General features: G+C 33.2%; 6 protein-coding genes and 1 long non-coding RNA gene across 20 annotated transcripts; 3 read left to right on the top strand and 4 right to left on the bottom strand.

Annotated features, from left to right (window-relative positions):
- Positions 1 to 4,717: 4,717 nt before the first annotated feature.
- On the bottom strand, positions 4,718 to 24,099 carry LOC146996953 (uncharacterized). Its single transcript, XR_015041851.1, has 2 exons — positions 23,919 to 24,099; positions 4,718 to 4,870 (listed from the first exon to the last, which is right to left on the bottom strand). It is a non-coding gene; the product is annotated as an uncharacterized LOC146996953 (long non-coding RNA).
- A 35,296-nt stretch (positions 24,100 to 59,395) lies between these two features.
- Positions 59,396 to 142,475, top strand: LOC118186194 (PDZ and LIM domain protein 3-like). Its single transcript, XM_035356264.2, has 6 exons — positions 59,396 to 59,973; positions 99,729 to 99,880; positions 113,265 to 113,478; positions 130,774 to 130,926; positions 132,153 to 132,346; positions 138,229 to 142,475. The coding sequence occupies exons 1-6, from the start codon at positions 59,863 to 59,865 to the stop codon at positions 138,467 to 138,469; spliced, it is 1,065 nt and encodes a 354-aa protein (XP_035212155.1). The 5' UTR covers positions 59,396 to 59,862; the 3' UTR covers positions 138,470 to 142,475.
- Positions 142,476 to 146,186: 3,711 nt separating this feature from the next.
- On the bottom strand, positions 146,187 to 185,086 carry LOC118186193 (isovaleryl-CoA dehydrogenase, mitochondrial). Its single transcript, XM_085819406.1, has 14 exons — positions 184,875 to 185,086; positions 184,589 to 184,678; positions 184,457 to 184,508; positions 182,102 to 182,271; positions 174,790 to 174,883; positions 167,378 to 167,514; positions 163,066 to 163,162; positions 160,298 to 160,391; positions 152,840 to 152,921; positions 152,628 to 152,732; positions 150,670 to 150,742; positions 150,340 to 150,488; positions 149,959 to 150,009; positions 146,187 to 146,321 (listed from the first exon to the last, which is right to left on the bottom strand). The coding sequence occupies exons 1-12, from the start codon at positions 185,010 to 185,012 to the stop codon at positions 150,355 to 150,357; spliced, it is 1,266 nt and encodes a 421-aa protein (XP_085675532.1). The 5' UTR covers positions 185,013 to 185,086; the 3' UTR covers positions 146,187 to 146,321; positions 149,959 to 150,009; positions 150,340 to 150,354.
- Positions 185,087 to 201,266: 16,180 nt separating this feature from the next.
- On the bottom strand, positions 201,267 to 217,699 carry Prosalpha3 (proteasome alpha3 subunit). 2 transcript variants are annotated; one of them, XM_035358908.2, is made up of 8 exons: positions 217,596 to 217,699; positions 216,702 to 216,744; positions 215,062 to 215,224; positions 208,755 to 208,832; positions 203,922 to 204,010; positions 202,047 to 202,177; positions 201,698 to 201,821; positions 201,267 to 201,477 (listed from the first exon to the last, which is right to left on the bottom strand). In XM_035358908.2, exons 1-8 carry the CDS (start codon positions 217,596 to 217,598, stop codon positions 201,323 to 201,325), a joined length of 786 nt encoding a protein of 261 aa, XP_035214799.2. In that variant the 5' UTR covers positions 217,599 to 217,699; the 3' UTR covers positions 201,267 to 201,322. The 2 variants fall into 2 exon arrangements, with proteins under 2 accessions (XP_035214799.2, XP_085675534.1); XM_085819408.1 differs by lacking the exons at positions 216,702 to 216,744; positions 217,596 to 217,699 and adding an exon at positions 215,547 to 215,598.
- Positions 217,700 to 217,780: 81 nt separating this feature from the next.
- LSm7 (U6 snRNA-associated Sm-like protein LSm7) lies at positions 217,781 to 246,239 on the top strand. The gene is made up of 5 exons (XM_035358909.2): positions 217,781 to 217,800; positions 217,916 to 217,968; positions 239,193 to 239,310; positions 242,357 to 242,428; positions 246,056 to 246,239. Exons 2-5 carry the CDS (start codon positions 217,960 to 217,962, stop codon positions 246,193 to 246,195), a joined length of 339 nt encoding a protein of 112 aa, XP_035214800.1. The 5' UTR covers positions 217,781 to 217,800; positions 217,916 to 217,959; the 3' UTR covers positions 246,196 to 246,239.
- Positions 246,240 to 248,188: 1,949 nt separating this feature from the next.
- Positions 248,189 to 248,593, bottom strand: LOC118188476 (protein GVQW3-like). Its single transcript, XM_035358907.1, has one exon. It carries the CDS (start codon positions 248,591 to 248,593, stop codon positions 248,189 to 248,191), a length of 405 nt encoding a protein of 134 aa, XP_035214798.1.
- A 39,215-nt stretch (positions 248,594 to 287,808) lies between these two features.
- On the top strand, positions 287,809 to 853,795 carry LOC118190859 (rho guanine nucleotide exchange factor 28-like). 13 transcript variants are annotated; one of them, XM_085819410.1, is made up of 47 exons: positions 287,809 to 287,975; positions 292,628 to 292,684; positions 295,647 to 295,800; positions 543,427 to 543,708; positions 582,009 to 582,192; positions 584,162 to 584,274; positions 601,553 to 601,657; positions 613,003 to 613,131; positions 691,042 to 691,124; positions 781,586 to 781,649; positions 783,117 to 783,507; positions 784,855 to 785,012; positions 787,315 to 787,406; positions 788,347 to 788,488; positions 788,650 to 788,677; positions 791,197 to 791,316; positions 791,443 to 791,536; positions 796,212 to 796,335; positions 797,851 to 797,924; positions 798,059 to 798,128; positions 798,802 to 798,873; positions 803,007 to 803,068; positions 806,944 to 806,993; positions 807,073 to 807,126; positions 813,758 to 813,801; positions 814,354 to 814,445; positions 814,547 to 814,598; positions 818,427 to 818,479; positions 820,382 to 820,555; positions 820,687 to 820,812; positions 821,680 to 821,797; positions 821,884 to 821,933; positions 825,192 to 825,311; positions 825,419 to 825,500; positions 828,893 to 828,978; positions 832,060 to 832,246; positions 834,833 to 834,910; positions 836,041 to 836,114; positions 837,073 to 837,108; positions 837,213 to 837,288; positions 839,104 to 839,274; positions 839,355 to 839,488; positions 843,286 to 843,348; positions 844,063 to 844,242; positions 844,703 to 844,737; positions 844,833 to 845,052; positions 849,051 to 853,795. In XM_085819410.1, exons 2-47 carry the CDS (start codon positions 292,652 to 292,654, stop codon positions 849,888 to 849,890), a joined length of 5,769 nt encoding a protein of 1,922 aa, XP_085675536.1. In that variant the 5' UTR covers positions 287,809 to 287,975; positions 292,628 to 292,651; the 3' UTR covers positions 849,891 to 853,795. The 13 variants fall into 13 exon arrangements, with proteins under 13 accessions (XP_085675536.1, XP_085675538.1, XP_085675540.1 ...); XM_085819412.1 differs by having other exon boundaries at positions 839,370 to 839,488; XM_085819414.1 differs by having other exon boundaries at positions 784,924 to 785,012.
- Positions 853,796 to 1,137,622: the final 283,827 nt, after the last annotated feature.

A 1,137,622-nucleotide genomic window follows, 5' to 3' on the forward strand; every position in this document is an offset into this window, starting at 1 on the left:
CGTTTGGACGTAATATAAACTCTGACAGCTACTTTACTTCTACTACTTCTGACATTACGCATTTTTTTTTTCCTTTCGCAGTTTTCTTGTCAAGACAAAAAATTCAGAAGTGCCCCAAAATATGTGTTTATAATAAAATTAAGTAACAGTTTACTCACTGAAAGAAACTAATTAAAAAATGTGCTTGGCATAGGTTTTGAATAAAATAAATTAGGCATTACCTAAAATCTATAAAAAAATAAATTTTTTCGGTTGGTTTTTTTAGGCGAAAACATTGTAGGGAAACATGAATATTTAAGAGAGCTTACAGCATTTCAGATCATCTTTATTTCTATTTGAAAAGTACTATGGAAAGCAGCAGAATCACCTTAACAGTATTCATAGTTCCTTAGGCTTGGCTTTGTGTAGTATACAGAGACACTTATCTACACCAGGTTTCTAAAAAAATAACAATATATTTTATGACATATGGGCTCTCCGGGAAATGGCCATATGTTAAGATCTCACTGGCAGGCAGCTCCTTTTTACAAAATTATCAAAGACCTATCTGTTTTATTCAGTTAAGAGTCGGAATTCTAAAATTCCTAAATTCAAAATACTTCATTTTTCCTATTTAATGTCGTCTCTTTTCAGCAAGTTAAAAATTTAAAAGGCAACAAAAAGTTACGCAGCTTCCTACTAAAAGAAAGTGAAGCTGGAAAGATTTAATGTGCAAGTACTTTTAAGTATGCGATAGAATAATTTCATTAGAAATAAGAATACCAGACACCCGAGATTTTCCCGGACAGTTCTGGATTCTTAATTACGTCCGGGGCTGTATCTTAGATTGAAAAATTGAATTTTTATATGAGGGGTTGCAGAAGTTTTCTTTTTTTCTTTTTCTATTTAATGGCTGGGCGCTTTATTTAACAACCACTAGCCTTGCACCACTACAAGAGCCGGAAGTGGTGGCCATTTCATCATGAAAGCACCTAATAGGTTGCCACCGTTGGCATAATTCACAAGTGCATATCAGTATCGCCACTGAGGGAGGGGTTGCAATAATGGACCAATGAGCTTCTATTGCTGTTGTGACGTATAAATGCTGCTATTATTCTAAAGGAAAATCTCATAGTGCTTTCATTTTATAATTTTATTTAATCGTCAACATTTCACTTTCGTGAAACTTATCATGCACTGATATTCCGATCAACATTCGTGGTATATTATTGCTCTTTATGTCGAGAAAACAATTCAAGATGAAACTAGTCTCGAATATTATTCGTTTAATAACACCTGTGTATTAATAAAATTCAATTGTACAATTTTTTTACTCAGCTCAGAATAATTGGAAGTGTTACAATGAATCAGTATGTTCTTAGTATCTTAATGCTCGCATTCCTTTGATCTTGAAAGTGTAAGTTTCAAAATATATATTCTAAATCTTATTATACCTACTGCTAACATTAAAAGTTACATATGAATAAATTAAAAATAGTCGTTTTGAATAAGATACATCCATTCTGTTTGAACATCATTTCTTGCGCAGGCAATACATTTACAGTGAACTGTTATTAATGTGAAAGTTAATGCGCTAAATATGTAGGGATGCAAATTAGGAAAATTCACTTTGAATAAAACTGAACTGTGTATTGGCTATTATTATTATAGAACATCTTTTTCGTATAGACTGTAATAAAAATTCCTAAAACTTCTGTTACTTACATATATAATTATGCTTATATTTGAGCTAACTTCGCTCTGAAAATTTTCATAAGAAATCTGCAATACATTAATTATTTTTTACAGGAAATTGAGTGGCAAACATTTTCAACCATCTTGCTTAAAGCATGGCGAAGCAGCCTATTGGTCCGTTCGAGAAGCCACTCCCTCTGTGACTATACAGATGTGCACTTATGAAATATGCCCACCTTTGCCTCCCATGAAAGGACGGACAGGTACAACCCTGCTTTCTCCGGAATTCGAACCCGCGCCCATCACTACGGCAGTTAGGGTCACAAACCATTATATCGGCTGGGCGGCAGAATGGACTGCAGAAATTTAAGAAATTATTCTTTAATAACTCTGTACATTAAATTATTAATTTATAGAATTGGAGGGAAATCCCTTAAAATTTTAGTAATGCTTTCAATGGCGTATAGATGTCTTCGGATAAAATCAGACAATTTTCGAAATGTCGGTGAATAGTTTCAAAAAAAGCATACCTTTATCGTATCATCTTCACTCACATCATCGTATCATTCGACTTCCTTTAGAATACATATAAATAATGTAACATTTTGTATTTTGATGGTGGATCTCCTTGCATTATCATGTTCTTCAAATCAACATCCACTTCTCTTGTAGGCAGCAAAATTTTATAACTTTTGAATTTTAGATATTTATAACATTTAAATTAATTTTTTATAAAATGTCTTATAGTATTTCTTAAAACATGGTAGTCCTAATCAGAATGCTACATCTATACAAAAGTCCTACTATTTTGCGAATCAGGTGAAGATTCCAATAATTAAGCGTCCAATTAAAGACATATACAGGAAATCTAGTACTTAGGTTTATACACTTCTTATAATAACAAGCATTTTCGATTTTTTTTTTTTTTTTTTACAGTTTAAAAGATTTTGTTATAAAGCGTCAAAAGCATGCTGAAAACTGCATACCTACCAGAGAGCTTATAAATCAATACTCACAACTGTTACTAAGAAGAAACGGTATATTACGAGGTAACATTTTCACGAAGTTCCATGCATGCATTCATGCACTGCTTGAACCAATAACATGAATACAGAAGTATCAGAAAAAGGAATTATAGAGAGGGATAAAATTTAATTTTATAATTTGAGACATTGCTATATGGTTATTATCCCAGAGAGGTGACTTAATACCAAGTCAAAAGAAAGCACTAAATATATTTTTGAGGGTTTGAAATAGAGCAAGACTGTAAAGTGTAACAAATGCATATATGAAGCATATTATGGTTGATCTCTTTGAGTTACAGCTTTAAGCTTACATAACATCGCGATACCTCTTGAAGCATCAACCGTGCTGCTACATTCCTAAAACTTGGAGTTTATTTCATCAAAATTTCATGCCATCAACCGCGTCAGATGAGTATTAAATGCTGGTTTATTTATGGCAAAATATGTGTAGAACGTGCAATCCTTTCTTTCCAAAAGGAATTGGCTTTTTTTTATATTAAACAGAATAGCAACCAATGTGTTCCGCTGTCGAGAATCGAACTTTCAATGCAATTAACGTCAGCTTTAAAGGCCACGGGCGCTTACTTGCAACTGAACATACTCAGAAAAATTTCGGCTTCGATTGTAATTTCGAAATGATTGTTTCATTTAACTGCATTTGAACTGATTCGAGCCGAGGATCCAACAGAATTGCCAAATTCTCAGTTCGGGCTAATTCAAACATTGTCACACTTTATATGACCATAATGTACACGTACACCTTGCACATCAAAAAAAAAAAAAAAAAAAAAAAAAAACCTGAAAGCTTTCAGATTTTATATTATGACCAAAGGAACTTTTTTTTCATTTACACGCATATACATTTGGAGAGCATTTGAACTAATCTTCCTTTGGGCTAAAAATATTTAAAAACAGCATACCTTTAGAATTTCCGATAGACAGTCTCGCACGTAGGAGATAAAAATGTTTTATTCCCTATAGTGTTGCCAATACTCGCTTTGAAACTGTTGAGTTTTTTAGTCACAAATTCGTTAAAGTTCTACAAAAGGTGGAGGACTACGTTATTCAAAATTTGATGACTCTAGGTACCGTTATTTTTTCACAACGCGAGAAACATACATACATACATTCATGTAGATTCTTCATTATTTAGTTTCTTTAAATATAATACAGGGCAATAATTTTGGTGGCAACAATTTGAAAAGTGATTTGGACATTTAAAATGATTCGACGCAAAATTTCATTTTGTGGCTAACAGCCCATTTGGGCTAATAAAGGTGACAAAAACTTTTGAAGTTTAAAAAAAAAATACTAGAAAAACAGACCATTAAAAATGTTTACTTTAGTAAAAGACAAACATAAATCTTTCCATTTCTTACGCAATTTTTATCGTATTTTTTCCTCACTACTATCTTTTGAGATAAAAGTACGAAGAATCTTTTCAATTACCAGTTCATTACACTATTTACTGGCCGTACTAAGAGCTGTCAAACGCATCCACTCTCCTTTATTGTTTATGATTTCTTGTGTTTACAACTAGGACAGCTTTCATTCAGAAATTACAGAACGGTCTCGTATATAGATTTGGCCTGAACCTTAGTCTTCCAATTAAGATACGGGCGTGCGGAGACAAGTTCATATAACGAGTTGAAAAAGGGCAAGGACTTCGCGCGCAGTCTCCAGTAGTAGCTAATTAACTCTCAAGGCGCAAGACGGGAGATAGATGGATTACTGTAAAAGTTACTTTATCGTCTTGAATAGGTGCAAGGTCATTTAACAATATGATTCGCATTCCCGTTTGCCACTCTGAGAAAATGAATTATAAGTTTTCCATATGAAGGTCGCTGAAAGTTTGGAAAACCAGTTGAATAATTGCAACGATTTGCTTGATAGTAGAAAATTAATACAGAAAAGAGAAAGCTTTTATTTTATTTTTTAAATGAAAATCTATTTTTAATTCTTTATAAAAACAGTAACTTTTTAAAAAATGTGCACACTACACACTTTCAGCTTCCCACTTACTTTCTGATAATGATTTCAACGGCATTTCCCGATTGCGTTACCAGATGGCGGGCTTTCTCGACAGTCATTGCCTTAGTGCTGCGACCCGCTATCTGTAGAACTGCGTCGCCGGGAGATATATAGTAGCTGGAAATAGTCCCTCGCTTTACCTGAAATACGAAGACTTGAAAATAATCTCGGGAAAACACATTAAATACAGAAATATATAAACACTTTTTTCAACTTCAATGAATTTGAATTTTGCTCGGATATCAAATAATAAAATGGTACTTACGTATTATACCGTCGACTATGAAATTCTCGAAGCATCGCAATATAATGCCTATTGTGGACAAGTGTGATGTCCCAAGACACTAACAACATCTGCATTTTCGTTTGTTTAGTCATTTAATGCGGTAAAACACTCAAAAGCAATCTAAGGGAAGTCTCTGTGGACAAAACTTTGTGGTGTTTGGAAACATTCTAAACAAAACTGACTCGTATTCATGTTATAAGTGAGGAAAACCATGAAAGATAACAATACAGCCAGCCCGTTTTTGCCTAAGTTTCGAACCAAAAACAAACTACAGCATTCAGCAATCTTTAACTGTTCGGCCACTTCTTTCGTTTGATGTAACCCCTACTGATTGTTGACAAACCACTTTTTTTAAACAAAGATATGTTGATGTATTTTCTCCTTGCATTCGGAAAAGTATTTATTACAATTTGAGACATGCCTTCTACAGATCAGCGGGCAGTGAATTGTTTTCAAAACTATGAGATGGTACCATCAAAAAAGTGTGTATTAAAGGATATAATATGGTACTTTATTTGAAAACAATGACGGATGCAACGGGAAAAAAAGTGTGACAAGAGAATATCTATTCGTAAAGCAATGAGGTTTATGAAATGTAGAATTATTTTTGTGACTGCACTCCGGTTCATTTACTGCTGGTCGAAAGAATGAACATCTGTTGAATGAGGAGGAAACAGCTGTAGATGGCCGACAAAGCAGTAATAGATTGGAAAAATAACCTGAAATTTGTACTCGGTACCATTCTAAACACGGCTTCCAGTAAAATTTGACGCCATCTTTAATAAATTCTTTATCAGTTAATCCACAAGCGTGAATTAATATTTATATATTTTGAACTATATTTGTAATTTTTATCTGTGGATTCTATAAATAAAAAGTGATTATTTATAAAATAAAAATATCTGATGTGTACACCACATGACTTCCTTGTACGGAATATTAAGTTATACGCATTTTTTCTTGCATTTCATTTAAACTTATTGGAGTGAATTAAAGCTACTTCGTCGAAAGCGCATAAACCACAATAGAATAAATGCACTCTTTAAAATCCACTATATTTGTTTACCATAGCGTTATATTTCGTTCATATTATAATTCAGAATGCACAAAATTAATTAATATCAATTGAATAATTATCTAATCGTTGCCACATGTTCTATTCAAATGCTATAATAAGTATAAAACGATGTATAAAAGAAATTAATCACACAAAACAAAAAAGAAACGGTTTTTCACAGACGATTGAGTATTTCTCATTCAATTAATTCAGTTCTCCCTTCGCGACAAGGCAAAAATACATAAAAATTCAAATTATCTATATTAAAAATTACGAAGTAAATCTTAAACACTCATATCCTCGAAAAAATTCCAGAAAGGATTAAGCATAATTTAATTGGCAATAATAAATGAAGGCGTTATCTTTGTTGTTGCGAAGCTTAGTCTCTCTAGATTGGCAACCAATCTACTATTCTGCTGTTTCAAATGTAAACAAATATGTCCGCCATGTTAATTAAAAATTAGGCTTAACCGCACTTAAACTTATTAACTTATTAAATTGTTAAATTTAAATTGTTGATAACTGTACAAATATTGCTTGCAGATTTACTAAAGGCATAAAACCCTTAACCGGAAGATAAGAACAACGTAATTCAATCATTTTTAAAGCAAAAAATGAACAATTTACAAAAATATAAGAGTAAGGAAACTGAGATCATTGAGCTGTGTTAATAGAGTATATTTATATACGTTTGGTGCGGTCGATTGCAACCAAAACACGAGGTGCACATCTACATGATATAGCAGTCCTATATACAAAATTTCAACGTTCTGAGGCTACTCGTTTTTGAGTTATGCGAAATACGTACAGACGCCACGAAACATTCTCTTCAGAATTCATTTTAAAGCAGTTTTATAATTTTTTTGGAGGAAAAGAGTCTTTCATTCTGTCCTGACATAGAGATGTCACGCAAATACATCGCTAAATAGCATTCGATAGCGTTCAAAATGGATATTTTCGTTGAAATATGCTGTCTGAAACTTTTCGCGATTACAATACTTCCTTTTTACTTCGTACAAGGAAGTAAAAAGCGTCAGTTCCTTTAGAATTCCGCAGGAATGATAGCAGGATGATAGCAAAAATGATAGCAGGATCTCTTCTAACTTTCACTGTTCGATGGTAGCCAACCTTCACCGTCGACGAGAATATACGTAAGTATCAATAAAAGTTAGTTGAGTAGATTTACTTTTTATTAAAAAAAGTGAATCTACTGCCACTAACTTTTATGAATTATTAGCTTATTTATGAAAAATAAACGAAATGGGTTATCACTGCAACATATCATAACGCTATTTTTATACTTACAACATGCATTAGATTAAAACATCAAAATTCTTTTGTCATTATTAATGAAACATTTTTCCTTTTTGCTAACATTTAGCATTTTAAATCGATTTATAACTTCCTACACCTCAATAGCTATTTCATTCGAACTAAGACTTCATTTCACATCTATTCTCTCTAAAAACATTAAATCAAAGGAAATCCTGTCTCAGTTAATGTAAATAATTTCAAGATCAGAAGAACGATTTTTTTAACACTAAGCAACAGAAAGAAAAACTTTCAGCACTGAAATTTGGCGAAAGATTGTAGCATGTATATTTTGAAAATTTCTGTACCAGTTACATAACTTATTACAATAGGAGCATCTTTTATGAATTACAACAAACCTGCAAAACTTCCACGAAAATTATCTATTGCATCTATAATAAATTAAATGCATTTTAACTGATATTAATTAGATGCATTATTGCAAATAAAATAAATATTTAAATTATTAAAAAGTGCATTTATCGTTTTAATCGTTCAGTTTGTTGATCAGTAAATAGACTGATTAAATTTAAACGATAAATTAAATATCCTACTCTTTGCTGAATAATAATATTTTGAGAATTGACTATATGCGAGGGCTCATGGAAGTTAAAGGCTTCAATTTCGACCGGCAGCAAATCTTTTCAAGAGTTGATAAGTTCTTTCTGCTAGGCTGTTCTTCAGTTTCCGAGATATGAATCGTATCAACGGATTTTATTTTGCCAGGACAGTGTATTTTACGTTACGTGAAAGTCATATACTTCCTTCGAGGTGTGAAAATAAATAATTAGTGATAAATTGAAAAATAAATTGTGTTCCATTATTTAAATTACGGCAAAGCACACGAGGGATGCCTGCCTAAGAGGAGGGAGACATTCGTAGACGACTGTCTTAAGGGAGCCTCGCTGGTACCCAAGTTTCAGATGAGCAAAACCACGAAAGCTGCAGTGCAGCCAATCCGAACGCCCAGATTTCAACCCAGATTTTTGCTAGAAATATTTACTCAATATCCTAACATCAGATGTTTGATTTATATTATGATTATGAATCGGAGGTTAATCATTGGCAAACCTGTGGCCTTTCCAGAAACTATGAATGTTTAATTATTGCTATGTATAAATTTATCAGTTAATTATTATTGTCATTTCAGTTAGTTTCACGTATTTTGTTTTGAGAAGCTATTTTATATTTTAGCCATTTTGTGTAACAATCCAAATATACATTTATGAGTTCCTTGACTCTCTTAATTATTGTCAATTATAAAATTTAATTTTTGTAAATAAAAAAAAACTCCTGCCTTATTATTTTTTAGACTAATTTTTCAAAACGAAACTCAACAACAACGCAGCTTTTGCATCTGTAACTAAATCCCTGCCGCGCCACACCACAGAAAACTCTTTTTTGTTGGCCTTGATGTTTTTTTACCGTAACCACTCAGTTGAAGCCTCAGATATTTAATAACATTTAACTAAAAGTAATAAAATTCTTGCAGTGAAAGAAATTTTTGCTAATTTGCGTACTCTGTAACCCTGTCTACGTCCAGCAGCAACTGTCTTCTCATCCAGCGACCGAATTGAATTGCTACTAGAATTTCAAACGCTGACAGTTGTAGAATTTAAAAAAAAAAGTTTTGTGCTATTATGTCACTGGAGTTAAAATGCATGTGGCGTATAATTTAATGAGCTTATTTTCGCTTGTCATTTTTTATCAAGATATTTCTTTTTCTTTTCTAGTAAACTAGATTTAAATTATGGCAGAATATTTTGTTGTAATTTCACCAAGATATTCCTTAAAATTGATTAGTATTAGATCATTTTATTAAGGTAAAACACACATTTTGAGGTGCATGTTGTGAGGAGGTGAGCTTTCAAAGAGGACTTTTTTAAGTGTCCCTATTTAAGAAAAAAAGAAAATTTGATACAGCTAGCTTCATCAGCGGTCGGATGAAAACAAGGGACGAAGTAACAGCTTTCAATGGTTTTAATCACTCGATCATTTAAGATCTCATCATTTAAGAATTCTGATCTTGCATTAAACCGGATGTCACGAGCTAAGACTGAGATATGCAGTTGAATATATTTGCGCAATAATGTTGATCGTTTAAAAGCACTTAAATTTTTAACTACTAAACGATATATATATATATATATATATATATATATATATCGTATATATATATATATATATATATATATATATATATTTAAATCGAAACTATATTTTATCCACAAAAAGATCACTGCATTGAAATGGATTATTTGATGGTTTAGTTTATGCGATTACGACAAAGCACACGAAGGAGAGTGAGAGGAGGGATGCCTTCGTGAGGACTTTCTAAGGAAAACTGGTTCGTATACACATTATATATGAGGGAAAACCACGGAAACTCCCATACAGCCAGCCCGTTCGCGGGATTTGAACATCGACTTAACTACCAGTGTTCAACGACCAGCATTCACCGCTCGGCTGCTCGTGGTCCGGATTATTGGATGGCATGGTACACTTTAAAGTTTCTGCCTATGGGAAGATATGCTTTTATGGGAAACTTTCTGAACACAATTGGTATATATTTATTTTTCGGGCAAGGAAAATCATTACCTCTGAATACTGCAAAGCACTCAAGGCAATCTCGAGAAGAGATGACTTCGCGGAAGATATTTTAAAAGAAAGTGGCTTACGTGTGCGTTAAACTTGAAGAAAATTGTGAATACATTCATGTAGCCTATCCATTGGACGAATTTCAGTCCAGGTCGAATTACTAATAATCAGAAGTTTTAAGATTTGGCATTGGTTGGCTAGAGAAATCGTGAATGTCTCAAGCAGCTATCCCATTCAGTCGTTAGAAATAGAACATGGGTGGACGTAGTAATCTTTCGATGCTTTGATTACTTGGTAATTATAAAAAAAAAGATCTTCAAAACTTGTTTTCTCATTTTTCTCATGAACAAGGATGTTCTTCATTCATCAGTTTTAAAGTGTAGAAATATTTATAATCATTCATTCGCTAAAAATTTAGTAAATACTTTGTAAATGAAGTCTTTTATTATAGTTGATAAATTTTATCGCAGTTTTACATTTATGAATGATGTGATTTATTCCTTGTTTTGATGCATAAGATCAAATATCATGAAATTAAATAAAATAATTTCACCCTTCCTGATTATATTTTAAACTATTTTCTTTTTATATTCCTCTTCTTGTAATCAGTCCGAGATTGCTGCTTCTTATGCTAAAACGTTCAGTTTCTAATAAAAAATTTTAATTTAACGACCTAACTTCCTTCGTGTACTGCCAAGAGTACAGCCAGTTTTGTACCATCCTCAGCACTTCATAGAAACTGCTCGGTTCATTTCGAGACCCATAAAAGATTAACGTTAATTTTATCTCAAGATAACTGGAACAACTCAGCTTTGTAATAAGACACGATACAGACAGTAAAAATCAGTAACCGGCTTACATAACCACGGCCGGCGCCAGGGCAGCAAACACCCAAGATCAAGGGTTGAGATGGAGAAAGATTTAATTTTAGACCGCGCTGAAGAAAGTCCGTATTTTGTTGGAGTTTTGATGATCGTAGGCAACATCTTGCGTCCACGGAAGAAAGCAGAGCCGCGTGGGCGGGAGCGGAAGAGAGTCAAAAGTTAATGATCGAGTTAATTGGTTAAATTTAACTCACTGTCTGTGCGGGAAAGGCTTATAAATGAGATATTTAAATAAGCTCAACTTCCCGCAACAAAAGCATAAACCTCATTAACAAACGGAAGAAACTGAAAGGCTGCATTCATTAGCTTGCTCTTGATTCAATATCCATTCATAGTTGCATAATATAGGATACAGTTAATACCCCAATAAAGCCATTTGAAACTCGCGTTTCTAGTTATATGCGAATTCCCTTCATCTATTAAATATGTTGGTAAATACATATTTTGTATTATTTGGGTCGCTTTCAAGGACTCACCGACAAAACGCCTGTCCTAGAAACAGAGAACAAATTAAGAACAATCTAGGTACGTCACGACTGTTTAAAATATATGTAGAAACTGGTCTATTTAATCATTTATTAACATAAAATATGCTAGTATAAAACATTTTCATGGTTTCGACTCAAGTTCGTTCCCAGAACAATCAACTCATATGAACTCATTTAATTAACAAATCAACTTATTTGGACATAAAAAGAACAGCTGGCATGTACGAGAAAAGCAAAACTTACCCGATTGACATAAGTATCACACAGTGGTGCCGTGCATGATTATTGTATACAATGATGCCGTACATACCTCCGTACAACACTTATATATGACTTAAGTATTATAAAGTGGTGTAATGTATGGCCGTTGCTACGATGTACTGGTGCCACTACTAAACGAGCGAAATCAGTCCAGCCTTATAACTGGAACTTAGCTTGAAATGAAATTAAAAGCATTATTTTTGAGTCATTTGGCGATTGTTCTGCCTCTGTGTAGTGAATGTTATGTATATAAGAAAGAACAGATTTTGCATTAACACTTAAAATCAAACAAAATGCCTCCCGATTAGCTAAACGTTTCATATCTTAAAAAATGTTTTTCTGAGGTTCAAAGTTCTATTTTAGTGGATAATGCAAAAGTTGTTCAAGATTTGTTTAAAGCATCTGTAGTAACTATTTTCATCATCATTCATTTCATCTTGAAAAAACTTGAAAACTAACCCTCTACAACCAGTCATTTCTATTCGAGCATTGATCCAGAGGTAATGAAAAATAACTACTACAAAATTGTGGTGCCGAAACCCAGGAGCTATTACTTCCTAACATCCTTCGTTTACTATTAGCTTAACATCTTCGTTCGTCCAACAAACGAAAGTTATCGAATAACATCAGAGACAAGACGCTCGCAATGCCACATAACGGCGGGAGCTATCAATTCGTAACAGCATCTGAGTAAATGCTTAAAACAATTTTAGATAGAAGGGGATAGAATGGATAACTAGATTACTGCTTGAGTAGTTAATTAATTGCTAAAAGCAAAGTACGGGAGACTATCTACCTTAGGAAACTTATGCTTTCATGAGGGACTTTCTAAAACAAGCTCGTATTCGTGTTATGTATGGCGTAAATCACGAAAACCGTTTCTAACTTGTCTTTCGGAAATCGAACCCTAATCGACTCATTCTTCTTATTTGCTGCACCATTGGTAGGCGGGTCCACTAACGGCCGAGCGGTAAAATCGCTGAACAGTGGTAATTCCGACCTGGTATCCATTCCAGGCGAACAGGCTGGCTACATGAGCGTATTCGTGGTCTTCCCCATGTGTGACGTGTGTGCGAAACAGTTTCTCTTAGAAAACCCTCCACGAAAGCATCCCTCCCTTTAGACAGGTAGCCCTAGTGTGCTTTGCTAAATCAACTAAGCCAAATCAAGCCATTGGTAGGCCTAACAGAAAATTTGCCTTGAATTACTCATTTTATGCAAAGCGCCTGTGGGTAGTCTGTGTAAGCTCTGATCAACAGTATATAAAAGAATGAAATCTGAAGGTTACATTTCCTTTTTCTTCTACAACCAGTCGGTTAAGCGGACTTGCGGACTAATACACAATAAATTCTTTCATTTCATCCATTCTCTCGCGTCTTGTCCCGAATTCGAATCTAGGGCCCGACAAATATGTGCAGTTAATATCCATTCATAACACTCGGAACGGCTGGAAAAAATGGAAATTATAAAAATATACAGATATTAACTGTTTTTTAATTAATTTTGCGCAGCATGAGGTGTTAACTGCCTACCTCTCAGATTTTCAAACAATAGAGATGACAGAACCTCGTATCAACACTATATCATCAAGCAAAATGTACACATCACAAAAATTAAGGGTATCCTGAATGTCCTGACAGCGCACGGGCTGGATGTGTGTGACGTCACTTAATTTCTCCTTTTAAGCAGTCACACTGTGCATCCACACAATAATATGCAGTTTTTTTTTCATCACTCCCACTATTCATCCTTGGCATTCCCACTATTACTCCACAGCGTGAAGAGGATTCTAGCATAGCGGGGAGTATGAGAGTATACCTGTCTAACTGCCCAATATAACGGCAAAGTACTGGTGTCCCCATCTTCCGTTACTTGCCTAAGAGAAGAAATGCTTCGTGGAGTACTTTGTAAACGAAAGTGCCTCGTATTCACCTTAACCATTAAGGAATACAGGAAAAGCTCTCCCAACCCGTTCCGCGGAAATTCGAACCCGAGTATATTTTGACAAGCACTGAAATTGGGAAATTAAATATGCACACTTATATGAAGATAAATGTTGTATCTACGTAAAATTTAAAAATCAAAACTATACAGGCCATAAATTTGGCAGAAATAAACTGAAGATAATTGCAATACCTGCTGTGAGTACAGTGTTAACATATATTGCAATTTGATTCTCAGTTTCTCTTTCCAAGCAAATGTGCCTGAAAAGAGCATACCACAAAATATTTCGCGGTTTACTTTCCATTTCTGTCATCCTCAGCTTTTGCAAGAAGTGCTGTTTGGGCAAATGTTGCGTCTGGTTGAGGAAAACGGATTACTTCCCCTTTTCCCTCGAATTCTGTTAAAAATAATATTCCAGGCCTCACCCCACGATTAAACGTCAAATGGGAACAGACTCTTTGCACCCGAAAGCAAGGGATCCTCTATTTATTTAAGAAGATAATAACGTTGTAAGGGGATCCCAAAATTCCGAATGAAGTTAAGTTTTCCTTTTATGCAGTGTCAGTTTCAATACTGAATTACAAGCTTTAATTAGTTCAAAGGGGCAATTTGCCCTGAAGGACTATTAATTCCGGTTTGGCATTTTGAGTCGAAAACATTAAAAAGCTGTATCACTTTTCAGATCGTTGCCACCATATATTATCGCCCTGTATTATAGTTAAAGAAATTAAATAATGAAGAATCTGCATAAATGTATGTATGCTTCTCGCATTGTGATCAAACAACGGTACCTAGAGCCGTCAAAATTTTGATAACGTAATCTTTCATAGAATATGGGCATGCGGAAGCCCTAATTTGGAATTTGTTTTATTATCTATTTCATGTTTTGTAACACTTTTCTACAGTCAGTTTTCGAATTTGTGATTGACAAATTCAACGATTTCAAAGCGAGCAATGGCAACACTGTATGAAATTTTTTTATTATTATTATTTCCAGCGCGCGAGACTGTGTTTCGAAAATTTAGACTTTGTAACACTTCAACGAATTTTTATTAAAATCACTAAACGATTTCAAAGCGAGCAATGGTAACACTGTACGAAAAAAAAAAAAACATTTTTGTCTCCAGCGCGCGAGACTCTGTATCGGAAATTCTAAAGATATGCTCATTTTAAAATTAATTTGCGATATTGCTGTTGAACTGAATTTTATAGTTTGGTACGTAGAACATGATATTTAATAAATAAAGGTAACACACAAAACGTTAAAAAAAGCCCCTTTGGGCGTAATTTAAAATCTGAAACCTTTCAGATTTTTTTATTATTATTATTGCTTGTATCTTCGGCGCAAAATACATTTTTATTCAATTAGTGGAATATAAGGGTTATCTGCCTAAGGGAAGAGATGTCTTCGTGGCGAGTTCCCTAAGGAAAACTGGCTCGTATACAAATTTCACACGGGTAAAGCCAAGAAAACTCCCATTCAGCGAGTCCGTTCGTCTGGAATCGAAACCACGTCGAATAAAGTCGCCAATGTTTACTTCTAAATTCGTTACAGTATTAATTTTTTTAAGAAAAAGTAGAAGAATGCAAATTCCAAAGATGTAACCGGTCACTTGTGTTTTTATTATTTTTTTATTTACCATTTTAAAATTTGGACTTGCCTAATGATGAATATCTTCCATACAATTTCTTCGGGAACGAGGAATTACTCAGTCTGAAAAAAAAAGTGCATGGAAAACGATAAAATGATTTTTTTCTCCCTGATTCTTTGGCAAGTTGTTAATAACCATTTCGGTACTATTCCGTTTTGAGGACCGTAAAAAATCGCCAAACTATTGTTGATGTAAAGTTTTACAAAATAGACAATAAAACAAACTTTAAACTCCCCAAAATAATTCCGGCAATCTTAACGCAAGAAAGGAAGTATAATAGTGAATAACTATCTAAGATTATTGTTTTAATTTAGATGAAAGGAATTTCATGTAATACTTTTTTGTTATTATAATTTATACAAAAAAGGCTAAACATAACTGAATAGATTCCTGCCTCGCTATTTCGCTACCGAGTTACCGCTAAAGCATAATTTCATTTCGTTGGTTATTCAAACATAATTTTATGTAATGAATGATGCCTTTTCTTTGAAAAAATTCTATTGCAGACTTTTCGTCATGGACAATTCCCAAATTGTTGAATCCATAGAATATGAAAAAAGGATTTAAAAATTAAACTAGTATTTCAATGCCGTCTTAAGAAATGTAGAACTATCTAAACTAACGCAATTTGAAATCAGCTCGTACGTTAGATTTGCGCGCTGTTAAATGGGCGCGTTTGCTAGATTTGGCGCTTTTGCGCGTACAATTTCACTGCAAATTTTTTACGGTCCTCAAAACGGAATAGTACCAAAATTTCTAATTTTACGAATATCTATTGTTATCCTTCCCTTGGATTTTTCTTCAACTTGACCATATTTAAATACTATTTTAGCGAATATTTTTATGCTTCGAAATTTTCGCCAGATCGTAAGCTTTTGGCGATATCTGAATCCGGTCCCTATAACAGAACACTACCGGAAAGTGTGAAAGAATGTATATTATTTGTAACAAGAAAAAAACGGCTTGCTTTTCTTGTCCACAGTATCAGTGTCTGATATTATTTCACGAACGAATTAAGTGTATTTTATTTCGAATATTGTCTGGTTTCTATGCAATATAATTTTTACGTAAAGAGGCAATCAAACATAATGAACCTGGCTATCTGCCATAACGTTGAGAACAAATGAGTCGCATTCTTAAAAGGTTTATTAAATGTTGAAAATCTTCAAAAAGGGGAAATAACGAAAATTCGAAACTTTCTTACGAGAACTTTAATATTTACTTTAATATTATAAATTAAAAGTATTTTATTAACGACAGAAAATTTGAATAAGAATAGGGAGAGTGTGAGTTAATAGTAGGAATTTAAAAAATAAAATACATGAAAATAATAAAAGCTTTCAGATCTTATATTACGCCCAAACGGACGTTTTTATTTCATTTACAGACACATTTCCGGAGCATTTGGGGTAACGCCACATTGTGCTAAAAATATTTCAAAACAGCGCATGTTTAGAATTTCCGATAGAAAGTCTCGCGCGCTGGAGATAAAAAGATTTTATTCCCTACAGTGTTGTCACTGCTTGCTTTGAAATTGTTGAGTTTTTTAATCAAAAATTCGTTAAAGTTATACAAAATAGACAATAAAGCAAACTTTAAATTCCTAATTCGGGCTTCCAGATGCCCATATTGGGGTGAAAGATTATTTTATTCAAAATTTGATGACTCTAGGTACCGTTGCTTCATCATACTGCGAGAACAGGATATGTAACGTGCATAGAAGGGAGCTTCCCTTAGAGAGTCCTCTACGAATACTCTCCTTATAGACAGATAGCCTTCGAGTGCTTTGCCATAATCGAATAAACCAAACTTGAATATTTTGCTAAAATTGTATATAATGTATATAATCGACTTCGGGCAAGCGGAAACTAAAACGAATGAAGGAAGGTTTCAAGTAACCGGAAATTTGCGTTAAAAAGGCATCGTCTTAAGAAATACCTAAAATGATCTGCGAATATGCGTATAAAAGTATTTTATAAAGAAAGATAAAAATTATTTGTTTTGGAATAAATGTTGAAAGTATTTAAATTCAAGAAGTTCAAATTTAATTGTATATTTACATCAGAAATATTCTGCATAAAGTTTTAGTAGCATTAAAAAAAATTTCTGGTGATAAATGAGACAGCAATAAACTTAAAAGTGATAATGAAAGGTCAATGAAATGTAATCTTCGCAGTAGATAGCAGTTCTTTTTCTTTCAACAGCGGAGGTATTACGTGAAAACTTTAATGTAAACACAGCGACAAAATGCACTGCATAAGGAATCAAAAGGCTACCTTTTAATTTTTGGAAAGAAAAAATTTTTTACACGTTTCATACATGCAAGATAAAACTGCAAAAAGAGAAAACACTCCAGTTTTGCCTTATACTGAATAAAAATGCATAACCCATTTCTAAAATAAATTTCGATAAAATGAACCTTTAATGAACATTTTTAAAAATAAGAACGCTTGCTTGTGGTAGGAAGTGAATGACCCACCAAACTGTAGGACAGCCAATTACTTTGTTTTTACCGATTGTAACAAAAGGGTTTTGAAAAATGACACTATGGTTTAAGAACAATATGTGTCTTTATTAAGGAAAGAAAGGGAAGAAAATAATTTCACTTCTATTAAAAAAATGGCGGGAAGGGGTTCTATTAATAAAACATTTTGAGTTAAAATAATTCTACATGTCGAAAAAATAATTAATTTTTAATAATCTCATGCATTAAAAATGGCTAACATCGTTCTCCTCTGTGGAATGGTGCTTGCTACACCAGGGTGTCTGAGCCTAGGCTTTACCCCCTGTAGAATATTTTTGTAGCTTCGAAGTTTGATGAAAATAACTTTAGCAATTAAGCATTAATTAGCTCCTAGCATTGATAATTATATTTTATATCATTATATTTTTTCATTATTAATATTTTAAATTTTACTATTTTGAAATATTTAGATTAATAATATGCTACTGTACTAATGTAAATTACTAAAGTAATTAATTTTTCAATAGGTAGTAATGGGAAAACAAGCTGTAAGAAGGGTTAGCACAGAAGCAGGTGAATTGGTGACGCTGTTATATACACATGGTAAATATGCATACATAAATGGATAATATAATGCGTAAAACTTCAGTGCTTCGCTGTAGTTATATGTCACGTTACGAATGAATTCAATGCATAAAACATTCCATTTGACTTGCGAAAAATTTCGAAATATACGAATAACAGAAATTCTGCTACAGTTTGCTTCACTCTTTGCAATAGCTGGTGAAGTTTTTAATACTACCGGAAACATTTAAAGCATTTCACAAAGAATGCGCAAGCACAGTTTTCTGGCTGCATGATTAAGCAGCAATAAAATAAAAAATTAAAAAGCTGCTGTAGTTTTACGGTATTTTACGTTTTAGAATACTTCTGTTTAATAGCAAATGATTAAAAAATATAACAAAATAAAATATGAAAGGTTTTGGTTTGGTTTATTTAATTATGGCAAAGCACACTAGAGCTATCTGCCTGAGGGATGCCTTCGTGGAGGACTTTTTAAGGGAAACTGGCTCGTATACACGGGGAAGACCACGAAAATGCCCATGCAGCCAGCCTGTTCGCGGGATTTGAACCTCGGATCGAACTACCAGTGTTCAGTGACTTTACCGCTCGGCCGCTGGTGGGCCTAAAATCTGAAAGGTTTCAGGTTTAACGGTCGCCCAAAAGAGTTTGTTAAGGTTTCTTACTCTCTGGCTGAGCTCAGAGTTTACCAGTCTGCTGTTACAATCACTCCTGCCTAATCCATTTCTTTTTGTCTTTTTAGTTTTGTTATTAAGCATCCTTTTTTTCGCTATTACGCCATAGACACTTCAACAGAAAAGTTACAAAAATTTTAAAATCAGCTTGTATTTAGAATTCCCGGTGAAGTGTTAAATATTGACATACGTTTTTCTGTTTTATTTTCTATGTATCTATATCAGTGTACAGTTTTCTTAGTAAGATGGCTCCCAAAATTTTTTTTTTGTCTTTTTATTATTAATGTTCTGTATCTTAAATTTATTAATTAATATCCTGTTCTTCAGACTTACGCCACATAAAATTCAATTGAATAGCAAAGTCAAAAAATATTTAAAAACAGCGTATTTTTGGAATTTCCGATATACAGTCTAGCTCGTTGAAGATAACAATCTTTAATCCGTACAGTGATGCCACCGCTCGCTTTCAAATCGTTGAGTTTGTTGTAAATTCATTAAAGATTTACTAAATATGAAATATAGAATTCTGAATTCCAAATTCCGGATTCCAGGTGCATACGTATGTTCAGATGGAGGACTACGTTATTGAAAATTTGATGGCCCTAGGTACCATCGTTTTATTCACAGTGGGAGAATACATTCATACAGATTCATACATTTCACATTCATAAAGATTCTTCATTATTTAATTTCTTTGAAAGTTATACAGGGAGATAATATTTTGTGGCAACAGTTTGGAAAGTGATTCAGATATTTACGAAACTGCTGTAAAATACTGTTTACTCTTCCCTTCATATAAATTTAAAATTGCGCATTTATCAGATTATAGCTAAGCAAATTAGATTATGGTTATCTGCCAAAGGAAAATGAAGCCTTCATGAAGAATTTCCCGGTAGAAATTGGCTTACATTACACATGGAGAAAACATAAAAATCCCACACGGCTTGCTCGTTCGCCGAAATTTGAACTCTAGTCGAACTTTCAGTGTTCGTCGGTCTTAGGTTGCTCATAAAGTATTTTATAATCATTTACAGAATATTATTAAATTTTACTGTTTCATGTTATATTATATTCTCTTATTATTATTTGTTTTCAATACAAATAGATTAGTAACGTTTTGTTAATTTATTTATAATTGTAAAAAAAGTACAAGAAAAAATTGTAAAGTACCCACTAGTAATTCTTAAGATTATTTTGGAGACATTTGAGGGCAGTTGGGTCCTGCAATACGATAAATTTAACTTCAAACATTTTTCAGATATATAGCCAATTAGTCAAAGAAACGAGTCGCAGCCCAAAACAGCATCTGGAAGCCCGAATTTGGAATTTATTATGTGTTTCCATATTTTGTAAAACTTCAAAGAATTTTTTAATAACAAACTCAACGATTTCACAGCAACCAATGGCAACACTGTACGGGGGGGGGGACATTTTTATCTCCAGCGCGCCAGACTGTGTATCGAAAATTGTAGATATGCTCTTTTTAAATTATTTTGCGATATTGTTGTTGAATTGAATTTTATGGTTTAAGTGCGAAGAATATGATATTTAATAAATAAAGGTAAAACAAAATACGTTAAAAAAAACACCCCTTTGGGCGTAATATAAAATCTCAAATCTTTCAGATTTTGTTTTGTTTTGTTTTATTCTGAGGTCAATATTTTCAGTGTGCAGAAGGAAGATACTAAGAGGAAATATTTTCAGGTAAATAAAAAATGAATTTGAGTGAGACATAAAGCTGTGTGAGAAATTTCTTGGAACTCATACAAAAGCCAGGCCACCGATCTCTTGTTATATTCTGGAGCCCTTAATTTTCACTCAAAAGTGGTAATAATTTTTTTAAAATATGAGCACAGGCAACATTCTTACGTTAAGATAACATTGACCCATACCATACCAGTTACATGTTAACATTATATTTCGGGTTGTAAAAAATTGCACCTCAGATAACATTATACTTAAATTCTTATTTATGGAGTGGCTACCAAAAGTGTTCGTACTACTTTAAGAAGTTGTAGAAAAAGCGCTGTAACCCGGAACCGAATTCGAATATAAAGCCTAATATTTTGTTTTAGTATCATCTCCATCCGATTTTGAATAAAACTAAACTTTTTTTCAATATTGACTTATTTTCCGTTTCTAAAATTGCAATCTGTAAGGAGGCTTAGATAAAACACGCCGCAAAAATGATCGTGCAACTATCTTATATTTTCGTAAAATTTCATAAATAAAATTATTGTCTGACACTTTTTTTATTTTTGAATTTTGATAGAGTTTAAAAATTCGCATACCATTATTTTTTGCTTGCTTATCTCGTTATATTTTATTAGATATTTAAAAATGGATCATAATCGTAAAGAAACTACAAATATCATTCGAAAATTGATAATTTTTAAGGGTGGAAAACGATCCCGAATGTCGCTAATTTAGTAATATCCCATTCTATGGTGAAGTATGTGATAAAACGCTTTAAAGAAAAAATTCGGATCGAAAATCGAGTAAGAAGAGGTCGTCCAGTCAAGTTAACGTGATGAGAGATTTAAAGTTAGAAAATTTTGAAAAATTCACTTTTAAGTGTTGTAAAGATTTCTGCAGAATTTAGTAAAACATTTTTCTTTCAATTTCACCTGAAACTGTTCCACGAATACTAAAATTAGCTGGATTACATGGGCGCTCTGCTCAAAGAAATTTTTTGCAAATGTTAAAAAAATAGAAAGCTTATTCTTTCTTTCGCAAAATCAATGGTAAATAAGCCTAAAGCGTACCACGTCTTATTTGTAGATGAAAGCAAATTTAACATTTTTGGTTCCGATCAACATATAACTGTATGGAAAAACCTTAATCTCAAGAACTTGATTGGAACAGTAAAGCATGGCGGTGGAGGTGTCCTTGTGTGAGTGTGCATGACAGCATCGGGATTAAGTAATTTTGTATTCATTGATGGCATAATGAACCATGCTCTTTATTTAAATATTTTAAAATATAATTTAAAATTATCCACCAAAAATGTGGGTGTTGGTATCAACTTAATTTTCTACATTGATAACGAGCTCAAGCAGACGGCCCTCAATGTTCGCCTTTTGTTGTGTCTGTAATTGCCCACAAATTCTGAAAACGCCAAAGCAGTTACTAAATTAAGAGCCGATAGAACGCATTTCGAAAGAAGTAGAGGTCAGAGTCCGGAGACACAACATAAAAACGAAAATCGGACTAAAAGCAGGAACATTGATCCAGATATTATAATAAAACATTGTTTAATTCTATACATAGACGTTTGAAAGCTGTTGCAAATGCTGCAAAATATCCTACAAATACTGACTAACAGAAATATTACAATACTACTAAACTGTACGAAGACATTTGGGAGGTAACTTTTCTGTTTACTTTTTATTACTGATTTTCAAAAAATAAAATAAAAATCTGAAAGGTTTCAGATTTTAAATTACATCCAAAGGGGCGTTTTTAACATTTTATCTGCTGCCTTTATTTATTAAATATCACGTTCTTCGCACTTAAACCATAAATTTCAGTTTAAGAGCAATATCACAAAATAGTTTTAAATTGAGCATATCCCCTTTAGAATTTTCGATACAGAGTCTTGCGCGCTGGAGATAAAAATGTTTTTCTGTGCAGCGTTGCCATTGCTCTCTTTGAAATCCTTGAGTTTGTTAATCAAAAATTCGTTAAAGTTTTACAAAATATGAAATCGATAATAAAATAAATTCCAAATTTGGGCTTCCACATGCCCATATTCGCAGTAGGATTATGTCGTTCAAAATTCGATGACTCTATGTACCGTTATTTTATCACAATGCGAGAATAGACATACATTTATGCAGATTTTTCATTACTTAATTTCTTCAAATACAATGGAGAAATCTAACTTTGGTGGCAACAGTTTGAAAAGTGAAACAAACATGTATAGTGAACCAACTCAAAATCGCAAAACGAAAACAGGGACAAAGATCCTTTGGACTAAAAATGAAAAGAAAAAAACTTGTACCATGTTCATAAAATAACTAAGGTTATTTTGCTATGAGAAATTTATAGATTTTTTTAATTCACATTCTCAAATATTAATTTTTATAAATGAATAAATCAGCATTTCACTAAAACTCGTAAGTATACGAACACTTTTGGGAGCCAATGTAAGTTCTCAAAATCTTCCTTTTCCATTTATTTTCTATTAATATTTCTTTCCATTTTGCATTACTTACTAAATTATTTTAAAAAATGGGAAAATTTTTTCGCATTTATTTCATTATGAAAGAGCAGTGCATTCAGAAAATAGACACTGATAACTTCAAGAGAGCTTGCCCTTTCTTGAAATGTATTCATGCAAGGCCAGATAGAAAGAAAATGTTTTTCACTTATAAAAGCTGCCTGCCATCGCTTGCATTCGTTACAAAGTCTTCTATTCAATATTGCAGTACTTTCTTTAACTGAAATTTAGAATTAAAATTGGTGTTTGACTTTGCAATAAAATATGCACTTCCCTACTAATATAAAACTTTTCGTGAATTAGTGACATTTTATGCTGTTAATTAAGTGAAATTTCATGAATTAACAACATAAAATGTCCCTGATTCATGAAAAGTTTTATGTTACGTTTTAGTGTTATGTTATGCACTCTCTGCTAACATAAAATTTTTATGAATCAGTGACGTATTATGTATTTAATTTATGGTATTTAATTTATATGACGTATTTAATTTATGGTTATAATTAAATTCAGTGACAAGTGATTCAGTGATTCTTTTTTACAAGCATTTAAATCAGTGAATCTATTTTCTATTACATATTAAAAATTAAAAATATCTGATTTCCTTTTAAAAAATACAAAATACAGCTTAGCTCGAAAAATTTGATAATCGATTCAATTAAACAAATTCTAACTTTAAAGATCGCGAAATATTAACCATCAAAATAAAAACAAACGATTAAGAAAATATATTTTAAAGTACAAAAAGTTAAAAATATAACTCACCTTGTCGATGATCATTTGATTTTCGAACATGCCAAGATTGAAGCCCCACTCCATCTTGCTATCATTTCTTTGTAAAAGAATACTGACCAAATTATCCATAACTATTATTTGAAGAAAGAAGCTTCATACAGGTGAGCAGTGGAACCTCGTTTTCGTTTCTGTTCGTAGAACTCTGTTTGAATGCTTCGCGGTTTGACATCATTTTCAGAGGCATCACTGGGCCTGGGTTACTACCTCAATTTTGTTAACTTTTGGCAATTATTCGCTACATTTGGCGAGATTCGAAATCATTTGGGATGACATTTGATTGTTGCAAGTATTATTTTTTGTAAATAATTACATATATTATTATTTTTTTATCATATATAACTGGAAATTTTCAAGTTAAATTCAGCCTAAAACTGTAATTAATATTGATTATATTTCGTAGTAAATATATGGCAATAACTAACGGAAAATAAGCCATTATTTGCTCAGAGTAACTAAAATATTACTGGGCATAAGAAACATTCAAGTGATCAGTGATAAAAATTCAGCTATTATTAGAATACTAAATAATTCTTATTATTTTTTATACTAAACTAAATTACTATCTTTATTTCTCTTATTACTTTCCATACTAAACTGAATTAAACTCTTTCTCAATACTTTTTGTTCTTTTCATGTCTAAATACCATATTAAATCTATTATGAGAAATAAAGTTAGATAACTCTTATAAATAAACGAGAGATTTTGAATATTTTGTCTATAAATACAAAATTAGGATAAAAAATGTATCAGGTCACTGCAAAAAAAACACAATAAAGTCCTAAAGCCCCTTTAAGAAAGTTTTTAACCTGGAAAGGATAAAAATTCGAGGTTGATAAGCTACTTTGTTAACACATATCTAAAACATTTTGAGATTTATTTGGCTTGAAAAAATTTATTTCGAATCATGGAAAATGTGAGAAAGACGCAAGTGAACTATTTTGAGTGCAATCAAATCTATTTTTAGTAATACGATTTCTAAATGCATATGAAAACAATTTTTTTGGTTTATGTGATTACGGCATAGCCTCGTAGGTTACCTGCCTTTGTCGAGGACTAAGGGAAACTGGTTCGTATATACGTTACACATGGGGAAAACCAGGAACAGGCTCATGTAGCCAGCCCTTTAGCCTGGAATGGAACCTACGTCAGAACTACCAGTGCTCAGCGATTTTACCGCTCGGCCGCTAGTGGATCCGAATATCAAATGAAGAATGAGTCGACCAGGGTTCTATTTCCGAAAGACAATCTGGAAATGGTTTTTATGATTTAGGGCATAGATAACTTGAATACGAGCTTGTTTCCTTTAGAAAGTCCCTCATGAAAGCATAAGTTTCCTAAGGTAGATAATCTTCCGTAATTTGCTTTATCAATTATCTAAAAAACCACTCAAGCAGTAATCTAGTTATCCATTCTATTCCCTTCTATCTAAAATTGTTTTAAGCATTTACTCAGATGCTGTTACGAATTGATAGCTCCCGCCGTTATGTGGCGTTGTGAGCGTCTTGTCTTTGACGTTATTCGGTAACTTTAGTTTATTGGAAGAACGAAGATGTTAAGCTAATAGTAAAAGAAGGATGTTAGGAAGTGAGAGCTCCCGGGTTTCGGCACCAGAATTTTGTAGCAATTATTTTTCATTACCTATGGATCAATGCTCGAACAGAAATGATCAAATAAACGTTGATGAAAATAGTTACCACAGATGCCTTAAACAAATCTTGAACAACTCTTGCAGAACTTTGAACTTCAGAAAAACATTTTTTAAGATACGAAACTTTTAGCTAATCGCGAGACATTTTGTCTGATTTTGAGTGTTAATGCAAAATGTATTCTTTCTAAAATACATACCATTTTCTATTACATACACAGAGGCTGAACAATCACCAAATGACTCATGCTGAATACTTGTAATTTCATTTTAAGCTAAATACCAGTAATCATCTGAACTGATTTCGCTGGTCTAGTAGCGGCAGCACTGCATCGTGGCAGTGAGCATACATTACACCACTTTATAATACTTATGTAATGTAATAAGTGTTGTACGATGCGCGGAACCTTGTATACTGTACCATACCTAAGGGGAGGGTGCCTTCGTTGAGGACTTTCTAAGGGAACTTTCTCGTATACACAGTACATATCGGGAAAACCATGCAAACGCCCATGCAGCTAGGCCGTTCGCGGGAATTGGGCCGTGGACCGAACTACCAGCGTTCAGCGACTTTACCGTTCGGCCGCTGTTGAGCCCAAATTTGTTTGAAAAACAAACGATGTAAACGAGGAAAGATCTATAGTTAGAAATATTAGTTCTAATCCTGGAAATCAGTGCATGCCAAATGATCTAGGACTTGCAACGTTACAAATCTATATATTATTAATCGCAAAGTTAATAAATTTACATCTTTAAATATCTAAAAAAAAAAAAAAACTTGAAAAAGAACTAAAAAATGAGAATACCCTTTATCAGCATTATGATTTTAATTCCAAGCATGATAATTTTATACGCAAGCTGTGGATTCCATATAATTGATTTCATAAAAGCAAAACACCTTCAGATAGACCAGAATCCTACTGGGCATATTAGGATCATACGCAAGATATAATTAATAAATTTAAAATTTCTATCAGAAATGGACTTACAAATAGATTCACCACAGAATGAGAAAAAAATGGAAGCTTGTTTCTGTCAAAAATTTCTGAAATTCATTAATTTGGAAACCTGTCTACACCAAGATCTGTTCATTGGGTTCAAATTTCGGCGGACGGACTGGCTGCATAGAAGTTTCCGTAGTTTTCTCCTTGTGTAACATGTATACCAGCCAGTTTCTCTTCAAAAGTCCTCTACGGAGGCATCCCTCCCAGTAGGTATATAGCCCTCGCGTGCTTCACCGTAATCAATGAAACCGAAAGAAATCAATCTTTCATAGATATGAACATTGGTAGTTAGGCCTGGATTCAATCCTTGGGAAATGAGCTGACTGCAATGAATAATTATATTAATGACACTCGCGGATCAAGTGACAAGGAAACGAGTCTTTTAAGTTACAGTGGTACGAATATAATCCAGAAGTTCACAGATTATTCAAAACTAGACTTTTATACTTGTGGGTCAAGTGACAAGGAAACGAATCTATTATATTATTATGGTATAAATATAATCCAGAAATCCACAGATTATAGACAACTGGACTTTTGACACTTGCGGATCAAGTGACATGGAAACGAGTCTTTTAAGTCATAATGGTACTAATATCCAGAAGTCCACAGATTATAGATAACTAGACTTTTATTGTTGTGTTCTTGCAAGAGACTCTCAAAGTTCCGTATAAACATAATTTATAATTAAAAAAACGTAATTGTTAAATCAAGAACTAATGTCTTCTGCCCCTATACACTGACTACCAATAAGCATTTGGACACCTATGCAAATGACGATATCTGCGGCCCTAAGGTACGTCACAGATTCCGCCGGTATATACCGTGTAGGAAACAGCATCGGCTTTTGTGGTATGCAAGATACCTCGCAGTTTGGAGCTCTCTGATTTCGAGAAAGGTATAATTATCGGGTATCACAAATGTGGCCGATCCATAAGGGACATATCTAGTGATATGGAGTACCCAAAATCGACAGTAGCCTATGTGATTAAGAAGTGGAAGGTGAGCGGTGACTGTCGGAATGTGCCTCGAGTCGTCAGACCAACGAAACTGGGAGATAGAGACCGACGAGTGCTGTCCAGAGAAATTCGGAAGAACCGCACCCAACCGATGGCCCCCATCCGCGAGGAGTTTCAACAGGCATCCGGGAGTATTGTTTCAATGAATACCATCCATAAGGAAGCACATCTGCTTGGTTTTCATGGTCGTGCTGCTGCCCATAAGCCTTTGATCACAAAGTCCAACCGCGCTGCTCGGTTAATATGGTGCAAAGCACATCGAAATTGGACCGTATATCAGTGGAAACGGGTTCTTTGGAGTAACGAATCAAAGTTCACCCTTTACCGTTCGGATGGAAGGGTCTGGGTCTGGCGTCTACCTGGAGAACGTCTCCTGCCAGAATGCATTGTGCCAACAGTCAAGTTCGGCGGAGGTGGAATTATGGTCTGGGGGTGTTTCTCCTGGTATGGGCTCGGACAACTTGGTCCCCATTCATGGTAAGCTCAACTCCGATGCCTACTGCACTATTTTGGATGACAATGTGCTTCCTACGTTGTGGCAGTTTTACGGGTTGGACCCTTGTTACGTTCAGAACGACAATGCCAGTTGTCATGTTTCGACGTTAACCAAGGATTGATATGGTGCCAATGGAGTTCATCGAATGGACTGGCCTGCCCAGATTCCAGACCTGAACCCTATCGAGAACCTCTGGGACGAGTTGCATCGCTGAATTCAGGGGTGCACTACACGTGCAAAATCGGTGAAGGAACTTCTATGTCTTCTCTAAGCCGAGTGGAAGAAAATACCACTAGCTGTCATACAAAGACCTGTGGAAAATATGCCCTAGAGGGTCCACACTGTAATTACCTCTCGTGGAGGCTCTACCAACTATTGATTTTGAATAAAGTTAGTTTTTCTTTTCTATCACAGGTGTCCAAATACTTATTGGTAGTCAGTGTAAAACACCTATATGGCGTAAGCTGTTCGCTGGAGCAGAAAGTTTTGGCTAACTACATGTCTCATTTTTCATATTTTTGTTTTAATTTTTTCTATTCAGTATTTTCGAATGTATGTTTATTCTCATGGTCATCTTGCGAAATGATTCAAATTCTGATTCTCCAGCACCGACTCCATCCATTTCAGCATCATTGTTATCATCGTCTTCATCGTGCCGGCTTATCTATTTTTAGCTTCAAATATATTCCTTCTGATATGTAAATACATTGAGGCACATAAAGCTCTGTGGCGTTAGAAACGTCATTAGCTAAAATTTTCCAAAACTTTTGCTCAGTTTCATTACGTTACGCTACAATGCATTTACCACCAAGCTACATGACAAACAGAGTGAAATGTAAGATGATTATCATCCACACGGCATCCCAAATGGCAGTATTCAAAGTATTGCCATTTAACAAAGCATAAGATTGTTAATTTATCTTTCTAAGTTTGCTGTGCAGTCTGTAATTGCAAAACTAATTGAGTAATTTATATCTAATAAAGGTAAATTACGGTACTTAAAATGTTTTATTTTGTTTTTGCTGTTGTATTAACTAATGTAATTTAAGTTGTATTTGTAATATATTGTAACGTTTTTATATTTATTTAACTATTTTACTAACTCCATATGTTTCGGACCCACCAGCAGCTGAATGCTGGTAGTTCGGTCCGAGGTTCGAATCCCGCGAAAGGGCCGTCTGCATGGGTGCTTTCGTGGTTTGACATGTTTCCCCTATGTGCAACGTGAATACGAGCCAGTTTTCCTTAGAAAGTCCTCCGCGAAAGCATCCCTTCCCTTAGGCAGATAGTTCTTGAGGCTTTGCCGTAATCACATAAACCAAATCAAACAATATGTTTCGTAACTTTTGCGCAGAAACATTTTTCAATAGTGTTAGGAGAATTTTATTTCTAGTCCCCTATCTAATTTTGTTTCCAATAACTTAGTTTTATAGTTTGTTTAAATATAAAGCAGGAATACTATAATTTCTGTAGTCTATTATTATATTTCCATGAACATCTCTTCGCTTGTGGGATTCGTTCATATCCGTCGTCTTCCAAGACATTTTTGTAAACATTTTGAACAGTTTCATAAACTTCAAAGTTTTCTCTAATTGAATAATAGTTAAGACGCGTGGATAGATTTGCTTGAAACTCCCTTCTGAACTGACTTTGGCCTTCAGCGAAATTTTCCAACTTCTAATATAACTCATAGCATACCGTAGCTGCCATCTCTTTTGGTTTTACCGACCACCAGCGAGTGATCGGTAAAAGCCACTGAACACTTGTAGTTCGGTCCGAGACTCGAGTTCCGGCAAAAAGGTGTCCAGATAGTTTGGTGGGCTTTTTCTGAAGTTACTGTCAGATAAGTGAGATAAGTTACAATAATTACAGGCTTAAAATCCTTACCCAGCCTTTATTTTTGCAATTGTTGGTCGTAATCCTATCCTTCCAATTACAGAAGTATTGTAAGTGACGAAAATATTCATGTTTTCTCAATGTCATTTTTTTAATTAATTTTGGACAAACAACAAACTCTAACTTTCTAATGCGGTCTCCTAGTTCCTATATTTATATTTAGGAAAGTTTTATACTCGTTGTGAAACAATAAAAACACAATAAGTTTGACTCACGTGCGAAAAAAATTTACAGGAATACTTAGTTTTAAAATTTGCAATTTTTTATGTCACTTTCAACTTACCTTGAGGTTTCAGTTAATTAAGCTTGAATATTTCGAGAAAAGAAGTTTAAATGAAGTGCAGAAAAAAACGTATATAATTTAAGCGACCGTACAAGGTAATCATATTGTATTTAATTCAGATATGTTTTCTTAAGTCAACCTCCCATTATACAAAGAAACTTAATTTTCATATAGTGAATATTCGTTTCATAATATATTTAAATTGTAATGTAAATTTTGGAAACTTAATGTATAGTAAAATCTATGATTTTGTAGTATTTTCTTTACTCTTCTAATAATCTGCCAAAAAGCGTACCTGGAGATTTAGCGAGCTTGGAAGCGTATCTGGAGATTTAGCGAGTCGACCGCAATAAAACGGATACCACAGCTAAAAGAATCATACGAATTTCTTAGTTTCTCATCATTTTCTCTAAGCACCATGTGGAATTTCTGAATGCATGATATAAGTCACGTTTACAATATATACCGTCGTCTTTACAATAAGAGCTGTTTTACTTTCTTAGGATTTAAGTGCTGAATGGAGTAGCAGCTTTAATTTCTTTGGAGGAAATATTGTTTGACTTTCACAGTTGGGTTAATTCGTTTAAACTAAGAAGGCTTTTTTCCAGTCTGTTACAATTCTACACATATCTTAAGTTTGTTATTTACAGATTTTAGTTTTTAGAAGAGTAAGTCAAAGAAGAGGGAGTTTAAAGAAGAATAGGAATTAGAAAAGCGTAAGAAAACTTTCAAACTACAATAAAATAATTTATCAAATTAAATAAATAATAATAACAAAATAGAAATCTGAAAGGTTTCAGATTTTAAAGGTCGCCCAAAAGGGTTTGTTACTGTTTCTTACGCTCTCGCTGAACTTGCAGTCTACCAGTTCCCTGTTACACTCACTCCTACTAACCACGTATTTTGTCTTTTTAGCTTTATTATTAAGCCTCATTTTCTTCACACTTACGCCGTATACAATTCAACAGCAAAATTAAAAAAATTTGAAAAGCTACACAAGTATTGGCATATTTTTTTTAAGTCTTGTTCTCATCAGTTTACTAAGATCGCTTTACAAAATCTTTTTTTGTCTTTTTATAATTAACGTTTTGTGTGTTTATTTGATTTACTAAATATAATGTTCTTGGCGCTAACTCCACATTAAATTCGATTCAACTGCAAAATCACAAAATATTTAAAAACAGCATATTTTTGGAATTTCCGACAGACAGTCTCGGCGCTGGAGATAAAAGTGTCTTTTTTCGCACAGTGTTGCCACTGCTCGCTTTGAAATCGGTGAACTTGTTAATCGAAAATTCGTTAAAGTTTTACAGAATATGAAATAGATTATAAAAAAAATTCGAAATTCAATTCGGACTTCCAGTTGCCCATGTGGGGGGAGGAGAATTACGTATTCAAAAGTGGATGGCTCTAGATACCGTCATTTTTAACATTGCAAGAAGCATGAGTATCTTCATGCAGATTCTTCATCATTTAATTTCTTTAAATGTAATACAGAACGATAACATTTTGTGGCAACAATCTGAAAAGTGGTACGTCGTTTATAGTAATTCAATGCAAAATGCCGTTACGAGACTGATATCGCATTCGGGGTATTTGGCTAAAAAGAAGTCTGCCAGAACTGCAATAAAACAATGAAAGTACATTGCTTCAGATTGGCCTCATCACCGTCATCATATACATCTTTTTCCTTCCATCTGTCATTTTTTTTGTTCGTGTCTTTTACTGTTATATCTCCGTTATTGTAAATTAAATTATGAGAAAATTTGTTGAATTCTTGATATAGAAATGCAGCTTTAATCCACCATACCGCTGAGAATTACTCTTCCAGGAAACCTACATAACATTGACAGTGTCCTGTCTTTGCTCTTTACGCCTGTTTAGACACGCATTCAACCATGACGTCATCATTATCTTACCTAGCACCATTACGGTCTAAACTTAAACGCATATTTTTCTATCGGCGGAGTATTCGAAAGTCATTTCAGCGCGGATGATTACCTCAACATCAATTTGAATTGAGACAAACGATTCGAAGAGTAGGTCCAACAGAGCACATATTTTATTTAGAATATCGAGAGGAATTATAAATTCAGCACAGTCAAGAAACTAAACTCTTCATGACTAGAATAATTCAAGTGGTTAAGCATGATGCTTTTGAAAAATGATCGAATAACGACGAATACTCGAATCTAGTAAACTAAGCACAGCACTTGGGGGAATACCAACACGAAATTTTAGGCATTACTTTTGATATTTATAACTCTAACTTTGCAAACACATTTGGTAATGTTTCTCAGTTAGAGTACCTTCTACATAATATATCAGTCCACATCATTTTGGGCCATTATTTTAAAGCACTTATTATGATTTCTTTGAGAGTTTCCTACGCTTCTTCTCTTACATTTTAAGACATCTGGGAAGAGAAACCTTTTTTGTTTGTTTATTCCTTTTTTCTTGAACGTTCCGTCTAAAAAATTAATCTCTTGGTCCAGCACCATTCATAAAGGTTTATGAATTAAATATTTTATTCCATGAGTAATTTCAGTTATATGTAAAGGTGTAGAATATAGATAGAATATTCCCTATTCTTGGTATATTCTGTGAAAATAATATTTCACAGATAATAAAGGAATTTCTGTGTATAATATTCCGTATCAATTTTATCCGTTGACAGGGTAAAAATGGATTTAATTACTCTACTTATAAAAATACTTCTCCAAACTATAAAACCCATATAATGAGCAATTGAAATTTATATAAAAATTTTTCCTCCGCCCAATCCGTACAGTGGTTAGTGGCTCTGATTGCTCTACTGAAAGACCTGGTTTCGAATCCTGGAGAAGTCGTAATCCATGGATGTTCGTAAATGTGTAGTGTCCGTGCGGCATGGGAGCACTCTAAATATGTGGAGAGCAGAAAGTCTTCTCGTTGGTGGTAGAGAAAAAGGGGTGGGAAACCCTCGGATCCGTACTCCCGAAGTGTTTTCCTTCAAAATTGGGGGGGGGTGAATAAAATCGTACTGTCACCTGTATGGAGCTCAGGGATGTTGTCAACGACAGGCGCAATCTTGCATTCCTTACCACGATGAATTTCGTAGGCGTGTTCTGATGTTACTATCAGACAAGTGAGATATGTCATTTTAACAACAGCACAAAATCTTCCCTGTGTCGGCCACGACTAATATACGAATTCTTAATTTGGCTTAAAAGACTGATCCAAGTTTCTCCGTGGCCATGAACTCAGGCCCTGTAGGTTCTCAGAAAAACCTATACTATAATTTCTGCGTCCTTATTTTATATATTTATAGCTCAAATGAGGTATTTCGGTGCTTTAAGGCTTTTTTGTTTCAATGCATGTTTTAGATGTCTGTGATTTTCCCGGTATTTATCAACTTCTGCTATACTCGCATGCGTTGCAGAATTCGGGTTTGATGCATTTTCTGAACGACCGCAGCATATGCTTATCCACCTATTCTTTTTCTAGGGACTGTCACCATTTTTTAAACTCAGTTTCGAATTTTCTACTGTAATAATTTTCAGCCATCTCTTATTGTTATTGTGAGGTGCTTGAGAAGCCATAGAATGCTAATCATCTCTGTCAGAGCAGTTCATTAGATACAAAAACTAAGCATTGCAGTAAGATGTGATCTTTCGTGATACCTGGTTCGTTTTCATCAAAATTATGATAATGCTGAGAGCCTTAAATAACAGAAGATCCTCAACGAAGAGCCTCTAGTTATGTTACAGTTGCTTCTAAATTACTTACTACAAATCTGTGGCAATGACTTAACTCAATTTTTAGAACGTAACGCATTCAAAACTATTGCATTTTACGGAAATGGAGTAGCCGTTTTAGTTAACTGGAATGGAGCAGACGTTTTAGTGTTCCAGAGGTATTTGTTTCTCAACGCCTCTAAGCTATCTAGACTTTGTGACACCTTTTCAGATTCTATGCCGAAGTCAATGTTTTGGTGAAAAGTGTAACTAAAAGATTAGACCCGATAGCTCCTCAAAGAAGAGTGCAAAATTGTTCGGATGAATGCAAATGTATTTAAAGGAGTATGTCACAAGGGTTACTGTAACGCTCTATTGTAGGCCGAATAAGAATTCCTCAAGTAAAATATATCGTAAAATATTTTGCTGATTCCTAAAAATTAAACAGCTTGGTGTAAATCGAAGCCAAGAACACCGCATTTTATATAACGTAATCTTATGAAACGCAATCTGATTTCATAAGATTTTATCAATATGTAACATAAAATTGTAATTCTACCATAATGTATCTGATTGGCTGAAATATAGATCGGCTGTTGATTCTATGAAATAATATTCCTTTTTCAGATGGTAAGAGAATACACATTGCCGTGGGTCATCCACATAATCGCATACGCGAAGGCTGATTGCACTCGGATCCATGAGTATGAAATTTTGTTTTTCTTTTTTTTGAACGCCGGGCACTATTTTGTCTTTTTTTCGACATTGGCCACTCTTAAGGCCGAAAGTGGTGGCCATTTTATTGAAAAGGCACCTAATAGGCGGCCACCGTTGCCTCCTATGAAGGGACGGACAGTTACAACAATGCCTTCTCGGGGATTCGAACCCGGGCCCTTCGGTATCGTAGTCGGTAACATGTTTTAGCCTAAACATACTGTTGCGGAAATGACCAGCTGCGGTAAGATAGCTTTTGTGTCTTGATTCTTTATCAAGTGTTGTTATCAGTCACTCCAAATCCGCGAACCACAAACAACACGAAACTTAAATTTTTTTTGTAGTTTCTTTCAGAGAAAAAGTGCCAGTATTAAAAATACTCTCATAGTTGAATTAGCTAAATAAAAAGAAATGTCTATCCTTATCCGAAAAAAACTACCCCAGACACGATTAATTAAAATTTTGGAGGCCTATATACAAATCTTGTTAAACACAGCTGAGCGTGTTAATTTTCAAAAAATGCTGTTAATATAAAAACAAATATTCTCATTTTTAGAAATGCTAAAATAGAAATTTTTTCTGGTGTTATTCAATTCTTTTGAAGACATCAAAAAGCAATTGAGTTTATATAATTGATATTTTGTCGTTATATATAATTCATATTTTCATCGTCCCTTTCTTCTTGAGGACAGCATACTCTAAGTCAGTGCTCCGCAACCTTTTTTCACCTGCGACGCACAAAAAATCTTTCTGGAATTTCGTGGCACACCAAAGAGTTCCGATTTATCAAGGAAGTGCCGAAAAAATTCAAATGCTGACACACTTACAATCACACACACAACCACACAACAGTGAAATATATAAAAACATTTAAAATAGACATTATTAAGGAAAAAAATTTGTCATTGTGTATTAAATACATGATAAAAAATTGCAAAATGTCAAATACATGTATTTGATTGCGGCACACCTATATCCTACTCATGGCACACCGGTTGCGAAGCACTGCTCTAAGTTATATAACTTTGGAAAACTTCAGGTCAGCTTTACTCATTACAGAACCAGATAAAAGAAAGGCTTACCAGAACAAAGAACAACTTATTAATTCTTCGAAAAGGGGCTCATATAGAAATTTAATTGTCATATACTTTTATTAAAAAGTCACCAAAATTGTTGCAACCTGAAAACCTACATTATTTCATTAATTTTTTAAATCCACCATAGGGTTTGCGATTAAAAATTCAAGAGATATCAAATCGTGCGATCTTTCAGGAAGATCGCACGGTGAGGAAGATCGCACGGTGTATATTCTCTAATAAAGAGAACAGAATCAGATAACTTGATCTTGTTGTTTGGGGACTTTTCTTACTTTTCTGAAAGCAAAATCATAAACAAGCCCACGAAATTCATCGTGGCTGGGAGAGCAAGATTGCGCCTGTCGTTAGCAAGAGTCTTGAGCTCTATACAAGTGACAGAACAACTTTGCTTAGTTCCGACCTCAATTTTGATAGAGAGCAATTCGAGAGGAAGCGACCGAGGGTCTCCCACCCCTCTTTCCCTACCATAACCTCTCGAGAGGACTTTCAGCTCGCCGCATATTTAGAGTGTCCTCATGGCGCATACACATTTTACATTTATAAATATCTATGAACTCTCTAGGATTCGAACCCAGGCCCTTCGGTATGCCACTCAGAGTCACTAGCCCCTATTCAGGTTGGACGACAACCTGATCTTTAGTTAGCAAAAGCTGACGATGACGCTGCTATTATAAAAGATTTCAGGGCAATTTAATAAATTCTGATACAAGTCTCTCTATTTAAGAGAAAACATTTGTTCAGAATTCCTTTTGTTATTCAGTGGTTTGTTAAGCATATAAATTTTTTATAGAGAAAAAGGAAATGAATCCTTTTTCTGGATTCACTACAAACAGTTTAAAGGATAGTGCAATGAGTTACATTTACGCAGGGAAAGCATACGTACATACATACATTCATCCAATATAACTATTTAAATGCTTCTTAGGTATATTCTACAGCATAAAAGTAGCATATTTCTTTTTCAAATGCAATAGTAAATTTTACATTACATATTCTAGTCACAAAGATTTTACTTTTTTTAATTTCTAGAACGTTAACCTAATTTTATCTTAGTTTGCAACAGTATGGAAATCAACATCTTTTAAATTATTGACACAAATATAAATAATTGAACGCTAAAGTAACACGCGAAAAGTGTATTTTAATTAAACGATTAACAACCGTAATTTGCACGCTAGTGATGACATAAATTACAAGTGACATCTGAATAGCGTTTTATAGAGCGTGATGCTATTATCAGGTTCAATGTTCCGTCTTACACGTTAGTAAAACTTAAGATCCTTACACTATCTGTTCTACTATTCAGTTTCTACTGTATGTAACATTGCTTCATTGCAGGTTCTAATACCAAAGAGGGCAACTTGGATTTCATTCATCACACTACTCTTAAGAGTGATGCAGCCAAAAAAAAAAAAAAAGTGATGCTTATCAAAAAAAAAAAAAAAAAAAATTCTCAATGAAATTTCAAAAGGCACCAAGCTCTTCATCGCCTATAACACAAGCAGTTTACATTTTTTGGATCTTGTTTCTATTCTTATCTTTTAAAATAGCTGTTTATTCAATTGTTCATTCTCACTGTTCTTAATTACTCCAATAAAAGAAATTGCTGTGACTGTTCCCATCATTTGTTCGAATAAATTTTATAGTAGCTCTTTAATCTGCAAGGAAAAGGAAGAACAAAAATCTTCCAGCGAAGGTTTATGCTATGAATTCAAATGCAGTCTGCTTAAGCAAAACCCGGCTTCATTCAAACACCGAAATGTAAGCAGTTTAATAAATAAATATTCATTAGAATGTAAACAATTATTTTGTGCTGAGTAACATAACGTATGATGTTAGAAATTTTTTTATTAATTATAATAATGATAAAAAAATGATTATTAATTAGAAATATTATAAATCACAGATTTTATGAATTACATTTATTACAAACTAGCGGCTACGCAGCCAGCCTTCGTCTGACTTTGAAATATACCGGTAAAATGCCTAAAAGGAAACCAAACATTAAATTTAAAAACTAAACAGAATTTTATTCTGCAGAACAAATTTATCAACAAAATAACTAAAAAGACACCCCACAAATTTCAATAAAAGTGTATTACATATAAAAAATTACAATGAAATAAGCAATTTCCCTTAATACAAATATTAATTACCGTAATAAATAAGTTAATCAACTTCCCGTTGCCTTTTCTCGACAAAGACTTTCTTTTGGATACTCGTCCAGTATCCAAAAGAAACATTAAATTTAAAAACTGCACAGAATTATTGCCCTCATTTTTCCGAGTGGCAACAATGCTTATATCAGCAAAAATGGCAGCAGTGATATGTGAGAGAAGTATCGATTTGATGCGATTTCATCAAAAAGCATAAAATAAAATAAATTTAAATTTTGAAAAAAATCGCTTCGAGGTGACTGGCTCTTGTCTAGATGCACCTATGTACCAAATTTCGTAGCCCTGGGTCTATTAGTTTACGCGCAGCACGAACGAAAAGCATACACACACAAACAGACTCTTATATAGTTAACATCAATTACATATATTATTAATATTAAAATAATAACATAAGTCTTGATATATATGTATATCGCTTTTAAATTGTTTAGTTAATTAGTAATATGTAATTTTAATTTTAAAGGTAAATTAACTACTTTATGTTACTTTAAGAGTGCATTCAGAAGTGGGATTCGTCTGATAAGATGAACGTTAAGCCATTTAATGGGTCCATGTGTGTCCTATAGAGCACCACTACAACTGCAGACGCTTTTACTGTTGAGTAATGTTAGCCATACAAACAATTACCTTCAAGATGATGTTAACAACAGTACATGCAGTCACTTGCTGTGTTACACATCGTACATTCTGTCCCATAGTGTAAGTGAGATGGCTGTACGTCTCGTACGGTATACTTGCATAAGATGTCTCTCCTCTAGGCAGTGTCCGTTGAGGTCGTTGTGAGCTTGCATATCAGGCCGTCCATCCCTCTTAGACCCATCGATTCCAAAATTCATATGACAGTGGTCGTATTTCGACCAACAGAAATAAGGCGACATGATAATCTGCAGTTCACAGTGCTAGGTTATCCTCTTGCAGCAAAATTCGTTACACGTTAATGTGTGTTTCGTTACCTTACTCGAAATATTTCAAGCCAATCAAAGGAGAAAGCATGATTCCCCTACTGAAAACTCATCTTTTCTTCTACACTTTTACACTGATTTTAGGTGGCGTTTCAATGGCATATACTTTCATATGCGCTGTATTGATAATATTTTCCATGTTTTACCCTGTTCTAAATAATTTCATGTTGATCCGCTGCTTCCTTTATAGTTTGGTAAAATATTCTGAAGCACCTTTCTGGATTAAAAAAAAAACATTATATCGGCATACTGTTATACTTTTCATTACTCCGCCGGCAAGATAGCCGAGTGTCTCAAGCTTAGGAAAGGGTCTTGTCAGCCTGTTACGATCATAACACCTTACATCAAGTTCCCCAAAACCTGTCTTTGCAAGAGGAAACAAATGAACGAATTAAAAATTGGAAAGTGAACTACAAAGGGAACAACAGTTTGGAGAGGGAATGGAGCAATGTGCTGGCAATGAAGCATTATGTGGAAATTAGCTTTTTTGTTGGTTGAATATGTAGGCTATTTTAGGCTTCCGTTTTTAATAAAGTAAAATAAATAGTTTCAAAGTAATGGCCAGTTTTTACATATAAATATGCAAGATAAAAGATATCTAAAACAAAAGTAAAAACTTCCATCTTAGCAATCGATTCCTGCTTGGTAAAACAGTTTTAAACGTGTCTTTACATATGCCCCACAGCTAGGCCAATATCTTTCTCAACTGTTTGTAAAACACGCCAAGTCTTCAAAAATTAATACCATCGTATAATCCCTAAAGCACCTTAGTTTGTGAGAAATTACAAGCTCACGGGGACATAAAAGTCCATTCTATCCACTAATATATACTAACTGCCTCTTGCACTATCTTTCTTAAAATGAAGAGCTCTGATTTCAGAGAATTTCAAAGCATTCTTAATTATGATGAATTTTTGAATCACCCTATAAAAACATCCAAAATATTTTTCACAGTTCTATATTTGTTGCTTCTTTCTGTTCTTGGTCCTGACAATCGACGTCCAGTTTTTACCATCAACAACACACACCTACTAAACCTGCCGGCTGGATTTGTCCCAGACATTATCATCTTGGAGCACATATTAATACACGAGAAAAGGAAACTATGTTACTGTGCCATAATACAGTATGAATGTACTCTAAGCAAGTATCAATCATGAATCATGATTCATATTTAGAGTGCAGCACCATAATAGACGTATCCATGTGTGTCTAACCACCAAGGAGAACGAACGTTGCTACGTTGCATTCGTTATCGCCATGCGTGCCAAGCACCCGGCATGCTAACATGGAGTTCTTCTTCTGGGTACACATGTGCCGATCTCTTCTTGTTGGCATAGCCAGTAATATGGATAGCCGCCGTTACATATCTGATGTAGCAAAGCCCGTGGATGTGCCTTATCTTCGATACCTGCATGACACCATCTTTCAACAAGATAATATGCGACCGCCTATAATCCGTGCTATTTTCACCTTTCTCGATACAGGGGGTGCTCTACAGTTGACCTGGTCAGCATGTACTTCAGATCCCTCAGTCGTTGAAGACATTTGGTCATAGGTTAGCCGAAAGACTAGCACACCACCATTTGCCAGTCACTACGATTGATGAACTCTGGCATAGAGCTGAAGCCGCATGGAATGAACCACCCGTATCTGACATCCAGACTTAGTTCGACTTGATGCCCAGCAAGACTGCAGGCGTTGTAGCTGCCAGAGATGGTAGCTCTCTGCACTGAATTCTGCACGCTGTGTACCACAAGCTAAATGGTCTTACAGTTTAGTACAGGGTTTGCATCGGAAAAAAATTGTGTTTATTCTTTTTCAAAAAATTTTTATACAAATTTAATATTCAGCATAATCTAGGTATTTTTATTATAACAGATAATTGCTTTCTAAACTTAAATTTTCTTTAATTCGCTATATTTATGCAAGGGAGATCATTACGAGAGTTTCTTGCTGTTTGGAAATATCGTACTTTCTTTGTCCTAAATTAAAACCAGATAAATAATGCAGGAAACAAATGATGATCGTGTAAACTAGAATATTTTAACAGCTGCCATTTCACCTCTTAGGTTTCAACATAACTCTAATTTATCACAGTTTTCGTAATTCATCGTTTTTCATCATAATTTAATTTTCACTTTTACTATTCCTACAGTTGATACCCTTTTGTTGTGTGGTTGATACACTTTTAATATTTGTACAATTGATGCTTTGTTTATACACATTACATTTTGTTCCTACATGTTAATACATCAATGGTATTCTTACAAATGATGTATCTAAAATAAAACTCAGACTATCACTTTTATCTTTTTTTAGCATAAAACGCGGGAACATGTCTTATGCAAGGGTATGAAAAAAATAATAATTTGGCCGCCACATATCAAGTCACGTAACATTCATCGTTATCATCATTACGATCATCGGCTCTGCCAGTTAAATGAATTTCGACCTCAACAGGGCATGATTATGCTGAGAGAAAACGTTTTCACCCACTGGCCCGGTTTTCCGACGGCAAATCCCGTACCATTTTCTGAGGGTTAAATAAATACAAGAGTATAGATGAATCGAAGAGTTCTCGCGTGATGATGTGATTGACACATGCCTTCGTTAGATGAATGCCTTTACAGTCATTCAGGGGCAAAAATACCAATTCGGAACAAAATTAATTATTTTGTTCGTTGATCTCTGTGTGGGAGGATAGAATTGTTTCGTCGTTTGCCGTGCTTCGCATTCGTAAGTTGAAAGTAATTTTATTTTTAAATGAATTACAAATACTCGGACGTTCTTTCAGTATGAAACGTTGATACAATACCAGATTTCATTGATACTCATGTGTTTCTTTTTCCATTAAATCTGGTTTGAAATGAAGTGGGTACCGTATTTATAAGATTCATATTAACGTTAATATAAACGCCTTATAAATGTTATATAAACATTAATATGAGCCCCTTATAAACGTCAATATGAATATATAGAATAATTTCAATATGAAATGTTGATAAATACCATATTTCTATGATTCTCATGTTTTCCTTTTTCCATTGAATGTGACTGGAAATGAAATGCATCTTAGAACAGATTTCTTTTGTAACTGCTAACGATTCACATACAATATTTTTAATATTAATTTATAAATGTGAGTTATTGCTGTTAATAAATAAAGTTGATTGATTATGATATTTGATAGATTTATTTGAGCATTTATTTTTTTTAATCAAAAACCTTTCCTATGAGTGTATTAAAATTAATAAGTGCCTCTTAGAATCGAAGAAATAAGATTCTTTTTCAGTTTATTCATACTTATATTTTTAATCGTTTATCTTCCTGTGTTTAAAGTTAAAAGTACTTATAAAAATATTATTTGAATTTATTAGATTTTATGTACTATTTTATTTACGTAGTACATTATTGTTTGCAGAACTTATTTTTAAAATACCATGTTAATTTGAATTTCAGCCGCACATTTCGTTCAGATTTTTAAGATATAAAATTAGTGTAAGGTTTAAATTTAAAGCGAATATTTTAACATATTAATTATGCAAATCTTCCAGTCCCCAACGACCGGCACTTTGCTTTTAAGCTTTACATGTGCACATAATTTTAAGACTGTTGATCGAATTAAGATTGCATAGTATTATAATCGTCCACTAATTTCAATTTCTTGCTGGGCTTAAACTCGAGAACGACTATTTTATGTAATTTTACTTCCCTGTACGAAGTAGAGGAAGTATCGTGATCGCGAAAAGTTTCAGGTGTCATATTTCAACGAAAATATTCATTTCGACCGCTCTCGAAACCATCTGAACGATGTTTTTACGTTATATCTGTGCGTACGATCAGAATAAAGGTTGCCAAAACGAATTGTAAAATGTATTCAGAAGAGATTTTTTTTTTCCTTGACGTCTGTACGTACGTATGTACCTCGTATAACTCAAGAACAATTAGCCGCAGAACGTTGAAATTTTGTATATGAGACTGCTATGACATATAGTTGTGCGCCTCCCTTTTTCGTTGCAATCGGCTGCACCAATCCTATATATATTCCCATTCTGCTACAAGACTCGGTGAGCTTAAATTTTTATTCTTATTTGTTGGTGAACTGTGCAATTTTTGCTTTAAAAGTTATTGAATTACATAGTTTTTATGTTCCGTTATCTAGTTTTATATATTGATGTTATATAGTTTTTATGTTCCGTTATACAGTTTTATATAGTTATGCTATATAGTTTTTATGTTATAGTTATTGTATGTTTTTATGTTTATTTTATTTTAATGATTTTATGCCTTTAGTTAATCTTCATACAATAGTTGTAGAATAATCAATAATTTAAAAGTATAAGTGGCGAGTTAAGCCTAAAAAACCGCCGTTTGTTTACATTTGAAACTCAGTAGAATAGTGATTTAAGTCAGCTTCTGCACCTTCAGTGTCTTTTTGCCCAATGAGACCTAAAGTAAACTTTCAGTTTTGTGCACAGAAAAATCTGCCTTCTTGCACGCTGGCCGAATTGCTTGTTTTTGCCTGGAAACTATAATTTTTTTAAAATTGTTTTAACTGTATTTGAGGCTTTATGTTTTTCTGTATTTTGCAGTTTTTAACGAAACTATGTATTTTTGCTTTTCTGTGAAGTAAGAATTAATTGAACCAGAAATATATCTCTATTGAAATTCGAGAAAATAAGTTTAAATGAAATGTAGCAAGAAATGTCCATAATTTAATAAGCAGTATTAGAAAGTAATGTGGTGGCCACATCATATTTTGTTTTTCTAATTTTCTAATTTTACAATTGGTGATAATGTTTTCAGAGGAAAAATAATACATTATTTTTATTTATTTATTTCCTCTAGATTCTATAGAACTATTTCTGATTTTTTTTTAATGTCTTGACATGGAATTTACCGAAGTCCAGCAGTAATAATTAAGTTAAAAATTAAAACTAAACCTTGGTAACTGTTTACGTGCATTCTTAGGAAAAGGATTTATGAATATGCAGCCTAAATGAATTTATTAATGAACAAGTATATGAGCCAGATGCAAATATTTCTAAATTGTAGCTTTTTAATAAATACTATATAAAACTACATAAAATGTATCTAATTAGATGCTAATGGAATGTGAAATAAAAATTAAAAATTATTAAAATTCTAAATGAAATTCAGTTCACAGAGAAAATATCTAATGCAGTTAGACTTTTAAAATATTTTAATCAGAAATATAATCGGTATGTGTATAAGGTATATCTCTCACCTTCGTAGCATGCCTTCGTAGTGTAGTGGTCAGCACGCTGGGCGCGCATTCCAGAGGTCTGTGGTTCGATTTCCGGCGAAGGCGTTTCTCCTCTTTCATATCTCCAGCTTCGTAATAAGCTAAAGTCCATGTGTTGCATAAATATCTTATTCTATTCGAACTGCGCAGTAAACTGTAACCAATAAATTTTACTTTTATGTTTGGTTTAACTTGTAGAAGAGAAATTATTTCATAGTACGTGTAAGCGAATGATGCGCTGATTTTATTCATCGTGTTTTAAAAACAATGAAATTTAATATGTAATTTCAGAGCAGATCGTAATTATGAGCACAGGAGAATGTTTAATTTCTGGCTAATAAAACAAGCATTTCTCAAATTTTATACATTTTGAAATCTGTGAAATAATATTCATATCCCAAACACCATCAAATTATTATTCATCATTATTAAAAGTTTTTTTCTGTTTTGTGAATTTCAATTTCTTAGAGAAAACATGATAAATGTTTCGTATTAGTATAAAATAATTTACTTTTTTCCAGGTTTACAGAGAGAAAAAGTTACAAGCTGAAATTTCTACTCCTCAAGAAAGAGTTTGTAGGGTTCCTTTAGTTCAATTAACCAATTATTCAAATTTTTGTTATCTTTTCTGAACTCCTCAGTTTCTCCTCGCATTTCCTCGCCAGGATGTAAATTTAAAGTAAAGTTAACAGAAGTAAGTATTTAATCGGGTAATCTTGGAATTTATCTTAGTGTGTTTTCGCTAGCCAGGGCACGTTTTACCAGTTTGTCATTGCTGTCGCGGGGAGTTGCTGATATTCCTTCTTGCTTATTTAAATAATTATCGCGCCGGTTAAGTTTTTGAGTCACCCTAGTTACCCTAAACTTAAAAGTGTTAGTCCAGCACTACAATTTAGCTTCGAATTTATTGTGTAACGACTCTTAAGTTTCAGTGCAAGTTGTCGGTGTTTTCGTAGGCACGAAATACGTGCCTTTTCTGTTCACAGTTTGAATAATATTGTTACGAAATATACAGGTACGGTAAGATATCTTCCCCGCAAAGCAGGTTTAGGGTTGCCATAAAATAGCAAGGGAACGCAGAATTGCCACATTTGGCGAGAAATCGTCCATTTGACGACGATTGACGACAAAATTGGCGATATGCCATGGACAGATGGGGAACAAATTCTTACTGATTTAGCCTATAATGTTCTCGAACATAAGCCAAAAACGCGGAGAGTCAGTGCAAGATAGTCAGTGTCTCGAATTAGTCAGTCCGTGCGGAGTCGATCCAGTTGACAGCCGGGCAGCGAGTGCCGAGTGGGTGGTTGAGGGCAACGAAATAGCCTCTTAGTGTATCGCGGTTAGTGCATTATCGAGAGACTGTGTTGTGCTCCTGGAACGACTGAACCGAAGAGTCGGGAGCTGTGCTCTGTGTGTCGTCGAGTGCATCGCGAGTTGTAGCGTGGAGAGTCTCGAACGTACGTGGAATTCCGAGAACGAACAAGCAGAGTTGGAAGCTGTACTCTGGTGCTTTGCAGTGAAGCTGCCTCCACCGTTATAGCCTGATAACCTGAAGGCTGTGTCGCTGATTGTTCCAGCGAGTGTATCGTAGATCTTCGACGACTGTAAAACGTGACTTTGGAGCTGTCCCGATTAATATTGGCTAAATAAAGTGTGTTTCGATACTTCATCAAATGTCGTCGTTATTCACTCCAAATCTACGAACCCCGTACGAACGTGAAAAGAAGAAAATAACGTAACAATAATTAAAAGGGTATTTTTACCCTTCTTCTGTGTTGGTTTCCTTTACCGCCTGTAAAAGTCTCCAGGTTCTTTAGTAGGAAATAGCAGAGTTTATGTGGTCAAAGATAACACGATCCTACAAGTTTAATATTTAATTTTTAGAAAATTAAAAGACTGTTAAGCAGTTGGCATATGTAAAACATTAAAAAAAGGATTCTGTACAAATTACATGAACCTTTGTGCTAATTCACGAATTTATCAATTACAGCAAACTCACAAGCAAATGCTCATACAAACTATCTGTTGGATGCATTATAAATTAGGTATATTTTTATTTAAACGAATAAACTGCATTGTTAAAAAATCTGATGTGGACATCACGTTACTTCCTTGCACAGCCTATTAAATTGTACACAATTTTTGCAGCACTTTATTTTTATTTCCTCGAACTGTTCTAACTTAATAAACCTATCCCTAAAGGCAGGTGGAAAATAATATCAAAAATTGCAAATTTTTAAATTAAATACCCCCGGCTAATTTTTGTCGTACGGGAGTCAATCTTCTTGTAATTTTATTATTTCTTAAAATGTATAAAAATTTCCCAGATATAAGTATAGGAAGCGGGAGACCGCTTTGAAAGTTAGATTTCATTATTCGTTCCAAATAAATTTGTTTTCAAATATGACGCTGCCAATTTTCGTCATTTAAACATTTCCGTATTTCTTCTGCACTTCAGTTAAATTTTGCTTCCCCGAATTATTCTAATCTAACCAATCCCACCAGGCATATTAAAAATGATATCAAAAACTGCAAATTTTTTTAAGTACATATCCCGATCAGTTTCATCGTTTAAAACACTTCTGCATCAGTATCTCATGTTTTATCTAATGACAACATCCTGAGAATCCGCTATACGCAATTGCGCGCTGAAGGTAAATTAAAGGATTTTAAATTTTGCGCGGGGGCAACAACAGTTATTAAGAGTTGTTTATCTGTTTCTCTAAATCGCCAATTTTGCTAAGATAGGGTTGTAGGCAACTTACAACGTACAGATGTCACGCAAAACAGTCTTTCAAATGGATTCAAAATCGATCAAAATGAATATTTTCGCTTAAATATGACACCCGAAATTTTTCGCAATTACAATAATTCCTTTACTTTGTACAAGAAAGTAAAAATAATTATTCAATCTTCTTATATTTTAATTTTTCATATTTTATTTATTTCTTTTTATTTATAGTTTTTATTTACAGTTTTTTTCCTTTTTTGTACTTTATAAGGTAGTTTCTCCCTCCTTCCAGCTTGCCTTCGTGGTGTAACGGTTACCACACTCGGCGCATATTCCAGAAGTCCAGGGTTCGAGTCCCAGTGAAGGCATTGCACAATTCTTTAGTTTCCTAACATCGAAAAATTCTAATAACCCTACAGTAGCAATTGAATTAAAAGGTGGTAGAGGATGATTCTTCACACCAGGATTTGGTGATTGGGTCCCCTAATCCCCACTCGCCCTTTAAAAGGGGGTATATAAGGTATTTTCTCCCTCCTTCCAGCATGCCTTCGTGGTGTGAAAGTTAGCACATTTGGCGCGTATTCCAGAGGTCCAGGTTCGAGTCCCGGCGAGGGCATTGCGCATTTTCCACATAACCTACTTCAAATTAACCTAATAACTCTAAAACTTATGTAATTCATATTTTATTTAAAGAAATCTGTATTCCGGCACACTTTTTATTCCTTTATTCGAAGTAAAAAGAAAGTATTGTAATCACGAAGAATTTAAACGTCGAAATTTCGTATATGGGACTGCGATAACATGTAGTCGTGCACATCCTTCTTGGCACCAAAAGTATGTATACATTCAGTCTGTTACTCGCCTCCGTAAGGCTCAGTTTCTTTTTTTTTTTTTTTTCTTTCTTTTTTTTTTTTTCCCTCTTCTTCTTTATTCTTATATGTTTGTAAATTGTGGATTTTTTTGCTTTAAAAAAGATTGAATTATGTCATTCTCATATTCCGGTTAAGACTTTTGCCTTTAGTTAATCAGCATGCAATAGTTGTAGAATAGTCTACAATTTAAAAGTTGTTTAAGTGCTACTAAACCTAACGAAACCTCCATTTGTTTAGATTTGAAGAGTAGAATAGTGGATTAAATCAGTTTCTGCACTTAAATCAGTGTCGTTTTGCCGAGTGAGACCAAAAGTAAACTTTCAATTTTGTGCCCCCAAAAAATCTGCCTTCTTGTTCGCTGGCCAAATTGCTTGTTTTTGCGTAGAAACTACAATTTTAATTGCAAATTTTTTCCAATTGTTTTAACTGTATTTGGTGTGTTATGTTTTTCTGTGTTTTACAATATTTAATGAAGATATTTTAGAGTTTTATGTATTTTTGCCTTGCCACGAAGTGAAAACGGAATTAATTGAATGAAAAATTTATCTCTAATGAAATTCGAGGAAATATGTTTAATGTAATAAAAAACGTGTATAATTTAATAGGCCGGACAAGGATATCATGTGGTGTCCACATAAGATTTTTTTAAGATAAAAATAGGAGCCATCAAAATTTATGCGAAATAATTTACTTTCTCATTAACTTTAATATATCAAGATTTGTTATAAACCTAGGTATTTTAAACTGAAAATTATTTATAAGGATACTTTCTAACTGCAAATTATTTACATAATATTTAAACTGCAAATTATTTATAAGGATACTTTATATTATACTTATAGAAACTTGATTTATTTTATTGTCATTAAACACTTTATGGAAGTGTGTTTTAACTAAAGAAACAATGAGTTCCTAAGCTAATGTTGCTACGTATTTATCTGTATTACCATTTACTGTTATCAAAAGCTACAGTTTATTTTACATATATCAATAAGGTTGTATTACTTTATTTAACAAGGTTGTGTACTGATGTTTTTATTGGATAGGATGCATTAGATAAGAAGAAAAAAGTATTATTTATAAATCGTTTATCCATAATATGTTAAATTAGACAAGCTGAGGAATGTTTTACTACAGTTCAACGAAACATTTCTAGGCAAAGAGCAATCTTGTATTAAGACTGATTGGTTTAACTATGGCAAAGTACTCAGGGATTAGCTGCCCAAGAGGAGGGATACCTTGGACGTTTTAAGGGAAACTGACTCGTATACGCGTTACAATGAGGAAAACCACAAAAGCGCACAAGATTCCGGCCCTTTCGCCGGGATTCGAACTGGGAAGTATACTACTAGTAGTACGGATTCTGCCGAACGGTACTAGTAGTTCGGATCCTGCCGAACTAGAATACTAGTAGTTCGGATCCTGCCGAACTAGAACACTAGTAGTTCGGATCCTGCCGAACGGGCAGACTACATTGGCGTTTTCGTAATTTCTCTCCATCTGTATACGAGCCAATTAGAAAGTCATCGACGAAGGCATCCCTCCCTTAGGCAGATAGTCTTCTGGAGAGTTTTACGCGTTTGCTTCTTCGATTCATTCGAGAATCAGAACTTAAAAGTTTAACAAGAACCTCATAGAAAAAAATTTATGAACAAGAAAATAAATTAAAAAAATACGGCATTGTTATTATGTACTCTGTAATTTACAAGAATTAGTTAGACTAAGAGTAAAAAGAATCATAAAAACTCTGTTCGCTAGAGAACTGCAGAACACTAGAAATTTTATCAGGTTAGATTTAAGTTGACAAACAAACACAACGATATTTAATTAGAGGTTGTATTTACATGTAATAATATTGCTAAAAGGGAAGCTAAAGTATAAGGGAACTGTAATGAGAATTTATATAGCGAGGAATGATTTAGAATGAGGTTGATTAATTAAACGTTTGCCCGTCCAAATCGTATTTTCTTTTTAAACCATCAGTGGACGCCCTGGCTAATGGCATGAGTGTTTTCGTGATCTTCGCCTTGTATAACGTGAATACGAGCCAGTTTCTCTAAAAAATTTCTGTTTGAAGGAATTTGATTTTTTAGGCACACAGCCCTCGTGTGCTTTGCCATGCTGAAATAATTAAACCAAATGTTTTAGTCTTAAGTTCGAATATATTTTAAATCACGATAGTTAACGTTAATGTAACATACAGTGAACTTCTGGTGATAACCATTTTAGGCAACCAGTTCTGAAAGTAATAAGTATCTCCAACAACATTAATAAACATCAGTATTAAAGCATCAACTCTAAAATCGACATCTCCACCAAAGACCCAAATCGTCTGGAAACGTAGGTAGCCAGTCATTCTAAAGGTTCAGTGTATGTTCTGTTTTGAAATGCAATAATCTTCCATTATATGGCTCTGAACTGACAAATCATTGGAAATGATAAACAAATATTCTTTGATTTTTTAAATGCACAGTTTAAGAGTATAGCTGCAAGGTATGGTAATATAGCTTCGTATTATATTACGTAGATCTTAATAAATCTTTGGTATATAAGAAACAACCATATAGCAGGGAGGAAGCTCGTGACTACTCATGCAGCGAACCAATTTACATCAGTTTAAACCAAAAAGCATTTGGTACTAATTTCACGATTCGATTCTGATTGACGAACTGAGCCAGCGTATCACGTCTAATGGAGATTCTGATTTACGTCACACTGAATTTCATATGATATCTTCACCAAACATTCAAAACGAACTTCAAAATGAACAGATTGTTAAGAGTGCAAAAGCTTTTCGTAATTTGATCAAACGGTTTAATCATTGATTATACCGTTTCTACAGTTAAATCTTATTTTTTCAGCAGTAAAATGTGGAGAGCAGGTTCATCACATATCCATCTACCATTAGCAGCGAAATTAGATTTTATTTGGTGCTGCCATCTATTGGTGTTTAATAGTACTGTTAGTTCGAAACACAAATGAGTAGATTAAAGAGCTTAAAAAATATATTTACTGACTCTCCTAAAAGACTACCTCGATGTGAATGTTACTACCATTATAAATGCAGTAGATTTCACAATCAGTATCCTTAAACATTGAAAATATTGTATTCCTGGTAATATTAATAATAGTTGCTTTCTGTGGAATAAACTAATTTCTCTTGATGCTCATCACATATCGGTGCGACGTTTCAGTATTTTTAAGCGGACATAAGAACATCCTTTTTACTCGGTAAAGATCCATAAAAAATCATAAAACCTCAGTACAACTAAAAAAAACAAGAAACATACTTGGAATAAATGCCAAATTTTTGCATACTAAATTTTAACTACGAGACGAACAAAGAATGGGTTGATACATATGGCTTTATTAAAAGATCAATACAAACATATAAAACAGCTGAAGTATCACAGAAGAACAATGATAAATAATAAAAAAGATCAAGCGTTTACAAAGTAAGAATCAGAATAAATGAACATGGGAACAAAAGTAAAAAGTTAAAAATTTAAGGAAAGGAACATACGAGATGTAGTCTTTACAAGGAGCCCATGAAAGCTCTGGCATTCCAGTATAGTTTACTTATCTCACCACGTTTCTGAGACTCTTCATCCAGTTCTGGGCATACACGAAGATGCTCTGCATTCATGATGTCCGAATTGCAAATTTGGCATATACTAGGTGGAAGGATGCCAATTTTATTAAGATGATGTGCCATGCAATCGTGATCTGTTTGCAGTCTGAAGTTTGCCACAGCCTCTTTACGGAGTTTTCTACAAAACGGGTGTCTTGAATGTTAGCCCTTTACGGGGTGTCTTGAATGTTAGCCCTGGATTTGCCTGTTGATTTTGCTGCCTGGTCAGATTTAAGAGCATCCATTAATTTCTCAAAAATAGGCTTTTTAAGTGATTCTGGAGGAAGTGGTTTGCTGTCTTGCGGCGCAAGTGTTCCTCTCTTGGCCAGTGAGTCTGCCTTCTCGTTACCGTCGATACCTACATGTGAAGGAACCATTGAAAAACGATTGTTTTGTTGTGCTCATAAAGAAAGTTCAAGGCTTGTCTTATATCTGAGAAAATCTGGGTATCTGTGTCATCATTTATAACTACATCCTGGATGGCCGCTTTGGAATCGGCTAGAATAACTGCTTTAGAGAAACAATCGATCTTTATCTTGAGGTTTTCCAGAGCCAGTGAGATTGCAAAGAATTAATATTCGATATGAAGTGTCCTACAGAAAAATTGCTAAAAAGGTTTACTGTATACATTGGGAAAAAACGTTTACTGTATACACCAGCCCGTGTTGTCTTGTATTTTAGAGCCATCAGTGTATACTCTAGTCTAGGGGTCTTCAACCAGTGGTCCGTCATTTCAGTTTGAAGAAACATTGAAGAATTTTAAAAAATTTTGATTTCAAGAAAAATTGCATTGTCAGATTTTTGTCGTAAAAAAATTCATTTTCTCTTATTCTTGATATTTAAAACATTTTATTGACATTCCTGATATTATTTGAGATAAAATTTTCTAAAAATGATGAGTTTTTTTTTTTAATTTCACTTTACATTATGTAATTTTTGGATTTTTGCCTTTATATAATATGAATATGAAACAGTTCACTTCAGATATCTTACACGAAAGTATCCCGTCTAAAGTAGGTTTACCATAAATGATTAATCAATGAATTAGTGGCTACTGTTCGCACACCTTTTATCAGTAAAATGAATATTTATTGCAAGAAAGCTATATTTGAGATTAAACAGAACTTTATGTCAGCTGACTCTAAATTAAAGGTGGCCAATAATGCATCGATTGTCAGGTAGTAATTTTTACAAGCTGTCATTATTATCATATAGTTACAATATAAACACAGTTTAAAAAAATCTGATGCGGAAACCACATGACTTCCTGGTACCGCCAATCAAATTATATGCATTTTTGTTGCATTTCATTTAAACGTATTTCCTAGAATTTCATTAGGGATATATTTCTGATTCAATTAATTCAGTTCTTCATTCGCAGCAAGGAAAAAATACATAAAAACTCAAAATATCATTAAAATTGATATAATTGAAAAATATAGACAAACGAAAAACACCAAATACAGTTAAAACAATTAAAAGAATAAATTTTGCAATTCAAATTAGAGTTTGTTCGTAAAAACAAGCAATTCGGCCAGCGGGTAAGAAAGCAAATTTTTCGATGCATATAACTTTACTTTTGGTCTTACTTACCTTTGTTCCCACTCGGCAAAAAGACACTGAATGCGCAGAAACTGACTTCACTATTTTGCTAAGTTTCAAATGTAAGCAAATGTGGCTAAGCCCGCACTTGAATAACTTTTAAATTATTGATAATTCTAGAAATACTGCATGCAGATTAATTAAAGTCATAAAAGCCTCAACTGGAAGATAAGAACAACATAATTCAATCATTTTTAAAGCAAAAAATGCACAATTTACCAACATATAAGAATAATAAAACTGAGTTGACCGAGGTGAGTAACAAAGTGGGTTTATATATATGTATAGATATTTATATACTTTTGGTGTAACAGATTGCAACCAAAAAGGAAGGTGTACAATTACATATTATCGCAGTCTCATATACAAAATTTCAACGTTCCCAGGCTACTCGTTTCTTAATTATGTGAAATACATACATACGTACTTCTAGACGTATGTATGCATAAGACATCATGAAAAAAATTCTGTTTTGAATCCCTTTTAAATCCATTTTACAATTCTTTTTGGCAAAAACAGTCTTTTATTCTGTTCGTATGTACAGATGCTACGCAGAAATATCGTTGAAATGGGTCAACCCGGGGCTTCTGCAAGCCCTGGGTTTTTCTTTTTTTTTTTTCCCCAGTCGAGACGGTATAGTGGTTTGCCGAAGCCTATTGTGGTACCGAAGAGTTCTGATTTGAATCTCGGAGGAGGCATGGATGTTTTTAAATACAAAATGTCTTTTCAGCACGGGGCTCTCTAAATATATGGCGAGTCGAAAGTCCTCTTGTGTAGTTTGGTGGAAGGGGAGGGCCTCGAACCTTCCCCCCCAGGTGCTATCTCTCAAAACTGGGATGGAAGTAGAAGGCTCTGGTAACCATTCTTTCATGAAATTCATGGACAAGACATCAACAACAGCACATGTATTCATGTATTGTAGTGTATTCATGTATTTATGCACAATTAAATGAATTATAACTACGATAGTTATGGGGTCATTTACTGTGAATGTCAAGAGAAAGGAAGAAAGAAGATAAGTATTTAAACCTATAAGATAAGTATTTAAAATACTTTTGCCAGGACAGGAACTGGAATTATAATCATGCTGAGAGGTGCTGATGAAATTAAGTACCTTCAGGAACTCTAGCATACTAACTGAAGGAAACGCTTTGGATAATTTCAGTAGGAGAAAACACTAAAAGTAGTCAAACGGTCTACAACTGATAACAGTAAAGATTTTATTAAACCCTTTCTTACTCTAAGATTTGTTTCCTTTAACACTAAATATTAGAGCTTTCTTAGTTGGACCGATGTATTTTAAGCCATATGAAAAAACAATATAATAATAATTCTTCAATAATAAAAAGGAGGAGCATATAAGGTATTTCTCCCACCTTTTTGGCATGCCTTCGTGGTGCGGTGGTCTGCACACTGGGCGCGTATTCCAGAGGTCCTCGGTTCGATTCTCGGCGAAGGCGTTGCTAATTTTTCATCTCTCCTTCCGAAACAAACCTAATGACTCTACAGTGGCGTCCTAACTAAAAGGGTGTTGGATGATGAATCTCCACGCCCAGGATTTGGCGATTGGGTCCCCTAAAAAACCTCAGTCGCCCTTCAAAAGAAGGAGTATATAAAGTATTTCTCCCGCCTTCTTAGCGTGCCTTTGTAGTTGGTGGTCTTCACGCTGGGCGTGTATTTCAGATGTCCGTGGTTCGATTCTCGGCGAAGACATTGCTCATTTTTCCTCTCTCCGGCCTCGAAATAACCTAATGTCTCTAAAATACTCTTTACAAAATAAAACGCGACGCACCAAGGAGTCACTCGAACAGAATGAAATTTTCTACGCCCATACCTTACAATATAATATGCAAATTATTAACTTTTGACAGCCAATGACTGATTAGCAGGAGCTCCAGCGCATTGCAAGGGAGCATCCGGATGGTGCATAAAATAGAGGATATTTCAATGCTAAAGCAAATCTCCCATACGAATGTGATTCCGCCGATCCACGTGGACTGTACCATTGCCTCCAGACGAGTTCGCGAACAGTATTAGCAGGTGCCACCATTTGAGAGATGGACGTGCATTTGGACTAAAGGGAAGCAGGTTGGTCAAATCGCAGGATCGCTAGACACTTGGGTCGGAGCGATGCTACCATTAGACAATGTTGATGATAATGCGTGAATCATGGGCCCATACCTTACGCCAGAAATAACCAAACAGAGCATCAAGGAAATAGCGGTCGACTGAAAGGAACGTCAGTACTCAAGGACAGAATGATCCACCGATCGATGCTCATAGCCTTTTATGCATCCTTATCGACGGTCAGATGCGTAACCGAGACACTAATGCCTGCAATGACCATTGATAGGCGACTAAAATCGGGCTGAGACTATAAACACGGAAGCCCTGCCCCTTACGTTCCACACCGCCAGGCACGTTTGCAATGGTACCGGGCTAATTCTATTCGGGATCTCACGGATTGGAGTAGAATTGTTTTCAGCAATGAGTCCCGCTTCGAAATGAGCCCTGATGACTAGCAAAGACGTGTCTGAAGACATCCGGGATAGTGGCGGGGATTATGCACGTGATTGTCGTCTGTCATGCAGCCCGACAGACAGGAGGGTATGGGGGGGCATTTCATTTAATAGTCGGACCCCTTTGGTTGTCATCCGCGGTACCCTTACATCACAGCATTATGAGATTCTACGTGCTGTAGTGTTGCACTTCCTTTCTCGGATCCCTGGACTTACGGTTCAACAGGATAATGTTACTGCTTGAGTTCGTGCTTCTGCAACACTTCCCTAGCTGGCGTGATCGCCAGATCTCTTCCCTTTGGGCTCTGATTAGCAGGCATTTTTGACCGCTCCTAGATCGTGCAGATCTAACTCGCCAAATGGAACTAAACATTCAGTTCTTAAGATAAGGGTTAGAGTTTCATTTTCAGTGCATGTGTGTCATATCTACCGATTTTTGTTTCATTCGGATAATTCCTTGATGCATCGCTTTTTATGCTGTAAGCGTGTACATAGAATTAATTACATTTTTATTACTAGTTTTTAAAAATTTTTTCCACATTTTTCTGAATTCCTAATTTTTAGGCACAGAAGTTGAGCTGATAGAATTATCCTGTAGTTCTGGCCACTTCATGGCTATTTTTAAGTCTCTAAAAGCAAATAAGTCTGAATCATTAACCAATATTCTTCGGTTTCTTGTGCTATTAAGAAAACGGTCTCATCACCATATGGAATCAGGTATCCAGAATCATTTCCATCTACATTTAGTAATTAATCTCAATTTTATAACAGTTTTGGTTTCTTCCAATATCTTTCCATTCATTTAATTTTTATTTCTGGCATTAATTACATTCAATTGTTGAGTTTCATTACTGTTTTCCTTTTTTATATAAGATAGAATATTTTTTGCTAGATTTAAAAGAGTTTGCTAATCGTTTTAATTCGTTGTTTAACCTTGAAAATGGAGTTTCGAACAACTTAAAATCGGATAAAATGCGTTCTGCTATAACTGAGTTCCTGAGTATAAGAAAATTATGAAGAATAATCATTAAATGCTCAAAGAATGAAAGTAGAATGATAGAGCTTAGCAAAAGAAGAAAGTAGACCTGAAAATGTTTTCTATTACAATGTAACGCTAAAATTAAATTTATTGCATGTTAAGGAATGCCAAGAGAAATGGGATTGAAAAGATTTGGTTTCAGCAGTGAACAAATTTAAAATCTGTAGCTGAGCGAAAGGACTAATAGAAATTTAAAAATGATAGGATATTTATTAAATTACCTTTATTGTCCCTCCGTCCCACGTTTCCTCCCAAAAAATTAAGAAAATATCACCAAGATTAGGAATTTGAAACGGGGGAAATCTGTTTTTAAAATAGTTTTGTTTTAAACAATGCACCGGTTAGAAAAGTATCATTCCTTAATAAATTTTAGTTAATGATTTTAATTCCATTTCAGGTCTTTCAAAAAATATCTTAAAGCCTTATCTTATAATTTTGTGTTGCTTTGCTTAATTTGAATTAATATAGATGGTGTGGCAGGATTTTTGTGTTTCTTATGTATTTTTTTTATTAAATTCCTACTATTAGCTCACACTCTCTCTATACCTTGTTCAAATTTTCAGTCGTTAATAAAAGACTCTTTATTCCTCCACTCAAGTTCGAATACATTTTTTTAAACTTGTAGTGGAAGACACTTGATGTTAATACAGTTTTTTCACATATTAAAGTCAATTCCTACTTATTTATTCCTGTTTATCGGAACTAAAGATATGCTGTCTTCATAATGCAAGAGCGAGAGTTTATGAATTCAAAAATATAATTTTTCTTTGTTGACCTAAGTAGGAATTTATTTATTTTTTTATTTATTTATTTATTTTATTTATTTTTTTTTTCATATTGCTTGTTTCCATTTATATTACGAAAACAAATTGACGAAATAGGGCAAAAAACTTTATTTCTTTAAGGACAGAGACTTATTCAGTATATTTTGAAATGAAAAATATTCAGTTAGCTCTGATAAACGATCAAGTAAATAATGTGAGGAGTGTGGTACTGAATTCATGCATTATGAAAATACCTAAACTTTTTTAATTCAGCAATTTGCATGTCTGTATTTCATTTATCATAAGACAGTAAAAAATTGAATGTTAATCGTAATGAAGATAATAGTCCTTGCCTTTAATTAATATGAAATAATTATTATTTAGGGATGGAATTATTATTTAAATTCTAAAATACCATGCATTTTTAAAATGGACTCTAGAACTCAAATCTTCACATACGCACTTTAAAATCCTGTGAACCGTTTTAACGCAAATTTTTGTAAAGATTTGTTTAATTAGCTTCGAAGCAATCATAAAAATAGCGAATTATTAAAATTTCAGTTGACCTAGATCATTAGTACTACAGCAACGCGCGGTTCTAACGCCTACAGTCTTATTTCTAAAGAGATTTTCCATGTTGAGTGTTCTGTGATAGCTTTTGAAATTACTCTTTCTTTCTCTTCTATAATTATTTTGACTTAAAATTTGCTTGGAAAAATACAAAAAATTTTAATTTTTACTTAAATGTATTTTATTACATTATTTGATAATTCTTTTCCCAGTGGCGGCTATTAGCTACTATAGGTATTGGTCGGAAATGGTGGTCACTTTATTATGGGGGTACCTAACAGGTGGGCCACCATTGCCTCCTAAGGGGCAGATGATTTCCATCCATGCCTTCTCCGGGATTCGAACCCAGGCCCTTCGGCTGTCAGAGTAACTAACCACTTTCCCTTCTGAGAGGCTTATTTGACAAAATAAGCTTGAATATTCAAGAGTTTTAATACAGCAGAACTCCAATTATCTGAAATAACAGGTACCGGACCCCATTCAGATAATTAAAAATTCGGATAATAGGATTTTTTCCAAAGAAAGGGTCTATGTACACTTTAATTAATTAATGTACGTTGAAATTGGAAGAAAAAAAAACTATTTTAAAATAAAAAGTGGTTTTAATTATTTAAAATGAAAAGGCAACACTTTTACGTACATGTTATATAGCGTACTGTACAAGAGTTGAAAGTCATTGCTTGCTGAACATCTCGGTCAAAGAAAGCTGTTTAACTTCTTCATCCGTTTTCGGGCAGTCAAGTCGCACATCCGCTTGACAATGAGAAGTTGCATGTGGCCACCCTCTTAATTTTTTTTATTCTTAATTTTTTGCTTAAATTCTAAAAATTGATTCGGATAGTCAGAGTTGTGCTGTACTTCGTTTTCCAAATTTCATATCTTCTTAATAAATATAGCTATTTTTAAAGTTGCATGTGGCCACACTCTTAATTTTTTATTCTTAATTTTGTGGTTGAATTCTGAAAGTAATTCGGATAGTCAGAGTTTGGATAATTCGAGTTGCACTGTATTTCTTTTTCCAAATTTCATACCTTCTTAATAAATACAGATATTTTTAAAAACTATGTTTTTAAATTCGTTTTACTTTAAATGTATATTTCGAAGCCTCTTTTAATTTAGAATTTTATATATTTAGTAAAAGTTTTTTTTCTTGTTTTTATGCGAAAAATTCCAGGAATCCCAAATTCCAAAGTTTTCTGAAGTTCAAGAAACTTTTAGAAGATTGATTCGAGAAAACATAGGGTTCGTCTTATCTCTATTTGTATTTCTGATATAATTTAATGAGAGTAATTGTTTTATAAATATTAATAAAGTAATGATATTTAAGCTAAAAAAACATATCTTTTCCCATATTCGAATGCATTTGATTGAATAAAAAACAATGGATTGAAATATATTTTTATTCTTATTTCCAGGTTTTATTTTAGACAAGCATTGCACCAGTCTCCGTTAGGTAATAATGTGAATTTAAATCAACAGAATTTGGAAAATGTCAGATTAATCCTTTCCTCAATAAAAACACAAATTAGAAATTTGACTTTACGACAAGCAAGCACCTAAGATTTTCCCAGCAAGCTTTTAACATAACGTGACAAACAGATGCAAGACAGTGGTACGAAACTTTAAAGAAATACAAGAGAGCGAGATAAAGAAAATAACGAAACAAACTGTGGAAAACAACAACACCCCATAAAGAACCAAAGTAAAAGCTTGCTGGAAACTCTGGTTACGACTACTATTTATAAAGCGTCTTCTCTTTCTCCTTGTATATTGTCTTGGAGGAAACGCAAAGCAACGAATTGGGTTCTGTTTGCTGGCAGCCTGACCTTCGCTTCGGCAGAAACTGAAGATCCGCACATTCATTTGCACGAGCCGCTGTTTCTCCAATGATCCTCTGAGCAGCTATGGCTTATCAACAGGTGCCTTTAGAGTTAATTAGAGATGGACAGTGTACTCCTTGGGGATTCCGGATGACCGGAGGAGCCGATATTGGTGCCCCATTGGTGATACAAAAGGTAAGCTCATTCATTCATTTGTCCTATTTATTAATAATTCTAGCTCAACGCTCAATTTTATTTGCGTTATCGAAAAGAAAATAGATTTAAAACTATTTGAGTGATTTTTTTATGTACTGCGCTCTAACTTCAGACACCGCAATAAAATGAATCACTCTTTTCTTTTCCACCACATATAAAAGATTATGCTTACACTATGCATACTGAAGTTTATTTAAATGAATAAATATTTTGCTGTTTCATTATCAATTATGTGTTCTCTATGTTAACCGTTATAATTTTTGTATAATAATTTTTTAGAATATCAAATTTACACCTTAACTAGCTGCTTGACGCGAGAAGGTTAGTTCTTCTACGTGTGAGATGTTTGAAATAACTTCCTTGTATGTGATTGATCACATCTAGTTTTTGATTCGCGGGTGACATGTGAAATTTTTCTTGGTTGAGCAGTAACCGATAGCTTAGTTTCTGTCTAATATTACTCAAAAATTTTGATATATTGCTAGAATTAACATATTAAGAAACTAAATGCAGGGGCAGGGAATGTATAGAATTATTTATAAAATTAAATTTCATAATTTAAAAAAATTATATAATAGATATAGTTTTGTCACAGAGAATTTAGATTACTCTCAATATTTAACCTTATTTCAAAACAGTAATAATGAAAAAAAATCTAAATATTGTGAAAATTATTTTAAATGTAACACAAAAACACCAACTAATAAATGCAACAGGCAAAATAGCTTATCTAATGTTTTCTTTTCTTTTTTTTTTTTTTTTTTTTTTTTTTTTTTCTTTTTTTTAGTTTAGAAGGGGTATTACTTTCGTTTTGGCATTTTGCGTTGAAACCTTTAAATCTCGGTTCACTTTTCAAACTATTGCCACAAAATATTACAGCCTTTATTATATTTAAAAAAATTAAATAATGAGGAATCTGCATAAATGTATGTATGTTTCTCGCACTGTGATGAAACGACGGTACCCAGAGCCATCCAATTTTGAATAACGTACGTTTCCATCCGAATATGGGCATCTGAAGGCTTAAATTTGGAATTTGTATTATCTATTTCATATTTTGTAAAATTTTAACAAATTTTTGATTAACAAACTCAACGATTTCAAAGCGAGCAATGGTGACACTGTACGGGGGAAAAAACATTTTTATCTCCAGCGAGCGAGACTGTGTATCGGAAATTCTAAAAATATGCTCAGTTTAAATTACTTTGCGATTTTGCTGTTGAAGTGAATTTAAATGCGAGAAACATAATATTTAATAAATAAAGGGAACACACAAAACGTTCAAAAAACGAATAAAGGGAATAAAAAACGAATAAAGGGAACACACAAAACGGTTTTTTAATGTTTTGTGTGTTCCCTTTATTCGTTTTGTTGTGTGTTAACTTTGGGTTTAATGTAAAATCAGAAAGCTTTCAGATTTTTTTAGCATTTTTGGGGTGGTATAAACTTTTCATTATTTAAAAAATAATCAGTACCTAATAAAGGAAATAAAACGAAATATACCTGTATTGCGAATGTAAATATATTGTCTCTGACTATACTATCATACTTGCAAAACATAGTGTAAAATATTATATTTTCAAAAAGAATCTTTCATTTGTATTTCATTTACATATAATATGCTATGCATACCATCAACAGAATGCAGCATTTATTGTTACACATGCATTATTCCAAAAAATAACACCTTAAAATTACGGTTTTTTTTTAACCAAACCCTAACTAAACCGTTTTTTAACCAAACCGTAGTTGTAATCTGTTTGGGAAATCTTTATGTCCGCACAAACATTAATATCGTTATTGATGCGAAAAAATTTCATTATATTTTATTGTAATATAATTAAATAAATTTGTAATAAAAATGTGTACATATGGCTTCTTTCTACAAAAACAAAAACAAAACAAAAATAAATAAATAAATAAATTATTAGCCTAAAGGGTCAATTTGCCCAGAAGGGCTGTTAATTCGTTTGGTCATTTTGCGTTGGTTCGCTAGAAACGGCATTTCACTTTTCAAATTGTTGCCACCAAATATTAGAGCCCTTCCTTACATTTAAAGAAATTAAATAATGAAGAATCTGCATGGATGTATGTATGTTTCTCGCACTTTTATTATCTATTTCATATTTTGTAAAACTTTAACGATTTTTTTATTAAGAAACTCAATGATTTCAAAGCGAAAAATGGCAACACTGTACAAAAAAAAAAAAAAAAAAAAATTATCCCCAGCGCGAGAGACTGTGTATCGGAAATTCTAAAGGTATGCTTTTTTTAAATTATTTTGTGATATTGCCCTTGAATTGAATTTTATGATTTAAAGGCGAAGAATATAATATTTAATAAATAAAGATAAGATACAAAACATTAAAAAAACGCCCTTTTGGGCACAATATAAAGTCTGAAAGCTTTCAGATTTTTTTCACTTATTTTTAAACAACGAGTGTCTCATATATTCATATACTTATGAATATATTTTAGTTTTAGTAGAAAGACAATATCACGACAAGCTTTGAAATTATTGATAGCAGTTTTTGGGTAAAATATAAATTCTCTCAATTAATTAATTATTATATATTATATTATTATTATGTTTTCAAGGTTTTATTTATCTTATTTTATACTCGTTTTATTGCAATTATATAATAATAATTATTATTATTATATTAATTAAATTTACAATTTTTATACGTTATAAAGACTTTTACATTAATGTTTACTAAGAACTTAACATTATAACCAGAAAAAGGTGTACATGCTAAATAATGAAGACAAGGAAGAAATTGGGCATGAAAAAGCATAATATATAGTGCTACTTACAACGAATTTTTTTATTGCTGTTACCCTGACATTATTGGAAAACTCTTCTAAGAGATTTGATTTATTCAATTTAAATAAATGCTGAGTGCACACTTCCGGTCACATATGCATGATAGCATGACATTAATGCATATTATGTACAAGTTTGTGAATAATAAATTTAAACAATGTGCTTTAAAAAAGCTTTTTAGAGGGGAAGGGGAGAGAAGAGGTTTTTTTTTTATGCTCACCAACATTGCGCAGCTAACTGCATTTTGTACTCACTGAAATAAATTAAGTAATGTTCTTGATTTTTGTACGTACATACGTACTAACAGGAATACTGTCATATATTTGTTTTTAAAATGCATGTAAAGAAAAATAGCAATTTTTTTATAAATAAACATAGAGTTTTTCTTGCCAGTAAAGAGGGAATCCCCCCTTTCTTTTTATAAAATCAGCTTTTAAAGTACCTGCGAGAAAAATTAAAATATACGAAAGGGGAAGAATGAGTTGATCTTAAGTAAAACATTTTTCAATCAGAACGAATGCAAGGAAATATGTCTGTGAGAATTTCTGTAAGAAATACTTTATCTCTGATATTTTAAATACATTTTCTGTGATATCTGTATGTTTCTCAAGTCATTCTACATTAGGTTTGCAATTTCCTATTCTGCAAATTGTGAAGAATTTTCTTCTTTATGGTGCAACTGGAAGCACGTTCGACTAGCAGCTGGGATGTAAGAAGTTCGAATCCCGGCGAAGGCATCACTCATTCTTCATGTATCCTGTTCTAAAAAAATTGAATGATATTACACGTGGTGCAGGACGGTAATTCGTCACCTCCTGGATTTAGCGATTGAGCCCCCCCCCGCCTCATTTCCAAGTTGCATTTTAAGTGAGGAAGAATGCAAAGAATTTTCTCCTTTCTTGCCTATTCCTATTATGATATTAATTACTCTTTATTATAAATCATTAATTATTCGTTTTAATCCATATAATCATAGGTGATAATACACTAATTAATAATAATTAATCATGTCTAATTAATAATTATAATAAAGCACCCAAACGGGTGTTGCAGTTTTCTCTACGTTAGCGATTTCATCTAAATGAATAACTTTAAGTATAATATGTCAAGTTTTACTGAAACTTAGACAGACACGAAGCCATATTTTAAATGTGGATTACATCTATAGAGGCAGTGTTATTTATTAACTATATTTTCAGTTGCAATCATTTTATTAATAATTTGCTTTAATTTAGTTAGAAAATAACTTCAAAGAAAATCTTCTTTTCAGTTTGAGATCTTAAAATTTTTTTAAAAAAAGAAAGAAAGATAGAGAGAGAAAATTAATTGCAGACTATAGTTTCGAAAACTTCAAAATCGCAGTACTTTTAAAGTAATATATTTATTTTATAACTTTGAGGTGCATTTTCAGAAATTATACAGAGTCCTCAAAATATTTTACAGTTTAATTGTGTTTCAAATTGATTGTGAGAAATTCCATTTATTTAATTAATTCATACTGTAAAAGCTTCAGATGTTTCAAAACGCTCTTTTTAAAAATATTCAATTACGTTATTAAGCATTTTAAAACTACTGGACATCTCCTCAAACAAAATGCCCTCTTTTTAATCTGCTCATTGCATTTAACTTATCTTACTTCCGATATACTTATACATGCTAGCTTTTATCATTTTATTTTTTAAATTGTACATACAGTAATATATATTGCAAAGCTTTTAATAATTTTGTAGCGGTACTAAGCTTGATATCTCTCATTGCATTGAAATGCATTGAAAATGCGATGAATTTTTTTAAATTTTTGTGCAAAGATTTTGCCCTTAAAACGTCAACCATGAAGGCATCTTTTGGAAAATAGTCCGTGTATATGTATTTGACATAACCGATTAAAACAAAAGAAACAAACAAAAATTTCTTAATCTGTGGAATGCAAACATAAATATTTTATTACATACATTATTTTAAAGTTATAAATAAAAGCACTGTGTTTATTTGATACATCTATAAAATTTCAAACGGTACAGTTAAGGTTTTTTTTATTTTGGGTTGGGATAGAATGTCACTAAAAATTTGGAGGTCTTTTAAGAGTCATGTAGAAGTTGCAGCATTTGAAAAGTCTTTTGTAATTGAGGTCATTCTTCTATGTGTAACGCGTGTACGAGCCTATCCCTTAGGAAGTCTTGCACAAAGACATCCCTTCACTACCCTTCACTAAGGCAAATAGCCCTGATGTGCTTTGCTATAAGCAAATAAATTGAAACCGTATTCCTTCTTTTTGGGATGATGAAAGCGAAAGTTTGGTTTCAACTTTACATATTTTCTTGTTCAGGTATCGAAAATTTTCGTAATTACTTTTTTCAAATCTGCACTAAAGACTTTATAGAAACCCAGGAGCCCCTGTACGTATCATTGCCATTTCTTTGTGAATTTAAATCAAAACCGATTTTCTAGTGGGAAATTTCGAAGCACATACATGTTCGAATTTTAAGTTATAACTTTCCGATGATTTCGGACAAAAGTGTTGCAATTTATCATTGTTGTTGTTTTTATTATTATGATTACTAGGAGGAAGAAGAGGAGGAGTACTGAAAAACTAGGAGAACTATGTAGTTTTGAAGGACTATACTGAAGAAATATTTTAAGTTTATATTAAATATTTGAATGAGGGTTTTCCTCACAGATTAAAGCAATTTCTCGACTGTAAACAGAAATATAACGCTAAAGTTTCAAAAGATTAAATATGTCCTCAAGGAAAGCCCCTTATGCGAGACATCTTGTATTATCACTAAACACTCTGGCATTTTCTACCTAGGATCATTTTTCAGCGGACGCTCGAGGTAATGATATTTAGACTATGTTTTAAGTTCTAGAGACATTAGGTGTTTTTTGGAAGCAGGAAAGATGAAAAATTTACAACGCCTTCGCCGGACCTCTGGATACCGGCACAGCGTGCAGAACCACTACACCACGAAGGCAGAAGAAATACCTTATATACTCCCCCTTTTAAAGGGCGAATGGGGTTTTTAGAGGACCCAATCGCCAAATCCTGGATGAGGAGAATCATCGCCTAACACCTTTTTAGTTCGGGCGCTATTTTAGAGACATTAGGTTAATTGAAAAAGCCATAGAGATGAAAAATATGCAACGCCTTCGCCGGGAATCGAACCGCGGACTTCTGGATGCCGGCACAGCGTGCAGAACCACTACACCACGAAGGCCTGCTAGGAAGCCGGGAGAAATACCTTTAAAGTGACTACGTCTTCTTTATATTAAACTAGCAACTACGCTGCCAGCCTTCGTCTGGCTTTTAAATGTACCGGAAAAATGCCTGATTTAAAAACTGCGCAGAATTTTGCTTTGCAGAACTACTTCATAAAAAATTATTACATATAACAAAATTACAAATAAATAAGTAATATCCCTTAATACAAATATTAATTATTCTAATAAATAAATTAACCAACTTCCCGTTGCCTTCCCTCAACAAACTTCGAGTATCCAAGAGAAACATTAAATTTAAAAACTGCACAGAATTATCGCCCTCATTTTTCCAAGTGGCAACAGTTCTGATTTTCAACAGTCCAGTATATAACTGAATGAAAAACTGTTGCCAAAACCCCATTTCTGAAAGAATGAAACTATTCAAAATCATGCGATAAAATCGAAAAGATAAAATTAAAAAATATCTGATTAGAATTTTGAAAAAATCGCTTCGAGGTGCACTGGCTCCTATATACCAAAATTCGTAGCCCTGGGTCTATTAGCTTACGCGCAGCACGAACGAACGACACACAGACTCTTTCTTTTATTATATGTACAGATATATTTACATTGAAAAATTTTATGAGAGTTTAAAAAGAAATTTATACATATTTTAAGGTAAAACAAATGTGTAATGGCTCTTACCTACTTTTTTCCCCATCAGTTCATATGCGTAACATTTTCTTAACATGATTTTTTAAATGCACAGTTAAGTACACATTTGTACAAAACTAATAAAAGTTTTACTTTGAAATTGGACAGGACAGAATACAGGACATTCTCTAATTTAGTGAACACATTTTAATTTATATTACTAATAACTAAAAATATAAAAAAATTATAAGCTTTATTCAGAGTTAACTCATGCATTTTTAAACTGTAATTTACAATTTTAAAGTACGGTAAGTCCCAAACAAATACACATGTAGGTTCACTGAAGGGACAGTCACTAATTTTATACAATCTGTATGCATAATGAAATTTCATGCATGCACATGTCATAGCTTTTCTTCAAAAGGTAGCAAAAGTTGAAAAGATAACATTTTGAGAGAAACGAAACCAGTTTCATCACTCATGTATATTTTAAGTGTATTTAAGATTTACTAGTCCATACGAAACGTTGTCCTAACGTTTTACCATTCTCTATTTTTTTAATTTTGCTTTGAATCCAAGCCTCTTATGACAGCTTTTGAACTCTTCAATTCTATTTAAAAAAATTGCTTCTAAATGCTACTCCCATGTTACTATAGCATGTAATATCTTTTACCATTACACAAAACTTTGGTTAAAAAAGAAACTATTTTGGTTACCAGTTTTGATATACTAAAACTGAAAGTAGTTCTTGGAATGAAGTAAATTTTTGTATATAGGAGGAATAAAATAATAACAGCATCCATTACGCCAATTATCAGAGCTTTAATGCTCATAGTTTTTTGGGATTTTTTAGTCTCTGTTTATCTCAAGCAAATATTTTTTGCTAAACATTTCCTCTAAGGCCTCTGAAAACTGATATTTAATAGACATTTGCGTTTATTTACATTTGTAAATGAACTTTAATCCCTTTTTATTGAGACGAAAGATGCATAAATTATCGTATTTTTACAAATAGGAATCGATTCGTGTATAAGCCCAGAGGTAAGATTTTGTTGTGTTCAAGAAAGTTCAAGAAAAACTGAAAATCCATGTATAAAGCAAATTTGAAATTGTGCTGCAAATCCAGCTATATTTCGCCAAAAGTCCGGATAAATGATCGTCTAACTTAACTAAAGTGAAGGTGAGTGCCAAGTCCTCATACATTCCAAATTAATCCAGAAACGATCCTTCAAATCAATCCTTCAGTCACCCTGAGTATGTGTGGGACGCTCTCGGGAGGCGTGTTGCTGGCCTTCCACCATCTCACCAAACTCTGGATGGGCTTAATACCTGCTTTACGAAAAAACTGGGCATTGCCACCTAAGCAGTTCGCCATAAAAAGCATTAGATATCGCTGCCAGGCTAGTAATACTGTTCGATTTAATGATACCCACAATTGAGAAGTATTTTTGTATTTAATTTGTATGTCCGAATTGAGGAGATTTTATGTTCCTGATGATATCACAAAATGCAAATATTCTGTGTAACATTTTCTTGTGATTTTAGTTACAAGTGGTATAATAATTAATATCACCAACTTTCGTCCAATTTGCTTGCATATTTTTTGAATTATCATCAGTTCTCCGTTTGTTGCTTAAATTTTGGATATTAGTGTGCTTTTGTAATCGTTGAGTTTTGTAATATGTTCCATTTTTTAAACTTAAAAAGGAAGAAGCGATTTTTTTGGAAGGGATTTATGTCCCACTTCCCTTAAGAACGCTTTCACTTTTAAAGAATACTTCTTTGTTAATCTCCTGAACTTGGTTTTATTTGATTTTAGTATAGATTTTATGAACAAAACATATATAAACTTAAGTTTCATTTCCTCGACTGACAGGACAATTTCACCTGGGGATGCTTTTCTTCAACACGCGCTCATCAAACGTCCTTGAAATGCCAAAAAAAAGGGATAAAATTTAACTTTGTAAGCAATTCGGATGCAGGTATTTTACATACCGTGAAATCCCTCTTTCTAGTTAGCAAATAAGACAATGAAGTGATTGAGCAACAAGAGCTTCTCTGTCAAAAGATAACGCGAATATCTGGAAAAGTGCCACGTTTCGAAATCCTTACGGTGGTTCCTTTCACAGTTTTAGATAGGAGTTTATGATCTTGAAAATGTTGTCGTTCATTACTTGTATGAGCTAGTGAAAGAAAATATTTGCATTTGTGCATAGTGTGCTTGCGGGGAAAAGGAAAGTAGCCAAGAACTACAGTGCAGTATTAAGTCAAAACTCTGAAGGATAAAATTCATAAATTTTAAAATTTGCATTGTCATGTATGCATAAATTCATTTTCAGTGTGAAAAGTTCAAAAATAAAATACAGGGTGACACAGAATAACGGGAAATTTTTTAATGCGTAGTGGCAGCCATGAGCAGGTGGCAGTACTGCGGGACAGTGACCTTGAGCAAATAAATACTCAGCCATTTTAGTAATCATGGATTAGTGGAATAGGCAACAGACACAAATCCTAATGAAGTTCCTGAACGCCCTCTACACGCTAGTAAGGTGTGCTGTTTCATACATGGGATCATCGGACCTTAGTTTTTTAAATTCCTACTATTAGCTCACACTCGCCCTATATCTTGTTCAAATTTTCAATCGTTAATAAAATACTTCTTATTCATCCACTCAAGTTCAAATTCATTTTTTTAACTTGTAGTGAATGACACTTGATGTTAATACAGTTTTTTCACATATTAAAGTCAATTCCTACTTATTTATTCCTGTTTATCGCAACTAAAGATATTCTGTTTTTATATATATATAAGACTTACAAATAATGACCGGTTATTTGGAATTCTCATGTGCTGTAAAAATTTATTTATAACAACTTATAAATAATAATACAAGACTCTGATAAATGGGATTGCAATATTTAACAAAAATAAGTGGCGACAGTAAGACGGAGTTCTAAAGATTTTTAAAGTGTATGGTATTAAAGAATTGTAGCTTTATAGAGTGGAAAGCATATGTCGCCTTGAGTCATGTGAAATCATTAAATGGAATAATTAATTGAAGAACTGGACTGCTCGAAACTCACTGGAAAGGTTCCTTGCAATAATGAAGCATTGCAAGAAATGGACAAAATGAGAAATTATAGACCACCATCAGCTTCATAAATTAGAAACAAAAAAAAGGTTAATAATGTTAATAAAAAGTAACTAAAATAAAACTTTTCTTTGTTGACCTAAGTAGAAATTGACTTTAAAAAAAAATTATATTACTTGTTGAAAATGAACAGGGGATCACAGTAACTGTCAATGCAGACCGTTTTGTGGAGATGTTACAAGCTTTCGTTACAACTGAATTGAACAATTTTCCACTCCTTCAAGAAACCTGGTTTCAACAAGATGGAGCCACATCACACACTGCACGGCAATCAATGGAAGCTGTGCGAGAATTGTTAGGTAGCCGTGTGATCTCAAGATTCGGTAATGTTCCCTGGCCCCCTAGATGTCCAGATTTGTCAGTTTGTGATTTTTTTCTCGTGGGGCTATCTCAAAGAGTAAAGTGTGCACGAGTCGACCAAGAACTCTGGATGAGTTGAAACAGAGAATTCGGGATGAAATTCCAGCTGAGATATTGCAGTGGTCAATGAGGAAGCTCAACAGCAGATTTCAAGAATGCATTCGTACAGGTGAACGTAATTTATTTTTAAAATGATAAATTCCATCAATTTTTCTTAAATGGCAAGTTTTAAGGTTGCAATTATCATGAATAAAATGTTTTTCTTCCAGCATTCTTGGTTTTATTGGATTGTTAAAAAGTTCTCGTTTTTTTGTGTCACCCTGTATATGCCAGTAAGGTACTACTCATTACTAATCTCATTAACCTGAAAGGTCATACTTTTATGTTGTCGACGATTTGTCTTCCACAGAAAAATTTACGAGCGGAAGGTGTATAAGCAACTGAAATTAACTGAACATTTTATTAAACGTTATAATATATAGAATAAGGCAGAACTAAATGGCAATTTAAAGGCTCCGTTTCGATTTGAGATGTTAAAATACAAATTAGAAATTCTGTAATAGGAACTCAGATACAATTGAACCAGTTCACAGTGCACAAAAATAAAAGTTCTCAATGATTAGGTGTTATATGTTTACAAATGCGTTGTCAACTCCTACGTTTAGCTCTTAATTAAGTCCTCTGAAACAGTGAGCTCAAATCCTGATAATTGCAGGAAAAATTTTTTTCTCTTACGCTATTAACCGTTTGTATGGCTATATCTGATACCTATTATGTCTCCTTAAATATAACCTATATTTTCCTATTTATGGAATAGCGTTGAATCACCCTTTAAATATATGGCCTACTGGAAAACTCTGTCCGTTTGGGAAGAAAAATTTGGTTTGATTTATTTAATTATGACAACACACACGATGGGCTATCTGCCTAAGGGAAGGGATGCCTTCAGGGCAGGACATTCTAAAGGAGAGCGGTTGGTATACACGTTAGATACGGGGAAAACCACAAAAACGCCCATAGAGCCAACACGTTCACCGAGATTCGAACCCCGGACCGAATTGCCAGTGTTCAGCGACTTATCTCTAGGCCGCTGGTAGGTTATGGAAAGTGAAAAAAACAGTGCATTTCTCAAACCTTTAATAATATTTACTGTACAATATAATTTCCGTCTTTACCCGGAGCCTTTTTCCAGTTCGTTGTTAATATAAAAATAATATTTTTAAAATATGCATATTGTTCTTACAGGCGATAATCCCAAACATTGCTTGGCTAACATCTGCTTCAGCTTTGAATTTTTCCCCCCTTCGAATTTTGCAACGAGTGATACAAGTGATAATCGGAGGGTAATAGGTCTGAGAAGTATGGTTGATGCGGCATAATTTCCCAGCTTTAGCTCTACAATTTTCTGACGAGTCGCCAAAGCAACATGTGGTCTTGCATTATCAGGATACAGTGTGATAAGCTTCCTATTGCCCGCCTCTTTTCTTTGACTACGTTTCTTAAATCATCCATTTGCTGAAAGTATCTCTTCGAATTGAGATTTTCATTAGATTTCAAAAGCTCTATTATATTGATCCTTGGATATTTCACCATATACACAGCAGTCTGTTCAGGGTCGGTTTCGAAGAGGGCGAGTATGTTGTACATAGTACATACCTTTTTCGTAGTTTATTTACTTGGTGACTGAAGCTCATATTAAGTAAATGGAAGTGTTGTTGCCACATAAACAAAATTAAAACTGTTTAAAAGAATTTTCTTTGTAATAGCATGATATAACGGGCTCTTTGTAAGACGATCACTCACAATTCCGGATGATTTTGATCTTCTGTAGAGGTGATCGTCTTAGAGAAATGATACTTACTATCTATGTTCTTATAAATAGCGATCATTTTCAGAAACGGATGTAATAGGGAGGTGGTTTCAACGAAAGATTTCATCTTATTTGTAAAATTTTTAGAAATTTTTTAACTGGTGATTTAAATTTCTGGAAATCAGTGCAATTTTGGATATATTTCATTCGAAATTTAATTTGTTTCTAGAATTCCCCTCATTTTAATATTAAAGTGAAAGTTTATGCAGCTTATATTGTCTTTTATTTTGATTACTGATTATTTAAGGGAAACTGTACAAGAGAAAGGTATTTTATTGCAGAATTCTATTATTTATCTTATAAGCTATTTTCTCGCTCCTTCCAGCATGCCTTCGTGGTGCCTTCCAGCCAGCATGCCTTCCAGCACACTCGGAACATATTCAAGAGGTCCAGGTTCGAGTTCCGGCGTGGGTATTACACATTTTTCTCATCTCCTTCTTAAAAGTAATCTAATCAATCTACAGTGGCGCTCCAACTAAAAAGGTGGTGGATGATGATTTTTCACCACCAGGATTTGGCGTTTGGGTCCCCTAATCCCCAGTTGCCCTTTAAAAGGGGTAGTATATAAGGTTTTTTCTCCCTCCTTCCAGCATGTCTTCGTGATGTAACGATTAGCACATTCGGCGCGTATTCCAGAGGTCCAGGTTCGAGTCCCGGTGAAGGCATTGTTCATTTTTTATGTTTCTTATTTCAGAAATCCTAATGACTCTACAATCTATAAAAATGTAACCAAGATTAGATTTGATCGTGAGAATATTAAGAATTTTTGTGTGAAACAAGAAGAAATCTCTGAAGCAGTTTTTTGGAACTATAAGCTATATTTTAGGCTATATTATAAGCTATCTAGATATATCTGTTATCCCCCCAATTGGAGTCCTTAAGCCCTATAACTTACAACATATGAAAAAGAAAGTCTGACCATTTATGCTATTGAAGAAAGTTCTTTCGCATTATTGTAAAGAATTTTCATGATTAAAATGAACAACATAATCGCTATACCCTCCCATTTTTTTCTTTTTATGAATCACAATACTGCTCAGATCCTCCACTATTTATTCCAGATTATTTTGTTCCGTCGTTCGATCCTTGCACACCCTATTTCATTACTAAATTCATTCTTAAGAAAGCATTAAAATTTCGCATAGAAGAACATAAATCTATATCAGTAATTGCTGACTAGGAGGATCGGAACTGTGCCCTTATAATAATAATCAGTAAATAAATTAGTACTACATAAATCTTTCATTGCTAATCGTTGTTGGTCTCATAATTACTAACTTTACTAACGCTAAAGGTTTTCGAAACTCTACTTTAGTTTCAATACTAGATTTTTCTCAGACTTCCACAATCACCGCATTTTAACGATATATGTTAATGATTTTAATTCTGAAGTAGTTTGTCCCGAGGTATTTTAAATTCCTTATTCCCTAACTTTTTAATAAAAGAATTAAAAAGTTAGCAAATAAGGAATTAGCCCAAAGAGGCAATTTCCAGAAGGGCTATTAATTTCGTTTTGGCATTTTGCGTTGGTTCACTATAAATGGCGTTTCACTTTTCAAATTGTTGCCACCAAATATTAGAGCCCTGCATTACATTTAAAGAAATTTAATAATGAAGAATCTGCATGAAATTATGTATGTTTCTCACACTGTGAAAAAACAACTGCACCTAGAGACATCAAATTTTGAATAGCGTAGTCCTCCACTCGAATATCAGCATCTGGAAGCCTAAATTTGGAATTTGGAATTTGTTTTCTTATCTATTTTTTAGTTTGTAAAACTTTCAGGAATTTTTGATTAACAAACTCAACGATTTCGAAGCCAGCAATGGCAACACTGTACGGGAAAAAAATATTTTTGTCTCCAGCGAGCGAGTCTGTGTATCTGAAATTCTAAAGATATGCTCTTTTACTATTTTGTGATATTGCTGCTGAATTGCATTTTATGGTTTAAATGCTAAGAACATGATATTTAATGAATAAAGGTATAAGGTATTTCTCCCGCCTTCCTAGCGTGCCTTCGTGGTGTAGTGGTTCTGCAGGCTGGGCCCGTATTCCAGAGGTCCGTGGTTCGATTCCCGGGGAAGGCGTTGCTAATTTTTCATCTTTCCAGCTTCCAAAAAATACTAATGTCTCTACAAAGGTAACATACAAAATGTTAAAAAAACGCCCCTTTGGGCGTAATATAAAATCTGAAATCTTTCAGATTATTATTTTTATTTTATCCAAATGACGGTGCTACAGTTGTTGTATCCTATATTACTACGTATTCACTTTATTTCCTTTTGGTATACTTCTGAATAATGACGCAGGGCATTTTTATCTTCGTGAAGTTAAATGACCCATGTCAATCATCTCGAAATCCTTAAGAGGGTCACTAAACATCGTCCTTAATAGAGTGTGTCTTAGCTTTAAATCAATAATGAATACACACAAAAACTTTATGACGGACATCCAGCAAGAGAAATTCAATATTTTTTTTATGATAGTAATAAAGACATAGTCTGTTAGTAAATTAATTTTACTAATGATAAACTGGTTGTTTCAGCTTTACCATTAATTATCAAAATGGATTAAGTCTTTTATTTCGTAATTTTATCATTTTTGCTTGGACATACATAAAGCAATGGTCTTCTTAATATTAATTAAATCGTAAAGCTACAAGTAAAAATGTGCATTTGAAATATCTTCATAGTTTTCGACTAGATTAAAAAAAAAAAAAAAAAAGCCTCCTCTTAACTCGCTTAGATGAGCGGAGATCAGCCAGTATGCTGGCATTTCTGCGCTTGATTGTTAATTTTGGCTGGGATTCAAATGTATTTTTACGCATTAGGAAGTGAGAAAAAATCTATCAGATCTTAATGGATGGGTTTCCCGTTTCTATCTCAGTTGCAGTTTAATAAATACCAGAAGTCATTTCATTTCAGTTTAAGTTGGAGAATAATGCGAATCTGAAGCAGAAATTGTTTGGAAAGATTTTAGTTCGATGATAAAAAATTATGCTACGCAACGTAGTCTTGTCTTACTTAGGTACCGAATAAGAAAGTGTGTATCTTATTAACTTTTCTAATTTACTTGAAATATTTTACGAACATTTAAATATTGAAAATACTAGTAGAAGGGCACGGATGTTTGTAAATGTATAGTGTCCGTGCGGCATGGGGGCACTTTAAATATGCGGCAAGCCGAAAGTCCTCGCGAGAGGTTGGTGGTAGGGGAAGAGGGGTGGGAGACCCTCGGTTCCCCCCCTGGGGGAGTGCTCTCCATTAAAACTGGAGGCGGAACTGAGATAAATCGCACTGTCACCTGTAAGGTGCTCAAGGCTGTTGCCAACGACAGGCGTAAACTTCTGCTCCTTGCCACGAAGAATTTCGTAGGACGATACGTCAGACAAGTGAGCATTAACAACAACAACAACTACTACATACATTTATGCTGTAAAAAGAATACATTGATACATTGAAAATATTTCGAATTTTTCAACACACGCTTTTTATCGGCGCAAATTTACAAGCGCTTATGAAAACCATAAATGGCGTTAGAACGAATTGTGCATGATAAAAATTATCGGCGTAAGACATTTGTAAAGAAGAACATTGGAAAAAACTTGACGAGCGTATCATTGCAGGAGAATCTGTATAACTTCATGTTTTATTGCATCATTCAATTCTGATAAATCTTGTAGATTTGGTGTGTGAATACTTTAGATTTCAGATAACTCCAGAACCAGAAATCCATCGGAGTGATGTCGGAGGATAGCGGTGGCCACGAAACTGCAAAATTACAGGAGATGACTGTATCTTGAAATGCCATTGAAAACTCTAAATTTCAAGAAAGGTTTCTTCCCTGTCATCTCTCGTGTTGTCATGGGTTCTTTACAGTGCTCTGCTTTGCAAATGTTTTAATCCGGCAATTTTTGTCGTACGTGTATTGTTTCAGCGCCATTAACGGGTTTTTAATGCATTCATCAATTTGCGCAGGAAAGAAGTGGGTGTTGTCGTTCAGAATTTTGAAATTTTTTCACTAGAGCTGTGTTGTTTTAAATCGCCACAATTTCAAACGCATACCTTCAAATAACAATAACAATATCGGAATTTTCATTTAGATTGGCTTAGCGGATAGGCACGCCCGCACCGACAATAATAGGTGCAATGTCGGACGCCGCCGGGTAATCATTAAAACAAGCAGTTCGTCTCGCTGCCTGTCTGAACAGGAAATTTGTCTTATTTGAATGCCTCTCCGGCGGTCGACTCAGGTAAAACCTGGAAAGCTACTGATTAGGATCTGTACCTAGGCAATCTCGGCCACGGGTGTTTAAAATCAGTCTCCACAAGACTGGAGTCATCGCTAGCGATGGCTGTTTCAGGCTCGGCAGGGACCGTATGGAGTTCTCGTCCGTTCCGTTGTATGTGGTTGAACTTATATAGTCAGATATTCGTGGTTGTCCGGGGCTATACACCTCCGTCGGTAGAGTTGGCGAATTCATCGAGCCTTTAAAGTGCTTGAGGTTTCCAGTGGGCGCCTGGAGCCTCAAAACTGCCTATTCATATCTTTCCTTGATTTCCGCCTGGGGCCATCTGTATACCATGACGTAGTGTTAGCAGGCCCGACTGGTGGCCCGGTCTGTATGACAGTGTTTAAGTGATTTCGTTCTGCTCTCCGGGGTTGGAGCCTTTGTTGATGGCAGATGTTTTTACAAACCTTCCATAACGGGGACGTGGAATGTGAGTTGCTAAGTATTCCTGTCGACTCGGTCTTCGATCGATAGCCTAGCGGCCTCTTGGATCGCCTCTAGGAATTAGGGCGTTTAACTGTGTTAATTTTCTTCTCGAAAGATAATAATTTTTAGTTTAATAAACAAATGGTTCATGTTAAAAAACATTTTTCGGCTAATTATGTTCAAATTGTCGCTTTTCTGAATTAAAAAGCTAACCTAAGTTTAACATAATATGTAACCGCACTTACCGTTTTCATGTAGAATAACAATAACTGCAAGTATTCACCAAAACAAATCACAAAAAAGATAAATTTTGCGCAAATTATTACCTTTGCAACAGTAGTACACAAAATAAGGACTAAGGAATTTGTCGATCGCGTCTATGGCGCCGGCCTGTACCCTTACATACGCATCGGCATCACGTATTTTCGTTCACCTAGCTCAACTTATGTCAAAAACTGCAAATAGCATTAACTGATAAAAATCAAAACGATATAAATAGTACGGATCTTATGCATGAATTGCAGTTTTTGCAAGCTTTTGGAGGAAATGTAGCATCGCCGGTTAAAACTCTAAGCTATATCGTTTTCAACAACATAGCGGTGTGCAAAAACGAATTTTGGATATATCCCTAGATTATCAGCCTTATAGCAATTTTGTGCACTTTTGTAATCACAGTTTGAACCTTGTCGTAAACTATGCTGCGAACAATTTATTCTGCGCAAAGTTATTATCTAAACTAATGTGTTTTTAATTTTAAGATAATAGATAGTGTTCAGTAATATATTTTCAGTCTGCAGTCAACAACGCTAAACACTATACCGGTTGGGTGGTTTTTTATAACATAACTGTATGTATAATTCTTCAATAAATATGTTTGAGTGTGGGTTTTAACGAAGCACAAAATGTTTGCCTATTTAGACAAATTAAAAGATCAAATGTAATTTTTGGGGTTTATCATATTATTATGTTAATAATGTTTCATTTTAAATGTTAACCTTTAATATAGTCACTGCATAATGGCGCTCGCTAGACATTTGCACGACGACGCCGATTAGGCTTGGCGCGGTCCTACGGACAGGCCGCCAGGGGTTCATATATCAGAGAAATTTTTTATGGCCGATGTGACACATGCAAACTAAGCAAAATAAGTAAGTTATAATATAGCCTTCAAAATGTTAACGATATCGCTATTTGCTACTTTTCTAAATTAGATTAATTTGGTCTTGTAGAAAAGACTACCCATAATAATTTGTGTTTTATTAATATCAATTTTATGATTAAATATTACATTACAGCTAAATAAATTTTAAGAGTTCTAGAATACAAAAGTTAAATCTGCGTAATATAAAGAATCTGAAGAGTAGATATATCATTTCTATTTGTCATTGTTTTTAAAAAGGCGTGTAAAGCGGAGTAACGCTTTATTACCTTTTTGAGTTTTAAAGTGAAATGCTTAAAGATATGATGAGTGGATGATAAACTGAGGTTACTGGTAAGACAGCAAATCTTCAAAAACTGAACAATAAATTACTCATTTTTACAGATAAGATCCAAAAGAAACGACAGTGAATGCGTAAAATAGAACATTAGGCTTCATTTTATTTTAAATATATACTAGACCGTTCCCCACCTGTTAACCGGCAGAGATCATCAACTCCGGTAGCTAGCTGCTTCGATAGTTACTGGTAGCTTTTGGTTTAATTTTATTTAAACTCTTTACCTGACGATTTACAAACAATTGACTTCGATTCATTGTTCGGTTCACAAAACTAACAGTTTCCTTTTGGTCCCACTCGGCAAAAAGACACTGAAGGTGCCGAAAGAATTAATTCGCTATTCTGCTAAGTTTCAAAGGTAAACACATATGGCTGCTAGTAAAAAACTTAGGCGCACTTAAACAACCTTTAAATTGTCGATCATCTACAATTATTGCATACAGATTAACTAAAGCATAAAAACCTTAACCGGAAGATAAGAACAACATAATGCAATCATTTTTAAAGCAAAAAATGCACAATTTATCAACATATAAGAATAAAAAAAAACTGAGCTCACTGAGCCGAGTAACAGAGTGTGTATATATCTATGTATACTTTCGGTGCTGCCGATGGGAACCAAAAGATTAGGTGCACAACCAACATGTAGCACTCCTATATACTCAGTTTTGAGTTATGCGAGTTATGCGTTCTGATGCTACTCAGTTTTGAGTTATGCGAGATACATACAAGCATACGTAAGTACGTACACAGACGCCACGAAAAAAATCTCTTTTGAATGCATTATAAATCAGTTTTATAATATTTTGGGGGTAAAAAGTCCTTTATTCTGTCTTTACGTACATATATCACGCAAGGGCACCGTTAAATTGCATTCGATAGCGGTCAGAATGGATATTTTCATTGAAATATGACACCCAGAATTTTTCGTGATTACAGTACTTCCTTTACTTCTTACAAGGAAGTAAAAATGAAACCCCCTTACTTAAATTATAATAAATATATATTCTATGTAATGAAAAAAAAACCGTAATTATTCGGATTCTGGAGATCCGAATGTTCTAATCCTGTAATTGACACAGATGTTTGGATTTTTATTCTATTAATATTCTCTCTTACGCTTCTTAACGAATTTAAAGAATCTGATGTGGAGAAAAAAGTATTTCATAAAGCAATTTATACATAATGAAAAAGACATTTACAATATTTAGTATGTAACAAGTAAGCAATTCTTATACCTTATTTCGACGGCAACATAAAATTTTGTTGCTCATTATCTTAATACATAATTTTAACTCGTTCCGTGGAATCAGTTGCATCACTTAAACTTTAAAGCATTCAGGATATGTTTTCGGTTCACTTTCACAAGCTGTCATTCCTGTTATTACCCAAAAAACTTTACCCTCATTCGCAATTCGCATTTAAAAATACCTCCGCCGAAACCACCCCATGCCAAAACTAACAACGCAGAACCGGAACTGTCAAAGAAGGTTGTCGTTAGAATTGATAGAATGCTAGCGGCTGCCGGAAGTTACTTTTAGTTTATGGAAAGAGGAATACAGATTTTGGATTTGCATGAACAATTCCATATCTTCACCGAAACAACTTCGTTGTTAAGTAATCTTTTTTTGGCTTTTTGCATCGGTTCACTATAAATGTCGGTTCACTTTTCAAATTGTTGCCCCCAAGTATTTTAAATAATGCAGAATCTGCATGAATGTATGTATGTTTCTCGCACTGTGAAAAAACAACGGTACATAGAGACGTCATATTTTGAATAACGTAGTCCTCCATTCGAATATGGGCATCTGGAAGCCCAAATTTGGAATCTATTTTATTATATATTTTGTCAAACATTAAAGAATTTTTTTATTAAAAACTTGTCGATTTCAAAGCGAGCAATGGCAGCACTGTTCGGAAAAAAAATTTTTTTTAATCTTCAGCGCGCGAGACTGTATCGGAAACTCTAAAGATATGCTCTTTTAAATATTTTGGGATATTGCTGCTGAATTTAATTTTATGGTTTAAGTGCGAAGGTAACAAACAAAACGTTAAAAAACGCCTTTGGGGGGGGGGGTAATATAAAATCTGAAAGCTTTCAGATTTTTATTTTGTTTAGTTTTTTCAGCTTTATTTTTTTCTTTTTATACATCTGTTTTCTTCGCGTAAAATGCTTAACTTAACTGCAACAGCTTTTTCTTGTCATGAAGTCGCTTTGTTTACTGTAAGAAATATACTATTAAATTTTTAAAACGAAGAGAATGGCCACCACTTGTAAAACGCACGATGAGTAGTTGAGTAAACGAGCGACCAATGGTGTGATAGTTTATTTTATTGTAACACAAAGCTGCGGCAAAGTTGCCGAAATATTGTGTAATCTACAATATTTCTTACAACTTTAAGTTGCTATTTTTAATCAGTAGTTCGAAGATGGACAACAAGCAGAAAGTGCAGTCCTTTATTACTCGTACTGGCACAGGAAGAGATCTCCAGTTCCCCTATTTTGCTTCTAATCGGCTAAAACGGCTGTCGACTATTAGAAGCAAATTGCAGCTTTTCTAAAAACGCGCAGTCGCCGAAAAGCACACTAAAGGTTAAATTTGCAGATGTACTTCAAGACCCAAAATTTTGTTGGTAGCATATGTTGTGCTTATTATATCACATCGAAAACAAGAAAATGTAGGTTTCTAAAAATGTAGCAGTATACACAGTGTTATGGCATTTTTAACATGATTATGATAACGAGTGACGAAAGAGCTTGGATTGGGTTATTTTTACTAAAGAAACGCACACGGAGATTTTTTAAGGAAAAGGATGTCTTTGTAGAGGATATTTGAAGGCAATCGGGCTCGTATTCATGCTACACACGAAAGAACAACGGAGCCAATACATTTTCCAGAATTTTAACCCCACTGAACTACTAACGTTCAACGGTCTTTTGCCACTAGTGGATTTGCGATGCAAGAACTGGAAAGACTTCGCTATCGTACGGGCATTCCCATTATTTTTTTTTTTATTTTATTTCTATTGGGGTGTTACGTAGAAAGTAGTTACGTATCAGAATTTGGCACTCCAAAGAGAATATTGTATGTAAGTGAATAAAAAAAGATTTTAATTGGTCTTTCCGTAGACTTAACAGGATAGATGAACAATGCATGTCGACCTATGGCATATGCAAAAAGCAAGATGTGATTAGCCAAGTCATGACATTTTCATAACAGCTTCTACTTCGTATCTTCTGGTCTGCTTGGCATTATATCCGTCATTGGATACTTGACTACGAGTCGTTCGTTGGTAAATAATAGATGCTGGTCGGAGCTTGAATCTCACACTCTGCTGGACTCTTACTCCGTTCCTATCTTCGACAACGACAGTCACATTCAAAACATCTCAACATCGCACCACAATGGAGAGAATCACAGCTATAACCAGGACGAAATCTAGGATGATGACCCCATGCGGTAGGCCACAAGGGCAATATCCAAGATGATGCATAGCTCTGGCTTCTTCACAGGATTAGGCCCACCAGCGGCCAAGACGACTGTAGTTCTGAACACGACTAGTAGTTCTGTATACAACTGGTAGTTCGGTTCCAAGGTTTGAATCCCGCAAACGTGTTGGCTGCATGGGCGTTTTCGTGATTTTCCGCATGTGTAACGTGTATACGAACAAGTTTCTCTTAAAAAGACCTGCACGAGGGCATCCTTTCCCTTAGCCAGATAGCCCTCGAGTGCTTTGCCATAATCAAATAAACGAAACCAGTCTTCCGCGGGCTTAAAAACTGTTGCACTTTTCTTCGTTTTCAGTACTGTGCAGGAACAAGGGAAAATGCATATTTTCTAACAGTTTTCTAACATCAAAAAAAGAAACGATAGCATCACAAATAGGTGAATCGTTAGTTATTTCGTTTTTGATAAGTCACATAATATTACTCTTAAAAGAAAGTAATTTGCAACTGCTTATGTTCCTCAAATGCCTTCGCACAAAAATAAAGTAAATAAATGAAAACAACTAGATGGCATCAAAGCATTTTACGTGGCCAGATTTTTTAGTCGTCTAGCATAATTTTTAAACTGGTGTCTATCCTAAAAATTAATTCTTTTATTGGAAAACAACCAGTTATTTTACCTAGTTAAAATTAGGCAATACAGCAATCTTGTGTTTGGCTTAGATATTAAAGAATTTCTTTGCTCTTGATGAAGCTGGGTCTATGCCTCTTCTTCCTCGGAATTTACCTAGTTTTAAATTTTACATTTTAGAATTTCTCTTCATTTTTTAATACTCTGACGGAATTTCCGTAATGATTTTTTTAACTAAAGTCATTCCTGATTTTGAAATGCAGTTGTTATACTTCAGATACACTTTCCAAACGTGCTAAAATTGCTTTAAGTAGCACATGATGTTCACATAAAAAGGTCCGTTCATTCTAAACATTTACTGTGTTTTACCATATCCCATGTAATCCAATCCAATCATTTCAGACATATTCTTCTAAAATTTCAGAAGAGAAAATACAAAAATTTGAAAAACATAATTTCAAAGCTACGGATAAGAAGAGCTTTTAAAACAAAATCTAATCTTTCTATATAGCTCCCACAGAGTAAAAATATTAATTAATGAAATATTATTTTTGGTATATTCGTTGAAAATGAGATGTTTTCATTATTTTACCTGCAAAAATTGCTGAGATACTAAACATTTTAAAGAAATAAACTACAAATTTAATGAAAAAAATTGTTTTACCTAGATGAAACTAAAATCACTGAAACAAGCCGTTTTTATTTTGTGGCCGTTCCCTATACTTGTTTTATTTATCTCCCAACTTATCTAATATCTCCTTCAGTGGAAGAATAAATTTTTATGATGGCGCAAAAGAGCTTCTTGAATTCAGTCAAAACGTCTTGAATTTGAAATTGCTTAAATTCTTTTTGTGGTATCTCCATGAACAATTAAAAATACTTGGAACATAATCAATAGAAAATACGTAAAAAGTATTTTACTTTACAAAATTTTAAAAATTAATTTTTTTAATTTCAAAGATAAAAATTTAAAAAATATATATGTTGTTTTTTAAAAAAATAATAGAACATATGCTGTTTGTTTTCTCATTTTCTAATAATAACACGATGGCGATAAAATGGCCCTCATTTCCTCTTTTAACATTAGAACTTCTCTCTCAGTTACGGTCGCAGCTACAAAAGATCTCACACCCTTGTTGACAATAGAACAGTCTTGCTCTTATTTCGCTCTAATATATTTATTAGCCAACATTGAAAATTCATGTTTTTCTCATATTCGTTTTGCTGAGATTACATATTTGACTTTCTTAGAAAGATATTCAGCCATTCATTTTTAATCTTAAAAGCATTTCTCCATAATTGTCAAGGAACTCATAGTAATACTATTTATAGACTGTAATTTATGCATTTAATATTGTTGCTTTGTAATTTTAACTAGAATGTCAGAACTTTTTAAAAAGATCCTCTCGAGACTGTAATAAAATTTATACCTAGAAAGTCAGTTTGTTCTGTTCAAACTTTAATTAGATTCACAACTTATCATATTCTCCAATCATGAATTATGAAAAATGCTTAAGATAAGCAGGTATAAACTGAAACAACTGTAAAGGTTCTTATCTATAGGCAAAATAAAATACCAAGTTTAATTTTTAATAATTTGTCCATCCTAAAAACAGTAATCTTTTTAATAAATCTTTCTCAAATGCTCCGTTTCAAAATTTATCCACATCTATGATTCTGATATAACGCAAATGGCACTTGTACTGATGTACTTACGAAAGGTGAAACTGAAGACTTTTATCCATAAGTAATGAAACACTTGGAAATCTGAACTTTTAAGCAGCCAATAGGAACAATGCGGAACAATTTCGCTGTTCGTTTTTATCTGTTGCCAATATCGTAATCTTCGCACTCTTCTCCCACTTAACGTCAGTTGCTAAAGATGTTGTCCACCACCTCTCTTCCATCGCTAATTAAAGTTCTGTGAGTGTGTGAAAAGTAAGCTAATATTTATGGAATATCGGGCACACTGAGTTTAGCATTTTTTATCACTGTGAAAATTCCATGCTTTGGTACTCTGAATACTCGCCTATTTACATTTGTTTCTTTTAGCGGTTGTTTGGATTTTCTCCAGGCCCTTATTAATTTTTCATTTACATTCATTTTCTTTCAGCAGCTCTGTTTCCATTCTCTTCAGCATATTTAATAATCTTCAGTTTAAATCCCGCCATGTAAGTATTATTCTTTCTAAACTTTCCCACATTCAAGCAGACTAGTTTTGAGTCGAATACACGTTCCGCCATGCTAGGTGCCGGCACTACGTGCCCAATCCACCATCAGAACAAGGCCCACCGTCCCCGCATATTGGAGAGGATTTACACCAGCCGCCATACGGCGACGCTGGTCGTCTGTTTGCTACCTGCTATTCGCTTGGGCTGCCCGTCGCAGAGGGACATTACCCGGGACGCTACCCCCGGGCTACTAGAGCTCTAAGCTCTAGGACTTGACAGACCCATGGGGTCCGGCCAATAAGTGACCATTCTGGGACCTCCAGAACCACTAAGCTCGTACTTTGTATACCCCCTTGGCTGAGATTGATTAGGTACAGATCCTAGCCAGCAGCTTCGCAGAGTTCTCTACGTATATTCGGGGGGGGGGGGGATATTGAATCAAAGCAAAAGACTTCCAAAGCATACCACCAAGAAATTCACCTAAGAATAAAATATCGGCAAAGATTCTTTTTCCGTAACTTTAGATACGTGCAGCCCATAAATTTAGAAGCACATGCATACTATCTTTAACGAAGAACAAGTTGAAAAGAAGGGAGTATGAGGAGGAATAAGATATCCTGCCCCAGGTAGTTCCTCCATCCTTCCAGGGGAAGCAGACAATTCTTTATCTCACTATGGAGCGCCATTGGGAATGTCAATAGGAGTGACAGAAAAGATGAGCCCATTAATGAGTACTAGTTCTGGGAAAAGTACAGCTGATATTTTTCTGTTTTCTAGATGAAGATCAAATAGGCGAGTGCGACGTTTATGCAGGGAAAATATTTTGAATATTTTGACGAGTAAACACGGTATTTCATATTAGCTTATCGCGTTTGTAAGGAAGCCATTTTTTCCATGGAAATTGTCAAATAGAAATTCCGAAGCAAAGTAACTGATACTAATATTGTCAAATATTTTTTTAATTCCATCAGTAAAAATGAAGATTAATTTCATATTGTTAGTACAATTTTCGGAAAGCTTCTCTGTCGTTAAAAATCAGAGCAAACACTTTTATAATATTTTGTAACTCGAATTTTTTTTTCATTTAACACGCTTCAAACTAACATCTTGATATCTGGCACCGAATTATAATCATCTGAAATCCGCATATGTTATATTAGAAAGGCGAAGAGTAAAATATTGTGTGGGGCGTGTCAGCTGATCTTACAAAGAGAAAAACCTCCTCTCTTCTGTCCTCTCGCAGCGTGAAAGTGCAGCCAAATTATCCTCTATCTGCATGCAGTGCGCTTTTGATATAGGTGGAAGTGCATTCTTTAGTATTAAATTCTGCACAATTTACTATTGCATTTTAGGCATTGTTAACAATGTTTTTATTCGTAACATTGCATTCAGTAAAGTTTTTTGATTAATTTCATGAGCTGACTTATTTTATTAACTTTACTGCTCATGGTCACACAAAGATTGAGTTATGTTGTAAAATAAAGCAATAAAATAATTTATCTATATGTGTTTAATCATCATTTAATATTATTATTAGCCCAAAGGGCGTTAGCCCAGAAGGCCTATTAATTTCAAATTGGCATTTTGCGTCGATTCACTTTTCAAACTGTTGCCCCCAAAAATTATCGCCATGTATTATATTTAAAGAAACTAAATAATGAAGAACCTGCATGATGTATGAATGTTTCTTGCATTATGAAGAAACAACGGTACCTAGAGCCATCAAATTTTGAATAGCGTAGTCCTCCAACCGAACATGGGCATTTGGAAGCCCGAATTTTGAATTTCGAATTATTTATTATTATTACTTAAAATTTTGTAAAACTTTACGAATATTTGAATAAAAAACTCAGTGATTTCAAAGCGAGCAATGGCAACACTGTTCGGGAAAAAAAAATTATCTCCAGCGTTGCGATACTGTGCAGCGGAAATTCTAAAGCTATGCTGTTTTGTTGCTTTTAAATGTTTTGTGATATTGCTGTTGAATTGAATTCTATGTTTTAAGTGCGAAGAACATGATATAACTTTAAAATTGTATTTTCTTTCGACTTTTCAATTCTCTCATTCTCATTTCCAAGTAATTCGAGTTTCACGTTTACATTTATTTTATGCGTTAGAGAACAGGGAGAGGGGCTTACTTTTTTAAAGAAGCTTTTAAGTCTACTTCCAATTGAGAGCTCGATAAAAAATTATGATGTCTTATTAAACAGGTCCTATTTTTATTAGATAATGCTTCTAAATCTATATTATTAAAATCTGTTCACGTCTGTCTGTCTCTTTGTTTATTTGTAACATAATCTCTTCCTGAACGGCGGAGAGTTGAGTTTCGAGATCGGTAATCCCGGATTCCAAAAAAATTCGTAGAAAGCCATTTCTACCATTCTCATTTTCGTACGACTTTAATCTTCCGGGATATTAATTAAAAAAAATGAAATCGCTTAATTTCGCACTCATTTTTCCGAGTGGCAACGGTCTCGCGCGCTGGAGATAAAAATGCTGTATTTCGAAAAGTGTTGCCACTGCTCTCTTTCAAATTGTAGAATTTGTTAATCAAAAATTTGTAAGTTTTACAAATATGAAATAGAAATAGCATTGCCAAACATTAAACATATTATTATTCTATAAGGTAATATTCTAAAATTGAAGAAAGCACGTGGTTCCATGTGACGCCACTGATCTCGAAAATTTTTCTTAAATGTCAGCATCTTAAATAAATAGTTGCTGTTGGCAACTTTTTTGTTTCAGATTAAGATACTTAACACGGTATGTTATTGCCAGGTTTATTCTTTTACTAATATTGATAAAACTATGTTATACTACATTAAATTTAAATCATTACATCATGCATATACGTATTAATCTGAAGTGTCAAAAGTTTTTGTTACCTGATTTGGCAACAAAAAAACTACTTCCGAATTGGATGTTGCTTGGAAAAAAATGAACCGATTTCATTCATATTGAAATGTTTTTCAGCATTTTCTTCTCAGGTATACATAGACCTGATAAATTTTGGTTTGGCCGCAGCCCTCTAGTTTATATACAATTACAGAAATTTCATTGAACGTACCTATTTATATAATTTGAGAAGTACTGAATAATTATTGAAATCATCCAAATGGTGAGCTTGTTCGAAATACATCCGGAAGTAATAAAAACCTATGCCGTCAAAAATATTTCTGTAAAAATAATAAACAATACCACTTTTTAGCATCTTTGAAAGCATTTTATGTGTATTCGGAAATAGAATATTTTCCCATTGTCATTGGCAAAGACTTCAGCTGCCTCAGCACACGACGCCTAAAGGTCCTCACAACAATGATCCGAGAAATGAGATCCAAAATATTTTGGCTGTTTTCCCGCTTGGCAGATGTGAATTTTTTTTAACCCATTCATTTTTGGGGAACCTTTTTTACACCATGCCAGAGTGTACAACTCAGAGGTAAAGGCTTAACAGTGTTTTGTATTTTGATTGGTGGAGAAGCTCTGAGTGGTATGATGTTGTCATTTTAAAATAAGGGCTTTGTCAATCAAGGGCGTATTTATATGAGAAGGTGTGTCAACAAATACTTGTCTTCTAGACGTTCATGATTCATAAAGCTAGAAGTTTCTCTTCCTTCATTATTTTCTTTTAGTTTCTTTCTCTGACACATGACATTTTACTTTTCCCACAACATTAAAATTAAATAAATAAAGTAAATTAAAACATTTCTTCATATATTTTGAAATATTTCTACCTATTACATAAACAACTTTAGCTCAAATGGACTTGGAGGTCCAAAATTCCATAAATATTTCAAAATCTATAAAAATATAATAATTGATTTTAATAATGGAGTTAAGTTTGCACAAAAGTAAAACGCAAAGAGCGGGAATTTTTTTTTTTTTTTTTTTTTTTTTTTTTTTTTTTTTTTTTTTTTTTTTTAAGAATAAATATTTAGTTTAACTTTTCACAGTTAGAGGGCGTTAGACCATATAAAGAGTAACGATCGCAATCAAAGTAGTATTGGGAACTACTTAGCCAGATGTAGGAAACCTATTAAAACTCATAATCGTACTTTTTCAGAGTATGCGTTTACAGAAGAAACTGTTCAGTATAATTTGTTTTAACCAAATGGCCGTCCGGAAGATATTACGCCATTATTGAAGAATTGCTCTAAATCAGTCCTTCAATATGGCAGAACCCACTGGTCATTTAGCCTTCTCATTACCAAGAACGTTGCCCATAATACAGCAGAGAAAGTAAATCTATTTTGCACCCACCAGAAGAGGAGAAGGACACAGACAAACAAACAAGTCTTACACGGAAATCGAACCACCGCCCAGATGGCATAGTATTTAGGGTAGCCTACTGGGATACCGAAGGGCCTGGGTTCGAATATCGGAGAAGCACGGATGTTTGTATAGAGTCTTTGCGGTATGGGGGCACCCTAAATACATGGCGAGCCGAAAGACCTCTCGAGAGATTGGTGGTAGAAGAAGAGAGGTGAGAGACCGTCCTCCCGGGGTGCTCTCTATCCAAATTGAGGGTGGAAGTTGTACTGTCACCCGTATGGTGCTCAAGGCTCTAGCCAACGACAGGCGCAATTTTGGTCTTTTTGCCGCGATGAATTTCGCCGACTTGTTCTCATGTTACTGTTAACAAGTGAGACAAGTCACAACACACAGCAAGCAACACACTATACCTTCCAAGACAACTGTTGAATGTAATTTTCAATGCTTTTCTGACTGTGATTGACCCTCTCTAGCAGTGAAACGTTGAAAGTCATTTCTTAATTCTATAAATTTTTTTTAATCTACGGATTTCTGTACCATCCTGTGTATTTTTATGCTTTTATTGGTACATACAATATCAATAGTCTTATTGTTATTGACCGCACACTGTTTTATTCTATTCATAGTTCCAGCCAACATTCAGTGTAGCAAAAATGTGAGGCGAGTGAAAACAATGGGCTTTGGTATGTCTTGGATCATAAGACCTGTATTGTTAAGTCGCCGAAATTTGTAATTCTTAGCGCTTAGTCAAATCAAATGAATAATATTTTAGCTGTGTAAGCTTCTTCCGTTTTTTTTCGCAATCAGTTTCTTTAAATGTCTCTGCTGATGCGCAATTTCTTGATCCCACGCAATCAGCATTTGTCAACTTTGCGGCAGTTTCTGAAAACATGTTATTTTAATAAACTTTGCGTCTCTCAAATCAAAAGTATGAAAATCTTATTTATAGATATTTTTAAGTCAGATTTTATTTATTGAAAGCAAAATACCTTTTTTTAATCTAAACATTTCTTCGTTGGTCCTTAAAGATACTAATTAGCAGAGAATACTATCTGTGGATATCTGAACAATAAGCTTGCATTTTTCACCATCCTGAAGTCTGTCCATCCACCTGAAAGTAGGGTATCTGAAAGCGCATATTTAACCTTTGTCACACTGGTCTCCTTGATATATGTTATTTTTCCAACAACAAGCGTCTTACCAAGAAAGAATCTTTTTAAATCATCTCCATAACGAATAATGCCTCATAATGATGTTCAGCCACTGTCTGGATTTTAAACCTGTTAAGAACATTCGTCTTTGTTTCCCAGGTCATTTCACATGACTAAATGCCCAGAATCAAGCATCCTTCTATAACGTGAAGTGACAGGTACATAAAATACTGATTATTTACAGTGGAGATCGTCTTCATGAAACCTTTTTTACTCAAATACAGCTGATATAATTCTTAAGGTATCTATTATGGAACAAGATCGTAATCGTGTTTTAATAGGCATTTTGCTTCACAGGATGACGTTAACATGCATATATTAGTCTTGGATAGGTGTCACAAATCTAACTTTTCTTTTGGGATAAGAAAACCGCTCATAGAATGTGATTCCCCAGCGTATGAAGATCTCATATGAAGTCATCATGATGTTTCTAAATAACTTGAGTATATTTTGACTATATGATAATTCTTTTTCTTAGTCGGTTAGATAATCGATGTACAGAAGTCTTTCTAAGAAAGATTATTTCGAATACTTTTTTTATATTGGTACATGAAATAATGACCCACTCTCAAATATCTGCTTTTATACTAGCATTTGGTTATAAAACTTGACGCTATGTAGACTAATTTTCATATGACAGGACATGCCTTTACCTGATACATGACAAAATCTGGTAAATATCGCACTATAGTTAGGAAAATTATCGCGAATTTTCTATCTGTTCTTTAATTATTATTACTTTGGTTTTGAAGGAAAGTTATTTTAAATTTCTCTGATGACAGAAATGTAGCTATTTGCCTAAAGGAAAGGATGCCTTATGGAAGAACCTTCTAACGAAAAACTGCTCATAAAAACGCTCAAGCAGATAGCCTGGTGTTTCAGGATTCGATCCTGGGTCGATTTTACAAAAGTGGAGTTACGAGCTCAGTCCAATACACTATCTTATTGCGAAAGATTTCAACGCAATCATTTCCATATAGGGAACATCTAATGTAAACTCTAGAGGTGTTGTTATGATAAAACACATTGCCTCGAAGAGATTTCTGATTGTTCTTAATGATCTAGATAACTCCCCCACTTTCAGCAACTGGTCAGATTTGACTCTAAAATCCGTTACTGAATTCAATATATAAGAGTACTGTAGTACGGCAGAGTGCTAGATATTCCCTTGTTAAGCTATCACAGAGTCATTGCTAACAGTCTAGCATCTGCATAACCACAATATAATAGGAGGTGATATCAGACGAGGTTTGGAGGAGTAACTGAAATGAAATGTGAGTTCCCATTTTTGATTGTCTTAATTGTAAGGAGGCTTAATCTCAATTGATCTCAATTGTAAGAGAGATTCTTCTGAGTCATTAAGAAAAATATCTCATGTCGACAGCACATGTGTGCGCCCTATTAAATTATAAAATTTTTTTGCAGCACTTCATTTCGACATATTTCCTCCAGTTTCATAAGAGATGTATTTCTCATTTAATCAATTCAGTTCTCACTACGCAGTAACGCAAAATATATATATATGTACTCAAAACATCTTCATTAAAAATTGTAAAATCCTGAAAATCATAATACACCAAATTCAATTAAAACATTTTTTACAATTAAAATTATAGTATCTACGCAAAACCCAAGAAGGAAAACAATTTTTCGGTGCAGACAGCCGAAAAAAACATCAGCAAAAAGACAGATTTTACCGGCCACAAAATTGAAAGTTTACTCGGCAAAAAGACACTGAAGTTGGTGCACAAACATATTTAATTTGCTATTCTACTAAGAGTTTCAAATGTAAACAAATGGCGCCTTCTTTAGGCTTAGTACCTCTTAAACGGTTTTTAAATTGTTGATAACTCTACAACTATTGCATGCAAATTGACTAAAGACATAAAAATCTTAACCGAAACGTAAGAACAACATAATTCAGTCGTTTTTAAACCAAAGAATATGCACAGTTTATCAGCATAAAAGTATAAAAAAAACCGAGTTCACCGAGCTAAGTAACGGAGTGGGTGTATATATATATATATAGGTTTGGTGGTGGCGATTGCAACCATAAAGGGAGTTACATAACTACATGTTATAGAAGTCAGAAGTCCCGTATAGAAAGTTTCAATGTTCTACGGATACTCGTTTTTGAGTTATGCAAGATACATACATAGGTACGTAGAGACGTCATGAAAAACGTCTCTCCTTAGTCCATTTCACGATTCGTTTTGGAAAAAAAAAGAGTCCTTTATTCTGCTCGTACGTATAGATGTCATGCAAAAATTTCGTACAAATGGGTTTGTGAGAGGTAAAAATGGATATTTTCATTGAAATTATGATAACCGAAATTTTTCACAATTGCGATGCTTCCTTTACTTCGTACAAGGAGGTAAAAATGAACAGAATATATTAATGCATCTAATGTGAAAAGGAAAAATTGTTTTTACTCGATCTTCAGTTGCCAGGTTTGTCGCCTGCGGATTGTTCTCTGTTTAACTATGAAGACATCCAACTATGAGGCTTTTAAGAACATGTAAAGAAATCTATAACATAGTCGAAATAGTTTATTCAAAAGTTTAAAAAAGAGTAAAGTTCTTTTCTTTAAAGATATATTTTGTGAATTCAGTAAAATCAGTCTGTTGACTATGTTGCAAAAAATACGGTCTTAGTGATATACACGCTCTTCTGTAATATAACTGCACAAATAAAACTTTTTAGGTCTTTTACATTGTTCATTTATCATGTGTATGTTCAAAGCTGGCAACATTTAAATTTGCGTAAGTAAAACAATATGTTATATAATTGCATAAATATTCTGTATTTCGATGCATTGTGCATCCTAAAGTAAACTTTTTAAATGCTGATTGGAGACAGTACGTGGCTTGGATATTTGCCGAATGCAGTGTCATCAAACTTGTGAAGGGTTACTGAATAAGTCAACCTGAAAATGGATCAGTCAGTGCGCATTCTTTGAGCGTATCATTTGCGTGAATGTGCAACGGAAGCACCGACGAAGAGTGCATTTTATTTAAACACAACACATTTTATTTATTTATTTATTTATTTATTTTTATATATATATATATTTTATATATATATATTTTTTCCCCTAAGACTTTATTTTTAAGTTCCAAAAATCTGTCAATAATCTTATAATTAGATTCTGAAGTCAAAGTGGGGGAACATGAAAATGATTCTATACGTCACATTTCGTTAAAAACTACAAAACAAATTATACAATTTTATTAAGTTTTCAATAGTTTTCAGTTTTTCTCTCTTTTCATAGTGAAGGTAGTACTTATTTTCCCCTTTACTGTATTTGTACACATGGCATCGTAAACACTGGAAAGAATAATAACGTGAGTTCGTTCATAAAAATGCCAAGCGTCCATGACTACTTTGGGTTTCTTCTAATAACGTCTATCAATGGAGTCATTAGTAAATTTCAGAATGGAAATATATTATATGATATATGAAATTAAGCAAAACTGTAGAGACATTAGTTTAATTGAAAGCTGGAGAGATGAAAAATGAGCAACGCCTTCGCCGGGAATCGAACTGCGAACCTCTGGATTATGCGCCCAGCATGCAGACCACTACACCACGAAGGCACGCTAAGAAGGCGGGAGAAATGCCTTATATACTCCCCTTTTTAAAGGGCGACTCGGGTTTTAGGGGACCCAATCGCTAAATCCTGGGTGTGGAGAATCATCATCCACCACTCTTTTAGTTCGGGGGCCACTTGTAGAGACATTAGGATTTTTAGGAAGTAGGAAAGATGAAAAAGGAGCAACATTTTCTTCGGGAATCGAACCACGGACCTCTGGAATATGCGCCCAGAGTGCAGACCACTACACCACGAAGGCGTGCTAAGAAGGCGGGAGAAATACTTTACATACTTCCCCTTTTAAAGGGCGACTGGGGTTTCTTAGGGGATCCAATCGCCAAATCCTGGGTGTGGAGAATCATCATCCTCCGCCCTTTTAGTTCGGACGCTACTGTTGAGATATTAGGTATTTTTGAAGCAAGAGAAATGAAAAATAAGCACCGCCCTCGCCGAGCATCGAACCATGGACCTCTGGAATACACGAACAACATGCAGACGACTACACCACGGAGGCACGCTAAGAAGGCGGGCGAAATACCTTATAAGGCAAGAACATTATTCTGGTGTAAATTTTGAATAAAACTCTACTGACTTCTTCAGAAGAAAAAATATTGTCAGATTTTTTGTCTTCTGAATATTTCACGGATTTTTTATCTTTTTTATCTTTTTATTTTAAAATTTTTATCTCAAAAATTTATTCAGACTTCATTTTCCGAATTTATATCTAAAACTGCGTTGAAGTAACGTATTGCGGAATTTTATACTCAACCTTTCAATTGGATTTTTTGAGACGTTGTAGGGTTCCTCACTCCTTTTGTCCAAGATGAACGTTCAGGTACCTAGTGAACTATATCGAGACGGGTTAAAATACTCTTTATTTCACTCAAAGTAAAAATAACAGTCGGCCCCCTTTCGAGCTTTAACTCAGAAATAAGAAAGGGAAACAAGAATTGATAGAAAAGTGCTTTAAAATTAAAATAACTATTATAAAATTAAATATGCTTTACAGCATGTAAGAAATAAAATTTGCAATATATTGCTTATAGGCGTTAGAAGAACTCTTTTGTAGCATATTAACAAGTTTCTCCTTGAGTTGTCCGTACTACGAAATCCTTCCAAAAAAGATTCAAAAGCAAATATCTACAAGATGAATGGGGAAAATAGGCACTGACAAGTCTCCATATGAGGCGATGACGTAGAAAACCGTATGGATCTTAGACCTGTGGCGATGACTAGTTGAACAATCAGTACTACTGATAAAGTAGACCTCTGCGTATAAAGGTGGCAAACACCAAAAGCAGGGCCAAAAGGGCTAGATGATACTGAGACTTACTATAGACTATGGCAAAATTAGACTTAAGACTTACATTTCGGTTTTTCAAGCCGAATTGGCTGTTATAATATTTGCTCTTAAATGGATTGATAAAAATATGACTGTAAAAACATGTATTAATATATATACAGAATCATTATCTTGTTTGGAAGCACTGTCAAATGCTGATAACACTAATATTTGCGGCTCACATATACAAGATCTTCTCGTAAAAATTGACTTCACTTTCAAAGAGAGCCAACATACTGGCTAAAGCGGCACCTATGGGTAATCCTAAAGATGTGTTTGGTATTCAGGCATCAAAAATAATTGTTATTGGTAAAATCAAGGATTTTTATTACAATTGCTGGAAAGAGAAATGGAACAAATCGGGAAAAAAGGAAAATTATTTTATTGCACTTTGAAGTTTCTTAAATATTAGAATGATATGTGATTTTGGACTGGACACACAAATAATTACTGGACACGAACGCTTCCCGGCGTAGCTTAAAAGCTTTAATTTGCAAAATAATACTCTTTGTGGATTTTGTAGTGCTGAAGGCAATGCAAAATATGTTAGGGAAAAACATGGTAACATAGGGGAATTCTATTGCCGCAGGAAAGAGCTCAGATTTGAAAGGGATTTGATGAACTTTATAAATGGTAACAGAACATTACTGGGAATTTTGGTTTGATGTTTTTAACTGCAATTTTGTTTTAATCTGTGTTGGATGTGCTGCGTTAACTATGAGGCCAATTATTATCGGCCAGGGGGGTTGCAGCACATTCGTATATTACATTATTTACTGAGAATTGCTGTATACCATATCTTTGCTTATAGCATGATCTTGCTTAAATGTTTGATAAACGAAATAATCACACATTTTAAACTTGCTACACTTTGCTAACGGCATGTATTATTTTGTTACGTACAGAAGTTTTTAGTGGCGTAAGAGCAATAACTGCACTGGCGATATGGCTTAATTTTATTCTTCTTCAGTCCACTCACAGGAGTGCAAGATTGGCTTTTCCTAAACTATTAAAAAAATCACAATAATTTTCTTTTTCAGACGCGTTAACTCAAATAATTCATATGATGTTTTTTTTTTTTTTTCAAACTCTTTACTACAATAAAATCATTCAAATAAAAATCACACATATTTTTTTATAATATTCCACCACAAGATATCTCTCTCCATAAAAACAACTTTGCCTCTCAAGGAGAAGTCCTTGTATCATGATTTCATTATTCCAATAGATAGTGATCTTTCAATATAATAGTAGTTCTTAGGTGACCTTATACTTTCCAAAAATAATAATAAATAAATAAATAAATAAATAAATCCCTTTTATACCTACCCTCCAATTAGTTTTATAAAAAATATGTGTATCTGTAAATAAGCGATTGCAACTGAATATTCCCAGTCTTTCATCTTCTATTCTTTCAGTAGATCAGTTTTTCCATTTATGGAATCTGTTAATTCCGCACAGCTAAAATCTTTGAGACATTTTAACAGTATCTGAATACTTACTAACACTTAAATTTTTTATTAGGTTTAACCTGTTATCAGGACCCTCCATTGACAGAGTGGATAAGACCTCTGAATACTGGAAGTTTAGCCCGAATTCGATCTCAGGCGAATAGGCTGGCTGTGGTTGGTTTTAGTGGTTCTTCCCATGTGTAACGTGAATGCGAACCAGTTTTCCTTAGAAAGATCTCCCCGAAGCCCTTCTTTTATTTACTTTGAGTACGAATGCATGTAGGGAAAAAAATCTGAGTATTTGAGACCCATTAGAAATGTGTTTTAAAATGAAGTTTTAGTAATGAAAAGCGGTTTGAAATCTGAAACGGTTCAGAGAAAGGAAACATGTATTCGGAAAACTTCAATCAACTTGGTTTAAGGCTTCAAAAACACTTTTCCCTTGACAAGCTCTGTTTGAAGCGTTAAATAGCGGAGACAAATAAACAATTTTTTTTTTGGTATTGTTTTGTTATGTATCATGTTCTGTATTTTTAAAAAATTTTCTTTTTTCGTTTTAATTTTCATTTAACGATTGTATTTTTGGAAGCTTCTTTAATTTGCATTTTTTCAGTCTGGTAACTTTAACCCGATGGAGAGAAAAAGTTTTCATTCATTTTTGTTCCGACCTTTACTTTTGAATTTATATATATATATATATATGTATGAATGTGTGTGTGTGTGTGTGTGTGTGTGTAAGCATTTAAAAAGCGAACAAGTATTTCTAGAATAGATTTGTGTGCCCACAAATGTTTTATTGCCCCATCAGTATCTGAAATTCCTGCTTCCATTCGTGACTTTGATTCTAAGTAGATATCCACGCTTCTTGAATCGTTCAAACCATCCAACACTAGTTTTAAATGCACTCTCCGTTTTTGTGATGCCTGCCTTCTCTTCAAAGTTTTTATATATAAACACCTAGCCTTCTCTTGGGTGGTCAAAAAACTTAACAATAACCGCTTCTGTGTCATATCGTCGCTCTAGCGAGATTCCCGATACATACGTTTCAGTTTAAATGTTGAGACTTTTGTGCGGTTATGTAAAGCCTACGAATTTACGTAAGTCGCGTTATACGGAAGTCGAGGGATTACTGTATGGACTAAAACTCTAATATCTGATTTTATCCAGATCTCTGATGCTAAAAAGTTCGTGCAGTTCGCTTTATTGCTACATTCAGTTTAGCAGTGGGTTAGAATTGAATCAATAACATCCTAAAACATGCTAGCATCAAGTAAAGAAACCTGCCCAGTCAAGAAACCTTCCATGAAAAAGATTCATTACGGACTATTTTCCTCCACATAAAAAGAATGGACTAATTTCAGACTCAACAAATTCCCATTTCCGAAGCATATATCCTTGCGCTTGATCATCAGATCGAGCCATCCAAATAAAAGTCCCACAAATGGGTTTCTGTAAACAATAATGTTCTCCAGACGCTTCGTAAGTATCTGTAAACAAATATGTTCTCCAGACGCTCCATAAATGAGCGACGAAAAGTGCAAACAATATCTTTTTAATGAGTCGAATGCTTTCGCCGTCACTTATTCCCATGTAGTGGTTAGGTGATTAGAAGAACAAAGAACTCTTGAGTCTAGACCGATGGGAATTCAATATGGCGGAAAGAGGACGGACGTTATGTGAATACGTCCATTGTTATTCATCGCCAAGGCAACGAATTTCCTGTGATAATTTCTCATTTCAAATTTCGTATTATCTAATTCAGATTTTAAAAAATGATATTAATCTAATATATTATCTAAACTAGGTTGATGCCATGATGCGTACTTATTTGCATGAGTGTATTGTGTTATACGCAGCTCTTCTATATATTTTTAAGAATTAATTCATAAAGTTTCACAAAGAAAACTCTTTAGTTTTCTACATTCTACGCTCCTTCTAACACTCTGTATCTCTCATTATTTTAATGAAACTTCGTGGACAAGAGCTGTTGGAAAGCTCGTTCATTCTTTTATTACAATTTTATTAATTTCCTTAATGTTGTCAAAATTATGTCTTTTAATATGAGATTTCTCACTAGGGAACAGAAAGAAGAGTGCAGGGTGCCAAAACGAGTGAATAAGGAATAATGATAAAAATAACTTTTTTAAAAACCAAAACCTTAACGATCATTACATTAGCAATAGAGATATATTACTGGCAACAAAGATATATTTACTGATCGAGCCTTTTCTGAAAAACCGCAACGATTTCTCTCCAAAATTGGGTCTATTGCTTCTGAGGAGACAGAAATTCCTTGTAAATTATTGCATATCGTTCAAAAAAACCATCAACATAGCTCTTTACTTAAAGCTTCTAAAAGGGAAGTGGCCCACCAGCGTCCGAACCGTAAAGTCGCTGAACACCGGTAGTTCGGTCGCGCTGGTTGCATGGGCATTTTTATGACTTTCCTCATGTGTAACGCGTATACGGGCCAGTTTCCCTTAAAAGTCTGGTATCAAAGAGCCCGGGTTCGAATCCCGGGTCAGACATGGATATTGGTAAATGTATAGTGTCCGTACGGCATGGGAGAACTTTAAATAAGCGATGAGCCGAACGTCCTCTTGTGTTGTTTGATGGAAGATAGAGGTCAGAGACCACCGAATCCCCTCCGGAGTGCTGACCCTCAAAACTGGGGTGGAAAAACAGAAGTCTAACTTCTCTTTGGAGTAGGCTCTGGAATCCATTCTTCCATGTAATATGGACACAACAATGTTTACTTACCTAGACGGAACCATTTGAGATAACTGCTAAATATACAGCAGATTTGAAATCCGTCCTCTTAAAGGACGTATTTTTTCTAATTGTTATGCTACTAAATGGTACAGGCAAAACTTATTACAGTTACTTAACTGTTAAGACTGCTGAAGGTATCGTATAATATATTTTTCTATAAGTTAACATAAGCAAATGAACAAAAACATCTTCGTACTAGTAGTTTGTCCTGTAGACAATTTCTCAAAGTAAAGGTTGACCACATAAAGTCTTCCGGGGAAATGTAAATATAAACTCTCCTATACGCAAGACAGCTACGCCTTAAACCTATAGGCTCTGCATGTTTTGCTATAATTAATTAATAAGAATAAATTTAATCTGTTATGAAAAGTAATATTTTGATCACTTTTTTAAGTCGCATGAAATATTATTTTGTTCAATATTTGATTTTATAATTTATAATCTGTAATATCTCATTCCAAATTGCCATGATTTCGGAATTCTCTATGTCCAAGCTAATAAAGTTGTTCTTGATAAATATGTCATCCTTACATCTGAGATCATTTCATATTTCTCCTTTCTGGTTCTAGGTGAGTTTTGGTAGTCCTGCAGCAGATGGACAACTCCAGAAGGGAGACATTATATTATGCATAAGAGATCAAGATGCCACTAAGATTTCACACCAGAAGGCAACGGATTTGATTGCCAAAGCTGGAAGCACTCTCAAACTAATCGTCGCTCGGTAAGTGAAAACATGTTTAATTTAGAAAATGCAAATTCATATGTATTCAGCATGCAGACTGAATTCCCAATTTTGCACCGTTAGATTTTCTTCAGAATTATCCTTAAATTACTCAGGATGTCGTATTCAGGGTCCATCCATCATATAAAAGTCAAATACAGTAAGACCCCGCTTAACGCTGTTTCGTTTAGCGCTGTTTCGGTTTAGCGCTCTTTTATTTCAACCCGGGGATTCCACGAAATCGCTCGCAGCATACGGGGATTCCCCGAAATATTATGCAGCGATAGGTTTCAAATACATATCCGAAAGAGTGTACTTGCATTTCTTGTTTGGTGCGGTATTGTACAGACATAGTTTGAAGGGGTAAATGTGGAAGATGTCGAAGAAATAATTCAAGAAGCAGCGGCTAGTCTTTCTAATGATGAGCTCAAGGAATTAACTGAACAAGAAGAAAACAAAAATGTTGACAGCAGTGATTCAGAATAAGAGCAAAAAGAACTTTCGATGGCGTTTGTAAAAAGGAGTTTGTCTACCATAACTGAAATAATGGATCAATTCATTGAAAATGATCCGAATTTTGACAGGAGCTCAAAAGTAAGGCGTGGTGTTAGAGATACTCTATCCGTTTATGAAGAACTTTTAAGAGAACAACGCAAAAGAAAAAGGCAAACAACATTAGATGCTTTTGTCACAAAAAGGCAGAACACTGAAAACGCGGAAGGCTAACTAAATATGACTGACTGAGAATTTTATTTGTTTTTTTTTAAGAATATTCGTTTTGTTATTTATATTTTGTTTTTATTTTTGCAAGAAATAATAATGTGGTATTAATTTGGGCTTTAAGAAATAAATGTTTGGTTTTATTTTTATTAAAAAACATACTTTTTAAATTTAATACCTAACCAATTTCCTAGCCATCTTCCCCTAACCCCAATATTTACATGTAAAGATAGCCTCGTTTAGCGCTGTTTCGCATTACGCTCTACTTTGATGGAACGTATCCCCCGCGTTAAGCGGGGTCTTACTGTACTCTCTACATAAATTGTAATTATTTCAAACTGTAATTTCTTTTTTTTCTTTTGGTACAAATAAGAAAGTTTTTACTAATTCAGAAGTTAAACAACAAAAATCAGCGTTATATTTTCGAAATTTTCACAGGACTAGATTCGATGGTTTTACCGAACCACCATCCTCAGCTGCAAAACCTTAAATGAACAAGATAGGAAATAATGAAGTTTTTATTATCCTAAATATTCATATGTAATTGTAATATGTCAAATTTCTCTAAAAAAATCAAAATCGTTTTTAATTTGTTTAATTTTCCCTTAAATGTTTACGGTATTATGCGAAAACAAATAATTAATGACACCTTCATTAATGCCTAACTGGTATATGCTATCATAGAGACAAGTTGTCAGCCAAATTATATCAATAGTAATATTTTGGAAAGAATCTTCGGGTTCTTTTACGTGAAATGATACAGCTACATTCAAAAAACTTAGTATCACACCTGTTGGCAGAAAAGTATGTTTTCCCGAATACAGGCACTGGGGCACATAAAAATAAGTAATTATGCTGCACTTTCTTTTTTCTCCTCCCCATCAATTTTTAGAAAAAAAAAACTTTGAATTTTTTTTTATTAATATGTATATAGTAATTAAAAACATATATAAAAAATTAAAAATCTGAAAGCTTTCAAATTTTATATTATGCCCGAAATGGCATTTTTTTTTTTATTTGTACTCATAAACGTTTCGACAGCAGTTAATGCCCTTTGAGCTAAAAATATTTAAAAACAGCATATCTTTAGAACTTCTAGACAGTCTCGCTCATAATATTCGTCACGCGCTGCATTGCACGGGAAATAAAATAATTTACAATTACGCAAGGAACCAATAAACTATCGGCGACAAACACTTAAGCCGCATATATATAAGATTTGATTTTGTGTTTGTTTCTTTGTTTCGTCAAATATTGAAATTAATTTTTCAGATATATATTTTTTAGATATATATATTAGATATATATAGTTTCTCAGGTATATATATATATTTGGGATGAATATATAATAGTTTTCTAAAAAAACTAAAAATAATTTTTCTTTTTTTCAGCCCAAAGAGCGACTGGGCTATTAATTTCGTTTTCGTCGATTCACTATAAACGGCGAAACACTTTTCAAACTGCTGCCACCAAAAATTATCTCCCTGTGTTACATTTAAAGAAGCTAAATAATGAAGCATCTGTATAAATATATGTATCTTTCTCGTATTATGATAAAACAATGGTACCTAGAGCCATCAAATTTTGAATGACGTAATCCTACTGCGAATATGGGCATCTGGAAGCCCTAATTTGGAATTGTAATTGGTTTTTTTATCGATTTCATATTTTGTAACACTTTAACTAATTTTTCATGAACAAACTCAAAGGTTTCAAACTGAGTAATGGCAGCATTTTTTTCCGTTCCACTTTTCCACTAAATATTATCGCACTGTATTATATTTAAAGGAATTAAATAATGAAGAATCTGCATGAATGTATGCATATGTACTTCTCGCATTCTGAAAAAAACAACAGTACCTAGAGTCATCAAACTTTCAATGACCACCAAATATGGGCACCTGAAAACCGGAATTTGGAATTTGTTTTATTACTTATTTTATATTTTGTGAAACGTTAAAGAATTTTTGATTAACAAACTCAACTATTTCAAAGCGAGCAATGGCAACACTGTACGGAAAAAAAATTTTATCTCCAGCACGCAAGAACGTCTATTGGAAATTCAGAAGCTATGCTGTTTTTAAATATTTTTAGCCCAAAGGGGCATTAACCCAAATGCTCTCGAAACGTGTATGGGTGCATAAGTTTAAAAATGCCTCTTTGTGCGTAATATGCTTGTATCTTTACACCATTAGATAGCCAAAAAAATTTCAAAGTTCTTTTTACGGAATTTTAGCTTTTTCTTTTTTTTCCAAATATAGTTCTATTTTTTAGCTATCGTGTAAATGATAAAAATGATGGATTTTAAGCCAAAAACTGAATTCTTCATTTTTAGTAGCTCCATGATCTTTGATGATAAGATCGTATTGTTAAATTAAATAATAATTTGAGTGAATGAACTGTAAATTTTACAATACGATAAATTCAAATACTTTAACAAAAAATGACGCCACGCATATTTCGTTGTTATGTTGATTAGAAAGAATATTTTTCTTGCATTCAGAGGCAATGATTTTTTTTGGGGGGGAGGGAGGTACTTTTTTGCAATCTGTGAACCAAACGTATAAAGCAAAATATATTAAGAAAAAGTTTTAAATTACACGATTAAGTAAACATTTTAGCTACTGCTACTTTTTTGACTATATGTAATTTAAAAAAAAAAAAAAAAACTGAAAGGTTTCAGATTTTAAATTACGTCCAAATTGGCGTTTTTTAACGTTTTGTGTGTTACCTTTATTTATTAAATATCATGTTCTTTGCACTTAAACCATAAAATTCAGTTCTATAGCAATGTCGCAAAATAATTTTAAAATGAGCCTATCTTTAGAACTTCCGATACACAGTTCCGCGCGCTGGAGATAAAGAGGTCTTTTTTCACCCGTAGAGTGTTGCCATTGCTCGCTTAAAATCGTTGAGCATGTTACTCAAAAATTTTAGTTTTAGAAAATATGAAATCGATCATAAAACAATTTCCAAATTTCAAATTTGGTCTTCCACATGCCCATATTCGGTGGAGGATTATATTATTCAAAATTTGATGGCTCTAGGTACCGTTGTTTTATCATAACACGAGAAGTATACATATATTTATGCAGATTCTTCAATATTTAACTTCTTTAAATATAATTCCGGACTCTAACATTTGGTGGCAGCAGTTTGAAAAGTGAAACGGACATTTATTCAACGCAAAACGAAAACAATGGTCCTTCAGGGACAAAGCCCCTTGGACTAAAAATAAAATCGTGAAAAGAACTGTGTTAGGGCAGTGATAGAATTTCTAGGAAAAAGAGAAATAACGATATTTAGGAATGGCATATATAAGCATTAAAACATGCAATTCTTTTAAATTTCTCGTTGACAATTTTGACTTAAAATCCTTCATTGTTGGTAGCTCCGTGGCTTTATATTTAATCACAATGTAATCAAGATTTTTATGAAAACTAAATTATAATTCTTTGCATTTTAACTAAAATCGAGTATTTAATTATTAAATCCCTTTTTATTCTAAAATGTGTTATGAAGAAAGAATATCGGGTGTAGCTACGCCGAGAACCTAAAAAAGCTGAAATGTACTAATGGGCTGTAAAGAACGTGGGATGGGAACTGACATGAGAATGAAAAGAATTTGGAGCCTGACGTGAATGAATAGATTGTTAGGATTCATGGAAGGAAAAAAATGAATGAATAAATAAAGTTAGAAACTAGAAATGAATATACCTGCCAAGTTTGATAAAAATCAGAATTTAAAAACTGAGTTAAACTGGAAACTCTTTCCATTACTTTTGTGTCAGGAACAGCTGTTGTGTGTGTTATCATTGTAAAAATAGTTGGAACACATTTTTTATATTTGAGAACGTAGAAAAATATATATATATTGATTCTGATGAATAACTATTAACCCTTTGTTGCATACAAATAATCTAGAGAAGTTAAACGAAAATGTTTGTATTTTTCTACTTAAAATAACCTTAGTAATAATTAAAAAAATTAATTTTATTCAAATTTCGTTTTAAATAATTCCTACAGTTTGTTCACTATAGTGGACGGCATCCATACACGTACATGCATACAAATCTTTTCCCAACGATTTACGGTCATTACATTTGAAATCATTTCCTGCCTTGTTTGCAGTGATCATTACCATTTTCTAAATGGTAAATCTACAACTGACACGTACATACAGATCCTCCAAAATACCTTCATTTCGTAGATTGTGATTGAATTTATTTTGCTACGATTTTGTAACCTGTAACTGGTGGATTCAAATGTCAAATGTTCTAGAAATTCCTTGCCAAACATAAACATTTCCAGTCGTGTTTTGGCTTCATAAGCAGTACATTTGGTTATTGGGTTATTGGGTTTGGTTATTGGGTTATTGGGTTTGGTTATTGGGTTTGAATTCACTCTTTTCGGTAGATCTTTATCTACTCACTCTACAATTTTCTCAAACTGACATTTAAAATAAAATGCCTAAAATTACTAATTATGAATAAAAAATGGCAAGTATAAAAAAAATGTAAGCAATATTATATAATGTTTACTATGAGAAATTGTACTAACTTGGAAACAGAAGTAGCAGCCATTCTCCAAATAGCAATGCTTTACTTAGTGATGCTGTACAGCCATCTATGATCGACAGTTGAAAGTTCTAATATTATAGAATGCATAAACCCAGGAATGGAATCTGTTAAGGCATTTACAGAAGAATAAACAAATTTAAACTTTTGTCTACTAGAGTGAACATGATGCAACAAAGGGTTAATGAACTGAATTTCTTTAAACATCGTCTCATCCACAATGCCTCTTGTACTCGGCAACGATGCTGGATGTACTATTGATGTTACACGGACATTGCTTAAAATAACAAGTACACAAAATAACCCCAGCTCGTTTATTTAGTCTATCCCAGCAAAGGATATGATGACTATATGCCTAAGGAGCAGGATAGCTTCGCGGAGGGTTTTCTAAAGAAAAGTGATTGGTATTTATTATACTGTCTCGAAATAGCATACTAAAGAAACAGGAATTCTTTAAGCTTTAGAGTCTTTTCCTACAAACAAGCATTTTCAAAATAATTCATATAGGCATCTATAATCTGACAGTATTAAAAGGAAACCCAATCTAGGAGACCTTCATAATTATCTGTGACTCAAAATTAAATTTTACCGAAAAATATGAATAACAAATGACAGCTGAAATTTTTGGAATACATTTTAAAACATAAATTTTACAAAACATATTTGCATATGTCAAGTAGGTATAAACTAAATATCTGTACATGTAAAATAAACAAAATAGGCTTTAGATTTACAGTTAAAAGACTTTAGATGCGTAAGATGCCATACATTTACTCTTTGTATTTTATTCAATGCATTTTACTTTTTACTTCCTTGTAAGAAATAAAGAATGTATAATCTAGAAAAATTTCAGGTGTCATATTTCAACGAAAATATCCACCGTTCTCGAATCCATTAGGAAGATTTTTTGCGTGGAATCTGCGTGTACGGACAGAATAAAGCAACTCTTTTTTCCAAAACGGATTGTAAAATGGATTTAAAAGGGATTTTTTGTGACTTCTGCACGTACGTTCGTATGTATATATCTCTCATAACTCAAAAATGATTAGCTGCAGAACGTTGAAATTTGATATATGGGACTGATATAACAACTAGTTGTGCACCTCACTTTTTTGTTACTGTCTGACGCCCCTAACATGTATATATATATATACATATATATAATTACAAAATAATATTTTTGAAAACAAAACACAAACATGCCTAGTTATTTTCACGCATTAAGCTGCAGAAAAATTATCATTAAAGACATAAAGTAAAATTTTAGAACTAATATTTCACAAAAGCCAGAAATTGAAATTCATAATTAATAAATTTCAAATAATCATAGAAATGCAATAATAAATTAAAAAATTTTTAAAACCAAAACATTTCAAACAAGCAAAATCCCTTTTCAAAAGTTATGAAATTAAAAGAAAAATGAACAAAAATTGAAGAGGAATTCAATCAATCTCAATGTCACTTCATCAGGGGGGAAGGAACCGTGAAATTAATTGAAATCTCTCTTCTACAAAAATCCTTGCTTTTACACCTTCTTATCCGGCCCAGTGAGCTCTGTTTTATTATTATTATATATTGGTAATTTGTGCATTTATTGCTTTAAAAGTGAAGGAATTATATTGTTCTTGTAGAGTCTCACTCTCTTCGGTAGCATAAAATGTAGACTCTAAGTAGAAGACGAAGTAGCGAATATTCGCTATGTATGTGAAGAATACCGCAGAAGAAGAAAGTTTTAAATAACCTGTAGAGTTATTAGGTCATTTCGAATCAAGAGACTTGAAAAATGAGCAAAAATGAAACGATTACACCACGAAGGCATGCTAAGAAGCCGGGGGAAAATACCTTATACACTCCCCCTTTTAAAGGGCGACTGGGGATTAGGGGACCCAATCGTAGTTCGGGCGCCGCTGTACAGACATTAGTTATTTAAAGGCAGGAGAGAAGAAAAATAAACAATGCCTTCGCCGAAAATCGAACCACGGACCTCTGGAATACGTGCCCAACTTGCAGACCACTACACCACGAAGGAACGCCAAGAAGGCGGAAGAAATACCTTATAGTGTTTCCAGAATTCCTTTATCCAATAACACAATTATGTTGAATTCGGCCACGTCTATCTGGCCTTTAAATTTATTTAAATTAAATTTTATTTAAACTAAATGAAACAGATGCACGCACTTAGTACTCATAATTCACCAGCACATCTGGCTAAGTAAATTAACAAAAAATAAAAATGTTAAATGCACGTTAAATTAAGATGGTTAACTACTGGTTCTTTAGCGTAATTAAACGCTAAATCGGCTGCACACAGGAAAGCCGAGCCTAGAAATGCCAGTGTAAATTGAAAAGTGTCTAACACTGACTAGAGAGCTGAATTCAAACACGCAGCATAAACTCGGAACTAACTCCGCTACTACTCTTTTTCGAATTCTTAAAACGCATCTTAAATACTGCTTCTGAAACACGTTTAGATTAACATACTACGTCATTTAAAATTTACATTCCGGCAGGAAACTGAAATCAGGAAGAAAAGGAAAATAAAACTAAAAATAACTGGTTAGAATAAAATAAAGTCCTTGCATTCTTACGGTCCGGTGAAGATTTTTATGCTCTTAGTTTATCTGCATGCAATAGTTGTAGAATTATCAACAGTTCAAAAGTGAAAGCGTCGCTAGGCCTAACTTGGCAGCTATTTGTTAATATTTGAAACTCTTAGTAGTCTAGTGAATAAAGTCGATTTGTGCACCAATTTAAGTATCATTTTGAGTAATGGAACCAGAAGTTTACTTTAAATTCATGCGTACCGAAAATTCTACCTTTGTGCCCGTTGGTCAAACTGCTTGTTTTCCAGTAGAAACTTCAGTTTTAATTACAGAAATTATTTTTAATTGCTTTGGTGTTTTAGGTTTTTCTATAATTTACAATTTTAATGAAGATATTTTGAGTTTTTAGCATACCGCGAAGTGAAAACTGAATTGATTGAATGAGAAACATATCTATATTGAAATTCGACGAAATATTTTTAAATAAAGTACAGCAAAAAAATGTGTGTAATTTAACAGGTCGTCAGGGAAGTCATGTGACGACCACATCAGATTTTTTCTCATATAGGTCATTGACTGAAATGTATAAAATAAACTTTTACAAAAAAATTAAAGTTATTGAAATGGATAAAAATGGCTCTGATACGTACAAAACAAGCCTACATATTTATTGCTTAACTTTATACGTAAATAAATATGTTTACAGAGCGTACAGGATTTGATTTTGATTTTTATAAGAACACGTATGCGTACAAGCACCTGAAATTATTTCTGTATTTAACCTATCATGAATTTTTATATTTTCTTTGTTATTTTTAATTGCGTCATTTATAAACTAAAATCCTTATGTTCAATATCAATATATATGTAAATAATTTTTATGCTGTATAATTTTATTACCCTCCCCCATTAAGGATTGACTTCGAGCATAAAGTGGGTGGTCTTACATGTAAATGCGAGTTTAATTCTGACCCCATCCTCATGACATTACATTGAAGAAAAACTGTACTTACGTATTTACGTAACCAACCTTGATGCTATTTGGTGATTTTTTCAGTTATTTAAAACTTAACTGATTAACTGCTTTACTGCATTTTCTATTTTAATACATGCAGTATGCAAATGCATCGCCACTTATTATGGGTCACAAAGTATTCTTTCGAAAGAAATGCAATTCAAATAAATAAAATAAAATTCTCTAAGTATATTAATAAATATACTTAAAGCAAACTGTTCGAATGAATAAATGGAAATTTTAAAAATATGTAATTTTACCATGCAACTCAATTAAAAATGAAATTATGAAAAGAAAAATAATATGTAAAAATAGCAACTGTGATTAAAACGTATAGCATAAAGACGAATATTTGCAGAAAAGGAAAAATGACGCCATTTTTCCGCTCGTGTAGAATGAAAGGGAAAGTGAAATACTAGTATAGTAGATTACCATAAACTGAGAAGTTCGCCAAGTGCATTATTCTTGGCACAAAGTAAAAAAAGAGCACTAAGCTAAATTCACGATTTTTTTCCATAAGTTTCTCGCAGAAATCTGGTATTTAGGCATAATTTGATAGCAGAATCGAATGACAGAAAAAAAATGGTACGCCATTTCAAAGAAGTTGGATTTTGTGCCCAAATACCTATGTTAGAACAATGTTTATATCCTAAAAATTCATCAATCAGCCCAGTAGAACAAAGATAAGATTTTTTGTTTGACTCGCTGTCTTTTTTTTGTTTGTTTCCCTCGCTGTCTCCCCCCCCCACTTTTTTTTTTTTTTTTTTTTTTTTTGACTCGCTGTTCCTGTCAGTATCATTACGGCACCGACATGTGTATGAAAATGATTACGTATTTGCTATCAGTCCTATTTGTATTATTTGATCCTATATTTTTCAATCTGAGTTAAGAAATTCGAAAAATCATTTTTATTTTCTTATTTTTGAACAATCTTAAATCAATAATAGTACATGTTTTTAACCGAATTTTTTGGGCACTTTTAATGTAAACATATGTAACATTCTTTTATTTACTTATCTTTTATTATATAATTTGCTGAATTCAACAAATATACTCTTAAAGATATGATCTTTCTTTAATTCTCAGAAGTGAAAGTTGGATTAAGTTTTCGAAGTAAGGGTCTATTTGTTCGCCTTTGGCTTGCTGCCATTACTCAATGAATCACCTTCACTTGAATTTTCTGGATTCTGTTTAGATTCCCCTTTCTGATTTTAAAATAGGTCATTCAAAGAAAAAAGTCTTCGTTGTCTAAAATCGAGTTCTTTGTCAACGCAAAACGTTTCATTGCGTCTAAAATTCTTTATTTAGATCGCCTGAGCTTTTCTTGCGACTGCGAAAAATTTAAATTTTATGTAAATTTTTAATTTATGTTAAAGGAAATGCTGCCAATATAATTATTTTTTCTTTTATGTAGCAATTAAAAACAAAATACTTCAATGATATATAAATTTTTGGCCTCATTTTCCATTCTTCTTACTTTTAACTTTTATAGCTTGTAGTGGCAGTGTTCCTTTCACAGAAACAATGCATCAATGAAAATAATGACATAGTGATGAAAAGAATGTGCTGACTTCCACTGTACTTGGTTCACTTTGAGATAAATTCCGAACAAAGATGGGGGCGGTATAAAAATTGCAAAATTTAATATAGTTCTTCACTTCTGAATTCCTTCATTGCAAAGCAACAAGAGCAGAAAATTCAGTTTAAATTTCAATAATTCTTCGCTTTAAATATCGCAAGCTAAATGACGTTCCCAACACTTTAATTAAATAGTTTATGGAACCCCAAAAATAGCTATTTGATGTTGCAGTTGTACTATAAATGACCTCAGTTTATCAATTAATACTGACGCAACTTGTATTACTGCAAACTTTACAAAAATTCCCTGTTTGCCTCCTTGTACGAAGTAAAGGAAGTATCTTTTTAAGTTGTGACACATTTTAACTGATCTGTCACACCATCAGTTCAGACACATTTTAACTGCTTCCATTGCAAATTGTTAACGTTTTCTCAACTTCATTAAAAATACTTCGCCTGTAGTTGTTCTATTTGCACTATTCATAAGCTAATTCTTCAGTCATTGCAAACTGAACAGTAACCCCTCGAATAAACAATAGCAATTGGGCAGTTTGTTAAGTCTTTTCTTAGTACAATGTCGACTTTAAAAATATAGAAGTCTTCTAGTAAATATAGAAGTCTTCTAGTCTTGTGAAACAAAACAAAAGTCAGAAGAAGGGTGTATATAAGACGCTTTTATTTGAATACACAGGACTAACAATGATCCAACTTGGATTTACGCAAGCCAAATTAACCTGCTTAACTTATATACGTAATGTTGAACTAAATCAGATGCAATAAATTAGCCTAATAGCTCACAGGATAAAGTAACACGCAGAAAAGGCTCTGGTTTGTAGAAAACTGGCGAGACAAGCTTTATGGCAAGAAGTAATCAACGCTACAGAATCAAATCACTAATAAGTCACGGTACAACGTGCCCTCGAGTAGGCAGAACACGCTCTAAAATTAAAATTAACTAAAAATTAACTATTAGTTAAAATAAATAGATAACTCACTCCTGAACTCACTCCAGACAGATTGGAAGATAAAGTGAAAAAATCTGATGTGTACACCACATGTCCTTGTACTTAATATTAAATTATACGCATTTTTTCTTGCATTTTATTTAAACTTATTAAATTGAATTAAACCTACTTCGCCGACAGCGCATAAACCACAATAGAATAAATGCATTCTTTAAAATTCACTTTGTTTACCATAGCGACACTCTGCCGCTAGGTTCACTTAACATATTATATTTCATTCATATTATAACTCAGAATGCACAAAATGTATATCATTTAAAGATTTTTCTAATCGTTGCCACATGTTCTATTCAAATACTATAATAAAGCTAGAATTATGTATAAAAGAAATTAAGCAAACAAAACAAAAAAAGAAACAGTTTTTCACAGACGATTGAGTATTTCTTATTCAATTAATTCAGTTCTCACTTCGCGAGAAGGCAAAAATACATAAAAACTCAAAATATCTATATTAAAAATTACGAAGTAAATCGCAAACGCTTATTTCCTCGAAAAAATTCCAGAAAGAATTAAGCATGATTTAATTGGCAATAATAAATGAATGCGTTATCTTTGTTGTTCCGAAGCTAAGTTTCTCTAGATTGGCAACAAATCCACTAGTCTCCTGTTTCAAATGTAAACATTAATGACCGCCATTAAAAACAGGCTTAGCGGCAATTAAACAACTTTAAAATTGCTGATAATTCTAAAAATATTGCACACAGATTTACTAAAGGCATAAAATCCTTAACCGGAAGATAAAAACAACATAATTCAATCATTTTTAAAGCAAAAAATGTACAATTTACAAACATATAAGAGTAAAGAAACTGAGATCATTGAACCGTGTTAATAGAATGGATACATCTATAAATATATTTATATACGTTTGGTGCGGCCGATTGCAACCAAAACACGAGGTGCACATCTACATGATATAGCAGTCCTATATACAAAATTTCCACGTTCTGAGGCTACTCGTTTTTGAGTTATGCGAGATACGTACGTACGCACGCACGTACGTACATACGTTCGTACAGACGCCACGAAAAATTCTCTTCAGAATTAATTTTAAAGCAGTTTTATACTTTTTTGAAGGAAGAGAGTATTTTATTCTGTCCTTACGTACAGATATCACGCAAAAACTTCGTTAAGTTGCATTCGATAGCGGTCAAAATGGATATTTTCGTTGAAATATGCTGCCTGAAACTTTTCGCGATTACAATACTTCCTTTTTACTTCGTACAAGGAAGTAGAAACTGTGTGTGCCGCAAATGAAAGCAGTTGGTGCAATGATAAAAGTAAATGGATCAGCCCGTTTCCTGAATGACAAAAATTATAATTCAGTATTTGATACTTCAAAAAACCGTAGAAAATTAATCACAGAAGTTTGTCTTTATCAGTCCAACCCCTGCAGACTGGAGTGGGTATATTAAAATTGTTAAAAGAACTGAAATTGTAAGAAAACAGCTTCAAAAACCTTAAATTGTTAAAAATTAAAAATTAAAAGAATTTTTTGTCAGGCAGATTAAACCGAAACTGCAAACTAATCCTTCAATACACATGTAAACGAGCACACGAAATACCTGCCACAATAAATATAAGATACTTGTACAATAAACATAGAAAAAGGGGGTAAAAGTTAGTTCTTGAAACTGCTAATTACAGTTTATGTGATTGTGAAGAGAGCAATTATTGTTTTGCAAATGAAAGTTTTAAGAAATATAAATTAATTTCATAAAATAAGCAGTATTTCGAGCATAAATTAAAAACAGAAGAAAAATATAAAAGAAAAAAAAATCTGGTGTTCCGAAGCAACTGAGAGTAGTTAATCTTAACGTGTGCTTTGCAGTAAGATCAGAATATAAACTTAACTCAGTTTTAATAAGTGATAGCAAGTTGGTTTTTCAATGAATAAAAGCTTATACGAATTTTCTTTCCTTGTAGAAGCGCTACTAATTCTTCTCCAGTTGCATCAACTCCTAGTACACCAGTTGGCACTCCTCTGCGCCCTCTTCTCACACTCTCCGATGGCAATCAAAACATCTTCAAGCCCCTGCCCACCACTAATTTTGGAACGCAGCGCCAAAGACGGTCATCCACTGAGTCATTTACTAGTACAACCAGCAGCGACACAGAGAAAGATCTAATAGTTAATCAAGTAAGTATACAACGATGTGTTAGTATTCTTACGACTGAAATTATTAAGCTTGTAAATAAGTATGCTAATTGGGATCTCAGTAAGCCGCAAAATTACTATACTAACCGAAGTTTAAGATGATGTGATAAGGTCACATAAAAGAAGAAGAGACTGAAGATTAATATGGACAAGGATGTCTCGTGAGAATAAGCTGAAAATTATTATTTTTTAACTTACAAACACGTTTTCAATAGTTGTTAAAATAGTCTTTATTAAAATAATTAAATCTTTGGCAATGTTAAAAACGCAAGCTCGAGAGCCACGAATTGCTCTCGCACGTAAAATGTATAGAATTTGATTTTTTGAAATAGATAGGTTTTTCTCTGCAGAATTGTATGTAGCCATTTTTTTTTTTTTTCGTTCAATAAAATTTTATGCTGTGTTTTGTTTTGAACCTCATGTCACAACCCAGGGTTAGCATAGCGGTTTCGGCCACTACACCACAGCAGGAAATATTAAAAGTTGGTGGCAGCTTTTAGGGATTGTTCCTGAGAGTAAATTTAGGAACGGACTTTTTCGCCTGTGAACTTGAGTTTTATATAAACAGTCAAGACTTTCTTCTCTTCAAGAACGATCTAATTTTGCGTGCAAGGACAGTTCGCGTGGTGAAGCCTCTTCAGTGACAAGTGACAGTGTGTCAGAAGGGAACGCCGGAGGAAGCGTGATCTAGTGCCGCAAAATAGTGAAATTTCCCGGAAGAATATCCAAGTAGTGCCAGGAGAGTCAATCGAAGGCGTCTTCAAAGTTGGTGAGTACCATTTTTGTGATTTTGGAGAGGATATGCCAGTTATTCGAGACTAGGCTTATTTTGGATATAGAGCAGGAAAAGGTTGCCTCTTAATTAGCATTTTTTATATCGCTTTGTTTGTAGGCATAGGTATTATCATTAAGTGTTGTAAGGCAATTTGTGCTCAGAATTGTTAGGGAATTATTCAGTTTTGGAGAGATAGACCTGTTGTTGTTGTTTTTGTGTTATTGTATCCCGGGTAGGTTATTTTTCTTTAATTTTCCATAATGGGTGAGTTTATGAGGAAATTTACTAAAGCTCTGCTATTGGAGTTAGCGGAGGAGTTTGAAACAAATGTGTCTCAGGCAAATAGAGTAAGAGAAATTAGGTAGGCTATTCTAAATGCCGAAGACTATGAAGAAGAAGCTGCGAAAGAATACGCGGCGAGAATTTGGGCTGCGGTTGAGCAGAGAAAAGCAGAAGAAATAGCCGAACAAGAGAGAGCAGAACGGGAACGTGAACAAGAGAGAGCAGAACGGGAACGGGAGCGGGAGCGAGTTTTTGAATTGGAAAGGTTAAAACTGATGAATGTGGTTCAGACTAATAGCCTAGCTTCCACGGTTTCGAAAGTTGAATAATCTAGAGAAAAAAAGGTTAATTTGAAAGATCTAGTACCGCGTTTTGAACCGAGTAATATAGATATTTCATTATTCTTTATGCTATTTGAGAAACAAGCTCAAAAAGAGAACGTTAATGAGATTGATTCTGTCTTACAATTAATTCCTTTATTACCTTACGATGTAGCCCAGTTAATAGTGAAAGAACCAGCGGATAAAGGGGATGATTATCAGCATGTTAAGAAATTACTCATGCAAAGATTCAAGCTTAGTTCTTGGGCACTAAAAACAAAATTTGAAGAACATTCTAGAAAAAATGGAATGTTATGGGTGCATTTAGTGTATGAATTGAGAGTGTATTTAGAGAATTGGTTGGATTCAGTAGAAGTTCAAGATTTTGAAAGTCTTAAGGAACTTATGCTCACTGAGCAAATTAAGCGGAGAGTCCCTCTAGAAATAAGAGAGCACTACTTAGACAATTGGGAAGAATTTAAAACAGCTTCCATTTTATCAGAGAAATGCGATAAGTATGAGGCTTTGCGAAGAGAAACGAGGAAGTTAGAACAGAGAGCGGGGTTAAAGAAACCATTTGAGAAAGATAGAGAGCGGTATGTAAATTCTAACTGTAGTTATAATCAGAAAAGTAGTGGTCATCAAAGAATTAAATCAGAGCAGCATAGAAAAGTGGAGGCTCCTAAAAAAAGCAAGTTTTCAATGAAGCAGGTTTCCAGAAACAGCGGAAAATAAGGTGTTACCAATGTGGAAAGGACGGACATATCCGACCTAACTGTCCATCGCTGAAAAAGAATAAGGCTAATCTGGTGAATAATCTAGGAACGGAGAGTTTAGGAAAATGTTTTGAGCCGTATTTCAAGAAAGCAGTAATTAATGGGATAGAGAGAGAATATCTGAGAGATACTGGAGCTGGTATAGATCTGTGTAATAGTACTTGGATTAATACTAGTGACTTATTAGGGGAAACTGTATGGGTGAAACAGCCTTTGGACACAGAATGTAAATGTTTACCTTTGGCGAAAGTCACCATTGAAGGTGATTTTGGTGTGGTCACCACAAAGGCAGCTATTACTCCGGTAGAGTTAGATAAAGAGTACTATTTGTTAGGGAATAAAACTGCACAGTTGATTGAGGAAATTAGGGAACGACCGGTTCTCTTGAATGCTGTGGAGACTCGTAGTCAGGCGCATGCGCGCAGGAGTTTAGAGAGAGCGAGTGCAAAAGACTTAGATTCCAGATCGGAAGAAAAGAAAGAGATAGAAAGTGAAAGGGCCATCAATAATGAGCATTCAGAAGAAAGGAAGTTAACCAGTAATACGGAGGAGGACATTAAAATTCCAGACATCAGTTTAGAGGAAAGGGCTATCCTTGCGGATGTTCTGCCAGCAGAATTCTCGGAAGCACAAGCAACAGAAACTCATGATAATGTTCAACACCAAACAAAATTTATTATATCGCATACTGAAGGAACACAAGATCTGCAGAATTCGATATTCGAAAAAACCCACTTCTATCAAGACGTTTTCTTCTGAGAAAGTGCTTCCAAATAACCTTGCTGTAAAAATGATGTTCAATTATAATGCTGAATCAAATGCATATGCTATATGGCGTGCAATGTATAAGGAGACATTACCAGCCATTGGTGAGTTTTCTTTGGATGAACTGACAAATCATAAAGTCCGGAAAAAGAAATTGGGACCTCATTCAAATATAGTTGTAAATAGACTAGAAGAGAAACACGCTAATGTGACAATCAAAATCGTAAAAAACAACCTTATATTTAGCGTAGGTATAATGAAACACTCAATCGATTTCGAGGGCAGCTAAAGGTCCCTCCTCATCAGGAGAAAGAAATACATAGAAAGAAGAAAATAGGAATCACAGAAACACGTGGTGCTTATCAGCACTGCACGTGGTTATAACTAGATTTTTAATCAGAGTTGCACTGGCCGCCTGCTTTTACTGAGCCAGGCTGTCTGATCAAGCATAAAGAAATATTAGCGAAGTTAAAATAGGGAGCGAGGGGCAAATGCACATTACGCTCAAAATCTGAACTTCAAATAATGGAAAGCAACCACTGAACGGATTTTTATACCCTCTGGTAGTACCAAGTGCGAGGAGGTAACGCCATCTATCGGCAAAAATAATTGAATTAAGACAGTAGAATTTTAAAGGCATTAGGAAGGACTGGATAAAATTCACCCTTCGATTCTAAAAGATTGCGTTTCTGTCTTGAATTCTTGGGGAATTTATAGTATATCATGTCAGTGTGGTTTAAGATATATTGGCCAAACAAAAAGAGCGTTGAAGTTTCGTATCAAGGAACATGAATCTTATGTCAAAAAAGGGGAAATTAACAAGTCTTCAATAGCGTATCATAGCTGGACTTTTAACCATAATTTTGATTTTGGGTCTGCAAAAATCATGCAAAAGGCTTCTTCCATAGGCGAATTGGATTTTCTTGAGGCTTTTCACATTCACAAAGATTTAGAAAGTTTAGTTAATGATTTGAAGTCCAATCCAGTCCTTCCTAATGCCTTTAAAATTCTACTGTCTTAATTCAATTATTTTTGCCGATAGATGGCGTTACCTCCTCGCACTTGGTACTACCAGAGGGTATAAAAATCCGTTCAGTGGTTGCTTTCCATTATTTGAAGTTCAGATTTTGAGCGTAATGTGCATTTGCCCCTCGCTCCCTATTTTAACTTCGCTAATATTTCTTTATGCTTGATCAGACAGCCTGGCTCAGTAAAAGCAGGCGGCCAGTGCAACTCTGATTAAAAATCTAGTTATAACCACGTGCAGTGCTGATAAGCACCACGTGTTTCTGTGATTCCTATTTTCTTCTTTCTATGTATTTCTTTCTCCTGATGAGGAGGGACCTTTAGCTGCCCTCGAAATCGATTGAGTGTTTCATTATACCTACGCTAAATATAAGGTTGTTTTTTACGATTTTGATAGTTGTAAATGTTGAAGAGTGTCCTATCTCAGTGATTGATTATTCGAGATCAGATCTATGGACAGCAGGAACTTTAGCATATGAAGTATATGGAGGAGCCAGTCCTTTTTGTTCTGTAAACTGTTGTTTGAAAAATGATTTTTGTAGCGTTTTGGAATTATATTTTTGTAGATTTAAATTTGTTTGCATAGTGTGTTTCATTTTCAAAATGGTTAGAATCAAATGTTTAAGTATTAGCATTTTGTAAACTGAAAAGGTACTTTGTGTAGATTCAAAATTGTTTGCATTGTGTGTTTCATTTTCAAAAAAAAATTGTTAGAATTAAATGTTTTGTCTTAAGTATTAACATTGTATAAAATTTGAGGAATATGCTTTGTATAAGGATGACATTAGGAGTAGTTTAAATTATTTTTGTTGTATTTTTGCATATATGTTAGCTAAAAATAAGTGCAGGGTAATGTAACTGGCTTCTCTATTATCACTTAAATGGTTACCACTTGTGTTTTGAAAGCAGTGAAATGTATTTAGAATTTTTCCTTGCATAGTCAAGAAAAATTTCTTTATGAGGGGAGGAATTGTGATAAGGTCACATAAAAGAAGAAGAGACTGAAGATTAATATGGACAAGGATGTCTCGTGAGAATAAGCTGAAAATTATTATTTTTTAACTTACAAACACGTTTTCAATAGTTGTAAAATAGTCTTTATTAAAATAATTAAATCTTTGGCAATGTTAAAAACGCAAGCTCGAGAGCCACGAATTGCTCTCGCACGTAAAATGTATAGAATTTGATTTTTTGAAATAGATAGGTTTTTCTCTGCAGAATTGTATGTAGCTATTTTTTTTTTTTTTTTTTCGTTCAATAAAATTTTATGCTGTGTTTTGTTTTGAACCTGATGTCACAACCCAGGGTTAGCATAGCGGTTTCGGCCACTACACCACAGTGATTTTTTTCTCTTTTTAAAATGGACGTCTGAAAAATCTTATTTATTTTATGTAGCACATATTGTATCTACCAATTTTAAATAAGGACAGGGGAAAGGGAAGGGGACACCAGGTATTCGCCATGGTCAAAGCAGGTATTGTCCCCCCACCATTACCTATCTTGAGTTACCCCTCTGGAATCGAGTGAAACATGCTCGTACGTACGTGCAGGTCCGGCGCAGGCAACATTGCCTTGGTTCTTGCTCGTCCAATATCCTTGACGTTCGTTGGATCTTTAAGTAAAAATATATATAAAATACGTACGCGGTGCTCACAGGCGCGGTAATTTGAAGTATGATTCAAGGGTTTCGGATGCTTGTTACATATATTATACTTGAAACATTATTTTGGTTTTCTATACACAATTCATTGTGCTTTTATACATTTGACGTACAGCCGCCCAGACAGTATAGTGGTTAGGGAAGCCGTCTGCGATAACAAAAGGCGCGGGTTCGAATCCCGGAGAAGGCATGGTTGTAACTGTCTGTCCCTTCATAGGAGGCAAAGGTTGCCCACCTAATAAATAAAGTGGTATAATAAAGTGATACCTCCATAATAAAGTGGCCACCACTTCTGGCCTTAGTAGTGGCCAAGCCGAAGTCGGCTGAGAGCCCGCCAATGGTTTAAAAAAAATGACATACATGGAATATATTCATTGCAGAGTACATAATACATAGAACAATGCATTACATAGTACAGTTCCAGTTGCCGCTATCGCCGAGTCTAGCTTGCTAAGTAATGCAAGCTGCATACTGGCTATCGTAATATAGGTGCTTCAAGGAGCGATGTAAGTAAAAAATGTTTGAGTGGATCCAAAGAACCGGATGAACGTTGCTGACTCTTTGTCACGTGAATAATGTGAAAAACACATTTTACAGAATTAGACAGTACATAAAACATAAAATACATATTTTCTCCAGAAAATAGACCACTATTTACATAATATTTACAAGTATATGCCATGCTGAAATAGCAGAAAGTCGTACAAAAATTAGGAAAAAGACTTAAAATGCTCGCACAATATGGAGTTGTAATAACAATTTTAAATCTTATGTAGGAAAATTTTGGTTTTCATTTAATATGAAAGCTACGAAAGGGCGCAACTGCCGATCTTCTTGCAGAATGTCATAGCTGCAGAGATTGAAATTATTCATAATGTTGCAATCTTATGCGTCCTGATAGAATTGCTTATTAATTTTTCGTAAGAACTTCGCTAGGGGTTCTACTTTGAGGTCATCATGAAGGCACTTACTCCTTACAAAATAGTGGGCATCTATGATGATACTCAAGGTATCTGTTCTGCACCACTTGTAATTTATTAAATTCCTGGTCAGTAATTGTCGTTTACTAAGACCGGTGAAGCGTAGGTCATTATTGGCCTAATAACAGAAAGATAAATTAGTCTCCTCTTATCCAAATCTAGTGAAGATTATTTTATGATGATGGGATAAAGATATTTAATGATATTTAGAGCCCTGTCTCGTACGTTACTAACGTGCTCAATCCATATGAGGCGATCGTTAAACAATATTCCAAGATATTTTGCTTAAAAGACGACAGAAACAGGTTCATTGAAAAACGCATGTCCTTTTTTGAGCGGAACTTTCCTTTTTTGTTTCCGAATGATCAGAAGTTGTGATTTGGACGCGTTGCTTTGAACTTTCTACTGTGCATTCCATTTATCAATGTGGAGAATGAAGTTTTTAAGTTTGCCGACAGCATTATTCACATTTGCGGATTTCACCACTAAGGTCGTGTCATCCGCATAGCAGGGTAAAATAGAATTATTTTGATGAATTTGCGGTAAATCCGCGACATAAAATAGATACAAAATTGTTCCTATAGCCGAGCCCCGTGGAATATCACTTAAAATAAATTTTTCGAAGAAGTTTGCACCGTTAACACAAACACTGAGTGTTCTGTTAGTGATAAAAGTGTGAGGTTTACCACTGTGTGTTTTCAGTCAAAAGTGAGTAACCTTAAGAGTTAGTTAGCGAATAATAGCATAAGTTCGTGTGACAAGAAACAACAAGATGGAAGGGTAACTAACCCTTTATTATTCCAATAAGATTTAACAAAACTCCGTCTTGGAGTGTATAATAAAAGCCGACACTTGGGCTTGAACTTAAGAGACTAAAAAATAAACTAAAACTAAGATTAACTAAAGAGATAAAGCCGAAGCTATGAAGATTCTAATCGAGTTGGCCCCTTAACTCTATTTGACTACGAAGCTTATCAAGGGCCTGAATACGGCTGAGCGTAATAACAGCTTTCAGAGAGAGTAGCCAAAAGGCAGACGCGCGTAAATCAGAAACTCTGATTCTCTTTAACTCATCAAGTAGACTTCGCGGTTAAAATATCGCTCCTCCTCATTAAGTATTCAGAATCATTCAAAAACTACGTTCTGGCCGGAAGTAGTAAGTTGAAATTAAGAATTTGACAGGAAAGGAACTTAAAATTTAACTGTTAATAAAATTAACATAATCCTTACAAATAATCCTTGTAATCCTTACAAACGAGTGAATCGTAAGAAGTAGTTCTCTGTCAAAACGACATGAGATGAGTTTAGAAATCAGCCCCTCAGGCCAGACACGGTCGAAAGCTTCATTACATAGTACACTTTTATGTCCTAGCTTTCATAATTGTTGCATTAATAGAAGAGCGGTGTATACTTGTAGTAACTTTCTGTGGTTGTGAAACCATACACTAGGCATTTAATACAGTATTTAATATGGACAATGTGAACCTTGCAAATAATGTCTTCTAAATGTCTTCCTTCTGCTTGGTTCGAAGCGATGTAAGATTTCCAGAATTCGTTTCGACAAGTCTTATGAAACAGCAGGTATTTGACTGCTTGAAGGCAGTTTTCAATTCGTCAATCGGCCTTGATGGTACGCAAATTCTTTCCTTCAAGTAACCCTAGAGGAACTAGTGGGAAGCTGTTAAATTTGGGAAGCGAAATAGCCAAGTCAAACCAGCAAAGCGAAAGATCAAATCGTTTAGAAATGTCCGTCTGAGTACAGCCATATTTTTGCTTGCGATTGCGCTGTCCTGTTTGAACCAAATTGTATCCACCATTTTCCCCACAATTCTGGCGATCTTTGCTATTCCTTCGCAATGCCATTGGAAAGTCTAATTACACAAACTGTTTGAATGAAGGCTTGCTTAGCTGTAATCCCTAGTTGTTTCGGGTAGAGGTTCGTGGCTTGTAATTGAGTGATTTCTAGTTCTTCATAGATGTAAATTTGCCACACATCTTATGTGCATTCTCGCAGAGTTGCCAACTCAATCTGGTAGATACAATATGTGCCACCCTATATTCGCAGCCTAACATTTAAGAAACATATTAAAACAATTTATCATTTATTTCTCAAGCATTAAAGAAAAGCATACTTATTTGTTTAATTTTTATTTTAAGAATTAATATTCAGACCATTTAATTATTTTTCTTGCATAATCCTTTTTAAAATTTCGTATTTGTTAAGTTTTTTTTTTTTTTTTTTTTTTTTTTTTTTTTTTTGTGCAGACCTCCCCTTCTTGTAAAGCAATTTCATGTAAAGCTTCATATAATTCATTATAGGTTTAAGCGTGGTCTAATACGGTAAATAATGGAAGCAAGTAAAGCACCCTCAAAGTTTACTTATGACTTTTAAAGGTGTCTAATTATTTAACGCATTGAACCTAACGGCTGCCTTTGGAAATTACTTACCTAGTTGGTAAATGATCGGCTCCCATTTAGGTTTGGTACAAGCCGCCCAGACGGTATAGTGGTTAGGGAAACCGACTGCGATACCGAAGGGCCCGGATTCAAATTCCGGAGAAGACATTGATGTAAATGGTCACCACTTCCGGTTTAGTGGTGACCAATGCTGAAAAGGCAAGTGCCAGCCATTCAATAAATAATGTTTGATATAAACATAGAATACAATCAAAAAGTAAAGGTTATCATAAAATTTTATTCCTCTGGATTTATGGGAATTACAGTAAAAAGACCTAGTAATTAATCAAGTAAGTATAGCGGAAATAATACAAAACAATTCATTCAACTTGGCTTCAACAATGGCTTCAACAATGGCATTTCAACAATGGCTGTCAATAAATATTATTGACAGCCATTCGCTATTTAAGCAAAGATCTGTACCGCTTGCTTACAGTCTCACCCCACCTATACTGTCCTCCCGGACCCAGCTCCAGCATTCATTCTATCTGAAGCGCCTCCAGTGGCATGAAAAAAAAAAAAAAAAAAAAAAAAAAGAAATTAGCATAAAGCTTGTAGAGATATTAGGATTTCTGAAGTAGGAAACATGAAAAATGAACAATGCCTTCGCCGGGACTCGAATCTGGACCTCTGGAATACGCATCGAGTGTCCTAACCAAGGCATGCAGAAAAGAGATGCCTTATAAGCTAGTTAGTAAAATTTAAATAAAATGAAGCATACTAGTCATTTGTCAGAAATTAACAGCCCAAAATAAATGACACGCCAACAATGAGAATCACACTTTCAAAAGTGAATTGCTCTGATGTCATTCAAAACAAACTAGCAGGCAGAGTTTTTATATGAGTAGTTGAAATTTATCTTTGATAGCTAATTTTTTAATAAGTATAATTCATATAGAGTTACAGAGTCAGCTTACTGAGACATTTTTAAATCCTGAGCCATGTAAGCTGATCACTCGAGTTTACTATAAGTTAAAAAGAAATCCCAATTCGATTCCAGATATTCAAGCGTGGAAAAGGTTTTTTTTTTTTTAATTCTGACACTTGGTGCTGTTAGAACGTCAATGCTTTATTTGTTTGAGAAGTTATATATATCACGAGTTCGAAAATGAAAACAGTTAAAAATAGGATTCTTAGGCTGACAGCCAAACAAAGTAGCTTTGTTCTAATTCAAAGGTATATATTTCTCACTGAAATCTGAAACTATCGATTTATCAATTCAGAAATGATTATTGTTAAAACAACCGTCTTATTTCTGAATATTATATGAATAAATTATTTGAATTAAAACGTTTCGGGAAGTTATCAAGGCAAAGGTTTGATTGCCATCTTTAATACATTGAAAAATCTAGTTTTCTTTATGCATTTATTTAACCCTTTCGCTGTCCTCTCTTGTCCGCGAAATTTTCCCTTCCCCCCCAGCGGCCGTCTGTTTTTCGTAGCGTGTAATGTTGTTTTCTCTGTACACCATAACTTTCCATACATGACTTTCGTAGTGGATGAATATCAATTAATACTAGGTAAAATTATAAGGAAATAAAGTATAATGGAAAAATAATATCTCTGCTTATTTCTAACAGCAGGATAATTTGATAACATCTGTTCCAGGCGGTCCACTCCTCCCATTTTGTTGTAATCTTTTACAATTTTTTTTCCCCTGCTGAGTAGACGTTGAAGCCATCTCTCACTGTCTTGTATCTTATGCAAAATGGCGCGAATATTCATAAAACCCGGGGCAAATTCAATTAGAAAATAGAATGCCTGATTAGTGCTACCTTATTAAAACAAACAAAAATAAAAACTCCAACAAGTAAACATTTAGAAAGCGTTTTAAAAGTTTAAAAGTTTTAAAATGTAGAAGAACGCTTGAGGCACGTTACGACCGCCCTGCGGAAGTTTCACTTGAACGCGCTAGACGCGTTACGGACGGCGAAGAGGTTAATATCTTATTTCAGAAGTAAATAAATTACAAAATATAGTTTTCTTTATGCATTTATTTAATATCTTATTTCAGAAGTAAAACTATTTTTCGTAAAATCTTTATGTTACGACATCTACAGGTGTTGCGACCAGCCGAAAGAGGGCGCTGCTGTTATTCATAAAACACTAAACATTTGTTCTTTTAAATAACGAAGTTTCTATGATTTTGTTTCAAAGATATGGCAACGTGTCATTTTCTTTAATTCTTTTTTTCTCACGAATCTGTGTTCAAAAGATGTAATGTCCAGCTGTGTTTGCACTTTTGTGTGTTGGAGCAAAGTAAAATTAAGTGTACATTTACACTCTTTTGCGAAAAAAATCGAAGCGCCAAGAAGGACTTTTGCAATCGTGACGAAATTTGGTACGCAAAAACATCTTGATCGAACATGGAAATGATCAACGTTTCAAGGCAAATGAAAAGGAATTGTGATCATAGCGCGCATTTCTAGTGCGCAATTCGCAAAGTATAAAACCAGTAATAGAGGCGGAAAATTTAGCTTTTTTTGTTGCTGCCATTGTAATTCCGTAAAGAAGCAACTAAAGATACCATTACGACGATATCGAAAACCTCACAGACAACTAAACGACGTCGAACGTGGTCGCATTGTAGGGTTGCGGGAAGCTGGGTGGTCATACTGAGCAATAGACAGCCACCTGCAGCGTACAGACACTGCTGTGCAAAGATGTTGGCAGCAATGTTTGCTACAAGAAAATTGCGACGAAATGAAGGCTTTGGATGGCCAAGGAGCACAAATGCGAGGCAAGATAGGATGATTGTTCGCCAGGTCCGAACCGCCCCATTATCGCCAGTATCATTGTCGACTATTTCAACGCACTACAGCCGTATCTATATCTCCCGTGGTACCGTCCACCATCTCACGGCGCTTGTTTGAGGCAAGGTTACGCTCACAGAAGCCTTTAAGACGTTTACCTTTTGACTCCACGACATCGGCGGAGTCGTCTAAGTTTAATAAATTTGCTATTGTTGGCAAAATAAAAATTAAATGATTATACTTCTATTCTGATTTTCGCAATTGGATCTGTCGGTGAAAATGTGCTTTAGCCCACTGCTTGGCGATTTTTTTTGCGAAAGCGGAGCTAAGTGACGTCCTTAAATGGGTTTGACTAAAATTGTGACGTCACAATGTATTCTCTATAGATATAGAAATAAGTATAATAAATTCTTGTTTCATAAGAATAAATTGAATTTCATTTAAAAAATTAAATTTAAATACAAATTTAAATAAATATTCTTTGCGCCATTTCTGCAAGGAATGAAATTTAAATTTAAACAAATTTAAATTTAAACAAATTTAAATTTAAATTTTAACAAACACGTATATAAAAGTAAAAAAGCAAATTTAAAACCCAAAAAAAGAAAAAAAGCCAAAATAATTTTTTTTTTTAAATTTTAAAAAAATGTGCAAACATATAAAAGATTTAATTCTCGAACTAATCTACAATATCATTTAAATTCAGAAGCATAAGAAATCAAGTGCAAAACCAATCCATGAAAATAAATTCACTTAGCAAATTAAAATTAAACTAAACAATTTTTTTTTTAAATGCATAAGTGAATGACTGTTGAGTAGGCAGGAGACAGACTTATCAAGGGGAAGTTGCCTCCAATCATTCAATTCGTGTTTCGTCATTCATGCAGGCAAGGGTAAAAGTCAAAACCAAAAGTAAAAAGAAATACATTAAAGTGGTACCCTTAGAAATTAACATTTAAGAATTAAATTTAAGAATAAAGTTCTAAAAGGAAAATACTAATGAAGTCTTTTGAGAAACAAGTAAAGTCAAGTATTAAATTAAACTTTTTTTAAAAAAATTAAATTTTTTAAAAAATTAATTTTTTATAAAAAATAAAAAATAATCTAGAAACCAATGTATTTTAGAAACCCTTGTCTACAGAAACCTCCCCGACACGAATATGCATATCAATAAAAAGAAATTAAAAAAGAACTAGACATAATCCATATAAACCAATAAGAAATAAAAACAACTAATTCACAATTTTTTTAAAAAAAACAAATATATATTTAAAAATATAATTTCATATTTAGAAAATACTTAAATACTACATAAAAATTTTTAAAAATACTTAAAGCAAGTAAATAGTAAGTTTTAATTCTAACTTACCTACTATATGAGTGTTGGGGTCTGCAAAAGTGTTGTTAAAGAGAAGTAAGTGTGTTCTTCAAATTATATAGATGGCGCTTATGTAGGTAAAGTTGAGTGTCAAGCTGCTTTGTTATATTAAAAATTTTTGTAAACATTAATATTAAAAAAATTAAATTAAAAATTAAAAATCCTAAAGGTAGTAATTATCAATTATTTAGGGAGTTAAGTAGCTGAGTCAATCAAGAGATGTAAGTTTGCTTGAAGGAAAATAAAGTTAAGTGGAATTGTGAATAAAAAATGTAAACTGTTTGTAATGTGAAATGTGTGTTCTGTAGAAAAATTGTGTAAAAATTGTAAAAAACGTTAAGTGAAAAATTTTTTTGTGTGAAAATTGCAAATAATTAAAGTAATTAAGAAAAAATGAAATGTTTTAAAATTAAAGTTTTAAAGTAAAATTTCCCAAAATTTTTTGAAACGAAGTCCTTAAAAAACCTCTAAAAAAATTCCCAGAAATTTCCCAAAAATTCCTTTAGGAAGTTAATTAAAAGTTATGTTTAATGAAAGAAAATATTAAAAGTTTAATGAACTTGATTTCAATTGGTATATTAAAACTTAACTAAATACTGGCTAAAGTATGCAAAATTAGAAGAAGAAGATTAAAAATCTTCACTCAATTCGGGCTATAATTGAGACTTTTGAGAAGAGTTGGCCCTTTATTAGTAAAAGAAAAGAATCCAGTATTGATTAAATATACATACTATTTACAAAATATTTACAATAAAAATTTACAAGATAATTTCTTTACTCTTCTATATCCTTCATTACCCTCCAGCTAAGGTTTAAGGTAATGTTATCATATCCAAAAGAGCCAAAAAATTATAAAGTAAAGTCAATGCCTGCCTTTTTAATATATAAATTAATAAATTTTGGTGGTACTTGATTATCAACTTGAACATTAATTAGCTTTATTATTTCTTCCTTTAAATCGTCTATTTCAGTACATATATTTTTTATTTTGATTATTTGGCTATGAAACGTGTTTTCTATTACTTTTCTAGAGATATTAGAGTTCCAATTAATTAGTTTAATAGTATGAAAATGGAAATTCCTTCTTTTATCAAATAATTTAATTTTGCTGTGTTTAATAATTTGCAGGTCTAGGAATTCAATAGTATCTTGATTCGTATTCGTTTTTTTGTATTTAATACAACTTCAGTATTTTCAAAGGTTTCTAAGCTTTAGAATTTATACAAATAAAAAAAAGATTTTTAATAAATTTATTGCGGCAACTATATCAGAATGTTGCAAATTATTGCGTGTCTTTTAAATAAAATAGTATATACTCCAATTTGTGTTAAATCTATTAATATAAGGGCTTAATAAATTTCACGACTTACCCCCCCCCCTTTGATGATTTTCTTGATGCTGGATTATATTCCGGATAGCTGCTAGAAAAATACTGATGTCTTCTTTTGTTAATGATTCATAACGTAAAATAAATCATACAGATGATTTTGCTTTTTCTTGGTTTTCTATTGACATATTATTATTTACATTTTTAATTTAAAAGGACAATCATTTAAAGAACAATTACAGCCGATTCAAAAACTACCAAAAATCGAGTTCAAGTTCTGAAAAAATGCTAGTTATACGGTTTTCGTCTGGTTTCTCTCTGTTGCCAATACGCTTGAATCAATAACTATCTCCCTCTTCTGTCTCTCTCTTTTTTTTTTTTTTTTTTTTTTTTTACCGGAGTAGTTGCCAACAAATTTAAATTCATATTTTCGAACATTTTAGTTTTATCATTTTTACAAATTACCTTGTTGCTACGTAACGACACAATCCTTTAGGTACTAGTAAGTAGACAATCTTCATTATTTCCTAAAAATTTTAAACTTTACATTAATAAAAAAGAAAAATATTTTTATTGCATATCAACATCATACGCAGCTTTCATATCACTGTTTCGTAAATTCTTAAATCACGTTATATTCTATATTCATACTAGAATTCTACACATTGTACAAATAAAAAAAAATCTAATTTCTCACAATGAAAGAAAATAAACACTACAAATCTGGAACACTAAGCAATGCTTCACACACACATTATCAATGAACTCATATTATCAAGTGCAATTGCGATAGCAAATACTACGTATTAAAATAAAAAAGTAAAAGTTATTTATAGGGTCAAAGTTTACAGTTTTGCTACTATTGAGTAGATCGTCGGATTATCGATATTTTTCGGAAACCATTATCAACGTATCAAAACCAAACAATTAAAAATACAATAAAAAAAAGATGTCTAAAGTATAACTTGCAATTAAAACAACAATGCAAATTTAAAATACACAAAAAATACATTAAACAATGCATATAAAATACGTTACATTACTGCTCAGTATAACATACAGCCTCGCTATGCCCATGTGCACAACGATCTGTATTCACTCGAAAAACTTCAAAGAATTGCAAAAACGTGGTGTCGATGTACCCATCCATCTATTCCACTCAAACAAAAAAAAAAAAAAAAAATCAGAGAATTGCACAAACTCGGCATTGCGCACTGCGTTGGCTTTGCCCATGTACATATCGATCTATTTTCACTTAAAAAACATCAGAGAATTGCACAACCTCAGCTTTTCCAATCTTCTAGGAGTGAGCTGAAAAGAAAAACAAAATAATAAAAATAAGCAACTTTAAAACGAAGCATACAAGAAAAAATTTTTCACTTACCCTTTTCAGAAAAAATGTAAAAAGTCTTTTTGAGGGGCTTTATATATGTATATATATATATATTGAATTTATCTCAAGAGGAAACCCTTTTGGACCCCTTCCCTCATCTTTAAATAAATTTACTAACGCTTTATACGCCGTTTTCGTAATATATGCAGAAAAATGGCAAAAACCCACAGGGGGAAAAAACACTCGATTAAGAACCACCACATAAGAACATTCAAACCGCAACAGAATTAACTGCTCAAATTAACAAGTAAAAATTTCCAAAAAAAAAAAATGAAATCTTTCAGATTTTACATTACGCCCAAAGGGGCGTTTTTTTAACGTTTTGTGTGTTACCTTTCTTTATCAAATATCATGTTCTTCTCACTTAAACCATAAAATTCAGTTCAACAGCAATATCGCAAAATAATTTTAAAATGAGCATAGTTTTAAATTTCCGATAAACAGATTCACGCTCTGCAGATAAAAATGTTTTTTGCCCCGTACTGTGTTGCCGTTGCTCGCTTTGAAATCTTCGAGTTTGTTAATCAAAAATTCGTTAAAGTTTTACAAAATATGAACCAGATGATAAAAAAAATTCCAAATTCCAAGTTTGGGCTTCCAAATATCCATATTCGGTTGGAAACGTGCGTTATTCAAAATTTGATGGCTCTAGGTACCCTTGTTTTATCACAATACGAGAAACATTTTTGCAGATTTTTCTATATTTAATTTCTTTAAATATAACACAGAGCGATAACATTTAGTGGCAACAGAATAACAACACAGCTTCAAAATATCGGGTGGTTTTCCCCATGTGTAACGTGTATACGAGCCTGTTTCCCTTAGAAAGTCCTCCACGAAGGCATCCCTCCCTTTAGGCAGATAGCCCTCGTGTGCTTTGCCATAATTGAATAATGCAATCAAAATATCGGGTTAGCCATGTTGGCGCGTTTATTGCCCATTGAAAAAAATCGCCAAGCAGAGGGCTAAACCGCATTTCAAACGGATCTGCAATGTACATAAATGTAATTATTCTATATATCGAAATATTGTTGAATTTGTATTGAAAAGCTGTATTCAACAATGATTTCAACTATTCGGTAAATCCCAGTTTCTGCTAAACTTCACATAAATGTGTCGAAATTTTGAAAGATTTGATTCGGGTTCTTCAAGTAACAAGCTGAGGATCGACTCCAAATAATTGATAAAATACGGCCGTCAACTTGAGGGGGGGGGAGAAAAAAAAGAGAACCTCAGTGCCAATCAGAAGGAAAATTTAGACGCTAATTTGTAAACTTTCAGCAAGAGTGACTATCCTTTTTATCTAGTCAGTATAATTCTGTCAGCATAACTATACCATTTTTTTTAATTCAAAAGTTTTTTTTTCTTTCCATTTATCTCTTTAGCCTTACCGATCTACTCCTTTAATTCTACCGTCAGCTAAACCTTCCAAAGATATTCCAGTTGGTTCATATCTCAGATTCGACCCATTAAACAGGAGAACAAGTACGCCACCAAACTTAGGCCCACGTTTCGACGATCCCTTCATGCTTACGAAGGTATGTATTTCTTTTTTCTTTTTTTTCTTCCGTTTAAGTATTGTTAGAAACTATTTTTCTTAATCCTATAGTTTCCTAACTACCACATAAAAGTATGTTAAGCACAAAATTTTCATAACTTACACTGGTTGTAGAAATCGCCACCATCAAAATCAATATTTGTCAGTTAAAATACGAAATGCGAATAATTTGAACGAAAGTTCTCTAGCTTCTTATCTGCAGTCTGACTAATTTATCTTGTATGTTATAACGTTATTGTAACAGCTTAAGGACATAACCCGAGTTAAATCGTTATACTAATTTATGCAGTTTCCTTTATCACGAGAAAACACGCACTGATTTATATCAATCTCGTCGAACCCATTTATGTTAGGGCAAAGATATTGTACATTTTAGATATTGTACATATTTATTGTACATAACCGAGTATACACGAGAATAATTCGCAGTGTTTCGTCTTTTACTCAAGTAAGAATTATGCCAAACTGGTATTAGGTAAGTTAAGCAAAGTAGGTAGATTATAAATGAGATGAATTTAAGTTAATGTACTATTTAGAATTCATTATGAAAATGACAGTTCCGTCAAGTTTTAATTTTTTTTAATATCGTGAGATATTATTGTTAGAGTGAGTAGCAGTATTATTATTTTTGTTACTTGAGCAAAGAGTTCCTCGACACTATCGCTTTCAAATATATATATACGCTTTCAAATATATATATATATATATATATATATATATAAACATAAAGCATCTAAAGTAAACTGGAGTCAACGCAAGGCCATTCTTCAACAATATTAATAATTGCAACCGTGTATAAGAGGTTTAAGACAATCAAAAAACAATTCAAAATTAAAATAAGAATTTATAGTGGTACAAACTCTAAAAGTAAAACTGAAAATGCAAAAGGGAAAAAATATACAAGATAATAAAAATATAAATATATAAATTAATCTCCCTTTAATATAATTTAATTTATAACATTAACTATATATATATAGTTAATGTTAAAAATTTCATTTTTAAAATGTATGTATATTCTTTCTGATAACAGTTAGTAATACTTGATAATTTCATAACAAGAATAAAATTTCAAAGCAGAATTCACTGTTCTTTATTTTTTAGTTTGTTTGTTTTCCGCAATAATGCAAATTTCGGAGTGATTAAAAAATGCCCAAATTCGGGAATTCCTAAATCTAAATTATTCATATAGATCTTTTCCTTCAGGTGCAAGAAGCAATATTAGAAGCAGCCCATTCATCTGGTGCACCAAGTCCTCGTAGAACCCCAACACCTGACATCGGTCTCCACAACGGGTCGCATATCTACCACCGCCAGTATAATTCTCCAATAAATATGTACTCTAATCAAGCTATTGTTGAAGCTATAGCAGCACAAACAGTGATGACGAAGAAACCTCCGTAAGTATATACACTCGTGTTAAAAAAATAAGCAATAAATGCTAACAAAAAAGGTACGAATGTAAAGAGGGGAATTAAAACACACAATTTCGTATGAGGTAAAGATTGCATCACCGAATGCAAACGACAATCATAATGAGTATAAAACGCAATCCCGCAATCACATCACAACGCGTTAAAAAAGGGCAGTTCGCAAGCAGCGTTGGTTTCGTGTAATCCAAGACAGCCAAAGCGGAAAGCATGAGCCAAAGACACCATTTGATTGATGAAATGCGTTGGAGGACTGATGGCATGTTGAAAGCTGGTGCAAGATCGATTCACTGTTGCAAGGGAGCTAAGTGTGCATTCTATTGTAATCACTGGGGGGGATTCGTTACCAGAGAGATCAAAACCCCTGTAGAAGACGTAGATCTGGACACCGGTGGATTGCCACAACGGCAGACCATCGCTTCCTGTTGCTGTCTGCAAGACGCCGTAGATCACTATCAGCACAACAGCTGGCGTCGCATCTCCTTACGGCCGGACGGCCCATATCCCGCCAAACAGTGTCACGTCGACTATATGAAGGTGGACTGTACGCCTGACGACCTGTGGTTTGTATTCCTTTGTCCCCCCATCGCATGTCAGAGCGCGCTTGAATGTCAGAGCGCGCTTGTCAGAGCGCAGAGCAGTGCGGCCATATACTTCAAAACGACAGCTCAGTTTTGAAGGAGAATTGTCGGTAAGACGGATCAAAAGGTCTCTTTTCTATGTCGCAAAGCTATTTATAAACATTAGTTACACTTAGAAACATTTGTGCCTTTTCTGGGATTCTAAACTGGGCTCATCAGTATGACACACGTGACCTTCAAAACATGAGGAAGGTTACTGTTTACGTAAGATTTCAAAAAACTGCACCACGGCGTCCACAGTCCACAGATTTTAAATTACAGCATTGCGCTCACGACACCTATATTGCGTACATATCACTATTCTTAGGTTCAGGTCCCCGTTGTTGCGTTCTCGCTATCATTTCCTACAAAAATCGTTAGATAGCGCCGTGTTTATTTACTCATTAGAGCAGTATAGAACCTTTAAACGAAATTTAAGTGCCCGCTGTTTCAGCTTTTCACGAATATTTCGAAAGTTGAAGACATGACCAAATTCGTGAATAAATTGACCAAAGTAAATTGTTATTTTCTGAAAGATTATTTCCGGGAAAGACATAAAGGATAACAAAACAAAACTCAATTCTTCAAACAATCGATTGGCAGACTGATGTTAATTCTTAATGATATGACAAGCTTATCCAAAAAATGCTTTCCGCCAACTTTGTTACCTTTTCCTCAATTTCAAGCAATGGATACAGAGCAAGTTGTGCATTACCCGTCAGAATTTTTAAATCCTCTTGATTCCGTAGGAATACCACCACACAGTCTTACTTTACATAAAGTTCCCACTGTCATATTATTGTGCAACGTAAACATGCCAGAGATGTACTGTAGAACAAAGCTCACAGTGAATCTTTGCCGAACTTAAAAGAAGCCCCTATTATTACGGGGCATGCCGCAGTTGAAGATGTATTCATTCATTGCATTCCGTTGATACCCAAAGATTTAAATACACCCTTCGATTTCAAGCAACTGCAGTTTCCTATCCAGCTTGAATTTGCTGTGGGTGTCAACAAGACGCAAAAGGTTATTTAAAATTTGAAATATATTAATTTGAAAGCACCATGTAACTTGTAAACACCCTATTTTACACATAGCCAGTTATATGTGGCTTGCTAAATAATCGTAATGCTGGATATTTTGTTTATTTGTATATGGTCCAGACGAACGAACGAAAAGCATTGTGTAACCTCAAGCTTTGAGATAAGTGGTGCGAAAGAAATAATATTTTTTGTCTATCTATATAAATTATACAGTTTTATTCGAGCTTGGTAAAATTTTGCACAATTCACCTTGAACCAAAATAAGGAGAAAATCACTTGCGTAAAGCGAACACCTTCTAGACAGTTCTAGTAGAACCCGGGTGACGCCAAGTTCTACCAACTAGTCTGTACAAATAAAGAAGAGTGTGCGTATGTCTGTCTTTCATACAAATCTACAGTTTTACTCCGATCTTGATAAAATTTAGCACACTTTCATAAGAAGATGAAGATTACTGGCTTCTTAAGATTTCGAAAACCACCCCACCTGGTCCACACTCTTGGTATTTATATTAGAATGGTGCACTCACAGCACCTATCTTGCGTAGACATTAGATTCACGTAGCTGTTGTTGCATTCCTCTATCAGTTGCAGTAATAATTGCTAAGCAATGAATTTATCGCAAAATTTACTATGGCATCTGTATATAGGTAGCTCAAATTCTTACTTTATTAAATTTTAATGTAAAAGCAGCATGTGCAGGGGAGGGACGATATGGTCGGATGGACACTGCAAAGCGTCAAGAAAGCGAATGCTATGTTTCATGGGAAAGGAAGGTGAAACCCCACCAGTAAATGAAATTTCAAAGAATGAAATTATTCGAAATTGAAATTGTGGCTAACTTATATCAAGAGCAACAAGATAATCGATTCTGGAACCATGTCTCGACAAAGACTTGCAAATAGCGAAATATATGCTGCACTAATTGTTATATTTTGTCTGAAGACTGATTTAAATTTTAAGATTTCAAAAAAGCTTTTTGCGCTTCGATACATCTATTACTCCAGTTTTCAGTTAAAGTCAAACTAAATGCGAATTTGCAGATGACATGTATAATGCAAAGCTTCCCAAAAATGCCCGTAATATCATTTTGAAAAATATATATTTCAGAACAACTTTTTTTCGTATAAAAAATACAGGAAATGTAAATTAAGAGTAACATTTCAGACAAGCATGTCGCAATAACTATCTAACTTCTAAAATATTCAAGTAAGACCTGCTTATTGTCAAACCTAACTGTCTACCTCAAACAGTTGGCAAGTTGGTTCTGAATCACAAGACAAATTCAAGACTTGTGGCAATACAACTAAAAGTTAATAATAAATAAAATGATGTGGCTTCTCGTTGCCTATCAGTTACACTAGCTTACTACTAAGCTACAGTAACGACATGATTACGGTTTCAGAACCTATTCAGAGTTATGAGCCCGATTGGATCGGATGAAAAAAAAATAATAACTACTAACTTTGTAAACCTTCGGGCGTCCAACTTTCCATTCTGTGAGCAGATTGTATACATTAGCATGCAAAACTTAAGCACAAACCTATTTTTGAAGAAGAACGTTATAAAATTCGGAAAAGGGGCTTGCAGCGATTAAAACATCTATTTCAATAGAAAGGTACTTAACATGCAACTAACAGAAATAAGATATCTTAGGTCACGTGAGAGCACATATACAGCCTGCAATAGACTCAGCAACGCTTGATGATAAGCTAAAGGAGGATGAAAGTAATTATTATTAAAAATGTTTGCTGCTCATGTCTAAGTGAGTTGTAAGTGTAACATGATTAAAAGGAACCATGTAAACAACTTCAGAAGGGCAGCATTGCTCAACAACGGCGTATGGTAAAAAGGATGTCAATGTCGTTCTTTACTGTGGCCATTCTTCTTCATAAAAATGGCTTACTTCCTAATAATACAGAGCGTTGCATCCTACTGATGACCACCCATTTCTGGCGCCATTTAGATTGATGTAAAGAGCACAAAAATCATTCATTCGTTTTTATGGATCATAAAGCCTAAATACATTAGACTTTTGCTGCGGAGAAATTGCTATAAACTGAAGATATCATTGGAATGGATTGGTCAGCATGCTCCTTTGATTTAAATCCTATAATATAATGTATGTGGGATGCTTTGGGAAGACGTCTTTCTGCACGAGAACATCCACCGGCAAACACCAACAAAAACAGATGCTCTTGGAAAAATAATCATTCTTACTTCAAAAAATGTTTGATTATCTGGTTAAGTATGGAGAGATGATACCACACAAGCATTGTAGTTAAGAGAGATCATATATCTTATTAAAGAACATCTGTTTGTTGTTCCCCTTCACTGATATGCAAATTTTTGTACCAACACTAATCTTCCTATAAAGTTTTTTTTTTTTTTTTTTTTTTTTTTTTTTTTTTGCTATATTCAAAACTATGAACATCATACACATTTTTACACTAGTTTGCGTTTCTTCATCCTTTAAATACTTTCTTTCGAAACCAATTTTTCTGCACTGATGTCTTTCAGATGTAAAAGATAGCTTTTAGAAGTTCCCATTCGAAAAACTTAACATACTTTTTAAGTATCTCTTAATTCTTTCTTCGCAATCAAGATCCCTGACCTGAGATCTAGACCTCGGGGCACGGACTCTCCTACGAGTACGAGCTAGACCATCATTCCACCAAGTGACCAAAGATTTATTTTTCTTCTCAGATTTTAAAAGTGTTTTCATATTTGAAGTCAAAAACTCTTGCAGATCAAAAACAAAGTTATTTAAGTCTTTTTCAGAGTCAGTGTTTCCAAGAAGATATTCGAATTTCCTAATTTCTTTCTTTAACTTTATTACAAAAGGAACGAATTCGCTTGCTATCAGCCGAAATAACATAGTCATCAGAACTCAAAATTTCAATTTGTCTAATATTAATCAAAATAAAACGATGGCCGCTGTGTGATTCTTCATCAAGAATATCAAGCTGAATGTCAAACTGATTCAAGGAGGAGGATCTGATTACAAAATCAGTCCATTTTGCCCAACCGAGGAAACAAATGTAGGAAGGGAATCCGGCTCATTAAAAAGAATAAGATTCATTTGAGTTATAAAATTAGAAATCCAAGGGAATCGTTCAGTCCAGCCCCGTATAAAATCACCACAAATTATAAAATTCTCAAAAAGACTAACAATCCTTTCAGTTTTTATAAGTGTGGTTAAGGTCCTCGGTAGGCGAGAAGTAGACCGAAATTATACCAAAATCAACCCCCTCTTCGTAAATATGCACTGCCACTACAGTATTCTTTACATGAACTACCAAAACGTTAATAGAACTATTCGGAAAAAGTTTAAAAATTTTATTAAATGATATTTCGCTTCATTATTTTTTTTTTCCTTTTCCTAGTTCCGCAATGAAAGCAAATTCCTCAATGATACTTTTTTCCTACTGGTTCCAGGCCCACCAGCGGCCGAGCGGTAAAGTCGCTGAACACTGGTAGTTCGGTCCGAGGTTTGAATCCCGCGAACGGGCTGGCTGCATGGGTGTTTTCGTGGTTTTCCCCATGTGTAACGTGTATACGAGCCAGTTTCCCTTAGAAAGTCCTCCACGAAAGGCATCCCTCCCCTTTGGCAGATAGCCCTAGTGTGCTTTGCCGTAATTAAATACACCACACCACCACCACCACACCTACTGGTTCCAAGTTTTATTCATTTTGATTAAATAGTCATGTCACAAAATATCATACTGGAATCGGAGTGGATTTTTTTATTGATTTTCTTTAGTGTGTCTTTCATCAGTTATTCAAGAGATATTTGATTATTAAATCTTGAAATATACTGCGTAGTTATGCATATTTCTTACTAAAATAATAAGTACATATACAGAAATAATTAACTATCCATTTGCATTTATAAAACTGAATTTCGATCTTTATTTGAAAGCAATTAGCATGAAAACATCGGAAGACAGCCTGTTATGACTATGTAAAAAGGCAGCATAAAAAAACATTATCTTCTATTAATAAATTCGAATTCTTTTTCTGAGGTAATATTTTGAAGGCAATTCAGATAAATATTTCTACAAAAAAGAACTTCAGTATAATTAAATATTGCTGTAAAATTTCGTGCAAATTTTAGCCATTCAAATTCTTATCATATATTTATCTTTAAAATATTTTTCAGTATATCTGATATTCATCTTCTACATTTCAGACTCCAGGAAGCTGACGCTCTTCTGGACAATAAGAAGCTATTGAATATAAAACAGTCTCCAACCTATCAATTGATACACGATGAAGAATGGAAGAAAGCTAAACTTGTAGAACATGAACCACTTAAAGAACATGTTTACAACGTAGTGCCACGTGATAGCGATCACTATAAATCTGAAATTCATCAGTCTGATAGTTTCAAAGCGATAATGCACGATTTAAAAGGCATTTCAGATTTCTGAAATTCCATCACAAAACTGAAACTTTCCCTTTCAAACACGATCTAATGTTTCGTAAAATTGGCAGCACCAAAATTCCCATTAGGAATTTGGAAAAAAATAATTTTCTCTTTCTCTCTTTCTATACGTATGTTACTGGCAAAGTGTGAAATCTAATGCTGTATATAAAACCTGAGTCTCATTACAATGCCAGTAATATGTTTATATATAAAGTTATTAAGTCACCTATAATTATATTAAAACATATAAGCATTTCATTTGAAATTTATTTAAAATTTCATCGGAACATCTTTCTTATTTGAATATGGTTCTTTAAACTCACATTTTACATCTTCACAAGCGTAAAATCATTAAAAAGTTTATCTCTTCATTTCATCAGACAATAGATTCTGTATATCGAACATCATACCTGCTTAATCACACAAAATTTGTTATTCTATAGAATTTGTGAAGAAATACTGCTGTTATACATCATATTGTGAAAGCGGATTTGAAAACATGGAATTGTTTATTTCAAACGAACTGCATGCATAAATAAAAAAAATATATGTACAAATTTTTGCTGTAGAACAAATTAGTGTATACAATGATTTAACTGCGTATGATCACTCTTTTATTTTACAGCAGTAAACAGTTATTTTCATATTACTTTAAAGTATTGAAAATAAAAGCATAGTATTGTAGTCCAGAATTCCAAAAAGCTTTGCCGTAGAGCATCTGAAGTTGCTAGTGGTGTTTCACAGACTCGAAATAAACCTTTCAGTTTGCTCTATAACTTAACAAGAGACAAAATGTGGAAACAAGGGAAATAAGCACTGTCGTCTCTGAATGAACTCTGCGCCTACAGCCCGGCTGTCTGAGTCAGATTCTGGAAAGAGAAGTCACTCCAATCTTGTTTAATGTTTTTCTAACCAGATGTCTACTAAAAAATGGCATGATGTGGCCAATATCACGTCGAAAAACGGGATCATTTAGAGTGAAGAAAATCTTTGTAGGATTGACACATAAACCCACAGGATGTCTGCGTAACTTAAACCAGTGACAAAGGTTCCCGTGAATACAAAGTATTCCAGTAAATCCATGTAAATTATTTCTCCATTATCTCCAGTTTAGTAATACCAATCTATACCTCTTTGATATCTATACTTTATACATACACTTTTCCTAGTGTAAATGGATTTGAAATCACGATTCATTACTGCTACTACTAGTACACTTTTGCGAAGTGAAACTTGATCAGCTGTATCTTGCATTGTCTGAGACACGACGTAAACATCGGTTGCCATAACTTGCTCTTGCATACAGACTAATGGAGCGGGCTAGTTAAATTATTATGACTTTTTGCAAAGTAGCTTTTTCTAAACCTTGTATGATTTCTACAATGGTACAGGGCATTTTGCTTTCACTTTGAGAATAATGCAAAAATTATACCCTTTTTCGGAAGTTGTATCGTATTTCGAGAAGATGCGAAAATTAAGTGAAATACGGTACCTAAATTTCTAAATATCTAAACTTCGGTTGTGCCTTCATGACATCTAATACATGTGCCAATCAAACACGCAAATTATATGGCCGTCTTAACAAAATCATGGCCCCAAGGTTTCTGATATGTTCTGAGCCTCTTATCTATACCAATTGTCCAAAATATGGGCCTATTTTAAAACCGGGTTGGGCAGTGGCATAAATTAAGGTAGAACAGCCTACTTTATTTGAATACACCGATATAATTCCCACATACCATAATTATACCAATATATTTTCAGTACACAGAGACCTGCGTTTTTATACAAATCATTAGTTTTTGTGGGCCACAGATAGTGATTTTCATATTATTCTCAAGCTATATTTAATAATTTGTCCCTTCAGGTTATATCAGCGATTATTAATTAAATATTTGCTCAATTTAAAAACAAGGCGAAACAAAATGTTGCAGATCCCATCAGTATCATTTTCCATTTTCTTTGCTAAATAGGAACTCCAGCGGAAAAATTAAGCTACCTAAAGATACAAAGCTGTTGAAGATCTGTTGTACAAAAAGTGGGCAGAACAAAATCCTTATCTGCTATAATCGCCTACCGTGAGTTAATACGGAAAAATTATTTTCACCTCTCCCCTTCCATAATAATAATAAGAATTTATTATAGTACATTACATACAAACTCCAATTCTACGGACTTTATAAAGCATAAAATACTTTTCATTTACGACAGGTAGTAAACAATATTTTTATCATCTTTCAAATCACTACTTTTTCAATTCCTAAATGCACTGAGCTCGATTAATGTGAACATTTTTTAAAAGTTTCTCGATTGTAATATTTCCAAAATTGTTATTATCACATTCGTAAAATCTTACAAAAACATAGTTTGCAAACTAAACACTGAAATCTTGGATCTAAATTTCTCAGCCATTTATAATTAAACATTATGCTGTGTTTGCAGTCATAATTTAACAGTTATCAAAAAAAAAATGTAGTGCTTCAATATATAGTTTTCTTCTTTTGCAAATACAACAAATGATGATAATATTGAAAATACAAGACCGGCTCCAATAGATACTAACTTTTACAAACATACTTTCACATCATTAAATCTAACCCCAGAGTTTTTAAATTTAAAACACCTTTTCAGCCTCACTATGAGTATTGCCATTTATTTATAGTACAGTCAAAGATGTCGAGTCTCTTCTCTCGATGTTAGGAAAATAGCCCTCCAATAATTCTGTTGTTGCTTATTTGATGGAGTCAGCCCAAGCCCCCGAAATTCCTCGTGGCAAGGAGAGCTAGATTATGCCTGCCGTTGGCAACAGCCTTGAGCACCATTCAGGTGACAGTGCGATTTAGCTCTATTACGCCCCCCATTTTGATGGAGAGCATCCCGGGCGAGACGGGATGACCCCTCTCCCCTTCCACCAAACCACACGAGAAGACTTTCCGCTTGCCGAATATTTAGAGTGCCGCCCGCATGATTCGAGCCCAGGCCCTTCAGCACGGCAGTCAGCGACGCTAACCACTATACCGGTTGGGCGGCCCAATAACTCTATATTAATGTATTATATTATATTAATTTTAAGATCTAATCCTCAAATCATTTCATTTAACAACTTTTACCTAAATTCAAATATCTTAATAAGGAAGGAATGCGTTTTCGAAACTCTAGAATTCTTTTTCTGGTAAAACTGTTCCCCTCAATCCATTTTTCAAAAGAAATTTATGCATTTTGCGTTTACTTTTATATTAATTTCCTGATGCGAATTTTCATCAATGCATTTTCTCCAGTAATTTTATGCATACAGTATTATATTTTTGAATTGACTCATTAGCTATCCAATATACTTTAGATATTATAGAAAAGAATTTTATTCCCGCGTATTTTTTAAAGAAAAGCGCGTTTTCGTTTTTCTCCTCCTTCCCTTAGATAAGATCTCAAAATCTGATTTTACTTAATCAAGGGAAAATATTTTCCGATTAGAATACTAATTATGAATAAGTCTACAAATTTGAATGATCACAGATATTAAATATCATAATCATTGATAAACTTGAAAAGGCTATTTTTCATAAAACTTATCAAGAAATCAATCTGCATTTACTTTCAACCATTTTAATTGAGTTCAACTGTATTTATCGCTCATATTTTCTTAGTTTCAATAAAAATGTTCCAAACCATTCAACTGATCACTGCAATAATTTATTCAGCATCCTTTTTTATAATTATAATCCTACATTCAAGTTTTGTTAATATGCATAAAATTCTTGAATGTTACTCAGAATATAAACTTCTTTCATTCCCAACATTCTGATAAAAAAATGGTGATCTTAACAATAGTTTGGGACATTTTCTTTGAAGTAATTTGAATATTACTTTTCATTACTTTTGTTAGCAATATTTTGATTATCATATTCATGGTTGCCAAGTGTATAGTGTGTAAGTATTGTGGTGCATGGGTTGTTATCTATGAATCACTTTTCTGTACAGTAATTTATTTCAATAAATAACAACGAAAATTCCTTTTCTACTGCGTAAATTCATTACTTGAAATCATTACATAATTCAAGCATTCCCAACGGGGCTGGTATTGACCTTCTGGGAGTCGATGATCAAGAGGTTGATTGGGTTCGATACAGTCGAATATACAACGGCAACTAATCGACATAATTAAGATACCACTGAATCCAAAAAAAAAAAAAAAAAAAAAAAAAAATCTGAAAGCTTTCAGATTTTATATTAGGCTTAAAGGGGCTTTTTTTAACGTTTTATGTGTCATATTTATTTATTAAATATTCTTCGCACTAAAACCATAAAATTCCGTTCAACGGCAATATCACAAAATATTCCAAACAGCATATCTTTATAATTTCCGATACACAGTCTCGCGCACTAGAGATAAAAATGTTTTATTTTTTCGCACAGTGTTGCGATCGCTCGCTTTGAAATCGTTGAGTTTCTTAATCAAAAACTCATAAATGCTTTACAAAATATGAAATAGATAATAAAACAAATTCCAAATTTGGGCTTCCAGATGTCCATATTTAGAATTTACACTTGTACTTTAGGAAATCGCCTTATCCTCATTCATTTTAAATGAATTTCACTTACCTGAAGTTGCTCTAAATCCATGTATCATTTTCAAGGTAATAAGATAACTAACCGCTACTGAAACTCTATAATTTTGATGCAAGATTGCAGTTCTGTAATCATTTCATGCATCTACCTTTTCTATGCGCATAAAATGACCAAACAGTGATGATCATCAACATTTCATTCTTTTGCTTTGCTCCAGGAAACGAGAAAACTGATTTTCTAGCCAAAGATGGCCGCAGAATGAAACCTTTTTAACCAAGCTTACCCTCGGATAACAAAGTCGAAGCACAAATTTGTCAAAGCTCAGCGTGTTAGGAATTACGCTCAAAAGATTTAAAACGGCATGCTCTCTTCTCCCCTCATTGTGCCTTCCTGATGCTGCTTTTATCGCTAATTTTAAACTCTGTACTGGAGAGGACTTTCTGCAAAATAATCTGCATCAAACTAATATTCCTTTACTTTTCTTTATAGAAATCCGGAGAATCAACGAATCTTACCAATTTGATAACGTGCACTACTTTGCTTAATGTTTATGATTGGGTTTAGTTCAGGAGATCTGGCTGCCAAATTATGCAGCGAATATCCTCACTGAATCTTGACCCATCTTTAAAAAGCACGCTGCACCACTGAAGTCTGGTCCAAGGCGCCTCCAACGCCTACCGACCGATAACCTATTAATCGGCTTTTTATCGCCAACGCCTACCGACCGATAGCCTATCAATCGGCCTTTTTATCGCCAACGCCTACCGACCGATAGGCTTTTTTTCACCAACGCCTACCGACCTATAGCCTATTCATCGGCCTTTTTTTTCGCCAACGCCTACCGACCTATAGCCTATTAATCAGCTCTTTTTCGCCAACGTTTACAGACCGATAACCTATTAATCGGCTTTTTTTCCCCAACGCCTATTAATTGCTTTTTTCTCGAGGTTACCTAAAAATAGCCTATTAATCGCTTTTTTCTAGGGGCTACCCAAAAATAGCCTATCAATCGGTAGCCATGGCGATAAACAATTCCCATCTGCATTTTATTAGTCGTATTGAGGTACATTGCTTACTTGCGTTAAGTGCGCTGCTTCATAAACTCCCACATTTTCACACCATTTGTAAAAAATTTACCATTCACGATGAGCGAAAAAAATGGTACTGGAGAGTTTTATTTAGACGATTTATCAGATTGTCCTGACAGCTATTCAAAGCAGAGAGAATCTGCAGCTGAGCGGCCGGTCGGACGTGCATATGCTGTTGAAACGCTAGCGGTCGGTAAAGTGTTAAAAAGTTTATTTGTGTAAAATATAAGAAATATTGCTATTAAATTTATCATGCTGAATTTCTGAAATTAAAACTTCATTTGTTTACATTAAAAAGTAAGCGTAAATTAAAAAACATTCATAGATTAAGGGGTTGCAGATTATCGGACTTTATACATAAGAATCTGCAGCCATCTGCAATAAATAAAAGCAAAATACGGTGCCATCAGCAAAGAAAGTTATAGAAAACAAAAAAGCAGAAGGAGCAATGAATTGGATATACTGCAAAGCTGATTCCGAGCCAATATCATCAATCTCCATAATTCTTCGAAACACAAAACATATACAACTGAGCCCGTGAACTTCATTTATGAACTTTCGACTAAAAGTTGATAAAAGTTTCGACTTGAGATCTATACAGTTTTGCCTGCAACAAACATCATAACATAACAAGAACCAAACATTTCAGTATAGTAAAATCAAGCCCCATATGTTGATCTACTTACATAAAAATGTAAAAATTCAAAGATCTCTAAAGTATCAACTCTATTGTATTTATGCAATCCAACACTGTCATAATGTATATATTGTAATGCCTATATTCAATAGCTTGTGTTACATAACTGTCTAATTTTATGTTAACATCTGCTTATGTTTAAATATAACAATTCCAATGTTTCTTTAGAGAAAAATTATACAGTTGATTCAAATCTTTCAATCAAAAATTTTACCCTTCGATCCCTCTGGTCTAACCGTGCGCCCGCAGTTTAATCTCATCCAATTAGGCGCAATAAGCTAATAACATCCATCACTACCAAATTTTTTGCGACTTCATGGGGTCGTCAAATTCAATCTGGTTAGTGTATTAGGCAATATCTGTTTGATTCTGAAGTAAAGTCCCTGGTGCCCCACTTTTACGTGTTTACCTGTTTTTTTTTAACCTGTCGACCTGTAAAGAAAATTATAGCAATAGTCTTTTGGGACCATTTTGGACATGCTGCTGTTTGATTTCCTCGCCAGGGAAGCAAAAGTGAATATTGCCAGTTATTATGACACTGCTGTGCAAGGCATCCACAGACATCTCACCACAAAAGATGTGATGCTGCCTGACAAAGCTAAACTGCATGCAGCCATCATTATGCATGATTTATTATGGCACTTCTGCTAGAAAATACTGGATCTCTCTTTTTTTTTTTTTTTTTTTTAAGGTAATATTTACGATTGCCTTGCTACTGTATATCTGCTTGTGAATAAAATTTATCTCTTAAAAGGTCTGTTATGTTATCTTTTGAATTGTCCTCATATATAGACTAAATTTAGAGTATACTACTGAATAATTTTCGTGCACATAGAAGTGAAATTTAGCCATCTGCAAATTAACAAATTTGATAATATAAGAATTTTAAAAAAATACATTTTTAAGCTTCTAGTGTATATAGAATATATTCTGTTAATTACTAAATTTATACACAAAACTTTTAAAACTGAAGAATTATAAATAAAATTTTAAATTTTTTATAAAATATTACTTTTGGTAATATAAAACTTTACTTTTCAAAACTTAAGTATGGCAAAGATAAATTAATTTAAAAAAAGCTATTATACAGACAAGAATGTAGTTTGTTCCTAAACAGATAATAATCAAAAAAGTGAAGATCCATCTGACTTAAAGGAATACTTTGTAAAGAACTTCCATAGGAAAACTGGCTCAGTCATCAAATAGTAAAGGAATATCTGCTTAAGATGGCAAGTTTTTGTAAAGATTTTTTTTACTCATATTAATATTAAAAAATTACTTGTTTTATTGAACCAATTAAGAGAATCCTATCTAAGTCATAAGAAATGATAATCCTAGAGGCAAATAATTATAATCAAAAGAATACTGAATTCAGCATAAAAATTTTGACAGTTTAATTACAAACAGTTTAATACAAAAATAGCTATAGAAATTCTATATAAAGTAGCCAGGTTCTGCACAAATATATGGAGCATCTTTGCTTGAAAGCCCTTTTCCTTAATGGCCTGCAAGAAAAAAAGAAGCAGAAATTTCATTGCATATATATTCACATGCATGTAGAAAGTATGCATATACATACACTTATAGGATGTTTGGAAAAAGTGACTACATGCTTTATTTCAATAAAATTTAAACTATGTATATAGTTCCAAAAGTAAAGATTCTTAAAGTTGATGTAAAGAACTTTTTAAGAAAGTTTCAACTCTGTGAGGAAAAAGGTTGTTTAAAAAAAAAAAAACACCTTTATTTAGTTTTATGCAACAAAATTTCAAACTGGTAATATACATTACTGTTTCTTAATGTATTAAACAATTACATGCCCTTTTTTAAAGGTTTCTAATATTCTAGAACAAATTTATTGACATATCTTTTCTCCATACCCATTACCAACAAAACTAAAGACCAAAAATCAATTTTCAGCAGTACCTATTATGAAAAAAAGTTTCCTTTTGCAAATTAACAGTTTCATTTTGTGTAAAGCAGAATTCACTATTAAATTAACAGCTGAACTTTTAAAAATATTTACTAAACATATATCTGTAAATACAAAAACACAGAGCCTTTTGTTTTCAAACTATAAATGCATAATAATAAAATGAACATATTTAACTAACAGAAATTTTTTATCTGTGAGGACTATATATAAATAAGTTAGATTTTATTTTTAAAGAGCCCTTATCATGTTGCGGAAATTGAATATATAGTACAAAGTCCGAGATCTAGAATTGTTTGGATTTCACATTTAAATTTAGTAAGCTTACAAATAGAAACTATAAAATTAAAAATACAATAGGTTGTTTGTGAAATAATGAAGCATAAGGGAACCAAAATTTACAAGAAAAAAAAAAGGGGGAAGGTATTAATTTTAATCAAGGACAATTTTAATGTTTGTTTTATTAAAATTTCTTTTCAACATTAATTGTTTAAGCAATTTTGCTTTATGCACTAATATTTTCTCTTTAATTTTATAGACAGATATGCAGCATTTCTAAAAATATTTCAGACTTGTCCTCTTATTACCTTGCAGTGTTTCATATTACAGATTTTACATTAAAATATGTCACGAATTCTAGTCTTACTACTGTATCAATTTTTAAAATGCTGCTTTATATCTGGACTTCAGTGAAGGTTTAATTCCAATATTCATAGCTTATTTAATGCATATAATGTTTAAAAGGAAAAATAAAATGAAAATGTTTTCTTTCGCTTCATAATTTTGATAAGGTAACAATAATAGTAATAATAGCAAAGTGAACAAAATAATATGTTGGATCAAATCAGAAAGTTAAAATCGCCTTATTTGCCGACGATACCACTATCCTATCTCAAGCTTCAACCATCAGTACTGTACAAATTTTTCTACAAAACTATTTGGAGCTTCTTGAAAACTGGATGACGCTGTGGAGAATTGCCATTAACACTGGCAAAACCAAAGCTGTTATTTTCAGAAAAGGACAAACAAACTTCCTTCCACCTAATCCCATCTTCTTTGACGATGAAATTCAGTGGACGGATCAAGTGAAGTATCTCGGAGTCACACTGGACAAAAAACTAACTTTTCGGCAACATTTACACAAAACTGTCAGGAAATTCAATATCTCAATAGCTACTATGCGTCCTCTCCTCAGCAGACATAGCAATCTGACTATCAACAATAAGCTTATTTTATACAAGTCCATCCTTAGACCTACTTTACTTTATGCCAGTCCGGTATGGGGACACGCCGCTAAAACCCACATAAAAAAGATCCAAGTTATTCAAAATAAAACCCTTTGTGAAATTATTAATGCACCCTGGTTCATCCCAAATTCATATATTCACAGAGATCTTCAAATTGATACTATACAAAATTATATCAAAAAACTTGCAACAAATTTTTTCCTTTCTGTACTATTACATCCAAACAGCTGTATCAGCTCTTTGCGATGCTCACCTTTTCCCAGAGTGAAACACAAATGTCCTTCGGATATTCTAACTTAACAGTTTGTTAATTATTTGAAGTACCTATTACCTTACTGATCCAACATTTGCCCCCCCCCCCACAGTGCTGGTCTATTTTCATTCATTTCATCTTTCTTCGCTGACTGATGGCGGCTAAGTGAAATATCTCATTCTACCATCTTGATTCCTCATATTTTCCTTTTGTTGTTCCAGACATTCTTTTATCTGACACAAAGTCAAAGCGCGCTATCGCGTGCTGTCACTCTCTTTTCATTCGACACAAGCAGGAAAAGCACTATTCCTAGTGCTAGCTGAGTTTAAGTTAATCTTAAATAATCAGGTTATAATTATTTATCCCCTCCTCTGCTTAAGCAAACAAAAAGAATCCAGTATGGGCAGCATTTCACTCGAAACAAACATTAATCTTCAGGTTTCTCTTATTGAGCATAGGGCTAGATAAAATAGAAAAATGCTGTTCCCTCCCTACAACCATTGAAGAATGAATTCCTTAGCTGGCAGGTGTTTAAACCCGATACAATATACAGGTTTCATTATTATCATGAATAATGATATTGGGAGGAGGGGAGAAATGTCTGATTGGAGGAAACAAATAGATCTATGGCACATTTACTTTTGCATTCTTATGCACATTTCCTTAAGCATCATATTATTCCTTCCCAAAGTATGCAGATCACTATGAAAAGTACAGATAAATATAAATGCACCCACACCAAAGGGAGATCTTATTCACAGAATCTTAAAGAACTCATGTTTCAGGAAACACTGGCAGGAACATAGCCAACTGGTAATATTATGTGCATTAATTAAAAATAAAAAATATTTGTAACTTATGTTTTTTATTACTAGATTATTTCCAAATTATATATAAAAGTAATAAAACTAAATGAGAATATTCATAATATATTTTTATACTTTGAAAACTTATAAATTACTTGTCAAAAAATTCTTTTGGCATACTCAGAGTAGAAAAATTATAAATAAAGATACTAGTAAATTATAAAAGAAAACCATTGAATGACTTTTAACAGGAAAAAAATTAACTTATTTATTTTTTAACTGACTTAAGCAAATTCAAAATGTCAAATACTGCAAATTTTAAAATTAATTATCTTGATCAATTTTTGCCATAAGGAGTCAGACTTTCTGTGTTTAAATTTTTTTAATGCATACAAACGTTCCTAAATAAATATAAGTATGGGGACTACAGAAATGTGCAAAATGTTTGATTTTATATTTTAAATAAATTTTTGTTAATTTAAAAAAAAATGAAAACATTTTTTGCATTATTTAAAACTTTTTTTTTTTTTTTTTTTTTTTTTGTGTGTGTGTCCCCCAAAGAAAGTACGACCAAAATGTCTACGACCAATGTTTGGGAAAGTAAAAGTCACGTAAAGGTTTTTATGGATATGGTGCATATTATTTATGTACGCTTTTTAAGAAATCAATACTTTTTAACAATAAAACAAACATATTGAAGATAAGCTATTATTATAACATTTAATTCGCAAATACACTTCCCCTCAGTAACTAGTCTTTCCTTGCCCGAAAGAAAAATTTGTTATAAATAGCAAATACTTACATTTTGTTATGATCATGTTTAGATTTTGCTTTAAATAGATTAATATAACTATGCAACTGACAAGCAGAGATATGATTTTGCATTGAATTAACAACACTTACACATTTTATTGAGCTTCCACAGATCGTTTCTTTCACTTCCAATATTTACAACTGAAATAATAATATTTATAAATAAAAAGGAAGTATACTAGAAACTATAGTATTAAAAAATTACATATTTTGATACTAGTATTAAAAAATTACATATTTTGATACTAGTTGACTTTCCATTTTTGTGCAACACAGTAAATAAATTCTTGTACAGAATAAGAAAAGCTTTTATACTGAATATTTTTCACTTAAATACACTTAAAACAATACTTTAAGAAGACAAGACAATGAAGCATATTTTGGATAACAAAAATACATTTCAAATTGAAGAAACGTGATCAGACATAACACTAGAATTTTGTAAATATCTACTTCAAGTAAACGTCTTACCCATGGTACAAAATACTATTGATATTCTTTATTCAAAGATCTACCAATAACCAGTCGTCTGATTTCACTTGTTCCAGCACCAATTTCATATAATTTAGCATCTCTTAATAAGCGGCCAGTAGGATAATCATTAATATATCCATTTCCTCCTATAAAGAAATTATCTTTATTTAATAAAAAATAGAAGAAAAGTATTTACATACTAGTTATTTGGCCTACAGTTTGAGTAAAACTTGTAAACGAAATACATAAATAAATTACACATGACTAAGTTTCTATAAATAATTCACAAACTACAAAAAAATATTAAAGGATTTAGTAAAATTTTACCTAAGCACTGTATAGCATCTAAAGCCATCTGAGTTGCCTTTTCAGCACAATACAAGATCACACCAGCACAGTCCTAATGATAAAGGATTAGAAAAGCATATTTACTCTTACAGCTTAACAAAATATTTTAATTGTTGAGAAATAATTATTTACTCATCAAAATATAAATTCTGCTAATACTTTTAAATAACACACATACATAAATATATTTGGTTTGGGGACAGGGAATAATGTCAAAGCATTCAATGTCAAACTTCATGGTAACTTTTCTGAAAAAAACATTGAATTTATTTTACTGTTAATATAAAATACCTTACAGATAGCCTGTTGGACTGATGTATTGAGCCTGGAATACCGCTGTAACTACTCAACAATCCTGATTATCTATTAAGTTAAAACTTTCTGACAACTTTGATGTAGAAATTATATCAGTTAAATCTGTTAAAGTAATTCCTTTGTGGAATGTTGCAAACTGCTATTAAAATATGTTCAAAATAAAATGGCACTACTATATAAATCCACAATTACTACTACAGAAAAATAACATAATGAATAAATTTATTTCAAATAAACAAAAACACAATATAAAAAATAATACAAAATGGAAGCATGGAATCCTGAAAGAAAAACTTATAAGAAAATTTATGAAACACTACATTAATATTTAATATTTTGAATCAAATTAATATGCAAAAATAATTGTTTGCAAATGATAGGAAGAAACCACATAGTTATTAAAAAATATGGAATGCAAAATCAGTAACAAAGATATTAAAGAAAAATTGTGCATTCAATCAGTGAAATATTAGTTTGAAATCATTTCTACAGTCAGTTTCAAAATATCAGTACTAATTATATTGCAATGCTGAAAATAGATTTAAGATATTGCAAATTTAAAAAATAACATTCCTTGATATCATAGATCAAGCATTTGCAATTCTATAAATATGTGAGTGTCTACAATGTGTTAATACAGTGTGTTTCAATTCAGGCTAAAGTGGAAAATCTACATCAGATGATCATAATAACAGTACCAAAATTACAAACACTGAATGGGAAAACCAGACAATAATACAAAAACAGTATTTTTTAAAATAATTTTATTTAATAAAATACTTGCACAAAGAAATTTAAACATACCTTATATAAAGAAAGAAACTTAAAAAAATACCTTATATAAAGGAAGAAACTTTAAAAAAAATATATGAGGCACTGAAAATTTAAAATATATTAAAATGAAACCTTTCTTGAGGTTCATGACCTCAGAAAGTCATCATTATTTTGTAAACATAAATTCACATCAATTAGTATTAATAATGATATTATTATCTAAGACAACCACTCCCTAATACCCAACCAATGTCATTAGATATGTATAAAAATGACCAGAAAAATATTTAATTTTGCTGTCAAATTAAAATTTTGAAATTTTTTTTCCTTTGAATTTGAAATTTTTTAATGTAATACCCATTATCCTATAAAATGTTCTGTAACATAGCACAGAACAAAAGATATCTATTCCCATTAAATTTGCCTTTGATACTATATCCTTGAAATGTATTATTTTTATTCAAATGTCTCATTCTCAAAATTAACAAACAATATCTTAAAAACTGTTTTCAACATAAGTTATTATATGCTAAAACTAATACAGCTATGAAAAAAACAGCAAATTGTCAATTTTGTCATTCAACAGTAGCATTAGTCAGAAATCATGAAAGACAACATTTGTACTCTTCAGCTAGAATCTTGGTAATTCTAGATGAAAAGCTCGGGCCTGAATTTTGAAATATGATTGATTTCCACTACATATTTTGTACACATTCTGGTGAAAGCAATATTAAAATTATTTTAAGAAGAAAATATTCTAACTGGTATTATAGTGAATTTGCATTCACTATATGGTCAACAAAAAGAAATTTTGTTTTTACTAGTTTCAAATAAAACAACTACATTACCTTGGAACTTGCATGTCCTTTGTCAGTTGCTTTTGCAGTATTATACAAATATGATCTACATGCATTTAAAGTAGTATACATATCAGCCAGCTTTCCTTGTATCAACTATGCAAGAAATGAAATGTTTATTAGAAAGTTTTAAATTATTTCTTTTAATTTAAAAAATACACATATATATATAGAAAGACTATAACTAAACCACTCTCACAAACCTGAAATTCACCAATTCTTTGCCCAAACTGTTTTCGCTGGTGCACATAATCAAACGTTACATCACAACATGCTTGCATTATTCTAGAATAAAAAATTTTAAATATTAAAATAGATTTCTAATAATGAATTGAAATATTCTGAAAAATTCCTATTTATTTGTATTAAGAGCTAATAACTAATTCACTAGTAGTAAACTAATTTGTATAATTTATATGAGTGTTACTTCCAAGCTTATTTATTTGTTATCCTTTTTGGATATTCCTTTTTAAAACATATATTTTTTTGCTCGTACATCAATTTACACATAACAATTACAGGTTGTAACCAAAATTTGTTTAATTATAAAAGAAGGTAAATTTACAAAATTTGTACACTTGCATATTTTTCAGTTAACACATCACATGCATAAATATTATAAGGATGGCAGAAAAAGATCATTTTTATGTGCAAACTTGTAACAACATAAAAATTTTCATTCAACTACATTTATTTTTTAACTGCATTTATTTAAGTAAAATAGTTGATCAAATAATAGATGCAATGTGGAATACTTTCCATTTGGACTCATAACTTAATTTGAAATTTTAGCTGTCATATTTTTATAGTAGAGTATGATTTTAGAACTATTTACCAGCTTTTTAAAAATAAAAAGAAACTTCCAATAAATTACCCAGCAATTATTAAATACTAATAAGAAGTTTTGGCTCATAGCTATTAATCTAAAGACTCACAGATAGTTCCAAAAAATGATACTTACAATCACTATACCAACCCAAAACAGAAATGTCCATTTTTAAATATATTAATCACTTTCTTGTGAAATTTCAGCAAGTATTTCTTTTCATTGTATCAATAAATATCTTATAAACTATAATACAGTGAAACCTCCTAAAGATGACTCAGTTTGCAAATATGGGTTCCCATGTAGATGTACCATACAAGTGTAATGACAATGGAACAGCGTATCCACACAGAAATGATGAAGATTTTTCAGTCAATGTTTGTCTACCATAAAAAAGTTCACAGATTTTTCAGTCTATTGTGTGGTGAAGAAGTTGCACAGAGTTGTGGAAAGTTTTAATAATAAGATGAGGTGTGATAAGCATTTATTGTCAGCATAGATGAGATATAGCAGAGACCCAGGCAATGCATATCTTGTCCAAGGCTCATCTGTATAAGGAGGAGTGGAATGACAAAGTCATCAGTTAGAGTTTCAGTCACATGACTGCCACTGCTGGGCTGATATGCTGTGAGGAGACAAGCAGGTAACTAGTCAGAGCAGTGTAATTTAGAAGGCAAGTCACTGGTGCAAGAATTTGGAATGTAAAGAAAGGGGAAATCTCAGCTCAAAGCCATACTAATTTAAAATAGGAACAAGTAAAAATATATGGTAGATGAAGAATAAAAACAAAATAAGATACAACTAAACAAATCAGATACAAATCCCAAAAGCAATTAAAAAACAGAAAATTAATGCCACAATGTTGAATAAGGCCTTCTCCTAAATCTGGTGTGATTGTAATCGTAATTCACAATTGAAATAGGGCAATTTTTCACTTTATGAATTTTTCTATAACATGTTTTATCAATATGTTTCATGAAAACTTTGATATTTGAAATTTCGATATTGCATTTGAAATTTCGATGCAGAGCCTCATTTTGAATAAACCACCTGCAGCATGTGGCCTATCAAAAAAGGTATTTTGGTGAACTTAGAAGAGTAATTTAATATAAATAGATAAAACATTGTTCCGAGCAATTAAAGAGCAAAGTGTAGCTTTGCTCGCTCAGTACTTGGATATAATATGTGAAACACGGGGCTTCCATGAGAGGTAGTATTCTAATATAACACCTAAATATGAGACTTGCTTAGATCAGAGAACTGAGTGTTGTATATATAAATCTGAAGGTCAACTTCATTTTCTCTCTTCTTGATACATGGAATAGCATCAGATTTATCGGCACTGATCTAAATTTTCCAAGCTTGAAACCAAGACTCTGGTGCATGGACGTTTGTTTGCAGTGTTTGTTTGAGTGAGCTAAGAGATACTGAGAACTGTTTGTCATCTGCACACACAGCAAGCGCTAATTATGGAAAAGATGTTATTCATGCACAGATAAAATAAAATTCGACCAAGTAACGATCCTTATGGTACACTGGCCAGAATTAGGTGGCATGTAGAATAAGTGTTATTCGCATGAATGAAAAAGTGTGTATTTTGCAGATGATGTTTGTGATGTATTCTGAGATCTCCATAATGATTAGATTGGTTATGAGACCCTCCAGCCAGCCATGATCAAAAGCTTTAGCAGCATCTGAGAATATGACCAGAATTGTGAGTTTGCAGTCTGTAGGAAATCACCTCAGTGTCCTTATATAACTAATGACTAATTGAATGCTTCTTGTAAAACTGAAACTGTTCAGATATTAGGATTTTCTTTGACAAATTACAGCAGGCAGTTGAGGATCATGTGTTCAAGCATTTTACTTAATGCTGACAGTAAACTGATATTTCGATAGAAAACTGGGTCACTGAGAATTTTACAGGCTTGAGTTATAGTTAAATAATTGCAGTCTTCCAGGCTGATGGGAAATAACCAGTCTTGAGTATAAGAATTGTAATTTAAACCAATTTGAATATCATAACTATTCTCATGTTTGTAACCATTTTATTTTTATAACATCTATTTTTATAGCATTCTATTTATATAGCATCAATTCAAGACTCTTTTTTATATCTTCAATTTAATGAAGTGAATAAGAACTTCAATTGGCCAGGCTGATGGAATGTTAATCAAAATCGTAAAAAACGACCTTATATTTAGCGTAGGTATAATGAAACACTCAATCGATTTCGAGGGCAGCTAAAGGTCCCTCCTCATCAGGAGAAAGAAATACATAGAAAGAAGAAAATAGGAGAAGGAGTCACAGAAACACGTGGTCCTTATCAGCACTGCACGTGGTTATAACTAGATTTTTAATCAGAGTTTCGCTTACTAAAGTTTCTATTAGTCAAACCCACTTTGTTTTCCAAAATGCATATTTTCGTCAAGTTGAAGGATTGGCTATGGGTAATCCTCTCAGTCCGGTACTTGCTGACATTTATATGCACTATTTTGAGATGAAATTATTTGATAAATTATCTTTTCGTCTTTGGATTCGGTATGTTGACGACACTTTCGCACTTTTTGATGGTTATAAAGAGGATTTATCCAAGATTCTATCTATTATGAATTCAATTGATCCAGCCATCCAATTCACTCTTGAAATTGAATCCAACAATTCCCTCCCCTTCCTCAATATTCTTATAATCCGCAATGAAACCGATTTTAGCTTCACTGTGTACCGTAAACCCTCTGCAGTTTGTTTATCACCCCATGCCAAGTCATGCCACCCTGTTAAGCAAAAACTGGCTTCTTTTTACTATTATGTTTTCCGCGCGCTTAAAGTTTGTTAATCTGAATCTTTGCTTACCAATGAACTTAATTATTTGAGAGCAGTTGCGATTGACCATGGATTTTCTCCCGTGATTATTGATAAAGCCGTTAAAAAATTTTCAGATTCCCATCAAAGAAGACATTCCACTGTTAGAAATAATATTAATGACCTTGTCGTGCTTCCATTTTATCCTTCTGTTGGCTATAAAATTGCACAGATTCTCCAGAAATTCAATTTTCAAGTCGGTTTCTCCCCTATTAATAAAATTCACCCTTCAATTCTAAAAGATTGCGTTTCTGTCTTGAATTCTTGGGGAATTTATAGTATATCGTGTCAGTGTGGTTTAAGATATATTGGCCAAACAAAAAGAGCGTTGAAGTTTCGTATCAAGGAACATGAATCTTATGTCAAAAAAGGCGAAATTAACAAGTCTTCAATAGCGTATCATAGTTGGACTTTTAACCATAATTTTGGTTTTGGGTCTGCAAAAATCATCCAAAAGGCTTCTTCCACAGGTGAATTGGATTTTCTTGAGGCTTTTCACATTCACAAAGATTTAGCAAGTTTAGTTAATGATTTGAAGTCCAATCCAGTCCTTCCTAATGCCTTTAAAATTCTACTATCTTAATTCAGTTATTTTTGCCGATAGATGGCGTTACCTCCTCGCGTTTGGTACTACTAGAGGGTATAAAAATGCGTTCAGTGGTTGCTTTCCATTATTTGAAGTTCAGATTTTGAGCGTAAGGTGCATTTGCCCCTCGCTCCTTATTTTAACTTCGCTAATATTTCTTTATGCTTGATCAGATAGCCTGGCTCAGTAAAAGTAGGCGGCCAGTGAAACAAGATCAAAATTAAAAATCTAGTTATAACCACGTGCAGTGCTGATAAGGACGTGTTTCTGTGACTCCTTCTCCTATTTTCTTCTTCTTTCTATGTATTTCTTTCTCCTGATGAGGAGGGACCTTTAGCTGCCCTTGAAATCGATTGAGTGTTTCATTATACCTACGCTAAATACAAGGTTGTTTTTTACGATTTTGATTGTCACATTAGCGTGTTTCTCTTCTAGTTTTGATGGAATGTTAATCGTGTTATTATTGTAAATAAAATTTGTAATCATATCAGCAACCCCAGATGGAGTTATCTTTTAGGGAAAGTGAATCCAGGTAACTAGGCCAGTCATTCTGCACTTGTTTACAGGTAAGAATCCTGACTTCATGATTTAACTTATTTAACATCATTTTGTTGGCAGGATATTTTTATTGCCATTCCTTCCAGGCAACATTTCTTTTCTTAATCAGATTCTGGATCTCAGAATTTCTACACTTAGTTCTGTCAGTGACAGGCTTTCTATTTTTCTCAATAGCAAATTTCATTTAAGTGATGAGATCAGTAAGCACCTAACTCATTCCCATCTTGAACTGGTCATGTTGAGTTCTGTACATTGTTTTCGGCTTTGGTACATGCAGACCTGTTTGTAATAAAGACCCTTTTGTGTCATGTGTTATGGCATGCAAGATCAAAATTAATAACCACAGGTTTGAGATTAGAGGATAATATCCAATATCTCAACATCAGAGTGGGTCACATAATATGTAAGAAACAAGACGATGACTGAAGCTGAACTATCGCCATAATATGTCAGTGTTTGTGCAGCCATATTTGCAATTCTGGCTAATAAGGCAAATAGGTGAATTATATTACCAAGGTATGTGCTGTTAACACAGTTCGACTATCAGTGAAGTGCATTAAAGTCTCTACCTAGAATAATTCAGTAGTCAAGCTGGGACAAACCAGCTTGAAAATCAGAGGCTACATCCTTATGTGCTCTTCTGTTATGTGGAATATAGGTAGAAACAATCATGATTGGTTGAGAAGTGTGTAGTACAATCCTAATAGCTAGAGTTTTGACTGTTAAAAACTGTGTTATTGTTATATGGTTATAGAAGATGTAGTGCTTAATTAAGATAAGGTATCTTGTAACATATATATGAACCAGTAGATAAAGAATATAATTGAAAATGCTAAATTTAATGTTTGGGCCCAGCATGTGTTCTTGAATAAGAATAACATTGGAACTACATTCATCTATGAACTCCTACAATTCATGATGCATGTGGAAGATGGCTTTTTTGTTTCATATTACAATTTTAAAATGACTAGGCATGAATTTTCTTACTATTAATTAACCCATTAATCTCTTCTGAGACTTTTATCTATTTTTTGATTAAAATCAGTGAAATTTTCCATATCAGGAAGTTTGCTTTTAATACATGAAAAACTTGATTTTGTAATTATTTTAATTAGTTCTAGAAGATTGGAAAAGTCATTAGTATTAAATTTTGCATAAAAAAGTTGGGGAGAATTTGTAATGTAAAAGAAGAGCAAAGGGGGATTATAATATATAAATCTTGCATTTTGTCAAACCAGTTATATCACTTTCCTAATACATTAGCTAATGATTACAAAGGCTCGGTAGTTTAACATAATCCTGATCCCATTACATGGAGTCTTGCATTATATCTGAAGTCTCTGAAGTGCGAGAAGAATTTTAGTGCAATGAAGAACATTTGCATTCAGATTATTTTCAACTTTCATGACAAGCAGAAAATATTTTAAATTAATCATTCTTTTACTCATCTGACAAAAACTCTGTCTGAAATGTAGTGAGTCAAAGGATCATAATTTAGATATTTCAGAATAAAATTTCTTTAATTTGCATAAGATATTTTAAATTTCAGTATCTTAAACCATCTATTATATAGCATATAATATGTGTTCATCAATAAATTTAGAATTACATTGACAAAATGCTAATTATAAATGAAAGATAAAATGATTAACCTTTATACAAATAATCTAGAATTAAAAAAAATGAAAATAAATAAGAATTGCAGAAAATCAGAAAAATGTATTATACTACAGATAGTTTAGGTTGTATGACAAGGTAGCTTATGTAGTATAAATATGATACACCGTATCAAAAAGGAGAGAAGATAAATAAATGAAAATTAATTTTGGCAATAAATAAAAATTAATTTTGGCATATTCTCTGTAATAAAACAATATGCACTTATTCTTGCATCAAGTAGCATCCTGATCACAAAGCTTGTAAAATAAAGGAAATAAAAGCTATTCACAAGCAATATACTAGTTAATAGAATTTAGAAAAGTGTTAATTCTAAGCCTACTCACTTTGCATTATCATTTTTTGACACTGCTTTTTGATTTATAATTAGTTGTTGACAGTCACATAAAGGCATTCATCAAAATTGCTGATGCATAAGACAAATATACAAGTGACAAAAATACAGACAGAGCTTACCTGACAAAAAGTGACAGAAAAGAATAATAGTTAAAACAGCCAAAAAATCATAATCTATCTTAGTCCATAGGTAAACTGAAGCAATAAAGAATGAATAACAGAGAAAACATGAATATACCAAATCATACAAGATACATGTATATCTTCACAACAGCTTTGTAACCATATCAAAGACTGATTGGATAAACATACATCTAATGATAGAAAAAAAAAGTTGAACACTGAAAATGACTTAATTGTCCTTTTTCCCCTAAATAATTATTTTTTTTTTTCAATATTCTATTACTAAATGAACAAAGAAAAAAGAAATTTAAAACTAACTATTCATGTTAGAATTTGAGCAGCTTATTTTTTTCCTACCTTGCATATAACATGCACCCAAAAATATCTTAAAAACTATTATTATTTAAAAATATTCATTTTTTACTTAAAACAGCATATGAATAACTTGACTGCAACTGAACTTTTTTTTAATCTGATGCCTTTCTGATTTTAGTAGATAAGAATTAGCAAATTAAAAGAAAAGAAAACAAAATCATCCAGTTTACAGACATTTCTAATTTCAGCCTTCCCAGTATCAATTTTATGAATTAATGAAAGAAGATAAAATAATAACAGACCTTCAAGTGAATACAAACACAAACAGATCAATCTGAACTCACTTCAATAAAGTTATAACTAATGCAAACATTTTACCCAACAGGTCCTGCAGCTAGAACTAATCTTTCATAATCTAATCCACTCATTAAAACATAAACTCCTTTGTTTTCAGCAGAAACTAAGTTTTCAGCTATGCAGTGAAAAAAAGAAAAATATTCAAACCGATTGTCAACCCAAAATTCAAGTTATACTTTATAATAACAGGAATGATTCATATATTTAATTGCAAAGTTGTTAAAGTAATAAAAATTCAACTTGATACTCAGCTGGACTTAACAGAATACTTTTGAGGCCTTTTCCTTATGCAAGCTCTGAATATTCAAGTTGAATTTTATAAAAATACATATGTTTGTTCTCTGAACCAATTCATGCTATTAAAATACACATTGCAGAGTATGTGTTAGTCAGAAATAGCTAATTTATATTAAATAAAATCTCAAAACATAATATCAAAAAAAAAAAACTTCTAAGCAACACTATAAAAATAATACACATTCTGAAATACAGTTTTGGGGATTTGTCATAATCAATTTTCTTTTTTTTTTTTCCAACCTTAATTTCAAAATTAAGTTCAGAATTGTGATCTAAATACAATTCTGGTTGATAAAATACTCAAAACCTTTTTTGACATCGCTTATGACTGTGAATTTTTCCTACTTAAAAATCTGTTCTAAAGAAATATCTATAAGCAAAATTCTTTCCAGCATATGCATAAACTCAAGATCAGAAACACTATCTATCACGCTTTTTAATGTGTTTCATGTCCCTCCTACCATTCATCAACATATTTATAAAAACAATTTGAAATACATTCAGCATGAACTTCGAAACTAATTTTTTTTAATTATACAACCAAATAAAAACAAGATGACAAAATACATATTTCAAACATAAAAAAATATTAGGCAATTACTACACTAATAATAAATTAAAATTTTATATAAAAATAAGTTACATTTACACTTTCAACTGATGACTAAAACTGATACTTTTTTAATTATAGTAATTTATGAATGAAATTTATTGCACCAATAAGGAAGGCATATTTTATATTAAAACAAGAAATGTCATAATAAAGCTAATTCTAAGCAATTTTCTTCACTTACGAAATAATTCACTTAAAATTATAAGTTGAATTGGAAAAAAAAAACTACTTTCAGTCAGTTAAGTACAGGAAAATCTTGACTACCTGGAAGGCTCAGAAAATGCTGAATTCTGGATATGTAAAAATTACATATAGTTTAGCATATAAAAAATGGAATTCACATTAGAAAAGCCAAATCAATAGAAAAATTTCAACTCTAAATGGGAACAACCATCTTATTTGTTACCAACAGGAATATCAAAAGCTTACATTTAAAATTATAAATAACAGACAATGTATGCCATAGATCTCAAACATTAAAGTAAAATATCTGATTTGAAATATTTGATTCTGATTTTGCCTAAGAAAGCTGGGGAAGATATCGTAAATAATTCCAGCAAAATTTAAAATAAACAAATGGCTCTTTATTTCATTAGATAATAAAGAGAGAGACAAATTGTGAATATAGGATATAAAAATCTTAAATTGCTTATCATAATTTTTTGTCCCTATTGTTTATCCTTTTATAAAATTAAATATCATGGCTTTTTTACATGTCCAAATCTCATAACTTCAAAAATACTCCAGCTCATGCAGTCTCAAATATTAATCATTTTTTCAAATGTACAGAAAAAAAGAGAAATTATATCCTTCTTTACAAGAATTAAATCAGTTATTGAGAAATAACAAATTTGCATTAAACCAAAACAAACTTCTTATCATTGTGTTGGGATGTCATGTTCATCCATTACTGGCACTAAATCACACTGTTTGATGACAATGTACACATGTTGTAGTATTACAAGCTCTTTAATGTATTACAAATCTCTCATTTACTAATTTTTTTTGGGGGGGGAAGAATTTTTTTCTAAAGTTCTAAAATATTCCAGTTAGTTGAATGCCAGAGAGTGAAACTTTTATTGTGGCTATAAAAATGTCTTCGCTTTTAATTGTCATGGAAATTAAACAACGCTTTTAGATTTAGCACATTCAAAGAAATGCAAAATTTGAGGAAAAAAAATTTCAAAACAAATTACAGGATTCTACTTGAGAAATTCTCATATGTAATAAATAGTAATGAAATTGAAAAATAATGAATGGTGTATATAGTGAAATTATACTTAGAAATTTAAATACACTATAATAAAAAGGGAAAACTGCTCAAATAACTCCATATTTAGCTCAAAGTATAAATAATAAAAATTAGATTTTTGAAAACTGAACTATTTTTATTCCCTGCGACACCAATTAGGTCTTTTTAAATTACTAATTATGAATTAATTAATTTTGCAGCTAATTAATTAATTTTACAAATTAATAAATTGAATGGTTAATTAATTTTGCAGCATTTGACATACAAAAAAAAAAAAAAAAAAAGAAAATACATAGGCCTGATTATCTTCCACATAATGTCAAAAAAGTATAAAATGTTTCAACATTAGAGAAAAAAGATTTATTTTAAAATTCTGGAAATAAATTATACAAAAATACAAAACTAAAATATAACAAAAACAAAATTAAGCAATAAACTATTTAACAAATCATAACAAATAGGGTACAAAAATGCAACAAAAATATAGTAAATCATTATTAAATGTACAGATTGTTTTTGATAAAGCAGTTAAATATAAGAAAAAAAATTTTTAAATCTGTTTAAAACTATTTAACAAAATAAAAGATGTTCATTTATTGCTTTAAACAGATGAAACTAATTATTTACCTGGCACTTTGCAGTCTTCAAAGATTAATTCAGCAGTTGGTGATCCCCGCATGCCAAGTTTATCAAGTGCTTTACCAACTTTAAAACCTGGCATACCCTAAAAATATAGCATTGGTTAATTTAAAACCATGTATACCTGAAAAATTATATTCAACTTTTAACAGTTCAATTCAATATTTCTTTACAAAAGCTGTTTAAAAAATGACTCAGTTTAAAAAAAACTAATCTTCTGATTCTAGCTTAACGAAAAATTTATTATACAAACTGCTACACAAGTCGTTTCAAATGTGCAAGCCTATAAAAAATATCAAAGCATATTTTATAAATAACCAAAAAAATAATCAAACATCAAAAAGTTAATCACATATATACATGATACAAAAATTATAAAAATATCATATTTTATACTCTAAGATCTGAATTTCTTTGAAACAAAAATCACCAGTTTTGCTTCTCATTTTAAACATAAATAATGACCATTGGCTTCCAGTAAAAATAAATTTTTAACATTTTATTAAAAATTAAAAGAAAGAAAAATACAGAAAAATAACCTATATGTTACATCACTTTTTTATTATTTTCACTAGCTTTCATTTTTTTAATGCACACAACACAGAAATTTTGCAGTTCATGTTCATACTGTACTCTTACTGTTCAATACTGTTAAAAGCACACCATGCAATTTTCTTGCACCATATTGGTACACTTTGCTTAAATACTAGAAATTTCATTTCCCCTAAGCTTCTTCATTTTATTTTTTTAATTTTTCTTTCCTTATTACTAAATTTCTGTTGGTCATTTTTTTTTTAATGATTTAACATAGCAGAGAACATTTCTACTTTGGAATGCATGTTCAAAGCACATACAATCAATTGAATTAAAATATTCTAACAAGCACCTCAGGTGTTTACTGAGCCACTTTGCACTACTCAGTGCTCAACAGATTGAGTACAGCACCAAACATTCCAGAGTTCGTAGCCACATTTTAGTTAAAAAAATAAGCACCTATGAGAACTTTAAAGCACATTTTAAGAAAAAAAAATAAGCACCTGTCTAATTACATCATACTGCATAACCTTACAGGAAAAATTAGACTTGTAATTTAAAATATGAGAAATTCAGTATTTATTAAGAGAGAATGAGCATTATTCATCCATGGAAAACAATAACATTCTTTTTTTAAATTTTAAGTAACAATTCAATTTACAGAACTAGTTTACAATGACAGAAAAAAAAACTATGCAGAACTAAATTATATTACAAGATTTAATGATGAAATTTCAATTCAAAATAGAAAAAATAAATAATAATAACCCATATTTAATATATGAAATCAGAAGACGGCAAATTGCTTCATGCAGTCATCCTTTAACAGTAAAAGCTTAACTAACTGGCATACTCGGAAATTGCCAAATATCTGAAATTCCGGATAGCAGAGTGTAAGTGGTAAAAGTGGAAGGGGGGTAGATTATAACCATTCTTTAGATTTTGCAGCTAAATAATGCTTTTGTCATTCCAATATGTGCATTATATAAAAAATAGGCCAATGGAACTGAAAAATAATCTGCTTAGCAAGCACAGTAAAACTCTTTTATCTCTGGGAAATATCGCAAACGTTAATGTGCAATACGTGTGCCTTAATTCTTCCTCACGTGATATTATGCAATCGGAATCAACAGGTGTCAGTATTCGGAGAATAAATAATTTAAATAAAGGAAAACGTCCCTTTGCTTCGTCCGCTTTTCACCGTCAGGTGCCCATGTGGCATATTCATCATTGAGCAGGACACGTTGCGCTATATCCCTGCCATAGTCGTATTGATTAATAAAGAGATTTACCAATCTGGGATGTTTTTCATTTTAATTTTGAACAGACTGCGTTAAATTTCTGGAATAGAATCATTCTTTGCTTGGGTTGGTAGACCACAGAACTTTTAGTCCTATTCAATCCAGATAGAAAGTTACAACCCCCAAGAAAGTCCATTGCTTGCTTTGCTGTGAGCTGTAATTCTTTCAATATTCGAGATTTTGCGGAGAAAGGGAAGAACCTCCAACTTCCGTACTGTATAATGCATTGGCCAAAAAAATAATAATAATAAATTTAAAAAAAGACTATTCGATTACTTTATTTATGCCATTCCGAATATTATTCCTTACAAAACTAATCTGTGTTAAAACACACCCATTTTTGAAGTTTATCTATACTTCAGTTACTGCAAATATATTATTATAAATATTCATACATGTGCTCATAATATAAGCTGATCATAATAAACGCGAATATGAACTGACCACGCAGAACGAGAATGTAAATTATTAAAATCTTGATAGAAATTCAAACGTGTGTAGTATTGGGCGAGACCAAAAGAATATGGAATGCATCGGAATTTCCTACAGCTTTCGCAATTCTTTGACCAATAGAACGACATGCACCTGTCTATACTCGCATGCACCAAAAGCAAAGAATATACAGTGTATAGTAATTTTGTAAATATAACGCTGATTTTTGTTGTTTGACTTCTGAATTAGTGTTTATTCGGCGTGTTATTGTGTCTTAAATATACAGTGTGTTTCACAGATCATGGGACAAACTTGGAGGGGTGGTGGAGTGTACTAAAACATGCATTGTTCTATAGGAATGTAGGGCCTAAAGTGACGGGTTAAGGCAGGAACGCATAAAAAACAACACGAGAGAGAAACATGTTTATGTACAAAATCAATCTATATTGTTCATACATAGACATTGTTGAATACATAGACGTTCTTTGCCAAAGGTTATGTTAATGCAAAGAAAGGAGCGAAAAGCTATTTCAGGGAGTATGATTCACCATCTGATGTTCCATATAAGGAAGATAAGTCGTTTAGTTTCGGCTTTGGTACGGGGGGAAAATGTGCGTTCGTTAAAAAAAAAGCACTCAAAGCAAAAAATAAGCACTAAAAACAAAAAAACAAGTGCTTTAGAGAAAAAGTAAGCACCTATAAGGGCTTTTATATCTTATTTTCAAATATAAGGACTTATAAGCACTTGTAAGGACCGCTACGAATCCTGCATTCGTATCGAAAAAATTATGAAAAACGTATACCATGAGATATTCCAAATCTCAAACAGTAAATTTACTGGGGATAAAGTACTACAGTATAAATTCAAAGATCCAGACTTGTCAGGACTTTGGCAATTCTGCATTATAGATTTTTCTGTATATGAGATCATCATTTTAAATCTACACTTATCAAAAATAAAATTGCAATACCATGAAGGAACACACATAGCAATGGGAAAATAACAAGATCGTTAGAGGTAAGATACACATGCAGATGATTGAAGAAACAAACAAAGATATAAAAAAGTTAAACAGTTTATTCAGTATCTAATGTAGCCATCATGGACATCTATATGGGCCCCTAAATGGCAAGATATACTGTTTATAAGGCTATGTCTGGTCTCCTGATATATTTCTTTCCAAGCCAAGTCCACTTCAGCTCTCAGTTCCTCTACAGTATACACTTGCAGTGTTCTTTGCACCACACGTCCAATGGCAGCCCACAAATGCTCAATGGGAGAGAGATCGGATGAGAATGCTGTCCAGTTAAAGATGTAAATTCCATTGAGGCTGTTCACAGTGTGATGTGCGACATAAGGTCTGGCATTGCTATGCTGGAATAACATGGTGGGGCTTGGGCTGCACAAGTGGCTGAACCACATACATAACAACTTGTGTTACATATACTGGCCTGATATTAAACTGCCAGTAATGTGCACAAGGGTTGTCCACTATTCAAACATGAAGCCCTGGAAGGAGGCCACACTGGTGATCGACGATATGGGCTGTCTGGTAACGTTCTCTGGGAAGCAGCCAAGATTTGTCTGAAAACAACAACCGATGCCATTCGTTCCACCATTGTGCCGAGTGATTAAAGGAACCCCAGTGTCTGGCTCACATGTGCACTGTCATGAAAGCTCAAAATTATTTGGTAACTTTGCTTTAGTTTATAAAAAACCAAGTACAGTGAGTGGTCTTGGGACAGTTTCACTGCTGTATTTATTAATAACATGCTCTTCCCATGCCTAGAATTATATTGCTATAACTTAAAAGATAATAAGGCATACAGATTGGCAACAAATTTTATGGCTTCAGATGGACCATTTACATTTCAATATATTGTACATGTCATAAAAGCAATGTATCATCCAGATGTTGTAAAAAAATGAGCTTGTTTTCATATTAGGAAATCCTCCAATACGCTACAATTAATAAACAAGAGCAAATAACCTAAAACTAGCTATTAATACTTAAAACCCAGATAATTCTTACCTTTTCTACAATAAAAGTACTGATTCCGTGTTGGGGTTTATCAGATGCTGTGTTTGTTTTAGCATACACTAAAATAACATCAGCAACAACTGAATTTGTTATCCAGAATTTTGAGCCATTCAAAACATAATAATCACCTACAAATGATGTTAAAATTAACAATTCATTTTAAAAAAGAATAAATGATAGTTTCAGACATAATGTTTACAAGAAGTAACATTACATTTCGTTTTACACATGTTAGAATTATTTTAGTTTATAAATAACTAAGTACAGCACATTTATTCTGATGTAATATAGCTATATAGTTATTAAAAATTTAAAGTTAATACTTGAAAAACATTAAGTCATTAAATTGTAAAAGATTCAACATTCAAACAAGAAAATTACTAGATTTAGATCAAATTTTAAAGCAGATATGAAAATGACAAATAAAACTGCATATAAAATGAAATATAAAAAAACATTGAAAACATTCTTGCTAACATATTCATATATTTATTTATCAGTGAAATCTTTTAACTATCTTACAGTCATTGATGAATTATACTAAGGAAAGAAAACATGTATCTTTTTCTTGTCACTGTTCCATGTGATATCCAGTGATTAATTTATGTGATGGTTTGTGATTGATCCATGTGATGATCTGAAATTGATTATCATAATTAACTTGCTGTAAACATCTAATTCCATAACTTGACAATATTGGCTGTCAAGATATGGAATTAGGTGTTTGTAGCAAGTTAATTATTAGTTGATTCACAATGTGTTCATAAGTTGAATCATGGCTTTTTGCTTTTTAATGAGTCCATTAAGATTTTTAGACTATTTCTTAATGAGAATATATTACATGACTTTTTTTCATGGCATCTCATTTCAGTGGACTCAACAATATGTTGTGGTGAAAATAGGAAAATTATACATGAAAATCTAGATAGACTTCATTTAAAAGCATAAAATCAAGACAGCATAAATTCTTCTGCTGGAACAGTATGAATCAACCAAGACACCTTGAAAAGTTAAGGATGGATTCCTCATATTTTCTGCTGTCCTTCTTTTGACAGATCAATTTCTCTGTGTTATTCAGAAAGAATTTGGGGCTATTATTTGGAGAAAACGTAAGATGAAATGCTATTGAACAAATGAATAATGCAAAGTAATTTTCTACAAAATTCAATATTCACATAATATTTATCTTAAGAATCAAATAAACCTAATTTCATACTATGTTATGACTGATGGGGGGAAGTAAAGTCCAAGGAATGACTTATCAAAACAAAGTGCCCAGATTATTTCAGCTATGATTTTGTGAAATTTTAAGAACATCGGTGCTGTTCAAATTTATAGAGGACAAAGACATGATAATGCAGCTATAATATTGGGTTAATATACAGGAATTCACAATTCATTAGCTAATTAATGAAAATGCCAAAATTTTCATACATATGAATAATTTGCTGAACTTGGTAGGTGTTCATACAGCTTGTGTTACTGCGAAGAATGTTACCTTTAAAAAAACTTCATGTTTCTTTTCTCTTCATCCCATCAATGGGATATTTTAATTCAGTTCTGATAGGCATTCTGATTCAGGTCTAGAGAGACATCTAGTGGAAATACAGCCCAGCACACTGGAAAATTTGAGAGTCACAAAAGCTTCTGCAAAAATATTTAGTACTGTAAAACATTTACTAGTGAAGATGAAAATAAAACGCTGGCATACTGCTTGTTGTGTTTTTCTTCTTGGTCTTTCTTAGCCTACAAGAGCAAAAATCGATATACGTTTATCTCCAAACCATGTATACATGTAGGTCTATCTCCAAACCAGAAGTGTAAAGACATGAGAATGTCATGTAAATCTCAGGAATTTTAAAATATTTTTCACGGAAAATATGAAGGAATTAGTTAACAATTCAGAAACCTACACAAGACAAATTTATGGTAATGTGGAAGAGTCATGATCTCTGAGCAAATAAAGAAACTGATGGCAAGTGAATATTACTGTTTGTTGCATATTTTTTTAGGAGTACAGGAGCCCATACTTCCAGACATGAATGACATGCAGGTCTATTTCCAAACCCAACATTTAAATACATGAGAATATCACATAAATCTTAGGGCTATAAAAATATTAAAATAACATTTTCCACAGAAAATGCGAAGGATTTAGTTGACACTTTAGGAACAAACAAAATCAAGTTGTGGCTATCTGGAGAAGTTATGAATCTCTGGACAAAAGAAACTGATGCCAAATGAATACTCTGGAGATAGTACTAACATTTTATACAAAACTGAGTTGAAGAAAGAAATTTCTTTTTCACTGCATAGAGTGACACAAAAAAGAATCATCAGATTTCAAGAGCAGCTTATTCTTTCTATGCCTTCCTTATTCAATGAACCATTTGAATGATAAATACTAATGCCAACTAAATCATGATTCTTCGTGATTAAATTCACATACAAATTAGAAAAAGAGTTTATTTCTGATGTTGCTAAAAAAATTAAATAGAGATGTTGAAAGACAGTCTCTAGAAATTAAGTTCCAAATATTGTAGTACAACTGCAAATTTTCCTCACAATTGCTGAAAATATTATTACTTCTGAGAAGAGTTATTTAAGTAGAAAGAAATTAAGAATTGCTTATAATCTACAACCTTGTGTAATTATGTAATGTAGATTGTAATGTTGATTATAGGCAATAAAAGCAGTCATAATCAATACTGAGATATTGCATTACTATACTATACTACGAGGGCTATCCAGAAAGTAGATTACGTTTTGGAATAAAAAAATAAACAAAGTATAGGAAACAAATTTTATTATATACAGATGAAAGCCACACTCAAATACTACTTTTCTACATAGTCACCATACAAATTAAGGCATTTATCGTAGCGATGCACGAGCTTGGAAATTCCTTCGTCGAAAAATTCGGCCGCCTGCGCCTTCAACCACTTCGTTACCTCTTCTTGCAGCTTGGTTACCACAAAACTTGTGGTAACCAAGCTTTTCGCTGATGATTTCGTGCAACAAACTTCGCGAAATTTGTGGAAAACTCAAAGAAAGTTCCGTTATTGTGAAATTTCGATTTTCACGGACTTTAGCATCGACTTTTTCGAGAAGTTCGGCGGTCACTATGCTGGGTCTCCCACTTCGATCTTCGTCGTGAACATTGGTTCGGCCATTTTGAAACCTTATGACCCACTGACGCACTCCACCTTCAGTGATAATGTTGTCCCCATACACTTCACGAAGCTGCCGATAGATTTCTATCGGTTTACAGTTTTTTGCAGTCAGAAACCTTATTACTGAGCGCACCTCGCAGCTCGCGGGATTTTCAATTAACGCAGACATTTCAAACCGTCACAGTATCTGAACGGAGCACAGCACGAACCTCTCACTAGCACGGCTAGATGCAGACTGAGCTGCGCAACGCTCTGACCCCAAGATGGCCGCGCTAGCCCCGCCCCTAGCGGACACAGACGGAAACGTAATCTACTTCCTGGATGGCCCTCGTATATACAGAACAATAAAGGAGTAATGAAAGAGACTTGATAACATCACTGATGATTTTTATGACAAGTAAAACAAGAAAAATAATATTTTAGACTATTAAACTCAACTTTTACTGCAAACATACTTTTAACTTATTTTCCCACACATTCTTTTGACATTTTGCAACATTCTTGGTGAGTATTGTGAAAGGTGTCAAACTGAGAAATTGACTACCTCAAAGACAAAAAGTGCAGGCTAAGCTACTGACATTTTTTATCACAGTTCTTTGCAAGTAATTTAAACATCAAACTGTATGTTCTTTCAAAATTAAGATCATTCTTTTAAGGCAGTCATTGCATAAGACAATCAAATCATGTTATTTTGGCTTCTGCTACTTTTTAAAAAATTGAGAATCTTTTTTCTAGTTTTTTTCAGGAAATGAAAAAAAAACACTATAAATGTATGTATTTTCACAGGAAAATGAAATTTTTCAAAGTGAAGAAAAAATATAACAATTTGTATAAGAGAAAGGTGGTGGAAAATTTTCAGAAAAAGTGAAGACAATCTTATGATATTATTTTGACCATAGAAAAAAGAACTCAAGTCAAATTTCCAGTATTCTTCATCTGAAAGTGGTTGGTAATTGCTTCATGACAATTGCCTCCAGAGATTCCTAAGGAAAACAGGTTCATGTTTACATTACACATGGCATATCCACAAAAATATCCATACAGGGTGTCATGTATCTGGCAGCGGTGAGCCAACAGCTGCCTGGCAGAGCCCAGCAAGTGAGAGAGGCCAGTTGCATGTTAGCCTCAGAGGAGGCAGATTGTAGGTTAATTATGTTGTAGGAGCGAGGTAGTGCTCCGAGTTTGCCTTTATTCTTTAAATGTTAATTTTTTTTTTCATTATTCTTTGAAAGTTAATTTTTAATAAATGTTGGTGTCGTTTTCCTTATGGTGCCTTATTAATCCGCAAGGTCATTACAGCACGCTCTCTTTCGAGAACCAGAGCTAACGAAACCGACTGGATTTTGAGAAAAGGTGAGAAATTTTTGTTGTAACTTTAAGGAAAATTTCTTCTAAATATGTTTAAAAGAGTAGTTAGAAGTGATTTGATTTCAGTGTTGAAGGAACTAGGTGAAGAAGCCAATTCTAGTTTAAAAGTTGTAGAATTAAAAGATAAGCTTTTAAGTTCTAAAGAATATTTGAAAGATAAAGATTTTGTTATTGAATTTCTTAATACTACGGTTGAAGAAAGGAAAAAGTCAGAAGAAATTGTGAAATTGCGTTTAATGCAAATCGAAAGTAGCAACGAATCTAGTAATAACGTAGAAAATACACTTTCATTAGATAAGCTTTTGAAAGCTGTACAGGCATTATCGATTTCTGTACCTAAAAAGGGTGAAGCATGGAACTTATTTTTTGATTCCATAGAAAGGGCTTTTAAGCATAAGAATGTACAAAATGAGTTTAAGTCTGAAATTTTACTTAAACTGATAGGTGATAAATCTTCTAATATTCTAGTATATATTAAAGATGATGATTTGAAAGATTATGAAAAAATTAAATCTTTAATTCTTAAGGAATATGAACCATCGCCAATTATATGTTTAGAAAATTTTCGCCAAGCTCAAAGGTTGACGGGAGAAACTCATTTGCAGTTCGCCTCTCGTTTAAGATCATGTTGGATCCATTATTGTAAAAGTAGAAACGTCAATGATTTTGAGTCTTTAATTAACTTAATAATTTCTGACAAACTTTTTCAAACATTGGATAGTGATTTAGCGTGCCATGTTGCAGTTCGACAAGGTGAAAGTTGGCTACGTCCAGAAGAACTAGCGCAGGAATGCGACACTTATTTCATCGCAAAAGGTAAATCTTTTGATAACATAAGAGGTGAAAAACGCGCTAATTTTCGTGATTCATACAACAAAAACTCTAAATATATTCCACCAGCGCTAAGAAAAGATTTAGTGGTAAATGAACAGAAACATTCGTTTAAACCGCGAGAATGTTATGTGTGTAGTAGCAGTTTACATTTGGCTAAGGATTGCCCGAACAGGCGAAATAAATTTGAGAGAATTCCATGGACTGATGTTGAGAAATCAGAATTTAAAGAACTGAAACGTCGACTGTGTGAAGCACCAAAACTGTACACTCCAGAACCAGAAAAACCTTACACCATACAGTGTGATGCTAGTTCATATGGTGTTGGTGCTTGCTTGTCACAACGAAACAGCAAAGGCAGTTTGCATCCTATCAGCTTTGCCAGTCAAAAACTTTCGAAAACTCAGCAGAACTGGTCAACTATTGAACGCGAGGCTTATGCCATTGTTTGGTCATTAAAAAAAGTTCGAGTGTTGGGTGTTTGGATCGAATATCGAGCTGATCACAGACCATAATCCATTATTATATTTGTATAAGTCGGCACCGCATTCAGCCAAATTACAGAGGTGGGCAATGGCACTTCAGCGCTATAATATTCATATTTCTCATTGCCCTGGTGCACAATTAAAAAATGCAGATGGTCTTTCAAGACTAGTGGGTGAATGAAATAGGTGTGAACTAAGTATGAACTAATATGTTTTAAAACTTTGCATTAGTTACTTTCTTTTGTTCCGGAATTGTACGAGAGCTACTTTCCATCTGTTTTGAAAATCAAATTACTGGTTTCCATTTAATATTGCATTATAATAGTGTGTTTTGAAATAGTATTGCATATATGTTTTATTACAGAACTCCGGTATTGTATCAAGCCATCTGTTCATCTGTTGTGAGATGAATGCTTATTGCATTTATTTCAAAGTATGTTATTACATCATGTATACATGTTCATATATTTTGAATTAATTTGGTATGTGGAGTATACAATTTAAGTTTGTATTTGCTGGTTCAGTTTTCAGATTCTGCTTCGCTTTGGCGTAGCACAATCTTACCGGGGTGGTGTCATGTATCTGGCAGCGGTGAGCCAATCAGCTGCCTGGCAGAGCCCAGCAAGTGAGAGAGGCCAGTTGCATGTTAGCCTCAGAGGAGGCAGGTTGTAGGTTAATTATGTTGTAGGAGCGAGGTAGTGCTCCGAGTTTGCCTTTATTCTTTAAATGTTAATTTTTTTTTCATTATTCTTTGAAAGTTAATTTTTAATAAATGTTGGTGTCGTTTTCCTTATGGTGCCTTATTAATCCGCGAGGTCATTACACAGGGCATACAAGCATCTCATAAAAAAAGGTCTCCCATTTCATGTGCAAATTGAAAATGTTAAAACTTTAATAAATATGCAAACATTTTACATTATATCAATGAAGTCCTCACAATAGCAGTTTTAACTATTGCTATACGACCAGTACATAAACTCGTATACATGGCCAAAACCAAAAATATAAATCAAAAATCAAAGATTTTCATAATACCTAAAAAGCAAAATATATAAACATGCTTTGTAAAGAAAACTGTAATACGACCACTGCAAGATATATTCCAGAGACTAAAATATATTCTATGTCTCATTCATTACATAACACATCCTGCATCTTCCCATGGGTCCTGAATGCAACCGTTGTTCTGAGCTGCTTAAGTATGGGCTTATTAACCCAAAAGACCACATTCAAACCCAGCTTATGGCTACAACTGCAACACATCAACATCCATTGATGTGACTTGAGTACTGTCGTTGAATAATGCAGCCATATATAAAAAACTAGAAAATGGAAAATTAGGCTGTTTACTAGTCATGATTTTATTTCATATTTTTATGAAACATGAAAAATAATTATTATAATTTACACAATGAATCCCATTTTTCAAAAAATATGTAATTAAATTCATTAAAAAAAATTTGAAAAACCATGAAATTTACAAAAATATTTACTCATTTTTATTTACATTCCTTATACACATAAATACACAACAATAACATTTTACCTGTTTTTTCAGCTTTTGTTTTCATAGATACAACATCAGATCCAGATCCAACTTCACTCATTGCTAGTGCACCAATATGTTCTCCACTTATGAGCTAAAAGGAAATATTACTCATCTTCGTATTTTTAAATCAAATAATGAGCACTACCACCAATTTTTAAAAAAATATTTTACTTATACATAAATAAAAATAAGACTAAACATTAGAAATAACCCATGCATTATAGTATCACTGATTTATAAGCAATAAATTTGACGAAACAATGTCTAAAAATATGCTACCTTTTTACATACAGTTTGAATGGAAAATACTTTTGAACGTTAAAAGTAATTAAAGAAAATTGCATAATTCACTGCATGCCAGTTATACACAATAATTAATTCAATTTCAAGCTCAAGGACCAAACATTCTCATAATCTGAATTATAAAGGATAGTGATATAGTAGCAAATATAGGCTAAAGAATTTAAGAAACATTAATTTAAATTTTAATGGGAAAAAGTCCATTTAAAGCAACGTGAAATGAAATATGGGAAAACAGAGAGCTTTCTTTCTGAATATAAAAATTAGATAAAGATAAATAAACCTTTTCTCCGAACCTCACACAATCCAGCTTTGGTTAAGCTGGATTCACTACATACCAGTTTTTAAAATTTTAAACCATATTAAATAGCAACTCAGCAAAATAAAAATAAATTCTATTGTATACAAAAAATATTTTTAGTACACAAATTATTAGTCCCCCCCCTTTATACAATCACATAATTTTTTTTTTCACCAAGTACATCTTTCATTCAATTAATGAATCAAGGAGTTATTGGGACATTTAAAACTGTCTGCCATACCTTCCTGTGAGCTTTAAACCTATAACAGAAAAAAAAAAAAAAATGCAGCGATTTTAACGGAAGTCTAGAATACTCACGATCATGGGTGTAACCAGGATCTAAGCTGGGCGGATGTAAATCACTTTAGATTCAGATACTGACTGGACTGGAATTGAGTGGAAAGACAGCTAAATACTAGTAATCTGGTCCAAGAATTTGAAGCTTGGAGAACCATCCAGAGGCATGAGCTTTTTTGGGATTTTTTGCAAGTAACCATATAAAACAAATACGCAACAATTTCTGTTAGAAAGGTCTTTCACAAAGATATTCCTTCCCTTAGGTGGAAAGCAGTAATAGAATAATCGCGTGTATTGTCCTAATCAAATAAAAAGTTAATGACTAATACATGAATAACCAGACTGTTGAAGTGGTACTATTCCGTTTTGAGGACCGTAAAAATCGCCAAACTATTGTTGATGCCTGTGCTGCCAAAAGTAATTACGGCAACCCTAACACAAGAAAGGAAGTATAATAGTGAATAACTATCTAAGATTATTGTTTTAATTTAGATGAAAGGTTAATTTCATATAATACTTTTTTATTATTATAATTTATATAAAAAATGCTATACATAACTGAATGGTAGCATAAGAGTAAATAACTATTTCAGATCATTATTATAATTTATATAAAAAAAAGGCTAAACATAACTGAATGGATTCCTGCATCGCTATTTCACTACCGAGTTATTGCTAAAGCTTAATTTCATCTCGTTGGTTGTTCAAACATAATTTTCTATAATGAATGATGCCTTTTCTTTGAAAAAATTCTATTGCAGACTTTTAGTCATGGGCAATTTTTAAATTGTTAAATCTGTAGGATATCAAAAAAGGATTTAATAATTAAACTAGTATTTCAATGGCATCTTAATATATAGGATATCAAAAAGTATTTAATAATTAAACTAGCATTTTAATGATGTCTTAAGATATAGGATATCAAAAAAGGATTTAATAATTAAACTAGTATTTCAATGGCATTTTAAAATATATAGAACTATCTAAACTTAGGCAATTTGAAATCATTGTATGCACTAGATTTGGCTCGTTTGCTAGATTTGGCACTTTTGTGCATACATTTTCGCTGCAATTTTTTATGATCCTCAAAACGGAATAGAACCGTTGAAATTTGGAGTATTGGAATAATGAGATTCTTGAAATTTTTCCCACGGATTACCCACATACCCACCAAAAATGGAGGATTATCTTTATTTGAATACAGTATAAGTCTTTAATCCAAACATCCATAATCAGGAATGATCTATAATCCGGAATTCAATGCTACAAACTTTCTTCGCATGCGTAAATGCATAATACCTTTATGCATGTGCATAATATGTTTACGCATGTGCGTTTAATGTATAACGGACGGTATAAGCTAGGCTAAAATTATCTATTTACCTATTTCAGTTACTGTTGCAGATTGTGTTGTTCCTTAATCTTCTAACTGGATCCGGCTTATTATTTTTTGCAGATTATTAGAGCAATTTTATAAAAAGTAAGCTTGAACTTTCGATTATGTCAAAAAAAGTTTTCAATTCTGGAGCTGCCGAAGGATCTACAAAGTTAAAATATGTTTCGATGTGCATTAAACAAAAAGTGGAATTCCTGCAAAAAATGGATAAAGGCATGAAGAAAGTGACAGACAGGTGATTTGTTTCTCTAACCATTCCGAAATCTGTTTATCAATTTCATGCTGCTCTGCGGGGGGGGGGGGGGCATTGTGGCACGCAATGAACTGGAAGTTGATCTGTCAGCACTATCCTCATCTTCAGGGCAGAGGTTTTTATTTTATTTGGCTTATAATGCCTTATTGAATGTAGTGTTTCATCTCGATGTACTCCGATATGATTTAAATCAATTTCCTCCTCATTATAAATATCACGAATACACATCAAATAGTTTTCTGGTTGCAATTTTCTAATTTCGACTATGTGAAAGAAATGTTTAATAAAGTAAAAAAAATAATTAAGCTTTTTTTTTGTAAATTTTGATACCCTTTAGATCATAATTACTCTTTATTTCATAAATTATGGTTTCATATTTTTAATTGTATAATTTCTGCATGCCATCTTACCAAATTTAAATTGATGATCTATAATCTGGAAAAACCTCTAATCCGGAATCGCTGAAGTCCCGACGAGTCCGGATTAAAGACTTTGTACTGTAATGTCTATTTCATCAATGCATCCAGCACCACCTTTTCTCTTTCTTTTTTTTTTTTTTTTTAAACATTCTTCATTTTTCACACATTCTTTTTTAACTTATAACACACATCATAAAAGTATGCAAAATAATTTTAAGATATCTAAGAATAACGAATGTGGTAAGTTGCTGCACTGAACTTACAGAAAAAGGTGCTTTTCTGTTTCACTGGCACAAATCTCGCCAAGCAGACTTTATTGCCGACAACACACAGAATAAACATAAAAAATGGTAACAAATGTTAGTTCTAAGAATTTTTTATTTTGAAGGCATAAACATTTTATTATCATTTAAGATTTTGTAAAAAGACAATAAATTTGTAAAAAGACCTTAATTTAAGAATTTACTATACTTTCAAGATACAGCATCCTGATTCGCTGGTTCATATCACGTGATCCCAAGTGATCTCATCTCCCGTAAACTACTCTACAAAAATCTAATTCTCTCAGTAATCATCTACATTAATTTCAAGTTAAATCTTAATTTGGAATAGAAATTTAAATGCAAGAATCATTTTAATTTGCACGAATAGCTTACTCGGAAATTATGTAAAACCACAGTGCTTTACTTCGCTAGTACATTCTCATTAGAATTGATGAATTTAACTCTTGACTTTCTATATTTTTTCCTTTGCGTTTTCTATATTTTCTTCTTCGGGTGAGCTGTGTGTTTGCATCCTAATTGACTTAATTATCGCGGATGGCCTTAGGGCATAAAATTGAACTATCTGTTAAAAATTCTATGTAATTTTATGCCAGTATTGAAAGAAACAATCGGTTAATCTTTGGATTATGGTAACTTCGCGATTTTTTGGCGAAAATTTGGCGACCAACCCTGCTACAGCAACCTGCTAATTTTTGTTTGGACGCCATTTTGTTTTCACAAAGTAAAGGCACTCTTTTTTTTTTTTTTTTTCCCCTTCTTCAACATTTTTTTTTTTTTTTTTCAACAATCTGCTAGCCAAATTACGCTTATACTAGATACTAGAACTTTTATGTAACAAAAATGCTTAATCATGACCAAGGTTAGGTGCGAAATTAGGAGAAAGTGTAGAATCGCAAACTCCTTGCCGCGTTAAGAATCGCACATACACGTTATCCATGTACACGTCGACCTATTTTCACTTAAAAAAAATCCCAGAATTGCACAAAAATGGCATTGCGCACACTCTTGACTTTATCTATGTACACATCGACCTATTTTCACATAAAAAGGTCAAAGAAAATTGACAAAAATCCAATTCTTCTTACTCTTGTATAAAGCTCCAAAAAAATAAGTGGGCGATTCTGCACTTTAGCAGCGAAATTGTTTCTAAGTGCTTATTAGCTAAAATCACGATCGGAATTTTCCGGAAAATGTCACGCGACATGTCTCATGATCTCTCATTTCTCCGAGACAAAATAATCTGTGATTTGAACTGTGTACTTCTGAAATTATTGCTAAAGTCCTAGCTAGTAACCTTTATCGCCTTACCAAAATGTCGCCAAACTACCTGTTACCATATTCTAAAGATTAGCCAAACAATCAATCTGATAAGAAATAGCTGTGACTTGTTTTGAAATTGAGGTGTAAAAGGTTACCAGCAAAGATATTCCGTTTGGCATCAGTTGTATCATTTTTGGCGACTTGATCACCTGCACTGGCAAAATGGAACAATACCCAGAAAAATCCTATTTTTTTAGAACGTTACAGCTGCAGCTATAGGAGAAAGCAAGAATGAAATCCTCATACTTAAAAATGTGCATAACCAAAACTATTACAGTCAAAAGTTGTTAATCCGGACACCCATAATCCAGAATGATCTATAATCCTGACCTCAAAGCTACAAACTTTCTGAGCATGCATCAACGCATAATGCCTTCACGCATGTACATAATACTTTTATGCATGTGCATATGCGTGTGCGCATGCCCATTTAATGTATAACGGACAGTACAAGCTAAGCTAAAATTATCTAATTATCTATTTCAGTTAATGTTGCAGATTGCATTGTTCCTTAATCTTCGAATTGGATCCGGGTTATTATTTTTTGCAGACTGTTAGAGCAATTTTATAAAAGTAAGCTTGAACTTTCGATTATGTCAAATAGAATTCCTGATGCTGGAGCTGCCAAAGGATCTACAAAGCGAAAGTATGTTTCGATGTCCATCAAACAAAAAGAGGAATTGCTGCAAAAAATGGATAAAGGCATATCCTTTGTTTCTCTAACCATTCAAAAATCTGTTTATCAATTTCACGCTGCTCCGCGGGGGGGGGGGGATTTCGCGGCGCACGATGAACTGGAAGTTGATCTGTCAGCACTATCCTTATCTTCAGAGCAGATGTTTTTATTTCATTCAGTTTATAATTCCGGTTGATCTTTACATTATGGTAACTTAGCGTTTTTTTGGTGAAAATTTGGCGACCAACTCTCCTACAGCAACCCTCTATTTTTTTTTCCCCGCCGCCATTTTGTCTTCACGAAGTAAAGACATGTTTCTTTTCTTTTTATCTACTGAACACTTCTTCCAACAATCTACTAGCCGAATTACACTTATGCTAGAAATTTTATCAAACAAAACTGCTTAATCATGACAAATATTCACTGCAAAATTGGGAAAAAGTGCACAATACCATACTCCTTACGCGTTTTTCAAAATAACACATACACATAAACCATGTACACGGCGACTTATTTTTACTTAAAAAAACATCCCAGAATTGCACAAAAATGGCATTGCGCACACTCTTCACTATATCCATGTACACTGCTTTTTTCTCATAAATTAGAAAAATTTCACGAAAATACATGACAATTTTCTCAATCTTTAAACCCGGTAAAAAGAACATATATGAAATTACCTGATCGCAAAAAAGTATTTACCCTTTACAAATATGAACATTTCCACATATAAAATAAATAAAATATCCAAAACCTTTTACCTCTAAATCATCTATTACATTATACACGTCACCAACGAATTCATACCGCAAGCATTACAAATACTTAATATCAAATATTTAAATTATTTCCATGCACGTTTATTTCAACTTAAACGTATACCAAATTCCTACAAACATATAATTCACAAAATAACTATCATTTCATTAAAATATAATTAAATTCAAAAACACTACTTAAAATATAAATGAGCACATACATTAAATTAATAAAAATTACCTTACAATCCTAATTACTTTAAACTAAATCATTGCTAATAACAATTTTCCCAATAATACAAAATTCCTTTCCACCTTACATTTAGAACAATGCATAAAAATAATATCCTCAAATAATTAAAAATACTAACTTACCTAATCTTCTTCAGAATCTTGATTACGTGTCCGATAAACTTTTCTTGAGTTACGGCCATGGGATCCAAAAATTCACGAACACTGTTTCACACAACACAGAATAAACCAAATACAAAATTTCTAGATTTGTTCCAGATTTCCCCCCTTTTCCGATTCAAGAACCGTAATTCGTCCATTAATATCACATGACATATCCCATGATCTCTCATTTCCCTCACACAAAATAATGCGTAATCGGAACTGAGTACTGCTCACATTATTACCAAAGTCCCAGGTAGTAACCTTTATCGCCTCCAAAATGTCGCTAAACTACCAGTTACCGTATTGTAAAGATCAACCATAATTCCTTACTAAAAGTAGTATTTCATCTCGAAGTATTCCGTCTTTGATATGATTTAAATCAAATTCCTCATCATTATAAATATCACGAGTACACATCAAATAGTTTTCTGGTTGCAATTTTCTAATTTGGACTATGTGTAATGTATGCTTTACACATGCGCGCGTTGAAAGAAATGTTTAATAAAGTAAACAAATAATTTTTTTATTTATTTATTTATTTTTTTTTTTATTTTGATACCTTTTAGATCATAATTTCTCTTTATTTCATAAATTACGGTTCCATATTTTTAATTTTATAATTTCTGCATGCCATCTTACCAGATTTTAACTGATGATCTATAATCCAGAAAAATCGATAATCTGGAATCGCCGAAATCCCGACGAGTCCGGATTAAAGACTTTTGACTGTATATGAAGAAATATTTGTAATATTTGGAAGCAATTTTGTTCCTGTTTTAATAAGGATACTGAATGAGCAAGTTTTGATTCGTTGCTATGTCAATATTTATGAACATATAAATCATATTTGGTAATTTATCACTTGTTATACATACAAATACTGAAATATGTTTATATGCAATTTCTTACTTTAGGCAAATACTTTGCTTTCTGTTTCTCATTTCCATTTCTTGCAATTTGATTAACACACAAATTCGAATGAGCACCATAACTCAGAGCTATAGCTGCAGATGCACGTGATAATTCTTCCATCACCACACAGTGTTCCAGGTATCCAACTTCTGCACCTCCATCTTTAGCTGAATGAAAGATAAATATAGAAATTAGAGTTATTAAGTAAATACAAAGTCATAAATGATTTTTTGAAAATTATTTTAGGTACTTTCTGGTTATCCACACCTTCTCTGAAAAGTCACAAACTTGTTGCCGACTAATTTTTTTAACCAAGCCATTTTGAAATGAAAGTCAACCACCATGAAAGTCAACAGCCATTTTGAAAATGGCAGTGCACTAAAAAATCCACTCAAGAACATCAGTAAATAAAATTTAAAAGGCAAGCTATGTTGGTAATAAAAACCTTATCTTTTTTCAATAAATCCATTTTGCACTGTTATTCTTGTTTCTGCTTTTACAAAAATCACCAAATTGCACAAATCTGGCATCCATACAACTTCAGTATCGTACTGTAGCCAAAACAGACATGTGCTACATGCATACCTGAGTTGCCACAATACTTTTTGGCAATATTGTGGGTTGCCATATGACTATTTTGGCAACATACTACTTTGCCTCATAAACATTTTTTCTAGACATTAAGTAGGGGTGCAAATAATCAAAAGGTACCTCATTTTATAATGAAAACTGATGGTAATTTCTGATTACCCAGATATCCAAAAGAAATGGAGCAATATCTTTATTTGAATATCTATTTCAACAATGCATCCAGTACCACCTTCTTTTCTCTTTCCCCCCCGTGTCAGCATTTTGCACAGCTAATCTTTCTATGTATACAATAGTGTGTTTTCACTAAAAAAATCAGAAATTTGCAAACCTCACCATTGCACACTACATTGACACCAAAATTTCTAAAATTAGAAGGGAAAAGAATTGTGCAATGCCTCTACATGAGCCACATTATGCTCTATGCAAGCTATACAACTCTATGCAGAATGCCTAGCTCAATATTTTGCCGATGATAACAAAAACTATAATATGCAGACCACCACTAAGCCAAACTACTTAAATTCCTATAGAAGGTATCATAATCTGCAACCACAATGAAGGAAATGACTGAAGAAATGGAAAGCTATCTGAGGGGATGCTACGAGTATGCTACCTGGGTGTCTATATAAATACTTTTTGGAGACATGGTACTTTTTTCAGCTCTTTGATGGGGATGCAGATAAACAGAAAGTACCAAAATCAGTATCGGTGATGAAAAATAATTTAATTAAAAAATATATATATAAGCATTTTTATAACATAACAACTGCAGATTTTCCACAGACTTAAAAAGAAAGATTTAAATATGCATAATGTAAAAGAAAAAATTACTATAAAAATGAATTTACCAACAAAATTTTCTCACTTTTAATAAAATATCATTAAATTTTAGACAGGATTTCAATAATAATTCAACCTGATATAAAAAACATAATATAGATCTAATGTATTTTATTTTATTCACAAGAGTAGCATTAAATCTGTGTTTATATGAAATTTTAAAAAAAATGTTTTAATTTAAAAAATCACAATGCTATTTGAATTACTATTATTTGAAGTCTATTTTACAATATTTATAAACCACTGAGTCAGTTGTCAAAACATGTTATTTCACTTGCAACTTTTAATTTGTACCTCCAATTGCTTTCACGGATAAATAATTTTAATAAATGGCCATTTTCATATTTTTAAGTGCAAAGTAAAATTAACCTTTCTTGAGAGAAATAAGCAGAATCTTCCTCAATTCTTGACAATTAAAAAAAAATTTAACATATTTTCTTAAAAGAAAATACATTAATATGTGAAATACTTAAGAGGCTTCTCCTGATGACAGGATCGTGAGTGATTATGAATTTTTAACATTTATATGAAGGGAAAAAAAGGATAAGATGTGGTTTACTCAAGCTCTTGTCACAAGCAAACTAATACAAGCACAAATTGATATCATTAGAGCTTCTGAGACAGATAATGAGGAAGTATCAATTTCATTAAATTTTGAACACAATTTCAATATTTCAGCTTAATATGACAAGTACAGTATAGTTTAATATATTTTGTTTGATGCAATTCAAAAGTGTAACACAATCTGTGTTAATATGCAATTTGGAAAAAAAAAAAAAAAATTAATCAGGTGCGGGTTTTTTTTTTTTTTTTTTTTTTTTCCCCCATGTACTTTCTTAAAGTCAATTCTTAAAGTCTCATTTTTTATTAATAACAACTTCTATTATACTCACTTGATATTAAAAATAACAGTGAGCTCACCTGGTACAGTCAAACCCATAAGTCCCATGTCACCAAGTTTCTTAAAAAACTCCTGTAGGAAATAATACCAAACATACATATTTGCATAATAATATTAAAATGAGAAACAGTATGTAATATAACATATATCACCTTCATCTGAGGGAATTCATTCTTTTTATCAATATCCTGGGCAAATGGAGCAAGTTCTTTTTGAGCAAACTGGAATACTGTTTCTCGTAACTAAAAATACACATAGACTAAAATTAATTATTTTATATAAATGTACGACAAAATGCGCTAATAAACATATTACAATATATACTCAAAGCTGCATCCTATAAATTAATTAATTTTTACTCCATATTTAAACTGGCATTCAAAATTATTTCTCATTAAACCAAAGCTGTGTTTGATCATAATATGCTCGATTAAACACCTGCTTTTGCTCTTCATTTAGACCGCTTATGTTGTCATCAACTGGATAATGGGATAAAAGTCGCTTGTTACATAAAGTATGCCGCTTAACAACATTACTTCTTTGAAAAAAACGGAAACCAAACTTAAAAAAACTCATTGTTTACAAAATCTATACCAAATTCTGCACTAGCAGACGTAACTATGAGATTACGCAATATGCAACTCAGATGTAAACAAAACTATATTTGCCACTTACAGAGCTGCAAAACTTAAATGCTCCCTTTTCGGATTTATCTGATTGGTTATCTAACAAGTGATGATATAAGTGATTGTGTTAAGAATGTATTAAATAATAAATATACTTTTACTCATGATTTAAAAGAAAATCAAGTCACTTCTGATTACAGTTAATAAAATCATTCAATTATTCGAATAATTTTTGAATGTTTAAAGAACAGCCTTGGTGGCGGCTCTTTGACTCCCTTAATTAACTAGCTAAATTAGTATTTTTAAGTTACATTTTCGAATTCATCATCAACCTTTTTCTTGGCTTATTGCTTTTTCGCTATCTGAATAATATTTATACACAGATGTCTAAAATTATACTTGCATGCATAAGTACAACGATGTTTTAAAAAGTAAGCGGTTTCACCCATCGTGTAATTCACACAAAAAATTATTGAACATTGTTACCGTCAAAATTCTCATACAGGAAGCCAAATTTATAGTTAAATCATACGCGAAAAATAGTGTATCTTTAAAGATGCAAAAATACACACCAGCGGCCAAGCGATAAAGTTGCTGAATAATGGTAGTTCAAGCTGGGGTTCGAATCTCGAAGAACGAGCTAGCTGCACAGGACTTTGTTTTTTTCCTATGTGTAACATGGGTCCGAGGCATTTTATCTTAAACGACATACACAGGGCATCATTTCCTTTGGAGGATACGACTGTGTACTTTGCTGTAATCAATTTTAAAAAAAAGATTGGAAAACAATTCGAAATGTACTGAAATATTGTATCAAATATCAGCGACTGATGTCTCAATCATTAACGGTAAATCTAGCAACCAGACTAGCCTGCATCTGTGTTTGAGATTGCGGGAATAAATTTAGCAGATCTTTTACATGTAAAGCGTAGTGACAAAGTATAAACTGCTTTGTTCACATGGCCCCCTACACCGAGCTATGTACTTAAAATGTAGTTTCATCCCTGTCAACTGATGCATTTCTCCTTTCATTTAGATGTTTTACAGCCAACGGAGGACGACATAGAATATTGTATTGCTATAACGGCACAAATTTTAGAAATACTTAGAATTACCTAACAGGAATAAATTGTAGAAAAATAAATCCATTAGCTGAGGTACAGAGTATTACTTAGAAGTTTCTTCTTCCCACGATATCCTGGTGAGAAAGGCTTATTAGAATGATTAAAGAACTCCTTAGCATTAGTATAAGCTATTATATTTTATGAAGAATCAGTGAAAATAATATATCATTTTTAAAAATTCTCGATTTTCAGCATGCCTGTCAGAAGACGTGAAATATCTGTTCCGTCATGTTTTTAATCAACCGATCAAATTCCGAAGTAATTGGAGGCGATAAGACTAATACAAAAATTTACGAAAACAAAAAGTGCAGTTAATTGAAGATTTAAGTTTAAGCTTTAGAAAGGAATATTTAGGATGGCTTATCCAACGGCATTGGCAAAATCTTAACATTTTCTTATATTTCAGAAAACGTTTAAAATGGGTTCATTTTAATTACTGAATTAATTTCAGTAATTCAGTAAGCGTTACTGAATTAATTTCGGGTAAAGACGGGGAGGTGAGACTTTTAATACTAAAAATGCAATCTAATGTACTAATTCTGTTTCTCAACTAACTTTTGGTTTAGAGATTCGCATCACAAACTTGCAAATTTCTGGTCATCAAATCTTCAAAATCTAGATGGACAACCTTGGAGATGTCTCCATCGACTATGCGTTATGTTCCTTATGCTGTAAAGATATCGGATAAACGGAATTTGGATTTTTAAGAAACTGTTTTGAGAAGCTATCCACCAGCTTAAAAGAAAGGAAGAAATGTTGAGAATCACTACTCGCCAGTCACCGTGATTCAAAGACTGATATCAAGAGATAAGCTATTAGCCTTTTTTTTTTTTTTTAAATTGACGGTCATCGCCAATGACGTAGCTAGGGTGGGGCAAAGGGAGACATCCACGGGCGCAGCATCCAAGGGGCGCCAAACTTATGTTACGAAATTTTAGAATGAAATGTTTCCCATTCTTGGCACACAGAAAAGGGCGCAAAATCTTCAGTTTTCCCTGGGCTCTGAAAACCCTAGCTACACCTCTTGTAATCGCCATGTAAATTTGTTGTGTATAGTGCTTCGTAAATGTCTGTAAGATGTGTTCACTTCCTTTTGCAGTTAAATTAATTGCTCGTAAAATGGTTGTAAAAGACAAACATTTATTTAAAGATAAATCTTAATAACCTTCACGTAACGTATTCGTAAACGTACATAACATAACAAACGTACTTACTGCATCGTACCATTAAACATTTCAAGCGTACATCATCTCAGTATCTCTTAAAAAATTATATAGAACGACATCCAGAAATTAGCTGTTGCCATTTTCTCAATACGTATTTTGTCTAATAACAATTAAATAATTTACAATCGTGCTTACAGATGTATATGAGGCTTTTCATTTAATTGAGCAGTATTTTAGTTTCCAGATGTCTTTACATTGTTAATTTTTAAGATTTGTCGAAATTAATATCTGATAGATGTTATCTTGACTGAACTGTACATTTTCTTAGCAAACCTTTATCATGACAAACGTTAAAGTTATCGGTTTATTTTTAAAATGCAAGTGATTCACGTAAGCGTATATCTTTGGGAGCGCTGACTGCACCAATTTTAATTAATGTCGTTATTTCTCGTCTAGAAAGACGGATTAGAGAATTCTATAAGCCAAACAAAATATTAATGCTAAAGTTTGGAGAAGGTTTTCCCAGCATCCAATTCCTCACTGAAAGTGTGTTTCTCTAAATTAGGTTTCCAAAGTTATATCCCAAGATCTTCTAATTAAACATCCCCTCCCGAAAAAAATGGCCGAGCGATAAAAAAAAAATGCTGAATAGTGGTCTTTCGTCTTGGGTTCAAACCCAAGCGAACGTGCTGACTGTAGAGTTGGTTTTCGTGATTCTCCTCATGTGTAACATGAATATAAGGCCGCTTTCTTCATAATTTCTAAAAGTTATATTTTCTAGGCAACATCTACTTCAAAGAGGAACAGTAAAAATAAATGGAAGGGGGTGGAAAATCTTAATACTCTTTAATAATGCCAGATACATTAACTTAGTCGTCTACAATCAAGAAAGGCATTAAATCTCTCAAATATTAAGACTCAAAATTATTCTTTTATAAATAAATAACAAAGGTATTTTGGGGGGCTAAATGACTATTTTAATTACACAGTTACGTCTAGTACTTTAAAAGTTAATCTTTCAATTTTACACTGGTTGGATATTTTATTAAAATGCCTGTTTCTTGATTTATAGAATACTAATATTGCGAAATAATTTGATTCCTTTCATATTCATCTTTCATAAAGAAATATTTTCGGTTGGTGTGCCTTGAACTACTACTTTTTTTTGTCCAATCTATTAATACTCGACCGGCAGTTTTAATATCTATTGGTTTGTCAATTAGATCATCTTGACCAGGGTCTGCAAGTAAATAAATGTGCACTGCGAGAAAAAAAAAAAAAAAAAAGTTTTATATTTTTTGTTCTAATGGAAAAATTTGGCATGTAATTTCAGCAAAAGTCCAATTTTGTGTCAAAATGCCTATATTACAATAATGCTATATATAAATCTAATATATATCCTAAGTCGCGTTTTCGAGGTATGAAAAACGCAATTTTCAATCGGCTCAGTAGAACGGGAGATATAGAGCTGCCCCAATTTTTAGCCCATAGGGGCAATTTGCCCAGAAGGCTTATTAATTTCGTTTTCACATTTTGCAGTGGTTCAGTTTTCAAATTGTTGTCACCAAATATTAGAGCCCTATATTACATTTAAAGGAATTAAATAACGAAGAATCTGCATAAATGTATTTATATTTCTCACATTGTGATAAAACGACGGTACATAGAGCCATCGAATTTTGAATGACGTCGAATTCAAAATTTCTGATTCTCCATTGAATATGGGCATCTGGAAGCCTTAATTTGGAATTTGTGTCATGATTGGTTTCATGTTTTTTAAAACTTTAACGAATTTTTGATTAACAAACTCAACGATTTCAAAGCTAGCAATAGCAACAATGTACGGGAAAAAAAATTATATCCAGCGTGCGAGACTTTGTCTCGGAATTTCTAAAGATATGCCCATTTAAAAATTATTTTGCGATATTGTCGAACTGAATTTTATGTTTTAAGTGCGAAGAACATTGTATTTAATAAATAAAAGTAACACATAAAACGTTAAAAAAACGCCCCTTTAGTCGTAATGTAAAATCTGAAAGCTTTCAGTTCCCCCCCCCCGCAGTGTACCAATCAATTTCACATACACATTTGCATAACAAAAGTTCTGCTTCCACTGTAGACATAGCAAGTATTCTTTGTTTGTTGCAGAGTCGTAGCTAGGGTTTTCAGAGCCCAGGGACAACTGAAGATTTCGCGGCCCCCTAGGAGCGTAGCTAGAGGGGGCAAGGGGGCATCTGTACCCGGGCGCAGAATCCAAGGGGCGCCAAACTGATGTTACGACATTTTAGAATTATACGTTTTCCATCCTTGGCAAGCAGTAGGGGGCGCGAAATCTTCAGTTGTCCCTGGGTGCTGAAAACCCTAGCTTGTTGCAGTTTAAACATAGGAAATGTTTACCTAATAAAATAACCCTCAAATGATTTTCTATCTTCAGTAGTACACCAACTTTCATTTGAAGTAAGCATTTAATTTTTCGTTGTTTGGTGTATATAATATTAAATATATATTTGGGTTCCTTTTTAATGTACTTAAATTGTCTATTCACTGCTTTCCCATGTTTTTCTCTAGGATCTCTATTATATCTTGACAAAGTTACTAACGGAGAAAGCCGAGTCTGGCTTTTTGTTTGTTGCTAAGTTCATCAATGAACCTAATGTTTCTAGATATTTTTTGATACTGGTAGAGAAGACGCTACATCATCAAGATTTTTATCCAATATTTTTGGAGACCTAACATGTTTACATTCATTCCTTACAAAGTTCTTAAAAGTTATAATTGCATAGTTTTTTAACTGAGAATGTTTTTCCAATTTTTGTCTATACTACTGGCCTTCACATATACTGCTAGATAAGAAAGTTAAACTTATTTTTATAAATGCAAATGCAGATCTGATTCTAATCTTGTTAAATTCTTTTTTTTTTTTTTTACAAAATTTACATAATTCTTCACACCAAAATCTTCGTAATTGCGTTAACCCATATATTTTTTTTCACAAGATATACTTTGTTGATATCCGAGAGAAATCCAGGTGGTTGTTCTATGTAAAATGGTTTACCAAAGTTTCCATTTAAATATGCAGTTTTTGCATCAAAAAAATTTTATTTTGTAATTTTTGTAAATAGCAGTCAAAAATAATTTTTCATAAAGCTTACAAGTCTCATTACTGGGCTAAATCCATTTTTATAGTCAATTATGTTTCTTTGGTTAAATCCGGTGTCTTCTTGCTTTGTAAATTGTTCCTAAATTACCCTTTCTTCCTTTTTAGTGAATAATCAAAGGCTTTTAATAAGTCTCTTATCAGTGGGTGGTTCAACAAATTCCTAGACGTTATTAGCCACCACTGAACTCAATTCTTCTATCAGTGTTTGCAGCCAAAATTGACTTTCAGCAGATTCCACAGCTTTATCATATGTCTTTGGTAATTCTTCATTTGTACCACATACTTCATAATCTTTAAACTTTTCTGATGGCTTCATTGCTCTGGCTGGTTTCTTTTGTACAGAATTTTCATGACTATAATTTCCCCGGTCTTCAGTGATTTGAGGGAACTCTGATAAATGAACTATTTTTGTTGTGTTCATTATCTAGGTCTGATGTTATAAAGTCTTTTCTTTTTATCTCTGTCAGTTATTCCTAAATTGTTTACATTGCCATTAGTTTGTTTATTGTAGAAAATAATAAATTCTTCTAAGAGATTTTTATTGAATTACTAAATTTGAAATGATTTCTTTTCAGTATAGTTGACACGAGTTTTTTGCTCATAGTATATTACATCTCTCACTTCTTAAATTTTATTGGTAAAAATATATTGCTGGCCAATCGCCAAAAAGCCAAAATAACAAGTCAAAGAATTGTGTCAAACTCGGTGTCCATGTACACATCCACCTATTTTCAGTTAAAAAACATCAGAGAATTGCACAAACTCGGCATTATGCACTCACTCCCTTGACTTTGTCCATGTTCACATTGATGTATTTTCGCTTAAAAATCGAAGAGCACCCAATTCTACACTGGAGTCAAACAAAAATATATAATTTCAATAAACTACATTTTAAAGCAAACAATGAAATAATATAAAAAAGAAAATACATCTTATTGCATCTATGCACTACACAAAGGAAATATCCACTTACCTTACTTAGAAATTTCTGTGTCTTCAGTCTGTGGAACGCAAAATTCCTTAACATCCAAAATCTTCCTAAAATAATCTGAACTAGAATCTGTATACTGGTGTCGCCACATAAATTCACAAAAATAAGCATAAAAAATATCATCTGCAGTGACAGACTGTTGGTGGCATTTCTTACATGAACCTTTTATGCGACAAACCCATTCAACGCCATCTGAATGATGTTTATGTTCGACCATACCCGTTTCCTTCGTACAAACAGGACATTATAATAGCTACTAAGTAAACCTTCATTTACACACGTCAATTAATGCTTTTTTACCCCTTTCATCACAAATCATAAAAAAACCTTCAAATTAATCTTACCACACTCAGCCATTTTATCATGTAAACCACAAAACAAGCAACGTACTTCCTAACCAATATCCAATACACAAACAAGTCTTTACAACTCTTTTCCCATCAGTCAAACTCACCACAATCACACAACCAATACGTCATATTAGGGTTTCTCTAATATTCAACTACTCAGGTTACCATAAATGAAACAACAACTTGGCGATAATCCAAGAGGCACCCTTAAATACAGGCTAACCATTTTATTTACTTAAGGAATATAAATTTTGCATGCTTTTCTTATCATTGCTATAAGTTATCATAATTCCTTTTTGAGCATTTTAAATCAATCTTTCTATTTTTGTTTTCGTATTATATGAGCATATGCTTCCCATTCAAATCTTTTACCATTAGTCGAACTCACCACAATCACGCAACCAATTACGTCATAATAGGGTTTGCATAATATTCAACTACTCAGTTTACCATAAATAAAACAACAACTTGGCGATAATCCAAGAACCACCCTTAAATACAGGCTAACTATTTTATTTACTTAAGGAATATAAATTTTGCATGCTTTTCTTATCATTGCTATAGATTATCATAATTCCTTTTTGAGTATTTTTATCAATCTTTCTATTTTTGTTTTCGTATTATATGAGCATATGCTTCACATTCAAATCTTTATAGATAAGTAATATTAGGCTTACATCCTGTATATAGTTCACAAGATATTAACTTTTTGTGACTCATGTTATACACATGTACAGCTACTTTAATACTTCCACTCCAAAATTTTATTGGTCAAATCTGCATCAATCAACATATTTCTAGCAGTTTCGATTATGGCATGAATGAAGTGTTCGGCTTTTTCATTACTCTCCAGAAAGTTAAGTCATTGTAAATTCATGGTTAACTCTAATTTTTTCAAAAAATTTATTTATTTTTTTAGCTAAGAATTCACTGCAAATTTTTTAAAGTTTTATCTTTCTTTTTTAATGGTAAGTTTAGTAAAAGATTATATCTTTTTCAGAATTGTAATCACAAACATGAAGTTACTGTACCACTGTTAAAAAGCGACTTCCCTCTGTTGACTTCTCGATCAGTCCAACTATATGCCATGATTCGAAAAACATCTCCAAACTCCTTGAATTTCACACTTTTATAAGAAGTTCACATCATTTTTTCTAATGTGCATGGTTTACAGATGTATTTGGAAATTTTTACATTTTTTAATGGAGTAACTGATTAGTTTTTCTTCATTTCTATCAATCTTTGATATTAGGTTGTCCAAAAAATAATGCAGGTTTTTAACCTATATCTTTAGAGTATCATAACTCCACTCAAAAACAATTTTATTAATCAAAATAAGCCCCAGCCGAATCAATGCATTTTTGCCAACGAGATATAAGTTTATTTATGTTGGTAGGATAAAATTCTAGAGTTCTAGACGCAATAAAGTTGTCAAAGGCGTTTTTGACCTCGTCTTCTGAAGCATTTCTTCTGCAGAATATTATCCAGATGTTTTAAAAAGTGGTAATCGGTCAGCAAGAGATCAGGCGAATATGGGGGAAGAGGGAGAATCTTGTATCCCAATTCGTCCAATTTCTGTAGGGCAGTTGCACGACGTGCGACCGACCATCGTCATGAAGAAGACCTGGCCACTTTTTGTTGACCAATACCGAGCACATGCGCTGCAATTTTTGGTGCATTTTGTTGATTTGCTGACAGTACTTATCTGCTATAATCATTTCGCCCAGATTTAGGAAGCTGTGGTGGACAAGACCGGTCTCAGACCACCAAACAGTCCCCATAATTTTCTTTTGGTACAAATTTGGCTTTGGAAAGTGTTGTGGTGTCTGATCACGGTCCAACCACTGAGCTGAATGTCGCCAGTTGTCAGAGAGAATCCACTTTTCATTGCACGTAACAATTCGATCAAGAAAAAGGTCGTTTTTGTTGCGGAGAAGAAAAGCAGACGACACTTCAAAATGGCGATTTTTTAAAATTTTTGCTCAATTCGTGAAGCACCCACTTATCGAGCTTCTTTGACTTTCCTATACGATTCAAGTGATCAGAAATCATTGTTTTGCTTACGCCAAGCTTTCGAACAGTTATGCACAGGTTTGTTTCAACTAAAGTTTTCAAATCCTCGTCATCAACAGCTGAAGAGCATCCACGATGCTCTTGATCTTCCAGGTCAAATTCTCCACAACGAAACTTTTGGTATCACAGTTAAACTGTAGATTCATTAACACTGTTCTCACCCCATACTTTGTTGACATTTCGAGCAGTTTGTGCTGCGCTGTGGCCTAGCTTATACTCATAAAAGTAAATTTGCAGAAAATCCCATTTTGACATTTAAACAAAAACACCTAACAAATATTTTTTTAATAATTTTGGAACAAAATTATAGAAATATAGAGCAAAAATAGAGCTTCAAAATGATATATAAACCAATGTAATCCAAAATATGTTTGTTGCTAAAAATGCACAGGAAAGATAAACAATTGCAAAAACCTGCATTATCTTCCGGACAACCTGATAGTTTAGGTGACCTACTATCTGATGCCATAGTACATCATTAATATTACTAATTATAGTTCCTATTATATTTCTTTCAATTTCAAATTTGTTTCCATGAGCTATATACAGGATTTTCCATGTTTCCATTAGCTATATACAGGATTTTCCATATACAGAATTTTCCATGTTTACTGATCATTTCTGCTTTAGTTTTTATAAAAATTGCTTTTAAATCACGATCTACAATTTTTGGTACTAACAATCAATTTTCATTTAAATTCGGTACTTGCAGAATATTTTCTTCTTCAAAATGTTCTTATTTCTATTTTCTTATATACTTCTCATAACTATGTAACTGATTCATATTCTCTTTCCTTGCTTGTTGTTCTAGGAGTTTTATTTGTCAAATCTCTTGGCTTTCTGTGTGCTTGTTTGGTTTCTCTTCCACATTCAATTGATCTTTTGCCTTATTTTCCACAATTAAAGCATCTTTCATGATATTTAGGTATTGTCCGTTTTTCTTTTGCCTCTTCTGTTTATTTTTTCTTCAATTTCTTTTAATGCTTGTCTAATTGCAGCTATATCCTTTTCTCAGATGTTTTTAAGAGCTTTGACATCAATTTCATTCCGAAAGTCCTTTTAATACGAAGTAAATTAATTCTTTAGCTTTCATTTCATCCTCCACTTGAATACTTTTACTTTTTAGAATTACAGCTGTATTCATACAATCATCTGCTGATTCATCTAGTTTCATTTTCAATTGAGCTTAATTAATTCTATTCCATACTTGATTTGAATATCTTCTATTTTGGGTGCTATTTCATTTTTTCCTATAGATTCTTTGCATTCTTTTCACTGGCATATTTTTACACATGTCATAATTTCATTCATTATACTATTCCGTGCTACTGCATTATCATCCCACATCTCCCAATTTTCCTATTACTTTCATAATTAACATCATCTCTTTTATATAGTTTTGGTGATTCATCAACTTCTATGACACTTCTCCATATTTTTAGACTTGTAACAGGGTTCGTAGCCACATTTTAGTTAAAAAAATAAGTACCTATAAGCACTTTTCAAGCACATTTTAAGGAAAAAATAAGCACCTGTCTAATTACATTATATACAACTGCATAACCTTAAAAGAAAAATTAGACTTGTAATTTAAAATATGAGCAATCCAATATTTATTAAGAGAATGAGTATTGAAATTTCAGTTCAAAATATAGAAAAAAAATAATAATAAGCCATATTAATTGTATTTGTTTAGCACCTAATAATAAATACAATTTACTTTTTTAAATAATTTAACTTAAATCAAAATTTTGAACATTTTCTAAATTTTCATTGCATAACAGTTTTCCCTTAACATATATTCCAAGTAAAGTAATTTAAGTAAAAAAGAGGCACATTTCTGAAATCAGAAGACGGGAAATTGCTTCATGCAGCCATCCTTTAACAATAAAAGCTTAACTAACCCGCATACTCGGAAATTGCCAAATATTCTGGATAGTAACTGGAAAAAGAGGAGTGGGGGAGATTGTAGCCGTTCTTTAGATTTCTCAGCTAAATAAATGATTTAGACATTTCGATATGTGCATCATATAAAAATAGACCAACGGAACTGAGAGATATTCTGCTTAGAAAGCACAGTAAAACTCTTTTAAGTGTGCATAAACAAATCTCAGACTGAACATCAAAATTAATTATCTCTGCAAAATACCGCAAACGTTATTGCGCAAAACGTGCGGCGTAATTCTTATGATATTACGCAATCGGAATCAACAGCTGCCGGTATTCGGAGAATAAAGAACTAAATAAAGGAAAAGAAAGAGGCTGGGTGTTCTGGGGTGTTTCTGATTCTAATTTTCAACAGACTGCGTTGAATTTCCGGAATATAATCAATCTTCGCTTAGGTTGGGTAGACCGCAAAAATTTTTAGTCCTATTCAATCCAGATTGGACAGTGACAAAAAAAAAAAAAAAAAAAAAAGTCTCCTGCTTTAATATTAGAGATTTTGCGGAGAAAGGGAAGAACCTCCCAACATCGGTACTGTATAATGTATTGGGGGGGAAATGACTATTTGGTTACATTTCTTTTATTTAAGCCATTCCGAATATTATTCCTTATAAAGCTAATCTGTGTAAAAACACACCCATTTTTGGAAGTTTATCTGTACTTCAGCAGTTACTGCAATTATATTATTATAAATATTCATTCATATGCTCATAATACAGTCAAAAGTCGTTAATTCGGACACCCATAATTCGGAATGATCTATAATCCGGACCTCAAAACTAAAAACTTTCTGCGCATGCGCCGCGTTGACACATGCGCATAGGCGTTTACGTGTGCACGTAAGACCTTTTACGACTGCGCATATGAGTGTGCGCAAGTGCAGAATACGTTTTCGCGTGCGCGTTTTATGTATAATGGACGTATAAGCTAAAATTATCTAATTCAGTTAATGTTGATGATTGCGTGGTTCCTTAATTTTCGAATTGGATCCGGCTTATTATTTTTTGCAGACTGTAAGAGCAATTTTATAAAAGTAAGCTTAAACTTTCGATTATATCAAATAGAATTTCCGATATATATTTGTTAATATGTAAAGGATCTAAAGCGAAAGTATGTTTTGAAATCCGAAATCTGTTTATCAATTTCACGCTGCTCGGCGGGGGGGGGGGGGATCGCCGCGGCGGGCGCGTAATGAATTGGAAGTTGACGCCGCAGCGGGCGCGTAATGAATTGGAAGTTGATCTGTCAACACTATCCTTATCTTCAGCGCAGATGTTTTTATTTTATTTGGCTTATAATTCCTTACCAAATGTAGTATTTCATCTCGATATGCTCCGTCTTTGATATGATTTAAAACAAGTTCCTCGTCATTATAATTCGCTTTCGATAGCGAAGAAAGTGACAGAGGTTATTGAAAACGAAAAAATTTCGATTGCCAAATTAATCGGTGTTCTAGACACAGCAATTATAGGACTTGAACAGCGGAACTTTGTAACTGAACAAGAAATTATGTCTGTTTAATAGAATTAAAGAGAAATTATTATCACATGAAACGAAGCAAAACTTAAACAACTTACATTGAAAGAAATGTTTAATAAAGTAAACAAATAAATATTAAGCTTTTTCTTTTTGCAAATTTTGATACCCTTTAGATCATAATTGTTCTTTATTTCATAAATTATGTTTTCATATTTTTAATTTTAGAATTTCTGCATGCCATCTTACGAGATTTAAACTGATGATTTATAATCCGGAAAAATCGATAATCCGGAATCGCCGAAGTCCCGACGAGTCCGGATTAACGACTTTTGACTGTATAAGCACAACGATCATAATAAACATGAATATGAACTGACCACGCGGAACGAGAATGCAAATTATTAAAATCTTGATAGAAATTCAAATGTGTGTAGTATTTGGGTGGGAGGAAAAAAATACCGAATGTAAAGGAATTTTCTACCGTTTTCGCAATTCTTTGACCATTAGAACGACGTGCACCTGTCTGTACTCTCGCGCGCACCATAGGTTACGTTAATGCAGAGAAAGGGGGGGAAAGCAATTTCTGGGAGTATGATTCACCATCTGACGTTGCATATAAGGAAGAAAAGTTGTTTATTTAGTTTTGGCTTTGGTACGAGGAAAATATGCGAGTTCATTAAAAAAAAGCACTAAAAGCAAAAAATAAGCACTAAAAACAAAAAAAAAAATAAGGGCTTTAAAGAAAAAGTAAGCACCTATAAGGGCCTTTATATTTTATTTTCAAATATAAGGACTTATAAGCACTTGTATGGACCGCTACAAACCCTGTGTAACTTCACTTTTGATTCTATTTGCCCATATAAGGTAATTATCCGCAATTAATTTTTCTATGTGCATCAAATTTATATTATATGCCACATTATTTTTCTTTTCTAATTTATATTTTCAATTTATTATATAAATAAGCTTTACATCTAAAAAAATCAACAATGTTCTTAAATCTAAACAACATAAATGTCATATATGAAATCAGATATATGTCATCAGCAGAGACGACAACCTTCCTCTCTACTACCAACTGCTGATGAAATTATATTTTTTAAGCTATATCTATGTCAAAAAAAAGCACTGAAAATTAATGCAAGAAAGCTTTATTAAAGGAAGAAATGGCACAATTTCCAAGAACATAACATTCTTTATAATGGCAGTTACATTAATTCAAACTTTTACAATCCAGAAAAACATTAATATTGCCAAATATTAAGACTTATATTCTTTTATAAAGAAATACTATCAAGTTCCTCTTAGAAAATCGTCCAGTCTTTCTTTTGGCAAATACACCATGTGTGCTTCATATATTCAAATAATATAACCAAGAACTTTTATACTTTTAGTTTAATTTAATTTTAAAGTTTCCATTTGTTTGTTCTACATTTATGCATGTTAAATCTAGTTTCAGGTAAAATAAATTTTACTCCAATATAAATTTTCAAAACAGTGTATTCATCACACAGTTCGGAAATCAAATGGTGAACATAACTGAGAATTTAAAACACAAGTAGATATAATATGATATTTTGTAATTGCTGCTAATAGAAATGAAGATGATCTGGCTCCTGAAATTAGTCTCCTTCAGCTCAGAATTCTTATTTTAATATTCATTCCCTTTACCCATCACTTAAAAACACACTGCATCTATGCTCCAATGTTATCGCAATCTGAAGAAAGGCTTTCTTTATATAGATGTTGACAGTAAACAGCTTCTAAACTGCAGCAGAAATGCTGGAACATTTTGATTTAAATTCGGACCAGGATTTAGACAATGATTTACAGATAATGCATTCTCAGCATATATAGATGTATAAAAAACTACTCTTAGTTTTGACATCAACTTGTTTTCGTGTGCTGCAGCATGGTATGACATTTTTTGTTTATACTACTCACATCTTCCTCTGATTCCCCACAGTTTCAACACCATCTTCGAAAATCTGACTCAATATCATAGAATTGGAGTGCTTATAAAAGTTTCTGTCTTCTCAGAATTTCGACAAATGAAATTCCACAATGTCACAACTGTTATCTAAATTCTCTGAATAGTCATTCCAAAGAAGTTTAAATCTGTATGGCCAGGAGTCTTCTAATGTTACAATCAACAATTTAAAATAAAATACCATATTTTTATTGCACTACACTGTGTAAATAAATCTAGTTCAAAACTGAATACACTTAACACCTTTATAAAAGAAAGCATTCCAGACACATTTTGCATATAAAGGAAGTATATCTAAAAATCTCCTTCTCTAGTTATGTTAAGATTCTTCTTAAGATCATAAAGTATCACTTTATATATCACAGTAGGAAGACTAGAATATGGAGATATTCTTAATGCAGCTAGAAGACAAAGGAAACCTAATCAGAATATCAACTGAAATAAAGTGAATCATACCTTGAGACATGATTTCTAGCAAACACTAGAAATCATGTCTCTTAATTCAATGAACTTATCTACAAGTTTCAATATGTTCTTAGTAACCTTATGAAGATCCCTTCCCCAATATGTACTCTAAATGGCACCAATGATGGACATTTTCAGCTCCAGTCACATAGCTGTTGACCTTGAAATCATAAAAGTTGAGAGGATTTCACATTGCGTAGGAATACCAATTCAAAGGAGCTCTGTTAAACCAAATAGAATTCAATTAAGTTTAATTGCATAATTCATGTTACTCAAATATGTGTATCATAATTCTGAAGTAAAATACATTAGTATTTAATTAGGTAATCTAAATTTTAAGATTTTTGGCTAACTTAATTAAAAGATTTTCTTATACTTTTACATGGAGAAAATTCCACTCAGTGAAGGAAAGCTTATATTTATCAAAGTACTGGTAAATAAAATGAAAATAAAATTAATAATTAATGTACACAATATTTGTATGGATAAACTTAGTAATGTACTACATATTAAAGTAAACAAAATTAAATATAAATATTAACTGCTTAAACAGTGCTTGAATCTTCAAATAATAACCTACAAATGTCTACATTAGATTAAAATAACTCAGATTAAATAAAATTTCATAAGATAAAGAAAATAAAATGTAATAAGAAAAATTATTCTGAAAATCATTAGAAGCAGGAGGAATGGAATTTGCCCAACTTAAATTTCACTTACACTGAAAAACATTTTCTTTAATAAGGCTAAAAATTAGAATAGCTGGTGATAAGGTGACCTCCAGGAGATTGGGAGATGTGATGAAAACTCGTGAGAGTTAGCAGTTCATACATATTGTTTATAAAATTTAAAAATCATCACAAGAAGTACTCTAACCAATAAGTGATGGAGATATGGGAAGGTCTTAGGCTTTAGATGCAATTCTGTCACCCAAAACCTCCACCTTTACGGTGAAATTTGCCATGCAACATGTTGCACCATTTTGCTCTATCGAAATTTGTTGATGGCTCTTCTGCAGCAAGGCAATAAACAGTCAAAGAGTACCTTGGTTAGTTAGTACCAGCATCCATGTATATATTTCAAAAAACAAAGGCCTGATAATTCATTGCCTAAGCATGGCATGCTACAAATAGACATAGATGTTCAGAGTTCAGCACTCAATTATGTGAACCACAGATATATTCACTTAGGTGAAATCATGTCTCTGAGAGACATCTGATCTAATATGAAAATGCTGTCACTTATGTTATTTTTGTGAAATATAATGTCAGCCCCTTCCTGATAGCAAAAAATTCTAATTTGATTTATCAACTGCTTGCATGTAATAGAACAATACAGGATTAGAGAATCACTAAATAAAATATTTTACAAAATTATGCAAACTTAAATGTCTGGTCCACTTCAAAATTGAACATCCTGCACAGGTAATGGAGATCAATTAACAAATGAACTTACAAATAAACACATTATAAAAAAAATTATTTATTAGTATTAAAGTGAACATCTTTAATTTAATGTTTAGCTTTTTGACTTCTCTCTTTCCTTTTCTTTCTTTGCAGCTTCACTTTTTGCTTCTTCTTCTTCATGTTTTCTGATCAACACTTCAACTTCAGCAGTAGGCATAATCCTAATTAATGTCTTATTTTTTTCACGAGTAAGAGTTGCCATTTCCACTAAAACAGAACAGAATAATCAATAATTAGAAATGCAATATTAAGCACTAAAATATTACTTTTACTTTTTAAATACTGAATTAAAAAGATTGTGACAAAGCAGCTTATTAATAAGAAATTAATAAGAAATTCATTTAATAAAATATTAAATGAAGACATGTTATATATTTTTTTTTTCAAAATAATAATATTAAAAAGAACATACATAGGACAGACTTACATTTATCAGCAGTCAACTTAGTCATATCCAAAGTTTTACTAAGTACTTTAATTGCCAGAGCTAATGCATCACTAAGAGAAGTTTCGTTTTCTTTGTATTCTTGTTTCAGTATAGACACAGCTGCCTATAAAACAATGAACTTATCTACAAGTTTCAATAATAAATAATTCATTACTACAAAAAAAAAAAAAAAAAAAAAAACTAAATAAATTACGTATTTCTTGAGCATGAGAGAAATAAGTTTAGGAAGTTCTACTAATTTGTATCTTTAAAGAAAAAAATTAACACTAGATTATTCCAATGGTTTGATTACATCAAAGTATTAATAAATGTCATGGAAATTACGTACAGCACTGTTGTTACCAATGCAAGTTGCCTTCCATCCACCATAGTTTCCACTAGGATCAGACTGGTAGAGCTGAAAGCCATAATGTTTATCCCAGCCCATATATAAAATGGAAACGCCAAATGGTCTTTTGCCTGGAGGAGGGAGAAAAAAACACAAATTTTATTTAACATAAATATTTATGAAAAGTACTTTAGCATCTTGAATCTTATGTAAACCTCATCATTTACTAAAAAGTCTCTATTACTGAAAAATGAAAGATGTGAGTTTGTTGCATTACAAAGACCTTAGTCTTTTTACTAGAACAAAGGAACCTTGAAATCCGCATATTGATTTTTTTTTAATATTTTAAAACGATTCATAAAATTAATCCCTATATAATTTTGAAATGTGTCTTTTCTGACTTCAAATATGAGATATTATAATCTGGAAATATCATATTAAGATTTGGAAGTTTAGAACAAAAATAAACTTAACCTTTTAACTGTCAAGTTATTTTAATAATTTGGGTGCATAAATTGTCAATTCTTTTTATTCCAAAAATGAAATGTTTGCCTTGCAATCAAAAAATCCAAAAAATGCCGTGCACTTTGAACTTTAACCTCTATCCTTTGAAACCTTCAGTAAAATGCTGCCATCTGTTGAATTCAAGCTGAAATAAACTTCTCACGATATATATTCGGGTATAACAATATGATGCACTCAAAAAAAAATTAGCCTGAGTAATATTCGGGCGTGACATTTTGGAATACCAGTGCTGTGCCCGAGATTATTTCAGTCATGACAAGTTAAAAGGTTAAAGATTTTACTGTGGATTTTTTTGGTGAATAAAATACGTACTATAGTCTTTTTATTTGAATAGCAAACATTAAAAAAATTACTAGCCACTTATATGACCAACTTTCAGTCTGTCATGCATAATTTATAACAGATATAACAGGGGTGGCCAAACTTCCCGTCAGTGACAGCTGGATGCTGGAATTCAAGAAAGTTCAAGAGATGCAACTAGATTTTTCAAAACCACAAGATTCATAATTTCATAATTTTAAAAGTAGTAAAAAAAGGTTTGAAATGAAAACAAACATTCAATAACTGTAAAATAAATAAATTAATCACTTTCTTTTGGACATCACGAGTTTTAATTTACCATATTCCATATATATATATAATTTGCATAACAGTCACATACACTAACCTGTGGGAGCCATAAGCGGCTCACAAGCTGTGCTATGGCCACCCAAGATATAACGTGCATTACCTCTAAATGAAAATTCTGAACAAAGAAACATGCATAAAATTTACTGTCTGCTCAATGAAAACCAATTCCTGTAATTTAGTTTCATAAAATAGCAACATACATATTTAAATAATTTTATAATAATTGTGTTATTTAATTAATAAAATTGTTATGCCTTATTTTTATCTGCATTTCACGTGTAACACACTTTAAGATACACTATCACAATATTAGTTTGTCAGAAAATAAGAACAAAAAATATTACATGCTTCATCATTAAAAGCCCATTATTTTATTAATGAAATTAATCGCTTAAAGAATGCTACAATATGTTACATAACCTTTAAATATTAATCTTTAATGTGAATTTCTATCAGCTGATATTTCCAAGATTCATTTTCTTAGCTAACTGAAATAATATGTATTGTATGCAAAAATATTTTAAAATAATATTTAAAAATAATTGCTAAACTTCAAATAATATAACATATTTAACTCAGATAAAAAATATTAATTTTTCTTAAACACCAAAATCTAGAGAAAAAGCAAGCATAAATTCAACTCAAATAACCAGAAAATTACATAATTTTTTTTTAAATCTTTAAAAATATTTCCCTGAAATTTATAGAAATGAAACATACCTCCATATTGAGTATAAGCTTGTTTTAAATCACATAACCAACTCACTAAGCGTTCACACGGTATAGATTCCCCATACTGAAGTAAATACCTACATTTAAAAAGATACTCATTTTAGAAAAGCATATACATACAACAAATTAAATATGAGACTAACTTTTTTTTTCCCCATAAATAAAGTAACATTTCGCATGTATGCCACTAAACAGAAAAGCAATTCGTATAAAGCTTTCAGATTTAGATTAAAATGTAAATTATGATGCACAATATAAAATTAACACAATAGATTTTTTTCATTTTAATCTAAATCACATAACAAACAACTGAAACAGCTACAAAAACATATGTTGAATATGTGAATACATAATCTATTCATCAGTCCTGCATTGCAGGTGAGAGTCATCTAAAAAAATGCCACAGACTGACAGCTTATAATTATATAATTTTTTATTAATAATTATAGATCTCTAAAGAAATAATTTAAAAAATACAATAAAAAGATTTTAAAAATATAATATAACATAAATATTTTCACTGTGAAACTAAGCATCAAATGTAACAGGAATAGAATCTTTTCAACATTACTTCTTCCACATGAAACATTATCAAAATTATCTGGAATGCTGGGTGTTAACCTTAGAAAAGTGTAACTGTATTTAAAAATTGGTGATGCTTATTACATTTAAATCCATGATTTTATATATAATTTCTTAAAAATACAGAATTTATTAGTTCATTGCACAACTGTTAAACTGTAATGTAAAATTAACAAATTTTTCTGTTTTTAAAATTTTAAGCATTAACACCCACTTTCCCCCAAAAAAGAACTGTAATCAAGCAGATTAGACTACTGATTGAAAAAAGCACATAAGGATTCTGCCTGAGGAAACGAATGCCTTTATCTACGATCTTCCATGGGACACGAATCCCCATTTATATTATACATGGGTAAATCAGGAGAACTGTTGATCCTATGAAGCTCTTTGCTGTGATTTAAACTGAAGTCGAACTACTAGAGTTTAGCAGGTTATCCACTCAGTCACTGGTAGGTGTTAGGAATAATAAATAACTGCGAATACTTAAGTTTGTCAAGAGATTAAAATGTGCATCTAATTTAGATTGAAATCAGTTACAATAATAATTAAGTGCGGTCATTAAAATTAAGGTACCTGAACTATGCATATCAACAAAATTAAGGTAAATGATTATCAATTATTAAAATATTCCAAATTTGTTAATAATTCACATGCTAAAAAACTGTAAATGAATTATCAAACCATGACTTTTGAAGATGAATAGTGAAGTATATTTAGAAGATGAGATTCATGACAGAGGAGATAATTTCACAAAATGTAGGCTGTTAAAATTTATCAAAAACCTTACACATGTACAAAACAGATTTGAAATAATGAAATATCTTGAGAAATGAACTTAAAAATCAATATAATCTGCTTTAAAAATCAAACTATACTGTTTTTAAATACAAAGTATATTTGAAAAAAAAAAAAAAAGATGAAGTTCTAATTAAATATGTTGCATCATTTCCTAAATCTGTTTGTTAATTCCAATTACGGGAATTGGTACTATTCCGTTTTGAGGACCGTAAAAAAAACTGCAGCAAAAATGTATCCGCAAAAGCGCCAAATCTAGCAAACGCGCCCATTTTACAGCACGCCAAATCTAGCGTGCGCGCTGATTTCAGATTGTTTAATGCGTAAGTTTATATAGTTCTATATTTCTTAAGACACCATTGAAATACTAGTTTAACTTTTAATTCTTTTTTGATATCTTATATATATATTATATATTATAGATTTAACAATTTGGGAATTGCCCATGAAGAAAAGCCTGCAATAGAATTTTGGGTAAAGTGCAGAATCACCCACTGCTTGACGCGTTTTTAAGAATTGCACATACTCGGTATCCATGTACACATTGACCTATTTTCACTTAAAATAAAAAATCCCAGAATTGCTTGACTTTATCTATGTACACAACCACCTGTTTTCACTTAAAAAGTAAAAAAAAAAAAAAAAAAAAAAAATTTAAATTGTTTTTATCCCTGTACAAAGCGGCAAACAAACAAGTGGGCGATTCTGCACTTTAGAAAATTATATTTGAACAACCAACGAGATGAAATTATGCTTTAGAGATAACTCGGTAGCGAAATAGCGATGCAGGCATCTATTCAGGTATGTTTAGCAATTTTTATATACATTCTAAAAATGATCTGAAATAGTTATTTACTTTTATGCTTCCATTCAGTCATGTTTAGCCTTTTTTATATAAATTATAATAATAAAAAAGTACTATATGAAATTAACTTTTCATCTAAATTAAAACATCAATCTTAGATAGTTATTTACTATTATACTTCCTTTCTTGTGTTAGGGTTGTCGCAATTATTTTTGGCAGCACTGGCATCAATAATAGTTTGGCGATTTTTTACGGCCCTCAAAACCAAATAGTACCCGGAAATTTTTGTGGAAGAATCCCACTGCAATGCTGTTACTTTTTTTTTTTAGTCAACAGCCAATATACCATTTTACAAATTTTAATTAATATAATAAAGGTACAAAGTTTTTGTTTATTCTGAAAGTTGCTAAATACCATTCAAGGTTCTCTGGCTGCTCCCTTGATGCAAGCAAAATGGTATTAAGGGTATTTCAGCAAACTTCCAGGAGCGATAGAAAACACATACATGATAAAAAAAAACCACATAACAATGCACATTCAGAAATGCTTTTCTGGTGCAGTAGTGACAACACAAATCACAAGAAAGGATGGGTACTAATGGGGTGAGAAAACATGTTAATTATGCTTAGTATAGCAGAAACCAAGAACAAAAACAGACAACAATCATCATCAAAAAAGGTGTTCGAAATTATGACCGCGGACCATGATGCAGGAACTGTGCATTGTGCATCTTTCATGCACTCGAGATGGCGAGGCCTGCATTATGGTCCGGGATCATAATTTTGAACAACTTCTTTAATGATGATCAGTCTATTTTTGTTATTATTTCTTGATTTCTGATGTATTAAGCATAATAAACATACTTCTCATCCTGTTCTTCCTTTCTTGTGTTGTCTCTAAGGCACCAGAAAAGCCTTTTCGATCATGCACTGCTGTGTGATTTTCCATTGCCTAGGTGTACTCTATCTGTCCTGAAAGTTTTGACTAATTTTTTGAAAGACCCTTTATATATAATAATAAATTCAGGCATTTACACTGTTAAAATTTTGATTGATTGGTGTGTTTTGTTTCAAATTTAACCTTAATCTACAGCCCTTTTCTACTACAAATAAAGAAAATATTTATTAGAGTATATAGTATAGTCCAAAAGTTTTAAAATGGTATTTTGCAAACTATACACTTTTATCCAAATGCCACTTACAAGACTTACATAAATATTTTGTCATATATTTTATTTTTGTGCCAAATTGAAGGATTGATTTTTCAATGCAGCAAAAGTACAACAGCATGTTTTCTCAGATATTCTTTATTCACAATCACTTCAGAACTGCTTAATCATTTATTTTCTATAATTACTTCTAAACATTTTATGATTATCAGTCAAAGAACTACTATTAAGTACTGTTGTGCTGTGATTTAAAATGGGATTGCCAAATAATATCTATCAGAAACAAAAAACCAGTTTTACTTATCTGTTGATATCAAAAATATATTTTACAGAACTATTTAATGTACAAACACAGTAAAAATTTCCGTTTAATAATAAATTTCCCTTAAATCCTAGTTAATTTTAATAATGCATTTGGTTTGGCTTAGGTTTTCATTTTTTTACCTTTATTTGGGCAATGCAAGCTCTCAAAGATTCTTTAAGCTTCTCAAAGATTATTTTGATTCCTCATGATTTTATCCATCGTATCTAGTTTTAAGAAAACTTCGTGACATGGAGTAAGCCTGACATAAATATGCTTTGGTTTCCTTCAAACCAATTTCCTAGTCTCACTGATATCATTTACTGCATTTGAAAAATGCCAGTTGATGAATTAGATTTTCTGGAGGATTTAACAATAACCATTCTCTTGGTTCTGTTTAAAAATCCAAAGACTAACGTCTTTTTACACCTTCAAAGAATTAAAACTTTTAATTGTTTTATGCTCACTTTTTCATCAATAGATAGCATTAGGTAATTTGTGTCCATCATTTAGCAGGAAATTTCTTTGATTTTTATCCTTTACGTTCTCACACGGGCATATTTCTTCCTTTTTTTTACATTTTTAAATTCACAGTTGAAGAGGCAGGCTTTTTCTATTTGATTTCTGAAATCATATAATGACAAGCATACTAATGTCATATGAAATTCGTCACGCTATTTGTTAACTTCTTTTACACACAAATGGCCTATTCTGAATTACTTCTTGTTCATTATCCTAATTCCTACAGTAAAACTATTGATTGGTAAGTCTGAATGCTGATGACTTGTGCTATCATCTGAAATTAATAAATAATACCATTAATAAAAATTCATTAATAATACAATATTTATGTTTTTGGAGGATTTTAAATAGCTTGATGCTATATGAGTCTCTACTTTGAATATTATGAAAAAGATGTGACATAATGGCATAGGCTGTCATTATAATATAAAAACTATAATTAGTTTGCTTTGAAGATGACATTTACAAAGAATTTTTTTAAAAGGCCCTTCTTTCTTGATATGAAGCAGAAAGATTACCAGATTAAAACTATGCATTTTACAACTCATTTAATCAAAAGTGGAACATTTGCTCTGGAAAAAAAAAAAAAAAAAAATTTTTTTTTACACATCTAATTTGTATTTTTACTATACGATAAAAACTGTTTACCTTTGTGCTATTTGTCGCAGTTCATTAGTCAGTACATTAGCATCAGAAGTAATACCAGCAACACTGCATGCCATATCACTAAAAATGAAAAATTATTAAAGAATTACCCAACAATGAATAAAAGGTCCAAAATATAACAATTTTAAACAGAGAATGATAGTTTACTAAATAAAAATACCAGTGTTCTGAAAATATGGCTTCATGCTAACTACTTGATATTATACATTAAGCAATTGTGACATATTTTGTTTTTTTAATGACACAGATTCCGCACAAAAAATTCTTGTAACATTTTGAAAATGGCCCTCATAGTTGCTAAATTTTTTTAAAAATAAACTAAGGAGCTAGAAAGTATAAATTAAGTTTCTACTTCCAAAATTTGACAAATTTTTAAAGCCTGTTTTCAATATAGAAAAGATAATGATTTCTTTTATTAGCAAGAAAAACAGATTTAATGAATTTTAGCCATCACACATATAGTTTTAAATATACACGCTTTGAAATTAATAAGTGCTACACTGTTTTCTAGAAATAGCAATAAAAGTGGATTAATGCTTAATTTATATTGATATGGGATGAAAGGAGCTCAGCAATGGAATAATGGCAATTTCTTTTACGGTTTATATTCTGTCAATAAAGCAAGTTGACTACATCATTGTTGCTTTTATGATTCTTTCTATACCTAACATAAACCAATTTTACTTATTTAAGTTTTCAACACAGGCTTTCATTCATCAGATTTCTTCCATGCTCTGTCATGCTGCAAATGACCAATAACCATAGACTTAAGAAATAATGGAGTGGGCATTGTGTCCCAAATCAGAGACCAGAAGAGGGTTAGTTTTCACTCCCCCACTTTCTTTTACCAACTTTCATTAAATTCCTCATTACAATGAGATGATAAAGGCATCAATAATACTCTCAACAATATTTTCGATACGTTTTTAATTTAAAGTGACATAATGGTTTGTTCTTCTGTTGTTGCATGTTCAGAATGAACTGATGTATCAAAAAATAAAAAATTAAGCTTCCATGGGTATGCTGTCTTCATATATAAAGGGTAATTTATATTTTCTTTTCCATTCAGATTGTTCCCGCTTTCTTACGAGTCTGGACCCACTAGCAGGAAAACAGTAAAATTGCTGAACACTGGTAGTTTGGTCCAAGGTTTGAATCCTGAAGAACAAGCTGGCTTTCAAGGATTTTCCCATAAGCAACATGTATCTGAGCCATTTTTCCTTTAGAAAGTCATTCATGAATGCATACCTTCCCCCAGGCAGATAGCAATATTCAAATAAATCAAATACCAAATCAAACTTTGAGCGTAAGAATTCCCCAGGCATGGTTTACATAGCAGACAAGACAGTGTTAGATATAATGACTATGGTGTCATTTCTTAACCCATTCAGAGCATTTCAAAAGTATACATATGCATGGGACTGAGTGATTTTCCAAATTAAGTCTAGTTGAATTTAAAATCATTACTCTAATTAAATACACAATTTATTATCATTAGCCATTTCGTGTCAACTGTCTCTCATATCTGCCAGCAAGAAATGTACTCCTTTCACAGTCAGCACACTGGCGTGCCGGAGTTGTTAACTCGTTCGCCCCCCAGCTGTCACACATTTGTGCCCATAACTTAGAAGATAAGGGCTAGTTCATAAAAGCTTTTCCCCCTGAAACAGGAAGTGGGAGTGACGATGTAGTCAGTTTGACAGTCATATTGACTTAACTCAGTCTTTAAAAAACACCTGAAGAAAGAAACTGGATAAGGTTAAATCTGGTGAACAGAGTGGACAGCGGAGAAAGTTGTCAGCTGTTGCAGCAGTTCAATCCAGCATTAATGAAGAACATGATTAAGAAGCTTTCATAGATTCCTGTGAAAATGGAGTAGAGCACCGTCCAGTTACCAATTGTAATCATCATAATTGGTATTCAGCTAGGGTTAACAACTAGGTTTTCAACATATCTAGCAATTAGTCACAGATCACAGTTTCTGGTTTGAAGAAAAATGGGCCTTGCACTTTCTCGCAAAAAACATGCAGCCACAGATCTGGACACCTCAATACGGAATACACAAAAAGCATTTTCCTGTTGCGGCACCATCTTGGAAACTGATACTTCGGCTGCACAGAAAGCATGACAAAGAGGCAGCACACGAGAAACTCGACAGTTGCCAAAGCTTCGATGTAGGTTTCACAAGGGTAAGGCTTCGATCAGATTTGACACAGGTAAGGCCAAAGCTTCGAGGTAGGTTTCATAATTAATTTTTAAAACCACACCATTCATTTATAAACACCCCATATATATATACATACATATATGCTTTGTTTTGTGTTTTTCATTTTTGTTCTTAATAAATATATTTCATGTTACAATTTGAGATTTTTCTTGGTTCATTGTATCTCTGTCTGATGACAAAGAAATGTGGCAACCCTAACTGTATCACCCAAATTTTGGAAATATTCTTCCAATATCAGCAGATATTATATTAGCTGTAATGTGTTTTATATGTAAAGCTATTTCAAAATGGAAACATATCTGTGACTATTGAAATGATTATACTCACAGACTTGCCAACCTCAGACACTCAAAAACCAGGAGATTTTCCTCAACGACGAAAAGACTTTTTAATGATAAAAATATATTTTTTAATAATGAATTAACTTTAAACAAATATCTGAAAGTTCAGTTACTAATTCTTAAACACAAACAGTACAAAAATACTTACTTGTAAATAACATTTTTATTATTTGCATCTTTTAGCGAAAAATAATACTTTAATCAGTTTTCATGTGAATACTATTAGCAGTGACAGATTTTAGAACTCCTTTTAAGATAATAATAAATATCAACAATGTGTTCGTTGACATTTATTGGTAAAGAAGCTGTACCTTTTTATGCAAGTGCCAAGCAATTATTCAGAGGAATCACATTTTCGTTTAAAATTTTAATAATTAGCTGTGTTATATTAAAGCCTGTCAAATGTCCTTCTAAGTTGGGAACAGAAAGTAAACTACACTCAATTTCTGAAGAAATTGGATTAAAATAAGAAACAACAATTGGATATAAATTTGAATTGGTATTATTGCTTTCATCCATAGAGATGCAAAATGGAGCTGTTTTAATGCAGTCAATAACTGAAGATTTATTTCTGATACCCATTTCTTTAACAATTGCAGGCGTTTTGGTCCTTGTACTTGAATATTTCTTAGTGATTTCGCTGTCGGGAAACATTTTTCTAAATAAAGCTGCAGCATGATTCGATGCATTCAGTGCCAAGTTGGGCTCAAGTAAAAATGCAGAGAACAGGCAGTCGACATTAATAACTTTTCGATCCTTTGTTCCCACAGTAAAATCTAATTTTTTGCTTTTTTAACAGATTTCTGTTGTCTTCGTGTTTTTACATATGCACGTGTTTGAGAACATCGGCCTTCACCATGCCAAATCAAAAAATTGCAGTGACAAACAGTACACACTGCAAATGTGTTACATTTCCTTGGGGAAATAATAGAAAGAAAGTCATCTGTGTACGATTTTTGAAAATTTTTGAAAGCATGAGATAACTGGAATACTTAATCCTACCATTAATGTCATCACCACAAGAATGAGGAACATTAAAACACCTGCTTTCTGGGTGAATTCAGGGTGGCTTTTAGTAATTCAGGATTTGCTATTCCTAATTCTAATCTTAATATTTAAAATTCTAAAAGCCCCCAACCCACGTACGTCAAACTCTCAGCTCATGACTTATCCTGACAAAATGAGAGAAAGTATATAACTATAATAATAAAACTTTACAAAAGCACTTTTTCAATGAACTTTGAGAAAGTGTCAACCCACTGACAGATGGATGACAGAAATTCAGTACGACTCAATTTTAAAAGAAAATAAAATGTAAATTTTATAAATATTTGCCTGTTGTTATCAGAAAGCCACAAATTTGTAATGTACATGATTTCCATATTTGGTACTATGTATCAGAGTGAACAACTTAATTTACTCATGGAAAGGAGCAAGACCCCCCAACGAGATTTATGTTAACAGACAGTCAGCTGACCTTTATTCTGAAAATCATTAGTACAAGTAGCATGCCTTAAGATATTTGAAAAGCTGCTTACAGAAAAATGCAACCATGTGTTGTGACTTGCACTATTATAATGATGACCAGGGCTGTGGAGTCGAGCAGATTTTGGGGCAAAAAGAGTTGCTAAAAACAGGTCAACCCCGACTCCAGTTTTCGTTGGACAGTTTGAATTTGAAATGAAATTCAAATGAATTTAAAAAAATTAATGACAAGCTGAGTTATTATTTTTATTTATGAACTGCATACATTAATATATAGTTATTTTCTATTTTTTTGACCTGTTACTAAATAAATATAGGGGAGGAGAATGGATGTGATATTTACCATTAATGATTAAACTGATTCATTTAGTTAATCTCACTGGTAAATTTAGGTAAGCAGCAACAGCAGCAAGGACTCCTAAATTTGATGTCATTCTTAACAAGTGAACAGGAAAAGGAGCAATTATTGATCAAGCAATGCAATAAGGAAGTGCATATTTGATGTTAAAGAGGTTTTTAGAATGAAGAACTTTTTTAGGAGAGGTAGATAAACCCTAATGTTTCACTAACGGTTGCTATGCCATCAATTTTTTTTCTGTAGCATCTATTACTTCTTTTATATTAAAAAAATTAGCTGCAATCCATGTGTATATGCTTACATATATGAGGGAGTCGGAGTCATTAAAATTCCAGGAGTCGGACATTTTCCCTACTGACTCCACAGCTCTGCTGATGACAATCTGGTCCATTTGAGGTAAGGAGTGACATGCCATTGCTTATTTCAAATTAAATAAAAATTTGACTCATCACTAATATTTAAAAGATAAAGCACATTGTAAGATCACAAAGCTGACTAAACATAGACCTATGTCTCCAATGTTGTTTGTTATACAACTTATTCCAAATTTTGAATTCACAAAAATATATGACCTTTAAGATCTCCTTCAATTTTCCTTTAAAACATACAAATAAGCTCCAAAAATGAGAAAAAACGTCGTATTTTGCCAATCATTTACTTCTCAGAAAGCTACAAATCTATTATCTCCAAAAAGCTAAAATCAAAGAACCAATTTGCTATAAATACAGATGACTTGGACTATAAGTTTCATTCTCTGGTTGTTCAAAATTTTCTCATAAGCCCAACAAAAACTAATACTGTTCAACCAGATATCAGCTTCTTGCAAGCACTTAGCCTGGAGAAAACACCATGCAATAATTAATTCCTGTGGATATTAATAATACTCTACATGGTCACAAATCACAAGTCAAAATCAACCAAAAAAATAGTCCTATCATATCCCCCAAATCTAGAGATTTATTTTTTATTCCAACTTATTTAGCCACAATGGGTTAAAAAATAGTTACTATACTAATGTCTTAAATAAATTCATACCTGCACCTACCATGAGTAACTCCATAACCAGAAAATTCCATGAATTTTGAAAATGTTTGCTGAAATTAAATGACTAATAGAACCAATTAGTAATCTGCTCAGTAACTGAATTTATTTGTCAGTTTCAAATTTCTTTACTACTACTTCGCTCCAAAAGTAACTTTCCTTCCATGTCCTCTCTTTTGCTTAAGCTTAACTTCCAAATTACATCTATTTCTTACAGAGTCCTCCTCATCCCTTTCTCTGCAAAGCCTGATACATCAGATGCTAGTATTCTCTGCAACAATAAAGCTCCCTTAATCTCTTCAACTACTCTTTTGCTCCTCTGCCTGAAAAGACAGCTTTTCTGGCCATGTAAGCTATGACTTAATTAGATACAAACTTTTACAAGTTACTGGATATTCAGTAACTTGTAAAAGTTTGTTCAATAGCTTTGCTCAGGAACACTTTCCTTGTGCCCAATGGCCACATGATATATATATTACACCAATCATTCAATTTTTATAACTTGCACTTATTCTCCTTCAGAAACAATCATTACTTTCAAAGCAGAAAATGTCTTTAAAAAAAAAAAGAAAAATGAAAATATTTATAATTAAATAATTTACATTACAAACTCAAAATTCTTGTATACATACAAACACAGCTCTAACTTCTTTCCTTCAGAATGATTGGGAAGTATATGCATCCATAAGGAATTTTTTTTAACAATTATGTTTTAACACATCATCCAAAAATGTTTTTTTCATTTATATTATCACAAAAGTACAAACATATGCAAGTGCAAAGAAGCATTATAGATTATTCATTTCTGTAAAATATTATGAAAAATAAAATACTTACTTATGAAGCTTGTAAATTTTTTCAGAATTAAAAACTTCATCCAAAAGTTTATTAGTATTTCTACGCTCAGCAGCTAATACTATTCCATCATTGGCAAGAATTCCTAGACATGTTCCAGCATGACCAATAGCTTCCATGGCATATTCCACTTGATATAATCTCCCTGAAAATATTCATAATATAAATGTTTAAACCATTAGTTTAATACTTGTTCATAAATTAAAACGTTTTTCAACCTCGACAGAAACATTATTTATCAGCTGATTAAATAATTTTTTAATGATACTAACGTTTCAAAATATGCATAATTTCCATACAATTTAAAAATCCAAAAGCAAGAAAGAGTAGATTAATACTTTCACATCGGTGAAGGCCAAAATCTGTTTCACTCAAACATCTTAAATGCTCATATATATGTATTTTTGTTGGAATGGATTTCTTTCTTCCATGTCAAGTAGAATGTGACAGCACTAATAATAACTTACTAAAGGAAAGCGAAAACTTCTCTCTTGGGATTTTCATGAGGTTTCACTACTAGGTGCTGTTTTCCCTCAGGACAGGATTGCAACTTTGGGTACCAATAGCTAAACATTGACACTAGGCAGAGAAAGAACGCACATTCAAATAACAGAACTGCTTTTAGTCGAGTGAAAAGAATGACTGGCATGTCATTTAACAACACCCAAAAGCAATGAGCCATGCATAATGTGGTTAATCTTTCATAATTGGGGTGAGCGTGATACTTGGTGAGAGTTTTTAATTTGGCGCGATTCCAATTTGGTTGTGGTTACTGGCTGTATGTTTTCCTGTGCCTAGAGCTTTATTTCGGTGATTGACAAGCCAAAAGTTTTTTTTTTTTTTTATTTAATTTTGAAATACTGTGTTTGTTTTTAAAAGTTTTACTTCTTAATATTTACAGGAGGTTAAGCTGCTGTTAAAGAGAAAATGTTGGATTTCAGATGACGTGATGCTAATGCTTTCATTTAATTTTATTTAGTTAACGTAAGTTTTGTTTCTTGCATTTGGTAATCGAAAGATGAGGAATGTTTAAAATTTTGAACGAAAGTTGTTTAGTGTGTCAAATTTCCCAACCATAGTAACTTGTATATTTTAGTGCGTTTCTGATGTATCTGTTGTTAGTGAATTTGAATACATTTACTTAGTTGACAGTTTTGGAGTCCAAGGAAAGTGTTATACAATTTGTTATTTTATTATACTATTTTATCATGAATTATATAGATAGGCTATATTTTTACTTGCGGAGCTTGTGCACTTTGTTTTACTCATATAGTATTTTACCATCTCATTTTACTATTTTGTTTACATAAAATAACGGCATTTTACTAGTGCAAAACTTAAAAGTTACTATTCTATTTATGTTTAAAAATCACATCCTAGTGCTCTCATTGCTGCAAAAAAAATTTGCCAAATTTTGAAGGCCAAAATAGTTTGGCACCAACTTACCCAACTTATGGAAGATTAGCACATAATGTGAAAGGAGAAAGCACCAGGTAGAAAATAATTCAGGTGTTCGGGCGACCTGCCGATGTCTGAATGGTCTGGCGTTTTGGGCGACTTCATTGCAAAAGAGTTAATGAATGTAGGTTCAAAGGGGAAGGCCATAGATAAAATTAACTTACCTTCTGGGGAGAAAATTGTTGTCCTCGAATCATATCGCCTTGCCTTGAGTTGGAAAAAAATAAATAAAAATTTAATGAGATTGGTTAAAAATACTTCAAGGTGATTTATTTTTATGATTACTTAACAATCTAACAAAAAAATTAGCATGAATTTCAAGCATTTATTATTAAACTCGAATGAATGAGACAAACAGACTGAAATCATTTACTAAAATGCATGTAAATGTTACCCAAAACAAATATATATAAAAGCACATCTGCAACACATCACCAACATGTCACTTAATTCTTTAAGAATTAGCTAAAATGAAACATTATCCAGATACAGAATAACAGAAAGAAAATGAATAGGAAGAAGAGACTTTAAGAGAAAAACTCACTTTAAGAGAAGAGTAATCATTAACAGAATTTTTCATTCATTATTCTGATTCTTTCACAAAAAAAGAATACAATAAAATAATAAATGCATGTAGCCTTGTAATTAAATCAAGTAATTCTCCTTGGCGTGCACAAGCTTTTGTAGGTAATCAGACCAATAAATATTTGAAAATATTCAAAAATACTCTTTTAAAAAAATGATTAAAAGTGAAAAATTCTAGTTTGAATTAGTAGTAATGGTTTAATTTAGTTTATACAGAATATCATTATTTCATATTTTAAAACTGCTCGTAAATTTTCCCTAGTTGCATTTATAAATTATCCTTGAATAATGTGCTTATATACCTAATCCTTTAGATTGTCAATGATTGACAATGTGTGATGTTAGTAATAAAACTATTTTTGGTGGGTAAAATTCGATAAATATGTATTATTCAAAAGTTTAACGAATTAGCTAAACCTACATATAATGATCACTAACGACAATTTCTCATCGAAAAAATTAAGAATATTTACCATTTCCGATCGCAAAGTTTAGAAACGAAGAACAGCTTTGTAATGCTCAGTTACGGTTCCGGTCTACTACACTATCAGCCGGTAAAGAAGCAATGTTTTTGTTTGCAGCCAGGGAGTATAAAGACAATTTATTCTCCTTGTTCGCAACTGTTTAGTAACAAATATGTTACTATTGTATTGCGCACGTCTTACTTCTATATTAAAAGTGAATCATACAATATTTGCAATGTCACAGAATAATCTCATATTATCACTTTATTTTATTATGAACATAATTGTATTTTTATGAGCAACTGTAACTTTTACTACTTTTTTCCTAGGTTTGAAACTGGTGTTTTGACAAGTTTCTAATAACAAATACAATATGTATAATGTAAGTGGATTTCAAAGTGAATATTTAAAATTACTACATTTCCGAAATTTTAATATTTTTCATGTAGCTGTAAAATTTATTAGTTATGTTCTGCATTTTGTTAATTAAGGTGTAGAATTTTTTGTGGTAACTTTAAGGTTCCTAAGGCGCTTGACTTTGTATTATAATAATATATTCACCAAAAATTTGAAATTAGGGTTTACGTGTATTGAAAGTTATACATTGTAAGAATAGTATTCGAAATAAACTACATTATGTGGCCTGATAATGTTATATACCTATGCATTAATTCTAATTGTTGTATCCCCATTCTAAACTTTCAGATGATATGGAGACCGCATTTTAGATACAACAGCTCATGGCTGATCTTTAGAATATGGTAACTGGTAGTTTGGCGACATTTTGGAGGCGATAAAGGTTACTACTTGGGACTTTGGTAATAATGTGAGCAGTACTCAGTTCCGATTACGCATTATTTTGTGTGAGGGAAATGAGAGATCATGGGATATGTCATGTGATATTAATGGACGAATTACGGTTCTTTAATCGGAAAAGGGGGGAAATCGGGAAAAAATCTGGAAATTTTGTATTTGGCTTTATTCTGTGTTGTGTGAAACAGTGTTCGTTAATTTTTGGATCCCATGGCCCTAACTAAAGTGAATTCGAAATGGGTATTTAGTGGGATTGAAAGGGGTAGTAATAAGTGTATTTTTAAGGTTGTGCGAGATAAAAGTAAAGATGTTTTATTAAGTTATTTATTTTACCTGGTACCTTGCTGTGAACTGTAAGTATGATTTTAAAGATCCTGAAACAGAAATAAGAAAAGTTTATCGGACACGTAATCAAGATTCTGAAGAAGATTAGGTAAGTTAGTATTTTTAATTATTTGAGGATATTATTTTTATGCATTGTTCTAAATGTAAGGTGGAAGTAAAGTAATTTGCGTAAACGTGCATGGAAATAATTTAAATATTTGACACTAAGTATTTGTAACCATTTGTAATGTTTGCGGTATGAATTAGTTAGTGACGTTTGTAATATAATAGATAATGTAGAGGTAAAAGTTTTTGAATATTTTATTTATTTTATAGGGGGAAATGTTCATATTTGGAAAGGGTATATACTTTTTCGCGATCTGGTAATTTCATATATGTTCTTTTTATCGGGTTTAAAGATTCAGAAAATTGTTATGCATTTTCGTGAAATTCTTCTAATTTATGAGAAAAAAGCAGTGTATATGGATATAGTGAAGAGTGTGCGCAATGCCATTTTTGTGCAATTCTGGGATTTTTTTTAAGTAAAAATAAGTCGACGTGTGTATGGTTTAGTGATATTTTAATTAAATGATAGTTATTTTGTGAATTTTAGGTTTGTAGGAATTTGGTATACAATTTAGTTGAAGTAAATGTGCATGGAAATAATTTAAATATTTGACACTAAGTATTTGTAATGTTTGCGGTATGAATTCGTTGGTGACATTTATAATATAATAGATAATTGAGAGGTAAAAGTTTTTGGATATTTTATTTATTTTATACATGGAAATGTTCATATTTGGAAAGGGTATATACTTTTTCGCAATCAGGTAATTTCATATATGTTCTTTTTACCGGGTTTAAAGATTCAAAAAATTGTCATGTATTTTCGTGAAATTTTTCTAATTTATGAGAAAAAGGCAGTGTACATGGATATAGTGAACAGTGTGCGCAATGCCATTTTTTTGCAATTCTGGGATGTTTTTTTAAGTAAAAATAAGTCGACGTGTACATGGTTTATGTGTATGTATTATTTTGAAAAACGCGTAAGGAGTATGGTATTGTGCACGTTTTCCCAATTTTGCAGTGAATATTTGTCATGATTAAGCAGTTTTGTTAGATAAAATTTCTAGGATAAGTGTAATTCGGCTAGTAGATTGTTGGAAGAAGTGTTCAGTAGATAAAAAGAAAAGAAACATGTCTTTTGAAGACAAAATGGCGGCGGGAAAAAAAAATAGAGGGTTGCTGTAAGAGAGTTGGTCGCCAAAAAATCGCCAAGTTACCATAATCTAAAGATCAACCAAAATTTAACTTTCGGGTCATTTAATTATCAATAAAATTCAGAGTTCCATTCTTAAGGATCCCATTCTGGATATGAATTTTTGGGCTCTTTACAGGATTCCTTGCGAGTGTGGTTTAATTTACATTGGTTAAACTAAGAGAGCCTTAAAATTTCGTATTAAAGAAATGAGGCATATGTTAGGAAAAAGGAAACACAGGAGTCCTCTGTTGACCAGCACTATCGGTCCGAAATTCACACTTTCCATTTTTCTGCAGCAAAAATTATTCAAAAAACATCTTCCATTGGTGAATTAGATTTTCTAGAGGTGTTTCACATTCAAAAAAATCTTTCTGTTCTAGTTAACGACCCTAATTCCAAACCATGTTTGAAGTTGAACATTCTGTTCCATGTTCTTCAGTTTTTAAGGAAGTTATGTTTTTGTTTACAATTATAATGCTGATTTGGTACTACTCTTATGTGTACCCTCAGGTCACCAAATGGGGCAAAAGTGTTGTGCACTGGTTTTTGGCACAATTGTGTGTTCTGCGATGGTTTTGGGGGCGATGTTGGTTTCTTTGGCAACATTTTTTTGTGTGGAAACTTTGATTTTAATATAGTGGTTTCAGTTGCTAGTTGGTTCATGTAGTTTGTGGTTTTTAAGTGATTTATGATGCAATGAAAGACGTGTTGGCAAAATTTTAGTAGCGTGCCTGGTACAATTATTTTTCAGGGTGGCTGGAAATTCTACAAGTATTTAGAAGAAGGTTTTGAACATTTATTTGTGAAAGATAGTGCAGTCAAAAGTCGTTAATCCGGACTCGTCGGGACTTCGGCGATTCCGGATTATCGATTTTTCTGGATTATAGATCATCAGTTTAAATCTCGTAAGATGGCATGCAGAAATTCTAAAATTAAAAATATGAAACCGTAATTTATGAAATAAAGAACAATTATGATTAATTTATGAAATAAAGAACAATTATGATCTAAAGGGTATCAAAATTTACAAAAAAAAAAAAAGCTTAATATTTATTTGTTTACTTTATTAAACATTTCTTTCAATGTAACTTGTTTAAGTTGCTTCGTTTTATGTGATAATAATTTCTCTTTAATTCTATAAACAGACATAATTTCTTGTTCAGTTACAAAGTTCCGCTGTTCAAGTCCCGTTAATTGCTGTGCCGAGAATACCGACTAACTTGTCAATCGAAATTTTTTCATTTTTACTAACCTCTCTGTCACATTCTTCATGTCTTTATCCATTTTTTGCAGCAATTCCACTTTTTGTTTGATGGACATCGAAACATACTTTCGTTTTGTACGATCCTTTGGGAGCTCCAGAATCGGAAATTCCTTTTGACATAATCAAAAGTTCAAGTTTACTTTTATAGTATTGCTCTTACAGTCTGCAAAAAATAATAAGCCGGATCCAATTCGAAAATTAAGGAACAACGCAATCATTAACATTAACTGAAATAGATAATTAGATAATTTTAGCTTATACCGTCCGTTATACATAAAACGCGCATGCGAAAACGTATTCTGCACTTGCACACACGCATATGCGCAGACTTAAAGGTCTTACGCGCACTCGTGAACGCCTGTGCGCATGTGTCAACGCGGCGCTTGCGCAGAAAGTTTTTAGTTTTGAGGTCCGGATTATGGGTGTCCGAATTAACGACTTTTGACTGTATCAGTTTTGTAGATAGTGAGTCTGGCTGTCATATAAATACGATAGAGATTATGTGATGGCATGTTAAAGCTACGTTGCCTACTTATAATCGAAAATGCAATTTTGTGTTTTATTTGGGGGTTCCTATATTTTTCCATCGTTGTTCTGAAACGGGAGAAGATGCTTTTAACAAATTTGTGGTGAAATTGTTTTGGTGATGTTTGGTATTTCTGCTGTTCGAAGAAGCATTCATTCATTTTAAGTGCATTTTATTTTATTCTTATTTTGTAGAATGTTGTGTTCATTGTTTTTTTAGTATGAATTTCTGTCATTACTATTTTTTTTAATTGTTTTAAATTCATTTTAGTTATTTTAGTTTTTTTGTTGATTAGTGTGCAATGCCTAGATTGTGCAATTCGTAGATGTTTTTTAAAGTTTAAACAGAACGCTGTGTACATGGTATTCTTTGAAATTTATTGTGGTTATGTTAATTTATTTAAGGTAGGTGTGCATAATTTGTAGGTTCCTTCGCTGCATAGATTGTGCAATTCTGTGATGTTTTTTTAAGTTAAAACATATCACTGTGTACATGGATTCTTGTCAAATATTTTTGGTTAGAAACCTTATATTTTTTCTATCTAAATATTTTGTTTTGAATTTTAAGCTTAAATTGTGTGTTCAAAACTGCATTTTTTGGAGACATTTTAGGCTTAATTTTGCTAATTTAATTTGGCAAGAAATTTGTCACCAAGCGAGAGCGTATATAAGAGTTGTTCCGCTGATTTTTTATTGTTTGACTTCTAAATTAATATTTGTTCAGCATGTTATTTTATTTGTTTATACACCGGTTATTTTTATCATGCAATTTTTCAACTTTCAGAAATTGTATCATACTTAATGATTAACATTAGTAACATGCTGAATAAACTGAATTTAGTACAACTTATCTTTAGTAAGAATTATATTTTTGAAATTTTTTTATTTTGTATAAATTAGTACTTCCTTATATGTGTGGTACCTGCTTTGTAAATGGCATCAAGATTATTAATAAATTGCCAGCACAAACCGTAATCAAGTGTGCGGCAATTCTAATCATGATCATTTATAGTTTGCTGAGATGAGAACTCTGAATAAATCACGTTAGCACATTTTCTTTTTTCATGTAAATGTTAACAATTCACGATCATTCCTAATTCTTTTGTCAGCAGAAAAGTTGTCTTGAATATTTCACATGTTAATGTATTTCTTTAAGAAAAGTTTTAAGTGTCAGATTTACTGAGAAATGAGGAAGAATGCCATATTTATCTTTTAAGAAAGATGCATTTTACTTTGAATTTGAATATGCAGAAATAGCCATTAAATAAAACTACATGTTGGAGATGCAATATAAAAAGTTGCTAGTGAAGGAAAAGCATATATTTTGGCAGCTGGTTCAGTGGTTTCAGAATACAATGTTTGTAAGAATACAGCAATTTATTTAACATTGAGTGGAGGAATTTGTTTATAATGCCTTACTTATTTTGTTAGTATAATTTAGCTACTTCTGTATGGCAACAATAGGCGATATTCAAGTTTGAGAACGATGTAACAACGTGAGAAGCTTCATTGTTTCTTTCGTGAAAATAAAGTTTGTTTTCGTTGAAACTGATTCTATTGTGTAAATAATCACCGCAGTTATAGTGTTTTAATGATAGAGATTACCTTTAAATCTACAGGGGTGTTTGTGCTCCGGGGAAACCACGGAATTCTGGGGATTTTGAACTTCGATACCCAGAAATTCCGGGGATTGTCATTCAAAAGGAAGTAGGAGTAATAATGAATTATGGTACTTTTCCGTTTCGCCGGCGCAAATCTCGCCAAGCAGACTTTATTGGCGGCAGCACACAGTATACACATAAAAAATGTTAACAAATGTTAGTTCAAAGAAGTTTTTATTTTTAAGGCATAAACATTTTAATATCGTTTAAAATTTTGTAAAAAGACTATATTTGTAAAAATACATTAATTTAAGAATTTCCTATGCTTTCATGGTATAAACATCCTGATTCATCGTTTCATATCACGTGATCTCATCTCACGTAAACTGCTACAAAAATCTAATTCTCTCAGGAATTATCTACATTAATTTTAAGTTAAATCTTAATTTGGAATACAAGTTTAAGTGCAAGAATTATTTCAATTCGTATGAATAGCTTACTCAGAAATTATGTAAAACCGCAGTGCTTTACTTCGTTAGTGCATTTGCATTAGAATTGATGAATTTAACCCTTGACTTTCCCTTTTTTATACTTTAGTGTAATTGCATCCTAATTGACTTAATTACCGCGAATGGCCTTAGGCCATAAAATTGAACTATCTGGTAAAAATTATATGTAAATTGTACGCAAGTATTGAAAGAAACAATCTGATAAGAAATGGCTGCGACTTGTTTTGAAACCGAGGCGTAAAAGGTTACCAGCGAGAATATTCCGTTTGGCATCGGTTGTACTATTTTTGGTGACTTTATTGCTTGCGCCGGCAAAATGGAAAAGTACCGAATTATTTATTTTGATCTGGGTAATTTTGTTTGCTTTGAAAGCAGAAAACGCAAGGTCAGTATGTGTGGTGAAAACTTTTCCTTTCTTTCTCCAAAGGCAGTGATAATGCGTGAAAAGGGGAAAAAAAACTTCATTTTTGTTCTTTCCTTATTGCGAGTTATGACTCATTCCCCCGGTTCTCGGACATTCTCTTCTGGATTCTTTTTGGCAAATAGGCGCGGCAGAAAAAAAAGGGAGAGACTTCGTTCGACCAGATGTGCGATCACGTGACTCTGGGTCTTTCCTTGTGTGGCGCCAATAAGTAGAGCAGGGGGATTTTTTGCGGTATTAGCTATTTGTCATTGATCGCTTCTCAACTTTTTTTTCTCCGCTGCGTAAAATTTTCGTTTCAGTTATTGATGCATGTGTAAATTTTCCGTTTTGTTTATTGAAATATTTTTTTATTTATGTACGCAAGAGAATTTCACTATGAAATTTCTCGATATAAATAGTGATATTATGCAATTAGAAGAAGGTGTCTTAAATGCATTTAGGTGGAATTGGATTGAACGGAGAGATGGTAATGGGGATACCATCGGCACATGGTGCAAGAAAATTAATGTTGCTGGACAAGCATATTGTGTTTTTTGTAACTCACTGCTGAAGTATGGTGGGGAAGGATTCAAGGCTTTCACAAATCATTCTAAAACTGTGACGCACATAAAATATTCAAAGTGCATTAGACATTCAATGACTTTAAGTAATTATGCTGATTCAAAAAATACTGATGACTTACTGGAGACTGATGCTCGGCCATTGGATATAGTGACAAGAAAAGCATGCCAAGAGGTATTAATAACTTCGTTTATCGCCGAGAATTCTCTTTCTTTCAATGTAGCTCCCAATTTAATTGAACTCTGCAAACAGTTGAGCTGCGATCAGACGGCACTAAACTCGTTGGAAATGTCCAGGACTACTGCATGTTATAAGATGAAATATGGGCTCGCAAAAACTATTAAGGAAAATATCATTAAAACTTTAAAGGAGACTCCATTTTCTCTAAATTTGGATGAAAGTACTAGCAATGCTCAAGAAAGTATACTGGCAATATTGGTGCAGTTTTATGACAACAATCAAAATGAAGTTGTAGTTCATCATTTTGCATCTCTAAAGATGGAATCTTGCAATTCAGAAGCTGTTTTTAAAGCAGTTGTTAATACTATTGAAGATAATAATATTCCATGGGCAAACTTAATTAGTGTATTAATGGACTCGTGTAACACCATGCGTGGAAAAAAAAAAGGGTGTTGAAACCAGACTACGATCAAACAAAGCACCCCACTTATTAGATATTGATGGTGACACATGTCACACAGCTAATAACTGTGCAAAAAAATTTGCTTCATGTTTTGATAGATACTTATAAGATTTGTTTGATGACATCTATTTTGATATGAAAAGCTGCAGTAAAAGAGAAAATTTTTTCAAAATCTATGAATCCCTTGCCATTAAAAAACTTAAGCCCTTAAAGAGACCAGACCATAGGTGGGTGTACATTTTATGTGTTTTAGAAAGAATCAAAGATCTGTGGGATGCTCTTATTGCATTTTATTTTCACTACTTGGATAAAACTGATAAAGGGGATTCTTATGTTGAAACTGTATACAATAAAAGAAATATTTCTGCAGCTCAGAAAAAAATTTTTGAAGGGGTGTATTCTTGCTTGCATTCCCAACAACTCACAAAGGATGCTTTAGCTCGGAAAAAATGAATACTAAATGGGTTATTTGTTATGCAAAACAAAACTTTATTGCATATGACATTATATTCAGCAGTATTACCAGAGTTCAACACATATATTAAATTATTTGAAACAAAAAAAAAACCAATGCTTCATTTAATACATTCCAGTATTTATAAATTGATGGCAAAATTTTTCTCTTTTTTTTTATGAAGCCAGAAAATATAGAGTGCACATCTTATAATGATTTATTAAAGGTTGATATCACAAATCCAGAATTTCATCTACCTAGCAAAGTAATATTTACTGGTGCAGAAGCTTCCACTCTCCTGAAGAAATTATCAAAAAATCATCCAATAACAAAAGAATTCCAAATTTCTCTGATGAAAGCTTATACTAATACAGCACAGCATATGAAACAGAAATTACCCCTTAAAAATTCATATCTAATTAGTTTTACAGCATTAGATCCAGAGCTAAGAGGTAAAACCAGTACAATATTAGCTTTTGAAAAATTATCATCTTTTATGTCCCATATTTTTAGTGATAATGAAAAGTCAAAAGTAGAAGCTGAAATAAGGTTATACCAGAGTGATATTGATATCACCAAAGAAATGCTCTACACATCTGATGAAAGTGGAAATCAAGTCAAGTGTACAATTGATAAATATTGGTCTAAAGTTTTTAATTTAAAAGATGATTTCACAAATGATTATAAGTATCCTACATTGGCTAAATTGGTCAAAGCCTGCCTTAGCTGCCTCCATGGCCCATTAGTGGAAAGTGCATTCAACTTAATGGATACACTTGTCACTGACTATAGAACCTCTCTTAAGATCGATTCCCTAGATGCAGTGCAGTCTATTAAATATGATTTAATGGCTTCTAAAGAAACCTCATGTGAAAAATATGGCTCAAAAATTCCAATGACTGATCCAATTCACAAAGATCTCTTACTGAATATGAACAGAAGTTGGAAAATATATCAAGAGGACTTAAAAACATGTATTTCAGATGAGTCACCTATAAAAGTCTCTGAAAAACCTTCTACATTAGCAGAAAAGCAAACTGCTTCTACCTCTGCATGTGCAGTTCTCGAGGAAATTTCTTCAACTGTAAATGAGGAAAATAAAAGTCAACCTTCCTGCAATTATGAAGTTCACCACAAGAGAAAGACAAGCCCACAAACATCAGAAAATAAAAAAAAAAAAGCAGCAGAAATTAGATAATTTTTTTTTAAAGAATTAATTCAGGTAATTTAAAATATTTACATAAAATGTAGTGGTTTATATGTTTGAAAATTTATGGTTATTAATTTTGCAAAAAAAGTAATTCATTGAACTTTTATAATTAGGTCATTCAATACTTCATAATTGTAAGTTTTCATCTCTCTCCCCCCCCCCTTTCTCGAAACTCCAAAATGTCGGTAGTAAGTCCGTAAAAGTTTTAGGGGATTTTTTGGGGTCCCACAAACACCCCTGAATCTATGATGCGAGTCTTTAATTAAAGGCTACTTCATGCTGAAGTGTAATTTATGATTTTAAGTACTGAAAGCTGAAAAAGTCGGTGATACTTTTTTCTTGTAAGCTTTAACATTTGTGGCCTAGAGTTACAGGACTATTTACATATTTAAAGATGTTTCAAGTGATAAAATGTTTTAAAAAAGAAGCTTTGAAACAAGTTGGGGAAGAAATCGGTGAATGTTTACCAACAACCATTACAATAGTAGGTTTAAAAGAAGTTATTTTAAACAGTGCAGAATACAAAAAGGATCCTGAATTTGTTCAGGATTTACTTGCAACTGCTATTTTGGATCAAAGACAAATTGAAAAGGATAAGCTGGACTATGAGATTCGAAAATTGAGAATAAAGCAAGAACTTCAAAAAACAAAAATGGATTATGACCTGGAGTTGGCAAGAATCCAAGCACAGACTCAAAGTGAGTCATTTCCATCTATTTCTGTTTCTGATGTAAATAGTTCGAAACGAAAGTTTACTTTGCCTAGGTTAGAATTTAGACGATTTGGGGATGATATTAAAGATTTGCTACCTTTCTGGAGTCAATTTGAGCAAATTCATAAAGATAATGATATTGCCCCTGAGGATAAATACCAGTATTTAATTCAAGCTGCTGTTCCCGCGCTAGAGAAGTTGTCGAGAGTTTTCCGCCTATCGGTGCTAATTACGAAAAGGCGGTGGAAAGTTTAAAATCCCATTTTGGTAGGGAAGATATTTTAGTCGAAGTATAAGTTAGAGAATTATTGAAATTAATCGTAACTGTTCAAACTAAGGAAAAGTTTTCATTAACTTCTTTGTACGATAAATTTGAATCTTTTTTAAGTGCTTTGGAAACATTAGATGTGACAACTGATAAATGTGCTTCTATATTATATCCAATGGTTGAGTCCTGCTTTCCAGCAGATTTTTTAAAAGCATGGAATCGTAGTGATTCTTCCGATTCTAAAACGGAAGCGAAGGAACCATTGAACAATTTAATGCAGTTTTTGAGATCTGAAGTAGAGGGAGAGGAAAGAATATGCTTTGCTGTAGCTTGTTTTGGTTTAGGGAAGTATCAAGATAATAATAATAAGCCAGTAAAAAAGAAACATTCTAGTGCAGAATGTTTACGGTCCTAATTTGATCGAACTTATTCCAGACGTCCTACTACGATTCAGAGAGCGGCGATATGGGCTCATAGCGGACATTAAAAAGCCTTTCTACAAATAAGTATTCGAAAAGAGGATAGAGACTTCCTGTGATTTTTATGGTGGGAAAACATGGAAGAGAAAAAACTCAGAGTTTTTTGACATGCCAGGCTTGTTTTCGGTGCAAAATGTAGCCCTTTCCTTCTGGCCTCGGTTATTGAGCACTACATTGAAAACAGTGAAGATTATGAAGTTGCTTTTAGGAGGAGACTGTTGCAAAGTTTTTATGTCGACAATGTCGCTACTAGTGTTGACACTGAACAACAATTGGAAAAGTTTGTTTCCGATTCTAAGATATTGATGTTTAAAGGCGGTTTTGACTTATGAGGATGGGAATATTCTGGTGAGTTCAACGGAATCAACGATAAGAAAGAAACACAGGTATTAGGTCTGCTTTGGAATAAAGAACTGGTCACTCTGAAAATCAATTTGGTATGGTTAAATGACTTTAATTTGGAAAAGATAACAAAATGAAGCATGTTATCTGCCGTTTATAAGGTATTCGATCCTTTTGGTTTTTTTTCTCTCCCGTTATGCTCTGTCAAAAAATAATGTTACAAGAGGCATGGAAGAAAAGTGTCAGTTGGGACGAGGAGTTGACTGGCGAACTTCGTAAAGATTTCTTACAATGGCTTGAAGATTTAAAATGCATAAGTGAGATTGAAATTTCCAGATTTATTCAATTCACTTCAGAAAATTTAAGTAGTTGTGGTGCTTTTCACACTTTTGTTGATGGAAGTAAAGACACTTATGCAGTGGTTACATTTCTAAGGATTGAGAACAACGATCGAGTTGAACTGTTCCTTCTTGCTGCAAAATCTCGAGTTGCTCCTTTAAGAGGAGCCACTATCCCAAGAATGGAGCTTTTGGCAGCTGTAATTGGTGCCAGATTGACAGATTCAGTAACCAAAGCCCTCGGATTCAGTAACCAAAGCGTTAACAAATATTACTGGAGTGATTCCACAACAGTGCCCGCATGGATTAAAAGAGATGAAAACTGGTCTGTTTTTGTGCGAAACCGTGTTAAGGAGATCAGAGAACTCGGTAAGCCTTCAGCTTGGAAGCACGTTCCTGGAGAAAGAAATCCTGCTGATCTGCCATCCAGACGTTGCAAGGCAAAATATCTAATTACATCAAGATGGTGGGAGGGACCATACTGGATGAAAGATCCCACCGAATTCCTTAATTACATGTACTCCTGTAACCACCATAGCTGGAATGAAGAAGAGATTCAAAGGGAAAAGTTGAAAACTACTAGCACAATGATGAATAATGAAACCATTTGTGATAATAATTGGTACTACAGGCATTTTTCTAATTATGAGAGAATCGTACGTATGGTCGCCTGGATTCTTCGTTTTAAACATAATTGTACAAATACCGAAAGCAGGAGATACGGAGAATTGAATGCAACAGAATTTTGTGAAGCAGAGTTAAAGATATTACGTATGATTCAAAAGGAATCCCTTGATTTGGAACATGATAGACTCAAAACACTTCAGGTATTTAAAGATGATTGTGGCATTTATTGTGTAAAAACTCAGATTATTTACAGGAAGGATAGTGAAGATTTTCTGAAACTGGTCGTCTGTTCTTCAAACCACAAAGTTGTGAAATGACTTATTTTCTCTGTTCATGTGAAGAATTGTCACGCATGTGGTCAGATACTTTTGAATCTACTTAGAGAAAAATATTATTAGATTCTTAACGGAAGAAAGATTGTGAAAAACATTGTGGCTAATTGCACAATCTGTAAAAGATATAGTTCAAGGAACATGGAAACGATATGCACACCCCTTCCTGAAAATCGTGTTAAAGATGCTGCGGTATTTCAAATTACAGGGGTTAACATGGCTCGCCCTCTGTTTCTAAAAGAAAGTAGAAAGAGTTGGGTGTTAATATTCACTTGCACAGTGTACAGAGCAGTACATTTTGAGCTAAGTACTGCAGCTTCCACAGACGCCTTTTTAATGGCATTTAGAAGATTTATAACTCGCAGAGGAAGATGTACTATTGTATACTGTGACAATGTATCTAATTTTGTTGAAGCAGCCAATTCATTAAAACAACTACATTGGAATCATATACAGAAACATGGAGTCGTCAATTCGATTGATTGGAAGTTTAACTCACCGACTGCCACATGCTGGGAGCGGCTAATAACAATATTGAAAGATCTCTTAAAAAGAGTGTTAGGCAAGGCACATCTCAATTATGAAGAAATGGCAACTGCTGTGGCAGACTGTGATAAAAAACTAAGACTCCCAGTGGCTGTGGGTGAAATTGTTCTAGTGGGAGCTGATAACAAAAAGAGAACTAACCTTTATGTCGTATTAGTGAGCTTGTTCCAGGTAAAGACGGTAATGTACAGCTTGTGAAAGTGCAGACTTTACACCAAGAACTTGTTCGTTTTATTCAGAGAATATATCCTCTTGAAATAGCATCTCCTACTGACTGTCCTAATCCTGCAGAATCCAATAGTTTGACCAAGTTCTTTGACAACAAGCCAAATTTTAGTAGGATTGGTAGAAAAATTAAGATTAAAAAAAAACTGGACTTATAATTTAAATAAGTGCTTTAGTGAAATACATTTTTATTGGTTGCTATTATTATTTTTTATGCTTGAATGTATTTCTGTGTTTTATTTATTTAATATATTTAATGGTAATTTTATGTTTTGATTATGGTTTATAATCAAAAGGTGGGAGGATGTTAATAATGCCTTTCTTATTTTGTTAGTATAATTTAGCTACTTGTGTATGGCAACAGTAGGAGATATTCAAGTTTGAGAAGGATGTAACAACGCGAGGAGCGTCATTGTTTCTTTCATTAAAATAAAGTTTGTTTTCATTGAAACTGATTCTATTGTGTAAATAATCACTGCAGTTATAGTGTTTTAATGATAGAGACTATCTTTAAATCTATGATGTGAGTCTTTAATTAAAGACTACTTCGTGCTGAAGTGTGATTTATGATTTTAAGTACTGAAAGCTGAAAAAGTCAGTGATACTTTTTTCTTGTAAGCTTTAACAGAATTGACTTTAATTAATGGAGTATCACTTCTAGCAGGGTGTGATGTTAAAAAAACTTTCCTGAAAAACAAATTTTCCCTCATTATTGGTTTAATAGAAGGATTCAAAACATTCCCACTTGAAGCTATGTTCTGGCTATGTATGCTCTGTTTTGTGTAGGTGGCCAGAGAAGTGGTTTTTATGTAAATCAACCACATAGATATCCTGGAGGCCGAGATTTCCAGAAATGTTTCTTTGAATTTTTTTTTCAACTAATGGTGGGAGAAACAACTCAGCCTTTATGAAATTGTAACAATTGACTGGAACAGTTTTATAAGAGAGGTGTTTTCTCTACATATAATAGGACAACCAAATAAAGGAATAGGTGTTATAAATAAAAATCTGTTCTTATGGAGGAATAAACAAAGCTGGCAGGATTCCTCTATAATGTTGGTCATTTTGTGGATTATTCTGAGAAGCTGGTGAATTCTTTCAGTAAAGATCCAAACAGAGAGGCAGCCACTGACCATGTAGATGAGGAATCGACAATTTATTCAGACTGTTGGCAAGCTATATAACAAAGGAATGGGAAATGCAGGTGAGTGAAAGTTCATCGTGAACTGTTAATTTAATTGGTTAGTCTGTATTTGAGGGTGCCCCTTGGATTATCGCTAGGTTATTGTTTCATTCATCTCCAAATTGTTGTTTCATTTATGGTAACCTGAGTAGTTGAATGTTATGGAAACTCTTATGATATGATTGGTTTGCGTGATTACGGTGAATTTGACTGATGGGAAAATATTTGTAAGGGCTTATTTCTGCATTGGATGTCAGTTAGGATGTACATTACTTATTTTGTGCATTACGTTGTAAAATTGCTAATTGACTGGTGTGTAAATGAAGGTTTACTTAGTAGTCATTATAAGTATCCTGTTTGTATGAAGGAAATAGGTATGATCGAATGTAAAGGTCGTTCAGATGGCTTTGAATGGGTTTGTCATGAGAAAAGTTCATGTAAGAAATGCCATGGATAGTCCGGCACCTATGGAGGATATTTTTTACTCTTATTTTTTTTTTTTTTTAATTTATCTGGTGATGCCAGTATACAGATTCTACTACAGATAATTTTAGAAAGTGTTTGGATGTTGTTAGGAATTTTGTATGCCACAGACTGAAGACACAGAAATATCTAAGTAAGGTTAAGTGGATGCAATATGATGTATTTCCTTTTTTATTTTATTTACTTGTTTGATTTAAAATGCAGTTTATTGAGATTATATCTATTTTGGGTACTTTTTTTTAGCCGGGCTTAAATGTCACTAATTGTGAAGCAAGTGCAAGCCAAGTTGCCAAGCAAAATGAATGACAAAACAATCAACAAAGTCTATAAACAGCTATAAACAAATATTTATTAATAATAAGCAAAACAAGTTTAACTATAAACAAATATTAATGAATTGTAAACAAAACAGTTGTACCCAAAAAGAAAGCTGATAATTCTTGGTTTTTCCAAAATACGGTGATTTCCTTGAGAATTTGCTCAAATGGATCTTTTACTTCTCGTCTCCACATAAATTCAGCGAGGTATGACTCCAAATGGTGGCAAGAAGTTCTCTGATGTTTTTTATTTTTCCATTTGGTACTGCCCCAAAGTTGTTCGATTTTCTGAGTGTTTACATCAGTGTCAGGATCAACAAAATTGTACGTGTGATTGACTTTGAAATGCTGTAGACCAGCTTCTTCCATTTTAGTTGTGCAGTAGGACTTCCAGGAATCAGAATAAATGATTGGCCCTTCTTCGATGTGATTTGTTATTGCATGTAACAGTACTGGTAAAGAACGGTTTGGAACTTTTAACTAGAAAGCAATTGTCTGTTTCGCAGCAAACGCCACCAAATATCCACTGTTGTGGAAGAATTCTGTCGGCATTGTTCTTTCATTTTGTAAATAAACTCTTGTCTATCTCCACTATTTTTTCAGGACCACCGATTTTTTTTTCTCACGTTCTGCTAATACTTCTACACAAACTTCTTTTAAGTAGTTGTTCTGATATACAACTGTATTATGATTCATATCCAGTTTTTCACATCATTTGACTGATGTCATCTCTTCGCTTCAACAGTAAATAAATCTCAAAGATGTTAGAAAACTCAATCTGGATGATTCGAACCACATACCATTGCGAATGGTATGTGGTCTTCTTGCGAATGGAATGGTCTTCTTTGTGCAGCATGTTAGAAGATTGCACCACCAAAGTACTCCGTCACAAAAAGACAGTTTCATTTCATGATTCTGATAGCGTGTTGCATTCTTTGCCAATATACCTTTCTCTTGAAAAAAAGAGACTGCATCTTCTTCAGTTGTAGCTAAATCCCAAATTTTCATCATTTTTTAAAATAAAAATTAAGATGAGAACAACAAAGCTTTGTTTTTAATGCTTAATGCTTTGTTTTGAGTGAACTCAGAGAATAGAGCACATGACCCTAAACGAACATACCTCTTATGATTGTAAGAAATTTTCCGGAATTCTGCATTATATGGCGATTTTTCGCTTGCGCCCGACTAATGGAAAAGTACCATTTTTTGTTTGGCAGTAGTGTAGAATTGGGTGCTGCTTCTATTTTTAAGTGAAAGTAGATTGGTGTGTACATGGACAAAGGGAGTGTGCAATGCTGAATTTGTGCAATTCTGTGATTTTTTTATTTTTTTTTAAAGTGAAAATAGATCGATGTGTATTTGGACCCCGAGTTTGTGTAATTCTTTGATTTGTTATTTTGCTTTTGTGTAACGACCATCTTGAAGTTGTGCCTTGCTGGCCAATCACCAATTTTCGCCAAGGACCACCCTGAAATATATTTTCACCATTTAATGTTATTGATCCAGTACGAGCTGTTCGTGTATAAAATGCGATAAATGGTGGAGTAAAAATCATCAAAGCATGGTTCACAATCATCTTGATTCTTACCTCATTAGATTCATGTAGTGAAAAAATGCTTCTGATGCATTATCGAAAACTACTGGGGAGATATGGCAACAACAAAGTGTATTTGAGAAGTAATCATGAACTTGGTGATAATCCTGGCATCAGTTTGATATTTAAAAATAAAGGTCGTTATAATAATCCCTATACATATAAAGTAACCTATAGATGTTCTTCTATACTAGCAGAATGACTCCATTAATGATGTTCAAGTGTAAAAGGATTTATTTTTGCAATTTAAAAAACTGCTTAGCATATAATGTAAATATTGAGCAATTATAATAAAAATATTTTACCGTAATATGAAGGGATTTTGTACATGATAGTATTAAAAAATTGCTGCATTTAAATAATTTTTATAAAGGGTATTTCTTTGAATAAATATATTGAAGCACTACAAATACTTGTAATTTAGTATAGGTTTTTCAAATTCACATTATTTGTGAAAATAGAGATAGTGGATGGCACATTAACTATACAAAGATTATAATATTGATAGAAGATTAAGAAAAGCATAGTTTCAGTTTCATTTTAGTTCTATTGGTTAATTAGAAGGTACGTTTGTTTTGGTTTATTTAATTATGGCAAAACAGTCAGGAGTTACCTGTGAAGTGGAGGGATGCCTTCATAGAGGACTTTGTAAGGGAAATTTACTCATATAAAAAAATTACACATCTGGAAAATCGTGCAGATGCCCATACAGCTAGCCTATTTGCTTGGAATTGAATCTAGATTCAATAATAGTAGTTCAGCCTGGTTGTTTACCGTTCAGTTGCTGGTGGGTCAGTTGATTAGAAGTAATTTTGTCTTAAAAGTAAGTGATTTTTGTGCTAATTTACTGATATTTATATGTAGTATTATTATGTGAATGTATGCTATTGCAATACTTGCAATATTATAAGGAGAGGCAATCTATCATTATCTTATCTGTATGCTGTTAAAAGTAAATTTGCCAGGTTAGCCTGTTTTTCAAACTTTTCTTTGGAACCTTGAAAATAATGTAAATTTCAATTCTTTTTATTTGGATATGCTTTTGACAGATATTCTGCGAGTTTTGGAAGGCTTCATACCGTCATTTGAAAAAACATTTTGAAATTAGACACATTGGTAACATTTTATTTAAATGAAACTGAATAAACCCGTATTTCAAATAATCACTGTACATCCTGCATTTTTTCCGTTAGATTCAGATGTGATGATAGATGAATTAAAAAAAAAGAACGAGGATAAGAACCAAAACTCTTTCCCCCCTTCCAGTTTGAGAACATTCAAATCAAAAGTGTAAAGTATAATTAAAGTAAATAAGTTTTCCAAAAGAATATTTGTAATTTTTTAGTGTTTGAATATTCAATTGAATATTGTTTCAAAATTGTAAAAAGAATTAATAGCATTTATCTTTTTAAATTACCATTTTTAATAAGCAAGTTAATTTTTTCAGCTAAAATCAGAAGAAATATTTTTAACTCTTTATATTACAAAACATATATAAATTAATAATAAATTTACATGAACCAAAGTAACATGAGTCAAGATAGTGTTTGAAGTTTGGGCGACCAACTTCAGTGCATGGCTGACATCTATGGTGCATGGAATTTTGAATATTCTGGAATATTCCAGGCATATCTCAAATTCCCCCTGCAGCTACTATGATTCGGGTACGAACATTATGGCTGAAATATGCAGGGACCCCATTGTATGTCACACCAATTTTGTTCATCATCTAAAAGTTATGGCATGACTTGTTGCAGAAAGATCAAGTATTTACAACCTGTTTGACAAAAAGGCAACAGGTAAGGTTGGATGAGGTTTTCTTCCACAATTCCGACCCAAACATTAACCGACTCAGCGCTGCACGATGTTGTGTTGCATGAGGGTTCTCTACCAGAGATGGGCATTATGTGCATTGAATATTCCTTCCCTTGTGAAGGATGCCTGATTGGTGAGCAGCATATTAGCATGGAAATGGTGATCTGTACCACACCTTTCAAGGTAACCATTGTGCAAAAGCAATATGAGGTGCATAATCACCTGGTATTTAATTGCCTGGATATGTTGCACGTGATACGGATGCGTTTCGTTTTCTCTGAGATTTTCTCAGATGCTGGAATGGGTAACCCCAACTGCATGTGCTATACTTTGCACACTCAATTTTGGAGTACCTGTACCTGATGTAGCACATTCTATTTGATGTCCAGAATCCGTATTGATCATGCCCGATTCATGGCAGCTATTTGAAAGGCACCTTTTTCAGTTAAACTCCAGTGCAGCTTTGCGAAGATATTATGGCTGGGTGGTTATAAGATGTCATTCCGTGTACAAGCACTGCACGGTTGGCCCATTACAATCTGCAGTCCCATATGCCAAATGCATATCGGCTAACTCCGTGTTCATATAATTATTCATTCTAGTAACTCTACTCCTTGAATGAAATGAGTTCCCTGCAAGAACTCTCGGAACTTTTGCTCGACACCATCTACCACATTAGAAAAGCATTTTAGACCCTGCATTGCTGTATGATTCGGAGTTATGGGGGTGCACCCTAATCTTAGAATTTCTGAAATGTGGTACTGAGACATCCTGTATATATGTGTGGAATAGATTCTGTAGTAGAACACAGGTTTTTGAATCCATAATGGAGAGCAAGAATTTTCATGTGGTAGAATGCTGAAACTTCGATCCACAATGAATCAGAGATTTGGCAAGCAAGGTACATTTAATTCAACTTTTTTTTATTTCAGTAAACATGTTGGGCCACAATCAAGTTGGCACATTAATTGTGGCTATTCCAAAAAGTTTATATTTTAGATAAGTTTGCAGTAAGATATAAGAAGCAGACAGACTGCAGTCCAGCTAGGCCAAAGTGTAGAAAGCAAATGCTTTATACAGTACAAAGTCTGTAATAAGGACGTCCATTGACCTCAAAGCCACAAACTTACATATGTGCGTTATGCGTTTAATGTTATGCTTGTGCGTGTAATGTTTATGCATGCATGCGCGTTTAATGTTACACATGTGCGTTTAGTGTTTACGCATGCGTGTTTAGCACAAAAAAACGAAGCAACTTAAACAACTTACATTGAAAGAAATGTTTAATAAAGTAAAAAAATAAATATTAAACTTTTTTTTTTTTTTTTTTAAATTTTGATACCCTTTAGATCATAATTGCGTTGTATTTCATAAAACACGGTTTCATATTTTTAATTGTATAATTTCTGCATGCCATCGTACCAGATTTAAACTGATGATATATAATCCGGAAAAACCCTTAATCCGGAATCGCCCCATGAATTCCCGATGAATCCGGATTATGGACTGTATATCTTAATTCAGACTGAAATCTTAATTCAATGTGAAATCTTAATCCATACCGAGTTAGTTTAGGTTTTCAATGCATTTTGATTGAATAAAAATTACTATTGTCTGTTTTAGTTCCATTTACATCACCAGAATTAAGTAATTCATATGACATGGATTAATCTCAAAATGACGCAGTGCAGAGAAATTACTATATTTAGAATAGAGAAGGAAAATTAATTTATGCTGCTAATGTAATCTTTGCATATTGCTTATTTTTCATACACACACACGTATATATATGCACACTAACATGTTTGCTACTACTGATTGCAATAAAAAGGGAAGGTGCACAACTAGGTATAACAGCAGTCCGGTATACAAAATTTCAACATTCTACTGCTAATCATTTTTGAGTTATGCAAGACACATGTAAGTACTCATGTACATGTGTACATGTCAGACACATGCAAGTACTCATGTCATGAGAAAAATCCCTTTTGAATCCATTTTACAATCTGTTTGGGGGAAAAAGGAGGTCCTTTATTCTGTGTGCAGGCGTATCACCTGAATGAATTTGAGAGCAGTCAAAATGGATGTTTCCATCAAAATATGACACCTGGAATTTTTTGCAATTTCAGTACTTCATACAAGAAAGTAAAAATCATCTTTTCATAGAACAGTAGTTTAGTTTACTTTATTGCTTTTCTTGAAACATCATTAATTTGAGAAATGTACAGTAATGCTTTAACACCCATCCTATTTCCATGTGACATTTCATTTTCAGCATCTGAATCTGTACTGAGAGAATCCACTTTTCCGTCAGTAACTAATCTATAGTAGGATTGCTTCAGAGCTCTATTATAGAATTAGAAGTAGATAAAATACATGGTTCCATTGTAGGTTATAGAGAAATTATTATAAATAAATGGTAAATTGGTAAATTATTATATATTTTAAAAGAGAGTGTTTTATATGTTTTCAGACCCTAAACATCTGAGTAGCGTGGCTTTTTAGTGATAAAGACTTGTGTTCAGTTAAATCTGTATAATTAGTTATTATAACTTTGGTCTTCATAAGCATAATTCATTAGAACAATAGTGCGATCATTAAAAAATAAGGACCCAAAATATTATAAATAATATATACCTAATAAAAATTAATCTCATAACCAGATAAAGGTAGTCATGCAGCTCAGAAGTTATTATTGATAATTTTCACATTGAGATATTTCTGTATTACATACTTCTGTATTGATTGTACTGCAGGCAGGTGGAGGTGACCGAGCTGGTGGTGACAAGGAAAAGAAAAGGAAGGAAAGTATTGTAGACCTGTCAAAGTATTTAGAAAAGCCTATTCGTGTAAAATTTCAAGGAGGAAGAGAGGGTAATTTAGATTTTGATGCAAATTGAAACTTAAATTTGGCATTGCACTTACAAATTAAATTCTGAGAATGCATATATTTTGTGTGTATGTTTAATGTATGTAATGATGTATTAATGGTGTATGTAATGAACATAATGAATTTATTTGTGCTTGAAAGTTACCATATAATGTTAATCTGGCAAGTGATTTTTCAGAAGACTTTATTTTATGTCATATATTGATTGCACTAGATACAGCTCTTTAACCTGCAATGTATTCATTACTAATATTTAAAAAAAAAATTAAAAACTGTTTAAGACTTATATCATATGTAATTTTTTTTTTTTTTTTTTTTTTTTTGTCAGCTGTAAAAATATGTGTTCTTTTTCAATTCTGTATATATCCTCAATGTATCCAGTCTTCATCTACAAGAAATATTATGCATTATTATCAGTCTGTTCAAAATTATTTTCACATCTATTACTATAGATTAAATTTTACCACAGATATTCCCCGTGTTTATCATAACGCTGCTAGTTTAAGATTTAACAATTATGTGACTTAGGAGCCTGCTAATCTTAAACTCTATAATATTCTCTTTTATGTTATGTTTATTTTAAAAGTTTTAAAATATTTTTAAAAATGTCTAAAATGTGAAATCCAGAAATATCTGTATACTTCCCTATTTCAGTGTTGGTGTGTTAGACTCGAGATTACAAGGTCCGAGGATTGAATCTCACTAATTGCTATTAATTTTTGGAAGCTTTTAATATAATTATCTTATTAAAAGATAATTTAATAGTGTTATGAAATGTCCAGCCGCGGTAAGACAGCTTCCGCACAAAGCATTTTTAGGGTTGCCATATATGACAAGAAATTGTCCATTTGGCAACAAAACTGGCAATATGCCATATAGGAATGGAGAACCTTCTGGAACAAATTCTCAAGCACAAGCCAAAAGCTATATAAACCCTGCTGGTACACAGACAGTCAGTCAGTGAGTGAGAGTCAGTTAGTCAATGCCTAGTCCATCGAGTTGGTCGTCGGCTGTATCATGAGTTGGTACATCGAGAGTTTGCATCGTTGAGACTGTTGAGTGTATTATGTATAGATACTTGTTGCAGCAAGTAATTTAGTATCTTCATTAGAGTAAAGCAAAAAGAATTATGATGAGAGTATTAAAACTTTGAAGGAAAGATTTGGGAAAAAAGAAGTGATAATTAGTCAATTCATGAACAAGTGATTAAATGTGGTACCAATAAAGAATGCTAGTCTTAAAGCTTTCAGTGAAATCACAACTGTAGTTTGGAATTTGAAACTGCAAGGTGTTATGAAAGGTTCATTTGGTCAGCTATTAATACCTGTGTTATTAAAAATCTATCTTAGAAAAGTTCATATATGAATTTAAACAAAGGGGGGAAAATCAAACAAAGAAATTACTGCATCAGATTTGTGTATTTCATAAAACTTGAAATTGAATGTTGTGAGGCATCAAATTTGCAAGAGGAAAAAAATGCTTTGCCTCTATGTTTTAAACATGCTAAATTTGATTGTAAGAAATTTCCAAAAATGCATGCATGTGGCACAGAATATTGCATTCTATGCTTTTGCATTATATTTTCATTCTGAAATAATTTGTATGCAATGTAACAATCCTATTACGATGCACTTAGTACTATTTTTAAATGTGTGAATATAATTTACAGTTCAACTCGACCAGTATTGTGATTTTATAATTGCAGTGTACAGAAAATTTTATACATTACATTAAAGATAATGAAGGGATTGCGACTAGTGTTTCTTTATGCATTTGAATTAAATTTTCGTGACCCCCAACACTTCACTTTGCGACCTCATTTGGGGTTGCGACACACTGTTTAAGAAATGTCGTTTTAGAATAAAGTATTAACACAAATGTGAGCAGCCAAATTTTAACATTATTTTACTAATTAAAAGAAAAACATGCCAATGTAGAATTTAAATTAAGTTTAATTCTTCCCCATCCCCCCCCAAAAAAAGAGCTTAGTTTGGTGCAGATCTTAAATAAAATTCAAATTTGTAAAACAGCTGTAGAGAAATATGATGTCATAAGGCGATAGCAGTGCCCTCACCGGAAGTAAAAGCTAGTTAGGTTTGTAGAATTTTCCATGTGTTGACTAATTAACTGTACAACAGCTACTCAAATTTGAGTTTTATCCAAAATCTATTGTAATCTAAGGTTGATTTTTGTCTAATTTTTAATTATGTTAAACTCTTTGTTGGCAGAATGCAAGGTTAAAGTATTATTATTATGCCTGAATCTTCATATTATTTTTATTTTTTATTTATTTATTTATTTATTTATTTTATGTCTCACAAGCAGAGGATTTGGTGGATGATTAGCAAGGTTGTCATTTTCTGTATTTGGGAGCAGGTACTTACATATAGTACGTAGTCCAAAATCTGAATGTCAAATATCCAGAAGGATCTAGTCTCTGGACCACCAGTCGAAAATATATATATATATAAAAAAATTTTGAATGGAGACTATTGATTAAAAGCCTGCTTTTTCAGCAAAAGCTATGCGGTGAATGCGATTTTTCTCCCAGTTAACCGATTTTCCTGCCTGTCACAGTCAAACACCTGTTGGTTTAGGAAGTAGCACTGTGGTCAGTGACAATATATTGATTGATATTGGTCAAGGTCACACATTCAGCCCTTAAGCAGTTTCAGGAGGTAGCATTTTTCTGTCAGACCTAAACAATAAAAGAAGCCCCAGTGTTGCTATGTCTGCATGTCATCTTACTAGATTTTAATTGATAATCTAAAATACAAAAATATCCAAAATCACCAAAGTCGTGATGATTCTGGATCTCAGACGTTATTCCGTATTGTTTTTAGAAAATGAAGTCATAGCTATTGAAAGTATATTGTATCACATTTTTGGAGATTTGTCGTATGTTAACTCTGCAGGCATACTAAATAGTTAAATTGCAAGATGTTTGTACAAAGTTGATATTGTGCAATTAATTGAACTTTAGCAGTGCTTTCGTTTTGATGCTTAATGTTGTGCTGTTATTTGATTTAGCTTCTGGAATTTTGAAAGGATATGATCCACTGTTGAATCTTGTGCTTGATAATACAACAGAATTCCTTAGGGGTAAGTTTTATATTTTTTTGACTTACTATACATATGCATGACTGTACTTACTCTACATATACGTGAATATGAATACAATTTTTTAAATTATATTCATATTCACACATATATTAAATATTGCTATGAATTTTGTTTGTATGTAAATAATTTTAGTGAAATTGTATTTTTTGTATAATATGAAATGCTTTAAAGAGACAAAGCTTTGCCAGAGAAATGAGATTACAGTGCAATTAAAGTAAATGACTAGTTTGCTAAATTTGCAAGGTATCACCAAGTTTTCTATGGTTTTGGTGTCTGATTTTTGCTCCAGATTTGGTTAGAAATCACCAAAAGTCACCAAACTTGGTGATAGTTTGGTCTGATCCCTGTGCACTATAATGCTTTGCAAATGAATAACTGTAATTGATCCCTAATATGTAAATGTATCCGGCCCCCATATTAAACTTTCCAGTAATTTCAAGAAGGTACTAGAGATTTCTTAGCTGCCGGGGGGTCTATACAATGGCGGCAAGAACATCAGTTTCTCATTTCTTAAATCAGATCTGACTTGAGTACTGAAAGTATTGTGAGCTTCGTTGTTTAAATGCACTTTGTTTAATGTTCTTAGTAGTTTGAAATGTGTACTGTGTAATACTGAGAAGAGCTGCGCAAGTATTTTTTGTGAAATGTTCAAGAACTATTAAGTGTTTCTTTTAGTAAAACAAGTTTTATCAAGCTGTCATTGATTCTGTGTGTATTCAAACCATTAAGAACGTATGCACACAATGCCTTTTGGTGTCAGAAGCAGGGCTATGGAGTCGGAGTCAGGCTGATTTAGAGGTAAAAGGAGTCGGAGCTGGAATCGCTAAAACACGTCCACTCATTCCGACTCTAGTTTTTGTTGGACAGTTTGAATTTGAAATGAAATTAAAGTGAATTAAAAAAAATTAATGACAAACTGAGTTAATATTTTTATTTATGGCCTAGGTATAATAAATAGTTATTTTTATTTTATTGACATATTAATAAACAAATATAAGGGAGGAGGATGGATGTGATATTTGCCATTATTGATTAAACTGGTTCATTTAGTTACAAATCTCATTGGCAAATTATAGTAAGCAGCAAGAACTCCCGAAACTGATGCCATTCTTAGGAAGCGAGCAGGAAAAGGAGCAATTATTGATAAAGCAGCGCGATGGGAAAGTACATATTTGATAATAGAGGTTGTTAGAATTAACAACTCTTTATAAGATGTAGATAACCCTAATGTTTCACTAACAGAAAGACTGTGAAATGATCTTGCAGAATTGGAAACTCTTCTTTCTACACCGTATATAGCCACAAAAAAGCTACAATCTGAAGAACTAATAGGAGGTAAGAATGTTAGAATGTGATGTTTGTTTTTTCTGAAATGGAGGGTTTATTGCATAAGGAATCATTTCTCCAATGAAGAAAAGAGACACTACTTTGCTAGACAAGGAGATCTTGCTGGGTTCAATATATGTAGATCCAAAACACCGAATTTTGTTCGATGACAAAGAGATTAAAAAGGCGTAGAAAGCCATCTATGAACTCTTATTAAGAATGAAATTATTCTCAGAACAATTGGAGTATTCAAAATCAGTACATTCAAACTGCAGACATTGCAACTGAGGCTGTATCATCCTCTTCCAGTGTTGAAATAGATTTTGAGAAATATTTGGATAATATTGAAAAGGCTAAGGCAAAGCAAATGAAAATAAAGAATCAAGAGCCTTTAGATATAAAAACGAAAAAATACAAACAAGATTTCTGCACTGCCTTTGAAGAAATAGAGAAGTATGATTTCTCTTGCAAGATACCATTTTTAGAACTTATAAAAATCTATCCTGAAAAGCTAAAAGAAGTAGCCCTAACAGTAACAGCTCTTCCTCCTGCTTAAGTCAGTGTGGAAAGACTCTTCTTAATTCTGAAGTTTATTAAATTGGATCTATGGTCCTCTAACAAAGAAGATCATGCCGAAGTTATACTTTTTCTTAGAAGTTACTAATGCCAGTTTTTCCACTTCATAATAAATGCTAATTAATATAAATAATTTGCTATGCCATCAATTTTTTTTCTGTAGCTTCTGTTACTTTTTTATATTAAAAAAATAAGCTGTAACTCATGTGTATATGTTTACATATATATGAGGGAGTCAGAGTTATTGAAATTCCAGGAGTCGGATTTGGTCATTTTCCCTACCGACTCCATAGCCCTGGTCAGAAGTGGTATTGAATGCTTGTGACAAGAGCAATGGAGGAGCAATTAAGGCAGCTGCTGGCTGCTTTGCTGTATCCAAAATCCAAAGAAGAAATGAAACCTAGCCAAGAAATAATTTAAGCGGGTCGAGAGGAAATGAAAAGAAAAATTACTGCTATAATAGAAAACATATATGAGGCTGTGGAAGGCAGAACAGACACAGTTAAAGATACAGCTCGAAAAATTCAAGAAAGAGTTTCTGCTGTCAAACAACAAGTTGTTAGAGATGAGTCTGAGCAGGTGCATTGTGGAGAAATTTTAGAATCTATGTATATTATTTAGAAGAGAAAAAAAATATTGTAGAATATATCTGATCTACTTTAATTGTAGTTAAGAATAATTCATTTAATGTTGTACAGTCAAAAGTCTTTAATCCGTACTCATCGGGACTTCAGCAATTTCAGATTATCGATTTTTCCGGATTATAGATCATCAGTTTAAATCTGGTAAAATGGCATGCAGAAATTATAAAATTCAAAATATGAAACCATAATTTATGAAATAAAGAGCAATTATGATCTAAAGGATATCAAAATTAACAAAAAAAAAAGCTTAATATTTATTTGCTTACTTTATTAAACATTTCTTTCAACGCGCATGCGTAAAGCATATGTTACGCATAGTCGAAATTAGAAAATTGCAACCAGAAAACTATTTGATTTGTATTCGTGATATTTATAATGACGAGGAATTTGATTTAAATCATATCAAAGACGGAGTATATCGAGATGAAATACTACATTTAGTAAGGAATTATAAGCCGAATAAAATAAAAACATCTGCCCTGAAGATAAGGATAGTGCTGACAGATCAACTTGCAGTTCATTGCGCGCCGCAACGTCCCCCCCCCACCCGCAGAGCAGCGTGATATTGATAAACAGATTTCAGAATGGTTAGAGAAACAAAGGATATGCCTTTATCCATTTTTTGCAGCAATTCCACTTTTTGTTTTATGGACATCGAAACTGCTTTCCCTTTGTAGATCCATCATCGGAAATTCTATTTGACATAATCGAAAGTTCCAACTTATATAAAATTGCTTGCTCTAACAGTCTGCAAAAAATAATAAGCCGGTTCCAATTCGAAGATTAAGGAACAACGCAATCTGCAACATTAACTGAAATAGATAATTTTAGCATAGCTTATACCATCCGTTATACATTAAACGCACATGCATAAACATATTATGCGCATGCATAAATGCATATGTACATGCGTAAATTATTACGCGCATGCGTGAAGGTATTATGCGTTGACGCATGCACAGATAGTTTGTAGCTTTGAGGTCCGGATTAACGACTTTTGACTGTATATTGAAATCATTCACTGTGAAATAAATTTCTGAATCTTTTTTATTATCTTTAGATCCTGATGATGCTTATAAATTAACAGACGACAGGCGGTCTCTTGGATTGGTTGTGTGTCGAGGAACTGCAGTTGTTGTGATTTGTCCAACAGAGGGCATGGAGTCTATTCCTAATCCTTTTATTTCAAATGAAAGTTAATAAACTGTGTATCATTTTGTGTTTTTATAAAGAATTGTAAATTATGATTGTACTTTTTTTCCTAAATCATATCTTTATTTTTGTTAATAAACTATAGAATGTTTAATGTAGACAGCAACTGATACTGAATGTAATATGAATAATGATACAACTGATACTGAACGTAAAATGAAAGTAATTTTTAATAAGCTTCTTTGCTTTCTCTAACTATTTCTAGCAAATGCCTGTTAACTAATTGATGAAGCCAGTTCAAAAATACCTGCTATCAAAATGATCATAAAGTATTAATTTTATTGTTAAAAACCATTGTGAAGTATTCATGTGTGTGTGTGAGTATTGGAACCATAGCTAAAAATAAATTCAGGAAATTTGTTAATAATTCATCCCATTGAGAAATTAGTGATAGTATACCAGGAAGAATTATAGATACCAAACTAATATACAGAATAACTTGCACAAATATATCTTCATTATAACTGTTTAAACAACAACAGTAATAATAATAATGATAAAGATTAATATTAAATAATACAAGATAGGATTTAAAAATTCCTGGACTGAGTCTATAATATAAAAAATATTAGGAAATAAATTGCAGAAATGCATCCTCCTTTGAAATAAGACCCTTGTGCAACAATAAACTTTTGCCAGCACCTGTAAAGTTCATTGAAGCATGTATGGAATCCATTTTTGGCCATGTCCTTTAATTCAGCCTGCAATGCACATTTAACTTCATCTGAAGATTGAAATCGAGATCAGGTGAGTAAGGAGTAGGAGGCAAAACAAATGTTTTCGTTTTTCTAAGAAAGCCATTGACGAGTAGGAATATGTGAGCAGGAGCGTTGTCATGCAACAGCACCCATGACTGCTCAACCCATATTTTTGGTCTCTTCTTCCAGATCGACTCGCGCAAACGATGTAGAGTTCTTTGTTCACAGTGCGTCGTTCCGGGATAAATTTCAGATGCACAATGCCCTGGATATTGAATAATACAGTCAAATACCGAAAATCCGCTTTGCCTCTCAAAATATAAATATTCAGTTTATAGGTTCCGGAAACGCAACATTGAATGCAAAATATCAAAGAAAAAATACTTACCGAATAATGACATCATAATTACCGAATAATAATGTGTCATAATGGAAATACCAAATTATTGACATCATGATAAAAGGTTTTTTCCCCTCTAATCTGCTTCGAGGTAAGAAAGCAGACTATTCACTCAACTCTTCTTTCAAGTTCACAATTCACGTTGTTGTATTTTCTGAGCTTTGTTATTTCACGAGATTATTTAGTGCTGCCTTTTTTTTATCTGGATATTTTGTTAATAAATTAAGAATATGAATATTTTAAATTTCAGCCCTTTTTAATACAACTGCAAATAAGAAACGCACTCATGATTTTACTGCTTGCAAAGTTAAGAAATGTAAATATGTTGCATTGACGGTAATGCAAAAAGTGCAAATTCTGCAAAAGATGAGACAGGTGCATTTTATAGCAGAATCGTATGGAATTGCAATATGATTGTGTATGATATACGGAAAACTAAAGAAAAGCTGTTGAAATTTTACAGCAACAGTGATTCTAACACTGAAATCTGAAACTGGAAATCTTTGCATGAGGCAAAATCGGCAAACCTCGATCCTGTGTATATATAATACTATGAATAATATAATCAATTTATATATGTTATAATAATTTAGCACATATATTAAGATATTGCAATAATGTATATAATAATTTAATTAAATGTATCTAATACGCCTTATTTATTTTGCACTTTTAGTCTGAATATTATGATTTATCTTTTCTGTCCTGAAATCCTAAAATCCACACAATCTCTGGTCTCAAGTTTTGCAGATTTCTGGACTTCTACTGTACTTCTATCATGACCTTTCCTTTGGAGCGATCTTAGCGGAATTTCTGCTTCCTTAGAGACTGGTGATTTCCACATTACCGATGCTCTCATGGTTTGCGGGTCATACAAAGCACATCATTTCTCGTCTCCAGTAACAATTCTGCCAAGAAAGGAAGGATCTTTGTCAACAGTCGAGATTAAGTCTCCTGGCATTTCCATTCGAATTCCCTTTTGGTCTACGTTTAACATGTGGGGAATGACGTGTTGACACACCCTATGCATGTTAAGATCTTTAGTCAGTATCCGGTGATGTGTGGCTTCTGATATCCCAACTGATTCTGCTATTTGGCAAATTGTTTGCTGCCTGCTCACACGTACTGCCACGGACACGTTTTTGATGTTTTCATTGGTGCGTGAAGTCATGGGATGGCCACCGCATTCGTCGTCTTTGGCACATTCCCTGCCTTTTCTGAAACGATGATGCCACTCAAAAGCTTGCACTCTCGATAACATTTCACTTCCGTACACATGCTTCAACATTTCAAAAGTCTCTATAGTGCTCTTTCCCAAGCGAACACAAAATTGGATATTGATTCTTGGCTCAACTGACATAATTTTTTTCTATCACAGGTTACTAAATGCACCTGCCTACAAAAAACGCTGTCACCACGAACTTTCGACCACAAATTTGGGACAAACCACTTTTAGAAAAGGGAGAAAACGTAGTAACACAAAAATGTTGTTCTCATAGTCGCACTACTAAAAAAAAAAAAAATGTGTTATAGACTCAGTCCGGGAACTTTAGAATCCTACAACATATTAGTATGATTATACTATTTTTTTCAATGATTAATTGACTGATGGCATTTGAGAGAAATGCAGATATCCATGCATCATGATAGATCGTACAGCATAATGAAAAGGAATTTTATAACATCTCAGCAGCATACAGTGAATTATCCAAATTATGACAGTAGTACTTTATGTAAGTTGTGGTATTACTGCATTGCACATTCAGGCAATTAATTTTATATGAAATCTGAGTGTCCTATTTTTCAAAATGATCTAATATTTAGACATTCACATCATCAGGAATTTTTTCTTCCCGTACAAAATCTAGATCAGGAATTTTTTCTTCCCATACAAAATCTAGGAAGGGATGGTATAGTACTCGACAAGTAGAAAGTCTGCCATGAATGTAATTTTTTTTCTGAACTAACTGGAATTCCTGCATGTCACTTTCAAACACCTGCTAAATAGGGAATTGTACCCTGGCATATGACAATACATTGAATAGTATTATATTGATGTTGGCCACACTCACAATTTTTTTTTTTTTTTTTTTTTTTTTTTTTTTTTGAGTCGCTGGGGTAGGTTAGCAATTTTTTATCTGACTAAACCATAAATGAAACCCTAAGACATATTTGTTTTGAATGAAGTAAAGGTTTTCTTTTGTTGCCGTAGCAGTGGAAAGGGAAAAAGATTCTGAAGAACTTTATTTCAACTGACAAACAAATTGTGCTATTTCTTAATTTTCTTGTTTGACCCAACATATTATTTTTTGCAGGCAATTATAATTATGGTCACCTTATCAAAAATTAAAGTTTGAATTTTTGATAAATGTCAAAAAGAGTGTCTAATTCTGAAGCTGCATCAGAATATGCGTAGCAAAAGCATGTTTTGATGGTAGTCAAGCAGAAAGTGGATGTGGAATTGGTGAAAACGAAGGGATAAAGAATATCTCAAAATTATGTGAGAAATGTGGCATCAGAAGTCAAAAGTATATGATATGAAGAATTTTTTGTGGATTTCGACACCCCACTTGCAGTGAATAACAGAAAAAAATCATTTGTTTGGCTGAAAAGGAAAATTGTGACATCGAGAGTGTGTCATTGACAGATTCAGTGTTAATAGCTCCAGCCAAAACATTTCATGAAGAAAAGGGCTTAAAATAGTCTGTACCCATATTAGGATGTACATTTACTAAAATCACAATAATACTAAGCAGTTAAAATTCCAGGTGATAAAAGTTTCAACTGATACATAGCAATATGCACATGTCTTCATTGAGCTCGTTAATAGCAAAACATTATCTCCATAACAATAATGCTAATGAAACTAGTCTTTTCTGGCTAATATGCCCCCAAATGTCTGGGCAACATCTGCGGACAAGACCTGAACTGGTAATAGAGACTCCAAAGCAATGCTAACAATTTAGGCATGTGCAAACGTTAAAAAACTTTTACTTAAAAAATAAAAAAAGGTAAGTGTAAATAACATTCACTATTTGTTTAATGAATGTCTCAGAAAAAGCATGACGTGAATAATTAAGGAGCAGATTATTTAGGACAGTTTTTCAGAATGCTAAAGTGTGATAGAAAAGGAACAATTAAAATAAAAACGGTCCATCAATCTGAGCAATAAGACATACTGCTTTAATTTGGATCTTTTGAATCAGTCAGATGAGACAATCTTTGACAGATTCAGACACTGTAGACATAATGACCTGGTAGAAGTAAAAGATGATGATAAATTGATGAATGTCTATAGACTTTCTTTCCTACATTGTTCTTGTGTTTCTTATTACTAAAATGTCTAATACACAATGCCACTGTAGCAATCTTTAAGTCCTCTTGCATTCACTTCCCATACCTTTCTATTAACTTAAGATTCTTTTATGACAATGTTCCCTGGTCAAACTCGTACGAGTACCTAGGAGTTGTACTTGATTCCAAATTATGTTGGCATCTTCATATTGACTCTTCACTCAATAAGTAAACTATGTCAGAACCCAGCTTGATCTCTTTTTAACTCGAGAGAGCCATCTGTCAGTTAAAAACAAAACTGTTCTGTACACTGTCATTATAAGACCAATATTTATGTGTGCGTGTACCATATGGGATACCGCTTCAAAAACTTATATAAACAAATTCAAGCCTTTCAAAGTAAGACACTTCAATTAGTCCTTAATGCAGCCTGGTACATCCATAGTGATGTGATTCATTTGAATCTGAACATTAAAAACCTTGGTGAACATTTTTTTCACAAAATTGAACAGATTGATAACCGTGCATTAGAACAACTTCCTGCTATTTGCAGTTTCCAAAAGTGACCTTGCATCATCATTGACCAAGACCGTGGCATCTTTCTGCCTGCAAAAAGGCATACACATGGCTTCACTTCTTGAGTTCCAGTAGCCGCACCTTGAAGGGCAGACGTCTCGCATGCCACTCTGCCATAAAATTGCTTCTTATCTCAACTACTACTGATCATGAACAGAGGCCTCATCTGCATTGTTATCAGTCTGTTCGCTAAAGAGTCACATCTTTCCCACAGATTTTATTTCTGCACTGGATATTTCCATGTGTTTCCATTACTTAATTGCATTATGATTTAGCACCATTGACCAAAGAACCTATTAATCATTAATATCTTTCCTATCCACTTTTTGTTTTAGTGTTGTACTGTGTATAAAAGTACCAAAAAATGAGTAAAACCTTTAAAAACAAAAACAAAAAATCAAAACTTATGATTTAAAGGATTTTTTTTCCTATACCTACTCTCAGAGCTGTAGCTAGTGTTTTTAGTGGCACCCCATGGATGCTGTGCCCAGGAAAAGATGTCCCTCTTGCCCCACCCTAGCTATGCCACTACCTACTCTTTCTTGAGCCATGTAGCTCCCTCTCTCTAATTTTTTGCTTTCTTACTAGTTTTATGTAATTTTCCTTTTTCTGCTTTCTAACTAGTATATTCTGATGTGGAGGTAAATAGTTTTAAACCATAGTACTCTCTGTAAAACATAATTCTTGGTCCTTTGATAGATTCATTGCCTTTCCTATCTTGTGAAGTTATATAGTATATAAATTGTTTTTGATTTAGGAAGACTATCACAACTGTAATTATATGTATGAAAAATTAGTTTGGTGTCAGTATTCTACAAAAATTTTCACTTAAGATTACTTGAAAAGAGATATTTTTTTTACTAGAACCATATTTAACATTCTAAAGTAACGTTTGATTGCATTACAAGTATGAATAAAATACTGTCATTATCCTTCCTCCAAAAAAAGGCATGTTAAATGAAAAAAGAAGTGCAAATCATTAATTAGTAACAAAGATACGAGTACAATAAATGCAAATAATTTTGATTCAGTTCACTGTAAGAATTTACAAATAAGTTCATTTTTAATATTTACTGAAGATTTTTCTTTTTAGTCCAATTACAAAATATTCACAAATTTTAGCATTTGAATAAGCATGTTTTCACGGTTTTCGTTGTAAATATAGCTGTTGTGTTTTGCATTTCTTCAATCTCATATTTATTTACTTTTGTCAACACAAAATAGCATAGCTGTTGCTGAATGTCTGCTATTTCTTACCCTTGGTCATTTCAGCTTCTGCTGAAACCATGTGGAAAATTGTAAGACCAGATGTAAGTAAAATGGTTTAAAATTTTAAACCATTTTACATGGTTAAAATTTTAAACCATTTTACATGGTTTAAAATTTTAAACCATTTACGAATTTTAAACCATTTTACATGTAAGTAAAATGGTTTAAAATTCGTTGCCTTTACAGCAGATAAGTTTTTAGAGAAAGGGGGTTTCTTTGGAAAAGTTTGACTCAATCAAGCGGAGCACTTGTCACGATCGCACATGTACAACAATACTATAAATACCCTAGAGTCCTCCTGCTTAACAAACTTGAGTCAAGAATTTTACATCTAACTAACAATTTTAACTGGCCCTGACATAGAAATTAAGATTTTGTAAAATTTGGTTTGTCTCAGTTCTGTAATATTTACACTTTTCTAAATTCATCTAGTTATATAGTGTACTTTCGAAATTTTAAATAATACACAGTTTAGGTACTAAATTGGCATTACAACTGTCTTTAATAATTTGTAGCATTAAGCATTTTTATATGACAGTTCTGAACACTTCATTAAAACAATTGAGTCTAGACTCTTTTTTTTAATGATGCAATTGATCATTTTCTTCATACTACCCCTGACTCCTGCTTTGCACAGATGAAGGTGCCGCCACCGAAACACACTACAGCTCTTCACTCCATTACTTCAAAGACTGACCACTGACTTTACAATCATGGAATTCTTAGCGTTTTTCTTCTGAAAAGCTTACTTTCTACAAACTTTGAATTTTAAATCACTATCAATAGCTGCGCTATTCTTCATTCTATCGAAGACTAGACATTTATTTATGCATTGGATAGGGATATGGCGTTCAGCTGAGGAATTTAACTGGAACTAATTAGTATATGGAACTGATTATTTTATGCTACCTGTGTGTGGCTAAGTGCATTTGCATTTTTATTTTATGTTCCTAAGTTCGATCTTATTCTCAAACGGTTGGCTATATAGATACCCTTTGATTTGCATCTGAAGGAGAATTTAGCCACGCGAGAGTTTGATGATCCGTTTGGATACTAAAGGCCTTATCCGTTTGGATCACTGGTGAGTAAAACGTCAATTATTTCAGAGCAATATGTTGGCCGCATACTCGTTCATTTATGCTATATTGTCTCTCTGCAGGACTAAATTTCTTACTAAAATAAAGCATGGGGTGCTCTTCGTAACGCAACTGGTTTGTTGCCATAGGACAACTCCTAAAGCTCATCCAGTGTGTCACATTGCACTACAGAATATACACTGATTATCATAAATTAAGGAAAAATCACGATTACTGAAAAAGTTACATCTAGAATTTAATGAACTTACCCACAATATACAACACATGGTAAGGTATCAAATAACATAAAAAGAAATTACCAGACAAATATGGTAGTATAGAAATTAACACCACATATAAAATGAACAAATCGAAGGTGTCAGTTTGCTATAGGAAAAGTACCTTCAATATGGAATATGATAGCCTCTAGAAGCAATACAGCACATACGAAGATGTGTGATGCTTTTAATTATGCGGTCTATCAGTTCCATAGGAAGCAAGAGCCATTGCTTTTGCAAAGCAGTTGCAAGCTCCTGAGGGAGCGGATTGAGAGCAGCTAGACGTCTCCCTAAAGCATCCCAAACGTGCTCGATAAGATTCAAGTTCGGAGATCGAGCTGGCCACTCCATACGCATAATTGTTTCCTGTTGAAGATAATCATCTACGATGCGAGCCTTGTGTGGTCTTACGTTGTCGTCCTGTAGCAGGAAAGCATCTCCAATTGCCCCGACATATGGGCGCACGTAAACATCAAAGATGTCATCTCTGTAAACTTGAGCATTCGGTTCCCCTTGGAACGACATGGAGATCTATGCTTCCAGCCAAAGAGAGGCCACCCTAAGCACAGACACTGCCTCTTCTGTATGCATCTCTTTCACGTATGATAACGGGTTCCAGACTGTCTCCATATCAAATAACGCTTTCTTGACTAAACCTGGACTCATCCGTAAAGAGAACAGCCCTCCATTGATCAGGTGTCCAGTGGACATGTTGTCGTGCCCACTGCAAACGGTCCCTCCTGACGTAAAAGGCACACAAATGGCTTGTCGGCTGCATACAGACCACCTTCTTGAAGCCTTCTATGTACAGTTGACGTTGACACCTTCCAGTGGCTGCAGCAAGGGAGGATCTAAGAAGAATCGGAATAACGGTTCTATTCCTGCGTGCACATAATGTCAAATATCGATCATCGACGCTCATAGTAGCAGTTGGCCGTCCTTGGCTGAACCTCCTAGATACCGAATCTGTGGTTTGAAATTGCCACCAAAGTCTGTGAACCACAGAAGGACTCACATTTAGCCATCCGGTCACCTCTGTTTGACTTTGTCCTGCCTCTAGTCTCCCAATGGCTCTCCAACGTAGTTCTGCAGGCAAATGATGCCTGGAGGTCATTGTAACGAATTGGCTATCTCAGATTTCTGATGTCACTATCACAGTGAAATATGTGGGCTTGCTCTCAAACATGGACTTTTATGCTCCTCGCAGATGACTTATTCCGAGTGCAGTGCCGCTAATTTGCATATTGGAGTTTTACTCAGCTACTCTTACTTGGCAATATATTCAAATTTCACACGGTTTGGCTTATTTTTCAGGTAGTTATCGCTATTTTTGTGATTTTTTCCTTAATTTATGATAACCAGTGTATCTCAAAATCAAGCGCATGCAGCACTGGTTAATTCATTAACTTCCCTCTTAACTCGATGCATGCCCTTTCGCAGTTTTCGTGCTAAGAAATGTCACCCTTCTTACCCTTTCCCTGCAAGGTATTTGTTAGGGTGCGGTTATTTTGGAGTAATCTTTAACGTAATAGCTGTAATAGCCGGCGAAGTTAAGGAACGCGTCATTTCGCTCTCAGAAGTGTTGCATGCAACTCACTTTCACTTTGAAGTGGGGTTAGGGATATAATTCCACTCCTAACCCCACTTCATGCCCAAGATGGCGTACGCCATTTTGCACGAACTTGAGCTTTCGGGGTTCAATTTTTAATTGCGAAATCTCTAAAACATCGTCAAGTATTTATCAAAGTTTGATTAAAAATGCGCGACAATTTCAAGATAAAGGAAGCATAATTTTCACATCCATTTAATTATTAAATCATCTATTTACTAAAAAAAGAAAACTGCGTTTTTCAATCCGAAAACCATCCGAAGCGGCCGATAGCTCCCAAAGGATGTTACAAAAGTATGTATTCATTGAGCCCTTTTATGTAACGAATTTGCCAATATCCGTTCGCTAGATCTAGCACCATTATACGAGGTATTATAGCTCGTACTTGGCGGAGGCTGTGTACCCGTTCCTCAACATTCTGCAGAGGAAAAAATTCCGTCTGAATAACTGAGTTCAACTTCGATAATCATTCATCCAGGGGTTTCTAGAACGATCATGAGGAAAGCGTAATCTGATTCTCTTATCTTGATCAGCTTTAAGGCTCGTTTCCACTACTGCGTACGAACGCGTTGCGTCAATTGAAGACACGTCTACGGCATCCGTTCAAGCGTTTCCACTGCTGCGTATCCGTAAAATATTTTCATTTTCCGCCGCTAGGTGTCACTGTAATATTTTGACGCCAAACAAGCAGTTCGCGAGTTACGACGCTGAACATCTGAATTTTTCCCGCTTAAGCCATTATTGTTTGTTTTGGATTTGATATAGATCCTGACGTAAAACGCAGAAAAGTTTTGTTTACTAAATTCCATGTTATTGGAAATTTTTATTTCTGCTTATGAACTGCGAAAGTAAAGTACGCTAGCAATTTTTAGATAAGTAAGGTTATAATGCATATTATGAACATTACTAATTCCATAGAATCTGAAGTAAATATAAAAATTTTTTTTTGTCTTTCTAGAAGCCTTAAGTATTATGAAATAATATATATATTATTAAAACTAAAATGTATTGTTAGTGAAAAAATAAACAAATAAATAAATAAAATAAAAAAAGTTAAAGGAATTAAAAAATAGTTGGTACTTTAAAAGTACAGAGCAACTGTAAAGAAAGGTTCACAATATTTACACAAAATTTGCTATGCTTGTATACCGCTGACTTCAGGGTCATAGCTGGATAATTTATTAGAAATCTCGTTTGTTTTGAAATGCACTATGAACAGTTATATTTTATGCATAATCCATAAAATATTATTTTTAATTTTCATTCCAATTAACATGAGACATGATTTAAATAACATGATTTAAACATTTTTAATTCATATCTCTTTTTATAAAACAAGTTATAAAAATAAGATTTTTCTCTTTATATATACACACATTAGGTAAAGAAAATGGAAATATTTAATTAATTAATTCCTTCGCTTCTGCTGGGGAGGACTCAATTTAAAAGCAATTATTATAGTAATTTTTTGTTAAAAAATGTTTAGGGCATTAATACTGTCTCATGTTAATTAGAATGAAAATTTAGAGTCGTAAACATCCCAAAGTCTGAGCACATGTATATACATTCACATAAAAGTGAAACGAAAATATATATATATATCTGCAGGGTTTCAAAATAAATTAAATTTAAATAATTCTCTTGCGCCATTGCTGCAAGGAATGAAATTTGAATTTAACAAACATTTTCTATTCGTAAAAAGCAAATTTAAAGTTAATTAAATTTAAATGAAATTTAATGCAAACAAATAAATGAATGAGAGCATATGTAAATCAAGTGCAAGTATCAAAATCCATGAATAAATATATAATTCCAAAAATTTATTTATCTTATTATTCACTTATGCATTTTTATAAATTTTTTAGGATTAAATCTATCCTATTATTCATTTATGCATTTTTATAAATTTTTTAGGATTAATAAGCTATCCTATTATTCACTTATGCATTTTTATAATTTTTTTTAGGATTAATAATATATCCTATTATTCACTTATGCATTTTTATAATTTTTTTAGGATTAATAATCTATCCTATTATTCACTTATGCATTTTTATAAATTTTTTAGGATTAATAAATTTTTGGAATTATATATGTATTCATGGATTTTGATACTTGCACTTGATTTACATATGCTCTCAGAATTTAAATGATATTGCAGATTAGTTCGCAGCAATAATTAATCATTTCTTTGTTTGCATTAAATTTCATTTAAATTTAATTAACTTTAAATTTGCTTTTTACGAATAGAGAATGTTTCTTAAATTCAAATATATATGTACAGGGTATGCTTTAAATTAGTATTATATAATTTTCAAACTTTTTTGCGGGAGGAAATTTAAATAAATAAGAGCATAAATAAAACAATATATTTAACGCATATAATAATAGAAATAAATTATAAAACACGAATATAGATCAAATTGGAACAAAAAGCTGAGAAAGTTGCAGACAGGGTGCAAAGAGCATATATGATTCGAACTCATTACCCCCAAAACTAAACATTATTACCGTCAGCTTTACCACTAAGCCGTAGATATATGCATATTTTGGCTTATATACATCATCAAGTAAATCAATTCTTAAAACTAAATTTTTTGGTCCTATTTCAGTGCTATCGTCTGAAAAATTCACCAGAGTTTGTTTTTCAGCTTCTAGTACATGTTTTACAAAAAACATTATCTTTTAAAGTGGCGTTCCGATTGAAGTTAAACGGGCTGCTAAAAATATATTTCATGTGCTTACAAATATATGTTGGCCAAAAAGATTTATTTATAAAGGGAAATACAAATTTAACATACTCTTTAATGCAGTGGAATATTTAAAAGGCTATCAAATTTAATTTATAATTAACGTTTTTTGTTTTTACCTGTTTCAAAAGAAAAAAATAAAAAATCTTTTAATCATATTTAATTTCCTATAGCAGTTTGATATAGTCAGACATTCATTTTCCTTAAAGGTAAATGAGTATGCAGATCTACGAAATAATTTTCAGGACAAGTTTTGCTGTTTCATGGACTTGGAAATATAATTTTTGCCGATGATTTTCGTGAACTGAATTTCTTGAACGCCTGATTTTATCTGCGAACAAGTACTGTAGTTGCAGTTATCTTATTTTTCTTATCTTTTTTGAACTAAATTCAGCTGATTGCTGTCTTTTTCAGCACGCAGATTTCTCGCTATAATGTTAATTCAGAAATAAGTATTTTTTAGCAAAACATTCTTTTCCTATTAGCGAGAGTTCATCGCTACTTCTACCGCCATTAATTTTTAGTGACTGCACCTGATTGCTCATTTTTCAACACGTGACCCCAACGCATCCGCGGACATACGGATAAAGGCTCGTTTCCACTACTGCGTACGAACGCGTTGCGTCAATTGAAGACACGCCTACGGCATCCGTACAAGCGTTTCCACTGCCGCGTATGCGTAAAATATTTTCATTTTCCGACGCTAGGTGTCACTGTAATATTTTGGCGCCAAACAAGCAGTTCGCGAATTACGACGCTGAACATCTGAATTTTTCCCGCTTAAGCGAGTATTGTTTGTTTTGGATTTGATATGGAATTTTAGATAAGTAAGGTTATAATGCATATTATGAACATCACGAATTCCATAGAAGCTGAAATAAATTTAAAAAAAAATTTTTTGTTTCTAGAAGCCTTAAATATTATGAAATAATATATATATTATTAAAACTAAAATGTACTGTTAGTGAAAAAGTAAACAAATAAATAACATAAAATAAAAAAGTTAAAGGGATTAAAAAATAGTTGGTGTTTTAAAAGTACAGAGCAACTGTAAGGAAAGGTTCACAATATTTACGCAAAATTTGCTATGCTTGTATACCGCTGACTTCAGGGTCAGAGCTGGATAATTTATTAGAAATCTCGTTTGTTTTAAAATGGACTATGGGCAGTTATATTTTATACATAATCCATAAAATATTATTTTTAATTTAAACATTTTTAATTCATATCTCTTTTTATGAAAGAAGTTATAAAAATAAGATTTTTCTCTTTATATATACACACATTAGGTAAAGAAAATGGAAATATTTAATTAATTAATTCCTGCGCTTCTGCAGGAGAGGACTGAATTTAAAAGCAATTATTATAGTAATTTTTTGTTAAAAAAATGTTTAGGGCATTAATACTGTCTCATGTTAATTGGAATGAAAGTTTAGAGTCGTAAACATCCCAAAGTCTGAGCACATGTATATACATTCACATAAAAGTGAAACGAAAATATATATATGTCATAATAAAAGCACAAAGGAAAATGACGGAGCAGTGTAGATGCGTGATTAGACCCATATTGAAGAAGAATTTGATTGCGTAGTATGCTAGTAATGCTAACTTGGTAATATCTAAAGAACTTGGCAGTCGAGGCAGTTTTAATTCCAAGAACTTGGCAGTCGAGGCAGTTTTAATTCCATTTTTATTTCCAATTGATATTTGTGGCCACAATCACTTGGCACTCTAGTCGTGCCTTTCGTGAAGATTTACATTTTTGATATTGTTGGGATAGAAAGCAAGCCAGCGAAATCACATCTTAGCACAGTAGCGAGCAAAAGCTGAAGTGCGTAGTTATGAAGGATGGAAGCATGCGAAGAGGAAAGTTTTTGTTTGTTATTTGGTGATTCGTCAGGAGGCATCTGCATTAGCGGTTACGTAAGATCGCATGATAAATTTGAATGGCGCAGTTTAGACTTAAGCGCTATTTTTAGGACAGATAGAGGAAGTTCTCAAATGAAATAGAAAATAATGGAAGTTATAGTGAATTAAGTTTAGAAGTTTGCTTTCATATTTTTTATCTTACATATATATATCTGCAGGGTTTCAAAATAAATTAAATTTAAATAATTCTCTTGCGCCATTGCTGCAAGGAATGAAATTTGAATTTAACAAACATTTTCTATTCGTAAAAATTAAAAGTTAATTAAATTTAAATGAAATTTAATGCAAACAAATAAAGGATTAATTATTGCTGCGAACTAATATACAATATCATTTAAATTCTGAGAGCATATGTAAATCAAGTGCAAGTATCAAAATCCATGAATAAATATATAATTCCAAAAATTTATTTATCCTATTATTCACTTATGCATTTTTATAAGTTTTTTAGGATTAAATCTATCCTATTATTCATTTATGCATTTTTATAAATTTTTTAGGATTAATAAGCTATCCTATTATTCACTTACGCATTTTTATAATTTTTTAGGATTAATAATCTATCCTATTATTCACTTATGCATTTTTAGAATTTTTTTAGGATTAATAATCTATCCCATTATTCACTTATGCATTTTTATAAATTTTTTAAGGATTAATAAATTTTTGGAATTATATATTTATTCATGGATTTTGATACTTGCACAGCAATAATTAATCATTTCTTTGTTTGCATTAAATTTTATTTAAATTTAATTCACTTTAAATTTGCTTTTTACGAATAGAGAATGTTTGTTAAATTCAAATATATATGTACAGGATATGCTTTAAATTAGTATTATATAATTTTCAAACTTTTTTGCGGGAAAAATTTAAATAAATAAGAGCATAAATAAAACAATATATTTAATGCATATAATAATAGAAATTAATTATAAAACACGAATATAGATCAAATTGGAATAAAAAGGTAAGAAAGTTGCAGACATGGTGCAAAAAGCGTATGGGATTCGAACTCACGACTCCAAAAAGTGGACATCGTTACCATCAGCTTTACCACCAAGCTAGGATTACACGTGAGTCGCATGCATATTTTGGGTTATATACATCGTCAAGTAAACCAATTCTTAAAACTTAAGTTTTTTGGTCCTATTTCAGTGTGCTATTGTCTGAAAAATTAACCAGAGTTTGTTCTTCAGCTTCTAGTACATTTTTTGGAAAAATCATTATCTTTTAAAGTGGCGTTCCGATTGAAGTTAAACGGGTTGCTAAAAATATATTTCATGTGCTTACAAATATATGTTATCCAAAAATATATATTTATAAAGGGAAATACAAAATTAACATACTCTTCAATGAACTGGTGGGGAATTTAAAAGGCTATCAAATTTAATTTATAATTAACGTTCTTAGTTTTTACCTGTTTTAAAAGAAAAAATAGCAAATCTTTTAATCATATCTAATTTGCTATAGCAGTTTGATATAGTCAGACATTCATTTTTATTAAAGCTAAATGAGTATGCAGAACTAAAAAATGATTATCAGAACAAATTTTGCTATGTCATGGACTTGGAATTATAATTTTTGCTGCTGATTTTCTTGAACTGAATTTTTTGAACGAACAAGTACTGTAGTTGCAGTTATCTTGTTTTTCTTATCTTTTTTTAACTAAATTCAGCTGATTGCTATCTTTTTCAGCACGCAGATTTCTCGCTATAATGTTAATTCAGAAATAAGTATTTTTTAGCAAAACGTTCTTCTAAGCGAGCGTTCATCGCTCTTCTGCCGCCATTAATTTTTAGTGACTACACATCATTGCTCCTTTTTCACCACGTGACCCCAACGCAACCGCAGACATACGGATAGAAGTTGAACATTGTTGAACTCCATCCGTATGTCATCCGTCACCGCACACCGACCGGATTGCAGATGTCAATCAAAGTGAATTCGCTCGCTGATTGGAGAAACGCATACGCACCGCAACGCATACGCAGCAGTGGAAACGGGCCTTTAGCCTGAGCATATTCTCTATTTCATTTTTAGGATCTCGTTTTACCACTGAGATGCCCTATGCAGTTTAGCTTCAGGGCTAAACCGCATAGGGCAGAGTTCTACTAGGTGGTAAGTCCAGGGGTAGTGGAGAATACCACCTTTATAATGTCTTAATAACGCACTAAACTGATTTATCTCGGCTTTCGACAACTTCTTCTCCAAAACTTCTCAACAATTTCCTCAATATGGAAGGCTTATTTTCCAGTGACGGAGCATCCCAATCTGGATCTTTCTTTTGTTCTTTATGAACCTCCAATATTAGATTTTCAGACTTGTGCCTTTGGTGGTAGGGCTTTCACATGTTAAAAAAATAAACCTGAAATCGCTTTCTTCTCTCATCTACTCTCATGGTTCAATTAATCTCTAATAACTTGGATTCTATGGTACTCGGGCCCTTCCGTACACTGCGAATTTATTGTGAAAATTAAGCTAGTACCATATCACCTGGCTTAAATTCACTTAACTGCACCACAGTCATACCGACCTTGAATTTTTTTTTCCATTTCTACCAATAAATCCTGTGAAATTCTTATGGTCAAACATGCATGATTATAATATTCTCTTCATCTGGCAGTTGAGTCCGATGCTCATCAGAACTTCGGGAATCCTCAAATTTCTACACAACACAAACTCCGCTGGGGAAAACCTGATGGAACCGTGCGTTATGGTTTTGAACGCCATCAAACACGCTGCAAGTGGTGTTCCCAAATCTATGCGTAGTATCCGTAATAGTCTTTTGATAGTCCTATGAAACTTCCCTACCGGATTTGAATGGGGATGCGACACTGAGCTGCTACTTACTTTAATGCCAAAAAGCTCTGAAGTCGCGACTGGTGAATAACTTCCTCACGTTACACTAAACTTCTTTCGAAAAACCGATGCACGTAAATATTTTTAACTGTGCGTCCGTTACTGCTGCCGATTCTATATGAATGGTAGATATGGTTTTTGAGTATTTCGAGGCAAAACAGACAGCCGTTATTATGTATTTATTCCCCCTTCTCATTACCGTGAAGGGATCATAACCGACTGTATCAATTTTGAGAAAACCTCTGATAATTGGTAGAAGTTTTAATGGACCTTTATCTTTTTCTTAGATTTTCCCGTCCTCTGACATGCATCGCAGCATCTTATAAGTTTGTATAACAGTTCGGGCACTAATATGATTCATTCGGGCACCTGATTATGACTATTCGCTAACCTATCCCTACACTAACCTATCCCTGATTTTCGTCACACTATGATGGCTCGCCCACACATGATAAAATTGTAGAATCTTATTCCTATAAATTTTTGGCACTACTACCAATTTATGCGGTTCTCCATTTAATCCACCTGCCTTTTTATATAGAATCCCCTCGTCAATGCTATATTCTAATACTACTATCATCTCTGTTTTCTACCTTTTCCCAAACTGATTAAACGTTTCACACGCTGAGCAGTTTTGAATTCTTTTGAAGAATATTCAGTCCCCAGCCCTTTCTCTGAAACTACCATTTCCTTACTTAGTGACCAACTCAAGGTCCAGTTCTAAAATTTTATTCTTCTCTCCTATTGCCTTCAAATGCCGGTTTATCCTCCTTCTTTCGGGAAATCTGCCCATCCGACTCCATTTCTGATTCTCTTACTCGGGGAAAATCGTTCCTTGTCTGGAATAGCGTAATGGCATTTACTCTTTCAGGGAGAATTTTACTATTTTAGGAGGATTTAATGAGCTTAAACTTTCAGTTTCCTAAAATGTAACGTCCTGGGCCAAAGGACTGCTGCCTACGTAAAGATGCCCCCAAAATCATCTTCAGATTTTACTATAAACTGACATAATTTTCTCTGACATAATTGTGGCAGTGGAAAAATTTCTCTAATAAATAACTCTGTCTTTCTTTTAGCCTTTAACAGGACACCTGATTCATATTTTGGAGACTAGGATTCTCTTTTGACGTATTTCGTCGCTTCTCAAATTCTTTCTCTTTATCCTTATCATCTGTTTCATGTTGGTTATTCAATAACTTCTTAGGAGACCGTTGGTTCTCACAAATTAAATATCTCTTTTAGAAGCGAATACACTTTTATTGAAATCCTGCCTCACAGATATCTAGTTTCTCTGCTAATATCGAGTGAGAATTTAATTTTTTAACACTCATTCTATGTATTTCTGTTGAGCTTCGGTACTCACGTGGCTTTACTTTTGGTCTGCGACTATCAGTTCTTTCATCTCCGCAAAAGTATTAACTTATAACTTTTTACTCATCCATCAAAATAAATCTGCAATTCACAGATAAAACCTTTTCACCTGTTATTTTTCTTTCTTCTGTGACTTATAAATTTTTGCCTAAAAGTTCTAATCTGTAGTTAGAAATTGTTGCCAAAGTCTACGAACCACAAAAAGGCTCACATTTAGCCATCTGGCCACTTCTGTTTGACTTTCTTGCCTCTGGTCTCCCAGTAGCTCTACATCGCAGTTCTTTAGGCAAATAATGCCTGAAGGTCATTGTTACAAATTGGGTATCCCAGATTTATCCCGATATTACAGCGAAATTTCCAGGCTCTCTCTGAAACATGTCATTTTATGTTCCTCTCAGCTGATGTATTTAGATTGCAACGCAATTTGCATACTGCAGTTTTTCTCAGCAATTCTTATTTGGGAACAAATTAAAATTTTATACGAATTGGCTTATTTTTGAACAAATTATAAGGTATTTCTCCCGCCTTCGTGATGTAGTGGTCAGCACGCTCGACGCGAATTTGAGAGGCCTGTGGTTTGAGTCCCGGCGAAGACGTTGCTCATTTTTCATCTCTCCTGCTTCAAAATAACCTAATGTCTCTACAAAGTTATCGCTTTTTTTGTGTGTGATTTTTCCTTAGTTTTTGGAAACTAGTGTAGTTAATAAGTTGAAAAGAATCAAACCTAAAGTTGAATATTGAGAGCCCGCTAGGAAACGAAAGTAGGAAATCTTAGATTCGGTCACTCGCGAATTACTCACAATTGTCTACTAAAAGCGAAAAGTGAATCGGTTTGCCCAAAATTTAATGCTATAATATCAGTTAATCATTTTCATTAAAACCATTAAAACATTTTATCAAATGTGACTTTCCTCTTGACCACGTTTTCAAAAAGAGGTAAATACTAATTTGTTTCAATACCTGAAAGAGACGGGAGTTTATTATTTAATTTGATTTGATTTTGATATTGTATCTAGATGTTTTATTAATATGTATATCTCATGCTAATCGGTTTTAGCCTTCTTCTGCGCCTAAGATCATTTTCTTTGTTTTAAGTAGTTGTTTATTTTCGGAATTCATCATTTATCAGTTCTTTTAATTTTATGGCTTTCAAGTGGTTTTAATTTTTTTTGGTTATCTCTCTATAACTTGCGTTTATACCTAGCTTGAAGTCTGAAAGTGTCTGATGTGTGTTTCGGCGTATATAACCTTTAAGATTTTGCGCTAGAAATCTCGCAACCAATCAACCAACTCTCAAGGCAACTTGAAAAAGGCATCAAAAATTGCAAATTTTGAAATAAAATATCCCGATCAATTTTTGTCATGCGGGAGTCAAACTTCTTGTAATTTTATTTTTTAGCAACTTGCATAAAACTTTGCCAAATATAAGCATAGGAACCGTGACACCGCATTAAAAGTTAGATTCGTTACTTGTCCAATTTCTTCTTCTTTTTTTTTTTTTTTTTTAATTTGATTTTGTAAAAGCATGAATATTTTCCTCATTAAAAATACTTCTGTATTTTTGCTGCACTTTATTTAAACTTATTCACTCGAATTATTCTTACTTAATTAACCGATCCCTTAAAACAAGCCGGAAATGACATAAAAAATTACAAATTTAGAAATTAAATTTCTTTATCAATTTTTGTCGAGTCAAACTTCTTATAATTTTATTTTTATAATTACGAGTATAAAACTATCCGAAATATAAATATAGGAAACAGGACATGGCATTAAAAATTAGATTTCATTATTTGTCGATTTTTTTTTTTAAATTTGACACTGCCAAAATTTGAATATTTCGCCATTTAAAACACTTCTGCAATTCGGTGTATATGACGATCAAAGTTTGCGAAAATAAAGGCCGCTAAAGACTTCTAAGCCGGATAAGGGTGTGGGTATATACATATACATACGTTTGGTATCGCCGATGCGAGATATACATAGCTACGAACGTACGTACAGGCGTCACGGAAAAAAGTCTCATTTGAATCAGTTTTAAATCTATTTTGCAATTCTTTTTTGGAAAAAAGAGTCCTTTATTCTGTTCGTACGTGTAGACATCACGCACAAAAATAGTTCCAATGGATTCGGGAACGGTCAAAAAGGATTCCGCCGAAATATGATACTCGAAAATTTTGGGGATTACAATACTTCCTTTACTTATTTCAAGGAAGTAAAAACAAATGGTATAAGCAAATAAGCTAGAATTGCAAATTATGATGATCACCTTTCAGACAAATTAGAGAAATTTATATTAGTAGTATGTGCAAAGTCGAAAACATGTGATTTGAATTATTTTCACAGTGGCTACGTCAATTTCACTTACAGTTCATGTTATATGTAGGCCATGTTTCATGTTATATCTAGACCATTCACCTGCTATCAAAATGAGTTAAAAGTCTATTAAAACCCAGAAAATTCCTATACTAGGATATTCCTGAAATACGATTTTTGTCGAATAAAGTACTATAGCTAAACTACGCTTCATATTAAAATTTTACTTAAAAGCAAAATTGTATTAATAAAAGGCTAAGGAAGGAATTAAGTTTCAGCGTATTAAAAATTAAAACCATGCTATGATATAAATTTAGAAAAAATTAATACATAAATAAAAAAAATATATTAAAAATAAAAAAAAAAACATTCGCGCGGCTGAAAGATACCAAGGTCTATAAAATGGAAAAATTTTGATGAAAAGAGAGATGAAGATATTCAAGAATCATTTTTTAAAGACATATCATTTCACTAAAAGAAGAGCAAATGCTTATATACATGTTACGAATTTATTAGAAATCCATTAAGTACACGCAGACAAACACAATAGCATATTCCTTTTTTAGAAAAAAGCTGATGTGGACAGCACATGCCGACCTTGTATGGCCTATTAAATTATGCACTTTTTTTTTTTTTTTTTTTTCCTCCTGCAGTTTCTCATTCAATCAATTCTATGCGCACATCGCATCAAAGGAAAAATGCATAAAAATTCGAAGCATCTTCATTAAAATTTGAAAATTACAGAAAAAGATAAAACACCAAATGCACTTAAAGTAGTTTAAAAAACGATTTTTACAATCAAAATTAGAGTTTCTACCCAAAAATAAGCAATTAGGCTAACGGGCAGGTAGGCAGATTTATCGGTGCACAAAACTTTGGAAGCTTACTTTTGAATCTCCCACTCGGCAAAACGACACTGAAGGTGAATTAATTCACTATTAAATTAAACAAAATTCTACTAAGAGTTTCAAATATAAACAAATAGCGGATTCGTTAGGCTTAGTAGCACTTAAATAACAGTTAAATTATCGATAATTCTACAACTATTACAGGCAGAATAACTAAAGACATTAAAAACTTTCACCAGGAGCATAACAACAACATAAATCAATCACTTTTTAAAGCAAAAAATGTACAATTTACAAACATATAAGAATAAAAAACCTGAGCTCACCGAGCTGGAACAGAATGGCTATAAAAATAAAAAAAAACCTTAGCTCACCAAGCTGGGTATCAGATTGGGTATATACTTTTGGTGCAGCCGACTGCAACCACAAAGAAGGTTTACAACTACATGTTATAGCAGTTCCATAGACATAATTTCAACGTTCTGAGACTACTCGTTTTACATACATATGTACGTACAGACGTCATGAAAAAAAAACCTCTTCCCAAACCATTTTAAATCCATTTTTTAATTCGTTTTGGAAAAAGGGTCCTTTTACTTTGTCTGTACGTACAAATGTCACCCAAAAACATAGTCAGATGGATTCCAAATTGATCCAAATGGATATTTTCGTTGAAATGTGATACCCGAAATTGTTCGCGATTACGATATTTCCTTAGGAAGCTGCCGAGGAGAAAGCTTAGAAGGTGAGATGCAGAAAAGTAAACATTATCAGTATATGGGGCTTAAATAATAAAGGACATAGCTGCAGTGGTAACGATGAAGAAAATAATAATGGTTGCTGGAAGACTTCTGACTAATTTAAATGCATTTAATAAGCGACAGTTACAAAAAGGAAAAAAATAATAATAATGACACAAAAAAGAAATAAATAATGTGTTTCCTACTTTTCTAATCTTTTTAATAACACGACTTAGCATTACATGGTATTTTTTAGGATAGTACTGATCGTGTTATTGCTTAGATCTACATTTAGTATGATATAAGGTTTCATAATGTTAATCAACCAGTTATTTTATGTTTCGGATCTTTACTGTCACTTCTCTCTTCCGTTTTATTCCCAGAATGCAAATTTGTTCGCATATGTTAAAGAGAAGTTTTTAGATTGTAAGAACAGAGCGTGTTCTGTCTCTCTAAACCACGTTACTATGTTGTTAGATAAGACAAGATCTGCAGTCTTTGGCATTGCATTATAATTTCCGATGTTTAATATCCACACCCTTTAAATTTTGAGCCAACTTCGTGTTGACTAGCCTGTTTAGTCTTCCGCTAATGATTTATTTGAATTTAAATTTTACGTTTGAACTTACTTTTGCTGTTAAGTTATTACGCCACGAGTGGTTGGCTGAGTTGTAAGCACAAAGTGTGCCTTCTACTCTTATTTAGTTTTAAACAAAGGGTCTTTTACACTCTTCACAAATTTCAGTTACTTAACGAGAATTCGCTTAACCTCTTTGTCTGGGAACTTGGAGGAATGCAATATAGTCCAGACGTTACAATTATTATTAACCCGAAGGGCTATTAATTTCGTTTTGGCATTTTGCGTTGATTCACTATAACCTGCGAATCACTTTTTAAATTGTTGCCACCAAATATTAGAGCCTTGTATTATATTTAAAGAAATTAAGTAATGAAGAATCTGCTTAAATGTATGCATGTTTCTCGCACTGTGATAAAACAACGGTACCTAGAGCAATCGAATTTTGAATAACGTAATCTTCCACCGAATATTGGCATCTAGAAGCCCTAATTTGGAATTTGAAATTTGTTGAATTATCGGTTTCATATTTCGTAACAGTTCAACGTATTTTTTATTAACAAACTCGAGGAAATAGTTGAGTTTCTTAATAAAAAAGTCATAAATGCTTTACAAAATATGAAATAGATAATAAAGCAAATTCCAAATTCCAAATCTGTGCTTCCAAATGCCCATATTCGGGTGGAGACGTATGTTATTCAAAATTCGATGGCTCTAGGTACCGTTATTTTATCACAGTGTGAGAAATATATATATGTTTATGCAGATTCTTCATTAGTTAATTTCTTTGAATATAATACAGGGCTGTAATATTTGGTGGCAACAATTTAAAGCGAGCAATTGCCAAACTATACGGGGGAAAAAACATTTTTTTTTCTTCCAGCGCGAGAGACTGTGTATCGGAAATTCTAAAGGTATGCTTATTTTAAAATTATTTTGCGATATTGCTGTTGAATTGAATTTTATGGTTTAGGTGCAAAGAACATTTAATAAATAAAGGTAACACATAAAAGGTAAAAAAAAGGTCCCTTTGAGCGTAATGTAAAATGTGAAAGCTTTCAGACTTTTTTCCCCCCTTCAATTATTACATTTTTCTTTTCCTTATGTTTTAAAATGTATTTTATTTTGACATTTCACAATAGCGAAAAAGTTTTGTAATTCGTGATACACCATAAATTTGCAGTGGTTCTTAATTTAAGTGTTCAAGGTCTTCCTCGCAAAGATCGGGTCGATTTTCATTAGTATGATTAGGAAATTCCTGCTACTTTCTCAGTTAACCGCTATTTTTATCAGACTCAAGATGTTGCATCATTAGACGACCAAAATTAGCGACCACTGGAATGGCAAACGAAAGGGAAAAGATTACGAAATCGAATTATAGCTTTCTAAACCTTCTCGGATAATTTCCTTCATTCGAAATTGCAGTTCAAGGGAACCAAATTACTCTTTTGATGTCTTGATTAAGCACTGATGGTTTGATCCTCAGACGTAAAATGGGATGAAATTTTAGCCGAATACTTTTTTCCCCTTTAATGAGTTTCTGCACTTGTTATATCTGAACCTAACAAATTTCATGCCGTTGTAGAGAAATCTCCTTAAGACTGCACTCATATTTTCAGACGATTTTCATTTTCGAAGATGTGGTCGCCTAAGAGAACATAAGTGATTCTGTTAATTTCACTAGCCATATGTTTATTTAATTTACACCTATTCTATTTGCCTCATTTCATCGCGAAGTTCGTTGATTTCAGAATTTGCGTAAATTTGAGTGGCAAGCAAGTTTAATTTGAAATTCTTAGAACTTCCCATGTAGCTGCATGTGAGAATTTTGGCTTCATTTTTCTGTTGGTGATTTCACTGCATAAGGTATTTCTCCCGCCTTCTTAGCATGCCTTCGTGGTGTAGTGGTCAGCACCCTCGACGCGTATTCGAGAGGTCCGTGGTTCGAGTGCCGGCGAAAGCAGTGCACATTTTTCATGTCTTCTGCTTCAAAACTCCTAATGTCTCTATAACTACTAGTCTTGAACTAAATAGAATGGCGCTAAGATGGATTTGGCTTGATCAGTTAGAAGTTTGAATCACTATTGCGGTCTTAGGTGAATCATGTAGTATCATAAATTGGTTTGTTTAATTAAGGCATAGCACTCTAGGCCTATCTGCCTAAGGTCAGGGATGCCTTCGAGGAGGATTTTCTAAAGGAAACTGTCCCCTGTCTAAGGGGAAATGTCTGTATGCACGTTGCACATGGGGAAAACCACGAAAACGCCCATGCAGCCAGCACGCACGCCGAGATTCGAATCCTGGTTAGGATAAATTCGATTGTTCGAATTTATAATTGTTTGTGTTTCAGCCAGATCCAAATAACTGGTAATTTTGTCTTTGCCATTTTAACTCTCTTAAGTGATGTAGAAGAAATCTACATTACTTAAGAGGGTTAAGATATTTTTATGTTTGTTTTAAGAGTTTAGAAATTCTAGTAATTACACCCACAGAATCTGCTTAACAACTTAGTTACATTGCAAGTGAAAGTATGCAGGTTTAGTTGGTGTGAGTAAGTTGATTAGTTAAAGGGCACGTAAGTTTAGTTGAAACCAAGGAAGGTGCTAGAATCCAAGATAATTTACTTGATAAACTGGAAGCGATACTTTACTCAAAGCTCTGAACAGATTTAAATAAAATAATCCAAAATTTCTTGAATTTGGTATTTAATGTAAGTATGTTATTGAGAACAACATATTATAATTATAAGCATTAAATTTATTCTTGAAATTTTGCTAAAGGGAACGAAAGTAAGCTCATTATAAAATATGAGCCCTCGTTATGCAGCAGCTAAATGTCCTGAATCCTGAATCCTTCAATCCTGAATTTTGTGTTCTTTTCACTTTTGTGTCGAATCACTTTTCAAATAAAAAGATGCTGCCACTGAAAGTTATTGCTGCGTATTATTTTTAACGAAATGATAAAGCAAATATAAATTATGCGAATGTAAAGAAAAGCGTATGGCAGCAATTAACACTCTGTTGGGAATTCTAAACACATGCTAATTTTAAAAATTCTGTGATTTTTTTTGGGGGGGAGGTTGAATTTTATGTGTTGTAAGTGCGAAGAAAGCAATGTTTACTAAATAAAGCTAAAATAACAAAAGAGTTGGTCAGTTGGTCGTCTTAATTAAGAAAACAGAATATTAACATTATAGAAAAAGTTTTGTTTAGATTATTAAATTACGGCAAAGCACTCCAAGGCTATCTCCCCAAGGGAAGGGACTCCTTCATGATGCACTTTCTACTGGAAACTGGCTTGTAAGCACGTTATGCATGGGAAAAACCACGAAACCGCCCATGCAGCTAGCCCATTCGGCGGGAGCATTATTCACAAGTGCACATCAGTATCTCCACTCAGGGAGGGGTTTCACAAATCGACCAATGAGCTTCTATTGCTGTTGAGAACATGAATATTTGAAACTGTGCAGATGAGCGCATGTTGTTGTTTTGGTTTTATTTTGCATCTGTTTCGAAGTCATAAAAATATGGCGTATAAATGCTGCTATTATTTTAGTAGAAAATCTCGTATTGTTTTTATTTTATAAGTTGATTGAATCATCAATATTTCAAGTTCGCGAAACTTACCACTCACTGGAAATTCGGATTAATGTTCGTGGCATATTATCGCTCTTTATATGGAGAAAATAACTACGCTACAATTAGCCCTCGAACATTATGCATTTATGCGTGTGTGTGTGTATTTAATTATGGCAAAGCACACTAGGGCTATCTGCCTAAGGGGAGGGATGCCTTTCGTGGAGGACTTTCTAAGGGAAACTGGCTCGTATACACGTTACACATGGGGAAAACCACGAAAACGCCCATGCAGCCAGCCCGTTCGCGGGATTCGAACCTCGGACCGAACTACCAGTGTTCAGCGTCTTTACCGCTCGGCCGCTGGTGGGCCATGCATTTATGCGTACTAACACCTGTGGATTAAGAAATTTTTAGGTGCATGTATTTTTTTTTTTTTAATTTTATTGAGCTGAGAATAACTGAAAGTAATATAATGAATCTAGTATTTTCTTATCTCAATGCTTGCATTCCTTTTTTGAAACTGTAACATTCAAAATATGTACTGTGAATGATCTCATTATACCTACTGTTAACATTAAAAGTTACACATGAATAACTTAAAAATATATTCGTTGTGAATAAGATAAATTTATTCTGTTTGAAAAGTATTTCTTGTGCAAACAATAAATTTAAGAAGGAGCAGTTATTAATGTGAAATTTAACACACTAAATCTGTAGAAATTCAAATCAGGAGAGCTCACTTTGAATAAAACTGTGCACTGGATATTTTTACAGAACATCCTTTTGATGTAGACTGCAGCAAAAAATGCTAAGACTTTTAATATTTAAGTATATATTTATGTTTATATTTGATCTAACCACGCACAGAAAATTTTCACAAGAAATGCACGATGCTTTAATTATTTGGTACAGAAAATTGCGTTGCAAAATATTTTCAGCCATCTTGCTTAAAGCGCAGCTAAGGTCATGTGAAATGACAGAAATATTACTGGAAGCCCATTTGTACATTCTAGAAGCCATTTCCTCGGTGGCGATACATATGTCCACTTACATAATGTGCTAACGACACTTATGTTATGAGAGGTGTCTATAATGGTTTCAAACAAAATACCTGGTTGTAATGAAAGTTTTTCGCCAAAAAACGTTCTTAATAAAGTTAGGAAAAAAAAAGGTCTTTAGTGCGGGTAGTAATCACCAACTTAATCTATGGCAGTTTTTCAAAGACTTCTGGCCAGAATCTTGATGGCCGAGAGTCTAAAAGCAGATTAACCTAATTTCGAACGTCTTGTGCAGAATGAAAGATAGCACCAGTAAGATTCAGTTGCAGATGTGAAAAAAGTAGACGTCGGAAGGAGACATGTCGGGGCTATGTAGTGGGTGTTGCAAAAGATCCCATTAGAGTCCGTACAGACGGCAGACAGTGAATGCAGACACATGTAGTCTTGCATTATCTTGATGGAACATTACCTTTTTGTACCGGAACTCAGTTCGACATTTTTCCTGGATAGCACCATCAGCACGGTCTAGCATCTCGCTGTACACCGTACTGTCGAGGATTTTACCTTTTTTACAGGCACTTTTTGTGGATAATAGCACGGCAGTTTCACTAGATAGAAAGCATGATGTTGCATCAGGTTCTTCTATTTACAATAAAATTAATGTAAAATTCCTTACCTGCTGCATCTTCAGTGTTCACGACGCCAGGCTTCTAATAATCACGTTTTCAGTAAGAGTTTCTATTACTGCTAACAAGCCATCTTGTCTTTTAATTATTTATTGAAATAAAAAGCTAATATACACTATTTACAAGGTAGGTGATAATTATTTTAAGACAGTACATTTTAATTCTGAGTCTTTACGCTCCTCAGAGCGGTTCCAATCTCGAGTGGTTCTCGGAACTTAATTACAGCAAAAGTAAAGGAAGAGATGCCCGCCACCTAGTGGCAAGAATGTGACACATGATCTTTAGTCAAATTGCGCTTTGCGACGCACCGGGCGCAGACTAAGCCCCTTTCCGGCGTATGTTGTTTAAGTAATTCCGCTTTTCATCACAAGTGACGATCTGGTCCAGAATTTTGTCCTTGCGTTGATATTCGAGCAGATTAGTGCGGGCCCGAAGACATCTAGCCTTATCTGCTTAAATCAGCTCATGCGGCATCCAGCGATTGAACTTGTACGTCAAGTTTATACGATGCATAGGCCGACTAATGAACATGGCACTAACGTCTAACTTAGCACGTCCAGCAAGTTCTCGAGTGGTTGCATATCGATCTTCTTCCACAGGTTCTTGCAGGCGGGCCTCATCAACATCTTATATGTTTATTCTATCCAAAAAATATAAACGAAGGGTTTTGTTAACAAATTTTATAGCTGAATCAAAACTATCTTTCTAAAAACTTTAACCCGACTAGTTAGTTAGTTAGGTATTTTTAACTAAAATACGCTTTAAAAGCAACAAAAAAGAGAGATGGAAAAAAGAACTGCAGATTAAAAAAAGAAAACAGTAAATTTTGAATTTATTGTTATTTGTATATTTATGCATAAAACATTAAATGCAATAAATTACGTAATAAGGTATTCCTCCCGCCTTCTTGGCATGCCTTCGTGGTGTGATGGTCAGCACGCTGGGGGCTTATTCCGGAGGTCCGTGGTTCGATTCCCAGCTAAAGCGTTGCTAATTTTTCATCTTTCCGGCCTCGAAATAACCTAATGTCTCTACAGTGGCGCCCAAAGTAAAAGGGTGGTGGATGATGATTCTCCAGGATTTGGCGATTTCGTTCTCTAAAAACCCCAGTCGCCCTCTAAAAGAGGGAGTACGTAAAGTATTTCTCCCGCCTTCCTAGCGTGCCTTCGTGGTGTAGTGGTCAGCACACTGAGCCGGTATTTCAGAGGTCTGTGTTTCGATTCCCGGCGAAGGCGTTGCTCATTTCACAATCTCTATTGCTTCCGAAATAACCTAATGTCTCTACAACGCCTCAAAAACCGCACAGAAATTTAATACTTGACTAGATGACATTTCGCGTTGTTTAAATAACGCTTGCATAAATCCATAAATGAATTTACTTTAGCAGAATCGAAACAAATAATCCCAAAATGGGATATTTCTTCTGAATTTCTAAACCAAGAGTAAAAATAAAATAAAATATCATTTTGATAAGCTTTCGACACATCATACATTTCAATCACAGGAAGAGTATTTTAAAGAGCATGTATTTTTCTGCGTTTTAGACATTATTTTAGCGGAAATATATTACCCATTTATTGGCATGACAAATGTGAGAGATCGATTTGGTTTCCTGGAACTTCGTTATATACTAAACCATGCTAAGAAAACTGAATAAATACAAAAATATGACGATGTAGTAGGTATTTGTTCTGAAATATTGCCATCAGAACTTACTTCACAATATAGAGACGCTCTACAGTTGTGTAAAGAAAATATGACCATTCAAGAATTTGGCAAGACCATTCACTGGAAAGTGACTTCTGTGAAATGTACAAGGTGTATACCGTAAATGTTGCGATAAACTTCTAGTATGAAAAGACAAATAAAATGGACACATCATAAGAATTAAGAATTGCATAGGAACCTATACCCGGAATTGCCAGGGTAGCAGAGGTAGGAGATGGGAAACGAAACAAAAGAGTGATTAATTTTAAACATTTATTGGACATGAATACAAATGGTGTTTCGACAGCTTGAATGTTACAATAGATGCTCGAAGTTTGCCCCATCAGACGCTAAACATGCCTGACATCGACGGATCATTTGTTGCCGAACATGTTCAAACACACCGGAAGTTTCTTTGATTGTAGCAGATGGGCAGACGAGTCTTGCCACGAGATCCATTTCAGACACAACAGGATCGTGATACGCGACACTTTTGATGGCTTCTCACAAAAAGAAACCAAAACTGGATAAATCCGTTGAGTGTGGAGGTCAGGGAACTGGTCCACCACGCCCAATCCATCGATACGGGAATGAGCTCTTCAAATGGCTACAAACATCCAGTCCAAAATGAGTCCATTTCTTTAATGACCCGTAGTCGCAATATTTTGATGCAGAAGTGCAAACAAACTGTGGTGTGGTTGATGTCTGTCGGGGAAGCGTTTTCAATAAATGCGTGCAGCGGCTCGTCAATTATCTTCAGCTATTTCATACGCTAAGTACATGTCTTCAAGCTCTCCGTTCGTACAGCGTTTCATGCTCTTCGTATGATAACTACCACTCGAATGAGGCAATCATCACTTTCACTAGCACTCTCTTGTAGCAACACATCCTGGCAACCTACAGAGACGTATCTGGGCATGGGTTCCTATGCAATTCTTAATCCGTATGATGTGCCCTACATCCCCTAGAAGTTTCTCGCAACATTTATGGTACACCCTGTATACAATTTCCATTCATGTAACTTTTGCTACAGTAGAAAAAATCGTTTTCAAAGCTAAAAGTCATTAAAGCTTACAGAAGAAATATGACTTGACAAAATCGATTAAACTATCATTCGCTTCTTGCCATACAGTATGAAAAGACAAATAAAATGGACCTTGAAGAATATCATGATTATATTTCCTCAACACGCAGACGATCTCTCTGATTAAGTATTTTGTAAACCCATTTATTACTGAAAATGTAAATTGATTAGTATTTTAATCTTTTTTAGTTAGTTTTGTTTATTAAGACAGTTCCTGGGCGGTTTTATTTTTAATAAATTTTTTTTGTTATTAAAATAGTCTTGAATTGCTTAAACGTATTCAATAAAACTCAATTTCGTCTAAGGGCCAAAATTTTTAGCTACGCTACTTCAGGAAGCACAAATTTGTGAGAATACAAGAGATTTCCCCTTCTTAGGCTAAAATTTCAATGTATACCATAACAATCGTGTCTTAAACTTTTTCATTCCCTAGAATTATCCATCATTTCCAAATTCATTCCATCATTTCCAAATTTAATCAGCCCTAATTAATAATAACACATTAAGCTTTATACGCATTTTTAGCTTTGTTTATTTACAGATGCAGTGCACTTGAAATATAATGCATTGTAACTTGATAATGCCATACCTGTCTGCAAGTTCTAGTCTTCTTTGTCACCAAACAGCTGACTGCCAAGCAGCTTAATTTTCTATTGCATTTTTATTTACAAGGCAACTGTCGGACCTTCTGAGATAATCATCAGGAAACTTTATTAGTGCACAAATAATCTAACAAGATAAGCTAGTATAGCATGTGATATTTCGCAATCACCGTAGATCTTTGAATAGAACGCGCACTGATAATGATTGCGGTCATATTGTATCTGTGCAGTTTGGAGTATTTCTTTCTGAAAGAAATCGCATAACAATATAAAAATGCTCGTAATGTATAAATACGTCGATCCACAATACGGCAATGTAGTCCTTATTCAAAAACTAGTTATTTGTAGATAATATAACATCTATGAACATCAGATCCTTGCATTTAATAGCATTTTAACATCCTTGTAAGTTTATGCATTTACACATGAAGTGAGTGATTTAATTTTTCTTCACGGGTTTTATTCTCTTTTATTTTTCATTATTATAGTATAAGGTATTTGTCCCACTATCCTAGCGTGCCTTCGTGGTGTAGTGGTTCTGCACGCAGGGCCGGTATCCATAGGTCCGTGGTTCGATTCCCGGCGAAGGCGTTGCTAATTTTTCATCTCTCCGGCCTCCAAAAAGTACCTAATGTTTCTATAAAATATTATAAAAATTCAATAGTTTCTACATTTCAGGACGAGCCCCCTACTGCTCAGACTTACGCTGATAGAGTCATCACCAAAAGCAGCATAGATCCGTTCTACCGGCAGGAAGCTACCACAGTGAGCAAAATCTCTGAAGTAAAGGAAGTTTGGTGAACCCTAACCTCCCTCCTTTTCATGCTCAAAGATTTTGGCATCAGAATCTAGGCACAAGCCGACAATAAACTATTAAAAAAATCTACTGCATCAGTCAGCCAAAACAAACATCATGAATAACAAGCTACATGCAACGTTTTCACCATGCACAGTCATGCTATAGAACAAATGTAACCTTCATTTAAAATCAGCAAGATGCCATAATTTTATGGTCAGTCAAAACGTAAATACCGCAATCATCACTGAAACCTATGCAACGCCGCAGTATAGCTTTCGGCTTGGAAATTACTTCACATGTAGGTGCGATAGTCTAAGCTATCGTGCAGGAGGAGTTATCATAGACATAAACGTTCTTTTAACTCGTACATACTCAATACGGATAATACGAAAGGTTACGAAGTAGTGAAAGTGTGCGTGTATATTTCAAAGTATGAAAAGATTATGTCTGTGGACACATAATCCGCCAGATAATGTGCTATTCGATGCCATTCTAAGCGAATGACTGCATCACCAGTACCCCACTTACGCCGGCGGAAAGCATGAGGATTTAATGATTAATGGAAAAAATGAGGATTGGCGCTGCCGAAACACAAACAGAAATGTCAGTATTATTCATAACTTCATTCTAAATAATCCTATTTATCTCCACGTACCGGACGGGAAAACTTGCAGGCCAAATATCATCAACAGTAGACATTGACATGCTGAATTTTTTTCTTAAGTATCATCAACATTCCAAATGCTAATAGACGCGAAGATTACCCTTCATTCCACCATGCACCAGTAATTCCTCAAAATGAGTATTACTAAGACGAAAGATTCTCCGGTCAAAAGAGCCATGGTCTGATATCTATTTTGAAATGAAGCCTACACCACTCCATTAAAAATTAACAGCCTGAAAACAACGAGTGATATCGATGGCGAAATCAGCAGCTTCACTAGCAATGTTCAAGATTTCCAGAAATATTCCACGAAAACTGTCAAGACCGACAAAAATCATAGAAAACTTCCTATTTACATCAGGAATCTCATCCAGAAGAGAAACAAGCTAAGGGAATACTTTAATCGGACTTTAGGATCATGACACAAAGCCTTAAATTAAAAGACTTAAGAATTAAAACTCTAATTTGTGAGTATAAATCAGAAATGTGGCAACACAAGGTGGATAATATCAATCTCAAAGACGATTCTTTCTGGAACTATGTTAGGAAAATTGAAACGAACAAACAGGTTCAGGTTCAGGTGGAAATGCAGTGGGACACCCAATGTTTACTATAAGTAATGTAGGTATAGTCCCACTACACTTCGGTTCATTTTTAAAATTAATATTCAGAATAGTACATAATATAATATAACACATAATATAACAGTATAAATAGTATATCGATATTTTGATTGATATCATATCTATTAGATATAATTATAGAAGTTATAATAGGTATAATAATAGTAGGCTAACAGTCATAATTTATAACAGTTCATAATAGTTCCTTGAGATAAAGTTTATTATATGAATCTGTATCTTCTTCCTCTTCTTTTTCCTTTTTTTTACTATATCATAATTATTGCAAGGGTTTGTTTTTAAGCTAATTAGATAATAAATGTTTTATATGAATTGCAGCTTCAAAAATGAGTTTTGACATTAATTACTTTAGTGCTCACATAAATGTTTGCCTATTGAAGATAGATATTTCATTGTATTTTCTATTTTATTTTTTAAATGTTTGTTGGTAATTGCAAAACGAAGGAAGGCATTGATATTTGAATTAGGTAATACGAGTTGACTTTGTTAAGGGACATTGAGTAATATAATGGATTGGATCAGCTTTATTTCCACATACACATTGCTCAGAGTTTGAGATGTTGAATCTGAAGAAGTATGTGGGAAATGGCTCATGTCCAGTTAAAAAGCGGTTTATATAACCATTGACCATTGTACATGTATCATTTACATGAGGTGCTATTTGATGTAATTGTCTTCTTATATTTATTGTTGTCCATTCTTCTTCCCACATTTGGAGGCTGATTTTATGTAGATATTTCTTGAGGTATGATTTCAGCCAGGAGATTTTTTTTGAAGGGATATTATTGTTGGTAGTAGCTGATTTGGCTGCTGAATCGGCTTCTTCGTTACCAAGAACTCCGACGTGAGCCTTTATCCAATAAATGTTTGCTGATATTTGAGGATACTAGATAATTTTGTTAAAAATATCTTGAATTATTTCAGATGTGTGTTTGGGATTTTGTAGAGCTAGTATTGCTGATTGACTGGTATTCTTGAAAGTACACATAGGGCAGCATTTGATGTTGTTTTATAACATTTTGTGATCCGGAGAAGGAATTGACGTTGTATGGCTTGCAGTTGTTTTTGTTTCCGAACAGTCATAGGCTGCGCCCAAATTTCTGCACCATACAATACTATTTTTGTTATTACTGTATTGCATAATACTTTTTGAGTATGAGGATTTAGTCCCCAATTTAGTCCTTGGACATAACGTAAGTTGTTTGCTATTTTTTGTGTTTTAGTTCTGATATATTTGAGATGTTCAGTCTAGTCGAGGTTTTTGTCAATGATTATGCCCAGAAATTTAAGTTTTGGAACTATTTTTATTCTATTATTTTCTATTGAAATTTTTGGTAGTCGAGTGATTTTTTTGAGATTTTTTATGGAAAATTGTGGCTTTTGATTTTTCTTCTCTTATTGTCAGTTTCAATTTATTGCATTCAGTTTTAAAAAGATGAAGAGTTTCATTTACATTATTTTCCAGAATATTTCTTGTTCTACCACTGATCACAAAAGCTGCGTCGTCAGCAAAAGCAACACTTTGTGCATGGTTTGGCCATTTGAAAGATGTTATTGAGTTAAACGTAAGGTTCCAAAGGTCAGCACTAAGGCAGGAACCTTGTGGACAACGTCTTTGTTGAGCATATTCTATGATCTTATTGTTGTACATTATAAAACTTTTTCTTTTACATAGATAATCTTGAAGTAAGTTAAATATATTTTTTGAACAATTTGCTTTTCTTAATCCTTCAAGTACAGATGGCCACCATAATGAGTCAGCTTTGGTTAGATCCAGGCAAATAAAAACAGAATGCATATTATTGGAGTTATTGGTATGAATTTGGTTTAAAGCTGAATCTATGGCATTCGTTGTCGATTTATTCGGGATGAATCCAAATTGATCATTGCTGATAAATTCTATTTTTGTTAGATGATGTCGTAGGCGATTTGCTATTATTCTTTCTAAGACTTTTCCTATTGCCGGTAATAAGTTGATTGGTCTGTATGATTTTGGAGTATTTGCATCTGTGCTTGCTAAACAAAATGACTTGACCAATTTTGAAATGAGTAGGAAATGTGCTTTATTGTAGGCACTTATTACTGAGATCTAAGAAAATAGTACGATCAATAGAATGAATAAGTTGGACTATTTGGTTAGGTATTCCATCTGGTCCTGGTGCCTTATTTCTTGCTAAATTTTTTTATTATATTAGAGATTTCCTTTAATGTAAAGGGAAAGTCATCTATTGTATCTGGAGCTGTATTATTATTACTGATGTACTATTGTTCAGCAGTATCTTCTTGAGAGGAGTCTTGTAGAAAAACTTGTTCCATGATATTAGAAATATTAGAAAGAGTTATTAAAGTTGTATCTTGATCTTGATGTTGAGATTGATTGAGGTTTGAAGTGATGGAGATTTGGGTTGGTTTAAAAACTTTGTTCATACAGATCTTGTAAATATTTCCATATCTTTCTGTGTTTTGGGTACAATAATCTCTCCAGCATTTATTTTTAGCTGATAGTATAATTTTTTTATACATTGCTTTTTTTTGTGAGTATATAATGTAAAATTTATCTTTCAGTTCTTGAAGGGAGGCTTTTTTCATTTTCCTATAGAATGCTCTTGTTTTGTTTCTCTGTATCCTTAACTCTTTAGTCCACCAGTTTAAGTTAAGTTTATTATTTGGTTCTTGGGTTATAAATGATTGTTTGCAGCAGTGCTGTATGAATATTGTAAGGTTTTCTATTGATTTATTAAGTATGATTTTATCAGATGAATTATTGATTTCCCTATGGATCTTGAAGAGATCTTGTTTCATGAGCTAATTAAAAGTCTTAATAGATCTTGGATTAATTTTAAATCGATGAGTTAAGGTTATTTCAAAATTAAGATCTATTCTGAATGAGATTATTTTATGGTCAGATAGCGATATGGTGTCTAAAACTTCCCATGATAAAATTTTGTTAGCTATTTGATATGAGGTTATAGTTAAGTCAGGCCATCCACGTCCATGTATTGTTTCATACGTAGGTAGGCAGTTATCATTATTATGAAGAATTAAATTATGTTCTTCGATAAAATCTTCGACATGCTCACCTCTTGTATCAATATTATTATATCCCCATATTGTATGGTGCGCATTATGTGCTGATATTTTGAATGTTTCCTTATTATTAAAGAAAGGCTTATAATGTTATTTTCTAAATTTTCTAATGGCGATGCATAGAAGGAGGTGATGATAAGTTGATTTTCTTTATTATTTAATAATATGGAAACTATATCTTTACTTGTAAAGATTATTATTGGAGATAAGTATTTGTTATTGATGATGATAACTGATCTGACTGAAGATTTATCTGAAGATTCATATTGAATACAATTCCAACAGTTCCGCTAACTTTTCCATTGACACAGTAGAATTCTTGTATGAGGATTATGTCTGGATTGAGGTCGGTTGAAATTTGAACCAGGTTTGTCATAGAAGAGTGAGTGGGCTCTTTGAAGGTTAATTTGTTCTATTTTGAGAGTCGAAAATTCTTTATTTTTAACTAGTATTGGTGACATATTAATTATATTGTTTTGGTGAATTAAAGTGAAGAAGTGGTATTAACTTATTAATGGTAAAGATGAAATTAATCTAAGATGTCATATTCGGTTCTTGTAATTACTTTGGTCACTTCTTTTTGATATATTGGGCAGTTTGGTGCATAAGCAGGGTGATATGTATTAAGGTCCGTATTATTGGCATCATTATGTAATTTGCAGTTTATACATAAGGGACTTTCTGCTTGGCATTCTTTAATATTGTGATTGCCGCCACAGAATGCACAATAGTTTCTATGTTTGCAATTTCTGACCGAATGTGAAAAGTCTTGACATATGAAACATCGACGTAATCCAAAAAATTCTGCGATTTTGCGACTTTTCCAGCCGTAGTTAATAATATTTTGTTTCATTAGTATTTTGAAAGCTAGAGGAGAGCATTCAATTATCCATTTTATTCCATTGTTTCTTTTGTCATTTGTTTTAAAAGAGGGTATGAATTCATTTTCATCCAAATCAGCTGCTTGTTTAATTATTTCAGTAACATCTTCTGGACCAGTATTGTTAGGTAGATTGTTTATTGTGCATTTAGGTTTTCTTTTGGAAGGTATTTTGAAAGAAACTAAATTATTGTTATTTTTATTGCTTTCCAATATGGAATTAATCTTGAGTATTTCTTCTTCGGTATTGCATGAAACCGCAATACTACCTTTTCGGATATGTGAAATCTTTTGAATTTTTATAGCAATTTTGGAAATTGGATTGTATTTTTCTAAATTAGCTTGCAATTCACGATTTGTCATTTGTGCCTTTGGGGTAATAAGAAGTGTTGGAATCTGTCTTTTAGTTGGATCTTTATTTATTTTGGTTACTTCTGCATAAGATCTGGATCTTTCCTTTTGTATTTGGTCATGAGATATAGGAGATATAAATGCGCTATTGATATTTTGATGATAAATAAAACTTTCTTCATTTCGTGGTAAAATCTGCATGTCGTTGTAACCTATGGGTGGATTATTGTTTGCATCCTGGATATAATTTTGTTGCAGAGAAGGACTTTGATTTGATGTTGAAATCCTTTGCTTGTGTGAAGATATATTTTGTAAACTGGTTTCGTATTCATAGTTAGAACTGATTGGTGAGAGAGCTGCGTCATCATAGAATTTTCTTGTTTGACAGCTAATAGGTGAAGTTGCTGAATCCAGATATCTCTTAGAATTGATATGATGACTAATATCATTAGAACTCTTTATTTCATTATCTTCACATGAGAGTGAAGATGAATGCGAGTTTTTTGCAGCAAGTTTTGAATCTTTTATAAAATCAATCAAAGATTTGATTTTTAGATATAAGTTCTTAGAGACACCTCTTTTGCCAGATATTCGAGTTTGTAGTAATGAAATGCATTCCTCATAAGCGTTTTGAATTTTTTTATCCATATTATCAGTATTATTAATTGTGCTTTGTGAATTAGCATCAGTATTGCAAATCCTTGAAAGTTTAAAACGCTGAAGAACAGCCGTTGGATCAGTCGAATGATAGGTAACAAGTGATGTTACAGTTGAAGATCGAGAGTTTTGCATTATAGGGTTGCAAGCAGTAAATCAATGTAAATCTTATTTATTTTATTTTAGATACTTTCTGAGTTCAGTTGAGAAATATTTTATTATTATTATTTTTTATTTATTTAATAAGACTATTTATGTATCTACTTTATATTAATACATATTAAATAAACAGTTGATATTAAATACCGAAAGTTTCAGTTGTTTTAAAAAAAATATAAGGATTAAAGATATTAAATTAATATTTATTTTTAATGTTTATGTTACATTAAATTACATGAGTAAAGTTGAGTTCTCTATATCCTTGTTATGTTATACTATTATTATAAGAAAGATAACGTGAAATATTTTAATAAACAGTTTTTCAATTATATGTAATACAAATCTTATAAAGGAATTATTGCATGACCTATATTAAAACTGATATGTCAACAATGGTTTTCTATGAATTTTAAAAATAAATATTAGTGAAAATTCAATATTTTAGTCAATATATTAAAAAAAATATCACATAAATTTATATAAAAATTATATATCCTAAAAGAGAAAAATTTGCTCTATCTGGTACTGTAATTCTTGATAAAATATGTTGAGTTTCACAGAGATATAAGCTATTTAAAAGATTTGGCTCCAGTCGTTGTAATATTAGTTTAACATTGAGTATTGTTAAATTCTAATAACTTACGAACTTGATAGCGTTGAATGACAATATCTTTTCAGTCCTTGGCGATACATTCCTAAAGATTATATCCTCTTATGTATCTTTTTTATGGCTTTAAAATGATATAAAAATTTTTTACCTCGGACACCTATTTACGCAATTCAATTTTCTCGCTTTAGGAGCTCCTAAAAATACGTTCAACACAGTTCAATATACTTAAACTAAACGAACAGACAGTATAGCCAGCAAGAAGCGACATATGGCCTGTACTAACCAGGAGAGAGCTGATGTTTTCGCTGAATTTCTTAAAACGCAGTTTCGGCCTAACGAATTCCCGCGCAACAAGGATACGAATGAAGAAATTATAGTTTCCGTAAATATTTGGCTCAACTCACCGTGCCCCAGGAATGTCATTAAATTCACATCTCCTGCTGAAACAAGTTATGTCATCAAGACCTTCGTCCAGAAAAACCCCCAGCTTAGATTGAATTGTAAACAAAATGCTGAAAAATCGGCCTAATATAGCTTCCTTCAACTATACTTTTAGTGCATGTCTGTGGAATTCGTATTTTCCGGACGCCTGGAAACAAACATCAGTTTTCCTAATCGTAAAGCCTCTGACGCAGCCTGATTCTCTCTGCAGCTAGAGACCAAATAGTCTCCTATCTATGCTTGTAAAGCTGCTGGAGAAAATTGTTAACAACAGAATGAAGCTCTATCTACAAAATATCTCGAATGTTCAGCATGGATTTCGAAAGGATTTATCTACCACGAAATAGCTTGTAAGAACATATGAATATATTGGATCGGCTATTTACAACAAGCTAAGTATGGCTATCCTCCTGTTAACGTGGCCAAAGCTATTAACCGTGTTTGGAAAGAGGAGCTTATTTACAAGTTAATCAAAATAAATCTTCTCTGTGAAATCATTTCGCTAATTAAATCCTTCCTGGAAGATAAGTCTTTTGTGGTTAGACAAGGAGATAAAATCTCCGGACGTATTCAGAATAACGCCAGGGGTCTCAAAGGGATCAGTACTATGTCCTATTCTTTATATAATTTTTGTAAACGACTTTTCTCAAGTTTACTGATAATCACAACATGCTACTTGCATGCTATACGGATTGCACGCAGTTCTGGCAAAATTTAGAAAATCAAATCATGCTGTTAAGACACTGTAAAATATTATAAATTGGTGTTGCAGGTGGAAGACCTAAATCAACGCGAATAAATCTGAAGGCTTAAAAAAAGTTCAAGAAACTTGAAAAAAAAAAAAAAAAAAAAATCAGAAACCAACGTCAATCTTTTCAGCTCCTAAGTTCCTCTTGTCACCAGAGTGAAATACCTTGGATTCATCCTGAATAGCTCCTTCATCTGGAAAAATCATGTTGAGCAGATAAAAGGCAAGTCCCTCAATATTACCTTCGAGCTTAACCAGATCCTTTCAAGTATTTCGGTCATAAACGTTACCTGGGAAAGGAAAATCTATGCTTCCATCATTAGGCCGATTTCGCCTTTCCTGCATGAACAAATGCTACCGTTAATGATATTAACCAACTGCAAGCTATCCAAATAAGTTCTTGAGAATGATTACGGCGACAATTCTCTTCATAGGAAAATTCGCTTCATCGTGACATGAAAATTGAAACCTTAAGTGAATATTTCAACAAAATTAACCAAAACTTCTTCCTCAGTGGAACAAGGTGCTCTGTTGTGAGCTTTGCAGAAACTATGGAAGCTTTCCACATTAGACCATCTGTAGCTCACAAAATTAAGCAAGACAATTAAACCTCTAGTTATTGTTGTTTCATTTTCTAGGAGTCGCCCAACTCTCTTCTGTGGACTTGCACATATTTCCTTAAATCTTTATTTGTGTACACAGCGTATTTTATTTTCTACTAAATGAATGCATTAGCTTTACTGAATTTTGCTTATCACACGAGCGCTGTAAATATATACATATAGTAATCCCTCCTGGACACCCCCTTCGACAGTTGAGGAAATGCTTCGTTTCTTCTTCTTCTTTTTTTTTTTTTTTAATTTCAGGAATGATATTAAAAAGAGAGTGCAAATAAGAGAGTGCCTTGACAGTGCAAATAAGAACTCATCACTTTCGTCATTTCTCACACTCCGACTATCTGAGGTTACAGGAAAGAGTTATTAAGTAGCTGGTGCTTATATAAAAACTGAATATCCGAGTGGTCATTAGTTTCTAAATTTTATTTTCTAGCTAGTACTTTATATCCACGAATTCTGAAATTTCGTTTCAACAAGCGAGGTTGGAAAAACGTATTTACTTGTTTTAGATACTTTACAGCAGATTATGACTATATATGTTTCAATAATGTCTTAGAACTTGTAAACTTAAAAAGTTTTTAAACTTCACTTTAAGCCGAAAGTTTAACCAATCAGAAGTGAAGGTGTATGACGTCGAGGTAAACAGTAAACTTCAACATAACAGGTGTTTCCCATTGGTTGATTTCACATTCCACTATGGCTTGTGTTTGATGGTGAATGTGCGGTCAGGTGAATTCTGCAGGTTGTTTGAATTGATCAGTTACCTTTTTCTGGAGGGCATTAATAGCATATTTATTTTTTGGCGCCTTTGTAGAAATAGGAACATTTATTAGAAATATGACAGAACATTTTTGAATCATATGCTGGTAAATAATATAATTTTTTTCCTCCAAAAAAAATTATGTGATGCGATTATGAAAAGGAAAATGTATGTAAACAATGCGACAGCATTTTTAAAAATCGTAATCTAGCGTAGAGTATTGTAAAAATTAAACCATAATATCATTTATTTCTTTTTTCAACATTCCTGAATATTTTTTACGATTACTGATTATCTTCTTTAATTGTGAAAAAAAAAAATTCAGTACTAAAATTTTTGTACACTTACAAAAAATTTCTGTAGATAATATATCCAAAAGTTAAAACTAGATCCTGCATTATCATATCATATAGTCATGCATATTATTTAGAAATCTTTCAAATTTTGATGCAGTTACTGTTACATTAATTTAGGTTAAGTGATCTTTTTATAGCCAACATATGTGTTTTTAATTGTGAGTAATGATTCTTAATTTAGTTTTTAACTTTTTTAAAATTATATCCCAAGTATTATGATTACCAAAAAATTTTCTGTAAACATCCTTTCTGTTTTAAAACACCACAAGCTTTTTGTGAAGTATAATTTCAATGAATGAATAATGTTGGTTGAATAAAATTACTAAACAAAACTTTTCCAACTTTTTCAAACAAGTATTTTTTTATATATATATAGCAAATCACACATTTGATTGCATTTGTAGTATTCTTTCAAAGAGTATAATTAATTATAAGGAAATATTTTTTGTAGGCTTTTAGAATAAGCTGTGTAAAAAGCAATTTATAAATGTTTCAACTCAGTGTTATTGATTTAATAATTTTAACAAATGAAAGTTTTCATTATGATTAAATAACATAAAAATTAAGAAACTGATATATGGCTTATTTTTCCTTTTTAAACTTTCAGTGGTGAAAAGAATAATTTTATGTTAACCATTTTTGGAAACATATTTCATATTTGTAGTTAACTTGAGAAAGCTGCAATAATTCTTGTTTCCTGACATTTTAGTCATTGCAAGCATAACTTTTGAATAAATTGCAAGTGTTCACTGCAGTTTCGAATGGTTTATGTTTTTTGAGAAATTATAGAGGCAAATAATGGAATAAGTTAAGTCAAATAAATATACAGATTATACGCACGTTCAGAAAATTGAAATTTTAAATAACCTTAGCAAGTGGATGTAATTTAACTTTTATACAACTATTTGGTAATATTAATTTTATGTTGCACTTTTTTTTTAACATTTCACATAGTTATAGTACTTGATGAATACTGACTAATTTAAAAAAAAAAAAAAAAACTGGAGTATATCACTTTTAAAGTAGTAATGATATTTGTTTTTGAGGAAAATTGTAGGTAGTTATTCAAACCAATGCATCTGCATGCAAAGGTATTTTGATTAGAGTACAAGATAGATATTGTGTTTGTAAATAAACTCATGCAAAATGATTATATTAATAATTTAATGATGGTGTATGCCAATTGGCATTCTAAATTAAAAATTTAAGCTATTGACAGCCAGCATTTTGCCAGTCAGCATTTTACATTAACAGAAGATATTTTCTAAATATGGGAAAAAAGGTGTGTTTATTGTTTTTAAGCATAGTTGCTACTGAACTAAGTAAGGTGTTGATTTAAATTCATAGTATGACCTTTTTTGGGACAAAAGCCAAACCACTTTCACTTTATGTATTAAAATGTCATCATTTCATATAAAATGTCAACTAGCATCCCTGGTAGGTAACCTAAGCTTTATGTGGGATACCAGGTAACACGCATTTTCATTAAAATGCTTGATCATTAAGTGATCAGTGAAGTAAATTAGTTTAAGCTTGAATTTGTTGTATGGTTTTATTTTTATATGCTTAGAGTTTAGGAAACATTTTTATCAAATCAATAAATTGATTGTTATTCTATTTTAATTATTTCTGTTTGTGCAGAAGTTTTTACAATTTTTTGTTATAATATGTTTAAATCTCTCAGTATTTACTTGAATGATAAACAAATAAAATGCTTTGCTTTAGGATTGACTTGTATTGGATTATTTGGTTACTAAAAGCATACTAGCATACGTCATAATTTTCTAAGTCTTCCATTGAAAAAACTTGCACAGTAGGGTGCATCAATTAATTATTTTTCCCTTGATTACTTTTCAGTAATTAGCATGATCTGTCATTTTATAAAAAAACAAAATTATAGAGCAGTGCAGTATCTTTGTTTTTTAAAGTTATTTTAATAACACTCATTATAAAGATATATTTATTTTATGCTCAGTATTTTAAAATACTGTTAGGGGAATAATGTTTTAAAATATGAGAAACAGGTCTGCATGTAAAGAAGAAGGAAAAAAAAAAAAATGTTTATGTTAAAAATTTTAGTAATTTCAAGTTTACTCTTTATTTATACTATATAATCTGCATACTTGATTTCCTCCTTTGGTCAATCAGTCCTTTGATAAAAGAATATGAACTTGATTAATAAAATAACTTTTTTTATTGTTTCCTAAATTATAAATAAATTGTTTAATTAAGAATTAAAACTTATGCAAATTTATAAGTTTTTGTATGATACTAAAAATATTTCTTGTTTATTAATGTATGTTAAAATTTACCTGTTTGATTTTCTTTTTCAAAAATCAATTATTTTTCTAAATAATAATCAAATAGTTTTCATTTATTTATTGAAATGGCTTTATTAAAGAGAACTATCAGAATCTAGAATTTCACTCCTCTTTTTTAAAAGCTGAGCCATTTACATGGATGTCATGAATGCTTTTCTACCAATCAGGATCAGCTTAATTACCTTTGTCATTACTAAAGTTTGTGCTCATTCTGTTTCATTTTCATCTTTAGCCGTTCTTTCATCATCAGAATGCCTACAACTAATGCAATTTTTTAGAAACATTTCTTTTATTATATTTCCATCCAAACTGTTCCATGCAGTTCTTAGATGATTGACTACATCAGCCTAGGAAATTTCCTGAGTTAGTTCATATATGTTTTGTAGTGCATTTATAAATGTTACTAGAATAGTCACTATGCAGTGCTCATATTCAAATCTAAATTCAATTCAGTGATTTGAAAATCAGAAGGGGGTGATAAAAGGTAGTTGTATTAGCAGAAGCAACATAACAATAATTCAGATTTATTTAGTGTTATTTTTGAGTGACAAGAAACATTGAGTATTGATGTAGTATACGATCTACTGCTTTTTATTAGTTATTTCTTAGATGGCCAAGCATGGCAAATGGATAGAAGGACCATAGGTATTTGACATTATATATTTCCATATATAACTTAAAGCTATAAATTTAAAGCTTTCATCACTGAATGAAAAGATGCAGTAACATTATTACCCATATGCCCATGACAGCTATTGAGGAAAAAAGAGATGGAATGAATAGGTTAGGGTGTTGGCAGTATGCATCTAATGCCAGGCACCGTGACTGTGATTTAGAATTTCTTGTTGATTTAAGCAGCTGTTTAAATAATTTCAACAAACAGCCTCAAATGAATAAACTTGTATTTTTGTACTGACTCTTTTGTTTTGCTTGAAGTTAAATTTAAATTATGAGAAACACAAGTAGAGAAAACGAAATTCCTAAATTTCCTAGATCTTAAATAATGCCCTGTTATTTCAGATGAAAAATGTGAAGAATAGTCAAGAAAAATACAACAAGAATTTGAGGAAAGGTGAATTAGAATTATTATTACAAGAATTAGAGGGAAGGTATACAGATTTTTAATGAATTGGAGTATGATTTTACATTATTTTCATCACCATTAAAAATGAATTTAAATAACACACCCAAAATTCTACAAAGGGGCTAATTAATATATAGCGTGATATAAATATTTTCCAAAGATTTAAAGATGAAGATGTGATTAACTTTAATTTGTATTTTTCAAAAGATCAGAATTTTGCAATAAAAATGAGCACTTTATTAGGCAGACATATATATATGAACAGACATTTTTTGCAGTATAATTAAAATTAGTAAGTTGATAGATTAAAAATTAATAAGGAAAAAAACTTTGATTGAACAATGAGCATCTGCAATCTATGATGAAGATAATTTTTATTAATTTTATTCAAGTCTGAAAATTTTATCATAACTAAAATGCCATCAAGTATTAAGTTGTAAGAAGTAAAGTATATATTTATTTACATACAAGCATATATATTTTTGATGTTAGTGTTGAAGAAACATTTAATAAATAAAAGAAAGGCACTAGGTTGTTATTATTTTCTAATGATTTTCTGAAAACATGTTAAGTTTTCAAAGTATACTTATTTTTATTTAAAAGCATTTAGTGATTAATTCGCTATAGTACAGTCATCTGAAATAAATGTCTGGCCGAAAATTTAATATTTAGCTGTCAATATATTTGACTTGTAAAGTGTAACCACCAAAAATTTCTTACAAATACCAACCTTTAGAATTGAGATTGAAAATAAATATAAATTTGAATATTTTTCCTTTGTGTTTTTATTTATTTTTTTTTTTTTTTATGTTTCAATAAATGTAAGTGAAATTTAAAATTTAGTTAGATTTCTTTTTTTTCGCTTTTGTTAAAAAAAAAGATCTGGATCACCATCTATTTTTAGATTGAGCATTATGTGCGTGCAATTTGAGTTTGAGACTGCTTTATATCATGCATAATGTGTATACTTATTTTATGTATATTATATTCTTTTAAGGTATGACTGTGATGTCTCAGCACAATGAATGTTATGCCAAAAGAAGCTCCAATTTATGTAAGCTAAATATTAAAACTTGTTTCTTTTAATCACATGCTTGCCAAATTCAGTTGCAGTTAAATCTTCAATAATTTGTTTGTGTATTTTCTGTTATTTCACTATGCAGTTTGAGGGAAAAAATATAACTAATATAAAATAATTTATGTGGCTGTTATTGACATGGTCTCATTTAAAAACATCCTCATCTAGTTAACACATTTTTTTTTTTCATTAATGAATCTGCTTATACTAAATCTAACCTACAAAAGTTCAAATTTTTACTTTATTTGAATATTTTTTTCTATTTAAATTTTTGCTGAAATTTTTTTAAAAATCAGTTCCACCTGAGTAGAACTCTGAAATAATTGAGTTATAATATAACATATAAATAAGGAGTATTTATTTATATATTGTCTTAATGATTTTTTGTGTTATTTTTAATATTTTGTTTATTAGAATTTATTTCTGGTGGAACACACAAAGAAGAATTACTTAAACCAGTTTTTTTGGGGGTGTGTAAAAGGGTTAGGGAAAGGTTGTTGCTTCAAAAACATTTCTTTGGTAAGATTCCAATCATAAATGTGCATGTTAAAATGTACTTTTAATTAAAATATGCTTAAAGAATCAAAATCTGCTTAGTGAACATTATAACACAATCATTATAGAGCTCAATACAAAATATTAAAAAAAAATCAGGCTTCTTGCTTAATGTCTGATGATTTGTATTATTTAACATTTTTAGTTGATTTATGTAAGGCATTTTTTTTTTCTTTAAATAGCATAACATTTTTTTTGCTTCTGTATGCAATAATTTTTTCTGTATCTGTAATAAATGTTATTTAGGCTTGAATAACAACTAATTATAAGCCTTCCTACATCATTTAACCCAGATCTATAAAGCAATATCAGCTATTTGTTGTGAAGTAACAGCAGTTGATATTAGTATTATTATTGTTGTACATTCCTAACAAAATAAGTCACAATAAGTAAGCAAAAAACTGCTTTGATTGGCTAATGTTTGTTTTCATTGAAGTGTTTTAAAGCATGCAGAATATTTTATATATAAAATCAGAGCAAAATTAATTAAAGTTTATATTTCAAATATTGGATCATGTGAAAAGTTCTGCAACATTTTAAGTCAAAGCATGCTTTTTTCTAATTATTTTGTTACTTCTGATAAGGAGTCACTTTGATCAAAACAAATGTTTAAATACTCTATTTGCTGATCACACTGTGTAATTCTAGCATGTATCATGGCATAATTTTTGCTTCAGAAAGAATGGAAAACCCAGAAGCTTATTTTCATCACTTTTATTTTTTAAAAAAGAGAAAAAAAAAAGTACTAGTCAAACTGCTCTTAAAATTTTTATTATGTATGGAAAAGGTGCTGTGTTTGATGACAAACTTCAAAAGTGGTTTGGGAAGTTTGAGCATGGAAATTTCAGCTTCGAAAATGATGCCCACTCAGGATGATCATCTTCTATGAATAAGGACCTATTAAAAGAAACTGTTGCTGAAAATTAAATATTCCAAAAGAATGAGTGTGTAAGCTGTTACAATGTATAGATGCTCCATACTTTAACAGAGCAGAATATCCTTGTTTGAATTTTGACATGTGATATTTTGCTGAAAAGAAATAAAGAAGCGCTTTTTGAAAAAGCTCAGTACTAAAGAAGTGGGTGCTTCCAAGAAAAAAGATCATGAGGTAAGCCAAAAAGATACCTTCTTTAATAATGCTACTGGTAATGTATGAAAGCAGGCACTGCATAGAATGCCAAAAATTAGACATCAGTGTATGAAATGATTAATATTTCACTATTTTTTTTATTCAGTCTTTGTTTGGAAATGACAAAATACATTATTCTTAATTTGTTCAACAAAGATTCTAAACCATGCTGTATGAGAATGGAAGAGAAAGGTGTAGTGTTTGAGAAGGAATCGTGGCATGCTGATATGCAATGAGATTCTGTGATGAACTAGCTGAAATTTGAGACAATGTTGCAGAAACAGTGCTTTACTAATTGAAAGTGCTTACCAGAAGTTAGTGGCCAACTCAACTACTAAGAATGAAATACGGGATTATTGGTTGCTGTATTGCTATGGTACATTGTTAGTGGAAAGCAAAAGTAAACTGAATTTAGTTAAAGAAGGCATTAGTGCTCGAGTTCTACATCACTTCTTTTCAAGATTTTTTTTAATACTTTGCCTAAATCACATATGCCATTCTTTATCATGCCAGATAAAAGATAATATTAAAATAATTTGGATATTTAATGCTTTGCCTGAAAAGGCCAAGCGTTGTGTACATTGTAAAGAAATTCTATAGAATGCCTATTTTTCATACATTGCTGGTAACAATAACATCAAGAGGGGGGGGGACTTCTCCCAAAAGTGAATGCACCATGTATGCTAAGATTCCAAAGGAAGTACACAGTGTGCCGATCGAAGTGTTGTCTTCTTTTATGGTAATGCATGGTCTCACGTTTTGATGAATGCAGAACGTCTTGCATATGGCTGAGATGTTTAGTATCACCCCTATATTCAGTACACCTTGTCCTCTTGGATTTTCATTTCTATCCTGGAATTTATTTCTTTGGAGACTTTTAGTATTAACTTCTTTATGAATAAACCTTATGACTTTTTTTTTTTATAAAGGGAATTTTCCATTTGACTGGGAGATGGCAAAAAGTCAGAAACCAAAATGGTACTTAAGTGATTAATTGCATTTTCCTATGTTTTTGTACTGCTACATTTGTATTTGTTATAAAAAAACTGCATAACTTCTCAGATGACCCAATAATAAAAGTATTTAGGTTTTTGTGCATTAAAAATGAATTATTATCAAACTTGAAAGCTAAATTTAAGCAAAGAGAAGCAATAAAATGTACTAGGTTACCAAATTATCAGTCCATAAATGAGAAAGAACTAGTTGATTTGTGAATTATGTAATTTTTTTTAACATATTTGTTTCTACTTACAGGGAGGTGGAAAAATAATTGCAGAAGTACATAATCAATCTCCAGAACAGAATCTAAGTTATTATTTAGTATTTAAAGGCTCACAAAAAAGACATACTGTTCCTGCTACTACTGTGTGCAGTAACAATGTACTCCAACTTATTGCTACCATACCAAGTAAGTGGTTTTGCATTTATTTTATATATACATTTTATTTATCTCCATCAAGTATAGAATTAATTATACATAAAACTGTGTTTGATTGCTGAACTATGTAAATAATAAGCAACATATAGGAACAAGAATTTTATAAACAGTTGAGGAACATAAGAGGAATTTTATAAAAATCAAGCATTCATTATGTTTTTGCTTTAAAAATTTTTCAGTGAAAGACAGGTCATTCATGAATTATATGTATATATGCACACAGTTTTTTCGGATACAAAGTAGAAGAAATTAAAAATCGGGGGGGGGGTCATTTTTTCTAATTGCATTCATATTATTACTGTTGTGCATAGCATGCATATAATTTAAGAAGTAGTTTGTGTCACACAGTGTGGAAGCAGAAAGTTCTAAAAATTTGATACATTCTTTCTCCACAGGTATTATGTTTGCATATTTAAGTATTTTTTTAAAATTGAGGTCTCAGTTAGTTAAGCATAATGTAAAAACACTTTTTCCTCTATAGATTTTATGTGCATATCCTCTCCTGAAGCTGAAACTAATCACTTGATTTTGATCAATCTACAAGTGGATATTCTGAATTTATCTGAATCTCTAATGCAATTTATGAGTTTTGAGTTCCCCCCCTTGATCATTATCTGTCCAATATTTCAAAATTATAGCATAGAAAAATCTGTTATGTATATTTGATTTTGAGGGGAGAAAAAAGGTTATTAGTCATTGCTTCCCAGAAAATGACAATTTACTAAACCATAACTATAAATGGTATCAGAAATAGTGTTTGTATATGTAATTGCTGTTGAAGGGAAAAGAAATAGAATGAACAGATTTATGATGTCAGTTAAATGAAAAAAAATATAGACTTTATATGCTTGTGTGCCAGGTTGCATGACTGGGCTAAAGGGGGATGTCCGTACAATAAAAAATTTATCTGCTTGTCAACTGTAGGTAGAATTTTTATATCCTGTTTTGTACCTCCTGCACTAATAAGTTGGTATTTTTACTTTCCGCGAGTCAGTCAGTAGTTTGTAAGGTGGATAAAAATATCCAATTAATATTGCTAAATAGATGGAGACCAACGTACAGCTTAACCTGTTATTTGTGCTTGTCGTTAGATGTACTTAATATCAGTACTAAACATCTGAAATAATGCAAAAAGTTTAAGTGTTGCTTTGATATGAAAATTCATCTTGTTGAATTAAAAGCTGTTAACAGAATTATAATTGTGATTTTTAATTAAGAGATTAAATTACTGTAACAAAAGGTAAAAGAAAAGTGACAGAAGGAGGGCATGTTCTTTAAGATAAAAGAGAAACTCTGTACTTTTGTGATGGTGTACTCAATAAAATTCTATGTTTTATTTGTAATAAGGGAAAATCAATTCTAAAAGAATGCAATTACAATACGAATCATATAGAAAAATTTTATATGTTGGGAAGGTAAACTGATGGTATAAAAGTTTGGGGAAGAAAGCCAATTTTAAAAAAATGTGGCTTACAACAACAACAAAATGTTTTTATGGAAGAAAATAAATCCAGTGAAGCAGCAGTTCATGCAAGTTTTACTGTCGCACACATCATATCACAAAGATCAAAATCATTAAGTGATGGTGAATTCATTGAAGATTCTTTTATTAAATTGAGTTTCTTTATTCTGATGAACATGATTATTCAAAAATATTGATTTGTCAGCCAACACCACAGTGGATTGTATTAATGAAATTGCTACTGATTTATTATGTTGTGATGTTTCAGTTGAATGAAAAACATATAGATATTGCAGTATTCTAAATAGTAGTTGATGTGAGTACTGAGATCAGATATAACATAGCTGCCATTTTCATAGGAGGTGTTCCTGATGAATTTGAAGTAATGGAAAAATTACAGAAATAATTCATATGAAAGGAAAAACTGTTGCACAGAATATTTTTTCTGATATAAAAACTGTAATAAACAGGGATTAATTTCTAAAATTAAAAGTGGCGGAGTGCTATGGAAAACTGTCAAAGAACGGGAAGCATCAAGAATAAATTGTAAATAAGTTAAATGACTAATAAATAATTAATAATTAAATAATTAATTATTAAAATACAGTACAAGGTCCGTAATCCGGATTTGGCGATTCTGGATTATAGATCATCAATTTAAATCTTGTAAGATGGCATGCATAAATTATACAATCAAAAATATGAAACCGTAATTTATGAATTTCAAAATTTATAAAATTTCAAAAAGTCTTAAATAGTATTGCCATTGTTCAAGAAATTTAACATAGATTTAAAAAATGCTACTTTATAGTTGCATTTCAGCATGTGCACTATTCCCATATTCATAGGCTGAATGATAGACGTACAATTTTGGAGGGAAGAATAATATGGATACATTATCTTTCACTAAAACTTTAAGTGAAGTGTGCACCAATCAGTTGTCCACATCAGGACTATTTTTGAGTCATCAGGTAAACCAACCGAATTCAAATGTCGCTGAGCCTCGGGTATAAAATGAGTTTCAAACCAATCATTCATCAGCACTTGTGTCATCCATGCTCTTTTATTTGCGCCATATATAACGGGGAAATGCTTGAGGTCGTGCATGGTTTCCAGTTACGAAAAGTTTGCACTTGTGCATTCCTGCAGCATTTGCTCATGCTAAAATTGTTAGTCTTGCTTTGGAATCTTTGACACCAGTTGGAGCCTTTTCTGTAGAGGTTGCTAAGGTGTTTTGCGGTACATATTGCCAGAAAAGACCAGTTTCATCAGCCTTGTAAATTTGCTTTCGAGATAATTGTTCACTAGTAAGGAGTTCAATGAATTCATCTGCAAATTGTTCAGCAGCTTCAGTATCAGCTGAAGCTTTTTCACCTGAAATTTTTAATTGTCTTATACCATGGCAATCTTTAAATTTGGTTAACCAACCTGTCGAATATGTGCACTCAGTTTTTAAGTTTATTTCTTCATGAAATATTTTGGTTTGAGCCATTAGCATTGGACGCATCAATGGCACGCCCTTGCTGCGATGCTGTCTGACCCATTCAGTCATCACTTTGTCATGATCATCACTTTTAGCATAACGAACCCTTTCTCTGTTATTCATTGCAAGTAGGGTGTCGGAATCCACAAAAAATTCAAAAAGTTCTTTTTTCTTTTTGCTTAAGTCACATACAGTTGACTTTCCAATGTCATACACCTCACATAATTTTAAGATGGATATGCCTTTATCCAGTTTTTGCAGCAATTCCACTTTTTGTTTGATGGACATCAAACAGTTTGCAAAAAATAATAAACTGGATCCAATTAGAAAATTAAGGAACAGCATAATCTGCAACATTAACTGAAATGCCTTAGAATCTGTAAAGATAATTTTAGCCTAGCTTATACCGTCCATTATACATTAAATGCACATGCATAAAGCATACAAAAAAAGTTTGGGGCTTTGAGGTCCGGATTATAGATCATTCCGGATAATGGACGTCTGCTTTGTACTGTACTTATATAATAAATAATTAATGATTAGAATAACTTAATAACTAAAATTAATTAAAATCTAATCAAATATAATGAGGTAAATAAAAATGTAATCAATTATTAAATAAATGGTAAATAGTTAAATAAAAAATAAAATTCTGAACCCTGACTTAATTAGCATTCCAGCTGGAATTTAAATTTTACACAAAAACAATGAAATAGCTCAACCGGTCTGTGGTGAAAATTTATCTCTGAATATAGTGTATTACTGCAAGGTATAATAGAAATTAAAGACCATATTTTTTCTAGCGCACCAATAAAAAACATTAAAATAATTAATGCTTTGCTAATGAGACTAGAGAGAATACTATAAAAAGTAACGGAATGTACAGAATATTTTAATCTATAAACAAAAAGGTATAAAAACAGGTATAAAAACAAAAAGAAAATAGTCTAATATTTTCTGACCACGATCCGCTCTCAATATAAGTCTAGCTGTCACACAGAATATGACAAGGAAACAAATTTTATCTGAATCTGAGGGTTAGGTGAGAAAAAAGCAACAAGTGACAATTTTCATTCCCCGTCTTTGGTTACATTTTTCCAAAAAGTTTGCAGGTGCTACTTTTCCACGGGAAGATGTAGCATTCAAACAAAAAATTTACCTGTTGTCATAAATTCACTGTACTTTCTGAAGAATAGGCTTTTAATATATGGGTGGAGGCTTTCTTTCCTTACAAGACTTGACCTTTTCAAGAGTTTGTTTCCCAAGGAAAGAGAGGCATGCATTCAGAAGTTAGAATCGATTTTCATTTAATTTTATTATTAAAAGTAAAATTTTTGAGATCAAACTTCTGCTGAATTTGTTGTTCATTTACATAAACGAAATGCTGGAGGTTTCTCATTTAGGGCTGCAGTATGCTCCGTCTAGAATTATGATTTATATCCAAAAACAAGGAAGTACCGGAGCCAGTACAATTTAAGCTCCAGTGATATATAAATTCAATTGGAAAAAATAGTTGGATTTGCAAGTACTGGTGCAGCTGATATGATTCGTAAAACGTGGAGTAGCTATGAAAGTAAGAAATATAGTGAAAGAAGAAAATTTGCAGAGTGTATTTTGCATTATACACTGCAAAACAAACATAATCAGTTTGTTTGGGAGTGCATTCATCAAAAAGCACTTTGTGCAATAATTTTGAAAATAGTTTATGCTTATGGAAACAGATATTAAACAGTAAACTTTATCCTTGTATGCCCTCTGAATCATGCGGAATTTGTTGTATTGCTTAAAGAAATTAAAAATGAGTATGGAGAAATGATTTATTTTAACGAGGGGATGGGGTTGTCAAGAAGCTGTATTAAAATGATATTTGGATTTAATAAACGAAATCAAAATTTTCATGAAGCAAAAAAATAAAACCATTAGCAAACTATGTAATGATACATGGATAACAGATTTAGCATTTCTTGTTGATTCGACCAGCCATGTATATATTCTCAATAAAGAGCTCCAAGGAAAGGATAAAATTATCATTGACATATATGATTCTATTAAAGCTTTTAACATCAATTTTCAAACATGGGAAACACAACTGAAGTTAAAAAAAAAATTCTATGTTTTAAATTGCATTAAAAAAATTGCACATTTTCTGTGTTTTTAAATTCCACTTCCTTATTCCAAATAAAAGAAATCTGAAGAAAATGCTAAAAAAATAGCATTATTACAACAAGAATTTGAAGGCAGAATGAAGGAATTTAATGATTTGGAGTCCAGTTTTAAATTATTTCCATTATCATTAAAAACAAACAGGAATAACATACAAGGAAATCTGATTAACTTTTATTCATAATTGTGAAAAGGTAAATATCTTCAGTTTTGAATTTTCGCAATAAGTATAATCAGTTTGTTTGGGAGTACATTTACAAGTGAACAGCCTTTTTTTTTTTTTCAGTTAAAAATCCATGAACAAAAGGGTCCGATTGACTGATGAGCATCTATAACCCATGATGAAAATACTTTCCAATAATCTTTCTTCAAGGCTATAAACATTATCAAACTCAAAGTGCCATTAAGAATTAAGCTGTAGTAAAAAATAGAGAAATATCTATTTATGTACATGCAATCATATGGACACTTTCCGCATGTGTCGAAAAAATTAATACGTAGTTGAAAGATAATAGGTTGTTGTTATTTACTTAACAAATTTTATGCCACTGGGGAATTTTTTTTTATGAAATTTTTTTAATAATCTGTGTATTTTAAGTGTATGTTAAAAGTAAGTTATCAAGTAGTTAATTTAGCATTTAGAATTATCTGAAATAAATGTAGAATTTGACTTGATTCACAGCATGAGATCACGAAGTAATATTTAAATGGTTTATTTAATAGAAAGAAATAAAAGTAAATAAAAAAAGTATATAAAGATGAAGTTAACGGTATGCAGGATTAACATAATGCTGTAAAGGCATAACATCGAAAGCACAATTAAAGTTCATAAACTCTTGAAGACGTGTGAGCCGTCTGCTCACGTCTGCCTTCCACTCTCGACCAGGTCTCAGCGCTGTCTGGGATGATTCTTACTGCGCTGGGTGATGCTATACTGATGACGTCATAATCCTGGTATTCTAATTCAGCATTGGACGTTGATGACTCCCACAGCTTCGGCCAGCCTGAAGAGGCATCGTCCTCGATGTCTGTTGAATGGACATCACCATCATGTACCTGCAAAGATAATAAAAAAAACAAAAAAAGAAAAAAAGAGTATCAGGTCCTTAGGTTTTGAGCTGATACAAACATCAAATCAATTTGACCATGGCTTCATATGGTCAGCCGCAGTAGATGTCAAATTTGGTCCTTCATGGCATCCTACTTTTTCGACTTCATATCTGTCATTTGATCGAACAGTTATGATTTTATACGGTCCATGAAACTTAGGTCGTAGTTTCAAACCAGTCCCATATTGAGTTCTCTGAATGGCTACCAAGTCGCCAATCTTGTACAGTTTCGGTTTCTTACGTTTCTTGTTGAATTGTTTACGATTCTCTTCTTGTATCTTCAAAATGTTGTTTTTCGCATCTTCTCTCATTTCATCACGTTCTTGCATCAATTGTTTTAGATATTCTTCATTCAATATCTCACTAATTCTCAAATCTTCTTTATTCTTCATTTTCGTGCCTATGAGAAGCTCAAACGATGAATATTTTGTACTTCTCGTAGTTGTACTGTTGATTATCCTCTGGACATCTGAAACATACTTAAACCATTTCGTTGAATCTTCATGTGATAATTTTGACAAAACAGGAATCAAAATTCTATGAATTCGCTCAATTTGTCCGTTACCTCTTGGAATACCGGTAGTAATTTTGACATGTTCTATTCCTTCTTCAGTACAATAAGCTGAAAATTCTTTCGATGTAAAGGCACTACCTCGATCTGAAATAATTCTGGCTGGATTTCCAAATACAGTCTGTTGTTGCTTCAATTTTGAAATAACTTCTTGTGTAGTTGGTGATTTCACTGGATAGAACCAAGTAAATTTCGTAAAAGCGTCGACAACAGTTAGAATGTGTTGGTATCTCTTGTTCGTCGATGGAAGAGGTCCAATAAAGTCGATATGATACGTACTCAAGGGAACGTTTTCTTTTGGTACAGGATGAAGAAATCCTTCTGATTTTCCTTGCTTCTTGTTGTACAGTATACATTCTATACAGTTAGCAATTACTTTTTCAACTTTGCATTTCAGTCTGGGAATATAGAATTCTTGCTCTACAGCATTCACAGTTTTATCTACAGCAAAGTGACCTTTTGTATGTACCTTCTGTATGATTTCATTCTGTAGGGATTCTGGCACTACTAGCAGATCTTTACCATTTTCAAATTTGTACAAAATATTATTTCTCACGAAGAATCCATTTTCTTCTCCCTTCTCAACTAAATTCTTGATCAGTTTCACATGTTCACCTTCATTCTGTTGTTGTGCTAACCGAATCTTCTCAGTTACATCGGATGTGTATGATGTTAAAATTAAAGAATTTCTACTTAAAGCATCAGCATGTTTCATTTGGCTTCCTGAACGATGTACAATTTCGTAATCGAATTCTTCAATAAACATTGCCCATCTCGCAATTTTAGGAGTTAAATCTTTCTTATCTAAAGTTTTCTGAAAAGCACTACAATCAGTTACAATTTTGAATTTAGTCCCTAACAAATAGTTTCGAAATTTCTTCAGAGCTTCTATTACTGCAAGGGCTTCTAATTCATAACTACAGAGTTTCTCTTGCTGCGGTGAAGTCTTCTTACTCATATACTGGATTGGGTGATAATTACCATCATCAGACAATTGGAGTAATACCGCACCAAAGCCTTGACTACTAGCATCAGTATGAAGTTCTAATGGATATCCTTGCCTAAATATGAGTAGAACAGGTGCCTGAGAGAGAATTTCTTTTAATCTGCAAAAAGCTTCCTGTTGTTCGGAATCGAACTTAAAACCAATACCTTTTCTAAGTAAGTCACTAAGAGGTTTAGCTATTTTAGCATACTGAGGAATGAATTTACGAAAATATCCCGTTAGTCCTAAAAAGCTTTGTAGTTGTTTACAGTTACGCGGTTGTGGAAAGTTTCGAACAGCAGCAGTTTTGGAAGGTGATGGTCGAATAGTTCCGTTTTCAATTACATGTCCCAAAAATTCAATTTTACGTTTTAAGAATTGGCACTTTTTAAAATTTATTTGTAATCCATACTCCGAAGCAGTTTTGAATACTCTTTCTAATTTGTCTAAACATTCAGCTTCATCATTAGCCGGTATGACTATATCATCCATATAAATAATTAGTACACCTTCATTTAGCAAGTCACGAAATACTCAATAAATATACCTTTGAAAAACATTTGGACTAATACATAAACCAAAAGGAGCTTTAAGAAATTCGTAGATACCATTATGTGTTACAAACGCGGTATATTTGGTGCAATTTTCGTCTACGTCTACATGGAAAAAGCCATTTTTCAAATCTAGTGTCATGAAGACTTTTGACTGTTCTAAGCGATCAAGTACTTCCGGAATTAAAGGCAGTGGAAATTTGTCTTTAATAATCTTCTTATTCAATTTCCGATAATCTATACATAAACGTTTTGAATTATTACGCTTGTTACACAAAATAATAGGCGCCGAATAATTAGAATTGCTAGGCTTTATTATGCCCTCTTTTAACCATTCCTTAATTTGATCGTCAACAATTTTTTGTTCCACGAAAGACATGTATCTTCTATTTTGACAGACAGGAATATCATCGCATAAATTTATTTGCATCTTGAAGTCAGATTGTCTATTTTTCCGAGGCTGGTAAGAATTAATTAAATTACACAGTCTTTCTTTATGTTCTACATTCGAAATATGCGATAAATCAATCTCGTTGACAGAAATAGCATTCACCAGATGTGAAAGGTAATTAAACGTCGATCCACTTCCGCTTTCGGGACTTTTGTTTACATTAACAGAGACGCCAGACGATCGCGAAGGATCATAAGCATTCTTCAATGAGATAGCAATATTCAAATTTCCCATAACGCAACGAACGTTAGAATTTCGAGATGACTCAGCAGTTATCAAGTTTACATTACTTTTATTCCGATGAGAAATTATTTGAAGGCCATTCTCGGTAAAAGAGAAGTTAAACTGACTCAATACATCCAAACCTAATACAATTTGATTACATAATGACTTAACAACATAAATTTTCGTACGAAGTAAAAAACTATCAATTGAAATATCAGAAATGAAAAAGCCGATGGGGTACGTTTGCTTTGATTCAATTCCGTTTAATGTGATATCGCTACAATTTAAATTAGGAGAACCAATCTGCTTGTGTAACTCTACGCTGCATATCGTTACATCTGAACCAGTGTCAACTAAACTATTAACTAAATGATTATTTATTTCTACAGTCTTCATAATTCTATCCTTGTCGGAAATTCGTTGTAATAAAGCTGCTTGTTGTGTCTCGGGGGTCTGCTCTGGACAGTTTGTTGAATAATGCCCGAACTTCTTACATTTTACACCCTTTGATTTGTTTACACAATGCTTAGAATAATGCCCAAATTCCTGGCAATTAAAACATTTGACCTTATTAACGTTAGATTGATTTCGGTAAGATGACGAAAGCTTACTTCTATCTTTAACTTGAGTGTCTACTTTCGGTTTCGGATTTTTAAACTTATCATTGTCCGATCTCATTTTATCATAAATTTTAAGCCTTTGTTTAAATTCAGATATTGTTTTGCAACCATATAGTATAGTTTTCCTAACCACAGAATCGGGAATACCATCAATAACATATTTAATTAATGAAGCATCTTCAATGTTACCTCGCGAACACATTTCTTTCATTTTCAAAAAATACTCATCTAAAGATTCATTAGGCATTAATTTACGTTTACATAACATTTCATGCAACTCAGCAGAATTAAAAGCTTTACCATATTCAGATTTCAAAAGCTTTTTTAACTTACACCAGTCATTAACTTTAGGTTCACTCTGAATAAATAGTTTCGCTTTACCTTTTAATGATCTTTTAGCAAAAACTAATTTATGCAAGTCACTCAATTTTAAAGAATTTATAACATCTTCAAATTCATCAATCCATTTATCAACATTTTCATATGCATTACCAGAAAAAGGATTAACAATACTTTCAATATCAGAAAAACTAAGATGAGGTTTAAAATGATCTTGAATTGGAAGCTGCATACTGTTATTTACTTGAGATTCGTTAAAACCAGGATTGTCTCTTTGATTATCATCAAGCATTACTTCAGAAAATTTATTAATAGTTTCATCTTCAATATCACTATTTTCTTCATGCAAAACATTTTCAAATAATACAGATAGATCACATAGGAAAGAGACAATTCGGGTTACGACTTCCGTTTTTGAACCTTCTGAATTTATGCACAGTACATTGCAAATTTTAATTAACTCATTCAAAGTAAAACTATTCTGCACTGCATCTATTTTCTTATTATATTCTTCAGAATCTGGTTTAAATACAAAGCCAGAAAATTCACGTAATCTTTTCCGGTTATTTCGATCTCCATCAGTATTAAAAATAAGCTTATGCAAACTTTTGATTTCAGAACTTTTACTGTTCTTTAAAGCTGCTTCCAATTCTGGAATTTCTACTAACTTCATATTGGAAAGAAAGTTTTGTACTCACCCGACAGATGATCGTCGTCAATTGGGTAATCACACTTTATACGAGTAATCCAATAAATCGAATAACTTGTGACAACAGTTCACTCAGTTCACAGTTCAAAGCACAGTTCTACTACTCGAACATTTTGGAATTCGAGGCCGCACGGTTGGTCGCCATATTTTTTTGTAGAATTTGACTTGATTCACAGCATGAGATCACGAAGTAATATTTAAATGGTTTATTTAATAGAAAGAAATAAAAGTAAATAAAAAAAGTATATAAAGATGAAGTTAACGGTATGCAGGATTAACATAATGCTGTAAAGGCATAACATCGAAAGCACAATTAAAGTTCATAAACTCTTGAAGACGTGTGAGCCGTCTGCTCACGTCTGCCTTCCACTCTCGACCAGGTCTCAGCGCTGTCTGGGATGATTCTTACTGCGCTGGGTGATGCTATACTGATGACGTCATAATCCTGGTATTCTAATTCAGCATTGGACGTTGATGACTCCCACATAAATATGTATTAAAATTGAATATTTAGCCGCTAGTAAATTTGAATTTGGAAATGTGATCAATAGAAATTTGTTACAAATCGATAATAAGCATGATAAATTTGTATTTTTTTCATTGCGTTATTATTATTGTTTATGTATGCTTTGATTTATTTGAAATTAATTTATCTGAAAGATTAATTTAGTTTCAAAGTGAAATTTGAAATTAAATTAAAATTTAGTTATTTATTTGATATTTAGTTTGAAATTTTGTTAAAAATATATCGGTTGCTGTCATGTCGTACATGCAGCCTGTCAGTTACTTTCAGGTCTCCACATGCAATTTGAGTTTGAGACTTCTAGCATAAAGTATCATGCTATCATTCCATTGTCTTTCCATCTCCTTCATTAGTATTGTAACTTTCATGTAAATGCTTCATGTTGCATCTGTACATCATATACTTTTTTTTCTTCCTTTCTAACTGAATTGCTTAATTTCAGTTATTTACACATTTTCCAAGTTCAGTTTAAAAAGTTATCATTCAAGAAATATGGCTGTTTTTTTGTTAAACTTCTCTTGATTATTACTTTTCCATCCCAGTCCATGGCTTCTGGTTTGAAATATACTCATTGTATGCATGAATTCAACAATTTCTCAAAAACTGTGACTATAATTTTATGAATTTGTGTGGAATAATACATAGTGTCATAACACGAAAATACAAATGAAAAAAAAAAAAATTAAGAGTATTGTGCATGATGTACAACTGTAGCATGGAACAATATGTTACAAAAAGAGTTCACACACACACGTGTGCACCAAAAAAAATAATAATAAGGCTTATGAATTTAATATAGAATGTGATCTGTCCTGTCTTGTACACACGTCACAATGTGTTTATGCTGGCAGTAATATTACTAGCCAGTATTTAAGGAATTAAGTTCCACTCCTCTAACAATGTTGTCTTGAAGGCATTTACATCTCTAGGAGAAGGCTATCGCCTTGCAACTCCTTTTCTAAGGTCATCTTTCTAAGTTCTTTATCATGTTAAGATTAAAAGATTTTGCTGGCCATAATATTCTCTGAATGACTTCCCTTTCAAGGAATTCATGAATGAGGTTTCCTTGTTGTGGACAAACATTATCATCTTTGAATGAAAAGTTGAATCCATATACAACTCTGAAAAGTCTTACAGAAGACTTTAGATCTCATCTCTGGCTGTTCACAAATCTGTCATTGAAAACATATGGGGCATATGTTTATTGATCGGTATTCCTCTCCGTACCATTACACTTGCATTACTGAAATACTCGCACTCCATAATGTTTAAAGGAAGATTTTGCATTCCTAACTTTCACTAGGTGTAAATATGTTTATTCAGACACTGAACTAAACTTCGACTCATCAGTAAAGATAACATGGGACCATTAGTGTTCACTCCATTTCTGATGTTCTTTGCACCTATTAAAGCAATTCCTTCTTTGGTTGTGAAGACACTGACACAGTGTTGGCTTTCCGGTATAAAGGCCTTTTCCATTAAGACTTCTGTATGTAGTTTGCCGTGATACAACAGTTCCAGTGGCAGCTGCAGGCTCTGAGTGTAACTTATGAGCTGCAGACTTCCTCTTGCGATGTGCAGTTACTGTGAGTTGTCGATCTTGAGAAACAGTTGTTATTTATTTATGACCTTGTCCAAGCTCCCTTACAAATCCTGATTCCATAGCATACAGATTGTTGATCTTAAAATATCCACACATCTCACTGCTTCCATAATTGTCTGCCTTGCATTCAAATGGCCGATGATTTACCACTTCACAGATTCTTCCATGTGGTTATAAGGTATCTCTCCCGACTTCTTAGCATGCCTTCGTGGTGTAGTGGTCAGCATGGTCGATGCATAATGGAGAGGTATGTGGTTTGAGTCCTGGCAAAGGCATTGCTCATTTTTTATCTTTCATGCACCCAAAAAAATTCTAATGGCTCTACAGTGGCGCCCGAACTAAAAAAGGTGGTGAATGATGATTCTTCACCACCATGATTTGGTGACTGATTCTCCTAAAATGCCAGTTGCCCTTTAAAAGAGGGAGTATATAAGGTATTTCTCCCACCTTCTTAGCATGCCTTCGTGGTGTAGTGGTCAGCATGCTCAATGCGTAATCGAGAGGTCATTGATTCGAGTTTTGACAAGGGCATTGCTCATTTTTCACATCATTTGCTTCCAAAAAAATCCACAATGACTCTAAATAGTACTTTGGAGTCATGACAAACTGTATTCAGTCTTTATACGCTGACATCAAGTGCTGTATTGCAAAAATTCACTCAGATGTTCATTTTGTGCAAAGCATTTCCAATAATGATCGGATGACACAATGATTTGATTTGCATATCAGAAACCATTTGGCCATATTTGATTGGGTAATTCTAAATAGACTCATCTTTCACACATTTTCTGCAAAAATGAATTATATCCATTGGATAGTTCATAGAATATAAAATTTTTAAAGATAAATTTGGATATGAGTGTAGATTTTACCCTTCACAGAAGCTAAGGTAACATAATATGGGCTTGTAATATGTAAATCATGAATGTTTATTGTTACATCTAACATTTTAAATAAAATAAGCATAAAGAATTTTGTGTAGAGAGAGCAAAATCAGGAATTCAGCAAAGATGCAATAAGTTCTTTTCATTCTAAAATTTATGTGCTGTTATCATTGTTAATTAAAATATTTAAGTTAAAAACAAATAGCAGAGCAAAAATAAGAAATTTAATAAAATAACTTTATCCTTGAACTTTACAACACTGCAAAGCACGAGCAAAGGAACCTCTGATAGGCAACAAAAACATTGTTTTGCCAAAACCTAAAAACTAAATTATATGTGATTTATTTGTAATATAACATACTTTAACACTTCCCCTCATCAATAAAATAATAATTAGGATTAAAATTGTAAGAGCCCCTTATTCGGGTGGGGGGGGGAGGAAAGAAGGGAAAAAGAGAAGAAAATCAATCTGGGTATAAATAGTGGAATTGAAAATTAACTTCTGGTTGAACTGGACAAGAAGGCACTGAAGTTGATGCACCAACTGACTTAATTCACTCTTCAACAAAGAGTTTCAAACATAACAGATGGCAGTCTAATTAGGCCTACTGCCACCTAAACTTTTAAACTGTTGATAAATCTACAGCTATTGCATGCAGGTTAACTAAAGGCATAAAAACCTTAATTGGAATGTAAGAACAACATAATTCAATCCTTTTAAAGCAAAAATATGGGTAGGAGAATGGGTATATATATATGCATTTGGTGCAACTGATTATAGCAAAGAAGGAAGATGCACAACTGGATGTTATAGTAATCCCACATACAAAATTTCAACGTTCTATGGCTAGTAATTTTTGAATTATGCAAGATACATACATACGTACAGATGCCATGAGAATAATCCCTTCTGAATCCACTTTAAATCAATTTTACAATCCATTTTGAAAAAAAGAGTTCTTTATTTTGTCCATGCATAGAGATATCATGCAAAAACATCGTTCAAATGGAGTCGAGAGCAGTCAAAATAGATATTGTTGTTGAAATATGATACCCGAAAGTTTTGGTGAGTATTTTATTCTAATACTTTTCTTTATAGACAGATGCCGAACAGCGGCTGAGCAGTAAAGTCGCTGTACACTTATATTTCAGTCCAAGGTTCAAATCCCATGAACAGGCTGGCTGCATGGTTTTTTTTTTTTTTTTTTGTGGTTTACCGCATGTGTAATGTGTATATAAGCCAGTTTCTTTTGAAAGTTCTCCACAAAGGCATCTCTCCCTTAGGCAGATAGCCATAAACCCTTAGCCTTTGCCATAAACCAACCTTACTTCACAGAAGGAAGTAAAAGGGGAGATGATGATTGGTTTTAGACTCATTGTTGAGGTGTTATTTTTAAGTACCATTTCGGTTTAAAGGAGTGGGGTTAACTGTATGCCACTGCTATCTGTGCATGTATATAGAGATGTTATATTATCATTTATAGTATATTTGATGAACCATCATTTTATAAAAAGTATGACATTTGCTAACACTGAAAGCCTTCGCAGAAACTTTTTGGTTTTGGTTTCTAAAATTAATTTTGGCTTTCATCATATCTATTTTATTCTACTTCATATGCATACACTTTTAATTACTGAAGTTAGAAGATAAACGAAGCATAGTGAGTGAAATGTGTGAAAAATATAGAATTCATCTCAAATATAGTTGTTTTATGTTTTCCCTCGTAATGAAACTTTGGTTTGTCCTCAGATTTTTTGGTGGTAGATTATACAGAAAATTAGCATTAGTTCATGTCATATTCTCGTTCATAGTCACATTATTTCAATCATTTTATAAGTACTGTTATGAGAGCTTAAAGACCATTAGAGGGGATAGTATAAACTATCAACCTCTTCCCTATCTTGCAATTTCTCGTTTTAGACCTTTCTGCATGTATGAGCTTCATGCATGATCTTGCATGTGTACCGTGATTGTTTTATGCTGTGCAGTATATATACTATATATATATATATCATACAGCATAAAATAATCGTATACAGTGTATATAAAGTACAAAGTCCTAGATCCGGACGTCCAGTATCCAGAACAATCTAAAATCCGGACCTCAAAACCATCACCAACTTTTTTTAATTTAATTTTTTTGTATACTTTACGGATGCGCATTTTCTTTTCCCCCTTCACGCATAATAATACATAGAGAGAGTCTCGATTCTTAAAATTTCACTTCAGCACTACCTCGATAATACCTTGTTATGGAAGAAATAATCATTTAAGCATAAATTGTATGATCTATAATTTCGCTTCTGTGCTGCATATCTGCTTGGCATACATCTCACACCGAAACATTCTACTTAGATACATCATTGATTTTATACCTATTAATATTTTATATCTCTGATGCCAACCTAGCGAATCACTATTAATTATATTTTGCTTTCATCACCACATGTTTATCAACACCTGACAACTTGAATAATGACTCATGTAGCGATGCCTAAATTATTTTTTTATGTTAGTAATTGAATAATAAAGGAGTATGGTAACATTTTATGTTGACATTACGCTTGGCGATGATTACAGATTTAAGTTGAATGTGCTAAGAAATGTTGACGAGGAAAAATTTAATAAAAATATCTTTCCATAGCCAAAAAGTATATTTTGTTAATGATACTCACAGGCCAAAAGATTACATTTAATGCTATTTGAATTAAGAATAACTGATTTGTTATTCATAGTAACCCATAACCAACACCAGGGCTCGTATGGCCACACCCGATGGCAGAATTTAGGGAAGACAAAGGATGGTGCTTTGTAGCAGAATTTAGGACCTCAAGCGATTGCATCAGGTGATAAGATATCTAATGTCTGTTTTCAATAAGCCTTGAGTTATATGTGAAAATTTATTTTTTCAGGACTCATATAAGCCTTAAGCATATACTTATACAATTCAGGCATAATTGTCTCAGTGCGCTATAAAAGCAAGATAAAATTTAGCGGAACAACTTGTTGTTAGTCGCCAATCCAATCTCATGATAGCCAAATATGTATTGTGAATGGCAGCTTAAATTTTATGATGATACCCGTGAATTTTAAAGGTCTTCAGATATCATAAACCAAAGGTGAAATTTTCCAGTTAACGGATTTTGTAAAGAAATGTGGAGAAGCGGTAATAAATGAAGATGATATATGAGATTTTCATTGCGATAACAATGTTCCTCAATCATCAGTCAATTAATGGATGGCGAAATCTGTAATATAGTTCTAGATGCAGAAAATACTGCTACCGATGGTGAAGAAAGTGACAGAGAGGTTACTGAAAACAAAAAAATTTCGATTGACAAGTTAGTCGGAATTCTAGACACAGCAATTACAGGACTTCAACAGTATTAAATGAACAAGAAATTATGTCTGTCTACAGAATTAAAGAGAAAGTATTAGTACAAAAATCGAAGCAACTTAAACAACTTACATTGAAAGAAATGTTTAATAAAGTAAACAAATAAATATTAAGCTTTTTTTTTTATAAATTTTGATACCTTCTAGATCATAAATACTTCATTATTTCACAAATCACGATTTTATATTTTTTATTTTATAATTTCTACATGCCATCTTACTAGATTTAAACTGATAATCTAATATTCGGAAAAATTCCCAATCTGGAATCCTGGAAGTCCCGACGAGTCCGGATCTCAGACTTTGTATTATTATAGAAGGCCTAGCTATTAATTTCCAGGACTGACGTAACTGTAGGAGAACGAAAAGTCGGAAGATGGCGCTAATGATTGCATATTGAAGAGCGTTTTCTTGCGCATGTGCAGTGCAATCGGCGCCATTCTGAAGTAAGTGGTTCTCGTGGAAAGGCGCATGAAAAAGTAGCTCTTAAATTCCTATTGTCGAAGTGAAAATGGAGCAAAGAATTAACATTAAATTTTGCTTCAAATTGGGCAAGACAGCTGCGGAAACCTACTAAATGTTAAAAGAAGTTTGCGGCGAGGAAGCATTAACCCGCTCAAAAACTTTTGAATGGTTTAAACACTTTTGGGACGGGCGTCGAAGATGATCCACACACAGGTCGGCCGCAGACCGTACGCACGCCGGAAGCAATTGAAGAAGTTCGCGATATGGTGAAATGTGATTGTCGATTGCCTATTCGAGTACTCGTCAATGAATTCAACATGGGCAAAGAGACGGTTCGGCGAATTTTGACACAAGACCTAGGGAAACGCAAGATTTGTTCCAGATTCGTTCCTCACCATTTAAGGGACAAACAAAAGCAATTGGGACTGGACGCATGTGGCGAACTTATCGACAAAGCTGATGATGACCCTGCGTTCCAGGATAGGATAGTCACGGGAGACGAGTCTTGGTGTTATCAATATGACCCTGAAACCAAGCGTCAAAGCTCCAAATAGCGGTGTCCAAGTTCACCAAGGCAGAAAAAATTTCAATTTGAAAAGTCCAAAATCAAGGTCATGTTAACCGCTTTCTTCAATTGCGATGGACTCATTCATCATGAATTTCTTCCTCCTAACATGACTATCAGTGGACAGTTCTACACCGAAGTTCTTGACCGACTTCGAAAACGAATTCGTAGAGTGAGGCATCATTTTCAACAAAATGGGAGTTGGCTGCTGCTACATGACAATGCCCGCCCACACATTGCGTTGCCTGTGAGGCGATTATTAGCCCAGCATGGTGTCGTTGAAATGCAGCATCCACTATACTCTCCAGACCTAGCACCAGACTTTTTTCTGTTTTCTAAGCTGAAAAATTCTCTGAAAGGAACAAGATTTCAGGATGTCGAAGCCATCAAGAAAACTGTAACGTCACTATTAAAGATCGTTCCAAAAGAGGACTTTAAATCTTCTTTCAGAAATTTGTACAGTTAAGCACAGACGTGCATTACGGCTGATGGGGATTACTTTGAATCATATTAAATGGCTATGTGTTTAACCTTTTTTTCTTATGAGTTATTCCAGGAGTCCTGGAAATTAATAGCCGGACCTAGTATATATAAATAGGCTAAAAATTCGAATAAAATTTTTTTGTAAACCCGTTCTGTGCTATAGCTGCAGGATTGACGTAGAATAAACTTAAAGCATCTAAATAAAAACAAGGCAATTCCTCTATAATATAGTAATTGCAGCCATGTATAAGAGGTTTAACACAATGTCAAAGCTGATTTAGTTAAAGAGAGAATTCATAGTAGAACAATCTCGAAAAATAAAATTGCGAAAGGGAAAATATACAAAATTATACAAATAGAAATTAATCTCCTCTTATTCAAACTCCAATTCAGAACATTTGGTATGCCGAAAGGATAAGTTTCCAAAATCTAAAAATACGTTATTAATATTCTCAATTAAGGTTTAGTTTAAAATCATGCTAAAAATCGGATTGAAATACGAGTATTTTTCATTTTTAATTAATACAACAATATTAGAGTTGTAATTCAGAAGTCAAACAACAAAAATCAGCGTTATATTTAAAAAATTTTCACACGACTAGTTTCGATGGTTTTACCGAACCATCATCTTCAGCTGCAAAACCGCAAATGGAATTTGCGGTTTTTTAATATCAAATATCTCGGTTAATTTTTGTGTTAAGAGAGTACATCGTACATTTGCGGTTTTGCAGCTGAAGATGATGGTTCGGTAAAACCATCGAAACTAGTCCTGTGAAAATTTTTTAAATATAACGCTGATTTTTGTTGTTTGACTTCTGAATTAGTATTTATTCGGCGTGTTATTGTGTCTTAATTAATATTAGAGTTGGTTACGTGCCAATACTGAAACCTGCCAGTGTTTCCCAGCACGTGGAATTCTATAAAATATTGTGAATTAAGATTTCTTTCTTTTTTAAAAAAAATTTCTATTGATCTCTATATTTCACAATATTCTGCATAGAAATGCTCGTCACGTAATCTCTTATTATCAAAAACTTTTTCTAAGCGATATTTTATTTTTAGTTTACAAATGTAAATATTTCGTTTTTCAATTTGTGTACGGCTCTGATTATGATCCGTTTTTTTAATATCAAATATCTCGGTTAATTTTTGTGTTAAGAGAGTACATCGTTTTGCGTTTTATTTTTTATAACGAGTGCAAAGTTTTCCTAATGTAAGGACGGAGGAACGTATAAAAAGTTATATTTCGTAATTTTTACAAAATTGATTTCTTTTTAAAATTAAAAATGCCAATATATGAATATTGACATTTAAAACATTTTTGTAATTGGAAGTACATGTCTACGACTAACGGTTTCGAAAATAAAGGCCGGATAAGGACCTTTTATAGACACGGTATAACGTGAACCGTCTCAAAAGCGACTGCCTGCTGTTTCAGACGAATTTGGTTTCCCTGGGAAGTAGTCACTATAGACGGGTGATGTTTCGTGCGCTTGTGCTTATTTGCCCACTTTTAAAAATGGTTGTCATGAGAGGGTTAATTATTTCTGCAGTCTTTTCTTGTACTAGTTAAGATCTGTACTCAGAGCCGGATTTAGACTTGATAAGGCCCTAAGATATTTGAGACATGGGACCCGTTATAAGTCTGTTATACTACATTTTAATTTTTTGGGAGGTCCCTAGAAAGTGGGGTCCCTAAGCTATAAGTTTGTGTAGCTTATACGTAAATCCGTCACTGTCTGTACTCTGACAATCTCGGCTCTTGGAGAAGAAAAGTGCGAACCTGGGGTTCCAGGAACCTGTGGGATAAAGGTCAGTCTTGTAGTACTTCTAGTACAACGGTTGTCCACAGGCCAATGGATGCCAAAGCCCGGTATTGGCAGGTGCAATTTGATGACCAGATTTCTTCTCCAGATCAACTGGCTCCAATCCACACCCTTCATGACTTGTCTGAGAGGTGCAAATGTCCGCCGCTCTGTTTGGTGAACCAGGGCATTGTGGCAAATGGGACAAAATGAATATCTTTCAGAGGAGCCTGCTCCTCCCGCATAAGACGGAGTTCGCAAAGGAAGTGAACCATGTAGTGCGAAAGGGATTCGAATAGCGGAACACGTACAAATTTACTTACGTAATACAGTGGTCTCTTGGTATATGCCATTAAAACGTCCCAGATCTTTGGACTTATACAAAAATGGACGTATACTGAACAAACGTTTTCAGTAAGAAATAAAGGGAAAAAGTCCTGTTGCTATTATTATAACACTGTTACTAAAATATAAATGTAAAAGGTGAAATATATTCTGTACATAAATTTAACAGATTTATTTATCTCATTTTCGTCTCTTTTCTTGTGTCAGGTCTCTACTTGGACCTAGGTGAGGATCACCAGGTTAGACCTTTACTAAAAATCTGTCCAAAGAACTTTGCTTCCGCTTTCTCCTGTGTTTGGGAAATGTAATAATTTTAGGTCATTTCAGACAGTGCTGTAACGGCTTGTTTAGATTTGTTAGGGTAGTTCTTCTCTGCGAAGTTTTGGCATTAGAGATTGCCGTGCATTTATTATTTTGTTTATATGCAAAATTGGTCGTAGCATTGTGTCGAAAGATGTAAACAAAGGTAGTGCGTGCAGGGGGGGCGCTAATCGAACTTGATTTGTAGTAATACCAAACAAAAATTTTCTTATCGCACTGTCACCTGTTAGGTGCTCAAGGCTGTTGCAAACGACAGGCCTAATCTAGCGCTCTTGCCACGAGAATTTTGTGAGCTTGGGTTGACTACGCCAGACAAGTGAGCATAAGCAACAACAACACAAATTTTCGCGTCTAAACTGGATGTATACGAGGCTGAACTTATTCTAAAACAGACTTATACCGAGGTACCATTGTATAATGAATTTCTGTCGTGACTTTCGTTTGCCTTGTGATCTCTTGTTTGGTCGCACTCCGGAGACCCGATACGACACAACACAAGAGCTACAGGACATCGATTCAACGAAGGTGACAAGGTGTGGTTATCGAATCCGATTCGAAGGAAAGGATTCTTTGCTAAACTACAGGCATCTTTGCTTCCGTTATCTTCTCTGTGTGTTCCTTACACAGGCCTATCTAAATCTAAAATCGTTCATTACGACAGGCAAGCCCTTACTATGGCCATAGTACGTAGTCTGTATAGTGTAAATAGTATACTAAGACCATGGTTTTATTTGTATATGAATATGTAAATTTATGCATTTATTTATTGGTTTAGCATTTGATTTCTTTTATGTCATTTATTGCAATTACTGTTCAAGTATTGCATTGAATTGCCTTTGTTGTAAGTATGGCTTCCTGTCCAGGGATGGTACTGCCTAGGACGTGCAGTTCTGGGGGAGGCAATGTTACGGAATTTTTACATAGATAAATGATTTTAGTCCAGTTATATGTGCAACTTTTGCACTTTTCTGTATAAGGGAACTTGAATATCTAAAGGGGCGAAGCTTTTCCGGAAAAATAAGAATACAGGGGAAGGGAAGTCTATTTAACATTGAGCAAATGGCTATCTCGCTAAACTGGCGAGATAGCCATTATTATATATATTGAGTATATTATGCTTTCAGTTTTCAAGAAAATGCACGCACCATGCCTACTGAAATCTTCCTGTTATTCTTCTTTTGATATTGAACCCTCAGCTGATAATTGAATTTTAATTTTAATTTCACTGATTATTTATAAATTTAGTATCCCATTTTGTTTGTTGTCTGTTTTTTGGTGTGTTACCTTTCAAAATGGAGACGGAGGTTTCAAATTTAAATATAGCTTAACACAGTTCGTTCTTCTCGGATTGTTGCTGATACGAGAACAATTTATTTTTCTCTTGCATTGTTTCAGACGTCAGAACTGATAGTAGGCGAAAAAGAAAGAACAAAACATTAGTTTAAAAGCAAGTAAGTGCAGCTTTCACGGGAAATCTGTCGTTTTAGATTTGTGGGTCAAAACGTGTTGTTTTCTGTTTAGGTGAAAGTAGGTCATGCGAAAAGTTATTGTCGCTTTTACTCGTTTTTAAACGCGCCTTTTTTTGTCAATGTTTCCGCCACATTAGTATTTACTGCCTATTTCATTTAAATGTTGACGCTCGGAGTTCCCTTTCGCTATCTGTTGTCATAAAGATCACGGCGCGGTATGTATTTGATATTGCGTTGCTTTTCCCAGGAACTCGCTTTATTTCGTAAACCTTTTGTAGCATATTATGTGGTACTTCAACTTTTTTGCTGATTCGGGATTAAAAAGTGTAATGTATGTCGAATGTATGTGCTAAACCTTTATACATTGTTGCATACTGTTTGCAAGTTGAATTTCCAAAAATTAAGATTTTGCTGGTTTCGAGTAATACTTTTGATGAAACAAAAGAATGTTTGAGATTTTCCATGCTGAGCTTTTTTTTTTTTTTTTTGAAGGGGGGGGTAAAGAAAGAGAGGATGAATTTTTTAAAAATTTTATTTTTTATTTTTTTTAAATGAAGATGCATCCTTCTATGCACTACAAACTACAAATGCTGCCTTTATAGGGTAAGTAAGGTTTACAGGTTCATCATTTATCGGAAAAATCTTGGAGTCTTAAAATTTGAAGATAAAAAAAGAATTAGTGTTCCATTAAATGGTATTATTTATAACTTTTATTTTCCATTGACAAACTGGATTTCTTTTAAGCCTTCAAGGTCCTTTAGCATTTCCCCATTTTGATAAACAATTGTAATTTTGTAGTCGTTAAACATCTTAAGTTATTGGTATTATTTCTGTTCTCTTTTGACCTCCGTATATTGTGCATTATAATTTTTTCTCCCTTTTTCCTCACTAGATGGTGTTGTGTGTCACGCTAATATTTTCCAGGCTTTCAGTGTTACACATTTTTTTACTTAGTTCGATGTCCCAGGAGCAGACGTTAGCTTTACGGTGATGGATTGAATTCCTGACCAGGTTAGGATGTTTATGACTGTATTGACAATATGCAGCTAGGAAGGGGCTCTTAAAATCTGATCATTTCGGAAGTCCTCTCGAGAAATTGTTATTAGGAGATGAGGGATATAAGGCTGTTTGAGGTGCACTGAATCTTAAGTGGCATGAAGCAAGGCAAATAATCCTCGTTTTGTTACCCTAATTAAAGAATCTTTGTTGCGTTTTTGTTTTAAAGAAAGGTATGGTGGTTTCTTCCTCGAAAATCACTCAGCAACTGTTTTGTCAGTTTTATATATAGTGGCTCAAACAATTGAGAATACGCCTGTCGTTTACATGATAAATCTGTCTTTCAGTATAAATAACACGTTACCAAGAAGCGGAAACATGCTTTTATTTTTACATATAACAATTGATTTAATTTAAAGTAAAAATGAAGAACAATTAACGAAAAAATCCTGAAATGAAAAATTTCAGAAGCATTTTAAATAAAACATATGCAGACTTTTGCCTAAAAAATTGTGAATACACTGGAAAATATGTTTAACGACCATTATATATTTTCTGTGTGGCTTTTATTTTAATCTAATGTTGCGTAATCTTATCTTAAACCTTTTCACTTTTGTGGTGAAATTTCTTATAGGAATTTATAGCCATACTTTTAAATAGAAAGTGCCTCTTTGAGGAGAAACCAATATTGACGCAAGGAAATTCGCACCAAGATTTTTTTAAAAAGGAAAATCTTATGGTGAAGTGTCTAAAATTGTTGGTAGAAGTCACACATGTGTACAGAAAATTGTTGGAAAGTTTAAAAGTGATGGATTGATTGAAAATAAAAGTGGAAGAGGAAAGAAAGGAATTCTGAGTGATGTCACAAAAAGGAAAATTTTGAAAGATATTAAGATTGATCCTAAAGTAAGGGAAGTCAATCTTGCTGGAGAAACTTCTCAAATCATTGGCAGAAGTGTAAGTGTTGAAACCGTGCGAAATGTAATTAGACAAGCTGGATATAAAAGTAGAGTTGGTTAGAAAGAAACCATTCATCAACTTGCAAAATCAGAAAAAGCGCTTGGAATTTGCGAAAACTCATACGAATACGCTTTGGAAAGACGAATACGCTTTGGATCCATTAAATTTACATCCTACAGTTAAACACGGTGGTGGCTTCGTTATGGTTTGGGGTTGTATCGTTTCAGCTTGGATAAGAAATTTAGTTTTTGCAGATAGCATTATGAATCATATCGTTTACTTGGATATATATTCCACAGTAATCTAAAAGAAAGTGCTAAAAAGTTAGGTTTAGATGGAAATTTCATGTTCTAGCATAACAATGACCCCAACTCGCGGCACATAACATCACAATGTGGTGTCTTTTCATTGTAAACAGCAGTTACGCACACACCACCACAGTCCCCAGATATCGATGTCATAGAAAATCTGTGGGCCACACCCGAAATAGCGGTCCAAAAACACATAATTAAAAACAAAGCGCATTTAAAACAAGTGTTGCAAGAAGAATGGAATAAAATATTTTCAGATACGACCAAAAGGTTGGTCGAATCGGTGCCAAGACGTTTGGAAGAGATCAAAAAAGCCAAAGGACATGCAACAAAATACTGACACTTTCTTTGTGTGTGTGAGATATCACAAAAATTTCTTTGGTGTATTCTTCATTTTTTGAGGCAAAAATTTGCATATGTTTATTTAAAATGCTTCTGAATTTTTTTGATTTTAGAATTTTTGATTGATTGTTATACCATTTGTTATGTGTAAAAATAAAAACGTTTTTGTTCTTGGTAATCTGTTATTTATAATGAAAGTTAGGTTTTATCAAGAAAAAGTAAGGTGTATTCTTAATTGTGAGTCACTGTTGTATATTATGCTAGCTCTTTTTCAAATTGTCTGCTTACAAAGTTGCTGAAAAGTTCTTCGAACACGACATCTTTGTGAGGAATGAATTTAACGTTTAGGTTGGGAGTAATTATTTTATTATGAATGAATTTTTATAGGGTAAAAAGGTATAAAACTTGTCATAGATTTTGACTTTTTTTTATGCTGTCCGGTGTGTGTGTGATTTTGTTTGAATGATTTTTTTTTTTTTTTTTTTTTTTTTTTTTATCTCGCTGCTGTTAAGTAATGCAAAAGTCGAGGCGCTGCAAATCGGGTTTTTCTCAGAACTATACTTCACAGTATGTATGTATATGTGTGCTAAAAATATATGCAGTTTTCGTGAAAAATGATCGAAAAGAGCGCACCAGGTATTTATGCAAAGTGTGTGGTTTGAAATGACCGGCTGACTTCAGGTTCGGATTGGAATTGCGTTGGCTACGCGCCAAACCACGAAATCTTTCTTATTTTTTAGTGATTTCCGATGATGACTCATAATCCGCTGAAGCTAAGGGATTCAATTTGTATAAACGCACGTGCGTTTTATTTTCTATGAAGTTCGCATTCCTGTTTTCTCAATAAAACTTATTTATTGGAAACTTTCTTTGAAAAATTACTTATGTTTCCCGTCTTTGCGTTTCATATTCGGATTGTTTCTAGCCATTTTATTTATAAGAAAGAGATTTTGTCTTTAATGGATTTGAATGTTTGAAACTTGCAAAATATCAGGTGCTAATAACAGGCCTTACGAAAGGTTCCCTAGTATATCTTTTGAAATCTTTCGTAAGCCGAAATGGTGCAAACTTGGTTAGTTACCTTTCGATGATGAGGGAAATTTTGTTAGTGTTCCCAAACCTTTTCTTTTTAACTATCAAAAGCATTCAAGAACTAAGTAACACCAAAAATAAGAATAGTCTGATAAATAACGTAACGGTTATAAATAAAAGCATACTTATACAGTGTAGTTTCAGTCTCGGGATCAGGGCCGGATTTAGACTTAATATTATAAGATCCTACGCTATTTGAGATATGGGGCCCTTTATAAGTCCATATATTATTAGTCAGTGTCGAATATGATTTTTGTATACCTAGACGGGTGTTTGGCTGGCCCCCAAGAATATGGAGGCCCTAAGCTATAGCTTGTGTAACTTATACATAAATCCTACATTACTCGGGATGACGAGAAGCACACTAGCTGGCTTAGAGATGGCGGCAATCACAAAAGGGCATTAATCTGAGTCGTTGGACATCCGGCAGTGGGAAATCGAAGACACTGTATATGCGTAGGAGAAAGAGGATTATCCTTTGCTATAAACAGAGAATGTGCTGGACGTCTTGCTATTATGTGTACATTTTTAATCCCTGCCTACTCCTATTTGAAAAGTTGAGGTTTGTTGTCTGTTCCAGTTAATGCGAAAGGCTTGTAGTTTGAGGATACGGTAAATAACCTAATAATTTAGTTTCATTCTTTTCTTCTTCGGCAAAAGCGAATAGTGGAGGACTTTTTAAGGAAATTTGGCAGATATACACGTTACACGTGGAGGAAAAACATGAAAACGCCCATGCAGCCAGCCCGGAATCGAACCCAGGTCGGAACTACCAGTGTTTTTACCGCTCGAATCGCTGTGAGACAGAAGAAGTAAATCTTTAAGCATTTAATATAGGACTTTTGTAATTGTGAAGTGGTATAAAACGGGACAACGAAGGATACCTACAATAGGGTCCATTTTTCTTGCATGAAACTTCACTTCTCTCATTTGTATTACAAAATTACTTTTATGAAAGAGAGACTTATTGTCTTACTTCTACAATGCATTACACTCAGACATGAGAAGCAGTTTTAAGGTCGTCAGAAATTTATTTCTTGTTCATATACAGGACGAATATATTATCATGGGATATATCTCGATAAATTCTTTGTTGCATTTGTAAATATTTGAGATCAGTTTGAGGGTTTTTTTTTTTTTTTTTTTTTTTTAAACTATGAAAATCGATGACGTATTCTTTTATCATTAGAAATGTCGTAGTCTTTTTATTTATTGGTTACAAAAATATGCTTTCTTTGCGGAATTGAGCTTTAGTGTATTTGTTTAAATCATTATAATTTCAAAATATGTTTCATTTAAATAGAAATAGCATTTCCTACATAATTCTAACTATATCTATGCTCTGTTTTTGAAATATTTTATTCTGAGTTGGAATATTTTCAACCTACTGGTGTCTTTATGGATTAGGTCTAAAGAATGTGTTGAAGATAGCCGTTGTGTTATAATACGTATAACAATATATGAGTAAAAAGGTAATTATGAAATTAGTTGCTACCTGCTTGCTAAAAAATGTGATAACTGAATGTATTGTTTTAGCAATTGCGAAAATTTACGTGTAATATTTTGGAAGTGATCTCATTGGATAAAAATGTGAAAAAGTATACTATATGTTCATTGAAATATTAAATTCAGATATCGGGTGCTTGTTTGATTGTAGAGCAAGATAAGAGTTATTTTTCGTATATTGATTAGAAAGAGTCCTCTTTTGCATAAGAAAGAGGAATCACATTTCCAGCATTGATTACATAGAGTTCTCTTTTGCATAAGAAAACACAATAATAGATGTAAAATCAGACAAAATTCAGTTTTAGATTTGCTGTTAGCTCTGTTCTCCAAAAAACAAAAATTTGTCTTTTGAATTACCACTTAAAGAAAGTAGTTATCTCTCAAATTCATATTTGAATTTAACTAATTTTCAGAGTCATCATTGTGCTTAATATTAATATTCAGATGATTCACAAAGTTTTTTGATAGCCAGTCGCGTATTCATCCATCAAGTAATCTATCATTGTATGTGTGGCACTATGCCGCCAGCTGACTGCGATTCCGAAGGGCCTGGGTTCGAATCCCGGAGAAGGCAGGTTGTAACTGTCCGTCCCTTCATAGGAAAAGAGATGGTGCCTCCATAATAAAGAGACCACCACATCCGGCCTTGTATAGATTAACGGACTGGGTTACATTTGTAATTGTTCACAATCTGCCATTGGGGGAAAAAGAAATGTGTGGTAGTATTCGAGTTGAAAGCGTTATGTACTTTTTGGGGAAAAGTAAGTAACTAAAAGGTATTTTCTCTGTCCTTTCCGCGTGCGTTGGTGGATGTAGCTGGAAGCACATTCGACGCATATTCGAGAGGTCCAGGATTCGAGTTCCGGCGAAGGCACTGCACATTTTTCACCTCTCCTGCTTCAAAAAGAGTTAATGGATCTAGTAATAGAGCCCAAACTAAAAGGTAGTGGGCAATAATTCGTCACCACCAGGATTTGTTGATTGGGTTTCCTAATCCTTTGTCACCCTCAGTTGAGAATAGGGTCAGTGTGAATGCCCAGCAGGCATCAGACCACCATGGAGTATATAAGGTGTTTTCTACCTTCTTCCAGCATGCCTTCGCGGTGTGATTGGAAGCACACTCATTCGAGATTATTCGAGAGGTCCAGGTTTGAGTTCGGACGAAGGTACTGCATATTTTCCCTGTCTCCTGCTTCAAAATAACCTAATGACTCTACATAGCGATTCATTTTTTCAAAATTGGCATGTAACTTTTGCATTTTTGGGAGTAAATAAAACATCAGACTTTCGGCGGCAGCTGTCTCAGGGCTTGGTTCCAAAACTGAAGCATTAATTATTAACCTTAATGCATTAAGTTTTTATGAAGTAGGAATAGATTGCCTTTAACGCTGAAACGTATTTTACGAAAGGTCTTGCCTTAACGCAAATATTTCTTTTAATATATAAAATCGATATTTGTATGTAATCAGAAACGGTAAATTGCTCTTGTTTTGCTTTGTTAATTACTTTTCAATACATTTCCGATAAAAAAAATTTTTTTCCCGTTTTAATTAGGGCTGAGAAGGAACGGAAACGAATTCTTTGCTTGTCCAAGTGATTACTTAACTTGCCCAACTGATAATGAAGTATTAGCTCATTGATTATTGTCGTGTAATTAGGAAGATTTAACAGTTTACTAGATTAAGCAAGAAAATACTTTTATGGTAGGAATACCGGATAATTTCCCGGTCCAGCATTTTCGGCGCTTCGTTAGTTAAGCATTAATATTTTAAACCCTAAAATACCTTTATTAATTTAGAGTACGCCATTTACAATACTTGCAATCAATTATAAATTCAACTTAATTTAAATTTTAAAGCTACGTGTCTTTCGAAAAACGTATGGCGATAGATATATTATCGCCATACGTATATATATATATTTGAATGATTGGAGAGTTAGGTTTGGAGGCAACTTCCCCTTGATAAGTCTGTCTCCTGCCTACTCAACAGTCATTCACTTATGCATTTTTAAAAAAAATTGTTTGGATTAATTTTAATTTGCTAAATTAGTGAATTTATTTTCATGGATTGGTTTTGCACTTGATTTGCTTATGCTTCTGAATTTAAATGATATTGTAGATTAGTTCGAGAATTAAATCTTTTATATGTTTGCACATTTTTTTTTAAAATTTTTTTAAAAATTATTTTGGCTTTTTTTCTTTATTTTGGCTTTAAACTTGCTTTTTTACTTTTATACGTGTTTGTTAAAATTTAAATTTAAATTTGTTTAAATTAAAATTTCATTTCTTGTAGCAATAGCACAAAGAATATTTAATTAAATTTGTATTTAAATTAAATTTATTTAATTAAATTCAATTTATTCTTATGAAACTGCATGAATGACGAAACACGAATTGAATGATTGGAGAGTTAGGTTTGGAAGCAACATCCCTTTGATAAGTCTGTCTCCTGCCTACTCAACAGTCATTCACTTATGCATTTTTTAAAAAATTGTTTGGATTAATTTTAATTTGCTAAATTAATGAATTTATTTTGGCTTTTTTTCTTTATTTTGGCTTTAAATTTGCTTTTTTACTTATATATATATGTGTGTGTGTGTAATAAAACTGTTCCATTATTGTAATAAAGCTGTGCGATTATTGTAATAAGATGACTTGGTGAAAGAAGTTGCAACGGATTGGCGATTGTTCTCTGCGTTACACTGAAGTGGCAAAAGTCATGGGATAGCAATATGCAAATATACAGATGGCAGTAGTATCGCGTAGAAAATGTATAAATTTGAAGTACTTTGACAGGGCTTTCATTTGTGTTTAAGTTATTCATGTGAAGAGGCTTTGACGTGATTATGGCCGCACAACGAAAATTAATAGACTTTGAATGCGGAATGGTAGTTGGAGCTAGACGCATGGGTCTTTCCATTTCGGATATCGTTAGGGAATTCAACATTCCGAGATCCACAGTGTCAAGAGTGTGCCGAGAGTATCTAATTTCAGGCATAACATCCCACCATGGACAGCACAGTGGCCGACCACCTGCACTTAACGACCGAGACCAGCGACGTCTGCGTAGAGTTGTCAATGTTCACAGACAAGCAACACTGCGTCAAATAACCGCAGAAATCAATGTGGGACGTACGAGGGACGTGTCCGATAGGACAGTGCGGCGAAATTTGTCTTCCTTGAGCTATGCAAGCAGAAGACCGACTCGAGTGCATTTACTGACAGATCGACATCGCCTGCTGCGACTCTCGTGGACTCGTGAGCATATCGGTTGGTCCCTAAACGAATGGAAAACCGTAGCTTGGTCAGATGAGTCACGATTTCAGTTGGTAAGAGCTTATGGTAGGGTTCGAGTGTGGCTCAGACCCCACGAAGCCATGGACCCAAGTTGTCAACAAAGCACTATTCAAGCTGGTGGTGGTTCCATAATGGTCTGGGCTGTTTTTACATGGCATGGACTCGTTCCTCTGGTGCAACTGAACCGATCATTGACTGGAAATGGATACCTTCAGCTACTTGGAGATCACTTACAGCCATTCATGGACTTCACGTACTCAAACAACGATGGGATTTTTATGGATGACAATGCGACATGTAACCGGGCCACAATTGTTCGCGATTGGTTAGAAGAACATTCTGGACAATTCTAGCGAATGATCTGGCCACCTAGAGAATCCCATCGAACATTTATGGGACATCATCGAGAGATCAGTTCGTGCCCAAAACCCTGCACCGTCAACACTTTCACAATTATGGACGTCTATAGAGGCAGCATGGCTCAATATTCCTGCAGGGGACTTCCAACGACTTGTTGAGTCCATGCCACGTCGAGTTGCTGCACTTCGTCGGGCAAAAGGAGGACCGACAAAATATTGGGAGGTATCCCATGACTTTTGTCACTTCAGTGTATAACTTGAAGGCAACTTGATTGCGTAGTTAGAACGATGAGGCATAAACCAAAAAAAAAAAAAAAACTTGCAGACATGGCCTAAATCAGTGGTGGCGAAAGTTCTGGGGGCCACGTGCCCGAAATGGAATGACCGTGTGCCATTCCGTTTAAGATATTAAATTAGAATTTTTCATCAGTTACCTCAAAATGCTTAGATCTGAAAACTGTAATATATTTAACTATGAAAGTATAAAAACTCAACTGCAGTCTGCAATAAATTTGAATTCGTTTAGCAAACATTAGCTGCGTCAACTTTGGCGTATTCTTTGCCATGTAACAAGTAAGTAATGTGATTGGCCCAAACAATTGAAACGTCATAAATTGGGTCAATAAATATGTATACCATTTCTATGGTGATATCTGAAAATCTTATATCTAGGCTCAGGCCCTATGTCAGCGGCATTCTGCGATAAGTAAGTAAGTGAAACGTTCGAGAACAGACTAAAACACTTATTTAAATTACACTAATTATTTTAACTGGAATTTAGTATTCGTTTTGATTTCATTGTGATTATTGATTAAGGAAGTAATATTTTAGTCGCGTGGCGGCTGATGAGGCTCTGCGTGCGTGCCGACTATGGCACGCGTGGCATAGGCTCTCCATCACTAGCCTAAATTCCACACATTTTATTTCTGGATAATGCACGTTATCACTGTGCCCCCTCCCCAATTGTCATCGTTCACACTGATGCACAATTTTCATTCTCAGTGTATCACTTCCGTCACGTATAGGTGTGTATGTATCATTTTTATTGATGTGTGCATAGCCCAATAGAATAATGCATAATTATGTGTTTTCATTTATCGCCATCATTCGTATTACTGTGCATGTGTCGTTGTCAGAATTTCATTGCTATTAATGAATAAGTGTTTATGCATATCATTTCTAGTAGTTTATGTATAGTCATACAGGATGGCACACGATTACGTGTATTCATTAACTGTCATCTTCTGCATTAATGCGCCAGTTGCATTATCAGTGTATCATTTCTTTTAATGTATAAGTGTTTATTGTTTGCCTATCTCATTAACCACTTAGACCAATATATATATATATGTATCCAAAGTACCAATGTATGAAACAAGGGTGTATGCATATATGCTTCAGTATACAATTAAAAAATTTTTCATACATAGCCAATGTACCTATGTATGAAACATTTTATTAATTGTATACTGAAGCATATATGCATACGCCCTTGTTTGGCCACGTCAAAACCTCATATTTTCCATTAACATATTGCCGATGCACCTGTCACCTGTGCCCCACCCCCAATTTTGTACATATTACATCTTCTTAAAGTACGAAAATTAGTAAAGTACATTCTGCATGGATAGTGAGTGGCAAGGCCACACAAGTGTCTGGAAGCAGAAGGGAATACAGAAGAGAGAGAGAGAGTTGGGACGCAGTTAAGCTCTTATACCGCAATCCATTTCAGATCACATGGCAGTTTAATGTACAGGTGTTGGGTTCAGACTTCATCGATAAGTGCGCAACACAGATTAGATGACGGATCTGTTTCATTTAGTTAAAAAAAATTATTGCTTTGTTATTTTTAGAATGAAGACAGGAGTTAAAGGCCTATTATTAATTTATTATTTGATGGACAGATACTTTATATTTTACATATACGTATATGGGTGATAAAAGCAAAATTTAGAAGTATTGAAGTGAGAACACTGAGACGTAGAAACGCAGAAATATTGATGGCGTAGATACTTGATATTTAGAACGTAGAATTCGTGATGACTAAGAAACTTGGCAGACGAGGCGGTTTTAATTCCATTTTTATTTAAATTCACATAGCCACAATTCACTTTGGCACTCTATTCGTGCCTATTTCAGAACATTTACATTTTTGAATACTATTGCGATAGGAATAGAACACAGCGAAGTGAAATGGCGTCCAAGAAGCAACAGAGATACAACCGTAGTACGTCTTTATCAAATATAGCAGCTCACTAAAGAAGGAAGGTTTTGGTGCACGTTAGAAAGGTTTCAGTTGTCAGAGTTTAGATTCCCAATTAACTACGTCATCAGCGTTACGCAAGCTTTGTGGCTTAGATTAATCTAGAAGTGGCTCAGTATAGAAATATTATTAGTTCTTTTTTAGAAAAAAAGAGAAAATACAGAGATTAAAAATGGCGAATTAAGAGGCTATTATTAAATTAAATTGTAAAGCTGATTTAAATATTTTACACACACACACACACACACACACACACACATATATCCTGTAAGTATCCTGTAAATAGTTACATATGAATGTAGAATTTTTCCGGGGCGGGGGGGGTCCACCATCCCGAAACAAGCAGGTTAGATGAAAAATAATTGGCGCCTATGTTGCCCTTTTTAAATTTTTTTAAATTAATAATATAAAAAGATGTTGTTTAAGCTCTTTCCTTTTATGTTTTTAAATCCCTGGGTGTCCACAAAATTGACATTCTCTGTTTAAAGATATCGATCTATAGATAAAAAAGAAAGCTTATGTAGTTGATTATGAATTATCGATCTTGTCATGTATACCTTATTTTTATCTAGAGTAGGTGATAAAAGCCATTATTTTTTTTGGGGGGGAGGGGGGGAGTTAAAATGCGAAAATTTGACATGAGTGTAAAGTGGTGTAGTTTTTTCGATCAATGATATTAACTTGTTGTGTACATTGTTGGTGTTGGATTCCGTTCCTCCACGAGTTGGGTCACGTATTTAATCTTTTGTGTAGAGCATAATAACATAGATTAAAATCTCTTAAAGATAAGCTGAAATAAGTTTGAAACTGATAAGAATAAATGAACTAAAATTAATGAAAATATGCTTGAAGTAGAAAGTGAAGATAAAATTGAAGAACCTCGATTGTGAAATTGTATGCTACTTCTTTCTCTTTAAAATCTGTTATCACAATATTGTTTTACGTTTGTTTTAAAATGTATGTGTACGTATATTATCACAATTTACTTACGCACAGGGTAAGATTGCTCATAATGAACCAAAATTTGCAAAAAAAAAAAAAAAAAAAAAAAAAAAATACTATAACCTTTCCTAAAATTGAGCTAACTCTTTGTGATTTTCCCGTAAGATTTAATAGGCATTTCGGAACGTAACACTAACTATATGTGGTGTTACATGGAATATAAACAAAATTATGAACAAAAGTACGTTTGGTTGCAAATGTTCCAGTTTAGGAAACAAGTTTCCCCAAATTGAACTATTAAATAAAACATAATGTTCTGATACCTTACAATAGGATTATAAAAGTAAAGTATGCTACTCAAGTATTTAGTATTTTTTTTTTTTAAGGAACACCATAAAATAATAATAATAAAAAAAGTTAATGGTGTGATAAAGGTTAAACCCCTTAATGCGACTGAGCGAGGTACACTTTGTTTGGCGCAGCGACATATATTTATTTCTGCGGATAAATTAATAATACGCTTTCTTACCAGCTAGCTTTTGCTTTTTATCAAATTGATGCAGTATGTCATTTTTCCCAGCAAGATCGAAGGCCACTTTTCGAATATCTTGAACAGTTAGTGCAAAAAAGTAATTTGAAAACTGAATTATGTGCTCACAAAGCAATGTTTCTATTTCATGGTCAAACATTGGGTTTCTGCCTAAGATTTCTGCGGGATCCCGTAGCGATTTTATTAGTATTTCTCATATACCGAAGAAATGTTGACTTTAAAATGCTGTAGTCACGGCTCCATTGATTTCAACTCTTTTCTTTGCTGTGGTAAGCTCTTAAAGCCATCTCCATATCTTCTGAGGGCCACCGTCCATAATTTCCTCGTTTGGCCATCTGTTAGAAAAGACTTAAATTACTACAAAAAATAAAATAATCAATTCAGTCACGGTTTCCCAGACTGAACCACAGTTCAATTTAGGATACCCTCAATGATTCAGTTTAGGCAAATCACTCTAGTTGAAAATGATAAAAACCTAAAATCCAGAAAACATCAAAAGATAAAACATTCCTAATGATATCTTAAAATATTTCACCTTATTTTATAAACTACGCATTTCTGTTCTTGCCTCAGTGTCGTATTTTGATTTTACTTAAGGAAAAACAAAAAAATATTACAATTCAAACCAGTGTAAAACTTCTTGCAACGACAACACAAGTAACTAGAATGCTTTTTGAGTGGGCATTGGTTAAATAATGTTTGTTGGGCGTGCTCTTTCAAGAACAGTTTAATAGATGGCATCAGCTATTTTATAACATCACAAAAAATGTGCGGTTCATATTAGGAGACGGTTCAATATGGGCAACCTTATCCTATATTATTTTAAAGTAAATTTTACTGATTCTTTTTCCTCCAACGGTTGAACATTTGCTGATTAAGCATTTGTCGGGAGTTACGGCAGAACCCCCCCCCGGTCATTTAAGCGTTTGACCTCTGAGAACGTGGCCCAAGGTACATCACAAAAAGGGAATGATATTATTACGAAATGTCCAGGCGCGGTGGGATAGCTTCCCCGCAAAGTAGGTTTAGGGTTGTCATAAATAGCAGGGAGAGGCATTTGGCGGGCGAGAAATTGCCCATTTGGCGACAAAATTGGCGATGTGCCATGGATGGATCGAGAACCATCTGGAATGAATTCTTACCGGTTAGCTCAGAATGTTCTCGAACACAAGCCAAAAGCTATATAAAACCTGCTGGTACGCGGAGAGTTAGTGCCTCGTCTAGCGAGTTGATAGTCAATCATTGAGCGAGTATCTCGAAGTCTAGCGCCGAGTTGGTCGTCGGTGCATCGAGAGCATCTTTTTAGTTTATCACAAGTTAGTGCATCATCGAATTTTGTCTTAAAGTGTGCTGAGCTCCGGGAACGACTGAACCGAGTCGAGAGCTGTACTCTTGTGTATCGTCGGGTGCATCGCGAGTTGTAGCATGGAGGTCTCGAGAGTACGTAGAGTTCCGAGAACGACCGAGCAAAGTCGGGAACTGTACTCTGGTGCTTTGCCGTGAAGCTGTCTTCGCGTTATAGCCTGATTGCCTGAAGGTTGTGTCGCTGATTGTTACAGCGTGTCTATTGTAGCTTTTCGACGACTGTAAAAATGTGTTTTGGATCTGTCCTGAGAATACTGGCCAATAAAGTGTGTTTTGATACTTCGTCAAGAAGTGTCGTCATTATTCACTCCAAATCTGCGCGAACCCCGTACGTACGTAACGTAAAGGAAGAGAGAGAGAGAGAAAAAAAAAAAAAAAGTAACAATATCTTACTCGTAGCTTGAAGGATGAACATGCATAAAGTCAAGACTTAAGGAGAGTCCACAGCTCTAGTTTCGGGTTAGCAATCAGTCTTCGCTAACCTCCAAACCCTCCAGGAAGGCATTTCACAAAACTGTGAAGTTGGATGTATTTGGTGAAACCAACTCCTAGTCAAAATCAATGACACATGAGCTGTAATTATTCCCCAACTATATAACATTCATTAAATGTGTGTTGCAGACTACCATGGTTGGGACAAATTTAAAATTGAGCGCATACGATTATTCAACATAAAACGATCGACATGTTATTTACTATTTTGCAACGGAACGAGGAACATGCATACATACATGCAGGCTCTTCATTATTAATTTTTTTTTTTTTTAAATAACACAGGGCGGTTATATTTAGTGGCAACAACTTGAAAAGCTATACAGCCATTTATATTGGACGACGCAGAATTCCGTTTCGAGATTAAAAGCTCATTCGGGCTAACACCCTTTTGACCTAAAAATAAAATTCTCGTATTTTAAACAATCCGAAATCGATGTGTGAAAATGAAATGTGAAACGAAGAAGACCAGAAAAAGATTTTTTAAGGTATGTCCCGAAGAAAAAAATTAAGTGTTTTGTATGGCATTATAACATTAAACACAAAGTAGCAGAAGTATTTTTAATTTGAAAAAATGAAACAGAAATCGGCTCCTGCAGTAACTTTTACTGCACCACATTGAAGTGGCAGCTGTACGCCTTTGACACCAGCTCAGGAGAGTAAAGTTGACTGCATGTAAGACAACACCGAATATGTTTTTTTTTTTTTTCTCAGAAAGCCGGAAAAGGAGGACGTATCCTCTCTTTGAATACCGTGTAGTATGTTTGGCAAATAGTTATAAAATTTCTATTTGTCTGCATACGATTCAACAATCTCATATACATTAAAAATATTCAAAAATTAAACACATTAAAAAAATTGGTCAATAAATAATGGATGTATTTTATTAAAAACTGTGATATTAAGTAGCTTCACTTAATTTTCGCGAGTTTTGGAAGCATTATACTTTAAAAATCAGGTGTAATAACAGCCTAGACCCTAAAAATTCTCATTTTTCGCTTTCATTTAAAGAGTAAAATTTTCAAAATATTTTAGCGAATATTTTTTAGAAATTGACATAGTCATATGTCAAGATAACAGTAACACTGAATAGTATTCAAGTAAAAGGTTTTCATGTTTACTTTATCGGATCTCACGTGCAATGATATAAATATTGCTTCTAAACATTGTCTGAACATGAAGTTTAAGCGATAGAACGTCACTGCAGCTGCATTCATTCATATTTCACGGTCATCTATGTTCATTCTATCACATTTTCAGATTTAGCGTTGACCTTGAAAGGAAAGGCTAAAATGGAAATTTCTCTTAACTGTCTATTGAGAGAGGCTGAATGGAACAAAAAATTTCTCATCTCGAAAAACCTCAAGTGGAACATAACTGAATATATACAGGATGTGAGGAGAATTTACTGAGTTGCTGGTTCCCCCCCCCCAAGTATGTGGGTTTTGTGTGTGTAATATTTTTATAAATGCATTGTTTTGGAACAAGGTGACTTATTTTACAGTATCCCTGGCATAATACACTTTCTCATGGGTGGTTAGAAATATTACACTTGAAATTAATATCAGGTTGCGGAACTTATTATATTATGCTTGTCTTTTAAATTTGAAATAATATCAGGAAAATAAACGAAAAGGTTTGGATGTTTATTTAAAACGTGTCTCGACAATTATGTGTGTGTATATATATGTATGTGTGTGTGTTTAAAATTTTTTGTCTTTTAACAAAATGCTTCGTTTATTTTCATATATTGTTTCGTTCTACGAGTTCGTGGATTTGGAGTGATTAATGGCAACATTTGATGAAGAATGAAAACACAATTTATTCGTCAATATTACACAAGACAGTTCCAAAAACACGTTTACAGTCGTCGCAAAACTACGACAAACACGCTGAAACAATCAGCAACACAGCCTTCATGCTATAACGGTGAAGTCAGCTTCACGGCAAAGCACTAAAGTACAGCTCCCGACTCGGTCGATCGCTCTCTAGCTAATCTGTGAACTCAAAACACTACCGAACTCAAGATACTCTGCGCACAGACAGCTTTTGACCTGCCTTCGAGAACATTCACGGAAAACCGGTAAGAATTCGTTCTAGAATGTTCTCGTTTCGCCTATGGTATGTCGCCAAACGGGCGATTTCGAGCCGGATATGGCAACCTTGCCTTACCTTCCCACTTTCTGGCAACCCTAAAAATGCATTGGGGAAAGCTGTCTTACCTCAGGTGGGCATTTCGCAACAATATATATATATATATATATTAGGAATTCGCTATAATTTTTTTTAGAATCACCGTTAATATATAAAGGTAATAGGCAAACATATTTATTTATGTGAATGCGCTATTATCATTACGCTGCTTGTAAAATTGCAGATATATGTCGAAATATAGAACTTGAAGATAAATTTCGCTATACTGCAAGGGAAAGAAAAAAAAAAAAGCTTTCAGATTTTATATTGCGAACAATGAGGCTTTTTTTTTAACGTTTTGTGTGTGCCCTTTATTTATTAAATATAATGGAACACAACTCCCTTTCTGCTTTTCCATGTTCTTTGCACGTAAACCATAAAATTCAGTTCAACAGCGCTATAACAAAATATTTAAAAGAGCATATCTTAAGAATTTCCGAAATTTTGATAAAATTGCTTCCGGATGCCCATATTCGGGTGGAAACGTACGTTATTCAAAATTTGATGGCTGTAGGTATTGTGTTATCACAATGGGAGAAACATGCATACATTTATGTAGATTGTTCATCATTTAATTTCTTTAAATATAATATAGGGCTCTAATATTTAGTGACAACAATTTAAAAAGTGATTCGCCGTTTATAGCGAATCAACACAAAATGCTAAAACGAAATTAATAGCCCTTCTGGGCTAAAAAGTAGTAATGGGGGAAAATGTTATAAGGTATTTCTCCCGCCTTCTTGGTATGCTTTCGTAGTGTGGTGGTCTGCACGCTGGGCTCGTATTTCAGAGGTCTGCGATTCGATTCCCGCGAAGGCGTTTGCTAATTTTTTATCTTACCTGCTTCCAAAAATGTCTATGTCTCTACAAGCTAACTCATTAAAAAATTGTTGATGAGGAATGCTATACCTCCTGTGGAACAGTGTCAGAACATCTGGGTGCCTGTGCCGAAGGCCCTACCCCAGATCGAGAAATTTGAGCTGTTCTAAATTATGCAGACATAATAGTTCACATTAAGGTGCAAAGGATTGAGTGAAGAATCTAGCAGAGTTAGCAATATGTAAAACTATGAAGAAATAAGTACTTAATGAATGAATGTTGTGCATCTGGAAAAACATTCAAACTGGTGACTTGAAAGGTCGAACAAAATTCATTACAGTAGATTAAAAACGTGGTAAGCTGCAAAACTTATGGTGACAGAAAATTTAATTGAAAAGACGGAATGAGCATGACTACCAGAACCGAGGATATATAAATATTTCATAAATAGGGGTACATGACACATTTTTTTAAATATAAATATGAAAGCTGAACATACTCATTAAAAAGCTTAATATTTTGATCGGGCTAATAGTGGCTTCAGCGTTCTCGTTGTTGCTGATATCGAAACAATAGTAACGAAAATATGCGCGAAAAGGCTGGCTGCGTTGTCGTTTTCGTGGTTTTCCCTACGTGTAACGTGTATACGATCCATTTCCCTTATAAAGTCCTTCACGAAGGCATCCCTTCCCTTAGTCAGATAGCCCTTGAGTGCTTTGGCAAACTCAAATAAACCAAACCAAACCAAAAAGGGGGAATGCAAGTATATATACTGGTAGTATGTCCTTCCATTTTCACCAACCTGAAATTAGTCACTGAACTTGTAACCTTGCGTTTATTCAATATCGAAAGCAGAAAGAATTGCGCCACGTTCTTTTAACGCATTTCTCTTCCATTTCAAATCCTCCAAAATCTCGAAATGTGACAGGACTGCAAACATGTCTCGATATTGGAGGCTCGAACTCAGGTTCACCTTCGCAGCTAATCCTGCACTGGTGGAAAAGTGTTCCATGTCCTCTTTCAGAGCACACCAGACACAAAAGAAAAACATCCCGAATCGGGGTGTGCCTTCTTATTTGAAGAATAAAATATTCTTGTGTTATTCCCCTTGGCAACAAGCGAAGTAATAAGCCATCGTTGAGAACTGTCGCCCTTGCCGGGTTGAAAGGTGGGGCCTGGTCCAAGGAGAGGAAGCACACAGAATTGAGCACTGGCGGAACCAGATAGCAGGATAAATACTCTTGCGGGGGTGGTAGAACTGAGATCGCGGGTCACGCGTGCAGTCCCCCCCCCCCCCAATTGCGCTTTCTTTTCTGTCGACACGGCCTTTTACCCAGAAGATGAAAATGAAATTATGGAATAATTTTGCGCATTTCAGTTTACTGGGTTTGTCGTAGTTATCCAGCGGAACGCTTGACTGACATTCATTTCCAGTTCGTGTTTTTTGATCACAACGATGTCTTATGCTCCTTCCAATATATCTCTCTTATCAAACATGAAGGATGTGGAAGGTGTCAGGGAACGCAAGTTGACTGACTGTAATTAGTTTGAAGTGCAACACATGTCACAATTACAGTTAACAATTTTCTGTATTTTTGATACTGTATTGGCCATGCTTTCGTGTAGGTTTCAAAATAAAAACAACGTAAATGAAATTGTTATTCAAAGAGATGATGCCATATAATAATAGAAGAGCGATATTATACAAGAATACGTCAAAGTATTACGAGTTTTGATTCTGTTCCACAGTAATAAAGTGGAAACTTAAGGAGGTACGTGAAATTTTTGTTTATCTCTCGCATGTAAAAGTTCTGTTCGTCCGTCAAAAGGCTTAACCCTACCTTTATTTTCGAAACCGTTGCTCCTAGACGTGTACTTCCAGTTACGAAACTATTTTAAAATGAAGCACATATTCATATTTTGACATTTTAAAATTTTAATTTTGTAAAAAATTACGAACTTCAACTTTTTATACGTTCTCCCAGCCCCTATACGTATATTTAGGGAACTTTTGTACGCGTTATAAAAAATAAAATACAAAATGCGTGAGTCACATACGACAAAAATATGCCGAGATATTTGATATTAAAGTTTTCATATCAAATTCAGGGGTGGTACGCAAATAGAAGAGCGAAATGTTTGCATTTATACGTAACTAAAAGTAAGGTATCGGTTAAAAGAAAAGGAATTTGTTGTGTTAATAGATTTAGTTATGAGCATTTCTGCTCAGATTTTCCTAAAAAATATTCATCAATGTGTAGACACATTAGGATATTTTGAAAGCAGAAGACGTGAAAAATGAGCAATGCTCTCGTCGGGAATCGAACCACGGACCTCTCGAATACGCGTCGAGCGTGCTGACCACTTCACTACGAAGGCACGCTAAGAAGGCGGCAGAAATAACTTATAACTATAATTGCTTTTCAAAATGAAGATTTTATTCAGAGAATCTCGCTGGTTAGGAAACGCTAGAAGGCTTCAATATTAGTACAAAGCCAATTAATAACATAATTTGCCTTAATTAAAAATATTTCTAGTTTAATGATTTTTTTGCATGGTTATTAGATTATGATTCTAAAGAATATGGCTACATAAAAATACTAATAACATATTTTTAGCTTTAAAATGATTTATAAATTACTTGTCTGCAAATTCTTTCGGCATACCAAATGTTAATACAGTTATAAATTAAAGGTATTAGTAAATCGTAAAAGAATATCATTTAACTGCATTTAAGGGTAAAGCCAATCTTGAATTATTCTACTTTATTTATAAACTCACTCCTCAAGACGAATTCAAAATGGCATCAAAAAAAGAAAATTTTGCTGTTTTGTTGCATGTTGATATAGGTATATATACAATCTGTCAATTTCAAATGGGAAAAAAATGAATCTTTTTACCATTTAAAAAAATTTTGTAATTGGATGTATACGTTTACGACCAACGGTTGCGAAAATAACGTCGGGTGAAGACTTTTTGAACACAGTATATATTCTATATTCCAAAAGAATTAAGCTTTTTCTTTTACTTATCATTTACGTTTTCTTTGGAACAGAGGTTACATTTTCTTCAAGATGTTTTCCTTTGCTTCCCAGCTTGATTAATTACCGTATTTGGCGGCTTTTTCTCTTTGAAAATAGGTCTGAAAAAGAGTGCGTCTTATAACGCTGATACTGCGTCGTATACGTCGATACGTTGTTTGTGAAAATGGCTCAAAATTTCATGAGATGCTGTGAGAATAGAGAAAGTGGTTAAATCATTTAAGAAGGGTGGCATTAGTAATGCACTGGATGGTACAGAGGACAATTTGTTCATTTAAGAACTCAGATGTTGATTTAGAAGAGATTGCAGGTGACTCTTCATTTAGCTCTGGAGGTGAGTGTCTGTGTTCTTTCCCAGATAGATTGGGTATTTGCAGAAAGTATTACTTTGCATTTGTACTACTTTATATTTAAAAATATTGTAAATTCATTATAATGATCAATATTAAAGTTTTATCCTTCAAAAATGTGTATAAAAAAGGGGATGCGTTTTATACTCCGGCAAATACGGTAATTACTGGATCAGTTTCCTGCCGTTCTTGACGTTCGAAGTGTCTTTTTCTTTAAGATTAAATCATTTTTATTTAAGTCGTTATGGACGATATGGTGGTTACCGGAGGCTGACTGCTAGTACGAAACCAAAGTGTGGGTTCTGTTTCCGTATAAAGCTGGCTGTATAATGTGTTAAGTTTGGTTGTCTATCAGCTGCTTCATTGCGGGTACAGTAACTGATCGTCCCTTGTAGCACGCCTTATACGCAACATATTCGGTTGTGAGGTGACGAAAGGATGTATGGATTCTAGCATCATTCTCGACCAGTTTTGTGTTTGCCCTTTGAAGAAAGAAAAACGTTTTTGATTTAAAATGAGAGATGTGCCACTGTCATTCGAAGCAGCTGTACAATCATTTTACTTTTAACCCTTTGCACTCGCGGCCTTTTTCTCTCGGACGAATCAGCGATTCCAGACGATTTTCTGCATATTTAGTGAATTTCTTACAGCTTGTTTAAAATGATTTCTCACGCTATTAGAAGAAATATAATGATTCTTTTTTATCTGAAGATACTTTCAATGTTGTGTATTGAAATATTGTGTCGCTTTCATTCATCGCTTTCATTGTGTCGCTTTCAATATTGTGTCGCTTTCATTTTCACTGTTCTATTACATCCACTTTTCGCCTTCTCACACCTTTCACTTCATAGCTATGTTCATCACTGCTTTTCTTCTCTTTATCGTTTAGTCTATGCATATAGGTAATTTCATTCTTCATCAACGAAAAATCGAATTAATATTCACTTACAGTGATTTCTTCATCATATTCCATACTTATTGGGCTCCGTAATTTTGCAAATAATATTCCTATTGCCACGACTGTCGAGTTCGAACTAATATCGAAGACGCATGTATAACAATAAACCTAAAAAAGCCTATTTAAAAAGAAAGGATTGGCATTTATGTTATACGCATATATTGGTGAATACAGTCACGAAAAGATATTGCCCAAACCAAACCTAAATAAATATCATTACCGCCGAATTATCGCATTAAACCGAGTGGTCAGTGAGAGTCACCTCTCGAGTTATCGCATCAAATCAAGTGGTGGTCACCTTTCGAGTGCAAAGTGTTAATTATATTTCAGTACTCATGTGTTCAAAATGTTCGCGTAAAATTTTCGTGAAGCAGAGGCAGCTTTGTTTTAAATGTTTAAAAAAAAAAAAAAATTCTTCGAAACATTCATCAGAACACCTTGTTCATCTTGCCTTACATTCATAGACGCACGCATTGGTTAATGCTTCTTTCGGTGTCTGTCAAAGACTCACCTTCGCCTTGAATAGCTTGAAAGTGTGTTAATGTTGACCCCTACCATTCTTTAGTGTAAATACACTCATGTCCATAAATTAAGGATAATTCGGAGTCACGCGGAAATCGAACTCTAAAATAAATACATCACCTGTAAAATCACTACACACATCTTCAAGAACCATATGCAAATTTCAGGAAGTAACCAGATGACACCGATGGTACGTCACAATGACGAAAGTGTAAAAGAGTGATATATAAGGAATACAGGCAAAAAAGTAAAATTGTTCGCAGGCGCTTTATAAGCATTTCAGTGCAATAACCGAATAGTTATGACACAAAGGACGCATTTGGATGATTTTTTACGTGGTAGAATTATCGGCCGTCTGGAATGTGGGCGTACCCAACTGGAAGTATCAGACGAACTTGGAATTGAACAGTGTCATCTCCAGGCTTTGGCAACGATTCCAAGATGATGGTAATGTGAGTAGACGTTACAGCACAGGTCGCCCCAAGCCTGGAGTAGAGAGCATGCATTATGGACACCGCAACAGTGGGCTTGTGTGATGTTTTCCGACGAGCCAGGTTTAGCTTGCAGTCTGATACTCGCCGGACTTTCATATGGAGAACTCCAGGTACCACCAAGAAAACATCATTGAACGACACCGTTACGGTGGTGCAGGAGTGCTCGTTTGGGGTGGAATTATTCTGGGTTCCAGAACTGACCTGCATGTTCAAATTGGAACCATGAAAAGCCAAATCTATCGGGACGTCATTCTGGAACAACATGTACGTTTGTTTCGGGGCGCCTGGGTGCACAATTTGTGTTTATGGATGACAACGCCCGTCCTCACCGTGCAAACATCGTAAGCGAATGTCTTCAATCGGAGGATATCACCCGTATGGACTGGCCAACATTCTCACCGGACTTGAATCCAGTAGAGCACGGGTGGGATATGCTTGGCCGACGAGTTGCAGCCTGTCAACCTCCTCCTACATGTCTACAGGAACTTCGGAGAGCATTGCTTTTTGAGTGGTGTAATATCCCCCAAGATCAGATTGATAATTTGATACTCAACATGCCTAGGCGTTGTACGGACTGTATTGCATCGTCTGGGAGACATACAATGTATTAACAATCATACCAGCCATGTAATATTGATTTTTTGTAAATAGTTTTTTTTTTTTTTTTTTTTTTTTTTTTTTTTTGTAATTTGCTCCAGGGAGAAAAATCGCTAATTTTTTTAATAATATCAAACATATAGCATCTTTTTTTGCTTTTTACCTTTTGTTTAATAAATAAGTTTTACAAATAAGTCAAATTTGTTTTGGTTCTAACTCTTCCTTTGCCTGATTTAGCATTATCCTTAATTTATGGACATGAGTGCACATTAGATATCAACGAGAAAGTCTGAAATAGTGTGACTTCAAGCTAATGTGACACAGACACATCAACTGAGCAATGCGGTTGGCAAAAGAGCTGCGACTACTGTATGTCAGATTGCCACAAAACTTCGATTTGTAAAAAAGCACATTCTTCGTAATGTAACAAATCTGGATATGCGTATATTTAAAACTGATTAAGTAAACTTCATTCGAAAAAGGTGTATTCTAATATGGAGGAATATATTTATTAGTATGGTATTTAGTTTTAATAATTTATGCAGTAATTTTTAGTTTTAAAATGTAATCGAAGAGTAGCCATTTTTTCTGAAAGCTTTATTTTCTTAATTAATGTATAGAAGAGTTAATGATTTTTTAACCTTTTATGACTTACATAATTAACTGTTTGCCTTCCGTCAAAACACGGTAATTTTATCTTGTTAATATAAAACTGGGTCGAACTATCGAACTAGTTAACTCAAATCAAGCTATTTTGAAGTGCATAATGGTCGGTCAACAGCAACATCATAATTAATTTCAAATTAATGCGTTTTTTCGGTTTTACTTCTCCGACGCATATTTCAGAGAGCCTTTCGCGATCTTTTAAAAGTCGTTTTTCGTGGTTTTTTATTGTTTTGTTTAATTGTTGGCTGACCCATTCTTTAGACAATGCTTTAGAATTTTAAAGCGCTTTATCCGCTAAAGCATTTTAAACCATTCTTCATCTGTAGATGATTTATTAATTTACTAGGTACGCTATTCGGTTTCATATTGCCAGTGAAAAGAATAGGACAGCGGTTCTTGAATTCAAGTTCATTTAGTTCATGGTGACATTTTGAAAATTCGAGGAGCTTTCATTGCTCAGATTTGGATAGATTATTATGGCAAAAATTAAAAAAAAAAAAAAAAAAAAAAAAAAAAAAAGGATATACCTGTCGAATTTTTAGACGCTTTCCACAATAATAGTATAATTCTAATGAAAACAATATTCTACAAGGCGCCAAAAAGTACTGCATTTAAATGCATTTATAATTTCGATATTTGGGAAAAAAATCTAAAAAATTATGTTGATTTTTGTGTGATTAATTAAACATCTAAATAGTTTTTTTTTTTTTTGCTTTTGCTTTTCCTTTCAAATTTCTTTTTATGACAAAAATAACAACAACTTATTACCACCCGTAATGACATGATATGATATCACGTTAATTTCCTTTATTTAGGGTAGAGAAGGACACTGAAACATGCTAAATTAGCGGTTATGTCTGTCAGTGCTAAACATGTAAATTTTAATTCCACGTTTTGAAAAATGGTGGGTTTCCATTAACACCAAAACTAGCAGTTTTTTATTATTCGTGCGAAGCACATTAAAACATCACCCAAGAAAACTTGTTTCTGTTTAACGAAGTGATTCCAAAAGTATGTAAGGCCAGATACCTGGGTATCATTTTAAATGATAAGTTAAGCTGGAAAAACCATATTGACAACATTAGGAAAAAAGCAGCCATTAATTGTATGTTACCTATAATTTGTAAGTATTCTATTTTAGATTTGAGAAAGAAATGCCTCATTTATAGTTTTTGCCTTCTACGGGTTCGTGTATTTGGAATGATTGATGACAACACTTGATGAAGAATCAAAACACTATTTATTCGCCAGAGTATTGCACAGGAGAGTTCCTAAGACACGTTTACTGTCGTCGAAAAGCTATGATAACCACGCTGAAACAATCAGCAACACATCCTTCAAGCTGTAACGATGAAGACAGCTTCACGGCAAAGTACTCCCGGTCGATCGCTCTCAAGCTAATATCTTGAACTCAGGACACTACTACTGAACTCAAGATACTCTCCTATTCCGCGTACGAGCAAGGTATATACTGCCTTCGAGAACATTCTCGGGAAAATCGGTAAAACTTCGTTGTAGAATGTGGGGAAGCTGTATTACCGCAGCTAGGCATTTCGTAACAATATTTCCGTAGTGCGGCCTATTCTCGCTAATCAATCGCCAGCATGGACAGCCGCTACCAAAACTGATTTGTTTAAATTTCAGAAAATACAAAATAAATACCTGCGAGTAGTTACGAATCCACATATCTTCCTAAACCAAGGCTTCATGAAGATTTAAAAATTGAAATTATTCATAAGATTTTTAATGAAATTAATAAAAAGAATCTGAACTTTAATCACCTAAGAGAATTCAACTTAATTGGATGCGGCCTAATATATGAAGAAAAACACCTGCGTCCCTTTGCAGTTCCTGGATGCATACTGGATGCGTATTCGAGTGGTCCAGAGTCTCGGTAAGGACACTGCACATTTTTCACGTCTCCTGCATCAAAACAACCTAATGAGTCTGCTAGGTGGTTCTAGTCCCTGTTTAGCCTCCTAATGGTTGACAGAAATATAGCCGCATGAGAATGCAAGAACCAGGGGAATATATTGTGCATCTGTTTGAACTTTCTTAATTCAGTGATTACAGACTGGTCTTTCATAGATACAAAATGAGTGCAGACATTTTGCTAAATCAGTCATTTTCTTCACATGATAAATTTGTTTTGACGGTCGAATGGCATTTCCTGAGGTTTTTCTTCATTGCTAGGGATTCGAGTTATTCGAGTGTGGCTTGTTCTAAATGCATAACTGATTATTCATTCTTTCCATCGTTCTTTACCTTGATAATGAGTGAATCCAGCGTTAGTTGCGTCCATGAAACTTCGTAAATAGGTTTATATGTAATATAAGTTCCTAGAATATTGATTATAGCAGCCTTGTGAGTGAATGCTTTGCATTCTTTTTTAATTAGTTATGAAATTGTGTTCATACGATTTTTATGTTTCATGAATAGTCTTGCTGTGTAAGTAGTCTTTTTTTTTTTCATTATATACAATCATATGTATACTTTTTCTTTCTCTTTAATCGTCGGAAATAAATTCCAAGAGTTTTCTGAAATAGCTGCTGCCTTCTTAATTTAGACATGTATTATTTAATCGATTTTTGCTTCTTTGAACAAAGTAAAGGAAGTATTGTAATCATGAAAAATTCGGGTATTGTATTTCAACGAAAATATCCATCTGAACGATATTTTTGCGTGACATCTGTGCGTATGGACAGAATAAAGGATTCTTATTTCCAAAACGGATAGTAAAATGGATTTAAAATAGATTCAGAAGAGATTTTTTTCGTAATGTCTGTACGTACCTTACGTAACTCAAATGCTTAGCCGTAAAATGTTGAAATTTTGTGTATGGGCCTGCTGTAACATATAGTTATGTACCTCTCTTTTTTGTTACAATCGGCCTACCAAACATACATATTTTGCTTTAAAAGTGACTGAATTATGTTGTTCTTATGTTCTGGTTAAGGTTTTACGTCTTGAGTTAATCTGCATGCAATAGTCGTAGAATTATGAACAATTTAAATGTTTAAGCGGAGCTAAGCCTAACGAGGCCGCCATTTGTTTGCATTTGAAATTGAGTCAGTTGGTGTACCAACTGCAGTGCCTTTCTGCATAGGTTGACCAAAATTTAACTTTCAGTTTTGTGCACCGAAGTTTTGTTTCAGTTTTGTCTTCCTGCCGGCTGGTCGAATTGCTTGTTGCGGCAGTTCGAATCTATGCCCATTCAGGAATTCAACCAAAGCTTTTTCCCATTTTATACCGCTCTATTTTAATTTATATAATATAGCAAAAATTACTTTGACTCTATTTTCAATTTTTAATTTTCTTTAAAAAAAATCAGTTTACTCAATTTATAAATTGCAGTACCATTAATTTGATCAATTAATATTTTATTGTTTATTTACTTGTTTTCCTTTTGCCTGTTTAATTCTAATTTAACTTAATCTGTATACATATTATGTAAAAGGATGACTTGGAGAAAGCTGCAACGATTTGGCGATAGTTCTCTCCACATCCCATGGCTTTGCTCCACACTGAAGTTTTCGCTAAAAGTGATGGCCAAAGAAGAGTGGCAGAGACAATGGGATCAAGGAGCGCAAGGCAGAAGGACGCATTCACTTCTCCCACGTGTCGATACTGAGCGCACCATTTATAATTATTATTTTTCTCAATATCATGGACCGTACCCAAAGTACTTCTATGAACAAAACCTTTCAGAGACTGAAATGTGTTTTTGTGGCAATCTGGGTGATCCAGATCATTATTTATTCCAATGCCCAATAACAGCAGACTATCATATCCGCCATCCACAGCACCAGGAACAGACTTCAAACGCTTCCTGATAAAGCACCGGAAAATCCACATTAGTATCAAAAAAAAAAAAAAATAAATAAATAAATAAATAAATAAATAAATATTGACACACTGCATCGTCACGGCTTGGAACTGTGTGCACCATAACTGTTATAAGTGCTTCTTCTTCTCTGGTACGAACGACAGTTTTCCCAATGGGGGTGTCTTTATAGTGATGATTGCAATAGTTTATCTTAGTGTATCAAGGTCAGTACTCATTTAGCACCTAGACAATACGACCACAGCTATGCACATCAAAAATGGCATAACTGGAACTGGTGAACTGTACTGTATGTATGAACTCTGACGCAATCTATGAACTTTTCATGAACTGTAAACCGTCTATGAACTGCTACACTGTTCCAAAAACATCACATTAATATCACAATAACTTAGCCAAGATAATAATGTTTAATGTTTTTCCATTCAATTCTATTTGTTTATTTGTGTACATATATTTATAATTTCACCATCAACTGTAATGTATGGTATTATATTGTAATATTGTCATCAGGAACTGTATCTCCCGTCCATGCTCTGTACCACAAGTTCTCTATGCCCTAATGATTAACGTTTCATTTAACACCGATGTGTGGCGTAAGTGCGCCATGTGGAGGTGTTCATCTCAAGACGGTTAGTGTGAAGGAGCGACACCAGTTCTGCCAATGGTGATGTGTTGGTGCTTCCCACACTTAGTCCTATCCTGTTGCGTAGAAACACAATCTTGATTGTAGAAATTGTTTTTTTTTTAAACTAATTTTAATTGTATTTGGTGTTTTAGGTTTTTCTGTATTTTATAAATTTATTGAAGATTGGCTCTTTATGTCCTTTTACCTTGCCGCGAAATGAGAACTGAATTGATTGAATGAGAAATATATCTCTAATGAAATTTGAGGAAATAAAGTTTAAATGAAGTGTGGCAAAAAATATGTATAATTTAATAGGCCGTACAAGGAAGGTGGTGTCCACGTCAGAGTCTTTCGTAATGTATTGAGTACAAATTAAGAAAGAATAGATGTGCTTAGAAATATCAATGTACATTCTTATTGCATTATGTTACAAATTATCCATTCTTTAATAGCAAGTAGTAAATCTAATGCGTATTTTTTAGGTAATCTTGTTTTGTTAGGTTGTTATAACTATTCAATTTTTTTTTTTTTTTTTTTTTTGTATGCTTCAAGAACCGATATGACAAGGCCAAAATGTAAGTCATTCGAGTCTTGTTTTCTTCTCTCGGTCAGTTAACAGCGGTAAAATAAATCTGTATCATCTGTCAAGGAGTTTGATATCCTCTTTTAATTGCGTCTGAGGACTAGCAAATGAGTGTCAGACATCGCAAAATACTTTTCTCGTAGATATAGTGTAGGAATATTTTTACCCATTATTTATGCTTTAGTTGGGCATAATTTTTCTCTTTCTTGACACGGGAGAAGAACGTGGCTTGGTTGTTATTACAATGTAGTTTGACGTTATCGGACATAGATTTATAAGAGATTGACAGGGGATTTCCTTTTATCTAGCACCGTTAATGTATTTTCCGCTCTTTTGCGACATTTCGCCAAGATATTTTTCTGCTCTATTGAAAGTACTTATTCAGTCACTTCTTAGATAAAGCTTAAAGAAGCCTTTCTGGCAATCAGGTATAAGCCTAAAGAATGAAGCAATGGTTTCGTATCTTGTTGGCTTAGTATATAAATGGTCACAGTATTTAAATTATTGCAATTTTTGATGATAATATTAATTGAAATAAATGAAGCCCAATCAGAGGACAATCTGAGATATACCGAGTAAATAACTTTATCGTTCCTGACAATAATTATATTTTCTTGATTCAGCTTCTGAATTTTTAATAACTTGTAAAAATGATATTAAAAAATGGGATATTCAATGCTCACTATTAATGATAGCTGAAATAAAGATTAAGATCTTAGTAAGGTTTCAACCTTTACATAACATACCTGATTAAGCTGGTTGACTGTATTTTGCAGTGATGAGGGCAAATTATTATCATATTTCGAACTTAAATACGAACAAGTAAAGCAGTTGCAAATAGAAGTGACCAACTCTATCTTTACAGTAAACAAAAATTGAGCAACAACTTAAGGTTCCAAAGTAGAGTAGTTAACAAAATTTTGCCATTTAGGAAAGCTTATGATCTATAAATCCCTCCCCCCCCAATTTCCAATAAGGTACAGCGTTAAACGAGGTCGTCTTAGCACGTATATAACGTAGTATGAGGCAGATTAGCACGTATTTAATAAGTGAAACAGAAGAGCAAATAAAATTTACCATTATACATTTACTGTTAAATATTCTTTTATTACATTGATTATAGACTTATTTATTGCAAATATCGATTTTTATTCATAAAATAGACATGTTTTTTTGAAGTTCTAATAAAAAACAGTTATGTTTATGAATTTTTTAGCCCAAAGGGGCGTTAGACCCAAAGGGTAGTCTCAAAATGGTATTTTGCGTCGTTTCACTTTTTGCATTGATAAACTTTTCAAACTGTTGCCACCAAATAATATCGCCGTATTATATTTAAAGAAACTAAATAATGAAGAATCTGTATGAATGTTTCTCGCATTGTGAAAAAAGAACGGTACTCTGAGCCATCACATCCTCCAATGGAACATGTGCAATTGAAAACCCAAATTTTGAATTTGTTTTATTATCTATTTCGAATTTTGTAAAACTTTAACGAATTTTTGATTAACAAACTCAGCGTTTTCAAAGCGAGCAATGGCAACACTGTACGGAAGAAAATATTTTTATCTCCAGAGCGCTGGACTGTGTATCGGAAATTCTAAAGATATGCTGTTATTACTGTTGAATTGAATTTGATGCGGTTTAAGTGCGAAGAACATGATTAAATAAAGATAACACACAAAACGTTGAAAAAACACCCTTTTGGGCGTATTATATAACTTGAAGGCTTTCAGATTTTCTTTTTACTATGAAGACATTGCATCAGGTAACTTACATTTGAACTGCTATCAAAACTTAAATAATTTTGTGTAAACTCATCCATAATTTTCATAATGGTGGCTAGTTTTCTTTTAGAAAATCCATTGAAACTTTCTTTTTCACTTCATCTTCAGAAAAGCTAATTTCTTCATCTTCGTGCGTTAGTTGTTTGACTAACTGTTTAAGAACTTTGTCGGAAAGACTGTAATTGTAAGCTTGAAATAATTCTTCAATATCTTGCTCATTTATACTATCCAACCCTGCTTTATTGGCTAGCTTGACGATTTCGTCGGCAACAGCAGTGAATTCTCTTGTGTTAACATCCTTACTTAGCTCTGCCAATTCATTCTTCCATGCTTCTTTCTTTCAAAGATAACTCGGTCACCTTATTGCAGGAAAGATTGATATTGTCTACAACAATCCATAATTGTAATCCAGTATTGTTACGAATTTGTACTTAGATGATTTTAGTGAAATTATTGTATTTTTTCTGTGCAATGTAACGCAAAAAAAGTTTAAAGAGAGAAGCTATGCCGGAAAAATAAAAATAGAGGGCTGGTTTTGGCAACTTTTTTTTGTTGCCAAATGTCGTCAAACTTGACGACCATTTGGCGATATTTTGGTCCGGTTCTTGTATCGCTAATAGGTACTGTAACTGATCGCTGTATTAGCTGTAAAGTACACTCATGTCCAAAATTATCTTTACATACCCCAAAATGATGATATTCAATGAAATATCGAATCAATGTGATCTGTATTTGCAGGGAATGTGTGAAAACCAAGCCTAATTAGCATTATCCAATCAAAAGTAATCAAACGGTTTGTGATATGCAAATCTAGGCGTTATGTTATCCAAGGGTGAATCAAGCGCTTTGCGCAAACTGAATATTTGAGTGAATTTCTGCAACATAGTGTTTGATTTCAGTGTGTAGGGACTCAAAGCGGTTTGTTATGGCTTCGAAGTATCATTTGGAAGAATCTGTAAAGTGGCGAATTATCGGCCGTTTAGAAGCAGGGCAGTCAATCATGGAAACAGCCACATGTCTGAATATTTCAAGACAGACAGTCTCTAAGCTATGGAAACAGTTTCAAAATGATGGAAGTGTTGTAAGGAGGCCTGGACAAGGTCGGAAACGAATGACAACTGCTTCTGAAGATCGGTATCTGGCATTAACTGCCCGTCGTAACAGAAAGGCTACTGCTCGCCAGTAAAGTTCAGAGCTTGCAGCCGCCACTGGAACTGTTGCATCACGGCAAACAATATACAGAAGGTTCAATGAAAAAGGCCTTTATACCAGAAAGCCAAGGGTATGTGTTTTACTGTCTTCACAGAAAAAGAGGGATCGCTTTAATTGGTGTAAAGAACATCAAAACTGGACTGAACATCAATGGTCCCATGTTCTCTTTACTGATGAGTCGCGGTTTAGTTTAACTGGTGATTCTAAACGTGTTTACATCTGGAGGGAGTCAGGAACACGAAATGATACCTCGAACATTGTGGAACGTGACCGTTTCGGTAGTGGAGGTGTGATGGTATGGGATGGAATAATGATCGATGGACGTACGCCCCTACACGTGTTAAGCAGCGGATCTGTGACAGGTCAGATATATCGAGATGAGGTCTTAGATCCTAATGTAAGACTTTTCAGGGGTGCATATGGATCTGACTTTTTATTTATGGAGGATAATGCCCGTCCACATCGAGCAAACCTCGTTGATGAATTCCTTGAAAGTGAAGACATTAAGCGAATACCTTGGCCACCAAACTCTCCTGACCTTAACCCGATAGAGAACTTATGGGACTACCTTGGAAGAGCAATTGCACGTATACATCCTCCTCCTAGAGATGTAAATGTTCTGAAGACGGCATTGCTGGAAGAGTGGAGATTAATTTCCCAAACTGTGGTTAACAACGTTATTTCCAGCCTTAAAACATGTTGTGATATGTGTGTACAAGTTAGGGGAGATCATATTCCATATTAAATTCGTAAGACTTAATTATTTTTCTGAATCATTCCTTTTTTTCTTAACTCTCTTTGTCACACTTTATTACCATTTTTATTGTTTCATGCTACAATTTTATATCATATGAGGTGATCTTCAATTTTTTCTTTTGCATTTATGTGTCATCATGTTATGTATGATTCCACGAAATTCCATTAAATTATAAGTCATAGTCTCTGAGAAATCCGTGAATTTATGCATGTAAACATAATTTTGGACATGAGTGTAATTCGACCCTCATATTGCCTTCCAGTAAATTCAAGAAGCAGAAAGTATTAGAAATATATCGGCGGCCGGGTGAAAACTATATGATGCCGGTTAGAGCATCTGCTCTCAATTATAGTTGCTAATAGCTGTTAGCTCGGCGTGGGATCGAAGTACTGAAGTATCTTCGGATAGCTTTCTCTTTAGCTACGCTTTGTATTGCGTTGTGTTTAACGCTCATAGTAGTTTGAAATGTAACTACTGATGTACTCTATGTATTGTGAAGAGTTGCACCACTATCTTTGTGGAACGTTCCGGAACTCTGAAGTGTTTCTTTCGATAAAATAAATTTTATTAAACTATTGTCGGACCTGTGTGCATTGAATCTACTACAAATCCTTATGGACGCAACAATATTGTAACTTTTCCAGAAATCTGTAATAGGTTGTTTTATCTATCATTTGTCGAATATCCGCCTCAGATAATAAGTTTTGAAATTTGAAGTTACTTCTGGACCCATTAGTTGGGTTAATGAAGTTATGCTTGGCGGCAAAATAACCTCTTCTGTTGTAATGCATGCTGTTAAGTCGATGCGTTGGATGGCTTGAAGCATTAACTATTAGAAATAAAGTCTGGGGTTCTAGTTCTGTTAATTCGCAGTAACCTTTAATAGATGGGGAAAAAAATGTTCGGTGAACTAATTCTCGAAAACTTGTATAGTGATTCAAGACTTTTTATTAGATTCATAAATTAGTGGTAAAGATCATATTAAAATTCTCTTCAATGCTCTTAGAGTTTTGAAATTATAAAGAAACAGTGGTTTAAATTTCTGTAAATAAGGTCTCCATTAGCGTTGCCACCTATAGAAATGTTAAATGACTTTTTGCAGCTTTAATAAATCTTTTACCATTCACCAGTATCAATACTGCGGGCGGTTTCGGAAAAATTCTAGTACTGTAGGGTCCTGTTTAGTTTTACTAAAGTTATTTTAATTTGTGAACCTTTCCTGAATTCTCTTTTTTCTCTTCGCATTTCCTCGCCAGGATGCAAATGAAGTAAGAGTGAACGTGAGTATTTAAATTGTTGGAACGAAAAGGTTAGACTGAGCGTAATTTCGCTAGTGAAAGCGCACGTTTTCTAGTTTGTTCACCAGCTGTTAATCTTAGTAGCGGCTACGCACTCTGGCCGCCTAGTTAGTATATGGCAGGTGTAGGTTTCTGAGTCAGCCTCTTAGATTAAATTAAATTGGTAGTCTAATATTACATCTTTAGTTAAAATTTATTGTTACATTATCGTTTAAATTCTCACCGTAAGTAAATGGTGTTTGGGTTGCAAGCACCTAAGTCTGTGACATCTTTTAACTAGTTTGAGATAAATGGAAGAACTTTTATACCCTTTTCCTGCTGTGTTCATCTTCACGCCTGTGCGAAAATTCTCAAGGTACAACCTTTAGATCTAATTGCATTTCATAATAGCAAAACATACTAGATCTCACATTACTACTGCGTAATACTGCAGCGTTAAGCGAAGCGTCGTTAAACGGGGTCTCACTGTATCTTTCATATTTAATCGTTTTGTAAGTGCGTAAAAATACCGGGCGATTTAAAAGCAATAAATATTGATAACTTTATTTTTCTTTAATATTGTATGTAATTCTTATAATTTAACATACCCGCATATATATATTCAAATTATATAATCTTCATGAACACCTGTAATACTTTTGTAATCGATAAAAAAAAGTATTTTTCTGTGTAATGTAGCGCGAGACAAACTTTAAGAGAAAGCTAAAAGCTGAAAAAGTAAGAATACAAGGGTAAGTGCCGATAACATTGAGTAAGTGGGTGTCTGGGTATTTGGCGAAATATCGCCAAGCTAATAGCAATTTTGGCGACAGATTGTTGAAACTTGCCAAATTTTGGTCCGGTTCCTGTTTTACCGTAATAAGTATTGTAACTGAATAAATGTAATTGTTGACTATGTTAGCTGTAACCATAAATTCCACCCTCGTATTGACCAGTAATTTTGAGAAGCGGAAAGTACTAGAAATACATCTCGCGGGCAGTTGAAAACTATTTAAGGCAAAAGAGAGAGCATCTGCTCTCAGTTGCTTAGGTATTGTTGTTGCGGGTTGTAGTTCCGCGTGAACTGATATAAATGAGAGTTAGCTTTCTCTTTAGATGCTCTTTACATTGCGTTGTATTTAACGTTCTTAGTAGTTTGAAGTGTAACTACTCATTATATTGTATGATACTGTGAATACTTGTACGAATATTTCTGCGGAACATTCCAGAGTTGTGAAATATTTCTTTTGATAAAAATAAATTTTATTAACCTATTATCGGAGTTGTACATTCAATGTATTACGAACTCGTAGGCACACAACAATATTATTGTATAACATTTCGAAAAAGAAAAATGAGTTTTTGTAGTTTTAGCAACTAAGTATCTGAGAACTGTAGTCTGATCTTCGTATATGTGAGTATCGAAACCCTCAGAAGTATTGAATACGAAGAATACTCCATTAATTCTGGAGGCAGAACTTAAATTGAACAATTCCTTATCACTTGGTACAAGAATGTAAATGAGCATGCACGGAGATTAGAAATTCAATCAGGAAGTCCCGTAACTATTAAGTTAACTATATCCTTGGAATTGCCAAATTAACCTTTAGAAATATTTGCTTGTTTTTAGCTTGTTAGAAATTTAATTACAGTCGTTTTTATTAATTTTTATGACTTTTAGGTGCTTATTACAAAACAATTTAGAGCATTAATTAGAAAAATTAATAAAGTTATTTCACCTATGCTCCATTATGCTTTTTTTTTTTTTAATCGGTGTTTACTAATGTTCCAGTCGAAGGAGCTTTACAGTGTCTTGAACCTAGGCTTCAAGAATTCCATTTCACACTACTGAAATTGAAGAGTTAATTTCTTTTATTAAAGACTCTTTGAGTCAAATACACTTTGTTTTCCAAGATAAATATTATCGTTAAATTAAAGGATTAGCTATGGGTAATCCACTCAGTGCTGTACTTGCTCATATTTGCTCACATTTATTTAGAGGTAAAATTATTTGAGAAACTATTTTTTTTTCGTCTCTGGATTCGCTACGGGGATGAAACTTTCCACCTTTTAATAAAGAAGATTTATCCCAGATTTTTAGCCCAAAAGGCGCAATTTGCCCAGAAGGGCTATTAATTTCGTTTTGGCATTTTGCGTTGATTCACTATAAACGACGAATCACTTTTTAAAATTGTTCGCCACCAAATATTAGAGAACTGTATTATACTATTGAAAGAAATTTTCTGGCATTGTGATAAAACAACGGTACCTAGAGCCATCAAATTCTGAATAGCGTACGTCTCCACCCGAATATGGGCATTTGGAAGGCCAAATTTGTTTTATTATCTACTAGCTGTACCCGCCCGGCGTTGCCCGTGCATTTAGAAAATGCAGATAAGTGTGAAAATGCAGGAATAGTAGTGTAGGACATGTAGACTGTCTCTCTCTCTTCCCCCCCCCCACAAGCTACAAAAAAGAAATGAATTGTAATTAATCGATTTAATGTATCGTCAAAACAGCAAACTAACGCTAGAATAAAGAAATCAATTGTTACAATCGAACGTTATTTGAAAACAAATAATAATATCAGTGAGTCAAAAAAACCGTGATTAATTAATTATAAATAATTTTAAAAAAATTTTTCTAATTCAAAAATCGAAAATCGGGCTTCGAGGTCTGGTGGCCAGCCCCTTTGTGCTTCCGTATAAAAAATTCCAGGTCCCTGCGTGCGATAGATTTGGCTGGAGAGCTCGGTCAGACAGACACATTACACTTGCTTTTATTATTATATATAGATTTCATTTTTTGTAAAGCATTTATGAGTTTTGATTAAGAAACTGAACGATTTCAAAGCGAGCAATGGCAATACTGTACAAGGGAGGGGAATTTTTTTTTTTAATTATTATTATTATTATTATTATTATTATTATTATTATTATTATTATTATTATTTTCAGCGCGCGAGACTGTGTATCGGAAATTCTAAAGGTTTCTGGTTAAAATATTCTGTGATATTGCTGTAGAATTGCATTTTATGGCTTAGGTGCGAAGAACATGATATTTAATAAGTAAAGCTAACACACAAAACGTTAAAAACGCCACTTTGGGCGTAATAAGTTTTTAGATTTTTTTATTATGTTTATATATATATATATATATTTCTTTAAAGCGAATATGATGCCTGGCGTACCGAAAATCTGTTGTTGGGCATTATTGAAACTAAGCTTCCTAAAGTTTTGATTTTAAATATTTAACGTACTTTCAGGAAAGGATTCAAAAGGCTTATACGGCAAAAAATGCTTGAAGTTTCGATCTCTTTCGAGGTTCGCGAGATTCGAGGATTCAAATTTCTCATAATTAAAAATTATTTACTAAATTAAGTTTTATTAATAAATTATGTATGGCGATACATTATTAGATTATTATTATCATTATTTTTTTATTAAATTAAGCAGCAATAATTTTTTTACGTTAAATTTTGTGTTTACAGTGTGCTGTGTCTCTGTTTTGTGAATATGAAAGTAAACACGACAAATTTTGCTAGATTCTCAAAGGATGTAACAATAAAAATATTCTACCTCTGCTGTATAGTATAATATACTGTTTAAAAGAAAAATTAAAAATCTTGCGTTATATATATAACAAAGCGCTGCATAAACAATAAAGAATTTGTATTATATGGCCTTTATAATAGCAAATTGTCTGTAATAGCGTTCTTCTGTTAATAATCGTTCTTCATGGGCATATATTTTAAAGCTTGTAATATTTATTTAGATCCTCGCCTCAACTGAGATTTGCGTTTCAATCTTTTGCTTGAATTTGACGTACACATATATGTAAATATAGGACTTCTTTGTTTGTTTATTTATTCATTTTTTATTTCGTAACTGCAAGAAACTAGAAAACTGTCGGCTCGACAAGTCTTCTGCCGCCTTGTTCTGGTTTCAGGAGTAAGTAAATTACATTTATATTTTTATAAAGTTTTTATTTACTATGAACCTTAATCGAATATAATTCTAAGGAATAGAATTTATGAGGCGTGATCTCTTATAATTCTTGACCTATTTGCGTGAACTTTTTAAATGTTCATATAGTCGAAAATATCTTTTAAATATTAAAAGACTGCATTCATATTTTAAAGAACATATGAGGGAATTTTTCATTGAAAGCCATTTTATTTCTTTTGAGTTTGTTGTTATTTTACTTATGCGATTCAGTATCGTATTTATTTTTCATGCGCAATACTTTTTTGACTTTCCCAAAGTGATCCATTTATTTGAATTCAGAGCATGTCATAAGCAATATCCGATTGTACCAGATCCACCCCCATTCATGCAAAAACTAATCCCATTGTTTCTGTTGTCCAGGTGCAAGATTTGACACGTTGATGTCTTAATTTATCATGCACATCCCACAGCCTTCAGCTTGCTGAAAAAATCGTTTTGAAATCCTCTTTATTATTTCTCCTATGCTCTTTCCTTTCTGCCACTCCTATAAACTGAATGTGATTAAACAAACTTTGCGACGAATTGGTGGGTGAATGGTCTTTGCAATACAAGGTATGCTTTATCAAAGAAAGATTTCATACCAAATTTATATGTATCTATGATGAGAGGAGGGTTTATACTCTTGTAATGTGCTATTACAGATACGCTGTATAACTTTGCATAGGATCAATAACTTTGCGTATCATTTGTCTACCAGTCAAGTCAGACTACGCGATGGTAGGGTGAATAATAAGAATAAACCATTATTATGAACAATATATCAGGCTAGTAGATTCTAATTAACTACGACAATAGCTCGTTCAGATATTCTAGATTTTCCGATAACTGAGCTGTTTGTTGTAGTACTGAATTTAATTGGAAATGAGAAAATTTCTCATCCCCCCCGTTATGGTATTTTATTTCGACTAGCATGTCCTCTTGTGGACTAGAAGCCGAGTTAAAAGAAACAATTTTAATGCCAAAGCGAAGAATATTGATAAAAAATATTTATCTTTATTTTATCCTAGTATTATGCTTACTCGTCTTTTTCTAAACCAGTAAACAGACTGTACTAGTTTGTTTACTCGTAAGTAATTGACTCGTCTTCCATTAGTTTTATTATTTCACTTAATTTTATGGATTTTTAGGGAAGCCCAAAGAATAATAGCCCAGCTTTGAGAATAATAGCCCTTAATCACATTTTAAATTGTTACCACCAAATATTATCGCATTATATTATATTTAAAGAAATTAAGTAATGAAGAATCTATATGAATGTATCTGTTTCTCGCATTGTGAAAAAACGATGGTACCTAGAGCCATCAAATTCTGAATCAGGTTTTTCTCCTCCACCCGAACATGGGCACTTGGACGCCCGAAATTTGAATTTCAAATTTGTTTTATTATCAGTTTCATATTTTGTAAAACTTAACGAATTTTTTATTAACAAACTCAACGATTTCAAAGTGAGCAGTGGCGACCCTGTACGAAAAAAGCATTTTTACGTACTGCGCGCGAGACTGTTTATCCGAAATTCTAAAAATATATTTTTTTGTGTGAATTTTAAAAAGCGTATTTATTCTATTGTGGTTTATGCGCTATCGGCGAAATAGATTTAATTCAATTCAATAAGTTTAAATGAAATGAGGAAAAAATGCGTCTAATTTAATATTCCGTACAAGGAAGTCATGTGGTGTACATATCAGATTTTTTACTTACACTCTACTGATTATTAAATTATATTAATCACTGAATAAATATGATTATGTTCCAACAGTTGCCAATCTTTTATTTACAATCTGCTTACAATTATTGTGTGAAATTATTTATAATTTTGTGGAATAAAAGTGTAATATGTTTTGCATTTAGTAATATATGTAATATTACTGAATTGTTTAGGTATCAATTTAATCGCACAAAAACATTGCTACTATTCGAGCAACGATCTTATTTTCACTGTGACAACCGGCTTTTAGATCATGTGCAGATTACCTAGGTAATGTACAGGTTAAATGCGTAATGTCAAAAGTGAAACTGTAAGGGATATACCAATGGTTTCTGGTGTAATTGATATGCAAATGGTTAATGGTTTTAATGGTAATACCAAACTTGTAATGCATCGACGTAGTTAATCTACAGATTGACAGTCTGCAATTACCCGATTTTCTCAGTTTACGCTTAGGTAACGCTTTAAAGATATTGTTTCACAAGACAAGAACTGCAACTTGGAAACCTTGATCAGACTTCTGGTTTCATAAACAGTACAAGTTACATAAAATTGATAAATATAAATAAGAGAAGGAAAAAAGGTGTGCGATAAGGTGGACATTTCTTATTTTTTAGAATGGTATAAATGGCAGTTTAAAAATTTGTATGAATGCCATAAAAAGGAAACGCTGATTTCTGAGTTCACCTTAATCAAAAAGCATAGTCAACCTGTACATAAGGAAGAATTTTTTTAAACCCTCAGATGGAATAATTATTGAAAAATGTGAAAATAGATAATTGTATTTGAGACTGGTAAATAAACTTAACATTGGTCCTGGGAATTTTTGAGTTGAAGATTATCTTTTATTCCTCAGAGAGATTAGAAAATAAATTTGTACTTGAATTTATATTTTGTATTAAAACCAACTGTATAAGAATGAAATTTGTAAGGTATTTATTTAAATTAACCAATTATTTTATGTTCAGAATCTGTACTGTCGTTTATACCATTCCGTTTTCCTGCCTTGCTTAGATAGAGCATGTTCCACCTGCTGAAGGCCACGTTACTTGTTGAAATTTTACGATAGCATTCTGTCAACGGCATTGGTGCTGTCACACCGGTGTAGATTTAAGCTGACTTGCACGTTAATTAATTCTATGTAATGGACTACTTAAGATTTAGATTTAATTTCAGTTTGAATTCCGTAATTTTGATTTATGCCATAAATGCTGGCTGGTTTTGTAAGCATCATAAGTGCCTTCTGTTCAACTATACCAAGTTCTTAATAGAAGAGTCTTTTAAACCCTTCTAAATTTTGTGTTTGATTAACTAAACATAGCGATAATTTGCTTAGTTCTAATTGTAGTCCTGATTTAACGTATGTTACCAGAAAGAGCGAGGCCCTACAAACTTAACAAATAATTTGGTAATTTTATTAGCATCGACCAAAGTTGATTTACATCAGTTTTTAAGACGAATCAATAGATAATTAACCGATTAAGAACATAATGTTATCTGCATAAACGAAACAAAACTGAATTATAATTCTCCTATGTAAATTATTTGGAAATATTTACTGAAAGAATTCCAAATTCAGATATTAAAATCTTCATTACGTAGATTTTGTTAAATAGTAATTTTCTTAAATTTGCGGAATTGTGTTGAATAGCGAATAGTACATAATTTTATATATGCTATCCACTATTCCACAAAATGAATAGACAAATACTATAAGCAACTTTTGAATACCTGTAATGCTAAATTGCATTCATTAATAAAATTTTTAGCCCAAAAAGGCAGTTTGACGGGAAGGGCTATTAATTTCGTTTTGGCATTTTGCGTTGATTCTCTATAAACAGCGAATCATTTTATAAATTGTTACCACCAAATATTGGAGCCCTGTATAATATTTAAAGAAATTCAAGAATGATTGCATGAATGTATGTATGTTTCTCGCATTGTGATAAAACAACGGTACCTAGAGCCATCGAATTCTGAATAACTTTCGTCTCCACCCGAATATGGGCATTTGAATTTCTTTTATTATTAATTTCATATTTTGAGTTTTTGATTAAGAAACTCAACGATTTCAAAGCGAGCAATGACAACACTGTACGGGGGGGATTATCTCCAGCGCTCGAGACTTTGTATCGGAAATTCTAAAGATATACTCTTTTTAAATATTTTATGATATTGTTGTTGAATTGAATTTTATGGTTTAAGTGCGAAGAACATGGTATTTAATAAGTAAAAGTAACACACAAAACGTTAAAAAAGACACCCATGTGAGCATAATTATAAAATCTGAAAGCTTTCAGATTTTTAAAAATATTTGATATTAAGCAGCATGCTCTGTATGGAAACTCTTAATACGTGTTGTACTGGCACGTATCCTGTAGCTGTTGTGCGCCTTTGCTATTTGTTATTGTACAAGACACCACATCCTCTTTCTTAATGCCACGTTCTTTTCTTGGATGCAAAGGAGATGAAAATAGTCTGGTTGACATTTTTGTCTTGTCGACTTTCAGCGACCAGTAAGTGACTCTGTTCCCTTCTTCAAAACATAAGAATAAACGCGTGGGAAAATTTTCCGCATGCCGTTTCAATTTGATGCTCCGAGTCCTTGATCGCTTACCGCTTTCGTGCTTCAGTTTGTGGGAACTTTCTTAGTTGCGAAAGAGTAAGTTCCATGCAATCAGAGCAACAGGCGCATTTCTGATAAACCCTGAGAAAGCTTTGCTGGTGGTGGTATGCTAATTGCATTTAAAGCGGAATTCTTATGTTAAGGTGAGGACTATCATGCGTGTTTAACGGTGCCTTTGCTGAATTACTGGCACGAAGACCCTTTAATCGTTTCTGGTTTCATTAAACTCTTGAATATTCCTTAGTCTAAATTTAAAGTCCCAAAAGTTGAGATACACGAACCGGATTGAATTAATGAATTGGAGGTGCTGTCTGACGTACCAGTATAGAAAGAAACCTGATTTGTGAAATTACGTTGAGAGTAAACATTTATTGTGAATATGCTCCATTCATAACAGAGATTACATATAGGAAACATCACTAAAGGCATTAGAAGTTTAAAATCTGTTTATTTATACGTATGTAAAGTAATAAAAAAAATCTGAAAGGTTTCAGATTTTAACGGTTGCCCAGAAGGGTTTGTTAAGGTTTTTCTACGCTCTCGCTGAGCTCGACGCCTACCAGTCTGCTGTTACACTCATTTTTACTGCTGTTACCATTTTTTGTCTTTTTAGCTTTATTACTAAGCATCATTTTCTATCCACTTACGCTATATACAATTCAACAGCGAAATTACAAAAATTTTAAAAGCAGCATAGCAGTACGAGTTTTGAATTCCCGATGCAGCATTAAGTGTTGGGATACATTCGTCTGTTTTTTTCTCAGTCTTTTCTCAATTCATCATATAAATGTGCAATTTTCTTGCTAAGATGTGTGCTTACTTTATTTATTAAATATTACGCCTCATAAAATTCCATTCAACAGCAAATTCACAAAATATATAAGAACAGGCTATCTTCAGAATTTTTGATAGATAGTCTCCCGCGCTGGGGATTAAAAAAATTTTTTTTTTCCTTCCCCGTACCGTGTTGCCACTGCTGGCTTTGAAATCGTTATTCGGGTGGAGGGCTACGTTATTCAAAATTGGGTGGCTTTAGGTACCGTTGTTTTTTCTCAATGCGAGCAACATACTTACATTCATACAGATTCTTCATTATTTAATTTCTTTAAAGAGGTAATATTTGGTGGCAACAATTTGAAAAGTCATTCACCGGTTTTAGTCATTTGATTGACCATTGCAACAAACAGCAAGTATGAGCGAAATGAAAGCTTATAACATTATCAAAATTATTATGGTGCGGACAAACAATTATCAATGTTTGTGCGCATCATTTTTGATTTATCATTTGCACACCGCAAACAATTATCAAAAATGGGGCGCAAAAACGAGTCTGAGCTTAGTTTATCTGCAGTGGCTCATTCTTCATTAGTTCGAATAAAAATGATTCTTCTGCGCTCCAAGTAAATTATTTTTTTAAAAAAATATAATTTTATCTTTTTTCACTAAACAACAGTAAATGTTAAAGAAGATAAAAGTAAGTGATTTAGTTCATTGATTTTGAATTAGATCTTAAATCTCTTTTTTTCTTCGTCGGATATACAAAGTGCTGAGTAAACAATGGGATTTAAAATTTATATTGCTTTTAGTTCCAAGTGATTTGCTTTATTTTCTGTTTTTCCAGCAGAAATAGAGCTAGTGGGAGTTGTAGGATTTTTTTCTTTATGATTTCCTTTAAAAATATTTCTCTTTCTGTGATAATCCGTAGCTTTTTAGCCCGTCTAGACTAAAACGAAATGGAATAGGCTTTAAATTTTCTTATAAGCATAAATTCTGGAATATATAGTAGCTCTTTCACCTTGTCTTTGCTTATTTATTTTTAAATTTCAAGGTTATACGTCTAAATGTTTTGTCATAAAAGTATGAATTTTTTTAAAATTTAAATTTTTGGAAGAATGGTAGCCGTGCATTAATAATTTGTCCTTTTTACTTCCTTGTAGGAAGTAAAGGAAGTATTGCAATCGCGAAATTTTTGGATACCATATTTTTTCGAAAATATCCATTTCAACCGCTCTTGAGATCCCACCAGCGGCCGAGCGGTAAAGACGCTGAATACTGGTAGTTCGGTCCGAGGTTCGAATTCCGCGAACGGAGTGGCTGCATGGGCGTTTTCGAGGTTTTCCCCATGTGTAACGTGTATACGAGCCAGTTTCCCTTAGAAAGTCCTCCACGAAAGCGTCCCTCTCTATAGGCAGCTAGCCCTTGTGTGCTTTGTCATAATTGAATAATCCAATCCAACCGCTCTTGAAACCATTTTAATGATGTTTTTACGTGACATCTGCACGTGCGGACAGAATAAAGGACTATGTTTGCCTGAAAGGATTGTAAATTAGATTTAAAAGGAATTCAGAAGAGATTTTTTTTTCTTGACGTCTTTACCTACAGTGGCTTACAAAAATGATCGGGCACTTTGATTTTTCTGTATTTTTTATTAAACATAAAAAAAACGAGTGAATTAAAACAAAAAGAAGGCTTTTATTTTAATTATATATAAATTCTGCATTTTTTATAGTAAATACATTTTCGAAAAGATGAAAATTAAATTCAAAAATCAATATCATTTGTTTAATGAGAAAAAATATTCTTACAAGTAATCGAACACTTTTAGTAACAGCCAAACATGACAAAAACTTACATTGCTTTTGCTTCTTAAGATCGTGTAGGATAATCTTAACACTTGTTCACTTCATTTAATCTTTCGGGCATTAACTCCACCAGTTTTTGTTTGTTTGCTATTTCTGGACTTATTTTACGCCACTCGTCTTGAATCATTGCTATCAGTTGCTGCTGCGAAGATATGCTCTGTTTTCAAATTTTCGATTCTAGTTCCTGCTAAGTATGTTCAATAGGATTAAGATATGGCAATTGGGGTGGTGCCTTAATTACTTCTGAAGGCTTATATAACAGTCAGAGTCTGACACTGTGTGCAGTATGTTTTGGATCATTGTCCTGGTAGAATTTAAAACTTATTTTGTGTATGAAGTGTTTGTGCTGACGATGCCGAATTTCGCTCCAAGATGTCAAGGTATTTGTACTGATCCATTGCATCATATACAAATTCTATATTATCAACACCGGAATGTTCCATAGATCCCCATAAAATAACTTCCATACCATTTTTAACACTTAACAGTTTTGCTTCCGAAACGCCTCTTATGGTTTTCTTCACACTAACACTCCAACCAACCATCTGAGCCGAAAGATGTTAAATTTGCTTTTATCAGTAAACAACGCTTTTTTCCAGTAGTCGGGTGTCTTTTGTTTCATCGATTTTGCGAAAGCGAGGCGAAGTTTGCAGATTTTTTTTACTGACATGAAATTTTCTGCGTGCTACTCGGGCATTATCCTGCAGATTGCGTTACTTTCCTTACAGTTTCTGCATTTACACATAATCCATATAATTCACGAAGTTCCGCCACAAGTTTAGGAGCCTTCAGTCTTGGATTCTTTTTAATATGCCTTAGAATAAAGCGTTTCATTCCATGAGATAACTTAGATGGTCTTCCAGGTCTTCTTTTGTTTTGAATACGATTCTGTGTCTTATAACACTTAATAATACCAAAAACTGTAGAATCATTTAAATTAAGTAAATAGTTTTTTTTTTCTAATAGGTTTCCCTTCCTTTTGATGTAAATCAGTAACTAATCTGCGGGTTTCTAACAATGTTCCCTTTCGTGACCGAGCCATTGCAAGAAAACATTAAAAATAACGAATATTTTCTAAAAAGAAAATTCAAACTATAAAAGCAAACAATTTTTAGAGTTTGGCCGAGCTTCTTTATCCAAACTAATTCCATAAAATTTCGTTTTTTATTTATTGCAAATGATTAAAATTAGAAATTATGAAAATGTCCGATTATTTGTTTATTTATTTTTTTGTCTACCATTTTGTTAAATTTACCATTTCGTGTTTTCAAATTTATCGAATACAAAGAGATAGCTAAGAAAATATGTATTCAAAGGGAAAATATTCTTTATTAGTTTGGTGCAAAGATTTTCTCTTATTACTTAAAAAGGTAAAATATTGTGCCCGATCATTTTTGTGAGACACTGTACATATGTATGTACCTCGCATATTTCAAGAACGAGTAGCCATAGAACGTTGACGCTTGGTATGCGGGACTTCTATAGTATGTAGTTGTGCGCCTCCCTCTTTCTTTACAGTCTGCTGCACCAATCGTGTGTGTATATATATATCATTTATTTACTAATGGATTATTAAGTATATTATCTCCTTAGATATAGGTAGTAGAAATGCAGTTGAATGAAGTAACTTAGCATTTAAAATTGAATCTTGAAGCATTTTTTTTAAAAAGAAACTTCAATTTCAATAATGATATATATATATATATATATTCCTACTCTGTAACCTGAATCGGTGAGCTTAGTTTTTTTATCTTATATGTTGGTAAATTGTGCATTTTTTCTTTAAAAGTGATTGGATTATGTGGTTTTTTATGTTTTGGTTAAGGTTTTTATGCTTTTAGTTAATCTGCATGCAACAGTCATAGAATTAGCAACAAGTGAAAGTTTAAGTGGCGAGTTAATTCTAATGATCCGCCATTTGTTTACATTTGAAACTCAGTAGAATAGTGAATTCCATAGAGGTTAGAATAGATGGAATAAGCCTTCTCCGTATATCCCGTTTAGTGAAAATGAAGCTCTGAAACGTCACGGTGTGACGTCACGTCTTATAATGGCCGCTGTCATAAGCGGATTTTGTTTACATTCTAATCGGCGATGTTTGCATGTTAGCTATTCATCACTGAACGTTTGTAAGTCTCCCGTTCTAATTTTAATACTTAACTTAAAGATTTTCTACTTAGTATATAGAAAAATCACAAGAAGTTTAAATTGCTTTTCAAATTTATTAAAATCTAGGTACATGAAAATTTGTAAACGTTAACTATAACACAAATCTATACACGGTAAAATCTTGAAGATCGTTGGAAGTTTCAATGGTATTTTATGCAAATTATGCTTAAAAACACTTTTCTGAGCCTGCGGACGTTGGTATTTTCTTTCAAATTCAGTGTAATTTTATTTAACAATATGTTTTGTAGTCTTACCTGTACGCTGTATGGCGGCCATAATAAGACTTACGTCACGTTGCTAACAACATAGACCTTTCTTATAAGGTCCATGGCTAACAATTCCTTGGCTTCAATTTTGTTACATCATTGCTTACTCCATCTGTTCTAACCTCCACCGTGAATTCACTTTCTGCAACTGCAATGTCTTTTTGCCGAGCGAGATCAAAAGCAAACTTTCACTTTTGTGCACCAAAAATCTGCCTTTTTGCCCGCTGGCCGAATTGTTTGTTTTTGCGTAGAAACTCTAATTTTAGTGGAAAAAAGAATTTTTTTTATCAATTTTAACCGTATTTGGTGTTTTATGTTTTTTTGTCTTTTATAATTCTTAATGAAGATGTTTTTATGTATTTTTGCTTTGCCGCGAAGGGATCATTGAATTAATTGAAAGAAAAATATATCTTTAACGAAATTCGAGGAAATAAGTTTAAATGAAATGCAGCAAAAATGTGTATAATTTAATAGGCCATACAAGAAAGTCATGTGGTGCCCACATCAGATTTTTTTATTCTTATTTGTTGGTAAATTGTGCGTCAGATTTTTTAAGCATAAGAAGATATAAATTAATTTGTTTTATTTAGCGAACCACTGAAAAAAAAAAAAAAAAAAAAAACTGGGTTATGTTTTAATTAATTATAAAAGGCCAAGGTGAAGTGTGTTGCATCGCAAATGTGGTCATCGTCGAGTTATTAAAAAAAGTATCAAAATACTTACTTTTGTTTATATTTATTAAAAATATGCCTGTTTCTAGAAAATTAATTCGCATATTTTCATAACATGTTGCTTGTGCGTTAAATGTAGTCTGCGTGTCGTACGGTATTCAAAAATAAATCGGATCGGCAGAAAACATTTTTAATTAGAGAAGCAGAAAATTTTGACGATGTAATGAGATAAGACAGGACTACCAGGTATTAAGTATTTTCGTAATATTTGCGTTAAATCTGTAATTGTATTAATATGCAATTTACGTAGCGAATGTATAAACTGTGTAAACCTGTTTGAAATAATTCGGTACAATTGTAATTTTTTTCCTTATTTGCACAAATCATGGAATTGAAATTACATGAGTTGTAGATATTTAATAAAGCTTCAAATGAAGAATGTTACACCACTTGTTCTGCATTCTGTTTTTACAGCTGAATTGAAATTTAGGGGCAAATTTTGAAAATTTTGTTGTTTATACAGTGTCTCACAAAAGTGATGGGACACTTGTGCTTTACAAAAGGAAACTGTAATAAAATAAATTAAAAATACATATAAAAATTTTTTGCGGGTGTGTTTCATATTTAAATTTAGTAACAATTATTACATAACATACATTTTCTCAAAATATTAAAATATTAATTTAAAAAAAATACATTTGTTTAGAACGGAGCAAAAAATGGCTCACATAAGTGATGGGACAATATTAGATACTACTACATACTACAATAAAAATATTTTGGGGTATTTTTATTTTTACTCAAAAGCAATTGGCAATAATTTATAAAATCGTCTTCAGTCTTTCTCTCCAGTTTGTTTTGGAATTTTCGTGTTTTTTAGCTTTGTGCAGCCATGAATGCTAAACGAAAAGAAACTTTGCCTGAAATTCGAAAATTAGTTATTAATTTGCATATTGAACGTGGAAAATCTATTAGAGAAACTGCTGAAACAGTTAACTTGAGTCATTCAACAGTTTTCAATATCCTTAAACGATATAAAAAGAATCATATGATTCAGGACAAAGAAGACTTGGCCGACCATCAAAGCTATCCAATGGAATAAAGCGAATTATCGTTCGAAATATTAAAAAAAAATCCAAGAATGAGTGCTCCTAAAGTTGCTGCTGATTTACAAGCATTATATAGAGTCATTGTTAATCCTGAGACTATTAGAAGAGTAATTCGATCTGCTGGATATCACGGTACAGCAACCAGGAAAAAATTCTTCGTAAGTGAAAAGAATAGAAAACTCAGACTGGCTTTCGCAAAATCCAACATAAATAAGAATTCTGATTACTGGAATGAAGTTATATTTGCTGATGAGAGTAAATTTAATATATTTGGTTCTGACGGTAGAATCTTGGTGTGGAGAAAACCCAGGGAAGAATTTCGCAAACAGAACTTGGTGCCAACAGTAAAAGATGTGGAGGAGGAGTTATGGTATGGGGGTGTATTTCGTCCGTTGGAGTTGGTGATCTTGATTTTATTGACAGTATAATGGATCAGTACAAGTATATTAACATTTTAAATCAAAATTTGAAATCTTCAGCACGAAAATTGAACCTTCATAACGATTTTGAATTCTACCAGGACAATGACCCCAAGCACACTGCTTTGAACGTTAGACTCTGGCTGCTGTATAACTGCATTGAAATCATAAAAACACCACCTCAATCTCGAGACTTAAATCCCATAGAGAATATTTGGAAAGAATTGGAATCAAGAATTTGCAAACACACCATTTCTTCAAAACAACAATTAAAATCGGTGCTTCAAGAAGAATGGGGTAAAATCACTCCAGAAATCACAAAAAAATTAGTCGAATCCATCCCGAGAAGATTAAATCATGTTTTAAAAGTAAAAGGAAATCCAATAAAATATTAAAACCTTTTAAAAAGTAAAATGTTTGGATAAATATTTGATGGAAAAGTAAGTGTCCCATCACTTATGTGAGCCATTTTTTGCTCCGTTCTAAACAATTATATTTTTATTAAATTAATATTTTAATATTTTGAAAAAATGTATGTTATGTAATAATTGTTACTAAATTTAAGTGTGAAACACACCCACAAAAATTTTTTATATGTTTTTTTAATTTATTTTACTGCAGTTTTCTTTTGAAAAGCACAAGTGTCCCATCACTTTTGTGAGACACTGTATAAGGCGTGTGGAAATACTTTTCTGTGAAATTCTGGGAAAATTAAAATAACGAGTAATACTTCTAATTACGAGTACATCAATAACAATACAATCAGGTTTGCTTGACAAAATCGCATATTTAAAAGTTACGTATACAGTGGTATGAAAGTACAATAATGATTTTTTAATCTATATTTTTTGTTGTTATTTTAATGCGAAAAGAGGTGATAGTGTTTTCACTTCATATGGAATAAATAAAACGAAAAGCTTTTAGTTTAGCTGTTTCTTTAGTTTATTGCCACATTTATCTTCGAAATTTTACCAGTATGTTGCTCATCAGTGTAACAGTCTCGTTTAGAGGCAGTATGTAATGTTTTTAATGGCATTGTCAAATTTTGGAGGAAAACGGAGTTTTGTTAGCATTTATAACATTAGCATTGTAAAGAAAAGACATTTCTAATTTATTCTATTAAGCTTTTTTATTTTCTTGTACAAAGGAGGCATATTGTAATCGCGAAAAATTTCGGGTATCATATTCAACGAAATTATCCATTTTGACTGCTATCAAATCTAATTTAACGATGTTTTTGCCTGACATCTCTACGTTAGAACAGAGTAAAGTACTCTTTTTCCAAAAATGGTTTGCGAAACGAATTTAAAATAGATTCAAAAGAGATTTTTTTCGTGACATCTGTATGTACGCAAAAAGGGAGATGCAGTTCTAAGTCTTTTCATTATAGCCGTCTTATATATAAAATTTCAACATTCTGAGGCTATTCGTTTTTGAGTCTGAAAAAATACGTACAAACGGACGGAATGCTATAGCATGTAGTTGTGCACCTCCCTTTTTGGTTGCAAATGGCTGCAGCAAAAGTATATAACTATATATATATATATAGCCTCTCTGTTACTCGGATACGTGAACTCAGTTTTCTTATATGTTGGTAAATTGTGCATTTTTTGCTTTAAAAATGATTGAGCTATGTTGTTATTATCTTCCGGTTAAGGTTTTTATGCCTCTAAGTTATCTGCATGCAAACGTTATAGAATTGTCAATAATTTAAAAGTTGTTCAAGTGCGGCTAAGCATAACTTAGCAGCCATATTTGTTTACATTTGAAACTGAACAGAATAGTGAATTAAGTCAGTTTCTGCACCTTCAGTGTCTTTTTTGCCGAATGGAACAAAAGTAAACTTTCAGTTTTGTGCATTAAAAAATCTGCCTTCTTGCCCGCTTGTCGAGTTACTTGGTTTTACGTAAAAACTCTAATTTTAAATATAAAAATTATTTTAAAATTGTTTTAATTGCATTTGATGTTTTATGTTTTCCGATATTTTTCAAATTTTAGTGAATATATTTTGAGGTTTTATGTACTGTTGCTTTGCCGCGAAGTGAGAGCTGAATTAATTGAATGAGAAATATATCCCTATAAAGAAATTCGAGGAATTATGTTTAAATATAATGAAGCAAAAAACGCGTAAAATTTGATAGGCGGTACAAGGAAGTCATGTGGTGTCCGCATCATATATATAAATTTAAACAAATTAAATTTAAATTTTAACAAACACGTATAAAAGTAAAAAAGCAAATTTAAAGCCAAAATTAAAAAAAGCAAATTTAAAGGGGGAAAAAAAATTAAAATCTGAAATGTTTCAGATTTTAAATTACGTTCAAAGGGGCGTTTTTTAACATTTTGTGTGTTACCTTTCTTTATTAAATATCATGTTCCTCGCACTTAAACCATAAGATCCAGTGCAACAGCAATATCGCAAAATAGTTTTAAAACGAGCATATCTTTAGAATTTCCGATACAGAGACTCACGCGCTGGAGATAAAAATGTTTTTTCTGCACAACGTTGCCATTGCTCGCTTTGAAATACTTGAGTTTGTTAATCAAAAATTCGTCAAAGTTTTAAAAAAATAGGAAATCGATCATAAAACAAATTTCAAATTTCAAATTTGGTCTTCCACATGCTCATATTCGTTGGAGGATTACGTTATTCAAAATTCGATGACTCTATGTACCGTTGTTTTATCACAATACGAGAAATATACATACATTTATGCAGATTTTTCATTATTTAATTTCTTCAAATATAATGCAGGACTCTAACATTTTGTGGCAACAGTTTGAAAAGTGAACCGACATTTATGAGTCCGACGCAAAATGCCAAAACGAAACTAATAGTCCTTCGGGATTCAAATCCCTTTGGACTAAAAAAAATTATTTAAAAAAATGTGTAAACATATAAAAGATTTAAAAGATTTAATTCTCGAACTAATCTACAATATCATTTAAATTCAGAAGCATAAGCAAATCAAGTGCAAAAACAATTCATGAAAATAAATTCACTAATTTAGCAAATTAAAGTTAATCCAAACAATTTTTTTAAAAATGCATAAGTGAATGACTGTTGAGCAGGCAGGAGACAGACTTATCAAGGGGAAGTTGCCTCCAAACCTAACTCTCCAATCATTCAATTCGTGTTTCGTCATTCATGAAGACAAGGATAAAAGTCAAAACCAAAAGTAAAACGTGAAGAATGTCCAAAAAGAAATAGCAATAAAGTGGTACCCTTAGAAATTAGCATTTAAGAATTAAAGTTTTAAAAATTTTAAAAGGAAAATGCTAATGAAATCTTTTGAGAAACAAGCAAGTAAAGTCAAGTATTAAATTGAACTTTTTTTAAAAAAATTAAATTAAAAAAAATTAATTTTTTATAAAAATAATCTAGAAACTAATGTATTTTAGAAACTCTTGTCTACAGAAACCTCCCCGACACGAATATGCATATCAATAAAAGGAAACTTAAACAGAACTAGACATAATCCATATAAACCAATAAGAAACATAAAGAATTAATTCACAATTTAAAAAGTATATATATATACTTAAAAATATAATTTCATATCTAGAAAATACTTAAATACTACATAAAAAAATTAAAAAAAAATACTTAAAGCAAGTAAATTTACTTTCTCGGAATTCTTAAAATCGTCCCACTTTTATCCGTGAATACATCTTCACGCACAATCATATCTTCGCGAAGATTGTACTTTTTGCACTGTATGCGGTAAAATGTTTCATATAATGTCACCATATTAATTCAAATAAATTCGTCCTTATTTCAAAAATAATAAATAATGTCATATTTCAATACCGAAATAATAGCTAACATGTGATTTGTATTGATTTCGGAAAAATGATTTTTTAAAATATGCAAAATGCATAACTTAATAACTTACTTTATAGCTTAGTTTCATTTTTTTAATATTTTGCTATAATATTTATAAAAAAATTTTAAGTATTAATTATTTTAACAAAATTTTAAACAATTATTTAGCACGTATTTTTAGTACTAATTAAATTTTATAAATCAAAATGTCTCATTAGATGGATCTACCTTAGATTAATATATTTAGATGAAATAAAGTAAAAATAAAGTAATGAAACCTTGCAAAGTAAATCTTGTGCGGACTTCAGATTCTTGAAAAGGCAGATTTAGTCTCTTTTCATTCTAAAAGTAACGCTGATAAACTATGGAAAAAAAAAAAAAAAAAAAAAGCTAAAACAACCACGTCTAAAAGCGGTCATATCATGAAGTTTCAGCGACGTCGACAAATTGCCAAGATGCAACGGCAAATATTTTGCATCTTCGCAACGTTGTAAAGACGTCGTAAAAGTTACCACGACCACTTTGCAACCTCTCGGATCAGTTTGCAACGTCGTGTGCTACTTGGGTAGTACATTCCACAGTCGGTAGTTATACCTAACAAGGAACAACTTGTTCAGCGATTTTTATGAGCTTCATTACATGAAGCCGATTGTTGTAGATTTGTTTTGAAGCTCAGTAATGAAAAAGAGAAATAATTGTGAATGTCACCATGCAACAATCTATATTGAGGAGGCCATTGGGAAGTGCCTTGGGTGCGAAATATTTAATTTTTTGTGAAAAATTTTTTTGTATCGAACAGTGAGTTAAATACACCTATGAAATTCATTGCATGTATTCTTGTTGATCGTCTACCTTCCATAATGGGTGTTTTAAAATTATTCCTTTCCCTCTTTTTTATTTTGTAACATGCTTTTTATTTATTTTTCTTCTTTTCTATTTTGCATTCTTATTTTTAATTTTTTTTTTCTTGCTTAATCCAGTCTTCCCTACTTTATAAATCCTTCTTTTTGTTAAGCTTGTGATATAATATTTACGTAAGAGAGACCTTTGACTTTTGATCTTTTCACATTAAGTGGCAGAACTTCAGACTTGAATCCTTAAAGCATATTTACACAACGACGGTACCATATAGAATCCTTCCAAAAATTAAATCATCTTTTCATCAAAGTTTATTTGTCTACGGTAAAATCTTTGACGGGAGTCATTAAACTTTTGGCGTTTGTTTAAACTTTCCGCTAAAGGCAACAGTTCTGAAACTGATCAGCTAGATTACTGCGGCATTTTATCTTTACCTTCTTACAAGTGTCTTCATACACACTGACCAAACTTTGGTAACCAGCGTATTCCATTTAATTTCTTCTAATGGGGATCCTTCATATGTACTTAAGTACTTAGTGCTTGTCGTCGATTCAATTTTTCGGGTGAAACACGCCAGCTTTTTTTCACGAAATGTTTAATGCCAGTGTATCCGAGATGTGTTCTGCATTACGCAATGTGTAATAACAGAGTTTTCTAATTTTTTCCCCTCTCTGGTTGCTGCAGACAGACTTCGGTAAATTTGTTTAATGAATGTTCGTATTTCATGAATTTTTTTTGTTGTTGTTAATTAATCAAAAAAATAAACCTTATTTTTGAGTAGATTTTGAATAAAATTTTTGTTTCTGTAAAAAAGGGAGCCTGTCTTTGATAGCTTTCGAAACTGATAGTTTTATTAAGAATCTAAGCCATTTGAACTTTAGCCTAGTTTCCATTTTAGTTCTTAAATCGTACATAATTATATCGTCGTAATAATAACATCGTATTCATCTTCTTATTAGATAATTTTTTTTTTTTTTTTTTTTTTTACCTAAAGGAGCGTTAGCCGAGAAGGGTTATTAGTCTCCAAACGGAATTATGCGTTGAATCACTAAAAGTGTTCTATCACTTTTCAGATTATTGTCGCCAAATAATATCGCCCTGTATTATATTTAAAGAAATTAAATAATGAAGAATTTGCATGAATGTATATATGTTTTTCGCACTGTGAAAAAACAAGGATACCTAGAGCCATCAAATTTTGAATAACATAGTCTTCTGCCCGAGTATGAGCACCTGGAAGCCGGAATTTGTTTCATTATCTAGTTCATATTTTGTAAAGCTTAAAGAATTTTCGATTAACCAATTCAGCGATTTCCAAGCAAGCAATAACAATATTGTACGGGGGGGAGGAAACGTTTTTATCTTCAGCGCGCGTGACTGTCTATTGGAAGTTCTAAAGCTATGCTGTTTTTTTTTAAATATTCTTAGTTCAGAAGGACATTAACCCAAATGCTCTCGAAACGTGTATGTATGAAAAAAAAAGTTATGGGGGGGGAATCCTTTGGGCGTAATGTAAAATCTGAAAGCTTTCAGTTTTTTTGGGGGGAGGGGTTGGTCCACTGACGACGGTCTGACGCATGTGAGATCGTGTACTATGTATCGAAGGTTACGGAATATTGCGATTGAAAAATTGTTTAGGGACCAGTGATCGGATGCCGTTCCTTTGATTTTTTAGTGATCACGTACTCAGCCTGGTGAATCAAAAAAAGTTTCTTAAAACTGAAAAATTTGTTTGAAAGCTAATGTCAGTTTGGAGTCTAGTTTTAAAGAGTCCATCTTAACATTTCCAAGGTTTCATAAACTCTAATCATTGCAGGGCAGATATGCTGCTTTATTCTAATTCGAAACCAACATTTGTTTATTTATTATTTTAATACATATAAGGAAAATATTTACTGCTAATACATATTAGATATTAGACTACAAATTTTACTAGCTCAGCTCTGCTGGAAGATAAACGTACATGAAATCATAAGATTAGATAAATAGATATGAAATCGTTTGCTGAATAGAGATGGACAAAACCGCGCTTTTAAGGGATTCGATCTGAAACGTTCCTCCACTGAATAGATTTTTTTTTTTTTATGACTCACCACTCACTAACAATTACCCTGTTGAAAAAGATCGGGAACAGTGATGAAACAGATCGGAAATCAAGAACGGTTAGCGCGGATGGAGCGAAGAGCAGAAAGAATAGAACGAACAATGGGATCGGGAACGGTTAGTGAGGATGGAAGAAAACGATCGGGATTGGTATCCGAAGAATCGACTCAGTCAAAATAGCAAATTTGCTGGACTGATATCTTTCACCTGTAATTTTGTGATCCCCTAAAATCATTTTTTTTTTCTAAACAGCACTAACAATAAAATTCTAGAATAAATGTTTTTTCAAAAAGTTGAGAAATGGTAAAAATTAAGCTTGTTTTCAGCATCGGATAATAAACATTCTTTCTTCCGTAAAGTGCGAACCTTCCTGGGTCGTTTCGAAAAAGAATTGTCGGTGGGTGAACTCTAAAAAAAACTGCCAACCCCCCCCTTTTTTTTTTCTTTTAAAAGGAATCAGTGTTCACTTTCTCAGTAAACCGAATCGGTTTTTTGAATCAATTCGTAAGAGTTATCCGTGAGATATTTGATTTATCGTCCATTTATGCATTAGGCGTTTCACTAGCTATAGAAATTAAAAATGAAGAAAAAAATGCTAATGAAATTTACCAGTTAAGATATTTAGTGATCTTTTGTTAATCATACTTCATTATTAGGTTCTAACTCTCCTGATTCAGATGAAAGACTTAAATCTTTCGACAGTCCTTTAGTTGCAGATGCTAAATTGCAGTCAAAATTTTGCAGTTTACGGTTAGAAAACTTGAATAAAATTGTAAAACCGCAATGGTCGACATTTAATGGAGTTTAATTGGAAGACTGAAAGGGAGGCTGATGACATTTTAAAATACTGTTTAAATGATGTAGGCAAATGCCGCCCAGACGGTATAGTGGTAGGGGAGTATACCGCTAAGTTGGCTTCCGACCCAGGTATAGATATATTCATGCAGAATTGGTTACCAATCAGCGGGAATTAACAACTAACTGCCAGGCCGCAGCATTGGGCAGCCCAGCCTGAGCAGACGACATTTATAAAATGCAAAAAAGAAATATACATGTGCATACAAGGCACTTGAAGAAGAGTACAATCAAAATATATGTATGTACATAAATAAAAATACCAACTCAGATACAGATATATACACAATTACATACATATATATTCCAAAACAAATAAAAGAATACATACTCTCACTCATATTCATATATACATTTATGCGTTATATGATAGTTATATATGCGTTATCATGATTGTTAAAGTTTACATTAAGCATGCTATTGAGGTACGTGTGATCCTTAGTATAAATTAGGTACCATTAATAAAAGATATAAACATGTACAGATATAGTACAGCATTCAGATACAGTACAAACTTTGTGTATGAAAACCTGGCACAGTATAAATACAAAATTACATATTGAACATACATATCGCACACTCTGTTGCTGACATATTGAACTAGCTTATATAGTTCTAACGTGCATTCTGTTCTAACTCTTGCTTTGGAGAGCAAGATCTGCCTTCAGGTTAATAAATGTGCCAGTTCATGAAGAGTTAATGCCATACTGAAGACATAGTAGTAGGGGGACTATGTATGGACATGCGTAGTGGTAGGGAAGCCGACTGTGATACCAAAGGGCCCAGGTTCGAATCCCGGAAAAAGCGTGGTTGTAATTGTCCGTTCCTTCATAGGAGGCAAAGGTTGCCCACCTATTAGGTGCCTTCATATAATGTGACTACCACTTCTGGCCTTAGAAGTGGCCAAGCCGAAGCCAGCTGAGGACCCGCCATTGGGGGGGGGGGAACGTGTGAGCTATTCTGATAACTCCATAGCATTGCAGAGTGCTCGAAGATTTTCGGTGTTGGTATTGAAACAAAGACTACGCTTAGTTTTAGTGAAAATACATTAAATTTTATTAGTAAAATTAGATCTTCTGGACTTGGTCAAAATTCAGAAAGATTTATTATAAGTATTTTATATTTTTAGACTAGAAAAGGAATAAAACTATTTTAACTGCGAAAACTGATGAATTGATATACTTTAAAAATATTTAAAAATGTGTCAGTTGGCCAGTTTTTTTTTTTTTTTTTTTATTTTTCTTAAATGCAACTGTCGTTTTATAACACTTTACTCCCAGTTGTTTATAATTTTATTTATGTATTTTGTTTTATCTTTTCAGGTAAGTCTTTCGTATTTTGCAATTGCCTCTACTAGTTGGTGAGTTTTTATTATCTTTTTATATACTGCGCTACCTTTTTCTCAACCCCTTTAATGTTTAAAATATTTTAATTTACATCAATTTGGTACGTAATTACAATATAAAATAAACGCTTAACTTATAAGGTATTTTATACATACCCTTATTTTATATATACCTTACACTTATAAGGTATAAGGTTTAAGTTATAAGGTATTAACGAAAGAAAATTAATTCAAGCATTCTTATACCGGCAAGGTGGTATATGTACGGCCTGGAATATTTTTTGTGATATGTGAACAAACGTATATTTACGTGCATCTTAAAATATGCTCGAGAAATTAAGGCAATGTATTAAAAGAACATAAATCCAGATATAAAGTACAAGGAGCAATATGACATTAAATTCAAGAAAAAATTCTTTCTCTTGGTAATTTTGCGAAATTTGTGCTTTTTTAGCGAAACCCTGGCCGGTCAGAGGGTTAAATCTCCCTTCAAGTACTGGAAAATTTCGTACATTCAACTTACTTCATCCAAAACAGACCTTTTTAAAATGGTCCATGGAAGTGTTTTAGGAGAGTCGAGGCCATTTTTTCATTAAATAAAATAGCAGTAGGTGTAATATGAAGGTATTAATATACGATATGGGACACGTGAAAACTATAAAAATTATTATGTTTGAAAATAAAAATATTAAGCAGCAGAAGAATTAGATAAACTAAATTAATTTTTTTCCATATAAATGAAATCTTATAATAAATTAAATTATAAAGCTGGTTGCAAATTTTACTCTGTGCTTAATATTTTAGCTCAGAAACTAAATTAGATAAGTATCCTATGCAGAGTTTAAATTATTTTATAAAATCCATATAACTTTCTTAATTAAACTTCATTTTTGTTCTTACTTTGGATTCTGTTATGTATGCAAAATAAATACAAAAATAAAATAATAATAATTAAAAAAAATAAATAAAATAATAATTTAAAAAAAAAAAAAAAACCTGAAAGGTTTCAGATTTTAAAGGTCGCCCAAAAGGCTTCGTTAATGGTTTTTACGTTCTCGCTGACTCGCAGTCTACCAGTTTGCTGTTACACTCACTCCTACTAACCACAGCTGACTGTTATAGAGTTGGCTGTGCTACTAACCCATATTTTTTTGTCTTTTTTACTTCCTTCTACGAAGTAAAAAGGAAGTATTGTAATCGTGAAACGTTTCAGGCATCGTATTTCAATGCAAATATCCATTATCAACGATGATTTTGCGTGACATCTGTACGTAAGAACAGGATAAAGGACTCTTTACCCCCCCCAAAAAAAAAATTGTAAAACTAATTTAAAATGGATTTTGAAGACAATTTTTCGTGGCGTCTGTGCATACGTAGGTATGTATCTCGCAGAACTCAAAAACGAGTAGCCTCAGAACGTTGAAATTTTGTATGTAGGACTGCTATAACATGTAGATGTGCACCTCGTATTTGGGTTGAAATCGGCCGCATCAAAAGTATATAAATATATGTATATATGTATTCACTCTGTTACTCGGCTCAGTGATTTCAGTTTTATTATTCTTATATGTTTGTAAATTGTGCATTTTTGCTTTAAAATGATTGAATTATGTTGTTCTTATCTTCCGGTTAAGGTTTTCATGCCTTTAGTAAATCTATATGCAATATTTTTAGAATTATCAACAATTTAAAAGTTGTTTAAGTGCCGCTAAGCCTAATAATTTTTTCCATGGCGGCCATTGCTTGTTTAAATTTGAAACAGTAGAATAGTAGATTGGTTGCCATTCTAGAGAAAGTAAGCTTCGCAATCACAAAGATAACGCTTTCTATTGTTATTGCGAATTAAATCATGCTTAATCCATTCTGCAATTTATTCGAGGAAATAAGTGTTTAACTTCATAATTTTCAATACAGATATCTTGAGTTTTAATGTATTTTTGCCTTGTCGCGAAGTGAGAACTGAAATAATTGAATGAAAAATACTGAATCGTGTGTGAAAAACTGTTTCTTTCCTTTTTTTTTTTTCGTTGTTATCTTTGCTTAAGTTCTTTTATACATCGTTTTAGATACATCGTTTTATACATCGTTTTACATTTATTATAGTATTTGCATAGAACATGTGGCAACGATTAGATAATTCTTAAGATGATATAAATTTTGTGCATTCTGAGTTAAAAAATCATTTCAATGTACTGCAAATTGTGTTTTTCATCATTTTACTTACCAATTATTGCTTATCAGAAGAATAATTTTTATGAAATTTTAAAAATGTCTTACAATACACCCTGCAAGAGATGGCTCCACCAGAGCTCTAGTCAACGAAAATGCTTTTCATCCCTACTAATAGATGGCGTCACACGAGCGCCTGATTTGTTCAAAGTTTACTTATTCTCGGACGGCGGCACAGGAGCCTCCGTCGCTAGTAATCTCTGAGTTCTAGCACAGCATGTGCACAAATACTTACATATTATTGGATACAACTTACTCGATTCGTCACGTATTTAAAAGTCAAGTATACTATATTGGTAAAGGCTGTTAATGGTCGATTGCCTCTTACTAAGTGATAAGACATAGACATAGTTAAAAAATGATAGAAATGTAGCGCTGTTAAAGGGAAGCTATAGGGCCAGAGTGTCGCTATTGTAAACAAATATAGTGTATTTTAAAGAGTGCATTTATTCTATTGTGGTTTATGCGCTATCGACGAAGTAGATTTAATTCAATCCAATAAGTTTAAATGAAATGCAAGAAAAAAATGCGTATAATTTACTATTCCGTGCAAAGAAGTCATGTGGTGCACACATCAGATTTTTTATCTTTATTATTAAGCATAATTTTCTTTCCACTTACGCCATATGCAATACAACAGCAAAATTTCAAAAACAGCATAACAATATATGTTTAGAATTCTTGATACAAAGTTACGTGTTGACATACATTTTTCTATTTTTATCAGTCTTTCTCAGTTTATCATATCAATGTTCAGTTCTTTTTCTTGCTCAGATGGGTTTACAAAACTTTTTTTCCCTCTTTTTATTATTAACGTTTTGTGTATTACTTTTAAATATCACGCTCTTGGTAATTACGCCCCATAAAACTCGATTGAAAAACAAAATCACAAAATATTTGAAAACAGCATATCTTTAGAATATCCCATAGGCAGTCTGAGATAAAAATTAATGGAGATAAAGACTTCCCCCCTCCAGTTTTGCCACTGCTCTCTTTTAAATCCTTGAGTTTGTTAATCAAAAATTCATTAAAGTTTTACAAAATATGAAATAGATAATAAAACAAATTCAAAAATTGTGCTCCGAGGTGCCTATGTTCGGGTGGCGGACTACGTTATTCAGAACTGGTGATTCTAGGTACCTTTTTTTCCTCACAGTGCGAGAAACATCCAGATTCTTCATTATTTAATTTCTTTAAATATAACACAGGGCGATAATATTTGGTGACAACAATTTGAAAAGTGTCACATCACATTTAAGTTATTCAATGCAAAATGCAGTTTCGAGACTAATTCCCATTCGGGACTGACGTCCGTTTTGGGAAAATACTCTAAAAAAATAAAGACTAGCTTTATGTTTAGTTAGAAGATAACGTTTTCTGTTGTCTATGACTAAATGTAAACTAGTAGAGCAACTAATAATGACGGATTATTTTAAAATCAAAATTATCGAACAGAAATCTAGTTGAACTGAACAAAATCATCCCTAGGTTTGTAATCAGTACATTGACATCTCTGTTATTTCTCGAAATTCTATAAATGTCTCAGTATGATTCTCATGCAGACGTCGCACTTCTTATTTTTAGTCATATTTAGATATTCCTCAGACGTTTCTACAGCGTTTCCATGAAGAATACTCGTCATAAAAAGACATGAATGAAAAACAAAAATGAAATTATCCTTAAGTTAAGAATTAGTAGTATTTTTTTTTCATTGTTCAAGTTAATGGACTGTTGTACTGGTATGTATTTCCTAGAAGAAAATTTATTTATATGAATGTATATGCAAAGCAAGCAGCAAGTTTTTAAGTGTCGTATGGAGTTCTTTTTCACTTTCTAAGGTTTAACTTCGGAAATCGTTAATTTCAATCATTTTGTAAGCCCGACATTTTGCCAAAGGAATTTCTTTAGCCTAGAGTTACCTAAATAAGTTTATTATTCTGCAATTTTGGAATTTCTCACTTTCTTAGTATCATTAACAAAATAATTGTAATATATTAGTTTCATTTCCTTAAAATTTCTAACAATGTTTTTAATATGTTCATAATTGAAGTAAGTTAGGGTTGTCGACAGCATAGTATCTTCCTGTCGATCAGTTTGGGCGATCAGAGGATCAAAGTGTTTTCTACTGCTTAATAGCAAGAGGTTTTTTTTTTTTTTTTTTTTTTTTTTTTTTTGTAAGGTTTCCAAGTAGTCTGTTGCACTTGACGAATTGACGAAGGATGTATAGATGAACCGGTGAAATGACATTACTTGTTGACTTCGACAAGATTAGCTCAAGCTTTGATTTACTTCTGCGAAGTAGATGGCGGGATTGATTTCCGGATAACTCGCAAGTGATGCTTGGCTCACAATAGGGTTACCATTCTGATAAAAACTAAACTCAGTCGCCCAAGTGCTCTAGTGGACCACGGCGTGCAGGGCCTTAAAATCTGCTTTCCTGACCTTGGCCCCGGAGTGAATCAGCATATGCCCTGGGCAAGTGGTCAGCTTGTCGCAGGACCCTCGGTTCCATGCGAACGTGGTACTCGTTTAATCGCCCCATTCAAAGGGTGAAAGGCTGAGTCAACCTTGCTTAGCCTAGAGATCGAATCCCGGACCTGTGGTGCAGCTGCGCGATGCGCTAGCCACTTTGCTACCGGGCGGTCACATTCTGATAAACTTAACGTAAATTTCCAAAATTTTAAGTCGGAACATGCGTCTGATGCATAGTGCATAGGAGACTACCAGCGTGCGTCTTAGCAAAATCATTTAAGTAAAGCCTGTTTTGTGATTAATGTTGAATGATGTAATTTTCCGAATATTGCACTAAAAGTGGAAAACATTGTCACTGTATGGAATCGAATCGCCAATGCAGACTGTTAACAATACGCCGGTTTGAAAGAAAATGTGAAGTATTGAACTTAATCCTGGATGGCAGGATGCTATAATGATAAAGCCATCAGTTAGTCTTTCTTCCGACGAGATTCGAGGACAGTTCTGAAAAGACCCTGAGATATCGACATTTATTGAGAACCTCAGCAGACATGGAGTTGCTTTACAAGTGTTCTTAAGTTTTGACTGTACAGTTTGCAGTTGAGAACCTTCTTGCATCTGACCATCAACATTCCATTCCGATATGTTTCGCACATGGTGTCGTACTGCATATTACTGATCCGGGGTAAAAAGTACATTTTCCTTGGTCTAAAATGAAAAATCTTGTGTCGGGGACCACATGGATTTTGAAATTCGAAGAAGAGATTTATGTAGACTATCCAGAAGGTAAGTTTTGGTGGACTGCCAGGAAACAAGCGTGTGTTAAAGTACGTATGCGTGCGTATGTATAATTGGATGGGATTCAGTAATTCGCAGTCGAAATTTTTCTTTTATCCGGAATCGCAGGATGCAGTTACTATAGGATTTCTTATGTTCATTCTGGAGCCATGTTACAAGAAGTCTACCAGATCTAGCAGATATGCTTTCTTGTGTCAGTGCAGATGATTTTTTGAGCGGAAAATATCTGCTGCACTTTCATTGCTTGACTTTTGGTCTTTTCAATTAATTGAAGTATGCCGTTATTCCATAAAATGTTTTTTGGATTTATATTTGCATGCGACAACCAGGTTCTTGTTCCCATGAAAAGTACAGCTTAAAAAACTACTGCCTTCTTCATGGTATGATATCAAAAAGTCCAACGCGGTGCCCAGCTATTTCAGTTTCTGTTATTCTATTAGAAACTTCGTCACTAGACTAAAGTTTCCGATAATTGAGTTTCTGCGACGCAGTTCCGTGAAGAAATGAGACGAGTTTTGTTTTCATCAAATCAATCCGTTATTAAAAACGTTTGCTGTCTTCGCCCATCATCGTACAATCTTTTCTACCTTGATCGAAAAGGCTTATCTATCTTCGTATAACTGAATCATTTGCTGAATGCTTCAATGAATATTTCCAACGAACTTGTAAGCTTTATTATTTAAATTAGCCATTAATTTATAAATTCAACATTTTCTGTAACTTGTCCTTTCTCTTTTCTCTCCAGAAATGTAAATGCGTTAGAAAGTATTTAAGTTAGAGGTTTTTGGATTGTAAGACAGAACGTGTTCTGCCTCTCGTAGCCACGTTATATTAGTTCTGCCAGCTGTGATCAAGAGTACAAGTCTTTGGCTTTGCGTTTTTGCTGCCGGTGTTTAAATCTGATACGCCGGTTACAGTTTTGAGTCAGCTTAGACTTAAATTTTAATTTTGTAGTTTTAAATTTGTATATTTTAAATTTGATGAACAATTTCAGAGCATAATAATTTCGCTGAAATCAAGGAGAAAATCAAGATTATTATCATCATTATTTTGACATTTCAGTTTATCTTCATAAAAATCAAACAGTCATTGTTTTATAATTATTTCTTTGCTTTCCTTTCAAAATTTTTAGCCAAATGTGTTTTTCTCTTTCTACTCAGAATACTCTGAATTCCCTTACTATTCCTTCAAATGCAGTTCTGTGCCATTTCTCTTTTGAAAAACATGAGTGGATACATCTGCTTGGAATGTTCTTCTTCCTTTTGTGTGTTACACCTAACAACCTGAAGACTCGGATTACCATATCTAGAAACTCATTCATCCCTGAAAATGTCCTTCGATTCCGTGGAGACAAAGCAAAGGGGGGGGAATAGTGCGACGTTCGAGATATACAGAACTATTTTTTTTATTCATTGAGAAAGTGCACGTTTAAAATGAAATGACTTACGTCTCGCACCATTCAATATCGCAGGATTTAGAAGAGAGAGAGGGGGGATTGGGATGAAGGAAAATTCGAGTTATTTGCCTTCTGGCATTCATTCGATCCATTGCCTCCTCTCCCTTTCCTCAGTTATTGTGAACAGTCATACTATTTTTATGTCAGCTCTGGTTTCCCTGGAGAGGATATTCATTACGGTTCTATTTATGGTGACGAATATTTCACAGATTGCTTCAGAAAGTCTTTTTTATTTATTCATTAAAAAATTATGTTAGTTCGTACATTTACTGTTTGATTTGCATATTTCCAAAACGGATTGGGCCATACACGATATGCTCGACTGTGAGGTGCTCTTCACCAAGTGTGTAAATATCGGGTACCTTAGCTGCGTGTAAATGTAAATTTCATTCAACACGTTTCTTTTCGGGGCGGCGGCCTAGCCGTAAAGTCGCTGAACGCTAGTAGTTCGGTCCGGGGTTCTAATCCCTGCGAACGGGCTGCATGGGTCTTTTCGTGCTTTTTCCCATGTTTAACTTGTAAAGGAGCCAGTTACTCTTAGAAAGGTCTTCCACGACGGGATCTCTCCGCTTAGGCAGATAGCCGTGGAGTGCTTTGCCATAATCATATAACCCTTCTAGTCCATTTTCGGGCAGGGCGAGGGAATTCGTATTCTGTTTGTAAAGAGTTTATTCTTATCTAATGTGATTACAATGATATCTTTGTAAAAATTTCTCTATTTTTTTTTTCCAATACAAATAAACGTATGCCAAACAACTTTATGCCGAAGGACATAGGCGCTAACGTTGTCAACTGGCATACATTAAATTTCATGTTTTTAATCTATTATAAGTGTTCTTGTTTTCAAATTAACTATTACCATTAAAAAAATAAATAAAATGTGCCTTTTTGTTTTGTTCTATATTTATTAAAACAACTAACCCAAGAAATATATTTATTATGTTAAAAAAATTTTACCATAATGAAATGAGATTAGGACAGAAGTGTTTTGCTTGCTGGAAATAACAGTTTGACTCAGGTATCTTCGCAGAGAAAATTATTTCGTCTGATTATAACAGAAAAGATTCATCTGAATTAAATTATGAAATGATATTCCTATGGTAGATCAACTATTAAAATTTCTACCTACTATTATTTATACTACTAAAATTTATACCTCTATTTTAACTCAACATTTTCAAAATTTGTCTTTAAAAATTTGCTAGATGCATATTTTAGGAAGATTCTTAGAATAAAAGTTTCCTTGATATGACTATATAACAAGTTTGATGCGTTTTATTCTATTATATCAACAAAAATTTATTCTTTCAGTATCGAAACTTCTAAACTTTTTTCAGTACCGAAACCTCTAATCTCTTGCATTTCAAATGCATTACAACAATTTAACGAAACTGTTTTAATTAGGACATTTGACTCTTGACTAAGAGGATTTCAGTTGCATAGTTTCATTTATTCACGGATTGTTTTCAATAAAATAGTCGGAATTTTTAGTCCAAATGGGCGTTAGCCCGGAAGAGTTACTAGTCTCGAAATCGCATTTCTAGTCGAATCACTTCAGATGTCCGAATCACTTTTCAGATTGTTGCCACCAACTATTATTGCCCTGCCTTATATTTAAAGAAACTAAATAATGAAAAATCTGCATGAATGTATTCGTGTTCCTCGCACTGTGAAAAAACAACCGTACCTAGGATCATCAGATTTTGAATAACGTTCCTCCATCCGAACATGGGCATCTGGAAGCTCGAATTTTGAATTTGTTTTATTGTCTATTTCATATTTTGTAAAACTTCAATGAATTTTTGATAAAAAACTCAAAAATATATAATACAAATAAATAAATTTGAAAGCTTTCAGATATTTTAACGTTTTGTGGGTTACCTTTATTTATTAAGTATCATATTATTCGCACTTAAACCATGAAATTCAATTCAAAAGCAGTGTCACAAGGTAAATTAAAAAGAGCATTTCTTTAGAATTTCCGATGCACAGTCTCGCGCACTGGATTTCTTCTGGAAAATGTTTTTCTTTCTGTACAGCGTTGCCACTGTTCGCTTTGAAATCGTTGAGTTTCTTAATCAAAAACTCGTAAATGCTTTGCAAAATATGAAACAGATAATAAAACAAATTCCAAATTTCAGATGCCCATGCGGGTGGAATCGTACGCTATTCAAAATTTGATGGCTCTCGGTTCCGTTGTTTTATCGCAATGCGAGAAACATGTATTTATGCAGATTCTTCATTATTTAGTTTAATAGAACACACGGCAATAATATTTGGGGGCAACAATTTGAAAAGTGAAACGGATATTTAAAGTTTTCCACCCAAAATGCAAAAGCGAAATTAATAGCCCTTCTGCGCTTAACGCCCTTTGGGCTAAAAAGAAATTCCAAATCTGGCCTTTCAGATGCCATATTCGACTGGAGGACTATTATTGAGAATTTGATGTCTCTAGGTACGGTTGTTTTTTCACAGTGTCAAAAACATACATACATTCATGCAGATTCTTCATTATTTGATTTCTTTAAATATAATGCAGGGCTGTAATATTTGGTGGTAACAATTTGAAAAGTGAAATGCTTTTTATAATGAGCCAACGCAAAATCCCATAATGACATTAATCGTCCTTTTGGGCTAATAATTTGAAAGCGAGGAGTTGCAACATTGTAGAGAAAAAAACATTTTTATCTCCAGCGCGCGAAATTGTCTATTGGAAATTCTAAAAATATGCTGTTTTTAAATATTTTTAGCACATTTTGACAAATACTCTCGAAACGTGTATGTATCTGTAAATGGGTGGGGGGGGACGCTGGTTTAAGAGTTATAAAAAATCTGAAAGCTTTCAGATCAATTTTATTCTTCTGTCAATCTTATATATATTTTTATTTCTTACTTTTTTGATAATCTATCCTAAAGAGTGCAGATTTCGTCTTTTAAGGTACGATTTGATCACACAAGGGAATCTCTAAAATTTTAATCTATTTAAACTGTTTGCTGTTTAGTATGTGCATAACAATTTGAAAACTGCGTCCAACAACCGCTTGCGTGTAAAAAGTAGCATGTTTGTATCTAATTTCAATATGAGAGAGAGGGAATCGTATAATCCTTTGCATATTTCATAAATTTTCTTATAAGTCTGGTGCATCAAGAATGGCATGTTAGGTGGCATTATTCTAGTTTTCCCACACTGTTCTTCTATGTCTTCGCCTGACTGTCCGAGTGCTTTATTTTCTGTATTCGCCGTTTCCTCTCTTCCCATCACAACTTCCTACCTTTACCTTCTTCCTTGCCCGTGACGCTATTTCCTGTTTCGGTTGTCTTTTCTTTATTTTGTTGAATCTAATTTTCATCCACTAGTGAAGATACGACATCGTCTTCGTGCGGGGGACGAATCAAGAATAACATAATGTTTTCTTCGACCGCTTTCGTCGCTGACTAATACGATTTGATTCCTTGCGCCATTTGATGCCTACGTTAACTTTCCTAGAACTGTATTGCCTTTGTTTTCAGAAATGTGCTATTTAAAGTATGAATTAATCATAATTCTAAGTGAGTTACGAATCATATGATTTATTTGTGGTTGTCATATTTGAAAGAATCCCTTAGACAGTCTTTACATAGGAGCAGAATGTCCAGGCCGTACTTGATCTTTTATCAAACGGACTGCATCCAATATTATGTTTTTTGCAGACAGGGTAAAATGATCGTATGAAACTTTGGTAAACATTAATGGCGTACAGCGAACAAGAAATTATAAATTTATATGAAACATTTAAAGCGTTACCTTGTAGAGACATTAGGTTATTTCGAAGCAAGTGATGTGAAAAACGTGCAGTGCCCTCACCGGGATTCGAACCACACACCTGTCGAATACGCGCAGAGTGTGCTGACCACTACACTCCGAATGCATGCTAAGAAGGTGGAAGAAATACTTTATAACCAAATGTATTGAAAATTGTATTTGGTATTCTATCACTAAAAAAACTAAAATAACACTAAAAGAAAGAATTGTGTGAGATGTTTAAAGCTTTTATAAACATAAACAGATATGTCACTGTAGTTCTTTCGTCACTGTGGAAGAGCATAAGAAGGATTAAACATTGCGACAGTGAGAATGGCTCTTAATATGTCAGCGGAAATATTTTTCGTGCATGAGGTATGAGAGTAAACTCTAAGGAAGAAAAATGGGAGATCATCTCTTTCATTGTCAAAGTATTAAATATTTAATAAAAACAGCGAAACCTCTCGCGACGATTAACTTGTGATGCCTATCACTGGAAGCGACCAGTAATTTTGAGAACAAATGAAAATTAGTGAACATCTGAAAATGAATAATAGTGAAATGAAAAAGAATGAAAAATAGTGAACATTATTAACAATTATATTTTCTATAAGGCGATTATTTCCACAGAAGACACAAAACGGATAGATACCCGCGAGGTGGGCTTATGGAGATTTTATTCTATATAAGCATCGCCGACCTGATCGATATAACAAGTCAGTGACGCTGCCTGCCGTGCCGGAATCCTGGAGATGGCATAGAAGTGTGTAGGCGTATAATGTTTTTACTGCCTGGGAGCGTTCAGAATTGTAGCGAATCGAAAGCCCTCTCTAGTGATTTGATGATATAGGTGAGAGAACCTAGGATCATCCCCTGGGGTGTTCTCCATCAAAATGGAGACGGAGTTGCACAGTTAGTGCGGTAGGACTATACCTGCACAACCAAGTGGTCAAATTCTTGTATCTCTACCACTTATACCTGTATCTAAGCGTCAAAGAAGTCAGTTAACAATAATAATTAAATTAAATTTACAGTTTTTACCTTCCCTCCAAATAAAAAAGATCTCAAAAAGCGCCAGTTGGTTGCCTTTTTTATACAAAATTTTAAGTAGAATTTAGTTTGAATTATTTTGCTTCCTCCGTATATAAACTTTAGCTTACTCTTAAGCACGTCATATAGAAGCTGGAGCACTTTGAATTTTGTGTGATGTCAGTAAATACGAACCCGAGCCTGTACAAAACACCTAGAGAACCACCATTGACCAATATTTCTGAGAACGTAATTGAAGAATGGTACTGAACATCAAGACAACCAACTTTATAGAAGACCAAAGTCGTGTGGAATTGTGGATAATCATCTTAAAGAATTTTCATAATGTTCCTCGTCGTTTACATCCGTAAGGCTACTAAACATGTAATTTTTAATCAGTTTCATTTAAATGTCAGCGTAAAATATGTCAGCATATTCAGTTGTAATTCATAATAGAATATATAATATATCTAATATGAGATCATTATTTCGAAGAGGGCGAAATTTTGTAGTTGTGCCGCAAGAAAGACGAAAATAAAAAGAAATGTAAAATAATATACATGAATTGAAAATGTACCCAATAAAGTGTGCTAGGGGGCGGAGGCAAATGGCTGGGATTGACACTTTTTTTCCCCATCAGTAAATAAACGTCATGATGACACAGGATATTCTCGAACTATAGTTATACTTTTCTTCATTCTTTGCCTAAAAAAAAAATTCTTGACATTTTCTTTTTTTGCAAAAACGAAAAGCATTTTCGGATTTCCTGCGCTAACGGAAAATGCATTAATGTAGATTTTTAGTAAAAAGAAACTGGTGTGAAACAATCTTTCATGAAGCAGGCATGCTTATATATTGAATCACAACTTTTACGCGTATTTTGCTTGGATATTTGGTGCATAATAGCTGTTTTTTAAATAGGATTTGTCAGTTCGAAATTCTTAAGACTGCACGTTAGCGATCTTTTTGCGAAGTTATTATGAATACATACACACTACGCCGCTAATAATACGGAAGAACCAGCCGTAACCGCATAAACCATGTGACCACCTGGAAGTTCTGCCACCTTGGTTGTGAAATGCATACAACGTATGATCATCTGAGTCTGTTATAACAGCAGCTTTTTTCTTTGTTGTAATTACTTCTGCACTTACTTCTATGTAAAAATAGAATTTATTCAATTTATATATTTTTATAATATTTTTAAATAATAATTTGATGTAACCCCCCCAAAAAAGAACGGGATAAATGATTTATCTATTATTACTTTTCCCTGTTCACTCGGTAATGTTGACAGCACTGCGATTTCTCGAGGTAAGTTAGGAGATAAAATTTATTTTTTTAAGTGTAGTATCTATTTTACAGCGTTTTGTAGGTAATTTTATTCTGTGTTTTAAACTGTATAGTTTTTATATGAAGGAACTCGAGCAATCTGAAAATCCGAATTTCTTCGAAGACAATACTGCTCACTAATTTTCGCTGTTTTTTTTTTTTTTTTTTTTTTTTTTTTAAAGACCAAAAGGGACGTTGGTCCCGAACGAAATATTAGTTTCAAAACGGCGTTTTGCGTGGAAACACTTAAATGCGTTACAACACTCTTCAGATTTTGGCCACCAAATATAATCGCTCTGTGTTATATTTAAAAAATATCTGATGTGTACACTACGTGACTTCCTTGTACGGAATATTAAATTATACGAATTTTTTCTTGCATTTCATTTAAACTTATTAGATTGAACTAAATCTTATTAGATTGAATTAATTTCTTCATAGCGCATAAACCACAATAAAATAAATGCACTCGTTAAAATTCACTATATTTGTTTACCATAAAGACACTCCGGCGCTAGGTTCACTTAACAGCGTTATATTTCGTTCATATTATAACTCAGAATGCACAAAATTTATATTATTTGAAGAATTATATAATCATTGCCACATGTTCTATCCAAATACTATAATAAATCTAAAACGATGTATAAAAGAAATTAAGCAAACAAAACAAAAAAAAAAAAAAAAAAAAAAAAAAAAGAAAGAAAGAAAAAAGAAACAGTTTTTCACAGACGATTGAGTATTTCTCATTCAACTAACTCAGTTCTCACTTCGCGACAAGGCAAAAATACATAAAAACTTAAAATATCTATATTAAAAATCTGATGTGTACACCTCATGACTTCCTTGTGCGGAATATTAAATTATACGCATTTACGCATTTTTTCTTGAATTTCATTTAAATTGATTGGATTGAATTAAATCTACTTCGTCGACAGCGCATAAGCCACAATAGAATAAATGCATTCTTTAAAATTCACTATATTTGTTTACTATAACGACACTCTGAATGCACAAAAGTTATATCATTCGAAGAATTATCGTTGCCACATGTTCTAATCAAATACTATAATAAAGCTAAAACCATGTATGAAAGAAATTAAGCAAACAAAACAGAAAAGAAACAGTTTTTCACAGACGATTTAGTATTTCTCATTCAATTAATTCAGCTCTCACTTCGCGACAAGGCAAAAATACATAAAAACTCAAAATATCTGCATTAAAAATTTCGAAGTAAATCTTAAACACTTATTTCCTCGAAAAAAAATCCAGAAGCATGATTTAATTCGCAATAATAAATGAAGGCGTTATTTTTGTGTTGCGAAGCTTAGTCTCTCTAGATAGGCAACAAATCTAGAATTCTGCTGTTTCAAATGTAAACAAATATGTCCGCCATGTTATTTAAAACTTAACCGCACTTAAACAGCTTTTAAATTGTTGATAATTGTACAAATATTGCTTCCAGAATTACGAAAGGCATAAAAACCTTAACCGGAAGATAAAAACAACATAATTCAATCATTTTTAAAGCAAAAAATGTACAATTTACAAACATATAAGAGTAAAGATACTGAGATCACTGAGCCGGGTAACAGAGTGGATATATATATAAATATATTTATATACGTTTGGTGCGGCCGATTGCAACCAAAATACGAGGTGCACATCTACATGTTATAGCAGTCCTATATACAAAATTTCAACGTTCTGAGGCTACTCGTTTTTGAGTTATGCGAGATACGTACGTACGTGTACGTACGGTACATACGTTCGTACAGACGCCACGAAAAATTCTCTTCAGAATTAATTTTAAAGCAATTTTATAATTTTTTTTGGAGGAAAGGTGTCTTTTATTCTGTCCTTACGCACAGATATCACGCAAAAACATCGTTAAATTGCATTCGATAGCGGTCAGAATGGATATTTTCGTTGAAATATGTTGTCTGAAACTTTTCGAGATTACAATACTTCCTTTTTACTTCGTGCAAGGAAGTAAAAATTATGAAGTAAATCCTAAACACATATTTCCTCGAAAAAATTCCAGAAAGGATTAAGCATGATTTAATTCGCAATAATAAATAAAGGCGTTATCTTTGTTGTTGCGAAGCTTAGTCTCTCTAGATCCAAACTACTATTCTGCTGTTTCAAATGTAAACAAATATGTCCGCCATGTTATTAAAAATTAGGCTTAACCGCATATAAATAGCTTTTAAATTGTTGATAATTGTACAAATATTGCTTGGATAAATGGCTATTAAAATAATTTGATATGTGTGAAAATATAGATTGGTGATTCGTCAAAATCCTGTTTTTGTTAGTTTCGTCTATATACCTTCACCCTCAGCCATGACGACTGTTGAAAGTACCTGTGTCTTCTACGCAATTAAAATATTACACACACACACACACACACACACACACACATATATATATATATAATCTGTTTAGACAGCACAAGTACTCAAGAATGTAATGTATATTTGTCTTCGTAATGTTAGCCATCAAATAATATCGCAATCTCTCAAAAGTTTCGCTAGAATCTTCTTCTTATTTAATTGCAAATTCCTTGAAATCTTTTCGTTTCCACAATTCTGTGAAGTCTCTTTTTAAACAGAGAATCGTATTAAATAATCTTTCATCATCTCAGACAGTTTTGCCTGTTTAACTAAACTTCAAAGCTGAGCAAGCATTTGCTACTCAATACCGGGTTTGGTAACTGAGAGAGAGAGATCTGGGAACTCAACGTGCGCTAATTTTGTTTATTCGCAAATGATGCGAAGAATACGATGGACGTTTATAATAATTTAAATCTATGTTATTGCTGATGTTGCTTTTACTTTTAAATAGCGACTGGGTAACAACAGCTTTTCAGCCGTAGTAATTTTCTCAGAGGTCAGCACCACGGCCGGAGGAATAAGTTTCTCATCATTTTCATGTGATTCTTCTTCCTAACAAAGTCGTTAAATTTTCTATTTGATGATGATATATGAAGATTAAGCTTTGCCTCGAAGACAATATAAACTCTAATTCATTTGCAATGGTATTATTGCTTATGCTATAAATTTAATGACTAAATGATACTCGAATTTTCATATCTCGTATCAGATTTTTCATCTACACTGACGTATTTATACATATTGTTTACGGGCAATATAATGCTGCGTGATATCAAACTTTTGCTGATTATATCTAGAATTTCTGGTATAGTGAGTACATGCTTTGTGGCAAGTGGAAGAATTTATGGATTTTCAAATGTTTCCATTAATGGACTTCTTTTATGCTTGGCGCGATTTCATGGGAATCGCAAATTTTCTTGAACATCTTTTGGCCATTATGTAAGATGACATAGATTAGGTTAGGAAATTTATGGATTCATTCCAAAAAATATTCTTTGAAACTGTGCTGTCTGAATTAGAATTTACCACTTTTTGAGTGACGGCTAAAGCTAGCTTATTCTAATTTGCCCAGAAGGGCTATTAATTTCTTTTTGACATTTTGCGTTGATTCACTATGAACTACATTTCACTTTTCAGATTGTTGCCACCAAATATTAGAGACCTGCATTATATTTAAAGAAATTAAATAATGATAAATGTGCATGAATGTGTGTATGTTTCTCGCACTGCAAAAAAAAAAAAAAGAAAAAAGAAAAAACGGTTACTTAGACACATCAAATTTTGAATAACGTACGTTTCCACCCGAATATGGGCATCTGGAAGTCCGAATTTGGAATTTGTTTTATTGTCTACTTCACATTTTCTAAAACTTTAACGAATTTTTGATTAATAAACTCAACAATTTCAAAGCGTGCAGTGGCAACACTATATGGGGGGGGGATATCTTCAGCGTGCGAGACTGTGTATGGGAAACTCTAAAGATATGCTCTTTTTAACTTATTTTGTGATATTGCTGTTGAGTTGAATTTTATGGTTTAAGTGCGAAGAACATGACACTTAATAAATAAAGGTAACGCACAAAACGTTTAAAAAAAAAAAAAAAAAAAAAAAAAAAGCCTCTTTGGCAGTAGTATAAAATCGGAAAGCTTTGAGATATATTTTTTATTATTATTATAGTGTTTTTTTTTTTTTTTTTTTTTAAATTCTGGTCCCAATCCTTGCTTTGTAATAAAGAACATTGTACGCCTAGGTAGCCAATACAAATTTAATGTCATCTCACATCTTATCAATAGTGCTTTCATCTTCCTGAAATCGAAGCTACTACGATGCTTCGATTTCAGGATATAAATTTCAGGATATTTTGCTCATAAATGCATTTTATATATTTAGGATTGGCAGCGACCATTTATTTTAAATTACACCACGCTTTAGAAAGAAACAGGGATTCCTCTAAAATTTTTTTCGTGAGAAAATTTATTGTTACGGAAATTTAGTTCGGCATAACTGATAAAGATGGGAAATCTGAATAATATTCCTCTCAGAAGTTAAGGTACAGATGTTCGTCTGTGTAAGTAAATATTTTTTCCCATACTTGCACCTGCTATATATAAAGCGTAATTAAAATATTCACAGTAATCTTTTATTTTTAGCTGTGCGCATAGAGCGAGATACAACATCACGTTTCATGTTTACGTAATAAGTGACGTAGTTTTGCGCACGTTATGATGGGAAGTTTGAAAACAATCATCATTGTCACGCTTTATTGAGCGTGTGTGATATATAACCTCGAAATACCGATCTTTTTATTGATTGGCCTAAAAGAGATATTTGACCAGTACTTGATGCTCACGAGAGCTGTATAACATCAGCTTACAATTTAACGTGGTATATCTATAAATATTTCTTCTTTTTCTGCTATCCTTGCAGAGCTTTCAAGCATTGTATAGAATATAGACATTTCATATCTACATAATATCGATTGCCATTCAAAAGTAAAGGGAGGAGGTAGGCCAATATGTGCTGAAGCATAGGCGTAGATTTTGTTGTAATTCATTAGTTTCTGTCTTCTTCATATTTTTTTGGTTGTACTTTCTTGTGTTCTCGCGTTTTACTTTCTTATATTATATTTATTAAAAAAATGAAAATTACAGAAACTCAAGCAACGCACTTTTGTCTCTATGATCGGTTTAGTGGTTAACGACGCTAGCTGCAGTAGCGATGCTCCCGGGTTCGAATAACGGAGAAGACATGGATGTAAGTGGATAGTATCTGCGCGGCACGATAGCACTGAAAATACTGGCAAGCGGAAAGTCATGTCGAGTGTTTTTTCTGGCAGGGAAAGAAGGGTGAGAGAGGCTAGGACCGTGTTCTCCGTCAAAATTCTGGTGGAGTAGCAGAGTTAGTGCGGTAGGACTGTACCTGTGTGACCTTGTATGAAATTATGGTGTTTCACCCACTTCTACCTGTACCTGAGTCTATTCCGCTTATTGCATAAAATACGTGTATAGTATGTAAAACAAAATATTTTTGATTTAAAAAATATCTTGTATTTTCTCCTTATATTTATTTAACTTCTTCCCTACCACAGGATGTAGCTTTCTGTCAGTAAGCAATGAATTATTATTATTATTATTTTAACTCATTGGGATCTATCTTGATTATGTCGATCAGTTGTCAGTGCTTATTCGGTTGTTGACCTTCATTTGACACCTTGATCATCATTAATCCTTGTTAAAATTTTATTGACCCCCAGCGAATCAATACCGACTCCGTTAGGAACTCCTGATGATCTTTTCATTTTTCGCGGTTTGAAGTACGACCCGTTGCGTAATAGGTGATCAAAATTTATTGTTGTACTTGCTGTTATGACTTCCTGGTGCACATACTATGGGACTTCATTAAGTAAGACAAGCATCCGTTATTCCAGAAAAATAAGTACTCTGTGAAAATAGTCACCTTAGAGAACTTATCAATAATGTTTACTGTCATTTTTCTCAGAGACAATGGTCACTTTCGGTAATAATCATCTTAAGTTTTGATTCTCCGGGAGATATTTCATTGCATTTTCATGCTGATCATAAGGAACATCTTCAAGGTCACAGAAAACTAACTGATTTGGTAAACTTGTATTTTCTATGTAATGCATATAGGTTCAAATTTCGAGTTATGCCGTCTGAAAACTTGGGCATCCTTAGAGCTTAATTACAAAATGCTGTTTTACCGAAGACGAGACTATTAATCATTAAAACAGGTAGCAATTGTTTTGTAGCTATAAAAGTCTATTTTTGTATTTTTGTGGATAGTTTGATTGTGATTGATACTTATGCTGTGGTAGATGGTACTAGATTGACTGTAGGTGAATGAGGAAATAGAATGACGATTTCAAACTTTGTAATATTTTTTCTGCGTGGACAAAGTGAATAAAGATCATGGTTCTGCAGCTAGAAGATACCGAGAGTCGTTCGATTTCACTTTTCCGAACCTTCAGTGAGACGCTGTCAATATATATAGCGCAGTATTATCCTTGTAGAACAGAGGTTCTCAGTCAGAGGGAAATTCCTCCTTGAGGGGGGATTTTATAGTTTCAGAGGGGAATGTGGTCTGCCTTTTATTTACTTGTTAAGTGGTTTAAGTGAACGAATATATATATATATAAAACTACTTTTATTCAAGTTTTGGTATTTGTTTATCAACATTTTCTAAATTTTTTTTGCTTCATTTATAAAATACATTAAAAATAATCTAAATTAAAATAAATATATTTTTCGAATGTTGGAGAGGAGGGGGAGAAAGAATCGTGTAAGAGTAATAAAAGGAGTGCATGGGGGAAAAAAAGGTTGAGAACCGCTGATCTAGAACCAGATTACCAGAAGTTTCTCGTATCACGCAATGGACATGAACCTGTATGCTTAGCTAAATTTTTCAGAATGACTAGTGCTTAATACGCTGGAACTGATCAAGGTGATTTAGGTGAATAAAATACTGGCGACAGTTATACTAATAGTGTTGGTGAATAATAAAATACTTTTGATGAATAAAATACAGTTACTGATGACACAAGTAAGCCTGATGACTTTATTTAGATTATGAAGCAGGGAAGGAATTCGCAAGGCCTGATGCAAATAAGAGGAAATCTCTGTTGTTCTTATAGGGTATATAAAGTTGCTGTTGTAGAAGTTAGACATCTTATGGCTTAGTATTCATGAACTGCTCGGGCTCACCAGCGGCCGAGCGGTAAAGTCGCTGAGCACTGGTTCGGGCTTCGAATCGTGGCGAACGGGCTAGCTGCATGGGCGCTTTTGTACACTGGTTATCATAAATTAAGGAAAAATCACAAAAAATCACGATTACTGAAAAAGTTACATGTAGAATTTTATAAAACTTACCCACAATATACAGCACATAGTAAGGTATCAAATAACATAAAAAGAAATTACCAGACAATTATGGTAGTATAGAAATTAGCACATGTATAAAATGAATAAATCGAAGATGTCAGTTTGCTATAGTAAAAGTACCTTCAATATGGAATATAATCGCCTCTAGAAGCAATACAGCACATTCAGCGATGTGTGATGCTTTCAATAATGCAATCTATCAGTTCCATAGGAAGCGAGAGCCATCGTACTTGCAAAGCAGTTGCAAGCGCGGCAAGGGTCTAAGGAGGCGGATTGAGAGCATTTAGACGTCTCCCTAAAGCATCCCAAACGTGCTCAATAGGATTCAAGTCCAGGGATCGAGCTGGCCACTCCATGCGCATAATTGTTTCCTGTTGAAAATAATCATATACGATGCGAGCCATGTGTGGTCTTGCATTGTCGTCCTGTAACAGGAAAGCATCACCTATTGCCCCGGCATATGGATGCACATAAGCATCAAGGATGCCATCTCTATAAACATGAGCATTCACGGTTCCCCTTGGAAAAACATGGAGGTCTGTAATTCCACCCAAAGAGATGCCACCCCAAACACAGACACTGCCTCTTCCGTATGCATCTCTTTCACGGATATTTCACGGATGTTTGACGGACGATAACGGGTTCCAGGTTCTCTCCATATCAAATATCCTATTATCGCTTTCTAGGCTAAACCTGGACTCATTCGTAAAGAGAATATCCTTCCATTGCTCAGGCGTCCAGTGGACATGTTGTCGTGCCCACTGCAAACGGTCCCTCCTATGGCGTGACTTGAGCGGCACGCAAATGGTTGTTCGCCTCGCATACAAACCACCTTCGTGAAGCCTTCTGCGCACAGTTGACGCTAACACCAACCTCCCGGTGGCTGCAGCAAGGGAGTATCTAAGAAGAGTCGGAGTAGCGGTTCTATTCCTGAGTGCACATAATGTCAAATATCGGTCATCGGCGCTCGTCGTAGCAGTTGGCCGTCCTTGGCTGAACGTCCTAGGTGCCGAATCTGTGATTAGAAATTGCCTCCAAAGTCTATGAACCACAGAAGGACTCACATTTAACCATCTGGCCACTTCTGTTTGACTTTGTACTGCCTCTAATCTCCCAATGGCTCTCCATCGTAGTTCTGCAGTCAAATGATGCCTGGAGGTCATTGTTACGAATTGGCTATCTCAGATTTCTGATGTCACTATCACAGTGAAATATGTGGGCTTGCTCTCAAACATGGACTTTCATGCTCCTCGTAGATGATGTATTCCGAGCGCAGCGCTACTAATTTGCATATTGGAGTTTTACTCAGCTACTCTTACTTGGCAACATATTCAAATTTTACACGGTTTGGCTTACTTTTGAGGGAGTTATCGCTATTTTTGTGATTTTTTCTTAATTTATGATAACCATTGTAGTTTCCCCATCTATAACGTGCATACAAGCCAGTTTCTCTTAGAAAGTTCACCACGGTGGTTTAGCTCTCGTCAGGGAGATAGCTGATCTAATGCTTTGCCAAAATTAAGGAAACCAAACCATAAACTCCTCGATCCGGTTCTTCTGCAAGCTAAAAAATTATTGATCCATTGAAATGGAAACTTTGAGGGTGCAGCTTCTTGTTAACTTTGCATCCCCCCCCCCGCCAGAAATTGCTTTAAATCAGAAGTCAAGCATACATTTTCTGTATGTTAAGGAGGAAGAGACTTGAACTTGTTATATTATTTGTCGCCAATTTCACAAATGACAGTGGTCGAGATTAGGATTTTCTAACTGATTCGCCCTTGTGTTTTCTTTCCGTGTTTGGAATATTAAATGGGACTTGCAAAAAGCAAAGCGTTTCTAAAGATCATCTTTTTCAAAGTTTGTTTTCTTAAAGTTTTGGTCTTTTTAAACTATATATTTAAAAAAAAAAAATAAATAAAACTGGAATAATGTAAGTCTTGAATGTAACTTAGCGATTAATTTCATAGCAAGAAACTCCTTTTTTCTACGTAAACGGAATGAAGTTTTGTCATTGCAATATAAAGTGTAACTTTGTTAACCTTTGTAGATTACTGATGTATTTCTTGGAAAAATATCCCTGATCCTTTTCTTATTCGCCCCCCCCCCCAAAAAAAAATTAAACTGATCCATGCGTACTGTAAGAGTTAGACGGAATGGAAGTGTTTTGGTAACAGAGTGCTATGCGTGTTTTACTGCATATTACGATTACAAAATTTCTGATCATGCTTCTTTTTTAATTTTAAAACTACATTTACGTTTTCTCTAATCAGTTTTCTCAAACAGTTATAATTACTTTTTAAGTCTGAAAGTGCAGATATACGGCTATATTATCTATTCTCTCAGTTTATAAATCCAACAACAGACAGTCCGGATTGAATTGTCTAAGCCACATTGTAGATGAGATATATTTTTCCAAGGAAACACAGCAATAATTTTCAACGAAAAATAAAATAATTTTATTATTATTATTTTTTTGATAATAATCAATGGTAAAATGTATTCAACACGCAAGTTTGAAGCCTGACATTTAATCAGAACACGCTGTGACGTAATTTTTGACATCTTGAAATAGTCTCTCAAGCGTCATCAGATCATCGATCATAAGCAGCTAGAATGTCGTGCATTTAGAAATCGTTACAATTGTTGTACGATTAAACAGATAAGCTATTTGTCATTCGTTGAATCCTATTATAGTCTTACAGAAGTCTTTGACTTTATTAACATAGTATCTATGGTTTCCGTCTTAACGTCGACGCGAGTATAGGTTTAACTTTTTTCTTTTGAAATGCAAAGAAAAGCGAAATTTATTGATAGTCCATTCATGCGTGTTATTGAAGTTACAGAGATTTGAATAATGTAAATACAACGTTACGCGGAAGCACAATCGTTATTTAAATGTGCGAACTTGAACCCAAAGATACACGTTGCGTATGATTGCAGTACTAACAATGAATTCGTGTATGTTCATGCATGTGAAAGGTAAGTTTGACACATTACTTAGGAAACCTAAAACAACGCCTAAGAATTCATTATCATAAATAAATGTTAAGTGGATGATTTAAATCGGTAATGGTTCAGGAACTAGTATTCTGAAGTATTTAGTGAGGATAGGTTTTTCTTGGATCCTTCATTCCTCTGTGTTTTGAGTCCATTTCTCATATAAAATCAACGTGGAACCTGAGCTGAGATTTGAATGAAATTCAGTCTGATTTGCTTTTTAAAATCAAAACACGTTGTCGTGAACTTATAGTAACCATGGAATTTTTCTCCATGACCAGTCACGTATGTTAATTAAGACTTTAATATTATTTTTTTAAGAATAAAATTTTTATGGAAATATTAATTATGTGTCTGGATATTAAATTAACAGAACTTGTAGTAAAATAGAATTCTGTATATATTATGCTCTTTTAACCTTAACATAATTTTTGTAAGTTTCACCGATCTGAAGGTATAAAATACGCTCTTTACAGTTTATTGCCTGCGTTTGGTAACATTCTGAAAATGAATAAAAGCCCTTAAAAAGTCCGCATATCTACCACATATCTTTTTAGGGTTAAGCATATCTCCGCCCCCTTCCGATTAAAATTGAGCTTCTCTATAATGCTTTGCGAAGGTCTAGAATGGTCTTCATATATAATCCCATGTAATAACATGTCACGTGCAATGACGTTGTGAATATTGGCAGTTCCACCAAGTTGTAATTTTTTGAAGTTTTCAATTTTTGACTCTATTTTTGAAACGGGTCAGTGTAAGCTGTCGCACTATGCTCCTCGGTAAGATTTCCAGGTATTCATGATTTGTCAGACCTTCTCAGAGCACGGGTTCTCAACCTTTTTCATATCCTCACACCCCTAAAAAATTTTAACTATATTTTCGCACCGTCTAAAGGCGTTTAAAAAAGCTGAACTAAGTTGTATAAATAAATATTAAAGAAATGATCGTTTGCATAAATCTTTCAAAAAAAAAATTAATGACATTTTTCTTCCTGTTTATTGCATAAGAATTTTTCAAGTCGTGCCATTTTGTTGTTAATAGAAATTCGCATATCTGCTTATGCATCCAGGCGATTTCTTAATTTGTTTTGATTAAGAAAAATCCAGATTCGCATGCCGTCGCAAATGGAATGAGTACAGTTAGTGCCGTTTCAGGAAGTTTTGGGAACATATTTTCACTGCCGAAAACCAATATTGTTCGAAAATATATTGCATCCAAACTGAATTTTAAGAACACGATATGTGCGCAATTCTAAAAGATCTTCCTTCAGTTCTTTATCATCCGACGTTTTATCCAAATTGAAAGAGTATGGGTTCATAATCCATGTTTCCGAAGTTTCAATTCTGTCCTTTAAAATGTCCATCAAATGACTTTGATAATATTTTCCAATGATCCTCAATTTCTTCACATATACTTGGAGTTAGAGACTTATCGTTTTTTGATCAAATGACTTTTAATAATATTTCCCAAGATCCCCAATTTCTTCACGTACATTTGGAATTAGAGACTTATTCTTATCAACACTTTCTTCGAGTGATCGGAAATTAGATATATTCCCATTTCTAATTCATTCAGTCCAAATATGTAATGTTTTTCGAAACCATTTATCTTCTTGCAGCATTTAAATATATTCACATTTTCCATTTAGAAATGTGAACATTCAATGTGATCAAAATACATTCAGGTCATTTATTCGAGTGAAAATATCACTCAAATAGGCTAACATTTGGTTGAATTCTTGTGATTCCATTTATCCAACCAGTTCGTGGTCTCATTTTTTTAGAAAATTTTGACATTTTCTCGCATGTCAAAAAAAGTGCGTTAAAGTATTTCCACGTTATAGACAGTGACCTTCTGGATAGTGAACTAAAATCGAATGTTCACTTCCAAATTGCTCACAAAACAACTTTAATGTGGCGGTGGTTTTGAGTGCGACCCCTAATGCAGTTGATAGTCCTCACAAATTTCAAGGACTTTTTTCATGTTTGGAGTTTACGTTTCCTATGCCTCAGAGCACGTCGATGAAGAAAAGAGTGGATACTATGTAAGGGCGGAATCTCTTCTTTCATTGGTGAAAAAAACTTTATTTTCATAGCATAGCAGGGACATCATCAGTACACGCTGAACCTGTAATTTGGATATTTAAGTCATAATTTGCAAAGAAGTCCTTCGCTTACTGGAAGCTGTCTTTTCCTTTTGTGCTTGTTTTCGTCTTTAGAACAGGAATTCTTCCATTATGGCATCATCTTAGACATACTCTGCTAGTGCAATGAGTTGAATGCAGTTTGCAACATCAATTGTTTTGTCCATCTGCAGAGTTCTTTTTAAAAGACTATCTCTAATATCACCGATAACTGGATCCGGAATGTCGAAACTCAAATCACCATTTCGGTTTTGAATAAGATTATTTGATAACGGCGGTAATCTTAGCTTGTTTGAGGCTTTTTTTTCCAGAATAATTGATGCCATTTCTAATGCACGCGGTTTTATCAACCCTTCTGCAATTGCACGGGACTTCTTCCATTTGGAAGAAGCTTATTATACGCTTAAAAAATGTGCACCACCATGCCAGATGTTAAAATATTCCAGCATTTCAGGCAGCTTAAAACTTGCGTTTGAAAAGGCAGCTCCACAAAGTATGCACTGGCGCTTTTGCACATCGTCGGTTGTTCCTGTGCAAGTGAAACCAAACTTTCCATAATCATTCTTCCATTTTTTTGCTCTTTGACATCTTAAAAATGCACCCTAAAATATGGATCACGTTGATTGGAAGAAAAATAATAATAGGTAAATTGTATAAATATACTTACTGTTTATTAGAGACTGAAAAGGAATGAATAGGTTGCGAACATAGAATCACTACAGAATGTACTTAGAATCATTACAGAATGTACTTAGAATTAAATAGTATGTATTACGTTGCAAAAGAATGCTGGCGGCGCGGTAAACCTCTTATTAATGCAGGAAGTATGTTTTGCACGCGCGCGAATGTTTAATTTTTTAAACAATTATTTAATTTATTTTAAACAAAATCTCCCACTCTATAATTTTAATACTATATAATCTCAAAGCTATCCAGCCATACACAGTTACCGTCATCGGCAATATACGGGAGAATATCACAATGGATCCACAGCGCTTTTCTTTGTTGTAGTGAAGGCTGTATTTGATCTAAAATCTTTACAAATATATACTTGCATGTCTCTGGATATGACGGTTATTCTCAGATAATGGTTTGTGCAACTTTACTGAGTATTAATACCAAATGTGGTCTTTTTATTACTAAAGAGTGAGAGCTAGTGAAGATGCAGATGTATGTTCTGTTATCACTTTTTCTTTTTCTTTCTTTTACGGATTTTACTTTGCTGCGGGTTATTCCCTACTAGTCGAATGAATACTATCCTTTATTGGAATGGAATTTGTTGTTTTAAATTTAAGTTGTTAAGACGTTACATGTTGTGTAAAACGACTGCCACAAATATTGTTGCATACTTACGGGTTCGTAGTACATTAAATGCATAGAGAACCAATGGTAGCTTGATAAAATTTATTTTACCAAAAGGAACACCTTTACTGTTCTGGAAACTGCCACAAAAATACTCAGACAGCTCTTCTCATCTTGATATAGTACAACCAATAGTTACACTTCAAACTATTAAGAGCGTTAAATACAGCGTAATGCAAAGTACACTGCTCCCCGCCTTTCCCCAAAAAGGACAATTCTATATTCTGTATCTCCCGTTTTACGGGGACCGATTGACGAAATTCAACTTGCGCTTTTCATATCTCGAAAGCGCGACTTATGATATGTATTAGATTTATATATAGCGTTGTTCTAATATAGGTATTTTGACACAAAATCGCACTTTTTTTGAAATGACATGCCAATTTTTTTTCCATATTTTGATTCCACGACTCAAAGACGAAGCTCATATGGAGATCTCTCAGTACTCCGTAATGAACGCTGAATTAAACAACTGAGAAACTGATGCTTTTCCTGATCTTATATAGTTTTTTCCCCCGGCTTCCGAGAAATCTCTAGTACCTTCTACTTCTCAAAATTACTGGAAGGCATATGAAGACCAGATACGATTACATTTTCATATAGGAAACTATTACAGTTATACAAGGACCGGACCCAAATTTCGCCAAATGCTCGCCAAGTATTGCAATATGGGTCGATTTCTTGCCAAATTCGGCGACAAAAATTAGTTTCCCAATCCAGCCAAAATATCCAGCTTGGTGCTTCCTCGCCAATTTAGCGAGATAGCCGCTTACCTTAGTGTTAAGTAGCTTTGCACCTGCAATCTTATTTTTTTGGCAGAGCTTCATTCCTTTCAATCATTTCATGTTATGTTATGCAAAAAACAAATAAATAAATAAGTATTACAATTTCGCGTATAATTTTATTAAAAGTATTTACATGTGTACAAAATTCGTAACAGTATTATGTGAAATGTTTAAGGGTATTCGAAAAAATAGACCGAAACGTTTATTTCCTTAAAAAGTGATTCCAAATATGTGTTTCTGATTACAAAGTTTCTAAAAATAGGTAAAGAATTTTAAAGGAGCCAGAAGATTCTGTAAACATAAATTCTTACTTTTTTTGTGCAGTTTTTGAAGATTAAAAAATTCCAGTTATAAATATTTACTGACTTAATAAATGAAAGAAAATCGTACCTTTACGCGTAAGATGCGCAAAGATTGTTGGAGAACAAATCTACCGATTTATATCATTTTTTAGCATCTAACAAAGAGCAAATGAAATATTTTAACTCAGATTTAGGGAGCAGAATGCAAAAGAAGAGTTGCTAGTTTTGCTATTAGATATTGCTTATTATTGAGTAGAGTAGCATTTGTTTTTTCCTTTGTAGTTAATCGCATGATATTAGATGTTACCAATATCTGGGAATTTTGCGAGTAAAAGTTATGGCACATTTTGCGTTTTAAAAGGTAAGGAAGACTTTACTCTTCGGAATTTACTTTTGCCGGCACTGTATAAAGAATTAAATTCTGTTTTTACAGAAAGGAACTCTTTCTCCCAATGCTTGGTAGCCACCCTTTTTTTTTTTTTTTTTTTTTTTTTTTTTAATATATAAAAATAACGTCGGTAGAAGTTCTTGTGGAGATTTTAGCAGTAACTGGCATGTGTTTCTTGATTTTGGCTGATCAGTGGATACTGTAGATTTAAATGGGATGCATGGCGATTTTCGATATACCTTGCAATTTAGACATTTATGCAAAAGCTATGCTCATTGGAAATCTTTGATATTGATGTTGCCTTTGAGGAAAGTATGGGATCTTCACTACAGAATAGGCTTTATGTCAGGCGGTTGAAAGGACTCACTGCATGAGATTTTTACGGTTTTCCTCATTTTACAGACGCTATGTTATTGCAGGATATTTTCCTTTAGAAGTCCCTCCAGGAAGGCTTCTGTTCCCGTAATTGGATTACGCTAGTGTTCTTTGCATAATTAAGTGATTCTGTCCAGCCCAATCAGCCCGAAGGTTATCAAAATTTTCCTAAAAATCTTCTGTTCATAGCAGCGAATGTGTTAAAACATACCGAGTTTTTTTCCCCTTTATTGGCGGGCCTTAGCCGACTTAGGCTTGACCGCTACTAATGCCATCTCCGGAATTCGAACTGGGCCCTCTGTATTGCAGTAGGCTTCCCTAACCACTATATCGCCCGCTACACAAATGGTAAATCAAGTGCATAAATGGTAAGAAAAGGGCTACACAAATGGTAATTTTCAATTTTCTTCCCCTCCTTCCAAATCGGCGTATGGTATTTTTATATAAAATAGTTTGCTTACATATATTTACTGCGCTCAGTACGTTGATGGCTTCTAGTTCTACTTTAATGCAATTAAATAATTATTTCTTTCAACGCTGCATTATTTCTCATTCTAGTTGCCAGCTTGAAATTTCTTTTTAAATGATGTCTTTACATGAGCAAAATATTTGTTTGTTTCTCGTGTGAATGTGAGAAAATTCAAGGAATCCATTTAAATAAATTTGGAAAGCAGTTAATGTGCACAATAATACTTTTATCAGTAGTCAGAATTAATTTGAATTTTAGAGAATGTTAAATCCGTATCTTATTATCGGGCGGCGTTTGCTCCAGCAATCGTTATTAACTCTTCAAAAACTGAACGGGAAAAATTCTTTTGTTTCGGTGTTAAGACAAGGGCGGGGCTGTCGTACAGGTTTTCTGGACTGACAGCTCCTAAAAGGAATAGTTAGTGCAGTTGTATTGATTCTGATATACCAGGAAATTGCTTTTTTTAATATAAAGTGATGGCTCCCCCCCCGAACCTTTTGTTTTTGCTCTAGTATTGCATCTGCAAGTGAAGGATGATAAGTAAGGGTAATTGAAAAAAGTAATGAGGATGAAAATAAAATTAATTCGAGTTTAAGCAACTTTTGCAAGTTGTTGATTGACCCGCACTGGTTTGACTGTAAATATAGAAACTTGTGCTTCTGCTCTGACGTTGGTCCTCTTGTACTGGATATACTGTTCGTACGAAATAAAAATAATTACAAATATATTAGCAATGAATTCAGCCGCATTAACTGTATGACCTTTTTACAATATCTAAATATTCTTAAGCTTCATTTCTGCTGCTGTGCGATGTCAGAAATTTTATTTTTTTTAACGTTTTTATTCTTAATATCTTATTATTATTTGCAAAGGATCTATACGAAAGTACGGTAACGAATAAACACAAAGCGAATATATTCTTGAAATTTTCCTAATTTTTTACTTTATTCGTATAAAAGCACTATTTCTGGGTATATTTCCTTGTGCAAATAAGATTTTTTAAAAAAATCTGTAAGGTTTCAGATTTTAACGGTCCTCCAATAGGATTTGTTAAGGTTTTTTATGCTCTCGCTGAGCTCGCGTTCTACCAGTCTGCTCTTGCACTCCCTCCTGATAACCGTTTTCTTCGCATTTAACGCCATATACAGTTTAACAACAAAACACAAAATTTTTAAAAGCTGCATAGCAGTATATGTTGAGAATTCCCGATGTTGTGAAAAATGTTGGCTTATATTTTTTATCTTTTCTCAGTGTATCACAATTCAGTTTTCTAAAAATGACTGAATTTTTTTTGTCTTTTTATTATTAACTTTATTGAATATTAAACATCTCGTCCTTTGTACTTACGCGATATAAAATCAATTCAACAGCAAAATAATTAAAAGCAGCATATCTTATTCCCGATAGAGTGCTACTAGTTGTCATGCATATAATAGGGGGACCGGAAAGTAATGTCGTTTCTGCGCATGTCGACAACAACATGCTAAGGGCAAGAGTGGAAGCAAATCCATGTCAAACATTCTTAACCAAACTTGGTCGACCATCCAAGAACATTTAAAGCAAAATGGAAAAATAAGCAAAGCAGGTGTTTGAGTTCCCCATAATCTGTCCGAAAAGAACAAAGCCAACCTATCCATCATATGCAACGTATTGCTTCAACGGCACCATACAGAACTTTTTTTGATCATTTGATTAGTGGAGACCAAGAAAAAAAAAAAAAAAAAGTCCTATATCATAATCCAAAACTCAAAAGGCGGTTTTAATAGGGGTTACAAAGGGTTTACATCCCGAAAAGGCGCTTCTGGGTGTTTGATGGAGTATTCGCGGAATTGTTCATTTCATTTTGAATTGCTTTGCTGAACCTGGACAAACTGTTAATGCAGACCTTTATTGTGAACAATTGGATGGAGTGAACCAATCTTTAATCGAAAAATATCGATTGTCAACAGAAAAGGCGTCATTCTGCAACACGACAATGCAAGACCGCAGTGCAAGACGAACACTGGAAAAAATGAATGAATTGGGGTGGGAGGTACTGCCATACTCACCTACCATACTCGGTTGATATCGCAGCATTGGATTTCCATTTATTCGAATCCCTACAACATTTTCTTAGTGGCAAAAAATTTGAAAATTTGGATGATGTCCAAAATGTCCTCTCGAGATATTTTACTCAAAAACCGATTGATTTTTATCGGTTCGGGATTGAAAATCTGCACATTAGATGGCAAAAGGTTGCTGATAACGAGGGGGGATTATATTATTGATTAAAAATAAAAACTTGTTAAAAATATATTCCTTTGAATTTAATGTAAGAAAGCGACATTACTTTCCGGCTACCCTATTATTTATATGCGCTATATTATTTCTCTTATAACTAACCGACTAAAATAGTTATCATAAAAGGAAAAGGTATATAATAGTTTTAATGAGCTCAGCTAGTGTAATTTCATAAAAATATTGAATATATCTAATTAGACATCTCATAATTTTAATACATGTTGATTTCAATTAGTCACATTTAAAAGAAAAAATATTCCTAAGAACTGTGTTTATTGCTTTTAAATCTCTTAATTTATTACTCGTTAACCTTCCAGATTATATATGAAAGTGTCTTAGGCTTTACTGAAGGCAGCATACTGGCGCGTGAAAGATAAAAGTATTTTATTTCAGGCCGCGGCAACACATTCACGTCATAGTGCCGAGTTTGTTAATTAAAACTGGAGGAGAAATGTCTTACATTTTCCGAATGCAACAGTTTCTCGCGTGCTTGAGATAAAAATGTTATATTTCGAACAGTGTTGCTGCTGCTCGCTTTCATATTGTTGAGTTTATTAATCAAAAATTCATTAAAGTTTTATAAAATATGAAGTAAATAAATAATTTAAAAAATTCGGATTTCAAAATTCGAGCGTCCAGGTGCACATATTCGGATGGAGGATTACGTTATTCGAAATTTATGGTTCTGAGTACCGTTGTTTTTTCACTTTGCGAGGAACGTACATACATGCAGACTCTTCATTATTTAATTTCCTTAAATATAATACAAGGCGGTAATATTTGGTGGCAAAAATTTGAAAAGTGATGCACCGTTTATAATAAACCAACACAAAATCCCATTTTGTGACTTGACAGCCCTTTGTGGGTGAAAATAAGATCACAGGAAAAGGGAAACAGTTACGTATCCTAAGGTTTGAGCCTTGGACTGTCGAAGCGTTGTTCATTACTCCACTAATGAAATGACTTCAAATAACATGCAAAGTACTTCAGATTTTAAGTTCATTTTTATTTATTTTGCTTAGAAGAGAAACTGGCTTAATCATTTTAGCAGAATATTTTCTGAGTGAATTTTACACAGTCAGCACTACTGTTAGCATTGATTTGCCATCGATTGCAAGAAGTAAACAATTCTTACTTAAAATTTAACGGATCGGCAGTGTTGAATATATATGCAACTGAAAATTTAATTTCCTGCAGTTCAATGATTACTATATCGTATGTGTATTTATTAAATTATTCCATGAAAACCGAAAGAATTTTCATACTGTCAACATCTGCTGGCCTATTACTCCCTTCTCATGGATCTTTTCTTCTTTTTTTCTTACAGTCATATTTCAAAATACCTCTACTTATTGCTTGATTAGTCATACGATTCAATCAGATTTCTAATTATGTCGCTTAACGGCATTTAAGTGCGGCTAAATCCTGCAGGGGCACCTTGCTGTTCTCATTTCCTTTCCAGTCTTCATCGTACCTGTTTGCACCATCGAAGAGTCCTCCTCTCCTGCAGACATTGCTGGCTTCCCTGAAGCTTCAAACCAGATTTCAAGACTACATAATCTCATAGAGTTATTGAATAAATAATTTTACCAAATACCTGAGAAGGTATTTGTAGAAGAAATACAAAATTGAGTCCAGTTCAAGTAAGCGAGCTTAATGTCCGTGTTATTTAAAAATTTTTGAAATTGTAATTCAATAACTTATTAGTATAGCAAACCGAGCCTTTTTTTTTTTTTTTTTTTTTTAATTAAGAAAACAAATACAAAGCTCCTGCTGTTCCACGAAGTAGTCCACTTAACCCATTCGATATAATGTAAGCATGACTATTTTAGCTTCAACGAGGAAAATATCTGTGTAGCTCACGCCTCTCAAAAAATGATTTCTTGTGAGAAAACTCACGAAAATAACTTTAATAATGCCCTTTGAGTAAAAAAAGTATCATGGTGATATTGAAATAATTGTAGTACTCAAGTGCCCGCGAAAGTTAATTACATATTTAAGTATGTTTATCTAGCAGTGTTTGTGTACAGTGCAACACCACGACTTAGTATCAAGGCGACCATTGCTTCCACCAGCTTTGACACTACACTAAAGGAATTAACCCAAACTATGGCGTGTTCAGCGATGTATAACTGGAGAATGCGAGATCACATGTCGCCCGTATTTCGCCTATATTTCTTCAATACACATGGTATTCGTCTCCTGCTTTGATCGGCGCGTTTTCCAAATGTCTCACCAAATGAAAACTCTGATCAGTAGTTACGGAATCACTGGTGTGGGAACACTCGCCAGCTAGTACCACGGATGAATTATGCCATGGAACTGATGTGTATGGACTGCAATATCCGTAACTGGCATCCAAAATCTTTCCGATTCTGTTCTCATCGCTGACAGAAACTGATGCTGAAGATACTGATTTTCTTCATCTGTGCTTCAAAACTATCTGAAATCTTAACCATTTGTTCCTTCCATTATAACGTTTAGACGGTGGTATAAACATCATAGAGGTATAGTCATAAGTCATGAAGTGCGGGAGTTCCTTTCACACCTGCGAGACAACGTCTAAGCCATAACCAATCAGAGAACCTAACAGGGTTCGTAGCCGTCCTTACAAGTGCTTATAAGTCCTTATATTTGAAAATAAAATATAAAGGCCCTTATAGGTGCTTACTTTTTCTTTAAAGCCCTTATTTTTTGTTTTTAGTGCTTATTTTTTGCTTTTAGTGCTTTTTTTTAATGAACGCGCATTTTTCCTCCCGTACCAAAGCCGAAACTAAATAAACAACTTCCTTATATGGAACGTCAGATGGTGAATCATACTCCCGGAAATAGCTTTTCCCCCTTTCTCTGCATTAACGTAACCTATGGTGCGCGCGAGAGTATAGACAGTTGCACGTCGTTCTTTTGGTCAAAGAATTGCGAAAACCGTAGAAAATTCCGGTACATTCGGTATTCTTTTCCGCCCACCCAAATACTACACACGTTTGAATTTCTATCAAGATTTTAATAATTTGCATTTTAGTTCCGCTTGGTCAGTTCATATTCGTGTTTATTATGATCGTTATGCTTATATTATTGTAGAATTTGACTTGATTCACAGCATGAGAGCACGAAGTAATATTTAAATGGTTTATTTAATATAAAGAAATAAAATTAATTAAGAAAAGTATATAAAGATGAAGTTAACGGTATGCAGGATTAACATAATGATGCACCAACAGTCCTTTTATAAACTCTTGAAGACGTGTGAGCCGTCTGCTCACGTCTGCCCTCCACTCTCGACCAGGTCTCAGCGCTGTCTGGGATGATTCTTAATGCGCTGGGTGATGCTATACTGATGACGTCATAACGGGCAATTCTCATTCAGCATTGGACGGTATGATTTCCCACAGCTTCGGCCAGCCTGAAGAGGCATCGTCCTCGATGTCTGTTGAATGGACATCACTATCATGTACCTGCAAAGAGAATAAAAGAAACAAAAAAAAAAAAAAAAAAAGAAAAAGAGAGTATCAGGTCCTTAGGCTTTGAGCTGATACAAACATTAAATCAATTTGACCATGGCTTCATATGGTCAGCCGCAGTAGATGTCAAATTTGGTCCTTCATGGCATCCTACTTTCTCGACTTCATATCTGTCATTTGATCTTACAGCTATGATTTTATACGGTCCGTGAAACTTAGGTCGTAGTTTCAAACCAGTCCCATATTGAGTTCTCTGAATGGCTACTAAGTCGCCAATCTTGTATAGTTTCGGTTTCTTACGTTTCTTGTTGAATTGTTTTCGATTCTCTTCTTGAATCTTCAAAATGTTGTTTTTAGCATCTTCTCTCATTTCATCACGTTCTTGTATCAATTGTTTCAGATATTCTTCATTCAATATCTCACTAATTCTCAAATCTTCTTTGTCCTTCATTTTCGTGCCTATGAGAAGCTCAAACGATGAATATTTTGTACTTCTCGTAGTTGTACTGTTGATTATCCTCTGGACATCTGGAATATACTTAAACCATTTCGTTGAATCTTCATGTGATAATTTTGACAAAACAGGAATCAAAATTCTATGAATTCGCTCAATTTGTCCGTTACCTCTTGGAATACCGGTAGTAATTTTGACATGTTCTATTCCTTCTTCAGTACAATACGCTGAAAATTCTTTCGATGTAAAGGCACTACCTCGATCTGAAATGATTCTGACTGGATTTCCAAATACAGTCTGTTGTTGCTTCAATTTTGAAATAACTTCTTGCGTAGTTGGTGATTTCACTGGATAGAACCAAGTAAATTTCGTAAAAGCGTCGACAACAGTTAGAATGTGTTGGTATCTCTTGTTCGTCGATGGAAGAGGTCCAATAAAGTCGATATGATACGTACTCAAAGGAACGTTTTCTTTTGGTACAGGATGAAGAAATCCTTCTGCTTTTCCTTGCTTCTTGTTGTACAGTATACATTCTATACAGTTAGCAATTACTTTTTCAACTTTGCATTTCAGTCTGGGAATATAGAATTCTTGCACTACAGCATTCACAGTTTTATCTACAGCAAAGTGACCTTTTTTATGTACCTTCTGTATGATTTCATTCTGTAGGGATTCTGGCACTATTAGAAGATCTTTACCATTTTCAAATTTGTACAAAATATCATTTCTCACGAAGAATCCATTTTCTTCTCCCTTCTCAACTAAATTCTTTATTAATTTCACATGTTCATCTTCATTCTGTTGTTGAGCTAACCGAATCTTCTCAGTTACATCGGATATGTATGATGTTAAAATTAAAGCATTTCTACTTAAAGCATCAGCATGTTTCATTTGGCTTCCTGAACGATGTACAATTTCGTAATCGAATTCTTCAATAAACATTGCCCATCTCGCAATTTTAGGAGTTAAATCTTTCTTATCTAAAGTTTTCTGAAAAGCACTACAATCAGTTACAATTTTGAATTTAGTCCCTAACAAATAGTTTCGAAATTTCTTCAGAGCTTCTATTACTGCAAGGGCTTCTAATTCGTAACTACAGAGTTTCTCTTGCTGCGGTGAAGTCTTCTTACTCATATACTGGATTGGGTGATAATTACCATCATCAGACAATTGGAGTAATATCGCACCAAAGCCTTGACTACTAGCATCAGTATGGAGTTCTAATGGATATCCTTGCCTAAATATGTGTAGAACAGGTGCCTGAGAGAGAATTTCTTTTAATCTGCAAAAAGCTTCCTGTTGTTCGGAATCGAACTTAAAACCAATACCTTTTCTAAGTAAGTCACTAAGAGGTTTAGCTATTTTAGCATACTGAGGAATGAATTTACGAAAATATCCCTTTAGTCCTAAAAAGCTTTGTAGTTGTTTACAGTTACGTGGTTGTGGAAAGTTTCGAACAGCAACAGTTTTGAAGGTGATGGTCGAATAGTTCCGTTTTCAATTACATGTCCCAAAAATTCAATTTTACGTTTTAAGAATTGGCACTTTTTGAAATTTATTTGTAATCCATACTCCGAAGCAGTTTTGAGTACTCTTTCTAATTTGTCTAAACATTCAACTTCATCATTAGCCGGTATGACTATATCATCCATATAAATAATTAGTACACCTTCATTTAGCAAGTCACGAAATACTGAATAAATATACCTTTGAAAAACATTTGGACTAATACATAAACCAAAAGGAGCTTTAAGAAATTCGTAAATACCATTATGTGTTACAAATGCGGTATATTTGGTGCAATTTTCGTCTATGTGTACATGGAAAAAGCCATTTCTCAAATCTAGTGTCGTGAAGACTTTTGACTGTTCTAAGCGATCAAGTACTTCCGAAATTAAAGGCAGTGGAAATTTGTCTTTAATAATCTTCTTTTTCAATTTCCGATAATCTATACATAAACGTTTCGAATTATTACGCTTGTTACACAAAACAATAGGCGCCGAATAATTAGAATTGCTAGGCTTTATTATGCCCTCTTTCAACCATTCCTTAATTTGATCGTCAACAATTTTTTGTTCCGCGAAAGACATGTATCTTCTATTTTGACAGACAGGAGTATCATCGCATAAATTTATTTGCATCTTGAAGTCAGATTGTCTATTTTTCCGTGGTTGGTACGAATTAATTAAATTACAAAGTCTTTCTTTATGTTCTGCATTTGAAATATGCGATAAATCAATCTCGTTGACAGAAATAGCATTCACCAGGTGTGAAAGGTAATTAAACGTCGAGCTACTTCCGCTTTCGGGACTTTTGTTTACATTAACATAGACGCCAGACGATCGCGAAGGATCATAAGCATTCTTCAATGAGATAGCAATATTCAAATTTCCCATAACGCAACGCACGTTAGAATTTCGATATGACTCAGCAGTTATCAAGTTTACATTACTTTTATTCCGATGAGAAATTATTTGAAGGCCATTCTCAGTAAAAGAGAAGTTAAACTGACTCAATACATCCAAACCTAATACAATTTGATTACATAATGACTTAACAACATAAATTTTCGTACGCAGTGAAAAACTATCAATTGAAATATCAGAAATAAAAAAGCCGATAGGGTACGTTTGTTTTGATTCAATTCCGTTTAATGTGATATCGCTACAATTTAAATTAGGAGAACCAATCTGCTTGTGTAACTCTACGCTGCATATCGTTACATCTGAACCAGTGTCAACTAAACTATCAACTAAATGATTATTTATTTCTACAGTCTTCATAATTCTATCCTTGTCACAAATTCGTTGTAATAAAGCTGCTTGATGTGTCTCGGTGGTCTGATCTGGACAGTTTGTTGAATAATGCCCGAACTTCTTACATTTTATACATTTTACACCCTTTGATTTGTTTACACAATGCTTAGAATAATGCCCTAATTCCTGGCAATTAAAACATTTGACCTTATTAACGTTAGATTGATTTCGGTTTGATGACGAAAGCTTACTTCTATCTTTAACTTGAGTGTCTACTTTCGGTTTCGGGTTTTTAAACTTATCATTGTCCGATCTCATTTTATCATAAATTTTAAGCCTTTGTTTAAATTCAGATATTGTTTCGCAACCATACAGTACAGTTTTCCTAACCACAGAATCGGGAATACCATCAATAACATATTTAATTAATGAAGCATCTTCAATGTTACCTCGCGAACACATTTCTTTCATTTTCAAAAAATACTCATCTAAAGATTCATTAGGCATTAATTTACGTTTACATAACATTTCATGCAACTCAGCAGAATTAAAAGCTTTACCATATTCAGATTTCAAAAGCTTTTTTAACTTACACCAGTCATTAACTTTAGGTTCACTCTGAATAAATAGTTTCGCTTTACCTTTTAATGATCTTTTAGCAAAAACTAATTTATGCAAATCACTCAATTTTAAAGAATTTATAACATCTTCAAATTCATCAATCCATTTATCAACATTTTCATATGCATTACCAGAAAAAGGATTAACAATACTTTCAATATCAGAAAAACTAAGATGAGGTTTAAAATGATCTTGAATTGGAAGCTGCATACTGTTATTTACTTGAGACTCGTTAAAACCAGGATTGTCTCTTTGATTATCATCAAGCATTACTTCAGAAAATTTATTAATAGTTTCATCTTCAATATCACTATTTTCTTCATGCAAAATATTTTCAAATAATACAGATAAATCACATAGGAAAGAGACAATTCGGGTTACGACTTCCGTTTTTGAACCTTCTGAATTTATGCACAGTACATTGCAAATTTTAATTAACTCATTCAAAGTAAAACTATTCTGCACTGCATCTATTTTCTTATTAAATTCTTCAGAATCTGGTTTAAATATAAAGCCAGAAATTTCACGTAATCTTTTCCGGTTATTTCGATCTCCATCAGTATTAAAAATAAGCTTATGCAAACTTTTGATTTCAGAACTTTTACTGTTCTTTAAAGCTGCTTCCAATTCTGGAATTTCTACTAACTTCATATTGGAAAGAAAGTTTTGTACTCACCCGACAGATGATCGTCGTCAATTGGGTAATCCACACTTTATACGAGTAATCCAATAAATCGAATAACTTGCACTCAGTAGTTCAAAGGACAGTTCTAATACTCGCACATTTTGGAATTCGAGGCCGCACGGTTGGTCGCCATATTTTTTTGTAGAATTTGACTTGATTCACAGCATGAGAGCACGAAGTAATATTTAAATGGTTTATTTAATATAAAGAAATAAAATTAATTAAGAAAAGTATATAAAGATGAAGTTAACGGTATGCAGGATTAACATAATGATGCACCAACAGTCCTTTTATAAACTCTTGAAGACGTGTGAGCCGTCTGCTCACGTCTGCCCTCCACTCTCGACCAGGTCTCAGCGCTGTCTGGGATGATTCTTACTGCGCTGGGTGATGCTATACTGATGACGTCATAACGGGCAATTCTCATTCAGCATTGGACGGTACGATTTCCCACATTATGAGCATATAATATAGTTGCAGGAGCTACTGAAGTGTAGATAAACTTCCAAAAATGGGTGTATTTTTACACAGATTAGCTTTCTAAGGAATAATATTCGGAATGGCTTAAATAAAAGGAAAGTAATCGAATAGTCAGAATATTTTTTTTTTTCCCCAATACATTATACAGTACGGAGGTTGAAAGGTTCTCCCCTTTCTCCGCAAAATCTCTAATATTGAAGCAGCGGACTTTTTTTTTCAAGTTCAAGTCCAATCAAGTTTTGCGGTCTATTCAACCCAAGCGAAGAATGATTCTATTCCGGAAATTTAACGCAGTCTGTTCAAAATTAGAATAAAAAACACCCCAGATTAGTAAGTCTCTTTCGTTTCCTTTATTTAGTTCTTTATTCTCCGAATACCGGCAGCTGTTGATTCCGATTGCGTAATATCACATATGGAATAATTACGCCGCACGTATTGCGCAATAACGTATGCGATATTTTGCAGAGATAAATAAATCTCAGACTGAACATCAAAATTAATTATGAACACTTAAAAGAGTTTTACTGTGCTTTCTAAGCAGAATATTTCTCAGTTCCGTTGGTCTATATTTTTATGATGCACATATCGAAATGTCAAAATCATTTATTTAGCCGAGAAATCTAAGAAACGGCTACAATCTCCTCCCCTCCTCTTTTTCCAGTTACGCTCGACTATACGTAATATTCGGCAATTTCCGAGTATGGGGGAAGTTAAGCTTTTACTGTTTAAGGATGACTGCATGAAGCAATTTCCCTTCTCCTGATTTCAGAAATGTTCCTCTTTTTTACTTAAATTACTTTGCTTGGAATATATCTTAAGAGAAAACTGTTATGCAATGAAAATTTAGAAAATTTTCAGAATTTTGATTTAAATTATTTAAATATTAATATGAGTGGAAAAATAAATTGTATTTATTATTAGGTCCAAGCGAATACAATTAATATGGCTTATTATTATTTATTTTCTATATTTTGAACTGAAATTTCATCATTAAATCTTGTAATATAGTTTAGTTCTGCATAGTTTTTTTTTTCTCTCATTGAAAATTAATTCTGTAAATTGAACTGTCATTTAAAATTTAAAAAAAAAAAAAAAAAAAAAAAGTTGTTTTCCATGGTTTAGGTAGCTCATTCTCTTAATAAATATTGCATTGCTCATATTTTAAATTGCAAGTCTAATTTTTCTTTTAAGGTTATGCAGTTGTGTATAATGTAATTAGACAGGTGCTTATTTTTTTTTTTTTTTCTTAAAATGTGCTTGAAAAGTGCTTATAGGTGCTTATTTTTTTAACTAAACTGTGACTATGAACCCTGACCTAAATTTACGCATGCGTGGATATATCTAGTTGCAGGAGTCCCGCTCAATAGGTTTCACGCGTTCGCTCTGATTGGTGGGCGCTTATACCAAATCGGCATAAAGTTGAAAACTTCGAACTTAATATCAAAATCCCGAAACGAAGTTTTGTGACGTAGGAAGGTCTGGTAGCAACTAAGCTCGGCTTAAACCACTTATGACATTTGTACCACCGTCTGAAAGGTCACCGAATTTTCTCATTGCGAATATGAAGTACTGTTGCTTCAAAGCCAAATTATTTTGGGAGGGGGGAGAGGTAGATAAGTTGGCATCAAAAATGTCAAACTTAGTTAATTTTAGCCTGTGGTTTGGAGCAGTACCTATGGATGAACTTTTTAACAGTGAAGTTTATAAAAAAAAATTCTGAATGTTTCAGACTATTGTCTAACATCTCGAGAGAATAATATACCATTAAGAATTTCAAAGAAAACTCAAAGCGTGAAACATGATAAAAATTATCGAGTTTGACTTTCTTTGGTGGCATAAACTAATATCAAACTCATAACACACTTGAAGCGAATTATCGCTGTGCTTGAATTAACAACAGAATTTTGAAAAGGTTTAAAACAACTTTTTTTGATTAAAACAGATTTTGACCATGAACGCACTTCTCGTGCTTGACAATATCAACCACCATTTGCGGTGATGTTACTTGAAATAACAGTCTACTTCAAATTTAAACTAAGCCTAACAGCCATAGACCACACAGCTGATTTTAAGTTGGCTGAGAAATTTCTCACTGGCATAACAGTTAAATGTTGGCAGCAACAACGCAAAGTCGAAGAATTACAGTCTTATCAGCGTCGGTGAAACTTAGCAACGTGGCCTCGAGAGGCAGAAACACGCTTTGCCTTGCAATCCGAAAACCTCAGCTTAAATAATCTATAACTGATTTGCATTTCTGGTGAGAGAACGGAAAAGGACAAGAGATAGTGAAGGCTGGAGTTATAAATAAGTGGCTAGTTCAAATAATAGTAACTCTACAAAATAAATAAATAAAAAAGGATTATGTTTCAATTAACATTAAATGTCACGTTAAAATAAAAATTAACTGTTGGAAATATTTTAAAAATTAAATGTATTTGAATTTATGCCGATTTATTCATTCATTTAATTTTTCATGCATTATTAAAAATTAAATGAAGATTTAAATTTATAGACAAGTGCATTTGTTGTCCGTTTTTAAACTGTTCAGTTTATTATTAAATGAGAAAGAAATTAAATTTGAAGGACAAATTATAGATAATACCTAGCCAAATTGCATATGCTGAGAATGGGCTGTGAATAAAAGCGCGTGAACTTAAATTTAAGGTCTTATGTTTCGCATAACAGCAACATTTAACAAGACCTCCCACTAAGATTCTTTCTTCCTTCTTCTTCTTCTCCCTCTCTCTTATTTTTAATCCATCAAATTCCGAGGTGTGATCGCATTTAGGAATTTTATTTCTCCAGAATGGGCTTTTAGGTAGTAGTAAAAAATGTTACATCTGCTTCTAACGTTAATTTTTAAGTTACGTAAGAAGTATTTCAATTATTTCTTTCTCGTCTTTTTTTCTCTCTAAATAATAACGGTAATAATTTTTATGTCATAGTTTCAATGGGGGGATGCGGGCAGCCATTTATTTACCTGATAAGTATATTATATATATATATATAAAAGTCATCATTCAGTTTTTCGTGTTGATCAATCATTTCCATATTTTTTCTGATTTAATTAAATAAAACACATTCAAAAACAATCTAAATTTAAATAAACGCGTAAGTATTTTTCGAGTTTTGTAAGGGAGGGGGAGATGATCGTCTAGCAGTGTTGAAAGGGGCGCAGGAGGAGAAAAAAAAAAAAAGATTAGGAAGAAAAGTTGTTAGAAGATTTTATCATATTTAATACGATTCGCATAACACCTCTATTGAACAACGCTTCGATAATCATATTTACCATCAGTAAGAAATTCATCAACTTACGACAAATACTTGTTGCGCTTTCTTTTTCTTGAAACATTTCGAATGCAAACTTTTACAGTTCTTTCCTCTACTACTGCGCACTGCCGCAGTATAATTTTAATACAAGTAGTAATAGTTTAGAATCCTCACTCCACCTCGTAAGAAGCGTTTTTCGAGCGTATGAGAAAGCTTTCTGAATCAGTTTCCCAAATCGTTTGATCAAAAGTAGCTGTAATTGCCGTAACTAGAGAATGGCCCCCGATCTCAGTAGGCGGAGTCTGGTGACGTTTACTCTCGTGCATACCCCCCTTCCCACGACTTCAAATCCACTTGAATAGTGGCCATATAGGCACACCTGCTTTCCCTCCGTACTTTCTGCCAGGTTGTCAGTTCGCCGCTGCAGACCTCTCGGAAGTTCAAACTCGAGACGGATATGTTCGAAACTCATCGGAACTAGAGCTAGTTTCGAAAACAGTCTCTCACACTGTTTAGATTTTTGGGTTTTATTTGTTGAATTTTTATTATTATTTTCCAAGCGAAGTGGACTTTTTGTAGTGTATGTACGCCTAACGCAATACTGATTACTACTGTGTATGCCAAACTTTTCCTGAGGATTGATCGATAGCTTAAAACGAAAAGTTTTGCTCTTGGAAGTTTTCCGTTGGTATTACCTGTTGCTCCGGATGAATCGTTTGTTATCTTTGCGCTGCTAAGGAAACAATATTACGTAAGTTCTTTCTTTTAAATTTCATGGAATTATAACAGTGTTATTTTAAAATGACGACAATGCATTTTTTCCCTATTTTTTAATCGTCTGAAAGACGTGTTATTGTTTGCAGTTAAGAAATTAAATCTTACCCCTTGTAAATAAAAATCAAAAATACAAGAACGCATTATTGCCAATCGACGACACGTAAATAAAGTTTTAGGAGTCTTTGATGTTGTGAATAATTTAGAAATGTTATTTTATTTGTAGTTCTAATAACAGTTTAGATCATGAATAGTTTTATATCAAAAGTGTAAAACAAACTACGTTTCGTGTAATATATCGAATGGAAAATTTTAATTTTGCCTTTATTTACTATCGTTTGCGTCCAAAATAAAATGGAATGGGGTTTGATGGAATTTTGCTGTGACTTTCAATCTCAGTTCTTTCTATATAACAACTTTTTTTTTAGAATTGTATTCGAATGAAAATACACTTTTTCTAAGATTTTGATCATTTTCTTTTTATATCATTTTACGTCGAATAAAGAAATGCTGAAACAAACGTCAGAGCTTTGAAGTTGGAGTAGATTTTAGTTTTATTTAGTAAAGATTTAGTTTTATGAGTTGTGAAAATAGTAGGTATTATTCTTTATTTAAGTTTCATTTGTTTATTTATATTTATTTACTTTTAAAGAATAAAAGCAAAATATTTCAGTGATTATTGTTTTTAAATTTTAAAATCAGAAGTATTTTATGGTAAACTATTCGAAGCGTCAGGCTGTAATCTGAAGATTTCATATTACGTGTTTTTTTTAAAAGTCAGTCATTTTAAATTGTTAATTAGAGATATTGTAGGCGGCAAAATTTAAAATATAGTTATATTAAATGCAGTTTTATAGCATTAATTTTATTTAGAACATTTTTACTGATGGTGTAATATTTCATTTAATTGGGATTAAAAGTATCGGTAGCATCTGTGACTCTAGGTTTATAAATGTTTGTAACTTTTTATTCAAATAGGTACTGAGTAGTACCGATGAAGTATAGATGTATATGTATCCAATGGTCGGCATAAGTTGGAAGTCATTAAAAAATCGTAATAGTTTTTCGATATTTTTTTACTTTTTAGCATTCCTTAAATTGCAGATTAATCAATCACTGTCCATTGAAATCAGGCAGAAGATCCTCATCTGCAGAGCTAATTGAATTGTTGAAATACTTTTTTTTAAACACTTGCATCAAAATCTGAAATTTGAATTCTGGGATAAAAGGTCTGTTTTGATAGGTATTTAATTTCGTATGTTTGCATACAGAGAAAGATCCAGTCCACTTCTTAAAGCTGCATATATGATTATTTTCTTCAATGCCATGGTTTGCCAACTTCGGTCGGAATATTTAGTACTGATTATTGATTGATTTATGCTTAGTTTGTTTAAGGTAATGAAAAAAAAAATTGCGATTGTTTATTTATAGAGTAATAATAAAGGTATTTATTTACCCCCCCTTTTTTTTACAAGTCTCTATTTTTGCTATTCGATTATAAATTTAATTAGGTATTAAAATTTTTATTTTTAAGTGCTGGTGCTCTGTTTATATGTTTATTGATTCCCATTCTTTGTAAAGCGAATATTCCAATCTGAAACAAAAAGGAAAAATTTTCTCCATCATATTAGTGTTTGGAGATGAGTTGGTAAATTTAAAACTCTTTTAACAGGTAGGATAAAATTCATCGCCTTTAAAAATCTTAAATAAGCTAATTTTTCATCGTTAATTTTAATTAAAATAAAATCAGTTAAGTAATCAGTATTGGTAAAAGTAGTTAGTATAAGTAAATTTACAGTAAGTCAAGTAAGAATTAGATTGCTTGAATTACCATAGAAATCTTTTTCGGATGATTTTCTTTCTGAATTGATTATCTATATTTTTTAGTTTGGAAATTTCGTGCTTAAGTAAGAATTTTGGAACTTGGAAACTTAAATAAAATGATAATATTTTTGTAAATTTATTTATTCACAGAGTGAAAATACGATTTTAATGGCTCCATTAAAATAATACCTTTAATACTTTAAAACGTAAATCGTTATATTTTTATTTATGCTGTAATGCGTATTTTATGTGTTTCCTTTTGAGAAATTTGCCGTCTTCCTAAGACTACCGCTTTTCTAGACTATTTCATTTTTCTCTGAACCGGAAATGGTAGGAAATTGTTGCATATTTACTTGCTATGAAGGTGCCAACAAGTTATGCAGGTCGACTAGTGTTCGTCAAGACAAAAAACGTACCAACGGTACTTCATCATAAGTTAGGATTTTTTAGTTTCGGATTTCTAATGTAAAGATTTTCTTTCTTTAAAAAACTGCAGTACTGTTTCCAGGCTCTTTTATTAATTTTTGCTGAATTATATTTAGCTCTGCTTGAGGGGAGGGGGGACTTCAAATGTTTGCAGGTAAAAATCAAATGCGATTCAGAGCATCTAAGTTATTTTTTGACTGCTGACTTTCTGTCGTAACTCTCTTTAAGGGGTATTTTAAAAACACTGCTTTTAAATATATGTTCCTTCTGATTATTTGAAACTGTAATAAAACTGGCCTAAGAATCGAGGAATTCAAAAGAGGTGCTTTTCCAGTATAGTCTTGCTCATATACCGTACCCAAAACACACAAAAACAATGGTTAAAATTCTTCTGATGTATTATTTCAAAGTTTTGTTTGAATTTCTGCAGATTGGATGAATCATCAACATTTTTTAATACTTGATATATCCTTTTTCCTACAGCCCACCAGCGGCCGAGCGGTAAAGACGCTGAACACTGGTAGTTCGGTCCGAGGTTCGAATACCGTTTGGCTGCATGGGCGTTTTCGTGGTTTTCTCCATGTGTAACGTGTATACGAGCCAGTTTTCCTTAGAAAGTCCTCCACGAAGGCATCCCTCCCTTTAGGCAGATAGCCCTCGTGTGCTTTGCCATAACCGAATAATCCAATCCATAATCCATTTTTCCTACAAGAGATAGTCATAATTTAACTAACACAATGTGAATCCTAATATTGAAACTGTGTCATTTTATCTGCTAATCGCTCGTGTGTCTGCTGGCCTATGAAACAACCAAAGCAGGTTAGTAGTCTTCGCTGCATTGTCAGACCAATACGTGATTTAAATGTTTAGGAGACAAATATTTAATTGGACTTGCGAACAATGCTTTCAGTGGACATCCTTCTCAAGTTTTCTCTCATCGCATTTCCTCATCGCCTTCTCTGTCCTCTTATCTTGTTAAACCGTTAGAATTGTATTTGTTTTCATTATTAAAGCTGTCTGTGGACCAATTTCGCTGTTTCAGAAGCAGATCACGAACCGTTTTATCAGTGCAGACCTCGCCATTAAAAAGCTTTGTATCATTCTTTCAATTTGCGAAATAATTTACGAATATTGAAGACATAATTCTACAAGACGAAAACAGGATTCAGAGATTTTTTAAAGAGTATAACTGTACAATTTTTCTGTTGTATAAAATTATTACAAACCTGCAAAGTTTTTTACCGTCGTACCCGCCTTTTTTCCCCATAAAACGCATAGGTTAACGTAGAGGGACACTGCAAATCCCCATGCTATTATAGCAAGCTATTTTTCAGACAAACTTACTTTGTAAGATTAAGATGGTACCTTCTTAGCTATCATAAAGTTGAAATAATCTTACCAGATAACCTGGCGACTTTTCTCACAGGCGTAAAAGAATACCAGCATAGGAGAAGGAAAAATAACCCTTTATTATTCGTCAAACTCTTGACATAAAATGTAAGCACGAACACCGACGACTTGCGGTGGAACTTAAGAATATTTCACAATAAATTCAAAAGATAAAAAGTAGTAGTGGACTAACAATTTAATTTAAGGCTAACGAGGCTGACTCAACAACCTACCCGGCGATTCATTTATTGAATGCCCCCAAAAAAAGGCGTATTAAAAAATCCGAGTAATAGCAAGGACAACTAGTAACGTACGTTGGCTAGCGAAATCACGTTCTGAGTAAACTAGAAGATTCGTCCGTTTAAATACTCATATCTCTTAACTTTAAATTTGTATCCTGGCATGGAAATGCGAGGGGAAGTTAAGGAGTTCAGAAAGGATAACAAAAATTTGAATAATTGGTTTTAATTGAACTAAGAGAAACTCTACAACTTTACGCAATTAATTTTGATTTGCCAGCATCCAGGAGTATTGTTGTCCCATTTCATAAATGCAAAGTTGCAAACGGCATGTACTATAATCTACCAAGTTCTGTAAAGGTCTTTTTAATTTGGAAATTTTAACGACTGAAGGCATTAAAGTATTATTGAAAAAGTCCATTTGCTTTTCCTAGAGCTTATTTGAGAGCTAATGTTCTGTGTATGTGAAATGATAGCTGGGTAAGAAAGGAGAAGATTGCACTTGTTCGAAGTGACAACCAGCTTCATTAATGCCAGAAAAACGTAAAACCATTAATGGGAGAATCAGCAGTAGCGACGCAGAAAGGTTAATGTACAGGGATAGCTTCGGTTTTGTTTACTAGTATTGGTTTGTGATCCGATGCGAGCCAGTCTTTCAGATTAAGCCCTTTTCTAAAATTCACCAATACTGTTTCTTGTACTAGAAAAATTTTTACAAATCTGCACTTTATCATAGAAGTATTCATTTCTTCTTGTAGAAAGAATACAGTATAAATATCTCTGCCTTGTTATTAATGTCATAAAATTCTCTGGTTATAAATGCAGTTTTTATTACGATGATAAAGAAGGAATACAGTATAAATATCTCTGCCTTGTTATTAATGTCATAAAATTCTCTGGTTATAAATGCAGTTTTTTAGCCTTAGCAGTTTTTATTACGATGATAATGAATTTTAATGTAAGCAAAGCAAAGCATTTTTGACAATATTTCACCAAGGTGAAGTTAAATAATATTAGCTTATGTTCTAATGAATTTTAATTGTGAAGTTTTCCTTGTTGCGCAGGTTCGAGGAGATGATCATCCTTTTAGTCCACTAACTTTTCTACCGATTGAGGACTGTGAATGCAAATCCAGTTTAAAATATAATTACAGGAGCTTTTAGACTAACGAGGAACGTACTTATTGATAACCCCCGATCTTAAATTACAAAAATATCTGAAGTTGGAACTGCGTTTGATATACCTTACGGCCCTAACATTATAGTCTAGCTTACTCAAAATCTGAAACGACGTACCTTAGTTTAAGACTTCCTAAATCTCCATGTGTCAGTTCTCTTTAACGATTACTATTGTGCTAAAGGTGTTACAACAATGTTATCAGAAGTGAAGAAAGAAGAACTAAATCATCGAAGCTGAAGGTTAAGTTGTAAGGTATTTCTTCCGCCTTCCTAGCGTGCCTTCGTGGTGTAGTGGTCAGCACACTGAGCCGGTATTTGAGAGGTCCATGGTTCGATTCCCGGCGAAGGCGTTGCTAATTTTTCATTTCTTCTGCCTCCAAAAATTACCTAATGTCTCTACAGTGGCGCCTGAACTAAAAGGGTTGTGGATGATGACTCTCCATATCCAGGATTTGGCGATTGGGTCCCCTAAAAACCCCAGTCGCCGTTTAACCCCAGTCGCCGGGAGTATGTAAGGTATTTCTCTCGCCTTCCTAGCGTCCCTTCGTGGTGTAGTAGTCAGCACGCCGGGTGCGTATTTCAGAGGTCCGTGGTTCGATTCCCGGCTAAGGCTTTGCTAATTTTTTATATCTTCTGCCTCCAAAAATTATCTTTGGAGGTTAACTACGTTTTGACTGTGCAGCTTGCGAAAAAAGAGCGTCCTGTATGTATTATCATATTGAATATTGCTAACCTGAAAAACACAAAAATTCAAAATTCGAAAGAGGGGTGGTACTGAATGCATGGTCATCGCAAGTGTCGGACCTAATTGAATTAATAAATTTATTAGAAAAAAAAATTAAATTATTTTCTAAATTTTATTAGGTATTTATTAACCAGAACTTAGCGCACCTCTGAAATGCCAGTTATTAAGAACTTATCTCCCGTAAATCGATTTCTTTGATATTCATTAATTTTGAGTGCTTTGCTTCACTGCTAATAATAAATGAAAATGTAGAGGAGGAACTTTTGTGAGTTCAGAAGACACATTACTTATCTGCGGAAACAGAAACACTTGATTTTAAAATTTTCCTAGGAGCTCAACGATACTTTAAGAGAGAAATGTAATTGACGCAAATTAGCAGTTTATCCGGCGCAGGTCAAATCGTGGTTTAGCGATTGACAAAGGTCTGATGAAAATCATTGTTAAATAGAGAATGCCTTTTAATATATTCAAAATATATTATAACAAAATATAAAATCTTTTGTTTATGTTTGATATTTTAAACAGTCAAAATATTACTTGAAAAAAAGTCTTTAATACAGTAAGTAGTTCTTCGGTTTATTATTTAAAATTTAAAAATATCATTGAGCTTTCATTGCCTGGTCAAGAGTAGTGAATGCGTTTTTTTAAAACAATTTCGTCCGCATGAAATTTTGTCTTAAATATCTTTCAGCGGTATGGAATTCAGCAGGTTTAAACTAATGAATCCCAGCATATTTGTCGCAGCGTGAGTTGCAATTTTGAAATTTATAGAATTTGCGCAGCTAGAATGTTTTTTCATCACTCTCTCGCTTACTTCTGTTATAAGCTTCTTGAAAGGGGAAAAAAAAAAAAAAAAAATCGCACCTTCCCTGAACGGAAGTTGGAAATACTGAAGGTGTGTGTGTATGGGAAGGGATATCTTGTCTCTAGACATCTGAAGTTGTGTGTGACCCGGGGGGGGGAGCTATATATGGCTCTAGAAGATACTAACTTTTAATAAAATATGATTTTTAAAATCGAGGAAATCGATTGTTAAATTTTCGGCAGCTGGATACGTTTTATACGTCTCAGGCTATACTAGTGGAAAACAAGCGTTACAACGAGAACAACACTGTGTTGTAATTTTAGTGGTATGAGGTATATCTATGATAAATGTGATGCGCCAAATAAAATAGACAGTGAGGTTTAGCTAGGCAACTGCATTATCAAATCAGATCGAGTTTCTTTCAAAAACAAACCTTTGCCAAGTATGGATTCCATTTTACTTGATTAATTTTCTTTTACTCAAAAAGTAACAGCTGAAGAATTAAGAGGTATAAAATGCCAAGGCGTACTTTAAGATATTTTAGATCGATAATGGAGTGATTAATATCTGAGGAACGCTTGCAGACTACCTTGAGACAAATATAGTTTTACGATTCGAAGGCCATTTTGAATAAGGCTTTCCATTCAGCGTCGGTTCATTTTCATAATTCGTTGACTATTACTAATAGCAAGCAGACCATAGCCATTTTGAGTAGCACTGTACAATTTTGCCTTACTTAATTTTTATGCGAATCGCATCATCTTTTTTTTCCCCCATCCCAAGGACACGCATTGATTCCGGTCTCACCTACTTGAATGTGTGAATGAAAAAAGGCAAAACAAATTAACACAAAGGAGATTTAGGAATTGCATGGAAGAAAAGGGCAGTAGGAGTAAAGTTTCTGCTAGGGATGGGCAAGCACTTTACGTTTACATAAACAAATGTTTGCGAAGCTAAATTATCCCCTTTCCCCTTGTAAATACGAATTTTATTGAATTATGTGTTGTTCTTTGCTGTGTTTTGTACTACGAAACTCTGGAGGCTTGCTCAGAATATATGTGGCGTCTCTCTTTCAGATTCTATTAAATAATGTTCTTATAGTTACTACAGTAGTGTAGTTCTTATAGTAGTAGTGGTGTTATAATTCTTATAGGTATTAATTATTTTAATCATCCTGAATCTTTGTATGTTGGTGATCTGAGTGGCCTGAGTCTAGGCTTTCGTGAAGTGTCTCTTTGCGAAGGCCACGACTGTGCAGGCGGAAGATCTAAGCACTTTTCTTAGTAAGCACTTCAGAGCGCGGGCGCGCCACTTAGAGGGAACATTGTTCCTGAAATATTATCTGTTAAAATTTGTGTTATATTTATGTGAATTGAGCATTTAATGCAGCATTTTATATCGAGGTTTGTTGTTCTTACTAAAGTAAAAATTGCAGGTTGCTGCATTTAGTTATGCGGGGAAAGATACTAAATTCTAAACCATATCTGAGTCTCATAGTATAATGCTGTTCTGTCGTGCATTTAAATATTTTGGTTTTACTGGCTATTTTGTTATTTAAATAAAACTGTGCCTGATTATCCATGCATTAATAATTAATAAAAATCACTTAATCGCACCGACCAACCGGTATAGTGCTAACTGCCATTGCTAACTGCCGTGCAGTAGGGCCCGGGTTCGAATCCCGAGAAGGCATGGATGTTTGTAAATGTATAGTGTCAGTGCGGCATGGCAGCACTGTAAATATGCGGCGAACCGAAAGTCCTCTCGTGTGGTTTGGTGGAAGGGGAGAGGGTGGGAGACCCTCGGACCCATTCTCCCGGGGTGCTCTCCATCAAAATTGGGGGTGGAACTGAGCTAAATCGCACTATCAACTGACTGATGCTCAAGGCTGTTGCCAACGGCAGTCGTAATCTGGCTCTCCTTGCCACGAGAAATTTTGTGGGCTTGGGCCTGACTACGTCAGACAAAGTGAGAATAAGCAACAACAACTTAATCGCGGTAACAATTGCTGAAAGTGAAGATCATGTCGTGAGTGTTTCATGTCTTCCTTACATCTTAATGTTCCAAGAATTTTAACTTTACCTTTATGCCTAACATTCCACGCTTAGATCCAGGCTCTTTGTTGCTGTAACATCTTATATTGCTGTATAAATCTATTCCTTTCTACCACCTTAATATTCGAAGCTTGCGTTAAAGCTTTCGGATGCCCTTTTATAGCATTCTTATACCCTTACAGTCTGTTCGTAAGTCCACGATTCCTATCTGTGTTGTATTTGATAATCATGCAGATGCAAGCTTTCTAGCACCGTAACATTTCGAAGTCTTACGTTCAGAGTTCTGATACTCTAACCCAGAAATTCCGAACCTTTGCCTTGCATCGACTCCTTTTGAAAGAACGGTTTTCTTCATCGACACCTTTATTTTTTCCTCTATAATATACAGCATAATCATAATACATCTAACTGCACATAATGAAAACAGTTAGAATGGGAATAAAAATGTTTGAAAAATTGTTTTTAGATTTATGTGTAATTATCGTTATTTTTAATTTTACAAATATAAGCAAATTTTCAGAAACAAAAATCGCAGATTCTGATTGTGCTAAAGTTTGATTTTAATTAATATGATGCCCGCTCTCCATGTATTGATGCGATAATGTTAATGCTTGGCTTAAAATTGCTTAACTTAATTCTTAAATCACCTTGTTCAAAAATATATAATCTGTTTCTTGCTTTCTGCAGTAAATTTTTGACTTGACTGAAGCCTGTTTTAACCTCGGGTAAAAAGAAGGAAATTTTGAGATACTTTTTTCGGATAACTTTTAAATTCTGATACTTAGGGTACACACGTGTTTGTTACGAATTGTGCTTGAACATTCTCCTTGAATGCACTTTTTATATCATTATATCAAGATCAAATATATTAAACATTTCTGTTAGCCGTGCTGGCGTGTTCAAACTCCGAAGTGAACATTAAAATTTCTTGTATGTTGCAGTGTATATTTTAAGAAAGTTTTGCGGTTCTTCCCCCTTTTTTTTGTGTGTGTGTTTCTATGTTTTACTATTTGCATTGTGTATTTTTTTGCATAAAAAATTAATATTTTTTAAAGAAGGTGTACTGATTTTTAAAACGTATTAAACAACTTTTGAATTCTTTCACTTTTAGTTATTATGTGTGATTTCTTCTTTATTATGTTATGTAGCTTTATACCAACAAACTGTTAATTATCAGTTTTACAGTATTAATTTTATTTATTTATTTATTGTTAGCCCAGAAGGGCTGTTAATTTCGTTTTGGCATTTTGCGTTGAAAACTTTAAATGTCGGTTCACATTTCAAACTGTTGCCGCCAAATATTACAGCCCTGTATTATATTTAAAGAAATTTAATAAAGAATCTACATAAATGTATGTATGTTTCTCGTATCGGGATAAAACGACGGTACCTAGAGCCATCCAGTTTTGAATAACGTACGTTTCCACCCGAATATGGGTATTTGGAATTTGTTTTATTACCTATTTCATATTTTGTAAAACTTTAACGAATTTTTGATTAACAAATTCAACGATGTCAGAGCGAGCAATGGCAACACTGTCCGGGGGGGGGACATTTTTATCTCCAGCGCGCGAGACTGTGTATCGGAAATTCTAAAGGTATGCTCATTTTAAAATTATTTTTCGATATTGCTGTTGAACTGAATTATCTGGTTTAAGTGCAAACAACATGATATTTAATAAATAAAGGTAACCCACAAAAGGTTAGTAAAATCTGAAAGCTTTCAGATTTTTTATTTATTTACTGAGGGGGATTTTCGTTCTACCGATGAGGCGTACGTCGATCACGTCGAGCGGTAAAGACGCTGAACACTGGTAGTTGGGTCCGAGGTTCGAATCCCACGAACGGGCTGGCTGCACGAGCGTTTTCGTGGTTTTCACCATGTGTAACGTGTATACGAGCCAGTTTCCCTTAGAAAGTCCTCCACGAAGGCCATCCCTCCCTTTCAGCAGGTAGCCCTCGTGTGCTTTGCCATAATTGAATAATCCAATCCATTTTGCCGATGAAGAATTCGTACGTATGCTGCTATCGATTCCTCTTTTAATATTGAGCCTCTTCAAAATTTCATCGACCTCCAGGATGTCAGTATCGGCTTCGTTTGGAACGGCTGCTCTTAGGATTTCTAAAGCATATATTCAACGATTAATGTGTTCATTATCTTAGACTGAAATTTCCATTGAAAGCGGCATATATAAGAAAAGACTGAAATTACATTTTGCTTATAAATTATTATCGAAGTGCCGGTTAACTAGGAAAGGGCTAATTTTATACTCTTGCAGAGAATTGATGGAATAAATTTAATTATTTTTGATCCAATGCTTATTTGAATTCTCCTTTGCATCATTTGCACGAAATTTTCTTTGCGGAAGTGCCTGGCTTTAGCCCTTGAAGTGAATAACCGTGAACAGACGCATTTTACTTCCGTGTGTTGAAACCGTGATATTTTTAAGCGAGCTGAATGACTCCTTCTTACAAAGAGTGTGAAAGTAAATGATAGGCCGTAAACTCCAAAAATCACGATTTTCCAATCATTGCATTGTTAGCCTCAGCTTTCTTGCTTAGAGAATAATGTACGAATAAATTAATCTTGTTAGGAACTTATTATATTTGATTCTGAAGAGCGGGCCTTATTATTTTGGTAGATATTATGTGTTTATTTTTTGGTTTTAACTATTTGTTTGTTGGAAAAACTATTTCTTTCTGAATTTTTAGTGTTGGGATGTGCTTTAAGATCATTATAGATACCTTCGTTAGGAATCAAAAGTATTTCGAAAAAGCAAAATAATGATCTGACTCGTGGAAATTCCTGAATAACAAACAACGAGCAAACTAATATTCGATGCATTGCATTCTCGCACGCACTGGAACTCATTAAGAAAGGAATCCGGGATGGCGCGTCGCGTTCCAAAATACTTCTTTTTCGATATTCGTCTTGCATGTGATTGATAATTTTTTTTCTAATATTATTTATTTGCTCGAAATCAGTTTATTTGAAGCATGATATGAAGCGCTTGGAATATATTTATTGCATCTCCCCTTTCTTTTATTTATTTGCCACAAGTTAAATGTATGGAATTTTTCAATCGAAGTTTTTTTAATGTATTTTGTTCTAGCACGAGGTACCTACCACCTACGTGATTAAATTCTGAAGAAATTAGTTATGAGGAGGATGGAAAGTAAAAAAAAAAAAAAAAAGACAAGTGAAAAAAAAAGTCATGTAATTAAAATGAACAAAAGTCAACCTGTAAGTGAGTTGACTCACTGCAGGTGTTAGTTAATTTTACTTCTATTCTGCGCAGGTGCTTTATTATTTTCAGTTTAAAATACAATAAATGTAGAGTACCTCTGAAGAAAGTGGCTGCTTTGTGTTGAATAAATATATGTTGTAGTGACCGAGTGTGTAAAACAACTGAATACTGGTAGTTCTACCCCAGTTCGGATGCTGGCGAATTGGTAATTACATAGGTGTTTTCTTGATTTTTTGCACATGTAACGTGATTACAGTTCCTTTAAGGAAGTATTCCGGCTCCTTCCACCCGGAATAGTGGTTAGTGACTCTGACTGCCGTGCCGAAGGGCGTTTCAAATGCCGGCGAAGGCATTCATGTTTGTAAATGTATAGTGTTTGCGCGGCATGGAGGCACTCTAAATATGCGGTAAGTCCTCTCGAGAAGTTGGTGTTAGGGGAAGAGGATGGGAGACCTTCAGACCCGTGCTGTGCTCTCCATCAAAATTGGGGGTGGAACCGAGTAAAGTTGTTCTCTCATCTAATCATCATCACGTGTGGTGTTCACCAGTGTGCCAACGACAGGCGCAGTTTTGCACTCATTGCCGCGATAAATTGCGTGGACTTGTTCTGATGTTACTGTCAGATAACTGAGATAAGTCGTAACAGGTACAATAGGTATTTCTGGAACGCGTTTCTCACCTTAGATAGATAGCCGTCATTTGTTTTGCCATATACAGGTAAACGAATGATTAAGTTGATTTATTTATTTATAACAGCAAAAACTCTGCAATGTTGTTTTTGTGAGGAGGATCCTTTCGCAGAGAATATTTTGAGAGAAACTGGGTATTGGTATTCAAGTTATACATGGGTAAACACCGCGAAAATCCCATACTGCCTGTCAGTTCCGTCTCTAGGAACCAGACTTGAAGCGAATTTAACAATATTTAGAAGTGATTCCTTCTTTAAGACAAGGAAGAGTTGAAAATAAATCTATGACATCAGACATGTGAGTACTCTAGAACGATGAGTATTGAAACCAATATAATAATCTAAAACTGGAAGTATTATGATTATAGAAGGTATCAAGGAAATCTAATCCCAAAATTAAAGATTTTTGAATAATTCTAACAAGCGAAAAATTGAACAAATGATCCAGAGACCAGCATCGGAAAATTCGTGAATTTCTCTTTTTAAAATGTAAGCTTCAGGTTCTGTTAAGAAAAAGCTATAGATCTATCTTAATTGCCACGAAGTATATTAAATCACATTGATAGGGGAGGCAAATTAGTAAACGTAAAAAACTACTTATTGGTCAAAAATTAAATAGAAAAAGCATGAAAATTACCATTTCCTCTTTAATGTTTGCTTTTTTCGTATGATGAAAGAGTCTTGTTTTAAGAAGTTAAGTAAAGTTGTCTTAGAGTAGTCCTTAAGAGTTAAGAAATGTTTTTGAATTTTGATGAAAAATTTATTCGGGTATGCATGTTTAAAAACAAAGTTTCGTTATCTTTTATTAATAACGTTCTTATTTTGCAGTGATTTTATTCTGATTATTTAATAGTGTATTCATTTTATTATTAATCCTATGGTTAACCTTGTTACGAAATGACCTTTTTTTTATTACTAAGAATTCATATATAATTTCTTACCTAGTGCTGTTCATTTTACACTTAGTTTGTTTTTGACCGGTTATTTTCATTATTGATAATCTGTTTAATGATTAGTGATGATAGTTAATTTTGTAATGAAAGCATTCAGCACTGTTACTGTTTTTCTGTTACTCCGCTGATGATGCTTTATTTCTTACTGCGTTTTTGTACACTTGGTGATAATTTATTATTTATTACCTTTCTGTTAATGGCGTATTTGCTTGTGCACCGTTATTGTTGTCGTTAACTATCTTTTATGCTAAAAAATTCTGGATTTATAGCTGTTAACTGAAAGAATGTCATAGTGCACTATCGCCTCTGCTTAATTGCCAATGAAATGATGCTTCGATTCTTAATATATAATTTTTTGCATTTTACGGGTTTGTAGATTTGGAGTGATTGACTATAACAGTTGATGAAGAATCAAAACACAATTTATTCGTCAGTATTACACAGGTGAATTCCAAAGACGCGTTTACAGTCGTCAAAGAACTACGATCAACAAGCTGAAGCAATCAACAACACAGCCTTCAGGCTACTACGTTGAAGACAGCTTTTTACGGCAAAATACAGCTCCCTACTCGTTTCAGACCAGGGGTTCTTGTTACGAAGTACTATTGTAATTAAAAAATTAATTAATTACCTCCACATCTTCGTTAATAAAATCTGAGTTGGATAAGAAAAAAGCATACGGTAAGCAAAGTGTAAAGAAAAGCCGATGGGCTTAAAGTACCGAGATCGAAGTCCCATTCGTGGACGAAGTTAACTGCTTTATGGTTAGCTACAAATGAGAGGAGCGATTAGCTCACCACGGCGCGCGCACAGTAGTCAGAATGAGTTAAGAGTCAAACTCAAAACACTATCACTAAACTCCAACATACTTTAGATACTCCTCACTGTATACTCCAACTCCGCGCACAGGCGGGATATATGTAGCTTTTGACTTGCCTTCAAGAACATTCTCCGGACAAACGGTGAGATTTCGTTCTAAAATGTTCTTGCTCCATCGCAAATTTTGTTGACAAATGAGCGATTTCGTGCCAAATCTGGCAACCCTTGCGAGGAAGCTATTTTACCGCAGCTGGGTATTTCGTAATCATATCAGTCTTTACAGTTTTGCATAACGGTCAACTCTCCCTGTTCTTCATCACATCTCCCCGTTAGGTCACGAATGTCCCAGTTTTTAATTTTTAATTTTTGTTAAGGAAAATGTTTCTTACCAGTAAATAAATTTATTTTGGTAATAAAATTTAAAAGTTTTGCAAAGTTCATTCTCCCGTCTCTAGTAATTTTCTCCAGGATTTTTCTTATTAAATTTTATTTGATCAGAATCGTCTTAATATACCGTAGACGTCTGTAGAACATTTTATGAAGATTCAACCAGTGTTAATCAGTTAGTATGCATGTAAAAAAAAAGACCCAGTTGTGACCGGTGTCGTGTCGTGTTATGCAATTAATGACACTCAGATTAATTTACGTTTTGGTTTATTCACAACACACTAAGTAATACACTTTATATACACACATTAAAAAAAATTGTATCAAGAGGAATAGAATCGCTGATTATATAATTCGCTGAACTAAAATCCGGTCTCTCCCCCCGAAATCCAGTTTCCAACTAACTTTCTCCTTCGCCTAGAGGGAGCTACTTACTTTAAAGATTAAAGTTTAGGAGGACCAGACGCTGCAATACATTTAATTCTATTTTACATCAGTGTGTAACACATTTACTAAGTTTATTCACAAAATAGTAGATACATTAATTATCAATTTTATTTTCATTGTTAAGTACTTTGATAAATTAAAACTTTTGTTTTCTTCTTCAGGTTTTTCTCAGTATAACAGTGTAAGAAAATTACAAAATGAAATTAAATTAGCTAAAGAACATAATAAACTTAGGTTATCTATTTAAATATTGATATATTTTGCATCGGAATCACATAATAACCAGTTCACTAAGTAGAGTCATATATTAAAAAAATGTATTTAAGTGAGTTGAGTTCTTTTGAAATGTCGGTTTGAAATGTTCTTTTGAAAGCCCAAGAAACTCCCGTTAACTGCCCGGTTTCTGCGCGAAACTCTGGCGCATGCGTAATTTAACCTTGATTTCATACATTGCGCTTCTCGTATTCTCTCACCTTTATTGAGGTATCAGTACAGTTGTCTGCTGATATAATTAAGCGTTATAAAAATGAAAAAAAAAGGTATTTCATTGAATATTTATTGATTGTCATACGGTTAAGTTATTTGGTTTGGCAAAAGACCTATGTGCCTACGAGGAAGAATGTCTTCATTGAAGATTTATTAAGGGAAACTGGCTACGAATAATATTGCATGCCAGGAATTCAATGAAATCTTCATGCAGCCAGTCCCGTCAACAACTGATATTGAACGGGGCGATATGCTGGTTTCCAAAACTTAACTCGCAGTAAACTTATTTATGTGAAGTGCTCATGGCTTTAGATGATATTGTTATAGCTCTGTTACTTTTACGCGTAAATTACTCATTGTGGTAATATAGAATAATCACAAAAAATTTAATTTAATGAGGCTACTTAAAAATCGCTGTTACATGTATATTGAATTGTTTACGTGCATCATATTTTGAGATCTATGTTTTCCTTTTTTTTAAGATGTCTAACTTTCAGTCCGTTTCTGTAGCTGTAACAAATCATTTATTTTACAGCTGCAGAATGGAGGAATGGAATAACTGCACGTAGGGGGGAAATAGAAAAAATAGGCCGGAATTGTTTTCTCTGCTGCGTTTTCTCCGGATTACTACCCGGAAGTCAATTGGCTTGCCAGATGCATATGTTCTCACGAGGCCTGGATATTATGTGTACTATTTTAACATTCACGAGCAGCGTTCAGCTTCATCAGTTCACCAAGGTTTTCCCTCTCAGCTTTGGGAAAAGGGAAATGAATAAACAAACATTCCAGAGACTTTTTGGCGTGAGTTTTTTCGGCACTTGGTCTCGCTTCTTCCCCGATCGTCGTGGTTCGGAAGGTCTTGGTAGAGTTTTTTTATGGTTCGGAAAGATTTTTCAAGCACCAAGATACCATTCTCAGACGCAAGAATACTTTTGTGTTTACTGGCGATGCGCTGCTTGTCGGTGAAATTTTCGCAAAGATTTAACATTCATTAAATGTTATAGATATAAAATTACCAACTGTATCGGAAAATTCGGTTTAGTCGGTATTTAAAGAAAGGAGATAAGTTATATTGCTTTAGGATAATCTCATAATGAGATCGGTTCGGATGAATTGTAAATTTCGAGGAGGCATGTAATTCCAAATTGTATTATTTGGGAAAAGAAGGAGAAAAAATCCTTAACCTTTCTCCGCGGGATTTTTTTTTTTTTTTTTTTTAAATTTATACAAAAGCTTTTCTTTCAATTACTTTGAGTTCTATTTCATAATTCCAGTTAAGATTACTACTGCTTATTATTATAAAAATAGTCTTGAATTAACTTGCATAAAAGCGAAGGTGTCGCGTTACAAGTATCTTTTAAATTTTACTATATAAATTGGCTTTTCACTCAAAATTTCTAAAGAATCTTGTATTAGCGAAAATGCTTCATTCAGAATGAGTTCTTTGATACTCCACTTTGGCTATAAAATCCCATCACTTCACGGAACTACATTTTTGGCCTAACTTCATTTGCCAGTTTCGGGAATATGTAAGAAAAATAAAGAATATGTAAAAGATTAAATTAGCAGCGTAAATTAATTTCCCTTCTCTATTCTAAAAATAGCAACATCTGTTTGCACTGGGTCATTTCGAGAAAAATCTATGTCATATGAACTCTTACGTAATTCTGGTGATGTAAATTGAACTAAAACTCAAGTAGCCAATAATAATTTTACAGCAATATTAATTATCCAATCAAAATGCTTCGAGAACCAAAACTAACTCAGTTTGACTTGGAATTTCATCCTGAACATTACGCACTTACTTTCTACGTTTGTCCTTAGCTGGACTGCAGTCTGTCTGCTTCTTCCTTTTTTCTGCAAATATATAAAAAATGTAAGCCCATTGGAACAAGCACATTTAATGTGCCGACTTGTGTGTAGCCGTAACATGTTGCTGAAAATAAAACTGAAGATTTAATCTGCCTTCGCCTCCAATTTCCGTCATTATGGATCAACGCTTCTACGCCATCAAAATTCCTGCTCCTGGATATAATATGTATATAGTATATAACAAATGTATAAAGCGGAGTTAATTCCTAGTACAGTACGTAGAGTGCTCCAGAAAAATTGTTTGTATGCCTTGCATTTAAATGTTTATTCTTTACATTTACAGTTAATTGCAGATTTTCATAAGTTAAAGAATTTTATGAAACCTTTTTCAGTTATTGTGGATGGGGGAGATACCTGTGAAAATTGAAGATGACACTTTGTGTAATCATCGTAGAGTAAAAATTTTAAATATTCATTTTATAATCTGTTATTTAGTTAGTTCACTAGTAGTGTTTCATTTTGGTTGGAATTTAATGGCCAATTAACTAAAATTCAAATTTTGTACAAACAATGTTGGTCGATGATAATGCAGTATGATGAAACAATTTTTCAAAATTCTATTTAGAATTATTTTATTTTTTAGCGAGTTTTATATGTATGTATACACACACATGTACATCTTTCCTTGCAAAATTCGAGGAGTTATTTGGGAACGATTAAACTGACGTAAGCTATTTTCCATCTGAAAACTAATTTGAGCAGCGGTCATTTTTCGAAATGAAAGCAACTTGTTTTGACGATAATGGCGTCGTCTTAAGTAAAACAGCATTCATCGTTAAATTTGCTGTTCACCCTTTAAAATAACTATTTAACGCGTGGCTGCAAATTTTGCACTTCTCATATCTAATGAAAGCATAATTAATATTTCACTAATTAAATTTTAGCTTTGCTGGGCCGATATAAAAGCTTAGATTTATTTATTTATTTATTTATTTTTTTTTTTTTGAAATCTTTCACTCGCAGTCTTGAAATTTTACTGATAAAATTTTGTATTTTATTTTCAAGAAACTCACTAATTGGCATATATCGTAATAAGAATGAACTACACCAATAAAAATTATCTTGGAGATTCTGTCGCCCAAGTCACTAAAGCATCATACTTATTAGTTTGGAATTAATACTGCGTCGGGAAGCAACGCGGTAATTTTATTATTATTATTATTTTTTTTTTTTTTACAATTTATTAATGGCTTCTCCACTTTTAGTGTGGAAGGCTATTTTTGATTGGTTAACCAACAAATTGTGGCAAAATATCCGAGGGCTGTCGGCCTTATGAGAAATGCGTTCATAGAATACTTCTATAGAAAATTGGTTTGGAATCGTGTTTTCATGAAGGTATCTAACCCATACGCCAGGAGCAGAACTTGGGAAGCCGCCCAGATGGTATAATGGTCAGGGGAGCCTACTGCTGTTACCGAAAGACCCTAATTCGAATCCCAGAGAAAGCGTGGATGTTTATAATTGTATAGTGTCTTTGCGTCATGGGGGCACTCTAAATATATGGCGAGCCGAAAGTCCTCTCGTGTGGTTTGTTGGTAGGGAAGATGGGTGGAAGACCCTCGGGCCATCCCCGGGGTGCTGTTCCTCAAATTGTAGTGGAAGTAGAAGTCCAACCTCCTTGAGACTGTGGCAACCATTCTTCCGTGAAATACATAGACAAGACAACAAAAGACAAAGCGGGACGAACTACGAATTAGCCGAATTTTTATCCACTTGACATCGGTGGATGCCGGGCTGTTGAAACATATTTTAATCTACCAGTACATCTCTGGTCGTCATGTACAGCGAAACTTTTGTGCAACATTTGTACCTTTGTACAGCGAAACGTACCTAAGAGACTGACTATCCATGATTGTAGACAGTTTGTCTTATGTGTCCGACTAGTATAGGGAAGTAGTTTGCCTTAGAAAACATTACTCTTTGTCGTAATAATTACCGTTATTTAATTATGTTCTCGAAAATACTGCTCACATTTAGGAATGATCACCTAAAAGGTTTCTGCGCATTAGTTTCTGTTCTGTCAAAGTTTAATATATATATATATTAAAAAGGGGGAAAAATTGTAAACGCAATAAAGTATGTGAGTTATTTTAGAAGTCCCATTAAGATATTCTGAAATAAATGTGTGGTGATCTCGTTTATATTCTAACGAGCGCATACGCCTGCTAACCTAAATCTGTTCTAATTAGGTTTAGGTGGTTGCGTTTAGTTTCGAAGTTTTAAAATGGGTTAGTATTCCGTCGAAGAAGAGCATTGCGTAAGCTTTAGGTAGGAAAGTATTGTACTATTCATTTTATTTTGTAGTTTTCATCGTGACAAAGTTTATTTTTGATCTTAACCCTTCTCTCCTACATTGAAAATTAGCTTTGTTTTCAGTGATGCAATTTCTTGTGGACGCATAGTAGGAGTAAGTAAAGTATTTTATGTGTTGGGAAGAAGAAAAATGCTCCCTTGTTTAGAAATTTTTTGAAGTGTTTATTGTGTTTCAGTTGTTCTGTCTGATGTAGAGAAAGGAAATTAAAGCATTCTGAAAGAACTTTGATGACATGTGCGTTTCGTGAGTCCGATTTGCCGCTTTCTTCATATATTCAAAGTATGATAGTCACCCACAGTTCAGTTCTGTATCTTGAGAAGGTTATAAGGTATTTTCTCACTCCTTTTCGTATGCCTTCGTGGGCTAATTGGAAGCATATTCGACTCGTATTCGAGAGATCCAGGGTTCGAGCCCAGGCGAGAGCAATGTACATATTTCATGTCTCCTCTCAAAATAACATAATGACTCTACAACGTTACCGCTCATATAACAGTTACGCGACTTGAAGGAGCGATGTATGAAAGAGAAATGAAGCTATGTAGAAGCAACTGCCGTTGGACACTATATATATATATATATATATAATGGTCCGATATCGGCAAAAATGGTAGTGTCCAGTGTTTTTTTTTTTTTTTTTTTTTTTTTTTTTTGGGTACTGTACGCAGTCGGCATACTTAGTAAGTTGTTAACCCTACTATCTGAATTATTAAACAAATATGTTACCTAAAAATAAAATAGAACTGAAGAAAATATAAAGATTCAAATGAGTTTAAAGCATGTACGCATTGTATAAGTTGCACTGAAGCAAAAAAAAATTTTTTTTTTGAAATATATAAGGACAGTTTTACATATCATTAATAGCGTATATATTGGTACAGTGTTGAACAAGATGAAAAACAGTATCTGAATAAGTGTCGCCCAGACGGTGTAGTGGTTAGGGAAGCCTGACTGCGATACCAAAGGGCCCGGGTTCGAATCCCGGAAAAGGCATGGATGTAAAATTAGGAGTGGCCAATACCGTTGTAGGCAATAAAAAGTAGAAAAATGCTATAGCTACTATCAAAAATATAACCTTTGGCTTCATAAATCTCTTTATAGTATTTGTCGATTTCTTTAAAACTATGCCCACTGGCTCAGCGCAAATCTCTTCGCTTCTCCTTATGATTCCTTTTAATTTTGTTTTTTCAAATGTAGAAGTCAATAATAACTCATTTAACTTTTAATAACAACATCGAAGGTCATTACGTGCTTTTTTTTAAAAAAAGATGCAATTAAATATAGAATAAGATATTTTCTCTTATTTTTGTTGTAAACTTAAAACGTTGGTAAAATTGTCTGAACTGCAGAATGAAACTTGGCAAATTTACTGAAACATGAAAAATGGAAATTTTTCACTTTTCACACATGAAGTTTATCCAGAAAGCGGATAATTTAGATTCAACGGGGTATGCCGTCGTTGAGGTCGAAACAGCGGGGGTGAATGTTTCGTAGGTGCTTTCGTGGATTAGTTGAGTTCTTGAGTGAGAGAGATCAGAATAAATCCGAAAGAGGAAAAGAAAATTCAGTGTGTACGAGTAACATTTAGTCACAGAAGACGGTTTTAATGTATTGTTGTTCGATGTTGCAAAAAGGCGGAAGTCCGGAGTTTGTTTCGCTAATATGAGAACATAATAATGGTGTTGAAAGAGTTATGTTGTCACTTTTTTAACTTTTCTTCTTCATTGTTAGAATATCTCTATTCTTGTTGCTTTACTTCTGAAGGTTATAGCAACTTCGCTGTCTTTTTGATGTTATAGTGTTGCATAAACTCTGTTTGTGGACCATGCATTTGAGTTTATTTGTGAATGTCTTCAATGGAATATATCTTTCATTTTTTTGTCTAGGAGACACTAACCTTTAAAAATTCAGGTTAAAAAGTGTTTCTCAAAGCAGTATCTATGACGGTATATTATTTAATACATTCGTTTCAGATTCATTTCCCCCATTGAAATCCCTCATATCCAAGCCTTTTTTTCTTTTTTTCTTATTGAAACATTTTCTAAAACCGTTGTCGTGAAATTCCTTCAGGATTATCAGCACATTTTCTTTCATTGCATTTATTGTAGAAATAGATTCAACTAAATGAAACAGTGACTAAGACGCGGCAGTTTATAACTCTGAGAATAGGAAAAATGTCACAGGTGTCATATCTGATGAATTTGGAGCTTGCAGAATGAATTTTAGCAAAATTTATATTGTGAGTAGATGCAATGTTTCGCTTCAAGATCCAAAAATTATCTCGCTACAATTCGGACTTTTTTTTACGAATTCCTTAATGAAAATGCCGCAAATACTCATGTAACTTCTTCATTAACAGTTTAACCAATTGGTAAAAATTCAAGAAATTCACAGTCGAAGGAAAAAGTCAGCATAACCTTAATTTTTGATCAATTTTGACGTCATCTTTTCGGTTTTCCTTCATCTATAAGCGAGTGCCATTCACATGTTGAGCTGTGTCTGTATCAAAAGTGTAGCCTTATGTTTCATTACCTTTCATAATGCGTTGAAAAAGCCGTTCCTGGGCCTAACGTTGTTTTTGGAAAAAAATCAAACCTTTTTTTCAACAACTCGTTAAAGCTACGCTGCGCAAATATAAACTACTTTTTCAAAATTGCTCACAGAATCCAAATGGCATTCGAACTTCTTCAATGAGATCTTTAATTTCTAACGTACGATTGTTAAGAAATATATTAACGTATGAGTTGAAAGGAGACCTGCTAGAGCGTGGTTCATTTTTTACGCAATCTCAGCATTCCTTTAATATTCTATACGATATTATAATATAGACTTAAATCTCTTGTTTTTGATAAAATACTGCTCCTAAAAGCTTTTGCAACATTTCAGATGTTCTTGTGACAGAAATTACGTAATGAGAATGAAATGTAACGCATTTTCTTTGCTGAATTATTTTTGCAGTCACAGCAAAAATTCTTTATTTGTCGGTAAAAGGAAATCAAATATGTTTGTCACTACTTTTTGATGAAGGATCATTGAAACTTTTTTTTTTTTTTTTTTTTTTTTTTTTTTTTTTAAGCTTTGGCAAGCAATTTCTAGCTTTTGTGTAATTTAAATGAATTGTTTGCAGTATTTTTAAATCAAACTAGTAAAACGAAAGTACTCTATGTATGTACACTGTGTATTTACGTGGTAATGCGCCATGTGGCATAATTGTCGAAAGACGATTTCCTCAACTTTCAACAGTCATTTGGAGCTTATAATACAGAAAGACTTCGGATTGGCCACGCCAGAAATGTTAGAAAGAGTGCTACAAAGGTTTGAAGGTCATAAATTTTTAGTGTAACCCCCAGAAAGTAGGTTATCTTCAAGAGTGAGAATTTCTGCTATGTTTCTAGATTATGACATCTAAATAATAAATAAATATTCGTGAAAGGTAGTTTGCTTTAAAGTTTTAAAAATTATTTATTTCTAACATGCAATCCACTTCGTTGCTATACGAAAAATGAGATTTCGTAGTGCTAATGTATTGAAACAAAGTTTGTGTGTGTATAAGAATTGGTGTATTATGATGACTCGCTAGCGTACAAAGCAAAATATATATTAGTTAAAAGTTCTTTGAGTAGAAGAAGCTAAAGCTGCATGGAAACAGATGTGATGCAAAGACTATGGGAAAATAGGGACTTTAAATATGATTGGCCATTTTGAAATGTACCATCTTTGTTCGGCCACTGTGTATTTCTCGGCAGTAACATAAGAGAGAATTTTTCATTACTTTCTGAAGCTTAAAGGCTTTTTCTGTTTCGTGATCTCCTGGGATGTTTGTTGAAGCTGAAATGTGGTTATTCTTGGAATCTTTTTTGAATTAGTTTAATAATCTTTCTTTTTTCTTTGCTAATAATCTTTCTATTTTTAAGTGAGCACTTCCTGTTCAAGAAAAATTTATTCATTAGTTTATTTATTAGCGATATTCAGTATTAATTCGCATGCAAATGTTCCAGTGCATTTTATTCTTAGATGTCAGTGACATTTGCTTTCATACTTTGTTGCAGCTGTAGGAAGTTTCAGAAATCAAGATTTTGCCTTGTATATTTGTGAATCCGTGAATATTTCTGAGCACTGATGATCTTCAATATCCATTATTGTAGTTCATCTTTCTATGTGTGGACATCCCTCGCTCGCTTGGCATTTATCTTTGATAGTGCAGTAAACCTGTGACGTCATGAAAGCATTAATACTGTGATCAATGAACCTCGTGAAGGCGATTTTCTATTCTCACGTTCTGCTTCGCATAGTCATTTCTGTGCAGTGGATGTATTCTTATTTTTCGGTTTTATTTCCATATAAATCGAATCATTGGGTTTATTTATGGGCCATTTTGATTTGCCTTTGGCGTTTGAAAATATTTATTTCGAACAAACAATTTCAATTTCTGTTTCGTTTGTCCATCAATACACTCACATATAATGTATGTTGTTTAATTGACGTTTAGAATTTTCGATCTCTCTCTCTTCTTGTTTATTTTTTCTTGGAAACTGACATTAGTATTGTGGCAGTCTTGTGCTCGGCTGCGCGCGTCGCCAGATGACGTCATGTTGTTTTCGTAATAACCGCCAGCGCAACCAGCAAAAACACACACACTTTGCGCCTAGCTCGACTGCAAGGAATGTTCGAGCTTTCGTGTAGAGGTTTGACTGCTTTAATGAATAGTCGTGTTAATAAAGTTGTGTTTTAGCAATGTGGAGTCATGTCTTCTAAGAATATTTACCGAGCCATATCCTTCATACAAAGATGACCCAGACGTGCGATCACGTGGTGCGAGAAACCCCGGTAGTTGTTTGCTCGTGTCGCCATCTGTTAGCAACAGTGGGAAGTACTGCATTGGTGACCCGGACGTGATAGCTACAACATTAAGATCCAGTTAAGCGTATATTAACGGTATGGGCTATTCAAAGTTTGATGTTGTATTTCTCATTTTTGTCAAAGCTCATGCTGGGAACATCTGCTTTTCTATTGTATTCCGCTCAGAATAAAAGTAAAATTTACGAATGTGTTGCGTCATATAAATCGATATAATATATAAATCGATGTAATAGGTTCTTCATCGCATTTATTTCCTAGTGGATTTCTTGGGTATTTTTCTTCTGATTTGAAATATCATGATGTATTTAAAAATAATGGTATTATTGTGGATTGCGTTATACTTTCGATACAAAAGTATGGTATTTTCTCAAAAATAAGACTCCTCTTTCTTGTCAATATTTTGTTCTATAATTTGGCAGCTCTTGTAAACGAGTGTTTTGATTATTGAAATTTCAGAATAAGGGTAAAGCGTTTAATTAATATTGCTGCAGTATAGAACACACTGTTTAAATACTAAATAAACCTATTAGGTAATTACGGGCTTGTAAACTTCATAATTAACACTAATTTTAATAACCACATGTAACTGTGTGATTTCAGTGTAGGCCTATGTACGCTATACTGGCTAGACTGAAAACAAATTGGTAACAATACACCTCTAATAATGTCTTGGGAGCACAGCAGTGCTATTATTTCTAAGAAATTTCTGTAGGAAGAAAGTGGAAAAGTAAAATTCTCTTTCTCAAAATTACTGCATGATAGAATAAAATTCACTTATATTTTTATTTCTTAAAATTTATTATCTATGTATGTCTTTTGCCATGTAACTTTGTACTTCGGTAGCTACTTTTTTGCCTGTACCTGAATAAAATTGTCTTGCGTTATGCATTCCTAGAAGAACCTGGGCTTTCATTATTTATCTGACTCCTGATCTGAATTATTTATCTGACTCCTGATCTGAAACTTGTGTAAAGATTTTTAAGTGAGGACTTGATCACAGCAGTGCACAAATTCAGGAAGAATAAAATAAACTTAACCAACAGTAACATGCAGTATATGCAAATCATATCATGTGAGTTTTTTAAAATTTTGTTGCTTTCATTTTCGAATGTGATCTGTTCTTTTGTCTATAGTCAGATTCTTTATGATTCGTTAGTCTGTATTCGCGATTTGGTTCCAGATTCTCTGAAGTTCGTGCAATAATCATTGTATAGAATTCTAACTTCTAGTGCTGTAGTTTGTTACTTCACGGTCATTTTCCTGCCCACTATAGTAACTATAGCTGCGACGGATTCTAGAGTCCCCTAATTGGTTTTCCCCCACTTTATTTATGTTTAGCTTGTTTCGCATCGTGAAAAGCTCGCGAATGAAGGCTGATCTTGAACTAGAATCTGAAATGATGTGGAGAATATGCGTGCTGTGCGGTGGTAACGAAACGTGTTACGATCGTAAATCTGAAGTGGAAAGGCCTTGAAATGCCTCTTTCTAATCCTTACCGTTAAATGAAAAACTACTTTATTCATTTTCTTAGTCTATTTTATCCAAGTAAAAGACTAAGGAAAGGCTTAGGCTTTACCGTAAATGAAAAACTAGTCTATTTTATCCAAGTAATAGACTAAGAAAGGCTTAGGCTTTAGGTTTAGTTTAGGCTATAGGCTTTTCAAGCAGTAGCCTATCACTGTATATTCATATTTTTGTATTTTGCAGGGTGTAATCTTTCTCAGGGATAAATCAGTCATGTAAATCACTACTTAGTTTCCCAGTCATCCAAATCTGACCTTTAAACTGGAAGCATCTGGAGAAACTTAGATCCCATCGGAAACTTGTGTTTGCTCTTGCGTTTTTTTATAAGTGTACAAGTCAGATGAATAATGACGTGATATTTAATAAATAAAATTATAATATTTGATATAATAAAAAACGCCCCTGTGGGCGTAACAATTTTGATCCGTCAAGGAGGAAGATGCCTAAGACTGGCAGGATGCCTAGGAAGATGCTTAGGATGACATGCGTTGGCAGACTTCGATAGTCTTAGTGCTATTTGGATAACGGCAGCCATAATAATGAAGAAGTAACCGAAATATTTTAATTGATTATTGACGAGGCTTTTGTTTAGAAGTAAGCAGTTAGTAAAGATTTTAGGGAGTAAAAAAGTAATACAACAGTTGGGATAAAACTCATTAAAAATTAGGATGAGTAAGTAAAATACGCATTCACGGGCACAATCGGCGGGTGCCGTCGTACTTCCGTGCTGTTCAAGGTCAGGTACATGTCATGCAGTTTCGTTTTAATTGTGTAGCATTTGGTTCGTAAGTTTGATTTTTTTTTTTTTTTTTTTTTTTTTTTTACGATTTAATTGGAAGTATCTTAAACGGGAACTCTCTCATAACTAATAGCGAAATTATTATGAATATTTTAGTCATTTATTGCGCTATTACATCTCAGATGTTTGGCTTATATGTACTCAAATGCAAATAAAAAACAGATGTTAAAGAATTTGTTGTTAGTCGCACTCTTGTGACCTATTTACCGCAGCTGTCGATATGCGTAGGTGTTAAAGTCACTTAAATTTGCTGAGAGTTGTCGAAAAGTTTTATGAAGAAGAACACGAACTTCCATTGATTTAGCCCGGTGACCGTCCGACCTCTGCTCGTTCAATTCCTCATTAGACAACAACGTACTGGTCCGTATATCTGAGTTGTTTTTCGATGCATATCTCCGAAAAATGATGAGTTAACATTCCTTGGCTTTTTTTTTTTTTTTTTTTGCTTTCGTTTACAGTGTGTTGTGCCCGTGAATGCGTATTTTACTTACTCATCCTAATTTTCTGTAAGCAGAAAACTTCGTTTTTTATGTATCATGGAATCCAGAAAACCTTGAGGATCTTATGTAACATCCTTAAATGTTCTAATTCAGTTTTAAACTTAAAAGGAGATTATTAAAAAATAAAGTCTGCCGTACATCAGCTGGTATGTAGCGATAGATATATTTGATATGAGCCTATTTAGTTGCACTTATTGAAAAGAGAGTATACGGAATTCTTTTTTGTCATCGAGTGTTGGAAATTACACTTCGGTTGGTTTTTGAAATTACTTCACATTAGTATATATTGCGTTCGTTCAGAGTTTTATACATTATATAGTTGCGTCGAAAATTTTGAAAGTCAGAATTACTTTTCAAATTCAATACAACCAAATACTTTCGCCCTGTATTATATTTAAATAAATTAAATAATGAAGTATCTGCATAAATGTATGTATGTTTCTAGCATAGTGATAAAACAACTCGAGCGATAAAATTTTGAATAACATACGTCTCCACTCGAATCTGGGCATCTGGGAGCCCAAATTTGGAATTTGCTTTATTATGTATATCGTATTGTATAAAGCATTTATGAGTTTTTGATCAAGAAACTCAACGATTTCAAAGCGAGCAATGGCAGCACTGTTAGTTTAAAAAAAAAAAAAAAAAAAAAAAAAATCCCCCTCCCCCCCTCTTCAGCGCCCGAGATTGTGTACTGGAAATTCTACAGATATGCTGTTTTTAAATTATTTTGCGATATTGCTGTTGAATTGAATTTTAAGTGGTTTTAAGTGCGAAGAACATGATGTTTAATAAATAAAGGTAACACACTGAACGTTAAAAAAAAAAAATGCCTCTTTGGGCGTACGTAATATAAAATCTGAAAGCTTTCGGTGTTTTTTTTTTTTTTTTTTTTTATGTTATTAATTTAGGCTGAGTTTTTTAGTTAATAGGGGATATCAAGCTCGGAATTTTATTAGGTTTCAGGTTTTAAGGATTCACTTTAAGGAAAGATGCGCACTTTTAAGGAAAGATGCGAGTGCATTTTCCTTTTATTTATTTAAATATGTCTGACACTATTGTAAAGCATGTCGATTTCCTACTTTTGATGTACACTGTTGCAAAAGAAATTCAACTGATTTATAACGGTTTCTTTGGGTATCATTTACAAAGCTCGTACATCCCCCCCCCGAAAAAACAAAAAGCCCGTACGTCGGTTACAATTATGCAGCCATTCCATTTCGAATCAAAACGTCCTCCACGAAGGCAACCCTTGCCTTAACTCGATAGTCTTACTGTGCTTTGATGGGCTCACCAGCGGCCGAGCGGTAAAGTCGCTGAACACTGGTAGTTCGGTCCGAAGTTCGAATCCCGCGAACGGGCTGCCTGCATGGGCGTTTTCGTGGTTTTCCTCATGTGTAACGTGTATACGAGTCAGTTTCCCTTAGAAAGTCTTCCACGAAGGCATCCCTCCGCTTAGGCAGATAGCCCTAGTGTGCTTTGCCATAGTTAATTACACCACACCACCTTACTATGCATTGCCTCAATAAACCAAAGAGCGAGGAATGGGATCCTGTTAAAATGGATTTCATTTAAATTCTCATACAGTTGTCATTATGTCTCTCAGTATTGCCTTCTGTTGATGTATTTATTACATAGAGTTGCATTATTAGTTGGAGAAAAAGAAAAAATTCAAGACAATGCAACGTAATTTTTTTTTTTTTTTACTGGATTTATATCTCCGTTTCTGAACTCTATGATGAAATTGTTTGGATGTAATCGGAATGGTTTGAAATACAATGCAATAGTCCTTCCCCCCCCCTTCGAAGTGTGTATTTTCTTGAGAGCGCAGCCAGGTATTCAGACACAAGTTAATAAATTTTCCATTAAAATGATTAGTTTTTAGATTAAAACATGAAATAATTTAACTAAATATATATGAATATTTAGTTTGTTTTAGCTCATAGCTGCAACAAAGAAATTTGTGCAGTCTCTTTGACAGAGCAAGAAGTGATATGTATGAGGAATGCTTAAATGAAATGCAAAACCTTTTTAAAAAAACACTTCCGGAAATGCAGGATTATCCTTTGCGATGTGAAGTCATTCTAATATACGGGCGAATATGACGTATATAAAGCATCTCCAGAGCTATAAATATCGTTTTAAGAAACTTCCGTCTTCATGCGCTTCAAATAAAAGTGTCCTCTTTGTATTACCAATATAAGACTTTCTTTTCATGGCGTTAAATGTTGCGGTTAGGTCTTCAGTGGCTAATTTAATGTTTGCTTCAACGTCCACAATTTGGTTGTGGTCTCTTGCTTAACAGATCGGTCTAAAATCACCCCCTTGTGTTTTATGTTCCTCGGCTATTGCCAAGAACAAGGAATATGGGAAGGAGAATGCTTTGGAAGCAGCAGGTTGCAAGGTCGTAACTGCCGAATGGTATTTAGAAATCGCCCCTTAATGTTCTTGGGAGAGGGGCTCCCTGCCAGCCAGAATTCCCACTGCCATTTCTTGTGTGGGCATTTTTTTATTATTATTATCATTTCATTTTATTCTGGAAGTTTTTATTTCGTATTATTATTCTGCATAGCGGGTTGCTATCTCGCCGGAAAACAACCTGAACGTGGGAAGAAGGGAATAGGTTGCGCTTGGCAGGTGGCTTCTTGGGGGATTGAGAAGACGATTTTCTCAAGCTGTATGCTTCTTTTTTTCATTTTTATCACTGAAATTAATATGCCAGTTAAGGTGTATGAATGTAAGAGCTTTAAGACATAGGCGGTCACAGTGTAAGTGAAATATCCGGCACTGGCCACAAATGTTTATGAATTGATTTCAGGAAGATCCATGCATTCTTGATCTATATCGCATATGAGCACAAATATTAGAAGACTTCACACATCATAAAAGACAATAATGCATTCATGGGGTTGTTTTACAAGGGTTAAAAAAGTTTGCTTTTAAGGCGATCTTGCATATATCGTTTCTTGATACTCCAAGATATGAATAGATAGTCCAGTGTACGCGAGTTATAATGAATTAAACTCTTGTACGTTGTTTTGCAATGTAAAAACTAATTAAGTTATGTTAATGTAAAAACTGGTTAAATTATCTTTAAATATTTTTCTTGAGAGGAGTATGCAGATTTTTTAGGAAAAACTTATCATCTTGTATTTTAGGCCATAACGATATTTACATTCAAGCGATTTCACTATAAATCTCAGAAAAGAAGATATAAAGGCCAGTAAAAGGCATGAAATTTTCACGTTGAATTATCTTAAAATTATCAGCGATTATAATTCGCCAGTGCAAAAACAAGCAGTTTATCAATTAAGATTATTAATTAGCTTTTTAAAAATATGTAGCAAGAGCTTAAGGCTAAAATAATAAATGTTATGAACAGTGTTCGTAGTATTTGAATTATTTATAATACGATATAATCAGTTTTAATTAGTATTAATTATAGTTAATAAATAATTTGCGTTATAGATTTAATAATCACGTTATTAATTATTATTGATGTTAACTTAAAATAACATCTATAATCTTTTCATTTTTAGCATCACGCTGTATAACGCTGCAAGTATTTGCCATAGCTTTAAACAAAGTGGGCAGGTAAATTTCAAATTCAGAGAGTTGTTGCCAGTTTTCCGGAAGGAGATTCTTAATTTGCCTTATTAGTTGTGGTGTATTAACGAAACTAAGGTATGAAAAAACATATGTACTTATTTGTAATTAACTATATTACGTGTTTAATAGAATTTATAACACACAGCGATTCAAAATGACTGACCCGACTTCAGATTGCTTTATTTCTGAAATTTAAGAGCACAGAGATTCAAATAATTTGTGAACTGAAAGAAAAATGTCTAAGTTTTACTTGTGGATGTTTTAATATGTAACTACTTTTCTGCAAATGTAAGGTAGCAATAAAGCAGTAAAAATTTTCTCTTTTCTATTAATCTGGATGCAAGATATTTTATATATGGCGAAGTTTGAGGGCAAGGTATGAGTGGTTATGTAATTCTCTTCCTCTCAGTATTAATATTTGTCCACGCTCTGTGATGCATTTTGGGTAACATTATCCGCAACATGACGGCGAGGTGACCAACAGGTCTAGTTATCCCTCGCCCCCCCGGCGAACATCTAATCTTGGCCTTATAAAACGAGTGTTAAATTATTTATACATTAATGAAAGTTGGCTAGATTTCCACATTACAAGAAAATCAATAAATGTGTTATGAAGCAACAGACAAAAGAAATGAAATTCTTGATCTCAAATTAATGCGCAGATAATATTGCCGGAATTACATTCGTGTATAAACGTAAGTACCGATTTAAGATATGTGTGGAGGCCCACCAGCGGCCGACCGGTAAAGTAACTGAACACTGGTAGTTCGGTCCGAGGTTCGAATCCCGCAAACGGGCTGGCTGCATGGGAGTTTTCGTGGTTTTCCCCATGTGTAACGTGTATACGAGCCAGTTTCCCTTAGAAAGTCCTCCACGAAGGCATTCCTCCCCTTAGGCAGATAGCCCTCGAGGCTTTGCCATAATCACACACACACACTAACATATGTGTGATATATGAAAGCTAATTGGTCAATTACGTAGAAATTATTTGTATTATTTCTGCGTATTACGTTACAGAATATGTAAAATGTGACATAATTCTTCTTCGGGAAATTTCCTAAAAATTTATTGTGTTGTAGAATCTTCAGGATTTCTGATGCTGGAGACGAGAAAAATGTGCAGTGCTTTCGCCAGGACTCGAAACCTAGACTTCTCGACTACACGACAAGTATGCTTCCAATTACCACCGCGAAGGCATGCGAAAAACAGGGAGAAAATAACTTAAAATGTAAATACCAAGCTTCAAAGTTGTTGCTATAAATATTTATCCGCAAAACATTCTCGAATTTTGGGTCTTTCCTCCATTTTCCCCCTGGCCACATAAAGTTTTTCCATATTTAAGGTGAATATGAGCCATTTTCTTCCCTTTAAAAATTCTGCAATGAAAGTTTTTCTACCAGTAGGGAAAAATCCCTCGCGTGTTTTGCAATAATTCACGTAATCTAAGTTCCGTAATTCAAGTAATCTTATAATTCATTTAATGCCATAATTCAAGGAATCTAATCATAGTTAAATTTCTAATCTGCTTGCAAATAAGGTATGTTTGGAAAGCTATGGAAAATTACTTAATATTTGTTAAAATTAACACGTGACTAAATTCAGCTTATATTTTTTATATTATCGAGAATTAATTCTTTATATCCTCTTCCTTAGCTTCGCTGTGAGGACTCAGTCACTGAACACCACACTTCTTTAGCGCTCCTGCAGTAATATGTGGCTTAACGCCTAATCATCCTTTCCAGTTTAATCCTTTGTTCAAAATCGTGCCGATTTGTCTGCTTCCGTCCCCCATCCATATCCTCTTTTTCAATTCATCTGTTTTTTTTTTAAAAAAACTCATTTTATGAGACAACGAGCACTCGCTTTCATCTGTTAAAGATAAATTAGGCAAGGTGGGCTTTAACTCATGTCACATGACTCAGCTTTCGAATTTCTTTTATGTATTAACCATTTTCTTTCGACAATTTATCACTTCCTTGTACGCAATAAAGGAACTATTTTAATCGCTAAAATTTTCGGGTATCATATTTCAACGAAAAATCCATTTCGACTGCTCTCGTATCCATTTGAACGGTGTTTTTATGTGACATTTGTGCGAACGCGCAGAATAAAGGACCCGTTTTCCCAAAATGAAATTGAAATGCATTCAGAAGAGATTTTTTTACGTATATTATATCGCATAGCTCAAAAACGAGCCTCAGAATGTTTGAAATTTTGTTTATGCTATAACATGTAGTTGTGCACCTCCCTTTTTTTTTGCAATAGGCCGCACTAAACGTATATGTACCCACTATGTTACCATGCTCGGTGCGCTGAGGTTTTTTTATTCTTATATAATAGTTTTTTTTTTGGGGGGGGCTTTAAAAAAGATGGAATTATGTTGTTCTTATGTTTCAGTTAAGGTTTTTATGCCTTTAGTAATCTGCATGCAATAACTGTAGAATTATCAACAATTTAAAAGTTTCAAGTGCAGCTAAGCTTAACGAGGCCGCCTTTTGTTTGCATTTCAGACTTTTAGTAGAATAATGAAATAGTCAGATGGTGCACCAAACTGCAGAGTTTTTTTTTTTTTTTTTTTTTTGCCCAGGTTGACCAAAATTTGACTTTTAGTTTTGAGGGCCAAAAATTTTTGTTTTCCTGCCCGTCGGCCGAAGTACTTGTTTTTGCGTAGAAACTCATAAGTTTAATTGTAAAAATTGTTTTTTTAACTGTATTTGATGCTTTATGTTTTTCTGTATTTGACAATTTTTAATGAATATCTTTTGAGTTTTTATGTATTTTCGCCTTGCCTCGAAGTGAGGACTGAATTAATTGAATGAGAAATATACCTCTAATGTGGAAATAAGCGTAAATGAAATGCAGGAAAAAGTGTGTATAATTTAATAGGCCTTATAAGTCGTGTGGGGTCCACATCGGATTTTTTTAAATATATTTCTTTTTAATTATGCACTGTTTATTTTATAAACTTCTTTTTTAATGCATATGATCTACCTTCGAATATTAACGGTGGGTTAAATAAAATTTAAGTTTCGATAAAATCATAATCAAATTTTAAATTAGACATGCCTGAAACTAACTAAGCAAATACAGAATAATGATATATGATTGCGAGTAGAACAGTGCACATGTCAAGCTTGTGTGCATCGTTCTAAAACTGCTTTTACATCATTTGGCATATTATTAGGGTAGGGGATAGCAGCGGATGGTCGGCACGATTTTGACCACAAAGGACGAGGAGGGAAATAGTTTAGTTCTTCCCTGAAATTGAATCCGTAAAGAAAGTACCAGTGTTCAGAATTTTAATCCCTTGGCTGCTGGTTAGCTCCGACGATGAAGACTATTGTTACGAATTTTTTACATAAGTAGAGGATTTTACTGCAATTATGTGTGAAATTGTTGTATTTTTCTGTGTAGTGTAACATGAAAAATCTAGAGATATAAGCTCTGCCGGAAAAGTAAGAATGCAGGGTCAAGTCTATATAACATTGAGTAAATGGGTATCTCAGTAATTTCGTGGGATATCGCCAAACTACAAAAGGTTTTGGCGATTAATTTTCGACGCCAGATTTAGCGACATATCGTAAAAAGTCGCCAAACGTGGCGACCATTTGGCGACGTTTTGATAAGGTCGCTGTATCATCGTAAAAGATATAGTAATTGAATAAATGTAATTGATCATTATATTAGCTGTAACCGTAATTGCTTTCAGTAATTTCGAGAAGCAGGAAGTACTAGAAATATCTCGGCGGCTGGGTGAAAACTATATAAGGCCGGAGAGATCATCTTCTGTCAGTTGTTGTTGTTAGCTGAGCGTAAATTCCGAGTACTATCTCCGGTTTAGCTTCACTCTTTAGCTGCGCTTTGCAGTGCCATTGTTTTTAACGTTCTTAGTAGTTTGAAGTGTCACTGCTGATTGTACTATGGGATACTGTGGACTCCTGTACGAGTATTTCTGTGGGAAGTTCCAGAGCGCTGAAGTGTTGTTTTGATAAAATAAATTTTATCAATCAGTTATTGAACTTGTGTGCATTCAGTTTATTACGAACGTGTACGCACGCAGCAGTACTATCACACAAAGGATAATTAGAAAGGATGTATTTTAAATCGCATAAAAAACAAAAATATTCGTGAGCTAAAAGTCGGACATTCTAATTAAAATCGCGAACTCAAAGGATTCATATACATTCTTTTTGAGTAGGGTTTTAGAGAAAAGATTACTGCTGCTGAAATTTCAGGAAGAATCCACCAAATTTTCAGAACCGAAACCTTTTAGCATATATATTAATAGCACTTTTTAATGACTACTGAACCTTTTTATTATTAATATGATTTCGACATTTCAATGAAATTATTATTATATTTCATTCTCTCATTATTAAAAACATTTAAATATATCTTTTAAGGTTTGAAAAATGTCTCATAATTATCATCATCAGTTTTAATACCGTTTTTGTGAGGGAAAGTGAAAGACGTCGAGTAGACCAGCATCAGATATAAACGCTATTTGAATATTATTAATTCCCAGGTACTTCCTCTTTAAAATCTTCACATCTTGAAGGCAGAAGTAACTTGTACGTTAGTTTTGTTTTGTCTTAGTAATTTGTTTTAATGTAGGAAAAAAGGTCGTGCGATGGTAGTGATTGGGCAGCCTTTGCAAGTGACGTCACAGAAGAGACTGATTCGGTGACGTGTTTAACGGGTTCTTTGCGTGATACGCGGTTTAAAAATATTTCCCATCATCGACTGCAATATTAGCGGGAAACGTGGAGTTAATTATCGCTGAAAGATGAGAGAACTGATACTGTGATCATAGTCCACTTCTTTCTTTGTTTACCCCATCCTTAATTTGAATTGTTAACCAAAAGTTATGATGGATTTTTCTCCTTCCTTACCACGTTCCCTCGTGGTAAAATTAGAAGTGTGTCCATCTGACGATCGGACCAGATCCATCGGACGATCGGATCGATGGCATAATTGATTTTCTCACGTTTCTCGCTCCAAAATAGTCTCTGACTCTTGTGGCGCTCGACTAAAATATGGTGGCCGGTAATTTATCTGCACGACCGACTAGGTCCCCCATCATCCCCAGTCGAATTTAGAGTTAGGGAGAATGTAAGGAATTTTCTCGTTCCTCACCATGGGCCTTCGTGCTGAAATTGGTTTGTTTGTAATCGGAAAGTTTGCCTTTTCAGTTTTGTAAATGGCAGTTATATACATAGCGTAATTTTTACACTATTAATTTATTTTTAAATTAATTTTTCGTAGCGTTTCGCTTTATTTTATGCGCTTGATTTCTGAAAACATTTGTTTTCTTCCGCGTGTAAACTAATTATCATGGAATGTAATGGGAGTCAACATGTTATGTTTGTAATTAAAGTACTAATTTACTGCTCACTGTAATGTAATAACACGTTCCACAAGTAAAAGGAGATCCGTAATAATTCCATTCTGCTGAAACCCATCAACTTATGTCATAATGCTTCGAGATTTAGAACGACTGAGGAACATCTGAGCTGAAGGGATGCTAATTATCGAAAGCAAACATCCACATTGCAATTTCTCGCCCACTCTTATTATCAACCATGTTCGGGAGTGGACCTTATTTGGAGCAGTACTATACCTTTCGAGATCGGCTGCCACAACACCTGTCGTATGTCGAAAACTCCACGGTAAACCGGCTCACTACTCCTTGACCGTCAGGCCAGCCGCTTGTGCTACTCAGTTTTCTTTTCTTGAAGGGAAAGAGAGAGAGGCCATCGCTGGGGCCAAGTGCCTCGAACGAGTAACCTGTCTGACAGGAAAGCTTGGCCGCCGTTTCCTCTCCATGTAGGTAGGGGTTGCTCTCTGTTGACATTTTAGTCACAGCCTTGGCTTGCCTGCGTTAGAATCTATTAACTCAGAAGGTCTCATTGACAAAGCCAGCCACTACCAGCTTGTCGGCGTAACGGTTATTTTTATACATCCTGATATGGCTGGTAGCTTATCCTCGGAGGTACTTTGTAAAAATTCTGAAATGTTTGCCTCATGTTAGAAAGGTAATTTGAGTATAAGTTAGTTTTCATTGTTATTTAGATGTAGGTTATTATTTCTGTGTTCTCTGTTTTCGGGATTTGTTTTATATTGATCTTAGTTTAGGACCGGCATGCCAGTGCTTACGCGACTTTTACTTTTTGATGGATACTTAAAATTATTTTGTTATATCTCTGATGCGATGAAGCTTTCGTTTTTAATGTAAACAGACATATATATCTTGTATTATTTGGAGAAACAATAACGTATGATGGTTTAAATTTTATTTTGTCTTGTTTTTCATTGCTAGCTTAAAAATACATCATAAGATTATCCTTATGTACCAAAGTTTAAGCAAAAACGGGAATTTTCTTTTCTTTTTTATAATTGTTTGTATCTCATTTAACTTTCAAATTAATCCTGAGAGTTTCTATTCAGTTTGTTGAGTTCTCCTGTATAGTTGCTTCTGAAATTACTGTATCGCTACATTTCAAGAAATAAGCAGATTTTTCGAATTAAGTTTCCTTTTAAAAGTTTTTAACTAGATAAAAATGTAATCATTAGTTATTTTAAGGCAAGAAACATAAGAAAAGGGAAGTATATAAGGTCTGTTCTCTTCACAGACGAGTCCAGGTTCACAATGGAGAGTGATTCAGGTCGTCAGACCTGCAGGGAACAACGCGCCAGGTACAACCAACTTCTCTCGCCTTCTTAGCATACCTTCGTGGTGTAATGGTCAGCACACCCGGCGCGTATTCGAGAGGTCCGAGTCCCGGCGAGGACTTTTGCTAATTTTTTATGTCTCCTTCTTCGAAATAACCTGATGTCTATACAAACTTAACGCAGAGGCACCTCTGTGCAAATTCAAAATAGGGACAAAGCGAATGGTTTGTTTAAAGCTCAGTGAATATTAGTTGCGTCCTTAACGACACTTCATTATATACAGTGGTAATAGTAAGCATGATTTACTTCAAAAGTTTTGGCTTCGAATCACGTTATCATTCAATTGGTAAAGTACGAGAACTATCGGCAAGTTATCAGTGTGGACAGATTCTTAAGTCTTATTACGTTGAGCATATGATGACAGGAAAACTGTGAATTGTTAATTATATGAGAATATTAACACTTAAAACACCTTTCGGTTTTCAGTCTGTAAATGCTGAATTTTGGGTTAAACCTGTTGTTGTTGTGACTAATCTCAGACAGTAACATCAGAACAAGCCCACGAAATTCATAGTAGCAAGGAGTGCAAGATTGCGCCTGCCTTTCAACAAGAGCCTGAACCACATACAAGTGACAGCAAGACTTTGCTCAGTTTCGCCCCCACTTTTGATGGAGAGCACCCCGGGGAGAACGGTTCGATGGTTTCCCACCCCTCTTGCTCTACCAGCAACTTCTCGAGAGGACTTTCGGCTCGTTGTATATTTAAAGTGCCCTCATGCCGCACAAACACTATACGTTTACAAATATCCATGCCTTCTCCGGGATTCGAAACCTGCCGCTTCGGTACGGCAGTCAACGTCGCTAATCATTATCATAGTTGGGCGGCATGTTAAACCTATGTGGAACATACTGGCCTTGAAAGCTGCTGTAGTTCGGATAATATCGACACTAATCTTTTCAAGATTGCTGAAATTGCTTGTATTTAATTTTTAGCTTTGTATTGTTAGAAGTTTTTTTAATGTTTATTTGTGTTTGGAACTAGCTTTCAAGCCTGGAAAAAAGTTATCTGGACAAATTCCAACTCTATTCGTTGATGGGGGCTGTTTTTTGGGAAAGTGCCAGAATTTTAACTATTAATCAGCCCATTTACTGAAGATTAATTCATCAGTTGACACTAACTGGATAGACTCATAATTCATTTATTATGGCTGTTATTGTTAAATCGGTCATATGGTCCAAAAAATGTAGTACATTTTTATTTGGTATGTATTTACTGTATTCTCATTGCTCATGTTTATGAAGAAAGGAAGTTTTTGCAGATATCGAACAATTATTTTCGTTTCAGGTACGTTTTAAAATATGAAAGATGGGAGTATTTACTGTACTCAGGGTTAAAATTCTCAAAAATATAATGCTAGAAAATGTGTTATTGAAAAATTTTTGCTCCGTAGGCCCCTTAAAAATATTACTGCAGCTACGTTTGAAAATGCACCATTTGATTAAAAAAAGGTTGGCAATCAGTGTCATCTTTCACTCACCTAATATAAATCCTTCCCCCTAATTAATTCTGATATTAAAATAATCTCATAATTAGAGATTGATTAATGAGTCGAAGTAATCTCTCTGTCTCTCTCTATGTGTATATATGTTTGTAATTTATCTGTATGAATAGAAGACATTTGCTGTTTCTTTTAGTTTGGGAAATAAACCTGAGTAAGCTTCAAGAAACTTCTGAAGTTTATTTATCGATGCTTAAGTTATCGTTAGAACTTATTAACAAAATAGACAGTTTGGTTTCCTTGTAAATATATCCTAAATGTTAACGACTGAAAGTCTTAAAAAAGTATTCATAAATAAAGTTATTCATATCATTGCTGCTACCACGCCAAAATCACGAATCTTCAAAATCATTATTCCGCGAAAAACGTGTCTGAAGCACGTACTTGCTCGTATGTTTTTTGAGAAAAACAAGTTACGACATCATTATAATTATTGTCTGGCGTGTGGCACTGAAACTGTGTGTATATGTAGCTCGAATAACAGCTAATAGGGACTGAATGAGGCAGATTCGTAGTTTTGTTGTATTTTCAACGGTATGTATCGATTTCTTTTGCTTCAGCTTCATCAGTAAATTTTAAAACTTAGCGCCGAACCCTATAGAAAAGGAGTCATGAATATTTGAAGGATACTTGTCATAAGTGTTTTGGCATGGCTTAAGCTCTTTGTTGACAGAAGTTATCATTAAAGTATAGGAGAAAGATTTGTTTTCTGTCAGCAGTTTTTGATAGCTCCATCATTATTGGTTATTTCAATAGTGCTAGAGGCACTATTTGGAGACTTTACTTCAAGTGGTAGCTTTTCGTTACTTGAGTAATAATTTGGTAAAGCAAAACGTATTTTGTCGTAAATTGCGTGTATTTTGACATCGGAATCAGGATTTTTTTAATCCATACATAAAATCGCATTAATTAAATTAATTTCCATAAAAAATTCAAGTGTCTGTAAAATCTTTTGTTCGCTGTAAAATTTTCTTGAATTATTCTTTATTAGAATTAATACTCTTTTATGCAAGAGATTTTTGGAGTAAAAGGTAATTCATCTTTTAGGTCCTAAATCTTTTTAAATACTTCTTTATTAATGATTTTCAAATATTTTTTGTTAAGACATTCAAACCTTTTTAGAAAGTATGAATATTATTGGGAAAGGTTTTGATACCGTAATATGCAATGACTTTAATTGCAATAAAAGTCAACTTAACCGGAAGAGAAAATAGTATTGAATCAATGCTCAGTGTGTCCCCCTCAGAAGTTCCGGTACCCAGATATAAATTTAACTTGAGCGCTTGTATATATATTGTGATATTTTCAATGGATCTAAGCTGCTGCTGTTTTAGGTGATGTCCTTTATAATTCTTTACAAGTCATAGGCACGAGTGTTCTTTTCTTCATCGTTAATCAGTACATCTGGTAAACCATTTCGGTGTTTTAAAAGTCTCTTGCCATTCTTTTTAAGGAATTTCTTTTAAACTGGACAGAACCTAAATTATTTTAAATGGCTCGTCACGAGGTAAACAGATTTTGAGAAGCAGAATTAGAGGCATTTAATCTACTTTTATTTTCCGAAAATTATTGCATTGGATTATCAGAGAAAATTATTATAAATTGTTATTCCGTAGTTCGGACAAACAGGATTCTATTGCATAAAAGTATGTGTAAGGTTTGTTGAGGTTTTGATTAAAGTAAAACGCGTATTTATTTCACGTGCCACAAGGGTCGATTGATACTTTTGCTAAATTTCTATAAGATGCCTCCGAAATTCATCATTATTCAAAGTAGCTGAGAGCATATTATAACCATTAGTGGTTCGTTGTTCATGCTTTACATATTTTAGAAGTAAAGATTATAGCAGTTAAGATAGAAATTTGGGGAGTGCGAATTCTTTTTGTTTAAAGAAATAGATAACTATCCGCATCAAAGCGGGATCAAAGCATCACTGGGATTCTTCGCGAGCATTGACAATCAATATAAACGAGTTTAAACATGGTCAAACGGCATCTGTATAAAGAAGTTTCAACATGGTCGCACGTACACTGAGAATGAAATTCAGTTGATGTTATTCTGGACACCCAGCTGTTGCCACCAACTCTGATGTCATTGAAAAAGTACATAGTATCCTGTGAGAGACCAGCGATATTCATGTGAATGTAGGTATCTGAAATAAACGACAACGCATTATCTGATAGATGCCTTGATTGCTTAATCAAGGCACCTGTCAGATAATGCGTCCATCGTGCGAAAGGAACGAGAGAGTGATGTACTGTTTGGAGATGCCCACAGGACTTTTTGCATCGATTTGTGACCGTGGATGAAACATGATTTGACAGTTGCACTTTTGAATCAAAACGGTTGTAGAGCAGTCGACAGCAAGTGGCGAAAAATGCTCCGAAGGCGAAAACCATTTTTCTCATAGGAATTATCATGGATTGACTGTTTTCAACAGGGGAAAACAATAATAGAATTTCGTTGTAAAACACATGAGCCAAAACTGGCTTCTTAAACACTCAAACTGCAAATAGGCCTTAGCAGCGGCAAAAATGTTGTATGAATTACACTTAGAACTGTTTGCTCATATATCCTGTTCTCCATGTTTGCCATCGAGCGACAACTTCTTGTTGCAGATTTGGGAAGTTTGGCTTCTTGGAAGGAAATATGTATCGAATGAGATCATTACCATCGTCGGTGTATATTTTGCAGCTTTAGACGAAAACTATTTTTCTGTCGCGTTGAAAAAATTGGAAGCTCGCTGGACCAAGCATACAGCTAGAGACTGGTGCCGCATGGTAAAGTCGCTTAACATGGTAGTCCGATCAGAGGTTCGAATCCCAAGAACGGGCTCACTGCACGGGCTTTTCGAGGTTTTCCTCATGTTTAACGTGTATACGAGCAAGTTCCCCTTAGAAAGTCCTCCACGAAGGCATCCTTTTCGTTAGGCAGATAAACCTCGAGGTTTTGCCGTAATTACATAAACCAAACCAAACCGAACTCAGTGGATACTAGGTTAATAGATAAAATTGATTTTCCCCCGAAAACAATATTTGAACTGCTTTTTTACCAAATTTATCAAATGACTCTTGTACTAAATGTGCCTTGTAAAAAAGTATTGTTTATGATTATCTTAAGACAAATACAAGCAGTTATAATTTTGCTGCAATTGATGTAAATTAATCCAAGTAATTTTGATACAGTTGAATTTCAAAATAAATTAATTGATCATACTTTGATACAGTCAAACTCCGGTTTCTGAAAGAAAATGGAAAGATTTGTATTATGCTAAGTTAGCGATGCTAGTTAGCGATGGATGTGTATTAGTTCTTTATTAGAATTAAAAAATTCGGTGTAAAAACTTATTGGATTGATTAAAGGTCGAATAATCGAAGTTCTACTGCATTTAGATACGAGTCATCTTGTTTCCTTTAACTGTTTTTAGCAATATTTTTTTAATCGTTTATTATGAAATGTGTAGCAGCGTCTTATTGAAAATTCATATTTCTTATTAGAAATATATGACAAAATTTTCTGTATTTTTGCTAGTATCACATTATAATTATGTTGTTTTAAAAGAGAACAAACTAGTTATAGTTTCCGTTATTGAGATTTAGGTTTTTTAATTGATAATTAAAAGTTGTTTGAACGAGATCACAGTAAAGATTCCCCCCTTCCATTCTGACTTTATAGAATTTCCTTTGTTGCCTGAACTGCTACGATGACATAGAAGAGAAAGATACTCTAGTGCTAGAATAAAATAAAATCAGCTAAAATTGTCTGTGCATTTCTTTTTGATGATGTGTTTATAATATACTTGCTCACCTCCGAGTAACCGTAACGGACTGTCATACGGCTTTTCGTTCCGTCTGCCTTCTATCTAAAAGTATCACAACTAAAAAGTTTAAGCTAAAACTATTTATTAACACTTCGAAATGACTGTTACACAGCCTGAAAACTAAAAACTAAACTCTACTGGCCTGCAGGTAATCGAAACACACTTTCAGATGAAATCTAACCCAGACTACAAATTAACACATCTAATCTAAACCTAGACTTGATTCTGAGTAAGTGTTCACAAAACAATAGCGAGTAGCAGAAACTTAACGTCGAAAATTAAATTGCAAAAACAGGAAACTAAAAGAGAGACAGTCACCTTATGCTGTTAGTCCTCTGCGTGAAAAATTTAGCAAGTAGAAGCTTATTTATGCTTTTAAACTAATATGCATTCTAGTGGAAGCTGTTGAAATTATAGTAAACCTGGAATAATAAGATAACTCGGTAATTAATAACACTTGGCTAGTTAATAACAATAATAATTTCTGTCGTTTGATATATAGAGAATAAGTGATTAGTATGCCGGCATTTAAAGCTCAACTCAGTGCTGGAGGCGAAGACATAGAGGATTTTTCACATTTTCTGTTCGGGAACGGGGATCATAACAGGCCGTACGAAGGCAGGACTTGGAGATTATACCTGGTACGAAGGTATAAAATTATGCCGTTTTGGAATTACACATGATGAGACTTTTCGTCTTCTCTTTTTCTTTTCAGCTCAAAGGGGGAATTTGCCCAAAAGGGCTATTTATTTGTTGTTTTGGCATTTTGCATTGGTTCACTATAAAACGGTGTTTCACTTTTCAAATTGTTGTTACCAAATATTAGAGCCATGCATTGTACTTAAAGAAATGAAATAGTGAAGAATCTGCATGAGTACATGTATGATTCTCGCATTGTGATAAAACAACTGTACCTAGAAACATCAACTTTAGAATAACGTATTCCTCCACTCGAATATGGGCATCTGGAAGCTCAAATTTTGAATTTCTTTTATTATCTATTTCATATTTTGTGAAATTTTAACGAATTTATTTACAACATCAAGGATTTCAAAGCGAGCAGTGGCAACACTGTACGGGGGGGGGGATATTTCCAGCGCGCAAATATTTTGTGATATTTCTGTTGAGTTGAATTTTATGGTTTTAAGTGCGAAGAACATGATATTTAATTAGTAAAGGTAACACACAAAACGTTAAAAAGTCCCTTTGGTCGTGATATAAAATCTGAAAGCTTTCAGTTTTTTTTTTTTTTTTTTTTTTCTTTTGATATCATCATTTTTTTTTTAAACTTGTATATATGTGTGTGTGTGTGTTTTCGGTATACTAAGTATGATAATGTTCCTCGAGATCGTAATGAAATTCGAACATTTTTTCATATATCATATTTGTAAAATGTAAAACCTTACTGAACAACCCCCGAAATCTGTTACCAAATATCTGCATATCTATTGCATTCCCAAGCAGATTTAAAGGGCTGCCCTTGACCTTGTTATTGATTGTCGTTTCGAGAAACACAAAGGTTTAAGAAGATTAAAAGATACCTTGAGGTAGTCAGTATTAACTGCTACTATCAAGGATTTCCAAAATAATTGTATTAAACAGGCTGATTATATTAGGTGTTCAGTGAAATTACGTTTTGTCTCGTAATTTCTCCCGGTAAATTCCTTTTATGGCGCAAATATGCTAAACTTTCCCATAACTTGATTAAAATGAGAGAGAGAGAGAGAGAGAGTAGAATGCTGAAGAAGGCAGCATCTGATTTAATGGCGATATAATCTTGATTTGGGGGAAGCGAAGGTATTCTTTTCCGTTTTTGCTTCAAGGCAAGAGGTATTTTGTTATACACGTCAAGGTTTTACGTAGCATGAAAAAGCGCTCTCTAAATTGCCTAAAGCCAGTTGTTGAACTTAATACCGAATTTGTCTCCACCAGTTCCTCTTTGTTTCATTGGTTTCTTTTTTATATGTAATGTGAGGTTTGGTTCTCGTAGACCTTTGTACTTCGTTTGTTTATTGTACTCGCTCGTTTAAACGCCATTTGTGTTTCACACCAGCTCCTCACACCTTCTGTTTAATTCCTTCTCCCTTTTTTTCCTAGCTGTTTGTTCGAGGCCGCTCTAAATTAAATCGGTCGTTTACTTCGTGTTTACTTTCATTGGAAACTTTCCAACTGTTTCAATGCTATGAGTGCTGCATTTCCTTCAGTTGCTAACTATTAGGAATCAAGTGCTTGCTAAGCAGCAGAACTTTGTTTATTAGTCTACTGGTGGGCTGCGGTCAAAGCAAAATTTAGAAGTTCTATGTACTCCCGAAAACAAAATACTCAAGAACATTTCAGTATGAATGAAAGCAGTTCAGTCTTTCCGAGCAACAATCAATTCGTAAATAATTTTTTTTGTTGCCAGACCAGGAAATAAAAACTTTTGACACTGTAGGTTAATACGTATAGCTATGACGTCATGATTTAAATTTAATGTCATGTAACAGCTTTTTCTCGATATCAATAAAAGAATTACGTGGCAGTAACATATTGTGTCAAATATCCTAGTGCCATTTTTAGGGAAGGGGGGAAAAAAATGTACAGAAAGCCGCATGTTCTTTTCATTAACAAGCATGTATCAGTTTTACGTAAATATCCTTACCTTACACTAAACGCAGGATTGTTAGCTTAGACATGGTATATATCTATATAGTTTATATATTATGAAAAGCTCTAAGGAATAATATAGTAACATATTACTGAATGACCAAATCTTTTCACCCAGTAGAATTTAATTTCTGTTGGTAGGGGGTAACAGCCTAAAAATATTCTACGTTGCCCTTTATTGGGGCGCAAATGATGCATTTTCTTCAAGCTTTTCACGAAGGCAATTCGTCGAGACAAATAATAAATAAACCTTGCATGTTTAGACATAAACAATTACCTATCAAATTTATGAAGTCTCTTTCTGAGAAAATTCGAAGACGATCTTTATTTCATTTGCGTGCTGTACCAACAAAGACACTTAAGCCGTTTTCTTTATCCAAAAATACTTTTCATCGATAGAACTCCTGCGCCAATTTCATGATTTTTTTGTTAAATGCGCACTACTTTACAGCATCAAAATAATTTCAAGTCATCTGTAAATAGACATAGAATGATCTCTGCCTTTTTCTGTCCGTAATTTCTTCTATTGTGGCTAATGCTTCCTTGTCTGATCTATAAGTCAGTCCAAGACCACGGAAATCCTCATGGCATGGAGAGCAAATTTACGCCTATCGTTGGCAACAGCCTTGAGCACCTTAGAGGTGACAGTGCGATTTAGCTCTGTTCCGCCCCCAGTTTTGATGGAGAGCAACCTGGGGCGGGGTACGGATCCGAGGGTCTCCCACCCATCTGTCCCTACCACGAACCTTTCGAGAGGACTTTCGGCTCGCCGCATATTTAAAAAGCCCCATGCCGCAACGACAGTATTTGTATAAAAACATCCATGCCTTCTCCGGGATTCGATCTCGGGCCTTTCGGCATAGCAGTCAGCAACGCCAACCGTTATACCGTTTGGGCGGCCTTAATTTGTTCTTGGTTGACGAAGTGCAGTTTCATATTTGACACACATCTATAAGTGCAGCAAATCTCATGCAGCAGAAATTCTCGGGACACGGATTTTAACACCCGTAATTTCCCCCAAAATTACGTAATATACGGAACTAGCAGCAATTATAAAGGGAAAAAATTTGCGGTTAAACTTGCTTCTTAAAGCATTCAGTATGCTAATTGAAAAGAACAGAGCAGATAATGCACTTTCAATATAAAAAAAATCGGTCGTTTACTTATTGGTATTTTCGACGACGGTGTTTTTAAACCGTTATTTTTTTAATCTGCGTATATTCAACAACGATATTTTGTACTACGATGTTTTAGAACTCCCTGTTTAGTTTTCTTCCACGACGTTTTTTAATTAAGGCTAAAATTCAGAAGCAGCAATTAAAAAGAGGCGATGAACTTTTGAGAGACAACAGTAAATTCTTGAAAATGGTAAATTATTATATCATTTTAGATGAAAATAAATTAATATCCCTCTAAAAGAATATTTAACACATTAATTAAATTGTAAATGAAAGCAAACAGTTTAAAATGATAATCTAATTAATTAAAATTGAGAAAGAACAAAAATGCAGTTTTATATATATATATATATATATATATATATATATCGAAATGATTGGTAAATGTTCGTGTGTGGGGGGGAGACAAGAATTATAATTAACGGGGTATTTTTATTGCTGCTATCATTTCCTTAATGTCTGCTAGAATTCCTCCCGGGCTTATAAAATACTGAATTTATTCTTCCCCTTGATCTCATTATAATAGTTATCTAGCAAAGAAATGAAGTTTCTTATAGTCCTTAACAGTATTTAACTGTTATTACTGGGCATTAAGAGGTCGTTATTTTCAAAATGCCTAGAAAAGGGCTCAATTTAATCCACCAGTGGCTCATTTATTACAGCTGGCTGTTCCTGTTTTTATAAACTATATATATCTGTTCATTATAAAGTTACAGGCTTTTAAATTTTTGATATATTCTTTCACGAATTTTTAATATAGAACAAGTTAACGGTGTTAAGGTTACGTTTTACGTGCAACTGCTCCATGACTTAGTGTGAAACTGCGTGCTGGTGTACCTAACATAACATCATAGGCCGAAAATGTTTCAACTACACTTTATCTGCCGAAATCTGTTTCGTGATTATCTTAAATGCGCTACAAAAATTTACTTTAAATTACAGAACTACTGAAGCCTACTAACTAAAATTAAAAGTTTAATTAACGAACGGAAGAGCGACTGCAGTAACAGTGTTATCATTTTGTAGTCTATAGGTTATTTTGAAGCAGGAGATATGAAAAATGTGCAGTGCCCTAGGTGGGACTCGAACCCTAGACCTCTCGAATACGCATCGAGTACGTTTCTAATTACACCACGAAGGCATGCGGAGAAAATATCTCCTTGTGAAGAATGACTGGGGAATTCCCTTCCCCCAATAGCGGGCATCATTAATACCTTTAACGGCATTGGCCACTACTAAGGTGACCATTTTATTGTGGAGTCCCCTAATAGGCGGCCATCGCTAGGGATTTTACAATCTGGAGAAGTATCCTGCATCTGTCTCTCTGTGTCTTTTTCCTTATGCACTGTATCAAACATCTCGTATCGCAAACTTGATAACTAGGACAGAGATGAAAACTGTCATCGTCTTGTTAGTCTTTTCTCATCATCATCATAGCCAGGAAAATGGTTTTGGGGTCGGGGAACAATTGTAATTCGGACGCAGTATCGAAAAGAGTTATGAAGTAAAATTGTAAAATTTTTTACCCATTTCGTATCCGAGAAGACCACGCGATGTTATTAATGCTTAAAAAAAAAAAAAAAAAAAGGGGGGGGGAGGATTATTTTGGGAAAAACTTTTTTTCTTTAATTTTTTTTTTTAAATTTATTTAAATGACTATTTTATATAAGCCGTGAAAGAAATGTAACACAAAATGTAATGTTTATTTTATCTCAAGAAAATATTGTAGGACAGAAATACCTGGGAACCTCCTGAAATTTAAAGTATTTTTTATTTAGTCATTAACTTCATTAAAATTTTTTGAAAGCTATAAAAGTGCTTTCAAGAGGACTTAAAATTCAGTGAAAAGCGTGAGAATCTTAATCGACGTTGTCTGCCATCATTAAATTCTTGATGCAGCTATGACACCTCCTTTCAAAATGTAAATGCATCTTCTCTCTTTTGCAGAAGTACAAGTACATTAAATCGCTGAAGCACAGCAAAATTTAATCCTTTACGGCAAATGAGTTCTGGCACCCCCGAGTTCAGCGATTTCGTTATTCATCGCGTATGTAAAACTGCACCATTAAAGAAAATCGTTTTGAAGAGCTGTGAAGTGGAGCGAATGTTTTCCTCATAAACGCGGGCCACCCATAAGTTTTAGTTTGCGGGACCCCATGCCGCAGTTCTGAACGTGAATTTTGAAAGCAAAAGAAATGCGTGGGCGTTTTCCCCTAGAAGTAGGTAACCTCTTCCTTCTTCTACCAGCGAGATTGAAACAGCTGCCAGGACTGAGTCGACTAGATGTTTTATCGGGCCCTTGAACTCAATCTGGGACCAAGACAGTTTTCAACAGGCTGTTAGCCGCGCGTGACTCCGCAAACATGCTCGACTTTTCATTTAGAGTGAAGGAGAAGTTTGTCTTCGGCGCTTCACGATGCTTCCATTCAGCACCATTTCGAATAGCTGACGTGGAAGAAAATATGGCATAGCTTTCCACAGCAGATTTTCAAATGCTGGACAGTATGCGTCTGTCAGGAATTGTGAAACTGTTGCATGCATATCACAAATACTACTATCATAAAACTAGGAAAACTTATTTAGTGGTTTTATTATGCTTCGCAGTTACTCACATAGTCGGAAATAGGTCCACTCAAAGCATGTTTTGCGATTCTGTAATGTAAATTGTATACGTATATATTCGCAAAATTACCGTAATAATAAATAACACATGTACCATAGAAAGGATAGCGTGAACCGCTCCGGTTCCCTGGCACTGTGTATTATTTAGAAACCGCTTTATGTTCAAGACCTGTATGTTAACTATATATGGCACCTTATATGCAAATTACTTGCATCCATCTGCAGTTTGTATGTATCACTGTTAATTTATATGTATCATTGTTTAATCAGCCAGCCAGGGTTTTCGCTAAGAAAGCACAAATTTCCCAAAACTATTATGAGCAAGAATTATTTTCTTGATTTTAATATAAAAATTCTCCTGGTATTTTATACCTAGGTTTGTGTACTTTTATTATATTGCCTTAATTTCTTTGACATATTTTAATACGCACGTATATATACGTTCTAATAGATATCAGAAATATTCTAGGCCGTATATATACGGCCTTGCCGGTTAGAGGGTTAATAATTATAATGCATCTCAGACATACTTATAATGCATCTAAAACTACTTGTAATGCATCTAAAATAGTATACATATATCAAGGGTCCCCAAAAATGCCCGCGGGCATCAGATTCAGGATTAGAAAAATACAGAAGTGCCAATAAAATGTGTACACTGATGACTATAACACTAGTAACTATTATGATACGCAAAAATTTAAACGTTCAAAATAAAGTGAACAAATGTCGAAACCAGCCATTTATCGAAATTGTTCAAATTGCTGGCCATTATGGTCCAGACGAAAGTGATAATGCTTAGCGATGGAATCCAAAACGTTACTAATCGTTGCACTTTATATTTGTGCATTAGCTGCTTTCTACTCATTGATTATAGCTGGTCTTGTGCTGTATATGCCTCCACAGGAAAAAAAAAAAAAAAAAATCCATAGGGGTCAAATCTGGTGATCGTGGAGGGTACTCGTTACTGCTTGTTCGTCCTATGTATCTGTTTGGTAGGTGTTCGTCAAGGTAGGCTGTTATGTCGGGATGGTACTGGAGAATTGCTCCATTTTGCTAGAAATACCATTCTCCATCCCGAAACATCATCGAATGCGTGGCATGGCGTATTCCTAAAGTAATTTTAAATAATTTTCACCAGTAACTGTATGGTCAGAAAAAAAAGGTCCAATCAAACCAAATGCTGATAAACCACACACTGTAACTCCTGGCAGTTCACATGGTGTTCCACTGTCAGATGAGAATTCACAACTTAAAAGTGGCTTCCTCACTCCAAACAATCTTGTATGGGAATTGATTGTCCTGTCGACATCTTGCTTGATATCACTCACACAATTCAATTCTCCAGTCATGATCATCTTCATTCAGAGCGTGGATTAATCTAGAAGTAAAACTTTTCCATCAGGCACGCTTCAAAATGCGATGGACACTCGTTTTTGGAATTCCTGTCTCATGAGCCGTTTGCCGAGCAGATTTTGTAGGCGATGGCTGAAACCTTCCGATGACTCTTGTGCGGCCGGTGGATGACCGTGGTCTTCCGGAATGTTTTGGGCATTCTGAACAGTCCCTTCTTCCCCATACTTATCTCGTAAACGAGTGATTGTGAGCCGCGTTGGTGCATCTCGTTGAAACTTCATTCTGAACTTCTTTGTACTTATTCTAATCAGAATGAAATTTGGTTGCTCAATTTCAGCCTTACTTCAGCAATTTTTTATGCTGTTCCACCTGAAAAAAAGAATAAAAACAAATATGATAGTTTTAAGCTGTGCCCCAAAAAAGCGTGTATGCATTTTTTGGGGCGGGGAACTCTGTAATAAAAAATATTTTTGAGTTTGATTATCGATTCTGACAAAGCACGAAAGTATACAGTCTGTGTCTGTTTCAAGGAAAAGATGCTTTCAAAAAGGACGTTCTCTTGTGTTCGCGTTATCCACAGAGGAAAACTTAAATAAGCATTCAAGCTTCCGGTTTTAAATTTAATCCAGAAGCTGAATGGTAATTGTCATACAAAAGAGCTGCAATGGCTGTGGGCTGTCAAAACTACAAAATACTATTGGAAAGAGTTCAGAATTAAAAGTGAATCATATCATATGCATTAAAAAAAAAATGAAAGAAAAAAAAAGGGGGGGGACGTGAAAGAAGAAGAATCGGACGTTCTTTTTATCAGACTTGATTCTGCTTCGGAATCGGGTAATAACGAAAGATGAAACTGATACTGGATTTGGGCATGCATGAAAAATTTTAGTTTGAGTTTCAGATTATTTTCATTCTTCAGATTATTTTGAAATTACAATCGCTCTTCAATCATGGATTTCCATAACATACCACAGATTTATGGTACCGTGATGAAGCCAGTACCTCTTTGTTGCATTACTACAAGAACTGTTTTAGCTAAGGATTAGTATTTTTTATTGTTATCTAGGTAAAACATGTTCTTTATTTTAAGCATTAATGATCAGTTTATGTATGAATCCGTACTATACTCTTTCCGAATGCGTGAAAATACTGGTAGTCATTCCTAGTTGTATTTCTGGGATTTATTTCTCGTGGCTGTGTTATTGAGGGTAAAATGAGCTGGTTCCATTAGATTTTTGTATTTCCTTTGTGTGTAATATAAATATGAGTGATCCTTAATCTCACAAAAATTCATCTTTTCCTGGAGGCTTTGCTATTCATGGCATGCTTTGCTGTTATCAGATGATCAAACACAATCAGGAAATTTCTAACTGATTAGTGTGATGTGATGCGGGGCGCAGCCCGACCCTCCTGAACCTCCTGTATTTAAACATTTTAAACTCTCCTGTATTTAAACTTTTTAAATAAAATATTTGCTGCTGTAGAGTAGGGTGTAAGAAATAAAAAGAGATAATATAAATACAATAATCTCATTGTTGTTGAGAGCTACTTGAACTAAATGTTCTCTTTATCTTGATAATACGTTACAGTGTCCTGTGCACTCACTTCAACTTTCCTTGTTTACGTCACGCAATTAGACTTGCTTACCCATTGCTGTGCCGTAATTAGATTTATTGTAATCGAACCCGGCGACAATACAGGTTATGAGAACGGGCCCAGGGTGGTCAAAGGAGAATTGGAGCAAACCGAGAAAAGACACGGAAGGAAAACGGTGTGGAAAGAAGTGTGGGTGCTTGGCAGATCCTTGTTTCTTCACATCCTTTACGTGTCGTTTTTGCATTTCTAACGTTTCACCTGTTGATAAATTTGTTACAGGAAAAATGTTAGGTCTTTGTTGTTTCTTGTAATAAATATATTGCGAATCAAAATTTTTATTCACGTGGGAAACCTCTGTACCTGAGTTTTACCTTCTTTTGGTGATCACTACGTCACGCTACGCTACCTTGGCCTTTATCATACATATGAATGGCAAATATTGCCATTATTCAATACATGAGACCTTTACGTTGTCTGGCGAATTTCTGCTTCTCAGACTGTTGGCATTTAACATGGTAAAAAAAGACCTTTAATTTATTGTTCGAATTGTAATGATAGTTGCATAGCACAGTTAAAGATTTAAAAGTATTACGTGCGTTTCTTAATAGTATGTAACTCTCTTTTTTTTAGTACTATGTCTAGTTAATGTTTAGAATTTATCTAACTGATGCCTTTAAAAATAGATCGAATTGATCATTTTGTATAAACATTTCCATCATTGTTGCAAATAACAAAATGAGTTTTAGCGCTTTTACTTACAATGGAACAGAATAACTATTTGCGCTCATGTTAAAAATGTGTTTTTAAGTTAGAATCGTGTGTACTTGAATTCGTTGACGTTTGCGGTCATATATTCGTTTACGTTCGTTACATTACGTCTCTTACGTTCGTTACATTAAGTATTGCTACCACAGCATTAAATTATCTAGCTTACCTGTTCATTCCCCTCCTCCCTTAACCACTGTTGCCAGTCTTGTGAAAGAATATCATCACTGGCAGATTGCCAATTCTGAAAGGCTTGCAAGTTTTCAGATCGAAGACATTTATTTATCATTCAAATTTAAAACTGTATTACATCTAGAGATACAAACTCAGCGATTTGGAATATTGTTACGAAATTTGTAGATATGTAAATAATTTTAGTGAAATTATGGTATCTTTTGTATAATGTAAGATGAAATGCTTGCAAAACTAAGCTCTGCTATAAAAATAAGGTTATAGGGGAGAATAAGGTAAAGGGGCAAGTCTATTTAACACTGAGGTTAACTATCTTAACTATATTTAACTATCTGACTAAATTTTCGAGAAATCGACAAAAACCGCAAAACTTGGCGACATTTCTGACCGGTCCCTATATGATTGATAGTAACAGGCATTGTAATTGAATAACTACAAATTGTAGGCGTGTGTTCTCTTTGGCCACGTAAACTCCACTAGATCTTACTAAGGAACGTGACATAAAGGAAAGCAGCACAGAAGAAGGGTAAAATTAACCTTTTATTAGTATTCAACTCTGAATAGAAAGGCATCTACTTCGTGCTTACAGTAACACTGACAACATGCGGTGGAACTTCAGAATCGTTACACAATAAATTGAAGGCTAAAGAGTAGTGCTGGGCTAGCGCTGTAAATTAGGACTAACTAGGTTGACTCGACAACCTACCCGGCATAATAATTACTTAAATAAGACAGACTTGTAACGTGTGCTGGCTATCGAAAACACGCTCTGAATAAACTCCGAGATTCACCTGTTTAAATACTCACTTTAAATTTGTATTTCCTAACCCTACAAACTGATCCCTATATATAACTGTAACCGTATCCGGCCGTTATCTGAAACATTAACCGTATATGCCTTTTAATGTTTTCGAGAAATGGGCGGCACTAGTTCTCGGCGGCCCGGGGGGAACTGTGTGAGACATGAGAGAGAGCATAGCTCGTAGTTGTTTAGTTTAGCCTTGAGTTCGGAGTATTGAGAGATTTCAGAGAAGTCATGTGGTGTCCACCACATCAGATTTTTTAATTCTGAAATATGTATCATCAACAAATGAAAAAAAAATGGTATACCTATATACACAGTTTCTTGGTTCAAGCAGCCAGGCGATTATAAAAAAAAAAAAAAAAAAAAAAAAAAAAAAAAAAAAGAAAAGAAAGAAAAGAAAAGAAGAAGGAAAAAGAAACATCGGTTATAGCAAGACTTAACGTTTCTTTTCTTTCTCAATTATAGCATAGATACCAAACACAATTTCATGATTTTTTTTTTCCCCTCTAAGAATCATTACGTTTTTGTCAGCGTACTGCAAAATTGATGTAATCATTCATCCACAAATCTCAGCAATCACGCTGTTTGGGACCAGACTTACGCAGTAGCTACGCATTTGCGATTCACTGGTTAAGACATTGTTCGAACATGGATGGCTGCTCGAAAAATGTAATGAAGTAATTTTCCACCACGTAAAATTTCTTCCTCCAGATGGCAGTCTTCCTGATTATAGTCATAATAATAAAAGCGAAGTGAGTTTTACTTTCTGGGCTTTGACCTGCGGGAGGCAGCCGGGTGTTGGCAATAGCTCAAGCTCTCTCTCTTCTGTGTATTGGAGTTGCTCCTGTTTGCTTAACCTCCAAAATCCATCTTTTCAGAAGAAGAAGTCTCCCGTGACTTTTTAATAAGTTTCTTTTTACCTTCAGGAAAGGCACGCTTTTACCTTTTCTTTTCTCCGAAATTCTCTCTAGCACGTCGACTGAGATTGGTCTTTTAGCAATATCCACGTTGTAATGACTTTAGCTGACACTTTTGTGATATAAATATTTTCTGTATTTTATAGACGTTGTAAATATAAAAATACGCGTGTTGTTAATTAAAGTAGCTCATATTTGCTCTGAAAGGCAAAATATTGCTATTATTTAAAATTAAACTTCCGATTTTTTTTTCACGAATCGAATAATCTCTTAGATTAAAATAACTAACCGGCGTGTACAACATTCAATCCTTACTTTCAGTTCCCAGTTATCTTGTCTCAGTTATTATTATTTTTTTTCATGTGTTAATTATTAGTTCTCTCTGAACGCATGCAGAGAACTAAAAATTTTTTTGATTGCTGAATTCTCTCAGATTGTTAGCCCAAAGTTGCGTTAAACTCAAAGGCCTATTAGTCTCAAAACGGCATTTTGCGTCGGTTCACTTTCTGCGCTGGTTCACTTTCCAAACTGTTGCCACCAATTATTATTACCGTGTATTATATTAAAAAAAGCTAAATAATGAAGAATCTGCATGGATGTTTGTCGTATTGTGAAAAAACAACGGTACCTACAGTCATCCAATTTTGAATAACGTAATCCTCCAACCGAACATGGGCACCGAACAAACCCGAATAGAATTTCAAATTTGTTTTATTATCTATTTCAAATTTTGTAAAACTTTAACGAATTTTTGATTAACAAACTCAAGTATTTGAAAGCGGGCGGTGGCAACACTGTACGGAATAAAACATTTTTTATCCAAAGCTTGCGAGACTGTCGATCGTAAATTCTAATGATATGCTGTTTTTAAATATTTTGTGATTTGTGTTGAATCGAATCTTATGTGATCTAAACGCCAAGAACCTTTATATTTAATAAATAAAGTAAACGCACGAAACGTTAATAATAAAAAGACACACACACGCAAAAAAAAAAAAAAAAAAAAAAAAGTCTTCTAAAGCTATCATATTAAGAAAACTGAGATGAACTACGAAAGGCTGGGGAGAAAAAATGTATGCGAACACTTATCGCTAAATAACAGGTACTGCTATGCTGCTTTTAAAATTTGAACTGTATATGGCGTAATTTCGAAGAAAAGGATGCTTGATAATAAAGCTAAAAAGACTAAAAAAAGGGGGGATAGTAGGAGTGAGTATAACAGCAGACTGGTAGGCTGCGAACTGAGCGAGAACGAAAAAAACCTTAACAAACCCTTTTGGGCGATCGTTAAAATTTTTTTTTTTTTTTTTTTTAATGACTTCCTCAGACACCAAAGTTGTTTTCCTAAAGATGTGCTGCGTTAAATTTTCTCCATTAACAGTTGATGCATTGCCTTTGTTTTTGCTTTTCAAACGCCACTCGCATAAAATATACGCTTTCCTTTTCATCTGGGAAATAAACCAGTGGAAAGTGCTTCGTGATTGACAGATAAACAGGCCAACTTGTAAAAATATTTCTCTCTCGCTGATTACCAATAATTTTCTCATCTGTTTCCACATCCTAAACAGTGGTAGTAACTGCAAAGAGTATTTTAGCAGCTCTTCTCATCCATTTTTTTTCCCGGGATGAAAAGTTCACTAAATCAGGAAGCTTTCTTTCATTTAGTTTTTTTTTTTTTTTTTTTTAATTTCTTGGCGATCGATCAATCGATGATTATTCCTTCCGAAGGCATTGTCCTTTTAACCCTCGTGTATGTTTGCCTGCATATAAGCCGTCAGGTACAATGCTTTTAATTTGTACCTTGTCTATTGTTGTAGGCTGTGGTGCTCGTCCCGGCGGGCATTCACGATCAGAATATTAAAATAAATTCTGCGGTGTTACTTCAAGAATTGTAGATCAGGAGCATGGTCTTGACATTGATGTGTAGTATTCCCTCTTCTCGAGGATTGTTTTAGAAAGTACTTAATAACGCTCGCCTATTTTTCTTTTTTGATTAACCCATCTAAGGGCTGGCATGTGTTCTTAACCTTTTTTTCGTCATTAATTTCTTGTGTTTGCTGAATGGTCTTGTCTTTGGATTTGTCGCCTTTGACCTTTGATGAGATCAAGTTCTAGCTACAATTTTTGGCGCGGCTGTGTGTTCTTTTTTGTTTTCTTATACTTGAAGTATTACAATATGTTTAAACAATATTGCACCGACTGATTGTATCTTCAAAGGCTGGCCATATATTGTTTGGTTCCAGTTTAAGAAATGACTCACATAAAATAAACTTTCGACTGCGATATGTTTGTTTGCGTGGCAGCTTTTAATAAAAACGTTCAAAATTAAAATTGTAATACACGATTCGGAAGAGGGAGGGGAGAATTAACGAGAAAACGTTTTTTGCGGTCAAATTAATGAAGAGAAGGGAATTACAGTATAAGGTATTTCTCCCGCCTTCCTAATGTTGTGGTTCTGCACGCTGGGCTGGTATTCCAGAGGTCCGTGCTTCGATTTCCGGCGAAGCCGTTGCTCATTTTTTATCTTTCCTGCTTCCAAAAAATACCTAATGTCTCTGCAGTGGCGCCCGAACTAAAAAGGGTGTGGGATGATGATTCACCTCACTCAGGATTCGGCGATTGGGTCCCTTAAAAAGAACCCCAATTCCCCTTTAAAAAGGGGGAGTATATAAGGTATTTCTCCCGCCTTCGTTGTGTATTGGTTCTTCACGCTGGGCCGGTATTTCAGAGGTCCGTGGTTCGATTACCTTCAAAGGCATTGCTCATTTTTCATATTTCCTGCTTCCAAAAAATACCTAATGTCTCTACAACAGTTATATATGATCAAAACCGCATATGTGACTGTATGCCTGAGGTATGGTTATTAATGAAAGAAACCGGAAGTATGACTATACTTTGAGATAATTAGTCGGAGGTATGACTATACTTTGAGATAATTTTTCGAAGGTATGATTGTACTTTAAGATAACTTGCGAGAGGTATTAGTATATTTTTAGGTAATTTATCAGAAGTAGGACTATATTTTTAGGTAATTTGCCAGAGGTATGACTATATATTTAGGTAATATGCCAGATGTATGACTATATTTTTAGGTAATTTGTGAGAGGTATGACTAATTAAAATTTTCTATAAACATACTGGAGCATTGTATAAATTGCCTTCAATGCAATGTGTACGGTGAAAATCCATCGTATTGACCATCTCTCATAGACGATGACTTCTAGAAATGATCAGAATAATAGGTACTGAATAACAGAAGTACTCATGTCCCTTAAGACTACCATTCCTAAAAAATCAAAATCATCTGAAATTATGGGTGTGTTGTCTAAGGTCTGAAATTTTCCGTTAGAGAAACATGTAATATGAATATCAATAACAAACTTTCCTCCCTTTTCTAAATCAGAAGAAATTTAATTTTTTAACGAGCCCTAAAATCTCTGACTGTTGTTTGTTGGTATTGTTTTCACTGGGTGAAAAAGCTTAAATTATCTAAGGTAGATTATTGTTTTCAGAGCCAATTTTGTGTAATTTTAGTCATAAGAGAATTCACGTGATCAAATAGTCGTAATCTGAAACCCTACGCCATTTCATTCATATCTTCATTTCTAGAGTTATTAGGATTTTTTTTATGTTGGAGACGTGTAAAATGTGCAATGCCCTTGGTGGGATTCGAGCTCCGAATCTCCCGAATACCCGTCAGTATTCTTCCAGTTACACCAGGAAGGCATGCGGAAAGGAGGGAGAAAGTACCTTATATACATTAAAAGCGTAGTATACACTGCTTAAAAAGTATCGTTTGTGTTGTAGGGAAAGGAATTATATATTTATGGACTGCAGATTCTTCGGTCTTGAAGATTTTTTTATCAAGTAATTCATTCGTGCCTCACATTTTCAAAAACTAATTTTAGTTCTCTGGCTAGCACAGAGTTATTTTCTCTTTTTTGAATTAAAACAATAGTTTTCCTACGATACAATACATATATTTATTTTGGTCAAAGTGTTTTGGTAGTTTACTTCACAGCATCTGAATGTTGAGCACTTCATTAAAAAAAATAATTATTGGATTAATTACTGTTTAATTATTGGATTAAAGCCAGATCGTTTCGAATCGTCTGATATTCCAATAAGTGCAATTAATAGATGACATGGTTTTCTGTAAACTGATAAACTTAGATTTATTTATTTTGATGTATCTTAAGTGTTATTTTAATTTTGATTAATGTTATTAAAGTTTCTTAAAAAAGTTAAGTTGGCAAAACTGAAGAAAACTCGTAATTTTATGTACTTCTACTCAGTACAAGAAGACTATGCCGCTGACACTTAATGATATATCACTCGGACTGTGAATAAGAGTGTTTCAGAAGCAACTATTTGCGAGTACTTCATGCAACTTTGTTTTACTTCGCGAGCAATTTAGTTGTCTCCAGAGTACAGTACTATGGGCCTTTTCAATTCGTTAGTTTTTTTTTTTTTTTTAATTTTTTATTTATTTATTTGATGTTGCCTAGCTCTTTACTTGGTGATTTGTTTATAAGCGCCTCCACAACTTAAAAGTAAAAAGAAAGTTTCTGATCCATTCGTATCTTCTGATGTGGACGTGGTCATTTCGAAACTGGCTTTACTAATTCCTGCTGCAGACGGCACCGCATTAGGTGATAACAGCTATTACGGCATTTTTGACTACATTTTTTTTAAATCGTAAGTAAGAGAGAGAGCGGTTGTTGTCGGGTTTCGGTTGTCCCTCGAGCGTCGTCAAATTTAACCATTAGCGGGTCTGCCCGACAGCGTGTCTCGTGTCGAGTTGGCTGAAGAGCATGTGCAGACCCCATTTGTAGTACTTCATATCCACTCTGGGATAGCGAATTTCTGTTATGGAAGCCTTGATTTTGATTGCTCAAATTTCTGAAGGAAGACTTTTATATATTTCAACAGGATGTCATGGCCATTAGCTTTAAGTTTAGTGCTTAGATTTTTAACGTGTCTACATTCTTACTAGTAAAGTTTTTAACCGAATTATGTAGTTATAGTATGGCCTCCTAGTAACATGGGACAATATTAAAAACATTCGCATATGTATATGCTGTTCTATTACGTTCGTTTTTCTTTAAATTTCATTGTTTTTTTAAAAATTGGGGCATTACGTGTTTGAAGAGTTATGATATTAACATTTTTAAAATTCTTTTTTGCATTTAGAGGATTATTTGAAATTTATTACTTATGAATTTCAGTTTTTGGTCTTTGTGAAAAAATAGTTCTAAATTTCTTACTTTATGTCTTTACTGATTATATATATTGCTGTTTTTAAGTATTTTGTGATTTTGCTCTTGAATTAAAATTAATGTGGCTTAGTGCGAAGAATATACTTAATGAATAAAATTAACGCAGAAAACGTTAATAATCAAAAGACACACAATAAAAGTTTTGCGAGCCATTTTACTAAGAAAACTGAACATTGATATATATGCTCTTCTATTATGTTCGTTTTGGTTCCAGGAAGGATTAACTGGTTCCAGGAATTGAAAAATATAGAAAAATATATGCCAACACTTAACCCTTTCCGCCACGCTATCTTTTAAAGTTGGAATTTCGATAAAAAAAAGGGGGGTAGGCAGTTTAATTAGGCTTAGAGGTGTACACAAAATTTTGTCAAGCTAGCACTTATCGTTTTAATTCTGTGGGTGTGCCCGAAGCGGGTTTATTGATTTAATAGAGCTTCGAAAAGAGTGCTGGAAAAAGCATTGCTGGGAAGCATGTAAAAGAGCAAGAGATTTTGCCTACGATTAAAAAACACTAGATTCTGTATACCATAGCAGAGTTAGCATTAGCCAGGGTGTGCCGCGGGGAGATCTGCTACTCTACACCCCCTAAAAAGCTCATTTTTGGTTATATCATGATTACATGCTTATGAATGGGAAAGAAATGTAACTTGGGTATATGATATTTGCATTATTTACATTTCATATTTAAACTTAAATCTATTTTTATCATCGTGGTACTTTTCGAAGAAAGTGACACCATTTTAAAAAAACACAACCCAATATTGCATGTTTTGCACATGTGCTAGGATCCGTATCAGATTCACAATCTGAAAGCAATTCGTGTAGCATTTTCAGTGCTTTAGAAATTGTCAGCCCTCTCCGATCCGTTTGGAAAATAATTAAAAATCCGAAAAAAATAAACTAATATTATATCTACAGATTGAAATTATAAATTATAAAATAAAAATATAAATGTCTAGTACTTAAAACTATTAAATGTTGCGCTAAGAAAACTTCTTTGAACCAAAGCGAAAGAGAAAAAGAGAACTGCTGTAGTGAAAAGCCAAACAACTAACTGATAAAATTATCCCTGACATTCAGAAATCACTCCAACAATTTCTTAGTTGCTAACCAAAAATCCCCCTCTCCACCCCAAAAAAAGGGAAAAGAAGAAAGAGAAAACAGGAAATGAAACACAGATGTGGACCCACCTTTCTATGTTAATAGTTTGACCGATGAGTTGCAGAGAAACAAAGATACAGCTGCCTCTCAGTGACCTAGACTCGCAGTGAGCCCAGTCTGGGAACACCTTGGTTCGCCGTTCGATTTTAGGCAAGATTTCAAGGTAAAAATTTAAAACTAATATAGAATAAGAAGATTAGCATACAGCCAAAAAAATAACATAGAAATTTCCTTTCAAACAATTCCTTTTATACCTTAAAAAAAATCTGGAAGATTTCTTTTAAAAATGAGGGTCTTAAAAAAAAACTAAACATGGCTAAAATATATGGACTGGCTTGTGTTGAGCTGCCATTTACTATAAATAAAGAAGGTTCAGAGTAACCTATAGTAACTTTCAAATCCTTTTTCATTCAATTTCTCTGTGCGCACAGAAGGAAATTTTTAGGTGTGCCCAGACCGGGCAGCATATTTCACAAGTGCACATCAGCGTAGCCACTGAGGGAGGAGTTTCGAAAATGGACCAATGAGCTGCTATTGCTCTTGTGATGCTACATCTTCGTGCATGTGAGCATATATTGTTTACGTTTTAATTTGCATTTGTTTCGCAGTTATAAATATATGGCGTAATAGTAGAAACCTTGTTGTGCTTTCGTTTTCTGAGTTTAATTAATCGCGATTTTTATCACGCATTAATATTTGGATTGATGTTCACTGCATATTATGTGGGTTAAGAGAATTCAAGTGTATATTTTTTTAATTGAGCTGAGAATGACTCAGGGTTGCAATGAATCCAGCGTTTTCTTATTTCAGTGCTTGCATTCTTTTGATTTTTAAAGTGTAAGATTCAGAATACATATAATCTGATTATATCCATTGCTAACATTAAAAATTATATATAAATAAATTAAATATATTCGTTGTAAGATAAATTCACTCTGTTTGATGAGTATTATTTCTTGTGTAGACAATACATTTAAGAGCCAGTTATTAAATGAGAAATTTAACACACTAAATGTATATGAATGCAAATGAGTAAAGTACTTTGAATAAAATTCTGCATTGCTTATTATTATAGAACATCTTTTTCATATAGACTGCAATAAAAAGTGCTGACTTCTATTTACATATATAACTGGTGTAAGTATTTTTCTCATACGCATAGTTTTATGTAAAAATTGCATTTGGGCTCAGATGTTTATCACATATTTCTTTCTTCATCTTATTTACCACTTATTAAGTAATATTTCACATCGATATTTTTTGCGAAGTATCCAACATGTGTTTGTATTTATTTCAACCATGTAGTGAAATCTTCATAATTGCCTATATTTGAACTAACTTCGCAATGAAAAGTTTCAGAAGCACTCGACGATGCTTTAATTGTTTTGTACAGAAAATTGCGTGGCAGAAAATTTTCAACCATCTTGCTTAATCTTAAAGCACGCGAAAGGTCATGTGACATGACGGAAATATCACAGGATGCTCATTGGTCCATCCTAGAAGCCAATCCCTCGGTGGCTACACAGATGTGCACTTGTGAAATATGCGACCGGGCACATCGTGCCGCAAAGGGCTGACACTGCATCTGAAACTCTAAACATATGTTGGTGTTAAAATTTTTGTAGTTTTTTGTTAATATTATTGAATCTCACTTGTTTAGGTAGCATCCATTGAGTTAAGACTCTTGTAAACACGTAAGCGATTTATCGCTGTGTCTAAAAGACCCTTTTATTCAGACCTCAAATAACTGAATAGAAGGCACTCGTGCTTATAGAACCAGGCAGATGTATGGCGTAACTCAAAATGTAGAATTTCAAATTAAAATTAAGCTAAATTTGAAGTTAGCCCATATACTATAGCTAAATGATTAACGCGCAAGTTAGCTGAAGTCTAGACCGTTGTGACAAACACTATTTGGCAAAAATAAAGCTACGTCGAACACAGAATGCTATCGTAGAAATTTCAACTTGTAACTTGGCATTCAGCAGGCGGAACATACTCTGTCTAAACAATCTAAAACATTTCTTTAAGTATTATGTTTTTCTACTTCGTTGTTCGCGCAGATTCTGGCAGAAAAACTGGAAGGAAGAAATGACAGTAAAGATACGTAACATAAAATAACTGTTTAATTTAAATCAGCGGTACCCAACCTTGTGCTCGCGAGCACAAATGTGCTCGCTGATCGTTTTGTATGTGCTCGCCAGCCCGATTTGGTACTATGAACAAAAAATATTTTTAAAATAACCATTCATTTAGTTTTCTTATTTGTTAAAATATGGCAAGCATTTATAGTCATAAGAGATATCTTGCAAGACGTTATAAAATAATTGATTGCTCACTGATGAACTTGATAGCAAACATGGAATCTTATTGCTTCATTCCGATGTTAGATGGCTCAGCAGGGGAAAAGTACTTCGACGATTTGTAGAACTTCTTTCGCCAATAAAGCATTTTTTGGAATCCGGAAACGAAACTTATATAAAGAATTGGACGATAACAATTGGTTATCCGATCTATATTTTCTCACGGGTATAACAGCTAAACTGAACGAAGATCTCCAGGGAAAAGAAAAAACCCCTTTTCAATTGACTGGGACTGTAACTGCTTTTCAGATAAAGTTAAATTTGTGGATAAATCAGATAAAAAAAAAAAAAAAAAAAAAAAAAAAAAAAAATCACCCATTTTTAGAACTTATCAAGCCATATTAATAACCACAATAAATTGAAATAGAGAAATACTCGGAAAACTTAAATGCACCGAAAAATAATTTTGAACTCCGCTTCTTTGATTTCCATAAAGTTCAACCAATATTATTATTTATCTCAAACCCATTTGCCGAAATTAATATTTCAGATGTATCATATAAGATTGGAAATATGTGTAACAAAAATGTTGATGTTTTGGAAATGTGCTCGCGATAGGCCAAAGTGTGCTCGCGAGAGGCCAAAGGTTGGGCACCACTGCCTTATAGTGTAATAGATGGATTGCTCGCGATCGCCTCGACGAGTTTACTAGCCCCACTGTATCCTGTATCGTTAGTTAGTTGCTTGGTAATAACTCCAAATCTTTAACAAAGTCTTAACTAAATTCTCGTGGTAATTTTACCCATGGCGCATTGAAATAAACACAAAAGGCTATCTAAGAGGGCCCTGTCTATTCTTAAAAATATGCTATACTTTTTTTTTTTTTTTTCAAGTTTAGGACCATACAGCATATGTTTCAATTAAGTCATTGTCCATCATATTATGCTCAGTCCCATAAAGAAGATTCAATGAATCTGCTGCTAGGAATCTAGGATTGACCTGAAGTGTGAGAAATGATAGAAACATTTATAAAAATTCTAGCACTAATTAATTAAAATCTTTTGTTACGATTATTTAGTATTTAACAACATATGATATTTAAAGCACGGCTTCGTATATTAACATGTACTTTTTGTTTAAGTATGTAACTGTTGGCTGGAAGCTTGAAGAATTAACCGTCCTCCAAGTTACAATTTAGAATTTAGTATTTAACAACATATGATATTTAAAGCACGGCTCCATATATTAATATGTACTTTTTGTATGTAACTTTTGGCTGGAAGCTTGAAGAATTAACCGTCCTCCAAGTTACGCTTTAGAGGCTGAAAAAGTAACCGATCTGTAGGACTTTAAAGCGGTATTTCATTCTCGACTGAAATTAATCATGTGTGGAAGTAAACAAACATATGAAGTTAAGCGCTTTCTAAGCTACACGGATTTTCATGGAAACGTTAGTCTCGGATATTTCTGAAAAAGTCATTTCTTTCTTTTATTTCTTGCGAATAACTTTTCCGAGTTTCGCCTCGTCGTAACTGCCTATCATCGATGATTCGATCAAGCGTGTAATTTGAAAATGAGCTGCGTCGTTTCATTTCGCTTTAGATGCTGAGCAAGCGGGATAGTGGAGACTATATTGGTTTGGTACCTAACCGAAATGTGACTTTTTATTGTTCAGAAATTTTCGTATCATACAGGATTTGGATTGCGTATAAATATCGCGTTACAGCTTAAGTTACATACAAAGAAGAGGGGGTCTGTTTAAAGGAGATATGGTCACCATGAGAAGTTTCAGTGCAACTGCCCAGTATTGTAAAGTTTCATACCCTATAGAATTATTACCTTTCTTCTTCTGAATATTAAACATTTGTAACGTAGTAAAAAAATTTCACATGACAAATTTCGCTGTAATTAAAGTTCTATCGCTTTTATTATTTTAACGTAACTGTTGTCGATATACTATTGCCATTATTGGATATACAGTAAAACATGCATAAGACGATCACCCGCTCACCCATGTTAGAAAACATCGCAGCAAAAACATCGTGGACAAAAACGTCGCGGAAATAACAACGCAAGGCAAAAAAGTCGTCTCCAAAAATAAAGAGGAAGAGGGCGAAGAAAATTAAAATCAAGCCCAGCTGTGATAAATACTATATAATGTGAAATGCTGACGTGTCCTCTTTACAATGAAAGAATTCATGAGCATCAACCTCTCAAAGAAACCAATATTTCACCGAATGAACTTTGCATAATTATTGTTAGTCAATGATTCAACATCATTAGTAACCACTTTCTCCACAGCAACCACCATCACAAAAACCAAAATCGTCTGGAACCATGAGTGTGGGTATCCGCCAAAAACGTCGCGAAGATAAAACGCACACGAAAACGTCGTCATACAAAACATCGTAGGAGAAAATAAAGCAAAGAGGAAACATCGCAGTTTTAAAATATCGTTGTATAAAACATCGTCATCGAAAATAAAGCCATTCAAAAACTTCGCAGTTTAGAAACATCGTCGTCGAAAATTTCGTGGCAAAAAATAAAGTATGTACAAATCATCGCATGACGATTACATCGTAGGCATGCGATTTTGCAGGCTTTAAATGTTGTAAATGCATGTTTCCATAATGATTTATGACTGCAATAAGGGATAAATATTATTTTGTTTTTATGTTTTTGAATTAAATAATTGAATTTTTCCTGAAGAATTAAGGAAACAAGCATTCAGAAACTGAAAATAAGTAGAAAACTAATGCTACTTACTGCAGTTGAGAGAATTTTTATAAATAGGTAACCACATGTAATTATTGATCTTCTTTTTCTAATCTTTTTTATACTATATTTTGCATGAAAAGTTAACAATAAAACTTAATAAAAGAGGTTAATTAATTAATGACCTTTATTTGTTAACTATATTAGCTTAAAATTCTATTAACTCTATACCTAGCGTTATTTTTCTATTCATTTTTAATTTTTCAATATCCTTCTTACTTTTTCAGCAAAAATTTATTAGTTAATTCAAAAATAGGAAATTTAAAAGTAAAAATATTCTTCATTCCTTCTTCAGCTCACAAATCATTATGCGGATATGAATTTGCAACTTTTAAATGCTGAAAACCTCTGTCTGCGGTGTTATCGTCATGAGACGATTTGTAAGTGCTTTTTTTAACCACTATATTTTCGATGATGGTGATGTTTTTAACTGCGAAGTTGTGAACTATTTGATTTTCGATGACGATGTTTTGTACCACGATATTTTAGAACTGCGATGTTTTCTCCTTGCTTTATTTTCTCCCACGATGTTGTATATGACGACACGATTTCGCGTTGCGTTTTCCTCGTGACGTTTTCGCGTGCTATATATATGCAGCGACGTTTTCGACAGACATCACTACCCATGTTTCCAGACAATTTTGGTTTTCTGTGATGGTGGTTGCTGTTGGGAACGTGATTGCCAATGATGTTGAATCATTGACTAACAATGATTATTAAATATTTTTTTCTTTGAGAGGGGATGCCCATGAATTTTTTCATTGTTAAGAGGACGTGTTAACATTTCACATTATTAAAGTATTTATCACAGCTGGGGTTGATTTTAAATTCCTTCGCGCTCTTCCCAAGAAGATTAAAATCTTTCCGATTCTTTTCCTTGCATATATATCTATTAGGTTTAAAATGTTACCACGCGCTTGTATATATCCGCGGCCGTCTTGCCAGAATCATTGGTCCTTGGGATTTTGTTGTGTTTTAGGGCTCCTTATGTATCTTGTGTAAAGATTAGCAGTAAATTTGCTAAAATTTCGACTCCGGTCCTTGAGAGACCCTGGTACAGTTCTCGTATTGCTTTATGTTAAGGCGACACTGTATATATCCTGTAACCTATTTATTGAAATGGCGTTTATAAATGCAGCATTATTCAAGGTATTACTACAACTTGTTAATTGCATTAAAGGAGAATTGCATGCGTGTACGTGCATTACATATTTTCCCTTACATTTGAGGTAGTTTTTATTTTGAATGATCTACGTATGCTTACTTTGGAAAATGAAGGATTTAAAATTCCCCTGTCGAAACTGGGTGTGTACTGGAGAAGATGAACATCCTGTTTCCAAAATATAATGGATTTTCAGTTTCTTCTGGGTTACTCTGGCGCCTCAGTCCCCCCCCCCCTGCATTTAAAGTCTCAGCTATCCCACAGCGTTACGGTCTATAATTCTTCTGATACGAAACAAAATTGAATCGGTTTACAGATTTTGATGTGTAGGTCACCACACCTCGGTCAGACTGATTCCTTCTGTAATCCCGCCTAAGAATGCATACCTCCCGTGTTTCTGTATTGGGGTCGGAGGTGTCGAAAGGTGAGTTAAAAGTCAGTGGGCTGTAACAAAACCGAACCATATTTGTCAGTTTTCTTTTTTCTTTTTTTCAGGTTAAAGCTTTTCGAGCATTATTGTATTCGTGTCCGGATTGCTCTAAATTTGATAATGGCTAAGAAACTTATTTTTTTAATATGCTTGTATGAAATAAAATCGTGATAACCTATCTTGAACTCGAAGAGCATTTCTGAACGCGAACATCGACAATCTCCAGATTTTGTGTACATAATAGCAGGGTATTATTTTTCTGATGTGATTTAATTCTTATTGATTGTTTCTGATGTGATTTAATTCTTCTTATTGCGGTTTCATTCTTATTGATGCTGTTACAAAATAGCGTCCTGAAAAATTAAAATGCGTTTACCATGCTCCTTAGATATTACTATAAATAGTATTATTTGAAAACTTCCAGTGCAGATTTTCTTTCGGTAAGCAAAAGCCTGACTGGTATTGCGCACGCCATCTCAAAGTGAGCAAGCAATAGGTAAAGTGATATTTACTCTTTAATGCCCTGAAACCCTGACTGTTATTTCATTATCGTTTTTCCATTTTATTGTAAAACTTTATTCGTCTTATAGAGTGATAAAAGCTTCCATTATCTGCCTTGGAAATCTAAATATCATAAATGTAAGACTATCTTGAACACTGAGTATTTTAGCTACTTTTTATTAAGGAGAGTGCATCTGCTGTGGGGGTTTTAATACATTAATGTAATATGTATAGATATGTAAGATACGAAAATATGAAGAAACATATATTAGCAAATTCAAACTTACTTGAACAAATTGGTAGTAAACCTTTAAAATTAAAACACAGCTCTTTAAGGCATTTGCGATTTCCCTCATAGTAATGCAACTACCTACGCCTTCTGTTTTGCTCCCTGCGCTTGCTAGCTTAAAGGACGTCTCTTGTTTGGTTGCTTCTATTGACTGTTAAAAATGTAGTACTTAATAATCAAAATTGTGGGGTGCAGATTGTCCCCATGGTGATGTTCCATGCCATAGAGTAATCAACAGTAATAAAGATATGTCTGGACTATCAAGTGATTTTGTAATTTTTCAAAAGTTCCCGGTATCCTCTATACTACATAATCGATATTTCAGTGGTCTCCTAACCTCAGTCCACTCGCGACTACTTAGTTAAGCACTCATCTAATATCAAATTATCTGTAACGAACTACATTATCATGACATGAGAAGAAGACTCCATGGCCGGGGAGGTGATAGAAATGGCAAATATGCCTGGGTCTATCTAAACTGGGTGAAATTTTCGAAGAGCCACAAATAACTGGAAAATCAAAGCATGATTTTACTTCTGGTTGACTAACTTTTAGACACATATCCTGTTGATTAGCGCAGCACAATAGGTGCAGTCTGCACCCCACAATCTTATATATGCAGATTACATTGTTACTATAGAGGAAGGCTGCAAAGTGGGTTGTTACATGTTTGTGTACCTAAAGCAGGGGAGAAAGTGATGCGTATTAAGCAGATGGAATCATTTATAGGCTCGGCTTCTTTGTTTAAATTCTGTACAACGATTGGGCAAAAGTTTACAAGAATGCGGTTTATCGCAGGAGACTAATGACGTCAAAATGTCGTAGTACAAATGCTTTGAAGTGTGTTATATCTAAATTAAATTTAGGGATTTAAAAGCCTATTGTTAACTAAGTTAGTAATTTTTTCTGGTACTTCGCTTTCATAGTTTTTATCTTACATATTTATGTATAACTTTTAAAGCTATGCGCTTTTAGATAAATGCACTGAAAGGTATTAAAAGTTTCTTTAGCAGTCATAATATTCGTGATTATATGTGATTAAAATAAAATTTTGGGGCTGCAGTGGCGCATTCTAAAAAGTGTCGGAAAGAAATTTAAAGGAATAATGAAAAGCTAAATGACCGGTGGATTCGGCAATTCCTGACTGGCAAGTGTCCGACCATTCGAGGATGCACGCGTCACGGAAATCTGGTTACAGAAGCGGGTCAAAAATTAATCTCGAGATTTTACCCAAATAAATCAAGATACCAAATTAAATGAAACAGTGTAAAAAATGTAATTACTATTTTATTCTTTTATCTTTACTTATAATCTGCATTTTGTTTATTTTAAGTAGCAGTTTGAAGAAAAATTTTCAATAATATCTTCAGTTAGTAGTTGTATTTCCTCATACGACAGGTTATGTGACAATGATTAAATTTTCTATATTTTTTTATTTTCTTCCTCCCAGCCCCCCGTCACTTTAATAAGCCTTCAGTTGTCTGTCTTATTCCCACGAAGAAAGAGGTAAACAATTATTTCCTTTTCAGATTTAGACAGAAAGTTTTATAGCTTTTTGGAGGAAATATGTATAGTATTCATTGAGTTCATTGGAGAATGTTAGTATTCGTTATGTGAAAACTAATGTTCGAGGACTGACGAACAAAAAAGCGGAAAAGCTTGCTCTCCTGGTTTGAAGTTAACATCATGCTTAATACAATGCTTCTTTGACAGGTCATGGCTAGTTTAAAATTTATCCTTTTACGGTCATGTTTAAAACGTCTGTTTGTCAAAGGAATAATAAATCAATATTATTTTCAGTTTTAGATTTAAAAAAATTAAGTGAATTTTAATGATTATCAATTTAAAATAAATAAATTATAAAATCCAATAAATTATAAAATCTAATAAATTATAGTAAAAATAATTGTAAATTTAACAATAAGTGAACAATATTTGAACCATTGTATAATGAATGTAAAATGTACTAGATTATTTTATGTCTTTTGTGGGAGTTTTTTTATGTAATGGTTTGTTTATTGAGCATCTAAATATTATATTCCCATAATTATTAACGTAACCTTATACACTCATCAGGTTCGATTTTTTTTTTTTTTTTTGTGAAAGATAACAGAGATTGGGTGTTTTGAGTTTTGATATTTGCACCAATCGTATTGTTAAATCGACATATATGTAATCAATACAAGCATCAGTCTGAGTCTATCTGAGGTATCATAGAGTGAGGAATATTTTTGATGCTATGTAAACGTATCTTGTGAAACGAAAAGAATTACCGCAATAAAAATATCTTAAAATGAGTTGTGCGGTACTGCATTTTCTTGCATTTACCCTTTACTTTGCTATATTAGAAAATTAGGCCTGTCTTCAGATGTAGAACTTCCGTTTTCAGATGTACAACTTCCTAGTTTTGAGGTATCTCCTTGTAAAAGCGGCGACTGCGCTTAGTCATCAGAACTGTGCTTTAAGGAGACGTATGCAAAAAGAAAGGGATGACAATATAAGGTATTCATTTAAAATTTCTTATAAGAAGGAACTAGCAATTTTTAAAAGATTGATTATAAAGACAAAAAGTGAATCTTGGAAGGCATTTTGTGCTGCTATTGAAAATCCTTATGGCATCACTCAAAAGATTGCAGTGGACAGAGTATTTCGACCTCTTCAGCTGCCAGTAGAGGTAGCTCCGGACTGAACTTCTCTGGGAGAGAAATATAAAAAAAAATTAGATGAGTTATTTCCATTGGATTTGGAGATTGACGATATGGATTTACATAAAGTAATGCGAGAAAAATTTAAAAATCAAATTTGGAATTCTACTTTAAGTGACTCTGCCCTCCTGGAGCTTGAGTTAGAAAATACAATTCGTTCTCTACCGTCTAAGAAGGCCCCCGGACCTGACGGTCTTGATAATATTATCATAAAGATACTTTTCAAAGAATTCCCCCAATTGTTGTTATCTTTATATCGAGCATGTTTTAAATTGGCTTTATTTCCACGGCAGATGAAAACTGCCGAAATAGTTTTATCTGGCAAAAAAGGTAAAGATCCTGCTATTTTGTCTTCTTATAGACCAGTGAGTCTTCTTTCTGCTTTAAATAAACTCTTTGAAAAATTAATATTGAACAGACTAAATTATTTTCTAACCGAAAATAAAGTGATCAGCGACTTTCAATTTGGATTTAAAAAGGGAGTTTCAACTGAAATGGCTGTTTTTAATATGCTAAACACAGTAAAACGCAACAGGGATGGTAACAGGCACACGTTAATCATCTCCATTGATATACGTGGTGCATTTGACACGGTCTGGTGGCCTGACATAATTGATGCATTGGATAGCGCAAACTGCCCTGTAGAAATTTTGAATTTAATTCGAAATTATTTGGAACAACGCAAAATTCAATTAACCCTGGATAATGAAATTTTAATAAAAGATTTGCAAAGAGGCTGTCCACAGGGTTCCTGTTTAGGACCAACCCTGTAGAACTTAGTCGCTAATTCGGCCTTTGGTATGTTTGAAAATACTGAACAAGTAACTTTGCAAGCTTATGCCGACGATTTTCTGTTAATTATCTCAGGCGTAAAGGACATTGAAGTAAGAGCTCAACAAGCGATTAATAAGTTTGTAGAGTGGGCAGACATGCATAAATTAAGAATTTCCGAAGAAAAAACTACTATGTTGTTTATCGGTAGGAAAAGAAAAATGCGTCGAAATCCGTCTATAAAAATCCATGGAAGGCCAATAAAATGTGCAAACACCTTGAAATATTTAGGCTTTGTTATCAGCAATACGCTGTCTTGGTTTCCACATGTGAAACATCTTAAACAGAGATGTGCCGTTCTTACGAATGGCATGACAAAGACTATGGGCCTTAATTGGGGTACCTCCCCAAAAATCTTGCGGCTGTGGTATAAAACAATCACTGAAAGAGTTCTTTTGTACGGAGTCTCCATTTGGGGTTTTGATATGAACAAAACTATGAGTGGCTTACTGAATTCAACACAGAGGCATCAGCTATTACTTATTTCCAAAGGTTATAGAACAACCTCGACAGCCTCACTGCAGATTTTGGCGGGTATACCTCCATTAGATCTGCAGGCTCAAAGAGACTCTTTCTTAGGACGGATCCTACGATTACGATTGAATGGGGATTTATGGAACCAACATCACCTAGTAAATGATTATGAACTACGGGTTCCATCTAATCTTGGCCATCCTGCCTCTTTAAAACTCAAATCTGCAGTCAATTTATACTATACGGCTCCAGTAGCCAATGACATTGCTCTATTTACAGATGGTTCTAAAACTGAACGTGGAACAGGTTGTGCATTTTGTGTATTTAACAATACTCAAAAGGTATATACATGGACTCGAAGGCTTGATAACAGAAATACTGTTTTTCAGGCAGAACTTTTAGCGATAAACGCTGCTCTCACTTATGTTAAAAGAAATCTATCGGGCAAGACTAAGATCTTCAGTGATTCATTATCTAGTCTGCAGGCTATCTCAGACATTACGAATAGAAATCCGATTGTACAAGTTATTCAAGAGAAATTGCTAAAATTTAATTCATCTGAAAGACCATTCTTACCTGGGTGCCAGCTCATGTTGGCATACTGGGCAACGAAGAAGCAGATACTTTAGCTAAATAGGCTGCTAATGATATCAACGGAATTGAAAATCCAACGAAATTGCCTTTTTCACACTTGAAGAGCGAGACTTTAAATACACTGCTTGTGAAATGGCAGGAAAGATGGACTAATGACTCCACAGGAAGACGAGTCTTCTCTTTCTTTCCAAAAGTTTCACTCAGTCAAAGAAGCACATCGAATTTTCATACTCAATTTTTCACTGGTCATGGACCTTTTAATACATATCTATTTCGATTTGGACTACGTACGACTGAGCTTTGTTCTTGCGGGGAGTTGGGAGACCCTGAACACTTTATCTTTCACTGTCCATTTACTAAAAACCTTCACTTGAATAAACCTTTAGATCAACACAGGCCAAAACGGGCTGAAATGATATTAAAAAACTCTAGTGAGAGTAAGAAATTTAAGGAAATTATGCTTTTCTGTCAGGAATTAAATTTTTCTGTAAATAATTCTCTCAGATCATCTCTATTGGGAGTGAGTAATTGACTTTCAGCGACTGTTAGATTTTTACTGTATAATGGTAATTGTTTAACTTTGTGTGTTTGATGCTTATTATTGTTCAGTTTTGTTGTTTCCACTACTTATGTTACTGATTTAAAATTAGAAGTGGTTTTACGTAGAACAGACGTATCTGACATTGAATGCATCTATGCTCTTATAAATTGTAACGGTTACTTGTAGCCTATTAGTTTTGTAATTGTTAATTAAATTTAACAGAAAATTTTTGTGACAATTTTATTATTTTGCATATTTTAATGCGTTCTTTTGTAATTGAATTGATTCACTTTGGTGAATTTGTATTAATTGTACATTAATTGTGCATTCTATTATCAAAAATTTTCATTCATGATAGTTATTTTATATTAATTTTCTTTACTTTAATATTGAATGCATTTTGTTTTTGATTTTGAAATTCTGTAAAATTTTGTGTCGGCATTTTTCTAGTATTGCATTTGTCTTAGCGATGCCAGCAAACCTAATCTAGAATAATTAATTATTTTGTATACCTTTTTGCACTTTTCTGAATTGAATAGTTGACCTGTTTTTGTGAATTTTATTGGTTTTACTTGAGTTCTCTATTGTAAAATGTGCATTTAAGGCAGTATTTTATAATAATTTTCTTTGACTTATTTTTGAATGTTTGACTTATTTTTGAATGTATGTGGTTTTTGGAATCGGAATTTTTCATATATTTATGTTGGCATTATTCTTGTACTGTATTTCTATTGCGTTGCCAGCAAACCTGATGTAGAGTTTTTATATTACTTGGAGTGGTTTTGTTTTTAAACCAAATTTATATTTTGAATTGTAATAATATCTCAGGTTCAGTGTATTTTATGATAATATTGTTCAGGTATCAAAGTTATTGGTTCTTAATTCTGAATTCATATGAAAAATTTTATTTGGCAGTTTATTATTGTCTTAGTTTATCTTTATGCATTTTTTCCCCCTAAATTGAATGGTTCTTCTTGAATTTGTGAATCTAATTGATATTAATTGTGTATAATGCAGTAATGGATGTATTATATTTTGTTTGTACTATAGTTTTTATTTAAATTAGTTGGACTCAGTTTTGAAAGTATTTCGTATTTTCAGTACAAATTATGAAAGTATACTCGGTTTATTGTTTGAATGCTATAGGTACTACTTGTAACATGCTTTCTTTAGGGTCTTTTATGACTATGTTACTTATGTTCTTGTGTTCTTGAAGGCCTTGTATGCCACTATAAACTTATTCTGCTTAGTCATAATAAATAGCTTCTGGAGGCAGGGGCTTTAATCCGTGTAAGGCAGACATCATGTCAGCTAGGTAATGGAGCCCCTGTTCTCTGGTTAACAGTCATCAGAACTGACAAACAGAATTGCCGTATCTCTAACGAGAAAAGCTCAAATGTTGCTTAACCCTTTCCGGCGCAGTGTATTTGGTGTGAACACACCAAAAATATTCCCTCTTTAGACACTGAAAATAATCGATAAATATCACGAAAACTACACTAATCGTTACTTTTAATCTCTTTTATGAATAATAGGTAGCAGCACCACACAAGCAAATCATTAACATTGAGATATATTTTGTTTTTAAAGACACTGATTTTTCAAAGAAATGTTTCAGATTTTTTTTTAAATATAAAGAATATCAATGAAAAAAAATCTTTATATAATTATATTGTTCATATGCTAATAATATGCCTATTCTGTATTACTTTTACTTTTTATCTTTTAAATATTGTGTATAGTAAAGCCTTCAGTGTATGGTGTGTTCGGACTGAACACATTGTACTGGTAGCGCCTGTCACGTGGGTATGAGGTCACAGAATCTGGTCTCGTGCTTCAAACACGGGGGACGCTGAAAGCGCAGATTTATTTATATTTGTTTTTATCCTTTTCTGTTTTTGTTTTGAAGACCCCGGTGCTTTGTTTTCACTTAGCTATTTGATTTTCAGCGAGAGCAGACCCTTTTTTTCTCTTGTTTTCATCGTGCGTAGTTTGCTTAGTTTTGATTTCTGTAGATTTTTATTTGTATATATATTTAATAATTATTTTTTCTAGTCAATAATTAATTGTAAATATTATAGTATTTAAATTATTTTTCTTATAAATTTTAAAATTATGTAAATGGCTCGGAGAGGCCTCAAAATTGCCAAAGCAATGAGAGTTTCCTTTTTTCCCCCCGGTTTTTTTGGGGGGTGTAGAGTAGCAGGCCTCCCCGTGGTGCACCCTGGGTTATGCTAAATCTGCTATGGAGATCAGATTCAACTGTTTTTAAATCATAGACAAAGTATATTACTGTAATACGTGCTTCACAGCAATGCTCACCTATCGCAGCTCGTGCGGTTCAGTCTGTTCGCTTCGGATGCACCCGCAAAATGGAAACCGTTTGTGCAGCCTTTGTAAAATTATACCTGCATACTCTCCTAGGCCTGAATAGACTGCCTACAAATTTTTTTGGTAAAATTCCAAACTTAAAGAGTAGCGTGCAGGAAAGAGTTAAGGCTTATGCGACTGCCGCTGTAAATTAGGAAGTACTTCTAAAACTTTCTAAAGTGGTATTGTTAAATGTACTTTCGTGCCGCGGACCAGACAGAGATGAGAAAATCGTGTGTGCGGTGCCTTCAAATTACTGTTTCCAAGCTCTTACGGTATGCCAGACGACATGGGCTGACATCGCAGACGCAATAATTCGTTCCAGTTGATAGTGCAAGAGTGGACCAGTGTCAAGAGATTTTAGCGTTCTGCACTGTGTCTGTCGTCAAAGCCTCTCGATTTCAGGAGGGCTGATGACGTACCAATGGTCTTGTTTTTCCTCTGATATCGTTCTAGATATAACGAATCAGGGGATGTAAAATATTACTGAAAAATTAAGGAGGCGTGGTTAATTCAGTTTTTTTCTAATCGAACAACACGGCAGAATGCTTTTGAACTGTCGACTAGAGAGACCATCGCTAGCAGGAAGGATCCTCACGTCATGGGGGTCTATACTTCTTTACAATAATTGTTCTATGTTATCCATGAATTATATATATATGTAAAGAGCTTCTCGTAATTGTAATAAATATGTTTTGAGTTCAAAATGTAGTAAGTATTACGCAACCTCACAAATGGACTAATCATTGTATGTTGTCAGAAGCGCTACCTGCTGCTCGTTAACCCACAAACACTTCTCTGCATTCCTCATATGGTAATGTAGTATATAATTTCTAAAAAATACTTTATTAAAATAGTATAAATTCCTGAAATTGTGTGATTTTCCTTTTGGAATTTACACATGTGATTCTACATTTAGAGATAGATTGAAAAATGCACAGTTAAAAAAAGAAGTAAAAGCTCACACATTCCTCATTATCGCTTTAATTATTTATTTTCAGGATTCCTGTTAATTAAAAAGAGTCGTTCGTGTTAAGGGGTAAATATCATAATTTGCGCAAGCACATCTTCATTAATAGAAAATGACATTGCATTAAACAGCAGTTTTGGGGGATAGTTTGTGATATAGAAATTATAAATATTTAACATTATGCTAAGAGGGGGTGTAACTCGTAGGCAATTATAACGAATTAAATGTCAAAGCCAGTTTCGTTCCATTGTCGCAATATGTTGCCCCTCCATATAATATTAAGTAATTATGCTACTTTTAATAGAGAAGTGTCTGAAATTTTAATGTTTTATTTTTATTTTCTGTATAAATCCAAATCCTATTTTAGCGAAGCTTCTTTTATATCGCCTAGTACATTTCTGCGAACTGTTAAATACACGAGCCATCAAAAAATGTATGCACACTTTAAGGGTACTCGAACACCTTAAAAACACATGAGATCTTCGAATATGTGACTGTTGCAAGAATTGGGATAACTTATTTATTTTAAAAGCAATTACTTAAACTTTTTACAGCTGACTACATAATATAGCTGCTTTCTGAAATAGTAATCAGAAAGTTTGTGTAGCCACAAATATTTGTATAATTTAATCCGCTTTGTGACAAAATTTTTCGTCATGTTTCCACCTTGGGCGCGCAATTTAAAACATTCAGTTGCATAATTTAATTCCAAATTTAATATGTAGTTAGTATAACATTTGGAAACTACTGACCCAAAAATTATAAGAATTTCATGTTAAATTTGTATTTTATTTGGAGTTGAGTGTATAAAATGTATTTTATTAAAAAAATCTGTAATGTTTTCGTACGTAAACATTTTTAATATTAAAATATTCATAAGATTTTTGGTTCAGTTAGAAGATAGTGCCCATATAAAGAATTCCATCAAATTTCAAGTATGTACATGTAGCCATTTTTAAAATATCATGCGCGCAATTTGGAAACATGACGAAACATTTTGTCACAAAGTGGATTAAACTGCAAAAATATTTATGGCAACACAAACTTTCTGGTTACTAGCTCCCAAAGCAGCCATATTATGTAGTCAGTTGTAAAAAGTTGGAAGTAATTGCTTTAAAGTAAATAAAATATCTTAATTCTTGCAACAGTCACATATTCGAAGATCATAAGGTGTTTAAGGTGTATAGACCCCTGAATGAAAGGAAACTCTTTACCGTATTTTAATGCCGAATTTAATTTTAATTAAATATAATCATACATATCATATAGGTTATATTTAATGCAATCTTCCTACATCTGTATCTTGTACCCATACTGTTACATAGAGTGCTAAGAGTGTCAAAGTGGTGATAAGCGGCTAGGCACATAGCAGAACCGCGAGCGGTTGCTGGAGCTACATCGGTCATTGTTTCCGCAGGGATTGCTGCACATGCCGCTGTAATTTCTTGCCAAAGGACCTCCAGCATAACCAATTTCCTGTGGCACATGACGTCTTTCATTGCCATTTGGAATCCTTATTTGATTAAGTTAGATTGAATATAATCTTACTACACCTGTATCATGTACCTATACTGTTACTTAGAATCCTACTATACTGTTACTTAGAGTGTCAAAGTGGTCATAAGCGGCTAGGCACATAGCAGAATGACGAGCGTTTAGTTGAGCATCATCGGTCACTTTATCCGCGGAGATAGCTGCAAATGACGCTATAATTTCTTGCTGAAGTACTTCCAGCATACTGTGCTACCTGACATCCCTCAAGGCCATTTCGATTCATTATCAGACGTCATGCATCATCAAGTTAAAGTCACGAAAATCCACGCATTTGTTGACATATTGTAACAATAATTCATTCACCTTCGAAATCAGAACGCGGATACTGTCTGTTAAATTGTGTATACATTTTTCTGAGACCATGTATAAATGTTATATTATTGGCGGAATATGCGGCATTTTTATGCTGTCTTAGCGGTGTTACCTTTTAACTGAATATTTAAATTCAAAGGTCTAATGTAGAGATGACTGTCTGATTTAGCATTAGCTCGTTATAAACGATGTTTTAAATATTGTGTATATTTTAGTCTCCCACAAGCACGGTGTTATTTCTTTTTTGTTGAAGTCGTTTGAGTATTATCAAAATCAGCAATCAACGCTTTCTTAAGGGAGAAGAATAATTACAGGAGGAAAAACATACATTTTAAATTCTTTTCTTGAAAAATCTTTCTAACTTCAAACAAATATCGTCTTTCACCCGCACTTCTTTGTTCGTTTGAGCTTTGGCTTCGAGCTCATGAAATGTTTTAAAACGTAGCTACAGCGAAGAAATAAAAACAGTAAACTAAGTAACAAAATCGGATGATAGAGGACTTGATACGCTTCCAAGGCCATCCATCCATCGCCTTGTTCAGCTTCAACATCCGGTACGATACCCAGACTTCTTTCCCGGTGGGTGGATACTTTCCTTTGACTTGATTTTCTGGTACGTTTTTCTGCTACAGATAGATAGATGTACGTGTGTGTATTGTATCCCTCGTCAAAATGTAATTTAGTGTGGCGAGGAAAAGCTTTGTGTGGTCTTTCATTACACTCCCTCTGTTTCTACCCCCATTCCTCTCCTTGGTTTATTCTTACGCGATAGAAATCCAGTTTTGTGGATGAATACTTCGTATTCTTTTTTTGAGCTCATTTCGATTCAGCAACCGTAGATAGATATCGTAGTAGGTAAGGTTAAATAAATGAGCATTAATTACATTATTAAATTGTACCCGCTATCATTAATTTTCTTACCACTGACGATACACTACATTTAACTATTGAACAACACGGGTTGAAACTGCACTGTTCAGTTTGGTCAAAGACTGTTGAGAGGAAAAAAGTGAAAAATTTGAGGTATTTCGTGAACGCGGGTCATTATTTGGTCGGTTATTAACAGAAAATATATTGTCTGATAATTTATTGAATAATGAGAGTGATTGTATGACAGCCAAGATAAAAGTGCCCTCTTGTTGAGTAAGTCCTCGTAGTCAAAATGACGAATTTTCATTTATAAACAATTTCCACTCAATAAGCATGATGGGAAACATGGCATCAATTTGTGTAATTAGTATGAGAAGATTGTTTTTAAGTAGCAAGCTTTTCAGCTTTGTGTTAAATTTGAAATAAGACCTTGCAGGTAATTAGTAAGTTTATAAAATAGTTGGTTATAAGCAGCTGGTTATAAGACAGATGTTTGGGGATTATTGCTAATCTCATGCACAGATATTCTGGTATCATGCCTGATTGCAAAATGATGCAGAAACTATTGAAGATAAAGCTAAGCCTAGATCTTTGAGTTCTATTTGTAATACAAACCGCGTTGAAAGGAAAGTTGTTGATTGAAACTGTGTGATTCATAAAGATATTTCACTACATTTCAGCGAAAGGCTGAGTAAGAAAAGATTCTCGTGTTAGTTTCTGCCCTAAAATATCAGCGCAAACAACGTAACCTAGTCAGGACAAAATATTGAGGCGCCACGTTTTGAGTGAAGCTTGTAATTCTTGTGAACGACACCCTAATAATATTTTGAAAGTGTTCAGTATGCAAAATAGCCTTCCAACTTATCAGAGGCATTACAATTTCTTAAATGTAATTGTTATTGAGATTGAAATGTGTTATTTTAACCGTAATTTCCCCATTAAATGTCAGTGCTCTGAATTGAAATCACTGCCATTAGTTAAAGAGGGAGGAGTCATTAGAAATTAAAAGTGAAGGCAATGTTTTCGTGCTTCTATGAAAGCAAGGGAATTTCTTCATCTTGCACTTATTTTCACAGACAACTTATTAATCATTTTTATTAAAATGTTTTGGAATGACTATGCAAGAGAATTAACAAAGTTTAACCCGAGTATTCAGTCACGTCTAAATCGGTTGTTTGTTCCTTCTTCGCGATAATTCATCGTCTCAATAAGAAGTAGTTACGCAGGAATTTTTGACCAAAAAACGATGTTTTTGCCTAACCATCTAACCTGCTTCTCGTATTCGTCTTCCTACAATTATTTTCTGTTTCGAAAACTGAAGTTACAATCGAAAAGGCACTTCTTTGCAGACGCTGTGGACTTCCAAATGTTTGTTAATATTAAGTCTTCGAACAAAGCCAGTTTAAGACATGCGCACGTCGTACCACTTAGTGTATCGAGGCGGAAGAGATGTATGCATGTATGTACGTGTGTATACATACACACGTGTATTACAAAATTTTTTTAATGTCCATTCAAAATAATGCGTAGAGAGGCTGAAATTTTTGTCTCCCGATATGTTCTTTACTCAGATGTGTATTTCTTGTCTATATTTCATATCAGATGACAGACAGTAATTAGTAGCTTATTTATATGCTTATATACTTAAATATGTCTGTCTTCTTTATTTATTTTTAAAGCAGCTCCAGTCCTCTTAAGTCATCGGTATCGGAGAATGTATAAATGATATGTTCATCGATAGGTGGATAAACTCATCTGCTGTCACTGATCGAGTAGCCTGCCACAAGCCTAATCTCTTCGGGTTTGAAAATGCTGCATACACCATTCACTGCAACAAGATAGAAGACAATTGATTTGAAAGATCTGTTAGGGAAGTATTCACAAGAATCACAAAGTCTATGCTTCGCGCAAAACATGGCGTCGTGGCGTCTTGCCCGGGCTCAATTACATTTTTCACACTGATACTTTAGATGTTTAAATAAAACTATGAGTCACCTGAAACGATATTTCGAGATTTAAATGCACATCTGTGACCAACAAAACTTCCGAGCTACCCCTATACATCTATAGCATTTTGTATTATACCTGATAATACTGATCTAGGTGTAAAAAGACCGACAAATGAACGAGTCATTTTGCAAATGGAGAACATAAGCATTGATAAATACACTACTGTATTACAAATTCATTTTCTCTGAGGATTTTATTAATAGATTTTTGAATCTGATGTTGGTTTCATGACAGGAATATATCATGTGATGCATTTAAAAGATGTGTTGTTCAGTTATATTAAGAATTAAGCATCTGATGGATAGCAGATCGTCAGTAGTTTATGGGAAGTCAAAACGTACATACCGATTTTCGACAGTGTTGGGTTAGATTCTTTTAATATGTCAAAGCATACGAGAGTTTTCTGTCTAACAAGAAATACTTTCCCGGAGGATTTTCTAAAGGATATTGCCTCATATTCATGTTAGATATCGGGAAAATCCGAAAACCAAGCATGTAGCCTACCCGTTCACCTGGGTTCGAACGAAAGTTGTTATCTTTTCCACGTATTTCATGGAAGAATGATTGCCAGAGCCTCAAAGAGGTTGGACTTCCACCCAATTTTTGAGAGAGAGCACCCGGGGGGGGGAGGGGTCCGATGGTCTCTCACTTGCCATCAAACTACAGGAGAGGACTTTCGGCTCGTCATATATTTAGAACGCCCCCATGCCGGGAAGACACTATACATTTACAAGCATCCGTGCCTTCTCCGGTATTCGAACCCGGGCCCTCTGGTACTGCACTAAGCTTCGCTAACCACTATTGTCTGGGCGGCAAACCCAAGTTAAACTACCAGTATTTAGCGGCCACTGTGGGGCTGGAGGGTTGCGAGTCGACGCCTGTAATTCCCGCGTTTTTAAGAGTGAATTGGAATTGCGAATTGTTACTTTTTTAATGTCTTTTTTATTTTTTTTTTAATTTGACGGAGAAAATTAAATTTCATTCATAATGATTAATTTTTTTAAGCACCGATTGAGATACTGCTGTTTTTCCGAAGGGGCGTTCTCGTAAAAATAACCTCTGATTATCCGCGATAAATTATTCATATTTTGTTAATACTAGATATTTATCTTTGTGAGTATGAGCTATTAAGTTTAGAAATATGTTTGATATTTAAGTTACTTAAAGTTTCTCTTTTATTTGTCATGTAATTTTATGACATATGGTTTTACAATACTACAATGTGTAAAAGAATTTAGAGAGAGTCCTTATATTCCTGAAAAAGGTCTGCTGCTAATAATACTGTACTATTTTTTAAAATTTTCAACTGAAAATTCATCAGATTGTAACAAAACTGCAGCAGAGCTCGCAAATTGGTAGTTAATTATGTATTTTAAGTTTTCTTGCTCATTGTAAAATCTGATTATAGAGCTCAGAACCATTTCTATGGGCTATCTCATGTACTTTCCTGAAAGGTATTTCATTGTGTTTGAAAGTTGTTATGTTTTAATGGGTTTGATAAAAGAAATGCAGAATATTATTAGTATAAAAACCGGAACTATAACGCTGCATGTGGTACATTTAAGTCATCAAATGTTTTGTAGAAATTGCTTTTTTTCTGCTTCATTACTGCAGTGTACTCACGGAAACACTAGAGTATAATAGTCAGTGATTATAAGTTTTTTGCTACCGAATGAAATAAAATTTGTTTATTGGAAAGTCGCCGATGCCAAAATCAGAAACAACAACTTCTGGAATTAACTTTAATTATAGAACAGGTAATATATTGTACAGAATGAAAAATTTTGAAATGCAAAAGATTCGAATAAATATGAAATCTGAATGTAACCTGTAATATATTTTTACATCTCGAATAGCCTAGATAGCCTTTTTTATTTCTTCATTTACAATTTTATTGTGAAATGATAAATATTTTCTATGCCAGATATCGCATTTGTAGCTTTGTGGTGACTGATGTTAAAAGTTTAACAACAAATATCCCGTTATCCGCGCAGAGTTTTATTTTATAAAAACTAACATCCGGTTTGATTTTATGAATAATATCACCATCCGGTTCGTTTCGCTAGTCTGCTTAGTAACAGAATACATTTCTGCTTGAGTAATTAACAAACCTTATAATCTTCTAGTTATAAAAGAGTGAACATAGGATTAAATATAATCGAGGTCGTAGCATTGGCTGTTGAATGCCGCATATATCTATGCTTCATTCGGAAAGCCACCTTCAGCGAATTGCGAAAACATTGCTCATCTCGAAATAGAAATCTCATTTTATATTAAATGTGTTTGGCATCCAAAATTGATGGGGATTAACTATTGCGGCCTTCATAATATAATCCGAATTAACGCTTGGTAAGTATATTTTAAGCCATACAGAGGATATTCATCATCCTGGAAAGGGCTAAAAATATCTCTTCATCTTCTTTAATAGCTGTTTAACTTTGTGTTATGGGAGTTGAGTTAATAATTACCTTTTGCCGTCCTTTCGATTTAACGTTGCAGATGACTTTAATTGATATTTCTGTTCTGTGTTCCACGAAGACGAGTTCAAAACGACCACGCCCGTGTTACGCCCTGGAAAAGCCCCGAGCTCGATGTCCATCGATTATTGGGTTGTTCGAGGTCATTTTCGGTCCTGTTCGGTACCACCTTCTATTTTGTTCGGCTGTAGCCTTGATGGTTAGTAATTTATTCACGAGATCCAGAAGTAATGTTCGGATGTTTCCATTTCCGTTCTTCAGTATCGGCTTATGCTGAGAACTCTTTTAAATTATTTGAGGCAGGATTTTAAACTTTCTTAACTCAACTCCAGATGTGCTTTAAAATCGTGTTGCAGTGTTGACATATGATATAAAGACTTCCGTTTCTGCCCTCTTTTTTCATCTAATAAGTATAGTTTGGGATCCGAAATTGTGTTTAGGAACCTGGATCATTTTTAGATAGTACAGAATTATTTTCAAGTCGTATACATCATGGATTAAGGCAAGATTATCAGGATTTTTGGCAAGATAATTTAGATTTTTGGCATAATCTGCAGCATGTAGTGATCGAGTGGATAAGATTGTTGAACACTGGCTGTTCATCTCGTGATCAGATCCCAGCGGACTTGCTGACTGTTTGTATGTTCTTGTCTGTTCAGGGTTTTCTCTGTGTGTAATGGAAATACGAACCAGTTTCCATTACAAAGTCTTCTTCCTTGAAGGTGTCCATCTCCTTAGGGAGATTGTACTCATGTGCTATACCGTAAACAATTGAGTTTAACCAGAAGGAATTTATGCTAGATATTTTTATGTTTCTCTACCCTAGTTTTTTTTTTTTTTTTTTTTTTTTTAATTATTTTATTTATTTTTGTATTGCTGTTGTTAAAGGTTCTTTGAGGAATCCTGTGAATTAAAGGATTTCGTCTTGATCTTTCTTCGCGTTTCAGAATTCGATTGCGGGTATTTTGCTTTTCGTTCTGCCGCGAAATGCTTTTCGCGTTGGCCGAAATCCAGTGACTGGTATGAGAATTTGTTGTCAATCGAACCAGAAGAGCCACACCGTGTGACGTAGAGGAATCCCATCGACCCCCCATTCATCAATGCCTGAGATGGCACGCATCTTATCTGCATCGCCGTTAGGAATCACATAATCACATCACATGTACCGCGGGTCAGGAAAATGGGTGCATCCGCAAGTATAGTACGATTGCGTCTGCAAAGCTGTTACGGTTTCTCAGGAAGTCGATTATTGCTTTAAGTGGCATGACTTCATCTTTTCTAAAGAATCCTTATTTTGTTTATAGTGTTATGATAGCCGTATCCATATGTGAAGGCACAGAGGAAGGGTGAACATTAGAAGCTTGCATTTTTCATTTCATACCTGTGTTTGGATGCTATCGAGTGCCATTTATTACACCTCTCGTGTGTCTTTAGTTCGTATATCCAGTACTTTGTCCAGCCATCGTTATTGAGATTTTTATACCAGGCGGTTATGACAGCCGCACAGTGCAAATCTAACGATTCCCACATTTCCTTGCTTCACAGAGTGTTTTATTTGTGCTTTAGCCAGTGTGTTCTTCCTATATCTCAACAAATGAAAATAGTAGTCAGTGGTTGGAGAGTAACTGGCGCGAAAAATTGGGATGGCAAAAATTCTAGCATATAACTGAAGCCAAAAGTGATTTACAGAACCCATAACTAACCGACTTCTCTCTGTCTGTTATAATGTATTTGTAAAATGAATGTGCTTCTACTAACTATTTTCTGTCATGGCGGTCAGCAGTATATATTTAATTGATACAAATTAAAATACAAGCTGAGGCAGAAATGAAGTTGATTTTTTTTTTTCCCCTGAAAAAGAAATTTAATGCCATACTTGAGTTCGTATTGAAATAGTATGTGGCAAAAACAGGTACGGAAAACACTCATATGGTGTCCGTTATCACTAATGCGATTCTGGAGGTGTTCTTGAAAGTTGGCATGCAATCTTTCAGTCATCGCTCTATGGATATCAGCAACTTTCACTCGAATAACTTCCTTTAGTTCAGTGTTAGGCACTATGCTTGTATACAAGGTAACCCCACAAGAAATAATCGCACATGGCTAAGTCAGGGGAACAAGGAATGTTTTCGATCAGATCGCCTCGGACCTCGAAGCATGGCTTATCTAGCAATTTCCACATTTTCAGGGCTACTTACCGTTCGTGGAACGCCTATGAGCTTTTGCTCGTTAGTGTATTTCGTGGACGAACGGCTGAAATCCAATGTAAGATAGTGTTACGATAAGGAGGAACTTGAGTTCAACGGCTATTGAAATGGCGACGAAACTTACGCTGAACTTAACGTAATAGGCACGTTATTTTTGTGAAAACAGCCCTGCTTTTATCTTCTACGGCTTCATGGCTTCAACTGCGAAGGAAGAAAAAGGAGGCTAAGACTTCACGAATCTGCCGAGCATCGCCGTGCATCTCTCAATTCGCTTGGTGGTGAGCTCTAGCCACTTCAGAAACGTCCCTCTTTTCTGCCCCACCCTGCACATTGTAATATATTATTGTAATAAAAAATTGAGGTACTTATAAAATAACGCTGCGAATTTGCTATAAAATAAGTTTGGTTTGTTCTTTTTAATCCAAAAGGGACGCTAGTACCAAATAGTATGTTCATCTTGAAATAGCATTTTGCGTTGAAACACATAAATGCGTTGCTGCCACCAAATATTATCAGCCAATATTTCCAACGAATATTGTTATTTTATTCGGGTAAAATGAAACCATACTCTATATAACTCAAGATGTATTTATAGAGAAAAGCTTCTATTTCATTCTGAATCTGAAGAAAAGAAACAATAGCTTTTTTCTTCAGTGTACCGGAAACATTAAGTATTATCATCCGACTTGTAATCTCTGGTTTCGAAACATGTCATGTGACGTTTTTTTTTCTCGCTCTTTCATCTTGCAAATCCAAATTATCTACCACCTCTTGCTTTGTTCTCTCTTCCCGCCTGTCGTAAGAAGACTCAAAAAACCCGCAGGCTGTTCTAGTCGCTCCTGTAACTACATAGCATATCTTGTTTCCATCTGCCATTCCAGTGATGTACATACACCTTTTTTTTTAAATCTTTATCCCATCTTATTCATTATAAAATGAATGCTATTTCAGCCTATAACTTCCGAAGTAATACTTGCCACTGCGGCTGTTTCGTCCACCTGCGGTACGCCATTTTCTTCCTGTTGGACTTTTAATTCAGCTCTCCTCCTCTTTTTGCAGGGGGTTGAATTTAGATGAAAGCATTTTTTTCCCCAGATAGAAAAGGTCACAGGTGTCTTTTACCTGGTCTTGAAATCAGTAACTTAATAACCTAATGTCGCGATACAAAGAGAGGATGGAAGTATCTTTTTTCTTTTCTTTGTATTTTATTGGTTAGGCCCTAAAGGTAGGACTGTTACAAAAGTTTTATAGTTGCTTTGCGTGTTTTTTGCCTGGGTTAAGGGCATTAAATCTTCGTTCATCTGCTCTGCAGATCATTCCGTAAAATTAGAGCCGTAGAATGAACCTACTGACCTGTGGGCTGTGTATTTAACATTATTAAACTATGCCTTTGGAGGCCATTCGTGTATTTATCTTTGCATCAAAAGAAATTAGTTCTGGGAAAATAAAATAAAAATTAAATGTAATTGTTTTTAGTGACAATAACAGCTTTAAAAGGCATTTCGTATTTTAATTTCATACTAGCGGGCTGCGGCCAAAACAAAATTTAAAGTTCCATGTACACCTGAAAAGAAAATTCATAAAAACATTTCATTATGAATAAAATTAGTTCATTCTTTCCAAGTAACAACTAGTTCGTAAATAATATCTTATTGCCAAACCAGGAATCAAAAACTTTTAACTTTGCATATTAATACGTATGACGTCATGATTTAAATTTAATGTTATGTAACAACTTTTTTTCAATATCAATAAAAGAGTTAACGTTTTTATAACATATAGTGTCAATTATTCTAACCTGAAACAGCAAACTTGTCTACAGCAGCAAATTATTTAAAGTGCTGACATCCAATGAAAAATTTTCGACATCCAATGAAGTCACATGCAATCGCCTGCTTTCTTCAATGTGACAATATTGCCGTTTATTATAATAATATGTTTAATGTTTGGCTATGCTAATTTTATTTTATATTTTGTAAAACTTACAAATTTTTCTTTAACAAACTCTACGATTTGAAAGCGAGCAGTGGAAACACTTTTCGAAATAAAGCAGATCATCAGTGCGCGAGACTGTTGCCACTTAGAAAAATTAGTACGAACATGCAAGTTTTCAGAGTTTTTAATTAATATCTCGGCTGATTAAAGTCACACGAAGATGAAAATGGTCGAAATGGCTTCCCACGAATTTTTGGAATCCTGGGGTACCTCTCTCAAAACTCGGTTAGACTTGGTGTTACAAACAGATAGACAGACGGGCGTAGATTTTGGTAGTATGTATTTCATTTGATAATCCATGCCAGTTTGAGTTCGTCTTTGACATCTTTGTGGTTGGTGTGACTTATTCCTGGAAAAGCTACCTAAAATATTTGATAATTATTAGGTCCTGTCCGTTTCAGAGACTATGCTTCTCCTATACTTACTAAAATATCAATTCGTAAACAAAAATATTAAAATACAAGCGTAGCTCTTTTATGCCATTTTGCTAGATGTGCTATTTAAAAGAACTGGGTACAAAAGTATATCCTGTGTATAGTCGACATGTTTCCTATACACGGTGTAATGCAATGATTTATTTAGTAGATTCTTATCGAGATTTTTCGTGTAGAAGCAGGGTGTTATACTTTGGCAGTACTTCTGCTACCATTACAGTTTTTGCATGTTTTACTGCGAAAGGTAAAACGATGGTTATATAGAGTTAGAATTATATGAAGCTTATAATTTAGTCTTTAAATTATAAGTTTGAGAAATTTGCTTTTTTTCTAAGCCTATTTAATTCGTGAAAGAATTTTGGACTTACGTGAAATTTGACTGTGACGTGAAAGATATAGGTTAAAATCAATGTCCTCGTGGAAATTTCGCAACTGTTTAGCCCAGGTTTGAGTCCTGTCATTTATGTCCTGGCTGTTATTTATGTCCGTCAAACAAGAGCTTGATGTAATTAGTTATGCGCTTACTTTTTGTAGTTTTTCGTTTTTAACATTTGATATTCTGTTTGGTATTCGTATGTTGTTTGTATTCTTTCCATAATTTTGTGTCACTAATTTTAGATTATTTCACCATCATAGTTGGAGTAAGTTAATTGATTTTTATTGCTCGGTAATCATACTGGGTTTTATTTAATATGATTATCAGAGCAATAAAAGTAATCTTAAATCAAAAAGAAGGATAATCAGTTATCTTAAATAATAATAAAAAGGCTAATATCGCTTTCTCAGAAAAAAAGGGGGGAAGTGCAATAAAAGAGACTAAGAAACTAGTAAGGAAAGTTAGACTGTGCTTGAAATAAACGTTGATGCTCGGGTAAAGAGTTTAATGTCAAAACCTTTAAGCATTCCACTTGCTGAAGTTGTATTTTGGAAATGATTTCAGTATCTTTAAATATCGCTATCCATATTATATTTTTATGTAAACAGCGTTAAGTCATAAATGCTGTAAAATATTGCAGAAAAGTTTAAAAAAATGTGCGGATTATTATGTAGTCATTTGATGAGTCCTGTTTTTCATGATAATGCTCATTCTCATACATTAGAAATTGTGATTGTGTGACATTCATGTGTGCTCATTCTCATACGTTTCAAATTGGGATTGTCATATTTGCCTGACCTATTACTAACTGATTAAAAGTTCTTCAAGTATTACAGCTTTAATGGGAAAAGGATATTTTGAAGAAACCGCAGGAAAGAAGCGAATTTTACTTTCATTTGCTTTCAAATCTTTAGAACTGATTACCTTAAAATAGTCCCCCCCCCGATTCATGAAAGTTCACACTTATTAAATATGCATTTTCATATAAGTTATATACAGTGGATGGACAAAAATATGGAAACACCTTGTGAAATGCATGTTTGAAAAGAAAGATTGGTTTTAATGAAATATGTAGGTGGCGCTGGCGTTTTTGACTACTGACGCCACCTATACAACTTCGTAAATGTGCTAAACAGTTCAGTTGTTGTCGGAGTACTGTTATGTGAGGTTGTCATTGCATTATGTCAGAGTTAACAGACTTCGAACATGGGCAAATTGTTGGAGCACGTATGGTAGGTGCTTCCGTAAGCAAGGTAGCCGGTACTGTATCGAAGATTTATTCCGCATATTTGAAAAGCGGAAAAACATCATCTGCTAAATCACAGCGCAGACGAAAGTGTGTCCTGAGTGATCGTGACAGACGATCATTAAGGGCAATTGTGACGAAAAATAAGAAGACCACAGCTGCAAAAGTTACTGCTGAAATGAATGTTGTGTTACCGAACCCTGTGAGTACCAAAACAATTAGAAGGGAGCTTCATAAACAGGGAATTGCTGGCCGTGCTGCAATTGAGAAGCCACTCATCAGTGATGCTAATGCCTGTAACAGGAAAAGGTGGTGTTTAAGTCATAAAGCCTGGACTATAGAGCAGTGGAAGCGAGTAATATGGTCTGACGAGTCTTCTTGCACATTGTTTCCCACTTCTGGCCGAGTTTACGTCTGGAGAACGCCATCTCAAGCCTATAACACAGACTGCTTGTTGCCAAGAGTGAAACATGGCGGGGTTTCTGTTATGGTTTGGGCAGCCATATTGTGGTTCTCTGCTAACCCCATGATAACTGTGTCAGGGCACATGACTGCCAAGACTTATGTGAACATTTTGGCCGATCAAGTTCATCCCATGGTACAAACTTTGTTCCCCGATGGTGATGGTGTCTTCCAAGACGACAAAGCCCCTGTTCACACAGCTCACATTGTCCAGGACTGGTTTTCTGAGCACGAGGATGAGTTGTCCCATCTCCCCTGGCCACCACAGTCACCAGATCTGAATATTATCGAACCTTTGTGGTCTACACTGGAACCGAAAGTGCGTTCTCGTTATCCACCGCCAACTTCGTTATCTGAACTTGCCACCATTTTGCAGGAAGAATGGTATAATATTCCCTTGGCAAACATACAGGAACTGTATTTATCCATTCCGAGAAGACTGCAAGCTGTTTTGGATGCCAACGGGTTTCCTACACCATATTAAGCAAAGAAACATTTTTTTTTAAAGGTGTTTCCATATTTTTGTCCAACCCCTGTATGTTGTTGATAGTAATAGATATTGAAACTTATTGACTAATAGTTCGACCATTTGCAAGAAATGGATTTTGTAATGCAAACTCTTAAATTATTGCATGATTTTAAGTGTTTTTCGTATTGTGTCTGCATGGTTTAGGGAAGTGTAAAATATCGGTAAAAGTATTATGTACAGATTATCTGAATTAAACACTTAAAATATTGATTAAAATTTTCATTCTTTAAGTTGTCCAGTTTGTGATGCAGTTTAAGATAATGTTTTAATACTAATGTGAGATTAAAAAACGATTTTTAATAAATTGGACTCCTTTTTTAATTGTAATGTAAGTAAGTTAACTTTCGTTTTCCCCGTTGTGGAACTTTTTGAAAAAAGACTAATAGTTATTTCACTTTCAGTGTATTTGTTAGCCAGTATGTGATATTTGAGATATTGTTTTTATTATAAGCTATTATTTTCAGTCACGTGCCATGGTAGATCTCATTTTTATCGCATATTTTTATTTCCTTGTGGATGCTGAGGTACGATGACTTCGTTTAAGACATAACGCTTTTAATGGCATATCTTTATTGCCGCATTAATTGTCTTGAGTTGTCTATTTTCGATTGTAGACGTTGAATTATGGTGATGCAACAAATGGCGCTGGATTTCATTTCCCTCTTCTCTTTTCAGTGCCTGTGGCGTTGAAGAAGTAGGCAGTGTTGAGAAAAAGGGAGGTGCATTAAAAAATAATAATAATAATAATAATAATAAAAAAATCTTATGTTGAGCTGGAGACAAGTGCGTGGAGGTGAAAGTTGACCGAAAGGTGATAAGGAGGGCCAACCAACCATTCCATTTCTTTTTCTTTGTATTTAGGCGAAATTCCAATCCACTTTCTGCTTCCTTCTTCATTGCATCGCATCGTCGATGCTTGACAACTTCTATTAGACTATGTACTTCCCGTGTCTTCAAAGGTCATCGCGGAACATTGCTTCTTCAAACCTTTTATGAAGTTCGTCCACTTTGTGCGATTTCTTCCCCTTGATGCATTTGTGAGTGTCAGCATCTACGGAAGTGTTCTGCTTCCAAGTATTGTTCGTCAGTTATACTCGTTCCGTTTGGATGCTTTATGTGAAATAGCGAATGTTTTATATTGATGGAGAATTTAATAATATTAATATGAACATTCTTGAATTTTTTCTATTAAAAAAGTTGCTTTCTAAATTTGTTCCTGAAATAATTTTTGAACTGAGAAGTGGGCTTATCAGGTGAGAAAAGATGGTAATACATAATTACATTACTCTGTATAATCTATGATAGCACTACTAATATGCAAAGTATTGTTAGCCCAAAGGGCGTTAGCCCAGAAGGGCTCTGAATTTCGTTTTGCCATTTTGGGTTGATTCACTATAAATGACGAATCTTTTTTTAAATTGTAGCCACCAAATATTATCGCCCTGTTATATTTAAAGAAATTAAATGATGAGGAATCTGCATAAATGCATGTATGTTTCTCGCATTTTGATAAAACGTTAAAGAGCCATCAAATTTTGAATAACGTAATCCTCCACGGAATATGGGCATCTGGAAGCCCTAATTTGGAATTTGTTTTATTATCGATTTCATATTTTGTAACGCTTTAAGGAATTTTTGATTAACAAACTCGACGACGATTTCAAAGCGAGCAATGGGCGGACCTTTTTTTATCTGTTTAGCGCGCGAGACTGTGTATCGGAGATTCTAAAGATATGCTCATTTTAAAATTATTTTGCGATATTGCTGTTGAATTGAGCTTTATGGCTTAAGTGCGAAGAACATGATATTTAATGAATGAAGGAATAAAGGTAACACACAAAAGGTTAAAGAAACGCTACTTTCGTCGTAATATAAAATCTGAAAGCTTTCATATATATATATATATATATATATATATATATATATATATTAATATCTTTAAACTTTTCTCCATTGAAATGGCTTCCGACCATGGTGATCGATACCTAATGAAATTTAAATACCATCCTTAATGGACACTACCAACTATTTATTCAAATGCCAGGAAAAACAGCTTAAAAGCACGGGGGGAATTTATATGCATATTGTTTTTACGTATTACGTTTATTGTTTTTACGTAGACATTTCTTTTGATAAGGCTTTTTTTTTTAAACCCATTTCAATAAGTTTTTTATACTTTGCTACAGAAATGCTTCAACATCCATTTGCCATTTAGGTTTGGAAATAATAATAATAATTACTCCTGTTAAGCTCATATAAAGGGATTTTCAGTATGTAGCCTATCAGTATATACGTAAAACATGGCGCTTTTATAGTGCTAAATAAAATAAAAATTTATTGCATTTTTCCCCAATAACTGCTGATTATTTAAATGCGTTTGTTGGAAATATCTTGTTAAAATTATTTATGATAATTAATTTCGTAACTCAGCTCCTAAGTTTGAAAAGTGACACTAATCAGCGTTCCTTATTTGGTTGAGAAGTCAGATGCATTGATTCATTGAAATCCATTTGTTTATTTGCCTTAACGAGCTAGCTTTGTGTTACTGTGTTTGCTTGAGGGGTAGCGGTAAATAATGAGCAAAAACTCTGTTTTCAGTATTATAAATCGGTTAAATTCATCAGAGATTTTAGGAGGGAAAACTGGCATTTTATGTGTAATACAATTTGTCATTGGTTGTATAACTTAAACATGCTGGTTGGTTAAATCTAAAAAGCAAATTTTTTTTTTTTTTTTTTTTTTTTTTTTTTTTTTAAAGCTCGAAGAGGCGTTAGCTCAGAGGGGCTATTAATCTGGAAACGGCATTTTGCATCGAATCACGCTAAACGACTGTATCACTTTTCAGATTGTTGCCACCAAATATTATCGCCCTATATTATATTTAAGGAAATTAAATAATGAAGAATCGGAATGTACATATGTTTCTCGCATTGTGAAAAAACAGCGATACCTAGAGCCATCAAATTTTGAATAACGTAGTCCTCCTGCTGAATATGAGTACCTGGAAGCCCGAATCTTGAATTTCGAATTTGTTTATCTATTTATATTCTTTAAACTTTAACGAATTTTTAATTAAGAAACTCAACGATTTCGAAGCGAATAGTGGTAACACATTGTGCGGAATAAAATATTTTTATCTCCAGCGTGAATCTTGAGTCCATCGAAAATTCTAAAGATATACTGTTTTTAAATATTTGTAGCGTAAAGAGGCATTAGAACAAATGCTCTCGAAACGTGTATGTATGTGTAAATGAAAAAAAAAAAAAAGTACCTTTAAACATCATATAAAATATGAAAACTTAAAAGATTTTTTTTATTATTTATTTATTTATTTATTTATTATTATTATTTTTTTAATATATTTTCTGAGGAATTTTCTGTTCTATTCCCGCGGTTTCTGGAAATGAAATGACGGAATCTTCTTAAGACTACGTAAATCTGTTCATTTTTATCGATATAATACTATTTGCTTTGGTAAGACACACAAATTTCACTCTCAGATTTGCTGAAAGCTGTTTTATCGTTTCTTCGTGAACAAATTTTCTCTAAAATTCCGAAATGCTTTTTTCTGAAGTTGTTTATCATAATCTTCCCTTAGGGAGACATTTTTTAAAAAAAAAACAAATGCCTTTGATGCCGATATTTTTTTAATTCCTTTTTGTCACATCTTTGAAGTATGTAATCATGTATAAAATTGGGAAAGCGAAGGCGTTTGTTTTTAATTTTGAGAATTGTCGTTATAATTTCTTTGTTTTTAATTTTAAGAATTGTCGTTATAATTTCTTCACGTCTGTGACTTTAAGCAAACTTATACAATAACAAAATTAATTAATATTTAACATTTCAAAATAAAGATTTCTGTTTGAGTTAGCAATTTTTATGAGTTTGCTTAAATGATTATTTTACCGCAACGCCTTTTGTATGAACAATTTCGTTTTGCTTTCTACGAGTGATGGTATTTTTCATAAAAGTAAAGTTCTTCTTCATTATACCACATGCAGATTATGTTGTTGAATAACGTCTTATTATTAATGTCGCATAATTGTTGCTTTGGAAGTGTTGAAAACGCTTAGAAGGCTGTACTTAGCCCCAGAATATAGATACCTATATGTGTATATTGCTAGCCAAATCAACTACTGAATTCGCATTCTTGAATCCTGTCAAGTGGGAGCTTTTCTACATGATACCATTCCTGGATGCATGAGTAAGTGATCACTTTGCTTCTAAAAATACTTCTATGATTCTGTCGTAATTCCATCTTAGCATTCATGCATACATACCTCTGCTTATTAATTCTTCAGTTTTTGCTTATTGATAAAAAATACAAAAGAAGCAGTACGAAAAAACGTAAAAATTTTCATTGAATCGCATTAGGCACCATTTTATGATTTTTTTTGGCCATTTCTTACGCAGCTGGAAATAAAAAATTTTAAAAAATTAGGTTTGTTCGTAAAAAAGTTATCAACGTGTTGTTTGGCAGTGTCCAAAGTAGTGAACTGAAGTCCATTTAGAAAATATTGAAGTGACCTGAAGAAATGAAAATCCTATAAGCAAGGTCTAGTGAATACAAGAGGTGACACAAAACATTTCAACTATACTTAGCAAGCTTTTGTCTGACGTTTATCGAAATATAAATATTGTTTACGTTTTATTTTTTGGGATGCAGTCCCCTCGAAGTTCTTTTGGCTTACTGTATAAGGTATTTCTCCCGCCTTCCTAGCGTGCCTTTGTGGTGTAGTGGATCTGCACGCTGAGCCGGTATTCCAGGTGTCCGTGGTTCGATTCCCGGCGAAGGCGATTGCTAATTTTTCGTCTTGCCTGCTTCCAAAAATACCTAATGTCTCTATAGTGGCGCCCGAACTAAAATGGTGTTAGATGATGATTCTCCTCACCGAGGATTTGTCGATTGAGTCCCCTAAAAACCCCCAGTCGCCGTTTAAAAGGGGGAGTATAATAAGGTATTTCTCTCGCCTTTCTAGCTTGCTTTCGTGGTGTAGTGGTTCTGCACGCTAGGCCGGTATTCCAGAGACCCGTGGTTCGATTCCCGGCAAAGGCGATTGCTAATTTTTCATCTTGCCTGCTTCCAAAAATACCTAATGTTTCTACAACTCCACGATCTTTTTTTTCCTCGTAACATTATACTACAGTATCCACTTCTCATCTCCAATGATGAGCTATTAAAAAAAACACTTCCTTATTTCCTTTCGTACCCTCCAGAAAGAATCACATAGCAAAACTCGAACAAATATTAAAGCATGAGGAATACATCATAACAGCTTTTTCGGACCCAGTCTTTTTCAAATGATCATGTATTGCACTTAGTGAAATATTTATTCTGTCATAATTCATGAACGGTATGACTTAAATTTTCATTAATAGCTTTTTTAATAAGTCCTTGCTTACAAAGGATGGTCATCCCGAGTGGGCATCATCATCGAGGCTAAATTTTCACGCTTGAACTTTTCAAGCACCTGCGAACTATGTAATCAGAAACAGCACTGTTCCCATATGGAGCACGAATTTTTGAGCTATATGACTAACTCCCCCCCACCCGCTTTTTAAATAAAAAGAGCACAAGAAGACGAAAATATTTTTTTGGATTCTCCATTCTTAACACTGCACTGAAAAAAAAATTAAGCAATAACACATGCTAAAATTATGCAACGTGAGCAGAAAAGACAGGTTACTTCGCACTAGCTGCAACAAAGGAATTAGAAGGAAACGCGCTTCGATTTGAAAAACTTTCAAAACTTTTCGGATGATCCAATACAATTCAGTTTTTAGTAGAGAAACGTTCATGAGGACATCCCTGCCGACCAGACATCCCTCGTAGTATGCTTTTCCATCATAAATAACCAAATTAATTAATTAAATACGAGGAATTGTACCGAAATTTGTATTATTGTGAAAGAGATACATGTTGTAGTCTTATCCATGTTGTGTCATTCACTGTAGCATTCGTATACTGTTATTTTACGTGATTTTTTTTTTTTTTTTTTTTTTTTTTTTTTTTTTTTATGATTAAAAAAATTCATACGTTGATAGTGTTGCGAAAACTTGTTGCAACATCTAGAGTAATTAAACCGTTGTTATTTACTTTTTGTCCATGCTGTCGTTCTTACTGTCAACACATGATCAATCCGACAAGTCCCCCAAATTAGAGTTTTTTTTTTTTTTTTTTTTTTGTGTGTGTGTGTGTCTTCCTGCGCCATTTTCGGTGAACGCCCCGATTTTAATCACTTCAGCCCTCATTTTTGTTAAGTAACTGATTGAGCATTTAACCATCTTTTTATCGAATAGGCGTAATTTCGAAGAAGGTGGAGTCGTCTTACTGTCCATCAGTTTTTCTCGATCTGCATTTTATGGGTTCTTTTAATTGCTTCGCAGACCGGAAGTCGCTTCTGAAAAACAACTCGTCCGCGTAATTATTTTCCCAGGTTGCTAGGTCCCTGAGCGATCTGTTTACGCCCACTTGTGGGAACTACTATTTTCATTTCGTTTTAATGAAAAAGAAATCTAATGTGACCAGCAACTGATGTTCTTTACGTACATATCAAAGCCAATTATCGTAGGATTTAATACAGTTAAGATAACCTTCATCATCGAAAACAATAATATTGAAAAAAATCGTGCTTATTACGTCAGATGAACAAGTCTGAACTGCTGTTATTTGTAAATGATTTTTCTAAGAGGAGAAAATGAAAGCCTGTAGAAAAGGTAATAGAGGAAAATAATACAGAAATGATAAATAACGGCTTAAAAAATTAGCGCAAATAATGCATAAAGCTTAGAGCTGATTGCAATTTCGCTGGAATTTAGTCCAGCTTTATTAAGTTTTATGGTTAGCGCCCATTATTTTGCAGTGAAAATTACAGCAACTTCAACGGGAAGGTGCGCAGACTTACTTATGTTTTTCCATATAATCTTAATGATACAGCACTAACAATTTTTTTAATTTGACACCACCATCATTTTAAACATGTATTGGTTGAATAGCGCCTCGCACGTAATGAAATAATAATTTCTGATAATGATAGCTTATTTTGAATTGTTTGAGTTGAGCTTATTTAAGTTGTTTTAGTGAATCAGTTTTCTTCGTGTGTCATTAATAGATTAAAGCAAGATTTTAAGATACGATAAAGCATACATTCTACAGGACATTCTTTATTGTTTATTTCTCCTTTGAGTTATACGGAACTTGTTTTAAATGTACCTTTGATTTCATTGCCAGATGAGCACATTCTACATTTCCTTGTGAATAGAAACAGGTTTATTTATTTATTAATTTTTTTATTTAAAGTATCTGATAATTAAATGACGTTATCAAAAGGGGAGTGTGTAACTGACGGCTGATTTATTCGATCAGGGCTCAGTTTTGTTTCACGAGGGAATGATGAGTAATATTAAACACTTACTAAGTTCATGGCTGCTGTAAAGGAGGATGACCTGCCGGGGTAAACTTAACCATAAGCGCTGCAGTTGCGAGTTCTTGAAGAGCGATGAGGAAGATGCCATGAATGGATGCTTTGTCTTGTTCACCTGTGCTTGAAAGGGCCCGATCTCCCGCTGAGCCCGATCTAATCATGCAGAAAAATTCTCTTAAATGCTTATTCTTATGGTAATGATTTCCTCTTCTATTTTTTCCCCATCTTTTTCTTTTTTGTTAAATCAACCGTCGGTTTTTGTTTGAAAGATTATTGCGGAAGTACTCCATATTACCTTTTGTTAATGGTTGCAATTAGTATCTCACCTCTGATTGTCAGATATTCGGTCTTGCGTTTCTTGTAATAGTCAGTAAATTTATTCCGAGGTTCTCGGTGATGAAATGCTCTGATTTGCTATTACATTGAAATGTTGTTTGAGGTCTTTATATGCATACAGATAATGATTTCTTTTTCGAAATGTATTATATAAATCTCATGAATGTATTTATTATAATTTATAATAAAATTTGCTTCATATGGCGATATGTCATGAACATTCAATATTTTGATGCGACAATTGTGAAATTTGGTTATAATTTCGCATATAAGCAAGCTTTTTAGCAAAAATTTATGTATGTTCCGAATTAAAAGCAATTTCAGATAGATTGTCGCCCACCAGTGGCCGAGCGGCAAAATCGCTGAACACTGGTTGTTCGGTCCGAGGTTCGAATCCTACGAACAGGCTGGTTTGGATGGGCGTTTTTATGGGTTTTCCATGTATAACATGTATACAAGCCAGTTTCCCTTAGAAAGTCCTCCACGAAGGCATCCCTTCTCCTAGGCGCATAGCCTTCGAATGCTTTGCCATAATCAAATAAGCTAAATTAAACCAGATGGATTGTCTAATATAATGGAAAAGTTCATATCTAATATAACCAGATGTGCAGGGGGGCGTTCAACAGTTTTTAACACTTGTACAAAATGTCTCTCAGTTTTCTTTCTATATTTCCCTTTGACGTCAGAGCATTTAACTCAGCAACCCCTTCAAGCCGTATTCTAGGCGACTGAATTGTCACAGCCATCAAACTATTCCTGAACGACAGTCTTCAAATTATCATTTTTAAGTAAATATGAAAATAACTTTTATTAAATTATTTTAACTAAAATGTGTGTAAGAAACTGCTTCTTCTAGTAAGAAATAAGAGATATTTAATAGCTTACAATTCATCATAATGCGATTAGTACCTAATATTTATAAAAAAGTTTAATGAAGGATATTTTGAGGAAGGGAGTTGACATTTAATAATGCATTAAAAGAAAGAGGTATGAAGACTTATTCAAATATGTAAGATTACTTTCATTGCACCATATACACATAATTTAACCATATGAGTTAGATTCGAAGGGATAACCATTTTTTACGGCGGTAAACTACAAATTTAGGAAATTTAAGCGAACCGTATGTAAAAAAGCGTATTAAAATATCAACATTAGATGATAAATAGAAATTCTCTTTTTAAGATATTAACAAAATGAACAATTAAGAACTTTATAAAAATAACACAAATAAAACGTATAATAGAAATACTTTACAAAATAGCAAAAGATAATTATTAAAGTCTTAAATTTTAATGATAAGTTTGGCATTGCTTCTTCGCAACCACTTGATCTTTATTTTCATCTATCGACAACACAGCAACTCGCACGCAGTTTTCCAATCGTACGGCATTTAGCCTCGATCGGTTGTAGCTTTTTCAGTTATATTCATTATGGAAAATAATTGCTCGCAAACATTAGTATTTCCAAAAAGTGTTATGATTTGCATTGCATGCCTGAATGATCGTGGAAATTATTAAAATTTCATCATATAATTTTGATTAAACAATTGGATATTCATATTTTGAAATGTATTTCTCAAATCGTTATTGTTTTGTAAATCTATCAATTCCGTTGTAATAACTCATCGAGAACTGTTTCCACATCTGTATTAAATAGCGAGCGATTTTTCCAATCTAAATATTTTTAATCGCGATTCAAATTCACTTATTAATTTTTGCATCTGCTGGGCTTATGCTCGGGCTTATGAAGGAGTTCCTTTTCTCAAATATGTAAAATGTGATGTATTGTTTGACAACGGCCGTTGTTCCAAATTTTGGAATTGTTTTCAAACGCTTTAATTTTATCAAACATATTATGCATAAACTGGCTTTTTCATATATAAGTCATAAATAATTCATTGGTTTCATATCTAAGTCATTTAGATGCTGACTTGTATCTGCGAGAAAGGCAAAATCATATTCATTTTTTACAATTCAATTCAAGAAATGCGTATTCTTTCATTTCTGTAAATTACTGAATTTCATTTTTTAAGGTTTATACTCTTTTTAACGTAGTACCTCTACTCAACCAGCGTACTTCTGAACTAGAAATTGCATTACCATATTCAATTTCCAAATCTTAAATAAAATATAAATAAATAAACAAAGTAATAAAAAATCTGTAAGGTTTCAGATTTTAAATTAATTCCAAAGGGGCGATTTTTTAACGTTTTGTGTGCTACCTTTATTTATTAAGTATCTTTGCACTTAAACCATAAAATTAAGTTCAACAGCAATGTCGCCAAATAATTTTAAAATGAGCATATCGTTAGAATTTTCGATACACAGTCTCGCGCACTTTAGAAATAAAAAAGTCCCCCTCCCCCCGTACAGTGCTGCCATTGCTCGCTTCGAAATCGTTGAGCTTGTTAATCAAAAATTCGTTAAAGTTTTACAAAATATGAAATCGATGATAAAACAAATTCCAAATTTCAAATTTGGGCTTTCAGATGCCCATATTCGCAGTAGGATTACGTCATTCAAAATTGGATGGCTCTATGTACCGTTGTTTTATCACAATGCGAGAAACATACATACATTTATCCAGATTCTTCATTATTTAATTTCTTCAAATATAATGCAGGGGATAGTATTTTGTGGCAACGATTTGAAGAGTGATAAGCCATTTATAGGGTTCCGACGCAAAATCGCATAATAGTCTTTCAGGAACAAAGCCCCTTTGGACTGAAAATTTAAACTAGCGGTTATTTAATGTTTGAAATTTGAGAAAAGTTAATAAGTTTCACACAGGCGTGGAGACATTTGGCATATTTAAAACTTTTTGACCAAAGATTCTGTTGATGAATTATGCAGTGATTAACAAATACTTCTCTCTCTGTCAAGTTTTTAATATCATTAAATAACTTTCTCGCGACTCTTATTTTATGCTTGCTGTTGCTCGTGCTCCACCGGTTGCTATGACGGTAGTCTTTTTCCAATGGAATTCTTAAGTTCTCTCAGCGATTTTTTGTTCACTGTGCTGGTCTTTGCTTGTTGTATTTCCTTTTATTGGCATCAGTGAGCTCAGTTCTTGAGTTATATTAAAACTGGGATCGATTTCTCTTACAAATATGGCTAGTTTTGATGTATTATTGATATCTCAGCTCGCATCAATTTTGAAGAAACAACTTTCGGGTTTTTTAATAATTTCATCTGAAATTGCAGCAGTTTTTTTCGAACAAATCTGCATTACATCCTGGAATTGTAAATCTAGCCTAATTAATTTTGAAAATAATGTCATTTTTATCAGGAAACGCTGTTTCGGAAACGTTAGTAAAATATTCTTTAATCATATTTCGATGAGTAAATTTTTAAATTAAAAAAAAAATGTTCAATTGTGTGTTTAATTTTAAAACATTCATACATTTTTACCGAAGTAGATTTCCAATAAGCAAGACGAGAGCAGCTTTCACTGCGAAGTTCTGTAGAGTTCGTTCTGTCTAAGGAAAACTGGGTGCAAACTTTTAATGAATTTCAGATGATAGATATAGATTTGATATCAGTTGAAAGTTTTAAAAAAATTGTAAAACAGAAGCGTCAGCTTCCATTTTGAAAATATTTTGTAGCTTAGAATCTTCTTAATACAAGATTTCGAAATCTAGAGTTTTCGAAATACATGTGCGAAAACTTGTATGGAACTAAATGGAAAGGTTCGGACATACATACAAAACTTGGATGGAACTAAATGGAAAGGTTCGGACATACATACGCGCTTTTAAATTATGCTATAAGTAAACGGAACTTTAAGTTATACTGAATTCAATAATATAAAATATTCTGCTTTTCAAGTTTGCTACTGTGTCTTCGGTATAATACGTAATTGCCGCATATAGTGTCTTTCTACATACACTTCTCTCCCTCCATAAATATCGTCAAATTTGTGTAATTTTTGAAACATAGGCCGCCCAATAAAAAAAAAGAGGGGGGGGCACATTAAGTTTTTTTTTTTTTTTTTTTAAAGAGGAGTTGGGAGAGTTATTGGCAGGTATGTGGCGCATTATGGTAAAATGTGATACAGTTAATTCCTTTTTTATTCTGTGAAAATTTTTATACTTAGTATTATTGAATTAAATGCATTAAAAGTATTTTTTACGTGAATGTCAGTCGATTTTTATTGATATCAGCTGCTAATTTTTTACTTGTTTAGACTCAGTTTTCCAAAAGTTACATTAATGTTTTATCTTTTGTTAAATAAAGCTAGCGTTAATTTCAGTATGAAAAATCGAGACGCGTTTTAATGAGGAATGGAATTTGAATCATTTTGTTTAGGAGGTAAGATTGTGAATAAGAAAAGTTTTAAGTACTATAGTTCGCCAACTGAAAACTTTTCTTAAATTGCATAAAAAATTCTTGTACCTAATCAAGAGGTTGACAGTTATTAGCAATGAATAATGTGAAATAAGAATTTGAAATAGCTTTACAAGAGCTGAATATTATAAGAGAAAAAAATAATCTGAATGTTAATTTTGGAAAGTATTCATTCAATTTTTAATTTTGTGTTTCGAATTGTCTAATTTTTTCCCCCTTGATGTCAAGCGTCATTTCGTCCAATTTTAATATCTGTGCGTTTAATATATACTGGTAATGAAGAGATACCAGTTTCCGTTCTCATAATTTTTATTTTAAAGACAAATTACCGATTTTCCTTTTAATTCATCATATTTGCCTCAAACGACATGATTCTTTTTTCACCGCTATATTTTTATATTTAGTACATTTTGAACAATGGACTTGTTTTAAACATTTACTTCCTTGTACAAAGTAAAGGAAGTATTGCAATCACGAAAAGTTTGGGGTATCATATTTCAACGAAAATACCCATTTTGACCACTTTCGAATCCATCTGAACAATGTTTTTGCTTGGCATATGTATTTTCGAACATAATGAAGGTCGCTTTTTCTCAAAACGGAGTAAAAAATGGATTCAGGAGAGATTTTTTTTCGGGACGTACGTGTACGTACGTATGTATGTATCTCGCATAACTCAAAAATGAATAGCCTCAGAACGTTGAAATTTTGCATATGGGACTACGATAATATATAGTGTTGCATCTCCGTTTTTGGTTGCAATCGGCACTTTTGGTATATATTTATATACTTTTATATCACACTCTGTTACTCGGCTCGGTGAGCTTAGGTATTTTTATTCTTATGTGTTTGTAAATTGTGAATTTTTTGCTTTAAATAGTGATTGAATTGTGTTGTTCTTATATTCCGGTTAAGGTTTTTATGCCTTTAGTTAATCTGCATAGAACTATCAGTAATTTAAATGTTTAAGGGGCGAGTAAAGTCTAATGAATCGCCATTTGTTTACATTTGAAACTCTTTAGTAGAATAGTGAATTAAGTTACTTCCTGCAACTTCAGTGTCTTTTTGCCGCGTGGGATCAAAAGTAAACTTTCAGTTGTGCCCTCAAAAAAATCTGCCTTCTTGCCCGCTGGCCGAATTGCTTGTTTTTGCGTAGAAACTCTAATTTGAATTGTAATTTTTTTATTGTTTTAACTGTATTTGGTGTTTTATAGTTTTGTATATTTTTCAGTTTTTAATGAAGGTGTTTTGAGTTCTGTACTTTTCAGTTTTTAATGAAAGTGTTTTGAGTTTTTCTGTACTTTTCAGTTTTTAATGAAGGTGTTTTGAGTTTTTCTGTACTTTTGCCTTGTCTCGAAGTGAGACTTCTTTGATTGAAAAGTATATCTCTAATTAAATTGGAAGAAACAAGTTTGAATGAAATGCAGCAAAAAATGTGAATAATTTAGTAGGCCGTAATAGGAAGTCATATGATGTCCACATCAGATTTTTTAAATGTGTTGCGATTGTTGAATTATTAAGTTAAATTAAACTCTTATTGCCAAAGTTAAATAGAGTTTAGGAAAAACTGTCATGTTAATTTAGAATGAATACTTAGAAGAGTATGGGGGGGATTTTTGTTGATTATTTGCAATTTTTGCTACCTTGCAAACTCCTTTTCAAATATTTTAAAATTTAACTGTGTTTCTTTGCAAACAGACGGTCGTTATCGTTAGAAATAACGCTTATGAAAAGTATTGCATTCTGCAGCAGCTAATTATGTATCCTTATGTAAAATGTAATTAATGTATAAAAAAGTGAACTCATACAAACACAGTTTAGGTATGGAATTCCTGCAATTCGCATTCCCCCTTCTTTCAGTTCAGGAATCCAAATGACTTTATTTTATGGTAAATGCTTTAACGTTGTTATACGCTGAAATTTAATTTGAAAAGAAAGTTTATACGTTTTTCAACTTTTGCTCGTCTCCGTGGAAGACCTCGTCTCCATTAATACATCAACCAGAAACTTAATTGTAAATTCATTAATGTGAAACTTTAGGCATCCTTTCTGGTTTAATTTAAATATCCTTTCTTTCTCAGACATTTTTGAAATTCTACTATTTTATATTTTATAATTCTCGTTTTCTCTGACTTCCTTCTTTTGGAATTCTTGTGCATAAGCCAGTAATTTAAAAATCTAGTTGGCCTATTTATTAATCATTAATTGCGATGTCTCTCATATAGATTATTTGTCTTGTAAATGGGAAAGTTATTTGTTTATTGGTATCTCAATGCTTGACAGCTTTTGAATATTTTTTTCTAATCCGTATCTGTAACTAGTTCATTTTCTTGTATAATTTCTGAAGTAACTGAACTAGTTCTTTTTGCTTTGATTATCTGTCAACTTATAAGTATCAGAACGATCCAGCTGAAAATCAAAAACTGTGTCTTTTTATTTTGAAAATGTCAAGCGCGTTGTCGCAGACATAGTTTCGCAAGAAGTTGCAGGTCATGGAAGTCGACTATCAGCTCTGATTTCTCGCCTCTTGACCAGGTTTCTAACGTATTCATTTTACTGAATGAGCATTTTTATTTTTTTAAAACTCATTTAAGCTGGGAATAGCTAAATACTGGTATTTCCAATTGTATATATAATTTAAAACGAACACTGTTAAATTTTGAATATTTTTAAAAGGTTATAAATAAAAAGAAAAAGAATATCTGACCATTTCTGGTGTGTGTTTGAGTAAAGCCACTTTTGATCTGAAGCCCATTAGTCTTCACCTAGATAAAATCTCTAAACTGTGATAGTTTGACTCATTCGATTCTCAACGAAGCGTGGGGGAGGACAATTTTTTTGTTTGTTTTTAGTTGTTTAAAGCTAAATGTGAAGGACTGTCTGCCTAAAGGTAGAGATGTTTTCGTAAAGGAGCCTTCCTAGGGAAGCTGGATTGTATTCACGTTGCGTATGAGGCAAAGTATGAAGACGCCCATGCTGGCAGCCAATGGCCTGGATTTAGTACTTTCGTGGTTTTTTGCTTCGTATTACCTGAATATGAGCCGTTTTACCTGTTGTCCGCGAATAGGTTCTTCCAAGGAAGATGGATCGATCGTATTCACATTGCATATAAGGCAAAGTATGAAGACGCCCATGCAGTCAGCCATTGGCCAGGATTTAGTACTTTCGAAGTTTTTGTTTTCTGTATATGAGCTAGTTTACCTGTCGTCCTCGAATAGGTTGTAATATCTTGTTATTTAATAAATAACTATATTTTTTGTTGAAGTGGCAACGCCATATTTTGTATTATGTAACCGTTGCTCAGCAACGTGAGAAATTGTTTTAAAAATGAGAAATCTGAAGTTTTTACCAGCTACTAGTAGTATGAAAGTTTTTCCACTAGAGAATTTCTTCAAATTATCTATCTCCGTGAACTAGAAATAAAATTTATGTTCTAATAAGAAGATTGCGTTTTCGTCAATTACCACAAATTACATTACAAGGCCCTTCCTAGGAAAATGGATTATTCACGTTGCATATGAGGCAAAGGATGAAGATGCCCATGTTGTAAGCCATTGACCAGGATTTATTACTTTGGTGGTTTTTGCTTCGTGTTACATGATTATGACCCTGTTTACCTGTCGTCCACGAATGCATCGCTCCTAAGGCAGATGTCCCTGGTATGCTTTGCCTTATTAACCAAACAGCGACGCTTGGTCACCAGAAACAAAGAATTTGTAACCACATTGGTTCGAATATTGAAAGATATTGCAAACAAAAGGAGAAAGAAAGAGGAAAAATAAAATCATAAGTTAAAATATGAAGAAGTATCTGAATACGAAGGACAGGAACTTGAATTGTTCACTAAAGATATCTGATTTTGCTGGATGCAGGATGCTTCAAGAATTCTTCTTCATCTAATTAATTATTAAATCTATTGAATATATAGGATTTTCTCAGAAATTTAGGAGAATAAAAACAAAAACAATTTCATGAAGATCACCGAAAATAAGAGTGTAAAGATTTTTTTTTTTTTTTTTTTTCCTCAGGTGTGATATTAATGTTTTTATTACTTCCTTGTACGAAGTAAAAAGGAAGTATTGTAATCGAACGAAAATATCCATTTTGACCGCTACCGAATGCAATTTAACGATGTTTTTGCGTGATATCTGTACGTAAGTACAGAATAAAATACTCTTTTCTTTCAAAAAATTATAAAACTGCTTTAAAATTAATTCTGAAGAGAATTTTTCGTGGCGTCTGTACGAACGTATGTACGTACGTGCGTACGTACGTATCTCGCATAACTCAAAAACGAGTAGCCTCAGAACGTTGAAATTTTGTATATAGGACTGCCATATCATGTAGATGTGCACCTCGTATTTTGGTTGCAATCGGCCGCACCAAACGTATATAAATATATTTATATATATATCCACTCTGTTACCCGGCTCAGTGATCTCAGTTTCTTTACTCTTATATGTTTGTAAATTGTACTTTTTTTTTTTTCTTTTTTGCTTTAAAAATGATTGAATTATGTTGTTTTTATCTTCCGGTTAAGGATTTTATGCCTTTAGTAAATCTGTGTGCAATATTTTTAGAATTATCAGCAATTTTAAAGTTGTTTAATTGCCGCTAAACCTGTTTTTAATGGCGGCCATTGGTGTTTACATTTGAAACAGGAGACTAGTGGATTTGTTGCCAATCTAGAGAAACTTAGCTTCGCAACAACGAAGAATAACGCATTCATTTATTATTGCCAAATAAATCATGCTTAATTCTTTCTGGAACTTTTTCGAGGAAATAAGTGTTTAAGATTTACTTCGTAATTTTTAATATAGATATTTTGAGTTTTTATGTATTTTTGCCTTCTCGCGAAGTGAGAACTGAATTAATTAAATGAAAAATACTCAATCGTCTGTGAAAAACTGTTTCTTTTTTGTTTTTGTTTGCTTAATTTCTTTTATACATCATTCTAGCTTTATTATAGTATTTGAATAGAACATGTGGCAACGATTAGATAATTCTATTCTTTAAATGATATAAATTTTGTGCATTATGAGTTATAATATGAACGAAATATATAAGTTAACTGTTTAACTTAGTTTCCGTTATATAATTATTATGTAAGTTAACTGTTATATAATTATTAATACTGTTAAGTGAATCTAGCGCCAGAGTGTCACTATGGTAAACAAATACTAGAGTGAATTTTAAAGAATGCATTTATTTTATTGTAGTTTATGCGCTGTCGGCGAAGTAGATTTAATTCAATCCGATAAGTTTAAATGAAATGCAAGAAAAAATGCTTATAATTTAATATTCCGTACAAGGAAGTCATGTGGTGTACACATCAGATTTTTTAAAGAGAAAAGAAATTTCAGTTATCTTAATTCAGCCAGCATGTAACAGATCATCTGTAGGCTGAAGACATTGCAAATGCCTATGGAAGTGATATACTTTGGACTCGGATATAGGGACTAAATGGCGCATCTTACTAGTAGAAGAGAATGATTGAGCTGGTTTCAGTAAACCTGGATTGGATTGTTTGATGTGGGCAGAGCATATGAGAGCTTTTTTGACTAAGAGAATGAATTCTGTCATGACTAGTATGAAGGAAAGTGGCGTGTACTTATGCAGGGTTTTCAAGTCAGACCGGGAAATTTGTACCATGAAGTATATTTGCATTGCGGTATCAATGCAAACTGTTATTCATGTTTACAAGATAGAAGTGTCTAATTTTGACGAATAGTATGTTAGTGTTATACGCACCATATTAAATATGATGACCTGCAGCTAATGAGTTTAAGATTTATTATTGGATTGATTAGTATAGTGTGGTTAAATTTATAGGCGATAGGCGCTGTGTCATGATGGGGCTTACAGCCGCAAAAAAGTATTTGACTATGCAAATAGACGGTACGCATGCATACAAAAATACAACAAAGTGGTTTGTTGCCAGTTGCAGTCTTTCTCATTGTGTCACCTTCACTAGTAGGTACTATTTTCAGGTTCTTAAAGGCGTGTATAATTCTAAGAAAAAATGAAATGATTTGATCAATAATAACCTTTCTATAATAACTTTTTGATAGGTATCGCAAACCTTGCATTGTCGTAGCCCAGATCTCATACCAGCAGCATCAGAATTTCCGTTAGGACTCTATTGAGGAATTTTTCTTAAGCCAACATTTCAGCAATGATGAGGATGTGAAATAATCCGATCGTACATTCGCCATACTGAGAATTTTTTCTACGCTGATGATGTCCAAGTTAACTCCCCGTTCATACGTTGCAGGTGTAGAAAACCTAGTGCCGGCAAAAACCGGAGAAATCGACTTCTAGGAGTAGAAGTCGAGACGAATCTCATTGCTTTTATAGCTTTAGATGCTCGGCCTCTGAAAACTTGTTTGTTTGAGTTCAAATACTGGGTTTATGTAACAGAAATATCAAAAAGCGAGAAAAGAATAAATGTTTAGCGTGCGGAAGGGCAGTGAGCGAGAATACTCATAAGAATTTCTAATTATGAGGTAATTACTAAATTATCTGTTTTATTATGAAAGGGCAAAATTTAGACCTTAGGAATAGCCTTAATTATAAGATGCTTAAAAACGTGTACTTTATAGAAGTCGGTTTATTATGATCATATGACTTCTTCTCCTAAGGCATTAATTAATTTAACGAAATCGTCTTATGTGCGATTTCTGGGAGATTTCAAGATTTTCACTGTGTTTATAAGTGCCATTTTCTATGAAAACGATCTTCCAATAGTGTTTTTCTCTCCATATTTTGGTATCAAGTTCTGATGTGCCAAGCCATAGTAAGTAAAATAACCAATGTATCTTCGCAAACCACGCGCTATGCTATAAGGTGAAATCATTTTCAAGTTGACGATATCTATCGCAACTGCCTAGGAATGAAACATGAATAAACCACCAATGAAAGAATTCGAATTTAAATCTAATTGCTCCAGTTGTGATTTTCCAGTATATCCATTCTCCTTTTATCTTTAGAAACATCATAGGAAGAAGAAAGTATGTTTATTGTGTAATAGCTATAGTTTAATCTTTTATTGTAATATGTATAAACACACACACACACACACACACACACACAAAAAAAAAAAAAAAAAAAAAAAAAAAAAGAGGAGACTGTTTCGTATGGTAAAATGCAAACCTTAATTGAAGCGAAATGCCTTGTTGTTGCTGAAATTAGAAATGTATGTCAATGGAAACGAACCTGTGTGCTTACGGGGCATTTCAGAGTTCTCTCTCACCCCGACACGCCTACACTTTTCGAATCCGAAAATTCATCAGGGAGGAAAGGAAAATGCCCTTGAAATGGAGCAACCACCAACCCTTTCTGCGTTCACTGGTGAAAATCGTGCCTTTTGAGAAAGCAATTTGTGTGGTTTTCTCCGTGACCCTACGCCATGCATTGTCAATCATTCGAGCAGCTCGCTGCACCGAAATCTCCTGGCACGTGTGCTAGGCTTCAGCTCTTATTCATCTTCAAAGGAAGTTCGTCCTTCGTTCGTCAGATCCGTCTGGCTTCGCCGTCATTAAAGAATTTCACAGCCCCTTGCGCAGTTTCTTGGCCTGATGGGAATCGCTTGGATAACTATAAAACTACTTTCACTTAGAGGATTGGAAAACGATTCTTTGGTAAAGGGAAAAATAATAGTACAATTTGAGTGGCGACGACTTCAAATGATCTGTATCCAGCATTCATGATGCAGTTGCTAGCGAAATGAATTTGGATTTTCAATAACGAAAGTAAAACTAGAAGATTTGTTTAAAAAAAAATTTTTTTTGTAACTTACAGAAACGAATGTGCTAAAGGTATCTTGGACAAATATGTCAAATATTTTTAAGGACGAATATGTCATATATTTTTTAATAGTAAAACACGTTAATATGACTTCGGCATCTTGCTATGAATTGTATTACTTCTTTCACCGGCCTTTTTCCTGTATTGTCTTTGATTTTCGTGTAGACTCTGATAATAATAATAATTAAACAATAAAATGCAATATTTACACTTTTGAATGATAACTTTGCTAAAATATTTGTTCTAGAGCGCAGTGTTACTAAAAAATTTAAATTTGTGCTACAGCGCGGTAGAGTAGTACATTTGAACTGATATTTAAATACAGATTGTCTCACGCAATTTATGACGTTTTAGCGCAAGTCTCTTTGTAGTAAATTGTAATGAAATAGTTCGTTAATTGCGAAGTACATAATTCAACTACCAGAAATAAGGAGGTCTTTTGAATTTCATTAATCTGGCCTTGGTTCGTGTTAATCATTTCGGACACCTCATATAGCTGTTTAAAGTCAAGTTATCTTATAATTTATTACAAAAAATTTTATCTAGATGACGTCTTGACACTATTTTTGCTGTTTTATCAGATGGCATTCAACGCTCTTTAATATTAAGGAAAAGAAGAAATAATTTTATTAAGCTTACTGTCTGTCATTCGGCAACCTTTTTTAATAACAAGGAATGACACGCATTCTACAGCTTAAAATTCTGAAAGGATTATCTTATTGTGTGGCATGTTACGCTGACAGAATTATGCTTCTTCGCGGTATGTTTTCTTTTTGTCTTGTATCACATATATAACGCAGTATGCACCACAAATTATCGTTGCTATCGAAGAGAAAAAAGTAGTAAATATATTTTACTCTGTAGTGGGAAGAAAGAGAATCGGAATAAATTCAAAGAATACTGTTCCATCGTTTGATGGTGTGAACTGTGTTCTTATATGATATAAATCATCATAATTTTTTTTTTCTTGCTTCCTTTACTCTGAAGCCCCCCTTCTCCTTGGAGAGAACAAAAATATCGCTTTTTTGCGGTTAGGAAGTTGACTTAGCCATCTAAACAATGTGCTTCAACATTGTCTCGTGAAGGCAAGAAACGAATCAAGAATTTGCTTTTGATCTTTTCCTGACCACTATCTGCCACCAAATTGCTTGGGTAATGTGAATTACGCTACGTTAACATCAGAGGCCTCTTTCTCTCTGTGGGCCCCCTTCCTTACCCTCCCCGTCCGTTCAAACATATCATTGTTCCCGAAAGTATTTTCGGGTCTTCGTTTATGTGCTTTTTTGGACGTCATAGATCAGTAGATTTTCTGGTCATCTGAATTCTGTAACTATCATATTAGTATACTTGTTTAATAAGTATCATATTGTATTTTGCCTAGATAATTGTTAAATGGTAACTTTTTTAGCCCAAAGAGGCAATTTATCCAAAAGGGCTATTAATTTTGTTTTGGTATTTTGCGTTGTTTCACTATAAACGGCGTTTCACTTTTCAAATTATTTCTACCAAAAATTAGAGTCCTACATTATATTTAAAGAAATTAAATAATGAAGAATCTGCATGAATGTATGTATGTTTCTCGCACTGTGAAAATACAACGTTACCTAGAGACATCAAATTTTACATTTTGAAAAATATGTAGTAAAAAACTTTTAAATTTAGTAAATTAACAATTTTTATTCCCGCTAGGTTATAATCTGATACATTATTTTCTCTATCTTTACTACTTAGAAAGTATTTAAGAGAAGTTATACTGCTTCTTATAAAAATAATCCCTGATAATTTATGTAGAATTAAGATCAGCATTTGAGGCATATACGCAGGTATACCTTGCCCCAAAAAAGGGGCAAAAGACAGTTCCGTATATCCCGTTCAACTGGGCCGATTGACGAAATTTAACTTGCATTTTTCGTGTCTCAAAAGCGCGACTTAGTATATATGTTAGGTTTATATACAGAAATTGTTCAAACATAGGTATTGTGACACAAAATCAGACTTGACTATATAGTTACATTATCAAGATCTTAAAAATAAATAACAAACTTCAGTTTAAAAAAAGTGAAAATTAATTGTTAATAGTTTTTTCCAAAATGGCCTGTTTCATGTATTCATTGTAATAAATTTATTTTCAAAACAACGTTGGCACTGTCTTTAATGCTTCATTTTAGGTGTGTTTTGTTACAGGTAGCTAAATTAGTATATATGTACTGTTTACATGAAGTAATTCTGAAACTAACGGTTGGATATTTAAAAACCCAGGCTGACAGGTTTAAAATTGACTTCAACATCCAAAACAAATCCTCGTAATTCTTCTTTCTTGGAAGTTCCGCTTATTTACAGAAAAACTTCTTTTTCCCAAAAAAGAAATGTGTACTTCGAAGAATGTCTTTGAAAAACGGGTGTACCTCTTGCGTGAAAACTTAGACCCGTTAAGAGATTTATCAAATCCTGTTTACCTAGTCCGTTTTGTGATGAAGATCTTTCTTTCTGCCTTGCTCAAATGATTGGACGGATCATGATCTTCGACCATCAGTTTCCGCCATCCTATTTTAAGGAGCGGCGTGGATAATAAAATTTTACTGCTTGCTGGGCTATCAAGATTGCTGGCTTATCGACCTGTCAGTATATTTTATGGCTTAAAAAAGTTGTCTCGAATACCTGTGCCATTATCTATTTTTGATACATCAGCTGAGCGCTGTAGTATGTTAAGCTTGTTTTCAGGTTTGAAGGACCGGTTCTTTGCTTCCGCTAAAGTCGTTTTATTGGGCTTGTGTAATTTAATTCTAAAATATTTTTATGGGCTTGAATAATTAACTCATTAACCCGCACCCAGATTTTGATGTGCCTTTGTCCTTAGCAGGAGTTGCGGAGGTTTCTCTTACTATTACCTCAAATATACAAGGTAGAAATACCCAACTAATAAGCGTTCATTGTATGGCATTTCAGTTTTAATGCATGTAACCATATTAAATCACTGTCCTATTATATGTGAAGTCATTTTCACCCTCCTTCCATCATGTTTTTGTGCTCTAACGATAGCACACTCGGCGCGTATTCGAGAGGTCCAGGTTCGAGTTCTGGCGAGAGTATTGCTCGTTTTTCACCTGTCCTGTTTCAAAATAACCTAATGACTCTACAGTGGTCCCCGAACTAAAAGGTGGTGGACAGCAATTTGTCACTACCAGAATTTGGCGATTGGATCCCCTCATCCCCAGTCCCCCTTTAAAAGAGAGAGTATATAAGGTCTTTTCTCCCTCTTTCCAGCATGCTTTCGCGTTGTAACGGTAAGCACACTTGGCGCGTATTCGAGAGGTTCAGGTTCGTGTCCAGGCGAGGGCTTTCCCCATTTTTCACGTCTCCTGCTTCAAAAAAAATCTAAAGACTCCCGAACGAAAAAAGGAGGTAGATGATGATTCTTCGCCGCCAGGATTTGGCGATTGGGTCCTCTAATCCCCAGTTTTCCTTTAAAAGGGGAAGTATACTGATTCAGAAGTCAAACAACAAAAATCAGCGTTAATTCACAAAATTTTCACAGGACTAGTTTCGATGGTTTTACCGAACCATCATCTTCAGCTGCAAAACCGCAAATGAACAAGATAGGAAATAATGTTTAGATAAGATAAGAAAGCCTGGACAAGAATAAGCAAGTGGCGCCATCTGTTGGCGAAACCAGAACTAAAACATAATTTCTCTAAAAGCCGAAGGCAAATTTGGATTGGAATTAGGATCGTTAACTAGAACAGAAAGATTTTTATGAATGTGAAATGCCTCTAGAAAATCCAGTTCTCCAATGGAAGATGTTTTTTGAATAATTTTGGCAGCAGAAAAATTGAAAGTGTGATTTTCGGACCAACAATGTTGAGCAACAGAAGACTTCTGTGTTTCCTTTTTTCTAACATATGCCTCATGTTCTTTGACGCGAAATTTTAAGGCTCTCTTAGTTTGGCCAATGTAAATTAAACCGCACTGGCAAGGAATCCTATAAATACCCCAGGAATTCATATCCGGAATGGGGTCCTTGAGTATAGAAGTTGGAATTTTATTGATGGGAGAGTAAACAACCCGAAAGTTAAATTTCTGCAAAATATGTGCAACTTTATAGCTAATTGATGGAAAGAAGGGAATGACAACAGAATTTTTATAATCTCCTAAAATAAGAGTGTGGCTTTTAGTGTGTTGAGATGAGAATTTTTTAACTGCTTGATTAATAATGTTGGGTGAAAAGCCCCTGTCAATAGCTATTGCTTTTAAATAATTTAGTTCTTCATCAAGGGCTAGTTTGGAGGAGCAAACTTGAAGAGCACGGAAAACATAGGAATAAAATGAAGCTAACTTTTGTTTAGTCGGATGACATGATTTAAAGTATGGTGGAAGGCAAACCGATGAAGGTTTACGGTAAACTGTAGTACTGAAGTTGGATGTGTTACGTGTGACCAGAATGTCGAGAAACGGAAGAGAATTGCAAGTCTCAAGTTCAAAAGCGAACTGAATAGCAGGATCAATAGAATTCATTGTTGAAAGAACTCTATTTAAATCATCTTTATTACCTTCAAACAGGGTAAAAGTATCGTCTACGTAGCGGAACCATGCCGGGAAGTCTAAAGTTTCAAACAATTTTGATTCATAATAATGCATCTAGATATCAGCCAGGATGGGACTGAGGGGGCTTCCCATGGCTAATCCCTCAGTTTGCTTGTAATCTTTATTTTGGAAAACAAAATGTGTTTGTTTCAAACAGAGTTGAGTGAGAGAAATTAGCTCATCAATTTCGATGCAAGAGAAATGAAATTCGCGAAGTCTGGTTTCTAGACATCTTAATGCACCCTCCACTGGGACATTGGTGAATAATGATTTTACATCAAAAGAAACCATGAGTAAATTACGAGGAGAAATGTTTTTAACCTTTTTTACAAACTCTATTGAATTTTTTATGGTGTAAATGTTATTGTCTAATAGAGTGGAAAATCTAGAAACTAAATATTTAGCTAATGGATACGAAGCAGTACCTAAATTTGATACAATAGGGCGGAAAGGAATACCACTTTTATGAAGTCTTCTGTTGCTCAACATTGTTGGTCCGAAAATCACACTTTCAATTTTTCTGCTGCCAAAATTATTCAAAAAACAACTTCCATTGGAGAACTGGATTTTCTAGAGGCATTTCACATTCATAAAAATCTTTCTGTTCTAGTTAACGATCCTAATTCCAATCCAAATTTGCCTTCGGCTTTTAGAGAAATTATGTTTTAGTTCTGGTTTCGCCAACAGATGGCGCCACTTGCTTATTCTTGTCCAGGCTTTCTTATCTTATCTAAACATTATTTCCTATCTTGTTCATTTGCGGTTTTGCAGCTGAAGATGATGGTTCGGTAAAACCATCGAAACTAGTCCTGTGAAAATTTTGTGAATTAACGCTGATTTTTGTTGTTTGACTTCTGAATCAGTATTTATTCGGCGTGTTATTGTGTCTTAATTATTAGGGGAAGTATATAAGGTATTTTCTCCCTCCTTCTAGTGCTTTGTTGTAACTGTAAGCACACTCGGCTGGTATTCGAGAATTTCAGATTCGAGTTCCGGCTAGAGCATTGCATATTTTTCATGTCTCTGGCCTCAAATTAACGTAATGATTCTACAGTATTACTAAATGCTATTTAAAAAATATTTTCGAAATTTCCAGCTCCCCTTTAATCTTTATATTGAATTTTAGAAGGAAGCTTTGATTGCGAATACCATCCACAGCTTTAGCAACTTTAGTTTGAAGTTGCGTTGCTGTACTTCTTTGTGGCTGCCTAGTGTAGTGGTTAGTTATACTGATCGCCGTAGTGATGAGCTTGAGTTCGAATCCGAGTGAAAGCATGGATATTTGTAAACTGTTTTGCATTGCATAGACCATTAAGATTTTACAAAGCCAGAAATATGAAGAATAAATTGCTGCCTTGATGTACTTCGAAACATGGATCTTTCTTATGTTAGCTAGACGTGGCGAATTACACCACCAGAGCATGCATGAGGGCATGAAATTCTATATTTTGGGGTTTACTTTTATAGATGTTAAACTTGAATTTTTATCAAGTATGCTTATTTCTGTTTCGAATTTTTAAGCCAACTTCACCATTTTTAGGAATAGTTTCTAAAATTTAGCGATGAGTATTTTAGGCTGAACTGAAGCAACTTTCTATGCTAAATTCTTCGTTAGATTTTGATTTCCCCCTCCTCCATCATCACCTTAGTTGTCTCAAATGTATGAGGAGAAATTTTAAATCTTGGTAACGTCTTTAAAATTTTCAGTCTGTTATATCATGTGTTAGAAGCACTGGATAATAGTTTTTTTCCTCCTTCTAAACATTGATGAACTTAAATTAATTTCTTTCGTTAGATACAAATTATTTTATTCATCTTTTTATTACACGTGAAGATTTAAATTTCTATAAATAATAAAAGAAAATTTATTGTTAAACATTTCCATTAATTAACTATTTAGCAATTTCCTCTTGTTTCTCAAAAAATATTTTGAGTTTGTTTAGCCTTAAATATGTCAATTTTTAACTACCTTTTCGTATTTATTTTGAATGATTAATAAAACTAAATTATAAGATTGATAAAGTTTTGTTTACCAATTCTGGTCACTACTTTTAACTAAGAAAATTAATGCATACACTAGTTTACATAAACAAACGAAATTATTCTTTGAGTATGTTACATAAAGTATGACGTAAGAAATAACTAACATTATTTTCGTTAGTTAAGAAAATAAATAAAATGAATGTAAAAATTGTGGAGAAATAGTGTGTATATTGTTTTTAAATCGCTCACTTTGTTGCAATTTTTTTTTTAATTTTATTTTTTATTTATTTTTAATTATTTATTTTTTTAAACATGAGACATGAAAAATGTGCAATGCCCTCGCCGGGACTCGGACCTGGACCTGTCGAATACGCCCCAAGTGTGTCAACTGTTACACCGCGAAGTATGCAGAAGGGAGGAGAAAATACCTTGTATACAACCCCTTTTTAAAGGCCGCTGGAGATTAGATGACCCAATCGCTGAATCCTTTTATTTCGGACGCCACTGTAGAGACATTAGCTTTTTTTTGGGAGGAGGGGAAGCAGGAGACTTGAAAAAATTGGACTACCCTCGCCGGGACTCTGGAATACGCGCCGAGTGTGCTACCGTTACACCACGAAGACATGCAGAAAGAAGAGAGAAGATACCTTATAACGAGAGCAGCTCACAGAGCTCAATTTGTAAGGATAATTAATGTTGAAGAAACGTAACATAACATGTCACGAAAGACAGTATGTGCTTTAAACACCGAGATTAATGCTTGTGTCTCAAGTCACGTAAGTCCTAAGGTTCGTAGCCGTTTCTAGTCTAGCATTTTTCTCAGTAATTTGAATATTTAACATTATAGTTTTTAATCATAATCATTCTTGACGTAAAAATTTAAGATTTGTAATCATTTATAGATCATTAGGGATGTACTGTATAAGTAAACATGATTTTTAGTGAATATGCAGTTAGTGAAGATTATTTTTGCATTTCCCATCCCGCTAGCTTATTTTGACGAAATTTACACAAGAATAGAAAAGTTATAAGGAACTAGCCTCAAAGAACTTAATGTGTTAAGTTAAGGACTTCCAAAGTAATGTGCACTATTATTTGAAATAAACTGAAAATATTCAAGTCTGTCTTTTAATTTCGAGGCATACGAAATTAAAATAGATCTCGATTGGTCTGTTTACATTTCTTTAACGCCGATATTTCCACGGCTGATGAATTTCTGGCAGTGAAAATTGTGTTCAGTTGTTTGGGAAATCATCTCCACGATCGGTCAGGATACCAAATTCCACAGGAGATTTAATTTCTACTTCATTACAGCTGCAGCAAAATCTCAGAAAGATCGCTTGGTAAAGTAGTGGATTTTTCATGGCTGATTTGTATGTAAATTTAAATAAATCTCGTATGCAAAGCTGAGGAAAAAACATTCAAATGTTAAGTTTTCCATCCTGATGCCGCCTTAGGCTGCTCATGTTCAACTATTTTATCATCTCTTCCGTTGGTGGCCTGGCTCGCATTAGAAGACTTACGTGAATAAGCGTTCTTTGTTGAAAGATCTGTATCTGTGCTTCATTAATCTTGTTTGAAGACAGGTTTTTATCTGTCACATGGTCAGATAATTAGTTTTAATATGACCTCGTGTTTTGTTACGTCCAGGTTCATTTTCTTAACTATCTAAATATGGACTTGCTGTTAGATAGTGGGAAGTGCAATCAAAGGCGGAGGCTGGAGCATTTTGTCAATAGTTTGCTTTTAACCGCTGTACGATGGTAGTGATTAGCCAAAGCGCTAAAAGTATTTTAGAGGCAAATATATATTTTTCTCACTTTCTTTTTAAATATAAAGAAGAAAGAAATTATTATTAGTAGTAACGTTTTTTAATTTTTTACGTAAACGTATTTTTATTGTTTTTTAGTAATTATCTTTTTCTTATGTGTATAAATATGTATAATCTATTCAGAAAACTCTTTTATTTAAAATTAGGGGGTGGGCCTTTATGGCGTGAGAAATATTTTTTTTATGAAATTCAATAGTGCATCGCCCAGACGGTATAGTGTTTAGGAAAACTTGACTACGATACCGAATTGCCCCGGGTCGAATCCCAGAGAAGGCATAGATGTAAAATTGTCTGTTCCTTCATAGGAGGTAACGGTGGCTGCCTATTGGGTGCCTCTTCAATAAAATGTAAGGAGTGGCCAATGCCGTTACAGGCAAGTGCCCGCCATTGGGGTGGGAAAGTGCTGCAAATGTAAAAAAAAATAATTATCATCCAGATATAAACTGCAAAGGTTGGATAAAAACTGGGGATAACATGGGGTAGTTTTAAAAAGAATTTATTACCATAAATACCTACAGTCCTTCAGTACAATATAGTAATTCTGCCATGTGTACCACGTCCTACCAAATGAATGGAAGTCATCGTACACGTTATCATCATGTTCACTTCTGTGTTGATGTCCCGGAGTGACCACCCTAAGGCACCCACAGCATCCTCTCTACCACGACCGGATTTAGATTTGACGAGATCCTGTGTTTTTTTAGATATGCGGCCGTTTATGAGGGATATGAGTCAATTTTTTTTATATTGGATAGGTTACAAATTCCGTGGGTTGCCCCAAGAAAGTGGGGGGTCTTAAACTATAGCTTGTGCAGCTTATACGTAAATCTTCCACTGCTCTCTACTGTAGCCATGGATCTATCGAAGTGGTTCTTTCATTTTGATGAATAGATCGTAGCTATGTGGACTTACATTGGGTGAGTGTGGCGGATGTTCTGTTACCTCTCATTGCCACCAGGAGATCAATCACAGCCCCCACATTTTGACATCGCTCATCACGGAGGATGAGATTCGTCTCCTGAACCATCATCTGCATGTAGCACTCAGGAGAAAGTGGTGACACATCCTCCTCCATGACAGTGCTCGATGTCATGCGAGCGTTGTCACGGTTCTCCTGCGATGATGGCGATGGGAGGTAATCAAGCACCGCCAAACTCACCCAATATGGAGTGCGTGTTACTACGATCTCTTCGTTGAAATGAAAGAAACACTGCGAAAAATACATGACAGTATTAGCGAGGAGGTAATAGGTGTTTTGACGGTGACATCAGCAGATGTGAATGGACGTGCTAATGATGCTTGATACTTTCCAGTAATTTAGCAGAAAATGGTAGACGTAGTAGGAAATTAAAACCGAGGGACTGCAAGTGTCTGTACCTGTGGCTAATAAAATCTTTTCGGAATTGTCGATACGTTGCCGCTACTTTTTATCCATTTCTTGTAAATACATTTTAGATTATATCACTTAGGTGTACCATTTAAAACGAAAATAAAATGAACCCTTTTCTTTGAATATAGTGGACATGATCTTATAATGCCGGTATAATTTTGGTACCAGTACCGCCATTGCAATGACGGAACGCTATTTTCCCTTCCACATAATTTTTTACGCCAATTTATTCGAACTAGTTTGCATAATTTTTATTTTTACTAAGCTTTAAATGTCATAGCCGTTTTTTATAGTATCTGAAGAAGAACTAATCCTCTCCTTGCATTTAAAATTGCAAATGTAGTTTTAAGTTATTTCACTTTCTATGTTTCCTGCTTGAACGGAATTGTTTTCCATCGTGAATTTACTTTGAATTTTGTCCATAGGTCACGAGACTGCCGAGGAGGTCGAATTGTGTGCATACTCGTCGTCTGGCATCGGCGTGGCCTCGACCGACTTCCAATATGCGAGCGACTCAGCTCACCAGATGGCCATGTTCCTCCTTGGTTGCGTAGACAATCCCGACCATCTGAAGGACTTGGCTAACTGCGGAGAGCGCTTCCACCTCGCCCCTCACGAGCAAGCGAATCTGGACGAAAGGCTGACCGCCGCCTTCAAGACATTCCACCTGCCAGAATGTTGGAATATGATGGGCACCGATTTGAGAGGTAATAAGAAAGCCTTAAGTTAATATTTTATAGCCAACAATTTTAGCAAGAATTTTTACCAACAATTAGCAAGAATTTTTTGTTTTGTTTAAAAATAGCATTTACCCTTCTAGCGAGCGGGCCTTCGAGGAGTAATTCGAAATAAGGTAAATAGATTATATTATGGCTGTTGGGTACTGCTCCCTAGTCACCCTTTAAGCGGGGAGAAGAATGTAAGGAATGTTTTCCCTCCTTGCGCATGCCTTCATGGTGTAATTGAAAGTACTTTCGATTAGCAGTTGGGAATTTCGAAGTTCGAATTCCGGCGAGGGCATTATACATTTTTCATGTTTCCTGCTCATACATAAGCCTAACGACTCCACAAGGTTTTATCAAAACATCCCGATATCTAAATGGTTACGAATAAACTGGCTGCATGACGTTTCCACGGCATTCCCCATTTGTACTTTAAAATGCGACTCAGTTTTCCGAAAAACGTATTCTACGATTATTTCTTTCCCTTAGGCAGGTGACCTTTGACTGCTTTGCTAAGCCAATCCGTGATATCCAGCTACAGCGCTGCATCGAATTTCTCAAGATGAAAGTGCTTTTTTTCCCTTAAAAAGCAGTTTGATTAGCTTCTACAATTCTCCTCTCCGAAATCTTGAAACTAACTAAAATCATTGTCTTCAAATTTAAAAGTTAGACCATTTCTTCAAATTGTTCCTCGCAAACCTTCTGATCTTATAGGCATCATCATTATCTTCGTATGGTATTGCTTTCATCCCTTGAGTGGGTCAATGAAATGAGTACCAAGTTGAAATGAATATGTTGTATTATATAACACTGTGAAGGTTAGATACCGAAAGTTCAAAAACAAGGAATATGACATTTCAAGAAGCAGAGGACTTCTACCTTTTTTCACACCTGCAGGCGCTATCTTCTATTCTTCTCAGGACGTCATGTAGTGGTGGTGGTACTATCTTCTGTTCTGCACAGGACGTCATGTGTTGGTGGTGCTATCTTCTGTTCTGCACAGGTCGTCCGAAATGGTGTTGATCTGTTTTGGAATTGCGGCCACCAGTTTCTGGGCAGAAGGCTGTGAAAAACTACCAAAACGTTGACAGAAAACCATAGATTTGGGTGGTGATTACTACCGGCACTAAAAGTACTGCTTTCAAGTTTTTTCTTAACTTTATTAAGAACGTTTTTTGACGGAAAACTTTCATTACAACAAGATATTAATCATAATTAGTCTTATAATATTTAATCTTTCAGTGTATAAAATAGTCATTCCATGAAGTCAGAGTTAAATTAGTTTTTTAAATTCATTATTCCAATTTCAAAACTATAAAAAAACTAAAAAGTGAAAACTATAGAATAAACTTGTCAAATTCAAAGGGAAATCCATTCAAAGTTATTTTTTTATTATGCTGTTCTCCATTGTCATAGTTCATTGTCTTTTTCATTCTTCCATGATACTTTCTGCAGAGGCATAAAATCTGAATCAAAGTAAATTGTCAGTTCAGTCTCTTGATTCAAGTAAATTATCAGTTCGTAGTCAGTAATCAAAATTCTCATTGAAATTCAAAGTCTAAACTTTCTACTCAAAGTAGATTGTCGAAATCAAAATTAATTCAAAGAGAAATTTACTGGGAATTAATTAAAATTAGTCCTTCTCATTGTTCCTTGTCTTTTATCATTGTTCTGTTGTATATTCTGCAAAGGCAAAATTGAGAGACCGGCATTGTAAATGCCTTCGACTTACAGTAAAGTGGAATTGGTAGTAGGCTTCATTAGAAACTGTAGTAGTTAAAGTCTTTCGTTTGGCTTATTTTAAGAACTGATACCAGCTCTTGGACGTGAAATATTTGCACTTTAGCATCATTAGCATTCCAGAAGGTTACTTTTCAGTCTTATGTCTAATCAATAGAAGAACATACACTAGCCACCCGTCAGGATATTGTCAGTACCAAATGGTAATCAAACCTCAGAATTCCATAGACAAGCTACAGCTTGTAAGCCATTGATCATTAAATGTAATGCTGCTGGTCGACTTGCAGTAGTGTCTGCTAGAACTTTCTAGAATCTTGAATCACATTATGTTATGGACGTGTTGACCTAGCGATAACTTTAACTGTAGTGGTCGTGTTCACCTAGCAATTGCCATGGAAATGCTATTGACTGAAATGTACTTGACCATAATGAAATTTGGCAGATGAAAAATTCTCGTAATCTTTCTTCTTAGGTTTAGGTCCTTTAATTTTGTGCTTGGATGTTTAAGTGCCGAAAACTATGAAGTGTATTGGTAAGTCTTATTGTGCCTGCTAACTACCAGTAGTTCGGAAGTGGCCTATTTCTTTTTCAGTATAAGAATGTTCTTATAAATAAAGTAACGGAGATGTTTGAGGAAATGTGAGTGAGTAAACTCGATTGTGCAGCGCCGATCTCGGTTAGTATGTAAGGGTGCCACATGGACTATCGCCAAGGTGTTGTTTCATTTATCTCCAAATTGTTGTTTCATTTATGGTAACCTGAGTAGTTGAATGCTATGGAAAACCTATTGGCGTGATTGCGGTGAATTTGACCAATGGGAAAATACTTGTAAGGGCTTTTTTCTGCATTGGATATCAGTTTAGGAAGTACGTTGCTTATTTTGTGTTTTTGTGGTGTACACCTTAAAATGGCTGTATGTGATGAGGTTAACCAGAAGTTTCTGTACGATTTGGAACGAAAGGGGAAAAAAGCATTAATTGACTGTTTTGTAAATGAAGGTTTACTTAGTAGTCATTAATAAGTGTCCTGTTTGTGCGAAGTAAATGCGTATGGTCGAACGTAAAGATCGTTCAGATGGCTTTGAATGGGTTTGTCGCAAGAAAGGTTTATGCAAGAAATGCCACGATAGTCCAACACTACGGAGGATAGTTTTGACTCTTATTTTTGTGAATTTATGTGATGACGGCAGTATGCATATTCTAGTTCAGATAATTTTAGAAAGTTTTTGGATGCTGTTAAGGAATATTGTGTGCCACAGACTGAAGACACAGAAATTTCTAAATATGTTGCTATTGTTTGCTTTTAAAACGTTGAATTTGTTAATCAAAAATTCGTTAAAGTTTTACAAAATATGAAATCGATCATAAAAAAAATTCCAAATTTCAAATTTGGTCTTCCACATGCCCATACTCGTAGGAGGATTACATCATTCAAAATTCGATGGCTCTATGTACCGTTGTTTTATCACAATGCGAGAAACATACATACATTTATGCAGATTCTTCATTATTTAATTTCTTCAAATATAATGCAGGACTCTAACATTGGGTGGTAACAATTTGAAAAGTGATACTCCGTTTGCAGTGATTCGACGCAAAATCGCAAAACGAAAACAATAGTCCTTCAGGGACAAAGCCCCTTTGGACTAATAAGAAAAAACATATAAAGTCCAAAATTTGAGTCTCAGTGCCAAATTCCAGTTCTGTCTTTCTTCGTATTTATAATCTTCGTTATTGTCTCTGCAAAATCTTTCAAATTTGAATAGTTTCTTTTAAAATCGTCCTTAAAATTCTTTCTATAGTTCTCTCTTGCACTCCGGGTAAGCGTACATTTATCGACTTCTGTGGACTGTAGTAAACGTCAAGTATATCTCTTAGTTTCCAGTATCAGAGGATATTTTTCGCAGATAGCTTTGTTATTTTCCCTTGCGTCTAAACTACTAACTTAGTCGGGCCCGGTGGTATACAGACGGGAGCGCGGTGATGCGGACCGCCACGGGCTTCTGGGAAGAGAGGGGTCTCCGAAGAACCTTAAATTTTTAAGTATATGTAGCAAATGTAGAAATAGAAAAAAAAAAGGTGGGGTGGCATATCGACAGGCGTGCGGTGTTGCGGACGCGACGGGCCTGAGCTAAGACAGGCGTCACCGAAGAATCTTAAATTTTTAAGTATATGCACTTATATGTAGAAATACATATAAAAAATGAGACTTTCTATTCTGGGAGGATATTTTCTTATACATGTATTGTGTTTATGTTTAAAAGTTTATGTTAGAAGCTTTGATGCTATAATAGTAAAGATATAGAAAATGGTTTAAGAAGATAATGCTAGGAGAAGAGATAAGAGATGAAGCATTGACACTGTAGCAACAATTAGAAAAACGCGTGTTTCTCTATCGGTACTTTCTATCAAGAACTTAGAACTAGGACTGAATCGATACAAAAACTTTACATCCGTTCAGTCATCGCACCTTATTGAAACATAAATTGAAGAACTTCCGAAGTTGATTCAAGCTCAGGGAAATAAGATATAAAAAATGAAATCTTACCAAAAATTAAATGGTTTAGATGTTATCATCAAGCAGCAAAAACCGAAAATGCCGAAACTAAAATGTAGTTTGCGTTGAAAATATTAAAGTTTATTGTAGAAATGGACTTCAAGAATCAGTCGCCAACTGATATGTGGCAATAAAGACTTCTTTTGACAGTTGCTTTTTGCAACAGAGCCTTTAAGAGTTGAAATTGATTAAAAGCTTTCTTCGATTAACAATGAACTAAGTACGAGTTAAGGGTTTAGCTATTCTTTCCATTTAACCCTTTGCGGCACAGTGTGTCCGGTGTGGACACACCTAAAAATTTCCTTCTGTACATAGAAAAATTGAATGAAAAAGGATTAATAGGTTACTATAGATTACTTCTGCAAAGAAAAATTGAATAAAAAAAGATTTATAGGTTACTATAGGTTACTCTGAACCTTCTTTATTTATAGTAGATGGCAGCTCAACACAAATCAGTCCATATATTTTAGCCATGTTAAGTTTTTTAAGATCCTCATTTTTCAAAGAAATCTTCCAGATTATTTTTAGGGTATAAAAGGAATTGTTTGAAAAGAAATTTTTATGTTATTTTTTTAGCTGTATGCTAATCTCTTTATTCTATATTAGTTTTAAATTTTTACCTTGAAATCTTGCCTAAACGAACCTTAGGCGAACCTTAGGTGTGCCCAGACCGGGTTCACCGATTATCTAGGACAACTGAGAGTCTGTATTCTTTGTTTCTCTTCATCTCATCGGTCAGTTCATTGACAACAATGCTCGTTTCAGCACTCTTTTCGAAGCTCTATTCCCAATCAGTGTGGGCACACCCACAGAATTAAAAAGATAAGTGCTATCTTCATAAAATTTTACTTGTGTACTCCTCTAGGCCTATACCTTTTTTACTTCCTTGTACAAAGTAAAAAGGAAGTATTGTAATCGCGAAATGTTTCAGGCAGCATATTTCAACGAAAATATCCATTTTTACCGCTATCGAATGCAATTTCACGATGTTTTTGCGTGATATCTGTACTTAAGGACAGAATAAAAGACTCTTTTCCTCCAAAAAAATTATAAAACTGCTTTAAAATGAATTCTGAAGAGAATTTTTCGTGGCGTCTGTACGAACGTATGTACGTACGTATCTCTCATAACTTAAAAACGAGTAGCCTCAGAACGTTGAAATTTTGTATATAGGACTGCTATAACATGTAGATGTGCACCTCGTATTTTGGTTGCAATCGGCCCCACCAAACGTATATAAATATAAATATATATATATATATATATCCATTGTGTTTCCTGGCTCAGTAATCTCAGTTTCTTTACTCTTATATGTTTGTAAATTGTGCATTTTTTGCTTTAAAATGATTGAATTATGTTGTTCGTATCTTCTGGTTATTATGCCTTTAGTAAATCTGTATGCAATATTTTTAGAATTATCAACAATTTTAAAGTTGTTTAGGTGCCGCTAAGCCTAATAATTTTTTTGATGGCGGCCACTGCTTGTTTACATTCGAAACAGCAGAATAGTAGATTTGTTGCCAATCTAGAGAAACTTAGCTTCAAAAAAAAAAAAAAAAACGAAACGAAACGAAACGAAACGCCTTCATTTATTATTGCGAATTAAATTATGCTTAATCCTTTATGGAATTTTTTCGAGGAGATAAGTGTTTAAGATTTACTTTAATTTTTAATGCAGATATTTTGAGTTTTTATGTATTTTTGCCTTGTCGCGAAGTGAGAACTGAATTAATTGAATGAGAAATACTCAATCGTCTGTGAAAAACTGTTTCGTTTTTGTTTTGTTTGCTTAATTTCTTTTATACATCGTGCTAGCTTTATTATAGTATTTGAATAGAACATGTAGCAATGATTAGATAATTCTTTAAATGATATAAATTTTGTGCATTCTGAGTTATAGTATGAACGAAATATCAACGTTAAGTGAACCTAGCGCCAGAGTGTCGCTATGGTAAACAAATACTAGAGTGAATTTTAAAGAATGCATTTATTCTATTGTGGTTTATGCGCTGTCGGCGAAGTAGATTTAATTCAATCCAATAAGTTTAAATGAAATGCAAGAAAAAATGCGTATAACTTAATATTCCACACAAGGAAGTCGTGTGGTGTACACACCAGATTTTTTTTTTTTTAATCAAAACTCCAACTTTAAAAGGTAGCGAGCCGGAAAGGGTTAAAGGATAGAAGCTATAACAACGACGCATTGCGGTCCTATAGTAGATTTGCAACCATCTGAATTTCAGATAAACACATGGGTACATTAGTCTTGCTTTTAAGGTTATTTTCCGTGTTACGCGTTTTGAGTTTGTGGTCTTCAGATTCTAAATTCGGTGGTATTAAATAATTACAATTGCTTCTCTTACTGCCATTTCGGTTTACAGATATTGTACGCTGTGCGTGTGTGTGCGGTTTACGCTGTACTTTCTTAAAACTGGGGATGCATGCCGTTCAGGTCTTTTTACCACAATAATATTTGTTAACAAACTTTACTAGGTTTGTGGGATTACTTTAAAAAATGTTATGGTTCATTTATCTTTATTTAAAATGTGTCCTTTCTTGATACATTTTCGTAAATGAATGCATGTTTCATATATACACTATAACGTTGCGCGCCTCCAACTTGCACGCAACCAAGGGTGACTGTGAAAGCTTGTATAAACCACAGAGTCTTGTAAAGGGTTTAAGTCCCTTTTTATTCAACGTAATAAATTACAATTGCGTCCTCTTGACGCTTACAAACGGTGCCAACCTGGCAGTCAAATAAAAATAATAACCTGAAAAGAAAATAAAGACAGGATTCTAACTACGAGGCTCTCTAAAATAACTAACTCACCGCGTTTTACAATACCGCTGCTAATTCAGCAGACTTGAAGCTCACTGGAACAATTGCCACTACTTCCCGCCAAGCACATAGGCCGCAACGCGGGGTTCTTCAATTCTCGCTAACTACCTCCGCGCTCGCTAAGTAAGAATATCTCTCACACCGAACTTGTTTCCTTCTATTTAAATCAGAATACTTCCGCTGATAATTTGAATTCTTGCGCGTTCTACTAAAATTTACATATTCTGGCATTGGCAGTTCCAGGGAAGAGTAAGGCTTGACAGGAAAGATAGTTTAAACTTAAAATAAATATAAACCCTACATTTGCCGCTGCCAGAATTTGGAAAACTTGGAAGCAGGTCCTACAAACGACCTGTTGTAAGTTTATCTAATTCTGAACTAACTGGCGAAAGCCTCGTTTACACACAAAAAAAAAAATCTTATGTAACAATTATATACTAGAATTCTTTTACTCGTTACAAAGCTTTCTTCTTACAGCAACTTTTCCTGGACTTCATCAATCAATCTTGGTCTTTCCTTCCAGCATCTGGAAGGAATAAGTATCAGTATCTTTCTACATACATTATAATTTACACTTTCTTGACACAATAAATTTTTGTTTTTAACGATTCGTTTTTCTTAGTTATTGCTTACTTCACATTCATTCAATTTTTCAAGCATTAATTTAACTTTACCCTGGCTCTCCACCGTGTGTGGTGTCAAACGGGAATATTCGTGTTTTAGTCTTACAACACTTCCCCTAACCACCATGATTTGTTAGAATTCAACAACCATATAGACACACCTTACTCGACATTCTACAACTCAATGAGCTACTTTAATATTCTTAAAAATTCAAATGTAGGTGGAGAACCCTACAAAACGCATTCATTCTAACTTCCCCCTCATTCATCTTTAAACATGCAGGCTTTCGCTCTAAAGCATGACTTTATCTACCATTTACTACTTAAATTTTGACTTCATTGCTTTTAAGCATTCACTTTTAGCATCTACAATTTTATGCTTCTAGACTAAATTCTACTTTTACATAACCTTCAAGTATTTACATACATTTACAAATTTTTAATACATATGCTTTTTACAATTTACCATAAAATGAATAAGAGAAAATAAATTTTTACTTTACTCATTCTTCGCCAAGCTGGCGGCACTGAAACTAAAATTCTTATTAATACAAGAATACGAAGTTATTTTTATCTTCGGCCAAAGTTTGGCTTTAACATAACAGAATTAGTCTTTCGACCAACAGAAAATGCTTGTTTTTAGCTTTTACACTTAAAGAAAATAATACTTTTGCCTTAGCTAAATAAAGTAAAACAAAACTAAGTCTCAACCGAGACATATTGACTTTCGTCAAAACATAGAACTTCGTACTTATGCATAACATTTCGGAACCAAACAGAAAGAAAAATTTATAGAAGGTTTTAACTTATCTTTGAGTTTTCGATGCTTGAAATTCCGTCATCCGTTTTTGGCAAAATTGATCCCAAGTTAGAGGTTTCATGGATGTCAATCTTCTCCTTATTGATCTCCGAGTGTCGTCCCCGTTGCTTTTTCTTTTGCGTCCTCTACATGCTGGCCTCTTGACGGAGTAATCTTGGCCTTTGCGTTTCTGCCTGGGACGGCTGGTCTTGACGTCCTCCGGTCTGGAGTCCTTCTTGAATTTCTTCTGTTCCTCGTATTTTTGTGCCTCCTGCTGGCGTTTCAGTTTCCGGAACGGCGGCCTTGCTGGCACCTGACTCTGTGGCCGTGTGCGCGTTCTCCTTAATGTGTAATTTCTCCTGCCATCCTTTGTAGGTGGTGTTTTCGTCTTTACCACGGTTTCTTTACCCGGTTCATCTGTATTTTTGTTTTTCTTAAACGCCGGAGTTTGAAAATCATTTTTTCTTTTTGATACCGACGTCCGGGTTGTAGAAGTGCTAGGTCTCTCTTGAGTTCTCCGTTTCTTGGGTGGTGGAATAGTTGTTGCAGTCTCTGGCCCTTCTATTTCGTTTAGACTTGAGTCCTGCAAGAAACTTTTAAGGATTTCAAAATCATTTGGATTATAGTATTTTTTCACCTGGTCGGGACTTGCTTTACAGATTTCCTCTCTGTCGTTCTTAAGATATAATACTACCCCTTTGATTTCCTGAATTACATAGGGGCCTTCAAACTTTGGAGCTAGCTTTGCCATAAAATTGTCTGGGGCACTTGATAAAGAAAATTTCCGCTTCAATACTTTATCCCCAACTTTAAAATCTGCTTCACGGCGTTTTCTATCATAATAAATTTTCTGCCTATTTCTTGCCGTATCCGAGGTTTTAAGCGCCTGATCAATTAGCTTTTGCACGTCTTTTTGTTTAAACTCCTGCTCTCTTTGTTGCACAAAGAATAATTTATCTAAAGGCGTAATTAACTTTCTGCCTAAAAATAATTCTGCTGGAGTTTTTCCCGTAGTATCATGATGTGCCGTTCTTAAAGCATAAGCTAATTCATTTATGTAGCCATCCCAGCGCTTGTGATGTGTGCTCACGTAACTGCGAATTATTTTTACTATGTTTTTATTAACTCTTTCTGCTATGTTAGCCTGTGGTCTATACGGAACCATTTTGATATGGCGTATGCCAAGTCCATTGCATATGTTTTCAAATATTTGACTAATGAACTGTTTTCCGTTATCGCTAATGACTTTTATCGGTGCACCGTATTTTAAAATGTATCTGTGTAAGAATGCATCTGCGACTGTTTTGGCTGACGCGCGTTTAAGAGGAACAATTTCTATCCATTTTGAAAAATGATCTACTATTACTAAAAGAAAACGATTTTTATTTAACTCGCTCTGGGGAAAGGGACCAAGGAGATCTATGCCTAAAATTTCATTCGGAAATGTAGCGCGAATGCTATTTAAGTACCCGGCCGGGCTGTAATTAATATCATTTATTAACTGACATTGATTGCAGGACCTGACATACGCCGTTACTATTTTGTATAATTGCGGGAAATATACCGCCTCGCGTACCCTTTTTATAGTCTTTCTGACCCCGAGGTGGCCCGCTGTTTTTTTTTCGTGCAACTCCCTCAAAATGCTTAATCGAAGCGAGGCTGGGATGACTGGCTTATACTCAAGATTTTCGTTTGTTGTTTTCGTATAGAATAATAAATTATCTATTATTTCATAGTTTTTTGCTCAATTTCTTATCGCATCGATATCTGTGTGCTCAAAGCTTTCGGGGTCTTTCAAATAAGCATAGATATTTCCAAATTCAGGATCAGCTTTCAGTTCAGTAATAACCGTATCTCTAGAATCTAAAATTTTTGAAGTCAACACAGCGCATTTAAGTTCATTTCCTTCGTCGTCCAGTTTTATACGAGAAAGTGCGTCAGCTACATTGTTTTCCTTACCCGGTTTATATTTTATTGTGATATTATATTCTTGGAGTTTTAAAGCCCATTTTATTAACCTGGGCGTTAGGTTTTTTCCCGAGTAAAGTCTACCAACAGCCGCATGATCCGAAAAGACTGTTACTGGCGATTTGCCGAAATAAACTCGAAATTTGTGTACAGCCATTAATACGGCTAATGTTTCTCTTTCTGTAGCTGTATAATTCCTTTGTGTCTGATTCAATGTTTTACTAAAAAATGCCAGCGGATGGTTATTTTGCATAAGAACTGCACCCACCGCATAGTCTGACGCATCTGCCGCAATTTCCAGGTTTTCGTCCCCCTCAGGGAATTTTAAAACAGGGGCATTAATAAGCGCTTCTTTTAATCTTTCAAAAGGTGTGTTAGCTTCCGCTGTCCACGTAAATTTACTCTTTTTTCTTTTGATTACTAAGAGTGGTTCAACAATATTAGCGAAATCTTTTATGAAAGATCGATAGTAAGAACATAATCCAAGGAAAGACGAAAGTTTCTTGGCGGTGTTGGGCGGTGGGAAATTCTTAATAGCTTTTATTTTTGAATCTTGCGTTTCTGTACCCTTTTGCGAAATTTTATAACCGAGATATTTAAGTTCTTTAGTTGCGAATTTGCATTTTGAGGCGTTAATTGTAAGACCGGCCTCTTTTAATAATTTAAAAACTTGTTCGAGGTCATTAATGTGTTGTTCCAACGTACTACTCGTTATAATTATATCATCTAGATAAATTAAAGTTGATTTTCCTAGGACAGGCTTTAGAACAATGTCCATAGCTCTCTGGAATGTTGATGGGGCCCCACACAACCCAAAGGGCATGCGTAAAAATGCATAAGTGCCCGATTTTGTTATAAACGCGGTTTTGTGTATATCTTCGGGTCTCATAGCTATTTGATAGTAGCCAGACGTTAAGTCCAAAGTAGACATATATCTTGTCGATTTGATCTGTCTAATGATCTCGTCTATAACCGGCAAAGGGTAAACTGGAAATTTAGTAATGCTATTTAGTTTTCTGTAATCGATAGCAAACCTCCAAGCCCTTTTATCCGAAGGAGGAAACTCGTTCTTTTTCCTACATAGTACGACTGGACTCGCATACTCACTATTTATGGGCGTTATTATTTTATTCTTTAACATCTCCTGAATATGTTCTTCGATGATTAAGTCTTTTTGTTTATCATAGCGATACGGTTTAGTCCTACAAGGTTTTTCGGCATTTAATTGAATCTTGTGAGTCACGATCTGGCAGTTTCCTGGTTTTTCTAAAAACAAATGAGAAAAATTACTCACCACTTGCTGTATTGCTTTACTTTCCTGGTCATTCAGATGGCTAAGGTCCAATTCAGGTGTCTCCACAGGTTCCACCACCCTCTGGTCCATCTCCAACACCACGGAACTATCTTGAAAATTTAATTTGGCCCTCGCGGCCCTTAAAAAGTCCATACCTAAAATAAGAGAGTGTTGCAGGTGTTTCACCACAAAAATTAATACTTTGAGATTTTCCTCTTTTACCTGTACGTTTAATGATACTTTCCCGATGCAGTGACATGTTTTTCCTTGCGCCGCTATAATTTCCGTATTTCTGGTTTTAAAGAGTCGTATCCTATAAAAATTCTTTTTGAAGAACTTTTCACTCATGAAATTTCCTTCTGCTCCTGTATCGATGAGGGCTTCTACTGGTACATCGCGAACCAGGACTTGTATAATTGGTAGCTGTGAGTTTTTTACGATGACTGTATTTAAATGTCTATTTGAGGGTTTTTTTAAAACTTCCGGGGTCTGGACCCTCCCTTTCACAGGCCCCTCTAGTCGTTTAAAGCTTTCCTTTCAATCTGTGTCTTCTGGGTACGCGGATGCTTATTTTCAGATTTTCTTTTTGGGCTTTGACCTTCGAGTTTCGATGCGTTAGCTTGATAGTTCTTTCCCCCATATGAGCGATTTCCATTTCTGGTTTCCTCCTTCCTTCGGGTACTTTGAGAATATGTTTCCCCTCTCGCTCTTTCTGCGATTTTGAAACTTCACCGCCAATTCGAAGAGTTCCTGCAATGTTCTTGGGTTTCTAATTTCAAAGTAGTCTTGGACAGCGGGTAACAATCTTGGTAATACTATTTCAATTATCTCCGCATCGGGTTTTTTCCCATACAGCATATCCGTTAGCTTGATTTTTCGTAAAATAAAGTCCGTCAATTGTGCTGTATCCCGTTGATAGAAACTATATAGTTCGGCTTCCAGCCGTGCGCGATCTTTCACTATGGGGAAGGCCTTTACTAACGATTTTTTGAAATTTTCAAATGTATACGTCGGGCTTCCAAATTCACCTAGAAGAAATTTTCCTATGTTTTTCCACCATAGCGCGGCCTGTCCTCTTAGTGCTGATGTGGCGATGGCAACTTTTTGTCTTTCAGGCACAGGGTAGAGCTGAAAGTGGTTTTCTATACCTTCTAAAAATACGGACACCGAATTTTTTCCGTCGAAATAGACGTTTGGCTTGATTGATGCTCTCAAAGTCTGAACCAGGTATCCAAATCCTTCTAACTGCGTTGTCATTTCTTGGTGTTGTCCAGCGGCTTCCATCCAGTTTTCGGCCATTTCAGTGTTCGGGCGCCAATATAACGTTGCGCGCCTCCAACTTGCACGCAACCAAGGGTGACTGTGAAAGCTTGTATAAACCACAGAGTCTTGTAAAGGGTTTAAGTCCCTTTTTATTCAACGTAATAAATTACAATTGCGTCCTCTTGACGCTTACAAACGGTGCCAACCTGGCAGTCAAATAAAAATAATAACCTGAAAAGAAAATAAAGACAGGATTCTAACTACGAGGCTCTCTAAAATAACTAACTCACCGCGTTTTACAATACCGCTGCTAATTCAGCAGACTTGAAGCTCACTGGAACAATTGCCACTACTTCCCGCCAAGCACATAGGCCGCAACGCGGGGTTCTTCAATTCTCGCTAACTACCTCCGCGCTCGCTAAGTAAGAATATCTCTCACACCGAACTTGTTTCCTTCTATTTAAATCAGAATACTTCCGCTGATAATTTGAATCCTTGCGCGTTCTACTAAAATTTACATATTCTGGCATTGGCAGTTCCAGGGGAAAGTAAGGCTTGACAGGAAAGATAGTTTAAACTTAGTCATCCAATTTAGCCATCCAATTTTGAATAACGTAGTCCTCCAACCGAATGTGGGCACTTGGAAGCCTGGATTTCGAATCTGTTCCGTTATCTATTTCAAAGTTTGTGAAACTTTAACGAATTTTTGACTAAAAAACTCAACGATTGCAAAGCGAGTAATGGCAACGGGAAAGAACATTTTTATCTCGAGCGCGCGAGACTGTGTATCGGAAAATCTGAAGATAGGCTTACTGTTTTGCTGTTTTTAAACGTTTTGTGATATTTGCTGTTGAACTGAATTTTATGTAGTTTAATTTTCAGAACGCCAATAAGCACTTGCATTCCACTTCAGTTCTTCTGAATTAAATTATAACTATTATTTGAGAACTTTCAGAATATTCTGATAAAGGATGCAAGGAATCCAAAAACATGATATTTAATAAACAAAGGTAACACACAGAACGTTAAAATCCGAAAGCTTTCAGATTTTTCCCCCTTCGATCATAATTTGCACTCATCGGTATCAGTCAGTTGCATTTTGCGATGTTGTGGCTTGTTCAAATTCATTCCTTTCTCTTCGTGTTTACTAAATACAAGTAAAGTAAGCTCCACAGGCACATAAAACTTTATTATCATTAACTTTTTAATTTTGCATTCGATAAGGATCTTTTGTGCACGTGTGTTTAGTGGGCTGGAGTGAATTTTCTGTTCTAAAGAATGGTCCTGCCATAAATCATATTTGTGCAATATTTCCTGGGCGAAAACGTTATCCTTTCATTCATGTATCCATCTGTTAGTTAAAATAAATATAAACCCTACAACACAAAGGGGGGGAGAAAAAGACTTATTAAAAAACATTGTTTGATTAAAATGAAATTTCGTATGCGAAACTTTTTGATCCAACATGCAGATAATTCAATTCTGCGGTAGCCAGTGAATAACTGTAACTACAGAGCATTATAACTGAGCTGTCTGTGATATACAAAATTTATATTTCTGCCAGATATTTTTGTATCACAGGTATTATATACTTTGAAATAATTTAGCTTTTGCAATTTTCCTGTGTTTTCAGAATCTTGTTAAATTGCTTAATAGTGTTGTATGAAGATCGAAACACCAGAATTTTTTGTCAACTTTCAGCTAGTTATTCTAACCATGTTTTTCCACATAAACATATAACACACCATTCTCCATTAATTTGTGATTAAATACCGTATTTATGCGAATCTAATGCGCCATCGGATCTAATGCGCATTCCCATTTTAAAACTTTAAATAATAAAAAAATTGTTTGTCGGCGAATGTAATGCGCATCAATGATATGAGGAATTTATTGAATCTTATTTTATACAACAATGGATTTGTATATAAACTATAAATTAATGGTATGATAATTTTATTTAAATTTAGATACCATATTTTATACAACAATGGATTTATACATAAAGTAGTAGAACATAGAATTAACCTATTAGTGGGCAATTGTTATGTGAAACAATCATTGTTAATTACCCCTACCGTATATACGGTACCTATCGTAAAATATGAACTTGAAATAAATCGTAACATTTCTATCTAGCTAACAGTTTCTACAATTAGTGATTAATAGTAAACGTCTTTATTCACTGTTTTCATCACTGGAATCCTCGCAGCTCTTTTCGTGAGACGCAGATTCATTTCTTCTTTCCTCCTCATCATCAACATCATCCTCGGCGTTCTAGAGCTCGTCATCTTCACTGCCATTCAATGAATTTGAAATGCAGCATTTCTTGAAAGATTTCACGATCTTTGGTGCTCCGATGCTTTTCCAGGCAGAAGAAACTCAGTGCAACAATGTGCGGTGCAGCACGCTTAATTTTTCCTGTCGGGGTCAATTCACGGTCATCGGCGAACTTTGCACTCGAATCTAATGCGCACCCCAATTTTGAATACTACATTTGGCCAAAAACGATGCGCATTAGATTCGCGTAAATACGGTATGTATTTACTGTTCATATGATTTTTAAATTCTGTGAAATCTGCTAGTATAAGACTTTCATATATATCCAATTAAAAATAATATATTCACTTCCTTAAATAGAATCTCGAACACAATTTAAGTATATTCAATAGAGTATTCATTCACTTCAAAGACCTTCAAGTTTGAAAGCTGCTCTTTCTATATTAAAGTCTGATAATAGGTCCCACTTAAACAGATTCTGTAGACATTTTACTTAATTAATCTTCCTCTCATCAGTGTCGTTGCAGACGTTAATTAAAATAGTGGCAAGTTGCCAAATGTGTTCATTTGATCATTTCACACTTTGTGTATGCTTTGTATTCCTTGCATCCTTCATCAGAATATTCTGAAAGTTCTCAAATAATAGTTATAATTTAATTCAGAAGAACTCAAGTGGAATGCAAGTGCTTATTGGCGTTCTGAGAATTTTGCATTTTCTTGATTTTATTAGGATCGCTTTTGAGTTTATGGTGCTGTTTTAGCCCAAAGGGGCGTTAAACCGAAAGGGTGATTAGTCTCAAAACGGCATTTTGCGTCTTTTCTCTTTCTGCAGTGATTCATTTTTCAAACTGTTGCCACCAAATATTAACGCCATGTATTATTTAAAGAAACTAAGTAATGAAGAATATTCATGAATGTTTCTCGCATTGTGAAAAAACAACGGAACCTAGAGCCATCCAATTTCGTTCCATCAAATCCAATAACGTAGTCCTCCAACCGAATGTGGGCACTTGGAAGCCTGGATTTCGAATCTGTTCCGTTATCTATTTCAAAGTTTGTGAAACTTTAACGAATTTTTGACTAAAAAACTCAACGATTGCAAAGCGAGTAATGGCAACGGGAAAGAACATTTTTATCTCGAGCGCGCGAGACTGTGTATCGGAAAATCTGAAGATAGGCTTACTGTTTTGCTGTTTTTAAACGTTTTGTGATATTTGCTGTTGAACTGAATTTTATGTAGTTTAATTTTCAGAACGCCAATAAGCACTTGCATTCCACTTCAGTTCTTCTGAATTAAATTATAACTATTATTTGAGAACTTTCAGAATATTCTGATAAAGGATGCAAGGAATCCAAAAACATGATATTTAATAAACAAAGGTAACACACAGAACGTTAAAATCCGAAAGCTTTCAGATTTTTCCCCCTTCGATCATAATTTGCACTCATCGGTATCAGTCAGTTGCATTTTGCGATGTTGTGGCTTGTTCAAATTCATTCCTTTCTCTTCGTGTTTACTAAATACAAGTAAAGTAAGCTCCACAGGCACATAAAACTTTATTATCATTAACTTTTTAATTTTGCATTCGATAAGGATCTTTTGTGCACGTGTGTTTAGTGGGCTGGAGTGAATTTTCTGTTCTAAAGAATGGTCCTGCCATAAATCATATTTGTGCAATATTTCCTGGGCGAAAACGTTATCCTTTCATTCATGTATCCATCTGTCCACGCCCCCCTTTTTTACTCCTCTTTGACGACGCCGTTCATGTTGAAATTTGGGTGAGGCAAAGCTTTCGCTAGCTATCTACTGCAATAATATATCATTCCAATGATTTTTCCGAAAAGTGCTTGTGCGTGTCACTTTATTCTTACTTCAATAAAAAAAAGATTTTTGTTATGCCAGAGCGGAGATTTAAAAAAAAAAAAAAAAAAAAAAAAAATCTGAAATGTTTCAGATTTTAAATTACGTCCAAAGGGGCGTTTTTTAACATTTTGTGTGTTACCTTTCTTTAGTGCAACAGCAATATCGCAAAATAGTTTTAAAACGAGCATATCTTTAGAATTTCCGATACAGAGACTCACGCGCTGGAGATAAAAATGTTTTTTCTGCACAACGTTGCCATTGCTCGCTTTGAAATCCTTGAGTTTGTTAATCAAAAATTCGTCAAAGTTTTAAAAAATAGGAAATCGATCATAAAACAAATTTCAAATTTCAAATTTGGTCTTCCACATGCTCATATTCGTTGGAGGATTACGTTATTCAAAATTCGATGACTCTATGTACCGTTGTTTTATCACAATACGAGAAATATACATACATTTACGCAGATTTTCATTATTTAATTTCTTCAAATATAATGCAGGACTCTAACATTTTATGGCAACAGTTTGAAAAGTGAACCGACATTTATGAGTCCGACGCAAAATGCCAAAACGAAACTAATAGTCCTTCGGGATTCAAATCCCTTTGGACTAAAAAGTGTTTTGGGCGAGCAGTTTTGTTTAAGTCTTAAAATCAAACAATTAAAACCCTTAGTTTGCCTTTTTCAGTAGCTCACATTTAACAGATCTCGTGCCAAATGATAGTCACCTTACAGAATCTAACTATCGGTAATCTTGTATAATACTGTTTATGTATGTTCTTACAAATGCTTACACTTTTAGAGGCAGTCGCCAAGAAAGATTTTTGAATATATTTTATCGAAATAAATGCTGTGTTGCTGCAAGTGCCCCCAGTAAATGGAAGCTCAGTAATTAATGTTAGTGAAGTTGTTTTTACAATTAAGTTGTGGTTTTAATTGTAATTAAGTTACACCTGTACTTAATTACATGAGCAATTAATTAGTAAGTAAATTAATTACAACTAATCATAATTCAGTTGCTTGTATTTTCTCCCTCCTTCCAACATGCCTTCGTAGTATAACAGTTAGCAAACTCTGGTACGCAAGAGAAAAATAGTTGGTACGTAAAGAAGCAAAGTATTTTTACCTATTAAATTCAAAAATTAAAACCCCAACATCCTAATTGAGTTTTTTCTCTAATATTTGTAAATCTATGCGTTCTGTGCTTTATTCAAGAGTGGTGGTGGTAGTAATACTTTGTAGTGGTCGTACTAGAAGTTTTCAGTTTTTGTTTAGATGGTACGCGTTAGTCAAAAGGTTGAGAACGGATGGCCTAATGTCTCTACATTGGCGCAAGGTGGTGGATGATGATTCTTCACCACCAGGATTTACGGTTGGATTCCCTGATCCCCAGTCGCCCTTTAAAAGGGGGTGTATATTTTCTCCCTTCCTCCAGCGTGACTTCGTGTTATCACGGTTAGCACACTCGGCGCATATTCCAGGAATCCAGGTTCGAGTCCCGTCGAGGGCACTGCTCATTTTTCACGTCTCTAGCATCAAAGTAACCTAATGACTCTACAAGTTCTTGTTAACAGCCCAAAGGGACAATTTGCCCCGAATGGTTATCGTTTTGTCATTTTGCATGGATTCACCGAGTGAATCACCTTTTTAAATTGTTACCACCAAATACTGGAGCTCTGTATTATATTTAAAGAAATTAAATAATGAAGAATCTGCATAAGTGTATGTATGTTTCTCGTTCTGTGATAGAACAAAGGTATCTAGAGCCATCAAATTTTGAATAACGTAAGTCTCCACCTGAATATGGGCATCTGGAAGCTCAAATCTGTAATTTGTTTCTTTATCTATTTCATGTTTCGTAAAGCATTTATGAGTTTTTGATTAAGAATCTCATGGCAACACTGTACGGGGGGGGGGAGAAATTTATATCTGGAACGCGCGACACCTAGTATCGGAAATTATAAAGATATGCTCTTATTAAATTATTTTGCGATATTGCTGTTAAACTGAATTTTATGGTTTAAGTGCGAAGAATATGATATTTATTAATAAATAAATAGCCTAATACATAAAACATTAAAAAAATGTCCCTTTGGGCGTAATATAAAATCTGGAAAACTTTCAGATTTTTAAAATTTATTTTAAGTTTTGGGTGAAGAGGCTAACTACATAGAGTTTTCGTTTTTTTCTCATGTGCATCGGAAATATGGATCAGTTTGCTTTACTGCTGTTTGTAAAAATAAATAAAATTTGGGAGAAAAATGGAAGTCTAAATAACTAATTAGATAAAAGTTTGTGTTGTCAAAACAGTTTTAAAAAGTTAGACAAAATATCTTTTCAAATTTAATTTCTCAAATTGTTTTGTAAGATCAACGCCAGTACTCATGACCTACCTATAAATGAAGGAAATGATCATCGAAGATATCACCTTTCCAAACATTATCCTTTTTTTATCCTCTAATTGTGCGCATGTACTTAATAATTATTGAAGATTTAATATGTAAAGTTCGGACACTACAAAATTTTTACATCAGTTTATTTATCACATTATCACGCTGAAGCCTGTTTCTGTTGGTGAGTTGTTGTTGATGCAGGTATTAATTTCGTAGATAATAGAGATAAGAAGCCTTCCAGAGGCAGGAAACGTGAGAAATCTGTTGTACCCACGCCATAATTGGAACGCTAGATCTTCCAATATCTTTTTATATAGATGGTCATGCTATTTGGATTGCTATGCTACCAAGGTCTCTCTCTCTCTCTCTCTCTCTCTCTTTTTTTTTTTTTTCATTTTAAAATCTGTATTTTTCGCGTAATGATGAGATAATAATGATAAATTGACTTAAAACTGGCTGGTTTTTTTGGACTGGGTGAGTGAGTATTGTTATTACTATTACCATTATTATTATTATTATTAGCAATGTTAAGTGAGAATCTGTTGCATATGATGGCAGTTAAAGTGTTAAGAAAGTGAACGAGAATTATGATGCATTGTTTGTAATCATATATTGTTGTACAAATTTTGATATTTTTTCCTGCTCCAGCCAAAAGCTGAAGCTGTACATGTCAAACCAAGTATTTAATGATGTAGTATATTATTGTTATACATTACCGTTCTATAATAGTATTAGTGAGTGATGGACCGAGACTAAATATCCTCTGTTTTCTGTCATCCCTATTTACTGAGTCGCTTTCTAAGTCCTGTCTCAACAAAAGGAACTGTGTGTTAATTCTCCTTAAAGCGCTGGACTGTTTGAAAAAGCTATCTTTATCTATCTGTAACTTCAATAACTAGGGAGCGGTTAACTAACATTGTTTCTTCCTCACTTCATGTTACGGGGTTAAAGGGGTCGAACGATTTCTGAGAGTCTTTTGTTTTGCAAACACGTTTCGTTTTCTCTCAAATCTCCTGTCTTTGTTATTTTTCTTTTAGTGCTTTCTTTTTAATCTATTCATTGTTTGAGGGCTGTTGCAAATGGAGTTATCATATATTTAAAAGCTCAACGGCTATTTTGTTTAATGACAGAATGGAACTTTAGGAAGCAGAGTGCATTTGTAGTGTTATTTAAAATGGGAATACATTTTGAGAATTTGGGTGTGATTCAAGGTTTTACTCTCTAAAAATAAATGACCCTAGGATAGATTTAGATATTTTCAGAACACAGTTTGGTCGTCAACGAAGAAGAATGTGGACAACCAAGAAGAATGTCAACCAAGAAGAATGTTGTCAGGGCCAGATTACAACTTCGTATAAAGAGACAACTTACGAGAATGAGGTTAAACTTTATCATTTACTAGACAAGTACTGATTTTCTTTTGTAGGGAATCCAAGACGATATTGCTAAGATGAATTTCTGATTTATTGCAGATTCTTTCTTATCGATATAAAAATTTTTATTAGATGGGCAAAGTTTGTTTAACTAAAATGTAGAATACATACTATTTTCTTTATTTAAATATTTTTATTAAAATGTAGAATACATACTGTTTTCCTTGTTTAAATATTTTTATTAAAATGTAGAATACATATGTTTTCCTTATTTAAATATTTTTATTGTACTTTTGTACTTAAGTGGGAAGTACGATATTTTAATTATACCGAACCGAAGTGTATATAAGTTGTTTTGATACTCATCCTGTTATCGGAACCGGATTCAGGAATGTATGTAATGTGTGTTCATGTGTGCGTCTATACACTTTAGGCATAATATCAACATTCCTTATTTATCGCTAAAATCTAATTTTCTAGTAAAAAAGGTCTTTTGAATATCGAAAACTTTAACTCCAGTAAAGATAGAGAAATTAAAAATAAAAGGCCTGAACAGATCGAAATTTATAACAGCGTATTAGCGTTACATTTTAAGTGAACACAGAAAACGGATTATGGAAATGTTAGAGCTGTTGAAAGTGGCAAATAGTGAAGATACCATGAAAACGTTGAGAGGAAAAAGAGATTGAAAGACTGATAAAGAGATCTGACGGATGACCCCAAAAGTGGATAGCCAAAAAATAACAGTTAAGTGCAAAACTAGTATACCTCAGGAATAGCAGATTAATCGAGAGAAAATTATGCTAACTTGACAAATTGTAACTAAATTGGAAATGAGTATTACCGCAAAATTTATGCCTCACACGCATTCTCTCAGTATCCTCCTTATGAGATATTTTCTGTTCAAAAAAGGGACTAACCAGTTATATTCGAGCATTTTAACTGATTTAATTTCCTGTGTTTTCAGGCTATTTCCAAACTGAATGTAAATGAAAAGCCTGCATTGAACAGACGAAAACTTCCTAACCCAGCTGTGTAACATGGGCACTGAATAATAGTTTGGTTTTGGTTTATGTGATTATGGAAAAGCCTCGAGGGCTATCTGCCATAGGGAAGGGATGCCTTAGCGGAGGACTTTCTAAGGGAACTGGTTCGCATATACGTCACAATAAGGGTAAAACCACGAAAATGTCCATGCAGCCCGCCCGTTCGAGGAAATTCAACGTTCAAAATCATTGAATTCGTAAAATACATTTAAAAAAATGCAGTACTTAAAGGTGGTTAAAATATTTTGTGCAAAATTCAGTTTAATTTTACATACAAGTAGCGAATACTTAATTCCTGGAACGCACCTTAAAAAATATGCGTATGGAAATGAACATTTCTGGACTGGCTATTAGTGTTTCGAAAAGCTGTTCATGCATATTTGTACTTTGATGTAGACGGCATTCCCATTTTCGGAAAGCCACGTCGAACTTATATTTCAAACCTATTGGCCCACCCGCGGCTGAGCGGTAAAATCGCTCGGTCTGAGATTCGAATTCCTCGAACGGGCGGGCTGCATGGACATTTTCGTGGTTTTACCCTTGTTGTGACGTATATGCGAACCAGTTCCCTTAGAAAGTCCTCCGCTAAGGCATCCCTTCCCTATGGCAGATAGCCCTCGAGGCTTTTCCATAATCACATAAACCAAAACCAAACTATTATTCAGTGCCCATGTTACACAGCTGGGTTAGGAAGTTTTCGTCTGTTCAATGCAGGCTTTTCATTTACATTCAGTTTGGAAATAGCCTGAAAACACAGGAAATTAAATCAGTTAAAATGCTCGAATATAACTGGTTAGTCCCTTTTTTGAACAGAAAATATCTCATAAGGAGGATACTGAGAGAATGCGTGTGAGGCATAAATTTTGCGGTAATACTCATTTCCAATTTAGTTACAATTTGTCAAGTTAGCATAATTTTCTCTCGATTAATCTGCTATTCCTGAGGTATACTAGTTTCGCACTTAACTGTTATTTTTTGGCTATCCACTTTTGGGGTCATCCGTCAGATCTCTTTATCAGTCTTTCAATCTCTTTTTCCTCTCAACGTTTTCATGGTATCTTCACCATTTGCTACTTTCAACAGCTCTAACATTTCCATAATCCGTTTTCTGTGTTCACTTAAAATGTAACGCTAATACGCTGTTATAAATTTCGATCTGTTCAGGCCTTTTATTTTTAAATAATTTTTGTTCGAGGTTCAAGAAAGTGCCTACGACCGGTCTTTGATTGTTCTTAAATGTACAGTTTTTTTTTAACTTAGTAATAAACGTGGCGAAAAACCTATGTATCGTTATTTCTCATCCACTCTTCGAAAGCCCGAGCCTTTAATTCAAGGAAAACCTGTGTGGTCAAGAAAATTTCGTATAGAACAAATGAAGGATTGTATATGTCCAGTAAAGTACTTTATTTTTAGTCGCCCAGACGGTGTAGTGGCTAGGGAAGCCGACTGCGATACCAAAGGGCCCGAGTTCGAATCCCAGAGGAGGAGGCATGGTTCTATCTGTTCGTCCCTGCATAGAAGGCAAAGGTACCCCACCTCTTAAGTGCCTCCATAATAAAGTGACCACCACTTCTGGCCAAGCCCAAGTCGACCGAGGACCCGCCATTGGTTTAAAAAAAAATTCATTTTTAGAAAATGGGAAATATTTTTGCGTACTTACGTCAGGTATTGTTTGCGTCAAAAAAGTATTTCGACCAACAATGCTGAAAGCCTCACTCCTGCCTTCTGCTAAGTCAGGTTCAGACGTGGCGAGACGAATTATGGACTGCATATTTCACACAGATAACAACGAAGATAGTTCGTCAGCACAAAGGCATGCAAGGCAGCTCTTTAACAAACGCAGGTAGTCAACGAAGCAAAGAGCCACTTCGCACAACATATGAGCTTAACCACATAATAAAATACCTAGCTCCTAAGAAAGCCCCTGGCCCAGATGGGTTAGATAATATGATTATCAAAATCATCTACCAGCACCTTCCTTTCCTACTACACTCGCTCTTTAATGCATGTTGGAGGCAACGTCATTTTCCACAAGAAATGAAAGTGGCAGAAGTAGCCCTTTTCTGCAAAAAAGGGAAGGGTCCGGCTATACCAAGATCATACCGGCCCATCTGTTTGTTACCAGTCCTTGGAAAAGTGCTAGAACGTGCCTTACGAGTCTCAACCACCACCTTGCAACCACTGATGCTTTGCATCTTAACCAGTATGGTTTTCGGGCCGGAATGTCAACTGAAAATGCGTTGGATGATCTAATGACAACACTGTCAAATAATAAGAGCGCAGACATGCACTCCCTCATCATTTCCATTGCATTCTACAGCATCTGGTGGCCAGACATTATCAACAGCTTGTCCTCTCTTTCCTACCCTGATGTGATAATAGATCTCATTAGAAGTTACCTGGACAACAGAGAAGTCCAGATCACGATGAATAATGACATCATCACCAAAAAAATTACTCGTGGCTGTCCTGAAGGTTCGTGCTTAGGTCCTGTGGAACTTAGTAGCAAATACTGCATTCCAGCGTTTGAGCAACCTTCACCAAGTCAAGATTCTGGCATATGCTGATGGTTTCCTCATTATTGTAGCGGGCCGCTGCGATATCCAACAAAGATCGCAGGATTGTCTAGATAGCTTTGCTCAATGGGTCAAGGAGCATAAACTTGAAATAAGTGCAGAAAAAACGCAAGCCATGATAATAGGACGTCGTTATCCCCTTAGGAGAAGAACCTAACTAAAACTACAGGGACATTCATTAAAAACAGTCTCAGAAATGACATACCTAGGTTTATCCTTTGATAATAAACTTTCATGGACTCCTCATCTTAAAATTTTCAGGCAGCGCATTCGCAATCTCACTAACAGTATGAAACGTACTGCAGGTATGAAATGGGGCATACAGGCAAATCTCCTGAAATCTTGGTACAAAACCATTTCAGAACGCATTATTTTGTACGGAGCCTCCATCTGGGGACAGAACCTCACTTCTACCATGAGGAAAACCTTGCTTTCTATACAAAGCAGTCAAATTCTGCTCATCTGTCGGGCCTATCGGACTTCTCCAACATCTGCTCTACAAGTCATTGCGGGTCTTCCCCCTCTTAATCTTATAGTCGAGAGGGAAGCCGCAGTGATAAAAGCTACAAGGCTTAATAAAAATACATCACTGTAGAGACAGAACATAATCCACACAGACTATGAAAAATACAAATCTCTTTATCTTTGTCACCCAGCACAATTTGACCTAATGGACACCATCCATATAAACTCAGATTCTCCGGCGCAAAATGATCATGCATTATACACTGATGGATCTAAGACAAAGGCTGGCACAGGGTGTGGATTCTGCGAATTGGATAAAGGCAGCATTATCTTCTCATGGAAACGAAGACTGAACGAAAGTAATTCAGTGTTTCAGGCAGAACTCATAGCCTTACACGCAGCAATCATCCACAGTCGTAAAAATGGTCTTAATCAAGTTCATATTTATACGGACTCCGCCTCAAACCTCCAAGCACTTTCAAGCATGCACAGCAGAAGCCCTCTGGTTAACAAAATACAGAGAACTCTCCTTAGTATCCCTATACCTTTTCGTCCTGTACTCTATTGGGTGCCAGCGCACGTAGGAATACTAGGAAATGAAAGTGCAGACGTTGTGGCTAAAGAAGCTGCCAATAGTGCATCCTTACTCGAGTACTCAACAACACTTCCAACCTCGCTGCTAAAGCATTCCTCATGCAAACTTCTTATAAGACAGTGGGAAACCCTCTGGAATGATGCTACACATGCAATGCTCCCAAGTGCAAGCATGGATCTGCAGAGCAAAACTGGTAGCATGTCACATTTCCTAACAGGACATGGACCGTACAAAGCCTATCTGCATAGGTTTGGTCTATCCAACACAGACACCTGCGACTGTGGGAAAGTGGACAGTCCAGACCACTATTACTTTGAATGCCACTTGACGGCGAAGTTCCATCTAAAAAAACCAGCACCCATGTTTCGCGCAGCGTGGTGGAATAATATTCAAAATAACAATGTTGCTCTTTCGAAACTACATGCTATCACTACCTACTGCGTTCCAAAAAACGCAGTAACCTGGAACAGCTCTCATCACAGTCATTCCCCAAATAAGTAAATTACTGTTTCAGCTCCTGTAATATAAGTACTTAATTCTTTGATATATATATATGTATATATATTTTTTTTTTATTTATCTTTTTTTTTTTTTTTTTTTACATATAGTTATTTAACTCTTTTGTTATAAAAATCTTTGTTCCATCGAATCAACTTCTTGACATATACAAATATTTTTACTCATCTGTAATACGTTGTTCGTACAGTTATCTAACTTTCGTAATATAAGTGTTCATTCCAATATAGTAATTATGCCAACCTAACACATGAAATACCAATAACAATGTTGCATAATGTCTATATATTTCTGTAGTGTAAGAATATTTCTTCCACATTGATTGTCATCACTTAAATGTATCACATTTGACTTATTCATACACCAATTGTAGTATTCATTTAATGCACTGCCAAATGCATATATGTGTATACATACAATATAATTTCAGTTATATATAGCATTGATTTATGTTATAAGAGTGTTCATATGTAATACTGTGCTATTCAAAATATCTTGTAACAAAAGAAAATAATATGTTCTGAACAACAGGCCTTGTATGCCAATGTAACTGATTTCCGCAGAAATGACGTTCAATTCCGTACGGCAAGAACTAGGACGGATGTCATCTTCGCGGTGTATAGTATACACCCCACAATGTTATATAAGCATACTGCATTTTAGAACAATGGACAGTATGCTAGCAGAGGTGAAGCGACATATTTGCCAGCAAAATAGCATCCTGACTGTAAACGAGCTTAGAAGTTATTTCTCCCGCTTTCCTAGCGTGCCTTCGTGTTGTAGTGGTTCTGCACGCTGGGCCGGAGGTCCGATTTTCGATTCCCGGTGAAGGCGGTTGCTAATTTTTCATCTCTCCGGAGACGAGGGGAAAAAAAAAAAAAAAAATTCCTACTGTCTCTACAGTAGCGCCCGAACTAAAAGGGTGTTGGATGAGGATCCTCCACACCGAGGATTTGGCGATTGGGTCCCCTAAAAACCCCAGTCTCCCTTTAAAAAGAGGAGTATATAAGGTATTTCTCCCGCTTTCCTAGCATGCCTTAGTGGTGTAGTAATCAGCACACTGAGCCAGAATTTTAGAGGTCCGTGGTTCCATTCCCGGCGAAGGCGTTGCTAATTTTTCATCTCTTCTGCTTCCCCCCCAAAAAAAATCGTAATGTCTCTACCAGCTGGAGCGAAAGTTCGCAATTATTCAATATAGAAGCTCACCAAGAGAAGTTTTGGATTTACGTTAAAAAGGTTTCAGTTCTCAAAATTTTGTGTTCAGGAACCGAATTAGGTACGCCATCAGCATTACGCAAGCCATCAAGATAGATTGATCTAGAAACGATGCAGTCTAAAAAAGTTATTACGACTTTTAGAATAGAGAGGGAGAATTAAGTACTACTGGTAATTTAAATTAACATATTAATTTACATATATTTTATCTTACATATATACGAGTATATATGAATTTAACAAACATTCTATATTCTTCAAAAGCAAATTTAAAGTTAATTAAATTTTAAATGATATTTAAACATTCTTCTCCCTTAAAAACTTTTGCAGCTCAATGCGCAAAATTCTTGCCCACTAAGGTCTCTCTAATTCGTGTTGTCTTTCTGTTTATATGTATATAATAAAAGAAAAGAGAACAATTGATAAAAGACTATGTGGTCAAATATATATATATATATATCTGATATTCTTTCTTCATAAAAATAAGCATTTGCAGTTCTAATATCGCTTGGAATCCTAATTTTTCAGGTGAAGTAAGTAAAATAAGTGCATTGTGCTTCGAAAATCAAGAGTGGATTTTGTTACTTCTCGTAACGAGCAAAAAACTTAATATTTTATTTAAAAAAATAGATAGATATATAATAGTAACGAATCGTATCTCAAGGTAGCCTATCATTCCTTAAGAGCAGTCAAAATTTCTTTCTTTTAAAAAAGTAAGTTTTCTGGAAAGGAAGAGGGGGATTGATGGATTTTAAATAGGATTTTCAGTAACATTTTATAACGTAAATTAGTCTGAGATTTCTTTCCGTTTGGCTTATTTGATATTTTTGTTAGTTTTTTGCTCAAATGCACTTAACGTTCTGAGTTCCTGGAGATGCTGCTATTTTATTTACTCTTGTGAGAAGCATGGTCAGTATCCGTTTCGCTGCATAGTTCTTGAAATTTTTTTGTTAAAATGTTGAGAAAGATTTATCGTTTCCGTAGACTAGATGCTTGTAAATTGTAACCGGAAACTTATTAACCTAAATTTAAGCTACTTATTTCACGCAGGCAACTGTAAGCGAGAGTTGTAATAATGTGTTTAGAGATGTTACCTTTTGCTGCTTGTGTTGATTAAACTTTCTCTTTCCGTTCTTAAACATCAGCTTAATGCGCACACTTGAAAAGAAATTTCACTGCTTCCATCATTATCTTTAATGCGAATAATTTCCTGTGAGTATTACAGATTTCTATAGGGGTGAAAGCGAGTTATTCTCTGAATTTTCACACTTCTTAACGTTGTTATCACACGTTATAAGATTTAGAAAGAACGTCATTTTTGTGCATTTCTTGCGCTTTGTATGATGCAAAAGAGCCATCTATTGAAATTACCATATACAGAAAGAGATGTACTCTGTAATAACCACAGAGGTGAAAATAAGTTGTTGACAGCATTTTAAGTAAAAAATGAACAGTTTGAAAACTTTGGGGAAAAGGGGGGAAATTGCACATTCTTCTTTCATTTGTAAATTTAGTGGGAAATTGTTCGAAACAGTGAACTGCTTCAAATGTAGAGATGTGTGGTAGAGCTCTTATACAGTAACTTCAAAACCCTTCAAAGTTTCTCCATTGCCACAGATTTTTTGAAATGCATTATTTCTTTGTTTTATTAGAGATTTTCGTGAATTTAATGTTTCCGGTCGTGAATTTAAGGTTCCGATTTTCACTGTATTTACAGAAATATTTTACCTAAAATATTTGTGTTTTAAATATCGCATGTGATAATTCTTATTGTTCAATAACTTTCTACACGTTCTTTCCAAGACAATAAAGCTGTTTTTTTAGTATGGAAAGAGATATTTTATCTCATTCCTTTTGAACAGTTTCCAGAGGAGGCCAACATTTGGACAATTCGCTTTTTAAAAGACCAGAACCACAAACATCCATGGATCATACATCAGGAGATTAAGGAGGGACATGAGTGAAGGACATCAGGAGATTAAGGAGGGACATGAGTGAAGGGTATGGCTTCTATACCCGTTTCTTGTTCCATTTTTTCCAGGAAATTAACTGTAAATTTTGACATGCGGCTGCTTGTTTTGTCTGGTGCAGTTCTACTGATTAATGGCACTGTGGGTAAAGAGAAGGTATTTCATATTTAAAAACTGGGTATAAAATATGTTCCTGATAATATGTGGAGTTGACTTTAACAGTTTTCTTCGCTGTCATTAATTTTTATTTGCCGTTATATCAAGAAACAACAACAGTTATAAATCCCTTTAAAAAACTTTCTATAAATTCTTTGATCATGTTCTATGACCTTTTTCTTCTGTTTGATGATAATAAATGCATCTCCTTTTATTGCGGTCATTTAATATACCCAAGATTCATCTATTGTGGCAACAGTTTTTGCATTTTTGTTCGAATAATTGTTTCTCATAGAGAGTTCTGCCGCGCATTCTACTTTCGGCGATATGTCGTGGAGAAAGACGATACATATTAAGTTTCTGCACCTTTTTAATATTCATATCAACATTAATCATTTTCCTTACAGTTGACACTGAGCATTTTAATGGTTATGCAGCTCCCCTATGACTTTGCAGATTTTCTTTTAATATTAAATTTCTTACCTTAGCAACATTAGAAACATTCCGTTTTTTTTCCTTAGTTATGTATTTTGAAGAATTTTTCTTCTTAAGTTTTTTCCCTTTCTTATTGACAATATTATCTGTCATTGGTATAGATACCGGAAAATCATGGCTTTCGCAGCTTTTTTTAATAAAGAAATATTTTTTTTTTTTTTTTTACCTGGCCTTCCGCTCATTACTCCTTTAAAAGCGCCGTTTTGCATAAAAACAAATCTGTCAAGCAGCAAATTATAATTTATACTTTCAAATATATAGTTACAGTTTTAAAAAAATCTTTACAAGCAGGCGAATGTTTTTATAACTAAGCAAAGTCGTCAAAAAATATGGGAATAACCTTAGTAGTTGTCTAAAATATTTCTTGATGCAAATTAATTCTTTAATCTTAGATTCATTGGTTGGGAAAGTTGATGTAAGAAATTTTGGTCCGAGAAAGTTGATGTAAGAAATTTTTTATCCCCCCTGAGTAAACCGTGACGTGCCAAATAAATCACCAAGCTCTCTTGTAAAAGACTTTTCTTGCATTATATTGATTGTTCCTTTGCATAAAAATAATATTTAACGCAGGTTTTCCCTATATTATAAAGCAAAGGTTTTAAGGAGCATTTTATTAACTGTAGTGGCATGGAAAGAAGAAGTAAATATCATTAATTTACATAAGAGAAAAATATTAAATTTTCAAATATAACTTAAGTTAAAAAGTAACTTGATAAATCATATCAAGTTACGCTTGAAATCTAGAAATAATCCTACAGCAAAAATATGATAAATGTGCAGCCAAATAAAACAGAGGCGGTTTTCACGTTTTTAAGATGATTTTGCTTTCCTACAAAAAAGAATTGTCTGCTTGGAATTTTTTACCTGCAACTATATTTTTGAAAATAAAAATTATCCTCTGCTACTTCACAGTTTTGCTTGCATCCAAAATGGCGCTTTTGAAGCAACGGATGGAAGGCTATGTGCTCTTTCCGAAACAAATTATTTGTATCTCAGTTATTAAAAACGCCCTGAAAGCCATGCTAAATGCGATATCTAAACTTACTATAGGTAATACTGTCAACAAGAAAGGGAAAAAAAAAAAAAAAAAAAAAAGTCTCAAAAGTTGAAGTTTGGCTCTAAGCGGAAAAGTAGTTCCAAATACATATCCAAGGATGGAATGTTTCGAATGTTGCAAAAGTAAGATCTTTAATGTTAAAAGGAAATCCTCCAAGTCAAAGAAGAGTTGCAAGATCATTAAAATGCTCAGTGTCAACGTCAACAATAAACAAAGTGATTAATGCTGATTTGAATCTTAAGAAGGCAAAAAAAATAATGTGCATCGTATTTCTCCACGGCGTATCGCTGAACACAGAACGCGCTGCAGAATTCTTTATAAGAAACACTTATACGGACAAAAATGGAAAAATGTTGTTACAATAGAAGAATCTTGGGTTTATTTAAGTGACTGCAATAAAAAAAGATCTATTTAGCGTCATAAAAGAGGAGAAAAAAAATCTTAAAGCATGGTTCAAAGAATGTAAAGAAAGTTTCTCAAAGGATGCTGGAAAAAAAAAATAATAATAATAAAACAAATTTTACGGAAAATAAAAAACAACGGCAAAATAAAAATAAAAACAGCGGCAAAATATGTTAAGCTCTTTTCCGCATTTTGTCAGTAAAATATTTTACACCCATTTCTTAAACATGAAATAACTTCTCTTTACCGACAATGCCATCAATCAATAGAACTGCATCAAGACAAAGCAAACAGCCTCACGTCAAAATCCACGGTTATTTTCCTGGAAAAAATGGAACAAGAAACGGGTATCAAGGCCATGCCCCTTCATTCATATCCCTACTAAATCTCCTGATGTATCATCCACGGATTTTTTTGTTTTTGGACTGTCATCCATAGATTTTTAGCACTTTTGGACTTTAAAAATGCGGATTGTCCAAACGTCGACCTACAACCATTCTTGGACTTTGCAGAGCTGATCGAGAAAACTGGGATAAAATACCCTTTCCGTTACTACAAATAGCTTTATTTTATTGACTTGGAAATTACGGTGTAGAAAGATAGTGGAAAATAAGGGTTATCGAAGAGAACATGTACAGTTCAAAATTTTAGGTAAAATATTTTGATAAATACATTGAAAATTGTCTAAAAAAATGTGCAGACAGCCTCTGTGTATGCAGTATGGTGTTATTTTTCGAAAATGGGGAGATAATGAGCGTAGTAGAAGACTCTTAGCAATGACGATGCTGCCTGAGTGTTTGGAGAATGGGAAAATGCGAGATATTGGGGTATACGAGAGTTATTATCGCTTTAACCGTTAGATTCCTACAGTTACTGTTTCTCCGTTTGCTTGTTTCACTACAGATGCGTAGACTTTCGTCTACCCTAACTGATGTGAAAGGCATGAAACACCGCAAGGTTCCTCTCTTTTCTGTTGTTCTTTGCAAGCAACAGAATTTTTCTTTCCAGACTTCCCTAAATCGGCGTACTGTTCCACAGTTAAATGCTTACGTTTCTTCAAACTTCCGTATAGAAAACTGAGGGATATTTTTGCTTTTCGTGAAAGCAAAAATCTTCTTCAAAATCCCTCCGTTAACCGAGAAAGGTTGTAAAGTAAGTTTTACTCAAAAGTAGAATGGCGTAAAGAAAGCAGGAGATGCCAATAACGGATGCTTGCTATCAAACCCTAAGAGCACAGTTTATAAAGATTCAGTAATGTATGTGTTAGGTAATGTACACTCGAACCTGTTTTTGTGCGGTCTGTCTTTGTGCGTGTTTTTTTTTTTTTTTTTTTTTTTTTTTTTTTTTTTTTTTTTTTTGCGCGTGCGTGTGTGCGGGCGGGCGGCAGGCATATGAAAATTTCAATCAAATTAGAACACAATTGACGAGGTTATCAATTAAAAAAAGGAGCTTCAATCTTGATTCAGATATCTAGCTATATATATATATATATATCTGGCTATCGAGACGTATACAAGCGTCTAGAGAAAAACTGATTACCGACTACATGGTAACTGAAAAGTCAACTCTAAACGACTCTATTTTTGATAGCTACTTGTGAAGTTTTGTGCGATTTTTTATGCGGTTCCTATCCACCGCACAAAAACAGGTGTGAGTGTATATTTTAAAATAAAGCTCGAATACTGTCATTAAATTTCCTTCAAATGTACAGTGTGAATTATTTAAAAAGAAGAAGAATCATTCAAATTAGGATGTAAAAACTACCTTTAAACAATTTGTAATGTTGCGCGCTTCCAACCTGCACGCAACAATAGTGGTGACTGCTGAGAACTGGAAAATAGACAAAGTCTTGAGAAGGGCTTAAATCCCTTTTTATTCAACTTTAGAAATTACAAATGCGTGCTCTTGACGCTCACAAACTACGCCGACCCGGCGGTAAAATAAAAATAAGAAACTAAAAAAAAGAATAGTAACAAGTGACTAATTACGAGGCTCTCTAAACGTAACTAACCTCACCGCGTTCTAAAATACCGCTGATAATTCAGCAAACTTCTGAATATTACGTTGAAAGATTAACAATCTGCCGAGGCAAGCAGCACACAGGCCAAAACGCGTGGTTCTTCAATTTCTAACTAGCCACCCCCACGCTCGTGAAGCAAGAAAGCACACTTTCGAACTCGTTTCCCTTCTATTTAACTCAGATTACTTCCGCTGACAATTTGAATCCTTGCGCGTTCTACTAAAATTTACATACTCTGGCATTGGCAATTCCAGGGGAAAGTAAGGCTTGACAGGAAAGATAGTTTAAACTTAAAATAAATGTTAGTTAAAATAAATATAAACCCTACAAATTAATTAGTCATATGATTTGACCTGAATCAAATGACAGCTTAATCAATTTTTCAGCATCCTGATATTAATATTTTCGCTCGCAGTTACTCGTTTTATATTTTATTTTATTATTATTATTTTTTAATACTTGACGTAGGTATTGTATGTTATGGTATTTATATATATCTCGTTACAATAATAGATTCGTAGTTAACTTTTGAGACACATTTCGCCATAGCACTTTTTATCTAAAAAGGCTATTTTGCCATTTTTTTTTATGGTACGGAGGCTGTTTGCACATTTTTTAGGCAATTTTCATTGTATTTGCAGATATATTTTACCTGAACTTTTTGTGATTTTAGTAATCTGTTTGATAACCCTTTGTCTAACTATCTTTCTACACCGTAATTTTCAAGACAATAAAATCTTTTGTAGTATCGGTAGAGGTATTTTACCCTGTGGAACAATTTTCCAATGTTCAAGGAGGGTTGTAGGTCTATTTTTGGAAAATCTGCATTTTAAAAGTCCGAAAACCCAAAAATCTATGGGGAATATAGTTGGAATGCGAGTGAAGGGTTATATGGCCTTGATACCCGTTTCTTATTCCCTTTTTTCCAAGAAATTAAAACTAAATTTTGGACGTGTGATGCTTGCTTTGTCTTCATGCAGTTCTACTGACTGATGGCACTGTGTATAAAGAGGAATTATTTCATATTTGAAAGTTGGGTATAAAATATGGTCCTGATAGTATGTGGAGTTGATCTTAACATTCTTCTGCACTCTCTTTATTTTTAGTTTGCCGTTATATGAAAAACGAGAATTAAATCCTAAATCCTTTCCAAAAAACTTACTTAAGATTCTCTGAACCATGTTTTAAGACCATTTTCTCCCCTTTGATGATAATGAATGGATCTGTTTTTTATTGCAGTCTAAATACACCCAAGATTCTTCTATCGTTACAACATTTTTCCATTTTTGTCAGGATAAATTTTTCTCATAAAGAATTCTGCAGCGCATTCTGCAATCGGCGATATCTCGTGGAGAAAGGCGATGCACATTATGCTTTTTCGCCTTTTTAAGATTGAAATAAGCTCTAATCTCTTTGTTTACTGTTGACACTGAGCATTTTAATGACTTTGCAAATCTCCTTTAACTTGGAGAATTTTCTTTTAACATTAATGATCTTACCTTTGCAACATTCGAAACATTTAGTTTTTTTTTCCTTGCATATGTATTTTGAACAATTTTTTCCCTCTTCAAGCCTTCATTTTATGTGCTCTTCCACCTCTCTGTTTGTTCACCATAAAAGCAAATGGATGCTCCAAGTGAGTCCTGATGCAAAAAATGCCTAGAAATGTAATGGTGTAAAGAATTAGAATAAATATAAGTATTATGTTTTCCTTTTTTCATTACCTGAGACAATAAACCCTGTGAAATGAAGATTCTGTCAGGACATAAGCGTCGTGAATTATAAAATACGTTGCTAAATGAACTCTATTTTAGAAAAAAGCTAATAGAAATTCTTGCTGGTTTGGGCATTTTTGATTATATTACCTGGGATATACAATACATGCCCTCTTTTTGGATACTGCTAGATTTTGGTACAGCATTGAAATTTGTTTCAAACACAACGTTGGAATTTCCGTCTGAGAAGGTTTATTTTCAATCAGTAGACATACGAAGTTATTACAATTACTCATCATTAGAATTTATTATAACTCAAGAAATGCTAGCTGACATAAAATATAACACTTTATAAAAAAATTAAATTGTGCTGCTAAAGAAATGGGCTCATCCTGTCGTCCAGTGATCTTTCTATTGAAATCCACGCCAAATTAAGGCTGAATTTTGTAATTATGAAATTAGTGACATATTGAAAAATATGTAGCCTTTGAAAGCCTTATCTGCTTATGCATACTTTTTTGTATCTGTAAAAATTTTTGACTTCAATTAGTGTTTCTCACATGCGAGGATTTAAAGTAAGGAATAGGGGAGAGGAAGTTTTAGAAGTTATTTTCCGTAGGGTTGTTTCTGTATTGATTACAATTTTTTCTTCGCTTTTGTAATCAATAGATAAGGAAATGAAAATGTATTTCCAGATAATTCTATCTTTATTTACACCCTCCTGTTTTGACGCGCATGTGAAAACTGCAATTGAAGGGTGTCCCAGCAATAGCGAAAAATTTTAATTTTAAATAGAAGATAGGGTTTAAAAAACAATTCCGATCATAAAATACACTGAAGGGGCACTGAATTAAGGATAGACATGGCTATGCAAATTTTATAGCCCTGCGCGGCATCTGTGCTCACGTGAGGAAATTGTGGTAAATGCACATATAGCTAGTACTATGGTTGTTGTTAATCAGTCGTTTCAATTGCCAGTATGGCTAAAACTTCTGATTTAGACAGCTTCAATCTCGAACAGATAGTAGGCACTCGACGCATGGGCCATTCAATTTCCAAAATCCTCAGCGGGCTAGTATTCGGTGGGAAAAAGAACTAGCCATCGGGGAAATTGCAAAGGACAATTAACCTAGAACAAGCGTGGTGTGAGACGACTCAGCCGTATTGTATATAGCCAACGAAGCCAAGCATTAACTCAAATTACCACCCAGCTGAATCAGGAAGACAGACGTACAGTCAGTAAAAAGATCGTGCAATACTCGCTTCACGATATGGGCTTCGGAAGCCGTAGACCCATCAGAGTACCTTTGCTGAATGCATATCATCGAGCTGCACTTCTTGCCTGGGCAAGAGAATAGACTCTAGTAGACTTGAAATGAGTAGCAAGGAGTGATGAGTCTCGATTCCGACTAATTAATACCGTTGGGAGGCTGAGAATATAGCGTCAGACTCATGAAGCCATGAAACATGTATGGCAGATTAGAACTGTGCAAGGCCATGGTGGCTTAATCATGGTCTGTGATGTTTTCTCTTGGCAGTTTTTGGGATCTTTGGTACTTGTACCAACCTTCCTCAATATGATTTGGTACGTAGAGTTGCTGGGCGATCATCTCCATCCATTTATGTTGTCCTGTCATTCACACGGAAATAGAGTATCCTAGCAAGATAACTGAATATCTCACATGTCTTGGTTAGCTACTGCCTGGTTGGATAAGCGTTCTTCTAACTTCTCTGTCATAAATTGGCTACTTAAAAGCCCTTACTTAAATTCTACTGAACATCTTTCGGGTGTTTTGGAGAAAGGTTTGGAACCTCATCACACAACACTAGCGACTCTTCCTAAATTATAGATAGCTCTACCCGATGTTTGGCAAGAAATTCCCGTAGAATGCTTCCAGAAAATTATTAAATCTATGCTTCGTCGTTTGGGAGCCATTATAAAAGCCAGAGTAGGCCCAACTCGTTATTGACTAGCTATCCCTAATTTAGTGGCACTTCAGTGTAGGCATAGTTCAGTGTTAAGTTCGGTTATAAAGTAGGCATGTTGGAATTATATGGTACAAATCATCTAATAACTGCTGTCTTCCTAGCGAATTTTCGTTCCTTTTACGAAGTTTTTAATTTGGCATATGTGGTTGGATTTCAGTGATATAGCATTTAATTTAGTCTTTCAAAGGTGGTTGTGGGCTTGCTGACATAAATTTTTGATTAAAAAATGTCAAAGAAATAAGTCCAAAAGCTTTATATCTTACAATCTAAGCGCCAATTCTGGTTGACCAAATGGAGATTACACGACCAGGGAATGCTGTTGTTTAGCGTGATGTACGGCTATGGCACCGTGCTTGTTGGAACCACATTGTCCTGTCTTTGAGGATCAGTACCATCCATTTGACGCACAAAAACCACATATGAACTACGTACTTACATACGTAGAACCACAGAGATATCGAAAGTTTGATACAGCGATATAATCGTGTGGCACATTCAAATACGGTAAAGTTTAAAAGACAGTAAGGATCACAGTACGCTCCTAATTTTAAGTAATGTAATAGTGCTGCATTGTATATTTTATGGTTTACTTTCTGTTTTCCTACCTTGTACATCGGACAGAAGGAGATTCTTTCGTTTTAACATTCATCGAAATGGTGAAAGTAATGTAGAATGTCTACTTGCACTGTAAAATACCACGTGTCATTTGAAGGGAAAGTAGAACATTAATAGTAATCCTTTCCATCAACTCGCAATTGAGCATTGAAACATTGGTTGAAATGACATCACTTGATCAGGGCAATTTTGAGAAAACAATACTTAGGTCTTGGTCTTCCCTTTTCCTTTGACAAATAAAAATATTTTGGGAATCTTCTAAAGCATAGATAACTCAAACCGCACACAGGAAATTAAGGCAGTAGATTATATAGATAAGACCTTTGAAGTGCTAGGATACTGTGAAGATCTTGTATGTGCTATTTAAAATATGCCGATGTAAATTATATTTTTTTCACTATCGGCTTCTGAGTTTTGTATACCTTTTCGGCGTATATTTTATAAGTATTTTCTCTAACAGGGGTCGATTCCGCTGAGAGGTTGCTTCACTTCTCCGCACGGTTAGGACTTTCTCAGCTGTCGACACATTTTCTCACACTTCCGGGCAGCCAGGTGGCCCTGTCATCCCCGAACCACGAGAGACTTCTTCCCGAAGATCTAGCTCTTAAAAATGGATTTCAGGACTTAGCCAAACAGCTGCAATAGTGAGTAATATTTTTGTTTGCTTTGCTGCTCATTTTTTTAATTATCATCATATGTCTGCATGTTCGCCAAACAATTAATCGAATTTGTTTCTAAAGATGTGTAAACTATTAGATTTTGTAAGCAGTTTACGGACTTCTGTGATTCTCAAAATTATTCTATAAAACATTTTTAATCAATATGAGTTCTTAAATGTAACGTTCATCTATTGCTGTAATCAAGTCAGAGAAGTTAATGTATTTTCACGCTTGGAAAACAAAGGATTATCATCTCCCCTCATTCAAAGAGCTCCCCCCATTCAAAGAGCTTGAAAAAGTTTATAATATTTACCAAGAGGAAATGTATATTAATTTAATAATACTTGCTACCTCCCTAGAATGTCTAGCAATTTTGTGTAGTTCTGAGTTCGAAAAGTTTCCAATTTGCATTTTTTTGTCTGAAAATGTAAATAATGTTCTTATTGTATGACTGCATACGTTAAAGCTATTTTAGCCTACTAGAAATAAAAGTTACTTTATCAAAGTTAGTTATCTGCATTCGGGACTTTTGTAAAGGCCGCATCGAATCTATTAGGTCTATATCACACATGTATTTGTTTCATACGAACAACTGTTTCGGAAAATATTTCTGCCTGCTTTACTATTGAAAGAATGATGCGCGATTTTTTTCCTTCCTTTAAAAAAAAAAAAAAAAAAAAAAATTGAAGTTGTTTGTTTTCAACCAATCAGCTATAAGCTCCGAATGCTATCATCTTGTTTGTGTAATTGGAGAATTATTTTCTCTTTTACCTGTTAACCCCAAAGTGATCTGCGGTGATTGGCTGTTGTGACAAAGCAGAAAAAATTTTCCAAACAGTTGTTCTTCCGCAACAAACGGATGTGTGACAGAAGCCTTACTGGTTTGATCTTCCAAGGTACCGTTATGTGCGCAAATTAACCATCTCCGTCCATGAATTATAACAACAGAATAACAGTTGTATGGCAATCATCAAGACTGAACTTTCAGTTGAAGATTGGTTTCCCAGCATTAGTGACTTCATGAATGGAATTTACATCTGTGGTGCATGTAGTAATGCATAAATGGATGTGGGATCCTCAAAGCGGTATCAATGACCATCAACTGCTTTTCTTAGACTGGTATGCTTTTCAGTAGAATTGCATGTAAATTGACGGTTAGATTTTTTTTTTTGTCTAGAAGCACGCGACCAGTACTATATAACAGCAAAAATGATTATCTTTGTCTGTTTTTCAATATATTAACGATTGGTAATATTAGAAAGGAATGTTTTCAGAAGCACCCGATAACACACAAAGACATGTATGATGTATAAGACACATATGATATGTGCTTTCAATGATAATAATTGTATAAGATTCAACAAGAATACATCATTTTAATCATTGTCATCATCGTGGATTTTGTAGGCAGTAATGTGAAATGGTAGGAAGTATATTTCAAAGCTGGATTTTTTAGCTGAGGGTAGATTTGTTATTGACGAGAAGCTGAGAGACGTGTAGCTACAGATCAGAAATTGGATTGTGCAAAAGAACTTATTTTTGATGCATGTTAACGCAAGTTAAGATAATCTAAGGTCAACGCAAGTTAAGATAATTGCTTTAACATCATAACAGTCTACCATCGACGTTAGTACTCAATAACATTATGTTCTTTAGACTGTGTATATTATGTATATATACTTTTATGTCATTATTTTTTTACGTATGTTTAGTTTGCTTTTAATTTTATCACCTAATTAAAGAGAAAATGTATCCGTGTTATATTTTATACATTGTATGCACACCAAATATGCAGGAATACCATTTATTACATTTTATTAATTATTTTTACCATTTTATTACCATTTTTTATTATTTATTCCTACATTATATGCAGGAATATCATTTATTATTTTATTTTCAATTTTCCCCCTTTCCTTTTAGTTTAGTTTTCTTTCTTTTTTTATGTTATTAGTTATAGAAAACAGGAAACAGTCTTTCAGCCGTACAAATCTGTTCTGGAACCCACGGAGAGGTCTCACCCCTTAGTTATATCGACAGATATCAAGCAGTGTTCCAGAGAAATTGGTATGTGAAGAAATAATGTATTATACTACTGTTTCGTAGGTTTTTGTCGTGGGAAATTTACTCAAATTTTCCATCGCATTTTTTTAACACTCTTAAATATTTTTACATTTATTCTGTAATTTATATTGAAATGAATAAATATGGGATTGCTAATTGTATAGTGTCAAGATTTTTGTAATGAAATTTGTTTTCTATGGGGAAACGAGTTATTTTTGCTTGCTGTTTTTTAAGGGAAATGGAATGTATTAATTGACCGATTTAGGTCTTTCATCGGAAATCAGATTTAATTTTACTTCATTCAATTAAAAACGCGATGTTGTATATATATTAAAAAAAACACTGCAACAATAAATATTGTTGCGTTCTATGAGTTCGTGGATTTGGAGTGATTGACAACAACAATTGATAAAAAATCAAAACTCAATTTATTCGCCAGCATTATACAGAAGAGTTCTAAAAAAACGCTTACAGCCGTCAAAAAACTACGATAAACACGCTGAAACAATCAACAACGCGGCCTTCAGGCAGTAACGGTGAAGACAGCTTCACGGCAAAGCACTAAAAGTACAGCTTCGGACTCTGTCGATCGCTTTCGAGCTAATCTCTAAATTCAAGACACTACTACTAAACGCAACATACTACTCAAGGTACTCTCCTACTGCGCGTACAAGAAAGGTGTATATAGCTTTTGACCTGTCTTCGAGGATATTCTCGGGAAAACCAGTAAGAATTCGTTCTAGAATGTTCTCGCTCCTTCTATGGTATATCGCCAATTTTGTCGCCAAATGGACAATTTCCCGTTAAATCTGGCATCTCTAAACCAGCTTTGCGAGGAAGCTATCTTACTGTCGGCTGGGCATTTCGCAACAATATATATATAATAACTCGGTTTCGCACTAAGTGAATTTAAGATCATACAATATTTAATTATTAAAAATATGTAAATTTCGTTGAAGTGATATTTTCATAGATATATTTATTGAAAATGCTATTTTGTAGGGAGTACTTGCTTCTACAAATTGCATGATATTGGTTTTAAAATGCATCCTTTATTAGGAAACTGTACTGAAAAATACTCTTTAAGATCTTACATATATTATGTTTGTGTTGTGTTCTTTTTGACGGTTCGCATAACTGCTGTCTTATATCTTAAAAAAAATAACAGGTCTAAGATAATTCTCAGATACAGCTCACTGACAGTTATCGCTTGTAGCACTTTAATAAATACACGCTATATGCAGTGACTGTAAATTGATATCTGTCTATTTATAAACTGTTAGTAACAATTACTGTATGAAGATTTAATTCTAATTTTTTAATGTGATTTCAATTAGGATATTAAAACATTAATTCCTACATATGCGTTTCGTTTTGTTAAATGTATATGGCCCATTTTCAAATTTTGCTTACATATGCTGTTCCAGAAGAAAAGAAAGAAAATTCATGATAAATTAATATTTAAAGTTTAGTTTGAGCAATGTATTGCATAAAATGACTGTAAATATATTTCTGCAATTTAAAATATTAAAAAAAAAGAAAAGAAAAAGAAAATTTTTAACAAAAATTTAGCGAATCAATAAAAATAATTTGTCTTCCACTTCATGTCAAGTCCGTTACCTTGAGATTATTTTACCCCCAATTAGTTTGTAAATCTGTCTAAAGGGGGGCAATACATATTCAGAGTAGTCAAACTTAGTTTGACTAGTTTATCTTATGTCACTGAATATGTACTGCCCCATTTAGACAGATTTACAAACTAAATTTGGGTAAAATAATCTCAAGGTAACAAACTTGACATGAAGTGGAAGGCAAATTATTTTTCTATCGATTTGTTTAAAGAAAAAACTTCTGTAATTAATTTTTATCATAAATATAACACATTAATAGTTCATATTTAAAATAATTAAACTTCTTTATTTAAAAAAATAAATTAGGTTACAAAACAAAGAGGCTAAATAACATGAAAGTTGAAAGGGACAAACCTTTCTGCCTACAATCACACATTTTAAGATTTATATCTAAAAAAATGTAGTTGATTTTTTATATATTGAATTGTAGAAATATATTTATAGTCATCTTTTTTCTTCTGGAACAGCATATGTAAGCAAAATTTGAAAATGGGCTAAGTAGGAACAGAACTGTAAGGCATTGGTTTATTGTACATTCTGATTTAAAAGACTAAAAATAGCTATTAAAGGTAATGAAATAAAGATATAGAAAACCGAACGCCCATTTAACTGATTTTTTAATTATGCTTTGAGGAAGGAAGTGTAACGTAACGCCTTTGCTTATTTGCTGCCTAGCAGCCACTCCTCCACGTGATTGATTGATTGTAGTCTTGAGAATAATATTTGGAGGAAAGCGTGTGGATTAACGTAGGCCCAGGTGTTAAAAGACCTGTCATGTTTTGATAGAGAGGCTTTATGTGTGCTGTGGGTATTTAGTGCATGTAATTTTGCCAGACAAATTTAATGAGACATTTCGGAAGTGCGTAAACTGAAAGGTCCTAAAGGTATCAATAGCGTCGCATTAATTTCATCCATGAAAGTTAACTAAGTTACCTGTAGAAATTTTTTGACGCACACTTTCCATTGCCACTACATGTATTTCCTCTAACTCCCTTTCGTTCCAAAAATAATAGTAACAAGCCTTTTCGTAGATTCAACATTTTTAGAGTTTTTCCTCCCTCCTTATGTTTCGTAATTTTAAAATGTATTAATTAGAGTCTTCAAGTTTTCATAATCCTCTAGCGAGATAACAAAATTAACCAAATGGTGTACACAAATATGTTTCATTTTAAAACCGTAAGGTATTTTCTCCCTCCTTTTCGCATGCCTTCATAGTGTAACTGAAAACTCGATCGACGTGTGTTCGGGAAGAATTCGGATCCTGGCCTGCGCTGTAGAGACATTACGATTTTTTGATGCTGAGAGACGTGAAAAATGCGCAGTGCTCTCGCCGGGACTCGAATCTCGGACCTCTCGAATGCGCGCTGAATATGCTCGCCATTACACCATGATGGCACGCTAAGAAGGTGGGGGAAATACCTTATGTACTTGCCCCTTTTAAAGGACGACCACATCCTGGTGTTCGAGAATCATCATCCACCACATTTTTTAGTTCGGGCGCCACTGCAGAGACATTAGGTTTTTTTTTTATGCTGCGAGACCTGAAAAATGAGCAATGCCATAGCCAAGACTCAAACCTCAGACCTCTCGAATACGTGCTGAGTGTGCTGGCCATTACACCACGAAGGCATACTAAGAATGTGGGAGAAATAGCTTATAGCGCAATGCCGATTTCTTCACTTTCCTGACATCTAAAAACTCTAGTTTGCTCTGCAAGTGGCTTCCGAACTTGATGATTATTCGCCACCACCACGACTTGGCGATAGGGCCCCCTAATCTCCAGTCGTCCTTTGAAAAGGGAAGTATATAATATATTTTCTGTCCCTTTTCGCCTGCCTACGCGGTGTAACTGAAAGCACGCTGGATGCGTATTCGAAAGGTCCAGAGTTTGAATCCCGGCTAGGGCATTGTCCCTTTTTCACGTTCCTGCGGCAATAGAATCTAATTACTCTACAAAACGAAGGTATGTTTTTTCTTCAATAAAAAAAATATGTGATATGATGTGCTAAATCAAAATATTCATGAGAAGGCTGGATTTCTCATCCGCAAAAAAACTTTGTCCAATTTTGTAAATTCTCTAATATTTATATAATATATCGAAACATTTACGAAAATACCGCTCACGTTTTGCATTAGGCATTGAAGTCAAATGAAATTATTGCTGTGAGCCTAAAATTCTGCAGAATTATTTCGAAACTAAGGAAGATTAGGCTTGGTTTTAAAGCCCACAAACTGGGTATTCATTCGCGCAGTGGATAATAGAAAGCTATGAAATTGGTGAAAAATTCGGCATACAAATCAGTGTTACTTTATGAGCAGAGTGTCTTCCCATGTAAAATCGTTCTGCTAGAAATTTATTCGTGTAGTTATTACACGTAGGTTCATTCTAAAGCTATCAGGTTCAATGTTCCTTCTAACCTTCTTCGGGAACATACAAGGACCTGACTAGGAACAGAGAGCTTACTAAAGCTATGTTCACTAATTGTAGTAAGTAGACAGGATACAGACGAAGGGTATACAAAACCCTTTATTTTTCTCTATATACAATAACTTCCGTACTTCGGAATACAATGACCCGCCACTCGGGGTCTAACGTAAAAGTAAAAAAATAAAACTAAACTCTAATTTAACTTTAGAATAATACACGTGGAAGATTGGCCTTATAATAACAGGAAGCGTATGTAGCACAGAGACTGTGAACACTACAATACGTTTAATTTATCAAGAAGATTAAAACCTCTGGCCTGGAAGGCAAACAGGAACTGCGTAACTTCTAAGGTAAGCGGCCTGCGTTGACTCACTGCTTCCTCTCTCTCTTGCTTGGCAAAAAGCCACAACTTAAGTACTTGGCGTTCGCCAGACAAACTTTGCATAAAAACCTTCACGCTTATAATTCTGGCCGGAAGTAGAAAATAAGAAGTGATAGTAAAGATTTAAAATAAAAGAAACGTTAGTAAAACTTAAGATCCTTACATACTTCCCGCCAGAGTTAATTAGTTTGAAACTGAGGTCTAAAACGACCTTGTTGAAAACTTTTAGCTCTAGAATCTAACGCGAGGCCAACCTTTTACAAACACAACTTCGCTAGAAACTAGAAAATTTAAAGAAAGAAATTTGTTACAATAGCAGCTCCCAGGATATACAACAATCTTTTTTTTTCATCTGTACTGCATCTAAACAGGAGCTTTATTCAATTCTGGTTCCTTCCAGAGATCTGGAAGGAAAACTAGTTTAATGAAATGTTACAGAATGACATTGCAAATAACATATAGAATATACTTCTCTTAACATTCTTATTTCATTCATGACCATTTTAATTATCTCTCCCCGTGCTCTCTGACGTGTGTTGTAAAAGAACACCAAACACGAATGTGTTTCTGTCTACGTGTGCCACACTTCCTCCTACAATCAAAACACTAACGTGTTAAAATTCAACATAACGAGACCTCTTAACACACCCTACTTTTAACTCTAAACCCTGAGGTACTATTCTAAAAGTGGCTAACTCTAAAGTGTAGCGTCAGAGAGCCTAATTACATCATTCAACCTTTACCACATATTCGCCATGATTTAATCTTTACAGTCACACGAATAACAAATTTTTAACATTACTTTCACTTTTACCATATCACGGTATTTCTTAACATTTAAAATAACAGTTCACATGTATATAAGAACATATCAACATGCCGTTAATTTTAAACATTTGAAAACATACATTAGTAGTACATTGTTAACTTCTATTCTTTTCAAAGCAAGTGCCAATTCTTTCTACATTGAAATAATACTACATTTCAAAAAGTCTTTCAGACTAAAACTTCTTTCTTGCTAGAATGTTTTAAATAAAATTTTTACAATAACTTTTTACAATATTTAAGTCTTTACACAACGCTATTATACATCAACTTTAGTTTTACGCACGAGTAATTTAAAAACATAATACGAAAATCGGTCACAACTCATTTCTCGCCCTTTTGACGATAAAGGTAGACCTCGCATGAGATAAAACTTCTTGAAATCTGCCACTTGCAGTAAGAATGAAAGATTAACTTAAGTTTGCAAAGTAACATAAAATTTTATTTATCTTTGTAATATTCGGACATCCTTTTCTGGGCCCAGTCTTTAAAGGTACTGCACATAATAGCTTGGTTTATCCTCCTTCTTGTACGGGCTCGCCCTTCAGTGCTTTCCTCTGGAAGCTTCCTTTTTTCACCAGTACGGCCACCCTTGAATACTTTCCTTTTCTCCTCTGCTTGTGGTCTTTGCCGTTTGATGGCAGCTGGTCTGGGCGGAACCGGGAAACTTCTGTCGTGATCCTGCTTGGACCTCGTTGTTGGCCGTTCAAATTTTTCTTGTACTTTTTCCTCCGCCGCTGATGGCCCTTCCGCAGTTCGGCGACTTTTGCTGCGGAGAGTTCTGTCGGATGAGTCGATCTTCCGTTTTAAAGCCGGGTTATAGTTGCCGTCATTTCTCCTGGTCCTCTTCACATACGTCGTCCTTCTCCCTTCTTCATTCTGGGGGTGTTCGTGAACTCTTGTTTTCTGGACGGTGGAACGGCTTCTTTTTCTTGTTACCTTCCATTTTTCCGCGGGGCAATTTTCTTTTCACTTGCTTCTGTCTCTCATTGGCTTGCCCTTGTACTTGTCGTTTTTTCACCTCTGGAACTTGTACCTGCGGTGTCTGCCGTGCCGGATCCTGCAAAAGATCTGAAAAGATTTGCATTTTATTACGATCGAAGTAGGGCTTGATTTGATCAATGTTTGCGGAACAGGTTTCACCATTTCTGGCTTTTAACACTACAACTGCGTGAGTTATTTTTTCTATAACATATGGTCCTTCAAATCGTGGAAAAAATTTGGCAGTTTTACCTTCTGGTGCTGAAGAAAGTGAATGCTTAATTTTTAAAACTTCATCCCCTACTTTATAAGTTACTCCCCGTCGTTTCAAATCATAATATAATTTCTGTTTTCTTTGTGCTACTTCCGTATTCTTTTTTGCTTCTTTTATTAGTTTTTCTATATCACCCATTTTAAATTCTGGGGCTCTTTGTTGCACATAAAATAGTTTATCTAACGGTGTTATAATCTTTCTGCCTAGAAATAACTCAGCAGGAGTTTTGCCCGTTGTATCATGTTTTGCGGTCCTAAGGGCGAAAGCAAATTCATTGACATAGTTATCCCAGCTTTTATGAAAATTTTTAACATAACTACGGATAATTTTCACTATATTTCTGTTGACCCGTTCCGCTATATTTGATTGCGGCCGATACGGGACCATTTTTAAATGACTTATGCCCAGTTTTTGGCACATGTCTTCAAATATATTACTTACAAATATAGGACCATTATCCGATATAACTTTTAGGGGCGCCCCGTATTTTTAAATATATTTATTTAAAATAGAATCGGTAACCAATTTCGCGGAGGCTCGTTTTAAGGGAACAATTTCGGTCCATTTACTAAAATGATCAACCATAACAAGGAGATAGCGACTTTTATTTAACTGACGTTTTGGGAAAGGGCCCAATAAATCGATGCCAATTATTTCATTTGGAAATTCGGATTTAATACTATTTAGAAACCCGGCCGGGCGGAAATTAATATAATTAACGGCTTGACATGTTGGGCAGGACTGGACATACGCCCTTGTTAACTTTTGCAGTTCAGGAAAGTAGACTGCCTCGCGTACGCGTTGGATAGTTTTTCGAATACCAGCATGAGAAGCTAAAGGGCTGTCATGGAGCTCATGCAGGATATTTAATCTAAGACTAGCTGGGATAACAGGTCGAAATTCGTTGTTGGAATTCGTAGTTTTTGTGTAGAATAATAGACCATCTATTAGTTCGTAATGGGCCGCCCTATTTCTTATCGCCACAATATCTTGGTGGCTAAAATTTTCAGGATCCTTCAAATACTCATAAATACTTCCAAACTCAGGATCCTTACCTAGTTCTGTTATTACAGTTTCTCGGGAATTTATTGTACACGCTGTAAGCATTGCAACTTTTACGGTATTACCCTGTTCGTCTAATTTAATTCGTGATAGGGCATCTGCTACGATATTTTCCTTTCCGGGGGTATGCTTGATTACCAGATTATATTCTTGCAGCTTGAGTGCCCATCTTATTAACCTTGGGGATAAATTTTCCCTGAGTACAATCTAGTTACCGCCGCATGATCAGAGTATACTGTTATCGGCGCCTTTCCAAAATAGACTCGGAACTTTTGCACTGCTAACAGAACTGCAAGTGCCTCTCTCTCGGTCGCGGAATAGTTTCTTTGTGTTTGATTTAAAGTTCGGCTAAAAAATGCCACGGGCTGCTGATTTTGCGAAAGTACCGCTCCTACCGCATAATCCGAAGCATCCGCTGAAATTTCTAAATTTTCATCCTTTTCAGGAAATTTTAACACAGGGGCTTGCGTTAATGCTTGTTTTAATTTTTCGAAAGCACTATTGGCTTCGGCCGTCCACGAGAATCTTGCCTTTTTCCTTTTTAATTTTAACAATGGCTCAGCGATAGCCGCAAAATCTTTTATAAAGGACCTATAATATGAACAAAGTCCTAGAAAAGAAGAGAGCTTCTTTGCCGTGTTTGGAGTCGGATACTTTTGTACAGCGATTATTTTTGATTCATCTGTCTCGATCCCTTTTTGAGATATTTTGTAACCTAAATATTTTAATTCAGGGGCTGCAAATTTGCACTTTTCGACATTAACTTTTAGACCGGCCTCATTTAATAAAGAAAACACCTGTCTTAAATCCTGTACATGTTGGTCTAGATTATCACTAGTAATAATGATATCGTCTAAATAGATAAATGTGGACTTTCCAAGAACAGGTCTTAACACAATGTCCATGCATCGCTGAAATGTTGCTGGGGCCCCTGAAAGGCCAAACGGCATACGCAAAAATGCATAAGTGCCAGACTTGGTTATAAAAGCAGTCTTAGGCACGTCCTCAGGCCTCACCCCTATTTGAAAATAACCAGTCGTTAAGTCTAAAGTCGTCATAAATTTGGTTGATTTTATGTTCCTTAAAATTTCTTCTATGATCGGCAACGGATATACCGGATATTTCGTTATGGAATTTAATTTACGGTAATCAATAGCGAATCTCCACCTTTTTGGATGCTCCAAAGGATAATCATTATTTTTCTTACATAAAACCACCGGGCTAGCATAACTACTTGAGATGGGCGTTATGATCTTTTTACGTAGCATATCGGTAATATGCCATTCTATAATTTTTTCCTTATTCTTATCATACCGGTTTGGTTTTTGACGAACTGGCAATGCATCTCCGGTGTCAATACTATGGTTAGTAACCTGAGTAAATCCTGGAATATCACTAAATAACGAAGCAAATTCACTTACCACTTGTCGGATTCTATCTTGCTCGTCATTAGGCAGGTGGTCAAGATTTAACCTTGGCGGTTCAACCTTTTCTACACGCACTGGTTTCATTGTCAGCTTAAGGGACGCTTCATTAAAATCCAGTGTAGCTTGTGCGCCTGAAAGAAAGTCTATTCCTAAGATCAAATGTGCTTGCAGATTCTTTACTATAAAAAGCATCACCTTTACTTGTTCGTCCTTGATACGGATATACAAAGGTACTTTACCTACGCACTTACATTTTTCTCCTTGCGCCGCTAATACTGTCGTATTATCCGCATTATATATGCGGTATTTGCGAAAATACTTTCTAAAAAAGACTTCTGCCACACAGGAACACTGCGCGCCGGTATCCAGGAGTGCGGTGGCCGGGATATTATTCACCAAGACTTCAATCTTCGGAAGAGTCAAATTTTTCACCATTACTGTATTTAACTTGTAGGAAGAGGGGTTTTCGTGGCCTTCGGATTTCCGCACCCTCTCGTCCGCAGAAATCCGTTTTAGTTTAAATTATTTTTCCTTTCCGTGCTTTCCTTCTTTTTCCCCTGGCCTTGAGACTTTTTTCCTGGGTTGCTATTGAACTGTCGACGTTCGCCGGCTGTTTTTGAATGCTCGGGTTTCCTTGCCCACTGATTCGCTTTTTCACCGTAGCCATGTGCTTGAGTTTGCTGTAGTCTTGGCGTACCAAATTGGTTTCGCTGTTGATATTGGCGTCTTCTTTCGACGTCCGCCGTTCTTCTACTTTCAAACTGGATTGCTAGCTCAAATAACTTTTCCAGTGTAGTCGGATTTCTTAATTCAATAAAGTCTTGCACTTGGGGCAGTAACCTCGGCAAAATCACTTGAATTATTTCAGGATCCGGACGGTTTCCATACAAGAGCTTGAAAACGAAACGTGAATTTTTCTTAAAATAAAGCTCGAGAGGTTGTCGATTCTTTGTTGATACTCGTATATACTAAAAAGTTCCGTTTCTAATTTCGCACGATCCCTTACAACAGGGAAGGCTTTTAGTAGGGCAGTCTTGAAATTTTCGTAAGTATAGGTGGGACTTCCTGCTTGACCCAAGACACTTCTGCCGATACATTTGAACCAGTTAAGCGCTTGGCCCCTCAAAGCGCTGGTAGCTAAGGTAACTTTTTGAAACTCGTGCACGGGGTAGAGCATGAAGTGGTCATCCAATTTTTCCAAAAAACTGGTTACCGGTGAGTTTCCGTTAAACGTTGCTTCTGGTTTCATCGAAGCGCGCATGGTCTGGACGATGTAACCGAATCCTTCCAGGGCGGCAGCTGGCATTTCTGGATTCTGAGCCGTTTCTGCAGGCAGCACAGGTTCTTCTTGAAACTCGGCCATGGTTATTCTTCTTCGTTGGGCGCCACTATCAGGTTCAATGTTCCTTCTAACCTTCTTCGGGAACATACAAGGACCTGACTAGGAACAGAGAGCTTACTAAAGCTATGTTCACTAATTGTAGTAAGTAGACAGGATACAGACGAAGGGTATACAAAACCCTTTATTTTTCTCTATATACAATAACTTCCGTACTTCGGAATACAATGACCCGCCACTCGGGGTCTAACGTAAAAGTAAAAAAATAAAACTAAACTCTAATTTAACTTTAGAATAATACACGTGGAAGATTGGCCTTATAATAACAGGAAGCGTATGTAGCACAGAGACTGTGAACACTACAATACGTTTAATTTATCAAGAGGATTAAAACCTCTGGCCTGGAAGGCAAAAAGGAACTGCGTAACTTCTAAGGTAAGCGGCCTGCGTTGACTCACTGCTTCCTCTCTCTCTTGCTTGGCAAAAAGCCACAACTTAAGTACTTGGCGTTCGCCAGACAAACTTTGCATAAAAACCTTCACGCTTATAATTCTGGCCGGAAGTAGAAAATAAGAAGTGATAGTAAAGATTTAAAATAAAATAAACGTTAGTAAAACTTAAGATCCTTACAAAGCATTTTACAAATAGGTTTGCTGTTAAAAATTACCAGAGTAATAAGTTTTTTTTTTTTTTTTTTTTTTTTTTTTTCATTTCGCTGTGTTTAAGATGATTGTTTATGTTATTTTGTGACATGGATAGTGGAATTCTTATTGCATATCGTATTGGTTAATTAATTATTATTTATTAAGTTATTGTTGACGTGCAGTATTACTAAATCGAATAAAAGAATTTACTAAGGCATATTTATGAAGTGGACGGCATTTTTGATAAACGGATTGCGGACCCTTATTTCCTCAAAAAAATTAAGTGTGCTGTATTTTCAGTTGTAAAATCTCTTAAAATTGTAAGGTAGTTCTCCCGCCTTCGTGGTGTAATGGTCAGCACGCTCGGCGCGTTTTTAAAGCTGAAAACTCTTTCCCCCCTCCCGCCCCTTGGAGTAAAATTTCCAGTAACAGTGCATATATTATGCTTTAATGGAAAACGAAATTGCATCCTGTCTTTGCATGGAAACTTTGCAGAGAAAGATTAAATACAGTACAAGGTTCAAAATCCGGAATCTCTTGACTACGACGATTCTGAATTTCTGAAATTTCTGGATGTTAGATAATCAGTGTGAGTGTAGTAAAATTGCATGTAGAAATTATTTAAATAATACTCTTTATTAATGTTTTTTCAAAAAAGATCAACTTTGCATAAAGAAAGATTTTTCTGGATCACCAACCATTCCGTGAAATTAAAATGTGACTGGAAACCAAAATGGTGATATTTGATGGAGTTAAAACCATACCGATATTCGCTGTTACGTTAATTAATTTATGACTGAGGCGTTTTTATCGTAATATGAAGTCTTCAATTATATCGCCTTCATTGATCTTGTAACGCCCCACACATCAGAGCCCACAGTGGAGTTCTATATACATAGTCTATAATGGCTTTATTCTAGGGCCATATTAAGGAGTTCTATTAATATATCGATATGTTTTAAAAAGTTGCTCCCCAGATTTTTGTGAGGGTGAGAAAATTTGTTGCTAGTGGTCCGGATTAAGACCGTTCCGGATAATGTCCGGGTTCTTGACTATGTACTATAAAGAATGTCACTGGTGGTGAAATAAACAGGTACAAAATTTAATAATGATTGCTGTTTTACCATAAACGAAATCATTGATCTCAAATACGAGCAGTTTCTTTTTGTAGCTGCTATGTAATTTTATTCTCAATGTAGCCTTCAATTTAAATCGTTAATAGGTAGGAAGAAATGGCAAAGTGAATAAATTCGTTCTCGAATATCATCTCAAGTTTTTGACACAAAAGTATGAAATTTTTTATGTATTCAAAACCGCTGGAGTATCGCTTTCCGGGGACAATAAGAATACGTTTTCCCTCTACTACTCTTTTCGTGGTCTGTGACAAGACTTGCCCCTTTTTTACTTCCTTGATCGAAGTAAAGAGGAAGTATTGTAATCGCGAAAAGTTTCAGGCAGCATATTTCAACGAAAATATCCATTTTGACCACTATCGAATGCAATTTAACTATGTTTTTGCGTGGCATCTGTACGTAAGGACAGAATAAAAGACTCTTTACCTCCAAAAAAATTATAAAACTGTTTTAAAATGAATTCTGAAGGGAATTTTTCGTGGCGTCTGTACGAACGTATGTACGTACGTACGTACGTATCTCGCATAACTCAAAAACGAGTAGCCTCAGAACGTTGAAATTTTGTATATAGGATCGCTGTATTATGTGGATGTGCACCTCGTATTTTGGTTGCAATTGGCCGCACCAAACTTATATAAATATATATATATATATGTATCCACTTTGTAACCCGGCTCAGTGACCTCAGTTTCTTTACTCTTATATGTTTGTAAATTGTGAATTTTTTGCTTTAAAAATCATTGAGTTATGTTGTTCTTATCTTCCGGTTAAGGTTTTTATGCCTTTCGTAAATCTGCAAGCAATATTTGTACAATTGTCAACAATTTAAAAGCTGTTAAGTGCGGTTAAGCCTAATTTTTAAATAACATGGCTTACAATTTGTTTACATTTGAAACAGCGGAATAGTAGATTTGTTGAGAATCTAGAGAGACTAAGCTTTGATGCGAATTAAATCATGCATAATCCTTTCTGGAATTTTTTCGAGGAAATAAGTGTTTAAGATTTACTTCGTAATTTTTAATACATATATTTTGAGTTTTTATTTATTTTTGCCTTGTCGCGAAGTGAGAAATGAATTAATTGAATAAGAAATATTCAATCGTCTGTGAAAAACTGTTTCTTTTTTGTTTTGTTTACTTAATTTCTTTTATACATCGTTCTACATATATTAGAGTATTTAAATACAACATGTGGAAACGATTACATAATTCTTCAAATGATATAAATTTTGTGCATTCTGGGTTATAATATGAACAAAATATAGCGCTATTAAGTGAACCTAGCTCCAGAGTGTCGTTATGGTAAACAAATTTAGTTAATTTTTAAAGAGTGTATGTATTCTGTTGTCTTTTATGCGCTATCGACAAAGTAGATTTAATTCAATCCAATAAGTTTAAATGAAATGCAAGAAAAAATGCGTATAATTTAATATTCCGTGCAAGGAAGTCATGTGGTGTACACATCAGATTTCTTATTATTATTCTGTTCTTAATTTTAAGGAACTATAAGTGAATGTTGCAATCAAAGACAAGTATTGGAGAGCGCTGGATAATTTTTCGAACATTTTTCGTTTATTTCTGAAAATTATTACCTTGTGCTCAACGTGTATGCTAAATTTGTAGATGAGAACATAAGCAAAATATATGAATATCGGATATAAAAATACAAATATGACGAAAATTTTAAAAATAAATAATGGAAATAATAAAACAAATGTAAAATAAAACAAAAATGGAAGAATTTCTTTTTCTAATTCGGATCCGCTGATCTTTATCATAAGGCTGTAAAATTGTCGACGAAATACTTTAGTATTGCACTGTTTATTTTTTAAATAATGTTCGAAATTAAGTCGTGTGAAATCATTTCGTTTATCGTTATAAAATACCGTATACATTGCGTAATGCTCGCACTGTTTATCCCGAAATTTCAAATAAAATTTCCGGTTGCTGCTCACGGCTCATTATGTTTCTAAGTTTAATAAATTGCTCCTGTTATCGCGCGCGAAGCGTATAATTCTTGAAAGGCGCACAACTCGTGTAAAAGAACACAGATAAAAATTCCATAATAAAATACCTTATGATTGTCAAGCAATTCTACGCAACTCTGAATTGTTTTCTTCAAAATAGACCGAAGTTTATGTATTCAGCAGCAGTTTATTAATAATTATTTTTAAATACATTATTTAATAAAAGAAGATTTTACTTTTTATGACGCCATAAGAGTGCTACACGTAATTTGCATGTATGTGGCAGCAGTTCTTGTTTATCGATCACTCATCATTTGACGATGTTAAGTTTCAATGCCTTTTCCGCTATCGTGATCAAGAATCTTCATTCCCAGCAGTAAATTTCAATTCCGTCCATTGCATTTGATTTGCCTATTTGTATTAAACATTTTTCAAATGATATTCTGAGACACATGTTTCTTCGCTGATAAATCTCCGGGTTATATACAGTCCACAACAAGGTGGTTAACTATCCATCCCTTTTCTTGCATTCACGCAATATTTCGTTGTATTAATGTGTCCTTCACAAAAATGCACGAACGTGCATATTAGTTAATTCCTCTTGGAAAATCTTCCTCGAAGGCATACCTTCCCTTAGGCAGATAGCCCTCGTGTGTTTCGCCATAAATAGTCAAACCGAATCAGTAATTCGTATTTCGCTATCTTTCTCGTCCATTTATATAAAATGACAACTACAGTGTATGATTCGGAATTTCCTGTAGGAAATAAACGATTTGTAAGCTAGAAAGCACGCAACAAGGGAGAACGGGCCTTAGCACAATGAAACATAACAGCGCAAACGCTTGTAGAATTGTCTTCTATTGGTAATCCCATCCATGATCACAAATATGCATATGCAGTTCAGACCAGTGTTTCTTCAGTGCTTATGCTGTACATTGTTTGAAGGCTTTATTTATTTTTACTGATCTGTTTTTCTTAGAAAGCTGAACACTGGTGATTCGAACCTCATACCGACAGTTCGGTATGAGGTACGACGAATCCCGCGTACGGTCTGCCTGCGTGGGCGTTTTTGTGGCTTTTTTCTATGTGTAACATGTATAGGAGCCAGTTTCCCTTCAAAGTCATTCAAGAAGGCATCCCTCTCCTTAGGCAGGTAGCCCTCGAGTGTTTTGTCATAATCAAATAAACCAAACCGACCCTAATCTTCAGAAACTGGCAGTGATTCTGTAGAATGCAATTACATTACTCTTTTACTGCTCTAGCTTCTCTCGAGAATTAGATTAAAACTTCAGAATCCCCTATTTTCATACATACATGAAAAGGAAGAGCGGAAAAACGGTCATCAAAATAATTTTGACAAAGTGCGTAAATCACATGTGGCGTTATTATCGCTTATAACAAATATACCAAATTTCAAAACGCGCCAATATATAAATTCACGTATATCTGAGGAAATTTTGAAAAAAAAAAAAAAAAAAAAAAAAAAACTCTGTAATCTTTTCTAGGTATGCTTAGAAATACATCTACTTGAGATGATTGAATAAGATGATTGAAGAAATTTTATGGGCTATTCTTAAAAAATTTTTTCGAAAAATTTATAAAAGTTATTTAAAAATAAATCATAAAATAATGTGCGAATTATATTTGGAGAGAAGCCCTAATTTCGAAATCTGGAAGAAGCAATCAAGTAAGTTTAATAAAAATGAGATATTAATAAATATATACCAAATTCAATTAACATTGAAGAGCTAAAATTTTGAGAGCTAATTTTTTAAAAACGATTCGTGCCATTTTTACAAAACTTGCCAGTTTGGCATAATTTGAATCGTAAAATCGAAATATGGGGAAAAAAAAATTGGTATGTTATTTCAGAAAAAGTCCGGTTTTGTGTCAGAATACCTATGATAGAACAATGCTATGTATAAATATAATATGTATCCTAAGTCGGGCTTTCAAGACATGAAAAAGTGCAATCTGAATTTCGTCAATCGGCCCAGTAAAGCGGGAGATATAGGACTCTCTTTTTTATTTTTTTCCCACCCCAGTGTACCTATTTTGCTTCATATGAATTGCCTTGACATCATGTATTAAACAATTATTTTATTGATATTGTAGAGACGAGACATTAGGATTTTTTCGAAGCAGGAGGGATGAAAAATAGCAACCGTCTTCGCCGGGAATCGAACCACGGGCCTCTGGAATACCGGCCCAGCGTGCAGAACCACTACACCACGAAAGCACCCTAGGAAGGCGGGAGAAATACCTTACATACTTCCACTTTTAATGGGCGACTGGTGTTTTTAGGGGATACAATCGCCAAATCCTGGGTGTGGAGAGTCATCATCCACAACCCTTTTAGTTCAGGCGCCACTGTAGAGGCATTAGTATTTTTTTTTTATTTTTTATTTTATTTATTATTATTATTATTATTATTATTATTATTATTATTATTTTAAGCCAGATAGATGAAAAATGAGAAAACGCCTTCGCCGGAAATCCTCATCCAGCACCCTTTTAGTTCGGGCCCCAGACGCCTTCGCCGGGAATCAAACCACGGACATCTCGAATACCTGCCCAGCGTGCAGAACCACTACACCACGGAGGCACGCTAGGAAAGCGGGAGAAATACCTCTTCAATTAAAAAATTATGTCAGCTATGCAGTTTCTTCGGTATGCATAACGCTTTTACATCAATCTTAAAGACAAATTAACTTTAAATCGAATCATGGCATACCGCAGGCCACTTGTAGTGAGTATTAGTAACTTTTTAATAGTATAAGTTAAACATTTGATCGAAACTTAACTTTAGGACATTTAGTCTCTGTGACACCTGTAACAGACTTGATTATTTGCAGTTTTAAATACAACAATTATGCTTCGTGTCTCTTTCTACTAATAAAATCCATTTACATTCCCCGAATAGATAATTACTTTTTTACTAGCTCATGTTATTTATCCATATATAGGATTTTATGGTATCCTTTTTAAAACTTTTGCTATTCCCTTGAAGTAGTATAAGATTTCAGTAGATATTGAGAAGCTTTGGAAGGTGGCTTTTATATATAGATCTTTTTTGCTGCAGAATCTTTACAAAAGTAGCTTTGCTTTGTGTTTTAAATTAAAACTGCCAGGCATTGTTAGGGGAAAGATTGCCTCGAATCTTCACTTTTTCCTTTTTGTTTATTTCAGAGCATGATATCCTTGAGCTAGAAAAAAGGAAACTTACTTTATCCGATCAAGAATCCGAAGATTACGAATTAGAAAACATGAAGGAATTAAACGCTGCACGAAACGGTAAGCCAATTTTGTGTTAGGGCTTCTGATGTTTTGTATGTTTTCTTTCTGGTATGCTACGCAATTAATGTTGTTCATTTTTACTTCCTTCTACGAAGTAAAGGAAGTATTGTAATCACGAATGATTCCGGGTATCATATTTCAAAGAAAATATCCATTTTGCCCGCTACCGAATGCAATTTAACGATGTTTTTGCGTGGCATCTGTACGTAAGAACTGAGTGAAGGACTCATTTTCCCAAAACGGGGTTCGAAAAGGACTTCAAATGGATTCAAAAGAGATTTTTTTTCGTGGCATCTGTAGGTACGTAAGTATGTATGTATCTCGCATTACTCAGAAACGAGTAGCCTCAGAATGTTGAAATTTCATATATAGGACTGCTCTAACATCTAAATGTGCTCCTTCCTTTTTGTTTGCAATCGACCGCGCCAAAAGTATATATATAAAACTTATATATATATATATATATATATGCGCTCTGTTACCAGGCTATGTGAGCTAAGTTTTTTTTTTTTTTTTTATATATATATGTTGGTAAACTGTGCATTTTTTGCTTTAAAAATGATTGAATTATGTTGTTCATATCTTCCGGTTAAGGTTTTTATGCTTTTAATTAATCTGCATGCAGTAGTTGTATAATTATCAACAATTTAAAAATTGTTTCAGTGCGGCTAAGCGTAATTTTTTTTTAAACCATAGCAGACATATTTGTTTACATTTGAAACTTTGCAGAAAAATGAATTAAGTCAGTTTCTGCACCTTCAGTGTCATTTTGCCGAGTGGGACCAAAAGTAAACTTTCAGTTTTGTGCACCGAAACATCTGCCTTCTGACCACATCAGATTTTTTCGTTTGTATCATTATAGGTTCTACTTAAATTAAGTGCCCTTGGTAACTAGAACTTGAGAATAGTGTAGCGACTATTCGATGCTCTTCTCACAACTACAAGAACAAGTTTCAAAGAAGGGTCAACTACCCTTTTAATTTAACTTGAGAATATTAACAGGAATAGTTTTGCAGGAAAAATAGAAAATAAGAAACTAAATTAATTCTAACAATTAAAAACTTAACTGAAGCTGTATAGAAATAACTAACCGAGTTGGCCCTGAGCTGTTGTACAGAAGTGATTGAAACTTCCAATTAAATACTGGTTCTACCTCATTTACATAAAACGCGATACTGAAAACTAATTCTGACAAGGAATTCTAGGAGGGAAACAGGAAAATATATGAGAGTTGTTTTAAAATTAAAACTAACTCTTATGAGATTAAAAAAACCTAATATAAGGTGATACTGATATTCTTGCTATAAATTTTTGTCGTTATGTGTTTAAGTAAGGTAGCTTTTTATATACAAAATGTTTTTAAAGAAACTTAAAGCATTATACTCCCTTGGCCCACCAGCGGCCGAGCGGTAAAGTCGCTGAACACTGGTAGTTCGGTCCGAGGTTCGAATCCCGCGAACGGGCTGGATGCATGGGTGTTTTCGTGGTTTTCCCCATGTGTAACGCGTATACGAGCCAGTTTCCCTTAGAAAGTCCTCCACGAAGGCATCCCTCCCCTTAGGCAGATAGCCCTCGAGGCTTTGCCATAATCTCACACACACACACACACACACACATTATACTCCCTTACTGAAATGTTAAGGGACTTTAAAGAAACACGAGCAAAAATTACGAAAAATACACTTGTAACCTGTTTCATTTTTCTTCGAGAATTTGCCCTGTAGATTTGGATGTGCCTTGTCTGAGTGGGATGTTGCAGTTTGGCTGCGTTGTTGATAGAAAAGACAGAATTTTTTTTTTTTTTGGATGTTTAAAAAAAAAAAAAAAAAAACCACCTTTATATGATATCACGAAGAATTACCGTATTAGTAGGCGTATAAGACGCACCCCTTTTTTACTTCCTTGTACGAAGTAAAAAGGAAGTATTGTAATCGCCAAAAGCTTCAGGTAACATGTTTCAACGGAAATATCCACTTTGACCGCTTTCGAATGCAATTTAACGTGACATCTGTACGTAAGGACAGAATAAAAGACTCTTTTCCTCAAAAAAAAAAAAAAAAAAAAAAATCTGCTTTAAAATTAATTCTGAAGAGAATTTTTCGTGGCGTCTGTACGAACGTATGTACGTACGTATTTCGCATAACTCAAAAACGAGTAGCTTCAGAACGTTGAACTTTTGTATATAGGACTACTATAACATGTAGATGTGCACCTCGTATTTTGGTTTCAATCGGCAGCGCCAAACGTATATAAATATATTTATAAATATATCCACTCTGTTACCCGACTCAGTGATCTCAGTTTCTTTACTCTTATATGTTTGTAAATTGTACATTTGTTTCTTTAAAAATGATTGAATTATGTTGTTTTTATCTTCCGATTAAGGGTTTTATGCCTTTAGTAAATCTGTATGCAATATTTTTAGAATTATCAACAATTTAAAAGTTGTTTAAGTGCCGCTAAGCCTATTTTGATGGCGGCCATTGCTTGTAGCGGCCATTGTTTGATGCCGTCCAGCTGAGTAGTGAATTTGTTGCCAATCTAGAGAAACGTAGCTTCGCAACAACAAAGATAAACGCCTTTATTTATTATTGCGATTTAAATCATGCTTAATCCTTTCTAGAATTTTTTCGAGGAAATAAGTGTTTAAGATTTACTTAATTTTTAATAATTAGTAATTTAATTTTTAATAATTAGTAACTTTTAGTAGAGATATTTTGAGTTTTTATGTATTTTTGCCTTGTTGCGAAGTGAGAACTGAATTAGTTGAATGAGAAATACTCAATCGTCTGTGAAAAACTGTTTCTTTTTTGTTTTGTTTGCTTAATTTCTTTTATACATCGTTCTAGTTTTATTATAGTACTTGAATAGAACATGTGGCAACGATTAGATAATTCTTTAAATGATACAAATTTTGTGCGTTTTGAGTTATAATATGAACGAAATATAATACTGTTAAGTGAACCTAGCGCCAGAGTGTCGCTATGGTAAACAAATAAAGTGAATTTTAAAGAATGCACTTATTCTATTGTGGTTTGTGCGCTGTCGGCGAAGTAGATATAATTGAATCCAATAAGTTTAAACAAAATGCAAGAAAAAATGCGTATAATTTAATATTCCGTACAAAGAAGTCATGTGGTGTACATATCAGATTTTTTACTAACATTTTTGAAGTATAAAACTTTTATTACTGATCATTATAATGAATTTGCAGTATTTTAAATATAAAGTAATTCTTTCGGAAAATACCCAATCTATCCGGGAAAGAACACCTTTCAATCTCCTTCGTCAAAACCCAGACACTCATCTCCAGAGCTAGATGAAGAGTCACTTGAAACCTCTTCTAAATCAGCATCTGAGTCCTCATACAACAAATTGTCCTGTGCACCATCCAGTGCATTACTAATGCCACACTTATTAAATGATTTAACCACTGTCTCTGTTTTCGCAGCATCCCATGAATCCTTGACACATTCACAAACGACGTATCGAAGCAATAAGTATTGACGTATATGACGCAAGTATAGGCGTATAAGACGCACCCCGTTTTTCAGACTTAAAAAAAGGTGCGTCTCATACGGCGGCAAATACAGTAATTATAACATTTTTGTAAACACTTTTCCTAATTTTAATTTCTTGTGCAATGAAATTGTGTTATTACTGTAATAAATCTTTGACTGAAACTTTCTTTCCATTCTTTAACCAAGTCTGTAGGTATTTTCCGTTTGGTTTGCGTTGATAAATCTACAGTCATTTAGATAAATACGTGCTTACGTACGTAGTCGGCACGCGTTTCCGTTTATCCATTTCCAAATAATTTTGATGAAGTGTTGTGCAGCGTGTTTTCTTTAGTCACATGCCTAGGCAAAAAAACCAACGGAATGCTTATCGTCGGGTATAAATCTTTGTTTATTGTTATTTTTTACTGTTGACACAGATGTATTTGAAAACAATGTTGTTGTTTTGAGTTGATTTTTCTTATGAGACTGAAGTGTTTGCTTTTGTAACTATTGTAAATGTACGCCCGTTCTACTGGTAATTTTTTTCACCAGTCGTAATTGGAGCGCATGGCAGTTTTCTTTCCTATAATAATAATTCTTATGCATGTACACATTAGTTCCGCGTTCCTTTTTATAACATTTCACACTTACAGAATAAGAAATGCGTAATCTTTTATTTCTAGGGATTTCGTTTATAAAAATTATATCAAGGTGCAATTTTCCTCCTTCATGTTAAGCTATTTTTGTCACACTATTGTAAAACATCATCACGTAGAATGCTTTCTAGTTTATTTTTTGAAGCGACCAAAGCAATATTTTTTGCTCTTTCAACTACTTGGTCTTCCTTTTTTGTATAACGATTGGAAGCCAGAACTGATCAGAAGATAACATCATCGCGTCCTTGTGGTTTTCTTCTGTAAATCAGACTAATTCCCGCAAACATTTACAGATATTCTCGTTGATATTCACTTTTTGACTACTTGAGGAGTACAGTATACTCTCAATTATCCGAGCTAATTTCGGGAAAGCAGGCGGCGGATAATTGAAAAAGAAGAGTAATCCAAACTATCAATTTTCATGCATGCTTTTTGTGTTTATTCCTTTAAAAAATCAGTAATTTGTTTTTGAAAGCGTTCAAATAATTGTCGAATTTCACTGTATATTTTTCGGATTCCTCTTTTATCGCGATGTTCGAATTCCCTTTGCTAAACATGCCCACCAGCGGCCGAGTGGTAAAGTCGCTGAACACTGGTAGTTCAATCTGAGAGTCGAATTCCTCTTAACGGTCTGGCTGCATGGGCGTTTTCGTGGTTTTCACCATGTGTAACGTATATACGAGTCAATTTCCCTTAGAAAGTCCTCCACGAAGGCATCCATTCCCTTAGGCAGATAGCCCTTAATGCTCTGCCGCACTCACAGAAACCAAACGTTTGATCAACAAAGTCCGATCGAGTTTCAGTAGAAGTTGTTATTGCCTCGAGGATAATGTAATTAACTGCTAGCATCTTCTTCACTTGTATTTGAGTATCACAGTCTGTCTTTTTTGTTCTTATTTCCAGTTTTTAAAGCATGCTTAGAATTGTTTGCGTATATTTTTTACAGGATCTCACGCACGGTGCGTGGGCACCGCCACGCACGGGTAATCCACAAACTGTATAACCGTACCCGGATAATCCAGAGAACAATGTATTATTATTACTTCCTTGTACGAAGTAAAAAGGAAGTATTGTAATCGCCAAAAGTTTCAGGCAGCATATTTCAACGAAAATATCCATTTTGACGGCTATCGAATGCAATTTAACGATGTTTTTGCGTGATATCTGTATGTAAGGACAGAATAAAATACTCTTTTCCTTCAAAAAAATTATAAAACTGCTTTAAAATTAATTCTGAAGAGAATTCTTCGTGGCTTCTGTACGAACGTATGTACGTACGTATCTCGCATAACTCAAAAACGAGTAGCCTCAGAACGTTGAAATTTTGTATATAGGACTGCTATAACATGTAGATGTGCACCTCGTATTTTGGTTGCAATCGGCCCCACCAAACGTATATAAATATATATATATATATATATATATATATATATATATATATATCCATTGTGTTTCCTGGCTCAGTAATCTCAGTTTCTTTACTCTTATATGTTTGTAAATTGTGCATTTTTTGCTTTAAAATGATTGAATTATGTTGTTCGTATCTTCTGGTTATTATGCCTTTAGTAAATCTGTATGCAATATTTTTAGAATTATCAACAATTTTAAAGTTGTTTAGGTGCCACTAAGCCTAATAATTTTTTTGATGGCGGCCACTGCTTGTTTACATTCGAAACAGCAGAATAGTAGATTTGTTGCCAATCTAGAGAAACTTAGCTTTGCAACAACAAAGATAACGCATTCATTTATTATTGCCAATTAAATCATGCTTAATTCTTTCTGGAATTTTTTCGAGGAAATAAGTGTTTGAGATTTACTTCGTAATTTTTAATATAGATATTTTGAGTTTTTATGCATTTTTGCCTTCTCGTGAAGTGAGAACTGAATTAATTAAATGAGAAATACTCAATCGTCTGTGAAAAACTGTTTCTTTTTGGTTTTGTTTGCTTAATTTCTTTTATACATCGTTCTAGCTTTATTATAGTATTTGAATAGAACATGTGGCAACGATTAGATAATTCTATTCTTTAAATGATATAAATTTTGTGCATTATGAGTTATAATATGAACGAAATATATAAGTTAACTCTTATATAATTATTGGATTATATAACAGTTAACGTAGTTTCCGTTATATAATTATTATATAAGTTAACTGTTATATATTTATTAGTACTGTTAAGTGAATCTAGCGCCAGAGTGTCGCTATGGTAAATACTAGAGTGAATTTTAAAGAATGCATTTATTCTATTGTGGTTTATGCGCTGTCGGAAGTAGATTTAATTCAATCCAATAAGTTTAAATGAAATACAAGAAAAAATGCGTATAATTTAATATTCCGTACAAGGAAGTCATGTGAGTACACATCAGATTTTTTTTTAAAGATACGAAGTACCCATTGTTAACATTTCCTCTATTTGCTCAAATGTAAAATTAATCATTTACGCCGTTAGTGGAATAAGTTTAAATTATCATGCAAATTAATGATTTTTCCCATGTGTAAAAAATATTATCGGGTGTAGCTAGCATGTAGAGAATTTGGCGATTTTGTTAAGATGTCATTAGATATTTTTGCATTGTTTCCGAAACTATGATGAGTTTTTCTGAGCGATTTATGAACTGCTAAATACCAAACTGATATTACCGAATTTCTATTCTCTCGGTCTCACCCTCTGGGTTTTTTTTTTTTTTTTTTTTTTTTTTTTTTCCCCTCCGGAGCGGAGAAATCAAGAAGTGAACATAAGTTAGTTCTTCCTCCCCGAATATATGGTACACCATTTTCATATTTATTTATTATTAAATTATTAAACAATTGAATTTTTCCTTGCCTAAGCAACCCGTAAAAACAAAGAAAATGGATACCCATTCAACAACGATATGGTCTCTCGACGAGGAACGTAAAATAGGGAGCAGTATCCATGCGTTATATATCATTGTGCGCCAGTAATTTTAAAATGTTAAAATGACTAAATGTTAAAATGCAAACAAAAACGTAAATCGATTTTTGAATAAATTAAATATGTAGAAATTAATATTATCACATTTATAAGGTTGCTGAAGTTAGTGTAGTTTTCAAGGAGGTAACACTCGTTAAATTTGATATGCAGTGTATTTATATTTTTAATTAATTAGCTGCTTTTGAAGTGATTATATATAATTAACGTCTATACTAAAACGAATAATCTGACTTTCAAAGCGTTTGTATCTGTTTATTAGCCCAAAAGGAACATTAGTCTCGATTGGGATATTGCTCTCAAAACGGTACTTTGCGTCGGTTCACTTTAAATGTCCGTTTCACTTTTCAGATTATAGCCGTTAAATATTATCGCCCTGTATTTTATTTAAAGAAATTTTTAAAAAAATATCTGAACGCTTTCAGATTTTATATTATGCCCATAGGGAATTTTTAACGTTTTGTGTGTTACCTTTATTTATTAGATATCAAGTTCTTCCCACTTAAACCATAAAATTCAATACAACAGCAATATCACAAAATAATTTTAAAAAAGCATATCTTTAGAATTTTCGATACGCACTGGAGATAAGTTTTTTTTTTTTTTTTTTTTCTCCCATATAGTGTTGCCATTGCTCTCTTTGAAATCGTTGAGTTTGTTAATCAAAAAATTCGTTCAAGTTTTTCAAAACATGAAATAGATAATAAAACAAATTCGAAATTCCAAATCTGGGCTTCCAGATGTCCATATTCGAATGGAGGACTACGTTATTAAAAATTTGATGTCTCTAGGTACCGTTGTTTTTCACAGTGCGGGAAACATACATACATTCATGCAGATTCTTCATTATTTAATTTCTTTAATATAATGAAAAGAATGTCCTTTTTGGGCACAATAAAAAATCTGAAAGCTTTTTTTTTTTTTTTTTTTCCCCTGTTTTGTTTTTCTCTTCATTCACTGTTTAATCTTCCGGTCATTGCGCTTTATCGAGTTTTTGTAATATGTTAAGACTTTGCCAGCTGTAGTTTGCAAAAAGGTTCTTATTTGCCGTGATGTGGCTGTCATATTAAGCATCCATTTTTTTCCACCTGTGTTAGGTGAAGAATGTATTTCTGGCGTTGCTGAAGATTATTAAACTTCGTATATTCTAAAAGTATGAGGAACACTTAGTATTCCATAAAATACGTCGCTGAGGCACGACTTAAAAAGATAGGTGGAAGAAGCGGCGTATTGCTTCTAAAATCAATAAAATTTGATAGATGTTGCAGAAGCGCTATTAAATACCATTTTTATTTCCAGCATCATCTAGGCTGAACAGTGAACCTTGTAATTAGTAATGAACCCATATAATTAGTAAACCGCGACGTCATTAGAGAAGAGAGGCAGTAAATTGCAGCTTAGCACCTGAGAACATATTTGAAGCTTGTTATCTTTGTATGTAAAACAAGCCACTCTCAATGAAATTATTTTTTAATGAGAAATATCTACTCATGCATAAATGTATGGCACGTAAATTAAATAGAATCTTAAATTTACTCATACACAAACCAGGAAAAAAAAAAAAAAAATCGTATGAATATTTCATTCTTCTTTTTAATTAAAGTTAACATTCCATCAAATAAAAGCAGTTCTTTGCCGTTTAAATAAAACTAAACAGAAGATTAACTAATAGCTGCTTGTAGTCTGTGTGCTGATTTATAATTTTATTATTTTCGCTAAATTCTATTTTAGACGCAGATATAGTTCGCAGACTGAAAAACCGAATTTTTTTAGCGAATAATGGTGGTTAATAATATAAGGTGCCTCATAAGATTGAAACCTCTTCGAACTGCAAGATTTAACCAAAACATGTCTTGTTACTTTGGATATACAGGTGAAGACACTGTTTTCACTTTACCAGAGCATTTGTAGTCTTATTGTAGAACAGCTTATATACGGCATTAGAAATGCGTTTTGCTAATTGTATTGTAAACGTTTAAAAAGTTGTTGTCGAAAAACATAACATATTTTTAACAGCATAAAGGTTTTGAAAGGAGCACTTTATCACTCTGATAAAATAGAAAATAAATAAATAAATCTCTTACACCCATATGAGTAATTTTTTAGTTTGTTACATAGGATTTTCTTTGCAGAGTGAGAAACGTACAGTAAAACTACGATTATCCGAATTTCGACTATCCGAATCGCTTTCAGAATTTCAGAATTTTTCAGAATCAACTGAAAAAGAGACTCAAGAAAAGGAAAGGGAAATGAGGAGAAAATGAGGATGGCTTGTCACTTGAGGAAAGTGCTAAGGATACAGCAGAATGGATGGTGTATGATTCAGACCCTGAGTTTCAAATTCTAAATGATGATGAATTTATAGAAAGTGTGAGAAAACAAAGTGTTGAGGAAGATGACTTTAATGTCGAAGATGAAGCAGACACGGGAGCATCAGCTGGTGAAGTGTTTGCCGGCCATAAAACTGTGGTGAAGTGGATGGTGCATCAACCCGAATGTGACCGCATGCAACTTCTTAACTGCTGCTGCATGGAAGAAAGAATTCAGAAATTTCAAAGTTTTCAGAAATGTTTCGCTACAAGCTGTATGACTATCTGGGGATAATAATGTGATGCCATTAGATAGTACAAAGTTTCTCAGGCCTTGCTTTTTTATTAATCGACTCAGGGCTTAATTTCTAAGATTAGAAGTGCCGGAGCCCTATGGAAGACCGTCAGCAAAGAGGAACAAGAGTAAATAAATAAATAAAATGACTATTAAACTCATTAATAGTTTTAAAGTTAAATAGTTAATTATTATCAAATTAATTAATAGCTATTTAATTAATGTTTATAAATTGTTATCTAATCAATAATTATTGTATAATTAATTATAATTTAATTGATAATTATTAGATAATTAATTATTATTTATTGAAATAATTAAAATTAAATAAAATGTAAAGAGATAAATTGAAATTTAATAAGCGATTTTTAATATAATTTTATTGTTAAAATAAAATTATATAATTATTTAATAAATTAATAATTTAATAATTAATAATTATTATATAATTATATAATTTTATTGTTAAAATAAAATTTTGAGATAAAATTTCTACTAAAATTGTTTATCAATTACATAAAAGAAGTGCCGCAGCCTTCTTATTCAGGGCTCCGGTGCGTTCCGGCTAGAATTATGATTTATTACAAAAAGTAAGAAGTACGGAAGCCGATATCCGGTTGGCTCCGGCCCAATTTAAGCTCTGATCGTAGGGGGAAGTTCTTTTATCATCACAAAAATAAAATATACTTAAAGTATAGCTGATGAAAATTCCTGGGCGAAACAGAATGAGGGTATGAGTGGGTGGAAACAAAAAATGAGGGGAATCTTGGTGAGAGAGAACGTTCTCTTTGACTGCGGCTCTCTGCTGATATAATTATAGCCATCAAGCAGATGTGTGTCAGGGGTAAAATGAGTCCTGAATCTGACTCCTAAGGATAAATGTAAAGTTGCTGGTTACGCTTCCCCCCCATTAGTGGATACTGTGGGAAGATGATATATAGGACGTGCTTGAGCAGTCTTATCTGAGTAAAAACTCTTATTGTACTCGCTGTCACTTAACGCATATTTAAGAACACAAATTTTCCTTCCTGCGAGGATAACTAACTGTAAGTATCGATAACAATACACTACATACGATGGCATTGACGAGAAATTTACGCGTCTCTAAACAAACTGCCCCAAATTGAATGCCCTTAAGGGAAAGGTTTCCGCATGTGAGTGAGGGGACTTTACTTGAACGTCTCATGTTCTCATGAGTTCGTATTTCTAGGGAAATAGATTATAGCAAAGTCTGCTTATTGTTAAACTAAAACGTTAGGAATTCTATTTTTTCTCCTTTAAATTGTGGTTCAGTTTTTTAAAAGGAGCTCATCTTATTTAGAGCTCCGGTGGACTCCGGTGCAATTTAAGCACCGAATCGACATATTTTTACCAAGTTAGCTTGTAATATAGCTTGTAAGTAGCTCATCATCACTCACGATATTCAATAGCTTTTTAGGTAATTTCAAATTGTTAATTTGTTGAATAAGCTGCAGAATCTCCTAGATGTGCACACATGTTATTTGTTTTAGGAAAATTAAAGGACTTGTTGTTTTCCTGGTACTTTGCATTCATGGTGATCGCGGATTTATAGTAACTGTTTTTAGTTTTGTAAATTTTGGTTAGACTTTTGATTTTTTTATTTACAGGGGGTCTTCGTCCGGATACTCCTACAAAACTTAAGGACGTTCAAGCTGTCAACTGTTCTAATAGATCAGCTTCTTTGCCTAGGCATTCCGGTAGAAACCAAACGCCTCGTTTGCAAGCAAGAGTCCTCGGTAAGTAATGAATGTATTTTTCATTTTTTAAAGTAGTTCATTGAAAATGGCCCAAAGTATGTGTGAGATCGGTCATGGTCTGAATTTGAAAAGATTAACATGCGAGAAAAAGAACCTGTTAGCTGGCTTATTGTTGTTACCTTATCCATGTATTTTACGGAAGAAAGGGTGCCAGAACCTCAAGGAGGGTGGACTTCTCCCACTCCAATGTTTAGGGAGGGCTCTCCGCGGGGAATCCGAGGGTCTGATTTGATAAAATTCTTATCTTGGGAAGATAATATATGTAGAATCTAATTATGCATTTTCGAAGTCGGGAAATATGAGAAATCAGCAATGCCCTTGCCCGGATTCAAACTCCGGTCCTTCCGATTGCCTGCTGGATGTGGCTTCCAATTGCTTGAGAAAATTTATTCCATATGGAGGACCCTACCACTAAGTAATATTGTTTGCTACAGTATGTAATATTCAGTATAAAATGCTAATTAACGTCTGTATTTCTACTCTTGTAATACTGTTTTACATGGGTATGGATGCTTGGAACCCCTACTGTTTTCCAAAAAAAAAATTTTTTTTAAGTAATTTAAAATATGTAAGTGTTACGTGCACTGTATGTGGAAAAGATAATTATGATTTCATTGTAGTTTTGTTCACAAAAGGGATTTATATTATTTTATTTAACTAGTGAATGATGGCAATAAAAATATTATTTAATTTTTTATTTTAGACAGATAATTTTTCGTCGCCGTGAGTAGTAGCCGAGAGATTCGTGCAGCGGAAGTGACGTCTCAAAATAGGGGCCTGCTAGCCGCCATCTTGGACGAGACAACGAGAAATGTCGTAGATGTGTTTGAATGATGGCATGGATGATAATTTTTTTTACGACGACCTCTTTGAACCGTGTGTTTGGAATGACATCATCAGTTTTTTTGTTTAGGCATGCTTTTACAAAATAGCGTCAGGAGGACGTAATATGCTCAAACATCTGATTCAAGAAATCGTTACAAAAAAAAAAAAAAAAAAAAAAAACTTTGAGAAAATATTGTCAGAAAAGTAAACTGTTATGCATGGCAACATTCAAAACACGTCTGCGTCACTTCCGGTTATCACGTCACGCAGTTTGAAGATTGCGTGGTCACGCCTCTTTCTTGTAACCTCACTTCCGTTGGCTGAGTACCTGCGGTTACTACTCCAAGTATATAAAAATTCTTTTTTAATTTTAATTTGACTTTCGGAACCCTTTAAGGAGTTGTCTGGAACTCCAACGTTCGGTAGAGCGCAGTTTGAAATTTATAAGGTATTTTTTCTCCTTCTTTTCGCATGCTTTCGTGGTGTAACTGGAAGCACACTCGATGCGTATTCGGGTGGTCCGGAATTCGAATCCGGCGAGGGCATTGCATATTTTTCACGTCCGAGTGCTGACATAACCGAATGACTCTATAAATTCACTGCTTAAGGTAAGAATATATGTTTTTAGTTTCACGAGTGTTAAATGGGAGTCACTACTAAAAACCTATATCGAACTATTGCGTGAGTGTGAAAACGAGAAATTGCCTGTCCTTTCACGGGATATTTTTAAAATAAAGAAATAAACCGAATGAATTGAATTTAGAAGATAGCCTTAATTGATTGAATTACTGTTCCACATCAAACTAACTAACCACGACTTTGTAAAACGTGTCGGCATTACTTAAGTGGTCTAAAATTTGACATATGTTCTTCTAAAATTAGGTTACCATTTCCGGAGTACATCTGCTTAAATTTATCGATCGCACGATAAAATTTGAACGTTCCTTCGGTATTTAATTTGAGAACATTAGATTTGTAAATGCATAGAGAGCAATAATTAAGGGAAAGTTCCGAGTGGCGTGTTCAGCTGAGCTTGATTGAGCTAAGCTTGTCATCGATTGCGTTTTCCAATTCTGATGCAGTCGCGATTTTCATTTCGTATTCAAGAGAGGTATAGTGATGAATAAATCAGTAGCTTTCGGAAACCGCAAAATAATATCCGGTCTCCATGCGGGAACAAACCAAGAAGGGTAACCTTTCGGTATCTGTGCCGTTTCACAGCAGGAAGTTGTTGACATTAAATGAATCTGTGAGAGTCTAGAAGCTACATAGCATGATCTGTTGCCTGTAGGTGCTGTTGTAGATTTTAGAAACTTAGCCGTAAATCGCATCATAAGATCATAAGTAATTAAGAGAGAAGCTTTCTATGTGAGTACTCTTGACAAATAGCATTTACAGGAATCTGAAACGGGAGCGAGTTTTAAATTAAAATGGGTTATTACCATTTTAATTTAAAAGGCTCCTGTCAGCTTAATCACGTTATTTACTGTGTAAATCGCATAATAACTATAACGCTGAGTCTAGAATTAACCGTTCAAATAGTATTTAGTTTATTTAGCAGTGGAATGTTTTTGAAACATTTTCTGCATAGTTTCTGGTATGGCGAAAGTTTTAAGTGATTTCAGGTGGAAATCAAAGGTATGGTACACGAAAAGTATTCATGGACTTAATTCTTTAGCAAAGAAATATAACGAATTGCATGCCTAATATACGTAGTTTATTTATGTTCGTGGCCACAGCGATTGAAAGTGAATTACGTCAATGAGAATTTTATTCACGTATTCTACTTGTATTTTTATGTAGCATTTTAATGTCTTCTTAAAATAGCTAAACTGCAATTTTTGCTGCTTTCGATATCATGCTTTCTCTCTGTCGGTTTTTTTTTTTTTTTTTTTTTTTTTTTTTTTTTTTTTTCCCAATTTTACACTAAAGCGAAAGAGAAAGTTGGTTATTTTCTGAAGTGTATATATAAATGATTTATTATCTAAAATGCCATAACTTGCTTTTTCCGAAAAAATTTTGCAAAGTTTCCTCAGTAAACGCAATTTTCTCGATGCAAGCATTTTCCAGATATGTGGTTTTGGCGTTGTGCCGTACCATATGGACATTTAAAATTTACTCATCATCATGTAAAATATACTGAAAATATTAAAGTGATGATATTTTTAATCAGTTTTATACTTTTATTTGCATTTAATGAAACAAAAATATTAATTCTTCCCTTTTTTAGGGGGGGGGAATCCTGGTTTGGCAGCTTTTGCTGTAGCTAGTACAAAGTAAACGAAATAACCCTGATGAATTTGTAGAGATTTTTTTTTTTTTTTTTTTTTAAAGCAAAAGAGATGAAAAATGAGCAATGTCCTCATCGGGATTCGAACCACGTACCTCTCGAAAACGCGTCGATCGTTCTGATCCCTACACCACGAAGGCATGCCAAGAAGGCGGGAGAAATGCCTTATAAACTAATACATTTTTTAAAAATATTTGTCAAATTTTACTTGATGATGCTGAGTAGTATGTCAGATGCTGAACATGAGGACAGGAGCATTTTATGACTTTTTTTTTTTTTTTTTTTCCTAACTGGAAAAACTAAATAAAGTTAAGACGACATATGTAATTTGGAATAAATGTTATCTGCTTTATTTTCGAGTTGTCAGGATGATTCTTTCTAAAAAAAAAAAAAAAAAAAAGTCATAAAATGCTCCTGTCCTCATGTTCAGCATCTGACATACTACTCAGCATCATCAAGTAAAATTTGACAAATATTTTTAAAAAGAATTCTAACTTTTATTTAGATTACAGAAATTCCAAGTAAATCTGTTTTCAATGATATTCCGGTTTCTACAAAAGATTTTGGAAAGGATGTTATATGCAATATTTTCGAGTTATCAGGATGAACAGTCAAATTCTTTTAAAGAATTTAAATTCTGGCTTTTATTTAGATAAGAGAAACGGCAAATAACTCTGTTTTTGATGATATTTCGGTTTTTACAAAATATTTTAAGAAAGAAAAGAATTGTTATCGGGTGCCTCAAATTCCTGTCTTGAAAATGCTGAGTTGTTTACATGTGTCGCGCCATCAGTGTTTAGAGTTGTAAAATTATGTAGATAACTGTATTTCAAAAGAGATTGAAATGCGGAGGTTAAAGTGGAAACATATTTTGTTCACTTTTTAAAGGCAATATATTTTTCATTTATTGATTGAAAGACGTAGGATAGAAAACTTCTTCTTTTATCGAATTTTGCGTGTAGGAGAGAAACGGTAATAATCGGGTTGGAGATTCTGCAGGTTATTAAATGCAACTTTTTTTCTTCAGCACTTAAAGCTGCATAACATTATGCAATTAATATATTTCATTGGAATATGTGCGAGAGCGTTACTGATTTTTCATGTACCCTGTTTCGAAAGCCTATACAGAATGTATCGGTACAGCGGTGACAAACTTTCAGGAGAGACAGAGTACACCTAGACGATGAGAAAGAACGTAGAAATGCATGGTCGGAAAAGCTTTACTGGTGTGGTAGTGACGACAATAAACGGGGGAAAAAAAAAAAAAAAAAAAAAGAGAAAAGAAAGGACACAAACAGTGAGATAAAACATGTTATATTATGTTTAGTACAGCAGAAACCTACAAATAAGAACAAAAACAAACATCAGTTGTCATTAAAGAAGGTGTTCGAAATTACGACCCCGGACCATGATGCAGGCCTTACTTCTCTGGCGCATGGAAGAAGCATGACAGTCCGGGTCGTAATTTCGAACACCTTCTTTGATGATGATCGTTGTCACTTTATGTTGTTTGTTCTTTGTTTTACTCCGAATAATAAACATGTTTTCTCACCCCTTTTGTGCCCTTTCTTTCTTGACTTTTGTGTCGTCACAAAGCGTTTCCGACGATGCATTTCTGTGTAATTTCCCGTCGCCTAGGTGTACTCTATCTCTCCTGAAAGTTTGTCACCGCTGTACCGATACACCCTGCATATACTGAAAAAAATCGCATTTCTTTCGTCATGCACTGTCATAAAGAAAGCATTTCTTAAACCCTTTTCTTGTGTATTATAAGGAAAAAGTTTCAGATTTTGAATTGCAGTCAGTTATATATTATTACGGCCTGCTGAAAAAAAGACTATTAAAACTTTTTTGAAAATTAAAACTCTCTGAATACATTCCTTGAAAGTATATTAGACTTAGCATTTATAACTCTAATACATAGGAGAATGAGATTTTTTATTTATTTTTTAAATGATGCTTCCTTGTTTTTAAAATCTAATTTGCGATTTTCAGCTTAAATATGTTTGTCAGAAGGTCCTTCACCTTTCCCTTCAGCTTCTCCAATCTTAAAAACTATTGCATTCTTTTGTAAAGGATTAAAGAAACTGAAAAAGTGGGGAAGGGAATTCCTAATTCATCTGAACACCACCATGATGTCCACTTCCTATTTTTGAACTCCTTATGTTCTTTTCCCGAAGAGTTAAAACCTTTTGTTTCTAGTACTTATTTCCAATGGCTTGGCTACTTCTTTTATTATTGTTTAATTCTCTCCCAACCATTCCTTTGAATTAATCATCGTTCTTTTCCTCAGTTTCCTGCACGTTAATGTAGGAAAGTGCATGTTACCCGTTCAACGACACCAACGCATGGCGTGCTAACGAGGAGTGTTAAACGTTGAAGTACTTAGTTTTTGTGGATCCCGTTGTGCTGCGACACAGCTTGCGGTACTTCGTTACAAAAAAAAAAAAAAAAAAAAAAAACATTCTGAATCTATATATATGCGTGCGTGATGATTTAGGTTAGGTCATCACTGTACGAGATGAAAGGAGACCGACCGTGATGCTCTGGTTGCGAGAGTCATTTTAACGTTTGTTTATGGTCGTCCTTGCTTTTGCGGCTATTGTGCGGCGCGTCTTTTGTTCTTTCTGGTTCTCTCACCACCTTGGGTTTGATTTTTGGTTAACAACATTGAATAAAAGATAATTACATTAATTGGTTGCGCCTGGTTGGTCATTAATCGAAAGCGTAATCGGTTGGAGTTATATCGATAGTATCAACGTAAAGGGTATCGATTTTTATGCTGTGTTTTTGCAATGGTGTTAATAGTGTGGAGGTACAAAGAAGAAATCGTTAATTGCATTTCTTTAAGCTCTTAATCCATGCAATGATAGAACTTGCGAGAATGTGACTAGCTCAAGGACTGTTTATTTATGCTTTATTATTTGCATTCAGTTAAACAACTTGCAGGGAGAACAAGTTTCATATGATGTAATTTTTTTTTAATCACATAGTGTTTATCCCTCAGGAAATTATATTTGAGTTGCTGCCCAAACGGGATAGTGGTTAATAACTCTGAGTACTGTATTGAAGGGCCCGTGTTCGAATCCCGAAGAAGGTCATAGTGTCTTTGCGGCATGACGGCACTCTAAATAAATGGCTAGCTGAAAACCATCTCGTGTGGTTTGGTGGTAGAGTGGTGGAAGACCCTCCAATCCATCCCCCGGAGTCCCCTCTGTCAAAATTGGTGTTAACTGGGCAAATCACATTGTCACATGTATGATGCCCATTGCTTTTGGGCATTTTATTTAACTTAAATGACAGGCATTTAAGTTAAATAAGAGTAGTTTTAATTTTTGATAAGTATTGATTTGATTTAAGTATTTGATTGTTTATTCCTAAATGTCTTCCTCCAAAAAGTTATTTGCTTCATATATGAGACCTAACGCATAAAAACCAGATTTAAGCATAGTTTTATTATATACATGGTATTTAGACCATATAGGAAATTCTAATGTATTTATTTAAGGTAATGGCAAAATTTACAGGCATGAATGATGAAAATATGTTGTGGAGTGTGATAACTTGCCCTGCGTAAGAAGTAAAAGCTTCAGTATACCATAAACTAAAATAAGATGATGATAATAGGAAACATAATACATATCTCTAATAGACGTAAATCTGATTATCCAAATTTCTTAAGAATCAGTATTAAAAGCTAGCACTTGGGAGGGGGGGGACTATGCAGATATTTTTTAGCTGACAACAAAAATAGATGTTCTACGTTGATGTACTCATCAGCTTTTTAAGGAGTAACACCGTCTCAAAAAACCAGAAAATATTTTCAGTTTTTTTTAAATAATTTATTGAACTAAGTTAAAGTACCTGCTTTTAATTTATGATTATTTAAATAAGTAGCTTAAAAAATTTAACTGAAAACATTTTTTTTTCAATTTTGAAAAATATTAAATTTTTTTAATTGGAATTTGTTACGTATATACGAAAAAAAAGTATTTCGAATTAGTAATGGCGTTTGCACAGACTGTCTCGATAATTTAATGTTGATAAGTGAATTTTTAAATTTCATGCTTGCTTGTTTCCTATGGATAGTATTTTAAGGTCTTCCTTATAGTTATTCCTTGATATTAATGACAGCATTCTACGCATATGCGTAAATTATGATGGGAAAGGGGGGTTAAAATCTCCTTAGACTAACTTTACAGGTCAGTTAGCATTAATCAATATGTCTGAAGAATGACATTAAATTTTTTCATCATCTCGCTAATAAACTGAAAGATGTAAATTACTTTGAGTATACACAGTGAAAGGCTGTCAGCTGCAGAAAAAAAGTGTTCTGTGAGTGTTGAATAATGTCAATAAAGGATATACATAAACTTATAAACAGTCACCTGTTTTCAAAATATTAAATACTAGTTTGCCTTAAAAGCTAATCCTTTTACCTGTTTTATTTTTAGATCTTAGAAATATATAAATAAAAGGAAATATAACTCCTTCCTGCGTTTAATTTCTTGAGGGAAAGGGGGGAAGCAGCACCTTACATACAGCAACTAAATGGCGAAACTCTTCGCCATCCAGTTTCTGTATGTAAGAAAGAAAGTGTAGGCTAAGAGGAAAACTTGTATCAAGAACTGGGCGTTTTGTCAGTGACCTTTCTGTAGCCAGAGGCATGAAAGCCATAGTGTATGGGGTATCTTGCTTCCGCACTCTTTAATGCATCGAATCTGAGTTTTATTGAAGGCATATTCTGTAAGTTTTTATTATTTTATTGAGATGAACTCTGTAATCACTTTGGACATACATTTACGCGACATTTCAGCATTAATTTTAAACAATGTATTCTTAAAAAAAAAAATTAGACTGACCGCACGTATGCATGCATTAGGGTTATCAGCAATCTGTCCTTGGTGCTGCGAAATTGCACCGGAAACACCCACCTGGCGATTGTATTTGATGCGGCATAAAACATTTACCCCTATCCCCCGTGAAGTCTGACGTGAATTCAAGGACGCCTGCTAAAATCTGCAGATCATTAATTGGAAAGGAAAACTAAGATGAATTAGTTATATAAAATGGTACCTTTAGCATATACGGCAACCTTCATTATTTTTGGTGTGTATATGTATGGGGGAAGAGGCATTCAATAAAAAGGCAACTTATTTGTCGAGTTCTCCGACCTTCTACACCTCGTGGTACCCGCTTGTAATTAATTTCTCTTAAACTCGTCAGCAAGAAAAACGTGTCTTGTTTGATACGCCACACCCTCTTCGCGACAACTGTCACGCTTATCGTATTGCCATGTCTTCGACCGTTAATTTTGATTAACGTGTTACTTATCGAAGTTACGCTTTTCGTTCTTTTTTCTGTCGCATCGTTTAACTGGATTAATTAGCTCTTAAGTCATGCGACATAAAAATTTCCGTATGGATGTCGGAATGGATTGTTGTAAACCTTCAGCTTTTAGAAAGTTTCTGTCAGAAGAAGTGAAGAAAGAGCAATATGGTTGTTTTGATTGCTTTCTGTGTTGAAGGTTAGTTTTTTCTTAAAAAGGTAAACTCCAATTTCATTTCATATGTGCATGTAATTTCTTCAGTGAGAAGAGGAATACGTGCATTTTTGCACCATTGGTGTAACTTCTGTGTATATGAAGCAATATCTGTCAGCTGTTATTTCACGAAAATTTTTTCAGAGATGTAACGAGAAATTTCGACACCAACGTTAAAATTTTTCAAACTGAAGTGCTTCGTTCAGATTTAGTAACCATTGCGAGATACACTCCTTTCTTAATCTGAAGTAGTTTTCGAAATGATTCTGAAATAGCTCGTAGAATTTCTGGCAGTTTCTGAGGTGCATCTGTAACTATTAACTGTATTAGTTAAAACAGCTATTGAAGTGTTTATCGTTAATAAAATACACTTCGCACGTTTCCGAACACGTGAATAATCGCGTAAAATCAGTGAATCACTTTTACTCTACACAACTTAACGAAAAATATATTCTTTAATAAAAGAGCGTTCAAAAGACATTTTATCACCTCGAAGAACGTGTAATGATTTATTTATACGAATTTTGTATATGGCAAAATACGAACTAAAGCCAAGGAAGGGCCTCATCGAGTTACTTACGAAATTGCGACGAGTTATCTGCTCACAAAAGATTTTGTGCTCTTTCTAAGAAGTGAGGAAATCTGTATCGGAATTAAATACTGTTCGGAATAGATGAAATATGATTTGGTTTGGTTTTGATTAGTTTATTATGACAAAGCGCACTAGGGCTATCTACCTAAGAGAGGGGATGTCATCGTGGAGGATTTTCTAAGAGAAACTGGCTCCTATACACGTTACACGGGGGGAATACTACAAAGAAGTCCATACAGCCAGCTTATTCCCCTGGATTCGAACTCACGTTGGAACTACCAGTGTTTAGCGAGTTTATCGCTCAGCCACCCAAATTAGCTTCTCTTTAAAAGAACTCATTTTTTGTTTTAGAGCTTTGCAATTTAAGATAGCGCGTTTCATGTAGAATGATACCTTTATAAATGTTGCCAAGCTAGACCACCGCAATTGCGGCGGCTACTAGTACTTATTTAAGTCCTACCGTATTGTACTTCTCAGAATAAGAAATGGTACCCGCGTTTGATCTGCTCAATATGCTGCCAAAGCAGCAAAAGTAATAATTAGTTTTGAATAACAGACATCACATTCATAATTCCAAGAGCAGCAGAAATCTTTGTAATTCGGCTCACGGCTTGCGTATATAGTCACCCTGTACCACATAAGAAGCAGTCGACCACAACATTATTACAGATTTTTTGTTTTTTAGAGAAAGTTTTCCGTACCCCTCCCAAGATAGCTATAAGTACGTTGAAAGAAAAATGATATATTATAAGGCATTTTCTCCCTCCTGCTCGCGTGCCTTCAGTGTGTAATTGGAAGCATATTCGACACTTACTCGAGAATTCCAGAGTTTGAGTCACGGCGAGGCATTGCACATTTTTCACGTCTCCTGCTTCAAAATAATCTACTGATTATAGAAGTGGTGCCTAAACTACTCCTTAATCCTCAGTAGCTCTTAAACTCTTTGAGCACTAACGGGACATACATGTCCCACTAAAAGTTTAGAAAGTACTGCTGTGTTAAAAAGTGCTTAGAATCTCCTGAATGTTGGGGATCATTTTCCAGTAGTTGGAAAATCAAAACGCCGTTGTGCTCATTGTTCACAAATGAACATAGAGAAAAGAACAAGTATGAATTCTCCAATGTATAATGTTGGGTTATGCAAAGAACACTTTTTACCTGTACCATACGATGCAAATCTATTTCATATAATAAAGTTTTCCAGAATAATAGGTGTGCTTGTAGTAAGTCGATCGCTACGTGTCGGACATATGTATCCCACCATTAACTACGGCTGGGATATATGTGTCCCAGACTTGGCTTGAAAACCGTTTGTCAAAAAAATCCAAATGCTAAATTTGCCTTATTTATGATATATTTTGTTCACTTGGTTAGAAAACTAGATATTTTTTTTTAATTCGTAGTCAAAGAGTTAAAGGGGGCAGTGTATAAGGTCTGTTCTAGTTCATAAGGTATTTCTCTCTCCTTTCCACATGCCTGGTATTGCACATTTTCAGGTCTCCAGCATCAAAAACCCTAATAACTCTACAATATAAAAATTCATTTATACAGTTGCTTTTTTATCAATGAATAATCCAAGTGTGTGGAGCAGGCGGCTACAAGCTTTTCCATAAATGCAGCGTAAATCGAAGCGAGTTTTCCTAAGAAAGTCTTCTTTGAATACGTCTTACACAAAGAATAAAAGTGTTTACCTAATCATAAGCTTATGAACTTCTATTTCAATCGAAAACTAAAAATACATTTTTGATTTTTCTGACTGTCGTTCTTATGGTATGAAAAATTTTCCTATGTGGAGCTATGTAACTCGAGATATCCTGGATTTCTAAACCTTAGTTTTATTACCCATTCGCGCGTATTCTGTTGAATTAGTCAAAGAAAATAATGCAACACAGTCATTTTTTATGATATATTATATATATACTTTCTGAAATAAAATGGAAAGGGTACTTAAACAATTCCAGTAGCATACATCAAGCGGAACTCTCAACCGTAAAAGCTGCCATCAACATTGCGTCAATTAACAACTTGTCAAAAATATCTATTAACTCAGACAGCCAAGCAGCCGTACTCTCCATCCGAAATCCAGATAACCGTTCTCACCTGGCCAATGAAATTAATCAAATCTCTTAAGATCGGAATGCTGAAATAACTATAACTGGATCAAAAAGCCCAATGGTAACTACGACACTGCCGACAATCTTGCAAAAGAAATAGCTCTTTTCTAGGAAAGACAGTTCCTTAACACCAATCTTCCGAAATCGCAATTACCACAAATCGTAAACTAATGTCTAAGCCACGAGCGGCAAGAAGAGTGGAATAACTCTACAACAGGCCGGTGCACCCATTAGGTCTTCTTGAAAATCAACACAGAAATCGGTAAGTCCTTCCTATCATATTACCTCACCGGTCCAATGAAATTAATCAAATCTCTTAAGATCTGAATGCTGAAATAACTAATAACTGAATCAAAAGGCCCAGCGGCAACTTTGGCAACGACACTGCCGACAATCTTGCAAAAGAAACAGCTCTTTCCTAGGAAAGAGAGTTCCTCAACATCAATCTTGACGTTCAAATCGCAACTACCACAAATCGTAAACTAACGTCTAAGCCACGAGCGGCAAGAAGAGTGGAATAACGCCACAACAGGCCGGTGCACCCACTAGGTCTTCCCGAAAATCAACACAGAAATCGGCAAGTCCTTCCTATCATATTACCTCACTGGTCATGGCCCATATCCAGATTATTTTCTTAAAAGGAACCTTTCTAATAGCGACAATTGCGTTTGTGGAGTCAAAGGAGATGCAGACCATTACCTATCCTTCTACTGTCTTAAATAACCTGCTTATCCGAAAACCCTCCAATCTAGACCTTAACTTCTAAAGACTGGTGATATCTTTATGTCACCTATATCCAAAAATCAGGAATATACACCAAAAGCTCAAAGCTCTATGATTGGACCTAGAACCGAAACGAAAAGCAAAAGGAGATTGTACCCCAATAACTGATTCAGAGCAACATCAGTAATTTCCATAACGCTTCAAAACACCAAACGTACTGAGTCCATGAACTTTATCTATGAACTTTGGACTCAAAGATCTGCGCTTAATATAGCCTTACCTATAACAAATATCCTTACATAAACAAGAACCAGGCATTCCGATATACCAGAGGTGGCCAACCTGCGGCTCTTTGAAGGATTATTTGTGGCTCTCGATAAATGTACCCCAGTTCCCTTTTCATTTTTGTGTTATAGTTTAAAAAATTATTATCGTTCCGTACGTGTTTCAAAATGTCTTTTAAATTACAGACAACAAATATGAAAGACTAAGTGTAACGTTGTAACAAATTTCATTTCCGTCCATCGTCTCTTGACTTTTTTCTGAATCCATTTGAAATTAACATAATTCAAGGTGAGTTCCAATATAATTATCACCTAAAAAGCATCTGGCGAATCAGAACTAATAGAGATGGAAGAAGATCAATCTCTACAATTAAATATAAATCGACGTCGATTACTGAATTTTGGAAATTTGCACCAGAATCGAAGTATCTTGAATTAAAAAAAGACTGCCAAAAAAAAAAAAAAAAAAACTATCAATATTTCGGAACAACATGCTTATGCGAATCATTTTATGCCACTTTAAAATTCGTGAAATCCAAACACCGATTAGTATTAACTAACCAGCATCTCAAAGAATTGTTAAGAAGTGCTGTCACCAATTATTCACCAAATTTTAAAGAATTACCAGGAGAAGTAAAATAAATGTGTTTCATTTTTAATATTTAAATTCAATGCACATATTTTGTACTTTTATTTGTGTTTTCAATAAGTATAATTTCTGTAAAAAAAATTTTAATACCTTTTTTGCATACCTTTTAAATACGTATTTAATTGCGGCTCGCGAAAAATATCAAATTTTGAAAAATGGCTCAGACTTTCAAGGAGCTTGGCCACCCCTGCGATATTCTATTAACAGAATCAAATCCCATATGTTTATCGATTTAGTTAGAAATGTAAGAATTCCAGTGTAGCGATCTCCAAGGTAGCAGTTCTTATTTTATTTACATAATCCGATATTGTAATGAGTATACTCAACAGCTTGTGTTATGTAACTTTGCCTAGTTTATGTTATTATCCTTTTTATGTTTACATGTATAACAACTCCGATGTATAATTCGTCTTCTTTAGGAAAAAAGCATGCAGTCAATTCCAGTTTCTCAAACTCTAGCTCGTTAAATATGCTGGGGCAATATTTTGTTCGATTATGTAATGAAGTCTATGGTGCCCCCGTACAGTTTCACCTTTCTTAATTTAAACAATCAGAATTTTTTATCATGTTATCATTTTAAGGCGTTCTTCAAGTTCGTTAGTAAAATATCGAGTATATCTTTCAGGCGTAGTGGCGACTTCTCCATTTATCAAGATAGTAGTCTTTAATTTTGTTAATTCTTCATAGTGGCTAGTTTTCGGTTTGAGAATGCGAAATTAAAATAGTTTTCATGAGTAAAGAATGGAACGTCATTGTGTTTTAATTGTTAGCTATAAATTAATGGTATACAATGAAACCTTCATAAAACGGCCACTTGCGTTCACAGGCAATAGTTTTCTGCAGAAATACCCATTTTATACTGTTGCTATAATTATACAGTATAGTCATTATTAATTATATATTATATTTTTATTATAATTATAGTGTTTAGTACCGGTGTTTATGAATTTTCTCAAAAATATAGTATGGGTGCAATGTTTGGCCACGTGCAGACATACGCTAGCAATTTTTGTTTACGGTTTAATTCTCTGCGGATGTCTTGCGATATTCGCTTCAATACGTATGCATTTTACATGTCAGCCGTTCGCAAATTCTAACTTATTTAAAGTTTATAAGAAATGTTTTCGGGTAAAAAATCTGATTTTGTCAGTCTGGGTTGGTTTTACCTTCTTTTCTTTTGTGTGAAATTCGTCCTAATGGTTAGGCGGGCATATTAATGAGAATGCTATCTCCCAGATTAAAGCAAATTAAAAATCTTAAATATTTTCTCATTGTGTAATGAAATTAATTGAAAAATGTTGCTTGGTGCTTAATAGCATTTTGTTAAGGTACACTGAAGATTTGTTTACAAAGATAGAAACTCACCAAAAAGTGAAAAAGAAGGAAGACGGCTGTAGGAAAACCGCACAATTCCAAACCTTTAAGCTAGCATTATTTTACTTTTTGCGTTGTATATATTTGTCAATAAATATGATAAGCGAATTAACAGAATTTGTTTTCTTTTATTGCATTAACTTTATATGTGTTTTGGCATTAAAAAAACATAGTACAACTTTGCGTACTTTTCAGATATCTCAATCGGTTTATATATTTATTTCTAGTTAATATATTATTTCTAGTTAATCTGGGAATTTGAAATTCTAACAAATTTATTTGCCGATATACGTATAAAGAAAACGTTACAGAGGTTTCGCAGTGTGTCAGACCCATTTTTTACAAGTACCTAATTTGAAAACCATTTTTTTAATAACTTTTTATTACATGCCTTTGCAGAAAACGTCATGTTGGAAATTGAAGAAAGAAGGAAATGTTGAGTTCTGAAAAACATGTACTTAAATAATAGTTATCGATTTCTTTTATCTATTTAAATGTGTAAAACTTCGTAAGTAATGCAGCGCGAAAGTAAAGGTAGTCTTTAGTTCAGATTTTTAGTTCAGATTGTTTTCAGTATTTCTTTATACTGGTGAACTACTACTACTATTATTATTATTATTATTCCATATTTTCAGCCCTCTTTTATGCATTAATTTGCGTCTTCAAAATACTCTGTAATCGTATTCATAAAAAATGCTTGGGAGCCTAAACAGGTTATTAACCTGTTGATTCATACACTGCCTGTTTATTTTGTTGAAGACCTTGATGTTTTGCTTTGCTAACCGCAACTGATAGTGGAAAGTCCTTCAAAAATAGTTCTGTCACAACTGAAGTGCCATCGTTTTTCGTTTTAGAATACTTGTGAGTTATTCCCAACGGTAAGAATTATGATGCTTTTTTTTTTTTTTTTTTTTTTTTTTTTTTAAAGCGTAGGTTTAAATACAGAGACAATTTTGCTTTGCTATGAAAAAACATTCGCTTGCTTGGAAATTTTTTTAGCAACAACTATTTTTTTGAAAGTATAAATTATCGTCTACTACTTGACAGTTTTGTTTTTATGCGGTTTAAAAGAAGCAGTGGATGGAAGGCTATGTCTGTGCTCTCGCCGAAGAAGCTTAATCATATCTAGTTATTGAAAACGCCGTGAAAGGCGTGCTCTTTCGATATGTAAAGCTACGATAGGTATTATTATCAACAAGAAAGCGAAAAAAAAATAGTCAAAGTGTGGGTGTGGTTTGAAGTATAAAAATACATATGCAAGAAAAAAACAGGATGTTTCGAATGTTGCAAAAGCAAGATCCTTAAATGTTAAAAGAAACTCGGCCAAATTAAAAACAGCTGCAAAATCATTTAAATGCTCAGTATTAAGTGTAGAAAAGATTTGAATGTTAAAAAGGCGAAAAAACATGTGCGTTGTCTTTCTCTACGACATGTCGCCGAACGCAGAATATGCGGCAGAATCCTTTTTCAGAAACATTTATCCGGATAAAAGTGGGAAAATATTGTTACAGTTGATGAATTTTGCGTATATTTGAATGATTGCTATAAAAAGAGATGCATTTATTATCATCAAAGAGGGGGGGGGAATCTGATAGGTGGTTCAAAGAATCTAATGAAAGCTTTTCAGAGGAATTTATGATCGTTGCTGGTTTTTCATGTAACGGCAAAATTTAAAATAAAGAGAGTGGAGAAAGATGATAAGACCAACTCCATGTTATCAGGAACGTATCTGATACCCAATTTTCAAATATGAAATGTTTCTCTTTACCCGCAGTGCCATCCATCAGTAGAATTGCATCAAGACAAAGCAAGCAATAACATGCCAAAATCCACTGTTAAATTCCTGGAAAAAAATGGAACAAGAAACGGATATCAAGTAGGGTTCCCACCTCTCCCGGAATTGAGTCGTGGAAATTAAAATCTCCCAGCTCCCGGAAGGAATTTAAAATAAATATTAAATAACGACACAATGCGCACGGACGAAAATGGTTCAGAGCATCGAAAATCACACGACCGCGCACAGCAGCCAAAGAACGTCTATGTCAATACATATTCTTAGTGGTTTTAAGCCGGCGTATCGCGCGCACGCGCCCTCATCTCTCATCACCCTCTCATTTTCAATCCATTCTTTCATTTAGTCTGCAATTAGCTAGTTATCCGCAAACAAGTGCGTATTTTAAAATTATTTAAATGCTTTCATAATAATGTCTAGTGGGGGGGGGAAGATTCTGACTCTGCAAATAAACGAGGGCTAAAAAAAAAAAAAAAAAAAAAAAAAAAAAAAAAAAAAAAAAAAGACAAAATATTCGACGTCGTTTCAAGCCAAGTGGTTAACTCAATTTTATTAGCTTATGAAGAGAGACAACTTTAACGAGGAATGTAAAGTATGTCAGAAAACGGTTAATATTAAGTACGAGGATACTGTACATTCCTTGGTACTTTAACTGTACATTCCCAAAGCAAGAAACACCAGTCGTTAATATTGAATTGGGATTCATAGCAATCGGTTTCGAACTTTTTCGTGAAGACATCTTCAAAAGAACAGGACAATATATCAGCAATTGAAATTACTTCAGTCTATCATAGGATTAAGCACCATCACACTTTTAATAGCCAGGATTGCACAAATTGTATAGCACTCTTTTTTTCCAGACTCTTCTTTGGCAAAAATGATTTCTTGTGCTAGAACAAAATGTACAAGTATTTGCGTGAGTGTGCTTGCTCCTGCAGCTCAAAAAATACTTATAAAAGAGATTAAGGAGGCGGAGTTGTTTTTCAGTTGTGACTGGGGAAAAAAAAAAAAAAAAAAAAAAATCCTTCTCCCGAAAACTTTTTCCCCTCGGATTTTGACAGCTAAGAGGTGGCAACGCAAGTATCAAGGCCATAACCCTTCACTTCACTCATATCCCAACTAAATCTCATGATGTTCCACCGTGGATTTTTGCGCTTTTGGACTATTAAAAAGCAGATTGTTCCGACGTCGACGTACAACCCTCCTTGGACTTTGGAGAGCTGTTCAAGAGGAATGAGGTAAAATACCTTTTCCGATACTACAAAAGGCTTTATTATCGTGTAAATTACGATGTAGAAAGGTCGTAAAAAATACGGATTGTCAGACAGAACATTTAAAACACAAAATTTTAGGTAAAATATTTCCCTAAATACAATCGAAATCGTCTAAAAAGTGCGAACAGCCTCTGCAATTTCCTCTAGTTACAATGTTGAAATGAAACTTAATTCATCAGAAGGACGATGGTTTACCAGTTGGTTCATTTAGCATAGAATCAAAATAGCTGACAATATTTCAAAGTGTCATTGCGATTTCAGATACTACATATATTCAGATGACTACATATATTCAAAACTAATGTTATGATCAATTATAATTGTATGTGCGAAATGCATGATGTGTCTTCAGCTGATTTGAACGAATACCATCTAAAATGTGCATTTTTCGTTCTCAGACTTTATTTTAGATAATAAAAGTCTGGCTATTAGGGATGCTCGTTTTATGTTAAGATGATTCGACCTTCAAATGCGTCAAATCAATGATTCTTGATCTTAACAGTTGTCTAATGGCTTGATCTTAACTAAAGATCTGTCATCCTGAGAAAAAGTGATTTAAATTTTTAATAATTATTATTTTATTTTCATAGTGCTTACCGCCCGCCTATTAACTTAAGTTTATGTTCGGTGAGTTAACAGAATTTTTTCGAAGACATTGCTACAGTCTGTTTTCTTTCTTTTGATTGGTCGTTTTCATGCGTAAAATATTCATTCGCTCAGCTATGATTTGGAAATGAAAGCTGTATTTTAAAATTCATATTCAGTGTTTGCTACAGGTCTCATGAGATCTTCACGACGTGACTTTGTTTGGGAAATACTGCCGTAAGTTATGAGTAACGTTAGAAAAAAATGCTGTGTTTTTATGATTGAAAACTGCGAGTTCCTCTTGAACGAACATTATACGCATAACCTGATGATTCTCTTATTCACGTACGTATTGTAATGGTAGTAATCATCTAAATGAATGCTGATAAGAGATCTTTCATAAACGTGTTGTTTTTATATGTTTTCCGCTACTTATATAGCTGTTTTGCCTACTGCAGAAGAAAACCGATTAATCATGAAAGATTTGTTGCCAAGGTTTTGAACAAAAGTACTAGTTATCATAGTCTTCGAATGATGAAAACGAATGATCGAATGACTTTAAGCTCCTGTTTACATAAATGTAAAAGATTCTGTGATCTAGGACCGAATTTGGCATTTTTGCGTGTATGGAATCACGGAAATCGGTATAAGTTTCCCGAATGTAAAGTTCCCGTAATATTTAGTTGCATTTAATTGAAATTTTAATTTTAACATCATTTAAGAGTGAGTACTAAAACTACAAACTATAATTTTTGTTTTCGATTAACATTTACTAATTTTGAGCGGAATCATTTGCAATAATGAGTTAATGATAATTATATTTCTAAAATGCATGCGATAATCCTTTATTAACTTATCACAAAATGCCTCTTTAATATACAGAATTTCTGACACAGTTCTCGTATCGAAATGTTAGAAACGACTCTCGCCAAGTCTCTCCAAATGTTTTGGATCGTTACATTGCATGCGTTACGCTACCATAATCATGTCATCCACTTGCCGATCCCATCAGCGGCCTAGCGCTGAAATTGCTGAACACTGGTAGTTCCTGCCTGCGATCGATCTATTCCAGGCGGACGGGCTGGAGTGTTTTCGCGGTTTTCCTCATTTATAAAGTGGATACGAGCTAGTTTCTCTTAGAATCCCCGATACCTTGATACTATACATTCAATGCCTGGTTCAAAAATCTGGTTTCGTTTCTCTCAGTGTGCTTTCTTCCTCCCCCGTTATTTATGTTTTAAACATACGCTTACTTTCGTAGCTTATTTAACATGATACATGTGTTAAAGCGGGTTTCAGTATGCTTGTTCTATGCGTTTTCAAAGTCCCTTTCTATTACCGTGAAATTTGGTAAATTTTGATTGCAACGGTGTTGAGAAAACTCCGTAACTTCTTCTGTTATGTTATATAATGTGTATATATTGTGTATATATATATATTTCCTAAACAGTATTGATTAATTGATTATATTATCTCCTAAGTTTAATTAAAGTAGAATTATTTTAAAAGTGTGCATCCATACTGGTAAGTTATATTTTGAAAGATGTTTTGAAGTAATTTGAAAGCAAAATGTTAATAATGTTTTAACGGGGACTGGAGTTAAATCATCACGAAGAATAATATTTCAATTGTAAAAGGAAAAATTAAAACATGTAATCATTGTCATTGATCGGAAATTAGTTGACTTTTCAAGGGGAACAAACCAACTCCCGTTCAATGAACAATAATTGATAAAAATACGTAAATACGAAAGTGTTTCGTCTTTACTCGAGTTTTAAGTTAAAGCCAAACCGGCAATTCTAGTCAGGCCAAATATTTCCGCGAATAGTAGGAATTATGAACTAATGCTGATACTCAAAGAACTTATTCTCATGAAGCATTTTAGTCAATTCAATTTGGAGTAAAAATCAATTACTGTAGAGAAATCCTGTAAAACTCGAGTAACCGTCCCCGACACTTTCATCGTTACGCATTTGAGTACTATATTATTTGTAGAAATTAAACATTGGAAATTGTCATTATGAAATCGAATTCAAAGTAAAGTTGAAATAAACATAGAAGATTATAAAAAAGATAAATAATGCAAACTTTGTAGAAACAAATCAAAGAAAATATAAAAATAATATAAAAACAATATAAAAATAGTAATATAAATAAGATCAGTGAATGTACATGAAGATATAAAGGCCAGAAAGGTATTAAGTAACTTACATTCTTTCTAGTGGAGGAGTTGGCAAAGTGTTCTCTTCGTGTCTGACTCAGAAGTGTAGGGTGTCCGAAAATTCTTAGCGGCAGTAGGGGCTTTGAATAATATCAGTCGGTAAGACTTGGGTGAAGTAATTTATGGTAGTGGGTGGGACTTGGAATTCTTGAGGGATGTATTTTGTGGAGTTCTTATCTGAGAGAGACCGTCTGTTAAGATTTTTTTGAAAATACTAGTGAATGGAAATTAATTAATTTCTGGCTAATTGTCGTGTCGCAATGATTAAGAATTAAAGAAAGGAAAAAGGCATTTTCGCTGTCCAAGAGCTAATGGACAGTCTAAAGGCAGGAAATAGGCCCATTTTTTTTAGTAACAGTATAGTAACAGTATATGTCTGAAGACAATTAGCTTTTTACAATATATACAATTGAGTAATTACACTATATACAAATCTTTCAACTGACAGTCATCCAACTTATACCGCCTTCTCAGGTTTAGGAATAAATTATCATATCCCTATCAGTTAAATGATTTAGAGTGAGTATTTAACGCCTGCTCTTTTAAGGCAATGGTTGATAAATTGAAAGGGAATTAGATTATTTTTGAGAATTTTGATAAGGATCAAAATTTCGCGTTGTAAATCTATTATATCTGTGCATATAGTTTTAATTCGTTGTATTTGATTAATTATAGTATTGTTAATTACTTTTTTGGATATGTTGGAGTTCCAATTTATTAATTTGTTAGTATTGAAATTGAAGTTTCTTGTTTTGTCAAAAAGTAAAATATTTTTGTAGTTAATGATTTGAAGATCTAGAAAGTCTATGCTATTTTGTGAATTATTAGTTTTATTAAGTGTAAGACAATTCGGATAAATGTCGGAGTTTTCAATTTTACCAAAATTATTAATTGTAATAAGGTCATCAATATATCTGTAGGTGTGTTTGTAGTAATTTAACTCTTGTGGTTGTAGATTTTTTTGGAAGTTAAATTCTTTGACAAATAAAAAGATATTACAGATCGAGGTGCTGGAATGTAAGCCCATTGGCAATCCTCTGACTTGTTTAAAACGTTGATTTTGAAACTTGATGTAGTTATGAAAAAGTGTGCATTTTAGGTAGGTTTTCCATTTGTCAAGAGTCATGATATTGAGTATATTAGGGAAAAGTATTGGTAGATCAAGTAGACTGGTATAGATTTCTTCTAGAGGAAGTGAGGTATATAAGTTTTCAAAATCATAGCAGTTAATGTTTTGGATGTTAATGGTATGAATGGTATTAATGACAGGAGTGTTATTATGAATGATCCAGCAATAGTTATGATTAGTGTTACAATCATTGAAAATAAATTTACAGATTTTATTAAGTTGAATTGAAAAATAATAGTCTATATTTTTCTTGTAGTTATTAGTTCCATTAGCTGTAAATCTAAATTTTAATGGTGTTTTATGGAATTTGGGAATCGCATAAAGATTAGTAAATCTGTTGTAATTTGCATTGAAAGTAATATTTAGTTTCTTATGAAAAGTTTTAATCCTGTTTATTATAGATGTTTCTGTAAGGTTGGCTAATTGATAAGTAGTTGCGTTGAGAAGTTCTTTATGAATAATCTCAGTGTAGAATTGTTTTCATATAATGCTAAAGTTATTAGTTGCTTTATCTATTTTTGTAATAGTAAAAAGCTGTTTTAATTTATTAATATCTGATGTAAGTTGCGACCAATTCAGTGTACTTTTAAATTTGAGGTGACTGATTTCTGTGGATATGCGTTGAAGAATTTTAGCTTTCCATTTTAAGAAGGTATCTATGGGTAAATTCAGTTGATAGCTTGCTTTAACTATAAATTCGTTGATGTTGTTTTCGAAAGTCTTGTAACAGTAATTTGTAGTCATGTTTCTGACTGGTCTAAATTTTGTACCATAACTCATTAGTGTTTTTAGTTGATGGTTTTGTATGATATTCAGGTTGCCAGTAATTATGTGCTGGTGATGAGAATCTACGTAATTGCTGTAAATTGGTGTCTTACAATGTCATTCTGCAGTTTCATCTATTTCATGGTGGTTAGTAAGCAAGTTGCTTAAGGTCCTTTGATATTTAAATGCAATCATTGGTATTGTGTCAACTGCGGGGAAGTAATCTTTACAATCTCTGATGATTCTTGAGAAATGAATATTGTCAAACTGCGGATGCAGAAAATTGACTTTAAAATAAATTTTGCGTTGAGTGAGACTATTAGAGAGTCTGAAAAGAATAAAATCAAGAATCATGTCTTTAATGACTTGTATGTCGTCGTAGCTTTCTTGAATGATGTGGTGTATTTAATTATGGCAAAGCACACTAGGGCTATCTGCCTAAGGGGGAGGGATGCCTTTCGTGGAGGACTTTCTAAGGGAAACTGGCTCGTATACACGTTACACATGGGGAAAACCACGAAAACACCCATGCAGCCAGCCCGTTCGCGGGATTCGAACCTCGGACCGAACTACCAGTGTTCAGCGACTTTACCGCTCGGCCGCTGGTGGGCCTTTCTTGAATGAATTTATTTAGTTTGATAAGGAATTTATTAGTACAGGAGTGTAACCAGTTGAGAAGTTTCTTGGGAAAGCAGTCTGAGTCAAAAAAACATTTCAATTGTTTTTATATATTCCTGCATTTTTTCGTTTGAATTCTATTTAAACAATAATGTAAGAATTCTATTTAAGGAAATAAAAAAAGGGGGGAGAATGCTTGATCTAAATCTATGTATATTTTAACACATTTTTTATCAATTTAAAATATAGAAGCGTTGGTTAATTTTTTTTAATTCATTGCCATTTCCCATGAAGCCGAGTAATACTCCTATTTTTCAATCATAGTTTTTTTCCTTATAGGTTGACCACATCACATTTTGTTGTTTTTTTTTGGTAGAAATCATATACTGGCTGCATCAGACGTTTTTTGTTAGCGTCGTGAATAGATGTCGTTTCTTTTTTGGGTGAATATTAGCGGTATACGTGCTGTACTAATACAAAGTTCGCTTACGTGATTGGGAGAAGCTTCAGGTAATTTCCTATGTTCTTTTTCTTTGCGTTCGAAGAAAGAAATGTATTCTTTCGTACAACCTTTCCGCATTGTCCCCCCCCCCAAAAAAAAGTGTTCGGTTTCTTTATCGTCTGAGCACGATTTCGTTCAGACGTTGTGCATCCGAAGATTGAACAGGAGTGAGTTGTTTTATTATTAGTTTATTTATTTTTTTTTTTTTGTTCTGTTAGAATTCCATTATCATATCGCCGTTATTTTTTTCCGTTCATTTAGTGTATTGATCATGTTCTTAGGAAATATGTTCCAGCAATTAAATGATGAGAGGTTAGAGTGGGAAATTTGTTTTTCTTCTGAAAAGAATTGTTCTCCCCATTAGTGGTTGTTAGCTGAATTTAAGAACAAAATGGTTCAGTTTTATTATTCTGTAGAGACTTTTTTTTTTTTTTTTTTTTTTTTTCTTTTCTTTTTTTAAATAAAGCAGGAGAGATGAAAAATGTGCAATGCCCTCGCCGGAACTCGAACCACGGACCTCTCGAATACGCGCCGAGCGTGTTCACTACTACACCACGAAGGCATGCTAAGAAGGCGGAAGAAATACCTTATATACTTGGGATTAGGGGACCAAGTCGCCAAATCGTGGTGGTGGAGAATCATCATCTACTACTCTTTTTAGCTCGGGCGCGACTGTAGAGACGTTAGGTTATTTCGAAGCAAAAGAAATGAAAATGAGCAATGTCCTCGCCGCGACTCGAACCACGGACCTCTAGAATACCTGCCGAGCGTGCTACACCACAAAGGCATACTAAGATCGCGAGAGAAATACCTTGTAATTCAAAAGTTACAAAAAAAAATTTCCTAACATACTGCTGTATCTTTTCCCTTTTAAATAGGATACAGCAAAACATGACGTAAGAAACATCCTGCGGGAAACCTCGGCCGCTCGATTTTAGGAAAAGCAAGTTAAGATATCATAGTAATAAATGCTGTCAATTATAGTTGATTGGTTTATTCGAACCTTGTTAAAATCGTGCCTAAAATCTTAGTAGGCGAACTGTGTAATTTAAGATAATGTTTGTAAAGATAAATAAATAATTTAATGCTAAAGATTCCGCTATGTTTTTTCTCGCTACTGGCATTGTTGGTAGATTTTCGTGAACTTTTAAAATTCCAATAAATCTTTTCTTCCTTTTACTTTCCTTGACATTGTATTAAGTTTTTGTATTAAGTGCAACAGAAACAAAGCATATTGCTTGATGCTTCTATTTCCATCTTCTTTCGAATTTCAGATCAGTTGGAATTTTGCATTCCGAACCCTTTTATAGATTTTCCGATTCCCTCTCACCATGTTACTGTCCGCTTTCCTCTTTCCAGTTGCATCTTTTCGCTACGCTTCCTCTCTTTCCTTCCTGCGGCATTTCTTTTGAAAAGTGAAAGCCTGCTTCCCCTTTTACCCCACCTTTATTTTGTCTTCTGGGTTGTGCTGTAGTAGTGCTGAGCGGCATTCTTTTATCTGCATCCGTCAAATCTCGTTTCTCGAAAAAGTGATTAACAGACCGAGAAAATGAAAAACCCCCTGCACGGTGATCGACGCGTCTTCTTAGTCATCAAGTAGTGCTGCTGCTTTATTTATCTTTCTCGCCCGTTTCCTGCAAGTAATTAAACCTCTTCGAAAAATGTCAACCTTTTTTTTTTTCTTTTTTTGTATTGTTATTTACTTTTTGTTCCTGCTGTTATTAAATGCAAAATGAATATATATATTGTGGATATGTATATTTTTTTACCCTTTTTAAAAGGATGTTAGTTTTCTTAAAGACTTTACCTGCTTTTTTTAGTAAAGCAGATTTGGAGAAGTATTTAAAAAAAAATTCCTTTTATTTTTACAACAGTGAAATGAGTTGGATACCATATATAAGGGAATTTTCGGACATTAATTAAAACACAACGTAAGCTTTGTTACATCTTATATTAAATTTTCCTCCCCCCTTTCTTTCTCTCTCTCTTTTTTCTTTCCCTTGTAATATGTTTATCACCGGTAAAAACACTTAATTGGTAATTTGATAAAGAATCAGTGTCGTCTGCCTGTGTTAGATGTAGCCGAAGTGTTCTTAAATACTTTTTAGAACATAAGATAAATCAGGATTTTCGTAACAAAAAACGCATGATCATCTGAAGAAAACAAGAAATACCAAACGAGTCCGATAACGTCGTTGAATATTATGTCTTTAATTGTGGTAATTTGATGGTATGGGTTGTTTTTTATCGGGATAGTATACCAACCTTAATGTGTTCATAAGCACTCTAATGGCAAAAATACACTTCACCGATATGCAACATCATCTCGTGCATTCGGTCCAGACTAAATTTTGATTACAACAATGTCACACAAATGGAAACTTATGAAGGGAGTGTCGTAAGTGACAAAACATTGAATAGCTTTTGTCACTGTTGTTTCTTCCGATTCTCAGTGCAACTGAGATGTTTAGGATCCATCTGAAGAGACTGTCTTTTTCTGTTTGCATCTGGTCACTTCCCTGCAAAAAATATGCTTATGTAAGAATGCTAGTCATTGCCGTCTTCCACTCTATATCTTATGATTAAAAATATGAACCATCCGTAAAAAATTTATAGGCAAAGTGCCACATTGCTTAAAATTAAATTGCCTCTTTGGGCTACATCCAAATGTGTGTTGCTCTTTAACTCACTTGTCTGACACTTATTACTCGTCAGCTTTTTGCTAAGTTACACCACGCAATCATATTCTGAATACCTTATGAATACCTTACATCCTCCCTCCCACTTAAGTTTTGTTGGAAGTGTTCTTGCATAATGGCATTTCTTTTTACCACTATTTACGAACTCTGCTTTACCAAGGACTTTTTCTGCTCGCGCCTAGTATTCAACTGACTTGGCTAGCACTACTTGGACGTAGCGGTATTTATGTCGTTTGGTTCACTGCTATTTACTTACGTTTTAACCTTATTATGCCTGTAATTGCTATCTTCATGCACCTCATAAGCTGAGTTATGCCATTTACTAATTTTGAAACTAATACGTGATCGAAAATCGAAAATCTTGCTATCCTGGGATTGGAACTAGAAGAACACCTGAGCCGATAGTAACATCAGAACAAGTCTACGAAATTCATCGTGGTAAGTAGTGCAGGATTGCGCCTGTCGGTGGCAACAGCCTTGACCACGATACAGTTGACAGTACGACTTTGATCAGTTCCCCCTCTTCCCCTGTCAACAACCTTTCGAGAGGACTTTCGGCTTTCCGCATATTTAGAATGTCCCATGCTGCACGGACACTATATATTTACAAACATTCATACATTCTCCGGGATGCTAACCCCGCCTATTCGGTACGTCAGTCAGCGTCTCGCTAGCCACTATCCAATTTGCGCAGCTCCCAAAGGTATCTAATGTGAAATAAATACCGAAACATACTAAAGTCCTAAATATAGTACATACAAGATTTTTTTTTTCATGAATTCCATAGATAATCAACTCAGATAACTGTCTTCTTGTCAAATTTGAAGTCAATCTGGCTGAATTTTTGAAGTTAAACAAAGGTAAAATTTGATTTATTGTGTTGTAAGGATTATGTTAATTTTATTAACAGTTAAATTTTGAGTTAAACTTATCCTTTCCTATCGATTCTTACTTCAACTTACCATTTCCGACCAGAACGTAGTTTGAGAATCACGTCTGAATGTTAATGAAGAAGAGCGGCATATAACCGCGATGTTCTACAGTCTTGGTGAGAGAGATACCAGATATTCTGGCTGCACGCGTCCGCCTTTTTATGCTACTCTCTCGTAAGCAATTACGCTCGGCCGTACTTTAGACTCTTGTTAGCTTTGCAGTCAATTAGCGTTAAGGGGCCAACTCTGTTAGAATTTTGATAGCCTCGGCTATATCTCTGTAGTTAAGATTAGTTTAGTTTAATTCTTAGTCTTTTAAGTTCAAGGCCGAGTGTCGGCTTTATTCTACAACTCCAAGACGCAGTTTTGTTAAACTTTAATTGGAATAATAATTAATAAAGGGTTATTTTACCCTTCGGTCTTGTTGCTTCCTGCTACACGAACACAAGCGATTATTCGCTTATCCAGTTCTTAAGATTCCTCACTTCCAACACTAACTTAGAATTACACAGTGGGGAGTCCTATAATGTCATGCGTAACTTTTAGAGGAAACTGTTATAAAAGTATTGCATTTCTGTGCATTACCTGCCCTCGTATTTGAGATTAAGTCTTTGATTAAAAGAGAAGAGGGTCTTTAAAATTACATATCCACCCCTCCTTTAAAACTATTTTTTTCATGAGAGAGGGAAAAAAAATCTGTGCGGGTTAAATTCAACATTTGATTTGTGTGCACAGAATGTAAACAAAGGGGAAGATGCGATTGTGGATATAGTCAGTTTCGTAACATTTCGAAATCCAAAAATGATTTAGTTATGCGTCTAATTGTCGCGTCCATATTGCTCTTAGAAAGTTTGTGAATTATTTCCTCGATGAGGAATTAAACATTTTAGGAAACATTTAGCAAAACACGTGAGATTGCTTTGCCATAAAAGATTTTATAAATGTATTTCGTAGTAAATGATGCTGGTTTACAAGTTACACTTGTTAGGCCGCAAAAGCTTTAAAAATTTAGTTGCCAGTCACACAGACAAGCATGGTTTTCATTTATAGTATTCTCCTTCTTGTTTCAATGGTTTGATCTGCTGTGATTTTGGAATGTATGATTTGTATTTCTTACACACATACATCTTAATTTTGGTTTGCGTAGTAGATGCTTAAGAAAAGAGTACTTGAGTTTAGGGAAGAATGATTCGTCTAAAACCCTCTGTAATTATATAAGATATTTTTCCTGCCTTTCTGCACCCCACCTGAAAATGGTTAGGATCTAACGGTAGCATACTCGACGCGTATTCGAGAGGTCCAGGTTCGAGTCCCGGCCAGGCCCTAGCACATTTTTCATATCTCCTGCTTCAAAGTAACGTAATGACTTTCTAATCATTTCCAAGTATGAATAATTGCCATTGTTCTCCTCACAGAAATCCTTGTGATAAAAGGCTTACAATTTTCAAACCATAAACATAGTTTATTGGTAGATAAAATCATTGGTGTTCATTCTCTTTCGTTTATAGACAAATTAGCCACTTTCTTCCAATTTCGAGTTTTATAAACAGTTTGCTACGGAACTTAAACGAAGCATTTTGTCTGCCAACAGTCCGTGAAAATATTATGTCGCTTGAAAGCACTTTACCCATTCCGCAAAAATCTCCGATTGAAGCGTCGATTCCGATGTGTATTGATAAATAAAGTGACACAATCTTTTGAAGAGGGCGTTCCGTCGTTTGGCATCTAGAACTAAAATGAGATGTACCATTGTCTGCTCTTATGACAAGCGGAGTCTGACATCTGCGGCTTCGATAAAAAGACCAGGCTTTTAACGCCGGCATGAGTATGGGTGGGAGGAAAGGATAGCTTTTAAAAGGCAATCATGCGGCAACGTAAACCCTTTAAAAGGGTTTTTCCATGTATTTAATGTTTTTTTTTTTTTTTTCCCGAGTGAAGAATTAACGCTGCCAGTTTCAGTGAAAGCTGATCGCGTGATGTAAAAACCGAGAGATTTGTATTTGTGTTTTTTATTGATACAAATTGATTATTCTGTAGCACTGTGAGTAACTTCATAAATGTTGAACACAATAAATACATGAATAAAGTGCATTAAAAATGCAATGCTCAGGAAACAGTATAATCTTTTTTTTTTCTAACATATAATTAATTGGCAATCGTAATCCCTTAACTCTGTTTTCTGCCTAAAAAAGTTACTTTTGCTGTTCATTAAACTGTGCAATCTGGCTCTCTTGCTTCTATTTTTCATTTAAAAAAGGAACAGTATGAACACTAAAGAAACAGTGTGAACACTAAGGAAACAGCGTGAACACTAGAGAAACAGTATGAACACTAAGGAAACTGTGTGAACACTAAGGAAACAGTAAAATCTTTATTTCTTACATGTAATTAATTGGAAATCGTAATCCCGTAACTGTTTTCTGCCTACGAAAAGTTACCTTTGCTGTTCATAAAACTGCGCAATATGGCTCTCTTGCTTCTGTTTTCGTTCGAAAAAGAAACAATATGAACACTTTGTAAACATTTTAATCTTTTTTTCTTAAACTTAAAGCATCTAAAGTTAAAAGTAAATTGGAGTCAAAACAAGGCGATTCCTCAACAATATTAGTAATTGCATCCTTTATTTTACTTCAGTCCTGCAGCTATAGCGCAGGACGGGTTTTTAAAGATTTTTTTTTTCCCAGTTATTTATTGGAAATCGTAGTCTCCTAACTCTGAATTTCTGGCAAAGAAAAGTTACCTTTGCTGTTCATGAAACTTGCGCAGTCTGGCTCTCTTACTTCTATAAGCACAAACTACTTAATGATGAAAAAGTTCGAAAAGTTCGTTCGAAAAGAATGAAAATTTCTTTTTTACACTTGTTATTAAGTTTCATAATAAAACGATCCATTTTTAGTAAGAAAAATAAGACTTTTGAATTGCGGAAATTGACTTCATTTCTCGATTGGTGAACACAAGTAAATTAATGGTAAATTTGAGATGGAAATTCGAGGCAGATATAAACCGTCGGTGTAGGAAGATGTATTTTAAAGTTTTTCGTAAGTGTAATTACTGTACATAGTTTTATATATCATTAATTTTTTTAGCCTAGTTCCGGGGCTCTTTACATCGTAAAACTGCTAATAGGAGAATTTCTGTAATGCGAAAATTCAGTTCTGTTTATTAGATATTGAGAAATGATTAATGCTTTTAATATGAACGAGTTATTATTGCCTTTCTGCCTAAAAGAAACTTATTAGGTAACAAATATATCATCATTAAGTAGTTTGTACTTATATATAAGTGCCTAGCATCCCCGCTAGCATCATGCATAAATTTTGTGGGCAGTTGCAGACCATGTTGAAAGAGGATATAGCCAAAAGTTATGTCACAGATGGCGTATGCATTTTCTTATTGCACTATATGTGCAGACTGTCAGAAGGTGTGTCGAAACCCTGCCTGGACCTTACAACAGTGGGCTACTTACTACATTGCTTACAGGAAAGCTTCCTTTCAGTCTTGAAATAAGTTCTCAGTGAAGACATTGTAACAGTTATATGAGTATAGAAAATGAATCTTTGTTTAGAGTGGTACTTCAGAATTGTTACCCGTACTTGACAGCGCACCGTAACTGCTGATGTCAGCAGATATATAGTTCTGCATTAGCATGTGAGATGTCATTCCGCATAATGCTAGTAAGTGTAATCACATGTTCACTGGTATAGTTTGGTTCGACAATATCTGGAACCCGAAAATATAACACCTCTAGATCGGCCAGCCCTTTTAACCGACTTACTTCACTGTGCCTGTTTGCAATGCAAACACTCTCTGCCGTAAATCATTTAACAACTCAGAAGAGCTCTTATTCACAAATGGGATTCTGTACGCTAAGGAACCGCTGAGACAGCTTTTTAACAAAATCATGTCTGAGCGCTGAATCCTGAACCCCTTCATGATACAGGAGGTGATATATAAACACTTTTTTATTCTCCGCCTCCATCTTCACGTGCATCCTGTGAATCCAAACTTTTGTTCTCTTTGTATTTTGTCTATCCTTTTGGCTTTTCCCTCGATAAGGCCAGATCATCGTATAGAGCAGATTCCGTAACTTATTAGACATCAGCATAATTTAGTAACGCATTTAGAAACTGCGCGGTAACCGTTAAATATTGTTCCACGTTAGATGTTCTCAAATCCCCTAACTATAGGTACTGGTAGAAGTGGGTAGAACACCCAAAATTTCACCAGTGGTGCTACAGATATAATCTCGCCACACTAACTGTACAGTTTGGCCATAGTGTTGCAGGAAAACTCTCTAGGGGGCGGTCTGAGTGTCTCCTGCCACTAACCTCTCAAGAGGACTTTCGGCTCGCCATGTACTTTGAGTGCCATGTACTTGGCTGTCAGATACTATGCGATTCCAACCGTGCATGCCTTCTTCGGAATTCGAACGTGGGTCCATCAGTACGGCAGTCAGCTGCACTTACTACACTACAGCATTCCTTCACTGAAGATGTACACTGTCTACCTAATATTCTTTCTAATAGGTTCAAATGCTTTGACCGAATACTAACAAAAATCGGGTCATTCGTGGTTGTCATTTTTTTTGGGGGGGGAGGAGGGTTTATATAAGTAATTTACTGTTTTCAAAACTATAAAAAACTTATGAAAGCTGTTTAGGCTCCAAACGAAAGTGCTTACGGTTAATCTAATTCATGGATTGGGGATGGTAATAACATTCTAATAACATTGTGGGTAAAATAAATGCTATTATGCAATGTTCTATTCCCGTCTGATGATTTGTTTTCGAAATACTTTCATACACCGCTTTCGTGTCTAGGTAGCATCCATGCTTTATGTGTAAGAATGATGAAACCGAATTCCAGACACATATTTTTTATCAAAACCTAAATAATGTAAAATTCTGGAACGAATAGAGTATCTCATCAAATAGGAAATAGTCGTCAGATTTTTAAATAAACAAACATTTTTTCCATTAAAATTGTCAATATGGGCATTTTACGTGATTCATGGACTTATTACCTCTGATGTAGATGAAGAAAAAGTGCAGACAAAACATCGGATTTTGAAAATGTTTATTTTACTATTTTTCCACTTTCTATCCCGATTGTTAGAACTGTTATTTGCTTCTCTGGCTTGCCCGTGACTAGAAGGTTTTTCTGCGTGATACTGCTAGGATCATTTTCCTAACTTAAATTGCCTCTATTTTCTTACTGCTTGTTATCAATATTTTATCGGATATTTCCATCGTTACGTCCAAGACATTTTTCTCACCGCAGCGGCCACTCAAGCAGAATGGATTTTATTCTTTTCTGGCCATTGCTTCCAATTAAGTCCATACTGTAACTAGGAAATGCTGTGCCCGCCCGTCACTCTTTCGCATTAAGTTATTTTTCTGTCAGATTGCGTATTTTCCTTACTGAAACTTTCACTTATTTATTTTAATTTTCTTTCGTTTCATTCGCTTGAAGAGTTTTATGAGACTATGTTTCCGCTAAAGTTTTTGTGCTTGTTGTGAAGAACAAAAAAGGGAAATATGAAAGCTAACTTCTAAGTTTAATTGGCTAAAACCTCTTTTATTTTTCATTTAATTTGGGGACTTCATCTCGCTGTCTTAAAATTACAAGTCTGAAACTGTATACAAAGTCGCTATAAGTCTAAACTGCGTCATCCAAATTAATCATGCGATCTTACGTAACGCTTAATGCAGCTATTTCTTGCCCAATCAAAGTAATTGTAAACCAAAACGTTATGAATCCCTCCCTTCTTCCTATGCATTATTACTGCGACACTCTTTCTCTTCTCGCTTACGCTTTTGTCCTGGCAAGACGCTGCTGCCACCATCTATGTGCTGCTATGATTGCTCCTATCGTCATAGTATCAAAGTTGTAAATGTTCTGGAAGTAGGCACGATTGGAGTGCAAATGATTTGTGACCACAAATGTAAATTTAAATATATATGGAATTTAATCCGGCTCGACTGTTTCTTTTTCAAAATGGATGGACTTTCTAAGCATCAGGTATCTACGCTAAACAACATTTCTGCGCATCTACATCTCAGTGTTCTTAAGTTAGTGCTTTCAAAATTGTGCTGTTATTACATTTGTAGCCCGACAGGATTGGATTACGTGCTACTAGCCTCAATGGAACATTTTATTCCTCAGTCGGAGTTCATGATTTTAAAAGTTAAGATATCATCCAGTATTCAAATATGGTGTGCTATCATTATATACATATATGCAATTAAGACAAATAACACGCCGAATAAATACTAAATTTTCTGCTGCTAAAATTATTCAAAAAACATCTTCCATTGGAGAACTGGATTTTCTAGAGGCATTTCACATTCATAAAAATCTTTCTGTTCTAGTTAACGATCCTAATTCCAATCCAAATTTGCCTTCGGCCTTTAAAGAAATTATGTTTTAGTTCTGGTTTCACTAACAGATGGCGCCACTTGCCCAGGCTTTCTTATCTTATCTAATCATTTTTTCCTATCTTGTTCATTTACGGTTTTGCAGCTGAGGATGGTGGTTCGGTAAAACCATCGAAACTAGTCCTGTGAAAATTTTGTAAATATAACGCTGATTTTTGTTGTTTTACTTCTGAATTAGTATATATGTAATTGTTTAATTTTTTGCAGGTTAATAACTTTTCTTATTCTGTGAAATAACAAAAGTGATGATGTCCAAAAGAAATACAAGGTGTCCGAAAGAAATACAGGGTGTGTTTAAAAAAAACAAGGTTCTGCATAACAAATGGACAGTTTCATTTCAGGGCCGCGTATACTCTGCAAGGCGAAATCCCTCGATCGAAGTACATAAAAATGACCCAATCTTTGCGATCTATTCTTTCACATTCGAGAAAACTATGAAAGAAAAGGTATGACAATTCGTCTAAGTAACATGCTTGCAGGCTTGGTGAAATGGCTGACTGAATGCGATACCATCTGCGTGATGATCACGATAGGTAACGCAAAATGAACTCGAGAAACTAAGTCTCGTTCTGTAGTAAATGGGGTTCGATACATCAGTTCGTTCAGATAGTCTCATAGAAAGAAAACTAAAAGTATCAGGTTTGGCATTCTTGGTGCATACATAAGCATATCCCATGCTCAGTCCAGCGAACTTTGTATTTCTTACTCAACTACGAATTGCAGAAGAGCGCTGATTACCCATCATGCTGGAACCATAGGCTGTTGAAAAAAGGTTGTAAGATTCCCTTAATGGTAATTAACCAGTTATTTTATTTTTTCTATCTTTACTGTCACTTCACCTTTCCATTTTCCTGCCAGAATGCAAATTAGTTCGCGTGTGCTTAAGGTGAACTTTTTAGATTGTAAATCGTGTTCTGCCTTTCGAGGTCACGTTACTAAAATGCCTAATGAGATGAGGTGTTTAGTCTTTGGTCTTACATTATAACTGCCGATATTGAAGTGACGCATTATGCAAAGTACTGTTCCGATGACTCTATACTTTTAGTGCAAGCATGGAATTGTTTCCTGATTATTACTGTTATCAACGTAGGATTTTAAAGACTTTATAAAACTTCTAACTTCACTTTATTTTGTACCATATACTTCATTTCTCTCATTATGTAAGCATTTAAGACATTTAAATTGATATTAAAATTAAGTTATCGTAGTCTAAGGATTCTTTTAAGTGTTAGTATGCTAAAGGGAAGCGTTATTGGAAATGGATACATTGATTGGTTCAATCGAAAGAAGTATTTACATGTCTTCTGTATTGACAAATATCTTTCTTAAAGAATTTTCTGAGGGCAACTGGTTAATCCGTTATAGAATTAACATGAAACAGTAAAAAACCCCATACTTTTTCTGGTGTGTTGAATCTAGGAAAGAACTCAGTGATTCAACAACGGTAACCTTCCTAAGCTCTGAGAGGGCCGCCCAAACTGTATAGTGGTTAGGGGAGCCTACTGCGGTACCGAAGGGCCCGGGTTCGATTTCGGGGAAGGCATGCATGTTTGTAAATGTATGTGTTTTCTATGCGGCATGGAGGTACTCTAAATATGCGTCGAACTGAAGATGAAGAGGAATGGGAGACCGTTGGGCCCATCCCTCCGGAGTGCTCTGCATCAAAATAATTGGGGAAGGAACGAAGCGAAATCATTCTGCTACGTGTATAATGCTCAAGGCTGTTGCCAACAACAGCATAGTCTTGCCCTCCTTGCCACGATGAATTTCGTAGTTTTGTTCAGTTGTTTTTGTCAAACAATCAGTGAGTGAAGTAAGTTACAACCACAACTACACGGCACTGAAAAAGGAAAATTAAGGAATAAATTTTCGAATGTAAAAGTCCATCCGGAATTCACTTACCTGCTGTCACTTACCTATGGTAAATGTAAGTGATAATCTGACTGTATGGATAGACTTGGGAAATATGCATTAAAGTGGTCATTGTGCAGTGTTTTTCTAAATGATTGACTTAGTTTTAGATGGTCATAAATGTAAATTAACTAGTAGTTATTATTAATTTAATAGATTAAAAAAAGAAATCTTCAAGTTTAAAATGTTCACTACGATATTATAAAATATTTGTTCCCCTTAACAAGATGTTTCCTTCTGCTTTGGATCACTTACAGTGGACCCGATGGTCCACTGTAATGATCCAAAAGAACTCACAACTGATTTCGTAGGTCATTGAATCTCCAAGATCGTGTCGTGTTTTTCTCTTTGATGGTATATGAAAGTTGTAGTGATTTATTGTACCACATTTAGCCACCATTCTACATAATCTCGAAACCTTCAGTGAGAGACAACCACAGAGAGGTTGTTTTCGACGTGTTTAAATGCGCAGGTTAACTATTGGAAGTCCTATAAAATGCGCAACCTTTTAAAGAAATAAATAAAACCCTTAAACAATTTATGAATTACTGAGGTTCGTCTTACACTGAATTCAAATCACAACGCTATAGTGAGAAAGTAACTCTCGGCGTAAAATGAAAACTGGCAGTTTCGTATGCGAGTAAGATTGCTTGTAGGTATGTCGATGAAATTTCTTTCTTTATTTTATTCGGGCAAAAGAAATCTTCTGCTGGAGTACGACTTTCCCAACGTTCCCCCCATCACAAAGTATTCAGTGCGTGAAATTTTATTCTCCCAAAAAGTCAACTTTGTTTATCCACGGAAAAAGCGCCTTTTAGATTTGCTTACCCTTTTCTTCCACCGAAGAGATGGGCATATCAGATTTCACTGTAAATTACTCAAGCCTCGAGGCGACAGCTTCGACCACAAACTGGAAAGTGTGTATCCGATTTTCAGTGGATAATTTGCTTCCAATTACCTTGCAGCGAAAAGGAACTTCCAGCGCAAATTGATTCTCATGTTACGTGCACCACCTCCGAAATGCACCTGCAGTATGAGTTTTTCTTTTATTCTCACCTTTCTGCCATAATTTTTTAACAATCAAAGGAAATCTGCCAGAAATGTGAAACTGTCTATGAATTGCGTCACTTTTTATATGAATTTCTTTTGAGCACAAAAGTGCAGTCGATTGTTAATTTTTTTTTTTTTTTTTTTTTTAAGATTACAGTAATTTTTCATTTTAAAGTAAGCGGTTGTTGTAGAAATGATTTTTTAGAAGCTTTTGAATCCATGCTAAAATAAAATTTCATATTCCTGTATGTTTTTTAAACACTTCGAAGGAATCCTCTTTAAGATATTTATAATTTTCACTTTACTGATTTAATGTTCTGGCAAAATAATTAGTATTCCTAGGGAGAAATATTTGTTACAAGCTTTTTGCATGTCATATAAAGTGCAGCTAAGTTTTGAATAACTTTCTTTTAACATTATAGTAATTTTTTTTTTCATATCACCTGGTTTTGCGTCTTCAGCAATTCATTTTAAATATAAGCTACTTTATTCTTAGTTTCTGGAGGACTATTAAGGTAGCAGCTCAGTTGTAACTGCCTAGCTTAAAATTGTTTTAGTTGTTAAACTGAAATCTAGATGCCTGTCAAGATCAGATTGCAGTTCTTTTTTAATCTTATAATTTTTAGAACTGAAATCTAGATCCTTGTCAAGATCAGATTGCAGTTTCTTTTTAATCTTATAATTTTTAGCTCAAAGGGGCGTTAGCCCAGAAAGGCTGTTAGTCTCGAAACGGCATTTTGCATTGAATCACAAATGCCATGTATCACTTTTCAAAATATTGCCACCAAATATTATTGCCTGTATTCTATATAAAGAAATTCAGTCGTGTAGAATCTGCACGAATGCATGTATGTTTCTCGTATTGTGAAAAAGTAACGATATCTAGAGACATCGAATTTTGAATAACGTAGTCCTTCACCCGAATATGAGCACATAAAAGCCTGAATTTCGAATTTGTTTTATTATCTATTTCAAATTTTGTAAAACGTTAACGAATTATTGATTAATAAACTCAATAATTTCAAAGCGAGCAATGGCAACACTGTATTGTGAAAAAAAATTATCTCCAGCGCGCGAGACTGTCTATCGGAAATTCTGAAGATATGCTGCATTTAAATATTTTTAGCGCAAAATAGCGTTAGCCCAAATGCTCTCGAAACGTAAACGTATATGTGTCTGTAAATCCAAAAAACGCCTCTTTGGGTGTAATATAAAATTTGGAAGTATTCAGATTTTATATTTCTCTAACGTTTTGAAACTTTTTATTATTGTAAACTCCACGATATGTTAGACTGTAATATGAAGTTCCCAGACTTTTTTTTTTTTTTTTTTTTTTCTTTTCAGATATTTTCGGTAAGGGTTATTCACTGTAAAAATTACACATATTTTTGCAGCGTTTCGTTGAAACTTATTTCCTAGAATTATTCTAACTTAGTTAACCGATCTCCCAAGACAAGTTGAAAATGACATCAAAAATTACAAATTTTTTTAATTAAATATTCTGGTGAATTTTTGTCGTACGGGAGTCAAACTTCTAATTTTATTTTTTCTTAAAAAGTGTAAAACTTTCTCAAATATAAACATAGGAATTGGAAGACTGCATTCAAAGTTAGGTTTCGTTATTTGCCGAAAATTAAACTTTTTTAAAAAAAAACCTAACATTGCTAAACATAATATTTTCATCATTTAAAACACTTGTATTGTTGGAAGTATATGACTAGTAAAAATCCCTTTTGAATCCATTTTACAGTCCGCTTTGGAAACCTCACTAGATATGCTCCTTAAGAATCGGCTAATTTTGTAATACCCGACGTTTACACCTTTCTCGAAATCTGGTAACTTGGCACTTCGTGGCATCTTGCATGCGACTAATGCCAATGTCGTTTTCTACACGATATTTAACAGCTGAGAGCGTGACAAGGACCACAGAAACCGGTATTTGTATGGGTGTCCAAGTACTTATTGGTAGATAGTGTATATATAGAGAGATATATGTATATACAGAGAGAAGTAGATAGATAAATAGGGTCACAGTCGTTTCACGTTGATACATCTTAGCAGAGAAACCCGTGAAACTGCCAGACTATAGGGAAGATGAAACCAATCACTTTTTACCCTTTTTAGTCATGAACGAGAAAAATGTCGCATAGATAAGATTAGAGAGAAAATCACAACTGGTTTGATCGAACGTAATTTTTATTTTGAAGAGGTAAAATTCTTCAGAAATACATTTTTGCTTAATTGATACCACATTAGGGGTACTAAACACGCCGCATAATTTCTATATACGCAGCTTTCGTTTTAGAAGTTCTGAAAGTCTTTGTTTTAATCCTGAGCAGCGATTGGACAAAATGTGCAGAGAAATCTCAGAGAAAGTTTGGTTTAATTTAGTTGATTATAGCAAAGCCCACCAGTGCTATCTGCGTAATGGAAGGGATGTCTTCGTGGAGGACTTTAGGGAAATTAGCTCGTAAACGTGTTACACGTGGGGAAAGAAACGAAAACCCAATGCAGCTATCCCTTTCATGGAATGGAATCCAGGTCGGAAATATCAGTGTTCAGCGATTTTACCTCTCAGCCGCTGGTGGGCCGATCGCAGAGAAAGAGTGACGTAACATGCTGCAAAGTGAAGCAAAATAGTGCAGAGCGTATCCTTGAAGAGAGGATCTATTTAATTAAAAAATTTGAATGTCCTGCTGATTGGTTCCAATTAAGCTTAATAACTTTGTTTGCAATTTTTTTTCATATTCTATATGTGTGTGTAATATTGAACCATACTTGGAAATATTCCAAATTATGTAGATGATTATGAGATTTAAATTAATATTAGTCCAAAGGGACTTTGTCCCTGAAGGACTATTGTTTTCGTTTTGCGATTTTGAATAACTATAAATTGTCCGTTACACATTTCAAACTGTTGCCACCAAATGTTAAGAGTCCTGCATTATATTTGAAGAAATTAAATAATGAAAAATCTGCATAAATGTATGTCTATTTCTCGCATTGTGATAAAACAACGGTACATAGAGCCATTGAATTTTGAATGACGTAATCCTCCTGCGAATATGGGCATGTGGAAACCCAAATTTGGAATTTGTTTTATTATCGATTTCATATTTTGTAAAACTTTAACGAATTTTTGATTAACAAACTCAAGGATTTCGAAGCGAGCAATGGCAACACTCTACGATGAAATAAAAAAACCTTGTTATCTCCAGCGCGCGGAACTGTGTATCGGAAATTCTAAAGATAGGCTCATTTTAAAACTATTTTGCGACATTGCTATTGAACTGAATTTTATGGTTTAAGTGCAAAGAACATGCTATTTAATAAATAAAGGTAACACACAAAACGTTAAAAAAAAACTCCCCTTTGAACGTATTTTAAAATCTGAAACTTTTCAGATATTTTTTTTTTTTTTTTTTTTTTTTTTTTTTTTAATTTTGAAATTTTTTCCGTTATTTTCTTGTTTCTTTTTATGACAAACATTTCAATAAAATCACATAAATGAAGCTGGCCGGAATAAGCAGACATGTTAACAAAATTTACATTTTTGGAGAGAACATTGGCAGTGTGTCAAGTTAGCAGTAAAAGTGAGAAACAAGTGCTATGTGTTCGGGTCGAAATTTTAGATCAGAGTTAGTTTCGATTTCGATATCATGTCATATTATACATTTCAATGCTTTAAAAGATTAAATTCATCTTTTGAGAGATGTATATGTAAGAGTTATTGTGTAGAAGCCTTAAATGGATTTTCCTGAAACCTAAATGCGTGTCAGACTTTTGAAAAAAAATTCCCCTTTTTGCTAGAATTTTTGATTTGCACATCGGTAACTGTGGCCTGAAATTTACGTTAAGTTATTTTAATAATCGAAAATGTTTCAGTAACTGAAAGTAAATAAACCAAACTAGAAAATAATGTAATATTTTTATCAATTAATTTCCTGTAAGCAAATTGTTACATTAAACAATTCTAAACAATCAGAAGACCTTGATGCAAAAAATAATGGCATTCATTGAAGCGTAGAGTCAGACAATGAAGCACAAATTAATCAGAGATTAAACTTTCTATTGATATATAAGTTGTTAATGTCATTATAATATCTCTCGTGGTATTGCAGTGCAAATCTAATCTCGATCCAAACCGTATACGTAAATCGTTGGAACTAAATTAGCTGTAAGTGGGCTATTTCAACTGGAAGCAGTGACAGTTAAATTGGCTTACTTGTTTGGTGATTATTAAATTTTCAAGTCAGAATACTGCATTTGTAATTGGAATGTTTAAATGCCTTGTCGTTTCAGAATTATATTTGCTATTGAATGGCATTAATGTATTGAATTAGAAGAATTGTTTTATTATTATGAAAGAATGCCTTTGGAAAGATAGCTAATGAAAAAATCTCTATAAAACTGTCTGTATGATAAACTTTTTTAGTGAGTTTTTTTTCTGAGAGTTTTGTCTGATAATATATCTGAAATGTTTAGCAAAATAGAAAGGCGTTTTTCGATTCGTCCTGTATATTTATTCACATCTGTGTTAAAAATTTTTGATACATCAGTTGTAGTTTCGCTTCACTTCTTGCGCTTTATTAAACACCATGTAATATATATATATACTAAAATTAAACGATTTTGCGGCATTTTTAGAGCTGGTTTCGATTTCAGTTACCGTACTTTTTCTTCCAGATATTGTTTTCGTTCGAGTAAATGACTTTTTTGGGGGAGGGGAGATATCATTATATTATGTGTATAAGTATTAAAATTTGTAAAATTTATTTTAGATAGAAATTTCTTTTACTGTAGTATTTCTTTTACCTGTAGTATGTAGAATCATTAAGATTTTTGGATGTGAGGAAAGTGAAAAAGGAGCTCGGGTCTCGAACCTGGACCTGTCGAATACGCTTCGAGTGTGATAACCGTTACACCACGAAGGCATGCTGGAAGGAGGAAGAAAATACCTTATAAGCACCTCCTTTTTAAAAAGCGACTGGAGATTAGGCGACCCAATCGCCTAATCGGACATTCCCTGAGATTTTTGTTAAATGTATGCTTAGTTAGCCTGCTATGATTCAGCCGACTGTGGCTGACACCGGAAAACCTCGGAGCTTTTGATGGTGTGAGTACCCCTCTAATGCTAATGGCAGTGATATTTAAGTTGTTCTAAGAACATAGCGCCGTTTAACTTCCCTGCTGATATAGTGAGCTTTCGGAAAAGTTTCATAACATTCAAAAACTTTGTGGAGTAGGTAATAAGCTCATTTATATCATATTTTTGTTTTAACCATGCATTCTGTTACTTAATACTCCTTTCTGATAAAAATCTAATTTTTCAGAATCAGATAAATATTTAAACTTGTTTTGAATTTTAAGCTTCTTGATTTTTAAGGCCGATTGACAAAATTCAATTTGCGTTTTTCATGCTTGAAAGCACGATTTATATGTAGTATCGTTTTAATTTAAGTATTTTGACATAGAATCGGACTTTTTCTGAAATGACATGGCAATGTTTTTCCATATTTCGATTCTACGATTCAAATTATGCCAAACTGCTAGGTTTTGTAAAAATCGCACGAGTACTTTTTCAAAAATTAGCTATCAAAATTTTAGCTCCTCCATGTTAATTAAATTTTATATATATTTATTAATATCTCTTTTTTTTTATTAAACTTACTTGATTCCTTCTTCCAGAATTCGAAATTCGGTCTCAATCCAAATATAATTCGCACATTTTTTTATGATTTATTCTAAAAATTTTTATTTTTTAATATTTTTTATAAATTTTTCGAAAAATATTTGTAATATGACCTGTGAGATTTTTAACATCATCTTAAAGTAGATGTATTTCTAAGCATATCTGCAAAAAATTAAGAGCTTTTTATTAAAAATTTCTTAAGATATACGTGAATTTACATTGTCGCCCGTTTTGAAATTTGGCGAATTTAATATAAGCGATAATAAGGAAAATGTAGTTTACGCACTTTGTTAAAATTATTTGAAAGAATGAACGATGGACCTTTTTTCCTCGTGCATGAATGAAAAAAAAATCTGATGTGTACACCACATGACTTCCTTGTACGGAATATTAAATTATACGCATTTTTTCTTGCATTTCATTTAAACTTATTGGATTGAATTAAATCTACTTGGTCGATAGCGTATAAACCCCAATAAAATAAATGCACGCTTTAAAATTTACTATATTTGTTTACCATAGCGACACTCTGGCCCTAGATTCACTTAACAGCGTTATATTTTGTTCATATTATAACTGAGAATGCACAAAATTTATATCATTTGAAGAATTGGATAATTCTTCAAATGATATAAATTTTGTTGTTTTGATATAAATTTTGTTGCCACATGTTCTATTCAGATACTATAATAAATCTAGAACGATGTATAGAAGAAATTAAGCAAACAAAACAAAAAAATTACAGTGTTTTACAGACGATTCAGTATTTCTCATTCAATTAATTCAGTTCTCACTTCGCGACAAGGCCAAAAATACATAAAAAGTCAAAATATCTATATTAAAAATTACGAAGTAAATCCTAAACACCTATTTCCTCGAAAAAATTCCAGAAAGAATTAAGCATGATTTAATTCGCAATAATAAATGAAGCCGTTACCTTTGCTGCGAAGCTTAGTCTCTCTAGATTGGAAACAAATCCACTATTCTGCTGTTTCAAATGTAAACAAATATGTCCGCCATGTTATCTAAAAATTAGGCTTAACCGCAGTTAAACAGCTTTTAAATTGTTGAGAATTGTACAAATATTGCTTGCAGATTTGCTAAAGACATAAAAACCTTAACCGGAAGATAATAACAACATAATTCAATCATTTTTTAAAGCAAAAAATGCACAGTTTGCAAACATATAAGAGTAAAACTGAGATATTTATTTATATACGTTTGGTGCGCCGATTGCAACCAAAATACGAGGTGCACATCTATATATTACAGAAGTCCTATATACAAAATTTCAACGTTCTGAGGCTACTCGTTTTTGAGTTATGCGACATACGTACGTACTTACAGACGCCACAAAAAAATCTCTTCAGAATTCATTTTAAAACAGTTTTATAATTTCTTTTGGAGGAAAAGAGTCTTTTATTCCGTCCGTACGTGCAGATGTCACGCAAAAACATCGTTAAATTGCATTCAGTATCAGTCAAAATGGATATTTTCATTGAAATATGCTGCCTGAAACTTTTCGTGATTACAATACTTCCTTTTTACTTCGTACAAGAAGTAAAAGGGAAAGGAAAATAGGTTGCTATAAATTAAGAAGTTCGTGAATTGAATTAATCTTCGCGCAATCTGAAAAAATGCGCGAAGATAAATTTTTAAATTTCTCCATAAATTTTTCACCAAAAATTACAAAATTTAATATCTAGGCATAATTTGAATCGAAATATGGAAAAAAATTGATATGTTATTTCAGAAAGTCTGATTTTATATCAAAATACCTATGTTAGAATAATGCTATGTATAAATCTAATATATATATTCCAAGTCGCGCTTTCGAGACATGGAAAACTCAATTTGAATTTCGTCAATCGGCCCAGTAGAACGGAGGTACAGAACTGTCCCTTTTTTTGCGTGGTGTACTACGCAAAAACAGCATGAGTGGAGCATGAGTACAGCATGAGTGGAGTCTACGCGACATTTAGTTAGGCAGGTACTGGGCGGCGTAGTAAATTACACGGGATTATACTGTGCTAGATTGATGGTATTATCTAGTCTTTCACAGCTATTCCACTGCAGGTTTTCCATGCCTTGAAATCGCCACACCACGCTGGAATTATTTACGGCTGTTGGCGATGTCAGTAAGGCACATCGTGACGACGGACAGTCTTCACCCACATTTCTTGGATTTTACGGCGGGATTATATATTTTAACTTTTTAAGCTCAGCGCAGCCACAAAGGATGGTATACATCTGGGCAGCAGAATGCAAATTTCCCAACACAGCTGGCGAATGGCCGCATCAGTAAATCTGCGAAAAGCTGTTAATTCTTTCCTTGTTCGATTCTTGGTCATTGGAATGGATGATTTAAGTTTGCTTAAGGCTTTTGTTTTTCTCTCACGTGCTAAAGGCTCGCGAAAACATGATTGTTCATAAGAAGAAAGTCGTAGCATGTTTTGCCATGTTAAGCAATTCAAAGAAAGATTTATTGCAAATCCCCAGGATGTTTGTATCTTTACAAAGCCAGAAATACGAGCATGAACCTCAAGAAGCGTAGTGGCTTTAAAAATTTAAAAAGAAATCACACTACCAAATTTCAAATATTTAACGAAGGTGGGAATTTTAATTTTTGTGTGACTTGTTTTATGTATGTATCTCAAAACTTACATGCAAAAGAAAACTTGTTTTTACATAAAACAATTTTTTAAAGGCGTGCGGAGTTTTTTAACAGTATTTATGTAAGGAATATTTTTATATCAATGTATTCGTATTGCCCCGAGAAAAGGAAACCTATAAAAACATGTTGTGGTAGCGTTTTATATTGGATTGCTACCTCGTGGCTATATCTGATGGAAATTTGGCAGAATTCGATCTGCTGAGTTGTCAAATTCGACTAGGTTGATGGCTAGGTACCGTTTGTCAAGTAAGTGAAGAAGGATATATCAGCGATCAGGAAATATTTCCTTTCACGTCGAAACACCTCCTGTCGTGACAGCGGCTTCAAAGAGGATCCACTGAAGATATATAAGCATTCGTCCCCTCTCTCTTTGTCTAATCATTTGCTTATCTCCATCAGGCTCTTAAGATTTTATTATCATAATTTACCGTGTTTAAATAATAATAATGATGTTTGGTGTTAATATATATCCTATAAAATATTTTTTGGAGTTACTAGGTAGCATAGATTAATAAAATCAGTGCACTGTTTTTACTGTTACTCTTTCAACAAAACCTTTTTGGGGAAGAGTGGCAACCCTTGGCCTAACTCGAAGGAAATAGCTGGATGGTGATTTCAATTGTTGCATTTATTCTTTCCTTCAAACCATGAAGTTTCTGAAGCCTTTTTCTGCAAATGTTTCCGAAACGAAATCTAGTAAGATTATAAATGGGCCTCATGGTCATGAAATGGATTCATCGTTCATAACCTTCCTGTCCTTTGTCATGACTCCTTGTCTGTTGGAAAAGAATGTTTAACGTACCTGATTAATCGTTGACAAATGCTGTACTTCATCGTATGTTGTAATAGATAATAGTTCGAATTCCGTCGCATTATTGCTTAGGGAAATAAAAATTTTCCAGTATGTCTATAAGGTAATTTGCTGTAATTAAGTGTAATATAACACCGTGCAATTATTTTTCTTATACCTTACGTTATGTTTCGGCCCTTCAGGATTGTATAATGCCTTATATTCGTACCCTATATTATGTTTGTGAGGGTAAGTTAACAAAAGTTTTCTATATCAGGTGATTTAAAAATTTTTTAAGGTTCTTTAGGTAGATTAATAAATAATTTTTCATAACATCGACATGAAAGTAGTAATAGCATATCTTATGTGGGACATCACATGGCTTCTTTTTACGGCTTACTAAATTATACACACTTTTTGCTGCATTTCATTTAAATTTATTGGGGTATTATTCATTTAAACTTATTAACCACTAACAAGGACTATTATTAATAGGAATCAATTTAATCACAACAAAAAATTCCAAAACGTTTCAGCATTAAAAAAATTCTGATGTGTACACAACATGACTTCTTTGCACGGAATATTAAATTATATGCATTTTTTGCTGCATTTCATTTAAACTTATTTCCTTCAATTTTATTAAAGATCTATTTCTCATTCAATTAATTCAGTTCTCACTTCGCGGCAAAGCAAAAATACACAAAAACTCATAACGTCTTCATTAAAAATTGTAACATACAGAAAAGTCTAAAACACCAATTACAGTTACAAAGATAATTTTTTTTAATTAGAATTTCTACAATTAAAATTCGAATTCGGCCAGCGGGTAGGAAGACAGATTTTTCGCTGCATAAAGCTGTACTTTTGGTTCCACTTGTCAAAAAGGCATTGAAGTTAGTGCACAAGACTTAATTCGCTATTTCTAAAAAGAGTCTCAAATTTAAACAAATGGGGGCCTCATTAGGCTTAGTACTACTTAAAGAACTTTTAAAATTGTTGGTAGTTCTACAACTGTTGCTTGCAGATTAACTGAAGACATAAAAACCTTAACCGGAACATAAGAACAATATATTTCAATCACTTTTAAAGCAAAAAATGTGCAATATACCAACTTATAAGAATAAAGAAAACTGAGCTCACAATGCCGGATAACAGAGTGGGTTGGCTGTATATATATGGACATTTGGTGCGGTCGATTTCAACTCGAAACGGAGGTGCACAGCTACATATTATATCAGTCCCATATACAAAATTTCAACGTTCTGAGGGTACTGAAGCTGAGTTGTGCGAGATACATACATATTTACGTACGTACGTCATGAAATAATTTCTTCTGAATCCATTTTATAATCGTTTTGTGAAGAAAGAGTCCTTTGTTATCGTTCAACTGATTCGAGAGCGGTCAAAATGGAGATTTTCGTTAAAATATGATACTCGAAATTTTTCGTGATTACAATACTTCCTGTACTTCGTAGAAGGGAGTAAACCGACCTCCCCTGTTTATACTCCGTTGCTTTTTTAAATGTTAAATGATGTGAACAAAAAAATATCAAAATATTAAAAAAAGATATTGTTATCATTTTAATACAATTAATATATATATACATATATATATACACTCTGAGAGAAAAAAAAAAAAAAAAAGACGCACCGAAAAGATAATAAAGCAAATTAGACACAAATTGATATGCATACAGGTTTCGACGGAAAATGCAAAATTTTGCATTTTGGCTCCCAATGAATGAAGGGTGGTGTCGCTACGGCGCATCTGATCTGCGCAAACATGCAGGATATCTAAGAGGAGAAATTACGATTCCAGGTTATAAATTCTTTACGAATTTCGTTCCGTGTACTCTGGTAGACAGTAACTATGCCTCGCATACAGGTGCGCGAACGATATGCGCAGATATCAGAATTTGAGAGAGGTCGTGTAGTGGGCTCAAAGAAGCCGGTTGATCTTATCGGCAAATAACTCGACATTTGAGCAGGAGCGATGCCACTATTAGAAGATAAATTATAGAAATATTCCTCACTGGCAGGAATGGGTGAACCATGGCCGCACACAGCTTCGAGCACGAAGCGGTAGGCCTAGAGAAACGTGAAGACGGAAGTCGTCAGAGCGGCACTCACAGCCCCAGATGCATCATTATCATTGACTGTACGTGCAATTAGTGCTTCAGTGACCGCAAGGACCATTCATAGACGGCTCACAGAAAGGGAGCTGAGGTCACGGCGCCCCTTGCGCCGACTACTATTGACCTCTAATGTCAAACCCGTTTGCAGTGGTGTGGGGCTCATTCGCACTGGAATGTCACTGACTGGAGTAGAATAGTCTTCAGTGATGAGTCCCGCTTTGAACTGAGCCCCGGTGACCAGCGAAGGCGAGTCTGGACAGCGGCGTGATACCAACCTGACTGTCTTCCGGCAGACAACCAGGAAATGAAATGAGGATGCCATTTCATAGTAGGACCCCTTTGGTTGTCGTCCATCGCAACCTTACAGCACAGCGGTACGTCGACGAAGTTCTAAGGCCCGTTGTGTTGCCGTTCATGTCACACCACCCTGGTCTTACATTTCAGCAAGATAATGCCCGCCCCCACACTGCACATGTTTCTACTGTTTGCTTTAGTGCATGCCGAACATTACCTTGGCCAGCAAGGTCGCCGGATCTCTCTCCTATTGAGCACGTTTGGAGCATTATGGGCAGGGTCCTCAAACCAGCTCGTGATGTTGACGATCTAACGCGCCAGTTGGACAGAATTTGGCATGATATTCCTCAGGAGGACATCTTCAACCTCTATCAATAGATGTCAAGCCAAATAACTGCTTGCATAAGGGTCAGAGGTGGACAAACGCGTTACTTTGTAAAGCTCTATCACTTCAATAAATCATCCATTTTTTCTCAAACTGTAATTTGTTTTTCTGTGTATGTACCGATTCTTCTACCGATTTTCGTCCCATTCAGATAACTCCTTCTTGGTGCGTCTCTTTTTTTTTTCCCCCCGTCTAAGAGTATATATATATATATATATATATACACGTGAATACAAACTATGCTTTGCTGCAAAATTTTCATTATCGTCATTCAGTTTTGTTTTATTTTCAGAACTAGTGTATAGAGGAAGCAGATTTAAAAATTTCTCATCCATAATCAAAAATTTTCTTACTTATGGTAAATAATTATTGCAGAATTTTAGTAAGAAATATAGATAGCTTTTTCTCCACATTTTCTTATGCTGATGAATACTTTTAAAAATCTTATTTCACCATCGACTGAGAACAGTGGATTGTCGTGTTTCTGGTGTTATTTGTAATGGATATTATTTTGCCTCTTATTGAAAATAGTAACATGCCAAAGACGTGTTAATAACAATACGACGAAAGATTATGAAAGAATTGTTGCATTTTGGCTTAATGGGCTTGCATATTCTGTTCATTGCAATGTATAATGGATCCCTTAGTTCCAGTGTACGCCCTCGTCAAAATGAACGAAGTGGACTTGAAAGGTAAGAAAACTGCACCCAAGGTTAAATATACCTTTTTTCTTATTTTCATTATTTCCTCATGGGAGCTCTTGTGGGAAAGCGATGGCGAACAATACGGTCTCAGATATCTGGAAGAGGGGGGAGGGTCATATTACCGAAATATATTTCCTGCTAGTTGACATAAAGCAAAATGAAAGCTATTTTGTTCAGAATTTACAAAGTGAGGAATATTTCTATAATTTATTTTGTGGGGATTTCTTTAATTTACTTAACAGTTAATGTTATTTTGAAGCAACCTTTCCTATTGCTCTTGGTTTGGTGTCTGAGTTAGACAGAGCATGTTCTGCCTTTCGGCCACGTTGTTTTGTTGATATTTAAGCTTTCTATTTTACAGCCTTGCATATTAATTGCAGGTCTGTCTCCGTCGTTGGTAGAGCTAACGCCAGCTCGCGTTAATTACTTGTGTGAAGCTTCACCTGATTACTTAGGCTTAGTTTTTAATTTTCTGTTTCGACTTACAGCCAAAAGTGTTGGCTTGCTTTTGTAAGCACCAGGAGTGCAGACTGAAAATATTTTCTCGAGTTGGATAAAAGTGTCTTTACACCCTTCGCATGCCTTGTCATTGATACATTTGAACTCAGCGAATACTCGCTTCACATTTCAAGTAAAAATCTGGCTAACAATGTAACTTTAATTTAGCTGGAATCTTACAATTTAAGTAGATTAGATTATAGGTGGGTACAAGATTAGAGTATTGGTCGATATTTATTCTGCTGGAATTATTTCCGAACAGCGAGAAAAAATTTGTTATGAATTCAACTCTGCTAAAGTTAGCATCGAGATATTTTTTTTAATTCTTTAACAAAGAAATGAAATATTTTCGAAGTATTTTTTTCACACAGTGAGTAAGATGCCGGGTTAACTATTTTACCTGTAAAATGGTTTAATTTTTCATTGGACCTTAAAAGTCTATAGCAGGGGTTCTCAACTTTCTTTGCCCCATGCATCCTTTTCAGCATTACTATAAGATCATTCTTCTTCCCAAAATTTGAAAAATAAATATATATATATATATATATATATATATTTAAATTTAGATTATTTTCTACGCTTTTTATAAATTAAACAACAAAAAGTATAGAAAATGTTCTTAAATAAATAAAAAGAAAATTTGAATAAAAGCAGTTTTTTTATATACAAAACTAAAACCAAATACTTAACAATGCTGACCGCATCCCCTCTTAAAACTATGAAATTCCTCTTAGGGGGAAATTTCCCTCGGATGAGAACCCCTAGTCAATAGTATGAATCTCTGATTTCTTTAGATCTTGTGTCAGCTGATTTTTGGTTTTTCCTGAAAATTAAGATTGGTGCACGTAGGAAAATCTAGAAGGACGAAGCTGTAATATGAATGCTTACTAGAAGAATAAGATTTTTTAAAAAAAGTCGACTTTTGCTAGAATTAAGAACCTTTAACTATTCGTCTTCCATAGTCACATCATCGAATTCTGTTACATGTTCACCATCATTGTTACTTTATCCATAAATAAATAATCACCCTCTGTTCCATCTTGATTGTTAGATATATTACATTTTTTAAATAACGTTTGAATTATGTCAGCTTTAATTTCATTCCATGCTTTTATTATCCACTCTCACACCATTTCTATGCTTGCATGACTCATTTGGCATCTTTTTGTAAATGATTTTGCACCTTCTAACATCCACATGTTCTACTACTGTTTTAAATGTTCTTTGAATTGTTTATTGATACCATCATCTAAAGGCTGAACAAATGGCGTTAATCCGCCATGTCTGTATTACACAATTTTAGCAATTTTTTTCGTATTATCCGTTAGGTGGTACTTGAACATATCCAAAAAACTAGAAGACTTTCTGAATTTTTTAAGGCAACAGGATGCTTTTGGAAAACATTTCTTATCCACATTTTCACACCGTTTCCACCGATTCATCTTTTCTCGTCAACATGAATGAAAAGATTTGGGAAATTGCATTTCGGCATCCTCTTTCTTTTAAAAATAACCATGGATTTTAATTTTGTACCGTCCGTTAAGTACCAGCAAAACACTAGATTTTTCGTGACCTTTTTCGATGTGAAACGCCCCCTTTTTTATTCCTTTCACATTAAATGTTTTAATTCCTATCATACCAAAGATTACTGGAGTTTCATCTATATTTTCAAAGTGACGGTAAATAATTTTTTTGTCATCGTAGGTCAATAACATACTTCCAGAAATTTATCAGTTTGATTCTAAATATTTCGAAAGACTTTGCGAAACTTTTGTTACTTCTCTTAGAACTAAATTATTCGGTATCATTAATCGACTACACCAACTGAAAGTTGCTTTAAAGTTTTCACTTTCATTTGCATTCTTTTTTGCCCACTTTAAGGCAAATTAACATATGTTGTTTCCTGTTAAAATTAATCCATTCTGGAGATTTTTGAAGACCTGGTTCACAACACTTCTAGGATAGGCCATTTCGTTACTTCTTTGCTCAAAGCACGTTTATTTTTTGGCATATTAATTATTTTGATTTCACTTCCCCCCCCCCCACGTATGCAGTTTATCCTTCTTGCTGCACGATTTCCATTTTCTTTTGCAAATTGAATGACTTTGCATTTTAAACTAGCACTGTGTTTGTTTCATTTGGCAAGAGGCATATTTACTACTAAAAGTAAATATATGCCTCCTGCCAAACTAGATCAACTGTATTTCAACTAAAGCAGTTGCCATATACTAAAGCCTTGGGTGTTCTCTTCGAAATCACGGCTTCAAATAACGACAGAAAGAGAAAATATCGGACTCATTATTTCGTGAATTCATTCGGGTTGGAAATGCATTCTTATCCCAAATTATGTCCACCTTTTCTCGAAAGCCAAAATAACATTCTCGTGCACACCTGCATTAAATGTAACCCATTCTGTTTGCAGAATTATTTCCTCCCTCAAGCATATTTTGCCCTTATCTCTTGTCAGTTCAATATACCATTGTTGAAAGTCTGAGTAAAATTTTCGAATAAATGACTTCAAACGATAAGGTCATGGCACATGTATACTTCAGGTTTCGTCGTGAAAAAAGGCGAATAAACCTAAAAGTTAAAAAATTTAGTTTGAAATTATAGATGCGTTATAGGTCGGGATATACTGTAACTACTTTTCGCCGATCATTGTAATTTTTTTAGCATAAGTAAAAGAAGGTTAAAATATTTGTAAATTTTTACAGTTACTAAGGTATTATAACGTGCTGTGTTAGTTTTTCCTCCTGCTTCCTGCTCGCTTTCATATATGCCAGTTGTAACTCAAACTATTGTTATCTCTTATAAATTTTACTCATGCCTTGTATCATATCTGATGAAACTTTGGAGAGTAAACTTTAATGCCGTAAAGTGGCTAAGAATCGAGCCGTCCACTTTCTGTATGCTGTTGTTCGACGTAGCTGCTTTTGATGTAATTTGCTTTATTAAACTATTTTTGTCGTTTCATTTAAATAAATTTTGTGATTTAACAATAGTAGTCGACCACAGCTGCCCTATTTTGATGTCTAAAATATCCACAGATCATGAACTTTACTCTCAGGAAAGATTTAGAATTTTCTTACGGGAGACATTGAATCAGATTTGACCATGATAATTAGATTTGACGGTTTTTGCTCTGAGGCTATTTAAAATTTTTAGACAAAGTCTGCATTATTTATAGCAGTTTAAAATGAACAAAATTCAGTAAGGATTTATGCAGTTCAAAAATACCTTGATAAAGAGAATCCTGTGCGATTGTTTTTAAAAACATAGGAGCTTTTCAGCGTTTAAGTATGTTATTGGAGTCTCCGCAGGGGGAGGCAACTGTTCCAGAAATTGACTTTTGGAGAGCCATATTATTTAGCAATCGATGCTAGATTTTTTTTTTTAAGGGAGCTAATTGTTTGTTTATTTCTTCGAAATTTTGTTTGTTTGTTTTGGGTATTTCAAATCACATGAGGGCTATTTACCTGAGGAAAGGTATGCCTTTGTCGAAGACATTCTAAGAGAGCTAGCTCACTTCAGACGTGCAAAAACACACACATGAAACTGGGATTCGAATCAGGATCGAAATATCTGTTCGAAATATCTGTATTGTGCGTTCAGCAGTTTTAACCACACGGCCATTATTATTATTGGCCCTAGAAAATATCTAACGAAACCTCCTTTTAATATAATATTCACAGTTCCAGACTATGTTGTCTTCTATGGAGGTTGTTCCCTTAGAGAGATAGTGTTGAGTGTCGATGAACATTAACCGCAAAAATACTTTCAGAGGTTGTCACCGAAATAACTTTCATTTTATATGGTATTCACTTTTATTAAACTTATTTGTAAACATATTTAAGTTCTTAAGTATAAAAGGAATAATATTGATATATGTATTAAAAATTTAATGTATTTTATTATTTCATATATTTTTTAATTTTAGTATTTTAAGCGCTTTGGCATAGCATAAATATCAGTAAAATATTTTCTGTTTGAAATGCCAGACATGTATCTGTAACACAAAATACGTATCTCCTTTAAAATAGAAATGTTTTTGATGATATTTTTTTATCAGTTTATGGCGTCATTTGCGTTATCTCAGTTAAAAAAAAAAAAAAAAAAAGAATGCCGGAGATTTGCTTTGAAAAATGTGTATAAGAAAATCTGTTACTTCGGTAATACAATCGAAGTTACACATATCTTTACCTGGAAGACAGAAGTAAAATACTCCGTTCCACGAAACCTTTACCATTTAAAAATAATAATAAAAAAAGAAGAAGAAAGAACACTTTTAAATCTACGCTTTTGCTAGTACTCTTTTAAATGTCAAACTTGTATGAAAACAAATTAAAGTCACGGAGTTAAAAATTTAAAAAGGGGACCGAAGAACACGAATTTTATTCTAGGTAAGTTATTCTTTTGGAGTCTTCAAACAAAACATCGAGTATCTGTGCTGTTTGCACCGACAAATAAATAATGCTTTGCTGTCGTTTGGTGAAGTTAAAAAAAGAGTGTGAGTGTCAAGAGCACGGAGTGGTGATTTTTCACTGGGTTTTCCGTACTTTCTTTTGTTTTAGTGATAAATTTTCGAGGGTTCAATGGACTAAAATTTCACATATCTCCTGTGTTTATTTGTTTTATAAGTTTTAACAGTGTATTATCATAGTTCTCTGATTTAAAAACGTACATTAAGGTCTTGATAATAAAGATAAGCACGAAGGCTAAAATGTCTTTTAATTGTTCTTCATTGAATATATTTTTATATACATCACCCCTCTCAAATACGATAGCTGATATTTGCAAAAGTCCAAAAGCGTAAAAATAGATTGGTGATAGAACAACAGATTTAGTAAGGATGTCAGTGAGTGAAGGGGTGCCTTGATACCCGCTTCTTGTTCCATTTTTTCCTGGTAATTAACAGTAGATTTTGACATGTTACAGCTTGCTTTGTCTTGATGCAGTTCTACTGATTGATCACATTGTGTGTAATATTTCATATTTAAAAATTGGACATAAAATGTGTTTTTGATAATATGTGAAGCTTTTCTGTGTGAAGAAATTTCTTGAAGATTTTCTAGATGTTAAGTAAAAAGTGTCTAAAGACAATTCGTATCTGGCAACGGCAAGAATACCGAAAAGAAAATGAATCTGAGGATTGAGTTTTCAAAGTGTTGGGACAAATTTATGAAAATTTATGAAAACTAACAGCTTTCATAAAGCTAGTACTAAAAATTTACGAAATTTGTAGCGCTAGCTGAATGTAGTTGGAACCACACCAAAATAATGAAACTTAAAAAAATCGTTCTTTTCAAGAAAGTCATTTTTAAAAGCATGCAATGCACTTGAATCTGGAAATGTACTTATGACTAAGTTATAATAGTTTTTTTTTTTTTCCCATAGTAATTCTCTGTTGTAGAACAGTGTAAAGTATGATTTTATTTATATTTTACTAAAGGTAAAAAAAGGAAAATCTCAAGTTTATTAAATTCATTTTAATTACTTTGACTACTGTAAAGGAGTAACCGCCAAATGGTAAAAAAGCCCTTTTTTGGGGTGAGGAGAGGATATTTTTGGAAGTTTAGAGGTATTGTTAATTTTTGGAAGTTAAAATTATTTATTAATTCGAGATCTGACGATCCATCTTGTAAAAGAAGGATGTGGCCACGGAATTCGAACTATTATTTGCTATTAAAAATATTTATTTTATTCTAATTTCTATTGCAAATAATGAAAATATATCTCTATTCTCATATTTCTTCTTATTCATTATCTAATATTATGAGAAATTGTTTTTGCAGCACGTTAAAATGTTAATTAAATGAAAAGAAACACCCTATTAATTTCATGGTCACTTGGCCCCCAAAATAAATCATCTAATTTAAGTTTGAACATTTGGCCTTTTAATTTTTAATTAACGTAAATTCACTATCATTTCATCCCAAATCCGAAATTCGAAAAAAGCACCACTTGAAAAGATGAATGAAAAGTAGAAAAATGAGTAGTGTTGTGGATAAAAAAGTACGTTTGAAAAAACTGTTTTTCAGCTATATTTCTTGAAATCCTGCGAACGAAGAGATTGAATCCCTTTTCTTAAAACACACACACATATATATATATATAGAGAGAGAGAGAGAGAGAGATTATTAAGTTTTTTGCTTTCTAAAGAAAACTTCTGATCTCAGAATTTAAGTATATCTTTGAAATATGATACCCTCTCCCCGCCGCCCCCCAAGGAAACAAAATTCATGTCAGTATTTGTTTTGGATTGTTGCAGTTTTTGGTATGGCAGCTGTTTTCGTCAAATAGCGAAGTAACTAGGTGGAATTTCTGTTCTTCAGAAATTCCTTTTATATCACAAAGATTGATGAACTTCTCCCTGGTGTATCTATTGGTCCTTGGATTACACCGGCATTCCCTAGGAAGCCTTCTGTAACTACAGCTGTGTTCCCATGGAAACCGGAGACTGTGATTTGATAGGAAGGATGAGGATCGTTCAGCAGGTATGGGCTGAATTTTTCCTGCTTTCGCAAGCTCAGTTTCGTTGGAACTGAAGTAGAACTTATCGATGCCGTTATTTGATCTCCGTGGTAGGGGTTTAATTGCAGTTCTGCTCTCCGATGTACCACGAGGAAAACTTTCCTGTCTCCTTGGTGAATATCTAAAGTTAAGAATGCATCAGTCCTTAAATGTCAAATAAGTTCTTGAACAATTAATATGAAAAGTTTATCAGTAAATGCTTTTATATTGCTGTGATGTTAAATCTTTCATTTTAAGTAGTAATTCGGCATTAGGTTATTTTTTTGATATTTTTTTAAAGCCTAAACGGCGTTATTCCAGAAGGGCTATTAATTTCGTTTTAGCATTTTGCGTCGATTCACTTTTCACCAAACTGTTGCCACCAAATATTACAGCCCTGTATTATATTCAAAAAAATTCAATTATGAAGAATCTACATAAATTTATGTATGTTTCTCGCACTGTGATAAAACAACGGTATCTAGAGCCATCAAGTTTTGAATAACGTAATCCTCCAGCAAATATGGGCATCTGGAAGCCGAAATTTATTATAGTATCTATTACATAGTATTTTGTAAGACATTAAAGAAATTTTGATTAAGAAAATCAAACTCAACGATTTCAAAGCGAGAATGGCAACACTGTACGGGGAAAAAAAAAATTTTTTTATTATCTCTAGCGCGCGAGATTGTGTATCAGAAATTCTAAAGATATGCTCTTTTTAAATTATTTTGAAAATGATATTGCTGCTGAATTGAATTTTATAGTTTTAGTGCGAAGAACATAAAATTTAATAAATAAAGGTAACGCACAAAACGTTAAAAAAACACCTCTTTGGGTGTAATGTAAAATCTGAAAGCTTTCAGTTCCCTCCCCCTAGGCCAAGTAAGATCAAATTCGTTGCTAATTTATTTACGGGTTGTTAATTATTCGGTGATTTACGTGATAGAAAGCGATGATTATAGTGCAGCTATTTTTTTACGAACATGATTTTGTAAAAATATGCAAGACTTGCCGTTTCTACTTTTGCGAAGATGAATATTTAAGACTTGTCGTTTGATGCGCAAAGTTCGGCAGATGAATTGACTAATAATTTTTACTTTATACATTGTATTCTGTGTATTACTCAAGTGAAAAAAAGGCAAAGCCATATCTTGAATAGTAATTAAAGAATATATTTTAATTATTCAAGACGTCTTAAATGGTAATTTACGTCTCCACGTGGTGTTAATTGATGATGATAAAATATTATAGCAACTTTTCTGTTTCTAGTATTAGGCTTTTGCCATTTTAAATAGCGCATTTTAAGTATAAGCTTTTGTATATTTAATTTTTTTTAGGGTGAATTCTTAAACATTAGGCTTATTGTAACTGCTTAACCTTGCAGTTGTTTCTGATGTTAAACTGAAATTTGAATTCAGAGACTAGATTGCAAATCCTATATCCTTTAGGATTTTCATATTTTTAAATTTTTACTTATGTGTATTATTTAAAGTTTAAAACTTCAATGACATTTTTCAAGGTGTTAGACTGTAACGTAAAATTTCACACTGCAGGTTTTAGCCAAAAAGGGGCGTTAGATCCAAAGAGCTGTTAGTCTCAAAACGGCATTTTGCATCGTTTAACTTTCTGCGTTGTTTCACTTTCCAAACTGTTCCCACACAAATATTATACCCATATATTATATTTAAAGAAACTTAATAAAGAAGAATCTGCATGAATGTATGAATGTTTCTCGCATAGGGACAACGGTACGTAGAGCCATCAAGTTTTGAATAACGTAGTCCTCCAACCGAACATGGGCACTTAGAAGCCCGACTTTTGAATTTGCAATTTGTTTTATTATCTATTTCAAATTTTGTAATACTTTAACGAATTTTTGATTAATAAACTCAATGATTTCAAAGCGAGCAATGGCAATACTGTACGAAAAAAAAAAAAAGTTTTTTTATTTCCAGCGCGCTAGCCTGTGTATCGGAAACTATAAAGATATCCTGTTTTTAAATATTTTGTTATATTGCTGTTGAATTAATTTTTATGTGTTTTAAGTGCGAAGAACATGATATTTAATATATAAAAATAACGCACAAAACCTTAAAAAAACGGCCCTTTGGGCGTGATATGAAATCCGAAAGCTTTCAGATTTTCTTTTTATTTATTTATTCGTTTTATTGATTTATTTGCTTTAAACTCCATTTTAAAAGTGATTCTGGTTGTGGTGGAAAAGATCCGTGAATGGATAGTATAAATACTTTCCTCTGAAACCCGAGCAATATGTATGCATATGTCTGTCGAAAATTTCTCATTATTCTCAAGCGAAAATATTTTATTAAAAAATGTTATTTAATGAATGCCAAGAGTCTCTTGTTTACCGTTTTGTTTGGAGACTTCTTTGATTGGGTTAAAATAATTGCACCATTGTGTTTACCGTGAATGGGGTATTAAACAAAATCCCTGTGAAGCATTAGACTGGAGTCTGAAGGATCAGATTGCAAAGCTTTAATTAACTTTATTTATTTTTTCTTTTTTGAAGGGCACTTCCTTATTTACGTATTACGTAACCCCCCCTTTTTTTTTTAAACTTTCGCAGTTTTTTTTTTTTTTTTTTTTTTTTTTTTTACTTTCCTAAATTATAAATTGCATTTCCTCGTCGCTGTTTCTCTTTTAAAAGTAAAATCTTCGGTAAACCCCTTGTTGTACAACATTTTGTTTCGGCTATTAAAAAATTAACATGATAATTATTGGCTTTGTTTTGAATACCATCGCATTATAAAAATACGTTATAAGGTATTTTCTCCCTCCTTACAGCGTGCCTTCGTGGTCTAATGGTTGGCACACTCGGCGCGTATTCGAGGGGTCCAGGTTCGAATCCCGCTGAGGGCATTGTATGTTTTTCATGTCTTCTACTTCAAAATAACCTAATGTCTCTACAATGGCGCCCGAATCAAAAGGTGGTGGTTGATGATTCTTCACCACCGGGATTTCGCGGTTGGATCCCCTAATCCCAAGTCACTCTTTTGTATTTTCTTCCTCTTTCCAACATGCCTTCGTGGTGTAATGGTTAGCACACTCGGCGCGTATTCGACAGGTCCAGGATTGAGTCCAGACGAGAGCATTGCATATTTGTCATGTCTCTTGCTTCAGAATAACCTATTGTGTCTACAATGTGTAGAGGGGACTTTTATTTTATTCACAGTATAGCATTATGCTACTTGAGCAAAGAAATGCAGTGTTTGCCCATTTCTGTTTTCTCGCTGTATATTCTTCTTTTTATCGAGGAGTATATTATTAATTTACGAAAAGTTTTTTTTAAAAAATGAACTGTAATGAAGTTATTCCATTCCTAATGAAAGAAATAAATGTTAATGAATGCGGTGGCAGTTTTGGTACCATTCTACTATAGCCAAAAAATGTTTTCTTCCTCTTCTCTAACTGTGTTGATTGATCTCTCGCTATTATTCTTGTTGCTACCAAGGAAAGAATTTAATTCTAAAATCGAAAATTTCATGCTGCCAGGATAAATTTCCTCCGTTTGTTAATTCCGTCATGAGCGAAGCTGATGTGAAACGAACAACAGAATTTCGTTACAGGGAAGCAAGTAAAAGTATCAATTAACTGTTTTCTTGGAAAGAAATTCAGATGTGGCTGGTGACGGCAATCTGTGATTAAATGCAGAAATAGGAAAATATTCTGTGCAATTAAATGTAGGAATAGGAAATTCTTTTTGTAATTAAATGTAGTAGTAGTAAATTATTTTGCAGTCACTTGCATAGCTTTGGAAGGTTACAGTGAAATTGTAGAAATTTATTCTTGAAATTTTAAATTCCCTTCCCACATCTCTTTGTCCTTAATTGAACTAACTTTTATATGATGTTAACATTTTATTCTAAGAATGTAATTCGGAATACTTTGGGACGCCATTTTTCAGCTGCTATTATGTTTTGGCAAGCCACTTTAATAAATCCGATTCAGATATTTATGAAAGCACATTTGTATGAAACATCTACAGCGAATTTTTTTTTTTTTTTTTTTTTTTTTTTTTTTTTTTTTTTTTGCACCTTTTTGCATTGACCATGAAAGCAAAGATACTAACTGCAGTGAAATACATACGAGATATTACGATAAGTATAATTCTAAATATAATTATAAAACTCATGCTTTTCGAGCAGCAACACGATTATTTAATATGTATTATGAAATATGAGGCTTCATTTTTTAATTAATTCTGAAAAACTATAACTATATTAAAAAAATCTGATGTGTACACCACATGACTTCCTTGTACGGAATATTAAATTATACGCATTTTTTCTTGCATTTCATTTAAACTTATTATATTGAATTAAACCTACTTCGCCGACAGCGCATAAACCACAATAGAATAAATGCATTCTTTAAAATTCACTTTGTTTACCATAGCGACACTTTGGCGCTAAGTTTACTTAACAGTATTATATTTCGTTTATATTATAACTCAGAATGCACAAAATGTATATCATTTAAGGAATTATCTAATCGTTGCCACATGTTCTATTCAAATACTATAATAAAGCTAGAACTATGTATAAAAGAAATTAAGCAAGCAAAACAAAAAAGAAACAGTTTTTCACAAACGATTGAGTATTTCTCATTCAATTAATTCAGTTTTCACTTCGCGACAAGGCAAAAATACATAAAAACTCAAAATATCTGTATTAAAAATTACGAAGTAAATCTTAAACGCTTATTTCCTCGAAAAAATTCCAGAAAGGATTAAGCATGATTTAAATAATAAATGAAGGCGTTATCTTTGTTGTTGCGAAGCTAAGTTTCTCTAGATTGGCAACAAATCCGCTATCCTGCTGTTTCAAATGTAAACAAGAAGAATGGCTGCCATCAAATTAGGCTTAGCGGCACTTAAACAATTTTAAAATTGTTGATAATTCTAAAAATATTGCATACAGATTTACTAAAGGCATAAAGCCCTTAACCGGAAGATAAAAACAACATAATTCAAAGCAAAAAATGTACAATTTACAAACATATAAGAGTAAAGAAACTGAGATTACTGAGCCGGGTAACAGAGTGGATATATTTATAAATATATTTATATACGTTTGGCGCGGCCGATTGAAACCAAAATACGAGGTGCACATCTACATGTTATAGTAGTCTTATATAAAAAATTTCAACGTTCTGAGGCTACTCGTTTTTTAGTTATGCGAGATACGTACGTACGCACGTACGTACATACGTTCGTACAGACGCCACGAAAAATTCTCTTCAGAATTCATTTTAAAGCAATTTTTTTAGTTTTTTTGGAGGAAACGAGTCTTTTATTCTGTCTTTACGTACAGATATCACGCAAAAACATCGTTAAATTGCATTCGAAAGCGTTCAAAGTGGATATTTTCGTTGAAATATGCTGCCTGAAGCTTTTCGCGATTACAGTACTTCCTTTTTACTTCGTACAAGGAAGTAAAAAGAATAAACAAACGTTGCGAGACACGTAGAAGTTAAACGGACACTTAATACTGTTCATCCTGGTAATTGCTTTCCGGATTAAAACACTTGTCGTAAAGCAGTGGTCTCAGACTCAAACTCCCTGCAGGCCGCATCTATGATCTGAAGAAAGCTGACGGGCCAGAAATATTTTAACGAATTTTGAGTAACAAAATTAAAAAATATTATATATAAACGCACAACGGGTGGTCGCGTGTTGTAATAATTGTATTGATAAGGCGTACTAGGGGATGCGGAGTGGAGTCCAATACCACCCCACACCATGAAAACGACTACAGGACCAGTATGATGATGCATAACAAAACAGTGAAGCAGCTTCTCTCAACGATGTCTGCAGATTCAAATCCGACTACCGTAGTGCTGCAGGCAAAAGCAAGATTCGTCCAAAAACACAATGTCATGCCATTCGGATGTCCATCTTCGCCGTTAAGTGCACCGTTCCAAATGCAAATGCCTGTGGTTTAAAGGTAAGCGAAGCAATGGACGCCTAGCAGACAGACCATTGTACTGAAACCGACATCGAATTGCTAGTGCAGACACCGATTGTTGTGTTACAGACTGCTTTCTTATATTGTTGCGGATGTAAGAATGCGCTCCTCCAATGCCATCTGCACAATATACCTATCTTCCTGTAGAGTGGTGCGACGAGGCGGTTGTAGTTGCTCCAGTCAGTCGTTCTCTCGTGCATCTTCCGATTCCCATATTCGCATGACTGTTGCTTGGCTACGTCCGACATGATGACCGATTTCTTGGAAGGATAATCAGCAGTCTCGGTAAGCAACGATTCTGCCTCGATAGAAGCGATTCTGCCTCGATTGAACTCCGTGCTCGAATGATGCTCGTGTTTTTCTACAAGACATTATAAGGTATTTCTCCCGTCTTCCTAGCAGGCCCCGAATGGGGCGTATTCGAGGCTGGGCGCGTTATTCGAGGGATCCGAGGTTCGAGTTCCGGCGAGGGCATTGTTCATTTTTAATGTCTCCTGTTTCGAAATAACATAAGTAATAGTATATTGAAGCTGCACTTACAAAACATCTCTCTCGAGAGCAATTCAAAGTGATTACTTTGATACTTTAATTTTTTTTTCTGCATCAGGAAAAAATTTATCATGCTATTTCCGGCACCTCAAATAATTCCCGTGTGGAGTTACCACACGTACAATATCATGAGAAATTCTCATGTAGGCAAACCCAGAATATATTCTAAACGGCAATCTTTCCTCCTTTTATATACTAAGGAGCACTGAGTCTCCCATTATGTGTACGTGCACTGAAATCGTAATCATTTGCATATTTCATCGTAGTATACACGATGCAAATTTCATGCTGTTCGGATACTTCCTTTGTAGTGTTGCATTTCGGATTGCCAGCAGTTCATATCACATTGTAAATTACTTAGCTCCATTTATAGATTTTCTTATGCGTTATTGAAATTAATTGTAGTGGTAATGAAATAATGTAAACTTAGACTTCGAATAATTATATAATACTGAATTGGCAACAAATTCATAATTGAAATGTCTTCGCGGGCCGCATTGAATTGCGCATGGGGGCGTTAGTTTGAGAACACTGTCGTAAGGTATCCGTTACTATTTGTCTAAGTATTTATCACAGGAGCTTTTGGCTTGGCTGCAGAATTTGGAATTCTTCAGTCGTTACCGATTTCCGTCCCTGGCTTTTCTCGTCTTGAACACCTCTCCATCTTACTTGAAATGGTAATATTTTTGTAATGTTACGAATAGCACTATCCATTACGTAGACTTATACAATCTGAAATGAATTTAGGCTGCATTTTAGCATTTAAAAAAAAAAAAAATTCTAATAGCTATGAATTTTGCACGTAACATGAGTATTACGGTTTTTAGACGTCTCTAAATAAACATGTATTAGGAATGAACGCGTTAGGACAAAGCGCATGAAATGACAGAATTTAAAGAAAAATAACTCTTGCATTTTTGCATGATTAGTTATACGGATAAGATGAAAGAGTGTATGAGAAATGTCAATGTAATAAATTTGTAATTTTAATCAAGTTCCGGGCCAAGTCTTTTTGAAGCCCCTCGGAAGGGGTCTTATTGAGAAAGATGGAAGAGAAGAACAATATGTGTTTATCTTCGGTATTTTTGAGTGCTCTTGTCAGTTATTCCTGCTCTGTTCTGTAAATTACAGTTCTGTGTTATTATTTAAGATTTTTTAATGGATATTTAAACTAAAATTATTGTCATAAACTGTATGCCTGCTATTAACTTCAGATATCTGCGTCCATTTTAATGAGGATTGTGTGTGTCTATTATTTAATTTTTTCCTCAAATGTGAAACGTGTTTATGAGAGTTTAAATAAATTATCTTGGAGTTTAACTTTCTTCTTCGCGGTGAACGGCTAACAGAGGGCTTCTGTCACGTTAACTCATAAATCCTGTCGTTTGGCTTTTAATTTCAAAAATAACTTTAGCGCAACAACGTAATTTATTACTATTTATAAAGAATTAAAATGATGGAAGGAGCTTGATTACAGATATGATAAGCAGCATTCATTTATGCTTCCGTTCGTTATTGACACTATTGTCTTTCTACTTTTTAAATCACGATCGTTTTTTCTTCTGATATTGCCATTCCGGAAAAGCGCAACTTTCTTTTATTTATAATTGACGATCCTTACACTTGGAATTTTCAACCTGCTTAATTAATTTGTCCTGATAGTATGCGTGCACTTGAAGGAAGTTTAGTTCAAAATACCGTTATTTGAAGGTCCTAATTCTACTACTGTATAATCTTCCTTTCATAAAATATTCATTTAACAATGTTACTTGATATTATTTAAATTTATCGTACTTTTTATTAGTGAAATATGATTTTAGTTGCCTAAACAGTCTCCAGTGAAATTTGATTCATTGTGATTCTATAGTTCTACGGTATAACTCTGTTGTCATTTTCAGCCATCATTATTACTTCTTATTTTTCTAGTAATTCTTCTACGGAAAAGACTTCTAAGAGAGATTAAAACTTAAAAGGACCGCTTCTATTTTCTACCGGCTTTTCCTAAATATTTCTAGCATGTATTAACGTTTTTCAAAACAGTCTCCAGTGAAATTTGATTCATTGTGATTCTATAGTTCTACGGTATAACTCTGTTGTCATTTTCAGCCATCATTATTACTTCTTATTTTTCTAGTAATTCTTCTACGGAAAAGACTTCTAAGAGAGATTAAAACTTAAAAGGACCGCTTCTATTTTCTACCGGCTTTTCCTAAATATTTCTAGCATGTATTAACGTTTTTCAAAATTCTACCTGTGTTTAAGAAAGGTTCTGTTTGCTGTAAATGGGATTGGTCCGAAGACGCGATGTTGGAATTCACCTCTTAGTGCTTTTGAAAGCTATGTCATCAGATGCTACCATGCGTGAAAATAATTAGGCGTTCCCATGACAAGGCTAATAAGAGAGATATGATAAATACCTACTTTAATGCCTTCATCTCTCTTCCTTCTCAATGACACTGACTGAAATTGTAGTTTATTTGCGTGTCGTTACCCTTATGATATAAACTAAATGCAAAAAAAATTTCTTGAGAATAATTAATGTCTGCAGGTCAAGACAAAGCGAAATCTGTGCATTTGTAAACGTTGGAAAACACCAGTCAGCATTCTATGAATGTAAGGTATCATTACAAACTTTCATGTCTTGCGGATACATGAAATGTAACTGCATTTAAGTGGCATGCGTTGGATAGATGATTGATGTGAATTTTTGATGTAGTCTAGATAAGTCGATGTTCGATTAATTTATGACTTCATTATTTTTTGAAAAAATCTGATGTGAACACTACATGACTTGTATGGTCTATTAAATTATACATTTTTTTGCTGCATCTCATTTAAACTTATTTCGTCGAATTTTACGAGATATATTTCTCATTCAGTTAATTTAGTTCTCATATCGCGCCAAAGCAAAATTGCATAAAAACTCAAAGCATGTTCATTAAAAATTGAAAAATACTGGAAAACATAAAACCCCAAATGTAGTTAAACCAGTTTTTTTTTAACAATTAAAATTAGAGTTTCTACGCAAAAACAAGCGCAAGTCGAAAAGTGGGCAAGAGAGCAGATTTTTCGGTGCATAAACTTTTTGGTACCACTCGGCAAAAAGACGCTGAAGGTGCAGGAAGACTTAATTCACTATTCTGCTCAAATGTAAACAAATTTCAAACCAAACGTAAATTGTTTGTAAAACAAACCAAGTTTCAAATTTTTATAACTACTTTATAACTTTTTTTTAGTAGTCATCGGTTTGTTGTTAATTTTCTTCTGAAGTAAAAATCATCATTATATTAGTGAGATTTATCTAAAACTGGTGAAAGACTTCCCTAATTTTAGAAGCAAAAGACGTTTTTACCATTATATAATGCGACATACATTCTACATAATACGCTTTCTCATATAAAATATTGTGTGGATTTCCTCATTTTCCCCTTACGCATGCATAATCAAAGCTTAAATTTACTTAGATTTAATTAAAAAATATGAATGCAGGTGTTTGTGTCAGCAATGCACCTTTTAACAACTTAATTAAAAATGGCGGCACTTCTACATCTCCCATTCTAATGGCCGATCGACGAAATTTAATTTGCGTTTTTCATGTCTCAAACGAGTATCTTAGATGATATATTAGATTAATGCATAACATTGTTCTTATGTAGGTATTTTGACGCAAAATCGAACTTTTTCTGAAATGGCATAGTAATTTTTTTCCATATTTCAGTTCTATCACTCAAATTATCCCTAAATATTAAATTTTGTAAAATTTGGTGAGAAACTGAAAAATTTATCTCGGCTTTTTTCAGTTTTCCCCCAAGAATTATCCTTTTTGCAAATTCTTAATTTATGTTAACCTATTTTCCTTTCCCTTTCATTGCGCTGGAGTGGGGAAAAAGTGCATTGTTCATTCTTTGAAATAATATTAACAAAGAGCATAAACCACATTTGGCGTTACTATTGCTTTTAACAAATATGCCAAATATCAAAACATGCCAATATATAAATTCACGTATATCTTGTGAAATTTTGAATAAAGAACTCTAATCTTTTACAGGTATGCCTAGAAATACATCTATCTACTTTAAGGTGATAGAAAAAATTTTATAAGTTGTAATTCAAAATGTTTTCGAAAAATGTATAAAAATTACTAAAACAATACAAATTTAAGAAATAAATGAGAAAATACCTGCTAATTTTGTTTGGATTGATCCTAAATTTCGAATTGTGAAAGAAATTCAATTAACGATGAGGAGCCAAAATTTTGAGAGCAAATTCTTAAAAATTTCTCGTGCGTGTTTTACAAAACTTAGTACTTTGGCATAATTTGAGTCGCAGAATTGAAATATGGGAGAACAAAAAAATTGTATGTTTTGTCAGAAAAAGTCCGAATCTAGTATAAATCCTAAGTCATGCTTTCGAGACATGAAAAATGCAAGTTGAATTTCGTCAATCGGCTCGGTAGAACGAGAGGCATGGAACTGTTCCCCCTTCTTTTTTTTTGTGTGTGGTGCAGATTGTACCTTTTCATAGCTTAACAATTTGTTTGTTATCTATTGTAGGAGATGTTTTATTACATATTGTAGATGTACGCTCTCAAAGGCGAAGCAGAACAAAGTTTCAGCCCATGAAATTTTCATGTCCAACTAATTAAATAACTTACAAAAATATTAGAAGATATTTTTATCCTTGAAATCCTTTAGTGTTTAGCTACCTTGTGTAATTGTTCCATGAAATTTCTTTAGGCAGAGTAGGAACTAATTTTCTGCATAAATTTACGTCCATTTCGTGTTGCCACGTTGCAATTATCGTGTCCTTTAGTTCCATGATGGTTTTGGAGTGATGTCTTATAATTATTTTGACAGTAGTATCTCAAAGATTTTCCTATGGCCTGTATGTCTTAGGGAGTTTCCAGGGCGTGAAAGAAGTCTAATCGAGGTTTCCGGTTTCTTACTAAACTTGAAATTTGTATTTAAACAATTAATTTGTTCTAAGTTAAATGATTTGTTGGTAAAAGGGAAAATAAATAAGCCATTTTCTTTTTAAGTATGTTGTGTAGTTCAGGATCTTATTGAATAATCATGAATGACTTAAGAAGTACAGCGTACCGGTGGCTATGTGCGAAACTCTGACACTGGTAGATCGACTAGCGAACGGGTTCCTTGCATGGCTATTTCCATGGTTTTCCTTTGTATAAAGTAAATTAATCACTTTCTGTCAGAAAATTCTTTACGAATACCCAGGTAACTTTCGTAGAGATTCCTTGGCGGATAACCCTCGCGTGCTTTACCTCAGCAGTTCTCAACCTTTTGACTAACACTTACCATCTAAACAAAAATTGGAAAACTTTTGTAGCATCACTACATTTTACAATGATTATTTTACAATTTCTCAATAGAAATATTAAATTGCCTTTTGCTCAATCTATTGGCTATTTGTATTTAATATGCGCACATAAAAATAGTAGATAAAAAATTGGTTACCATTTTTAATTATCAAAATTTAATTTGTAATTCTTTAATCCTAAAATTTAGTGTTAAATTTGGGCCTGTTTAAGAGAAATCAATTACTTTATGTGTGATCTTATTTCACTTAGTTTTAACCGTGAATGAGGTTCTCCTTTTAATTTTGTTCTGTATTTATTTTTCAAATATAACATGGAAGAAAATTCAAGTTTGAGAGGTTCTGCAAAAAGGCAATCAAAATTTAATAGCTTTATTTGAAAAGTTTTTTTTTTTTTAATCGGTTCAGCCAAAAGTTAACAAGTGTGTTATTTTTTAAATCTTCAGTCTTCTTTTGAAATCTTTGAGTTCGATCGCAGGAAATTACTATCAATTGTTCTTTTTCTTCACAAGATTTTTTAATTTAATAGTTAAAAATACTTTGTTTGAGTACCACCAATTTGTCTCTCGCATACCACCTGTTGAGAATCGCTGCTTTACCTTATTCAGCGGACCAACGAACGTGGAAGATGCAATATATTTCGATACAGCCAGCAGTTTTTCTTTTAAACTCAAGAATATTCTCTTTTAATATTAAATATTCTGAAATTCTTCTCAGAATAATTAGTATATATTGTTTGTTCTAAAAGTTGTTTTGTGCTTAACGAGTTTAAATTTTAAGCCATGTCGATTGTTTTGTTCATCTTAGCTATGAAGAATTCATTTTACTGCTGTCTAGAACTTTGTGTTGCATTAAGAAGTCAATGTTAATTAGCAGTTTTCTTATTTTCACGACAATGAAGCGAATAATATTGTGAGTTAGCTTCCTTTGTATAGTTATAGTAGAATTGGATACAGGCCCTGTGTATTTTATTGATCGATTTAGCAATAATTAATCTGGAAAGGATAAAATATATTCCTTTTTTTTATATACTAGGAATATCAAAAGAAGTTTGGGAATTTAATTTGCTTTACTTTATGACATTGAAGTGATGCCATATAATTTAAACCGTACGCTTTCCAGGTCGATACCCTCTTCTGTAAAATATCCATCGACGTACTTAATGGATAATGTGAGGGCATTAAGGTGAATCATGCCCATCTTTTTGGCGCTGAATGATTTATCCATACAATTGAGACTTGAAGTAGGATTAGTTGGCAATCTGAACAGCATTGCCCCACCCGGTTCAATGAATGAGTTAAAGAAATTGCTGGTAAGCAGTTGTGTCGGTGTTGTTGAACTTGATTGCTTGTATTCTCGCCCTCATCGTTTTCTGCTAGTACTAAATGGTGTTATTTATTTAACTATGTTATTCGATTGATTCATGAAAAGCATAGGTTTATTGTTTTCAGACCTTAAGGTTTTAATGAAGGAGAAGTTATTGGTGCTGTTCCAGTTTCTTACTTTGATGACGAAATTATTTCGCTTCGTACTTTTTTCCTTTTTGTATTGCTGTTTATTTATTTAAAAACTATTATGATATTTATTTATTATAAACTATTATTATAAATAACGATTAATATTTTTTCATCCGGAAATCTTAATTTTGAAAATTCGAAACGAGCCTAAAATTTTAGAAAACATCTGCTTCTGGTATTTTTTTTCTTGCTCAAATATATGTATTTTATGACTTTTCGTACTGTCTCTTTGCTGCTGAAAATCTATACTTTTAAAATCTATGAGATTGTGCTTATTTGTGATGTCATTTCGAGAACATGCAATGGACGATTAACGTATAAAGCTACACAAGCTATAGCTTAGGGCCTCCGCTTTCTTGGGAGCCCCCCCCCCAAACAAACCCTGTAGGTATCCGAAAATCATATTTGGCACTGACATATAATATCTGAACTTATAAAGGGCTCCATATCTCAAATAGCTTAGGGCCTTATCAAGTCTAAATCCGGCTGTGAGAACATGAACCTTGCTCAAGAACGGCGGGGAGTTGAGTTTCGAGGGAGGTACCTCCGGATTCCAAAAATTCGTGGGAAGCCATTTCGACCATTCTTATCATCAGCCGAGATATTAATTAAAAATTCTGAAAACTCTAATTTTCGCACTAAATTTTCCTAATGGCAACAGTCTCGTGCGCTGGAAATAAAAAAATTTGCTTTATTTCGAAATGTGTTGCCACTGCTCGTTTTCAAATCGTAGTTTGTTGATAAATATTTGTAAGTTTTACAAAATATGGAGGTGGGGGGAAGAGGAAGAAAAGAAAAGAGAATCTGAAAGGTTTCAGATTTTATGTTTCGTCTAAAAGGGCTTTTTTCTTTTTTTTTTAACGTTTTGTGTGTTACTTTTATTAATTAAGTATCAGGTTCTTCGTACTTAAACCACATAAAATCCAATTGAGCAGCAATATCACAAAATACGTAAAAACAGCAAAATAGCAGTTTTTTCGAATTTTCGAAACACAGTCTCGCGCGCTGGAGATAAAATTGTGTTTTTCCGTATACAGTGGTGCCATTGCTCGCTTTGAAATCGTTGAGTTTGTTAATCAAAAATTCGTTCAAGTTTTACAAAATTTGAAATAGATAATAAAACAAATTCGAAATTTAAAATTCGATCTTCCAAATGCCATGTTCTGTTGGAGGACTTACGTTGTTCAAAATTTGATGGCTCCAGTTATTTTTTCACAATGCAAGAAAAATTCATGCATTCATGCAGATTCTTCATTATTTAGTTTCTTTAAGTACAATACATGGCGATAATATTTGGTGGCAACAGTTTGAAAAATGAATCAACGCAGAAAGCGAAACTACGCAAAATGCCGTTTTGAGGCAAACGTGACCTTTGGGTCTAACACCCCTTTGGGCTAAAAATGTTTCATTATTTATATTTAAGTTGAATATTAGTTTATTTATTAATAATCATATATTTTTAAAATGTAATGAAACCTAAAATTATGTATCTTTAATGCTTGCTAAAATCGATTAAGTTTCGTGTTTTGTTTGGAAAATACGATCACTTTCGTATAATTGTTTTTCCAGGTAATACAAATATGTTTCATTAGATATTCATATTTGGTATTTTTAAGCAATTCACAATGCATCCTTGGATAAAAAATCAATATCAGTCTTAACTTCTTATTTCCATTTACAATTTTAGATGTTATTCTTATTCAGTTTTTACAAGCTGCTGTCAAAAAACGAAATAAATAATACAAAATCTACAGGCGCGGTAAGATGACTTCCCCGCAAAGCAGTTTTAGGGTTGCCATAAAATGGTAAGGAGGTAGGGTTGTCACATTTGGCGAGAAATCGCCCATTTGGTGACAAAATTGGCGATATGCCATGGGCGGATGGAGAACCTTCTGGAACGAATTCTTACCGGTTTAGCCCAGAATGTTCTCGAACACAAGCCGAAAGCTATATAAACCCTGCTGGTTCGCAGTCAGTTAGTGTACGTCTCGTCTGGAAAGCTGATAGTCAGTCATTGAGTGTGTGCCTCGTCTAGAGTGCGAGATAGTTAGTCTCGAGTTGGTCAGTCCGTGCGGAGTCGATCGAGTTGACAGCCGGGCAGCGAGTGCCGAGTGGATCGTCGAGTGCATCGAAGAGTCACTTAGTGTATCGCGATTAGTGCATCGTCGAGAGAGTGTGTTAAGCTCCGGAAACGACTGAACCGAAGAGTCGGGAGCTGTGTTGTTGAGTGCATCGCGAGTTGTAGTGTGGAGAGTTGCGAGAGTACGTGGAGTTCCGAGAACGATCGAGCAGAGTCGAGAGCTGTACTCTGGTGCTTTGCAGTGAAGCTTTTTCTATCGTTATTGCCTGCCAGTGCCTGCCACTGTGTCGCTGATTGTTCCAGCGTGTTTATTGTACGTCTTTGACGAGTGTAAAAAGTGACTTTGGATCTGTCCTGATGAATATTGGCTGAATAAAGTGTGTTTCGATATTCCATCAAATGCTGTCGTCGTTATTCACTCCAAATCCACACGAACGTCAAGGAAGAAAATAACGTAACAACTGATGTCAGAAAAGCGCAACAATACGAACGAAACGAAATAAAAAAAATTAGATTATTTAATTTTAATAATATGTTTAGAAAGATAAGTTTTACGATGTTTAGGAATGTCCGAGTATAATTTTGGTAAAATCCTAGGAAGTGGTGATTTATATTGTAATATATAAATGCTGTACTTTTGTCGGAACAGTTGTTGATTTCGGTTGTAACCAGCATCAAGGAGTTTGCGCAATTTCCTCATTATAGCTGTTACTCCATATATTTGTGATTTCCCCATGTCATAATGCGTTTAAGTTTAAACGTCATTGTTTTTTCACTTTACAGGACGTGATCACCTTACACCTTTCTGTATCTAAATTCTCTAGTACATAGGAGTTGAGAGGTCTAAATTTCAAGTAGTCGTTTCTTGAGCGATATAATATGTTTTTTTATCGATTATTTTTTACTCCTGTCTCAGAGCTTTGCTTTTGTATATTTTTAGATTAATTATTGGAAAAACATACTAGTTCCATGTGATTCGCGAAGCTAGATGATTTTTAAAATGATGATGACTAGATGACTAATTATAATTATTCTGATTTTTGTATATTTCCATCTCCGAATCCTTTTCTATATATTCATTATACCAAGTGAAATTTTTCTCTTTTTAAAACTAAACGTTTTCTGCATTTTTACCGTTTTCTGTCTTCTCAAAGACAATCTACCAGGAAATAGCATGTCGTGTAAGATAGTTTTCTCGTATTATCTAGACAATAAGGAATTTTAATTAAAACTGTTACTGCAGCTGAGATGCAAAACATTGCTATTTATTTGTTTTATGTGAATTTAATATGAGTTTTTTGTTGTTGTTGAAAAGAATAATGCCAGTCGGGTTAAAAAGTTTGTCATTTCTTGGAGCTTCATTAAGCGTTTCTGAAAGTTAAGTGGAATTTAATGAAATTCTTTGCATTAGTTGCGCGAGTTTATTGGACTTTATGTAATGTCTCAAGCTAAACATATTAATTCATTCGAATGGGGAAGGGCTTAAATATATACAGATATATGTTAGCGATTTTCTTCACTTTGTAGTGCTTGTTAAATGTTATTTACTAAAATAAAAATAAAAGAAAAAGAACTGATTTTAATCTGCACACTATTATTTATAGAGTATAATATGATCTGCGTTATAAAAAGCTGTTTGTTTTTTTTTTCCTTCCCCACCCCGGGAAATATGGCGGGTTAACTCAGGCAGACGGATTTCCATGTTTTAAGTTCTCCACAAACCAACCGTAAATAAGATATTTGATTTGTGACTGCAGTGACTTTGCTACATAAGGTTCTATTCTACATAAGGTAAGAAATTTATCAAGACAGAAATGCGCTTGAGAAGTTGATGATAAGGAAGAGTTCTACGAGACCCTCAAATTCCATTCCCTGGGGACTCGATTAAAATTGGAACAGAGGTAACACAAATAGCCGTCGTATGCTGTGCCTAAATTAAATAGTATAATTCAATTAGAGGAATTTTTTATTTCCTCCCACCCCCTCTTCCAATTAACTTACATATTTACTCGAAAATAAAATCTCCTCGAATATAGGACTCTCCTTACATTTTATGATAAGTTCTAAAAAAAATAAAATATTGTGATATTTGAATACTTGACAAAGAGCATGTCTCTGATTAGAATGAAAAGTAAACTATCTAATTAAAAACAATATTTTACTATACTAATTTTATACCGTTAGTGACAAATTTTTTACCCGTTTGGTTTCATTTCGTGCCATTTCTGTTGAGCATATTAAAAATGCTTGTTTGAAATCGAAATGTTTGTATGGAGTACTATGATGTTACTGTTAAGTTAAAAATTATGATTAATTAGTAATATACTCTCGAGCCATGTGTTCAAGGACTAATAATTTAATAATCATCTTTGAACTAGAATAATTAAGTAATTTTCTAATATGGCATTTACATTTATAAATATTCAAAGCATTTCGTGAAATAAGTATGAATTTAATCCTCCCCCCAAATTATGAAATCGATGAAAAAAGTATATTGTCTTACGTTTGTAAACATTTTTACTGCATTGCGTAAGTAATTAAAACCACTATCACATTTAACTAATTCGATAAATAATAGTAATAATATTTTTTTTTCTTTTCTGAATCAGTCAAAGTTATTGCCTTTATGGTATCGTTCATAAATAATTCCGCTTACGTGTGATTGTTATCGCTAAGCATATCTCATACGAAACGAAAGATTTTACCATCAGTGGCTTCAACAGATCATTTATTTCCCAGTTAGTCAAGTCCGGATGTCGAGTGAAATCGGATGTTGGAAAATAGAATGCAGACGTCATAAAGACGGCGTCCTTGTTTTCAAATCATGCCGATTAATTAATTGGCTATTACCCTAGTGGGAACTTAGAAACGAACTGGGTGCTGTCGACAACTCCGTTCACATTTGTCAAATATTTCACTGTCTTAACCTGTGAAGCAAATTATCTTCATTCAGAAATGGTAAAAAATGTCTTATTATTAGCTCAGAATGCCTATTAATTTCGTTTTAGCGTTTTGCGTCGAATCACTAAACGGAGTATCACTTTTCAGATTGTTGGCCACCAAATATCAGAGCCCTGTATTATATGTAAAGAAATTAAATAATGAATAATCTGCATAAATGTATGTATGTTTCTCGCACTGTGATAAAACAACGGTACCTAGAGATATCAAATTTTGAACAACGTAATCCTGAACCCGAATATGGGCATCTGGAAACCCAGATTTGGAATTTGTTTCATTGTCTATTTCATATTTTGTAAAACTTTAACGAATTTTTGGTTGACAAACTTAACGATTTCAAAGCGAGCAGTGGCAGCACTGTACAAGGGGGGGGGGATTTTTATCTCAAGCGCGCGAGACTGTGTATTAGGAATTCTAAAGATATGCTCTTTTTAAATTACCGTCTTTTTCTGAAAATAAGACATCCCCCGAAAATAATCCCTAGTTAAAATAATGTGACAAAAAGAATTCGTTAAAAAATGCTGTTGATTTATTAAGTAATAATATGTTTAGCTTTTCTAATATTCGTATTTCAGAGAAATGTTTGAAACAAAATAATCCGAGAAATTAATTGTTTACCTCTACAGTTTGCTTCAAATTAATTCTTGGAATTTATCTTAACCAGTTCACCGTTTGCCCCGAGAGAGATACGTTTGGGATTCAGCCAGTACTCACTGCGCTAAAGACATGAAAAACTTTCTTGCTGAGAGGATGATTGATCAAATAATGATTCCGGCAGGAATGACTGGTTACCTCCAGACACTTGACATTGCAATAAACAAGCCATGCAAGGATCATTTGCGGATGGAAATCAATGAATATATTGAAAACAGAATGGTGAGAAATCATCGAGGTAATTTTGTAAAACCAGGCTTACAAGAAGTTGTGAATTGGGTAAAAAATTCATGGGACAAAATAACTGATAGTGATGTTTCCAATGCACTACGAACAGGCTACTTAGACAAGAAGTATTCATTTAACGATAGCTATATCGCAAGACATGAGAGATTCGGACCAATGATACAACAGGAAATGGATTTTGAAGAAAATCAGAATATAATTCAGAATTTTATTTATGACGATGTTCCAGAAGAAGATGACATGACTGTAATTGAATAAATTTAAATGCCTGTATTCTGTGTAAAATAAATATTAAATAAAAATATATAAATATATTTTTATTTTTGCCCTCCCCCGAAAATAAGTCTAGCGCGTATTTTGGACCAAAAAAGAAAGTAAGACAGTGTCTTATTTTCGGAAAAAGACGCTATTTTGTGATATAGGTGTTGAATTGAGTTTTGTGGTTTAACTACGAAGAATAAATATTTTATGCCGGGAATTTTCATTGAACGTTTACCATTACAACGCCATTTATGGTTTTTCAGTGCGTTGATCAATTTCGCAGGAAAAAAGAAATGGCTATTGCCATTCGAAAATTTCGAAATATTTTCACTGCCACCATGATGTGATAGTTCTATTATTTGAAATCATGACTATCTAGAGCGCAAGATCTTCAAATAACAATATGTGAAATTTCATTTCGATTGGTTTAGCGGATAGGCTGCTAGGCGTTCATATATCGAGGAATTTTTTTATGACCACCCTGTATATCTTGCAAGTGTGTTAGAAGGTAATGCATAATTTAAATAAACTGATAAGACAAACGATTCGTAATTCAGATTAGAAGTTCCGGGACCCGCGTCGTTCTCGGTTTGTGTAAAATATCCGTGAATTCTGGCATTAGTTGTCACTGTTGTTTTTCTGTATAACAATGGAGACTTTTCATAGGATTAGAATTAAAATACTTGAATAATCTTCTGCTTCTCCCCCTTTTTTAACGAAACGTTTGCTCAGAAACTTACTGGGATACACGCGCTTACATCTAATGTAGAAACTTTCAGACATTTAGGCAAAGTAAATTCTTAAAGCGAGTTCTTGAGAACATGTATGAACATGTATTTAACATCGTTTCCACACGGCATCAAAATCATCTAAAACAACGGACGATCACTTTTAGCGAGAGGTCGATGATGACCTAATAATTTATGCCAGTTTCGAGTATTGATTATGACAATTACGATTATGGTTATGACAGTTTCGAAGTCAGACAGCTTGCCGTTGAAGTTGTGTGTTCCGGTTTAGCGCTAGACAAGTTTGCTCACTCTGTGCATGATCTGGCATATTAAGGAGTAAATGATTAATATAATTTTATGTAGCAAGTTTTAAAGATTCGTATCAGATCTTCAAACCTGATTATAAGGTACTGAAACAGGTTCCCAGTCTGCCTGTAACTATTCACATCCTGCATTAAATGTCTTCCGTTAAGTGGAATAATGTGCAATAATAAACTTTTCAATTCTAATGCTTAAAATTTAGAATAATAGCTAAAGTTAAGAAAGAAAACTTAAAGCTTTCAGATTTTATATTACGCATAAAAGGGTGTTTTTTTTTTAACGTTTTGTTACCTTTAGTTATTAAATATCATGTCTTCGCACTTAAACTATAAAATTTAGTTCAACAGCAATATCGCAAAATAATTTTAAAAGAGCATATCATAAGAATTTCCAATATACAGTCTCGCGCGCTGAAGTTTTTTTTTTTTTTTTTTCCCTCCCTGTATAGTTTTGTTATTGCTCGTTTCGAAATCGTTTGAGTTCGTTAATCAAAATTTCTTTAAAGTTTACAAAATATGAAATGCACAATAAAACAAACTTGAAATTCTAAATCCGGGCTTCAGGGTGTGCATATTCGGGTGGAGGACTACGTTATTCAAAATTCGATGGCTCTAGATACGGTTGCTTTTTTACAGTGCGAAAAAATGCGTACGTTCATGCAAATTCTTCATTATTTAATTTCTTTAAATGTAATACGGGACGATAATATTTGGTGGCAGCAATTTGAAAAGTGATTGAGATTTTTATAATGATTCTACATAAAAATCCCGTTTTGAGACTAAGAGACTTCTGGGCTGACCCTCCTTTGAGCTGAAAAGAAGAAAGGCGGAGGGGAGTTCATTTGAAATGCGTTTTCAATTTTTCAACATTCTTTTTCAGTTTTGAGAATTTTATATTTTCTATCTCTAAATCCAATTGCACGTAGTTTATATAACATACGTGTATTTAATATAATATTTCTATATTTAATATAATATAATATTTCCAGTGTACGTAATAGTGAAATTTTGATAAAAAATTATTTAAAGCGGTGAAGTGACTTTTCTCTCCTAAACATTGCATCAATCATTATTCCGCTAATTATTATTTTAATTTATTCCTAATCTTTAGAATATTTTCAATGTTGTAATCAACTTTGAACAGTCATTCTTTACAAACCTTTGCTTTAGATTTATTGAAAGCTAAAATCAATGAACTCGTATGTTATTGATTACCAGACTTACTTTCATTTATATCTCTCTTTTTCTTTTCAGAGGATAATTTACGTAGAATTCGTGATATCCATGAAGGAATACAAAAGCTGAGAGAGCTAAATACCAAGCAGATTGTTGTTCACGTAAGTAAAATTAACGATCTATTTTTTTTTTTTTTTTTTTTTAATAATTTTATCATTGCTTTTGCTACTTGAGAATATGACTGAAATCAATTTTCAAAACTAAATGAATATTAATGCTGTATATTAAGTTTCTGCGGATAGAATGAATGCTTTAGAAATATATCTTTCGTGTATGCTTAGTAAAATCTTAAAATTATCTTGATTTCTACTCTGGATATACATATTTCTGGACAGATTTGATGGGGTTTTGATAGAATTGGATTATTTAATTATGGCAAAGCACACGAGGGCTATCTGCCTAAAGGAAGGGATGCCTTCGTGGAGAACGTTTTAAGGGAAAATCGCTCGTATACACGTTACACGTGGGGAAAGATTCGATCCTCGGACCGAACTACCAGTATTTAGCGTCTTTACCGCTCGTCCGCTCGTGGGCTCGTTTTTTTATAGGAATTTACCAATATTTATATCTAATTGCATCATTGTTTTCGGAAAAATATTTAACTGCAATGTAGGCTAGGTAGAGGAATCGTGAGCGTGAATAATAGGTGCAGATCGACAAAAACGTATGGGTGTCACATATTATCATACCACGGAATCATCGTGTCTTATTCTTCGTTTCGTTGTGCCCTTCTTGTGAAGACGATATAGGCAAACTGAAAATATATCATGTGTGAAAAAAGCTGTGTTTTATATAACAAGCCCTTACGCAGAACATTCAGGACGCCAGTTTGTTAGTCATCTGGCCTTCCTGTTTGTATCGAATGATCACGCCAGATACTATATCGAAGGCTTGCTTTCAGTTTTATGTATTTCCTTGATGATGTCATAAAGAATAGGCTTGACTAGAATAATACTATCTACGCAGTCACGAACTGAATGCTCTTTACTAATAAGTTGCTATTTTGTTTTCAGAATTTCCTAAAATCTTTTGTATGGGGAAAGTTATAAATGTTTTCGTTATCATAGAATAATAATTTATATTGGGTTTTGTGTTAGTGGCATTGCTTTTCCAAAGTAAATCAGAAAGCGTAATCCATCCGTTGATAGCGAAAGTTTAGGTCAGTAAATTTATATTTTTAGAACGGTAGTGAATCTGTCTTTTCTATCTAAGTGGCAAGGCGTTAATGTCTGTGTTTAAATCTGCACAAAGTTCTTTGAATTGTTTTATAAAATGCATTTCTGGTAATAAGATCTTCCTGCACCTTTCCCAGTTTTATTTACTAACAAAAGGGTTATGAGTTCCAAAATATGATTTTGCGTCAAGTTCACTGAAAACGGCTTATCACTTTTCAAATTGTTGACCAACAAATATCGACCTGTATATTATTTTTAAAGAAATTAAATAACGAACAATCCGCATATATGTATCTGTGTTCCTCGCATTTTAAACGACGGTGCCTAGAGCCATCATATATTGAATAACGTAGCCTTCCACCCGAATATGTGCACCTGGAAGCTCGGATTTTATATTCCATATTTTATAAAAAAAATTAATTTTTTATTAACAATTTCAACGATTTGAACGAGAGCAGAGGCAGCACTTCAACGGAATAAAACATTTTTATCGCCAGCAAGCTAACCTGTCCATTGGGAATTCTAAAAATATGTTGTTTTTAAGTATTCTGTGATTTTGCTGTTTAATTTAATTTTATGTAAGCGTGGAGAACATGATATTTAATTTATAAATTTAACACACAAAACGTTAATAATAAAAAGATAAAAATATTTTGCAAGCCATCTTACTAAGAAAACCGAACACTGATATGATGAACTGAGAAAAAAAAAAAAAAAAAAAAAAAAGTATGCGAACATGAAAAAATAGAAAATTGTATGCCAACACTGTACTGGGATTTCTAAGCATATGTCGCTATGCTGCTTTTGAATTTTTTGTGATTTTGCTGTTGAGTTCCATATGGCATAAGTGTGAAGAGAACGATGCTTGAAAATAAAGCTATTATACATTTTTAAGTTTCAGTTTCATTTTTAACAAGACATTTATTTACTTACCACGAATTTCCGGATAAGCCGAGATGCCCTTGCTGCAAATGTTTAGTTAAAGTTGAAAACTCGTAGATCAACTAAAGTTCGAATAATTTTGTTCGTCTAACTTAGCTAGACCTAGCAGAAAAATTGAAGATGAATGCGAAATTCTATTCATCCGGAAAAATAAACTAAAATCTATCGCCGGGTCTTTCGAGGGGGACATTAGCAGTGCTTTGGATGGAATCGAAGATATAATCTACGAGGTAGATGATGGCTATATTAATGGTGGTATGTAGAACAGTACCATTCGTCCGTATTTCCAATACTGCAAAGGGAAACTTCCGAGAATTGTGAGAAAATTCTAAATATATGCGATTAATGTATATGAAGATTAAATAAAATGGAAAAAAAAAAAATTCTGAAAGCTTTTCAAATTTTATATTATGCCCAAAGTCCCCCCCCCGTTTTGTGTGTTACCTTTATTTATTTAATATCATGTTCTTCACACTTAAACCATAAAATTCAATTCAACAGCAATATCGCAAAATAATTTTAAAATGAGCATATCTTTAGAATTCCCGATACACAGTCTCGCGCGCTGGAGATAAAGTTTCTTTTTTTTCCTCCGTACAGTGTTGCCATTGCTTGCTTTGAAATTGTTGAGTTTCTTAATAAAAAAATTCGTTAAAGTGTTACAAAATATGAAATCGATAATAAAACAAATTCCAAATCAGGGCTTCCAGATGACCATATTCGGTTGGAGACGTACGTTATTCAAAATTTGATGGGTCTAGGTACCGTTGTTTTATTACTATGCCAGAAACATACATACATTTATGCAGATTCTTCATTATTCAATTTCTTTAAATATAATACAGGGCGATAATATTTGGTGGCAACAATTTAAAAAGTGATTCGCCGTTTATAGTGAATCAACGCAAAATCCCAAACGAAATTCATAGCCCTTTTTGGCAATTTGCCCCTTTGGGCTAATAATATTTTTTAATTAATTTTAGTTATTTGAATTATTAGTATTTTTTTAATTGAATTATTTCTAATTTTTCTGGACCTTGTATCTAAGAATACTCCAAAACTTCGGCAGTAGATAGTTTTCTAAAATCCTCGTCTTATTCACGAAAATACACAGTACATTTTTAACGCGCTGGAAAGTTAAGAAAATTATATTGTTGTGCTGCACCCCCCCCCCTTAAGAGAAATTTTTATATCTTTTCCAACGTTTTTGGAATCGTTTGGTTTTTCTCGAATGGAATCCACACGAGTTTGAACATCTGCTGCACTCGGTCCATAAATGGCATTCTCCACAGAAACATTCTTTTCTTCGTGGATTGGCTGGATTTAAAATGCAGTCTGGATGACCACTTCCGTGAAATAGTGTCGCGTCGATTTCCTCGTGACATTCGTTATTTTATCGACAAGCGAACTCCATAGCAATTAAATTTATCGCAGATCACGATCAAATGGTCTGAAAGAAAGCTTTGCAAATCACGTAACTTATTTTCATGGTATTTCTTAATGGCGTAATTCATCTAGCTCAAAATGCCATTGATTTTTTTTAATGTTTATGCCAAATCCTTTAACATATTTTAGAATGTACTGCATAATTTGAACTTGTAAAATATGATGGCCTGAAAGTTATTTTTTGTGTTTAAAATTCATTTGTTTGCTAATACTTACAAAATAAAATTTTGCTGCCTTTCAAGAGTTTGTTAGAGTTTTGGTTAATTTACGTTTAGACAGTCTACAGATGCATTTAACAAACTTGTGTAACACGAAACTCTTTGTTAACTGCCGTGGGAAAGTATCCTCTACTGATTTTCTGTTCGTAAATGTTTTGGAATCTGCATATAGAGATCTTTTGATGGCTGCAGCATTTCTTCGAAATGATTTGCATGTGAGAGATGTCCACGTAATCTCAAGTAAATGCGTAATCATTTTTGTTGAATTCGAGTGTGATGATATACGCTTGTTTACTTGTTGAGACATATGAAAACTTCAAGCATTACGCGTTCGTATGTCGATGATAATCTTCGTGTGCTAAATAAATGTTTTCAAATCATAATAGAATAGAGACACATCATAATAGAATCTTCACTAGAACAATTATTGAAAAGTTTGCTGGAACTTATATAAATGAAATCCTGTCTATTTTTACGGGGCAAAGTGGTTTTAGAATTCCAATGGTGCAGATAATGTGAGTGACTCACTTTTCAGTCCACCTTTTGTCGTAAAGACTCTTTTACTGCATTTTAAGTTAATGGAAATAAAGGCAAACGGGTGAGTTTTTCTTATGGCTTAGGAAACTTAAATTTACAAATGTTGATATTATTTTTAGAGATTTTGTTCTGCTTTTAAATGGAGTTAATTTAATTGTTAGTTCTTATTATTTTTGCAAATGATTTCGCAAAAAATTATTTATGAAAGGTAATTTTAATTAGTTAGCAAAAAATGTCAATTAAAGCGATTCCAGTTCCTTGAGAACATTTTGCGTACATAAACTGATGGAATAAAGGGGCTTCCGTATGTTTCAGGTTTTTGTATCAGATTAAGATCATTTTAGCTTATTTTGGTCTAAATTCGCGGATTTTAAAACATCTAGCGAAATAACTGAAACCCTATTGGCAGCATTATTTTCTACTAACAACACAAAACGAACCAGTTTTAAAGGGAGAGATAAAGCTAGGTATTAATTTTGTTTTGTTTTCAATTTATGTTCAAAGTCCAGTAGCTATAAACTCCATATAATGAGTAAAAAAAAGCGTAGTATCTGTGAAACCAAGCTGGTCATTTCAAAATAAATACACAAATTAAGTTTTCTTTTTTTTTTTCTTTTTTTAAAAAAAAAAAAAAAAAAAAAGACCAGAGGGCTTTAGCCCAGAAGGGCTATTTTTTCGTTTTGGTATTTTGCGTTGAAAACTTTTCCCGTTCCACTTTTCAAACGGTTGCCACCAAATATTATTCCCCTCTGTTTGATTTAAGGTGATCAAATAATGAAGAATCTGCATGAATGTAGTATATTTCTCGCATTGTGATAAAACAATGGTACCTACAGCCATCAAATTTTGAATAATGTAATCCTCCACCGAATGTAGGCATTTGGAAGCCCTAATTTGGAATTTGTTTTACTATCAATTTCAAATTTAAAAAAAAAAAAAAAAATATCTCCAGTGCGCAAGACTGTGTATCGGAAATTCTAAAGATATGCTCTTTTTAAATTATTTTGCGATATTGCTATCGAATTGAATTTTCTGGTTTAAGAGCGAAGAACATGATATTTAACAAATAAAACTTACACACAAAACGTTAAAAAAACGCCTCTTTGAGCGTAATGTAAAATCTGAAAGCTTTCATATTTTTAAATGTAGATATATATATATTTTTAACACACCAAACCTCTTGTGTCTTATAGATATGCAAGTATTATCTGTGCGCGAGGAATGTAGCTTCTAATGTCATAAGGAATTTCTGTAGGCCGTTGAGCAAATACATCTTAAATTGGCCTTCGGTGTAGAGGAGTTTATCATTTCTTAATTCTGGATCGTTTTTATTCTTAACCGTTTAGTTATCATTTGTGAGAGTGGAGGGAGGGGAAACGCAAGAAATTCCATCGTTGTGGCAGTTGAGATTTGATCATTATTTAATCGATTCTGGTCTCTAGCTGACTTTAAGGTTGAAACATTAAGCACATCCATGGTTCTGTTATCTGTAGAATCATAATTCGAGCTTCCAGTTGCTCGCATTTAGGAGGATGTGAATTTCTTCCCTTCTTTACTCAAATTACACATTCATATTTGCATTTCGAGCTCCTGAAGTACTTTTGCATGAATAATGAACGTCTGCATACGACCCAGCTTAATGGGCATTTGCAAGTTGCGCAACTACCTCTATGTTGCTATTGTTGAACATACTTACTGAACTAAAGAGAAACTAAGTAATGATTCTGTTTTGCTAATCAAAAGAAGAATCGTCGGGAATTTTCCTCAGCTGGTATGTTTTTCATATTTTTAATGGCAAACTTTAGAATAGCTCATTATTCTCCTTAACGCGAATTCTAATACTAATTCCAAGCGAGTCGAATTTGTATACTGGATAGAAACTTCGGCACATATATTTATTGTGTCTACTCTTGAGAATTCGTATCACCTCTCGCTTCAAAAAAAAAAAAAATTGCCCTTTAATGGCTGTTTTTCATTCCAGTTAGCTATTAATAAGGTAGTCAGTCTTGTCAAATGAATCACAAAATCTGTTTCAATTGATAATCCTTTTCTTTGTCAGTCGCCTTTCCTTCAGAATTCAGATGGTATGTGGACATTTTACCCCTTTGTGTAAGAATGGACCATCATTCTTATTTCATGGAAGGAATGAACGCCTTTAATCTTTAAGTAACCTTAATGCTTGTTAATACTTTTTGTAATAGGATTACGTACGTACGTGTTGTCTTTTAGTCCTCATTTATTCCATCCATTCATTTTTGATGTCGTAATGTGTGCAATTTCATTTATTCCAATCTCTCTGGAATCGCGTTGCGTTATCACATTCTCTTCGGGTTAGTAAAACATACGGTTGTATTCTGCCCTATGAAAGCACTGTATACAACATTGTTTTATTAGTAATTGCTTCAGATATGTACAAGGAAGATATAAACAATGCCTACCATAGATCTAGTGATATTTTAGAATTCACTTTTTTAATGAGGGTATTTAATATTTATACTTTTAGCATGCCTAAGCGTAGTGGCGATATTCTTTGCTTTTTAAATTATTCTGTGATTTTCTTGATTATGAGGGAATGCCATAATAAGGCTTTCCGAAGCAGAATAGCAATGAAATATTAGAATTGCTGTTCGTGTACCTTGTATTTGAAGCAAAAATTAATTTAAAAATATTTGACTTTAATTTATTTCTAGCGAAATTTAAAATTAATTCATGTGTATATTTGTAATACGCAGTTATTAATAAATCCCATGTAAATATATCAGTGAAATCGGAGGCTTAAAAATAATAACAGTTTTTTTTTTTTTTTTTTGTCTGCGTTGATTTGTCAATTAAAAAAAAACTGCACTGTCGAATCTGTACTGTTTGGATAAGGAATTTTTATTATCAGCCACCCTCCGATTAAACTGCGAACTCCAAAGTATTTTCTCAACGTCCCTGTTAAAAAATAAAATAAAAATTTAAAACATTATCTTTTAACTAAATATCTCAGTTTAAAGTTAACTATCTCAGTTAACTTTAGTTTAAAGTTAACTAAGTTTAGTTTAAAGTTAACTATCTCAGTTAACTATCTCAGTTTTCTTTTTTTCTTTCTTTCTTTTTTTTTTCTTTCTTTTTTTTTTTTTTTTAATAGTTAAGAGGATAAAGCCAGTGAATGCAGCTATTTCGTCCTGTGTTTGCTTGCCAGCGACTGGATGGGCCAGTGCGTTAAAAATATCCATGATTTTCCCATTTTAAGATAAATAAGATTCTGTTTTCTTTAAGCCCTTCACAAAGGTCTCCTTAAGTGAATAGTTCTCGCATGTTGTAAAAGTGCCAATGTCTTCGCCTCGCTTGTAAACGCTCTTGAAAAAAGACAGAATGTTACGTTCAGACCGGTCCTGTATTGAGATATTAACAACGTAGTAGCGCTAAAAAAGTTTAAAAGAAGGTTACTCCTTAACAAATAGTGTAATACGAATAGGTAAATGCTGTGAAATACATACTATTATGAAGGGACAGGGAGCTACAGTTTCCGTGCATTTAACCCCTGAGTACATTAGAACAGTATAAATATTAAAATTCTTTTAGATTTCTAAGAAATCCGTAGGAAAGCATATTCTCTACTCAAAAGCTTATTGTTAGTCCAAAGGGTCATTAGCCCAGAAGGGCTATTAGTTTCGAAATGGCATTTTGCGTCGGTTTACTATAAATGTCCGTTTCACTTTTCAAACTGTTGCCACCGAATATTATCGCCCTGTATTATATTTAAATAAATAATGAAGAATCTGCATAAATATATGTATGGATTGGATTGGATTATTCAGTTATGGCAAAGCAGAGATTTGGCCGACCGTTAAAATCTGAAAGCTTTCAGATTTTTTTTCATTATTTTTTATTTATTAAATTTTAAATTGAATTCATGTTATTATACTGTATTGTATAAGTTTGGTAATTTTCATTTGGGCGTGCCATGACAACTGAAGATTATTTTAGGAGTTCCTCCTTATGAGCTCGAGATTCAAGTTTGTTTTTCTAAGGTGGATAGGATAGTGAAAGTCTTTAACGTGGGCTTCGAAGGAAGTTTCGGAAACACATAATTAATGTGCATATTTTCGGAGAATTAGTGAAATTGTGTCTCAGCAGTTTCTGGTGTCTAAATTTGTTCTGAAAAGAAAGAGAAATTACTGATTTTGCAGTTTGCCATAGGATGCTGTTCGGCTTCTGTTTATTGCTTCAGATCAAAAAGTGTTGATAGATGATTCTGAGAATGGAGCTGTGAAGCAAGAAAGGTTCTGGTGTTTACCCTGCCGCCAGCTGCACAAGTGTGACGATGAGGCTGCGCCCGTGTTAAAGACAGGAAACGGGGTTATATCGTCGGGGAAGCGAAAGCGTTGTTTACGTTGCTCCGTTTCGCTGCGTGCTGGTTATTTTTTCTCTGTGGATTTAAACCTTTAGCGGGGACCGTTTTTTTAAAAGCCTCATGTCTATCTAATTTACTGACCAGTAAACGTGTTATTCCGTTTTCTTATTTAATCGAAGGTGCTTCCAATTTTCTTCTTGAGAAAAGCTTAAAATTGCCAAATTTCGCCGACCCAATGTTTTTATGCACGTGACAAGGCAAATAAATTTTTTCGAGTGCTTGCGCGTTAATAAGAGGAAAGTCAGGTTTACTTGTAGAGACGAAAGGAATTTTATTGTTGCGAGCGTACGGGTTCGTAATGGATTGAATTCACACAGAACCGGCGATAGCCCCCAAAAGAACTTTACAGTTCTGGAACTTTCCATAGAAATACTCGTATAGCTCTTATCATTATCACAATCATGGTTTTACATCAAACTACTAAGAACGTTAAACACAACGTAATGAAAAGCGCATTTAAAGAGCGAAGCTGGCACGTAGATATTTCAGTACTCCGTAGTCGACTCTGAACTGAGAGCTGATGCTCTCTCCGACCTTATATAGTTTTACCCCGGCCGCTGAAAAATCTGAAGTACCTTCGATTTCTCGAAAATACTGAAAAGCATATATGGTTAAAATTACAAGGCCGGATACGGTTACAATTACATAAGGATCAGTTACAGTTATATAAGACTGGAGCAAAATGTCTCCGAGTTTGGCGAATTTTGACGATTTCTCTCCAAATTTTTCGATAAACATTAGTCGCCAAAGCCATCGCCAGCTTGGCTATATCTCGCCAATTTCGCGATATAGCCATTTACCTCATCAGACTTGCCCCTGTAGTCTTATTTTTCCGGCAGAGCTTCTACGCCTCCAAACATTTTTCTGTTACATTATACAAAAGGTACTACAATTGTACATATAATTTCACTAAAATTATTTACGTATATACAAAATTCATAACAATATTAAATTATCTTGATGTCATTTTTTTAAAATTTTGTTTTCTATCTCAGTTTAAAATTGACTTTTAAGAATTAATTACATGTTTTATGCATGTAATAATGTACATGAAGTTTTTCGAGTGCTTTCGCATTTATAGGAAGAAAATCAAATGTACTTGCAGAGACGAAAATAATTTTATTCTTTGCCGTTAATCCAATCAGATTTGAGTAGCTCTTGTCTGGGCTTGTACCTCCAAAAGGTATTTGAAGACGTCTTCAGAGTTTGAAGAATAAGGCATTGCGAACTATTTTTACTGATTTGTAAGATATTCAATCTCAGGCCCTTTGAGATTATTTTTGCCGGAGGTAAACAAAGGCATTTTAAAACGCAATACTTGTTTAACAATACTGACTCATAACTACACATTACTAATAATGAAAATAAAATTTATTACAATTCGTGCGTAAAAATAAATCAAGGGGACAATTTCAAGTATTAATATTACAGTTATTTCTATTAATTAAATAAAAAATGAGGTAAGATAGTAATTAAATATGTTTCTTTAGCAATTAATTTGTACGTTCAATGCATTTTTCGTCCGCCGTAGGCATAAAGAAAAAATTATAAGCAAGTTCTTTCAAACCCACCTTTCATGTTAATGGATAGATATTTAAAAAAATTATTAATTAATTTAAAAAGAGGCTATTTCAATTGTTAAATTAAAGTCTAAGGTATGGAAGCAAATTATTTTTTGTTGCATTTAACGTTGGCAAAATATGGCAAATTGGTTTATTATTCCTTTCCATTTAAACTTCAAAAAAAACCTGTTTTTCTTTGAGAAAAGTTTATGGTATGAATATACTTTTTAGTAATTTTCTGCGGTTTCATCGTAGTGAACTGATTGAAGAACTATTTGGTTAATTAAAAGAATGTCCCCTAGAGGCAAAAGGAAAGAATGCCTTCGTGGATGTAACTATTGAGTGAAACTGCCTTATATTCATGTTGCATATGAAAGAAACCATGAAAATTCTACGTAGCCGCTGGGAACCGAATCTTCAACGAACTGTGACTGTTTCTTGACTGAAGTCACTCAGATGCTAGTAGGCTGTAGGAATGGATGTGAAGTAACATATTTTCTGTTTTCAAAAGACTGAAGTATGCTTGAAGAATGGTTATAAGTACTGCCTATCATAGTCAAGACTACCAATAGGCGTGTTGTTTAATAAAGTCAATTTCAGATTGCATGTCTTTATACCTTCTTAATTTGCCAAAGCTTAAACACATAATAATCCTTCATTCAAATATATATATATATAATAGTGAAATACACTTAAAACACATAAATACATTATTAAAGTAATTACTATTTGCAAAACAGGCGTAAAATAGCTTGAGTTTGCAACTAAAGAAGTTCCTTAACAGTCGAAAGATCTGTTTCCTTCCGGAACCATGTCCTAAAAATTGTTTAGGGAGAGTTGGACAAAAAAGATGGGGTGCTTTTAATGGTCCGTTTCTTGAAACTCTTGACGTTACATCCGTACAGTGCACAATTTTCTGACAAGTAATATGATTATCATAATTTCTTATAGTTTATAGCTGGTGTTGTATTAGATAAAATACCAGCATTTCAAAATGCATGAATTGACACATTAGAAACGTGTTGCAGCAGAATCGATTTAGTAATCTCATCACCAAAAACAGATTTATATTCTGTCAAAGGGACATAATAAATTTCTAAATTTCTTATACCTATTAATATATTTAGCATTTAGTTAGTATTCTTTAGTTTGTATGTGACGATTGTCGCCAGCATTCACCACTATCGTTTCTGAATTTGGAAATTACTATTCCATTGCTCGAGATGCTCGTATCTGGGAGCATTTAATTATATTTTTCGGCGCGTCAGCTACTGAAGAATCGAGTTCTCTTATTTCTTCCAAAATGACGCGTCTTTTCTTACCTTGCCAGGCCATTTTTCTTCAAACTGATTTTCTGAGTTTATTAACTCTTTATGCTTTATGCGTATGTTCAAGTGACTGATATAAGTTTTCGCTTGAAATTTCCAAATTATTTGTCGCCAGCGGCGCTTCTAAAATCCGCTTATCGCTTGATTCTTGTTAAGAAATGTCGGGTCGCCGGTCAGAGTTTTGTTTACTTTTCGACCTTGCTGATGCCCGAGCTTGACCCTCCCGTGTTTCTCGGAACACCTGTCCGAAAAGAGTCGCGTCTTCCAGCGCGCGCTCATTGGCCGTGAGTCGCGCAGATGGCCGCGTCTGGGCGTGCGTCAGCGGCGCGTGCCGTCTGCTTCTTCCGATGGGGTTCCCTCCGGTGTATCTTTGTCCCTGGATATCACCGTTATTTTCCGATCTCTGATTGTTGGGAGTGCCAGGTTTGGCAGCTTATCGCCCATATCTTCCTCCAAACTATAACGCATTGTTTGAATGATTCCTGTTAGGATGTCATTACTCGTCCTCGATTTTTATGACCCATATTTCAAGCGCGAGCACGCTTTTTGTAAGGGTCGTCCGTTTTGGAAAGATTCCAATATTTTGTGGCTGTAATTTGACACGAGCACGTTCAATTACCTTGGCAACGCTTGCCAAATGCAGAGCAGAACTTGACAGTTAAAACGTTCAGTAAGAAACCCAACTGGAGAGTGAAAGTAAATTATTGGTGATTTCCATTTAATTTGTCTGAATGTTAACGCGGATAGTTGTTAAGGTATTTAATCGAAGACTTTTAAGGAATTATTTCTTTAATAATTTACTTAGAGCTTTGAAATTACTTGGCGTCGTAATACGTTTTGAGTATTTGTGTTATTAATTCTCCTACGATTTATTAAAGGCTTGTTTGTATATATTAATCTAATTAAGTCTACGCCCAAAGGATCATCATCATCTTTTCTCTCTCTCTTTTTTTTTTTTTTTATTTTTTATTTTTTTTTAAAACGTTTTGTGTATGACCTTTATTAAATTTCATGTTCTTCGCACTTAAACCATAAAATTCAATTCAGCATAATTCAATCGCATAATTGGAATACAGTTCAGCATAATTCAACCATAAATTCAATCGCATAATAATTAAAAAAAAAGCATCTCTTTAGAATTTCCGATACATAGTCTCGCGGGCTAGAGAGGCCCCAAATTGCTCCTTTTCATGCGTTTTAAAATTATGCATAATTTTAGGTAGCAGGAATTTGCGTTTCATATTGAGCATTATCCACAACCTCCGTATGTCGCCTCAGACGTTAGAAAAGTGTTATTCTATAGGTTGCATTTAACTTTAAACGTTAGTCACCCGATATATAATATTACGTGAAATTTTCATTTAGTTTTTTCCATAAGATTTTTCAGATTGCAAAAAATATCTTTGGGATGCCAGATATTAATAAATTATCACATACTCCCGCACCCTTTTGTCGCATTTGATTTTGTTGGATCAGCCTTTCAGACGATCGAACGGCAGCACAGTGAGACAACTGAGATTAAATTTATTGATTATTGCAAAGTATGTGGCAGCTGTATGTTGTATAGAAAGAGTAGCTTGCATTTAGGAGATAACTGAAAATTGAGAAAGACTGCGTGTAACCTGTGTTACAACAAAAGATCAATTCTCATATATGAAATGCAATTTTTTTAAGGAAGTGCTATTGATTTTATTATTAAAGAAAAAATTCGGAATGCAATCACACGTCTAGATTTATTATGCTTAAAAAATAAATAAATAAGCAATTTCAGAGAGTAATTTTATGGGCATATTCATTTAGTAACGCAAGTTTTAAAATATTTATTTAGTATATACATTAAAAACAAAGAAAATATATGCAAATCTCTGATTTTTTTAATTTAGATTTTTTTATAGGTACATAATATTAAAATAATCAAGCAGCAATATTTTCTATCTGTCACGTTTATTAGCTTCTCTATTTAAATAACTATACAATAATTAATGTATTAAAATAAATATAAAGGACATCAAAAGGCAGTATGGAATAAGAAATTCATGTTTGATTTTTAATATTCGTTTGTACGGAAATGAAATACAATTGTGTATAATGTTAGCAATAATTTTTTTCAAAAAATGCAGAGCAAAATTTCTTCCCAGAAGAAATAGGGAAATGTATAACATTAATTTATATGTATATATCTATATATTTAGCACTGGCGATTTTAAGCTTTGGCCACCACTAAAGCCAAAAGCGTTGGTCATTTTGTTATGGAGAGGCGGCCACCGTTGCATCTTATAAAGGTGTTACAGTCATTAGGATTTACGATCATTAGGTCATTAGTATTTATTATTAGTTCTAGTATTGTTTTCGTTTTGCGATTTTGCGTTGAATCGCTATAAATGTCCGTTTCACTTTTCAGACTGTTGTCACCAAATGTTACGAGTCCTGCATTGTATTTGAACAAATTAAATAATGAAAAATCTGCATAAATGTACGTGTATTTCTCGCATTGGGATAAAACAACGGTACATAGAGCCATCGAATTTTGAATGACGTAATCCTACTGCGAATATGGGCACGTGGAAGATCAAATTTGAAATTTGGAATTTGTTTTATGATCAATTTCATGTTTTGTAAAATTTTAACGAATTTTTGATTAACAAAACTCAAGGATTTCAAAGCGAGCAATGGCAACACTCTACGGGGGGGAGGGAACCTTTTTATCCCCAGGGCGCGAAACTGTGTATCGGAAATTCTAAAGGTACGCTCATTTTAAAATTATTTTGCGACATTGTTGTTAAACAGAATTTTCTGGTTTAAGTGCAAAGAACATGATATTTAATAAATAAAGGTAACACACAAAACGTTAAAAAAACGCCTCTTTGGACGTAATTTAAAATCTGAAACCTTTCAGATTTTTTTTTCTTTATGTTGTTATTATTATTGTTATTTTTTTAAGCTGATGTGAAAAATGAGCGATGCCCTCACCTCACCGGGACTTGAACCTGGACCTCGCGAATATGCGCTGTGTGCTTGCTAATCGTTGCAACACGAAGGCATGCTGGGAGGAGGAAGAAAATATTGCCCCTTTTAAAGGGCGACTGGGGATTAGGGGAGCCAATCACCAAATCCTGATGGTGAAGAGGCATCGTCCACCACTTTTTCTAGTTCGAACGCAATTGTAGAGTCCCCCTTTTTTGGGGGGAAAGCAGGAGATGTGAAAAATGAGCAATTCCCTCGCCGGGATTCGAACTTGGATCTCTCGAATACATGCCGTGTGGGCTACCGTTACGCCACGAAGACATGCAGAAAGAGCGGAGAAAATACCGTCTAAAAAGACAGACAACTTTACATCCATGCCTTCTCCAGTATTCGAACTCGGACGCTTCGGCGCGGCAGTCAGAGTCGCTAGCCGCTTTCTCTTCTGGACGGCCACATTATTTTATATAGTTAAATGCACAAAAGGTGTAAGAAGTAAAAATTTTAGCTGTCATAACTAAAAAATCAATTCGGGGGTCTGTTAAGAATGGCGAATTTTAAATCAAAATTGTTATAATGAGGAATTTAAGTGAATTGGAATATAATCTTCTTATACATATTATAAATGTACTATCCCTTCTATTCTTCTTATTCGCGTACTGTGAAATACTGTTATGCTCAATACAAATCGTATAAATTAGATAGATGGCGCATGATTTCTTTTAGTCATGCATGTCCAAAAATATTATGGTAGTTAAAAATTTACTTTTCACTTTTTAAGGCATGTAACCAAAGCTGTGTAACTTAATTTTTTTTTTACATATTTGTATTTTATACTGTGTATTCTGTATAATGTGGAAAAATAATAAAGAAAATCAGTGTTTTGAAGAAACGAAAATTGTTTTTTCTAATCAGCGTAGCAATGAAACGCGTGTTACGTCATCATTTGTTTCAAGGTTATAATGGTTATGCTCTTCTAATCTACCAGATTATGATTAAATTTCCGTGTAGTTAAGGAATACGAGCTCATCATTATTTAAAATCAATATGCCATTAACAGCCAAGGATTAAATGTTTTGCTTTAAAAATTGATTGCTGTTAATAAACGATAATTTAAGAAAAATCACTTTTTTTTTAAAAAATGAAAAATCTTTTTTTTGGAAAATTACTTTTCATTATATCCTACAGTGTAAAAATTGAAACCCTAAGATGATTAGTTTGACCGTTAAGCAATGGTACGTGATTAAATATTCAGTGCTAAATGAGAGCAACTTTACGAACTTTAAAAAAAATTCCTGCAGAATATTGTATTGTTATTGCAAATACTCATGTGTCAAAAATCTAAATAAAATCAACCATCAAACAGAAGGGGGTAAAAAATTAATTTTAAGATTTGACATAAGCAAGCAACCAGAAAAACTTAATTAAATAAAGCTGTGTACAGAAGTTCGAGAAATTGTAAGCACTGTTGTCGAATTAACAGCCAGAGGAATGCAAAACGGAATGAATTTTTGGAATTATAACCTTTTTGTGAGAATACTTTTCCATAGCCCCCCCCCCCCTCGATATAAGAAAGAAATCAAAACACAGTCTATTTCACTTCAAGCTAGAGATTGCTTTACCTTTTTTAAGTTACTGAATGCTGTTAATTCAATGGTTCTTGTAGAAAATTCTATCTGTGCTAGCTGCAGTTGACAGCACTATCTACAACAGTGTTTCTAACATAATAAAGACGATTAAAAAATACTATTAATGCTGCTTTGACTACCGTCATAGAACATTTTTAAAAGAGGAAGTAGTACTTCTATTTTATTTGTATTTTTCGTTTTGTGCATAGAATATTTTATAAGGAAAGAATAATCATGTTGCTGTGTTTTCTACTAGAAATATTTAATTATTCTTAGTGTGTTGGCTACACCAATTTGACCAAACTCAGTTGAATACAGAGTTCCCGTTGGTGCACCAAACTTTGTATTTCTGTGTATTTCCTGTGTATTTCTGACTACTGAGTGAAACTATTTCTTATTTTGTTTCGGTACCAAAAATAGTATTCCATTTTAAACCGTAGTACTACTTTTAAACTATATCCCACGTACATTGAATGAATAAATTCCTGAATGTCCTATTTCCTTGAAATTCACGCATTTTGTGCAGCGGCGGAAATAGCGCGCCAGACGATACGCATTTTCTCAACAACTGCGTCATTGCATGCAAGTTGTAAAGTGAAATGACAGTAAGAAATATTTCAGTATTCTGAGTAATCAAAAATAAAATTTATTTTTAGTCATAATTCGATTTTAATAGAGTGAGCAAAACAATGTTTTTAGGTAGGAAACTTCGTAAATTTTTATATAGCTTTGAACGCAAGAAATCGCGTTTTAGTCTGTGATAATTCTATAAAAGTTTGTATCTCGGAACACACTCTTTAAACAACTGCCCGATATCATCACAAATATTAGTGTTATTTATATTTACTATTAATAAAATGGAAATAATTTTGCATTTGATGCACTTTTATCCGTTAAACAATTATTAGTACGTCATTTCACCCTACACTGTTCCAGCTGGCAAATTCTAGTCGAACGGCAAAGTTGCCGTTTCAGATTGCCTTTCCGTGCATTACCGTATTCAAAGAAAATAAAACAACGAGCCGCTTAGCGTCCAATTATAAAAATTATATTGTTTATCACAGTAATTACTTAAGCAATTTAAAGGCAGTGATAATAGTTGCCAGATATTTGTTTATATGTTTAAAAGACTAGTATAATTAATAAAGTATGTTTCTAGTTCCATGTGTTGTAAGATATTTTTTTAAGTTTCAATTTGTGATTTCTCTTGCATTTCCGGTACAGACGATTCATTAGCCCAAAGGGGCAATTTGCACAGAAGGGCTATTAATTTCGTTTTGGCATTTTGCGTTGGTTCTCTATAAACGGCGTTTAACTTTTCAAATTGTTGCCACCAAATGTTAGAGCCCTGAATTATATTTAAAGAAATTAAGAATCTGCATGAATGTATGTATGTTTCTCTCACTGTGAATAAACAACGGCACCTAGAGACATTCAATTTTGAAAAACGGACGTCTCACCCGAATACGGGCATCTGGAAGCCAGAATTTGGAATTTGTTTTATTGTCTATTTTATATTTTGTAAATCATGTATGAGTTTTTGATTAAGAAACTCAACGATTTCAAAGCGAGCAACGGCAGCACTGTACGAACAAAAAAACTTTTTTATCTCCAGCGCGCGAGACCGTGTATCGGAAGTTCTAGATTTACTCTTTTTAAATTATTGTGTGATATTGCAGTTGAATTTTATGGTTTAAATGTGAAGAACGTGATATTTAATAAATAAAGGTAACACACACACACACACAAAAAAAAAAAAAAAAAAAAAACGCTCCTTTGGGGCGTAATATAAAATCTGAAAGCTTTAAGTTTTTTTTTTTTTTTTTTTTTTTTTTTAGCCCAAAGGGCGTTTTAATTTCGTGTTCGCATTTTGCGTTGAAAACTTTAAATGTCGGTTCACTTTTCAAACTGAGCCACCAAATATTATAGTCCTGTATTATATTAAAAAAAAATAAATAATGGAGAATCTGCATAAATGTATGTGTGTTTATCGCACTGTGATAAAACGACGGTACCTAGAGCCATCAAATTTTGAGGAACGCAGGTTTCCACCCGAATATGGGCACAAATTTTTGATTAACAAACTCAAGGATTTCAAAGCGAGCAATGGAAACACTATAAGGGAAATGGGGGGGAAAAAGTTTTTAATCTCCAGCAGCGCGAGACTGTGTATCGGAAATTCTAAAGATATGCTCTTTTTAAATTATTTTGCGATATTGCTGTTGAATTGAATTTCATGGTATAAGTGCGAAGAATATGATATTTAACAAAGAAAGGTAACACACAAAACGTTATAAAAAAAAAAAAAAAAAAAAAAAAAAAAAAAAAAAAAAGGCCTCTTTGGGCATAATATAAAAACTGAAAGCCTTCGTTTTTTTTTTTTTTTTTTTTTTTTTTAAATACGTTAAAATCTTTATTTTTTTTTCCAGTTGTAAATATCTCTTCTAAACTAGGAAAAGGGGATAGGTTGTTTCTTTTGATAATTTACAAAAAATTTTTAACTGACTTTTTCAGACGAAAGGAATGTATGATCGAGGAATGGATCTCGCGACCTTCGATTTATCGATGCGGACCCAAAATGTTCTGGAAATGCATATTTATATTTTCAGTAAGATGGCCATTAAACCGCAAAAGCATACGAGAAGAACGCTTTTAGTATCTTATTTACTTTTCATGTGAAATAATTTTTATGTTCACAAATTTTCATCCAGGTATGTAAATTTTAAAAAGTACTTTAGGTATGCAATAGATAGTAATATCCATCGGATATACCCTTTGTATTTCCACGGTATTTTATACTTATCCACTAATTTATTTTTAGAATTTGAAGCACCGAAGTCCCAAATCTCAAATTACGGTTCCTGATAAATTTCAGCGAGGGAAGGGTACTTTTCAACAAGTGCTGCATTTCGGTGTATTATATTCCGACTTTAAAAATGAAGTGCATCGGTTATTTAATGTCGATTTCATGCAGTGTAGGCTGTTGCGCTTACAGATGCCTTGTTAAAGAACTTTGGGGAGATAACGTTACTAAAATATTCCAAAATGAAATGTGAAATTTATTGTTAAAAACGGGGAAAAAATAAAAATCTGAAAGCTTTCAGATTTTATATTACGCCCAAAGGGTCTTTTTTTTAAGCGTTTTGTGTGTTGCCTTTATTTATTAAATATCATATTCTTTGCACTTAAATCATAAATTTCAGTTCAACAGCATTATCACAAACATAAAACATTTAAAAAGAGCATATCTTTAAAATTTCAACCATAGAGTCTCGCGCGCTGGAGATAATTTTCTTTTCTTTTTTTATTTTTACAGTGTTGCCATTGCTCGCTTTGAAATCGTTGAGTTCGTTAATCAAAAATTCATGAAAGTTTTACAAAATATGAAATAGATAGTAAAACAAATTCCAGATTTGTACTTCCGGATGCCCATATTCCAGTGGAGGACTACGTTATTCAAAATTTTGATGTCTCTAGGTAGCGTTGTTTTTTCGCAATGCGAGAAACATACGTACATTTATGCAAAATTTTCATTATTTAATTTATTTAAATATAATGCAGGGCTCTAATATTTGTGGCAACAATTTGAAAAATGAAACGCTGTTTTATAGTGAACCGACGCAAAATACCAAAGCGAAATTAATAGCCCTTCAGCCCTTCTGAGTTAACGCCGTTTCGGCTAAAAAGTGTTATAATCAGAAGATAGCAATTCCATAGTTTAATACTGAGAAATTGTGCGATTTTATGAAGAAAGCCTGTCCATTCTTAATCAACAATGCTTCGTTTTTGTTTAATTCATGAGGGCATGTTTTATTCATTTATGTACAGCAATAAAACTACAATATTTCTCTTATATATTTTCATTATAGATCATATTTACTCGAAAATAAGACACCCTGTAATATAAGACAGTCCTTTTTAGATTAATTTAAAAAGATGTGCAGGTTATGTGAGACGAAAAGCATAAATATATATATATAATTCCTACTTCATTAGTAAAATTGAGAATGTTATTAGAATATAGCATATATCTAATGATAAAATTATGCAAGTATTTTAATTAACGCTTGAAAGGAAGTGTTTTTATTTTCATTACTACTTTATTGAATTTCATTGTTATTGTATTCAATGAAATCTTGTCAAGATGAAAAGTTGTTACCATGACGATGTATAGAGGAGAACTAGGGGAAGTAACTATGCTATCTACCTTTCGAAAATGAAGCAGTATTGTGGCCATGTTGGAAGCAAGTGGCGGCCATGTTGCATAGCTTCGTACGTGGCAGGAAGCAAGTAAAATGGTGCACAAACTTCGATTAGGAGATGTGTGAGCAACCGTATGATAAATTTATTTCTAAATGCATTGGAACTGTTGTGCATCTTTTTTTGCCGGTGCATTTGAAGATTTGCTTATTCTTACCTTTCTACTAGTTGTGTTTTGCTTTTTTAAATTCTCATCCGTGGCTGTAGATAAAGTTGGTATGAAAATACGTTGCTATAATTGGCATGAAAGTAATGTAAGTTAAAATTAATGTTTTTAATTTTAACAGTACGCAATATTTATTATTTTGGGAGAATGGTAATTAATTGTTTTTCCCCAATTAGCGATAAAATCGCGTCCGTGCAACTAGAGATGCGAGAAACAATACGTTGTTGCCAATTGAGGATGCATAAGTTTTTTTCATTTATTGTCAATATCATTTTAAAAAGTGAATCGAAACTTTTTTTTAATATTTTTTATTTATTTATTTATTTATTTATTATTGTACATTTTGCAACAGTTGTTGCTGTATACCGTAAGCGTGATAGATGAAACACATTTCTAATATATATGATATATTGCTTGCAAGATTTCTAATTTTACTTTATATGTATATTATCATCTACATCCAAAAAGAAATCGAATGGTGAAAAAAGTTAGACTTAAGTATAGAACGTGTAAAAGTTAGATTACGTATTTTATAGAATTTTTTTTTTTAATTTAAAAATACAAAAACTGAAATCTTTGCATCATTTAAAACATTTTTGTAATGATAATGGCTACGAAGTTTTAAGATTTCAAATCAGTTTTGTTAATTATGGTCATATTTTTATGCAATATTTTTTTAACTCTTGTTTTAATGTACTATGAAATATGAGCTTCTTGTAATTGATTTAAATCAACAGTAGAAAGGATTGATTTGTTTTAACAGATTCTAATAACTCCAGTTTTTAACAATTTTTATCTTATTTTATTATTTCGGTCCCGCCCTCCTTTTTATCTGTAGTAGTATTCCCCCCTCTCAGATTTTCACGATATAGCTACCCTCTCCGCCATCCCCCTAAAAGCGAAATCATCATGTGTTGAGTTCTTTAGCCCAGAGGAACGTTAATCCGAAAGGGCTGTTAGTCTCAAAACGGGATTTTACGTTGAATCGCTGTAAAAGTCTGAACTACTTTTCAAATTGTTGCCACCAAATATTATCGCCTAGTATTATATTTAAGGAAATTAAATAATGAAGAATTTGCATGAATGTATGCATGTTTTCCGCATTGTGAAAACACAACGGTACCTAGAGCCATCAAATTTTGAATAACGTAATCCTCCACCCAGATCTGACAGTTGGAAACCCAAATTTAGAATTTTTAATTTGTTTTATTGTGTATTTCATATTTTGTCAAACTTTAACGAATTTTTGATTAACAAACTCAATGATTATAAAGCGAGCAACACTACAGGAAAAAACATTTTTATGTCCAGCACGCGAGACTGTCGGAAATTCTAAAGATATGCTGTTTGTAAATATTTTCAGCCCAAATGCTCTCGAAACGGGCATCTGTATGTAAATGAAAAAAACGCACCTTTGGTCATAATATAAAATGTGAAAGCTTTCAGTTTTGTTTTTTAGAACAAGGATATATTGATAGACAGTTACTTTTGTTCAGTAGTCATGAACATATGATACATTCCCAATCTGGGAAATAACAGCCCAGACATTTCGTTATTCATAACTCTTGTCGCTTTACGAGCGGAAGCGGAAGGAAATCGAAAGTGCGCTAATGAAAGTTGAGTTTCATTTCCTCTTGACTGTCGCTGCCGCAATCGTGTCACGAGAGTTATATGTGAATTATGGGAGTGCCTTTTGTGTACGACGTTTAACCCCAATTGAATCGATAATAGACGCTTTTATTGACACTAATGCATCTTCTGAAAGGAACGCGTATCTTACATTTTATCTGACATTATAACTAGACAATGCTTAATTGCATAGAAACGGGACGATATTGCCGACCGTCATAAAAATATAGTTTTGCGCAGACAAATAAGATTGGTAAGTATTCAAATATTTCTTTGCGCACTGTTATGTGTAGAATTTGTTCTTCTAAATAAGAAGTATGTGAGTGGGCAGTTTACCTACATTATAGGACTGTCTGTTGAATCAGGTTGAAAGGATGTGTGGATTTTTTAAATCGTATATTTCGCTTCGTTTAATTCAATTAATTTATCTCCATTCACATTATATAGTCACAAAATGGTAATGGTGTTTGTTATCCAAGTTATACGTAATGTTGTTTGTGCATTCTGAATCATGCAAACGCTATTTCATGGATCAATTGCGCATTCTATGTGCAAGAAGCAGCTGAATTGAATAAAGATATTAGTCATCTAATGGCCCAAATTTCAAATATATTCCCAATTTTTGAAAGTCCGAAAATTGGACGAAGAGAGCGACTTGAAACATTCGTAAATTTTTATAAGAGCAAATGCCACACCTGCTTCCTTGTTATCACGTGCCTTTTTTATTCCCTCCCTCTTCTATTTGCCAGGAGCATGCAAAACACAGATAAGTTGCAGAACGACGAAATTGCTTTATATAATATTCTTATTGGCAGAAAGTGGTTATTTCTGTTTACTTTCTGAGAAAATTTGACATAACAACAATTAACAGGAAAAGAAAAGAGGGGGGGTTAAATAAAGTACTGAGAAAGAGTTTTCTGTGAAAGGCAATTGTAAGAGTATGGAAAAATTCTGAGGATATTCAGATTTCGCTTGCAGCTGTGTATTTTTGAATGTCGTACCTTCTTTGTGCGCTGTAAGAAATTATAGGTATTGTTTTTCACTTAGCACCCTGTTATAACGGATGGATGAGGTATGAGAAATAAGGAAAAAAAAAAAAATTAGAAGCAGCATTTTGTAAGTGTTGCCACTCGGCGCGAAAAGACCTTCAATTGAAATCTTACTCGCGTTTGCCCATAGCGAATTCTCAGAGTGTTGCCATTCACAAAGTATAAGCTCTTTAATTAGTCTGCTAATAATAAACAAACCAAGCGATTCAAAAGCAATGCTGACACTGCGTGGAACAAGATCCAGTGAATACTTTAATTTATCATCCAGACGCTGTAAAAGTATCCCGTTCTCATTGTATTGCCATTCGGCAGAACATAAGATATTCGTTTATCTTTCAGATGTAATCTGACTATTCTTGATTAATAATCTGGACGATTTAAAAATAGTAAATTTTAAAATAGTAATTTAAATCTTTATTTCACTTTTAATATAATATGCCTAATATTAAAGTGTTTTTAATTTACATTAAAGTGTATTACACATTTTTACATTAAAGTGTATTTACATTATGTAATAATCATTATAATTATTTGCGGCTTCATCTTAATTAATAAAAGAGTTTCTAACGCTATAAATTACATATTGGGTACAGAATTGTCTTTTAAATTTTTCTACATTTTGAATTAAAAATATATTTAATGTTAAATTTTCAAGGATTTAAATTGTAGTCTGAACTCTTCAGATTGCAATTTAGTTATTGTTTTTATTACAATTATATGATTATTTTTGCGGTATCCTAAAATCTCATACAATCATGTATTTCTCTGCCTATCTACTAATATGGTGCAAAAGACAAATTAGCTATGTAGTTGGCCAGGAAGGCGTAAAAGTAGCTTATCATGGATAACTACCATGCTGCTCTGAATGCAGCTTTATCATCCCCTTTCCTGTATTCTACCCTGCGGTGGCGGGTTATACAGGTAGTTTATTGTTGTAATTTGTTAAAGCTGTTTCATCGGAAGTATTAATATTAACTGATGGAGTTACCACATCTAACGACGCTCAGTGCTAGAAGAAACTTTTGCGCAAAAGGAATTTCTCACAGCATTAGTTTAAATGGTTCTTCACTCAAAAAAACCTTTCTTGGAAGCTGTGTTTCTGGCTACGAAAGGCAAGTAAAGTGTTTTAAGTGAATTTTTGCGGTCATTTTGACCATCCTTGGTTCTAATGGTAAAGATTCCTGTTTCTTGTAATCATATTAGTATGTAGTAGTACGTGCGAATCATATTAGTATGTAGTAGTACGTGCGTTATTAAGGTTTGTGATATAGCACGTAAACCATATGGAAATGTTTTATGAGCATTTTGACCATTCCTGATTCTGAAGATAATAATTGCTGATTCTTATAATGATAATTCCTGATCTCTTTATAACTATATGCGTATTAATGTGTGTTAAGAACATTGGTGGTATAAATTCTGTATGTCATTGATTGTAGAACCTCGTTAATGCAAATTTTGAAGTAACGAAATTAAAAAATGAGCTATTGCTGTTTAATTTTAGTTCCCCCCTCTAATAAATCAGTGGGCAGAATAAAATCGTCACTTAAACTCTTAAGAATTGCGGAAGACTGTATATTTTTTCTTGGAGCATTAATGCAGTATTACTTACTAGAGTTAACTTAAATTAATAATTTACTACTCGAAGGTACTGAGAAATACTGTTTGTAGAGTACTTTCTCAGCTGGCATGTAGCCAGCCTGTTGTGCCGTCTGGAACTGAAACCAGTACCGGACTATTGATGTGAAGTGCTTTTATCCGACTTGGGCATCGATGTCTTGTTGATGATAAAATCTAAACATCTTGGCCTTAAGTAAATTAAGACTTTTTCCCGTTTTCCCTTTCCCCTTTCCGTTTTCAAAAAAAGCTTCTGATATTTTTTTTTTTTTTTTTTTTTTTTTTTTTTTTTTTTGATTCGTTGAAAATTATTTTTTGATTACTATTTATCTAGAAGAAAAGTAGACCGCGCTAAAGTTTGTTGAAATGTGTAGAGCAAGTTTGTAATGGTGTTTTAAAGGGAATGATACCATAAAAAATGCAGAAGGAAAAAGATAAAAAAGTAAAGTAAACGAAAAAGGAGGAGGAAAAGAGATTTCTGTCAAGTTTTGATTAAATAAATGAAAATGTTTTGTAAAATTGTAATTAAACGCTAATTAATTTTGTCCGATAATTTTATAAGGTAACCCTTCTTTCCGCGTGCCTTTGTGATGTAATTGGAAGCATATTCGACACGTATTCGAGAGATCCAGAGTTCGAGTCCCGACAATGACATTGCTCATTTTTCACGTCTCCTGCTTTAAAGAAAGAAAGAAAAAAAAAAAAAAAAAAAGACTAATTACTGTACAAGTGCCGCCCGAACTAAAAAGTGGTAGACGATAATTCGTTAGCTCCAGGATTTGGTGACTGGGCCCTCCCCAATCGCCCTTTAAAAGGGGGAATATGTAAGGTATTATCTCCTTCCTTTCCGCATTCCTTCCTGGTGTAATTGCAAGTAGACTCGACACGTATTCGAGTCCCAGCGAGGGCCGGTGATTTCCGTTGTTATCGAGCCTTTAGCATCAGAAAAGTTTCATTATTTTTATGACGCGTGGAAAATTCTTTTCTCAAAATAGGAAGTGTTGCAAATCAGTGTTCATTTGCAGTGGGAGAGTGTGCTCTGAAGGCCACGATGATGTAAAAATGAAGGTGTGACTAGGGCATCCTCATCGTGACGTCAGAACATCGTGATAACATTACTGATTTCGTCTGTAATGAAAGTATATTTGATTGTAGAGAAGTCATCGTGACGTCATAACGGATAGCAGTACTGATTTCTTCTGTAATAAAAGTGTATTTGACTGTAGATACAGAGGTAAAATTAATTTTTAAAAAAATGAAAATTTACATGAATTATTGAGCAAAATTTGAAGTTTCATTTAAATATTTGTTCCGTCTGGCTCTTAAACTAGTGCATTTTCAGAATTAAATTAAATATTCATTTTCATGAAATCTAAACTGAATTAAGAGATTCTGAATAAAATGCACAAGACTGATAATTTTAAAATTAATTATGTTCAGGTTTTGAAGTATAATTGCAGTGTATTCCTTAACAGTTTCAAAGCTAAAAAAAATGAGTATTTTTCCCATCGGGGAAGGGGGGTTGTATAAAGTTCCATTGCATGCGATTGAGAAAATACAAGGAATAATGTGTTTGCCGCACAGCATTTTTATATACCCATTGCAGGTGTTGTGTTAGCTATGTAGCGGTATTTCCTACGCAGAAGCAAAAAATGTTCCTAAAAGGAATCGATGAAAAGGAGTATATTTATGTTTTTCGTGAGTTCCCAACGCTAGTCATTATCGGAAGAACATTACTTTCAGAAAGAGATATATGCCATCCGCATACGCAACATTACACGTTCAGAGAGAGTTCTGTAGATACTCCTTCCTCCTTATTGTAGTACTTCAACCCTTCTTCAGAAAGTGAAACTGTATTTGGCGACCGTTTTCTGTCGCCGTGTTGGCGAGTAATTTCGGTTGCGGCAACCTTTATTACCTCTACGACAACAGAATTTCATCGGTCTTCTGCGTGCGGAGCTTCACAACCGTCAACTTCCCGTGAAAACGCGGGGATAAAAGTCTTTGGAGCGGCTCTCAGGATCTCTTGTGCAACTTTCGAAAAATGTTAAAATAATTTTGCCTTTTACCCGTAAGTGGTATTGTTGTGTTTGCGACGCAGATATTCAGATCGGCTTTTGTGATGGGATGGTTTCCATAGCAACCACCCCAAAAAAATGAACTCGTAAAGTCTTGGAGAAGTGTTTTGTCAACTTTTTTCATAACGCTCGGTAACTAATTTTTCTATTGGATAAATGAGGCATATGCGGGTTTGTGATTTTTAAACGCCTATTGGAAATTTTGATGATTGAGAAGAATTAAAACTCGACGATGTTTTGGATTAATTTTTCACTTTGGAATCGCGGTGAGTATTTCTTTCTGTTATTAATTTCGATTAAATTATTATTTTTTTTCTGTAGTAATTATTTCCATTTAAAATTTTAAGGTTTATTTCGCACATATTTTAAATTATTTTATTTTTATATTATGAATTTTTTCCAACTTATACTGCATTTATAAATTTATAATAAATACTAAACTTCTGAACCTAGGTGATTTTTAAGACTGCTGTATTTTTTATTTATTTGGCTTGAGTAACATATAAAAAAAATTAGGACGACTAATAATTATTAAGAACCGCCCAGGCGGTATGGTGGTTAGGGAAGCCTGACTGCGATACCAAAGGGGCCCGAATCTTCGAATCTCGGAGAAGGCATTGGATGTAAAATTGTCTGTCCCTTCATAGGATCCCTTCATAGGATCCCTTCATAGGAGGTAACGGTGACCGCCTATTGGGTGCCTCCATTATAAAATGACCACCAATTCTGGCCTTAGTAGTGGCCAATGCCGTTATGGGCAAGAAGTGCCCGCCATTCGGAAAAACAATAATAATAATTATTATTAAGATATTTAATAAAAAAGTGTGTATATCAAGCAGCTGCTTTATGATTGTCACATTTTAGATGAACGAAAAAGTTATGTAATTAATAAATCAGAAGTAAAATAATTAATTAATGCAATTTTTTTACATTAAATGATGTTCATTTTTCAACTATGCAGAAGATTTTTTTATTATTATATTAAAATTTAATTACTCATTTTATACCCCTGTATGTAGGTAGGTATATCAAGCGATAATAGGGCTGTGAATTGTAATTAAATTAATTATTTTTTCGGGAATAGCTTGTCGTCTTATCATCTCCTCATCCTCTTTGGTATATGTAGGAGGTTGTGGAATTTCTGTTTCAGTTTAAGTAGAAGTAAGTTCTGGAACTTAAAATTGCAAATTTTTGCACACGATTTGCTTCAAGAAATTTGATCATAAATTAATTTTATTTGTGTGTGTGCTTTATTATGATGGTCTTACATTGCAATTTATAAAACTCGGAACCACACAGATGTATATATACGAATTCCTATTTTGTCTGCTGACACAAAAAATTAAAAATTCTAAGTTGCAGTCTCAGGATATTAAAAATGTATCTTCATTTATTTCCAGAAAGTTTGTTTAAGTAAAAAGTAAAATTATTTATTTCCGATATTTAGCGAAGATTTAACAGCAGGTGATATTAATGAATTGATAAAATAATAATTATTTTTAAAAATAACCGTAAAGTTCTTTTACCTCAAACCAAATGAATTTTAAAAAGAAGTCTCAAAGCTTTCACATTTTATATTACGCCCAAAGACGCGTTTTTTTTAACGATTTGTTTGTTACCTTTATTTATTAAATATCTTCTTCGCACTTAAACTAAAAAATTCATTTCAACAGCAATATCACAAAATAATTTAAAAAGAGTATATCTTTAAAATTTCCGATGCACAGTCTGGAGATAATTTTTTTTTTTTTTTTTTTTCTTCTTTTTTCTTCCGCATAGTAAGTGTTCCCATTGCTTGTTTTAAAATCCTTGAGTTTGTTAATGAAAAATTCGTTAAAGTTTTATAAAATGTGAAATCGATAATAAAACAAATTCCAAATTTGGGCTTCTAGATGTCCATATTCGAGTGGAGGACTACGTTATTCAAAATTTGATGTCTCTAGGTATTTTCAGAGTGCGAGAAACATACATTCATGCAGATTCTTCATTTATTTAATTTCTTAAATATGGTGGCAACAATTTAAAAAGTAATTCGCCGTTTATAGTGAACTAGCAGCTTTGCCAGCCTTTGTCTGGCTTTTAAATGTACCGGGAAAATGGCTGAAGGAAACACCAAACGTTAAATTTAAAAACTGCGTAGAATTTTACTCTGCAGAACAACTTCATAAAAAAAAGTTATTACGTATAACAAAATTACAACGAAATAAGCAATATCCCTTAATACAAATATTAATTATCCTAATAAATAAATTAATTAACTTTCCTTTGCAAAATCTTAAGAATTCAAATGGTATAAAGGAGGTTAAGAACTTTGTTTCCTAAAAAAATCACTCAAAACTTTTCACTATCTTAAAAACAGTGAAATGAGCAATAAATAACATAAAAGAATACAAAAAACAAAAAATTCTGAAAAGCAAAGTATAATCAATGATATTTTATCTGATATTTTCAAGAGAAAAAAATTACAATGAAATAAGCTATATCACTTAATACAACTATAAGTTATCCTAATAAAAAAATTAACCAACTTTCCGTTGAAGAAAAAAAATCATGCAAAACTTTTCAATATCTTACAAATAGTGAAATAAGCAAAAAATAACATGAAAGAAACTCAAAAAACAAAAAATTCCGCGCAGAATTTTACTCTGCAGAACAACTTTATCAATAAATAAATAAATAAATAAATAAAAATGTATTATATACATAAAAAAAATGACAATGAACTATACCAATCTCTTAAAAACAGTGCCATAAGAAATACGATGAAAAATTGTTTCCAAATCCATATTTCTAAAAGAATGAAACTATTCAAAATGATGCAATTTCATGGAAAATCTATCAACAACAATAAGAAAGGAAAATTGTTGCCAAAATCACATTTTTAAAGATGTTGAGATATGAGAAGTGTACTCGGAAGCTTCATTTAATTTTTTTTTTTTTTTTAAATACAAAATATCATTTTTCCAAAATTCTTTTTGTAAAAGCAGTCCCAAGGATGAAAGTTTAACATGTCCAAAAACCAAAAAAAATAAACTGTACATTTTTAAAAACAAACTTTTTTAGAAAAAATCCTCTTGAAAAGGTGTTAAGCTGACTTTGTTAAATAAATTCGTATTTAATCTATTTATTGAAAAACGAAATTTATTTTAAGTTCGTAAAACAGCTAAGTGCCGACGTTTCATGATGATGTGAAAATGTAGTGTGTAGAGTAAAATCTCGTTTTCCCATAGCCCATTATGCCTCAAAATGACGCGATTTCGTCACAAAACATAAAATAAAAAAAATTCTAAATCAAATTTCGAAAAAAATCGCTTCGAGGTGCACTGGCTCTTGTCTAGATGCACCTATGTACCAAATTTCGTAGCCGTGGGTCTATTAGCTTACGCGCAGCGCGAACGTAAGACACGCACACACACACACACACAGACAGACTCTTTCTTTTATTATATGTAGAGATTAGTAGATTTATAACTTTAGACGTTTTTTGATCGCAGTCTTCGTAGTAAGTTTGTTAAGATTGCTCCTTAACGTAAAATTCCTTCACGTAATTTTTTTTTTTTTTTTTTTTTTTTGAAAGAATGAACGAATTTGATTCCTTTCCTTAAAAAAAAGTCATTTCATCTCGAACTGCAATCTTAAATCTTAAGACTATTGGAATGTATATATATTTATTTAAAAAAAAAAAATTGATATAAAAAAGTATCCATAAGGAAGTTTACTGAGTTAATGAAATCCTCTTTGTGCACATGATGAGTATTCATACGAAGCGTAGCAATAGTAATAGCATTCATGTGAAGTATTCGAAAAAGATTGCCGTTGGCTTTGTTCAATTGGGTATTTAATTCTAGGTATATAATTTTGATTTCTAATTTTCTTGAAATATATCAAAGACTTATGGCAACAGTTTCATAAGCCTATTCATAGAAATTTTCTTAAAAATAAAACCTAATTTATTACTTGGTTCTCATTTAAAAAAATAGTAAATTATATGATGTGCTTTAATGAGTTATAAATTAAAATTTCCTTATCTTTAGGGAAGAAATTATTTGAGATATGCTTAATAAATATTTTCAAGGGGCCGGCTGCAAATTAGTAATTCTATTCAATCCTGTAATACCAAGACGGGAACTTTGTGTTATGCAGCTGCTACCTAAATTGATGACAAAAGAACCAGAAATTCGTCCTGGAGTACCTCGACAGATTTTGTTCTCTGGGTAGTATTTAGCTAAATGAAATGTTTGTTCCTTGGATTGAATTCTTTAGCTTATTGTAATGAAATTGGAAGTACGTGTCTGGAATTAATATTTAAAAGAAAAAAATCATAGATATCTTTTTGAGCTCATTGCATAATTATCTGTCATTAAACAAGCAGTTTGAGTCGTGAATTGTTTGGCGATTCCTTGTTTTTCCCAAACTTGTAAATGCAAGAAGAGTTTCTTACAAACCTACTGCCAAATCATATGTCGTTTAACTGTTGACGTCACTTTATATGGTCTTAGAGCTTTACTTATCTTTGCTGCGCAGACACCATAATTCCCTCTGTTGATTATAGATAACCTTGAAGAAAAATTCTGCCAAATATCTAACCGACCGAAGATAGTCTTTCATCCATCATTCTAGTTTGTTTGCTATTATCCAGTTTCCCACCTGTCATTCTGAGTTTGTTGACTATTATGGCCGTGTTGTCTCGATACTACCTGCTATTGCCATTTAACTGCGTAAAAGACGAGAGTTATTTATTTATTATTATTTTTTTTAAGTGGGCGGACGCTTTATTTAATAGCCGTTGCCTTGTGCCTCTAGAAGTGGTCGGAAGTGGTGACCATTTTATTATGGAAACACCTAATAGGTGGCCACCGTTGTCTCCTATGAAGGGAGGGACATTTACAACCACGCCTTCTCTGGGATTCGAACCCGGGACCATTACTACGGCAATCGGGGTACCAGCTGGGCAACATACAAGAGTTAATATGTTCCATTTTTTAGGAAAAATTTTTATGGCTCTTAGAGAGGGAAAAAAAAAAGTTCTACCAGGATAACTCGTCGTTATGTGATAAATATTCCATTGTTCACATTTTCAGTGTGTTAGAATTCGGTACAAAGATGTCGATTTTTTTTATTACTTTCAGAACGCCTTCGGCAATGAATTATTCCCATAGCCTGGTTATCAAGAGATGTAAAATGCAATACCTATCCGCGGATAGCTCGGACATGATTGGTAATCTGCCAGAATACTTACAATTATCTGTCAAAGAGTGTCAGCTAGAAAACGCTTTTAACAACGTAGACTCACACTGGATGTTAAAACCATCTTTTCTCAGTATTTTCTTTCCTTCTTTAACTAATACATTGGCTCTAACCCTCACCGATGTCTAATTTCTTGATTTAAGAAAAGGAAAGCAAAAGTTTTCCCATTTGAGAGTTGATTTGCTATACGATTTGGAGAAATTTAGTGATTTCGTGTGAATTTCAAATATGTAAATAGCGAGATATTTTTTAAAGGGAAAAAATAAAATCTCAGCGAACGAAGACAATCCTCCATCCATCATACTAGTTTCTTTGTTTGCAGTGCTGGATACGTTTTATTAAAATATTTTTAATGGTTAAAGTAATGATTAAAATATTAGTTAATCAAGCAGTTAACTTTAAAAATTAACGTCCTGTTCTGAAATAAAAACAAAACTCTTGCGCAGAAAGTGCAGCATATGAACAGCCAATATTCTATAATCTTGATATTCTCTTGATATTCTATAATCTAAGAACTTAGGACCCACAAATCGGCAATAGCCTCCTTCTTTGTGCGAACTTTGTCTCTCTGCCATAACGTTTTGAACGCATAAACTAATATTGTTATTACATAAAGCACTTTTTTGAAATGTTAATAACAATAGCAATAACAGAAGTCTATTAAATAAAAAATGCTTTTCATTCGTCCCATAAGCACTCCAGATTTTGAAAATTGAAGTTTCTAGAGTTTCAATCATTTAACACTTAATTAGCTAATGGATGGGGGATCTGCTAAAGAAGTTATCAGGGGTAAAAAAGATGAAAAAAAATATCATTTTTCTTACGTAAACTTTTACCTTTTAATCCTAATATTGTCAACAGAAACCCCGCAAAAAGGGCATTACCTTCTTGTCAGATTAATCAGCAAGATAAACTACCACCCCTCTTAGTATAAAGTTGCTCACCACCCTCATAAAAAAAAATTTGAATGCGAGTCGTACGCCATTGGTCGCGTACGATGCAGGGTTATTGATAGTGTTCGAAAAAGCCGACGAATGACGGTGGAGTTCCATGATACACTGCGGGTGAATCGGGCATTTTTACCCGGTTCGATAAAGTGCCCGAAATAAACTTTGCGGAAGTTAATTCCAACGCTTGCGGTCCTGCAAGACTTTTTTTTTTTTTTTTTTTTAACCCCCGAGAAATAATTGAACTGATAAACATTTGGCGCTGTTGTGAAAGATCTAATGCTACTGTCTGCATGCATGGAAGCTTATTTTCCTAATTAAAATATTATTTTGTTTTGGGTTGGATGAGCTTCTCTCGCTTACTTGATTTGAAAGCTTTGTCGTTTGAGGAAACATTTAAGTATATTTTATTAAAACTTTAACGAAATGACAGCAGGAAAATCTGTAGTAGGTTTTTATGTCTTATAGAAATTGTCTCATATTTACATTTTTAGACCTTAGAAATATCCTTTAAAAATTGTTTCAAAAGTTTTGGATCGTTACATTACGTTAATTACAATTATAATATTCCTTTCTATTTGTAAGTATTACACTACATGAAACATTAAGATCTTTAATTTATCTTCCGGTTAATCATGATTAACCAGTTTTCAGAGTGTTGCTATTCGGATGTAGAATTTTTTTTTTTTTTTTTTTTTTTTTTTTTTTTTTTTTTTTTTTGTGCCTGAAGCAGGAGACATGAAAAATGAGCAATGTCCTAGTCGGAATTCGAACCTGGACCTCTCGAATGCACGCCGAATGTGCTACCGTTACACCACGAAGGCATGCAGAAAGGAGGGAGAAAATATCTTAGATACTTCCCCTTTTAAAGGGCGACTGGGGATTAGGGGACCGCCTTTTGATTTCTTAATTAATGCATCTTCAGCTTTACTAGCGTACATTTCTTATCTTAATCCTACAAACTCAGTAAATATTTTACCTATGCTTTTCATGTTTCATTTTTCCTAATTCTTTTTTATTTTTTAAAGGTATATCTGTTTTCTTTAAAATAATCTGATGTATCAAAATAATCAATCATACCTTTTTGCATCTTCATAAAAATCATCTATTTTAATATCGTATGTTAAATTATCTGTATCCATATAAAGTTATGTAACGTCTTTATATTTTGGTTTCGTCGCATTATAATGAAAATGATATATTAAATGTTTTGATAAATCAGAAATACACATTCCTACATAAATCAATTTATTTAATTTTATTTCCGTTTGTTTCATATGAACAGCTACTAGATTTTCACCAAATATTATTCTTTCGCACATGTTTAACAGGATATTTTAAAAACAGTAAACGCATAGTACAATAATTTAGCTCTTTATTTTATTTTTGATTACATGTGGAATTGATATGCATTAAAATACTTGCAGCGTTATGGTATTTATTAAAAATATTCGATCGTTGTATATTATATATGCGATACAAAACCGTTTGGTTTTTCACACCTTCTGACAGACTTATGTTATATAAGAATAAATTTTACCGTTGTATAAGAATTATTGTATACATATGTAGTTTCGTCAGATGTTTGCTGACAGGTACAGTTTGGTTTCTACATAAGAGTTGTCAAACAATAGAACAAAGGAACTTTTCGCGTATTTTTTTCTTTTGCTATGCGATTCAGTATTGTATTATATACCTCGATTTATATCTCATATGTACTCATCGAGTAATTTGTTTTAAGCAACGTTTCTTTCTCGATGCTTGTAGTTGCCGTGTAAGATAGTATTTCTTCTGAAGTGCCATTTCGATCTAACTTTGTCAGAAAATTGGGAAGACCTCATAAATTGCATTCTTACCGCGCAGTTAATGGATAGAGTTGCTAGACTAGACAAATTCGAACCGTGAGGATTCTCGAATCCTTTCTTTAAGAAAAATATAAGATTTAAAAAAAAAAAAAAAAAAAAAAGTATAAATAAATCTGAAAGCTTCCAGATTTTATATTACGCCCAAAGAGTTTTTTTTAACGTTTTGTGTGTTACCTTTGTTTATTAAATATCATGTTTTCCACTATTAAACCATAAAATTCAATTCAACAGCAATATCGCAAAATAATTTTTAAATGAGCATATCTTTAGAATTTCCGATACGCAGTCTCGCCCCCTGGAGATAATTTTTCCCCCCCGTACAGTGTTGCCATTACTCACTTTGAAATAGTTAAGTTCTTAATCAAAAACTCGTAAATGAAACAACAAATTCATAGTTACAAACTATGAAAAAGATAATAAAACAAATTTCAAATTTGGGCTTCCAGATGTCCACATTCGGGTGGAGACCTACGTTATTCAAAATTCGATGGCTCTAGGTACCGTTGTTTTATCACAATGCGAGAAATATACATACATTTATCCAGATTCTTCATTATGTAATTTCTTTAAGTATAATGCAGGGCTCTAATATTTGGTGGCAACAATTTGAAAAGTGACATGCCGTTTATAGTGAACCAGCACAAAATGTCAAAACGAAATTAATAGCCCTTCTGAGCAAATTGCCCCTTTGGGCTAACAAGGTCCTAAAATGAAGGAAACATAGTCATGTTTTTGCAAATAAAATAAATAAAGGGAGAATATGTGAAAAGTAAACTGTCAATACAAGAATTATAATGTAGGATTATAATGTATCATTATAATTCTTGTATTGACAGTTTGCATTATTATCATTCTAATGAACTGTAATTCATCATTTGGAATTATAATATATCATTCTTTGTCTTTTGACAATACAGTCAATTGTAGGATCATAATTAGTAGTACAGCAATTTCGGAATAGATGGAGGTGGATATATTATTAAAGACGTTGTGAGAATACATTAAAATATAATCATGAACGTTTGATATGTTGATATCGCGGTGAATAACAGAATTTTCAACAAACCAAGGATAGTTGACCATAGTGCGAAGGATTTTTATTCTGTAGAACTTCTGTTTCTTCCTATATGTTTTGGGGCAATTGCCCCTGCACGGCGGGTTGATTAAAAATAAAAGTAAACTTAAGTATGCCGAAAAATTTCAACTTCTGGGTAAAATCTTAAAGTTTTCCTTCTAAATGCTTTATTTTATTATGCCTTAATTTTAAGCCCTCTTTCATTTTTTTACAGCCCACCATCCGCCAAGCGATAAAACCATGTGGTTCGACCGTGTGGTTCTTATGTAGTTCGACTAAGATTCATATTCCGACGAAAAAACTGCTCGTGTGAGAGTTATCTTGTTTTTTCCCATGTCAAACGTTAATACGGGACAGCTTCCCTTAAAAAATCCTCGACTAAGGTTATTCCTTCCCTTAAAAGGAAATAGGCGTCGCGTTCTTTGACGTAATCTTTTAGTTTTAATCTTGAAAACTTCATTTTTTACAGTAGATATTGTGAGGTGTATGTTAATTTTATAACAGTTATTTTTAATTTTGAAACCGTGAGGAATATTACAAGATATATCTCGCATGTCCCAACTTGGCCATGGCTGAGTGTGGAGACATATAAAACGAAATAAAATCTGATTCTTTCACAAAAAGACTAACCAGAAAAGTAATTTATTGCATGTCGAAAGAATTCTTAAAAGCCAACTGTTAAGTAATGATCCATCCACTAAAGAAACTTAAGATTCAGAGGCCTTTACAAATGCTGGCCTTCAAACTACAAAATATATAAAGATCTATAAAAAAAAAAAATCTCCCGAAAAGTAGAGAAGTGAAAACGTTGCGAAACGCTCATATGAGAATATTTTCGTAGAAAACGCTTTTGTGTAATGGTGTTAAACAGTCATGGAACTCCCTTGTTGGAACTTTAAGTTGTTGGCTGGGCACAACAACTTAAAATATGGTTAAATAATATAAGCTTCTTTCTCCCGAAGGAAGCCTATATTATTTAAACCCGGCTTCATATATTGTTACGAATTTTGTGTATATGGTAATAATTTTAGTGAATTTATATGTGAAACTGTGGTATCTCTTACATAATGTAACATTGTCTGAAGACATGAAGCTTCGCCAGAAAAATAAGATTACAGGGGCATGTCTATTTAACATTGAGGTAAATGGCTGTCTCTCTAAATAGGCGAAATATCGCCAAGGCGGTGATGGAATATTTTGGCGACTAACTTTTATTGCCAAAATTTGACTAGAAATCTCCAAACGTGGCGATCTTTTGGCGACATTTTTGTCCAGTCGCTGTATAACTGTAACTGAATAACTGTAATTTATGTAACTGTAACCGTGTATGCCTTCTAATAATTTCGAGAAATGGAAGGTACTAGAGATTTCTGGGAAAAACTTTCTAACCCGGAGAGGGCATCAGTTTTGAGTTTTTTTACTTTAGAGCTGACTTGAAAATTGATTTCTTCATGCGAACTTTGCCTCTTGGATGCGCTTTGCATTGCGTTGTGTTTAACGTTTGTAGTAGTTTGAAGTATAGTTGCTGATTGTTCTCTGTGATACCGAAAAGAGCTGTACGTGTGCTTTTGTGAACCGTTCCAGATCTGTAAAGTGTTTCTTTTGGGAAAAGATATTTTATCAAGCCTTCATCGGTTCTGTGTGCATTCAGTCCATTACGTACCTGTATGCACGCAATAATAATATAATAATTTTAAATAGATGTTTTTAATAATTTTAAAAGCAGTTTTTGTTAATTTTAGAGGCCTGACTCTCTGTTCTTTGTCCTGTTTCTTAGTTCCTTCTAACATGTTAAATTTTAAGGAGCCTGATGACAGTATTATGCAGGTACAGGTAGAAGCTAGGCCAGCACCTCTTTAGTGGCAGATATCGGCTAGATGGTGACTTTATTATATAGAAGGCGTTAGAGTAAATGAGAGATAAGTTAAAGATCTTATGTTTTGCCGAATGGCATACTCTAAAAACAGGTAATACGAGAGGCCATGGAATATTCCCTGCGGCGGCAACACTTATGAAATCGAGTGGACGTTATGTGCATGAGTAGCGTAACGTAGCTTAACGATCCAAAAATTTCAGAAAGATTCGGCTAACTAAATTTCGAACATCAAAACGGTGCAGTAATAGCTGCTACTTAACGTTCAAAATATAAATGGTCAGCAGTTTCAGTAACGGAAGGGATATAATCGTAATATGTAACAAACTGAAGTATGGTTGAATTTATTTATTTTAAAATTTAGTAAATTCATTGAATTTAAATTTATGTATTCCGTGCAGATAGCGGGCTTTGTGTGTTTTATGCTAATATTCGTATAAACTGGGCATTTCCTATTTTCCTGGAATGCATTCATATAACTAAAATTCAAATGGCTTTATTTTTATCCGTTTTTTTGCCAAAGGTGGGGAGGGGAGAAAAAAAAAGCCGTGTGCAAACTTGTGGAAGATACCGGTTTCCGTAAAAAAATATAAGAAAAGGTCACCAAGAATAATTTAAATAAAATCAGAAGTGCGTAAAAGCGAGTAAATAATGTTTCGTAGTAAAAAAACATGAGCAAATGCATATTTTTAAGAAGAGTGCTCTAAAAATTCACGAGATGAAAGACTTAAAATATGTTTAGCAATGGTAAGAGTCAAGTCTTTGTGCCAGTATGTATTTTGTATTATAGTTTCTTTTGGAGTTCTTCTTTTGAAGTTCTTTATTTTTTTTTTATTTATTTATTTTGAAGGCATAGGATAAGTATAAAACACCAAAAATTGCTATTCTGTTTTTGATAGTGATGTTTTTAATTTCATATACTATAAATTTCCACCATCTGTAGACATGCAATATTCGTGGTTTTCTTCGCTTGAAATTTAAAATTTCCTAATTCGTACTTTTAAGAAAAAATCCTGCAACGTGGCCTTTTCTCAGTGTGGTTGGCGTCAAGTAATTCATTTGACTTAACACAAAATCATTTACGTGAGATTAATATGCAATTTTCAATCAAAACATTTTCCTTTACATGGAAATATTTTCCTGAGATAATGAAGCGCTTTGTTTGTAGCACACATGTGAAGCACACTTGTAGAGTCGTTAGGTTATTTTGAAGCAGGATGCATGAAAAATGTGCAATGCCCTCGCCGGGAGTCGAATCTGGACTTCACGAATACGCGCCGAGTGTGCTACCGTTGCAGCATGAAGGCTTGCTAGAAGGGAGTATTTTCTCCCTTCTTTTAAAGAGCAGCTGGGGGTTATTAAGGTATATTATCTCTCCTTTTAAAGGATGTGTTTAAAGGGTCCCTAATCCTGGCGGTGACGAATTCTTGTTGTCCACCTTTTAGTTTGGAGTCAATAAGTTATTTTGAAGCAGGAGAGATGAAAAATGAGCAATGCCTTCGCGGGAGTCTGGAACCTGGACCTCTCGCATTCGCGCCGACTGTGCTACCCTTACATCACGAAGTCATGCTGGAAGGAGGGAGAAAATACCGTATTTGTTAACACTTCATTAAAAGAAAGCTTTTTTTAGTTTGCTAAGTAAAAATAATGAAATTCAGTTTCGTGGTTCGGAATGTCTGTGAACGTAACGTGGCTGAGTGAATAACACGGTACTGAGCTTGTTCTGGAATGGGTTCTTGGGGAAAATGCTGCATGGTTTGCCTGTGGATAGTATGAATATAACTTATCTTAAAAAAACTCAACCAAAGTACCCCTCCCGAGTCCGATAGTCTATGCCTGCTGTGCAATCAGCAGTTAACCAAAACAAGTCAATCTTTGCCTTTCCTAATGTGATTCTCAGTAGGATATTGTGCCTTACATTCTGCTTAAAACGAGACAATGTCTTTAGAACTGAGGTGGAAATCTAGAAGAAAGAAAAGCTGTCAAATGCTTTGATATTTTTCTCATACCTTTAAAAATGAATAAAAACTACATGTGACAAGATTTCTTATCGCAAATTCCATTCCTTTCAGCGGTTATTGTACTAATCATCAAGATGTGGCACCTTTCATGTGACGATTGCATAAAAGCATATTTCGATTTGTTTGGGCTTTGTTCTGGGGGGAAAAAAAAAAAAAACACGTTTGTTTTTTGTACGATTGTTTACCACAGTTTTAAATTGAAATTCTAGTCTGAAAATCTTAGTGAATTCGAGCTAGTGTTCCTTAATTAAGACCTCTACAAAGATGACACCGTTATGCGTTCGTTGGAGAAAATTATTAGCTTTCCTTTTATGTATTTGGCTAAAGAAAGTGTAGCTGTCGTAGGAAAATAATATATTGAGAAATTTACGATTGCTTAAAATTACCTCTGTTAAGCATCAGTTACGTAACGTCGTTGAATTGAATGTATATAGTTTTATCTAAGGTTCTTTTTCCAATTGAAGTTATTCCCCTATTCATTCTCATTTTCTGAGCCCACCAGCGGCCGAGCGGTAAAGTCGCTGAACACTGGTAGTTCGGTCCGAGGTTCGAATCCAGCGAACGGGCTGGCTGCATGGGTGTTTTCGTGGTTTTCCCCATGTCTAACGTGCATACGAACCAGTTTCCCTTAGAAAGTCCTCCACGAAAGGCATCCCTCCCCTTAGGCAGATAGCCCTCGTGTGCTTTGCCATAATTAAATGCACCACACCATTCTCATTTTCTGATTTCTCTTACTCACTTGTAGGTTATTCACATTAATGTACTTATGAAGAAGAATTTGGGAAATGTTAACAAATACTGTCTGCATTAGTTAATTAGTTCAGTAATTTTTTTATACATTCTCCTTAGATAATCGTTGTCTTAGTTACGTGCGCTTTCTTTTCCATCAGCATTTCCCAAATTGTGTTCCATGGGATTTCATGAGGTAAAATTAAGTATTCATAGAAAATGTTAAAAAATCAAAAACAATTTACGGATTAAGAATTTTTAAAAGCTCATATTTATATATAATCGACCAAACAATATTTGGGCTATGCTCAGTTTACCGGGCAGCTTGTGAATTAAACTGTCGCGTCTAGGTATCGAAATACTAGAAAACGAAACCTAAACGGTTGACATTATTAAAACCTTAACAGAACTAGCATTTTGGGCCTCCCATGCCAACGACAGTACTTCTCTCCCTAATCCATCTCGAAAAAATGATTCATACGTGCTGTATTTTGAGTATAAAATAAAGTGGCCAAAATTTTACTAGAAGAACAGAACTAATACGTAGATCTGTCCGTTTAGCTGGACTTCATGCTCTGACAGTATTTGATGGCTTCAAAGCAAAAAATAATAAAATATAAATGAAATATAAACTATGAATCAGATTATTTACTAAAACGTTTTAATCATTACACAGGTTTGCAAAATTGTGCGTTATTATCATATAGTAGTGCATTGCTGTCTTACAGAATGTAAATAAAAAATGAATATGAATAGAAATTTTGGCACACCGGAATTGGCAGTAGCTTCGTTACTTTTTCTAGACATGATCTGGATGAAACGAAAATATAAATAAATAAATAAATAGTTTCCATATTGATCAACAACTGCAGTATTATCAAATGCCTCTTTCCGGAGCAGTATGTTTTCAAGCCAAACACAGCACTACCTATCAGCTTCTAAAGATTATCAGTACGATTACTGAAGGCATGAGACTTTCGATTAGATCTGGAATCAAGGACTGATCTTCACTCATTCAACTAAACTTCCTAGATTTCATTATCCATATCATTGCTTTTTTCATCAGCAACTGGAGTCTCAAGGTACACTTGGGGAGTACGTTCTCAGTTACTCGCCGTATCCAAATTGGTGTTCCTCAAGGGAAGTGTGCTAGGCCCCCATCTTGTTCATTATCTATACCTCCCGACCTCATAATCAATTTCTCATTGCTTAACAATAACACAGGAACTTTCTTCAAAATTATCTTGCCCCCTTAAAAATTGGTACACTAAATGGTTCTTTGCTGCCAACACACAAAAATCTGCTGCCGTCGTCATTCGAATTCCAGAAACACTCTCGATGCTTTCCTCCTCAACCAAAAGACTAGATTAATAGTTTCACTTACCTTGGTGTTAATCTAGACAGCCAACAATTACGTCAAAAGTCACGTCAAGAATTACATGGAAAAATCAGTTACATTATCTGCAACATGTTTCCGCTTCTTGAGCGAAGCAGCAAGCTCTTCTTGAAACTTAAAGTCTGTCTAAGTTTAAAAATGTAACCTGTTCTCCAGTGCTTTTCTATATGCATCCTCGATCTGGGGTCATGCGGCAAAAAATCAATCTCTACCAGTTGCAAAATAATAATAGTAATAAAACTCTCGGCATGATTATAAACGCTTCCTAGTACATTAGAATCTTCGTGATTCACCAAGACCTCAAAATTCAATGCATCAATGATTATAATTAGAAGAAATGCCATTAACTTCTACTTCGCTGTGAAATATCATCAAAATCGTTTAATATCCATTTAGAAACGCAGTCCTTTGGAAAACTTTTCTTATGAAGCTAATACTTTATTTAACCCTGCAAACTTTTTATCTTTTTCACTTTGACATTCCCTTTGCTAGATTTACGATATACTTCAAAATAAACCTTATCATGGGCTTGTGTCATCAGCTTCACAGATTGAACTTAGTTGCATTTTTGCATTTCTACTGATCATCCTTAAAACGTACGTTGAATACCATATGGAGCAAAGGGACTCCTGTTACTCCAATCAACATATGGTCCAGTCAAGTTTAGTTCAGAGTGTGTAAATAAATCTGGGGGAAAAAAATACTCCCAAGCGAGCGTTTTGTTTTCATTTACGGACTCATGCACATTTCGAGAGCACTTGGGCTAACGCCACATTGGACTAAAAATATTTAAAAACAGCATATCTTTATAATTTCCGATAGACAGTCTCGCGCGCTGAAGGTAAAACTGTTTTATTCTCTACAGTGTTGCCACTGCTTGCTACAAAATATGAAATAGACAATAAAACTAATTCCAAACTCGGGATTCCAGATGCCCATGCTTGGGTGGAAGATTATATGTTATTCAAAATTTGATGACTCTAGCTACCTTTGCTTTTTCACAGTGCTAGAAATATACGTGCATTCATGTCAATTCTTGATTATTTAGTTTTTTAAATATAATACAGGCCGATAATATTTGGTGGCAACAATTTGAAAAGTGATACAGCCGTTCAAAGTGCTTCTACGCAAAAGGCCGTTTCGGGTCTAATAGCCCTTATGGGCTAATAACGTCGATTATGAGACTAAGTATTATTTCTCTTTCACATATATTCTTCACAAAGATATCTTCTAGTATTGCTTATCTTTCAGTGACTCTCTAGTATATTCTTTTCAAAGCGATCGTTAAATTCTCCCTTATTTGTATTTAAGTTAGTATGTTTGTTTTGCATCTGCCAATGCTTCACGAAAATCTGGTCGCATAAATTTTTTGCGCCGTATTTTTAGGACCAGGAATTTGAATTTCCTTTGGTTTAAAACTTGAATATCTTATCGTAGTAGATTTATATTGTAGAAAATATTAATAAAAAAGATGTAATTTATTCATTAAATCTTAGTCCTTCATGCTATTTATAATGCGTATAGAAACAAAACTGAACTAAAACTTATTATGAAAATGAAAAGGAGAAAATGCTGCAGTGTTTGGAAAAGCAAATGTTGTTTTAGAAGGGGGAGTAAGATTATTTTACTTTAACTGTATGGAGACGAATTCGCTAACTTAAGATAAACTTTCTTCGGTAGTTTTCGATTTTAATTTGGCAGCAACAGTGGCAACAGCTGCATTCTAGATTGCGAATCGATCGGCTTCCTCTTTTTTTTATTGGTTGAAGGTCATAAATCATTGCATGATTAAATACATCGAATAGTTGCGGACAAGAATTAAACGGAATTTTCTCGCTTATAATTAAAATTCCATTTTGTTGCACCGCTTTGTTAGTAATTCAAGGAAACGTTTTTGAGATTTTTTGTAGTCTTAGTTATAGAGGGTGTTTACTTACTTTTAGAACGATATCGGGACCACTTAATGTTTAAAATGAAAAGAATATTTTTCTAAATGTTCGATCTGATGACGTTTTTTTCTGGATTATGATTTCCGTGATAGAAGTTCTTTTCATAAAATTTCCAGAGGTATTGATTTCCGTTCCTTTTCCTGTACTTTCCATTAGTCGTGGTGGGTTTGTTCTTAGAAAGAACTTATTTCAAGAGATCAGGGTGTGAAACGTCAGGGGACTTAGCAGGAATACGTTGAAAGGGTACATGGGCAATACCTGTGTCAGTCTTCATTCTTTTAAGGAATGCATTGGTAGTTTCCTAATTATGACTTGTTGCTTTGTCTCGATAAAATTTCACTCTTTGAATGTCATTGATATAAAAAATAAAATTTCTTCTGTAAATATCGGACTTAAAACTTTTACTTAGTACATTGAGTTGATTTTAACACTTTTTTCCAACTCTTAATTTTTAATTTCCCATTGTAAGAAGATTCTGCAACAATCATAAACCCTTACTGAAACTCACTTTACATTGACAGAACCAGATTTCGATAATATATAGACTTTTTTTTTTTTTTTTTTGTGTGTGTGTGTGTGTGTGTGTGTGTGTGTGTGTGTGTGCTTAGGTTATATGTAGTCATTTATGCTTCATCAAGGGCCACAGGCTGTTTCTATTTATCTCCTGTTAGATAGTTTTCGTACAGGGTGCTACAAATTGTTCTGTGTTGAACACATGTCTCGGCAAAAACTGGTGAACATTGTTTTTTTTAGCATTTTTTAAGTTGTAAATCAAGGTTTATTATTTTATTTATTGCAATACAGATGTGTTTAAAAGACTTGACGCAAATTGATTTCTGCGTCCGCGATTTTCTCTTGTTACCAACGATTTAACATCAGAAACAGTACTTATTTTCGGGTATTCGTTTGGAATCTTCTTTCCATGCAGAAGTAATGATCGGTGGTTTTTTCTTTGCCGATTAATAATGTTGCTTATTTTGCACTTCGAAATTATAATGTTACGTTTTTTTCTGACACCAGTTGTTGCGCTATTTTCTTCCTTCACCGTTCATACGGGGTTCGTAGATTTGGAGTGAATAACGACGACACTTGATGAAGTACCGAAACACACTTTATTTAGCAATATTAATCAGGACAGTTCCAAAGTCACTTTTTAAAGTCATCGAAGATCTACTATAAACACGTGGGAACAATCAGCGTCACAGGCTTCAGGTTATCAGGCTATAACAACGGTGGAGACAGCTTCACTGCAAAGCACCAGAGTATAGCTCCCGTCTCTGCTCGGTCGTTCTCGGAACTCCACGTACTCTCGAAACTCTCCACACTACAACTCGCGATGCGCTCAACAACACAGCTCCCGACTCTTCGGTTCAATCGTTCCCTTAACACACTCTCTCGACGATGCACTAATCGCGATACACTAAGATACTCTTCAATGAACTCGACGACCAACTCACTCAATGACTGACTATCAGCTCGCTAGACGAGGCTCACTCACTGACTGCGAGCCAGCAGGGTTTACATAGCTTTCGGCTTGTGTTCGAGAACATTCTGGGCTAAACCAGTAAGAATTCGTTCCAGAAGGTTCTCCAACCGTCCATGGTATATCGCCAATTTTGTCGCCAAATGGGGCAACCCTGCCTCCCTTGCTATTTTATGGCAAACCTAAAACTGATTTTGCGGGGAAGCCATCTTACCGCGCCTGGACATTTCGTAACTATAATAACATGCATTTCAGACCGTTTCTGATTTACTTAAATATCAGCGAATTGGCCGAAAGGCAAAACACGCACTGTCTGAAATAACTCAGAGACCAGCTTAAATAGTATCTTTCTTTCATTTTTTGCATAGCGCGCGAAACTGTAATATCATTCTGACAAGAAAGCGTGGGTTGAAAGCTAGAGCGATAAAAATGGTTGCTTCAAAATAAAATTAACAGTTAAATAAATTAAATTAATCCCCGCAATATATGTTTGAAAAATTATCTATGTTACAGTTATCTGTGTTTGCAAAATTTATGTCGATTTTAAACACTACTCTTTTTGTGGCGTGTTTAAAAACCTTTGAAGTATTTATTTTGTGCAGTTTCCGTGTATAAAATGCAAGTTTATTGAATTGTTTTTGGATATTTTCCAAATATCCGTGCTTTAATTATTAGCCCAGAATGACTGGGAGTCCAGTGTAATAATAAATACAGTATCGCAGGACATTCTTTTCTTATTAGACAACAGCGACTCAGTGGCGTCAAGGCGCAAAATTTGAAAAGCTGTAGTCTTAGTGCATTAAAATGCCTCTTATTGAATTATCCGTTTTTCTTTCTTATCATATCTCAACCAGTCACCTTCATCAGACGGTACGGAACCGCAACCGTTGTTATCTCTCCGCTTTACTTTTTTAAGAGTCAGAGTCCATTCGCTTCTACCGTTTTCACCTTTGCTGTTGTGTCGTACATGGTGACAGTGATTTGCTGTGGGTGACATCACATGAGTAAATTTTTAAAATTGGATACAGACTCAGCCACCCTTTTTGATGGGAGATCATTATTAAATCTACCGTATGCAGTTATGTCAAGAAATGGTGTAGCATCAGGAGAATTTTTTTTTTTTTTTTTTTTTTCCAAAGTGAAACTGCATTACTCCTGGTAATCGAAGAAAGCAATTTTGTGCTGCTATAATCACCAGTTTATATATATATATATTCGAAGATATGTTCTATGGTGTTAAACTTCGAATTTAAATTTATTTTGCTGGACCTCATTTTGAGATCATGTGCAACACCGTGGGCCGAAGAAAGTCATTGAATTTGGATACCTTAGTAAGTTTTAATTCTTGTTGAATCTAAATTTGTGTTAATTCGAAGGATCCTCTGTACCTTTCATTCTTACGGAGATATAATTTCAAAATGTAATTTTTTATTCTAATTGAATGAAATTAAGGTAAAAATAGCTGATTTCTTGTTATAATTTGCTTTTACTGATATTGTACAATGGTTAAAAAAACTCAGTGGCGCGTTATAAATTGCTTTCCTTATTTCGGATGTCCTAAAAAAAAATGCTATCTCGTAATTACTTTCACTAATTATTCTATGAGTGGAATGAATGATGAATAAAAATTGAAACGCAAAACAGTCAATTAAGAAAATATTTAAGAAAACTTACCTCCAACCAAATGTATATGTAGAGAGAGAGATTCAGGGATTTTGATATCAGAAGTTCCTAAAGGCTTTTATTTCATTTTTTGCGTCATATGACATTACATTAGCATAACTTTAATCATCTACACGACCTTTCTGATTGGTAGTTTTGAGAGCTGTGTACCATTCCACAAGGCATAAAACTTTTAATTTACCGTTGTAATTTTAACAATAGACACATTGTTTGCGAAATTCTGATCACTCTAAAGATAATATACTAATTCTGTGTGTGCTATTACTAAGGTTTATTTTATTAGCATTTCGTAAAAAATGTTTCTAGTATTAAATAGTTAAATAATAAAACTTCCAGCATAGTATGCTTCAGTTCTAAAATTTTGGAGTAATTGTAAAACTGGAATTTTTCCAACTTCAACTATTTTCGCCTCGTTTTGATGAACGAGGTGAGTAGAATATGATGAAGATTTTAGGACTGACGGAGAACGCATATATATATATATGTGTGATTTTAATTTCAGAAAGATGTCGAAAATACAGAATACTCTGTTGGATGTAGAATTACCTCTTACTGTGACACAAGAAGCAGTCCTTCGAGGTAAATCGCGTGCAGATAATGTTCTGAGTGATGGCTTACAGTAGCTTTCAACCAAGGTTACTGTACTACAACGTGCGCTCTTCCTCATCAGAAATCTTTGAGCGCATGACATTCCTGACATATACTGTGCTCATACTGAATAGCTAATTTTTAGCAATTCAGTAGCGACTTTCAGCTGCCTTGTGTGCTGTTACTCTGCGTAAAGGCAACAATTCCCTACTCCCTCTTTATCTTCGTTTCTACTACTTCTGTGAGTCAAGTGGCGTCATTGAACTCGAGTATTGGATAGAGCATAACTTTGTCTGGTGACCTTGGTCAACCAACTTTCACAAGTCGTCCTCCGATTGAGTCTGGGCCAAATCTAGAAAACGACAGCTAGTCACGTTCCACGAAGGCTTAATCACTGTGAGCTGGAGACCTCGGCGGCAAAGAAAGTATCTTTGGATGATTGCTGTGTACGGACGGGCGTTATTTGCTGCAAAACAGCATTCTGTATTCATTGAAGGTATAGTAGTGCAAGCGGCAACAACAATTCACATCGTGCCATCGCTGTGCCTGTGAACCAGAGGCAGTGAGCTATCCGTAGCGATAGCCCCCCAAACTAGTATGCCGCATTGTCGAGGAGGATTGGACCTGCCTCCATGTCGTGTCCAGATCTTTATTTAGTGATTGTCACTGATGAAACGGAAGCGAGACTTGCGGCTGTACGAGCTACCTTTTGCTATTCAGTCGTCTAAGAGATTTTGTACTGACATCATTGAAGATATTATCATCGATTGCTTTGCTTCAGTTGAAGTTCAAAGGGGCGGCATGACTGCGAGCCCTTTTTGAACAATCCTATAAGAACTGCTACTGATGATACTGCAATATTCAAAACTCCAACACATTCCGTATGTCACCTGCAGCCGTGATTTGTGCCATCGGATGCGTCCTTCTGGCCTTTATGGTAGTCGAAATGGTCATGTTGTCCTCTCCACCATCTGGGAGAACATCTGCATTTAATGCTGGCAAGCTCCCAATTCCTACAGTGAGTCTTTACACCAGAAAGGCTAAGGTTTGGAATAGTTTCGCTATAAATAACTACTTAGTCATCTGAAAATAAGAAATCCAACAAGTTATGATCCAGGTTCTTGGATCTTTGCCGTCCAGTTTATCATTCCGGAAAGAGCACATTTTTCACTGGCCTTACAAAGTATGATGATGATTATAAGTATGGTCTTGGTAAAAAATCCATGCAGTCAAATTCTTCCAAAATTTGAGAAAATACGATGCAGCATGCTGAGTTCTACGTTGCAATTGAGGAAAAAAGTACCCCACCAATAAATTTTCGGATACCATATATGCTCATTGACATATAGGAATATAATATTGATGGCTTTTCAATGGTTTTATTTTCTTTATCCTGTAACAATTTCTGCTTTATTAGTTTTGTTTATTGTGTTATAAATGATTAGTGGCAGAATCATAAATAATCTAAGCCCTGAATTTAAAATAAATTATTTGATGTGGACGTTAAATGTTCTAGAATTGCGACTGCGAAATGTTTTCGTGTCACATTTTGAAATGAATAAACAGGTCGTGAAGTACAATTATCAAATACCTCAGATTAAGAATAATTTCAAAACAATTTACATATCAGTCTATTTTGTGATGAACACTACGTCACTCCCACCACTTAATGGCTAGTTATGCATGTACATTGGATTGTGTTTTCCTGTTATCTTCCAAGTTTATCGTTTAAGACAAGTAAGGCACATCACATCCTACACGTATCTATATGTGGTATAGGTGTGTTTTTTTATCATTACCCTTTCCTTTCTTAGATAGGATTTGACTTTCACTTCCTTTTCATGAGTGATTAGAGGGTCGGATTGAAATTATAACCAAATACCATATGTTGTAAGTGCTAAATTATATAATTTCCTTATTGTTTTATTATTTACTGTTGGTGCCATAGGAAGCTAACTGATTGTCAAATCATCGGGTTTAAATGTGGATCATAAATAAGGTATAGGCGGTTATAGCTGTTGTGTCTTTACAGAACGAAAAGACTCAAAATTTCTTAATCCGAAAATCTTTTCGAGAGGTTGAGGGTAAGTGAACGAGAGCTCCGTTGGCTGGACACTAAATGCTCTATGCTTTAGCTCTGGACCAGATATATCTTGATGGTCCAACAAGTATTTTCGGTTAAAAATATGACAGATTCTTAAGTAATCTTGTAATAATTCAGCTCTGTCTATTCCATTCATAATTTCACTTAACCCCGAAATGGAAAATCCAATGGGTTTAAGACCTTTCTTTCTTTCCACCGACAGCGAGGCAGCCGGTCCACTGGGTTGTTAGCATATCGGCCAGGTGGCCCGCTGACGGAAATAACTTGAACAAAATAACACACTTATAAATACATATTGTGCTCAAGACGACTGCTGTGGGCAGTGCAAACAACTGCTAGACGAAGACGATAGTGCATGATGGAAGAAGGGTGCATTGCGGGTGAGAAGAACAATTTCAGTTACATATTTACAGAGTTATGGATAGGTGATTACAAATACTAAAAGTAATAAGAAGTAAAATACTAAAAAGTGAAATAATACATAAAATAAAAAAAGGCAAAACAGTGGAAACAATACATAAAATAAGGCAAAATACATAATTCAAGGTTTAAAGTTCAAGGAGATAAATATATACAGGGAATAAGAAAAGCTGAATAAGCTAACTTAAGATAAAATTAGTTCACTACAGGTACAGAGCATATAGGGGCTGTGCTGGTGACGAGGATGGTAGCTGAGAATTACTCCAGCCTGTCTGAGGGGTTTAAGACCTGGGTTCAATTGAGCGCCAAAAATATAGTCAGTTTCATCCAATCTGTCATCCTGGAAAATGGATGTTTTGCAGAGTCGCTTAAAAAATAGTGTTCCATCCTGCTAAAAGATTGTGAGATCGACTTCCTCACTACTGTCGTTGTGTGGAATAAAACACACTTCAGCATGTCTAGATACATGTCATTACTAATAACATCATTATTTCCCATTATTTTTTTGGACACAGTATTTATTTTGAAAACGTCAAAGGCTGCAAACATATCAGTGGCTTGGGATTATAGTACTTAAATTCTCTTCTTTTGCTAGTTTTGAATCCGAAGTTGTTTCTTGTCTGGCAGTGTTAAGATTTCTCACTCGTGTAGAGAACCAACTAGCGACTTTCGATTCCCCCCCCCCCGTAGATATGAAAGTAAAACCTTACTTTATATTTACGAAATAATATATTAGTACAACGTTTTGACAACAGTAAGGTGATAGAGAAACTTTTTTAACCCGTTGACTGCTACGGGTGACGGCAAAAATTCTGATTAGGCCTCGTCATCCATATTCGGGTGACGCTTGTTTGAGTTTAATGAGGTAAAATAGGTATTCGAAAAAAAAAAAAATATTGTTAAACGGTGAAAGAAAGAAACGAAAATGATTTTTGCCGACAGTTAAACTCATTCCATTCACTAAAGTGAATTGTGTTTCTTCACTATCAGTTTTTTTCTTTCTTTCTTTAAACAACTAGTTCTTATAAAATATGATTAGTAGCAGCTACACCACATTTATTATTACTGCATTTATCAGTATCCGAATCAGAATATGATGATATAATTTTATTTGTAATTATCTTTCTGACAAATCTCGGCTGTTCCTCATAACTACTATTCGAATTTTCTTAACTCGTAACAGGCTTCTTCTCCACTGCTTAAAAATAGCTCTTCCATTTTTCTTTTAGATATTGCAGAAAACTATGGCAGCAATTTTAACACGCACACACACACAAAAAAAAATTAACCATTCGTCAGTACAGAAAAAATATTTGGAAAAGAAGAAATAATTCCCGAATCTCACGCGCTTTCTTAGATAGTTCTTTCTAGACGAAAGATTTTGAAGTGAATTGAGTGTCCCAAAATGTTTTATTCTAGACGTTTTAAACGCTTACTACCAGAAAAAATTGGCGCATGGTGAGATTTGCGTACAAACTAGCTTGGTAGTCAACGTGTTTAAGGTTGTTTTGAGAAGCTACATAGTTATACTTATCACAAGTTTATATGGTTGTGAACTGCCTGTCATATGCCATGTGTCCTACGGCAATCAAACTGTTGGCATACATGTTGCAGTCTAACTCGATGCTTTGGATGGCTGTCTATGATGATATTGTAACTGAAACAGACCATGAGGTAGAAATGGCATACGCGTAGCGGCCATGACATATGGCATAAAATGATGGCAGAGTGTAATGTCAGATGATGTTGGTGACCTGCTGGAAAATGACATATCATTGACAGTAGTTTAGCCATTGTATCAATGTAGCAGATGTCCATGTAGATAGTTTCGCTACAAACTTTGACATTCATTCCATCTATTGATGACTTTTAGTGTGTTTTTTGCATATCAGATACTGTGTGGATTCTAAGTGTGTTTGGTATAGCAGAAGTAAGCTATTTATTTTTCCAACTGCATGCTAGAGGTTCTGTATAATATATTAATTTGCAGTTATTCACATTATTCGTCAAACGATTCATAAAACATAAAATATTGTTGTGAAATCTTTTAAAGAGGAATGATTTGTATTAGATCTGCTGCGAACGTGGCAGTTTGTTGTCTAAAAGTCTTGAGAAAGGCATATTATTGAAGAATTGCTGTTTCTCAGAGCTATTACAATAATATCCTGTTGAATTTTTACATGAAAATAAATAATTATTGTAACAGTTCAAAAGAACAGTTTAGCCATTTTTAACGGATTTTTTTTTCTCTTGATAATAGTGCTTATAAAGAATATGATATGTGCGATTTTATTTATTTCCGATTTTTAGTTTTATTTTAGCTTAATTATATGATGAGTAAGTAAATGTTATTTTATTGAAAGCATAAGTTATTTTTTACAGACCGATAAAAACCTGTAAGGAAACTCCCTGCCCCGCAGTTGTATTTTTAACGTGGAATTCTACTAATATAGATTATAGAGGTTAGAGAAAATTTTAAACCGCATATATTGTTACTTCACAAGGAAAATGATGTAATTCTTGCGTAAATGGGGAATACAACATCCGTTTTTTGATAGACAGAACTGCTGTTTTCTGCTACCATCTGTGACCTACTCACATTCTTTGCTTTGGTTGATGTACTAGCGCCTTTCTTTGCCAAACTGTAAAATGCAAAATGAATTTTGTCCTTGGAGTAAAATTGGTTAACTTTCCATTTTCAGTTTTTACGATTTCTGCCTTTCAAATTTCTGTGGTCTAATGTATATTTGAATATATATACATACGTGAGAAACTTTTTTTTTTCCATGGGCAGAACCTTGATGAAGACATTTTCGAAGTGTTTATTGTTTTCAGATCGCAGATTTCGCATCATTATCAAACAGAAAGTATTGCCATTTGAGAAAAGTATTTTGTCCAGTCTTGCGCACAAATAATCCAATGAAATAAATGGTCAACTACGTCTTTGAATAATTAATAAACAAGTGCATAAGTCTTCATGTGACGTTAATTTACGATGAAATAGTATAGCGTTACCATTTATGGTAGGAAAAAAATCGTTATGAATCTATTACAGTTTTGCCAGTTTTTAACATTTCAAGTATAAGATTTTATTTTCTGTGTTTAATGTATGAGAGATAAATTCTTGAATTAGTAGGTATATTCTAATTATTTTGGTCGCCATCCTTTTAGATTGTAAAGTGAAATTTTCATACCAGCATCAGATATCAGTTTCTTTTTAATCTTATATGATTTTTACATTTTTTTATTTTATTTTATTTTATTTATTTATTTATTTATGAAATTTTAATGGTAAATTCTTCGAAGTGTTAAACAGTTATCTGAAATTTTTAAACTACTTCGCTTTCCGTATTTTTTCATTAATATTATGCAGTGAAAATCGTTAATAGTTCGTAGTAATTTGTGCTGTACTAGGATTTTTAGTGAAGAGAGGTAATTGACGTTCTAACAAAATTGTTAGTGCACACCGTTAGCTTTTTATATTGAATGCATAGAAAATAAGCATTAGCTTACCTCCAGGTATTTGCGAGTTGGTTTCTACGTGATTGCTGTAGAGTGAGTACCGCAATAAAATAGATTGCGGTACTCACTCTACGCAATAAAATAGATTGCATTACTCCCTTCAGCCCCTGATTCCTAATAATCAGGGGCTGAACGGAGTAATGCTACGTCGCACGGGGACTATATTATAAAGCAAATATTACGTGGTGTGTTGTGCAATAAATCTATTTCGCTGTATTTTATCCTCTGCATGGTTTGATCTTTTAAATATAAAAACTTCTGCTTTTCGCTCGTAATTAGGCCATTTATTTATTACAAAACAAGTGGCATTCGGCTTGTCGTAAGTCTTTTCGAATATGCATTGCTATGTGATTTTCCATCGTCTGGGTGTTTTCTACCTCTCCTGAAAGTTTGTAACCGATTTTCTGAAACACCCTGTATATATATAGAGAGAGAGATTGTTTCATAAGAATAAAGATTTCATAAGAGATGTTCATAAGAGATTCATGTTTCATAAGAGAGATTTATATTCATGATTATACATAGTCTATATCGAAAAGCAAGAATTTCTTTAAGCTCGTCTGCCGTTCTTGAAACCTTTTTTTTTTTTTTTTCAATATTCCTGAAGAAATCACAAACTGTACACTTCAGTCGTCCAATTAACTCCAAAATTTGCTTAATTAATTTTTTAGAAGCTCTCGAACATGTTATGCGACCTTTTCGCTGACACATACCTCTCTCTCACATTTCATAGCGATTTAACGAACTAAAAGTAACAAGAATATTGCGCTTGCTAAGTCCAGAGCATCTGTATGATTCTGTATCTCGTTTTTACTGGACTTTACACTCGTTTTTACTGTGTGACTTTACACTTCTTCTCGTTTTTACTGTGTGACTGTACTTTACACAGTTTTTACTGTGTGATTCTTTACCTTCAAAACTATCTGTAAATCACACTTTTTGAATCTTTTTTATGTTTATCAGGTAGTTGTTCTTCGTTTAATTTTTGGAAATTTAAAACAATTTAGAGTTTTTGTGGAAATTTTTCAATATCCTGAGTAATGTAAAACATATTTTTGTGGCATTCACGCTAATGAAATTTATGTCTGAGTCACTCTTGCTAATGAAACGTATGAGGCATTATATTATGTGCTTCTTAAGATGTTATGATAAAGAAATATAATGCAAATCGTTTTAGGGATTACATGGGAAAAAAATGTATTGCAGTTAGACGATAGATAACTAGCATGTGGGGAATCATTTTATCTTGTTTTTTGTATCTTTATGATACTTCCGTGGCAGACTTAGTTGATACAAAAGTTTTAAATTCTCTTATTTTTAAGTAGATTTTCAATTTTTCGAATTTTTTACTTTACTCTGATCAGTGTAATTGAAAATCATTGGGTTGCACATTTAAAGTTGCTTTAACATGTTTAAGAAATGCTTCACTTCTGTTGGTGAAGTTCAACTAGTAATTTATTTTATGTAATTAATGCGATAAAATTATGAAAAATCAAATTTAAATGCCTTTGAATTTGTAGGGAAACTCTTAGCAGGTGCAGGTAAAGAACAAAAATTTTCTTCTCTCTTGAAGAAAAAGGAGCTTGCGTCTTCATCAGGTAATCAAGTTAATCCGGTTTTAGTTACTCATCAAAAACGGCCCACGAAAATCTTAAGCACCTATTTCATTCTTCGAAATAATCACCATTGGCTTCCATTATATGTTCCAAACGAGACGCAAGCTTATAAATGTAATTTTTGAAAAAGTACTTTTTCCTGAAGTCCAAAAATAGTGATACAGCTTCTGTGACATCGTCATATTTTCGGAGCAGTTGGTGTCCATGGCCCAAAATAGATAATAGTCAGATGGGGACGATATCCGGGGGATAGGTTAGTTGAGGTAGAACTTCCTAGCCCAGTATTTTGATCACCTCTTTTATCGTTTTTGGAGTATGAAGTCTGGAATTATCGTGGAGGAGGAAAACTCTTTTTCTGTTGACCAGTGCTGGCTGCTTCTGGTGCAGTGCAGCTGAAACTCTTTGCAGTTTTGACGAGTATTATGGTTTTTCCGTTTTCTAAATATTCATAATGGAATATGCCAGCGCTGGTCCACCAAACACACAACATTACCTTCTTTTAATGTGTAGAGACATTAGGATTTTTTTGAGAAAGCCGGAGAGATGAAAAATTAGCAACGCCTTCGCCGAGAATCGAACCACGGACCTCTGAAATACCGGCTCAGTGTGCTGCCACTACACCACGAAGGCACACTAGGAAGGCGGGAGAAATACCTTACAAATGAATGTCCGGTTTAACGGCGAATGAGACCTAACTAGAAGTCGACCAATGCTGTTTCCTCTTCCGGTTATCACACGTGATCCATTTTTCGTCAGATGTCAAGATTTGGTCCAAGAACGAGGTTTTATTATGGCGCGACAACAAAGACAAGCAGTTCAACCGTTGAAGCTTATTCTCCTCCGACAGCACATGAACAACCCACTTGCTTAGTTTCGATATGTCTCCCAAGGTTATGCAGATGTGATCGAATGGTTTCATCAGATACTTCAAACCTGTGTGCAAGCTCCTGTCACAGGTTTGAAGAGGATTCTACTTGATTTCCTCGTCATGCTCGAGAGTGGATGAACGACCAACACGAGACTTGTCTTCAAGGCGCTCGTCTCCAGAAGAAAATAGGCTGAACCATTTTTAAGCAGTCCGTTCACGACCTGATCTCTCCAAGACCGGAGTATATTTTTTTAACGGTCTCTGCAGATTTGTTTCCTAATTTGTTTTTGTAAATCAAAATAGGCCTCAAAATCTCGTTTTCCAACAACATGTTCTTTGAAGATCGCGCATCCTACAAAACCAGTAGCGAAATGTGCAATGCATTGAGCGACCTCCTGAATAAGGTTTGAATGGAGTATAAACATATGATATCATCAGAATCAATTTGACCACATTAACGCACCAGAAGTAACTGCTCTCAAAAGCCGCACGAGTCTGACCGATGTCTTTATAAATTTATAGTTTGTGACCCTGATTTTAAATTTTGATAATAATCTAAGTTTCTTTCGATATTTAGGGGAAAATGTATCAACTCCGCCACTCCTTCCTTTTTTAATACTGAGCCCGGAAGAAGAAATTCTCAAATGAAGATATGAAATAGAAATTTTTGTTTCTATTGCATAAGCCAAAGAAAAGTGTGCCAGTTATTGTCGTCGTCGATGATTTTAGTAATTTGCTGTTTGCTGTGACGCTAAAAGACAGTAGTAACGATGCTGCATCAATGCAGATTTGAAGCTGACTTTTTCCAAAGCGCCTTACATCATCGTGCACTTACATATCGTGACCAGCTTATAAACTTCTAAGTTTGAGTTTTCTTAAGCTAAAAACGTAAGAAAACAGAAGCTTTCACGTATAATATAAGTAAATAATGCTAATATTTCAGGGAACGATAAGACCTGCGCAGAATTTTCAGGGATAAGTTTCAAGACGAATGTATACAACTTGAAGTGGTATTGTAACAAATACAAATGATTTTAGTTGTTAACATATAAAAGGGCAAGCGAAATTATTTTCATTTTTTACTGTTATCTGAGATTATTCTGGCGGAACACCTGAAAATGCTTGAAAAATCTAATAAGAATAGACTTTTGTTTCGTTTTATAAAGATTGGGCTCAATAATTTAGAGATAGAAACAAATAAATCACAAGGATATCATAATTAAAATTTGTAATGATTTTTTGCTAACTAACTTAACTATTCAGTGTAATATACATACAGATGACATAGTATTAGCATGTAATGTAGCCATTCTTTGCGTTGATAAAGCCAGCTTTGTACATTTGTTTCCTCATCGTTTTCGATAAGAAATAGACTTCTTTTTTCCTTGCAGTCATTTAGGTGAACCCATGCTTCATCGAGGGCCACAGTGTGTTTTCGTTAATTTTCTGCTAAATGGTTATCATACAGGGTTCTACAGATTGTTGCTTCAAATATATTTAAATACTTTGAAATTGATTTCTGCGACAGTGTGTTTTCTCTTGTAGCCAAGATTTAGTGTTAGGATCATTACAAACATTAATGCCTTTTTTGGGTATTCGTTTGGAGTCTTCTTTCCATCTAGAAGTAATGATTGACGGTTTCTCCCTTTCCGAATTAATAGTGCAGCTTTTTTTTAACTTCGAAATTTTCATACAGTGCATTTCACAACGTTTTTGAATTATGGAAAATTTTTTTCTTCTAAAAGTGTTAAAACATATCCTTGAACCCAATGCTTGTTTACTCGTTTTGAAAGAAGAATAAATTTAAAAGTATCAGACGCTATTTTTCATTCCAAATAATAAACTGTTGCCACAAATTTTTATTTCAATATTTTTTCTTAATTCTTTATCGAAATCATTCTAAAAATGTGTTAATACCCTCTGCAAAAGTGTTGCGTTTGTTCCACAAGTCATTTAACAAGAGACCGAAATCAAAAGCTCGGAAAGATATTAAGTGCAGAGAGTTTGCAAAAGTATTAGGTCTTGAACTCATTTTAACAAAACATATGCAGTCATCGATATGAATGAATTTTTTTACATTGAGGAAGTAAAAACTAATTATATTTTCTTAGAATAAGGTTTTGATTTGTTTCATTAAAAAGTTGTTAGGATTTTGAAACAGCCCCGGGTGATCCAATTCATATGATTCATGTAAGTAAAAATTAAATTTATTACTATTTTTATACACTTGTTAAATTTTTATTTGCATTTATCATCAAGCAGCGGAAATCTTCTCTTATATTAAATTTTCTGCATTTCTCCGTCTGTTTTGTTTTTGGAATTGTAGTCAGTTTTTTACAAATGACTTATTGAACGGTAATCCGGCGTATAAACCTAGTGGAACTAATTTTCATTTCAAAAATAATTACTGGGTAATAATAATTCGAAATCAGAATTTGTTGTTCCTTGTGATTTATGACTCAGTGCATCATTTAATATGATAGATTTAGGAAAACCATCTTGTAGTTTGTCAGTTATCCTTTAATACTTGTATCATATGGCGTGCAATTTATAAACGTCACTTTACAACATGTTAAAGCGTTGATTTTACTCAAAATGCATACCTATTGCGTAGTTACCAAGGTTTTCGCTAATTCCATAGATGGTCTAAGATGACTTTTATATCGAAGAACAGAGAAGACTAGTAATACTTTGGTAGCCATTTATTTAAAAGAACCCTCAAGTAACTAAGCAATATATAAATCTGTGCCAAAATTTTGGGACTGCATTTAGACGTCCGCTTGTAAAAATTGTCTTCGTACTTAAAAAGTATTCGAAATTTCGGCAGGGAAAAGTTCTGACGATATATAATGATTAGAAAAAAAAGGAACAGCTCTGGTGTTGCTATATAAGTAAGCAGTTAAGAAATGAAAAACGTAACAGTATTTAATGATTCGACATTACTTTGTGACTTTCCAAAATTTCCGAATGTATTCACATTGTATTTCCTCAGATAAATAGTTCTCAGAACGCACATGCGACATAATAAATCAATAGATAAAACGAAACTTCTGTATCTTCTTCTCTGTACAGTGGAATTCTAAGACCCCTGTTTATACTTCATACAATTTAATGCTATATAAAATTAAAAAAATTAAAAAAATTCTATATTAAAAAAATTAAATAAAATCTTAAAGCCTTCAGATTTTACATTAAGCCCAAAAACGCTTTTTTTTAACATTTTGTGGGTTACCTTTATTTATTAAATATCACGTTCTTCGCACTTAAACCATAAAATTCAGTTCAACTGCAATATCGCAAAATAATTTTAAAATGAGCATATCTTTAGAATTTCCGATACACAATCTCGCGCGCTGGAGATAATCACCCCCTCCCCGTGCAGTGTTGCTATTGCTCGCTTTGAAATCGTTGAGTTTGTTAATAAAACATTCGTTAAAAGTTTTACAAAATATGAAATAAATAATAAAACAAATTTGGCTTTCCAGGTGCCCATATTCGGGTGGAAACGTACGTTATTCAAAATTGGATGGCTCTAGCTAGGTACCGTTGTTTTATCACAGTGCGAGAAAAACGTACATACATTTATACAGATTCTTCATTATTTAATTTCTTTAAATATAATACAAGGCTGTAATATTTGGTGGCAACAATTTGAAAAGTGAACCGACATTCCAACGCAAAATGACAAAACGAAAGTACTGGGCAAATTGCCCCTTTGGACATAAAATCAGTATGTAATCAAGTGTCGCTGTAAGTAAGCACTTAAAAAAAATGGAATAAATAACAGCATTTAATGATTCGGTGTTACTTTGTGACTTTCCAAGGTTTCCGAATGTTGTTTCACATTGCGTATTCCTAGATAAATGAGAATGAAAATGCAAGATAATAAATGAATAGATAAAAACGATATGTGATATGTGTTGTGTCTATAGTAGATAATATGAAGTGCTAAATAAAAAAAGAAAGAAACACTTAGTTTTTAAATAAATTCTAACAGGAATGTAGGGAGTTTTGAAAAATCATCTTATCGTCGAAAGATAGTCATTTCACAATAATGTTCGCTGGATCACTACATATTTCATGTGAGAATCAGTACAATACGAATGAGTTGAAATAAAGGAAGATCAAATAATATTATACTTATCAGCTTTATTTAACGAATTGAATGGAATGGCAAGATTAACGTTACTTTTATGTAAACAAAATGGAAAATCGTCACTCACATAAACAAAACTTTAGCAACTGGATTAAAACTTATCTTCAAAGTATGGCTTACAAATTTAACTCTGCTGAATTTTTCTTTAGTGTCGCGAATTAGTAAATAAGCATTTCAGTAAACTAAATTCAAAGTTTCGATAGAGCAGCAATGCTACTGGCCTTAAAGCGATATTCAAAACATGCGGCACTTGTCAGAAAATTTGTTTTTAGTAATCAAAATTTTATAAATTCTTTATTAAGATATTCGTAGATGTATGGTAGGTGTGTCTGTAGTCCGCTAGTGGCTAATTAATAAAAACCGTTGCACTTTGTTCATTCAGAAATATGAGAGAGATACCTTAGGAAAGTTCTCCACAGAAGCTCAGTAGTCCTCAAGTGCTTTGCCTTCATTAATAACATAGACATTGAATATTTATTGTAATTTTAAATTAATATTAAAATATTAGACCTAATTAGCATTTTTTAAGGATGTAGTATATCAACAAGTAAAAATCCATTAATATATTTTAAAGGTTTTTATGATACTTACAGATGTATTTATTTAAAACATTTTTATCTCCAGCGCGCGGGACTGACTATCGGAAATTCTAAAGATATGCTATGTTTAAAATATGTTTTTTAGCCCAATGTGGCGTTAGCCCAAATGCTCTCGAAACGTGTATGTGTATGTAAATTTTTTTAATTGTGTTTTTTAATATAAGTTACATTGTTACTAAATTAGAATTGTATCCTGCATTGGATGTCTTAATCGGAATAGATAATATGAAGTATAAATCATGTGCATAGCATTGACTAATTAATGAAAGACGTTGAGTATATAGAATTTTAACGCCTCTGCATCCGTCTCGACTTCACATTATTCCGTTGTCTAAGTGCAGCGGGAAAGAGACTTGACCTTGGCCTATTTTAAGAAGACGAGACAGGAGCTCTATAAAACTAACTAAACGATAAGGCACAAGCACCAACTAAAGTATGTAATACTGGCTTTTATCGTCTGGTCTCCTCGATAAATATTTAAGAATGAAGTATTTTTCTCTGAAGTTCTTTAATCAGATTATGCCGAGTTCAAGAATAACAATAATAAGTTTTCTGTGAAATGCCTTATAGTATTTTGAATGCGTGAATTTTAGTGCATAATGAACAGTGCTAAATTAATTTAAATTCTTTCGCAGTAATTTTGCAATGTGGTTATACTCATATCTTAGCTATATTCTTTTGGAGTTTAGTATTTATTCTTTTCAGTTTGTGGATTTCGTGCCCTGACAAAATAGAAAATTTTGTCGCTTGAGGGAAATATTTGTTACAAACCTGGTACGCGAATTTTCTGTAAACTGCATTAAATAAAATTTTATTATTTATGGTCCGAATAAATTTTATAGTTAACGAGCTATGTGAAATATTTATCACTGTAGACCAACATTATGGAATCCACATTTAAATTGTTTGAAAAGGGTGAAAATGTAAATGTTCGAATAGTTTCAACATTCTAATCTAAGGTAAGGCCCGTAACTTTTAAGGACAAGGCAAAAGAATGTCTAAGGCAATTCTGTTTATTCAGGAACTCCTTGGTGTTAGTAAAATTTTCTTACTTCTAAAATTCCATACTGAGATGGAATTTATACTGATCTTCCCACACTTTATTTCAATGAAGTGAAAAGTTCAGTTCTTATCAATAAAAAGCCATCTTTGATAATACTAATAAATTTTATTTAGACTTAATAAACAAAAATATATAATTCTCCAGCTTAATTAAAAAAAAAAAAAAAACTACTATAAAAACTACAAGTGCAAATTTTTGTGTCAGTTCTTTAGCACATCTTCTGATGTTGCCATTCCGGCAAAGCATAACTCTGCCTCCTTTATTTATAATTCACGATCTTTAAATAACTTTAGTCAGATCTTAGAACATCTTTTTTATTCTGACCTTGCCATTCCGGAAAAGCATAACTCTGTTTCCTTTATTACTTCCTTGTACGAAGTAAAAAGGAAGTATTGTAATCGCGAAAAGTTTCAGGCAGCATATTTCAACGAAAATATCCATTTTGACCTCTATCGAATGCAATTTAACGATGTTTTTGCGTGATATCTGTACGCAAGGACAGAATAAAGTACTCTTTTCTTCCAAAAAAAATTATAAAACTGCTTTAAAATGAATTCTGAAGAGAATTTTTCGTGGCGTCTGTACGTACGTTCGTGCGTAGTACGTATCTCGCATAACTCAAAAACGAGTAGCCTCAGAACGTTGAAATTTTGTATATAGGACTGCTATAACATGTAGATGTGCACCTCGTATTTTGGTTGCAATCGGCCGCACCAAACGTATATAAATATATTTATATATATATCCACTCTGTTACCCGGCTCAGTGATCTCAGTTTCTTTACTCTTATATGTTTGTAACTTGTACATTTTTTGCTTTAAAAATGATTGAATTGTATTGTTTTTATCTTCCGGTTAAGGTTTTTGTGCCTTTAGTAAATCTGTGTGCAATATTTTTAGAATTATCAACAATTTTAAAGTTGTTTAAGTGCCGCTAAGCCTTTTTTTTTTACGGCGGCCATTGATTGTTTACATTTGAAACAGCAGACTAGTGGATTTGTTGCCAATCTAGAGAAACTTAGCTTCGCAACAACAAAGATAACGCCTTTATTTATTATTGCCAATTAAATCATGCTTAATCCTTTCTGGAATTTTTTCGAGGAAATAAGTGTTTAAGATTTACTTCATAATTTTTAATATAGATATTCTGAGTTTTTATGTATTTTTGCCTTCTCGCGAAGTGAGAACTGAATTGATTGAATGAGAAATACTCAATCGTCTGTGAAAAACTGTTTCTTTTTTGTTTTATTTGCTTAATTTCTTTTATACATCATTCTAGCTTTATTATAGTATTTGAATAGAACATGTGGCAACCATTAGATAATTCTATTCTTTAAATGATGTAAATTTTAAAAAATGCATTTATTCTATTGTGATTTATGCGCTGTTCGGGGAAGTAGATTTAATTCAATCCAATGCGTTTAAATGAAATGCAAGAAAAAATGCGTGTAATTTAATATTCCGTACAAGGAAGTCATGTGGTGTACACATCAGATTTTTTATAATTTGTGATCTTTATACTGTTGTCCGTTCAGCATTGTGTCTGTGCCTAGACAGCGCGAACTGTGCTTATTAAGTTTTCCATAAAATGTGTAGAAATCTAAAAAATGTGTAGTAGTAAAACAAACAGCTTTTGGAAATCTAACAACATTTATTGTGTTATCCATGCTTATTTATCACTCACTTATCCATGCTCATTTATCGCATGTCTGCGTTTGGGTAAAACATCAGTACCAACAGCAAGAAAGGACGATATTGTCATCTAGAAATATCTGAACACAAGCCATCACTTCATCCCACCCAAAGCTTCAACCACGATGATGTTTCTTCGAGTTCGAAAACATATGATAATCTATGAAGAAAAGATCAGATAAATAGGAGTGCAAGCAATTGAAATCCAGCATTATAGATAATGGCTCGGGCATGTCGAGCCTCTAGATGCTTACGTTGAAAAAATACAAGAAATGTTTAATTTTGATTATGTGTTTTATTTTGTTTGTCTGTCAAATTTCTGCCCCCTTCTTTCAAAAAAATTATGTGTGTTACCTCTCGATCCTCCTCCGCGAGTGAAGAAAACCTCCTCGCATTTGCGTTGCATACGGAAAACGACGAAAACTCTTGTAAGCAGCCTTTTGGATGTATCATCTGTCTTTCGTGTCATTTACTTGATCATTGCTGGGCTCATATCAACTGCGGAAGTTGCCAGCTGACCATGTTAACTTTTATTTATAAATGGCTCGTTAACTGATGCTTTGAAAAAATGATGAAAAGAGCATATTACTACATATATTTATTTTTGAAATTCTGCACATATAAATGTCTAATTAGCCCTGTTTGAGATTATAATATTTTATCTATTAATAAACTAATAATGAGCAATAATTCAAGTTACCTAAAAGAAGATTTGAAGATTGTGTTATTTCCATATATTTTTTGTGGACATATAATTTCACAGAATTTAACGTGATTTTTTGGGGGGGATGAAAGAAAACGTTTTTTTCCCTGACGATATTTCTTGATGTATTTTTGTTGGTATATATTGCACAGTTGTAATAAAGTAGAAACTTGTGTGCTGTAGCAGTCAGTACGTTAATTCAAATATGGTAATCAATCGGCCGCACCAAACGTATATAAATATATTTATATATATATCCACTCTGTTACCTGGCTCAGTGATCTCAGTTGCAAAGTTCTGTTACCCGGCTCTGTGATCTCAGTTGATCTAAGTTGCAGATTCAAGTCCAGGCAGGAATACGGTCCGTTTCTTTACAATAACCTCACTTCCATCACATCTTCACGCAGCTATTGAAAGTGATTACCTTCCTAACTCAATCGTGACAATTTTATCACCCTCTAAGCCCGAAATAAAATAATCTTTGTCGTCATTTCCAACTCAGCCATTTCTTTTCCCTTTTATAAAGCAAAGAAGGGTGGATTTGAAAACTTTATACTCTGGATTGTTGCTACCAAAACAGTCACATGATTTATATTAACTTAACCCACGATCCTTGCATCTGACATTTTTTGAGAACCAATTTTAATCATTTTTAACAATAGGTAGATTTTTACAAAATATTATGCATTCTCAAGTACATCTTGAGTTTTTTTAATGTAGTCTTATTAATGGTTTTTCAAGTATTTTTAATTCATGGCATTGTTAGGTTACTCCTAATTTGCCTCAGATGATAGGGGAGGGGGGGGGCAATTTATCAAAATTTTGTAGAGACAACTTCCTTCTTGTTACGTTTCTTGAAAATGCGTTAGATGAGATCCAAAACTTTTACTAAAATGATACTGTTGCCGCCTACGAATTCGTTGATATTTCTTTAAATAATCTCTCAAATAAGCGGGAAAATTGGCCAATGTGTTATAAAAATTCACGACACACATTACAGAAAATAGCTGAAAGTAGGTCAAGGCGAACGCGGATATTAACCAGTTCGTTCTTTGCTTACAAGAAATATCATAGATTATGAAAATCATTCGCAAAGTAAACTCTAAATCGCAATTCAAGTTTTAACTTACTCTTTGAAAGTTAAATCTCACAACTGATTAACAACCTAGCTCTCGGGAGGTATAAAAAATTTATTTAAAATAGCAGGGTTTCTTCAAGCTTCGGGAAATATCGGTCGTAGGGCATCGAAAATGTGTTTTCTCGAATCTTCCAGAAAGTCGCCAAGTTGGTGATAAATCCCCAAATATCGCCAAGGCTTCTCGGGAGCGTAATTGCTCATTTCTCGCGTTATACCTGAGTTAAGTTTTAGAGTTTAAACCTTGTTGGACTCAAAATCTACAACTGTATATAAGAAATAAGCACTTAACTACAATGCATGTGGGCTGCAAATTCGGTTAAACAGAAAATAAATTCGAAAATTATCATCCTAAAAACAGCAAATAAATAAATAATAGAGTAAAACAATACGAAATATTATAAAAACTACAATGCAATAAAAAGAATTTAAATATAGAGGTATTTACAAGAGCATAAAATGTATTAAAAAGAAAGAAGTAGTATGTATAGGGTTTTTATACTGAACAGTATCCCAGTAAGATGAACGTTATTATGTTTTTCGTAATATTAACTCTACCTTTTTCAATTCAACAAGGAGGTATAAAAAATTTGACCGAGTAATAAATGAAAGAACGAGCTATTTTAAAACCAGCTCTTGAGTAAGGACTAAATTAACTGGATTTTTCATCCGAATCTTAGTGTGAGGTAAAACTTTTGTCAGGGCTGAATGAGAAACGGATTAAGTCGGTATTAAGCCAGATTTTACATCCCTCAAATCCCTCAAAATTAAAACACTTTAAAATTCTGACTGACCTTTTAATTCAACTTTTAAGAAGCCGAATTGATGATCTTGTTTAATGTAGATCAGTATGATGCTACAAGAGAGTTTAGAGCAAAGTTAATTTAATATATATATATATATATACGAAAGTAGCAAGACAACATGAATTAGAGAGACCTTACAGAGGCTAATAGATAATACGTATATTAAAATAAGTTGGTTCCTTAGCTGGACATATCAGCTGTTAAAAGAGAGATGTCACCAGTTTTTGTGAGTTGTTTCTACGACATGCTTTAAATTCTTGCATTTGGTATAACTAATGTGATGTGCACACATTTTGATGAAGTAATTTAAATTTTCTTTTCAAACAGAAAATTCCAAGTTAAAAAAAAGCTTTTTAAACTTTAGTTTATTTTTTCTGTAAAAGCATTTTGAATATAGTTAGACATCCATCTTTCCTAAAGACACGGGTAGAAGATATGAAGTGGAAAATTACTTTTGAAAGCCATACGGTGGAACTTTTTTCTTGGACATTTTTAGCAACTTAGTTTTGGAAGAAGGATTTCTTATTATCTGATAATTTTTTTCCTTATTGACAGAATACTGTGAATCAAGTTTTTATAGTCTTGCATTCTTCAAGGAAACTCAAAGACAAAATTGAACTAGCAAGTAATACTTAAAAATTTTGTGTTATTTTGTCGCAAAAATAATTTTGACTCTGAAGATTTTAAAATATTTAAAAAATATTGAGCAGTAGAAATAATGAGGCTTTCTGCAGATTCTGGTGTTCGTTTCATATAAACAAATTTTCAATGAAAATTTTTATTGAAATTGTTTTTTGCCCAAAAAGCTGTTTTGATGTTTTTGTTTTCGGATATTTTCAATTGCTGATATAAGTCAAATTTTAATAGCAACAGAATACGTGCAGAAACTGAGATAAAAGAGTCTATGCAGAAAAGAACGAAGCAAAATTATGTTTTCTTCGTTCCTCTGTTTACTCTCAATCATTATTGCTTGGCAGAATAGCTCTATTCGGGTAAAATGAGTGATCTGTCTCGTATGCATTATCATCACGCTTGTTAGATATTGCGTAGACATGTTACTGAAAATGCAATCGTTGTCCAAGTTTCTATTGAGAAGTTATCTTCTACTCATCCATCTTATTCAGTGACGTATATCGGGGTAAATGCAGAGCTGATCGATATAGTAATAGAGTATCTGCTATATTTGTGTAAAAAATTCACTGTTGTTCGTAATAGTCTTATCTACTCAGTTTTCGAAGAGGGCTTTTGATCAAGTTCTTGGTTACTGAACTGAGTCAGTTTTAATCTTTTCAAATCATTCGTAATAAAAATTAAGTATTCCCGTAACGTAAAAAATAATCTATAGTGACGTGAACTGCCAGTGTTTTCTCGACTTACATCGCTCGACCACTGATGCGTCGAATTGTCTTTCAACGGAAACGAAGCAACATAATAAATTATTCTTTGTACAGAAGCTTAGCTCTTCAAATTGCCAATGTAATTTGCCTGTCCATGCCTGTCCATGTCTTATGAAAATGTCTTCCGATTGTCGTTGTTTGCCATAAACCTTTGAATGCCAGCACATTTCTCGTAGCAGCAGCAGAAATACTATGAACGAGATTGTTCTTTTTCAACTCTGCATAAAGCTAGTTTTATGCGAACAAGCTCCAGAATATTCATACGTAATCTGTTCACATAAAACTATGTAATTGTGAATGAGATTGATGGTGACAACCAGCTATGTGAAGTAAGTTTGAGTCTATATTGTGTTGATTCTTCCATCTTCCGAATGGACGTCACATGTGCCGAACATTTCCGGTAAATGCAAATTTTCGTCGAACTGCTGTTTGACATCAACAACAGCAGTAAAAGTAATATTTCTAGGCATAATACTCAGTTCTGTGACTTTCCTTGTTGAAGTTGAATAGACGCATGAAGAATCAACGATAGTAATTTGTAACACATTAAGAGACAAAATCCTAAATTTGTTCACTGCCCATTAAAAACTTCAAAAAAAAAAAAAAAAAAAAAAAAAAAGTTTTATGTGGAATATTATTTTCACGTCCAGAGCTGACAAGTTCTAAAAATCTTTTTATTGCATAAAATTGCTTATTATTTGTGTTTTTTAAACCCTTCTTCGGAATTATTCACAGTGCATGAGTTAGGCAAAGGGTGGTTCTTTCCGTAAACTAAATTCTTTATAGATTTTATTCAAAGATAAGACGTTTTTGACGTGTTGTGGCAGTTTAAAAGGAATTGTTTTTTATTTGAATTTATATTCATGGGCTTAGTAGATATATAATACCTTGAATTTTATCTGCCATTCAAATCCTTAAAACTTTTTATTTGGGACGTTAAAAGATTTACGCATCTAGCCCATTTTAAAATTCCGTCCAATACGCTGAGAACTTGGTGGCTGGAAACTAGGTTTGGTAAATGGTATGTATTATTCATAGCATTTAGTTTGAATGTTTTTATCTTTTCCTGTGAGCAGTTTATTTTTCTCTTAAATGGAAAATATGTTTTAGTAATGTTCACGCTTCTGATTGCATATTTCCTTTCTGAGAATTTAAATATCAAAATATAGGGTGTCCGTTAAGGATTTAATTTCATAAATCATCCTCTGTAAGTGCCAAGTTGTCTTTTGCGGGAATGTAATTACTGTTGTTTTCGTTGTTTGTAGAGTTTAAACTTTAATGATTATATATTATACTCTAATGACTGTTAACGTCATTTATCATCAGACACTTAAACTCCTATAGTTGCATTTCTGTCTCGATGAAATTTGTTAACCACCATACATTTTTTTCCTGAATGTATATCAAAGTGGATAAGTTCTTTTGTGGATATCTTTATGCCAGGGGATCTATCTTGCGAAACTCTGCTTGCACTTCCCAAGTCTGATTTTTTTAAATCAATAGGTATATTGATGTGATTGGTTCCTTAACCTTTTCCTTAATATGTCCTTAAGTCTTCTCTTTTGTGGGCTATAAATTCTACCTTTGGTGATGTGTATTTATAGTATGAAAATTATTCTAATTTTGATTTTATTTTTGATGATGAATAATCATTTGTAATTTATCCGAATTTTTTGTTATTGTTTGTTCGAAAGGTACATATTGCTGCGAAAGGCCCAGCTGCGGTGAAATAGCTTCTCCACAACGCGAGGTTAGTGTTGCCAGAAAGTGGCAGGGAAAGACAGAGTTGCCAGATTTGGCGGGAAATCGACAGAATTGGCGACATGCCATAGACGGAGCGAGAAAATATTGTTGAACACATTCTTAGCGGCTGTCCCGAGAATATTCTCGCAGGTAGGTTAAAGCTATATATACGCTTTCTGTACGCGGAGTAGTAGTAGCTTGAATTCTTCAGTAGTGATTAGTAGTGTCTTGAGTTCAGCGATTAGCGTGTCTTGAGTTCAGCCAGAGATTAGCTTGAGAGCGATCGACCGAGTTGAGAGCCGTGCTTAAGTGCTTTGCCATGAAGCTGTCTTCACCGTTATTGCCTGAAGACTGTGTTGCTGATTGTTTCAGCGTGTTTATCGTAGTTTTGCGACGACTGTAAACGTGTTTTTGGAAACTGGAATGGAAAACATTTCAAGGATGGTTTTTGCGCTGTTGTCATAGGAAATACTTAAAATGAGCGGAAAATATCATAATAATGTGATGTGATATACTTGATCTTGGTAAGTTATAGAGACTATTACGTTTTTTTGGGGATAGACACGTTAAATATCAAATGTGCCCTATCTGAGATCTGAATACAATCTTCCATTTGCTAACTGGACTTGCTAACCACTTTACACCAGGAGAACATGCGCGGGAAAAATGCGATAATTCCTTATACTGAAGTTCAGAAGACCTCTTAAGTCATGGAAATCATCATTATTAATATTAAATTGAAGGTCTCTTCTTGATTATTATTTTTTCACCATGCAGATGAAATTTTGTGCATTAAATGTAAACAGCTTTCAGTTGCTGTTTATATTTCGATGAAAAAGTAAGCTGCTTTAATTAGCGGGCACAGTAACTTAATTTTTAAATATGTGAAATAATGGTCAGCGAGTTCGTTTATTTCTTTATTTAATTCTCAGTCACGCAAACAGCAGTAGATGGTTCAGCCTACAATTTTGCATGCACGTAAACAGGTAATAGATTAGATTACAACGCAGGCCGTCAAACACCTGAAATGTTGCCTTGTTCATGAGGGAAGTTCGAAAAATTGTACTGTCTGAAGTATTTTGAACGTGTTGGAGTTTTTAGTAAGGTCTCTATGATCGTAGCGGAAAGTTGGCGGAAACATTAGTTGTCCTGCGTGAAATCATGTGATGCGATTTTTCTGGAATATAGAAGCAGATTATTTACTACTGTTCACATAAAACTATGTAATTGTTTTCGAAATTAGTTTTCCAAAATAAGTTCGAAAATATTCTTGTAACAGTTTTTAGATGCTGTGATAGATAAATAGCAGTTGCAAGAGTTAGAATGAGTTACGAAGAGATTTTGAGTTTTGTGTGCAACTGTTGAAATTAAATGCACGTAAATGTAACAATTTTTAGCTTACTTAGTTTTTTGTTATCATCATGACAATTATAAAATTACTCCTACTCATTATTTCAATAAATTACACTAGCTGTCTGCCGTTCTTGACCGGGGGTATACTAATTATAAAATGACTTTTAACTAAGTAGATATCGATTTCGCTCCATTACGTTGGTTCAAATTATTTTTCATCCTCATCTACTAGTTATTTTACTCTTATATAAGCTACAATTACGTAATATCTAAGATCTGGTTTATTTTGCCAATTCCTCCCCCCCCCCTTTTTTTTTTCCTTCAATTCCCAGAACGAAGTTTATTATTCTTTCTTTACCTGGTGCATGAGAAGCACCGCAAGCATTTTTCGGAACTTCTTAGTAGGATGTATTCGACCTTCTAGATCAAATGCACTGATAACTGCGTTATAATTACGTCACGGTAAGACAGCTAAGCAGAAAGATCTCGCTACTTTACCTTGCTGTGGATGAAATTACAAATCTAACTTTTGCAGAGTCACGACGCGTTCAATGTATAGACTTTTAGGTACCTGTTGCCTACATTCTAAAATTGCATCCAAATATCGAAACGATTTATGTTCTTTGGATATAAGAGCATCTCCGAACATTTTTTGACTCAGATAACCAACTGTTCTTGTTGATAATAGGAGCAGATAACGAAAAAATCTTTAAGATCTTTGAAAGCAAAATGCAGTGTTTGATGAAAATATTTGTTACGAAATTGTCCACGTTGCCTTCTTTTACTTGTTTAAAATATTTGTTTCCTATTTCCGGATTGCTGAAGCATTCTGTCGCTTTATGTTTTCTTCGTTCTAATTTTTAGTATTACTTTATTTTTACTTTGTTAACCGATGATGATGTCTTTCTTTGTATTTAATAGGTATATTTGCATATTTTGTGAATTTTTTAAATCCAAAATTTTATCTTACTTACTGTAGTGCAAAATGGTTTTTTTTTTTTTTTTTTTTTTTTTAATGTGTACATATATGCCTTCGAATTATTCGAAGGATTTCAAGTTGATATATTGCACTAAAATTCAGACTTCTTAAGATAGTGACGCATATAATACAGTTTATGATTGGGTTTTATATAAATTTCCTTTAAATTAATATATTTTATCATCAGATTTTAAATATTGATTTATTCATCAGATTTTAAACTTATTCTAATTCTTTCAAAATGTTTGTTGGACTAAATACCTTTTCAATAGTTGGTCAAAATGAGAAATAAATCAGTGAATCCCTTTATATATTACGACGAGTGTAATTATATAAATGAGAAATAAATCAGTGAAGACCTTTATATATTACGACGAGTGTAATTAATTGAATGATACTTTTAAACGAAACCTTTTTGTTTAATTTACTCATGCCTTATAACTAGGGGACGTAAAGTTTTCAGATTTTTTTTTATTTATTTATTTTGTTAAAAAATCTTTGCATTTTGTTAAAAAAAAAGTCATCTCGTTAGTAGCTTTTAGATCGTGAATTTGACCCGCATGTGATTTGAGTTTGAGATCATTGGTTTAATTCACAAAATTTTGACACTGGATTTACATATTAAGGACTGGTTTTCTTTTTCGTAAGATCTTAAAATAGGTAATGTACAGCTTACTCATTAGAATTTTATTCACAGAAAGCCGTAAAAAAATTTTTTTCCTGTATTTTTATTGAAAACTCTCACGTGATAAATATGGTCAATGCTCATTTTATTCATTTCTTAAATTGGAACCGCGAATTTACGAAGAAACGTTCAGGAGCATTTACTTACGCAGTCTTTTTCAATCACCTTAGTCATTTGCTAAAGAAAAAATGATTTATTCTTTAAACCTTATGAAGAGTTCAAAAAAAGGCTTTAATTACGGTCATTGGACCCATCATAATGGTTTATAAACTTACGCGATGTAACTTAAATTCTCAAATGATAATACTGAACATCAGCCAAACAGCCTCTGAAATAAAAACAATAAATTTTACTAATGCAGGTTCACTGGCTGTGAGTATGACAGTTAATTTATTTAAGTTTTTAAAACCTTGGTGTTTGTGCTTTTGTTGATGTTATGGCCACGGGTTAGGAGCATTTTTGCCCGTATTTCGAAAATTAGTTTTATAGTAATTCTTGTGCAGAATATATATCTTTTTTCTCCTTATATGTTGTTTAATTTTATTTAAAATGCTTTTTACAAATAAAAAATTAGTAGTTGATTTCATGCGAAGGTACTGGGCGAATCTCGACTAGATATGGTATCACATCTAAGTTTTCAAAATTAAATTGACATTTAATTTACTTTATCGTTAATTTTTAATCAAATTTAGAATTGTAATTAAAACTGAAAATTTGTGCAATTTTCAAATTTTATATATATATATATATACACACTGGTGTGCAAAAATTAAGGACGAAGTCGAAAAATTAGCATATCAGCTGAACGAAGAGGCAGAGCGGACAGAATGACCAATCAGGAGATTAAGTAAGGTGATGTACGGTAGCACATGCGCAGATATGCAGGTAGACGTAAAGGGGGAGTGTCTGAGTAGTATAAAGCATGTTGTCGGTGTAAGATCAGTATTTCTGGCAAAGAGATTGCACGCCGTATAGCAGTTAAAATCACACCGAGTTGTTGCCTCAGCGAGAAATGGCGAATAATCAATCTGTTAGACGACATCTGGATGCTTTTACCCGAGGTCGAATCATTGGGAAGTTGGAGGAAGGCCTCAGTGTGACAAGTGTGGCTGCAGAGTTCGGAATTGCTCACAGCATCGTTTCACGACTTTGGAGACAATTTCAAACTACAGGAACAGCTATCCGGGGGTTTAGTAGTGGTCGTCCACGAGGAACCACACCCGCAGATGACCGGTATATTGCCTTACAGGCCAGAAGAAACAAGCGGCAGACAGCGGGAGAAATCGCTAGACACACGACACAGGCGACTGGACGGCCGATATCGCGTTTTACCGTGGTCAGAAGACTGCACGGTGGTGGTCTGTTTGCACGACGCCCTGTGCGGTGTGTACCTATAACGCCTGCCCATCGGAGAAGGCGTTCTCTGTGGTGCCAGGAACACCAGAATTGGAGAGACAATGAATGGGGACGGGTACTCTTTACAGATGAGAGCAGATTCAGTCTGAGTAGCGATTCTCATCGCATGCTCATCTGGAGAGAGCGAGGAAGCCGCAATCATCCCTCGAACATCATTGAAAGGGACAGGTATGGAGGTGGCGGTGTTTTCGTTTGGGAAGGCATCATGCTTGGTAGTCGTACAGACCTTCACATCTTCGACGCAGGTTCAGTCAACGGCACCCATTATTGTAACGAGATTCTTCTTCCATACGTGCGTCTTTTTAGAGGCGCTATGGGTCCGCAGTTCCTTTTCATGGACGACAATGCACCATGTCATCGCACAGTAGCTGCCGAAAAGCTCTTAGAGAGTGAGGATATTGAACGTATGGATTGGCCGACACGATCTCCGGTTCTCAATCCCATCGAGCATGTATGGGATTTTCTAGGCAGACGCTTGGCAGCTCGTACCTTACCACCAGTAACGATTCCGGAGCTTCGATTGGCGCTGCAAGACGAATGGGCAGCAGTGCCTCAACAACTCATTGACACCCTCATTCTCAGCATGGGCAGACGCTTTGAAACCTGCCTAGCAGTCAGGGGAGATCATATCCCCTATTAAAGATCGGATGTTTCTTGCTGGACACCCATCACAGGGATGTTTCGGCCTTCAGTCGTATTGCGCTCCATGCTACTTTTTCAATATAGCTTCTTTTTATCCCTCTGATTTCTCTTTTAGTAAGTGTTGCTTACATTACTCATGTCCTTACGTATTGGGGATCTTACGGTATTAAATGTGTTTATTTGGAAAGCTTTTGTACAAAGTTATATTGAAAAAACCGTCTCGTCCTTAATTTTTGCACACCAGTGTATATTTAGCATCATGGCTATAAACATTAAAGTGTGTTTAGTATAGTTTCTCATGATGTAAGTTTTGGGTAATAAACCAGAAATTACAGTATAAAAATTGAGCTACAGTGCAAAATCAAGTATGATACGAGTTGCTGCATACACATGGTATGCTTAAAATGCCTTCATTCATAAGTATCAGCTCGTAATTTTCAATTTACTTCTTATTAACTTAAAAATTTGAGCATTGGAGTCACGTTATTCAGACGAGTAGGCCAATTAATTTTCTTCAATTACCTTTTGTTCGTAGCTGGTCATTGCTTCTTCCATTGGTCACGAAAAATTACATGTGCGTGGTGTTTTAAAGACTGCGACTAATCGCTCGACATAATTCTACAGGGATCTGCGGCTTTCTTCGTTTGGGAACTGATCCATCTTGATTCTAAGCAACACTTTACTGATGATGTTCGAAGGGCAAACATTTGCAATTCAGTCACGCTTCTCTTTTCGTTCCACTTCTTCCTGATCATTCTCAGCATTAGTCTGTCCGCACCTCTCTTTTGTGTTTCAGTAATTCATGCGCCGTGCTTTTAAAGTGCGTTTATTAGGCGGTCATTGTTCCTTTCGGCCATAGCGACTTCCATGCCACCAAGAAGAGGAGGACATTGTCGGTTGTGCCTTTTGTCTGACTTTCGAAAAGCGGGAACGTCGAACGAGATTCCTTTCATTGAGTTCTTTCTTATTATATCTTACTGTATAGCTGTGACCGTTACACCGGTGGAACGAGTCCTGGGAACATAAATTAGCAGCAAATGAATCAGCGGAAGAAAAGTGTCGGATATAGAATGATTGCCCAACTGTGCAAACTAATAAAGACCCATTTTTCCTGCAGAATGACCTTTTATGTCTTAATGTTTGTTTAGAAGAATTGATCTAGAGCTTAACCTTAAGGTTTAACCTTAAGGTTTTCTTAACCTTAACCTTAAGGTTTTCCTGTCCACATATACAGACATCACAAATATGTATACGAAAGTTAACGCATCTGTTCTGTGTATCACTGATAGCATGTTCTGTCTCCATTAAATTATATATTTAAAAAAAAAAAAAAAAAGTATACCACTACAATGAAAACAACTGTAAAACCGTGACCTAAAGAATAGTTTTATTTTGCCTACATTGCTGTAATAGACCTAAAGAATAGTTTTATTTTGCCTACATTGCTGTAATAGACCTAAAGAATAGTTTTATTTTGCCTACATTTCTTCAGGTAGAAATCTCATCCTTGACTAGTTCGGGCTGATAGTAAATATTTGTAATAATAAATTTAATAAGTGGAAAGAGAAGTGAAAGGAGCAAATGCGAATGAAAATTAGACTTTTCTTTTCCACTTTGTCTTCAAATTTTTGTCTAATAGTCTACACTTCGGATCCGTGCAAAGTAATGTGCAGAGATATGCAAATAATCTGAAACGATCTTATCTGATTAAGATTGAAGCGTGGTTAAGAAGGTTTTAAATGAACGATATGTGGTCTGTTTAAAATAGATTTAATTAAACTAAAAATAAAATCCATTCAGATTTTTATTCTAGAAAAAAATCTTATCACATTAAACCCCTTTTAGAGCCCCGTTGGTATTTTTTCAGGCAGTAGAGCGAAACATTATGCAAAGACATTGTGTCATCAAATCCTGATTCACTTTTTGCATTTTTATTAACAAACAATTTATATTTCTTTATTAATTAAGATGAATAATTCTGTTTAATTATTCATCATAATTAATAAAGAAATATATGTTTTAGCTTAAGATTTAAGCATATTTACATGAAACATTTCATTTTGCTAGGTGTCTTGTTATTCTTGCATTGTGGTAGTAAAGTGTGTACCTCACTGCTTATTAATCTGATTCTCAAGCAGATGATTGGTCAACTGAAATGCACATTCGCACTGGTATTCAGTATCCTTTTCTCCAAAAAACTGTGCATTTCATTTTGAGAGACAATCGCGCTCAGGTAAATCGGTACGCCGTCACATTTGCTGCGTAGGATCGTTATTTTCCAGATTATGAAAGTGTTTTTCATATTAGTCTAGCAGAATGATCTATTTAAAGGCAAAATGCTTCTTAATATTTTTCGATGCTTCTTATGGAATATTTTACGTAGAAAACAAGATTGATCTTATGTAGCATTTGCTATTAAAGCTAGGATAGTGATTCTGGAAAAGATAATAATTATTTTATGAGCACTTATATCATAAGTTCTACAACACCATATATTATATACTTCAAGTGACGAAGTTATCTTTTTTTTACTGTAACACTACGTTAGCACTAAAATAAAACTTAATAATTATAAGTATAAATAACTAATTATTATGTTACACTATTTATTATAATAAATATAAATAAATAGTTATTATATATTTTATTCATTAATTATGATTAATAAATAAAATTAACTAGAATCATAGGAGGTGCAGTCATCTGTCTGTTATCTTTTCTTTCCTTCACTTTCTGTTTTACTTTTAACTTTATGGAAACGGTAATGGCATAATTTTATTAATATGACAGTTGGTTAAAATAGAGAAGTGTGTTTTGTGTGATTTCCTGTTTGTTCCGTTTTAGTAAAATTTGATTTTCTTAAAATTCGGATTTTTTGCATTTCTCTTTTTATTTGTATATGTATGTATAAATAAATGCTTCTAATTCTAAAAAAATCTGATATGGACACCACATGAATTCCTTGTACGGCCTGTTAAATTATACACATTTTTTGCTGCATTTCATTTAAAGTTATTTCCCCGAATTTCATTAGATATATTTCTCATTCAATTAATTAAGTTCTCACTTCGCGGCAAGGCAGATATACGTAAAAACTCAAAACATCATTAAAAATTGTAAAATACAGAAAAACATAAAACACCGAATACAGTTTTTTTAAAAAAAAGTAGTTTTTAAAAGTAAAATTAGAGTTTCTACGGGGGTGGGGGAAATATTCAACCAATGGGTAGAAAGACAGATTTTTCGATGCACAAAGTTTAACTTTTAGTCCCACTCGGCAAAAAGACCCTGAAAGTGCAGAACTGACTTAATTCACTGTTCTGCTAAAAGATTCAAATGTACGCAAATGTAAACAAATAGATGCTCAGTAACACTAAAAAAACTGTTAAATTGTTGATTGTTCTACAGTTGTTGCATGCAGATTAACTAAAGGCATAAAAACGTTAACTGGAATATTAGAACAACATATTTCACTCACTTTTTAAAGCAAAAAATGCACATTTTATCAACATATAAGAATAATAAAAATACTGAGCTAACCGAGCCGGGTAATAGAGGGGGCGTATATCTATATATATCTGGTATATATAGATGCGTCCGATTGCTACCGAAAAGAAAGATGCAGAACTACATATTGTAGCAGTCCCACGTACAAAATTTCAACGTTGAGTCTATTCGTTTTTGAGTTATGCGAGATATATACAAACGTACGTACGTACAGATGTCAAAATCTCTTCTAAATTCATTAGTCCTTCCATCCATTCTTCTGAATCACTTTTATAATTCGTTTGGGGGAAAAAAAAAAATCCTTTATTCTGTCTGTACGTACAGATTTCACGCAAAAACATCGTGCAAATGAATTTGAGAGCAGTCAAAATGAATATTTTCTCTGAAATATGATACCCGAAACGTTTCGCGATTACAATGCTTTCTTTACTTCATTGAGGAAGTAAAAATCCAGGCGGCGTTTTGTCTCCTTTCACTAAAGGCGAAATAAAAAATTTGAAATGGAATTACAGATTTTTTTTAAGCAAGTTTGCATATCTTTTGTAAATTTTGAGTAATTGATAAGTATATCAGTTATTTATTTCGTCATAGTAAAGTTGTGGCTATATTTGCCTTTATTATATGTAAATATATTGTATACTGCAATCTTAATAAGTAAATAAATAAAATAAGCGCTGTAAAATAAACATTCTAAAAATCACGTAAGCTTTCCTTCCACCGTCGTATCAGAACTACGTAAAAGTAAACGGGTCGATAAAATATGGAAAATTCTTGTAGGGGTCGATTGTCAAGAAAGTTCGAAGACCTTAATATTAGAATAAAATAGCATTCTCGTATATTAAATTACCAAGCCAATATCTTAATATATTAAATTCTTTCTCCCCCCCCTTTTTTTTTTTTAGCAATTTTATAGCAGTTACTTTTAACTCAAAATATTTGTCGGTCGTTTCTGATGGTAATTAGTTTTAGCGATTGCCGTATGTGTGGGAACTTTACATCAGTAATGAACGTCGAAATGAAGAATAACCGTCGAGTATGTTAATTAGTGAGTTAATGTGATTAAACGTTACTTGCACTTTCGGCCGATTTATTCTGTACAGAATTTTTCACGCACTAGAAATACATCACAGAGTATCTCCTTTTCGCATCTTGTTAGCTAAAATGAGCTTAACCACGTATAATTCTTTTGCGGATCTCCACCTTTGTTTGCTGATTTTTTTCGCTTTAAATCGAGATGTAGTCAATGCATCCGCCCACGCACCACATACATGCTGTCTATTTTTAGATCACGATACGCAGAATGACGTAATAGCTCAATATTCACCTGTGAGAATATTGCAACGTATGTGTTGAAAATTATATTCAAATTGGATTATTTGAAGTACTATTTTGGGCTGCATTTTGCACAACTGGGATTATTTTGTAGTTTATTTTATTTTCAATGCTTAGTTGTACGGTAAAGAGAATAAATAGATAGGAAAAAAATAAAAAGAAAGGGAAGAAACTTAACAGCTAATATGATCAGATGCTGCACCACGGCACATATTTTGTAGAAGCTTATTAATCTAAAGATAGCATAAAAACTCGTAAATTTTAAGTAAAGGCTTAAGTTTCACAAAGTTTAGGGATTAGTTGAGAACTGCTATTCAGTTGCTAAAGCAGCGTGCGGTAGAACCTATTTGGTAGACTGAAAAGATGTCATTTCCAGTCTTGAAATTTAATCAAAAGAAACCTTTGCGCATATGCTTTCAATTTTCTTAGGCGTTTACAGTTTAGGACACCGTAATTTTTAATATCATTTCGACTTTTCTTAATCATTGGCCAATGTATATAACGGTTACAGTTGACTTAACTATTGATAGGAAATAATGTAACAAATCAAACATATACTGATTATATTAACATCGTGTTTATGTATCAAAAATCGCTTTTTCTTATATTAAAGTGTCATTTATTACAAACAGGAAGTAATTTAGAAAGATTCGAAATATTTCTTAACTTTATAAGGTATTTCTCCCACTTCCGTAGCGTGCCCTCGTGGTGTAACGGTAGCACGCTCGGCCGGTATTCATCTGTGGTTCGATTCCCGGCGAAGGCCGTTGCATATTTTTCATCTTTTCTGCTTCCAATTAACCTAATGACTCTACAAGTGGCGCCCGAACTAAAAGGGTTGTGGATGATGATTCTCCGCACCCAGGATTTAGCGACTAGGTCCCCAAAACTCTAGTCGCCCTTTAAGAAGTGGAGTATATAAGGTATTTCTCTTACTTCCCTAGCGTGCCTTCGTGGTGTAACGGTAGCACGCTGTGCCGGTATTCCAGAGGTCCGTGGTTCGATTCCCGGCGAAGGCGGTTGCATCTTTTTCATCTTTTCTACTTCCAATTAACCTAGTGACTCTACAACTTCTGTTAAAATATTTCAAGATAACTTTTGGGGGAAAGAATTCTGGATAATTTCGAATATATTCGAGAATTTCCCACAAAACAATTTATAAGATTTTGTAAGTTATATATCTTAGCTCTTATTTAAGCAATTTTATCTCACTTGTAAATAATAAAGTGCACTAGTCTCTCTGAGTGTCTTATCTCTGAGTGTCTTATCTCTGAGTGCCTCTTTATTATTATTATTATTATTATTAAGTGTGTTACTTTTCCTTTACTATAGCATATTGCAACATAGTAGGCACTTTTAAATCGTAACGACTCTCCCCTTCTTTAGAATCGTAACTGTGTTGTCATCACACAGAAAGAATGGTTTGAAGTAGAAATGATCGTAAATGCCTATTATAAAATAACAGACTGTAAAATAGGTAAAACGGAACTTTCATTCAAACTACACTTATTAACAAATAAAGAAAATATTGACAATTAAAAAACATCGGTACGGACAGAATTTTCATTTGAAACAAAAATAAGTTATCTTTCTCTCCTAGCTGATCGAGATAGTGGTTAGCAAAAACTATATATTGTCTCCATCCATTGTTGATATACATTGCCTTATATGTAGTGTTATATATTATCATTATCATCCATGGCGCGACAGCCCAAGGTGGGCCATGTCCTTCTGAACTAGACGTTTCCAACCACCTCTACTAGCAACCAAAGTACTCCAATTTTTAGTTTTAAAAATAAACCTTCCTCCTGTGCAGCATCTATCCGTCGAAGTCTAGGTCTTTCTCTTCTTCTTGTGTTACCTGGTCTAGCCGAAAAATTTCGTTTAGTATGTTATTGTCGTTCATACGGATAACATGCCCAGCTTAACTGGGGCGGCTTATCTAATGTTATGAACAATATCTGGCTCTTTGAACATTCAGTATAATTCGGTGTTGCGTCTTCTACGCCAGATACCATTTTAGTGAATTCCTCCGAAAATGCTTCTCCAGGACCTTGCGTTCAAAAGTACCCAAGATCCCTTCCTGCTCCACGATCTTAGTCTAGGTCTCCGAAGCCTAGGCAGGACGGATTAGGGTCTAGTAGAGGTAGTAGCTTTGTCTTTCCAGATAAAAAACCGGATCTAAGTAACGATTATATATTATGGTAGTGTCATATATTGTAAGAGAGAATTATTTATTATCCTAGAATATTACTACTTTTGAAACGTAGAATTTATATTTAAAAAATAAATAAAAAGAATAGAACCTGCTGTTTATAATTACGCGCTTCAGAAATACCCGCTCAAAGAAGCTGTTCCTAATTTACGCGCTTGAAATCGTTTATTTATTTTCCCTATTATAAAAGTGCATTGTTTATCAAAGCGAATCATTCCCCCCCCCCGGAAAAAAAAAAAAAACGGAATTGGCTATACCGCTATTGTAAAATTTCTGATTCTGCTACCATCAAGCCTTCGCCTGTGTTCAAAATAAAACATGGCGTTAATATAAAAATTTTGTAACGATTTTGTATTCGATCATAATAGTGTATATACTTTTTTTATCGGTTTCTATGTAATAAAATATCCATGTATAGCTGTTGCCATTAAATTTAGCGTTAAACTTACTAAACTTGCAGCAGCATATTATTATTATTTTAATTAATATAAGCAAATACTTTAATACTTCCCCTTAATATTTAATTTATAACACCCTCATTTTTCATTTGACACAAGTATCTTACTCGCCTTATTATCAATACAGCTTTGTAAGTACCAGCGACTTCTGCTATAAAAATAAAGAAATCTAAGCACATATTTTGAAAAGAAGTGGCATGTTGTGGTCAGTTAACCGTAGAACCGTGTTTTGACAAACTTGGTAGAACTCGTGAAGCGCAGATTTCATATTAATTACATGTGTGTTAGTGTAATATATAATTCAGTTTCCAAATCGTATCACAAAATTACATGTGTTAAGTGTGCTGTTAACCAAAAAAGGTTGGAGTCAACAAGTATAGTAAATGTCATTTATTTATATTTAAATTTGGGAGACATCTTTGCAGTGTTAAGAAAATTGCGTCACTGTTAGAGTCAGTTAGAAATCAAAGATGTCGAAGGATCAGCTTACCAATTCTTCTGTTTTCAATTTTTGAAGTGGTATTCTTAAATGTGTGCCATTGGAATCCCAGCACAGTGGTAATTTTGGCATTAGTAAAGAATAAAAACTACCCCGTTTCACATTACAATTGATTCCTTATGTCTCACTCATATTTGCCAATTTAACACTTGTAACACTCAAGGAATTTCAGAATCTCTATCGTCTTCAGTCTATCGAGTTCTGTGAAGTAATCTTTTGCAAAAATCAGCCCAGCTTCAAAGATAGGCTTTGAATTCCAGGATAAGCTAGTTAATCTCCGTCTCTTTATGCTTCCACAGAAGAAAAATTTCATCTCCTTTTCTACACCCTTCGAGCGTACCGTGAGAAAGCAAATCGTTCCATCGCCTGGCGCCATTTAATCACCACTGCTTCTTTGTCCTTCCAACCGTGACGCTTGACTTAAAAACAGCCAGCGAAAACGATCGTTCAGAAACAATAAAATAACTAATTTATTTATATGGGTGTGAATTAGTTTCGCAATAGAATTTTCTACAATTTAATCAGCTATCTTCACGTATGTTGTGAATTTGCAAGACCTTAAAGATTCCAAATTAATGTAAACCATGTTAAAATATTTTCGAGATTTATTGGTATTTTCCAGTTACTGGCACCATTTTAGAAAGATGCCAAAATATTTAGTCAGTGCTTTATTTTGTAACCGTAGTTTATATATTTGTATGACGCTAAGATTTGTCCATTGTTCTTATGCGAGTAAAAAACAAAGACTAAAAATAAATTATTAATATATATATATATTCATAATTTCATAAAAATGTAAACCGGGATTTTATTGTAATTTCTAGTCAATAAATAAATTTTCAAGTTCAAATCATCTGTTTTTGCCGGAAATAACTGCCGAATAAATAGGGAATTGTTAAAAGTGGATCGCTCTTTTATAAAACCTCTCAAACCGTCAAAGAACTTTCCTTAGATTTATATATTCATCTGGTGACTGGTTTGAATTTTTATTAGAACGAAATCTTAAGAAGCTTTCAGCATCGTTTATTATCGATGGAGAAAATCGAGCAGACAGTGAACATTTTCTGCTTTCTAGGGAATCTCCTTATTCTGCATGAATAAGAGTCAAGCTGGCAGAAAAAAGTACTGTTTCCGAGATTTCCCCCTCCCTCTCGATTATTTTTTATATTTTCTTCTGTATGTAACAAAGATTTAACTATCCCCATTCTTTTTTTCGAATTTCCACATAAAGTAATGGATCTAAATTTTCGTCTTCTTCTTCAATTCAGTTTCTGGTGGTTTTATAAGTTTTGAAAGTGTACTAGGGCAATTTTTATGGCAGTTTTGAAGTTTTGAAAAAGAAAGTTGCGATGTTCTTTTACTACACTAGTTCTTCTTCTTCATTTCAGTTTCTGGTGGTTTTATAAGTTTTGAAAGTGTACTAGGGCAATTTTTATGGCAGTTTTGAAGTTTTGAAAAAGAAAGTTGCAATGTTCTTTTACTACACTAGTTCTTTACGGTGTCTTGCCGTAGACATACTGAGCTATAATACATAAGTAATTCGATTTTGAGTAATATTGTGGCACAGTTTATTGGAAGTTTGGCTACACAATATGTATATCGCGTTTCTTTAAGCACTGATACTAGCAAACATTTCTGAGCGAGTCTTTCACAAAGGCATTTTCCCCATTCTGTGAATTTTGTGTAATATAATAATATTTAAATGACTATTGAAGTTCTCTTACTGATGCTGTGGTTATTGAAGAATCCAATTAAGATAATTTTATCGATTTGCAGGACTTTTATAGTTTTCCCACTTAATGTTCATCTGTATTCTGGAAGGCTTCTGGTTTTGTAAGGCGGATGATAATGCTTCTTCATAAAAGTTTAGTTGCTATTTGCTTATTACTTTAATTGTGGTAAGAATTATATTAAAGTTGTCCATTTAGTTGTTGTCTTAATGCGCAGCAGTGATGTCCAAAGTTTCCATTTAGTGTTGTCTTCATGCATAGTAGGGATGTCCAAGTTTCCATTTAGTGTTGTCTTCATGCTCAGCAGTAAAGTCCGTGTGTACTAATTATATGGACGATTTTGTTTTTTTCCCTCCCCCCCCCCTTTAGGCTAAAAACTTGCAGGTTTTGTTTAAAAAAATAAAATAAAATAAAACGCATAAAAGCAATGAATTTCTTTTTGGTGTTTTTGTAACACACCGAGAGGCTAAAGAAAATAAGGATATAAAGCATCTAAAGAGACTTATAAAAAGCTTTTTTTCATAAAAAGCTTTTTTTCGTGGATTTTAAATACCTTGTAGAGTCCAGGTGGGTTAACTTCTATCTGGATACTGATACTGGAGTAGCAGGAAACTACATAGAAGAAGGGTTCAAACCCTTTATTAACTCTTTAAAATATACAGTGCGTCAACTCGACGCTAACAAACTTCGCCTCTACTTCGGCGGTAACTGAAAGTCCGATAATTGAAAATTAAAAAGTTGAAATATTTAACAAGTGATTAAACTAACTTACAGGGTTCAGCGAGATCCCGAACTTCAACCCTCTTCTAAGCTAGTGGCAGCAAAGCAATGCAAATTAAGCCACTTGAACCAGCAATGAGCAAAAGTATCTACGGCAGCTAGAGCCTAACTCTTCTTTTCTCCTACCGAAACTGGGCTTTTAATTACTTCCTTCAACATCGAAAATTTTCATGCGTTCACGCGCGCTACAGCATTGTAACTGTTCTGGCACTGACAATTAGGGGAATGAAGGTTTGTAGGAAAGTTTCAAATAAAACTTTAAATTATTAGTTAAAATAAATATAAATCCGTACAATCTGTCAGTGAGTGATAAATCCTTACAATCTGTCAGTGAGTGGTCTTCAGTTCATTTTAGTAGTCTTAAGTTCATCTGAATTTATCATTCTAATATGCCTTCTTAAAACACTTCTTCATTTTTTGGCATTACTTTTGAACTAGAAAGCAATTCTTTAGTTGTTAACTTTTGTTAAACTTATTCATTATCTAGAGGATTCATAACTTTCACAGGCCTTGAATTGTGTTACTTCTTTATCGAGCTAGTTAGAAATGCGAATTTTTAATTTCAAAGTTTTTTGGTTTTGCAGTATTATTAACTTTGCATTTCCATGTTTGTATCTGAAAAGCTGAGTAAATTTCAAATATTGGCTGATTTTTCATCAAACTGTAGTGTCTCTTAAGCTTTTTAAACTCAAAACTTGTATGCATATAATTGTGGTTCATCACAATCCACATACTTAACTTTGCTCAAAAAGAAAGGTGGGAAAAGTATGAAGATCCTACATTTCATAGCTGTGCTGAAGATATGAAAAGGTAGCAACTTATATATGTGTACATGCCTTTATTTCTTCTACTGATATAATAATTATAATGAGAATACTAAATACGATTAAATTCATCTTTTGCGTGTATCAGAGTGCTTTTAATTTTCTATTACATAGATTGCATTGACTTCGTAATTAAACGCCTTTAAGGAAATCTTATTATCCTACTAATTCATCGATTATAAGTCTACTTATTACCGAAGAGTAGACAGATTTAACAACTTATAAATATGTATGCGATCGTAAGACAGACTTTGCGTGCAAAGCTTTTTATAAGCCCTGGATATTTTTTTCTACCCACTTTTATACGTTAAAGGGATATTTATTGGCCATGTGATGAATAAAATATCCTAGCTATTAAAGATTTTGTAGCTTTTACATATGTATCACATTCATAAAATTTCTTACCCGTAACTTTTATTCTACTAAGTGAAAAAGAAAACTTTGCTCTTTAGGAAGCCATGCTGCATCTTTTTTCCCTAATAAAATGCTAAGTTTACTAAGAATTTGGGTATATGGCATACATAGTCAAGCATGTATCTATACCGATTCTTAGTATATTAAATAATGAAGTAAATGAAATTTTAAAACTGTTTTGAATCCTTACTGATAAAAGAAGCCTCCTTTTGAAGATTTAGAATGTAATAAATCAAAAACTAGGTTTCAGATTTGGAGAAAAGTTCTAAATCTGAAGAATGTTACAATTGTTTAAAGATCTTTCATTGTCAGTGTGTCATTGGTAGTAACAGAGTGAAATCGAGTTAAATAACGGTTACGGTTATTCTGCAGAACAACTGCTTTCTTTGCAAAGCAAGAAGATGGTGATGTTTCTGAAGACATTGGTAATTCTATTCCTTAACAGTCTGATAGTGAACAACCATGAGTGAATGAACCTTAGGTACCATATTTAAAAGTCACTGCTAAGTTCCTAGCGTAGTTTTATCCTCTTTTGGGGATACTTTAATCATTGGAATGTTCTTTCATTCTGATTCTAACAAAATCTGTATTTGACTAGCTTGGTTTTCCCTCTAAGTGGTTTTGTTGGAGCCGGGAGGAGGGGGATTGTATAGAGAAAAAGTGCTCCAAGCTTTGGATTGTTCTTGTTCAAACTTTCGGAGCTTCTGATCCGTATGATGCAATAAAGCTACGCGTAGCGCAGTATATAGAATTTAATATGTATTACTGACCTCAATAAACAGTATATGGCTATAGTGTCTTATACAAATACTTACTTTTTTATTCGTAAAGACAATTTATTAGGAAGAGGGCATTATTTAATATGGACATTGAGACCACCCCCCCCCAAAAAAAAAAAAGTCTCGGGTATACCTAGTTTTATAGACGTAAGCTTTAAAGTGCGAAAGCTCGAAAAGCTCAAGGTGTTTGTCTGGAATTTTTATTCTGACTTTATTATTTCTACGTTGCATACGAGTAAAAAATTGCTATCGAATATATGTCGTTTGAAAAAGAAACGTCACAAAGAGAGAACGTTCATGAAGCGCCGGAAATTTTTCTTCATATAGGTTGAACTTTTAAAAATCCTAATTTTTTTTTACATTAAAAGTTTGATTATAGCCCTCTACATTCCATTTCTTAGTAAGTTTCGTGGCGGCTGAGAATGGATTAGAGAACTTATGAAATGCTGTCGGCGGCATCGAAATATATTCAGATTATAAGGTATTTCTTCCGCCTTCTTAGCGTGCCTTCGTGGTGTAGTGGTCTGCATGCTGGGCGCGTATTCCAGATGTCCGTGGTTCGATTCCCGGCGAAGGCTCTGCTCATTTTTCGTGACTCCTGCTTCCAAAAAATACCTAATGTCTCAACAAGATTTAGAAGATCTTTTGATAAAATGGCAGGGAATGCCACTTCGATGCTTACTCTTGAACACGCTTCGAATGGTAGCTTAAAGATCAAGACATCTTAAACAAAAGTGCAAAATATGTATCTGGTTAAGTGACTCTCTAAATTTTAATAATTTCTCTGCTTTCTAAATCCTGCCTGCCGGTGCGGCCGCACTGGTTGGCGCCTGTCCTGTAACTGGTCCGCCTGTCCTATAAGAAAGTGCCTTCTTCTCCCTTTTTCTGTGTCTGTTTGTGTGAAAAAGACATCAGCTATTTTTGTCTGTGATTGCTTGTCTTCAGTTTCGTATATTTTGGTAATAAAATATTTTTGAAACTATCTGCATTATTCGAACGAAATTTAGTTTTCTGGACTAATCGTTTTCTAAGCTAGCAATGTAATCACGCCTTATATTATTGTTCTTTCATTTCATGCTGAAGAGAAAGCGTTAGAGAAATAATAGTAATGGTAATGTACTAAGATCTGTATAACTAACTATCTTTGGAATGTATTTCTGCATGTTAGATGTCATGTTTCGAAATCTAGTTGGAGAGGAGTAAATGCGAATTACAACTAAAAAATAGTACTTATATATGATTGTTACTGTGCATATGTTTTCGCGAAAATATGGAAAAGTAGTATTTCTCTCTATATATTCTGAATCGGGTATTGACTTTCACAAATGGGTATATCCATTCCTAGCATTTTCTTTCGCCGTCTTCAGCAATAAAGCAGAGGAGGAAGACGAATCGGGAACTTATATTTGTTTTATAATTTCGATTTATCATATTTTATAAGTGACATGCGTGCTGTTTTTTACTTACTGTTTTCCATTCGAGGGGAGGAATGGTTTGTCAAGCAAGTTGAGTGATGAATCATGTGACCTTGCTTCAGATCACTCCCACATGTGATCGTTGCTTCGGCGCTTGCTTATTACACCGAAATTTCAGGTTTTATCTTTTATCGTCTTTCTCAAGTGTTCAGAAATTGGTATTGATTTTCTTTTCACATTTCGCGTAGGAATAACCCCCATTGAACTTAAAAAACGTCTTCCTGATGATGTCGTTGCTAAATCGAAGGGGATTAGAGGGATAATGTGTGATAGTATAATATTACTTCCTCTTGTGGGTTTTTGATATTCATTGGGTCTTGTAAAAATTAACAAAACTTTCGCCAATTTATTGAAAGACCACTGCTGAAATGAATATTAAATGATAATATTTTTATGACTAACACAAGAATATCTATCTCTTTTCGCTCTCCGTTTGGTAAAATTAAGGTTTTATTATCGGTTAATTTTGCGTTTAGTTTTGGAAAGCTATTTTAATAAACGGAACAGCAGATGGCAATGATATTTTCATCTAAAAGCCATATATCTGGGCAAAAAAATTGTATGATTATCTAGGCTCCCCCTTCAGATAATCTATTACTAAGAATCCTTCCTATTTAAAACTGAAAAATTAATTTAACAGATTAAAACAGATTTTTAATAAAACGGAACAGACATAAGAGTTTATTTTGGACTGTTTCCTTTTGGTAAACGATTTTTGAGTTGATATACTGAATGAGTTTCTGATGTCTGAAAAGGGTATTTATACAAAAATTGTAACTGGTGATAGTGTTCCTGTATGAAGTTTTATGTTAAGCACCTTAATAAGCGGAAAGAGAATATTAAAACCAATACAGTATAACCAGTGTTGTAAATATCTTTTCTCTTTACCCGAATGAGTAAAATCATTCATGAGTACATGTAATTAATTTAACTGCACTTTTCTACTTTTTATTTCATAAAAATTAGTTGATTGCATTGTCATAATTAATGTCCTTAACTATATAGAATATGGAACTATCTCAACAGGAAATGTAGAATGTTCTGATAATTTTTCTACCCTTATAGTAGATTTTAAGGAAGTGTTAGTTAATTTTAATTTCCTATACAGTCGTTTGAGGGCATGCGCATGGGTGCCAAGTGGCTCGTAACTGCAGCAAGCTTCACCCATTCCGAAATTCGAGTGAACTAGCAAGTATGGCGGCAAAATTTCAAGTGAATAAAGTTTTAATGCATTGTATTTTTAATGTATTTCACCTTGAGATAGTTCCATTTTCGATACTGCCAGATTTTACTGAAGAACGTCAATCTGGTGTTCCTCTGTGCTAAAATATATCCAGTATTTTCACATTATTTTTCCTAAATATAAGGCTTAGCAAAACTCAATTTCTAAAATTAGAAGTGCCTGAGCTCTGTGGAAGACTGTGAGGAACGAAAGAAAAATAAATAAATAAAATAGCTTAAAATTAAAATAATTAAATTTGAATTAAGAGATAAAGGGAAATCTAATAAATATATAAATTAAATAGTTAAATAAGGGGGAAAATAGCATACCTTGTCTTATTTTGGGCATTGACTGGAATGGCAATTCCACTTAGAAGCTAAAAAGCAGCTCATACATTGATAATATAGTAAATTGTTTAATTTGTAATAATCGCATAATCATGTTTTACTGGTAGCTTTGATTGTATTTATTAAATTTAAATAATTCTTTTTATAATATCTTAAATTTCATCTCATTTAATCATTTATTTGTTATTTAAAGATAGTTTCTTAAATTTTTTTTTTTTTTTTTTTTTTCAGCAGTCTGGTAAAAGTGGGCCTGCTAGACTAAGTAGTTCTTGCCCAGCACTGTATATGACATCAGGTATTATTATTTTTTATTTGTAACAATTTTTATACAACTGGTTTGAATGTGTATGTATTTAACATAAATCTCTTTTAATTGCTAGAACATAAACTGAATTGTCAAAAATAGGTGCCCCTAACTAATAACAAGAAATTTCTGTATGTACCCAAATAATTGCTGCTGTTCCACAAAACACTGAATCAGTGAGGTATGGGATCATTAATATACCAAGCCAAATGCAGTTTCCTGTAATGTATTTATGTTTGTTGGATGTCATTATAGTGCATTTACTGAGTTCTGCATTATATCCATAAAATATCCACAGGGTTTAAATTGGTGAATGCAGGAATAAATGTAGCTCTTGAAGGTCAAAAGGCTATTCACTGAGCCAGATTTGTGGTCCCTTTGCATGTTGGGGACTTGCATTATCCTGCTGATAAATGCCATCATACTCAGCAGTACAGTATTTTTTAATTATTCCTGTCAAAAAAAGGTTCCAAATACACTAATGGCCCTTATATACTCCTCCCCCCCCAAAAAAAAATGGTACTCATTGCATGAGAAAGCTTGCACAGTACCTTATGAACTGGATAGATTTTCATAGATTCGTAGACTTTGTTGTTTTATGATAGTATTTTCTGAAAGAGGCTCTATCCTCTGTTATTTAATGGTAGTATTTTTTTATCCATGTGAGTTTATATTACCTACTGCCAATAGAGAATACTTAGGTCAATTAATACCTATACAAGTTAACTTTTGATCACTGATATTTATGTAAAATTGGCATATTCATGGTATGCTGTTGCTAACATTATCCATGCTAGCAACAGTTAAATAGAGTGTTGATCTCTCTGCTTGTTACAATCTGTCTGTGGGCAAGTGAAGATAAAATATGATTGCTGCGGCTGGCTATTAATTGTTGCACTATATGTTCATCATTTAGTTAGATCCATTTTCATGGCAGGAGAAGAATGTTCATCATTAACTTGAGTGGCAACAGTATTGAACTGAGGTGGGATTTGATGTAATGTTTTCCTCCTTTTGGGCGATCAGAATCATTTTGACCATTGAGTGTATTCTACTTTATGGGTCTCACTTTAGGCCTTGTATAAGTTTCAGCTTTTGACTATTTATTAATTTGTTGACATAAATATTTAGGTACTGTGTCTATTATGCACTTGCCACTCATTTTGGCGAGTTTTTTAATTGTAAATGCAGAATTAAATGATTTAAATTAAATTACATCACACACCATCACACTCACAAGTACTAGTTTAGTTCCTAGAAAGCACTATGATTGGGTTTCGATGTGTATTTGGCTTTCCTTAGATACGCACCAAAAAGCATGGCAAGTGCTTAATGGAAAATTTTATTTATATTTAAAAAGGCTTTTAAATTAAAAAGAAAAAAAAAATAAATATTTAAAAAGAAATACATGTTTATCATAATATGTTTCCTAAAATAATTTTATTTTATATAATTCAGGAGATGAAACCAGTGTCTACTTGGATGGAGCTGCTGTTGCAATGAGAAACATCCAGCATCGGAGGACATCTCTTTCCTCAAATTCTAGATCTCTGGATTCTACTTTCATAGAATCCTTCAATGTTAAGATACATGTCAATGATCTCACACCAGCTGCATCTCAGGAGTGTTTAAATCTCTTTTCCCCTTTGAGTGAAAGTGATTGTTCTCATTCTGGCAAAGTTTTCAGTGATGGAGCAACTGTGTACAAGACTTCTAATATTGGCGGCACAACTTCAAAACGGTTGGCAAAAAGGTCAAATAAAAAGGTACCAACACGACGACAGAGTTGGTCCTCTTTGGGTGCTAGTTTATCAACAGATGATGATGATAAGCACTTTATTCAAAGAAGGTATAATTCTTTTAATTAATGTATTACATTTTAATTTCTGTGTCTGTTCCATAGATAAAGGCAAATTATCGTTTAGTAGCATATGTATAAATTTTCATTTCTAAAATTTACTCTAACCATTACTTTTAGATCTTCATTCTCATTTTCTTCTTCCTCTAAAATTGAGTTCTCAGGACGATGACACATCAAGATATGTTTTTAAAATTTAATTTTTTCATTTACACCTTGATTTTTCTTAAACCTTCCCTTAAAATTTAAATGCAGGAACAATATACACATGCTATGTATTAAAATTACATGCAGGGGCTAATTTTGTTAGTTAAAAAATTAAGTATGTGGAAATATTGAATAAAATTCTATTTATGTGAATATTTTAGTCTTTTTTTCTAAGCGAAGTTAATTTGATCTTATTAGGATATATATATATGCTCTATTTTTTCATTGATTTAAAATAGCATAAAAAAATAATGCAGTGCATTGTTTATTTTATAAGAAAATATGAAATTAATTCTGATGAATGGGAGAAACATGTAAATTAGTTTAGAATTGACAAATAATATAAGCATTAATGCAGTTATATATCGAATATTAGTATAGTGTTTTTGTTAAATTTAGTCATTGCTTAGCCATAGATTTATTGCCCATGGAAATAAAAAATTAATTTTTTATTTTATTTCAGTTTCCTATAAATGTGATGTATGCTTAAACAAATTCAGATGCAATTTAAGTGTGTTTCATCAAGAAAAATGTGTTTTGGAAATATTTTTAATTATTTATCATATTATTTTTAACTTTTAATTGTTTAACAATATTTAATATTTCTTGATTAATGTTTAAGGTTTATTGAGCCAGAATTTGATAAATGAAGAAATAAAATTCCCATATTAGTATTATTGTGAATACGTATATAACAAACATTTAAAAAAAAATTGTCTTCATGTTTTAGGTATGTACTCGTATAATTCTACAGTACTTGAAATTTGATTTATGAGGTCTAGATGTATGAACTTATGACACATTTTCATGCATTCAATTCATTGTAAAAATACTGTGTTGAAAGAATTTCCAGTTGTGAATTGCAGAAGTTTTATTAAGGATGGTAGTTTTGTATTAAAATAAATTCCATTAGTAAATGCTTTTGCTTCATTTTTTAATTTAACTTTTCCCCCATCTTTGCTGTTAAATACTTTTTATTCAAACGACAAGAATTTTAGTTAATTTAAACATTTTTACATTTAGCTATAAACACTCTTTGGGATTAATATATTAAATTAATAACCTTTTTTTGCTATACTTATTTATCACTTAATGTTTAATAACATAAATCCTTTCATGTCTAAAATATAGATGGAGTCTGAGTAGCTTGGACTCAGATACTGAAGAAGCTTTCTGTAAGTCATCCAATACTATTTCCAGTTTTAGGTCTAAAGGTTCCAGAATATCTCATTCCTCCAAAGTCACAAACCTATCTTATATTCCTAGAGAAAAAACACGTAATTTCTCTGGTATGTGGGATTTTTTTTTATATCTATATTTTAAGCTTGTCTTGCTAAAATGCAGTTGCCTGAAATTACTATAAAAATATCTTGTTAAAAGTATTACATGTAAAATAACTATTTATGTGCAGAGTTTGAGATTTTTAAAACACTTGAAATTCTGAAAATGTATATATAATACAGAAAGAAAAAACTGAACAGAAATAAGAACTTGATTTAAAAGCATAACATTTAATTCAAGGTCAGATGGTAAATTTTCATGGTATACTTCATCTATGAGTCTTTGAAAAAAATTTTCTTTAAAATAACCTTCAGTTGTGATTTACAAACTGCAATACTGTATTTTTATTTTTAAAATACAAACTACTTTAATAATATCAATTACTACAATCTACTGCATTTTTACCCTTCTGTCTTTAACTGTACCAAATTCTTTAGTTAGGGATGTATTGTAGAGAATGGCAGCCATTGTAGATTCAATAGAAATGGATGACAGATTTGTAAGTTTTGTTCATGTATCATATCAAAAGTCTGAAAATGAGCGCTCATCAATAATCCCTCGGCACCAGAACCCGAAATAAAAAAATACCAAAAGCACTAATTCAGAAGTCAAACGACAAAAATCAGCGTCATATTTTCAAAATTTTCACAGGACTAGTTTTGATGGTTTTACCAAACCACCATCCTCAGCTGCAAAACCGCAAAAACTGCGGTTTTGCAGCTGCGGTTTGCCCTGATTTAATTTTGCAGTTTTGCAGCTGAGGATGGTGGTTCGGTAAAACCATCGAAACTAGTCCTATGAAAATTTTGAAAATATGATGCTGATTTTTGTCGTTTGACTTCTGAATTAGTACTTATCCAGCATGTTATTGTGTCTTAATTACCGAAAGCACTTTGGCAGAGCTGTGCTATAAATCATAAATTGTATACATTAGTATTGAAATACATAGACAAATATAGAAAAGCATTACATAACGAATTGTAATTATTGAATGGTTCAAATTGTATTTTGATTTCGCCATTTATGTTGTCCCCATATGGTGCAGGTATCTCTAAGTATTACGCACAGCCCAGCCCTGATTTAGTTATATGACAAATCAGTAAAAAGAAAATTACAGTTGCAGATAGTTCTCAAAATTTATGCTCTGTATAAAGCTTTGGACTTTGATTGCCTTTTTTTTTAATTGATAGATTTAATTACCATTGATTTACTCATTCAAGCTTGTGTATGATTATCACATATACTGCCATGCTAACAAAGAACTGTAATAACAAAAAAGTTATAACTGAATATTATGATATCCAGCACTGTCCATTTTATGTCCTGTTCATGCAAAGCAGTAATGATAATAGTGAAAAAAATTCAGTTACAGGTAACCAGCACAGGTCAACATAGTATTACTTCCTCTTGTCAATCATATTTGATACCATACCATGTCAATCATATTTGATATGATAGTTCAAGAGAAGCAACCAGCATAAATATATCTAAAGTTAAAACACAAATGTGTTGTCAGCTATATGTGTCTGACACAGCTGCAACAACTCAATGGGGTGTCAGTCACATGTGCTTGATACAATAGTATATATGTTACCAGTATATTTTCATGTTTTAATACCTTTTAGTTATATGGAGGCTTTTTATCTTCTCTCTCTTTATTCACCTACCTATTTTTATTAGTCTCTATATATACATATACAATGTATGTATAGTGTTTGTATGTACGTATACCTTTATAGGCACAATGTCTTTATATATGTACACAGTGTATGCACACAGAAAGAGAGAGATCCATGTGTATGTTTAATTAAATCTAGTTATTTTATCTTGCTTCCCATTAAAAAAATATGTGTAACTATTTTTATAAAATGTGTAACAAATACTTCTGTGAAGATCCATAAACAGCATATGCATTTTTAATCTGTGTAAAATTATATTTATAATACTAACATAAGCACGTATTTATCACAAACTGTTTCAGTAATGTTCTTTTAATAATTGCCCCCCCCTTTTTAAGATAAATGGTCTATTTAAAGAGATTCCTTTCCATTTAATGTGTGATAGATTATCTGATTAGAGAAATCATCAAAATTTCTGTAAAGTAATATAGGCCAATAATATGTAAATGGCATCTGTGTATATACTTTGACATTTGGAAAAGACTTTAATAAAAGACCTAATAATATGTAAGTTTTACTTTTGCAAAAGTATTGCCATTTCACTAATCTGTAGCGAGTTAAATCAATATTTTAATTATAAAATTGAGTGTCTCATCATATTAATTTTATGATTGTCTCCTTTAAAAAATAGATGGAAGCTGTGAGGAATCATTCTTGTCTAAGTCAGCTAAGCAGTCATCTAGTGTTCCAAGCATGCATGGTACATCAGCAGACATCAAAGAGGTATGTATAAGAAATACCTGAATGCATTTGTATTGGTTTTTATGCATCTGTGTATTTCAGTCTTATCTGTTGTGTTAAATGTTCAGTTTTAAAAATCAAATTTTGAATTTTAAATTATTAAAATTTAAATTTCCTATTAATTTGGATATTTGATTGAAGTATCTGATACCATAATTATGACTTTTCTAATAGAATTATATTTTTCAAATTAACCAGCCAGTAGAGCTGCTGGTTACTGTGAAACAGCACAATATACTGCAGCTGTACCTTAGGGCAGCAGCTGCTGCAACAGCACCTTATTCTGCTGTCGCAGCAGTGTAAGGCGACTGCATTTAATTATGGACTTTTGAAAACAAAATGTGTAGTTGCCATTTTTTGAGGGTGACCAACATAAATTTTTCTTCAGAAGAAAAAAAAAAGTTTTCCCTTCCATCCCTCTTTTTCTGCTGAAAAAATTATTTTTTAATTTTGTAAAACTTTATATAAAAATATATGTTTAAGGTTCTTCCTTTAATTAATTTTCCATATCTTTAATTGTGCCTCAACTTTATTTCTTAATGAAATTTAAATGTGAAATAAAAAATATCGTTTTATTTATTTAATTAACTACATAATAGCCTAAATAGTGCATTATCAAGTATTTTGTATCAAAATTGTCAGATTGTAACATTCAATTCAGATAGATTTTGAACTTTTTCTCTGCATTTCTATATGGAAAGAGCTTCTGTGTACTTTTATTCCCATATTTCATTTCAGTATTTTAGAATAGTACTGGTCAGTTTAAATGCTTCCTCAAAATAAAGACTTTATTTTGATTTTTAAATTATTATTATTATTTTAAATGATTTTGTAAAACTTTTTATAACATATTTTTCTCTTAGTTTTATGTGTGACTTTCTATTTTGTTGCAATTCGTTTATTCATTATATTTGTTATTTAGAATGTGGAACCCCAAAAGACTCACAGTGTTGGCAGTTTGAGTTCCTCTGCTAAAAATTTCTTAGTTTCTTTTCGAAGTCATCCCCTTCAAAAATCATTATCTACCCCAACTATTACTGTGGAAGATACACTAGCAGATAAAGGTAAAATATTCTTATGGAGTATTTATTTTATGCCTTGAATTGATCAAAAGAGACTGCTTTTTAATTACTTATTAAAAAGTTTTGATACTGTAAAGAAAATTTTCAAATTATGAAGTTGCATAGTTTCGTTTTTATAACATGTTGTATTTGCTTTTTTATAGCAAAGGAAGATACTCACAATAGGCAAAGGTAATTATATTATACATATATATATATATGTATGTGTGTGTGTGTGTATTTTTTATAAATGTGTAAAAAGTAAACATTTTTTCAATGCATATTTCCATTATTTATTTTTACTTTTCCTGAACCTGTAAAAGAAAACTATCCAGTGTACGCTAAAATGAATATTATTACTGATTAATGTATTTGTAAAAAAGGATTTTTGTCATTTATAATATGTGAAATTTCATGTGTCAAAAGATCTAACGAGAAATCTCTATTTTATGCAGGATGGAAATTTTGTATTCTTTTTTTATTACATTTAAAATTTGAAATAAAACTAAGATTTTCAAGAACTATTTCTTCCGAGTTCGGTTTAGAATGTTTATTAATGCAATTTGTTTATTATAACACAGCACATTAAAAATAGATTTTTCAGATTTTTTAATGTTTGCAATATTTGTTGGTTTTATATATTATTAAAAATTCTATAAATTTTGCACGAGTTTCAAGATTTATACCTTTCTTGAGAGGGAAAGGACTCACAGCTATCTTTGTGAAAACTAGCAAAAACTAAAACCTTCACAATAAGTTTATTTCACTCCAAAATAAGAGTTCCTATAAATCTGTTAAATTTTCTGTAAGTTTAGAGACTTGAATATGTATATTTTATTAACCCCTTAACTGCCGCGGAAAACGTACAAGATTCATTCCCCAGTGCCACGGTTTTTCACATATACGCGTGTAGTTATGTGATTTATTAGGGGGAAAATAAGAGCAAGTTTTACTTTCTAAAAATTGTTTACTTTCACAAAATAAACAGTAAAAGAAAAAAATGAATGCAAAAAATTTAATATTTTGAGTAAAAATATAATAAAAAGATGTAAGTATAATAAAAAGGATGTTTTTATAATAAAAAATGTCCCTATAATGGGTTTTCGATCAATTCATTTTTAGACCAGTAAATTGTAATATCATGTTTCAGTGTTATATACCTTGTGAAATCAGTATGCCTATAAAAACATATATTTCTTCTGAATTGGTTGAATGTCACGATATCGTTCTTGATTTTTCATTTACAAGGTGTTGTTGGTTCATATACTCGTCTACAAAACAGTTTCAGTAACAATATAAAGCACGAGGAGTTCATCAAAAAAGAATTCAAGAAAGATAAATGGGTTTGAAACATCCGTTGTATCTTTCTTTATTCCTGGAACCTACTACAAGTAAACGAAAACGGAGGACACAGAATAAAAAAGAAAAATACGTTTTACTCAAACAACACTAGCCAATACCACGCAGTCATTACTTTCAGTACTTTAGACACGTCCCTCTCTCCAATTTCTCCCCACACTTCTCTGAAATAATATCCTCCTTCACATACTTCGTCAAGGTCATTCTGGTGTTGCATTCCAAAAGTTTGCGAATAGTTTAACGGGTAGCAGCGCAAAGCAACTGATAGTATTTTGTAAGGGCGTATATATACGCCCGGGGCAGTTAACGCATCGGCTGAGCAAGGCGTATATATACGCCCGCGGCAGTTAAGGGGTTAATTACATATATTATTTTTTTATTATTTTGTATGTTGAAATATAGTTTGTACTTGAGAAGTAACTCTAAAATTATCATCAGTTTACAGTCAATTCCATTTTCCTTTAATTTTAACAATATTTGACAGTCAGTTTTGATGATACATTAATCTTACAGCTATTCTAATATATGTGTCATATGGAGAGAGAATTTAATGCACATCAAATATAATTTTAGTCATCATGTAACTAAATCCTTTAAAGGCCTGCAGTTGAAAGATTTAATTTCTTTAATTTAAAAATTGTACCCCCCAAATTTTAAGTGCTAGCCTAAGATGACCGAGGAAATTTTTTTTAATAAAAAGGAACGAAAAACTAAAAACTTGCATACTATGATCCATCGATAGATATAGTTCCAATTTAGAATGGAAAACTCAGTTCACATTCATTGAGTTTTCCATTGTTGTATATGTAGAATAAAGTATGTTCACCTTTAATCCCCTTTCCCATATTTTCATCCATTATACTTTATTAGTATTATTGTGTTCAAGCTGCCATTCGAAATTGCATTTTTATGTTAGTGAAATGATTTTTTTGGAATGAATTTCAGACTTGTAAAATACGACACTTTGTATTTTATGTTAAATTTTTAAGCAGCTTATATGGATGATTTCCTTGCACTATTATTAGGCTTTCCTAACTGAATGAACCTCAGACACTTCACACTGAAGGATTAGTATAAATTTTGAGTTACACAAATTTTTATATTTTTAAATGTGCCTTTGCATGCATTTTAGATAAATAACGTACCTTTCTAGTTTTACTTCATTTCTATCATTAATTTACAGTAAAAATATCAAAAAATAAATAAATAAATAAATAAAAATATCAAAATAGCCAGAAATCTTTATTTATTTTTGTCCCTGTCAAACTGAATTTTACAGTAATTTAATGCACTGCCTTAGATTTTTCTTTCTTAAAACTTTGTCTTTTTTTATTTTATTTTATTATTTCTAGCTTATGCACAATGCACCCTTTACCACTACATGATTTAAGTCCACAGTTGCATGAATCATTGGATTGTGATGAAAATATAGGTGATACTCAGCAATTATCTTTAAGTACCCTAATACGAGAGTAAGTGTGCTGTAAAGTACTATATAACTCAAACAAAAGCTCAAATTATTAAATTTATTTCTCTCTGTTTATTCTGAAATTATTTTGTGATGAAATAATTTATATTTTATTTAAATGTGTTACTAGCGTACAAATGCATTCAGCAACTGCAGATAGTGATGAAGAAAAAGTTTTTGTCAAACGGAAGAAAAGGTCAAGCATATTTTTTAAGAAAAAACCTGTAAGTTATTCCTATGTAATATATTTGGCATTTCAAATTACTCATGTACATTTTTACTTAGTAGATATTTTATACATATGTATGAATGATTTGGAACTTGACAGTGGCATAATAGATGCTAGCAAAGAAGCTTGGCAATACAGACATGGCCGGATTCAAGAGAATTTTATTATGTATGAAAGCAATTCTGGATTCACAGATTTGGTTCACATATGGACGAGCATCTTATGCACCCTACATTTTTGTTAACTCAGAACATATTCCTTTGTCACAAAGCATCTGGCCAGCAGGAAAGCTTAAGCAAAAAAGTGACACAGCAATTTAGAAGAAGAAGAGAGGGTGTCAAAAAGTTTCAGTTCGAGCTAAAAAAGTTTTGATTTACAATTATTTGATTTGGCAAGAGGTATCTGCATTTAGAGTTACGTAGGATCGCATGATTAATTTGAGTAATGCAGTTTAGACTTGAAGCACTGTTTTTTAGATAGAGAGAGAGGTAGTCCCCAAATTAAATGAAAAATAAAAGAGGCTATAAGCAATTAAAATTAGAAGTTTGCTTTCATATTTTTTATCTTACACACACACATATATATAATAGAATAATAAAGTGATTAAAAAAATAATCATTGTTTGATTTTTTTGTAATTTTCATTTATTTCCTTTTAGACCGTAACCTTAAGTTATTTTTAGCCAAAGGCTTTTAGCAGTTTTCACAGTAGTATTACATGTAATTTTAGTACATTCTTTATTCGTCATTTTTCTTACTAAAACATCCTGGGAGATGTTGATTTAATTGTTTCATTTCATTATATGTATGCATATGAAACATTTTAAAGTAAAAAATTATGTAAAAGATTTGCAGGTATTTTTCTCATCTGCTTGAGAATGAAACTGACTTTTTCTAAATGTAACTTTAACTGAATAGTAACTTCAATGGGTTACAATAGTTTCTACTTTACTTTTTCTAAAAAGATAATCTGTCTGGTTAATAAATATATATATATAGAGAGAGAGAGTCTGAAATACAGACATCTACTATCTGAACCTCTAGCAATTTTTTTCTTTTTAGATATCTTCCCAAACAAAACATATAATACTTAAGAGATAGAATAGAAAACATATGAGAAAAATCAGGCTTGCCATAAAAGCAGTTCTTTTCCCATGAACTAAGATTCCTATATTTAACACTAGAACAGCCGAATTTCAGACTAACCGAAAACCACCATTGGGGGTCAATTTGACCCTCATAAGAAATGTAAGTAGAAACACAGTAAATGATTGAAATGATGCTGAATGACCACATAAAAGAGTTTTTAGAGGTTTTTATTTATTTTTTTATACTTTAGAATTATTTTCGTGCAATTAGCGCAAATTAGCACATATCTCTCAATGTAAGATTACAAAAACAAAAACAAAATCTTTGAAAAACAAACAAAAGATACAAATGCAAAAAGAGGAAAATAGAACATATGCAAAAAATTACAAAAAACATAAATTGGGAATAAACACGCAATGTTTTCCTAAGTTTGTTATACATTACCGCAGGTGATACAATATGAACGCTTGATACTAACAGCAACACATTTACCACAAATTGGTTTCTGGCATCCCTCACAGCTGACAACAGTCTTGTTTTGTCCCTTGGAACTTTAAAATGCACGTTCCTTTCCTTTAAGTGTCTGTATTTGAGCAATTGGGGGGCATCTGTTGCGTAGTGCACCAACTCGTAGTTCTTCCATGAGTGCAAGAATAAATTCTCGACGGGAAATTGAGGTGCCCAAGGATTCTTTGAATATAATCCAAGCATTGAGTTCAGCAATGTCAAGGACGTTGTAAAAAACATGTACAGGCCACCTGCAACTTCCACTACTTTTACTCTATTTCCTCAGCATCTGATCTGCGACATCAATGCCACATTTTGTACTGTTGTAGTAAGTGACTGTGTTCGGTTTTTTCTTTATGCTGTCGTCAACAAACACATTACTGTGCATCGTGCTCAGAATCACGACATTCTTTCTGTTCTTGCACCTATATATTGTGAGTGTTTTGTCTCCATTTTTCAGTGCAAAAGATGAATATCGTGCCGAAGAAGTGTCACGAGCAATGGGGGTAATTATCGCTTATTCAGAAGCATCGTCCCCACAATTGTGGTTTATTTCGCAGAAAGTTCATCTGCAAGTTTCACAGAAGTAAAAAAATTGTCAGTTGTGACATTGGGTCCGGAGTTTACATGTGGTTGCAGTAATTTGAGAACTACACTTTTCCCAAGTTGTAAATTAGTTGGTCGTTCTTCATCCTTGCCCAGATAAGGATAACCATTCAAAACATATTTGGATTTTACATCAGTTGCTAGCCAGAATTTGATGCCAAACTTGTCAGGTTTATTCGTCATATACTGAATAAATCTACATTTTGATTGATAAGGCAACAATTGTTCATCAACGGTTATTTCTGGTCCAGGATTATAGCACAAATAACAGTTTTCCATTAGCTTGTACCTGGTTACAGAAGCGAGAGCAAATTTGTTAGTGGCGAGAGGATCAGCTCTGGTGCTTCGGACATCGAATCTGAGATACTGCATTATTTTACGGAACTGATTGCGTGACATTGTTTCTTTGAACACAGGTGGTCCTCAATTCTTGTTCAACAAATCAACTGCACAAAGTTTTGAATGACCTAGTGCTCCTAGTGTCGTTTTTCTTATGAGGGCCAAAATGACCCCAGTTGGCTGTTTTAGGTATATCTGCGATTATTTGTTTAAATAATTAACGTAGAAATATGAAAAATTGGCATAGTATACTTGGAAACATTTTAGAAAAAGTAAAAAAATATCAGCTTCGAAGCTCAGCTGTATGTTAAAAAAAAAACGCGTAAAATTGGAAAAAAAGGTCAAAATGACCCCAACGGCGCTTCTAGTGTTAACTTTCAAAATCTGCTGACTAGGGAATAAAACTGTTGCCAATTCAAATCAAATTATCAATATTACAGTTCTGAACTGAAAATGTTCATCCATGAATCAGCCAATGGATATCAAAATTTTGCATATACCGAGATGCAGATTTAAAGTAGCTTTTTAATAAGCAATTCAGCAGTAGGACCATCCAAGAATTATAGAAATAGTTCATTATAAAGTCTTAATATGTGAGGCATTGCAAGGTCGTGAGAGGATGTGTCTACAAATAATTTTTGAAAGGTTTCACATAAGTTATAGCCAGCTACCAAATGTCATGATAATGAGAACCACAAATCTGAAGGTTTTTAGATATCACAAAGAAAAGTGAAATTTTCTGATTAATAGAATATGAAGAAATGCTAAATATATATATATATATAACTAAAATCTTACATTATGATGGCAAAGACTTAATAATCATTCAATTAGTGGAATGGTGAATATCTCTAGGATGGTTTTAAATCCAGAATATATCAGTATTTTGGCTTTAATTTAACATCACAGGAATTCAGAAAAAATCTTTCTTAAAGATTTCTGTAATCTTCTCTTTCTTAAAGAAATATTAGTAAAGAATATTTTTTATTTTATAATTTCTGGATGTCATCTCACTAGATTTAAACTGGTAATTTCCTGGCTCCAAAATCTGGAATTGGAAGTTCCGACTACTCTGGATGTCAAACTTTGTACTGTATGTGTATGTATATGTAATATATATATATTTAAAAAAGCATTGAAAATTTTGTTACATTGGTATTTTCATCATCTAATGTTTTACATAATTTCATTAAAATTGTGCCCACCAGCAGCCGAGCGGTAACATCGCTGAACACTGGTAGTTTGGTCTGAAGTTCGAATCCCACGGACGGATGGCTGCATGGGTGTTTTCATGTGTAATGTGTATATAAGCCAGTTTCCCTTAAAAAGTCATCCACAAAGGCATCCCTCCCTTAAGGCAGATAGCCCTTGAGTGCTTTGCCGTAATCTAATAAACCAAACCAAAAACATTAAATTTGTTTCATTTTTAATTATTAAATAATATTTTGAACTTGATTGTTAAAAAATATTACACTAAAATTAGGCAAAGTAATAACCTACAACCTTGTGGTTGGCATAGATTTTAGTCCAAGACTCTTATCAGCTTTGAAGGCAAACAGGTACAAGCCCCTCTTCATCAGGTGCAAAGAAATCTGCAGTATGAAGAGGAACTGATATTTGTTTGCTCTCAAAATCAATAGTCTTGACTAAAATCTACATCAAACAAACTGGACTTTGCCTAATTTTATGTTTTTCTTTGGTGCGTTTCTCTTCTGTCTTGATATTACACCTGTCATATATGTACTTTGTTTGATATAAGTATAGGGAAAATATTTATGCAGAACTTGTATCTTGAAGAATGTGTATACTAGTTGTTTTGATTATTAGATTTAAAATTTCAAACTAACTTGAATTTAATTTTTAATTTGGTCTCTGAGCTTTAATTAATGTTCCAATACTAATTTAACATTCTGTGGTAGTAACATAATATGTTTTAATGATGCATAAACATGTTTTATAATCCGTTCGCTCAAATTAATGTATATATGCTGTGTGGATATTAATTTTCCTATTTTACATTTTCATCAGTAAAAAATATTTCTGCATTATAGAGTTTAATTTTATCTGTAAGCTGAGTTTTTGATAATTTATTATTTAAAATGTTTTTATTATTATTATTATTATTATTAGGATAAACACAAATCAAAAGAAGGGAAAAAAGTTGCTCATCAATTTGTGATCTGTAATGGATCTGTCATTGCCTGTGATGTTTGTCAAAAGCCATTCAATAAGAAACAAGCTTTGAAATGTGAAAGTATGTATGAGCATATTTTTCATCATTTTTAAAGATATATGAATTTATGTAAGGCTCACACACAGTAATATGTAAATCTCATAATGTATTTGAAGATCAACATAAATTTATATTTGAGTTACTGCAGTTTGACTTCAGAATCTTACAATAAAGGGAATATTACAATTAAACAAACACATATATATTTTGAGATAAAGGCACAATTTATAAGACAGCAATATTGTTTTTCGTTATTATCTGTATATTAAGTGGAGTAGGAATTTTAATGTTTTACAAAAATCTGCTATTCAAGTAATTCTTTCATGTATAATGTATCAATTTGGTTTTACCTTGACCTTTGACTTTTTTTTCCTTCTAAGGTAATTCAATTATATTTTTTTAATTTAAAGTACAAGCTGTATCATTTTTCATTTTGCTTTAAGTACTTTTCCAATTATTAAGGGTCCTGGACTCAGTATAATTCATGTTATAAATTTTGAAGTAGTGTATGAATAAACAATCTATATATCAAATGTAAAAAATATTTATAAATACTCTGATGGGAAAAAAAAGTTTATGAGATGAACAGACAGAATTAAATTTTTAATTTAAAGACTTTGGTTGTAAGAGCAGTGTTAATTACTGAATTAGTAATTGTCTTTATGTAATTATTGTTCCCCTTATTTTCAATATAACAATAAAAATTTTTGAAATATTGAGGGTCTTCTGGATGTACTATAGAGACGTGAAGTGTGCAAATGTAATTGGAAAAATTATAGTGTTGCTTCTAACTTTTGATTGTGAGTACAGTATTACAATATTTAGGAAATAAATAATGAAGATATGCTTTCAGTTACAGAGATATTTTTAACAGAATGATGTGTTTTTAATTATAAACTAAATGGTATGCTATCAGCAGATTATTTTTTCCATACCATGTGCCATCTTTGTCATCAGCCTTCTATTGACAGAGTGTATAAAATCACTACACACTAGTAGTTAAACCCATGACAGATGGCTGACTGCATAAGGTGCTTTCATGGTTTTCTCCTGAGTAATGTAAATATAAGCCAGGTTCTAAGAAAGATGTTTATGAAGACCTCTGTACCCTTAAACCCTTAGCTGTCATGTCGTATTTAGTTAAAAAAATTAGTCAAAGGCAGCCAAGTACAGAGTACTTAAGATTTAAATTTAGCATAATAAGTTATGTACTGATTGAAAATCTTTTTTCCTTCAATGAGTTTTGTGTTTTGAAAAACCTGTTATGTGCCTTTGGCTTTTAATACTATTTTAAAAATAATTTCGGTATTCTCTTTATGCATTGCATTTCTGTTTTGTGGTGCTAAAAATCTCCATGTAATGTATTTCTAGTTAATGAATTAATCATCGTCTGTTATACTAAGTTTTGGAGTTATAAAGGGTAAACTGAGCATGGTTTTTATTAGTAAATGCTATTACATACCAAGTGGATATTATAGTTTTCCCATGGTGCTATAAAAATTTTCATGTTATTGATTTATTCTTTATTCTTGATAGATTGTTTAGTTGTAGTCCATGACAGTGCATGCAAAGATCAAGTAGTTGATTGCAATAAATTCAAACTGCAAAGGGTAAGTTTTCTATTAACAATAGTTCTACAATTTGTTATCCTTTTCTTTTATACTGAATGCATATTCACTTCAGATTTTATGTATCATGTATATAAAGGTAATTAATTTCTTTACATTATTATTATTTTTTTTAGGCGCAGAATAAAGCAAATTATGTTTCGTTAGGAAAAGACACAAACTCAAATTCTGTAAATGGCCATTCAAGTATGTATTCATGTGTAAATCAATATTTTATTAATGATATCCTAATTCATTCAGACCAACATTTGCTTGAGATATCCTAATTCGTTCAGACCAACATTTGCTTGAGATATCCTAATTCATTCAGACCAACATTTGCTTGAATCATCAATTGGCATAGGATTATTAATTTGATGATATTACTCAAAATTATATTAGTATTAATGAAGGACTTTTGATAGTTTTATAATCCTTCAATCTTTAATTTTTTTTAATGTTTTACCAAAATTTCATATTTCATGCTGTTGATTCTATACATAACTTAAATGCATATTGTTAAAATGTTGATGTCATACAGTAAGTTGCTATCCATTAACAGTTTATGTTTTCAATTTAAATTTCAAAGCATATTAATCATTCATTGATTGTTTTACTTCTTCATCACAAGTCATTGCATTGTGCATATTAAATACATGTTGTGTATGCTAGTGCTGTAACTTTCAGTGTATTGATAGTGAAAATTTATAATAGAATGTTAATGCATTTGCTATGTATATCTTTATTTTTTCCCCTTTGTGCTTCATGTTATAACCACTAACTTCCTTATACAATTTAATTTGCATTTAATATTAGTGCACGCTTTTGCTTTTTTGTTTTGTGTTGTTATTTGCTTTATGTTGCGTGTATGTGCTTTCAGGCCGTTTGCCCCATTACCCCAATCGTTATCTTCATTTGGTGAGGCCATTGTCACAAAGCATGGTTCATCTAGGTGTGTGTCATCATTTTAGTATTGGTGAGAAATTTATGGTGGGTTCAATATGATCAGATGTATTCAGGAGTTGAAAAAATTAAGTTTTATTCAATCTTTGAAATGCTAAGCACCATGATAATTGCATGAAGTGAATTTCTGTTTCAGTTCACATGTGCTAATAAATCAAGTTGGAAATCTGCATATTAGTTCTTTTAATTCAGCTTTTAAAATTATTCTTTAAGGTAAATAATTCATCATTTCATTAAATAACATGCATTACTATTAAAGATTTCATATTATTTTTATCATATATATAGTTAAAAAAAAAGGAAGAATTTATGAGAGACAAAGTTTTAGTGGTCAAAGTTTTTTATGTGTTTGTGTAATCATAAATGTTATGCAAAATTAAATAAATTGTATATTTTCTTAGGTAGACACTTATTTTTTTTTAAAAAAAAAAAGAAAGAAAAGAAATACGGTAACAAAACTTAAAAATACAGTAGCAAAACATTAACAGACACTAAGAAAGTTGCTTGAATTTAAGTACAAGAACAAACAAGTAATTTTAAATTGTTTAAATTCTTTATCCATAAAACTGTTAAAATTATTCTTTAAGGTAAATAATCCATCATTTCATTAAATAACATGCATTACTATTAAAAATTTCACATTATTTTTATCATATATATAGTTAAAAAAAAGGAAGAATTTATGAGAGACAAAGTTTTAGTGGTTAAAGTTTTTTATGTGTTTGTGTAATCATAAATGTTATGCAAAATTTAATAAGTTGTATATTTTCTTAGGTAGACACTTCTTTTTTAAAAAAAAAAGAAAGAAAAGAAATACAGTAACAAAACACAAAAATACAGTAGCAAAACATTAACAGACACTAAGAAAATTGCTTGAATTTAAGTACAAGAACAAACAAGTAATTTTAAATTGTTTAAATTCTTTATCCATAACATAAAAAGACACTAAGGATTTTTTTTTTTTTTTTTTTTTAAGTACAAGAACAAAGTAATTTAAAATTGTTTAAATGTTTTATCCATATAATAATTCTCTAAATAAATGTAGGTTTATTGCAAAAAAATAATTTCATAATTCTTTAAAATACCCCTCCCCCCAAATCAATGAATCTGATTCAACCATTTTTATAATGATATTCAAGGCTGTATTGAGACGAGGGGCCTGCAAAATTTGTTATATTATGTCAGTAATCTTATTCTGAGTTATCATTAACTTTATAAAATTAGTTAATAATAAATTATTATATTTTAAATAATGCACATTTGTCAAAGAGTTATAATTCATTCCTTAATTATTCAAAAATAAAAATTTTCTCATGGTTGATAATTGTATTATCAGCTATGAGAAATTGTTAACTGTAACTTTGTGACAAAAGTTTAACAGCAACTTTTATTAAAAATTTCTATTGTTAAAGAAGTTTAAGCTTCTTGATATTTTTTCAGATAAATTTGTTTATTTATTTAGCTAAATTAAATCATTTCTTATCAGATTAATCCTTTTAACAAATAAGCTAATTTTAAAATGTTTTAGTGAGTATGAGCCAATTTCCTTTAGAAAGTTCTTATGAAAGCATCCCTCTCAATAAACAGATAGTTTTCATATACTTTGCCATAATAAAACAAATAAATAAAAATTAATAGTATTTTTAAATAAACTAATTTCTAACTAACTTTTTTTTTTTTTTTTTTTTTTTTTTTTTTACATCAGCAAAGTACATGTGGCTTAAGGAAGTTCTTTCAGCTTAATAAATACTTTTTTCCCTTCAATTTTAATTTTAAAAAAGAGAAAAATTTTAATCTAATTGTAACTAAACAAACTGAAATTAAATTATTAAAAATAGTTAGATAATAGTTTGTTCTGCCATTCAAATATAAAAATTTTACTGTAATTAGCAATTTAATATTTTGGATATAAATAGAAAATGCAGAAAGGTGCATTTCGTAATGCATGCATAGACATAGCTGAAACTTCAATAATTAATATTATGTGTGAAATTTTAAATTAAATTAGTTATTTTTAAATAGTAATTAGGTGTTTTTGCTACAAAATATAAAACAGATAAATTTCATTTATTAAAAAATTTATTAAAAAATGAACTTAGTATATCAGTTAAATTTCAGAATCTTTATCAGATATCTTTCTGTTATAGTATAAATTTTTCACATTAACAATGCTGTATTACTACTATGGAGAGATATCATGGTGTTTAGTAAATTACATTCACCCTGAACATATTGAACTCATGTCATTAAAATGTAAGGATCATTTATAAATTTGCTGTGACTAATATGATTAATAAGGATCATCAGTAAAATGTGCTATGACTAATGACTAAACTGTGTCTAATCAATAATACTAACTTTTATATTATGTATTCATTTTCATTGATCTCATTTGCATGTCATTTTGATATTTACAATATCTACTCTGTCTTCTGATTTTTCACATGATCTTGCATATATAAATCACCCATGTATATCACCCATATTATTGTATACCTGAAGATCTTTATTTTACCTTCAGGTTTTGAAAGTATATGGCATATACTGTAATAAACTGAGAAATTAAATAATATATTTATGTACTGAAATAATTTTTATTATTAAGTATAATAAAATAACTTCATATAATTCACAATATATCTGCAAATTTCAATAAACTTTTGCACCATTAAGGTAATTAACAAAAAACATTTTGAAGTTATAATATACCTGACTGCAAGTGATAAGATATGTGTTACTATACTATAAGATTATTACAGTTTAGACAAATTCAATAGTTTCATTTTTTCCAAACATCTTGCTGAAGATCTTTATAAATCTACAAAATGTGAGATGAATATATAGTATTTTTAGTACCTTTTTTGTTAATGGTATTTTTCTATTTTCATTATTTACATTTAGAACAATGTAAAAGTATTTTCATTGAAAATTACTTTTGGTTATAGAATTTATTTTGTGTTGTAGATTTCTTTGAGCATGCAGCAAATTTCATTCTTACAAATGCATGTATGATTTTGAATTAAATTTATTAATTACATCATAAAAGAATTATTGATATTCTTTTAGGGGAATGGATTGTAATTTATTCGTAGATATTTAAGTACTGGTTTACTTCGAAGCATAACTTTTTTATTTCTGTAAATTTTTGATAAAGGAAGGTCTGTTGGTTAAGTTTAAGAATGGTTCCACCAATGAAAAGCCATAAAAGAATTCTGCTAAATTTTAAAATGAGTGCTGATATTTTTCAGTAAGTACTGTAGTAGCTAATAAGCAACAAGTGTAGTTAAGACTAAGACTAGATTTTGAGCAGATTGGGTTTTAGAATAATATACTTATGTATTATGATTTATCTAATTGTGAAATGTAAAAAAAAAATAAGGTCATTTAAATGTAGCTAATAAAGTGTCAGGATTAATGTGCCATTATGTGCATGTTGTCCTTATCTTAAACTGATTAGTAATGCATTTTGATTTTATTCAGTTCTGGTGGTTTCATGTATTAAAAGCTACTGATTTATTTTTAGAAATTGTACAAAAAGAAGCTGATGTGATTCTTAAATTTGATAGAAGAAAGATGAAATATCTGGCACTTTAAGTCATGTTTATGGATTTAATTGAATGCACAAGATAGTACATTGATGTTAAAAAAAACATGAAATATTTAAAAAAAATTATTAAAATTGAAACATTACAAAGAAAAATTTCAAGTTTAATAGTTTATATCAGTATAAGACTCATATCTATCTCAACTCCTCATAAAATACTGTTTTATTGTTATAGCAGATTTAAAAAAATTTATAAATACTGATAGCTAATTTCGAAATGCAGAAAAATGTATTGCTTCTAATTATGGCTCTGTTTGGATGTACTTTTGTATTTGAAAATTTGAAATATTTTAAAATTGAGTATCGTGCATATAATTTAGAAGTGATGTAACAGATTTGAGATTTAATGTTTTGTCATATTTCATTCCTTTTCTGGCATATACATTTTAAAAGGTTATTTTGTATTTTATTTCTGAATTTTACTTGAATGAAAACTGTAGCTTCCTTGCTAATGCAATTTTTTTTAAACGTTTCATTACTGAGTATGTCAATACTTATGAATTTTTATTTCTTTACAGCACATCAAGGCAAAGGTTCTCTACCAAACAGCAGATTTGCTTTCCCTTTATCTCATTCAAATGTATGTAACGTGAAATGTGCCATGTGTCCATTTTTATATATGCTTCATATAATTATTGAGAAATTTTTAAAAAATTAAATTAAAAATCCTATTTATTTATTCAAATTAGATTGTATTCTTTTGTGATTGTTATTAAAAACTAGTTACTACTTCGTGCACATGTGTATTATTGTATCTCTACTGAATGTTCTGTGGCTCCTGTCTGTCAAAATATGACTAGCCTGACTTGTTTGAATTGGTTTAATGCCTGCCACTTTGCACTTTACACTACTGCCATTCGCAGTTGAGCATGTCACCTTTAACACTAGCAAAATTATGTGAAAGGATTTTTCACAGTGGTCCAAATAATTCCTTTCCCTTTTTCAAGCTCACTGAGCTGATGCTTGCCACCCTTTATATATATACATGTCAAACAAGAGATAAAAATTAAATCATGAAAGGTTGGCTACTCTTTGAAAGGAAATACAGAAATTAAAACAGAAACATGAGCATTTAAAAATACAAAAACAATGCAATTTTTTTTAATTGTAAAATATAAGGAAAATAAAATTGCAAAAAATTGTTGAAAACTCTTTGGTTATTTTGAAAGGGCAGCTTTCATGATTTAACTTTGATTTTTTGATTGGTTGATAAATCTCACAGTATACTGCATGACTTAAAAAAAAACTTTTGTAATAATAAATTTTATACATATATGTAAAACTGAGAAATTTCAAATTAAAATAAAATACATTATTAATGTATCATCTCTTAAATCAAGTTTTTTAGATTTCTTTCGTGTAAAAATATTTTACTAAGCTGTATAGAAATAGTAATTTAAACCAAAAAAGTCCTGAATAGTAAAATTAAAAAATAAAATTTTAAGTACTAAAAAGGTAACCATTGTTATTGACCATATATTAATTGACTTGTCAAGAGGAACTAACTAATCTACTCTCAATTAACAAATTAAGTGAGGGTCTTTTGTCTTTTTTTTCATAAATTCATGCAAACTTCGAAAATTCATAATCAAAGAAGTGATGCTCGGGAAAACATTTTGTTCTGCATGAATATGATCAGAGGGACTTTGGATTTTTATTCTTGTATTAAAAAAGCTATTTCAGAAGTAACCAAATAGAGGGCACTCACACATTATACTGAGATGCTTTTCGCAAATCAGACTAACAATAAAACACCTTTCTGGAAATGGATTTGTAATTCAATGCTGGCAACATTCTATCTTTACCAGATCAAGTTCTGCTGGTTAAACTTTTTTACAAGAAAGGCAAAATCACGGGTATTGTGTTGAAAACGTTGGCAAAATCACGGGTATTGTGTTGAAAACGTTTCACATGAAAAAAAGCCTGAACCTCCCAAAAAGCCTTTTTTTAATGGAATGGGATACTGAATTTAGTATGATGTTTTGAGGAAACGGATAGTTTTGGAGATCATCCACGAAGTGGTAGACCATCCTTGAGGACAGACTGAGTCCATGTTGTACAAAGTGTTATAGAAGAATTAACAGCCAAGTCATCAGTGGGGAGTAGCAGTGCTCATGAATCTGAGAAAATAATGGAGATTCCAGAATCATTGATTCAAAATATTCTGCACAGGATTTTGAAGCTGTATTTGTTCAAAATACTGGCAATTTACCAGTTATTACTGACAAATTTAGATGAAAGACAAAACTTTGCTACATGGATGCTAGCACAAATTAGGCTAACCCCTAATGGTCGCTGATCACCATGTGGATGGATAAAGCCCTCTTTTTATTTCATGGTGACATCAATGTGGAAAACAGTTGCATCTGGGTGGGATTAAACCCTCATGACTACCTGACCAAACCACTTCATTCTCCTTATGTAACTGTTTGGTATGGCTTCACAGTGTCTTTCATTCTGGGCTCTTTCTTTTTTGAAGAGTGTTGTCCTGCATCTGTAAAACTGTGTCTGTATATGCCCACCAGAGTAGAATCTGTATGTGTATCAGAGTGACATCAGTTTAAGTGTTTAGTTACCAGTGCATAATATTTATGTAAAAGCTGCAGTATGTGCATCAGTATAAAATGATTGTATTGTGTAAAAATATAAGTGTAAAATGTTTAAATATCAGTGCAAAATTCCCAAATTTCAATGTACAATATCAGCAAAAGATTTTATTAAGCTCCCAACGCCATGCTTCTGGGCCACCAGAGAGTTTTTGCATTGTACAGTTGCGGATTTCAGACAATACCCGAATAGTCGTTGTAAGCCACCTGAGTGCCCAGACCTGCTCTCACCTGTATCTGTAATACAAAACCCATAAAGTTAATGCAGAATGGTATGTTACACCATATGTGCAAGAAAGTCATTCATTACCTGTTGTAACCATCATGCAGGATGGTGCGTTACCTCATGTTGCATGTGAAGTTAAGACTTGCCTGTTGGAAACTTTCACTAAAGATTAAGTCAAAGTTGTAAGTGGCCTTAAAAATCACTAGACTTGCCCCTGGCAGATTTTTGGTTGTGGGGGTACTTAAAGTCTTGTGTGTACCGGGGCTGTCCAGCCACTTTAGTGGAATTTTAAGATCCAATTCAATGGACCATTGATGGCATCAATGCTGGCTTGCTATACCTCAGCTGTTTTAGACATAGTGACATGCCTGACTTGCCTAACACCTTGTGCTGGTGGTCAGGTGTTTAAAGTGTTAAGTTATCATTATCTTTTTTATTGTGTGTGTTTGCCTGTTATGCATAAAATATCTCAGTATGATGGGTGAATGCCATCTTTCGGTTACTTTTGGAATCATTTTTTAATATGTAGGAAAAAAATCCAATGCCCCTATGATCATATTTGCACAATCCAAAATTTTTCCTAAGCATTTTTTTATTTTAGTATGAATTTTTAAAGTTTGCACGAATTTATGACTCACCCTGTATATATTGGCATGTTAGCATTCATCCCTGAAACAGATAATTATAAGGGGAAAAAATAGAATGAATGTAATAAAAGTGGCATGAAATGACTAAAAAAACACTTCAATAAGCTACTTGTTCTCTATTTATTATACTTCATTGCACAAATATGATTCAGTTTGCCTTTTGCTTTCATCTTATAACTTTACTGAATTAGCCTTTTAATTGCTCTGATAGATATTCTGACTTGTATGTGTTAATAATTTTTCCCCCTGAATCTGTATTAAAATTCATAGCTGCCCGCACTTCCCTAGAAGTCGCTTTCTCATTTCTCATTTAATCATTCAATCAAAATTAGTATTTTAATATAATCGAGCTCATTTATTATTGTGTTTTAATAAATGTCATATTAAGTACACAAACATCAGTTAAAATTTATCATTTGCTTACTTCCCTAGAAGTCGCTTTCTCATTTCTCATTTAATCATTCAATCAAAATTAGTATTTTAATATAATCGAGCTCATTTATTATTGTGTTTTAATAAATGTCATATTAACTACACAAACATCAGTTAAAATTTATCATTTGCTTTAAGTTTATTTTTAACAAGACAAATAAAAATCATTATAGCTTAAAAGCTTAACAATTTTTTAAATGGTTATATATATGACTGTTTTAATAAACTGTTGTTGCTATTCCATTTTGTAAATTATAATTTTGCTTTAAAAACTATTGCAAAACCATAATATTGCTTTAAAAGTGTGCCTATAAGAAAGACTATTATTTTCTGTTGTGACATTATAGTAACAATGCTTTTGAAGTCATCAGAACTTTATTATTATTTTTTCTTTATATTTTAGTGATATAAATTTGATTAATTTTCTAGTTGGTATGGTTAGAATACAAAAATTAAAATATGTTCATTTTAAGTATTATATTACATAGTAATGTTGCATAGTAACTTAAGTCTTTAAAATAACATTTTTTAATTATGTTTCTAGATTCCTCCTCTTGGTGAAGCAGCATCTCGTTCCAGTTTTATAAATATTAAGTAAGTGTCATAAAATCAATATTAATTTTCTTTAGTGGATATATGAATGCATGTTTCTTATTTTTGTTTCATTTTACAGTAAAATGTTTAGTGAAGATAAGGATGGTGACACTGGATATGAACTGCATTCAAAGTATGTATGTTTAGAAAATTATTTTTAAGAATTCACATATGTCTCTATTTAAAGTATTGCAGGAAACTTTTAATCTTTTATTTTGTAATTCTATTTTTCTTGTGAATTTTTTCTTATTTTAAGCATTAGTATATTTAAAGGCACTGTATGTTTAAAGTAAAAGGCACTGTATGTTTTTTGTGATATGTTAATAGTTATTATAACCAAATATCTTACGAACTGAAAATAAATTTCTTCCCTATAATTAATTTTGAGAAATAATTGAATAAATCAAGAAAAATTATATTCATTATTCAAGAAATTTAATCTTCAAGTTTTTAGTCTGATTATGAAGAATAAATTAAGACATATATTTAAGTATTTCAAAATTGATACACATGTGTATGTCATTTAAAGCTAAATAAAGAATTTTGATGAAAATGATTTTGGTTCTGTATCAAAAGCACTATCAGTTACTAGAAACATATTAAACTACTTTTGTTTATGCATTAAGACATTAATACATCGATGAATGCACATCTGATTTTTTTAGCATTTCAGTCAAAATAAATTAAAATGCATTGTGTATTAGAAGAAGTCTGAATGCATACAAAATTTATTTATTCATGATAAACATTGGTATGAGCATTAAATCATAAAATGATTATAGTTAATTGTAATTAATTCATTTATTTAGCAAAGACAAGTATGAAATGATTGCATATTAATATAATGTATAGTCGCCTCTGATAGCAATGTACGATAATATTTAGTCTAGCATGGAATCATGCAAGCTTTATTGTGAAATGATTATGCTGTGGAATTTGCTGCCAAGTATCTCATATTTACTCTCTAAGTTCTTGCATGTTGCAAGAAGGCTGTAACTTTCATCTTAACATTTTTCATGCATGTTAAATTAGGAAAAAAATCTGAAGATCTGGCAGGTGAAGGGATATAGTGATACTGTACTAACATTGCCTGGAGACGTTCACTATGTGTGAATGAGTAATTTATTGTAAAAGATGGACCTTGACAGATAGAAAGCATTAACAGTACAATAGGTCAGGATATTGTCAATAAATCATCAAATCATTGAAATCCTTATCCATACACTTAGTCTCCATGTCACTGGAAACTATAACAAATCATTGGCCGTAATACAGCCAAGGCATCAAGATAAATTGATGCCCGTGAAAATTAGTGTTAGACATCACAGTTTATGCCAGCAATACAATTCAACTTTTTTACAAGATATAGATGTTAACTACATATGAGTAAACAATTCTGAGTATCTGAAAGCAAAACTGTCTAAATTCTTTCTCATTACCTCATGATCGTCTTGAGAAAGAGTCAGTCTGCTTCACTGAAAGCAGGCATGCGACTTATTTATACCATAATGAGATGACCAGGAATGTTGTTAAATAAACCGATATCATATCAAGAAGCAAGCTGAAAAATAAGAAACTATCTTTTCACATTTTTTATTGAAACTTAACAACACGTGCACAACATTACAACAACATCCATAGCTCGCACGCACAGAAGAAAACTTAGTGTTGCCAACATAGTAAAGATAAATCTACCAAACTAACATGCCTCCTTACATTTGTATTTACTAATTACAAATAAACATAGATATGAGCAACCTTTTCATCTTTATTATTTACAATTAAGCATAGATATAAACAATAACATTCAACACTTAACACAAATTATTTCAAAAAAGGTTTCTTTCATTAACTTAAATGTTAAAATCAAAGTTAAACACAATTTAGTTTACACAAGGACATAACCAAAATCTATTTCATCTTAAGCAAAAATATTTAAATAAACAGTATACAAAATTTTGTTTCAATCAAAAATCTTCTTTTCTGAATTTCATAAATTTAACCTTTCCTAAAAAGTAAAGATATCTGCCATATTTGATTCTGAATCAATCTTACATTTTTGTGTACATAATGATATTGAACTTCTATGTGTTTTGAATTTTTAGTGAAGTTCCCATAATTAGCAATGGCCAAAGCTCCTGAATTATCTTCATAAATTTTAATGGGGTGAGTTATATCAGCAAAAACATCATTCACAACATTTTTTAAGCAATTAATTTCTATCACAGCCTCAGAGCAATATATTCAGCAAAAGTGGAAGATTTTGTCCCACAATTTTGCTTTTTGGATTTCCAATAAATTGGATTACCAAATAATTCAATAACAAACCTAGTAGTTGATTTTCTATCAACAATATCACCTGCCCAATCAGCATCAACATAGCAATTCATAATATCAGTTTTAAGATTTTTACTATAGAACTGAATAGTAAATTTTAGATTAATTTTAGATGTTTTGTATAGTACAAATACTCTAAAACTTTCAAAGCATATTTGAAATGTGTCTCATCATAACAATTTTGAAATCTGCTTGAATAATTTACGCTGAAAGATATGTCTGTTCTAGTACCATGACTAATATACAAAAGTGCCCCTATTAGATTTCTATATTTAACCTTTTGATTTAAATTAGATTGGCTTAGTTTAAGATTAATCTCCATTGGTGTATCATAAAGCTTTGAAATTTCAATAACATACAGTTTAGCTAAAGATTCAATATAATTTTCCTGACTCAATCTTAAGATACTACTTTTCTCATTATCATATTCAGTATCAATTCCAATGTAGCTTTTTACTTTATTTAAATCCTTCATTTTAAATTTATTATGTGATTGTTCCTTAATATCATTAATTACCTGAGTATCTTTGCAACATATCAACAAATCATCAACAATAAAAGAATATATGCAAATACATCATTTTCAGATTTTACATAAAGACAGTAATCATATTTACTTCTACGAAATCTTTAGACTCTCAATATACTCGTTAAAACACTCATACCAAGCACGAGGGCTTTCTTTCAACCCATATGGTGCTTTCTTTAATTTATACACTCTATTCGAATTATCATTATAGCCTTGTGGTTGTTTAACATAAACCTCAGACACAACCATTTAAAAAAGCAGTCTCAACATCCATTTGATAAATATTTAAATTATACTGGCAAGAATATGAAAGTAACAATTTTAAGGTTTGTATCTTAATTTGCTTTATCCTCTGGTTTAGTCACTAGTGTCCAAGTGTCATTTTTAAGAAGACTGTTCATTTCACTGTCCAGTGCCTCTTTCCAATGTCCAGCCTCACTGCATGTTGTCGTCTCCTCAAAGTTACCTGGAACTGTAGCATCACAAAAATTTTCACTAACACAGTAGTACCCGAATTCTTCATGAAATCGAACTTGTGGTTTGATTTGCCTTCTTGGTTTCATTCCACTTTTTGTTTCATCTTCATTTATCACACTGTCCTTGGAGTTATCATTACTCGATTCATATGACACTTCTTGAGGTTCATTCTTCTTATTTGTATCATCATTCTCATCTTCATCATCACAACCTACACACATTATGCCTTCTTCAATGATGTCAACATGCCTGGCAACTATTATTCTGTTATTCATCAAAACTCTATATGCAACTTCTCTATATCCAAGTAAAATTCCAAATTCAGCCTTTCTATCCCATTTAGACTCTTTTCTTCTGGTATTCTTACATTCTACTTCCATATAATTTCAATTTATTTGCAGATGGTTTCCTATTAAAAAATATTTCATATGGTGTCTTCTTTACAACAGTATTTGTTAGTGTCTTGTTTTCAAATAAGCAGCAGCTGTAATTACTTCAGGCCAATAACGTCTGTCAACTTTTTCTTCAGCTAAAAGACATCTTGCCATATCCATTATAGTTCTGTTGTAACGCTCAGCAGTACCATTTTATTCATGTACATATAGTGGGCATGACTTTATCTTGATACCTTTTTCTCTTGGAAATTTGTATATCTTGCTATTCATATATTCACTACCATTATCACATCTTAGTTCTTTGATTGTCTTCCCTGTTAAATTTTGAATTTCATTTACATATTCAATTAAGCAATCAGAGCCCCTGATCTTTAGAATTGATACAATAAATTTTTGCCAACTTGCTATAATCATCAATAAAATTCACAAAGTATTTCTTACCATTACATCCACTTGTTCTGTGAGGTCCATTTACGTCTGTATGTATAATCTCCAGAATATCTTCTGCTTTTCTTCTATTATTCGTGAATGGTAAATTGTGCATTTTATTTTCAATACATATGGCACACTTCATATATTCGGTTTCTATTTCTTTAGGGATTCCTTCTAATAGCTGATCTTTGTGCATAATATACCATATTTAAAATTTACATGTCCGAATGAATGGTGCAATTTTTCTTTCAACATTAACTTACTGCTGGTCAAATTTGCAAATATTTTACTGTTTTTAACATATTTCTTTACTTTATATAATCTTTCTTCTTTCTTTGCTATTGCTACTAATGAACCACTGACATCATAAATTTTAGAAAACTTTTCTTTTGTAATTATTTTATAATTATCAGTAATCTTCAAATAACTTAATAAATTTGCTTTCATTTCTTTTACATAAAATACGTTCTTCAATTTTATGATAGATTCAGAGTTATATACAGGAAAAGAAACACAAGAAAAGAAACTATTATATTGCCAACCTTTGTAGCTTTCAAAATCCTTCCATCACCGACTTTCACTTGAATAGGATCCTTCAAAGTGATTTGCTCTTTGAAATGTTCATCACTGTTTATATTGTGGTCTGTGCATCCGCTATCCAGTAACCAATTGATTTCATTTTTATTCATCACAGTATTTGCACTGGAACTTGACATGTTACTTGACATGTTACATGACCGATAACAGTGGTGTGAAAACTATTTCCTTGATGACTGTTTATTTTGTGGCTAGAGTGTTCTCCTCGTCCACGATGTCTACTAAAATGACTGTGATTGTTTGAAGCATTTCGACCACGATAATTAGTGGAGCCATTACCATGATAGTTCCCTTGATGGACATGCCAACAATTCTTTTTAATGTGACCAGGTTTTTCACAATTATAACAGACATTCCCTTGTGTACCCGATTTGCTTGTTTCAATTTTGAATGCATTTGATTTTTCTGCTGCTGCACAATCTTCATAATTATTTTTCTCTTCAAGTAATTTTGATTTGATTTTGCTCTTTAGGTAATCCACTCTTCTGTCCTTCTCTGGTAATACATCTATTAAGTCACCAATGTGACTGTAATTTGAAGGTATACAGTTCTCTTAGCATACAGTTAAGTTTTTCATGTTCCGTCACGGTGGAGCTGGCATGTTTCAGCTCATTCACATACTTCTCAAAATATATTTGCATCAAGATAATTCTTCAATTTTACACATTCTAAGTTATTTCGACAAACAATTTGTAGAGATGTTGAAGTTTTTAAATACATTGCATCAAATTTCGTAATTATATCAAATGTAGTCTCACACTCGTGAATATATTCTAATTGCTTGTTTGTTATGGTGCCGTAAATGTATTTTGTAGCTTGGATATCTTTTTCTTCCCATTTTTCCATGTCATCGTTTTCTTCACTGAATCACATCTTTACATTTTTTAAATTGAAGAAATTTCATCATACGCACTTTCCAATTAAAATAGTCCGAGACATCAAAAAGCGGTATACCGATATCTTTGCTTCTTGTACATGCCATTTTTATGCTAGTACCCGTAACTTTTAAAACAAATTATAAATACTAAATTCTTCATTCATATTCACAAACCACGCTCTGCTACCATGTTAAGTAAACCTTTATAATATCAAGAATCATCATAATATCAAGGTTGCATGTACATACTACTTATAATATCAAGAAGCAAGTCGAAAAATAAGAAACTATCTTTTCACATTTTTTATTGAAACTTAACAACACGTGCTCAACATTACAATGACATCCATAGCTCGGCAGAAGAAAACTTAGTCTTGCCAACATGGTAAAGATAAATGTACCAAACTAACAAATGTACATAATGATGTCAACAATGCTACTATGTAAATGGTCCAAATTGTCATAGTGAACAAGCAGTTATTTTTTATGGGTTTGGGAGCATGTGTTTCTTGGTATGTTCAAGATCTGTTGTGTTGATTCATTGGTTATGCATTTTCCATCATTTGAATGTATGTCCAAGAGTATGTGTTTGAATATGTTAAGTTTTTAGATTGTCGGTCAATTTTCTGACTTAATTTTTAATTTTTTTCTTCCACAAGCAGGAACAAAAAAGGTAAAAAGTGAAGCTGTGGACAGTAAAATCTGAATAAAACACTATGGTTGCATGTACATACTACTTAAATATGCAGTGTAAAAGTGTGATAACTTTTTTTTTTCACTTGCTGAAAAGGTATCATAATTCTAGATTCTGAAGTGTGCAAATAAAGGAAAAAAACCTGTAGAGAGATGTATTAAATTCTTAATAAATATATTTATTTCGCTAAGCAATTTTATGGCATAAACTATTTGTTGTGATCACACTTGGGCCAAGAAATATCTAAATTATCAATGAGAGAAGCATTGTTCATTGCAAGGTGTAAAAATAGATATGAAATTTATAAATGATTTAAAATGACCAGGAAAAATTTAATTTAAATATTAGTTACAATATTGAAACCTTTTTAAATGAAAAAAAATTAGCATATTGTGTGAGAAGTAATTTTGTTGTTTCTATTTTTAGCATGACTGAAATTAATTCAAACTCAATGGAATCATTAGATGAAGGCAAGTTCTTTATTTTGATTAGCCAGTTTTATTTACTGACTTCTGTTATACATTTAATGACTGTTCTGTCATGTATGAGTGAACATTATTTAAGTTAGATTAGGGTTTCTTAAACGTTTTGGTTTGGGGACTCCTTAATATTTACAAACATTTTGTGGAACCCCCATAAGCATTGTGCAAATCCACATGCATCAGTGAAACTATCAGCTTCTTCACTTGTACTGTAATATACTATTGCAGTTTTAGATCATTGACTTTAATTTTTAAAGTAAAATGGACATTTCTATTATAAAAAAAATATGTCGAAACTTTTTTTTTTTTTGTTCTGTATTGTCTTTATCTATTTTCAGATACATTATGTAAAAATATTTGGTGATTATAAAATTATTATAATAAGTTAAAGAAATATCAAAATTACTAAATTTTTGGCAACCTACAGTTTAAGAAACTCTGATTTAGAAGAACAATTGTAAGCATTTATGCGTGATAACATTGCACCCTTTTATTAATAGTTTGGTATTGATTTATTTGTTTTTCATGATGATATACTAGGTGCTGTTGAAATTAGTGATTTAGAAGATAACCAAGTGCTAAGGTTAATTGATGACGAACCAGAGACATGGAATGCTACAGTAGACAAGAAGGTATACATTACAAATAATTTTTGTTTATCAGAGATTATTTTGTTATGCAAAATATAGTTTTTATACTGGGCATTTGTTTAATTTCTCTTTTTGAATTACAGGTTCTAAAAAAATTAAAAGAAAGAGAAATTAAGAGACAAGAAGCTATTCATGGTATGAATTGTTATCTGTTTAATTGCTCTTAAGTTCCATTTTTCAGTTATATTGCATTGCCGAACATTTTAAAACTAAAAGATATTAATATTCTTATGTAAAAGTCAATAGTAACACAGAAAGTTTATCAAACTCCTGAAAATTTAATTGTATTAAAGAATTTACTATGGTTTTAAATATAATGTCCTTAATTTTGATAAATAAGATGAAAAACAAGTTTTATTGTTAATGAGGGAAATGCAACTGTCATGTTTCTTAATTTTTATTCTTTTTTCAATTAAATGAGATTATTTCAGTAGTTATACTTTTTGTTGAAAATTTTAAAATAATCTGTTTTTCAAAGCAAGGTATATATTTTTTTTTTATTTAATTTATGCTTCAGTATCACATACTTTGTAGTATGAAAAATTACAAAAACAATACAACCCTCCAAAAAAAACTGCTGTTTTCTTATCTGAGTACTTCTAATGATCGTTTAGTGTGATATAATTCTTCTGTCTGAAAAAGATACTTCATTTTTATCATTGTTTTCGAGCCAGCTCTTGATTTGAAATTCCAACTTCATCAGCTAGAATTGAACCTATAAAATGTTGCTTGCTTACTGAGTGCCGAAACTTTTGAACCAATAGTAAATCCACAATTGGAAGTTAGGAATTAGTTTTTTTTCTCTGTCTTTAGGATATTGCTGCTAAACAGCCGTGCAACTTTTTCTCAGTCAAATGTCAGTTTCATATTGGGGAGGTTGAACTCAAATCATCAGATCTTACTCATTTTTCACATGATATTATCTGATAATATGATTTAAATCTAGAACCCACAGCATGTCTGATATAGGTGATTATTATTATAAGGGCACAGTCCTGATCCTCCTAGCTGGCACAAGTCTGCTGTATGATAAAAAAATGGTAAATATATATATATATATATATGTCATATTAAAAGCACAAGGAAATGACGGAACACTGTCGATGCGTGGTTAGATCCATATTGAAGACGAATTTTGATAAAACTTAACAGTCGAGGCAGTTTTAATTCCATTTTTATTTCCAAATTAATATTTGTGGCACAATCACTTGGCACTCTAGTCGTGCCTTTCCACAGAAGATTTACATTTTTGATATTGTTGAAATAGAAAGCAAGCCAGTGAAATTACATGTTAGCACAGCAGAAAGCAAAAGCTGAAGTGAGTATTTATGAAAGATGGAAGCACGAAGAGAAAAGTTTTGGTTTACAATGGCAGTTTCAGTTCTTAATTATTACGTCATCAGAGCTGCGCGGGACGTAGAATGATCTAGAAATGTTGCAATGCAGAGAAGTTATTACGATTTTAGAATAGAGAGGAAGAATTAATGTTTATAGTTTAAACTATAATTTTGATTCATATATTTTTACATATCCCCCCCCCTTCAAAAAGAAAAAGGCATAGCGACAGAAAGCCTTTTTAAAGAGAAAGAGTTAAAGCACTAGCAAATGTAAAAAAAAAAAAAAAAAAAAAAAAAACATAAATCATTAAATGTTTGTCCTGTAAAGTATAATTTATAAATATAAATTTTTTAAAATAAATTTTTAATTTTTAGAGTCCTATTGAATTTTTCAGAATTTCAGTCCAAAAGTCTTTTTGTTTGAGTGTTCACATAATCATAATCCTTCAGGGAAGGTTCTTGTTATCACAGAATATCACAAAATAAAACTTTTATATAATCATTACTTATAATTAAATGTAATGCACATAAATATTTATGATACTAATTTCCATACTGATAAATTATATTTTAGCAGCATAAATATATTAGGAGTAACAGTTTCAGAAATTATGGTTTCACCGTTATTATCTTTCATTTACAATTCCTTATTTTACCAAACTGGAAAGCCTCGCAATACTAAACAAACATATCCATCAATAGGGCTGTCCTCTTGAGCTAACCAGTGTGTTCTATGCACTGATGGCCCAGGGTGCCTAGGTAGTTTACTTGAAAAGGCCTCCGTTCCTAGCATTAAGGTAACTGGCCTTTGAGAACTACACTAATACATTCCATAATAAAAAAAATATAATAATAATAATATAAAATAATTACACACACTCATAAAATGAGAGCCTTCAACATTATCTTACTTGAAGAGAACAACTGTACAGAGGTAATTACAGGTCTCTGCTTAGGAACCCAGTACTCCCTTGACATACACTATACTTAACATACAATCACCCATAAATTTAACATGCATTTACCATAATTTCATATTACGTATCTGTAATAATTTCACTTTATTTTTTAAACTTCATTTTTAGAATAATTATAAAATTTGTATTCAAAATTCTCAACAAAATTTCAAAAACATAGAAACTTATCTTAATATCCTTCCCTATAAATAATTTAAATAGCTTAAAATTCGTTACTTAATTTGCTCACACATAATTATGAAAAATTAATGAACAAGAATTTCAGATTTTCTCAAAACAAATTGCAGAAATTTTAACCAAAGTTGAAATGAAAACTATAGAATTCACAGCATATTAAATGATTTAGTTCCTGAGTTAGATTCACACGAATGTAACAATTTTTGAGCTGTTGAAAAAGCGGAAGTGCAAATAATTTTCCGTCGCACATACTTGCAAACACTGACTCAGATCGACCTTAAACCCGCTGTAATGCTTAATTCCTAAACAGTAATTCACTGATGATTTCCTTTTCACTAGGCATTCGAACTTCTCAATTTATTGAGAGATTACTTTCAATCTGTAAACACTACACGTGATTATTTTTTTTGAAGCACTTGCAAAACACCACAGCAGAAGAATGATCTGTTATTTTTTAAACACTGAAAAAACTAATTTGATGATTCACTTCTTTCACATTATCTTGGATTTATCACAAAACGATTATTTGAAGAGCTGAACTAAATTTTCCATTGAGGTTTCAGGCTGCAGGAAACTATCCTACCGGCTTAATTGTCATATTAAAAGCACAAGGAAATGACGGAACACTGTCGATGCGTGGTTAGATCCATATTGAAGACGAATTTTGATAAAACTTAACAGTCGAGGCATTATTTCCAAATTGATATTTGTGGCACAATCACTTGGCACTCTAGTCGTGCCTTTCCACAGATCTACATTTTTTATATTGTTGAAATAGAAAGCAAGCCTGCGAAATTACATGTTAGCACACTAGAAAGCAAAAGCTGAAGTGAGTAGTTATGAAAGATGGAAGCACGGCGAAGAGAAAAGTTTTGGTTTACAATGGCAGTTTCAGTTCTTAATTATTATGTCATCAGAGCTGCGTGGGTCATAGAATGATCTAGAAATGACACAATGCAGAGAAGTTATTACGATTTCAGAATAGAAAGGAAGAATTAATGTTTATAGTTAAACTATAATTTTGATTCATTTATTTTTACATATATATATATAAGAAAAAATATAGGTGATATCACTTCCGAACAAATTAAACTTCCACATTTTTCTGTAAAAAGCAAAAGCATCTTTCATCACATTCAAGTGACCATCATAACTCATCGGTCCAATTTTTTCTTGCCAGGTATATTCAGTTTTTCAAAGAAATATTCATTGCTTTATGTCCTTGAGCATTGATCCTTTTATACTGACACAGAATTCAAATTTCAGAAATAATATATAATGAATAGACTGATAGAAGTTTAACTTACTGATTGTCAGTATATAGTTTGCCTTCTAATTATGAAACATTAATGTTCTGGATATGTAAACGTTGAATGCTGTGTATTACTAGATTTTTCATTATATGGAGCATGAAAAATTAACAAGACAAGTTTTTGTGCTTTCTAATGCATTGCATCCCTCATTATTTTCAGAACTAATTATAACAGAGAAACACCACTGCCTCACTCTTCAGATAATGCAAAAGGTAAATATGTCAAAATTATGCAGTAATTAGTTATTATATTATCAGCAGTTGATTTGCATTGCTTTTTTAGTTGATCAGAAATTTTTTCAGTTATAACACTTTTTTTATTATTATTATTATGAAAATTTGTTAATTTAGCACTGTGCAGTGCAGTAGTTTGAATGCTGTTTAAAATAAAAGTAAAGAAAAATATAAAATATGATTGTTAAGTAGTCTTCACAGCTTTGTTTTGAGATTTAATTCTGACGAGAAATTTCCGTTTTTGATAACTTTTTTCTCTTAATGATAAAAAAATACAATCGTAAAGTGTTGAAATTATAAAATTAAGGATCAGATGATAAATCAAATTTTTACTTGATCTGATCGGGAATTTTCTAGCACCTTGAAAGAGTGTTATTGTTTTCATGTGGAAATTTTTCTCCATTTTTCATAAATATTGCAAGTTGTTGCTAGTAAGTGATGTGCAAGAAGTCTAACTTATCTTTGATTTTATGAAAGTAAACAAAGAAAATCGTTTAAAAAGCATTTTATCTGCTTTCTTAAGAATGGCTTGAAACAAATGTTATTTTATCCTGTGACTAGTAAATGAGCATTCTAATCCATATGATAAGACAGCTGCAAAATTTCTGATTCTAGCTCTTTTATATTGTCTACATAAAAAAAAAAAAAAAAAAAAAACCCTCTAATGATAATGATGAAATTTTGTAGTAACATTTAGATTGCAGTCCTCTCTATATGCTGTTCCCCCGCCCTCCAAAAAGTATCATACTTTTTTATATTTTTCCCTTGACAAGTTCTGTTTGAAGCTCTGAATAAAAGAGATTAACCTATGTTTTTGATGCTCCTAGGTTGCCATTTTAATGTATTTAGCAATTTCGGTTCTAAAGTTAATTGTTTACATTTTGTGTATTATATAAAAAAAAATTCTTTTGTGATGTATTTCGAAAACAGAGATAGGTAGAGTCCAAACATTCTTACGGCTTTTACTAGGTATTTAAATCGTAACCTTTTAAATTCATTTAAAAACTAAGCAGCACTAGGCACTAATTTTGAACTTGTCAGTTCTTTTACATTTTTTATAAATTGAACTTTCTACATTTCTAATTTCTTAATACTTTCATAGTTATATCTTCTTAGATTCAAAAAAAAAAAAAAAAAAAAAAAAAAAAAATGAAGAAATAACTGCTTTCTTTCAAAATCAAAATTCTTTTTTTTTTTTTTTAGATTTAATTTTATTTAATATATAAGATATAATTTAATCAAATGACAAAAGTAGGTATTAGCTTAACTGTCTAGATGCATAATAATTAACATATTTATTTGCATAGTTTCGTTTATCGGATGTAAACTTATCTGTATTTTTAGCATGAAATTCAGGAATATGCATATTATTGAATATTTCACTCATTTAATACTTTTTAACTTTGATCCATGAACTTGCAAGTTTGAGGCCCAATTAAAATGGTGTAAAACCTTAGGCCTAGTCTTTGTTCATGGTCAAGTGCATGTTTTCCTTGATTTTTTATAAGGAATTAAAGGAAGATTTCCGTGGCATCTAAAATCTGGGCTTTTGCAGATGCCATTCGACTGATAATCAGGCTCTGTTAAGTACCATTATATGCATGATTGGACAGCCTAACTCTGGTGCTGAATAGTGAAATAAGTGGCAATGTAGGTTAAAAAAAACTTTAAACATTTTATGAAATTTTGGAGTTTTCATGTCTTGCACCTTTTTTTTTGGGGGGGGGGCAAATTTATTACATTAAAGTGTGTGAAATATAAAGTAAGTATTGATATTCCTAGGCATATATTAAATGTAAGAGCTCAGTTGTATGTTTAATTATGTTTAAAATAATAATTCAATTGTCATACCTCATTTCATCTTTTTTTCACCTTTCACAGGTATATTCTCAGGGTATGATGAAAGAATTAAATGCTCCACGAGAGTTAGTTGAAAAATTATTTCCATGTCTGGGAGAGCTTCTTGAACTGCATAGAACATTTCTTAGTAAGCTGAGGGAGAGACAAAATGAAGGTCCTGTAATAGAGAATATTGCAGACATTTTAGAAGATCAGGTATTTTATGTTTTTAATAAATTTTGTTACGCATTTGACAGTTTTATCTTTTTTTTTTTTTTTTTTTTGCTCTTAATGAAGCTTTTCCTTCCCATTAACAATGAATATTGATTATTTTTTTCACCCCCTAGTTTCATGACCAGAAAGCTGAGCAAATGAAAATAGCCTATGGTCAGTTTTGTAGTCAACATATGGAATCTCTTAATTTATATAAAGAAATGCTGAAATCTGACAGAAAATTTCAGAATTTCATCAAAGTAAGTTCTGTGAAAAATATGTAAATGAGAAATTGGAAGTTTTCATTTTATTTTTTTAAACATTTTTTCGGAAATAATTAAATCATGAGTTAACTTATATTCGTGAAGTGTGCATTCTGTTTGAAATTTAAAACATTATAAACCTGGTCACCTTCAAAGTAGCATAAATTAGAATATGGACACACTGCTTTTGGTTGTTAACGTTCCTGAAAGCATTGATAGTATGCCTTTTTTGGTATCTGCCATTTTGGTCTTTGTGTCATTTTGGATAACTTAAATTATCCTTGTAAATATTGATACATCCAAACCTTTTTGATAAGAGTGGAATGAATGTATGAGAAATCTGACTAGTAAAATGGTTGGGGCATGATAGAGATCTGTTCCTGATTAAAAGAATCCAAACTCCTTAACTTAAACTATTCCATATGCATAAAATCTGATATGTAAAATGATGGAAAGATGATTTTAATTTTGTTTTCACTACAATAAGAAATGCAGTGTCTTAGATAATGTCATGTCCATATACTTCTTCCCTAAAAAATATGCCTTTTCTAACAGCCAGCCAGGTTCAATTATTGCAGATATTATTTACATGACTTGATTTTTTTTTTCTAACATTTTTAGCAGAGGTCTATGATCTAATTGAATTTGTTGTATTTAATATGAAGAAATAGCTTTTTGGTGTGCTGAATATTTTGCTTAGCTAGTTAGAGTGTAACAATTTTTTCTTCATACTTTTAAATTTATCTGTTAACAATCTTTGCACAGTGTCAATGCAAAATCACAGTCTGCTTAAAAATTCATCTTAATTTTTTTTATTATAATTTTAATTTATGCTGGAATTTAAGTTTATAATTTTCCCTCTAGAAATGTAAATCTAAGAGACTTTGTAAAACAAGAGGGATTCCAGAATGTTTGCTTCTAGTCACACAAAGAATAACAAAATATATTTTAGTAATTGAATCATTGATGAAGGCAGCTAAAGGTAAGAAAAAATTTATAACATATATTAATGATGTTGACACTGATTGTGCATATTACATAAGATATATTCTATATAATTTTTTTCAGATAATAAAGAAGAGCAGCTCTCGTTAGAAAAAATATGTAATTATCTTAAGGTATAGTAATTCTTTCATTTAGGTTAATAATGTTAATTTGATTATGTGAGAAATGTGTTAACTATATCATTTACAGATTTTCAATCAAATGTGTTAGCTTAGGTACTGAATATCAAAATTAGGAATAAGATATTTGATATAGAAAAGGAATTACTGTCTTTTGAAAAACTACATATTTTGGCTTTAAAATACATAATTGTCATAATTAATATTTCTTCCAGATAAAGCAAGTTACTTTCAAATAAATTTCCTATTGGAAATTGAAAATGAAATCTGTCTTAATTAGTTGTTTTTGAAGTCAATTTGCGACAAAGAGAGAAATTTTCATATAAAATTTTCTTAGTATAGAAATATTTTTTGTATAACATTAAATTTTTGCTTATTATTTAATGCAAAAGTCTGTATATTAATTTCTACAGCAAAAAGAACCATTTTTGTTAATGTCAGGCGATGGGAAGAAATTGGCTGCATATTGATGCATTTAGATCCTAGATAAAGCATAGACATTTTTAAGTGCAGTGTCTTTGTGAAATGAGAATGCATAACACTTATCAATTAGAAGTAGAAAAAAAGGGTTTCGAAACTTTCAGGTTCCAATAGAATAACTTTTGACTGAAACTAGAATGGAGCTAAGAAGGTAGCCCTTGTTTATACTGTCTTAATTAAATAGTCCGTGTTAAAAAAATCTTATTGGTGATATTAAATATTTTCTATATCCGGTTTTAAAAATGTCTGAAGTTTTGAAATGTAGGAATCATAGCATATCTGCATTTTGTTTTTTAAATGTTATTAATGATTGTATACATAACTTGTGGTTCTTTTGGAAATGTATACATCTGGTTATCCCTACCAAGAGTATGTTGAAAATATATTTTAAATCTTTATTAATAATTAAGTTAGTGGTTCATATTATGTTTTAAATTTTCAATTTTTGTAATTAATTAGCAACCAGAAATTTTTGAGAGATCATCTGCAAAAACCTGAAATTAAATTTTGTGACTGTCTTGAAATTTTCCAAACCAATTTTCCCTTTGTTGTCTAATGATCAATCTTTCAATCTCAAATATGATTATATTATACTTAATATAATATAATAATGTTTATTTGTAAGCAATTGAATATTAAAGTGATATGTTTCAAGAAGATTCTGCATTCATTTCTGATATAAAGAAATATTGTACAATATAATTATGGTGCTTTGGGTCATCTAATTTCCATTTGTACTGTTCTGAATCTGAGATTAAAATGTAATGATCTTTTTTTTTTACAACTTATTATGAAAGTTAATTCTTGCAATGATGTGAGTTCATAAGTTAATATTTTAGGTACAGTAGAACATAGTGATTGAATTTTACAATTCCAATTCATTTTTTCGTGAAAGTATTTCTTTCCATTATCCTTGATATATTTCAAGATATACCTTTCTCTTTTTTTTCTGTATATGATATTAATTTTTAGATTGATATTGATTTCCAAAAGTTAAGCATGCTATGCAAATTAGCCTTTTTCGAAAGTATAGTTGAATTTGAGTGGCTTAAAATTGCTGCACATGTGATGGCGGTATCCAAATATCATATATTAAAGCCGATCATGATTGACTATCCCAAGTGCTAATTATGCAGTCCTTGAAGATGATCCTTCTGAACAATTTGAGGTTTGTTTAAATGCTGATATGAAGTTATATATCTTTCATAAGATAAGTTTTGATAATATTCATGTTTCTGTGGCTGGAAAAAAAAAACAAATGGCTGATAATGTGTACTGGCATTCTGTTGTACACTTTGAAGTAAGACTGTCAATTAAAAATGTCATTCTTTCCTTTGCCATTTATCATTCTGTAATTTCTTGAATGTGGAAACAATCCCAAACAAGTCAAGCAGTTATTTGGAGACCTATGCCGGGTCGATTAAGAGTTACCACCCTTTCTGAGGATCAGTATGTCGCTATAGAAGCCAATCTGAATCAATGAATGAGGTCTACAATTATTACAGCCATGATTGTAGCATCATTGGATCTGAAAGTATTGTGGACTGCATACTGGGAAGTACTTCACATGAAAAGACAGTATGCCTAAGTATAAAGTGTCTGTGATCTACTAACTGCCCAATCCAGAGCAGCAAGTTCAGAATGGTGTCATCTGCATTTTATTTGGACTGTTAAAGCATCTTGTTCACGGACAAGTCCAAATTTCTTGTGAAATCAGATGACAAGTGTGCAAGGGACTAGAGAGAAAGAGGCACGCAGAATCAGACAAAGAACATCATTGAACATCACGCATCCAAAGATGTCTGCATCATTGGGTGGGTTGAAATTTCTATGGAATGTTGCTCTCAGCTGCCATATTAAAAGACAGTTTTATGATAGCTGCGCACTATTAAGTCCTGTACACCATTGTGAGACTACACAGCTTCAGTTGGTCCTTATTTCCTCCATATGGATGGTAATGCCCATTCATATCAAGCCAACTTCATTAACGAGTACCTTGAGAATGGGAGTTTTTTGTGTGTGTGTGTGGGGGGGGTATCATATTTGTGTGACATTAATGTCACTGAAAATCTTTGGCATTCTCTCAGGTGTGCTGTCCCTGCACATTTTCTGCCTTTAGCCAATTTCAGATATTTGGAAACTACACTAGTGGAGAAATTGTCATTAATAGCATCTATGATGGTTTATTACCCCTGAAGTCTGTATGAAGGTCGGGTAAATCACATACCTTATTAATATAAGTTTGTTTATTTGTTTTTAGCTTTACAATTTGTTACTGACTCAGATGTGATGTCATCATATAATTTATGAAAATTAAGTATTGCTTTTATCTTTGTACATAAAGCTTGTTTTCTTTCATGCATAACACATTTGCTACCTTCATGTGCAACATAGAGTTAATCAAAGCTTTACTTTTCAATTTTTATTGATTTTATCATTTGTGCTCAATTTTTGGAAGCCATTGTATATTGCTAATTATTATGCTGGAAGAGTTCTGTCTTAATCAGAATTTTAGAAAATTGCTTTGTAATTTCATAAAGAAAAAATATATTTTTGTCAGAATTCACCAGTTTGTGGGTGTTAATTAATTTTTTTTTAAAGTGTAAAACTGCTTACTTTATTTGATAAATCTTATTTTTATTCCTGTACTATTTTGATGTCATTCATCTTTAGGCTTGCTTATTTGATTAAAATGTATTTTCTCTTCATTTATGTCTTTTTATTAAAATCTATACTTTATTTTTGTAACATAAATTAATTTTGAATTTTCAGGATATTATATCTAGTGTTGATGTGCAAGTTGCAGAAAAGGAAAAGGAATTAAAATTGCTTGAAATCTATAACAGGATGGATTCTAAAGCTACTATTATATACAGAGGGAAAAAATTTAAGGTATTTTTATGTAATATGTGTGCATTTACTGTCTGTTGTATGTGTATATTTATGATTTTTATTTGAATTATTCTTAGATATACTTATGTGAAGTTTTCTTCATGCAGAAATCTGACTTATTAGCTTGCAATCGTAAATTAAGGAAGGAAGGTCCGATGACATGGAGGAGTCCAAGAGGAAAGACTATTGGTGTGTTTCATTTTTATTTATATATGAATTTGGGTTTTTAATTAGTATTGCAGTATATTATCTTAATATTTTCTGAATTTCATACATAGCCTTTTTTTCATGAAATGTTTTACATTTTATAAACTCTAATCATTTGTAATCTTGTACTCTCCTTTCAATTGTCAATATATTTTAGGCATGATGTTACCTACTTTTTAGAAAGGTGAAATATTATATACATTTTGTGAATATTGATCCAATTAATAAATTAATTCCTTAACTATTATAAAATCTGCATTCTGTATGAATTAATTAGACATAAGATACATTTTTATCGCTAAAAATAAGTAAGAATACTTGATGTATTTAATGATAAAACTAGGAAATTTTTTTTAAAGTAAAATTGGTCTACATTTTCATTGTGTGTCTGTATGTGTAAGACTGTAATCCATCCAGAGGTTTTATCTTAGCCATATATAATGAGCATGGTCAGATTTCACATTGTTGTTTATACAGTGTTACTAAAGACAGTGAAAAAGCTTCAAGAAAATTTTCTACAAAAGGCATTTATAGTTGCAGTGCTGACTGTATCCAATATTTAATATTTTAATAAAACCTAAATAGCATATATAGTCGAAAAGTTTTGAGAGCAATTTATACTATTACTTTATATATGCATGTATAAAAATGTATATTTCTCTTACATGTAATTCGTGCCTTAGAAATTTGTTTTGGAAGGTAATACTAATTTTCTGACATGACGCATGTGATACACTTTTCTCTTGGATAATTAAAAATTCCATTTGTCTTTCTGCTTTGTTACAAATATCAGTAACAAAGTTTTTTTTAGAAGTTTTAATGTATGATTTAAAAATAATGTAAAGCAGTGCAGATAGATTTTTAACATCTGTAGTGAGTTGAAAAATTTGCATATTTTTTTTATTGATACTCCTACATGTACTTATTTTTTCCTGCTATTCATTTTTTATCTGTGGCAAGAGCCTCGCTAGCTGTATGCTTTGTCTTTTCGTATTGTTATGTGTGTATGTGTTAATTTTTATGATTTCTGCATATGATTAAAATATATTTTTAATATTATTTGCTATGTATATTGGCTATAGAATTATACTGACAGATTAATAATTTTTGCATTGCCTAGCAAAAAATCTTTATGTATATTTTGAATAGTAGTGTGAATAATGTGAATTTTGAATAGTGCATTGAATAATAAAATAAAAAATGCATATGTGAAATTTTAATAACTTTCTAATTTAATATTTTTTTTTAATTTTATAATTTTTGAGTAATTTTGAATGTCAGAAACTTAGCAAATTCTCCAAAGGCTTTATGAAACATTTCAAAAATTTTTAGCAAGTAGGCTATGCAACTGATATTAAATTTTATTATACTGAAATAGAAGTAAACTCGTTAATTTTTTAAATATATTTCACAAGCATTTCGCTGATATGGCAGCTATGTATTAGTCATTGAAAAGATTTACTTGAGCATATTGTCATCTGATGCCACAGTTGAAAGAAAACATTGATGATTATATTGTTCAATTAAAATAACACACTGAATAATGAATTAAAGCAATAGGAAAATTATTTCATAATTTTTTTCTTTTTTCATAAGTAGATGGTAGCAGCAGCCAGACTTCCTTCCTGTCATTCTTATCGTCTTATATTATCACTGGCTTGTCTTTCATTTACATTTCTGCAGCTGGAGAAGAAGGCTGTATATTTAAACCTTCAAAACTAGTCCTGCAAATTTGTAAATATTGTGCTGATTTTGATGCTCCAACTCCTCCAATAACTTATGATTATCTCTTTCAACAACACAGTTATCTGTCTTAATATATGTCCAGAGACTGCTTGTCAGAGTGTCTCAGTCAAAATTTGCTACAAAGATTGACAGAAATTTCAAGAAATAGCCCTAAAGTGTATCCGATGCACAGGATGGGGAGATGATGCATTAATTCAGCCACCACACCAATCTTCAGATTTTATCCTGTGTGAGCTTTTGGGGGCATCAAGGATGTTGTTTTTGTGTCTCTACTCCCAGTTAATCTCCATTATGCGCAAGTATTTCACTGATGCGACTGTGGTGAGTTGTGATGCATTGGCATTTATGTGGGATGAAATGGTTAATCAAATAGGTATCTAGCATATCAGCAAAGGTAGATAAGTTTAGCATTTGTGAAATATAAAAAAAAAAAGAAAAGAAAAAAAGTTTGTTTCAATGTAATAAAATTTGGTATAGTCATATATTTGTATATTTGTTATGATTTTTTTAAATGCTTTAAAGAATTATGAACAACCCTGTATAATTCAGATATTTTTATTTATAATACGAGGGCTATCCAGAAAGTAGATTACGTTTTGGAATAAAAAAATAAACAAAGTATAGGAAACAAATTTTATTATATACAGATGAAAGCCACACTCAAATACTACTTTTCTACATAGTCACCATACAAATTAAGGCATTTATCGTAGCGATGTACGAGCTTGGAAATTCCTTCGTCGAAAAATTCGGCCGCCTGCGCCTTCAACCACTTCGTTACCTCTTCTTGCCTTCCATCTTGCACAAAACTTGTGGTAACCAAGCTTTTCGCTGATGATTTCGTGCAACAAACTTCGCGAAATTTGTGGAAAACTCAAAGAAAGTTCCGTTATTGTGAAATTTCGATTTTCACGGACTTTAGCATCGACTTTTTCGAGAAGTTCGGCGGTCACTATGCTGGGTCTCCCACTTCGATCTTCGTCGTGAACATTGGTTCGGCCATTTTGAAATCTTATGACCCACTGACGCACTCCACCTTCAGTGATAATGTTGTCCCCATACACTTCACGAAGCTGCCGATAGATTTCTATCGGTTTACAGTTTTTTGCAGTCAGAAACCTTATTACTGAGCGCACCTCGCAGCTTGCGGGATTTTCAATTAACGCAGACATTTCAAACCGTCACAGTATCTGAACGGAGCACAGCACGAACCTCTCACTAGCACGGCTAGATGCAGACTGAGCTGCGCAACGCTCTGACCCCAAGATGGCCGCGCTAGCCCCGCCCCTAGCGGACACAGACGGAAACGTAATCTACTTCCTGGATGGCCCTCGTATAACTACTATAGAAGACTTTAATTTAGAAAAGAATATTTTACAATAATATATTTTCATGTTGTATTAAAACATCTATCTGAAAAAGGGGCTTAATGTGCTAATTATATGTATTTGTAAGTGGCGTATAGCATTTCCTATATCTGCATAGTATGTATGGCTAATAAAATGAATAGCTACATTTTGGTAGAGATTTGCTAAGTGGAAATGCTGATATTTAAAAAAAAAAAAAAAAAAACTTAGCTATTGAGAAATATTTTTTTGTATAACATAAATATTAAATTTTACTTTCAGATGTCCTTGCTGTTATGCTGTCGGACTTAATATTATTTTTGCATGAAAATAACCAGAAATTATGCTTTGCATCTTTAGAAAATAAGGTAAATTTAATGATATTCCTAATTTTTAATATATCATTTGAATGTGTGAAATGAAATAATTTAGGAATTTTGGTCAAAAATTGGGCTTAAAATTATTGTATTATAAAGCTTTGAAAATTGTTAGGTTAATTATAAAGCAAAAATAGTAATAAATAGTTCAAAACATTAATCATATATACTTGCTTTGTTATTATATTAATTAATTCTTTTAGAGATGCTGTATCAGTAAAGTTAATATTTTTTGTAACTTTTTGTTTAATATAATAGTGAAAAGCTCATTACCTGAATGCATTGACTGTACATATTGCTGAGCTCCGATGCTTTCCTTTTTATTCCATAATAACTACTGCAACAGTAACTTGTTCAGTAGTACTCTGTGAATGTACTTATTGTTTATATAAAACATTCACCATTTTTTTAAGTGATACATGCAATTCTAGATAAGCAATTTTTTATTATTATTATTTTTAACTCTTATATTTTGTTTCTTTATTTTTTGCTTTGTAAGTATGCAGATGACTCGTGAACACTCGTGTATTTAAACTGAATAATTTCACAAAACAATTTCATTGCTAAACATTACTTCCATGAACTAGTGTTGGAGACAGTTCTAAGTTAAAATGTATTAAAAATGCATTAATATGCAGTTGGTTTATGTAATGAATTAATTCAAGTTCGAGATGTGGAATGTATTTACACATGCAGAATACATTAATTCATGTGTAACTTCTAAAAAGGTTAAATAATTTAGAAGATTTTTTTCCTTGTTTTAGTTGTTGAAAATTTCCTACATATGTAATGTGATTATCTAGTAACACACCATTTCCGTCACAATGGCATCTCCAAAGCAAAGTTTTAATAATTATACATAAATTTATATGCTTTCTTGCTACAAATTACATCAAGGAACAAATTATTTTCTAAATTTGAGATATTCCTGTTTATGCAATATAGAACTTTGTTTCATATATAACAAAACTGATGTAGGCACAGACAAATAACTGAGAATCAGAAGACAAGCTTTGATATTAATGCATATTATACAGTGTGATTATAATTAAAGTTGTGATTTCAAAACGCTCTAACTTTAAAACTACTTGTCAGAATGACTTGATATTTTACTAGAACAATCAGGAGGCAATGGAATTTTGTTTGGTGAAGGAAAAAATAGTTTCAAAATACACTGATAGATGGCGCTGTCAAGGTTCAAATTACTAAATTGCTGTTGGTATGCAAATTACTAAGATGTAACATGCGCACTGCAGACATGGCTAAGATAAAAATGCAGAGCACTAACAACACACATTCTGCCCGAGTGCTTCATCATGACTCTTAACAAAGAAGGATCGTGCTTTTCTTGTAAAGCTTTCCTATCAGAATGGTGACTGTGCGTTAACAATTATCAAGAAGTTCCGGACATTAGAAGGTATAAAATCCAGCCCAATGACCACATATGGCTTGCGGAAAATAATAGATAAAGTTAATCCTGCTGACCTGGAAACACGTGAATCGTTTGCACTAAAATTTCTTGCCCAGATGGAAGTGGATAATGAATGGCCTTGGAACATTCTATAGTCTGATGAAGCTCATTTCCATTTGCAAAGTTCTGTAAATACACAGTTGCAGGGTATGGGAGACCGAGAATCCATTCCCACTACAGCCATTACGTCTTCACTCTGAAAAGATCACTCTGTGGTGCAGAATAATGGCAGCATTGGTCGTCAGTCTGTTCTTCTTCAAGGAGATCATACGTCATCAGGTTCCATTACATGCACAGTTATTGGCAAGGGGTTATGAAGCACTTTTGTGTAACCATATCCTTCCGGCACTTCAGCAGCACCACTATATTCAGGCAAGATGGTGCTCCTCCGAACATTGCTACTCACGTGAAACTACTGATGATCGCTCATTTCGGAGATGATAAAATCATAAGCCGCCGTTTTTAAACAGCATAGCCATCACACTCTTCTGACTTAAACCCGAGTGACTTTTGGCTTTTGGAGATATCTGAAAAATGTTGTTTACAGTGGGGGGGATTGCGAATTTGACCCACTTGAAGGCAAGCATCACACACCACATTCATAACAGCAGCACAAATATCCTCTGATCTATTGTGGAACATGCAGTTTTGCGCTCCCATGTAGCAGCGGAGCAAGGAGGAGAGCATATCGAACAACTTATGCATAATTCATCCATAAGGTTTCATGAAGCTTTTCTTGGTGACTATCGCTGTTTTCTCTGTAATGTATCATTGTCTTTTTGCTAATAAAATTGTCATAAACCCTTGGAGTCTATTGTTTCCTTTCGGCTGTACATCCACAACAGCAATGTGAACACTGACAGTGCCATCTATTGAGAAATTTTTGAACTATTTTTTTTTTCTTTCGCCAAACAAAATTCCTTTACCTTAGGATTGTTCTGGTAAAATATCAAGTCATTCTGACCTGTAGTTTTAAAATTAGAGCGTTTTGAAATTGCAACTGTAATTATAATCACCCTGTAAATCAATTTTTCTTCATACAGTTTCTTAATAACTTTTTTTTTTTTTTTCCTCTGTTGTTAACTTTATTGCAAGAATATTGTATGTAATGCATACACATGTAAATAATGTTTTAATCAACTGCTTATGTTATTAGTAAGGCTTTAAATCAACAATAGGCTATTATTTATTGAAATTTTGGACGAATCATTAATAGTTAAGTTTTTGAATAAGAATCTGCTTTTAATTCCTTTATCAACTGTATTTTTATCAAAAAATTAAAACTGAATTTAAAAGCATATACAGCTAATTTCATCTGATTAATAACAAAAAGACAAAGGTATTATTCTAGCTAAATATACATGGCATGAGTTAGTTAAATTATGAAATAATAATATCTTAATCAATAAATTAATTTTTTGTAATGTATGTATATATACTGTGGGAACATAGATTATATTAGAGTAGATTAAATTAAATTAATGTGCATTCATATCAAATAATACCTAATTTTGTGTAATTAATTAGCATATAGGAATGCTTTAAATAATAATCAATTTGTTTAACTTTTTATGTTAATTTTTATCATTTGTTTTGTTTAGCCGGGTATAGTTTCACTCCAGAAACTTTTAGTTCGTAAAAAGGCTGGGCAAGATAGTAGAGGCATGTATCTCATATCATCTAATCCAAGTGAACCAGAAATGATTGAACTTTTCTGTAGGACATCAAAGGATCAAAAGGCATGGATGGATGCTATTAGAGAAGCTATTGAAATGTGTCCTGATGAAGGTAAGTTTTCCTTAAAGAGAAAAGTTGTTTTTATAATGAAAATTGGCAGTTTTTTATTTAATTTTGTAATTGATAATTGTTTTGAATGAATTAAATTTTAAATTTATTATTTTAATACACTGTTAGTGTTTTAACTATTGAAATATAATTTGAATTAATTTAATACATTATAGTATTTTAAATGCAATGCAAATTTACTTTTTCTTCAGAAATTTTTATGATTTAATTATTTTAAACAAACTGATTTATGCTATTGAATTCGGTGCACCATGCTGACCAACAGTATGCAAATTAGAGAATTTTATGGATTTTGGGTCAGGTCAAGGTTTTATTTACATTTTCCTCTTGCTAATCTCTACACCAAATTTTGTCCCTTCCCCCTCCACATACTAACTGAATCATGAAATAATTAGGTAATATAATAATGTTTCAATTTTTTAATGTAAATTATGTGCAAGAGGTAAATATTAGCGAATTTTTTATGTGTAAAAAAAAAAAAAAAAAAAAAAAAAAGTTGTATACGTATCTGGTAGAAAATTTGCTTTCAAATTCATTTTTGCACTCTTAAATGAGAGCGAAAATAAATAAGTGCATTTTCTCAAAAGCTATGGCATAAGACTTCACTTAATGAATTGCTATATTAATTTATCCAATACATTTTGGACATGTACCAGTTAAATAAATAAATAACATTACTGGCAATTAACAAAAAATATTAGAATCAAAATTTTGGATCTGTTAGATGAAAATTTCTCTGTTCTTTAATCCTCTTTCCTTTGCTATGTTTTCTAGTTTTTGTTCTCGGGAAAAAATTACGTTTTTAATAACCTCCTATCCTTATTTGCCATCAATGCAGGACTGGTCTTACTGTATTTGGCGCTTTTATATATATACTGCATTTGGCTTATATATATACTGTATTTGGCGCTTTTTTGATGTTCTTGAAACAGCTTAATTATTTGGTGTAACTTTCATACAGCATTTGGCCTCCAGGGAAGTTACCCTATCTCAACACCCTTAAGCCACTACTGCATCAATGTAAACAAACTTCCTCATTGCATAGTATGTAGACACCAGCTACTGCAGCATTTAGTAATGGCAACTACCTCTGATAAATGCAGTGGTAGCTGCCATTAGCAGTGGCAATTCTACAGAATTTGGCAGTGCATTTATGTTTGAACTAAATGTCTAGAAAGTTACAGACAAGTGAATTCCTTCTACATGCTAATAATTTATTTAATTTAGTATAATAATTAATTAAGCATGCACACGTAGAATCCATTTTAAAAGGCAGTGAAGCATATCTCAAAAATATAGATTTATCTGAAATTTTAAAAAAATAAAAAATTTGGAGATTCATGACTCGTGTGCTTTAAAAAAATATGCAGATGAGATGCAAAATAAAAAAGTTTAAAGAATTCAACAATGGGATAAATCAGGGGTTCCCTATGTGGTCAGTAATGATTCCCTGGGTGTCAATGAAATTTTAAATTGGGTCAATGATTATCTGGGATCGATAGCCGAATATGTACTGGCAATTGATTGGCATAACCAAAGATATTACATTTATTACAAAAAATTTTTTAATAAAATTGATAACTGATTGTTTTGATATAAAGCTGTATCATATAATAAGGAAGAAATCATACAAAAAATATAATGGAAATAATTCACTAAAAGGTTTTAATGTTCATTTACAAGACATTGAAAGTTTGTATGTACCAGCAGGGCTGTTAGAATTGCTGAAGTGAGAGATATATTTGATCTTAATATTATAGTATAAGAGGAACTTATTGGACTGAAGGAAAAAGTTTCAGCATGTATGTTATTCAAAATGCAGGAGTACACTAAGTTTTGGAATTTAAAAGCCATGCAAGAGAAATATCCCAAAATAAAATTTGCCACTATGCCAAAAATATTTATTTTCCCTCTTTTATTTTTCTGAAATTAAAAACAATACTAATACAAAAAGTAATACATGATTACTCTAATGAATCTTTTTTAAACCCAAATCCATTATAAATACATATTTAGGGAATATTTATATATTATTATATATATTTAGTGAAAATATCTTCTATTATATGAGGAAAATTTGCTGCCATACTGAATTTTCTGAGAATAATTTTTTTTTTATTTTAATATAAAAATGAACATGAGTTACAAACATTCTTGGATTTAAAAATTATTGAAATTATATTGCAATTCATCATTTTTTCTCTTGTCAAAGTAAATAAAAACATTAATGTTTTCAAATTTATTAAATTTTAATTGAACAGTTTAATTTGTTGTTAAAAGCATACTGTAATTTTTTTAATTGTTGATATGACTGAATTGTTTTGTTGGTAAAAATAAATGTAATTGTGGAGCAGTTTGCATTTATTCTGCTAGTTCCATAATATCTTTATGCAGAATATCTAAACCATTGCCTTTTTTGTTGCACTTGGGTTGCAACATATTTACACTACTATAATAATGTAATGTAAATGTATAATAATGTAATAAGTGAGTATTATATAATAAGTTTTTATTTACTGTCCTGCATATGAATGTTTTGAAATTTATATATTGTTTGTATTTAATAAGATGAAGGTGTTCCAAGCGAAACTGAAGAAGAAAGAAAATTAGAAGCAGCCAGAGCAGCACGTATTAAGCAATTAACAAGTATGTGTTTTAATTCTGTCTGTAAGTTCCATGAAACAGTAATAATTTAAATTTTAAGCCAGTATTGTTAAAGTTGCTGCATGTCTTCAATTCAAAGCCATTCTTTTCTCCCTGTATATAAACCCCTAAAAAATAAAGTTTATCTTAAAGAATTACTGTTATTTCTCAAATTTATTATTTTGTTAGTTTGAGAACTATTACATTAAGAATGTTTATGTTAATTCAGATGATGATCAAAATAGCTCATAAAAATCGAATTCTTTTGTTAATTCAGAATGAAATGATGAGTTTAATGATTACTGGCAATAAGGTATTATTAGTTCTAATAAAATGAATCCTATTATGATGTAAATAATACTGGTAATAAGGTATCATTAGTGCTAATAAATGGAATTCTATTATGATGTAAATATTTGTTCATATCAACAATTTATTTCACTTATTGGTTTCCTACATCTCTTGCTTTGTGGTACTGAAATTAAAGTTGTGTCTCAGTGATGTCTTAGAATCAAAATACTGCAACTGTGATTTTTGTGAATGATCCTAAACTGCTTCTGTGTTGAAATATGTCGTGATTTTTATGAGCTTGTATCCTGAGATATTAGTATTAGAATTAAGCAAAAAAGCAACATTAATTAGATTTTGAATAAAACTTCAGAAATTTTGAGAGCAATCAAAATCCTGGTTTCTCTTCTTCAATAGCAGAACAGTTTTTGACTTTTTTAATGAAACTTGACCAACTTTGAGATCATCAGGAAAAAATTTGGCAAACTCTTTTTTTTTTTTGGGAGGTGGGGAGGAGAGACCTGCGCCCGTTCTTCATCAAAATCAATAGAGTTTTATTCAAAATTTACACCAAACTGATATTGCTTTTTTGCTTTTCTCTTTCATTTGATATTAACATTATTCATAAACATTACTGCGATGTAAATATCGTTTAATTTTATCATGAATGTAATATGCTGAATTTAACTTCTGTTGTGAAGTGTAATATTTCATTTTTCCATGAATTCTGCACTTCAGATTTATATATTTAATCCTGAGTACCATATGTATGACAATTTAACTTGTACGTCATGTTTGACAGGTATAGAAAGTAAAGTTGTATTTTTTTCCTTTTATTAATATAGGTCTTTTACATGAAAAAGATCTCAGTATGGCTCAGTTATGTGAAGAAAGGATGCATATTTTAGTTGATTTGCTGGTAATTATCATAATTTAGTGTGCATGACTTTTCTAGCTTTTTTATAACAAAGTGATGTGTATTTATTTTCTATATTGTAACTCTGGTAATTCATTATATTTGATTTATTAATTAAATGTAATGTACGTTAAATTTTTATTTTATCTTGAATTATCATTTTTGTAGTTAAATTTCAGTGATATCTAAAAAACTGATAAATGATAAGTAAATGAATAATTATGAAAGGCAAATTTTTCTGAAATTGAATTACTGTTTAATATAACAGCATTAAATAATTTTAATGATTGCAAAGTAACCTTATCAGATCATTTACTATATTGTAGAACTTATTTAGACATCCTTGAGGGGGGGAAAGGTCTTTTGATTTTACTTTATCTTTTTATAATAAAATTTATGTGCATATGTGAAATTAATGACATAACACCAGCAATAATCCATAATAATTACATTACATTAAAATGTATAATGCAGTTATATTTCTGATAATCAAATATTTTTTTTTTACTTTATTAAAAATGTGAATTCTTTTAAGGCAAAAATTAATCAGAGATTGCTTATGAATATTAATGAAAATATGATCACCAATAAAATATTCAATTTACAATTTGTTTTAGCCTAATCAGTCTTAACATATTAGCTTACTCATTACATTCAGAAAATGAACTTTAATATTATTACATGTTAATTATCATGAATGTGCGAATTTTTTTTATGCTAGTTAGTATAAAATTGCTAATGAATTGCAGATTACATTAACAAAATATATTAAATTATCTTATGTCAAAGGATACTGCTAATTTGTGTAATTAAAAAAAAGTGTGGTTATTTCTTTGTTAGTGTATTATTTTAATAATTGATATTGAATTTATGTTCGCTATGTCACATTTATTTATGCTACTAATACTTTATCCTCCCATGACATGTATAATATTTTTTAATGTTTTCTTATATTTATCAGGAAATGGTTGGACTAGAAGGAGAACAGTTTGAAAATGTAAGTCATATTTAAAACCTACTGAATTAAAATATGATCAGTTTTCCCTCTCTCCTCCCTTACCATAGTCAGTTATAGAATCTATTTTTCCTCTTTATTTACAGGTAAAATATTCTCATCTTGTGGAGAGTACTCCAGGAGTTGAAACTAAAGAGCTTATTACTTCTGCTATTACTAGTGGTAAAAATATTTTGTTTTATTTCAATTGTTAAATTAACTATAATTCTGTTTTTTATTTCATTATATATGATAACAAAAATTTTATTTTCTTATTAAATGTTTCTAATAATGTATTCCTAGGATAAAATTATATTTTCTTTAATACTGTACACTAAAATGTATATATTTTGCTGTAAATTATACATAACTATGAAATACTGAAAGCATATGAAAGGTTTTTATTTTTGTGTGAAAAAGGTGATTGAAACTTGTATCTTCACTTTTTTAAATATTTAGAAATCTATTTGGTAATATCTAAGAAAAGAAAGTTGAGGAATATTTCAGTATTATTCATAATTAAATGTGTGTTTGATGAGTTTTGATCACAAATGTTGTGTGTTGTTAACAGTAATTTGAATCAAAATATATCATAAAGTGATGTCATCTAATTTAATAATAAATTAATAAAATAAAAAAGGTGTAATTTATAAATTTAGAGTTGATGGTCAGATTTTGCAGTCTAGTATGCTCACAAACTTTTTTCAAAAAGGGACAAAAATAAAGACCATTTTTATTAAAATGTAGGTTTGCAAATAGAGTAACATTTATAAAACAAAAATCTGAAGCACCTCTGGCAGAATTCTGCTTCAACAACTTCAGAGATTTTTAATCTTCTTATTATCGAAATGCATTTTTAATCTTCCTATATCACATTTAAAGCATCCTTCATCTGGTCTTGTAATTATCTCCAAGCAGCTCTCAATATTTTATATTATTTAAATTACAGAGCATACAAGTTATCTTTTCCAGCAAGCTCAATGCTATGTATTTTAATTGAAGCAACATAAATTTTTAAGTTTAAATTTATTATTAAGTTTATTATTAATTATTAAGCAAAATAAATTATTCAAAGTTTTATGAAAAAGGTCATTATTGTCAGCAACTGTAACTAACTTTTATGTAATATAAGAAATAATAAAAGGTTTTCTTTATCATAGCATTTTAAATCATTTTGATTGATGTAGAACTTGCTGCATATTCTTCCTACTCAGTTAAAAGATAGCTTAAGGCTCTATACTTCTGCTAGTTAGAATATGAAATAAAGGTTTGTTAATATATACGAACTGATTCCTTATTAAGAGAATACGCTGTACTTCATTTCCTACTTACAGTGAATTTTCTCATGGTAACCGTCTTTAAAACCGACCCATTATTTTGAAAATATAAAAACTTTTAATATTTACATTTATCTAAAGCAGTCACTTCTACCAAAGACAAAATTATTTGGGATGTTGTGTAATTGTCTTAGAGAGGGCCTTGTTTATTTGAACTACTTTTTCACCATGTTTCTTGATTATGAAGACAGGCAGGAAACCACATATTTTTTATTTGTTGGCCAAAGAAGGAAAAAATTGAAAACATTTTACTTTTCCAGATGCAAAATGTGTATTATCATATTGTATATTATCATATTTTGATATTGTGTATTATCATATTTTGATTGAACTTTGGAGAAAAGAAATTAGTAAATATGATAAAAAAGATAAAGTTTTTAGTAATAGTCTATGTCCAAATGAGTGTAAGTTGTTTATGATAGATTCATATTAGAAATTTTCAGATTTCTTATTGGAGTTCAATGGCATTAGGGAATTTTGTTGTAATAGAGTAAAAGCTGACTAAATAACGTAAACTTTTCTCTGTGTAAAGTTTTGATCAGGGACCTGAATATGATATCTCATGATTTTATTTTTAAATGTTTTGTAATAGTTTATAACTACATGTTTATTATTAAAATTGGTATAAGTAATTAATATTTTTGAATGACTGTATTTTTAGCCTCTAGACTAGCTAGTAATCTCTATACATCAGGTAGTAATCTGAGTCGCAGTGTGAGCAGCGCGGGTGAGCGACAGAGTGAAACATATGTTTCACCATTGTTGCCGAAGCGTGCTGAAACATTTGGTGGCTTTGATAATCCCAGCAAGGAGCAAGTTGCACCTACCAAAGGTATAATTCTTTGTTTTTCAGTTTGTGTTTGTATTGTGTTTTGATACTTCCAAAATTTATGTTATATTTCTCCTAAAAAGAAATTTTCTTTTCAGTCCCTGCTTTCAAAAGGAAACTCCTCCATTTAAAAGAGCACAATGAGATATCAATTTTACCTTCCAAGAACAAAATGGAAAATATTAACTTAGGTGAATCATTAGAAACTGCATTACAGGTGTGTATTGTTAATACATATAGTATGTAATTTAAATATAGTATGTAGCTGTAAGTCTGTATGCATCTCTTATCTATGTGGACTTGCTATGTGACTAGTCCTGTGACAGTGAAGGGATAAACATTAGCTGCATGGAAGTGTTTATCACCAGGAAAAATAAACAAAAATAATCAACTCCAGTCAAATAGTAATATAAATTCAATCATTCGATAAAAGACTAGCAGAATTATACAAACTTAAATCTGCTATTATTGTTGTTTTAAAGTGGACATATCTCTGAAGCAATTAACCATATCATCGACTTGGAAAATCTAGGAGACTGGCAGATCTAAATTATAGACCATAATTGTAACTAGTTTTCTAGATCCAGAAGTGGAACTGTTACTTCTTTTGTATTAAGATGAGTTCTGAGGCATTAGTTTAATGTTGAAGATTCATCCTATTAGGCCGTATACTAAATCTAAGTGGGAAAATGAACACCTTGGAATAGTGGTAAATTTCCATTACCATGAAGTATCATGGAAAATGGTCTTTGGACATTTCATTAATTGATCAGCAAACTAACTCATTACAGTTGAATATTTCCCAAACTTTTCTAAAATCAGATTTTTTGATGATGCTATAGCTGTTTTGTGCAGTAGCCTGAAGAAGCAAAGCAATTTCAATTCTCTGTGCAGAGTGCTTGGATCTCATTAACCATGGCTTATTTGTGATGATCCCGAGGCACTTGTTTTGAAAGACTGGACCCAAGCAGGAGCAACATAAATGAAAATGGACCTAATCATGACTTTAGATTAGAAATTTAGAATTGATGGCTAGCATCAAATTCCTACCCATTATAGCAGTTTGGCTCATGATGACCTTGATTTTGTTTAATGCATAGTTTGGCTCATGATTGACCTTGTTTAATGCATAGTTAACATACTTTTTAAACCTAAGTTTTTTTCAAGCATCACAACCAGGTATTTACCTGAAACACATGCTCTTTCTACACATTTTGAGGCAAGTGTTCATTTGCACCTTATGTTTTCTAAATATCATGAAGAAGCACTTTTCTGCATATCGATTAATCACACTAGTCTTCAGCATTGTCTAATGCATCTTGCAGATTCTTGGAGGCCCTGTTGGCATTTATGGACATTGTGAATATTGCCTTATCATCAGCAAAGATGGCATATGGCATCTTTGCAGTTTATTATGGGTCTCTCATGATGTAGATGAGGAGCAAAATAGGTAAGAACCTTGAGGTACCCCAACTGAATGTTTTTCTAGTTTTGGAGAGGCAAGTGCCTCTTCTAAATAAGTGCAAGCACTCAGATAGCTAGATAAAAGATGCAGAAATGCAGACAGAAAGCCATATGCTATCATTTTTCTGATAAGTCCTCATTCCATATCTTATCCAAAGCCTTTTCAAAGTGCAGTAAGAAAACAGCTATGGCAATTTTATTACTGAGTCCTTCACTGATGATTCCAGCTACTCTGAAGATCTGCTAAGCAGTCGAATATCAAGACCTGAAGCCAAATTTACGAGGAGCAATATATTGATATCCTCAATAATTTTTTTCTTGATGTGTTGGAGGATCACCTTTTCAAGCAGCTTATAAACTGTGGATAACAAGCTGATTGGTTTATGGCAGGTCTTGTCAACATTTTTTTTGTCCTATGCACTCATTTCACTATTCCTCCCCCCCCCCAAACAAAAAAGCTGAAAAATGCATATATACATTTATTTAGATTTATATTCTTTTCTAACATGCTTTATAAATAAAACAACAAAAAGTATAGAAAATGTTGGTAAATACTAAAACTTGAATAAAGGTAGTTTTTTATATTCATAAACTAAAACTAAATGCTGAAAACAGTGAAATAAAAGGCTGACTGCATTACCCCTTCAAACTATAAAATCTCCCGCAGTTGAGAACCCCTAGTCTATAGCTTGTAGGAATGGTAGTATCTTTTAACAGCTTTTTAAGTATGGTGATACCAGCTTGTTTTATTGCATTCAACATGAATCTAAGGCAAGCATTAAAAATGTTGCACAGAAAGACAATTACTTTGGTCTGGAACACCTTCAGTGCATTGTTAGGAATATCATTTAAGTCACTGGAATTTCTAGGATTAAGCTTTGTAATCGAAGTCCTAATTTGACCAGGCATTGTGAAGTGACGCTGATTTGTTGGTAGATGAGCAAGATGAGGTGACACATGAGTATATTTTATGCTTGTGTCACCCATTATAGAACCATTATGTTCTTTCTTATTTTTAACCTATTGAATAGTTTCTTGGTAGCCAGTAAACTAACTGGGTTGTTCCATGCCTTTCATCTGTGTTCTGACACTGTTCTTTTATGTTTTTCTGCATTAAGCTGTAGAGACATTAGGTATTTTTGGAAGCAGGCAAGATGAAAAATTAGCAACGCCTTCGACGGGAATCGAACCGCGGACCTCTCGATTACGCGCTGAGCATGCAGACCACTACACCACAAAGGCTCGCTAGGAAGGGGGGAGAAATACCTTATATATCCCTCTTTTAAAGGGCAACTGGGGTCTTCAGGGGACCCAATCGCCAAATCCTGGGTGAGGAGAATCATCATCCAACACCCTTTTAGTTCGGGCGCCACTGTAGAGACATTAGGTATTTTTGAAACAGACAAGATGAAAAATTAGCAACACCTTTGCAGGGAATTGAACCGCAGACCTCTCAATTACACACTGAGCGTGCAGACCACTACACCACAGAGGCTCGCTAAGAAGGCGGGAGAAATTTTTTTTTATAAAGTTTAATGGTTTCTAAACTCTAGTACTCTTGGGACATATCTAGAAGGATAAAGTTTTAGGTCTGCCATCTCATCGTAGAGGCATTTTTTATGCAGTTAATCACTGTCTTGTGTGAGTCTTTCATTGCTGTACCAACATCACTGTGGGTGGTAAGTTGGTATTGTGGTGGTAAGTTGGTTCCATGAGGTTGTTAAACATGTCCCAGTTTTTTCTAGTGATTAATTTGTCAGCAACAGTAGGGAAGCTAATAATGCATAATCTTTTAATTTTTATCAATAATTTAAAGATGTAGGATATTTATTAGCAGCTTTATGGTAGAATATCAAAAGGTAATAATGTACTAGTAATTACTAGTACACATTGCTTACTTTTTATTTTCATAAAAGATTTTTGTGAGTTACATGATAAATTCCTTGACAGCATTAATTTAATATAGTGTCACATAACTTAATATCCCAGAAAACTGTTAATGCTGTAAATGTTTAAAATATCAGAAGGCATTCCTAGAACCATGCTCTCAATTGCAGAATATATTTCATCTTTAAATTCTATCCTTGAAGCTGAATTTTTATTTCAGATATCATTCTTTTATGAAATCATTTTCAGTTTATTCAATTATTGTAGAAAATATATAGTATAAGTTTAAAAAATTTGCTGAAAATGTATGTTAGTAGAATATTTTATGAATGTTATAAATATGTGTGCATGTTATGAATAATTAGAATGATAAGTTAAATAAAAAAAATACATGATGAAAATCATTTAAATAGCGGTACCATGCTGATGAAAGTAAATAAATTTCAGTTTTTATATTAGTCTGGTACATTCCCATATACTAGATTTTAATTTGAGATTAGCCAAAAATGCATTTTTTTAAGTTTATTAAATACTAAAATTCTAAATTCATGCTTAAATATATCTAGTATTTATCATAGAATAACTGCATTTTCAGTATTTCCTAATGTATATTTTGATAACACTATCCATAAAACTGATAGTTCATTTTTATTTCATTTTCAGAATTTTGGTTTACAGACATCGCTATCAGTCACTGGAAAAGCACCATCTGTTTGTAATAGCCCAGTAAGTTCATATTATTCAATTGAAATGCAATGAATAATAAACAGCTGTAAAAATAGAAACATTATTTTGAATTTTTTTTATCATAATCTGTTAACACTAAAACTGCAATCATGATCAAATCAACTACATATAATTTTTTTTTTTTTTTTTTTTTTTTTTTTTTTTTTTTTTTAATATTTTCCAAAGAATTTTGGTAAAATTTTATGACATTTCCTCAAATTACTTTTAATGTGGAATATATAAAACTTAAAAAAAGATACAGCTTTCCAGGTGATATTCATTGTGACTCTTTCTTAGTAGTATTTAGCGATTCCCATACATTTTTAGATCTTAATTTTAAAAGTTTTGTGTATTTCTTAATCATTTTAAGATTACCAAAGTAATTATTTGATAATTTCAACAGTATACATGAACAATTTCTGCTTAATAGTGTTAAAAAAGTACATTTTGTATTTTTAAATAATAAAATACAAGTTCCTTTTCGGCAGTCAAAATGTCTGTCATTGTGATTTGCATTCACAATTGATCTTGCAATTTTATTCTTATAGGATTGCTTGTGTATGAAATTATTTTTGAACAATAATTCTGTAAGTGGGGAAAAACAGTACATTTTAATACTTCTGTATTTTTGTAAATTATTTTTGAACAATAATTCTGTAAGTGGGGAAAAACAGTACATTTTAATACTTCTGTATTTTTGTTTTTAACTTGTAGGATAAACAGCATAGTCGAAAATTGTTATCGTCTAGTTTTCTTCAGCACTCTAGTTTTCCGCCTTTCAGAGAAGTTAATGCTGAAGTCATGAGTCTTACAGCCACACCTCTTCTGATGACACAAGGAAAGGAACAACTTTTACAAATTGTAGAACTTGCTCATCATTTGAATACAGTTGTTGTAAGTTTTGCTGAATTTTTGGTATATATAACTATTTCAATTCAAGCAGGTATATTTGCTGTTTATTTACATTACCCATAAAACATGCACATCTATTGTATTTAAATTTTTATTTTTTAACTTATTTTGTCTACTGTATTTAAACTTATATTATTGTATGTAAACTTTTTTTTGAGTTAAAATAACACAATAACAATTATTGGAGGAGTTAAAGCAATAATCAGCATTTATATGGATATTATACTGATTCTTTTTGCTTTAATTCCTCAAATAATTATAACTACTAAAAACTAAACTAAACTCAGTGACGTAACAGCCCTAATGGGCGAAGTCAAATTTGTTTTATCTAATCTTTCATTATCATTCCCTAAAGTAGAGGATTAATCTTTTATTTCCTAGAATGTATTTAAAAATTTTATTTCAAATGTCTGAATTTCTCCCCCTCTCTTCTTTTTTACAGTGTACTGTATTGCATTTATCATCAACTGTAGAAAGGTATGCAAGTGTTCTTTTGATTTTTGTAATTATTACAGAATTTAATACTATCATATGTTGAACCATTGTTCGATATGCTGTGTTTTATTTTCCAGTATGAAAGTGCACATTGCTCAGACAGATGATAAGTTAGCTAAGTTAACCAAGGAAAAGGAGGTTCGAGACCGCAGGCCACTGTATCGTCCTGAACACCAACTGGAAGAATTACGAAACTTACAGAAGCAATTAAATCATGATAGAGCTGTTTGGCAACAGGAAAAAACTCAGTGTGAAGCTGAATTGAAAAGTCAGAGAGAGGAATTGGAAAAATTACAGGTAAATAAATTTAAAAAGTTTGAATTATTTTAAAGAAAATTAGGAATCTTATGAAGAATTAGTCTTTTCAGTTCCTTTCAGCATTCTTCAGTTGTTAAGCGTAATTTTTCTAAAAAATATTAGTTGTTTCGTAGGAAAATATTTGCAGATTCAGTAGCTATTTCACATGGGAGCGAGTTTGTTTATTTAAATGCATAATTATTAGTTAAATTCTAAGTGTATTGAGAAATTTAAAATCATCATCATTTAAAAAGTGATGAAAAATCTTTTTATTGAGCTTTGTTCAACTATTAAAAATTAAATTATGTTATACTTAAAGTAATGCTTTTCAAATTGCTTGTTAAAATGTTATTTAATGTTAATATTAAATACAGTGTTTTCTTCTTTTTTTTGTTTATGTAATATGTTAAATACTTTTCCCCTTAAGATCTACATAAATAATTTTTTAGAAAAATTAAGTGTATCCTTTTTTATAAATAACTTACGCGAATTTTTTTTTAAACTGACTTATGCTTGAATAACATCAAACTTTATTTCAGGTTCAGTTTTATAATCATTGTCAAAATGTCTTAACAATAGTCAGTTTTATATTTAAAAAAAAGTTTCACAAATTAATTGCTAAATAATTGAATCATAAAATAATTAGATCAAGCCCTTGTGAAACTTGTGGGCTTTTTTTTGTCATTTACACTGAATAGAATAAATTGTGCACAGAACTATAATTATCTAAAAATTCCATTATAATTATTTTTTATAATGAACTAATGACATATTCTAATAAGTATTGTTTTAAGTGTTCTCATAAAGCTCTTTTTTAACTAAAAAAACCCATCTATCCTATAACTTTATCATTATTTACTGTAAATGGTACATTTAGTTTTTTTCTTTGTGTATTTCATAAGCATTCAGCATAAAGTATAATATACTTTCTGATGTATTTTCCTCTCCCAAAAAGGTGTCTATTTAAATGTAGCTCCGAAAGATTGTTCAAAGTACAATTTTTGCTTGTTTCTTATCAGTGTAATTTTGTTCAAAGTACAATTTTTGCTTGTTTCTTATCAGTGTAATTTAGAATTCTCATCCATATAATAATATAGCTTTGCACTGTACTGATTACATTGATGTCTGTGGCAGATTTATGAAATTGGGAGCCGCATTACCTAAATGTTTGGATAGTCTTACTTATGGAAAAAATGATTAAGAGTTCATGGAACTCATTACTGCAAATCATTTGATCTCCATAAATGTGGTGTTCTGATTCCATTTAATTATAATTCATAAAATAAAATGTGCATTTGAATATATATATTAAGTCATTCTAAATAATTTTATTTTTGGTATTTATTTATTCTTATACAAAAAGGTATATCTCATGCCAACCCAAAAATTAAACCAAAAAAAAATAAAAAAATAAAAATAAAAAAATAAAAAGTAGACTTGTTTTTGTTTATTTGCTTTTTAAATTTGAAGTGTAAATTTTTTATAACTGTAATTTGATTAGAATTACTTTAAAACTGTTTTATGAAAATTTTATTTTATTTGTTATCTGTGATTATTTGCCTAATATATTTCACAGTCAACTTGCAGAACTTATTACATTATGATCCATTATTCTAATGTAATTTTTTGTCTGTATAACATACCATTTGACTGGTGAAAATGGCATGATGGTAAACATTGTTTTGCATAAATTAAAATAAATGATTTTTATAAAAAAAATAACAGAAATAGAATATAGTTTTAACCCTCAGTGTCTTTCAAGTATTCTCCCCACCCCCTGGATGGAACGCATAATTGTAATTGAAATCTTGTCCTTATTTGTGTATGATTGATCACCTTGATTTTGATAATCTGAGCTTTCTAACTCAGACTTCAGTTTGGCATCTTATTTTAAATTCAAAGCATTCCAAGTTATGTTACAATTATAAAAATGTCTTTCATCTGCCAAACCTTTTTCTTGAAGACCATAATTTGTATTTTTCCCCAGTGTACAGACCTTTTATTTATTAAGATATCCAAATTAATGTATATCTTATTTGGAAATTTATTCTACATTGATCATGTCAAGAAGTGTGAATAGATTTGTTTTGATTTCAGCGTACTGACAGCATGATTCTTTCGACTTACGGTTCTTGACAGATTTTTAGTTGATCTCATGTGGTTTTAGTCTCTGTCTTTCACAAATTCATTAGTTCTTTCTTTAGAGACTTCCATTTGACTTGCCAACATGCAGATGCCAGTTGGCATGTTAACGGGCATCTACAGGTTTGCCCCTGCTGTTTTGGAACTGGTTGCCCCCCCCCATGCTGTTTTGGAACCACATGGTCACTCTTCATTGTCTCTAATATCGAATTTATGAGATTCAAAATTATACTCACTGTTGCAACTGCATTTTCTCTTTTGTTTTTTACAAAAGAGAAAAGATTTGTGCAAGATACTTTTATACTCACTACTTTGTGCAAGATAGATACTTTTGTACTTTGTGCAAGAAAATACTCTTTTCTTGCACAATCTTTTGGTTCCAGTATTTTCTTAAGAATCAGCTATTTTTAGCATTCTCTTCCAGTTTTATTTTTGTTGTTTTCTTTACAAATATATTTTTTACAGGAGTTACAGGATTTGCTGATCTTTTCATAATTGTTTATTATAGTTTGCAAAGCAAGATTCCTTATAGTTTTCATAAACAGTCTCTTTCACCTTCCAACATAGTTACTACCATGAAATGGAAAATAGAAACACTCTAGATTTCAATATTCTGACAAGTAGAATATTCTATATTCTTATCCTCGAATTCCACAATTCTTCCATGCAATATTCATGCCATTCCATCTGACAAAATTTATTAATTTAGTAGAATCAACAGAGAAAAGGAAATGGCCACAGATTTCATTCTGTAGACTTGTATTCCTGATAATTTTAGAAGCAACATCAAATGGTTTTCTCAATTCAGTTTCTCTCTTAATTTTCATCTTCATTTAGCAGAAGTCTCCATATCTAACTCATGAAGAAAAATTAAATAGTTAAATGCTTCATGTCTAACTTAGCCTGAACAGTTTGCATTAACTCACATGCTCTGAAATTAAGAGGTGCTTTGTCATGTTTTTCATGCATGTAGGTGTCTCAGTCTGCCATAAATTTTCATGAAATGTAGTTTTCGCTTCCTCCTGAGCAAACAGAATTGCAATTATCTTTCATCAGCAATTTTATTCCCAAAGTCCATTATTTACAAACCTTTGCTTATTTGAGAAACTGTTTGAAAGGTTTTCTCTCTTATGTGTAAATATGACTTAATTATGAGTTTAGATTGTTTCGTGTTATTAATTGCAAGAGTTTTTGAACTGCTTTAAAGATATAAGATATTTATGTCATAGTTAATAATATGATAATGTCCAGATTAGCTTCTTTATTGAGATAAACACCAAAGATAGAAATTACTATTTAAATGTGTTAATTAATATTACAGTTGTGCAGTGCCAGTTATTTTATTTATACAGTACAAAGTACATAATCTGGACTCGTCGGGACTTCGGCGATTCTGGATTATAGATCAACAGTTTAAATCTGGTAAGATAGCGTGCAGAAATTATACAATTAAAAATATGAAACCGTAATTTATAATAAATAAAGAGCAATTAATAATGAAATAAAGAGCAATTATGATCTAAAGGGTATCAAAATTTACAAGAAAAAGCTTAATATGTATTTGTTTACTTTATTAAACATTTCTTTCAATGTAAGTTGCTTCATTTTTGTGCTAAACATGCATGCGTAAACATTAAATATGCAGGTGTAACATTAAACGTGCATGCGTAAATGCATTATGCAAATGCATACCAAAAAAAAAACATTAGTACAAAAAGTTTGTGGCTTTGAGGTCCAAATTATAGATCATTTCGGATAATGAACGTCCGAATTACGGACTTTGGACTGTACTCTATTTGTGTTTTTGTGTATAACTTCATCATGTTGAATAATTTTTAATATATTTATTTATTTAGGAGCAGTTAAAGATAGAGCAAACAGATGTTACTCACCAAAGGGAACTTTTGTACCGAAAGTTAGATGCACTACAAAAGCAAGGAATTATTTTAAGCCCATCTCATAATGTAGTTAATCTGAATAGTTGCTCTTCAAGAGATCCAGAAAATAAAGAAGAACTTCATGGTGCAAATAATTTTTCTGAAAATATACATCCAACTTCTGCAGACTTTTCTCACCGTAGAACAGTTTCATATGATTTGACTACTGACAGATCATCAAATGATGACCAGATTCCATATGTTTCATCTGGCTCTAACTCAGTGGCACCTTCTCATCGTATTGATTCAAAAAACAGACCTTCTTTGAATATAGCAACTAATGCAACCACTGGCAAAGTTGTTCCTCTTCATTTATCTAGTAGTGCCACAAACATGCAGAAACGACAGTCTGTTTCTGTGCAGCCAGTAAAGCAACAATTACCTTTAAAACTTGCTAATACCCAATCTGCTAATGGCAGTGCAGTTGTATCAAATCAAGGCGGACCTCAGCAGGTTCTTCCTATGAAACTTGCACTAGGAACACTAACAGCAAATGTTCAAACTTCAAACTCAGTGGAGGCAAAAAATGCTGCCCCAAAGAGATCGCACAGTGCTGCAAGTAGTCCATCGTCAACGTTGACTACACCTGTTCATGTCAGGGGAGGGAGCAGTCCAGCACTAGTGCAGAGCACATCACCCACCAACAGCACAGTGTCTCCGAAATTTAAATCTGAGAACAGTATTCTGCATCATTTAAAACTTGTAAATGACAAGTCAAAGAACAAAAAAGATGACAGTAATAAAGAAATATTTTGCTGAAGTTTCTTTCAACAGTTAAATTAAAAGTAGATGTTTTGAACGTTTTCCTGTAGGAAGTACAAAGCATTTGAAATTGATGCTGGCCATCGCACATTTCTTTTTCCTCATCTTCCTCCGACCCAACTATATGCAGCTTGGAAAAGTTGAGTGATTCCTTATTACTGTTACCAAATAGCACTATTCATATAATATAGTGTAAACTGAATATTAAACATTTATGGTATTCAGTGCAAATTAGAATAATTGGTAAATGAATACAATACTTGTTATGATTCCTTTTTAGGTATTAAAGAAATATTGATATCTTTTTTGGAATAGCCAATTATGCTTGTACATAATTTATATTAATGTTCAGTCTAAGTTTGTATATGTAATATATATAAACTTCATTCTATAGTATAGCTTTTGTAAAAAGATTAAAATTGTAGGTTTATATAATGTAAAGCCTTACATTTATTTCTAGGGACCAATTATGTACAATATGTGTTGTAAACTGTGTGATATTGTTTTTGATAAACAGCACTTTAACTTTTGTACAGATTGCACTAACTTTTTATCTCTGAAGTTATGTATATGTGATTTATCTATGAATTATGTATATTTTGTGAATTATCAAATTTTGAAAGATGAAAAGATATTTTGACATACAACATTTTTGTATGTTTTGACTTCATTTTTATTTTTTGTGATATGATTATTAAGTCATTGTAATAGATGTGCATGCATGGAAAAAATCTAATGTTATATTTTTCTTCATTGTTACTAAGAAATTAAAGTTTTTATATATAATTCATTTTCCCCTACTTCTGAGACTGTATGATTGTATGACTGTCTTATTTATTTATATAAATGCTAAAAATAATATTAAAAACTTTTGTTTTACTGATAATGCATTCCATGAAGGTTTTAAATGAAATTTTATTGATTCAGAAGCTGTTTTCAGTTATGTTACACAAAAAAAGTAATTAATTTAAGAATGGTCTTTTTTGTTATGATTTTTGGAATAATTTTCTTTATTAGATTCCTGCTGATTATATGCAAAGATAAACACCACAATAGAAACTCAAAATTTTGCACTGTTCGGAAAATATTTAGCACAAGTTATATTTCAGTATTTCCTTGGTTGTGGAGAAATTTACTGATAGTAATGAAATGAACATTATTTGGTTTATTAATAACTATGTAGTTCATTGAGAAAGAGCATTTTTTTTAATGTCTCAATAGTAACAAAGCAAAATGTGATATTGTTAGTGGAATTCCTTTTACAGAAAAAGAAATCCCCCCTCTCAATAGTAAAAGTAAAAATAAGTTTAACTGCACTTTTTGCAATCTTATTTATTTTAATATTTATTCCACATGGTATTTTTGTTTATAATGATAATAGGGTGGTTAAAGATGATACTTTATTCAAAGGACCATTACTCAAATCCTGGCTAAGAGCCAGAATTATAATTCTTACTATTACAAAAATTCTTCAGGAAGTAGCAAAATAGCTTTATAATAAAAATGTTCAAATCAATTATAGATCGGACATTTTATTCTTAAATTATTTTTATAACTTTTCTGGTGTCCCCCCCCAAAAAAAAAATATTAGAAATTACTGAAAGTTATTGAACAAAGACTTTTAATTATACTTTTTCACTGATAGTAATAAATTTAAATGGAATCAGTTTAATATTTTTCTTCTGCTTTAATATGATGAATAAGTATATCTAATTTTATAATTTTCATTTTATCTTCCAAATTATCATCTTCAAACTTCTGTTTACTTTTTGTGATTTCTTTTCATTACATTTTCTTCTTAATTTTTAATTTATCACTTTTTAAATTAAAAAGTCTTTTTTTCTAGTATTAATTCTGTGTTTGAAAAGCACTAGAAATACATATACATACATACATATATATAAAATGTAAGATGTGAATTATTTAATTAATTGAAACTGATTTGTGTGTCTTCATATTTTTTCAGTTTGCCTGTATGAAATGTATCAGAATAAGTGTAGTTTACTGCATAAAAACCCACTTAACTCACTCCCTTAACAAAACCTTCACATCATTAGCTATGTATTATCGTTCTATACAAAACTTTTAAATTCGCTGTCTTCTGATTTCTGACTTTTTTGCATATTGTTTACCGTCAAAGATATTTTTTATATAACTTTATTATGAAATTTCCTATTTCTGAGAAACATTTGTATTCTTGGACTATCATTTTGTAAAAATTATTTTTTTTCACATGTATTGCTAATTTGCGTATTTGTAATGTTTTAAACTGAACAGTTTTCTATTTTTGTACTTAATGTAGTCATTGCATATTTTTCAATTAGTGCAGTAATGTCTAATATTTATTTAATTGTTTGTTTTCTCTGTGCTGACATCATTTGCATTAAATTGCAGTTTTTGATGTAAATCTAAAATTTTTTACCTGTTGCAGCTAATAATTATTCATTTCTTTCTTTTTTTTTTTTTTTATTATTATTATTATTTTTATTATTATTATTATTATTGAGAATCATATGCACTTTAGCAGATATAAATGCAGATGTGTATTCTGTCTGTTGTATATTTGCTGACAGATGAAGCATTTCTGTAAGTTTAATAATTGGCAGTTACTTTTAATGTGTTTCATAATCATGAAATCAATTTTAGAAGTGTCGTTTTGCTTTAAATATTTCCAAGCAAAAATAAGCAATACTAGTACACACATTGAAAGTTTGCTTAATAAGTTTGGTTATATATGCATAAATAGGAATTATTATTTTTTATTATTTTTTTGTAGCATAAATGATAATTTAAAGTAATCTAAACCAGTACATATCTGAATTCAATATTTCTGAAGGTAAACTTTTGTAAAGAAAAAATGATTTGTCATGATCTGTTTCAACTGCATTTATAAGCAAGATTCTTGTACAAAACTTTAATTTAAATTTTCGTAAATAAACTAGTATATTACTCTCTTGTAATTTGGAATATTAGGTATTTGTTCACAGTGTAAAATAAAATTGCCAGACAGTTTATTTATTTATTTGTTTGTTTATAGATATCCTAGTCCTTTCCTGGCAGATTTATATGTAAATTTCAAATTTTCAAACTTGGTTCACTAAAATGTCAATGGATAAAATTATTCTGTCATTTATATAAAGTATCTCACAAAAAGCTAAATAAATAGTAGCATTCTTTTTACGCATTTCTACATTTTAATATTATCCTTATTAACATTTAAATGGTAGTTTTGACAGTTTACATATGTTTATAAAGAAAGTTAATGAATGAAGGTTTTTCAGTTTATTCAGAAAATAGACCTAATCAAATTTTATGAATGGACCTAGTTACTTCATATTTCTAAAATTACCAATCATATTTTATTTTGGCCTTAAATTTGCACACTTGCTGAATAGCAGTTTCATATTGTATTTGATTAGCAGTATAGTAACTTTCTAGATATGAAATAAATATTTCAATATATTTATTATTAAATTTATTGTTAAAATATTAAAACTATTTTAGTGTTTCCCTGTTAAGTCATTTTTAGGTATTGTAATAACTTTCTGTTCCAAAACTACTTGTTTATGCATTTAATATTTTATATTTAAATGCTGCGTGTAACGTGCTTAGCTTGATCCAATTATGTGCCATTTCATTAATGTACCCATCAGTATTCATTTAAAATGCTGTATAATTTATGCTTTTCCGTAATATTTTAAAAATGTAAAGTAGTATTTATTGTATTTACAAATGCTAGTAAAGTCTTTCTAAAGTTAGGGTGTCATATTTCAAATAGAAGTTTTGGTGATGGTTTTGCAATAGCAGTTTCCCTTACACCTGAGCAAAAAACATGGTTTCTTAACGAAACCTTCTTGTAATTAATTATGTTTGTTTAGGAAATAAAATGATTTTCTTGTTCATGTATTGAAATTATTTGTGATGATAATCTATGAAGCATAATTCTTATACATACCTGTACATGTGCATACATATTCTAAAATTTAAGTATTTATTTTTGTGGCGACACTCTGCCTTTCTGTGGCAATCCTAAAGAATTCGTCTGTCACGAGGATCACGTGCCCAGATGATGCATCAATACGTCTACGTCTGCTTTTCTGTTTGATAGTTAGTTGCACTTAAGATTTTGTAGAATTAGAAATGTCATGAAAATAAATGTTGGTGTTTTTAAAAAGTGTCGGCTCAGATTTTCGAACCTATGATTTACTTGTTAAGCAACAAATTTGGCGAGCCTGCCAGGATGAATGTCACAGGGTGACATTATCGATTTCGACACTTGATAATTTACGAAACTAAGAGAATTTCCTAGGTGTAAACATGGATGATTTAGAAACACTAAAACAGAAGCGGAAAGCAATTAGGAGTGCGTTTATGAAAACAGCTAATAAATTAGATGAACTGATACGATCAGATTCTCCGGATTTGAACGATTTAGAAATTTATTTAGATCAAATTTCAGAGAAGTATAAAACTTTACGAAATATGGATGACTATTTTTTGGAACTTCTACAGAAAAAAGGCTGTACTGAAGAAGAATACGAAAGAGAATTTAGTGCAGCTCAAGAATATTACGATAAATTATCTACGTTGAAAGTAAAAGCCAACAGGAAAAAGGATAAGTGTTCACAGCCTTCTACTGGGTCAACGAATAGCGGTTCTTCATCAGGAATAGTTACAGCCGCAAAACAGAAATTGCGAGAGATCGAACTGGTGAAGTTCAATGGAGACTCCCGAAAGTGGTTGACGTTTTGGACAAGGTTTAGTAAAATACATGAAGATACTCGCATCAACAAGAGAGACAAGTTTCATTATCTACTACAATCTACGAAACCTGAGACTGCGCCTAGAGCAATAGTGGAGAGTTTTCCTGCTACGGAAGAAAATTACGAAAAAGCCGTGGAGTATCTCAAAGAACGATTTGGAAACGAAAATGCTTTAATTCAAATTTATGTTAGAGAGCTATTAAAACTGGTAATCAATGACAAACAAAAGATAGACTTATTAACTCTTTATGACAAGTTGCAAACTCAACTACGTGCATTGGAATCACTCGGTTTAACTAAAGATAAATTTGCAGTTGTTTTATTTCCTTTAGTGGAATCAGCACTTCCTGCTGATTTAATACAAATTTGGGAAAGACAACGAGGTATGTCTCCTGAAACAACAGGTAAGAGTGATTTAGAGTCATTAATTGATTTTCTAAAAAGGGAAGTAGAAACTGACTTTGGAGTTAAACTTACCCGTGATGTTTTGGGTTCTGATAAAGTAAGTAATAAGAAAAATAAGTTTTTTGACATAAAACCTGTTGTTCCAACTGCATGTGAACTAATTAATGCAAATAGTAGTAAGTGTAATGATAATTTTCAAAAGTATAAAAAGTCTGATACTTGTATTTTTTGTGAAAAATCCCATTTGTCTGAAAGTTGTAAAGATGCATCCTTAATGAGTTTAGAATGTAAGAAAGATAGTATTAAGAAAAAGAATGTTTGTTTTGTGTGCCTTAAGAAAAACCATAGAGCAAATCGGTGCACAGCTAAACATAGGTGTACCTTATGTAAAAATCGACATTTTGTGATTATGTGCCCTGATTTGCCTTCTAACAAAACAAAAAGTGTCACAAAATTAGGGAATGAAGAAAACAAATCAGGCATTCTTAATAACTATGTTAAGGTATCAGATGTATATCTTCAAACTTTAATTGTAAAAATTCAGAATGGTTCTAAAGAAATGTTTGTACGAGCAATTTATGATAGTGGTTCTATGAAATCATATTTATGTAATGATGTTGCTCAAAGGTTAAATTGTAAGTGTATTGGTGAATCAAAAATTAAGCAATTTCTTTTTGGTGGAGTTGAGACTTCAGAAAATGTATATAAAAACTATGTTATTGAAGTAAGCAATATATATAGTAAATATAAGTGTAAATTAGAAATTAGAGGTACTTGGTCAAAACAAAATTTGTTCTGAAATTAAGCAAATCCCATCTGGTTCGTGGTTACGCGAACTTAAGTCACGTGTTATCAAATTAAGTGATTTAGAAAATGGTACATATAAGGTAGATAAAGAGATAAAATTACTAATTGGTGCGGATTTTGCTGGTAAGTTGCTAACTGGAAAAATTGTTCCCCTTACGTGCGGCGTCAGCGCGGTGCATACGCAATTAGGCTGGACTGTTATGGGTAAATTTACTGGCACTGAGCCAACTACGATAAATACCGCATCCCTCCTAATTTCTTCTCTGTTAGTGAAGGGTCAATGTATAAGTGATCTCTGGAAGTTAGATGTTTTGGGTATTGGTGAACCTTCCGTAAGTAAAACCAAAACTCAGTTACAGGAGGATACGCAAAAATATTTTGAAGAGACTCTTACGGTAAATTCAGAGGGAAGGTACGAAGTAGCATTACCTTGGGTGTTGGATAGCTCGCTTTTACCCGAAAACAAAGTGATAGCAGAAAAATGTCTTGTAAGTACTAAAAGGAAATTAATGACTACGGGAAATTTTGACGCTTACGGAGACATTTTCCAGAACTGGTTAGCACTCAGGATAATTGAAAAAGTACCGGATAAGAATAAATATAAGGGTGTACATTATTTACCTCATAGAGCAGTTGTTAAAGAAAATAGTAGCACGAGTATAAGACCGGTGTTTAATGCAAGTTCTCATTCGCCTGGTTACCCATCATTGAACGATTGTTTATCTACTGGACCAAATTTAATAGAAATTATACCTTCGATTCTTAATCGGTTTCGCAAGAATTACGTTGGTGTCACTTCAGATATAGAAAAAGCGTTCTTGCAAATATCTATAAGGGAAAAAGATCGAGACTTTTTGAGATTTATGTGGTTCAGTAGGGATAATCAAGAACAAGTTGAACTGTATCGGCATGGAAGGGTAGTTTTTGGTATTACGTGTAGTCCGTATTTATTGGCCGCTACAATACAATATCATTTGAGTGTAGTTCCCGAAAGCTTAAGTCATACAGCGGAGATTTTGAAAACATCCTTTTACGTAGATAACTGTGTGGCTAGTATGGATTCAGAAATAGAAATGAGAAAGTTTGTAAATGAATCACAAATAATTATGGCTTCGGGTCACTTTAATTTAAGATTCTGGAAATCCAATATAAGAAGTGTTGCGCCAGAGGAAGATTCCTCCACGGAAGGAGATGTGTCTGTTTTGGGCCTTGTATGGCATACAGTTACAGATACCTTATCTTGCAAAATAAGTCAAGATATAAAATTGGATGACCCAGTTACTAAAAGACTAATTTTAGCAGTAGCTAATCAGGTGTTAGACGTTATAGGGTATACGGCTCCTGTAATGTTGATTCCAAAACTAATTTTACAGGAAACTTGGAATTTAAGGCTTAAATGGGACGACGTTCTTCCCGATGAATTAACCAAAAAGTTTAAGTTTTGGCTTAAAAAGTTGTACTTGCTATCCAGTATCCAAATACCTAGATGGGTAGGTCTCAAATCTATTAATGAAGCTGTGAGTATACATCTCTTTTGTGACAGTAGTAAAAGTGCGTATGGTGCATGCGTCTTTTTAAGAGTACAGACTGGCAAAAAGGTGAAGGTTAGTTTGATACACGCAAGATCGAGAGTAGCTCCTTTAAAACCTATTACGATTCCTCGATTAGAACTTCTTGCTTGTAATATTGGTTCTAGGTTATTGTCTTCAGTTGGTAATGATATTGGCCTACATGAAGTTCGTATTCATTGTTGGACTGACTCCTCGACGGCTTTAAGTTGGATACGGCGAAATCAACGTTGGGGAGCATTCGTTTTTAATCGTGTACAGGAAATCAGGTCGTTGACCTTCCCCACTGTATGGCGACATGTCCCTGGTAGTCTCAATCCTGCTGACCTACTTTCTAGAGGTTGTTATGCAGATCAATTAATAGAACGAAAATGGTGGGAGGGACCTGATTGGTTACGGGAAGATGAGGCAAATTGGCCTAAATCTAATGCTGAACCAGATGAGGATTTGGTTAATTCAGAAATACGTAAGACAGTTATTGTTACGTTGGCAAAGAGTGATAATTGTATTGGATGGTACTATATGTATTTCTCATCATTTAAGAAAATTGTAAAAATGTTATCATGGATATTCAGATTTTATAATAATAATAACAACCATTCTAAGGATTTGACTGTATCTGAAATAGAAAGGGGAGAAATAGCTTTAATGTTATTAATACAAAAAGAGTCGTTTAATGGTGAAACAGATGATAAGCTAAGACGACTTAGACCATTTGTCGATAGTCAGGGTCTAATAAGAGCTAAGTCTAATGTTGCTTATCGTAATGACTCTAGCAGCTTTAAGTTCCCCATCATATTACCTTCTGAGCACCCAGTAGTCAAATTATTGATATTAAGTGCACACAAAGATTTGTTGCATGCAGGTACTACATTATTGATGTCGCATTTAAGAGAAAGATACTGGATCTTAAAATCGCGTAAAACTATAAGGAACTGTATAAGAAAATGTGTAACATGTCAGAGATTTAAGGCTAAAAGAGGTGAGACAGTCCCAGGCGTTTTACCAAATGATAGGGTTCGTGATTCAGTCATTTTTGAAATCGTAGGGTGTGATCTTGCAGGACCCTTGCATTTAAAGGATGGACGAAAATCGTATATTGTGCTCTTCACCTGTGCGGTTTATCGTGCTATCCATATGGAACTGATTACCTCATTAACAACTGAATCATTTTTTCAAGCTTTAAGACGTTTTATCGCACGTCGTGGACGCCCTACCACCATATATTCTGATAATGGGAAAAATTTTGTGGGTGCAGAGAGAGTTCTGCAAACTATTGACTGGGACCGCCTCTGCTCTAAGGCTGCTGAAAAGAGAATACAATGGAAATTTAATCCTCCATCCGCCGCTTGGTGGGGTGGATGGTGGGAGCGTTTAATATAAATTGTAAAACAAATATTAAGAAAAATTTTAGGTCGTGCTTCTCTTGGTTATGAAGAGTTACTCACTGTCTTGTGTGATTGTGAAAGAATTGTCAACTCAAGACCACTTACGTACGTGTCTGACGATATTGAAGATCCCTTGCCTTTAACTCCAGAAAAATTTCTGCATGAAACTCCACAGTCGGGTGTACCTGATATTGACAATGTGGACAAAGAAAAATTGAGTAGAAGAGCGAAGTATCTCCAGAGAATGAGAGAATTGTTAAGAGTGAGATTTCGCTCTGAGTATCTAGGGCAGTTAAGACAGCAGTCTACCAGAAATTACAAAAATAAACCTCTCTCTGTAGGAGAAATTGTCTTGCTGGAGGATCAAAATAAAAACCGTGCATATTGGAATTTAGCACGCGTTATTCGAGTGATCCCTGGTCGAGATGGCAACATAAGAGTTGCTCTTGTAAAAAGTAATAATTCAGAGTTCTTGAGACCAATACAGAGATTGTTTAGATTGGAACTGGATAATATAATAGATAATACTCAAAATGAGCAAGTTCCTTTCACCACCAGTAGTGGTAGAGTTGTAAAATCACGAATAATGTAATTTATGTCTTTGAGTTATTATGATTAATTTTTGTGCTATTATTGTTGTATTATTCCTCACTATTAATTTTGTTTTCAAGTAATATGATTTAAGTATTAAGTAATTTTCTTTGTTATATAACCATCATTTATATTGATGTAAGTTTTATGTTTTGAGTGTATAGCCATCCACTCAAAAGGTGGGAGAATTGTGGCGACACTCTGCCTTTCTGTGGCAACCCTAAAGAATTCGTCTGTCACGAGGATCACGTGCCCAGATGATGCATCATTACGTCTACGTCTGCTTTTCTGTTTGATAGTTAGTTGCACTTAAGATTTTGTAGAATTAGAAATGTCGTGAAAATAAATGGTGTTTTTAAAAAGTGTCGGCTCAGATTTTCGAACCTATGATTTACTTGTTAAGCAACAATTTTAAACATCATCAAAAAGAAGTTTTTTTTTTTTTTTTTTTTTTTTTTTTTTTTTTAATTTTGGCAAAAATTATTTAAAAAGAATATTTTTATTCTAAAAAGTTCCAGTCCCATGTCTGTTTCTTTCAAAATGTGTAGAGATTTTCTATAAAACCAACATCAATCCAAGTTGGCATTTTGATAAAATTTAAGTTATAAATTATCTTGCATTCATTTCACATATGGTATGTGTACCTAGTATTATTATGTATTAAAAATGATAGAAATCTCTTATTTAATATTATTAATATGTTTGAAATATTAATTAAATACATAGTACTTTACTTCAGACTTCTTGAATGATTCATTCTAATTCAGAGGAAAAAGTATTTCTCACTCTAAATAGGCAAACACTGAAACTTTAACTGAAGCTTGAACATTTTAAAGATGCTGCTAATAACTTTAAAAAAGAATTAAGTCAAACTTTTTCTGGTAATTACTAGGTAAATCTGGACTTCTGCTCGAAAACACATACTGATTCTTGAACATTACCTCACTCCATACTGTATTGATTTTTATCTAAAACATACATCTCCTAATGAAATTTGATTCCCCCTCCCCAAATCTTCTGTTTTATCCATTTCTACTGGGATCTATGAATGTGCTAATCTACCAATGGAAGGCCAAGAAATCATAGGTGACAATTTTATTAAATAATTCTGTCATATTTTTCACAGAGTTTCTAAAAATACCGTGCCTTAATATGAATTCCACTTGCCATAATACTTACATTTAAAATCTTGTGTAGGATTGAGCTTCATAGAAAATCAAACTTAGTGTAGTACAGCCTTGTTTAATGCATCCTTGAGAGATCTCTGTAAGTGAGCCTTCAAAGTGTGTGATGTGCTTTTTAGCTCATGGTCAGACGTGCCTAATTTTATAACACTAATGCATCCATTGTATGGATAATATTCTTGCCTTCCTGTTACCATTCTAGTAGCTATTATACTAATACTGTTTTAAAAGTTCCTTATTTTAAGCTTTAACCTGAGAGCACGCATGCCAAAATTATGAACACGAGAAGGTGCACTGGGTATGTCATACTCAAAAGCAATTAACACATTTTTAATTGTATTAATTATATAAATAGTATAAATATGAATTGACATAAAACAGTGGACTTTAGAATATAATAAATGAAATACAATTATTTTGCACAGCTCTGGTGGATTGAACACATATGCTCCATACAAATACTGATATTACATTTCTCACTCAGAAACTGTTTCTCTCAGAACTCAGAACTGTCTCACTCAGAACTGTCAAAAACTATCTCACTCAGAACACTTTCTCTCCTTGTTTTTAGGGCACTCAGCATATCTTCTGTAAATGTTTTTCATCTAGATGGTGGTTCTATGTTGTAATCTCCTGAAATTATTTTTTCTTTTAGTTTCAAAGGAAGCATCATTTGCTGCTGCCGTTTATTTGTATTATCTTCCACTAACTTAGTCCTGATGATTTGAGAAAAGAATGCCTGTTTCTAAAATGGGTTGGTGGTTCTTTTACAGAAAGTAAGATTATTCGTGCATTAATTGCTGCTACATTTAAAATCGTAGGCCACCGTTTCGATACTCTAGCCATAGAATATGCTGCTCCCATTTCATGTACACAACATGTACTACTCCTTTGCTTAGATCAGTGTGGTCCAACCTTTAGTTACCCGAGGGCCAATCAAATGTTAGTATCGGATAGGGAGGGCCAGAGACATTAAAGAAAGAAAATTAATTACATATAAATCACTAGTTTAATATATATTTAGGAATGAAAAAAAATTGTCATCTGATGGACAGCTTTGCCAATGTCAGCGATTTCCTGCTAAATCTGCTATTTTGTATTTCCTGCAGTGCAGGTTCGCCAGCTAGTTCCCATTCTAGTGACTGTTTTACACTGCTTGTTTTTCACAAATACAGTTTATTCTGTTTATTATCATTTAAAGCAGTAAAAAGGGTGCTTTGTTTTTCTAAATGTTTAGCTAACATTTTTTTCTCTAGTAAGAAGGGCAAGTGCCAACAAAATGAATAAGAGGGCTGCGGGTTGGACCACACTGGGTTATATTATGAAATGAAATAATCTCCGGCTTGTTTAGTATTCTAGTGTTTCGTAAATTTTCTTATCGTTGTGCATAGCTTATAGTAGGATAACTCTTCTGTTTTTCCTTGGTGCATAAGAGACAATAGTTGTTTCTTTCTGAAAACCAAAAATTGAAGAATATGCTTCCCGTTTCTTCGTTAGAAAATGCGGTAGAATTTCTCTCTTATTCTTTCTCACAGTTTCGACTATAGTTGTTTTCTTCCTTAATAGGTTCTGAGATAGCTGGTATCCCACATACCAGTTATCTACAGTCAAATTCCGTCCAGAATTGCACAATGGTTCCATCAAATGCTTTACAATAGCGCTTGCATTGTTATCAAACTGAAACGGCCCCTTTGGCTGTTGGCCGGCGTTTATTTCCATTTTCCCTGTGTAAAACACTCTGGAATAAACCACTGCAAATATTTTTATGCCATATTTGGCATGTATTGCCTACATGAACATTGTCTCCTGAATGGTTCTAACTTTTCATCAGTTGCTACATATTCACCTACAGTGTTTTTGACAATTCTCAATGAATTTTTCAAAAAACTGTCCTATGGGAACGAGTTTATCCACATCTCTTCTACTCGGCTCAGGCAAACTTGAAAATTTCGCAGAAAGGGGTGCCCACGTTTGATCGCTAACCCGGCGTAATATTATACGGTTTTCGATTCCTTGAAATTTACCAACACTTGGAAACAGAAAATAGTGATTAGAAGTCCAACGGGTATGAGTCCATAATTGCGGAGTACTATGTGTGAGAGTCTGAAGGAAACACCTGCAGCAGCAGGCCTGAGGCGAAGGTAAGTGCGCAAGTAGAACATATGCAATTGATATGGCAATATACAAAGAAATGCCTAAATGCCCCCAGTACAGAGAGTCCTAGTGACGTCATGAGATAGGTGGGATACATACGGTAGCAGTGTAACAAATACAGTAGAACTACAGAAGATACATACTATATACAAACTATACAAAATATATACAAGGTAAATGAATATACAGCAAGGGTACCTAAAGAAAAGCCAATTTGTAAAGGAATGATGTACGGGAGTAATAATATAATGGGAAGGTAGAATTGGCAGGTAGCAAGTTACATAAACAAATAGGTGAGAACAAAAAGAATTAATTGTTGAGGTATCTTAAGACCGCAAGCGGTCTTTTGCGATTAGCGTCTGAGTCATAGGTATAAAAGAGCACCGGAATGGTGCAGTTACACACATCACGGATCTTGCTGAAAAATTTTTCAGCAAATTTTGCAATATAGCTGTGAAGTTCAGGTATATTCAGCTCACGGTGGACTGCCGAGTTCTTCTACTCGGATATTATCAAACCAAAGGCATCTTAATACAAAAAGGAATCGCTTGCAGGACATTGTTTTGCAGAAAGTATCCATTCCAGTTCCATTTGTTGCCTACAGATCTTTAACATTGACATGAGAGGATTTGTGAACATCACATATATCCAAAAGCACTTTGATTTCACATTCATCCGTTTTCTTTGCATATCGCGCTCACATACAAGCCGGTCCTGAATAGAATCAGTGTAAATATTTGTACATTGAATTATCATGGCTTTGTCGATGAGCAGAGACCAGGAACCCAACTACAGGTGAGTTTTTTTTAGTCCCACGGGGCAATTTGCCCAGAAGGACTATTAATTTCGTTTTGGCATTTTGCGTTGTTTCACTTTTCAAATTGTTGCCACCAAACATTATAGACCTGTATTATATTTGAAGATATTAAATAATGAAGAATCTGCATAAATGTATGTATGTTTCTCCCATTTCGACAAATCAACGGTACCTAGCCATCAACTTTTAAATAATGTAATCCTCCTGCGAATATGGGCATCTGGAAACCCAAATTTAAAGTTTGAAATTTGTTTTATTATCGATTTCATATTTTGTAAAACTTTAACGAATTTTTGATTAACAAGCTCCAGGATTTCAAAGCGAGCAATGGCGGCGTTGTACAGAAAAAACATTTTTATCTCCAGCGCGCGAGACTGTGTATCGGAAATTCTAAAGGTATGCTCGTTTTAAAATTATTTTCCGATATTGCTCTTGAACTGAATTTTATGGTTCAAGTGTGAAGAACATGATATTTAATAAATAAATGTAACACACAAAATGTTAATAAAAGTTTCTTTGGCCTTAATTTTAAATCTGATACCTTTCAGATTTATTATTATTATTATCATTATTCCAGACGAAATCATCCTAGCCTTCAAGCACTAACTTGACACTTTTGTTTCTTACAAATATAGTTGACTCAATCATGAGCATTTCGCTCAACGCTTCTAGTTTGTTCAGGGATCTGAATTCCGGCAAATGGGCTAGATGCATGGGCATTTTAATAGTTTTTCCTAAGTATAACATGGATTCGAGCCGTTTCTCTTTAAAAAGTCCTCCACGGGGCATCCCTACCTTTGTCGAATAGCCTTGCGCTCAACGTCATAATAATTTTTTTTTTTAAATGTCATAGGTAGTAAATATTTGAGAATGGTACTTTTGAATAATAGGCAAACGTGCGACATTTCATCAAGGATGTTTTTCGTAGGCAAACACCTGTTTCTTTCTATGAAACGTAGGTGAACCTAACTTTTTTATGAAAGCATACGCATACTTGTTTTTTTCTATTAAAAATTCAGCAATTTCAGTTAGGCAGATTTTCTGATGAACAACAGAATAACCTTTTGCTGTGGAATGGTTTTGAAGACGCCCGGGTACCTGAGCGAACCTCACTTCAAACCGAAAAATAGAAAGCTTCGAAACAGTATTTCAACTAAATTAGGATAGATTATAATAAAATTATATATACATATTCTAATATTTATATTTCTTTCCTTTCTAATAATATAAAAAGCATTAAAATTTGTACTAGAAAATGGATAAATGGGAAGAAGCATCAGTAAGCAATGGTGAGCTAGTGCGAAAAGTCATACTAACTGTGGAAAGGTAGAATAAAAATTACGTATAAAAATACACAAACATGCAACATAAGTAGGAAAAGAAAGCAAAGTAATAATACATTAATCTCCCATTAAAGGGGTTTCGAATCTCCCACCACGACCTCTCGAGTGGACTTGCTTTACAAGCTGCTCCTCTTGCTCTATAAGCATCCAATCTTCGCAATGACCTATATCATTAATAGTTAAAAAGAATCCTTTCCTTCACACCTAAGTTTGATTTTTTACTCTACGGACAGAAAAGCTTAGCGGGTGCAAAACAAGATTCAAAGATTTGGAGTGCTCCATTTATGATAAGATAGCTGTTAATTCATCGAGTAGATGACTTATAAAACCCTTTTGAGCTAGCCAATGTTTGAAATGTAACGCCTTACGTAACAGAACAAAGACATAAAAGTCAGAAAGAATTTTACCTAATATTAATTTTCATAATTCATTGTTAAATGAAACTAAAACTAATTTTTATTATTTTGCCATTGTTCTCTTTTAACCGGTTCATTTTAAACCTAATATTCTAATTTGAAAGCCAGTGAAAAGGTTTTTGCGAGGCAATAAAGCAGTGCTGCAATACAAAATATGCATGTTTCTGAAGAACAAAATTATGATCGTTTTCAGTTCTTAAATATCGATATACCGTTACATTTCATAAAAATAATGACTAAAGATAAGTAATTTTTTGTGTAAAATTAAACAAGTAATTAAATAGAAATAAAACAAATATAATAAACTGTAAAAAATATTTGTCAGTAATCATAAGAAATATAAAAAATAATTGTTGAGCCAAATAAAATGACTGTGAAACATTTTCAGGAGCTGACGAAAGGAAATAAAAATTCGCCATATCACTGCCCTTCGGGAATCGCTCTGGATGTTAAATCAAGACTTAATCTGCAAAGAGTACATGGCCGCCCTGCTCTGGTGTCCAGCTGCGATGTTTACTCGCCCAGTTAAACCACACTGTAACATGTGGGCAAAAGGAATACACATCAGAGGCAGTCGGGCATACAGTCTATCTTCATGCAGTCGACGCGACGTAGTTTCGTGGGATATGGGCCATCTTGCAGCAGCAGAGAGATGCGACGCCAGCTCGTGCATAGCCCATACACAAAACTTCGTTACATTTCGTTCACTCGTTTGCGCTGTAGGATGCTGTTTATAGGGGAAATTTAATTAAAAACAACCGGTATGTATAAATTTTATTACAAATTTTAAAGTACATTACTTATACACACGCACGCCTTTTAATCTCCTCATAGCGAGATTGTTTATTCATAGCCATTCCTTGTTTCAACGAAATTTTCTCAATTTTTCATAACTATTTCTTGTTTCAACAAAATTTTCTCAACTGTTTCTGTCGTGTTTTGTTGGTTTATTTGACTAAGACAAAGCACGCGAGAACTATCTGTCTAAAGAGAGAAATGCATTCATGAAGGCAGAGCCGATCCTAGCGGGAGGGTAAGATGGTGCACAGCACATGGGCGGCGAAATAATTATCAAACATTATTATATTTCTGTAAAAAAGGGGGGTCAGTTTTAATTTGCACGTGGCAGGCCGACAGTCTACGACCGGTACTGCATGAAGGATTGTATAAAGGAAATTCCCTCGTATCTGCGTTATACTTGGGGAAAACTATAAAAACGCTCATGTAATTCGTTCGCTTGGATTCGAACCTATGTTGAACTATCAGTGTTCAGCGGCTTTGGGTCTTGGCATAATGTTTCAGTTGCTAAATCTGGCGGAAAGAGATTTGATACAGTAAAAAGTTTCAATTATGTTATATATTAGCTTGAAGAAAAGTATGTATCATGTTTCACATTTGAGTTGGCATATAGGAGAAAGAAGTTTAGTTTGCTTTATTTGATGATGATGATGAAGATCGTATTTCATTCTCGAGTGTCAAAAAGATGTAGAAACATCTTTTTATTCTGCTTCTGATAAGCAATCAGGGGAAAAGGAAAGGAGAACAGTGTAGCAGGAGGTGTGGGAGGGGGTGAGAACAAATCTTGTTCGCGCTTTAACGGCGGCGAATGGGGAGTGAGGTCAGGGACGTTACAAGATGAAGCGGGTCTAAACCGCAGAGTCAATTAGCGTGAATGAGTCAATTATGGTGTTATTTGTTAAGTGGGCAGTATGTCACAAATGTTTCTCCTGGGGTGCGGGGAGTGTCTGAGAATGCTAATAAGGCTGTTACTGTGGGATTGTACTGAGTGAAAGAAGTTGACTGCTAAGCGTTTAACATAGTCTTGTATGGGTTCAATTTGAAGGTCTCTGTAAATGTAAGTGTTTGGACTATACCAAGGAGCATTGATAATTTCTCGTAAGATTTTATTTTGTAGAACTTGTAATTGTTTAGTATTGGCTTTAGCTGCATGTTCCCAGATCAGAGCTGCATAAAGAAGGACTGGACGAAGTATCGAGTGGTATAACATTAATTTGTTAGTTGTAGATAAGTTGCTTCTTCTACCAAGAAGAGGTCGCATAGTTGCCGAGGTGATTTTAAATTTTTTTGTGCTACTGAGTGGAAGTGGGTTCTGAAGGTAACTTTTGAATCCAGGGTGACTCCAAGGTATTTGGTTTCATTAATCCAGTCTATTTCTTCGTCAAGTATTTCAGGGGGTGGAAAGTAATAATTTATGTTTCCCTTACCGAAAATTATTGCTTTGGTTTTATCAGTGTTCATTTGAATCCTCCAAAAGATGAGTCATTTTTCCAGTTTTATGAAATAGTTTTGGAGTTGCTTTCTTACGGCGATTGCTGTGCAGGCTTTAGTAAGGATGGCAATGTCATCGGCAAAGAGTGCAGGATGAACAGAAGGATCTTTAGGGATGTCTTGCGTATAAATATTAAAAAGATACGGCGAAAGTGCCTGCCCCCTGTGGGACACCAGCTTTGATTACTCTGGTGGTAGAGTAAGCAGTTCCAATTTTGATTCTGAATGTTCTGTTGCTGAGAAAAGAGACAATTAAGTGAATAAATTGATCTGGAAAATTGAGAATGATTAATTTGTAGATGAGTCCGTGACGCCATATCCTGTCAAAAGCCGTCGCGATGCTTTATTTGACTTTGTTGCAAATCGATATTTTAATTATAAAGTAAATAAAAGTAAGCGTGTCTTAATAATAAGAAATGGGTTCTGAAGTTTATGAAATATTTAATGTACATAAAGCTAAGACAGTTTTCCTGAATGTACATACTGTGAATAAATAAATTCTTCATATAAGCTACGCCATTTTAACAAAGCACTCGAGCGCTATCTGCCTAAGGGAAAAGTTGTCTTCGCGGAGGACTTTCTAAGAGAAACTGCTTCATATCTATATTACACATGGTGAAAAACACGAAAACTTTCATAAAGCCATCCTGTTAGTGATTCGATATATCAATTTCAGTTTATTTCGCTTTCATATTGCTGATAAAATAAAAACAGTTGTTTTAAATGCTGCTTCATCTCATTTATTGTGTATAACAAAAGGATTTATTCAGCTGAATAATTTATATATACATTTGTTTATCAATAACCAGAATTCATTCCTGAAAAATTTTCGGACAACTTTTATTACTGTTATTGCAACTGGCATCATCAAAGTTTCTTTAGTTTTGTGAGTATGTCAGATGGGTGTTCCAGCAGAGGATTTAGAGAATTAAAGGATGAGTTGGAATCAAAACAAGATGGTAGAGATGAAGATCTCTATCAGCTGGAACACTCATTAGAGAGCGACAGCCCACTTAACAATAATTTTCGTAAGTGTGAAGAATACTAGAATCTTAGAATAATTTTTTTATCTAAAATTATCGTTGCAGAATTGCTATCTTAAATCTGTATTCTCAAAAAAATATTTTATTATTTTCTATATGTAATAGATTCAGCATATTTTAAATTTATGTTTGAATTATGAATTTAATTTATTCAAATCTTTTTAACTTTGTTTACATTTTCATATCAGTTGTACTTGACGTAAGATCCTAATAGCGTTGAAAAATGTTTATATGATAAAGTCACTCAAATGCTTTTTATATGAAGCATAATAATAATTAGAAAAAGTTTAGAAAACCTTTTAATAGGTCCTCTTAGTAAAATTAAATGAAATATTTTGTAGATAAGCAATGTGTAAAAATAATTTGAAATGCCTAATACATTCAATCTATTATTGTCAAAGATATAAAAAAAATTGGGGAACGTGCAGAATCACCCACTGCTTGGCGCGTTTTTAAGAATTGCACATACTCAGTATCCATGTACACTTGGACCTTTTTCACTTCAAAAAAATCCCAGAATTGCACAAAAATGGCATTGTCCATGTACTTGACCATGTCCATTGACTTCAGCCATGTACACATCGACCTATTTTTTACTTAAAGAGTCAAAGAAATGAACAAAAATCCAATTCTTCTTACTCTTGTAAAAAGCGCCAAACAAATAATTGGGCCATTGTGCACTTTAACCAAAAAAATTTAGTTGGAGCAGCAGAACAATTTTATTTTACAATAAAGTAAGACAAATTAAATTTCAAAAGTTAGACAAGATAAATGGTCATATTTGTTCACTAGACTGGGTTTATATGTATTGCATATTTATCCCGACATATTTCTAGATCTGTATAAAAATACTAAATGATTTGTTTTTTCTCTTAAATCTGGAAATTAAGGAGGAAAAGAGTTTTATTTCATTCAGTTGGGCATGCAGTAATTCTTTCTAAAATATTTTTTATTTTTGTTAAAACTTAGTTGTAATATTTATATATGCAACTTCTCTCTCTTCAGTTAACTTCTTTTTATCATATATGTAGGCAAAAAAAAAAAAAAAAAAAAAAGTCTGATCTTTGAAATAGGGTAACAGGTAGTTTGGCGACATTTTGGAGGCGATAAAGGTTACTACTTAGGGCTTTGGTAATCATGCGAGAAGTACTCAGTTCCGATTACGCATTATTTTGTGTGAGGGAAATGAGAGATCATGAGATATGTCATGTGACATTAATCGACGAATTACAGTTCTTTAATCGGGAAAGGGGATAAAAATATCTGGGTAAAATCCTAGTATACGGTGCAGCCTTGGCACGATTTTGAAAATTATCGCCAACACCAAAAATGACCAAAGAACGTCTATGTATATACTATACACTATTTACTATCAGTATATACATAGTATATACTATGTGTAACTATATATATTCTTTGAATGACCCGTTTACTAATCGTATGTGTACCGTTTTTACTGCTCATCATAAAGCCGCCAAAAGTAGCCAAATCCCGTGTGAACCGGATACTAGGATTAAACCAATATCTGTAGTACTATATTATTTTGTATTAAGCTTCATTGTGTGTTGTGTGAAATAGTGTTGATTAATTTTTGGATTGCATGGCACTATCTAAAGTCAATTCTAAATTTTTAATGCGTTTATCTGATAATTCAAAAGAATTGGCTGAATGGTGTATGAGTGTAGGTTTAATTGCGGATAAGTATGAATGTCCATCATGTGGGAATGAAATGATATTGTGTGAAAGGAAGGATATCACACATAAGTTTGAATGGCGGTGCAAGAAATCTGGTAAAAATGGACATTTTGTGATCCGCCATGCACTCAAGATTCTGTAGAAGATTAGGTAAGTTAGTATTTTTAATTATTTGAGGATATTATTTTTATGCATTGTTCTAAATGTAAGGAGTAAATAAAGTAATATGGTATTATTGGAAAAATGTTATTAGCAATGATTTAGTTTAAAGTAATTAGGATTGTAAGCTAATTTTTATTAATTTAAGGTATTAGCTTATTTATATTTTAAGCAGTGTTTTTAATTTAATTATATTTTAATTAAATGATAGTTATTTTGTGGATTTTATGTTTGTAGCAATTTGGTATACGTTTCAGTTGAAGTAAACGTGCATGGAAATAATTTAAATATTTGACACTAAGTATTTGTAACCATTTTTAATGTTTGCGGTATAAATTCGTTGGTGACGTGTATAATATAATAGGTAATTTAGAGGTAAAAGTTTTTGGATATTTTATTTATTTTATACGTGGAAATGTTTATTCTTGGAAAGGGTATATACTTTTTCGCGATGAGGTAATTTCATATATGTTCTTTTTACCGGATTTAAAGATTCACAAAATTTTCATGCATTTTCATGAAATTTTTCTAATTTATGAGAAAAAAGCAGTGTACATGGATATAGTGAAGAGTGTGCGCAATGCCATTTTTGTGCAATTCTGGGATGTTTTTTTAAGTAAAAAGTAAGTCGATATGTACATGGTTTAGTGATATTTTAATTAAATGATAGTTATTTTGTGAATTTTATGTTTGTAGGAATTTGGTATACGTTTTAGTTGAAGTAAATGTGCATGGAAATAATTTAAATATTTGACACTAAGTATTTGTAATGTTTGCGGTATGAATTCGTTGGTGACGTTTATAATAGATAATTTAGAGGTAAAAGTTTTTGGATATTTTATTTATTTTATATGTGGAAATGTTCGTATTTGGAAAGGGGGGTTGATCTTTACATTATGGTAACTTGGCGATTTTTTGGCGAAAATTTGGCGACCAACTCTCCTACAGCAACCCTCTATTTTTTTTTCCCGCCGACATTGTGTCTTCACGAAGCAAAGACATGTTTCTTTTCTTTTTATCTACTGAACACTTCTTCCAACAATCTACTAGCCGAATTACACTTATGCTAGAAATTTTATCTAACAAAACTGCTTAATCATGACAAATATTCACTGCAAAATTGGGAAAAAGTGCACAATACCATTCTCCTTACGCGTTTTTCAAAATAACACATACACATAAACCATGTCACGTCGACTTATTTTTACTTAAAAAAAACATCTCAGAATTGCACAAAAATGGCATTGCGCACACTCTTCACTATATCCATGTACACTGCTTTTTTCTCATAAATTAGAAAAATTTCATGAAAATGCATGAAAATTTTGTGAATCTTTAAATCCGGTAAAAAGAACATATATGAAATTACCTCATCGCGAAAAAGTATATACCCTTTCCAAGAATAAACATTTCCACGTATAAAATAAATAAAATATCCAAAAACTTTTACCTCTAAATTACCTATTATATTATACACGTCGCCAACGAATTTATACCGCAAACATTAAAAATGGTTACAAATACTTAGTGTCAAATATTTAAATTATTTCCATGCACGTTTACTTCAACTGAAACGTATACCAAATTCCTACAAACATAAAATTCACAAAATAACTATCATTTAATTAAAATATCACTAAACCATGTACACGTCGACTTATTTTTACTTAAAAAAAAAAAAAAAAAAAAAATCCCAGAATTGCACAAAAATGGCATTGCACACACTCTTCACCATATCCATGTACACTCCTTTTTTCTCATAAATTAGAAAAATTTCACGAAAATGCATGACAATTTTCTGAATCTTTAAACCCGTTAAAAAGAACATATATGAAATTACCAAATAACGAAAAAGTATATACCCTTTCCAAATATGAACATTTCCAAGTATAAAATAAATAAAATATCCAAAAACTTTTACCTCTAAATTATCTATTATATTATAAACGTCACCAACAAATTCATACCGCAAACATTACAAATACTTAGTGTCAAATATTTAAATTATTTCCATGCATGTTTACTTAAACTAAAACGTATACCAAATTCCTACAAACATAAAATTCACAAAATAACTATCATTTAATTAAAATATCACTAAACCATGTACATATCGACTTACTTTTTACTTAAAAAAACATCCCAGAATTGCACAAAAATGGCATTGCACACACTCTTCACTATATCCATGTACACTGCTTTTTTCTCATAAATTAGAAAAATTTCACGAAAATGGATGAAAATACTCAACGTATACTACTCAAACATATTCCAAAATACTACAAACATATAACTCACAAAATCACGATCATTAAATTAAAATATAATTAAATTAAAAAACATTACTTAAAATATAAATAAGCACATACATTTAATTAATAAAAATTAGCTTACAATCCTAATTACTTTAAACTAAATCATTGCTAATAACAATTTTCCCAATAATACCAAATTACTTTACTTCCACCTTACATTTAGAACAATGCATAAAATAATATCCTCAAATAATTAAAAATACTAACTTACCTAATCTTCTTCAGAATCTTGATTACGTGTCCGATAAACTTTTCTTATTTATGTTTCAGGATCTTTAAAATCATACTTATAATTCACAGCAAGGTACCAGGTAAAATAAATAATTTAATAAAACATCTTTACTTCTATCTCGCACAACCTTAAACACTTATTACTACCCCTTTCAATCCCACTAAATACCCATTTCGAATTCACTTTAGTTAGGGCCATGGGATCCAAAAATTAACGAACACTGTTTCACACAACACAGAATAAAGCCAAATACAAAATTTCCAGATTTTTTCCCGATTTCCCCCCTTTTCCGATTAAAGAACCGTAATTCGTCCATTAATATCACATGACATATCCCATGATCTCTCATTTCCCTCACACAAAATAATGCGTAAGCAGAACTGAGTACTGCTCACATTATTACCAAAGTCCCAGGTAGTAACCTTTATCGCCTCCAAAATGTCGCCAAACTACCATTTACCATATTCTAAAGATCAGCTGAAAGGGTATATACTTTTTCGCGATAAGGTAATTTTATATATGTTCTTTTTACCGGGTTTAAAGATTCAGAAAATTGTCATGCATTTTCGTGAAATTTTTCTAATTTATGAGAAAAAAGCAGTGTACATGGTTATAGTGAAGAGTGTGCGCAATGCCATTTTTGTTCAATTCTGGGATGTTTTTTTAAGTAAAAATAAGTCGACGTATACATGGTTTAGTGATATTTTAATTAAATGATAGTTATTTTGTGAATTTTATGTTTGTAGCAATTTGCTATACGTTTCAGTTGAAGTAAATGTGCATGGAAATAATTTAAATATTTGACACTAAGTATTTGTAACCATTTTTATTTTTTGTGGTATAAATTGGTTGGTGACGTTTATAATATAATAGATAATTTAGAGGTAAAAGTTTTTGGATATTTTATTTATTTTATACGTGGAAATGTTCATTCTTGGAAAGGGTATATACTTTTTGCGATCAGGTAATTTCATATATGTGCTTTTTACCGAGTTTAAAGATTCACAAAATTTTCATGCATTTTTGTGCAAATTTTTGTAATTTATGAGAAAATAGCAGTGTAGATGGATAAAGTTAAGAGTGTGTGCAATGCCATTTTTGTGCAATTCTGGGATGTTTTTTTAAGTAAAAATATGTTGACGTGTACATAGTTTATGTGTATGTGTTATTGTGAAAAATGCGCAAGGAGTTTGCGATTGTGCACTTTTTCCCAATTTTGCAGTGAATATTTGTCATTTTTAAGCAGTTCTGTTAGATTAAATTTCTAGTATAAGTGTAATTTAGCTAGTAGATTGTTGGAAAAAGTGTTCAGTAAATAAAAAGAAAGGAAACATGTCTTTACTTCGTGAAGACAAAAGGGCGGCGGAAAAAAAAAATAGAGGGTTGCTGTGGCAGAGTTGGTCGCCAAATTTTCGCCAAAAAATCACCAAGTTACCATAATCCAAAGATCAACGAAAACACGCAATGAATTGGAAGTTGATCTGTCAGCACTATCCTTAACTTCAGGGCAGATGTTTTTATTTTATTTGTCTTATAATTCCTTACTAAATGTAGTATTTAATCTCGATGTACTCCGTCTTTGATATGATTTAAATCGAATTCCTCGTCATTATAATTCGCTTCCGATAGCGAAGAAAGTGACACAGAGGTTATTAAAAACAAAAAAATTTCGATTGACATATTAGTCGGTATTCTCGACACAGCAATTATGAACAGCGGAACTTTGTAACTGAATAAGAAATTATGTCTGCTTATAGAATTAAAAAGAAAATATCACATAAAAAACGAAGCAACCTAAACAACTTACATTGAAAGAAATGTTTAATAAAGTAAACTAATAAATATTAAGCTTTTTTTTTGGTAAATTTTGATACCCTTTAGATCATAATTGTTCTTTATTTCATAAGTTACAGTTTCATATTTTTAATAATTTCTGCATGCCATCTTACGAGATTTAAACTGATGATCTATAATCCGGAAAAATCGATAATCCGGAATCGCCGAAGTCCCGATGAGTCCGGATTAACGACTTTTGACTGTACTTGTAAATTACTATCATTTTAAAATTAATGATTCCTAATGTTGATCCTGTTCCATTTTTCACAAAAGAGGAATTTCTGGAATCTAATATTATCTAAAAAATTTAAAACAAGTTTGAGTATGGATATTATTATCAGTCCTTTCCAGATCCAGCTTTGCTAATGCAAAGCATTTGCATATGTACACTGTGTTGCAAAAAAATATATGCACCCAGAAAAAAATTGATCCACTACCATGAAACATGCCTTGCAAATGTGGTTTGGCGAGTTTTGTAAATGATTATTAAACTTGCAGCATCAATCAGCATTGTAGAGCGATATAACAAATATCTTAAGTGCGCAGCTGGTAGAATATAAAAGAGCAGATGCAGCGAGTGACGAGCATTTACAGCTGCATTGACAGTTTGGATACACGATATTGTAATGAAAAATGCTTTAAGACGTACTTGATGGCATTACAAACAGTTATCAGACTTTGAGAAGGGTTTCATCATAGGGCTAAAAGAAGCCATTTAGTTAAACAGGTGAATTGGCCGCCACATTGGTTGAAAGTGATATGATTGTTGTCCCTTGTTGGAACTAGTGATTGAGTGAAGGCATAATGAGCTACCATTTCTGAGCCACCAGTGTGCAAGATGATTGTGCAGTTAGTAGGATTGCCTTGTCTGCACTAACAATTGTGCTATTGTCAATTCAACACCATTTGCCAACTCACAGGTATCCTGGATATCCAGGGATACAATCCCAGATTAGGTGACACTGAGCTCGGATCTCAATGTCTGTTAAGATGCTTGCCATTGACACTTCTCCATATGCAGTGTTGTCTTGCATAGTCCTGCTCTCATTCAAACTGGACAGTGTCTGATTAGGGAAATGTGATCTTCAGCAACAAATCATGTTCTTTTTCAAATGCTGATGACTGTTGCATAGTTGTTTGGAGACAGGTGAGTGGTCAATGTACCATTTGTTCCCGAGTAGTACGCAGCCAGAAAATGGTGTGACAGTCTGAGGAGCAATCAGCTGGGACAGTCATTTACTATAAGTTATGCTGTGTGATATTCTGACTGCTCACAGGTACGCTGAAACGTATTGCAGCTGATCATACTGTCTTTGCTAGCAGGTCATCTGGGATCTGTTTTCCAGCTGAACAATGCTTGGCCGCATACAGCACAACTTTACCTAACAGTATTTTCAATGTGTTAATGTCCTCGACTGGCCTGCCAGGTCTCCAGAACTGTTGAATATCAAACATGTTGTGCAAGCAAATTCAGCTGTATATGTCCCAGCTCACCGAACTAGTTTCTTCATTAGTGGCACAATCTACTGCAGAGGGACATTGGCAGCTTAATGGTTTTTATTACCTACTGATTTTTACACTCTTTGTAATGCTACTTATAAATAAAATGCTTGGCTCTACTCTTATAAGCGCCCTAAGATCACCAAATGTGGTGATGTGTGTTCTGCACTGGTTTTTGGCACGATTGCGTGTTGTATGGCAACCCTTTTGACGTCGAATACTCCTTTGGTGAATTGGTTTAATTATTCATTGGTTCATGTCGTGTGTATTTTGAAATGGCATATGTTGTAATGAGAGACTTGGTTGCAAGAGGGTCTGGGAGATTATTTTTAGTGGCTGTGCACCATAGAAGTAAGGAAACGCTGATGCAGTGTATTAAAGAGTGGATTGAGCCTTGTACAACTATTTTTTCGGATGGCTGGAAATCTTACAAGGATTTAGAAAAAGAAGGTTTTGAACATTTATTTGTGAACTATAGCATGAATTTTCTGGGTAGTGTGTCTGGCTGTCATATAAATACGACAGTGATTACGTGGCAGCATGAAATTGGTATTTCTGCTGTTCGAAAAAGCATTCATTTATGGTAAGTGCATTTTATTTTATTCTTGTTCTTATTTTGTAGAATGTTATGTTCATTGTTTTTTTAGTATGAATTTCCTGTCGTTATTGTTGTTTTTTTGAATTGTTTGAAATTTATTTTAGTTATTTTAGTTTATTTTGTTGATTAGTGCATAGTGTCTAGATTGTAGATGTTTTTTAAAGTTGAAACAGAACGCTGTGTACATGGTATTCTTTGAAATTTATTGTTATGTTAATTTATTAAAGCGAGGTGTGTGTAGTTCGTAGATTCTTTCGCTGCCTAGATTGTGCAATTCGTAGATTTTTTTTTTTGTTAAAATATATCACTGTGTACATGGATTCTTGTCAAGTATTTTTGGTTAGAAACTTTACATTTTTGCTATCTAAATTTTTTGTTTTTGTTTCGGATTTTTAGCTTAAATTGTGCGTCAAAACGGGGTTTTTGCAGACATTTTAGGCTTAAAGTTAAAAATGTAGACAAAAAATGTAGATAGTAATATGGCACCGTGGAGTTTCTCGCAAAAAATATTTGACGAGAAATTTGGCGACTTGAGGGCGCATATAAGAGTAGTTCCAAATGCTTTCACCCCCCCAGTTTTTAATAATTTGTTTATCTACTTGAACAGTATACTACTGCTGTATTTCATAGTTGTGGCTCAGCAACAGAGTGTCTGTACACATATATATATGTACACATTGTTGCATGCGTACGGGTCCATAATGGATTGAATGCACAAGTCGATAAAAGTTAATAAAATTTATTCTTATTCCAAGAAGTAAAACAAAGTGCTGAAATTTCCTCAGATATTCATACAATATCTCACAATAGTTATGTTTTAAACTACTTAAACATTTTACAGAACACAATTGAAAGTAGAGAAAGCTAATCCGATCTCGCCGCAAATTCGTTACAGTCAACAAGAGTTAATAAACACCTGAATTGAGATGTTTTCTTCCTGCTTTTCTAAGCTTTTTAATTAGCATGAGAACATTCTGGTATTTTCTCAATTTTTCTGGTTAGCAAAAGAGTACAATTACGAGATATCTATTTATTAAATTGTTAAATGCACATGCTCTTGTATTTTAATTTTTTTTCCACCATAGTTTTCTCTTCATATAAGCCTCTTGCTGCATTGCATGGGAATACTAAACAATTTTAATTACAAATTCTACTAAATATAGCTGAATAAATACAAAAACCATAACACTGTCCCCTTCCCAAGGACTGCACTTCGTGGGCAGTACAATCCCTGGACTAAACAAGGCATGAATGCAATAACAGACATTAGATTACAGTAACAAGCAACATAAACAGTAACTGCAATAAGTAACGTAAATCAAATCAAATACTAAATACAAATCAAATAAGTGTATAAATTTTTGAAGAAAAAGGACTGTGGTCTTATACTATTTACAATTATATACACTATGTACTATGGCCATAGTAAGGAGCTAACTTGTAGTAATGAATGACTTAGAGTTTGATGACTTAGTATCTGAACCACATTGTCGTTCAGCCTGTTTAGGACTGTGAACGAACCCACGGTGAATGTAATTTCAGACAGAGTCTTCTCTGTCGAGTCGGATTCCACAACCACACCTTGTCTCCTTCATTGAATCGATGTTCAGTAGCTCACATGTTGGGCCTTCATCTTCTCTGTTGCCAAGTTGACTCGCTCTCGTGCAAAGTTGTGCATCACTTCAAACCGGGCCTGGAGATCTTGAATGTATTCCTCGGGGGGATGAAGGTGCATCTGTAGGGCGACCAAACGAATAATCAGAAGGCAGATGAAGGTCACGACCGATGTGCATCTGGGATGAAGAATAGCTGGTAGTCTTGCATTTCTCTTCGAACTTAGTATTCCTTATTTCTTATACCTTATTTTGGCAACTTTCTGAAAGGGACTTTCAGACAAGGTGTCAGCGTTTCCAGGTGAGGATCCCTTCTGATGATGGGTAGTTATGCCCTCTGATTCTGAAAGCAGTGTGTTGTTTTTTAAGTCTAAGGAAAAACTATATTTCCTTAAAAAGTCCAATCCAAATATGCAAGCATCTGTAACCTCTGCCATGTATACCATGTGATGGTAGGTGGCATTTCCAAACATGTTGTTCACGTTTAATTTCCCAGCTATGTTGATTTCATCACCAGGCGCAGTGTGGAGGGTAACACAGGATGGCATCCAATTTAGTTTATCTTTAAATTGTTGAGCTAAATCTTTCCTAATGATGGTAACATTAGTTCCTGTGTCAATGATCATGTTGCAAGGAACTCCATCGATATGCCCATTGATGTATAGTCTGTTACTGTTGCCACTCACTGTAGAAATCTTGAGCACTTTAAAATGGGATTTTCACTATCTTTCAAACTCCGCTGCACGATATGATCGTTAATTTTTTTCTTGCATCATTGCTGTGAAATGGTCTTATTTTCCATACCCTGCAGTTCCTTCGTATGTGGCCTTCAGCTTTGCAGTTCCAGCACTTTGGTTTCTGGTCACTCCTTTTTCGTAACATGGCATCTAATTGTCTGTTTAATTCGTCTGTCTTATTTTCCATGCTCTGGGGTGTTTTGCATTTCCTTCTTATGAGGCTTTCAACACCACAGTTACAACAACAACCACTTTAGGAATTGGTTTCTTTTCTTTTCTGCTCTCTCTCAAGGCACTGACTTGTCTAGTCAAGCCATCTGCTTTATTTTCCGTGCCATGGGGTGTTCTGCAAAGCCGTCATATGTGGCCTACAGTACCACATTTCCAACACTTTAGAGCCACTTTGTTCTCACTCCTACTCTGTATCGAAGCATTTACTTGTTTGGATAAATCATCTGAACAAGCAATCAATTGATCCATTGGCTCGTGGACTCGCACAGCTCTGTCTGAGTGGCAATCTCTATGAGTTGCTTGCTGGGCTGCCTTGAATTTCATTGCGTATACTAGAGTGCTTTTTATGTCCTTCACATCCGCCATTCGCAGAGTTTTCTGTAGTTCAGGATCCCGGATGCCGTCGATGAAGTACTGCAGGGTCAGGATTTTCCTTGTTTCTGTCAGGCACTCTGGAAAGGGGAGATGGGACAGCCTTTCAACAACCATGGCGAGCTCCTGGAGCATCTCCATGGACTTCTGTTGATGGGATTTTAATTAAAGCCTACTGTAGTCTTTTAAAAATTTCTAGCCAAACTGCAGCTCCAATGCACAAGACAGAACTTCGAAGTATAACCTTTAGTTTTCTGGGAGAGTTTGAAAAATATCCACAGCATCTGCTCTCAGAGAAACGGCAAGATGACAGGCCTTAGCTTGGTAATTCCATCCATTCACTTCCGTCACTATTGAAAATTGCCAAGAAGTCTTCCCATCATACATAGATAGTTTCAGTGAGGGACGAGCAGGCATGGGTAAGAATTTAAAACAATCCGAATTGCACCCTGCCATCGCTACGAATTTCTTTAAAGTATCAACTTCTTTGGCAACTGTAGAAACCCTGTCATCAATTTGCTATTCCACGGCAGAAACTCTCTCTTCTATTTGTTTCTTGACAGAAGAAACTTTCTCTTCAATTTGTCCAACTTTATTCTCAACCACATCTATTCTGCCTTCCATATACTCAAATTTGTTTTCTATTATACAGTTAATCACTTCTTTAACTGATTCTTGGCCCGCTTTCATTTCTTCTTGACCATCTTTCATCTTTTCTTGAAACACATTCATCTCTTCATTGATGGATTCTTGGCTAGCCTCCATCTCTGCTTTAAATGAAGCAATTGCTGCAATCAGCTGTCTTAACTGCTCTTTCATCGCTCTATTATACAGGTATCCTATGGTGATCATTCTTGTGATTGGCATCCAAATCCCACTTCTGACACCAGAAAGTGTTGTGTGCGTAATGGATTGAATGCACAAGTCGATAAAAGTTAATAAAATTTATTTTTATCCCAAGGCATAAAACGAATGAAATTTCCTCAGACATATTCGTACCATATCACAATATCTCACGGTAGTTGTATTTAAAAACACTTACAGAACACAATTCTCAAAGTAGATGAATTCGTTACAGTCAACAACAAGAACTAAGTAAACAACTAAATCGAGATGTTTTCCTCCAACCATTTTAATCAGCACGAGAGCATTCTGATATTTTCTTGATTTTTCTGGATAGCAAAAGAGTACAATTACGAGATATCTATTTATTAAAATGTTAAATGCGTGTGCTCCTGTATTTTAATTTTTTTCCGGCATAGCTTTCTCTTCAAATAAGTCTCGTGCTGCATTGCACAGGAATATAAAACAATTTTAATTAAAAGGTACAATTCTGGGTACAACTCTGATATGCGCCCTAATTTCACTAAATGTGGCAATATGTGTTCTGCACTGGTTTTTGGCACGATTGCGTGTTGTATGGCAACCCTGTTGACGTTGAAAAATCTTTTGCTGGAGTTCCTTGGTTCGCGTCATGCTCTGTGTTTGAGTAGTTAAGGGAGAAAAATAAAATGGTGGAAGTTGTTGAATTGAAGTTCTGCAAAAGGAAATATCGTCGTGGCCATCCTGTTGAGGGGCAGTAGGTATTTGGAGGTGTGCAAAGAGGGTTTGGGAGATTATTTTTAGTGGCTGTGCATGATAGAAGTAGGGATTTGTGATTATTTGTTATTTTATTTATTTGTGAACCGTAGTATGAATTTTCTGGATAGTGTGTCTGGCTGTCATATAAATACGATAGTGATTACGTGGCGGTATGAAATTAGTATTTCTGCTCTTCAAAAAAGCATTAATTCATGGTAAGTGCGTTTTATTTTATTCTTGTTCTTATTTTGTAGAATGTTATGTAATTTTTTTTAGTATGAATTTCTGTCGTTATTTTGTTGATTAGTGCATACCGTCTAAATTGTACAATTCGCAGGTGTTTTTTTAAAGTTGAAACAGAACGCTGTATACATGGTATTCTTTGAAATTTATTGTTATGTTAATTTATTAAAGCGAGGTGTGCGTAGTTCATAGATTCGTTCGTTGCCTAGATTATGCCATTCATAGATGTTTTTTTTAAGTTAAAACATATCGCTGTGCACATGGAATCTTGTCAAATAGTTAAAACATATCGCTGTTCACATGGATTCTTGTCAAATAGTTTTGGTTAGAAACTTTAAGGTTTTGCTATCTAAATTTTTTGTTTTTGTTTCGGATTTTTAGCTTAAATTGTGTGTTCAAAACGTGGTTTTTGCATTAGCGAAAACCGTGTTTTTGGAGACATTTTTAACTTAAAGTTCAAAATGTAGACAAAAAATTTAGATAGTAATATGGCAGCGTGGAGTTTCTCGCCAAAAATGTTTGACGAGAAATGAGAAATTTGGCGACTTGAGGTCGCATATCAGAGTAGTTCCCAATTCTGATATACGCCCTAATTTCACCAAATGTGGTGATATGTGTTCTGCGCTGGTTTTTGGCATGTTTGCATGTTGTATGGCAACCCTGTTGACGTTGAAAAATCTTTCGCTGGAGTTCGTTGGTTCCCGTCATGCTTTGTGTGTGTGAAGCTAGGGGGAAAGATTTAATGGTGAAAGTTGTTGAATTGAAGTTCGGCATAAGGAAATATCAATATCGTCGTGGCCATCCTGTTGAGGGGCAATGGGTATTTGGAGGTGTGGAAAGAAGGTATGGGAGATTATTTTTAGTGGTTGTGCGTGATAGAAGTAGGGATTTGTGATTATTTGTTATTTTATTTATTTGTGAACCATAGTATGAAATTTCTGGATAGTGTGTCTGGCTGTCATATAAATACGATAGTGATTATGTGGCGGTATGAAATTGGTATTTCTGCTGTTCGAAAAAGCATTAGTGGTAAGTGCATTTTATTTTATTCTTGTTCTTATTTTGTAGAATGTTATGTTCATTGTTTTTTTAGTATGAATTTCTGTCGTTATTGTTGTTTTTTTGAATTGTTTGAAATTTATTTTAGTTATTTTGTTGATTAGTGCGTACCGTCTAAATTGTGCAATTCGTTGTTTTATAAAGTTGAAACAGAACGCTGTGTACATGGTATTCTTTGAAATTTATTGTTGTTATGTTAATTTATTAAAGTGAGGTGTACGTAGTTCGTAGATTCGTTTGTTGCCTAAATTGTGCAATTCGTAGATGTTTTTTTAAGTTGAAAGAGGATGCTGTGTACATGGTATTCTTTGAAATTTATTGTTGTTATGTTAATTTATTAAAGTGACCTGTGTGTAGTTCGTAAATTCATTCGTTGCCTGGATTGTGCCATTCGTTGATGTTTTTTTTAAGTTAAAACATATCGCTGTGTACATGGACTTTTGTCAAATAATTTTGGTTAGAAACTTCACGGTTTTGCTATCTAAATTTTTGGCTGATCTTTGGAATATGGTAACTGGTAGTTTGGAGGCGATGAAGGTTACTACCTAGGACTTTGGTAATAATGTGAGAAGCACTCAGTTCCGATTACGCATTATTTTGTGTGAGGGAAATGAGAGATCATGAGATATGTCATGTGACATTAATGGACGAATTACAGTTGTTTAATCGGAAAAGGGGGGAAATCTGGAAGAAATTTCGTATTTAGCTATGTTGTGTGAAACGTGACATTAATGGACGAATTACAGTTCTTTAATCAGAAAAGGGGGTAATTTGGAAAAGCTTCATTGTGTATTGTGTGAAATAGTGTTGATTAATTTTTGGATTGCATGGCGCTATGTAAAGTGAATTCTAAATTTTTAATGCGTTTATTTGATAATAATAATAAGTTGAGATTGTGTGAATGGAAGGATATTACAAGTTTAAATGGCGGTGCAAGAAATATGGTGAAAATGGACATTTTGTGAAAAGGAGTGTAAGGAAGGGTACATGGTTTGCTGAAAGTAGTTTGAGTATAGGTGAAATTTAATTAATTTCTTATTACTTGGTGAATAGACTTCGAGTTGACTACTGGATTTAGAAATTAGCAGTAGTACTGCAGCAATGTAATGAAGATTCTGAAGAAGATTAGGTCAGTTAGTATTTTTAATCATTTGAGGATATTATTTTTATGCATTGTTCTAAATGTAAGGAGTAAATAAATTAAAATGGTATTATTTGAAAATTGTTATTAGCAATGATTTAGTTTAAAGTAATTAGGATTGTAATCTAATTTTTATTAATTTAATGTATGTGCTTATTTATATTTTAAGTAATGTTTTTTAATTTAATTATATTTTAATTTAATGATCGTGATTTTGTGAGTTATATGTTTGTAGTATTTTGGAATATGTTTGAGTAGTATACGTTGAGTATTTTCATGCATTTTCGTGAAATTTTTCTAATTTATGAGAAAAAAGCAGTGTACATAGATATAGTGAAGAGTGTGTGCAATGGCATTTTTGTGCAATTCTGGGATGTTTTTTTAAGTAAAAAGTAAGTCAACGTGTACATGGTTTAGTGATATTTTAATTAAATGATAGTTATTTTGTGAATTTTATGTTTGTAGGAATTTGGTATACGTTTTAGTTGAAGTAAACGAGCATGGAAATAATTTAAATATTTGACACTAAGTATTTGTAATGTTTGTGGTATGAATTCGTTGGTGACGTTTATAATATAGTAGATAATTTAGAGGTAAAAGTTTTTGGATATTTTATTTATTTTATACGTGGAAATGTTCATATTTGGAAAGGGTATATACTTTTTCGCGATAAGGTAATTTTATATATGTTCTTTTTACCAGGTTTAAAGATTCAGAAAATTGTCATGCATTTTCGTGAAATTTTTCTAATTTATGAGAAAAAAGCAGTGTACATGGATATAGTGAAGAGTGTGCGCAATGCCATTTATGTGCAATTCTGGGATGTTTTTTTAAGTAAAAATAAGTTGACGTGTACATTGTTTATGTGTATGTGTTATTGTGAAAAATGTGCAAGGAGTTTGCGATTGTGCACTTTTTCCCAATTTTGTAGTGAATATTTGTCATGATTAAGCAGTTCTGTTAGATAAAATTTCTAGTATAAGTGTAATTTGGCTAGTAGATTGTTGGAAAAAGTGTTCAGTAAATAAAAAGAAAGGTAACATGTCTTTACTTCGTGAAAACAAAATGGCAGTGGGGCGGGGGGAAATAGAGGGTTGCTGTAGCAGAGTTGGTCGCCAAATTTTCGCCAAAAAATCGCCAAGTTACCATAATCCAAAGTTCAACGAAATTTTTTGTTTTTGTTTCAGATTTTTAGCTTAAATTGTGTGTTCAAAACGTGGTTTTTGCATTCGCGAAAACCGTGTTTTTGGAGACATTTTAGGCTTAAAGTTCGAAATGTAGACAAAAAATTTAGATAGCAATATGGCAGCGTGGAGATTTGGCGAGAAATTTGGCGCTTTGAGGGTGAATATCAGAGTAGTTCCAATTAAAATTTCTACTAAAAATAGCTAAATAAATACAAAAACCGTGACTTATTTGTTTTTCTACATGAACAGTATACTACTGCTGCATTTCATAGTTGTGGCTTAGCAGCAGAGTGTATATATGTATATATCTTAAGTCTGTCTGTGTAATAAGGCATGTTCATTTTCTTAGATTTCTTACTCTGATTGTTATTTTGGTAATTTTTATAATAAATATGATTTTATTTTTGATAATTTAGTAATTTTCATTTTACATTCAAGATCAAAATTTTGTAACAAGGGTTAAGTATAAAAGTATAAAAATTTGCCAATCAATCAAAAAATATAACTCATAGCTGTTGATAATAATATTTCATTACAATTAACTTAATTGGAAGTTTTTTAATTTTGAACCAATTTTAGTAACTAAATTGCTATAATACTTTTAATTCCCTTTCAACTTTCTTACACACTGAGAGTGTTGATTGATTTCTGATCTAGTTATTTTCTTTGAAATTTTCTCAACATTAGGAGTACTGTTCATATTGTATTCTTTCATTAGTATATTAATGGTGTTTGCATTCATGATATGTTTATTGTCTGTAATATTCTTGTGCCATTTTAGATATTTCTTTCTCTTCTTGGCTAAATCAATTGTAATTATTAAAGCTATGTTTATTGAAATATGATGTAATTTTTGACTCAGTTGTAATTTTTGATTGCTTATAACACAATTTTCAAATGTTATGTTTTTATGAATAAGGACTTCCGCAAATAATCACTGATTTTATTATTGCTAATCTCACTTGTCTGATGTAACCTGAACAAGCTCACGAATTATTATTGTGGCAAGGAGCACTAGATAGCATCTGTCGTTAGCCATAGCCTTGAGTACCATACACTTGACAGTATAATTTTATGCTCAGTTCCATCCGAATTTTGAAGGAGAGAACCTCGAGGGTCTTGAACCCCTCTTCCACTAACCCAATCTCTCTATAGAGGACTTTTGGCTCGCCCCATATTTTGAGTGGCTTCATGCCGCACAGACACTATACATTTCCACAAACATCCATGCTTCCTCTGGGATACGAATCCGGGCCCTATGTATGGCAGTCAGCGTCACTAACCACTTTCTCTTCTGGGTGGCATGTAATAAATCTCATCTGGGCATAACCACTTTGATCAAGCAATGAACTACTGAAATATGTAATATTCTTAATGAAATATTTATAAAAGACTAAAAGTAAATATATTAATATCAAAATTTAATTAATTAATTTATTTTATTTATTTATTTATTTATTTTTTTTCAGATTTGACAACAATGAATCTTAGTACTAGTCAACTTCTTGAAGATACACCTTTGGGTTATGCTCAGTTGCAAATTCCTGATGAAAATTCAGTAGAAGGGCATGAGCAATGGGATATGAATTATCATGAAGCATCTATTTACCTTGAAGTATTTTGTTTTATTCTTTTATGTTCTTACCTTTGATATGTTGAAGTATTTTGTTTTATTCTTTTATGTTCTTACCTTTGATGTGATAGCTCATAATTTACATCAATATCAGTTGTTTACCACACAGATTATATTCAGTACAAGAATGTACAATTATTTTTTAGAGTTTAGAATTCATTAAAATAAAGCAACTACACTCTACTTTAAAAAGGGTGTCTTTTGTAGAATTTTCTTAGAGGAACTGATTGTGTTTCGGATGGGAAAGAAATCGCATAAAATATATCACCAATTGGTTAGCCTATTCCTAAATTTATAATTTTATAATTTTATATAGCAGTACATATATATAGACATACAGTTGTTTATATATTTATTTTCTGTTTTCCTTTTAATATTATTCAAGCAGCAGTATACTTTTTTGTTATATTTTGATGCTTTTATTATTAAACTTTTTACGTTAAAAAAAAGAATAGAAAAGCAAACTTTCGAGCTTTTAAAATTGAAATGCTTTTTGAGCTGTGTAATTTTATTTAATATTAGAGATTTGATTTTTTTAGAAAGCAGTAATTGTTGCTATTTTTATTTAAGTAGATGAGCAGAGTTTTCCTGATCATGGGTATTTTATCAAAAATTGACTTCTAAATTTGCAGTCATTAAAATTCTGCTTTAGTAGTATACTTAACATGATTATACATATTTAAATATTTTTCATTACAAAAAATAATAATTTCAGTTTTTTTTAGTTCACATATCATATATGTATATGAATAGGTATTTCTTCTTATTATTAAAAATGGCATAATGGTTTGGGGTGCCATCAGCCATAGTAGCAGGTTACCCCTGTTACTCATCTGAGGTACATTGACGGCACAATGGTATGCTTATGAGGTGCTGCAGTCAGTTGCACTACGTTACCTTCAGTTGCTGCAAAAATTTTTTTTCAGTGGGATAATGCACGGAGCATGAAATTATCGGAGCTATTATCGAAGGATAAAATTTGGAGGACTCGGAGCATATGGGTTTCTATCCCTTAGGACACTATCTGCATACTAATTGAATCTCTACTTGTAGGGTTGCAACTTGCATTGCTGCGAAAGGTGGTCATACATCTTACTGATTGTCTATCTATTTCAGCTGTGTATAAATTTATCTTTCTATAAGTAACATCACCAATTTACATATGCATACTCTATCTGTGTATCAATTGACATCACATTCTACCCAGTCTTTCATGGTGTTATGTTTTCTATGTTGGGCAGTGTATATACTTTGAATATTAAGTGATGTTGAATCCTACAAATGAAATATCCTTGTGCTAGTAGTTTTATTTAGATCAAATATATTTCACGTATGTATATACATATGCATTTTAGTATACCTCATTTTTATTGTTTATTCGTATTTTCAGATTTTTTTTTTTAATCAAAGAATATTTTGAAAGAAATATAGTAATCATTATAGTGTACTATCTGAAAACAACCCCTGTGGGCTTGTAAAAATTAATCAACTAATTTAATAATATTTGATTATATGACATGTATTTTCTTTTCAGTGAAGAACAACATGAATATACAAGTTCTTTGTTTATTTATGGAGTTTTTTTTAATACTTTTAGGAAGGTGCAAATAATGACAAATTTATATTTCACCCAAGAAGTAGAGAAGCTTTACCAGCATATAATCTTGTACATAATCAGCTATTCTACTGTCTAGACCTTTGTGCTGCTGTTACTCTTTTGTTATTAGCAGTGACTGAAAAACCAGCAGTTCCTGGATTAGCAATACCTGAATGGGTAACTTTTTAAAACAGTTTTCTTTAAAATTATCTATGAGACTTTTCTTAACATAAAAATATAAATAATATGGGCAAATTTATGTTGAAAAATCAATCACTTAAAATATTATATAGGGTATTTTAGTTTGACCATTTAAAATATATTTTCATAACATTTATAAGGTCATAGACATATAGCCATAGTTTGTTTTGATGTTTTACATTCTGAGGCTGCCCCCTGGATAGTCTGTTGGTTAGTTAAAAGATATTGCCCAAACAAATGGGCAGATATGTGGATTGTATGCAAAGTATGGATGTTTGTGACTATGACATCAGTGAAATGGCACACACAGAATTTTTTTTTTTTTAATCTAAATGTCCTTTTGAAAGATTGGCAAAAGGAGAAGATGAATACAGAACCCTTAGATTACATCTCCCATGGTGCTTTTAGTCAGAATTAAAATAAGAGTTTGGCAGGTACCCTGTATGGGCTTTGCCAAAGTTAAATAATCTAGTTTTGAAGAAAGAAAAAATGGTACTTTCTGATTATCTTCACTACTATGAAAAGTTGCCAACTCATTAATGACTTTGTGAATAGGTGAAAAGTGTTTATTTGGCTACTTTTGCAACTCATAATTGTTCTATTCATAAATAGCAATTTTAAAGAAAATAATTTTATAAGAAGCACAAATTTAATGGAAGAAAAAGCAAAATTTCTTATGGCTGATATTGACATTTTTACTGTTGGTGGATATTTGTGAAACTGTGTTTCTTCGTTGAAGTTTTTTTTTTTTTTTTTTTTTTTTTTTTCCATTGCTGAATTTTCCACATATGTGATGTACTTGCATGCATAATTAAGTGTTGTCATCTGTATGCTTGAAAATACACCGGAAATACTTCAGATCTGCCAAATGTTGAAACTGGGGGTGCTGGTCATCAGAGTACCAATAGTTTATAGAGAAGAAATGATTTTTATGCAGTTATATTTTGAATTCACTTTCTCTAATACATGTTCTCTGTATTGAAAATAGGGAAAGTTTTGTAAGCCTAGGTAGTAAAAACGTTTATCGTGCTTTATATAATAGAAAATTCTAATGTAAAGGAACAATAAAAATATTTTTTTATGTTATTTTCTTAGTTTCCCCACCATCCATCTAGATCCATAGAGGTCTTGTGGGTCAACATTTCTATGTAATAATGATGATAGTAAAAATATTAGTTGTTTTACAAACATTCCTAATTTTAAGTGTTATTTATGCAGTTTTATACATTGTGCTTTGTTTTTTGTGTTGATATTTGTTAACATTTATTTTTAAACATACTCAATGAAAATTTGTACTTTTAAATATTTTACATTAGACTTGCATTATAGTGACTTTTCAAAGCATTCCCCCCCTCTAGTTCCTCTATTTTTATAGGTATTCAGTAGAAATATTGATTGAGAAATGAATGTAATTGTTGGATCTGGATCACCGATATTATGTCAGCATACTGTGGAATGCAGAAATCCTATATCTTCAAATATGACGAATTTATGAGGAACTCTTCAAGAAGTATAGAGTTAATTCCTGATAAATTACTGCTGCATGTTTGTGAAATTCATTTTTCTTCATTTTTACAGTCCTATAAAAGACCTACAAAATGCCAGTTTTTTTTCCCATTTGAATATAATATATCTGCCTTATTTATTTCATAAATGATGGATTCTATTCTTAATTTATGTGCTGAATGCAAATATTTTCTTGTTTTAAATAAATCGTAGTCATTTGCTGTATATGTAATTTGGATTATGAGGGCTGGTACTTTGTTAAGATTTTTCTGAATAAAAAGAACAGTGTTCATGATTGAAAATAATTTTTTATCACAAAAATTTTCGGCATAATCGTTCTTTATACTAATATACTTATTCCTGTATTTCGTTAGTGTTTAGATGCCAGGTTCTTTTGGTAGATTTCTTGGTATCCTGAGTCATGTTTGGACTATTTACTCATCATCATCAGAGAGCATATAACTTTATTCGAAAATTCTAAGGCTCTGCTATTAAATTCTGCTTTCTGAATGCGGACGTAATAAACATAAATTTCTTAATTGTAATCCGCATTCAGAAAGCAGAATTTAATAGCAGACCCTTAGAATTTTCGTACTTTACAAAACAATAATTACAGTATTACCGTGTATTGTGCATTGTGTTGGTAAAAACTTACAAGTAACATCATATAACTATATGATTTTTATGATTTCAGTTATCTGAACGGTAGTCGAAACATTTCGGATAACCAAAATAGAGTTATTTTGTTCCTGTAAACCAGGGTTTCTTAAACTGTGGGTCGCAAATATTGTTAATCGACAGTAGATCACACAATTATTAATAATCAACAGTAGATCCCCAGCTATTATGGCTTTATTGGAAATGACATGGCAGATGGCTTGATTAAGACTTATTTTTGACTTAGTTCAATCTCATTCTTTTGTTGATTTTTCGACTTTTGATTTTATTAAATCCAACAACAGTGTATATCAGTAAATCCTCTCTGAGCTGCTGGGGAGAAATCATGAGGTGCATTATTGAAAACTGTAGTTCCCTATAACAACCTGTAGCTATAGATGAAGCAGATGTTTCTCTTAGGATTGGCCATAGTTTTTAAAAAAATTCTCCGTTGTATTGAAAGAGAAACATGAGAAATGTCAAATTTTCATTACAATTATTCATAGGTGAACTAGTAAGAATAATAATAAAAGAACGTACTGAAACACAACTTGTCAGTAACTTCAAAATGACAGTTGACAATGCCACTGGATGAGCTTAACACTTTTTAAGCACTTTTGTATGTTAGAGAAATGCCCTTCATCAGACTGTAAATGTTACAGTTAATGCTAACAAACTGTCAAAAGAAATGTGGCATTTTATAACTTTATAGAGTATGTTGTTGACATTTTTGACAAAATGGATAGAAACTATTCATTAAAAGCAAGAAGTTGCAGATAGCTAATGTTTCTGTTCTACAATATTTTAGATTTGGATGAATCTATGCTTGGATTGTATACAAAGAAGTCATGAAAAGCAAGTTTCTAAGGGAGAATGTTTTACTGCAATTTTCTGAAAAATTTTGAAAAACATGACTTTCAAATGCATTTCACACTTTGTACCACCTGTTTCTGGTCAGGAATCAAAATTAATCAATTTTTTTATAGAGCCCCTAATTAAAAATGCGTTATGTATTAAAAACAGTACTGATATATGCTACAAATATAAGAGATCAATAAGTGTGAAAAAGCTGTAAAACTAATAAATGTAAATGATCAATAAGTGTAAAGTATAACTTGCATTAACTGTAGTATGTGAAAGCACAACTATTACTTTTTAGAATGCGAGCAATGGAAAACAGAAAGTTGAATTTACATTTACTCCTATTGGCAGCACTATACAATTTATGTACACGTCATTTCAAACTAATGTAATTTATAAATTGTATTTTGTTTACATTAACTAGATATAATTTCAAATATGGTTTCATGTAATTAATTTAATAATAGTATCTATCCAAATATATTGGGGTTAAATGTCTGTTGGAGAGGAATTAAAAAAATATCTTAAGTATAGTATTTTCTTTATTTTAATTCAGCTTGTCAAAATGATGGTTCTAGATTCTTTAATAAGGGAAAGAATCCTATATTTCTGGTGTCATGCATTGATAAAATACTAAAATGTTTTATTGGAGCTAAGAAAGTTATCACTATATGAACTTGAAATCTGCAATTTTCACTGCACATTTATTCACAAGAAAGTTTACAGAAAATGATCCAGTGCTCTCGCGAGATAATAATTTTGGATATTATATTTCTAAGTTTGTTAAAAGCTTCGAAAGTTGATTGTTGTTACTATAACAAATCAAAGAAAAACATGGAAAAAATTTGCACTTACAGTCAGGTCTTAACTCACCTGTGGCCGAGCGGTAAAGTCGCTGAACACTGGTAGTTCGGTCTGAGGTTCGAATCCCGTGAATGGGCTGGTTGCTTGGGTGTTTTTGTGGTTTTCCCCATGTGTAACATGTATACGAACCAGTTTCCCTTAGAAAGTCCTCCACGAAGGCATCCCTCCCCTTAGGCAGATAGCCCTAGTGTGCTTTGCCATAATTAAATACACCACCACACCACATCTTAACTCACCTATAGTTGCTCTTAAATCTTTCATAACATTGCAGATTCTCCTTGTTTTGCTTTCCTTGGCAGAAAACTCAGCCATTGATTCTGAGCCTGTACTGGAATCTTTACTTTTCATGTTTACAAACATTACTAAAGAGCTGATGGACAAAACCAATAGGTCATCGTTGCAAGAGACAAGAATATGCATCTAAACCTGATAAAGGAAGTTGGACATAAATGCTTTTTTCCTGTTGGCACGTGGATAAAAATTGTTTTTCCCATGTATGCAAAATCTTTCATCGGTTACAGTTGTAGTCATGAATACTTTTTCTGTTGAAGTGATTCGTAATATAGAAGATATCGCTATTGCCCACTAAATGGCCTTATTCTTCAGTTTTCACACACACACACACACACAAAAAAAGGGACATAAATCGTCACCCCCAGTCTTCATTTAGTTTAATAAGTAATTTGTATTTGCTTTATAAGGTATTTCTCCCGCTTTCTTAGTGAGCCTTCGTGGTGTAGTGGTCTGCAAGCTCAGCACGTAATTGAGAGATCCGCAGTTTGATTCCTGGCGAAGGCGTTGCATATTTTTCATCTTGCCTGCCTCCAAAAAATACCTAATGTCTCTGCAGCTTTGCAATGTTTGCTTACTATGCAATGATAGCAGACACCTCTTTCTTGTAATTCACACTAACAGCATGTGTTAAGATTTCTTTACTAATGGGACAAAAGTCCAAATTTGATTTGAATATCCATTTCATAATGATAAATTGAAATGTTAAATTTTTTTTGTTAGGTCTACAGCACTGTCTGTATTTGCTTGTTTAGTATTGATCATCAACATGCCCAGTCTGTGAATTGAAATTATATAAATAATGTAAAATTTCAGATTCATGCTTCCGTAGAGTTAATGTGTTTATCAATTATGGGTGCCGAACTGGCTATGAAAGTGAGATGGATGGGCAATCAAGCATTTTTTCAGCATAAAAGGAGTGTCATAAAGGTAAACTGAGTTTTCTGTCAATATGGTCAATAATAATAAATAATTTAAATTAACAATATCTAACAGTGTTAATATTTTATTAATATTTTGAATACGTATGTATTAAGTTACACTATTTAAGGTCAAGTGTTTTTATGTTTTAAAACATGGAAATTTTCTAAAAAAGCTTTTAACCCCTTCGCGCCGACTGTCACGTATACGTGCCAGCAACGAACACACTTATCTACCGGCCGACACGCAGGCGTGCCAGAGCATTGTTGCGTTAACTACAGACTGTCACGTATTTGTGCCAGTATCTTGGAACATTTTTCAAACTATAATTTCTGCCACAAGATGGCACTGTATGTCCATATGGTTTCAGATACATGTACATTAGACCTTCTACTTGAAATGAGAGAAGCACGACTCGCATACATGTGTTTTTGATTATATAAACAAACGGGGAACTAAATGTTTCTGAAAGGCGTGATTTATGACGTCTCTTTAAATCGCACTTTATTCGCACGTGGTAGTTGTTTATTGTAAGTAGAAGTTTTATATGCTCTAAAGCGTTGAGTATTTCGGTTTACAGTTCAGTTTTTAGAAAATAATTAGATCTTGTTAGACGTGAATTCTTTCTGTTTTTACCGTTTCAATGTCGAAGCGTCGAAAATGTTTAACAGAGCATGAAATAGCAGAAATGATGCAAAATATTTCAGATATTGATTCTGAAATTCTGATATTCTGATATTGATTCTGAAAGATTAACTGAAAGACATTTTCCAAAACTTTGTTCAGAAGAGACTGATAAGAAAATGAGACAACGACGCTTCGTTTCTTCACATTCCCGGAAAAATCCTCCAAAACGGCAAATGAGTTATTATGAGTTTAAGGAATGTAATGTAGGACTGTGTGTAGATCCCTGTTTTAAAATTTTTCATATGAAAAGAGAATTTTAAGTAATATATTTAGTTTTCAGATGTATAATGTTAAAAGTCATAAAATGGTGAGTAATTAAAATAAAATGTGTAAAATATGCATTTAAACAAGAAATAAGGTAATTAAAGTATATATATATATAAATATCTATAAAGCATAAGCCGTTTAAATACATTATAGAGCATTATTAAACAATGCGTTGATACTTCGGAAATTTCATGGATTTAGGCTTAGTAGCAAAAAAGCCCCCGGCCCTGGAGAGACGCTCGCGGAAGACACTGCCGGCCTCCACGATAAGCGCGCGTTTTCGCTTCCCGGCTCGAAGGGGTTAACAAAATTATGTAAAAGTAGTTAGGATATTTGAAGGAAAATGCCATCACGGTTTATACTGTAAGGTTCTTCAGTATTTTGCTTTTTACATTTTATATATTTCTTTCAGGTGGCTCAGTTTTTTATTCAACACCCACGAACATATGTTGCATATTTATAAAATGTATCTATTAAAATTTATTAAATTAAAATTTGTTCATCCAAAATAATAGAAAATATACATATGATTATTAAAACCATGCCACACATTTTCAGTGCCATACTGGGCATTTTTTTTTTCTTTTCCCATGCCTGTGTCTCAGTATTAAACAAAACAGATGTAACAGGAAATTTTCTGACTTTATGAAACAATTCCTCCAAACTCATTATAGTAGAAAAACATCGCATATATATTTTTTTCCAATAAGTTTTAATAATTGCAGTTTTCTTGCACCCATCAATTTTTAATATTAAGATGAAATAACAATGAATTGGCACATGTATCTCTTATGTAATTATTCCAATCAGCTGTTATGCTGTGATTCATTTGAAGCAAGCTTTGATTCTTAAAAACTCAATAGACATTAACTCCTGACACTTAAAGTAGATAAATCATATGGCAGTAATGTTGGAACGCTTGTTCCAACTACCCATGTTTGTGTTTGGGATACCTTTTCTTTTCATCAGTCCTTTCCAGCTTTGTGTCAGATTTTAATTTCATGAAGTAGTTATTCAAATATAATTTTCCTTTTTGAAAAGTATCTGTTTCTTGAAGAAACAGGGTTGTTTTTTATTCTTCATTTTTTCAAAATCCATTAGAGGAGGGGGAGAACTGGTTAGATATAAAAACAGGGTTGCTGCCTGAGGGAGGGTTCTAAAGATAATTATCACCAGGGAAGAAGCTAAACCAAACTGCAGGGACCTGGCACTGAGAAAATATGCCAAAACAAAAAAGAGGCATCAAATGATATGGCTTTTAATGAAAAAGTATCATAATAAATACTATGTTTGTTTGGATTTTAAAATATTGCACAAGATTTAATTTCAATTTTTATTTTAGAGTATTGTTTTATTCATCATGATCATTGAATCATTAGTAGTCTTAGGACGTCAAACTAGTCATTTTCGTGTTACAAGGGCCTTGAGACCTGTTTTTCTAATTGATAATCATTACTGCAAAGGAATTCGCAGGTAAGATATTTCATCTTTCTGTCTCTCCCTCCTTATACATATGTAAGTTAGAATTTGTATGTATGTTAAGTAAAGTCTTCTATACACTAGTGTATTTGTACAAAATTTGAAGGCTTGGAAGAAGTGTATTTGATGCCACTAGACCAAGAATAACTAAAAAAGGGCCTAGGCAACTTTATACATTCTCTCTGTATTGTATAATGTATAGTACTTTCTTATACTGTAATAAGTTTATACATAAAATACACATGGATATTTAAGAAAATGTTATCATCATGAACCTTAATTTTTTTCTTTAACACTAAACTATAAATAGTGGCTATATGCTAGTTTTCGTAAGTTAAACGAGATTTTAAATTAAGATACTGTACATATTTGATTAGGTACTTATTACATTATTAGCACAGCTACCTGAGTAGAAGTTGCCAAATTTTCAGAATGGGCCAAACTGAGGTAACCTTGCACGTAATCATTCTTCAGATGTAACATCACTATTTTCATATGTATTTTGTTATATTCCAAGGCCTTTTATTGACAAATTATGATATTTTTTGCCTTAATTTTAAAATAGACACTTGTGGAATTTACCAGCAGTTAAAAAAAAAAAAAAACTGCAGTAAAATTTCTACAAGGATACGGTATTTTTCCACTGAATTGCTAAAGGGAATGGTTGCTTTGAATCTGTTGTTAAAGCAATTGACACGAAATTTCCATGAGAATGAAAGAAATAAAATCAAGCTTGTAAGTGAGTTTATTAATTCATTTTGGGGATAAATGCCTCATTAAAATGTAAAATACATGTGTAATAATATTTATATATATAATATGTAAATATTTGCAATTGAATTGAGTTATTGCTTTCATCATTATTCTTTTTCATACAAATATGGCATGAATATTCTTCAGTGCCTGAGAAATAGAACCACCACACTCTCTTATCTGCTTCTAAAGCTAAGGAAAGTCAGGAAAATGAACAAATAATGCTATTAGAAATACCCATGAAATTTCAAGAGTGACAAAAAATATTGCATATTCCTTACAGTTATTAAGAAGTGAGATTGACGTGAAACACGAGCAACAGAAATAGTATTAAGTAATAGCTTCTTTAGACAAACTAATGAAATATGCATTTTAAAATCATTTTGTGATTTAGAAGCAATTTTTTGTTTTGAAATCTGGAAAGAGAAGCTCCAAAGAATATTAAAGGTTTAACTGGTTCAGTTAATGATAGTTACAAAAGCCATGAAGAAAGCTTAAAGTGATCAATGATTCATAATTAAAAAAAGTATAAGGAATTCTAAATCTGATTTTTATTTTCTTTGTGCAGTTTACCTTTCCTGGTACTATTGTATTAATGCTTCCAATTATTCATAGACTTCCAAAGGTTTCAAGCATAAGGAATTATAAAAATTTACTTATGGGCATAAAAATATGTAAACATAATATGAATATTTCCCTTCCCATCTGCTAAATTAATTTGGAGATAGTTTTTATATTTTATTAGAGTATTAAGAAGAAATTTAGTTTTATTTGAGAAAGATGAAGATGAGATTATAAGGAGATAAGTTTTCTATGGTTATCATTTGGTATCATCTCTAATAAAATATGCACAGAAATTTTTACAACATTCACGAGCTTTCAGAATAGTCTAAAAAATTTTCAAATTGAAGGACTTTTTAATCAAACGATTCGATACAGTTGGAGTGTTGTTTGATTTAATGTGTTTAAGTGTTTCCTTCGGAAAGAATTTAAGAAATAAAAAAAAAAAAAAAAAAAAACTGAAAGATTCCAGATTTTAAATTACGTCCAAAGGGGCTTTTTTTTAACGTTTTGTGTTTCCTTTATTTATTAAATATCATGTTCTTTGCACTTAAACCATAAAACTCAGTTCAATAGCAATGTCGCAAAATAATTTTAAAATGAGCAGATCTTTAGAATTTTCAATACATAGTTCCATGCGCTGGAGATAAAATGGTAAAAAATATCACTGCATCGTAATGTATATTTTTAGGCTAGAAAGTGCAGGCAAGCTTTTGTAGTTTGTGGAGAGTCCAAATTGTGGTTGCTAAATGTATGAAGTAGCTGAAAATGAAATTATGTGAAAGCTTAGATTTTATATCATTCCATATGCTGAGAGTAAATTTGCCATCTATTTCCTGACTTCTCTTAAAACCATAAGTGCAGTTAAAACCATAAACCTAATTGATCGTTAATAAAGACTACATCATCTTTGAAGATGAAATTTCATCTGAATTTCTTAAAACAGCCTGAATAGTGTAAATTTTCAAAAAGATATATATTTTTAGGCTCTTCTCCTTTTTTAGACATATTTACCTAGAATCATTTAGTGATAAATTTGAATGCTTTATCAGTATGCTGCTGAAAGTCAGTTTATGCTGCCCAGATGAGACAGTGGCTCGTAACACACTGCTGTACTGAAAGGCCTGGGTTTGAATCCCTGAGAAGGCATGGATGTTTATGAATGTATAGTGTCTGGGAGGCATTGGGGCACTCAAAATGTATGGCAAGCTGAAAATCAGCTTCAGTGGTTTGGTGGTAGAGAAAGGGGTGGGAGACTGTCGGACCCCCCTCCCCAAAGTACAGTAAGACCCCGCTTAACGCTATTTCGTTTAGCGCTGTTTCGGTTTAGCGCTTTTTTATTTCAACCCGGGGATTCTCCAAAATTGTGCGCACCGCTAGGTTTCCAAATAACATATCCGAAACAGTGTAGTTGTGTTTCTTGCTTTGTGGACGCATTTTTATCATTTGAAACATTTGTTGACATTATTGTAAGTTTAAATTTGTATAATACTATAACGATTAATACAGTGACAAATATTATGATCTTTAGTTTTTATCATGGGTGATAATAAAAAACAAGAAAAGAAAGCAACCAGAAAAAGCATTTCACTGGAAACTCAAATGCAAGTGATTAGAAGATTAGATTCTGGTGAATGCCAATCTCAAATTAGTGCTGCATTGATTTTGGCAACTTCAACAATAAGGACAATTCTTAAGAATAAAGAAAAAATACTGTCATCGGCAACTGCAACTACGTCAAGCTCTGCAACTAGAATTACCCGTTCTAGAAATAACATTATAGAGGAAATGGAAAAACGACTGTCTATATGGATTGACGACGAAATTGAACGCAATATGCCATTAAGCCAATCTATCATCATGCCTTCTTGACAAAAAGGCAGAAAATTGGAAACCCAGAATAGACTGAATGATCTGACTGAGAATTTTATTTGTTTTTAAAAGTATATGCATTTATATTGTTTTTATTTTTGTAATAAATAAATGTTTGATTTTATTTTTATTAAAAAAACATTATTAAATTTAATGCCTAACCATTTTTTATCCGTCTTCCCCTAACCCCATTATTTACATGTTAAGATAGCCTCGCTTAGCGCTGTTTCGCATTACGCTCTACTTCGATGGAACGTATCCCCCGCATTCAGCGGGGTCTTATTGTACTATCTTTCAAAACTGCGGCAGAACCGGGCAGAGTCGTACTGTCACCTATAGGGTGCTCAAGGCTGATGTCATTGCAGATGCAGTCTTGCACTCCTTGCCAAGGTGAAATTATCCACAGCAATAAGTAGTCAATTTATAGTCATTATAAACAATCTTTTTAATGATAAAAGAATGTAAAATGTGTATAAACATATCATTCTGAGAGCTATTTTCACAAAATGTTGCATAAGTTATATTTTTAATAGTGTGCGTGATCTTGTGAAATCCTTTTCCAATACGCTGGAAGAAACTATGAAATGACACTGACCCTTTTTTCCCACCTGTCTTTATATGGATCATATATTTTTCTGACGAAGCATACAGTACAGAAAGTGCAAAGTTAATTTGCTTTTGTTTACAAAATAGACCTTTATTTTTTTAAAGCTGTATTTTTGTAATTATAGTTAATAATTAATTAATTTCTCAAAATAGAATTTCACTCTAGAGCAAAATAATCTTTTTTGTAAAGTTCTCATGCAAATAAAAAAATTTGTACTGAAATGTGTTTCTTAAAAAACCACGTTTTTTTGTCTGTATTTCACTTAAGAAATCTTTTTTTTCGCAAGATCTTAACAAGTTATTCATTTTATTTTTAGGGTTATTAGACAAATAATTCAGTCTTTGCCACCAATTCTTGACATGTTATCATTATTACTGTTCTTCATGCTTATTTTTTCTGTATTAGGTAAGTATTCTGCACATTTTTTTACTTCTGAGTAAATGGTGTATTGGATGTTTAATTTTCAAATTTCTTACTCAAGAACCTATTCGTTATAGGAAATGCACCAATTTTCAGCATAAAGATATATGCAATATGATGTGTTATTGCACATTCACGATTGTTAAATTAAATATGTTATCTCTTAATAGTATTGTCAATAAAGAGGTAACATATATTATTTTATTTTATTCTTTGTTTATTGAGGTAATTAATGTAAGAAATATATTTTTAAATATATAGAAAAGTTTTACCACAGTCAAAATGATCCGATGATGAAAGTATATTTTCTCTCTCTTTTTTTTGTGAGTATCTATTTTTTGTTCACTTTTGAAGTATCAAGTTACTGCATACAATCAAAAGTCTTTAATCTGGACTCGTTGGGACTTCGGCGATTCTGGATTATCAATTTTACCGGATTATAGATCATCAGTTTAAATCTGGTAAGATGGCATGCAAAAATTATACAATTAAAAATATGAAATACTAATTTATGAAATAAAGAGCAATTGCGATCTTAAAGGGTATCAAAATTTACAAAAAAAAAAAAAAAGCTTAATATTTATTTGTTTACTTTATTAAACATTTCTTTCAACACGCGCATGCATAAAGCATACATTATGCATAGTCGAAATTAGAAAATTGCGACCAGAAAACAATTTTATGTGTATTCGTGATATTTATAATGACGAGGAAATTGATTGAAATCATATCGGAGTACATCAAGATGAAATACTACATTTAGTAAGGAATTATAAGCCGAATAAAATAAAAACATCTGCCCTGAAGATGAGGATAGTGCTGACAGATCAATAAACAGATTTTGGAATGGTTAGAGAAACAAATCACCTCTCTGTCACTTTCTTCATGCCTTTATCCATTTTTTTTGCAGCAATTCCACTTTTTGTTTAATGGACATCGAAACATGCTTTCGTTTTGTAGATCCTTTGGCAGCTCCAGAATCGGAAATTCTATTTGACATAATCAAAAGTTCAAGCTTACTTTTATAAAATTGCTTTAACAGTCTGCAAAAAATAATAAGCCGGATCCAATTCGAAGATTAAGGAACAACGCAATCTGAAATAACGCGACTGAAATAGATAATTAGATAATTTTAACTTAGTTTATACCATCGGTTATTCATTAAACGTGCATGCGTAAACGCATATGCACATGCGTAAAGGCATATGCGCATGCGCTGAAAGTTTGTAGCTTTGAGGTCCGGATTATAGATCATTCCGGATTATGGACGTCCGGATTAAAGACTTTTGACTGTATATCTTTCTAAAGAAAACTTGGTTGGAATATGTTATCCTATAATGGAAAAGATAATGTTTTTCACGTGTATTACATTGCGATACAGATTTATGTCAGCTTTCAGATATTAAGTTGGAATTTGAGAAATAGTTTCTTTTCTTTTTCCCCTTTTTTAATTATGTTTCAGTGTGAAACATTTTATATATAGGACCAATGGCAACTTATTAATAGTTCTAGTACAAGTGGAGCTAATAGATTTCAAATATTGCATGTAATATAGAAAATTTTAAAAATCTGCGTGTATTACATTGTGCAAGGAAGTCACTAAATATTTGCAGTCTTCATCTTTGTTACAGGCAATATTTAAAATTTGAAAAAATATCTGGATATTCATTGCTTAATTTTAGTTACTTTCTTGTTAAATATAGTCAAATGAGTGTGTATTTTTATAGATGATTTTTTGCTGCCGAATTCTTGAATACATATCTTGAAAAAGAAGTTAAAAGACCTTTTTACTTGTTTTATGTAGTACTTTTAGGGGTATTTTCAGTAGTTTTGGAGAGGTTTTTGTAGTGTTACATATCAATTAAATTTTTATGTATGACTTTCAATCTTCAGTGAAATTGAGATTTTGTTACTTAAAGCTTCATTAAAATTTTCATTAGCTTTAAATTATTTATTAAGAAGCTCATATACAAACTCTTAGAGTGGAATGGTTTTAACTCTTTTCATGTATATTTTTTATCAAGCTACATACACTGAAGAACGATTACGACGTTTGGTAGTATTTTCTGATTATCTGCACTGCCCTGAAAATTAGTCAGGAGTTTATGCACAATGTTACCAAAAATAGGTAACCCTTGACATCAGCAAAATGTATTTATAATACAACATAGGTGCGCACATGCACTGCAGATGAGTGCTGATTTCCACTGAAGGTTGCAGCAATCTTCAAATTCCATCTTCAAATTCAGCAGATCAGTATTTTAGTTGAGTACATTTTTGTCTTGTGAGGAATCCTAATGGGACTGCAGAGTTTGTCAACTGATGAAAAAGAAAGTGTTGCATTTCTTCAGAAATGTGGCATTTTGCCTAACACTAAATAATGCAGAAATTTGCATTCTATGGAGTTGCTTTCCAAGTGATAGAATAATTGTTTGCTGTTTTATGTAATTCTTAGTGTGCTGCAATTTGTTGTGCAAGCAACGTATAAAATCGGCATTTTAATGTAATGACCTCAATTTTTGAAATTACATACTTAATATATTAATTATTAATATGTATTAATACAAAGAATATTGCATTAATAGAAATAAATGAAACATGCGAAATACTAAAATTATGACTATAAGCATGAAAAAAAGTACTATACACATGTAAACAAAATTACAAATACAAAATGTAAAAGAAAATTAAGCAATAATTATCTGTCAGTAATTAAATTCCAATTTAATAATTCTGCTATGTGTGTAATAATTCAAAATGAGAATCAACACACAGGACAATGACGGCTTTCTTCGCCGAGCAAGTAAGATGCATCACGCATCGGGAAAGCTGTTATCTTCCCCTTTCTGTAACAGTGCTGTAAAGTTACTTTTCAGTTAACCGAGAAAGTCTATATAAAAATTTAAAATAAATATAAGAAAGGACAAATGGTCTGAGTTTTTCCACCATGGAAGTTTGGCGACATTACACCCACTATAGTCAGCTAGATGCGTTTTCTCACATTCTTCTAACCCCCCCCCCCATAATGGAGCTGGATGCATTTCCTCGCATTCTTACAACAGAAACTGCAAAGATTAAAAATGAAGACAACGGAAAAACAAATTCCTAATGAAATAAACAAACACACCGGTGTGCCTTTAACTTAAAGAGCTGTGATTCCCAGTTTGTTTACACCAATAAATCTATCAAAAGCAGAAGCACAGAACAGAAACTGATGCTCATACATGAAGGTCAAAAGCCACATGACTTAACTAGTGTGAAAATCGTTACCATTTAGCACCATCTACTGTCGTTTAAAAAATCGTTGTGTTTTTAAGTTAAGTATATGCGATCAGTTGGAGCTATCAACTGGAGCTCTTCGTGTATACATTGACACTGGGCTGGTAAGAGTTGAATCATTGCATCGTGCATACGTGATGCTGGTCTTGAACGGGTTAAAGACACAAAGTTCTGAAACATATTAATAGCTGAAAGGTGCATTTTTCTATAAAGCACCTTGACATATTTAGTCACATTCAGTTTTCCTTCTGCAGTGTGAAGTTGACCCATTTCATGAGCTGAGATACCAGTGGCGTAGCTAGCATAACTGGCGCTCGGGGCACGATACCTTTCTGGCGCCTCCCTGAAAAACATAGTAATGTAATATATAGAATATATTCGTAATAAGAATATAAGGAAAAATAAAAGATTACAGTGCCTAGCTTAAAATATTCTCTAATATATTATGAATAGTCACTGCAAGTACTCGTCTGCAAAATACTGTACTGTTTTTCGAGATATATAGGGACACAGGCTCAGGTTAGGCTTTAAATTTGAGACAAAAGAATCTTGTTAAAAAGCCAAGACTGGAATTGGATTCTGTCTGTCAGTAGAAAAATCGGACATACAGTCATCTAGAATAAGTTAAAGATGTTATTTATTTTAAATACTTATTTATTTTTTTTAAAAAACGTACAATTTTCAAACAATTTAAAAGTTAATATATATATGGTTGCTATATTTACTAATAATATAATATTATATTATAATAAATAAATACAATTAATTACTATGTATATATTTTTCTTGCCTTGGATGAAGCAAATTTGTCAAGTACTTCATTAAAGTTGATCATTTCAAATTTTTCTCTTTCTACACTTAAAAATGCTTGGTCACTTGGCGATCTTGTCCCATTGTTGATCGTAGATGCGTCAAAACTAATTTTAATTTGCTGAACGAACGTTCACAGCTAGCAATTGATACTGAAATAGTAAGAAGTATTTGTAGAGCGACTCAGGTTTGGAAAAACATCTTCTTCATACGATATTATAAAGGTAAGAAGCTGTAATGGAGTTTTAAGTTCAATTTCTTTTCTACTGTGGAGTAACATCTTGCAATCGCATACTTTGACATAGAGTTCTGTTCCATTAAAATCTGTATTATAAAATTCACCCAAATTTTTACAATTCTTTTCAAGATTGTTATCAACATTACTCTAGTTAAATAAGTTTTCAACGTCCAGTAAAAATAAAAATTTGGAGTTAAGATCACTTAGTCGTGTAAATCGCTTTTTTATTTCCTGCTGCAGATGATCAAGAACGCTCTTTATAACGCGAGAAATTTCACTTTCTGCGGAAAGGCCAACATCTCTAGACAGTTCTCCGAGCATTTTTTGCCGTCTTCTAACACGGATTGTTGTATCGATACCCCATTTTTCACAAAGAGACTTAGTCTTTTCGATTGCCTCTTTACAGATCTCGTCTCGAATTTCTGCAAGTTCAGTTGCTAATGACTCAAGATCATGGAACACTTTTCCAAAATTCATTTTGGGATCTTGTAACCTAAGCTGCACACGATCAACTCCTTAAGATTTTGTGTCAGAAATGGACTAAAGTTATGAAACTAAAATTCAGCATATTTTGCAATAAAAGTTCAGCTTCACTTCTGGTATCACTTGTGGTAGTACTTTCCTCTGCTAATTTTTCTAATAGTTCTACTAATTCTTCCAGTTCTCCAACAGTAACGCTAACCACTTCTGCTTTGGCACTCCATCGTGTTCCAGATTCATGTTCAACAGTTTTCTTTAAAGCATTTTTTTAATAATTCCCATCGTAGTGTTGAACGTGAGAAAAATAGATATATGTTTTCAATTATTCCAAAGCCATGTTACAATGATTGGATTTTGCTTAGCTGCAGTGACTTCTATAATAATTTACAAATAATTCTTTATTATTTTTTCTATAATTATTTGTTGAACGCCAGATATGCGACCTGACATCACGGCAGCATTATCATAACATTGTGATCTACAATTTGTTAATGAAATCTGATCGGAATTTAATTTTTCTAAAATTATATTTTCAATTCAGACTGCATCTTTAGCATGCATTTCAATAAATCCTAAAAAAGATTCTTTGATGGAAACTTTTCTGTTGGTAAAATCAATATCCACATTCCTAAAAAGACTTGCGACATTTGTTCTCGATGAGTAATATCATTGTCGAATCAAATAAAAGTCGGTAATATTTATTTCTTTTGATGTCGCTTATTAGTTGATTTCGAACTATGGATGCCAAAAGATGAATAAATTCATTATGGATTTGTGGTGATAGGTATGAGACAGTTCTTGGCGTTTCTATGACATTTTTTAGATTAGCTAGCAGTAGATCAAACTGAGCTACAAGTTTAAGTAAAGATAATAAGTTTCCGACATTTGTACCGTTTTGAAGCGCTAGATTTTCAACATGACCATGTAGAGGAAGAATTTGTATAATCAGATATTTCATACAAGCTAATATTCGTTGCAATATATTTCGGCACCGTTCTTTTTCAGACTGTATATTTCCTTCCAATGTTTCATCGATTCCTGTTTTATTAATTAATCTTCTTTCCACATTGTAAACTATTTTCTATGAATTTGACGTCTTTCATGGCTAATCAATTTATCTTTTTTCCTTCATTTATTAAAACCAGATGCTGTTGCGAAAGATGACTGTGTAGCGGAGTTTGATGTAACAAACAGTAAACAACAAAAGCAGTACACTGCATTATTTTTTGGTGAATATAATAACCAAGATCAGTTTATTTCAGTTCCTTCTTCATTACCGATTCATCAAAAAAAAAAAAAAAAAAAAAAAACACCCCAAAATTTTGTCATTAGACGATTAGTTGCCGTTGCATTTAAACTGGATTCATTTTGAAATATGTGGGATCCACGAATAACCATTTCGATGCGAAGATGGTACGATATTAATGGACGATTATTAGAGAATTTTAAATAATCAACATCTTTGAATTCAAGAACGTCCGGAATTGCAGTGAGTGTTTCTGTTGCATTTTCTGTACTTATTAGGTATGGACGTGGATTTGGGACTTCTGATGTACTTGGGCCCCCAATTTCATCAGTCTTTAGAGTGTTTTATTTGTTGTGATGTGTTATCGCATAAACGTTTAGCAGCAATAGAAATACAATTTGAATCTGATTTTAGTTCTTCCTCCTTCTTAACTTCTGGTTTTTCTTTTTGCGATTTGTTTATTAGATATAATTCCATTCTTATTATGGAGCTTCTTTTTCTTGCTCTAGTTTTTTTTTTTTTCTGATTCTGAGAACCGCTAAGTTTTTTTCCTTGACATTGACATGGTCTAAATAAAAAATAATTTGTGTCAGTTGCAAGAAGAGAAGTTATTAAAGAAATAAAAAGACATTAAAGGCAATTACGTACAATTAAAAATGGAAAATCTCTGTAACTATTAGTGATAGGCAGGGCTGGATTTAAACTTGATGAGGCCCTAAGCTATTTGAAAACTGGGCCTTTTACAAGTCTGTTGTACTATATTTTAAATTTTTTTGGGGCCCTAAACTATAACTTGTGTAGCTTATACGTAAATCCTGCACTGGTGATAGGGAAATGGGAGTTGCATTTTTGTATAAAGTTTGTAGTATTCTCCACTGTGTAATGCTAAGTTAACGTTGAAAGTGAAGAATCTTAAGAACTGATAAGCGAATAATCGCTTGAGTTCGTGTGACAGGAAATAACAAAATAGAAGGGTAAAAGAACCCTTTATTATTCAAATATGATTTAACAGAACTCTGTCTTGGAGTTGTACACTGCTCAAAAAAAAAAAAAAAAAAAAAAAAAAGGACAGTGCTATATCTCCCGTTCTACTGGGGCGATTCACGAAATTCAAATTGCGTTCTTCATGTCTCGAAAGCGCGACTTAGGATATATATTAGATTTATATATAGCACTATTCTAACATAGGTATTTTGACACAAAATCGGACTTTTTCTGAAATAACATATCAATTTTTTTACATATTTCGATTCTACGACTCAAATAATGCCAGAATACCAAGTTTTGTAAAAATCGTACGAGTAGTTTTTGAAATATTAGCTCTCAAAATTTTAGCTCCTCAATGTTAATTGAATTTGGCAAATATTTATTTATATCTCTTTTTTTTATGAAACTTTTTTGATTTTTTCTCTCACATTTCGAAATTTAGGTTCATTCCAAATAAAATTTACCCATTTTTTGTGTTTTATTTTTTAAATTTCTATTTTTAAATAATTTTTATAAATTTTTCGAAAAAAATTTTGAATTATAACCTATAAAATTTTTACCATCATCTTAAAGTAGGTATATTTTTAAGCATATCTGCAAAAAATTAGACTTTTTTATTCAAAATTTTCTAAGATATACACAAATTTACATACTTTCGCGTTTTGAAATTTGGCATCTTTTTTTGAGCGATAATAACGCCAAATGTGGTCTATGGATTTTTGTTACACTGTATTGCCACAGCTATTTTTAACCTTACATTTCAAGTAAAATTTTACGGAGAATTAATTATATGACATTTTTTCCCTCAGTGATGCGTAATAAATATTTATTAATACTATATGAAAAGCTATTTTTTTAAATAAATTTTTTAATATTTTTTTAAGTTCTCTCTATCTTTTTTTTTTTTTTTTTTAATAAGAGTAAATTTTTACCTTCGGCGTTTTATCGTCTGCTAGTTTACTTCGTTTAAATCGAATTGGCTAAAACTGAGAATTTTCATTTGATGTTTATTTGAATTTTATGAAATTAACTGCACAATATATTTCTAAACAAACTGATGCTTTTGAAGTGGCTGAAAGAGCGGCTGGTACTATCATCCATATTTTTAAAGCGCAGTATATTTTTATAGAAACATAAGATTTAAAATAATCATTTTTATAAAAGTCAAATTATGATATAAATATACAACCCTCTAGAGACTGAATTAATGGAAGTTCAATGGTTATGTAGAAATGATCTGCAGCTACTTAATCGCTGGATAAGTCAGCAGATTCCGTAGACAAGTAAGAATAATTATATAAACGACATCCAACATTCTGAATTCAATTAACAACGAGGATACGATGCTTATTAAATGAATTCAAGAAGTTTTAAAACATAAAAAATAACTCATTTTTTATCAAAAAATGTATTTTTGTGCATAGCGTATTTTCATTATTCTAATTTAAAATTCTAATAATTCTTAAAATTCTAATTTAGAATGTAATTGTCAAGAACTGATTCCTAATCATCAGTAATATAATAAGTAATTATTACGGTTATTAATAAATCCTTCTTATAAAGTAATTGCAAATATTTCAAAAAACTTTCTGTCTGAATGCAAATATTTTTCTGTGCAAATATTTTAAATTTTATATTAATCAAGATTGCACACAATATTATTTATTTGCACTTCAATTCTTAACGTCAGTTCTAGTAGAAGTTACAAATCAATTATATTTAATTAAGGATTGGATTGGATTATTTAATTATGGCAAAGGACACGAGGGCTATCTGCCTAAAGGGAGGGATGCCTTCGTGGAGGGCTTTCTAAGGAAAACTGGTTCGTATACACGTTACACATCGGGAAATCCACGGAAACACCCATGCTACCAGCCCGTTCACGGGATTCGAACCTCGGACCGAACTACCAGTGATCAGCGTCTTTACCGCTCGGCCGTTTGTGGGCTTTATGAAATGGAAGGCGATAACTTTGTTTAAAATGATTGTCAGAAATAACAAAATGTTTCGAAAAGTTGGATACTTTTTAATATACTTTCAGAATGCTTAAAGAAAAAGAGAAGAAAAATAAATTTTTTCGTAAAATTTAGTATTTGTATTTTTTTTTAATTTAAAACTTTTCAATGTTATGATATTTGATTCTTGCGATTTCAAAAATAAATATTTGACTAAAATATGAATAACATTTTAAGAAACCAGATGAAGGATAAAATTGTGTAAAGCAATGGGCACAATGATAAAACTGTTTAAAGCAGTGTATGCAAGTCATCCTAAGTTAAAATGTCGGTTATACATCTCTCTTATTTATATATATCTTTTCTGAACGGAACATTGAAAGGCGTGTATAACTGTGCTTTACTGTATTTTCTCTTTTAATACAGTATGCAGTTTTCAAACTCATCGTAGTCTGGGTTACAAAGTATTCTTCCGAAAGAAACGCAGTTCAAATAAATAAAATCAAATTCTCGAAAATTGATATTAATAAATATATTTAAAAATGAGTTCGAAGGAATAAATAGAAAATTTTAAAACAATTATCTGAAGAGACAATGCAACACAAACAATTAAAATAAAAGTATAAAAATTTAAAAATTACCTAAAATAATAACTATGACGAAAAAAATATATAAAGAAAACTATTTGAAAAAAAATAAACGCTGCACCTTTATTTACTCAGTTCGAATAGGTAAATAGAAATTTTTAAAACAGTATTCGAAAAAAAAAAAAAAAAGTGCAGCTTAAAGAATTAAAATGAAATTCGAAAAAGAAAAATTTACTTAAAATAATAAGTTATAATTAAAAATATAATATAAAGAATATTATTTGGAAAAAAGGAACGATGGTGACTTTTTTCCCTCTCATGGGAAAGGAAACTAGGTTGCCATATATTAAGAAGTTCGCCAAGTGAAGTATTCTTGGCGCAAACTGACAAAAACATGCCAACATAAATTTGTGAATTTCTCCGTAAATTTCGCACCAAATTTTACAAAATTTCATATTTAGGCGTAATTTGAGTCGTAGAATCGAAATATGTAAAAAAAATTGGTATGTTATTTCAGAAAAAGTCCGATTTTGTGTCAAAATACCTATGTTAGAATAGTGCTGTATATAAATCTAATATATATCTTAAGTTGCGCTTTCGAGACATGAGGAACGCAATTTGAATTTCGTGAATCGCCCCAGTAGAACGGGAGATATAGCACTGTCCTTTTTTTTTTTTTTTTTTTTTTTTTTGAGCAGTGTACAATAAAGCTGAAACTTGGGCTTGAACTGAAGAGACTAAGAATTAAACTAAAACTAAGCTCAACTAAAGAGATATAGCCGAAGCTATCAAGATTCTAATGGAGTTGGCTCCTTAACGCTAATTGACTGCGAAGCTATCAAGGGCCTAAAGTACGCCTGAGCGTAACAATAGCTTAAGAGAGAGTAGCCTAAAAAGGCGGACGCGTGCTAACCAGAATCTCTGGTATCTCTCTCCCTCAGACAGTAAAACTTCATGGTTATATGCCGCTCCTCCTCATTAGTATTCAGACGTGATTTTAAAACTACATTCTGGCTGGAAGTGGTAAGTTGAAGTTAAGAAGCGATAGGAAAGGAAGTTTAACTCAAAATTTAATTATTAATAAAATTACTATAATCCTTACAAGTTAGCTACTACGGAAATTTGGGGGCTCTAGACTTGAAATAGAAAACTCGGGAGCTTAGGTCAATTAATGTTTAAAAGGATTTATAAGCCTCTGGTATTAATAATCCCTTTGATTTTCCATTGTTATAAAGTATTTGAACTAATAAATCTTTTGTAGGCTATTTCAGCATTAGAATATATTGCATATGCTACATAAAATAACACTGTTCTTAAATATCAATAATCAACTAGCATATAATAATAAAACATTATAATGTGTAAAAGATAGCTTGGATGAAGGTAGGCTTCCAACTGATGCAGAAATTGAATGTTAGCTAAGTACTAAATTCACATTATGATAATTATTTGTTAAACAATAATACAACTACTTTAACAGAATTCCAATTAGTTATACTATTACAAAGGTAACTTGCAAACAAGCACAAATACTAATAAAGAGTTGCTGAGTATAACATAATATGAGGGTAAGTTGAAAAATAAGTTTCCCCTGTCGACTGTGGTCAGAGTTGTGTATGAAAGTCAAAAAATAGAATGAGACATTAAAGATATGACATACCTTTATTTTTCCACATAGGTACCAAGTACATTGAGACATTTGTCATATCGCTTGATAAGCTTCAAAAAGCCCAAGGAGTTTTGTTGCTAGACTTTTTGGAGGTTGGAACCATCAATGCTACGCGCTACTGTGACACCCTGTCGAAATTGAAAGAGGCGATTCGGAAAAAGCGACCTGGCCTTTTCACATCTGGCGTTCTGCTGTTGAATGGCAATGCCAGACCACATTCGGCGATGGCAACGCAAGACTATATTGCAACTCTTGGTTGGGAGCGCCTACACCATCTGCCATACAGTCCTGATCTCACACCAAGCGACTTCCATCTGTTTCCGGCTTTGAAGAAAAATCTCGGGGGAAAGGCACTTTGGAAGCAATACTGAAGTGAAACAAGCCGTTCAACGCTTCTTCCATATGCAAAGCCCTGATTTTTTACTGGAAGGCTTTTTGAAGCTTATCAAGCGATATGACAAATGTCTCAATGTACTTGGTACCTATGTGGAAAAAAAAAAGTATGTCATATCTTTAATGTCTCATTCTATTTTTTGACTTTCATACACAACTCTGACCACAGTCGACAGGGGAAACTTATATTTCAATTTACCTACATATAAAGGTAAGATTATACAGAAGTCAATTAAACATGGCTAAGTGCATAATAATGAAGAAAAGTTACTGAAAGGGTATAATGCTATCATTATTGTCACACTTACTAAACAAACATGGCTGACACTTTTAGCAGCGAGATTGAGATTAATTGGAAAATAATATTTAAACCACACTACCCCTTGAAGAACGATAGTTAGGACAGAAATAAAAGTAAGTTAGAGTACTAAATAAGCCTAGCGTGGCTGTCTTCATCCAAACAGAATTGAAGCACTGGTATTTTTAAACTGAAAGTCAACAATAACAATTTCTGGACTAAAAAAAGATTCCCATGCATTCTTCGGTCTCTTTCATAAGCACACTAACAGCAACACCACATGATTTGCTGCGATGGAGTTATCCATCGGCGGTGCGGCTGTGAAAAAAACGGGCACGGAACTTGGATAGAACATAACGGAACTATCACATAACAATTTCAGATGCATTGCACTATTCACTGAATAATGGAATCTTCAAGTTGATGTTAAAAAGTAAAATGCATATCAAAGATTTCTATAGCTAATAGGGGACCGGAAAGTAATGTCGCTTTCTTACATTAAATTCAAACGAATACATTTTTAACAAGTTTTTATTTTTAATCAATAATACAATCACCCTCGTTTATCAATATCTCAATTGTGTTTAAAATTATATACCTTTTGCCATCTAATGTGCAGATTTTCAATCCCGGACCGATAGAAACCAATTGGTTTTTGAGTAAAATATCTCGAGAGGACATTTTGGACATGATTCAAATTTTCAAATTTTTTGCCACTAAGAAAATGCTGTAGGGATCCGAATAAATGGAAATCCAATGCTGCGATATCGGCCGAGCATGGTGGGTGAGTATGGCAGTACCTCCCACCCCAACTCATTAATTTTTTCCAGTGTTCGTCTTGCACAGTGTGGTCTTGCATTGTTGTGTTGCAGAATGACGCCTTTTCTGTTGACAATTGATATTTTTCGATTAAAGATTGGTTCACTCCATCCAGTTGTTCACAATAAAGGTCTGCATTAACAGTTTGTCCAGGTTTCAGCAATTCAAAATGAACAATTCCGTGAATACTCCATCAAATATCCAGAAGTGCCTTTTCGGGATGTAAACCCTTTGTAACCCCTATTAAAACTGCCTTTTTAGTTTTGGATTATCATATAGGACATATTTTTTGTCTCCACTAATCAAACGATCAAAAAACGGTTCTGTATGGTGCCGTTGAAGCAATACGTTGCATGTGATGGATAGGTTGGCTTAGTTCTTTTCGAACAGATAAAGAAGGACTCTAACACCTGCTTTGCTTATTTTTCCATTCTGCTTTAAATATTCTTGGATGGTCGACCAAGGCTGGTTAAGAGTGCGTGACATGGATTTGCTTCCACTTCTGCCCTTAGCATGTTGTTGTCGACATGCGCAGAAATGACATTACTTTCCGGTCCCCCTATTATAATTTCAGCCTCCGAATAAATAATAGTTCAAGGTCGAAGGGTTATAATATGAGACTGTGCTGTTTGTTATCGTTTTAAAATAAAAAGTGGGAGCTATACATGCATTTCGTTTAAAAAAAATTCTCTATTTTAGAAGAATAAAGTGGTCAGAAGAACGTTTTGTGTACGGAGATATTTAATTGATGTACTGCAAGCATAAACATTTATTGCACATTTTATCAGACAAATCAAGAAAATAAATAATTAATTATATTAGAATAATTATTAATTTTGAATACGTTTTCTAGAAATCGATCAAAATATTAACTGAAATTTTCCAGAAAATCTTGTTTGGAGACAATTTGGCACCCCTCTGCGAGCAGCGCCCGGGGCATCATACACCCCCTTGCCCCCTGTCGCTATGCCACTGTGAGATACAACCTCATATCACAACTGTAGTAGGTTTTTTTATTGCTATAGTACAACAGTTTAACTTGTGTAGTATAGATAAAGCTCATTTATTTGGTGTCAAAGAAAGTGTTAAATTTAGGCGATTGATTCACAGTCCTTCTGTCAAAATCACATGCTTATAGTAATCATTTAAGGCATCTGCTTTTCATTAATAAAAGGTGCCTTCAGAGATTAGAGACTAAAATATTTTCATATAGTATGATTTACAATCTGCCTATAATCATGAGCTGAAAACTTATGTGTCATGTTTCAGTTTTTCACTACTGTCAAAATGATCTTTTAGGGACAAATGAAATCAGCCCTTTTATAACACAGTTTTGCTTGGACTTCTTTTTCTGTGTTGATTTTCAAAAATTCTAATTTAAGTGAAGCTGTATTTTGTTGAGTAATGAACAGCAGCCTACACTATGCCTGTAATTCTCTGATGCTGATTTCATAGCAATTTGATGCCAAGGTAATTCTTGATTATGGCAATAAAATAATTGTAGCATACTTAGTAATTTTTTTATAGAAGACATTCCAACTAAAATTAACCAAATAAACTAGTATAAAATTAATTCAAAATTGCAACACAGAATTTTTTGTCAGAAACTTTAAAACAAACATTCTTTTATAAGCAGAATTTGGATGTTAGAGGGAATAATATTGGACTGAAAAAGGAGCAATTTAATTTTTTTATTGGTTAATTGCACTTTTTATGAGCCATTTCTTCTTTTATAACTTTTAATTTAATGTTGTTATATTAAAATAGTAAAACATTCTCAATTGTGTTTAAAATTATGTATAATTTATTAAATTTAAAATATAGATAGTTTTGAAATTATAATTATATGCTTGGAATAAATGTTCTGAAGAAGTACTCTTAATAATAAAAGAAATGCATAAGAAATGGATATCAGTATCATCACTCATTTTATAGGACAAAAATTAAATTTTTCATTGCAAAATAAAACACAGCTCGAGCTTACAAACTTGTATTAATTAGTGAGAAATTTTCATTGAAAGGTACAAGCTAACTAATGGATTTCTGACTGATAAGTACTGGCTCTCCAAAAATTCCGGTTTAATAGGTTATTGGAAGTGAAGTATTAAAATGTTTTAGTTATCCTGTAAACATCCATGCCTTTTCAATTGTCTTAATAGAATTTTGGTGACTATTATCATTAGATATGTGGTGATAATGTTTAAGCTTTTCATTATAGTGTTTAAAATGCTCATTGTTTTATGTTTACTAATATATATATATAGCAGTTTTTTCTTTATATATATATATAAAGAAAAAACTGCTATTGTAGATATTTTCTCAGTTTATGTTTGATGTAAAAAGATATTTACATTAACCTTCTACTTTTTAATATATTATTAAAATGCGTTATACATGCTACATATCATTAGACTGAAAAAATGCTGCATTTTCTTTTAGGATTTTATCTCTTCAGATCAATTAAGAGTGATTTAGTAAGTAAATGACTTTTTTTTCCAATTAAACATTCTTTATCTGTTACAGGGAATACATAATATTAATTTATATATTTCTTTTTTGCAATTTCCTCATAAAGACTTTTTTTTTAAAAAAAATTCACTTTGTTTTTCTCCTGTTTAAAATGTTGTAAAGTGATTTAGTTTATGTTCTTTTATTTCAGTATTTTTCTACGATGCTAGAAAGTTTTGTAAGCCTCTTTGTACTTCTCACAACAGCAAAGTAAGGTTTTACTTTTAGGGATTATTTACTTTGAGTTTCATTTTTTTTACTTGAAATGTCTCTAAAATTATCAGTAATGTAAGCAATAAAATATTAATTATGCTATTTTACCTAATGAAGCTTTCCTGATGTTATGATGCCAGCATATGCTCAATCCAAGTGGTCATCTATTTTCTTTATAGCATTCATAATAATCCATGTTTACTTTTTGATGAACTTGGTAAGCATATTTCTTTTATTGTCTAATTCTGTATCATAAACCAGTTTAGAATGTTCTGTATTTCTTTGGCAAAGTGTGTTTTCCAGTATCCTTATTATTAAATGTATTATCATATTTCAGTAACAGATTAATGAAAAAAACTATTATTTTTAATTTACTTCTGAAATCAGATATAATACTGAAATAAGCAATAATAAATATGCTTTGTAGAGAACAATGGTGCGCATAGGATCTGAATACAGTTTCTCAAAAAAAGGAAATAGGTGTGCCATAAATCTGATTTTTCTTGGGACTGAGATTTCTGCACGTCACTTTCAAACACCTACTGGCTAGGTATCACATCATAACCAGTAACGATACATTGATTGACATTATATTGATAGTGGCCAGGATCACACTTTCAGCCCTTAAGTGGTTGTTTTGAGTGGCAATGTCTGTGCTACACATTTTGCTATCCTGTGCAGTCTTGCAAGCCCAAAATTCTGCTGCTTGCTACCTCCATAACCTTTTCACCAGCAATATATTTTTTTTTGAAGAAAAAGTAAAATAAGTTCTTTAATACATCAAGTACAATACAAATATCAATAATATTCTGAAGAAATAAAGAATCACTTGGGGAGGAGGATCAGTTAAACGTTTGTCCCATTGGTATGTTTTAGTGGGACGCATATGTCTCAATGGTACCGAACAAATAATGATTGAAAATGTAATGGAAAGCTAAGTTATTTTACTCAGATCAATTTTGCAAAAGATGTAATAAAATAATAAACACCCATGTATGATGCAGCGTGAAACAGTTTTTACAGTGTGCAATTTGCAAACTGCACATACAATTTTTGTCCTTTTTTCCTTTTTCTCTTTGGCACAGCATACTCATCTTCTTCAAGTTGAACCTTCTACTATTCAACATAATTTTTTGATGCATCCATAACATAAACTGTGGACTTGCAGAAGATCAAATAACATGGTCAGTAAATTAAGCTAAATTACTGTTTCTTTTTTTCAGCCATTTACATGTTGCCTTGTATTTTTGTGCTAAATACATTGGGCAAGGAATCATTGTGGTCCGAGACAGCCAGATTCATTTGATTCATATTCATCATGAGACAACTTGCTTGTGCGAGCTTGAAGTACCTGGATTTTGTGATTGAAGTTTCTGATTTCCGAGTTCCTTCAGAAGAATTCTTGCTGTCAGAGGAGTCGGGTTTATGTTCGACATTTTGGTCTGAATCATCTAATTCATCATCTGAATCCACTTCATTCAATAGATGCTGAATTTCTTAAGTTTATTATCATTTCCGCCTACTCGTGATAATTACAGGTTTAAAAGACTAAAAGAAGCCTTGAGAAAGGACCTTCAGTATATATTTTCATTACCAGTGGGATAATAATGTTCTAGAAAAACGTACCACTGGGGCAATTATGTTCCATATTATCTATTACTATAAAAATGCACTTACTTCCTTATTTTGATAATAATTTGGGAGATTACAAGTGCATGAGACCTCTCTCTATATAATACAGTGCGAATAAATGGCTTCCAGAGAGGGAAAAATACTGCATTTTGACAGATTACTCAGAAAAATTTATTGGGAAAGGACTCTGCCTGCTATCTGTTGGGAGGGAATTACGTTGAATTATCAGTGTTATGAAGGAATAGTATTGGGACATGCACTCATGTTAATACAATGCATATTTATTCCATAGGGACATTTGAAACTGCCTTTGGGACATATATATCCTGTGTTAGCGAAAGAGTTAAATTCTAAAAATTTTTATGCCTGTAAATTCTGCTGCCCATTGCCTCTCCTAAGTTTAAAAAAAAAAAAAAAAAAAAAAAACTTGCCATCCTTAATTTTTTGCTGCAATGAATTAATTGTGTCTATACTGATAGTCTGCCATGTTTTAAAGTTTGATAAATACGGCGTACTTAAGGTAATATCGGTTCTTATTTCATGAAGAGTTTAAAGTTTTTCAAAGAAATATGTTTAATCTGTTTTTAAAATGCATAATGAAAGGTTTTTAAAAAAAAATTAATTTTTAATATAAACTTTGTGCATTTTGTATAATTGTAATTGCAATGTTAAGAAAATCTATCTTTACTTTTAATGCAGATGTTAGCAGTTGTATATGAAACCTTTACTCGTATTGAAAAAGATAAATTCCGAAAGTTATTGCTTCATCGCCGTAAAGCTTGTCAGCATGCCTTTCGCCTGCTTGTTACCAGAAATGCTCCGTTGCAGTTGAGTTTTCGTCATTTTCAAGGTTTAATGAAGTATTTTAAACCTCGAAATAGTAAGCTTTTAAAATTTCACTTATTTTATAAATAATATCTTTTTTATTTACTGCTATTAATCTCTTTTAGTCTTTACTAATTTTAATCTAATATTTGTTGCTAAATGAATTATGATCTCATAGTGCATTTAGTGACAAATAGTTTTCAAACCTATATACATATGTATATTAAAAACAAAAGCACCAGCCAGCAGTAGCGTAGCGAGCATGACTGGCACCTGGGGCAAAATACCTTTTTGGCGCCCCCCAAAAAACACAGTAATATAATATATAGAATATATTCGTAATAAGAAAATAATGCAAATAATAATAAAATGCTGACTCTGCCATAAAATACTCTAAAATATGTTAAGAATAGTCACTATCATTGGATTTGTAAATGTATCTGTGTTGGCTGAAAAATCAGGCAGACGATGATCTGGAATTAGTTAAAAAGGTATTATTTATTTTACATGTTTATATAATTTTTTTTAAACAATTAAAAGTTTAGTATATATTATAGATAAGTAGATATATTTATTAATAATAATATAATATTATAATACATTAATACAATTAATTACTATGTATACATTTTTCTTGCCTTAGATGAAGCAAATTCATCAATTACTTCATCAAAATCGATCATTTCAAATTTTTCTCTTTCCACACTTAAAAATGCTAGATGACTTAGAGGATCTAGTCACACCGTTGATAAATGGTCAAAATTTATTTAAATTTGCTGAAAGAACTTATATGGCTAGCATTTGATATGAAATAGTAAGGAGTATTTGAAGTGAGACTCTTAGGTTTGGAAAAACATTTTCTCCATAGATCTGTAATGGAGTTTTAGGTTCAGTTTCTTTTCTACTGCGGAGTAATATCTTGCAGTCACATTTACTGCTCAAAACAATTAAGGGATATTGCGAGTTCAGTATGAAATAACCATATAATTGACCACCTTTTTACCAAAAGGAAATATAATAGAAGAGATTATAAAGGAAAATTATAACCTTTACAAAGTTGGGAATATGTAAATTTAGTCTGCGTCGACAACGCATTTTAGATAAGGAGTGACATGCAACATTCCTTTTGTAGTAGGAGATTATAAACAACTGACATGCGTTGAATGCTTTGTACAGTGAATATATGATGTCTCTCTCAGCAAGATGACTTAGTTAAATCGGTAGACAGGAAGACCATCAGTCGTTTACAGGAGAGTCTAAACAAAATCTATTGTAGTGGAAGCGTTAGGAGTTTCCCAAAATGTCATTTCCAGACTATGGAATCGTTTTTGAAAACTGGATATATTTGAAAAATTCGGGACAAACTAAAAATCAGACAAATTAAGAAAATAAATAATTAATTATATTACAGTAATTATTAATTTTAAATATATTTTCCAGAAATCGATCGCGAGCGGCGCCTGGGGCATCATGCACCCCCTTGCCCCTCTTGCTACGCCATTGCCAGGCAGCCTTATCCAAATTAAACAGGTGATTCGTTACATCCAAACAACAAATGGTTCATTTTTGTTATTTAAATTTATAATTTTATATCCACATTTATGTTTGTCCTATTATAAGGTGGACCAACCTTCACCAAAATTATACTACATAAGTAACCAATACACAATTCCTTTCTCATAACTACATTACATAATGTTTGCCTGTCACTATGAACCAAAACCTTTCTTGTTTACATTCATTCTGCAGCAAAGCAGTGGCATCCACCTGTGTTTCTTTTCAACACTTCCCTACTGTGAATTCGTATGTTCACACAAACCGACTACATAAAAAATCAATATTACTAAATCAACTGTAACATTTTAAACAGTATTTAAATAACTTCAAATTGCAAATAACAGTCAAGTAATATTTTAACACACTAAAACAACTTATAATTATCATTAGAGATTTTTTTTATTACGCTTATATTTTTCCTTTTTTTTTTTTTTTTTTTTTATTACTCTTAGATTTTTTGTGCTTTGAGATGAATATTTTTAATCGTCAGCAAAACCTATCTTTTTAAATGGCAAACGAAAGCAGTATCTAAACGTAGAATATGCACAATCATTTATTCGTTAGTGTTGAGTAATGTAATGGATCTTACTGCGTCATTTTATATAAGCAAATGAACATGTTCTCCATGCTCTGGAATACTTTTAATTCAATTTATTCATTTTTCTTATTTTTATTTTATTTTTTTATCAGTTATACTGGAGTAGATGTTCTATCATTAGAGACTTTTTTTATTACTCTTTGAGTTTTGCAGGATTGAGACGAATATTTTGTATCGCTTAGCGAAAGTTTTTTTTTTTTTTTTTTTTTTTAAATGGCAAAACAAAAGCACTATCTGACCATAGAACATATACAAATGCTAACTGAGTCAAATTTGCTGAGTAAAATAGTAGCAGATATTATATTCCTGTGACTAATGCAACGTTGGACTTTGCCTACACCCATGTTTCAAAGAATATCGTACACTGTCTCATTTTGAAACATTGCTTATTTTTTGTTGTTTACTTGTTGAATTTTTATGAAAGATAGTTTTAATATTTTTTTAAATTTTAATTTTGTGTGTTAAATTAAATCTGCGATTGTTTGGATATTTTTCCATATATATTTATTTGTGGGATATTGGGAAAATCATATTATTCTAGAATGAGTATTTTATAAAATTTTTGAGGAAAATATAATAATAAAGGCTTAAAATTAATTCTGACGACTACCTGAATGTTCTTCTCATAATGTACCCCAAATTTTAAAAATTGGATGACAAATTTCATTTATATGAATTTTTTTCCAAAGTTAGGCTTAGCAGCATAAATTGCATGTCCCCACAGGACGACGCATCCGGTTAACCAGCCGTCCCAAGAGAACGCTTCGGTAACAGAGGTGCCTGTTGCAAACGGGATATACCACACAATAAAATCAAATTATTACGCAGTTGCTCTTTACTAATAATTATATACTCAAGGTTGAATAGCAATTGCACTGGTCTCATTTAAGTTACCTGTTTGAGTTTTTAGGAGATAGGAGTGAACTTGACCATCTCTACCAGGATAAGTTTTACTATCTTACCTATAGTCTGCAGATCTCTAGGGAAGCAGTTATCGTGTATAAGGAGATGATTATCAACTTTAAAGTGACCCAAAACACTTTAGAAGATGGACATAAATTCATGGATCTTAAAGAAAGCAACTAATGCTTCCTCCAACGATTCCAAAAATGATTTAACAAGGCTTATTGATGTTTATAGTTTTTGATCAAGGAATGTTTAGACCTAATCAGGTCTTCTCTGGTACTGGAAGAGGTTTCTAACTCGTTCAAAGAAAGATTAGAATGTCCAACTATTTTTCATAAACTAGTTTTGATCATTCTAAAATACCTTACCTTAAAATGCAATCCTCCCAACCATATTCCTTTTCAACAATATTTTTCTATTTTATATTTTGTGAGGAAAACAAATTTTGTACTGATGGATGTTGTATACATTTTCACAATTGGAGATCAACACACTTGAATTACGTGGCATTGTCTGAGTATAATGTTGAATAGTCCATGACCAGAAATAAATCTGCAAAAATGCAAATATAAAGTTTTCTATATTCATAGAAAGGGACAAGTTCCACATATATTCGAGTGGTAACACAAGTAGATACAAGCAAATAATGTTAATCTTTGCTGTCCTTTGTGAAGAAAGGACCAGCATAATCAAGGTCTATCACAGAATGAAGATGACTGCAGATCCCGATCAGGTGGTAAAAGAGGGGTTGTGTTGGGGCACGTATCTTATACTGTTCATATAGAAAGGACTGATTGGCATGTGGACTAATTGGCATTCTTTTACGATCCAAAACTTTGTTCTAATTTGGGCTGAGGTGGCTTTGACATTAGCATGAAGCAATTTATTATTAGACTCTTAAGATCAATAATTCTCTGTATCTGTCTTTTTAAGGCAACTGCCATAGATGTTTTTCTCTGATATCTAGATCAGAAAATTGAAGGGGAAAAATTAGCAGCATCTCTGCCGGGAATCAAACCGCGGACCTCTGGAATATGCGCACAGAATACAGATCACCACACCAAGAAGACGGGAGAAATACCTTATATACTCCCCCTTTTAAAGGGCTACTGGGGTTTTAGGGGACCCAATCGCCAAGTCCTGGGTGAGGAGAATCACCATCCACTACCCTTTTAGTTCGGATGCCACTGTGGAGACATTAGGTATTTTTTGCAAGCAGGAGAAATGAAAAATTTGCAGTGCCTTTGCCGGGAATAGAACTGCGGACCTCTTGAGTACCTGCCCAGTGTGCAGACCAATACACCACGAAGGCATGCAAAGAAGGTGAGAGTTATATGCTTTTGAAATGTAGGAAACCATGTGTATCGATTTCTGGGCAAGTGAGTAAACTTTAGAAGTCTTATCTGGGAGGCTTTCTATTGAAATTTATAGAATCTCGTTTGTAAAATGTTTTTGATGTGTAGCTTTCACCCAGTAGAGCTCAGCTCTTGAAATTTCAGCAGAGCTTAATTGATCTCTGAATTTTACTGAACTTCGTTTGATAAATTTTATGAACCACTAACATAAGTTATAATCCAATACACTTTTAGCAGCTTGCGGAATCAAGCCAAATCTAATAATGTTGGAGTTCTTACGTCTTAAGCAGAAACTTTAAGGAAATCTTATAGTTTCTTCCCTTTTCTCATCCAGAGTGCTCTCCTCATTGATAGCTCTCTGTTGATTCACTGGTCAAATACTTTTAGGATGAGAGAGTGAACTGGGTCCCTATAACCAAAGGAAACTCCACAAGGTAAAAGGCTCTTTCTCTGCTAAAGAATAAATCAGCAGGATTTTCTTTTCCATTGCAGTGAAACCACCATTCAGGATCAGTGACTGAATCTCAGAAATTCTGTTTGACAGAAAGAGCTTCCAGTTTCTGGCACATCACTTTATCCAGTAGATAGATATTTAGCTATCATTTCAATAAAATGTTTGATGCACAGTTCAGGAAGCAGATTGATCAAATACTTGGACAATTTTGCAGCTTTTAAAGCCATCATCATTTGAAAACGAGGAAGAGTCATTGTCTTCAGTGGAACCACGCGACTCGTCACAGTGAGAAACTAGAGAAAATTTTTTTTTTTTTTTTTTTTTTAAATCCAGTTATCTGAAATATCCTACCACACCATATATCCTACTATACCATTAGGGCTAGCACAGCAAATACATGGAGACTAACATTAGATTTTTCACAGCTATCAAAAACTTTTCTCGGGAGACAGAAATTCTCAAGCACTTTTGATTCAGCTAGGCAGCTAATCCAGTTCTCATTTATTTCTCATGGAAGGGTATCAACCTAATTCACTCCTAATGTCAAAATTTTTGCAGTAGGAGTTTTGTTCTTATCAAAATGGTTGAGGCACTGCAATGGGATCATAGACTTTGGCAACCATTTGGAGAATGGTTCTTTTTGTGGCCTCAGCAGTCATCTATTAATTTTCTAAAAACTCACAATTCAGTTTGATCTTGTCTATTTTGGAGCTTCAGATCACACCCCAAAATTTAGAGTTTTTAGCTAGTTTCAGATTATAATCCTCTTCAATTCACTAGGAATTGAGTTCCTCGGAATTTGACCTTAATTTTCTAAGATTCAACTCGGCATCTTTAAAAACCTTAACCATGTCTGACAAAAATCAACATGCATATTCAACAGCGTGCACCATAATACAAATAATAATCTACATACAATAAGGGAACATTTCATAACTTTCTGGATTTGTGCTTTTATATTTTTTAATGTGGGATTTTATCGTCATCATTAAAAATCGGTGGACTATAGCAAAGTCTGAATGAAAGAGGTTTAAACCTTAAAATTTTATATTCTTCATCACTGTCTCTGAACCTAAGAAATTTTAATCCCTATTTTTTTCTAAGATCCTTAGAATTAAAAAATCTGATGTAGACACCCACATGACATCCTTGTGTGTCCTATTAAATTATGCACGTTTTTTTGCTATACTTCTTTTAAACTTATTTCCTCAAATTATTTTAATTTCATTTACTGATTCCTCAAGACAAGTTGAAAATAACATTGCTACCAATCATGATAAAAAAGGGAGATTCAAAACCAGATGTTATAGCAGTTCCGTATATAAAATTTCAGTGTTTTGTGGCTAATTGCTTGCTTTTGAGTTACACAAGATACATATGTATGTACAGACACCACAGAAAAATTCATTTTACAATCTGTTTGGAATAAAGAGTCTTTTTTCCTGTTCATACTTACAGATTTCATAATAAAAAAGGGAGATCCAAAACCAGATGTTATAGCAGTTTCATATATAAAATTTCAGTGTTTTATGGCTAATTGCTTTTTGAGTTACACGAGATATATATGTATGTACATACATACAGATACCACAGAAAAATTCATTTTACAATCTGTTTGGAATAAAGAGTCCTTATTCTGTTCATACTTAAAGATTTCATACAAAAAATAATCAAAATAAGTATTTCTGCTGAAATCTGATAATTCAAATTTTTCACGATTAAAGTAGTTTCTGCACATTGTACAAGGAAGTAAAAAGGTGTTTGCTATGTCTCCATTGAAAGCAATTTCATGTTTATGAAATTTTAAAATTTTGTTCAAAACCATTGGGAATGAACTTGGTCCAATGTCTAGAAAATCATTTAAGGATTGTACACCTTAAGTTCTAGAATATCTCGTGTTGTATACAATCCTACAGCTTGTAGTTTCCTTGGGTTTTATTATTTCCTTGTGTGGCATAAACTGCAATGATTCAGTTATTTCCTGCGAACATTTCTCTTTCATTTGCTCTTCAATTTCTAATTTAATCTGCTGATAAATCTCAAGATTTCTAATAAGTCTATTTTTGAGAATTTCATCTCACTTTAATTGATGTAAAAAGGCTATATCTCTACTAAAAGCAATTTCATGTTTACAAAATTTTAAAATTTAGTTCGAAACCATTCGGAATGAACTTCATACAATATCTAGAAAATCATTTAAGGAATGTAGTTCTAGAATATCTCGTGTTGTAAACAATCCTACAGCTTGTTGTTTCCTTGGGTTTTATTATTTCTTTGTGTGGCATAAAATACGATGATTCAGTAATTTCCTGCGAACATTTCTCAATTATTCTTCCTTCATTTGTTCTTCAATTATTGATTTAATCTTCTGATAAATCTAAAAATTCTTGTAAGTCTATTTTTGAAAATTTCAAATCACCTTAATTCTATTTCAAAATTATTTTCTGACTGTCCTGCTTCCAATTTCCATAATAAGCCAACTTAGTATATGTTACCTCAAACCCGTATTACTTTTTCCAAAGCCTTCAATCATTTCCCTTTTTTCCCCATGAGAAATTGCAGAGTCACTTGCAATGCCAATCAAACCTCAAGTCCATAACGATTTCAGTGAATCAGATATATAAGAAGATAAGTTCACCATTGATATGTTTTGAGAAATCATGTAGCTCTCTTGAAGGCCAACTGGAACCCATTCAAATGTAGTAGAAATTGCATAAATTTCCTTCCCTAATTTAATATTTTCCTCCTTTACCATTTTCCAGTAATAATCAACACCTATCAGGATTCTAGTGCTTCTTTTAGCTGAAAAGCAGTTCACACTCTGCATCTATTCAGCGTTGTTAGTGTTTTTTTTTTTTTTTTTTTTTTTTTTTTTAATGACAGGATCATTTGTGCAGCTGTAACAGAATTATGATGAGATGGCTTATTTCTATTTTGTTCCTTTGCTTTACACCCAAAATATAAAATTCAATTGCTTTGTATGATCTAGGTACAGCACATTTCATTCTGAAAGAAAAAGACTTTTCCAACAATTTCTACACTACACAGACATGAACAAAATTTCATGTAGCATCACACTCAAAAATCAAATTAGTCAATTCATATTTACCATCATAATGAGCTAATAATGAACATGTTTAGAGTAAAGAATTTTTCTTACATGAATTATTACATGGACAACAGAAAGGTATGGTCTTTCAAGGAGTTTTGTTTTCTACCTATGGAATTTCCTTGTCTATTTTCTCATGATTCTTTTATATTTTTATTCAAAGGCATTTATGGTTTGAATTATTCGTTCATAGTGATTCATGGTGTGATTTAAGCCCACACTGTAAATGGTTAGTTTAATTTCTACAGGGTTTCCAAATTTGAAATTTTCAAAAACAAGGCAACTATTTTGGTTATGTAATTTATATATTTTTTTAATGCTTTTATCATAAGAAAATAAATAATGGAATTTTTCGCAGAAGATGCATGTGCGATTATCAACAGCATGAAAACTGGCAGCCATAGGTACCTTTCTAGGCAGTTTTTACTTCCTTGTACAAAGTAAAAAGGAAGTATTGTAATCCCGAAAAGTTTCAGGCAGCATATTTCAACGAAAATATCCATTTTGACCGCTATCGAATGCAATTTAACGATGTTTTTGCGTGATATCTGTATGCAAGGACAGAGTAAAAGACTCTTTTCCTCCAAAAAAATTATAAAACTGCTTTAAAATGAATTCTGAAGAGAATTTTTCGTGGCATCTGGCATCTGTACGAACATATGTACGTATGTACGTATCTCGCATAACTCAAAAACAAGTAGCCTCAGAACGTTGAAATTTTGTATATAGGACTGCTATAACATGTAGATGTGTTCCTCGTATTTTGGTTGTAATTGGCCGCACCAAACGTATATAAACATATTTATATATGTATCCACTCTGTTACCCGGCTCAGTGATCTCAGTTTCTTTACTCTTATATGTTTGTAATGTTTTTGCTTTAAAAATGATTGAATTATGTTGTTTTTATCTTTCGGTTAAGGTGTTTATGCCTTTGTAAATCTCTATGCAATATTTTTAGAATTATCAACAATTTTAAAGTTGTTTAAGTGCCGCTAAGCCTAATCCTTTTCTTGATGGCGGCTATTGTTTGTTTACATTTGAAACAGCAGACTAGTGGATGTGTTGCCAATCTAGAGAAACATAGCTTCGCAACAACAAAGATAATGCCTTCATTTATTATTGCAGTTAAATCATGCTTAATCCTTTTTGGAATTTTTTCGAGGAAATAAGTGTTTAAGATTTACTTTACTTTACTCTTATATGTTTGTAATGTTTTTGCTTTAAAAATGATTGAATTATGTTGTTTTTATCTTTCGGTTAAGGTGTTTATGCCTTTGTAAATCTCTATGCAATATTTTTAGAATTATCAACAATTTTAAAGTTGTTTAAGTGCCGCTAAGCCTAATCCTTTTCTTGATGGCGGCTATTGTTTGTTTACATTTGAAACAGCAGACTAGTGGATGTGTTGCCAATCTAGAGAAACATAGCTTCGCAACAACAAAGATAATGCCTTCATTTATTATTGCAGTTAAATCATGCTTAATCCTTTTTGGAATTTTTTCGAGGAAATAAGTGTTTAAGATTTACTTCGTAATTTTTAATATAGATATTTTGAGTTTTTATGTATTTTTGCCTTTTTGCGAAGTGAGAACTGAATTAATTGAATGAGAAATACTCATCGTCTGTGAAAAACTGTTTCTTTTTTGTTTTGTTTGCTTAATTTCTTTTATACATTATTCTAGCTTTATTATAGTACTTGAATAGAACATGTGGCAACGATTAGGTAATTCTTTTCTTTAAAAGATATAAATTTTGTGCTATATGAGTTATAATATGAACGAAATATAATACTGTTAAGTGAATCTAGCCCCAGAGTGTCACTATGGTAAACAAAATATGGTAAACAGAGTGAATTTTAAAGAATGCATTTATTCTATTGTGGTTTATGGGCTGTTGGCGAAGTAGATTTAATTCAATCCAATAAGTTTAAATGAAATGCAAGAAAAAATGCGTATAATTTAATATTCCGTACAAGGAAGTCATGTGGTGTACACATCAGATTTTTTATAATTTGACTTAGTATGTTCGAAACACGGAAACAGGGTATTTTTTTTCCTCTTGTGTGAATAAAATGGTGCTTCACGACTTATGATTTCACATTTTGTGAAGTCCGGTAAGTATGATACGTTAATTTCTTCATTTGGTTTTTTTTTCTTTGGATTAAATTCTAGAACAAACTGTTCTGAAGTCAGTTTTAATAACATAGCTGAACAAATAACCCTTTCATAACAACTTGGGTTTTCAAATTCTTACCTGCATTTTCAGTTTCATCTAAGAAACCTTCTTAAAGCTTTAATATTGTTTGAACTCTTTACTAGGTTTAACAACTTGTTCATGAATAGACTAATTATTATTTCTTTTTCCTGAATCTTTCCTTGAAAGTTTTTATACACTCATATAGATATACATTTTATTTATTTTAATGAAGATAATATATTACTGACTGTACTTTTAAGTAGTGTTTTCAGATATGTACATTTTTCTATCATACTAAGACTTTTTTTTTTTTTGTGTTTGTCCATAGTGCTTTTGTAAATATTCTAAAACTCCATGAAATTTTTTAGGATCACCTGAATATTTTTCTAACACTAGTTTTGGAAATTTTACAGTACTTTGTACAGTTTTCAGTCTGTGTTTTGCTCAAGATCTCTAATACTTGTTTTATTCTCATCTATTTACAATTGATTAATTTTTTTAATAGCTTGAACATTTTTCCTGATGTTCCTCAGAACTAACTATATGTACTTCCAAAGAATCTTTATCAATTGCAGAATGAATTGCCTCATCTACTTCTTTGACTATTTTTCCTTTCTAATAAAAATTCATACGACTCACTTAAATCATCTGTATATTTCTTTGCTAAATTGTCTTCAACTTCTTTGCTAAATTATCTTCAACTTTCCTTAACAGTTTAGAAACTGTGCCTTGTAATGCAGTTTCTCTTCTGTTTTAATCTAATTGTGCCATTATTTTGTATTGATATGTTAAATGTGCTCAAGATTGCAAATTATCAAAATTCGTATCAAATACTTTTAGAGTAATCTAATTGTGCCATTATTTTGTATTGATATGTAAATGTGCTTAAGACTGCAAATTATCAAAATTCGTATCAAATACTTTTAGAATTTAATGCTTTTAACTAATTCTTGAGGCATGGTCTTGATACATCCATCCTTTTTCGTATTAGTATTTTTAGTCAACTCATAACATCAACATAAAGTTCACAATTCTTTGTTTTTTATAAAATGAAATGTCCTTCCATCTTGCTGTGGAGATGCACCACTTGAGAACACCACCACCTGGAAGCCCATCCAAGTAACACAGCATCAAGTGGTTTGTTATCATTAATATTTATTATATCGTTTTATGTACATATTTACATTCATAAAGAGGACCAACCTTCACAGAAATTAAATTGTATAATGAACCAATATGCAGTTCCCTTCTCATAACTACATTACATAACATTCGCCTGCCAATACACTATAAACCAAAACTTTGTTTGCATTTATTCTGTTGCAAAGCAGTACCATCTACCTTTCTTTCTTTTCAACAACATATTTGGTGATATATCTTTAAGATATGTTTTAATATTATTCTGTTTAACTTCAATATTGGAAATAGAAAAGCAGTGAAAAAGAGTATAATTTCCAGTGGTCATATTATTGGATTGAAGACGGGCTTGATAAATATTAGTTGGGACTTTTTTTGCATTGTATTATCCAGATAGATCATTATATGGAAAATCATTCTTTTTTCAGTACTGAAGTTAACTAGAATATATTAAAACATATCTTGAAGATATATCACTGAAACTAATATATTGTTGAAAAGAAAGAAAGGTAGATGGCACTGCTTTGCAACAGAATGAAGTTAACTGCATTTTCAGAGTAGTGTATTGATGTTTACACAATTGTTGACTGTAATTATTAATTATATATTATCATTTTATGTTTAATTTGAATCATGTAATATTTATTCAGACAATATTTTTAGGTAAAATGGATAATTATTTGTTGTTTAAGACATTAGACATAAAGAAGACTGGGTTCCTGTCTTTGGATGAATTCTTAAATGTATTTGAAGCAAGTCCATTGAAATGGAAGGTAATCATTTCATATAAAACCATCAAATTCTTGTTTTAGCACTCTAATAAGGTACTGTAGAATTAATAATATTTTATGTTCAATATAACAAAGGAAATTAATTTACTTGAACATTTCTTTTAACAATATGTGCAGTTTAGTGCAAAAGTTAAAAAGTCAGCGTTTGGGGGGGGCATTTTTTTTAATGAGCACATTATATTTTGGTAAAAAAAATGGTATACAGATTACATGTCATCTGAAACATAACTTTATTTTACTAAAACAATCCAGCTTTATTTAATTTGTATTGCTCAAGTATCTTTGCAATAATATTTTTAATAATTAGGTGATTTTTGAATACTTATTTTATGGAATATGTGTGTGTTTGTGCATGATAAAACTTTTAATTTTTAATTTGGTTAAGTCTCCTTTCAATCCTAAAAATAATAAAATGAAATCTGCAGTATGTTGTCCATATGATTCTTATGTAATTTATGTATTTAGGTAACGGTAAAAAAAAAAAAAAAAAAAAAAAAAAAAAAAAAAAAAAAAAAAAAAACACTTATGGTCCATGTCAGAAGCAATAAGCATTTTGTACATAGAGATCCACACATATGCTATTGATGCTAGATAAATCAGATAAACATGGAAGTCATAAAGTGGGGCTGGAGTCGTATTGTTTTGGAGTTACACTGCTCAACATTGAAAATACAACACCAAGAAGGAGTGGTCAGAAAGTGATGAAATTTGGAAAAAAGACAGAGACAGCAAGCAGCAATAAGTGATCTTTATTTCAAAATGATAGAATACAGAGCAAGAATGGCGTTGGCTCAGTAGGATGTAGGACCACTGCGGACAACGATGCACGAAGAAACACGTCTAGGCATAGAGTCAATAAGAGTGCGGATTGTGTCCTGAGGGATGGCTCTCCATTCCCTTTCAACCATTTGCCACAGTTCGTCTTCTGAACGAGGTAGGGGCAGAGTCTGCAAACGGCGTCCAATCACATCCCACACATGTTCAATTGGTGACAGGTCAGGAGAGTACGGTGACCAGGGAAGCATCTGTATACCTTGCAGAGCATGTTGGCAGATGCGAGAACTACGTGGTCGAGCGTTATCCTGCTGAAAAATTGCATTACGCAGCCCCTGAATTTAGGGGATTGCCACCGGCTGCAGTACATTATCCAAGTATCGTTGGGCCATCATAGTGCCCTGAATACGAACTAGAGGTGATCTGAAATCGTAGGCAATAGCGTCCCAAACCATTATGCCACGTGGTCGTGCAGTGAGCGTTCCACAGTTACTGCCGGATTAGATCTGTCTCCATGTTGATGCCACACACATATGCGGCAACTGTCACTGGATAAACAGAAGCGTGACTCATCTGAGAACATGACGTTTCGCCATTCTGTCATCCACATTGCTCCAGTCCGGCACCATTCTAAATGTTGGCGTCTATGCTGTGGTGTCAATGGCAGTCTTCTTAACGGACGCCATGAGTGCAGGCCACGTTCAACCAATCGACGGGAAATGGTTCTGGTCGACACGGGAACATCCAGGGTATCTTTCACATGCTGTAGAATCATGTTACAAGTGACTTGCGGGGCCATCACAGCTTGGATGTGTCGATCCACGCATGCTGACGTCACTCTGGCTGCACCCTGCACCCCTTCTTCTTTCCAAATTTCCTTGTTCCAACCATGTTCGTCATAGCTGATGCACCGTGCTCGCATCCATGTGGGTATCAGCTGCGATTTGACATAAGTACCAACCTGCCCTTCTCAGTCCAATCACCATACCCCTTGTAAAATCGTCTATCTGCTGGAAGTGCCTTTGTTGATGGCGGCTTGGCATTCACTCCTATTACACATATCCTCTGGGACAAAAACCAACTTTCTTCGATAATTCATCTGGCAGAAATAACGGCATGGATATTGCCCATTCTGCACGTTCCTTCCCTTATGTCTTACTTCACATGCATCAGAGAGCTGCGCATTTCATTCGCATAACTCAGTGGCATGCGTCTAAAATTTGCATAAATTTCTGACCACTCCTTCTTGGTGTTGCATTTCAATGTTGAGCAGTGTATAATGAATAATACATATCCATGGGAATATTATTTAGGAAATCATATAGAGCCTGCCCCCTAAAAATTATGGGCCCACTAAGTAATCATCTATGTTATTCACCTACACATTAATGGCAAAGCCATGTTGTGATCATATAGCATACGAGTTCTCTTGGATCCTCAAGTATTTATTGGCTTGAAAATTGCAGATTGCCTGCAGCCTACTAGTGTGTTTATCCAAAACTAATCAGTTTGATTTTGAATTGACTTTCTTAAATATTCATATGTATATTTTATGAGAATTTTATATTGAGTTTGTCGTTTTTAATTGTTAGGTTATTTTATATTCTCAATTTCTTATTACTGTTGTTTGTAACTAAACAATGTTATGTCACATTTTACTGTTTGTTGGTGAAGGAATCTTAAGCATTATTTTCTTATAGTACTGCATATGCAAAAGTAATACGCGAGTTTGACTTTTCAAATTTCTTTTTTAGGCATTTAATTTGATAACTGTGTGTAATATTAATTTATTTTTCCATTTTTTTTTTTTTTTTTTTTTTGTTTCATTTATTTATGCCCTTTTTTTTTTTTTTTTTTTTTAGAAACTAAGTAAATTTTATTATTTTTGTTATTGGTAATTTTATTATTATTTACATTTTAAAAAATTTCTTTTACATTTGTATTATTTTTATCATAGCCAAAGAGACAAGATGTATTATGGTTTACCCATTTAAATGGTATTCCCTTAAAAGTTTTTACAGGTGAATTTTTAAGTTTTTAAAATTATTTTATTATTTATTTTTGTGTATTTTGTGTTACCTGTATTTATAATTTTGTAATAAAATTTGTTAATTTTTTTCCTCTTCTGTTTTAGGTATTCACAAACTTGTAATGCTACAAGCTACTGATTATGTTATCAGTAAGTTTTTGCATTTCATAAATTTTTTTTATGTGTTTAAATTTTTTTTCTAAATGGAAGTATGTTACTGAAAAAGGAAAAATCTTTTATAATTTTTTATGGTTCTTTTATTTTAGATATGGTTATTGCTGCAAATGGTATATGGCAAGTTTTGGAAGCATCAGCTATTTTTGGTAATTTTGCTTTCGTATGAAATGAGCTTGTTTCCCAGCCGGAATTTTGTAAACAATTTGAAACAGGAAGATGACCTGTTTGAAATTCTTACAAATTAACTTTTTATGTAAAAAGTGACTTATTTAAGCTTCAGATAATGGTAATTTTGTATTAGCTTCATAATCATTAATTCATTGATTCCCAATTTTTCACATTGTGGCACACCTCACAAGCATAAATAATAGCACGATACACTATGAAGGAACATTTATCTATTAATCTTTCTTAAAATTATTTTTGCACAATGCATTAATGTTCTAGTTAGACATGCATTTCAGATAAGTCTTCATATGCAGTCATAAGCGTGAAACAAGCAAAATAAATAGAGTAAGTTGAGTGTACTTATTGCGTACATCCTTGATGACTAATATTTGGCAGAGTTTTCATATGACAACTATGAACTAAATTATTAGATTTGACTAACTGAAAAAAACCATGATTAACCCATTAGCGACCCAGTGGTAAAATTGCTAAACACTGTTAGTTTGATCCCATGAGAATGGGCTGGCTGCATGGGTGTTTTAGTGGTTTTCCCCACATGCTTTGCATGGACACAAGACAATTTTCCTTAGAAAGTCCTCCACAAAGACATCCCTTTCCTTAGGCATGTAGCCCTAGTGTCCTTTGCCATAATCAGACAAAAACAAATTAAAATTGTGATTAAATTTTTAGAACAGATATTTTATAAAATTTTGATGTGGTAATATGAAATAAAATTAGTTATACAAAAAAGTTATTATTACTATTCGCATGTACATATAAATGTACTGCATAATAATTTAATAACAAAATAAACATTTTGAGTATTATTGCAAATTTCCTTTTGTTACAAATAATACATATAATATATTATTCCAATCCTTGATTCTGTAAATGCAACCATTATATGTGGATCTGTGGTTCAGCTACATGAAATTTATCATGTATCTGTTTAAATTATTGATAGCGAGCATAGAAGATAAACTTCGTTCACACATGTATATTGTAGCAAATAGTAAAAGGATGTGTGTAATATATTCACCAGTGGATGGAAACTCTGTTTTTGCAGCTACCCAGAATTGAGAAAATGGAACATCCTTAAATTCAACTTCAAGGGTACAATAATTTTTTAAAGCTAATAACTTCTTTTCTTTCACATAAAAGTAATGTCGTGTAATTAATGAAGGTGCAAATGGAGTTCAAGACTAGTTGAATGTTTTTCCTTCCTTCATTTAAAAAAAAATAGTAATTTAGCCTTTTTTCAGTCATGTATAGCTGATCTACAATTTTAGTAGATTTTCTTTTTAAAGGATTCAAAAGTACAACACCAACGAAACATTTAAGAGGAACCTTTTCTCACCGTATTTCATCAAAATTGAATTTTGTATTTAAATTCATTAATTTTGTCAGTGTATATTAATATATTCTCAAGTGGTCATTGTATTTTTCGATTATGTTTATTTAAGTATTTAAATATGTCCAACTGATTTAGACATTTTTTACAAATTGTCTTTCCACTTAATTGAATATTTAGTGTTACTATCGGAAAAAACTTTTAAATTCTTCTTTCAACTCATGAACTTTAGACAGAACTTGCCTTACCAATCAGCTTGAGTATTTGAAGTACAAAGATTGATAATGTTATCTCATTTCATTTGCAAAAAATTGAAAAAGATGCAACTTTAATTATATTCACTATTTTTATCCTGTAACTATATGTGAGTTTTAATTCTAAAGTTACACTATTTGAGGTGTGAGCTTTTCTATGAGTAAAGCAGTGCATTATTTGAGCATCAGGGTTTTCAGACTGAATGTTGGGTGCCAGGCCTCTTGCTCTTTTACCATTGTAGCTACATCAACTGTACATTAAATTTGCATAATTTTTCCATGAAATTATGTTTTTGTCAAAGTATCTATTGATCACTTTCAGTCTAACTCTTCAGGACTGTTGCAATCAGGATTCTGAAGTTAACATTTTTCCAGAATGTTCCCATTCCTTTTATGGCCCACCATTTGGGAAGTCCTGCATGAAATAGATAAAGCCAGATTTGTACCTCATAATATGTAGACATTTTCTCAACCATGTGTATATGTATGTAGAGTAATGTAAATAAAAAGCTTAAAATTTTAGTTATTTTATGTTGGTTTTATAAATTTGTAATTAAAATAATTAAACCATGTAAGATAGGAATTTTATTTAATAATTTCGTACTGTATATGTATAAATTTAAAAAAATAATCCTGCAATTATAAAATTTTTAATTTTATTACTTTTTACCAAATGTCATTTTTCATTATAAATTTACATTTAATTTTTTATAAGCATATTGGTAAAGATCATGTAATTAATATAAAATACTATATTGCATTATTTTTTTTAAAGAATTCTCTTTTATGTAGATATCTATGTATTATCTATATATATATTTGATTTTTGTGACTTTGTCTTGTATTTTGAATGCATTTCCCTTTGGCTTGTTGTTAGTGTTTCGTACTCTAATACATTGCTACTTTTTAACCTTTCTTTCTCTAGAGTATGATGGTACTACTGCTGCTGATATTTATGGATGGGTTTCTGTTGCTTTTGTTACATGTATGTAACTTTCCAAAACCATTTACATATATTTTAAATGTCAGTGTTTCTTTAATTTGTGGAATGTTTTTTTTACAAAGGTTAAAAGTGTATGGTGACGAGACATTTTCTTCAAGAAAATTTGTCACATGTACAATTTTTTACACTAATAAAGTTGAAGCAGCTATACATGCTGATGTTTTTTTTCAGTTGTATGTAATCAAACCTCTATCTCAGATCATCCAATTTTTTAAAAATTTATTCCCAGTATTTTTAGCATTAAATCAATGTATTTTTCCATGTGCATTTCAAAGTATTTTCCTTTAGGCTAAAGGCTTTTAACATGTTTTTCCTGATGCACCCCTTTCACCATTGCTAGAAGATCATTCTTCGATCTCTGTCCTTTTTCTAAACTCAAAAACTACATAGACATTTATATAAATTTAAATTATTTTTAGTGTGTTTTATAAGTTAAACAGCAAAAAGTATAGAAAATGTTGATGAATACTAAAACTTGAACAGGGCCCACACTGGCTGAGTGGTAAAGTTGCTGAATACTGGTAATTTGATCCAGGGTAGGAATCTTGGCAAATGACAGGTGGTATGGCCATGTTTATGGTTTCCCTATATGTAATGTGTATATGAGGCAGCTTCCCTGTGAAAGCCCTTCACGAAGGCATCCCTTTCCTTGGGCAGATAGTCCTCAAGAACTTTGCATAATCAAATAAACCAAGCAACCAAAACTTGAACAAAAGTTGTTTAATAATTTATAATATGTTATGTTTTAATATATAATATGTTTTATATCCTTAAACTGAAACTAAATACTTAACAGTTAAATAAATGGTTGACCACATTCCCACCTGAAACTATGAAATTCCCGCAGGAGAAATGGGAACCTTGCTTTAAGCAGCTGAATTCATCCATTCCCCCCTTAAAACACTCTCCTTAAAGCAGTCTCCAGTAGGAGTTTTCCATCTGTAATTCCTAAGCTTTACACCCATGGATGTAAATGTTTTTTTTTTTTTTTTTTTTTTTCTGTGCACTGAAAATGGAAAGACATTCAAAGCCATAACCATGCAGAGAATTTTCTATTAAATCTTATTAGTTGTTTAAGTTCTGAAGAGAATAGCTAGAATGAAAAGAAAAACTAAATGAAATGCCATGAAATGAAAAGAGTTGAAATTTTAAAATTCTTAGACAAAATAAATAACTAAATGAAATGCCCTATGCTGAAAAAGGAAAGAGAAATGGCTTCAAAATGGAGAATTTATTTAAAAATCGTATGATAACAATATACACAGAGTAAAAGCAAATCTAAAATTGAAATAACAGCAAATGGAAGACTATATGCAGATATGTTGTGTTTTGCATCATGCCATAATCAAAGAGTTGCAGCTAGTGGATCAGTGTTACCATAGAAAGTCACAGATTTTGGTAAGGAATTTAGTCACAATGCCAATGGCAAAAATAGCTACAAATTGTTCAAAAAGCAGGCAGAATATTATCTCTCAAAAGCTTTTAGGTAAAAATACATCAGCTAATTAAAATGGGACAAATATGATAGTTTCCTTCTTTGTTACACTAATACACACCAATTATGTGTTTAATGCCTATCAAATTGAGTTATTTTATCAATGTTTACATGTAAAACAGTTGTGTTCAAGGAACAGGATAATCATGGCAGCAAACAACATGTGACTGTACTGCTAGCAGTAAACTGAAGCAGTATTGAAGAAGTTATATTTCTACTGATAAAGTGAGCTTCAAAACTCACAAACAGGTATTTTGCTATAAATGTTTTGTATTAGATGTAAAGGAAAAAACTATAAAATAAAGGCTCAGTAATGAAATAAATTTTGTTAATTGACTGATATAATTTTTTAAGTCATGTCTCTCATGGAAAGAAAAAATTTTAATCTTCCCTCGTTATTATTAAGCTCACACTAGACTTCGGAGTGTAAAGAATATCCCTGTTAAATTTTTGCCAGCTAACAACACCATAGTTACAACCTCTTGATAACTCAGTTATCTTGTTTTTTAAGATTGGGTTTAGAGAGCAGCTAGTTAGGAAATTTTTAAATGCTATTGATAAAATATTCTGGATGCTATGCATATAACTGACTTCTATTAAAAAAATATCATAAGGCAAAACAGTAAAAAAGATATTCTTTGAAGTGGGCTTTCACAGTAAGCTTTTCAAAACAAGATTCACATAGGAATAATAATGAAGAAAATCAAATCACTGAACTTCTTAAAGCTCAAGAAGTGCATACAGCATCAGAACAGTGAAAATTTTTTAAAAAAAAATTAAATTTAAAATTTTATCCCAAGTTTATTCTAGATAGATCTTTCAGTTGCAATATATGGGATTTTTACAGATGCTGAAATTGCTGCAGAGGTATACAGAATTGCATGAAAAACATTCCAATGAAAGCTATTACCTTATAAAAACCTTTCTGTGAGAGAGGTAGAAAAAGTTGTTGATACATTGCATGCCTTTTTAGAGTTTCCCGAAAATACTGGGCCTGAAATTTACATCTTGATTAGTGCTTTATTGAAAGTTATCTCATCCTTAGAATATTTAAACTGCTGGAATTGCTATAAGTATAATTATAAAACAGGGCATTACCATTTAAACAAATTGTTTAGTGTATGCTGTTTCACTGTGTACTGTTTGTTCAAATAGTTAAAGAGCAAAATGTCCAAGATTTATCACGCCATTAATAGGTTGGAAAATGTTCATTTATCAATTCAAGAAAGGAAGAACTGTAAAGATTTGGAAGGTAGATGTTTGATATAAAGAATACTAAGAAAAGACAGAACTAGTGAAATAATTGCAGCAATAAGATTGTTCATGAACTAAATTAAATCCTCTATCTACAAGTTATCTTGCATCAAAAAGCCTGAACTAGAACTTTTATTAGTAACTTTGTAACCAAACAATAACTTTTCCAGTACAAATTAATCATCTTTCAGTATGACATGCTGTTCAAGTGACTTATAGTCCTTGTAATAATTAGTGATGTAACTTTCATGCGATTCCCAGATTTTCTTGGGGAAAATTTCATGTCAACAAATAAGTGACTTACTTTTCTCATTCTGTTTAATATTTTTATACTGTTATGAGTGAAAAACTGATTAGATTAAAAGTGTTTAGCTAAAGTGAAATGCAATGATTACCATTATTTGTTATATTTTAAATTTTTATAATGTTTCAATTGTTGATTATACATAGTTTGCATGATTAGTTTCATGAAATTTAATTAAAAAACTTTTTAATAATTTATTAATAATATTTAGTGTTATATTTATGCTAAATATTTATTAATAATATTTAGTGTTATATTTAAAGTAAATATTTTTTGAAAGCATTTTGTTTCCCGTGGATTTTTTAAAATTTTCTTAAAATTCATATTTGTACAATGTAATGGTCTCTCTCTCTTTTTTTTCCAGTCTATACAGTGGAAGCTTCACTTAAAATTATTGGTTTGGGCTTTAATGAATACTTTAGTTCCAGATGGAACAGGTATGTGAAGTATAAAAGTGTGTATGGTAAGACTTTAATTTTCATTTCAAATGTGAAATATGGTGCAATATTAATATAAAAATATAGCATTTTTTACTTATATTTATTGAAAAGTTTAATCTGGAATATTTGCACTTTTTTAGGTATGATTTTGCTGTTACACTTCTAGCCATTGGAGGCCTTATTACTGAACAGTTTCACTTTTCATTCTCGTTTGTTACTATTCTGAGAGCTTTGAGGCTTTTAAGGTAGGCAATACATTCTAAAAATTTAAATTCAATTGTTGTCACTAATTCTTTGCTAAAAATATTTACTTTTTCTTTAAGGTAATTTTTTGTTACTGTATAAGCAGAATAAAAGTTGTATGCTTATCATCAAAACAATGTATGTTAATATGTTATTATTCTCAGCTCAAATAGTATTTTAGATTGTTGGTTAGACTTTTGTCTTTGATACCAAATATTTTGCCAGAGTTTCATATGTAAATGAGCCAAGCTAGTATGATTGTGACATTGTTAAGGATGTGAAAGAAGTTGTAGGTAAAGATGCATTCAGTTACACCTATTGTCTTCTCCAAAACATGGAGATGTCTGAGTATAACCAGTCATAAATTATGCCATTATTTTGTAAGAACTACTCTGTTCATATGACTATATAGTGGAAGTTTGCTTAATGAGAATAATTGGTTCCCAAATCTTACTTGTAAGGCGAAACACTCTTAAGCGAAACAATTTTTTCCATATGAATCAATGTAAAACAGGATAATGTATTCTGTTATGAAAAATGATACTGAAACAAATTTATTAATAATGCAACTTATTATTTATTATATAATAAAACCTTTTTTACAGGAAAGTTGTGTGAAGACCTTTTGTTTTTGACTATGCTTCTAAATTTGCTGAAAACGAGACTGCGTTATTGTTGAAATAAATCTGTTGTTCTCTGAATCATCAGTCTCCTTAATCTTATCCTTGCTTTTGAGGATAATTTAAATCGTTGATTAAGACCACTTATATGCACATGTTAGCTGAACCACACTGGCACCTCATTTCAGATCATGGAAAATAGGTCAGATGTATTGAACTTTCATGATTTTCCTCATGTACAACATGAATATAAGCCAATCTTGTATGGAAGCTCTTCCGTATGAGATTGGCAGATAGAGGAATCTGTTGCAGATAGCTTTCACACACACTGATAATGGCAATTAACCAAAAAATGTGTGTAATGTATACAGGTTTTCACTCTGCTACAATCTGATAGGAGAAAGTATATAAATTTTGAGTATCTTAAAACTTGTAATAGGAAGTACAGTCAAAAGTCTTTAATCCGGACTCGTCGGGACTTCGACGATTCCAGATTATCGATTTTTTCGGATTATAGATCATCAGTTTAAATCTGATAAGATAGCATGCAGAAATAATAAAATTAAAGTGTCGAGAATAACGACTAATTTGTCAATCAAAATTTTTCGTTTTCAATAACCTCTGTGTCACTTTTTTCACTATCGGAAGCAAATTATAATGACGAGGAATTTGATTTAAATCATATCAAAGACGGAGTACATCGAGATGAAATACTACATCTAGTAAGGAATTATAAGCCAAATAAAATAAAAACATCTGCCCTGAAGATAAGAATAGTGCTGACAGATCAACTTCCAGCTAATTGCACATCGTGACGTCCCCCCCCCTTCACAGTGCAGCGGGAAAATGGTAAACAGATTTCGGAATGGTTAGAGAAACAAAAGATATGCCTTAATCCATTTTTTGCAGCAATTCCACTTTTTGTTTGATGGACATCAAAACATACTTTCTCAGAAATTCTATTTGACATAATCGAAAGTTCAAGCTTACTTTTATAAAATTTCTCTAACAGTCTGCAAAAAATAATAAGCCGGATCCAATTCGAAGATTAAGGAACAACACAATCTGCAACATTAACTGAAATAGATAATTAGATAATTTTAGCTTAGCTTATACAGTCCGTTACACATTAAAAGAGCATGCGTAAATAAATGTATTATGCGCATGCGTGAACGCATTATGCGTTGACGCATGCGCAGAAAGTTTGTAGCTTTGAGGTCCGGATTATAGATCATTCCGGATTATGGGTGTACGGATTAACGACTTAATGACTATTAAGTGTTTGAATTTTTAAAACTAATGTGAGAAAGTTAAGTTTGAGATAAATAGGTATGATTTACAGTTCTAAATCAAGAATATTTTATGAAGAATTTACATCTTAAGAAAACTAAAGAAAAACGGAAATTTTACAGATTAAGTTGATGCCCTTTGTAAGGTGAAGGAATCACAAAGTGTAAGTTTCTGATGACAGATTATTTTATGTATTTTATTTATTTTATTACCAATAATAAAATATAATAAAAATATTTTTTTTAAATTTATTTTATTGTTTGGTATTTAAATTCTTCATAATAAATGCCTTGTTTACGTATAAGTGACACAAGTTATAGCTAAGGGCCTCCCAATTTTGTAGGTTCCTAACTCCCCCCCCCAAAAAAAAGCCTCATATCCCTTATAAAGGGCTCCATATCTCAAATAGCTTAGGCCTTCATCAAGTCTAAATCCATCCCTGTTCATAATGTAATGCAAAGTACTGCTTTATATAATAAGTTATTATGCGTTACATTTAGACAGGCAAATAAAATTATTTTTGTCTGAAACTCTTAGGGCATCACTCTTTGTGAGTATGAGTATGACAGTCCTGTGTTACTTTAGCTCTTCAGGGAATTTACCATCTTGGTGAATTGGGTGTCATGATCTCAAAGCATGACTGATATATCCTCTTATCTGTTACTTTTCCTCTCTTGTAATTTTCCTTTTCAGAATGTGAGGCTCAATGTGAAATGCCATTACAGCGATTTGTTTTTAGCTTCTCATTGAGAGAATGTCACTTATGCATTTATTTTTTTAACTCTTTTATTTTATAACTCTTTGTGAGTATGAGTATGACAGTCCTGTGTTACTTTAGCTCTTCAGGGAATTACCATCTTGGTGAATTGGGTGTCATGATCTCAAAGCATGACTAATATATCCTCTTATCTGTTACTTTTCCTCTCTTGTAATTTTCCTTTTCAGAATGTGAGGCTCAATGTGAAATGCCATTACAGCGATTTGTTTTTAGCTTCTCATTGAGAGAATGTCACTTATGCATTTATTTTTTTAACTCTTTTATTTTATAACTCTTTGTGAGTATGAGTATGACAGTCCTGTGTTACTTTAGCTCTTCAGGGAATTACCATCTTGGTGAATTGGGTGTCATGATCTCAAAGCATGACTAATATATCCTCTTATCTGTTACTTTTCCTCTCTTGTAATTTTCCTTTTCAGAATGTGAGGCTCAATGTGAAATGCCATTACAGCGATTTGTTTTTAGCTTCTCATTGAGAGAATGTCACTTATGCATTTATTTTTTTAACTCTTTTATTTTATAACTCTTTGTGAGTATGAGTATGACAGTCCTGTGTTACTTTAGCTCTTCAGGGAATTACCATCTTGGTGAATTGGGTGTCATGATCTCAAAGCATGACTGATATATCCTCTTATCTGTTACTTTTCCTCTCTTGTAATTTTCCTTTTCAGAATGTGAGGCTCAATGTGAAATGCCATTACAGCGATTTGTTTTTAGCTTCTCATTGAGAGAATGTCACTTATGCATTTATTTTTTTAACTCTTTTATTTTATAACTCTTTGTGAGTATGAGTATGACAGTCCTGTGTTACTTTAGCTCTTCAGGGAATTACCATCTTGGTGAATTGGGTGTCATGATCTCAAAGCATGACTAATATATCCTCTTATCTGTTACTTTTCCTCTCTTGTAATTTTCCTTTTCAGAATGTGAGGCTCAATGTGAAATGCCATTACAGCGATTTGTTTTTAGCTTCTCATTGAGAGAATGTCACTTATGCATTTATTTTGCATGGAAACCAATAAGGCTGGAAAAAAAGGATTCTTGTTATTAATGGGTAGGATACTGTCCCCAGCATGCTGCTGTGCTTTCTGCTTCAAATTGAAATGAGAAGCACTTAGATGTCTTTACTAATGTCAATCAGCTGGCCTCTAGTCCTTAGTGGCTGAAACCTTTTTGAGTTCTTGCTTTTCAGAAAGCTAACTGTGGGTCTTCAGATAGCATGTAGACCAGGCTAGCTGTGGCAGAGGAATCTGCATTCCCTTGTTGGATTCTTGTGGTAGGTGAAGTAGGATAGTTCAAATCTATCTTCTTTTCAAATATGGACTGTTTAAATTAACTTTGTATATTTTCTATAAATTCAACAAAAAAGATAAAAATATGTGAAAAGTCCAATATTGATGAAACTAAGTCTTTTTGCCATTTTCTTGTCATCAACAATACAATTGGTAAGTTTCAAAAACTGTTAATTTTTTTTTCATGCTGAAGCATACTCAGTCATATGTGGGTGAGTCAGAGAACATTAAATGGTTCTGCTTATATGACTTGCTAATTAAAACTGATTAACTCTGCAACTCTTCTCTGAATAAGCAGACAGGCATATCTTTTTGACAAAACTTAAAACTTTTTTCAGGGAGTGATCTCAAATTTCAATCTCCTTTCCATTTCATAGGATGAATTTGTCTCTGAGCTTTCGGATCAGAAAGCCTGTGCTGTTAGGCAGATCAAGATGAGTAAAGAAGATCAGTTGATCAGTACAAAACACAGGATCCTGACCTTCAGTTTGATTTTCAGTTTGATTTGGCCAAAAGTGCATAGGTGGGGTATCTTCACTGCCTTGTAAGACCATACATCTTCAACTGCATATGCTATTTCTACTGCCAGTGTTTTGGCCACTCAAAGATGTCATGCAGTGGAAAACTTATATGTGTGTGCACTGCTCTGTTGAGGGTCTTGAGAATGATACTTTCACCCCTGCACCGATGTGTATAAACTGCGAAGTAGAGCACACAGCTTTCTGTCATTCTTGTCCTTAGTAGGAAACTGAAAAGAAAGTACAGGCTATGAAAGTGATTAAAAATATCTCATCTGATGAAGCTAGGAGACTATCTCTGAGACTCAGCTGCATCAAATGTATCTTTTGCTGCTGCTATCAAATCTGTGAAATCAGTCACCACTGAAACAGTTATCTGCATTCAGAAAACACAACCAACTGCAAACATACAAGGGGTTATGAACAGTGAACCTGGTATCAGTAAAGAAGCAATAACTTGAAGAACAAACATGCAGGTATGGAAAAAACTGAAAATGAAAAGGGAAACAAGGAAAAACACCACATCTCATCCAGTGATTACAAACATATTAGAGAACATATATTCTCAGAGGATTTAGATTCAGAAATAGAAATAGATGTTCCAAAATTAATAAATGTGAGTTTATGAAAATAGAGCCTAAAGTAAGTGAATATACCAATTTAGCTAATAGATTGTCTTTGAATACAGGTCTTCATGACAGATCCATGAGTCCGTGCCGCTCAGAGGATTAATAAAACATGTTCTTAATGCCATATATGTCATAATGAGTACAGAGTTATGCAGTTTTAAACAGTGAATTTCTATTTAATTCTAGAATTTAGTTTAAAATTTTGACTAAAAAGTGTTATAAATATTTATTTTAAACTGGAATTTGATTGATAGCTTTTGATATGTTTTACAGATTATTCAAACTCAAGAAGAGATATCGTGATGTCCTAGGAACTCTATTTATAATCCTTCCAAGGTTTCTCAGTGTTGCTCTTGTTTTAGTAATACTATATTATTTTTTTGGAATAATAGGAATAGAGTTACTGTCTGGTTACAATCTTGTCAATTGTTGCAAGTAAGTGTTGGTATATTTAATACTTATTTGAAATGTGAAAGTTATTTTGTAGAATAATGTATTTATTGATAATATAATATTTTTATTCTGTAAAAGTATGTAAGTTAAGCATGTTAAATCTGTATAAGATGCAATTATAAATGTAAATTAGTAGTTGATTTTTGTTAAAGATATTAAAACTACATCTTGATTACCCCTTTTTTTTATCTGTTTATTTTAAGACTTTAAGTTCTTTGAAAGAAATATCAAAGGAAATGTTTTTATATAATATACATCAAGTGACAAAAAAACTCTTGATTTAGTGAAATAATTCAGGATGGTTAGAGAATAATATTGTAACAATATGAAAAACAATATACTAATACTTTTATCTAATAATAACTTGATATAAATAAGCAGAATCTGAACAGTTGAAAATATAGGGGAAATTCTACCCTACGATACTCTGTTCAGAAGATAGTTGTTTTGAAATATAATGGCAATAATAGTTTTTTGGTTATTTTTAAAAGTAATTATCTAATTTTATTTTTTTAGAAATACTACTGTTGAGCAGTTTTATCATTTTGAAAATGATACTTCTCTGGATGGTTATTATTATCTAAACAATTTTGATGATTTTGTTACAAGTCAAAGTAAGTATTAACAAATAAAAATGCTCTTTGATTGATTTCTGAATATTATCTAGAGTAAATATGTACTTTATCAAGTTATTTAATGTGCATGCAAAAAATTTATATTTTTAAAGACACAAATCGTATATATATATATATACACACACAGCTATTGACAGCTGAATAGAATAATTCCCAATGCTTTAATTTTATTAGAAATTTAATTCTTAACAAACATTAGAGTTTATTTAGGATATTATATTTTTAGTCATGTTAGTGGGAAATATAAATGCGTGTTAATAATGTTTTTCTTTTCATGCTATTAAAAAAATCTTGTGTTAAGTCTTAACACATTAGTATAATTTTTGTGTATTTAAACATATGCAGTCATCTCTTGCTTAATATGGTCATGTTTAAGCATATTTTGTACGGTAACACAATTTACTAGTTGCAATATGTTTTTGTTTAACAGATGGTGAATCACATTTAAGAGAATCCATGCAATACCAAACAGCATTTAGTCAAGTCATTAGAAAAACAAAAGGGAAAGAGCGTTCATCGCTATGTTAATGGAATGGTAGTTGGCTTTAGCTGATTGGTAAGTGAAAAACTACCAATCAGCTAAAGCCAACTACCATTCCATTAACATAGCGATGAATGCATTTTTTCACTCTTACATCATTACATACCTTTCCTACAAGTTTTCAAGGGCACAAATTAAACTTCAACGAAGTCTTCTTATCCACCAGCTAAAGATTGATGAGAGAAAGAAGGAAAGTCACTGTACTTGTTTTAAAGAGTGAAAATTTATTATTAATGAGACAAGGAACAAAAGTGGTGAAAATAAATTAGGATTAAGATATTTTTTTGGAGTGAAAAAACTAAAGTATGACTATTTTGACACAGATTACTGATTATACGGAAGGGAGAGAGGGGAAAAAAGCTTTCTTCAAGTATTATATAATATGCTGAAAATTGAAGTGAAGAAATGAATAAAATGGAACTCTAAAAAATGTAAATGTTTTACATTTCTAAAAAATGTAAAAAACTGCAATTGGAATGACAGTTTGGTTAATATTTAATCAATAAAAGAAAAACTTTAAGCCTTTCCTCCACATTGAACAGAGGCCAGAGGTTTTTTAGTTACCTCTAGCTGTTTAAATTGTTTAAAAATTTCATCAGATTGCATATATGAATATCCATTATCAATCTGCAATAGAAAATTAAAAACCTGCCGAAATGGATAATTAAATAAGAATTTAAAAATATATAGAGGAGGAAAATGGATGTAAAAATGTAGCAGAGGATGGTGGTGAATCATGTTAACAAATTTGTTTCTTTGGTGCAGAATCATGACTGTTAACAAAAAAGTAGTAAGAAAATGAATGTAGATACTACTGTAGCTGTAGCTAGGATTTAAATTTGGCAGGCTGTGACTTTAATCAAAAACCAGTGTTTTTGCAACTGTATTCTGTTTTAAAACTTCAGTTTCAGGGGGGGGGTGCAGTCCATTCTGCTCCACCCTAAATACAGCCATGGTGAATACTATCAACTACTACAGGCACTTTTCTTATTCCAAGAAGTGAAGTATAAAAACTTTTATGATTTTTATTGCCTTATTTTGCTTCTTTTTAGTGTTAAATAAGTAGTTTAATTGGAATACGAGTTTAAAATAAAGTATTTACAAATAATTGGAGGAACTGATATAATTAAAGCTATACTTATTTTATTTAATGAATTCTCTTTTATCTGGTGGGATCTTTTACAAAATTAATTAATGGTGTGAAATAATGGATTGCTGCTGTTCATCCAGAAATGAAATCCTACGAATGCTGGTAAATTAAAAATAATGTAGTAAGTAAAAGAATACAATTTTAGACACTGTACATGTTGTTCTGTGGTGAATTTTTTATAACATGCAGCTCTTAAAAATTGTTTTTAAAAATGAAATGTTGAAAAACAGAAGTTAAAAAACAGAAGTAAAAGGGTTTTGGTGAGATAAACATTTTAGTATTTAAAATCAGACAAAAAGAGCAACCTTAGTTTCACATAGATTTTAAATAAAACACTGTTAATTTTGATTGAGATCAGACACAGATCCGTAATTTTCTGGAGAAAAAATAGTAGTGACAACTGTTTTATAATGAAAGCATTTCGAAAAAAAAAAAAAAGTAGTAGCAAGCATCCTTTGCCAAGGAAAATGGATTCAAATATGCAAAAGTAAGGTACAATTCTGAAAGTGGTGGAAAGAACTGGATTGGAATTAGGATTATCAAATAAAGCTATCTTTATTAGTATAGTGGTTTACAATGCTCGCTCTTCTGTTTCTGGACCTGGATTTGAATCTGGAAAGAAGGCTTTGGAATTAAATGATGCTTCAGAATTTTTCATAACAACTGAAAAATATCACAAAAATTCTGCAATTTAAAAAAAAAAAAAATATTTCAATAAGAGTGCAAGTTATTTTACAATTTAAGTAATTTTATTTGTATTTTAAGATGCGTTCATTTAATAAATGAATTTTAAAAAATTCTGTTATTAATTTTTCAGTTACTTTGTTTGAGCTTATGGTCGTCAATAATTGGTTTATTATAATGAATGGCTATGCTTTTGTTGTATCACAATGGACCAGGATTTTCTTCATGTCCTTTTATGTTGTAACCATGGTAAGATCAAATTTCTTTTTCTGTGCTTTGTTAAAAATTTAATACTAATGGTTAACAATTTTTGATTTGGTGAGGAAAATCATTTGGTAGCTAGCAGAGTTTTTGATGGGTTATGGGTTTTTTAAGGTTTAAGGAATAGAATGATTATAGTCTTTTCTATCATTGGAAGAAATACCTTTGCATCAAATTGCATTAAAAAGCTGGGAAAGAATATTTGTTTGGTCCAATGTTAGTTGAACTATTCATAAATAAGAGTATGGAAAGCAGATTGACTGCATAAAGTCCCAATCATACGTTTCCACTACAAGGGACTGGACATCGAAAGGAACTATTCTCAGAACCCACATATTTCCAGAAAACCCACATAGTCAGGTTACCATTTTCACTTACTACAAAAACTTAAATGCCAAACAGTAATCGATTATCACTCAGATTGGGATCATGGGATTCTCCAGAAGCAGAACTTTCATCTGATTGGTCGATCTCTACGTGACGCAGAGTAGCAGCCGAAACATTTTCAGCGAGGTTTAAAAACTCCTGCATAGCCGGTATGTCGTTTCCGTAGGCAGGCGGGACTTTGCTTCCAGCATGGCTCTTTTTTTCTAGGAATCCTCTTGTTTAAAGCAGTACTACCAGTCCCGTCCAGATCCGAGATTATGTACTACCAGTCCCGTCTAGCAGGAACCATCGTTAGATGTGATAACCTCTTAACATATCCCCTCTTCTCTGAAAGTGCTATTTATGTAGAGGTAAAATTGAAACTGAAATTCATTTCTTCTTGAAAATTTAAATCAAGCACTAGAAGAAGATTAACTGATTTATGGTAACCATTAAATATATAGAATAGGAGAAATGGTATAATGTTTAGTCAGAACAATATCTTTTCCGAGATTATGTATGTGCATACTTTGCCATTGAGAATAAGAGGTTCCACATTTACTTAAAAATTCTTTGTTTAATGCAGGAAGGAGCTTATGGAATGAGAAGGTATATTTCACAAGGCTAATTGTGGTGGGTAGAATGCTTAAAAAGTTAATGCTTAAATATTTTTTTTTTTTTTTTTTTTTTTTAAATTGCAAAGCCTTAGAGGCATTTTTTGTTGGTGTATGATAACTGCAGGATTCAACTTTAATTTAAAACAAGGCTGTGTAATTGGTAACTTCTTCAGTTCCTGCATCAAAGATGGCCAAAAAATTTTTGCTCTTCTAGGGATAATCACAAATAGATGTTGTTTGATAATAATTATCATTGTAATTTTTATGCAGTCAACACTGGATTAATTAATTTTCTTGGCAATATGAAAAAAAATCTGTCCCACCTGGCTGTTTTTAGATTGTATCTAGGAGAAACATTATTTAGTTTACATCAGGATATCTCTTTTAAAGTAACATTCCATGGGTACAAAGGAGTAGAGCAGGATTCCAAGAATCTCTAAAAGAGCTAATTAGGCATATTTATGTGTAACATGGTCATGTCAGTATTAATCTCTTCACCTTTAATGGGGGGGAAAAAAAAAAAAAAAAAAAAAATGTGCCCTTTGAAGTTTAACACTTGAAAGTCTAAGAATCTTCCAAGATTCTCCATGAACCCTTTGAATTTTTGTAACTTTTCCTAAAGCAATTAAACTTTTCAGTAACCAGAATATTGTCATCTGTAGAGTTCTGTAATGTCTGAGAGAAAATTCAGTGTTAGGAGAGTTATAGTTAAAATTACTTCTTGTCTGTTTTCACCTTTTCAAAAACTTCAAAATTATTGTGACTAGTTTCATGTGAAATTTTGAAAGTAGATATGATATTCTTTTTTTAACTCCCACAATAATGCTCAAGCTGCCAGTAATTGGTGCAGCATCTTCATGTTATCAGTGGATAACTTGTTCTGATTAAGTAATGAAATTTTCTCAATATGAACTTAAAAACTCCTAAAAGAGTCTGCAAACTTTCCAAGTCTTTTTCAAGTGAAATTAATATAATTATGAATGGTAAAATAAAAATATAACCTCTGAATCACATTAATTGAAAACTGCACTTTTAGCATAAAGTTGAAATGATGAATCTCATTAGCGAAAGTTCCAAGTCCTAGTTTCAAGCTCAGCCACTAACTGCCTAAATGCAAAGGTATGCAAGATGTCACACTGGATCCCAGATATTAAAAAATTATTTGTTGAAAGATAAAATAGTGAAATGATTTCAAGAAAACTGCTAACAGTATTGGACAGTTTAAAGTTAGATACTGAATAGGGAAGAATGTTGAAATTGAAAGTAATTTTTAGAATTTCATAGTTTATTGGCTTGGAATCATAACCTGCTTCTTTTGAAACTCTGTGACGTACTGAGTGTTTTCATTTGTTGAACTTCAAATTAAAACTTGTATAGTGATTTAAAAATCAACAAGACTTAATTTTCTAATTTATATTTATTTACGTTGATTAAAAGAGGTTTATAATCAGATCAAAACAGTTCAGACAGGAAAATTTAAATTAAAGCAGTGAGTACTATAACAGTTTTACTTTATCATAATGAATATGTATTTAGTCTGTACGTGTATCATTTTAGGTAAATGAAAAAATCTAATGTGTGCACCACATGACTTCTTTGTACGGAATGCTTTTTTTTTTTTTCCATTTCATTTAAACTTATTTCCGTGAATTTCATTAGAGATATATTTCTCATTAATTCAGTTCTCACTTTGCAACAAGGCAAAAATACATAAAAACTCAAAATAGCTTTATTAAAAATTGAAAAATATAGGAAAGTATAAAACACCACATACAGCTAAAACAACTAAAAAATAATTTTTACAATTAAAATTAGAGTTTCTATGGGAAGGGGGAAAAAAAAAAAAAAGCAATTCAACAAGCAGATAAGAAGACAGATTTTTTGGTGCACAAAACTGAAAGTTTACTTTTGGTCCCACTCGGCAGAAAGGCACTGAAGTTGCAGAAAGGCTTAATTCACTGTTCTGCTAAGTTTCAGATATAAACAAATATGGCTGCTATTTGCCATGGTAAAAAAAAAAAAAAAAAAGGGGGGGGGGGCGGGACTTAGCTGCACTTAAACGAATTTTAAATGTTGATAAATCTGCAACTATTGCATGCAGATTAACCAAAGGCCTAAACCTTAACTGAAAGATAAGAACAGTATAATTCAATAATTTTTAAAGCAAAAAATGCATAATTTACCAACATATAAGAATAAAAATCTGACGTGGACTACACGTGACTTCCTTGTACGTAATATTAAATTTTTTTCTGCATTTCATTTAAACTATTATATTTCCTGAAATTTTATTACAGATAGATTTCTTATTCAATTAATTCAGTTCTTACTTCGCAGCAAGGCAAAATTACTTAAAACCTCAAAATATCTTCATTAAAAATTGAACGATATAGAAAAACATAAAACACCAAATACAGTGAAAAATGTTAAAAAACAATTTTTAGGATTAAAATTAGATTTTCTACGCCAAAACAAGCAATTCAGCCAGCAGGCAAGAAGGCAGATTTTCCAGTGCACAAAATTAAAAGTTTCCTTTTTGTCTCTCTCAGCAAAAATACACTGAAGTTGCAGAAAGTGACTTAATTCACTATTCTGTTAAGTTTCAAATGTAAGCAAATATGGCTGCTATGGTTAAAAAAAATAGCTTAGCCACACTTAACAACTTTTAAGTTGTTGATAATTTTACAACTATTGCATGCAAATTAACTAAAGGCATAAAATCCTTAAGCGGAAGATAAGAACAACATAATTCAATCATTTTTAAAGCAAAAAACACACCATTTACCAACATATATGAATAAAAAAATCTGATGTGTACACCACATGAATTCCTTGTATGGAATATTAAATTATATGCATTTTTTCTTGCATTTCATTTAAACTTATTGGATTGAATTAAATCTACTTCGTTGATAGCGCATAAACACGATAGAATAAATGCACTCTTTAAAATTCACTATACTTGTTTACCATAGTGATACTCTGGCGCTAACTTCACTTAACTGCGTTGGAAACAGTTTTTCACAGACGATTCAGTATATCTCATTCAATTAATTTAGTTCTCACTTTCCGACAAGGCAAAAATACATGAAAACTCAAATTATGCAAATAATATTACAAATTATGAAGCAAATCTGAAATACTTATTTTCTCGAATAAATTCCAGAATGGATTAAGCATGATTTAATTCGCAATAATAAAAAAAGGCGTTATGTTTGTTGTTGCGAAGCTTAGTTTCTCTAGATTGGCAACAAATCCCTTATTTTGCCAAGTTTGAAATGTAAACAAACATGTTCGCCATTGCAAAATTCATTAGGTTTAGCTGCACTTAAACAACTTTAAAATTGTTGAAAATTCCACAAATATTGCATGCAGGTTTACTAAAGGCATAAAAACCTTAACCGGAAGATAAGAACAACATAATTAAATCATTCAAAAAATGCACAATTTACAAACGTATAAGAATAAAGAAACTGAGCTCACTGAGCTAAGTAACAGAGTGGATATATATATACATATATTTATGTATTTTTGGTGCGGCCGATTCCAAGCAAAATATGAGGTGCACATCTACATATCATAGCAGTCCTACATATAAAATTTCAATGTTCTGAAGTTACTCGTTTTTAAGGTTTGCAAAAAAATTCTCTTCAGAATTCATTTTAAATCAATTTTATATTTTTTTGGGGGAAAAGAGTCTTTTATTCTGTCCTTACGTGTGAATGTCATGCAAAAACATCATTAATATGCATTGAATAGCGGTCAAAACCAATATTTTCGTTGAAATATGACACCCGAAATTTTTCGCGATTACAATACTTCCTTTTTACTTCGTACAAGGAAGTAAAAAAGCAGCGCATGGAGCCGAATAATGGAATGGTATATCTATACATTTAAATACTTTTGGTGTGGCCGATTGCAGCTAAAAAAGGAGGTGCACAACTGCACCCCTTTTTTTTTAGCTGCAGTCCTATATATAAAATTTCAACGTTCTGAGGCTACTCATTTTTGAATTATGCGAGGTACATACATAAATACAGATGTCAGGAAAAAACTCTTCTGAATCAATTTTATATCTTTTTTCTAACCTGTTTTGGAAAAAAGAGTCCTTTATTCTGTCCTTACGTACAGGTGTTACACAAAAACCTTGTTAAATTGCATTCGATAGTGGTCAAAATGGATATTTTCATTGAAATATGATACTCGAATGTTTTTACGATTACAGTACTTCCTTTGCTTCACGCTAGGAAGTAAAAAAGAAAAGAATTCCTAAAAATTTCAAGCACTTACTGAAATTTCTGTTTTCTTTTTCAAAATGCTATTTAGCAAAGGAATTTTAAATGCTATATAAAAATTGTACTGTGTATTATACTTTTGTGTAGCTTATACTTTTCCAGAATTAATATTGAAGATTAGTAAGATGATAGGACATATAATTTCAAAATTAAGAATATTATTGTTAATTCCCTTATTTCATTTGATGTATTTGAATACGTGAATATTTCTGTTCAAAGTGGTTATTAATTAATAGATATGGAAGTTTTTTAAATAGCAATTTATCCTTCTGTATTGCAACTAGCATGTATAGTTTGAATTTAATTTATTATCTAATGATTCTTTAAACACACAATTGTGTCAGCAGAAATTGAGTAAATGTTATATTATGTAAAATGAAATAATTGCATATTTTTGAACTTCAATTAAAAGAAGCATTATTACCAGTTCTTTTTATGTGTAAATATCTCTTGGTTTTTATTTCTTTTCAGGTAGTCATCAATATTGTTGTAGCTTTCGTTTTGGAAGCATTTCTTTTTAGGATTCAGTATAAACGCATGACAGGAGATATGGATAGTAAGTCATACCAAAAATTCTTATTCATTATACACTAAATCTATTAAATAAAATTCAGTTTTTTGTTCTGAAGTGTTAGGAACGTGTGAAATATAATTTAGTAATGGTAGTTTAACCATTTGTCTATGAATTAAAAAAAATCTCTGTTTTCTATCCAAATGAACAAAATATGTCATAAATAAGGTAAAGTTAGCATTTGGGATTTTTTGACAAATGGTTTTCAAGCCAAAGTCTGGAACACATATGTCCCAGCCATAGTTCATAGTGGGATACATATGTCTCACATGTAGTGATTGACTTACTATAAGCACACATATTATTCTGGGAAACTTTATTATATGAAATAGATTTTACATCGTATGGTACAGGGTAAAGCATTCTTTGCATAATCCAACAATATACACTGGGCAACTCATTTGTTCTTTTCTCTATGTTCATTTGTGTACAACAAGTCAACAATATCTTTATTTTACAACTTTTGGAAGATGATCCCCAACATTCAGGAGATTCTAAGTACTTTTTAAACTTTTAGGGGGGCATATATGTCCTATTAGTAGTCAAAAGGTTAATGGAAAAGTATGGTTTCCAAATCCACTCGTACTTCCAAGTGAAGACAAAACACACAAAACTGTCAGCTGTATAAATGCATTTATGTTATAAATTTAATTCCTGATACACATAAAACAAGACCAGCATGAATTATTTACAGATTGATTTGGATGAAATATAGACAGACGTTGTAATCACATAAGACATGTAGAGGCTTATATAGAATCTTTGCTTTTGCTGAGGTCTGTGAGGAAACTAGTTTGGTTCAGAATATTAACATCAGTTCACTAACTGTTAACTGAGGTTGAATGTTAGGTCAGAAAGTTTGCCACGTTTCCTGAAAGAACTAGTTTAGCTCTTTAGTTAACCACATGATGTCTTCATTGGCAGAAAGAAATATTATCCTTCGCTAAAAGAAGTCTTGTTCATTATATCCTTTCCTTCCCCCCCTTTTTAATAATCTGAATGTTATACTTTCCTCACTTATAATACATCAGCTGAAAAGAGAACAGGATGTTCTTAAAAGTATGTCTTTTTTTTTTTTTTTTAATGTTATAATTTTCCTGTCTTTGTAGATATGTGCATGGTATATACATCTAGATAGTATTCAATGAGTTTTAGGCCCAAAATGTATGTACACAAGATAAAATTGCTTTCTCTGTCTTCTATGTAATTCCATTTCAATACACCAATTAAATATCATATTCCAACAGAAAAAAAAAAGTTTTGTCTCAGCCTTCAAATCATTCTTGGAAGGTGTCCTCTATATCATTCTTGTTGTAACATGAACTATGCTAGTGCCACTTTCTTTTTTTTTTAAAAGAAAAGAAATCACTTGAGGTCAGTTGTAAAGAGTACAGTGGGTTGAGGAGGAAGTTTGAAATCCACATTGCTAAATAGCAGTCTGGGAAAACATCCTTGCATTTAAAACATTGTGGTATGAAAACATTTTTCTGCCGAGTTTGCCATGTGTTTTTACCTTTATAGCTTATCAGAGTTGAATCAACAGGTTAGCATAGCATAATAAATGTATGTTATAATGATATTATGTGATGTATAATTAATAAAAAACAAAGGTCATTCCTTATCTCCAAAAAATGATGCCCCAAATTTGTCCTATAGACTAGTGGGCAAGCACACAAGATGAGTGGGCTACAGCCAAAGCAATATTTATAAGTTCTAGGTACTGAAAAACCGAAAATAAAATGAACTATAATTTAATGTACTGCATACAAGGTTGCTAGCAAAATTTATGAGTTCTGTGTACACCTGAAAGGAAAGTGCATAAAATCATTTTATAATGAAGGAAATGAGTGTTCTCTTTCCAAGCAACTACCAATTTGTAAATAATTTTGTTGTTGCCAAACCAAGAAACAAAAACTTTGGATACTTCAGGTAAATATCTATGACATTGTGATTTAAATTTAATGAAATATAACAACTTCTCAATATCAATAAAAGAATTAATGGGGCAGTAACATACCCTGTCAGTTTTATTAATCTGAAACAAAAAATCTGCCAGCAGCAGCTGTTTATTTAAAATGCTGACATTAATAAAAAAAAAATTTGACATACAGCAGATGTCACATGAAATCACATGCTTTCTTCAATGTCAAAACATGTTCTTATGTAATAATAATACAGTTAGTGTTTGGAAATGCCATTTTAATTTCTGAGCAGTGGCAACACTTTTCAAAATAAAGCAAATTTTTATCTCCAGCGGCGAGTCTGTTGCCACTTGGAAAAATGAGGGCAAAAATAAGCTTTTTCAGAATTTTTAATTAATATCTTGTCTGATTAAAATCGTATGAAGATGAGAATGGTCGAAATGGCTTCTCACAAATTCTTCGAATCCAGGGGTACCTCTCTCAAAACTCAACTCCCTGCTATTGCGGAGATGATGCCACAAACAAGCAAACAGATGATTTCAGATTTTAATAGTATCGATTATTAAATTTTGAGCATGTATTGTCCATTTCCCCATCATATTTGTATGTTTTATCTCTGAATTACAGTGTTGAACTCGTATCTTTGTCACTAACTATGAATAAAATGTGTTATTCCATTCATCAGAGAATAGTTTTTAAGAACATTCATCTTACTGTTTATTGATTTCTGGTCTTGGCATTCTAGGTTTCCATATGGCACAGATCTTCAGCATTCCCAGGTTTCCTGAAGGATTTTTTTTTAACTTGTTATCTAATATTGTTGCTGAGTTCCATAGCAAACTGAGAAACTGTAGCATATCTAATTTCCATCTCATATTCTTCAATTTAACCATACATTTCTTCAGTAATCACATCCTCACTGAGGCTTGGTCTAAGATAATCTTTCTTGGAAGTTCTTTCCTTTCTAAACTTGATAGTCCACTTTAACAAAGAAGTTTTTTTCTTGTACAGACTACAACTATACACAACTGTATACTGAAATAAAACAAGACTTGATTTGTACCAAAATATTATCAGATTAAAAAAGGTAAAATAAAATAATTTTATGATTTGATAATAAACATTTTTTACAGAGGTAACCTTGTGCAGTTATGCATCTTTCCTTTTCTATTCTTTCTTAGGCTATATTTTTCATGAAAAGCCTACCTACAAAATTGTATAAAAGATATGAATTAAATAATAACTTTTAACTCTTTCGCAATGGAAAGTGCAAATGTGCACTTATCGCCGAGGTTGTCAGTCTCATTCATGAGTGTCTGTCCAGGGCCAGAAGGATTTTGGCTATGAAGCCTAAATCCATGAAGAAGCAAGAAACACACTCACTGGGCGTGCCAGAGCATTTTCTTGTGATATAAACATTCACATTTCTATATCCCTTCAAATCCTTTTTGTATGCTTTTTTTGATACTATGTAAATTCTTTTAGGGTTACTATGTAAGGTTCTATTACGTTTTGCATTGCTTTTATTTCAGAAAGCTTTCAATTTACTTACATACCTTATACGACTTCAATTTATTATGCTAGCAAGCGTTTTTTTGTCATACGAATGATAAATAAACCAATTAGTGATGATTCATTTCCTAAAGAGATAGAAAGTGGTATTTCTAGTGATTCTCATATGGACATTTTGTTAGAGACTGAGCTCACCGAGTGTCTATCTTCCAGTTCACGTGAAAAATTTTACTTTCTGTAAACAGACTTTCTTGTATTTTTTTATTAATTTAAAGTTTATTAATGTGTTTTATTAATTAAAACTTTGGAATAATTTGAATAGCACTTCCAAAAATTATTTCTCAATGTAAGCAATTTTTTAAATATTTTTTCATGTAAAATAAAGGAAAAAGATATTTCAGTGCTAAAATTTTAACATATATGATAGCTTAAAGAGCCATCATAAGGCATGCCATTCAGAAACATTTCTTTCCCTTTATGTTTATATCATCAAAAACCACATGTATGTGAATCATGCTGCTTTCATTTTGAGTAGAAGGTCAAATCTTACATGTATCTGAAATAATATGGACATACAATGCCATCTTGCGCCGAAAGTTATAAGGACACTGCCACAAATGTGTGATGGCCGGGGTGAATGAGAAAACGCTCTGGCATGCCAGCGTGTCAGCCGGGAAATGAGTGCGTTTCTTGCTGGCACATATATGTGATAGTCAGCGCAAAAGGGTTAATAGTTAAGTACATAAATTTAAAATTCTGTTAAGTGCTATATGTAATATTAATTTTCTACTCATATCAGATTTTGAATGCTTAAGTTTCCTTCTTATTCTTTCAGGAAAAATGTAGTAGTCAAAAAATATGAAATGTAGAAGTAAAAATATTCCTAATTTCTTCTTAACTTGCAAGTCTTTAAGTGAATGTACGTTTGCAACTTTTAAAACCTGAAAAACACATGTATGCAATGTTATCATGTGATCATTTGTAGGTGTTTTATTTTTTACCATGATATTTTTTATGATGTTCTAAAACTGAAAAAATTTTAGAAGCTTTATTTTTGATAGCAATGTGTTTTACCATGATATTTTAGAATTGTGATGTTTTTTCCTTGCTTTCTTTTCACAATATTTTGTATCATTAAGTTTTTGCCTTGTGTAGTTTTCATAACATTTTTGCTTCTAACCATAGTAACAACTTCAGTTGTCAGGATATGCTTTTTCAAAATAATGTTTAATATACTTCCTGTCTTGCTATTTTATTTTTAATTTATGAAGCTTACTGAAAATTCTTAAATACATCCTTATAAATCTTATATAATTTTATTTTGTTGTTTAAACTAAATTTAAACTTTCATATTGATGTAATTAATTACACTGCATTTTTTTCTGCAGTGTTATGAAACTTATCTTACTTATGTATTTTTATAATTTTTATTATGTTAAATATGCAATTATTATATTTTGTTGTAAAAGAAGCCATGTATTTTATCATAAAGAATATATTTTAAATATTTATTGTATTTATTTTTGTGCAGAAGAGACATTAGTGCGTGTTGATGTTGGGCTAAATCAACAAGAAATAGATTTCTGCAGAAGTAATGTTAATCTATCAAAATCCCAGCTCATGGCTTTTGCAAGAGACCAAGATTCTCCACAAGTAATTTTTCGGGGTACTAGGACACGTACAAAATTTTCATTTTCTTTAAAAATGTATGCTGAAGAAGTAAAGGTAATATATTTATTTTATATAATTTTGTTTTGCATTTTTTTAAAGGCTGTATCAATTAAGAAAATTCAACATTATTTAGATAATAATCCTGAACATGTTGAAATTAATATATTAAAAAGAAATTTATTATAGCCTCAAATAGCCTATGTAAGCCTTCCGTTTTCATATGGTTTTTCATATTTTCTCAATTGAAAAAAATTTTTTGCATTACATTAAAGCAGATTATATCATGATGATTAGTTAAATTAAAAGCACTTAAAAATTTTTACTTTATTGCATTTTTAAAGCAAATTGATTATTTTAATTAGATAATCTTAATTGGTGCTTAATTAAAACTTTTTTCAAATGTTTCAAGAATTCATACTTATCTAGATATAATTCAGAAGTACTACTGTGTTGAAAATTCTATGGCTGCTTGAAAAAGACTAAGGAATTTTCAACAATTGTATATTTTATACAAATTTGTTATATTTTGTTAATTTTATTGAATTGTTTTTGTTTTAATTTTAAATTGAGTATTTCCTGTTGGAAAGTTGCTCCACTTCATGGTTGAATTATTTATCTCTTAATTATTCAATCAAGTATGCTGCGCAACTTTGGTAATACAGTACAAAGTCTTTAATCCAGAAGTTCATAATACGGAATGATCTATAATCCGGACCTCAAAGCTACAAACTTTCTGCACATGCGTAAATGCATGCACATATGCATTTACGCATGTGCATAATACGTTTATGCATGCGCGTTTAATGTTTAATGGACGGTATAAGCTAGGCTAAAATTATCTATTTCAGTTAATGTTGCAGATTGCGTTGTTCCTTAATCTTCTAATTGGATCCGGCTTATTATTTTTTGCAGACTGTTAGAGCAATTTTATAAAAAGTAAGGATCTCTTATGATTATGTCATCTTATGATATGACTCTTTATGATTATGTCATAAAGAGTTTCCGATTCTGAAGCTTCCAGAGTATCTACAAAGGGAAAGTATGTTTCGATGTACCGTTTCCGATAGTGAAGAAAGTGATAGAGAGGTTATTGAAAATGAAAAAATTATGATTGACAAGTTAGTCGGTATTCTCGACACAGCAATTACAGGACTTGAACGGTGGAACTGAACAAGAAATTACGTCTGTTTATAGAATTAAAGAGAAAGTATTAGCACAAATTATGAAGCAACTTAAACAACTTACATTGAAAGAAATGTTTAATAAAGTAAACAAATAAATATTAAGCGTTTTTATGTAAATTTTGATACCCTTTAGATCATAATTGCTCTTTATTTCATAAATTACATTCTCATATTTTAAATTTTATAATTTCTGCATGTCCTCTTACCAGATTTAAATTGATGATCTATAATCCGAAAAAACCCCTAATCCGGAATCGCAAAGTCCCGACAAGTCCAAATTAAAGGCTTTGTACTATATATATCATCTTAATTTGAAATTTCTGAGTTTTTGTTATGTACATATATATATATATGCACATATATGCTTGTCAAATTTAAATGATATACATTTAATTACGTCATGCACTCTGCTGTATAATGATACATAAAGTCATGCAATATCCTGCTATTTTTGTATTTTGAAATATTTATTTATTTATTTATTTTTTTTTTTTAATTTTCTCTTGGGGAGTAGCCCATTTTTCATAATTTAATTTTAATTTTTATTTCTTCATTATATATATATATGTTACGGTGAAACACCGAAATCTGGAGAATGTCGACTTTCACCGGTGAATGTCAACATTCACATAGTCGCTTGGTGTATGTCTGAAATATTTTCCAAATACTCTTCATGTACTAATGGTGAATGTTGAACATATAAGAATATTATATTTCCTTCTCCGTTATTCATTCGCGAAAAAACGCACTTGAGACTCAGTATAAAAACTTAAGAATATAAGAACTTAAAACACACAGTACATTCAAAATGAGAAAGGAAAATAATAGAAGTTATAAACTTACCAAATTATGTGATTCAAATCTTATTTATTGCAACAGCTTAAACTATCATGACACTTTGAATTGCACAAGGGGGCCTTGCTTTTACAACTGCATTTATTTGTGGAACACTTCCTTTTGCAATGACAGCGTGTACATACACTCCTCTCTTTTCGACATGCACCAGAGCATATCTGTTATTGTCGACATACACCGGTGAGGGTCCGAATGTACAAGAATGTAATGAAATATTCGATCTTTCACCGACATATTTGGTGAATGTTGACATTCTCCGGTGAAAGTCGACATTCTCCAATTTCGGCTCTCACGGTAACATATATATACACAGGGTCTGTTTAGAAAGTAATGAGACTGAGTTCAAGTCTTCTTTTGACAAGGAGACTGAGGCCTATTGCATTCTCCACTCTCTCCCTTTGTTCATACTGAAAACCTGTGTTTCATCAACAGTAACCACTCACTTGAAAAAATTAGGGTTACTTGTTACACATTCAAACAATTCACATGAAAATAACTTGCATTTTTTTGTTCTGTGTGTTAGTCAAAATTCTTAGAACCAGCTTGGCACAAATTTTCTGCATTTGAAGTTCTTCCCTGATGATTTGATGTAGAGTTGATTTTTTAGGTCCCAACGTCTCCACAGTCATTCAGACACTCATCCAACGTTCAGAATCCAGAAGTACTTTAATTTTAGCCACAATCTCTGAAGTTCGAGAAATTGAAAATTTTTTGTTAGATATTCAGCAGGTGTGTGTTATGAGGTGCAGTTTCATAATCACCATTGGTTTTCATCAAGGGCACTTTAAAAGCCCTAAGGTATGCTGATGAGGTCCTTTAATCATTGCCCTACCACTTGTAAACACATGCTCAAAGATGCTCTCTGAACAGTGCTTAACCTTATATTGTAGATATTTCAAAAGTTTGTCTCACAGCCATGGCTAGTTGTATTGACAGATTTCATAAGACTTTATCCCCTATAGAAAAATCTCTGGGATGCTATATGCTGTGTCAAGACCCCCACTGCTGCCACAAAATCTACAAGAACAACAGACTAGATCCAATCTACTTGGGATGAGTGAAGGACTACATTAGGAAACTTTATGACAGCATGTGGCAGAATGTTAGCAATAATGGTGGCCTGATATACTATTATGAATTATTGCATTTTTATAAATTGTGTAATAAATATCTGACATACCAATCTAACTTTTTAATCATTTATCATTGTTGGTAACTACTCACTTCCTTTCAAATAATATTTTAATCCATGACATCCTTCTGGATACAGTCTTTCCCTCTAGTAGTACATATTACCACAATGTATGTATAATGAACTGCACATTATTAAACTACCAATTTAGTTATACCACTTCAGCATATATAATAAAGTAGAAATTTGCAAATTTTGAAACAAAATGAATATTTCAAATGTATTATACTATTAATAAACTATGAAATTTAATCTTGTATAACTTATAATAGCATCAGTTTCTAAGCAATATTTTTTTCATTCATTTTAATGCATTTTTCTCTTCTAAGAAATGGCTAAAGGAAGCTGAAGATGAGGAACGGCTTCAACGAGATTTGCTTCTTAGTAGACTACAACAAGAACAGCATAATGACAGGCGGCTTTCCGAAGAGGACTATCATAATCGCACTCTTACTGTATGAATCTTAATATTTCTGCGGCTGTTATTACTCAGCATGATATTTTTAGTCTACATGTAAATGCAAATATATATTTATGTATATATTTATGAATTGTATAAAATTGTTTTTTAATTGTTTTTAAATTTTTAATGAAAGATTATATTTTATTGTTGAGAAGTGAAATTTATATATCTATATATATATAGTGAAAAATAATTAATTTTTTAAACCATTAAAAAAATAACACATAAAAAATGTTTTGAATTTCTCTCCCCTTTTTTGTTTTATTCATCAAAGACAAATGTATATAGTGTACTGTTTTGTCGAAACTTCCTTTATTTACACTTTTAAAAATTGCAATTTGGCTTGTATTGTTTCAAGTGTTGTCTATAAGCGATATCTATGTATGTAATAATTTATAATTGTTAATATTGCTTTTCATTTACTGTTAAGTGAATTATGTATTTATATGTAATATTATATACATATGTAAATTATGTAGATTTAATATTTTCTTTTCATACTTTTATTTAATTATACTGTGCATAAATTCATACTTAATTCTGTGTATTGTTAAGATAATGATGTCATTAGTGATCAGGACTCATTATCATTCGTGTATTTAAATGTGGTGGGATGTAGCACTACAAAATGATTAGACTGATTGTTTTCTCTTGCTGAAAAGTTTTTTTTTTTTTTTTTTTTTTTTTTTGGGGGGGGGTAGTTAATTGGCTTCTTTCCCTCAAATTTTAATAGAGATTTGATAGCATTGGGAAAGTGTAGAATTTTATTTGGAGACTTGTTTCTTAGTAGCTCACATATTGTCACACATTGCAGAAAAAGAACTAGCATTTTACTTAAATTTGAAAATGATAAAAGGAAAATGAATTTAGTTTCTTAGCTGTAAATAAAAATTTTTAGCACTATTCTAAATTTTGTATTAAAAATAAAATAGATTACAAGAAATTACAAAAATATGAAGAGTTTGTTGTGATCAGGCATTGAAATGGGAAACTCTCAGTGTCAAGAAATGATTTTATAAAAGTACTTTAATTCTGCATTATTGAAGTTACTGGGCTGTGGTGTAAATTTTACTAATTAGTCAACCAGATTATGACAGAATATATGGATTTCAGTAAGAAAGCCTTTTCCAATTAGCTTTAATGATCAAGTACCTTTCTGCGGTAGATTGAAGTATTGTGTTCTCTATTTATGGTGTCAAATTTCATAGCTTTATGACTATAAACCATAGTTAGACAGTCATATAAAGCTGTGATATTCAAACGTGATGGCAGTTCAACCTCATAAAAATGCAAACAGCCTAAAAAAAAGTTGCAACCCAGCCAGAGCTTCAACCTTTAGTTATACATCATCAATTCAGATTTTTATCAACCTTGCGACCTCACTTTAAATTTTTGCAGCTCATAGCTGAGATAAGGCATTCTGGCTTTTAGAGGGAGAGACAAGAGAGTAGTATAGACCCTTTCTTTCTAAGCTACTAATGCCATTATTGCTAAAAGAATATAAGTCAGTTACATTGTTCATGTTAATAAATATATCAAGAGACACTGTATTGTGTATTCTTTTTTTTTAATTATCAGCTTCTCTTAGTTCAAAGACAATTCTCGAAGACTGTGTGTCAAAAGGAAGTTTTGAATGAGTTTGTGATTTGCATTCCTTTCATGTAATTTGACCAGATCTGGACAGTTTTAAAACTTGGTGCACTAAGTATTTCATAACCTTCTGCTGTGAAAATCTTATTTTATTCACTATCTTATTTCAAGGCAGAAGTGTGCTTTTTTTCTCTTTGTTCGTGTGAATGAGACTTGCTGGAGCAAACTTTTATTTTCATTAAAATTTATTAAATTTTGATGGCCAGTCTACACGTGTATTTCCTTTTATTTATATTATTTAAATTTCTGTTTATTTCTTGAGCAGTCTTTTTAATTTTTTAGTGTATAAGTGTTGTTATTTTATAGTATATTGTTGTTTCCTGAACCTTTAATATTTGAGGAATGCAATCTTGTGGTTTTAAAAAAAGTTCTGCGCCTTTGTGAAAATTTTTTCTGCATCACATAATGTTATGTGAGTTAAGCTTGTGGAAAGTGCTTTTGTTCTTCTGTTAATTTCTCTTGTGCTGTTTCCATTGTTTCAGCTCACAGCTTTCAATTAGTTCCCCCACTTAGTTATTACACAATTAGTTCCCCAATGATTTTGTTATCCAGGTCATTTTAAAGGACATTTACTTTATGTAATGTAACTTTTGTCACTCTATGAATTCTGTATGAAGCATTTGAGTAGCTTTGTCTAAGTGATCTATTCTTTTTGTTAATTTTTTTAAGGAGATACAAACTATATGGAATGAATTGGGAAATATCCCATGTAGGTGTTTTCTGCTAGGCGCCATTGGGTGACTTGAATGATGGCCAGTTGTGATAATAATAATTATTTTTATTATTATTGTTCAAAAATATTTTAACTGCTCATACAGCAACATTAGAATGTATTTTTCTGCAGAAATTTCAGATTATATATATTCTACCTATATCTATTCTGAGCTAGTGATGATGCTATCGAATTTTTTCAATAACTGAAAATTTTTTTATATTATCCCACAAATATCAAATAAACACTCAGTTCCCCCCCCCAGATTTTTAAATTTTTATTTCATATTCAGAAAAACAGCATTTAATAAGATAGTGAATAACTCTTAATTGTATAAGGTTTTTCACTCACTCAATTTTTTAAAAGGTATTTCATCAGATATTCTGCTAGAGAACCACAGAAAAAATGTAGATCCTCAAAGAAGACATAGGCTCAAAAAGTTTGAAAACCTGTATTATCTTTGAAACTAATTAATAATAATTTTCAACTATATTTTTTAATACTATTATATATATCTGTAATAGTATTAAAAAATATAGTTGAAAATTATTTTTCAACTTTACTAGAGTTTTTCGTCTTTACTAGAGAAAACGTTTGTTTCTTAGTAATAAGTGATATTTATTAAATAAATTGAATTTAAATTGAACAAATTCGATTTTCAACCCCTACTGATTTGCAGTGTAATTATTCTTACTAAATTTTATTTGATTCAAATTGTCATTATCTACTGTAAACATCTGCAAAACTTTTTATGAAGATTCAATCAATCAATCAATGGTTTGTTATTTAATATTTATATTTAATTTTGTTTTATATCAATAAATGGTTAAGTTTATCCATATGATAATATATACATTAATTATTAGTACAAAGGGGCAATTTGCCTAGAAGGACTATTAATTTCATTTTGGCATTTTGTGTCGATTCACGATAAGTGTTGTTTCACTTTTCAAATTGTTGCTACCAAATGTTTATGCCCTGTATTTAAAGAAATTAAATAATGAAGAATCTGCATGAATGTATGTATGTTTCTCACATTGTGATAAAACAATGGTACCTAGAGCCATCAAAATTTGAATAATTTAATCTTCCATAGAATATGGACATGTGGAAGCCCTAATTTGAATTTTAAATTTGTTTTAGTATCAATTTCGTATTTTGTAACACTTCAACGAATTTTTTATTAACAAACTAAACAACACTATGAAAAAAAAATTTTCTGCAGCACGCAAAACTCTGTATAAGAAATTCTAAAGATATGCTCATTTAAAAATTATTTGCGATATTGCTGTTGAACTGAATTTTATGGTTTGAGTATGTAGAACGTGATATTTAATAAATAAAGGTAACACACGAAACGTTAAAAAAAGCCCCTTTAGATGTAATTTAAAATCTGAAACATTTCAGATTAAAAAAAAAAAAAAAAATTATCATACAAGTGCTTTGATAAATATAAGCTGTTCTTCTCTACTCAAGGTTTTCTCAATATATGAATTATGAATAATGAAATATATGAATTATGAAAGCATAAAAAAAGTGCAAAAAGAAATCTGCTGAACATTCTAAAATTTAGAATATCCAATTAAATAGTCATATATTTTACATCAGAGTCATATTAAAAATAATTCAGTAACCTAAAGCATGTATTAGAAAATTAATTCAAGTCAGTCTGGAGTTTTTTTGAAATGATATCACTATGTATTGTGAAATCTCCGTTTTTCATATTTCAAGGCTGGCAGGTATGTGTTATGCTATCCTGTAGCTCTAATACTTATTTAACAAGTAAGGTTCTCATATTATTAGTAGTTTAATATTATAGTTAGTTTAAAATTTAAATGGAAATTTGTAAACTTAACTTTTATTAATGAGACCTTTATATTTCCTTGTTATATTAGAAATTTTAGAGGGGGGAAGAGGAAAAAAGTCAAATTTTATTAGAGGGGGAAAACAAACTTACTGTTTATGTCCTCTTTAAAAAGATATTAAAACCTATTTTATGTCAACTTTTTTATTTAAATATTTTTGTATGAGTACTCTTTTCTGTACTTTTTATTGAAAAATATTTAAAGATTTAAAAAGTATAATTTTTTGATGCAAAAGTATTCATTACTACTAAATAATTCAAAACCTGAAAATTTTTTTCTAAATTTCCTTGTTCCAGTTTTCCATTTAAAAATTCCTATTTCCAAAATTTAATGTTTTTATATTTAATTTGGTATTGTTTTAAATAATTTATTGTAAAACATATCAGATATGAACAAAAAAATTAAACTTTGACAGATATTTGAAATTTTTTCTTTCTCAGTGTTGTACAAGGTGAAAGAATCCTGCCAAAATCATTACTGCTAAGCCATCCAGTAGATTGTAGCTGAGAAATTTGAAGTGGGATTGCTATTTTATTAAAAGAAATACACAATTGAGAATTAAGACTGGAAGAATGCAAAATAAATTAATGTATTCTTGAAATTTATTTTAAAAGATCAAGATGCTGCTGTCATTTTATAAGCATTGCAATTGTATAATTCTGTAATCAGGATATACATTTATTCTATTTAAATCTTTAGATTTCTTTAGCAGTGAGATAGTTTAAGAACTTATGTATTGGAGATACTATGTATAAATTTATGCAGCATTTATTTTGCAACTTTTAGCATTGCACATTTTCACTGGCATTCCAGTCTCAAGCTAATTTATTTTCAAACCTATTTTTAATAGTTATGAATGCAATTGGTAAATCTTGCTTCATATCAATATATCTGATTATTCAGGTAGTTTAAAAAATGTCATTATTCTTTTCTGATTTAAGGTATGAACTTATTTAAGCATGTCCAAAAAATGTATAGGTGGTGATTCTGATTCCTATACAGAATCCTTTTACCTGTGCTTGTAACATATCATTTTTTGTTCTGGCTGCAGACTATCAGTGATCATTTTGATGTATTCAGATACTGTATTTGAGATATATGCGTTACCATTTTGAGAATAAGCATGGTCTTCACATTTATTTTTAGTATGTGCATAATAGTTGCACATATTTCAGACATCTCTTTTTAAATGATTCTGTTTTGTGAAGCATGTTAAATATATTACATAGTACAAGTGTGTTAATTCACGATTCTAATTTTATATACTTAAACTGTTTATGTGAGACAGATTATTTGTATAAAAAAAAAAAAAAAAAAAGAACTTGTACTGTGATACTGAATAGTAATGAAAAAATTTTAAGGCTAGTTAGTTATAAAGTCCTGAAATATTTTCAAAATTATTGATGATTTCTGTTAAAATTGATATAATGAATTAAGATTGATTTTAATGATTGGTAATTAAATTTTTAATAAGGAAAGTTATATTTATTCATTGCTTACATAAATTAAGTTTTGTTTAAAGAAATACATTGCAAATTATATGTTTATTAGTACTCAACTGCATATTCTGATTTTTGTTTCTTGTGTTTAATCAATGATATTAAAACTAATTATAAATTGTTTATTAATTTTACATCTGAGGATTAGTATAGATTCATATCTGATGATTAAAATAATTTTAAAATATTTCACAACTTGTTTAAAATAAGGTAGGTTATTTTTCTTACCTGGTCTTGCCTTAACTGACCTTCAACAGTCATTCTGCTTTTCATCAGACTTTTTTTCCATGTATCAAGACTTTTGTCTTCAATCAAGTTTCCATTGAAAATTTTAGGAAAAAGTACAGTGCACTTGACACAAAAGAACACTGTTTTTTATATGTTACTGTTATTATTTTGAAAGTTATTGAACATATGCTCAAATTAGTGGCTGTTATTGCTGCTTTTTTGGATCACAGTTGTTTTGTGTACCTTTTTTCTAATTTATTCTTGTTTTATTTTTGTTATAATAACTTGAAATGATGCATTCAGACAAGGAAACCAATTTATGCTGACTATTAAAATGAACCTAGTAAAGTAGGAATTTACTGGAAGGGATAACCTCCGTATGATGATTTTTTTCATAAATCCGTATATCTTTTTTCATGATATCTATTATTTTATGAAAAAATGGTTAATTTGCATTTACCAAAAATAAAAATTGAAGTGGGAGGGAAAAAAATTGAAATTTTTTTAAATTGAATAAATATCTATATACAATGCCTTTTTCATATATATATATGAAAAGTAAAGTGAAGCCAAAATAATTAATTGTTATTAAAATTATACTGTTATAGTTTTTGTTTGGTTTATTTTATTTTGGCAAAGCATGCAGGCTATCCCTTTGAGAGGAGAGGTGCCTGTTTGAAGGACTTGGGGGAAAAAGCGCAGAAACGTCTGTCCGCAGCCTGGAATCGAAGCCATGTTTAACTACTAGTGTTCAGCGACTTTACCACTTGGTTGCTGGTGGGCTTATAATAGGTTGTGGGATGAATATGATAATCTGAAAACAAGAATTGTGGTTGAAATAATTTTCTATACTTTTCATAAATATCTATTATAAATATTGCTAGATCTTATCCTCATTAAACACAATTTAACAGCAAAATATTGGTGAAATATTGCTGAAGTATTGAAAATTTTTTTCTTATTTTTCTTTGTTCAATGTTGCAAAATATGTAGCATAAAATGGATCGTGATGCGCAATTTCTTTCTCCCATGTGTATTCCATTATTATTACAGAATGTTTTCAGATTTATTGCTTTTTTCTTTTTTCTTTAGTAGTATGTGGAAAAATATTATGATAGTAAATTTTTCACATTTTATGTAAAGTAGGTCATGCAATACATTTTTTGAGCAATTGTTTTTTTCTGCAATAATAATTTTAGTTTTTATATTCATGAATTAAATAAAATACCATTTAATAACTAATAATGAGATGTTTTTATATTTTATTTATGATTCAAATTTTTAGTAAATATTTTTATAACAAAATTTATGTAAATCTAAAGCACAATCAAAATTCGTGAGAATTTATTCACGTTTATTTGCATAAATTTTATAGATTTCTCCTTTAAGAATTGTTAACATTGTTTTATGTTGAAGAATTAAACAGATATTTATAATACTTTTTTTGTTGTAGTTCTGTTATAAGTAATTATCATTTTAATAGATGATAAAGATGTGCACTAACTTGAATTTTAAATTATGTGAAATTCATGGGATTTTAAGTTTGATCATACAGAACATCCATTTCTTTTAAGAGAATGGGATAAAAGTCTCTCTTTCATGGAATAAAATAATTTTTCTCCTTAAAAAAAAAAAAAAAAAAAAAAAAAAAAAGAGATCTTGATTTTTTTATCATTATTTTTAGACAGTATTGTATATGATTATTGAAAAAGAACTTTGTATTGACTTTTTCCAAAATTATTGCTGAAGTTGATTTTTGTCCTAATTTAAACAATCAACACTCTAATTATTCAAAACATCTGATGCTGTTCTGAACTATTTCATTATTTAAACTTTTAAAATATTCTTTATATTCCTTTTAAAAAATGACTATATATTACAGTTTGTATCATTAATAAGTTAATATTCTGATTACTGATAAAATGTTAATTTCATTTTCCTTTTCTATAAAATTTTCTTAGTTTTCTTTTACGACTTGTGAACATCTTTAAGTTCCTTTCATATTATTCTTAAAGCTTGTGCTATGAAAAATTACTATGAAATGGTATATGAATTAAAATAAAAGTTAACAAGGAAAGTAATGTATCTACTTAGAATTTTTTTAAAACTTTTTTACATAATTATCATTGTTTCTTTGACGTTTGAAACATTTTTATGAAGATAATTCCCAACTTGAGATATGTTTTCTCAAAGGCATCTAGATCAGGATGTCAGTGAGCTACTTAAATATAAGCTATATGCATTCTTAGTAACTAAACTAAAATAATAATAATAATAATAATAATAATTAGTTTAGGACATTGCACAAGAAACATATTTATCAAGGTCATTAATTTTGTAAACATTTACAGAATTAGTGTGATAAGTAAAAGATATTTTGACATCATAAATTATGTTCATCAGCTATAGAATTGCTTTCCATATTTCTGATCATCACCTGTGCTGTTATATTACAATGTAAAATTAATTTTTATTCATCTAATATTTCCAGTTACTTGTTATGTATTGCTTATATTATTGATTTAATTAAAAATATTTTGTGAATAGTATTAACTTATTTATTGTGTTAATTTATGTATATTATGTAAAGAGAATAATGTATTATTACACTTTCCTATTGTGATAGTTCTCTTATAATTCAATTGCTTTAAATTCTATTGTACATCTTTGCTTGTGTAAAATATATTTGTGTTTTATCACAATGTTATTATAATTTTGTATAGCTATAAATTAGTATTTTGGAAGCGATGAAATCTGTGCTTGTTGTTAATTCTTTGCTATGTAGGTAAAATACTCATGATTTGTCTGTTATTATAAAAACTTTTTTTGGTATGTATATGTGAATGGAAGTGCCATAAAATCAAAAGTGGACCAAATTTGAAATCATTATTAAAATAACTTTTATAAAATTATTTTTAAAGCGTTTCAGGCTTTATCATATAGACTCTCCTTTTGGGGGGGGGGCTGAAGTTCTCTTTTAAACAACGATCTTGTAGTTTGCTTTGCTCCTATAATATAATATTAAAATTGTCATTTGAGGTTTGTTTGTATCAAACACATATAAAGACTCAGCTCTACTGAGCTCATTAGATTGAATAGTAGTTCTGATCCTTTTTAATATCCAACTTTTAAGGAAATATTTGAGTTTCCATCTCCATCTAGTTTGTTTGTGTAATCATATCATTCAAGGACATAAATTACTTTATATCATACACTTTGAAATACCATTTTGCAAGGTTGGAAGTCCAAGGTAGAATATTCCATTGGTATTTGTATAATCTTTTGAGTCTAAGAGTTAGCATTTTCTACTAACTATTCTTAATATGGTTTTATATGCCATATGTTTGCTTGATTAGTTGTTATTGTAATGTTTGTTTAGAAATATTACTTTTTGTATCCCGATTCATTAAACTTTTAACTAAATTAACTGCATTTCACTATGAACATATTGCTGAATTAAGAATTAATTAATAAACTTTATTCATTGTGGAAAGTATTTTATGTGCTTTAGATCCTTATAGCTGTCTGATTGAGGAATAAAAATTGATGCATAATGTATTATTTAATACATTGCAAGATGCAAATATCCATTAATCTGTCTCTGGGAAAGGATGCAAACAAATAATTTCTACTGTTTTCTTTTCAATTTTGCTTTAAAGCAAAATGTCAAAGACTGAAAGTAAATCCATTTATTCGAATCATTATTTGGCATATTTAAATGCAAATATATAAGTGAATTACATAATTCACCAGATTACTGATTAGGTAATTTGCAGTTTTTAGATTTTTTTTAATGTAAAAAAAGGTATTTTATGCTTTTTCATGAGCATATAAAAATATCCATTGTTTTAGAAAGATTAATGGGTCCAGAATAAAAAAATCGTAGTTTTAGTCCTTTTTGTTTTCATTTGTAGTTATGTTTTTTTCCCATGTGAAAATAGAAAATTGCTTAAGTAATATTGAATCTCATTTTTAAATAAAAATAATTTTAATTTTTGTTAACTTGTTTAGCCTTTTGTAAACAAGCTGTAGTTTTAGTAGTGTATACTTGAAAAGAAATCTTGGGTGGCTTCCTTAGTAGATTCTTTTATGGTCTTATTTTAAATAATGCAATTTATTGACAATTGTTAACATTTTTGCTAGAAATACAATGTGTCTGCCTTTAAGTCGGATTTGATTAGTTTTAAACGTATGCATTACTGTATTTATATAATTTTAGAGCTTTTATATTTCAGTTAAATTTTATAATTTGATTGAATTATGTTATTTATTTGTTATGAATTATAATTGTCTGTAAATAATTGCTAACTCTAAAATGTGATCACAATAAATTAATTTAATAATGGCATGTTAGCATTTTTGTCTCATTTAGTTAAAATTTCAGTTCAAAATTTTGTTTGAGAATAGATTTAGAATAAAAAAGCAATAATTGTTGTTGTTTATAGGTGAATAATTATTAGCATGTCAATTTTAGAAATAGTGAAAACTTAACATTATATTTTTATACGTGCTTATTATGTTTTAATGGAATGATGCTGTAGCAAGTATTTTATTTATTTTGCTTGTAAATATGCAGGAATCCTCTGTGTAAGGAATTAAATGCTGATTATGGATTGGCAGTAATGAATTTTGATTTTGCAAAAATGCTGCTTGTTTATTTGTTGAGCATGTATAAACTTATAATTTGTTTAAATAAGTAATTTTGATTTGTTTCAATACTTTTTAAAAATCTGATAATTTAGATATTGAGAATTTCATTATGTGTTGTAATGTTAATTTATCAGTATTATTTTATTAACCCTTTGACTACGGACAAGACATATATGTCCCAATAAAAGTTTAAAAATTACTGCTGAGTCAAAGGTTGCTAAGAATCTCCTGAATGTTGGGGATCATCTTCCAATAGTTGGAGAATCAAGATGCCGCTGTGCTTGTATTATACAAATGAACATTAGAGAAAAGAACAAATATGAGTTGGTTGACCAATATGTAATGTTGGATTATGCAAACATTGCTTTATTGTGTACAATACGATATAAAATCTATTTCATATAATAAAGTTTTCCAGAATAATAGGTGTACTTATAGTAAATCTATCGCTACATGTGGGACATGTATCCCACCACTAACTATGGCTGTGACATATGGCTTAAAAACCATTTGTCAAAAAAATCCCAAATGCTAAATTTACCTTTTTTATGACATATTTTGTTCCCTTGGATAGGAAATGGGGAAATTTTTTTTAAAATTCGTAGTCAAAGGGTTAAAGCTCATAATGTAATTAATCTGCAGCATGTGATTAAATCTTTTAAACTTGAATGGCATGTGTTCTTTTGAACTAATATTTTCTAATTTGTTTTTAATAATTCATCTCATGCACTGTTATATCGCTACGATTTTTTAAAATTATGTGTACTGTATGACTATAAAAATAAGTGATTTACAAAACTCATGTACTTTAATAAATTGATTGTTAAAACATTGATGTTAGAAGTTAATAAAATTTTGATTATTCATCTCCAATCTGCAAATAAATTTCATTGAAACTTGAAGTGTTTGAATTCTTACTTTATCAGTTATAATCGTATTTATTATGTATAGAGTACCTGAAAAAAACTGATGTATTGTAGATATTTGTTAACATTTTAATAATAAAAGTTTTGAATCTTTTGTGTTGCATATTATATTATGAAGTAGCTTTATGATATTTAATTATTTGAAAACTTAAACAAATTTATGAAATTTATGAAATTTAACAGTTTTCAAATACAGTGCTTAAGTATAAATGTATTATAAGTGTAAAGTATATAACAGATATTGAATGAAATGCAGCTTTAAATGGTGGGTAGTCTTTAACTGAAGGGTTTTTTAACTGTCGAAGAATGTGGTTCTTTGAAATTTAGTACTGTCTTTTTTAGAGATGTATTGTGTTCTAATATTTCATCAAATTAAAAATTTTTTGTCTTGATATTTTAATTGGAAAAATAGAATTAATAAATTAAAAAGTATTAAATTAAGGTATAGTAAATTTAATTGTCTGAAGTTCGTTTTTTTTGGGGGGGGAATATTTAATTTGATGATAAGAATTTTATATTAGTATGGAATATATTTACATTAAGTGCTCATTTGCCTTTGCGATCAATAGCATGTTAATAAATAATTCTTAAAAATATGTGTAATAAGTTAATTAAGTAATTGTAAGTAATTGTAATAAGTTAATTAAGTAAAATTAATTAAACTAATAAGTTTAATTAATTTTAGTTTAAACGATTTTATTTCGAATTAAATTGTTTCATATATACAATGTAACAAATAATTTAAGGCAACATTATTTTTTAATTATAAAACTATTTAAAATTAATATAAAAATTGTACATTTATAAAATATAATTTTAAATGTCTCTTGGTGAGGCTGTTTCCTGTATTTAAATTCCAGAGTTAGATTGCATTCTGTAATGAATTTAAATTGTCAATTTGAAGGCACTTTTTTTAAACATTTTCTTCCGATTTTATTGGTTCTTTCTGTTGATAGTTATTGTGTGAAAATTAAAATTATAAAGTAATTCTCTCTAGAATTTTATTCTTGATGGTTAAATGGGATAATTGTATGAGATTTTTCAATTTTTTCCTTTTAATTAATGTAAGCAGATTTGTTTCGGTTAGAAAGTATGTCATGCAAGCACCTCTTCTATTAGACATAAGATTTAAGAGGCCCGAGATGAGCCATTGCTTTACCGGAAGGAGAAATGAAAGGTAAAGTGTATTTCAAATAAATAAGTCCCCCCCCGAACCCTTTAGAAAAATAGGGTTGTATTTATAATCACTAATGAAAGTTAGTATATTTTTGTAGATGTAAACAGTCTCAAAGAAGCCATAACTCACCGAATAGAAATAAAAATTTTAGCGGAATAAAAAGTTCAAAGAAGGAGTAAAGCCATTATGTCATTGCAAATCATTGATGGTCTCTTGATCGTGCTTTGTTAATTTTGAAAACGGGGTCCAATAATGGGTGTGTAAACACTCTTTAAATTGCTCGTCGGAAAAATGTAGATCTCTTACTTGATATGACAGAAATATAAATATTAATTTATAATTAAGAAAACGTTATTTTCATATTTGTGAAATCGATAACTAAATTTGCGCGTATTAACGATTAAATGCGAAATATTGTACATAAATTTATTTTAAAGCCAATTATTAAGAAGTGAGTATTTAAAGGTTCCTTTAATTCGCGTGATTTTTATTAGTATGGTTCATCATAAAAAGTAAATAATTGGCAGAATAAAGGAGTTTGCAGTAGAGCTCTTAAGTGACACACATTTCACGCTGCTTAAATATCAATGTGTATTTAGAAAGCCAGAAAAAAGGATATTCTAAAGAAATGACTAGAACCAGCCATTAAAAAAGAAAAATTCCTCCCTGGCTCATGCGATATTAAAAGGCAGACTTCAATTATCGGTAGTTGTGCATGAAAACTATCGACTGCTACCGAAATGCAGAAGAAGGAATTGTTGTGGATACGGTGAAAACATGTGCAAAAGCCAATATTCCTCTTCATAAATTAGATTATCCAACTATACGAGATTATTTCGTAAAATGCGTGCCTAGTTCAGGTAGTTTGGAAACGAAAGTGTGTGCCACTTTTCGCATATACCTAGAAAGAAACAATAAAAGAAAAACTAAAACCACTAATTGTTGAGACTGATTAAACACCTATCAAACAAAGACTGTGTGTATTTACAGTTTTATTAAACACTATAGATTATATAGGGACACTGTCAGCTTTTTTTTTTTTTTTTTTTTTTTTTTTTTGCAAGTACGAATTTGTTATAGACACTGCTAGTTTTTCTGTTTGCTTTCCAGCAATACTGACACTATGAAGGAATATGGAAGCGAATATTTCCAAGTAAAATTAATATATAATATACTATTATAAGGTTCTGTTTTCTACATGACTGCTGGTTTCAATTACTGAAAATACTTATTTAGAGACCATATTTTGTGCTACTCACTGCTGTGCGCAGGAAGTCAACCTTAGAGACGTTTTTATACAAGAATCAAATGCCATTGTCAGTGTTGGTGTAGACGCACCGCAACATTCGCATTTGCATGGGGCTCATAATTTTTTAGATTGCATGTTTTTTAATGCATTTAAGTAAATCTATACAGTACCTATCACAGATTAATGCAACTTCTTGAGAGAAATAAATGACAGGTAATCGGCGTCGACAGATGATTGCTATATTACAAACACGCGTAAATATTAATGAAAATAGGTTGATTTTTCCCATTTAAACTGTAAGGAGATTCATTCCGCAAGAGAAGTCACCTATCATTTATCCGCAAGAGAAGAAGAGGCAAAATGACGTTGTTTATTTGCATTAGCTACGCATAAGTCACGTGATCGCCGAGGTAATCTACACCGTTTGCTAACATTAGCTATACACAAGTCAGATTATTTTTGAGATCATCGGAATGCATCTCATTCTGTATTTCAAATTTTGTAAATCAAAATTATGTTACTAGGACCATAATAACTTGGCTGTTGGCATTTCCCTACTCGGCAGAAGCCCACTAAACAGCTGCTTTCCATCCTTCTATTTCTGTATACGTTAATGCTTAATTGCTTTTATCTGAAAGCGTCGAAAAACGTTAGCGATTGCAGCAGATTTCAAGTTCTCCAAATCTGCCAAATTAGGAATACCTTCCGATTGGTCATCAGATGTTTCAAATGTACACTTTTAAATAGAAATGGAGAAGTCAGATTCTGCCCTTGGGCTTCCTTTTCGTTTCAACTGTTTTTTTTTTTTTTTTTTTTTTTTTTTTTTTTTTTCCTACAGAATTCATATTTTTTGTATAATTTCTAAAACACCACTACTAGACAAGATGGAATTATATCCTTTGGCGGAAGTCGTGTTTTCTAGTATATCCGATGTTCTCAGGTCAGACTAACTGCAAGTACAGAATTTAGATTATTTTCCGTTAGATTTTACAAGCTTATTAATGTAAGATTTTGCATATAGACTTCTTTTGCAATGTATGGACTGGAGTATAGATAGGACCATGCTCATATTGTTATTTGTATGAACATATAGAATAGTTATCGATCGTATATTTCTAATCTACAAAGTTTCTATCTACATAGTATCTTCGTTGAATGGAGATCATGTCAGTTTATCAGTCAAAGGGTAAGGAGAAAGTAGGGTGGATTTGATGATGAAAACTCTACGTCAGGAAGGAAAATTAAGTAAATTTTTAAAGAAAACGTAAAATGGTAGTGTGACTGTGAGTAAACCGTGTAATGATACCAGAAACAAAGCGAACAACAATGGTGCTAAATTTTCCCCCATCTTAGTGAAGAAGCTAGGTAGCTTCGAAACTGTGAGGCAAGATTTCAAGAAATATTTATTCATTACTAAGAGATATTTTCAGGCTGTGGAGGCTTCATGAGCACAGAAAGCGGGAGGAGAAGAGAGAAAAATCAATAGTCTCCTAAGAAGTTATCGAATAATCCTTCTAAACTAAATGATCAGGACAAGACGAAAGAATTTGAGGAACAGGGAAACCGCTCCAATGTTTTAATCAATCAATATATGTATTGCCGGGCTATCGCTAATATGTGCGATGTTACCGGCTCATTGATAATTCTGCCGTATGGGCACATGACGTAACAGTCAGACGGGTAAGAGGAGGTCTGAGGTGAAGAGAAGGGGGTGACTAGGCACCACAAGGTTATAGAAAACAAAACATGAGACCGAAAACCAGTATAGGCTTGACAAAAGTAAGGGAATATGACTGATATTATCAAAAACATGCATAAGAATAAAATTATAGGTATATAAACTTTTTGTTTACTAAGAATAAATCAATACACTAAAATTAGAAGTTAAGAATAAATCTGAAAAATACAAACTATTTACATAACTATCTACACATATAATACAAAAGTGCAATTAAGTCGGAAAATTTGAGTCACGGGTGAGGTGGGCCGCGTAAGGTGTAATATTTGCATCCTCAGGTAAAATAATATAGTCGAATGTATTAAAACCACTTAAATGGGAGCAGAATTTGGCCTTTGTAAAGAACTTTTTGTACATACGATGGATGAACTCCTCTATACGCTCAACTTTTAAATCATTTTTATGCAGTGTCGTTGGATACATAGAATTGTGCTTGAGTAATAAGCCGTAAGTACTTATTTTGTATGATCTGAAATTTATTTAGATCTTTATTAGTGACCGATGCCCAGGCAGGCGAGGCATAAGTAATAATAGGCCTTATAATGGCTGTGTAAACATGCCTTTTCCTTAGAAGATCTAGTTTAGAAAATTTTCCTATAAGCGGAAATAGATTTTTCATAGTGGAGAGGGCTTTGCCTCGTACTTTATTTATGTGATCACTCCAAGTGGACTTGCTATTGAGAGTGACGCATAAGTAGTTGGCCTTCTGAACTATGGAGACTTCGACATTAAAGAGCTTGAGTCTTGCAGAGACAGGAGTTCTTTTGGCCTTTTTCTGCATAACGAATACCTGTGATTTCTGTGCGTTGATAGAAATTCTCCACACTGTGCACCAGTGTTCTATCTGGGTTGTGATGATCTGTAGTTTATTGATTGCATTATCGACGCTAAGTGACTTAACTGTCAGCGCCGTATCATTGGCGTAGCATCCTACGAATCAATTTAAGTCCGTGAAAATACGCGGAAAGTTCACCACATAAAATACATACAAAATTGAGCCTAAAATAGACCCATGTGCTACACCTGCATTGAGTCTCTTCTGCGGGGATTTATCATTAGCGATAATTCACGAAAAATTTCCGATTTTTGATAACCAAGTAGATAAGTAAGATTAAGTCCCTGTTGAAATCCAAGCAGATTAATTTGAAAATAAGCCCCTCATGTCAGACGCTGTCGAAGGCTTTCGCCACGTATAGCACGAGTAAGGCGACCTTTTGGTGATTATGAAGAGCAATGAATTCTTTCAGATCCAATGAATTCATTCAGACGGACAAGTTGCTTGGTAGTAGATAGTGATTTTCTAAACCCGAACTGTGCGGGCGGCAGTTTGGCCAGGTAAGAATTCATTCTTCTTAATATAATTCTCTCGTAGATTTTGTCTAAACCTGGCAAGAGGATAATTGGTCTAAAGCCCTCGGGTTTGGTAATGCCTTTACCTGGTTTAGGTATTAATATGACTTTAGAAAATTTTCATTTTTCTGGGAAAGTAGTTGTTTATGATTTTATTTAGGATACTGGATTATTTAGGATACTTTTATTTAGGATACATTTAGAATGTTGGTGTATTTCGTAACAATACAGAAAGGTAGATTTTTGATTGCGATATTCGTAATAGCGTCATAACCAGGCTCTTTTCTATTTTTTAATTTCTTTATAATATCCTTCCCTTCACCAGGAGTAGTGAAATCAAGTTTACTTCTTGGGCTGGGCCTATTAATCCAGTCGTGTATGAAGTATCTTATATCATAAGAAAATGTGAGATCACAGGGGCCCATGTTTGGCATGAAATGTTTTTCAAGATGCTCTGCCATTATATTAGCTTTGTCCTTATTTGTCACAGCTATTTTATTTTCTCCGTAAATGGGCTTATTCACTGTAGGCCTCGTTTTCAGATTTCTGGCAAACGACCAAAAAGCATTGTTTGCCTCGTTAAAGCTGGCAACTTTATCATTTCAGTTTTCCTCCCTAAACTGATAAATGTTATCTTTAATAGTTCTGTTAAGCTTACTGAGTTGTCTTTTGACATTTGGGTCCCAGGAAATGTACCATCTCTTTCTGACCTTATTCCTCTCTTTGATCTGATCACGAATATACCTTGGAAGCCTTTCTGCGTTCTTATCAGTCGGGAATGTTTTCGTAGTATTATTGTAAGCAGCCAGAATATTATTTGTGAGAATCTCTATTGCAAGGTCAATGTCACAGCTATTTCTAAAATTGCCAAAATCAGGAGGATTTTTGCTAAGGTACTCATTAAAATGTGCCCAATCCGTAGATTTTCTGTATCATTACATTGAATAGTGCCTAATGTGGCAATAATTGGGACGTGGTCAGAGGTGAGCTCTACCTTAACTTCCAGATACATAGGAATGAGGCAGTAGCAAGAATGACATCTAAAATATCTCCTCTTCTGGAATTGTCTGGTAAATACGCATATTCATTTGGGGCGAAAAAATAAATAGGATAGTTGTTAATGAAGTTATAAAGTTCTAAACCATTTTTATTCGATCTGTGACAACCCCATTCCACGTTCTTAGCATTTAAATCGCCACCTACAATAGTCTGCTTGCCAGAGGGAAGAATCTACTGGAGTAAGTTCTCATCAAGCGGGTTGTTAAGCCGGTTATACATAGCGCTGAAATAAACTATCCCATACATTGGGAGGAGTACAGAAACAGTAACAATTTCGCAGCCACTTCTTCTAATTTCATTTATGAGACAAGCTTGAAGGGACCTTTTAACAAAAATTGAGACCCCTCACCTCTGTGACTCAGTCGATCCCACCTGAAGCAATTGTTCCAAAGTTTTGCGTGTGGATCGTTTTTACATTTGCAGCCATTATGCCCGCAAGAGAAATAAAAGGCGGAAACTGCTCCGATGTTTTAAGTATGGTTCGTTTGCACATTTACGATTCTCATGTCCGCAGTTGAAAGGTGAAAAAGAACAAACAAACGAAAAAAAAAAAAAAAAAAAAAAGGAAGAGAAGTTGACCCTTTTTTTAGCTTTGCATGACAGTACAGAAAAATACTTAGAGCCGTATATAAGTAAGGCGATTATAAATGAGAAAGATTTCGGTGGTTCTGTTGATGTGATGACGAATACAAATATACCTAAAGGAACTTTAATGGCGAAGTATCATGGATCTGCCAACAAGTGGCTATCTCTCGCTAAAGTAAAGACTTAAGGTTATTTTTGTTGTGTTCTTATGAAAGCCTCTTTAATAAAATAAGTCCCTTGAACCGAGACACTACGTTTTAAGAAACAGAACCTTCCAACTCATTAAAATCCTCTGAAAGTATTAACGTTCTCTCGGAGAGAGTAAATGCCATTATTCGATGTCAGAAAAGGAAAGGTTTTATTTTCCAGCCCGAGACAGACAAGTACCTAGAAAAGATGGGAAACCAGAAAACCCAACCGAAAAAAGACGGGAGGCACAATCACTGAGTGTATTTCTTAGAACTCCAGACTGGCTTTTGAATGCAATAGAGTATCTGTAAAGTTGATAAACTCTCGTTGATATATATTGTTGATATATCTAGTTGATATATATTAAGGTGTAGTCCCGATTTGTGAGTATCTTTTTATCTACTTCAAAGCAAAGTAAATAGCAGTGGCCTCCGCTTAAAATATCGAATTATACTCATTTAGCTTATATTTCTCAGTCTATCTCAGTTCCATAATAAAAATAATAAAAACTGCAAAGACAAAGATGATGCTCTCCCCACAATGGACCCGTCACCAGTGTATTGTGCTTTTCATTTCGTATGGCTCTCGTGTTTGGAACACGTTCTTGCAAACCTGATTAACAAAAGAAATCTGAGAAATTCTTATTTGCATTATCAGTGGTTATACAACACTAAGTTATGAGGCTACGTTTGTTCTTGCAGGAGTTCCGTCTATTGATTTGGAAACTGAAGTTAGGTATTCGTTTTAAAGTATTGCTTTCCTTCGCTAGATGGCGCCAGGGGCTACTGAGAAGAAATTTAAACCTTTAAGCCCAAAGGGACAATTTGCCTAGAATGGCTATTAATTTCGTTTTGGCATTTTGCGTTGATTTAGCATAAACGGCGAGTCACTTTTTAAATTGTTGCCACCAAATATTACAGCCCTCTATTATATTTAAAGAAATTAAATAATGGAGAATCTGAGTAAATGTAGGTATGTTTCTCGCATTGTGATAAAACAACGGTGCCTAGAGCCATTAAATTTTGAATAACTTACGTTACCACCTGAATATGGGCATCTGGAAGCTCAAATTTGGAATTTGTTTTTTATCTATTTCATATTTTGTAAAGCATTTATGAGTTTTTGATTAAGAAACTCGACGATTTCAAAGTTAGCAACGGCAACACTACGGAAAAAGAAACATTTTAATCTCCAGCGAGACTGTGTATCAGAAATTCTGATGATATGCTGTTTTAAATATTTTGTGACATTGCTGTTGAATTGAATTATATGGTTTAATTGAGAAGAACATGATATTTAATAAATAAAGTAACACACAAAACGTTAAAAAAAGGCCTTTTGGGCGTAAAAAAAATCTGAAAGCTTTCAGATTTTAGCTTAGTTTCAGTTTCAGTTTTAGTTTTCAAATTTTAGCGTTTTAGTACTTTCGGATTTTTTTAAAATCTTTTTTTGCCATATTAGCCATAGCTAATTATGGTTCGGGCTCGTTCCAGTATGGAGATGTAAGAAAAGTTCAGAATTAGACACTCTGATCACTCCGATCAGTTAAATTTACAGACACTCACATCAGTTAAATTTACAGAAATATATATATATATGGACTGTAACATTAATGAAACAGTAGTTAGTATTTGTTTTTCCCTTTTCTCAATGTTTTTTGTGTGATGTCTGAATTAAAATGTAAAGCGTTGAAATACAAATTGTGTTTGCGTGGAGAAAATCCTTTTTTCAACCGAGACATCAATACGAGTTATGTTTATAGGCCCTGCAAATAAGAAAAGGTAATCAAGTTTTTCTTATTTTCAAACCAAATTAATAACAGAACCTTCATACGTTAGTGGATGTTGACTACTTCGATCAACAGTTACTTGATTGATTACTATAGGAATAATATTTTCGAGACTATGTCACCTGATACTTTCGAGACTATGTCACCTGATACTTTCGAGACTATGTCACCTGATACTTTCGAGACTATGTCACATGATACTTTCGAGACTATGTCACCTGATACTTTCGAGACTATGTCACCTGATACTTTGGAAAGATTGCACAAATGGAAATATAGCTTTCTCCGATGTTCCCCTCCAGCTTTTTAGTCCATAAATTTCAGTGATTATAAAGAGACTGCTGGAAGATGTTTTTATATTATTTTTTTAACAGGTGGCAGTAAAATGAACAAAGTTGGTTTGGCTTTTGTTCTTTTTTAAAAACCACTCTGAGGTTTGTTATTTTAAGCTCCGTATTCGAAGTGATACAGGTTTTTTAAGCAGAACTTTTCTGTATTTATTTTGCCTTCAAATGGATAAAAGATAATAACACTGCATCCGTAAAGTACCTAATGTGTTCTGATTCCCTTTCTTTTCTCCACGTTTTGAACAGTATTATAAGAACAACAGACTTTTAATCGAGATTGTCTTAGCTGTCAATTTACTTAGAAACAGGAAAATTGATATTCGTTTTTGATTATGTGCAAGGCCATCATGAAATTTATGGAAAGGAAAGAGCTGATTTTTTAGCTAAAGATGCTTTAAGCTTATCCTTCGACAACAATGTAAGTAAGTATTCCAAAGAGTTATTAGAAGCCCTTTTATTAAAAGAAACTTTAAAGTGAAACTTTTAAAAGAAACTTCATAAGTGGAATGAAGAATATATTTTACCTTGCAATGTTTGGGCATTGCAAAAAAAAAAAAAAAAAAAAAAAAAAATCTACATGAATTTTTACTAAAAAATTCGTTTCTTCTATTAACTATAGATTACATTCCAAGTCTTTCTTCTTTACTAATTTTAAAGTACCTCAGTTTTTAATCTCATCATGGCAAATTTGCAAGTTGCCTGTTTCATTTCAATCTAAGGTCAAGTAATTTATATGAAGGTTCGAAAAAAGTACCTGAAGATGTGGAACAGTGGAACATTTAATTCTTTTTCCTATCCAACTTTCGATGGCTTCAGATTAAGCTCGCAGAATGATATAGAAAGGCCAGGTGTGACTTGGCCAGCGAACATTTTTGCAAAATTTAGACTCCTGTTCTCTGATTTTTTGTTGTTGTTGTTGTTTGTTTGTTTGTTTTGTTTTGTAAATGCATGTATATGTTTCATTAATGCAATTTAATGCTTTAATTAACTTGCTTTGCTGATAATTAATTTTCTCAGAAAGTCGTATTCAGTGATGAAGCAATATTTCATACAGAGCTCAATGCTGGGAAGCACGTATCTTTGCGAAAGCAGTTTTTCCAACATGAAATTTATAAAGTCAAGATATGGATGTTCTCTCTGTGATAAGTAACTTACTCAGTTGCTTCGTTCATCAACAACAACAAATATTAAACTTAATATTGATGCATAAGTTAGTGAAAAACAACAACCTCAAATTTCCCACAAACCTTTTTTGTAATTTGATATCTTTTGAATAAATAAAAATAATAATACAAACGCGTTTTTTTTTGGGGGGGGGGAGTTACCATACCTATGAAAACTCACTGATAAAGTTGCATATGAAGTATTTTAAAATGCGGCCTTCCGAACCGCATTTTTTTCAGAGTGGACGTTCGGCCACTTGAAGTTGGACAGGCCTGATCTAGCATAACAGATGATAATTTCCAACCCCCTCTTTCCCTTCCACCAGCGACCAGCCAGTATTTTTAGTGTCTCCATGACATTAATCACTTATAAAATCCATACCTTCTTCAAGATTCGAATCCAGGCCCAAGGCCATAGCAGTTGTCTTCCCTATCACTACGCCAACAGGACGCTTAAAATATGTTTAATTTATGATATTATCCAGCCAATATTTTTAGGACCATATAAATTTTACAAGCATGTTACTAAAGCTAAATTGCCATTAAAACTGTTAATTTCTATTCAGCCGGTATGAAATATCAATGAAAATTAGGGAGAGATATTGTCTCATATCGCCTTTTATTGGAGATTTTTTCTAGATCGTCTGCGTATTGTCTGCTAGAAAAGAATTATTTTTACGTATGAAAAAGTTTATTAACGAACATTGAGAGAAATAAAGTATGATAACTTCATTTTCATTCTTCTTATTTTCTTTTGTTCTGCCCTGCTTTACTAATTTCAGAAACACAAACAAAGTAATTTCATTTTAATCTTTCTTATTTTTTGTTATTTTTATTAATTTCGTAAAATAATAATGAAGCTCATGCAGGAAACTCCTGAAGGAAAACATAACTGAAGAATTTCTTATACTTAAAGAAATAGAAAGAATCGAATTTAATTCAACAAACTCCTTTCCCTCTGAAATGTATTTGTAATGTTTGTGTAATAAAGAGAGAATTGTTTTCTGTTATAACATTGAAAACTGCAAAAAAAAAGTTTTTAGCTTTTTATAAAAATATCATCAAAATGAGTGTTTTTGTTTAAAAATTATTTGTCAGAATTCACCACAGTAATGCATTTCGATAGTTTATTTATTTAAATAAAGATACCGTCTGACGTTAAAATACGAAAGTAAGGAAACATTACTACTTATGAATTATTTATGATGCAAATACTGTTTGCATCATGAATTTGTTTGGTTATATTTGGTTTTGTTACAGTGTGCAAAATGAAATTTTCACTTATTTCATGCATTTATTATTAAATAAATATTATAAACCTTATGTAGTTTATTCCTAAAACTTATATGAGTAAGTAATCTTAAAATTCGAAAGATAAATCTTACTGAATACCTCCCCCCCCCCAACCTTTTTTAGAATTCTCAAATCTTCTCTGTTTAGGTTCCCAAATATTTCATTATGTATACGACGAGTTTGCTTGTTTTGAGACCATCTGGCAGATGACAAACTGACGAAAAAATTTTTTGATATTAAGGCCCAAAATAAACTTTAGAATACGACAAAGTTTGTTCCGATAATTTGCGAAAATCTGTTCAACTTTAACTCGTTTTGAAAATTCCTCATCTGTTATGCTCACAAAGAAAGTGAAAAGAAATAAAAGCGTCAGATAAGACTGAGACGAAACGAATTTTAGAATACATTTAAAACAGAAATATGTTGTTTATTCTTTCAGTGAAAGATTTAGCTGTTATGCTAGGTTTGATGACCACAACACAACAAAAGAGAGTTTATACTCGTTAGCTTTTTTCCCATTATTCTACATTCACAACTTCATTTTACTATCCTTAGAAATACTCTGACTTTTTTTAAAGAAACACATTTTCACATTATATTTAAAGAAATTAAATAACAAAGAGTCTGCATGAATGTATGTAAGTTTCTCGCACTGTGAAAAAACAACGGTACGTAGAGACATCAAATTTTGAATAACGTAGTTCTCAATTTGAATATGGGGATCTAGAAGCCCGAATTTGGAATTTGTTTTATTATCTATTTCATATTTTGTCAAACATTAAAGAATTTTTATTCGACCTCAAGACGTGGTGCTTAACGATAACTGGGGCTGGTTGAACGATCCTCTTAATTTCCGGACCCTTATAAGTTTATTATCTGATTCAAGAGCACATCTTAAGTTAAAAAGTACATTGGTTAAAGTAAAGTTAAGCCTTTCTACATAAGTCGCTTACTCACAAAACCATTTAATCGTATTTCTGTTACCTGTAGTTCCGAAAAAAATAAGAACTTCAGTTGCCTAGGTTTAAAGGCTCTCAGCATTTTTGAGGATATCGACTTTCCTATCGCTGTGGTAGCCATTCCTATAGAGTAGCTACTGCGGTCGTTAAACAATTCCATTCGGCCATTAATGAGAAGATACAGCGGTCATCAGTGAACTTAACTACAATGCGACTTAAATTGGTTTCAAGGCAACTCCATTTGTTTGGAATTGTTTCTTATTTGAGAACTGAAAGAATGGCCCTGCGGAAAGAAATTTACGACTTTCGCAGGACCATCTACGATTCTACGATTCTACGATTGACTATCTTGTCTTTAACATTGCAAAAGCGTGTCAGTGTTCAGAATCTTCCAAAGATATTTCTTGCTTCGCAGCGAAACTACGTTGAGAACTGAAATTCTTAAGAGCTAATGTTATTTTTTTATCTCGCCCCTAATTTGCATATTTTTCAAAGGCTAGATTTTTTTAGGCATATTTAATATTTCCATAACTTCGTCGATGGCAAGTGATAAATAATTTCACCCAATATAAGCCATAGATGGGCTTATTATGAGAATTCTCATAGTGTTCAGGGATGGCCTGTATTATTATTATTATAAAAAAATTTAATCTGGGCACCACATTTTGTATGGCTTATTAAATTATACATATCTTTTGCTGCATTTTATTTAAACTTATTTCATTGAATTCATTAGAGATATATTTCTCATTTAATTAATTGAGTTCTCACTTCGCGACAAAGCAAAAATACATAAAAACTTAAAACATCTTCATTAAAAATTGCAAAATACAGAAAAACATATAACATCAAATACAGTTAAAACGATTAAAAAAAACAATTTTTACAATTAAAATTACAGTTTATACGCGAAACAAGCAATTCGGTGAGCGGGCAAGAAGGCAGATTTTGTGGAGCACGAAACTTTTGTTTTTGAAGTTTACTTTTGATCGTACTTGGCAAAAACATATTGGAAGTGCAGAAACTGACTTCGCTATTCTACCGAGTTTCAAATGTAAACAAATTGCCACTTCGTTAGGCTTAGTAGCACTTAAGCAACTTTTAAATTGTTGATAATTCTACAACTATTGCACGCAGATTAACAAAAGGCGTAAAAATCTGAACCGGAACATAAACACCATATAATTCAATCACGTTTAAAGCCAAAAATGCTCAATTTACTAACATATAAGAATAAAAAAAGATCACCAAGTCATTGGAAATATATATATACAGCCGACTGCAATGAAAAAGGTGAGGTGCACAACTACATGTTATAGCAGTCTGATATACAAAATTTCAACGCTCTACAGCTGCTCGTTCTCGAGTTATGCGAGGTACATGTACGTACAAACGTCAAGAAATAATCTGTTCTGAATCCATTTTAAATCCAGTTTACAATCAATTTTGGCAACAACAGTTCTTTATTCTGTCAGATGTTACGCAGATACCTACAAATGTCACGCAAAATCATCGTCCAAATGGTTTCGAGAGCGGTTGAAATGGACATTTTCGTTAAAATATGATGCCCGAAATTTTACGCGGTGACAACAATACTTTCTTTATTTCGCACAAGGAAATAAAAAAAGATTTCTAACTTCGGCGAAATGCTTCGGTCAAAAATATAAACAAATTTTATAGCATTCCTACTTTTGTTTAAAAAATTGAATTAATAAACGAAATCCATAATTGAGCATTTATTTTAAGGAAAATTTATAAATATTTATCACGCTAATATATTCACGACAAGCTTCATCTGGAACCAGAAACTTTAAAATGTTCAACACTTTTACGCACAGTTATTGTTACAGTGCTCTCAACAATTCGATAATTTTAGGCGTGCAGTTAGTGAAAGAGATGATTAGTTTAATCTGAATATCAGAAACGTTAAATAAAATAATAATATTAACAGTTTACAATCACTCAATATATTTCTTTTATTGTGTTATAGAAATACACCCAGAAAATTCTGTAAATTACAAGATAAACAGTTCTAAAAAAGAACAACTTAATTTTAAAGTTCCGATGAACGCTTCATATGACTATAGTTTTTTAGGAAACAGAAGAAGAAGGCAAACTTTCTTTTAAAGTAAACAGCATGTATTTGATAAGTAGTGTACATTACTAAAATAATTGAAAACCGATGATTAGTATGATTTTCAGAGTTCTAATAACATTTTCATTATTTTACATTCATCTAAAAACTATGGGAAAACTTGCATCGAAATTTCTGAGATTCGCTTTTCGTCTCAAAAGATCAGATATTATAACTAGCAATTGATTTTATGTTATAAAATATGAAGAACCTTTGTTCTAGATGTTCTTGCATAACTATTCAAAAATTTATCTTTCCTCCTAAACCCAAATTATCTTTACGGACACGCCTAATTCATTATGGAGCAACATTCATAATGAATAAGCGTATCCGACAACTGTAACATTCATTTTCTTTGTACAGCGAAACATACGTAGGGAATTTCACGCTTAAGTAATAAAATAAAATAATGTATTAGTTTTTGCAGTGATTAAATTTTCCTTGACTTACACAGAATTTTCTCGTTTCGATATTTACATTCTCTTATCAGAAATACTTAAAAATATTTGGAAGCATAGCCTCTGTCGCTCAAATACTAAAACAAAAATTTTAAAAAATTCCGGTCTTAAAAATGAAAAATAAATCGTCTAAAATTCATCGTTAAATACCTTTCCGTTTTTTTTTTTTTTTTTTTTTTTGGGGGGGGGACAATGTCCGTCACTTGCCAAACAGGTATTCGTCGACAGCAATATAAACCAATTTATAGGCTTAGCACGAGGCGCTAAATTTCGAACGGCGCCAGCAAATGTTTCCTAAAAAAGAACCATGTCCTTGAAATGACAAGTTAAAATTTTTTACTGTGTTATATAATGCGAAAGTTAGGAAAGCGATTTTTGAATATACTCATGTAAAATGTTAGAATTAATTAGCTTTCAAATAATGTGGAAAAGTTTTTGATTCAGTATAAAAGCAATGGACTTAAAGCAAAACGATCATTACACGTTTTACAAAAATGTTACAAGTTAAACTTGCATTCAAACTATTATTAAAATTGGACTAAGAAAGTGTTTTCTGTACCCCCGGAGAAGCGAGAAAACATTTTCAGAAGGGCGAGAAAAGTGTCAAAATTTTTGGAGGAAACTACAATCTGACGGCCTGTGAGAAAACAGTAAAGGCTACGTCAACGTTTTAGACAAGAACACAGAAGAATTTCCAGAGTGTCTCCTAACTGGTACCCTAAAGGATGACACGTACAAATAAAAAAATAAATAAAAATGATAATTAAAATATTAATAAAACGCGAGATACGAAATGCATTACTCTAAATCTAAATTGTATCAAACCGCTTGGAAATAATAATTCATATATTACTTTTCTTACCCTACTTAGGAAAGAACTTAACGCCTGCTGCGCTTTCTTCTGGCCTTTTTTAATGATGAAAATAGATAAGGATAGTCATATTTTGTTAAAAATATTTCTATTGTTTCTGATGGCTGTTGTTGCTATCCAATGCTATTAATTACATGAACTACATATTCTGGAGAGCCGCTTATATATTTCGTGATTTGCGATATTTTATCTTATTTCGCTTGGAGAAATTGGTTTCCTTTGTGATTTACACTCATGTCCATAAATTAAGGATAATGTAAAATGAGGCAAAGGAAGAGTTAGAAGCAAAACAAATTTGACTTATTCGTAAAGCTTATTTATTAAACAAAAGGTAAAGAGCAAAAAAAGATGCTATATGTTTGATATTATTAAAAAAATTTAAAAAAAAAAAAAAAAAAGAAAAAAACCTATTTACAAAAAAACAATATTACGTGGTTGGTATGATTGTTAATACATTGTATGTCTCCCAGACGATGCAATGCAGTCCGTACAACGCGTAGGCATGCTGAGTATCAAATTATCGATCTGATCTTGGGGATATTACACCACTCAAAAAGCAAAGCTCTCCGAAGTTCCGGTAGACATCTAGAAAGAGGTTGACGGGCTGCAACTCGCCGGCCAAGCATGTCCCACCCGTGCTCTACTGGATTCAAGTCCGGTGAGAATGCTGGCCAGTCCATACGGGGGATATCCTCCGATTGAAGGCATTCGCTTACGATGTTTGCATGGTGAGGACAGGCGTTGTCATCCATAAGCACAAATTGTGCGCCCATGGCGCACCGAAACAAACCTAAATGTTGTTCCAGAATGACGTCCCGATAGATTTGGCTTGTCATGGTTCCAATTTGAACATGCAGGTCAGTTCTGGGACCCAGAATAATTCCACCCCAAACGAGCACTCCTGCACCACCGTAACGGTGTCGTTCAGTGATGTTTTCTTGGTGGTAATGGGTACCTGGAGCTCTCCATATGAAAGTCCGGCGAGAATCAGACTGCAAGCTAAACCTGGACTCATCGGAAAAATTCACACAAGCTCACTGTTGCGGTGTTCACAATGCAACAGGCTAACTGCAGGCGACAGTGAGTTTCAGTAAGTGGAACGCATCTGACAGGTCTACGAGCATATAGACCAATCTGCCCTAAGCGTCTGTACACGGTCTGCCTTGAAATTGTCGTACCAGTGGCTGAAGAGAGCTGACGAGACAGGTCTGAGGCTGTGCTCCGCCTGTTTCTTTTGGCAGTAACCGCCAAATACCGGTCCTCATTTGGCGTTGTAACTCTGGGGCGACCTGTGCTGTAACGTCAACTCACATTACCATCATCTTGGAATCGTTGCCAAAGCCTGGAGATGACACTCTGGGCAATACCAAGTTCGTCTGATACTTCCAGTTGGGTACGCCCCACATTCCAGACGGCCGATAATTCTACCAAGTAAAAAATCATCCAAATGGGTCCTTTGTGTCATAACTATTCGGTTATTGCACTGAAATGCTTATAAAGCGCCTGCGAACAATTTTACTTCTTTGCCTGTATTCCTTATATGTGGTGATCCACGGTTTGAAAATGGTTTCTGAATCAGAAGAGATTCGTGCACTAACCTAGTGCTTCGCATTAGAGAGTAAAGAACATCTATGATATAAAAATATACTTTTATTTACACAGCGAAAACGCGCAGCAACATTATTAACGAAAGCTCATTCTCCTAATAACATACTTCTTTTTACACTCCGCTTGCGCATGCGCAATGACAATTACCAAAGGAGCTTGGCAGATACTGCCATCTGTTGGATAAACTATTCGCTACATATTCCTCCCACCTGAATTTACTGGGAGGTAAATTCACACATCTGTTAAGTATAATATATGCATAATAGTACAGTATACAATATTGAAGTATAAAATTATGCCTACCAAGATGTTCTAATTAAATTGAAATACAAATTTACCTGGAGATGCAGCATTCCATAATTTTCTAGACATATTAACAGATAATACTAAACCTAGAAAAATAAAAATAAATCAAATTATTAAAAAGTATTCAAACAAGTACAAAACATTTCACAGACGTATCACTGGTTTCACAGTTCTACCACTGCTGGTAGTCATAGGAATATTTTCAGTCATATCCTTTTGGACTGGGTTATCCAGCTCAAGTCTGTACAGTCTTTGCACTGGTCTCAGAAACTCAGAAGTCTCTGTTTATATGACAGCAAGTCTTATTTGTCCATCACGACCAGGTAGCAGCTTTGACACGCGCCAGGTTCCAAAAAGCACGTTTTTTGTTGTTATCTTCAAGTAGAACAATTTCACCCACCTGGAGAGGTTTAGCTATAGAGTTTTTAATGGACTGCTGACGTAACTGTCCTAGATATTCCCCACGGAATCTTGCTCTAAGTTGTTCTCTCACCTTTTGTAGATACTTAGCTCGTTTACTCAGTTTTTCCTTATCCACTGTATCGATATCAGGTACTCCTGATTTGGAAATCTCCCGCAAGAACATTTCTGGAGTTAATGGGGATGAATCTTCAACGTCTTCCGACACGTAGATAAGTGGCCTAGTATTGATTACTCTCTCACAGTCGCATAGTACTGTAACCAACTCCTCGTAATCCAGGGCAGCACGACCTAGAACTTTTCTCAGAATCTGTTTCACCATTTGAACTAAACGTTCCCACCAACCGCCCCACCAAGGTGCGGAAGGAGGAATAAATTTCCACTGAATTCTTTGCTCAGCGGCTTTTGATCGCAGACTCTCCCAATCAATTGTATGCAGAAGGCTCTTCGCTCCTTTAAAATTACTGCCATTGTCTGAGTATATTATAGATGGTCTTCCGCGACGAGAAATGAAACGTCTCAATGACTGGAAAAAAGCTTCAGTTGTCAAGGATGTTACTGACTCCAGATGAATGGCCCTATAGACCGCACATGTGTAAAGAACAATATAAGCTTTTCGACCATCCTTAAGGTAGAGGGGTCCTGCCAGATCGACACCCACTATCTCAAAAACATTTGCATCACGTACTCTATCTTTCGGCAAAATTCCTGGAGTTACATCACAACTTTTGGATTTAAATCTTTGACATTTAACACATTTTCTAATGCAGTTTCGTACTGTCTTACGAGTTTTGAGGATCCAATACTTTTCCCGCAAATGAGACATCACCATAGAAGTACCAGCATGCAGCAGCTCATTATGTGCATTCATTATTAGTAAGTTTACTACTGCATGATCAGATGGCAAAATGACAGGAAACTTAAAGTCATCAGTATCGTCGCGATAAGAAATATTGGTTTTAGCTCTGATCAAACCATCACGATCAACTATAGGTCTGAGGTCTTTAATTTTATCATCGTTCACACTCTTAAATGATTCTCTTTGAACCAATAACATAAGAGTTATCTCAGCTCTTTCAATTTCCGAAACTGACAAAATTTTGGAGGTTTCGTTTGTAATTCTTCGTAATTTAAAGTAAAACCTAAGAGTCCAACCTAACATGCGTACAATTTTCTTTATGGATGAAAAGTACCTGTAATACCAATTGTCAGGTTTAGAATCTTTGTTAAGAGTTGTCAATACTGATTTACGCCTTTCTGAATTTATGATCTCTTCGTCCGGCAAATCGGTGCCTCTTGACCATGACGATTCTGGTTCTAACAGCCATGATGGGCCCTCCCACCATTTCGACAGCAAAAACTGTTTAACTGAACAGCCTCTAGAAGGGAGATCGGCGGCATTCAGCTCCGAAGGGATGTAATGCCAATCTTCTATTTTTGTAAGTGTTCTGATTTCTTGGACACGATTCCAAACGAAAGTTCCCCACCGTACGTCTCGCTGGATCCAGCACAAAGCGGTTGTTGAGTCAGTCCAGAAGAATGTTTTTAAATTTGGCATGTTCAAATCTGAAAAGACCATACGTCCCAAGCGTGCTCCGATTAAGCAGGATAATAATTCCAAACGAGGAATGGATATACTCTTTAAAGGCTTAACTCTAGTGCGTGCTTACACAAAATTTAAATAAACCTTATTTTCGGTCTTCACTCTTAAGAAAATGCAGGTAGCATAGGCATGCTTGCTGGCATCGCTGAAAACATGAAGACTTACATCTTCGTTAACCGATCTGTCAATATTAAGCCATCTAGGACTTTTGACATCAGACAGCAGTTTCATTTCATTTACCCATTGTATGGACTTCTTTTCTAAATGTTCTGGCAATTTTTGATCCCAATTTAATCGTAATTTCCAACACTCTTGCAATATCACCTTTGGGAACAGGGTAACGGGAGAAAGGAAGCCTACTGGGTCAAATAACTTATGCGCGCAAGAAAGGAGTGTTCGTTTACTCGCGACAATCTCCTCTTTCTTTAGTGACTCAATTTTACAGGAAAGAGTATCATCCTTCAAATCCCAGTTTAACCCTAAAACGCAAACGAATGTATCTAATTTAGAGTTGGGAATTATTTCGGTTTCACAATTCGACTGCCATCCTCTAAGATTAAACTTTCCCAGTGACAATAACATTCTCGATTCTAGTACAAATCTATTCAATTCTTCAACATTCTTAAAACTAGTCAGGCAATTATCAACATAGAAGGACTCCTTCAAAATGTTGGCTGTAACTGCAAACTGATCAGGGGCACGATTTAAATGATAGTTCAACGTAGCGGCTAACAAAAATGGACTACAGTTAAGCCCAAAAACCACGCGACAATGTCTGTAAATTTTAGTATTCTCTTCTTCTGCACCTTTCCAAAAGAAACGCAAATAATCTCTATCCTTCTCTCTTATACCAATCTGCAAGAAAGCTTTCTCAATGTCTGAAATTACTGCAAGAGGATATTTCCGAAAACGATTCAACAATGTTGGAATTATTTCTATTAGGTTGGGACCTTTCTCAAGACAATCATTTAAGGAAAGTTCTCCTTTGGCGTGTGCCGAAGCATCAAAAACTGGCCTTACTCGCGTAGTTTCACTAGATTCTTTAAAAACCGGCCTATGAGGCAAATAGTGCTCTCTATCTACTTTGCCTTCATTTACCTCTTCAATAATTCGTTCCTTCAACCAAGTTTTAAATACTTCCTGATAAACTTTAATTTGATTCGAATCTAATAATTTCCTTCGCGTATTAGTCAGGCGTTTTTCTGCCAACGTTTTATTATTAGACAAGCGAGAGGGGTCCAGTACCCAAGGTAATGCAGTTTCATATCTCCCGTCTGAATCCAAATTCAAATTTTCCTCAAAATATTGCATGGTCTCCTCATGAATTTCAGCTTTCGTTTTAGACTCAACTGGGTCATTTATACCAATAACGTCTAACTTCCACAAGTTTTCTGCTGATCTTTCGTTTAGCAATAAAGAAACACATGCAAGAGAATCATTTATACCCGAAGATTCCTTCGCTGGAATTTTACCCATTAAAATCCATCCCAAACTTGTTTCCATCGCGACCGGACCACTTTGTAAACATTTAATATTTCCGGTGAATAATTTTCCAGCAATATCAGAACCTATCAACAATTTAATGTCACTTTCGTTTTCGAGAGCATTACCCTCTACATCTGACACTTGAATATTTAATTTACGAAGTTCTTTCAACCAAGGACCTTTAGGTATTTTCTTAACATCAGAACAGATAACAGATTCACTTAAACAATGCACACTACATACATATTTATTATCAAGGCTACTCAAATTAACTATATATTTAGAATGCAATTTTTCTTTTGTTTCTACACCTCCGAATAATTTATGAACTAATTTCACTTCACCAACACTGTTACATTTCAAAGAATCTGTAATATCTTTCGTTAAATAACTTCTCTCGCAACCCGTATCTATAATCCCTCTGACTATCCTTTCCCTGTTGCCATTTTTTACCCTTACGATTAATGTTTGTAGTAACACATCGGAGCTCGCGGATCTGCCAGCCAAAACATTGACCTCGTTTTTCGCCACAGGCTCTACTTGTTTAGTCTCTTTCAATTGAGAAGGAACTTGTTGACACATTACTGCCAAATGCCTTTTCTGGCAAATTAAACACTTAACCTTGGACTTACAGTTACGAGAAATATGGTTTTTCTTCAAGCATAATAGACATAAACCCTTCTTAAATATTAAATCTTTTTTATCCTGATATGTAAGCGTACTAGCTTTAAAACATTTTTCTGTTAAATGTGGCTTATCACAAAATAAACACGATTCCTCAACTTTCTTAATAGGAGCATTTTCTTTAAATTTGTCTCCTGTATACAAATCATTACAAGTAGGAATATTAGACTCATCATTAATGTAACTTTTAGATTTTCTACTTTTATCAAAAGAAAAACGCGCTAATTTAATTCTCTCTTCAGATATCACTTCATTTTTCAAAAACAGAAGAATAGATTCAAGATCGCTCTTACCTTGTTGTGACGAGCTCTCCCGTTCCCTCTCCCACACGCGTAAGATGTCAGGGGGCAGGCAAGATTCAACTAACGGAAAAATAACACTAGCGTATTTATCTTCAGTCACACCGAGAGATTCCAGAGCACGCAGTTTTGTTTGTAAACTGTCGTACAACGATGATAGCGCAAAGTCCTTTTTGGTTGCATTATTATTTATCAACACAAGATTCAATAAATCCCGAACGTACACTTGTATAAGAATATCTTCACGTCCAAAACGATTCTTTAAATGTTCGATGACTTTCGGATAATTTTCTTTAGTTGTCGGGAAACTCTGCACTATTTCCCGTGCTTTCGATTTGGCAGCAGTAGCCTGGATCAGATATACGAATTTCAAATGATCATCTAGCACTGGATCTTCGTGTATCTTACTAAAGGTATTCCAGAAATTCAACCATTGTCGTGGATCACCTGTAAATTCAATCAAATTTATTTTCGGAAGCTTCAAATTCGTTGCCGTTGTTCTTGAATCAACAGTTCTGGTTTCATTTACCGATGCATGAGTCAGCAAATTTTTCTCTATTTCCACAGTGATTTGCTTCACTTTCATCCTGGCTGCTATTAATTTCTCCTTGTAAGTCTCACATGACTCAAATTCTTTAGTATATTCTTCTTGCGAGACTTCTTTCGATTTTGATAGGAGATCCAATATTTCTTCATCCAACTGTTGTAGTCGAATTCCTTTATCTTCCAGGATTTCCAGGGACGATAATAGAACATCACTGTTCAATTCTGACTCATTCAAATGTCCATGTAGGCTATTATATGCTTTCGTGAAGGCTGCACGCAGTGGTATTCTTCTTACTTTCAAGGCTTCCATTTCTGCTGTTAAACCATCAAAAGTGTCCTTTACCCAACTAATGCGTCCTGTCGCGGACGCCACTTTTTATTGTGGTGATCCACGGTTTGAAAATGGTTTCTGAATCAGAAGAGATTCGTGCACTAACCTAGTGCTTCGCATTAGAGAGTAAAGAACATCTATGATATAAAAATATACTTTTATTTACACAGCGAAAACGCGCAGCAACATTATTAACGAAAGCTCATTCTCCTAATAACATACTTCTTTTTACACTCCGCTTGCGCATGCGCAATGACAATTACCAAAGGAGCTTGGCAGATACTGCCATCTGTTGGATAAACTATTCGCTACATTATATATCACTCTCTTACACTCTCATTGTGACGTACCATCGGTGTCATCTGGTTACTTCCTGAAATTTGCATATGATTCTTGAAGATGTGTGTAGTGATTTTACAGGTGATATATTTATTTTAGAGTTCGATTTCCGCGTGACTCCAAATTATCCTTAATTTATGGACATGAGTGTATATCCCACTCTAGCTGCGCTAGTCAAGCAAAATTTATCTTTATTCCTTGTTGGTGTATTCTAATTTAAAAGAACTGAAATTATATTTGAATTTTGTTTCGTGAAATGACGATATCAAATTTATAACAAATTATTAAAAAAGGTTATTCTTTGTGTACTGTATAGTAGCGAGTTATTCAATAGCACTGCAATAAGACAATACGCGCATGTGTTTGAAGACTCTGAGAACCAAGTGAACGAGGTGATTTGACGCAGAAACGAATACTACGTCTCTTTAATTTAACAGCATTAATCAGGGCTAAAGCCCTCACCTTATACAGTAAACTGACATTTTATTAAAAGCGCTAACCTGTGCTATGCCCATAAAGAACCAAGAACACTAGTCATTTTCATGATTGTGTTGTTTGTAGATTTACTTGCACAACAACGGAAAAAATATGATACTCAACGACTACAGTGCTTTTTATATTGCTAAATATTTTCAAAATCCAATCTTAAATCGTGAAATTTGTTACATTTCAATAATCAGCATGGTGGTAAATCTGAAAGACAACATCTCCAAGTCAAAGAAAGCGAGATTTGATATCAACAAATTTACCAAAATTTTTACCAAAATAGTACCAAAATTTGACGCAAACACAGATCAGAAGCGCTTGTTACTATTTTCTTATTACGTGGCTAAGAAAATTCATATAATTGCCGACGAATTGTCAAAACTATGTGATTTTAAAACTGAGTTAACAGTACCGCTTCTGAAGCACAAAAGTAACTCTGCTGATCGAACAAAAGTAACTGAACTATCGAACGGCGGGCAGAAGGCGGGTTAAAATGGTTCGCAGATCTGGCGGCCGGCCAGGGTTCCCGAGCACTAAAGTGGCTCTTTGAACACACATTCGTCTGGAAATACAAGGCTTTTTTTTAAGATAAGAAATCAAAATTGTTTATTATAAGCAGCCCAATAAAGTAATGTATACATCAATTCGGTTTACTTCAAAGTAAAAAAAATCGAAAAAGTAGCGACAATTTAAATTTTGTCCCGTTCTCCTGTCCACTTATTTTTTCTATTCTTAGAAATTATGCGCTAAAACTTCCCGAAAACTGTGGAGCTTTCTGCAGTTCCAAGGAATTTTGCTCTTGGAATTTATACCCAAGAAATACTGGTCAGTTTCTAATACTGTTATAGAAGTTGCCGCTGCGAAAGGTTTCCAAACCTTTTGTTTGACACCATCACGGTGATAGCTTATAGACAACTGTCGCTGACCATTAAGCAGTAAAGTACGTTCCCCATATTTTACTTCCACATGTTGGTTGGACTATGCGCAGAAGTTGTCAATGGTTATAATAAATCATATTGTTACCATAGGGAATGTACCATCTTAAATAGTGCTTGCTGTCTTCAACATTAGAATACACTGCTTCGATGTCGGTTGAATGTGCTCCGTATATGCCTTTTTTAACATTTACTTTAGTGAAAATTGTTATTTCTCTTATTAAGTTTGTAAGTATAAGTATTTGCAATAAATAATTTTTGAATAATTTTTAAAAAAACTCTTGCGAAGGAGACAGCATTTTAGTTTAAGTACACCTTTAAAAATTACCATCTTCTGAAAGTTAGTCACAATCTGAAAATTATCATATTTTGCAAAAGAGTAAATATTTCCCAATTCTCAAATTTAAATGTTCCTTCAATTTAGGTTCGATGAATAATACTAAAATACTTTTTTTCCTGTTAATATGTTTTGGATAAAATCCAAGCCGGTATGAAAGAAATGAAGGTGCTGATGAGTTGTGCCACATACCATCTTTCAGTTATCTTTCATATTACAACAGCCAAAGTGATACATATATAGTATTTGTTTCTTAATAATATTGTTGAGTGAGTACAGGTTCGTAATGGACTGAATGCACACAGAATCGATGATAACTTGATTAAATTTATTTTACCAAAGAAATACCTTACAGTTCTGAAACTTTCCACAAAATTAATCATACAGCTCTTCTCAGGATCACAGAGCACAGTCATTAGTTACACTTAAAACTATTAAGAACGTTCAACACAGCGAAATGCAATGTACATCCAAAGACCAAAGCTCACACTGATATATCTCAATACTCTGATGTCGACTCTGAACTGAAAAAAACAGAGAACTTGCTCTCTTGTCTTATATACTAGTTTTAAACCGGCCGCCGAGGAATCTCTAATACCTTACATTTCTCAAAATTACTGGAAGGCATATATAGCTGAAGTTGCACATAAAGGCCGGACGTTACGGTTACACACAACTAATTACAGTACCAATTATACAGGCTACAGATAACGGAGGAGGGGACGTCTGGTGTCTAACGGGACGGAGAGGGGGACAAAAATGTACAAGGACTGGACAAAAATGTCGCCAAATAGTCACAAAATTTGGCGAATTTTGGCGTTTTCCCATCAATTTGGCTGCAAAAATTAGGGCCAAAATCATTACCAGCTTGGCGATATCTCGCCAATTTAGCGAGATAACTATTTACTCAGTGTTAAATAAACTTGCCCGTTTAATCTTATTTTCCCAGCAAAGCTTCGCTTCTTCAGATTTTCCGTGTTACATTATAAAAAAACTCATAACACTATTTTGCAACAAGCTTGATAATTTTTATGATTAATATAGTTAATAAATGATGCTTCGAAAGAGATGTATTATGTAACTTCGCTTCAAATTTCTTTCTTCCGAATGTACGCTATCCGCTAGCGTCAGAAATAAAGAGCTGCTTTTTCTTTTTCTCTTCGCATTCTGACGAAGTCAGACAAGGTCCAAAAGACAGTCGACTCTTAAGAAAGTCGAGCAGAAGAAAGAGATTGGGATAAATATCCTCCCTAGAGAGGTCCAAGCAGACCAAAATATGTTCGGCAGAAGCCTAATGTTCTTGGCACTTGGTGCATGTGGAAAAGATTTTCATGCCCTCCTTGAAAGAGAGGCATTTACTATTACCCCTGGCAATACGTGAGAGCGCAGTCTGGTAGCTCCTGTCACACTCAAGGTTTAGAGTCCAGCCATGTTTGCTAGTATCAGTAGTTGAAGGGGGGCACAAGCTATTCCACCATGATTTTTTTTTTTTTTTAAGAGTATAGTTCCAGGTAGGTGAGGGCGGAAGAGTAGGGAATTAAAACACCACAGCCCTCCTTTGCTAATTTGTCCGCCATTTCGTTGCCGGAAAGATCCACATGAGAAGGGATTCACTATAAACGGATATTATGGTGCTGGGAAATTAGCTGTGGTTATTTGTAGGATAGAAATTCTGATTCTGTCGCGACAAGAAACCAGTTATCAAGATGTAGTGAACTACAGTTATCAGATAAAATCCATAGATCACCGAAATTCTTTTCTGTTAGCATAGCCTCCAGCCGCAAATTGATCGCATTCAGTTCACTCCAAAAGACAGAACAGTGATTTGGATTACAATGACGGAAAGTTATTTTTCCCCGAGGTGTCTCAATGTAAATGCCACTACCTGCATGTTCAGCAATTTTGCAGCCATCTGTCAAGATTTTAAAGATGCATGTAAGAATTTTGAAGATCTGTCAAGATTTACATAAATGCCTAAGAAGGCATAAATACCTTCTTAGGCATTTATGCCAAACTATAATTATAGAATATTAAGATAGTTATAGAATTGGGCAGCTTATCGTATCTTATTTCTGTTATGGTAAAATCTCATGAAGAAGATGCTTTATATATTCATGTGCATTCCTTATAAGATGATTATCCTAATATATATTATCCTAATATATGGGTAACGTAAAGAAAACGACAAATAATAATTTTAGCTATTTTTATTCTCATGCAGATTTAACTTAGCGCACAAAGACAGAAACGCTTATGACTGAAAAACTGTATTGGTTCCGCTTGAGGCTTCTAATAAATAAATTCGACTGCAGTTGCAAATATTCGTAAGCGTAGTTGATGACTCATATTTTCTATTTGTTCTATACAGTTGCAGTAATACTAACTTCTAAAGAACAAATTTTCCTTGATCAGATGTCGAACTTTGGATCTTCTGATCTGTACTCTAGTGCTCTACTGATCTATAATCACTATTAAATTTTCTCATATCTAATTTCTTCTTTTACTTAAAATACAAAATGCTCTTATAAGTCATTACAAATAAGCAATAATTTGAAGTTAATCTTGAATTAAAATGTAGAGATATTACGTACTTTTTCAAAGCAAGAGAGGTGAAAAATGAGCAATGATCTCACCTGGACTCGAACCACAGACCTCTCGAATACGCGTCCAGCGTGCTGCCCACTACACCACGAAGGCATGCTAAGAAGGCGGGAGAAATGCCTTATATACTCCACCTTTTAAAGGGCAACTGGGGATTAGGAAGCCTAATCGCCAAATCCTGGTGATGAAGAATCATCGTTCACCACCTTTTAGTTAGGGCGCCACTGTAGAAACATTAGGTATGTTTTGAAAGTAGGAGAGATGAAAAACGTGTAATGCTCTCGAAGGGACTCGAACCACGGACCTCTCGAATACGCGTCGAGCTTACTGACCACTACACCACGCGAGGGCATGCTAAGAAGGAGGGAGAAATACTTTATAAAGTAATTAAATCATAAAGATCCCCAAATCAAAACTGAGTGAAATTACTGACTACTATTGTTACAATCAATACTACTGTTAAATGGGAAAACATTAATTTTTGCTTTTTGCCTTTTTCACAGTTATTTGAAATGTGTAGCACGATAACTAATGTTTTAATTTCAAATATTTTTAGATAATTTTAATTCAGTGCCTTTGATATAGTCTATGGTTAAAATAATCAAAGCAGTTCTTTGCTTCACTAAATTTCAAAAATCAATTTTTTTATGTACTGTCTACAGATTCTGGTCAAGGTTGAGAATTATTTCTAATGCGAGTTTTTCTTTCTGAGCGCGTTCATGAACCTGACAATCAATATCGAAATGAATTAAAATGATTTTGGTACAAGTAGTAGCACGGCTGATTTTGTTTTTGTTCCCAACCGTAAAAAGAAACCGAGCAGAACACGAGATCATCAAGTATTGATAAAAAAGCGGCCTGCACTTTCTCTGGCATAATGGATTTTCACCACGCTCCACTACAAAACTCTACAATGATAATGGCCTGCTGAATTTCTTCTTTCCTGCCATTTTATCGCCATTATGATATGTATTTTTCTTTCTTTTTATGAATAAAGCAAAGGTATGCGAAGGTAACGAATTCTCGGCCCGCTTTCATACGGGGAAAATGAATAAAACACTGAACTTACACTTCCTCTATTTATGTATATTCCGAATCCAGAGCGTCGCCTACTTCACATTCGCCCTGCCAGTATGTCTAGTGCAGCATGACTGAACATATATCAGTCCATTGGGCGATTCACTGAAGAAAATTGCGCATTAAAAACCGTACTGAGGTGGTCGAAAAACTCAAAGAGTGTGCAAACGATTATTTCGTAGTAAGGTAAACGTAATATATGGCGTTAGAAACATCTTTTATTCATTCTAATAATTGTGTAAACTTCATAAAAATAATCAGCTGATGTATGTTATCGTTGTTCTAAATGGCTAGACACTTAATGCATTCATTGGTAGTGGCCAATATCCATTTGGTCATTTAGCCGACCCATCTCCGATAATGTGCCCAGAACGGGGAATGACAGAATTACAACCATAAGAAGGGAAACTCCGCCGCAGTTTTGGCGGGAAATACGCCAGCGGACGGATCCAAAAGTCTCCCACCGCTCTTTCCTTAACACCAAACCTCTCGAGAGAACTTTCAACGCAACAAGATTTTAAATGCTCCCATGCCACACAGACACTACAATCAAGCCTTCTCAATCTACAATCAGCAATCTGCATCGCTAACCACGATATCGACCAGGGCAGTTCATTTCATAAATTATATTGTAGAGTCAGTAGGTTATTTTGAAGCAGGAGACATGAAAAATGAGCAATGCCCTCACCTGGACTCGAACCTGGGCATCTCGATTATGCGTCGAGTGTGCTACCGTTACACCACGAAGGCATGCAGAAAGAAAATACCTTATAATATGAGGGAGATATATAGTGAATTCTGTCAATTAGATATAGTATCAAGATACAAAACAGAAATGTAAATCATTAAGAAATAGAAATATGCATATTGTTTTTAGTCGTTCAATTCATTAAACAATGTGCTGCTTTAGTTTGAAATATGTCTTATAGATCTTATGAAGCTTCTGCTTGATGCGGCTTGACGGTTGTGATAACGTTGCGGAGGATGTAACTTATCATGGTGTAATATGAGAGGCTATATAAGAAGTAAAGTTAGATAAAACTGAACCACAGAAGTAGAGAAACGGAGGAAAAAATGGTGGTGATACACGGAGAGCACAGATGGTAGCATTTTTTAGCGCAAAAGCGCGGTTCATGACTGAAACAGAAGCACAGAACTATGCTTTATAGCTATATTCTGTTGATGCCGCTGCCAAGGGACATGCTGCAAAATAGTAAAATATATTACCGAGGAATGCTTGCTGTAATATTAGCACACGAAATGCTATTAAAATATATGTTGATAACCGTAAAATGTAGGATGATTGCTGTAAAACTTGTAAATTGCATCTAAAACACACGAAAAAGAATATAATACAGTCGTGGAAAGGTATAAAAAGTCACACGGTGTCCAAATTCGAATTAAACGATTGCGTAATTGATAGAACTGTAGCCATGCTTGTTATACATTCCAGAACAGCAAGTACATGTGTAGGAACAGACACTCGAAGATATAAAGGACAATGCTAATAGTATAATATTCTTACGAATTTTGTACACAGATAAAAAACTTTGGAGCTGTTATGTGTGAAATTATTGTATTTTTCTGTATAATGTAACATGAAAAACAGAAAGAGGGAAGCTATGCCGGAGAAGCAAGAATACAAGGGCAAGTCCATTTAACATTCAGGTAAATGGGTAGCTCGGTAATTTGGCGAGACATTGTCAAGCTCACAACGGTTTTGGAGACTTATTTTGCAGCCAAGTACTTTTTCATCGATTCCAAGAAATGAATGACTTGAGGCATCTAATTTTTGGAAAATTCGCTTACAGAAGTACATTAATGCTGGAGGAGACTACTTTGAACATTCCTAAAATTTCGTAAGTATAACTATAAAAAGCCTATGTTAATCTAAAAAATTTCAGAGTGATCGTCGTATGCTTATAATCTTTCTGCTCTGCGTCGTTTGGAAATTAATCCATCTAATGCGATTCTAAAATGTACTGCAGAAGTGAAACTAAAGGCTTTTATCCAGTAATAATGATAAATTTGGAAATCAATTTTTTTAACCAACCAATAGAAATAAAGTGGGACAACCTTGCTTTTCTAAATTTAATACCAATATCGCAATCTTCTCATGCTTCTCTTTGTTACTGAAGTATAGTCCATCTCTGTTATTATCAGCATTGTCAATTTGTAAAGTCTATACGTGTACTGATTTATTACTGTGCCTTTGTTGAACGAAGTATATTTCAGTGAAACCATATTAACTTATTATTTTAATTATACTATCATTTGTACATTTTATCAGCTCTCACCAGTATGTAAATAAGATATGTATATAAATAGAAACTAAGTTCTTGAAAGTTAGCGAGAGAAAAAGAGGTACTACAGCTTCGCCTAGTTGTGAGAATTACTTTATTGTTCTTTTGCCAGCCGAGTTAATCGCTTAGATAAGGTTGAGCCAACGCTTGGTAGGTTTATCTTGTGAATTTTCAGAGTTATTTAATTTTGAATTTTAATTCACATTTTATGTTATCTGCAAATCCCGCAAGCTGTGGAAATCAGTTTGTAAGCAGAAACTGTTAGAACCCAGCCTCAGTTGTTCTTTTCATAGTTTGTCACTGTAAGAGTGGCAACCATGGGAACTTTGTTGTAGTTCTACGGATTTTGAAAATAAATATGACGCTTTGGAATTTTATATGTAAAGTTATTTTATTTTAAGTTTCTTAGGAGAAAGGAGAAGGGTTAGTTCTTGCAAATCCCGAACACAAACTGTGAATTTGTGACGCTTAAAGTTTTAATAAAAGTTTGTCCAAATTCGTTTTTATTATTATTTATTTCAGATTTTTTAAAACTTAACTAAATTTCTAATTAACAAATTTCAGCAATCTGAAAGCGAGCAATGGCAACACTGTAAGGAATAAAAAAAATTTTCTACAACATATGAGACTGTAAGGAATTTGCTGTTTAATTGAATTTTATACAGCGTAACTTCAAAAAACGTGATATTTAATAAATAAAGTTAACACACAAAACGTTAATACTAAAAAGATAAAAAAATGTTTTGTAAGCCATCTTACAAAACTGAAGATTGATATGATAAACCAGTGATTCTTAACTACTGTGCCGCGGCACTTTTGCGTGCCGCCAAATTCTTAAAGTGTGCAGCCAAATTTTAGAAATGTATATAGTAAAAATTATAACGGGTTTAATCGGGTACACATGAGAATAATAATAATGGGTTAATCCGGTACACATGAGAATAATAATAATGGGTTTTATACGGTACACATGTGACTTGGCCAAATTCGGTTTTTAAGATATTAATAAACGCGCCAATTTGGTATCCAAGCCGATTTTGGTGCCGAATACTTCTGTATTTGAATTAACTTTGAACGAAAAGGAAGAACTAATTTCGCTTTTTAATAATCGAGATTTAATTTTAAAATATTCGGAAGAATCAATTAATTTATTTCGGATATTAACAATAGATGAGATTATTCCATGATGGCCAAAAAAGCTCTAAAAATATTATTACGGGTTTCTACATCTTTATTTGTGTGAACTCGTATTTTCAATATTAACCAACATAAAAACGAAAAAAAAGATCGAGACTGTTAAATGTAGAAGACGATATGAGAGTAGTATTGCCATTTTTACGACTAAATATAAAAGAAATCATCAAAAAACATAAAGTTCAAATTTCTCCTTAAAAGTATTCTTATTATTAACTTGTAATTAATCCCTAAATAAACGTACTGCTGTTTTTCTAGTACATATTATTTTATTTTACATTCAAAATTATTATCATAAACTATTTTACACCGTTGTATTATGGGTAAGTAAACAACTTTTAAACTTATCTTTTTTTTGTGTGCCGCCAAATTTTGAAATCGTTAAAAGTGTGCCGCGACAAAAAAAAAAAAAAAAAAAAAAAAAATCTGATGTGTACACCACATGACTTCTTTGTACGGAATATTAAATTATACGCATTTTTCTTGCATTTTATTTAAACTTATTAGATTGAATTAAACCTACTTCGCCGACAGCGCATAAACCACAATAGAATAAATGCATTCTTTAAAATTCACTTTGTTTACCATAGCGACACTCTGGCACTAGGTTTACTTAACAGTATTATATTTAGTTCATATTATAATTCTGAATGCACAAAATTTATATCATTTAAAGAATTATCTAATCGTTGCCACATGTTCTATTCAAATACTATAATAAAGCTAGAACTATGCATAAAAGAAATTAAGCAAACAAAACAAAAAAGAAACAGTTTTTCACAGACGATTGAGTATTTCTCATTCAATCAATTCAGTTCTCACTTCGCGACAAGGCAAAAATACATGAAAACTCAAAATATCTGTATTAAAAATCTTAAACGCTTATTTCCTCGAAAAAATTCAAGAAAGGATTAATCATGATTTAATTGGCAATAATAAATGAATGCGTTATCTTTGTTGTTGCGAAGCTAAGTTTCTCTAGATTGGCAACAAATCTACTAGTCTCCTGTTTTAAATGTAAACATCAATGGCCGCCATCAAATTAGGCTTAGCGGCACTTAAACAATTTTAAAATTGTTGATAATTTTAAAAATATTGCATACAGATTTACTAAAGGCATAAAACCCTTAACCGGAAGATAAAAACAACATAATTCAATCATTTTTAAAGCAAAAAATGTACAATCTACAATCATATAAGAGTAAAGAAACTGAGATCACTGAGCCGGGTAACAGAGTGGATATATTTATAAATATATTTATATACGTTTGGCGCGGCCGATTGAAACCAAAATACGAGGTGTACATCTACATGTTATAGTAGTCTTATATACAAAATTTCAACGTTCTGAGGCTACTCGTTTTTGAGTTATGCGAGATACGTACTACGCACGTACGTACGTTCGTACAGACGCACGAAAAATTCTCTTCAGAATTAATTTTAAAGCAGTTTTATAATTTTTTGAAAGAAAAGAATATTTTATTCTGTACTTACGTACAGATATCACGCAAAAACATCGTTAAATTGCATTCGAAAGCGGTCAAAGTGGATATTTTCGTTGAAATATGCTGCCTGAAGCTTTTCGCGATTACAATACTTCCTTTTTACTTCGTACAAGGAAGTAAAAAGGTTGAGAATCATTGTCATAAACCGAGAAAAAACTGAAAACAAAATATACATGCAAAATATAAAATTCATGTAATGTATGTAAAATATAAAAATTAAATGTATGTAAAATATAAAAAAATGTAATACTTAATACTGCGTCGGGAATTTCTACATATGCACATATGCAGTCATGCAGCTTTAAAAAATTTTGTAATTTTGTTTTTGAACTGTATATAGTATGAGTGCGTAGAAAACGAATGATGCTTAATATTAAAACCCCTAAAAAAAAAAAAAAAAAAAAAAAAAAAAAAAGTCTAACAGACTGATAGACTGCGAGCTGAGGAGAGCGTAAGGAACCATAACAAACCCTTGGACTACCGTTAAATTCTGAAATATTTTATATTTTATTTGGTAATTACTCAGTTTATTTACAGGAGTCTTTTATTTTCGGTATAAAACCTTTAAAACACGTTAATAGAGTTTAATTATTGTAATTGCTTTTATTTTGATTTGTATTATTGCTTGCGTACGGTTGCTTAACAGATTGAATGCAGTTCGTCATAGTATCACAGAGTTTAGTCAGTCGTTACACTTCAAACTATTAAGAAACGTTAAACACAACCTAATGAAAAACGCATCTAAAGAGCGAAGCTAACCCGGAGATATCTCAGTACTCCGAACTCACACTGAATTAACAGCTAACAACTGACAGCACATTCCCTCTCGGTCTTATATAGTTTTCACCCGAACGCCGACATATTTCTAGTACTTTCTGCTTCTCGAAATTACCGGAAGGCATATGAGAGCCCAATTGCAGTTACAGCTACATAAAGGATCAATTACAGTTATTCATTTACAATATCTACTACAGTTATACGGCGACCGGACCAAAATGTCGCCATATGGTCTCCAAGCTTGCCGACTTCTGGCGATTTCTTGCCAAATTTAGCGACAAAAATAAATCGCCAAAATTGTTGCCAGCTTACCGATATCACGTCAAATTAACGAGACGGCCACTTACTCAATGTTAAATACAGACTTGATGATGTATTCTTACTTTTCGGGCAAGCTTGACTTCTCTAGAATTAGATATTACATTATTAAAAAAAAACAAAATTTCACATACAATTGCACTAAAGCCATGTTTCTATGCACAAAATTCGTATTATATGCCTATTGTTGAAGTCTCTGACTTTATAAGGTATTTCTCCCGCCTGCTTAGCATGCCTTCGTAGTGTAGTGGCCAACACGCTGGGCGGGCGTTCTAGAGGTCCGCGGTTCGATTCCCGGCGAAGGCGTTGCTCATTTTTCACTTCTCCTGCTTCTAAAAAATACTTAATGTCTCTACAATGGCACCCGAACTAAAAGGGGGTGGATGATGATTCTCCACACCCAGGATTTGGCAACTGTTTCCCCTAAAAACGCCAGTTGCCCTTTAACTCTTTCGCATCGAGAGACGACCAAATCTGTTTTCAACAAACATCGAAAACGCCCGTGTTTACGAATTTGTCTTGGAATAGTTTTCCTTTCCCCCTTTTGCGGTTTCATCCATTCATCCATTGTGCGCAGTTTCACCTTAGGGCCAGAGTGTACCTGCGAACGTCAATAGCTTTCCGTATTTCTCCTTTATTTGTTTCAAATGAATGATTGACATGTCTTTTAACAACTCGCGAAACCAATGAGCCATACACTAACGTGGAGGGGAAAGAACTAGGTAGAAAATAAACGAGGCGTTCGGGCGGTTTGCCGTTGCCTGAATGAACGGGCGCTACGGGCGATTTCGATGCGAAAGAGTTAAAAAGGGGGAGTATATAAGGTATTTCTCCCGCTTTCTTAGCATGACTTCGTAGTGTAGTGGTCAGCACGCTAGGCGCGTATTTCAGAAGGCCATGGCTCGATTCTCGGGGAAGGCGTTGCTCATTTTTCAATTCTCCTGCTTCCAAAAAATACCTAATGTCTCTACAACTTAATTAAAAGTAACTATGATTAAAGTTTTACATTTGCGTGCATATTTGTACATCATAAAAAGGCACAAATTTATTTCTTTTCATTATTTTAAATATGAGTAAATAACTGTTTGAAACTGACTTTAGAATTGAAGTAGAATACCATACATTTGAAACAGGATTTTAAATCCCTCTGCAGATATTTTTAGCTCCATAAGTTTAGCAAGCAGCACAGATATTGATATCCTTCTCGTTGCTATTCCCTATCCTCTGAATCTTTTACGATTTCTTTAGTGAAATATCCGCTCTGGAAACGGAAACGTAGAGCAAGTTATGCAGACGTGTAATCTCCGTTCTCGGAAAGCTTCTCACGTTCCTCAAAACTTTTCATTTTACGATAAGAAGCAGTTTTTATACAATGCTTCGGAAGAAATTTTATTGTACTGGAATCGAAACGACTTATAAATTCGAATATAAAGGAAAAGAAGGTGTCTCAGGAATTGAAATCAATAAAACTTTTGAAAGGTTTGGAGAGTTCTGAATTCATAAATGGAAACAAGATATTATTTAGGAATGGTTTTCAGTCTTTTTTTTTTTTTTTTTTTTTTTTTTATTAAGTACACAGCATTTTGCTCTAAATTTTGTAACTGCACGTAAAAGTTTAATTTAGTATTCATATAAAATCTAATATTCTTCTACATTTAAATTCGTTTTAATTAAGAAATATTTTCCACAAAAAGTACCCTTCATTATTAGCTCAAAGGGACAATTTTTGGCTAGAAGTTTAATTTTCGTTAATTAATTTCGTTTTCGCATTTTGCATTGATTCACTGTAAACGGCGAAGCACTTTTTAAGTAGTTGCCACAAATATTAGAGTTCTGTATTATATTTAAAGAAATTAAATAATGAAGAATCTGCATAGATGTATGTATGTTTATCGCTTTGTGAAAAAACAACGGTACCATTCAATTTTGAATAACGTACATCTCCACCCGAATATGGGCATCTGGAAGAACAAATTTGGAATTTGTTTTATTATCTATTCCATATTTTATAAAGTATATATGAATTTTTGATTAAGAAACTCAACGATTTCAAAGCGAGCAATGGCAACACACTTTACGGGGGGGGGGAATTATCTCCAGCACGCGAGATGTGCATCAGAAATTCTAAAGATATGCCGTTTTAAATATTTTGTTATATTGCTGTTGAACTTAATTTTAAGTGGGAAGAACATGATATTTAATAAATAAAGGTAACGCACAAAGCGTTAAAAAAAAAAAAAAAAAAAAAAAAAAAAAAAAAAAAAAAAAAGAGAGAGATCTTTTAGGAGTAATATAAAATCTGGAAGCTTTCAGTTTTTTATTTTTTTATTACTGTATTTCAGAACACAGAATACTCTTCATCCTGTAACAGCGCTCTTTGATATAACACGATTTCATATACTATTAAGCGAATTTGGCTTAAAGTCACGTATAAACAAGGCTGCACTTGAATAACGCGTCTAAGAAAAAGAGAGGTACAGCAGATTGATTCTGCTTAATGTGATCGCATTTGTCCAGGGCTATTTTGATAACATTAACCGCATGATAATATTTAATAATGCGAAAAAATATCTTCCAATCAGCAATAGAATTTAACTAATTTACTATAAATATATGAAGAAACAAACAAATAAGCATCTGAGCAATGCAGGTAATTAAGATAAATTTGTAGTCACGAGGTTATATCGATGTAGGAACGAGAAAAAGCCGCAATGCCCTCGCCGGGATTCGACGTCCCGAATAAACATCGAGCGTACTTCCAGTTACACCACGAACGTATGCGAAAGGGAGGGAGAAAATACCTTATATACTCCCCCTTTAATGTGGTCTGATGTCTGTTAGGCATTGAAACTGACCCTATACTCCCCCTTTAAAAGACGACTGGGGATTATAGGAGCCATTCGCGAAATCCTAGTGGTGAATTATCATTCACCAAGTTTTAGTTCGGGCGCCACTTGTAGAGTAATTTTAGAATTTTTCGAATTCAGGAAAGTGGAGAAATATGCAATGCCCTCGTCGCGATTCATATGTGCCGAACGTGCTTCCAGTTACGCTACGAAGGCATGCGCAAACGAGAAAGGAAATAACAAATTTTTAAAATTAAACGAAACAGAAACTCATAACTGGCCATAACGGAAAGACATTCTGATCATCAAATCGATAATTATAAGTGATAATCGAAGCCATTGATGCCTTTTGGTACTTTATAACCAGTATGTGGTAGTTAGTTAATTTAGACAAGATATTAAAAGTCTATGAAACCGAATAATGCAGTTGAGCTTAAAGGAACAACACAGCTGACATTCAAATTTCTGCTTGCAATAAGTATCAAAGCAGAAAAAAGTTTAGGAAGACATGTATGGTGTTATTTTAACTTTGAAACTCTTTCTATCAGTTCTTGTTTCTACTTAACAACTCCCTACCAGAATGAGTTTCTTAGAATCGCGTTGAATGCAAATTAATTAGAAGAAGTATTTAAGGAAGGTTCAACTAACTTCGATAGAGAGGGCTAGGAGTCTTTAGTAGCGGGCGTTTGCCTTCTGCCTAAGTCACTCTTGAAACTGTTATGCTGGGCCGTATTATACGTGCCTACTGATATTCGCCGGCTAGTTTAATTTAAGGGCCAACTATGTTAGATAATTGTGTCTAGCTTCGGCTAAGTCTCGTTTAATTAATTGCAGTTTAGTTCCTATTTCTTATTCTGTGTTAAACCCCGAGTAGAGGCTTTCCTGTAAGCCCGAGAAGGGGACGACTGTTATTATTTATTTGAGTGAATAAAAGGATAATTTAATCCTTCTCGAGGCTACGCCTTAGTTGTTTGAACTCAGCGATAAGTCGCTACATAATTCACCAGGTTCCTTGACGTTTCATCTTAGACAAGGAGTTAGAAACCCTGCAAAGACAATTTTTGCTTAAAAAATTCCGCCCCCGTCCAGATGGGAAGTGTTTAGTAACTCTGACTGCCCTACCGAAAGCCCGGGCTCGAATTCTGGAAAAGACAGGATTGTAATTTGTCTGTTTCTTCATAGGAGGCAATGATGACGCACCTATTATATATGTCCATAATAGAGAGACCACCGCTTCCGGCTTTAGTAGTGAGCTGATTGAGATACGCCTATAAACTGCTAGAGCCCGCCATTGGGAAGGGTTGTAAAAAATTGCTATTCCTTACAAAATACCTTTCACCTTCTATAGTTTAGAAACTAGTTTGTTGCATGTTTCGTTATTGTTTGCTCCTCCGCATCATCTCATCCCGGTTCAAAAGTATGTAATGCTTAAAGAAATGGAATCTGCATCCACGTTAGTCCTTCGAGATTAAAATTCTGATCCTGCTTTTTACCTTAACGAAGTAACTGAGTTCTCGCTGCAGCTGTAGTTATAAGCCATTTTAAATTCAACTCTTTCAGAACCTGACATTAGTGAGAGAAATTTACATTGAAGTTAGTAATCCCTTTTGCAAAGATCCAGGGCCGGAGTTACGTATAAGCTACTCAAGCTATAGCTTAGGGCCCCTACTTTCTTGGGAGCCCCCAAAATTAAAATATAGTATAAATAGTATTAAAATATATTATAATAGACTTATAAAGGGCCCCATATCTCAAACAGCTTAGGGCCTTAAAGTCTAAAATCTGGCTCTGCAAAGATCTGAACTTGTTAATTGTAAACTCAATCGAAATTTTCGAATTTGAGTTTAGTCTGTTAGTTAAGGAGAAATTTTTAAATTTTAAATTTTGGTAGCAATTTTCAGCAAAAGCATTTTTTACAGAAAGATACGCCAACGCTCCTTGTTGGCTACTGTTAAAGTTAATAGATTGTTCTCATCTTTTATATATCTGTAACATGGATACCAGCCAGTTTCCTTAGAAGTTCCTCCACGAAAGCATTCTTTTCCATAGGTAAATAACCTTAGTATGCTTTGCTATAAGAAAATAAAGAAAACAAAAACAGTCTTATCTTGTATAACAGTGTTCATCGTTTCTAAGTGTTGCTAATCGAGGAGATTTTTAGGTTTTTGAGAGTGTTATTCTTTTTTGTTCTTTGCTTATCTAAAGTAGAAAATGTATTTCTTATTGCTTAGAAGAATATTACCACGCTCGAAATGACTCGAGGATGAAAGCATATTTTTAGCTAGAAATTTCAAGTTGGCGGATATAGCTTTTCAGAGAAAGTTGCACAGAACGTGTTGTTCTATAACGGAAAAGATCCTAATTTTGTTCTATATGTCTTCAAGTCATAGATTTTTAACCAATAATTTAATTTGGCTTTGGTAGCAATTTTGTTAACTATGTAAGAAATAAATCATCAATAATGGTGAAACTGAAACTCTGAATCTAGTAAATCAGTAATGTTCACCCAAGGCTCGGAAGTTAAAACCTTCAAAACATAGATTGATAGAATAGAAGATAGATAGAATTTAATTTTCAAGAAAAATCTTCCCACCTTGTAAATTTTTCCCCTCTTAACTGAGAGAAAAAAATAAAACAGATAACATCATTAAAAGCGGTATTTATTCCGAAGATTGTTTTTGTGGAGAGAGAGAAGGAAAAAAAGAAAAAAAATCCGATAACATCAGTAAAAGCAGTATTTATTCGGAAAAATCGCTTTGGTGATAGATGTGATTAAAACATACAGGATGCTAAATTAATGACGATGACTAAGGTATGACATCCTTTCGTCACGACAGCTGGCAACAAGAAAATAAATGAATATTTTTACCACTATATTATTGCTGCATTGCGATTTTCGGTTATTGTGATAAATGTACATCAATCTGATAAAACGATTCTGTCAGGCAATCAAAACCGTGAAAAACAACCTTATATTTAGCGTAGTCTATAATAAAACACTCAATCGATTTCGAGGGCAGCTAAAGGTCCCTCCTCATCAGGAGAAAGAAATACATAGAAAGAAGAAAATAGGAATCACAGAAACACGTGGTGCTTATCAGCACTGCACGTCGTTATAACTAGATTTTTAATCAGAGTTGCACTGGCCGCCTACTTTTACTGAGCCAGGCTGTCTGATCAAGCATAAAGAAATATTAGCGAAGTTAAAATAGGGAGCGAGGGGCAAATGCACATTACGCTCAAAATCTGAACTTCAAATAATGGAAAGCAACCACTGAACGGATTTTTATACCCTCTGGTAGTACCAAGTGCGAGGAGGTAACGCCATCTATCGGCAAAAATAATTGAATTAAGACAGTAGAATTTTAAAGGCATTAGGAAGGACTGGATTGGACTTCAAATCATTAACTAAACTTTCTAAATCTTTGTGAATGTGAAAAGCCTCAAGAAAATCCAATTCGCCTATGGAAGAAGCCTTTTGGATGATTTTTGCAGACCCAAAATCAAAATTATGGTTAAAAGTCCAGCTATGATACGCTATTGAAGACTTGTTAATTTCCCCTTTTTTGACATAAGATTCATGTTCCTTGATACGAAACTTCAACGCTCTTTTTGTTTGGCCAATATATCTTAAACCACACTGACATGATATACTATAAATTCCCCAAGAATTCAAGACAGAAACGCAATCTTTTAGAATCGAAGGGTGAATTTTATTAATAGGGGAGAAACCGACTTGAAAATTGAATTTCTGGAGAATCCGTGCAATTTTATAGCTAACAGAAGGATAAAATGGAAGCACGACAAGGTCATTGATATTATTTCTAACAGTGGAATGTCTTCTTTGATGGGAATCTGAAAATTTTTTGACGGCTTTATCAATAATCACGGGAGAAAATCCACGGTCAATCGCAACTGCTCTCAAATAATTAAGTTCATTGGTAAGCAAAGATTCAGAGGAACAAACTTTTAGCGCGCGGAAAACATAATAGTAAAAAGAAGCCATTTTTTGCTTAACAGGGTGGCATGACTTGGCATGGGGTGGTAAACAAACTGCAAAGGGTTTACGGTACACAGTGGTGCTAAAATCGGTTTCATTGCGGATTATAAGAATATCGAGGAAGGGGAGGGAATTGTTGGATTCAATTTCAAGAGTGAATTGGATGGCTGGATCAATTGAATTCATAATAGATAGAATCTCGGATAAATCCTCTTTATAACCGTCAAAAAGTGCGAAAGTGTCGTCAACATACCGAATCCAAAGACGAAAAGATAATTTATCAAATAATTTCATCTCAAAATAGTGCATATAAATGTCAGCAAGTACCGGACTGAGAGGATTACCCATAGCCAATCCTTCAACTTGACGAAAATATGCATTTTGGAAAACAAAGTGGGTTTGACTTAGAGAAACTTTAGTAAGCGAAACCAACTCATTAATTTCAGTATGTGTGAAGTGAAATTCCCGAAGCCTAGTTTCAAGACAACTTAGTGCTCCTTCGACCGGAACATTAGTAAACAATGATTTGACATCAAATGAAACCATAATGGAACGAAGTGGGGAAATATTTTTAAGTTTATCAATGACTTCAACAGAATTTTTTACAGTGTGAATATTGTTATCAAGTAGAGGAGAAAATCTGGAAACTAAATATTTGGCCAAAGGATATGAAGCAGTACCTATGTTGGAAACAATTGGTCGAAAAGGAATACCGGTTTTGTGGACTTTTGGAAGAGCATAAAGTCTAGCGCAATTAGTAATAGGCGGAATAAGTGATTTCTTCAACTGAGTTGGCAGAATGTGGGAAGATTTAATAGCACTTTTTACTTTCATGAGGTCCGAAGTTGAAGGATCTTTAGGGATCGAGCAGTATGGGCCTTCATTTATCAATTTAGAGACTCCAGTAATATATGTGTGTTTGTCCATAACAACGATCTGTCCGCCCTTATCAGCTTTAGAGATAATGATATTAGTATCAGAATTAATTTCACGTAAGATCTCATTTTCCTTTTTGCTAAGATTAGAACCCAAAGATTTATTGTTAAAATTAACGTTATGAGTAATTAGGTGGCGGATTGTATCCTTCTGCGTTTCCGAAATTTTGGAGAATTTAAAGGCTTTCTTTATAGGGGCGATGATTTGAGGAATTGAAGGTTTAGATGTCTTTGAAAAGTTGAAATTATATTTTAATACTTTTAACTGATCCTCCGAAAGATTCCTATTGGAGATATTAACGATGGAGTTAACGTTTACAGTGGGAAGATCAGCTAGATAATTGGGACTATCCGACTGGTGTGTGAGTTTTTGGAATTTAGAAATGAGCACATTTTTATGCCGTTGACAAACGGTATCGGTTCTAGACCAGGATGTATGTTCAAATGAGGAAAAATTTTCAGTGGAATTAGCAATTTTTAAATGGAGGTAATATAATTCAAATTCAATTTTAGATAAACGTTTGCGTGTGTCCCTTATAATGTGACGAAGAAGTGCCAATTTGAATTTATGCAAAATTTTTGAAACGTGAACGGAAGCTTTAAGGCTACATTTCACATGTATAAATTTGGGAATGAAATTTTGATGTTTGCATTTAAGTAGAAACTGTAGATGATTCAAGAATTTCGTACGCTTAAGGCGTAACTTACAAAATCGGTTCCTGTCAGTGGACATATTGTGAAAAGGGCACAAGCAAGAAACAAGTGAACAAAAGAAATGTAATTCCGAAAGTCCAAACAAGTAATTATTTATAACACGAAAAAAACACCAATTAATAATGAAGACAATTTTCATCAACAAATGACAAAAACATTCCAAAAGGAGAGGAACATCCAATACTGAAAAACCAATAGCCACGTGGAAAGAAACAACGAAAGTCAAAATCGTGCACGTGGTAAACCGAAAAAATATAGAATTACCTCGAAAATGCCGGTTGATAGCATAAACCAAATCCGAAAAAATGATGGCCACGTGGAAAGAAGTAAATAAAATGGTGCACGTGGTAAAACAATAAACAGTAAAATATTCTCGAAAATGCCGGTTGATAGCACAAACTAGATTAGAAGAGAAACACGCTAATGTGACAATCAAAACCGTGAAAAACAACCTTATATTTAGCGTAGTCTATAATAAAACACTCAATCGATTTCGAGGGCAGCTAAAGGTCCCTCCTCATCAGGAGAAAGAAATACTTAGAAAGAAGAAAATAGGAATCACAGCAACACGTGGTGCTTATCAGCACTGCACGTCGTTATAACTAGATTTTTAATCAGAGTTGCACTGGCCGCCTACTTTTACTGAGCCAGGCTGTCTGATCAAGCATAAAGAATCTAATTATCTTTTCGTCTTTGGATTCGGTATGTTGACGACACTTTCGCACTTTTTGACGGTTATAAAGAGGATTTATCCGAGATTCTATCTATTATGAATTCAATTGATCCAGCCATCCAATTCACTCTTGAAATTGAATCCAACAATTCCCTCCCCTTCCTCGATATTCTTATAATCCGCAATGAAACCGATTTTAGCACCACTGTGTACCGTAAACCCTTTGCAGTTTGTTTACCACCCCATGCCAAGTCATGCCACCCTGTTAAGCAAAAAATGGCTTCTTTTTACTATTATGTTTTTCGCGCGCTAAAAGTTTGTTCCTCTGAATCTTTGCTTACCAATGAACTTAATTATTTGAGAGCAGTTGCGATTGACCGTGGATTTTCTCCCGTGATTATTGATAAAGCCGTCAAAAAATTTTCAGATTCCCATCAAAGAAGACATTCCACTGTTAGAAATAATATCAATGACCTTGTCGTGCTTCCATTTTATCCTTCTGTTAGCTATAAAATTGCACGGATTCTCCAGAAATTCAATTTTCAAGTCGGTTTCTCCCCTATTAATAAAATTCACCCTTCGATTCTAAAAGATTGCGTTTCTGTCTTGAATTCTTGGGGAATTTATAGTATATCATGTCAGTGTGGTTTAAGATATATTGGCCAAACAAAAAGAGCGTTGAAGTTTCGTATCAAGGAACATGAATCTTATGTCAAAAAAGGGGAAATTAACAAGTCTTCAATAGCGTATCATAGCTGGACTTTTAACCATAATTTTGATTTTGGGTCTGCAAAAATCATCCAAAAGGCTTCTTCCATAGGCGAATTGGATTTTCTTGAGGCTTTTCACATTCACAAAGATTTAGAAAGTTTAGTTAATGATTTGAAGTCCAATCCAGTCCTTCCTAATGCCTTTAAAATTCTACTGTCTTAATTCAATTATTTTTGCCGATAGATGGCGTTACCTCCTCGCACTTGGTACTACCAGAGGGTATAAAAATCCGTTCAGTGGTTGCTTTCCATCATTCCTGTCGCTGAGCTCCTAGAGACAAGACAGGGATTTTTTCTGCTCCTGCTTGCTTTGGTGTTCGCCCTTGCATTCCAGCACCGAACCACCTTGTTTTAGTTTTCTCTCGAGGACTCCGGCTGCGGACCGCTCCTTGGACTACTAGTTCGGACCGACTTCTGCAAAAATGCGGTAAGATCTCTCCTTTTGTTCTCTGTACGTCAGTGCAATGGCAAACGGTCAGATTACTAAGCATTTATTTGATTTATGTCAATTCTCCAATTTTGGTATCACTGATACACATATTGAGGAATTTGATCTTAAAAATGATAGCAACATATCCGCTTTTGTGTGGATAGTCACTACAATTGGCAAACCCACTTTCGAAACTATTTGTAATTTAAAGGAACAACTCTTAGATGAGTTCAAAATTCTAAATGCAGCTCCTCAAAAAAATGAACAGATCGTTAACGAGCTAGATACCATCACTGCAAAATTAAAAATCTGCGACATGTTTATAAGCGTGAATAATCCCTTAAAAAGATGCAGCAGTAACCCGGCTGTAAATAACATTCACATAAAAGGATCTGACAAAAAATGCAATTCAAATAGTAATTCTCCACAGAAAGCTACTTTGAATTCCCAACCACAAAAACAAATTGTACAGCAGAACAATTCTGTCCCCAACTCCCCACAAAAACAGAATCAACACACGAATGACCTGGAAAGAGATATCCCACCAAACAACCCCATAAAACGCACACATAGCGACAAAAACAGAAAAAAGAAAACAGAAGTTGACAGCGATGGATTCAAAACCCCTCGCATCACTAATAAACGAACATTTTCCGAAACGGAAATCACACCTCCTCTACAACAAAATAAATACGAAAAATTAAACAATGAAGAAATGATGGATCAAAACAACGCAAATAATACTGAAGAATTTATCATCCCAAAGAAAACGGCCTCACACATCCCACCTATCGTCCTGCAGGACTTTACGGCGAATTGGGACAGAATGAAAGAAGAATTTGAAACAATTGGAATCACAAAAATAAAAGGAAATTTAAAAGGGGACACCCTTACCATAAGAGTATTTGATCCCGAAGATTACCGCAAAGCCACCGAATTGCTTACTAAACGGGATATTCCATACCATACGTATAAACTTAAAAGCGAAAAACCTTTAAAGGCCATTATCAAAAAACTCCCAAGAACCTCAAACCCGGAGATCATAAAAGAAGAAATCGCCAGTATGGGCATCCCCATCACAAAAATAAAACAAATTGAAAAATTTGAAGACGGCAAAATTATTAAATTACCGGTTTTCCTCGTGGAAACCAAAAGAAACAACGAGGGGAAAAAGATATTTAACATCACTTCACTACGTGGACTTGATGTTCTGGTATGCACGTATAAAAGTCGCCCAGGACCAGTTCAATGTCATAAATGCCAAAGATACGGGCATATTAAGGAAAAGTGCAATTACAAACCAAGATGCCAAAAATGCGCAGGCCCTCACGAAGGGTATACATGCAAACAGGACAAAAACTTACACTCCGCAAAATGTGCCTTATGTGGTTTAGACCACGTAAGCTCTTCAAAACTGTGTAAATTCCACCCTAACAATATCAAAAAAGCAATAGAAACTCGTAAAACGGAAAATGCTCAACCACCTCAACCTACATTCCAACTCAATCAAGAAGATTTCCCTGCTCTACCAACGGCAGCACAAAATACCAGCACGCAAGCGGCTGTATCCGCTCCTCCAACCCAGAAACAGAATCAAGAACCGGAACCTCCCTCCTTCTGCGAGTGGATTAAATTGCAGCTGACAAAAGCTAAAGAATTTCTAAAAAGCTTCAAAGAAGCTAAAAATATTATGAACAAAATCGAGGTCGTTATGGCAGCCATAGAATATTTTTCATCTCTAAACTATGATTTCTAGTCCTTTAAGTAATGAACACAAGATCATAACCACTAGCAAGTGCTTTCTTAAAGTCACTTTCTTCAATGCTAACGGTGTTCATAAGCAAAAGGAGGAAATTAAAAACTTCCTCATCACCCATAACATAGACATCATGCTGCTCAACGAAACACATCTAAGGAAGTCACATCGGATAAATTTCCCTGGATACCGGACAATCCGAGACGACAGAATTCATAACAGAGGTGGAGGTACTGCAATAATTATTAAAAACTACCTTCGTTTCGCCAAATATGAATTACCTAACACTGGCAATATAGAAAAAACAGCTGCAATAATTTATAGTGGAATGAATGAAGCCTATTTATTCATTTCAGTCTACAACCCACCTGGCAATAGACTAAACAACAATGATCTAAATAATCTCACAGCTGCTAATTTTCCTACTTTAATTGCGGGTGATCTTAACGCTAAAAATCAAGCTTGGAATTCAAGATCCAACAATACAAATGGAAATTTCTTGAACAACTACCTACTAAATCAAGATCTAAAAATTGTCGCACCTTTCTCCCCCACTAGAATTCATCATGATGGCGCCGGAGACATCCTTGATGTTCTATTACTCAAAAATATCAACCAAACTCCTTCTCTAGAAGTCACTTATGACCTTAATTCTGACCACCTGCCAGTCACCTTTGACTTCTATGGATTCTATCATCCTTTGAAAAAACATCTTACCAAGACCAACTGGAATCTAGTCAATAATCTTCTGCAAAATTATACCTGCAATAATAGTTACCCCCATAGCTTTGCAATAGAGAACGAAATCCATAAATTTACTACTACCATTCAAAACGCTATTTCCACTGCTACTTACTCCATAAAAGAAAATAAATCTCAAACCCTTCCCACCCAGATTAAAAATACTATCAAGCTCAGAAACGCAGCCATTAAGACCTGGCATCAGTCTAGAAACCCAAATGATAAACGGCACCTCAATTACCTAAACCGAAAAATCAAGACTGAAATTCAAGAATACAGGAATCAACAATGGGACCACCTACTTGAAAATTTGGAGCCGAACCATGAAAATGTTTGGAGAATCGCGCGCTCCCTCAAAAATAATAACAGTTATACCCAGCACGCAATTGAACACTCTGGTACTAAATATTATTCGGACCAAGACATTGCTGACCTCATGGCAGAAGTACAAGAAAATATCTATAAACCCCTCCCGTCTAATAACTCGGAAACTGAAAACGAAGCTCAAGAAGCAGTCAACTACATACGCAATTTTACGCCTCAAAGGCACATACAGTTTACTTCTCCTAAAGAGGTGAAAAACATTATTAAAAACCTTAAGCCAAGAAAAGCGAAAGGTTACGACCAACTTAACAATAAAGCACTTAAAGCCCTACCAAATAGATGCATTATCAATCTCTGCAATATTATCAATGGTTGTATTAGACAGTCCTACTTCCCCCAACAATGGAAGCACTCTATCGTAATTTTTATTCCCAAACCGGGAAAAAACCCTAAAGATGTCAATAGCTATCGACCTATCAGTCTTTTGCCGGCTATGGGCAAAATTTATGAGAAAATCCTTAACAATAGACTCACAAACTTCCTAGAAAATAATGACATTATTGATAACTTACAATTTGGATTTAGAAAAGGTCACTCGACCACTCATCAAGTCTTAAATCTTGTGGAAACAATAGCTCTTGCGTTTCAGAAAAAAAGTGCAGTTGCCGCATGCTACCTCGATTTTGAGAAAGCTTTTGATCGAGTGTGGCATGCTGGGCTAATTCTAAAACTCATAGATCTCGAAATTCCTAAAAATTTAATTAAAATTATCTTCTCTTTTCTATGTAACAGAACTTTCCAAGTCAGAATAGGTAATACCTTCTCCAAAAAGAAAAGGATGTTTTGTGGCGTCGCTCAAGGCAGTGTTTTGAGCCCAAAACTTTTTAATATTTATATTAACGATCTTCCTCAACCACTTAACTCCAAAGTACTCAAATATGCAGATGATGCTGTTGTACTCTCTGAATCTATTCAACCTCAACTGGCCATTAACAACCTCCAAATGTATGTTAACAATATTGCACACTGGTGCACTATTTGGAAAATAAATCTCAACGCTCACAAATGCAATACTGTTCTCTATAGACGTTATAAAAAACTTCAGAATGTCAACACTGAAATTAAAATCAATAGCACTCTTATCCCACATAATGATGCTTACAAATATCTGGGAGTCTATATCGATAAACAGCTGAACTTCAAAACCCACCTTCAATACATTGCCAATAAAGGGAATTCTGCTTATATAGCTATCTATCCACTTATTGGACGTAACTCCAAACTTAACTTACATACAAAAAAGATTCTCTATACTTCTCTCATTAGACCGATCCTTACATATGCCGCCCCTGCTTGGGCTATTGGCAATAAAAATGAAAGGAAAAAGATTGGTATTTTACAAAATAAAATATTACGATCAATCACAAACGCTCCCTGGTTTATCAGGAATAAAGATATACAGAAAGACCTCAAAATTCCTGATCTTATGGATCACATCCTCACCATATCTCACAATTTCTTTGAGAAAGCTAGGAATAGCGAGTACCAAGCAATCAAAAACATCATTGATTATGATCCAACTATTGAACATACGGTAAAAAGACCGCGCACAATACATCACAATCCTAGATGGTGATTGTAAATATGTAAATAGTGTATATATCTTTTCCATTTACCCAAGATCTCATTTATTCAAGTTTATTTCTATTATTTTAATTTCCATTCAATTGAATCAATCATGTGACCACTCTGGTCAAATAGAACTTTGCGAACTAAGTTCTTCTCTGATTGGCTGACCCACATCACGTGGGTTTCACTTGTTGCTTAGAATTCTAAGTGCTCCTCTCTCATTCAGGGAGTGGATGCCGAGGTTGAAGGATTGCTTTCCGATCTGACCGCCATGCCGCCTGACTGCACGAGAACTGAGACCACTGCCGTAATAATGGCTAATGCCAAATTGCTTATCACATGTACAGCTATAATCGCAGGATTATCTCCTATAAATTTTTCGCCTCTGTGCGGGTGCGTATGCACTACTACTCTCTCTAACCAACTGGCCGAATGGCATGATCAAAACCGATTGGATTAAGGCTCTTTGTAGCCAAGGCCAATTTTGTAAAAGATACCGATTAGATTAGATTAGCTTTCCATTATTTGAAGTTCAGATTTTGAGCGTAATGTGCATTTGCCCCTCGCTCCCTATTTTAACTTCGCTAATATTTCTTTATGCTTGATCAGACAGCCTGGCTCAGTAAAAGTAGGCGGCCAGTGCAACTCTGATTAAAAATCTAGTTATAACGACGTGCAGTGCTGATAAGCACCACGTGTTTCTGTGATTCCTATTTTCTTCTTTATATGTATTTCTTTCTCCTGATGAGGAGGGACCTTTAGCTGCCCTCGAAATCGATTGAGTGTTTTATTATAGACTACGCTAAATATAAGGTTGTTTTTCACGGTTTTGATTGTCACATTAGCGTGTTTCTCTTCTAATCTATTCTGTCAGGTTTTTTCCAACACTGAAATTCATTATCTTACAGTTGCATTATTTATTATTGAATTTAACATTATTATTCAAATATTGTATTTTTACGATCTCTGTTTTTTTGAATATGTATATACGTTGTAGGAATTCAATGTAAATTTTTTCCCTAAATTTTTAAGCAAAATCTTTTAATTGTATTATCTGCCAATTATGAAAAGAATGATCTGAGTGGAAATAAGAATTTTTCCAAAAGAAGATCAAATTATATAAATAAACGTAGCAGAACTCTATATATTTGATCTACCTGGAACTGCAACCATTCAGATATTAAAAAAATCTGGATGATCGTGTTGCTTTTTTTCCGTTAGTTAAATAAGTTTTGACTGTAACAAAAGTGAAAGTTCATATCATATCTTGAGTATCATATTTTATTCCTGAAGTATATTTCAGGAAGGAAAAACAAGAGCCGCCATTAAAAGGAATCAAATATTTTTATTCTAGTAAAATATTTTTGCTCTCGTAAAATATAATTGAAATGTCATATTTTCAACAATTTTCAAATAATTAAATTGCAGAGAAATATCATTAAGGCGACAACTGATTTCGCTGAATTTTGTTCTTTTCTAAAGATGCTCACCTTATACAATAGTAATCTCATTTAATTTAAATAAGTTATTAGAAATGCTTTTCGCTTCGCTTTCACAGGTGGTTCCTGTTACGAGGTTTAGTAATTGCAGTAGACCAGAGTTTCTTAAACTGTGGGTCTCGGGATCTGCAGCAGAGGCTCGCCAAAAATTTTAGCAGTTTTGATATTGTTTTAACTGATGGTTTGGTAATTTTACAATTATCAAATATTTTTACGCGTTGTATCTGAAAATAGATAAAGATAAGACAATACAAAGAAAAAAAAAATGAAAACGTTTTGACGCATTCTTTTTATAATATAAACGTTCATTTTACTTGTGTGTGACGCTGTCATTTCTTTGCATTTCTTTGTCAAACTTTGCATGTGACGCTGTCATTTCGTCTGATATGTATTTAAAATTTTAACATTGTTCTATGTCTTAAAATTAGAAATTAAAGTTAATGACCTAAAACTGCAATAATATATTACAGTACAAGTGAAAAAATTGGCAGTTTCACTCACGCGTGTGTCGGATTTGTACAATGCTTATGGGGTTCCACAAAATTTTCGTAAATATTATGGGAGTCCTGGGGTCGCGAAAAAATCTCAATGATAAAAAAAAGTTCGCGACTGAAAAAAGTTTAAGAATAAAATTCAAAAGTAAAAAATGCTATTCTTAAGAACTGCATCTATTGCTTTTAAATATTTAGTTTGTTCATCAATAACAGACGGATAAATTTAAACAATGAATATCTTACATTTTGCCGAATGGCAACAGACTGGAATGAAAGGTGAAACAACGCGTTAAAATGAAGCAACGCAAAACCAATGGTTTGAGAAATAACTCTTTTGGACTAAAAAGTTAAAACAAGAAGAGAAATTAAAAAAATAAAAATAATTAAAACATGTTTTCTGACTTATATAAATATTTTTTTACCTTTAAATGTAGCTGTAATTACTTCAGTTAGTCATTCTTATATTAATGAAGAATCACTGTCTAAAGGTTTATTATTTTATAAAGTCACTTTTGTCCAAAACTCACTGAAGTAACTGCACTTTATATAATATTTTTTTCTGCTTTGAAAATTTAATTCCATAATTAGTGAGTTTGCTAATATTTATGCAAGTGTTTTTAAGTCGAATGAAAAGTTATAATCAAGATTGGCTTGGTTAATGTGTGAAAAACAATCATGCATTTTGGGAAAAATGAACGTGGGGCATAAAAATGCCTAGAAGTATTCTATAAAATCAGCTTCTATTTAAAGTTCAATTTTGCTTCAATTTAAATGTCACATATTGAAAAGCTTCTTTTTTGTGTAAATAATAGTTTCCCTAAAATTTAAAAAAAAAAAAAAAAAAAACTATTTATTTGTTACCAGTTTTTTAAAACTAAGAACTCACTAATATTTTTAATTAGGTAAAAAAGTAAACTTAGAGCAATACCAATATCGCTTTTGTTAGTCTGGCGCCAATAGAAATGGCTTGTAACATAGATTCGTCTTGTGAAATATGTCAGTGGTTTGTTGTTATAGAAAGGATACACTGTGCCGCCTAACAAAAATCACGTTTGGTGTCAACTAAAAGTAATTGCAAAATCCTTGCGCATAGAGGGGGGGGGAGAAGACTCGCGGTAGATAACAAATTGGTGAAATCGGCACGGAAAAGAAGACTAAAACAAGGCACGAACATAAGGTGAATTTTCTTCTCAGCGACAGATTTACGTCAGCGGAAAACTAGATTTTAATCCTCATCTTCAGAAAACTGAATGAATATCTGTACTGTTCTGAAACTATATAAGCTTTTTACAAATGTTTTTTTTTTTTTTTTTTTTAATACCAACTCCGTCATGACGCTGCCTCTAACCCCCTAACTGGAACTGATCTCACAATCATTGGCTTCGGCTGCCAATACTTTACACACTAGACAACAGGAGTCCTAATAACAACCTTAAATTCCTATACTATAATATAAGTAAAATTCAATATTTGGGAATTCGAAAACTATTATCATTTTTTCGAAGTAATCTGCTCTAGATTACTGTGTAAAAATTCTTAGCCATATCTCACTTACGGTTGATAATTATTATTTATTACTCTTAACGAACTTAGAATTTTCTTTTTAGTAATTTATTTCATTACTGTATTAACTTAGACGTATTGAATTATTATTTGAAATTTTTTATTAAAATTATTCCATTTGATTTCACAGTTTCCTCAAGAAGAATTTTCTGAAGCAAATTTATTTAAAAACTGTGGTAAAAACTGAATATTTGAAACGAGATATCTGAAACTGCAAAAAGCTGAAATTGCCACCTCTGAGCTCATTTCTGATTGGATGCCACTTTCCACCCTTACGCGTGACGGCCTTGGTGTGAATTGCCCATATAAAACCATCATATAAACGCAGCCTGAGGCTGCGTTCAGACGGCGGCGTAAAGGGCATAGAGGCATAGTCATAAGGGCATAAAATACGGGAGTTCCATTCACACCTGCGGGAACGGTGTGTAAGCCGTGGCCAATGAGAGAAGCTAAATTAGCGCATGCGTTGATGTGTCTACAATTTTCCCGCGCTGTTCTTCTGCTCGATTGATTTCCCGCGTTCGCTCTGCTTGTTTTGTAACAGCGAAATCTTTTGTAGAACACCGCTTTGTTTCAGCTTCGCTATGATTGGTCGACGCTTATCCCAAACTCGGCGTAAAGTTGAAAACTTTAAACCTTATGCCACGAGCCCTAAACCAGATTTTGTGACGTAGCACAGACTGGTTGCTTTGGCAACGGAGCTCGGCTTTAACCACTTATTTACGCTCCCGTCTGAACGCAGCTTAAGGTGCCAAAGACTTGAGCCAACGACAAGTGTAACTTTACGCTCTTGTCCAAGATAAGTTCCTGTTCTTGATCTGATGTAGCTATCAGACAAATGAGGCACGAACATAAGGTGAATTTTCTTCTCAGCGATAGATTTACGTCAGCGGAAAACTAGATTTTAATCCTCATCTTCAGAAAACTGAATGAATACCTGTACTGTTCTGAAGCTATATAAGCGTTTTACAAATGTTTTTTTTTTTTTTTTTTTTTTTTTTTTTTTTGCAAGTCATAACAGTTATAACAACAATTAAATAGTTCCAGTGGCGTAGCCAGAAGGGGAAAGGTGGAACATCAGTACCCGGGCATAACATCCAGGGGACACCCAAACTGATGTTGCGAAATGTTAGAATAAAATGCTTTCTATTCTTGACAATTAGAAGAAAGCGCGAAATCTTTAGTTGTCTCAAGCGTTGAAAAACCTAGCTACTGTTCTGATTAGTTGACTTTTCAATAAACTCATAATTATTGTCGAGATACACGTTACAGTTCATACGCTTTACAAATATTGCAAAAGTAAAGGAAAGAAAAAAGAATTATCAAGACTGTCGGAAATAAGAAAATATCTTCATGATAAGCGAACGACTCAGAAGAACGTGATCGGCGCGTGCACGGGTCCCGTGTACAAGATCTCGTGCAGAAATATTATTCAGCAGATATTTACACCATAATTGCACAGATGTTTGCGTAAGATTAAAATTTGGAAATGTGCAAAATTTACTTTCTATAGTTGGATAACATTGTCTCTAAAATCTGAGCTGTGCTTGGTGTTATCAAGGCGGTAATAACAGAAATGGTTATGTTTGCTCAAACTCTTTGCTGAAAGATGTAATGTGGACCTGTTTTTATGTAATTATCACTTGAGTATCTATCTTTTATGATGTTGAGATAAATACTTATCTCTCAAAATATTTGCTTACATTTTTGTACATTCACACCCGAGATTTAACATTCGGAGAAAGAGGAAATGATTTGTAGCTATACGTCTCTTTTTCTGGAAAGAACGATATAATACCGCTATCGGTTTACTTACAGTTTCACTTTTGAATATTATACTGCACAATAAATGAGGACTCAACATGTCTTGCTCGCAGAAATGGCATACATATTTGTACTATAATTCATTCGTAAGCTTAAGTGTAAGCTCTGACCTTACTTCTTAGTCCATCTACTATGGTATGCGTCTTCGAAGCGAAACGGCAGAGGTTCGACATTGGACAAAGGAAATATGGGCTGTAATTTTCATCGAAGTGATTAATAATAAAATTTCTGCAGCCAATCATGCCAAATGAAAAGTTTATGGCAGAAAATTTTATTCTAAATTAGACAATAAAACCATTGCCAAAAGCACAGTTAATCAAAAATTACGGTCAAATGCATCAATTATATATTCGTAATTGGGAAGGAAGTGTACTGATTTTTTTTTAATATAAGTGTTTTTCGAATTGTTGTAAAGAAGTTACATTCTGATAAAGCCACCATTATCAGTAAAGTTATCAGTATCTGTTAAACAGAAAATGCATCTAAAATTATTTAACAACATACTTTGCATCAGCTTGCCAGAAGAAAATGTTTTGAACTCTTTGTCAAAATCCTTTGATACGAGTTGCATTTTGTAATAAATTTGTAAGCCTCATATGATTCATTCAATATTATACTGTTGCGTTCTACGGTTTCGTGGATTTGAAGTGATTGACGACAACACCTGATGAAGAACCCAAACACAATTGATTTGCCAGTATTACACAGGAAAATTCCAAAGAGACGTTTACAGTCGTCGAAAAACTATGATAAACACGCTGAAACAATCAGCAACTAGGCCTTCAGGATATCAGGCTATAACGGTGAAGACAGCTTCATGGCAAAGCAATAAAAGTACAGCTCCCGACTCGGTTCAGTAGCTCTCAAGCTAATCTGTGAACTGAAAGCACATCTACTGAACTCGACATACTCTTCAAGATACTCTCTACTCCGCGTATGGGCAGGGTATATATAGTTTTTGACCTGCCTTCGAGAACATTCTCGGGAAAACCAGTAAGAATTCGTTCTAGAATGTTTTCGCTCTGTCTACGGCATATCGCCCATTTTGTCGCTAAATGGACGATTTCGTGCCAAATGTGGCAACCTTGCTTTTCCTTGCGGCTTTCTGGCAACCCTTAGCCCTCTTTATTGGAAAGCTATCGTACCGCAGCTCGGCATTTCGTAACAATATTGAAAGTTAGGAACAGCAGATACGAGTACTCATATTTTTAATGTACGCAACTTAACGCATAGAATGGCTAATGAAAGTTTAAATTATTAAACTCAAATGATTTCTTGCATGGTGCAGTAAACAGTGTCAGTTTCCTTTTTACAAAAAGGTCGAAATAGCTAAAGGTTACCAGAATATTGATAATTATTCATAGTTTCACAAACACTTCAATGTTTAGGAAACTATCAAGTTTTGAGCATATGGTATATTTGTCTTTCGATGCGTTTCCCTACAGCAAAATTGCCTTTTACATACTTGTCAGACCTCTTGCTCATATATATCGGTTCCCCTCCATGCGAACGGGCTGGCTGCATGGTCATTTTTCGTGGATTTCCCCATGATTAACGTGGATACGAGCCAGTTATCTTTAGAAAATCCTCCACGAATTCATCTCTCCCCTTAGTTCACGAACCCTCACGTGCTTTTTCATAATTAAATAAACCAAACCAAACCAAATCCTTACTCATATATGGCACACATCTTATCCAGCTCTCAGAATTCGAAACACCTTTCTTCAGATTTAGATACAGTTACTTTAAATCTGAGTATAAGTAAGACTCAGCATTTCTTAGAACTCTGTTTATATAGTAAAGTAGAGACATTAGGTATTTTTCAGAAGCAGGCAAGATGAAAAATATGCAACGCCTTCGCCGGGAATCGAACCACGGATCTCTGGAATATGCACCCAGCGTGCAGATCACCACAACACGAAGGCATGCCAAGAAGGCGAGAGAAATATCTTATAAAGTTACTATGTTTAGTCGGTAGTTTGCACCGCCCGCCAAGTTGAAATTCATTATCACTCATATTGGCTAAAGAAGTGTTCATTCATGTTCCGTCTTCCGAGTGGCTGAGCTACCCTCAACGTTACACTACGAGCTACATTTTAGGTCTTTCAGTAAAATTTTGCGATATCCTTTCAACTTATTCTGCGATATCCTTTCGAAGAAGGATTTTTCGTGTGTCCTATAGTGGGGCACATATACTGTTGTTATCCTGCTAAAGCACATTTCTGGCAAATACTATAGAATGTTTCTGATATTGCCGAGTCTGAGAGTCCTTTAAACCGAGGAACATCTGCAATAGATTATAGATTTCACAAAAAGGACACGGACGTCGTAAAATCAATCTAATACGTTATATTTTTCTACATTAGTCAAACTGATATCTTAAGAAACAATTTATTTTTTAGATTTTTAGAATATCATTTAAAAAAGACCATAAAAATGTAATAAATTTTTTTATTAAATATGCATATTATCTGCAAATTTTATGAAACTCTTTACTTATGATATTTGACATTTTTGAAAATATGGGGTCTTCGTAATCACAAGAAACCTTTGATTCAATTTTTAAAAATTCGAATTTTACTGTATTTTTATTTAAAATTTCTAGGCTAATATTTTATTGAAATTCCCTTCATTTTATAATATAATATATTTTTTTCACACAAAAATTTGAAACTTTTAATTTGATGCATTTTAATTTGTTTTAATTCATTAATTGTTATTTGAACTAAAACGAGAAACTAACTGTAATTAATTATTTATGATTAAATTAATGTCTCACTTCTTCTTTCGAATACAAATATTTTCCTTAGCTCTTCTAAATTCTGTAATACAGGGTGTTTATAAAGTCCCGGACCCATTTTGATGTTTAATAATTCATAAAATAATGAAGATATAAACAAACGTAAGGCATTTATTGATGAAATAACTTATATATTTTCCTTTTCAGGTTTGAATATCTTTACTTTTGTAAATATCGTCTGCGCGTGTGGTTAATTTCAGATAATTTCATTTTCCAGTCTAAATATCTGTACTTTTCTAAATATTATCTTCTTTAATTAAGACACAATAACACGCCGAATAAATACTAATTCAGAAGTCAAACAACAAAAATCAGCGTTATACCTACAAAATTTTCACAGGACTAGTTTCGATGGTTTTACCGAACCATCATCTTCAGCTGCAAAACCGCAAATGAACAAGATAGGAAATTTCCTATCTTGTTCATTTGCATTCCTATCTATTTCATTTCCTATCTTGTTCATTTGCGGTTTTGCAGCTGAAGATGATGGTTCGGTAAAACCATCGAAACTAGTCCTGTGAAAATTTTGTAGGTATAACGCTGATTTTTGTTGTTTGACTTCTGAATTAGTATTATCTTCTTATTAATTACATTTTCCTCATTTTTGTTTTTGGCATCTTTCTGGCATTGTTAATCACCATAATGTGCGCATTTGGGGATCTAAAAACCTCCATGAATACCTTGAGACACAAAGGGATTCCTCAAAGGTTAATGTGTGGTGTGGCCTAATGCACGACCGAGTCATTGGGCCTTTCTTTTTTACAGAAAAGACGGTCTCATCAGTCGTATACTTATGTTGGAAAACTCTTTGTATGTCCACAACTAGAAGAGCTTCAGCCACATGTCTTTTTACAACAAGATGGTGCACCACCTCATTGGGGTACCATCGTTCGTATTTCTTTGAATGACCATTTTACAGGAAGATGGATTGGGCGAGGAGGTCCAGTCCCTTGGTCACCTGATATATGTTTGTTATGGAACCATTTAATCTCTAAAATGAGCATTTTTTGTTTCGCTGTTTGCCTCTAAACTGGAAATAGAAACTGGAATAGAATCTACAATTTTGCTGATGATACTCACTGATAAGTAGTCTAAGTCATTAAATTCAGTTTCGAATTTCTCTGGGAATTTTAAATGTAAAGGTCTGGAACTCTGTTTTTACCTGATTAACGTATAATGAGTACTTTCCTGTTTGTAAGATTCACTCTGTGGAGGGTATTTTGTATTTTGATGATAGCCAAGAATGAAATTTGTAACTTTTTTAGAGCCATGAATGAAGCCAATAAAAGTTTACAACCTATTTTCTTCCTTCTTCCAGCATGCCTTTGGTATAACGATTAGCAAGAGGTTCAGGCTCGAGTCCCGGCAAAGGCATTGCATATTTTTACGTCCTTTCTGCTTTAAAATAACCTAATAACTCTACAAGTTAGGTTTTTCTTTAATAAAGCATTCTTAAATAGAAATATTGAAACTTAAAAAATTATTTTAAGAGAATTTTTAACTGAAAGTACATACGTGGAACATTAATTAAGTAAATAAGGCTTGTAAACGTCTTTTTAGAACAGATACAGACAATGGGGTGTTAAGAACAGAGGTAAATAATATTAATAATAATTTATATTAATTAAAAATGAAGAAAGAATCCGTGAGTTAGTATTTGAGTTAATTTCGTCGCAATGTCCACAGACAAGATGGACACTTACATTCACAGAAGTTAGAACACATGTAGTTAACCAACGTTTCTTTGGTTTAAAGAAGTATCTGAAACCAAACTTTATTAAAACAATACCTGAACTGATAATTTACAAATTAATAATTTAATTTACGAATGTTTAATGAATTAATTCCTCTTTTCAGATGTGCAGCTGGAACTTGGACATTGGCCTAAAAGGGTAGAGGAATTCTCGAAATCTGAGATAAAGATTTTTGAAAAGCATTGCTGAAGGTATTCAAATTCATGGCATCTGGAGGGGAAAAAAAAAAAAAAAAAAAAAAACCCACAGTGCAGAAAGCTACAGGACGAGAGGGCCTCCAGACATCATAAATTTTAACAGAACACAAAGATTAAGATAGATGGTCCCCTAATCAGAATGCCCGAATATAAAATAACCAAAGAAAAAATATTCACTTACAAGCCAACATGTACTCGAAAGAGAAGGAGACTGAAATTCAGATGGCTAGATCAAGGCCAACTAGATACCTAGATGTCCTTGGCTAGACTGAAGAGAGACTTGTCTAACTTAAAGGTCGTTATTTGGAAGACTAACTGCAAGAACAGAACAGCCTGGAATGAAATTCTAAAGAAGCTCCAAACCCATCATGGGTTGGCTAGGCACTGAAGAAGACATCCTGCACCGAAGGTGGGTGTTGATGTGTATTTAATTATGGCAAAGCACACTAGGGCTATCTGCCTAAGGGGAGGGATGCCTTTTCGTGGAGGACTTTCTAAGGGAAACTGGCTCGTATACACGTTACACATGGGGAAAACCACGAAAACGCCCATCACCGAAGGTGGGCAACACGGAGCTCGAATTTTAACTTTGTTTATATTTTATATTTTGTGCGAATTAATGAATTTGATGGTAAAAAGAAACAAAGAGTTTTGCAACGCACATATTATTTCCGTATTCACATTGTTACAGTGATACACGGGTCTGTTGCTCGCGAGATCAAAATTTGAAAATTTCAGGAATAAATATTATAATGATATACACTACTGTCATGTCCTGAAGCATGACAGATTAAAATTTACAACTTGCATAGACTTAATGTCTGAATTAACCCATCCCCTTTAAAAACCGTGTAAAAAAAGCTTGTCGTATAGTTTTTATAGTGAAAAGAAGCTTTTTTTTAATAAATATATTATTTTTTGCTTACTTGCTTGCCTTGCGATAATTTGCTAACATTATTTTAGATATGTCGTTTTGCTTTTCAGTACAAAAAAACATTTTATTGTTACGCACATTAGCACAAATGAGAAAGTTATCAATTTATTTCTTTCCTTCCAGCTGTTTTCAATTATATTTATATTATTTTTGGTATACTGTTTCAGTTTTCAGTATATATTGACAGTACAGATTATTAACTCAAATATCGATTGTTACTGCAAAGTTACTTAATTTCGTTTTGGCATTTCGCGTCGATTCACGATAAGCGTTGTTTTACTTTTCAAATTGTTGCCACCAAATATTATCGCCCTGCATTATATTTAAAGAAATTAAATAATGAAGAATCTGCATGAATGTATGTATGTTTCTCGCAGTCGGTACCTAGAGCCATCAAAATTCGAATCACGTAATCTTCCATAGAATATGACCATGTGGAAGACCAAATTTGAAATTTGGAATTTGTTTTATTATCGATTTCTTATTTTGTAAAACTTTAACGAATTTTTGATTATCAAATTCAAGGATTTCAAAGCGAGCAATGGCAACGTAGTACAGGAAAAAAAAAATTATCTCTAGCGCGTGAGTTTCTGTATCGGGAATTCTAAAGGATATGCTCATTTTAAAACTGTTTTGCGATATTGCTGTTGAAATGAATTTTATAGTTTGAGTCATGATCTTTAATAAATAAAGGTAACGCATGAAACGTTAAAAAAGCACCCTTTGGACGTAATTTAAAATCTGAAACCTTTCAGATTTTTTTCAATTTTATTTTTGTTCAAGAATTCGATGATAGGGAAGACAACAGTCAGTCTGTAGCAATCATTATATGTATTATTTCTGTACTAAAATTCTAAAATTGCTTTTTTCTCTATGCAACGAATCTTTCTCAAAGAAAGTCGGAAAAAAACAAAGAAAAGATCTCAAAATAATATCATAAAATTTAAGATAGACTGCGCAGACGAAATATAATGAATACTGGAGAATGTCAGTACAAAGTACAAATACTGAAGAATTTCATTTCAGAAGTTTAGCTGGTAGTAATAATAATACAGAAAAATAGAGAAATGTTAAGGTAGACAGGAAGAGAAAAGGTTTCTTCAAAAAGAAAGCTTTCCTCTTTCTTGCTCCGATACTAAGTCTTGGAGAAAATGTCTTGAAACATAGCAATTATTTTGGTACAAAAAACGCATTCTTTCGTGAGATAGAGTACGCAATTTTATTAAATTCCATTTCTAAATGGATATATTTTTTTTCAGTTTGCGAAAGCTCGGTGTACTTTCGTAACTTCAAGGGCATTTTTTTTTATTCTGCCTAACTCAACAAACTTTCTTTTCTTCTAAGAAATGAAATATTTTTCCGAAGTATTACAAATTCTCCTTTATATGCTGTAATCTTTTCTTATTTTTCAAAAGTATACGTAATACACAGATGTGATTCCGGAAAAGTATCAGATAAAAGGATAGATAAGATAATTTCTTTTATTGCATGCTGAAGACATATCGCATGTCAGATAAGAGTTATTTCACTATTTCTGACTTTTCAGCCAGAAGCGCTATTAATTTCGTTTTGGCATTTTGTGTTGATTCACTTTTCAGACTGTTGCCACCAAATATTACAGTTCTGTATTATATTTAAAAAAATTAAATAATGAAGAATCTGCATGAATGTATGTTTGTTTCTCGCATTGTGATAAAACAACGGTACCTAGAGCCATCAAATTTTGAATAATGTAATCCTCCACCGAGTATGGGCATCTAGAAGCCCAAATTTAAAATTTGTTTTATTATCGATTTCATAATTTACCAGACATTAAAGAATTTTTTTATTAACAAACTCAACGATTTCAAAGCGAAAAATAGCAACACTGTACGGGGAAAAAAAAAAAAAAAAAAAAACATTTTAACTTCAGCGCGCGAGACTGTGTATCGGAAATTCTAAAGATATGCTCATTTTAAAATTATTTTGCGACATTGGTGTTGAATTGAATTTTATGGTTTAGGTGCAAAGAGTGTGTGATTATGGCAAAGCCTCGAGGACTATCTGCCTAAGCGAAGGGATGCCTTCGTGGAGGACTTTCTAAGGGAAACTGGCTCGTATACATGTTACACATGGGGAAAACCACGAAAACGCCCATACAGCCAGCCCGTTTGCGGGATTTGAACCTCGGACCGAACTACCAGTGTTCAGCGACTTTACCGCTCGGCCGCCGGTGGGCTTAGGTGCAAAGCACATAATATTTAATAAATAAAGGTGACACACAAATCGTTAAGAAAATGCCCCTTTGTGCGTAATGTAAAATTTGAAAGCTTTCAGTTTTTCCGTAATTTTTTAATTTTCTAACTTCTTTTTGAAGAATATGTTTTCATTATCATTTTATTAAAGGTATACAATGCAATACAAATTGCATTCAAGGAAAAATATTTTATTTCGGCATTCCTCGGGAACATTTGCTTCAAAACAAGTTCGATTTTAAAACCTATATTAATATCTTCCTCAGTTAGAGAATGGACAATCAAAGCGTGGCTCTGCAAAAAAAACAATAAATAGCAAAAATCTTGTCCTTTTAAAAGAGCATACAAGCCGGTTCTGCAAGATGTTTTTGTGACTTAAAAAGAATTATTATACCACATAAATATTTTTCCTTCTGTCATTTTGCATTTTGTCACTCTAAGTCAGTGGTTCTAAATCTTTGCTCGCATATTTTAAGATTCTCATCATGCACTGGAACGTCATTCCTAAGAGCGTCGACGTCCAGAATATAAATGTTCTAAGAATTTTTATTTAAGATGTGAAAGAAATGTGAAGAAATAGTGAAACATATTTAAAGCTCGTAAAAGCTTTTTAATCGAAGCATATTTTTCTCAATAAAACTAATATGTGCTAAATAATCTCTCTCTCTCTCTCTCACACACACACACACACGAAAAAAAAAAAAAAAAAAAAAAAAAAACCTACGAAAATTAAGGAGATAAATATACTCAAATTTAGCTGTTTAACCTAGACAAAGAGTAGGTCTAAAATTACGCCCGTATCATGCTAGTATTAAATTTTTAGTTAAAGATAACCATTTTTGCAGAAATTAGAGCCAAATTTCGTACTGTTTATAATAATGCTTAGAAATTCTTCGGCAAAAGTAGTAATTAAAGAATTTTAAGAAAAATAAACGAAGAGTTGATCCAAAAGTATACTCGTATTGTACTCGTTAAAAGTATTAACGCAATATGAATTACTCACATAGATATTTAAAAGTTAATTTTAAAAGCCAAAGTAGAAAGCAACTCTCGAAACAAAACATTATATAAGCAAAAGGCAGAAGAAACGGTAAAGTTCTCTCTACGTAGATTGAAAATCATATTATGTATAATTTTGTACATTTATTTATTCACTAATAATACATGGACTAATCAAGTACATAGGTTTCATAAAGTTAATTTTAAAAATATATTCCCAAAAATCTTCTGCTGTCTTTTAAAATTCTAGAATTTCCTTTTTCAGTTAAACTTTTTATTTCATACAGTTTGAATTTCGTTCAATTCCAAGTTTTTTTTACTCTAGTGCTATAGAGCATTTTTTCGAGACAGAAATCGTTACAAGAAGATTCAAAGCTTGATGTATCATAATTTTGTTACTAAGAATCTTATTCGGTGTCAGCGATATTAAAGGAAGTATACAGGAGTGGCACAACAAATTTACCTAGTTACGGTAAGCCGAATATACTCATTTCGCTTACATTAGCATTAGAATCCGTTTTGCCAGAAAGTTAAACGTATTCCAAATGATACCCACATCCAAGCGCACCCGTACAATCATAAAATTACCGAATCCAGCACAACCACTAACGTAATAGTTAATAATAACCGGTTAACACCACTCCTAATCATCATTAGAACTTCATTAGCTTCTCTCCCGTAGAATAAACTGATTATACTATTATAGGATTATTTTAATTTTCTAATATTAATTTTAATTATAATTTGCATTGATCTTTGTCTTAGTTTTCTTCATACTAATAAAGTACCCTTTTTAATGATTCTTAAATGAAACATATTGAAATAGTGGCTATACTTAAATGTTTGCAAATATTTCTTTTTGAATTTAATCTAATTCAATATGTTTAGTTACTAGTGCTGTATTAGCTCTTTACGATATTAATATTTTAAATTAATTTTAGAAATGTGCATTCTCCAAAAAGAATGGCTACGATTGTATTTAATAACTTGAAATAACTAACTGCAAAGCTTATGCGTTCAAAACTCTAAATGTTCGCTATGGGTAGTCAGTTAAAAAATGCAATTATTTAAAAAAATCTTAAAAATTTAATCTCTTAAAATAGTAAAAAATTAAATGTGTCACACGCTTGAGTATAAAGTGATAAAATATAGTTTGCTTCTTTTCGTAATTTAAATCAAAAGAAGTTTTTGCAGTAAATAATATATAGTTGCAGTATTGCTGAGTTATTATACAATATTTAAGATCTCTTTTCAGCTATTCAATCGGTTGTCAGAGCATCATATATAAAGGAAGAAAATCTCGCATTTTTTAAAATCCCAGCTAAAATCTAACTACTCAAAAAAGGTATTACAATTAAATAAATATAATAGTACTTACTTTGGTTAATAGATAAAACGAGACCTTTATTGCTAAATAAAGTTAAAACTCAATCCCAGAAAAGAATTATAATTTTGAAATCTTTGTTTATTGTTCGGTACTTACGTATTATCACAGACACATTTTTAGAAATCACCAGAGTTTTAGAATACTCCCAACTCTGGTAACCAGGCGCATAATAATTTTTTAGGCAACCCCTATGCGTAATAAACACTGTGTTCCCAATGCAGCCATTTTTGTATGCGATCTTTTTTTGTATTCCAAGTTCTAACGTCTTTTGTTGAAAAATTATGATTATTTTTTGTCTTAAACTCAATTTAAAAATTTTTGATTTTGGAGTTTTCCTATGATATAAGAAACATGGGTGAAACTTTTACAGAAATACAGTATTTTGCTGAAAAAAATCACTAAAGAAACAATGCTTCGAATCCTTTATCAAAGTGATCGCTACGAAATTTTCACCACAACAAAAAACTCATTTGTAATTACGTTTACTGATTATTTTTGGGAATTACTGTAAAGTTGAAACGTAAAATATTCATGCATACAATATACAGTTTTTTACAGTAACAGTAACTGCGCTTTGTTTTCCGCAAAATTCTCCAAACTGCACCAAGGCGGTTGCGAAAATACGTAAGTACCGATTGTTCTTGCATTCCTTTTCGAATGGAAAATTACACAACTAGAAAAATAAAAAAAGTATATTAGTGTTTTCAAAAGAAAATTATTGCTTTAATAAAAGTAAACTATACATAAATAAAATTTTATTTGTTAAAATAAAATTTATTTATTTTGTTAAAATAAAATTTCATAATTACCATTAGATATTGCTTTTGATGTTTTTGGTAGTGCACGTTCGAAATGAAGTTAGGAATTGTGCTGTTAACATATTCTATGTCGTTAGAAATATATTTCGTTTATCACATTAATAGTACAAATAACACTTGTTTTGAAAAATGTTATTGTACGAGTAAAGCAGAGATTAAATTAGCTTTTTAAATGATTCACTTTGTTACATTAATGAGCAACACCCATGAGCAATTTTATAAAACGGGAAACCGTAAAACTCGTCGACTAACAATTTCTAATGTATGTTTGCAGCAGATAAAAAACTATTAAGTGAAAACACTAACATTCCTGCGAGATATTAAGGAAAGATACTCTTGCAGCAAAATAATTATTCTTCAAATGTCAGAATCTTTTCATATGAAAGAGAAATAATAACCTGTAAACCGAAGAGAGCTTATGAACAGAATTCAGTCTAGGTGAAATATGAGCTTCAAAATCTATCTATATATATATAATAACCAAAAGACAGCAGATATATTTGGAATGCTTTTTTAAGGTCTGCGGAGCCAATGTACGTTCATAAAATTTGACACTTGAAATTCTTGAACTTAACACCTAGGAGCTCTTTTGCGCTAGTTGTAGAGAATTCTGCTCGCGTGAAACAGACCCGAGTTCTATACCCGAAGCTATAGAGGTCTGTCTCACAGCGCTTCTGATTTCGACCCATGTATGTCTCCACGAGCAAAAGCTTGTGCTAAAACACTGCGAGGACTGAACAACGGCCAGCCGTCAAGCAAGCTCTCTCTGCGAACTTCTATAGCAGCAATTTTTTTATAAAATATATACGTGTTTTTTATAAAATATATATGTTTTTTATAATATATATGTGTGTATAGGTGTCCTTTTTACAAATATTCTCTTTACGCCACTTCTATTTTAAGAAATTCCTACTGTATTTTTAGCTTATTTTGTAAAATAGCTTGCAAGATATGCAAGCGTACAGGTTTACGGCAATTTTGCAGAACCTTTTCTTTCCTTATAAAGAACTACATGGCAGAAATAATCTGTTAGTCTTAAGCAGTCAAGAACGCTATAATAATTCAGACTTTTCAGGTCAGACAGAGCTTGATGTTAAGTTTTAGAAATAATAGAAGTAATGATGTAATAATAGAAGCAACGCATGCGGAGAAATGTTGAGATACTGATGGATTATCTTTGTCCTTCTCTTCTGCTCTTCAGTGACTGCATCTTTCACCTCCCATTCAGCTTTAACGTAATATCATCGCTTCTACCATCTGTAAGTCTTCTAGTGGGTTGGCTGTTTTTCAAATTTTGGAGAATGAAATCATACTAAGCTTCTGCTATTTCTGCTTATGTAGACTTTGTATTTATAGCATAAGTTATTCTTTAGTGTTGGTTTTTAAGTGTTTTTGGTATGATTTGATAGGTTTTTATTGGAGGCATGGGTTAATTTACAGCTTTTATCCATGTTAACTCGTTTGCGCTAAATAACTCCATCCTAAAAACTACTGCGTTGTTTTCACGCGGGTTTTTGTACTAAATTGGATTCTATCTTAGTAGAAAAATACCTAGACATTATTTATAGTAGATTATCCCCAAAGTACGCAGAAATTTTTATTTTATGGTTTTGAAGATAACATTGTTTTTGATTACTGCAGAACCTGTTGTTAACACAGACCTGTTAATACTGCGCCTTCGTGCCTAGAATTTATCTTATCCTTTTTACTTCCTTCTACGAAGTAAAGAAAGTATTGTAATCGCGAAAATTTTCGGGTATCATGTTTCAACGAAAATATCCATTTTGACAGCTATCGAATGCAGTTTAGCGATCTTTACGTGACATCTGTACGTAAGGATAGAATAAAGGACTCTTTTTCCCAAAACGGGTTGCAAAAAGGATGTAAACGGAATTCAGAAGATATTTTTTTCGTGACGTCTCTAAGTGCTATGTATGTACCTCCCATAACGTAACAATGTATATATCTTGCATAACTCAAAAACGAAACTCAGAACTCTGAACTCTTGAGCCTCAGAACTCTGAAATTTTGTATATAGGACTGCTAAAACATGCAGTTGTGCCCTTCGCTTTTTCGTTGCAATCGGCCGCACCAAAAGTACCTGAATATACATATACACTGTTACTCGACTCAGTGAGCTCAGTTTTTTTATTCTTATATGCTGGTAAATTGTGCACTTTTGGATTTAAAAATGCACAATTTTATTGTTCTTACCTTCTGGTTAAGTTTTTATGCCTTTAGTTAATCTGCATGCGATAGTTGTAGAATTATCAAAAATCTGAAAATTTTTAAGTGCAGCTAAGCCTAATTTTTGTACTGTATTTGTTTACATTTGAAACTTAGCAGAATAGTGAATTAAGTTGGTTTCTGCACCTTCAATGCCTTTTTGCTGAGTGGGGCCAAAAATAAACTTTTAGTTTTGGGTACGAAAAAAATCTGCCTCCTTGCCCGCTGGGCGAATTGCTTGTTTTTGAGTAGAAACTCTAATTTGAATTGAAAAAAAAAATATTAAATTTTTTCAACTGTATTTGGTGTCTTATATTTTTCTATATTTTTAATAAAGGTATTTTTAGTTTTATGCATTTTTGCTTTGCTGCGAAGGGAGAACTGAATTAATTGAATGAGAACTATATCTCTAATGAAATTCGAGGAAATAAGTTGAAATTAAATGAAGGAAAAAATGCGTGTAATTTAGTATTCCGTGCAAGGACGTCATGTGGTGGTGTATACATTAGTTTTTTTTTTTTTTTTTTTTTTTTTTTAATGTAGCATATAAAAAGAGCTGATTATGCTCTTTCGGTATAAACTTATATCCCATGTATAAATAGAACTGAAAAGTTTGCGTTAACTATTATGTTCATTATTAATTTAGAAACTCGGAAAAAAGGAAATAAATTACTTCTGCGCTTGTTTATAGAATAAACATATTATAGGAATACAGCATTACGATGAGAAATTCTTCTGTGGATTCCATTCTATATATGTCTATAAAGAGAGCGAATTTAGATTAATTTGCTTCGCAGGAAATGTTAAGTGACGTTTATTTTAGCTTCATTTCAATGGTTAATAGAAAGAAATTGTAACCTTAATTTACAAAAATGTAATAAAATTATGATGAACTAATGCAATACGGTCTTAAAAATTAGTACGAGATTTAAATTCAGTCGTTTTAATTAAATATATCTTGAATATTAAAATTTTTTGTAGTATCAAACAAAATTACAACCGTAGGAAGAATCATTAAGAAACGATAAATCTGAAAATAAAATAAAATAAAAAAAGTTGAAAACTATTAGCCATTTCTTTGAAAATTGTGTCCACCACAAGCAAAAGCTTCATACCACTTCCTGGAAACATTAAGAATCAACGCTTCTGACAGAAAGCAAAAAAGCATTGTTAAAATAATAAGCATAACACCACTAAAAGAAGCATAATTTTTAAAGGATAGATTAACAGAATATTGGAATATTCGATTAACAGTAATTTGCAGTAAAGAAAACTCAGCATACAGTTAGGTATTTTGCACAAGATAGTTGCAATAAAATAATCAAAGCAGTTATATTTAAGACATTCTTTTTTACTGAAGTAGCACCTTATCTTAATTCAGAAAGAACCCCAAAAGTTTTCTGCAATTTCTAGTGACAACCTTTAAAACTTTAATATTAACTGGTCTCCAGAGTTTTACCAATTTATTTCCGAGAGAAGTGCTTTTAACACTTCATTGTAAAACTATTCATTGTAAAACTTTGTAATTTTTCAATTCATTGTAAAACTTTGTAATCATCCTTAATTTTATTTCAGTTTTCTCTTCTGTTTATTTTGTATTGTATTTCATATTTACTTCTGTAAGCCCCATGTGATACTATGTGGTACATGGGAAACTTGTTGTGTTTCTTTTAATAAAAAAAAATAAATAAATAAAATAAAATAAATAAAAAACTTTAAAACTTTCAGTACTCAGTACATTATCATTTATTTTGAGAGTGTATTATCAGCCATATTACGCAATTTCCGATGTTATTCAAGATCATGTCTTATCTCAAAGTGTTTTTCAGGTAGCTGGAAATAGTAATAAAAAAGTCGGTAAATTGTCTGCATCAGATTCTTTATGCAAGAATATATAATATGCGTGACGTGGATTTTAAGATAAACTCTTTTGTGAATTTTCAAAGAAAATTTTTGGAGTCTTTTGCAAGACATGTAAACTTTTTATAAATTTCACAAATGATATTTTAAAAATAAGTTATTGTTAAAAAATCGCATACATTTTAAGAAAGGTTATTAAAAATATTTCACATAAATGTCTTTCTAAAATTAATCTGAGATTCTTTTCAGACTATCAAACGTAATGTAAATGGACTGAAGCCTCGCTAAGATAATCAATCACGGTTTTAGGAAAGAAGTTAGAATAAACGGAATAAACCTCCTCGGTATGCCCCGTGCAATGAAAATGAAACCTGAAACGTCCCGGTATGACATCATGACTTGTCGTGGCTGCTGCCATAGGCGAACTTCTGGTTGGTTTTGCTTTTTCTGATCGGTGTTCTCTACATGTTAGCCTTCGTTATTGAATGCTTGTAAGTCTCCCGTTCTAATTTTATTGCTTAACGTAAATGGTTTTCTGCTTAGTGCATAGAAAAATCACAGGATTGCAAATAACTGTTGCAAATTCAATAAAATCTAGGTACCTGAAAATGTGTAAATGGTAACTATACAACATGGTAAAATCTAGAACACCAGTGGAAGTTTGAATAGAATTTTACAGTACACAAATTACGCGTAAAGTCACTTTTCTGAGATATTGGTATTTGCGCTCAAAGTCAGTGTAATTTTATAAAACAATATGTTTCGCAGATTTATCCGTACGCTGCCATGATAAGTCGTGACGTCATATTGTCGACATTTCCTTGGCTTCATATTTGTGACGTCATGCTAACTCCATCTATTCTAACGTCCTTGATTCCATATAATTTTAGATATCTGAAGAGACGGTCGCGTTGCAGAACATAATTCTAAGTGATATTACATAATTCTAAGTACGACAGTTTTAGAAATAGTTCTCATTTTATGGAGTAATCTGCTTTAGGAAGGTAGTTTACATTGAGGAATCTTAACTGTGTGTGTAATTACTTAGCTGTCCATTTGTCATTAATTGTTTTAGGTGGATACAAGACTCTACGATACATAGAAATAGTAGGTAATCAAACTGATTGATGGCCATCAGGCCAGAAAATTCCATCAAGAGGCCAGAATTATAATATATTTTTTAAAATTATGTATAAAATTCAATATTAAAAGCTCGAATATCATACTTTGATTATAATTTTACTCAGATCCCAATTATTTTACGTGAATTTATAATTTGTAATAATATAATTTGGCTTTCAGAAGGGATTTAATTGTGTCATTAAATATCAGTAGTGGTTTTTATCAACATTTCAGTCTAGGAATTTGAACTATACGATTCTAACATTATAATCCTAAGAATGTTTTAAAAATGTGGCAAGGTTCGTCAGTCTCCAGATTTCAGTTTGATAAGATTCATAGTAGGAGTAATTTATTGAATTTGATAGATCCATAATATTCATTCACAGACGAAAAAAACCGGTCTCGTAAATATAAGTATTGCAAAAATAAGAGCATTTCATTTCTGAAATGAACGTTTCCTTATAAGTAAGTGCAGACCACCTAGAATTCATAATTACAAGTTTCGACTAGAGGTGAGTGAGAGACTTATTAACATTATGAAGAAATTGCTTCTAACAAATCGATTACAGTCGCTTCTCAAGTACAAAAGCTCCAAGACTGCAATTTTCTTACGGACATATTTGAATTTTCTCGAAGCTCACTGTTTGAACCGATTATAAACTTTAGTGCACTAGAATCTTGGAGGTGGGTGAACTGTGGTCTAGTGTCTCACAAATTGTTTTTCACATTTGTATGTATATACATGACAATGAAGTTTACTGTTCTAGCAATGCAAATGAGAAAATATATTAAATAAAATAAGAGTAATGTCTACCATTGGATCATTACTGTTATTGTTGCTTGTCCATGAATTTCATGGAAGAATATTTGCCAGAGCTTCAAGGAGGTTGGATTCCTATTTCCACTTAAATTTTGAGGGAGAGCACCCCAGAGTGTGCCATATATTCAGAGTGCCCCCATGCAGGAAATACACTATACATTTACAAACATCCATGCCTTCTCCGGGGTTCGAAGCCGGGCCCTTCGGTACCGCAGCAGGCTCCCTTAACCACTATACCGTTTGGGCAGTATAATTACTGTTGTTATTTATTTGAATGAATTAATAATGAATAAATAAACTTATGTATTGAATCAACAACCTTATGTCTTGATTGCAAAGCGTAGAAAAGGAAAATATTGATTGTATCTCTCTTACAGAAACATTGTTGGAGGAAAATAACATTTAGTATTCAAGAAAAAATATTCAGGTGCATTTCGAAGCTTAGAAAGCCTCGTTTGAGCTTTATTTCCAGGTAGCTCAAAAGTAGATGCTTTGAATGGGTACTGAATGTGCTCAGGGTAAACACAAAAATTATTCGGCTTCACCTCAGCTAAATACGATGACCTCATAGATTTCACATCTTACAGCGAAATAAAATCCGGTTTCAAAACCAAAGTCTACTGGAATTTTGGCTGCATAAAAGAATAATGCAAAATCTAGTCAGAGAATGCAAAATTAGTGATGCTATTTTTCTGAACTACACATCCCTGTAAAGCAGGAGTTCTATCTGTACAAATAAAACAATATTCAGGATTCCCGTCAATGCAGAACAAGACATTCATGTAAAATTATCAGAAAAAGAGCTTAAAATAAAACTCTGCACAAAAACGCAAACACTGTCTCATTAAACGTTTTTACGTTTTTAAAATTATATCTAAATTTAGGCCTACAGTGCACCATAGTTGCATAATAGTAAAGTAAAACTGTAATTTTCCGCTATAAGTACTGATAAAAATTCCAAATAAAAAGTAATAAACAAACATGTATTTGAACTGAATTGCGTGTGATGATTAACTTGCAGGGACTGGATTTATTTTAATGGCTCTCAGCAATAATGTAAAATACCTGTTGCAATGCAAATTATTTTAAATTATTGAACTTTAGATGAATCTTAATGTATGGCTACCTTTTGGAAATATCACGCTAAGAATAAATTGATATTATGGTCAACTTCAAAGTTTTTAAAATATGATTTAATTTATGCACACTCAACAGCTGCTTAGATATCTCATTATTTTACTTTCCCTTTCTATTTATACATTTTACTACTCTCAAATACTATTCTAACATTATCAGTTTGTAAGATGTAGCACTCGTAGGCTAAGGGACTCTGCTAGAGGAGATGATTCTAAAAAGGGGTCCACGAGTTATAAAGTTGCTCTGCAGCTCTAGAAATTTAAATGTAAGCTGTTTAGCAAACGTCAGTCGTCTGAAGCGTCTGAAGCACAGAATACGGCGGTAACAAGCTTTTGAACCACTCTGTATATTAACAGCTCTATTAACTTTTTTTGAAAACAAAGAGGAAGATTGAAAATCAGGGATTTAAATATGCATAGGCATTAGGAGGTTGTTCTGAAGCAGGAGACTTCAAAATATGCGAAACGCTCTCGAACCCTGGACCTCTCGAATGCGAATCAGGTATGATTCCAATTACACTGTAAAGAACGCTCCTGAACTCTCTAGAAAGACCTATGATGCTCTCGACTAGAGAGAACTTCGTTAGCGTACTCCTCACAGTACGAGGATTTCATTTTTAATTCATATTTTAAAGAACTGTGAATGGCAACGACTTAACGGAGTAATACGCATGCGTAAAGAGAAGAGAATTCTGGTCGGACGCCAGTGAGAGAGAGTTTGGGAAACTCCGCCAGCGAGCTGAGGTGTGAAGACTAAATTTGTCCAGTGATGACGAGTGCTATCTTCGTTAACGTCTCTGATCGTGTCACCAACTCGGATATGTACTCAAGTTTTCTAAATGTATTAATTAAATGTTGTATCTGTAGTATGTGCTGTAATTAAAGTGATGCATCACCAATACCAGTTTTGATTCCGTTCCCACTGAAGCATCCACGACGTCACAGACGAAAAAGAAATAAAAATTGGAGGTTCTACCGAGATCTGTGTGACAAGAGACCAGGTATGTGTTCTCCACAATATTCATTTCCAGGCCTGAAGTGTATCATGTAGTTATTTATTACTTATTCGGGAAATCAATTACTAAAACAGAAGTAGCACGTCAGTGCATACGAGTGTAAACACTCAATGTGTTTGGTTTATATAACTAACAAGATATTTTCTTTTTGTGGTATATTCGGGAAAACATTTTCCCATTAACACGTAGCACATCAGTGCATTTTATAGCACGTCAGTGCATAAGAGTTTTTGAAAACAATCAAAGTATTGCGTTTATATATCTAACGAGATGTTTTTCTTTTGTATGATAATGGGGAAAATCCATTCCCGTAAATAAACAGCACATCAGTGTATTTATGTTTAACGTTTCGTTATAAATTGGTGAGATAGAATTTGAACTGTTTATTTTGTGTATATGTGAAAGCACATCAGTGCAATATTGCAATTTTCATTTCTAAGTCATTAGAAGAAAATTTATGTTAAATTCTTGTGAAAGAAATAAGTTGTTGAAGATATTAAAAACTTGTTACTTTGGTTTTCTCATGAAAGCACAACAGTGCTGTAATTTCATATGATATGTTTTTTCTGATAAGTAGAATGTTAAATTTTATCATTTCATTGTATAAAAATTTAAGCTTTGAGCAGTAATAATATCTACCGTTGCTCCCGTATCTCTTAGAATAGGTACTTCAAAACCATTTACTCTTCCATTTAATGTATAGGCATCTAACAGATTCTTCTCTGATCTCCCGCTTATCCGATACAAATCTGCCTTTTGGGTTTTAAATTTAGGGCACTGAGGACGTAAATGGTCAAAAGATCCACATTCATAGCACTGAAGTCTTTTTCTCCTATCAAAATTCGAGTCCGACTTTTTCCCAACATTGCGTGCATCATCATCTTTTTTAAATTGTGTGCCCTGAGGGTTTTTTCTATTTTTGAAAACGTTACCAGTGGACTGAAAAACACCCATTTGTCTACCTGATATTTTCGTTTTCATTTCCCCAATTTCGTTTTCCCAACCATCGTCTTTTTCGCATCTTCAAATTCCTCTATTTTACCCACCAACAGTTTTGGTGAGGTGATCGTGGCCCATTCATCTATAAAATGTTCCTTAAACTCATTAGGCGTGCGCCTAATGATCTACCAACATTAAATCCTTGAGTTACTCAAATGTTTCGATTTTTAATCCCTTGAGCCACCCATCTAAAAATGTTTTAATTTCGTGATAAAAATCGTACCACGTAGAATCAAGATTTTTTTGAGTCTTAACAAGAAGTTGCCGAAACTTCTCCGCACTTAACTTAAATCTTTTAAGTAGTAATTTTTTAATATGTTGGTAATCTCTAGCCTGTTCTTCAGGCTCCCTAGCAATTATATTATTTACCTCAACCGGAAGGACACCAATGAGATATGACACCCATTGATCCGTGGGCAATTTTAAAACTTTAGCTTGCCTCTCAAAAAGTTCTAAGAATAAACTGATATCATCAGTCTTTAAATTAAACTTGGGCATAAGTTTCTGAAAATTCTGATTAAATACCGTTTCACCTCCAGGTTTAGCAGATTCAGTGTTCTGTTTTGCTTTAAGGCATTCTAGTTCTAACTGTTGCTTTTCAGTTTCTTTATTTTGTTGTAGTATCTGAAATTCCTTCTCCCTAGCTTCCTGTTCTAACTGTAATTCTTTCGCTCTTGTTTGCTTCTCTAAGTTTTCCTTTTCTATCCTATCAGTCATAATACTTTCTAACAAATTTTTAACAAATTCTTCCTCATAATTTTTACTATTCGTTATTAATTGTTTTAAATCTATCATTTTCATATCTTCTAAAGCTATTTCCCCAAGTTCTGAAGCGACAAGGAATAGATCCCTTTTCTTAGCTTTCCCCAAAAATGCCATTTTCGCAAAAGTACTTGTTCAAAACAAATAAGAACTCAAATAGTTATTTACAAATAATACACATAAAAATATATCAGAGATATAAAAAACACTTTCTTCTTTCTTACAAAATTAGGCAAATAAAAATAAAAGGTTAATAAAAGCATTAATCATTTTGGATTTATTTCCATTCAAATATAAAACGAATAAACAACCTTACTGAATACTTCGTATAAAAAAATAACAAATTTATTTAGAAACAAATTCATTAAAAAAACATTTAGTACAGCCAGACAGAACAAACCCAGAGTGGCGCCAATAAATATAAACCCCTTTAATTAACTATCGTTTTCATGACAGCTACTTCCGCTGGCAACCACATGGCCAACGCAATTACTACGTAAATTCGATAGGCGCAGGTTTAAATAAGAACACTATTAGAACTTTTAGTAAATGGTTTTGAAGTACCTATTCTAAGAGATACTGGAGCAACGGTAGATATTATTTGTCAGAAATATGTAGACAGAGATAGAATGAAGGGGGAACATGTGTGGGTTCGACATTTGTTGAATGATTATATGACTTGTTTACCTGTTGCTGAAGTAGATATTGAATGCGATTTGGGTACAGTAACCACCAAAGCAGCTGTTATAGGAGACCACTTAGACCAAGGGCGATATATATTAGGCAACCAGACAGCGGCTCTTCTCAGAGGAACTGAGAAAAATTATTCGTCGTATGTCGGTAATCTTAATGCGGTCGTTACTCGATCTCAAGCACGACAATTAAAGGAAGCGGAAAATTTAAGTGAGACTAATCAAAATTCTGAGCAGAATGAGTTAGAATTGGAAGATGAGGACGATGCTCATGAGAAGTCTGAAAACAGAGAGATATTGCCTCCTGTCGACCTTTGTGTCCCCACAAGTCCTGCGATTCAAGTAAACTCAAGTACTTTTATTGATGAACAACAAAAAAGTAAAGAACTTGCGCCTTTATTAGAACTAGTAAAAAGCGGAAGTAAAACAAATTATGGGATTAAAAATGGGGTTTTAGTAAAAAAGAAGGTAAATAAGTTAGGAGGAGAAGAATATTTAATTGTTGTTCCAGAAAACCTCAGAGAGCAAATTAAAGCAATTTGTCATGAAGGAACTTCAGGTCACTTAGGAGTTCTGAAAACAAAATACCGGTTATTAAGACATTTTTTCTGGCCAAATTGTTATAAAGACATTGAGGAATTCGTTAAAACATGCGACTCCTGTCAACGTGTAGGAAAAGCAAGTGACAAAAAGAAAGCACCGTTGGTAATAGTACCTGTGATATCTGAAGTCTTTAGTAAGGTTAATGTAGATGCTTGAGGGCCTATGCCTACATCTACTGAAGGTAATAAATATCTTATTACAGTTATGTGCTTAGCATCTAAATATCCTGACGCCGTCCCGGTACCGGATATAACGTCGAAATCTGTTGTAAGTGCACTCTTGCAGGTATTTAGTCGGATGGGATTTCCAAGGGAGGTTCAAACTGATCAAGGGAAATCTTTCATGAGTCGCTTAACCGTTGAATTTTTGAAGAGATTTGGTATAAAAATTTCCAGAAGTTCGGTTTACCACCCCCAGAACAATCCTGTGGAACGGTTCCATAGGTCAATAAAAAGGGTCTTAAAGGTATTATGTATTGAAGCTGCCCCAAATTGGGAAGTACAAGTACCTGCCGCTCTCTTTGCTCTGCGGACAGTAACGCATGATAGTACAGGATTTAGTCCAGCTGAATTAGTGTACGGGACCAACCTCAGAACACCTGTCGCATTATTGTATGAGAAATGGTTAGATCCTCAGGAAAAAGAAGATACCGTAATAGAATATGTTTTCGAATTAATCAATAGGTTAAAGAAAAGTAGAGAATTAGCTACAGAGAAAATGCAAAAGGTGAGAGACAAAAGGAAGAAATGGTATGACAAAAATGCCGTGAAAAGGGAATTCCAGCAAGGAGATTCTGTATTAGTATTAGCAGTGAACCAACCCCATAAACTCGCTCCTCAATGGAAAGGGCCGGGAAAAATAGAGAAAAGATTATCAGAAACAAACTATGTGGTTAGTTTTAAAGGGAATCAAGAAGGGAATAAAGTGTATCACATCAATATGTTAAAACCTTATCATAAGAGACCTGAACTTTTGAATATGGTGCTCCTTGACAACGAGGAGATAGTTGAACCCTCGGAATTAGAGGAGGATTTTCCTTATATGTTAACCGACCCCAATGTGTTTGATTTTAATGAAATAATAGCAAAAGATAATCTTAAAGAAAGGCTTAATAATGAACAAATCCTGCAGTTGGGAAAGTTGTTGGTAAAGTTTTCCGCTATATTTTCGAATATTCCAGGGAAAACAAATTTAGTCGAACATGATATCGAACTAATCAGTGACAAACGCGTACAGCATAAGCCTTATAGAATGACAAATCGACAGAACGAAATTCTTAAAGTCGAGATTGAAAAAATGTTAAAATACAAGATTATTGAATCAGGAACCTCTGAGTATACTTCACCCATGATCCTTGTTGAAGCACCAGGTAGGGATCCTAGGCCGTGCATTGATTACAGAAAGTTAAACGAAATAACGCGTACTGAGTTCTATCCGATCCCCAATATAGAGCAACGTGTTGAAACTGTTGAAGCAGCTAAATTTATCACCTTGATAGACTTAACTAAAGGTTATTGGCAAATTCCGCTGACCCCTAGGGCTCAGAAAATTGCTGCATTTGGTACAAATTTTGGCGTGTATAGGCCTTTGCGAATGCCATTTGGGCTTAAAAATGCTCCTTAGCGAAATATTGTGCGGATGTGAGAAATATGAGACCCCTTATTTAGAGGATATTGCTATTTTTTCTGAAACGTGGGAGGAACATTTACAACATTTACATGAAATTTTAGAAAGAATAAGAAAAGCCAATTTAACTATTAAACCCTCTAAGTGCAAGTTTGCACAAGAAGAAGTACAATATCTCAGTCACATAGTAGGTCGAGGAAAACGTTCTCCAGCAGAACTAAAAATCGAAGCTGTTCAAAATTTTCCTGTTCCCACAACTAAAACTGAGATTAGAGCTTTCTTAGGGTTAGCTGGATACTACAGACAATATATACCCATGTTTTCTGCTATAGCCGCACCTTTGACAGATTTGTTAAAAGGGAATAACAAAAAGGGTAAAATTGTTTGGAATGATGAATGTAATGAATCATTCAAATCGTTAAAAGAAAAGCTATCTAGTAGGCCTGTGCTACATGCACCCGATTTTTCTAAACCATTTATACTACAGACAGATGCATCAGATCAAGGATATGGTGTTGTTTTAGCCCAGAAGGAAGATAAAGGAAAAGAACATGCCATATTGTATCTCAGTAAAAAATTTACTGATAGTGAGCGGAAGTATTCCACCACTGAAAAAGAGTGTGCCGCAATTCTGTATGGAATAAAAAAAAGTGAAAGGGTATATAGATGGGAAGACTAAATTTTCCATTCAAACGGACCTTAATCCCCTAGTATGGCTAAAAAATAATGCAGGTAGAAATGGTCGATTGTTACGCTGGGCCTTAGCCTTGCAATCTTATAATTTTACGATACATCATAAAAAAGGGAAGTGACAACTTAAATGTAGACTGCTTAAGTAGAAACTCTGTACATACCAGTTAAATAGACTAGTTATAATTTTTTTTAAGTTGTCTTGTTATTTGATTATGTATATTGTATTTTTTTAAATTTATACTATATAGTAAATTGTTAACTTTATTCATAAAGACAAAATTTCTGTGTTGGTTTTTCATATATTGTATATGTATTGTTATATGTATTTTTATCATCGCCTGGTTATGAGAGTGGAGAGCCTTTGTAACAGTATGGTTTAAAATTAACTGGTAAAATGTTGAACAATCTGTATTGAAACCAGAAACTGTGAACTGTGAAGGTTTACTTCTCCTGTGTCCGGAGAAACAAAAACTGAAGGCGGAAGGTGTTTGTTTGTAGCGAACGCCTGCCTGAACTTGTATTTTATCCCGTAGGAACTTTAAAAAAAGTTTTGTTTCCTCTGTGTCCGAGGAAAACAAAATCTGGAGGCGGAAGGAGTTAGTCTGTAAAGAACGCTCCTGAACTCTCTAGAAAGACCTATGATGCTCTCGACTAGAGAGAACTTCGTTAGCGTACTCCTCACAGTACGAGGACTATAATTCATTTTTTAATTCATATTTTAAAGAACTGTGAATGGCAACGACTTAACGGAGTAATACGCATGCGTAAAGAGAAGAGAATTCTGGTCGGACGCCAGTGAGAGAGAGAGTTTGGGAAGCTCCGCCAGCGAGCTGAGGTGTGGAGACTAAATTTGTCCAGTGATGACGAGTGCTATCTTCGTTAACGTCTCTGATCGTGTCACCAACTCGGATATGTACTCAAGTTTTCTAAATGTATTAATTAAATGTTGTATCTGTGGTATGTGCTGTAATTAAAGTGATGCATCACCAATACCAGTTTTGATTCCGTTCCCACTGAAGCATCCACGACGTCACAACACAATGAAGGCATGTGGAAAGAACGAGATTAGGGAAGGAATCCAGTCGCCAGATCCTGGCTGTGATGAATTATAGTCCACCAGCTTTTAGTTCGCGAGCCATTTGTAGAATCATTAAGTTATTTTGAAGCAGAGGACATGACAAAATGAGCGATTCCCTCGCCAGGACTCGAACTTTGAACCTCTCGATTTGTCGAGTATGCTTCCAATTACATCACGAAGGCATGTAGAAAGAACGGAGAAAACATCTCATACACTGCCCTTTTCAGTGGGCGACTGAGGATTAGAGGCTCTACTGTATGTATGAACTCTGACTCAGTCCATGAACTTTTCATGAACTGTCAATTGAGCTGTGAACCATTTATGAACCGCAACTCTGTACTGACACTGCACACTGAGCAAACCTATCAACTTAAACACACGAAACCCACAATGCAATTCTTAAATATGTATTACACTGTCCCCAAAACATCACATTAATATCAAACTTAACCAAGATAATAATGTTTAATGTTTTTCCATTCAAGTCTATTTGTTTATTTGTGTTTATTTGTGTGCATATATATTTATATTTCACCATCAACTGTAATGTATGATGTTGGGTGTCCGCCGAAAACATCGCGGACGAAATCGTCGCGGAGAAAACAACGCAAGGAGAAAACGTCGTGGTACAAAACATCGTGGGAGAAAACATCGCAGTTCTAAAAACATCTTGGTCGAAAATAAAGCGGTTCAAAAACATCGTCGTAAAAAATAAAGTACCTACAAATCATCGCAGGACGATAACATCGCACACATGCGTTTTCAGGTTTTGAAAGATGCAAATGCATGTTCGTATAGAGATCATAGAATTCAAGAAGTAGAGAGGGATTCTTTTACTTTTATATTTCATATATTTGAACGAATTAATACATTTTTGCTGAAAAAATAAGAAGGAAACGTAAGCATTTAAAAACTTAAAATGATTAGAAAATTAACGCAACTTAAAAAGCTTAATAGAATTTTAAATTTATATAGTTAATTAACAAAGATCATTAATAAATTAAACTTTCTTTATAAAGTTTAACTGACCAATTTTCATGAAATGCGCAGTCTAAAATGCTTAGAAAAAGGAAGATAAATAACTGCATAAGGTTACCTCTATAAAAATTGCTTAGCTAATGATCAAATTATTTTCTTTCACATTTGTTAATCTGAATTTTTTTTTATGAAAATTACATATTGTTTTGTTTCCGTTTATTCTTAAGGTGTCGTTAAGATTTTCATGTATAGCATGCAATCACTTTTTTTGGATGTCGATTTGTTAGTTATGACGAAATTCAGTTACATAATATGTCACTATGCGATTTGAAAAACCCATGTATGCGATGTTATCGTCATGCGATGATTTGTACGTACTTTATTTTTTACCACGATATTTTTGACGACGATGTTTTTAAACTGCGAAGTTTTTGAACCGCTTTATTTTTTACCACGATATTTTATACCACGATGTTTTAGAATTGCGATTTTTTTCTCTTTGCGATATTTTCTCCCGCGATGTTTTCTACCACGACGTTTCTTCCTTGCGTAGTTTTCTCCACGATGTTTTCGGCTGTAACCATATTGTCATCAGCAACAGTATCTCCCGGCCATACTCTCTAAGTTCTGTATGCCCTAATGATAACTTTTCAATTAACACCGATGCGTGGAGTAAGTATGCCCTTGGAGGTGGTGTTCTCAAGACAGTTAGTATAAAGGAGCGACACCAGTTCTGCCAATGGCGATGTGTTGGTGCTTCCCACACTTAGTCCTGTCCTGGGGATTAGGGGAGAGATCTAGTCACTAAATCTTTTTGGTGACGAATTATCGTCCACCATCTTTTAGTTCGGGAGCCACTTATAGAGTCATTACGTTATTTTGAAGCAGGAGACGTGAAAATGTGCAGTGCCCTTGCCGAAACGTGAACCCTCTCGAATACGCGTTGAGTATGCTTCCCATTTCACCATAAAGCTCTGTGGAGAGAAACGAGAAAATAATTTATATACTCCTCCTTTTAAAGAGCGATTGGGGTTTAGAAGACCAGTCCCCAAATCCTGGTGGTGATGAAATGTAATTCACCATCTTTTAGTTCGGGCACTATTTGTAGAGTCATTAGGTATTTTTTAAATGCAGGAGACGTGAAAAATGTGCAGAGCCCTTGTTGGGATTGGAACTCAGGACCTTCCGAATGAGTGCCGAATATGCTTCAATTACGCATAGATGGACTTGGTGGGTTCATATTTCATTATCATCAAAACAGTTAAATCAAAACAGTTATCATCAAAACAGATAAATAAATAGTTTCGTGATAGCTGAATATGATTTCAGCTGAACGCGGTGAGCACGTGCATGCAGTCCCGTGCGTAAGATCACGGGCTTCACAGCAGAAAGATACTTAGCAGCTATCTGTATCATTAGGAGCAGATGTTTACATAAGATTAAAACTGGAAATACGCAGTTTTTACTCCTTTGCAAGCGGATATTACTATCTCCATAATCGGAGGTGTGTTTGTGGTTATCGCACCTGGAATATGGTTCTATATTTGCAGAAACATTTTGCTTAAAGACGTAACGTCGGAACTTTTTTATATATAATTACCACTCGAATACCTATCTTTAGCGGTAGAGAAAAGAAATATATTATCAAAATATTTGTTTTCTCTTCAGTTTGATGTTTATAAAAAACGTAAACTTCAGGAGAAGTGAATTGCTGTGCAGTTTACTATCAGAAAGCTGCATTAACTGGGAACAACTGGTATTGACTTTAAGGAATCAAAATTTCTAAAAGGATTTTCTTTTATATTATTTAATAATGAAAAGTATTTATTCATAGGCATGTGTCGTATATCATAATTTATCTTTTATTTTAACTCATAGATACGTATTTAAGTCGAGACAAGTGTCAGATGAATAAGGCGAATAAGGCTCTTGTTTTGGGAATAACTAGAAGAAAAGCCAAACTGTTTACGAAGAATAAAGGGAAAATATTGTTATTTTAGAAAGGAAAGGTATTATAATAAAAAATATTGAAATAGCTATTAAGTAATTGATGCTATACCTGCCCTTACAGAGATTTTATGCAGCTGCAGTCAATACTTTTAGCATATAAATTTCTCTCCTGTGGTTTTACAGGAATGATAAGCATAGCTAAAGAAGAATTTTAAGAGCAACCACAGCTGAATTAATGACAATGAGTTATAAAACAAACTGTGTTGTAAGCAATACCATTTATATCAGCAAAGGTAGAATATTAAAATGCAAAGTTTTCTTAAAAGCAGACCCGGCTCCAGCAAATGTGGTATCATAGGCCATCAGTGAATGCTGTTAGCGTCCCATATGAAATAAACATATTATTAATATTTCAAACCATAACATACCTCTTTCTTTTATTAAGTAAAAATACAATTTTTGAAAATTTATGGTCTATTATACACACACTGGCCAATGCTAAGATCAATATTTTATTGGACCACCTTTTGCACGGATAACTGCTCTGATTCGTTTGGGCATCGCGTCTACATGCTTCTGGAGTGCATTCACGTCCATAGAATACCAGGCATCGAAACATGGCCCATATTATGATACTCCCACTAGACCAGGGATGGGCCAACTACGGCTCGCCGGAAGGTTCTATCCGGCCCGCGGATAGAATTTTAATTTGCCAGTCCGAGACAAATTAAAAGACTTTTAGCGAATTTATATATTACATATCCGTTTCCTTTTCTACTTTGTTTAAATATTATTTTTTTCTTCCTTTTTTCCAAAGAACTAATGATCTTTGTACTTTCTCTATTTTTGATCTACACAACATAAATTAACGGAAATAGCAAGCACAGACAGCTTTCAATCGGCAAAGTGTTAAAAGCGGAAGCTCTTTGTTTGTTATGTATAGCTGTAGATATGCGCCAACAAGCGTTATCTCTTTCTCGGGGAGCAAACATAATGGGAATCCAGTATAAGTAAATTAGACCTCTTGGAAAAACTTAATCTTAACTTAATTATCTTAACTTAAAACTTAATCTGTTTGCTGGGCAGCTAGCTAAGAACGGCATGTCTCATTTTCCGAGGTTAAATTTAATACCTTCAGTAAATGCATAGAAGCTTAAGAATTATGGAGATGGCTTGAAAAAAAAAACTGCAATTAGAGTTCAAACGAAGATTTCAATGCCATTCAAACAGAAATGGATATTTTTACCATGCCTTTCAACGTAAATTGTGAAGCATTGAGGTCAGATTTGCAATCTAACAATCATCTCAAGCAGTTGTTTCTAAATATGTCAAAGTTAGAGTTTTACAAATCATTATCAAAATTAAGTTTCCCAAATTTAGTATCTCACGCCCAGAAAAGCAGTGCTATGTTTACTTACATATGTGAAGAAGTGTTTTCAATTTGAAGAAGTGTTCAGAAGGAATTATTTCATAAGTAGACTGACAGATGAGCATTTAGCCTCGTTCCTTAGAATCAGTACATCGAATCTCACTGTAAGGAACTTATAAAAATAAAATTGCAATTTCATTCATCTCATTAACATATTTAAATTTTAATAATTGTATATTGTGTTTTAAAATTTTAGTAAAATTTATCTTGGCCCGCCAAACTGTTTTCTTTTGAGTTTTGGCCCACGACCGAAAAAGTTTGCCCATCGCTGCACTAGACCTTTCTTTGCACATAGGCGAGTAAAGCAAGATGTATTCATGGTTTCATGAGGTTCTTGCCAAATTCGAAATCTGCAATCAGTGCAAGATAAGGGGTAGCGTGATTCATCTGACCACATTAACGTTTCCAATCCTCAGGTGTCCAGTCTCTTCTTTCCCGACACCACTGAAAACGAATTCTTGCATGTCGTTCAAAAATTAAGAGGTTTTCTCACAAGCACCCGACTATGCATTCCTATCATCTGCTCATGGTTCAAGCTGAAATCTGTTGTTAAGAGCCTTGGTTGACGATTTGGGTCAGTTGAAGCACAGTAGAATCCCTGCTCTACCGTACAATTCGTCGGAGAGGGAGTCGATCACTCTTTTGGAAAATTCTGCTCGAACCACAGTTACGCCTTCTACAGGACTGTCCAGCTTTTGCAAACCTTTGATATGGCTGCTTTTGAGAACCCAATGGGATTCAAATAGAGGCCTCTGCAGAACGGGCACCAACAATAAGCCTCTTTTTAAATGGTGAAAGATCTGTCGTTTTTCTTATTTTACTTCGTTCAACGTGAAAAGCATTTTTACAACTTACTTATACTAAAATTCTAACAATGTGTAACCCACCCCATAAAAAAAATTGCATACTTCATCCCTAGGACGCATTCAAATGAAAATCTCAAAGGCTTCTAATTCATTGGCCGGTGTGTGTAAAGGCATTCTATTATAAATGTGCATGTCTTTTGTAAAGCGTAATCGTCAATAATAGCATCATATTGTAATTCGTGAACAATATCATTTTCTATTGAAAGGAATGCAAGGAAATTCCCTTTTATTGATTTAAATGATCGCAAGTTTTTTTTATAAATTTCGGGTTAGAAAAGTTAAGTTTTCTACACTTTAATTGCCGATACCGGAACTGGGGGATAGAGAGTATTACATTTTAAGAGTTAGTTTCTTGTAAAAATACATGTAAAGGTTTTGGCATTAATCTTTGGCATTAATATCAGATTAATGACCTTAGTTGTTCACGTTTTGAAACTTTTCCGCTAATATGCCCCTGTCTCACTTTATTTGCAAGATCTAAGAAAAACGTCAGTGTACACTAACAGTGCTGAGTGGTGAAATGCTCACTGAAGAAAGTGAGACTGAAGAAATTTTTGTGATATTGTTTTCGGATTTTTTGGAGCTTCATTGGAATATTTAAAATCGGGCATTCATTTCCTTTAACGAATTCTAATATTTTTTTTATGCAAGTCATCATTAAAATTCCTGTCAAATATTCTTTAACTATAGTGCTTTTAAATCACTTCCCTACAATGAATGAAGAACATTTCCTATCAGAAAGTTGGATTTGCTAATTTGACAATTATGAGAAGTTTTTAGTTTTTAATTACAGTCCTTACGTTACGTATGTTTTTGTCTGTTATGAGCCAGCAGAAAAAATTTTCATAACAAGTCCGTAACATATCATAAATTACAATTGTTCTAATGCCTCACAATACTAAATTAATAATATTCCAGAGTCAATATTTTTAGTTAAAAAATGCGTTCATAATGGGTCCATGAATTGTTGTGAATTCAATTCTTGAATTCTGTTACTAAATAATAATAATAATAATAATAATAATAATAATAATAATAAAGCATCCAGAATGAGTCTATAATAGATCCATAATGAAATAAGATCAATCAAAATAACATGAAATGAAAAATTATATATTCATAATTAAATTAGTTACAAAATCCCGTGTAAATTTGCTCTCATTTTGGTAACAACTAAGTATCCGTAATATTAGCAAAATCACATAATATAGATTACAATTCATAATCATTTTATTAAAGCAAAACGGAGGCAAACAGCAATATTATTATTAAGCAGTAATAGTAACAGTTGAAACAATTCAAAATGCAATAATTAAGAGAACAAATTTTGCAGCTCATATTGTAGTTCTGACTTATAAGCCGGACTTCATCTTGAACTAGCAATATGATCAGTATCAAAGTTTGTACCACGAACATGATTTAACCTAAACACAAGGTGTATGTATAATATAAAAGTTGGGGAAAGTTGTGAAAATATTATTCTAATGTCTTGCAATTTCTAGTTTATTCTTCAGAATAAATGGCAATTTAAGCGTTCGGCATAGTGCAAATCGAATTAAACTATTCATGCCAGATAGCGCGAAACTATCTATTTCTTTGCTTTCTTACACTACATACTATCTCTCCTGCGGAAGCCAGGTAATACAGCTAGCCGTTGTCCTACTGTTATGGTTTAGCAAACTGTTGTGAATGACTATGCTTATCATTGTTTTCTGAATTTCATTTTCAGTTGTAAGGTCCCTCACTTGAAATTCTAAGTTAATGCTGGAAGTGAGGAACCTAGGAACTGATAAGCGAATAATCGCTAGAGTTCAAAGACAAGAAACAACAAGAGAGAAGGGTAAATAACCCTTTATTATTTTTATAAGATTTAACAAGACTCCGCCTGGGAGTGAACAAATAAAGTCCGCACTTTGGACTTGAACTTAAAAGACTAAGAATTAAACTAAAACTAAAATTAACTAACTAAGTATAGCCAAAGCTATCAAGGTACAATGAGAGTTGGCCCCATAACCTATTTTACTACGAAGCTTAGCAGGGGCCTGAGTACGGCCGAGCGAATAACAGCTTTTTGAGAAAGAGAGCGGCCAAAAAGGCAGACGAGCGTAGTCCAGAAACTCTGTTTCTCTCTCTGTCTCAGTAAATAACTTCGTGGTTTAAATACCGCTCCTTCTCATTAAATATTCAGCAAATTCCAAAAATACGTTCTGGCCGAAAGTAGTAAGTTGAAGTTAAGAATTTGACAGGAAAGGAACTTTAACTTAAAATTTAACTGTTAATAAAATTAACATAATCCTTACACAGTATTAAAAAATTGCTACAGCTCAGGGCATCTAATTCTGTAACTGCGTCAAAAGTGCTAAAACACAGTTGAAAGAAAAACCTCTGAAAAAATTAAGTTATTCAAAACCACTTTCTTCATGAATGAGTTATATAGATATATGGGGGTGGGAAGATTTCTCTTGATGTTATAAAATTAGTCAAAGAATATTCAGCCATTCGCATATTAAAAAAAGCCACAAATAATTACTGTGTTCATTTAGTTAATAATTCTTGATTGTATTGTGTCTTATTCGTATCCAAAATAGCGCCAGACTGTTTCAATATGCTATAGATATGATAAAAATGATTGATTTCATTTTTTTCCATTTGAAAAATTTCATTCATCTTCGCGCAAACGCAGCTGCAGTATTAGCAAACTGTAGGTTAAAAAGCAGCCAAAAGTACTAATTATTAAGCTTCTATCAATTTTAATTATATTACAAATTGTAGGATACAGTACTTCAATTTCACTCAGAGCCTTCAAAATATCAAGGGTTTGTTTTCTTTCGTCATTGCTTGAATATGTTTGTATTAAATTTACTCTGTAGAGAATTTGATACTTGAACTTCACATTTATCAAAGATCTTGGCACGCTGGATGCAGATACAAATATACTGACGGTAAAAGAACAGCAGATGAATAGTACCAGTACTGATTCTTGAACTCTTATATTTCGAGGAACTTCCTCATAACCAAGTCCTAGCGCAATAGCAGAAAATATACTCGTGAAAAATTGAAATAAAATAAGGAAAAGAGGCAAAGAACAACATTCTTCGAATTGCTTGTAGTAACGTACAATCACGTGGTAGGATTTTATCTGATCAGTAAGACATTTAGGTGTCGCAGACGTGGAACCGAGGTTACACTGAATGCTTTTACTCAGCATATAACAAAGAATATTATATGCTACAGTAAAAATACTCGGTACCAAGAAGGTACTGAAATACACCAAAGCAGCCAGGAATGCCAAACTGTTCTCTAGCACAGGATGTTCGGGAAAATGATTTCCCAATAGCCAGAATTTTGTGTATTCAATATATGCATTGCAATTACCATGGTTATGCATTGCAATTACCATAGCTGCTGCTAGTGTAAAAGGAATAGCAAGAGCGCAGATTAGACCTGCATTAATCAAACGGTGTTTTACGAAATTATATGACGGATGTATAAAAGTAAGGTTACTGAAGTTGAAAAATAAGCGCGAAAGGAGTCTTGATTTAATCTTGATGACATACCATAAGGTTAAAGATAAAATATTGCAAAACATAATAGAACAAACGCTTTTGTAATACTTCCCTCGTTTAAAAAAGAGCAGCATTGAGTATGAAAAAATAAAATGCAAGTAGATGTACATAGGAACAAATTTCAATTTGAAACGAGATTTCGTATCATTAGTGCTTTGGATCTGAATTCCAAGGAATTGAAATACCTGAAACAGCCATGTTCGTTGCAGAATATGTCTTGATGCCGGTAATTGAATAGTTCTTCCCGATTTACTAAGACATGGGTTATAATGATTCATATTACCAATTACAAAATAGAATTACCTTTTTAGGATGATTCGTGTTGCCAAGAACATTAGATTTCCGAAACGTAACAACGTCCTTCATATCTTCTTTTAATAAAATAAAAGTACATGCAGATCTAAATACTGCATGGTATTATTTCTATATATTCTAATATATACTGCAATAATTAAACTGCATATCAGTAACTTATAGTTTTCGAAAGAACCACAGAAATATAATTGTTTTCGGTTCTGTTTAATCAGATGCACCTTCCAGAAACTGAATTATTGCCAATTATATAAGTGACGAACTGAATTACTACACTAGCTGCTTTTCAAACTATTTTCGTAAAATTCTTTATGAGTTCAAATAGGAGTACAGGAGTATAATTAGATTTATCTTAATTTTCATAAGAAACCAGTTCAAGTATTCATTTTAAAATACAGATGATGCAGTGATTAAATACATCGAATACACGCAAGTAAAATTATAAATGAAGAATTCACATGATACAGACTACAAAAAATATTTTATCTCTCTCTCTTTTTTTAGTTATTTGTAAAAATTCTGATTTTTTTAAATGGAATGACTGTTAATCGAAGAATATTAATTTTACTGTTTGAAGAAAAAGAATGTCAGTAATGGTTGTATTCTTATACATACTTTAGCCCTTAAGATGCATGTATTAAAATTATCAATAGTATTCAAAAAATTAATATTAAAATCAAGCAGTGCCCAGATATTCTCTAGGCAAAAATACAAAAATCAAGCAGGGCCCAAATATTCTGTAGAGAAAGATACAAATTTTTAACAGTATAATAAAACAACTGTACTATACTGGTATAATTATAAAATCATCTGCAAATTTAATACATTTCCTGTTTTCCACTTTCGGTTTAGGGAAGTCAAGTTTACGACATAAGCGGAAATCTTCACTTCACAGTCAAAAAACATTTCCTTGGAAAATCTGATATCTGATAATCTCTCTTAATTTCTATATTTGAAAACAATAAATCTTCTTAAAAAAATTATATTAGCCGAATGGGATCTATTACAGTTTATTTCTTCTCCTTCAAGAAAGACATTTGTCACAAACTTTCAAATTCTGTATCGTTTTATCATTCATGTAATGACAGTTAAAATGATTTAACAAAGTAAAGAAAAGTATTATTTTTTTACAGACTCCAAAGTATGCAGAAAGTCAATTACCAAACGGTTGTTAGTCCGCTATTCATTTTGCAAAATTCGTCGAGAATTCAATTTACTTAACCATTCGAAGAACAGCGGAAGATTGCAATTTTCTTTTCGAACATCTTCTGGATATCTTTTCCGAAAACATTTAATCCATGAACTAAAAAATAATTAATTTTTCTTGCCTCTGATAAAAAAAAAATTAATTTCGAATATTTTAAAATATTCAATATGGAATACAGAATGCGTAGAATTTACTGTAGCGAAAATCAACGTTAAAAGAGAAGCCTTTTCATTCTTACTTCTCTTAAACACCCTCTCATTTAATGAAGTATGTAGACTGACTCAAAAGCATCTACATTTTTCTATTAAAACTACTTTTTTAATACATACTGTACAATCTATTTTCTCTTTTCTGCAACCCCTTTAAAAATCCACATAATATTGTTTATATTTACGACTAAGTATTTCAAATGGTATAAGTTTTGTAAATATTTGATTACTATAATCTAACATTCATGCAGAAAACCTAAAAGCTTTTTGCTTTTAGGGTAGACATAATTTCTTTAATGCAGTATTCTCTTCCAAGATGAATTCCTGCTCAAAACGCCGTTAGCTGTCACGATGCAAACTAATCTCTCAGAGTTTATATTTATTTTTTAAACGTTTTCCGGCCACATTGCCAAAAAAATAAAAAAAATATATGGCTACAATTATTGGAAATCAATAAAAGTTGTTTTGAATAATTGAAGTAATACGTCACAATGGTTTTAATTTTTGACAGGTCTTCACGAAAGTATTGAAAATTTGTATTGAGGAAAACACTTACATGCACTTATTTTCTTGCACCTTTAATTATTAGTTCTAACGCAAAAGATCAATGTTCCTAAGTGTATTAGTATACATTCGAAAAATCATTATTGTAAGAGATATCCTTAATATAAACCTTTTTTAAATATAAAGTAGAAAATAAAAATCATTATTAATGGCAACGTACTTTTCCCAATCTACTTGGTTTTTTTTTTTTAAACAATCATTACTAACACTACTTAGTTTCTTCTGGTTGTATGTCTTAAAAGTCAATATTGTTTGCGAAGTGTTTCTGCGTTTCTATTGCAAATGGATCACATGATGCTAATTGACATAGATATGCAGTATATTACCATATAACGATTATTCATATTTGTTTTGATATTAGGAACATGTATAGTCTATAACTTAGCCTTTTTTTCATTTTTAGTGCCATATTTCATTGTTACGCTGCAGCCGTCTAAATCTATGTAAATTAGTATTTCTGAAAAATCCTTGCCTCAGAACTCTGAAAGTTGTTTCAAGAACAATGTACATTTTAATAATTATGTTTTGTCTTTTTAATAAAATATTGTCTAGACTTATATTAGGTCGCAGTTGCGTTTCTTGTCTCAAATTCCTAACCCTTTTCCTTCAGAAAAGGAATTTTTATGCAATTTAAGCTGGAAGGAGGGATTTTTGTAAGCGTTTTAGAAACAGAAACTCACGTTCGATAATCTTCTGAAATATCGGAGCCAAAGCGCTCTTAAAAAGCTGGTCTTAAAAAACAAAAAACTGGAAAAAATATGAATATGACGATCTTTTCGAAGCCACGATGAATATCTTTATTGCAATGATTTAGGTGAAACACCGCGCCAAGCCTAATCGGCTCCATCGTGTAAATGTTTAGCGAGCGCCTTTATATAGTAACGGTATTAAAGGGACATTACTTACGGTTAACACTTAAAATGAAGCATTATTAACATAATAGTTTAAAAAACACCAAACAAATTACATTTTATCTTTCGGCTAAATATACAAACATTTTGTGCTTTTTTAAAACCCACACTCTATTTATTGAAGAATTATACATACATTTATGTTACAAAACGCCGCTCGGTATGGTGGTATAGTGGTTAGTGTTGCTGACTGCCGTGCCGAAGGGCCCGGGTTCAAAACTCGGAGAAGACATGGATGTTTGTAAGTGTATAGTGTCCGTGTGGAATGGGAACATTCTAAATATGCGAGGCGAAAGTCCTCTCGAAAGGTTGGTGGTAAGGGAAGACGAGACGCTAGGACCCGTCCCCCCCAGGGTGCTCTCCATCAAAATTGGGGGCGAAACTGAGTTATTCGCACTGTCACCTGTAAGGTGCTCAGGGCTGTTGCCAACGACAGGCGTATCTTACGCTCCTTGCCACCAGGAATTTCGTGGGCTTGGGCTGACTATAGGTCAAACAAGTGAGCATTAGTCAACAACATGGTTATAAAAAAGTAATACTGCAAGCGAAGTTAAATGAATATACTAAAAGCACTAGATAGCAACTATGTTTCTGAACACTATTTATTATCTTAAAACTAAAAGCAAATTAATATACATATCGAATAAGTTTGAACTGAATATATTGTTGTACGCAGTAGTTTACGACAAAGTTCGAACTGTGATTACAACAGGACACAAAAAGTGCTCTAGGGCTGATATCTAGGGATATATCCAAAATTCTTTTCTGCGCAACGCCATGTTGTTGACAACGATATAGCGTAGTGTCAACCGACAACATTAAATTTCCTCCAAAAGTTGGAAAAAACGGCAGTTCATGCATAAGATCTATACTACTTATATCGCTTTGATTTTTAATCAGTTAATGCTTTTTGCAGTTTATGCATAAGTTCTGTACTGTATATATCGCTTTGAATTTTAACAGTTAATGCTTTTTGCAGTTTTTAACATAAGTTGAGCTGATCTTGTAAATTTCTGTGAACGAAAATACGTGATGCCAATGCGTCAGGTAAGGGTACAGGGGGCGCCGTAGGCGCGTTCAACAAATAACTTAGTTCTTATTTTGCGTCTACTATTGCAATCGTAGTAATTTGTGTAACATTTATTTTTATTTTATTTTTTTTGATTTGGTGATTGCTTTTAGTTATTGTTATTCTACATAAAAAAAAAGTAAATGCAATTACATATTATGTTAGACTTAGGTTAGCTTTTTAATTCAGAAAACCGACGATTCAAACAGACTTAATCGAAAAATGTTTTTTTACATGAACCATTTGCTTATTAAATTTTAATTTATTATCTTCCGAGAAGAAAGGATTCACATATTTACGGAGTACCGCTGAATTTAAAATATACCTATTTGAGATTTGAAGTGAAGTGAAAATATATAAGGTATTCTGAAATCAAAAATTGGCCGTTTTCCGATTTTTAGCTATACGGAAAACCGAAGGAAAATGTTTCGTTATTTCATTACGTCTTAAATATACTTTAAATTTGATTTATTTACTTTAATAAACAAAAGAGTACCAGCACCTCCTTAAATTATTCGATATGGATCTAATAGTTCCTACATTTTCCAAGCAATGCTCTTTTTTTTTTTTTTTTTTTTTTTTTCTTCAGAAGTAAGGTAAAATATTTCAAACAGTGACTTTCCGAGTGTTATTAAGAAGTGTTTTACGCAATATTTATTATAATAATTATTTTCTACTTTTATTTTTACTTCCACTTTTTCTGCTTTAATTTTTCCCCATATTTTGGAAGAAAAACAGAAAAAAACTGTCTAAGTATCAGATTGTAATGAAGGAAAAGAAAGTGAGAGAAACCTTAATAAACCAGAACTTTAAAATTACTCAGTTTTTCCAAAACCCAAAGAATACCCAAGCTGACACTACTAGAACTAGTTGTCTATCAACTTCTCTACCACTGAAATTATCAAAAGAACCTAATAATCAGAAAGAGCTAGAAAGTGTGTTTATGTGGGAATTACCTTGAATTTCAATGCAGCTGGTCGAATAAAACAGAAGAATTACTATTGAAATCTACAACTTCTGCATTAGATACGCATTTGCCTGTGCCTGATGATTCCGGGTTATGCTTAAGTCCATTATTGCCATCCCAAGCTCAAGCCTTAATAGAAAATGGTCCTGGATATTACCAAAACCTGGTTTCGAGTTTCAGTTTCCCAAAAGACAAAAACGGACGTAAGTTTCTTTAGATGTACTTTTGTCGAATCCTTCCAAACAATGAAAAAAATAACCCGATTTCTTAGAACGATTAGGAAAGAATACACCTGCTAATTCGGAATTTCGCATTTTATTAAAAAAAGAGACTAAGCATTGGCGCGATGTTATTGAAAGAATTATCTATGCCATTCAGGTTTTAGCCAAACAAAACTTACCCTTTCGTGGTTCCAGTAACGAATTATTCGAAAGAAAGAATTTTTTAAAGTGTATAGAAATGATTACAAAATTTGATCCTATATCATGTATATATATATTAATAAAATTCAAACTAAAAGTTATGCTTCATTACCTAGAAGATAAAATTCGAAATAAAACAATTAGCTTATTATGAGATAATATTAAGCAAATTATTTTAAACAAGGTCAAACAGGCAAAATATTTTTCTATTTTACTTGATTGTGCCCCTGATGCCAGTCATCAAGAGTAGATATCAATTTGTATGAATTATCTTAATATAGAAAATACGGATATGAGTATTGAAAAAAGATTTTTAGTATTTTGTATTACAACAGATACGAACAACATTCTTATTAAAGACTTTAAGGGGAAAATGGTTTAGATATTAGTAATTTACGCGGCCAAGAATACGACAAGGGTTCAAACATGAGAGGTAAACATTTTTCGAGTAATTGTGCTCAAATAACTTTTCCGAATTAAAAAATTAACTTAAGTTTAACATAATATGTAACTACACTTAACTTTTTTTATGTAGAAAAACAATAACAGCAATCAATCACAAAAAAGATAAATGTTGAACATATTACCACGATTGCAACAGTAGACACGAAATAAGGATTAAGCAATTTGTTGAACTCGTCTACCCTTACATACGCATCGGCATCAAGTATTTTCATGTTCAAACAAGACAGAAGAGAACACCAGAGAAACTTCTGCCCTGGTTATAACTTTAGGTCAAAAAAGACAGTATGCTAGGAGGAAGGGGCACTCAGATTTTGCAAGCTCCAGGCTGCCTTAACACAGTTAAACATCCCAACCCCTAGAGGCGATCAAAGAGGCCGCTAACCTATCGGTCGAGCCGACGAGCTAAGCTAAGTCGACAGGAATACTCAGCAGCTCACATTCCATGTCCCCGTTCTGGAGGGATGGTAAAAACATCTGCTATCAACAGGGGCCCCAACCCCGGGCAGCAGAATGAAGTCACTTAAACACTGTCAGCCAGACCGGGCCACCAATACGGCCTACTAACACTACGTCATGGTACACAGATGTCGGCTTTAGGCGCCCCCAGGGGGAAGCCAAGGAAGGATATGAATATGCACTTTAGAGGTTCAGGCTCCTACTGGAAACCTCAAGCAGTTTAACGGCTCGCTAAATTCGCCAACTCCATCGATGGGGGTGTTTTACCCCGGACAACCATGAATATCTGACTATATAGCTTCACCATAACTAACAGACAAGACAGTACCATATGGTCCCTGCCGAGCCTGAAACAGCCATCGCCAGCGATGACTTCAGTCCTGTGAAGACTGAATTTAAACACCGGTGGCCGAAGACTGCCTAAGTACAGATCCTAATCAATAGTTTCTCAGGTTTTACTTGAATCGACTCCCGAAGGGGTGTTCAAATAAGAGAAGAATTTTCTTGTTCAGACAGGCAGCGAAACGAACTGCTTGTTTTATTGGTTGCCCGGCGTCTTTTTGATTCAGCGCCGTCGTGCCCCACACGTCCTTCACCTACTGTCAGCGCGGCCCTGTTTAGGTGGAATGAGAATCTGAAGTCGCCGTCTTAGGGGATGGAAGAAACCGCTTAACATTAGACATCAGACAGATTGTCGTTTAAGGATTTTTAGTAGAAGTTAATAAGTAAATTTTATGTTAAAACAAAGTCAGAATTAATATTCAAAGGAACAAAGTTAAAGCTTTTCTTTCAGCTCAAAGGGGCCGTTAGCCACAAGGATCGTAGCGCAGATTCTTCATTATTTAATTTCTTTAAGTGTAATAAGAGCACTTTAAGCATACAATACTTTAAGTATATTTGGTGGCAACAATTTGAAAAGTGATAGAGCGGTTTTAGTGATTCGATGCAAAATGCCGTTCATCACCAACTTTCGTAAATATCGAACGAATTTTAGTACTCATAGAAGATGTATATAGATAATCAGTACAAACATGCTGTGCTACATTTTTTATTTTCGTGTGGTGAATCTGCCAGGTTTGCAGCGATAAAAATTAATAGTGTGCACGGTGAACACACTATTAGTGTAAGAACTGCCTAGAAATGGTTTAAAAAATTTAAAGTTGGAAAAAGCAGCATGGATGATGAACCCAGTTCAGGACTTTTTAAATTGATAGAACCAAATCAAACGATTCATTCAGAAATTTATAGTGAACAACTTTGCCGTCTAAACTCAGAATGGATCAAAAAACGCCCACGATTGGTGATTATCAAGAAAGTGTTGTTTCATCAAGATAACGCTAGGCCGCATACGGCTCGAACAACGCTGCAAAAAATGAGTGAATTTAATTAGAAGCTTTTGCCATATCCTGCTTACTCCCCAGATATTACCCTAAGTGATTTTTCACTTATTTCGTGCCAAATTGTTTTACTGGGAAAAAAATTAAATTCGAAACAGGATGTACACAATGAACTTTCAAGTTTTTTGCATCAAAACCAGAGTCTTTCTACAGCAATGGCATAAAAAAGCTGCCTATAAGATGGCGAGACATTGTAGATAATGAAGGAAAGTATATAATTGATTAAAATGTTAAATTGTGTTTTTTTATATTATTTAAAAAATTACCAAAAATGCTCACGAATTTATGGACTGACCTATGAAGGTAAACTCATTTGAAATCAATATTCTCGTGATTTGTTTCAAATGTAGACTAATTTGTCATTATGTCATTTCTCAGAAGTATATTTCCTGGAACCTCATTTCGCATTTCATTGTCCTTCGAATGAATCCTTCGAATTTTTATCAGTTTCCAGAATATATATAAATATGTTATGGAGCAGTGCCAAAAAACTGAATATCGCCTCCACCTTTGCTTTCCAGTTTCATTTCTAATGCTACTGTAAGAACAGTTTAAGATATTAAATAATTAATTATCGATTTTGATGAGTATTATTGCTACAGACTTTTCGAAGCTTTTCTACAAAATTTTGGATTTATAAAACTTTTGTATAAAATATCATTAATGGGTTTATGACGCATGCTGTGAACGACATTTTATTAGCATACCACCTTTGTATTTTTGTCGTCACTGCATATCTTGTTTCATAACCTAAACGGATCACCATTCGTTGGATGGAAACAATTACTGAATACTAGTAATTTCCCTTAATTCGGTTCCTGGATGATTGCATACATTTTTCAGGGTTTTCCCCCACGTGCCACTTGCATAAGAAATAGTTTACCTTAGAAAACGTACGTACCCTGCTTCTAGGCGGATAACCTTTAACAACTTGTCATAGTCAGTTAACAGTTAATGCAAGAACTAATCAATTGATAATAGTTGCGATACATGTGTAAAATTCTACCTAATTTAAAGTTATTTGGAAAGTTAGGCCTTGACTTGAACTGCGGAACGACTATTCGTTTGTATATTGTTCGACTATTCGAAATGTGAAATGGTTAAGTTCAGCTTGTATCAATAACAACACACAAGAATGCCATTTTATCAAACCCATGAACAATATTGTTGCGTTCTGCGGGTTCGTGAATTTGGAGTGATTGACGATAACACTTGATGAAGAATCAAAACACAATTTATACACCAGTATTTCATAGCAGAGTTGCAAAGACACGTTTACATTCGACGAAAAACTACTACGGCATATGGTCAATTTTGTCGCCAAATGGGCGATTTTGCGTCAAAGTCTAGCAACCTAAAAACGCGCTTTGCGAGGAAGCCATCTTACCGCAGCTGGGCTTTTCGCAAAAATAATATGAACAAATGGTACTCGTCATGCTTACAGGGTCTCTCCAACACGTTTGGCGGCCACCCAAAGCAGTAAAAGTAAAATTAAAACTAATCCTAAGCTTAATAATCAGCGGAAGCTGCACAGAGATATTTAAACGCGTAGTTGGCTCATGCTTAATCTATCACCGACGTAGATTAAATCAGCAATTAATATGCATGGTCGCACAGTAAGCTTAACTAGCAAAGAAACAACATGGCCGAAAGACGGAACAAGCTGCATCTGAAGTAACTCAGACACCAGTGCAAACAGAAGCTTTCTACCCTATTTTTCATACCTAAATAGATTTAAAATTCAAGAAAACGCAAACTGTTTATTATGCGGAAAGCTGGGAAATAACAGCCACTACGTGGAAGGATATGAATTAAAAAAATGTAGAATAAAACTTAGAACTTAGAATATAACAAAAGAACTTTGAACTTAGAATATAACAAAAGAACTTAGGAATAACAAGATGGACTTTAAAGACCTGGTTTATACTGGAAATGAAGCAAAAAACACAGCAAAAAAAATCACGGAAAGAATTAATAAAACCTGATCGCAATTGGAATAGAACAATAACAAATAACACCCAATATGGCTGCTGCTGGATACTTCGTTTATTCATGTTGTGTTGTCCTTTATGTTTTTCCTTTGTGGCCGGCCTAGAAAAGGCATAAGGCGAGCTTATCTGTGCTCTTAAGGTCTGCTGAATAACTTCTGACACAGGTGGCGCAAGGAATATTTACTACAGTTGAAGGGAGCTCATTATGCAACGCCTGTTGACGTCCCACATGAGCTCAAGATGGGTGATGCTTTAACATAACAGAACAAGTTACCTCGCCATATGTGAAAACTTGGAAAGACTGTGGACATTCATATCGGAAAAGATGGTAAGGTGCGCAGTTGCACACTGAAGACTTCAACTAGAACCTTAAGGATGCCAATGAAACTACTTTATTATTTATAACGTTAGAAGTTTGTAAAAGTATCTGAATTTAATTTCATGCGATTTAACTTTATTTCTAATGAACTTCTTCATCTCGGGGTGGATGCCACAGAAATTACTTGACGTTATAGAAACACCATTGCAACAAATTCTGCTCTGAGACTCCGGGTGAAAAAATTCCATCTCTAAGGATTCAGTCTTATCTATTACGATATCTTCAACTAATTTTTCTAACCTTCTCCGCTTTTCCTCTATTTTGAATGATTTTATTTCTCTGTTAACATAAATAAGAGTTTCGCAGTTTTGATATTAGATGATGTTTTAATGTTTCCTGCATCTCTTATTTCGTTTACATTTTCAGCGTAAGAATGGCCGAATTTATGTATTATTACAAAAGTTGCTTGTTTTCACAGATGACGGATCATCTTTTTTTAGGTGTCTTTTCACCTTTTACTATACTTGAAACTGGACTAAGCAATAAAAAATATTCACACAGCTTACATTCTGCTTCAATTATATCAATAGCCGGGTTTTTCAATAGAGCAAACACCAAAATCGTAATATCTCAGTTAGTGCCATTCAATTGGTTCTGAGAATACGAAATATAATACAGAATAATTTTCAGATTTCTTCAGATTCTTAACTCGAAGTAAAACTTGTATTTGGTAAGATAATACTTTTCTTTGTATTACACATATTTGAATTCTATGATAATAATAACATTTCTTATGCTTCAAATACCTAAAGTTATGGTATTCGTGGTATCTTTTGGATTGTAGATATCTGAATTCAGTTGTTGTGTATTGAGTTTTACGTTAAATTTTCTTTAAAATAATATATAGGTATACGCATTCAGTGAAGCTAACATTTTTTTATAAATAAGCAAATTTACAAAACTTGAGTGTTTCAAAGAAACCTATCTACAGTTTTTGCTTCCACGGTGAACTCAAATGAAATGAAACAAAATCACGAATTTAATTTTATAATAAAATATAGTGTTATCAAATGGTTTTATTTGTAAAATCTAAACGACTATGTCCTAAACATTACAAAAGAATAATTACTTGAAACGAATTAGTTAAACATTTGCATTTTTATTACTTAAAAAGGATATCTGGAATGTTGTAAGACATCATTTTGAGATTTGTAAATCAGAAACTCAAAGTGTTGGGCATTTTTTTTAAACTGTAAAATGTTGGAAACAAAAAGCTGTTTATTCTGTGCATATTCTTCTTCATCACTATTCTGTGTCAAAAACGTGCTGAATTCCGACACAATTGATGAAGGACACGACACATTGTTTTTGAGACTTATCAACCCTGACAGTTTGAAAAAGAAAATCACCGTGTTTCCCCACGCAGTGAAGTTTTGATAAACGTTGCTTTGTCTGCCAGTCTTGTATTACGATTATTACCTCTTTTGACTATTCTTCTAAAGTAGTAATTCCATTCTCGATTTTTGCAAACCACATTTTCCACATTTATGGACTGTAGCACCAAAGCTATTAAATTGTTTTCCATATTTCATCACAGCAGACGTACGAATTTTGCAAACACATACCTGCGCTTACTTATGTTGTGTTTTGCTCTAAGGTTAATAAAGAATGGAATACTAGCATTTCGCAGAATTAAACTCATATTAAGAATTAAGACAATAGATTTTATTAAAATTCTGAAAGTCAAGTAAGTTTTAAGAAACGTATAAATTTCAAATGCAGTAGTTTGTTTCGGTATACCGTGTAAAATAAATTTATCTTTCTTTTTGGAAAAATAAAATTTGATGTGGACACCACATGACTTTCTTGCACGGCCTATTAAATTATACACATTTTTTGCCGCATTTCATTTAAACTTATTTCCTCGAATTTCATTACAGATACATTTCTCATTCAATTAATTTTATCCTCAATTCGCGGCGAAGCAAAAGTGCATAAAAACATAAAATATCTCCATTAAATATTGTAAAACACAGAAAAACATAAAACACCAAATACAGTCAAAACAGTTTTAAAAAATGCAATTAAAATTACATTGTTTTACGCAAAAGCAAGGAATTCGGCCAGCGGACAAGAAAGCACACTTTTCCGGTGCAAGAAACTTTTGTTCTCATTCGGCAAAAAGACACAGAAGGTGCAGAAACTAACTTAATTCACTATTCTACTGAGTTTCAAATGTAAATAAATTGCCACTTCGCTAGGCTAAAATTGCCACTTAAACGTTTTACTTGTTGATAATTCTACAACTATTGCATGCAACTAAAGGCATAAAAACCTTATCCGGGGCATAAAAACCACATAATTCAATCCCTTTTAAAGCAAAAAATGTAGAATTTACCAACATTATACGAATAAAAAAAACTAAGCTCACCAAGCCAGGTAACAGAGTGGGAATATATATATGTGCATATAAGATTGGTGCCGCCGATTTCAACAAAAAAGGGAGCTGCACATGTTCATGTTATAGAAGTTCTATATACAAAATTTCAACGTTCTAACGACTACTCGTTCTTGATTTATGCAAGATACATACATACGTACGTACGTACGACGTCAAGAAAAACATTTCTTCTGAATTCATTTTAAACCCATTTTACAATCCTTTTTTTTTTTTTTTTTTTTTGGCAAAATCAATTCTTTGTTCTGTCTGTACGTACAGATGTCACGCAAAAACATCGTTCAAATGGTTTCGAGAGAGATAAAAATGGATATTTTCGTTGAAATGCGATACCCGAAGTTTTTAGCAAATACAATACTTTCTTTACTTCGTACAAGGAAATAACAATAATCATTCCAGGTAATACTTCTCAAGTGCCATTTTACGGTCACGTGCACACACTCATACATACATATAAATCAAATAATAATAATACGTTAAATATGACATACTGATATTTTATTAGATGAAGATACAATACTATTCGATCAACTGCTTTAAATAATCCTGTTTAGTGAATCTTTAACATGAATGGATTTAGCTATTTAATTGTGCTAAAGCATATTAAGGTGATAATGTGCCCCCTAAAGTGCGGGATGTTTCCGTGGAGGATATTTTAATGAAAACTAGATTGTATTCACATTACACATGGAGAAAAACCCATGAGCCCTTTCGTCCCATGTAACTAGCCAATTCGTCGGGATATGAAAGTGGATCAAAGTACCAGTGTTCAGCGATTTTACCGCTCGATTGCTATTTTATGGAAAATTATATTTAAAAAGAAATTAAAAAAGGAAAAATATACCAATTAATGACATGACACACCACATAAAGTATAAATTGATTATATTATAATATTTTAATGTTTTCAATACATGGATTTTTTAAAATTAAATCTTCAGAGATGTAAATATTGTAAAATTTTAGTTAATGACGTATATATTTGTTAAGGAATGATAATGTTTCGTTTTCAAAAGTTGCCATTAACCACATTTTTAAAAAGAGGTACAAAGAAAGTAGTTTTGAAAATATTCGAGACCTAATGAAATTTTTTAGTTTACAAAAAATACATCGAAAGCATTTGCAAAGATTAGTAAATACCAATTCAAATTTTTAAATTACATATAACTTTTGGATACAAAAGTATATCTCTTGAAAGTATGGAATATTCAGCAGTCCAAGATAATGTATTTCGTATAAAAGGAAAACTAAATCTCATTCTTAGCCCAAATGGCGTTAGCCAAGAAGGGCTATTAATCTCAAAACGAGATTTTGGGTTGAATCACCCCAAAATGCTTTTCAAATTCTTGCCACCAGATGTTATTGCGCTGTATTATATTTAATGAAATTAAATAATAAAGTATCTGCATGAACGTATGTGTGTTTCTCAGATTGTGAAAAAACAACGGTACTTAGAGTCATCAAATTTTGAATAACGTAGCCCTTTACCAGAATATGAGCACCTGGAAGCCCGAATTTGGAATTTAGAATTTTTTTTATTGCCTATTTTATATTTTCTAAAATTTTGAGGCATTTTTAATTAAAAAACAAAGCGAGCAGGGGTAACACATTTTATCTTCAGCGCGCGAGACTGTCTATTGGAAATTCTATATATATGCTGTTTTGAAATATTTTCACCCCAAAGTGGCGTTATCCTAAATGTCCTCGAAACGTGTATATACCTGTAAACGAAAAAAAGGCAAAGGCCCGTTAGAGAGTAACATAGAAATTGAAAATTTTCAGATTTTTTTCTTTTAAGTTATTTTAAGTCAATTTCTAAGTCGATTTTCTAAAACTCATGGTCAGAAAATCTTTATTATTATTATTTTTTATTTTATTATTATTATTATTATTATTTTACATTTTTAACGTGCTGCTATATTTTAAAGAAATATTAAAGATAGTAACATCGGTCATAGAGACAACATCATAGAGACATCGGTCAACATCGGTCTGTCGCAATAATTCTTCAGCTCCGTCCCAATTTTGGGGTAGAACGCCCGTGGGACGGTGCAAGCGTCTTCCACCCCTCTTTCCGTATCACCCACCTCTCGATAGGACTTTCGGCTCACCAGGTATTTTGCATGCCCCCTTGCCGCACAGACATTATGCGCTTGCAAATGTACGTGCTTTCTCTGAAAGGAATGATAACAGCTGTCCGAATAACCAGCTATGTGAATCATTACTATTGTGATAGCATGAAATAACTTCAAAAATGAGAATACCATATTGTAGACGTTTCTAACATTAAGAAAATGTGCAATCTCATCTCGAAATTTAGATTCCTATTTAAAAACTGAAACAGTTTAAACTAAACAATTATAATAGGTTTATTAATTTAAGTATTAGTGCCAGGGAATTCAGTAAACAGAATATAAAATTATATAGTATTTGAAACAAGACATTCAAATTAGGAAAGCAAAATGTGAGTTGGTCTTCCTAATTTGTATTATTCCACCCTAAATCAATGGCACGAGCGTTTTTTTATGCGTATTAATAAAGAAGTGACATGAGTATTCAAGGTATAACTCTTCATTTTTTCTTCCCAGATAACTTAAGTACGCGGCTTGCATCAAATCATTCCTACAAATGAAGTAATAACAGTTTCTGTTATCACGGTGCACGAAAATTCGCATAATGAAAGCATTATTTTAGGCGTTTATAGTTTACCTTGAAGTCTTTTTTTTAATCTTCTGAACTGATTTAAGAAATCATTCGATAAATTTTGCATGGGTCATCCGTTTTACTTTTGTTTTACCGCATAGAAAAACAGTTATAAAAAAATACCACGAAGAATATTATTATCATAAAGTCATAGAATCATATAATTTCTTTCCTGTGTATTCTTTATTGATTTTCTTAGCTAAATTTAGCACACTTATAATGATAGCTAGACCCCGGAAGTAGATTTTTCAGTTATTTCGTTCTAAAAGTACTGCATTTAAAAATGCAAAATTCATGTAGAAATCTATACTATTAAAATATGAGCGCGTCTGTCTGTTTGTTTGTTTGTTCTCCTCCGAAGTTGAGTTTCGAAGAAAGGTAACCCTTGGACTCCAAAAATTCGTAGCAAGCCATTTCGACTCTTATCATCTTCACACAACTTTATTCAGCCGAGATTACTAGCTACGAACTCTGAACACGCTAATTTTCGCACTCATTTCTAAGTGGCAACCGTCTCACGCGCTGGCGATAAAATTCTGCATTATTTCGAAAAGAAGGTTGCCACTGCTCGCTTTCAAATCCTAAAGTTTGTTATTAAAAATTTGTAAGTTTTACAAATTATGAAATAAAAATTGTATGGCCAAACATTAAATATACTATTCTGGATTCCAAAAATTCGTGGAAAGCCATTTCGACCATTCTCCTCTTCGTGCAACTTTAATCAGCCGAAATATTAATTAAAAATTCTGAAAACGCCAATTTTCGACCTCATTGTTCCGAATGGCAACAGTCTCACAAGCTAGAGATAAAAATCTGCTTTATTTGGAAAAGTGTTGCCAGTGCTCGCTTTCAAATCGCAGAGTTTGTTAATAAAATAATTGCAAGTTTTTCAAAATATGAAATAAAAATAGCTTTGCCAAACATTAAATATATTATTCTTATATAAGGTCATATTCTGACGTTAAAGAAAGCACGAGATTGCATGTGAGATCACTGTATATAGAAAATGTTTCGTTAATGTTAGCATTTAATTACATAGCTGCTGTTGGCAACTTTCTTGTTTCAGGTGTGGGGCTCCACCCTTTTATCCGGCAGCTAAATGTGGAGAAACGGAGTGAACAGCTAAGCGAATAGTCGCTTTAGTTCAGGAACAGAGACGCAAACTCAAGAAGGTTAATTACCCTTTATTTCTCAAAATAAGAGCTAAACAGATGTCCCCTTTCTCAGGGCGTACAGCAAAGCCTCCACTTGTGCTTGAATTCAAAGTAATAAAAAATAAGACTTAACTAAGCTAAAAAGATAGAGCCGAAGCTATCAAAATTCTTAGTACTTGGCTCCTAAATATCAAATAAGCTAGAGAAGTTATCAAGGACCTGCAATACGTCCGAGCGTAGTAATCGCTTAGAGAGAAGTAGCCAAAACGCAAACGCGCGCTAGTCAGAAACTCTGAGACTCTTTCTCGAAGTTCTAGGTTCTGCTAGTCGTCGCGATTAACATGCTAAATGCATGTTCTTTTCTGGCTATCTTGATGTATTTGCTTCAGCGGGCGCTTGAAGAAGGGCGATTACTTGATCAATGAGTCCAAGAGGACAGCTAGGAGGGATGAGGGGTGAGTAATTGATACATAACACACTCTTAAAACAGACCCAATCGCTATGCAGATTAATTTGGATAACAATAATCATGACAGCATATCAAATCAGAGTTCATGATCGCACGTATCACAAAATTTGGACTGAATTGATCCAAAAGTGCAGAACAAAATACAGTGGAATAAATAATAAATGAAGATATAAGATTATATATAATTAGTTGCAGAAGGAAGTCCATGAAGCTATATATAAATCATAGGTGTTAAAGTTCTCTCTCGAAGTCAGTGGAACTTCGACTTAAATACTGCTCTTACTCATTTGCTTTAAACGCGATTCTAAAAACGCATGTTGGTAGGAAATTGTAAGCTGAAATTAGGAAGGACAGGAAAGTAGCTTTAACTAAAATTAACTGTTAGAAACTTAGGATAAACCTTACACAGGTTAGGATAATTGACACAATATGTTATTGCTACGTTAATTCTTTTATTGATATCGAGAAAAATTTGTTATATTACATCAAATTTAAATCGTGACATCATCCGTATTAACTTGAAGTGTCAAAAGCTCTTGTTTCCTGGTTTGGCAACAAAAAGATAATTTACGAATTGGATGTTGCTTGGAAAGAATGCACTTATTTAATTTACATTGAAGTGATGTTATACATTTTCTTTTCAGGTGTACATAGAACATATAGGTTTTGCTTTGCCCAAAGCCAACTCATCTGGCGATCTTGCCCACTAGTGTATTTTAAATTTGCTTCAGTTATAATTAAAAAAATAATTCATATTTTTCACATTCCTTTTGTATTAATAGTATTATTTATCTTTCATCACTAAAAAAATCAATTTGTTTTTTTAATGAATGCGATTAATTCTCTGTTACGTGCCTGCGAATGACATTTTTATATCTTCTTGTCGATATAGTGACTAGCGGGGTAGCTTTTATGCAGGTGGGACAGGATCTGAATTTTAAATAAGGTATGTATGAACGTTTGTGAACGTCTGCCCTGTTTGAGCACAATAGAGGCAACCCTTCAACTCAGTAGACCCTTTTTTTATCTGGTGACAAGGTAAGAACACTATGAAAACCTCATATAGCTTCTCCCAATATATGTCAATCAAAATAATTAGGATAGTATTTGGAATTTTTCATACTGCCAGTTCTTGCACCCAAAGTTTGCGATCCACAACAGATGCAAAGATTTCTTCTAGTAGTGACTTATTTACAGATAGCCAGCAAACCGCCCCATAGACATGATTATAGAGGATCTGGCTACCGTAGTGTTACTCTCGAGTTCGAATCCTGGAGAAAGCATACAGTCTTTGGGTTGGAGAGACACTTATAAAATACTCTCGAATCAAAAGAAGAGGTGGTGGCAAGGGAATGGATGGGAGACACCAGTAACCATTCCTTTGGAGATCCTCCTTCAGAATTTGGATAGAGCTACCTATATGGCGCCCAAAGCCCAAGGCAGCCACAAGCGTTTATTGCCTCTTGGCCATCATAAATACATGGAACTTATCAAGATTCTCTAATATCAGGACTGTAAGAAACAACAAACACATAGCTCATCCACAACAATCCTATTTCAACCGAAAGGAATAGAAAATTTTGCAATAATTGTTCAAAATTCAATAGAAACCTAAATTCAGTATATTTAGAAATAATTCAGTATATATTCCTAAATTTTAGATATCTAGAAAAATACTCCTGAATTTGTTATGCATATATGGCTCTGAAACACATTAAATCATCATTGTTACAGAACTGTATATGCAGATCTATGAAAAAATTATGCATATTATCAATGAACTAAAATTCCTTTACCCTCTTGCTGAAGTTTTATTGCTGTTCGACGTAAAATTTCGTTTCTTTCCTTCATTTTCATGCAAAGGCATTTCAGGAACATAAATAACACCAATGGAATAATTACATATTTAATGATCAAAGGAAAATAAAGCTTGTTACCATTACAATAAAAATAATGCTTACAATATGCAGTTCAGCGGATATACGAAAAAATGCTCTTGGATATTTAAAATACTTATATATGTATTCGTTAGTTTAAAATGGGTTTATTGTTAAAAACAGTAGTTAGATCACAAGAATAATAATTATTACGACATTTAGAAATGTAAAGTCTGTGCCATTAGGGATTGCGAAAGGAAGATAAATGTTCCACGGTTATTTATTGCATTCTGGAAGTACACTGGGAAGGAAAACTGTTGCTTAGGGAATTCTCATATTTCTTCTCTTAAAGCAATCGTTAATTTCAATTGCAGACTGCAGCAGCTCAAATCGTTAGTGGAGACAAAGCGTCTTGTTTTGCGTCTTCACGATTTTAAGCTAGCTGGAATTGAATGTTTTAGCTTTGGAGACACGAATTACACATGAAATTCCCTTTCAATTTTATATACACTAATGCAAAGAATGGAAAGAAAAGAAAAAGAGTAATTTCTTTATAAATTTAATTTTACTAAGTCTTTTTATTTATTAATAAGGTATTTTTTCCCTCCTTTCCGCATTCCTTCGAGGTGTAACTAGAAATCTACAAGTGGTTTCCTAACAAAAAGGTAGTGGACGATAATTCTTCACCACTAGAATTTGGCGACTGGGTCCCCTTATCCACAGTCGACATTTAAAATAGGAAGTATATAAGGTATTTTCTTCCCTCTTTTCCACATGCTTTCGTGGTGTAACTGGAAGCACGCTCGGCGCATATTCGTGAGGTGCGGAATTTGAATCCAATCCCGGTGAGGGCATTGTGGATTTCTTCAATTTCCTTGTTTCGAAAAATTCTAAAAAGATATTTATTTATTATATTTTTTATTTTGAAGAACTATATTGAAAAAATTTCAGATTATAATTAAACCATAGTATTTCTTACTAAAGCATAATATTCAGCGAGCAATATAATACTTAAATGATCTGTTCTCTCTATCTAAATTTCTAGCTTAAAATGTTCACAGCAATTTCTTTTTCACGAAATTGCCTAGTTTGCTGTAAGTGTGTACGGGTGAGGTTGATCAAGCTGCTGTAACATTTAGGTATTTCGATAAAACTACTTGATCGATCGGACAATATCTACATTCTAGGAATGTCGCTGGAAGTAAAATCATTGGAATAGGAACGAAATGGAGAGAAGTAAGTTTACGCGCATATTATAGTTCTAATGAGACAGTTGGATTTAGCATATAGGTTAACACATTATAGCGCGCTTGTTGAATTAAGAAGTCAGGTATTGAGCAAAAAAACTATAAGCTATTTACAATATATGCAGAGACCATAGCCTTTAGCTTCCTACTAGGACCACAGTTTCTAAAAGCATTAACATTTTTAATGTTGTTCGCCCCCCCCCAAAAAAAAGCATCTGTCTTCTGGAGCTATGTTTTTGGAATCCTTGAAGACATATACATTGAAACCTACAACAGTCCAGAACGCTGGTGCAATCGCGAAAGCATTGTTCTTTTTTGATACTGATCAGAGAGAGATATTTCCGAAAATTTTGTCTGATTTTTGCCAACTTTAAATTTAGAACAGAAAAGTAGGAGTGAGAGAGAATTTGAATCTCTGAAGTTTTCAATAGTTAATAAGTAATTAAATTTCAAAAATTAATTTATAATTTTTTAACTGGAACAAGCATTGAAAAAGACATTTATTATATATGGCAGTGCCATATTGACTGCATCTTTCCTTCCAGTTTTATGCAACAGTTATTGGCTATTATTAATATTTACTGACTAAAAAATTGTTTTTCTACTCTTTTTTTACAAAGATTGACAAATTCCGTTGTCAGTTAATGCTTGTTCCAGTTAAAAAATTATAAATTAATTTTTGAAATTTAATTACTTATTAACTATTGAAAACTTCAGAGATTCAAATTCTCTCTCACTCCTACTTTTCTGTTCTAAATTTAAAGTTGGCAAAAATCAGACAAAATTTTCGGAAATATCTCTCTCTGATCAGTATCAAAAAAGAACAATGCTTTCGCGATTGCACCAGCGTTCTGGACTGTTGTAGGTTTCAATGCATATGTCCTCAAGGATTCCAAAAACATAGCTCCAGAAGACAGATGCTTTTTTTTTGGGGGGGGGCGAACAACATTAAAAATATTAATGCTTTTAGAAACTGTGGTCCTAGTAGGAAGCTAAAGGCTATGGTCTCTGCATATATTGTAAATAGCTTATAGTGTTTAAAAATAAATGACTGATCTAGTTCCATTAAACAGAAGCATAGAATGGAAGCTAGACAGATGGCCCGTGATGTCTGTTGCAAATTTTTCTGTTCAATAAACCTAAGCTTTTAACAGGTCTGTTCTCCAATTACAGAGCCCGTAGTTCTTGAATACTGAATCCTTTAGAGAGGGGAAAAAAAAGAAGTTTTAAAATAAAAAGCAATATCGTGCGAGGCAAAACTTGTGTGCTGTCAGTAAAGCAAAATAAAGTAGAAACTGCATCCTCAACACGCACAAAAGTGATCAGAGAATTGGTAAATCCCAAAGGCGTCTGATATTTTGATCGATTTTTCGAGACGTCAAAGTGGAGCCGAATCAAAGTTCTAGAATAGCCGCTTTATTAGAATATGTTGAATGTTATTAAAACTACAAGAAAATTTGGAATTTCGTACAGCTCGGGAAAATAATTTCTTACGGTTGTATGATAGAAAAACATTCTTTATCACTTTCACGATGCGTATTATCTATTTATTTCATGAATAATTCTGAATAAGATTGTAATATACTGAATGGTAAATTACAGTAATCAGTTGCCATTTTTCTTTTGTTAATTACTAACTCCTTTTCAGTGATTTTTAATAATTAATAAATTAAAAAGTTGCTTTTTTGTCTTTGGAAACTACATGAAGGGGAATACGACAGAAGCGCCTGGTTAAGGAACTATTACCAGTCATCAAGCAAAACAGATCAAACAAGTTAGGAAAGCTGTGGCATGATATTGAAATGATATCTAGAAGACAACTTTACATGCCTTTAAATAACGATTGTTTAAAACTTTTCATACAAAGACTCTACATCTGTATGAACAATCCTGAATTCTTTAGTACTAAATTGTCTTGAATGATGCGATAGAAATTCGAAGAGCCTGACAGAGCTGACCGATTTATGAATTATTATCCCGTAAACAGTTTTAGATCTTATAAAAGACCTGTAATTTCGGAGTGCTGAAATCGATCGTCTCAAAAGTTCGATCTTCTCAAAAGGTATTCAGTAAAACATTCAAAAGATTTAAAGTTTAGAGGCATTTTTCGAATGTGATAGAATAGTGAGCTTGTTGTCGAAGAAGGCTCCAAAGAACATTATATCAAACTTTACTGAGCTACTTAAACAAAGCTCAGAAAAAAATTTATAATTATCGGAAAAGATTTATATCAGGTTCTGTATAAGAATTTTTTCTACAGCAAAAATACGAAAATATAGTCTTGAGGTTTGAAACCTTGAATACATCGTTCTGTGCTCTTTTTTGCCGTAATCAAAATAAACCAAAACAAACCAAACTGACAACATATTTAAAAATTATCAGCATGCAATGTACAATGGACTGTCTGGTGACGTTCTTTAAGAATAAAGTTAATTAAGTCTAAAATATCTAACATTCAGCATGCATTCTTTATGTATACCAACTTCTTCAGCACTTTTGATAAAAAAGCGTCACTCTGAAATCGTAAATGCTTGTCTGTTAAACATTTATGCACAAGATTAGGCACGTTATAAGGCATTTTAATTTTCTCTTGCCTTTCTGGTGTAACTGAAAGCACACTCGGTGGGTATGCGGGAGGTCCTGAATCCGAATTTCGAGGAAGTCATTGTAAATTTCTTCGAGTTCTTTGCTTCATAAAATTCAAAAAAGACTCTATAACGTCTCTGCATAAACCTGTCAGAAAACTCCAAGTTCTCGGAGTATTTTATATCTCCATGCACCAATTTTAAGAGCCTTTTTTCACTCTCTTTTGTTTGGTACAGAAAATGTTATCAAAAAGAGGTAGAATATCCAAGAATCCATTTGCCTTCGCACGTTCTTTTAAAGGCTTAATTTGGCCGTGGTTATGTATTAAACAAGATAGCCAGGACGTTTCTTTGGACTATGAAACTTACATAACATTCACGATTTTGTCTACCTTGAGCGTCTGTTTGATGAGTCTGGAATAAGATTTCATCAGTCTGAAGAATTTTATAAGAAATGGCTCTAACTGCAATCATCATCAAGCGCTCTGTTCACAATTTCTTTGGTAAGTGCGGTTTGAGAATGAAGAAGATCTTGTTCAGTTTTATGAGAATTAAATTGACGATTTCTTGGAAAAAAATATTACTTCTTCTACAAAGGGTACTTTGGCTAAGAAATGATTATTGTTAAAAGGTTTATTGGGTTATGACAAACCCTGCGAAGCAAAGGATGCTTTCGTGGGAGATTTCCTAAGAGAAATTGCTTAGCTTCCAAATTACGAATAAAAAAATTCTAAATACTACAATGTAGCGAGTTTATTCGTCGGGATTTGAATTACCACTGTTTGGCGATTTTAACTTCTTGACTACTGATAAAAGATTTTTGTTAGAGTCCTTATTTTCTATTAAAAGAGAGAAGTATCAGGAAGGATGATGAACACATAGCAAGATCAAGAATTGCCTATTTGTCATCATTGTCTCATATAATTAAGTGCTTCTAGTTTTGTTTAGCAGAGGGCGTGAATTTTAATTACCTTTTCTCTCTTCTATGTGAACAGATATAACTACCATCCCAAAGTGGGTTATGAGGATCGAAATCATCGAAAATAATGAGGGAAACTGGGGGATACTTTGTAAAAAATGTAAGATTCGTTGATCGATATATTTAAAGATAAATAAAACGAACATTATTGAAACCCATTTTATCTGTGGTGAGACAGCCTAGATATTTGTAGTCAATGAAAGAATATCTAAAACATTATCATGGTTGCTAAATTTGCTACGACTGCACACACACACAAAATGACCATATATTTATTATCTTTCATATCTGTTGAACACCTCCATGACATTACAGATCTTTCGGGTTTGAGAGTTTTTACTGCAAACCAAATAGCATCATGAATATGGATTAGTTCATTGATATTAGCAAGACTCTGGTAGCCGAGGTAATTTCTTACAATGAAGGTGGCCATTATGAATGTTTATTTCGCCGATGCTGTTTATTCGATATTTGAAAAAAAATATTTTGTTTTGATAGATCCAGCCCCGTATCACTTTTCATCTCTGAATCAAAGTATAAACTCACAAGTACTATCGAAATGCTACATGAGCTTCTGGTTTTAGAAGATGCAGTTTTTTTATTGTATTTTAAAAATTTCATTTTTATTCTAGTTTTTAAATAATTCTAGTTTTTAAATATTTTAATTTTACATTTCTGCTTCACTACTGAATGAGATTCATTACTTTCATTTCGGCTGATGGTTATTGAATCTGTAGGCTTCATATAAGTTTCTTCTTAGGAGACAATGAGAAATGTCAGACTTGATACTCAATGCACTACAAAAGAAATACTACCGTGTACTTGAGTATTACTGAAAATGTTTTAGCTTTTTAGTCAGTTTATAAAGTATTTTCTTCCTCCTTCCATCATGCCTTTGATGTAATAATAGCACACTCGGCGCGTATTCGAGAGATACAGGATTCGAGTCTCAGCGAGGGCAGTGCACATTTTTTACGTCTTCAGCATAAAAAAAAAAAAAAAAAAAAAAAAAAGAATGACTTAGGAAAAAAAGAACGACTTTGTTCAGGCGCACTGCGCCTGAACTAAATGGTGGTGGACAATAATTCGTTACCAAAAAGATTTGGCGATTGGATTCACTAAGCCTCAGTCGCCCTTTAAAAGGGGGAGTATTCGACTTCCGAACATGGAGGTAAGAAAGGTCTGGACATGGAGGAACGTGGTCTTACTTCCTACCTCCATGCTTCCGAAGAGGGGCACTGCACGTTATTCACGTCTCCAGCATCAAATAAGCTAATGACTCTAAAGTTTATTTTTTTCTAGCTACCATTATTGTTTGAATTCTGTTCTTTAGTTTCCATTTCAAACAAAATATTAAATAGCCTAGTTATGCTCTTTTCAACTGAATGAAAAATAGGAGGTTTGCGCATTTGTCACAGTCATGGCCAGGGATCAAGTATTTAAACCATATAAAATTTTCAGGGCATGAAATTTGGAAGTGACCGAAACTCTAGCTTTGAAATAATACAAGGAGTATATTTAGATTAAATTCGAAGAACTGAATGACATTCCAAGCTTGCTAATATAATCCAATCTTCACTGCGCATTTGAATTATCTTGACATCCCAATTTAGCTAGTCTTTCAATTCCGTTAGAAAATTCTCTTTTGAAACGGATGACAAATTGCTTTCAGAGATTTTAGAAACATTTAAGGATTTGTTAGAGAAAGGGTAACATTTTGGTAACCAGTTGGTTAGCTTATTAATTGTAGATATTCATTACTACGATTACACCTGTGAGAGAAGAAGGTCTGCGCACGAATTTCTTAATATTTTGTATCTGGCTACTACTTGGTAATATGCATTTATTAAGAAACGTAATATTTTTTGAAATTTAGCTGAAAAAAACTTACCACCCAAAAATGTGTAGTAGTTCTCATACTTTATATCTGCTTTTTTATTTGTTTGGCTTAATTTACCTGGAACACATCACTCGGATCACTTCTTCCACATGGGAGATCCATATTTAGAACTGTAAATAATCTGGCCACACATACAGTAGAACCCAACAAATCAATCTTTGTCTCTGCACTAGGATTAATCAGAGGCAACGCGCTCACAGTTTTTAGTTAAGGTAAATTGGGTTAATTGATCAAAGTAAAGTACACGACAGCTATCTGCCTAAGAAGAGGTTATGCCTACATGGAGGATTTGGACTTTTTATGAGGAATTGGCTCATATTCACTTTATATATGCGAAAAATCAGAAGAAATCCCATACATCCCACCCGTTCGACAGGATTTGAAATCATGTCGAACTATCAGTATTCAGCGATATTACAGTTGGGTCCCTGGTAGGCCTTGATTACAGAAACTCGGGATTACTTAATTCCAAACGTTTGACTAAAATTGCTAAAAGAAAAACGATTATCAGCATTATTATGCAGTTGTCAGCAAATCAGCCGATTGCCAGATTGTCAGCCAGTTACCTCCCATATATTTGAAGCAGAAATCAAATTAGTGATGCGGGGAAGCTTCGCTTCACAATTTTCTTTTCCAAAGACATGAGACATCACGCACGGCAAACACATGGGTTAAAAACTTTGCCACATCATGTTAAAAGACATAGGAAGGAATGACGATTAAAAGAATCTTGACGGGATCTGTTACTGAGAAGAGTAGCCTTGATGAGGGTGAGAGGAAGAGATGATGAAACTACGCCCAGCAGAGAAATAGGCCTAGAGAAAGAGGACATCCGTTACATCGGAATCAGTACACCACTTGTACTCGCAAAAGTAAATATTAGACAATGATAGAATTTTTTTTAAAGACTGGAAGCTCGATGTTTTTCGTTTTTTTATCTATGAACATAACTTTTCCAGTTCAGTCTCAGAGAACGAAAAACAGTTATGTCTATGGGCTGAAATGGCTAATTTTTAGTAAGAGTTTAGGAATATTAATCTATTATCGTCACGTTAAAGTATCTGCCTACGTTCGGAGCACTTTTTTTTAAAAACATAGAATTCTGATGAAATATATATTTATTTAGTCAAAATATGATATCAAATCATGAAAGTAGGTAAATTTTTAGGAATATTTTCATAAATGTTTGAAATATATGCAATTTTATGCACATTTTTACGAGAATTTAACACTTACGTTAAATGTCGTATATTTTTTCCCACAGAATATATTTCAATTTTATTTATACTGTATACTACTACAACACTCATCTGTGTTATGAAATAAAATGTTTATGATATTTCTAAAATTTACTAAAATATGTGTAATTACATGAAAAAACACAGTTTTTTGTAAAATATTTCTCATTGTTTTATATAGAAATACTTATAAAACAATCAAATTAATAAATATAACTTGGATTGTAGCTTAAAACCTAGTAAATAATATAGAAAAAACTTTAGTGAAATTTAATAGAGATACCTTTAGAACATTTTGAGTAATTACATTTCTTGTATGTAAAAACACTAGAAAAATTAGTTTTCCAGAAAACGCATTTAAAGATTTCACATTAACAGAAAAACTGTTCTTTGTATTTACACACTTAAAATTCTCCACATTTGTACATCACACCCTCCATATCTTTATACTTAAGTAATTTTGATTTTAATTTTTTTCTGGCTATTTTCGAAATGAGCGACGAATGACGTTTCGAGTTCTTTATTCTTTCGTTATCAATTCCAAAGTAATTTTTAATCATTTCTTGTTCAATTGATATGCCTAAATGTTCAAACACAGGAAGTAATCCAAGATACTCTGAATTAAAAATTAAAACTGCTATATATGCACCCAGCAACATAGTCTTTATACCTAATCGCAATGTTGCCAGACCCAGTTCAAAAAACCGCAATGTTGCCAGTCCCTCTTCAAAAAATGAAGGCAAATAATTAATGCCAGAAACAAACAAACAAACAAACAAACAAAAAAAAAAAAGTACCCAGAATTAAAATGAAATGTTTTAGCACAATTTATACACAAACAGGTAAAAAAAAAAAACAGGGATAACAACATCGTTTACCTTTAAGTTGAGCCTTTTAAATGGCACTTCCGGTCTTTCTGCTTTCACTTCCAGTGCAGTTAATTGGCTATATCTTCTTTTCTAATTATCACAAACGTAAAAATGAACCATTTTCGGAATCCTACAAAACTGACTTTTCAAATTGGGCAATTAAAAAAAATTGAATTTTTTCGCCGAAATCGTTTTTTTAACGTAGGCAGATACCTTAACATCTGTTGAGTGATAAAGGCAGGTAAAATTAAACATATGTTCCGTCATTATTGATAGAGTAACAGGTATAGAAATATTATTTTCCATCAAATAAAAAGCCGAACATATTATTAAATAAAATCATAAAATAGGGGCCCTAATCTGTCTCCATTTTACATTTTATTTTCTCTAGTACGCCGGAACGTTTTTAACTAATTCTCTACATTCTTATCCGTATAAAAAATAATAAGCATACTTTTATCAGTATTATTTGCTGACAAATGATTCAACCTCTTTTAAAAGCATATATTTTCCTTCAAAAAATCTTAATTAAATATGGGTGCTTTTTAAAATTAAACCTTCAAATAATTTTTATTTGAGTATTCATTTAGGTTTAAAAGCCATTTTTAGATGATCAGTGGTGACTGATGCTACAATTAAGTTTTTTTCTATGCTTATATTTTTAATTGCTTCATTATTATTATTTAAGAAGTTATTAAAGAAGTTTGATTTGAGCAATTATTTCAAAACATGTTTTTAGTTTAAAGTAGCTAATTAATTGTTAAAAAAGTGCCTCTCCCAAACATGTTCTGGGATTACTAGGATGCAGCACCAGATGTCATTCATAAAACTTTTGCACATTTCTTTTAAAAGCGTAGCTTTTACCCTTCTGTAAAAGCTCTTCTCTACTTGTTTCTTTTTCTCCTAGTTTCAGTTTCGTGTTTTTTGTCCTGTCTTCACAGAAACAAATATGGAAGGATTTTTCGTAGTGTCATCCATCTGTTAATCTTCATACGCCCACAATCAGTTAGCTTCGGCAAATGCAATCATCTTATTATAAACAAAAAACCCAAGACTAGGCAGAAATTCGGACTTCAAATCTTCGGTGTCCAATACCAGGCACAAATGTAAAATAATATCAAGAACAAATATTGTGAAATGTTTCTCTTTTAGCATTTTTAATAAAATGAAATTAAAATTTTTGTTTAATTTCGTTAGCTATAGGTTAGTACTTGACGCAATTTTGCTAACTTCATCAATGGCTACTTTAAATCAAAATATTAAAAAAAAAAATCATTTGTTTTGAAATAGAAGCAGATATATCTACTTAAAATGTATGTATTGCAAACTGCACATAATTAAAAACTTAGCAAGTAACTGAAATGTGCAATGCTTTCCTTTTATAATGTGGAGGATGAGACTAGAAATACAACTGCATTTTATTGATCATAGAAAAACTTAATAAAAATCTGAACACTAACAGAATTTCCACGAACAATACAAACAATAAAGTAACTTGCATCAAAATAAATGCATATCATGATTTTACTTTTAGTTATATATGAATAAATAATCAAATAAAATTTTAAAAAATCTGAAAGCTTTCAAATTTTATATTAGGCTCAAAGGGCCTTTTTTAACGTTTTGTGCTTTACCTTTATTTATTAAATATCAGGCTCTTCGCACTTAAGCCATAAAACTCAATTCAAAAGCAATATCACAAAATATTTAAAAAGAGCATATCTTTAGAATTTCTGATGCACAATCTAGGGGCCTGGAGATCAAAATAAATGTTTTTTTTCTTTTCGTACAGCATTGCCACTGCTCGCTTTGAAATCGTTCAGTTTATTAATAAAAAAAATTCGTTAAAGTTTTATAAAATATGAAATAGATAATAAAACAAATTCCAGATTCCAAATTTCTAATTTTTGCACAGACTATATAAGTTTTGGCATTAATTTGCTTATCTAATCACACTACATGCATTGTTCATTAGGCATCCAACTACAAAATTTGAAATATATGTTAACGAAAATTTTTATCCTTTAAAAGACGAGAAAGAATTAATTAAAAACAGACATATTTACTTTCTATGCCAGAACATGTTATTAGTTAAACTTCCTTTTTCACTTCCTACTACGTCAAGGAACAGAAGGAACAATAATTAAAAGAAGCAGCTAATTACACTGTCGATTAATCATGATAAAGCAGATAATATATACGTTGTTCTGTTTGCAAAGCTTTACGATAATCGACCAAGAGGAATTTTGGTCTTTTGCATTTCTTTAAACTTTTTTAGATTGTAACCTCTTTGATTAAGTCCAAAATTAAACGTGTATCCAATTAAATTTCCACAAATAAAAATTTAAAAAGTAAATGCATGAAAATGAAATACCGGGGAAAATTTTCAAGAGAAGTTTTAGCCCTATAAAAAAATATACTTATAACATTTCGAACATTCATGCGCGGCGAAGCATTTCAAACACGACAAAACTATTTAAGAAATTTTATTTTTCTCACTGTGAATTCTTATTATGAATTAAAATAAGAAGCATAATTTTGTTGCAAATAGTCTATAAAAAAGTTTAATAAATATTTATTTTAGAAATTAACTCAAATGTAAGAATAAAATAAATCGCCTCCTCCGAAAGAGAAAGAAATTCTTAGAAAAATTGAAATTTTTTTCTCAGTAATTTTTTAACTGTAATTTCAAAACTGAAGAGGCCCACCAGCGGTCGAGAAGTAAAGCCGCTGAACACAGTTCGATTCCAGCGAACAGACTGGCTGCACGGGCGTTTTCGTGGTTTTCCCTACGTGTGACGTGCATACGAGCCATTTCTCTTAGAAATTCCACTACGAAAGCATCCCTTCCCTTACGCAAATAGCCCTTGAGGCTTTTCCGTAATCACGTAAGCCAAAATTTAAATTGAGGCAATGCGAATGTACAAGAGCGTTTGTTATTGTTGTTGCTGATGCTCACTTGTCTGATGTATGGTCACCCCAAGCCCACGAAATTCCTCGTAGCATGGAGCGCAAGATTACGCCTGTTGTTGGCAACAGCCTTGAGCATTTTACAAGTGACAGTGCGATTTAGCTCGGTTCCGCCCCCAATTTTGATAGAGTGCTCCCCGGGGGGGATGGGTTCGAGGGTCACCCACCCATACATAAACCTCCCGAGAGGACTTTTGGCTCGCCGCATATTTAGAGTACCTCCATGCCGCACGGACACTATACATTTACAAACGTCTTCGGGATTCGAATCCATGCCCTTCGCCACGGCAGTCAGCGACGATAACCACTATACCGCTTAGGCGGCACAAGAGCGTTTTAAAAATACAAGTGCGCTTGCATGGCTTAATAGTTATTTAAAACATCTAGTTATCTTTGAAAGTGCATAAATCCGTATGGTTTATTATTTCTGGATATTAAATGATTAAGCAGACAGCCCTCGAGGCTTTGCAGTAATCACATAAACCAAACCAATCAACAAACGATCATGGTCATTACCAGAAACAGCTTTACTTTACGATCTGAGTTTCTTTGTTTTTTAAACGGGACGTGTTTATTTCATTAGTATCTTATCAAAGTAATTTTTTAAAACTTTACATACACTTAGGATTCTATTTTCTCCGCCTATATCAAAATGAGTAAAACAGCTTGATATCTTTAATGAAATATGCATACTCACTTTTAAATAAATACTCCAAAGAGAGGAAGAGAACATGGATATACACTTAAACTATTGCAGTTAATTTACTTTGGAAAAAAAACGAAATTTTAGGTTTATCAGATAATTAACGCGCATTCGATATTATGAAAATACAACATGTTCTAGAAAAAAAAAAAAAAAAAAAAAAAAAAAAAGCAAAATGTGATTAAATTCTGTTTTGAAAGGGTAATGGTTTAGTAACAATGGTGAATAAATTTGTTAAGTACTTACTGTAAAACATTTTCTTAGTTGCGCTGAAAATTTTTCTACGGATTTGATTTTCTTAATATTTTGCTCTTGTCCCTATGGAGACTTCTCTCTTATATCCGGGGTATTGCTAAATTATACTGAAATCTACTTAATTCAGTTTGATAAACGATTGGTGAAGGTAAAATCTATTTTCATTTATAAAACAGTTTATTTTACTATATTTTGATCAATTTCACCGTTTTGCTTCTTTTTTTTTTTTTTTTTTTTTTCGTTCATTTCGCGTCTCTAAGGAGACGTATACGTTTCCCAAGAAGGGACGTGTAAGATTCGAGAACGCGCCAAGAAAAGCGAGTTTTGCTAACTGGTGGATACTGGCTCAGGCGACAGTTGAGTTACGAGAACTTTGGTAGCGGTGCTTGGACGGCGAAGACGGCAGATTTATTCTGCCAGTATTTTAATATGTAAAAATTATTTATGCTTTTGCGTGTGTGAGAGATAAATAAAGAACCTTCTAGTGAAGTTAGCTATATTCCTTTAGTTTCTTGGATTGATAGACTTTGTTTTACAGTTTGTTTTGGTTTCAGCAACGTAAAGAAGTAAGCAAAACCAAAGCGTTCAAAGCATTCTGTTTGTTTAAGGAACCAGTCATCAAATCGTTAGTGATCATCATTCAAATTCATACTTTCTTAATATCATAAAATTCTTAGACAGTTTTCTGAACTAACTAATCATGCTATACATAGAAAAACAATCAAACATGACACAGTTCATTATATCGAAACTAAAAGACAACCAGTCCACTCTAAAACAATACTGTTTACAGTAAAGTACAATCAGTAAGTAAGCTTAAAACTACTAAGAACGTTAAACACAACACAATGCAAAGCGCATCTACAGAGAGAGCTAACCCGGAAATATCTCCGATCTCACGCTGAACTAACAACTGCTACAATAACAACAACAACTAACTGAAAACAGATGCTCTCTTCTCCCCGCTTATATAGTTTTCACCCGGCCGCCGAAATATTTCTAGTACTTTTCGCTTTTCGAAATTACTGGAAGGGAATACGAGAGTCGAATTACAGTTACAGCTAACATAGTGGTCAATTACATTTATTCAATTACAATATTTATTACGGTGATACAGAGACCACACAAAAATGTCAGCAAATGGTCGCCAAGTTTGGCGACTTTTTGGAATTTCTTGCAAAATTACCGAGATACCTATTTACTCAATGTTAAATGCACTTACAATCATCTATCTATGTACAAAATTCGTAACATTACGATTTCGACCAGAAGTTTGTGAATAATAATAATAATAATAATAATAACAATAATAATAATAAAAGATTTCGAATGTGTGCTTAGGGCATGGAATTTGTCGATTCTATAAAAGTAGGTAGGTAGGTGACGGAAGACGGGGACGCCTGGTGGCTACCAGAGATAAACAGGCATGTGTCCCTCGCCTTCCACTATCTTTCCAATGGCAACAACTCCCTGTGGCCTCAAGAGACCACACCGTTAGCTTATTAAGAGCGCAAGAGTTTACATGGCCAAACAGGGACGACTTATTGACATTGCTTGACTAATTACATAATTACAGCTATGAGAATTGTGAGACGGATTTACAGATGAGGGGCTCAGAGCTAAGTACTAAATATATGAAAACACAAAAACATAACAATATACAGAAAACACACACACACACAAAGGGGTGCACTTGATTAACACTGAAGACTTAAGACAAATAAAACACACTTAAAAGAAAAAAATAATAATACACATATACCACATGTCAGATACATATTTGGCCTCATTGACCACATATATTGTACATTGTGGGGTGTGTTTACAGACGAGAGGCCATAATATGGGATTAACATGTGATTGTTGGGCATTGATATGGGAGACACGGAGAGGTCCTGGCGAATATATATTTGTGGAGCGTATAGGTTGCTGAGTGTGTGAGCACGCCGAGCGCGGTGAGTGAGTGAGTGAGTGACGGAGGACGTGGGCACCATCCCTCTACCGTTACGGTTAATTGGTATGAGCACCACGCCCGCCCTTATCTAGAATGACATAATTAGGTACTTAGGTTATCGCTACTCATTCAGACTTGCATGGTACATATTGCCATACTCTGACTTGCACGCCTATTACACATGCCGTACCATATTCGGACTTGCTTATTCATACTTGCATGGTGCATTTACATTCATATTGCATGGTACATATTTCACACATTTCATATTACACATTACATTTACTGGGAAATTGAATATGACTTATGTTTAAGGTTCTTTGCATCCGTAAGGTTCAATATTTACGTTAATTATACATGATTAGATACTTAGGTTAACTCTATGCATTCATTATTATTTACAGACTTGCATGGTACATATTACACACAGAGAGATTGATTAATACTTATGTTAAAGGTACTTTACATCTTAGGTATTTAGGTTAACACATAGTTTAACACTACGCATTCATTATTGTTTACAGGTTTGCATGGTGCATATTATATACATTACATAGTACAGCTTATATTTACTGAGAAGACTTGCATTGTACATAGTTCGCGCCGAGCGCGGTGACATGTTAGCAGCACAGGATGATGTGCATGTTGACTTCTGTTAGTGGCGTACGTTGTGGGATTATGCAGCGTCGCATATATCTTGGCCCATAGCTGCTAGCTGGTCAATGACCTTACAGATTTTATTGATTTCAGGTTTGTTTTTAATAATGAACCGTTGAACGGCGTCTGTAGGAGGAGTGGGATGCTTAATGTGGTTGTCTGCTGTGAGTGGGCAAGAGTAGATGTAGTGTTCTGGTGATCGAAGTTGGCCGCATACGCAAGCATCTCTGTAGTGGAAATATTGTGCCTATAATAATACGCTGGATAGGTGCCATGTCCCGTTATGAAATGGGTGAGTTGGGGTATAGCTATGAGGCGTGATAAAGAGACTTTTGGTAGGAGATTGTAGGTCCACGGTCCGGTGTCACACGCGTTCCATTCCTCTTGCCATTTTATGAGTAGGTCTTCTTTTAGAGGCTTCTTTAGATGCGATGGTGGTGCACGGATACGGATTTGCTGAAATTCAGAACTAGTGGCGGCTTCTTTGGCTAGGGTGTCTGCTGCCTCGTTTCCATCTAGACCAGGATGCGCCTTGACCCAGGTGAGGTGAATGCGTTGCTGGTGGTTGACGGAGAGTAGCTCTTGGATTTCGGAGATAATTGGGGAGGTGTGGCTAAAGTTTTGAATTGCCAGGAATGAAGATTAGCTGTCTGTACAGATGCATGCTTGGTTGTAGCCGTTATTTAGTATGTCGTTGGTGGCGTTGAGGATGGTCAAGGCTTCTGCCTGGAATACACTATTGAAGTGTCGCAGTGCTGCCTTCCAGCTTGTATGTTCATCATTTTGGTGGTAGCAAATATAGGCGCTTCCAACTACGTCTTCAATCTTGGATCCATCGGTGTAGTAGACACAAGTAGCGTTGGGAATACTAGAAGTGCTATTGTTGTCTATGGTGATGCGGAAGTTTCTACCTTGAATGCCTGGATGTTTGTGTTGAATGGGAAGAGGGTTTTCATATAAGGTCGGACTGTGGCTTGTATCGTGGAAGATGGCGTCTTTGCGTAGTTGCAGGACTCTGGTTATTGTAACTTCTTGCTCGGCTATAAGGTATAGTGGTGGTATGCCTGCAAGAATGATGGCCGCAAAGGTGCGAAAACCCTTGCACATCACTAGTGCAAAAGGTCTTTGGATGGTCTGTAGTTGTTTCAGTTTCCGGCTTTGCATCGGTGTCGCCCATATTGCGGCAGCGTAGAGGACTATGGGTTCAATCACTGTCGTGTATAAAATCTTGTTAATATATGGGTTTCGTCCCCAATTTATACCTTGAAATTGACGGGCCTTGCGTGCAATGGCTTGTGTCTTAACTTTGAGTTGCTGTAGATGTGGGATCCATGTAAGGCCTTTGTCTCATGTTAAGCCTAAATACTTGAGCTCCATCACCTTTACATGTAGTACATAAAACACCTAACAGCATTAGACCTGCTGGAGATTCTAGAGCACTTAATTCAGTTAGCCAAGAAGGGCTTTTAGTGTCGAAACGACATTTTGCATAGAGTCACCCCAAAAGTCTGAGTCACTTTTCAAACTGTTGCCACCAAATGTTATCGCTCTGTATTATATCTGAAGAAATTAAATAATGAAGAATCTGCATGAATGTCTGTATGTTTTTCGCATTGTGAAAACACGATGGTACCTAGAGCCATCTATTTTGAATTACCTTAATCCTCCACCCGAGAATCATTATCTAGAGCCCGAATTTTGAATTTCTAATTTGTTTTATTATTTATTTCACATTTTGTAAAATTTAAAGGAATATCTGTTTAACAAACTCAAAGATTTCAAAGCAAGCAATAGTAACACTGCACGGAAAAATCATTTTTATCTCCAGTGCCCAAGACTACCCATCGGAAATTCTAAAAATATGCTAATTTTAAATATTTTGTGATATTTCTGAATTGAATTGAATTTTATGCGGTTTAGATGCGAAGAACATGGTATTTAATAAATAAAAGTAACAAACATAATGTTAAAATGCCCTTTTAGGCGTAATATAAAACCTGAAATCTTTCAGATTTTTTTTTATTTATGCACTATTCCACATTTACAAGATTTTGCTCATTCGCTTCACTGCAAAACATTATTTTCTAAATTAAATATTGCATAGGCTTATTACCATATACCCGTCTATGAAAAGCACGTACCTAAAACAGCAGTAATTATCTCTTTCGGTCTTTTTGGGTTTGCTTCCTTAAGTTTTGGACTCAAAAACGTTCCAATGTATCATGCATGAAGTGTTACGAGAACTAGATTTGTGTTACACATACGTAGATAACATTCTAGTATTCTTAGAAAATGAAACAATTCATAAACAACACATTTCAATTGTTTTAGGCAAACTCAACGAATATGGGCTTAAATTAAATACTTCAAGATATGTTTTCGCTGTTTCTGAAATAGAATAATTAGGTCATTTAATAACCAAAGATGGGAGTAAACCTTCATTTGAAAGAGTAAACGCAAGTTTGAGCTTCAAAAACCGGAAACTGTGTTAAGGCTTAAAATTTTTAGGCTTATTAAATTTTACCGTAGATATCTGCCTCGTTCAATTCATAACTAAGCATTAATCATCAAATATTTTAAAAACGACCCAAAAAAAAAAAAAAAAAAAAAAAAAAAAAAAAGATGCAAAAGCTCATTTGTCGCAAAATCATTCAATTATTTCGCTTATTCTTCAAGTCGACGCATTTTATTGTGTTATTGGCGGATCTCTTAATGAAGCTACTAAATACAGATTCGCCGCCCAAACGCTACAGTGGTTACGGGAGCCTGTTGCGGTAAGGAAGGGCCCGGGTTCGAAGTCACGGATGTCTGTAATCGTATAGTGTCTTTGAGGCATTGAGTACTCTAAATATATGGCGATCCGAAAGTCCTCTCGTGTGGTTTGGTGGTAGAGGAGATGAGGAGACCCTCGGACAACCCCTTGGGGTGCTGTCCCTCATCTAGGCTGGAAGCAGAAGCCCATCCTCCTTGAGACTGTGGCAACCATCCTTCCATGAAAAGCTCATAACATCTGAGGCAAAACACCATATGATAGAGCAATCTATGCATCCACTTGGAAATTTAGCTACGTGCTAGGAAGGGCACAAATTAACAGTGTTTACTGATCACAGACCACTAATATTTGCTTTCAAACAAAAACCTGAAAAATGCTCTCCAAGGCAAACTCGTGACTTTCGCAATTCACAATTGATATCCAATGCATAAAAGGAACCGATAACATTGTTGCTAACACATTATCTCATATTCATGTAGTGGGGAGTTGAAGATGCTAAATAACAATTCCAACGTTGTTTTCCCCACCACAGAACATTTAATAAAGATAATCAGAAAAGGTACAAATTAGATTAAGTACAAGTGCCGTTTGATACATTCTGTATAGCTTTTACCAGTCTTATCACATAACCGATTAGTGCCTACTCGCACTTGCTGATGTATTAAATAGTTCAATTTACCACCTTCGCGTGGAAAACTACAGTTCCTTATTCTACACCTTCACGTGCAGACAGACATCTCACCACCTTCGCGTGGGATAGCAGAAGAGTCTCTGTCATACTCCTTTCACCTCGCTGCTGGCGCATCGGTGAGGACCTCTGGTGGTTGTGTCGCACTTACAGATACTACAACTCGGCCTTCCTGACACTTTTTCGTCCTCGAAAAGACGGATCAGCAACACTGGAACAACATCAAGACAGCACCTGAAAATAAATAAAAAAGGGGGGAAAGAAAAGGGGAAAAAAACAAAAAGAAAGAAGTGTGGAAGAACCACACATAGTTCTATATAGTAGAAGTCCACGGCTGCATGAGATCAGCTGCTGTAGTGGTACATCCAGGACCTTCATGGTGTCCCACTTTTTCCACCTGGTAACGATCTTTGCCTTTCCTCGCTGTTACACGATATGGACCGAAGAACTTTGGCCTTAACTTTAGTCCACCTCCATATTTCGTTCTTTGTATGGCAACTAGGTCATTCACATTGTATACTTGTGCCTCTTTTCTCTTCTTGTTGTATGTTTTTCTATTCTCTTCCTGAATTTTTAGAATGTTTTTCCTTGCTTCCTCTCTCATATCTTCTCGATCTTTCATCATAATATTTCTTTCTTCTTCTTCAAGAATTTCCATAATCTTTAAGTCTTCTCGATTTCTCATTTTAACACCAGTGAGAAGCTCAAATGGAGAACTCTTTGTGCTTCTGCTCTTAGTGCTGTTTAAGATCCTTTGTACATCTCCAACATATTTGTACCACTTGGTTGGATCATCTATGGATAATTTGGATAGGACTGGAATCAGAGTGAGATGAATCCTTTCCACTTGTCCATTTCCTCTAGGAACGCCTGTAGTTGTGAATATGTGCTGGATCTTCTCTTGACTACAGTAATCTTCAAAGTCTTTAGAGGTAAACGCCGTACCTTTGTCACTTATAATTCTCAAAGGACTACCGAAAGTTGATTGTTGCAGTTTCAGCTTCTGCAATGCCTCTTGAGCTGATGTAGACTTTACTGGATAGAGCCACACGAACTTTGTGAATGCATCAACCACGGTTAAGATGTGATTGTAGTTCGTATTTGTCGACGGTAATGGTCCTATAAAATCGATATGAAAAGTGCTCAAAGGGATACTATCTTTTGGTATGGGATTCAGCAATCCTTCGCTCTTACCTCGTTTTCTGTCGCACAAAATACATTCTACACAATTTGAAATAACTTGCTCAATTCGTTTTCTAAGGTTAGAAATATAAAAGTCTGTTTTCAGCAGATCTTCTGTTTTAGACACTGCGAAGTGTCCCTTTTGTGGATACTACGTATGATTTCTAGCTCTAATGTTTCGGGTACCACAATTAACTCGCGACCACTGTCGAACTTGTATAATACTCCATTTTCCACCAGAAAATCTTTCTTTAGTCCTTGCTCGACTAAGGATTTTAGCAACTGGAGACGCTCATCACTTCTTTGCGCAGCTGCAATTTTGGCTGTAATTTCTCCCTGAGAACAAGTAACCATCATGACCGCGTTTCTACTTAATGAATCCACATGCTTCATTTGTTGCCCAGATCTGTGAACAATTTCATAGTCAAATTCTTCTAGAAGTAACGCCCTTCTCGCCACTTTAGGAGTTAGATCTTTTTTAAACATGGTCTTCTGGAAAGTATCGCAATCCGTAACTATCCTGACCTTAGATCCTAAAAGGTAATTCCTGAATTTATTTAGAGCTTTTACTATAGCTAAAACTTCAAGCTCGTAACTAGATAGCTTATCTTGTTGGAGACTAGTTTTTTTACTCATGAAGTAAATGGGGTGTAACTGTCCATCATCTGACTTTTGTAGCAATACAGCGCCGAAACCATGACTGCTTGCGTCTGTATGCAATTCTAATGGTGCTCCTTGTTTAAAAATATGAAGAACCGGACTTGTGGATAAAAGTTCTTTCAATTTATTAAATGCATCTTTTTGCTCAGGCCCAAATTTGAATTCTGCTCCGTTACGAAGAAGATCACTTAATGGTTTCGCTATTTTTGAATAATTGGCAATAAATTTCCTAAAATACCCAGTAAGGCCCAAGAAACTTTGAATCTGCTTAAGGTTTTTGGGTTCCGGGAAATTTTGAACAGCCCTGGTTTTTTCAGTAGAGGGGCGAATTGTACCATCCTCAATAACATACCCGAGAAATTCTATTTTTCTTTTCAAAAATTGGCATTTCTTAAAATTAATCTCCAAACCATATTCTTTGGCTACTTCTAAAACGCGTTTCAACTTTTCTAAACCTTCGTTCTCATTTCGTGCTGGAATAATAAAATCGTCCATGTAAATAACAACAGTGTCATCCCGAATTAAATCTCTAAACACATTATAAATAAATCTTTGGAACACACTAGGGGACGTGCACAAACCAAAAGGTGCTTTTAGAAATTCGTACAAGCCTGCATGAGTAATAAATGCCAAATATTTAGTGCAGTTTTCCTCAACTGGAACATGGAAAAAATCATTTTTTTAAGTCTAATGTCGAAAAAACCTTTGCTTCACCCAAACGATCTAAAACCTCTTGTGCCATAGGAAAAGAATCCTTAACTATTTTTTATTTAACTGCCTGAAGTCAACACAAATCCGTGTCTTCCCCGATTTTTTTTTTCTACACAAAACAATTGGCGAAGCATATTCTGAACATGACGGCTTTATAATCTCATCCTTTAACCATTCATCTATTTGATTATCAACAATTTTTTGATCAGCAAAAGGAATTCTCCTCAAACGCTGAGAAACTGGAATATCATCTTTTAATATTACTTTCATTTTTAAGTCTGTACTGCGCGGCTTTTCTAACGGTTTATACTCATTAATAAGAGTGGAAACAGTATTGCGTAATCCTTCATCTTTAATATACGATAAATCTGTTTCGCGGTCTGCCTCAATGGCTGCAGAAATAAAAGACAAAAAATTCCTTTCCGAAGAGACGGAATCATTTTCATATTGCGTAATCATCACCTGGTCACAACAGATCATTTTTAGACAGGAAGGGGGGAAAATACAGTCTGTTATCAATTCATCAACCATCGCTGCTTCTATCTCTTTTTGTTTTTTTCTTTCGCATAAAGAAAAAATAAACTTAGCCGTTTCCGCTTTAACCACGTGACCAAACGAACTTTTGAGTTCTATACATCCACTTGATAATTTATTCGGAAAAAGGGATTTCTTTACAACTATCAATTCACTTCCAGAATCTATTAAAAATTTTACTTTCTTACCATCAATCAACAGTTCAATAAATTCTAACTTATTTCTAGCTGCATTATCCGATTTAATCTCTAACCCAGATACCTTTTTTGGAGACAAACTTTCCTCCTTTCCTAACCGTTTGGGACAATTTCTCGCAAAGTGAAATAATTCCCCTTTACATCCACAAACGTAGCAAATACGTTCTGGTTTACTACTACCCTGATTTACAAACTTCCCTGAATCCTTGAAATTGCTCTGAGCTTTTCTAAGATTGTTTTTGGAAAAATTAAGCTTTTTATTTTCTGGAGTTTCGATTCGTGTGTTACTGGTATCAACTAAAGATTTACCCCTGGATGAATAAAATAAATCACATTCTCTTCCCAATTGATTAGGTGAGTACCAACTTTGACCCTCCCGAACACTAATATGTTCCTTTGTTTTAGAATCCAGAGTTTCATACAACTTATCAGATACAATGAGATCACACAATTTCTTAAAGTCATCTACCTCTCTTAACTTGCAATAATAATTGAAAGTTGCACTGAGTCGAGACGCGAATTGAACATGCGATTCAGATGAATGTCTCTGCGCATTTTTAAAATTGTTCAAACACTCACGCGGTGTTGGCTGAAATTCTTTCAAGATTAGAGTTTTTAATTTATCATAATCCGCGATTTCTTGTTCAGAAACATACGTTAGAACATTATTACATTTATCACCTAATATATTAATCAACACTTCTGATTTTAACTCCACTGGTACACTTTTAGTAGTAAAAGCTTTCTGAAGTGACTGAAAAAACAAATGCATAGCTTCCGGTTTCTGAGGTACAGCTATAGTTAGTGCTTTGACGCTTTTAATAATATCTTCAACACTAGTCTGCGCGTTTCTTCTATCACTCGATAATGATTGTGATTTTAAACTTTCTAATTCAATCTGCTTCTCAATTTGAGCTAATTTAAGACGTTCGATCTCTAACAGATAGTGTTCATTACTTGTTTTAGGCGTCCGATCCTCTGCGATCGATTTGACGACGCCACGAACAAATTCAACGTTCGTTTTGAAAACATCAGAATTTTCGATAATTTTTCTAATGTCAGCTTTTTTAGCATTTTCTGGAACAGTCTGTCCAATTTGTTCCACAATTACTATTAAATCACTTTTCTTTAAATTATTTAGGAAACTCATTTTAAAAACGAAACAAAAGTATCACTATCTTCAAGAAAGAAATAAAGCAAAGTTTTCACAGTACCTTCTCTGAAGTATTCAAGTATGAAGTATCCAAATATCAAGTATCCAAATATCTCGGACAGAGCCCCCAGATTTTCTGTAGTGGGGGAGTTGAAGATACTAAATAACAATTCCAACGTTGTTTTCCCCACCACAGAACATTTAATAAAGATAATCAGAAAAGGTACAAATTAGATTAAATACAAGTGCCGTTTGATACATTCTGTATAGCTTTTACCAGTCTTATCACATAACCGATTAGTGCCTACTCGCACTTGCTGATGTATTAAATAGTTCAATTTACCACCTTCGCGTGGAAAACTACAGTTCCTTATTCTACACCTTCACGTGCAGACAGACATCTCACCACCTTCGCGTGGGATAGCAGAAGAGTCTCTGTCATACTCCTTTCACCTCGCTGCTGGCGCATCGGTGAGGCCCTCTGGTGGTTGTGTCGCACTTACAGATACTACATTCATGATGTCAAAATAATTGGTCCTATTGGTTATTTAAACAATGCTAAGCCAGGAACAACGGATGATGAGTTAAAAGAAATATTAAGTACTAACAATTATTCGCAAATAAAAAGAAGCTAAGCTTCCAGAATTCAGAAATAGAGTTATACTGCGATATATCTACAGGCATAGCAAGCAAGGCCTTATATCTCTCAGGCATTTCGAAAATTATGTTTTAATTGCGTACAGTAATTTAGCTCACCCAGCTATTCGAAGCATATGAAAATGAGTTCGTAGATACTTCCGATATGTGTGGCCAAATATCAACAAAGATGTCGTGAAATTGGCAAGACAAAAATATTCCGTTTCAAAAACCTAAAATATACAAGCACACTTCAGCTCTTCCTAATCATTGAGTAAAACGTCTACGCGATTTCAAGATATTCATTCAAAGCTACACCAGTAGCGGAGGTTTCATACGCGAACTGGATCTCTGGTTTTAGTGTTTCATCTACTATTCCAACTGATCAACGACGGCAACTTGGGCCTTGTTTATTTGAGGCTGTAACAAAACTTCCAGGCATACAACGAATACACGCAACTGCTTATCATCCTCAAAACAATGGATTAATTCAAGAATTTCGTTGTCTTTTAAAATCCGCTCTGAAGTATCACGAAACTCAAAATAGGCTAGAAATTCTATTAACCGTGTTACTTCGTCTGAGAAGAAACAATTATCAAAGAAATATCGATTGTACTACCGCTGAACTTGTGTACGGAACTTTGCGAGAGATTTTTTTTTTGGGGGGGGGGGGGACGTATCGAATGCTGATACTAATCCTCTTGAATACAACAGAACAATTTAAAAGCTGCGTGGAGCAGCTTTAACCAGAACAAGGTGGATCACATGCAACAAAAGCAATGTTTATTCATAAACATATGGAAAGGTGTTCACATGGGTTTGTGCGACGGAAGTAACACAGCCAACCACAACTACCTTATGACTGCTCTCTGAAAGTCCTCAAACGTATGCAAAAGTTTTCATATTATCGATTCAACGAAAAATAGCTTCAGTCTATTTTTCGCTTCAGTCTATTCAACCGTGTGAAACTATTCACGTCTAATACGGATACGGATACTTGCTATTCTGGTATTTTAAAACCGACGCCTGCAAATCACTCCCAGAAATTGCTTTGCTCATTCTTTCATTGCAAATAGGAAATAAAAATATCAGCAAACACATGGACCCAAGCCTTTTTTATTATTATTATTTATTTGAGATTTAATGCCTTTCGTAATCAAAAATTATGTCACACAAGTGTATTCAATTTTAAACATTTTAGAAAAACTAGCATATCACTTCATCAAAAAATTGTCAAAAAAGAACACAGACGATTTTATTAGCGAAATTTCTGGATTCATTTATTGAGTATTTCACTTCGTATTTTAAAGAGGAATTTATTGCCAAAGGAATTTTTACATATGTGGTCGGAAAGTTTCGGGTTTACTTATATGCACACCGCAAAGCGGAAGTGTACCGAAACAGGAGTTGTAAGCTTCACTGCTTGAGAAACAAGCATCCAATTTCTTTCTTAAAAGTCTGTGACGGAAATTTTGCTCCATTCTAATGCATTTAAAATATTTAGCCGTGACAAAACAGTTTTGTAATATAGCGTGTCTGCAAAGTAGGAATCTCAGTACAGAATGATCTGAAATTATTTCCATATCTACAGAACTATTATATTTTAAAAATGATAGATGCTGTGTTTTTAAATTATTTTGAAATGTAGAATAAATGGCTAACATATTTAAATAAGCACTTGCTCAATTACTGAAAGAATGCCTTTTTGGAAAAATTCAGAATTTAAAAAAAAAATAGAACTGAGAAGGAAAAGTAATGTTACTGAAAAACATTAATTTATAATTTTTCATTCAGCAGTATTTTAGATGACAAAATGTATTTTATTTACTAATAAAAGTATCTTGTTTCCACATGATAACGTTTTTTCCTCCTGAAAAAAAGAAGTTAAATCTTTGTAACAGAATTCATTGTTTTTGAAACCAAACCACCGGTTACAGCTAATGAAGGTGGATAATTTCATCATTGTCATGAGAAGAAAAGGCTGCGAAAAATCCTTTAATTTCTTTGTTTTGAGAAGAAAAAAAAGTATAAAACTGATTTCTTCATTTCTTAAAGTAAAAAATAGAGTTATTTGCAAGAGAATTAAACCAAGCTTAATATTAAAAACAAGTTAGAATTACTTTCTTAATTTATTTTGAATGTGTTTCTTTTTATTTATTTAATTTTCAGCATAATCACAGATCTGAAGAATGGCACCAAATACCCTATTTTTCAAGCCTTTAAAAAATAAACAAATTCCATTCACAAGTTTTCATGCTTTAAATCCTTTAAAAAAAAGCCACACCTAGTTTTTTTATGTTCTTTGCGATTTTCAAATTCTTTTCCGCATACTGAACACTTTATCTTTACTACGGATAAATTTTTATATGTCTCTAAAACCCGAAATATATACTACTTGAAAGTTACCATTATATTTACTAAAAGCATTTATGCTTACTGAAAAACCTTGTTAGTACTATGACGAGAGCATTATTTAGTTAATAATTTAAAAACAATTACACGACACGCTGGCAAGTTTTTAAATCATTCCTTATTCAGATGAAAAATTCCTAGATAATCAACTGATTTCTGCTACCAAATTGAATGACATCCCCAAAGATAAGAAATTATTGAAATATTAAAACAAAATTTTAGAAGGAATTATAGATAACTATGCAATGTACTCTCGATTATCCGGACTATTGCCGGGAAAGCAGGTCACGGATAACAAAAAAACACGCATAATCCGAGTTATCAATGTTCATGCATATTGTATGCATTTATTTCTTAAAATATCAGTAATTACTTTGTTTTTGAGAACTTTTAAATATCTGTCAGATTTGACTGCTTGCTTTTAGAAATTTTATTCGAATCCCCTTTCGTCCACGAAATCCAATAGTGCTTCAGTAGAAGTCACTGCTGTCTCGGAACTGATGTAATGAACGAAATGTATTTTAGTATAATAGTTTTGCAGTATCGCTTGTATTTTCAATATCATGCGCTGCTTCTTTTGCTCTTGTGGCATTTAAAACGATACCTGCATCAATCAAGTGTTGGAAGTCCGGATTATAATCCGAAAACTGGATAATCTGCATCCGTATAATTGAGAGTCCACTGTACTCTCACATTAATTAAAAGCATAGTTTCCCAAGCCTTGAGTTACCTCGGACATTTAGGAAATCTGAGAAGGGGGTGTCTTGATGGTCGCCCTTGGAACAAGTGATGAGGAGAAAGTGGGAATGAGAATGATCTGAAAGAATTTGGCTGTTTAAACAAATACTGAAACATCTATTTGATTATATAAACGATACAGTCATGATTCTTTAAAAAAAAAAAAAAAAAAAAAAAAAAAAAAGGCATCTTCTCTCTCTCTTTTTTTTTTTTTTTTTTTTTTTTTTTTTACTAACCGAAGGGTGCTATCCTGTTAGAAAAAAAAGTCTGGTTGCATTTCTTCTAATTGTGGTGCCGAAAACAATCTTAGCATATCGAAGCAACCATCCAAATTAACTGATGATCCCAAGGAAAAAAAAAGGGGGGAGACCAATCTCTCTGTAATGAGTTGGTGAAAATCAAATGTTAACTTGGGCTACCTGGCTCAATTTTCCTTATAAAATACGGGTTTTCTGACAACTAAATCCTACACTTATTAACCTCTCCTCAAGCATGATTAACCTCTTCTCAGACATGAAATGTTGCTTTGTCAATGAATATGATTTTCTGAAAAAAAAAAAAAAAAAAAAAACTGATCATCATTACTGATACAGTCAAAATGATCTATAGAAAATTCCTTACGAACAACTCGATCATTATGTTTGAATTGTTGGCAAATCTGCAGTTTATACGCATTCGGTTTCAAACGTTCATGAATACCTTTATGAAGAGTTAAGCTGGGAATTACTGTTTACAGGTTGGCACGGCGAATGAATTTACTGGGACTGCACGCAAGCAGGCCCGCGCCAAGCCTAATCGGCGCCGTCGTGCAAATGCCTAGCGAGAGCCTTTATGCAGTGATGATATTAAAGGGACATTGCTTATGTCCTTAAACATCTAAAATGAAGCATTATTATCATATTAATATGAAAAACCAAAAACATTACATTTTACCTTTTAATATGTCTAAATACGCAAACATTTTTTGCTTTGTTAAAACTCACACTCAAACATATTTATTGAAGAATTATACATACATTTATGTTATGAAAAGACACCCAGCAGGTATAGTGGTTAGTGTTGCTGACTGCCGTGCCGAAAGGCCCGGGTTCAAATCTCGGAGAAGACATGGATGTTTGTAAATGTATAGTGTCCGTGCGGCATAGGGGCACTAAATATGCGAGGCAAAAGTTTTCTCGAAAGGTCCGTGGTAGCGGAAGAGAGGTGGGAGACGCTCGGACCCATCCCCCAGGATGCTCTCCATCAAAATTGGGGCCGAAACTGAGCTAAATCGCACTGTCATCTGTAAGGTGCTCAAGGTTGTTGCCAACGGCAGGCGTATCTTGCGCTACCTGCCTTACCTTTTTTTTAACTGCACTTACCTTTTTTTAATGTAGAAAAGCAATGACAACAAGAAATCACAAAAAAGATACACGTTGCAACAAATTACTACTACTGCAACAGTAGACACAAAACAAGGATTAAGCAATTTGTCGAATGCGTCTACCCATACATACGCATCGGCATCACGTATTTTCACGTTCAAATAAGACAAAAGATACCACCACAGACGAACTCCTGCCTGGTTATAACTTTCGTTCAAATAAGACAGTGTGCTAGGAGGAAGCGGCACTCAGATCTGGCAGTCTCGAAGGTGCCTTAACACAATTAAACGCCCCAACCCCTAGAGGCGATCCAAGAAGCCGCTAACCTATCGGTCAAGCGGACGAGCTAAGACTAAGCTGAGTCGACAGGAATACTCAGCAACTCACATTCCACGTACCCGCTCTGGAGGGACGGTAAAAACATCTGCCATCAACAGGGGCCCCAACCCCGGACAACAGAACGAAATCACTTAAACATTGTCAGACAGACCGGGCCACCAATCCGGCATGCTGACACTATGTCATGGTATACAGATGTCGGCTTTAAGCGCCCCCGGGGGGAAACTAAGGAAAGATATGAATATGTAGTTTTGAGGCTCCAGTCGCCCATTGGAAACCTCAAGCAGTTTAAAGGCTCGCTGAATTCACCAACTCCACCGACGGGGGTGTTTCGCCCCGGACAACCATGAATATCTGACTATATAGCTCAACCACAACCAGCGGAACGGACGAGAACGTCATATGGTCCTTGCCGAGCCTGAAACAGCCATCACTAGCGATGACTCCAGTCCTGCGGAGACTGATTTTAAACACCCGCGGCTGAGACTGCCTAGGTACAGATCCTAATCAGTAGCTTCCTAGGTTTTACCTGAGTCGACTCCGGATAGCTTTCAAAGCTAAGAAAAGAATTTTTTGTTCAGACAGGCAGAGAGACAAACTGTTTGTTTCAATGATTGCTCGGCGCGTTTTTGATCGGGCGCCGCCTTGCGGCACACGACCTTTCACCTATTGTCGGCGCGGGCCTGCACGCAAGCGTATCTCAAACATCTGAAACATTTTCGTCAGTGAACCTTGGTCTATCTGCACTTCCTTTATGCAAAACATGCCCGGTCTCTCGACTCTGTTTCAACTATCTCTTAAATAATTGTTCTATTGACAGAGGTTTATTAAATGCATATCGGAATAGCCTCTGAATTACAATTACTTTCGGAGATTTCGTTTCCCATAATCAGAGGTTGCATACTGCTTCGACGCCATTTTGTCTGTAAACGAAAAAGTTCCATGTTGCCATTCCCAGAAATTAGAACAAACAAAATTCCTTGAGGTAAAGATTATATCAATATAAATGACTTCCTGCTACTTCGTAAAATTACATTTCAATTAATTTATGAAATTTTGTTGTCCTGTGATTAAATTATGGACACCCTGCATTTGTCTTGTCAAACAAAGTGTTTTGGAGCTAGTATCTTGGCGTAAAATATTTTCTATTGAGACCAACATTAATCCTCTGGAGTCATCGTTGTTGAGAAAGAGGTACTTACATTTTATTGCATACCATTTCGTCCGTTCATAAACGCCATGTTCCTAGGTGGTAATGGTTTATATCACAAGAGTAACGCAACAGCACATGCAGAGTTGGCACAAAATGACCCAGGTAACACTCTAACTTCTTTCAGGTGTTACATTGTCTCCCATGCTCTGCAGATTTAAACCAATTGGGAATTTTTGAGGAATTATATAAACTAAATGCTTTGCAGTGTCATTCAATAAAAACCAACTGAGAATTGTTCACAGCCGTACAACGTACCTGGATAGATACCTTGCTTGATGTGCCCTTACTCACTGAGATTTCATTTACTCACTAAGTAGATGTTTTATCGAGTCGCCATACTTGTTCGCAAGGTGAGAGAGTCAACTTTATTAACAGGTTATTTTTAATAATACGGCATCTCGTTTACTTTGCAGTATATAAAATTCAATTAATTGAATATATTGTTTTACTGTTGACAAGATTTTGCATAAGAGAAATGACGACAGGCAACGAATCGCCGTGGAAAGTTTCAGTTAGAAAAAAAAAAAAAAAAAAAAAAAAGACATGACATGACATAAATTTATTTTAACATAGCTATCAAAATAAGTCTACGCATTCGAACACATATAAACATGGGCAAGAGAAAAAGTGGGCGGAATTAAAAATGTACTGGCAAAATGGAGTAGTTTAAAATGTTTCCTGTTTTATTCCTATCAAAAAGACATCGATATGCTTCTACCAGTAAGAGGAATTAAAACGTCGGGTATACTTTTTTTTTTAGACTTTTATAGCTCTGTTGTTCTGGAAGGTTGCCACGGTTTTGTTAGCCTTTTAGCAATAAACGTTAGAAAGAAATCCGAAGACATGGTTGAATTATCCCTTTAATTGTATTTCAATGACTTCGGACATTATTCTTTGTCTGTAACTAATGCCTTGTCACTCTGCGTTACTAAGCAATTAAACACCTGCTACTGGAACTCAGACATTCTTTTCTTCGAGGTACGATTTCTTAACCCCTTGGGTACATTTGACGTTTGAGACACGTCATTAACTTTTTTCCCCCTAGGAGCAGATGACGTGTCTAAGACGTCAAACCAAAAATTATACTCTTTGGTACATTTGACGTCTGAGAGACGTCATTCACTTGTTTTCCCTAGGGGCGGATGATTCACTTACTTAGCACGAAACATTAAAATGCTGATTTGATAAACACAGGCAAAAGGAGAAAAAATGAAGGTGGTGATAGCGAAAATATTATAAAACCGCATCTGTGCTTGAGTATAATAAGGGTATGGGAGGCGTTGATAAACAAGACCAATTGCTAGCGTGCTTCCCAGTTATGAGAAAATGTGTAAAGGGTTATAAGAAAATGTTTTTTTATCTAATAGATATGGCCTTTTATAATGCTCATGTTTTATATTCTAAAATCAACTGTACAACCAACGCAGGCATTACTTCCTTTCGCTTAGCTATTGCCGCAGAACTGCTGGAGCAAGACGCCCGTCAAGTAGCAATACACCATTTCCTTTGGCAGCGAAAAAGTTGGGCACACTTTCCTGAGAATATTCTGTCAACTAAGTCCAAGCAACACCCTGTAAAAAGGTGCCGTGTTTGTTATAAGCATCATATTAGGAAAGAGACTACGTGGCAGTGCAAACAATGCAAAGTAGCACTGCATTTACTTACTTGCTTTGAAAAATATCACACTCTGCACAATTATTAGTAATTGATTTTCTGTTATAGCTTGAATTTATTTTATTTAGTTTTATTTTGTCGTTATTAATTTATTTTTGTTTTGCAATTAATTACTTGAAGACATCTTAATACTACATATGTCATCAATATTTTAGAAATAAATAAATTCTTACGTAAAATGTACTGCTTTTACATTCTACTCCAAACAACCAAAAATTATATCCGTTCCACATGCAAATATTTTCTCAAATAAATCCGTACCCAAGGGGTTAATCTTAACACAAAAATGCTTACTTACTTTCCAAAAATTAGCAATGCTTTGTATATAATTTTTTTTCACGTATGCTTAGAATAGGGAAATTTAAAGAAAAAAGAAATATCATTTGCGATTTAGCGTAGCAGGAAGGGGGGGAAGCTATCATTAACTTAATTTATTGCAGTGAGAAATGTGCAAATCCCTTAAAAAAATCCACTTTTTTTACAGTGGGTAATATTTATGTCTATATATCTACGAAATGCAATTTTAAGAAATTAAAAAAAATTTTTTTTGACGAAGGGGAAGAATGATAATTTATTAGTACTGTCTAATCCTGAAAAGTTCGACCCTGATTATCTCTTGATTTAGTGTATGGTAATTGATTTTTCACGAACCGATACTTATAAAAAAACAATAGCTTGCAGTAATTACCAGTTAGATGTACTCAGCTATAAATCGATTGCAGAATGCATTGCTTTATACTACAGTTAAAAATGGATTATCTCATTTCATGATATTCTGTTATATATATGGGGAATGTTATGCTCATTAAAATTTTGTCCCATGTCTCGGCGTTGAGGTGTATATCAACCTGCCCGACATATGACCACTATTCTCATACTTGGTAAACACAGAGATCTAACCTGAAATAGAACCGTTAGAGACACACTAAAATTCGAATGTCTACGCCGATCAAATTGAAAGCGTTATGCTACAATACCTGGTCTATTAAAGATTGCAAACTGTATTGTAAATAATTATTTTGTCAGTCCGATGTAGGCCAGAAGGAAAATGTTAGCCATTCGACTTAAACACATCTCTGGCATTTTGATTATAGCCGATATAAGTATGAGGCATGTTTTTAAAGTAAGTATGAAAATAAAAAAGTAGAATTTTTTTACCAATTTTATGTTTATATGAAAGAATTTCCACCAACATTAAGACATCGTATAGTGCCACCAATTTTTGAATCCCTTCTTCGCACAAGTCTGCCGCCAGATTTGACACTCACTGCGATAAATGGCGTTTTTACTTCATCCTTGTTAATCCTTCAAATGCAGAAATAGTTGGTAGTCACTGGGATGTAGAACGGAACTGTGCAGCGGGTGATCAAGATGTTCCCAGCGAAATGACGCGATGAGATCTTGAGTTCGCTTAGCCGCGTGTAGAAGGGGATTGTCATGAAACAAAACGATCCCCCTACTCAGCATGCACGCCTTTTGTTTTGCATTGCAAGACGCGGCTTGTATTAAGGTCTCACAATACGCTGTAGAATTTATTCTGACATCACGAGGCAAAAAATCCACAAGCAGAGCAACACCCCTTTCCTATCCCAAACCGCAGTACACATCATTTGTTGTACCCGTTTGCTTGAATTTCACTCTTTTGGATGATGATGAATGTCGCCAATCCATGGATTGCTACTTCCATTTTGGTGTAGAGTAAGCCACCCAATTTTCGTTGCCTGTGACAACTGGCTTAAAAAATTGTCAGTTTTCTCACTGTACCGCTGAAGGAAAATTAAAGCACTACCTAAACTTTTGTTTTTGTGCATCTCTGTTAGCATTTTCGGTACACAGAGTGAGCACAATTTTCGATAATTTAAGCTTTCGCTTACAATTTCATACAGAATACTGCGAGAAACCCCAGGAAATTCACCAGAAAATGATGAAATCGTACAAAGTATGTTCTGTTTCTTATGTTCGTCAACTTTCTGCGCCAAATCTCCAGTTATGACAGAAGATCGCCTACTTTGTTCATCATTATAAACATTCATACACCATCTTTAAGAACTGTGTAGAGTCGTTAGAAGCAGAAGACATGGAAAGTGAGTAATGCTACAGACGATACTCGAACCTGAACCTCTCGAATGCGCGCCGAGTGTACTACCGTTACACAACGAAGGTAAGATGAAAAGGAGGGAAAAATATCTTATATACTCCCTCTTTTAAAGGGCGACTGGAAATTAAGGGACACAGTCGCCAAATCCTGGCGGTGATGAATTATTCCGCCACCTTTTTAGTTAGGATGCCATCCCTGGGACTCGAACCTGCACCTCTCGAATACACGCCGAGTGTGCTGCATTTACACCACACCAAACATATTATCAAAACAAATTAAAAATGATAAAATAAATTTTTTCGGTAGATACTTTTTAAAAAGACCGAGAACAAAAGATGCTATATTACTGTTTATAAAATAATATAGAAAGTACTGGAGAGAGTAGGAATGAGAGAACTGTTCTTAAAAAGTAAGTACTTTTAAGACCATAAGAGTTCAAGTGTTATATAAAATGCTGATTGGCCTAGAATGAGAAAAAACAGAGCTATAAAAAGTATTGATAGAACCATTATTTTTAAAGGGAATAATTAAATAAATAATGCCAGTATTTACCATCGATAAAAATTACACTTACAATGAATTCTATACAGTATTGTTCCGAATATAAAATGATGTTTTACCTTAAAATGCTATTCAGAAAACTATATCCATCTTATACATTTAGATCAAAACAGCACGTATCGCTTAGACTACGCAATAAAAAATATTTTTATTTAGGTTTCTCATTTAGGTTATTTTATTCTTTTTCGTGCAACGCTGCTGTATAGCTCGGGTATATGAAACAATCTTACGTGTAAGCTTTTTATTATAAAAAAAAACCTTTAAAAATTCAAAATCGTGTTATATTCGGAACAAACGATAATCTTTATTTTGCACTTACTTTTCATATCTTCTCTGATAAGTGATGGCCCATATTTATATAAGTATATTTAAAAGTTTTCGGCCTCTTTTAAAAGACTTTTAAAAGAAATATAAAAAATTTTAATAGTTATTTTTTCCAGTATGCACTTGGATCTGCTTGTATCTCCACACACGTTTCACACTCATAATTAATCTGCAGATTTGCCTTCAAAATGTTCCATAATTTTTCTTTTCGCGCCATCAGCACTATTAAATTTACAGTGGCTCCCATTTGTTTTCGGACACCTGTATTTTAAAAATTTATTTGCACAGATCTAGCACTAAACCTTTAAACACAGACTTAAATGTTTTTTTTTTTTTTTTTTTTTTTTTTTTCTAAAATATTTTTTCTGTATTTTAAGCCTTGCTTGTTCTCAATTAAATATCATCAAAATATTCCTTGTAATAAAATCCCTTTTTTCAAAAGTTGTTAATCAGTAACTCCCTTAATAAATAGGAGACTCTAAATTTTTGTTCAAATGTTTTGGTAGATAATGTTTCTTGTTAAAACTGTTTGTTTTAAATGATCACAAGAATTATTGCTTGTATTTGGAAATTTTTATTTGTTTAAAAATATATATATTAATATTTCTATATATATATTAATATTATAATATATCTATATTAATATTTCTATATCTGAAGTGGGCATGACAAGACGCTACAAATTAACGAGTAATTCTCCTATAAGTTAAATAATTCATTTTTTAAGAAGGCAAAAATATTCGAAATATCCAAGAAATTCATGATAAAAAGTGTCCATATAGCTTTAATGTAATAAATTGATGGAAATTGCTTGGAAGTTTCGAAAATGCACTGAAGTCAGGACCATAGTCCACGCTAACACCAAAGAAATAGAAATTTATTCTAAGAAAAATCAAACAACAGCTAAATATTAGTACTTCAAAATGTTTAGCAGATTTAGAAGAACGATTTGGAATAAAAGTTAGCTATGAAGCTTTGAGAAGAATCGTTTAGGGCATATGGATAAAGTAGGCAATCTTCAAGAAGAAAATTCATCGTCAATAAGAAAGAAAGGAAAATATGCTCTGTGTTCCCAAAAAATTCATGATAAGCAAACATCCATTATATTGAAACAATATTATATTTGCAGAGAGGAAATATTTAATATATTTGGATCCGATGGACGAATTGTGTAGCGAAAGCCAAACGAAGAATTGAATCCAAACACCTTCCTGCTGTTATAAAGCACGAGGATGAAGGCATATTGCTTAGAAATGTTTTCTTTATCTCTGTAATGGAAAATTTAGTTTTTATAGAAAGTAATAGGAATCAGTATAAATACGAGTATATAAATATTCTTAATGAAAACCAAAAAGTGTCTGTAAGAAAACTTGGAATGCAAAATACATTCAAATTTTATTAAAATAACATACACGCAGCCTTAAATATTATAAAAATTTCCTAAAATTACGAAACCTCCAGTATATTTTTTGAATTTAAATCCTATTGAACATACAAGGAGTGAATTGAAGAAAACATGACATATCCTCAAAAGTTCTACTAAAAGCAATGCTTATATAGGAATAGAACAAATGAAACATTCTTACACGAAAAAAAATTAGTTAAATCGATGTTAAAGGGCATGAAAGTATCATTTTAGTTAAAGGATATCCATGGAAATCTTGAATGCCCAGTTATTTTATGCTGTTATTAAATGTAAACTGTTTCTTTAAATCAGTGGTTCTGATTCCTTTTAGCCCAGTGCGCTCCTTTCATTATTGCTAAAAGATCATTCCCACCCTCCTTTCCAAAACTCGAAAAATACATATTAGATTATTATAAACTTGTTTCTCAACTTAAAGAACTAAAACCATAAAAAAAGTTGATAAGTATCAAGATTTGAAAAAAAGTTTTTTTTTATATCCATAAAACAGTAAATACACTCATGTCCATAAATTAAGGATAATGCAAAATCAGACAAAGGAAGAGTTAGAAGCAAAACAAATTTGACTTATTTGTAAAGCTTATTTATTAAACAAAAGGTAAAGAGCAAAAAAGATGTTATATGTTTCATATTATTAAAAAAATTAGCGATTTTTTTCCCTGGAGCAAATCAAAAAAAAAAAAAAAAAAAAAAAAACTATTTACAAAAAACCAATATTACATGGTTGGTATGATTGTTAATACGTTGTATGTCTCCCAGACGATGCAATACAGTCCGTACAACGCCTAGGCATGCTGAGTATCAAATTATCGATCTGATCTTGGGGGATATTACACCACTCAAAAAGCAATGCTCTCCGAAGTTCCGATAGACATCTAGGAGGAGGTTGACGGGCTGCAACTCGTCGGCCAAGCATGTCCCCCACGTGCTCTACTGGATTCAAGTCCGGTGAGAATGCTGGCCAGTCCATATGGGTGATATCCTCCGACTGAAGGCATTCGCTTACGATGTTTACACGGTGAGGACGGGCGTTGTCCTCCATAAACACAAATTGTGCGCCCATGACGCCCCCAAACAAACGTATATGTTGTTTCAGAATGACGTCCCGATAGATTTGGCTTGTCATGGTTCCCATTTGAACATGCAGGGCAGTTCTGGAACCTAGAATAATTCCACTCCAAACGAGCACTCCTGCACCACCGCAAAGGTGTCGTTCAATGATGTTTTCTTGGTGGTAACGGGTACCTGGAGCTCTCCATATGAATGTCCGGCGAGAATCAGACTGCAAGCTAAACCTGGACTCGTCGGAAAACATCACACAAGCCCACTGTTGCGGTGTCCACAATGCATGCTCTCTACTCCAGGCTAATCGCAGGCACAGTGAGTTGCAGTATGTGGAACGCATCTGACAGGTCTACGAGCATACAGACCAATCTGACCTAAGCGTGTGTACACGGTCTGCCTTGAAATTGTCGTACGAGTGGCTGAAGAGAGCTGACGAGACAGGTCTGAGGCTGTGCTCCGCTTGTTTCTTTTAGCAGTAACTGCCAAATACCAGTCCTCATGCGGCGTTGTAACTCTGGGGCGACCTGTGCTGTAACGTCTATTCACATTACCATCACCTGGGAATCGTTGCCAAAGCCTGGAGATGATACTCTGGCCAATTCCAATTTCGTCTGATACTTCCAGTTGGGTACACCCACATTCAAGACAGCCGATAATTCTACCATGTAAAAATCATTCAAATGCGTCCTTTGTGTCATAACTATTCGGTTATTGCACTGAAATGCTTATAAAGCGCCTGCGAACAATTTTACTTCTTTGCCTGTATTCCTTATATATCACTCTCTTGCACTTTCGTCATTGTGACGTACCATCGGTGTCATCTGGTTACTTCCTGAAATTTGCATATGATTCTTGAAGATGTGTGTAGTGATTTTACAAGTGATATATTTATTTTAGAGTTCGATTTCCGCGTGACTCCGAATTATCCTTAATTTATGGACATGAGTGTAGTTAACACATAAATAAAAGGCTGACCGTATTATTCCTTGAAGCTATGAAATTCCCCTCTGGTTAACAACCTCTGGTATAAAGATGTCCGAATACTAATGTGAGTTCATTTTCGGAAATTCTTAAATAAATTTTATTTATTTTTTTACTAAAAGTGTTTTGAGCAAAATCTTTCAAAACAAGTAGGTTTTGAACTAGATGATCAAGAGTATGTTTGAGAAAAAAATCATTTTGATAATACTTAGCAATTGTTATTTGAAAATAAAACTGAAAAACACACAGGTACGAAAACTGATGTGAGGCACTGAAATTGATACGTAAGTTCAAGTTAAATAACCCGATTTCCATATCTCACAATGCAGATCTCTCTTACCAAATATGGAAAATATCTGAAATGAATAATGGATCTGAAAGTGCGTATACATGCATTGTAAGTATGTATGGGTATTTACGTATGTTCCTCGCACTGCGGAAAATCGACGGTACCTAGAGTTACCAGATTTTAAATACACATAATTCTCCACCGGAGCATGTGCACATCGAAGCCCGAATTTTTTTTCATATACATATATTTCATATTTTGTACGAATTTAATGAATTTTTTATTAACAAACACAGCGATTTATAAGGAAGCAGTGGCAACATTACTTGAAATAAAACATTTTCATCTCCAGTGCGCCAGACTGTTGTTATACAACAAAATGTTAAGATACTTATATTTCAGTTTTAATCAAGAAACTCAGGTATTTAGAAGTAATGTATTGCCACTGCCTAGAATAAAATAATTTTTATCTTCTGTGCTCCAGCATGCTATCATTAAGTAAAGTGCAAGATATCTGATTTTCAAATTTAACCTTCGGTTATTGTATGTGTGTGTGTGTATTTAATTATGGCAAAGCACGCTAGGGCTATCTGTCTAAGGGGAGGGATGCCTTCGTGGAGGACTTTCTAAGGGAAACTGGCTCGTATACACGTTACACATGGGGAAAACCACGAAAACGCCCATGCAGCCAGCCCGTTCGCGGGATTCGAACCTCGGACCGACCATCGGTTATTAATTAACACACTAAGCGATTTAAAAGCAATAAAAACAGTTCTTAATCAATAAAAATGCATTTAGATCGTGGAATGTCTAATTAGAAATATTAAATATTTTTGTGAAATTACACTAGCTGAACTCATTAAAAGCAATATAAACACGTGTACAAAATTACGAGAATTTGCAAATTATATATATTTTTGCGAAAAGTGTTGAACCAAAGGTACCAGTTGTGCAACTATTATACATAAGCGTACACATCGAATACATAAGCGTACACATGCATGTCTGAGGTGCTGTGATTGCGAAGGGACTATAAGAAGGGTTTTCGGCGATTTAATATGCTCGTACTCCTTCATGACATTCGCCATGCTTATCGCAAAAGTTGAATAAATTTTATAAGGCATCGGGTAAAATGAGTAGCCACGAATGTATGGGTGAAGAAGAAGGAGAAGTAGAATTCTTAGTTGATTGGATGCAGGCCAAATCACAAGCGCTGGTAGCTCCAGAGCTCAATGTAACTCCTAGTGTCGTGTGCAATTAGTGGAAAAGTTTCAGGACATTATATTATTTATATTGAGAAGACCTGGACAAGGTCGGCGAAGATCCACAACAATGAATGGGGATCGTTATTTGCCACTTACGGAGCTGCAACACAGAATTACTACAGCTTCATAGCTTTCACGTGAGCTGTATGCGACACTGGAACCTGAGTTTCACGGTTTCAGTTGTTCGAAGACTTCATGAGATAAAATCTGCATGTCAGAAGACCCGCTGTTTGCGTTCGCCCACTGCAGCACATAAATTAGAGCGTTTATCATGTTTTTGTGAAATTATGGCGCAGACAACAACATGCACCTTGGAACAGACTTCGTGAACCGCAGTGTTTTTACAAATGAAATTCATCCTGGACACTAATTCTCGGCTTACCTATATCAAGGGAGCTTGGAACACGATACCAATTCTGCCTCATCAGGAAAAGGATCATTAGTGTGGCTTATGCAGGAAGCAGGAATTATGTTGGACGGCCGCACATTTCTGCATGGATTTGACAAAAGCTTTCTGACTACTAATGAAGTACGGAAAGGAGATTTTAGAGCCCTATGTTTGACTTCTCAGGATCTTGAGTTCCTGTTAATTGACGAAAACGCTCGTGCTCAGTAGAGCTCAGCTGGTCAACAATTACTTGGAAAATGAGTATGTTCACCGCCGTGGATTGGACACCCAGACCTCCTGATCGTAACTCTATAAACTATGTCTGGGATGCTCTTGGAAGGGCAATTGCATCTAGCCATCCCCTTCCTATAACATACCGAAGTTGAAAACTGACTTGCTGCAGGAGTGGGATTGATTGTCACAGGGACTCCTTAATTGCCTCTTGTCCAATATGCCGTCACGCTGCGGAATCTGTCTGACTGTGACAAGGAATCATAATAGACTCATTTTCAGTTCGATATCACAACGTTGATTTTGCACTTTCCTCTACTATAATAATAATGGGTATATAAAATGTCTTCTGATCGGTTTTCTTTTTCTCTGTTATAAATGTATATTCATACGAAATTTCATTAAAATCTGTCCATTAGTGTTTCAGAAATACGACATAATGTGCAAATTCTCTTAATTTGCCCAGTAGAAAACATATATTCCTGTTTATAATTACTATTTTAGGCGTAACGGGTACTGTACCAAATTTTTCAATTTTCCTTTTATGATAATTCTAAAGAAAGAATTAAACTTTTTCTACGACATTGGTTCTAATTGTTCTTTGATAGAGTTTCTAATATACTGTCTGCAAATCTGATGCAGACACCAAATTTTCTGTGCTAATAACTATGGTACAAGAAGCGACTGTCTGTTCAGTATTTCGTTAATTGGCAAAAATGAAAACCGAAACAATCGAAGAACGCCAGCTGTTTAACATTTATGCGAGACTGTCATGGAATCGCAAAATGTAATCGTTTGATAAATCATTAGTAAACTAACTAAAAGAAGTTTGGCTAATTCTTCCTTTAGAAATCAATCATGTGTGATTAAACTTCAATTCCATTCTTGCACGCTGTTGCATTCTCAGTTTAAAAATGTAGCGGAACTAATAATTCATGGGAACTAGTTATTACATAATGATTTACAAACTGTGCAAATTAAATGAAGGCGCAAGACAAACCATTTTTACAGAACCAAATACGAAAATACGAACTTATACGAAAATAATTCTTAGCCACAAAACTTAAAAATATACAGGGGCTGACGAAATTTGTTAAACATATTACAAATCATTTTTGAATTCTTTGTAAACTGCTTTGTAATCTGCACTGCAACTTTATTTTATAATAGCAAAGATGTATCTGCTCTACAACATGTTAGTTGAAAAAGAAAAAAAATATTTATTAATTAGTATTTGGTACATGATTTTTTACGGTTGTCCATAAATCAATGTTACAAAGTGGAGCGAAACACTGAAAAAAAACCTGTTTAATTATCACTTTACGTTTTTGAACGACTTGAATTAACAATTTGAAATAACTTTACCTGAGAGTTTGTTACTGTAATTTGTTAACTGATTTCACATACTAAAGTATAGAACAAAGACAGTTATTCGGATTCGAAATTTATAAGTTGAGTTATTGAAAGAAAAAGACTCTTAATGAAAGAGAATTTAATGTGGTCCATAAACTGGTAACAATCATAAAACAAAACTCTAGTTTCATCTATGATATAGAGTACAAAAGAATTAGACTACTGTTAATTTCATGTACCACTTTACACCAAAATCCTAATTTCATCAATGTTTTCAACTGAAAAAGAGCTAGGCTAGTCGTACACCAAAAGTTTAGTTTCATCAATGATATCAAGTGCAAAAGAAGAGGCTCTTCGCACTTTTTTAAGACGATTTTCATTTTATTTACACATATTTTTACGTAAAATTTTATGTTTTAAATGATCTATTTGATAACTCTTATTCCTCATTATCTTTCTACATCGTAATTTCCAAGACAATTAAGCCTTTTGTAGTATCAAAAGAAGTATTTTATCCCATTCCTCTTGAACAGCTTTTCAAAGTCCAGGAAGGACTGTAGGTCGGTATTTGGACAATCCGCTTTTTCACCATTTTTCTTCAATCTCTTTTAGTTATATGAAAAACCAGCAAAAATTATACATCCCTTTGAAAAACTTTACTTGAACCAAGTTTTAAGATATTTTCTTCTCCTTGATGATAATAAATAAACCTCTTTTATTGCAGTCATTTAAATACACCCAAGATTAATCTATTATGACAACATTTTCGTATTTTTTGTCCGGATAAATCTTTCTCGGCACTTTTCAGTTAGCCGAGTGCAAATGTTGAAAGTTGTGAACCAAACTCGAGCCAAGTCGACAAACGAAGCGAATGACAAAACAGTCAACGGAATAAAAGTTGAAAACGTTCAACTATAAACAAATATTTATTGATAGTAAGCAAAACAAGTTTAACTATAAACAAAATACTAATGAATTGTAAACAAAACAGTTTTACCCAAAAAGAATGCTTATAATTATTGGTTTTTCCAGAATACGATGATGTCCTTGAGAATTTGCTCAAATGGATCGTTTACTCCTCGTCTCCGCATAAATTCAGCGAGGTACGACTCCAAATGATAGCGAGAAGTTCCGCAGTGTTTTTTATTTCCCCCCATTTGGTACTGCCCCAAAGTCGTCCGATTTTCTGACTGTTTACACCAGTGTCGGGATGAACAAAATTGTACCTGTGATTGACTTTGAAATGCTGTAGACCAGCTTCTTCCATTTTAGTTGTGCAATAGTTATTCCAGGAATCTGAATAGACTATTGACCCTTCTTCGATATAATTTGTTTCCGCATCTAACAGTACAGGTAACGAACGATTTGGAAATTTAACTAGAAAGCATTCGTCAGTTTCGTTGCAAACGCCACCAAATATCCACTGTTGTGGAAGAATTCGACCGGCATTGTTCTTTCGTTTCTCTCATCTATCTCAACTACTTTTCATGAACATCGACTTTTTTTTTTTTTTTTTTTTTTTTTTTTTTTTTTTTTTCTCACGCGTTCCGCTAATACTTCTACACAAACTTCTCTTAAGTAGTTGTTCCAATCTGTATATGATTCATATCCAGTTGTTTTTCACACCATTTGACTGATGTCATCTTTTCGCTCCAGCAGTAAATAAATCTCAAAGACGTTAGAAAACTCAGTCTGGATGATTCGAACCACGTACCATTGACCACGTAAATGCTCTTCTTCGTGCGGCATGTTGAAAGATTGCACCGCCAACGTACTCAGTCACAAAAAGACAGTTTCATTTCATGATTCTGATCGCATGTTGCATTCTTTGCCAATATACCCTTTTTTTTTTCCCCAATGGCAGATTGTGAACAATTACAAGTGTAACTCAGTTCATTAATCTATACAAGGCCGGATGTGGTGGTCTTTTTATTATGGAGGCACCTAATAGGTGGGCCACCATCGCCTTTCCTATGAAGGGACGGACAGTTACAACCATGCCTTGTCCGGGATTCGAACCAGGCCCTTCGGCATCGCAGTCAGCTTCCCTAACCACTATACCGACTGAGAGGCTCTTTGCTAATATTACATTTCTCTTGAGAAGAGAAAAAAAAAAGAGAGAGAGAGACTGCATCTTCTTCAGTTCTGGCTAAATCTCAAATTTTCATCATTTTTAAAACAAAAATTAAGATTGAAGAAAAAAAGGAAAACGTGCTTTGTTTTGAATGAATTCAGAGAATAGAGTACATGGCCCCAAATGAACATTATCTTTATGGTTGTAAGAAATTTGATGGAATTCTACATTAATTGTAACGGCTAACTGAAAAGTACCTGTTTCTCTCAAAGAATTCTGCAGCGCGTTCTACGTTCGGGATATGTCGCGGAGAAAGACCATGCACATTATGTTTTTTTATTTATTTATTTATTTATTTATTTATTTATTTATTTTTTTTTTTGCCTTTTTAAGATTCATTTCAGCAGTACTACTAACAAACTTAAAGTTTCAGGTCAATTACCCGTACCGTCTTTCGAAACGAATACAGATCTAACAACAATAGAGCAATGTATCAAGATATATACATTCATTTTATACAGAATTGTTTTATGTTTAATAAATATTTAAATGCTAAAAAACACCTTAGTCGAAAAATAAATGGTAACATATTTGCACTTATTTGAAGAAGTACAAGTTAATATTTAAAATTCCTTGTGGATAAGACGTCTTTTAAACTTGAACAGCTACTATACACGAAAATCTTTCTTTGGTTTTAAAATAAATGTCAAAATGCCTATGCATCTTTGGGAAAATAATGCTGACAGTTATTTATTTCAAAATAGCGTGCCATTCTCGCTTTTATCATCCATATAATGGAAGGAATGATAACAGAAAAAATAAGCACTTAACACGGTAACACTTTAGATTGACGACTTATTTGCTATGATTGTACTTTCTTTTCATTTTGAATTATGATGAAAAACAATATCACCTACCTGAATTTATGTTTATACGGATGTGAAATAGAGTATTAATGCAGAGTAAACAAAATTTAGCAACATTATTCATTCAGCTCATGATTAATATAACTTTCACTTGGGTTACAGAGTAAACAAACTGAATCCATCATGCTTCTATACAAATCAAATGTTAAAAACACAAAATTTAAATTATTATCAGATAAACAAAGTCCTTTAGAAATATTGAACTAATTAATACCTTTAAGATCTTAATGAATGCATGAACTTTAGATGCATGAACTTCAGATTTAATAAAGCTGTCTACAAAGCTAATTAAGACGGTTATTCTTTAACCAAACTCAGGATCTTAGATATTAATAATAATGATGATAATAAGTTAAATAAAATAAATCCGATTTTGTGTAACGCAGAATTATAGCATGAAAAAAAAATCTGTCAAATTATAACCATATGAAAAGCAAAAAGGAAAACATTGAATTTTAGTATTGGTAGAAATATAGAATTTGGTCAAATCAAAATGCTGAAATTTAGCTTTCTGTAGAGGACAATTTGAAATTTTATAATTATGTTTTCATTTTTTATATAAAACATATCTTTTAAAAGTCTGCGCAAGAGAAGGATACAAGGAGATTTCGAAAATTCTTTGATTGCAAGTCGGGGCAACCTATGGGCTTCGCACAAAATTGCTAAAGCAATACTTTTTCTCTATACGCTTGTGTAGCTTCAAATTTGACATCAAATTTTTCTGGCTTCAAAAGTGGTTCAAGTTTTTAATCAACTAAAGCTACAGGTCCAAATTTAAAGAAAGAGTTTCTATAAGCTTATCTACCTCTCCAGCATTTAAACCTTTGTTCGATTATTCAGCTTCTAAATCGTTAACTGCCTTCGTACAGCTGTTCTCAGCGATTTGCGTATCCTTTTTAATAACTCATATGATTGTGCTTCGGCCATATTTTAACACATATACAAGTTTCCGATATTTCTGTTAGTTCAAATTAAGTTCAGAATAATTTCAGAATTTAATCTCAGAATATAAAAGTCAATTAATTAAGCTCACATCCTGACAGGGAATGCCATGTTGAAAAAGTGTAACTAAATTTTTTATTTCAAAAAGTTCGAAAATTTCTAAAGTTCTAAAATTACAAATTTAGAGAAAAGGTTTCTCTTACCTTTTTTCCTTCCAAAGGATCGAAATTCCGAGAGGAGCTTAATAGGTAGAGAATCATCAAACAGTATTCGAAGACAATTTTTTGTAGAAAACATTTTTATTTTCACAATTCTTACGATGAGCACAAAAACACAGCATATCTAGACCAAATCACAGACGATACTAAAAGAATTACAGCCGATGTCAAATGTTTCTTTTTTAAAATTGCACTACTGTTTCCAATGTTAAAAACAAAATGTCTATTCTTTTTGTCAGTTACAGCCGAAAACATCGCGGCAAAAACATCGCGGATGAAAACGTCATGGAGAAAACAACGCAAGGCGAAAACGTCGTGCTACAAAACATCGTGGGAGAAAACATCCCAAAGAGAAAACATCGCAATTCTAGAACATGGTGGTACAAAACATCGTCGTCGAAAATAAAGCGGTTCAAAAACTTCGCAGTTTAAAAACATCCTCGTCGAAAATATCGTGGTAAAAAATAAAGTATCTACAAATCATCGCATGACGATAACATCGCAGACATGCTTTTTTCAGGCTTTCATAACTGTAAATGGATATTCCCATAATGATTTGTGAGCGCAAGAGGGAAGGAAGGATAACTTTTACTTTCATATTTTTTATTAACTAATAAATTTTTGCGAAGAAAATAAGAAGGAAACTTAAACATAGAAAATTAATGCAACTTATAGCACTTAATAGAATTTTAAACCGACATATTTAACAAACAAAGGCCATTGATAAATCATTTTTTATAAAGGTTTTACTGGTAATTTTTCACGAAATATATAATCTATAAGTTGCATTTAATTTTGCTTAAGTTTCCTTCTTACTTTTTCAGCAAAAATTTATTAGTTAATAGAAAAATGTGAAAGTAAAAATTATCCTTCTTTACATCTTGCGCTCACAAATCATTATGGGAATATCCATTTATAATTAATAAAACCTGAAAAAAAAAAAAAAAAAAAAAAAAAAAGCATGTCTGCGATGTTAACGTCATGCGATGATTTGTAGATACTTTATTTTTTACCACGATATTTTCGACGACAATGTTTTTAAACTGCGAAGTTTTTGAACCGCTTTATTTTCGACGACGTTTTGTACCACGTTGTTTTAGAACTGCGATGTTTTCTCCCACGATGTTTTGTAGCACGACGTTTTCGCCTTGCGTTGTTTTCTCCACGACGTTTTCGTCCGCGATGTTATCGGCGGACACCCTTTTTGTCTGTGTTGAGGCCATTTTCAACAAGCATTATCTAACGAAATCACACGTTTTCAAATTCTACAGGGCAGTTTCAGATGGTCAGGAATGTGTGAAAGGACGAATAGCACTTTGAAAAAAGAAAAAAAAAAAAAAGTAAAAGCAGAGGGGGGGAATAATTAACATTTCTTAACGTCGAATAAAATAAAAGAAAAGAAAGTAAAATTAAAGTCGGAAAGCTTTTCAGATTTTATATTACGTCCAAAGGGGTTTTTTATTCACGGGGGATTCAAAACGGAAGTTGAAAAGTAATGCAGACATTCAAAGGCATTCGACGCAAAATACGGTTAGACATCGTAACGTCTTCGCGTTGCTACCCTACCACTATAATACCAGTAAGAAATGTAAAGAAACCTCGCACATAAATTATTCGTGATTGAAGATGCACACGACATCTTCGCGTGCATCCAAAATCCAAAAGTTCCGGGGAAAAGTGCAATCCAAATGTTCGCGGGGAAATGGAACGCATTGAAATTATTCAGTTTGCAATTTAAAGATTCGTTAAAGTTTTACAAAATATGAAAGAGATAATAAAACAAATTCCAAGTACCAAATTTGAGCCATCAGATGCCCATATTCGAGTGGAGGACTACATTATTCAAAATTTGATATCTTTAGGGGCCGTTGTTTTTTCACAGTGCGAGAAACATACATACTTTCATGCAGGTTTTTCATTAATTTCTTTAAATATAATGCAGGGCTCTAATATTTGGTGGTGACAGTTTAAAAAGTTATTCAGATATTTATAGTGACCCAACGCAAAATGCCAAAACGAAATTAATAGCCCTCCTGGGCTAACGCCCATTTAAGCTACTTATTGTTTAGTTCCGATTTAATAGAAAGCATTTATGGCATAGGGAGATTTCACATAAAATGTTAATTAGTTAAATATTGGTAGTGTTAAATTCACTGAAAATATTACGTAGTTTAATCTGACGGAAAGGTTTTATGTTTCATGCATTATGTTATCATGACTAAATCTATTAATCTTAACTTTCGCGTAAGAGTGCAAGAGATAAATGCAAAAAGGAGGTAAAGAGAACTTCGATAAATGATTCAAAAACTCTTAGCGCTTAATACAAAATCAGCAACTATATTATATGGGGTTTCTCTCTCATCGCTGCAGAAGGCGCGTGTCAAAAGGAGCAGAACTCTGACAGTTCAAACTGGCTTTATTTCCTGGTTAATGAACGATATGGTACTGCATGACGTTTTTGTGATTTTTCCCCATGAGTAATGAAACTGCGAATCAGTTTACTTCATAAAGTTACCGCCCTGGGCGGTTTGATGATTATGATTGTGATGCCGTTAGGCTCGGGTTTGTGCCTTGTATGTATAAGGAAATTCAGCGCTGAAGTTTCTTTGCGAAATGAAGGCATTTAAAATTTGTTCATCGAAAAGTAAGAAGATACTGAGAGAGAAATATGAGATCTTCAAGTTTCGTCAGCATTCAATTTAAGGTTGATCATAGACAGAGAGGACTAATTAATTTTATCATAGACAGAGAGGTCTAATTATTTAAAAGTTAATTACTACAATATATATTTGAAAGCCTTCCATGACTATTACCTTCATATTTGACTTTAATTTTACCTATAGCCAAGCAGAGAGAAAATATGGCTCTACTTTAGATTATAATTCCGAGAAGAACATATAGATTGCGTTTTTAGGGGTAATTCTGAATGCTTTTTGTATATTAATGTCTAACAATCTGCTACTGCGACGGAAAAAAAGCACCTGTTTTGCTTAGAGAAACACTAATACCTCCTTATGGGTAGACGGGCTTCAAGGGCTTAACCAGCCAATAATTATCGCATTTATTCATTTTTTTCATAAAATAGTTATTAGCAAAAAAAGATCATACCACAAGTGTCAACCTCATTTTTTAAAAGTCCGTTTAGAATGAACTAAGGGAATTTTAAAAAAAAATTCTGTGCTTGGTGGCATTATTTGCAAGCTCCAGACATATAAACGTTACACGAGCTAAAATTTCAAATTTCATATAAATATCATCAGCGTCTTTTTTTAAAAGTTACTGTTGTAAGAATAAATATATTATCTCTCTGATATATCGAATAAAATCCGTGACATTCGTGATTCAACTCACTTTGTCGAGCCTTTGGATTTATTTCCTGGGAGGAAAATCACTATCTATCTATCCTCACTTGAAAATTAAGAATTAAATGATAATCATGATGGCATTAATAATCAAAAATTCTTAGTTAAGAGAGAAGTACTTCAGAGTTTTATTTAAGGTTATTGCTACGGAAATCGAAAAAGAAAAGTTTAAGGGTAGTCCTTTTGAATTTTTTACAGTTTTTTCTAAAATACAGTCTCTAGAAAGTTCCATGTATTCTCCTGGATTCGAACCATTCTTTGTCGAGCTACCACTATTCAATGGCCTTAACCACTCGGCCACTGGTGTGGCGGCATCGAAGAAGACTCAGCTGCAATTCCTGTCACATAAACCATATCGAATAAACTCATTCAGCATGGCGAATAATGAAGGCCAACTTCCGTACATGTGTGAATCCAAGTAACTCTATAATTAAAAGTCACAAGGTGTAAGGTCTGGAGACTTTGGTGGCTATTTGTATGGAAAATTGCGATTATTATGATATTTGATGGCTATTTTTATGACAAACAGCAAGTTTTCATCAAATGTACGTCACAGCAGGTGCTGGGCACGACCTGCGCGAAGGCGTTCCATCTTATAAATGTTTTCTATGGAGCACTTGTATATCTTGCAAGGAGAGAAAAAATTTATTGAAAGCTCTGCTTTATGCTGGACTGTGACAGAAACTATTCGAAATCTGCCGCTGTGGATTTCCTGAAAGAAAAGAGGGGCCTGTGATGAATGAACCACAGTCTGATCTTTGGCTGATGCAAAGGGATTTCTACGATCGTGTGTTGAGCTTTGTCTCGTCTAGATGCGGCAGCTGTGGGCATTAAACTTCCATTAAATGAAATGTGCACTTCGTTTGTCCACAAGATAATTAATTGCCGGCACTATTTTACATCTGCTGAAAAGCCCAATTTGTGACTTCATGGCTCTTTCGAAATCGATTGGTTTCCGTTTCTGTACGCGTTGTATTTTGCAAGGATACATCTTGAGGATGACCCTGAGTAATTGTCATACACTCCTGTACGAAATGCCCTACAGTGCCGTCTGACTGTGTAAAATGTAACTATTCTGGAAATAAAAATTTTCATTATTAAAAAAATCCCATGTCTTCTGTGCATATTGCATCGTGTTACCGTCTTACTTTTTCTGTTACTTTTGTATTACCCGGTGTATACTTAATTTTAATTTTTAAGTGCAAATATATAAACATATTTTGGTTAGTTTTTATTTGCTACACGGCATACATTTTTTCATATTTTTCAAAATGTAAACTATTTTTTATTTATTTTTCCAATTCTTTTCACTGCTTAATAGGTTATTTTCTCATATTATTAAATTGGAAAACCTCTTAGATAAGTACATGAAGGATATCGAATACTGTTTTTCGAAATCTGAAAATATACCAATCCCAAAAATAAATAGAACTTTTGATTTTTTCCGAGTTAGCTCCAAATGAATAAGATGACTACAAAAATTTACAGTACTCAAATACTCTGAAATGATAAGCAAAAAATCTGTCAAGATGTGTTATATCTAAAAGTAAACACCTAAAATTATTGTAGACCTGACACCAATACTGAACTGAAATCAAAAGGAATACCGTAGTTCTCGTCTGGAGTTCTGCCAACAATTCTTACCTAATGGAATATTGATTGTACCCGCGAAGGAACTTGGAATAAAAGAAGGGGAAAATTCATATCAGCCGAACCGTGAATTTCGCACTGGATGGGAATTACTCAGGCTTGAAGTTTAGCGAACGAATCTGAACGCTAGTACGAGTATTTAATAATATACCTCTTCAGTTCGATCTGCTATCCAATTGTATTCCCCCCTCCCGATTTACTTTCCTATTTGCGATATTTCTACTGACTATAAATGGGCTTGCATTTTATTAATAATTTTTATCAAGCGACCGCTTATTCGTAGACTTTAAAAACTTCAATAACGTCGTATTTGCGGGAGAAAAAAATAGGTCATTGGTAATTGAATTCAAAAGATTATCATTACATTTAGATTTTACTAATAATAAGAATGGCAGAAAAGATAATGAACTACAGTTGCACTACTTTTGAAAATTAGCGCGTATAACAATTTAGAAAAGTGTGGTTGCAAATTTTTCTACCAGTATATATAATGTAGGATCATCAACTTAAAAGAAGAAGCAAATTAATTTGTCACACTGTTTCTGAATGAACTATTTTAAATAGCTACACTTTATACATATTTTCAATGGAATGCAAATATAAGATTGAAACGGATAATGCTAATATAAACTAACGTAAACCTCTACAACAACAGATGCACAATTAAAATCAAGGAATTAAATTTTTTACAATAAAATACGCACCAGAAAAACGATATATAGTGTGTGATACGAAATCTTATGCCTTTGATGAAGATTTAAATTGAATTCAATCTCATCTGGTAATACTTATTTTCATATAGTAACAGAAGTATAACGCAAAAACGTTAATGTAAAACAAGGTAATAGAAACAATATTTTTAAAATGTCAGCATTCGATTTCTTGGAGAAAATATAGGGCACCCTCAACATTCGCTTATAGCTGGTTCCTGACGATGATGTTGAATCTTCGAAAGTAAAGGGATTAAAAAAATATATTTTAAAATTTATATGTATTAATAATATTATTTATTCATCAATACACATAAGTAGGTTAACGAGACGTGTTTAAGCATTTCCAGGCTTTTGTCTTATAAACTTGAGTTAATTAAATACCATTCATGTTTTTTTTTTTTTTTTTTTTTTTTTTTAAACTTCCACAAAGTAAAGGAAGTATTGTAATCGCGAAAAATTTCGAGTATCATACTTCGAAGGAAAAAAAATCTATTTTGACCGCTCTCGAATCCATTTGAACAGTGTTTTTGCATGACATCTGTACGTACAAACAGAATAAAAGGCTTTTTTTTTTTTTTTTTTTTTTTCCAAAAAACGGATTCATAAGAGATTTTTTTTCCATGACGTCTGTACATACGATCGTATTTCGCGTAACTCAAAAATGAGTGGCTTCCGAACACTGAAATTTTGTATGGGACTGCTATAACATCTAGTTGCGCACCTCCCTTTTCGGTTGCAATCGGCCTCACCAAACGTATATGTACACCCACTCTGTTACCCGGCTCAGTAACCTCCGGTTTTTTATTCTTATATACTCGTAAATCCTGTATTTCTTCCTTAAAAAGTGATTGAATTATGTTGTTCTTATGTTCCGCTTAAGGTTTTTATGCCCTTAGTTAGCCGTCATGCAATAGTTGTTCAATCATCAACAATTTAAATTTTGTTTACGTGGTACTAAGCCTAATGAAGCTACAATTTGTTTACGTGGTACTAAGCCTAATGAAGCTACAATTTGTTTACGTTTGAAACCCTTAATAGAATAGTGAATTAAATCCAGTTTGTGCACCAACATTAATGTCTTTTTGCCGAGTGGGGCCAAAAGTAAACTTTCAATTTTGCGCAACGAAAAATCAGTTTTCCTGCTTGCTGGCCGAATTGCTTGTTTTTACGTAGGAACTCTAATTTTAATTGTAAAATTTGTTAACTGGTTTTCGTGTTTTATGTTTTTCTGCATTTTACAATTTGAATGAGAAATGTATCTCCTAATTCGAGGAAATAATGTTAAATAAAATGCAGCAAAAAATATTTATAGTTTAATAGACCTATAAGGAAATCATGCGGTGTCTACATCAGATTTTTTTAGTGCAAAGGGGCTTTGTTTTTGAAGGACTATTGTTCTCGTTTAGCGATTTTGCGTCGATTCACTACAAACGGCGAATCACTTTTCAAACTGTTGCCATGAGGCAACAGTATTATCGCCCTGTGTTATATTTAAAAAAATTAAATAATAATGAAAAATCTGCATAAATGTATGTATATTTCCAGCATTGTGATAAAACAACGGTACGTAGAGCCATCGAATTTTGAATGACTTAATCCTCCTACGAATATGGGCATGTGGAAGACCAGATTTGAAATTTGTTTTATTATCGATTTCCCATTTTGTAAAACTTTAACGAGCTGTTGCACTTAAACCATAAAATTCAGTTACTGTTGAACTGAATTTTATGGTTTAAGTGGAAAGAACGTGATATTTAATAAATGCAACACACAAAATGTTAAAAAAAAAAAAAAAAACTCCCTTTTGGACGTAATTAAAATCTGAAACATTTCAGATTTTCTTCCCCCACCCCCTCCTGATTATATTCTTCACAGGGATCACACTCTTCCGTGTTAGTCAGGAATTTCTCTAGAGATGCATGAAAACTTCATTCACATTTCTGAATGTCAAAATCACGATTTTATCAGCTTCTTCCTCACTTTCACTGCATATTTCAGTCAACTCGTTAATATCTTCG

This window comes from Stegodyphus dumicola, chromosome 6 (assembly GCF_044657685.1).
Source record: "Stegodyphus dumicola isolate Sdum_Otavi_A_Nest chromosome 6, ASM4465768v1".
Lineage (NCBI taxonomy): Eukaryota > Metazoa > Arthropoda > Arachnida > Araneae > Eresidae > Stegodyphus > Stegodyphus dumicola.

What these genes read in the sequence shown, in the direction of transcription:
- LOC118186194 (XM_035356264.2), top strand. Translation starts at nt 59,863, where the DNA reads ATGGCTTATCAACAGGTGCCTTTAGAGTTAATTAGAGATGGACAGTGT. An exon ending in CCCCATTGGTGATACAAAAG is followed by an intron (nt 59,974 to 99,728) that starts GTAAGCTCATTC and finishes TTCTGGTTCTAG; the next exon opens with GTGAGTTTTGGTAGTCCTGC. An exon ending in AAGATCTAATAGTTAATCAA is followed by an intron (nt 113,479 to 130,773) that starts GTAAGTATACAA and finishes TTATCTCTTTAG; the next exon opens with CCTTACCGATCTACTCCTTT.
- LOC118186193 (XM_085819406.1), bottom strand. Translation starts at nt 185,012, where the DNA reads ATGAGTTTTTTTAAGTTTGGTTTCCGTTTTTTTCAAAGAAGTAATGTT. An exon ending in CTAGCTGCAGGACCTGTTGG is followed by an intron (nt 152,922 to 160,297) that starts GTAAAATGTTTG and finishes TTTTTATTCTAG; the next exon opens with AATAATGCAAGCATGTTGTG. An exon ending in AGATGCTATACAGTGCTTAG is followed by an intron (nt 150,489 to 150,669) that starts GTAAAATTTTAC and finishes ATTTCTTTATAG; the next exon opens with GAGGAAATGGATATATTAAT.
- Prosalpha3 (XM_035358908.2), bottom strand. An exon ending in AGCTTATACTCAATATGGAG is followed by an intron (nt 202,178 to 203,921) that starts GTATGTTTCATT and finishes TCCCTCCTCCAG; the next exon opens with GCAAAAGACCATTTGGCGTT. An exon ending in TAAGTTGACTGCTGATAAAT is followed by an intron (nt 201,478 to 201,697) that starts GTAAGTCTGTCC and finishes GTTCTGTTTTAG; the next exon opens with TGGAAATGGCAACTCTTACT.
- LSm7 (XM_035358909.2), top strand. An exon ending in ATTTCAAGGAGGAAGAGAGG is followed by an intron (nt 239,311 to 242,356) that starts GTAATTTAGATT and finishes TATTTGATTTAG; the next exon opens with CTTCTGGAATTTTGAAAGGA. An exon ending in TACAACAGAATTCCTTAGGG is followed by an intron (nt 242,429 to 246,055) that starts GTAAGTTTTATA and finishes TATTATCTTTAG; the next exon opens with ATCCTGATGATGCTTATAAA.
- LOC118188476 (XM_035358907.1), bottom strand. Translation starts at nt 248,593, where the DNA reads ATGTTGAAGCATGTGTACGGAAGTGAAATGTTATCGAGAGTGCAAGCT.
- LOC118190859 (XM_085819410.1), top strand. Translation starts at nt 292,652, where the DNA reads ATGAATGTTATGCCAAAAGAAGCTCCAATTTAT. An exon ending in ATATTTTAGTTGATTTGCTG is followed by an intron (nt 836,115 to 837,072) that starts GTAATTATCATA and finishes TATATTTATCAG; the next exon opens with GAAATGGTTGGACTAGAAGG. An exon ending in ATCATTTGAATACAGTTGTT is followed by an intron (nt 844,243 to 844,702) that starts GTAAGTTTTGCT and finishes TCTTTTTTACAG; the next exon opens with TGTACTGTATTGCATTTATC.